This window comes from Pan troglodytes, chromosome X (assembly GCF_028858775.2).
Source record: "Pan troglodytes isolate AG18354 chromosome X, NHGRI_mPanTro3-v2.0_pri, whole genome shotgun sequence".
NCBI lineage: Eukaryota > Metazoa > Chordata > Mammalia > Primates > Hominidae > Pan > Pan troglodytes.
The window spans coordinates 121,736,007-122,889,439 of record NC_072421.2 but is presented as its reverse complement, the minus strand read 5'-3'; the positions used below and the strand labels follow the sequence as shown (position 1 = coordinate 122,889,439).

Below are 1,153,433 nucleotides of genomic sequence, written 5' to 3'. Positions count from 1 at the left end.
TTTCTGTACTGAACTGTTGCAGGAAAAGGGTCCTGATACAGATTTCAAGAGATAGCTCTTGGATCTTGCACAAGAAAGAATCTGGGGCAAGTCCACAGAGTAAAGTGAAAGCGAGTTTATTAAGAAAGTAAAGGAATGGAAGAACAGCTACTCCACAGACAGAGCAGGGCATTCTCAAAAGCAAGAGGAGGAACACGCTCACCTTAGGTACAATGCTTGTTTATTTATAAGAAAACAAAGCAAAAAATCATGGGAGAGATGTGCTCTACTACAGGCGCTGTGACAAAGGATTGTTAATCTTTGTGTAACTACTGTCTTCTGCATGAATACATTTTATTATCATTAAAGTGAAACTTATTCTTAAAGTAAGGATGCTTTTGTTCTTAAGATATCGGGACATCAGGACATTTCCTTTGTCTGTTATTTCCTGGGTCTGTTAAGTTTGGGGTCTATTTTATAAACATTATTAACTTGTTTCCTTAACTATAATATCCTGTGACTAAGAATGCCTAACCTGCTGGGAATGTGGCCCAGTAGGTCTCAACCTCATTTTACCCAGCCTCTATTCAAGATGGAGTCGCTCTGATTGAAATGCCTCTGATAGAACCAATGTACATCTTACATATATTGATTGATGTATTATGTCTCCCTAAAATGTATAAAACCAAACTGTAGCCCGACCACCTTGGGCACAGCTTCTCAGGCTCTCCTGAGGGCTGTGTCATGGGCCATTGGTCACTCATATTTGGCTCAGAATAAATCTCTTCAAATATTGTGCAGAATTTGACTCTTTTTGTCAACAGTGCACATAATTTAACTGCCCTGAGTTTTTGCATTTGGATATTGTATCTATATTTTTCCCAAATTTAAACGATTTACTTGTTCGTTGGTGAAACTGAACTGTTATCTTAGCAAACAACACTTGGAAAAACCTTTCGTCAAAATGCCCTGCATTTTTCTGTGTAGGAATCCTGTAGGAAGTACACTGTGAAAACTAACAAAATATATTAAGTGACTATGTTGAAAGATTATATACCTAGTAGAGAGATCAGGAAATATGACATGAAAATATTTTGTTTTTTTAGCTATGTGTAAAACTGTAAGTTAACAAGATAAGATTAATTTTAATTTCAGCCTTCTTTAGTGGAGTTGAGGCATTCCACATGTTCCATCATAGCTGATCCAGATACAGAAACTACAAAGAAATACAGTGCATATGAAGCAACCCAAGGTCAGGTAATATTTCCAAGTAACAATTTCCTGGACTGTATTTCAACTCCCATCTTTTTCTTGCCCTTGTTTTAAGAGCCAAGGATTTGAGACAGAACACTGAAGATTGATTCACAAAGGCAGCACAAATAATTTGTTTAAAATTGTGAGATATGTAATTTATGTGAACCTGATATTTTAATAAAAATATGAAAAATATAAAATACAGTATCTATAATATTAGTATTTATAAAATAATAATAATATTTGTATAATGATAATAATTGTCCTTTGCCTGCATACTTGGGGCGTTTAACAAATGAAATAAAATAATTGATTTTAAAAAGCTTTATATGTTATAAATTGCCACAGAAATGTTATCATTATTTACAGTAGTAGTAAATATTCCATTCTCTTCATTTTTTTAGAGGACTTAGGAGAAGAGAGGCAAGCTTGTGAATAACCAGGACTTTACCATGAAGAGAGCAACTCACTGTATTAAGCAAAATTTATTGAACCTACCGTTAAAAGAAAAACCTTAGACAAATTAAATTTAGCAGAGTTTAATTGAGCAAAGAATGATTCGTGAATTGGGAAGCCTCTGAACCAAAATAGGTTCAGAGAGGATCCAGCCTGCCTTATGGTGGAAGATTTGTGGACAGAAAAAGGAAAGTGAAGTACAGAAATGGAAGTGAGGTATAGAAACAGCCAGATTGGCTACAGCTTGCTGTTGGTCTTATTTGAACATGGTTTGAACAGTTGGCTGTCCTCTATTGGCTAAAACTCAGGGACTGGCACAAGAGTAGGTTACAGTCTGTTTACACATCAAGTTAGGTTATAGTTCACTGTGTATGGAGAAACCTTTAAAATATGTAAAGAGGTGGCTTTTGGCTAAACTTAATTAAACACTACTATGTGAAAGATTGTGTAATACTGAATTCTATTATATTCTTTAAAACCTTTCTTCTGCCTTTTTTTTTTTTCTGAGACGGAGTCTTGCTCTGTCACCCAGGCTGGAGTGTAGTGGCACGATCTTGGCTCACTGCAACCTTTGCCTCCCAGATTCAAGCAATTCTCCTCCCCCAGCCTCCCGAGTAGCTAGGTTTACAGGAGCCCACCACTGTGCCCAGCTAATTTTTGTATTTTTAGTAGAGACAGGGTTTCACCACGTTGGCCAGGCTGGTCTCGAACTCCTGACCTCGTGACCCTCCCACCTCGGGCTCCCAAAGTGCTGGGATTACAGGTATGAGAAACTGTGCCCAGCCTCTTCTGCCTTTTTTTATTGTAGGAAAATGTATGTAAATTTACATAAAATTTACGAAAACTTACATCAAAAATTTTCATAACTTAAACTCACCATTTTAACCATTTTAAAGTATAAAATTCAGTGACATTTAGTACATTTACAGTGTTGTGTAATCATCACCCCTATCTAGATTCAAAATATTTCCATCGCCCTCTAAAACAACTCCCAAGATACTATTTGCTCCACTATTCAGAAAATATCATGCAAAGGAAATCAAACAAAATGCAGCCTTTTTTGTCTAGCTTTTTTCACTTAGCATGTTTTTAAAGTTCATCCACATTTCAGCATGTGTGTTTTTTTTTTTTTAGACAGAGTTTCGCTCTTGTTGCCCAGGCTGGAGTGCAGTGGTGCAATCTCGGCTCACTGCAACCTCCATCTCCCAGGGTCAAACGATTCTCCTACCTCAGCCTCCCAAGTAGCTGAGATTACAGGCATTTGCCTCCATGCCCAGCTAATTTTGTATTTTTAGTAGAGGTGGGAGTTCACCATGTTGGTCAGGCTGGTCTTGAACTCCTAACCTCAGGTGATCCACCTACCTCAGCCTCCCAAAGTGCTGGGATTACAGGCGTGAGCCACTGTGCCCGGCCCACTTCATTTCTTTTTAAGACCAAATGATATTTTATTAAATAGATAAACCTTATTTTTGTCTATCCATTTATAAGTTAATGGACATTCACTTTTTGACTATTGTGAATACTGCTCTTATAAATACCTTTGTACAAGGTTTTGGATTTTTTTCATTTTTCTTTCTTTTTTTTCCTTTGTGTTTACCCTGTCAGAACTAAGCAGAGGGAAGCAGAAAAAGCATAGGCCAGGACAAGTTGTACAAGTTTTCGTATGAACAAAAAGACAGAGATAGCAAGTATTCGCAAGGATTTGAAGAAAAGCAAACCCTTATAAACTCTTGGTGGAAATATAAACTGATATAGCCATTATTAAAAAATAGTATAGAGGTTCCTCATAAAACTAAAAATAGGACTACCATATGATTCAGCAATTCCACCACTGGGTATATATCTAAAGGACATGAAATCTGTATATCTGTGCTCTTATATTCATTGTAGCATTCTTCACAATAAATAAGATCCAAACTAAGTGTCGATCAATAGATGAAAATATGATATGTGTGTGTACATGTAGTAATATGTATGTATGTATGCATAATATATATATAATATGTATAAATGTGATAAATACATAGATATACAGAATGAAATAATATTCAGCCATAAAATAGAAGGAAATCTTTCCATTAGTGACAATGTGGGGATGAACCTGGAGGACATTATACTAAGTGAAATAAGCCAGACACAGACAAATACTGCGTGATCTCACTTATATATGAGGTCTTTTTCTTAACTCAGTAGTTACTTGGTTGCTGTAAACCTTTGTTTATTTTTAAGAGTTCCAAAAAGGTTGATTTTCACAGTTCTTGCTCAATTTTTTCTGAGTTTCATTGAGGATATGAGCCCTTGGAGCTCTCTCCTCCACCATTTGAACTCTCTGATCTTTTTGTGCAAGTAGCCGATGGTTCACAAGATATGATCTGGAGGGAGAGCACAAGGAATGTTCAGAGATTATATGACTTACTTTTGCTTATACAACATTTTAGCACTTACGGAGCATTTTCATGTGGTGAATACATAAAGAAGTTTGCCACATGTGACCGTCATTATAGTTCATATTTTTGAAGGTAAAGTCATCTTTTTTGACATTAATAATGAATGCTTAAGAGGAAAGTGTGAGTTTACTAGAGAATCTATACATAGAAAAAGATCAAAAGTCTAGTTAGATTTGCATGAGAATCTAGAGGTATAAAAAGTATTGTTTTCGATTGAGGGTCTCTGGAACCAGGTGCTAAGATTTGGAAGGGAGGAAAAGGATGGAGAATTCACAAAGGATGAAGTCTAACTGTGGTGCAGACCCCATAAACTTTTAATCATTTCCACCAGGAGTTATGTAGCTTATGTTTGTCCCAGCGTGGACCAGAATGATTGGAACTTTACACCCAACTTCAGTCACTGCATATTCCACTGGAAGCATATGACCTCAGACGGGATGATTCCCTGTGGTTGAGGCACCAGCTAGAGGAGTTGACGGTTAGGGCAACAAGGGTGACAGTTTGGATGTGTGTCCCCTCCAAATCTCATGTTGAAATGTGATCCCCAATGTTGGAGGTGGGGTCTGGTGAGAATTGTTGGATCATGGGGGTGGATCCCTCGTGAATGGCTTAGTGCCATCCCTTTTGTGATGAGTGAGTTCTCAGTTAGTTCACAGGATGTCTGGTTGTTTCAGAGTGTGGCAATTCCTCCTCCTCTCTTTCTTGTTCCCTCTTGCCACGTGATATACTGCCTCCCCATTTGCCTTCTGCCATGATTGTAAGCTCCCTGAGGCCCTAACCAGGAGGAGATGCCCACAACATGCTTCTTGTATTGCCTACAGAACAGTGAACCAATTAAATCTCTTTTCCTTGTAAATTACCAAGCCTCAGGTATTTATTTATAGCAACACAAAACAGCTTAATACAATATTCTTCTTTGAAGGCCTTGAATGACACATCTTTGAGTCTACCATAAGTAAAATTTGTAGTCTGCATTGTGTACGTGTTAATATGGATGGCACTATTCCACATGCAAATAGCATTCTGAAGAGAGATGTATAATACAAACTTTAAGTTGATGTACAGACATTAAAAGGGATATACATTGTAAAAGACAATGTAATTTCAAAATCCTTTACTGGTACTTCTTAAGAAAGTAGATTTTAATTCAACTTATGTTTCAAATGAAAATAAAGAAACTTGATAATGGAAGGAAGCTCTGCAGAGAAAGAGCTGTCCTAAGATAGGGATATCAGTATATTATTTAATGACAGATTTGACTGCCTGTTTTCTCTCAAGGATGTTCTGGGGACAGAACAGATGGAGTTTTTTCACTGAAAACTTCTTTAGGTATACCACATTAGAAGACTTAATGGTATCTTACTTTTATTGTTTAATTCATAAATAAAACAACAATTAAACTATACATCAATATAACCCTCTATAGTTTTAAGATAGTATTAAGAACACATAATCCATTTGAATCCCTGAAAAACACAGTTATTCTAATTTTTTTTTTTTTTTTTGAGACACAGTCTTTCTCTGTAGCCCAGGCTGGAGTGCCGTGGTGTGATCTCAGCTCACTGCAACCTCCGCCTCCCAGGTTCAAGCGATTCTCCTGCCTCAGCCTCCCGAGTAGCTGGGACTACAGACGCGTGCCACCATGCTGGCTAATTTTTCATATTTTTAGTAGAGACGGGGTTTCACTGTGTTAGCCAGGATGGTCTCGATCTCCTGATCTTGTGATCCGCTCCCCTCTGCCTCCCAAAGTGCTGGGATTACAGGCATGAGCCACCGCAACCAGTCACAGTTATTCTAATTTTAATGATTCTGCCAAATAAGAGTCCAAGAGACAGTGTATCTTATTACATTTTCCAGAAATGTGACAGTTCACCAAGAGGTTTAAGAATACCATATCATAAACATAATGCCTCTCCCTCCTCACTTGTTGTGGAAAAGATACAGAAACATGAAACCTATTAAACACTTATCAACATTAGTTAATGATGATATTATGCTAGATTATAAATGAAATGTAATTTTAAAATTAGAAATTTCTGTCCACTAAGTTTTTAAATCTTCTATTTGTCTTGCTATCCAGTGTTATAATAGAACATTTGTGTACTCTTTTTCTTTAGAAAAATGTTTACTCCTAGCAAAACCTGGAGAATAAGTCAATCTCTCTTTTTTAAAATGAAATGCATCTGCAATCTTTTAAGCATAAAGTAACTAATCTCTGTCTCATATTTATTCTATAGTTGAAAGGGAAATGCCAGGACTCTTAGAACACTGGTTCATTTGTGTCTAAGAGTAAATTTGCCGGTGAAATTGGCATAACCCTTAACAGATTGTTTCCTCAATTTTCATTTCTTTACCCAATAGCTTTATGATCTCATATCAATATTCTAAATTCTTAATACAATTGAGAAAAGGGGGATAACTTAAATTTTGATCTGAATTAAGTTGCTATATCAATTTAAATTTTAAAAGTTCCTGGGCTAAGTAATCCTTACTTGTGTTATATTATTCACATCCTAACCTATGTGAAAGATTACACATAAACACAGGATGAGGAAAACCTAGACAGTGCGAACTATTATAGTCTAACAGAAACACCAGAAGCAGCAAAGACTTCTCACATCAATAAACAAGATGGTTCTCATATTTATGGGCATGATGTGATCAATAACACAACAAGTACAAAAAATTTCTAGTACAGGTAGGAGAAACATTTCTGTTTCCCAAGGGTTGCTCAATAGCCCAGCAAGATGTTATGCATTCTCCTTTGAAGCTTCACAAAGTGCTCTTTCAATAGATACTCTCTCCATTTTAATTCTAGAAATATTTATTTTACACCAAAGAGAGGGAAGAAACTCATTTAGTCATTCAGTCAGCCATTAAAAAAATACTTCGAGTGCATCTACTATGACAGAAAATAAACAAATACATAAATTATTTAAAAAATAAAAAGTTGGTGGATAGTAAAGAAGTAAAGCAAATAAACAGGAAGGATAAAGCAAAGAAATAGGAAGTCATTTGGAGGATGAGGTGGATGTATTGCCTCACAGTCCATAGAGCTTCATAGGGATTGCAGTCAGGAATAGGATGATCTAGGATACTAGTAATACTGGACTTCTTTCAGGGACCGATGTATACAGGACAAATGACATTTATGAGATTTATTCAGATAGCCTCAAAGCACATAATGAAGGTGAAGTGGGAATACCGAGGAGTCGGGAAGGGTGATGGATCAAAGTTCTGAGACCTTCCCTTCAGCCTTGCCAATAATTTCTGGGAAAGAGGGTAATCAGCTTGAGCTCACGGAACTCTGGGACTCCTTGACTATTTTTCAGTGAGTTGTGGAGGCTTCCATATGATAAAATAGAACATGTGATTTTTAGCATCTTAGAAAGAGCCAATAGCCTATTAAATGAAAACCAAAGCAAATGTTTTTACAATGGTAAACAAAGCGTCACACATACCTTATTTGAGATTGTAAAGGTTTGTGGTACATTGACAGGTTGTCTGTTGGCAAATTGTTTTTTTCTTAAAACTGCATGTTCATGGGGCTGAAAAATGCTGATGGAATTTAGCTCATGTCTTACAGATATTTTGTTGGGTAGCACATGAAAAAAAGTACAGTAAAGGTGTTTGGTTCACACTTGTTCTTGAGTTTCCACAATATTTTACTGTCCATCAACATAAAAGCAAGTAACCTGAGGCACTGGCAAGATTTTACTGTGGTATTCTTCAGTAACTTTTATATACTGTTTCCTTTCATAATTTGAGATGCAATAATGATTTTTGTTATAAATTTCTTCATAAATATTCTTACTGATGGATGATGCATTTATTTAAGCATCAGTGGACAAATAAAGTTATCCACGGGTGACTAACAACCTTGAATAAATACCACTTCACTCAGTTGCTATCCACAGTACCTAAGAAATGCAATTACATGCTGGGACCTATTATCCCAATTAATGGACTGTTTTATATTCACTGTGCATTATACTTGAAACACTTTAGAGGCCTGGCCTTCACTTAGCTACAGGCAAAATAGAAATTTATAACAAACAACCAAGAAAAGTCTTTCATTTACTCACCAAGATATGTAGCGTGTAATTATACTTTAAGCATAACTAGGCAGGGCTCAACAATGCCTTTATTTAAACCACAATGAAAATATATTTCTAAAACTGTGACAAATATAACTTTGTAATGAACAAGTCAGTGGGGGTTACTGCAACACTGGAGGTCTCATTATCAACTAGGTCTAACCCTCCCCTCTTCCAATGATGTGGTCAAAGGTTAAACTTGATTATACTTATTATATTCAGAGAGATTATAATTATTCCAGGCATATGGACTAAAAGAGCAGCAAAACGTGGAAGTCTGACTACCTAGATGAGTGAACAAATAAAATAGTCTGTTAAGAAGTACACAGCCCTTTGTTGCGTTGCTACTTTGTAAAATGTCAGCCTGAGGCTATGTTTTATGGCAATGGAATTTGACCACTGAAGTTTAACTCTACTCCCTCTGGTGGTTTTCAAAGCTGTATTACCAAAGCTATAAAATAAAACACAGTTGTAATTCTTCTCCTTATTGTAAGAAGCATTGATCGCCTCTGATTGTATATTATAGCAAAGGGGCAGTCTATTACATAAATTTACTGCATTTTATTCCTGATAATTACTGGAAGTTATTGAACAAGGCAGGGAGTTATAGCCAGTATGTTCCTGCTCTAGCTGAGGAAGCAAATCTACAAATATATAGTGGATCTAAACAGTTGTAAACAACACATCCTGTTTATCGTGTACTAGAAATTTATAATTTACAGTGCATTTGAGGTTATTTTAAGAATCATACTCTCCATTCCACAAACTTGCACTTGAAATATGAACTGTAGCAAAATGTCATACTAAGTATATAATCTGTTTTTTAAAACCAATTTGACAATACATACAATGTGAAAAGTCAAATTGTTTAAATTTGCTATTTCACTTTATTAAGAGAGATGGGTTTTGTTCATTTTGACTTAAATCTTTCACTAATAGCAGACGTATCACTTTTGGTCATATGCATTTTTGCACTTAAAATTATAGCTATTTATGAATCTAAACTTATCCTTGTGTTAGTAGGAAAACTCTCTAATAAAAAAAAAGCAAATTTTAAAATGCCAAAGTCACCAAAAGAAAATGAGACAAGTTAAAATACTATACTTAGTTGTTCTTTCTGCAAAATTCACAACAAAAAAGGAGCAAATACAAGAAATTAGAAGTTGTTAACATTATGTGTGTGTATATATATGTATATGTAATTTGCTCTATACTGTCCGATATAAGGTTATATTTGTACAACAGCCAACAAAATATAGATTTTGTACCATTCACTATCTTATCTAATTTATGTATCATAAAATCGCATAGTTTAAATGTTCCCTGTCTGAAAATGAAGCATTAACTCTTAGCAGACTAGCAACCCCACAGATAACAACTCTGGGGAAAACGTATGAAGGCATGAGAGGGCAAGCAGAAGCAGGCAGATACTTCAGAGTAACTATACTTGGAAGAAGTAAAGGAGTAAAGGGCACTGGTTGGGTTTCCATATTTTAGTGTTTTTGCCTAAAAGTAGGTCCTAATCAGTGCTACCTGAAGTAGATAAAATTGAATAGAAAACCCAAAACTATAATGATGTGAAGAAATGGATAACGGACTTAGGGACGAAGGCAGCAGCTAGAAAGTGAAGGCAGTATCCTATTTTAAAAAAAGAAAACTACAGAGGGGCCCCCTAAGATCAGTGTGCAATATCCTCCTGTACATGTACCTGACCCCTGAATTACACATGTGTGAGACAGGCTGTAAGCATCCGAGTTAAAGCTAAAAGAACTAAACAAATGTCAATTCCTCATCACCACAGGGGAGACACAGGAGCATGAGTCCAGCCAAGTTAACTGCCTGCCATAATAAAAATAACAACAAAAATCAGTACACAGAATTCAGAATTTTTGTATTATATTTTTTATAATGTCCAGGATTTACTTCAAAACTCATCAATACATAAAAAAGCAGGACAATGCAACTGATATTCAAATTAAAAAGCAATATATTGATACTACATCAAGATGACTGAGATGTGGCAATTAACAGAAGAGAACTTTAAGATAGCTATTATAACTATGCTCAAAAACATAAATAAAAATATACTTGTAATAAATTACATAATAGAAAATATCAGCAAAGAAACAGAAACTATAAAAAAGAGCCAAATGGATTGTTTCTTCTTGTTGTTGTTTTGTTTTTTTGTTTGTTTGTTTGGAGACAGGGTCTCACTCTGTTGCCCAGGCTAGAGTACAGTACTGTGATCATAGCTCATTGCAGCCTCAACCTCCTGGGCTCAAGTGATCCTCTCACCTTAGCCTCACAGGTAGGTGGGACTTTAGGTACATGCCACCATGCCTGGCTAATTTTTGCATTTTTTGTAGAGACAGAGTCTCACTGCATTGCACAGGCTAGGCAACTGAATTCCTGACCTCAAGTTATCCTCGTGCTTCAGCCTTCCAAAATGCTGGGATTACAGATTTGAGCCACTGTTCCTGCCCCAAATGAAAATTTGAGAAAAGTAAATACACTTCTGAGAAAGAAATTTGCTGGATAAACTTAATATTAGATGGGAGATGGCAGAGGAAAAAGTCAATGATCATAAAGGTAGATAAATAGTGTTAAAAGATAAACTTCAGCTGAATTAAGCTGAAAGGAGCTTAACTGAGCAATGAACAATTTGCAAATCAGGCACCCCCCAGAATCACAGCAGATTTGGAGAGACTCCAGTGCAGCTACATAGTGGAAGGTGATTTACAGACAAAAAAAAAAAAAAAAAAAAAAGGAAAAGACGTACAGAAATCAGAAGTGAGGTACAGAAACAGCTGGATTGGTTACAGGTTGGCATTTGCCTTATTTGAACATGATTCAAACAGTTGGCTACATGTGATTGGCCAAAACTCAGTGATTGGCACAGGTGTAGGCTATGGTCGGTTTACACTTCCACTTGTTATAGTTCAAGATGTACAGAAAAACTTTTAGGCTGAACTTAAATATGTAAGGAGGCATCTTTAGGCTAAACTTGATTAACAATAGAAATTATCCGATCTGAAGAAGAGAGAAAAAACATTATTAAAAATAAATTTCCAGTCTTAGCAACCTGAGGAATAATATCAAAAGGTTAAAATACATGCTAATAATACTGGAAGAATCAATATTGTAAAAATGGCCATCCTGCCCAAAGTGATTTATAGATTCAATGCTACTCCTATTAAACTACCATTGACATTCTTCACAGAACTAGAAAAAAACTGTTTTAAAACTCACATGGAACCAAAAAGAGCCTGAATAGTCACAGCAATCCTAAGCAAAAACAACAAAGCCAGAGGCATCATGCTACCTGACTTCAAACTCTACCACAGGGCTACTGTAACCAAAACAGCATGGTACTGGTGCAAAAACAGACACATAGACCAATGGAATTAGAGAACCCAGAAATAAGACCACACACTTATAACTAGCTGATCCTTGACAAAGCTGACAAAAACAAGAAATGGGTAAAGGATTCCCTATTCAATAAATGGTGCTGGGATAACTGGCTAGCCACATGCAGAAAATTGAAACTGGACTCCTTCCTTATACCATATACAAAAATTAACTCCAGGTGGCTTAAAGACTTAAATGTAAAACCCAAAATTATAAAAACCCTGGAAGACAACCTAGGCAATACCATATAGGACACAGGCACAGACAAATATTTCATGACACAGACACCAAAAGTAATTGCAACCAAAGCATAAATTGACACATGGCATCTAATTAAAGAGCTTCTGCACAACAAAAGAAACTATCAACAGAGTAAACAGACAACTTATGGAACAAGAGAAAATTTTTGCAATCTATCCATCTGACAAAGGCCTAATATCCAGCATCTATAAGGAACTTATACAAATTTGCAAGAGGAAAATAAACAACCCCGTTAAGAAGTGGGTAAAGTACATGAACAGACACTTCCCAAAAGAAAGCATATATGCAGCCAACAAGCATATGAAAAAAGTCCAACATCACTGATTATTAAAGAAATGCAAATCAAAACCACAATGAGCTACCATCTCACACCAGTCAGAATGGCTACTAATAAGAAGTCAAAAAATAGCAGATGCTGGCAAGGTTGTGGAGAACAAGAATGCTTATACACTGTTGGTGGGAGTATAAATTAGTTCAACCACTGTGGAAGACAGTGTGTATATTCCTCCGAACCTAAAGACGGAAATACCATTTGATCCAGCAATCCCATTACTGTGTATATACCCAAATGAATATAAATCATTCTATTATAAAGACACATGCACATATGTATGCTCATTGCAGCACTATTCACAATAGCAAATACATGGAATCTACCTAAATGCCCATTAATGATAGATTGGAAAAAGAAAATGTGGTACATACACACCATGGAATACTATACAACCATAAAAAAGGACAAGATAATATCCTTTGCAGGGACATGGATGGAGCTGGAGGCAATTATCCTTAGCAAACTAACAGAGGAAAAGAAAACCAGATACTGCATGTTCTCACTTAAATGTGGGAGCTAAATGATGGGAATACATGGACACATAGAGGTTAACAACACACACTGAGGCCTACTGAAGGATGGAGGTTGGAGGTTGGGAGGAGGGAGAGGATCAGGAAAAACAACTAACGGAAACTAGGCATAATACCTAGGTGATGAAATAATCTGTATAACAAACCCCCATGACACAAGTTTTCCTATGTAACAAACCTGCATATGTACCCCTGAACTTAAAAGTTAAAATAAAATAAAATGCATGTTAATGAAATACCAGAAAAAGAAGAGAAGAGAAAATGGGTCAGAAAAACAAAATATTCGAAGAGAAAAATTAGTGAAAATTTCTCATATTTGGTGAAAAACAAAAATGTGGAGACTAAAAATTCAGCAAACCCTAAGCAAATTAATACAAGGAAAACCACACATAGGTACAACATGTCCTCTTGCTAAAAACTAGATATAAACAGAAACCTTGAAAGCAACCAACGAAAACTAGTAAGCAAAATCTCGGTACTGCATACTACTGAGCATTGCTTAGAGAAATTAAAGGTTTTCTATATAGAAAGATATACGATACTCATGGATTTTAAAGACAACATATGCTTAAGATACTAATACCACCAAAGATAGATAGACAGATAATACCAGGTCTATTTGTGAACATTAATAAATTGATTCTAAAATGTATATGGAATTGCAAATGACCTAGAATCTCTAAAACAATCTTGCAAAAGAAGAACAAAGTTGAAAGATTTATATTACCTGATTTTAAGGCTTACTATAAAGCTGTAGGAATCAAGACAACGTGGTACTGGCTTAAGAATAGACAAATAGGTCAAGGGAACAAAATAGGGATCCTAGTATAGACCTCTATTAGGTCAATAGATCAATAGACCATGAACTATTGATGTTTGACAAAGGAACCAAAGCAATCTAATGGGGAAAAGAGAATTTTCTCAACAAATGAGGCTATAACAACTAAATATTGTTATGGGGAAAATTATTTTTAACCTCTACTTCTCATCACACATAAAAATTTATTTTTACTTTGGACCATAGCCCCAAAGTAAAAATTAAAGCCATAAAACTTCTAGTAGCTTTTTTCCCAGGCAAGATGGCCAAGTAGGAACAGCTCTGGTCTGCAGCTCCCAGCTAGACCAACACAGAAGGCGGGTGATTTCTGCATTTCCAACTGAGGTACCCGGTTCATCTCATTGGGACTGGTTAGACAGTGGGTGCCACCCATGGAGGGCGAGCCGAAACAGGGTGGGGTGTCACCTTACCCAGGAAGCACAAGGGGTTGGAGAACTCCCTCCCCTAGCCAAGGGAAGCCATGAGGGACTGAGCCATCCCACCCGGATACTACACTTTTCCCACGGTCTTCACAACCCACAGAGCAGGAGATTCCCTCGGGTGCCTATACCACAAGGGCCCTGGGTTTCAAGTGCAAAACTTGGTGGCCGTTTGGGCAGACACCGAGCTAGCTGCAGGAAATTTGTTTTTTGTACCTCAGTGGCTCCTGGAACACCAGCGAGACAGAACCATTCACTCCCCTGGAAAGGGGCCTGAAGCCAGGGAGCCAAGTGGTCTAGATCGGCAGATCCCACTCCCGTGGATCCCAGCAAGCTAAGATCCACTGGCTTAAAATTCTTGCTGCCAGCACAGCAGTCTGAAGTTGACCTGGGATGCTTGAGCTTGGTAGGAAGAGGGTCGTCCCCCATTACTGAGGCTTGAGTAGGTGGTTTTCCCCTCACAGTGTAAACAAAACCACCAGAAATTACTGGGCAGAGCCAACTGTAGTGCCACAAAGCTGCTGTAGCCAGACTGACTCTCTAGATTCCTCCCCTCTGGGCAGAGCATCTCTGAAAGAAAGGCAGCAGCCCCAGTCAGGGCCTTATAGATAAAACTCCCATCTCCCTGGGACGGAGGACCTGGGGGAAGGGGCGGCTGTGGGTGCAGCTTCAGCAGACTTCAATGTTCCTGCCTGCCGTCTCTGAAGAGAGTAGTGGATCTCCCAGCACAATGCTCAAGCTCTGCTAAGGGATAGCCTGCTTCCTCAAGTGGGCCCCTCACCCTCCCTGCTTCCCGACGAGAAGGCACCTCCCAGCAGGGGTTGACAGATGCCTCATACAGGAGAGCTCCAGCTGGCATCTGGTGGGTGCCCCTCTGGGACAAAGCTTCCAGAGGAAGGAGCAGACAGCAATCTTTGCTGTTCTGCAGCCTTCGCTAGCGATACCCAGGCAAACAGGGTCTGGAATGGGCCCCCAGCAAACTCCAGAAGACCTGCAGAAGAGGGGCCTGTTTGAAGGAAAACTAACAGAAAGCAATAGCATCAACATCAACAAAAGGGATGACCACACAAAAACTTCATTTTAAGGTCACCCACAGCAAAAACTAAAGGTAGATAAATCCGCAAAGATGAGGAAAAAACAGCACAAAAAGGCTAAAAATTCAAAAAACCAGAATGCCTCTTCTCCTCCAAAGGATCATAACTCCTTGTCAGCAAGGGAACAAAATTGGATGAAGAATGAATTTGACAAAGTGACAGAAGTAGGCTTCAGATGGTGGATAATAACAAACACCAAGCTAAAGGAGCATGTTCTAACCCAATGCAAGCAAGCTAAGAACCTTGATTAAAGCTTAGAGGTTTTGCTACCTAGAATAACCAGTTTAGAGAAGAAGATAAATGACCTGATGGAGCTGAAAAACACAGCACAAGAACTTCGTGAAGCATACACAATTATCAATAGCTGAATTGATCAAGCGGAAGAGGGGATATCAGAGACTGAAGATCAACTTAATAAAATCAAGTGTGAAGACAAGATTAGAGAAAAAAGAATGAAAAGGAGTGAACAAAGACTCCAAGAAATATGGGACTATGTGAAAAAACCAAACCTACGTTTGATTGGTGTACCTGAAAGTGATGGGGAGAGTGGAACCAAGTTGGAAAACACACTTCAAGATATTATCCAGGAGAACTTCCCCAGTGTAGCAAGACAGGCCAACATTCAAATTCTGGAAATAGAGAGAACACCACCTCTACCTTTAACAGTAGAGAAAATTACCTATTTGGTCTATATGTTTGATGAATGAGTAAATGATCTTAATAAATGTTAATGACAATGATAGTATAATATTTTAGCAGTTCTTCTGAGTTATTTGGTAGTTCCATTTATTTGAATATTTTAGCCTCCAGCTTCACGAAGCTGTCAGGGCATGTGATTTTAGGCAAAGGGCTTGATATGGTTTGGCTGTGTCCCTACACAAATTTCATCTTGATTTGTAGTTCCCATAATCCCCGCGTGTCATGAGAGAGACCCAGTGGGAGGTAATTGGATCATGGGGGTGGTTATCCCCATGCTGCTGTTCTTGTGATAGTGAGTGAGTTCTCATGAGATCTGATGGTTTTATAAGGGGCTTTCCTCCCGTTTTCTTTGCACTTCTCCTTGCTGCTTCCACGTGAAGAAAGATGGGTTTGCTTTCCTTTCTGCCATGATTATGTTTCCTGAAGCCTCCCCAGTCATGCTGAACTGTGAGTCAATTAAACCTCTTTCTTTTATAAATCACCCAGTCTAGAGTATGTGTTGATTAGCAGCATGAGAATGGACATTAATACAGTAAATTGGTACTGGGTAGTGGGGTGCTGCTGTAAAGATACCCTAAAATGTGAAAGTGACTTTGGAACTGGGTAACAGGCAGAGGTTGAAAGAGTTTAGAAGGCTCAGAAGAAGACAGGACGATGTGTGAAAGCCTGAAACTTCCTAGAGACTTGGTGAATGGCTTTGACCAAAATGCTGATAGTGATATGGACGATAGAGTCCAGGATGAGGTGGTCTCAGAAGGAGATCAGGAACTGGTTGAGAACTGGAGTAAAGAGACTGGTGGCATTTTGCCCCTACCCTAGAGATCTGTGGAGCTTTGAACTTGAGAGAGATGACTTAGGGTGTCTGGCAGAAAAAAATTTCTAAGCAGCAAAACATTCAAGAGGTGACAGAGCATAAAAGTTTGGAAAATTTGCTGCCTGATGATACAGTAGTAAAGAAAAACCCATTTTCTGGGGAGAAATTCAAGCTGGCTGCAGAAATTTCCATAAGTGATGAGGAGCCAAAGGCCAATCACCAAGACAAAAGGGAAAATGTCTCCAGGGCATGTCAGAGACCTTCGTGGCAGCCCCTCCCATCACAAGCATGAAGGCCTTGGAGGGAAAAATGGTTTCCTGGGCTGGGTCCAGGGCCCCCCTGCAGTGTGCAGCCTATGGACTTGGGCTCTAGCCATGGCTAAAAGAGGCCAAGGTACAACTGGGACTGTGGCTTCAGAGGGTGCAAACCCCAAGGCCTTGGCAGCTTCCACGTGGTGTTGAGCCTGTGGGTGCACAGAAGTCAAGAATTGAGGTTTGGGAACCTGTTCCTAGATTTCAGAGAATGTATGGAAATGCCTGGATATTCAGGCATAAGTTTGCCGCAGGTACGGGACCCTCATGGAGAACCTTTGCTAGGACAGGGTGGAAGGGAAATGTGGGGTTGGAGCCCCCACACAGAGTCCCCACTAAGGCACTGCCTAGTGGAGCTGTGAGCAGAGTGCCACCATCCTCCAGATCCCAGAATGGTAGATCCACCGACAGCTTGCACTTTGTGCCTGGACAAACCACAGACACTCAACACTGCCCTGTGAAAGCAGGCAGGCAAGGGACTGTACCCTGCAAAGCCAACGGGGTAGAGCTGCCCAAGACCTTGGGAGCCCACCTCTTGCATCAGTGTGACTTGGATGTGAAACATAGAGTCAAAAGATATGATTTTGGCACTTTAAAATTTAATCACTGCCCTATAGAATTTTGGACTTGCATGGGTCCTGTAACCCCTTTGTTTTGGTCAATTTCTCCCATTTGGAACAGGAGTAGAGAGAACCATAGGAAAAGAAGTCTCCTTTAGAGCTTTACCCTTGTGTTAGCACTTCCTCTCCCCATTCAGAAAAACCATGAGTTAAAAAGCTGGAAAACTTCTATAAATAAAAATATATGTAGCAAATAATACAGTAACTAAATGGTAACATTAATTCCAGTATGATAACATTAATTCTGCTATGGTAAGGAAAGATGTGAAGAAATCAGCAAGGCCTTTTGATTTTATTTTAAAATTTAAAGCAAATAAAACACTAACAAGTGTCCTATCAACTAAGGTGACAAAATGCCATTTTCACCTCAGTTCTCCTTGCTTGAAGAACAGACAAGATCATTTTGACATAGCCAAGAGCAGAGACTCCTTTTCATCAGAACCTTGAGCAAATGTTTTCATATTAGATTTCCACCTGGTTAAGGACAGCCATAGATATTTCCCAGTCTAGTCAGCAATATCAAACCTGTGACAAGCAGACCCCTCTCTTCACAAAGATACTGAATCCATTGATTCAGCTACGCTTGATACAAAAGCCCTTGCTTTACATTATTATTAAAGAGAGAGAAAACAGTCACTCTTAGCTCAGGAAGACTCAAGATCATTCTGATGAGTTTAATTTGAGAAAAGTCCAGATTTACAAAGCAAATGTGTAATTTTCACACAGTTGTGAAATTCAGAAACACTGTCTGTCACTGGCAGCCATTAATGGTTGTAATAAATAAGGATATCTGTGATGGGCAAGCAAGGATTGTGGTGGACAAAAGGAAAATAAACACAAACATAATCAACCAATGAGTTAACTGCTCCATCTTTAATGAGAACCCCTAGTTCTTCTTTAGCTATATATCTTCTATTTTCATCTTTCTCTCTGGTATATATAATTTACCTGCACATTTCTGCTCATTGTGAATATTTTTTCATATTGACACAATTATATTTTCATTTGAATGAGTGTTTATCTATATAGCACACATGCTTAGAACACTGAAGAAAAACAGAAATGAATTTTGATCTTTTTCAACTTCTTTGACTAAAATGAAAATTATTTGAACTCCTTTATTATCATATATGACAAGCTTCTTTAAAGGTTACTGGCTAAACAAATATATATGTGATTCTTATTTACATTTATTGACACTTCATATTACTTTGGAGAAGATAAAGCGTTTATCTTTAGTACAAAACCATTATTGCCATAATATTTCACAAGTGACTTGCCAATTTCCTCCATTACCATAAAATCCAAATTATCACTGATGATTATCCAAGTCAGAAGTAAAGACAAAATAAAAGATACCATATTAAAGGAAAATTTAAAACCATTCATCATTGTCCCAGTTTGATTTTTTAATATAGCCAACTTTAAATAAAGTACTTAGAATTGTCGTCTTTTTTAATCTTCTTTTAAGTAAAATGAGCCTACAATGCCTACCTGAAGACCTCATATCCCTAAAAATCTTTTCTCGCTAAATATTTATATTTGTTTTTTGCTTAATCCATATTTTGTTACTTACCAGATACAGGAAATTATTGCTGCATAATAAGAACTAACATTACTGAGTCCCTGTAATGTGCCAGATGTTGTTTTAAGTGTTTTACATAATAACAATAACGTTAATGGTGACAGAAAACATTTATTGAGTGCTTACTATATGTCAAATACAACTTACTTTACATGTATTAATTTAATTCTGACAGTCCTATGAGATATCCCTAATCAACTCATAATCATCATAATTTTACAGATGAGGAAATTGAGACACATCAAGATTAAGTAACACATGACACCAAAACCAAGAGCAACAAGAAAATCAGTTAATCTGACTTCATCAGAATTGGTCTTCAAAGGACACCATAAAATATCGAAAGCACAACCCAGAAAATGGGAGACATTATTTGTAAATCATATATCTGACAAGGACCTTTTACCTGAAATATATGAAAAACACTTACAATTCAATAATAAAAAGATAACTCAATTAAATATGGGAAAAGCTCTTGAATAGGCATTTCTCTCAAGAAGATACACAAACGGCCAATAAGCACATGAAGAAACGCTTGACATCATTAGTCAGCACAGAAATACAAATCAAAACCACAAAAGTATCACTCCACACACATTAGGGTGGCTAGAATAAAAAAAGTCAGATAATAACAAATGTTGGACAAGGATGTGGCAAATTGCAACTTTCTTGCTCTTCAGGTGGGAATGTAAAATGCTGCAGCTGCTTTGAAAAACAGTCTACTAGTTTCTCAAATGATTAAACATACAGTTACCCTATAGCCCAGCAATTCCACTTATGGTTATATATCCAAGAGAAATGAAAACCTAAGGCCACACAAAAACTTGTACACAAATGTTTATAACAGCATTATTTATAATAGTCAAAAGATGGACACCCAAATGCTTATCAGCTAACAAATAGATAAATAAAATGTAGTATATCCATGTAATGGACTATTATTTAGCCATAAAAATAAATAAAGTTTTATTCATGCTAAAATATGGATGAGTCTTGAAAACATTATGCTAAATGAAAGAAACCAGTCACAAAAAAGTACTTATTGTATAATTCAATTGGTATAAAATGTCCAGAACAGGGAAATTTACAGAGATAGAAAGTAAATTAATGGTTGCTTAGGGCTGAGGAAGTAGGGGAGGGTGGATGACAGGATGATAGCTAAAGGGTATAGAGCTTTCTTTTTGTGGCAATGAAAATGTTCTGTGGTAAGGTTTGCACATATATGTGAATATGCTAAAAATAATTGCATTGCACACTTTAAATGAGTGAAATGTGTGGTGTGAATTATACTTCAATGAAGTCATTTTTTTAAAAAGATAATTTGTTCAAGCTTCCACAGCTAGTGACAGAACTGGGATTAAAACTGAGGCATTTCAGTCCCTGAGTTAGAAATTTTAATCACTATATCAGTGTCTCAAGTGTGTTATTTTGTTTAATCATCACAATAACCCATGGAAGTTGGTAATGTTATTAACTGCATATTATAGAAAAATGATAAATTAAAAATAACATGATCTCTACTTTCAGGGAACTTAAAATCTAGCATCGGGAAGACATATGCATAAGAAAAAATTAAGTATAATAAAAGACAACATTCAATAAATATGATAATAGAAGTAAGGAAAGTTGATGTACGGTGCAAAGAAGGGATAAAAGAGATAAAAGAAGAATTTGGTGTATAAAAGTGTTGTAGAACTTTCAGAAAACTTAGTTCATAAAAGACTATAACTATTAAATGACCAATAAAAATGTAGAAAAAACATTTTTGGAAACTACTCAAAAGCCTTCACTGTTGTCCTTCTATCTCACCTATGCATCATCACATTGCCTGCAAGATAAAATCCAAACTTTCTAACAATAGTATTTAGGCAAGTTCTGAAATTGAGGCATTAATAAATAGCCTACCATCCAGAAAAAACCCAGGACCAGATGGATTCACAGCTGAATTCTACCAGAGGTAAAAGGAAGAGCTGGTATTATTTCTACTGAAACTATTCTGAAACACTGAAAAGGAAGGACTCCTCCCTAAGTCATTCTATGAGGCCAGCATCATCCAGATAACCAAACCTGGCAGTGACATGACAAAAAAAAAAGAGAGAATTTTAGGCCAATATGCCTGATGAACATTAATGCAAAAATTCTCAATAAAATACTGGCAAACTGAATCCAGCAGCACATCAAAAAGCATATCCACCGCAATCAAGTTGGTTTCATCCCCTGGATGCAAGCTTGGCTCAACATATGCAAATCAATACAGGTGATTCATCACATGAACAGAACTAAAGACAAAAACCACATTATTATCTCAATAGATGCAAAAAAAAAGGCCTTCAATAAAATTCAACATCCCTTCATATTAAACACTCTCAATAAACTAGGTATTGAAGGGACATACCTCAAAATAATATAAATCATTTGTGACAAACCTACAGCTAATATCACACCAAATGTGCAAAAGATGGAATCATTCCCTTTGAAAACCGGCACAAGACAAGGATGCCCTCTCTCACCATTCCTATTCAGCATAATATTGGAAGTTCTCGCCACGGCAATCAGACAAGAGAAAGAAATAACAAGAGAAAGAAATAACGCATATTCAAATAGGAAGATAGGAAGTTTAATTATCTTTGTTTGCAGACATGATCCTATATCTAGAAAACCCCATAGTCTCAGCCCAAAAGCTTCTTAAACTGATAAGCAAATTCAGCAATGTCTCACGATACAAAATCAATGGGCAAAAATCGCTAGCATTTCTATACACCAACAGGCAAGCAGAGAGCCAAATCATGAATGAACTCTCATTCACAATTGCTACAAACAGAATAAAATATATAGGAATACAGCTAACAAGGTAAGTAAAGGACATCTTCAAGGAGAACCACAAACCACTCCTCAAGGAAATGAGAGAAGACACAAACAAAAGGAAAAACATTCCATGTTCATAGATAGGAAGAATCAGTATTGTGAAAATGGCCACAATGCCCAAAGTAATTTATAGATTCAATGGTATTCCCATTAAACTACCATTGACATTCTTCACAGAATTAGAAAAATCTACTGTAAATTTCATGTGGAACCAAAAACGAGGCTGTATAACCAAGACAATACTAAGCAAAAAGAACAAAGCTGGAGGCATCAGGTTACCCCACTTCAAACTATACTATAAGGCTACAGTAATAAAAACATTATGGTACTGGTACATGAACAGACACATAGATCAATATAACAGAATAGAGAACTCAGAAATGCGAGTGCACACCTACAACCATCTGACCTTTTACAAACCTGACAAAAACAAGCAATGGGGAAAAGATTCCCTATTTAATAAACATTGCTGGTAGAACTGGCTAGCCATATAGAGAAAATTGAAACTGGACCCCCTCCTTACACCATATACAAAAATTAACTCAAGATGGATTAAAGACTCAAATGTAAAACCCAAAACTATAAAAACCCTAGAAGATAATCTAGGCAATACCATTCAGGACATAGGCATGGGTAAAGATTTCATGATGAAAACACCAAAAGCAATTGCAGCAGAAGCAAAAATTGACAAATGGGACCTAATTAAACTAAACACCTTCTACACAGCAAAATAAGCTATCATCAGAATGAACAGATAACCTACAGAATGGGAGAAAATTTTTGCAATCTATCCATCTGACGAAGGTCTAATATCCAGAATCTACAAGAAATCTAAACAAATTTACAATAAAAACTAAACAACCCCGTTAAAAAGTGGGCAAAGGACAGGAACAGACACTTCTCAAAAGAAGACATATATGTGGCCAACAAACATGATAAAAAGCTCAACATCACTGATCTTTAGAGAAATGCAAATCAAAATCACAGTGAGATCCCATCGTACACCAGTAAAAATGGTAACTATTAAACAGTCAAGAAACAACAGATGCTGGTGAGGTTGTGATGAAAAAGAAATGCTTTTATACTGTTAGTGGGAGTGTAAATCAGTTGAACAACAAAATGGTTCAACTGGTTTACACTCCCACTAAAATTGTGGCAATTCCTCAAAGACCTAGAGGCTGAAATACTATTTGACACAGCAATCCCATTACTAGGTATATATCCAAAGGACTATAAATCATTCTATTGTAAAGATACATGCACGCATATTTTCATTGCAGCATTATTCACAATAGCAAAGACATGGAATCTACCTAAATGCTCATCAACAACGGACTGGATAAAGAAAATGTGGTACATATACACCATGGAATATTATGCAGTCATAAAAAGGAATAAGATCCTATCATTTGCAGTGACATGGATAGGAGGTAGAAGCCATTATCCTCAGCAAACTAACACAGGAACAGAAAACCAAACACTGTATGTTCTCATTTATAAGTGGGAGCTTCATGATGAGAACACATAAACACATGAGAAGAACAACACACACTAGGGCCTGTTGGCAGGGAAGGGAGAGCATCAAGAAGAATAGCTAAAGGATGTTGGGCTTAATACTTAGGTGATGGGATGATCTGTGCAGCAAACCACCATGGCACACATTTACCTATGTAACAAACCTGCAAATCCTGCACATGTACCCAGGAACTTAAAATAAAAGTAGAAGAAACTTTTTTAAAAAATTATATTTAAGGCTTATCACCATCTGGCCTTAAAATAACCTTCTAGCTTCTTCCTTGACTACATTCTAACACCCATCCTATGCTCTAGCGTAGCAAGCCATATCTTTTCAGGCCTCTATTCCTACTGTCATGGTTCCAGTATAGAACATCCATCTCTCCCTTCTCTTCATATATATATATATATATATATATATATATATATATAGGCAATCTTCACGACTCAACTGAAATTTCACCTCTCCCAAAAAACTTTTCTCATTCATTTGGTGTTAATCATTCCTTCCTCTTTACTCTACATCAGCTTTTTGTACCACTATTAAAAAACTTATTTCAACTTATTTTATTCCATCTTTCATTATACTTAGTTTTTTACGCATGTGTCTCCTTCCTGACCTCCACTACATTAGACTCCCTGAAAACAGCGACTATATCATATATTCACTCATTCTTTCTAGTACTTTAAATATCATTCATGTTTGTTCCATGAATGTCTATCAGTAGTTAGTAACTGTTATACAATTGTTCCTTATATTTTACCTGTGAATATTTGGATGTTATTGCCTAGCTTATACATGAAGTATAACGCCTCTAGACTGTGAATGCCTTGAGGGTTGTAACTTCATATTTCACCTCTGTGTGTCTAATACAGGGCCTGACTCACAGGTTCACAGTAACATGTTATTGAATGAGTGAAAAAACATCGAGAGGAGACTGTCTTTCTTAGGGACATATAACCTGCACACATTATCATTAAGGTCATATTCAAACAATACAGATAATGGACATAGCATACACTCTTATAGCTAAAAAGTTGCATAAGTAAAAATCAGTATCTAATGGTGAAAACAGTTGTTTGCCATTCTCATTTTCTTTAAGTCGTGCTGTCAGTCCTTAATTTCAGAATATTTGTTATCATGGTTGCTTCTTAAATAACTCAAGAGTCTGATTATAAGAGAATTCCTGTAAAAACACATTTAAATATGTGTCATGTCAGAAAATAAAATGTCACCGTGAATGCCATAATTAAGGCTAAAAAGGCAACTAGACTATAAGCACATAATTTTAAGTCTTTTATTTCTCACAGAAAGATTTCTGAAGGTAAAAGTTTTCATGATTCTTAGCTTAATTGCCCATTTTATTTTAGAAAGTTCTGGGACAATGTGTCACTCTTTTGTAGTTAATTTGACCTAAAATGCATATTCTAGTCACTCAGAAATTATTTATATGCTTTTCTCACTGCTAAATGATTAAAAACAACTTGGTTTTAAAACGCCAAGCTTGTCATGTGTGCAATACTGAATGGTGAAGTATGACGTTACCATAATCAAGTTTGATTTTCAAAATTCAAAAAATATTTATGAAAATTTAAAATAGCATATTTAAAATAGTATACACTACAAAGATTTCTATTTCTTTCCTGAAGAGACAATTCTGATGAATGTGCTATTCTCTGCAGCTGTGGATATTAACGGTTCAGTTAGAGAGAGAAGAGAGAGGACAGGGAGAAAGAGAATGAAGAGTAGAATGTTCAGCCTTCTTTGTTTTAAGGAAATATGTTCCTTTTCAAATTTTGCTTCTTGGTATTCCAAGAACATTCAAACAAAAAACATTATTCTCCTATTTGAAGAGTCAGCAAGAAATAATGCTCCGTCTCAGGAATTAATCCATGAAAGCCTAATGTTTTTCTACCGTGGCAAAAAAAAAAAAAAAAAAAAAAAAAAGCCCACATGACATGAGATCTACCCTCTTAACAAAGATTTAAGTGTACAGTACAGCATTGTTAACTGTATGTGCATTGTTGTACAGCAGATCTCTAGAACATTTTTATCTTGCATGACCAAAACTTTATACTAATTGAACTAATTGAACTTTTGCCTCTTCCTCCTAAGCCCTAGAAACCACTATTCTACTTTGTGTTCCCATGAATGTGTATCCAGTGGGAAAAGCATATAAATAATTTCTGAGTGACTGTAGATACCGCATACAAGTGCATGCAGTATTTGTCCTTCTGTGACTGGCTTATTTAACTTAGTGTAATTTCCTCAATGTTCATACAAGTTGTAGCATATAACAATTTCTTTCATTTTTTGGTCATATAATATTTCATTGCATGCGTATGCCGCATTTTCTTTATCTGTTCATCCACTGATGAACATTTAGTTTTTTTCCATCTCTTAGCTATTGAAATAAAGCTGTAATAAATATGGAAGTGCAAATATATCTTCACAGTCCTGATTTCAATTATTTTGAATAAATACCAGAAGTATTTAGTGTTATATCCAATAAATCATTGCTAAAACCAGTGTCACGAAGCTTTCTATGAATTTGTTTTCTTCTATGAATTTTGCAATTTCAGACATTTAATTAAAATTTTTAATCCATTTTGAGTTTATTTTTGTATGTAAGGGTCAAATTTTGTTTTTCTGTATATGAATATCCAGTTTCCCCAACACCACTTGTGTTCTGATGTTGGGTATATGTATATATATAATTACTATATTTTCCTGATGAATTGACTTGTTAGTCTGTTTTGTGTTGCTATAACAACACCACAGGCTGAGTAATTTCTAACAAACAGAAATTTATTGGCTCACAGTGCTGGAGGCTGGAAGTCCAAGATCAAAGGATTGGCACCTAGTGAGAGCCTTTTTGCTGCATCACTCCATGGCAGTAGGTAGAAGGGCAAGAGAGGGTAAAAGAAAGGGGGCTGAAATTGTTCTTTTATAGGAACCCACTCTCACAGTAATAAACTCACTCTCAAGATAATGGCTTCAATCTATTCATCAGGGCAGAGGCCTCATGGCCTATTCAATTCTTAAAGGCCCCACTTAATATCATCATATTAAGGATCAAGTTTCCAAAACATGAACTTTGGGGGACACATTCAAACCATAGCATAACCTATTTATTGTTATATTTAATATAATATCCTTCTTTGTCTCTTGTGACAGTTTGGACTTAAAGTCTATTTTGTCTGATATAAGTATGACCATTCTGCTTTTACATATATATTACATGTATTAGTCCATTTTCACAATGCTGATAAAGACATACCTGAGACTGGGCAATTTATAAAAGAAAGAGGTTTCATGGACTTACAGTTCCATGCAGCTGGGGTAGTCTCACAGTCATGGTGGAAGGCAAGGAGGAGCAAGTCACGTCTTAACATGGATGGCAGCAGGCAAAGAGAGATAACTTGTGCCAGGAAACTCCCGCTTTTAAAATCACCAGATCTCCTGAGATTCATTCACTATCTTGAGAACAGAGCAAAAAGGACCCACCCCCATTATTCAATCACCTCCTACTGGGTTCCTCCCATGACACAGAAGAATTATGAGAGTTACAATTCAAGATGAGATTTGGGTGGGGACATAGCCAAACTATATCATTCCACCCCTGGCCCCTCCCAAATCTCATGTTCTCACATTTCAAAACCAATCATGCCTTTCCAGCATGCCTTACCTCATTTTAGCATTAACTCAAAAGTCCACAGTCCAAAGTCTCATCTGAGACAAGGCATGTCCCTTCCACCTATAAGCCTGAAAAATCAAAAGCAATTACTTCCTAGATACAATGGGGGTACAGGCATTTGATAAATACATTCCAAATGGGAGAAATTGGCCAAAACAAAGGGGCTGCAGACCCTATGCAAGTCCGAAATTCAGCAAGGCAGTCAAATCTTGAAGCTCCAAACCAATCTCCTTTGACTCTGTCTCACATCCAGGTCATGCTAGTGATGGATGCAAGAGGTGGGTTCCTATGGTCTTGAGTGGCTCTGCTCCTGTGGCTTTGTGGGTACAGCTTCCCTCCTGGCTGCTTTCACAGGCTAGGATTGAGTGTCTGCAGCTTTTCCAGGTGCATGGTGCAATCTGTCAGTGAATCTACCATTCTGGGATCAGGAGGACAATGGCCCTCTTCTCACAGCTTCACTAGGCAGTAGGGCCTCTGTATGGGGGCTCCAAACTCACATTTCCCTTCAACATTGCCCTAGGAGAGGTTCTCCATGAGGGCCCCACCCCTACAGCAAACTACTGCCTGGACATCCAGGCATTTCCCTATATGTTCTGAAATCTAGGCAGAGGTTCCCAAACACCAATTCTTGACTTCTGTGCACTGGCAGGCTCAACATCATATGGAAGCTACCAAAGCTTGAGGCTTACATCCTCTGAAGCCATGGCCCAAGCTCTACACTGGCCCACTTCAGCCATGGCTGGAGCAGCTGGAACACAGGGCAACAAGTCTCTAGGCTGCATACAGCATGGGGACCCTGGACCCAGCCCATGAAACCACTTTTTCCTCCTAGGCCTCTGGGCCTGTGATGGGAGGAGTTGCCATGAAGACCTCTGACATGCCCTGGAGACATTTTCCCCATTGTCTTGGGGATTAACATTTGGCTCCTTTTTACTTATGCAATTTTCTGCAGCTGTTTTGAATTTCTCCTTAGAAAATGGGATTTTCTTTTCTATTGCATAGTCAGGCTGCAAATTTTCCAAATGTTTATGCTCTTTCCCTTATAAAACTGAATGCTTTTAACAGCACACAAGTCATCTCTTGAATGCTTTGCTGCTTAGAAATTTCTTCCTCCTGATACCCTGAATCATCTCTCTCAAGTTTGAAGTTCCACAAATGTCTAGGGCAGGGGAAAAATTCCCAGTCTCTTTGCTAAAACATAACAAGAATCACCTTTCTCCAGTTCCCAACAAGTTCATCACATCCATCTGAGACCATCTCAGCCTGGATTTCATTGTCCATATTATTATCAGCATTTTGGTCAAAGCCATTCAGTATGTCTCTAGAGAGTTCCAAACTTTCCCACATTTTCCTGTCTTCTTCTAAGCCCTCTAAACTGTTCCAACCTCTGCCTGTTACCCAGTTACAAAGATGCTTTCACATTTTCGGCTATCTTTTCAGCAGCACCCCTCTCTCAGTACCAATTTACTGTATTAATCCATTTTCATGCTGCGATAAAAACATACCTGAGACTGGGCAATTTACAAAGGAAAGAGGTTTAATGGACTTACAGTTCCATGTGGCTGGGGAAGCTTCACAATCAGGATGGAAGGCAAAGAGGAGCAAGTCATGTCTTACATGGATGGCATCAGGCAAAGAGAGAGAGTTTGTGCAGGGAAACTGCCATTTTTACAACCATGAGATCTCATGAAACTCATTACTGCCATGAGAACAGTCCAGGAAGGACCCACCCCCATAATTGAATCACTCCCACCAGGTTCTTCACACAATGCATGGGAATTGTGGGAGTTACAATTCAAGATGAGATTTGGGTGGGGACACAGCCAAACAATATCATTAAATATTTAGCTGAAGCTATTTTTAAGCAAAGTGTGAACTGTATGGCTTGGTTCCCTTTGACTGCTTATAGGAAAATGAGAAAAGAGAGAAATGATTTAAAGACAAAATTGTTCACCAAAACGGAAGCAGCACTTAAAAGATTTGAAAAATTCTCATCTCAGCCATGTGGTAAAGAATGAGAAAGCATGATTCAGACAGAATTCCAAGTATATGGCCAAATTACCATCTGATAAATTAATATGAATCTGCCACCTCAACCGAAACTAGGAGCTATTCATCAAGACAATGGGAACATTAGTCAATCATCTAAACAGAAGTCAGGACTTGTTGTCCAAGACAATGGAAGAATGACCCTAACGAATTTCGGAAATTATCATGTCTACCCTCCAACTATAGGACCAGAGTACAAGACGCAAGTTCAAAGAGAGGCCACTGCTGCCCAGCACTGTCACAGGCAGGCTCTGCTCCCTCCACTCTTTCATCACGCTTCTCAGCCTCAACAGGTGTGTCTACAGAAAACACTACACTCAGCAAAGTTTTGAGGGTGTGACTGCTTACACCTAGATTTCAAAGGATGTCCCAGAGAGCTGTGGGGCCCAGATAGAAAACTGCTACAGGGGTGAGGCCACTGTAGAAAGTTCCTACTAGGGCAATGCTCAGCAAAGTCATGGGGCTAATTACAGTAGAATAGTATTCCAGTGTGTATATATACCATATTTTCTTTATCCATTCATCTGTTGATGGACATTTAGGTTGATTCCATATCTTGGCTGTTGTGAATAGTTCTACAGTAAACATGGGGGTGCAAATATCCACTCAATATATTGATTTCCTTTCTTTTGGATATATACTCAGTAGTGAAATTGCTGGACCATATGGTAGCCCTATTTTAGTTTTTAGAGAAACCTTCATACTGTTTTTCATAATGGCTGTACTAATTTATATTCCCATTGTTGCAGGACTTTTTCCTTAGTTCAGCTAAGAGCTGGGTTCTTGTCATACAGCCATGAGAGATTAGGCTCACAGACACTTTGAAGGGTGAAAAAAAATGGAATTTATTTGGTAAAAAGGGAAAAAATGGGGAACAGGTACTCTCCACAAAGCCAAAGTCCTGTGAGTGCACATCCTGCCTTGCAGATCGAATACCAGTTACCACCCAGGAAGAGGAGAGGCCAGGCTCCTCCCCACTGCAAATGGCCTGAACTTCCCAAGACTCCACCCCAGCATGCATTCTTCCCAGTGTGCAGGTCTGTCAGAGGATCTGCCAGGGAGCCATTCCCACATGGCTGCCTCAACATCAGCAGTATATAAGGGGACCTTTTTCTCTGCATCCTCACCTTTCTTTTTAATAATAGACTGGGCTGAGATGATATCTCATTGTAGTTTTGAGCAATTTTTCATATACCTGTTAGCCGTTTTTATGTCTTCAGATACTTTCCCCACTTTTTAATGGGACTGTTTGGATGGTTTTGCTGGTGAGTTGTATGAGTTACTTGCATATTCTCAGTATTAGTTTGTTGAGTAGTTTGCACATTCATTTTTATTTATTTTTTCATTCGCTTTTAGATGGTGGAATACTTGGTGTTCATTTAAATCCTAATTATGATTATTTCCTAATTTCTTGTTCTATTTTTTTAAGCTTGTATTTTTTATATAACAGTTGTCCTATAGTAAGTGCCAGTTTTGCTTCTACTTAAAATATGTTTATGCAGAACATAGCGTAGTTTATACATTGTTTTTTATGAATAACTGCAAAACCTGAACTCTGTTTCCAATAGTTATTATTTTGTTATTTTCCTTAAGAATCTTCAGAAATCTTCCTGTAGCTGTATTATGTTTTTATAATTTTCAAAAATGCCATCATTTTAAATAAAGAGCTCTTTATGAGTAATAAAACACATTTTATTTAGTCATGTGTATATTTTAAATAGGAGAGAGAATTTCAATAACTAAACAAGATGCTGTTCAGGAACTACTTTATTAGAAATCATTTGACATGTTTCTGTATATATTTTCTGGTTCTGTAGTTAGAAACAGGTCAGGAGGAACTGAATTCAGTATTTCTGAGAAATTATACGTCATTACAGGTTTACAAAGAAAAAAGTACAACTTTCTGGTAACAAAGCTAATCAGCTTCTCATTTTGATTTTTGTGTAATTAACTCATAGAATGACTTAACCTCCACCATTGAAAGAAATATAATTAGTATTCCAAATCAAAGATAAGTATTCCATCATCTAAAAGTAATAGTCATGATGGACGATCTCAGCTTTTGACATATACTTGTCTGGATGCCTCATTTCCAGAACATAGAACATGTGGTTTTTAATGATAAATTTATAAAATATGCTTTCTGTTTTCCTTTAAGTATAAAACATATACTTTACAACATATTTTATGTTGCAAATTTTAAAACATATAGTTTATGTTTTAAGAGTAAAAGTTTCTTTGATGATATATTACTGACACACGAATCCACCTCTTTAAAAAGAGGTTCTCTTTTTAAAGTTTTAAAACTGGATTATGTGCCATAACATGATCACATATATTTTATATCTTTTTGCTTAAATAAGACTGGATTCTTCCAATCTTCCCTTTCTTAAGTTTATCAAGCAAACTAACAGAGTAGATTCAACTGACTGTTGGAATCTTTTATTTTAAAAAAAAGTGTTTCTGTGTTTGAGATTCTGTGTGCTTTAGCAATGATTCTCATGGTGAGAACAAAGGCTGTCAGTAGCAATCCATTAATTTAGTGTCTACTCTGTTTTTACTGTTTCATTAATTCAGATAGAAAGTATAAGAGTTAGTCCCAACTTGAGCCTATTGAAGCTGCTTAAGTATTTGATATGAGTGTAAGGCACACGTTGACTTATTTTTAAAGTGGCTCACTCATCTTCTTCATTCTTCTAACAATCAAACCAGACTAAATTTGCCATAAATTAATTTAACCAATTGATAAATATTGAGAACCTACTCTGTCTACTATGTAAAAGATATTGCATTCGTCATAGATAAGTAAAAAGCAATCCCTGATATCAGTGAGCTTAACCTTTAGAAAATGATAAAGAGTAAATTTCCAAATAGCTGCAATATAAGGTAAACCATACTACATATCATTTGAGTGGTACAGGGTGCTAGAGGGATTCAGAGAAGGAAGAGAGGGCATCTGACTGAGGGATTCAGACACATTTTATGAAATAGGTAACTTTAAGGATGATCCATATTTGATTATAATTATAACTAAATGATTACAGAAACAGACATTTAATATCTGTTTCCTTCAGTAGCACTTAGGTTTCATGAGAGCTGTGACTATGTATGTCTTGTATCTGGCACAATGGTTACATAGTAGACATTTTAGTAATTGTTGAATTAATAATAAATGACTTCAAAAGACAAATAATAAAATTGAAGTAAGCTGATACATTCGAGTAATACTAGAATGTATTAATGGAATTTACAGAATTACTGTATGGGATTTTCTTTAAAAGAAACTGTAAAATAGAGGGAGCATAAGCTCTAGACCCAGACTGCCTGGCTTTGAATCTTGACTCTGTGACTTACAAGCTGGGTTACCTCAAGTTACAATTATGTAACTTTTCTGTGCCTCAGTTAGATGGGAATATTAATAGTGCATATATATGCAGGTTGTAAGGATTAAATGAGTAACACTGTAACAGGGTCTGGCATATAGTAAGCACTCCCATACATGGGAATAGGATATTTAGATTGCCTGTTACACTGGGGGATTTTGGGATCTTCAAACACTTGGTCATTGTGTAAGGAAAATAGACAGAGAAAACCCATAATGGAAAAGAGGTTTTGGTGCTCAGATATTCTATCTAGCTCTCTAACTTCAGATATTTCCCCCAACTTGGTGTGGAGTTCCCTAACTACATATTTTCAACTTTTTTTTTTACTTTTTGTTTTGAAATAATTTTAGACTTATAGAAAAGTTGCAAAATCAACACAGAGTTCTGTTTTAATGCCTTCACCTAGTTTTTAACATCTGACAAAGCCACAGTGAAATTATCAAAACTAAGACATTGACTTTGGTACAATTATATTAGCTAAACTACAGACTTTAGATTTTACCATTTTTTCCAATAATATAAATGTTAGTTACTGTTGCTGCCACTACTAACTACTAGCACTATTACCATACAACACAAACTGTTCTTAAGTGCCAAGGATCCAAAGATAGATAGCATTATTCTGAGGTTTTTCCGGCAAACAGATAAAGAATTATGCAATTATGACAAATTTTAGCTGTTATTTTTTGGAATGACTGAGAATTGAATATTAAAATTAATTATTTCAACCAATATAATGTTACCATATATGCCATACGAGGTCCCCAATCTTCAAAGAATTTGGCTCCAGTAAAATATGCTTAATGCTAAAAATAAAACAATATAGCTACTTTTTCTTTCACAATTCAAAAGAACCCTTATATTTTGCGTTATTTCAGGGTCATAATTCAATGATCAGTTATTAAGTATTTACCTTTTAATACGCATTCTGGTTGGTGAAAACTAGGAGAAACCAAAATTGAGATTTATGCAAAGATAATCTGTTGCAGACATAGTTAAGATTCATCTATTATCTTATTCGAATAACTAAATAGCTAAAATTCTAGCAGTAAAAAAGCCTACCCATGTTAAGTATAACTAATTTGAATCTAAAATAAACTGAATGAAAATTGATGTAAGGGATAAATATCACATCATTGTACAAAGTCAATTCTATAGAGACTTTAAAGAGAAGCATCTATAACTATTAAATAACATTTAATGAAATTATTATAAATAATTTAATATTTTATTTGAAATATTATAAATAATTATCATAACTAACTAAATATACATAATTTGTAAAGTATAAATAAAAATACAATGAGATTATTATAAATAAATGGGATTATTTATCAAAAGCATTATATATCCACTGTAATTTCTTCTCATTTTAGGAGGAAAGAGAGGGAATTAGACACTATATACACATATGTTTGTATGTATGTGAATATAAATATATATACACATATATATTACATAATATCAAAATAAACACATATGCTTCTTGATCTTGCTGAAAAATGCCTAATATAATTGTATTAGATACTATATAAGTTCCTTTAAAGTTAATAAACAGAAAGCTGTTCTATTATTTGACAAGAGATTAAGAACCAATTAATAATTTTAGATAGTTGAAGATATGAATATCTCTGCCTCTTATTATGCCCCTTTTTTTTTTAACAAAAGCTTTTTAGCTTTTCAACTTGGTAACAAAGAGTTATCAATGTCAGGGAAAACACAGTGGTTTTTTGCATTGAAGGAAGGCTTGAAACATTGGCAGGAGGAAATATCCCAGCACACCACATTATAGCATTAGAAATATTTCCTTATAAATGACACAAATTTCTGTATTAAATCTATTATGGAAATACAATAGAATATGAAGGCTTGTGTTGCTTTTTGGGCAAAAATATTGAAATGGCCAAAGGAAATGTGGGCTTTTCTTTACCGGAAGACTTTTTATTACAGCTTCAGTCTCATTACTTGTTATTAGTCTGTTCAGGTTTTAGATTTCTTCTTTTTCTTTTTTTTTTGGATTTCTTCTTGATTCAACCTTGGTAGGTTGTACATAACTAGGAATTTATTCGTTTCTTCTAGATTTTAGAATTTGTTGGCATATAGTTGCTCATAGTAGCCACTAATAATCCTTTGAATTTCTGCAGAATCAGTTGTAATGTCTTCCTTTTCATCTCTGATTTCATTTATTTGGATCTTCTCTCTTTTTTTCTTAGCCTGGCTAAAGGTCAGTTCTTTTCCTCAATTCTTTTTAATTTCAAAAAAAAAAACAAAAACAAAAAACCCCACAACTTTTTATTGCATTAATTCCATACTGTTTTTCTCATTTCGATTTCATTTATTTCACTCTGATTTTTATTATTTCTTTTCTTCTACTCATTTCAGGTTTGGTTTCCTCCTGCTTTCCTCTTGCTTTTCTCGTTCTTTAAGATAGATTATTAGATTTTTTTTTTCAAGTTTTTCCTCTTTTTTCATGTAGGCACTTATAAACCTCCCTCTGAGTATTGCTTTTGCTGTATCCCATAGGTTTTGGTATATTGTGTTTCCATTATCATTTGTTTCAAGAGATTTTTAAATTCCTCTGAATTTATTCATTGACCTACTGGTCATTCAGGAGTCTATTATTTAATTTCCATTTATTTGTATAGTTTCCAAAATTCCTCCAGAATTATCTGTCTGAAAGGTCACATATTTCTTTTTCTGCAGGATTGGTCCCTGGCACCTTAATTAGTTCATTTGGTGAGGTCATGTGTTTCCTGTATGGTGCTGATGCTAGTAGATGTTGTACAGTGTCTGGGCATTGAAGGCTTAGGTATTTATTGTAGTCTTCCCTATCTGGGTTTATTTATAGCTGTCCTTCTAGGGAAGGCTTTTCAGATATTTGAAAGAACTTGGGTGTTGTGATCTAAGCTGTATTTACTTTAAGGACACCACAAGCCCAGTAACACTGTGGTTCTTGCAGACTCATATAAGTACTGCTTTGGTGGTCTCAGACAGGATCTGGGAGAATTCTCTGGGTTACCAAGCAGAGACTGTTGTTCTCTTCCCTCACTTTCTCCCAAACATAGAGAGTCTCTCTCTCTCTCTCTCTCTCTCTCTCTGTCTCTCTCTCTCTCTGTCTCTCTCTCTCTCTCTCTCTGTCTCTCTCTCTCTCTCTCTCTCTGTCTCTCTCTCTCTGTCTCTCTCTCTCTCTCTCTCTCTCTGTTTTAAGTACTCTAAAGCAATGAGCAGAGTGGCAGAAGCACCCTTGTGGCCACCACCACTATGAGTGTGCTGGGTTAGACTTGAAGCCAGCACAGTGCTGCGTCTCGCTCAAGGCATGCTGTAACAGATCCTTGGCTACTGCCTATGTTCACTCAAGGCTCTGGGGCTCTACAATTAGCAGGTGGCAAAGACAGCCTGACCTGTCCCTTCAGGACAGTGAGGCCCCTCAAAACCCAGGTGGGTCCAGAAGTGCTGTCTGGTAGTCAGAGACTAAAATAAAAAAACCTTAGAAATACACCTGGTTTTCTATTGTATTGTGGCTGAGCTGGTACTCGAACCACACGACGCAATCCTTTCCATGCTTCCCTCTCCTTTCTAAATGGAGGGGAGCCTCATCCAGTAGCCGCCACCACCCGAGGCCACAAGAACTGCCAGACTGCCACTAATGCTGCCTGAGGGCTCAAGATATCTTAGATCAGCTTGTGGTGAATGCTGACTGGCCTGGGACTCACCCTTCAGGGCAGTGGGCTCCCCTCTGGCCCAGGGCAGGTCCCGAAATACCATCCAAGAGTAAAGTCCTGGAAATAGGGACCCCAAGAGCCTACTTTGTGCTCCACTGTACTGTGGCCATGCTGGTACCTGAAGCCAGCAAGTCTCAGAGGTTCGCTTAAGGCCCTCAATGTAGTACCTGGGTATCACTGCTTGTTATTCAGGACCCAGGGGCTCTTCAGTTAGCAGGTGCTATATGCTGCCAGGACTGGGTTTTTCCCTTCAGGGCAGCACATTCCCTTCTGGCCCAGGGTGTGTCTAGAAGTGTTGTCCGGGAGCCAGGGCCTGGAACAGGGGTCTCACAACTCTGATCGTTGCCCCATCTTGCTGCAGCTGGGCTGTTATCCTAGAGGCAAAACAAAGCCCTCCCCACTCTTCCCTCTCCTCTCCTCAAGTAGAGATAAGGGGTCTCTTTTGGAGTCATGAGCTGTGCAGCCTGGGGTTAGGGGAGGGGTGAATCCCTTGGCTGCCCCAGCTGCTGTCCCAATATGTCACATGGCCCCCCCAGTCCACTGTCTATGGGCCTAATTCAGCACAAGGACTCACCTAAGAATTGCAGTTCTTATGGTCTAGACTGCCTTTCAACTTCACTTAGAGGCCCAGAGCACTTTAGTCAATGGTGGCAAGGTTTGTGGGAACTCAACTTTGCATGGCTGGGATTGGCACTTCTGCTCTAGCTGGGGCTGGATTAAATGCTCCCACCCTGTGCAGGCTTTAGCCGAGTTTGGTCTGGTTTTCTTTTCTGCTCGATGCTCTCCGCACCACACTGCTGCTGATGGGTGTATGGGAGGGGTGGCATCAGCGATTCAGGACTGTTTTTTATCTCTACAGTGCCTGTTTCAGTGATGTGAAGTTTAAGCCAGGTACTATAAGTGCTCACCTGATTTTTGGTTCTTATGAAGGTGTTTTTTCTGTGTAGATAATTGTTAACTTGGCATCCTTGTGGGTGGTGCTATCAGTGGAACCTTCTATTCTACTATCTTGCTTCACCCTGTGTCCTTTTTAAGGCTGAATAACATTCCATTGTATGTATATATTATATTTTGTTTATTCATTTTTCTGTTGATGGACATTTGGGTTGCTTCTGCCTTTTGGCTATTGTTAAAAATGCTGCCATGAACATGAGTGTACAAATATCTCTTCTAGATTCTGTTTTCAGTTATCTTGGTTATATACCCAGAAGTAGCATTGCTGTATTTTCATTTTTTGTGTGTGTGTGAAGTGTAGCATACCTTGAGAAGAGTGCAAAAATAGAAATGAATAACTCAAATGAATTTTACAAATTGAATATTCATGTAACAAGTTATTATCCAGAAGGCTCTCCAACTCCTACTCTTTCCCAACTACCACCCCTTCCCTCTTCTCTGTATTCAACCACTATTTACATTTCTAAACATTATAGTTAAGTTTGCATATTTAGGGACATTTTATAAATTGACTCAATCAAAATGTAGTTTTTTTGTGCCTGGCATATTTCATTCACATATGTATTTGTAAAATTCACCCCTATGATTGGTTGCATGTAGCTGTAATTCATTAATTTTAATTACAATATACTATCCATTGTATAAATATATAGCACAGTTTCAAATCAGTTCTACTCTTGATGGATATTTGAATTGTTTTGAGTTTAGAGATATTTCAAGAATGAGACATTCTTATACATGTCTCAGTGCAAATTTCTATAAGGTATGTATATATTTGTATAAGGTATGTATATAAAAGTAAAAATCTTAAGTCACATGGGTACGTACAAATTCAGTGTCAACTATTTTCTAAAGAGTGTATATCAATTTACAGTCTAATCAGCAGAGTGTTAGTTGCTCCATATTCTTGACAATATTTGGTAGTTTTCATCTCTTTCATCATAGTCATTCTGGGGTAAAATTTTATTATAGTTTTAATTTGCACTTTCCTAATTCCTAAGGTGGAAGAGCAACTTTACATATGTTTACTGGTCATTTGAATGCCCTCTTATAGTGAAGTGTCCATTTAAATCCCCAACAGTTTTATTAGGTTGTCTAACTTTATTGTTTATTTCTGCAAGTTTTCTACATTTTCTGTACATAAGCCCTTTGTCAGTTATTTGTGTTACAAATAATTTTTGCCATACCATGCCTTGGGTGTTCACTATATTAACCTATTTATGCCTGGGGTTGAATTTTTTTGAATTTTGCAGTCAGACCTTGGCGATGACCTTCAGCAGTAGGATGTAAATAACTCCCACATGCTTAGAGTTCCAATAATGGAACGCTAGGCATAAGTGGGTTTTAATGGTGTCTATTTTTCAGGTATTTATTTTAAATTAGTGCTTTTCCTTACTGTTTAATAAATATTTTTCTATTTGAATTTCCTTAGTTCATGCAGATAGTTTACCATGTTATCCTGTAGACATGTTATTGCTTTGCCTTTGATTTTTAGATGTGGAATTTGAGTTTGCATATGGTGAGGGGATCTAAGTCTACTTTATTTCCCATATAATGTCCACTGACCCAGCAACAGTTATTGAAGAGATTGTCTTTTCCTCACTTCTCTGCAGTGTGTCCTTTGTCCATATATGTGCAAGTCTATTTTTTTCACTCTATTCTGTCCCATTTGTTTATTCATCTGATCCAGTGTCAATAGTACATTCCCTTTACTGTCATAGCTTTAAAATGGACCTTTATATCCAGTAGACCAAATCTTCTGAACTATATCTTCAACATTGTTTTATACTATTCTTGGCTTTTTGCATTTCAATGTAAGTTTTAGAATTAGCTTATCAAGTTCCAACAACGCAGTCTATTGACATTTCATTGAAATTGCATTGACTATTTCTTAATTGCATTTTTATTGAGACATAATTCAAATAACATGAAATTCACCATTTTAAAGTATATACTTCAGTGGTTTTTTAGTTTATTCACAATGTTGTGTGACCATGACCACAAATTCCAGACACTTTCATCATCCCAAACCTTATACCTGTTAGAAGTGACTTCCAATTCTCCTCTTCTCCAATATCATAACAACAAACATACTCTGTGCTTATGTATTGCCTATTCTTGAAATATTATAAAAATGGAATAACACACTATGTATCTTTTACATATGTCTTCTTTCACTTTGCATTATGCTTTCAAGCTTTATCCATGTTAGAACATGTATCAATAGTCCATTTATTTATGGCTAACTAATATTCCATTATATGACTATACCCCATTGTGTTTATTCACTCTTCAATTGATGAACATTTGGATTGTCTCCACATTTTAGCTATTATGAATAATGTTGCTAAAATATTTATGTACAACTTTTTGTGTGAACATATGCTTCCATTTCTCTAGGGTATATGCCTGGTAGTGGAATTTATAGATCATAGTGTGTTAGTATATGTTCAACCATATGATTAACTGTCAGACTTTTTCCACAGCACGTGCACCATTTTGCATCTCCATCCACAATGTAAGATGGCTCAAATTTCATGACATCTTTATCAAGACTTCTTATTTTCCTTTTTTTAAAAGATTATAGCCATCTGATATAGTTTGGATATTTGTCTCCTCCAAATCTCGTGTTGAAATTTGATCCCCAATGGTAGAAGTGGGGCCTAACGGCAGGTGTTTGGGTCATGGGCGTGAATCCCTCATGAATGGTTTAGTGTCATCCTTGGGGTAATGAGTGAGTTCTCACTCCATTAGCTCCTGTGAGAACTGATTGTTACAAGGAGCCTGGAACCTCCTTCTCTCTCTCTCTCTTCTCTCCTGTCTCACCATGTGATGCCAGCTCCCCTTCACCTTCCATCATGAGTGGAAGTACCCAGAAGCAGATGTTGATGTCATGCTTCTTTTACAGCCTGCAGAAGTGTGAACAAAGTAAACCTTTTCTCCATAAATTACCCAGCCTCAAGTATTCCTTTATAGCGACGTAAATGGATTAAGACAGAAAATTGATACTGAGAAGTGGAGCATTGCTATAAAGATACGGGAAAATGTGGAAGTAGCTTTGGAACTGAATAATGGGAATAGGTTGGAAGAGTTTGGAGGGCTCAAAAGAAGACAGAAAAATGAGGGAGCATTCAGAACTTACTAGAGACTGGTTAAGTGGTTGTGTCTAAAATGCTTATACAAATATGAACAGTAGACTGGGTGCGGTGGCTCACACCTGTAATCCCAACTCTTTGGGAGGCCAAGTTGGAAGGATCACCTGAGCCCAGGAAGTCAAGGCCAGCCTGGACAACATAGCAAGACCTTGTCTCAAAAAAAAAAAAATTAGCTGGATGCAATGGTAAACACCTGTAGCCCCAGCTGCTCAGAAGGCTGAGGCAGGAGATTCATTTGCACTTGGGAGGTTGAGGCTGCAATAAACCATGACTGTGCCACTGCACTCCAGCCTGCATGACAGAGTGAGAGCCTGTCTCAAAGAAAAAATTAAAAAAAAAAAAAAAGAAAAGTGAAGGCCAGGTTGATGAGGTCTCAAATGAAAATAAGGAAGTTATTGGGAACTGGAGCAAAGATCACCTTTGTAATGACTTAGCAAAAACTTTGGCTGCATTGTGTCTATGCTTTGTGGAAGGCCAAACTTAAGAGTGATGGCCTAGAGTACCTGGCAGAACAAATTTCTTAGCAGCACAAAGCTCAAGAATTGGTGCGGGTGCTTCTAATGGCCTATGATTACATATGGGAGCAAAGGAATCATCTAAAGTTGGACTCTATAATTAAAAGGGAAACAGAGTGCGAAATTTTGGAAAATTTGTAGCCAGGCCATGAGATAGAGAAGAAAAAAGCATTCCTGTGACAGTAATCTGAGGGTGCTATGGATCAATCAATTACTAGAGAGATCAGCATAACTAAAAGGGAGATGGTTGATAACAGTCAAGACAATGGCAAAAAGGCCCCAGACATTTCAGAAACCTTCTTCAAGGCCACCACTCTTTTCATAGGCCCAGGGGCTAAGAAGACAGAATTGTTTCAGGATCCAGGCCCAGGATGCTGTTCAATGCATCCTGGCTGCTCCAGCTCCAGTCCAGAGGGTGCAAGTGGCAGCTTCCACGTGGTGATAAGGCTACAGACAGGCAGAATGCAAGAGTAATGAAGGTTTGGTAGCTTCTACCTAGATTTCAGAGGATGTATGGGAAAATCTGGGTGCCCAGGAAGAAGCCTGCTGCAGGGTGGAGCCCTTGCAGAAAAATTCTGCTAAGGCAATGCCAAGTGGAAATGTGGGATTGGAGTCCTTATGGAAAGTCCCCGCTGGGATACTGTCTAGTGGAGTTGTGGGAGCTGCGAATGGGGCCACGGCCCTTCAGACCCCAGAATGGAAGAGTCACCAGCAGCATGTGAAACTGCTTTTGCAAAGATTATAATAGTGAGATAAACCTAGTGTGGCTGACTCCTTCTTGCTTCTAGCCTCACAGGCTGATTGCCCTCGCTCATTCCTGGGCATAGACCAAGCTAACGATGGGAAGAATTTATAGTTTAGCTTTGAAGCAAGGATGATGATAGTCCCTCCCTAAAACTGACTCCTTCCTTGTTCAGGTGCTTAGAATGCCTTTGTAAGACTAATGGAAGGTCACAGGATTATGGGAGGGCCTTGAATTCTGCTAAAATGTAGGCATAGTTAAATGATAACCAGCCATTGTTTCCTAGCTTGCCTTTCTATAATCTGTTACTGCTTAAAAGTCATAAAGCCAGAGGTCACAAGATTTGTTACTTCTTCAGTTACTCCTATAGATAATAGATGACATCACTATTATGGAACATAAGATTGGTCTTTTGAGATGATTTTCATACTTCTGCATTCTGGCAACTGATTGACTCCACCTGGACCCTTAACTCACAACTTAACTCATTCTGTGGCCCCCAACCAGAGGCTGATGTAGTGCATAAGGATTGTTTTCCACATTCCTACAGTTTCATTCCCAACCAATCAGCAGAACCCATTCCCTAGCCCCCAATCTGCTAAAGTATCCATAAAAACCCTAGCCCCTGAGTTCTTGGGGCAGCTTATTTGAGTAATTACTCCTGTCCTTCCACTTCACCAGCACCATGATTATTAAACTTTTCTTCAAAAAACTGCTGTTCTTAGTGCATTGACTTTCCTAGGAAGCAGGCAAGATGAACTCATCAGGTGATCGATTACATGTGCACCCTCAGCCTGGAAAACCCACAGTCGTTAGATTCCAACTGTGAGAGCAGCCATATGGGCTATGACCAGCAAAGCAATGGGAACATGGCTGCCTGAGGCTTTGGGTGTGCCCTGGATGCAAGATATGAAGTCAAGAATTATTTCAGAGCTTTAAGGTCACCTTGTTTTATTATCTTCATGTGCCTGGTTTGTTTTTATTGGGGGATGGGTTATTGTATATTAAAATCACTTGAAAACATATTGAAACTTGGGATGATGTTATCCTCCTCCTTATAGCAAATTTGCATTTGCTTCTGGGAGAAGGGGTAAGATACCATCAATGCAGATCAATTTAATCCAGTTATAGAGTCCGAAATTATGTGAAGCAAATCTTTAGTCTCTGAGGGGGTTAGAGTATTTCTGGCTCAACTTTAATCCAAGTTATGTTCCTTTGGCATCTCAAACCAAAATATAAGAGGTTTACAAGGCTTCCTACTCTTTGGTGGACCCTAATAGCCCTATAAATTTTGCTCAGCTTCTTCGTATCTCGGCAGCCTCCTCCAAAATCAGCAGATATCCAATGAAGGGAAAAAAAAAACTGTTCTAAAGAAGAATTTATTTTGGTGTTTCCTTGCCCCACACTGAGCTCTTGATGCCATAATTCTTTAATATTACTTAGCTTTATCATGCCTCAAACAGAATTTTAGAAAACATTTTGTTCAGGTGTTCTAGTTGCTCTCTGTAAAAGAGTTGGTCAGCATTACCTTGTCTGCCATTACAAGAAGTGGAAATTTTCCTAAATAGAACTTGAATTAGAAATTTCAATCTTCTTCCAACCAGTATGTTGGAACTTGCTTGTTTTCTCCTTTCCCTGACATAAAGTTAAGTTGATACCCCAAAATAGAAAAAGATAAGAGAAAGGATAGAAAGTGAAGAATAATGCACAATCTGGATAACAGGTTTTCTGAACAATCAAGAACTAAGTAGTTTTACATTAATAATAAAATGTGCATTAATTAATTTACGGTAATCACTATGATAAATACTGAACACTAACACTTTCTAATCCCTTGTTTCCTTGAAGAATTTATTGATTAATCCCTCCTTTCTTCCAATATACATGCCACTTCTGTCACATACTAATTTCTCATTTAAGTGTAGTTTTCTTCTGTTACATTGTTTTCTTCTCTCTCTCCTCTCTCTCACACACACATACACAAACACACACACACACACACACAGACATACACTCCCCTCCAATATTACATACTTTTTGTTTGTATCTTTATAATATGTTTTGAAAACTGATGGCTAAATGGACCCTTTTAAAAATGGTTTTGATTATTCTTCATCATATTTCCATGGATTGGATTTGCTAAAAATCCAGTTGTTATTTGAAGTGAAATTCCACTTAATTTAAAAGAAAGTTTGGTAAGAATTGACCTCTGAACCTTATTGAATCCTTGCATGCCACCATTATGTGTATGTTTATTTTATACTATCTTTTGACACATAATGAAGATATAAATAGAATTTTCTTCAAATAGGTCTTACACATCTTTTGTTAGACTTACTACTAATTACCTTATGGGTTTTCTGAGAAAATCATATTTTAAATTTTAATTGTTTTCTAATTACACACACACACTTTGGTCTGAATATTTGCTTAGGTTATATATTTAGAAACTTAAATCATCTTTGATTAAAGACAAATTTTATTACTTTCTGATCCCTATTCTTTTTCTTCTTTTGTACTAGGTAGAAACTTCTATTGCAATGTTGAAAAGGTATGAGAATGACCATCTCTATCTGCTTGCTGGCTTTAAATAATACACCTAGTATTTTACTACTAAGTGTTGTGTTTATGTAAGATTTTGATAGATACCATTGATAGAGTTAAAGAAGTTTACAAGTTGCTAGAATTATATGTTAATTTTATTAAAAGATTTTTCTGCATCTAATAGATGCAGATCTTATTTTCTTTACCTCTTTTAATTTTTTAGTAAATTTTCTAATATTAAACCATCCTTAATTTTTAGAATAAATCATCCTTGTGTTACATTTTAAAAATACATTGCTGAATTATGTTAGCTAATGTAATATTGAGTGTTTTAGATCTATGTTTCTGAGACTGGCCTATTATTGTCCTATCTTATACTATTCTTTTTTTTTTCTTTTCTGTGAAATAAAGCCTTATCAAGTGGAGACCAGCATACACAGAAATGCACAACTGACTGATAGCTAGTAATTATGTATAATTCAGGAATTGTGCTTAATAACTTTTTATGCACAAGGTGTGATTATTCTCTAACCCATGAAGACACAGGTTCTCATTTGTAAGGGTACATTTTCTGGAAATCTCTGAAAGAAAGAAAGAAAGGGTTTTGTTTCTCCGTAATTTGTTTCTTTTTCTTTATTTCTTTTTTTTGTTGTTGGTGGGGGGGGACATGGATGAAGCTGGAAACCATCATTCTCAGCTAACTATCACAAAGACAAAAAACCAAACACTGCATGTTCTCACTCATATGTGGGAATTGAACAATGAGAACACCTGGACCCAGGAAGGGGAACATCACACACCGGGGCCTGTTGTGGGGTGGGGGGAGGGGGGAGGGAAAGCATTAGGAGATATACTTAATGTAAATGACGAGTTAATGGGTGCAGCACACCAGCATGGCGCATGTATACATATGTAACAAACCTGCACATTGTGCACATGTACCCTAGAACTTAAAGTATAATAATAATAAAAAAGTATACTATTCTTATCAGTTTTGTATATCAGTGTTATAAGATTTTTATAAAATGAGCAGAATAAACACCTTCTTTTTCTGCTCTCTGAAACTGTTTGAATAAAGACAGGAATTATCTATTCCTGGAGGCTTTGCAAAGCACACCTAATGACACCTTCCAGACCTCATACTTTTAGAAAGAAATACATTTATAATATTAATCCAATATATTTAATGTTTGTAAGACTATTTTGAGCAATTGAGTGAGCCCTAATCCAATTTTATTAATCCATATTTACCTAAAAAATTTCCCGTTTCATTTTGTTTTCCCATTTAGTGGTATCAAGTTGTCCATAATATGTTGTTATAAGTTGGAAATTTAAAAGTTCCTACCAAAGCAATATTATGACGCCCTTTTTATGCTAATACTAATACTATTTGATTGTGCCTTCTATTTATTCAACAACATTGCCAGAAATTTCTATATCTTAGTATATCAGGTTTTGAAATCCTCTCTATTGTTTGTCTTTTCTTTTAATTAGTATCTGCTCTTCTATTTATGGTTTTCTTTTTTTTCTTTTCTTTTTTTTTATTTTACTTTATACTAATGTTCTTAGTCTAACTTTTCAAAGTGAATACTTGCCTCAGTAATTTTCAATCTTTCTTTTTTTCCAAATACATTCATCTTAGGCTATGAAGGTCCTTCTAAATACTACTTTTTCTTCATTCTACAAGTTTTGGTTTATAGTGGTTTTATTGTTCTTCACTTATAAGTATTTAATAATCTCCATTATGGTTTCTAATTTAGATCATTATTTATTTAAAAATTTGTCCCTATAGGTGTTTTTAATTCCCACATATAGCAGCTACACACACAGGCTTTATTTGGGTGACACATTGGTTGACAGGTTTGCATGCAAGGGAAGTCCCTCACAGCATGAGACTGCCCAAGGCTATGGTACAGGACAACCATCCAGAAGAGGAATAGGACACAAGGACTCCCAGGGGAGACGGGAATTAAAGATGGGGGTTCATGTGATGGGGTGATGTCACTCAGCAGCACTTTGGGGAATCACTGGGTCAGAGAATTTTGAAGGGCAGCAGTGGCTTGGGGCCTTTATAGCCACAGGATTTCTCTTATCTAGGGCTAACAGATGTGCAGTTTCACAGAATATGCAAAGCAGGCAGACTCTAAATGGCTAAAAATCTGCTTATTTGGGGTATGTTTAAAACAATGGGATGTGTAAAAATTTGAGTGTGGTGCCAGAGAGCATTCGAGCTAACGAGTCTCAGCCTGCTGTGAAGAAATAAACAACGTAGGGGCCAATATACAGAGGACATCTTTGGCTCATTTATGTAACAAGTTTTAAAAAGGCATATGCATTAGTTCAATATGCCATGTTGTGTGAACTGCTATACTTAGCTCTTTACCAATGAGCATCATGCTGAAATTGTTTATATTTTAAGTCTGCTGCACTAATTCTTAAGTAACTCTTTTAAACTCTAGTAATAATTTTACAATGAATGATAATAAGGCAGTTCCCAGGTAGCTATGGCCAAGATCTGTTTTTTCCATAAGAGGCAACATCACTGAAATGTAAATTATTGGAAGGGAAAGAATTACAGTGCTACATCATCTGATTTAATGTTTCATTTAAAAGATGAAGAAATTGAGTCACAGACAGCCTAAACAATTTGTTTACAGTAACATAGTTAACTAGTGACAGTACTCAACCAGGATCCAGGTTTCTTGGTTGTCAGTCAAACAGTTTTCCTACTCTACCATAACAGGTCAAATCTAGCATTTGTACTAATAATTTTATAAATAGGATCTACCAACTGTTTTGCTCCAACAATGTTGCATTTGCTTTACATATATTCCTCATTTTGTCTTTATCAAAACCTTGTGTTACAGATGATGGAAAGAGACTAAAAATGTAAACAGAAATAAAACCAACACTAGCATATGGGTGTCCATTCCCAAACCCTTCCTCTCTGTGCTACATAATGGTGATAGTGGGGATAGAGCTATAGTTAATAGATATATAGTTAATGCTGCATAGCAATGCTGAAATTTTATAATGACCAGCATTTTTCCTTACTAAATCAAAGTGTTATTTGAAAAGAGTAACAGTGAACAATTTTATCGATTTTAATTCATTCTTAGCAATGGGTGATAATTTCATTAGGATTTTTTATGACTATTGTGCTCCATAACAACTTTATCCTCACAAGAAAGAGAGAGCATATATGAGGTATGAGAGATGCACACTGTGAGCCTGTTTCTTTATGTTCATTATTGTTTTGTTTTTCAGACAAAGAAGAGTAATAGCATTTACCATGTACTTTTATCACTAACTCTTATGACCCAGTCTTTTAAACATGTCAGCCTTTGTAGACATGTGTTTAACTACTATCTCAAGTTATAAAATTGAAGTGGGAAATGCTTTCAGGTTACTCTGATGTTCTTTTTAGGATTTAAGCACATTTTCTTCCTCAAATGCTATTGTAACCAAATGCAAGTCCAGCTGCTCGCTGCCTGAGAAGCCAATCACACAAGAGGTGAGGTGTGGTGAAAGGAAAGCAGCTTTATTAATTAAACACTAGCTGTTGAGAAATGTCTAGGTGCATGCCTCCAAAAGACCATTTCAAATTTTAGCCTTGGTAAGGAGTTTAAGAAAAGAAACTTGGTATGAGAAACATACTTGAGGAGTGAGGGATACAGGGACTACATGTCTCATTCCAATGGCTATCTTGAGTTATTGTCCAGCTGGAGTGTGAGCTGGTGCCATTTCAACAATGACTGAGTCATAGATTTACTGCTTTGAGGTAATCTGTAGATGGGGAGGATTCTATAGCTGAGTCTCTATGCCTGGTTCATTTGAAGATTAGCCCCTGGAATTTCTAAGCAAGCACATAATTAGATAAAGCAGCACAGTGAAAGGAGTGTCCAGTGGGAAGGGAGGGAAACAAAGAGTTTCAAAAAGAAAAAAAAGTTTTAAAATTCATTTTGAAGCTAAGCTACTTGGTTACAATATAAGAGTTATCTTTAAAGCTAATTTCAGCTCCTCAAATTAAAAAAAAAAGCTGACTATACGGTAAGCACAAAATTTACATTTATATGCAGATATGAGGAAAGCAAGAGAATCTGCTGGGAAAGGTGAATATTTCAGAAATACTTGTAGTATGCATATTTCAAAGTAAGTTATGCTGATATCATGTCAATCCTGGAACATAGATCACCTGTAACTAAAGCACTTCACCTGAGTCATGTTAATTTTATAGAATAAGGTATTCTTTTCTTAGTTTATTAGCCCTCATTTATTGCTTCTTGTACAAAATGTTCCACAAGAAAAATAACACTGATGACCAGGCAACAGCATTTCATAAGTGTCTCTGACATTAATCAGTGTGCTTGAATCCAAGGAGCTATTATTTTAGACACATTTAAATCCTGATTGCATTTTATTCTGCCTTGGCAATGTTCACAATGTGATCTTCATTAGAATGTATTTTAAGCTTTCACATGCTGGCATGGCCATTATTTGTATTCTGCACCGTGAGCAGTAAATCATGTGGAAGATGCCTAGGTGCAGAGTTCCAGGGTCCAAAATTTGCCTTCTTTTGGTTTTCATTTTGTTCCTTAATATTTCTCTTGAACTGAAAGGAGGTTCAGAATATAACTCTCTCTGAGAACTAAACACATTAACGAGAATCTCAGATTCCTACCATTTTTAAATGAATTTGAAGATGTCTACCCTGATCCTCTAGTACCTTCACTTTAGTGGGTCAACAAAAAGTAGTTCGAGTATATCCACATATCTTGGTTCATGTCAGAGCTTTGCAGAATTACTTCTATTGCTTTGAGTACTTTGAGAAAATGCTAAAGGGCCTGATGTCCTGCAGTTCTTCCTACCACCTGCACATGTGTGTCCCTGACCTGGAAGCTCTTTTAACTAATTTCAGAAAGGGCCTGGAGCCCTCATGCTTATTACATTCCCCTTAGTAGTATGGAGCTCTAATATAAGGAGCCAATTATGGTGAGTTTTCCAGTTAAAAATATGTGAATTAGGTCAAGTTTGGCATCCAGACCTAACTTCCCACAGCAGGTACCCTTTTTTTTCCTGCTTACCGTTTATGCCTTACGTATGGCACATTCTACAGTGTCACATAATGTTGAAAATCATGTCATTTAGAATCAAATACTTCAGTTAGTGGAAGCCATAGGTTCTCGGTCCCCCAAAAGTTTACTAAAAAGTCACTTGTGTGAAAGGAAAATATCTTGGGGCTCCAAAGTCACTAAGCTAAAGGGAAAAGTCAGGCTGGAAACTGCTTAGGGCAACCCTGCCTCCCATTCTATTCAAAGTCACACCTCTGCTCACTGTAATAAATGCATATCTGATTGCCTCCTTTGGAGAGGCTAATCAGAAACTAACAAGAATGCCACCATTTGTCTCTTATCCACCTATGACCTGGAAGCCCCCTCCTCGCTTTGAGTAGTTCTGCCTTTCCCGAACGAAACAATGTTCATCTTACATATGTTGATTGATGTCTCTTTTCTCCCTAAAATGCATAAAACCAAACTGTGTTCTGACCTCCTTGGGCACATGTCCTCAAGACCTCTTGTGGCTGTGTCACAGGCACGTGTCCTCAACCTTGGTAAAATAAACTTTCTAAATTAACTGAGACCTGTCTCAGATTTTCGGGGTTCACACTGGCATGAGGCATGTTAATAGGAGAAAAGGAATGTAAATTTATTTAATGTGTAGACATGAGCGCCTTCTAAATGATGACTCAACTTTCCAATAAGTAACAGAAACTTGTATACCATTTTGAAATTACAGAAAGAATGTTAACTTAAAGTATGTCAAAAAACAGGCTTTAGTGGCAAGGCTGGTTATAGGAGGAAGAAAGGAAGAGGCTTGTCTCGATGAAGATGAAGTGTCTTTCAGAGGGAATAGATGGTAAATGTTTCTTTTCAGGTTTCTTAAGGTGTGAGACTCTCAGTCCTTCCTGGATCTAGGAAAGATGTGGAAAGCAGGGGTATGGCTTTATTAATGGAGATGCTCTACAGATGCAAATTTTTCCCACCAGAAAACAGCTTTGCAAGGCCACTTCTGTTTGCTGGCCAATTGGCAGCCATTTCAAAATATGTCAAAGAAATATATCTTGGGGTAAAATGTTTTAATTTCCTTCAAATTTGAATACTAGCTCCCCACTTACAAGCTTGTGACCTAAAGCAGTGGTTTTTAATGGAGTAATTTTGTACCTTGCCCGACTCCTCAGTGGGGCTGCAAGTATATTTGGCATTATAGGGTGTATTTGTCAGGGTTCTCTAGAGGGACAGAACTAATAGGATAGATGTATGTATGAAAGGGAGTTTATGAAGGAGTATTGACTCACACACTCACAAGGTGAAGTCCCACAATAGGCCATCTGCAAGCTGAGGAGCAAGGAAGTCAGTCTGAGTCCCAAAACCTCAAAAGTAGGGAAGCCGACAGTGCAGACTTCAGTGTGTTGCCTAAGGCCCGAGAGCCCCTGGCAAACCACTGGCGTAGGCCTAAGAGTCCAAAAGCTGAAGAACTTGGATTCCGATATTTGAGGGCAGGAAGCATCCAGCATGGGAGAAAGAAGAAGGCTGGAAGACTCAGCAAGTCTGTTCTTCCATCTTCTCTTGCCTGCTTTATTGTAGCCATGCTGACAGCTGATTAGATGGTGCCCATGCAGATTGAGGGTGAGTCTGCCTTTCCCAGTCCACTGATTCAAGTGTTTATCTCCTTTGACAACACCCTCACATACACACCCAGGAACAACACTTTGCCTGCTTCAATTCAACCTAGTTGACACTCAATATTAAGCATCACATCTGGAGATATTTTTGATTGTCATGAATATACATGGGTTTTGAAGTCAGAAAGACTTTAGGCCTAAGTCCAGATTTCTTGCATAAAGGAGTGTGGTGATCTTGGGCAGATTACTCTAGTCTCTGATCCTCACATTTTTTGAAGGTCAAACTAACCAAATTTTAAAAACACCTTATTCAATGTCTGGTACATGATAGGCACTTGATAAATGTTCACTTCCATTCCTGTCTCCAACAGTCTACCCACATCTATCCTGTTCCAAGGGAGACTAGACAAATAAATATTGTTTTCTAGCGTGCCCTACTCTACAAAAAAATCATAATAGATCATACAGGGGAGATGGTAGCCTAGATAATAGAGGGCTGCAAATCCTCATTGTGCTTAGACTGGGAAAATATCTCTGCTGCCTTTGAGTATATGTCTCCCTGTATTAAGTATAAGGATGATGTGGTAGACCCACAATCATTAGAGATTCCACCTTAGAACAGTCACAGAATGAAGATCAGAAAAGCAATGTAGTGGTTACAAACAAAATTTTTAAATAGACTAAACCAGTTTTGAAAATTTGGCAATGGGGAAAACGTATTATTGTGAAATATATGATTTTGTTTTCTGTATTATATACACACATATACAGATACAATTACAGGTTGAGCACTCTGAATCTGAAAATCCCAAATCCAAAACTTTTTGTGTGCTCACATAACAGTTAAAGGAAATGCTCTTTGGAGCATTTCAGATTTCAAATCTCTGGATTAGGGATACTGAACCTTTAAGTATAATGCAAATATTCCAAAATCTGGGAAAATCTTAAATTTGAACACTTCTGGTTCCAAGCATTTTAAATAAGGGATACTCAACTTGAATATACATACACACACATACACACATATACATGTATGTACATATGTATACATAGTGTGTGTGTGTGTTTGTGTGTGTGTAAAGCCATAATGTAAAATTCACTTCTTTTGTGGTAAAAAAATTTCGAAAAACACTACATTATATTTGGATTTTGGGATTTGGTTTTTATTTCTAACAGGATGTATTCACAATGTGCTACTCATAATGTCTTACCCAGTCAGTCCTGTTTGTGATCACTGCCATCAAATTCAAGGGTGAGTAGGCAACATTGGAGTAGGGCAGTCTGTGACCATAAAACACAATGTGTTTCAGTGAAAAGGATCATATATTTATTTTTGGTGCTCTACTTGCCTATGACAATATTCTAAATAAAGTAGACCATCAATAAATAAATAACTGCTTATTTTATTTCAGGAAGTAGTATAATAACAGGTGAAACATCACTCTGATGCCTTCAGAACTATGTCCTACCACCTGCAGAAAAACTTATATGCTGGCTTAATATATTTTGAAAAAAACAATCCTCGTTTTAATTTTCATTTTCTCTTCTAGAAGGGTTAATAATTGGTAGACCAGGGATATAACCCAAAATAGTGCCTGTAGATATCAGATATTTTTTTGATATAGGTTATCACTCTGTCTCCCAGGCTGGAGTACAGTGGCGTGATCATGGCTTACTGTAGCCTTGACCTCCCTGGGCTCAGGTGATCCTCCCACCTCAGCCTCTCACGTAGCTGGGAACGCAGGCATGCACCACCACACTTGGCTAATTTTTTCTATTTTTTTGTAGAGACTGGGTTTCATCTTGTTGCCCACGCTGATCTCAAACTCTTGAGTTCATGCGATCCACCTGCCTCGTCCTCCCAAAGTGTTGGGATTACAGGCATAAGCCACTGTGCCCAGCTTAGATATCAGATTTTAACAGGATAGAGAAATGTGACCCAGATGATAGTATACAGAACTAAAACAAAGGATGCAATGACTAAATTCGAATGACTAGAATGTGAATGACTAAAACAACAAAAAAAATGCTATTTAATGGGATAATGTCAACTTGAAATGGAGTAATGTTAAACTAAAAGGAGATCTCCAGCAACATGCCAATATGAATGATATAAATAGCAAGTTGGTAGATACCACAAATCTGGGTTTGGGGGTGATGGTTTGGCTTTGTGTCCTCACCCAAATATCATCTCGAATTGTAATCCCCACATGTCAAGGAAGGGTCCTGGTGGGAGGTCACTGGATCATGGGGGCAGTTTCTCCCATGCTGTTCTTGTGACAGTAAGGGAGTTCTTATGAGATCTGATGTGTTTTAAAAGTAGCAGTTTCCCCTGCATTCTCTCTCTTTTCTGCTGCCATGTAAGACGTGCCTTGCTTCCCCTTCACCTTCCTCCATGATTGTTAAGTTTCCTGAGGCCTCCCCAGCCATATGGAACTGTGGGTCAATTAAACCTCCTTTCTTTATAAATTACCCAGTCTTAGGTAGTATCTTTATAGCAGTGTGAAAACAAACTAATACTGGGAGAAAATGTTTTAAATGACAAAATCAGAATCCCTATGAATTATCACAGACTGGTAAAGGACAAGTGAAATCTAACAAGATAAATTATAATAGGGATAAGTATAAGGTGTGGTATTCAGATCCAAAAAGCCAACTATACAAGTACAGCAAGGGAAAGACATGACTTAGCAACAATGCATATATTTTTAAAAGGAAAAAAGAAAAAGCAAAAAAAAGAAAAGAAGAAGACTTGAATATTTTAGCTTAAAATGAATTCAAAATGAGTCCACACTTAAAATTTGAATTATAATTAGGTTATAATTAATACTGGGTTATAGTTTATGTTAATACAACCATAGTATTTTAAATAAAGGAGTTGACAATCTTTCACAGACCATAACTGAGTATACTACTCAGTTCCGTGAGCCATAACTTAAAAGTTTGTTTGTATGAAAGCAGTCAACTGAAGAAAGAATTTGAAACCATTTTATATGAAGAACAGGTAAAGGAACTAGAAATGTTCAATCTGAAAAAGAGGAGCCAATGGATGAATACTTAAATTCCTTATGTAAAACTCCCGAAGAAGAAATTGGAACAGTTGGGTGAAAGTTACCACACGTCAGCTTTCACCTTGGTGAAGGTTACCAAATATAGGGAAAAGTTTTGCTGTCTCTGGAGGTTGTAAGTTCCTGGGTAAAAAGAAAGAGTGAAGTATTCACTTGGAAACAAAACAATCACTTTGCAGGAATGTCGCAAATTGGATTAAACTGTCAGAATGTTTTAGTACACAATGACCTTCAAGGTCCTTTTCAATCTTCAAAGTAAATAATTTTAGAAATAATTACTGTATATACTATATATTATTTTATGACTTTAGGATTGTCCCTAAAATTTTTTTTTTAAGGAGGAATGTAAAAACTCCACAGGATTACAAATCCTTACATTAAACATTTTAAATTATATATATTAGCTGACACTGCTTTGGCATCAAGCAAACTTAAAACTTATAGTAGTATAAATGTGTATTTTAAAGGAATAAGTATAACAAACCCCAGATAAGTGTCAAGTACTTACATGAATACTAATATGTCTCTGGTCCCTAAGAGATTTAGAGGGACAAATTCAGTCTGAGTATTTTCAAAATATCTGTATAGTTTTTTTCATACATATAAAAAACTAAAGGTATGACAGATTATTTTTTCACTTTTTATTTTGGTTTTGGCTAAATGCAACCTGAATCCCCAACTTCAGACTGATCTACTGGGAGCAAATTTGAGATGGCTGCAGACATCCAGATGTTCTGTTTGTTTGGTGGCTGGCAAACAGCCCCTTTACTTCAAATACTGCCCACTTTGGCAGACTGGTTTGTTGATTACAAAGAAAAATCCCATTAGGACCACCCCTAATAAGATGATAGTCTTTAGATTATTCAATCATTAAAACAACAAAAACAATATGTAAATCACCAAAAAGTTGAATTACCAAAGCACTGCTGAATTTTTGTTATTTATTTACAAATTCCCCTGTGAACAGGCTCTTTCTTGTCATTTATTTGCTTTGGCAGGCCACTTATCAAAACAGAGAGTCTAAAAAAGCATCCCAAATAAAATGACTGGTTCCACTAATCATGCCATCAATGGTATTATTCATTCTTACATTTCTAACCACCTTTATCACTGCTTCTGGGAAAGCAACTATACAGCATTTAGGCAGTAAGGGATCCTTTAATGTATCATAGCACAGTTTGGCACACCAAACGATAGCATAACATCCAATCATCATGAAACATTAATCCTTAAAATATTAGGTGGTCAAAATAAAATATTTATCCACAACAGTGTACATACAAATACATGAATTAATGATTTCCAGAAGCTATGTGTTTTGTGCAGTCTAAAGTCACAGCTATAAATATCAAAAGGCAACAGAAAATGGTGGCAATAAGTGAACACAAATGCCCCAATATATTGCTTTTATTTTAGTAATTTCATGCACATCTGCATTTAAATAATTTTTTAAAGGTAAAAAGAGATAATCCTACCACATCATATGTTGTTTGTTATGCTACAGAAGACAACCATATTTTCAAATACTCCTTCAGTCACTTTTTCATCATTACTAGTGGACAGTATTAATTCTATTTTGACCATATAATGTATCACAGAATATCACAAGTGCAAACAAAGATGAAGAGAAAATGAATGCTATGTGCATTTGTAAAATGCCACAGCAATTATTCATTTGTTTACTTGGTCACCTTTTCTCTGGCCAGGAGAAGCTAGGGCCTTAAGCTTCACAGAAAAGTTGGTCTGTCTTCCATTTTACATATATGAGAGACCCTATGCACACACACATAGACACACATAAGCACATTCCTAAATTATTTTAATCAAACATAAAGCATTCAACCTGTAAAAGCAAACTGTAGGCAAAACAAAAGGTGAGTTACTCATTCCAATCTAGTAAAGAATGTCATATCTTTCTTTGAAAAGTGAGGAATATAACAAAGGGCCATAGAGTGAGTTTTTTTTTTCCAAATAAAAATATGTTTGTGGGTTCTTTAAATATAATCTTAGCTCAAAGTAGCTCTATAAAGCATTCAAGTATTCCCAGGGGTGGAATATGATAATATGTGAATTCTTTAACAGTGTTTTAGCTGGTCATGTAATTCATTATTATGATGAGGAAATTAAATCAACATATTCATGCTGTTTTTCTTATAAAGATAAAAGGATGTCCAGTTTGAATCATTGTCAAGTTGTCATTTTTGAGGAAAAATCTCACTACATAATCTTCACTTTCAGTGCTCGCAATCAATCTTTTACTTATAACAAATTAGGGGAGAAGTGGCTTTTCTCAGTTGAGACTTGTTTCTACATGTCTAAATATTGAGCTATTCAGGGTCATGATAAACTCCACGAAAAAGAGCTGAAGGCCTTAGACACATGTAAGACCTTTGTGTACATGGTTTTCAAGAATCAGCTTATTTAATTTAAAGCTCTGTTTCTGTGTCTCTGATAAGAGATTAGGAGAGGTTTCTGTATTTTGTAATAGTCTATAATTTAAGTCCTTTAGTTACTTTTCCTATGAAATCCTTGATCAATTTAATTCTGCAATGAAAAATGTTAGGGTATGTGGTTCACTGAATACAGGATATGACCTGCAGTCGACACAAAGTAAGTTAAGAACTCAATACCCCTATCAAAATTAGTACGGAACATTCATAAGTGTATGAATATCTTTCTCACATTGCATCACTCTCATACTGACTACTCTTCTGCCTCTCACTTCCACCTTTTATACCCCTTATTATGACATTGCACCAACCCAGATTATCCAGGATAATCTCCCTATTTTAAGGATAGTTGATTAGCAATCTTAATTCTCCTTTGCCATGTGAAATAACATATTCATGTTTTCCAAGGATTAGGACACATACATCTTCAGTGTATAATACATCATTATTCTGTCTACCGCACCTGCCAATAACTACATGAGTGAGCTTGGAAATGGATCCTTTCACAGTGGCGACTTCAGATGAGCTCCCAGCCCTGGCTTACAACTTTAGTGCAGCTTTGTGGGAGACCCTAAAGCAGAGGTCCCAGCTGAGCTATACCCAGATTCCTGACCCACAGAAACTGAGATAATAAATGTGCATTACTTTAACTGCTAAATTCTGGTAATTTGTTACACAGCAATAGATAACCAATACAGTACTTAAAACTAAATTATTGTTTTTATTTGCACATTTTACCTAGGTTTTATTTTTGCAACCATTTAATTAAAAATAAATGTACCTTATTGATTTCAGGTTGTGGAAATTACAGGTTACATTTAAGTTATTCAAACCAATAGTTGGAATGATCAATTACCGTAGTGTTTACAATGAAAAGCTCCAATGTACTACCCTCACATATTAATTATATGAAATCAACAATAAAAATCACTCTTATTTTAGCTACAGACTGATCCTCAGAATCTGATTACAGTATAGGAAGATGATCAGTCAGAGAAAAAGGCATGGTAGCCTAGCCACACCACAATGCTTGCAATTATAAAGAAATTGTAGTGCATTCAACTGAAATTTTAGCTGCTGGAATCAAATTAATGTGTTGCTAGTTACATTTTCACTTCCTCCAAAATCAAGGATGTTTTCTCTTCTTTATAGAACAGGGAGCACCAAGAGATGAAATTACCATAAAAACTAAAAAGCTGATTTATCTTGCAATGTTTTTTGGTATATTCAATGGGTGATATGTGTACCAATTGGTCTGTAACTGACTCACTTAATTGGTTAAACCATGGAAATAATGAGTGAAGTTAATTGCCCTCGATAGAACGGAACTCAAGACTCTTTAGCACTATGTTCCTCTCTGCCAAATGAATACTGTTTTTTTAAATGAATCATGGATATTAACAAGCTTTGCCATTCACTAGTGAGAAACTATAAATTTGTACATGTCCATATATATGTATTTTTTGATAGCTATTCAGAGAGACTGCCTGTTTAATGCCAATCAGTTGGGTTTCAGTGTTACTTCTGGGTAAGGAAGAATAATCATACAAATGGTTTTATAAACTGAAACTAGTACGTGCTAAGCATGTTTTCATATATTAATTAACACCTGTATTCTGTAGGTATAATTATTCCCATTTTATAGATGGGGAAATTGAGTCAGAGAAAGAATAAGCAACTTGCTTAATATCACATAGCTAGCAATTGCCGGTGCTAGGATCCAAAATCAGTTTATCCCCTATACTACACAAGAGTTCCAAGAGTTTTAATAGTCTTAATTGTTCTAGAATTCAGATGTCTAAGTAGAAAAACTATATTTATTAGTGTTATGGATTGAATTGTGTCCCCCCGAAAAATTCATGTTGAAGTTCTAAACTCCAGTACTTCTGAATGTGACCTTATTTAATTAGTTACAATGAGCTCACTAGGGAGGCCCCTAATCCAATATGACTGCTGTTCTTATAAACAGCAGAATTTTGGACAAAGGCAGACACACACAGAGGGGAAACAATGTGAAGAGACACAGGGACAAGACAGACATCCACACCCCCAGGAGAAAGGCCTAGAACAGAGTATCCCCCCATAGCCCTCAGAAAGAACCAGCCCTGCCAATATCTTCGTTTCGGGCTTCTAGCCTTCAAACCTGTGAGGCTAAATTTCTGTTGTTTAAGCCATCCAGTCTGTGGTACTTTGCTAAGGCAGCCCTAGCAAACTAATACGATGAGTATTACTTTTTTCTAGATGGTAATAAAAATATGGAAATTTCTCTGAGAAGACTCTATCTGGCTGTCAAATGCTGAGCCTACACTGTTTTCTAGTGAATTTTTAAGTTTTATTCCAGTTGGTGGTTTCATGCATTACTTTATCGAAGCACATGAGGCAGTGGTTCAAGCAAGCAACCTCCAGTTAACCAAGTCAAGGTGGTCGAATCCTATGGATGAGGGCATCGGATGGCAGCCCCCGGGCGCGGGCTGACAAGTGGAGCTGGCCTGAACTTCCGGGCCTTCGGACCTTCCAGGAGAATTGGATCCCAGCCACACCAGGAGCTGAAGCCATGGCCTCAAAGCCTGAGAAGAGTGTGGCATCGTCTGTCTTTATCACCCTTGCACCCCTGTGCCGCGATTTAGCTGTGGTTGAGGAAGGGAGGCAGGCGGTTTGTGAGGCCTGATGTGGCCTCCCCTGGGAGGCTCCTGCCCCCATGAAGGCACCCGGAGCTGGCTTAGCAGGAAAGCCCAGCCCCTGGGCACCCCCTGGCAGGGCTGCAGCCACAGTGCCAGCTGCACCTCTGCAGCTCTCCAATGGAGGATGCTCACCCCCTCCTCCTGTCCTGGATGGTGAGGACGCACTTCCTGACCTGGACCTCGTCCCACCCCCTCCACTGCCCCCTCCAGTGCTCCTGTCTTCTGAAGAAGAGGCTCCTGCTCCAATGGGGGCCTCACTCATTGCAGACTTAGAGCAGTTGCACCTGCCCTCGCCCCCACCCCGACCACAGGCCCCAGTGGAGGGACCTTCAGTCCAGCCTGGGCCCAGTCCCCTCAGGCCTGGGGAGGAAGAGCTTCCGCCTTCCCCAGCAGAGCCTGTTGAGAGAGAGTCGTCCACAGACATCTGTGCCTTCTGCCACAAAACCGTGTCCTCCCCAAGAGCTGGCTGTGGAGGCCATAAAGAGGCAGTACCATGCCCAGTGCTTCACGTGGCACACCTGCCACCGCCAGCTAGCTGGGCAGAGCTTCTACCAGGATGGGCGACCCCTCTGCGAACCCTGCTACCAGGACACGCTGGAGAAGTGCGGCAAGTGTGGCCAGGTGGTCCGGGAGCACATCATCAGGGCCCTGGGCCAGGCCTTCCACCCCTCCTGCTTCATGTGTGTGACCTGTGCCCGGTGCATCCAGGATGAGAGCTCTGCCCTGGGCAGCCAAAACGAGATGTACTGCCTAGACGAATTCTACAAGAAATTCGCCCCCGTATGCAGCATCTGTGAGAATCCCATTATTCCTCGGGATGGGAAAGATGCCTTCAAAATCAAGTGCATGGGAAGAAACTTCCATGTAAATTGGAAGGTGTGAGGACTGCAGGATCCTCCTGTCTGTGGAGCCCAGGAACCAAGGCTGCTACCCCCTGGACAACCGTCTCTTCTGCAAGCAGTGCCACGCGAAGCAGAGTGCTGCTGGGTGCTGCTGAGAGCACCGCTGGGTGTTAGGCAGTGAGCGAACCACTAGGTCCCTTCCTGACCTGCTCTTGCACACTTTCCTTCTGAGCTTCCATGGGGACCAGCCTGTCCAGGACACAGCAGGGCTGAGCACCCCCAGACCTTCCACTCTACCCTCTGGGCACCAGAAGGCTCCTGGACCATGAGTGTCAACCCCAGAATTCCCTGCTGGCCCCAACCCTCTTCCAGGAGAAAGCTGGGGGGAGTCTGCTGGGGGCACTTGGACCCCTAGCATTGACTGTAGCTCTCTGGTAGGGGTGCTGGGACCAGTCCGGCTTGCAGGGTTGAGCCATTTGAGGAAAAACTCCAAGGTCCCTTAAAAAGTGCTTTTTAGGCTGGCTATGGTGGCTCACGCCTATAATCCCGGCACTTCGGGAGTCCGAGGCGGGCGGAGAAGCATTTTCCACATTCGATCCTGCCAACTGATGTCCCACACACAGGACATGCCCTTATTCAAGCTGCTTCTTTTGATTCTGCTTTTATATTAAAGGGTAGAAATGGAAATGGGAGTGTGAAGGCAATGCTGCTCCTGCCTAGGCTCACTAGCAGGGTATGAAGAAGTGTAGGAATGGGTGAGCAGTAAGAGAAAATATTGCTTCTCTTGTTCTGAGGCCCTCAAAGACTCTAATAGGCCTCTTCCCACTTCCCCTGCATTCACTTGCTCAGAGCAATACCCATGTTCCTCATCTATCACCACCACCTCCGTAAGTGCTTGCAAGGCAGCAGCACCAGGCCCACTCCTACCATCACTACTGGCAGCACCTGGAGTCCTTCCCCTCTTCCTCCACCACTACAATTTCTACTCTTCCTCCTGTATCATATCAGCTCTAGATTTAGACCCAGTAGGAAAGAAAAAATACCTGCACATACCCATATTTCCAAACATACAGGAGCCATTAGGATATACAAAATATTATAGCATCTGTCCCTCTCCCCAACAAAAGTTAAGGTGTTTGTTCCCCAACAGCCCCCTTCTTTTCTTGTACTCTTGTCCCAGGTAAACAAAGCCCTTACTGTTTGTCACATCTCTGAGAAAAATTTCTGGTATGGTAAGATTATTTTTGTTTTTCACCCTTTATCTCACCATACTCATTCCAAGAAGATGCCCAGATCTTTCCCCTGCCTTATCTTAGGGGAGGTTTATGCTTCCAGCCTGTATTTGGTTTTCTTTAATCCTGAACATCTTGAAAGAATTATGCTGACAGAAGAGTGACTTAGAGAACAGAAAGAAAAGAAGGAGATTTCTGCTCATGATAACTAAGCACCCCTTACTCTATGCAAAGACCCCAGAAAGAAAGCAGGGCCCCAAAGGAGAATGGCTACATGGTGCATGTAAGGAGGCTGGACCCTAGGCATCAAGGCTTCCACCATCAGCAGACATTTCCATCTCCCACTGGCCCCACAGCAGCAGAAATGCCCACCTTCAAGGTACTATGTGGACTTAGACAATGAGTGTAGGGGGGAATCATTGTCTAAGTCCACATAGTACCTTGCCCCCATTCTTGGGTAACTCCTTAGAAGAGGAGGAGCCCTCCAATAGTGAATGAGATTGAACTTTTCTTCACTTCAGTGGGATGAAGGGCAGATGCGGATTTAAGCTGCCACCTCTGAGCAAACCTGCCCTGAGATACACACTACACAGAAGACACAGCAGTCAAATGCACATTCTTTATTACTAGTTAGGCCCAGAAAATCCCTGACAAACATTGATTTTGGTGAGCTGGGTGGGATCTCATTGGGAAACTCAAGGACATCTTTAGCTTGGATTGAAGGCAGATCTAACCAACCACCCCTGGGCTCCACCCTGGCTCCTTCCTTGCCTTGCAGCAGTTGCCTTGGGTAAGCCTGCAGAGAACACACCAAAGAGGGAGAGGTGGGGGTCCTGGGGTATTCCCAAGAGTGCTTGCCCCAGTCTAGCTCTATTTTTAACCCAATTTATCCTCCCAAGAGAAACACCATCCATAACCTGGTGCCCCCAATGTTTGTCCTTGGAATCCATTTTGTTCTTCATCCACTGCTGACTGAAAAGGGACTTGGGATGGGGGCAGCCTGAGGCTGAAAGCTAGCGTGTGTAGTGAACACTCCCCAAAGCACTGTTTTTCTTCAAGACACCCCAGGTCTTTCAGGCAGGCTGGTGGGCAACCAGGAAAATAGCTATCCTTCTCAAAGGAGGAAATCAGCAGAGGAATTCAGAAAAGCTCTGCCTGCATTTTTGTGAGGACACTTTCCCAAACTTTGTCACTGCTCATTTATCTCACCTGAGACCAATGAGACAAGCAGTTTGGTTACTCAAGACCTTTCATAAGGGCTGGGCATGGTGGCTCACAGCCACTCGGGAGGCTGAGGCAGAGGATCACTTGAGCCCAGGAGTTTGAGGCTGCAGTGAGCTATGATGATCATGCCACTGCACTCCAGCCTGGGCGACAAAATGAGACCTCATTTCTCCAAAAAATAAAAAACAAAAACAAAACAAAAAACCTTTCATGAAAGTCTCTTTCGCATTGGCCCCAGAACCACAGAAATGGATCTGGATGTTACTTCAATTGGTTTTATCCAAGGTCACGCTATATGCAAGGCAAAGAATACATCCCTGATCTAATGTGTATGCCAAATTATGCTCTTTCCTATCTTCTAACCAAATTCACAATAAAAGATTATGCTGTGTGTACTAGATAATAACATACAAGTCTATCTCCCAAAACATACTAGGCAATAACTATTTCTTTAATGAATTAAATGAAATTAATTAAAGTTGCTACCATCTATAGAATTTAACACTACAACTCCCCAAACTTTTCTAAGTTAATTCCCACACCAATGAAAAAATTCAACTCTACAAAAACAATTTTGTTCTCCCTTTTCCCCCTAATGAGTGTCAAATGATCTCTTCTTCCCTGACTTCCTTTCACTCTTCTTGACTGCAGCCAGTTGGGGTCTCAGTGAGGTGTGGGTCCATCAGTGAGGTGTTACTTCTTGTGGCTTTGGCAGATCTTCTAATGTCACAGGTTCAGCTTCTTCAGAAACAAGCAAGTTTGGTGGAGCTAAGACACAAAAACAGGACTTCACCTGTAAAACTAATAAAACAAAAATAAGCAAAAATCAACACTGCAGTAATTTCAAAAGGAATGATAGCACTTGCAAGGAAAAGCAGTGTTTCTAGAATACAATATAGCCTGTAACTCTAAAATCACATGGCTGCTCCCAGCCAAATACATGGCATTTTCAGGAAAAGGAGGTTAAGAGAAAAAAAAAAAAACAGAAAATGGTTGATTTAAAACAGGCTTTATAACTATAACTTCAGCTTCTCCAGGGTGTCAACCAATTAGTATCAGCCAACCACAATCTACTACCTGAAAAAGTTGACAGCAATTAGGAGAAATCCCCTAATTAAAGACTGAGTGTTATACTCAGAAGTAGTCTCTCTTTATTCAAATAAATGAATAAAATAAGAAAATAAATACATACGTATTTGTGTGTATGTATACTCACAATGATAAAAAGTACTTAATTTGGGTAATAGGATAATGGATTATTTTATCTAATTTTCTCTACAATTTTGGTTTCAAATTTTCTGTTAAGTAAATAAGTTACTTTTTTATCAGAAGGGGGTCCTGGGAAATTGGTTTCTCTTTGGAGTGCTTCCATCTTACTTACCTTCCTGAAATCAATGAGTTTACGCTGGGTCAACGCTGCCATTCTCAACTGGCATACGGACTCTCTTGCATTTATAGCACACCTTGTTCTGTGGAAAATTCATGGCATTACACCATGGGCAGGCCCAATTCACTGGGATGGAGCATGAGGCAGGCTTCTGTTGCTGGGATTCTGAGGCCTTTTTCCTTTTTTGTTCCTTGACCTTCTGCCCCTGAGGCTGGTGTTTCCATGGGCTATTTTTCACACCATGGCTCTTGCTATCCTCCAGAGGGGTTGCCTGGGGCCTCTCCTGATCTTCCTTCTGGCTGTGGCTCTTGCTAAACCTCAGTGAGGCTGTGCCCTGGGGAATCACTGGATGTTTCTTCAGGCTGTGGCTGTTGCTGTCCCCCAAGGAGACCATCTCCTGGTGCACCACTGGATCTTTCTTCAGGCTGTCACTGTTGCTGTCCCCTAGGGGGACCATCTCCTTGGGCATCACTAGATCTTTCTTCATGCTGTGGCTGTTGCTGTCCCCCAGGGGGACCATCTCCTCGGGCATCACTAACTCTTTCTTCAGGCTGTGGATCCTGCTGAACCCCAGGGAGGCTGTCCCCTGGGGCACCACTGGCACTTTCTTCAGGCTGTGTCTCCTGCTAAACGTCAGGGGAGCTGTGCCCTGGGGCACCACTGGATCTTTCTTCAGGCTATGGCTGTTGCTGTCCTCCAGGGGGACCATGTTCTGGGGCATCACTGGATCTTTCTTCATCCTGTGACTCTTGCTGTCCCCCAGGGGGACCAGCTCCTTGGGCACAACTGGATCTTTCTTCAGGCTGTGGCTGTGGCTTTCCCCCAGGGGGACCATCTCCTTGGGCATCATTTGCACTTTCTTCTGGCTGTGCCTCCTGCTATACATCAGGGGAGCTGTGCCCTGGGCCACCACTGGATCTTTCTTCAGGCTATGGCTGTTGCTGTCCCCTAGGGGGACCATCTCCTGGCACATCATTGGATCTTTCTTCAGACTGTGGCTGTTGCTCTCCCCCAGGGGGACCATCTTCTGGGGCATCACTGGATCTTTCTTCATGCTGTGGCTGTTGCTGTCCCCCAGGGAGACCATCTCCTTGTGCACAACTGGATTTTTCGTCAGGCTGTGGCTGTTGCTGTCCTCTATGGGGACAATCTCCTTGGGCATCACTGGATCTTTCTTCATGCTGTGGCTGCTGCTGTCCCCCGGGGGGATCATCTCCTTGGGCACAACTGGATCTTTCTTCAGGCTGTGGCTGTTGCTGTCCCCTAGGGGGACCATCTCCTTGGGCATCACTGGTTTTTTCTCCAGGCTGTGGCTCCTGCTAAACTCTGGGGGAGCTGTGCCCTCTTGCATCACTGGATCTTTCTTCAGGCTGTGGCTGCTGCTGTCCCCTTGGGAGGTCATTCCTTGGGGACACTCAGAACCTTCCTTTTGGTTGCAGCTTCTGTTATCTCCTGGGTGATACACTCCCTGGAAATTCTCAGGATATCCATCCTGGCCATGGCACTTCTGGTCCCACGGAGGGGCCGTCTCCTCCTGGGACCCCACTGTGGCCCAAAGACCAGGTGGATAGATCCCTGCAGGAGGCATCTGTGGTGCAATTGCTGCTGCTGATTCCATTACTACTGGGGGTGGTAGAGGTGTTGAGTATGGCAGTCCCATTGGTGAAGGCATATAGAATGGGACTGGATGAGGTGCCTGCATTAGCAGAAGAGGTTGCATGCCCTGGACCCTGCCACTCTGGGGTTCAGGCATGTAATACACAGCTGTTGGGGCTGCTACCTGGGCTTCCGAATGTGGCGTTCCCTGTGCCTCTGTGGCCACCGCCTCACTCTGTTCTGCATTTAAAGTCCCGGCCACAGGCCCATACTGGCCGGCTTCTGGACCGGGTACAAAATCCTGAGGCATCGGATAGACCTGCATGGATCTCTCAACTTCTAGCAGCCTCCCGCATAACCTATCACGCTCATTCAGCACCTGCTGCAGGGCAGCCTGCGTGAGGTGCAGCTGTGTTGCCACCTCCTCATGCTCCAGGCACAGCTGCTGCAGCTGGGAAGTTAGAGCCCAGGAGGTCGCCTGGCACTCCTCCACATGCCCTTGCAGCCGCCAAACCTGGTACAGCAGCTCCTCCCGCTGCCTCGCGGCCACTCGCACACTCAGAGCCAAAGCGCTCCAGGTACAGGCCCTCTTAATGGCACGGGGCACCCGCGGGTCGGCCACAATGGCCTGAAGCCGGTCCTCTACCTCGTTCCACGGCCGCGAGCGGAAGGCCGTGTAAAAGGCTGGGCTGCCGCCGTTCCTGAGGACTTCATTGTTGATGAACCTGATCACATCATCATGGCGGAACCCGCTGGCATGGTCCCCAAAGTTCATCGCCATGGCGGCTGCGGCCTAGTCAAGCAGCTGCCTCACGGTGCGTTGCCTCGGCTGCCGCCGCCGCTTCCGGTACCGGCTGCTGCCGACAACCAGTCCACCCCTCACCTCCCCTTTCAGTCTTACTTTAGTCCTTGCTCAGTCCTGGCCTCCTCCTTGGCCTCCTTCCTCCCTCACTCCCTTGTCTCACAAAGAGAGAAGCAGGTCCCCCTCGCCACACCGAACCCTATCGGCGACTCCGCGACACATCACAGAGAAAAGCTGAGTCATGCCGCAAGGCCAGCTGGGACCAGCTTCCTTTGAGAAGGCACTTCCTGAATGGAGAGCCGCCAAGCGGCTGAGCTGGGAACTGCAGTGAGCCCAGAGACGGAGAGGGAAGGGCAGGTTTTTTGGAGACGATAAAGTGGCTATTTGCACACCCGGAGTGGAATGGACACACACACACACACACACACACACATAATTCTGCTCTGAAAGGGAAGGTGGGTTTGAGAGGTGACAGCATGCTGGCAGTCCTCAGAGCCCTCGCTTGCTCTCGGCACCTCCCCTGCCTGGGCTCCCACTTTGGTGGCATTTGAGGAGCCCTTCAGCCCCCCGCACTGCACTGTGGGAGCCCTTTTCTGGGCTGGCCAAGGCTGGAGCCCACTCCTTCAGCTTGCAGGGAGGTGTGGAGGGAGAGGCGTGAGCGGGAACCAGGGCTGCGTGTGGCGCTTGTGGGCCAGCTGGGGTTCTGGTGGGCGTAGGCTTGATGGGCCCTGCACTCGGAGCAGCCGGCCAGCCCTGCTGGCCCCGGGCAATGAGGGACTTAGCACCCGGGCCAGTGGCTGCGGAGGGTGTACTGGGTCCCCCAGCAGTGCCAGCCCACCGGCGCTGCGCTCGATTTCTCACTGAGCCTTAGCTGCCTTCCAGCGGGGCAGGGCTCGGGACCTGCAGCCCGCCATGCCTGAGCCTCTCACCCACTCCATGGGCTCCTGTGCAGCCCGAGCCTCCCCAACGAGCACCACCCCCTGCTCCACGGCGCCCAGTCCCATCGACCACCCAAGGGCTGAGGAATGCGAGCACACGGCGCGGGACTGGCAGGCAGCTCCACCTGCAGCCCTGGTGCAGGATCCACTAGGTGAAGCCAGCTGGGCTCCTGAGTCTGGTGGGGACGTGGAGAGTCTTTATATCTAGCTCAGGGATTGTAAATACACCAATCAGCACCCTGTGTTTAGCTCAAGGTTTGTGAGTGCACCAATCGACACTCTGTATCTAGCTGCTCGGGTGAGGACATGGAGAACCTTTATGTCTAGCTCAGGGATTGTAAATACACCAATTGACACTCTGTATCTAGCTGCTCTGGTGAGGACGTGGAGAACCTTTATGTCTAGCTCAAGGATTGTAAATACACCAATCGGCACTCTGTATCTAGCTCAAGGTTTGTAAACACACCAATCAGCACCCTGTGTTTAGCTCAAGGTTTGTGAGTGCACCAATCGACACTCTGTATCTAGCTGCTCTGGTGAGGACGTGGAGAACCTTTATGTCTAGCTCAAGGATTGTAAATATACCAATCGGCACTCTGTATCTAGCTCAAGGTTTGTAAACACACCAATCAGCACCCTGTGTTTAGCTCAAGGTTTGTGAATGCACCAATCGACACTCTGTATCTAGCTGCTCTGGTGGGGCCTTGGAGAACCTGTGTGTGTAAACTCTGTATCTAACTAATCTGATGGGGACGTGGGGAACCTTTGTGTCTAGCTCAGGGATTGTAAACACCAATCAGCACCCTGACAAAACAGGCCACTGGGCTCCACCAATCAGCAGGATGTGGGTGGGGCCAGATAAGAGAATAAAAGCAGGCTGCCGGAGCCTGCAGTGGCAACCCGCTCGGGTCCCCTTCCACACTGTGGAAGCTTTGTTCTTTTGCTCTTTGCAATAAATCTTGCTACTGCTCACTCTTTGGGTCCACGCTGCTTTTATGAGCTGTAACACTTACCGCGAAGGTCTGCAGCTTCACTCCTGAGCCAGCGAGACCACGAACCCACCAGAAGGAAGAAACTCCGAACACATCTGAACATCAGAAGGGACAGACTCCAGACGCGCCACCTTAAGAGCTGTAACACTCACCGCGAGGGTCCGTGGCTTCATTCTTGAAGTCAGTGAGACCAAGAACCCACAAATTCTGGACACAGGTGAAAGGAGCTCAGAGACCTTCTGAGTGGGGTTTGGAGACTGGAGGAGTAGGGGGATGTAGGTGTAGATGGAAGAAAATAAAGTTGCAAGGCTCTCAGTTCAGGGAAGTGAATAGGGTACAAGCTGGTGGAGCAGATGCCCTTGTTGGGCCAACAGTGAGAACCAGGCTCAGTTGTATGCCCTGTACATGAGTGAAGTGAGAGGCTGGCAGCTGTTAGAGGGATTACAAGATTCAAACCACAGGTGAAGGCTAACCAGGGACACTAGAAAAAGCACCACTACCATGGCTGAGTAGATAAGGCAGGAAGGGAAGCCAGACCAAGATGTTCTGGGAAGACAGGGAGCTATCAAAAACAGGAGGCCACTACTAGGATGCATGACCTAATTCGGTGAACAGGAGAAGACATTTCAGAACTTAGCCTGGTCAACCTAAAAGGAAGAAACTGAACCAAAGTTAATATAAGTAGTGAGTTTATTTGGGCCAAGTTTGAGGATTGTAATGTCAGAGTATAAATTTAAGTTGTCCTAAATATATACCCCAATTGACAGTTACAAGTATTTTTTTAAGAGAGCGTTCCTTAGTTATTTATTAAAAATTTACATTAAAATAGCATAAACTATTAATTGGCTATACATTATTATTTGTATTACAAATTTTAAAAACATAAAGATAATGGGTAAGACAACTTGTCAAAAACAAAATGACTTTAAATAATTGCCCACAGATACGGACACAGAGGATATGATTAAAGTCCCATACTCATGTCCCTCTGGGACTATATACCTCACTTAGTTCAGACTGCTGTAACATATTTTTGTTTCCTCAGCATCCTGAGATAGAATGCTCTGATGAATGATGAGAAAATGTGTGTGAACATGTGTGAGAAAAGTGAATACTAGTAATGATGTTGGATCTCAGATGTTTCTGAGGGCTTTCAAGAGGATACCAAAAGCCATATGAATAAATTTTCTATTACGGTGTGGGGGAAGGAAGGCTGCTGTTTGCCTGTTTGCTCAGTTCCTTCTCTTATACTTCTCAGTAGCCACACTGTCTTCAAGCCTCCTTCATAGTTCCTGCCTCACTCACTCTCACAGGAAGGATTTTTCTCTTTTTCAACTTTAAAACTAAATTCTTCACCTGTGGTTTGGATACCAGCCTCTCCCATCTCCTCGGGGAGTTTGATCCATTCATAGCGCTCCATTCTCTTATCTGTTTCAGCCTCTTCCTCTTCACTGGCTCCTTCCCATCACAGTAAGAGCATGTTCAAGTTTCTTTCCCCACCCAATAGTACAAGTTTCTTTTAACTTGACCTTTCTGTAGACTTTGACTCTTTCAACCAATCCCTTTTTGAAATTCAGTCCTCTCTTTTCTTCTGTGACACCAAACTCTACTGATTTTCTTCCCCTCTAGCTGCTCCTTCCTAGTTTCTTTATGCTGCTTGCTGTGCTTTCATTCACCTTTTAAATACCGGTGTCTTCCTGAGTTTTGTCCTAAGATCCCTCAGACCTCAGACACCCTGCCTTATTCCAGAGACTCTCTCTGTGTGATCTCATCTATTCTCTTGTTATAAGCTATCATCATTAATTGCTAAAGATTTCCAAAACTTTATGTCTAGTCATGCTTTGACCCTCAAACTTGAGACTCACCTAGCCAAAAACCTCCTACAAACTTTCACATGGATCTTGCATAAGAGCCGAATTCTCCACAAGTCCTAAACTCATCAATACTATTTTGGACAAATAGCTTGTCAAGTTTCTTAACATTTCTGAGGATCCACTTCCTTAAAGAGTTGTTGCAAAGATGAAATAAGAACATATATGTAAATACTATTTTTGTCATCACCCATATTACTATTAAATAAAATGAGACTTAAACTGGAATTTGAACAATGGGTAGAATTTAGATGAGGACAGTGAGGAGAAAAATGAACCTGAAATTGATAAAAGATGTTTCTCTATTATTTACCAATTGGCTGGTTGGCCAAGATTTGTACCAGGTCACCCTGTTCTGCCATATCCAGTTGAATTGTATTTCTCAATTCATTGGACAACTGCCTCTTGCGGTTTCATTCCATTATGATTTTAGAAGCTGGTATCTGGTCCCCCACCTACCTGCCTTCTATTTTTCAGCTATTTCCATGGATGCTCTTTGCTAGAGCTACACATCTGACACCAGCAAGGAGACACTATGTGTGTGCTGGCATTTGTGATATTTCCAGGATCTATGTTGGCTTCTGGGTACTGAAGGCATCATCTGCCTCTGATTAGAAATGAAACATAATTTCTGTATTTGGAATATACAGAAATATGAAAACACATATTAGGAGGATATAATTATGAGGGTAAATGATTTTGTATATAATAATAATAATAATATCTTCTTAGTTTAGCAATGGAAAAATTTAATGTGACTCAGAAATATGTTTAAAAACTTAATGTATTTATCACTCTATATGGATAATCAGATAACAGTTTTCCCTGAAAATAATATTTTCATACTTGGACGGTTCAACTTGCCAAGTGTTGAATAAATAGAAGGAGCAGAACTGTTTTTCTAGACATATAAAAAGGCACTCAGGTGTAAGAGAAGCAGTTATCAATATTGCCAGCTCTAATTTTCAAATTGGCACTAATCATTGTTGCGTATTAAGTGAAGGTAGAAATGATTTCCTATAAACTAACGCTAAAGTTGCTCACCGATTCTTTTCTATAGTCTTTTGTGTATTCATCTTATAAACAATAATAATGGTGCTAATAAAAAATTTTTCTTCTGACCTTTTTATACAGTAATAAATAATGAATACCTTCTTAGCACTTACAATGTGCTAGGCCCTGTGGATACTTTGTGTGTATTATCTTATGCAATCATCACCACAACCGTGTGAGTTAAGTAACAGTATTACTTCCATTTTTGGAATAAGTAAATTGGGGCTTAAGAGAATGAAATAACATTTACAAGGACCCACAGCTAGTGTTTTAATTCTAGGAAGCCAGAATTAATATCTGATTAAAATCCATGGTCTTAAAATTAAACTCTACAGCCAGAATGGCACATTTCCTCATAACTCTGAGACTCAAACTAACAGAATCAACATATTGTAGACATGATAATACATGTGCAAAACTTATACTGAACAAAAATGTCTTTTAATCCAAAGCCAAGAAGAACAAAACTTGCCTATAACCTATTAGGTAGCCCAAATGTATCTAAAAAATGGGTCAAAAGAAGAGGAGTGATCAATTTGAAACATAGAAAACAGGAATCAGAGAGTACAAATTGAAACTGATATTACGAACCTTTCCAACATAAAAGATGTTCTAGCCAATGAATAAGAACATTCCAGTCCTCTAGCCAGATCTATACCTGTAGTGATAGATGCATTAAGCCACAAAAGTTCCATGACAAATATCTATGAAAATCACTCAAGCAAAATCCCAGTTTTTCTCATTCCATGTTGACCTATGTGCCCTGATAATTATATGTTCCAGTATAACTTATAATTATGGAGGAAACTCAGTGATCATTATCCTACTTGCTGCAGTCTTTTTGACAGTTATGTTTATTGAAAAAGAAAAACGAGATAACACTCAGATTTATACATTGATCCCTTTTGTATTAAACTGCTACAGGCTACTCTCTGAGAGACTGGTATCATTTAAGTATCTGACCAAATTGAGCATCTTACTTATGGAACTGAGGAGCATACCCTGGAATGGGGTGCCCACACTAAGGTACATCTACCCTAGGAGACAACTCTATGTCATGATTCACAAAGTCACAGGTTTACTTCCTTGACCTAGACTGATCAAGGTAATCATTATAATTTCAGAGAGGATCACATATATGATGTTATTTGTAACAGTTCTCATTTGTTTGAAGGCCCTTCAAAATAGTTGAAATTACAGATAGAGGTATACCTCAGAGATACTGTGGGTCTGGTTCCAGACCACCAAAATAAAGTGAATATCACAATAAAGCAAATTACACAAATTTTTTGTTGCCCTGTCCATATAAAAGTTATGTTTATAATATGCTGTAGTCTATTAAGTGTGCAATAGCATTGTATAAAGCAATGTGTAGACCCTAATAAAAAATGCTTATTGCTAAAAAAAAAAATGCTAACAATCATCTGAGCCTTCAGTGAGTAATACCCTTTTTGCCAGTGGATGGTATTGCCTCAGCATTGGTGATGGCTAACTGATCAGGGTGGTGGTTGCTGAAGGGTGGGGTGCCTAGGGAAATTTCTTAAAAATAAGACAATAATAAAGTTTGCCACATGAATTGACCTTTCCTTTCATGAAAGATTTCTCTGTAGTATGCAGTGATTTTTGATAGCATTTTACCCACAGTAGAACTTCTTTCAAAATTGGAGTCAATCCTTCTAATCTTGCTGCTGCTTTATCAACTGAGTTTGTATAATATTCTAAATCCTTTGTTGTCATTTCAACAATGTTCACAGCTTCTTCACAAGGAGTAGTTTCCCTGTCAAGAAACCACTTTCTTTGCTCATGCATAAGAAACAATTTTTCATCCATTAAAGTTTTATCATGAAATTGCAACAATTCAGTCACATCTTTAGGGTCCACCTCTAATTCTAATTCTCTTCTATTTCCACCACATCTACAGTTACTTCCTCCACTGAGGTCTTGAACACCATAAATTCATTCATAAGTGTTGGAATCAACTTCTTCCAAACTCCTGATAATGTTGGTATTTTTACCTCCTCCCATAAATAACCAATGTAATTCTAGAATTGTGAATACTTTCCAGAAGGTTTTCAATTGACTTAGATCTGATCCATCAGAGGAATCACTGTCTATGGCAGCTATAGCCTTACAATATGTATTTCTTAAATAAGATGTAAAAGTAAAAATTACTCCTTGGTCCATGGACTGCAGAATGGATGTTGTGTCCGTGGGCATGAAAACAACATTCACTTCCCTGTACATTTCTATCATGGTCCTTGGGTAATCTGGTGCATTGTCAAGGAGCAGTAATATTTTGAAAGGAATCTTTTTTTCTGAGAAGTATGTCTCAACAGTGGACTTAAAATATTTGGTAAAACATGCTGCAAACAGATGTGCTTCCATTCAAGCTTTGTTGTTCCATTTATAGAGCATAGGCAGAGTAGATTTAGCAAAATTCTTAAGGGACCTAGGATTTTCAGAATGGTAAATGAGCATTGGCTTCAATTCGAAGTCACCAGCTGCATGAGCCCCTAACAAGAAAGTCGGCCTGTCCTTTGAAACTTTGAAGCCAGGCAGTAACTGTTCCTTTCTAGCTATGGAAGTCCTAGATGGCATCTTTTTCCAATATAAGATTTTGTCTACATTGAAAATCTGTTTAGTGTAGCCACTTTCATCAATGATCTTACCTATATCTTCTGGCTAACTTGCTACAGCTTCTACATCAGCACTTGCTGCTTCACCTTGCACTTTTATGTTATGGAGATGACTTCTTTCCATAAAACTCATGAACCAACCTCTGCTAGCTTCAAACACTTCTTCTGCAGCTTCTTCACGTTTCTCAGCCTTCATGGAATTGAATAAAGTTAGGGCCTTGCTCTGGATTAGGCTGTGGCTGGGGGGAATGTCCCAGCCAACCAAATGGCTGGTTTGATCTTCTATCCAGGCCACTAAAACTTTCTCCAGATCAATAATGAGGCTGTTTTGCTTTCTTATCATTCATGTGCTCACTGGAGTAACACTTTTAATTTCCTTCAAGAACTTTTCATTTCTATTCTCAACTTGACTATCTGTTTGGTGCAAAAGGCCAGCTTTCAGCCTATCTCAGTTTTCAACATACTTTCCTCACTAAGCTTAATCATTTCTAGCTTTTGATTTAAAGTGAGAGATGTGCAAATATTCCTTTCACTAAAACACCTAGAGACCATTGTCATTTATTAATTGGCCTCTCTATTACGGAATAGAGAGACCTCAGGAGAGGGAAAGAGAAGGAGCAATGGCCAGTAGGCGGAGCAGTCAGAATCCACACATCCTTTATCAATTATGTTTGCCTTCTTATGTGGGTGCAGTTTGTGGTGTCTTAATCAAAATAGTAACATCAAAGATCACTGATCACCATAACAGATATAATAATAATGAAAAATTTTGAACTATTGTGAAAATGACCAAGATGTGAAACAGAGACATGAAGTGAACGCGTGATATTTGAAAACTAATGCCGATAGACTTGCTCAATGCAGAGTTGCCGCAAATCCTGAATTCGTGAAAAAAAAGAAAAACCCACAGTATCTGTGAAGTACAATAAAGCAAAGTACAATAAAACAAGGTATGCCTGTGGTAGCAATTGTACAAAAAAATAAAAGTTTGGTCACATGCTGTAGTACTGCTAACGTTCTACTAAAGCAATACACCTTCATTATCTTCTGCCACAAGAACTGACCTTGTATATGTAATGAGCATTACACTTAATTTTAAATCACTGTAATATAATACGATTGCTTTTGAGCCACCTATTTCAGTTATCATTGGTAATATTTGTAGTGGCAATCTTGCTGTGTTGTATTTCCAAGAAGAGCTTTTTTTTTTATTCCACCCCTTCTGTTGTTCTGTTGTTTTTCTCTCATTATTCCTTGTCAGAGAGCTAGAGATACTGGATTACCCTTCCCAGATTGTGTTTTAACTTGGCAAAAAAATTAAGACGCATATACAGTCATATGTTCCCATCCCTGCCCCTGTAGTTGTATGTCAGTAGGGCAAATTATGAGTGATATTAATCCATTTGGTATCAACACAGACTACATTACAAATGGTCCTATGAGTATATGTTATGATAAAAACATAAAAAATTCCTTTCCCATCGATCCATTTCACAAGTTAATAATGTTCCCACAAATAACCTTTTTAAATTAACAAATATTATAGATCTGCAACTCACAAAATTATCTAAAAAATGAGTTTTTTCAATTTGTATCATGTTTTAGAAGTTAGAAATTGTTGTGCTCCTCTGTCTGCTGTTTGTAAAAGAAAGGGAGAGAACACCCTTCTATTTATCCTAAATATTATTATCTTAGTATCCCACTCAATCCTCAATTTTCTGGATTCTGGATCCTATACACATTGCTCTACCATGTTTGATCTCACTAATGTTGCAAACTGCTTCCTAATTGTAAGATCCAAGGGAAATTATTTTCAATCTGGATCTTCCGATTGAATATGGTACTGATAATCACTCCCTCTTTTTTAAACTTCTTCACTTTTGAACTCCAGGAAATCAAACACCTCTAGTTAATATAGCATATCTCCAACCATTCTTTTTCTGTTTATTTTATGAGCTCCTGTTCTCGTATTTGCTCAATAAATATTGATGTTCCCCAGAGTCAGTGTTGTTCCTCTGATCTTCTCACTTTACACCTTTTCCCAAGTGATCAAATTTATGCTCAAGTTCTCAAATGTTACCCATATGCTGATAACTCCTACACCTATATCTCTAACCTATGTCTCTCATTCAGGCTTAAGACTTGTACTAAACTATATGCTGAATTCCTCAAATGGCTCACAGGAACCTTAATGGCACAAACTGAATTCATCTTTACATCCCATATCACATCCTATCCTGTTCCTGTAATTATGCATTGTCTGTTGCCATCATCCACTCAATTACCAAAACTAGACATTTTAAAGTCATATAGACTCCTCTCTCTCTTTCCCTGTCCCTATATCCAATTAGTGGCAATGTCCTCCTTTATATTCCTTTTTTTTTTCATTACTTGAACATCTGTACTATCACTACCCAAAGAAACTATCAGCATTTGCCTAGACTTGTACAACACCCTTAATGTCTTATTTAAGCACCTCACAATTTTCCCTGTTGGCCTTACTGATCTAATTTTTATCCACTCCCTTATCAAATGCTACATTCAAACAATGCTGAATTGCTTATAATCCCTCACACATGTCTTCTTGTTTCTCATGCAATTGGCTTTGTTTCTGCTGTCTTCTCTGCCTGGTTTCAAACACTCTTTACCTGGTTAACTTCTAATAATAATTTAATATTCAGTGTAGGTTTCATCTTATCTAGAAAGCATTCTTCATATCTGCACATAAGGCTATTTCCTACTATTCTATAAACTAGTCTATTCTATCTTGTTCATCTTTGTATCTCTAGCATTTAGCACAGTACCTGTTATACAATGCATGTTTATTGAATGCAGGAACATGAAAGGTAACTCCTAGTTATTGCATGCAGATTTGATGAACAACTCTAAACTCACCTTCTCCTTTCTCTTTTATAATGTCTAGCCCTCAGTTTCCATCTTCTCAGATAAAATAATCCTACTTTTTTTTTTTTCATTTTTGAGATGGAGTCTTGCTCTGTCACCCAGGCTGGAGTACAGTGGTTCAATCTTGGCTCACTGCAACCTCCGCTTCCCGGGTTCAAGTGATTCTCTTGCATCAGCCTCCTGAGTAACTAGGACTACAGGTGTGTGTCACCACGCCCAGCTAATTTTTTGTATTTTTTAGTAGAGACGGGGTTTCATCGTGTTAGCTAGGGTGGTCTCAATCTCCTGACCTCGTGATCCAACCACCTCGGCCTCCCAAAGTGCTGGGATTATAGGCGTGAGCCACCGCGCCCTGCCAATCCTATTCTTTATAGTCTACTCTTGAAGATCTTTCTCCTTAATTATCCTCGTTACTTGTTACTTGCTACTTACGTTTAGATCTTCTCCAGTTCAAACACATCTTCTAGATATGCAGGCAAATCCCTAATTATGTATACAAAGTAGAATATTGTATTTTTTATGTTAATGTACACCACGATTATGCTCATTATTTTTTGACCTTTTGACCACAGTAGCATGCTACTGTGTTGATACTACTAAGTTGATATCTTTAGGACAATCAGAAACTCACTAAATATTTAATATGTATAAATAATATAGTACAGGAAACAAAGATAACCAAAAACATGGTCCCTACTCTTATGGAGTTTGCATCTTGTTTTAAAGGTGAAAGAGGTGGACATAGATAATAAACAAAAAGCATACAGCATGCATGGCAAATGCTATAAAGAAAATAACACAAGTGGCTGTAATATATAGTACTTGGGTCCCCAGAGAGGCTAATTTAGACAGACTCACAGCTCCTCTCTATAGATGTAAGCTAGATAGACTGATAAACTAGAAACCCATTGGCCTATGAGTATAATTTAGATTATTTTCCTCAAATGCATGCTGTATCCTACTCTAAATCTTACTCATGATTTTTCTGCCCACTCACCTTTAAAAACCCATATTCTTTTATCAGTATGACACATCTTCCAATTCATTTGAGTCAAGGAAATGTTAAAAGTGGTCCCACAGAGTCCCTGATTGAATTCATCTTTTTGCATTACAGAAAGTTAGAAATCTCACAGAGAATGTCTTTTCCTCTGTTTTACCACTTTCGACTTAACATTTCACTCCTTTAAAGACTATGGTGTTAACTCCCGGCTTGGTAGATGTATTGTAGACTCATTTTTCCATCTAGTTTCAGTCAGCATATAGTTAGCAAACATTATATTATAGATTTATGAAAAATAAGATTAGTCTCAGCATTTATACCTGTGAGATGCCCATTTTTGTTACTTGTCTACTCAGAGAAGTACATACCTACCATCAGTGTGTCTTCATAGTTCCCTTTTCCTCCTGTGCTTAGGACCTCCCTCAGAAGTCATAAAACTTATCGGGTTTCTTGTGGAAAAAAAATTACCCCAAAAGATGCAACTGCTAGTGCTTGTGATGGCAATGAAAAGAAAGTGGGAAGATGCAAGAAAGTGATGGTTCTTAGCCAGCAAAATAGAACTTGTACATGGGAAACTATAGCGATTGTAGTAGTATTTGCAATATTGAGAATATCCGTCTCTAGATATGTACTTTGGGACTCTTAAGAGTCTACAGCAGTATTTCCTAGAATTGCCTAATCATGAGAATCCCCTAAGACACATGCAAAATAGACTATCAGTCTCTCTCCTTTGGAAACTGTCATTCTGGAGAGAGGCTGAGGGCAGAGAATCTGCATTTTTAACAATTGTCCCAGATGAATATAAAGACCTGACAGGTTTGGGAAACACTGGTTTATGTAACTTCACTCATAGAATGTAGTACATGTGAAAATGGATTGTAAAGGTTTTCACAAATAATGAGTACTCAATAAATGTTTTTTATCCCTTTCCCTTTCCTCCTGCTTTTTCTGGCCCTTTTATGAAATTGTGATATCTAAGGAGGTTTATGTATCTCACTGCTAAAGCTCTGCTTCCTATGTGAAAGAGGAATCAAAATTGTACTTATTATTATGGTCGTCTCCCTCAAATTTGTGATAGAATAACAAAACTTAGCCTCTTCCAAGTGCCATATTACCTACCATGTCAAACATTCCTGGTAGCTGAATTTTATTTAGGCATTTGTCTTTAGGCCATTCATCAGTGTTATTTTGCATTTCTCATTTTTTCCATTTAATTGGCTTGCAAATCTCAATATTTTTCTTAGGCTTAGAGTAATGGTGATTTTATCCAATTTGTTATGCCTTGGGAAAAAATAGATTGTTATTACTACAACAGCATTTTAATCAGGAGAATCATAGAACTAATTAGGGGCAGAAGTAAAATTAAAAGAACAGATTAATTCTCAATCCATTACGCTTTCCACCACTCTACACTGCCTCTTAGCTTGCATACATGTAAACAATTATAAATGCTTATTTTAGAAGAGTAAACAAATTGTGAGGTATTACATATTCTAGAACATCTTTGTTCTGCTGAATCTATAAACCTTTTGTGCACAAACTGAATAATGTTTGGAATAAATGTTAATGTAATTCTTCAATTTTCAAATAAAATTTGTGGCATCGTTATTCATTTCTAACCCTTTTACCCTTTAACATAGCAGAACTAGATATGTCAGGTTTAACTGTCCATTCTAAAATGCATTCATTTCTGTTGATCTGAGTTTCTCAGAAATGACATCATTAGGGAAACTTCCAGTAACACACTGACTTTTAAATGTAGTTTATAACTTAATTTAACTCAACAGAAGTTTATGGACTAATCGCAAGTTATGTTTGAACTTACATTATCTCTTATATTGTTAGTTTCCCATCCATATGTTCTATATTCCCAAAGTAAATGGTCAGATCCTAGACAGCATAAACTACACATTAAATCTCTTTGTATTTTACCCAGCACCTAGTAAATTGTCATTAAATATATGTTACTTGGTTGATCATCTTCTCAGAGAACCACAAGGCACAACAGGGTTTCATAGAAGCACCTAATTTTTTCAGACCCCTTCCTAAAACCAAGTGAATGAGTAAACCACAGACTGAGGAAACTGGCAGGCCTCAATCTGAATCTAGCCTTCACATAATAATAGTTAAGCCACCAGATTTTTAAAAGAAATTATCTCTCATGACAATCTTGTCACGTTAAAAAGAAAATCAATCAGTCAATCAATCTCAACAGCCCTACATCCATACCTCTCTGACATTTGTTAAGTTGTTGTCTATCTGTGGTAATGCAACCACTATCATTCTCCCTGTGAAAATCTCTGGAGATAAAGATTTTAAATATATGACTCATCATCCTGGTGATCAAGAGAGTTTGCTTGGTAACCAGCTTAAACTTCTCCATTTTTATCATTTTCTTTCCTCTTTTCCTTTTTTTTTTTTTTTTTTTTTTTTGGTGATCAGAGACTAGAAAAAAATCTTTCATATTATAAACTTTATGTTGGAAAACTGTGACTAAGTCACCCCTTAGCCATCCATTCTCCAGAAGAAATAAACCTAGTTTATTTACCTTACCTTCACAAATTTTCTGAATCTTTATTTCTATCTCCCTGCCTTTGGTTTTACCCACTCCAAACCACACCACCAGTGATTTGAGACGAATGAAAAGAAGCATGTTAATTCCACTACCTTAACCCTAACCCTGCCTCCCCAATGACGTTAGGATAAAATTGAATTTCATTTGTATGCAAGGCCCTGACAACATAATGTCTACCAAATTTTTTCATCTAAATTCGTGCTACTTCCTGTCTTGCACTCCATGCTCCAGCAACTTTACTTGTGTTTTCCCACCATTAATATAAATACCTTTGCTCCAGAGGCCCTCCTTGCTTGGAATACCCATGCCAAGCTGTCTCCACCACTTGGCTACTCATCCTTTAAGATTCCAAGGTCTCATTGTTATTCCTAATCTCCGCTGATTTTCATAGAAAGGTGTCCACTTCCCCATAAAAAGCCATAGACTCCAGATATGTGAACCTACATATACAATAAAATTGTATAAAACTTACCCATACAGGCACACACACAAAGACACATGCATGTAAGTATAAAACTGGAGAAACTTGAATGGGAATAGTAGATTGTGCAAATGTTAATGTCAGGGCTATGATATTGTACTATGGTTTTGCAAGGTATTACTATTGGGATAAATAGAGTAAAGCATACACAGGACTTCAACGTATCTTACAACTGCATGTGAATCTACAATTACCTTGGTAACAAAAAATTTTAAGTGAAATTTTTTGCAGTTAAAAAAATTATACTCCATGTTAAGAACCCCTGCACTAACAAAATCTTAATATAGTGTTTCCCAAAGCGTTCCTGAAGATGTGTTTCAAAGCCTATTAAAGGTTCAGAGAAGTCAAGAAACAAAACAAAACAAAAACAAAAACAAAAACAAAAAACAAATAAAACAAACAAAAAAAACCCAGCCTTCTAAACTCAGGCTTTTCCAAGAGTATTTGCCCCCCAAAAATCCCCACTTATTTTTGTGGAATACTTATTAGTATTTAAGAAGGAGTTGCATTACACAGAATCTACTTTAAAAGTGCTGACTTGTTCATCACAAGATCAGGTTTGCCCTTATCATAACAGCCATGAATACCATTCAAGATAGATTTGAATCAGAATATTTCAGCAGACTGTTACCTTTCTTCTTTCATCATTGTTTTTGAGCAACATGGTTTACTTTGGGGTGATGCCTGTTTGGAAGGATAGGGCAACCAGGTGGAAGGACTACGTGGGTGTACTGTAACACTTTCACACTAGTTATTTTCCCTTGCAATTCAGTGAGCTGTACTGAATTGAAAATAAATCTGTCAACAGCCAAAGCAAAAGAAAAAATGAAAATATTCTTAAGAAAGGAGAAGTCAATTTAAGGAACAAAGCAAAAAATAAATTAAAATATAAAAATATATTCACCATGAAATATGTCAGAAACTCTCTTCACAAACTTTTGCACATAAACTCACATTTGGAGAAACTGAGGTATGCTCTTATAGGTATTCTCAGTGAAAGTACTTCTAGCTTGAGTTTTGTTCAGCATATCAGGTCTTTTCAGTCTTTCTTTCCCAGCATTCTGAGGGGGTATTACCTTTGAAAATATAAACTGCATTCACCTTGATGCAGTACAATATGGTGAAAAGAGCAATGGGCTTGGAAACATGAAATAAGGATTCCAATCTCAATTATGCCACACAGTGTGTGACCTTAAGCAAGTCATTTTGCCTCCCTTGGTCTTCAACTTCTTCATTTATAAACTATCTGAGGTTGGTGGCCTACATTCATAATTGAAAGAAAAAAGTGCAAACATTATTACTAATATAAAAAGTAAAAGACGGAAATTTATAAAAAGAAGAAAGTAAAGAAAGTTTAGACTAGCTGGTGTCAAATGAAACTTTTAGTTATATAGAGCAGTGGCTGTCCTTAAAATACCAACATATCCATTATGCTCAAATTGAATGTATAATTGCTAATATTTATTGAGTACCTACGTTGCAAAAACTTTTTTGTGTATTTTACATATATGATTTATTGGATTTTTACTAAAACCCTATGAGGTAAATATTACTATTATCCTTGTTTTATAGATGAAAAAACGGAGACATAGGAAAGCCAAGTAATTTGACTAGTCACGCAAATAATGAGTAAAAGACCAAGAATTCGAACCTAGACAGTCTGGCTACAGAGGATCTGAGATTAACCATTAAGGTATGAAATGAACAGAGGAAATAAATACCCTTGCAAGAAGAAAAGATAGGACAATAAAAGGGAAAAAGCAGAACACTAAAACTATCCAATTTCAGCAGTTGCATATTCCATAGGTGTGGCAAGAGCTCGAGTAGTATTACAAAGATGGAACAATGCGAAGCACACAGGGAGCTATTTTGCTTTTCTAAATGTTATCCAATAAAACAAGGACACTAATACAGAATAAAGCTTCAGTGGCCTAAATCTTTATTCGTTGGCCTGAAATGAAGAAAATAGATCAAAATATTGTTGCAACCATGTATGAATAAAATGTTGTCCTCTTGGTGTACTCTGTTTAAAATATATAAAATAAAGTGTGTGCTTCATAGATAAAGAATATTAGCCTTGTACACACATAAGAAATCTTAATACTTTTCCAACTTGTCAATGACAGTTGTAGTATAGTGAAGAATTTGGCAGACCTTTGTGCTCAGTTTCTGGAAGGTAGCTTCTAAATTCTTGCAATTTCCCAAGGATAAGAGTGTCTTCATTATCCATGGCGAGCCTTAGTAGTTTATGTTAATGAGGTGAACTCACTGTGGACTCCTAGATAGTTTAAGCAAAGAAGATAGTACAGGATGGGAGTTGACCTTGCCAGAAAGACCATCCATGTGGTTAGACAACTGGAACTTTGAGCCATGTGACCTCTAGGGAGGGAGTAGGGTTGGAGAATGTATTATGTCACCATGTGGCCAATAATTCAATCAATCATGCCTATATAATGAAATTCCAAGAAAAAGTCTGGACACTGAAGGTCGGGTGCACTTTCCTGGTTAGCGATGCTTTGTACATATTGTTACACATCAATATATCCTGACTTACTTGGAGAAGACACTGGAAGCTTCACAGCTGGGAACTTCTCAGACCTCAATATTTGCTACTCTTCTTTTAGATGGTCTTAGTTAGCCTTGATTTGTATTATTTTTGCTATAATAAAACTGCAGTTATGAATATAATGCTTTTCTGAGTTCTTTGAGTCATTCTTGTGAATTATTGAACTGAGGGAATAGTAGAAAACCATGAATTTGTAACCCATTGGTTAGAAGTGTGAGTGGCCTGGGAAACTCTGAGCTGGTGACTGATATGTGACATAAGAGAAGTCTTGTTGATGGTTATGACCTTAATGGTGAGGTTTTGCTTAACTCCAGATAGTTAGCATGAGAAGTCATTGCAATAGTCCAGTAGGAAGTGACTTAAGGTATAACAACAAAAATATTTAAGAGAAGTTGGCCCCTGCAAATGTGCATAATGAATCAGAATTGTACAAATAGTTCCTCACCTAACATATTTTTAAATTTTTGAATAGTATAACTCATAACAATGTTGAAGTCTACAATACTAATTTTATGGTCAGTCATTAAACCAAACTCATAATCTATGTAATTATACATTTCAGTGCACAAAGCTGAATTTCTTGGTGTAAACTAAGACCTTCACTATTTCCTTTCCTTCATGAAAATCAAAGCCTTTCAACCAGGATATTTTCATCACACTAGATAAACTGATTCCATCCATCAGCCTTATGCCAGCATTAGATAGGTAATTATCAAACAAAACTTTATTTTACTTTTATTGAGTCTAAATCCAAACTTTAATCTCCTATCTTCATTTTTAAACTTAACTCACAGTGACATCAACATGGTTTTTTAAAAGTCTTAAGTGTGTTATATGCACATTATAGTGTTGAGTTTTCAGTAACATTACAGTTCTACAACTATGTCCAGGGATACTGAAATCTGTTATCAAAATGAAAGAAAGCAGCATTATTTTTTGTCTGTAATGACTTTACTGTTTCCATTTTAAAGAAAATATACCCTGTTTAGTAAAATAAGGTTAGGGTGACACAAAGAAGCTAGTAAATAAGGAACAAGTTGAACTCACTCCTAACATTTACAGAGTAAGTCCATTTGTTCAGTGTTTCTGAAGGAAGCTGACATTGTCCGATCTGATTTTTCAAGAAAGTGAAGGATAATTGGCCACTGATGCTTAGTTCACCTTTGCCATCTTCGTGACAAAGAGCAGTTTTAAATCCAGTCCTTCAGTTATCTTTTCAACAAATGTTATTGATTACTCATTAGATACCCAGCACCGTTTGGCACTAAGGAAACAGAAAATAAAACGCACTTCCTGCCCCAAGGAGCTCTTATCTAATAAGACAAACAACAAAATAAGCAGACAATTAAAACACAATTTGATAAATTCTATAAAATGATACCCAGAATGTTGTAATAGAGCAGAGACGAAAAAGCACTTACCTCTACTTGGAAGTGTGAGAAACATTTTCTTGGAGGAGAATGACTTCTTAAGCCATATCTTCAAGCCAGAGTTTGAAAAGAAGTTAAAACAAAGAAGGGGATTTGTAAGGTTAGAATAAAGACATGGAGGTAGGGTGACCACTCCTCCTGCTTTTCCCGGAACTAAGGAGGTTCCTGGGGCACAGGATTTATGGTGCTAAAATCAGGAAAGTCCTAGAGAAACCAGGATGCGTTGGTCTCTGCTAAAAATACAAAAATTAGCTGGGCGTGGTGGCATGTGCCTATAATCCAGCTACTCAGGAGGCTGAGGCAGGAGAATCGCTTGACCCGGGAGGCGGAGGTTGCAGTGAATCAAGATAGTGCCACTGTACTCCAGCCTGGCGACAGCGTGAGACTCCGTCTCAAAAAAAAAAAAAATAAAGTGGGTAAGGACCAGCATTTTTAAAAAACAAAAGTGCGTGTCACACAGCAAGTTTAAGTATTCTTTCACAACATTTTTTTTCAGGTAGGCAGAGAGAGAGAGAGAGAGTGTGTGTGTGTGTGTGTACCTGTGTGACACATGCTTGTATAAGTCAAAATCAAATCAAGGATTTCTCAAGCACTTTGGAGAAACTACCTGTTCTTCAGAAAATAAACAGGAACCAGTTTTTTCAAGTGAGCACATCTCACATGCAAGACAGGCTTTATGGGTGTTAAAGTAAATTTAAATGGAGATGAGGCCTGAAGAATCATTGAGTAGACAAAGCAAGTTAGGCTTCATAAGTGACCTCAACCTTGCTGTATTTGAAAACATAAGAAAAGCTTAACTTGAACTATTTATTTAAAATGCCTATAATGAAGAAAAGCTTAAGCTTAACTAATCAGAAGCAACCAACAGATTTATAATTATATAACTTGGGACTTCTCAACATGATAAACCAAATATGATAACAACTGTATAACTGTAACCAATCAAATATTTTCTTTGCTTTACGTCCATACCCATCCTATGACATCTTCCCCATTGTGTTCTCTCAGTGGAGCTCCTGAACCATTTCTGGTTTGGAGCTGTCTAATTCATGAATTGTTTGCTCAAATAAACTCTTTAAAATTTTATTGTGATGCAGTTTCCCTTTTTAAAATGGGCATGAGACCTGTAGAGAAAACGGGGCCTGATCTTGGAAGGAGCCCCACACTTAACTTCATACTCTGCTTTAACCATCATGAAATTCTTAATAATTTGGCCTTTGACTTTGTGTTTTGAAAGTGAAGTCCAGTAGAACAATGGAATATGCACATGAGAGAGAAGATATGCCTTGTGGCAGCATACACACCACAAGTTCAGACCCAGGAGCATAGTAAGTGTTGAGCAGTTAGCTTGGCTGCCTGAGACATACACACTGGCCTGGGACAGGTTAGGGGTCTGCAGGGACCTAAGGGAGTAATCTTAGGCCATGACCTGAGCCCAGATATGGAGCTCTGCTGGTAGCAGCAGTAGAAATACCAGTGGTGGTAGGAATAGTTGCATCCTGGGAAAAAGGAGGGGTTCCATATAAGGAAAATGCTGGGACTCAAGATGGGTGATAAGCTTGCGTGTTCTGGCATCGCATCCCTGCAGCATCTGTATAAATACTAACTCTGGGCAGGAACTGCCAGAGCTTAGTCAGTAAACTTTGCCAGTGAATTACTACAAAACAAAAATAAACACATGGACATTGCAATAAAACATATCAACAAATTATTAGAATTCTTTAAAGTGTATAGAATTTCTAAATTTGAAAACGATTGCAACATTACAGAATGAATATCCATGGACTTAGTAATAGCAATTAAATTTAAAGAACACAATTTTTTATTAGAGGCTTTACATTAATCAATTATTAATAAGGAAGAAAAATTTAAAATTGTTTTTCTTTGTAATTGAATATATAGCAATAGAATGCATAAACAGCCATTTTGAATTGGAAATAAATCATGAAACCACTTTCAGTTTCTTCTACCACCTTCTCAAATTACAGAAAATGTCAGAGAAAACATTAAAATTCCATCATATAAATTTACATTTACAATTAAATTTAGTCTTAAATGAAATTGATTTGAATGAAGAGTTAAATCTTTTTAGAAAAATTGTTCTGCAAGAAATATAAATTCCACATGTACTAAAACTTATATTTAGACCTAATTTATCAGAAATCATCTCAATATTATTATAGCCTATGTAACACTCTTAACAGTTGTATCAGCAGAAAGATCCTTCTAAAAACTTAAAAATTATCAAAAATTATTTGCATTCTTGTATTTGCCAAGAGCAACTGATACCACTTTCAATTATAGCAATTGAAATTTAAGTGGCTAAAAGTGTGTATTTTGATGACTTTAATAAATAAATGTACAGAAAAGTGAGCCAGAAAAATCTTCTGATGGATCAAGATGTCATGTTAATAAAGTACGATTGCCTAGGCGCGATGGCTCACACCTGTAATCCCAGTACTTTGGGAGGCCAAGGCGGGCTGATTGCTTAAGCCCAGGAGCTTGAGATCAGCCTGAGCAACATGGTGAAACCCTGTCTCTAGAAAAAATAGAAAAAGTAGCCCGGCATGGTAGCACACACCTGTAGTCCCAGCTGCTTGGGGTGCTGAGGTAGGAGGATCACTTGAGCCTGAGAGGCAGAGGTTGCAGTAAGCTGAGATCAGACCACTGCACTCCAGCCTGGGTGACAGAACAAGACGCTGTCTCAATAAATAAATAAATAAATAAATAAATAAATAAATAAATAAAATCATTTATTATATTATATAAAATTATTACACCAAAATATTATTTTCTTTGCATTAAGTTCATCTTGTTATTCATGTATCTACCCCATTCAGTTTATAAGTAATGAAATATTTTTTTAAAAAGTTTTATATTTTAATACCCTAAACTACACATTTTTCTTCTTTTTGAACAAGGAGTCTCATATTTTCATTTTTCACTAGGCCTTGCAAATTATGTAGCCGATCCAGCTTGCAAGTATTACCATAGAATAAGAGAAACAGAGATGATCTTTGTTATCCTATCAATAAACTTGTATTTTAATAGATATAGTATTAAGCAAATGAAGCTATGGTATTGTGGTAGTTACTGTTTTTGTCATGCTCAGGATATTCTCCCAGCCCCATATCTTATAAAAAGAAGTGAGCCTGTGACCTAGGCTGAGACCCTCATAGCAACCCAGCTGTATGATCCCACTGATTGGCCCACGGATGAACAAGCCAGAACGATCTGAGGTCTTCCTCGGGATTATTCAGCTGAATGTGGTAGGGAAGTGTCTCTCTTCCCTGTAGTTATGGAATTGTAGGGATGTCAAGGAACTATAAGAATATGACTCTATGGGTGTCAGAGGCCATTTTCTCCACAAAGTGGAGAAGGCTGAAAGGAAGAAACTAACATTCAAAGCAACCAATAGTGGGTAGAAGAGGGAGAAAAAGAGAAAGGGAGAAAAAAAAAAAGACCCATGGGATTGAAATTGTATTTTGCATACTTGAGATTCCTATAGCTGCCCTGTCCTTATAGCTTTTTTTTTTTCCTTTCTTGATTAGGAGAGCTACTCTACATGTATTTAATATATTCACTTCTCCCTCTTAAGCTAGTGGGAGTTGGATTTCTCTTGCAACCAATATAATCCAAACTAATAGATGGATGATAACAACTTTATATTTGAGAGCATTTCAAAACATATCATAGAAACTCTGAATAGCCAACAGCAATAATTCAAGAATAATTGAGATAGAATTACCATATGTGATCAAAATTAAAATACTAATTTTTGTGGAGAATTTTATAATGTGTAATATATGTACAGTATGTCATTTCACCTTTACACCAATTCTGTGAGCAAGACAGGATAAGTATTAATATGTTTCTGTCTTCCACACATTAGATGGGAAGCTGCATAACAGAAAAAAATATATATCTTTTTCAGATTTTGCAATTACCTGGCAGAAAACCATATTTTACAAATAATGAAACAGGATATATTGGCCCAAGGCTACACAAATGGTAAGTGACTGGTCAGAGACTGGTTCCCCTGGGCATCTAGCATTTTGTGTTTTGTGATAGGCATTATATTTGACATTACAGATACAAAGGTGAGGAACATCCTAGTCCTCCTTCTCTTAAAGAATTCACAGTCTAGTTCACAAAGAAGGACTTCTCAGATATTTCTGATATATCCCATGCTGTCCTGTTGAAATCACTCAGCTGGTGATAAGTTTGAGGTAAAACACTTTGTATTACTAGCTTATATTCACAAAAGGATCTTGAAATGTTCAGTGTTTATATATTTAATCATATTTTAACTTTTATTGAATGGTAAAAGAATTTTCCCCCCGCCCCCTGCCAAAAAAAAAAAAGATACAGGCCGGGTGCAGTGGCTCACACCTATAATCCCAGCACTTTGGGAGGCTAAGGCAGGAGGATTGCTTGAGGCCAGGAGTTCAAGATCAGCCTGGGCAACATAGTGAGACCCTATTTCTATTTAACAGAAAAAATAATAAAAGTAACAATAATAAAATTTAAAAATTACTCAAACTGTGGTGGTGTGCACCTGTGGTCCCAGCTACTTGGGAGGTTGAGATGGGAAGATCGCTTGAACCCAGAAGCTTGAGGCTGCAGTGAGCCATGTTCATGTCACTGCATTCCAGCCTGGGTGGCACAAGGAGACTCTGTCAAAAAAAAAAATTCTTCCATAGGAAATCTGGCATATCCAGTGTGGGACTAGAACCTGGCATATACTAGACACTTACTACTTAATGAGTTGTATTGTTGCACTTCCCAGCCCTATCTCTAATAGTTTTCTTCAGAGATGATATATTAGGGTAGTTTAGTGATTGGGATCTCAAGTCAGATAGAACTGTGTCAAGTCCCAGTTCTGCCATTTATGACAGAACTGTAATAGTAACTCCATTACTATTACAAAGTTTAATAATCATTTTGTGCTTTACTTTTCTTACCTGTAGTATGACAATAATAATAATACTTATAAGATTTGTTATGAAAACAAAATATAATGTTGCAATATAAAGCACTTGACCTATATGTTGCAATGTAGTACATTTTAAGTTTTGTTTTATCTTAATTCTAAGTCAAAATAATGTTCGAGATGATGGATATGCTAATTATCCTGATTTGATCATTATGCAGTGCATGCATGTATTGAAATATCACATTGTCCCCTATGAATATGTATAATTATTATGCATCAATTAAAAATAAAATTTAAAGAAAAGGGAAAGTGATTAAGTAATCAAAACAGTGTAATCTATAATAAATAAAAGGCACATAAAATGCTATGATTGTACATGTTCATGATTAAACATGATTAAATAAACATAAAAAAGCTATATAGACACCTCACCTTTTGTAGACTTCTTAATCTTAAAAATGGTTTCATTATTCAGTTTATAATGCATATAGTACTTTGTTATAACTTTATTACTAAATATCACTATTTAGTTCCACTTTGACAACAATATCGATCCCCAAAACACATTATTTGCAAGCATCTAGTTTATGAAACATGCGTGATTCATAGATAATTAAAGTTAAAATGAATTACAAAGTAAATTTTTAAAACTTCTATAGTTGAGCTTCACAAGCCACACCTATTGCAATATCCTTTTTCCGTCATTTACTTCCCTATTCAGAATAACACTATCCAAACTTCTTTTAGGGCATTAATATTATGTAAGTCTAAACGTGAATGTGGAAGTACTCAATGGATTAACTTAAGTATCTTGTTAATTTGTATTAATTATCTTAATTTTTTCTATTCTCGTTTTCAGGAGATTTGAATAACAAAGTAGCATGCATTGATTAAAATTCTAAGTTGACAAAAGCTATTAATTTAGGAAACATAAATTTTATGCAAAATGTGGTGTCACACAAAGACTTATTTATTTCAGTGTAGGATAATCCAGTATGGTGATCAAGATGCATACAGATCATATGCCAGCTTCAGCTCTGTAATATTTTTCTTTAGGGAAAAATGAAGAGCTGTCTTCAGAAGCTGCAATTTCAGGCATTCTTTATAAACACTGCGAATAGTTGCTCAAGTCCAGTTAATGTATTTAATATCGACAACTATCATGACTATTTGGATTGCAAAAGACTTCTTTTATTTCATAACACTTTCTTAGTCTAAATCACTGGCCTTTAAACTGCAGTCCATGAGTCATATCTAGTCTGCCAACCAATTTTTAAACAAAGTGCTATTGGAACACCTCCTCCCACACTCTTTCATTTATGTATTAGCTACCTCCTTGGCTTTATGGTGGCACAGTTGACTAGTTGTGACACAGACAGAAGGGCCCTTGACAGAAAAAATTTGCTTAAGTCTGGTTTAAATCATTTGGACCATTACGTCATTTCTCTACTACCTTGAATATCTCCAGTCCAATGGAAGCTTCACTAAGCCAAATTTGATTTAGGGGATTCTTTCAACTATGGTAATGTATTTTCACTTTCTTTTCTCAGTTAAATTCTTTTAGATTTAGTATAGACCCATTGGCCACATTTAATAACCAAAGATCCACTCCATGCCTAACTGTTCTCTTTGAAGTTTCCTAAACTTCCTTTAAACAAATTTCACAGTCTCCTTTTAATTCTCATTATTCTAAACCTTTCATGCATGACAATTATGATCACCCTACCAATACAGAAGTTCTCTCTCATTTCTTGGCTCTAAATTATAATAATATCCTCTTTTTCTCTTTTGTTATAGTCTTCTTTGGCTCATCTTCTTCCTTTCACTTTCTGTGTGCATTCTCCTAGGCCATTTTATATTCTCATGCTATGCGTATCCCTAAAAAAAACTAATTTATTTTCATAGCTTTAACTATCACATCTATGACTGCTGACCCCTAAAAAGACCACCAAAATATCTTGTTGATCTGACAAAGTTGAATGTATTCTGTGTTGTATTAAGAGAAAACACCACCTTGATAGACTTTTAGTAGTGTCTTGGAAGGGGAAGGGAAAGGGCAGATCTTCATACAGTTTTGGGGTTTGTCTTAAGGAAGGTCTTTCAAAGAAGGGATCTGCCTGGAATTGGAAAAAAAAAGTTGTAACCCAGATTTTTAGATTGGTGAATGCAGCAAAGCAAGAATTTTGAAGTGTCCTGATGAGTAATCATTTGATAAGCAAGCAGTTTGCACATTGAGTGATCTGTCATCCTGAGAATGGTGATATTTACCCTGATGAGTAACTTCTTGCCTTGAGCAGGGCAGCTAACTGATCAGCTTATTGTTCAGATAAAAACCTTGTTGCAACTTTATTTTCCTAGGCAATAATTTCCTGAAATAGTAAAGTAATGTTAACCTTGACAGCCTTAGTTCTTGAACTCATTAAGCAGTATGTTTGCAGGAAGTTTGTTCTCACTTCTAGTCCAATAACTTGCAAATAATATCTATAAGATATAGTCTCACTTACTCTAGATGACTGCTATGCCAGGTCCTATTTTCAGTTTCATTTTTATTAATGGTACTAATATACTTCAGGAATCCTAGGTTTGAAGCCTAGGCATTATATTTAACTGCTCTTTCAAAATGACTCCCAGTATTCAACCAGTCATCAAGTTTTGTCTGTTTATAATCTCTTTGATAAAATCCTCCAAAAAGTGATGAGACTAGCATAAGGAGGAAGTAATGAGCAGCCAGGGCTGTTCCTCAGATAGACTGAAGGGAAAGGTAACTTCCTGAATGAAATAATGGTTATGTATGTTAAAGTAGTGTCACAATTACTCAATTACTTGTTAGCCTGAGTCTAGGGTTATACAACTTCCAGAACTGTGATGTAAAAAGAAAAGGTTAAATTGCAAAACAAATGATAGGAGAGAGAAATTTGGGAACCACTAGCAAAACTGAGTGCAGTGCTGTGAAATGTCTTCATCAAGATCTACAACCAGTTAGAAGTTAGAGGTCTGGTATGGTTTGAATGTGTTCACCAAACTTCATACGTTGGAAACTTAATCCCCAAAGTAACAATGGTGGGAGGTAGGAACTAATAAGAGGTGATTAGGTCATAAGGGTTCCACCCTCATAAATGGATGAATGTTATTATCATAGAAATGAGTTCTTTTATCTCTAGATGGGGCTTATAACAAAAGCGAGTTTAGCTCCCTCTTGCTGTTTTGCTCTCATGCTCTCTTGCCCTTCCACCTTCCACCATGGGATGATGCAGCAGGAAGGCCCTCACCAAATGTTGGTGCCATGCTCTTGGACTCCCCAGCTTCCAGAACCATGAGTCAAATACACTTTTATCATTTACAAATTACATGGCTGGGTGCAGTTAGCTCATGCCTGTAATTTGAATACTTTGGGAGGCTGAGACGTGAAGATGGCTTGATGTCAGGAGTTCAAGACTAGCCTGGGCAACATTGAGAGACCATGTCTCTATAAAAAGTTTTTAAAAATATTTTCAATGATTAAAAAAATACCTAATTTGAGGTATTCTGTTACAGCAACACAAAATAGACTAAGACAGGGGTCCCTATAAAGTCAATTTCAGTATATAATCAAGGTTGAATAATAAGAAAAGAGTAAGTATTGGCTGATTGAAATAATGAACCCTTACCATCTTTGTGAAGCATTCAGGAATAAAAGCAAAATATTGTTGCTCTGTTCTAACTTTCTCTAGAGGATAGAAACCATATGCCCATTAGCTGACTATTCTTCCTGAAGAACATAAATTCCTTCCTTCCCACTGACCACCAACATTCTGATCATGGATAGTTTGATATTTGGGGAATTGTGGATTCTGGTTCCCAGTTGGCAATGAATTCTTCACCACAACAAACAGGCTTGAGCTATTTTCGTGATTCTGTGAATGTCAGGTCTTTCTGATAAAAATTAGTATCCACCAGTAACTAAAAAAAAAATAGAGGCTATCTGTCCTTAACCCTAAAAACCTGGCTATGAGGAGAAAACAATCCTCAGACCAAATTCCAACAAAGGTACTCACATTTCTTCACAACCTGTTTATAGATAAAAGAGGCCCCTCTTTCTATCCTTAAGTCCACCTTGCATAAAAAGTTTACTCTAAAACAAATGCAATTGCATTCTTTCACCTAAATGGCAGAATGTGGAAGCTTGTCGTCCTATCAAGGGGTAAGATTTTCAGTGAAGAGGAGATGCAAGACCAATAAGTTTCAGTCCTGGAATGTACCTGTGACACAAGACTTCTGATTTCCAACACCTTGCAGATTTCCAACACCTTATTCATACCAATGAGGTTGGTTGTCTTGCACTATTCACAGACAATCACATATCTAAAATACTGTTATTTTTTCCAATCAAAAAATATTTTTAACATTCCTGTGCAAATTGGCCAACCCTAAGTTGATGTATTCATTTAAGATACCTCACCTGCTAATTAGCCCCAAGTGTTGCTTCAGATAAAGACATTTCATATGCTAATTAGTTACCCCTAGGATTTTAATTAGAATTAACTTTTTAATGTTATTCATCACATTGTTTATACAGCCATGATGTATTTTAAATTCCACTCAGACAATATAACTCAGTAAATGCTGCAGGCCCATATATGTATAAACATCATGAAAGCCCACTCCATACTCCATAGCCTGGCTGGCAGAACATAGAAGAACTACATTTCAGACAAGTGGGATGAGCCCAGCCTGTTAGCTGTGCCTCTTAATGTATAATTGCATGTTCTAAAATTTCAAATATGTAGCATTATCTTCTTCTTCTCTGAATTCTCAGAGCACTTTTGGATTTCTTATAAGATCCATAAGGAAAGGATCCAGTTTGTTTTGATCACTGCTCTGTTCGTGGCTTACAGAATCGTTTCTGATGAATGAATGTATCAATGAATAAACACATGAATGTGTAAGCTCAGTGATCCCAGACTATGACTGAATCTCTCTGAGCCTCTGAAGTTTCCTTATACATAAAAAAGGAATAGTAATAATACTTACTTTATATTACTAATGTGATATTCTTAACTCAAATGCACTTTACATGGTGCCACTACATTAATTTTCTTGAAACACTATTTTCTACAACCTTATCACTGCACTTACCATATTGTTGTATAATTATCTCTTTCTGTGTCTGATTTTCCCACTGGACTATGAATTTGTTGAAGGCTGACACATGATATTTTATATTGTATCCCCAGATCTAGCACGGTGAAAAGCACATATTAGGTCTCAATGAATGCTTGTTGAATGGATAAATCTGCTTGAGTCATTGCAATGGTTAAAACGAATATAACCATAATTTATATCAAGTATCTGAGTACCAAATTTAATTTTATACTTATTTTCAAAGTTTGCCCACTGTAAAGATTTCTACTTTATTATTAAATTGTACCATGCTAAAAAGTTAGCTTTTCAAAGGAAATTAATTCCTCAGAGTAAGTGAACTGAGCCAGTTGATTTGTGGCTATGTGTACAAAGTCAAATGAAATAGAAAGTTGAGTAATTGCTCTGTCAATTTAGTCAATATTGACAGCCACTCTGGAGCACACAGTTTACTTTTTACTTAAATAGTACAGATAATTGTCTCAAATCTAAAAAGAAAGAATGACCCTGCATTTGTTCCCCATATGACATAAAACTGGTTACCGTGAGATGGAAAATTAAACCATATAAAAAGGTACTAGTATGAGGGTACTAATTCCTTAGGCATCAGAAGTACTTACTTATAAAGTTCTTTTCCCTTTAAGATAGCTACATGGTATGACCCTTAGGGAAAACGCCTCTGAAGACTATAGTTTTCAAGGAAAGGCACCAAAAAATTGAAATACATTTCCACCCTAAACACATTACTGACAATTCCACATCAACAAACAAGCTTAATCCTTCTTTAGACGTATTTGTCTTGCTAGTTAAAAAAAAATTACTAGAACCATGACATTCCCAGTTATTTTGGAATAACTCTAAAATAAGCAGAGACCTTTAAATTCCAAATACTGAATTTTTAAATATGAGCAAAAGCACTTGAAAATAAACATTTATATTTTCATTTATAATTCTTCCAAATTCTAATTATATTTTCTGCATTCTTATCTGCATATGATTTTTACTTAGAACCTAGATGATGGGTTGATAGGGTGCAGCAAATCACCATGCATATGTATACCTATATAACAAACCGGCACATTCCGCACATGTATCCCAGTACTTAAAGTAAAAAAAAAAAAAATCTGAAATTATTAAAAGATGTATATTTTTGCTTATTTTAAATTCATTTTTATTAATTGATAGTATCACCATTCATTAAAATTATATAAATTGATTTAAATATTAAAGCAAACCATATGTAAATCAAATGCCATTTGTTAGTAAAAATTGAATTTTGCTAAGAGTTTCAGGTTGATTTAGTTGCAATTGAGCCCTAAATTTAGTGCTCATCTTCTTGGACTCAAACATAAATTGAAAACATTATGGGATTTTATAGTTCTTATTGTCTAATAATAGAATCCAAAAATATTTGTCTACAGAGACAAATGTTACCAGCATTTAATTATTGTATGAATGCTTTGAGGAGCATGGCATAGACTTTGAGAAATATGACAGGCATCGACCCTCATTTTGGTTTTGTCTTGCTCCGTTTTGTACTGCTATAACATAATTCCACATCCTGAGTAATTTATAAACATTACAAGTTTATACCAGGCATGGTGACTCATGCCTGTAAATCCCAGCACTTTAGAAGGCCAAGGCAAGGGGATCACTTAAAGCCAGGAGTTTGAGAGACCAGCCTGAGAAGCAAAGCAAGACCCCATCTCTACAAAAAAATAACAAATAAAATAAATTATCCAGGCACGGTGGTGTGTGCCCATAGTCTCAGTTACTCAGGAGGATGAGATGGAAGGATTGTTTGAGCCCAGGAATTCAAAGCTGCAGTGAGCTATGATCATGCCACTGCACTCCAGCCTGGGCAACAGTGAGGCTGTCTTTAAAAAAAGATAATGGAAAGAAGTTTATTTGGCTCATGGTTCCGGAGACTAGGAAGTCCAAGAGTATGACACTGACATCTGGTGAAGGCCTTCATCCTTCATCATCTCATGGCAGAAGGTGGGAGGGTAAGAGTGAAAGAGTAAGAGAGGGCCAAACTCATTTTTATAACTGCCCACTCACAATAACAAACCCACTCCCTCATGACCTAATTACCTCTTGAATGTCCTACCTCCTAAAACTACTGCACTGGGGATTGAGTTTCCAACACATCAACATTGGGAGACACAGTCAGACCATAGCATTTTACCTCTGGCCCCTAAAGTGCATATCTTTCTCATATGAAAACGCATTAGCTCCACCCCAATAGCCCCAGAGCCTTTACTCATTCCAGCATCAACTCAAAAGTCCAAAGTCCAGAGTCTCATCTAAATCAAATACGCATGAACACAAGGTATGATTCACACTGAGGCACATTTCTCTCCAGCTGTGACCCTATGAAATCAAAACAAATCCTCTGCTTCTAATACACAATGGTGGGACTGTCATAGGCTAGACATTCCCATTCCAAAAGGGAGAAATAAGCAGGAAGAAAAGGGTAACCAGTCCCAGGTAAGTCCAAAACTCAATAGAGAAAACAACGTTAGGTCTCAAAGCAGGAGAATAACTTCATTTTACTCCATGTTCAGCATCCTGGGCACACTGGGGTGGAGGTCGGGCCCCCAAGGCTTCTGGCAGCCCTGCCCCAACAGCTTTACTGGGCTCAGTCCATGCTTCAGATCCCTTGGGTTGGAGTTACATGCCTGCAGCTCTCAGGCTGGTATTGCACTCCGGTAACTCTATAGTTCTGGGGTATTGATGGTGGACTTACTCCAACAGCTCTACTAGGCATTACTCTAATAGGGACTCTCTGTAGTGGCCTCATTTTCAGAGCTCTACTGGGCACTGCCTTAGTGGGGGCTCTCTATAGTGGCTCTGCCCCTGTGACAAGTTTCTTCCTGAACCCGCATGCTGACCAATACATCTTTTGAAATCTAGGTGAAGGTCACCATGGCCTCATAGCTCATGTATTCTGTGTCTGCAGAGTCAGCACCACATGACCACTGCCAAGGCTCACACTGTTATGGGATCCTTGGGGTGTTGCTTTTCCTGCTGGAAACCTCTGTGGCCAGTGGTGCCTTTGCCTGAGTTTTGCTCTGGCATGTGAGGCTCATTCCTCCCACTCAGCCTGCCAGGTTACTCTCGGTTCATGATACCGGCCTGGATCCCTCACCTGCCAAGGGTGAGCAAAGCATCAAGGAGTGTGTGAGTGAGTGAGCGTAGGGTCCAGCCACTTCACACAGCAAGGCACGCCAGTTGCAGTGGGGTGGGAAGCTTCAGGGGCTGGCACAGGCACCAGCTCCCTGCAAGGCTACAGCTGGATCAGGTGTACCGCAAGTAGCTTCCATAGCTGGCACCAAGGAACGCAGTGGCACCCAGAAGCTTGGAGATGCCAGGAACCACAGATCCCCAAAGAGGGTATCACAGCCCTAGCTCAGGAAGCTCCTAGGTCTGGGCTTCCTGAAGGGCCGCAGCTCTTCTCTCCTTCTGTCTTCTCTCCTTCTTGTCACCCTCAACGTGGTGAGCAAGAGGTGCATTTCAGCCCTGTTTGTGTTACGGCTGTTTCAGCTCTGCTATTCAGCAGGTCCCGAGTTCTTGTCCTGCATCCAGGAAAAATGAGATATGCAGACAAGTGGAGGGTGAGCAAGGTGAAGAGGTGCTTTATTGAGTGACAAAACAGCTCAGAGCTGACCTGCAATAGGAACCTCCTCTCCCCAGGCAGGTCATCCTAAAGAGTGTTCAGTTCTCAGCAGAGAGGGGAACCACAGTCGGTAGCTCCTCTGCACAGGCAGGTCATCCAGGTGTTTGTTCAGCTCTCAGCAGAGAGGAGAACCACAGTCGGTAGCTCCTCTGCATAGGCAGGTCATCGAGATGTTTGTTCAGCTCTCAGCAGAGAGGAAACCCACAGCAGGTAGCTCCTCTCCACAGGCAGGTTGTCTCATCAACTGCTCAGCTCCCAGCAGAGAGGAGACTCACATTGGGTAGCTCCTCTCCACAGGCAGGGGGTCCTGTCATCTGCCTGAGTCGGCCTGAGTCCAGGGTTTTTATGGACTTCAAAGAGGAAGAAGTATGTGCTGATTGGTCCATGAGTGGCCATGGGCTGGCCAGAAAAAGCACCATAAGTTCTCACTCCAGTCCTCAGAACTGGCAGCCTGGCCCTCAGGCATTAGGCCGTCCCAGGCCTGAAGGTGGAGTTTCACCAGGGACCCCTTTCTGCCTAGGAGCCTGCCTCCTGCCACCATTAACCTGCTGTCCATGGTGTGCACAGCGCCCAGGCTGTTTGTGCCAAGGGATGCCCGAAGCCCTGCCCAGAGACACCCTTACCACCCCCACCATCCTCCCAACTGTGCTCATTGGCACCTAAAGTCCAGAGGGGGCCAAGGCAGCAAGGGGCTGGTATGTCAGCACTGCCCCAAGTGTGCACACACTCAGCTGGGTGGTGACAGCACCCAGGCTCAGCCACAACTTTGCTCTGAAATCAAAGCAGGTTCCATGAGTGAGGAGAGGCCATGCAGCAGGAGCAGGCACTTCTGAGCCTGCAGGGGCAGGGGGGCTTCATGGGCCCCCAAGAGTGCAGAGATGCCTGAGTGCACAGCTGCTGCTGTGTGGCTGCAGCTGCACCAGGGATGGTGAAGCTCCTTCTTCTCCAACTTGGAAGGGGGCTGGGCTTCTGCCTGTTCCTAGCTCCCGCCAGCTCCACGGAGTGTGCAGTCCAAGTTGTGCCTCCCCCACTGTAGCCAGCATCATGGCAGTGGCCACTCCAGATAGGCTGCCACTGCCATCAACATCACTTTCACCCTCCAGAGCAACAACATGAGGTGCACCTGGGCCTGCCTGAGCCACAGGTGAGGTGACCAAGGAGCAGTGTGCCAGAATGTGGGGAGCAGAATCATGAGGTGGCCGTAAGCAGCGCATGCTGAAGTCCCATGGGCCCCTTTCTGGATACGTTGCCCTGACTCACAGCCCTGTTCTGAAACTATAATGGGAGGAGCAGCCTACTCAAAGATCTCTGAAATGCCTTCAGGGTTGTTCTATCATTGTCTTGATAAATAGCACTTGGCTCTCTTCTATCTTTAGTAGTCTCTTTAGCAAAGTGTTGCTTGGCCACACCCTTGGTTTGTTCTTCTAAATGTGCCTTTTCACTTCTTACATGGCCAGGCTAATAATTTTCTAAATCTTTTCATTTTAATTCTCTTTTCATTATAAATTTCATCTTTAAGTAATTTTTCTCTCTTCATAGCTTCCTATATGTGGTTAAAATGGCCACATATCTTTTTAAATATTTTGCTTAAAAATTTATTCTGCCAGATATTCTAGTCCATTACTCTTAAATTCCACCTTTTATAAAGCCCTTGGGCAAGCCCTGGTAAGAAGGATGGCCTTTCCTCCAGTTTCCAATACCTCGTTCCTCATTTCCACCTGATACCTCATCAGAATTATCATTACTGTTCATATTTCCACCAGTATTCTGATAACAATGACTTAAGAAATCTCCAAGAGATTGCACACTTTCCTACAGTGCTCTCTCTTCTGAGCTCTCACCAGAATTGCCCTTAGCACTCCATTCACAGCAACCTATGCGTTTTCTAGCCTGTTCCTCCAAATTCTTCCAGCCTCTGTTCATGACCCAGTTCCAAAGCTGCTTCCACATTTACAGGTATTTATTCTAACAAAAGCCTTACTTCTCAATACCAGTTTTTGTCTTGGTTCATTTTGTGCTGCTATAAGAGAATACCACAGACTGATATAAGCAATAAAAGCTCATTCATGATTCTGGAGGCTGGGAAGTATGAGAACATGGTGCCAGAATTTAGTGAAGACCTTCTTGCTGAATCATCCTATCACAGAAGGTGGAAGGGCAAGAAAGGTTGAGAGCAAGAGTAGGCCAAATGTACTTTTAAAATAGCCCACTTAATAACTAGCAACCCCCTGAATAACTAACCCACACTTGCAATAATGGCAGTATAATTTGCAACAATAAGCACCTATTTTGTCTCCGATAAATTTGATGGAGATATTCTGCTTTGTCTATTAGAAGCAAATGTCAGATATGAAAATGATATGTCTCCAGACTTCCAGTTTCCTGTCTGACATGTAAGGAACTTGGAAGTCTTCACTCCATTTTAACAAGTAAAAAGTTAAACAGGCTGTGCGCAGGGGCTCAGGCCTGTAATCCCAGCAGTTTGAGAGGCCAAGGCGGGCAGATTACTTGAGGTCAGGAGTTCAAGACCAGCCTGGCCAACATGGTGAAACCCCATCTCTACTGAAATTACAAAAATTAGCTGGGCATGGTAGCAGGCACCTGTAGTCTCAGTTACTCAGGAGGCTGAGGCAGGGGAATTGCTTGAACTGAGTAGGCAGAGGTTTCAGTGAGCCAAGATCGCGGCACTGCACTCCAGCCTGGGTGGCAGCGAGACTCAGTTTCAAATAAAAAAAAAAAAAGTTAAAGTTAAATACACTGAAAAATTAATAACTCTTCTTAAATCTGTCAAAGAACTGTTACCTCAAAAATTGGAGACACCGACAAGTAGATACCAAGAATCACAACTTACTGAGCAGAAACCCAGCAGCAGAAACTTCTGCAGGGTAGAAAACTCCAAACAATAATCGAAAACATTGCTGGAGGCTCAGGTAAACAAGCCTAAGAAATAAAATCTTCATCAGAATCCAGTCATGAGGGACACTCACACTTTGGTTAGTTTCACCTCCAGGGGCTCTACTAGATCTTCACAGTGTTTATCAAAGAAAAACCCCTTCCTGCATCCAGCAGGTAGAGGGAAATACATTAGATTCTTCTTAATAAAGCCTGCCCTCAGGAGAAATTATTTAACCAGAAGCTAGCCTGCTTGAGTTTTACCAGACTCTAACAAACCTGGGAGAAGGGAAACACCAAACTCTAGCCCCCTCTAGCTTTCCACCTAGGGGAAGGGAAATATACAACTCTAGCCCCCTCCAGCCGTCCTATCCCACCTAAGAAAGGAAAAACTGAGAAGCACTGGTGAAGTTCACAGCCCAGAGCTACAGGAACGTTGAAACAATAAGACCTAAAAAAAGAACTATAAAACGCTTTCCTTCCCTTCACATCTTACAAATACATTACAAATGGCCTATTTATAGAATTCCCTATTACCCATTACATCATGTCCACCTTTTAACAAAAAATTAAAAGGCATATTGATATGGTTTGGCTGTGTCTCCACCAAAATCTCATCTTGAATTGCAGCTCTCATAATTCCCTCATGTTGTGGGAGGGACCAAGTGGGAAAGAATTGAATCATGGGGGCAGTTTCTGTTATACCACTCTCATGGTAGTGAATAAGTCTCAGGAGATCTGATGGTTTTATAGGGAAAACTCCTTTCACTTGGCTGTCATTCTTCCATTGCTTGCCACCATGTAAGACATGCCTTTCACTTTCTGCCGTGATTGTGAGGCCTCCCTAGCCACGTGGAACTGTGAATCCATTAAACCTCTTTCTTGTATAAATTGCCCAATCTCAGGTGTGTCTTTATCAGCAGTGTGAAAACAGACTAATACACATACTAAACAGCAAAACAAAACAAAACAAAAAAACAGTTTGAAGAGCCAGAGCCAGTAACAAAATCTGATTGGTAGAGAAGTTGCAATTATCAGACCAGAAATTTTTTAAACTATCATTAATATGCTAAGGGCTTTAGGGCAAAAAGTAGACAACATGCAAAAAAAGATAAATAATATCAGCAGAGAGGTGGAAACTATATGAAATAATCAAGAATAAATGATACAGAGTAAAGACATTGTAACAGGAATAAAGAATGGTTTTGATGGGCTCATTAGTAAACTGGACATGGCTGAGGAATGAATCTCTGAGCTTGAATATATGGTAATAGAAACTTTTAAAACTGAAAAACAAAAAGAAAACATAGTGAAAAACAAAACACAACAGGCTATCCAAGAACTATGGGAAACTACAAAAGAGAGAGCATACACATAATGGGAATATCAGAAAAAGAGAAAGGAACAGAAGAAATATCTGAAGCAATGACTGAGAATTTCTCCCAAATTAATGTCAGACATCAAACCATAGATGCTGGAAGCTCAGAGAACAGAAAGCAGGATAAAATACCAAAAATCACTATACCAAGGCAGATAATATCAAATTTCAAAAGTACAGAAGATAATGAAAAAAATCTTGAAAGGAGTCAGAGGGAGAGGGAAAAACACTTTACAGAGAAGCAAATACAAGAATTATACCTGACTTCTTTTTAGAAAGTATGTGATATGGTTTGGTTCTGTGGCCCCACCCAAGTCTCACCTTGGATTGTAATCCCCATAATCCCCACATGTCAAGGGCAGGATCGAGTGGAGGTAATTGGATCATGGATGTGGTTTTCCCCGTGCTGTTCTCATAATAGTGAGTTCTCAAAAGATCTGATGGTTTTATAACTGCACTCACTCTGTCTTGCTGCCCTGTGTAGAAGGTGCCTGCTTCTCCTTTGCCTTTTGCCATGATTGTAAGTTTCCTGAAGCCTCCACAGCAACGCCAAACTGTGAGTCAATTAAACCTCTCTTCTTTATAAATTGTTGAGTCTCACGTATTTCTTCATAGCAGTGTGACAACAGACTAATACAGTAAATTGGTACTGGAGGTGGTACCAATTTTACGTGCTGTAAAAATACCTTAAAATGTAGAAGCGAATTTGGAACTGGATAACAGGCAGAGGTTGGAACAGTTTGGAAGGTCCGGAAGAAGACAGGAAGATGTGGGAAAGTTTGGAACTTCCTAGACACTTGTTGAATGGCTTGGACCAAAATGCTTATAGTGATATTGACAATGAAGTCCAGGCTAAGGTCGTCTCTGATGGAGAGGAGGAACTTGTTGGGAACTGGAATAAAGGTGACTCTTGCTGTGCTTTAGCAAAGAAACTGATGGCATTTTGTCCCTGCCCTATAGATCTGTGGAACTTTGAACTTGAGAGAGATGATTTAGGGTATCTGGAGGAAGAAATTTGTAAGCAGCAAAGCATTCAAGATATGGCTCGGGTGCTCTTAACAGTATTTAGTTTTATGCATTCACAAAGATATTGTTTGGAATTGGAACTGAATGTTTTAAAGGGAAGCAGAGCATAAAAATCTGGAAAATTTGCAGCCTGATGATGTGATAGAAAAGTAAAACCCATTTACTGAGGAGAAATTCAAGCCAGCTTCAGATATCTGCGTAAGTAATGAGAGCCAAATGTTAATCTCTAAGATAATGGGGAAAATGTCTCCAGGGCATGTCAGAGGTCTTCATGGCAGCCCCTCCCATCACAGGTCCTGAGGCCTAGGATGAAAAAATGATTTCATAGGCCTGTTCCAGAGCCTTGCTACTTTGTGCAGTCTCAACACTTGGTGTCCTGCATCCCAGCTTTGGCTAAAGGGGGCCAAAATGCAGCTCAAGCCATTGCTTCAGAGCATGCAAGGCCCAAGCCTTGGTGACTTACATAAGGGGTTGGGCCTGCGGGTGCACAGAAGTCAAGAATTGAGGTTTGGGAACCTCTGCTTAGATTTCAGAGGACTTGACTTATCTTGGATGAGACTTTGGACTGTGGACTTTTGAGTTAATGCTGAAATAATTAAGACTTTGAGGGACTATTGGAAAGGCATACTTGGTTTTGAAATGTGGAAAACATGAGATTTGGGAGGGGCCAGGGTTGGAATATATGGTTTGGCTCTTTGTCCCCATTCAAGTCTCACCTTTGATTGTAAACTCCATAATCCCCACGTGTCAAGGGCAGGACCAGGCAGAGGCATTTAGATCATAGGAGTGGTTTCCCCCATGCAGTTCTTATGATAATGAGTGAGTTTTCATGAAATCTGATGGTTTTATAAGCATCTGGCATTTCCCCTGCTTGCACTTACTCTTTCCTCCTGCCCTACGAGAAAGGTGCCTGCTTCTCCTTTGCCCTACACCATGATTGTAAGTTTCCTGAGGCCTCCCCAACAATGCAAAACTGTGAGTCAATTAAACCTCTTTCCTTTATAAATTTCTGAGTCAGAGGTATTTCTTAATAGCAATGTGAGAAAGGACTAATACAGTATGCAAGCAAGAACAGAATGAAGTGAAATATTCAAAATGTTGAGAGACAAAAACATCAACCTAGAATCTTGTATGCTGTGCAGTTATCCTTCAAAACTGACAGAGAAATAAAGACTTCTTTGACAAATAAAAGTTGAGAGACTTTGCCAATAAACCTATCTTGCACAAAATGTTAAAAGTTCTCCAGAGAAAAGACAAATGATACATGTCAGAAACTCAAATCTACATAAAGAAAGAAAAGTGTCACAGAATAAATAAATGAAGGCTAAATAATCTTAGTTAAATTGATCTAACAGATAGTTTATTCAAAATAATAATTGCAACAATGTACTCAATATATATAGGATATATATATTTACATATGCTTATTATAAGTAAAATAAATTACAAAAATAACACGAGGAACAGTAGAGAGGAATTGGAAATATTTTTTATTATGATACTATTGCTACCTGTGAATTGGGATATTGATATTTGAAGGTTGACTTGGATTAGTGGTAAATGTATATTGCAAACTCTAGGGCAATCACCAAAACAAATATATAGGAATTTATATACTAATACAGGAAAGTAGAATTATATAAAATGTTCAATAAAAAACACAAAAGCAGAAACATTATGGAACACAAAAACAGGAAACAAGGGCAGCAAATAAAGAACAGTACCAAATATGGCAGCTATCAATCCAACTATATCAACAATTACCTTAACTGTCAATGGCCTAAATATACCAAATAAAAGAGATTGTCAGAGTGGATCACAAACAACATTCAACTATACATTAACTCTAAGAAAACCACCTTAAATATTAAAGACACACTTATATTGAAAGTAAATAGAGGGATCAAATGTCCTACAAAGTCCCAGAAAAAAATAAAGAATAAAATTTGAGGGAGAAAGATACACCTTGTTAACACTAATCAAAAGAAAGTGGGAGTAGCTGTTTTTTCCTTCTCGTTTTTCAAGTCTCAAGAGGGTAGCTATTTTAATTTTGGACATAGCAGACTTCAGAGCAAGGAAAGTTTTCAGGGATAAATAGGGGCATTTCATAATGATAAATAACACCATCAATGAACTGGATACAATTGACATCTATAGATTACTTCATTTAACATCAGCATAATACAAATTCTTCTCAAGCTCACATGACACATTCATCAAGATAGATCATATGACCATATTCTGGGCCATAAAACATAACAACAAATTTAAAAGAATAGAAATTATATAATGTCTGTTCTCAGACCACACTGGAATTACAAATTAGTAACAACATGAAAGCTGGAAAATTCCAAAATAATAGAGATTAAACAATGCACTTCTAAATAAGACATGAGTCAAAGAAGAAATCTCAAACAAATTTTAAAATATTTTGAAATAATTGAAATGAAAATACAACTTACCAAAATTTGTAGGATATTGTGAAAGCTGTGTTTATAGATAAATCTATAGAACTGAATACATATATTAGAAAAAAAGAAAGATATAAAACCAATCTTCTCATTTTCTACCATAGGAAACTAGAAAAAGAAGATCTAATTAAATCCAACATAAGCAGAACTAAAGAAAAATGAAAAATCAGACCAGAAATTAATGAAATTGAAGAAAGGAAATCAACACACAAAATCAACAAAATCAAAAACTGCCTTACTGAAAAGATCAATAACATCAATAAGCCCATAGCCTGGCTAAGAAAAAAAGATACAAATTACTAACATTAGAAATGAAAGAGGAGACGTTACTGAAGAGCTCCTGAACATCAAAAGGAAAATAAAGGAATATTAAGAACAACTCTAAACCCACAAATTTGATTACCTAGATAAAATGGAAGAATTCCTTGAAAGACAGAATCTGCCAAAACTCACACAAACAAAAAAAGAAAATATGAATAGGCTTATATCTGTTAAAGAAATTTAATCAATAACTTAAAACCATTCGAAACAGCACCAGGCCTAGATGAGTACACTGGTGAATTCTGCCAAGCATTTCTATACATAGATATATAAAATATATGAATAGATATATAATATACAAATATATATAATACAAAATATATATAATATATATCACATATAAATTATATATATGATATACATTATACATATTATACAATATATAATGATATAGTATTAATGTATATTATATTTATATATTCTATATAATATATACTATATAATATGTAATAATATAATATATATTATATTCTATTATATATGATATATATTATATAAATATATTGTATTTTACATATATAATATATAACATGAATAATATTATATATTATACATATCAAATTCATTATATATATTAATTGTATATACAAATTATATATATTAATCATATATATAATAAATAAATTACATTATATAATAAATGTAATTCATATTCTATATATTACATATAAATATAATATAAACCCTATATATTACATATAAATATAATATAAACACTATATATTACATATAAATATAATATAAACCCTATATATTACATATAAATATAATATAAAACCTATATATTACATATCAATATAATATAAACCCTATACATTACATATAAATATAAAGTAACCCTTATATATTAAATATAAATATGATATAAACCTGATATATTACATATAAATGTAATACAAACCATATATATTACATATAAATATAATATAAAACCTATATATTACATATCAATATAATATAAACCCTATATATTACATATCAATATAATATACAATCTATGTATTATATATAAATATAACATACACTCTACATATTATATATAAATGTAACATACACTCTATATATTATACATAAATATAATATACACTCTATATACTATATATAAATATAATATACACACTCTATATTATATATAAATATAATATACACTCTCTATATTATATATAAATATAACATACACTCTATATATTATATATGAATATAATATACACACCATATATTATATATGAATATAATATATACTCTATATATTATATGTGATATAATATACACTCTATATATTATATATGATATCATATACACTCTATATATTATATCTGAATATAATATACACTCTATATATTATATCTGAATATAATATACACTCTATATATTATATCTGAATATAATATACACTCTATATATTATATATGAATATAATATACACTCTATATATTATATATGAAGATAATATACACACTATATATTATAAGTGAATATAATATACACACTATATATTATATGTAAATATAATATAAACTCTATATAATATATGTAAATATAATATGCACTCTATATATTATATGTAAATATAATATACACTCTACATATTATATGTAAATATAATAGACACTCTATATATTATATGTAAATATAATATACACTCTATATATTATATATCAATATAATATACACTCTATATATTATATATCAATATAATATACACTCTCTCTATATATAACATATAATCTCTATATTCTATCTCAATATAATATATAATCTCTATATTCTATCTCAATATAATATATAATCTCTATATTCTATCTCAATATAATATATAATCCCTATATTATATAACAATATAATATATAATCCCTATATTATATATCAATATAACATAGAATCTCTATATTATATATCAATATAATATATAATCTCTATATGATATATCAATATAACATATAATCTCTATATGATGTATCAGTATAACATATAATCTCTATATGATATATCAATATAACATATAATCTCTATATGATATATCAATATAATATATAATCTCTATATGATATACCAATATAATATATAATCTATATATCATATATCAATTTAATATAGTCTATATATTATATATCAATATGACATATAATCTATATATTATATATCAATATGACATATAATCTATATATTATATATCAATATGACATGTAATCTATATTTATATATCAATATGATATGTAATCTATATATTATATATAAATAGGATATATACTCTATATATTATATAGCAATAGGATATATATTCTATATATTATATATCAATAGGATATATACTCTCTATATTATATATCAATAGGATATATACTGTCTATATTATATATCAACAAGACATATACTCTATATATTATATATGAACAGGACATATACTCTATATATTATATATCAATAGGATATATACTCTCTATATTATATATCAAAAGGATATATACTCTATATATTATATATCAATAGGATATATACTCTATATATTATATATCAATAGGATATATACAATATATACTATATATCAATAGAATATATACTCTATATACAATATATCAACAGAATACATACTCTATGTATTATATATCAACAGAATATATACTCTATATATTACATAGCAACAGAATATATACTCTATATATTATATATCAATAGAATATATACTCTATATATTATATATCAATAGAATATATACTCTATATATTATATATCAATATACTCTATACTCTACATATTATATATCAATAGAATATATACTCTACATATTATACATCACTATATATACTCTATATATTATATATCAATATAAAACATACTCTATATATTATATATGAATATAATATATATAAAATATACTATATAAATAGAATATATAAGATATATAAAGAAAATATATATTAAACATAATATATATAAATATATCAAAATTGAATGTATTATATATGATATATATCATAAATATATATCATATAAAATATATATTATAGATATATATCATATATAATGTATATTATGAATATATATTCATATATATAATATATGAATATATATTATATATATATAATTATATATAACATATAAATATATCGTATACATATATAAATATGCATAACATATAAATTTATATTATAAATACATAAATATGTATAATATAAAACTATATGCATAATATAAATATACGTATAATATATGTATAATGTATGTATAATAGAAATAAATGTATACATATGTAAAATATGTAGAATATAAAAATGTATATCAAAAGCATATAAATATGTATAACATATAAATATATATTATAAGCATTTAAATATGTGTAATATGTAAATATACATTATATAATATATAAATATGTATTATAAATATGTATTATATATAATACCTAATATATATTTCTATATAAAATATAACATATAAATATATATTGTATAGAGTATATAAATATATATTATACATATTATATATAAGATATATTTATATACTCTATATTATATATCAATATATTTTATATATAATATAGAAATATATCTTATATAAAATATAGAAATACATATTATATATAATATAGAAATATAAATTATATAAAATATAGACATATAAATTATATTAAATATAGAAATAAATATTATATATAATATAGAAATGTATATTATATATAATACAGAAATATATATTATATATAATCTAGAAATATATAATATGTATAATATAGAAATATATATCAGGTAAAATATAGAAATATACATTATATATGATATAGAAATATATATAAGGTATAATATAGAAATATATATATTATGTCTAAGATAGAAATATAGAAATATATTATACATAATATAGAAATATGTATTATCAATAGGTAAATGTATAGTATATATAATGTATACATATATATTATGTAGAAAATATATGATATATAATATGAATATATAAATCTGTATAATATATAAATGCATATTATGAATATATAAATCTATATAATATATAAATACATATTATGAATACTTAAATCTATATAATATATAAATGTATATTATGAATATATCAATATGTATAATATTTAAATATATATAATATATAAACGATCATAAGATATAAATATACATTATGAATATTTAAATATATATAATATATAAATATATATTATGAATAAATACATATAATATATAAATATATATGATATATAAATATATTTTACAAATATATGTAAGTGCATATAGTATATAAATATATAATGTACAAATATGTAACATACAAATATATATCACATATAACACATATCATATATAAATATATGTAATAAACATATATAATATATATCAATATATATAATAAATAAATATATATTATATATCAATATATAATAAATAAATACATATTATATATCAATACATAATAAATAAAAATATATTATATATCAATATACAATAAATAAATATATGTTATATATAAATAAATATGATATATGAATACATATGATATACATAATATATGTGACATATAAATAAATACTGTCAATATAAATATATATTATATATAAATATATATTTTATGAAAGTGTATATGACAAATAAACAAATTATATATAAATATATAGCATACATATAAATATACATGATATATAAATACATATTACATACCTAAATATATATTAAATTTAAAAACATATATGGTATACAAATATATATTATAAATAAAAATATATACACTGTATAAATATACTATATAGAATACATATACTGTATGAATATCCATTATATTTATACATATATGATATAAAATATGCATTAAATATAAATATACATAAAATACGAAAATTATATGTAGTTTTAAACTATGCATTAAATATAAATATAAAAAATATAAATATATATAAAATATATATTATATATACATTATATATAAATATATATGAGATATAAATATACATTATATATAAATATCTATGAGATATAAATACACATCATATAAAAATATATCATATATAAATATACATAATATACATATGGAATATGAATATAAAATATATATGAATATGTAATACATAAATATACATAATATCAATATATAATATATAAATATACATTGTATATATATCCATAATATATAAATGTGTATAATATAAATATATATAATATGTAAATATATCTAATATAAATATATATGTAAATATATTAAAAATTATACAAATATACATTATCTATAATATATGAATTATGTATAATATATATTATCTATAATATATAAATGTGTGTTATAGATAATATATAATATATAATCTATAATGCATAAATGTATATTATAGATAACATATAATATATATTATCTATAATATATTTTAGATAATATATAATATATATTAGATATAATAAATATACATTATATATAAGTATAAATATATTGTATAGTAAATATATATCATATATAACATATAAATATATATTGTATATATAATGTATAAATATATATTATATATAACATATAAAATATATTTTCTGTATGTCATGCATAAACATATATTTTACATATAATATATAATTATATATTCCATATATATAACACATAAATATATATTATACATTGTATCTCATATATAATTATACATTACATGCATTATATATAATATATAACTATATATCATAGAAGTATATATAATATATACACATGTATCATAGAAACATATAATACATAAATAGTTATAATAGAAACATATGTAATATATAAATATATATCATAGAAACATATAATGTACAAATCTGTAGTATATAAATATATAATATATAAATAAGTATTATATGAATATATAACATAGAAATATGTGCTATATAAATATATATAATGTATAAATATGTATTATATGAATACATGATATATAAATATAATTTATATAAATGAATAATATATAAATATATATCATATATGAATATATAAGGTAAAACTATGTATGATATATGAATATATATTATATAATATATATAATATATATAATATAGACATATATATAAATATATATTATATAAATTATATAATATATAAAAATTTACTATGTAAATATATGTAATATATAAATATATATAATATACAAATATGTACTATATAAATATATACAATATCTGAATATATACTATATAAATAAATATCATATATAAATATATACTATATAAATATATATAATATATAAATATGTACTATGTAAATATATATATTCTATAAATATTTAATATATGAATATATATTCTATAGATATATAATATATAAATATATTTATTCCTTAAATATATAATATACAAATATATATTCTATAAATTTGTAACATAAATGTATATATTCAATAAGTATATATTATATAAATATATACAATATATAAATATATATTCTATAAATATATATCATATGAACATATATATTCAATAAATATAAATTATATAATTATACATAATATATTAATATATGTTCTATAAATATATAACATATAAATGTATATATTCTATAAATATATATTCTATAAATATGTATATTCTATAAATATATAATATATAAATACATTCTACAAATATATAACATATAAATACATTCTATAAATATATAATACATCAACATATTCTATAAATATATTTCATATGAATATATAATATATATATATTTTATACGAATATATAATACATACATATTTCATACGAGTATATAATACATACATATTTTATACGAATATATAATAAATGCGTATATTCTACAAATATATAATACATGCGTATATTCTACGAATATATAATACATACATATTTCATACGAGTATATAATACATACATATTTTATACGAATATATAATAAATGCGTATATTCTACAAATATATAATACATGCGTATATTCTACGAATATATAATACGTGAGTATATTCCACGAATATATAATGCATGCGTATATTATATGAATATATAACGCATGCGTATATTATATGAATGTATAATACATGCATATATATCATGGAAATACATATAATGTGTACATAAATATTATGGAAATATAGAAAATATATAAATTTATATTATGGAAATATATAATGCATAAATATATATTATAGAAATATATAAAATATAAATATATATTTCTGACATATATAATATATCAATACATATTTCATATGTAATTTGTAATATATTTTGTATATTTATAATATATGATATATAACATATTTTATATATTATATATGTTACATTCATATATATTTATAGAATAATTATATATAATATATATAACTTTTATATTATATTTATATCATATATAATATACAGAAATACATATTTTACGTATATAATTATATGATATGTATATTCTAATGATGTAATGTGTATTTATATATAATATGTATATTTATATATTATATATAACGTGTAAATTTATAATTTATATAACATGTAAATATTTATTATATATAACATAAATATATATTTATGTTATATATAATATATATGTAAATAAGTATAATATAGAAATATATAACTTATAACTATATATAATATATAATATGTAAATATATCTAATATAGAATGTATACATTACATAAATATATATGTATAAACATATAACACATAAATACATATAATATACAAATATATATCATATGTAAATATGTAAAAGATAGAAATATATATTATATAAAAATACACATGCTATATAAATACATATTATATATAAATACATATGATATATCATTACATATGATGTATGAATACATATTATATATAAATATATATGATATATAAATGCATATTACATAAAAATACCTATGATATATAAATGCATATTACATATTACTACATATGATATATAACTGCATATTACATATCAATACATACATAATGCGTAAGTATAAATTATATATGAACATATGTAATACTTAAGTATTTATTATATATAAACATATATAACACATAAGTATATCTTATATATAAACATATAATACATAAATATATATTGTATATAAACATATATAATACAGATGTATATATTATATATAAACATATATAATACAGAAGTATATATTATATATAAACATATATAATACAGAAATATATATTATATAGAAACATATATAATACATAATATATATAATCATATATCATATATGAATATATATTATATATACACATATATAAGAAATAAGTATATTATATATAAACATACATAATATGTTAAAATATATCATATATAAACATATATAATATATGAAAATATATCATATACAAACATATACAATATATGAAAATATATCATATATAAACATATACGATATATGAAAATATATCATATATAAACATATACGATATATGAAAATATATCATATATAAACATATACGATATATGAAAATATATCATATATAAACATATACGATATATGAAAATATATCATATATAAACATATACGATATATGAAAATATATCATATATAAACATATACGATATATGAAAATATATCATATATAAACATATACGATGTATGAAAATATATCATATATAAACATATACGATGTATGAAAATATATCATATATAAACATATACGATGTATGAAAATATATCATATATAAACATATACGATGTATGAAAATATATCATATATAAACATATACGATGTATGAAAATATATCATATATAAACATATACGATGTATGAAAATATATCATATATAAACATATACGATGTATGAAAATATATCATATATAAACATATACGATGTATGAAAATATATCATATATAAACATATACGATGTATGAAAATATATCATATATAAACATATACGATGTATGAAAATATATCATATATAAACATATACGATGTATGAAAATATATCATATATAAACATATACGATGTATGAAAATATATCATATATAAACATATATGATGTATGAAAATATATTATATATAAACATATATGATGTATGAAAATATATTATAGATAAACATATATAATATATGAAAATATTTTATAGATAAACATGTATAAACATGTATAATATATAAAAATATATTATGTATAAACATGTATAATATATAAAAATGTATTATGCATAAACATGTATAATATATAAATATATTATGTATAAACATATTATGTATAAACAGATATAATATATAAACATATATAAACAGACATAATATATAAACATATATTATATATAAACAGATATATAAAAATATATTATATATAAACAGATATCATATATAAACATATATAATATATCAACTTATGTAATGTATAAACCTATACAATATATAAACATATATTATGTGTAAACATATAAAATATATAACCATATATTATGTATAAACACATTCATTATATAAGCATATATTATGTATAAACATATACAACATATAAGCATATATTATGCATAAACATATACAATATATAAGCACATATTACGTATAAATATATACAATATATAAGCATACGTTATGCATAAGCATATACAATACATAAGCATATGTTATGTATAAATAGATAATAGATAAACAGATATTATGTATAAGTATATAGTATATAAACATGTTATGTGTAAATATATATAATATATAAACATATATTATATGTAAATATATACAATATCTAAACATATATGTAAATATATATAATATATAAACATATATTATATGTAAATATATATAATATCTAAACATATATTTTATGTAAATATATGTAATAAACATATATTATATATAAATATATAATAAATACACTTATGTTAAATAAATAAATATAATAAATAAACATATATGAATATACATAATAAATAAACATTTATCATTTATAAATATACATAATAAACATGTATTATATAGAAGTATATGTAATAAACATATATTATATAGAAATATGTATTATATAAATATATAACATATAAATATGTATTATTTAAATGTATTATATATAAATATTTATTATATAAATATTATACATATAAATATAGAATAGATAAATGTATAATATATAAATATGTAATCTATGAATATATAATATAAATATATATGATATATAAATATATATTATATTTGTAAGTATATATGATATATAAATATATATCACGTTTAGAAATATATATGATATAAATATATATCACATATAGAAATATATATGATATATAAATATATATCATGTATATAATATATATAATATATAAATGTATTTATATAAAATATATACATGAATATATTATATATGAATATATTGATATATAAGTATATATAATATATAAATATATTATATGTAAAGATATATTATATATAATATATAAATATGTATTTTGTATTAACATATAATATATAAATATGTATCATATATAAATATGCATAATATATAAATATGTATTATATATAAATACACATAATATATAAATACATATCATATAGTTATATCTAATATATAAATTCGTATTATATGTAAATATGTGGTATATAAATACATATTATATAAATATATAATATATAAATATGTATTATTTATAAATATATAAAACATATTAATGTGTATTATATATAAATATTGATAATATATAAATACTTATTACATATAAATATATATAATATATAAATATGTATTATATATAAATATATTTAATATAAAACTATGTATTGTAGAGAAATATATATAATATGTAAATATGTATTGTATATAAATATATACAATATAGAAATATGTATTGTATATAAATATATACAATATATAAATATGTGTTGTATATAAATATATATAATATATAAATATGTATCGTATATAATTATATAATATATAAATATATATTGTATATAAATATATATAATAAATAAATATATATCATATATATAAATATATACATTCTCTACAATCTACCTCAAAATTTGAAAGCAGTGGGAATATTCCTAACTTTTTCTATGATGTTAAAATTAATATTAAAATCAGACAAAAACATTACAAGTAAACCATAAGCAAATATCTCTCATAAACACAGATACAGAAAGGCTCAATTAAATACTAAGAAGTGATTCCAACAACATGTAAAAAGACATACACCACAAACAAGCCGGATTTTTCCTAGGTATAAAAGGTTGGCTTGACCTTTTAAAATCAGTTAGTTTACCACATAACATCAACAGATTGAAAAAGAAAAATCTAATGATGTTATCTATAGATGCATAAGAAACATTTGACAATGTTCAATGCCCATGAATGATAAAAGCCTTCAACAAACTACAAATGGGAATGGGGACATCCTCAACTTTATAAAGAACCTCTGCGAAAAACCTAGAGCTATCTTCATACTTATTGGTGAGAAACTTGAAGCTTTCCAACTAAGACCGTGAATAAGACAAGGATTTCCTCTCTTACCACTCCTTTTCAAAATCACGTGGAAAGTCTTAGCTAATGCAATAAAACAAGAAAAGAAAATATATACATATAGTGATGGGATAAATAAAATTGTTTTTGTTCACAGACAACATGGTCTTCTGTGTAGAAAATCTGAATCATAAAAAAAACATGGAACTAATAAACAATTTTAGCAATACTGCAGGATATGAGGTTAACACAGAAAAGTCAATCACTTTTCTGCATACCAACAATCAACAAGAGAAATTTGAAATTAAAAACACATTGCCATTTACATTAGCATCCCTAAAAAAGAAATGCTTCATATAAACCTAACAAAATATATACAAGATCTATATGAAGAAAACTACAAAAATCTCACAAAAGATATCAAAGGAGAACCTTAAAAATGTAGAGCTATTTTATTTTCATAATTAGGAAGACTCAATATTGTCAAGATACCAGTTCTTTCCAACTCTGTATATTCAATGCTATACGAGTCAAAATATCATCAAGATATTTTGTGGTTATTGACAAACTTATTCTAAAGTTTACATGGGGAGGTCATATACTCTGATAGTCTTTCCATATAAACCTTAGAATAGCCAACCCAATATTGAAGAAGGAAAACAATCAGGATCCTGACACTACGCAACTTTGAGACTTACTATAAAGCTACAGTAATAAAAACAGTGTCATCTTGGTGAAAGAATGGACAAGTAAATCAAAGGAACAGAATAAAGAACCCAGAAATTGACCCACATAAATATAATCACCTGATTTTTGACAAAGGAGCAAAAGCAATACAATTGAGAAAAGATAGTCTTTTCAACAAATGGTGGTGAAACAATTGGATATCTATATACCAAAAAGTGAATTTAGACACAGATTTTGTGCCCTTCACAAAACTTAACTCAAGTGCATCATAGATCTAAATGTAAAATGTAAAGCTATAGAACTCCTAGAAGATCACTTAGGAGAAAAACTAGATAACCTCGGATATGATGACAACTTTTTAGATACAACATCAAAGGCATGATCCATGAAACAAAAAACTAATAAGCTAGACTTCATTAAAATTAAAAACTTATGCTCTGCAAAAGACAAAGCCAAGAGAATGAAAAGACAAGCTACAGATGGGAAGAAAATATTTTCAAAAGACACACCTCATAAGAAAATATTCAAAATATATAAAGAACTCTTAAAATTCAAGAATAAAAATTAAAAGTCTGATTAAAAATGGGTAAAAGACCTGAACATATACTGCAACAAAAAAGATAAACAGCAAGTAAGCATGTGAAAATATTTCAATATAATATTTCATAAGAAAAATGCAAATTATAACAATACTGAGATACCACTACCTTACCTATTAGAATGGCCAAAACTCCAAACGCTGACAACATAAAATGCTGTCAGTGGATCTACCATTCTAGGGTGGGGAGGGCATTGGCCTTCTTTTCACAAGTTCACTAGGCAGTGCACCAGTGGGGACTCTGGGTCTCTCCTACTAGACATAGGATTATGATTACTACAATTCAAGGTGAGATTTGTGTGGGGACAAAGCCAACCATATTATTTCAACCCTGACCCCTCCCAAATCTCATGTTCTCACATTTCAAAACACAATCATACCTTCCCAACAGTCCCCCAAAGTCTTAACTGATTCCATCATCAACCCAAATGTCCAAGTCCAAAGAAGGTCATTATATAATAATAATAAAAGGGTCGATTCAGCAAGAGGATATAACAATTATAAATATACATGCACCCAACACTGGATCATACAGATATATAAAGCAAATAGTATTAGAGCTAAAGAGAGAGATAGACCACAATACGATAGTAGCTGAAGAATTCAGCACTCCACTTTCAGCATTGAATAGATCTTCCAGACAGAAAATCAACAAAGAAACATCTGACTTAATCTGCACTAGAGACCAAATGGATCTAACAGATCCATTTACCGAACATTGCATCCAATGGCTGCTGAGTACATATTTTGTCCTCAGCACATGGATCATTCTCGAGGATAGACCATATATTATGTCACAAAACAAGCCTTAAATCATTCAAAAAATGAGATTACATCAAGCATCTTCTCTGAACACAATGGAATAAAACTACAAATCAATAACAAGAGAAATTTTGGAAACTATACAAACACATGGAAATTAAATAATATGCTCCGGAATGACCAGTGGGTCGATGAGGAAATTGAGAAGAAAATGGAAAAATTTCTTGAAACAAACGATAATGGAAACACAATATACCAAAACCTATGGGATATAGTGAAAGCAGTACTAAGGGGGAAGTTTATAGCTGTAAGTGCTTACATCAAAAAAGAAGAAAAACTTAAAAAACAAACCTAATGGTGCATCTTAAAGAATTAGAAAAGCAAGAGCAAACCAAATCCAAAATTAGTGACGACATGAAATAATAAACATCAAAGCACAAATAAATAATTTTGAAATGAATAAAACAATACAAAATATCAATAAAATATAGTTTGTTTTTTTGAAAAGATAAACAAAATTGACGGTTCTTTAGCCAGACTAAGAAAAAAACAGAGATGACCTAAATCAATAATATCACAGATGAAAAAGGAGACATTACATCTGATACACAGAAATTCAAAGGAATATTAGTGGCTACTGTGAGCAACTACATGCCATTAAATTGGAAAATATAGAAGAAATAGACAAATTCCTAGACACCTACAGTCTACCAAGATTGAACCATGAGGAAATTCAAAACCTGAACAGACAAATAAGAAATAACAAGATCAAAGTTGAAATAAAAATTGTTCAAATAAAGCCTGAAACTCAATGGCTTCACTGCTGAAATCTACCAAACATGTAAAAAAGAACTAATAGCAATTCTACTCAAACTATTCCAAAAAATAGAGAAGGAAGGAATACTTTCAAACTTATGGTATGAGGCCATTATTATCCTCATACCAAAACCAAAGACATATCAAAGAAAGAAAACTGCAGGTCAATATCTCTGATGAGTATTGATGCAAAAATAATCAACAAAATACAGCAAGCCAAATTCAGCCATATGTGAAAAAGATCATTCATCTTGACCAAGTGGGATTTATCCCTGGGATGCAAAGATAATTCAACATATGCAAATCAAGCAATGGGATACATCATATCAACAGAATAAAGGACAATATGGTCAAATCAATAGATGCTAAAATTCATAAAAAGACCTTTGATAGTTGATCAGAATTGGTGCTTTTTCTATTATTATTAATAAGTAATAATAAAACATGACTTCATAATAAACATATTTATTGTTTGTCATACTTCTATAAATCTCTGCCCTACAATCACATAAATTGGCATAAATTATATTTTATATTATTTCCATAAAAAAGGTTAAATGGTTCTTTTATAATCACATTATTGAGTGTAATACTAACTGTAGAGAACATTTGACTAGACTCAGGATAACTTAATCCCCTTTTTATAATTTTATACATTTAATGATGGGAAGACTTTTGCATAGACGGGTTTTTGGCTTTGTACATTTCAGATCTTGCTTTTCCTCTACTATCTTCATATTTCCAGTGCTGGAAGCTGTAGCTGTTGTTCATATCACAACGTGACTCCAGGTTTTCATCTTCATGTTGTATGCACAGAAGGTGGTAGGAATATTTGTGGAAGCCACTCCTACTCTGGGGCAGGTAATAATAACTATACATGAATGTGACTGTGGATCATGTAGATATATCCTACTGAAGTCAGACTAAATAATCTCCAACTGAACTTCTTCTGAGCCAGTTCCCTAATGTGCCTGTTGTCACTTGAGTCCCATTCTATGCAAGGAAGAGTGAGTGGGGAGAAAATATAAAAAGAGATATTGGTTAAAAATACTCATTCTGTCTTGCCGGCTGCCATGTAAGATGTGCCTTTCAGCTTCCACCATGATTGTGAGGTCTCTCCAGCCACGTGTAACTGTGAGTCCATTAAACCTCTTTTTTTTTTTGGAAAAAAAAAATATATGTGTATATATATATATATATATATATATATATATATATATATATATATATATTTGTATTAGTCTGTTTTCACACTGGTGATAAAGAAATACCCAAGACTTGGAAGAAAAAGAGGTTAAATGGACTCACAGCTCCACGTGGCTGGGGAGGCCTCACAATAATGGTGGAAGGCAAGGAGGAGCAAGTCATGTCTTGCATGAATAGCAGCAGGCAAAAAGAGAGCTTGTGGAGAGGAACTCCCCCTTGTAAAACAATCAGATCTCCTGAGACTTATTCACTATCACAAGAACAGCATGGGAAAGACCTGCCCCCATGATTCAATTACCTCCCACTGGGTCCCTCCCACAACACTTGGGAATTTAAGATGATATTTGGGTGGGGACACAGCCAAACCATATTATTCTGCCCCTGGCCCCTCCTAAATCTCATGTCCTCACATTTCAAAACCAATCATGCCTTCCCAACAGTCCCCCAAAGACTTAACTCATTTCAATATTAACTCAGAAGTCCACAGTTCAAAGTCTCAACTGAGACAAGGTAAGCCCCTTCCACCTATGAGCCTGTAAAATCAAAAGCAAGTTAGTTACTTCCTAGATACAGTGGGGATACTGGTATTCAATAAATACAGCCATTCCAAATAGGAGAAACTGGCCAAAACAAAGGGGCCACAGGCCCCATGCAAGTTGGAAATCCAGCAGGGCCATCAAATCTTAAATCTCCAAAATGATCTCCTTTGACTCCATGTCTCACATCCAGGACATGCCAATGCAAGAGGTGGGTTCCCATGGTCTTGGGCTGCTCCACCCCTGTGGCTTTGCAGGGTACAGTCTTCCTCCCAGCTGCTTTCCCCAGCTGGTGTTGAGTGTCTGTGGCTTTTTCAGGTGCACAGTGCAAGCTGTCAGTGGATCTACCATTCTGGGGTCTGGAGAATGGTGGCCCTCCTTTCATAGCTCCACTAGGTTGTGCCCCAGTAGGGACTTTGTGTGGGGGCTCTGACCCCACATTTCCCTTCTGCACTGCCCTAGCAGAGGTCCTCCATGAGGTCCCTACTCCTGCAGCAAACTTCTACCTGGGCATCCAGGAGTTTCCATACATCCTCTGAAATCTAAGCAGAGGTGCCCACTCCAATTCTTGACTTCTGTGCACTCGCAGGCTCAACACCACATGGATGCTGCTAAGGCTTGGGGCTTGCACCCTCTGAAACCATGGCCCGAGTTCTACATTAGCCCCTTTCAGCCATGGCTGGAGCATCTGGGTTGCAGGGCACCAAGTCTCTAGGCTACACACAGCATGGGAACCCTGGGTCCAGCCCATGAAACCATTTTTTCCTCCTAGGCCTCTGGGCCTGTGATGGGGGGAGCTATCATGAAGACCTCTGACATACCCTGGAGATATTTTCCCCATTGCCTTGGGAATTAACATTCTGCTCCTCATTACTTATGCAAATTTCTGCAGCTGGCTTGAATTTCTCCTTAGAAAATCAGTTTTTCTTTTCCATTGCATTGTGAGGCTGCAAATTTCCCAGACTTTTACGCTCTGCTTCCCTTATAAAACTAAATGACTTTAACATTACCCAAATCACCTCTTGAATGCTTTGCTGCTTAGAAATTATTTTCAAAAGATACCCTAAATCATCTTTCTCAAGTTCAAAGTTTCACAAATCTCTAGGGCAGGGGCAAAATGCCACCAGTCTCTGCTAAAACATAAAAAGAGTCACCTTTGCTCCAGTTACCACCAAGTTCCTCATCTCCATCTAAGACCATCTCAGCCTGGATTTCATTGTCCATATCGTTATCAGCATTTTGGTCAAAGCCATTCAACAAGTCTCTAGGGAGTTCCAAACTTTCCCACATTTTCCTGTCTTCTTCTGAGCCCTCTAGACTGTTCCAACCTCTGCCTGTTATCCAGTTCCAAAGTCACTGCCACATTTTCAGGTATCTTTTCAGCAGTGCCCCACTCTACTGGTACCAATTTACTGTGTTAGTTCACTTTCATGCTGCTGATAAAGACATACCCAAGACTGGGAAGAAAAGACATTTAATGGACTCACAGTTCCACATGGCTGGGGAGGCCTCACAATCATGGTGGAAGACAAGGAGGAGCAAGTCATGTCTTACATGGATGGCAGCAGGCAAAAAGCTTGTGCAGGGGAACTCCCCCTTAGAAAACCATCAGATCTTGTGTGACTTATTCACTATCATGAGAACAACATGGGAAAGACCAGCCCCCATGATTCAATTACCTCCCGCTGGGACCCTCCCACACATGTGGGAATTCAAGACAATATTTGGGTGGGTCACAGCCAAACCACAACAATCTTAGTTTTACAAATTTTGCAAAACCATGTGATGATGCAAATATATCACTAGTGCTCTGTTGTGCATTAGGGTGTACCCTAATCCAATGTGACTAATGTCCTTGTAAGAATAAGATATTAGGACAGAGCCACACACAGAGGGAAAATCATGTGAAGACACACAGAAAAGATGGCTATCTACAAGCCAAGGAGTGAGACCTTAGACAAAACCCAACCCTGCTGACCTCTTTATCTTGGAATTCCAGCCTCCAAAATTGTGGGAAAATACAACCAGTCTGTGATGCTATGTCTTGGAAGTCATAGCAATTGATACAGTCCCATTAGGGTCTTTCGAGGGACCCATTCTAGTAAGGGTTTCCTGAATCTTAAGCTTCATTAGTTTCATCGTAAATCCATCTCTATCTGTACCACACAGTTTGTCACTCAATTTTGTTCTATCTTGTATCACTAATTTATAATTCTTTCCAATTTTATTTTAAGTGCCTTGAGGATATTGACAGTTTTCCAAGTCTTCAACATTCACTCCCATCCATGTTTTATCCCTCTAATATCCCAAGATAGGATTAGATACAGAGTGTATCTATTAAATAACATTTATTGAATCATTCATCACATCTATATGTAATCTCACCTGGAGTTATTAAAGGTTTATTAAAGAGAGCCTTTGTCATCTCCATAAGATTAAATACTCTTCTGTGAGTCATGGCTATTTTTGCAGTATTGATGTTCACATAAACACTTTTGTTGAAAGCCAGAGTAACTTTAGTATACTAGCAAGTGCTATCATAGGCTAAAATTAATATGCATGTATATAATACTAAATATCAGGTATCAAATAAATATTTATTAATAACTAGAAACCAGGAAACTAATTTATATCTTGGAAGCACATAAATATTATGAAAAGAGAACTACAGTAACTGATCAAATAAGTATAGAGAGTCATTAACTTCATTATTGTTGAGATCATGTACTACTCAAATTAATAAGTTGTTAACACAATTTCCCAAGAGTGTTATCCTCACCCCACCTAATTCACAGAATCTGAGTATGAAAAGCAATTTTATATACGCAGAATCCTACTTTCACTTTTTCACATTTCATGATCTTGGAGGGTGCATGTAAACAAAGATTGAATTTAGAAAATAACTAATGCCTATGTAGATTTAAAAGTAACTAGAAACATCCTAAATCCTGTCCGTTTGTAATGTGTTGCTACAAAATCTGTTCTTTTTATTGATGAACTTTTAAAATTAGCTTTATTTCTATTTGCTGTTGTTAAAAATTACTGTTGATTTAATTATTTTCCAGATTAATCATTGAATAGGCTTTACTCATAATTTATTAAATAAAACATACAGAGGTGTGAACGAAAATTAGTATTTTCATAGTGGTTTATTTGATTCCACTGACTGTTTCCCTGTTTCCTAGGTATGATCTAGGAAACATAGTTTAAAATATCTAGATACACATGCAAACCCCAAACTTCTCATGATAAGCCCCAGATAGACTTTCTTATGGCTAAATAAATAAATATAATGCCACAATTGAGTAAGCCAGTCTGTTTCTTCTGAAACTGAGCCGTTAACTGTCAAAAATGGTAGACATGGCCATAGTGAAGGTGTTATTATATTAGAATAATTATTGTATTATTATATATTATCTTATTGATAGGGACAGGAGGCAGAAAAATTCTAGGCAGAAAAGGATGGGACCCTTGGAGAAGCCCTACCCTGGAGCCTGGAACCATGGCCCAAAGTGAGAACATGCATTCTTGTTTTCCTGCTTGAATGTTGCCTTTTCCAATACCTCCCATGGCCCACCCCAGCCCCCATCCTGTACCCACAAAAACCCTAGGCTCCACCAGTAGAGAGCAGAGAAGGGGAAAAGAGGAGAAACAGCTGGACGTCGGAGACTGTGGCTTGATATTGGAGAGAAGCAGCTTGACCTCAGCGAGACTTCGGAGAAGAGTATGGCCTGAGATGGCTGGACTTCACGGGAAGAATACCTTCCCACTCCATCCCCTTTACAGCTCCCCATCCCGCTAAGAGCCACTTCCATCAGCAATAAAATCCCCAGCATTTATTATCCTTCATGTGAACTAATTTTTCCTGGACACCAGACAAGAGCTCGGGATACAGAAAGCTGTCACACGGACCCTCTGCTCTTGCAAAAAGGCAGAGGGTCCACTGAGCTGTTGAACACTTAAGCCATCTGTGGACAGCAAAGCTAAAAGAGCACTGTAACACATGCCCTCTGGGGCATCAGGGGTCACAGGCACCTCCCTAGACGGGGGCAGCACAGAGTTTTGCTCCTGCCAGCACCCAAAAGTGTTCGCTCCAGCTCCTGCACCCACTCCTCTACATGCTCCCCCTCCTGTGAGGGGTTGAGAGCTGCAGGCTGAGTAAGCAAGGCATCCCTGTCCTGAGTCCCATGAAAGGGGTCAAGGAATAGTTCCTGTTTCATCATGACGTATACCAGCAAGTTTCATCCAGCAAAAGGAATTAAAAAACGAAATAAGTACTATATCTTCCAAATATTATCATATAAAGAAAAATTATAAGTATAATAAATGTAAGAAAACAGGTGGCCAACTAGATTTTTTAAAACCATAAGGTAGAATGAAATGTACAATAAAGATATTTCAGTCAATGGGAGGCAGAATGTTTAAGGTGTATCTATGCAAATCCTCTCATCTTTTAGTTGTAGATCAATGTTTTATATATGATAAAATATTAAACGTCATGAGCATCTTGACTAAATGATTATAGCTCTAATTCTTGCTTTGTTATTTAGCCAATAACACATTGCTGTTGATGGTTTCAGCTAATGACTGTACCAAGCAAAAAATCTTGCTTCTTTTTAACCTGCAGCACTAAAAGCTAAAATGTGTTTCATAAGTGGCTTCTGCCTTGATTATCATCATCAACATATAAAAGGGTAAATAATGAATGTATTTTCTGAGTCAGGTTCTATGATGTGAAATGCTGAAATAATAAATTATACTTTCATGGAGCCATAAGTAAAACAAAATACATGCGTGTTCTAATTGTTCTACTGTAATTGTGGTCATTGACTAGGGTTCCTTTAAATAAATATGTTTCCTGCTGGGAATGGTGGCTCATACCTGTAATCCCAGCAATTTGGGAGGCCACGGTGGAAGGATCCCTTGGTTTAGGAGTTTGAGATCAGTTAGGGCAACACAGTGAGACCTCTGTCTCTACAAAAAATAAAAAATTAGCTGTGCTGCTACACTCGGCCTGAGTGACAGAATGAAACCCTATCTAAAAAAAAAAAAAAAAAACACACACACACAGAAAATAAATAAATGAATATTATGTTTCTTGATTATAAAAAGAGTATATGCTTATCGTAGAAAATTGGGAAACTTTAGAAGTTTAAAGCTAATTCTCTATATACCATTGTATTCCACTTCCTTTTTTTCTCCCACATTCCATATCTTACATATTTTCCCACGTATATTATAATTCTTTGTAAACATTTTCAGAGTTCCATTCTAGTGGTAACTTACAATAAATTGGCTAAATAAAGGTTACACATAGAAACATATTAGATATATTTAAAAGTAAATATACTATGCTAAAAAAGAATGCTTGTAATCAGAGACTGTTAGTTGTTGTTTGTTAGACAATACCACATTTTTAAACAATTATCCTTTTTAGTGTTATTCATTTACTTGAATTCTTATTTATGGAAATGAATAACTGTGAATAAATGTGTCCAGCATATAACAAAAGTATTCCATTAATACTTCCTTGGAAATATTTTAGCTGTGGTAGAAGTGGGAGTACACTTTTAATTTGGATTTCTAATTGATAATTGAAGTTTCTAGCTAAATGAATGTAAACATACAGTAATTCAAATACTCAGCCACATGACTTTTTAACACCTTAAATTAGGTCTTCCCTAATTAAGGAACTCATTATGCTAAAGTTTCAGGTAATACATGTTTCAAGCATTTCACTGAACTTAGGTCAGTTGCTTGGTTTTATTTTTGGCAGCCTATTCTGATATTATCCAGACCATGTTTTAAAACGTTATGAGAAAGACTATAACAAATTAGTGAACTGTCTGTTCATAAACCTGTTCTGAATCTTTACCAATAATTAAGACAAATATCCAACTTTGTTCTTGATGTAGTTCCCTTGGAATAGAAAGTAGTTGGAATCTTGAGATTAGTTTTAACAAAACCAATTCTGAGAGAGAACAGGTGGCTTAAAGAGGAAGAATGTGTACTTATGAAAGAGACTAAATCTTTTTACATCCATAAATAGTATCCAGTCACCTAGTTGTTTAATTCTTCAAATTTAAATGCTTTTGGCTATAAAAATATTACATCCAATAATTTTGAAGTATGCTTTCCATAATGCGGGATTTTTTTTATTTTAAAATGTCTTAACACTGAGAATGTCATTGTGAGTTATGAAAGTTTTCTATATTTAATTTTATTTGGTGCCATGGGCTATGAGAAAGACCTTACTGAAATAAAGGTTAATAATAAATTCACTTTAACCATAATTATTTTTCTTTCTTTCTTTTCTTTGATTTTTTTAAGGTAGCTAATCATAGTTGAGTGCCCTTTAAATCAGGAGACCAATGACACTTTGTTTCCCATTAACAGTAAAAACCTTATTTGATCTTTGACTTTTTTATGAGATAAATTTATATTTTCCAGACTAACATGCATGACAACATAATTCTCTATACTCATTAATATTCAACTTTGCTGCTTTAATGGGAAAAACCAGGAGAAATGTAATGGCATCTGCTTATCCAAGGCATTAGTAACTTTTGTTAACATAAAAAAACCAACAATACATTTTTGAGGAATTTACTCAAAGTTTATTTGTAAAGAATATAAAAGAAGGAATATCAGTATTTCCCATATATTCGAATAAATGGTTTTTATAATGTTTTTGAAATATTCAGATGATTAGTATCATTTATTCAGTATACCTATATATTATTAACAGCTTTATTGAGATATAATTCACATATCATACAACGCACCCATTTAAAATGTACAAACCAATGGTATTAAGGATGCTCATAGAGCTGTGCAATCTTCACCACGATCAATTTTAGAACATTTTCCTCCTCTAATAAAGAAACTCCGTAACCATTAGTAGTCATCGCCCATTTCTCTTCCCTCCCTTGCCTTCCCATCTTCTCCCTCCACTGCTTGGGCCCAAGCAATCACTTTGAATTATAATAAACATTAATTGAGCACTTGCTATGCCTCAGACTGTCCTAAGTGGCAAATATGTATTAACTCATTTAAGTCTTTTGAGGTAGAAACTTCGAATATTAAAAAAACATAAATAAATGTATCTAATCTACTTGTGGGCTTAATCTTTTATTTATTCCATGGTTGTATATTACCATTAAAATGGAACTCTGAAAATGATGCCGTAGAAAACATTTAATGGCACGAGAAAGCGCATATGATTTAATGCTTAAGCTCTGTATATAAGATTATATTAGTTCTGGTATACATATATATAATATATATGCATGTTTATATATATATGTTCTATATATATGAACATATATGTATACCATGTTTTATATATATAACTATATATACATATATGTAACATTATATACATATATATAACATTATATATACATATATATGTTATAGAGAGAGAGGGAGAGAAGTGGAAAGAGAGAGTAAGTTCACCAAATATTCAGTGTCCTCGCTAGGAAATGGACTTTCAGGTGATTTTCATTTTCTTCTTTGAACATTGCATTATGATTTACACGTGGCAACACCCACAACTTAGCCTGACAATAGACTATTAACAAAAATCATATGAAAGATGAAACAGGACTGACAGGGAACTGTGTTGTATTTTAGTTATTAATACGCCAAAGCAGAAGAAAGACTAGGCTATAAGAATTGTTGATCCAGCTTCAGTTAATATTCTGGTGATCTAGGAGCTATAATTAGTTCATAGTGAAATGTTCAGGAGACAATCCAAATATTTTATTTTGTTCTAATGAGCCAAATAATCATATACATAATCCTTACTGATCCATTTCTACTCTTCTAAAATTAGGTTTAACTATCCAAAGCTAAAGATAGAAAAAATATAATTCATTGGCACTTTTCAACTTTGTCCTATATAAGTCCAAAGAGGCCCATTTAATTCTGATCCATATTTAAAAGGACTTGAATAAAGTATAAAACATTAGGAAGAGGTGATTATCTCTTTGTGAGAATGTGTATATTCATCTGAATTACTAATTTGAAATTATGATTACATATAGTAAAGGCAACATATTTAGGTTACTGAAAGCCTACTACATAAGCCAGTGTTTTTTCAAAGTGTGACTCCCTAGATCATCTGTATCAGAATCATCTGTGGTACTTGTTAAAAATGCAGAGTGCTGGGTCCCCATCCCAAACTAAGTGAATCCAAATCTCTGGGAGTGAGGACCATATTCAAGTTTTCAACAAGCCCCCTAAGTGATTTGAAAGCACATAAAGTTTGAGAATTACTTTCCTAAACATAAGATTTAGTCTCTGACAATGAGATATCATTTATATTCACAATATAGATCCACAATGGAGGATGCATTTGTACTGTAAAAACCTGAATTAAGTACTCAATTGTCTCTAAAGAACACAAAACTGAGAACAAATCCCTGTCATTATGCATCTCAGGATAACTTAGACTAGCGCATCTCAGATTTGGTTGATTCTCAGAATTTCCTGGGCAGTTTTTAAAAGTATGAATTTTCACACTCCACACCACATCTACTGATCCAGAATCCCTGGGGGCAGAGTCTGGGAATCTTTCTGATTTTTAAACTTGCCAGGTGATTTTAATGACCAGCTATGTTTGGAAACCACTGGCCTAGACTACATGGTAGTCTAAGGGTTTCATTAGGAACTAGTTACCCTAGAAGCTAATTTTTCTAGGTCCTGAATCTGCCCTAAAATGAAATCGTGGCTTTTGTTTTATTTTTTAGGAAATTGATCAAAATGCTGGTCGTTATGACATCTTGTAGAAACTTGCTAAGGGGTGTGGCAATGTATTACTGGCTCCACTGACATTGATTTCGGCTAACGGCATTGTGCAAATAGACTGTGGCACCTTGGTTGTACTAAATCTTAACAGCCAATATGAGTGAGCTACTGTGAGTAGCTTATATGTGCAGAAGGCCAAAAGATTAAACACTTAAAGCTAATTTGACTAAGTTTATTTCCCACTGAATTGAGAGGTTAGATTGAGGTTCATGAACATTAATTATAAATAAAATTAGATGAAAACTGGAAATTCTCCCAAATTAGGGAAATATAAGAACAATTACACAAGAAGCCTCTGAATAACTATGCCTAACCTCTCGAGATAGGAAAATCTAATATTAGCTTCCCTATTTTATAGATGTGCAAGTTGAGGTTTAGATATTAAGCAATTATTGTGTAAGATGACCTAGGGCTATTACAATCATAGGGCTTAGACCAGAAACAAAGTCTTCTGTCTTTTAATGTTTTTCTCCCACTCTATGATGCTGCCTCCTTCATTAAAACCCATTCAAGGTGACAAAACCTGGGCAGGTTATTTTTTACCTTTAGGAGAAATAAAAGGAAGGAAATGTCTTTAATTGGAGTTTTTTCCCGAATTCCAGGTTCAGTGAATGCTGCCTTTTATAAGAGCAACTCATTTTCAGAAGAGTTTGTTTAGTCTAAACCCTTGTAGATTAATCAATCACTTATGCTACAAATCAAAGTGCACAGCTGATGCACTTTGTATTATAAATGTTTCACACTGAAACATTTATAGCATTAAAAAGACAATAATCTTCATTGATAGTTTCCAACTACTGTTACTTCATAAAAGACATTTGTCAGTAACATTACAATTAAAACAAACAACACTGTGTAAAACTGCCCCAGATATTTCCATTCACAGGCAGCTAACAAAAAGAAACCAAAGTACCATGACCTTGTTAAGCACATGGTTATAAGAAGAAAACATATCAGCAGTCAGTATAGTAATGTTAAGGATGAAAGAAGATTATAAAGATGTTATTAAATAAGGAATTGAAAACTTAGGTCTCACTGCCCTCACAAAGATATTATTAGGTTACTGACCAAAAAAAGGGGAAGAGCATTTTGAAAAAGAACCTAAGTCAGAACAGTGATGTGGGATGAAAGTAATTATTTTTATTTTGGAAGAAAACCCTTTAGACTCTGCTTACTTTGTGACATTTTTTACCGGCACCAAATGCTCAAATACAGATCCACCTTTCCAGCCCAGCAAGAAACCTTCTGATATGCAAAGCAGCACATTGGTGGGATTTGGAGAATTTCATTCAATTTAAATCAAGGACTTAAGCTGGAGCTTTAAAATCATTTCCCTTGCTGAAGGACAAGCCCTTTCTAGCCCATAATTGTGCAGTGGAAGCTTCCAAATAGGAGCTTGAGATTAACAAAAAAAGTATAAGTGTGTCCGGAATTGGTGGGTTCTTGGTCTCACTGACTTCAAGAATGAAGCCACGGACCCTCGCGGTGAGTGTTACAGCTCTTAAGGTGGCGCGTCTGGAGTTTGTTTCTTCTGATGTTCGGATGTGTTCGGAGTTTCTTCCTTCTAGTGGGTTCGTGGTCTCGCTGGCTCAGGAGTGAAGCTGCAGACCTTCGCGGTGAGTGTTACAGCTCTTAAGGCGGCGCGTCTGGAGTTGTTCGTTCCTCGCGGTGGGCTCGTGGCCTCCCTGGCTTCAGGAGGGAAGCTGCAGACCTTCGTGGTGAGTGTTACAGCTCATAAAAGCAGTGTGGACCCAAAGAGTGAGCAGTAGCAAGATTTATTGCAAAGAGCAAAAGAACAAAGCTTCCACAGTGTGGAAGGGGACCCCAGCGGGTTGCCACTGCTGGCTCGGGCAGCCTGCTTTCTCTTATCTGGCCCCACCCACATCCTGCTGATTGGTAGGGCCCAGCGGTCTGTTTAGACAGGGCGCTGATTGGTGTGTTTACAATCCCTGAGCTAGACACAAAGGTTCTCCACGTCCTCACCAGATTAGCTAGATACAGAGCCTCCACACAAAAGTTCTCCAAGGCCCCACCAGAGTAGCTAGATACAGAGTGTCGATTGGTGCATTCACAAACCCTGAGCTAGACACAGGGTGCTGATTGGTGTGTTTACAAACCTTGAGCTAGATACAGAGTGCCGATTGGTGTATTTACAATCCCTGAGCTAGACATAAAGGTTCTCCACGTCCCCACCAGACTCAGGAGCCCAGCTGGCTTCACCCAGTGGATCTCGCACTAGGGCTGCAGGTGGATCTGCCTGCCAGTCCCGCACTCCTCAGCCCTTGGGTGGTCGATGGGACTGGGCGCCGTGGAGCAGAGGGCGGTGCTCATCGGGGAGGCTCAGGCTGTACAGGAGCCCATAGAGGGGGTGGGAGGCTCAGGCATGGAGGGCTGCAGGTCCCGAGCCCTGCCCCGCGGGAAGGCAGCTAAGGCCCGGTGAGAAATGGAGCGCAGCGCCGGTGGGCTGGCACTGCTGGGGGGACCCAGTACACCCTCCGCAGCCACTGGCCTGAGTGCTAAGCCCCTCATTGCCTGGGGTCGGCAGGGCCGGCCGGCTGCTCCGAGTGTGGGGCCCGCCAAGCCCACACCCACCCGGAACTCCAGCTGGCCCGCAAGCGCCGCACGCAGCCCCGGTTCCCGCTCGCGCCTCTCCCTCCACACCTCCCTGCAAGCTGAGGGAGCCGGCTCTGGCCTTGGCCAGCCCAGAAAGGGGCTCCCACAGTGCAGCGGTGGGCTGAAGGGTTCCTCAAGTGCCACCAAAGTGGGAGCCCAGGCAGAGGAGGCGCCGAGAGCGAGTGAGGGCTGTGAGGACTGCCAGCACGCTGTCACCTCTCATAAGCGGGTTTTGAACCTTATTAACAAACCCTTTCTTGATCAAAGCTGACTTTATACAAACCAGATTTTTGTACAATATTTATGTGTGCCTAGAGAGTAGTAGGCATTATAAACACAATGAATAAAATAAAATATATTTGGCCATATACGCTCCTGTGCTTAAGTCCCTGGGGAGTGAATGAAATGGTTAAGGAGGTATATTAATGTTTTTAGGCTACTTAAGGCATAACTGCTTGAAGAGGTTAGTACCTTAGTGGGCTCTCTAAACTTGTAACTTACTCCTAAGGAGTGGCTAACTGCGCGTATTACCTCTAAATTACATAAAAAGCTTCATCTATTGCTAAAGGTACAAGGGGAGTATTATTCGAGATATTCTAGGAATACAGTCAGCATGAAGTAATTTTAGCCTACCTGGAAAACAATGCTGCAGAAACTGCAGTGGGCCATACCAAAGGAAGAAATGGGAGGTAAGGTACCTGGAATAAGTAAATGTTCTTATTTTCTCACAGGAATAATTATTTAATAGCTCAGCTAAGGGTGGGACTCCCTTGCTCTGTCAAATGTTATATGAATAAATGTATCTTCCTAGATCAGTATTTGGTATCATTGTTATATTTGAGTTTTTCTTACATTCTGAAAGTATTTACACTGTTGCCATCCAGTTGTGTTTTAAAATGCAGGTGTTGTGGTTTCGGTAAATATTGTTGTGTTGTTGTTCCTCTGTTTTTGCTTATTCTTATAGCAACATGTCTTCTATTTAGAAATACAGGCAAGGAAAAAGAAGAAAAAAAATCTTCAAATCCTGCCACCTACACATAAACACTATTAACATTTAGTGTTCTTCCATTCACTTTTCAGTACAGATAGAAATATTTTGTTTTAAAAATGCAAGTTCAGATATTGAGTAATTGATATGATTGAATTACTTCCTGATTGTATATGTTCTCTTACCCTCACATACAAAAACAGTCTGTCCACTGACATATATGGAGACCTGTTCATTCATATAAATGTTTAAGTGAATATTAAAGTTTGTATATCTCCCTGTTATTTTAAATCAGGAATGTATATTTAATCTGGTATTCAAAGAGGTATCAATTAATGGATGGATGATCTCTAAGACAGAATCATTCAAAATGAAATAGTGTCTATAATAGTTTCTTTCATGAGAGTCAAGATTCAGTGTTTACTGTGTATTGAGCCTTAAATTAGAATTTTATCATGTATGTTTATATAACTATTTTGATTAGGAAAGAAAGAGAGAGAGAGAAAGAAAAGAAAGACGAAAGAAAAAGGAAAGAAAGAGGAGGAAGGAAGGAAGGAAATAGAAAAGAAAATAAAGGAATCAGAAAAAAGGTTTGTTTGTTTTTGCCTCTAGCATGAGGAATTCCTTATTATTTAGAATTTACAATAATATATCTGTGGCAAATGATAACCTGACTGACTTACTATGCAAAACGATTGTGAGAACTAGGCATGACACATCGAAGCAGTGGGGCATCTGACTCAAATCTGAAAAAGATACACTTGGGTGGAAATGACTTTTAATCTTTTAAATTAAAAGTAGAAAAATAACTATGGCATTCGTGCCCAATGGAAAAAAATACAATTATAGCTTTGTGATCTACAAAAAGAATGTTGACTATGCTCCAATATGCATGCATTAATATTTTTATTTGCTGGCTAAAAAAAAATTCTATGGGACCTATTCTTCCATTGATGCATGAAGAAATTATATAAGAAAGTAACTCTCAAATGAATCAGTGAGAGAGCACACCATTTAGCATTTTACAATTCTCTTTATTCATTCATTCCATTTCCCAAATGAAGATGCTCCAAACCTCAGAATCAGAATCTATAAAATTACAACCTACAATAACATGCACTTTCCAGGAAAGTGCTATGTGCTGGCACTTTGTGTATCTAGATAAGCTTATCTTTGAGATTTTGGAATATTTAAATGCATTATGCTTTGAAGTATCCTTTTTGAGTTACCCACATTGAAAACATTGTTTTGAGACAATACTCGCACGGCACTCTACTTTCTTCAGTTATAGGCCACACTCTTCCCCATAGTATTTTGCAGGGCTTTTACTGGCAAAGAATTTCTCATTGCTTTCATATTTCAGATATTGGCTTACAGGAAATTCATACACTCTTGGAAAGTTCTGGGAAAAGGCAGTACACATTTGTGCAAACCATTTGTAAAATTAAAAATGTGTGCATGATATAGAGAAGTTAATTATGTTGCATACAAAGCACTGCTGCAAGTTGAAAGTTATTTGAAGGATTTGGGAACGTGACTAATAAACACATTTATACAATCAAAAATTTCAGTTGAACTATCAGGATTTTATTATAGATCTTTTGCATAGCAAACCAATTGAAAACATTTACATAAATCAATAATCAAAAATTCTAACACTACTTCACTGTGTGTCAGTAACACAAATAGATCTTTAGAGATTTCGGATGGAGATAAAAAATTGGTGATACAGAATCAGGGAGTGGGAAAAGGTCTAAAGAGATTAGAGTACCTAGCCACAGGATCCTTAAAGAAATTAGACTCCATTTGTCTGAGATAGTACTTTCACACCACCACTCCTATCAGTTGCAGTAACACCTCCTTTATCTAGAAACGGCTAATTCAGAATCTCTGATAGTCAAGATGGATGTGGAACTGAGATTTGCCTTTGTAATAACTATAAAAGAATGATTTTCTATGTAATTAAGTGTTTAAATCAGATTTCAATCTTATAAGCACGCAAGGTTTTCAGGCCCTCTTTAAAAGTCATTTTAGTTGTTTATATTTCCTTCATTATAAAAGTGGTATGGAAAACTTGGAAAAAATACAAAAGTACAAAAAGGAAAATCAAAATCTTCCATAATCTAATAATCCAGAGATAGGCATAACTGGTATTTTAGGCAACAGGGGCTGGCAAACTGTTTAAATAAAGAGCCAGATAATAAATAGTTTGGCCTTTGTGTGCCATATATGTTCTCTGTCACTTAACAGTTTTTCGTGTTGTTGTTGTTTTCTTTTTAACAAGCTTTTTAAAATGTAAAAAACATTTTTAGCTAAAGGTCATACAAAAACATATTCCAAACTTGGACTTGGCCAATTAGCTCTTGTTTGCCAATGCTTGTTTAGTGTATATCCCTAACAGTAATTTTTCTCTTACAGATTTTTTTTTAGATATAAAATATCTTAAATATCCAAAAATAATATTTACAATACTAAGATTTTTGGTCCTACATGAAAATTGTGTTCTTGCAAATCTACTCTACCAACCTTGCAGAAATGTCCAAATATTGTAGTTCCTCAGATAGTCCATTTCTCAAACTGAGATTTCCTGAAACACCACATTTTAAAATACTAAAGAATTTTTTAAAATTAATTTAGTCTAGCCTTTCCTACATCCTTCTTAATTTGGTATTAAAGATTTATGAGAACATGTTTTTCTCCCTCTAATCTAAGCACTATATTCTTTATCCATAGAAAAATCTTTTGAGATTTTAGTATTTAACCATTATTATGAATGAAAATTTAACTATCTCTTGTAAAAAGCATTTTTTTCTTCTCTTAATAACTAGTTGGGGTTAATATGGTAGGCATAATAATGCCTTCCCAGGGATGTATACATCCTAACTCCTGGAACCTGTGAAAATGATACCTTACCTGGCATGAGGGACTTTGCAGATGTGATGAAGGGTAAGAGATAAGAGATTATCCTGGATTATCTGGGTATGTAATCACAAGGGTTCTTAAAAGTATAGAACCTTTCCAGGATGTAGTGAGAGGGAGAGATGACTACAGAAACACAGCTAGATGTGATAATGCTAATTTTGAAGATGGAAGGAGAGACCACGAGCCAAGGAATACAGGTAGCCTCTAGAAGCTGGAAAAGGAAATGAAACAGATTTTCCCCTAGAGCCTCCAGAAAGGTACGTAGTCCTGCTAACTATCTTGAATTTAGCCCAGTGAGAACTTTTTTGGACTTCTGACTTACAGAGCTGTAACACAATAAATTTTTTATTGTTTAAACTATTACACAAACTTGTTATGACATCTGTTATAGCCAGTTAACAATCTATTTGCAGACCATCCTTATTTCTTTATAATCTGCTTTGTTTCAAAAAGGTGAAAATAGTGTAGAAGGATGCAAACCATAAAACATGATAGTATAAATTAAATATAGGCATGAAAGGGGAAAACACAAAATAAGAATAGGAACCTAAAATGAAACCTAAGACTGAGGCAAACATAAAACTACGTCTTATAGATGCATATTATTTCAAGTGGACTCTAGGCTTTCTAGTAGCCAATGCAAAGAGGGAAATCTTATGAGTTCCATAATTTATGATATCATAGTATTATATAACAACAGACTATTTTCTCAGAAGAACTTCAATTTCACTTGAAACTCAGTCCAGATGAGAATTTTTCCTGAGAGAGTTTATAATATACAGACATGCATCACTTAAAAACGGGGATATGTTCTGAAAAATGTGTCATCAGGCGATTTCTCATTGTGTGAAGATCATGGAGTGTACGTACACAAACCTACATGTTGTATGTAGTCTACTCCATTATATAGCTGTATTATAATCTTATAGGACCACTGTCATATATGTGTTCCATCATTGAAACGTCGTTATACAAAACGTGACCGTATTATGCAATGATGATGTGCTTAACAATTTTCATATGTCCACGAGTCTATGCTAAATTTTATCATTAGTGTTATTTCAATGAAAACAATTTGTTTTACAATTTACCAAATCAATGTAACAGTGATCTAAGTAACAGCCTCACTCACAGCATTCTTGATCTATAGGCAGCTCACAGATCTTACCTTTGACTCTTTCAAAACTGGCAGAGTTAACTGGGAAATAAAATATGTTATTTTAGTAGATTCATGGTCTTTTCATAGTAATATGGTTTGTTTCTGTGTCCCCACCCAAATCTCATGTTGCGTTGTATCGCCATTGTTGCAGGAGGGACTTGGTGGGAGGTGATTGGATCATGGGGGTGGATTTCTCCCCTGCTGTTCTCACGAGTTCTCATAAGTTCTGGTTGTTGGAAAGTGTGTACTTCAATGTACTTAAATGTAAGTTGGGAGTACTTCCCACTTTCTCTCTCTCTCTCTCTCTCCTGCCACCATGAGAAGACGTGCTTGCTTTCTCTTTGGCCTTCTGCCATGCTTGTAAGTTTCTTAAGGCCTCCCAAGCCATGCCTCCTGTGCAGCCTGTGAAACTGTGAGTCAATTAAGCCTCTTTTCTTTATAAATTACCCAGTCTTGGGCAGATCTTTATAGCAATGGTGAATGGACTAACACACAGCCAGATTTCTTTCTTCTGCACGGAACAAAATTTCTTTCTCCCTGCATATTTTTAAAAGTTGAAAATTCAATATAGTACAAGTAGAAGAGATTCTTGGTAGGGGGGGAAAAGAAATATGGAGTCAACATTAAAGAAATGTTAGCTACGTACAATTCATTGCAAAATGCTTTTTAGGTCAGAAGAATCACTGTGGCTTCATTTAGTTACACAATTCTGTCTCAAATTCTACTGGTAAAGTAGTAACAACAACAGATTGGCTTTGACCAGAATTCAGGAAGATCTTTGATCTTATCCCCTGTATTATCTTCCTCCCAAATACACAAATCCCTTTTAATACATTGTAGAAGAGAAATGAGTGACAGAACTACTGAAAAAAATATTTAAAAGTTTGCATTAATTTATATAACTAGATACCATCCCTTTTTTCAATTATGGTGTTTGATGGGTGAAAAAAACCATAATTTTTATTGAATACTTAAATTCTGATGATACATTTTCTATTTCAATATTGTAAACCATTGAGATACTTAATTTCTAGAAATTGATAAATGTAAGTTAGGAGTACCTTATTTTCTTTTAAAATATGGAGCTACATTTTCATACTTAGGGATTTTCTAGTCTTTCTAACTAAAATAATATGTTCCATTGTTTAACATTCCAGAATCAGAAATATTGCATCAGCCATGCAGATGGAGAAAGCACTAGGGTTACAATAAGATTTAAAGAGAAAAAGTAGTTACCAAAGAGCCATAGGGATGAATGCACACAGAAGGGGCAGAACATGCCAGATTAGAATTGACAGATTACTAAGAATAAAACTGAGCAATAGCAATAAAGTAATATTCTTTCAATCGTTTTTTCAAGTCATATTTTTACTTGTAGACTGTGACATGTTTTACACATATACTTAGTCAATCTCTGAGAATGTGTCAGGTGCCAAAGAACATAAAAACTAGAGTCCTACTTAGGGTGAGGTTACTCTACAAAGCAAGACAAATAAACCCTTGAAAGAGAAGGGCACTTGGAAAAGTTTACAGGTACCCAAGGCACAGTGGCTTTTTCTGGAAAAAAAGGGGAAAACAAACCATGCAGATTCTTTTCAGCTGTCTGGCCTGTGCCCATGCAATTAGCCTTCTGGAGATATCCTGCCTGGTTTCCTAGATGATACTAAAACACTCTTTTACTGTTCTTACTTTTTTGTCCAATAGCCCTCAATCCTGCCCTGGAGTCCTGCCATTCTTTTTGTTTTCTTGGCTTATTAAGAAGCTCTGATAAACTTATGTGGACCCAACAGGCATACATGGACAGCTTCAGAGGTTTGCTTCCTAAACTCCCTGAAATCGTCTGCAAAACGTATCAGAATGTACATTTCTTTGGGGGAAAAGGTGTATAGCTTTTATCAGATTCCTGAAGGAATATGTTACACCAAAACCTTAAGTAGTATTGATTGAGTGTCCATATATATGCGGTGACTTGTACTTCATTTTGGGGAAACAGAGGCATATAATAATGATGGCTATAGTGTTTGCAACACCTTACATACTATCACACATTACATGGATTATAAACTACTTTTGTACGAGTGTCTCTCCTTGAAGAGCTTATATCTCAGTTGGGACAAAAATATATCCACTTCAATTATCTATTAAACATTCATTAAGTTTCTACTGTGTGCTAGGCTCTATTCTAAACACACAAAATACACCAGTAAATAAAACAAAGATCTCTGCCCTATAATATCATCTTACATTCTGCATTTAACAAATGTAAAACATGGGAACAGTTTGAAAACAATATATATGCTTATATAAAGTGAACAGCAAAATGCTTATAGGGTGTAAAGGACTTCAATTTAGAGCTCTGCTCTTAAAGACAGCACTGTCTTGTATCATAAATACCCTCCCTCGAATACTGCTTTCTACTTTCAAATCATGTTACGGAATCAAGTTTGAAGCTTGTCTGGCCTTGAATCTTGGACTAGCCTTGATAAACATTATATTTTACTATGGGTCATCTCCAACATCTCCAATATCTGGTCGATTTCAACACAAAAACCCAAAGGTGAAATTGGTGAAAATTTATTTATCGTACCCTTTCCCAGAATGATACAGTATTTCATAGCGATACAAACATAGACCATGTACATTACGGTCTATCTTTTCCTGCTTGGGTTTTATGCCCTACTGGCACTGTGCCTAGTACAAGTGGTAAACAGCACAGTACAATTTTTTCTTTGCAATTAATAAGAAGGCAGCACTTTATTTTTAGGAGCACAGAAAATATAATGTACATAATTATTTAAGTTGTGAATAATACCAAGAAAAAAAGTATTAGGTGGCAAAGCCTAAGAAACTTGGATGATGATGTATATCAAACTGTACAGATGAAAGAAATTTTATTGATAGTAATTATTTAATACATAGTTTCTGTGTTATTAAAAAGTTATACTAGAGAAGGGAAAGCTGGTATGTTAAAATATTATAGTAATGTTTAATTATAAATATTATATTATTACATATTATTTTCTGTTTTTCTTTTTAATTCACCTGTAATGATACAAGATAAATATTCTGTTTTGTATACATTTAAGGAGTACAAGTGCAGTTTTGTTACATGGATATACTGCATAGTTGTGAAGTCTGCACTTTTAGTGTAACCATCACTCAAATAATACACACTGTACTCACTGAGTAATTTCTCATTCCTCACCTCCCTCCTACCCCCACCCCCCTTTCAAGTCTCCAATATCTATCATTCCACACTATATGTCCATATGTACATATTATTTAGTTCCCATTTATGAGTGAGATGGTTTTTAACTGTTTCTGAATTATTTCACTTGAGATAATGGCCTCCAGTTCCATCTGTGTTTTTGCAAAAGACATGATTTCGTTCTTTTCAATGGCTGAATCTCTTCCGTGGTGCGTGTGTGTGTGTGTGTGTGTGTGTGTGTATAACATTTTCTTAATCCAATCATCCATTGATGGACACAGTTTTTGACTCCATATCTTTGCTATAGTGAATAGTGTCACAATAAACATATATGTGCAGGTATCTTTGTGATATACTAATTTATTTTCCTTTGGGTAAACACCTAGTAATGGCATTGCTGGATCAAATGGTGGTTCTATTTTTAGTTCTTTGAGATATCTCCATACCGTTTTCCACAGAGGTTGTATTAATTTACATTCCCACTAACAGCGTATAAGCTTTCCTTTTCTCCACTCACCAACATCTGTTCCTTGGTTGGGTTTTTTTTTTTTTGTTTTTTTTTTTTTGACTTTTTTCAGCCATCCTGACTGGTGTGAGATGGTATCTCATTGTGGTTTTAATTTGTGTTTCTTTAATGATTAATGATATTCATCATTTTTTCATACTCCAGTTGGCCATTTGTATGTCTTTTTTGGAGAAACGTCTATTCATATCCTTTGCCCACTTTTTAATGGGGTTATCTGAATTTTTTTGTTGAGTTGTTTGAGTTGCTTGTAAATTCTGGATATTAGTCCCCTGTTGGGTGAATAGTTTGCAAATATTTTCTCCCATTCTGTATGTTGTCTTTTCACTCTGTTGATTATTTCTTTTGCTGTACAGAAGCTTTTGGTTGAATTAAGTCCTATTTGTTTATTTTCGTTCCTTGTGCTTTTGAGGTCTTAGTCATGAATTCTTTGCCTAGACTAATCAATGTCCAGACAAGTTTTCCCTTGGTTTCCTTCTAGTATTTTTATACTCTCAGGTCTTACATTTATTTAAGTCTTTAATCCATCTTGAGCTGATTTTTGTATATGGTGAAAGACAGGGATCCAGTTTCATTCTTCTGAATATGGCAATCCATCCCAACACCATTTATTGAATAGAGTGTCCTTTCCCCAGGCTATGTTTTTGTCAGCTTTGGCAAAGATCAGTTAGCTGTAGATACATGGCTTTATTTATGGGTTCTCTATTCTGTTCTCTTGACCTATGTGTCTATTTTTATGCCAGTACCTTGCTGTTTGGGTTACTGTAGACTTGTAGTATAATTTGAGGTCAGATAAAGTGATGCCTCCAGTTTTGTTGTTTTTGCTTAGTATTACCTTGGCTAGTCCGGCCCTACTACATATTATTGCTAGTGGACTTTCTGTCTCCTAGGCTGGACTAGTTATTCTCCCTAATCTAAGCTTGAATATGGAATTGCCAATGTGTTTTTTTGTAGGCTGTTTGGTAATCAGGGAGAAAAATCTGATTTTCCCTTGTCACAGGCTACATCCCCTATCCAATAACGTGCAAATGTATGTTTCTAAGGGAATGTGGAGGACTCAGAACAGAGTATCCTAGGGGAAAAACAATATTTCTCCTAATAAATGACCAAAAGATGTCAACTTCTTATACAAAAGAGAGTACATATGTCTTTGAATCATGCTCATGACTTGAGATTGCAAGAATCTTACCATTTTTATTCTTCCTGCTCACTCATCTTCTACGGGGAATTCATATTCATTTATCCCTGTATTCTCAATTCCTGACATCACAGAAGGTGTTAATCTTTTCTCTAAGGGTCAGAATGGGTTCTGGTAAATCATAAAACTGATATTCTGGGAAGAATTTCTGTAATTGCTGAGTTCTTTGTTCCTTTGTATCTATGGAGGAAAGAAACAAAGTTCCCTTTACTAATTGTCTTTCTTTCTCCTTAGAGTGCCAATTTCATTTAGTGGGACTATTTAAAACCCATTCTTTAGAAAATGATTTCTGTCATTCTATATAACATCTAGTTCTTGTGAGGTTCATTATACAGGTTTTCTACTGTCACTTTCTATCCATGTGACACACAAACAACACTTTCTCTTCTCAATTCTTATAATACATCTTTAATATACCTGTACTCTCTACTACAAAAATATATCTACTTTTCCTTTAAATCCCATCCCTTTATCTGTTGTCATTTTTAGATCTATCATGACATCACTTTAAATCCAATAATTAAAAACTTATTTAAAAAGTGCTCAGTGTCGGTGTTGGAAGAATGCTATTACTGAGGAAGTGGCAATTAGAACCCACCTAACATGACCCTGAGGCACCTTACCCCTTGTAAACCAGAAGAGCCAGAGGTAAGAGCCCCCAACTCAGCACTTCAGATGAGCTCAGCATCAGAATCAGTTATCTCTTTGGCTCCTCTCCAGCTGCTCAGGGTCATGGATTATGTACTCGTATTAGTCTACTGGGGTGGCCATAGCAATATACCACAGACTAGATGGCTTAAGTAAACAAAATGTATTTTCTCACAATTCTGGAGGCTGGAGGTCCAAGATCAAGGTGTCAGAACTGATTTCTGGTGAGAGCTCTCTTCCTGGCTTGCCAATGGCTGTCTTTACCCTGTGTCTTCACATGGCCCCTCCTCTGTACATATGTGTACATACACAGAGAGAAAGAGGGAGAGAGACAGAGAAAAGGAAACAGAAAGGGGGAGAGGGAGAGGTCGCTGGTGTTTCTTCCTCTTATATGGATATCACTCCTTTTGGTTTAGAGCCCCACACTTATTATCTCACTGAACCCTAATTATGTCCTTAAAGCCTCTTTTCCAAATACACTCACCATGAAGATTAGACCTTCAACATGCTAATTCTGGAGGGACACAATTCAGTCCAAAATAGTGTTATTCAACTCTATCCTTACATCTCTATTCTGAGGATTCAGCTCCAATCCCTGCCTCTCTCTATAGTCTAACTTACCTCAGCATGTCTCTTAAGTGACCTTACTAGTACGTGACTTTTCACCCTATTGTCTCTATATTCCCGGTTCTTGGTTCCTTTGCTGCCATATTTCAAGCACCACTTCTGTATATCAGACTGCATACTTAGATTATCTAATGAGTTGTCTCCATAGCTCTCTCTTTTTTTTTTTTGACAGAGTGTTGCTCTGTCACCAAGGCTGGAGCACAGTGGCACGATCTCGGCTCACTGCAACCTCCGCCTCCCGGGTTCAAGCAATTCTCCTGCCTCAGCCTCCCAAGTAGCTGGGACTATAGGCACATGCCACCACGCCCAGCTAATTTTTTTTTTTTTATCTTTAGTAGACACATGGTTTCACCATGTTGGCCAGGCTGGTCTCGAACTGCTGACCTCAAGTGATCTACCTGCCTCAGCCTCCCAAAGTGCTGGGATTACAGACGTGAGCCACCATGCCCAGCCATAGGGAGACTTTGTTTATGAAATGATAGAATGACTTTTCACTTGATAGCAAAGTTCTAGTTGAAGTCCCTTAGAGACTGGTGAAACTCACCTTCTACCTACTCCCTACATACCCACCTACTTCCACACCTACCTACAGAAAGACACATGGCCTGTTTCTCCCTGTGGTGGCTACAGTCAGCTACTGTACCACTAAACTCCAGTCAGCAGGCCCTACCCTATCCTGCCTGATTTTTTTTTTTTTTTGGAAGGGTTTGGGGGTGGAGACAGGGTCTCACTCTGTTGTCCAGGCTGGAGTGCAGTGGTGCGATCTCAGCTCACTGCAACCTTCGCCTCCTAGGTCAAGCGATTCTTCTGCTTCAGCTTCCTGAGTAGCTGGGATTACAGGCATGCACTACCACACCCAGCTAATTTTTGTAGTTTTGGTAGAGAAGGGGTTTTGCCATGTTGGCCAGGCTGGTCTCAAACTCCTGACCTGTAGTGATCCGCCTGCCTCGGCCTCCCAAAGTGCTGGGATTACAGGCATCAGCCACCATGCCAAGCCCCTGCCTGAATTCTTTAAATCCCACATAAAAGGGTTTCTTTGTTTTTGTTTTTTTTTTTTATACTTTAAGTTTTAGGGTACATGTGCACATTATGCAGGTTAGTTACATATGTATACATGTGCCATGCTGGTGTGCTGCACCCACTAACTCGTCATCTAGCATTAGGTATATCTCCCAATGCTATCCCTCCTTTTGTTTTGAGATGGAGTCTCGCTCTGTCGCCCAGGCTGGAGTGCAGTGGAACTATATCGGCTCACTGCAAGCTCCGCATGCTGGGTTCACACCATTCTCCCGCCTCAGCCTCTGGAGTACCCGGGACTAGAGGCGCCCGCCACCACGCCCGGCTAATTTTTTGTATTTTTAGTAGAGACAGGGTCTCACTGTGTTAGCCAGGATGGTCTGGATCTCCTGACCTCCTGATCTGCCTGCCTCGGCCTCCCAAAGTGCTGGGATTACAGGCGTGAGCCACCACGCCCGACCCCCACATAAATGTTAAACAACCCTGTAGTTTAGTTTGTTTGATTTTAGTAATAACCAAAGTGCCACTGCCATTTAGTGGTGACCCATACAATTTTCAAATTCAGGTTTTTGGAAGAATAAAATAAAGTCCTCTTAATACTGAACGTGAACTTGAAGAGCTAAAGTTGACCAGTGACAACACTATAATGAAATTCAAAAAAATTTATTGAGGTAAAATATACATTTATAATTTACCATCTTTACCACTTTTAAGTGTACAGTTCAGTTGTAATAAATACATTTATATTATTTTTCTGTCTTTCAGCAAATTTTAACATATCATTGTGTCCACCCTGCATCAATTATATTTTCTTTAAATTGAACCATATATATCAGACAGTACATCTCCATACTCTAAAATTTTATATAACAAAATAAGTGTCTCCATGGTTTTATGATATAGTTTCTTCCATGTCAGTTTCTGGACTCTTTTCACTATCAAGTTTTATAAAAATGTTAGGTAAATGGCTTATATTTTTGAGGGATACAGGTTAGGTTAGGTAAGAAGAGAAAGTATTTCTAGTGAGAAAAAGAATCCTCCGAAGAACTTTGTATACCAGTGAATCCCAAAGAGAGAACTGAAATTGATTCTCTGGAGCCACACAGCTCTTATAGCCATAGGCAAAATTCTACCAACCTATCTGAACACATCTAGCTGATGAGAGACTATGTTGCTTGAGATTCTTCTGTACTCCCAAATGTGCTTAACTTAGATTTCTGTATCCTTTGTGCTTTCAGTGGAAATGCTCCAGGAAGAATCGCAGTGATTTAAAAATAGATACTTGCCACATTTTTATTTTTATATTTCCTGACAACTGACTGCAGATTATTTGAAGAATTCAAATACGAAAACATTCTAAACCTTCATTGAAAACAAACAAATAAAAACCAGTGAGTTTTGTGTGTTCATTGCCAATGTATAGCTCTGGAAACACAGAATTTTATGTGCCTGTCACAAAATCTAGAGAAAACATCAATGCTTAATGCTTCAGTTTCGAACTGCCTAATGTTGAAGCATGAATAAAATTTATTTTCAGACTTATTTCTTCCTCATAAATTATTATTTCTTTAATTGGAGGGACTTTTGAAATAACGTATGTTACAGAGATTACTGAGCCAAATGCTCTCTGTATGAATTCTTTTGTTTTTAATATGTTCCACATTGATTATAAAAATAAAGCATATGCATTATTTTTGAGACAGGATCTCACTGTCTTGGGCTGGAGTGCAGTGTCGTGATCACCGCTCACTGCATCCTCGACCCCCTGGGTTCAAGTGATCCTCCCATCTCTGCCTCCCAAGTAGCTGGAACTACATTCAAACGCCACCATGCCTGGCTAACAGTTTGTATCTTTTTTTGGTAGAGACAGGGTTTTGCCATGTTGCCCAGGGTAGTCTTTTTTTTTTTTTTTTTTTTAGACGGAGTCTCCATCTGTCGCCATGCTGGAGTGCAGTGGCGCCATCTCGGCTCACTGCAACCTCCGACTCCCTGGTTCAAGCAATTCTCCTGCCTCAGTCTCCTGAGTAGCTGGGATTACAGGCATGTGCCACCACGCTTGGCTAATTTTTGTATTTTTAGCAGAGACGGGGTTTCACCATGTTGGCCAGGATGGCCTTGATCTCCTGACCCCGTGATCTGCCCGCCTCGGCCTCCCAAAGTGCTGGGATTACAGGCGTGAGCCACTGCGCCTGGCCCTAGGCTAGTCTTAAACTCCTGGGCTCAAGCAATCTGCCGGCTTCAGCCTCCCAAAATGCTAGGATTACAGGCCTGAGCCAGTACACCCAGCCCATTTTGTAAGTTTTGTAAAAAATGTATTACAAAAGAAATGGTCTTTTCATAATCCTACCGTTTTGAGATAATCACTGCTAAAAATTTAACAAAAATCTTTCCAAATGTTTTTATAAATTTTTATGTAATTGAAATAATATTTATATGATTTTTGCATCATTTTAACTTGATTATACCATAAGTACCCTCTTATGTTATTGAAAAGGTTTTAAAGTATAATGTTAAATGGCTATGTGATATTCTATCTGGATATTTCATTTTCCCCTAATGTCGAGAAATTAAGTTGTTTTTAATTTTTCATGATTATAATTAACACTATGATGAACATCTTGATACTTAAATTTTTCATTACTTCCCCAGGGTAAATACCTAGAAGTAGTACTGCTGAATTAATAAATAATTCAATAATTTAATTAATAAATAATAATTATTTGAAAAACAAAATAACTTTTAAACTTTTATTTTTAGTTCTGCAGTACATGTGCAAGTTTGTTATATAGGTAAACTCATGTCACAGGGATTAGTTGTACAGATTATTTAATCACCCAGGTATTAAGCCTAATACCCATTAGTTATTTTTCCTGACCCTCACCCTCCTTCCACCCTCTACACTCAGGTAGGCCCCAGTGTCTGTTGTTCCCTTCTACGTGTCCGTGTGTTCTCATCATTTAGCTCCCACTTATAAGTGAGAACATGCAGCATTTGGTTTTCTGTTCCTGCATTAGTTTGCTAAGAATACTGACCTCCAGCTTCATCCATGTTCCTGCAAAGAACATGATCTCATTCTTTTTTATTGCTACATAGTATTCTGCGGTTTATATGTACCACATTTTCTTTATCAGTCTACTGCTGATGGGCACATAGGTTGTTTCCACGTCTTTGCTATTGTAAAGAGTGCTGCAATGAACATCATGTGCATGTGTCTTCATCATAGAATGATTTATTTTCCTTTGGGTATACACCCAGTAATGAGATTGCTGGGTCAAATGGTAGCTCTAAAGCAAGGTAATTTAATGCCAAGGTCCCTAACCTCTTTGGATTTGCAAACCACTCTGATAATTTGATTTAAATTATACCCTTCTTTCAGAAAATGCTAATAATTATACTGTTTATTTCACATAAATATAACATTTAAAAAATTATGTCTCTTTCACTCATGAAAACACACTTAATGGGTGCAGCACACCAAACGGCACATGTATACATATGTAACAAACCTGCACGTTGTGCACACGTACCCTAAAACTTAAAGTATAATAATAATAATAAAATAAAAATAAAAATAAAAAAACAAAAAAAAACAAATTGTCAAAATAAGAAGTAAATTTTAATTTTGCTAAAAGGTAAATTTTAATAATAATGTCTTTGTTTTGTAAAAGACCTTAAAATTTATATAGCAACAGATACATTTGAGATCAACAAATTACTTGACTTTTGATGGCCACAAATGCTGACAATGATAACTCACAAAATTATATAGTTTGACAAACTAAATCAGAGCTCATGCAGCTTTGCCAGATAAGAATAAACTTATGTCAAATCGCCTCAGGATTCTCCAAGATTCTTCCAATTAAAAGCATGTTCCAGCATGTCCTTAATTCTCAAATGAATAAAGCCATCTTTTTGTTAGAATTTCCATTGTTGATGCTGTCCATTTTAGTAACGGAGTGTTTATAAATCAGTGGTTCATTTTAAAAATCATCTGAGTAGGAAGAAAGTTCATTCATTTATTTATTAGAAACGGGGTCTCACTCTGTTGCACAGACTGGAGTGCAGTGGCACAAACAAGGCTCACTGTAGTTCAGACCTCTTAGGTTCAAGCGATTCACCTTAGCTTCCCAAACAGCTGGGATTACAGGTGCACGCTGCCATGCCTGGCTAATTTTTTGTCTCACTATGTTGCCCAAACTGACTGTCAAACTCCTAGCCTCAAGCAATTCTCCTCCCTTGGCCTCCCAAAGTTCTGGGATTACAGGTTTGTCACTGCGCCCAGCCAGGAAGAAACTTTAAAATAATTCTGTAATTATTTTAGGTATGTACACATTTCTACCAGCAGAAAAATTGAACAAGCTTTGGCAATCTTGGCTCCAGCCAGCAGACGAATCTCCTTCAAGTTTACAAAGTTTGTAGAGTTGCTTGCTTCCAGAATAGAAAGTTTGGCCAAAATGAAATGAAACAAACCAAAAAATCTTGTAAATTTTTCCCATGGCAAACATAATTGTGACTACAAGACCTTGAATTGAAAGAATTATTGTATCCCTATCACCAAAAATCATCAAGCCAAACTATTCTTCTGAAAGTGAGCTTGCTCTAAACAAACAAATAAATAAATAAATTTGTTTTTGTACTTCAATCGAACACATCAGTACTTGTTTTTAGAAAGCCAGAAAACTCTCGTGGAGTAAGAAAATTCAAATTCTGTTCCCATTTCTTTATAAAAGCTCTTTTTAGGAAAAGATGATTCAACAGCCAGGCTTTCAGGAAGCTGATAAATTCTACCATATCATAGGTCTAGCAAAAAGAGAACAGAAGGGGGCATAAGTTTTCTGGTGCCAACTCAGAGGGGCACTGTAAAGAAGCTAGCTTTTGCTGAAGGACCTGAATAAAGACATACAAATGGCCAAGAGGTATATGAAAAAATGCTTAACATCCTTAATCATTAGGGAAATACAAATCAAAACAATAATAAGATATCACCTCACGCCTGTTAGAATAGTTATTTCCAAAAGGTCAAAATATAATAAGCATTGGGGAAAATGTGGAGAAAAGGAAATCCTTGCACACTGTTGGTAGGAATATAAATTCATATAGCCATTATGGAAAACAGTGTGGAGGTTCCTCAAAAAACTAAAAATAGAATTACTATGTAATCCAGCAATCCTACCACTGGGTATCTATCCAAAGGAATTGAGATCAGAATCTTGAAGAGATATCTGCACTCCCATATTCATTGTAGCAGCATTTACAGTAACCAAGATATGGAAGCAACCTGTGTTCATCAACATATGAATGGATAAAGAAAATATGGTATATTTACATAATGGAGTAATATTCAGACTTAAAAAAGAAGAAAATCTTGTCATTTGCAATAACATGGATGAACCTGGAGGACATTATGCTAAGTGAAATAAGCTAGCCTTTGCTAATTTAGCTTGGTTGTAACCACATATATAGAGACCAGGCTCAAAACACCTTCCAGTCCCCAGGTACAACTTCCCCACTTCCTGCCCCAGCTACTCATGTTCAGGCCAATAGAAAAAACTTCAAAAACTGTTGTGTGCCTTTGATGCTGATGTAGAAAGATTTGATCCTCATCAAACTGGAAAGCCAGATATGTGGCCAAGCACTGCAGGTATTCCAATCGTCTAAAAGACTATCAGGATTTTTTTTCTCCATTATAGATAGAGTCTACTGAATATAACTCTCATTTAGGTAATGAGTCTAGGTTCTCATTATGAACACGGTATTATAGGCATCACAGAATAGGAGTGTTCATAATGAGGACCTAGACTCATTACCTAAATGGGAGTTATATTCAGTAGACTCTATCTATAAAGTGAGGGATGAGTAATCTTTTCTGTAAATAGTTTCATTAAAAATAAAGTAATTTTCGAAATGTACAGACATGTTCCTTCATCTTCCATTGGCTAGAACCGTGTCACATTAGAAGTGTCACAGGTTTTGCATTCTGTCATGTCCAGTAATGAACGGAAATCAGTGGATACTTACATATTATGTTTTTTTCTTTTAAAGTTTTTAAACTTAAGGTAGATTCGTTGTAATCAAAAGCAATCACATATGATTATAATAGCTGAATACAATTTCTTTTATGCTTAGGAAGGAAAATAATTCCAGATGTCAAAATGCAGCAATAATGAGGATTATATACTGATGGTGCTTATCTAGCAATGCCTTGTCATCTGTACTAGGCAGACTAGGCTACACTGACATTGCAGTAACAAACAGCTGTATCTTAGTAGCTCAATATGACAGAAGTTTCTCACTCTCACAAGAATCAATATGTGTCAGGGCAACTCTCCAAGGGAGTTTCCCTTCACGTTGTGGTGATTTCTGTAATAATTAGACTATACTCCTGCAATGATTGACTCAACTATCTTAATACAAGGTTCCACAATTGCTAAGGAAGAGAAGTTAGAGCTAAAGAATTGAGCACTGCATCTTAAGTGTTTCAGGCCAGAAGTAATACATACCATGTCTGCTCAGCCCATTGACTATAAATAGGATATGGCCCCATGTATATGTTATGGAGCTGGAAAGTGTAGTCTTAGAGTTACCCAGAGGAGAAGTGAACTGGATATTGGTGAGTAGTAATAGTATCTACTACACCATTCTAGACTCTTTTAGAATGCGGCAATGCCTTAATAATATTTTTTCCAAAGAATAGAAAGGAAATCAAAGACACCATAGGGATCTTTTGGACCTTAGTTAAGAATTCCCCATTTACCTTCTAAAAGTTGTAAATCCAACTTTTACTCAACTGATTCCAATAAGAATGAGGATCATTTAATGGATTTAACATAAATTTTGTGTTCAATTGTCAACCCTACCATTTACTAACTGTGTGAGTATATGTTCTTGGAGAAATGACTTAACACCTTTGATTCTTGATGTCCTCATCATTAAGAGGAGGATGATAATGCCCAACTTCCATCATAGTTTTGATGAGTAAATGAGAGATGAAAAATGAACTAGCATAATCTCTGGCACACACCAGCTTCTTAATAAAACCTAGTTCCCTTCTCTATCTCCTCTCACCTCTTCCTGCTTTCCTTTACCTCTGTAAATATTGGCACTTTCCAGAGAAAAGAAAAAGCCTTTGTGGTTAAGCGATGAAATCTGAAAAGACACAGTTTGCCTCATCAGTCCGTCATTCAATAGTGTGTAGTCTTGAGAAAATTACTTAAATATCTGAGCTTCGGTGTCCTCATTTGTAAAATAATAGACAATTTAGTACCGACCTCATAGGATGTTTAAGAGGATTCATTTGTATAATGTGTATAAAATAACTTACATTTCTCAATAAGTGTTAGCAATTATTATTATTATTAACAATGCAACATGTTTACAATTTCATGTCAGAAGTTTGTTCTGCTTAAGCCAAGCTTTGGAGAAGACTTTAATAACTAGTTACTCAATTCTAATTCATGAACCAGAAGAATTAGCATAACCTAGGAGTTTGTTAGAAATGAAAACTCTCTTTCCCTAGAGCAAGAAAAGGAAAGAGAGAAAAAAAGATAAACGCAGACTCTCAAGATCTCATTCCAAATCTACAGAATTAGAAGCTGTAGTTTTACAAGTTTTTCAGGTGATTCCTGAAGATAAATATAAAGAAAAGAGGTTTAATTGGCTCATGGTTCTGCAGGCTGTATAGGAAGCATGATGCTGGCGTCTGCTTGGCTTCTGTGGAGGTCTCAGAAAACTTACAGTCATGGTGGAAGATGAAGGAGGACCAGGCATGTCACATGGCAGGAGCAGGAACAAGAGAGCCAAGGGGGAGGTGTCACACACTTTTAAACAACCAGATCTCACAAGAACTCACTCACTATCATGAAGATAGTATCAAGGGGATGGTATTAAACCATTCATGAGAAATTTGCCCCCATGATCCATCACCTCCCACCAGGTCCCACCTCCAACCTTGGGAATTACGAGTCAACATGAGAGTTGGCTGGGGACACAGACCCAAACTATATCAGACTGGGAGGCAGGAAATCAACATTTAAATTGTAACTTCCACTGACGAGCTGATTTATTTTATACAAATCATTTAATTCATTTTAGCCCTTTTCCTAATCTACAAAATGAAAGAGTTAAGCTCTTTCTATGGTCTTAACTGGGAATATACATCAAAATTACGAGAGGAAGCTATTGCAAAATATCTGACAAGCCTGGGACCTGCCCATGAAGATTCTGATTCATTAGGTCTATCATGGTGTCAAAAAAACAGGGACAGCTGCTTTTGTATGGAAACCTCTGGAGGTGGGAAGAATAACAAACTAGAGAGGAGACACCTGTAAGATTGCCTCAGAGAAGAGCAGAAAGTGAGGTCCTAGAAGCCAACACACAACAAACATTAACAAGTGCTCTGGTGCAAGAACCAAAATCCCATGAATAGGTCAGGCTGGACAGATACTATGCTTAGTGTTCTTGTGGGAATAAAATTAACTATGTGGGGAAAGTCCTTAGTATAAAGCCTGGCACAGAATAGACCCTCAATAAAGGTCCTTCTCTTTCCCATTTCCCTCTTTAAGGAAGTTCCCAATTCATTTCGGAAGGATCTAACTGATTTCAAAGTGGCATACTCGAATGCAACTCTTTTAAGTGAGACAAAGTGGATAGCATCAAAAACAAACAAAAACATCTAATAAATAATCTTAAAAGATAAAGCAGAACAATAAACATAATTTCTCATTTTATTAAGCAATAGAGTTTTGATGTTGTAATACTGAGACACCAGACCAGCCATACAATTTAGAGCCTACTGCAAAAAAGTCCAGATTTTCAGTTAATCAGTGATGTTGGGAGTAGTCATGAAGACAGTCACAGGTCCCAGTTCTTCACTGGGCAAAGAGTGCAGATTTGCATGGAAAAACAGTAGAGATAAACGCCAAGATCTGATGATAATGTGCATGCATTATTTGGACTCATCTCAATTATCTGAAATATTTGGTCTTACTAATACTTTTGTTTCCATTATATTCAGCTAACTATAGAGTAAAACAGTGACTGCTTCAAAAATTCAAGGCTACATGAATGCTTATCCTCCTCCTTGTTACCAAAAATCTTCATTCCGTAGACTAATCAAAGCAGGGAATTTGGAAAAGCACCAGTGAGACACAAGCTTAGCATGTGTGACCAAGATTAACTCAAAATTACTAGAAGGAAGACAGGAAGGAAGTAAATTAATCCATACCCCCTGCAAGGGATAAAAAAAAAATGAGCAAAAACTTGATTTAAAAAATCTCCAAGTCAAAAAGACTGTTTGAACAAAAGCAACACTTGAACAAGATGAAATAGAATACCCTAGGCAGAATAGAAATGGCTTCCATTGGAAAGCTGATGTTTCCCAAAGAAGGAAACTCCCCAGAAATTCAAAACAAAGATAAAGGCATAAAGAATCAAAGTACACATTAAGAATAATAAGTTCTACTAAGTGAGCAAAGTGATTGATTCATAAACAAGCACAGTAAGGAAGCTCTCTAGCAAGTAGCATATGTTGCCTGAAAGCATAGGCAATGAACGCATTCAAACAAGCATACATGGCCACCCAGAGACCAACACCTTACTAAGATGTCTTTGGGGCTTATGGCACGGGACCCCAATGTATTATAAATGAAATGGTCTCACAGTAGGGTTCTTTCATAATCACAGACATAACATCCCCCCCACCAAAATCAGGAGATATCAAGAAAGAGCTAACTCAAGCTGCTTTGCATGTTTTTTAAAAATTTTACTGAGTATCATCAATTTTTATTTTTGAGACAGTCTCACTCTGTCATCTAGGCTGGAGGGCAGTGGCATGATTTTGGCTCACTGCAACCTCCGCCTCCTGGGTTCAAATGATTCCCTGCCAGAGCCTCCTGAGTAGCTGGGATTACAGACATGCACCACCACACCTGGCTAATTTTTGTATTTTTAGTAGAGATGGGGTTTCACCATGTTGGCCAGGCTGGTCTCAAACTCCTCACCTCAGGTGATCTGCCCGCCTCGGCCTCCCAAAGTGCTGGGATTACAGGCGTGAGCCACCGTGCCTGGCCTGTATCATTAATTTTTATATTTGCTTTGATTCATCAAATATTTATTGTGCACCTAGTATCTACCAGGTTCTGTGGTAGGTATAGGGGATGTAAAAGTAAATAAGGCATATCCCCCAAGCCTGGGCAACGTGGTGAGCTCCTGTCTCTACAAAAAAAAAAAAATTAATTAGCTGGGCATGGTGACATGTTCCTGTGATTGCAGCTACTCTGGAAGCTGAAGTGGGAGGATCACTTGAGCCTAGGAGGTCGAGGCTACAGTGAGCTGTGATTATGCCACTGCACTCCAGCCTGGGCAACACAGCAAGACCTTGTCTCAAATAATAATTATAATAAATAAAAATAAAAAACAAGGTATAGCCCCTGTCTTAAAATACCTTAAATCCAGTAGAAGAGGCTGTAGGAAACTAAGTGATAGTGATACATGGTACTCATGGAAAGCTGGAGGTATAGTGCTAGTATGAAACCTGTCCCTCAACTTTGTCAGAAGAAGTCCCCTTGATTTACAAGTCTTTTGGCCTCATGACTACATGCTTTTTTTTTTTCACTTAGTACCACGGATGCGATTTGGATGTTTTGTCCCCTCCAAATTTCATGTTAAAATGTGATCCACAAAGTTGGAGGTAGAGCCTGGTGGGAGGTGTTTGGGTCATGGGGCCGGATCCCTCATGAATGGCTTAGCACCATCCCCATGGTAATGACTGAGTTCTCATTGAGACTGGCTATTTAAAAATGTGTGGCACCTCTTTCCTCTCTCTTGCTCCCTCTCTCACCATGTGACACGCTGGCTCTTCTTTGCCTTCCACCATGACTGTAAGTTTCCTGGGGCCCTCACCAGGAGCAGATGCTGGCACTATGTTTTGTGTAGAGCCTAAGGACCCATGAGCCAAATAAACCTCTATTCATTATATATTACCCAGTCTCAAGTATTCCTTCATAGCAATGCAAACAGACTAACACAATCACTTTTAACAGGGTAAAGATATTGCCTATGTGAACACGATATATATATATATATGTGTATATATATATATGTGTGTATGTATATATATATATATATACACACACATATATATATATATACACACACACATATATATATATATATACACACACATATATATATATATACACACACAAAACAAATCGAACATCTCTGAAACAAACAAAAAAGGGTGCTTAGACGGGGAAACTAAAGCAACATTCTCACCTCTGATAAATGGTCATAAATGGACAAGATTGACCTCAGGTACAATTTTGAGGCCAGTGAGGTTTCCTTTGGCTCCTCCTTGTTTTTTTTTTTCAGAATTCACCATTCCAGACTCTCAATGCCCTCTTATGCCTTGCAGGATCCAGACTCCCTTCCTGAGAACAGCTTTTTGGAGGCTGATGTGTAGTTCTCTACCTGTCACATCTTTTCACTATAATGTCCACAAGTTTCTAGTATGGTATAGTGGTTTAATTAATTTATTTATTCATTCATTTATTCATCTATTCATGCATTCAAAAAATATTGAGAGCCAGACACTGTGTTAGGCACTAGAAATGCAGTGGTAAGCAAGTTGGTGTTGTTGTCTTTGCCCTCAGGGTTACAGGTTAATTAGAGATGATTTCTCTAAGTATAAGATATTATCTAGAAGATACAGCAATGACTATTTCTGTTGACATATATATTATAGGAAAAGCTGGTTGTAAAATAATTTAAGTCACACTGGGACATACTTCGTTTTCATGAATAGGAAGAATTTGAGGAAAATATCTATAAAAAAGTATTGTGATTTTAAAAGTATTCTGTAATGAATTACTTTTTGAATAAGTAACTAGAAAATGTTCATATCCATATGGTTTACTGGGTTCTATAAACTTAGAAAGGAAAATTGACTAGATTATGTTAGAGAAAATAAGGGTACTTGTTTTATGAAAAACTCTCAAACCATGTTTTCCCACCATTCTTACACATCACAACAATCATCAACACCAAAGAAGATTTCTGTGACCAAATAAGTGTATGTGTAGTTTCCCCACATACCAAGCAGCAGACACCAGCTGGGTATCTTCCAATTCAATCCTGACACTATCTTACCTGGAGATAGGTCAGATAACATAGGTTGAGGGCTCAGTTCCCAAGATTTCTCCCACCCTCAGACACCATTGGCAAGTCCAGGCCTCCAGAACTTCTGGTCAATGGGCTTACAGTATGGGTTCCCACAACCCCCTCTTTGGGTTCCATTAATTTGCTGGAGTGGCTCACAGAACTCAGGGAAACACGTATATCAGTGTATTATAAAGGATATTACAAACAATACAGATGAAAAGATGCATAGGGTGAGGTACAGGGGAAGGGGTGTAGAGCTCCCACACCCTCCCTGGGTGTGCCACCTTTCAGGATTCTTCACATGTTCAGCTATTCAGAAGCTCCCTGGATGCTGTTTTCTTGGGTTTTTATGAAAGCTTCATGACACCAGCATTTATTTCCCCAGGGTATGGGGTGAGACCCTCTGGAAGGAGGGATTTATGACCCAGAATTAGAAAGGTAGAAGATTAGAGTCCTGCCTTGGTACAGGTAAAAGGAAGGCAAGAGAAGGTCAGATTTTGTTCCCTGAGGAGTGTCCCTAAGGCTTAACACTCCCAACACCATAACAACAGACTGTAACAAGGGCTATGGGAGTTATCAGCCAGGAACTGTGGATGCCCTTGTTACAGTATATTTTTTATATATATATAAATTATATATATTTTATATATATATAAATTATATATATTTTATATAAATATATTATATATATATTATATATATATTTTATATAAATATATTATATATAATATATATTTTATATAAATATATTATATATATATTATATATATATTTTATATAAATATATTATATATATATTATATATATATTTTATATAAATATATTATATATTATATATATTATATATATATACACACACGCAATGTATATTGTGTATATATATTATATATACAATGTATATTGTGTGTATATATTATATATTTACAATGTATATTGTATATATATAGTTTAACACTACAGCACTACTTCCCCACTTCTTGATCAACTCTGAAATACACATCTCTTTTATTTAAAGAGGAGCAAAGGGACAGCTATTTTCCAAGTCATTCAGCCTTTAAACAGATCAATCCCACTGAAAACCATTGAGATTCAAACATATTAAATGTTAAAACAAGGATATTTTTGAATGCAGAGCTTACAGTAACCGATCTGTAGCAACACATGAAGACTACTTCTTTGACATATCACTTTTAGTAGATGCCCTTTTCAGAAGACCACTTAACTCTGCTCATTTAACAATCCATTCCTTGCCTTTGCTTTTGAAAGAGTAATGACATTTGCCCTTCTTATTTCTGTAAGCAGTGTCATAAAGCTTAATTTCAATCACAAGGTTCAGCAGCTCAGAAAATGTGTACCCTTCCATTCCTCTTATGATAAAAAGAAATGTATGTTTTTCTAATAGGGAAAGGGGTAATGAGGTAAAGGTTTAGTGTTCATGATTATGGTTGATTTCTGAGGTCAATTCATTAAAGTCTTTTTTAAAAAGTGGTTTAGGCTATATGTTGCAGGTATAATATATGTTGATATAAAGCATACTTAAAATTTTATCATCATTGGTTAATTAGCATGAACAAAATAGGAATGCTACTCATTTAACTACAGTTCCTATTCATTTGAAGCATAACTTGACATTTTTCTTTCTTTAAATATTATAAATGGCTCATTATTTCATCAATGTTCATTACCTTGACATATCATTCATTTTTTTCCTTTTAAGTACAAATGGAGAGTTGTATTTAAGGAATGAACAAATTAAAACTAAAGTTGAACACCCTTTCTATTCATTTCCTATCTTTGTTGTAACAAATTACTACAAACTTGGTGGCTTAAAACAACACGTTTATTCTCTTACAGTTCTGGAGGCCAGAATTCTAAAAATAGTTTCACTGGGCTGAAATGAAGGTGTTGGCAGGTCCAGCTTCTTTCAGAGGATCTTGAAGAAAACACATTTTTTGCCTTTTCTATTTTCTAGTGGCTTCCAGCATTCCTTAGTTTATGGCCGCACCACTCCAATCTCTGCCTCCACAGTCACATTGCTTTCTTCTCTTCCGCATGTTACGTTTTCCTCTGTCTCCCTCTTATAAGGGTACATGTGATTACAATTAGGTCCTACTGAGATAATCCAGGATAGTCTCCCTATCTCAATATTTTAAAGCACATTTGCAAAGTCTTTTTTTTTTTTTTTTTGCCACATAAGGTAAAATTCACATGTTCCAAGGATTGGGACATAGTTATCTTTTGACTCCATTATTCAGTCTACCGTGCCCTCCTAAACTACATACTAAGACATTATGGCTTCCATGGGCCATACACACTTTAGCCTTTGTGGCCCTATCCTCCATAAAAATAAATTTAAAAATATTTGTTATGACTGCATTGATATAAAGATGAATACTTATATATTTATTGTTATCATAAATGTATATACATTACTATTATATTAATTTTTCTTCTCATTTTAAAAGAAATTAAAATAATACTTTTGTGAACCCCTAAAAGTATTATGGGCCCTAGGCATGTGTCTAATGAGAAAGTCAACCTTGCATACAGAAAACATGTAAGGTGTTTGGATCTCAGCAGCTGATAGAATTTTAGAAGTATAGAAGCTCAGGAAATAATTCTAATGTATACATAGGTTTCTTAACTGCACTTCAGTTTTCAAAATTCATAAGATTTCTGTTCCAGTTTAAATAAGTGTTCCATTCTGTAAGCTTTGTCATTTTTCTATCATGTGACCTTTAAAAGGAAAACACAAATCATTTTTAAGAAGGACTATTTCTTCCACACCTAATTGATGAAAAAATAATGTGTAAGATGTTTCAAAATGAAATAAAAATGGTTTCATTCCGTGTCATCCCACTGCAAATTTTGTGAGTAACAATACACAGCCCATTGTGTATGTTTTCTTTTTAAATTTTAAAGGTTGGGGTAAGAGAGAAATTACACTAATAATGTTGAACCAAATCACACAGCTTTAATGTGACCTGGTTAGACATCACTCAATTTATACCTCTTCCAAATTAGGTTTCTCAATGATAATGTTGTTCTACCGTCAAATCGTTCTTTTTTTTTTTTTGGACTGAGTCTTGCTGTTGTCGGCTCAGGGTGGAGTGCAATGGTGCTATCTCAGCTCACTGCAACCTCTGCCTCCCGGGTTCCAGCAATTCTCCTGCCTCAGCCTCCCAAGTAGCTGAGATTACAGGCACCTGTCACCATGCCTGGCTAATTTTTGTATTTTTAATAGAGACAGGATTTCACCATGTTGGCCAAGCTGGTCTTGAACTCCTGAACTCAGGTGGTCTACCCACCTTGGCCTCCCAAAGTGCTGGGATTACAAGGCATGAGCCACTGCACCCAGCCCATAATTGTTTACACAGTTCATTTGTGGCTTGCAGAACTACATTTTCTTTGGCAATACAAGGAGAGTGAGGAATCATACAAATTTTTATTTTCAGTATCTTATGAAAGATTATGCTAATTATAGAAATCACAGCTTGGGTAGCTAACAGCAAATCAAAATTTGGTTTTTCTTTAGTAGGAAAATGTTTTTATTGTGCACTGCTTTTCAACTAGAAATTCTACAGTCATACATTTTCTAACATTTAAACTTTGTTTCACAAACTCAGTTCATTAGTTTTAATAAACTCCTTATGATTTAGAGGATGCAACAGATGATATTTTATATTACATTACCTCCAGGACAGTTTTAGCTATACCTAGACTAAAATGCACAATTGCTGTATCCATTCATTGCTTTCTTTGGGAGAAGAGTATGAATATTTTTTTATGAATGAAATAGAATAACACATTTTAAAACATGCTTCTTAAAGACCATTCCTATATTTATTTTCAAATTGAATTAAATGTTTTATGTTATTGTATAGTATACATTTTAAGTTTTACATAGTTATGAAATCTCAGTGATAATAACAATAGTTACAATTTCAGCTTTACATGTATTATCTCATTTATTGCTCATAGCAAAAATTAAGACAGGTCCTTTTACTTTATTCCATTTTAGAAGTGAGGACACTGAGGCATTGAGCAGTTAAATAATTCGTCCAAAATCACACAGCTAATAAATAATGAAGTTGAGATTTAAACCTAAGCAAGGTCTGTCTGCCTACAGAGCCTATACATATAACCCACCATGTTATACTGTCTCCACACAGACTATTCATAATATTCTAATACTCCACTTTTTTGTAGGAAATGCCAATACTCATAAAAAGTTTTTGATGATTGCAAAGTATCAACTAAAGTCAATTAATGACACACACATATGCCATGAACCAAATACAGAATACACTCATAAAATTAACTAGAGTTTGCATTGGATAGTGTGGTCCAGTTTAATTGACTGGAGAATGAAATTAAAAATTTTAAAATTTTGGTACCTTCATGGAAAAAGTTGTTAGTTTTATTGAAACTGCCTTTGCAAACATATTATGACAAAAGAAATCTGACTTAGTTGACTCCATCTTGCTTCTGACCTTCAAGCTATTGTTGGTCATTCCTGGGCATAGGCCAAGCTAGGTTAGAAGGAATTTAGTTTTTAGTTTAACTTGAAAGCAAGGATAAGGTTGGGCACAGTGGCTCACACCTGTAATCCCAGCACTTTGGGAGGCTGAGTTGGGAGGATCACTTGAGCCCAGGAGTTCAAGACCAGCTTGGGCAAGATGGTGAGACCCCATCTCAACAACAACAACAAGAAAATTAGCTGGGCATGGTGGTACACACCTGTGGTCCAAGCTACATGGGAGGCTGAAGCAGTAGGATCACTTGAGCCCAGAAGGTCAAGGCTGCAGTGAGCCATGTTCACACCACTGCACACTGCACTCCAGCCTTGGTGACAGAGCGAGACCCTGTCTCAAAAAAAAAAAAAAAAATGATGATTATAGCACCTATCTAAAACTAACCCCCTCCTTGCTCAGGTACTGAAAACCACCTTTGTAAGCCTAATGAAAAAACCATAAGAATAGGATTACAGGAGTGTGCTGAACTCTACTAAGACGTAGTGTAGTTTCTATTATCCTTTACTGTTCAGGAGTCGTGTGGCTAGAGGTCACAAAATAAGTGTAGTTTCTATAATCTTTTACTGCTCAGGAGCCATGTGGCCAAAGGTCACAAGATGTGTGCCTTCTCCAATTGTTCCTATAGAAAATATCACTATTCTAAAACCTAATTTTTTTTTTCCTGTGACAGCGTCTCTCTTTGTTGCCCAGCCTGGGCACTGCTTCCAACCTCTAGGATTGTTTTGTTATCTTCTTCAGGCTGACCCCACCAGGATGCAACGGATCCTATGACCCCACCCAGAGGTGGACTCAGAACATGAGGTCCATTTCCCACATCTCTATGATTTCATCCCCAACCAATCAGCAGCACCCATTCCCTAGCCCCTTGCCCACCAAATTGTCTATAAAATCTCTAAGCTCTGATCCTTTAGACAGACTGATTTGAGTGATAACTCCAGTTCTCCTATGTCAGCTGGCCTTGCATCAATTAAACTCTTCCTCTACTGTAATGCCAGATTCTCAGTGAATCGATTTTGTCTGTGCAGCTGGCAGGAAGAGCCCCTCCAGTGATTACATTACTTTGTTACAAAGCCACAGACTTGACCAGTAGCCCAGTCAGTTTCATAACTGTATAGAGGGCACAAAGACAAGACGACTTAGGCAGAGAGAATGAATAACTCATAGCAAATCTATTGCTTCTACTACAAAGGAAACCAATCCAAGGCTATGCCCCACTGAAGAAGGGGCACTTGTGCCACAATATATACAAAAGACAACATTAAAACACAAGGAGCTATAGGCTTTAATTAAAAGCACTTTGTGCAGTGCTTTGCTGTTTTAAAGATGGGGTGTATCTATTACTACATCATGCCAGAAGTAAAATACTACTGCTACAATAATAGTAGTAATATATGTATGAATATTTTCAAAATGCCAAAGCACTCTGATTCACCCCATATCCCTGCCCAAATTCACAGGTAATTTGGATACTATAGAATCTACTAATTGGAAGGGACTGTAAGAGTTACCAAGCACAGTTTATGAGCAGTGCAGAGATTCCCTCTGTACTACAACTGGCAGGTGGAAAGTCAGTCTCTCCTTAACCCTTCCAGTGATAAGGGACCCATAGAGAAGCATGAAAAGTAATCCATTCAATTACTGTACAGTAATAATTTTTAGATATTGTTGTCCTACCAGATTGTCTGTTCTTCCATTTGTTAGGGCTAGTTGAGTTTTTGAAAAAGACAGAAATATGCTTAATCTCTTCTCCTCATGACAGTATTTTTAAAGAGCAATTATGTTCTTTCTCTTTCTTTAGTGAATCACCTCAAGTTCTGTAAACCATTCTTCATATGGAATATTTTCAGAGAAAGAACACAAGATGCTTACTTTACCACCTAATTTCTTATGGGTCAAAGATCAGAAGATGAGCCTTGTAAGCTATAAGTGTGAAAGGATTCACCTGTTTCATTATTGCAGCTTTTCCTCAATTCTGAAGTTATTATCTATTCATTTCCTGAAGCAAATTTCTTGAGAAAAACATCTCCCTCTGATATCTCACTATGCCTGTTCTTAAGCAATTTGAAAAGAGAATGCCTTTGCCAAAATCGTTGCTTGATGCAGAGGCGTTTGAACTTTTTACATATGATCATGCATCCACGTAGTTAAAAGGTTTTCCACGCAGTGTATCAGCCCAACACATTTTATTTTGGTGATTTCATTGACCTTGTGCCTATCCTATCAGTTTTATCCACATACTCGCATGAGTCAGTCCTCAAAATGTCATAAACATGAGGTTTTGTTTTCATTGTGTGAATATTACTCTAGACAAGATGAGGAGAAAGCTTTACAGTCAAGCATTCAAAACTTAAGGAATGCCTACATGTTTTCCCCTTCCATCTTTCTCATGGACACATTTATACTGAAACAATCTAACAACAACATTCTATTTACATGTAATCTTAATTGGTCTCTAACATTTTCAACAAGTACATTTTCTCAAACCCTCAACCCTCTATTGCCTTGAACTTCGTCCTTCCTCTCTTCCTGTCAATGGAGGGTAGATTTCTCCTCTCCATCCTTCCAGCATTTCCTCCTTTACAATGTTTTTCACTTTGTCAATCTGTTTCATAATAAATAACTTAACTCTCCATGAAGCACTCCATCCACCTTCCCGACTTAACTTAAACCTTTGCTCTCTCCCAAGGACAGGATTTCCCAAGAAGTCTCCTGGAGGAAAAGCTACTTATTATTACACCTTGGGTGAGATGAGGGAGGAGAGTGCAAGGCAGTATTCTTTACCACTAGCTCTCCTTTACCACTTTGAAACCATTACTTCTCTACTCCCTTGTTAAAGTACCTTGTCCTTGAAGATGGCTTTACCATGATCTAACTCATCTCATTACTGAAATCTACAACTCTAATGGTCATTTTATCACTATTTAGTATTTAGAAGCCAAATCAGCTTATAAATGCTTTTTCTGAGATATAAGACAGTTATATAATGAAGTCAGGATGAAACACACAAAAATATGTAAGACTGAGGTCGGAGTTTATTGACACCTGCTATTGCCTTTCTGGATATCTAGAGTATATTCACCCATTGTCTCTATTTTTGCTTCCTTGTCTCCTTTCAGTAAACTATTTATGCTAGACTATAATAATCAGGCTTTTGTCCTACAACCGCAAGGAAAGTATCGTCACCGAGGTCCCCAATGACTCCTGGTTGACAAATCCAATTTATTTGACATAACAGACTGTAGGTCATTCATTTTTAAATGATCCCTTACTTTGCCTCCCATTATATTATATATTCCTAAATTCTCTTCCTATCTCTTGTTTCCCACTGAGCATCCTTACATGTTGGTGTTCCTCAGAATTCTGTCTTAGGTGCTCTTCTCTTTTTACTTTATACTTTCCTTTTTTGGAAACAGAACCATTTCTTCTTATTTCACTCCATTCACCACTACCACCCCTGATTCTGGACCTGTATAATTCTGTCTGGTTCTTCAAGTTTCACTCAGGAATTGCTTTTTTGTGAGGAGTCTTTCTTGACTAATTTCCCTCCTACCTTTACAGCTTCCAATATGTCTTCTCTTTTAGAAGATGTAGTATTTAGGTATTACCTTTATTTTTGTCTCAACTTTTTAAATGTCATTTCCCCATTAAGGCCTGCAGTGTATTGACTATGTTCACAGTTCCTTTTTTGGCTATTTCAAGTTGAAAAGGGGTCACCCTCTCTGAATGCTTTCATCACTATCATTTCCTCAATCAATTCCACATTGTTAGTAAAATTAAAGTCCAAACCAATGTTTCCCCTTGGTGTTCTCTCCTTCTTAAAAAATAAATTTTCAGCAGCATCAAGACAAGAATGTATCTGTTTCTACTTTTAGCTATAATAATTATAAAATATGTACATAGTTGACAATCTCATCCCTATAATGTCTTGCTATGTAAGAATTGGTATATCTGGGTTGGGAGCAGTGGCTCAGGCCTGTAATCCCAGCACTTTGGGAGGCAGAGGTGGGCGGATCATGAGATCAGGAGTTCAAGACCAGCCTGAACAAGATGGTGAAACCCTGTCTCTACTAAAAATACAAAAATTAGCTGGGCATGGTGGCATGCACCTGTAGTCCCAGCTACTCAGAAGGCTGAGGCAGGATAATCACTTGAACCCGGGAGGGGGAGGTTGCAGTGAGCCGAGATTGCACCAATGCACTCCAGCCTGGGTGACAGAGTGAGACTCTGTCTCAAAAAAAAAAAAAAAAAAAAAAAGAATTGGTATATCTGAATACAGATACCTACCATATTCTCAATCTATCTATCTGGATAGTGTGTATATACTTTAAAAACCATATCATTTGTCCCTCCTTTCCTCTAGCCTTATAAAATAGCCTCATTACATTTCTACACTGGAGTCCTAGATTTTCACATAGGTGCTCATTTTGATAGACAATGTCATTCCGTGATCCTTGTTTTTTATTTCCATTATCATATTCTATTATGAATTATATTTGTAGTAGACAGAATTCTAAGATGACCTCAAAGATTTCCTCCTCTTGGTGTTCAGAAAATGTACATGTCCCTCCTCTTGAATGATATCACTTTTATGATTAAGTTACTGATCAGTTGAGTTTAAGATAATCAAAAGGGAGATTATTTTGAATGGGCCTGAAATAACCAGGTAAGTCCTTTAAAATAATGTGAAGTGTCAGAGAGGTATTTTTGCTAACCTGAAAGAAAGCAAACATCCACGTTTTGAACTCCTATAGGGAGTCCATCCCCATAACCCTGGGGTGGGGATCCATCCCTCACCAATGGGATAAAGAGGAAGCAATAAAAACACAGTGATGAACTGGAGAATATGTTTTATTACCATAGCTAAACAATAATAAATCAGTAGTAATTTTGAAATTCTGGGTAGAAATGGAAGTAGTTGGGACATATGTGGAATTTCCATTTTTTTCTCATTTGAATACCATTGTATTAGTCTGTTCTCACACTGCTATAAATACTTGAGACTGGGAAATTTATAAAGAAAGGAAGTTTAATTTGCTCACAGTTCTGCAGGCTGTACAGGAAGCATGATGCTGGTCATCTGTTCAGCTTCTGAGGAGGCCTCAGGAAACTTACAATCATGGCAGAAGGCAAAGGAGGAGCCAGCACTTCACTTCACATGTCTAGGAGCAGGAGGAAGAGAGAGAGAGTGGGGAGGTGCCACACACTTTTAAACAGCCAGATCTTTTGAGAACTCTATCACAAGATAGCACTAGGGCGGATGGTGCTAAACCATTAAAAGCCACCCCCATAATCCAATCACCTCTCACCAGGCCCCACCTCCAACATTGGGGATTGCAATTCAACATGAGGTTTGGGCAGGGACCCAGATCCAAACCATATCCACCATTATTTTCGAAGCATTGAAAGGATATGGTGATCTATCAGGTGGATGCAGAGTTGGTGTCAAATAGGATGAGCTGTTTTGCTGGGCCATGTTATTAACCAGCATTTCCTGGGTAAGAGTCACTAAAAGGAATTATTGACAAAACGGATAACCAAGCCTATCTTCCTGAAGGTTCTTATTCAGTGGGTGTGGGGTGGGTTCTCAGAATTTGTTTTAAATCAAGTATGCCAGGAGATTCTTATCAGAGAAATTAGGAAAACACTATTAAACTGTAGTAGAGTCATAGGAGTTAAAAAGAAATTATTTAGGCAGATAGTGAGGGTAAGGAAGTCCTCTGTAAGGTTTTCCTTTTAATGGAAAGCAGCCCCCAAATCATTTTCTTTTCTAACAAAGAGCAGCCTGTAAAATTGAGCTGCAGACATAGACAAGCAAGCCAGAAGCTTGCACGGGTGAAAGCCAGCAGTTGTGCTAATAGGAAAAGGCTGCATGGGACTAAGCATGATTAAAATGGTGGCTCCATCTTCCCTTCTCTTTGCCAGCCAATTGTACAGTAAGAAGCAGACAAGTGGCACTGGAAAGTGGAAAGCCCATTTGCATAATAAGATTAGGGTGGGGAGACCAGCCTTCCCTGTGCGCTATGTAAACGTCACACCTGGTCGAACCAATGTGTCTGAACCATAAATCAGATAGACCTCCTCAATCCTGCATATAAAATCTGCTGTGGTCCACCATAGGCTGGCTTTTCCCTTTTGGACACTCCTCTCTCTCATGAGAGAGGTAGAGCTGCTCTCCTTTGTCTTTGTTTTGCCTATTAACCTCTGCTCCTAAACTCACTCCTCATGTGTGTCTGTGTCCTTAATCTTCTTGGTGCGAGATGACGAACCCCGGGTATTTACCCCAGACAACTATGCCGCTTCAGTAGTGACAGTCTGAGAACGGTAGAGAAAGTAAATAACCTAAGAACTGAAATAAAAGCTCACTGACTATTGGCAGAATTCAGTTTCTTGTAGTTGATGCTGAGATCCCCATTTTCTCAGTTCTTGATGGCTTTTGTCTGGGGACCTCTCCTAGCTCCTTGAGGCTGCCCCCAGTTCCTTGTCATGAGAAAAAAATGGGAAGTTCCACGTATGTCTTAACTACTTCCATTTCTACCCAGAATTTCAAAATTACTACTGATTTATTATTGTTTACCCATGGTAATAAAACATATTCTCCAGTTCATCACTGTGTTTTTATTGCTTTCTCTTTATCCCATTGGGGAGGGAGGGATCCCCACCCCAGGGTTATGGGGATAGACAAACACGCAACACCCAATGCTGGACAGATGAGACTGATCACAGTTTATCAATTACATATACTCACAGCCTAAGGGAGGAGGACACCACACACCATACAGGACCACACAGGAGTTTGCTCTCTGGAGCAGACCAAGCAACCAGGGGCTGTGGGAGGCAAGCTTTGTACTATCAGACAGGTGGAATGACCCTTAGTTCCCACAGGAGGATGTGATTGGCTTATTTGAATAATTCCATGGGCCGGCAAAGAACTGAAAGCCACTACTTAGGAACTGCACCTGGTCTCCTTGATAAGGAGTCTTGTTAGGCTAGGGGAACTTATCTGTGGGAGCACAGCAGGGAGAAAAACTCGTAGGTAGGCCATCGGAGGCTCTCTCAGTTTCGCCAGATATCAAGGCAGTACATAATATGAGGCTTTAATTTTAGGCCTTACACCACACACTGCCTTTGATAAACGGTGGCAGGCAAGGCCCTCAACATATTCTGAATAGTTGTGCCAGGAAGATAGCTCATGCACCACTTTATCATGCTGGATGAATGAATTTTTAATCTATATTTACATGTAGCCACTTTCTATGTGTAAGATTTTTAACAATAAAAAAAGCAGATTCCTGAATACTCTGCTGAACACATATCATGCATTTATTTTTTATTTGTATCTTTTGGAGACAGGGTCTCATTCTGTTGCCTAGGCTGGAGTGCAGTGGTACCATCATGGCTCACTGCAGCCTTAACCTCCCTGGGCTCAGGTGATCCTCTCAGCCTCCCAAGTAGCTGTGACTACAGGCGCATGCCACCATTCCCGGCTAAGTTTTGTAGAGACAGGGTTTCACCATATTGCCCAGGTTGGTCTTGAACTCCTGGGTGCAAGTGATCTTCCCACCTCAGCCTCCCAAAGTGCTGGGATTACAGGTGTGAGTCACTGCACCGTGCCTGATATTTTAATAAAAAATAATTGCAGCCAAACACGGCGGTTCATGCCAGCACTTTGGGTGGCCAAAGTGAGAGGGTCACTTGAGGCCAGGAGTTCAAGACCAGCCTGGGCAACATAAGGAGATGCTGTCTCTATATAAATTTTTTAAAAATATATATAAAATATCAAATTTTCAAAATTATAAATGGAGGAGAAATATTAAACTATGTTATCACAAAGTTAGTTGAAGTCTGCTTTTAAAGCAATTCATTTCAATTGTGCATATTACTTGGAAAACTTTCTCAAACCTTACACACATCCTATCCTCCTTTCTTCCCTTTCAGTCCCACCACATATTGCCCCAGTGGGAGGATGTTTCTTTGTAGTGAATTATTGCTGTAACCTTCGGTGTAGCCATGAGTGTGCCTGGAGGCAAAGAAGTTGATAACCACTTTCCAGTGTTGTCCAATAATAGAGTATTTCCTTTCCCTTCCCTCTCTTTTCTTTCCTCTTCTTTCCTTTACTCTTTCTCCTCTATCTTACCACTGCTGCAAGTTAATAGAAATCTGGAAGATGGACTTTGGCTGAAGATTATATAAGAGGACAATAAGACCAATCTGGCTTTAGGCCAAAATCTTCATGGCCTAAAGTTGCAAGAGGCTGAAAGACTGAAGTATTACTGCAGAACCTCTCTGGAATAGATATAATTCTAAGACATCATTCAGGGAGATTGAAGGAGTAGTCTAATCAAAACGATTAAAGTAAGGATTAAGAACGGGGTTAAAGTGTCATTTCTCTTAAGAAATTGTGGGATGTTCAGGGATTTTCTTTCTAAAAAGATTACTTCATAAGCGTAATCTTTAAATATTATATGTTTAAAGTATATCTACACATAGCTTATAAAGTAAGAAATAAAGATATATCTGTCTGAGACTTAGGGGACATTATTATTGTTTGTTTCATGTATTCCTATTCACAGTACCTTTCCCACTTGGGAGCAGTGTATCAAATTTGCAATAAAAGCAAGCAAATGAAAAAAAAAAAAACCTAACTCCAGTGAGCTGAACTTGCAAACCTCAAGTTATGCAGTAATCGCAAACATCATGTATGTCAATGTAATTGTGGCAAATGTGAAACATGATCTAGTTTAAATCACATTTAATCAGAAATGGGCAATAGTTCAGAAATGTAATGTTTCCATTTTAAGGATGTTAAAATTCATTACTATATTAGCTTCGTGTTTTTGAAACTTTTTGGACATTGGGCTTAGGCCCAGAGGAATTTCAAAAATCAAAATTGACACTACATATTTAACTATCATAACCACTCAGCAATTATGCTTGCCTGCTATATTCTCATCCAACAACTCCACAATCTAGGAACTTCTGTGCATATTGAGATTCCTATGGAAGTTATAGCATTAATGAAATTGAGTTTTAAATTTCCCTAGGCTCAACCTAGACATTAAGAATATAAATGTAAATTAACAGAGAACTAGCAGCCATGAATACTAACACTCAAATCACATTCATTTTCATTTAAATTTTACGCAGACATCAGGGAAACAATTTCTCCTCCTTTCCTCTAAAGAAATTATATTAATAATTTTGGCAGTCTTCCTGTGATGAAACAACATAGAATGCAATGCAGAATGCAACACCTTTAAATTACTTAGAAAACAGGCATATGAAAACTAAATCTGGATAGATCATGTTTGCTTTGCTTGTGGGACAATTTTAGAGACTGAACCTAGTCTACTCCTGAGTTTAAGGAGATGCTAAGGTTTAAAAGTATGGGTTGAATATGCTTACTAACCAATAGTCTGTTAATGGTCTTTAGTACCACCAAGTATAATAAAGGGAAGCATAAATTACATAGCTCAAACCACAACAACTCTGCATAATGATATAACCAGTACAGTAGTCCCCTCTTATTCATGGATTTGCTTTTAGCAGTTTGTTAATCACAGTCAACTGCACTCCAAAAAGATTAAATAGAAAATTCTAGAAATAACGATTCACATGTTTTAAATTGCTTGCTGTTTTGAGTAGCATGATGAAATCTCTCACCATCCTGCTTCATCCTACCTCAGATGTCACTTAGTGGCCTCCTCTATTATCAGATTCACTGCTACAGTATGGGTATTGCAGTCCTTGTGTTCAAGTAATCCCTACTTAATAATGGCCCCAAAGCACAAGAGGAGTGATGCTGGCCTATTATTGTAATTGTTCTATTTTATCATTAGTTTTTGTTGTTAATCCCTTACTCTGCCTAATAAATTAAACCTTATTATAGGTATGTATATATAAGGAAAAACATAGTAATATATAGGGTTTGTTACCATCTGTGGTTTCAAGCATCAAACTGGGGGTCTCGGAAAGTATCCCCTGAAGATAAAGGGGGACTACTGTAGTTTCCCTCCTATCTTTTTAGATGATTCTGCCATGACCAGAGGGAGTTGTATGACTCTTATGTGGCTTTCTTGGTCCTTCTTTTGTCCTCCTTTCCTTCAGATTTGAAGAACAAAAGGAAACAAGGAAAGAATAACAAACTGCCAACTATTAAGAGTTTGGCTTACTTGACAATTGGTAAAGGAAGGAGTCCACTACAGGCAGAATGACAGGTGCAAGTAGTTTGGGACTCTTGGGTGGAAGAGTGAATTGCAAGGTCCACTGCTAAGAGAAAAAAAAAGTAATCCAGTGAGAAGCTCCATCCCAAGTCTGCTTACTTGAAACACATATCTATTCAATTGGGTAGGGTTAAGTTGGGAATTGAGAGCAAGATGTTTACCTTTTGTGTCCTAGCTCTTGGGTTCTTCATATTAATATTTTACCATTTTCACTTGCTTCATGAGCTCTATTCACCTAATTTCTCTGTAGATTTCTCTTATGGATTCTCTACCCTGACAGAAGTTTATTCCTTGGTATTACAGATAATTTTTCTCTGGGAAATACAAACACATTCCTAAATTTTAATTCTCATGTAACAATAATCCAAATTTATAATCAATTTTCCACGGAACTCCTGAAAGAGAGGTGGGGTGATTGTAAAATATGGTGGTAGAAAGATTTTCTTTAAAGCTCATTTAGGTGAAAGTGGTACTTTTTTTTTTGTTTTTTGTTTTTGTTTTTGTTTTGGACGGAGACTCAATCTGTTGCCCAGGCTGGAGTGCAGTGGTGCCATCATGGCTCACTGCAGCCTTGTCTCTCTGGGCTCAAGTGATCCTCCCAGCTCAGCCTCCCAGGTAGCTGGGATGACAGGTGTGTACCACCATGCCCCACGAACTTTTTTTTATGTTTTGTGGATACGAGGTCTCCCTATGTTCCCCCAGGTTGGTTTCAAACTCCTGAGCTCAAGCAATCCACCTGCCTCAGCTTCCCAAAGCAAAAATATTTTGTAAACAAAAAGTTTTTTAAAAAAAGAAGAGTGAGAGAGAAAGAGGAACATTTTACCTGAGAGATATGAAAACATACTATAAAACAATACTAATACAGCATGGTATTAGTTTACAGACAGTCATTCAAATCAGTGGTTGAACAGAGTTAAAAAATAAAAAAAAAATAGATGCGTAAAGGTATGCTAATTTGGTTGATGATAAACTTCAGATCACTGAGAAAAGGATGGACCTGTCATAAAAGGAAAAATGGCCAACCAAATGAAGAAAAAAATAGGCTGCACCCTTAATTGAAACCATGAATACAAATAAACTTCAAAGTTTTGATTTTTTAAGTATTAAAAATAATAGAATAAAATAATGGATACTTAAAAAAAATATGGAGTGGCAAGGTCTTCCCAAGCAAAGTATGAAACCCAGACTCCATGAAGGAGAAGACTGACAGATTTCACAATCTCAAGTGACAGACCTGGAGAAAATATCTGCAACATATAAAACAAAAGGGCAATAGCCCAAACATATCAGGAGTTCAACAAATCCATGAAAAAATACTGTAATAGGCACTTCACAAATGAAAAAATATATAACCCTATGAAAAAGTTCAACATTACTAGCAATCAAGCAAATGTATATTAAATGTTTAATGAGATATTTTTGTCCATCAAATTTAAAATGTTTGATGATGCAAAATGTTGTTGCCTATTGGAGAAATGGACACTTTTTTTTGTTGTTGCTGGTAGCACAAAATTTTTTTTATTGTTTTTTGTTTGTTTGTTCACCCTTGTTGGACAGTTCTTATTTTTTTTATTTTTATTATACTTTAAGTTCTAGGGTACATGTGCACAACGTTTGTTCTGAATGATGGTTTCCAGCTTCATCCATGTCCCTACAAAGGACATGAATGCATCCTTTTTTACGGCTGCATAACATTCCATGGTGTATATGTGCCACATTTTCTTAATCCAGTCTATCATTGATGGACATTTGGGTTGGTTCCAAGTCTTTGCTATTGTGAATAGTGCCGCAATAAACATACATGTGCATAAGCCAAAGAACAAAGCTGGAGGCATCACCCTACCTGACTTCAAACTATACTGCAAGGCTACAGTAACCAAAACAGCATGGTACTGGTACCACAACAGAGACATAGACCAATGGAACAGAACAGAGCCCTCAGAAATAATACCACGCATCTACAACCATCTGATCTTTGACAAACCTGACAATGACAAGAACAAGAAATGGGGAAATGATTCCCTATTTAATAAATGGTGCTGGGAAAACTGGCTAGCCATATGTAGCAAGCTGAAACTAGATCCCTTCCTTACACCTTATACAAAAATTAATTCAAGATGGATTAAAGACTTAAATGTTAGACCTAAAACCATAAAAACCCTAGAAGAAAACCTAGGCAATACCATTCAAGACATAGACATGGGCAAGTCCTTCATGACTAAAACAGCAAAAGCAATGGCAGCAAAAGCCAAAACTGACAAATGGGATCTAATTAAACTAAAGAGCTTCTGCACAGCAAAACAAACTACCATCGGAGTGAACAGACAACCTACAGAATGGGAGAAAATTTTTACAATCTACCCATCTGACAAAGGGCTAATATCCAGAATCCACAAAGAACTTAAACAAATTTACAAGAAAAAATCAAACAACCACAACAAAAAGTGGGCAAAGGATATGAACAGACACTTCTCAAAAGAAGACATTTATGCAGCCAACAGACACATGAAGAAATGGACACTTTCATACACTCTTGTGGAAGTCTTTTTGAAGGGATACTTGACAGTATCTAGCCCACAGTATTTGATCCATGAAATCCACTCCAAGAATCTATTCTAAGGAAATTCTCATACAAGTGCACAAAAATATATAATGAAAAGAGAATGAATTCAAGAATATTTATCATAGCATCATTTGTAATAGAAAATAATTGGAAACAATCTGAGCATCCATCAATAAAGAAATGGTTAAATAAAATTATAGTACATCAAAATAGTGGACTACCATGCAGCCATTTTAAAAATGAGGTGGATCTGCCAGCACCAATATATCACCTCGCTATATTTTTTAGCAGAAAAAACAAGTTTCTGAAGGCGAGCAGGTAGATCACAAAGTCAGGAGTTCAAGACCAGCCTGGCCAACATGGTGAAACCCTCGGTCTACTAAAAATACAAAAATTAGCCGGGCGTGGTGGTGGGCACCTGTAATCCCAGCTACTCGGGAGGCTGAGGCAGGAGAATCGCTTGAACCCGGGAGGCAGAGGTTGCAGTGAACCGAGATCTTGCCATTGCACTCCAGCCTGGACGACAAGAGCAAGACTCCATCTCAAGAAAAAAAAAAAAAGAAAATGAATCTCACATAAATGTATAGATTGCTAGAAATAGAGAGGGAAGGACACTCCAAGTAGATGAAAGATTGTTTTGAACTGTAGAATTTTTAGGCTTTATTTACAATAGCATTTGAACAACAACAAAAAAAAGTAGACGGTTTCACTGTACCCAAGTGTCCATCTGATAGCCCGTGGAATAAACTGTACTTCACACAATTTCAAGAGAGAGAGAGAGTGATATGGTTTGGCTGTGGCCCCACCGAAATCTCAACTTGAATTCTATCTCTCAGAATTGCCACGTGTTGTGGGAGGGACCTAGGGGGAGGTAATTGAATCAAGGGGGCCGGTCTTTCCTGTGCTTTTCTGTTGGTAGTGAATAAGTCTCACGAGATCTGATGGGTTTATCAGGGGTTTTTGCTTTTGTTTCTTTGTCATTTTCTCTTGCTGCTGCCATGTGAGAAGAGCCTTTTGCCTCCTGCCATGATTCTGAGGCCTCTCCAGCCACGTGGAACTGTAAGTTCAATTAAACCTTTTTTGTTCCCAGTTTCCGGTATGTCTTTATCAGCTGCGTGAAAACAAACGAATACCAAGAACAACAGTAACCTGCAGCACCTAGAACTTCAACTAAGGCATCCAAGTAGCCTAGAATATTGATGAGCCTACTTTTTGGTGGTAGGTGACTCCTACCTATGCCCATCCTGTGATTGAAATGTCTTTGGTGGTAAAACAAAGTGGTCCAGGAGGAGTCTGCACTATTATAATGATATTAATTAAAAAGTGTGTTAATTGCAAATTTAGAGATAAAAAGGATCAGACCTTTAAAATGAAAAGTAAGGATAGGTATGGGATGTGTAAGGCAAAATAGTTCTGTTATGTTTTTAATAATATATTTTTGATTATGAAGTAATGCATGTTTATTATAGAAAACAATATACAAAAGAAAATTAAAACTGCTGGCAACCCCATGAATCACTATTAATATTGTAATTTATTTTTCCCAGTTTTTTCCCCATGCCTCTATTTATAAATATTTTTGCTTTAGTCTATTCATATAAAGTTGGGGTTATACCCTTTTGTAATCTCCAATTTTTCCTATTTAAAATATATACAGAATCAGTTCAGTTTTTAAAAAGTTGAGCTTCAGGTAATTGTGAAATATTAATGAGGAAATGTCCAGCCACCTGTTAGAGATGGAGTCTAGGAGAAATGTTGGAAAAAGGTCTGGAAGATGTCAATCTATAAGTAATTATTGAAGCCTGGAAATGGGGTGATATCATCCACACTTTTTCACAGGGTGAGTTACTGGGTTAAGAAGGCAATTGATAAGGTTGGAATAGGATAGATAATTTCAGAATGTATCACATAGCAGTTATAAGTATTCACGCTGGATTGCAATATAAAAATCAATTTCTAATTGTGAGTCTAAGGACTAATCCTTTAGAAACAGTAGAATATACTGACAGGACAGAAACCATAACTAGTTTTAAGAAAATAGGATCAAAGGTTGGCATTGGTCTCTGGGCCCCTTTACAGTCTTTAAAATTACTGATGACCCCAAAGTGCTGTTGTCCCTGTGAGTTATACCTATTGATATTCGTGTATCAGAAGTTAAAACATAAATTAAATATTTATGTATTGATTCACTTAAAATAACAGTAATAAACCCATTACATGTTAACATAAATAGTATCTTCATGAAAAATTGCTATATTTTGTGAAACAAAAAATTATTGAGCAGCCATTAAAAGGAATGAAATCATATCCTTTCCAGCAACATGGATGGATCGGAAGGCCATGATTTTCAATGGAATAACTCAGAAACAGAAAGTAAAAAAACACACGTTCTAAGCTATAAGTGGGAGCTAAACAATGGGTACATCTGGGCAAAAAGACAGAAATAATAGACACTGGGGACTCCAAAAGAGGGGACAGCTAGAGGGAGGCCAGAGTTGAAAATTTATCTATTCACTACAATATTTACTATGTGAGTAATGGGTACACTAGAAGCTCAATCCCCACCAGTATGCAATATACCCATATAATAAACATGCACATGTTCACCGTGAATGTAAAATAAAATAATTGAGAGGGGTGGTGTCATGATCTTTAATGCCTGGCTTAACAAAACACAGCTGAAATCTCATCTCTGCTTCTGCATTCAGTTAATTGATGATGCACACATGTAAGAAAATGTGAGTGGACCAGGCGTGGTGGCTCATGCCTGTAATCCCAGCATTTGGGAGGCTGAGGAGGGTGGATCACAAGATCAAGAGATGGAGACCACCCTGGCCAACATAGTGAAACGTCGTCCCCACTAAAAATAGAAAAATTAGCTGGGTGTGGTGGTGCGCGCCTGTAGTCCCAGCTACTCGGGAGGCTGAGGCAGGAGAATCGCTTGAACCTGGGAAACAGAGGTTGCAGTGAGCCAAGATTGCACCACTGCACTCCATCCTGGTGACAGAGTGAGACTGCATCTCAAAAAAAAAAAAAAAAAAAAAGAGAAAAGAAAAAAAAGAAAATGTGAGTGAAAAAAACATAATGTCTTTTATTTGTTTGTTTTCTGAGACAGGGTCTTTGTTCCCAGGATGGAGTGTAGTGGTGAGATCATGGCTCACAGCAGCCTAAACCTCCCAGGCTCAAGTGATCCTCCTGCCTTAGCCTCCCATATAGCTGGGACTACAGGCACACATCATCACACCTGGCTGATTTTTAAAAATGTTTTATAGAGACAGGATCTCACTGTGTTGCCCAAGCTGGTCTCAAACTCCTGGGTTGAAGCAATCCTCCCACCTTGGCCTCCCAAAATGCTGAGATTACAGGCATGAGCCATCACACTCTGTCAACAAATAATATGTTAGTATTAGGAAAATAAGTTTAACTGCACAGACACCCTAAAAAGATCTAAGGGGCCTCCGGGGGACTCCTGACCATACTTTAAGAACAGATAGCATATGACATAGAGAGGTCAGGAAGATTAAGGATAGAAAATGTTTTATTGAGCATTAGCAAGTGTAAGGATTTGAATGACAGGGGTAAAGATCCTATCAACGGTATATCAGATCATAACATATCTTCCCTCCTTTCCTGACTTCCTGTGGTCCTTAGGGCAAAATCCAAAATCTTTATCAAGGCCCTTGAGGTCTTGGATGTTTTGGCTCCTTTCTGCCTCTCCTGCCTCATCTTACATCACTTCCTCCCCTACATTATTATGCTCCTTACCCTCTAGATGCACAGGCTGACCTTGCATTATTTGAGGTACCAAGACATTCCTTACATCAAATACCATAGATTCTGTTCTCTCTGCCTGGAATGCCAATTACTCCACATTCTTCAGGCCTCAGATTAATAGCCACTGCCTCAGGAATGCCTACCCAACCACCTCAATCTCAATTGAAATGGGTCTCCTCTGTTGTTCTCTTGCAAATACCTTGTTCTGTTCCTTCAGAACACCCATCAGTTTAGAATTACACATTTCGTTGTATGATTGGTTCTGTTTGTCTCCTACCAGTAGTCTGTAAACTCTACAAGGGCAAGAATATGTATGTTTTGTTTACCACTGTCTTCCCAGTACTTAGCACCGAATAGGCACATAGCAGGTATTCTGTAAATCTTTACTTAGTGAAAGTATAAATGAGAGAATGAAGATACATACGGGGAGCCTATTTTCTTAGTCTGAGAAGAAATTATTCATGTTTATTGTGTTGTATGGAAAATGATAACATCCTAGTTCCAAATTTTCATTTAAAATGCCTTTTAAATCTGCTTATGAAGGACTATCCTAAAAATTGTTAGCATTTGTTAGTAATTGTTAATGTATGTGACTATAAAAGTCTTCTCATGGCCATTATTAAGCATGTGTTTTAGAAGCACTAAATATTTTAGTTATTTCAATACAAATTAGTAGTTACCTGTATAAGTCAATCACAATAATTCACTTAAAAGATTATGATAATGAGGTCACAAAGTTAGAGAGAAGTTCAAGTGCATTTAAATGCCAACCGAGTAATCCTAATTGTTCTATACTCTTTTCAAGTTCTTTTCCTGGAGTGTAATTTTATCTCTTAAGGAGAAATCACGGTACATTTTGAAATCAATTTTTTTCCCCTTTTCAACAACTGTGATAGTTAAAAAATGCTAAAAAGTAATATTCTTAAAAGTATTTCCAATAAAAAGACAAACACTAGCATTAAGTCAGCTTTCAGATCTTCAAGGGAAGGCACTATGTTATCTTTATGAGGGTATAAATTATTATTATTGCCATATTGGTTTATGTGTATGGATAGTGAATATAAGTGAATTTTATATAAATTAAGGACCAAGGTACCATTTTTTAAACTATCTATAAATTTAAATTTAGGCAGTTATTTGAATCCATCATAGCGATAATACAAATGAATTGCCACTGCACCCTATTGAGAAGCCTTGGTTTCTGAAGGTTATGATTAGTCTGTATTAGGGATGTATTTTATTCTGAGAGTAAGGTAAAGCAGCATTGATGGAGCCTTTCCAGTGAGGGATATTATATATGAATGTACACTTCCATGAGCAGAACTTGCTGTGTGGAATACAAAGTGCCTTGCTAAAGCCCAAACTTTTTTTTAAAGGCATTTTGTTTCTCCTTCGCACTCTGGCCAGAGAAGTAGCTCCACAGGGTCCATTTGGATACTAAATAGGATTAGGTAAAGAGAAGACTTTAATTGGCTTGTCAGTTGTTTTCCTGAGCCTTACTTGGGTATGTGAAAAATAGTGTGTCTGACTCTGTTCTGAACAGATGGATGCAGAATCCTGGCCACCAACTGTTCATATCCAGGCTCAAATAAGCTTCCTCCAAGGTGGCTGCTTTCCCCAGGGGGAGCCCACAGCTGGCCGGAAATGGGCACTCCCTTGCAGCAAGCTGGTGACTGCAATTTTACAGCCCTGTTTATGGAAGCTGTTTGGGTAGAAAATCATTAAGCTACCTTTCCTGGTTCCAATCATTGTAGCCAAAAGTTAAGGTGCCAGCACTACTCATAATCTCTGCTAGCTGATCTCTGGATGGTGTTGTTATCAGTTGAAATAGGAAATAATAGTCTACCACAACGAGTACATGTTGAAATTATGCTTTTGAAAACATCTTGCCATTAGACAAGCAACCAAACAAAACTCCTTCATTTCAGATGGTGCACATTGATTTTGTTTATGTAACTGTTATTGACTTTAGTCTTCTAATATTGATATGCTTTGGTTGTGTTCCCACCAAATCTCATGTTGAATAGTAGTTCCCATAATCTCTGTGTTTCATGGCAGAGATCCTGTGGGTGGTAATTGAATATAGGGGTGGTTTCCTCCGTGCTATTCTTGTGATAGTGAGTGAGTTCTCATGAGATCTGATGGATTTATAATGGGGGGCTTTTCCACCTTTTGCTCTGCACTTCTCCTTGCTGCCACCATGTGAAGAAGGACATGTTTGTTTCCCCTTCCACCATGATTGTAAGTTTCCTGAGACCTCCCCAGCCATGCTGAACTGCGAGTACAATGAAACTTCTTTCCTGTATAAGTTACTTAATCTCAGGTATGTCTTTATTGGCAGCGTGAGAATAGACTAATACAAATATTATTGTACTTACATTCTTACTTATGAGGGTACTTAGAAACAAAACTGACATAAGTCATATTTTCCATTATGCATTATTCTCACAGAATGCAACCTATAGATTAAAAATATATTTAAAAAATCAAGGCCAGAACATCTAAATATTGTTCTCTAGGAGTGAAATAGTCTAGATACACGGTAACGGTCACAGAGTATATGCTAGTTGATTAGCAAATTGTTCACACATCTTTGAACATTTCTTAGCTTCTTTAAGTCTCAATTTCTTTGCCTATTCCCAGTGCTGGCACAGTTCCTGGAATATAGTAGATGTTCCATAATCACTTGCTGAATTGAATTTATGTAATTACATTAGTTTTGGGAATAAACATAAAAAGGTGTATGAGTGCATGTGTGTGTGTGTCTTTGTTAACAAAAAGGTATATATCTTAAAATTCCTAGCAAATTATTTTAATAATATACACGTGGCAACTGGATAATTGTCATATAGAGATTGCATGCTCCATTACAATCTGTTACATTTACATTGGCTATTCTGAAACTAGCAATTTAGTGTGTCTTCTTCCTGATATTCATATTTGAAATAGAAATTCTTGGTCCCATGAGCAAAACTACTTGAAAATTCTGCAATTTCATGTTGCTTAAATGTGTCTGGGGAATCTCTAAAGTTGAATAAATGCCTTAGGAAATCCACCTACAATATCAGGATATAGGCGTCTAGAAGCAGCAAATCAGTTCTTAGGAAACAGAGAAAAGTGACAGAGCCCTCTGTACTTCGGAATTAGGACTGGAAACAATGTTTTGAAGGAACTAAAGGGAGACAGGTGCAGACCAAATGAATTAAGGACACCAGGGAGCCACAGGAGACCAGTAAGGAAATGAGAGGGAAGAATGCTAGAGAAAATACAGCATAAAGAGGAGGTGGTAGAGAATTTCTAAAAAAAATGATTACAGGGACTGCTGAATTGCCAGGAGAGAAACAAACTCGGCCTCCTTTCATGAAATCCCTAAGTATCAACTCTCCCTTTCTGCCAGTATCTTCAAGAAGAGTAACAAAGGAACAGCAAGAATGAGAGTGAGATAATCATGCTTTTAAATTCATATTCCATTTCCTTGGCCATTAGGGTTTGTCCATGTCCCATTTGGCCAGAATTCCCTTTTTGTTATGGGGAGTTCTTTTCTTAATCGCTGGTTACGGAAACACCCAGAGTGTTTCCAGTCATTGGAGAAGCGACTGGCCAGATGTTTCTTTTTTTTCTCCTTCCAGAACTCTTTGGTAAGGATTGAGGAGGTATCCTGAAAGTCTTCCTTCCACAGTTCAGGGTTTGGGCAGTTCATAATGTGGAATCTTTATTTAGGATATTTAAATCTATATATGTTTATACAAATAACTTGTTTTTGTTTTGTAGGAGGGTAGTGGGTTTTAGGAAGGTTTCGTTTACATATTTGTGGCAAGACACAGGTTTTATACCCATCCTTTCACTACTGCTTTCTCAACAGCCCAACAGAGAGCCGGTGATAGAAGCAGTTGCTATGCCCCTACAGAGCCTGGTTGTCATCTTTTGTTTCTTTGTTGGCAGGGCGGTGGGGCGGGACGGGAGTGGGAGGGTGTTGAGCCGCAGGGATCCAAATGATTCCTGCCTGAAGCTGAAGACCTTGTTGGGAAGGGACGATGGGAATAAACGTGCTCTTGATTCCCTGATTCTTCCCCCTAGAGTGTTCAGCTCTTTGTATTTCCTCCCCTTGGTGGTGTGATGGTCTTACAATGCTCCCTCTTTGCAAATACCTGTATCAAAAGCTGGGAAAATGGGAACACACGGTTCAGAGAACTCCCCCTGGCGTCACTCTGTACTACCTCTCTTTCTGAAACTGAATCTGGTCCGCCTGCTCAGGAGCACAGAGACCAGCCCGGAAGCCGACCTTGGGCAGCTGCCGCCACCCAGGGAAGGGAACAGTTGGAAGCTTTGGTGTTCGCCCACCGCGCCAAGAGGAACTCTTCCCGGTAACTAGCACCAGCCACGACTCCAAGCCTGCCTTATTGTAACCTCTAGCGGGTTCCCAACTCCGCAATAGCTTCTCGCTCTCCTGTCCCTGTTCTTGCGGAGGAAAATTTAAAACGTGCGTGCACATATACACATTCACACACGCCCTTCTTTCTTTACTTAAAAAAAAAAAAATCAGTAAACGTCCTTCGCTCAAAGAATGTTCGACTCTTCACGCTCTCTTTTCTTTACCTAGAGGTCAGCAGTCCCTTGGGAGCACACGCGGTGCTCCCTAGCTGCTCTGCGCGCCCCCTACCTGCCTACGGCTGGGGTGGCACCGCGGGGCAGGAGGCCTGGGAATCCGCTAGACTCCTATTTCTCCAGTTGGTGCAGCTCCCCTGGCTCGGCACTTGGTATCTCCCACGGTCTTGCTCTCTGTGGGAAGCCGGAAAGAAGACTGCTGTGGGCGTCGCCGCCACCCCTCCCGGAACCAGAGCCTGCTCTAGCGTGCATCCAAGCCTCCTACTTCAGACTCACATCTGGCCCAGTCGGACAGATGTTAGCCGCTGGAGAGTGCCTCCATGCGAAGCGCCCGAAGTCCCGAGCATGCCCAGTCGGACTACTAAGGCTTCTGACGCGAGTTTCTGGGCGTGCAGATTCCGCTTCTCCGCTTTTTCGAGGAAGCTGAGGAGGGTTGGGAGGGAGGGAGGGATCCAGGGCTTGGGGCAGCGCGCTGGGTTCGCCCGAGTACGTGCCCTGGTGCCAGGCTGGGTGAGGGGCGGAGCCGTTTAGGGAGCCCAGGAACCTGGGCGGCCAGGCAGGGCAGGATCCCTTAGCGCTCCCCTCTTCCCCCAACCACCTTCAGGTGGACGTCGTTACTGCTGATCTGATGCGCCGCCAGTAGGCTGCATGTGGCCGGCCGGCCTTGGCGCTCTGGGGTCACACTGTCAGCAGGACGCAGTCGGCGGTGCACTCTCACCGACAGACGCACGAGAGCTTGTGGGTCGCTTATGCACCGCATTCACGGGCTTTTGGCTTTTCTGGAAGGCGGGGGAGAGGAGAATAAGAAAAGGAAACCAAACAATTTCTCTCCCCACGCCCTTTTTTTTTTTTTTTTTTTTGCCAAAGTTATACTGGCAAAAGACTTCGCATTCTAAGTCAGTCCTGAGGCTTTGAACATAGAAGCAGTGATTGTGCTCCTGTGTGTGCGCGCGTGTGTGTGCACGCGATGTTTGTGTATGTCATGACTAGGTAACACTGTCCCAGGCTGATCCTGGGGTTGACAAATACTCATCCGAACCCCCCACCCCACCCTCACCCTCAGGAGAAAGTAATTAAAAAAAAAAAACAAAAACGTCGAGTGAGTCACCTGGCCAGGCATCTACCCACTGTGGTAGGAAATCTAAATTTTGTTGATCCATATTTCCTTCCTCTGCTTCCATATCCAGCTTTCTCCTTCCCCTCTCCACCCTATAACACCCTGATCTTTCTCATTGCGACTTCCCTTCCTCTGCCCGATACTTGCTCCTTAAGCCCTTCTCCTCTTTCTCCTCCTCCTTCTCTCCCTCTCCTCCTCCCCCCACCTCCCTCCCCCTCCCATCTCAGCTGCGGCTAAAACCTGGAGTCTTGGGGAAAAGGAGAAAAAAAAAAAAAACTCGGCTGTGAAGCTGTCAAACCGGGCATGCTCAGTAGACAGGGCAGGTTTTTTGGTCTCGAGTAGCGGAGAAACATTTTTTGCACCACCGCGACCAGCCTTAGAGCGCGGCGGCGGCGGCCACGGCAACATCAGCCCAGCCATCAGCCGTGCAGACGCCCAGCACCCGGGAGCGCGGCGAGCTTCGGCTCAGCCCGGAGTTCACCTCCGAGTGCCCCGGGGGCTGAGCTCACCCCTTCTGCTCTCTCACACACGAACACTCTCTTTCACTCACACACACACACGTATTCACACTCTCGCACACACATAGGACCCTGGGCGCAAGCACCCTTCTGGCAGCGGTCGTCCGCTGGTGCAATAGTAGCTAGGTTCGGTTCCTGCCTCCGGCGGCCGCCGGTTTAGAGCACCGCTGCCAGCAGCCGGAGGAGAGCAATGCGGGGGCCCGAGCGGCAGCTCGAACAGTAATGTGGATTTACAGTCGTTTCCCGCAGGAGTCGGCCGAGACGCCCTAAGTCCCGGGCACTGGCAGCGCCCGGCGGAGCCGAGCACCTGGCGAGGGGGCGGGGGAACCGCACCTGGGGACGCCGCCGAAACTTGCGCTTGGAATAGGTAGGTGCGTTTCTCCTGGCTCCCACCCCATTCCTTCTCGCTCCCGCCCGCCACCCCCAACCTTCTACCCCAAGGACTACAGGCGAACTTCGCCCCGAGGCTGCAGGCGGCGGATGGCGGCTCCCGGCTGTGAGCGGCCGGTTGAGTCCGCTCTGGGACTCCTGCCCGAGGTGGCAGAGCCTCCGCATCCTTCTTCTCCCGGTCTCCGCCGGCCATGGGGCTCTGGACCATCTGGGGCAGAAGGGAGGTCGGCCTTGTTCGCAGTTCAAGCTTCCAGCGGGCCCTGGGGACGCTGCCCTTCGAGGGCTCGCTGGGCTTCCCAGGCGGCACTTTTACCAACCAACTCCTTCAGTTCTGAGAGGGAGCCTCCTCGCCTCGGCTCTCGCGCAGAGCCCAGGCACTCTAACAAGTGGACCTGGGTGCTTGGGGTGAGGATGGGAGGCTCGGTCTAAAAAGAAAGAAAGGGGCGCTTCTCTGGCATCCCTCCCACCCTGGAGCGTTCGCCTGGGGCTCTGCCACTGGGGTCCAGGTCCTGCTGTCTCCGCAGAGAATATGCCCAAGGGCTAGGACGCACTTTAGTACCTGTTTGCTTCTGAATTTCTATTTGAGCCTCACTCAGGGAGCCCGGGTTCCCGGGGGAACTGCAGGACCTCCTAACCTACGCCGCCGTCGAGGGCCCCACCCGATGCGTCCTCCCTATACCTTTGTCAATCTTTGTCAAAAGAGATAGTCATTACAACCCAGGCGGTGCTCCAGGAGCCGTCGGTGTTGACTTTAACCATGCGCTCCAATGTGCGGGTTTGTGTGTTTCCGCATTTCATCCAGAGACTTGGTCCCCGAGATTCAGCAACGGCCAGCATATCTGCGAGCGCCAAGCACCCGCTAGGCAGGCTTGGGGAAATGTAACCTCACTTTCTTCCACTCCATAACAGGAGGATTGCCAATTTAGTTTCAGGATGCTTTGCCTAGAGGCGGAGAAGGGGAGATTGTTAGCGCTACTTGGTGAGTGGATGTGTTTGCAGTCAGGAGTGTATTTAAACATTTCAGTGAACCCGATGCAGTCAGTTGTTTACAATTGCGGAGACAGAGGATCTCACTCCACTAGTAGATGTTTCCACGTCTGTGTCGCCACTGGGAGAGTAGGGGCGGGGGCGGGGGCTGGTTTGCAGCTCGTACTCGCCGTCGGCAGCTTCGGGTTGAGCAGATCTGCATCACTGCTACTGGCGATATGCTAATAGGGGTAGAAAAGCTCTACATCTCCAATATGAAACAATTGGTCAGTAAACGTCCTGAACTTAACCGTTGTTTTCCTGGGATACCAACCTGGAGGTGTTTTTGAGGTGGCCCAAAGAAATACAAAGAGAAGTTCTCAGTGCTACAGAAAGGAAATTAGTAGCCATTTGGTTTTAAAGACCGAAAGGAAACGAAACATCCCAGTGCACTCTAATAGGTACTGTTAGATTAGCGTTTAATTGATCGCATTTGTGACGAGTAAGTGTCGCAGACAGCTTCCTTGAATTTTAGACTCTTGTTCTATGATTATAATTAACAAGCCAGGTAACAAATGTACTGTAAGAATCAATTGCTACTCTTAACGTGTTTGAGGAGAACATGGCAAATGTCTGCTCTATTATATTTTTTGGCTGAAATAGCCCAGTTCATCTTCCTAGTCCGAAGTCTTCTGATCTGGAGCAGTAGATACTCCAGTGTTACCAAGAAAGGGAAGAGTCTAAGAGGGAAAGGCTTAAAAAACAAAATTAATGAAAAGGCGATCCACACCTTTAACTTCTGCTCCATGATTACCCAGCATCTGCTTGCTTGCTCACCCCCGCTCCTTGCTCTTCATATCTGCAATGTGGGGAAAAATGAATTTTCATAAGGCATAGTAAGACCCTCAAAGTACATAACTGGAGAAACAGAATCCCAATTTTGCCATTTTAGTTCAAGTTCATAACACTATTTTGTGATGCATTAAATAATTTACTATTGCAAAGTTGGGGTTTTAAGGGTAATTAAAAGCTTTCAGGTATGACAAAATAATGTTGAAAACTTCTCATGATTAAAGAAAGTCGAAATATGCATTTAAAAAGGGATCAGGTAATTCCTAAAATAAATCCATGCTCTAAATATTATTTAAAAGTTTTCAGGTTGTTCCCCAGAATGTTTCTGAAAAACAGGTGTTTCTATAAAACAACTCTATGAAGAAATGTTAACATTTTCATAATAAAACTAGTAGAGTCCAGTCCTGAGAACAATGTCAGCTATACATAGCAGAAAAAAACCCCACAAATATTTTTGCATACATGAAGTAGTATTTTCCATTGGGTTTAGGTTCCAATTATGAATTAGGGACAGTCATGTCATTTGACAAAATATACAGTGAGGCTAAAGGAAAGAATGCTTTGTAGAATCATTGTGCTGTAAAGGTGATTAAGATTTCAAATATTCAAATGTATAGGTGTATTAAAATAAAATTGTATTATACATAACTATCATCACATTCAAAGGCCTAATTCAGTCTGAATACCCTAGAAGTCTCAGTGTTTCAATTCAGCTATTATATGTGTAAATAACACCGACATAATCATAGTTTCCCTCATAGTCATTGATCCTTTCTGATACCTTTACCAGAAAGATTCTTGCTGAAGCAGAACAGTCTAGCATTCAAGTTTATTCTATACGATATTACTTTAAATTGTCAAACTGCAAAACATTCCTGATATGTTGTTTCTGAAAACAGAAAACTTAGTGGAAATTTATTTTCCGTGACAGCCTTAAAAACTTGGAAGTAGTAAGAAATTTGAGTGTTAATTAATAAAACAAAATTTTTTCATATTCTATGTTAGAGATAGACATTTGGAGTCCATATAATTTTTGCTTGAAGCTTGCTTTTCCTAAGTCATTCAGTTTCAGATTTAAGTAAAGCTATCAAGTAGTTGGTATAGATTATGGTTAATAAATTCCCTAAAGTTTCCCAAAACAAGTTAATTATTATTATTTATGCATTTATTTATTTACTTACTTATAAATGACCAGAGGTCAAAAGAAGACCAGTACTTTGAATAACTGACTCAGTGATTAATTTTTTTGATGAAAACAAATTTTCTTATAGTACTCACATTTGTTCTCTCTCTCTCTCTCACACACACACACACACACACACACACACACGGAAGCAATTGCTTGTGAATGCCTTGAATCAGATATAAAACATGTACAATAGCTTTATTAAAATTATATATATTTGTTAAATTGCTGTGGATTTTAACCACAAAATTAATAATCCATGCGTACTTAAAAAGCTTCCCATCACTTAACATTTAGAAGAAAGGTTTAAACTGGATTCCTAGTATGACTACAGGCAGATGAAAAATATTGTAAGGTACAGAATTTAGCAATTGTGACCAACACCATATACCCACGACTGGAAGTGTAACTGCTGATTATAAAAATTAAAAGGAATCAAATTTCAGAAATGCTCACATATACCACAATTTCTTTAAATCATCTACAGATTCTGAGTGTTAGATTAAATCACTACTTTGAATGGAGATTGCTATTATTTTTCCTTCCCCTAAAAGGTAAAAATATTCTGAATCCTGGCTTAATATATTATTTTTATTCCTTTCTGTTTTCCATTGATTTTTTTTAGAACAGAGGAAAGTAAATATCAAATATAACCAGCTAGAACCATGCTTAGTTTGAGCAGGTGAATGCTATAAAAGGCTTCACTCAGCTTTTAATTATTCTTAACAACCTTGATGACCAACCATAGGTGTCTGTTCAGTATTCGGTGCTCTGTTATGGCAATTTATATAATGTATAGAGATTTTGTAGTTTGCTAGACTTGCTGTGGTACAATTTAGCAAGACCAGCAAAATTGCTTACATTTGGAACCCATGAAAAATAGGGCTGAGGAAATTGGAATATGATGGCATAGACTGAAAATTATTATATAACAATATTTATATCAATTGCAATGCTAACATTTCTGTATAGAAATTAAGCTAATTTAAATTTGAAAAGTAAATATTTTTACAGGTGACATGGATCCCTAATATTTTAAAATAGTAACTTAGAGTCTAATAAATGAAGTCTATTAGATTTTTATGTAACTTCAGGACCCATTTCAAGGCCTGGAAGTATAATCTTGGATAATTTACAACTTAAAAAATTATTCTAAATTGTACTTCCTGTCCGAGCCTCCACTTTAGGTAAACAATAGCATATGGTGAAACACGCATATATGCCAACTAACCACTACCTCTTGGATGATGTTTTTAATGTGATGTAATGATTCTGAAATATTGGATTCTCCACCCCCGCTCTATTCTAACTGTAAGAGTGGAGAAGCTAATTGGAAAATGGACACATAAAAACATGTTAAAAATCTCTTTTCACATGGGTGGATAATTCCCTATGAAGTTCTTACCTGGGAGCCTTTATATTTCTGTTTATGGTAGATATGTGCCAAGGTTAATACTTTTTCTCTGGGTGCTTATGACAAATTTCTATGACTGAATCTAGGTGACACCCAAATATGTGACTGCACCATTCTGTTAACCATCCAACTGTTTGGGGTGAAAAACATCTGGTTGTTTGAGAAAATTGTTTACTTAGTTTCTGGGTGTTTGGAGTCACTTAACAGGCTGATGACCCTTAATATCCATGTCAAAAGAGAAAGAAAAAATAAAATAAAACACTTTAAAATACATGTAAAATATCTTAAACACTCTTGGGTTACTATAAAATGCCCAATGAACTAAATGCCATTGTGAATCTACAGCCTTCTATAAAATGTATAAGGAGATGTTGCTTGCATTCTACAACAATTACAGAAACAGAAACACACTGACCTTTTCAGCAAGGCAGGAAATTAAAAACTTTAAGTTCAATTCTACACCCTACTCCCCCTTCCCTGCCCCCACCCCTGCCCCCTGTACTGATTCATCAGCTTAAAGAAATTAACTTAAGGGGCTTGATACAGTGGCTTCTTAAAATTTCCTGTACCTCATTTTCCACTGATTGTGCTACTGCCATGGAAACTAGATGGGACAGACAGCTGGGAGTCACTAATTCAGAATGGGAATCTGCTTGTTAATTTAATTTCATGCCAGCCTGTTGGTCCCTGAAAGTAACTGCTGTAAAAGGCTGGGGAATTGAATTTGCTAGAAATAAATGATTAAGCTGAACGAAAAATCAGTGCCATCTCTGTCATTTTCCTGAAAATCTTACTACAACCCTCTTTGTCCCTACTCAAGCAATTGTTAAAAAATAATCACAGAAAGAGAAGTTTGATTTGTGCATTCCTATTGGTATGTATGTATTCTATGTAGCATTTTTTGTTCTAATAGAACATTCACAGCTGTAGAATAGTTTCATAATAGCTATTACATTGAAAAAATATGTTCTTTCAAATTATGATTTTGTAGACTTTGAAGAAGGCTAGTTAGTGATGATAGGAAAACATAATATAAATGATGCTTGAATTTTCCAGTAGAATTGGTTATTTTTCCTTTTCAAATAAAAAAAGTCTTATTACAATATCTATGTCCCACTTTTATTACAGAGACCAAATGCATTTGAATACATTTATTTGAAATTTGTAAAACAGTCATTTTACCAGTCACCAGAAAGCATACTGGTTGTTTTAATTTTATTCGACTAAGTTGTAAATTAATAAGTAGTCAACAATGAGGAAATTGCCTTTTAATGTTTCTCATATTCTGTTGTAATGTTTTTGTGGCTGATTATGAGTTATGAAATTAAATTTTGGAATCACAATCTCTATGATGAGCTGAATTGCAATCCATGTCAAGTCTTTTGCAATACCGGCTAAAGTCCTGAGAAACTAATATTATTTTTCTGTCAATTTGTAGCTGTAAGCAAATTTCTGTATTACGACTGAGAGAAGATCTTTGATAATGAAACAAACAATGGAAAGATAAATATATGTAAAGGTCAGAAGGTATTTTTCTGTTTTAAAGTTAATAAAATTTCAAAATATATATGTTCAAGGTAGAATTATTAATGATAGAATGAAGCAGTTATTCAAAAGTTTAGGAAAATTAATATCCACATTTTTACAGTTTAGGGAATACTGAGAATATCAGTATCCAGTTGTTGAGTGTTAAATTACATGTATTTTATTCTTTGGTGTATTTTTTGTTACTTGGACTATATCTGTGTGATACTAAAATCTGACTAAAACTTAAAAAAATTGGGACAATTATCACGGAACTTGTAGAATTCATAATATTGGTATCTTCTTTGTCATGTCGATTTCCTCTAACCTTTCAGCAGATGCTTGCATTTGGATGAACAATGGAAAAAGTCATTCATTCATCTGGATGGTTCCAGCTTCCACTGTTTACTCAAATCCTCAGTTTTTATGGTTCTATAGCCTCGGTTTCCCTTTTGAAATCACCATATATTTATTTTTCAATTGTTTTTCTATTTAGATGAAAGGTATTGTAAGTATTCACGATGCTGATGCATATTATACATATATATGTAACTTTCAGTAGAATTTCTATGCATTTATATTAAAGGAAATCCACTTTCATTTTAATGTTTTAAGGTTTGGAATCGACTTAGTGTTTTTAGTTGCCTGTATGAATGATGGTTTTTAAACAGCCAAAATAAAAGTACATGGCTATCAGTTTGCATACTTCTGGGAATATCTGATCACTGGCTAAGGTCAAAGAGAAAATTTCCCAGTTGCATGGTTTTGCATAATTGGTGGATTCTAAGTGTGTATATTACCTCTAATGTCTCTATCTGGTTTGGACACCTGTCAAAGAGAAGGTGCCAGATTAGATGGACAATTGGTTTATTAGATATTGCAATCCCTATGTCCCAGCTGCATACAGACATTTTAAGAAAACTCTTCAGTTGTTCAGAGAAATTAGAAAGAGATACTGCAGATGGCTTATCTCAATAATCCAGGTTTTTTCAGGTACATTTAAAATTAAATGTCCTAAGAGATGATTAATTCAGGGAAGTTATTGATAATGAACTCATCTTATGCTACACATCCTTTGCACCTATGATGATACCTTATTAAAGGTGTTTCAATCTTGCTAATTACCACCTGTGTTTAAATATAGAGGTGTATAAATACACTATAACTACACAGTGGCTGGAAGCCTTCTCAACCTAAAATTTTGGTACTGTTTTTAGCTTACTCAATTCCTATCAACAAAAAGTTTGTGGTCAACATTTTGAATTTATACTCTGTGCCTTATCCCCCTCCTGCCTTTAACATTAATGATTTTCTTTTTTTAAGCTGCTCTGCTTAATTGTAAGCATTTGAGTGATACTGATGTGTGATCTGTTCTATTAAGTAGCCCAAAAATGTGTTTGTGTTTATGTGTGTGGGGCTGACACTTTTTAAATGAATATTTATGAAAACATACATACATTGTGGACAAGGATTTCATAAGCATCATTTACAGACACATATGAATACATCACTTATTTGCTTACTTTATACTTCAAATGAATATGTTTTTGTGACTGTGACTCATTATACACTTAAAGCTTTAAGCAATGTAAGAAAGCATTTTCAGAATTGTGAAGCAAGTCAAAAAAAAGAAACTTTTTTGGGGAAGATAGTATTAATTTCACTAATGAGATCTAGTGACCGCTAAGGGAGAAGAACAGTACAGTTGATTGGCCAATTAATACTTATTGCTTAGACTTGAGAATAATCTTACACTTTAAATTATCAATAAAATCACTCTAATTCCTTCCTTCCTTCCTTCCTTCCTTCCTTCCTTCCTTCCTTCCTTCTTTTCTTCCTTCCCTCCTTCCTTCTTTTTTTCTTCTCTTTTTAAACTACTTTTAAGGTTTGGGTTGGTATACAGTTTTAAGAGAAAGGAAATAGGCTTTAGGACACTCACTAAAATATTGGGAGCGATTACTCTTTTTATTCTTCTTCTGATTCTGGCCAATTCTTTATATATGTTCCAGATAATTATAAACATAATATGAGATATTATTATTTATATTTTTTTCAGTTCATACCTTCTTTCAGTTATCTTGGGTAGGGGCTATAATGTCACACTGCTTTACTGGGTTGGTATTTATTATAGATGTACTCTGTTCATGTATTCATATGCTGCTAGTACATTTGTGATATATCTTTCCTGTTTAGTCTAATAAAATCGCAACACTTAGGTGTGACACCATTTTTGGTTTAGAATTCATGAAGTGTCAACATAAGGATGCTACATTTTCTTCATTGTTTTGTTCTTTTCACTATTTGAGATAGTGCTTTGATGAAACATCGGACAACTTGTGAAAGTGAGGTAATTTTAATGTAAACAATTAGAATTCAGTGCAAGGGAAATATTTTAACTGGTAATTTAACATGGAAGAGAGAAAGTTTTAACAATTTACTTCTGTAAAACATGGAATAAAGTATCCTTAAGAAAATGTGTAAAACAGCAGTAGACATAGTGAGAGAACACTGGTCCCAGATATTTAGCAAAATACTTGGAACTGCTTTACTATTGAAAGGGGAAAAAATTAACATTTACACTGATGATCTGTGACAATGGGTCTTGAAGCCTCCTGTTTTCCACAGAGGCTCTCCAGGTCTCATGCACTGGTCTCTCCTTTTACTGAAAACTTCAGTTTACATACTTTTGGTTATATATCACAGAACAATTTTCATGAAGGAAAATTTTCATTTGCTCATTCTTCCATTCATTCATTTACTAATTTATCAAACCTTCTTCAATGCCTCTGTTTACCTGGTGCTACAGAGACATTAAAAAATCATCTTTGGGAGACAGATATATAAGCATACTCTGGTCATATAACAAATGCTATAGTAGAGGAATAATTAGAATGCTCTGGAAACTCAAAGGTTGATATAGTTTTATAAATAGTCAGTTATTTGAATTGATTCTTAAAGAGTGTCTAGGATGTTTTTTAGTCAGAGAATATGGGGAATCACATTCCACATGACCTTAGGGCTGTGAAAGAACACTAGGTTAAATTAGCAATGGGGAATACCAATCTAGGACAAGAGAGTGCCATTTTATTTCCTATCCGAGCCTGGGGAACAGAGGTCAGGGATAATGTCTTATTTCCATTTATGTGTCTGACATACAGAAGAGGCTTAGTACACATTTGTTGAATGAATGAATGGGTTGGTATTTTGCTGCATGGAGATAATCCTAGAAAATGGTGTTTTTCCTGAGGTTTATCCAAAATTAAGCAGTGTGCTATGTTGTAGTAGCGTCAACTGAACGAGATAAGGGGTTTTAAAGTGAGGGCAAGGTGAATCAACCTTGTTTTAGAAAGACATCACCAGTATGGAGGAAGGATTGAAGTAGATTAAGAGTATAGTAGCAGTGAGACCAATAAAGAGGCAGTACTGCAACTGTGACCAATTATGAGGACATGAACCAAGGCAGTGACAGTAAGGATGGAGAGGAGTGGACAAATTTGAGAACCACTCATAAGGTAGAATCAATGATTCTTGGAAATTGATTTAATTTAGGGTGTGAGGAAGAAGGAGGGAGTGACTCTGAGGCTTTTGTCTTGGGAAACTAGGTAATGCCATGAAGCAGAATAGGGGACACAGAAGAAAAAGTTGGTTTTAGTGGGATAATGCAGTCAGGTTTGGACTTATTCGATGTGAGACACCAGCTAGATATCCAGATGGAGATGGATTGTGCCAGATGGAAATTACAAATCTGGCTGGGCGCACTGGTTCCTGCCTGTAATCCTAGCAGCTTAGGAGGCCAACGAAGGAGGATTACTTGAGCACAGGAGTTCCAGACAAGCTTGGGCAACATAGTGAGTCCCCATCTCTTTTTAAAAAAAAAAAATTAACCGGGCGTGGTGGTACATCTCTTTAGTCCCAGCTACTCAGCACTCTGAGGTGGGAGGATTGCTTGCTTGTGCCTGGGATGTTGAGACTGCAAGTGAGCCATGATTGCACCATGGCACTCCAGTCTAAATGACAGAGCAAGAGCTTGTTCTAAAAAAATACAGATCTGAAGATAAAGTCTAGAATTAGAGATCTGGGTGTCATCAATCAACATAGTAGTTGAAATCATAGGGGCAGGTAGGTGAGCTTAGCTAGAGAGTATATACAGTCATCTTTTGATATCTGTGGGGACCAGGTTACAGGACCCCCCACCATAGATACCAAAATCCACAGATAGTCAAGTTCATGATATAAAATGGTATAATATTTGCATATGACCTAAGTATATACTTTAAGTCATCTCTAGATTACTTAACAATACCTAATACACCAGACGCAAGGGTGTACATGCCTATTGTCCGAACTACTTGGGAGGCTGAGGCAGGAGGATCCTTTGGTCCCATGAGTTTGAGTCTAGCCTGGGCAACATAGCAAGACCCCATCTCTAAAAAATAAAATCTAATACAATACCTACACATCACTTTATTCACATGGATTCAACAAAGTACTTGCTGTGCAGCAAATTCAAGTTTTGCTTTTGGGAACTTTGTGGAATTATTTTCCGAATATTTTTGATTCACGTTTGATTACATCTACAGATGTGGAACTCATGGATACAGAAAGTTGACTGTATAGAGTAAAAACAGAAGCAAAGATGAAATATTGAGAAACACTGCATTTAAGAGTTTAGTGAAATAAGAGGAGCCTTCAAGAGAGAGGAAGTTAGAATAAGATCAGAGAGGTACAAGCCATACAAGATAACAATAAAATAGAAGCTAAGGGAGGAAATAATTTTATAAATGCCATTTGGGCAAAGACATGAAAAAATAATTCACAAGAGAGGAAATAGAAATGGGAAATGGAAAAAAAATAACTGAAAAAAACCTCAACCTTCAGTAATCAACATAAATGATATTCAGTGAATATAAAGTTTCTCTTATGCAAGGCAAATAAGTTCTAGAGATCTTTTGTCCAACATAGTGCCTTAAATAACAATACTGTATTGTACACTTACAATTTTAAGAGGGTAGATCTCATGTTAAATGTTCTTACCACAATTTGTATGTACATGTATACATACAAATTAGAAACAATAAATGCCTGTTTATTTTAAAAATTAAAATAATGCTCAGTGCAATTTTTCAAGTCCCAAATGTTAGTCATTCTTGATTTCTCTTTTTTAACACCTGACACCCAACCAATTAACAAATGCTGACTCTACCTTCAAACTATATTCTTTATCTGAATAATTTTCTTCTCATTCATTACTAACACTCTAGAACAAACCACCATCATTTCTTACCTGGAATACTGAAACAGCCTTCTAATTGATATCCCTAGATCCATCTTTGTTCTCATATAGTTTTTCACACAGCAACCAGGATGATCATTTTAAAACTTAAACAAGATCTTATGATCTGTCTGCTCTCTGGCTTCCAAAGGTTGACTTCTCACCACACTTTAAAAAACTTGAAAAATTTAAAAAATCTTTACAATGCCCTACAAGGCTTTACATGATTTGGTCACTATTTATTGGACTTCATGTCTTGCTATGTCCCCCCTCAAACATTGCTCATAACCTTCTAGCCATATTGCCCTTTGATTTGTTCTTTAAACATGCCATGCATTCTTTTTTTCTCTCAGGGCCTTGTGCCTGCTTTTTTATCTGTCTAAAATGATTTTTCTCCAAGGTTTCTGCAGACTTTACTTTTGTTTTAAAATAAAGAACAGAAGTTTATTTTCTCACAGTTTTGGAGGCTGGGAAGTCCAAGATTAAGGCACTGACATTCAGTGCGGGAGGCAGTTACTCCTTCTGCTTCCAAGATGCTGCCTTCTTGCTGTGTCCTCCAGAGGGAAGTACCCTGTGTCCTTACATGGTGGAAGTTGAAAGGGCCAAAAAACAAAAACAAAACAAAAAAAAAACCAAAAAAACCTAGCTTATTCCCTGGACCTCTTTTATAAATTACCAATCCATTCATGTCTTAATCACTTCCCAAAAGGTCCCGCCTCTTAATACGGTTGCATTGGGCATTAAGTTTAAACATGAATATTGGAGGGGACATAAACAATCAAATAATAGAAGTATATGATAGATCCTTTTTGACTCTTTCAGGATCACACCACCATAATAATGTCACCAGAAAAGGTGAATGGAATATTCTAGCATTACAAGTAATAATAAAAACTAACACATATGGAATGCTTCCTAGGCAAAGCACTGTCCTAAGGACTTTATATGTATTAACCCGTTTAATTTTCATTCAGACCTCTCCAGGTTTACTTTCTTACTTCATTCAGATATTTGATCAAATGTTCCTTCATCATAGTGGCCTACTCTGACCATCCTATGTAATGAACTTTATTGTCTTTCATTTTCTATGCCTTTATCAGCTTCTATTTTTCTTTATATTACTCATCATTAACTGGTATCATACTGTATTTTTATCTTATCCACTTTTCTAGAATATTAGTTCCTTGAGGGCATGAACTTTGTTTCTTTTTTGCTCACTACTATATCCATATCACCTAGCACAGTGCCTGATACATAGTAGGTGATTAATAAATATTGGTTGAGTAAATGAATGACTAATAAGGACATGATGAAATATTAGTTGGTGTAGATTTGGCAGTTTGCTGCAAAAGCCTTAATAATGTTCATACCAATAATTCTACTTCTGGGACTTTGTCCTAAATAAATAATATGAAATAAAGAAAAAACTTCATTTCAAATATTTTCACCAAGCATTATTTGTGATAATAGAAAATATGAAGGAACCCAAATGTTCAACAAGGCAAATGCTATGTGATTTATGATACATCTAGACAAGGCAATACATAATGGCCATTAAAAAAAGATGTTTACAGATATTTTAAGATAAAAGGAAAATGTTTATGTTATACTACCAAATGATAAACCAAGGTGTAAAATTATATGTATCCAATATGTAAGAAAGAAAAAAGACTTGAAAAAGATATGCAAAAGTGCTAAAAATGATTATTTCTGATTGAAAAAGGTGGGTAATAGGTCATTTTTTCCTTTATTATCTGTATTTTCCAAATTTTCTGTAATTAGACTATATAACTATCAGACACCGTGTATTTACAAAACAAAGGAAACCATTAAAAAAACAAAAAAATAAATATTGCCATATGAGAAGTGAGGTTTGGGAACAAATAAACAAAGATAATAAACCCATTTTTCTTGAGAGATGTTGCTGGAGGGAGAGGAATATGCCAGTTTTAGCCAAGACCAACTATTCTCTGACTTTATTTTGAAGAGGACTACAGAAGGGAAAATAATCGAGATCCACTGATCCAATCTGGTCTTCACTCACTAGAGAACCAAAGAGGGCGGAACTTACCCTGCTAGGATTTGAACAGGATGTTCAAGGGAAATTGCACAAATTAAGTCTTGTTCATATTGCTGTGGAAAGCACTAGCAATTTGCTTCATGTAAAACAGAAGTGATTACTCACTATATTTCTTCATGTCATGTAGTAAAAACAATTAAATGAAGTTAGACTATAGATTACTTGGCTATTCAGCCACAGTCACCTCTAATGGAAAAGAAGAAAAATAGCATTGACAAGTTTTGGCAGGTCTCATCATTAGAAATGCCTATATTGCCAGAAAGAAAAGCTTCAGCCAATAATGTAAACCGAGAAGTTCTCTAGGCCTTGAGGAAGAAAGTGACAATACAGAGTGTTGCAGCATTAATTGTCTGAGAGCACTGATCATTGTAATGGGAAAACTGTCTCTTTTATTAACACGATTATTTTCTGCGAAGTCTTTGAGTAAACGTCCCATTAAAAAAATTGCATTAGGAGTTTCAAAGCATATATAGCGATGTAAAGATATACTCATTAATAAGATAAAGTGTGACCTATATGCCGCCCAAAGTCCCTTGAAGATAGAAATAGCATTAATATAGGTATTAAAATTACAGTATAATTAGGTAATTATTTTTAAAAAGTAAAAATTTGTACCATTTTCTAAACTAATAGAAATCATACTTTTAACATCTATTTGAGAAAGGTATCTATCCATACACATGTATGCATATTCACATTATGTGCATATTCATATATACATATATTATTTGATGTCAACATCTTGAACCCGGCTTTTAGGCCCTTCTTCTGCTCACCTCCAATTTATGTATTTTACCTCCATAGCCAATCTCTGCTGATCGTTTTGTTATAAGAGGCTGAGAACTGAAGGAAGTAGAATATTATTATCTATGTAGGAAGAAACAACAGGCAGTGGTGCTAATTAAGGTCTGGGCCAGATGATCTCTTAATGAGCTGTCCAGGTTTGGACATAGGGCTCTGCTTGCAGGGTCTAGCCTATCTCCAAAACCAATAGTCAGTCCTGTGAGATGTATTTGTAACCTTTGTTTAATAGCTTCTGCTGTTTTTGCCTCTGGTATGCATTATTTGGCTGAGTTCAGTGATGGTCCTGTCAAACATTCTAATTTCTTTTTCTTAAACGGTAGTTAGCCCACATTCAGTATTAAGACAGTGAACAGTTTCTTTTTTGGAAATGAATTCTTGAGTGGAATAGAGAGATAAAGGGTGAGGGAAGTTGTACATGTTGGGAATTGTTAAGTGATGGCAAGTAACCTGTGGTATCTGACATAGATCAATGTATTAACTGGCCTTCTCTAGTCATAAATGGGGTGACACACTCCTAAAGGAACCAGCTTGAAAACAATGGAGAAGTGAGCAGAGAAGAGCCCTTTGTTTTTCCCCAGTCTTCTGTTTATCTCACCAAGGCAAAATGCTACATATAGGGCAGTTTATTTTTTAAAGCATTTTTTGCTAGCCTCCTTGCAGAATCAGCCTGATGTATATGAAGCCAATTTCTACAGACTTGCTCTGGTATATGCAGCACAAGAGCCAGAAATATTTTTTGTAGTCTGGATCTAAGTACTTTCTGAAATGTCTTCCCTTGAAAGATTCTAACTTAGCACTATTCTGGAACCACATGAACATCTGAGCAGAACTACATCTTTTTTGAGCAACATTAACAGTGATGAAAAATGCACATCAGGCAGTTAGATTGCAACTAATCAAGAGCACCACTTCAGTCTAGTATGAATGATTTATATATAGTGCATTGGATATGGAGATCATTAGTAATAATATGATACCCTGTTGTCATTATAAGGTCACCTTGGTGATCTTTGTAAGATATTTGTAAGGTGACAATAATGTTATTGACCTACATTTTAAATATGGCATTTAAGTATTGTCTTCTGTCTTGATTTACTGGTAAAAATTTTAAATTGTTTACTCTTACTACTGAGATTTTCCCTCAAATATAAAAATAATAGGTTTGGGGATTACTTCATTAATAAATTGGGACCGTAAGGTTAATTAAGTGCCAATCATAAAATATTGGAATGTTAAATTTTGAAGTTTCTTTTTTCTTCTGCTTTAATTTACACACTGCCTTTTCTTTTCTTTTCTTTTCTTTCCTTTGTTATTTTTTTAGAGAAAGTCTCGCTCTGTCATCCAGCCTGGAGTGGATAACACTCCAGCTCACTGCAGCCTCAACCTCACAGCTCACTGCAGCCTCACTGCAGCCTCAACCTTCCAGGCTCAAATGACCCTCCCACCTCAGCCTCCAAAGTAGCAGAGACTACAGGCACACAGCACAATGCCTGGCTAATATTTTTATTTTTATTGTAGAGACAGGCTTTCATTCTGTTGCCCAGGCTGGTCTCGAACTTCTGTACTCAAATGATCCTCTCACCTTGGCCTCCCAAAATGCTCGGATTACAGGCGTGAGCCACCCTGTGTGGCCCACAGTGCCTTTTCTAAAATGGATTTTTGAAGAATTAAAAACATATTATAACTTTCTATATATGAGTAACATATGTTTATTATAGGAAAGTTAGAAAATACAGATACACAGAAAGAAGAAAATCATATAATTTACATACATCTATATCTAAGCTCAACTCACATTGTGGTTACTTTATAATGTGCTTATTTAAATAAATATTTTTGAACATCTTTCTATGTGAATAAAATATATTAGATATGTGCATACACACAGACATATATAAATACGTACACACACATAAACACACAGACCTACACACAGAAAGAGAGAGAGAGACAGAGACAAAGAGAAACAGAGTTGAAAGAAAACACCAAAAAATGAAAAGAAAAATGTGTAGTCCCCTTTCCCCCATCTCTTCCAGAATGTCACTTAGAAGCAGCAAATTAAAGACATACATAGAAATTATATGAAGTGATCATTAACATCTAACAGTTCCCATATTACTAAGCAGTTTAATGGCTGCTTAGTAATCCATCACATAAATAAATCCTTGATTTATTTAACCAGACTCCAATTATTGGATATTTAGGAAATTTCCAGTATTTATTACTATAAAAACATCATGAAAAATTCTTATACATCCCTCTCTGTATATATCTCTGATAACTCCTTTTGAAATGTTTAAATGTAAAATAACTTGATCACAAGGAGGACATATTTTTAAGGGTTTTGGTACCTACTGAAAAGTTGCCCTCCATAAATATTGCACCAATTTTACATTACTAATAAATGACTTTTTTCTTTTTTGTTTTTGAGACAGTCTTGCCCCGTCGCCCAGGCTGGCGTGCAACAGCGCAATCTCAGCTCACTGCAACCTCCGCCTCCCTAATTCAAGCAATTCTCTGCCTTAGCCTCCCGAGTAGCTGGGATTACAGGCACCCACCACCATGCCTGGCTAATTTTTGTCTTTTTAATAGAGACCGGGTTTCACCATCTTGGCCAGGCTGGTCTTGAACTCCTGACCTCATGATCCACCCGCCTCAGCCTCTCAAAGCGTTGGGATTACAGGCGTGAGCCACCGCACCTGCCATGAATGACTTTTTAAAAGTTCATATGTTAAAAATCCAGGTGACTTCATACTGGGTATATATAAATCAGAGGAAGAAGTGTATCTCTCAAGTGGAGTAAATTAGTAGGGATCATTATATAATAGCACAGCTCCTTCCTTAGCACCAAGCATAGCACATGGGAGACTGTCTTAGTCTATTCGTCATGCCATAAAGGAATGCCTGAAGCTGTGTAATTTATAAAGAAAGGAGGTTTATTTGGATCACAGTTCTGCAGGCTTTAAAGAAACATGGCAACAGAATCCACTTCTGGTGAAGACTCAGGAAGCTTCCAATCATGTCAGAAGGTGAAGGGGAGCCAGCATATTCAGAGATTAAATGATGAGAGAGAGAGAGAGAGTGTGTGTGCCAGGCTTTTTTTTTTTTTCAACCAGCATTTCTCATGGGAACTAAGAGTGAGAACTTACTTGCATGATAAGGGCACCAAGCTATTCATGAAGGATCTACTCCCATGATCTAAACACCTCGTACCAGGTCCCACCTCCAGCACTAAGGATCAAATCTCAACATGTGACTTGGCAGGGCCAAACCAACCATATCCAAACCATAGTGGAGACACATTTTATAGTCAGTTTTATACCTGTTGAATAAAAGATGCCATGTGGGACGTTGGTAAAAGGACTGAACCAAAAGTGAGAGGACATGAATTCTAATCCTGGCTCTGCCACTAACCACATATATGAGTTTGAAAAAGCCATTTAACCTCTCTGGGCCTTAGTTTCCTAATCTTATAACAGAGTTGTTTGAGAAATAGATGAAATACATATATGATTTTTTTTATAAATTGTAAAGGACAATTTTAATGTAAGAAATTAGGACTACTATAAATTGTTTACACTAGTGGAAACTCTTTGAAATTGTGGGCATTTCGTCTCAAAATGACTGGTATGTTGAGTGAAAATTGAAAAAAAAAAGGAAATTGAATAGTGTTCATTTGAGAGAGTCTATGTGGAATGGGTGAGAATTTCATACTCCTCCAGGTATACTCTTCTATAATTAAGAAATTCTTTGTTAGCAGCATACTTAATATAATCAGTTGAAATTTCAAGTAGACCTTTTAAAAAGCGGACCCCTTTATCTCTTGTGAATTGCACAATGAATGTTCTTATATTCACAACCCTCATCTCCACTTCCAACCCTACCCCACATGTATCTCTTCCATTCATTCATATAAGGACTGCTTTGGATTTGCATGCACATATGTTTGAAGGATAATTTGGCCTAATTTGTTTACAGGAATTACAAGGGTGACCTTTATTCCGCTGTCTCCTTTTTGATTCCCATAACTTCTGGACCTATCAAGGTATGTGCATTTTACACTGAATTTTACTTTGAGAATTGAACACATAGCTACATAATGTGAAAAGAATGGAATGTTTTGGTGATATAGTCAGTTATATTTATTGCATGTCATGTAAATGAAATGCATTGTTTTAAAATTTTTAAAGTATATTTGTCTATTTTACAGATAAGCTTGTGTCTGTACCTCATAATTTTTAGTCTTTGCAAAAACAAATATGCAGGCTGTCTTACATGTCTGAATAATTCTGTGACCTTTTCCACATACAGCTACTCAAATCAGGAGTCTTCTTAACTAATGGGAACATCTGCAGAGTGTGTAGGAACAGCAGTAGCCAGAGAAGATGTTTGCAAAACTATTTAGTAGTTCTTACTGACTACAAAGAAATATTTCTCCATATCAATGGGACAGATAATTCCATTTAGAAAATTTTACTGGCATAAATATTTGCCTCCTGAAATGAATGTTTTGATTCTTTAGTAAAGTCTCATGTAAAATATTTGTATTTACACAGGTATTGCATTCATTTGTTTACCCTTCCGTTCTACCCTCTCTTCATCTACCCATCTATCCATCTATATGTCCAATAAACAGGTATTGAGCAACTTTGGGGCAAAAGTTATTGTGCCTTTTTTCGTGGTAAATGTGCCAATGTAGGTATAATTCAAATGGAGCTTTGAGAGTGTTTGCTTCTCTATAGTCAGTCCACTGTTAGGTGGACTACGTGAGAAAATGTGGCAAGATGAAGGATCTCCCTCACTGGTTTTAATTTTTATTAAAATATTGGTCAATGTTCAGTCCTTAGTAACTAAGGCACAGAAAGCATTGATTTTTTTCCCTTTGCTACCTATATCTTGCAGTGCTATGCATCATTACTCAAATGTGAATTCTCATTTCAAGCTGTAAAAATGTCAAAAGGATGATCTGAATTTGTGGTAAGTCTTTGGCATCACTTGATACTTTCTTTAAGAGTATGTAAAAAAGAAATCTGTAAACTCTCAGAATTTGCATTGCCCTTCTAAAAATATAACACAAATATCTCATTAAGGGTTTCCTTAATTGGGCTCCAATTATTGGATATTATTCTGTATCAGAAATTTAAAACGGATTTGTCAGTTTTGACTATACATGTAGTTCTATTAGCCTTTCTTTCAGAGGTACTATCTTTAAGGGAATACTATTGCCAAAAAGTTCAGGTTACTATAGGAAAAAAAATGTAAGATCATAAAATAAAATGACATTAAAAGATCAACTTACCTAAAAAGTAAATCGAGATTTTTGCATATAATGTCATTTGTGAAAATAATTTTTTTAATTTGGTAATTATGAGTCTGCCAGTTGTGCAATACTAATTGCAAAGTATTTTTCACACTAGGAAAGTTCAAATGTGTGGAAAATGTTAGTCTTACTAAGCTAATGTGAATGAATGGATCAGAATGGAGAGGAAAATGCCTGACAGACCCAAAGAATGCACACTTATAAAAATAATTGGCATTAAATATTTAAAAGTTTCAGAGAGCAGCTAGTTTCCCTCTTTTAGAAAGACAACATGACATAGTAGAAAAGCCCTTGTTTGTCAATCAGAAAGCCTGGGCTCTACTCTCAGTCTTATATTAGTAATACGTTTCTCATCAGGTCACTTCTTCACTCTGAGCGTTGGTTTTCTCAAGTCTATTATAAAAACTTTGGGCTGAACAACTCCAACTGTCTTTCTGTTCAAACATTGTATGATTTTTAGAAAATTCAGGGCTGTTCTCAGATATGCAATATGGAATAAAGATTAGCAATTAAATTGGAATACACACACCATTTAAAAGATTGCTCCTTGTTAAGTGGTTTAGTGAGTTGGTAATAGTATATTTTTCCTTGATTTAAAGCAATTGTGTATTCTAACGCCACTATCACTCACTCACTCCATGCGTACTAGTACTGGCGTTATAATAAATAGTTTCAAGCTGAAGTTTAGCTAGTAGTCTTGAGTCTTCTTCCTTGATAAAAATGCTTCACTTTGGGATGCTGCTGTGCTTCTTCTCTGTCGGTCTGTTGGAGTTCAGCAAACTATGTTTTCACCTTCTTGCATGATGGTCGTTCAAGGTCAAGCATCTCTCTGTACCTTGAAACCATCCAAGTGCGTAACCTGATGACTTCAGACTCCAATGCTTTCAATCTGGCACCTTTCATGAGCATTGAGTTCATATTAAAACATTTAAAATATATTCTCCTTCATCTACATATCACAGCAGTAACAACTTGGGCACAGGACAGTGCCTGAGAACAAATAACCACTTGGAGTTAATGATCTGAGGGGCAGCTGAAGGACCATTGACTCTTCCTAGTCAGTTCTTTGTCCCTATAAAATGCCTACTTCTGAGGTGCCGAGCCTTCAGTAATTTTTCTGTCTCACGTCAGATTAAGTAGTGACCATAAATAATAGCATTTAATACATAATAATGAGATGTGGCAATGCAATAAAATATCAACAATTCTAGTACTGTATTAACATGGCTATTCTGATGAAACCAAAAGAATGAGCAGTAAATGAAGTTCATGAATCATAATATTTTAGAAGAGACTTTCACCTTATTGATTTGAAATGAGATATAAGAAAGAATTCATTTGGTTTAGGGGAGCAGTTCCCTTTCTTTTGCTCTGCATTCCACTGATGAATGATCTAATTTAGAAATAATAAAAAATGCCTCTGACATCTATTTTAAATTGATTTTTAAATAGTGTATGTTCAGCTTTTTCCCCTCTTTTTTAGCAGTAGATTCATTTTTCAAGATATGTACAGCTCTGAACTAAGTTACAAATACAACTCTACAAATGTTCTTTTCCAGAAGAAGCACTTTTTATTTATTTATTACTGTGACAAACATTTATAAGTCTCTACAGTGTGCCAGGCATGGTGCTAGGTGCTGGGGAAACAAAAAGTAATATGGAACATAGTCCTCACTCATAAGCTCATAGTAGAGAGTTGGGGACTGTGCTATACACAGAGAAATAAAATAATCAAGTGTTGTAGGTATGGAGTTTCTACGAATTTACTTGCTCATGGCATTTTTAAAATAAGTTTAAAAGATTCATATATCAAAACCTACTGAGTAAGGCAATGATGTGTGTAATCTAAAATAGCTCTCCACTCAAATCTGCAGTAATCATTGGTTATGGTGGGAGAAATGCCCCCCCACCACCGCCGAAAAGATGTCTGTGTCCTAATCTCTGAAACCTGTGAATATGGCATGTCATGTGAACATGACAAAGAGGAATTAAGATTGCAAATAGAATTAAGGTTACTAATCGGCTGACCTTAAAATAGGGAGATTATCCTGGTTATCTCTGTGGGCCCAATGTAACTACAAGCATCTTTAAAAGTGGAAGAAAAGAGCAAAAGAGAGAAAAACAGAGAGATGGGCCCATGAGAAGAACTTGGCCTGATTTTACTGGCTTTGAAAATGGAGGAATGGGCCATGAGCCAAGGAAGGTGGATGGCCTCCAGAAAGTGGAAAAGTCAAGAACACTGATTCTTTCCTAGAGCCTCCAGGAAAGAATTCAGCCATGCCGATACCCTGATTTTAACCTATCAAGACCCACTTCAGGCTTCTGACCCCTGGATCTCTAAGATAAGTCTGTGTTGTTTTATGCTGTCAATTTTGTGGTAATTTATTACAACAGCAATGGCAAACTAGTACACTGAGGTTTACTCAGTACGGAAAATGTAAGGAGAAGTCTCTAGTTGTTGATCATGATTACTGAAAGGCATTCTTCATGCTGAAATTGGTGCACAGGGTTATTTACCTAGTGACCATTTTTTCCAGATATCCATATCAGGTCCCTCCATCAGAACTACAGCGATTTGTGAGGTCCCTGAAAAACCTGGCAATTCTATCACTCCCACTCCCAATTTCAGAGAGAATTTAGTCCTCCTTCCCTCTCCTTCTGTGGACCACTTGTGCTCCCTCCTCCTATCCCCTTGTCCCATATCCCTCCACATTGATGCCTAGGATACAAGGTTTGTTGATAAGTGAGAAGTAAAAAATTATCTTTTTTTCTTTCATGGGACACCCGCAGCAGGAAGAATGATATAGGCACTAATATCCTGACAGGTTACCCTGGCATGGGTTTCATGACAATCTAAGTGTTGGGTATTAAGTAGAGTGTGAAATTGAAGTTTCAAGCTAGTGGCCGATTGCTCAGGGCCAGTCCTCAGATACGTTTGTTTGCAACCCAGAATGGTTTCTCTCCTCTCTTCTCCTTTTCTTCCTTTTTAAAAATGCTGCAGCTTGAGTGTGTCCTCTTTAATTTTGTAGTAGAGGGTAAGTGCATATGCTTTGGGGTTTAAAACCATGAGAAGATCCAATTCGGCCACATATTGACTGTACAGCTTGGGCAAGTAGATTAAGAATAATCTCTCTAAATCTCAATCTCCTAACCTCTAAGATGAGAATAATAATTATACCTCACAGAGTTGTGACGTTGAAAATGGCATGCAAATAATTCATAAAACACCTTGCACAATGCCTGGCATATAACATAGTGTATGCTCAATAAATATTAGCTATTACTTCTGCCACTATTATTGCTATAGTAAGGGCACAAAGGATGGGCAAACAATTTCATCTGGTAGCGGAATGAGAAGCAGATATCTGGAAACGCTTCGTGGAGGAGGTAATGCTGGTAATACTAGGACCAGGCATGTGAGTGTGGACTGCTGGGGAATAGGGAATGGTAATTTGGTATTGTCAGATGAACAAATGGTAGGGATGAGAATATGTTCTAAGCAAAAGAATAAGTGGCAGAGAAATATCAAATACCCTGGTCTCTTAGGGAAACTGCAATCAGTCTTTACAGGTAGAGGGTCATGTGGAATGTAAGCATGAGAAGAGATAAGCATAGAGAAGTATGCTGGAGACAGATACAGATGGATTTCCCTAGCCTGTATCCTACTAAGGTGGATCTCCTTTTTTCCTGTAGGCCAGTGGTTTTCTAATGTTGCTTGTGAAATTTGAAGTTTGGTTTATTGCCCTCTGAACCTCTTTTTTGCTTAAGGGCAACCCCTGAAACAGCCACCTAGGAACACTGATTATTTTATTTAAATAAATATATATTTTTATTTTTATTTATTATTATTTTTTTAGAGATAGGGTCTCACTGTGTTGCCCACGATGGTCTCAACTCCTCAAGTGATCCTTCTGCTTTGGCCTCCCAAAATTGCTGGGATTACAGGCATGAGCCACCACACCTGGTGGAACATGGTTTAAAAGTCACCGCTCAGCCGAGCACGGTGGCTCACGCTTGTAATCCTAGCACTTTGGGAGGCCAAGGCAGGTGGATTACTTGAGGTCAGGGGTTGAAAAGCAGCCTGGCCAACATGGTGAAACTCCGTCTCTACTAAAAATACAAAAAAAAAAAAAATTAGCCAGGCGTGGTGGTGTGCACCTGTAATCCTAGCTACTCAGGAGGCTGAGGCAGGAGAAACCTGGGAGGCAGGAGGCGGAGGTTGCAGTGAGCCAAGATTGCACCACTGCACTCCAGCCAGGGAGACCAAGCAGGACTCCATCTCAAAAAAAAAAAAAAAAAAAAAAGTCACTGCTCTGGGGAAGGAGGAACTAGAGAAAGACGTCAGTAATCATGTTTGTGATATAGAGGGCCCACCCAGGTGGTAGTATGGAGGATGGATTGGAGGGATCAAATATGAAGACCAATAAACCAGTTAGGAGACTACTGCTAAAAGCTAGATAAGAGATGATGGGGGCAGATGGCAATTACCAATGGTGATAGCAATGAAGAGACAGAGTTGAACAGTGATTCTCAAACTTGAGTGTGCATCAGAATTACTTGGAAGGCTTGTTGAGAAACAAATTGCTGGATCCTACACTTGAGTTTCTGTTTCAGTTGGTCTGAGGTGGGGCCCAAGATTTTGCCTCTCTAACAAGTTCCCAGGGGATGCTGATGCCACTGGTCCAGGCACTACACTTTGAGAACCATGGGATTTGAGATATGCTATGTAGAACTGACAGGCATGGGTCACTTATTAGATATGGGCATAAGGGAAAGGTTTCTGGCTTGAAAGGCTAGTCAGATAGTGATACTATTCAGCATTACTAAAAGCAAGTTTAGGCTGAGTTGAAAAAGAAAATGTTCATAACCCTAGCAAGAGAGGGCAGCTAAAAATCTTTATTATTTTTTTTTTGTAGAGATGGGGTCTCACTTGGTTGCCCAGGCTGGTCTTGAAATTCTGGCCCCAAGCTGTCCTCCTGCCTCAGCCTCCCAAAAGCACCAGGATTAGCACCTGGCCTTTAAAAATCTTTAAACAAGATTTATGATCAGATCCTAGGCTTTCTTCTGGGCAGCTTGATTCTATACTTTTGTACTACTAGCTTCTTTTGCTCCCAGTCCACCCCCATTTATATGCCTTGGTGCCATTCACATTCCTGAAGTGAAATTACAACTCTGGGAGGGGGTAGAATAATGGATTCCATTTTATACCTGTTGAGTTTGGTGAGCTAACAGAATATCTAAGTGAGAAAACCTGAAAAAATAATTCAGGCATTAGTTTTTGTTTATTCGTTTTTAATTTAAAATGAGGTCATTTCCTTATTTCAGGTTGGATATTAACTCTTCTTTGTGCAAAACTGGAGTAGTCAAAATATAGGTCATTTTTTTTTTTTTTTAGGAGATGGGGTCTCACGCTTTCACGCAGGCTGAAGTGAATGGCACAATCATTGTTCACTGCAGCCTTGAACACCTGGGTTCAAGCAATTCTCCTGCTTCAGCCTCCTGAGTGGTTGGGACTATATACATGAGCCACCATGCCAGGCTAGATTGAGCTATCGTGCATATTTGCTGTCAGTCCTATAAGGATTTTTGAGTGTTAAATTTGCTCATAGCTGGCAATCATCCTTTTTATAGTATAGATCAGTGAATCCAAAACATGTTTATTTTAAAATTCCCCTTGAACACCCGTGTGACCTAGCTTTCTCTACATTACTTCCTTACCAAAAAGGAAAAATCAAAGTATGGCAGAATATCCATGTGGGTAAGTAGAGGAGAATAGAAGAGTACCATACAGATTGACCTTTTTCTTCTTTTCTTTCTTTTTTTTTGTAGCTTATTTCAGTAATGGTCAGATATTTCACTGAATCTATCTCTCTAAGGTTGAGAGTAGGCAAAGGAAAGATCTTAAAACAAGATAAAGTACCTACATGCAATGGTGAGATGAGGAATAATATAGGGAATTTTGAGGAGCAGTAGAAGTGAATACTAAACAAAAAGGATTAAATTGATAGACTTGATTTTGTTGCAAGGGGGCAGTTGTACTGGTAAATCAGTCATTTTGGGCACATAGTATATCCTTACAAATATTCTAGCATACTAAAATTATCAATTTACTTGTCAGCTTGCAGTTCCACAAAGCTGTAGAATCATCTTAATATGGGGAGCAAAAATATGATAAGATGGTCAATTATAGTCATTCACTGCCGAAACTTCCTTGAAAAGATACACTTAACTGTATCATTCATTCTCCTTTGAAGGCTGCTCATCTCAGAGACTGATTATGTACTTGTAATTTGTGGATAGGACAGCCACTCATACACTTCCATCTGCAAGGCTCATAAAGAACCTTAACTTGTAGACTCAATTCAGTTTCTTGTAACATTTAGCTCTGATCTTTCGAGGAAAATAAGATGCATTCCTTAGTACTTATTCTTTTATGCCAGAAAAAAATATGGAAGAAAAACAACTACAAAACTAAAAACAAAACCTTGGGATTTTGCTACGTGTTTATAGATAAGCCATGATCTGAAATGCATCCATGTATATCAACAAAAAGTCCAACATTGGATGCTTAGGAAATGGGATCAGAGTTAATAGAAATGGCTCTTGTAGTTTCTTGGAAATCTCACTGAGAAGAAGTTATTCCTTAGGAGTGTTATTTCAGCCCCATGATATTGCTAACTTGAGAGCTGAATGCAGAAATGTGTCTTTTGGGTGAGGCAAAGTCCAGCTTTTTCACAGACCTCCATTTCACCTTAATAAATTTGAAATCACTATTTCTTCAGCTTTACATATTTCCAAAGTATATTGAGAATCACTATATATACTTTTTTTAAAGGTAAAGGAAAATAAAAAACAATGACAAAAATTCTCAAATATGTACAAAGGGACAATATAATCCCATGCCTTGTGGCACCCTATCTGAAGTAGCAAGGGTCTTTTCTATAGTGTAGATGTTGAGCTGGTGACCATCAAATATTGTCCTGTTTTCATTCAATGTCTGACATATGTCAGATGAAACTGTTCAACTCATATGACTTTAAATAGCTGTTTTCTGTGAATGCATCAGCTACTTATTTTGTCCCAGACTCATCTGTACTACTGCACATAAAATTTAGTTTTAAAATGTACACTTCAAGTGACATAGCTGAATGTCACTGTGTGTAATAGATCACTGGTTTTGTTCTCGTCTTATTTGCAAAATGCTCACCTAGTTAAATGGTATGGCTATAATATGTAAACCTTTAGGTGTATGATGTAAACCTTCAATAAGTTAATATCAATAATACAAATTTTCAATGCCTTTCTTAATTTTGTTTAATTTTACACCTGTGTTCAAAAACACCCTGATTAATGCTTTAATATTTTGTATATGGTGTATGAACACAGAATAAAAGATGCACTTATGTACATGCCTGATCCAAGCTTACATCTACATACTGTAAAATGTGAGTGCCAGCTGAGTACCAGTTTGCACCAAGTTTATAGTTTTAATCATAAAAAAGTACATGAAGTTATTATTCATCTTATTGCTGAACAGTAGTTTGAAAAGGCGGAGGGAGAAGCTCTAAGAAAATCCTTTAGTAATTCTAAGAAAGGCTGGTTTTCAGTTAAGTACATTTTTGTAAGTCATTTTGTCATTTGGTAAACACACAATGATTATGCCTTCAGACAGATAAAATATTTATTAGAAAGATAAATGTGGAAATCACAATAGTATTAAAGAATACCATGGGAGTGGGAAGCCTGTCAAGAATGTTCTGACCCCAGGAAAAAGAAATCAGAATTGCCATAGAGAGGGACCATAGAATGAAAACTTTTTAAAAGGTTATTTCCATAAAGTCTGAGAAAATCTTGGCCTCCATTAAGATTTTTGTCCCTGAGAGCCTAAACTGTAAGTGTGGTAACTGCTTTGTCTGCAGAATAAAAAAGGAGATCTTCGCTTAATCATTATCCTGGGAGTTGAACATCCTGCTAACATTTGAATAAAAATGCCTACTTCATTACTGATGGGAACACAGAGTTCTGTGTACCAAATGATTTACAGTAGAGCTTACTAACAGGGCTATCTTACAAATGAATGGGCTTTTTAAAGAATAATACAAGTTGTTAATGTGTATAGTATCAAATGAAATATATAATGCCCACAAATTCTAAAAAGTCTACCAAGTGAGTGCTGGCTGTTAGAAAAATATAGTCCTATTATACATTTAGGTAAAATGGAAAGTGATGACATAGAAAACAGAATTCTGATGTGTTGACAATACCATCAGTGTTTTTCCTCTAGTAAAATATCTTAAAATGATGGGAAACAGAACTATGAAATAACCAAGCTGCAGAGGACCTTGAGAAATCATTTGCCCTAGGCTTTTGCTTTCAAATATGTGAATGTCTACACAAAGGGTAAGCAAGTAATGTCGTTAGCGCTATGAATACCAAATTCTTTATGTAGCAAATATATACAGCATTTAACTATGAATACCAAATTCTTTATTTAGCAAATATATACAGCATTTAACTCTGTGCCAGGCACTGCGCTAAGCACTCTACAATAGTAACTGGACACATTTGTCATGGTATTGCTTTTTTCCCCCTTCTACCCCTTTTTCCCCTCCCCTTATTTTTTCTCTACACATCTTTTCCTGTTTCCTTTTTCTGCTATGTGGCCCTCCTTAGTATTGTTCCAGACTTCTTGGGGTCCTCCAGTATAATGAGGTTACTGAACTCTAGTGTAAGCCCTTTATTCTCATTGCTTTTGAGAATGTCATGGAATTCATGTCAAATTTGTTATAGAAATCAAAGTAGATTATTTTATCATTTTGCTTTCATCTCTATGACTTGTCATTTTATGATAGAAATAAGTGTTCTCGAATAATTTGGTATCCACATGGCATGCACTGATAGTTACTTCCGGTGTCATAATATCACTTATTTAATAATAATATTTTTTGGATAAGACTAAAATTATAAAGAGGACTGTGTATAGAATATTTTTAAAATAATACTTTCTCATATTAAATTTCCAGTTTGCCAAACCACATGAGAATCTTCTCTTCTGCCTCATTCCTGAAAGGGTGAATATGCTTTCTTCATTTTGTATTTTCTCATCTCATTCTTGAGTTTGTGTTTTTTAATCTTATAAACTTAGTAGGTCTTTAGCAAAAACTGCTAACCTTGCTCTTTCCACTTATCTCTTGAGGACATAGATAATCTTAGGTGACTGACATAGTTGTTATTTTAAATTATAGTAGACAGTTCAGTTTTCAAGCCACTCTATTCCTTATGTAGACTTCTCTGTGTGTTGCTCATTGACTTGTGTGTGCGCATGTGTATGATCTAGCAAGTTATGAGCAATTACTGTGTGCCAAGTACTACGCTATTCATTTTAAAGTGTTATCTCATTTAATTTCCACAATAACTTTATGAAGGTTGCACAGTTATCATCTCCAATTTGCAAGTTTAGAACACTGAGGCCAAGGGCAGTTAAAGTAATTTGAATAACGTTACACAGTAAGTAAGTGGTAAGGCAAGTATTCAGGGTATTCAGCTACTATTCCCTTGAGTCTTCATTTGTTACTAACTCTGTTAACAGCATAATTCTGGTTTCTTTAAATCTGATCTGTTTTCTCTTGTTTAGACGTTTAGGACTTCTTAAGTTGACGTATCTGAATCTTGGATTGGGCCTTTAGATATGGCAGATGAATTTTAGACTCCTGCTCAAAAAATGTTTTTATTGTGGAATACCTCAACTAAAGGATTCTAATGTGACCCCACTAAAACATGAGTCTGGTAGATATATTTTGCAATAGAAAGGGCCACAATATAGTGAATCAGTTTAACTCCATTTTCTGGTATGCCCTAATCCTTTGCTTACCCATATCACCATTCCAAGATGAACCAATTTCTCTTTGTCTGATATCAGTGCTGTTTACTTCCCATGAAGCCTCCTTGAGTAAAGAACATGGACATTTCTTCCTGGCTTATTTTCTATTTCTTACACTCAAACTGTGAATGTACTTGAGATCCATTATTTGTTTTTCTCCCTCTACCTTTTTATCCTTGGGGGTTTCATCTACCTTTATAACTCTAACTGCTATTTCTTATATAAATAATTTTTAAAATATTTCTTACACTATGGTCCCATGTCTCCAACCTCTTGCCACACATGTACAATTGGATATTCTGCTGATATCTGAAACTCATTGTGTTTCTAACAGTGAGCACATCATATTTCCGAGGTTGGATCCCCTGTCCAACTTCCCAGTTTCTGTTGATGATACCATCATTCTTCCAGCTACCCTTGAGGCTTAAAACCTTGAGGCTTTCTTTTCTTTCTTCTTGTACTTTGCTCTCCATATCTAACCAGTCATTAGGTTCCATCATTGCTTCATAATGTCCTTTATTTCCATCCTTTATTTTCTGTACCACTGCCATGAGCTTATCTCTACTTTAGACAGTTTAACATCTTACTCATTAATCGCCCTCTAAAGCTTAGTATGTGGCCTTGCCCATAGCAGGGATTCAGAGTATTTTGGTTTTGTGATTGAGGTGCAGGTTACCTCCTGCCTCCAGCAACAATGAGCACTTTTGGAACCCAGCCTTTTTGAGTTTATCTTTCTTGCATGTGTGCATCCATCTCTTTGGTAGCCAGATATATACCAATATTCTTTTCAGGTGTATATATTTTTATCAGACTCAGTGTTATATACATGTCTTTCATGAGCTACAAGAGGGAAGGGGACTGAAATTGATCCAGAATTAATGAGTTCCAATGCTTTAAAAGGACAATCAGGGCATTTTATCTAGTGAGGGTGAGACAATAAGCTCCATGGCAATGGAGACTATGTAGGCTTTAACACTGATGGATTCCCAGGACCTAGCACTATACTTAGCACTAGTAGTATTTAATGAATATATGTTGAATGAATTAATGAATAAGCACCAGTGATAGTGACAACTGTGCTGTCCCAAAAGAGGAGAACAAAAGTCTCCTGATGACTTGCCTCATTCACTTTAATATATTAAACTGGGGAGATTGCACCTAATATGCTGAGATTTTTCCACATGGCCATATATTTAAGGCAATAATTGAATCTTTAAGAAAAATTTATGTTCATACTAAATTATATTTCTCGTGGGATAACATGACATGATTCTACTTGGACACCACAAATTATATTGATAGGGTGAAATGTGTTTTCATGTCTGTTTATAAAATGTGGAATATTATTGAATTACTTAAAGTGTTGTGTTTGAGATGAGCTTAGGCTGGTTTCTTTGGGTTTGACACATTTCAGTCTGTCATCCTGTCCTTAGAGATGTTGAAAATTAAATGGGGATACTTAAATAATTTAATTTATAAGCTTGCTTACAGCTATGTGGTTTATCAAGCCAGATGTCGGCACCCTCAGTTTCTTGCAGTTGAGATGCTTCCAGAATATAAATTAAAATTGGTTCTGCATGTCAAGAATTAGCATGTAAAAAAGGAAGAAACTTCTTTCTCAAATAGCCAATATTTGTGTAGTATTTGCTGGGCAGTGCCATTTTTTTTAACCATTAGCCAATTTTAAGAAAGAGTATAATTCATTCATAAAATAAGCTTAACTATATTTCGGGGAAAATCCTATTCCATGTACATATGATGACGTAACTCACATCTTTATAACACAAAGTCTATAATAGATATGTTATTCTAGTTTCACGCCTCCCTCTCTCCAGAAGTCATTTTCTGCTGTTTTTCAAATGCAGTAGATTTACTCAAGTTTTTATGGTTACACCGCCAACATTTCCAGTTCCTTTTTTAAAAAATTGGTCTAGACAATATTTTAACAGGACGTTTTTCCTAGTGAGAAATTATGCATCTGAGCTCTTCTTCCCCCACATAAATGGAAAATAAACAACAGCTTCTATGTAATTTAAGCAAGGCTGTGGGAGACAACTTGAGGTGATAGGAACAATGCAGGATTGCCCACATTCACCGTGGGACCTTGGGCAAGTCAATTGCTCTATCTGGGTTTGTTTCTTCTCGTTTAAAATGGGGGGGTGAGGTTGAATCATCTCTCAGTTTCATTGCATGCTCTAGAATTCTTTGAGATGTTGTAAAGTCTTAGGCCACCTCTCTTTCCAGGTTCTTTGCAGTATTAAGCTCTTTCTATTCTTTAAGGCCCGTGAAACATTCCAAGGTTCATGATTCCAACTTGACTTTCTCATTTTTAAAAGTCCTAACAGCATTTTTATAGTCAGATTGCAGTATTTAGCATGTTTATACTGTATAATTATGCTTGTCTAATTCTCTTTATCTAGCTCTCTAAGTGTTTTCTTGTCCACTAAAATTATCTTTCCAACTGGATTACAAGAATCTTGAATACAGGAACTATGCCTTTTACTTCTATTTTCTTCATGGAATCTGTTATATTCTAAAGTAGGTAAAATTATCAATTGATTTGGATTAGATTATAATCACTTATCACCTGGGTTGAAAGAACTTGAAGTATGAACAAAGACAGCCTCTTTTTATGGTATATTGAGGCTTCCTGTCTTAGTCTGTTTCAACTGCTGTAGCAAATAGGCCATAAACTATATGGCTTATAAACAACAGAAATTTATTTCTCATAGTTCTGGAGGCTGGGAATTCCAACGCCAAGGCACTGGCACATTCAGTGTCTGGTGAGGGCTGACTTCTTGGTTCATAAAGAGCCAGCTTTCTGGTGACTTGACAGTGATGTGACTTCTCATTGTATTCTCACATGCTGGAAGAGGTGAGGGTCTCTCTAGGGCCTCTTTTATAAGGGCACTAATCCCATTTATGAGGACTCTGCCCTCATCACCTAATCACCTCCTGAAGGCTCTACCTCCTAATACTATCACATTGAGTGTTAGGATTTCAACATACGAATTTAGAGTGGGGGCAGGGGACACAAACATTCAGACCATAGCACCTCCTCTGAAATTATGAATAATTTCCTCTAGATCCCTTAAATTGAATTAATATTACAATGAAAAATACTTTTTCTGGGTCTTTAGATCTCGGGGTATAATTTATGTGAAGCAAGTCCTTGTTTGACAGGAAGGTGTTACTTTGGTTATTTTTTTTTTCTGGACCTTTAATATCAACTTTCCAATATAATTCAGCCAAAATAAATTGAGCACACATTATATGTTAAAAATTGTGATAGACTCTGTGGTGAGTTGGAGGGAAAGTGGTGTGTGTAAAGATTGGTAGAAAATAATTTTTGCCCTGACTGCTTCACAGTGAGGAATTTGGGATATAATAGATACAAAAACCAACAAACAAAATAACTCCTACAATATAATTTAATAAGAACAGTAATAGAGGTAGATGTGAAGTGATTTGGAATCACAGACAAGAAAGCATCTTACTATATCTTATGGCTTATGTCTCGGAATATACTACTCAAAGGTAACAATTTTAGAAAATGACTAGGAATTTGGTTATCAGAAAAGGTAGGGAAGCGCATCCTAGTAAATATATTAAAGTAAAAGCACAAAGACATGCAATATATCTGAGAGATTATCTGATATAGTATAGTTAGATTACAGGATGTTCAGGGAAAGCATTTCATGAGAAGGTATTGGAGTGGTAATAAGGTTTTTAGCTTATCACTGACCTTCGAAGTCCATTTTATTCCCTAGAGGGTATACACCCTTGAGCATTTTCTAAATGTGAAGAAGCCCATAGGGTGGGAGAGCTGGTCTATAAGAGGAACTTGCGCAATTATTTTCTTCCTGTCGTGAAATCTTCAGAATCAACTTCTTCAACTGTCCTATATATTTAAGACAGTCATTTTTTGTTCTTTTCTCTTGAACGTGTATTAGGAATGGTGAGATTGTTTGAACTCATTTTATGACTAATTAAAATAGGGGAGGAAACCCCTGAATATGCATCCGAAACTGAACTCTTACAACTCACAGCAGTAGATAGCAATTTAGACAACTGAGACTACATTGCATTCAGGCTTGAATACAAGAAGCTTATTCAGCAAAGCTTGGAATGGAGACTTCTCTTTCTGGTGCACTTTTCGAGTATCAGTGGTGGATGTCTCTTATTCCCTTCAGGCAACCAGGGACTTCACATTTATCCTCTTTCTTTGTGTCTACTCGCTTCTCCCTCAAAAACATAAGGCCTGCTCTAAGAAAAGGAACTGACAAACTTAGTCATTTGGAACCATAAGTGACTCTTAAGGCTCAGTGGGATAGTCTCCCAGTGCTGTTTGCATTTTAAGGAGATAAAGGCCTTGCTTAACTTAAATCACAAGCTTTAAATTTTACAGCAGCACCTAGTCCAATGAGGGAGACATTTGGTATCTTATCTTAATGATAGGTACTACCCCAACATTAATAGCATGAAATCACTGATAACACTTCATGTCCTTTTATCGTGTCCAATAATATTAAGCTATTTGAAGTTTGATAGGTTTTGCAACTGAAATGAGAACCTACAGCTAGATTTTTATAATAAAAACAGTATAAAGCATTTGAATTTCTATGTTATTTCCCACACTTACTGTTTCCCTTTATAGTAATGAATAGACCAAGCCAGGCATAAAAAGAAGAATGAGAATGAAAAAAAAAAATGAAGAAATGACTTTCTGGGCCTTTGGCTCTCTCCTATGCGACCTTAATTTAGACTTCTCTTATGTGTTTCTGAGTTTAAGAAACTGACTTTTGATTGACAAGGATATTGTTAAGGTTTTGAATAGAAACTTAGCTATTGAAAGAATTGTATCTTAGATGTGCAGATTAGGGTGGGTTCAGGGTAGTTAGTATTGAGGTAAAATGAAGACTATTAAATGTATCTGATGGTCAGATATAAACTAGATATCTCAGTTCCTTTAAAAGCAAGGCCAAAGCCTGACTGTGCAGCAAATTAAGAAAGAAGAAAATTACTCTGATTTATACCAGCCATGTGTGGCCACCATAGCCAGTTTGTTAGCCCGTTCATTGGAATTGGATTTCTGAGTTATTTATTTTTTTCGTCCTACATTATTGCCATCTTTAAAAGGAATGGGGTCATTTTTCAGCTTCATGCATTGATAAGTAGGTATACAACTCCCACTGTTTTTCATATGTGTCTAATTTTTGCCACTCTCCTGACAAATACGTGACAAAACAGAAGTCAGTATATTGCTTTTTACTTTCTCAGTAGTAAACAGCTTTAGCGGGAGTTACAATATAATATCTAGTGATCATAAGTAGAAACAATTTATTTCAGCTTGCAAATATTCCTGGGGTATACATGGCTGGGCACTAGGCACTGAGGTAGAGGCAAAAGCAAAAGATGTGGCTTCTTCCCTCAAAATGCTTACCCTCTAGGATAAAAAATATGATCTGCACGCGCACACACACACACGAGATACTGGTTTTCTGTGGCTGTATAACAAACCATCACAAACTAAGTGGCCTGCAATGACACCAATTTATTATCTCACAGTTTCTTTAAGTCAAAAGTCTGGTCATGACTTAGTGGTTTTTCTGCTCAGTCTCGCAAAGCTGCAGTCAAGATGTCGGTTGGGCTTATTCTCATCTGGAAGGTCAACTAGGGAAGTGTCCACTTTCAACTCCCTCAGATTATTGGCAGAATTAATTTCTTTGTAGGTGTAGAATTCATGGCAGCTTGTTTCTTCAAAGCTGGTAATTGAGACCGATAGTCTCTGCTGCTTCAAATCTCTAATTTCGGGAGTGACTTTAACCCCCTTTTAAAGGACTCTCTTGATTAGGCCAGGCCCACCCAGGATGATTTCTGATTAAGTCAAAGTCATCTGACTGGGGCTCTAATACAAATAGAAAATCCTTTTGCCTTTGCCATATTCTGTTGGGTAGAAATAAGTTATAAGTTCTGCCCACACTCATGGGGAAGGTATTACACAAGGGCAGGACTTAGTGAGTGTCATACTAGAATGTGTTTGCCACACACAGAAAACACTAAATACAAGCAATGACAATACAAGTACCTTGGTATGGGCAACAAGTCTAAATGGAAAGTATGTACAGGGACTGAGGAAACACAGAGCAAAAGGGTGATCTCTGCATTTATCCAGCAAGTTTACTATGCACTAGCCATGTACCAGGACCTGTGCTAAGCTCTGAGGCTGAAATAAGTGCAAAATGGCAAGTGCCCTAGGTAACTCTTGAAAACATACAATGCACAATTCCAGAAGACTTCAGAACCCTATTAAATACTGTTATCTGAGAAAGAGACACTAAAGACACAGATGTTGATAAATATGTTTACTCATAGCTATGAGTTCCTTATATCTTGCTGTGGAGGTACAATATGACAAACACACAGACAGACACACACACACATACACACACACAAGCATGTCTACAAAGCAGTATAAGTAGGTTTGACTGAATATAACAATTTCCAAATATATCCCTTGACACAAAATCATGATTGCTTTATTCTGGCCTCTTTACTTACTTTGTGTGGAAGGTGGAAAATTGTAATAATCATGGCCAGGGTTTGGAGGTCTGACACTTCAGTCTATTCAATTAGTGCATGTAGATAGCAAAGCAGCTTCTCAGTTTAGTCGTTGCATTACATATCACTTAATGTTTGCTTTAATCTTTTTCTATTTATTACCTTATTGGATCTGAACACCAGCTCTATCACACACACACACAGCAAAATTTACCGTGCCCACTTTATAGAGGGATTTCTTGTCCAGATTTAGATAAGCAGGATACTGAAAAACATGGGCGAAACCCTAGGTCTTCTCACACCAAATCCAGAGTTTTCTATGCCATGTTTATGAATTAACAAGAAGGAAGTGAGGTGGAGGAAAAAAATAATATAGAAAACAAATTATCCTGCTTCACTAGTTCTACCACATATAAGCTTGACCCTCTCATTCTGTGTTTGGTGGATCCTTTGTCCATTGTTCATTTTTAAGCCCCAAATCATGTAGGCTAGAGTTCTTTATGAAGCCAGAGTATTTATACTCAAGAGTTTATGAAAAGTTGTTGTCCCTAAAATGTACCCTCAGACTCACCTAGAGGGACCACTTCCAGTGAATAGGTTCTTCGTGCCCCATTAGTTTCTTGATTTCTCTACTGAGAGTGCAAACAAGCTTCCTGTTTTCACAATGATTGTAATGATGTGAACATTTATCCATTGGGAATGAGACTGAAATCACCAAATCATTTCATATGGGCTATTGCACAACTGACAGTTATGATAATAAATGTCAGGACACTGCTGACTGCTTGTTCAAATCTACTTTGGGACTTTTTAGTTCATCCAGTTTTCCTCCAGATTTTATGTTCTTTCTATTATTCAGGCTACTTTAGGCCAAATATTTAGTCAGTTTTTCATTTTGTAGCCTTACTGTCTGCATCCGGGTTTTACATAGTATATTGAAGAGACTGCTTGGTCACCTAAAGCTGCTCCATTTTGTCAATGGGAAAGCATGTCAGGCAATAAATCCTGAAGAGAATGAACGTTTGCTTTATATAGGTATCTCATAATCCAATTGCAAAGTCTCTCTCAGGAATCCACTGCAATGTTTGTTTTCTGCAGGTGAAATTCAATGAGATAACAACAGTGCCATATATGAAGCCATAAACCAAACTCCTTATAAGGATTTGATTAAGAGGAAAAAGGAATTTATGGTTCCAGGCTTTTAGATACCACCTAATATGCAATTTTATCTGTCTTCAATTATTCATAAGTCATTTCACAGACACATTAAGATATACCAGTCTTCACATCTAAATATTTTTGGTAGCATGTTTTTCCAAAAATCTCCTTGTAAGATTAAATTTAAAATTTGAGCCTCAGTATTCAATATGGTCTAGCACAGACTTCCTGAGTATCTCATTTTACACTTAAATTTATTAGACTAAGAAACTGGGTCCTTAAATGTTAGTTGCTGGCTTTATTATTAACTAGCAGTGTGGCAGTGAAAAAGTCATCACAACCTCTCCAGGATTCTATTTTCCAGTTTATTGCCCAAGGCACTTGTGGTGAAAAAATCAAGATAGTGTACATAGAAAAACTTTATAGAAAATGGAGAACAATGGACAGAGGAGTTATTATTAGTAATAATAATGGTTGGTAAGTTGGATGAGGTTGCTATTTAAATTCACTATATGCTTAAATTTTGTAAATGATCATTTTCTAGCGTGAACACAGCATTCTTAAAATTGTTCCCTTTGAACTTACGTGTTGTTTTCTAAGAAGGTTATGATGTTTTAAAGTTATCAAGTGTAAATGAAAAGAGCCAATGCATATATTTAATATTGTTTTTACTTAAAGCAGTGTATATAATTAGTGTTTACTCCCTAATGAGTAGGGTGTAAAAAATGAGGTACAGATATTAATTTGTTCTGCTTGCTATACTACATTATATATTCGTATGCATTTTTAAAACATGCTTTAGCTCAATATATACCACATTTGCAAAACTCAAGTGTCATCAGCATCAAATCATTTGAATTATTTTTTACTAACATTATTTTCTCTTTAATGGCAAGAATCGCGGCTGCTTAAAGCACCCAGAAAGTAACTCAGGCCAACCATGATGGCTTGAAAATGTGACTAATTTATTAGTCATGCAGTGATAAGCTATGTAGTGAACAGGGAGAAGACAAAATGTTTTCCAAAAGAAATATCCATGTAATTTTCACCACCTGAGTTCTCCACTGAAGCAAGGTTAAGAAGTTAGCATAATGTTCTTCCTGAACTGTGGGCCCTGTGCCACCAGGCTTTCAGAAGTTGAGCAGAAAAGCAGCTCAGCTTTTGTCTTCCCACTGTCATTAAAAGCATCTCTGCTTCTCTTCACCTTACCTGTATCCATGGGAGTCTCACCACATCAAGGAACATTACCTGTCATTGTGATGCATTTAAGATGCAGGTGTCTGAATTTTTCTTTTTCCACTTTTTTATTTCATGCAGTGTAGTAATTTAGGCTTCCTATGGAGAGGACATCTTATAAATAAAATAATGTCTCAGATCTGCATATACATGTGTCTGTATTAGTGTTTAATGGTTTTGTTTTGAATCAGGGGTATAGTGGCTATTAATAGAGCCAGAGAATATGGCAAAAATCCAACTTTCTACACATTTATGTTTAATATGCAAAACCAATTGTTTTCCACTCTGTTCTTTCCTGCTTTCTCCTCCTGTGTCGGTTCCATCCTCATAATGGTGTTAAGAATCGGTATAATTTTGTTAACTAGAGGCTATGCAAATTAATAGAGAAGGTTTATTTTGATGGTCTAGATAATGTGAAGGAGAATCACTTTCTCACTGTAAACTAATCTGTAATGACAGACACTCAATGTCAATTGTGTCACTGACAGCTTTTTATGCCAGCTTTAGCAACCTTTGTCCTTCTGGATGTTTTCTAGTCATGAACATGATATTCAGTAATGAACACCTTTTTGGTAGAAGTTGAATGGAGGTGATGGCTGGTATTGGATGTAAGCCATATTCCTTTTCCAGAAACCTACCGTACTCAGGACCAATACATATTGACTCTGCTCTGGTATGTCTTCAGTAATAGAACAGTGCTTACAACGATGGCATACTTATACAAATTAATGAGTCAGTAGAGAATTAAAGACACAGAGGAAAAGAACTTTTCCCTGTTATTTACTCAATGAAGTATAATTTGGAAGGTTGCGATTACGCCTTAGGTGCATTCTTAGTCCGATGAAAAAAGTCAATGAGGCAAGTTTACAAGTATTCATAAACTGTCTACTATGTGCTAGGTTCTTTGCTAGGTGCTCTGCCAGGTGCAAAGCAATAATTTTGACATTTCAAATGTTATCCTTATGTGCTTTAGACTTCAAGTGGAACACAAATTCAGAGAAGAGAAATTTAGTGTAGCCTGTATTATTTGTTGATGGCTTTGTAGAGCAGTTGAGACACTGGATCTTGAGGAAAATCTACAATCTGGAGAGATTAAGAAGAGTAGTGAAAATATTCCACTTGGGCAGAATGACATAATGAATGCCTCAGACTTTATTTGATAGGCAAGAGTAAATTGAGAATTTTAAGCAGGTATGTTCCATGGTCAAATAGTATTCTGAGAGGGATTGAAAGTGGCTGGAGGAGGGTGAGGGTTTATCATTTAGAAGGGTATTGCAGTTAGCTATATTTATCAATCACTTAAACAAATGGTCAGTTCAGGCTTTGTGTACATACATGGCTGAAATCAGTCAAGTAACTAGTTGTTTTGAAATTAGCTGACTTGAAACTGTTGTGAAAACAACCAGTTTGATTGAATTCACTTGTTTCTCTCCAGATCAGCTCATTATTACATAAGCACTATGTGTTAGTTGCACTCAGAAAAAAAATCACTTAAGCTTGTTGTTTCATGGCTTATAGGCAAACAAGCTTGTAGATTACCTAAAAATTTGGCTTTTAAGTTGGAAGTTTCAGTGTTGTGTCGATACAGCCTTTTAAGAGTTCCATAGATATTGGCAGGCAGTACTAAGATATGTTAGAATTAGTCGTTAGGAAACAGACTTAAGTTATCAAGAGGAGCAAAATAAGTCCTTATGGAAAGAAGTGACAAGACACACATAGTATATTTTATTAAATATTTTCAGTGGTTTATAATTAATGTATAAATTAAAAATTATATTAATAGAATGAAGAAAGGATGAGAAGGAAAAAGTGACAAAAACACTTTTTATATGTCATTTTAAAAATAATCCATATTGGAAAACATGACTATTGTTAGGAAACAGGCTTCTCTGAAGAGAAACAGTGTGTTTGTTAAAACCATATTCCGAAGAGTTAGTATCAGGCTGAACATTAAGCAGAGTTCATGGATATTTGTTAAACATTTATTTTCTCGGATCTGAATGTCATGTCAAACTTACTTTACCTGAAGGAACATGAACTGCTCCATCCTTAAAAATACCCTGGGGCATCTTGATTTTTGTTCCTAATAGCCAACCTAAATACAATAGTTATACTGATTTGTCTTGATTATTTACTACTGATGCATTCTAGATAATTATTATGATGTCATTGGCAATGCCAAGTAAGTTATCTGGTCATGACAACCTGTTGCAAGAGTGGCTCACCAGCTAATCACATTGATCCTAGGATGAGTGGGGCAATATGAGGCAAGAAAAGCCCTTTGAGAAAAGAACCACTTCTCTGTGGCAGTTCTTGTCCAACAAACACACACTGTTACTATTGAGTTCTGTCCAGCTTCCAGATAATAGCTATATCCATTATATAGCATCCAGAGAGGCTAGAGGCAGTAATACCATTTAAGAAGCTGTTGGCACAGCCCAGGAAAAAGTTAATGTTAGCCTGGATAAAGTGGTGGCAGCGGGGGCAGCATTGGTAACTCTGGGAAGCTGGAATACTAAGACTGAGAAGAGAGAGGGTCAGAATGACTCCAAGGCTTCAACCTTGGGTGACTGAGAGTGTGGGTGCTATTAAATGAAATTGGGCATTCAGGAAGTAGAGTAGGTTTGTGATGGGGAAAGATGGTCTATTCTGGACATGTTGTCTTTGCGGTGTTCAAGGGGGCAACTGTTGGGGTTGTGAGATTTGGGTTTAGAAAAGAGATTCAAGCTGCAGATGTAGATATGGGAGTCATCTTATCTTCAAAATTTAGATGTTAATTGAAGCTGTGGCAACAGATACACTTGCCCATGGAGGGAATATAGAGAGCCAGCAAAACAAAACAATATAAAATGGATTGAACAAAAGACTTGAGGTGCTGGTGGAGGAAGAGTAGCCAATGAAAATGTTAGAGAAATGGCAGAAAGAAGAATGAGAATCAGGACAATTTAATGTTTCAGAATCTAAAGGAACAGAGAGAATCAAGAGATGTGGAGGTGGTCAGCAGCATCAGATATTGCAGAAAAGCTGAATAGGCTGGAAATTGAAAAAAAGCACCTGGATTTGGCACATTGGTGAACTTCATTTAAAGAGAAATTTCAGTGTAGTAGAAAGAGCACATATCATATTGCAGTGAGTGAGTTACTGAGGAAGTAGAAGAGATACATTCTGTGTCACACATCATCAGTGATAGAAGCTATAGTGATAAAGTAAAAAGAAATGGGAAAATTGTCTTAGCTTTATGGATTTTAATTCTGAGAGTGCTCAAATGCTTCATTAGGTGGCATCCCCATTCCATATGCTTATCCACCATGAATCCAGTCTAACTCTTCCATCTACAGTATCTAGAGTAGTTTGCCCCTCATAATATTAACATAGCTGAAGCAGCTTCAGGCATGACAACCTCATACAACAATGCAGAAAGGGGCAGAAAAAAAACCTAGTTGATTCTTGTTACTTTTTAAGTGCTAAGAAATCTTTCTCACCTCTTTACCGCAAGGAGCCTTCCTCTCATATTTCATTGGACAGAATTAGGTCACATCACTCTTCCTTAGCCAATCACTGGCAAAAGAACACGTAATTACCATAATCCACTTACACTAATCAAGATTAACACTCTGTGATTGAGTCAGGATCTGGAGATGCAGCTTTAGCTGGGACCTGGGTCTGGGTCTGGGTCTGGAACTAGACTTTCTTTATTTAAATTAGCTTTATTGAAATACAATTCACATAAAATAAAACTCACCCATTTAAAGTATACAATTCAATGGCTTTTTATCTATTCACAGAGTTGTGCATCCATCACCAAAGTCAAATTTAGAACAATTTTATTGCCCCTAAAGGAAATCCCATATCCATTAAACAGTCACTCTCCATTTTCCCTTCCCTGATCCCTGGCAAACACTAGTGTACTTTTTGTCTCTATGGATTTTCCCAGTCTGGATATTTCATATAAATGGAATCATACAATATGTGGGTTTTGATGATTGGATTCTTTCATTAAGCATAATGTTTTCAAGGTTCATCCACAATGTAGCAGGTATCAACACTTCATTCCTTTTTATGGCTGAGCAGTCAGCCCTCTATGTGTTCTGCATTTGTGGATTCAACCAACTGTGGATTGATAATATTAGAAAAAAAACAGTAAAAATACAACAATAAAAATAATTTGAATTAAAAACTAATACAGTATAAAACTATTTCTATAACGTTTACATTATATTAGGTATTATAAGTAATCTAGAGATGATTTAAAGTGTACCAGAGGATGTGTGTAGGATACATGCAAATACTATGTCATTTTAGATAAGTGACTTGAGAATGCTCAGATTTTGGTGTTTGAAGCAGTCCTGGAACCAACCCTGAGGATATCAAGGGATAACCATATATAATATTCCATTGTATGGATACAGATATTTTGTTTGCCTATTTATTAGTTGTTGGGCATTTGGGTTGTTTTTTTTTTACCTTTTGGCCATTGTCAAAAGGCCAAAGCAATATTCATTGCTATGAATATTTATGTACAAGTATGTGTATAAACATGTTTTCAGTTTTTTGGGGTATATACCTAGGAACAGAATTGCTGGGTCATCAGTTAGCTCTATGATTAACATTTTGTGGAACTGACAAACTGTTTTCCACAGTGATTGAACAATTTTACATTCCCATCAACAATGTAAGAGTGTCCCATCCCAATTTCTCTACATCCTCTATAACAGTTGTTATCTTTTTTAATAGCTATTACAGTGAGTGTGAAGTAGTATGTTATAATGGATTTGTAGTCTTTCTTGAAGCATATAGATAAGTGGAGGAGCGAGGATATCTGAACAAATCTGGGATGATTTTAAGACAATGCCATAGAACTGTTGTGTGGCCTCCATGAGCATTTGTGGGCTATTGTACCCAATTTCTTTTCTTTCTCTCTCTCTCTGTTTTTTTTTTTTTTTTTTTTTTGAGACGGGGTCTTGCTCTGTTGCCCAGGCTGGAGTGCAGTGGCACAATCTCAGCTCACTGCAACTTCCACCTACTGGGTTCAAGCAATTCTCCTACCTCAACAATTCTCCTGCCTCAGCCTCTCAAGTAGCTCGGATTACAGGCATGCGCTACCACGCCCAGCTAATTTTTTTTTTTTTTTTTCAGTAGAGATGGGGTTTCACCATGTTGGTCAGGCTGGTCTCAAACTCCTGACCTCAGGTGATCCACCCGCCTCAGCCTCCCAAAGTACTGGGATTACAGTCATAAGCCACCATGCCTAGCTTTCTTTTTCTTTTTTCTTTTTTTTTTTTCATTGATGGTGGAGTCTCACCCTGTCCCCCAAGTTAGAGTGCAGTAGTGGTGATCTCAGCTCACTACAACCTCTGCCTCCCAGGTTCAAGCAATTCTCCCGCCTTAGCCTCCCGAGTAGCTGGGATTACAAGCGCCTGCCACCACGCCCGGCTAAGTTTTGGATTTTTAGTAGAGACAGGGTTTCACAATATTGATCAGGCTAGTCTTGAACTCCTGACCTCAAGTGATCTGCCGGCCTCGACCTCCCAAAGCGCTAGGATTACAGGCGTGAGCCACCACGCCCTACCTCCAATTTCTTTTTTGACTGAACTGTTTCCTACTGGTTAGTTGTGCCTCCTTTGGGTCTCAAAATCTCACCTCTTCATGTGCTCATGCACTACTCTGTCTTTAATTTCCTATGTAGCCTGGATCTCTAGAAGCTGACTCTAACATTCTTTATTTAAAGAAAGAAGTGAGAATTAACTATTATAGGCCAATAACAGAGTCTGGTCACAAATAAATACAAAAAATGTTCTTATTTAACTTAATTTGGTAACTTTTTTGATTTTACTTCAACTTTACATTTGATACATTATTTGAATTATCAAAATTTTCAGGTACTGACTCAGGAAAGATTCAGCATAATAGGCAAGCATATTTGGATCTAATAATTATATAATTAAAATATGGTATAAAAATATAACTCTTAAAATTCATCTGGGCTGATCTATTGGTTACTGTGATAGATGATATAGATGTTACAATAGCTGATTGGTGTTATAACACCAGTTCTTAGAGGACCATATATTTGTCAGGCTCATTTACCTCAAAAGCAGGAGTTAGGTTTGGTGAAGCATGGCAAAGAGTAAATTTTTAGAAACATAATCATGGGCATAAGAAGTCTTACTCAGGAGATGGGTGTGTGGGTTCTGTAAATCCTTAGGCCAACACTAAATTCAGTCTGAGCGTTCCAAGGGAGCTAGCATGAGAATACGTTAAGGGGCTTAAAACCAAAAGTGAGAGTCTACAGCTTTTTTCTTGTGATTAGCAATCATACACCCATAGAGCTGCTGTGTGGACCTCCATGACCATTTGTGGGCTATAGTACCCAATTTCTTTTTTGACTGGACTGTTTACTACTGGTTAGTTGTACCTCTTTTGTGTCTCAGAATCTCACCTCTTCATGTGCTGCTAGACTGTTTCTGCCTTTACTCTGCTATACAGCTTGGATCTCTGGAAGCTGACTCTAACCTTCTTTAAGTAAGCACTTTTTTTTTTTTTTTTTTTTTGTTATCAGACACTGCTATTTGCCTAGCCAACCACCATTTCCTCTTTCTTCATTGTCAGTATTATGTTGGATTTTTTTCAGGTATCTTAAAATTCTAGATTCATAAACATATTTTATTTTATAAATGAAAAGGAACTTAGAAGCCATTTAGTCAGTGTCTTAAAACTGTGGGTGGGCAATTTGCCTACTAATACCACATGGGTCCTTGCTCTCTCTTGGGAATCTATTAAATCAGCATCTCCGGGAGTGGAACCCAAACACTGGTATTTTGCAGGCTCCCAAGAGTAGTTAAAATGTGCATCTAGTTAGTACTAGTATACCATCCCAAAAATTACTTTGAGGGACATGAATGTTAATGTTATAAAAGGCTATGCTTTGGTACAACCCTAAATTTTTCTGATTGATATCATGTGGATAACCATGACCCTGTATCTCTGCTCCAGAATGCTCCTTGATACTTCTATAAAGACCACCTTGACTAGGAAGGACCATGATTGACTCAGTTTGACATTTTGCTTTTTTTTTTTTTTTTTTTTTGAGATGGAGTCTTGCTCTGTCACCAGGCTGGACTGCAGTGGCACGATCTTGGCTCACTGCAACCTCCACCTCCCGGGTTCAAGGGATTCTCCTGCCCCAGCCTCCCGAGTAGCTGGGACTACAGGCATGCACCACCATGCCCAGCTAATTTTTTTATTTTTAGTAGAGACGGGGTTTCACCATGTTGGCCAGGATGGTCTCCATCTCTTGACCTCGTGATTTTCCCACCTCGGCCTCCCAAAGTTCTGGGATTACAGGCATGCAGCACTACACCTGGCCATGTGATTTAAATATATATATTTGTTTATTACCTATGTCAGGATGTAGGTAAGAACATATCCAAAAAATATTCCTTCTCCGCCATAAATTTGATGTCTCTGTTTTCAGGTTAGGGTTATGTGTATTAGAAAGTTATCCTCATATTAGTATGATATTTTCTATATACATTTGGCTTGAAAGATAGGTTTTAGGAATACTGAAGCAGATTGAATAGTCCTTTTTAACTTTAACAGCTAGTGAGTTTGTTCAAATAATGACACTTTTCCCCTGACTTAGAGATAATTGCTCGGGTATGTGTTTAAGTGAAATGTTTTGGGAAACATACTTAGTTATATCCAGGTTTTCTTCCATGAATTGTACTCTAATTAAGCTCTGAATAAAATAGGAATGCTTTTTTATACCTTGGTTTTGAATCCATTCACTTTAGGAATGCATTCTAAACATGACCATCAGTGTTGAATTCATAATGCAAAGTTATTTGGAAATTGAGGCATGCTAGTTCGTTCCCACCACATCGACTTATTGGGAGATCGGCCATTCTTGGAAATTGCTCCCAGAGAAACCAATCATCATCAAGTTTTATTACACGTGCATAGTGTATAGTGCTCCAGGATCCATAACAGTAACAAAATATGGTATCAGTCGATGGATACAAAAGCATATGTAATGTGTAAATGTCCATCTGCATGCAGCATTGTACTGAGCACTTAGGTAGTAACTCGGTGCTGACACTTGTATTTTCAAGCTATATTGCATATTGGGGTGATTGACACATCAATCTAGTTAAACAGAAGCAGAAGCAGAAAACTGTCCCAGAGCTTCTTATAGGAGGCAAACAACTTATGTCTACATGTATGACTATGGAATCATCTTTTGCGTAATTAAGTAAAAATGATCTGCTAGACCAGTTATTTTCAACTCTGGCTGCATATTAAGATCAGCTAGGGAGAGTTTTAAAAAATAAAGACAACTAGTTCTTTCTCTCACCGATTCTAGTGCAATTGGTCAGAATGGGGCCCAGGCATCAGCATTTTTAAGGCCCCCAGGTGATTCTAATGTGCATCCAAAGTTGAGAATCACTGAACCTGACTATGCATCATGAGGATAGGAGCCATCATTTGTCTTGTTTACTGCTACACTCTTTTGTCCAGGCGAGTGCCTGGCACATAATACTTCAATAAATATTTGTTTCATTCAAAGTTACCATCTCTAGAATCGGTAGAGAGCTGAACATTTAGACTCAGTTATCCAGGCATTCGAAAACCAACATTTTTGTGGAAAGCAGTTTGGCAATTTCTCAAAGAACTTAAAATAGAACTACCATTCAATCCAGCGATCTCATGATTGGGTATATACCTAAAGGAATATAAATCGTTCTACCATAAGGACACATGCATGCATATGTTCATTGCAGCACTATTCACAATAGTAAAGACATAGAATCAACCTAGATGTCCATCCATGATGGACTGGATAAAGAAAATGTAGTATATATACACTATTGAATACTGCACAGCCATAAAAAAAGAATGAAAGCATGTCCTTTGCAGCAACATGGATACAGATGAAGGCCATTATCCTAAGCAAACTAATGCAGGAACAGAAAACCAAATACCACATGTTCTCACTTATAAGTTAAAGCTAAACGCTGAATACACATGGACACAGAGAGGAGAACAACAGACACCAATGTCTACTTTGGGTGGAGGGTGGGAAGAGTGTGAGGACTGAAAAACTACCTATTGGGTACTATGCTTATTACCTGGGTAACAAAATAATCTGTACAGCAAACCCCCATTACACACAATTTACTCATATAACAAACCTACACAGGTACCCCTGAACCCAAAATAAAAGCTTTTTAAAAACTGCTAAATGTTTATAGCAGTTAGAGGCCTGCGGATGGTTACAAAAGAGATGATCTCACAAAAGCCCTCACTAGGAGGTCTTCGCAACTAGTGGTAGATTATGCCTGCTTCTTGCCTAAAATACCAAACTGTCAAAACAAAAAAATACAGGGGCCCTGACCTCAAGGTGTTTGTAACCTACATAAAACTACTAATTTCCTACTTTTTTGTGGTCTTCTTCTTGCTCCTACTGAGAGGTGACAGCGTGCAGGCAGTCCTCACAGCCCTCGCTCGCTCTCGGCGCCTCCTTTGCCTGGGCTCCCACTTTGGAAGCACCTGAGGAGCCCTTCAGCCCGCTGCTGCACTGTGGGGGCCCCTTCCTGGGCTGGCCGAGGCCAGAGCCGGCTCCCTCAGCTTGCGGGGAGGTTTGGAGGGAGAGGCGTGGGCGGGAACCCGGGCTGCCAGCGGTGCTTGCGGGCCAGAACGAGTTCCGGGTGGGTGTGGGCTCAGCTGCCCCGCACTCGGAGTGGCCGGCCGGCCTTGCCGGCCCGGGCAATGAAGGGCTTAGCACCTGGGCCAGTGGCTGCGGAGGGGTGTGCTGGGTCCCCCAGCAGTGCCGGCCCACCGGTGCTGCGCTCGATTTCTCGCCAGGCCTTAGCTGCCTTCCCGCGGGGCAGGGCTCGGGACCTGCAGCCCGCCATGCCTGAGCCTTCCTCCCCCTGCCCGCCTCCGTGGGCTCCTGTGCAGCCCGAGTCTCCCCGACGAGCGCCACTCCCTGCTCCACGGCGCCCAGTCCCATCTACCACCCAAGGGCTGAGGAGTGTGGGCGCACGGCACGGGACTGGCAGGCAGCTCCACCTGCAGCCCCAGTACGAGATCCACTGGGTGAAGCCAGCTGGGCTCCTGAGTCTAGCGGGGACTTGGAGAACCTTTATGTCTAGCTCAGGGATTGTAAATACACCAGTAGGCACTCCGTATCTAGCTCAAGGTTTGTAAACACACCAATCAGCACCCTGTGTCTAGCTCAGGGTTTGTGAATGCACCAATCGACATTCTGTATCTGGCTACTCTGGTGGGGCCTTGGAGAACCTTTGTGTGGACACTGTGTATCTAGCTAATCTGGTGGGGACGTGGAGAACCTTTGTGTCTAGCTCAGGGATTTAAACGCACCAATCAGCACCCTGTCAAAACAGACCACTGGGCTCTACCAATCAGCAGGATGTGGGTGGGGCCAGATAAGAGACTAAAAGCAGGCTGCCGGAGCCAGCAGTGGCAACCCGCTTGGGTCCCCTTCCACGCTGTGGGAGGTTTGTTCTTTCTCGCTTTGCAATAAATCTTGCTGCTGCTCACTCTTTGGGTCCACACTGCCTTTATGAGCTGTACCACTCACTGCGAAGGTCTGCAGCTTCACTCCTGAAGCCAGCGAGACCACGAACCCACCGGGAGGAACGAACAACTCCAGAAACGCCGCCTTAAGAGCTGTAACACTCACCGCAAAGGTCTGCAGCTTCACTCCTGAGCCAGCGAGACCACGAACCCACCCAGAAGGAAGAAACTCCTAACACATCCGAACATCAGAAGAAACAAACTCTGGACACGCCGCCTTTAAGAACTGTAACACTCACCGCGAGGGTCCGTGGCTTCATTCTTGAAGTCAGTGAGACCAAGAACCCACCAATTCCGGACACACTACCTCCATTAAGAAATGTGGACAAACAGTACTCTAGGTGAGTCTGCTTTTTCTTTTAATAATAATATTAAGGGGAGGAAGGTAGATATTTGTTGTGTGAACAGAGCAACAGACCTCTGTGGAATTTTCAAAGTAGTTTTCAAGTCTGTTAACACGGTAAGGTGTTTGGGTTATACTCTTGCTGTAACTTCCAACTTTGAAATCTAGCTTACTCTTAATTGCGTCTCAGAAACTTTGCCAAACAGAAAACTTTCTAACTAGTTTTCATCTCTTACTCTTTCTCATGACTTCGATGACTTCAGAATCTTATCCCAAACCCCAGGGTTATGACTCCAATTTAAATATGTAAATTTAAAAAATGTAATGCCAGTGCCCTTTCTTTTTAGTGTAGATTGGCTCCAAATGCTGGCATAGCTGGGATTTGATAATTACTTTGTCCTATAGTAAATCTAGTTGGGTAGTGAATCAGGTAACATTTAACTAATTGATTGTATTTTCTTTTTATTAATTCCATGTTTGCAATTGAGTTGAGTTATGTATGAAGCAGTAAAAACATCCTGCTGTTCTTTTTGTAAATGATGTTATATTTTATCACACAGTGTCTTAAGAATACTAATGCTTAAAAAGATGACTTGAGGATTAAAATGCAGCTTTAGCTTATGGGAGAAATACCACTCAACAATAGTAGATACAACATACATGTAGTGAAAATGACAATCAAACTGGTCTATTAAGTGCAGAGACAGATGTCCTATGTAAGAGATTTCTGTGTCATTGCTGGGAAACGTGTGTGTGCATTATTCAACTCTGCTCAGGCTCTACATTCAAATCCTTTCCAAGTATTCCCTTTTGAAGTACTTTCATGCTGAATTGCTGTCTGTGAGTTTTTGCCTTACGTTTAACACCCAATTGGTTTCCTCTCAGAATCACAGTAGCAAAGTAGGGGAGAAACTAAGGGTCAAAGAATAGCTTAATCTGAAAATCCCAGTTTTATGCAGTTGGTATAAGAGGACTCCAGTAAGGAAGTACTTTATGAAAGTGAAAGCTCTACAAATGTTAGATGGGATTATTTTTATTCAGCTATGTTTGGCATTAAAATAACCTTAGTTGTGCTGATTATTAACTTTCTGTAATTACCCATCAAGAAAAGGAAAAGAAAAAGAAATAACTTTGAATTCTGTTTCAGCAGTATTGCCTGAGGAATTTAAGCTAGTCAGGTTTTTGTTTTTGTTTTTGTTTTAACCCAGATGATTATTTACGTTTACATGTGTAAGAGGAAAAGACCCTTTTCTTAAAGGACTTAATTACTGTAAAAAGGCCTATAATTAATGCAGTAAGTGATTTTTTAAAAAAATCTCCGTTTTACAGGTAAAAGTAAGTGATTTTGGAAATTGCTTTTGAATAGGATTCCCCTCCCCCAAAGTCATATGTCTTAAGGACATTCTGATGGTTAAAACTCAAGGAGAGAATTCTGCTGGTTTTACCTTTTCTACATTGAAAGAGAATACTTGTTGGCAGTCCGTAAGCACTAGATTTCCTTCATTTAGCTCTTTCTTGGGGGAAACAAAGTTTTTACCTCAAGCTTCTCTTGAGTTCCTGACAGATTCCATTCTCCTTGAAACAAGCGGTAACTGAATATTACTAAGACAGTTCCTCCAGTGAGAAAACTGCAGTTGGGGAACTCTAGCCCCATAATTGCTTTTTCATTTGGGACTCAGCTTGCTTACAAAGAAATTGGATGTTTGGGATTTAAAGACACACCTCCATTCTTTGTACCATCACTGATTTAATTGTCCTGTCTTCCTTTCTTTCCTCCCTTCTCTCAAGCAACTCTTTCAGCAAGTGTGATTTGAATTAGGCTTGCCATATTGCCCTCTTCAATAACATCTACCAGCCTCTTGACCATTTAATCCATTTTGAATTCAGAAGATACTTTTGTGTGGCAATAAACTTGGTTGTCACAAGCTTCCTTCTTCACAGTGTCATAGTTTGCAGAAACTGTTTAGGAAAATCTGGTTCCTTATGTTCCTAGAACTGTATGGCTATAGCTTTCCCCTTAGAAATTTCCCTATGGAAGGATGGCTTCTGTTACACAGGAATGCTTTTTCTGAATACTGTGACCAGAGAATCTAAGTGCCTGTGTTGATTTTGACCAAATTAACAAAATTTCTATAATTCATGTCTTTTCGTTTTATGGCAATTAAGTAATATTTCATATGTGTCACTTTTATTATTTTTTCTTTTCAACCACACCTGTTTTGGTCAAGTCATCTCTTACTTTCTTAAACTCCCATACATTCACATACATACACATTTCTTTACACATTCACGCTATTTTTTTTTTTTTTTAAGATACAGAGTCTTGCTTTGTCACCCAGGCTGGAGTTCAGTGGTGCAATCTCACTGCAACCTCCACCTCCCGGGTTCAACATATTCTTGTGCCTCAGCCTCCCGAGTAGCTGGGATTACAGGTGTGCACCACCACGCCTGGCTAATTTTTGTGTTTTAGTAGAGATGGGATTTTGCCATGTTGGCCAGGCTGGTCTCAAACTCCTGGCTGTAAGAGATCCACCAGCTTCAGCCTCCCAGAGTACTGGGATTACAGGCATGAGCCACCGTGCTCAGGCCTCAAGATGATATTCTTTATGAATTTTTTCCCTCTATTTTAGCTAAAGTTATTATGAAGTATCGATATATTCACTTTAGGCCAAGGTTTCCCCACATAGACACTATTGACATTTGGGGCTGGATAATTCTTTGTTGTGAGGGCCTGTCCTGTGCATTGTAGGATATTTAGCAGCATTCACTACATGCCAGTCCTACCCCCTGCCCAAGTTGTGACAATCAAAAATGTCTCCAGCTTTGACAGATGTCCCCAAAGTGGGGGTTGGAGAGCAAAATTGTCCCCAGTTGAGATCTACTGGCTTAGAATATCTAGGACCTGGCCTTTCATTGAAAAGATACAATCATTTTTCAATGTAAACCATATACACAATTTTCAATTAATGCTTGTAATACTGTTGGTATGTACTATACTCATAACCTTCCATATACTTCCTATTATTTGAAGAGTTACAAATAGTCTCACCTATTTTCCATGATTGTGACATGATTATATCCAAATAATCCGTATGTCTTTACCCAAGCCCCTTTTACAAGCATTTTCTCTCACAAAGCAATAATCTATAATATACCACAAACAGTTCATCTGTGTCATTTTTTCCGCTGGTCTCCGATCTGTTATGTTATGCTGACTTGCCATTATTTTTAAAGCAGTGATGCTAAACTATTTTGGATAAATACCTCAATTGCTTTGTAACTTTCTTGGAAACATTAAAGATATTTTATTTTAATATTTGGGAGTATTTCTTTTCTACTAAGGACTTTTAGCCAGCATTCCTTTGTAAGATATCATGTTCTGATGATTTATTTGTTAAGTTTACCCTTTCAATATAACCGCTGCTATAAGCTCAGGATGCATTATACATTTTCAAGATCTGTAGGCCCACTGGAATTTTGATTTTTTTCCCCTGACATTCACAGGAATATTATACAGACAGATTTTCTATTTAAAGATAACTTTGACTTTGTATAAACCTCACTGTGCCATTTAAGTGATAAATATTGGTGCATGAACTGGTTTGACTTTCTGCTGAGAACTGCTTAAAGCCTTTTAATAGAAAACAATAGGGAATGTCAAACATTGAATCACGATCTCACTGAAGCAATTTTTCTTAGAAAGACTTTCATCACACAGAAATTTTATCCTTGCTCAAATTTTGCCAGAAATTATGTCTGGTTAAAATCTATTGTGATGCCTTGTGCAGCTTGTTTACCCAATCTTTTATGAATAAAGGGCAGCTTTTTAATGTTACCAGCTTTGTTCTTCTCTTTCTTTTTTCTTTTTTAAAATAATTTTCATACTTAAATACTAACTAACTTTGAACTTAATTTTTGTCTAAAGATATATTTAGGGACAAAACAGAAGACTGTCTAAAGATATATTTAGGGACAAAACAGAAGACTGTAATTTTATTTTAGGTTAGGTATCACTAGGAGAGGTGGTTAATAGCCACATGTATGTTTAATGGTATGTGACTGGTTGCTTTGGGAGCAAATAAACTAGAATTCCCCCAAATGAGCCACTCATTTTACTTTGTCTTGTCACCAGTTTGTGCCTTCTAACCCAGGCCAGCTGTCTCACAACAGAGGCCACGTGAAAGGAATGCAGGCTCGGCAGAGTTTAGTTATCACTGTAAAAAATTGCTTGAATAATATAAACTACTAGGTTTATTTATCTTAGCATTTTCAATTACAATGTGAGCTCAGTGAGTTTTGACTAAGCCCTACCTTTTTCAATATATTAGGTCTATTTAGAACAGCTAAGAAGGGGAAATCAAAATAAAAATCAAACAGTAACTGGCTTCATGTAAGCGTAGTCTGCATGTATGAAATGTGAAAAGTCCCATTTCACAGCTAACCACCATTTTGGACTTGCCATTATCTTCCTTTCTTCCTTCTTTTTTTCTTCATTCTTTTTTACTTCTTTCCTTCCTTTCATTTCTTGATAGCAGTGTTTAGCTGGTGGTGATCCTCATTAATTCTCTTATCCTTCAATAACTCATGGAGAAATCCTAAAATCCCTTGTTTTGATGCCAGAAGCATGTGTTGGTTACTGAAACAATAGTCTAATTAGGCTCCAAAATTAGAACGTTGCCTGTGTTGGACCCTAGAGGGGGTAGATACTAAGAAACTAACAGATATACATTGTGGTTAGATTGTGTGTTGTATTCCTTCATTGCACACTGTCATCCTAATTCAGTGCCTTACATATAGAAGGTACTTAATTTTATTTTTTCTTTTATCAGGGTATTCTTACTGTTGAAGTGAAAAAATGGTCCTGTCTTCCTCTACTTTTAGTTTTTTCAATGATCACAATATCCATCTCTTCCCAGATAAGGATAGGAAATGTTTTATGTAGCATTATTGTACAATACCTTAAATATATACTTAATTTAATAAAACTTAAAATGCATTAGAATTTATCCTTTATTGGATGGAATTATTTTCCTTAATAATTTAATATATTAGTTAATTCATTTACTACCTAAAAATTCATTAAGAACGAAATATTTCCTATACCCTGTGCTGAGCACTAGGGATGCAAATGGATGAGATGCCATTACTATCCTCAGGAAATAACAATCTATTGGAAGAGAAGAAGACACAAATAACTGTGGTCTGGTGAAACAAGACCTATAGTATAGATAGATACAATGTGCCATGGCAGATAGAGGAAGTTAATTCTGTTAATGGCGATACAGAGTAGGCTGTCCAGAAAGAAGATGACACTTGAGCTGGTCTTAAAAAATGGAGAGGAGTTTGCCAGTTAAAAAAGTAGCAGTGTATATTGCGGGAGGGGATAACATCCATTCCACACTGCAGACAGAGCATAAGCTAAGGCATGGAAATATTTGACTTGTTTGATATGCATGTCATATGTTCCAGTGTGGCTAGAGCATCAATTGCATTGGGACAACTTAAAGTATATGATACCAGAAAGATAGACAGAACCTTGAATGCCTATTAATCAATTTGGATTTTATCCTGACAGCAAAGGAGAACCACTGAAGTGTTTTAAGCAGGAGTTTGACAGGATCTGGTTTCTAATTCAGAGAGAAAATTCTGTTAGCAGTATTGAGGATGGGTTGGAGGGAGAAGATGTGGGATATTAAGGAACCAGTTAGGAGTTTACTATAATTATTTAGGTGATGGACAATGAGTGCCTGGATTAGGACATGGGCATTGCAAATGGAAATGATGACATATTTCTTAGTTATGTTAGACAGAACTTTAGTAACCACTTGTATATGGAGAATAAGGAGCAACAGAGAAGAATGATCCTAAGGCTTCTAGATCCAGCCACTACCAACAGGAACACAGGAGAAGGAGGAACAGCTTTGGTTAGGAAAGGTGATGTTGGAAGTGTTTGTTATAAGATTACTGTAAGAGGTTAGACATTTAGAACTATGGAACTTGAGTTCAAGAGAGAATTAGAGTTAGAGACAGACTTGAGGGTCATCACCATATCTGAGATAGTTAAAAGCATGAACCTGAGTGCAATTGTTCAATGAAAGCATATAGAATAAGAAGAGAGCAGAAAAGAAGGAATAACTCGGTGTAGGGGGGATGGGTTTTAAGAAGCTGGTAGAAAAAGAGAAGCAGACAAAGGGATCAAGTAGTTGCACTACAGATGTCATAATTGGACTACAGGAAAACCAGTGCTGTTGGGTAACTGATAGAAAAGAATGAGCAGGTATGGAAGGAATGAGAAGAGAGATAAATTAAGAAAGGGAGAAAAATTGAGAGAGAATAGACTTAGATTGAATGCTGCGGGAAAAGAGAGCGCAAAGGAGATTGAAAAGGAGAAAGGAGTATGTATATACATATATACAAAGAGAGAGAACAGTGAGAGGGAATATAACTGATACAGCAAGTTTTCAGATGAGGCATTACGGGCTAGTAGCGCAGACTGGGGGTAAAAAACACAGGTGAGAAAGAGTCTTGAAAAATTAAGAGGACATTTCTTCCTCTGATGCGAAGAAAAAGGAGTAAGAATAAATGAAAATAGATTTTGAAGGTATAGTTAAGGGAAGTTGAGAGTTCAAACATGACAACTTGATTTCTCTATGAATAAGAGAAAAAGTCATTGGCGGCCATGACAGTGAGTTGGCCTAAGTGAAGTAAGGCTGATACTTTATCAGCACCAGTGATAGTTTTTTGAGAACCAACTTGTGTAAAAAACATTTATAAATCTGCGGTGTAACCAATCAGCAAGATAATGAGGGTTTTCTCTTGCTCTTGGCTGCTTGTGGGCAGGAAGAGAAAAATAAAATGAAGCAGGGATGGATGCAGGATTATGAATTGGCAGATCAGGTGTGGTACCAGGTAAGCCACGTAAGGGACCTGTGATCACTAGTGAGGGTTAGGTAGGCATATAAGGGAAGTTAGGAAGACACTGATGGACTAGCAACTCAGAGACAAGGGATGTGGTTGGAGGTCTTATTGAGGTTTAGTGGGAGTGAAGAAGTATATTTTGAAGTCTAATTATAAGGTTAGAGTCTTGCAGATTTAAGTAGAGAGTCTATTATGGCTTAACTAATTTTTATAACTAAAAAGTAATGTTGAGTAAAACGTGAAAAGAATTTTTAAACTCCTGTGAAGTGTGTACCAGTGATTAGAGCTGCGACAGCTTATAGGAATAAGATCAGAAAAACTGAAGCTGGAAATGAAATGCTCTGTGTGTCTGTGTGTGTGTATACAATATATCCACACATATATACTATAGTATGGTATATACTATACTTATGTAGATATATAGGATATATAAAATACACACATGTATACACACATGCATACATGTGTCTGTGTGTATGTATATAAGATATGTATACACACATATGTGATATATATACACACATATGTGATATATATACACACATATATGTGATATATATACACACATATATGTGATATATACACATGTGTGTATATATAAGATATATATAAATTAGATATGTATACACACACGTGTGTGTATAAAAATAAGATATATATACACACACAGACACATGTATGCATGTGTGTATATTTGTATGTGTGTGTATATTTCATATGTGTCTTATACATTTTTTCTTTCAACTATTTTGAGAAAATACAAACGTGGAAAAAAATGAATCTCTGTTAAGTAAAAAGTCAAAGATTGGACCTGAGAGGTGATAATGGAAAGTTTTGGGGACTATGGTCATATTCTTGGTAGGTGGGCTCAGAATTCAAGATTTTAATATATTGAAGAAATGGCCAGAAATTAACCAAATTTTATTACAGCATGTTTTGGGGCATTGGGGAGGCAAAAACAAACCATGAGTAAGGGAAGTCTTGCATGTTAATCCTAAACCCTTTAATTTTTCTTGTACCTCACTAGATATGCGTTCTAGTAACTTAGAATTTAAGTAGGTTTTCCTTATTAATAGGAGAAACTGCAAATTTACTCTACCCTTCACTTTATGTACCCTTAATTCTCTCTATCTCAGAAACATCTTCATGAATTGAACTTTATACCTCTATTGACACACACAAGTGGTTCTAAGCCAGTGCCTAGAATATTTCCTAGCACTTAATTAGAAATGTAGATAAATACCTAAATAACAATAAAACATAATACATGCTATAATAGAGAAATAAAAGGAGGAAATGGTGGTGCCTGAAGGAGGAAATGACCAAATTGTATATAGGTGTGTTAGTGACACATGTCTTTAATCCCATGGCTCTTAACGTTGACCCTCAAATCCTTAAACCCCCTCCCCAGAGTCTATTTTCCACCCTGGATTCTCCCTTCCTTATCTCCTTTTGCCCTCACCAAATTTTTCCACCATTTTGCCCAATTTCACAATAATCTGGTAAAGCAACTGGTACCAATGAGATAACATATTAGTGTATTGATAAGAGCCTTCTGAAGGGATTGTTTCAACCCAAAGGAATGACACCATAAAATCTCAGATATTATGGCAAAATCATGGGGAACATTATTTACTTTGGGTAGACAGGTTGTCTAATGACTCTAAAGTCTTATCACATTGGTGTTTATCCTACTTACATGTAAGACTGACCTTGTATTTGTATAAAATTTATATATGTTGCCTAGTAAAATTCTGTTGATCATTTGTGTCAATTAAAAGGTCTCTGGGTATAAAAAGTTGTGGTCTGAAGAGGTGCAAAGATTTAATTAGTTTTACTATCACGGTTTCCTGAATCATTATGGCTTCCATGATTAAGAAAGTTTTAAAGCAACTTGTAAAGATTTAACTTTGTCCTATGCCGGTAAATCCAACCTTGATCAAACTAACTCAAGTTCCCAGCTCCAAGAGGGCATTTGTTCTCACTGTGTTTTCTGCTCGATTTCCCCCAGCTGAAGTGAAATGGATGAAGAATTTTAATTTGTCTTTTTTGCATTCAAATATAAAAAGTCATTGGATGTTAGCTGAAAATTTATGAAGTGACAGTCTTGTTAATAAAGACAAATGAGATGGCTTGTTTTATTAATATTAATGTTGCACATAATGTAGCTTTGCTAAATAAATATATGGTTACATTTTTGCAAACTTTGCAAATTAAGAATTTATAGCAATTGTAGATTTTAAGGCCAAGTTACAAATTTTCAGGTGCATTTTAATTGTTGGCAAATATTTTAAGATTGGAGAATCACTTACATTTATTTGAAATATTTGTGAAGAAACTTAGCTTACAGCCTTGATGATTTCCAGTATTTGTAGTGATGTCCTAATTATCATACTACTTATAGCAATTGAGAACTATGGTAATTGAGAAGGAGAATCTTCCACAATCTAATACAAGTCAATCCCACTAATATGAACTCCATAGGGGAGCCACATGTTCTGGCTGCTGTGAAATGCTTGCAGTCCCAAAAAAGAAATCAGGCCCAGATTTTCTGTGGGAGATGGGGATTAAATTAATAGTTAATGGAGAAAATAAAAAATTGGAAGGGGGAGGACTTGGACATGGCTTCACTTCACTCATTCATTCACTCATTAAATATTTATGAGCAGCCGGACAAGGTGGCTCATGCCTGTAATCCTAGCACTTTGGGAGGCTGAGGTGGGCAGATAACCTGAGGTCAGGAGTTTGAGATCAGCCTGGCCAACATAGTGAAACCCCGTCTCTACTAAAAAAAAATACAAAAAATTAACTGGGCGTGGTGGGGGAGGGGATGCCTGTAATCCCAGCTACTTGGGAGGCTGAGGCAGGAGAATCGCTTGAACCCGGGAGGCGGAGGTTGCAGTGAGCCAAGATCGTGCCACTGCACTCCAGCCTGGGCGACAGTGTGAGACTGTCTCAAAAAAAAAAAAATTATGAGCACCTGCCAGGTGCCACATCCTGTGCTGGGTTCTGCAAATAAGACAGATGAAGTCCTTGTCCTCATGGTTGTTCGTTACCTCCAGATGTGGATGCTCCTGTGCTCCTGTGGTATTCTGTTAGTTGTTTTGGAAACTTGGTTGGTTCATTATGGTCAAAGTTCCAAATTAGTTAAGATGATTAAGATGTTGAGGTGCAGAGAGGGGAGGACAGAGGGAAGGAGAGTTGTAGCTGAACAAAAGAGCCATGAAATGCTTAGCTGTTCTCTCTTTGCCATACTCCCTCATCACTGCCTAATTTTCACAATGGGTTAGCAAATGTGAAGTGTTCTGTAGGCAGACATGACTCCATTCAAAGCTTTTCATAATCATTTTGGAAAGTGGCAGGAATTAGAAGCCCAGCATTGGCAGCACAGGAGGTAAGGGTGATATTTATTATAGACCATTTTTTTGCTTTGTAGTTTATGGAGTAAGCTAAGATTACAACTACAATTATATTATTCAATGTTTAAATTTTATATATTATCAGAACAAATATTAATGTGTAAGAGAGGCATACAATGTGAATATTGAGCCATCTCTTTGGATTCATTGAAAGGTTGGTTTTCCCAACTTATATTTATAAATGACTTAGGACCACTGATAATGCTAATGAATTTAGCTAAAAAGTATCTCCAGAATGATACTCAGACATTTTGTACATTTAGATTTATTCTACAATTCAGTGGGGAACAAAACCATTCAAAACCATTTTATTTTGAATAATTTAGTTACTTCTTGTTTTCCTAATGAAAGAATTTGCTTTTTGATTCAAAATTATTCTGGATCAATGAGACATGAGGGACATCTATGAAAAAATAAAAATCTATAAATTATCCAGATTTTAAAAATCCATATGTTTAATTTCATAGTCTAGAAAAAAATAACATCTAGATTTGACTATTTTCCCTAATACCTGGAATGTATATTTTAGATAACATAAAGGTAGATGAAGTAAATGCTATGTTAGTCTCTTTTCAAGGAAATCTTGTGACTTTTTCCGACATTGTATCACAATGTCGGAAAAATTCATGTTTTATAATCTAGAATTTTATTTGCCTTGCTTTATGTAGAGAATAGTTACTTTCCTTTTGTCAGAATTTCTAATTTCTAATATCTCTTATGCTAGCTGCTATTTTGGCGATAGGTGCTTTTAAAGAAAGCTTCAAATGATTGTACTACTTTTACCTAGTAGCTAACATTAGTTTCCATGACAGAAGGTGTGTAAACTATTGTCAGTCTTGACAATATAGAAACAAGATCAGCTTTACTCAAGAAAGTTTTCATTTAGGTTAATAATATTAGGGTAAAATCCCAACTGAGTCTATATCAGGAAATCTTTTATGATCTGATATTATAACACATTCAAGAATAACAAATTTTCCTTTAAATAAAATTAGAGGGAGTTGCTTCGAGGCTGAATAAAAAATATATTGGAAAACTGTGTATAGTGGAGATATATGTTCCTGCTCTGTTGGGAACCCATTTATCTCTGACTCTAAGACTAATCATGTTATGAATAGACGTACACACTCTGGGCAACTTGAAAAACAATCAGTTTGTTCAGCTCCAGAAGGACCCTCTGAGATAGATTTCTTGCCTGAAAAACTCTTGATTTGACTCCACCTTTTTATGAGATTATCAAATATTTTTACATGTTTTGCTTTTGCATGTGTATGCATCCCATGATGATGGTTCATACTTGAATTGTGTTTATTGTTCATATTCTTTTATCTCATTTTTTCTTCTTGGTACACCGTGTCAAGTATTACTGATTATGAACAGATGCTCTCTTGATGGGCCGATTTAGGGGCCTACATCTTATTTCCAAAGGGCTTTTGCATACTCTCACTGCTATTTCCTTTGGATAAGAATTTTGGGACTATGTATGGACAGCATACACGACACTGTGATACTTAAGATCAGTTATATTTTCAGATGGCACATCTTATCCTTGTTAGAATGACTTGAAGCTTTGTGGTTTTAGCTGTACCAGGATGAGATGCCTAGAGATGTAGAAGGGTCAGACTTCAGTAGAATTGCAGTCCAGGCTTGCCTGTCCATGTTAATGGAAAGATGTCATGTTGTATAGCAGTGGGGTTTTTCGGCTTTTTTTTTTCAAGAAGAAAATAATGTTTTTAAGTAAAATTTTCTGTAGAACCCCAATATCTACAACAATTAAGAATATGGAGTTGCCCAAAGCAGAGAAAGAGCTGAGACCCACTCTCTCATCTGCTTTGCCTTCTGCTAGGCCTCCTTGTCACCCCACTCCGTGACCCTTCAAGAACCTCTGTGGAGTACTAAAGCTCTGAGGAATGAAATTGATAACCATTGTGGTACGAATAATTTTTCTTTTTTAAAATCATCGATCATTGACTGAAATTTTTTAAAAACTGCATTTCAAAATTGGGGTGTCAGCTATCTAGGGAAATCATATCAGTTAAAATAAAAGCAGTCCCACTATCCAAACTGGAATGTCGAAGAAACAAAAACCTTCTCATCTTTACCACCCTAACAAAAAATTAAGCATAAAAAGCAATAAAAGTTCAAGTAATTTGAAAGCCAAGTCGCATAGCCCAGCCTCTTATTTGCTGTGTGGATAGAAAGTGAACTAACATTTGATGAATATCTACTATCTGAAAAACCTTCTGTCATGTGCATTATATAGTATTCTCTAATTTAAATCTCACAACAATCCTGGGAGGTGGAAATTATTCCTATTTTACAAATAATAAAAATGTGGCTGGTGGAGATAAAGAAACTTACCTGAGATCACACAGCTAGGAAGTGGAGGGTCTGGGTTCTGAACCCTAATCTGGCTGGCTCAAATGCTCATACCCTTTCTCCAGTCCTGCGCTGTATTTCCAGAAATATAGTGAAGGGAAGCAAGGATATGATGAACTATAAACACAAGATTGTCCTGAAAAATATGTATAGAGATGCACTTGACCACAAACACAGTGTTTTTCATTTGCTATTTATATACCACTATATCTGTGCCCCTTCCTTTTATATGCAATATATTTGATATATTCTTCCTTCCTCATTCCTCTTCTGTTATGCTTCTCTCCTTTCCTCTTTCCCTTCTCTCTCTACTTCCACCTTCACTGTTGCACAGTCTTAAGAGATATGGGTCCTCCTCTCATCTAGACACGGTATTTGTTGGTTTTAAGAAATGAAAACCCAGTTAAGATAGTAAAGTGAGAAGATCCTTAAAAGAATATAGAGGTACCTCACAGAATGCAGGGGCAAGATGTAACTGCCACACCAGGAAATGAGGTGGCTTTTCTACCTCTCTGTGAGTGCATAGTTTTTCTTATGTCTGCTTCTCTCAAATGGCTTCTTTCTGCACGTCTGCTCTTACTCCCTCTCACACCTCTGCTCCTCTTAATTGGCTCTCTCTGCTTAGGAATCTTTAGCATTGCTCAATATGGATGGCCTGGCCCTAACTCTGCATGGGCTTTCAGATCCAGTGCCTGGAACTTTCTTCCATATCTCTAAGTTTAATGTCTTGTGGGCATAAGGTTGGCTCAGCTCAGCTTATAAATACATCCTCTTTTGCGTTAGGTGTTCAACCCTGATCCAGTCAGCTATAATGGAGTGACAGGTCACAGGTTCGAATATGGTCCCTTCAGTTGAGATTATAGGTAGGGCCTAAACCCAAAGATATGTCTAGTATACTTTCGTCGATACTGGACTTTACTTCCAGATATACCCTCCTTCCTTTACCCTAATTACTCTAGAGAAGAAGGGAAGGAGGGAGCCCTGTGGGTAGCAGGACTTTCTCCTACAAAGGAAGTTAGATTGTTCCATTCAGGGCTTGTGGTGGTTGATGTGTTTAGCTCAACCAGATTTGGACATCCCAGAGTGTGGCAGAAGGCTCAGAAACCTTTGTAGGAAATGAAGTAGAAAAAATATTACTTAGGTAATTACTTTTGCAACAACTTTTAAAATGTACTTGATAAATAATATTTTACATATTTATAGGATACATGTGATATATTGTTACATGCATACAATGTGTAATACAAGTCAGGGTACTTAGGATATCCATAACCTCAAGCATTTATCATTTCTATGTGTTAGGAACACTTCAAGACTTCTCTCCTAGCTATTTTGAAATATATAATACATTGTTGTTAGCTAGCTATAGTCATCCTACTCCGCCATCAAACATTAGAAATTATTCCTTCTATCTAACTGTATGTTTGTACCTATTAAGCAACCTCTTTTCATCCACTCATCCATCCACCCACACACCCTTCCCAGCCTCTGGTAGCTATCATTCTTTTCTGTACCTCCATGAGATCAACTTTTTTAGCTCCCACATATGAGTGAGAACATGTGAAATTTATCTTTTTGTGTCTGGCTTATCTCACTTAACATAATGACCTCCAGTTCCATCCATGTTTCTGCAAATGACATTTTATTCATTTTTTATGGCTGAATAGTATTTCATTAAAATAGTATTTCATTAAAATTTTGGATTAGTATGAACAACATGAAAAGCCTTTACGATGTGGCACAGTCGCGTTAGACATGGATCAAAAACATGGGTGTAGTTCACCTTGCCTGAAATTGTGTTACATGTACAAGTGGTAGAAACCAGGCTTCTATAAATAAGATGTGCTGGATGCTTTGTTTCTAATAAACTCATCCATGCTCAAGAGAGAAGTATCTATGATGCTGTTGTACTCCTTGAATACTCTCTCTCTACTTCTCTCTCTCTCATTCTCTGTCTCTCTGTCTCTTTGTCTCTCTCTCTCTCTCTCTCTCTCCGTGTGTGTGTGTGTGTGTGTGTGTGTGTGTGTGTTGAGGGCAGCTAATTGCAGTGTGAACCTGAAGTAATGCTTTTATTATAGGCTAAAGAAGTGATATCAAACTTTGTCTCTAGGGGTTATGATTTGAGTAGATTATAAGGGTTATGATGTACAAGAACTTGGTTGAAATTATTCTAGTATGCATTATTCCAGGCTTGATGTATCATGTTGTGATATAGCAGCTCTCAATTTTGTAAAAAGCCTAAAAAGGTTTCTTTGGGACTCCCTAGCCATCTCTTATTCTGGACATTTAACTAAGAAAGTAAAAAAGAAGTTCATAATCACCAAGTTCCCAAACTTGTCAATGTATCATTTTCAGGTTGAAGAGTTTTTCATGGAAATGCTTTGCTTCTAGACACCACCCGTTGCCTTCTGCACAATATCAGCAGATGTGGTGGTAGCTTCGGGAGGGCTAACCCCTCTGTGGTTGCTCAAGTTTTTCAACTTTAGAGTCTTCTGATTCCCCTATACTTCACGGATGATGACTTCTTGCTTCATTGGGGCCCTCCCTGACCACTCTATCTACAGCAAACTTCCTCATCCCCCCATTCTCTCACTTCATATTCTGTTTTGTTGTCCAAATTTTACTTATTACAATCTGCAATTATTTTATTTAATCATTTTGTGTTTTATTGAATGTATCCCCCATCAGATTGTAAGCTCTGAGCAGGCAAGGACCATATCTATGTGAGTCAACATTGGTATCCCCAGTGCTTTATACAGTTCCTTACATATAAAATGGGCTCAATAAGCATTTTAGGGATTGGTGAATGAAGAAAACAGTAGTAGAACACTATCATCCATGATAACAATGCAGCCACAGAAGTCATTTCGCTTTGGAAAGTGAACCTCTTGGCACAATGGCTGTGTCTCTCATGTGCACATGGTTAGTATACCAGTCATCCCTGGAGAAAGGGATGGGGGATTCGGGCAAATCATGTTATATTAGAAGTCCCCACACCTACCATTCAAAATGAATAATTATCAATATTTAATATACTTAATAGAAAAATGTCCCTATTTTAAATGTGCAGACTGATGATTTTTCATACAATGAGCATACACATGTAGCCAGCACCTAGATCAAGAAACAATATTCCCAATACCTTGGAAGCTCCTCTCATGCCTGCTTCCAGTCACTGTTTCTTCAAGGTTAACTATTATTCTGTCTTCTAACAGCATACATTAGTTTTGCCCATTTGTACTTTATATAAATGGAAGTATACAGTTTCTATTCTTTCAACATTATGTTTGTGAGATCCATCCATCAACCATATTGTGGCATTCCCCACACTTAATGTTTTTAAACAAGTGGAAATGAATCCCAAGACACAATGATAGGGCAACGTAATGAGGAAAGGAGGCTAGTTATATAGAGTGATGATTGGAGATTTATGTGCTGAAGTGAGCCATGTTCTATTAAATTCACTGTGCCTTCTTTGCTTCCTCTAGCCTTGCTTCCCAAATCCTAAACATTCAGCTTACAAATATCTGCCCTTGGGAAAAATACTTACTAATCCACCGAAAATCCATCTCTGCTACTGCAGAAAAAAAAAAAAATCTTTTGAGCCCGTGCTCTCTCCCTGAGGTGTGTCAATAGTGCCATTTCTTTATACCAGGGGCAGCATTTAATTATTGATTCTCAGTGCATATGTCCTGGAGGTGTTTATTAATCTGAGTTTAGGGACATTGTTGTTTCCCTCTATGTGCATGAATTTATGAGAAGACCTATAGGGGAGGGGTGATGAAAAAACTGATTAAGTTTCTGGACTTTACACAGAAAGGGATACAAATAGGATACTATGCATGATTTAAAATTGGCAAGGACAGGCCTCCAGCATGAGGGAATCTCTTTGAGTTATTAATCATGAGTTATATATTTTTGTGACAGTGAAAGGGAGCTTTAATTAAACACACCTTAATAACCTTCCCTTACAAAATTCCTTTTTAAAAATAAATATGGCATCAAGTAATATATGGAAGCTGTAGAGTAACTCTTCTAGAGTTCTATATAATGAAGAAGCACCCCCTGACAAAGAAGGTTGCCAAGCACTTGCACAAATTACTAAAAAAGGCTGGGGAATCACTGGCCATCTGTTCAGCATGGTTCTCATGCAAGTGTGCCTGGAGCCATGGGGCTAGATGACAAGATATTAGAAGGGAAAGATCTTTTGGTTTTCATTTGATGATTATCAGGTTTCTTTAAGTCTAAAAAATGCCTTAAAACTTAAGTAATAAAATAAGGTGTTCTTTTGGCTCATGCAGTGTGTCGATCTCTGTCTCTCCCAAGCATTTTTAGACTTTATGCCAGAGACCACCTGGAGGCAAAAGACACCATTTATTTAATTCCTTCCAATACTAGTACCACACATTAAAAAAAAAACGTATTGTGCTGTTGCTTGCATAAAGAGTTATTATTTACTGGGCCTCATTTTAAAATGTTTTTATTGCTTTTTAAAGTGGTCAAAATGGCACTTTTAAAACCCACAATTTTGTGTGACCTGCATATTGAACCAGTCCAGACACCGCTTGAAAGGTCTTTGCAGGCCACTATGGATCCATACACAATAATAATCAATATCACTTAGACTACTTATTGGGTACACACTGTGTGCCAAGAACTGGTAGGCACTTTATATACGTTATCTCATTTAATTTTCTCAATGATCTGGCAAGGCAGGCACAACCACCACTCCACTAATAAATGAGGGAAATGAGTCTTGGCCCAGTCAGATAATTAGTCCTCAGCCACATTGCTCATTTGTTCAAGCACTGAATTATGAACTCGGGTCTGTCTGACTCCAATGCCCACATTCCTTCCCTACACCATACTTTCTTAATACTTTGGGAACCGTGGTCTACACTCATTTCTTGATATCTGTGGGGGATTGGTTCCAGGACCCCATGGATACCAAAATTTGAGTATGTTCAAGTCCCTTATACATTTGCATATAATCGATGCACATTCTCCTGTATGCTTTAAATCATCCCTAGATTACTTATAATACCCAAATACAGTGTAAATAATTGTTATACTGTGTTGTTTTTTCTGTTTTTATATTGTTCTATTGTTAATTTTTAATTTCAAATAGTTTCAATCTGTGGTTGGTTGAATCTGCAGATATGGAACCCATGGATGTGGAGAGCTGACTGTATTTCAAATAAGACTCTGAAACAAACACAACTTCTGATTTGGATATCTTTCTAGGTTCATCTGGTTTGTTTTCTGGTCACTTTTAACATAGTAGTAATCAGTACTAGGTTTGAACCTTGCCTTTGCCACTTGCCAACTTTGTGACCTGCAGCATGTTACTTAACCTCTCTGAGGCTCAGGTTCCTCTTTCATGAAATAGTTAAAATAATAGAACTCACTTAATAAAGATGTTTTAAGAATTAAAGGAGATGATGCAAGTGAAAGTATATATCAAAATAATAACGAGTGTGTAGTAGATGTGCAAAACTATTAATAACAAAGATACTAGGATTGGTTTTTGAACTTAGAGCACCTTGGCAGTCTCTCTTCTCCTTCCCAGTAATTAACTCAGTTGCTCTCTTAGAAGCCTTTTCTGTTCCGTCAGGATCAGAAAACGTTTCCTTACACCCAGAGTTTAACAATTGAATCCAGGCTGTCATTACAAAATAAATCTTGATTCTCATACTTCAATTTTTAGCAGCCTGTCTTCTCTTCCTTAAGGTCTAAAGAATAACCATAAAAATAAAAACGTGATTCTGCTGAGACAGCATTTGAAAAAAATAATAAATGAAAACTAACCCTAATCAAAACAAATAACATATATCCAAGCATCTCAAACCTTTAAAATGTTGTAAAGGTAGAACTCATGTCTATTTACCTAGCCCTATGATTGTCATATATTCCAAACCAAAAATTAGGACACATAGTCCAACAAAAAATTCATTTTCAGATTTGTATTCTGATTTATAGAATAAGATACATGGAAGCATAACAATTAAGTTGCATTTAGCTATACATTTTCTGAATCATCTTTATTGAGAAGAATATGGGACACTATAAAGTTGAACTATCCTAAAGATTAGGGACATGTGATACTCTACGCTTTTCTTTTGAATAAAAGCATATCAGTAATCTTTGAATATCCTTGAAAAGTACCAAGATAGAAGGTTATTAACATTCATTGCAATGTTAATAACTTTATTCCAGAATTTTCTTTTGTTTCCGTTGTATAACTTCACTTGTAGAACACCCATTAATGCAATACCAAGCTTATAGAAACACATGCTTTATGTAATTTTTAGTGTCGGTAAAAGTGATATTCAGAGGGAGAAAAGATAATTAGCCCCAGGGTTCGATAGACATCATTTAGTAGTCATCCTGTTAATCTAAAATCCTACACATAACCAATTAACCATTGTAATGAGAACGTTAATTTTTAAACTTCCTATCCAATTTCTTTCAATCATTGCTGCCAAGCATTTGAAAGCCCGTAATGCAGAAGGTGCTTTATAGGCCTGTGTTAGAAATGGTCACATCCCCAGGGAGCTAAAATCACAACAGATCACACAAGTAGAGTGATCTGCTTTTTATTGTGGGCATTAGATAACTTCAGCTTTGAAAAAAGTTGTGTTAAGGATGAAACCCAGCAACTTTTAGTGATAAAAAAACATTTTGCAACCATTGTTCATAGAATACGCACCCAAGGCCATTTTTTTCCTTGATCTTTTAAAAGAAATTGTACTATCTGAAATGAATTCAGATAAAGAAGATTGAAGGCAGTGGATGTTCATAAAATTCTTGTTTGGATGTGGCAGGTCTCTGGGTGGTTTTTGCTGTTTAGGACCTTCTCTGCTTCTCTCCCATCCACTTTTCTCTTGTACCTATTCTTAAAGAGACCACCCTGTTAGTTTAGAGTGATTCATTTATACTAGTGGTGAAAAGGCATTTTCATCCACTACCATGAGGTACTATTAATCTACTGGGCCTTCATAAATTTCATTGTGAAGGGACTTAATTTGTTTTTATTATGAGAACTTTTGAGCACATTCAGTTATCATAATCAAAAAGCACTTAACTGCATGTGTGCTGTGCCAAGAGAATTACAGAGACACATTTTCTTCCCTCTGAGTGTTCAAATTTAGCAGTGACTGCCAGGTTGTGTGGATCACTGTGTGGAGGGACAGAATGATGCATGATCTTGGAGAGCAAACTTGGGGCTAAAGGTATCAGGCCAAACCAGCAAACCTGTGTCATAATTGGGAGTTTCGGGGAAACTAGCGGTTGATGTGAGAAATCCAGCCATGCTGGAGGCACAAACAGAAGCCCAGTTTGGTATATGTAGACTAGAGAACTGCATCCAGAGGATTAAGCATGGTAAGAGGGTACAAGACTGGAGTCCAAACATACAAGCAACTTGGTCAGGATTCATTTCAGGCAAGAAGAAACCGGGAATAGAGTTTTAGCCCAGATTCAAAACAGGTAGCCATGTCCTCCTAATTACACAGCCATGGTGAAAAATCTATATTCCTTCATTTGCCCCTGATTTTAAACAGCCTTTCTCTTGTATTTGGATCTGGAATACTGGTTTGGGCTGCTTCCTCAGGTGAGGCAGGCTGCTGCAGACTATGTGTATTATAACATATACTGATACACTACAGTGAGCTCTTGTAATCTTACCTTTATCTTACCTTTGAGACAAGATTAATATGAACAAAACACTTATTCAAAGGTCAGATGATATCTAGTGTCTGGGGTGTGGTTGCAGTATACATGGACCTTTTCTTAGAACTCCCCCTTTCTTGGCAACGAAATACAAAAATCAGGCTGACTTCCACCAAAGCAGCTTTTAACATTTACAACTGAGGAAACCAACTGATATCTAAACAGAAGGTTTTTTCCAATCTTTTCATCCCTAAGGGCAATAGGCTTTTCAGAAAGGCATCTTGGATCATGGTAAACTCCAATGATCAGTAAATCTGTCCATTGGTAAGTATGAAATCAGTCCGTTTTTAAAAAACAATTTCCAATTTTTATTTATTTATTTTTCTGGAGCAAAGGCGATTATTCTCTCAGTTACAGGACTTCATCTGGACCTCTAGTTTGATGACAGTAGCCACTATACTGGTCTCAACTGGGACAAAGATACTATTTCTACATAGTGTAAACACTGACCTGATAAATAGATACTACTGCTCTTTTAGAATAAAGCCAAACATAAACCTTGAAGTAAGTGAGAGGGGACGAGACAAGGACTTTAGGGGATGCTTTAAAAGCTGCTAATTTCTCTTGATGCCATTATTCCTCTGTGCATGCTTAAAGGATTATCTTGATGTTGGAGTAATGATCCAGAGAGTATCGTTTGTAACCTTGGGGGTAGGGATGGGGTGATGGGGAAACTGTTCTAAATAAACTCTGAGACAGTCAGTTCAAGAAGAAAATTAAGGCTACACCTTGAGTTTGACAAATTAAGTTCTTAGTGATACTTGAAGAATTACCAGTGGCCTATGTTCCTAAGAAAGGAGTAAGAAGGCCGGACACGGTGGCTCACGCCTGTAATCCCTAAAGGCCCTCCCTTTAGGGGGCTGAGGTGGGCGGATAACGAGGTCAGGAGATTGAGGCCATCCTGACGAACACGGTGAAACCCTGTCTCCACTAAAAATACAAAAAAATTAGCCGGGCGTAGTGGCAGACGCCTGTAGTCCCAGCTACTCGGGAGGCTGAGGCAGGAGAATGGTGTGAACCCGGGAGGCGGAGGTTGCAGTGAGCAGAGATCATGCCACTGCACTCCAGCCTAGGCGACAGAGCGAGACCCTAGAACTTAAAGTATAATAATAAAAAAAGAAAGAAAAAAAAGAAGAAGAAGAAAGGAGAAATGGGAGGGAAAGGCACTCATCAGTTAGGTATATTTTACCTTCATAATAATGTTAGGAGTGTGTATACATTATCATCTTCATTTTATAGTTGAGTAACCGGAGCTAAGAGAGGTTAAATAACTTGTTTAAACACTGTAGTTAAGAATTAGGCCCTAAAGGCAAAGGCAGGTGAGCCTGTATTCTGGCTTCCCCTAATTTCTACCAGTATGACTTTGGGATAGCTACTTAAACTTTCTGTGCCTGGTTTCCCCATCAATAAAATAGGGACAATAATAGTACCTACAATCAATCATAGGAATTTTGTGGATATTTAATGAGATAATATGTATAAGTCACTTAACAGTGTTCCAGACGCCAACTACTCAAAAAGGGTATCTGCTTTGTAGTTATCACCGTTATCAGCGTTATCCTTATCCCCTCTATCCAGATGTGTCAGACACCAAAGCTTATGTTGTTTCTACAACATTATAGTGCCTCCTAGTGGTAGCAAGAGTGGTGGAGCCAGAGAAAGTCAATGTGCATAAGTAGAAGATGTAAAGATAAGGCCATGAGAAAAATGAGAAAAGGCAAAATTTAAAAGGAAGATAAAAGGAGCTTTATACTAACAGGTGTAATCACTAGAAGCTCACTTGTAAGCAGTTGTCTCAGATGCCATACTCAGTGTATCCTGCACTAGAACAACCCTTTCTCTCTGAACCCCTGAGGTTACTAGATTGTGGAGAATAGAACCCCATGTGACCAGTCAATGAGACTCATGGAGAGGCTTTCATTAGGCTTTGTTTGAGAAAGCCACTATGTAGAGCTCATCTAATAGATCTGAACCCTAACTCAAAGACATTTTCAAACTAGTTCCAAGGCCATGCACATGCAATGAAAAACATGCTTAACTGTGGGATACAGGGAATAATCGATCATTAAAGTATTAATTAACCAAATTTATTGAAAATTGAAATCACCCCAACCGTCAAATGAGTCATGCTCCATGGACTTTCTGCGTTCTAAATATTGCTCAAATCATGCAAATGTTGTGTGAAACTGTTATGTTGGCCGCTTTAACGCAATTTCACCTCATTTACATGAATTTTGTTGTTGCTTAGGGATATTCAATACAACAGCACCCAACAAAGTACTCAAGTATGTACAACCATTGGAAGAGTAATGACTGTAACATGTCTAGATGTACAAGAAAGCTAGCTTCTTATAACCCAGATTGAGCTAAATTAGCCTGATGAATTCATTTTCCCTGCTATTGTTGGTTTGACCTTCATTTCAATATAAAAATGACAGAAAATAGGACCCTTTTTTATTTGTTTCTCTAGTAATCATCACCATTTCTACTGATTCATTGTCAGTCCCTACTCCATTCTTCAAGGCAATCAGCCAAATGCCTGCCACCAGAGAAATCCCTGGTTCCAAGCTTAAGTCACCTTCATTAAGTACTGAAGTGCAACATACAAAACTATTGGACAGCAGTTGATGAGGATTTAATCCTTTTTGGACAGGTGGCACTTTTAAGTTCTGGGTAGAAAATTCCCACATTTTGAGATCTGGAATTTTGACCTGGTAGAGCAGCTGATACCTTAAACAAAGCAGTGTTCTCTTTATTCACTAGGTGGCAGGAGCTCCTTAATATATATGTGAGGGTTGGCTATAAACACATGTTTAGACTAGTGCAGCAGTAAAGCTGTCTTTTAGAGACAGATACATGAAAATGTGAGCCATGAAATATTAAACCACAGCCTATGAGAAAAGAAATCCTCTGTGTTAACCACAGTGGCTTAGGATTGAATAGTAGTAGAACAAGGTGATTGTTTCTTTAAATAATAACAATTTGAAGAAATTCCATTAGTAGGTTTGTCAAAATGAAGTGAATTAATAAAATACTTTATTCCTATGTGTTTTGCTGTTTGAAAATTTACTTCCTTCAAGTCTCTGCTGAAATGTCATTTTATCAGCAGGGGCTTACCCTCTCTTATACTCCATAACCCTCTGATGTTGCTTTGTTTTACTCTACAGTACCTATTACATTCTGACATACTTTATATTTTACCTGCTTTTTTATTTACCGAGTGTCTCCCCTATCCCCTCTGGAATGAAAGCTCTATGGGAACAAGGACTTTGTTTTGTTCATTATTGTATTCCCAACACATAGAACACTGGCTGGCAGATAATGGGTGCTCAATATACATTCAAGTGAATGAGTGGAAGAATTACCAAAAGGAAATTATTTTTAAAAGATAATTTTAAATTCAACTTTTAAGTCAGCTTGTATATAAAGCCAAGCTGATTTGTATATAAAGTCAAGCTGACTTAAAAGTTGAATTTAAAATTATCTTTTAAAAATAATTTCAATTATAATCAAAGTAAATCATATTATAGTATACATATTTTAATTTTGTTTTGCTATAATCCTAAAATATTAAATACTATCACCTAAATGGATGTCTTTATGTTAACACTTGATGGTATCTAAGGTAATTAATTTTTAAGTAATTATGCCAAATTTGCCTGCTTTTTTATATCATTAATCAAGATAATGAACCTTGTCATTGATAACATTATGATTTACTAGTATTTTGCTCTTTAATTTCAGTTTTTACTTCTGTTTTGAGTAGTAGTATAATATTTTAGGAAAATAAGGAATTAAAATGGTGATAAAATTAGGTGAATTTAGAGAATGCCTGTACTGTTATTTTTAAAATATCCAAACTGACTCTACAAGTACATCTTTGAAGTTTTAGTTGTAGCATGGTAAAGAGAATCTTAGCAACCAGATAACTTTTGAAAAAACACTGAATGTTTCCAAGCTTCAATTTCCTTATCTATAAACACAAGATAGTAATTTCTGTCCTGCCTATTCATAGGATTATTGAGATATATAAAAATTATCTGGGAAATGTAAAATTCTATTCAACTATAAGGAGTTATAGATGATGCTAGTAAGTAATTTAATTTGTCTAATGATTTTAGGAGCTACAGCAATCCCACTCCTAGGTATTTGCTCTGAAGAAAGGAAACCAATATATTGAAGTGATATCTGCATTCCAATGTTTGTTGCAGCACTATTCACAATAGCCAAGACTTGGAAGCAACCTAAGTGTCCATTAACAGAAGAATGGATAAAGAAAATGTAGTATATATACATAATGGAATATTATTCAGCCATAAAAAGAATGAGATCCTGTCATTTGCAGGAACATGGATGGAACTGGAGGTCATTATGCTTAGTGAAATAAGCCAGGCACAGAAAGACAAATTTCACATGTTCTCACTTATTTCTAGGAGCTAAAAATTATGGTAATTGACCTCATGGAGATAGAGTGTAGGATGGTTACTAGAGGCTGGGAAAGGTAATGGGGGTAGGGGGAAGTGGAGATAATAGGTACAAAAAATAGAAAGAATGAATAAGACCTAGTATTTGCTAGCACAATAGTGTAACTACAGTGAAAAATAATGTACATTTTAAAATAACATAAAGAGTATAATTGGGTTGTTTGTAACAAAAATAATAAATGTTTGAGGTGATGGATATCCTGTTTACCCTTATGTGATTATTATGCATTGCATGCCTGTATCAAAATATCTCATGTAACCCAAAAATATATACATCTACTATGCACCCACCAAAATCTTAAAAAGTACTTTGTTTTTAATACTCTCTTGTAGGACTTTGGATATGAGCCCTGTCTTAGCTCAGGTTGCCATAACAAAATACAATTCACTGGATGACTTCAATAACAGAAATTTATTTCTTACAGTTCTGGAGTCTAGACGTCTGAGGTCAAGTTTCCAGCCAATTGAGTTTCTGGTGAAGGTACTTGTCCTGGCTCGTAGACAACTGCCTTCTCACTATGTCTTTACATGACCTTTCCTTAGGGCTTGTGTGTATAGAAAGAGAGACAGGAGTTCTCCAGCATCTTTTCTAATAAGGTCACTAATCCTGTTGGATCATGGCATCACCCTTATGACCTTTTTAACCTTAATTACTTCTTTGGAAGCCCTATCTCCAAATATAGTCACACTGAAGGGTAGGGCTTCAACATATGAATTTGGGGGAAACACAAGCATTCAGTCCATAACCAACACCAACAGCATCAGCACAATAATGTTCATAATAACTTTTTTTGAGCACTTTTTTGTGTGTGCCAGTTACTGTGATAAGTACTTTAAATGAATTATCTCATTGTTTTAGTCAATTATTTCTGTGGCTTATCACAATCACTTGAGGACCAGTGAGAGGGGCTTTTCTCCATGTAATTATTTAAAACCTAGGCTCTTTCCGTCTTGTGGCTGTGGCCTCCTCTGAGTTCTAGAAGTTCTTTCTATTTAGCCGGTGAATGGGATAAGAAAATAAGGATAGCACATGGGAGGTTTTTATGGGCCATGCTTAGCAGTTCCACGTGACCATTTTTCATTAGCAAGAATTTAGTCACATGGCTATACCTAATAGCTGAGAAATGCAGTCAACCTGTGTGTTCAGGAAGAGGAGAAAAGGGCAATACAGATATTAGTGTAGCATTAGCAGTAACTAGCATACTCATTTAATCTTCATAGTAATCTAAATTGGTAGGTACCATCATTGTCCCTATTTTACCAATGAAGAGAAGGTCACACTTCTAGTCACACTCAGTGTCACACTACTAGTAATTTAAATTGAAACTCAGTCTTCTTCAGAGGGTTACTTTTAATCACTGTGCTCTTCTTTCTGAACTAGGAGTAAGAGTATTATTTCATTGCTATAGTGAATGTTTGAAATGTTTGACCATCTCTCAGAGATGTTTTAATAGATCAAAAATTTTGTTTAGTTATAATTTGTTTAGTTACTAAATGAAGAAGGGAAAGAAAAAAGGAAGAAAGGAGAACAAATAAGGACAAGCTTTTTGTGGAGGGGTTGGATGCTGTTTCTTATATGCAATCATGTATACTTGTTAATACCATTAATAGCTTATTCACCTTTAGGGTCTCTCTCCTCATTGACATAATTTTTAGAGATACTTCGAATGTGTTTAGGGTTTGGCTGTGACATCAAAGTATGTGGAGTCCTTTGCCTGTCTCTGCCTAACTACCTCTTCATAAGGGAGGTTGTACTGTCCAGAGAGACCATATAAAGTCATCTTAGAATTTAAAGTCATTTGTCCATATTGAGCACAAATTGGAAGGTCAAGGACTAGGATACTGTTTCCCATTGGGCTAAAGGATTCCTGAAGTGATCTAAAACAGGAGGGATGGGAAATCCCCCTTCCCTTTTACCTAAGTCGTTACAGGACTAAACTAAATTACAATAGGTTGCTACTTGTTTTTTGCATCTTGATGGGTTTTATAGCCACCTGGATGGGGCTGCCTCTCCAATGTACCATGTTGAATGGTGCATTGTTTGATTTACAATGTTCAACAAACATACTTTCTTAAATCTCTTCTTATATTTTAGTTGAAAGTTCACTTTCTTTTTATAGACAGCACAATACTATCCTAATTCTAGCTAAGTTATGATAACAAACTGCAGAATATGAACTTCTAAGCTTCTAAAAGTTATCTTCATACCGTTCAGATGGTATGCTTCTCAAAATGCCAACATATTACAAAGACCATTTAATTCAGCCTTCTTGAAGCACAAGAAGAAATGATCTTTCTAGCAAAACTGTTTTCCTGCCATACTAAGTCGAATTTCTCCAATACTATAAGAGTTCTGGTAGCTTTTGAAAAAAGTAGTAGAGTGGGGGATAAACTGTTTAGACAGCGTGAAATAACTTAAAATTTTCCTGCCTATATTAAAGAGAGTAGCATTCTAGGATAGTTTCATCTTAAAATAAATTTGTGTTCTGTGGTTGATAGTAAAGGGGTAGTAGGGAAGTGCCCTTGACTAACTTGTTCCATTATCAAAAGCCAAGTCAGGATTTTTGCATGTGCATATATAAGTGGCCAAATGAGAGTTCATAGACAATGATATTACATTAGGCTTTCTTCCGGCAGTGTTGATAGTAATAATAATACGGATCAGGCCTGTCTTACCAATCTGAAACACCCTATAATCTGAAAAAACATTGAAATCAGACGTGTAGAACTGAATTAGAGATGTGTGGGTATTAAAATACTCCATCCAACCCATTTCCACATGTACCATCTGTTGTTTCCAGATGCACTGCTTCCTAGAGGCAGTATTCATGGGCATGGCATTATAACACCAACAAATCGGCATTTCTACTTCTGGGACTTAATTCCCAGAAATACAAGTTTTCATTGGCTGCACTTCAGGGAATTAGACTTTTCTGTGGCTAGGGACATGCCATTACAACCATGGTAATGGAAATAGACCAATTCAGAGCATATAAGGCAGCAGGGTGCCTTCAAATTGGAAGCAGTACAAAGTTTCTCTGATGTGTCTATAACTCAAGGTAAGTTGAGTAACACTATTAATGTTCCCCCCTTGGTACTTAGATATGCCTAGCACATTGAAGATAAGTTGCTGGAGGTACCTCTTCTATGTTAAGTTTGATAAGGGAAGTTATAAAATGCTTCAAAGGCTCTGGAGTATATGCTTAAAGCCATGTATATAGTCCAGCACCTTAATCTGATGCTGTCTGTAAAGCAATGGGCTGTCACCTCCCTCAAGACCACTGCTTGCCTCATTAATACCACTGGAACAAATTATCACTTCACAGCCCAGAAATCTTCTATAGCAGTTGTGGTGATTGATGTAACAAGGCTAAAAAATAATGATGAAATGCATGTTCCAGAAGACAGATTCAAATGGCAGGAGCTTCAAAGGCAATTAAATGTGACACAAAAGGAGTCTTCCTGGAATAAAGTATTTTCAAATAAATGGTAAGATAAGTGTGATAATCTCCTAGACTCACATTACACATAAATTAGTTTGCTATGAATAATTATTTCCAAAGGCTTAGTGTGCATTGAAGTAAACGTTTAGAAACAGCCAGTTTGAACCATTTAAAAAATATATTTTGGTTTAAAATAAGGAAAAAAGAAATGCTTTGGGACTAGCATATATGGTCATGATGGAGTTTATTTATTTGTAGCCATAGTATTTGAATGACATCTTTTGATATGCTTTAAAATTTCTTGTTGGCTGGAAAGTAAAGAATCATGACTACAGATGTCAAGTTTAACTGCCTTCCTCCAAAGTGAGTCAAACGATTCTTATGATGTATTGATTCTATACCACTAAGTTACTAACCATGTTGTGGGAGGAACCTGCCTCCTCAAGATAGTGCAGCTTTATATCAGACAGGGACATCAAGGTCGTCATGAAGGGGAAATTTAAGACATGGAAATAACTAGAACAGCTGGGCAAGGTTAAAGCACTCTGGCATGCACTGGCGAAAGCAGGGCAGCAAAGCTTGCATCTGTAAGCTTCCAGAAGAGGTGAAAAATCCAAAGCTTTGGACCACTTTTCTGCGGAAAAGGTAAAGCTCAAACTGTCGTATTGGATCTGTACATGCTACTACCTTATTTTCTTGAAATTTGAACTTGAGACAGGTAAGAAGAGTACTGACTCAAGTGTAGCGAGAGGTTATTTTTAATAAGGATTCATATTTAAAAGTTAATCATAGGACTGGACTTCCACAGAGTTAAAAAAATAAATTCTAAATAGTAATTTTTAAAAATCATATTTGGATTAGATGTAAAGTGATCTGGGGCTGTAATGGATATTTGTTTAAAGTTATTTCTTCACTAATCTGTTATTAGCCAAACCTGATGAGGTCATGTGTCGATTTATTGGCAGGATCAAAGGAACACATTTATTTAAGGTGGTATATTTGTTGATCTCACCCAGAATTCTCTAGATATGAGTTGATGCAATTCAATAGCTATTAATTCCACTTTAATAATGAGTTTGACATTTATATTTTTACAATATCTTAACCAGCCTTTTCAATAACATGATCCAATGTTGCAGAAATTTGTTTCTAATTGTACAGGCCATCATTAACATTGTTGTTTACCCTGAAGGCATTTGAATGCCCTTTTGAAATAAAAATTAAGGGCTATTTTGACCTAGATCTTTAAAAACAAGTAACACTTTTATGCAAGGACACTGGTTAAATTGTGGGGTGCAGACAAAAATATTCACCAACTGTCAAAAGAGGCTGAGAAGTTATTTCCACTCCAAAATGTCTATAATTCACTAGGTTAGACAAAGAGGCACATTTGTGAATCAAGAGAATTGTTTTATAAAAATGATGTTTTAGAAAATTGCCTTAACATCTTACACACTTTAAGTTTGGAATCGAGAAATTCTGCCTTTTACTTACCTGTCTTATTAATTGTTTTAAAATACTGAAAATATATACATATGCATCATGGATGGCAGAAAACACATATGATTTGGCATGACAGTTGCTTGAAATGGAAAAGCAATACAATGACTTTGTACTTTTATGAAACACATAGATTGGTAATAAAGCTGCTTCCTAATCGCATTTGGTTGTCACAACACCCAAGTGATTTGTGTAATTATTGTTTTATCTATCTTTTTAAACAATGGAAAAGTCAGATGAACCAAATGACCCAGTGCTCATTTTTATTGTTACCATCCTTCTACTAGATGTACAGTCATAGTCATTTTTAAAAGAAAATCCTGACTTTTTTTATCATATCCAAAAAGCACGTCACTAAATTCTCATATCTTGTGACAACTGATAAATAATAGCTAGAGTGTATTTTTTACACTAATTGTGATTTTAAACAACATTAAGAATTGGTTGCTTATATGGGGTAAATTGAAACACATAGATAAGCCCTTTTAATTGAATACTTGGAACTACACAATTCCAAATTAGTCATGTAATATTTTAAGAAGAGAAAGATACACGCATTGGGTGCCTTCTCTGGGCCAAACACTGTCACACATGTAATGGCAACTTCAGAACAACAGTGTGCAGTAGTTATTTTTATCCCCATTTTTATGGAAGAAGAAACCCAACCTCAAAGATGTTAAGCAGCTTCTCCAGCATCACACCAGCTACTCAGTGGCAGAGCCAATATTCAAATGTACATCTGCCTGTTTTTAACTTCTACGTTACAAAGCATTTAAATAAATGTGGAAAATATGTTCGATAATAATGGCTAAATCAAAATGCATTGGAGTAAATCTGTGTAGTACTGTTCATCAAGGTAAAAGTATGCATTTCTTTTGTTAAATTGTTTTATACAAGACACTGGAATAAATTAAATGCATGAGTGATATCAGAATTTAAAGCATTGTGTTTATTAATGTTGTTTTATAAGTTACAATTATTTAATTGAGGAGCAGTCTACAAAAATATTTAATGGCAAAAGTAGAGTTAAGTAAAGTTATTTGCACCCACACATTCATAAAATTTTGTTTTGTTTTTTTAAGACAGGGTCTCACTCTGTCACCCAGGCTGGAGTGCAGTGATGTGATCATAGCTGACTGCAGCCTCGACCTCATGGGTTCAAGAGATCCTCTTACCTCAGCCTCCCAAGTAGGTGGGACCACAGGTGCACACCACCACTCCTGGAGAATTTTATTTTTATTTTATTTTATTTTATTTTATTTTTTTGTAGAGACAGAGTTTTGTCATGTTGCTCAGGCTGGCCTTGAACTCCTGGGCTCAAGTGATCCTCCCGCCTTGGCCTCCAAAAGTGAGGGACTTATAGGTGTGAACCACCACACCCAACCTTGGTTTTTAAAGCTGGGATTTCTATTTTTCACAACCTTATTTATAAAACAAGCCAAATACCAAAATTGAAAAATGATATGGCTTTATTTGAACTATCTGTTGCTATGTGTAAGGACCGTTAAAGATATTCTGGTACAAATTACTCTTTAAAAAGAGGGCTTAAATTAAGTACGTTCAGTTGTGTAATATACTTTTGGCTTTAGGTTATAATGCAATCAGTTATTTTGCTGTGATTCAATATTTACATGTTTCTGCTGAAGAAAAAGCCCAGTCACTACAGAAAGAAATTGTATGATTCTACATGTGTAGAAATCTTGTGATATAATTGCAGTCTCATTATGTCTTCTACTAGTAATTTATGAATATTCAAGATTTTTATTTTATTTACTTTCAACCCAAATGATATTTTTTTCTGCAGAATAACAGAAAAAACTTAACCCTAGAAATGACTGTTTTTTAATTAAAAATAATAACCCTTCCAGAATATAGAGAAAAATAAGTTTCTACTTATTCACCAAATAAATAAATGCTGACTATCATAACCCTTTAAGTCTGTATGACCTTGTAGTTCTATAACCTCCTTGAACCCATAGTTTTCTTAACTATGAAATGAGGTAATAACTACTTCCCTGGGTTACTATGATTGATACTTAAATAGTATAATGCCTGGAAAGGATAAAGAACTGTGCCTGGCAATGAGTAGGTATCAAGTTGTTATTGAATCAATTAATTTGTTGTGCATATAATTAAGCAATTTGGAAATATGATTTAGGAACATCTTATAATCTGACCCAGAAATTGATTTTAAAAATGAATGAAATTTCAATTACAGTGAAGTTGCTTATCAGATTCCCTTGATGGCTTCCCCAATATTGATCGGAATGATCTAGACCTCTCAGGAGCACCTTCCTTCACTAGGTCTTAGCCCTATACTCCCTCTCTTGTGTTTTACTGGTTTCCTTCTCACAGTAAAGCATTTTGATATGGGTGTTTAACATGACTATTTTGATGGAGTCATATTGACATAACCACATCCAAATATCTCTATATTAACCATTAATATATTAACAGGATTATATTAACCATTAATATAAAACCATTGGCCATTGGTTTCTTTACCCAAGGACTGTGTATCATATCAGACATTTTGAACTTAGTTCCATCTCTTAGTATCCCCCAGCAGACTTCATGGTTCTTTCACTTTCTACTTTACCCATTTTTGTTTTAAGAGACAGGGCCTTACTCTGTTACCCAGGCTGGAATGCAGTGGCATGAGCATAGCTCACTGCAGCCTCAAACTCCTGGGCTCAAGTGATCCTCCTGCCTCAGCCCCAAGAGTAGTTGGGACTACAGGCATGTGCCGCCACACCTGGCTAATATTTTTAAATTTTCTAAGACATGGGATCTCCCTATGTTGCCCAGGCTGGTCTCAAATTCCTGGCCTCAAGTGATCCTCCTGCCTTGGCATCCCAAAGTGCTGGTGATTACAGGAGTGAGCCACCACACCCGGCCTTACCCATAATTGTATTGCTTGACTTTTTATTAAAACTTATTGCTTTTGTAGTCATAAAAACAGAACTCTTTTAAAAATGTTTACAACTGAGTCAACCTCCAAGGGGAGGGATGCTTTTTACCCAAAAACTAGGATTGTAAAACAGTGTTACCTCATAGTGTATATATGCTACTGTAGAAATTGTTAGAGAAAATTTTCTCATACCCCATCCCCAGTGTCTTACGAGATTTGAAAAATCAAGACGCCTACACAAATAAGTAGCCATTTAAAAATATTTTCTACTGGAAAATGGGACAAATTCCACAATTACATTGCTAAATCTGTATTTCAGTAGAGATTAAATAAGTATGGCAATTGTAAACCTTAGGAGATTAGGCAATTTAGAATGGTGACCATTCAGCCAACAACATAAATTATGGCTGCTGCCCCTTTGTGAGAAAATCATGTGTGATAAACATGTGGCCCCTAGTTTTATGTCGTGTGGATGCCACATGGTGCCTTATCCCAACCTCGTTCCCTACCCCATTTCTGAGCTTCTTGTCATTTCATAGTCTTCTGGTACATAGATCAGGGATAGGTTGAGGTCCAAAGATAAGAATGAGGATGTTTGTTTCACATACTGCTTGATTTAAAATAATCTGACTATAAACCTTGTCACGTTATCAAAATATCAGATACCCTATTCCATTCTTTGCTGTACACTTGTCTCCTCTTGATATTGCTAAATCATGAATAATAAAGAATATCTATTAAGAAATGTGCTTTTGAGACTAAAAGTTAACCCCACTTTAATGATAACATGTTGGAAAATACAGTGGAAAGGCTAGAACATGTGCAGAGGATACCATTTACTCATGCCATAATGAGAAAAATATGACCAATTTGGAGGGGTCTTTGTGTATAAAACAGGTCTCTTTGCAAGAGACCTGTTCAACTATACATATATGCAGCAGTAGGCAAATATTTGAGTGAGTAGAATAATAATAGCAAGCACCAATGTGGGATTAACTGGTGATATATTTTATAAGGCCACGTTCATCATGGTATATCCCATACAACAGGCAGATGTTAAGATGATGTCAATAATTATGAATTTGTTGAGCACCCATGAGTAATTTGCTTTTTTAACATAATGGATTGAACACATTTTAATTCTTGCCTTTTAAAGGCTTCCATATGAAGCCTTCTAAAGGGGATCACATAACATGCTAACATACAAGTGATTGTAAAGAAGAATTAGTTTTGAAAATGTTGTTCCGATAAGAACACATGGACACAGGGAGGGGAGCAACACTTACTGGGGCCATGTGGGGGGCAGGTTGGGGGAGGGCATTAGGTAGAAGAGCTGATGCATGCTGGGCTTAATACCTAGCTGACGGGTTGATAGGTGCAGCAAACCATCATGGCACATGCTTACCTATGTAACAAACCTGCACATCCTGAACATTTTCACCGGAACTTAAAAACATACATATTTAGAATGGGAATGACATGAAATTCATTAAGGTTGACATTTAAATTCATGAGGTTATCAATGCTTATATACTTATTAAAATATAAAGTTGTTTACGGTAAAAAAAAATAGGAAATGTTGTTCAGACAAGTATTTAAATATTGTTAGTGCGTAGGACTGATACAGACTGGGTTAATCTGGAAAAAGTCTCTTACTCAAGGGAACCTTAAGGTGAACTTTCTGGGAAAAGGTTATGTTATTTAGACAGACTTTTGAAGTAGAAGTATTGAAGGCTGCTCAAGGTACCCCACAATTTATATTATTTTCTTATTCTAGAGAGGAAGAGTGTTGTCATAAGGAAAAGTTAATGAAGAAAGACCGACGTAGGATTTGGTTGAGTTTAGTACATGCTGATACTATAGTAGCACTGTATCATAAACTAGTACTATAAAGACTATTATATACTACCCACGCAATTATAAGATGACACCCATTCATTTCCATTTTCATCATCTTCATTTTTTTCTAGGATATTTGTAGCTTATAAAATAGGATAACCTGATTAAATTTAGTCCTTTGAATCACGAATTCTAGATTATTTCCTTTTTAATTCTGGGAGAACTTAAGCCATCTGTTGCCTTGAAGCAGAGAGATTTAGTAATCAGGCAGAGCATAAGAAGATATTTGTCTAGGGATATTATTAATTAACAAACTTGGAAGGTATTCTTCATTTTTTACCTTAAAGTCAAAGTACCCCTAATAAGTACATTGGGGAATTAGGCTAGAAAACCTGTCTTGGGTCAGATACTCTTTGTGTTCTGCTTTGTATAGTGCAGAAGAAAATGTAAATAGGTGTTGGGTCCATTACGATGAAAAAAAAAAAGCAGTAAATAACAAGAATTGTTTTTTGTGAGGTCCCAAAATAGTGCACATTTATAAAACCCCAATATTTCAAAACAAATATTATGTTGTTTTTACATAATCCTTTTCACTTAAAAATAACTGTTCTCACCACAGAGGTGATAACTGTTTAAGGTGATGGATTTTTTGATTAACCTATTTGATCATTACATCACATTGTACCCCATAAATATGTGCAAGTGTTGTGTAAATTAAAAATAAAATAAAACTTTATAAAAGCTGTTGTAGTGTCCTTTCTACTTAACTTCCATATTAAAATTGAAAATTTCAACAACAATTTTTGAAGGAACTAGAACAAGTTTTTTTAAATCAAATTTATTTAAGTACAGCTATTTTGCAATTAAATGGACCCATTTTAAGTGCATACACTGATGAGTTTTGACAAATATATATACACATAGAGTCACCACACTACCCAACACATAGGATCTTTCTAAAACCCCATAAATTTCTCTTCTGCCTCTTCCCAGTCAATTCTCATTATCCCAAGCCTCAGGGAATCACTGATATACTTTCTGTCCCTATAGATTAGATTTGTCTTTTCTAGAATTTCATATCAGAGGAATAATACAGTATTTACTTTTTTACATATGAGTTCTTAACACTCAGAACAGGGTTTGTTTTGGTTTTGTTTCCATATCTTTTCAGCACATAGTATTATTATTAATGTTAGACGTTCTAATAGATGTGTATCAGTATTTTGTTGTGATTTTAATTTTCATTTCACTAATAACTAATGATGTTGAGCATCTTTTCGTGTGCTTAATGGCCATTTGTGTATATTTTTGGTAAAGTGTCACTTCAAATGTTTTGCCCATTTTAAAATACTGGGTTGTTTATCTTCTTATTATTGAGTTGTAAGAGTCTTTTATATATTCTAGATACAAGTCCTTTGCCAGATATATGTATTGCAAACACTTTCTCCCAGTGTATGGCTTGCCTTTTTATTTTCTTAACGGACAAAAACTTTTAATCTTTATGAAGATCAACTTAACTTTTTTTTTCTTTAACAGCTAAGTGCTTTATTTTTCATTTTCTATTTTTATGTATTTAGGGGCACAAGTGCAGATTTCTTACATGCATATATTGCATAGTGGAGTAGTCTGGGCTTTTAGTGTACCCATCCCCCAAATAGTGAACATTGTACCCAACAGTTAATTTTTCAGCCCTCACTCCCCGCTCACTCTCCCATACTTTGTAGTCTCCAATGTCTGTTATTCTGCTCTATATGTCCATGCATACCCTTTGTTTGGTTCCCACTTAGAAGTGAGAACATGTGGTATTTGACTTCCTTTTCTGAGTTATTTAATTTATGATAATGGCCTGTGGTTCCATCCATGTTGCTGCAAAAAAACATGATTTCATTTTCTTTTCATGGCTGAGCAGTATTCCATGGTGTATATATATATACCACATTTTATTTACCCTGTCATCCATTGATGGACACTTAGGTTAATTTCACATTTTTGCTATCGTTAGTGCTGCAATAAACATATGTGTGCAGGTGTCTTTTTGATATAATGATTTATCTTACTTTGGGCAGACACCCAATAGTGAGATTGCTGGGTTGAAAGATAGGTCTATTTTTATGTTTTGAGAAATATTCATTCCGTTTTCCATAAAGCTTGTCCTACTTTATGTTCCCACCAATAGTATATAAGCATTCCCTTTTCTCTGAATCCTTGCCAACATTTGTTGTTTTTTTGACTTTTTTTTTAAATTATAGTTTAAGTTCTGGGATACATGTACAGAACGTGCAGGTTTGTTACCTGGGTATACACGTGCCATGGTGGTTTGCTGCACCCATCAACCTGTCATCTGCATTACGTATTTCCCCTAATGCTATCCCTCCCCTAATACCCTACCCCCTGACAGGCCCTGGTGTGTGAGTTTCCCCTCCCTGTGTCCATGTGTTCTCATTGTTCAATTCCCACTTACGAATGAGAACATGCAGTGTTTGGTTTTCTGTTCCTGTGTTAGTTTGCTGAGAATGATGGTGTCCAGCTTCATCCATGTCCCTGCAAAGCACAAGAAGTCATCCTTTTTTATGGCTGCATAGTATTCCATGGTGTAGATGTGCCACATTTTCTTTATCCAGTCTATCACTGTTGGACATTTGGGTTGGTGGGTTAGTTCCAAGTCTTTGTTATTGTTAACAGTGCTAAAATAAACATACGTGGGCATATGTCTTTATAGTAGAATGATTTACAATCCTTTGGGTGTATACCCAGTAATGGGATTGCTGGGTGAAATGGTATTTCTGGTTCTAGATCCTTGAGGAATTGCCACACTGTCTTCCACAATGGTTGAACTAATTTACACTCCCACCAATGGTGTAAAAGCATTCCTATTTCTCCACATCCTCTCCAGCATCTGTTGTTTACTGACTTTTTTTTTTTTGAGACAGAGTCTTGCACTGTCACCTAGGCTGGAGTGCAATGACACAATCTCAGCTCACTGCAATCTCCACTTCCTGGGTTCTCATGACTCTTCTGCTTCAGCCTCCTGAGTGGCTGGGAATACAGGCGCACACCACTACACCTGGCTAATTTTTTGTATTTTCAGTAGAGACGGGGTTTCACCATGTTGGCCAGACTGGTCTTGAACTCCTGACCTCGAGATCCACCTGCATTGGCCTCCCAAAGTGCTGGGATTACAGGCGTGAGCCACCATGCCCAGCCGTTTGCTGACTTTTTAATGATCGCCATTCTAACTAGCAGGAGATGGTATCTCATTGTGGTTTTGATTTGCATTTCTCTAATGACCAGTGATGATCTTTTTTTCATATGTTTGTTGGCCACATAAATGTCTTGTTTTGAGAAGTGTCTGTTCATATCCTTTGCCCACTTTTTGATGGGGATGTTTGTTTTTTACTTGTAAATTTAAGTTCCTTGTAGATTCTGGATATTAGCCCTTTGTCAGATGGATAGATTGCAAAAATTTTCTCCCATTCTGTAGGTTGCCTATTCACTCTGATGATAGTTTCTTTTGCTGTGCAGAAGCTCTTTATTTTAATTAGATCCCATTTGTCAATTTTGGGTTTTGTTGCCATTGCTTTTGGTGTTTTAATCATGAAGTCTTTGTCCATGCCTATGTCCTGAATGGTATTGCCTAGGTTCTCTTCTAGGGTTTTTATGGGTTTAGGTTTTACGTTTAAGTCTTTAATCCATCTAGAGTTAATTTTTGTATAAAGTGTAAGGAAGTGTCCAGTTTCAGTTTTCTGCCTATGGCTAGCCAATTTTCCCAACATTTATTAAATAAGGAATCCTTTCCTCATTGCTTTTGTCAGGTTTGTCAAAGATCAGATGGTTGTAGATGTGTGGCATTATTTCTGAGGCCTACGTTCTATTCCATTGGTCTATATATCTGTTTTGGTACCAGTACCATGCTGTTTTGGTTACTGTAGCCTTGTAGTATAATTTGAAATCAAGTAGTGTGATGCCTCCAGCTTTGTTCTTTTTGCTTAGGATTGTCTTGGCTATATGGGCTCTTTTCTGGTTCCATATGAAATATAGTTTTTTTTTTTTGTAATTCTGTGAAGAAAGTCAATGGTAGCTTGATGGGGATAGCATTGAATCTATAAATTACTTAGGGTAGTATGGCCATTTTCAAGATATTGATTCTTCCTATTCATGAGCATGGAATATTTTTCTATTTCTTTGTGTCCTCTCTTATTTCCTTGACAAGTGGTTTGTAGTTCTCCTTGAAGAGGTCCTTCACATCCCTTGTAAGTTGTATTCCTAGGTATTTTATTCTCTTTGTAGCAATTGTGAATGGAAGTTCACTCAAGATTTGGCTCTCTGTTTTTCTATTATTGGTGTATTGGAATGCTGTGATTTTCGCACATTGATTTTGTATCCTGAGACTTTGCTGAAGTTGCTTATCAGCTTAAGGAGATTTTGGGCTGTGACGATGGAGTTTTCTAAATATACCGTCATGTCCTCTGCAAACAGAGACAATTTGACTTCCTCTCTTCATATTTGAATACCCTTCATTTCCTTCTCTTGCCTGATTGCCCTGGCCAGAACTTCCAATACTATGTTGAATAGGAGTGAGGAGAGAGGGTATCCTTGTCTTGTGCCAGTTTTCAAAGGGAACGATTCCAGCTTGGCCATTCAGCATGATATTGGCTGTGAGTTTGTTATAAATAGCTCTTATTATTTTGAGATATGTTCCATCAATACCTAGTTTATTGAGAGTTTTTAGCATGAAGGGATGTTAAATTTTATCGAAGGCCTTTTCTGGATCTATTGAGATAATCATGTGGTTTTCGTCATTGGTTCTGTTTACGTGATGGATTATGTCTATTGATTTGCATATGTTGAACCAGCCTTGCATCCCAGGGATGAAGCCAACTTGATAGTGTTGGATAAGCTTTTTGATGTGCTGCTGGATTCAGTTTGCCAGTATTTTATTGAGGATTTTCACATCAATGTTCATCAGGGATATTGGCCTGAAATTTTCTTTTTTTGTTGTGTCTCTGCCACGTTTTGGTATCAGGATGATGCTGGCCTCATAAAATGAGTTAGGGAGAAGTCGCTGTTTTTCTGTTGTTTGGAGTAGTTTCAGAAGGAATGGTACCAGCTCCTCTTTGTACCTCTGGTAGAATTCGGCTGTGAATCCGTCTGGTCCTGGGTTTTTTTTGGTTGGTAGGCTATTAATTACTGCCTCAATTTCAGAACTTGTTATTGGTCTATTCAGGGATTTGAGTTCTTCCTGGTTTAGTCTTGGGAGGGTGTGTGTATCCAGGAACTTATCCATTTCTTCTAGATTTTCTAGTTTTTTTTTTTGTGTAGAAGTGTTTGTAGTATTCTCTGATGGTAGTTTGTATTTCTGTGAGATCAGTGGTGATATCCCCTTTGTCATTTTATATTGTGTCTATTTGATTCTTCTCTCTTTTCTTATTAGTCTGGCTAGCAGTCTATCTATTTTGTTAATCTTTTCAAAAAACCAGCTCCTGGGTTCATTGATTTTTTTGAAGGTTTTTTCGTGTCTTTATCTCCTTCGGTTCTGCCCTGATCTTAGTTTTTGAATTTGTTTTCTCTTGCTTCTCTAATTCTTTTAATTGTGATATTAGGGTGTTGATTTTAGATCTTTTCTGCTTTCTCCTGTGGGCATTTAGTGCTGTAAATTTCCCTCTAAACACTGCTTTAGCTGTGTCCCAGAGATTCTGGTACGTTGTGTCTTTGTTCTCATTTGTTTCAAATAACTTATTTATTTCTGCCTTAATTTTGTTATTTATCCAGTAGTCTTTCAGGAACAGGTTGTTCAGTTTCCATGTAGTTGTGCGATTTTGAGTGAGTTTTTAAATCTTGAGTTCTAATTTGATTGCACTGTGGTCTGAGAGACTGTTTGTTATGATTTCCGTTCTTTTGCATTTGCTGAGGAGTGTTTTACTTCTAATTATGTGGTCGATTTTAGAATAAGTGCTATGTGGTGCTGAGAAGAATGTATATTCTGTTGATTTGGGGTGGAGAGTTCTGTAGATGTCTATTAGGTCTGCTTGGTCCAGAGCCGAGTTCAAGTCCTGAACATCCTTGTTAATTTTCTGTTTCATTGATCTGTCTAATATTGACAGTGGGGTGATAAAGTCTCCCACTACTATTGTGTGGGAGTCTAAGTCTCTTTGTAGGTCTCTAAGAACTTGCTTTATGAGTCTGGGTGCCTCCTGTATTGGGTGCATATATATTTAGGGTAGTTAGCTCTTTTTGTTGTGTTGATCCCTTTACCATTATGTAATGCCCTTCGTCTTTTTTTGGTCTTTGTTGGTCTATAGACCATTTTATCAGAGACTAGGATTGCAACCCCTGTTTTTTTTGCTTTCTGTTTGCTTGGTAATTATTTCTCCATCCCTTTATTTTGAGCCTATGTGTGTCTTTGCATGTGAGATGAGTCTTCTGAATACAACACACTCATTGGTCTTGACTCTTTATCCAATTTGCCAGTCCTTGTCTTTTAATTGGTTTTAATAATAACCATTCTGACTGGTATAATATTGTATCTCATGGGGTTTTAATGTGCATTTCTCTGATGATTAGTAATGGCTAGTGGCTAGTGCTTTTTTGTGTCCTGTGTGTTCTTGCATATTCCAAGATCATGACAGTTTTCCGCTGCATTTTCCTCTGGTAGTTTTATAGTTTTAGCTTTTACATTTAGGCCTATAATACATTTTGAGACAATTTTTTATCTGGCATGAGGTAAGAGTTGAAGTTCAATTTTTCCTTATAGTTATTCAGTTATGTTAGCAACATTTATTAAAATATTATCTTTTCCTCATTGAATTTTACCTTTGAATTTTATTCAAAAACCGTTTAACCATATACAGGTGGATATATTTTTGGACTCCCTATTTTGTTCCATTAGACTATGTGTAGTATATGCTGATACTACATATCATGATTCTTTTTCAAAATCATTTAGGCTTTTCTAGGTCCTTTGCATAGTCATGTAAAAAATCAGCTCATCAATTTCTACCATAAGAGCCTGGGGAGATTTTGACTGGGTTTGCTTAGAATTCATATTATTTTGAGGAAAACTGATAGCTTAACAAGTTGAGCCTTCCAATTTATAAATGTGATATCACTCCATTTATTTAGATCTTTAATTTTTCTCAATGATATTTTCTGCTTTCTAGTGTACAGGTCATGTTCTTTTGTTAAATTTATGCCTATATATAATAACAAATTTTTAAAAATTAAATATCAAGAGAGAAGAGACAGTGAAACTTATCCAGGAGTGCAGCCTGTTTTCGTAAAATTAATTTGTGATTGACACCAACAAGCCTTCTGATCTGAAATTTCAAGTGTTCTGGTGAGTAATTGGAATTTGTGTATATCTTTTTTTCTAAGCTTTTTATATCAGTGTCTTTTAAGGAAGCAGGCATATATTCTCCTCAATGAGAATCTCCAAGTGAGCCTTTTACTTTCCCCTAAGGTTTGGCTTCCTTATGTTTGACTATTGCCTTATACATGTTATTTGTTATACATATTATACATGTTATTTTTTCATTGACTTATTGGCATAAAGGCCATAAAAATACTTTTTCCTCCTTCAGAAGTCTCTTCCACATTAATAGCCTTATCTAGTAGCTCAGTTATGGAAACTCACAAGCCTACATCTCGAGCCCAATATTTATCAAAACTCTAGTTCTAAATCATCTATTTTTTGCTGGGTATTTCCATATGTAAAGGTTTGTTAATTTAAGCATATCTGAAACCAAACACCTCTCCCCTCACTCACACACACACACACAGAGAGAGAATTTCATTAAACAAACACATTGCTACTATCTGGTACAAATAGATGAGTTTAAATCCTAATGTGAAAGACATAAATGTAAACAAAGTTTCATTGCATAATCTGAAAAATTGCATAATGGGGTAAAGAAAGATTATTATGGAAGCATCTGTTACTGGTGGGTTCAGGCACTTCACAAAGAAGGTGATGCCTAAACTGGGACCCCTCAAATCCATTTTTGTTCATCAGGTTGAATAAATCATAAAATAATTTTGTCATTCATAATGTTAGTCCACTCCATGTTTGAAAAATTGTAGTTATTCTCGATTCTTTTCTTTCTCTTGCACCTCAAATTCAGTCAGTGAATACTATCAGTTTTATGCATTGTAGCACGGTCATTAAATGTGTTGACTCAAACTATTCCCACTGTATTTGAGACCTGATCCCAGTCCTTACTTGTTGTGTATTTTGGCAAGTTATTCTTCCTCTCTGTGCATCAGTTTATTTTTCTGTAAAATGCAGATAATAATTATACCTACCTTTGAGTGTTAATATAAGGATAAAGTAAGATAGTAAATATTAATTGTTTACCTCAGTGCTTAGCCCATAGTGAAGTATTCAATAAATATTCACAGTTATCAATAATATTGTTATGGCATCACTTAAATATTTTCTTTCCTTTCCAACACCCTTGAAATAACCCTGGTCACTCTTTTATTTGTTTATTTATTTATTTATTTTAATAGAAACGAGGTCTCACTGTGTCACTGTGTTGGGCAGGCTGGTCTTGAATTCCTGGGCTCAAGCAGTTCTTCTGTCTCATCCTAACAAAGTTCTGGGATTACAGGCATAAGCCACCATGCCCAGCTCCCCAATCACTCTTTACCCTCGCTACTGTAGTACTGAATCCATATTCAAAAAGTTCATATGTATGTTGATTGTTTAGGTGCACCGCTTGCATTTTCTCATAGAAACAGTGTTGTGAATGATGGTTAAATTAACAGGCCAATCCAGCAAAAACTAATTTAATGCAAATCTGTTAAATATATTATCATGTTGAGTCCTCTATAACCTAGCTACTGCATAATAACTGTTTTTCGATTATTCAACAGATATTTAGGGAGTACCTACCATGTGCCCAGAACTATTTGGTGCTTAAAATATACCAGTGAACAAAACAAAGATTCTGAGCTTGAAGAGCTAATGTTCTAAAGGTAGAAGTTAGGACTTCTTTACAATCTTACAGCCTTCTGCCACTACTTTCTAAACTTAAAGCAGACACACAGCTTTTTGGAAGACTTCTAAGGCATTTCCATGGTAGGATGCTAAGAAAGACAACAAATGTTTAAAGAGGCTCCCTTCCATACTTTCTTATTCTCTTGGTTAATTTTGTCTCTGGAGAAACAAATTGGCACATAAAAATTAGCACTGGATCTTTGGCTATTCAAAATGAAGTTTTAGCTTCATTTGAGAGGAGAAACAATTTTAAGCTACAGAAAGGCATTTTTTTCTGCAGAAATTGGATGGGACTTATGCTGTCGGTGAGGACCCAGAAGGAAAAAAAAAATGGGATGGGGAAAAAGCAGCTAGGACAGTGCTGGTGAGAGCATCTTCTAGGGCTTTATTCGCTATTCCCTTTTCCCTCACCACTTTCAGCCTTGCCATTTCAGACTCTCCAGTGGAATAGCCTGAATGAAAAGACAAGAAGAGAAAAATACCCATAAGCATGGGAATGAGATTTTAAGCTTTTGGGATGGAAAGGGAAGGGAAGAAAATCACAGAAACTGGCTCTAGTAAAGGGTGTCAGTTTCTGTCCTCAAATGCCTCCAGGGTATATAAGTAAGTCAGAAATACCCAACCTAGATTTTGACAGCAAACAGACCTGGGTTTGAATCCTAGCTCATACATTTATGACCTTTTTACGTTTGGCAAGTTATTTAACCACTCTAATTCTTTGCTTTCTCAATTCAGAGTTAATGAGAGGGAGCACCTTATGGATATGATTCTTGGTAGGATTGAATGAGATAATGTACATAAAGTGCTTATAAGAGTGACTGGTACATAGAAAGTGCCCATCCATGAAAATTAGTTCTTTTCTTCTGTCGCATAAGAATTAATTTCATTGTTTCATAAACATCAATGCATCCTTTCCTTCCCCAGTCCAAACTATCCTAGATACTACAGCTTAGAAATCGCTTAAAACACCTTTTGGATCTGCTGTGCCCTGCCAAACAATCTCCAATGGATCCCCATCACCTATTGGGTAAAGTTTAAACTTAGGCTAGTATTCAGAGTCCTCCACAATCTGAGCCCGACTATTTCCTCTCTACAATCCTACATGAACATTTTACTCAAGCCCGATTTGTCGACACTAGTGTTTCTCTAACAGAACTCAGGGCTTGTTGTTTAAGGATAGAGCCTTGATTTTGCCGGGAGGCTAGTGGTATGATGGTGGGGGTGCTGATAGCATTTCAAACAGGGGAGGGCAGGATCAGAGAAAAACCATGTTTCTCTTTTCTCTCTCTTCCTCTGTCCCATGAAGTATGCCTAGATTGTCTTAGCCAGAAAGTGTTTCTTTAAAAGACCAATTACTGTTCCTGCATGTTTGGGGGAGTGGGGAGGGCGATGGGAAGGAGAGCATCAGGAAGAACAGCTAATGGGTGCTGGGCTTAATACCTGGATGATGGGTTGATCTGTGCAGCAAAGCACCATGGCACACGTTTACCTATATAACAAACCTGCACATCCTGCACACGTACCCCCGAACTTAAAATAAAAGTTGATTAAAAAAAGACCAATTACTGAGTCCCAGTTCTATAAGTCGTGGTGCTAAGAATGGGCACTACAGTGCTTCCTCCTTGATTATGTAATCACAAAGAGGAGAAAGACAAATGTTTTTAGCTAATTGTAATATGATATGATTCTTCCAGGTGTATGTGTATGTGCGCATGCATATGTCTGTGTGTGTGTAAGTGTGTGCATCACGTAGACACATGAAGGGAAGTGTGACAAATTGATGTAAGTAATCATTTACTAAGATGGTAACATTTGAATGGGAACTTGAGATATTTGACATTCCAGAAACAACAAGCACACCAAGTAATGGAAAGAAAGGGAGGACATTTGAGACAGGGGAACAGAAGATGCAAATGAATAGAGGTGTGAAAGAGTTTAGTGTGTTCAGGGAGTCCCATAAAGTCTAATGAGACTTTAGTACAGTCTTGGGATAAGAAGGGAGTTGAAAATAATGATAAATGGAGCTCTGAAGGTAGGTTGGAGCCAATTTAGGGATTAAATTACAGTGATAATTGTAATTATCATTTATTGAACACCTAGTATGCTCTAGGCACTGTGTAAAATGCTATATATATGTGTATATATATACACATCTGTGTATATATATATATATACATATGTGTGTGTATATATATATATAATCATTTTTAAAGCTCTTTTTTTTGAGACAGAGTCTCACTTTGTCACTCAGGCTGGAGTGCAGTGGCACGATCTTGGCTCACTGCAACCTCTGCCTCCCGGGGTCAAGCAACTCTTGTGCCTCAGCCGGGTACGACCATGCCCAGCGAATTTTTGTATTTTTAGTAGAGACGGGGTTTCACCATGTTGGCCAGGCTGGTCTCGAACTCCTGACCTCAGGTGATCTGCCCACCTCTGCCTCCCAAAGTGCTGGCATTATAGGCATGAGCCACTGTTCCAGGCTAAAAAGCTTTTTATCAACCATATGTGCTATAAGAAATATTATTATCCCTATTTAATAAGTGAGGAAACTGAGGCAAAGATTAAATAAGTGTTCAAAATCACCAGCTGGAAATGGTAGAGCCAAGGCATAAACCTAGGTCTATAGGACCGCAGAGTCAATGAACATGAATGAATGAGGCATTGCCAATGGTGAGGTGAAAATAGAGCAGAGAGATTAGACTCTGAGGCATCCTCTGAGATAGAAAGATAGTGTTAATGTGGCCTGGTAACTTGTTTGGTGTTGAAGGCTAGAGTTGAGGCATGGAGTATGGAGGGTGACTCTAAGGTTTCTAATTTGCGAGATGTCATAATCTCATTAGCAGAGATGGAAAATTTAGGAGGGGAAGAGTGGTAGTGGGAGCATTAATACATTTGGATTTGTATGTTTAATAAACTTCAATATCTGAAATGGACTGAAGGTAGTCACTAGACTTATAAATACAAGTGTAAAGGTCTGGACAGAATATAGAGACCTGGGACCACAGCATTTGGGCAATAGTAGGAGGTGTGATTATGGATAAAATTACCCAGGAGGAATGTATAAAGTTAGAAGAGCATCAGGGATGGAGTACTTCTTTCTCTGAAACATTTTACATTTTCCTTGTGAAATAGCATAAGCTTCCTAGTGTTATGTAGTTTTTTTTAAACCTCTCTGATCTCTATCGAATTATCAGCTACTTGAGGACAGAGACCTCCTTGATGAATTTCTACAAACTAGCCAACATTTAGCAAAGAGCCTTGTGCATAGTGTGAATTCTTTTTATTGGATTGTCCCTTAGCATGAGGGTGTTAGGGATGGGACTCTGAAGTACCTGTGAGAGGCTTTGGGTTGTCAGCTAGGAGCCGGGGTGAGAGCTATACATTGGGAGCAATGGAGGTGAGAAGAAGGTGCCTACCACTCAGAGGTTGGGCTATTTTCCCCATTTAAATGTGGCAATATAGTTATGTCAAAAAGTATAAATGTTGTGTTTTATCAAGTAAATATTCTCAGGCTTGCTGTTGGATAAAATTTGGTGGAGTCAGGGGGAAATCCTTCAACTTATGCTTTAAATTTCTGAAGGAAACTTCCAAATGCAGTAAAATAACAATCTGACCTTGTATTCATTTTTAAATTTAGGAAAAATATTTCAACTATGCATTACAATATAGCTGTTTAAATGAACTATGATTCTTTCAGCATTTGTGAAATAAATAAAACAGGGCACTGAATAAAACCGGAGTATTGTTATTTCACTGTTGCTAAAAGACAAAATCAATACTTGATTACTCTGAATTAGTATATCCAACCACGCAAATCTTTAACCTCAGATTAACTAAATGTAAGACCGTGACCCAACCTACAACAGTAACATTTAGCAATAGAGAATGAACTGGTGCTGAGCCTATTTGTAAAGCTTGGAGTTGCACTGATGTCCAGGCTAGTTTTCTGTCTATCATTCTGTCTGAAGTAGCTGCAGAATTATGTCAGCAGAATTTTAACTAATTGGCATTTCTGTGACCGTTTCCTTTCTCCTACTCCTACTACTCATTTTATAACACAGCTTATAAATGAGGCCTTTCCTCAGGGAAATGAAAGGCCTCAGTGATACTTTGTATCACATTAAAGGTTGTTTTCTTTGTTAATATTGCAAAGAGTTTTACAAATGGCCATTTCTCATATCCCTAACTGTTCATTAAATCATTCAAAATTTAGGCTGGGCGCAGTGGCTCACGCCTATGATCCCAGCACTTTGGGAGGCTGAGGCGGGTGGATCACGAGGTCAGGAGATGGAGACCATCCTGGCTAACACGGTGAAACGCTGTCTCTACTAAAAATACAAAAAATTAGCCGGGCGTGGTGGCGGGCACCCGTAGTCCCAGCTACTCGGGAGGCTGAGGCAAGAGAATGGTGTGAACCCGGGAGGCACAGCTTGCAGTGAGCTGAGATCACGCCACTGCACTCTAGCCTGGGCGGCAGAGCGAGACTCCATCTCAAAAAAAAAAATTATTCAAAATTTAAAACTTACATATTGATTACCTGCTATGTGTCAGATAGTATACTAAACATTGGAGCTATAAGTAGTCTGCAAAACTGGCAAGGAACCTATACATACATTCTATACTGGTGGAGACAGATAATATACAAACAAATACGTAAGTGAACTAAATAATTTCAAATAGTGATTCATGCCAGACAATAAAATAAGATAATGGGAAACAGTGATTTTGTGGTGGTGGTAGTGGAGAGCTGGGAAGCATTAACTAAGATTATTAAAAAGGCCTCTCTGAGGAGGTAACATTTGAGCTGAAACCTGAGTGATGAGAAGGACTCATTTAGGCAAGGATGTGGGAGAAGAGGATCCCAGACAGAAGTAACAGCAGGTACAAAGTTTCGAAGCCTGGAATGAGTGGGCGGGTCTATGGAACAGAAAGAAAGCCATTGTGAATGAAGCAGGTGTGAGTACATGATTTGAAAATGGAGAAGCAGTCAGAGTTCGGATCATTCAGGGTGTCATGGACCATGATAGGAAGCTTAAATTTGATTCCAAGGAAAGTGGGAAGTCCCTGTTGGGTTTATCACTGGCTTCTGAGATTTGCCTCAGGGTCTTCTTGTTTCCTGGCATCCTGCTTCTTCCTGTAGCAAATCCTGCCTGGGTTTCACTAGCCTGGAGAAGTGATTAGCTCCCCAGTGATCTAGAACCATCCTTTCTGTGCTGTCACTGTCCTTCCCTGACTTCACCTCTCCCTGCCTGGGATCTGAGGGAGACTTCCTTACTTCTGTCAACAGAGGGGCCTTTCCAGAATTTGTGGATCAGGTCAGAAAAAGATTCCATCCTTGAAAGGCCACAAAAATCTTCCTGGTGTAGATGAGTGCGGTTTTTTTGCAGCAGCACCCCTCAGGCAGATGCATGAAGGTGTAGCTGCCAAGGTGAGAACATGTCCCCAGGAAGGCCTCCATCTCAGAGGAAATTCATGGGACATCTCTGCAGTGTCATTGATTTCAACATACTCTTCACGAGATGTCAGGATGATGGAAGCTGTTGGTGTTTAATAGGAAATTTTGAAAAAAAGTGAGCTAGATAGAAATCTGAGATTTCTGCATGCCTTCAGCTTGGTCCAAGGCTTTGCGTCCCTAGAAAGGCAGTCTCTGTGGTTTGGGATTCCACCAGAGTGGAGTAAAAATGCCTACGGAACTCTGTAGTTACAGATTTTGTGTGTATCCAGCTGCCTTTCTATTGTCAAAAATAACCTTTTCGGTTTGTACCGTGCTTTCCAGTTCACAAACCTTGTCACATGCACAATCTAATTTTATCATCAAACCAAACCTACAAGATTTAATTCTATGTTAAAAATTATGAAACTGAGGACCATAGAAAATGACCCCAGGAAAATGTCAATCTTTACATAAACTATAGAGAAATGAATGAATGTGGCAAATCCTTTAAAAATAGAGCTAATGGGATATTTTTATAGTTAGTTATGGAAGATGCATAATACAGCATCTTTGTCATTGCCATGGACAGAAAAATTGAATTAGGGCTAGTCTATAGAAGTTGTTATTGTAGAACGAAGTTATTAATTCTCCAAGTAGTTTGTTATGTTTAAGTTTCATACAGCTAAAATAAATTTTTTTAGAAAGGCATTTCCTTTTCTTTCTTTTTTTTTTCTTTCTAGTTGTTTCATCCTTGGTGTAGCTCTGGATTAAGTAATCAAATTGTGAATATTCTGTATGCTGATATTAAGTACATTGTTTAATAATGTAGTTTTATGTTAAAAAAAAAAAGGCTCTTCCCTTTAGTGGGTCATGAGATATGGACGGGGGTGAAGAGAGCTGGACCTTTGAAATGAGAGAAGCACTTATTAATAAAGAGTAGATTCCAGTTATACAGTGACAGATGGGACCCAAGGACGTCCAGAAGTTTGTGAAGGACATTGTCAATGTCATAATTGGAGGAATACATCTCAGTTTCCCTAGGCTTTTGTAATCAGTGGTGTGCTACATGTAAATCACATCTATTTCACAGAGTTGTTGGTCGTGAGGAAGAGTTTGGGAAGTAACTGTGAAAGAGGAATTGAACTCATATTTACAGACCTCCTACAATGTGCTTGGAACTGTGGCAAGATTTTTCTGAGTGTTATCCCATTTACTTTCCACAAAAGTATTGAGAGGAAGTACTAAGCTCTTTTTGGAGATGAGAGGATGTCACTGACCCTTAAAGTGGTTAAGTACCTTGATCAAGGGACAAAGCTGGCAGATTGAAGATTCAGACCCAGGTGACTCCAAAGCCTACTTTTTCTTTCCTTTACAGTCCTTGTGGTGACATGAATGAACTTTCTTAATTAAGATTGTTGATTCATTTATATTTTTAAACGTGCGTCATAACCTAGCTGTTTACTGTAGTTAAGTCTTTTATTTTTTTTTTCTTATGGAGTCTCGCTGTCGCCCAGGCTGAAGTGGTGCAGTGATGCAATCTCAGTTCACTGCAACCTCCGCCTTCCGGGTTCAAGTGATTCTCCTGCCTCACTCAGCCTCTTGAGTAGCTGGGACTACAGGTGAGTGCCACCATGCCTGGCTAATCTTTGTATTTTTAGTAAAGATGGGTTTTCACCATATTGGCCAGGCTGATCTTGAGCTCCTGACCTCAAGTGACCTGCCCGCTTCAGCCTCCCAAAGTGCTGGGATTACCGGCGTGAGCCATGGCGCCTGGCCTAGTCTTAATTTTATATTAAGCAAGCAGGATTAACTTCCCTAATTCTGGAAATCAGACGGTTGAGTTGTAGAAAGATGCTTTATGAATCTTTATATGAATCTTCCTTCTGCTGTTAGGTTTAGTAGAGCAACCCCCTTAATATCACTATTTCTGGCGCTTTGATTAGTTGCTTGTTGGAATTGTCAAAATATCTAAAAATTTTAATAAAATAGAACCTTAAAGGGAGAAAAATCACACCACGAGCCCAAGAGAACTCCAAACACTCACCAACATGGGGACCAAGGCACCTGATTATTATGTATTGAGGTACCATTAAGACCTGCAGTATTAGTTTCAAATGAAAACAAAATGAGACAAGATATGTGCACAGCTTTTATGACAAATTTATAATATTGAAGACAAATTAATTTAGGTACCATTTTACAGTATTTGTGCCAGAAAGAAAATTACAAGTGCTGGGAGAACCTAGGAAAAGCCAATAAGAACTGAAAAGGGAAATTTTCATGATTGGGTTTTTGAAAATTAGAAATATAAGTTCAACACATACACCCACCTTTTGCCTTATAGTTGTAAACATTTTTGACTACAAAGGAAAATATATTTGCAATGTCAAGTTTGCTACCTCAGTGAGAATAACTTATTGAGATTCAAATGTGGGATCCCAAGGTAATTTTAGATTTGAATGATTTTCATCGTGGATACTTTTTAGTTTGCTTCTTGCACTTCAGCAGAATTTTCCTCACAATTTTGGCTTAAGTTTCCATCTCCAGGACATAATCTTGCAGGATCACCTCTCACCCTTATCTCTTGGTGACTGGGTACTGAGATGGGACATTATGAACTTGATCTGACAATTTAATAAGATGTAATAAGACCTGAAATAGAGGCAATGCCCTTTCAACTGAGAAGATCTAGATAGGTACAGAAACTTTTCAAGGGTATGTCTAACTAAATTCCCGTTAAGAATTCTCTTTGAAACATTAAATGTCTTTTCCTGTTTGAAACTAGAATGTGATCAGTTGGAATATTGGCAAAGAACAGGTCATTAGTGAAAACTCCAATGAAGACAATTGGCTTTGGGTTTGATTTTCCTGTTTTTGCAGTTAGCTTAGCACCAGATGGTGCCCTAGTGAGTTCTGTATAAATAATACAATCATAGGGTTGAGTGATTCTCTACCAGTCACAGACTGAAGCAGAAAATAGCACTTGTCTTTTCACACAAGCTCATGTAGATTCTTTTACTGCTGAATTGTTCTTATGCAGCTCTAACCCTTAAATTGTTGTTATGGTTGGTGTTTTTTTCTGTTTCTTTATTGGGCAGGCAAGCAGCCAAATCCTCACTCTGACCTAGAGGGAAGGGCTGCTGGATTTGAGGATCTTTAGCTGATACATACATCCCTTGCAGAAAGAAGAGGCAAAGAAGTAAAACTCCCTGAATTCTCTCTATTGTTCCTGGAAAAAAAAAAAAAAAAAAGAAGTGGCCCTACACATTCCCTTGACAGTTGGTGAACATTAGGGGGTGATGGAACTGGCTTTGCTTACAGAAATTCTGTGACAACCTCTTACAGGCTTTCAAGGTTCACCTCAAGAGCCAACTCCAGCCCACAATGCTCAATGATCTCTCTGTGGGTTCATATGACAGTTGTATTTTGTACCTCAAGATCAAGCTCTTCATTGCACTGTATGGTGTTATACCTTCCCCACTCTTTTTTCTTTGGATGTAAGTCTTGTCTTACCTACAACATTGTAAATTGCTCTGATCTATTTGCTTACAACCTGCACTGCTTAACACAGAATTGGGTATTTAATAACTATTTGTTGGCCTGATAACACATATGTGGGTCACAGTTCTCAAACATTTGAGCAGAGTTTTAATGGTCAGTATCCTACTGAAAGAACAGAGTTCATATATTGTGACATAAAAGATTCTAGTTTCTTGAAAAAGAAAAAATAAAAAGCCTTTGCTGCTCTTCCCTTTCTCTTTACTCTCCCGAAGATTTGACCCATGTAGTAGCGAACCACAGAAAACATGATGTAGCGTATCGGGAGCAATGGGCAGAATCACTAAGAATCTTTCTTCTTTTGAGAAGAGCCTCTATTTTTACTTTGGAAGCACAAGTACTCATACAATATGTCCAACCTTCACTAAAATTGGCCCACTCCATTGTCTTTCTAAGCAAACATGGGGCTCCATTTCCAAGTGACTGTTATTTCCTATGTGTTAGATGTTTGGGGTGACCTCAAAAAAGTCATTAGTGTATTCAGACCAAGTTATTTAAACTGGTAATTTATTAATCATATCCAAATGACCCATTTCACATATTCCCCAAAGTATTTTATGGTCTTCTGCAGGGTTCCCAAAGTGTTTCCTGTGGAATATCAGTATTCCATGAGATATGAATAGATGCCTCTTGGAAAAAAAAATTGGTTGTTTTGTTTTTTGGAGAAATGTTAGACTCTCTGTTTGCCTCTTGGGGCAACACATTGCATGTTAAAGGCTCTGAGGATTCCTGCAGCAAAAATATCTGGTTAATTTGTTTAACTTGGCATTTAGCAAACATATTTGACCTTAGAAAGAGAATATCTAGTGAGTATTCTGTGCCAGGCGTACATTAACTTATTGAATCTCTATGCTAAGACTCTAAATTAGGTACTATTACCTGGATTTAAAGATGAGGGATTGAGAATCTGCTGTATTTAAGGACTTTTTCTAGGTCATACAGTGACAGAGTCTTGTATAGTGAGTTCTTATGTTGCCTCTGCCACCAGCTAGCTATGTGCTACCATTTTGGGCCAACAGGTCAATCTTAATTTCCTTATCTGTGAGTCACAGTTAAACAATAAGGTTGCTTTGAAGATGAAACTTAGTTGAATTTATATTATAGTATTTTGGTTAAAAAAGTGGTGTTTAAGTAGCATTTCTACTTTACAAAATCAGGAGGAGAAGGAGGGCAAAAACATCATCCTATAAGAAACAACATATTCACTCAACATATTCACTCAAAACACATAATGCTAACTGCTAGACTTTTAAGAACGAAAGCAAGCAAACAAAAACGTAGTTTTAGCTGTGCAGAATAGTGACCAGAACATGTACATTTTCATTTATAAGTATTATATATTTTTGGTATAGTCAGACTCTGCCTCTCATGTACCGATCAAATTGGGTAGTACAACATTAAGGCACTCAATGGTATTGTGAAATTTTAAGACTAGAAATACATTATGACTAGATATTGGAGCTTTGATCCTTAACTACAACTTTCCTTGCTTCTATGGCTTTAAGCCAGAAGCTGAGCGTCTTTGATTTTTCTTTTGTATCGTCCATTTTAGGTAGACACTACATAAACCACTTGTGGCTCTGCCTCACTCCACCAATTCCACAATGTGGTATCTGATTGTTAGGACTCCACTGTCTCTCCCAACTTGTCAAATTCACCATATGAGGTAAATTCATTTCTACTTGGCACTTTACAAGCTTAATGTTTAATGATTTTGATGTAGATAATAAATTTCCCCCTAATTTTTGATTATTCTGCTTGTGAAATCTAGATATACATATACATACATACATACACACATAACACAATAGAGATTCTGCACATCAGCTTGAATGTGGAGATGGGTTTATAACAAAGGGGAAGAGGACTTCTAATTAAACGTCTACCTTGCCAAATTGGAAACTGATTTCCTTGTTACCCAAGTTGAACTGAATCCTGTTTTCAATCTAGAAGTAATTACCAAGGCAGTACACAATTGTACTGAGGCAGACTGCATTTTGCATTCTGCATCCCTGAACTGTCATTAGCTGATATCATAAATATTGATATATAGTATAATACTCCACCAAGTTTATTAAAAGGATAATTTAGAAGTCCATAGTGGTTTTATCATCCAGGGTTCTGCCATTCTCAGAAGTGTGATGAGTGTTTCCGTGGTTTTCCTAGATTTTGTATTTATGAGTTGTTTATGGCTCTGACATTATTTTATGCCAGAATTCATTAACCTTTAAAAAGTTTCTGATATGGTAAGGCCTTATTGTCACCTCTGCTTTCTAGACACACAGAATGCATCCCAAGAAGAGGAGATGGAACCGACAGCATTCAGTTTACTGGAAGCTGCTTTCTTTGGCCACTTGGTTTCTGAGGTGTAGTGCTGGATGTGCTGTAGAGGGCAGAACTGCCTGTGATGTGATGACATTCCATTTCCTTTATTGCAGCCCCAAATTACAAGGTCCATTCTCTGATAACTATGATTTCTTGAAAGGTGTGCATCCATCTCTTTACTGTAAAGAATAGAAGAGAAATAATGCCACTGTTTAAAGAATGGTTTCATACATAAGAAAGGATAATTGCCACGGAATCTGTGCATAGCCTGAAAGAGTTTATACTCTGACAAAAGCATTTCTTTAATGGCAACTCCCTGGGTGGATTAATGCTTCTGTCTGGGTTCTTCTCAACAGAGCTTAAGGGGCTGAATGGGATAGACAATAAAAAAAACCCAAACAGACAAACTAGCAAAAACCTCCCCCATTCCTTTCAAAACCTTTTGCTCTTGTGCAGCTGAAAAAGTGAAGCAACTATTAGAAATACCTCTTAACACTTATTAAATACTGAGCCTTCTACTGCTAAGCAGTGACTTAGGAAGTAATGAAGCTGAAGCTAGACCTACTTTAATATTGATTCTGGCCTGAAATAAACGTTTATGTCCTTGAAATAATTTGTTGGTGGTTGTTTATTCATTATTTTCTTTATATATTAAATGGGAAGTCCTTTGGTCTCCTTCAAGTTCTGGATGGGCTAATTAGCCATTTTGTAAACCAATATAGTACCGTATTTCGTCTGGATAAATTAATTTATAGTCTTACATTGAAATGTAATTAAAATGTTGTTGCAACTAGTTTTTAGTCCCTAATCAGCAGTTGCTGTTACCCTGTACACGAATTGGATGGTAAATTTTATTAGCCCTTTTTCCTGGGCAAAAGATAGTGTCTAATCACAGTCTGATCCACAAAGCTGCAGAACAAGCCCGCAACTTAAGCTTGCTAAGCAAAAGTTTTCCATGCCCCATTATTAAAGATATAGGGAGAAAGATGTTTTTCTTTTCGCTTTGATATTATGTTTTGCATTTTCTTGTTGTTGTCTTTATGCTTGACAGTTCCTACCTTATGAACTTGAAAAGAAATAACGCCATTTTTTGTTGGAATTTAAGCCAATATTCACCTATTTTGTTCTTCCAATATAAATGCCAACTACAAACGCAATCAATCCATCAGTTTGTCTGACAATGCTATTTAAAAGTAAATTTCAGCATTGAAGCTTCATTCATTAATTTATTCTCCCACTCAACAAATATTTATGTATGCTGACCCTGTTCAAGGTATTGTGCTAAATAGATCTTATGGAGTTTTTTGAGGACATAGCAAAACACGACCCTTTTATTTATTTATTTCTTTTTGAGATGGAGTCTTGCTCTGTCGCCCAGGCTGGAGTGCAGTAGCGCGATCTCAGCTCACTGCAAGCTCCGCCTCCCGGGTTCACGCCATTCTCCTGCCTCAGCCTCCTGAGTAGCTGGGAGTACAGGCGCCAGCCACCATGCCCGGCTAATTTTTTTGTATTTTTAGTAGAGACAGGGTTTCACCGTGTTAGCCAGGATGGTCTCGATCTCCTGACCTCGTGATCTGCCTGCCTCCGCCTCCCAAAGTGCTGGGATTACAGGCGTGAGCCACCGCGCCCGGCCGACACATTCTTAAGTTTAAAATTTGACGTTAGTCAAGTTAAAATTTTAACATACCAGATTTTTAGCCAAAGGAGGCCAAGTTGATGACAGAATGTATATCAGTAGGCATAGTGCATTGTCACAACTATAGTAGTAACAATGTGAAGACAGCAACAATATTTGCTGAATTAGTGACTTAACTGGAAATTTAAATTGCTTGACTGTCAGCCCTTTAAAATAACACGGACAGAGTTTTTTGTAACGATCTGTGCAATCATGTAACTCACATTGCTAAGCATGTTTTCTTCAGAAGGCACGTTATCTCAGGATCAAAATAAGGAATATTGTATCATATTTGTGTCACAGACCTCAATTTTAACACATTTAGTAAATTAAATGGAAGGAACTAAAAATCAGTGGGGCTTTGATTTGTGAGAAATTTATTTAGAATTTTTGGTAACAGCTGTTTGCACCTTAGGTGAGATGTACTAAAATGCTTTGTGTTGCTTTACAACATTGCTTGAATTTGCAGAAATAAAATTTTGTGACTATTTCTGCATGTACATACATACTCACATACACACATGCACCTCAGTTGAAAAAAAGATTGGTGCTACTCAGAATCAATAGAGACAATATAGTTAATGAATCTATGTCTAATTCAAAGTGTATCTTGCTGATTGGTTAGGGGATAGGCCAACAAAATTCTTTGCGCTGTGAACTAATGTATATTATCCTGAAAGGGGTTAAAAAAAAAAAAAGGAGCAGAAAACAACTTCTTCTCACCTAAACTTATTCTCAGGCGAGAGGTCACAACCGTCACTCAGTACCAGAAACCTGGTCTTCAGTAGTTAGGGTCAAATGGGTAGCCAACCTTCTAACATGAGGGTAGGGTGGTGATGGTTGGTGAGTCTGGAAGCTGAACAGCCCTGGAGGACAAGGCTGCGCTGTTACATGGCAGCTCAGCACACACAACAGAGTTCCACTCTTTATCTTCTTTGTGTTAACAGGCTCTTGTTTACACATTGCTATTTCTGACACCTTTTCAACAAAAGATTAAGGTAGTTGAAAAATCAGCCCTTTTGAAGCATGCACTCATTGGAGGAAAAGTTTGTTGTTTTTTTTTTAAATCATTACTCTGCTACTAGTATTTCTCTAGAGTTTCTCTCATCAGAAACTCTGGTCCAGGTGTCATGGGGAATTAGGATTGTTTGTTAGGTCTGGATAACCAAGTATTACAGACTTCGAGGGTAGGAGGAAACCTTATGGTCATTTAGGCCAACACTCATCTGATGTTTGGATCACTTCTGTTTTTAAAAAGAGTCCCACTTACAGAGAACTGCCTCCTGAGACAGCCCTTGTTCAGTGTTTTCTCAAGAGTGTTCTCTTTAACACCAGCCTCAAGAGGTACTACAAAAAGAAGTGTTCCATGTTCAAATAACTTTGAGAAGCAATAGTCACCATATCGACTTTGAGTATTCCTGTAGAAAATAAACCTGTTTATATCAACTTGGAGTATCCCCCAACTTATTTGGTCATGGAAACTCTTTCTCCAAGAAAACATGCTTTAGTATTTCATTCCACAGAAAACTCACTGTAGTATGTGTTTTTTTCCAGATAATACATATTTATTAAAGCAAATTAAAATTGCATTGGCTTTTTGGATTCATATAAAACTGACCTTTGACTTCTTGAGTCTTATTTTTTAGCACAACTTGCCGTTTAGCCACATTAACATGTTTTGTTTGGCTTGACTTTTTGGTCTTAAGTATTGGTCTTCATTTTTACATTTTGTCTTGTTGGAACCAGCCTACCTCTCCAGCTTGGCTTTTTGGATCCAGGCTAAGTCATCTTGTACATTCTTCAGCAGTCTGAGATCTGTACTATTCACTGATGTCATAAGCATACTCTCTTCATCTTTATTCATTTTGTTGATTGGAAATGATGAGCAGGACTGGACAAGGTTGATATCACTCTATAAACCATCACCCATTGATTCTGACTGTTAATCTCCCAAATTAGTAAAAAATTTTTCAGAAGAGAGTTTCCAATAATCCATGCCTCTAGCCTTTGTGGTTTGCAAACCTTTTTTTCAAGAGCCAAATCATGTTTCCCTATTTTTAGCTCTCCAATTTTTTTCTGAGGAGAAACTGGTAATAATATGGTTTGTGAATATAGTGGCTCATCAGCTCTTCATAAAACCAATGCCATCTCTTTTGAAGAAGTAATGTTGGTCAAAATCCTGCCTCATATTTTGCAGAATATGTTTTTGGAATATCTTAAAATATCCATGGTGTCTTTCTGTGCATAGATAATTTAGTTTGTATGGTTTCAGTATATTTGCGTTTGTATTGTAATTTTCTGTCTGAAGGAATAGTTTCTTGAAGTTGTATATGCTAATTAGTATAGTTTGTAAAATAATACTTTTAAATGTGTGGGAGGCACAGCTTTCAAATGAAGTATTTAAATATAATTGCTGTTTAAACATTTAACTTAAAAGACGTGTATTAATTAATTTTTCTATAACTAACTGCAGGTTTAGGGTGGCTTATTGTTAATTAATCTCTGCACAAAGCAAAAAAAAAATCCAATCTGTTGCCCAAACTTACCTGAGACATCCTATTTTAAATGTACTTTATTTATATTTATGCAAGTATGTTTGCAAAGGTTTAGCCCCAACTACTTATTAACACTAAATTGGATCCTGGAGAAGATTTTTTTGCTTTGTTTGCAAATCCCTAGTGTAGTATTACTGAGATTTTGAATCTACTTTTCAATATCAGAGCATCTTTAAATTTTCATTGTTAAGGTCAACTTACAAAGGAGTGTGTCAGAAGCACTAGAGAGCTCAAGTTCTGAGACTGAAAAGACCTGAGTTCATGATTGACACCATGCCATTTTCTAGCTGAGTCACTTTGAATAAGTTATTTTATGTGTCTAAATATCAGTTCCTCATTTGTAAGATGAAAAAAGGATGATGATGGATACCTACCTCATAGGATTGCTTTAAAGATTACGTGAAGCGTATTCAAGTGAAGCACTTATCACATTGCCTTACACACATTAAAAACTGGATAAGCGATTCTTAAGCTCTTAAGTTTTATCTATAAGAAAAACCCTTAAAATGTCCAGGAAAAGTTGGCATGTTAAAAATGAGACTTTAATTTGCACAAGGTTCTGACAATCAAAATAATCATATTTCTCAGAAGTCTTCTATTTTCATGATGATGATGGATTATATCACCTGACTTATACAACACGGTAGCATATTTGAAATTCAGACCATTTCAGAAAATCTGTTTCACACAGTCACCATATCAATAGAACCCAAAACATATCTCAATCATAACACCACATTGGGCTGAAATGCATCTTGTAAGTAGGACAAGTAGGGTAATAGGATCTACTGCTCTTGCTAGGCCAAGATGTGGTCCAGACAGTCAGAAAACAAACAAATAAAAACAAAATAATGGTCCCTTCCCATTGGATACTTAACTCGCCTGAATTTGTCAAAGTGGCAATGGGCTTCTTTAAGATAATTTATGTTTAGGACATGGCTCTGGACATTTTGTTTCCCTATCAAAGGCAGCTAATTTGATTAAAATTTTGTCTGGATATTTTTCATTTCTTAGGTACAGCCTAAGTTACAGAAATACATGTACCATGGCTCTGAGTGAAATATCTTTGGGTGGAGTAGACCCCTATTTAATATTAAAAGTATGATGAGATTTAATGATCACCAATCCTGTAAGGATTCAGAGGATGAGACCAGCCAACAGCCCAAGTCCTCTGAAGAGACAGCCTCAGAGAACAAATTCAATAGATGATATCAGACAGTCAGCAGGGCCTCAGGGACGCTGGTGCAAATTACTTTCTGCACAAGGAGGCCCTGCTGAGGGGGACGTGAATTTGGACTGTAACATAGCCTGCATTCAAGTCACAGTGGGCCCTTTATAGTTGTTCAGCCTGAAGGTGGCACCTTGTGGTAATTCTTCCACCCAGAGGAAGAGTCTTATTCTATTTTAAACAAAGGTGCTTCACAATGAGTGCAGACCTGGCAGTCAGTTTCCATTCAGACTTTGGCTCTGCTCCCATGTGTCTTATAACTGTATCTGAAGGGACAAGACCCTTTAATAGAGAATTTGCCCTGTTTTAGGAGCTAAATGACTTGGTCCCTCCCAGAACAATGCTTTTCTTTCTATAATATTTCTTGAAATGATAATTTAGTAAGGCAAATGATACCTTAACAGTACAATAAAAAAGAACTGGGACTTTGTAGTCAGAAAGCCATAAAGCCCTGGATTTTCTTTCTAATTTCAGTATCTCCAGGCTTTGTGACCTTGGTCAAGTTAATGGAAAATGGGGCATGTATAAATAAATCAGATTGACTCTCTATAACATTTTAAATGGTCATATATACTCTGTAAATGTTATTAAATTTCAATGAAATTTGGTACATGAGTAGAAAGAAATGAATGATTTATGAGACAAAGAAATGACTCTCTTTGCTATTTTAAAGCAAAATCATCATCCTATCTATAATATTTACCTTAGGTGAAAATCACCTCTGGTGCACGTTGGCTGATTGAATATATGTATGATACTTTACATTTATGTGAATTCAGGAATTCAGAGAACCATTTCTTATATAATGGCTGCCTCTGGGACTTAGAGGAAGTGACTCTTTGTGCTGTAATCTGGCCCTTTGGGGTTTGAGCTGCAGAGAGGAGAGGCCCCATGCCGCTATGTTTTGAATATTTTGAGATTTGAGAGCAGCAAACCAGATCACAGAAATCAGCTGGTGCTAGGTCCACTGAGCTAATCTTACAAACATTTCAGAAATTGACAGGTGGCCTACAAGAATCCTATTCTGCTAATAAAGTTTTTTTCTTTAATTTCTCTAGTAGAATTAGTTCTGTAGAGAAGTGCCCATTCCATACAGAATACACTTATCAGCAATAATATTACAAGGTTGTTATTCACACAGGAATGGGAAAAGCAACTGGAAGTTCTAGTAGCTTTGTTGCTACATTAATAGATTCTGCTGTCAGGCATAAGTTGTTCTGCAGGAATACTAAAAAGTAGCCTAAGAATAAATAGCTACAAAATCAAGTTCCAATAATATCCTTATAATTATTACTAGCTCCAGGATTATGGAGAAAAGCCTACTGGAAAACGCTTACCATTCATCAAAATATTTTTAGTAAACAACACTGAATCATAAAGAATGTTCTGTGTGTTGGTTGCTAATTGTTTTTATAAATTGATCTGTGATTCACTTACTTAATTCTGTTCCATATCTGTTCCTTATTATTTTCTGGTAGGAGTTGGTTCAGAACCCTTATTAATTTATGATTTCTCTGGTTCACAAATACCTGCTTTACTCACATTGGACCATAGAATTAAGCTCCATCCCCAAATTGTTTTTTCTATCATCTACATTTTTTGATATCACATCTACTGTTGCATTTTACTTCCCTAAAATGCATTGTTTTTCATATGACTCCTTTTAATGTGTCTTTGATTTTTTAAATTGTTGTTTCCATTGGTGACATTTTTGAGAGTAATGTTAAATTAGTTCTACAACTTCTTTTGGCTGCTATAAAGTCTACAAAACTGGAAGTGTAAAGTAGTATCAGAAAGAATGATAATCTTATAATGCATAAAATACTTAATCAAGTTTAACAGAACCTTTCCCAATCCTTTTTTTGATTGAATAGCTTACTTCTGTTGGGATCCTTAGATTGACAAGCTGATTAGGAAGGAAATGTGTTTGGTAGATTCTTTGAGTTGTCACATTCTAGACAGTTTCATTTTGATGTGTGCTTTAATTAAAATAAATTTATATACAAGGGTGCGGCATAATTTTAGCAGTTGGTAGAGATTTTTGGAAGCTTTTTTTTTCTATTTTCCTAAGGGTATTTTTCTATTCAAAACATCGCATTGGCAGATAGTGGTGTGAATTTATCCCAAGCTCTATAAAACCAATCTTTTTTTTTTTTTTGAGACAGAGTTTCACTCTCGTTGCCCAGGCTGGAGTGCAATGGCGTGATCTTGGCTCACCGCAACCTCCACCTCCTGGGTTCAAACGATTCTCCTGCCTCAGCCTCCCAAGTAGCTGGGATTACAGGCATGCACCACCATGCCTGGCTAATTTTGTATTTTTAGTAGAGACGGGGTTTCACTATGTTGGCCAGGATGGTCTCTATCTCTTGACCTCGTCGTGATCCACCCACCTCGGCCTCCCAAAGTGCTGGGATTACAGGCGTGAGCAACCATGCCCGGCCTCTCCTAGGTTTATGTGTTGGGTTACCTAGCTGATAAATTGGGATCTTATAAACTTATATTGTGAATGCATACTGGGCTAGTCCCCTTACCTGTGAAATGGCTTTCTTGGTTTTATGTCTACCTGAGGGCAGGTTTCTTGCCATCTGTCCTTATACCCCCATGAATCAGCTCTCTCGACTCCCTGGTGGTATTTGCTTAACACACTCAACCTACCTGGTTTCCTGTTAGTTGGCTATGCTGCAATTTGAGGTGTGCAAATGTAGTGGAACCCTCAGCATTTCTTTTAAAAGACAGTCTTTTTATTCCTCCACAGTCAGCTTTGTTTCTCATTCCACCCAGTAGCCATCTCCAGCTGTGTCTTCTTCCTTCAAATTAGATGATTAGGTTCTCCAAATCTCATCATGAAAATGGAAGTCATCAAGCATGAACTCCCTCAACTTTGCTCATCCTCGTCTTTAAAATGTTATCAAGCTTTTTTTTTCTCTTTTCCTCCTGTCTTTGAGTAACAGGCCTGTTTTACCAATATGTTTTCATCTTTTTTTTCTTTCTACTTTCTTGTTGCAGGTCCCTTAACTCAGGCTGTCATCATCTGTCATTTTCTAACTATGATTGTCTCTAGTCTTCTCCACTAACTTGCCAGTCCATGCTCCACAACATAGCAAAAATGATTCACCACTCAAATCATGTTACTGAGTTGCTTTCAACTCTTCTTTGCCTGCAAATTAAAATCTAAAATATGTAACATAGCGAACAAAGTCCTTCCTAATCTGAAGTGTTATAATGTAATTTTCCCCCATTCCCCTTGATGTAGTCATAGTCACTGTTTTCTGGTCATACCATGCACATTTATATCCTGGTCCCTTTGTCTATGCAAGTATTTGTGTTCCCTTTTCCTCAAATATCTTACCCACCTTCTGGACAGGGTGAGTTTCTACTCATCCTGCAAGACTTACTTGAAATATTGCCTCCATATGACACCTTTTCCAGTCCACCCCTAGGCAGCATTAAGTCCTACATATTTTCATGGCTGTGTTTGCATGCTTTCTTTTTGAGACAGAGTCTTGCTCTGTCACCCAGCTTGGAGTGCAAGGGTGCAATCATGGCTCACTGCAGCCTCTAACTCCTGGGCTCAAGTGATCCTCCCACCTCAGCCTCCTAAATAGCTGGGTCTACAGGAGTGTGCCACCATGTCTGGCTATTTTTTTTTTTTTGTATATTTTGTAGAGCCAGGGTTTTGGCATGTTTCCCAGACTGGTCTCGAACTCCTGGCCTCAAGCGATGCACGTGTCTCAGCCTCCCAAAGTGCTGCGATTATGGGCGTGAGCCACCGTATCTGGCCTTTGCATACTTTTATTACAGCATCTCCACATTGCCTTGCAATTATCTGTTTGTGTGCCTTTCTGTCCTTAATAGCCTGGTGAACATCATGCCTTAGTCATCTTTGTTTCTCAAGCTTCTAGCATAGTGCCTGACATACAGTGGAAAGTCCCTACATATCATTGAATGAGCAAATGGAAGAATGACAAGTAAGCAGCTCGGGTTTCATTTGAAGCCTCCAATTCCAGACATTTGAAAGAATAAACAACATTACAAGAAAATTGGTGAAACTAAAGCAAGAGATGGCATAGATAATGACAGGTAATTACTGGATTGCAAAAGTCACACACTAGCTGAGGCTTTTGTGTAATGTGGGGAGTAGGAGGGGCAGGGATACAAAGAGAAATAGAGTGAGATAGAATGAGTAGCTGACAATGATGGAACACTTGACACACACAGACAAACATACACAGACCCCTACATTTTCTATCTGGCACCTCCTTTTATCCTCTTAAGCATGAATATAATAAGCCAGTAGCTTACATCTTCCCCAGAAGTGCCTTCCCAAAGGGCCATGTTCACCACTTGACTATGCTCCTAAATGTCATTCCCTATGCTTCTCCATGGCTGAAACCCCACAAGGAGGTTGATTCAACTTACTCCCTTCCCCAACTACTGCCATTCTTAGTCTCCTCCCACTTGGTATTACAGTATGCCAAATATTTTTCTTGAGTTCTGTCTCAAAAGGCTCTAAATAGATCCAGCCACCAACTAAGAGACATGACATGTTTAAATTATATGAGCCTTTAAACTAAATGTGTTGAAAGGCTGCCCCATTTATTCATTTATCCACACATTCAACAATTAGATTATGAGTACCTACTGTGTGCCAAACCACACAGTACTGAGAAATATGTTTACTATACCCTTAGGGGATGATATCTTCTCATATATCAACTACAATGAGGCATTCCTTCTGCTTTTCAATTTTAAGCAGTTTTTTGGAATTTAGTTGAATAAAGCTAGGTGTCCCCAATAAATAGTCTTAAACCCAGCAATCTTAAAATGATCTGGCTGTAGATAATGCTAGGAATTTTTAACAAAATTGGGTCTTACAAAATAATTGGTTTTACCAATGAATTTGGGAAAACTATAACAGAGGTATCTTTAACCGTAAAAATGACCCCAAAAATTTATCAACCTCTCTGCAGAGCTTTATAAGAGACCAGCACCCCAGTTGATCTTTTTGAGGTCCTTTGAGCTATAAGATCCTATGGCTAGAATTTATGCTTGATATTGAAGTTTCTGAGACAAACCTCTATGCGGCTTTATGATCCCTCTTTTTGGCATCCCATTTAGGAAAATGAACTAAAGTAAGTGGTCTTTGGGGTAATTTGGAATACAGTGAGTCCTTTTTACGTCACTGGTGATGGGAAACACTAAGATTTTATAGCGTATAGGTATTTTTGAAGCTATGATTTGACTCAATATATTTTATTTCCTACTGTCATGAGTTATGACATCGACTTTTCAAAATTTGTATAAATTTAAGGGGAACACGTGCAATTTTTGTTATGGATATATCGCATAGTAGTGAAGTCTGGGATTTCAGTGTAATCATCACCCAAATACCGTACATTGTATCTCACATTGACTTTTAGATAAAGTGGATTTGATGTTCAGAAAGGCTTATCTGTTTTTGTCTGTATACTCATTTTGCTCCAACAGGTCAATTTCCCCCCTTTTCTTCACTATAACTCCTTAATTTTTCTCACCTTTTTGTTACTTCTTTAAAAAAAATTTTAAAAAAAATTAATAGGCTTTATTTGTAAATCAATTTTAGATTTTCAAAAAATTAAGCAGATGGTACAGAGATTAACCATCCTCAATTCCATAGAGTTTCCCCTATTATTAACATCTTGCATTATTTTGATATATTTGTCACAATGAACCACACTCATACATTATTATTACCTAAAGTCCCTGATTTATTCAGATTTCCTTAGTTTTTACCTACTGTCCATTTTCTGTTGCAGGATCCCATCCAGGATACCACATTACAGTTAGTTGTTACGTATCCTTAGGCTATTCTTGGCTCTGACATTTTCTCAGACTTGCCTTGTTTTTGATGACTTTGGCAGTACTGATTAGGTGTTTTATGAAATATCCCTCTGTTGGAATTTGTCTTGTTTTTCCTATGATTAGATTGGGGTTTGGATTTTTGAGGGGAAGATCATAGAAGCATATAAAATGCCATTTAATTCAAATCAAATCAAGGGTAAATGTTATCAACATGACCTATCACTGATAATGCTGGCCTTAGATCACCTGGTAGAGGGAATGTTTGTAAGATTTCTCCATTGTAAAGTTACTCCTCCCACCCACCTTTCTATACTGTAGTCTTTGGAAGGAAGTCATTATGTGCAGCCTATATACTTAATGAGAAGGGATATTCCACATCCTTGAGGGCACAGTATCTACACAGATTATTTGGACTGCTTCACAGGATATTTGCCTCATCTCCACCATTTATTTATTTATTCAATCATTTATATGTATCAGTGTGGACTTACAAATATTTATTTTTTATTTTGGGTTATAATAATACAATACTATTTTACTTTTTTGTTTCTCGAATTGTTCCAGTTTTGGTCTTTGGGGGCTCTTTCACTTGATTCTTGTGTCCCTTAGACATACTTCCAGCAATGTAGGGTTTTAGTGTTTTATTTGAGCTTTTACTTACTTTTTGTTACAACAGGATGCTCTAGGCTCACTTTGTATTTTCACTTCTTTGCTTTTAATTTTAGTTATCTTAAGAGAAGCTGATAGAAGATCACAGCTGATCAGACAAAGCTTATTAATGAGTCTGAAAAGCAATATGACCTCATATTTTTACTCATCTGTCATCTATGACTTCAGATTGTAGTTAAGAATTATTCTCATGCTTTATATTGGTTGTCCCCAAAGTTTAGCTGTTTTCTATGCAAGAAATCTGCAATTTGTGACCAATGATTTTCATAGATTTACAATGCCTTCAGTGGATTTTAGATTTACTGAATCAACAATTTGTATATAAAATATATATTTTGTATATAAAATATTGATAATATTCACTTTTTAAGGAATTGAAAAGTTTTATAGGTTATATTCTAATAGTAACTTAAAGTAAAGAGAGGCAATTGACATTGAAAATGATAAATAAGACAATGATTCTGAGAAAAAACTTACCAGTTTACATATCCTGCCTATCTATACAAATATTCTATTACTTACACATAAGTGACAGTAGAGATGCTCATGTATTACAGTATTCTCTCTTAAGGTCTGTCAGCATTTTCATTATAAACCTGCTTTTCAAGGGCATATAATATCTCTAAAATTTCATTTGGGATTTAAACTTGCCAAACACAATTGCAGACTAAAAATTCCTTTTGAATATTTAATCAGAATCATTGTTTTTGTCCCAGTACTTTTGCTTGTGTGATAGCGACTTTCTTTCTTCCTGTGTCTTGATAAATGGTTTCTCTCCCATCTGAGAGTGATGACTGTTGAATGAGAACATGGCCTTAAATTCTCTGAGTTTCATGGGTAGTGTGTAATATCATAACTCTTTGATTCTGCAGCAGGCAACTTCCAGCAGAGAATATGTTTTCTAAGTGGCAATGAGTGTTTCTTATTCCTCTTTTTTTAATGGCCTATTAATGTAGTCCCTATGAATTATACTGTATTTCTCTGTTGATGTGCCAGCAATAACCAGTTAGAAATTGTAAATGTAAAGAAAACTTACTGACAATATTTTTAAAATAAATAATCTGTAAATTTTAGGAATTATTCCAGCAAGAAAAATGCAAGGCTTATATTTTCTTGAGAACTACCAAATTTTTTTCGAGAAACATAAAGTAGAATTTGAATAAATGGAGACATACACCATGTTCTTGACTAGGATGTCTGAATATTAAAAATATATGTTTTTTTCTGTTTAGTTGATTATAGGTTTATAGATACAGTACATTCCAAATTAATTCCTAGGTTTTATATAAATTCAACAACAAATTACCTTTACTTTTAAAATGATTATTCTGAAGTTCATTTTGGAAGAATAAGCAGACTTTAATAGTTAAAATGTTTTTAAAACATGAATAAGATAATAAAATGCATCAAAGTTATAGTAATTACTAGTGTGGTAAAATTTTAAGAATGGAGAGGTGAATAACATGAACCAGATATCCTTGAAAAAATATTATTTTTATAAAACATCATAAGCAAAGGGGAAAATAATCGTTTAATAAATCTTGGAAAAAATGGCTATTTGGGAGGCAAGTATAAACCATAAAATCTCATGTTAGAGTTTTACTTTACACTCAACACCTAAATAATTTTTGAATCATTTAAGAGTTAAATATTTTAAAAGTTTAAGAATAGAAACAAATAGAATTTACTATTTAATTCCTTTGATGGTGAGAAACTATTTTCTAATCATAAGCATATAGAAAAAAATCACAAAAGAAAAAGATGCTGGATTTCAATTGACAGCAACCAATAATTTTTCCTAGTCAGAAAGCATCATTATCAGAATGAAAAAGCAAATCACAAATAGGGAAAATATATGCAACATATATAACAAAAGCCTAATGTCTGTAATATATAAATATCTCTTATAAATCAGTAAGCAATAGTGAACACCTCTAAAGGAAAATGACAAAGATCAGAATAGGAAATGAAATGAAATATACATGGAAAATAAACATTTGAAAAACACAAGTTAAAAGCAGATTTTTGGACAATCATATTCACAAATATTAGAAATAAATTAAGTTTTTGTGAAGGTGTTGTGAGACAGGCACTCTCACAGTTAGACTTCTGGAGGAGTGTAAATTAGTATCATCTTTCTGGAAAGTAAATAGCAATATGTACAAAGAGCCTTAAAAAGCTATTAAACTTTAACCCAAGAATCTTGTAACTAGAAAATTACCAAGGGGAAATCATCAGGATGTAGACAAATATTCATATGCAAGGAAAATCCTTTTCTTATTAGTACTAATGATGAAAGACTGGAAAAAATCTAAAAGCCAACAAAATGAAAACATTACAAACATTACAGTACATCATTTATAATAGAATAATGGGCAGGTATTTAAAACCATGTTTGTATACACGATTTCAGTTGTCATTTGTGTAGGTAACATTTTTTTTTTTTTTTGCCCTGTATGTCTCCTTCCTGAGCCTGTTCAAGTTAAAATAAACGATTGGTAGTTGAGTCAATGAGAGTTTACAAAATTTCTAAAACTCTAGAGAGTCACTATTCCTTGGTTTACAGTTGGCTCTTTTGGCTTGGGTAGGAATGATGCTTTTATTGTAGGCATCAAATTACATGTGCCACTTACTTAGAGGACCTAACCCTGAAAAGACCTCAGAAACTATGCCTCAGTAAAGAACTCAGATTTCACTCCCAAGTAGGCATATAAAAAAGTTGACCATTCACATTCTGGAAATTCTCTTTCTTTGACTTCTGGGTTAATAGTCTCTCCTGGTCGTTCACCATATTTCTAATTAGTCCTCTGCTGTATCCCTAGTATGATCGGGGAGGTACAATGTAGATTCCTCAAACAATCTTTTGCCGTTCAAAATGGCTGTGCTTTGGGTTAAGACACCTAACCTATCATTAAGCAGTATGGTGAGTCTGTGATTTGGGGTCAGATTCCAGCCTGGCTACCAGTTAGTTGGTGACTTTGGGCAAATAATGTAACCTCTCTCCTTAGTTGTTATGGATTAAGAGGTGAAATGTATAGGAACCACTTAATTCATTGCCTGGGATATAGTAGGCACTGAAAAATGGTAGCTATTATTGTTATTATGATGATGTACTAGGGACTATGGAAGACCAATGAATTTCTACAGAAAATACTGATGTTTTTAGAAAAAGGTACATTAATAGGTAATACTACTAAAGCGACAGAATATCAGCTGAGCTGCCAGTCTAAGTATATAAGACATAAAGAAAAAAAACATAGTTTTCAGGAGACACTCTAAGCTAGTGGCAATGAGGTACCATGCTTTATCCACTTATCTATCCCAAAAACCAAGCACAGTTCCCAGGAGATAGTAGTATTCAATAAAGATTTTTTTGAATGGATGGATGGATGGCTGGTTGAGGTGTGACAAATCAAAGCCCCTGGTAGCCAGTGCATAATATGAAGGAATCCTGTGCATGTGTGTCAGGAGAAGAGAGGATATAAGTATGGGGAAGGGGGGGAAGGCTGAAACAAAGAGAGATAAAAGGGTATTGAAAAGATCTACCTCTCAACTTTTTGAGCAAAATCCTTCCTGTCTTCTATATTGTTTGAAACCCTGTTTTCACACACAGCTAAAACAGCTGAGAACATATTGGAAGAAAGGAAACATCTTGTGGTCTCACCTACAAACATGAGCATCCCCACTTTCACTTCCACCCTCCTAGTAAAAATTATGACAATATGTCAATATGATAAGGCAGAGACTACTCCTGGGAGCTGTTCCTAAAGTCTGTGGGGATCCAGAATCTAGGCTAACAGGGCAATAAGACCATGGCTACAGTGACCTATTTTCTGAACCCTAAATTGGGACACACAGTCTGACCAAATATTTATTTTCAATATGTGGATATATTCATGTTAACAATTTCAAGAGTTGTATATATTGTATCTCCTTTAAATGAGTTACTGTTATTGAAAATAATAACATTCTCTGAAATTAGGGCTGTTCTAAAAAGTTGGAAGCATATCATTACCATGTTTTTTGGCATCTTTCAATATATGTGGGTTTTTTTTAACTTTCAAAAATTTAGTAATGTCACAGATTACAGTAACATATGTGTGTGTATGATGTGTGTAAGGTCAAGATTTCAGAGTTCAGAATCTTGGGTAGAGGGATGAAAGGATGCATTCAGCCTCATGGGTGATAGAGGAGCAGGGACCAATAGATGTGGTGTTAATTAGACTTGAGAGATAAGGGTACAAAATAGAATCTAGACCCCAGAAGCTCAGGAATATAAACTGGACTAGAAGGAGGATTAAGCATTCACTGGAATCGAAGTACAATAATTATTTATACTATGTAAATAAGCCATAAGTAGATGCATTTATTCAATAGGAAGCTGAATTTTTGTGGAAAGACTCCAGGAGATGTTGAGCTTAATGAAAGAACAAAAGTGTACATATTCAATTGGCTTCAAAACAGAACAGAATGAAGAAGTTTCCAAGGACAAAGGTGATATCCACCACTATTCATTCAGTCAACAAACGTTTCAATGTGCCAACAGTGTGCCAGATAGTTCTAGACACCAGGGATAGAGCAGTAAGCAAGATTGATCAAGTCCCCTCTTTCATGGAATTTGCATTGTAATCGGAAAGTAATAAATGAATAAAATATAATTTATTGTACATTTTAAAATAACTACAAGAGTATAATTGGATTATTTGTAACATAAAGAGGAGATGTTTGAGGTAATGGACACTCCATTTACCCTGATATGATTATTATGCATTGTATGACTGTATCAAAATATCTCATGTACCCCATAGATATATACAACTACTATGTACACACAAAATTTAAAAAGAAGAAATTAAAACATACATATATATTGTGTTAGGTTGGGATAAATGCCATAAAGATAAACTTAGACAAGGGGACAAAAAATGGTGTAATGCACCTGGATACTATTTTAGTTAGCTATGATTGTCAGCGGCCTTCTCTCTGAGGAGGTGATACTTAAACAAATAAATGAATGAAGTACAGGAGCCAGCCATACAAAATCTGGAGGGAGGAGGATGGCATTCCAAACAGATTGATGAATAATCAAATATGCCCTCAAGTGGTATTAAGCATGCACTATTAGACAAAAACAAAGCCAGCCAGTATGGTTGGACTTTAGCAATAGGAGGGAGGCAGGGGCCAGTTTGTATGGGGCCCTGTAGATCAATGTGAGAATTCATCTTATTTTAAGTATGATGGAATACTGTTGGAGGCTTTTGAGCAGAGGAATCAGGTGATCTGATTCATATGTTGTAGAAAAACAACCATAGCTGCTAGATCAAAAGAGGTTTTAGAGAGGCAAGAATTCAAACAGCAAGGCCAGTTAAGAGGTTATTGCCATAGTCTAGTTACATCCTGATGGTGGTGTGGACAAGGGTAGGTGGTAAAGAATGAGTTTTCACTTACATTTGCCTTTCATTTATTTATTTTTTATTTATATAAACTTAAGGGGTAATGAAATTTTGGGGCTTGCATTTTTGTTACATGCATAGATTATGTAGTGGTCAAGTCATGGCTTTTAGGGTGTCCATCACCAAAATAACATACCTTGTACCCATTAAGTAATTTCTCATTGTCCACTGCCTTTCCACCTCCTTGCCCCTTTTGGAGTCCCCAGTGTTTATTACTCCCCTCTGTATTTCCATATCTACACATTGTTTAGCTCCCACTTATGAGTGAGAACATGCAATATTTGTCTATGTCTGTCTCATTTCACTCAATATAATGACCTGTCCGGTTCCATCCATATTGCTGCAAAAAACATGATTCCATTTTTTATGGCTGAATAAATATTCCGTAGTGTGTATGTACCATGTTTGCTTCATCAAATCGTCTGTTGATGGACACTTAGGTTAATTCCCTATGTTTGCTATTGTGAATTGTGCTGCAATAAACATACAAGTGTGGGTGTCTTTTTCTTTTTCATTGGGTAGATACCCAGTAGTGGGATTGCTGGCTCCAATGGTAGTTCTATTTTTAGCTCAGAAAGTAAGTATTTTTAAGCTAAAAATCTATATAACTTGCTGATTGATTCTGTGTGAGATAGGAGGGAAAGAGGAATCAGGGAATGCACCAAGCTTTTTTATCTTAGTAACTGTGTAAGCAGTGATGCCATTTACTGATGTGAAGGTGTAAGTGTTGGGAAGACTTGGGAGGGAAATTGAAAGATAGATTTTGGACCTATTGAATTTGAGATGCCTATACTATAACCAAGTGGAAATTAAGAGAAACAGCTGTATACATGAGTATGAAGTTTAGGCTATGGTCAGGATTGAAGTTATAATTTAAAAAGTGGATACATGGTATTGAAACTATTGGACAAAATACGACAATCTAGCAAATGAATGCAGATAGAGAAGAGGCCCGACAAACACACACTCCATATAAATCACTCTCACTAAGACTTATTTGTTCAGTCAACAAATATTTTTGAGTGCTTATATACTAGGTGTTGTTCTAAGATCTGGGGATACAGTGGAAAACCACATAGATAAAGCTGCTGTCCTCACAGGGCTTAGAATGAAAAGTTACATGGGTGATAAGAGGACTAGGACAAAAGGGTAGCAGAGAAAAATAGATGAAAACATTGAGCTTTGTAAAGAACAAAACAAGCCTGACATTTGCTAAGCCAGTATGTGCCTGTTAAGCCAATAAAACAGAGAAAATGAGTGTCCAGGGTAAGTATCGGGGATGGGGAAGCAGGAAATGATAAGAGCCCGGGATACCTCCAGGAGTGTGGTTGGATATTTCTGGAGTACACAAAGGCAGAACTGAAGCCTTGAGAGGAATTTTTAGCCTTTTGGAAAAATGTCTTTCTCATCTCCAGTAGATACAGAATAGAAGATATTAACATTGTGCCAGAAAAGAAATTCTGGAGTCACAGGTAGACAAAAGACCAGAAAGGCAGTAAAAAGTTACTAGCTCGGGCTCCAAAAGCAGGAATATATTATTTTATATTTTATATTTTCAGGAATATATGATTTTATATTTATATTTACCACCTTTAGCTAAGGGACTTAGGTAATTTACATTTTCTGAATCCTAGTTTCCGCATCTGTAAAATGAGGAGCAAAAGTATGCAAAGCACCTAACAATATGTCTTGTATATAGTAAACACTAAATAAATGTTAGCTTATAATGATATTGATTCTGATTATTGTAACAAAGGTTGAGAATCTCCACAGCTGAGCTGGTATGGGTCTCCATGATGTTCATATTTCCTCCCAAAGGACCAAGGAAAGAAATGAAGTTAATGAGGCACATAGGTAAGCTGTGCCATTCAAGAAACCTTTGATAGATCATTTTTAACTTAGGACAGGCATTCTATACTTTGAAAATATGTCTGGTTTTATACTTATTTTATTTTTTATTAATTTCACCCTTTCACTTTTCATTGTTTATTGGCCTTTTCATATATTCCCTCTCTGCTAAAAGGGAGGTGGGATTGAGAATCTGAATTTCTAACAAGCTTCCAGGTGATGCTGATGCTGGTGCTGCTTTCCAGGAACCACATCTTGAGTAACATGGAGCTAGGAAACGTATCTGGAGGACACTAGAAAACATATCAGAGCTGCGGCAATCAGTGATCTGATTCTCAAATAAATGAGGCAGGATAACCGTGATTACTCCTGCTTCTCATTTCAGCCTCCAGTGGTTCTCTTACATTATATGCAGCTTAAAGAGAGAATTTGGAGGCGAGTAATGGGGTTAGAAAAGCAGGAATGCTGCTCATGATTCCTTATAGCCTCCATGTTGTCCTGAAACAGATGTGAGTGCACAGCTGTCTACTACAAAGAGAGCTTCTGAGGAAAGCCTCCATGGAGCAATATATCTTGCTTTTATCATTTTCCTCTTTATGATGTTTTCTTTTCTCAATCCCATGAAAAATCACATAATGGGAGTTTACTGTAGCCTGTTTGAATGGATAGGACAATGGAGAAATAAGGTAGTCAAGAAAGTGTTCCCACAACTAAAAGAAGTTTATCTGAGAAATGTTTGTTGCAGAACATAAGCAATCATTAGAAATGAAATTTGGGAAAGATGAAAAATCATTCAATATAAATCATATATTGTTTATCAGAAATACTTGGAATATACGGAAAGATTTTCATTATGATTATTGAGATAAAAATGTGGCTTTCAAATATATTCTTCCAGTATGACCAGTATATTTTATTGCAAAATTATTCCTTCTTCAAGAAAGGCCTTTGATAAATGGACAGTGAAACAGGCTGTGTATTCAGATGCTACTGTCTATCCTCAGATATCTTGCTTTTCAGCAAGTAAAGCAGAAATTGATGGTGACAGTCTTCCTGGATTTGTTGGCTCTTTCACCATGATCCACTCTTTTTATAAATGAAACATTGAGTTTCATTTGGTGATTTTAGATGCATTTGTTATTTTTATATCTTATTCAGTCTTGCATTGCTATTTAAGTTCATTTAGTTTTCATCCACAGCCCTTTAGATATTTTGTCTGTACTTGATTGATTGATATGAGAGGCAGTATTGTGAGGTATTTCAAAGCATGAGCTTTAGAAACATATTTGAATCCTGACGGTGCTCCTTATTACCTGTGTAACTCTGGAGAACTTGTGTAAGCTCCTGGTGTTAGTTTATTCGTCTGTGAAATGGGAATAATAATAGTTCTTACATGGTTGTTATGGGTTACAAATGAGTTAATACGCATAAAGCAGCCAAAACTGTGACCAGCGTAACTGCAAACTCTTACTAAGCATTCAAAATATATTGGCTAATTGTATTAATGATGTTTTATGTAAACCATTTCATGTCAATGCTCATGTTTTATCTCCCCAGCCAGACTACAAACACATTTTAGGTATGCGAGCAATACACTTTATTTTCTGTGTATTTCCTTCAGTGCATTTATTATTTCTGTATTGTTTGCCATCATCACTATGGATTTAGTTTGAAGATACAACTACCGAGGGATGCATTATAAATTTTAATAAATGGAACCTGCAATTAAGAAAAACTGCTACCAATAAGCAGTAGGTAATGAGGTGAAATAAATGGAAAGCATGTACTTTCTTACTAATAATTAATACTAATTATAATAACACCTATTTATCAAGTACCTATTTTACTTTGTTAGACACTTTATTTCATCTCTTTTATTGTTCACAATAATTATATGAATTAGGAAACTGAAAGTCATAAAGGTTTAGCAACAAGTTTCAGGTCACTCGGGATTCAAACCGACTGCTCACTAATTGCAAACACTGCATTGCCTCACTTCTTTTTTAAAAATTTTTGAAATATAATCCTTGGTAAAAATAACTGAATTGGGTTCACATAACAGTTCTACTTTTCAGTAACCATGTGACAACTTGGAATTCATAACCCATATTTGTGCAGAAAGACACTGTGAATCTAAATCTAAAGCTTCTTTGTAGAATACTTCATCCTCTGCCATTTCCCTGCCAGACTGCTGCTCCTGCCTCCAGAACCACATGACTTGATCATTTATTCCAAATTCTCTAGTCACTGCCAACCCAAGACTGCACATCCTCTGTTATCATACCCCAGGGTTTGTCCTCCTTTTCTGTGTAGGTAAGAGTTATGATCATGTAGTTCTGATTTTCCATTCAGTGAGAATAATCCAAATATGAAAACATTGTCTTTCTCCATCTGTTTCAACACTTGGGCTAGCTATCACATTTTAATTAGTAAGTAGTACTCTGATGCAGTGGTCCAGAACAGAAAGAAAATGATCAATACTGCCATTCCAAGTCCAGATGTACTATAATAAGCACCTTGGACATAAATGGGATGACTTCAGTTGATTTATAGTCTTAGAATTGGCAGATTATTAAGCCACCAATAATCTCCTTGTTCTCCTTTGTCCAGGATTTCCCTCTTCTCTCCTGATCATTTCTAATTTTTCCTGTCCGTAGGGAGTGCATATTGGGAGGAGGAAGTGGTAAAAGGTAGGAGCAGATGTGGTGAGAGGTCAAAGAGCAGGAGGATCTGTGAATGGGTTTTCTTAGTCCCAAGCATTCTTAACATGAGAATACGTTTCACCCTATATTGATTCAGTCACCTGGAAAATATGTGTCTTTTTTGGTTACAGTTCCTTCATCCTCTATTTTTAGTCCAATTTGAATATCATTTGCAAACTAGGAAATGTACTCTAAATCTTCATCCAAATAATTACATTCATATAAAAAATCTGTTAATGAAACATTAGAGCTAAGGTCTTAATTGGCAAAAAAATCAACCCATGGAGCTCGAAAATTCAGTTGAGATTCCATGGCAACAGGATCTATTATTAACTGTATATATGTTATCTAATAACATTTTGAAATTAACCTGCTAGTTTAGGTTCCTTAGTACTATATATAAGGTAAGATGCTGTTTAAAAATAAGATAATTTAAAAAAATAATTTGTCTGGATGAAAATTATGGGAAACTTCCAGTTCCTTCCAATTATTTTATTGCTTATCAAATTTTATGCTCTTTTTTTAATCAGTTAATGAGAAACGTCTTCATTACTTTTGAAATACAATGGCATTTAGTGTCCAGGAGTCATATTTCTGTCATACATTTTCCAAAGAAAAAAAGTAGCAGAAAGGGAAAATTCAAACACAAACTTAATGAAGTAGGAAATGCTAAGAAGGGAATCTGAGAGAGCAGATCATCCTTTGAGGGAAGGAATCTGGATGAAAAAAAATTTTTGAAATGTTTAAGTATGATAAGGATAACAAAAGCATCTCAAGTTGAGTAAAAGGTATTATACCCTAAAACACAAAAGGGGAAAACTAATTCAAGTTAATAAAAATGAGGAAGATGGTAAGAGTTTTTAGTAGGCACATTGTTAATATCAAGGTAAAAAAGATTGAATATTGAAACTAGTGGATGTTAAACTGAGAACGTCTAGTAAACATATAGAGAAGATGATTCAAGAGTGGCAAGTAATGCTGAGATATTCTAATCCAAACACTGCCTATGCTATAGATGGCAAAACAGAGGCCCAGGGCCGAGCTGCAATTTTACCAAATGCACACAGCACAATAATAGCAGCCTCAGCACACAAAAATGCCAGACTCCACTCTCCCAGAGCAAGAACCCATCATCACGAGAGATCCTTTTCATGATGATGATATTCAAACACTGGAGGAAGCATTTACTAGAAACATGCTGTTTATTCATCACTGTGTTGGTTAACACATGGGACCCAAAACAAGAAGCCATGATATTTACTCATGAAAAGTTTTTTATCAGTTTGGGAAGACAATACATAATATATTTACATTAATATCTACAGAGCAAATTCAAGTTCAGGTAAAACATAAAGATCTAAAAGACTACATGGTGCAGACCATACACACGTTGCTGGCATGATTCCAGGTAAAGGAGAGATCTGTTAGGGTATGATGTGACTTTACAATGTGATGAAGCTTCAACTGCTGGTGCTATATTGACTCTAAAAGGAAAAAGCTAAACATTGACCTTTGTAAGAGTAGAGATTTAGGTTAATCATAAGGAATAACTTTTTACTGATTATAAAACATATAGAAATCTTACTTTTTCTATAGTAGTTTTTGGATTTAGGAAGAAGTCAAAGGAAATATACCATGCACTCCTTACTCTTCAGTAGCTTATGGTTTATTTGTAGAGAGAAGATATTCATTTTGAGGTGTAAGATATAGATAAGGAAGTTTATGATTATGTGACAAAAGGAAGACACATGGGAAATCAAATGAGAATTCTAGAATGATCTCAGAGAAGAGGAACTCTGAGGATTAGTGGCAGCATGGTGATGTGGAAATACTGTAAGCCATTATGTCAAACAAATTGGGTTAAAATGCAGGCTCTGATACTTACTAGGTTTATGGATTTGCTGAGCCTATGTTTCTTTCCCTGAAAAACTAGGGATGTAATACCTAACTTGTAGGGTTCCTATGAAGAGTGTCAACAATGGATGAAAGGATATGGGGCTTCTTTTGGGGATAGTGAAAATGTTTGAAAATTGATCATGGTAAAGGTTGCACAACTCTGAATATACTAAAACCTACCAAATTGTACATTTTAAATGAGTGGCTTTTAAGGTTATATTCTGTGCCTAAGTATATATACAAGAGTAATGAAAACATATGTCTACATAAAAACTTATACCCAAATGTTCATAATAGCATTATTCCTAATAGCCAAAAAGTGGCTATACCCCAAATGTTCATCAACTGATGGACGGATAAACAAAATATAATATATCCATACAGTGGAATATTATTCAGCCATAAAACGGAATGAAGTTTTGATACATGCTACAACATGGATGAATCTCAAAAACATTATGCTAAGTGAAATAAAGCACATGCAAAATAGATTGTGCAAACCTATTGTACAATCTCATTCATGTCAAATGTTATGAAAATACAAACCTATAGAGATAGAAAATAGATTAGTGGTTGCCAAGGGTGGGGTATGGTAACAGGTAGTGATTGCAAATGGCCACAGGGGACACAAGGAGTGTTTTGGAGATGGTGTAAATATCCAGTGTAAATATCCTAAAGCTTGTTTGTGCTGATAGTTGCACAATTCTATCAATTAACTAAAAATAATTGAATTATATGTTTAAGTGGGTTGGTTATATTTCAATAAAGCTGTAATGGATTCAAAGTGTTAAGTAATAAATGCTCAACTAACAGTAGCTTTTTTGTTGTTGAAGTAATCAGGAAAAGCCTCCTGAAGGAACTGGAGTTTTAATGATGAGTGACAGATAGCTTTGCCTAGATGATAGGGAAGTGGGGAAGTGAAGAAGAAATAATAGGAAAATAGTATGGGCAGTGGCCTGGAGAGAGAATAGACCTGGTGTAATTTGTCTTACTATAGAGCTGACTAGACTAGGAAGTTAGTACTAGGGAATATTGGGATAGTTGAGAGATAAGAAGCTGTTGGAATCAGACCTAAGACTGGGAAAGGACTGGTAGGATGTGCCTCACATGTACCATTGATGAGTGAGTAGAAATGAAGAGATTCAAGTGATAGAGGCCCCAGATGATAGAGATAGTTAAGATATGGCTTTTGTCTAGGAGCAGTGGGCTTCCTGGGTGCTAGAAATAGAATTATTCTGGCTGCAGCTGGCTGGTACTGATCCAAACCATTTAGAGGCTGAGCTGGGGAAGATTGTAGATGGTAGGATATGATGTGGTATGGTGTGGTGTGATATGGCAGGTGCCTAAGCAGTAACTTGTGTCTGGGCAAGTAGGCTAGAAGGGCCAGCCTGGGGAAACAGACTCAGAGTGGCCAACCTGGGAGTCGAAAGGGTAAAGGTGATATGGTGGACCCATCTAGGTTAAAAAAAAAGAAAGAAAAATAAAAGTGATCCAGCTGGTTATCTTTTCTCTGGCTGCTCTTGTAGTCATGTGAGAACTGACTAAACTGTCTTCCAGTCTTGTGAGTTATTTAAGTAAGCAGCTCTGTCAAGACTATGCCCTCCAGCTTTCCAACAAATCTAGTGAGGTCACTGGGGGAGAAATCTCCAAATGTCTTCTCAAAGTTGTATAGAATTTTAAAGATTTCCCACCCAACTTGAGGCAAATCCTTACAGTGCTTAATCTCAGTGATGTGATAAGATCATGACCTTTTCAGAAATGTCTTTGATGTCAATCCTAATTCTGCTAAATTTTACCTGACAAGGAAAGAATGAAACATTATAAGCTAGTTTGTCAAGCATCTCAGTAATCTGTTTTGGCAATAATCTGTTCCAGTTCAGCCCTGCAATGATGGGGTCTGGTGAATGATGTACCTTGACTTGGAAGGAACTTATTAAGTGTTCAATCATTGATTAACGAAGTGAAAATGCACTAGGTAGACCTTGAAGTGAAAAACTGGACAGGAACCTTGGCAGACATTAGGGCCTCCTGCACACTATCCATACTGTGATTTATTTTGAAAATGATGACTACTCCTTTTTTTACCCACATACCTACAATGCCACAGAAAGACCAGTGTTGACAATCAACAGATACAGAAATGAAAAATACTGCAGGTGACTCCTACTTTGAGTTTTAATCACCATTATAAAAGTGAATAAACCATAAAGGATTAGAGTTGTGAAAGCCCATTTTTCCTCAAATGGCCTTTCTGATGTGTAAATTTTAAAAACTATGCTATCATTTTTGATAATATAAACATAAAAGATCAAGGAAATTGAAATTGCAGTTTTATTTTTTGAGATACATTTTATGATTGGTCATAACAGCAAAGTAAGTAAGTGATATTTTTCAGTTGATCACCCATTACGTTTTAGAATGTTTTAAATCCCTTCATCATCAATGTATCCTGCGTCCCCAAAGACCACAGACACTACACCTCACAAACTGAAGAAATTTGGTTAGTTTTGCATTTTCTTCATATTGCTTGCTTTTCTTAATTTTTTCATAAGTTATAGGGTTCTTTCTGCTAAAATTTACCTCCATGCCTACATAGATTATTGAGTTCTTAGAGGATTAATAACATACAACATACAAATTTTCCTGCCCTCTACTTTTGTGCCTCAATGTGATGCAAAAGGTTTGATCTCATATATTTGATATTTGTGTAGACTAGCAGCTCATGAGTCCCTATTGAGGCATGTCTATCATGAGTAACTTTTTTTAATTCTCTGGGTTAAATTTTAAATTTTCTTTGAACTTTCTTTTTAGAGATAATCTCTCAATGTAATTATAAGGCAAATGACCAAAACTTCCTCCTTTAACATAAAAAAGACCTTACATAATATTATTATGTGAATGTAGCATAAGATTTAGTAATGTATAAAACCAAGGTGACATGGCAGATTCCATCAGATCTGAAAGGTTTACCAGTGCTGCCTTGCGATTTCTTTTTTTTTATTTTATTATTATTATACTTTAAGTTTTAGGGTACATGTGCACAACGTGCAGGTTTGTTACATATGTATACATGTGCCATGTTGGTGTGCCATTTCTTTCCCAAGCTTCTGAAGATTTCTTGTTCATTACACCCCTCAAAACTTTGAGTATTATAGTCCCAAACCTTGCCTAATGACAGTTCCTGTGTGGACAATTCATTTACCAAGAATTGCAGTTTTTTAAAAAATGAAGTGAGAAGTTATTAGTTTAATAACACAAGGTAACTCTTCATGTCTTGGTGCCCAATAGGCACTCTTATAAATTACCGACAAATTACAGTAGATGGCAATTCCTTCACTGCTGCCACTGATAGATAAATCTATGCCATATTATTCTGGCTTTTATTGACTCTTAAAACAGCATCAGATTGATTTTAGAGTAGCAAGGATATAAGATAAATACACAAGATACCTTTCCAATAAAGGAAAGGAAAACCAGACTTCTTTGTGTCTGAGAATTCTAGTGTTGAAATGGAAGAACATTTCTGAGTACCTTCTTGTTTCAGCATGAAAATTGTTTCCTACTTGACTTTAAATAATGCAGAGCTAGTTTTTTGTAGAAGAAAAAAAATCACAGGACTGAGAAAAAGGAAACCCGATATTTTAGTCCATCCTGTCTCTGTCACTAACAAGCTGTATGACCTTAAATAAGTCATTTAAGTTTCCTGTGCCTTGGTTCCCACCTCTGTAAAATTATATAATTGAATTTGATGACCTTCGACACTGCTTTTGGTTTTAATATCTTATAGTTTATTAATATGAATGCAAATAGTACCATATGCATCATATTTATACTTATATATTTTATTTATATGATCTGACAGAAATATATGAATATAGAGTTTGAAACTTTTTGAAGACAAAAAAGAAATGGCTACTGAAACAGGCTAATAATAATAACTAATATGTGTCTATTATTAATCAATTCAACAAACATTTATAAACACCTAGGTGCCCTATCACTGGTAGGTATAGAGAGGTGAAAATGAAATATTCCCTTTTTCTTTATACATAATAGTGAAGGACGTGGATCTTAAATACAGAAAAGTCTTGATTTACTAAAATATTTAGGGAAGGGGATGTTAATTGAGGCTTTTTAAAATTAAGTAGCACATCTATCTTTTATTTCAGTCTTTGTGGTTGAAACGTTTCATATAACTGTAGTCCATTTTACTACTTTAATAAGAACAGTTAAGTGAACATAATTGCATTTTACTTTAGTATTTGGAACATTTTTTCAGAGTCTCAAGTTCATCATTCTGAAATCTGTTCTTATTGTACGGGAAAAGTAGGAGATTGGGATGAATCTCTGTTGACCTCAGACTACTTCTTGGGAGATGAATTTATTTTTCCTTCAGTAAATTCAACATAAAGCCTTGCTTAGTCACCATGTCTGTTTTTCTCATAAAAATGAGTGTAGAACATGAAATAAAATGTTTCATTAGTTGGACTTCAGTTAATTAAGGTTTTACTTTACATAAAATCCTAATTACTAACAGAGAGATCTGGTTGCTTTTGTGGGAAATAGTATGTTCAGTTTTGGGTGTGAAATTTGGTTAGGAACATAGCTGGCTACATGACAGTATCCAGAAGATCTCAACCAGAAAGGTGAAATTAGAGCATGTAATATGCAAAATGGTGAAAGGAAGGCAAATTGGGGTGAAGAAATAAATTAAAAAGAGGATATATCCATCTTCTTTCTGTTTGAAGAGCTGATTTGTAGAAGAGTGAGTAGAATGTCCAGTCTGGAAGGAACCCAAAAGGTTATCTGTTCTAACCCCTTCTCTTATACATCTGTTCATGTAGTATTTGATTTCCTTCTACATCATTCTGTTAGGTGACTAGGAACATCTGGAGAACTTCAAAAGCAACCATTTCGTCCATGATTGCCCCTGTTAGTTCTTCTTCATATTGAGCTCAAATCTGTCCACCCACCAGTTTGAGGAACACAGAATACATTTATTTCCCTTCCACATTACAGTCCTTTAGATATTTGAGAACATCTAATTTTACAGAGGTGGGAACCAAGGCACAGGAAATTTAATGACTTATTTAAGGTCATACGGCTTGATAGTGACAGAGACAGACAAACATGTCCTCCTTGGATCTAATTTTTACTCCCCTGAACCTTAACAAGTAAACTTGTTCTCCAGAAAGTGAAGTTAGTACCAAGATCACTCTCCTGCTTAAAAACTACTGTTGGAGTAAACAGACAGCCTACAGAATGGTAGAAAATATTCGCAAACTGTGCATCCAACGAAGGTCTAATATCCAAAATCTACAAGGAACTCAAACAACAAGGAAAAAACAAACAACTCCATTAAAAAATGGGCAGTGGGCATAAACAGACATTTCTCAAAAGAAAACATGCAAGTGGCCAAGAAACATAAGAAAAAATGCTCACCATCACTAATCATCAGAGAAATGCCAATCAAAAACACAGTGAAATACCATCTAACACTAGTCAGAATGGCTTTTATTATTATTATTATTATTATTATTATTATTATTACTTGGACACGGGGTCTCTGTCTCCCAGCTTAGAGGGAAGTGGCGTGATCCTGGCCCACTACAGCCTCGAACTTCTAAGCTCAAGTGATCCTCCCTCCTCAGCCTACTGAGTAGCTAAGACCACAGGTGCACACCACCATGCCCAGCTAATTTTTAAAATTTTTTTGTAGAGACAGGATGTCACTATGTCACCCAGGCTGGTCTCGAACTCCTGGCCTCAAGTGCTGGGAGTATAGGCATGGGCTACCATGCCAATCTGGCTATTACTAAAAAGTAAAAAAACAATAGGCATTGATGTGGATGCAGAGAAAAGGGTATATTGGTGAGAGTGTAAATTTGTTCAGCCCCTGTGGAAGGCAGTATGGAGATTTGTCAAAAAACTAAAAGTAGAACTATCATTATTTTTATAATTTTTAAAATTTTTATTTTATTTTAAGTTCTGGGATACATGTGCAGGATGTGAAGATTTGTAACACAGGTAAACATGTGCCATGGTGGTTTGCTGCACCTATCAACCCATCATCTAGGTTTTAAGCCCTGCATGCATTAGCTATTTATCCTGATGCTCTCCCTCCCCTGTATTCCCAGCCCCCAACAGGCCCCGGAGTGTGTTGTTTCTCTCCTTGTGTCCATATGGTTTCATTAGAACTATCATTTGATCCAGCAGTCCTACTACTGGGTATCTACCCAAAGGAAAAGGAATCATTACATCAAAATACACCTGTATTTATCAGTTTATTGCAGCACTATTCACCATAGCAAAGTCATGGAATCAACCTAAAGAAAATCTACAAAGAATTTACAAAGAAAATGTGGTAGATATATACCATGGAATACCATGCATCCATAGAAAGAAAGAAATCATGTCCTTTGTAGCAACATGGATGGAGCTAGAGGCCATTATCCTAAGTGAAATAACTCAGAAAAGGAAAGTTACTGCCTGCTCTCACTTACAAATGGAGCTAAATAATGTGTACACATGAATATAAAGATGGAAACAATAGATATTGGGGACTCCAAAATGGGGGAGGATGAGAGGGTGGTGAGTGTTAAAGAAATTGCCTGTTGGGTACAATGTTCATTATTTGGGTGATGGATGCACTAGAAGCTCAACCCCCCCATCATTCCCATGTAACAAACCTGCACATGTATCCCCTGCATCTAAAACAAACAAACAAAAACTACTATTGGCTTGTGTTGGCCACAAGATAATGTACATGTTCTTTATTGTAGTATTTAAAGCTCTGCCTACCTTTGGCCTTGATTAACATTACTTCTTCCATGGAGGCTATAGTCCAGCTATCCTGGACCTGTCCTTTTCATTAACAAATCATTTATTTTGTCTTCACTTATGCCTTTGTTGAATGCTTTTCCTCTTCTGGAATACCCTGCTATCCCTTCTGAGGCCAGTGCACTTTCAAGTAATTCTTCAAAGCCCAGATCAAATGTGTTCTGTTTTGTCAAATCTTCCTAGATTTCTCTTCATACCTACCTTCTTCTCTCTGAAAACAAGTCCTTAATATATCCTTATACTCTTAATTATAGCCCATGCCCCTGTGAAATCATTCATAAAATTTTATCCTGTTTTGTTTTTATGTATTTCCCCAGCTGAAATGTGAACTTTTGAGGTTAAATATCATGTCTTGTTCATATTTCTTTTCTCAGATTTAACATATTTGAAAAATTAATGTATAAATATCTATTGTATTTTATTTCATTAGTCATCAACTCTATTAATAAATTTTATGGAATGTTACCTAATTTTACCTTTCTGGAGTGCGATGACGTTTTATTCATTCACTTCATTTGTTAGACATCCATCATTTACCTTTCTTCTCACCCTTTGTCTTTCCAGATTAAAGAAACTTAAATTCTTTGTCTGTTCCCCATTCCATTAATTAAGTTTTTCTGGATTTTTTTCCATATCTCATGGAGCAGGACCCCAGGCCAGGCCTAATTAGGGCGCACCATGGCAACTGATAGCACCATTCATTTTAGGTGAAAAATATTAAACACTGTCATACCACCATCACCACCTCTTTTCATTTTAGCTTGCTTTTCCCAGGACAGCTCCCAATTCTCATTGAATTGCAGAGCAGTTGCAATTATTTCCAAGTCAGTGGCTTATTATTAGTTTGTCTCTCTTTGCTCAACAGTGCAAATCAGAGTGTGTTTTACTTAAAATTATGTGCATTTTAGTGTATGGTGCTAGAATGTTAGCTCTTACTCTGCCTTTGAACATGTGTCTTTCAAAGCATTGTAGGTCAACTCTGAATCAACTTTTCACTGGAATTTATAGAAAATTTTAGGCTATTTCAAAGCCAACTTTTATTCTCTCAAAAAAAGAAGGGAAAGATGAGAAGGAAGAGTATAAAGAGTTGAATTAGAAGCCTGAAGTCAGTTTCTTTAGGTAAAAGTTTGAAAACAAAAGCATCCCCTTTTGAAACAAAACAAAAACAATGAACAACCACTTTTAGAAGCCAGTTCAGACTTTAGCTGTGTTAAGAAAAGCCATGGCCTGCTACCTAGTTCAGACATGATAGAAGTTTGCCTGCCTCACCAATAGTCTTTGAGCATTTCTTTTGATGACTGAACTGAGTTACTGAAAGCCCAGATAAGTGAGACAATAGGTCAACTGGAACCCAAGAAGTGGTGAGCAGAGGTGAATGCTTTTTAAAATAGAGAGGAGCAAAAGGAAAAGCTTTCATTAGATAAACTATATATTTCCCTCGCTCTGTCAAAGAATAGCATTTCAGTTTTTTTTTTTTCCTAGAGGTTCTGGCAAAATTTCCCTTACCTGGAAAGCTCCAATGTAGTAAAGTGAAAACTATTTGAGCACCAATGTTGTTTTGGGAATAAATGGTCTAAAATGCTTGAGGAGCTACTCATGTCATTGGATTTTTGATAAGATTGGATTTTTCCCAAGATCCCTTGACTTAGATTCTAAGAAAAAATAACCCTTTCTTTGGGGACTTTGAGGCAAAAATGAGCTGTTCATATTTGCTGTCCATCTCTGCAAACCAAGGTTCTCTTATGGTGAGAAGTGTATATTGATTATCTGAGCTGCCACCTCTGTTACGCAGAAAAAATTACATTTGCAAATCACTCAGGGGAAGTTCATAGCAGGGGATCCCAAGCTCACTCCTGTCTTATAGAGCCTCTGAACTTCACTCCCAAGCATTGCATTTTGGCCATAAGTTCCTTTTCTGCTCGATCTTACACTTCCTATGCCAAGAGTCAGCTCATTAAAGAACAACTAGATGATATTCCACCAAAATGAACTAATGTTTTAAAAAATGGACATAAGCTTAAATAAACCAACCAAACAACAAACAAGACAACGTGTGAAGCAATTAGGACTGAAAATAAAACTATGTTTGCCTGAATCACCAAACTTAAAGTTCTCAGCATTCTCTGCACTGAATATGTAGCATGGCAATATTTCATTTAGTTTGATTCACTAAGCCAAATAGATAATTTGTTTTCATGTTTTGTTATAAACTTTGAAAAAAATAATAAAATATTATTTTAAAATTAACACAGTGTCAATAGAATTATATTTTCAATCTGAAAGTGACATTAGAGACCATTTCAACTGACTGCCTCCTTTTTTAGGTTACAAAATTGAGACCCAGAGAAAATGGACTAATGCAGGTCTTATATAACCTTGGTATTCTCTCAGCTCAGTGATCTTTCCAATACTGCAAGATATCCCCTCTGCAGTGTACACTTTGAGGATTGTAATGTGAAGGGAACAATAATAAAAAGTTACAAATTGCTGCTAATTCTCTACCTCCCTTCATTAGCATAAGTATGTAAGCTCAGAATTGTGCTTATTGGGAGGAGGGACTCTGGGCTAAATGTCAGTAGTAGGTAGAACTAGGGAAGTAGTCCCAGACCATCTGCATTTCAGAGAAAAACTGACCCAGGCATAAATGATCCATGGAATACTCTTAACGTTGTGGCAACCCTGTGTTCCTTGGTTTCCAGCTTCCTCTCAGCTCCCACTCTTAGTTACCAGCTTCCTACCAGTTTGCCCTTCATAAGGCTTAGAAAAATCTTTTTAAGTCATATATTCCTGTTACTTGAGTCCTTTCCACCAATTTCTTCACAAATGGCTATTAAACATATGCAAGGATGACACATCTTCCTGTCATTCAGCTATCTTGGTCACTCTCTTCTGAACACATTCTATTTGTTTCATGGTCTTTTAAAGAGGAGGAGCCTACAATTGAACACAGACTCCAGGTACACTTTGGGCAGCCGAAATCAGATCAAGAATATTATCTTTTTCTTTAGAGTCCACATTTCCATTTACACAGCCTATGCTCACATCACCCACATCATCTTGCCAGCTCATTGTGCTTACAGTCAACTAAAATCTTAGTCTCCATATGCAGCTATTTTTATACCAATTTTTGTTTCCATGTACTTGTGTAGTAGAGATATTTTTACAAATGCAGGACTTTACACATGAAGGGACTTGAAAAAGTTTATGGAAAGTGGAATTAAATCATAAAAATTAAAAGTTATATACTTTATTTCTCAACATAAGCTCTATCAAGGTCAAGACGCTTTTGTAAGTGATGATACCAGCCATTTAGTCTTTCTCTAAAGAACTGAGGGTTCTGGGAATTTGACCACGTCAATGCAGTCTTTTTTACATTATTAGCTGAAGAAAAATGGGTGGCCTTTACAGATTTTTAAAGATTAGGAAACAAAAAGAAGTCAAAAGGAGCCAAATCAGGACTGTAAGGTGGATGCCTAATGCTTTCCCATTGAAACTCTCACAAAATTGCCCTTGTTTGATGAGAGGCATGAGCAGGAGCATTGCTCTGGTGGAGAAAGACGCCTGTTAAAGATTTCCTGGACATTTTTCTGCTAAATCTTCCTCTAAACACTCTCATAATAAGCAGCTGTTATCATTCTTTGGCCCTCCAGAAAGTCAACAAGTGAAACACCTTGAGCATTCCCCAAAAAATGTTGCCATGACCTGTGTTTTTGACCTGTCTGCTTTTGCTTTGACTGGACCATTCCATCTCTTCATAGCCATTGCTTTGATCGTCCTTTGTCTTCTGGATTGTGCTGGTAAAACCATCTTTCATCCCTTGTTACAATTCTTTGAAGAAATGCTTCAAGATCTTGATCCCACTTGTTTTCAATTTCTACTGTAAGCCCTGCTGTTGCCTACAGCTGATCTGGGACTAACAGTTTTGGTACCCATCGAGTGGAAAATTTGCTCAACTTTATTTTTTCAGTCAGAATTGTGTAAGCTGAACCACTTAAGACGTCTGTGGTGTTGGCTGTAATCCCAGCACTTTGGAGGCTGAGGCAGTGGATCACGAGGTCAGGAGATCGAGACCATCCTGGCTAACATGGTGAAACCCGGTCTTTACTAAAATTACAAAAAATTTAGCCAGGCGCGGTGGTGGGCACCTGTAGTCCCAGATAATCAGGAGGCTGAGGCAGGAGAATGGCATGAACCCAGGAGGCGGAGCTTGCAGAAAAAAAAAAGATGTCTATGGTGTTGGCTATTGTTTCTGCTCTTAATCATTGGTCTTCTTCAATTAAATCACAAACAAGATTATTTTTTTCCACACAAATTGATGTGGATAGTCTGCCACTGCGGGTTTCATCTTCAACATCATCTTATCCCCTCTTAAAATGAGTTGTTCACTTGTAAACTGCTGATTTGGGGAGGGCATTGTCCCCATAAACTTTGTCTAAAGCATCAATGATTTCACTATTCTTCTACACAAGCTTCGCCATAAATATTGTTTTTTTCTTGCTTCAATATTAGAATTCATGTTACTCTGATATGTGCTCTCCTGAACAGATATCTTATCTTTCTTTTTTTATTATTATACTTTAAGTTTTAGGGTACATGTGCACAACGTGCAGGTTAGTTACATATGTATACATGTGCCATGTTGGTGTGCTGCATCCATTAACTCGTCATTTAACATTAGGTATATCTCCTAATGCTATCCCTCCCCCCTGCCCCCACCCCACAACGGCCCCGGTGTGTGATGTCCCCCTTCCTGTGTCCATGTGTTCTCATTGTTCAATTCCCACCTATGAGTGAGAACATGCGGTGTTTGGTTTTTTGTCCTTGCGATAGTTTGCTGAGAATGATGGTTTCCAGCTTCATCCATGCCCCTACAAAGGACATGAACTCATCCTTTTTTATGGCTGCATAGTATTCCATGGTATATATGTGCCACATTTTCTTAATCCAGTCTATCATTGTTGGACATTTGGGTTGGTTCCAAGTCTTTGCTATTGTGAATAGTGCCACAGTAAACATACGTGTGCATGTGTCTTTATAGCAGCATGATTTATAATCCTTTGGGTATATACCTAGTAATGGGATGGCTGGGTCAAATGGTATTTCTAGTTCTAGATCCCTGAGGAATCACTACACCGACTTCCACAATGGTTGAACTAGTTTACAGTCCCACCAACAGTGTAAAAGTTCCTATTTCTCCACATCCTCTCTAGCACCTGTTGTTTCCTGACTTTTTAATGATCACCATTCTAACTGGTGTGAAATGGTATCTCATTGTGGTTTTGGTTTGCATTTCTCTGATGGCCAGTGATGATGAGCATTTTTTTCATGTGTCTTTTGGCTGCATAAATGTCTTCTTTTGAGAAGTGTCTGTTCATATGCTTCGCCCACTTGTTGATGGGGTTGTTTGTTTTTTTCTTGTAAATTTGTTTGAGTCATTGTAGATTCTGGATATTAGCCCTTTGTCAGATGAGTAGATTGCAAAAATTTTCTCCTATTCTGTAGGTTGCCTCTGAACAGATATCTTTCTAAGTGCCTCAAAGTAGATCCTGTTCACACATGTTATAACAAGTTAGTGCAATTTTATTTTGGTGCAAAAAAATTGAAGTCCATACGTAGTTTCTTCATAATATGCTTTTTCCATGAACGTTTTGAAGTCTCTTTGTATCTGTCTCTGAAATTATAATGTGTTATATTTGGCTCATAGTTCTATCCTGGCATGAATTTGGGGCATGATGATTGTCATTCAACAGGCTAGTTACTCCTACTAGTTCTTTGTTATTTACAAACTATATTTTCTCACTCATGACTTGGATACAAATGTCATAGAGGACAAGGAAAAGGAGATCACTAGAGACAAATTAATCAGCTACTTTAATATGGTTGTTCATTCATTTGTGTGTTAATTGTGCTGTCATTTATCTCATAGTTTTTAACTCATCCAATAGCATATTATAAGATACTTTGCAAAATGCCTTGCTGAATGTGAAGCACATCTACCCATTTCCCTGTCTTGTCAATTTAATCAGCCTGCTCAAAAGGGGACTGAAGTTAGTCTGGCAAGACCTATTCAGAGTATGCCCATGCTGGCTTCTGGTGCTGATTGCTGCCTAGTATCAGAGCTAAGTCAATATTCTTGGAAATCTTTCATGAGGGCCCAGAAACAAATATTTTCAACACTACCTCCTCATGAATACTGGTCTTTTATTTATTCTTACTAAGGATTCTGTTATTATTTCTGGTTCAAAAGTAAATCTCTTTGACAGAAAAGGCAGATGCAAAGTAGGGGTTATCTATTGATTCCAGGAATTGTTTGACAAGTAGCATCATTACAACAGTGACTTTAACAATGCTCTTATTTACTCATTTTTAATGTTGCCCTTCATATAACTAAAAAAGTCTCCAGTCCTGCCTTTTTTGGCCTCCACATCTTTTATGAGTTGTATTAGGTTTTGTGAGTCAGACCTTATTCTTGATTATATGCACTGATTTTTATCTTTTAGAATCACCATTTAAAAAATACGGCTTTGTCAAAAAGTTCCTAGTTGCAGCTATATCTTAATCTTATGGAAATTTCCCCTTTATTCTGTCAGTATTTCTCAGATAATGATGATGATGATTATGGAGATGGCAATGATAACAACAAAAGTGTTATAATAGCTAACATCTATTAAATGCTATGTGCCAGGAACTATTCTAAGTGATTTTTTTCATATCAATTCTTTTCATTTTTAAACAATCATTTGAGATAAATTCTATAATTTTCTCCATCTACATCTTACATATGATCATATGAAGGCATTGAGACATTAAGTAACTTGCCCCAAATCTCATGATTAGCAGATGTTAGAGCTGGAAGCTCTGCATTCTGATTTCATAGTTTGGAATCTGAACCTTTCACTCTATTGCTCAAGAACACAGGTTAGACACTGAAGGATTGAACTGTTAGGGCAATCATGATACAGTTTCAGAACATCTCATAGGCAAACTTATGGGGCATACAGAGTTAGTGCGGTGGTGTGATCTCGGCTCACTGCAACCTCTGCCTCCCGGGTTCAAGTGATCCTCCTGCATCAGTCTCCCAAGTAGCTGAGATCACACACCGCTAGTTTGTTTTGTATTTTTAGTAGAGATGGGGTTTCATCATGGTGGCCAGGCTGGTCTCGAACTGCTGACCTCAAGCGATCTGCCCGCCTCGACCTCCCAGAGTGCTGGGATTACAGGCATGAGCCACTGCGCCCAGGCAGAATTAGTTTTTGACATGCTTCACCTCCTCTTCTGCACATACAACTACCCTCACTGTATCTTGTTGCCATCGTCTGAGTTTCCTCTACTTGTATGCTGTCCTTGTCTCTTCAGCTTAACTTTAAGGTTCTGAAGAGTACGGTTTATTTTATACCTACTCCTTTGTTTCCCACATACTGTAGCCAAGCACAATGCTAAACAGGGGGCATATATAAAATCCTTGTGGAATTAAGTGACACACTTTGCAATTCATATGAGATATGTTCTCCTAGAGGAGGTATGCATGTGTGCATGCACGGTCATGAGCTCACATGCATTCTCAAAAGAACCGTGGGCATTAAGGGAAACAATGCTTGGCATGGAGCAAGTACTCAGCAAATATCTGGGAAATAAATAAATGAAAGAGGCAGAGAGGAAGAGAGAGTTTCCCTGGAATAAGATCAATATCAATTGTCTCCATTTCTTATTTCTGTAAAATACATACTCTTTTGAACCGTTAATTAATTGATATAACACATTAACATCTTCTATTCAAATCGGTTGTAGTAATTATGCAACAATTTTCAGTAATTTAATTACAAATTAAAAACATGAGGGTGTACCAGTGTGGAAGTATATATATATATAAAATCTCCAAGAAAAAAGAAAAAATTATATTTCAAGATTTGGAGGATAAACAGGTCGACTCCTAGTATCATTCAGCTAGGTGAATATGGTTTTATTATCTTAGTATCTGGCTAAATTCTGAGGTGCAAATTGACTCAGACCTATTCAAATTTAATATCAGACTTTAGACAAATCCTTTCATAACAAAAAATAAATGGAGAACATATGATGGCTTAGGTCTTTTTTATGTAATTATATGGTCCCAGAGGGAAGTTATAATTGAATTATAAGCTGCCTCGTGAGTATTCTAGCCAGTGTTTAGAGAACCACAAAGCAGAGCTGAGCAATTTTTTTCACCAGCTAGAATGTGAACAAGACACCCTATAATTCAATTATAACTAGCCTCCAGGAACCATATAATTATATTATAAAGTAGTTTGGGGAAGCTACAAAACTGAATGTTTTTCAACACATTGTATATATTTTTAAAATGATAATTTGATAATTTTATCTTGTGTCTCAAGTGTCGTGACCACAGAGATTTGAAAACACTATTTGTAGCCTTATTCCTATGCACTTTTCAAAACTTTTGCGACAAATTATCATTCTAGAGGTCCTTAGATTACTCTACCTTCATTGTAGATCTGTCTGTAGACCCATACACATCACTTAAACTCTTTGATCCTCAGTCTTTCCACCTATAAAATGATGGGATTTGACTTAGGTGATCTGTAAAGTACTTTCTAACACTGACACTAATTGAATCTTGTATTAGTCAGGGTTCTACAGAGAAATAGAACAAATAGGATGTGTGTGTGTGTGTGTGTGTGAGAGAGAGAGAGAGAGAGAGAGAGGAGAGAGAGAGCGAAAGTTGGGGGAGAGAGAAAAATTGATTATAAGGAATTATCTTACGCAGTTATGGGGCTTGGAAACCAGCAGACTGGAGATCCAGGGAAGAGTTGATGTTGCAGCATGCGTCTGAAAGGCAATCTGAAGGTAGGATTTTTTTTTTTGAGGCTTCCATACTTTTAAGGCCTTCAACCAATTGAAGGCATTATGGAAGGTAAGTGGCTTTACTCCATGTCTGCTGACTTAAATGTTAATCATATCTAAAAAACACCTTCACAGTAATATGTTTCTTTCTGTATTGGGATTATTTCACATAGCATAATGTCCTCCAGGCCTATTCACATTGTGGCAAATGGCAATATCTCATTCTTTTTCAGGACTAAATAATACTCCTTTGTGTATATGTACCACAGTTTATTCATTTGTCTGTTGAATACTTAGAAGGAAAAAACATTGCATGATCTCACTTATATATGTGGAATCTAAAAAGAAAAATAATTGAATATATAGAGATAGAGAAAAAACAGTGGTTAGCAGAGTTAGGGGTTGAGGAGGATGAAATGAGATGTCGGTCAGAGTACAAAGTAGCAGATATGTAGCATGAACAAGTCTAGAGATTTAATGTACAACATGAGGACTATAGCTAATAAAATCGACCTGTTGCGGGATTCATGCTAACTGTGTAGATTTTAGCTACTTTTGCTACAAAAACAAAAAAAAATGGGTAACTGTGAGATGATAGATATGTCGATTTGCTTTGCTATAGTAACTTTTTTGCTATCGGTATGGATCCCATGTTATATGCCTTAAATAAACAAAAGAAAGTTTATTTTTTAAAATATTAATACCTTCACAGCAACATCCAGACTTGTGTTTGACCAGAAGATGGGTACCATGGCTTAGCTATTCACACAAAAAATAAATCATCACAAATCTGTACAGTAAGAGAATGGGGTGTTATTCAGGTCCTACTTCTTCTGATTGTGGATTGTCTTTTAGGGATATATCTTTTAGGGGCAATTTCATTCCTTTTTCATCCATAAAAATGAATGAAATTCCATAGAGCAGAAAGTAGGCTACTAGTTGTGAGGGGGTAAGAAGAGAGCAGGAAAGGAGAAGTGACTACTAATGGGTGCACAGTTTGTGTGTGTGTGTGTGTGTGTGATGATGATGAAAATGTTCTAAACTTAGTTGTAGAGATGGTTGCACGACTCTGTAAACACACTAAAAACCATTGAATTTTATACTTTAAATGGATGGCATGTGAATTATATCTAAATAAAGTTCTTAAAAAGTAATGTATACATAGGAAAAGAATTCAAAGCAGTTGAAGAGTTTGTAATGGAAAGTCACTCTCACCCCAGTCTGCACTTACCCCCACCCCATTCCACTTGCAATTACAGTAGTAACCACTGTCAATATTCCTGTATTCCCCCAAATATTGTTCTGTCCCTTGACTTTTCAGTCAATATTGTTTTTTAAAAAACTTTCTGTATCCCCATATATACATCTTTACCATTCTTTGAACAGCTGTCTAGTAGTCCGAGTATTATGCGGATGCACCAAAATCTAAACATTTCCCTCCTGAGGAATTCTGCATTCTTTTCAGTGCTTGTGAAAATGCTGCATGGACACTCTTTCATATCTATTTACAAGACAGTGCAAAAATATATCTGAAGAATAAATTATTACACATAAAATTGTCTAGTCAAAAGGAATGTATATTTTAGATTTTGATAAGTTATTGCCGCATTGCCATATACAATAGTTGGGCCAATTTATACTCCCTTTGACAGTACTTCACAGTGTTTGTTGATGCATTAACACTGGATATTATCAGACTGTTTGATCTGTGTCAGTAGGATAGGCAAAAAATGATTCCTCATTTCAGTTTTAAACAGTGAATGAGATGGAACTTTTTTTGTCCATATGCATTTCTTTTTTATCAATTTTATGTGTGCTTTGTTTATACTTCTATTGTGTTATTGGTCTTTTTATTATTGACTTCTAAGATCTCTTCAAACATTAAGAAAATTAGCCCCATGTTTGTCATAAATGCTGCCAAGATTCACCACTTTTTCATTTGTCTTTATATTGTGTTTATGATACTTTTTGGATGGATACATTTTTAAAGTGTTCATTTTGTTGCTTTCAAATAGATTGGATTGTACAATAGAAAATACAGTCCAAACTGAAATCACACTCTTATGTCACTTATTTTTTGAATAGTCCATGAAGCTCCCTCTGGAGGAAACCCTGAAACTGTCAGTGGTTTCAGTGTTCCACTGTGCAATATCCTGTCCTCATGGATATTGGATATCCTTTAATTATCATCCTGAAGTTTGCTCTTAGATAAGGGTATTTTTATTGTTTATTTTTAATTGGCCACAGATTGATCAATAAAAACATGATAACATTGAACAGATTTCAGATATTTTTTCCTTTGCCAGGGCTTTCTCACTTTACTCAATATAGCAGCTGTCACTGTGCTTGCATTATTTGCTAATTTAACTCTATTACTCCTTTCATATAACACATAAGGGTCTTTACAACACACATTTTTAACATGGAGACAAAAAGTCACATAAAATGGTTTAATGTACAAAATGGAATTATAAACATAAAAGACTGGAAAATAGGATATTAACTTTTGGAACTACTTTACTTTTTTCCTCCCCTCTCTCTTTCTCTTTCCTTCCCTCACTCATTTCTATTTTCATATTTTTCCTTCTTTACTTCTTCCCTTGTTATTATGAAAGTAATACATACTCACAGTAATGTGTGTGTGTGTGTGTGTGTATGTATGTATAGATATATCATTACAAACAGAACATATAAAATAAAATAAAAGCTCTCCTGCCCACCCCGGTCACTTGACTCTCCATTCACATGCCCGAGAGGGTATAAATTTTCTTTATGTGTATTTCTTGAAATTTTCTATGTGAGTGCAAATGGATGGGTATGTATTAGTGCACGTGTGCACATTAGAACATATTATCTTGCATAAAAGATATATATATGCATAAAAATGAGAGAGCGTCCTTTAGGAATAATCGACTCAGGCTGTACATTGGTTCTAATACTGTCTTCGTTAAAAATTTTCTTGGGATTTCTGGTTATTGCTTTTAGACCTTGGGAATTCTCATTAAATATTTTTACTGGTGGATTTTTTTTTGTTTGTTTGAAGAGGGATTTGATTTTGGGGAAAAACCAGAGACTATTTGGAGTCAAGTCTGTTGAAGACAGGTGTTCAAAATATGTGGTATGACATGATCAAAAATCAGTAGAGTTAAAAAGCTGATTGTTTTAAGCAGCTCATAGACAAACATTACAGATAATTATCAATGAGGTTTTACAAAAATGTTTGGAGTACTGACAGCATTGTTTGTATGTTTTTGGTATTACAAGGGTGACAGAATCAATTACGGAGCTGGAGTTCATTTGAATGTATGAATTCTACTGTGCTGGTTTTTGGATTTCAGAGTTCTGCTGTTCTGGTTACAAAATTTGCCTTAGATCTTCTCCCTACAGGCCTAAGAAGCATCATTCTACGTCATCAGTCTGCTGCATCCAGCACAGACTTCTGCTTCTGACAGTAGCCCTGGGGTATAATGACAATCTTAGAAATGAGGAAGAGCCCCTGGATTTTCCTGCAGATCTTTAATTACCAGTGGTACAATGGCTCTTTCTTTCATTAAAAAATCTATTATTTAAAAAAGTCTAATTATAGTCTGTTTCTGAAACAGATATGTTGTTTCAGTTTAGCTTAACTTAATTTCTTATCTCTTCAGATAAGAAAGCTATACATCTTAAGAAATTCTCTATCACCATTCTCACCATTCATATTGAGATTTTTTTAACTTTTCAAAAGCTGTCACTTAGTGAAATAATTATTATAGCCTAACATTCAATAATTCCTTGCTTAAAGACAGCTTATATTTTCACTGGCTTTGGTGACCAGTACAGGAATTTAGAACTTATATTGATGAAGAGCACAATAATAATCTGTGGTAAATCTTGCCAAGTTTTGGTAAGAACCACGGCACATATAATTCTGTTTTTTTTTTCATTCTGCAACATACGCAAATATACAAATACTAGATGCAACAGAACTAGGAAAAACATTGATTGCACTATGCTGTAAAGAAGATTTATGGTACTGTGTGTGGACATGAAAGTAATTATTAAAGCCATTAATAAGAAGTGAAACTTGATTTCTAAGCATGATAGAGTAGATAGGAGGAGGCTAATGTTTTGGACTGTTAATAAGCGTCCTGAAAATAGTCCCTGGCTTTCAAAATGAAGAACAGTGCTCTAGAATACCTGCATATTTCCTTCAACAATTTTTTTCTTATAAGATACATAGCAACACAACGTCGATTCACTTATGTTTTAAATACATAATTGTTCAGGTTTATAATGAAACTCTGTCAGGTGGCCTGAGCTTCCTGTTCAATGAGGACATCCATGCTCCTCGGCACTGGTCTGTTCCTTTTCAGAACATGGCTTGTCACTGCAAAGGAATGGACAAAATGTGGGTATGAGTGTCTTTAAGTGGTTTTATTGAATTTATATTTGCAAAAATGCCATTCTTTCATTCAAAAAGTGTATTGAATACCTACCATGTGCCAACCACTGTGGTAGTTGGTGGGAAAATAGAAATAAAGTAGATGACATCTGCCCTTCAGGAACTCCTAATCTGAGAATAGAAGTTGAAGTAGGGAGAGATTTGATTATCAGGGCAATCAAATATAAAACGTTCTGGAAAAGAAGTATCTTCACGGCAGTGAAACTAAGGGCTTTCTCAATCTCTTCCTCCATTAAAAGAATAAATAAAAAGCAAACCTGTATTCAAATCCCAGCCCTGACACTTAGTAGCCGCAAGACGTGGTGCAAGTTACCCAAATTCTGTGAACTTCAGTTTTCTGTCTGTAAAACTGACGTAATAATAATGACCATACAGAACTTGAGTGCACTTTATAATGTATACATGTGATATAACTAGTCTTTTGTGAACAGTAAATAAAGGGCAACTAGGATGATACTTATTAATATATAATTTGCTTATGAGGATCGCATCATGTATTACTGAGTTTTTTTCTTTTTGGAAATAAGACTTTTACAATTTAAAAAGTGACAGATATTGGAGAAGAAAATGACTATATTTTCCGAAAGCCTTACTAGCACTTACAGAATACACCAAACATACTTTTATGCTGATATATTTTGTATCTGTCCAGCATGGCATGCATGTTATGCTTCCCTTAAACACAGTAATTTCACTTGCCACTGAACTGTCTCACACATTTTTCCTCCCTATTTCCCTCACAAAGGTCATGCCAAGAAAGGCAGTGCACAGAAAAATGTTACCCTCCCCTCCTCCACATGTCTCCGTTCTATTCTCTGGTATCTTCCTTGTCAAATCAGACTCACTTTAAGACATCAAAAGTCAGTGTTGAATAAAGAAACAAAAATACTTCCACCTGACTTATGGCAGAAACTCCTTCTCTTGCTGTTTTCTTCTCTCTGTCATTTATGTTGATGGTTTTAAGCTTTTTCTACTTAATGGTGAAATATTCAGTCATTTGGAAAGAAATCAGCCAAATTATTTGGCTATTTATAGACAGGTTTTTTTTAAACTGACTGCACTTCTGGAACTTTTTATCATATTTTGGACAGACTTAAATGTATCTCTCAAACAAGAGAATATTTGCCTTGGAGCAGGAGTGTCAACTGTGTTAATCTGTTCTCACACTGCTGTAAAGAAATACCTAAGACTAGGTAATTTATAAAGAAAAGAAGTTTAATTAGCTCACAGTTCTGCAGACTGTACAGAAAGCGTGGCTGGGGAAGCCTCAGTAAACTTATAATCATGGCAGAAGGCAAGCAGAAAACAGGCACGTCTTGCATGGCCAGAGCAGGGGGAAGAGAGATGCGGGGAGGTGCCACCCACTTTTAAACAAGATCTTGTGAGAATAGGATATCCTATATCCTGTATCCTCACTAGTTACAACCCTGTGCAGAAAAAAAATCACTATAGATTTAGTTGATCTTGGGCCTACCCTGTGACTAAATGCTGATACTAGTTTACTTACCTCATGGTAGAACGATGGACTTTTTAAAGCTAAAAGGTCCTTAGAATTTGATTAGTCTAATGGAGTTCTCAAGTTTACCTTTTATTTTTTAAGCAACAGAAAGTGTTTTGTTTTGTTTCATTTTATTTTGTTTTGGCATAGTGGTTTAGAGCGTGGGTGGTGAAGCCAGACTGCTTGGGCTGAAATCTGTGTCTCTTATTTACTGTCTTCAAGAACTTGGGCAATTTACTTAACTTGTCTGTGTCTCAATTCTCTCATCTGAAAAATGGGGATCATATTACCACCCATTTAATAGGCTTTTTCTGAATATTACATCAGCCGATACATGAAAAGCACTTAGAACCCTGCTCAGCACAAAGAAAGTGACATTTAAATGTTTAATATGTCTTCCAAAAAGTAATCTTTTATAGAACCCAAACCTACGATACAGCAGGCAAAATAAAAGCTACTCTGGTTGAATGGAAAAGGGTGGCAGAGGTGAAGCACTGGTCAGCCATAAGCCACACCCCACCCTGCAGCCACTACCAGTGTACCTCCATTTCCTTTTCCACTAGTAGGGGAAGCCTGAACATAATTTGAAAATCTGAAAATACTTTGAAAATCACTAATCTAAGCCCATCACTTCTTTTTACGAATGAGAAAATTGCTTCAGGCATATTAACTCATTTGATCTTCACAATAGTTCCCAATTTTTTTTCAAATGAGGCTCAATAACTTGCTCAAGCTTATATGGCTAGTAAACTGCAGAGATGGGATTCAAATACACCTAGAAAAGCAAGCCAAAGGGTACAGACATTTTTACAGGTTAGCTACCACATCTATCAACTGCAAAGAACACAGATACCTTCTCCAAAGAGGCTCTTTGATTTTGGAGTCATCTGTTAACTTTGTTTAACTACAATTAAATTGGACCTTAGTAAACTAGAGCACAATAAATATTAAATTATTCTTCTCTAAGATTCTCACAGTCTCTTTCTGTCTTTTTGTTATAGTTTTAGCAGCTTTCATGTCAACATACTATCTTAAAATGTTTTAATTACAAATCAAAGGTAACTTTGTGAGGTGATGGATGTTTTAATGAGCTTGATTATGGTAATCATTTCACAATACGTACATCAAAGCATTCACGTTGTATACCTTGTATACAATTTTTATTTCTCAGTTATACCTCAATCAAACGAAGAAAAAATGAAAATTTAATTAAAATTGTGCCATTTTTGGAAAATGTACTTTAGGGAACAACAATTTCACTACTTCCGTTTTCTGTTGGCGAAGCCCGGAACATTTGTCCTTCTCTTAAAAACACTCAGTGCTGTTGGACAGAAGACTGGGGGTTGTATGATCTGTTTTATTTGAGAGATGTGTCCATTGGATTAAAATTTTTAAAAATATTTTTGTAATATCAATCTTAATGCACAATATGAACTAAATACCCTTTTCACATTACTCTTATTGTGTCTTGAAAGGGGTTGGGAAATCTAGTCATTTCCTTTTATTAGATATTTGGTTGTGTGGCACTATTATAGGAGTTCAGTTTTCTCCCACAAGAGGGTAAGCAAGGTTTTGGTCCCTTAGGTATTGGTGACTCTCCTCAGTGTAAAATGTCTTCGATTAAAATCAAATACATTAAATTTCTCCAGTGCATCCAATTACTTTGTTAATTGAAAAAGATAGCATTCAGTTTAATTATGTGTTCTCGTTTCTGGCAATGCAAGAAACAACCATTCGAAGAGCCATTTGGTACTGTTCCTATTTGGCCCTGTCCATTTGAGATTTCCCGATTTTCTGTGATTTTGGTCTGTCTTCCTAAGTATGGTTTGTTTGCTTCACTGATTACTTCCAACAGCACATTAAACGCCCCCATGGGACCATGCTTTCTGTCTGACATTTGATATTGTTTCTGCTGTCACTTTTAAGATTCTACACTTCTCCTTGTGGTTTTCATTTGCATTTCTCTGATGGCCAGTGATGATGAGCATTTTTTCATGTATCTGTTGGCTGCATAAATGTCTTCTTTTGAGAAGTGTCTGTTCATATTCTTTGCCCACTTGTTGATGGGGTTGTGCGTTTTTTTCTTGTAAATTTGTTTGAGTTCATTGTAGATTCTGGATATTAGCCCTTTGTCAGATGAGTAGATTGCAAAAATTTTCTCCCATTCTGTAGGTTGCCTGTTCACTCTGATGGTAGTTTCTTTTGCTGTGCAGAAGCTCTTTAGTTTAATTAGATCCCATTTGTCAATTTTGGCTTTTGTTGCCATTGCTTTTGGTGTTTTAGACATGAAGTCCTTGCCCGTGCCTATGTCCTGAATGGTAATGCCTAGGTTTTCTTCTAGGGTTTTTATGGTTTTAGGCCTAACATTTAAGTCTTTAATCCATCTTGAATTAATTTTTGTATAAGGTGTAAGGAAGGGATCCAGTTTCAGCTTTCTACATATGGCTAGCCAGTTTTCCCAGCACCATTTATTAAATAGGGAATCCTTTCCCCATTTCTTGTTTTTCTCAGGTTTGTCAAAGATCAGATGGTTGTAGATATGCGTCATTATTTCTGAGGGCTCTGTTCTGTTCCACTGGTCTATATCTCTGTTTTGGTACCAAGACCATGCTGTTTTGATTACTGTAACCTTGTAGTATAGTTTGAAGTCAGGTAGCATGATGCCTCCAGCTTTGTTCTTTTGGCTTAGGATTGACTTGGCGATGCGGGCTCTTTTTTGGTTCCATATGAACTTTAAAGTAGTTTTTTCCAATTCTGTGAAGAAAGTCATTGGTAGCTTTATGGGGATGGCATTGAATCTATAAATTACCTTGGGCAGCATGGCCATTTTCATATTGATTCTTCCTACCCATGAGCATGGAATGTTCTTCCATTTGTTTGTATCCTCTTTTATTTCCTTGAGCAGTGGTTTGTAGTTCTCCTTGAAGAGGTCCTTCACATCCCTTGTAAGTTGGATTCCTAGGTATTTTATTCTCTTTGAAGCAATTGTGAATGGGAGTTCACTCATGATTTGGCTCTCTGTCTGTTATTGGTGTATAAGAATGCTTGTGATTTTTGCACATTGATTTTGTATCCTGAGACTTTGCTGAAGTTGCCTATCAGCTTAAGGAGATTTTGGGCTGAGACAATGGGGTTTTCTAAATATACAATAATGTCATCTGCAAACAGGGACAATTTGATTTCCTTTTTTCCTAATTGAATACCCTTTATTTCCTTCTCCTGCCTGAATGGCGATCATTAAAAAGTCAGGAAACAACAGGTGCTGGAGAGGATGTGGAGAAATAGGAACACTTTTACACTGTTGGTGGGACTGTAAACTAGTTCAACCCTTGTGGAAGTCAGTGTGGTGATTCCTCAGGGATCTAGAACTAGAAATACCATTTGACCCAGCCATCCCATTACTGGGTATATACCCAAAGGATTATAAATCATGCTGCTATAAAGACACACGCACACGTATGTTTATTGCGGCACTATTCACAATAGCAAGGACTTGGAACCAACCCAAATGTCCAACAATGACAGACTGGGTTAAGATAGTGTGGCGCATATACACCATGGAATGCTATGCAGCCATAAAACAGGATGAGTTCATGTCCTTTGTAGGGACATGGATGAAGCTGGAAACCATCATTCTCAGCAAACTATCGCAAGGACAAAAAAACAGACACCGCATGTTCTCACTCATAGGTAGGAATTGAACAGTGAGAACACATGGACACAGGAAGGGGAACATCACACACCGGAGCCTGTTGTGGGGTGGGGGCAGGGGGGAGGGATAGCATTAGGAGATATACCTAATGTTAAATGACGAGTTAATGGGTGCAGCACACCAACATGGCACATGTATACATATGTAACTAACCTGCACGTTGTGCACATGTACCCTAAAACTTAAAGTATAATAAAAAAAAATAATAAATAAATAAATAAATAAATAAAAAACCTGGAAAGAAATACACCAAATTATGTTAACAATGGTTCATCATTGGACTATGGAATAAAGGGTGACTTGGTTCTCTTTAAAAAAAAAAAATAATAATAATAATAATAATAATAAAAAGATTCTGTAGTTCTCCAGCTGTCGGGTTCTAGAGTAATCTGCCCATGTTGCCTACATCAGAACCATTTAAAAATTACAAGAAAACATGAATAAGGGTGTCATAGTATTGATAGTTCTGATGAGCACTTTTAAACTTTCTATTATTAATAATAATAGTAAATAAAGAAGGTAAAGAGGTAGACATCAAAATGACAACCCATAGAATGGAAAAAAAATATTTACAAACCATATAAGAGACTCGTATCCAGAATATATAAAGAATTCTTACAAGTCAATAATGAAAAAAGAAATGAGGCAATTTAAAAATGAGCAAAAGATCTCTAAAGAAAACACACAAATGACCAATAAGAGCATGAGAAGAGGTTCAATATCATTAGTCATCAGGGCAATGCAAATCTAAACCAAGAAGAGATACTATGTCACACATAGGAGGATGGCTATAATAAAAAATAAAGACAATACCAAGTATTTTGAGAAACTAAAACACTTATACATTGCTTGTGAAAATGTACAATAGTGTAGTCACTGTGGAAAAGTTTGTCATTGCCTCACAAGCAAAAAGTTAAACATAGTTTCTATATTGCCCAGCAATTCCATTCATAGGTATATACCCAATTGAAAATCTATGTCCACACAAAAACTTGTACTCAAGTGTTCATAGTAGCTTATTCATAATAACAAAGAAGTGGAAATCCACAAAATATCTATACAATGAAATATCATTCAGCCATAAAAAGGAATGAAGTACTATAACAGGGATAAACCTAGAAAACATTATGCTAAGTGAAAGAAACCACACACATAAGGCCACATAATTGTTTGATTCCATTTATATGAAATGCCAAAGATAGCCAAATCCATAGAAATAGAAAGTAGATTAGTGGTTGCCACTGTCGGGGAGAGGGAAGTAGGTGTGACTGTCAATGAGTACAGGGTTTCTTTTTGTGGTGATGGGAATGTTTTGGAATTAGTGGTAATGGTTGCACAGTTCTGGGAATATACTAAACACCACTGAATTGTACACTTTAAAAGGGTGAATTTTATGATATATGAATTATATCTCAATAAAGCTGTTAAAAAAAACAGGAAAAATAGCCAACATTGAGCACTTACGTGTTTTAGGCATTGCACTTGGCAGCTTTGTATGCATGATCATATTTAATGTTCACAACAATTATATGTACATCGGTACTGTTGTTTCCTCCATTTTACAGATGTGAAAATTGAAGCTTAGTAATAGTATCTAACTTACTTAGTAATTTGCCCAGGTTTCCAGAGGGTAAAACTCCAAGAACTAGAATTCAGAATCTAGGTAACCATCTTGAACTTTTAACTACTACATGCATTTCTGCCTACATTTTTTATGAAAGCAGACCATAGCAGACCATACAAAGCACAGCAGACCATACAATTCACTCATTTAAATGAACTACCCATTTAATAGTTTTTAGTATGTTCATAGATACTGGCAACCATCACCACAGTCAGTTTTAGAGCATTTTAATAGTCTTACTAACAACCTTCACCCAGTACCCTTTAAATATCACCTCTCTACTCCCTCATCCGCCCAGTACTATGCAACCATCAATCTGTCTCTATGGTGGTAGATTGATACTGCCACCTATAGCCATTTGCATCATTGTATATTCTGTTCAGATTCTGTTAGTCAATTTAGATAAGACCAAGGAATAATCAGACAATAGGATTCCCTTTAAAAATTGCTTGGAGGCCAGGTGTGATGGCATGTGCCTGTAGTTACAGCTACTTGGAAGGCTGAGGTAGGGAAAATCACTTGAGTCCAGGAGTTCGAGGCTGCAGTGAGCTATGGTCACACCTGTGAATAACCACTGCACTCCAGTCAGGGAAACATAGTGAGACCCCATCTCAAAAAAAAAAAAAAAAAAAAATGCTTCGAAACAGCATCATTTAAATGGACTCCTAAAGGCAAAGGGGAACCATTAAAGGTTTAGATTTGCCCTGTTTCTGGAATTACCTACATTATTTTACTGAGAAGCTGAGTCTACTCAAGAAAAAGAATATCTTGATTGCAGAAAGTATATTTTGCTTCTGGGAAAAATTGCAGAAATTGTCAGGAAATTTCTTTGCCTTTAAAATTGGGACAGTGCCCTCTAGCTAAATGATTTTGCTAAGTGGCTTTGCTAGAAACCTTTCCTGCTCCTCTTGTCCTGAAGCTACTACTTTTCCTCCTGACCCTCTTGACTTCAGTTTGAGTGTAAGTGTTCCAGTTAACAAGTAATTTAGGGGAGTGTCAAAAGGTAACTAGTGTCCCCTGGGTTACAATTAACCTAAAAATTAAAAGGTGGAGTTTAAAATTCTCATTAAGTATAACAAAAACATAAAAAGGAATTTTTGGATTGGAGTTGGATTTAGAAAGTCACCTTTGAGTTAATGAAACTGACCATACTTGACTATGCACCAAATTACGTATTTGAGAGAGGATATATATTCTATAGTTTAGTGGCAATTAGTGGCTAATGCAAAATGAGTAGAAAAAATTTCTAGGAGCCGTGTTCCATGATCCCATTCACTCACAGTGCACATACTAATGTGCTCCAGTTTTAATTACCTCTAATTTCTGAAATATGCTTGTGAGTGTTACATTATTTGAATTAAGAATTAATGCGTTCTCACTTAACCTGGCCAGATATTTGGTGCCATCATATATCCCTGAGAAATTTTCTTGATGATTTATTTTTAAAGGTAGCATAATAAAAACAGCTGGGGTCTCTAAAAATGATTTATAGTAAACTCTTATAGCCTAGTAGTAAATTCTAACTAATATGTTTTACTCATAATGGATGCCTACAGCTTGTCAACTCTGTGCTAACAGGGGAAACAATATTGTTATTGCTCGTACTATATAAACTTCAAACACTTATGTTGTGCTGGATAAGCTCAAACCATATTGGATGCTTAAAACATTTAATAACTCATATACGCTAATGTTTATTTTACATAATTCCAAAAACTGTTTCTAAAAGCAACAAGGTTCTTATTCTAAAATAGAGTGTAGAATCACATTTTATCAAAGTCAGTTTGTGGCCTCTCGAAGCAGAAATATATGCATAAAATAAACATCTACTAAACAGGAAACTTTGGGGAGGAATTAAAATCTATCACTGCTTTTAAAGAATATTCAGATGTGTATACCCTCCTTTTGAGTATTTCTATTAAATGGTGCTTGGGCAGTAATAAGCCTCATTTACTTATTTAAATGTATTCTCCTTACCCCAACCCCCAAAACACACACACGCACACACACACACGCATGCACGCACACACACACACATAATTGTATGAGTAAATCTGCTATCAGTTCTTTTGTCTCAATTTTCTGAGTTGTCTGGCTTTTTGGGAAGTTAGTTCATTTGGGGGCATGAAAAGGTTAGAAGTGAAATGAAGATGTCCTCACTGACCCACATTTGGCAGGACATGTCCCTTGAGTTGTTTAGAAATTTAGATGGCCTTGCCAGTTCGTTTTTGACCTGTGGCACACATTTCTATAGCAGCTGGTTGCAGTGAGGTTTTCTTCTGTATCTGTGTAGCAGAGAAAACATCATTGGCCCATTTGAGGATGGAACTTCAACCTTGGTCTCATTAGTGCTTGGCTTTAGCCACCTGATACGGGATTACATAGAAGAGGGTAAGCAGCAAAAGACAACTAGGAATTTTACAGCCATTGACAAAGAAGACATAGTAGGTATCTAGGACTTTTCTCCCCACTAGAAATGCTTGGGAAGGTTCACACACTTTCTTTGGCAAGCCATCTAAGATATCTCATGTCTAAGGTTACCACTGTATTCAAACAGGCTGCAGGTTTGTTGCCTAAAGTCAAGGAAATATTTTTAGTTGGTAAGCAGCCTTGATTCTTTATAAAATACATACATATGGATAAAAATAACACCTTGTAATAGGGTAATATATTTGTATGTAGTCCATCCTTCAATACATATGTAAAAAGTGAACAGATTTGGTTATTTAGTAGACCTCCTCTCAGCTTGGTTTATACCACCAGAAATTGATTGGAAATGTTTAAATATTTTTTTGTTTCTGTTTTTAAATATTACTCTTTCAATATTTTGCTTTTTCCAAACTACCTCCAAATAAGGAGTGCAAATGTAGAAACTGGTTGCTCTTCTTCAAGAGAAAAAAAAGAGAATATGTTTCTAGTGTTTGTAGATGAAAAAATGGTGTACTGAAGTGTATGTAGGGGGCCTTTTAATTGAAATTAAATTAAAATTAATTGATGAAAGTGTTTTTGGCTTAAACTGAATGAGTCACTGATGTACTTTAAACCCTTGCAGTAAATGAAGTATTTGCTGGTAGAAGAGAATCTGGGGCTGACTGGTGATGATTATTCACTGTCTTAATTGTTGGAAATAGATTATTTTCTACCTGCACTGAAGTCACAATGATGGGCAGAATTTCCATGGGAAGTGTTATGCCTAACTGGCATAGTAATTAAAATGTGGGTTTTCTGAATCCTGAATGTAGATTTCACAATTTTCCTGGAATTTAATATAGATCATCTATAGCCACAGGTAGTAAAGTGTTAAACAGTAAAGGAAAAACAAATAAACATGTTTCCATCTTCCCTAATACATAAATGCACAGGAATGGACTGTATCTTAATCTAGAATCTAGTTTGCTTTCAACCAGTAATAAAACCAGAGACCACTATATATAGCTTTTGGAATTAAATAGAATATATCATTAGTTTAAGGTATATTTCAGGAAGAAGAACTAACCATTAGAAAATAAACCACAAATGGAATACTAACGCTATGGAGCCTGATTCACCCCTCCTTTCCTGATATGGTTTGACTCTATGTCCCCACCCAAGTCTCATCTCAATGGTAATCCCCACGTGTCAAGAGACAGACCTGTGACTGGATCATGGGGGCTGTTTCCCCCATACTGTTCTCGTGATAGTGAGTGAGTTCTCACAAGATCTGATGGTTTTATAAGTGTTTGACAGTTTTTTTCTACATACACTTGCTCTCTTGCCTGGCACCAGGTAAGACAAGACTGCTTCCCTTTCCGCTGTGATTGTAAGTCTCATGAGGCCTCTCAAGCCATGTGGAACTGTGAGTCAAACCTCTTTCCTTTATAAATTTCTCAGTCCCAGGCAGTTCTTCATAGCAGTGTGAGAATGGATTAATACCCTTCCTGAGAGATCTTAGTGCAGTTGCACCCTCTATGCCCCGTGCCCAGGCATAATTCCAAATATTTATTGTTGAGATAATTGAAAATGTAATTGTCGTATGTTCTAACAAATTTGAAATTTTTCCTCAGGATGGAAGATTTGGTAGTATGTTAGCTTTCCATTCTTTCAGATGGTTCATTTGTCATTCATAGAGTATCCTTGTATAAGGACTTGGATTTAATAGACATGTGAAAGTTTTCAAGGTTGACAATATGCCACAACCTGGAATTTATAGTCTCTGTTGTGGTTATTGATAATACTCAGGCTTACGAAATTCATTTATTTTTTATTATTATTTTTTAATTTTTTGGAGCCAAGGTCTCAATCTGTCGCCCAGACTGGAGTGCAGTGATGTGATCGTAGCTCATTGCAGCCTTGACCTCCTAAGCTCAAGTGACCTTACCACTTCAGCTTCCCAAGTAGCTAGAGCAACAGGTGTGTGCCACGATACCAGGCTAATTTTTAAAAATTTTTTGTAGAGATGGGGTCTCACTGTGTTGCCCAGGCTAGTCTCAAATTCCCAGACCCAAGAGATCCTTCCACCTCAGCCTTGCAAAGTGCTGGGATTATAGGTGTAAGCCACCACACCCAGCCCATTTCTATTTTAATTAGGATCTACTGAGGAAGATTCCACAGAATGTGATGATTTTATAATTGTTAATATTCTTATAATTTGTGAGATACCTATTCATTTCTAAAGATCAAGGTCAAATTAGCCTGTTCCTAAACTTTCTACCTAGAGTTGATTTCCTTGCAAGTAAATGCAATTAACTTGCATAGTGTACTAACCAGCCAGTTGTCAAACTCTAGGCCTGAATCTGACTTTTGGCACCTATCATCCATCCAGATATTGTAAAAATTTTAGCATCTAGTCAAACCCTTGAACTTTGTTAGCTGATACTGTCTATGCCTTGCCTAATATTCTCTACTTCTTTTAACAGGCTCACTTAATATATATTACAAAAGAGGAAGGATTTCACATGAATGTCCTACTCTTTTAATATGTGAATATTTTTCTCTTTCTTTCCTCTCCAAACTGCTCCCACCTACTGCACTCTGGTGGCTGAAATTCCTTCTATAGAGTTAAGGCATTTTTGTTCAAAGAGGTCCATGCTAAAATAAAATTACCTGTATTGACATAGTTTTGCCTGATTAGTTTATCCAGGTCATTTTCAGATTTCTCATTTGAGAGCTATCTTAAGGGGAAGATAAGTTTTGGTGTTGCTCAGGAGTGGGAGAGAAAGGCATGTCTCAAGATTGTGTTCTTGACAATTCTGCTATTAAATCAGAATATTGTGTGAAATTACAGGTGTTACCTACTAAGATAAGTAAGGGGAGAGACATAGAAATAGGGAAAGGGGACTTAAAAAGGAAAAATAGCTCTTCAAAGACCAAAGTTACCTACTTTACTGTTCTTCACAAGCCTGATTCAAACCTCTAGAAGTAACTCAGCTCATTTCTGGTGTTCACTTCAAGGTATATTGCTGCTTTTAAACTTAAACTTTGTCTAATTCTGTGATGAAAAGAAATGAATGAACAACCTCAACTTTCAAGCAGTTTTTTCTCTAAGAGCACTGAAGTCATACTTAAAGCTGTTTAATAAAAAATGCCATTAATTGAAGTATACGATATATTCAGATATGAGAGGTTTTATTATTCACTGAAAAGTACAATGAATACTATATTCTTTAAAAGTCATTAAAGCACACATATTCTACTTGACTGCTGTATTTATATAAGCATTGCTAGCTTTTGCCCTTGTTATGTCTTCTTCAATTTTTTTCTCCTACTCTTCCTCCTCTTTATCTTTCTTACTGTTTATCCATGCCTTCTTCAGCTATCCTCAACATCACTAAGCTAAGGGAATATATAATCTTATGAGATGTACTATTAAGTGGTACCATTTGAGAGTGTGTCTCTCCCTCTGTCCTGTAATGTGCCTGAAATTCTCAGAATTTTGGTTATGGTTTGTGATTAGGGCACTAGCCCCAAAAAATCATAAAAATCATAATGCAAATGTCCAAAGCAAGTACACTCACATTTATTCCTTAGAAAGCAGAGAGAAGATTAAACGATCCATTTTTTAAGACTTGTGTAACCTAGCATGTTAGAGTTAGAAAGGATCTTTGAGGTCATGAACAGTTTTTAATTAAAGTTGGCTTGTTTTATTTCCTTTTCATTTGTGTCAGTCCTTTCTTTAGATGATATTTAAAGATAATGAAAGTTCAATGAGGAAAATAGATGAATTAGGAGAACATTAGGACTCACCTCCGCTCGTTACTGGTTCTATGGAAGCTTAGGGGTTCTGTGCAGTGAAAAATTGAGCTCATAGTTCTGGAGCTTTTTTTTTGTGGAGAAAGTGTGACCAGAAGTTCAATATTCTGATTCCCAATCCAGGGATCTTTGTATCCATTGGATTGCTCCCTATAATTACCTTTTTGTGTGAGTGCCTTATCTGAATTTCTTCTACTTTGTAGACATATTTTTGTTAACATGCCTACACAACAATACTATGGACGTTCTAAATAGTGAAATGACAACCATAGAAAAATAATCCAAATGGGAAGAGGGAAAAGTGATTCTGAAATAGAACCGTCTCTGGCAAGACATACAATTTGTAAGAGAACCTTTGAAATATAGCTGAGTATGAAAATTGGGTAGGGATGTCGCATTATTGGTAATTCTTACTGTTTTAATGATTCCCCAATTGACATTAAAACAATAGACAAGTTAAGTGATCTTTAATAGAAAAGAGAATGAGTTGTAGATCAGGTTCTTCCAACTCCAGAAGATTACTTTCTGAAAACAAATAGCAATATCTGGTGAAAACGAGTTTACTGAGGTCATGAGCCTAAATTTTATTGCAAAGGTCCAAAAGATGAATAGTATCAATTTTTTTTCCCTTCAGCTCAGACTTTTAACATCAGAGGAAAGGATGTTATATATTGCAAAATAGATGTAATCACTGAATCTAAAGAGAAATGTTATTGTGCACTGAAACACTGGATCCAAATGGAATCTAATTAATCAAAGTATGTTTTGCTAATTAGGAGGACAGTTGATGATATAACATACATCTAGTGATGTTTTAAAATATCATAACTGATGAGAGTTGCCCATATTAAGCATTTGAATGGGTTTTTGCAATAGATGGAGTTTTTCAATTTCCCAGTTTGTAGAAACTGCAATCTTAGTTTTAGAGATGTGTTAATTATGAGGCAGAAAAATAAATATCATATAATGACATTTTATGGTCCAAACTTCCATAGAGTTTCAATTATTTGATTTTTGTTGTCCTAAGTTTCTACAGCTTTTCCTTCAGAAAATGTTCTATTTCTGGATGATATGCAGACAGGTAAATATCCAGGTTTTGTGGGGACCTGAGGTTTATGCACTTTGGGGGCCCCTCTTTTTAAACAGAATACAAGATCGCAAATGCAAAATTAGGAATGAAAGTGAATATTTAGGAGGGTCCTATGCAAGGGAGGTGCCCTGAGGTTTAAGCTTTACGGTAAATCCACTCCTGCATGCAGCACATACTAGTAAATAATTTAATAGTTGATCAGTGAAGAAGAGAGAAATTTTTCAAAAACCACAACCCTTTGATTTTGGAAGTGTTTTGATATGTTAATAACATGCAAAAATACAAATGAAAAAATTGTAATCAGTTGGTCAAAGACAGAATTATAATGCACAGTTTGATAAGATGAGATCTAAATTAGATCAATTAAACTTTGATAGTGCAGTGACAATCTGGTATGTCTTTATGTAATGCATCTTGAGAAATGTAGTTACAATTATTTTAAATCACTGATAGTACATTTTATACCAATTAAATGGGAATTACCAAGAAATACATTCAATCTGATCAAGGTTAATAAGAAAAGGCTCAATGTTTTCAGAGAATACCCCTTTGAACAGATGGTCTTCTGTAACATGTGAAAAGAAAACTAGGATCAAAGTAATGATTTAGTTTTAATTTGTGACATAAACTGCAATTTAATCTAAAATCACTATACTTTTAGGCATCTGATTCTGTTTTCTGGGTTGGTCAGTAAATAACAGCAGCCGGTTATCTTCAGTTGCAATAAGAACCTTTGTACACACACTTTTTATCTATTAGGTTCAGGTTTACCTATGTCTTTTTTTAAATTCATTAGAAGCTTAATTAAAGATCTATCTGTATCATTACTAGCAAGACAATTAGAATATATACTAACTAATGGTGGCTGAACAAAATTGACTCATGCTTTGGGGGCCAGCTGTAGAGATTAGGGAAGCATTTGACTCCCCTGGTGGTTCCATTTGATGTATACCACAGATACTTGCTAATGAGTAGTTCCTCCTTTGTCATGCACTGGTGTCTGAAAATTCCCACCATTTGGGTTATGGTTTATTTTTAAAACGCTAACTGAAAAACACAAATCATCGTAAAAATTAAACCTGCGGGAAGACAAAAACCTTATCTGATATTGATTTGTGCCAAATATAAAACTGATAAGAGCTTGGCTATAAATCCAGCTAAAGGTGTACAGTCAAGAGCAAGATAATGGGTGCTATTTGGATGTATTCATAGGTAAACAACTAGAATTTAAAGATAGAGATGTGATAAATTAGCTCATTGGGAAAGAGTAGAACCTTGGTTATACTTCTTCCTGACTTGATTATTAGTTAACTGTGTGACTTTCAGAAAGTCGCTTGAATTCTATGAGTTGTCTCTTTCTGTAAACATGAAGAAGTCAGTCCCTTTCAGTGGCAGAAGTCTATTTATTTAAATACATGTTGGGCATCAAATATTCTTTAAGCCTAGTCTTTTGGAATATTAAACAATAGTTCTTTAAACTTAAGTCGTAAGCCAATTGCCACTGGCGGTCCTAGCAGTCAGCATTTGCTGATGTACTTCTAAATTCATATTCACTTCCTTTTTTCCAATATTCACTTTTGGTGTAAAGGTCTAGGTCAATTATAGTTGTTTTGTGAGATGAAAAATAAATTGAAAAATGACAGATTTATAGGCCAACTTACAATTTTAATTTGAAAATTGCCTACTGTAGACGTAGGCATGTCATATTCAAAACAGATTTGAGTGTCCATTAGACCATAGTGTCTATTAAATCTACTCCTGTTCGGTCCTCAGAGAAAATTATAGTAAAAGTCATAGCTTACATAGAGGATTATGCTGTGTGTCTATAGTAGCTTTCATAACCAATAAGGTGGTTTTATAAAGCAAAATATATATAGCACTGTTTCGAGTGCTTTCATATATTAGCTAATTTGATCTTTAGACTATATCAATGAGGTTTGGCATTATTATTATTCCTATTTTTCAGATGATGAGATTGAGACACAGACAGGCTAAGTAACCTGACCGACGTCACAGAACTCAAAGTAGCAGATGGGAGAGTTGGTGTCACTCTCCAGAGTCATACTGAATAGAGTAGCTATGGTAAGGAAAACAAAACAAAAAAAAGGCTAAACTATGAAAGGGCAGGAAACATCTCTACAAGTAGCTGAGCAAAGCTATCTCACACCTAGAAAAATATATCCTAAAACATATATAGTGATGAGAAGCTACTTATAGCAATGATCTACTGGAGTGCCTGGAATGAGATAAAGAGAAAATGTGAGACAAGCAGGGCTAAGTAAATGTGAAAAACGGGACTGTGAGGCTCTGTTATTTTACTGACAGTCTTGCTGCCTTGGAATAATGATTACAGCCTTTGCAGAAGTCACCTGTGAATGTGGAGTTCCATATGCAGATGTGAAACAGATAAAGTTCTTTCCCACTTGATTCTGTTGACATGGCATGTGGAAAACAAGGCACCATATGACAAAAGCCTAGGAAAACTAGGGAAGTGTGGTGCACAGTACTGAGAGCATTCCAAGAGCCTAGAGAGACTAATTTATGAGGAAAGATTAAAAGGATTAATTATATACAACTTGGCTAAGTAATGCCTAATGAGGAACATGAGAACTGTCTATAAGTATTTGAAGAACAAATATGCCAGGGAGAGAAGGGATTTACCTAGTGGGACACAAATAGATGAAACTGGAAACATTGGTTGTAATTTCGGAGAGGATCGTTTTGGCACAATAGCTTATAAAACTTGTTGACAGTTCATATCTATTATACCGTAAAATAGATTCAGAAAATAAAACAAAACAAAAAAAGGGCCCAGTATGGCCTTTAAGAATATCAGCAGGGTGAACGGGAAGGTACAGTGATGTATATTGAGTAGATAAAGTATAGGTTAAATGTTCTGGTTCTAGAGTGTAATATCCCTTACAGTTATTAAGGTCTCTGCCCATCCTGCCCCATAACAATGTTATAGTGCAAGTTAAGGTTATTATGTTTTGCATCTTACTACCCTGTGGTATGTTGAGTAGTTCTGTGTCTGGTTCTCTGGATAGATGTTGCTACAGGAAAATAGAGGGCACCAATGAGAATCAAAACCTGTTCTCCAGATGGAGGAAGCATTGTTTCAAGCAGAGACCAGATGCTGGAACCCAGGAGATTAGAGATTGCAAATTAGGGATTTTATTTAACATAGTAGGTGTTCACTTATTATCTATAGGATGAATAAAGGAATAAAGGAACGAATAAATGAATCTCATTGAATCAAAATATCCTCATGTGTAAAATATAGTTAGCAAAAATACATATCCATAACTAAATATTTTAAATTAACTAATGTATGTGAAGCCCCACAAAAGGTATATGTTCAATAAATGGTAGCTATTATTATGTCTTGCTCATTGGACTAGCACAGAATGATGTTTAAGCTCTTCCTTTGACTACTTCCTGCCTTTGCACCCTTGATTATGCCTACTTCATCAGGAAGGTGTTGACTGGAATCATAATACTTAAACTCTTTGGGAGAAGTCAAGAGTCCAGAGTGAGCCACTACTGAAGCAGTCACTTTTGTATTCAAATTAAGTCATTTTGCACACAGTGGAAGCCTGATGGTATCGCTGAAAAGAAAAATAAATTAGCATGCTTCACAGCATTGATCTGGTAGAAGAAGTAAAGACTATTTTATGTCATAGGTTGCCAAAGAGGTTTCCTATCTTTTTAATTCTCTGTAAGTAGAAATCACCCATGTTAGTAAAGCAGCAAGTCCCAGTTGGCCTTTGTAATATTCTTATAGATGATCCAAGTTTTGGTGGGTATTACAATACATCTGAATACAAATAGATTTTGCCTTAAACTCTGCCCAACACTATTAAAGCCAAACTCTACACAGTCTTTGTCTTTATGTCTCCCCTTTACAATTCTTGGTACATTTTGACACTTTAACTCACAAGCATTTCAAACGTAAGTGTGTTGTTAATTCTCGGCTGTTAAAAATCAACACAAATACGTTGCAAAGCCACGATGCTTTATTTAGGGTGAAAAATAATTCTTTTAAAAGATACAGTGCTTGAGCTTTCAACAAATACTTCCTTAAAATGAATATAACAAAAGCAACAACAGGCATAAATTACATTCAAAGAGAAATCAGGTGGACATAGAAAATTTTGACGAAGTGCCAACTGCCACATAATGTTGCAATGACTTAAAGAATACATTTACATTTATTTAGGGAAGATTAAAGGCATCTCTGTTTGTGAAATGTCAATTAATAAGGACCTGCAGTTTTTGTTAGTGAGAGCGTGCATTTTAATTGCTTCTGTGGAATTTTAATAATGATTCAATTGTCCTTATAACCAGATTACTAACCCTCAGTCTCCAGAGTAGCCTGAGAGATAACACATAGCAGAGTTCCCATAATATTTTTTATCAGCTTGTTGAGAGTGACATGCTATTGCTTCTGATGGAGCATCACAATAGGACAGCACACCTTCTCCATTCACAAGGGATAGGCCCTGAGACCTTTTTGACTCCCCACAGCCTCAAATATCACTCTAGCATATAATTTCCCTCATAAAAGGCAGTAAAGTATAACTGAAAAATTTAACAGACCCTTTTCAGACCATTAATGGTTCTATAAATACAAGACTAAAGTCATTTACAAAGCCATTTTCTGGCTAAGAACTAGCACTTCCTTTTCACTGCTAGCATTATCACTAGCAGTTGTGTTTTTCTTTTCAGGGCCATTTTTTCACATAGAATTAAAGTTAATTGTCATCACTTCAGTAGAGTTGCTGCATACACCCCCAACAAGTATAGAAGAGCAGAGTTTTGGATGTTGGGCAGTTGGCCAACTCACTCACTAGTTATATTCAACACCAAAGATCCAAATTTAGGTGTCAGCAACATTACACGTAACTACAGGTCATGGACTCATGGAGTCACTTCCTGAATAGTCAAAATTGCAAATGTTAAATCCATAAATTCCAATGATCTGCTGTATTTACTAGCTTAATAAGCTTGGCAGTTGCTTTTCTCTGGTTGTTATAGCAGAGTATCAACTGCATTTGAGTCATAATGGACTCTTGGTGCTCTTATCAACTCTACAAAAAATCTGGGAAATACATTTAAAATTATAGGACTTGAAGACCAGCACTGGCCTTTATGCTATCCATACTCACTTCCCGATACTTCCAAATATAGGTATACCATTTCTAGTAAATTCCATTTATTTTACTATTAAGAAATCAGAGAGCATTCTATTTATCTGGAAAATAGAAGCCAAATAGCAGTATGTATAAGCATTAACCACCTCCTATATCCAAACACTGTGCTTGTCACTATAGTGAATGAAAATATTTAAAACTTCCATTTGTTAGTTATTTAGTATATTTTGGGCATTGAGTAATCACTTTACATGCATTATATCATTACATCTAATGGTGGGCCTATAAGAAATTCTCCTTGCCCGTAAACAGGCTATAATCTATTTGAAGTGATGTCATAAAGGTTAGATTTAGTTGGTTCCCTAGGATGGCCTGAGAGGCATAGGAGGTTTTACCCAAAAATGTACTAGACATCCAATATCTAGTTTTCTGAGTCAACTGCATTTTCCTTTTTCCACAAAGTGAATTAGAATTTCTATTAATTCTGGTGGATATCTCTGAAGTTAACATTTGTATATTTAATTTTTAAGGATTGATAAATGTATCAAAACTAAGATGTGAGTGAAAATTTAATCTTCTTTAGATCAATCTACTTTTTGTGATTTTTATTCAAAAGCATTATATTGCGTGTAACAGGATCTTTCTTGTCTGTTAGAGAAGATCCTACATCCCTGTTGGACTATTGTTAATTTGCGAGTTTGCTGTAAGCCTCCCAGTGATCTTTGATCAAAATTTTTATTATTTCCCCTGGTACTTAAAGGCACAGGTCCCAAACTTGTACCTTTATAGCAAGGTAACTTACTGAGCAAGAATTTGTCGGGCAGTGGAGATTAATGCTAACTTTTGCAAATGGCAATTTTTGGTCCCCACTTCCTCTGGTATATAGTTAATTAAGAGCAGTGTAACATAGAAAATTCTGCAAAACCAAACAGATTGCTCAAGTCTAGCATCTTGGATGGTATGTAGATTTGTTGCTTTTCCTGAATGAGTATTCCTGTCTGTGAAGCAACAATGGTAGTCTCCTGAGTAATACATTGCCTAGGGAGTCAAGAGCTCTTGCTTCTAGTCCAGGCCTTGACACAGACTCTGAGACTTCTGGCAAGTTGCTTTATTTCTCTGGGCCATGCTTTCTACAGCTATAAAATGGGATGATGCTGTCTGTCTCACAGTGTTGTTGTAAGGGCAAATGCGAAAAGGTTATGCTGCCTTAGAAGAAAGGCAAAATAGACATCCAAAGTGGTATTCTTAGATAAGTATGTATGTATTTTTCTGTTGTTTACATGTGTAATAAAAATATGTCATGTTATTTTATTTAACTGTTGCAGCCCAAAAAGAGGTACAGATGAATAACATTTGGTTATAAACAAAAAAATGAATATTGTGTAGATGAGCAGAGTAAATTTTTCTTCTGCAATGTATGCAAGTTGTGATTGTTGCAGTCAGGAAGAGGATGTGGAAAAAAAAAAAAAGCAAATCTGCAGCTATTCAGCTCCCATCTGTATACAGTAAAATGTTCCATATCAAAACGGTAAAATGTTCCATAGCAAACCCATCGTTCAAAAGAAGGAACTGTGGCTTCTCACACTTTGCCAACCCTTTGTCCTTCCCTTCCTCCTGCTACTTACTGTAAGAGGCTGCTTTTTCTACTCTCAACTTCACAGTCGCCCCTCAAGAAGTTTAGCAGGCTGTATCGTCACAGCTTTGTCTTCTTTATCAATTTCAAAATACAATGAGGATAACATGATTATCTGTAGAACTGTTTCTCTACATAGTACTCATTGAGTTTTTGGGGTTTTTTTCATATGGGTCAAGTCAGTAAGTCTTTACCTAGTATCTGTCATGTGTCCAGCCTAGTACAAGACACCATGAGGAATTCATGGAAAATAACCAACACAGTCCTGACACAAAATAGTTTACATGTTGAGATAAAACATTTTCCTATATGATACTCATCTCATCTTCCTTTTGAACTCAAAACTTACATCTTTGAGACTGTGAGTCATGTCTAATTCATCTTGGGGTCTTCCACACTCACACTTTGAGATGGAGAATTCTTCATATTATGGGAGTGGCCCACCCCATTGTGTTATCGTTATTATCTTTTTCCCCTATACAATAAATGTCAGTAGCATCTCCCAGTCACTGTAACAACCGAAGTTACCTCCACACCTTTCCAAATTTGGGATAAGTGCTCCCTCAATTGAGAGTCACTGTTTTACAGCATCATGGATGTCAGTTTGCACATGATAGACAACCCTCCATCAATATTTTCTGAATGAATGGATGCATGCAACATGACAATGGGAGAATAATTAAGCAGAGCAGAAATCACATGCAAGAATCCTTGGGACAGAATACTAGTACATTAGGTCTCTGGGACGTGAGGCTGTGTTGTGCTGGGCTGTATAATTTATTGTATTGGGATGTGCTTAAAGGATAAATAGGTTTACCAAAGTAAATGGGAGAGTGGCAGCCCCTGTAAATAAAGGCAGCAAAATTAAATAATAAAACACTGTTTGGAGGAAACCTTGCTGACTGGTTTGGAAAACTGTCTGGGGGATAGTACAAGGGATGTTTGAATAGGTAGTAGTAAGCAAGACTGTAGACAGCTGAACTTGATCCTATAATCAACAGTTTACTTCCAAAGGCTTTTGTATAAGGTTATAACATCATGGAAGTCTTAAGACGAATTTGGCTATTGAATATAAGATGGATTTGGCTGGACACGGTGGCTCACTCCTGTAATCCCAGCACTTTGGGAGGCCGAGGCGGATGGATCACCTAAGGTCAGGAGTTCAAGACCAGCCTGACCAACATAGTAAAACCCCGTCTCTACTAAAAATACAAAAATTAGCCGGGTGTGGTGGCTCATGCCTGTATTCCCAGCTACTCAGAAAGCTGAGATAGGAGAATAGCTTGAACTCAGGAGGCAGAGGTTGCAGTGAGCTGAGGTCGCACCATTGCACTCCAGCCTGGGCAACAAGAGCAAAACTTCATCTCAAAAAAAAAAATGATTTAAAAAGGAACATACTGGAGACTGGTGACTAGTTAGGAAGTTGTTACCATAATCTAGCTGGAAAATAATACTCTGTCTTGCTCAATCTACCACCCCGCCTCCCACCATCTCAATCTCTTGTTTGTTCTCTCATCCACATATTTTCTTTTATTGTTTCTTCATCTCTTTTAGGTAGTGGAATATTTTTTGATACCTAAACTCATTAATGTTTTCTTCCACTTCTCCTTGCCCTTCTAGTACCAATGGAACATATTCTATTACTTTTATAATTTTTAAAAATCTGCTTAGTTTTGTCTTCTAACCCTTAGTTCACAGTTTAAAATTTTTGAAGTACTAGAAGTTGGAAAGTAAAATGAACTCAGAAATTAATGTGATCTGCTCCTAGGAGAAGTAGGAAAATAAGAAGAAACACTTAATTCTAAAGATAGAGGTTCTGAATCATGAATGGATGAAGTTCACAGAGGAGCAATGCCATCTCGTTTCTGAAAACAACCTGATGATGAATTAGGCTATATTAACTCAATATAATCTGACCTAAAAGAATTCTTTGTAAATACCTAGGTGATGAGATGATCTCTGCAGCAAACCATCATGGCACACATTTACCTATGTAACGAACCTGCACATCTGCACATGTACCCTATAACTTAAAATACAAATGAAAATTAAAAAAGAATTCTTTGTAGATTATTTTATTCAGTTACCAATCTTTTACATTTCAGTTGAGGGGACTTAGAAGAGGGAAAGATGTATGTCCTTACTTCTCAGATCAATTGCCATTTACTTAAGATAACCAGAAAAGAAACAATATAATTAATATAGCAATATAAATGGCAACAACTCCTTAATTTATATTAATTTATAATAAGATTCAAATTATAAAAAAGAATGAAATTATATCCTTTGCAGCAAAGGAGGCCATTATCCCAGGTGAATTAATGGAGGAACAGAAAACCAAGTACCACATCTTCTCACTTATAAGTGGAGCTAAACATCAGATACTCATGGACATAAAGATGAGAACAATGGACACTGGGGACTACTTAGAGTGGGGAGGGAGGAGGGGAAGAGTTAAAAAACTGTTAGGTGCTCTGCCCGGTACCTGGATAGCAGGATCAATCATACCCCAAACCTCAGCTTTATGCAATATACCTAGGTAACAAACCAGCACATGTACCTGCTGAATCTAAAATAAAAGTAGAAAAAGAAAAAAATTAAAATTAATATACTAATGCAAGATTTCTAGGTTGGTTATTTAAACGTTTATAGGAATATATATCCAAAACATATTTTATTCAGGCATCCATTTATATACAATCAATATATTAGATTCTAATTATTCTTATCTACTCATTAAGTGTCCTAAGGGACCACTACTAGTAACACTTAACAGCAAGAAACATTGTGAATTAAACTAATGCAACTGTTGCATTAATTAAACTATTTTAACATTTAGACATTTTGTTTTTAATAATTCACATTTTTTTCACACTACTAAAATGTTATTCTCTATATAATATGTGTTAACAGATAACATTAAGCAGAAAAACTGTTAGACTATTTAGGTAAAGATAAGTAAACTTTTCACATCTGTCATACACAGTTTGAAAAAGCATTCTGGGGAAAAGAAGGGATAAGCTTGAACATTTTTCATGAACATGTAGTTAACAAACTATAGAATATAAAATCCTGAATGATATAGAAAGCCATTTTGGTAGTTTACACCTAGAAAAAAATGTAATGTCTTTTTGTCTTGGCAGTTAAATTCATTTTGATATATTTTTGAGCTGATTGTTTTTGGTAGGCCAAATAAAGAACAGAGTAAACAAATTTATGGAGCACAGAAAACAATGTGGTAAAGAATGAGGAATGTATTTTCCCATGAAAGTCCATTTGAGACTCATGGGTTCCTAAACGCCAACCTTCTTCGGATGTTTTAGGATTTAAGTTTGAGAATGTTTAGCCAATTGCGATTCTGTGCTTTGAAGGAAGTAATAAGACTTCATACTGCCTGTGAACTCTCAAAACATTAATTTGATTAACCAATTGATAAGCCACATAAATATATTTAAAATGCCTTAAAATACACATTAGCTAAAAAGTAACAGATAAACAGATATACTGTAGATGGTCACTTACCAACTTCAATCACTTTGAAAATACAAATGAAAATACAGATCTAATTTGCAGGCAAATCTCTTTCTTTTAGTTGTGCTGGTAAATGGGTTAGGATTATGATCTTCAATCCTGTTCCGAATATCTACCATATCCAAAGTTTCCCTACTTGGTAGCTTTGGTCCTAAATTGTGATCAGTGCCCTACCCTGGTGAACTGGATTGGGCCATGTGTCAACTGCCAGAAGGCTTTTTGCATAGGCCATAGGCAGGCTACAGCTATATACACAACCGCCAGTCTCCTCTTGGCCTTCTAAATGATGCCTGTGGTGAACTTTGGCCTGTGTTTCCCATGGGGAGACTACTGGTTCTCTGTACTGTACTGGCTGTGTGCATTCCAGGAAATAAAAATAGCAGGGCAGTGTATAATATAGTTTTGAGGTTTACTAAGTAATACTTCGCACAGGAGAAATAATATGGATTTTGTAATCTGACCAACCTAAATAGGAAACCCAAATTTGACAAATATGAGCTTTGTTGTGTGACCTCAGGCACATTGCTGCACCACTTTGAGTCTCGGTTTCCCACCTGTAAAATGGCCAAAAGTATGCCTACAACCCTGCTAGGATGTTTTGCTTTTAAAGTGCTACAAGAGATGCGAAGAGATGGGATATCTTCCTCTGGAGATTGGAAAGAGTTGATGTAATACAGACCTGGTTCCAAGATAGGGAAATTTGGCAGCTCTTGTTGAGATGTAGCCTAAGGATAAATTAGAACTATTCTAAACAAGTGGTTTTTAAATAAATTTAAGGAAAATCAAATAGGACATAGATCAGGATATAAGTAAGACTTCAATGGACTTGAGCCAGAGAGCTCTCCAGAAGAAGAGTGAAAGAACTTCCTGTAAGGTCAGTGTCAGCCATCCTCAAGGCCAACCCAAGCCAACTGCCATCACTACTCAATGTGCATTTTTAATGCCATGCTAGTTCCTAAACTGAAGAAAAATTTCGGTAACATTGAATGAAATATTTTCTGTGTTCCTCTAAATATTATTTTTATTAATGATGAAATATGTCAAATGCACAGGATTTCACATAGCAAATTCTCGCATACCTATCATTCTTTCACTAAGTTATGTCAAATCTAGCATGTTATCTTTTCTTTAAATCTATTTTCAAGAATAAAACGTTACAGACAAAGCTGAAACTTCTTATGTCCCCCCCATGCCATTCTTCCCTCTTTCACCCTAGATGTAAGCAATATCCTGAATTTGATATTTTTCTTTTTTTTATTATTGGTTGCAGACTTTTAATAAGTTAACTATTATTCTTGTTTTCATTGTGAACATTTCTGATATATGAATATTTTTTTAACTTTTATTGTAAGTTCAAAGGTGCATGTGCAGGTTTGTTACATAGGTAAATTTGTGTCATTGGGGTTTGTTGTACAAATTATTTCATCACCCAAATATTAAGCCCAGTACCCATTATTTTTCTTGATCCTCTTCCTTCTTCCACCCTCCACTCTCTGATAGGCCCCAGTGTATGTTGTTCCCCTCTATATGTCCATGTATTCTCATCATTTAACTCCCACTTATAAGAAAGAACATGTAGTTTTTGGTTTTCTGTTCCTGCATTAGTTTGCGAAGGATAATTTTCATTTCCATGTATGTTTTACTGTTTTTACAGCATCCATATAGGTTTTCATTAAACACATATTCTTCTTCAATGTTCTTTTGTCTCTTAACTTTGTTTCTGTGATTTAACTATGCTAATGGGAGGCTCTATTTCATTCTGTTAATATATAAAATGAATCTATTGGATGAAAATACAAATCTTCCATTATTGGTGGATATTTAGACTTTTCCCAGAATTTAATTTTACAAACAGCGCAGCAGTAAATATTCTTATGGGTATTTGTGTGTGAGAGAGAGTTTTTTAAAGTATACATCTAGAAGTGGAATTTCTGGGTCGAAAAGCATGAATATCCTCAACTTTACTAGGTATTACCAAATTGTTTTTCAAGGCACACAAAATTAGACTTCTGCTAGCAGTATGTGAAATTCCTAATTCTCTATATCCGTATCGACATTTAGTGTGGTTAAATTTTTGCCAGTCTGCACAATGCTATAGGTCCACACTGATTTAATTTATATTCCACTGATTGCTTGTGAGGTAAAGTACTTTCTCACATGTCTATCGTCAATTCAGATTTTCTTGTCTGAGAATTCCCTATCCATATAATGTATTTATTTTTCTACTTTTTAGTCATAAGAGTCTTCTTAAAAATAATCTTTGCCACCTGTAGTTCCAGCTACTCAGGAAGCTGAGGCAGGAGAATCACTTGAACCCGGGAAGCGGAAGTTGCAGTGAGCCGAGATCGCACCACTGCACTCCAGCCTGGCGCCAGAGCGAGACTCCGTCCCAAAAAAAAAAAAAAAAAAGAAAAGAAAAAGAAATCTTTGTCAGTTATGGTTATGATCCTCATAATTATCTTCTCCAAACTTTTGACTTGGGCTTTCAGTTTGTTTCTTATGCCTTTGGCATTGCATCAAATTTATAGATTAATTTGAGTACAATTCATATTTTCATGAAGTTCAGTCTTCTAATTCATGAACATACTTTATCTCTCCTTTCATTTAAATCTTTAATGTCCTTCAATAACTTTTGCTCACTCCATAAAGGTTTCTCGCAGGTTTTACTAGATTTATTAGGTTCTGTTTCAGCCTTCGTTAATACTGTAAATGGAACCTTGCTTTTTTTTTTCTTATTGAATTCTCTAATTTGTTATTACTCATATAGAAGTTTGTTATTGGTTTTAGTACATTGATTTTCTTTCCAGAAACCTTGCTAAACATTTTGTTAGTTCAAATAATTTGTACTCACTTGGATTTTTCTGTGTAGACAGTTATATCCTTTGCAAATAGTGACAGTTTTGTCTAATGCTTTCCATTTTATATCTGATTTGTTTTCCTTGTTTTATTGCATTGTCTTGGACCTTCATTAAAATGTTAAATAGAAATGATGAAAGTGGGTGTTTTTGTCCTGATTTTAATGGGAAGACTTCCAAAATTACACCATTGATTATTATGTTTACTGCAGGTTTTTAATAGATAGCCTTTAAGAAGTTGAGGGACTACTGCTATATTTCCAATTTGCTATGTTTTCTAAAAAAGGTTTTTAAATGTGATGAATTTACTTCATCACATTTAAATGAACTTCACTGAAGTTGATTTTTGTTAAATGCTATTTCTTCATCCATTCAAATAACATATGTTTTCGCTTTTGTTATTTTGTTAATTAAGTTAATTACATTAATTAATTTATTTAATTTTGAAGCAGCCTTTCATTTTTTGGATAAACTCAACTTGGCCTGGATGTATTATATTTTTTACACATTGCTGGATATGGTTCAGTAATTTCTTTTAAGGATTTTTGCATAAAATTAGTCTGTAATTATCCTTTTCCAAATTGCCCTTGTCAGATTTTTGTATCGTAGTTACACAAGCCTCAGTGAATGAGCGGATAGCTTTCCTTCTTTTTTAGCCTCTGAAATAGTTTATATAGACAGGGGTTTATTTCTCAAAAATCTGATAAATGTTGCATTTAAAATTGTCTGAGCTGGTGAGTGGGAGACTTTTGATTATACATTTCATTTGTTTAATGGCAATTGTTTATTTTTCATTCTCTAATTTTTTCCTTGGAGTATGTTAGTAATTTATATTTCTCTAGAAAATTATTCCTTTTATCTAGTTTTTCAAATGCATTTGCATACTATTGTTTATAGTCTTATTTTATGATTTTATCATTATTGTTGTATCTTTATTTTCTCTTGAGTATTAGGGGTTTTTTTTCCTTTGCCTTTTCTCCTTCTTTATTTATTGGTTTTACTGGAGGATTGTTTATTTTACAAGCATTTTAAATAAACCAGATTTTTGTTTTATTTTTGCTGGTTGTGCTTTCTTTTTTCTATTGCACTAGTTTCTGTACTTATTTTTTACTTTTTCCTTTTCCTTTATTCACATTTAGTCTGATGTTATTTTTTCCAACTTTTTGAGATAAATATTTAACTCACTTATCTTTCCATCTTTAATGAATAAAGGCATTTAGTGTTATACATTTCCCTCATTGTATACCTTTAGGCATATCCCACAAATGTTGGTATGTAGTACTTTTGCAACCTTTACATTCTAATTTTTTTTTAATTCCCATTGCAATTTAATTGTTAACTTATTAGGTATTTAGCGGTGCTTTAAAAGTTATTATACAAGGGGTTTGGGACTATCATTTTAGTGTTGATTTCTTAGTGCTCATAATTGTGTTTTAGGTCTCTTACCAAGAGCTTGTGCCTGGTTCTCTTTTCTTCCCCGGTCACTAATTTCTTACAAATCTGTAACCTTTTTTCAGAAGGCCCAACATCAGGACTTGTATTATTCACCTTGCCTGCTTCCCAGCACTTTTATCATGCACACACCTCTGGAGCTGACGTGGGTAACACCGCATGCTTCTGAACTCAGAACCCAGCATGCCATTTGCTTCACTGCTTCAGCTGCTTCAGACTCTTTTCTGTTTCTATTCTAAAAAGATGTTAAATCTTGTCTTTGAACCGAGCTATATTTTTTGCTCTTCTCCTTTTATACACTATCTTTCACTTCTTTGTATTTAGAGTAGAAGAATGAGTTAATTTGAATTTCTGTGTCTCATAGTTTTAAAACATGTACTTCTCTGTGAAGAGGAAGAACTGGAGTAGCACCCTCACTTCCCAGCCAAACCGCACCCCCACCCCAGAAAAACACAATAGTATGTATACATACATGGTCTCAATTAATCCTTTATTTTGACTACACACCCTCTTTATGCAATATTGAAAATTCCTCTTTGTTTTATGGTCACACAGTATAATACTTACAGGAACATTGCCCTCTGTTTTTGGACCCTTCAGAGGTGATTATTCCCAAAGAAAATGAATACTACTTTTGCCTTGTATTCGATATTTTCAATATTACTTTTTAAAATTTCAATTTTCCAGTATAAAACTGAAGGTCACACTGCCTGTTGATAACTAGCTTGTTCAAGTAACAGTGAACCCTAAGGCCAAACAGAATTGATTGGAAATTGGCAGGCCTCTCTGCATTCTAAGCACTTATCCAGAGATTTAGTGAGAGCTAATCACTTCACTGAAAAAACAGATAAAAATATAAAGATCCGCTTTACATTCAGTGAAGCATATTGATAGTAATTAGATGAGAATAATAAAGCTAACTAACTGCATTATTCTAAGCATATCTTATTTTATTTTATTTTTAAAGATTTGGGAGGTCTAAATACAGTTCTGTTACATGGATAATATTGTTTAATGGTAAAGTCTGGGATTTTAGTGTACACATCACCTGAATAGTGTACACTGTACCCAATAGGTAGTATTTGATGCCTTATCCCCTTCCCACTATCCCACATTTTGGAGTCTCCAGCCTTTATTATTCTACACTGTATGTCCATGTGTATTCATTGTTTAGTTCCCACTTATAAGTGAGAATGTTTGGTTTTTGACTTTCTGTTTCTGAATAATTTCACTTAAGATAATGGCATCCAGTTCCATCCATGTTGCTGCAAATTCACTTTTTTTATGGCTGAGTAGTGTTTCAGTAGGGGTGTGTGTGTGTGTGTGTGGTGTGTGTGTGTGTGCATATGTATGTGTATATATGTATGTGTATATATATATATATCCAGTCATCCATTGATGGACACTTAGGTTGATTCCATGACTTTGCTATTGTGAATAGTGCTGTGATAAACATATGAGTACAGGTGTCTTTTTGATATAATGATATTTTTTCCTTTGGGTAGATGTGCAGTGGTGGGTTGCTTGATTGAATGGTAGTTACATGAGAAATCTCCATACTGTTTTCCATAGTGGCAGTACTAATTTATATTCCCACCCACAGTGTATAAGCATTGCCTTTTCTTCACATCTATGCCAACATCTATTGTTTTTTAACTTTTTAATAATGACCATTCTGGCTGGTGTAAAGTGATATTTTATTGTGGTTTAAATTTACATTTCTGATGATTAATGATGTTGAGCATTTTTTTGTCTGTTTGTTGGCCACATATACATCTTCTTTTGAAAAATATCTGTTCATATCCTTTGCCCACTTTTTAATGGGGTTATTTTTTTTCTTGTTGAGTTGTTTGTGTTCCTTGTAGATACTGGATATTAGCCATTTGTTGGATGCATTGTTCACAAATATTTTCCCCTGTCCTGTAGGATGTTAAGAATATTTTAATGGATAGTAAGAGTCTAGGTCTTAGCCTAAGGGAGGCATTGAAGACTTGTGTCTCCTCTACTAGTGACCATGACTGAGAGTAGTGGTTACATGCTTTATACTGAACCATTCCTGAGTATTCTTTCCACCATGGTCCTGTCCACAGAAGTTTTTTTTTTTTTTAAGATTCTTCTGTCCTTATTCATGAGTGCATAAGGAGCTCAGTAAAATTCTGTGCATGTCATCATGTATCATCATCCAATGTTACTCTTCTGTAGCATTGTCCTTGTTCTCTCCAGAATCTTATCTACCTGGTTGACGCAGAGCCATAAGATCTTGGCTAGTGTATTAGTCCATTCTCACACTGCTATAAAGACTTGAGACTGTGTAATTTATAAAGGAAAAAGTTGTAATTGACTTACAGTTCTGCATGACTGGGGAGGCCTCACGAAACTTATAATCATGGTGGAAGGTGGAGGAGAAGCAAAGGCACGTCTCACATGGCGGCAGGCGAGAGTGAGTGTGTCAGTGCAGGAAAAACTACCATTTATAAAATCATCAGATCTCATGAGAATTCACTCACTATCACAAAAATAGCATGGGAGAAACCGCCCCCATAATCCAATCACTTCCCACCAGGTATCTCCACAACACCTGGGGATTAAAATTAAGATGAGATTTGGGTGAGAACACAAAGCCTAACCATATCAGCTTGTCATCTAAATTTGAAGTCAGCAGGGGTCTATGCTGAAAACTTAGCCAAATGGTGTACTCCACAGCCTTATACTTGTGGTTTTCAGAACTGATGTGGCCAAAGCTTAGTGGATCACCTTGTTTCTTTAATCCTGTACTTCCATAACCCATTATGCAGAATATGTGATTTGTAATAAATTTATATTTAAACAGATGATTACTGAACATAAGAAAAGAGAAATGAAAAAGGGTTATGAACTAAAGTTGTATTTTGAGGGGGTGCACAGAAAATATATACACAACTAATGTAGCCCTAAGTTTATCGAATATAAAATCAATTGTGCAACAGCTCATACCTCAGGGGGAAATATTGTCTTTTTTAGTAAGAACTGCCTTGTTCTAAATTAATTAGGCTCGATGATGCTTGCTTGGGCTGCTAAACACAAATTTTTCAAAGAAATCTTGTAGTCATAAGAATGCTCTTAAAATAGTTCGTTATATATCATATTTGAGGCTGGAGCTTTTAGAACGCCAGACTATTAAAGTTTCTAAAACCAAGGATCAAACTCTACTTACAGTAATGATTTTGCTACTTAGCCCCCACATGATAATGCCACCTGAACCTCTGAGGAGTTAACCTTAAGCTAGATCATATATTCCATATATTTTGGCCTGAAAGTTTTTATATTGTTTTCAAACAAATTTTATCGAACCCTGGTGCTTATATTTTCTGCTTCTTCACACTTCTGCTTATTTCTTTTTCCCCATTTGTGTTGGGACACTAGCTGAGGTAAATATACAGGACTTAAATTTGTAAAGTTCAGGTTATATTTCTCTTAAAACTTTAGTTTCCTTGAAAAACCTATGTGGATCTTTCAGCTAATGAGTGTAAAGTCACTAAGCTCTAAAGCTATGTCATTCTCCTTGTGGATAAACTTATTATTTGACTAGTATAAATGAGGCACATATTAATGTTTCAATATTCAGGGGTACGCTTGATATTGAACACAAGGAGTTAGCAACATTCATTTCTAGCCAAATAGGTACTCAACAAATATTTGCTGAATGAATGGATTATCATAAATTCTTCTAAAACTTGATAAAACTTCTTCAACTTTTTAGTACCATATTTGTCATCACCAGAGGGAAAAAGGGATAATAATTTCTGACACTTAAAAGTATTATGGGACAACTTAGGGCAGGGGTCAGTAAGCTGCATCCCTCAGCCAAATGCAGCCTGCTGCCTATTTCTGTATGGTTTGTGAGCTAACAATTGTTTGTACCTTTTTAAATGGTTAAAACAAAAAATCAAAGAAGGACAGTATTTTGTGATATGTGAAAATTATGTGAAATTCCAATTTTAGTGCCCATAAAAAAGCTTTATTGCAACACAACCACATTCATTCGTTCATTTACACACTGCTTTTGAAACACAAAGACAGAGCTGTATAGTTACAACAGAGGCCATATGAACCAGAAAGCCTAAAACATTTACTATGTGGCTCTTCACAGAAAAAAAAAAATGTTTGCCAGATCCTGACTTAAAAGATTCATGAAATGGTTTTCATAAAGAAACCTACTAGGGGAAAAACAGTGCTATATAAGTACAAAAGTGTTACAACTATTTCATTTCTAAATATGTTGCCATTATTTCTGAGCTATTTGCTTGTGGGCCTTATAATGGTAACAGGTGCTAATGCGCAAGAATAGGATGGTAACTCCTACCATAATTGTCCACATTCATAGAAAACTGCAGGTATAGCTGCAGCCAGATGTTTAAAGAATGGAAATTGAAATGAAAATGTAAAATCTTTACTGAAAAAAGGGTAGAAATGACACAGGAATTGCACCAAGGACCTGATAAGAAGCATAGGCAAAAAAAAAAAAAAAATTGTCTTTAATTCATGTGTGTAATCCCTGGGATGGATTTCTAATGGACAGCCTCGCAAAAAGTTCACATAATTTGACAAGACCATAAAACAGTTTCTCTTTTAAGGCAAAAAACCTAATTTCTTTAAAATTTTCATAACATCAACCAGTATTAACAAGTAGTCATATAGAAAATGTTGGCAATTTATTTACAATTATAATATAAAGCTTTAGTGAGATGCTTATATACCTATGGGGTAAGTGTGTATGTAGAGTGTTAAATCAATGTTAGAAGAGGGAAACGAGTGAAATACCAAATTTTGAATAATGTAAGTAAAATCACACAATTTTAAGACTATATCCATTTTAGGGCTAAAAGCTTACAACATAGGCTGTGATGAAACAGCACAAATGGAAGTGAAGTTTAATTAATGGAGTTCATTTAACTAATGTAGACAATAAAACCAGATATTTCACTGCCTGAATGGGATTACATTTTGGCAGTTATATAGTTAATTTGATTCATTGGGATTTGTAAATTGGATCATTCAGAGTCCAAAGTGAAATGGTGATTTAAATGCAGCCCAATGGCCTTTAGAGAAATAATCAATTCTTTAGAATTCCTCTGAAGAATTAAGTTTTATCCTAATTACTCACCTGGAAAATTAACTCAAATTTTGAAGCATTTGGCTAGGCAAAAATAATAATAATAATAATAATAAACCTGGGCCTTCCAGTTAGAAAAAAAACATCCAGGAAAAAAACTTTGGGAAAGTTTGAGCCCATTAACATCAGGCCTGAACCCTGGTTTCTTGATTTTAAAAAGTATCCTATAATTATATAGGTTCATGGAGTTAGCGGATCCATTCACTTGTTTATTTAGTAAATATTTATAAAATCCTACTATTGAATACATGCCAAGTACTTTTGAAGCCACTGGGAATACAGAGGTGAACAAGTTAACAAGAAAAATAGGTTCCCTGTCTTCTTGGAGCTCACATTCTTGTGGAGACAAATAGATGATAATTGTGATTTAAAAAATAATTTCAGGTAGGAAAAAATTCTATGTAATAAACAGAGTAATTAGAGGGAGACTGAGATGAGGAGCACTACTCCTGCTAGTGTGGATGGAGAAGGCCTTCCTGAGGAGGTGGCTTTTGAGCTGAGACCTGAATGATGAGAAAGATGAATGATGGGGAGATCTTAGAGAAGACACATTCAAATACATAACATTAACTCTAACGTGGAGGCAGAGTCCATCCTAGAGACTATTTCATTATGCTCAACATCAAAACTCAACCTATATTTTCTGACCAATACTCAGAAACATCTTTGAGGGACAATTATGCCATGGACTTATTACTTTCATTATTTTTGTTATATTGTAATTAATATTATAATTATCCATTGAAGTTAAGAGATATTTTCACACACATTCCATTTAATCTCATGGAGTGTGGGTACTATTAATATCCCTACTTTGTAGAAAAGAAGACTTGGGGTTCAGGGAGATCGAGTAATTTGCTCAAGGCCGCCCAGAGAAAAGTTTAGTAATTGTAGAGATAGGACCTTGAAGCCAGACTTTTTTTCTAAGTATCCAAATTGCTCATTTTATTACACTATTCTATCTTAAACCATACTGTAATTATAAGATAAGGTTCTGAATAATAATTAATATCCACAACAGACAACATATTTGTGTCCAATAAAGTAAGACTCTTTAATATCTGCTACTTTAGGAAAAGTATTCAGAATAGAATTTTTAGTCTCAACTTTCATGATGGGTTATGATCAAAACAGAGGATGTGATTGATTTCATATAGTTTCACACATGATATTCATATTTGATGCTTAAATATTTAATTTTGTATATTAAATTTTAAATATTTAATTAAATTTATATTTAATTTTTGCTTCCTCTTTTTAAAGCAATTCAGATTTGTAAATAACATTGCTGCTGACTTGTTTTTAGAAGAGCTGTCCTTTGAAAAGAAAATTAGTCATAATGTAAAATTGCAATTAGATGGGGGTTTGTTTGGTTTGCTTTTTGTTCTGTTTTGGTTATAAGCTTTTCCAGCACTGATGTTAAAACGCTCACCTGTGCTAGCCTGGACTTGTGGGATATTCATTGACTTTATGTCCATAGTAAAGTAGTGCAGATCATCTTATGTGCAAAACACATTTGGCTAAGGTTGACAGGATTTTCATTTTCCATTCACAGATGTAAAACATTTTCAGTATAACACAAACCTCAGCATAACAAACTCAGCAATTTATGAGAAGCACACAGCTCTGCTTACCTTTCATTTGTCAAAGATTGATGAGAAACATCTATATTACTTGTTCAATCTGTTAATTATATGTTTTCATCCAAGCTGAACTGATAAGCTAAGATCTGTCTGCTCATATTAGTCTGTAGGGATATGCTTGTCAATAAGGCCTTTAAACTTCCTTATATGTGACCTATAACTCAAGTAATTCTTTATAAAGCAATATTTGAAAAGTTATCTATACTTTAAGATTACACTTACGGTACCCCTAGATGAAAAATAAGGTACAAACTTCAAAGACTACAGTTTCATAATCTCTAAGGTCCATAATTTAGTTAATTTTAAATGACTTAATATTAACTTTGAGGAAGGAGTTAGGAAATTTAAAAATATTATGCTTGCTTTTAATTAATTTTTAGCTTTTAATTAATTTTTAAGTTACTCAAATTCTACAAATATTTTGGGGAAGTTTGCATAACTAATATAGTGAGTTTTAGAGATTTCCTCTCCAAGTAGGACCTCAAAAATGATTCCAAAATAAACATTTTAATGTCATAAATTTTTTAATTCAACATAATATAAAAAACATAAAAGTGGAGTTGATGGCTCTTGGTCTCAGTGTGGCAATGTAACCAAAAACTAAACAAATGCTCTCAAGCCAAATCATTATGGTAAAGTTTAACATCTGAGCTCCATGAACCTATTTGTTGGATCATCAAACATATGTTGGAACGATCAAATTCATTGTCCTAGCACTGGTCATAATCTGAATATCTTCAGCACAATTCACTGCCTTGAATCATTCTGGTTTTAAGTTAAGCATAGAAAACAGATATCATTAACTTTAAATTATCTGAGTTCTTATAGTTTAAAGCAAAACTTTGAGTTTTCTCTTGACTATTTTAAAGTTAACTAATACTGAATTTGATCCTTGCTTTTTTAAATTTAATTTTTTTATTAAACTTTAACTTCTGTGATACATCTGCAGAAAGTGCAGGTTTGTTACATAGGTATACACGTGCCACAGTGGTTTGCTGCACCCATCAACCCGTCCTCTACGTTAGGTATTTCTCCTAATGCTATCCCTTCCCTAGCCCCCAACCCCCGATAGGCTCCGGTGTGTGATGTTCCCCTCCCTGTGTCCATGTGTTCTCATTGTTCATTTCCCACTTATGAGTAAGAACATGTGGTATTTGGTTTTCTGTTCCTGTGTTAGTTTGCTGAGAATGATGGTTTCAGCTTCATCCATGTCCCTGCAAAGACAAGAATTCATCCTTTTTATGGCTGCCTAGTATTCCATGGTGTAGATGTGCCACATTTTCTTTATCCAGTCTATCATTGATGGGCATTTGGGTTGGTTCCAAGTCTTTGCTATTGTGAACAGTGCTGCAATAAACATACATGTGCATGTGTCATTATAGTACAATGATTTATAATCCTTTGGGTATATACCTAATAATGGGATTGCTGGGTCAAATGATGTTTCTGGTTCTAGATCCTTGAGGAATCTCCATACTGCCTTCCACAATGGTTGAACTAATTTATACTCCCACCAACAGTGTAAAAGCGTTCCTATTTCTCCATATCCTCTCCAGCATCTGTTATCTTGTAAATTTCTTTATCTTCCTTGTAGATTTTGCATATTAGCCCTTTGTCAGATGGATAGATTACAAAAATTTTCTCCCATTCTGTAGGTTGCCTGTTCACTCTGATGATAGTTTCTTTTGCTGTACGGAAGCTCTTTAGTTTAATTAGACCCCATTTGTTGGTTTTGACTTTTGTTGTCATTCCTTTTGGTGTCTTAGCCATGAAGTCTTTGCCCATGCCTATGTCCTAAATGGTATTGCCTATGTTTTCTTCTAGGGTTTTTATGGTTTTAGGTCTTACATATAAGTCTTTAATCAATCTTGAGTTAAGTTTTGTATGAGGTGTAAGGAAGGGGCCCAGTTTCAGTTTTCTGCCTATGGCTAGCCAGTTTTCCCAACACCATTTATTAAATAGGGAATCCTTTCCCCATTGCTTGTTTTTGTCAGGTCTGTCAAAGATCAGATTGTTGTAGATGTGTGGCGTTATTTCTGAGGCCTCTGTTCTGTTCCATTGGTCTATATATTTGTTTTGGTACCAGTACCATGCTGTTTTGGTTACTGTAGCCTTGTAGTATAATTTGAGGTCGGGTAATGTGATGCCTCCAGCTTTATTCTTTTTGCTTAGGATTGTCTTGGCTATACAGGCTCTTTTTTGGTTCCATGTGAAATTTAAAGTAGTTTTTTCTAATTATGTGAAGAAAATCAGTGGTAGCTTGATGGGGATAGTATTGAATCTGTAAATTACTTTGGGCAGTATGGCCATTTTGAAGACATTAATTCTTCCTATCCATGAGCATGGAATGTTTTTTCATTTGATTGTGTCCTCTCTTATTTCCTTGAGCAGTGGTTTGTAGTTCTCCTTGAAGAGGTCCTTCACGTCCCTTGTAAGTTGTATTCCTAGGTATTTTATTCTCTTTGTAGCAATTGCGAATGGGAGTTCACTCATGATTTAGCTCTCTGTTTGTCTATTATTGGCATACAGGAATGCTTGTGATTTTTCCACATTGATTTTGTATCCTGAGACTTTGATGAAGTTGCTTATCAACTGAAGGAGATTTTGGGCTGAGACGATGGGGTTTTCTAAATATACCATCATGTCATCTGCAAACAGAGACAATTTGACTTCCTCTCTTCCTCTCTTCCTATTTGAATACCCTTTATTCAAATAGGATAAATAATCCTATTTGCCCTGGCCAGAACTTCCAATACTAAGTTGAATAGCTTTAAAACCATGGTGATGTTGATGTTCTTCAGACACATCTGCCCTTGTTTCTTTTAGGCACTAGCAACAAATGGAATTTTCGAGAGATTTTTATATACATCACAAGGTAGATAAAAAAAATTTTTGGAGGAACTATTTGTAAAGCTCAAATGCAGAAAAACACAAATTTTAGAACATTCAAACTAAAAAGACGGTGGACTATGAGCTCCTTGAGAGGAGTGTTTCTACTCCTTAGCTCTAGGTCTAGTGTATAACAGATGCTTAGTAAACAAATGATGAGTAAGTAACCAGTATAACTTTTTAATTTTACTATTTTTGAAACCGAGGCCCAAAGGAGTTAAATAATTCTATGTGGTTGCACAAACTAATGGTAGAAGAGAAATAAGAGAATTCTGGTCTCTTGAATCTCATTTTACGCAATGCCCTTTCTTCTATGATACTATGTTTCTTCTAATTTATTTATGTTGTTTCCTCAATCCTCATTTCCAATGACTTGGGTTGAGTAGGTGAATTTTTTTTAGGCTATGTTCCAATATCAGGTTTCACTCTCAAAACACAGAAAGCATAGGCACTAAACTAATGCATGTACATTATCCTTTTAAGGTTAATAACGATTCTTCCAAAAAGCAGGTCAGTTCTTATTTGCTGTCACTACCATAGGTTGAATCTCAGCAGTGACAACCAATACTAATGTACAACATAACCTTTTCTCATTAAAGAGGTAGTGGGAAACATAGGTGCAAGAACATTTTCTTACTAAATTATCAAGTTGAGTTACTCACTCTTGTATATATATCTGCTTCTGTGACATACTGCATGATCCTTCAAGAAGTGTCATCCTATTGATACACTGGGAGAGGGGTTTCACAAGAGTTGCCAGATAAAATATAGGATGCCCAGTTACATTTCAACCCTAGATAAACAGTTAAATTTTTTTTAGTATAAGTAGGTCACAAATGGGACTTATTTGCTAAATCTGGCAACCCTAGGTTATTTGTCATGCCTAAACACCCAAGGATGTCCCAGTCTGCTGACAGCCTGCTCTTCATTGCTTGATTTTAGTAGTTGTGATTGCTTTGCTCACCAACCACTTTACTGTGTGTAGTGAATCTTCAGAGCATTATTGTGGGCCAGTTGCTAATGCTGGCAATTTACATGACCTGTTAACAGATTAGTGATGCAGGCATAAACAGAATCCCTTCCCCAGAGTCTTATGGGAGCTGGGACTAAGCCTTCCACCTTATTTGTCATCATATTCAAACACATATCTCTTTTTGATATACATAAAAACTTATGTCCCTGAACTCCATTGAGAGTGTTATTTTCTGTAGCTTCTTTATGAAAATATATCTTTTCCATTTTACAAATATAAAATTATATTATGATAGTAAGCATGCTTTTTCAAGCTACACTTCATATAACACTACTCTAAAGATTTTGAAATCCATCTCTTGAGAATAAGGCCCCCAACTGAGAATCAGTGGTCTATGAGATACCAAAACAAATCAATGAGAAGTCAAGTACTCAATCAAGCTACTAATTTTTCAATTACTTAAATACATTTTTTTCTAAATCAGTGTTACTCAAAGAGTGACTTTTTATGTAACAAAGGTTAAATAATAATAACATAATTATGTTAATGTTTATTTAAAATATTGGTTTTTCTATTCTGTTTTAGTGATTAAAAATTTCAGTTTGGAATCCACTGGTTTACCTAAAAGTAAAGAAATAGTTAGCTTTTAAAGAATCTATTAACTTCCAATTCCCTGTCCCCTCTAAGTTGACCAGCCATTTGGACCTTTTGTGCGTAAGCAGAAGACTACTGCATTTAAATATGACAGGCTACATACAAATCTGAAAAGCTTTTTATTGGTGTCCACAATTGTTACATTATAATATCTTGCATTTGTTTTCATGTATCCATTCAACATGGGGATATAATTATATTATTCCCATCTAGCAGATGAAGAAGCTAAAACTCACAGTGAAGAGATGCCTCATTACACTATTGAGGATTAGATTATAATCTTTATTGTAAATCTTAGCTTGTTTTTAGTTTTATTGAATTAGTTTTTATAATTACATTATTGCATATTTCTGTGCCTCAGGAGTCTATTGATATATGAACTATTAGATTTAAAGGAGGAAGGTTTTATGAGAAGATGAGTATCCAGATAATTATAGCCCTAAAAAAGAAGCTTAGATAGATGTGTTAATTCTCCTTATAGGTATTTGTTTAATTTTTATCCAAATAACAGGTTTAGCATCATTCCAAGAGATATTTGACAAAAATGTTTTCTATTGTATCATCCACTTGTGGATTAAGCTTGCTGAGATGTTGTAGTAGTCCAGAGTTTACACACTTAATCTGGTTAGGCTGTTGCCTGCCAATTAACTGTAGTTTATTGACTCTTTTCAAATTGGATAACACAGTGACTCAGAAATCTTTACCCCCTGATTTAATTAACCTGTAATAAATATTAAACTGATTTCTGAGATTATCACATTTTACTCAAATGCGAACTATCATTTGTCATATCCAGTCATATCCAGTCTTCTTAAATGAAGGAAAACACAAATTGCATAGGTAATTTTTTGGCAGAAGAGTATGAAAACACCATTTTACTATTTAATTCAGCACCCAATATTAGCACTTCATGTTAACAAAAGGCAGAAATGAATAATTAGGATCTTCCATGGTTACTATAATATAAATTATACATTTTAAGGTTATTGCAGATTAAAATATTCAGCACTGATTACTATTAAAATTAAATATTAAGATATTTATCAGATTCACTTTAAAATGCATAGTCTATCTTGAAACAAAATTTCTGCAGCAATAAAATTTAGATAAAATGTCAAAAATCCTAACTTAAAGCAATCGTTTTGTAGTTAATATTCATGTATGATTGCCCATCCCAATTTGCCTAGACATTCTGATTTTTGACAATCAGTATAGTCTTCTCTGTTTATCCTCATAAAATGTCTAACAGGGTTATGAGCTGCTTTGGAGATGAGGACAATGAAATGCAGAAAAAATAAGTAACTTCACAAAGGACCTTTATAAAGGTTCTTCCTCAGCCAACACTAGATAGAACTGTAGCTATTGAACATTTTGGAGCTCTGTTTTTCTGATGGCAAAACCATTCATAGGAAAAGTGAAACACTGCTGTTACCTAAGCATAATGCCCAACTTTTAGGTACTTTAAAAACATCTGGTTGATTATTTTCACTTGTAAATCAGATAGTTGACAACCTTGTATACTTGTGTATATATTTACAGAAAGTTAGAATGCCCTGTTACTCAATCGACTAGATACTGAATTACCTCAAGTAATACCCTTGAATTGTTTTAATATTATATACATACATTCTTGGTATTGTGCTATATCAGCGTTTTCATGTTTCCTTCCATTAGCCTTCATTTAAATTGATTTTAAGTATAACAAAAGCTAATTCACATTAAATGTAGTGCGCATTTGATTTGGAGTGAGTTTTTTTTACAAATATTATTCTTATGCTATCCTATGAATATCTAAGTCATTTCCAACTGGATATAGAAATTATTAAGGTATATATTAAATAAAACACTTTAGTTATTAGAAACTATAGAACTGTCTCTGGGTATGGTGGTTTGATTAAATTATTACAATTATATAATGCTTTTATTCCAAAGTACGATGCTAAATATATTTAACTTGAATGTCTACTTCAGTACTTTAAAGTTCTAAGGAGTCAATTCACTTCTAAGCGTGTAGTCTCATTTTAGTGTTTGAAAGTGGGTAAGAATCTGTTCTTGTTTCTTTTTTTAAGTTTTCTTATTTTACTTTACTTTAAATTCCAGGATACATGTGCAGAATGAGCAAGTGTTTTACATAGGTATACATGTGCCATGGTGGTTTGCTGTACCTATCAATCTGTCATGTAGGTTTTAAGCCCCACATGCATTAGGTATTTCTCCTAATGCTCTCCTTCCCCATGGCTCCCACCCCATGACAGGCCCCAGTGTGTGCTGTTCCTCTAGCTGTGTCCATGTGTTGTCATTGTTCAACTCCCACTTACGAGTGAGAACATGTGGTGTTTCGTTTTCTGTTCCTGTGTTAGTTTGCTGAGGATGATGGCTTCCAGTTTCATCCATGTCCCTGCAAAGGACATGATCTCATTATTTTTATTGGCTGCATAGTGTTCCATGGTGTATATGTACCACATTTTTTTTCCAGTCTATCATAGGTGGGCATTTGGGTTGGTTTCATGTCTTTGCTATTGTAAATAGTGCTGCAATAACATACGTGTGCATGTGTCTTTGTAGTAGAATAATTTATATTCTTTTGGGTATATACCCAGTAATTGGATTGCTGGGTCAAATGATATTCCTGGTTCTAGATCCCTGAGGAATCGCCACGCTGTCTTCCACAGTGGTTAAACTAATTTACATTCCAACCAACAGTGTAAAAGCATTCCTATTTCTCCACAGCCTCACGAGCATCTGTTGTTTCTTGACTTTTTAATAATTGCCATTCTGACTGGCATGAGATGTTATCTGATTGTGGTTTTAATTTGCATTTCTCTAGTGACCAGTGATGATGAGCTTTTTTTCATATGTCTGTTGTTGGCAACATAAATGTCTTCTTTTGAGAAGTGTCTGCTCACATCCTTTGCCCACTTTTTGATGGGGTTGTTTGTTTCTTCTGGCAAATTTGTTTACAAATTTGTTGTAGAGTCTGGATATTAGACCTTTGTCAGATAGGTAGATTGCAAAAATTTTCTCCCATTCTGTAGGTTTCCTGTTCACTCTGATGATAGTTTCTTTTGCTGAGCAGAAGCTCTCTAGTTTAATTAGATCCATTTGTCAATTTTGGCTTTTGTTGCACTAGCTTTTGGTGTTTTCATCATGAAGTCTTTGCCCATGCCCATGTCCTGATTGGTGTTACCTACGTTTTCTTCTAGGGTTTTTATGGTTTTGGATTTTACATTTAACTCTTAAATCCATCTCGAGTTAATTTTTGTATAAGGTGTAAGGAAGGGGTCCAGTTTCAGTTTTCTGCATTTGGCTAGCCAGTTTTCCTAGCACCATTTATTGAATGGGGAATCCTTTCCCAATTGCTTGTTTTTGTCAGGTTTGTAGAAGATCAGATGGTTGTAGATGTGTGGTGTTATTTCTGAGGTATCTGTTCTGTTCCATTGGCCTATATGTCTGTTTGGGTACCAGTACCATGCTGTTTTGGTAACTGTAACCTTGTAGTATAATATGAAGTTAGGTAGTGTGATACCTGCAGCTTTGTTCTTTTTGCTTAGGATTATCTTGGCTATATGGGCTCTTTTTCGGTTCCATATGTAATTTAAAGTGTTTTTTTTTTTTTAGACAGAGTCTTGCTCTGTCACCCAGCCTGGAGTGCAGTGGCGCGATCTCGGCTCCCTGCAAGCTCCGCCTCCTGGGTTCACGCCATTCTCCTGCCTCAGCCTCCTGAGTAGCTGGGACTACAGGCACCCACCACTGCGCCCAGCTAATTTTTTGTATTTTTAGTAGAGACAGTGTTTCATCGTGTTAGCCAGGATGGTCTCGATCTCCTGACCTCATGATCCGCCCGCCTCGGCCTCCCAAAGTGCTGTGATTACAGGCTTGAGCCACCGCGCCCGGCCTGTTTTTTTTTTTCTAATTCTGTGAAGAATGTCAATGGTAGTTTGATGGAAATAGCACTGAATCTAAAAATTACTTTGGGCAGTATGGCCATTTTCAAGATATTGATTCTTCCTATCCCTGAGAATGGAATGTTTTTCTATTTGTTTGTGTCCTCTCTTATTTCCTTGAGCAGTGGTTTGTAGTTCTCCATGAAGAGGTCCTTCATGTCCCTTGTTAGCTGTATTCCTAGGTATTATATTTTCTTTGTAGCAGTTGTGAATGGGAGTTCACTCATGATTTGGCTTTCTGCTTGTCTATTGTTGGTGTATAGGAATGCTTGTGATTTTTGCACATTGGTTTTATATTTTGAGACTTTGCTGAAGTTGCTTATCAGCTTATGGAGTTTTGAAGCTGAGACAATGGGGTTTTTAAAATATAGAATCATGTCATCTGCAAACAATTTGACTTCCTCGCTTCCTATTTGAATACCCTTCATTTCTTTCTCTTGCCTGATTGCCCTAGCCAGAACTTCCATTACTGTGTTGAATAGGACTGGTGCAAGAGGGCATCCTTGTCTTGTGCCAGTTTTTAAAGGGAATGCCTCCAGCTTTTGCCCATTCAGTATGAAATTGGCTATGGGTTCGTCATGAATGGCTCTTATTATTTTGAGATATGTTCCATCAATACCCAGTTTATTGAGAGTTTTTAACATGAAGGGATGTTGAATTTTATTGAAGGCCTTTTCTGCATCTATTGAGATAATCATGTGGTTTTTGTCATTGGTTCTGTTTATGTGATGGATTACATTGATTGATTTGTATATGTTGAACCAGCCTTGCAACCCAGGGATGAAGCTGACTTGATAGTATTGGATAAGCTTTTTGATGTGCTGCTGGATTCAGTTTGCCAGTATTTTATTGAGGATTTTCAAATCAATGTTCATCATGGATATTGGCCTGAAGTTTTCTTTTTTTGTTGTATCTCTGTCTGGTTTTGGTATCAGGATGATGCTGGCCTCATAAAATGAGTTAGGGAGGTGTCTCTCCTTTTCAATGGTTTGGAATAGTTTCAGAAGGAATGGTACCAGCTCCTCTTTGTACCTCTGGTAGAACTTGGCCGTGAATCCATCTCCTCCTGGGAATTTTTTGATTGACAGGCTATTAATTACTGCCTCAATTTCAGAACTTGATATTGGTCTATTCAGGGATTCAACTTCTTCCTTGTTTAGTCTTGGGAGGGTATGTGTATCCAGGAATTTATCCATTTATTCTAGCTTTTGTAGTTTATTTGTGTAGAGTTGTTTTTAGTATTCTCTAATGGTAGTTTGTATTTCTCTGGGGGCAGTGGTGAAATCCCCTTTATCATTTTTTATTGTGTCTATCTGACTCTTCTCTCTTTCCTTATTTATTAGTCTAGCTAGTGGTCTATTTTTTTTTTCCAAAAGAAAAACAGCTCCTGGATTTATTGATTTTTTTGAAGGGTTTTTTGTGTCTCTGTCTCCTTCAGTTCTGCACTGATCTTAGTTATTTCTTGTCTTCTACTAGCTTTTGGATCTGTTTTCTCTTGCTTCTCTAGCTCTTTTAATTGTGATGTTAGGGTGTCGACTTCAGATCTTTCTAGCTTTCTGATGTGGGCCTTTAGTGCTATAAATTTCCCTCTTAACACTGCGTTAGCTGTGTCCTAGAGATTCTGGTACATTGTCTTTTTGTTCTCATTGGTTTCAAAGAACTTCTTGATTTCTGCGTTAATTTTGTTATTTACCCAGGAGTCATTCAGGAGCCGGTTGTTCAATTTCCAGTGAGTTGTGTGGTATTAGTGAGTTTCTGGATCCTGAGTTCTAATTTGTTTGCACTGTGGTCTGAGAGACTGTTTCTTATGATTTCAGTTCTTTTGCACTTGCTGAGGAGTGTTTTACTTCCAATTACGTGGTTGGTTTTCCAATAAGTGCCGTGTGGCACTGAGAAGAATGTATATTTTATTGATTTGGGGTGAAGAATTCTGTACATGTCTATTAGGTCCACTTGATCCACAGCTAAGTTCAAGTCCTGAATATCCTTGTTAATTTTCTGTCTTGTTGATATGTCTAATATTGACAACGGAGTGTTACAGTCCCTCACTGTTATTGTGTAGGAGTCTAAGTCTCTTTGTAGGTCTCTAAAAACTTGTTTTATGAATCTGGGTACTCCTGTATTGGGTGCATATATATTTAGGATAGTTAGCTCTTCTTCTTGAATTGATCCCTTTATGATTATGTAATGCCCTTTTTTGTCTTTTTGATTTTTTTTTTTTTTTGGTTTAACGTTTGTTTTATCGGAGACTAGGATTGCAACCCCTGCTCTTTTTTGCTTTCCATTTGCTTGGTAAATTTTTCTCCATCCCTTTATTTTAAGCCTATATGTGTCTTTGCATGTGAGATGGGTCTCCTGAATACAGCACACCGATGGGTCTTGACTCTTTATCCTATTTGCCAGTCTGTGTCTTTTAATTGGGGAATTTAGTCCATTTAAATTTAAGGTTAATATTGTTATATATGAATTTGATCTTGTCATCATGATGCTAGCTGGTTATTTTGCACACTAGTTGATGCAGTTTCTTCACAACATCATTGGTCTTTATATTTTGGTGTGTTTTTGCAGTGGCTGGTACTGGTTTTTCCTTTCTGTATTTAGTGCTTCCTTCAGGAGCTCTTGCAAGGCAGGCCTGATGGTGATGAAATCCCTTAGCATTTGCTTGTCTGGAAAGTATTTTATTTCTCCTTCACTTATGAAGCTTAGTCTGGCTGGATATCAAATTCTGGATTGAAAATTCTTTAAGAATGTTGAATATTGGCCCCCACTCTCTTCTGGGTTGTAGGGTTTCTGCTGAGAGGTCTGCTGTTATTCTGATGGGCTTCCCTTTATAGGTGACCTGGCTTTTCTCTCTGGCTGCCTTTAACATTTTTCCCCTTCATTTCAACCTTGGAAAATCTGAAGATTATGTGTCTTGGGGTTGATCTTCTCTTGGAGTATCTTAGTGGTGTTCTCTGTATTTCCTGAATTTGAATGTTGGCCTGTCTTGCTAGGTTGGGGAAGTTCTCCTGGACAATATCCTGAAGTGTGTTTTCCAACTTGGTTCCATTCTCCCAGTCTGTTTCAGATACTCCAATCAATTGTAGGTTTGGTCTTTTTACATAGTCCATGTTTCTCAGAGGTTTTTTTTTTTCTCGTCCCTTTTTATTCTTTTTTTCTCTAATCTTGTCTGCGTGCCTTATTTCAGCAAGACAGTCTTCAAACTCTGATATCCTTTCTTCCACTTGATCAATCCGGCTATTGATACTTGTGTGTGCTTCACAAAGTTCTTGTGCTGCATTTTTCAGCTCCATCAGGTCATTTATGTTCCTCTCTAAACTGATTTTTCTAGTTAGCAGCTCTGTAACTTTTTATTAAGGTTTTTAGCTTCTTTGCATTGGGTTAGAACATTCTCCTTTAGCTCAGTGGAGTTTGTTATTACCCACCTTCTGAAGCCTACTTCTTTCGATTTATCCATCTCATTCTCTGTCCAGTTCTACACCTTTGCTGGAGGGGTGTTGCAATCATTTGCAGGAGAAGAGGCATTCTGGCTTTTGGAAATTTCAGCATTTTTACACTGGTTTTTCCTCATCTTTGTGGATGTATCTACCTTTGATCTTTGAGGCTGATGACCTTTGGATGGGTTTTTTTGTGGGGGGGAGGTTCTTTTGTGTTGACATTGTTGCTGTTTTTACTTCCTGTTTGTTAGTTTTTCTTCTAACAGTCAAGCCCCCCTTCTGCAGGTCTGCTGCAATTTGCTGGGTGTCCACTTGAGACCCTGTTCATCTGGCTATTACCAGTGGAGGCTACAGAATAGCAAAGATTGTGGTCTGCTCTTACCTTTGGAAGCTTTGTTTCAGAGGGGCACCAGCCTGATGCCAACCAGAGTTCTCCTGTATGAAGTGTCTGTTGACCCCTGTTGGGAAGTCTCTCTCAATAAGGAGGCATGGGGCCACGGACCCACTTGAGGAGGCTGTTTGTCCCTTAGCACTGTGCTGGGAGAATCCCCCTTGTCAGGATCAGCCGCACTCTTCAGAGACAGGCAGGAAAGATTAAGTCTGCTGAACCTGCGACTGCAGGCTTCCCTCCCCACAGGTGCTCTGTCCCAGGTAGGTGAGAGTTCTGTCTGTAAGCCCTTCACTGGAGCTGCTGGATTTCCTGCAGAGATGCCCTGCCTAATGAGGGGGAATCTAGAGAAGCAGTCTGGCCACAGCTGCTTTGCTGCACTGTGATGAATTCCACCCAGTCCAAACCTCCCAGTCTCCTTAGCACTGTCAGGGGAAAACCACCTACTAAAGCTACAATAATGGTGGCCACCCCTCTCCCTACCAAACTCGATTGCCCCAGGCCAACATCAGACTGCTCTGCTGGCAGTGAGAATCTCAGTCCAGTGGTTCTCAGCTTGCTAAGCTCCGTGGGAGTCAGACCCACTGAGCAAGACTGCTTGGCTCCCTGGTTTCAGCCCCCTTTCCAGGGGAGTGGGTGGTTCTCCTGTCTCACTGGAGTTCCAGGAGCTGCTGGAGTATGAGAAAACTCCTGCAGCCTAGTGCCTGCCTGAAAAGCCACCCAGTTTTGTGCTCAAAACCCGGGGCTCCAGTGGTATAGGCTCACAAGGGAATCTCTTGATCTGCAGATTGCAAAAATCCGTGGGAAAAGTGTAGTACCCTGGGTAGGTGGCACAGTCACTTAATAGCTTCCCTTGGCTGGGGGAAGGAGGCCTCCTGGCTCCGTGCACTTCCCAGGTGAAGCGACGCCCCATCCTGCTTCTGCTCGCTCTCCATGGGTCGCACCCACTGTCTAACAAGTCGCAATGAGATAAACTGGGTACCTCAGTTGGAAATGCAGAAATCACCCGCCTCTACATTGGTCTCACTGGGAGCTGCTGGAGCTGTTTCCATTCAGCCATCTTGGCCCCTCCCCCTTAGTTTCTATCATTGGAATATTGCATTATTTTTCCTTGAAAGTTTTCTTGAACATGTAGAGCAAACAAACCCTAGACTCTACTAGTGGAATATTGATCAAAATATGTTTCATAGAGATGTTCCTTAAACAAACAAAATACACACACACACACACACACACAACCAAGTCAGGTCAAAAGATTGTTTAATACACTAGGGAAATACTGCACACTTAAGGTTGTGTCTCTTGCAGAATTCCAATGCATAATAGTTTATTAGAGGCTCTGAAAAGCTCTTCAATAAAGAAAGCTGTTTATTTAATCCATGATTTCCCAAACTGATTTGGCCATAGAATTATTTGTGTGTGTGTGTGTGTGTGTGTGTGTGTGTGTGTGTGTGTGTATACATCTTTTAGCATCCTGAAGAATTAGTATTATGTGGAGCACACTTTTGATAATGCTGGTCTAATTTCTTTCAGACTGAATTTTGAATAGAAACTTAGTTTTCTGGAAAGAGGATAAGGTCAAGAGGCAGGAGACCAAAAGGCACATATTTGCTGAGTAATTAAGTCAGTAAGTGAGTGAGTGAATTAATGAGTCATGGTTTCTGTTCTGTCACTAACTTACTCTAGTATCCTGAGCCAGTCGTTTCAATATTTGATTATTAAACGTTCTTGTCTAAAAGCATGTAAGATTACTTGCCCTAATTACTTAGTAGATGTTGAAAAATAATAGAAATTAAAGTATTTTGAAAGCAAAAGTAATTAAAAAAGAAAAAAACATACAAAATGTTTTGCTCTTTTTATATACAGAACTATTTAGAGGAGAAATATGATGATGTCTTGGAGTTACTTTAAAATATATTAGCTAAAATATAAATGAAGCAAATTTAACAAAATATTAATAATTAAACAATATAGTTGATAGGTATATGTGTGTTTATTCTGCTATTCTATTTTTATGTATGTTTGAAATTATTCAAAGTAAAAAGTTTTAAAAATTCAAAAAAGTATTATGCTATTTGTATGTAAAGTTGCAATTACTAATACAGACATTGATTTTATAGAACAGTGTATGGGATTGCAAAGAAGCATGATTATTTTGTCATCTTGTCCTCCCTGTAACCAAGGGCAGACATTTGTTGAACTGTCATGTCTGGTTAGGGTTGTTACCTCAGAATTTTCCTTTGTGTAATATCTGCTGGATAAAATAAGATTTGAACTTGAAACCTAGGGTTCATTATGACCGTGCCCTGACATAGTAATTCCCAAAGCGTGTTTCGTGGATCCATAGCAACAACATTACCTAGGAACTTGTCAAAATGCAAATCCACAGGCTCTATCTCATGCTTACTGAAACAGAAATGCTCGGAGTGGGTTCCAGTAACCTGTGTTGTAACAAGGCTGCCAGATGATTTTGATGCTTGTTCAGATTTGAGAATCACCTATTGCATTGATCTACAACACAAGACTGAAGTGCAATATGAAAACTCTATTTCCATCATTACTCATTAGTATTGTGGTGTCATACATTCCATAAAGTCTTAATTCTATAATAGAAAAGAGTAAACAGGAATTCTATTATTGATTAACTTAACATCTTTCTCCATCGTTAGATGATTGTTTACACACGTTGAGTAGATGGAGTTAGGACCTGAGAACGTGTGTACTGTGTTAATGACCTGAGAACCCTGATGCATGTCACAATGGCCCGACCCACTCAAGGCATGCTTACTGGATGGAAAGAGAAGTTTTCATTGTGCAGATGTATTTAGACACATCATTCCAGTTGTTGATATCTTATTATCTTGGTTTTGTGACAAGGATATTCTATCCCCATGCCTGAAGCATGTTTAAAAGCACACAAGTTACTGGAGCACAGTGCTTGGGTTCAGTTGCCATTTAACTAGTAGCTGGTCACTGAGGTGGAACGGCCCCTTTCAAATTTGGTAAAAAGAAAAAAAAACCCATAGCCATGAGGTTGAGGCTTCTAAAAGTTATAAAGCAGCCCACAAACTCTTTCCCCTTGAAGCTTTATGTTAGAGGTGGCTAACATCTTATATCTTGAAAATAAAATTCTTAATCAAGCTTCTTCAGAGAAATCCATAAAGCTTTGTACTCTACTATTAACTTATTGAATTGGAGAAGAATCATTTCTATACCGGTGGAAATTGATGAGGAAATGGAAATATGGGGACCTTTCTCTAATTGAATAGTTGGCATTATGTATGTATTCTAAATTCAGAGTAATATAGCCCTTTATTCTTACATTTTTAAATGAAGAGGACCATTTTGTTGATCATATTTCACTTTTTAAGATAACACTTGCCAAAAGTTCTTCCCTAATGTTTATGGAAAGGAGGATCAGGCATAGCATCACAGGTAATTTCCTCAAACTTTTTCCTACTTCTCTAGTCCCACTTAAAGGTGGCAGAAGCTTTTGCTTCTGTAGAGACCATGGCCATTTCTAATACTGACATCTGTAGTGTGAGATCCACTGGCACTGCTCTGCTGGAAAATTGAGGGCATGTTTTAACCTTTTACAGTTAATCAGTATTGCACTAGGTTTTGCCATCTATAATGTTCCTTTTCCTGCCTACTTCTAATTTGTTCAATTCTAGAGCAATTCAGGACTGCAAATATTTCTGAATCCCATTTAACAAATCCCATGGAACAGTTGAGAAGGCAATTTATGAAGTAGTGAGGAGTAAAACCAGGGGACCCTTGGTTTGTAAAGGCTGGACCCATTCCTGGGTCTTTATCTGGCAGTTGCTGTAGCAGCATATAGTGAGGAGGAAAAGCCGAGGGAACAAGTCTTATGGAAGCAGTCCATTTTATTCTTTTGCTTGATTTTTTCCTAAATCTATATGAAACATTTTAGCTGAAACCCATCTGACAAAGGCTTGATTTTGTGTGTCAAATGTACAGCAATAAATGTTGAAGCTGTTTTTATATTGGGGACTCTGGGCAGGAAACTGGGCTGTCATTCTAGGACAGGTTAAAGGCAAGTCTGTGATGGACAAGGGCAAGGTTCAGGAAACTCAGGAGTAACAAGACACTTTTGAGTTTTGGCTGAAGCAGGAAACAACCCTAGATAACTCACAGGGAGAGAAAGTGTCTTAGAGGACAGGTCTGATTGAAGGCCTTTATATACACAACCCAAGGTCTCCTCTGTTGGCTCCAGAAGGTGTCATCTACTTCTTGCAGTATTAAAAGAAATTTACCAAGTTCGGACCTTGATTAAAAACATACTTATGGAGCTCCTTGCTCTCTAGGAAAGAAGATAGGCATTCTATAGCAATTACAATCATAGCGAAAGACCAGGGTGCTATAGGAGCCCAATTGTGAAGCACTATGCAATTGAAACTCTCATTCATTCACTAAACAAACATTTTAACAACATACTGTATACCACCTACATTCCAGGTACTAGGTGCTGAGAATGTAGCAGTGAATAAAAAAGACATGACTCTTGCTTTCCTGGGGCTTATAATCCAAGAAGGAATAAACTTAAACATTTATACTCCCTATTTGTGATCAGTTGAGTCATTCTGGAATCATATAAACTTTCATGACAGGAGGTAGGGCCTCATCTTTTGACCTGACTTAATAGTGTGTGTGTGTGTGTGTGTGTGTGTGTGTGTGTGTGTGTGTGTGATCTCTCTAGACAGATAGACTGGAGGTAGAGAGAGGTGTGTGTGTGTGTGTGTGTGTGTGTGTGTGTGTATCTATCTATCTATAGTTTGTTATAGCAGTTAGTACTGCTGTTGTACTAGAGGTAGAGAGAGGTGTATATATACAACAAAGAATCCTCAAATCACAGTGGCTAAATACAATGAAAGTTTATAGTCCAATGTGTATTGGACTATTAGGAATAAACAGGGGTTGAGGGATTCTGCTCTCTGCATTCACGCCTCCCATTTTGACACATAGCCTTTTCCTACTCTGCATTGTTACATATCCGTTTATGGACATATTTTATCTCCATAACTAAGTTTTTAGCCTCTAGATTCTTAGACCTCTTTGTTTCCCTAGTGACTATCATGTCTGTTGAAGATAACTTTCTAGATTTGTGTACATTATTAAATCAAATAATGGAGTAGATTCAAAATGAGTAGAATTATAGATGGTTAAAGCAGAGAAAAGAACTTAGAGATTGTTTAGTTTCAAGTACCTTGTTTTACAGATGAGGAAACTGAAATCTGGAAAATAGTCCTAAAGTCTATCATTTCTCTCAGTGAATCTCACCTAACTCAGTCAACCAAGTGGAGGCCCTATCTCATATAGAAAGGGCACTGCCAGACCAGAGGAGTTAATAGCTAATAAATCATAGTATGTCCTGCTTTCTATTACCTTGTAAGTTAGAATAGAGGGGCGTTTTAGCTAATTCACATTATTCACTTTTCTGGTGCTTGGACTCTCTTATTTCATAAACTTATCTGTAAATGGATTATTTCAAATATATAGCAGAATTTGAAAAGAATCAAAGTTATTAAAAAAAAACAAGGTCACTCATACAATTATGAGATGTCTGGAGTATAGTCTTTTAGGATACTGAGTAAGCCCTTGGCAGGTTTATTATGAGCCAAGTCTTCTCTGGAATTTAATCAATGCACTAATTTGAATTGGAACAAATGGGAAAAAAAAAACAAAGGAGGCTTTCTTTTCAATTCAATTCAAAGTAAATTGTATTCCAGAGAAGTCAGTCTCTGGTTGGAATTGGAAGCCTCTGGTGGCCTTAAAAGCTGGAAACATGAGCCTCAACCTCATGTAATGAGGAGCTCAAGATGAGTTTAGGAAGGATTTTATTTCAGAAGATATCTCTTGAATGACTAGGCTTGCTGGCCAGAAAAAAAGCCAATTGGTTGCAACAAGTTCAACATGTACGTGGTCATTTCTTATTGTATGTAAAAAACCAGACTCACTCAGGGTTTAGAATTTTCCATGCAGTTTAGCATTCTGTGCATAAAAATAAAGACATGTTTTGATATGAAGACAAGCATCTTCTGCTCATGCCAGAATCTAACTTAACATGCATTAACATGTCTCCTTTCATATTTATAATGTTTGCATTTTAGAAACATGAGCCTCCTAAAGGAATTCTGGAAATATAAATCCTATAAAACAATGTAACTTTCCTTGGTTCATTTACTGGCTTGTCTATCCTGACATAAATAGAAAGATGGCCCCAGTGTTCAGGGACTTCTGTTACTCTCAGCCATGAGTTTCAGGTGAACGTTCAAGTTTCTATATTTTACTTGCTCTAGGTCAGATAGTATTTTCAATTATTAAAACCATAATCCTGAAGACAAGCATACTTTTTGTAGCTTACTTGTAAATTTGTAATTTTAACAACTTAGTTTATGCTGAACATGAATAATAAACTATCACCTATTAAACCTAGAGAGCACCAGAAGTTACTAATATGATTTACAATGCACTGCAAAAATGGGATTCATTATTATCTCGCACTTTAAAAATTTGCAGTAGAGTAGTGTAAACAAGTATTTAATTAAAGAAATAACAAGGGTTTTGTAGGGCTGTATTTTATGTAGAAAATAATTATCCAATAACCAGAAAGTTCATACTTGGTAAAAAGAATGTCCTGCATTAACTGAATCTTACCAGAAAATCTGCTCATCTGTTTGAAAGACAATAAGGTGTTTCTAAAAGCTTATCTACACACTGCTGATGGCCTTTTTCAGTTCTTGCCAGCAATTCCTCTCTTTAAAGCAAGGTCAGTGGGAGGGCCTTTACTCAAGGGAAAGAGAATTTGAAGTATCCATGTTACTTTTCTTTTCTTTTCTTAAATTGCCTTTGTAGAGCAAGACATTTATTAGTGGGCCTTGACAGATCCTTGAGACTTACAAAATCACCGGTAGAAGGATAATAGGCTAACTTTAGATCATGTTCAAACTCCTCAGCTGGTAATCACTCAGCAACCCCCTCCCCATGTAATCTGAGTCCATCATACTATCTGTGCTTGTCTCTCACTGTGCTCCAGATAGTAACATCTGCTTTTGCTGATGTTTGGTTTAAAAATGTATTTTAGGACAGCTCCTATTTCATTTGAATTAGACTCTTTGTCAAGTCTACTTTTATTAGTTAATCACGTCAGATTCCTCTACCCTACATAGATGATCCCTCACGGAAATTTAACTTGTTCTTCAAGCCCAGGTTCATCCCTACTTCCTTCCATGAAGCCCTTGTCAAGTAATCTAGTACATGCTGATTTCTACACATTTGAATATCCATACTATTTATAATGTATCTGTGCTTCCGTATCTCATATGTAGGAATACTATTCTTTAATAGTCTTACATAAAATGTATAACCTGTTAATTATAATATAAAAACAGTTACATTTTAATATGAACACACATACTAGAACCAGAATTAATAGAGTTAAGACATTTTCTTCTAGGGAAGCTATTATTGATTTGAAAGATGCTTCTCCTGCTCTAGAATTTTGGGTGAATGTTTTCAGAAAAAAAAGTCATCTAATTTCTTCATGCCACATCATGTTTTTGTTCCCAAATGAATTTATCCGGATTGATATCGCACTTCATTTGACCTAGTTAATTCCAACTTATTTTTTTCAGTATTTATAAAATTTAAATTCAACCTCAAAGAAAGATTCCTCCTAGTGAATAGGCTAAAAGTGTGTTTCAGATTTAGAACACAATTACTAAAGAAGAATTCCAGAAATGTTTGCAAGTGTAATAAGTGCATGGTTTCCTAATTGACTAAAGAAGATGATCCTTATTCATTTGTATAAATTTGTCTATACTGTTAACAGTAAATCTATGATTACTATGTTCACATGAGGCATATATTGAAGTATACATCCAAGTCTTATTGCTTTAACAAGAATGCAAGCTCACACCTCAACCAGACATTTAACCTCAGGAAAGTTACTTAAATACTCTGCCTCATTTTTCCTATAAGTCAAATGATTTTAGTAATGCCTATCTCATAGGATGCTGTGTAGAGTAAATGAGAGTACATGAAAATCAGTTATACACTGAGCTTGCCATGTGGTAAATACTCAGTAAACATTAGCTGCTATCATCGTTATTACTATTATCATTGTTTTTTTTTTAAGAAATACTTGTTCACCTTCTTTTCTTAAATGCTGTTGTCGAATTTTATATTTTGAACTCTAGTCTTCTTATATTCAGGTGACCATGCATAGCCCTCCCGCTAAAATTATCTTCATCTGTTTTTGAGCTTACTCCTTTTCTTGAAACCTCTCAGTGGCTCCCTTTTCAATTTTATTTTAACGTCAAACCCCTTGAATCCAATTTCAATGCATATATCCTATTACATTCCTTGAAGTCAGGGACTATACTTCTTTATGGTATCAAGTATCATGTAAATTTCATTAATAAATAACAACGATATCATAGCTACATAAAAAGAAACTAGTGGCAATCTGAGAGACACTTAGGGGAAATCCTTGTGGGAAATCCTTTTTTTTTTTTTTTTTTTCTAAAATGAAACTCTCCATTTTGAAGCCACACACTGATAGGCCATAATGCGGAATCACACATGAAGCAACTGGAAAACTCATCTCTTCTGAAATGAATATGGACAACTGATGTTGTTAATAAGCAAATGCAAGGATCATTGCCTTGACCTTGTATATAGGTGAAAACAATGGTTTAGGAAATGAAGGCTTTCCAGGGTGGTGTAAAGAATAGTCAGAGGTTGTTCTACTTGAACAACCTTACTATCCATGTTGAAAATGGGATAAGGGAGCAATCAGATCTAAAGTGGAAAATTACAGCCCAATTTGTGTTCAGGTCTCCTCTGTGTCTCCTTTTGGTGTCCAGAGCCACTGCCTCACACCAGCCCAAAATGTACCAGGGAATGAGAGACTTTGGCATTTGAGAGGGTACACAATCCAAGTTCTTATCATTCACTTGACCTAAATTAATGGCAGCATTAATGATGAAAGCACACCAGTAATGTTAAAGCACATTAAACTGAGTTCTTTTGTCTCTGCAGAGTAATGTTCTGTTTTGAGATTTCTCATTATGCATAGTAATGAAACGGCCAAATCACTATGTACATCTGTGTTTGTCGATACTTGACATTTGGTTTTAAAGTGAGGTTTAGGAGGACCCTTATTTAATCTGGGTTGGACTCTTCTGTGATCCAATTTATTTGCTGCCATTTGGATTTCATTTCTGTAGTTGAGCATCCAGTTGCCCCAACATAAATTTAAAAGGCCCTCTTCCTTTAATTAATTATACTTACTATATTCTGTACCATAATTCAGCTCATTCACTCTGAAGAGTTGGAATGAGCAGTATCTCAGGGCCATAGACATGGCACTCTCAACTAAAGCTGTGCTTTGGAGGAATATTGGAATACAGTTGTAATTGCTATTGGCTCAAATTCAAATTTCTTAATCGGGCATTCTAGGCCTTCCATAATCTGGCCCTGATTTGCCTTATCCTTTCATAAAATCTCTTGTACGTCCCCTGAACATGGTAGTAGCCTAATAAATCAGTTATATTCTTCCTTCTCCCAGGCCTTCTCCATTGTAGTTTAATCAAGCTGATGTCTTCACCATCTTTTAAAGTCTGCTGAAATCTCACCCTTTCTTTGGAAGTTTTCCTTGTGCTATAGCATCCACTTCGCTTTCTCTCTTTTCTTTAATTTCTTTGGGGCTAAGTGCTAGATGCTGGTACTAGTTGATAAATGTTTCACATGGGTAGATCTTTTCAACAAGATTATGATGGCCAAGTGGGCAAGGACTGCATTCTCTTGACGTATATCCTCCATAGTGTCTGACACAGTGCTAAGCTTATAAAAAACACTTACTGATCTATGCTCAAGAGGTTGATTAGCCTGCTGTACCTTCCAAATTGCTTATTTGATGAGTATATATTGCCTACCATGAGGGAGATTCTGAGGATGTGGAAATTTTATGATGAATAAAATATAGGGTTGAATTTCATTTGAAGCTGCAATTATATTATTCTGGGTGATAAAAGTGTGTGTGTGTGTGTGTGTGTGTGTGTGTGTGTGTGTTTAGTTATATGTCTTTTAGCTGTAATGGAATCAGTAAATCCCCTCCTGATTTAACATGGAATCTGTTGGTAAGCAGCTGCTGGGTTTCTAATCCTGAAATCCAGAAAATAAAATTGGACTTTCAACTGGAATATCTATTTTTAGGAGTGCTGTATTAGACAGACGTTTTCCTATGAACCACTCAGAACCCAACTACATCTGTAAGTTAGTTGCTAACATAGGGCAACCTCAATAAATTATGGTTTTGTGTCATGAAAATATTTTCAGGGACTTAGGAGTGTTTGCAAAAAGCTAGGTCAGAAAGTTAATGTGAAGAAGGATTAAAGAATTTGAAAGATCAGGCACCTATTAGATGATTATAGTACTTCAGGATTATAACTTGGATTTTCTAAAGAATATGCACAATTCTCAGATTTCACTATTAAAAGTCCACTTATTGGTTTCAAATAAAAACCTTCCATAAGTAGATTTTCCAGAAGAGCATTTCATAAATTTTCTTTATTATTTCACTTAGCTTAAAAAGTATAAAGTGCACATATTTCAACTTGGATTTTTTCAAGAAAGAATAGTGTTCTATTTGGTTTTTTTTTCCTTCCAAATGAGTAACAACTTAGTCTATGAAAGGTTATTTGTGATGTTTCTATGAAAACTGTAGGTATTTTAAAGAAAAATAAAATTCAGAAACCCAGGTCAGCAAATTGAAAGTATTGGGAAACTTTTTTTCAAAAGGAACTTAAATATGCTTATAACAGCACTACGTGTTTTCCTTCTATGGTTAGTGCTCAAATATTTCCTTTTAAAATTAACATACATACTACTTTGATGATAATAACAACAATCTGTACTCACCTTCTTTAAGGCATATGATTTATTATTGTAGTAGTGGGACTGAATTGCTGATGCATTCATATACTCCCCTTGGTGAAAAATTCGATGCATACGTGTAGCATCTGGCAGAAGTTAGGGGCTTAGTTTGTAGCCAACAAATAGAAAAATGCTAAATGTCCCAATCCTGTGTCGTTGGCCTAAATAGGAGCAGCATTGTGCCTTGAAAAATTCTATGCTAGGACTCAGGAAACTTGGATTCTAACTGTGTGAACTTCTGGAAATTCATGCATTCATTTATTAAATTAATATTTATTGAACTAAGAACAAGGCACTGGGCTGGGTATTGAGACAGTAGAATACAATAGACAAGATTCCTGCCATGATGGAACTTACTTACAGTCTAGTGGTAAAGACAGACAGTATTAAAATAATTACACATATAAACTGTATTATTATACCTGTGGTAAGTACATGGAAGGGAAGATACAGCGCTATATAAAAGCATATAATAGGAGGATTTGACGTAGTTAGGAAGGTCAGAACCTACTTCCCTGAGGAAATTATGATTAGCAAACTAAGCAAAGGAGGAGGGACAGTGTTCTAGGAAAAAGAGAAGCATGTACAAAGGCCCTGTGGTGTGAGGGAGCTTGATGAGTTTAAAGGATTGCAAGCAAGGCAGAATGGTTAGAGTAGAAGGAGTGGAGAGGCAAATGGCACAAGTGAGGCTGCAGGCATCAACAGGGGCTAGATTGTATAGGGCCCTTACGAACATTAAAAGAGTTTGTCCTTTATCCTAAGATCAGTGGGAAGCCTTTGTAGAGTTTCAAGCAGAGAAATGATGGATAAGATTTGAATTTTGAAAAGATAACTCTGACTACAGTGTGAAAAGCAAATCAGAAAGTGTCCAGAGAAGGATGGAGATCACTTATGAGACTGTGGCAGTCATTCAGGAACGTGATGGTGGCAGGTTGAACAAGGATAGTGGCAGTGAAGAGAAGTGGAAAGATTCAATAGAGAAGATATGAAATTGGAGGAGCCTAGACTCGATGCAGAGGTGATCAAGAGGGCACTGTCAAGGATAACTCATAGATTTCAGGCTTATTTAACTAGGTAGATGGTGTGTCATTCCTTGAAATGAAGAACACTATAGAAGAACTGCGATTGTTTTGTCACGGCCAGGAGGGTAACAGAGGTCATGAATTTCTTTATCAGATATGTTGAGTTTCAGTTATTTTTAACTTGTTTGGACCTCAGTTTCCTAATCTATAAGATAAGGACAATGAACCTCTGAGATCTCTTCTAGATCAGGGCTTGGCAAACTTCTTTTGTAAAGGGAAGGATAGTATTTTTAGTTTTGTGGACTGAAACTACTTCACTCAGCTGTTATAGCTGGACTAAAGCATTGAACCTCAGTTATCCAGATATAACAATCCTTAGACCATGTCAACACAAACCTGCCAATTGATTTGGTCAATTGCAAAAAAAAAAAAAAAAAAAAAAAAAGTCAGTCAATTAAATGAAGAATTGATTGTGTCATGAGTTAATGAGTCAAATCAGTAAAATTAGTTGATATAGTAGACTTGAGGGGGATATACCTATATGTATTATGATTACAGTAGACCCTGCCACCAACAAAAGGGATGACAATCAGGAGAATATGGCTGACCCACCCATGGGAAAGCTGAGTAAAGCAAATCAGAAAAATCATCATGAAAATAGGGCTATACTAAGCACTTACTATTTGAGTAGAAGTTACTGTTATTGCTGATGTTGCCTCCTGTTAGTCATGGATGTTGCCACTATCACTGTCTTGAGGCATCAAGTATGACTAGTGGGACAGCCCAGTAATGGAGATGCTGTGTGTGTGTATTTGTGTGTGTGTGTGTGTGCATGCACACGTATGCATTTAGGGAAATAAAATTATATAGTAAATGTTATAATCTACTTTTTTCACTTAATGTTTTGGACATTTACTAATTTTGTTAACTTTTTGTTGAGATTATACTTAATCTTAACTTTGTGGGTGGTCTGTATTTAATTCTCATTTGTCTTTGGCCTTGTCACCTAATATTTCTCTGAAGTAGCTTCCTCTCATCCTCAGTTGGTATATATTTTGCCTATAGCACTCCTCAATGAATATTCGTGTGGGGGTAGGGTAGAAGCATCTTATAATGTACTTCTAAAGCTCAGTACATATAGGGTTTGAATAATATGCTGTTTTGGATGAAATGATTTTCTACTCCTCAACATTAATAGGGATAATCAGGGGTTAACCATGTTTGAACATGACTTATATAATAAGTATGCAAAATGAGGCTTCTGAGTATATAGACTACGGCAATTGGGTGAATAATTGACTATCTCAGGAAAAAGTAAAAATTTTAATCGAATCATACCCATAATTCATTCTTATAAAATACTAGCTCATTTCCATTCTTTTCAGCTTGTTATGAATGAATATAAGAAAACTAAGCTTTAAAGCCAAAGATATTCTTCATGAAATTCTTTCTATTTGAGACAGGTAGATTGACATTTCCATGATTTATTTAATGAGATACCTTCTCTCCCATGCTATATTATTGTTATTTAATATTTATTGAACACTCTAACCGGAGATGGTTGGAGGGGAGAAGTAGAGTTTGTCAAGTCTTAGCTTACACTGGTTATGAGCAGAAGTTTTAGCTATAGCACTGAATCAAAGCCACTAGTCTTGTCTATTTAGAGACCAAGGGAGAGCTTTCTCGTTGGCCCTCTGAAAGTTTGCTGAAAATCACTAACAAGAGGCATATTAATTGGAGAAAATGCATACAAATGTATTTAATATGTATATATGGCAGCCTTCAGAATGAAGACCCAAAGATACAGAGGAAACTGTCCAGTTCAACGAAGGATAAATAGCCATGTATATATATAACTTGACAATAAAAGAATATGATACAATGCTAACAGAAATAGAGCAGGGAAGCCCAGCATGGTCTGTCTGTCCAGATTCTTCTTGTCCTCTTTGAGCATGCATTCTTTCCTTCTGGGTATTGGGCAGGTCCTTCCCTGGAATGAGGGTCTTATAACCTACGGTCAAACGAGATAGGTCAGATAATTTCTTCATAGCCAGTTTTTACACAGAAAGGAAGAGGGAAAGTTACAGTAACACATTTAGGTTTTATGGCTGGCTTTGGAGAAAAGGGGTTATGGTTTCTCTGACCTGCCTTGGAGAACAGGGATTCTAGTTTCTATGACTAGTCTTTGGGGAGAATGGGACTAAGAGACAGGAGGGCAGGAGAAGGTCAGAGAGAAGCTTTTGCTTATGAGGCTGCTTCTGAGGCCTTCATTTTGGGGTGTTGTTTTCTGATCCCCAACACTATCATGATGAAACATGACCAGCAATAGGGGAGCCCAAACTAAGAGTGGACAAAATCTGGAAGCCAGGAAGACAGAGGGCTAGGCAGAGCATTACAAAGATCCAGGACAGTCTTGGCAGTGGGGAGCAGGAGGAAGTTTAGACCTGTGATTATCCTCACGGAAGCCCAGCAGTAAATTAAAAACCTAGTAAGCATGTTGAGCATGCTTCAGGGAAGGCCAGTAGCAGATATTCAGGTATTTTGGTAGTCAGTAAATGTCAGGTCTAGCTCTGTCAGGAAATGATGGGGCCTGAGGTTTGGAGCCAGATTTCCCTTCCTTAGAAGGACTTTTGTGAGTGTGTTACCCTAGGCTTGGAGGAATGATAGATTTAAGCAAGGGATTTACAAAGAGGCAAGGTAAGGAGTTGGTTCCTGGAACTGGGATCAAGGATGGGACTTAATTTTAAAGGATCAATGGTGAAATACTAATAGAGGTCATAGGCTCAGAACAAGTCTAGCAGCAAAGCTGATTTGATGTCAGACAATTGAGTCACTTAGACCCTTTATATTATTCTACTTGCCTAATTCGTTGGTCCTAGAGTCCCAGGTTCAGGAATGGGGGTGGGAGCATTGAAGATAAATGTGGGGTTAATGACACTGACTGCTTATATTAGAAGAATATGGAGTAAAAAAATTAAGTATCCTATCATTATCAGAGCAGGAAAAGTAGTACAAATTCCCTTTTTTTGCATCATCATTTGGCTGAAAATTATAATAGAAATGTAGTCCTGAGAACCACTTGCTACATGAATTTTAATTTTCTCTTCTATCTCTCTCTGTCTCTCTCTGTCTCTCTCCCTCTCTCCCCCCCTCCCCGACACACACACATCCCACTCACACTCACAAATACATGGATCCACAAGAAGGGCGTAGCTAGCCTTAAGTGTACATGGCCTTATCTGTGGTGTGATGTGCTTGCCTCAACCTTAGCAGTCTCCCACTATGAACATTACAAAATCCCTCTACTGGCTACTCCTCTTTTAAGAAGAGATGGTTGCTGCATGGTTTGTTTGGAGGAAATATGTTTCAGAGAAGACACAGAGGAGTAGAAAGTATCAGTGTGTCCAGAGCTGGTCCTATATGAAGCTCCTAAGTAAGAGTAAAATCTACCTTTGCCTTTCTCTCATATCATCTTTCAATCTCCTTCTCCCCAACATGGCAGGATATCAGATTAAGTTCAGATTCATCTGTTCAACAGTAAATGCACAATCATATGGCTTCAGTCTGTCTATAGGAAATCTGAGGCTCTCTTCAGGCACCTAATTCTTCTCTGTCTCTGAGTAAGGTTAAAAATTAATTTATTCCTGTTCATGGCGTTAGTGACTAGCACAGTGTCTGTCATAGGCACTCAAGGGAGTTTGCTACTTAAGTGAGTAAATGTTGTTCCCTTGCTACTCAAAGTTGCCAACCATGGAGTGCTACCTAGGCTAGAATACCTGAGCTCCTCCCTAGCCTCACTCACATTAAATTGTATCTTTTCTACATTAGATATCCTCAGCGCCTTATTTCTGCTGGACAATTGATAAATTAATCCTGATAGGATGATAGCAGCAGATTAATTACTGAGAGTATGTTAATGTGTCATCCCTCCTACATAACGTATTTGCATTTTAATGGAGCAATTCTGGAGATAATCCCTGAAGGCAAAGGAATGAATCTTGAGGGTGAGAAAGCCAGAATCAGTGTCCAGCTGCAGTTGTGGGAGAAGGTGATATTATGTATGTCTCAGAAGTGACACCATATGGGCACCTGCCTACTCCACCTATGTGTTATGCCAGCTTTGATGAATAATTTTTAAAAACCAGAATTATTATTTATTGCTGTTCTTTTTTAGTGTTATTTTAGATTTGTTGATTCTCTAGAGCAAAACCTCAAGCCCTTTGGGGCAAAAACAAATGGCTAAGCCTAATAAGGTGCAAGGTGCTGAAAATAAGATTAATTATCTAGGATTTGAATTGAAATTGTTTTTGAGATAAAATATGTCCAAAATGTATTATTATGAAATGTTTGTTTGCAGTGCTTACAGTATGCCGCACTGAATGTAGTTCTTATTTTCAAGCTGGGAAGGGGAGCAAATAATATGATATCTCAGGAGAGGAAAAAAAAAATCTCACTTTGTACCCTTTTCTCATCCAGAAGGCCTCAGTTTAACTCACCATGGTATACCCCATTTTAGTCAAATGTTTCTTTAAGAGGTCTATAAGAAATATATTACCAGAGTATTTAAAAAATTTTAGCAAGTTCAACTTTCTGAGACATACGCACATAGTCAGCTTTTATACAAAAGTGATATATTTTTAGTTCCATGAAACTAGATTATTTTCAAGTAACGAGATGATGCCATTTATCACAGATACTTAATGAAAGAGCTGCCAAATGCTTTATTGCCATAGTGTGAATGCTTAAGTTAGTCATTTATTCAACAAATGTTTTACGAACACAAAGTATACACCAGAAACTGTGAAAAGTACAATGGGAATGTGAAAGTTATTAATAAATAAATATATCTCATATATCTCATATATCATCAAGCCAGATCAGGGGTTTCAGATACTTTTTTTTTCCTGCAGAAGACTTCTTTTTGAAACTGCTTCCATTTGGTTTCACTGATCTATTTATCTTTTATTACACCAATACCACACTTTCTCGATTACTGACATTTTGTAATAAGTCTTAAAATCAGGTAGTGTAAATCCTTCAATATTATTCTTTGTCAAGATTTTTTGGGTATTTCAAGCCGTTTGCTTTTGTACCTAAATTTTAGAATCAGCTTGTCAGTTTCTACAAAGGAAGCATTCTGTAATTTTTATTAGGATGGCAATTTGGGGACAATTGACCTCTTAATTTTGAATATTCCAATCCATGACCATGGTGTATTTGTCCATTTAACTAGATCTTATTTAATTTCTCTCTGTAATGTTTCATATTTTTTAGCATTGAGGTCTTTGCAGTTTTGTTAATTCTTTAAAAATATTTTATGCTTTTTGATGCTATAATTGGCATTTTTAATTTTATTTTCCAGTTGTTTATTGCTAATAAATAGAAATACAACAGATTTTCATATATTGATCATGAATCCTCTGGCCTTCCCAATTAGTTCTAGTAGCTAATTCTCAACATCTTAGGATTCTCTGTATAAATAGTCGTGCCATTTGCAAATAATGGCAGCTTTATTTCCTTCTTAAAAATCTGTATCGCTTTTATTTCCTTTGCTCACCTTATTGTGTGGTCTGGAACATCTAGTACAATATTGAATAGAAGCGGTGAACCAGATAGCCCTTCCTTGTTTCTGATGTTAGGGAAAAAATTTTTAGTCTTTCATTATTCAGTATGATGTTAACTATAAGTTTTTAAATAGCCTTTACAGGTTAAGGAAGTTCCCTTTTATTCCCAGGTAGCTGAAAGGTTTTTTGTTGTTGTTGTATTCATAAATGGGTGTTAAATTTTGTCAAATGTTTTTCTGTACTTATTGAGGTGATCATATAATATTTTTTCTTTTATCCTCTCCATAACGTGAATGGCATTGATTGCTTTTTGAATGTTGTACCAACTTTTCATTCCTGGGCTAAACCGTATTTGGTTATGATTTAGTACCCTTTTTTATATGTTGCTCCATAACATTTGATAATAGTGTATTAATGATTTTTCCTATATTTATGACAGATATTGGTATACAATTATTTTTCTTGTGATGTCTTTGTTAAATTTGGGTATCAGGGTTATACTGGTCTGGTGAAATAATCTGCAAATATTTCCTTCTCCGTTATTTTCTGAAACAGTGTAAGAACTTTTAAAATGTCTGATAGAATTCACCAGTGAAATTCTCTAGTTCAAAAGTTCCCTTTTGGATTTGGTTTGAAAATTACAAATTCAATGTCTTTAATAGATATGGGGTAACTAGATTTTATATAGCTTCTTGTGCCAGTTTTGTCAATTTTAGAAGAATTTATCAATTCCATCTATGATGTTGAATTTATTGCTACAAAGTTGTTCCTAAATGTTTAAAGGTTCTTTAGCAATGTCTCCATTTTCATTCCTGATATTTCTTCCACTTTATTTGGTGGTAGTTAGAAATTGGTCAAGCCTGAATAATGTATAACTATGACTGTATCCTATTTTAGATTCCATAGCCAGCACTTCTTAATCTCAAGGTATTTATTTCTCTCTCCCCTCTGTAATCACTGCTCTGTCTTTCCCGAATTACTACAAAAGGCTTAATACCTTTTTTGTGTATAAACTACTTTTATTTTATTTACTGATTTTTGTTACCAATAAGAAGCAATCTATTATCTTGTACTTGACTCCAAAAATACCTAACACCTTTCAACTCTGGTAAAATGCAGTAATATTCAGATTATTTGAAGAACAAGTAAGAACCAGGTATCAATGTAAATGCTTGACTTAATAATCTAGAGTTCAAGGTTTAGATGTGTTCTAAAATCCTGAGGAGTGAAACGTTAAAGTAGCTAAGAAGCATAAAATCTCAGCTGGATTTGAAGATAGTCCCAAACCACATTTTAAAGGTAAAAAATTTTGTAATCACACACACACACACACACACACACACACACACACACACACACAAAATGCAGAACATGTGGTCAATATATGTCATCCATAGTGTCAACATCTTAACTGGTCTCATTATACTGTATTTTCACTTGGTCCTTTCTTGCGTGTTTCTATTTGGTCCTTTTAACGCACAGATTTGTTTCAACTTAGTTTTAAACTATAGTTTATTTATTTTTCCTTTACTTATCATTGTATCATAAACATGTTTTCAAGTTTCTACATATTTTTCTTTGCCTTCACTTTAAGTGATGACATAATATTCAGTTTAGTGGCTGTAATAGCATATAACTATTTCCCTACTTTGACCCAATAGATTTTTCCTATTTTTCAACTCTCTGAAACAAGGCTGAGATGAACATATTCATATATGTAACTTTTCCCCGTATTTTCTATTACTTAATTAGGGTAGATTTATAGAAGTCAGATTATAACCTGAAATTAAAGAGGAAAGCCATAAAAATTTTTATAATTTGGCTAACCACAGAGACTTTGTGATCATGAACTTATTGGAATTCTTTACATATTGAGTATGGTGATTAGTATTGTTATTATGGGATCTCAGTTTAGCATACAAAAATAAATTATTGAGAGCTAAAGGTAAGACATATTCTGGCAGAAGCATAGGAAAACTCCGAGCACGCCAGAGACCATGGATGTATAAGGAACCCAGGGATAGGTGAAGGATGTGGTGAAGGAATGGTGGTGCAGGCATATGCAGTTAATTCCAGTGACCAGGGTAAAGTCATATGGCATCTTAAGAAGTCCTACTTCTGACCAAGCGTGGTGGAGCATGCCTGTAATCCCAGCACTTTGGGAGGCCGAGGCAGGCGGATCACCTTAGGTCAGGATTTCAAGACCAACCTGGCCAACATGGTGAAACCCTGTCTCTACTAAAAATACAAAAATTAGCCGGATGTGGTGGCATGCACCTGTAATCCCAGCTACTCGGGAGGCTGAGGCAGGAGAATTGCTTGGACCCGGGAGGTGAAGGTTGCAGTGAGCTGAGATCGCGCCACTGCACTCCAGCCTGGGCGACAGAGTGAGACTCCATCTCAAACAAACAAACAAACAAACAAACAAAAAGAAGTCCTACTTCTGAGAGATCTGAGACACATCCACGGGAAAGCCCTTGTTCCATAGAAAAGTCATTTTAAATATTAAGTTTTCTATAAGAAATCAAGGCTGCAAATAATATGATTGGTTCTAAGGTTGTTGTGCAATACATTGTGCTGTATTCAGAGGGAATCATGGCCAGTATTTCATAAGAAATGCTCACCTCAAAGAGAGTGTTCTATGATTACCTAAACCTTAGGATAGCAGCCTTCATGCTTGAAAGAGTTAAAGGGTCTTTCAGCTTCTTCCTCAGCATACAGTTTAATTGTTATATGAAAGTAACAACTTTCATTTTTTAATAAGAGGAGAAAACTTGATCATCATGCTTGAAAGTTTTGTGAAAACAGTTCAAGTGTATATGCTGTGATACCATTGTCTAGCCCCTCCGAAAGCCATCACATATTTTAATATTTTATTTTCACTGATTGAAAGGTCTTGGGATCAAGGATGAGGGAATACAGAAAATAGAATATGAAATAATTTCTTAAGATAATTCTGATTTCGAATAGACCTATTATTACTATTATTATTTCAAATAAATAATAGTGAACACCTCTCCTTATATTTCCCTGTGTGTCAGCTTGTACACCATTCTTTCTAACTTACGTTTTATCAGTTAGACATTGCAAACTTTTAATGACCAGATTTTGTCTCCCCCACCACCAACTGGCACTGCAGTTCACGACAGTTGATGTGCCACATTTAATTTTTACCGTTTTTTAAAATGAAGTTTGAGCGTGATGGTGTGTAGAAATGTCAGAGCTACTGACTTGTCAGCCTCATTATGCTGTGCCCCAGTGACTGCTTCCCAAACATTAATTACATTGCACAGAGACCATGTCTATTGTTTTTAGTTTTTTTCCCTTAAACTGTGAACTCTAAATTGATTTATAAATCAAATGCAGCTGATTAGTGTTTATAATGTTTTCTTAAATGCACTTTGAGGTACAGGTTACATATTATATAAAACACTGACCCCACTGCCAAAAGATAACCCACACCTAGTTCATTTTCTGTGACAAGTAGTTTGTAAATGATTACCGCTCATGCTACATTTGTCAACTTATGTGTATTCTGATGTCAGGATACCCTAAAGATATAAATGACTACTTATCGCTCAACATAGTGGATATTACCCATGTGTTAGTCATACTTGCCTGGGAATAAGTGCTTTAAGGTGACACTGCATCAAAGAAAGTTATAGTGGGCCTAGAGGGTGGTTCAAAGATCTGTGTCTTTGTATTTTTAAATAAATTTAGCAAGATTGAAGGATCAGGTGCTCTGCTTAATCAAAGAGTATGCTTTGCACCACTTCCAAGGAGTAAGAATTTAGTGAACTATATTTAAATGTAAAACTACAATGAATGGATTATAGTCTTTCTTTGAATCTTCAGAAGGCACTTCCAGTTTGTGCTGTTAAACAGGGTCATCATTAGCAATAATTATTAGAGTACTGGCTGAATCCCCAGTCAATAGATATTTCTTGATGACAGAATGCCAGAACACTGAGGGTTGACTGTAATTCATATGCTTTGTTGACGACGAAAGGGTCAGAGTTAGTTACTTCGGACATTTTTAACCTTTGATATTTGAAACAAACACCAAATAGGACTCAGTGAACAAGAAAATTCAAGAAATACCAATTCTTGTTTAGCAACTTGAAGCCAGAAGCTTCTCCAGCACTCCTACAATGTTGGCAGAGTGGGAAGGAGCCCTAGCTTTGTATCAGTGAAACCTATTAGAGGAATTTTATATATAAGGACATGAATACTACAATTAATAGTAAATTCCAAATTCTTATTCTATTCAATAGTGTTAATCACATGTTCCAGCTACCAGTGATATAACACTGATTCTATCCAAGGCTGAGGAGGAGAGAGAATTTATCATTGTTAGCTTCTATCTAGAAATGAGCTCAATTCTCTTCACTTAATGTTAAATCCACAGAAGTCATTCCATAAAGATTTAGGCCAATTCTGTCTCTGCTCTGAAGGTCAAAGAATCAGGCTCAGTAAGAACTCAACCCCATAAAATCAGTGATTGCTGGAATCACTTTGACTTTGGGAGAACAAAGGAAAGCACTCTCCAGTCAGAAGATATCTTCCTTAATGGTCTACTATGGGACCTAAAAGTTCAAAACTAAAAATTAATACCTTTAGACAAAGATGCTGAATTTCCAGATGACCTCTGTAAAAAATTAACTTGTTCTGGGAGAGATAACCCGTTTCGTCCCATTTAGTCATTAATCATTAATCATCTTGAATAAAGTCTTGACAGGTAGACATCTAGAAAAGACATGAGAGAAAAGGATGTAGACAGATCAAGTAACCTTGGATGAAAGAGAGGAATAGATTTGGAGTGGTAATAAAGGGAAGGCACTATACTAGAATATTTTTTTCAGTCTGGGAGCAACAAGAAGCCACTGATAATTCTGAAGAGGTAAGAGAAAGGGATTTCTTGTATGTGTATGTATATGCGTGCACACACATGCATACATGCATGATTGTGAGAGAGACTGATGGTGGTGATATCAGAGAAAACCTTTACTGGTTATTGGTTATAACCTATGAGAATTAGTAAATTATTATTGAATAGCATTGTTATTTACTTTTTATTATTGGAAATTCCTTCTTTTATTTTAATGTGATTATATATCTGTCCTTCAAATCTTCATATCACTTATTGCCCGGGCACAGTGGTTCATGCTTGTAATCTTTGGGAGGCGGAGGCAGGCAGATCACTTGAGGACAGGAGTTCGAGACCAGTCTGGCCAACATAGCGAAACCCTGTCTCTACTAAAAATACAAAAAATTACCTGGGCATGGTGGCACATGCCTGTAATCCCAGCTACTCAGGAGGCTGAGGCACAAGAATTGCTTTAGCCTGGGAGACTGAGGTCGCAGTGAACCCAGATTACACCACTGCACTCCAGCCTGGGTGACAGAGCAAGACTCTGTCTCAAAAAACAAACAACAACAAAAAAAACTTCATATCACTTCTTGTATACACTATCCTTTTGTCAAAATTTTGTTACAGTTTCAGGAGTCTGATTCAGTGAGGGCCTATTATGTGTTGGCCAAGTTTGGGTTGGTCACTTTCTCTACCAGATCAACTTATTCATGATTCATGAAATGTGTCTATGTATGGTATACTTCAAGCAGCGTGCTAGTCACTTTATTTACTTCCAAGATATATGGAATTAAGTAAGCTACTTATTCTCTCTAAGCCTCTGTTTTCTCACCAACAATAGGAAGAAGAGGATGATAATGTTAATGATCGCAACAATGGCAGTGAACAATGAGGAAGTGAGTGCCTATTGTGTGCTCCACACTAGAGTAGGAACTTAACATAGATTACTTTAAAATAGTATGTGTATTTCTTTTTCATTGCAATGTTAGAATGTGTTCATTGTCTAAAAAAAAAAAGACAGTAAAAAGGGAACAATAAAAAAAACTACCTTTAGTGCCACCATCTAATAATCTACCTAAGAATTCTACTATCTGACCATTGTTAATACTTTGGTGGTATATGTACTTTCAAACTTTTTGCTACAAAAGACATACAACATGCGTTTTTGTTAATTCTCACATCAACATTGCAAGGTAGATATTGTTATTCTAGAAGAGGAAACATGAGGTTAAGTGAATGGAGGAACTGGTAGTAGAACCGAGCTCACTCTGGACTCAAAAGATTTCTCCAATATTCTGCTTCTCATTCTTCTGTAATAGAAGTGTTTAGGGACTGATACTCCTTTTAGCCAACTAGACATCTGCAATTAGAATGAAGTAAAAAATATTTCTTCCCTCATACAAACCAACTTCCTAGTAGGAGTCATTGGCATGTAAGGCAAGATTTACTAAATGAATAAGATTGAGAATATCGACTGGAGGACCAAGTCATCTGAAATGACAGTGATATTTCTAAAATAAAAGGCCCATGTCTCTCACAAAGTTCACCCCTCACTTAAATATGAGGTTTTCATTCTAAGTTAGTATTTTTCCTGAGAGTGTCTATTGAGCTGGTAGCAAAGGTTCTTGTAGCAGCAAAGTAAATTTTATATCATTAAAAATCTACAGAGATGTCTTCTTCAAATACCCCATGGTGCCCTGCTCTCTGACATCTCCCTTCCCTGCTGGATAAGAGGTAGACACTCTTGCAAAGATTAGATCTTTTGGGCTAAACTAGGGTCAGCTGGAGGGGTTGGTTTACAACCCCCTAGGGTAAAAAGTGCAAAGATATTATTCTGCATAGGAGAACTTAGTTGCTTTTGTTGAACATTTTTAGTTCACTTGGTTGCTTCCTGTTTTTGCTTTTATTTTCTTTCCCAGAGGTTATTTTCATTCTCTGAAATTATAAAACCATATTCTCCAACCAGGGATAAACCTAAGACTCAGTGGCATCTCCACTTTCCCTGGGCTGATAGGGAATCTAGATGACAATCTAGAGTCCTTCTTCACAGTAGATAATCTGGAGAGTTTGTACCCACAAATGGGTCAAACATATTGCATTCAGTGTTCCATTAAGTCATGCCAAGTCCACGCTCCCATGGGTTTAGATTTCAAAAGAAAGGGCTAGGAGGTTGTGCATTTCCTGGCATGGGGTATACCTCTTAGTGGAATGAAAGACACTTTGCAGACAAAAAGCTGGCATGAAACATACCTTTGATTCCACCAACAAGCATGCCATATGTCACAAAATTCTACTGCTTCCTCCCTGTTATTTCATCTGAGTGCCTCTTTCCTGCACATGGCTCTCGGGTGCAGTTAAGTAAAATGGATAGTACATTTAATTGATGTAACTAACTTGAATTCAGTTGGGCTTAAGTTAGTTATTTGATAAATGAGTAGTATCTAGAGTTTGATACTCTTTATGGGAGGCAACATGATATAGTGAAAAGAGTGCCAGAATAGGAGTAATAAAACCGGGGTTTTTGCCCAAGGTCTGCTATTGCCTTGCTTTGTGACCTTTGGCAAATATCTGAGCCTCTGTTTTCTCATCTGAAAGTCAGAGTAATAATATTTTTCTGATCTGCTATGTCAGCGGGGTATCAGGCATATAAATTATAATATTGTGTGTGAAAGTTAAATATTGGAAAAAGTCTAAAGTGCTTTGCAAAGTACAAGGTACTATTAATATATACTTGCTAATGAATGGCTGAATACCACACATCTATATGAACATGGATAGGAAGAACAGAGAGGAAAGTACAAATTTCAAATTTTCCATCCAAAACTTGTATAATTGCTATTTTATGATAAAAACAATACATCTTCAATGTGGAGAATAGGAAAAATGTAAAGAAAATAAAAATCATTCATAATCACCCAACACAAAGATTATTGCTATTTAAATATTTTGGTGCATTTCTCTTCAGTATTTCTTTTCAAATGATTGGCAATAAGCCCTGTCTGTGAGGGATTTTTCTATTTTTCTGATCACAAATTCTAAACAGTTTATTATAGAGAATTTAATAGAAAGTTAACCCCTTCTTCCTATGAAACTAATATTAACATTTTTTCATTTTTAAATTTAGTTTCATTATTAAATACATAATTTCATTATTAAATTTATCATATTTTTTATTTAAAATTGTTTTCTAGTGTTTTCCTACATCATCAGATACTATCCAAAACTATTTTAACTTTTTATTTTCTATATTTTAAAATATACAAGTGGCCCTTGGCTTATGACCTTTAAACTTACGTTTTTCAGCTTTACAATGGGTTTATCAGGGTATTAAATGCATTTTCGACTTATGGTATTTTTGACAGCTGATGGGTTTATCGTGAGTTAACCCCATTATATGTTAAAGAGCATCTGTATACCAAAGTAAAGCACACAATTAGATGAACCCAGCGCTTATCGATCATATAACTTGGATGATTTTCAACTCATAAACCATATTGCTGCACCTACAAGCCACTCAACTCCCCTTTCTTTCCTCCATGACTTTTTTTTTATTATTAAAGATGGGGTCTTGCTATCTTGGCCAGGCTGGTCTCAAACTCCTGGCTTCAAGCGATCCTTCCATCTTGGCATCCCAAAGTGCTAGGATTATAAGTGTGAGCCACCAAGCCCAGCCTCTTCCATGAATTTTTGAAGTAAATCCAAGATATAATTTCATCCATAAAACTTTAGCATGTGATAACAAGGTATAAAAACTTTCTTTAACCTAACTACAATACCATATTGCACATTAAAAATGAACAATCTTTAATATCTTTAGATATCCTGTACATTCCCATTTCCCCAAATGATCTCATAAATATGTGTATAGTATTTTCATTTCTTTGTTGAAATGAAAACCCAAAGAAGATGCACACATTACAATTTGTTAGTATGTCTCTTAAATCTCTTTTATGATCCTCATATGTCCCTTCCTTCTTTTATTTTTTCTTTTCAATTTATTTGTTTAAAAACTCAGCCATTTTTTCCTATGGATTTTCTCACATTCTGTATTTTGCTATTTGTATCCCCATTGCATTATTTGATATGTTTCTCCATCTCCAGTACTTCCTGTAAGCTGGCTATGAGACCTAGTTTACTGCTGCCTAATGGAAATACAATCTGAGACCTATATGTAATTTAAAATTTTCTAGAAGTCACATGAAATTAATTTTAAAAATATATTTTACTTAACAGAATATTCAAAATATTATAACAATATATAATCAAAATAAAATTATTAATGAAACATTTTACTTTTTTTACTAAGTCTTTGAAATCTTAAGCAAAAAAATCCCCAATGTATAGCACTTCTATAAAATCCTGCCATTAAAACATCTGTTATTTGGGCAGAACTTCTGACTGTAGTCTAATGAGATAATCTACAATGACCTTCCCCAAAACAATTATGAAGCTCAACGAATTGACAAAAACAACACTTAAGTACCCGGAAATCAACCAAAGGCCTACAACAATCCAAGAAGCATTTGTATTTGAATAAACTATTGGACTGTGGGTAATAAAAGTGGGAATCTATGATGATTAGGCCTGGGACTGCTCATGATCCCCACCTTCAACTCTGAGCTTGGCCAATGCCAAGGTTCTGCTGTGGTGGGGCAGGCTGTAAGAATTGTAGCTGCATTGGCATGGTTGAAAATGGTTCACTTGTGAAGAGGTGAATGATGCCCACACCCAGTGCCATTGTTGGTAGATGTTACAGTCTCAAAGTTGGGCCGGTGGGGAAGGCTAGCAGTTCTGCTAACCTGAGGTTGTGGTTGTGACTGGGAAAAGCATGTTTCTGACTGAGGCTGAGCTTATGTGCAGCAGACAATGGAGAACTACCTGAGAGGGCTTAAGCCAGCCACACACTGCTAGTCAACACAGTGGAGACATGAAAAGCCCTGTGGATAATAAAAGCTGCAGGGCAAATATGAAGATGGCATCAACATTGAGTGAGCTCTCATTCCCACACACAGATCCATTGTCAGAGAATAGAACACATATCTGCTCAAGATGGGTGAGCACAACCTCTGCGCAATCATTGACCAGTCACAATGCTACAAGGACACAGGAGTGACCCGTAGGAAACCAGACTTAAAAAGAATGTGACAGAAAAATTGACAAAGGAAATCAGCAGCTACATACCATAGAGTGACATATTTCACAGATATAGCCCAGGCAAGTGACTACATAAAGAAACTAACGGACAAAATGTAACAATAACCTTCAGGGAGAAAAAATCAGAATCCAGAGCTGCTATACTATATTATCTAAAATGTCCAGTTTTCAACATTAAAAAACACTATGATATATGCAAATAAATAGAAGAGTATAACTCATCCTCAGTAAAACCACAAAAAAGTCAATATAAACTGTCGCTGAGTGTCTCCAGCTTTTGCAATTAGCAGACAATTCTTCAAAGCAACTATTATACATATGTTCAGACTAGTAAAATAAACCATCAATAAAGGCTTAATGGAAAGTATGACAAAAATGACCAAATTATTGATTTTCAAGAAAGAAGTAGAAATTATGAAAAGACTAACTGGAAATTCTAGGATTCAAAAGTATCATAATTTAAATGAAAAATTCACTAGAGAGACTCAAAAGCAGATCGAATATGGCAAAAGAAACAATCAGCTGACTTGAAGATTGATCTGTAGATATTATCCAATCTGAAAAACAGAGAAGAAAAAGATCTCTCTCTCTCTCACACACACACACACACACACACACACACACACACACACACACTAAACAGAGCCTCAAAGATGTGTGGGACAACATCAAGCATATCAACACATGCATAATGTGAGTCCCAGAAGGTGACAGAGAAAGGGGCAGAATAACACAACATGTAAAAAGGAATATATTCAGAAATTTAAAAGGACATGAAATACTGATACACACTACAATATGGATAAACCTCAAGAGCATTGTGAAAGAAGCCAAGTGGAAGAGACCATATATTGTATGATTTAATTTAACTTACAGAAAATGTCCATAACAGGCAGATTCATAGAGACAGAAAGTAGATTAGTGGTCGCCAGGGGTTGGGAAAGAAGGGATATTGGGAATGACTGCTTACTAGATTTAGGAATTATTTTTAGGGTGATGGAAATGTTTCAAATATGGATGGTGGTAACGGTTTCACAACTCTGTAAATGAACCCCGAATCATTGAATTTTACACTTAAAATGGGTGAATTGTACTTATGAAAATTAAACTCAATAATGCTATTTAGAAAAACAAACAGTAAACATATCAACAACAAAAACAAAGCAACAACTTCAGTAATTTGATCTAGCACTTAGTTATTCTGGTATGGCCCACAACATCTGGCATAAACATTGACTCCCTGAATGATATTTTCTCAAAACAACAGACAGCCTAGTTTTGATACATTTACAATCACAAAAGGTATTAGTAATCATAACTGTATAAAATGCCTTATGGTTTACATGGCCTTTTCATGTGTATTCTTTTATTTGAGTCATCTGCCAGCACTCTGAGGGAGAAAGGGCATTTAATCTTTAGTATGAAAAAGGAAGGGAAGTTAACTGATTTATCCAATGGCATACAGTACGTGACACAATGGGCCCAAGCTCAGACTTCCTGACTCCAAGTTCAATATCCTTTCTGCTACATTATGCCAACCCTACTCTCTATGGTAGCAACCCATTTGCAATTACATTGTACTATGCCATGTAGGTGAATATGAAAATATGGATATTAGAAGAGGGAATCACAAAGGAGAAAATTACAGTTCTATTTGTGCTATGTTCTTCCTGAATATTTGCTGGTAGGGAGGCTGAGGAAGTCAGCAAATTTCCTGCTTGTGGCCTGGAATGGTGTGGAGATCTGTATCAAACTGATTACACATTGACCCAACAACATCAAGTCAATTCTAGCCCTCTTTCATCTGGTTATGTAGTAAGTGAGAAATAGGGTAGGTAGGGGGAATTGTGTTATAGACTGACACCTAATAACCTTGCAGAGCAGCCATGTCTTCATAGCTTTTCTGGTTTCATTCATAGCATCTTAGGATCTTAGGATGCTATGAATGAAACTGGATATAGATTCCCTTTTTTCTGGGCCTCGTTATGCCATTCTTATCCAAGAAGCTTATTTTCTTTGTTACGTAAGCAAGGCCAAATACTTTTTCAGATGCTCTGTAGGATCTAAAGTCTTCTTAGTCTCTTTCCAAACTGCACCTGAAAGTCTTACTTGAGTTTCCTACACTGATTCCTCCAGCTTCCTTTGAACCTTATTTCAGAGATTCTGTGACTGCCACATAGCAAAGAAATTAAGAGTACAGGCTCTAGAGCCAGAACTTTCGGATTTAAATTCTAGCTCCACTAGCTGTGTGATCTTGGTGAAATTAGTTAACCTCTCTGTGCTTCTGTTTCCTCATCTGTAAAATGAGGAAACATATTATAACATTTTTGAGGATTAAATGTGATTATGGATGAAAGTTGCTTAAAAGAGTACCTGTATCTTCTTTCTAGTTCTTTTAATTTTGATAAAAATAATGATTAGTTATAATTAATATTAACTAAGTATAGTATTAAATAATATTACTAATTATTATTTGTAGTAGTATTTAAGAAAGCTGACAACTTTAACCTATACCAGAAGTTTTCCTCTGGTACTTGTATTTTTTAAAACTTCCAGTCTAATTATTCTCATGTGCTAGCCATGACAACCCTGTGAGATTCATAAAAATAATGATAGTAGGTATTTCCCCACTTTATAGATATGAAATAAAGGAATGCTATTTTGTCATAAAGTTGGGTCTAGAGCTTCCTTTTAGAACCCTTATATACAGATCTTTCTAATACAGTCTGCTGCCTTTGGCATAGTTATCATTTGCCCACCACAGCAAAATATTTGGTACAAGTCCCGACAATCATTGTTAACCTCTGTATCCACCTCTGCAATTAAGTCACTAAAGGGTGTGTATCTTTGTTGAATATGTTATGTTAATTTGATTAGCTCCTTTTCAGTCTAGTCTTTAGCATAGTTGAAAATGAGTCTCCAGTAGTAAGCAGTAGAAATGCTACTGCTTCCAGTTGTTATACATGAAACTTGAGGAGGTTACAGATACAGTGTTGATTTCACTAAGCTAATGCTGAAGATGAATGGCAGTAGAAAGCTATGATTAATACTTGCTATTTGGAAACTCTAGAAGAAAGTTATATCTTTGGTTGTATAAGACCATATTTAAAGCCTATTACTTTTCAAGATACTGTATTAAATTTGATATTACATTTTGCATAAGTACTTTAATGCTAAAATTACTATAAAATTTACAAAACCCCAATGGATTTCATTGTAGAAAAATGAATTGAATATGATTGTTTATTTGTGGAAATAAGCAGCTATTGTTCTTCTCTAAAGAGTAAAAAAGCTTTTACACATCGAGTTACCTTCAATTTCCTTGAAGATTGTTTCCTATATGAAGTGTTTAGGTGATCTACATAATCCACCACAAAGGATATTGAGAAGTAATAAGAAAAAGATAATTTGAAATTACTTTAGAAGGTGCTGGAGTTCCAAAAGAAAGGGTGTGATGGAGATGGATATTACTGCAACTCAGAACTGTATATTATTTGCAAATTACTAAGGGATAGAAGTATGCTAGGTATTTACACCGTTACAAAAAATTTCTGCTCCAATGAATTTGAGATATGAACCAGAGTTCCTGGGCCCTCATTTTGGGAGGCACTAAGCTGTTGCCATTTATCTAATGGGATCATGTGAAATACTCAATAAATCTTCAAAATTATTATATATATATATATATATATATATATATATATATATATATATATAGTGTCAGTCCCTGAGAATTTTGTTCAGACGTGTGTGTGTGGTATCTATGGGGTAGATTTGGAGTCAAGATTCCCTAAGCAGCAATGGTAAATACTAAATGAGAGTAAGCCTCCAAAATAATTTGTGTTAGAGCTTCTTTATGGAAATCAGTGGCACCACCAACTTTTCCATTCACTAATTCTTTACCTCTCCACTTGTCTCATGTGATCCAACATTGGTGTCCATGAAAAGTTTTGAGGCTTTAACAAAAATAATGAGAAAAATAAAGACACATTCATTCAGAAAAATCAAGAATCTACAAAAAGAGATGTGAGATCATCGCTATTTAATTGTAGAATTAAGCAACTTCCATGTTTCTCTTTTAAAGTGTCCTAAAGAGCCTGCCAAAACACCTTGAGGATATGGACTGCAGGTGTTTTTGCAATTGAGTCAAATCAGTTTTGAAGGAATATTTTTGCAGGATGGACCTTTTATTATTCCATTGTAATATTTTTAAAATGTTAATAGAACAGGTAGATTAAACAAATACATGTAAACTAATGCCATTGTTATGGTTTGAATGTGTCCTCCAAAGTTTATGTGTTGGAAACTTAATGTCCAAAGTAACAGTGTTGAGAGGTGGGAACTTTAACAGATGAATAGGAAATGAGGGCTCTGCTGCCATCAATGGATTAATGCCATTATGACGAGCGTGGGTTCATTATCAAGAGAGTGGGTCTGTTGTAAAAGCAACTTTGATGCCTTCTTGCTCTCTTATGCTTTCTTGCTTTATTAGTAGTAGTAGTAGTAGTGGTAGTATTATACTTTGAGTTCTGGGATACATGTACAGAACATTCAGGTTTGTTACATAGGTATACATGTGCCATGGTGGTTTGCTGCACCCATCAACTCATCATCTACATCAGGTATTTCCCTCCCCTATTCTCCCACTCCCCCGACAGGTCCCAGTGTGTGATGTTCCCCTCCCTGTGTCCATGTGTTCTCATTGTCCAATTCCCACTTATGAGTGAGAACACGCAGTGTTTGGTTATCTGTTCCTGTGTTATTTTGCTGAGAATGGTGGTTTCCAGCTTCATCCATGTCCCTGCAAAGGACATGAACTCATCCTTTTTTATGATAAGCAACTTCAGCAAAGTCTCAGGATACAAAATCAATGTGCAAAAATCACAAGCATTCCTATATGCCAATAATAGAGAGCCAAATCATGAGAGATCTGCCATTCACAATTGCTACAAAGAGAATAAAATACCTAGGAATACAACTTACAAGGGATGTGAAGGACCTCTTCAAGGAGAATTACAAACCACTGCTCAAGGAAATAAGAGAGGACACAAACAAATGGAAAAACATTCCATGCTCATGGATACGAAGAATCAATGTCATGGAAATGGCCATACCGCCCAAAGTTATTTAGAGATTCAATGCTATCCCCATCAAGCTACCATTGACTTTCTTCACAGAATTAGAAAAAAACTACTTTAAATTTCTTATGGAACCAAAAAAGATCCCGTATAGCCAAGACAATCCTAAGCAAAAAGACAAAACTGGAGGCATCATGCTACCTGACTTCAAACTATACTACAAGGCTACAGTATCCAAAACAGCATGGTACTGGTACCAAAACAAATATATAGACCAATGGAACAGAACAGAGACCTCAGAAATAATGCTACACATCTACAACCATCTGATCTTTGACAAACCTGACAAAAACAAGCAGTGGGGAAAGGATTCCCTATTTAATAAATGGTATTGGGAAAACTGGCTAGCCATAGGCAGAAAACTGAAACTGGACCCCTTCCTTACACCTTATACAAAAATTAACTCAAGATGGCTTTCTTGCTTTCCTACCTTCTATCATGAATTGACACAGCAAGAAAGCTCTAACTAGTTGTGTCCCCTTGACCTGGACTTTCCAGTGTCCAGAACTGTAAGAAATAAATCTCTTTTCTTTATAAATTAGCCCGTCTCAGGTATTCTGTTATATCAACACAAAACAAACTAAGATGGCACAAAACAAACTAAGATAGCAGTAAATAATTTCAGTTCAACTCTTGAGTGTTATCTCTTTGACATAATAGAATGTCTATGTACCATGCAAGCAGTCTACTTTGAAAGCCATCATTTTCTGGAGAAGAAGTCCCATATTCAGTACATAAAATTCTCAGCCCATCTCCTAAAAAGTGGTGATTTACTTCTCTTTTTATATACTAAAATGTTATGGCTGTTTCCACGTGAAACCGAAAGAACTGACCAATTCCATGACAAAATCAGACTAGTCCCTTAAGCTTTATATGCTTATGTAAGCTGTCATCACACACAAACTGATGTGTTCTTTTTCAGTGTTAGAATTCAGTCAAACTATAATTCATTTTCTGACTAACTAAATGAAGTCAATCAAGCAGCCACTGAATAATTAGACTAACAAATTGTTTTTGGAAAAACTCTTGGTTTTACAAAGTTTTGTCATATTTTTCTAAAGCAACTTGTTTATGTCCAGTTGGTGACCATGTTTTCCTTTTAGAGTAACATTCATCAACAAAAAGAACAAAAATGAAAATGGCAAACAGACTGTGAAAGATAGTTTCAACAAATACTATGGATAAAGGGTTAATATACTTGTTTTATGGCATCAATATGATTTAATTTTTTTTTCGAGGTGGAGTCTTGCTCTGTCACCTAGGCTGAAGTGCAGTGGCACGATCTCGTCTCACTGCAACCTATGCCTCCCGGGTTCAAGCAATTCTCCTGCCTCAGCATCCCGAGTAGCTGGGATTACAGGAGCCCACCAAGACACCTGGCTACTTTGTGTATTTTTAGTGGAGACGGGGTTTCACCATGTTGGCCAGGCTGTTCTCATACTCCTGACCTCGTGATCTGCCCGCCTAGGCCTCTCAAAGTGCTGGGATTACAGGCGTTAGCCACCACGCCTAGCCCGATTTAATTTTTTTAAAACTCAGGTTCTCAATAGGTAAATGTGCAAAAGCCCCATAAATAGACAGTTAATAAGCAAGGAAATATAACTAGCAAACTCGTACAGAAAAAGTATTCAGCCTCACTAATAAGGAAATTCAAACTAAAAGCACAATTAATTTACTTATTTTAAATAGACATTAAAAATAATACTCAAAGTTGACAAGGGTACAATGAAAGAAGAGAGTGTTCCCACACATTGCTAATGGCAGTGTAAATCATTACAATCCCCTAAATCCACAAAAATGTTCAAAGCTTTTGGCTCATTAATTCAACTTCTTGGAATTTACTGTAAGGAAATAATAAAAAAAAATTGAAGATGTTCATGGTATCTTTATATGGCTTCAGTTATAATACTTGTAAATGGTGAGGGAGGAGTGTAAATAGCCAACAATTGGGGAATGCATATGTAAATTACTGTGCCTTCACTCTACCCAGCCACTAAAAATGATTGTTACAGATATTGTGTAGAAGCATGCAAAAAATCATCTAGCGCGAAGGAAGCAACATGAAGAAATTTGTGTGCATATTATGACTGAAGGGAAATGGACCAGAATGACAGTAGTCACTCTTACAGGCTGGTAGGATTATGGGGGAGATTAGGTGATTATGTACTTTTTTTTATTATTATTATACTTTAAGTTGTAGGGTACATGTGCACAACGTGCAGGTTTGTTGCATATGTATACATGTGCCATGTTGGTGTGCTGCACCCATTAACTCGTCATTTACATTAGGTATATCTCCTAATGCTATCCCTCCCCCCTCCCCCCACCCCACAACAGGCCCCAGTGTGTGATGTTCCCCTTCCTGTGTCCAAGTGTTCTCATTGTTCAATTCCCACCTATGAGTGAGAACATGCGGTGTTTGGTTTTCTGTCCTTGTGATAGTTTGCTGAGAATGATGGTTTCCAGCTTCATCCATGTCCCTACAAAGGACATGAACTCATCCTTTTTTATGGCTGCATAGTATTCCATGGTATATATGTGCCACATTTTCTTAATCCAGTGTATCATTGTTGGACATTTGGGTTGGTTCCAAGCCTTTGCTATTGTGAATAGTGCCGCCGTGAACATACGTGTGCATGTGTCTTTATAGCAGCATGATTTATAATCCTTTGGGTACATACCCAGTAATGGGATGGCTGGGTCAAATGGTATTTCTAGTGCTAGATCCTTGAGGAATCACCACACTGTCTTCCACAATGGTTGAACTAGTTTACAGTCCCACCAACAGTGTAAAAGCGTTCCTATTTCTCCACATCCTCTCAAGCACCTGTTGTTTGTACTTTTATAGCTTTTATTTTCTCACACCCACAGCAGTTCACTTCTTAAGTGCTTCCTTAGAAAAACAAAGAAAGTTAAGAGGAGAATCAGTCAGAATTTCACCTTTCTTTTAAGAGCTTGCTAAATCCAGTGTTTTCTGAATCAGTCAATCTGCATTAATGTAATAGGTCCTTATTAAGGAAAAATTATTGTAATAATTCCAAAGAGTACTATCCTCCTTTGCCAGCTATTCCTCAGGCACTGTGTGGCCTCATTTCCTCTATCTGTTGTGCTATGAAGGCCTGGTATCCATAGGCAATGTTCTATGTACCCTTTAATTTATTTTTCTGAGGTGGAGTGAGACTATTTGGAGGAAGTTCCAAACTATAAGCATCTGCTATGAGTAGGACCAGACTGTATTTTCTGAGGGTAAACCAGGAAACAGGTTCCCATTTTGAGGGGGCAGTGTATGTGATTAAGAATGAGAAACGGAAAGAAAATAAAAGGATAGTGGAGGAAAGGTTATCCCCAGTGCATAGATATATACTCAGGTCCACGGATTCAAAACAATATTTTAGTTCAGCTATGCTACAGTAGATTGGAGTATATGTGAGAAGGCTAGGGATAGGGAGAGGAGGACAAAGGAAGAAAGGGAAGAGGAGAAGGAATGATAACTAATGTAAACATGGCCTTTATACTCATCATTTTATTTTTTGCAAATCAATCTAAACTTCCCTTCACATTTCATAAACAATTGTAGAATTTTAGAGTTGGAAGAGTTCTTTGAGATAATCCAATCTCCTTAGTTTACATTTAGAAAAAGAATGCCCTGAGAAAGGGGCGGTGATTTTCCTAAGATCATTCTGCCACATGTTCTGAAGAGCAGTGTAGATGAGTGGTTAAGAGTGGGGCCATTGGAGACAGACTGTAGGAATTGAAATCTCAGTCCTGCCGTTTACTACATGTGTGATCTTGGCAAGAAACTTAACTTCTCTGTTCCTTGGTTTTCTTTATCTGCAAAATGGGCATTTAAAACAGTACCTACCTCACAGGGTGCTATAAGAATTAAATGAGTTAATGTAGGAAAAGCACTAATATAGCACCTGGTACCTGATAACTGCTTTATGAGTTAGCTGCTACAGCTGCTGCTGCTGTTACTTTTATTGTGATAATTCTGTCACTTGAAGGTCAATGATTTCCACATACTAAGTTGTCTCTCCCTAACCTTACAGTGACTAAATAAATGAACATAAGTCTCCATGGCTCTCTTCTAAAGTCACTTAGAGTTTGTCTTGTTAGCAAGTAGAGAGTTTAAAGCACAAGAGCAAGCCACAGATGTTGACATTTGAATTCATACTTTGTGGACTATCTGAAGGCATCTTCTGCAGTAAAAACTATAATTGACTTCTTTGTTTTGCACTCTGTTCCATAGCAGCATGTGTTTTCCATGCACATTTGCTTTGTCTTAGAGTTTATCATTATCAAAATAATATAGAAATGATATTATTTGGATGTGAATAGCATTTTATATATATTTGGTTTTTCTGTAAGTTGACAGTTTCATCATCATGTCTAAATAACATTTACTTGACAGTGGACCCCCAGGATGCCATGATGGGCACTGAATGAAAAAGTCAATTAAGCACATAGGAACCTATCCTTTACCATAGAGTATTTGGAACAACATTCTTTCAGAATTATTATGCTTTCAACCATTGGTGGATTTAAAATATTAATCTTTTTCTTAATGTTTTCTGCTTTTTTATTTTGAAAAAAATGAGCTATTTATTAGTGAATTCAAACTCTGTTTCTCAAGCCTTTGACAAATATCACAGTTATGATTTCACAACTCTAGGCACACATAATTGTGTGCACCTCCATATCACATGCTTTGAGAGACCTGGAAAGTTTTCCTTGTCACCTGGGTCCACTGACACAAATTTTAGGACAAAAAGTTATCGTTGAGTGTCGAGGAGCAGGAAAGGATTATTTTCTCTTAGTTTATACTACTTTTGTGGTTTGAAGGAAGATTGCTTCCAAGGGCACTCAATAACCTTGAATAGATATGACATTCCTAGCTGATTCATGGCTATGAATAGTTATGATTGGAAATTTGAAAGGGTTTCCAAATGGCTATAGGAAAGTCTCTCTCTCTTTCTCTCTCTCTCGTTACAAATAAACCTATGGAGGGAAAAGAGAATGCCTAGGTTTCCATACATAAAATTAAGGGTGATTTTAACATGATAAATCATATTTGCCAAAACACAACATTCAGCATTCAAAGTGAGACATTTTTCTTTTTTAAATTTAAATCGTTAGGTTTGAGTGGCATTAAGATTAGTAGAGATTCATAATCAACTGAAGTTTAAGTTGAAATGAAGTTAAGTTAATAAAGCTTAAGTTGAAATGAATTCGTTGAAATGAAGTTAGGTGAATTATTTTTACCTTTTAATTTTATTTTTGTATTTTAATTAATAGATTTAATTTTTTGGTGTTGTTTTACTTTAACAGAAAAACTGAGCAAGTTTTTCAAAGTTTCTGTATATATATTTTATCCCACTCAGCAACCATTTTTATTTACCTAAACTCTACTTTGAGTATTTAATATTCTTGAGCAGCTTAGAAATTTGAGACTATCTTTGTATATTTTTAATAATGCAACTACCCTTGTCAAATTTATTTTCCCTTGTTGTTTCCAGTATCTAGTCCACTAATACATTTCTTTTATAGTTCAGCTCTCACAGCCACTGAAGAACTTTACATTGGTCATTCTGATGATGACCCTAGTGGCAGTGTGGAGGATGGGTTGGAGCAGGAAGGGTATGGGGGAAGGAACATCTACAGTTCAGGCAGAACTGATGAGGGACTGAGCTAAAGCAGTGGCAACTGGGATGGAAAGGAAGAGAGAGACTGGAGATTGCAATGCGACCTAGCAATTAGTTAGATGCTTGTGTGGATGGAGGAGTGGTAAGTTCTAGGTTTCTGACTTGAACTACTAATGTGGCCATTAACAGAGATGGGGAAGTTTGAGAAGATGAACACATTTTGGGAGGGAGGAAATACTGACTTGCCATACCTAAGGGACCTTCGAGTAAAGCTGCCCACTTTACAGTTGAAATAGGTGCACATAGCTTAAGAAAGCGCTTGGGGCTAGATTAAAGCTGTATGAATCATCGGTGTTCCATGAAAAGAAAAGACATGGCTGGATATGGGATGGACCGGGAAAGCTGTGGCATTTGTAGAAAGGAAAGACCTGTTTAGACGTTAGGTGAATTTTATAGATGCTTCCTTTTCTGGGTGAAAGTCTAATCCTTGGCTGTAAAACTACATCTCTGGAAGCCTGCTATTGGTACAGTTCTCAATTTGCACTGTTTGTAGCAAAGTAAGACAACTGTCCACCTTTCTTCTTAGGTTTCCATAGCATCTCCTGAAGATCATGTTATGGAAACCTAAGAAGAAAGAGATTAAAACTGGTGTTATAGATGCTCAATGGAATTTCAATGGTTGTGGTGACAACTAGTTGAATCAAGTGCAATCCTTTTCCAATATCTTCATCTTTAGTGCTCAAACATTACTGTTTTTGTCTTTTGTGTATACAAGCCACTTCATTCTGCTTTGTAGTAGAGTTGTTTACTTATTGTGTATATTAAGCTATGAGTTCCTCAGGGGCAGAGACTGTGGCTTATACATTTCCACATTCTCTCCAGCCCCTCTTGAGAGTTTTCAACAGTTGTTTATTTATTCATTCAACATGTATTGACCAAGTCTCTACTATATGCAAGGTACTATGCTTTTTCTGAATCATATAGCAATGAATAGAAGAGATAAAAATGCCTCCCTTCATGGAGCTTATGTTTTAGTGGGCAGAGACAGATGGCGGATGATAAACAAATAAATAAAATATATAGTGTGTAATTTGGTAATAAGTTCTTTGAAAGACAAGAAGAAAGATGAGACGTACCATTTTTTGGTATTTTTTATGGGAGGTTGCAAAGGCTGTGAGGCACAAATATGCCTGGTGTTTTCACAAACAGCAAGAGGGTTAGTGCAGCTAGGGTACATGAGCAAAGGTAGAGTAGGGTACATGCTTCTGAGCAAAGGAGAGACGTGATATGACTTAGTTTTATTCTGGCTGTGGTGTGGAGGGCAGTAATGTAAGAAGGAAACCAATTAGGAAACAATTGCAATAATCCAGGAGGGATATGATGGCTTGAACTGATGTGGTAGTGGGAAATTGAAGAGATCTGGTTGGATTCTGGATACATTTCAAAGGCAAGACCAACAGGATTTACTGATGGATTGCATGTGGGATGTGAAAGACAGGAGTCAAAAATGACTTCAAGTTCTTTGGCCTGAGCAAACAGAAGAGCCTTGTGGCCATCTATTAATATCAATATAAAGAATATTATGGAAGGATTAGGTTTGGAAAGGGGTGGGAATTAAGAGCTCACTTTTGAACATACTGTGTTTGACGTATCTTTTAGATACCCAAGTACAGATATTGACTAGGCAGTTGGATATTCAAAGTTGTGGCTCAGGGTCAAGACCCATGCTGAAGCTATAAACTGAGAAGTTATGGGTGTGTAGACAGCATATGAAGCCAATATACTGGCGTGAGATTAGATTGTTGTTGAATCATTGGTGTGTGTATATATATATATATATGTATATGTATATGTTCATATCTGCTGCTTTCTCTTTAAGCATGCTCATCTCTCATATTAGTTCAAACCAAACTAGGTGTCTCCATACACAGTTTGTAGGTTCAGGAGTTAAATAGTTTCTATTACGTGTGTGTCTAAAGTAATACTTAGCAGTGTGGGGGATATAAAGAGACATTAAGACTCACATCCTGCCTTCAAGACCTTCACATTTGATTAGGAAAAGAAGACCTTGACTTGTGAAACTTTGTTCATATCACAAAAGAAGAACCATTTAAAACATATATCAGTCAAATGTGTAAGCCTTTTTTTAAAAATCAGCCTACATAGGCCGGGCGTGGTGCCTCATGCCTGTAATCCCAGCAGTTTGGGAGGCCGAGGCGGGTGGATCACGAGGTCAGGAGATCGAGACCATCCTGGCTAACTTGGTGAAATCCCGTCTCTACTAAAAATACAAAAAAAATTAGCCGGGCATGGTGGTGGGTGCCTGTAGTCCTAGCTACTCGGGAGGCTGAGGCAGAAGAATGGCATGAACCCGGGAGACGGAGCTTGCAGTGAGCCGAGATTGCACCACTGAACTCCAGCCTGGGCGACTGAGCAAGACTCCGTCTCTAAATCAATCAATCAATCAATCAATTGATCAATAAAAATCAGCCTACATCATGCTTTGAAAAGCTAAAAGCCTTTTTTGAATGATTTCTGTGTTCTATGTGCTTGGCATAAATGCAATAAGAATTCCAAAATATGAGATAGTGTACATGATAGAGGAGCCACCATTTGGATATCTATAGATTTCTTTGAAAATACATATGGTGAAGAGCTGAAGAAAAATAAAAGAGTCAATTTCACTGCAAAATAAAATCATAAAGTTAATTGGTTTCTAACTACATTTTTAAACATTGTATGAAAAGACCAAGTTGCAAAGTTGCAACAGTGGACTGAAATGGTGATGACAAAATAATGTAAAGAATGAAAATAAGAACATTTTTACAGGGCTTTTAAATTTACAGAGGACTTTGACATCTCAGATGACACTTGATCTTCTCGAAACTCTCCGTGCTAAGTAGAGCAGTTAATGCCTCTACTGGCCCTAAGACCTTCAGTGGCTCCTAGCTCAGCATTCTATGGGGAAAGGGGGTTCTTTCGGTGATTTCTCATGAAGTTTAAAATTGCTATTTCCAAAACCGATTTAGATCCTGCTGTTCCTGTACCAGTATACTCACCAGAAGTGTTTACATCCTCTCAGTACTATGAAGAACAAAAATTTACCACCAGCTAACTCATTAAGAATGCTCTGCAGGCCTGAGGCTCAAAAGCCACAATATGAGCACAAAGAGTTCAGTCCCCCTCAAGGACACTTTATTCCATGAGCTCTCTCATTCAGAATCCTTCCCTTACTCAGAGCCCCTGTCTTAAATGTAATATTAAACCAGAAGCAAGAATGTGTTCTTTCTGAATGTAGTTCTCTTACCAGTTTTCATTTCAAATGTGGAATGTGCAGGGTTAGTCTTTGTACTCCTCACCACTTTCAAATCTGATAACGTTTTTTAATCTAACCACTGATTTTAACATTAAAAACACGCACACACCATAGAACAACGTTGTCCTCTATTTGAATTCCAATACAAATATTTTTGAAGGCTGTCTCTCTTTTACCTTGAGTATTTTCTGATGCTGCAACCTCCAGCTTAATCCTTAATGCTTGACAATGTATGCATGTAACACAGAGTGTTATTATTGCCTCCGGCTAGCTTCATGTCATCTAGTTTGTCTTTTACTTCTCTCCTTTGATAGTATTATCAGGACCAATTGTGAATCTGCCAGATGCATTTCCTCACAAAAAGATAAATCTAAGAAGGCTTGTGTTTTTCCCTTTCTCTTCCAGGACTGCTTGCATTAAAGGACTTCCTCATCCTTTTTTTCATGAAACTGAGCTTGCTTAATCAGAGATGGAGCAAACTGACTGCAAACCCTACCAGCCTCTACCAAAAGTCAAGCATGAAATGGATCTAGCTTACACCAGTTCTTCTGATGAGAGTGAAGATGGAAGAAAACCAAGACAGTCATACAACTCCAGGGAGACCCTGCACGAGTATAACCAGGAGCTGAGGATGAATTACAATAGCCAGAGTAGAAAGAGGAAAGAAGTAGAAAAATCTGCTCAAGGTATGTTTTTATTGGATCTTTATAACAAATATTATTTCTCATTAGAGAATGCTTGTGTGCATAAACTTTGTTTCAAAAATAAATTTACTAATGTTAACTGGTTAATAATTCGCACTGCTTATATATGCTCAGAGAATCTATTGCATATGTCAGCCCAGCTGAGGTTGTAGGTTACATGTGCTTTTTACGGATTATGCATGAATTTGGATGCTGCAGTCCTCTTATCGGAGCATTCAAAATTTGTCTAATCCTACAAATAGCCATTTATAGACTGAAGGATAAATAATTTATAGTAAGATGAAAAGTAAACAGCTAAGTGCTTTTCAAGCCATTGCTTATATGGGACAAAAGTCTCAAATAAATATTTGGCTGCTGACAAAGCTAGCAGGTTAGTGGAGACCACCAAACAGAGTTCCAGAAAGTCTATCACCGTAATGCAGAAACATTGTGTAGCCGAGTCTGAAAGGAAAGTAAGAATTTTTTAGAACCCTTCCTACAATAGCCATATTTTGGAGCATATTCTTTGGGCAGCCTTAGTTTCTCAATTATGGATTGACAAGACAGTTTCTAACAAAAAACTAGTAGAAATACGATTTCCTGTTCCAATTGATAGATAAACTGTGTTAGACACTATTTTAATGACATAGAAGATACTGACATTGGCACAAGGTTTTTTGTTTTTTTGTTTTGTTTTGTTTTGTCTTGTTTTGAGACAGAGTCTCACTCTGTTGCCCAGTCTGGAGTGCAATGGCGCAATCTCGGCTTACTGCAACCTCCACCTCCCGGGTTCAAGCGATTGTCCTGCCTCAGCCACCTGAGTAGCTGGGATTACAGGTGCGCCTCACCACACTCAGCTACGTTTTGTATTTTTAGTGGAGATGGGGTTTCACCATGTTGGTCAGGCTGGTCTCAAACTCCTGACCTCATGATCCACCCGCCTCAGCCTCCGAAAATGCTGGGATTATAGGCATGAGCCACCGCGCCCGGATGGCACAAGTTATCTTTTTTTATGAATAAGTTAATGCTGAGAAAAAAAGTAATAGACTTAATTTTCTATGTCCTCCAAGTGTGGACTTGACTAGCAACAACAGCAAAAACTGAGAATTTTTTTAGAGTGTAAATTCTCCAGCCCCACTCTAGACATATTGAGTCAGAAACCCTGGGGGTGGGACCCATTTGCGGTTTAACAAATCCCCAGGGGATTCTGATTCCTGCTCAAGATTGAAGATTACTGCTTGAACCCCGAAATATTTTTACTCAGATGGCTTCAATGATCACATCTATTTGAGTGACCTTCAAATATTTATCTTCAGACCTAACCTCCTTCCTAAACTCTAGTGCTAAATTTTCCGTTAACCTCCCCGGCATTTCCAAATGAATAATACACTGACACCTCTAAACCAGTCTATTTAAAGTGGAAGCAATCATCTTAACACTCCTAATCCCACTCATCTTCCTTGTATCACCTACATCTGTTAATGATGCTCCCATTCTCCCAACCACACATACTTACTATATCTAATCAGTTTCCTCATCCAGCAGAGTTAATCTCTACATCTCTCAAATCCATTTTCTCCTCTCCATTTTCATGATCATTACTCTCATTATATCTCACCTAGATTGTTTTTTGTTTCTTTTTTTTTTTTTTTTTTTTTTTTGAGACGGAGTCTCGCTCAGTCGCCCAGGCTGGAGTGCAGTGGCGCGATCTTGGCTCACTGCAAGCTCCGCCTCCCGGGTTCACGCCATTCTCCTGCCTCAGCCTCCCGAGTAGCTGGGACCACAGGCGCCCGCTACCACGCCCGGCTAATTTTTTGTGTTTTTAGTAGAGACGGGGTTTCACCGTGTTAGCCAGGATGGTCTCGATCTCCTGACCTCGTGATCCGCCCGCCTCGGCCTCCCAAAGTGCTGGGATTACAGGCGTGAGCCACCGCGCCCGGCCTGTTTTTTGTTTCTTTACTGGTCTACCGGGATCTCACCTCATCCCTTTTCAATCCCTTTGCTGTGCTGTTACATCTTTCTTGGGATACAATTTGCTGCTATCTCTCTTTATGCATATTCAACCATCTTTCAAGGCCTAGCTTACAAGCATCCTTTCCCACTGAATCCTTGCCTCACCATCACCCCCAACATCATCACTGTTTCACTGTGTAGGTGATCTTCCTCTGTGAACTTTGAAAATACATTCTTTTTACTTTTTTTTTTTTTCTGACAGAGTCTTACTCTGTTGCCCAGGCTGGAATGCAGTGGCATGATCTTGGCTCACTGCAACCTCTGCCTCGTAGGCTCAAGTGATTCTCATGCCTTAGCCTCCCGAGTAGCTGGGATTTCAGGTACGCGCCTCCATGCCTGGCTAATGTTTTTGTATTTTTAGTAGAGATGGGGTTTCACCATATTGGCCAGGCTGGTCTCGAACTCCTGGCCTCATGTGATCTGCCCGCCTCGGCCTCCCAAAGTGCTGGGATTGCAGGCATAAGCCACCATGCCCGGCCTCTTTTTAACTTCTTCTTATGGTTATATATATTCTCCTAGACTGTATACTCAATAAAGATGGGGATCATGACAGATCTCTATTTTCCATAAAATTTTGCATATAATATATGCTTTATAATTGTTTCATTTAAGGAATTAGTTGCTATCAGCTGAAATATAAGTGCTTATCATGCATTGAAAACTGTTCTTTAAATATTGCCATGTCAAATGCAATTATTACAAATGAAAATTACAGTACTCTAATTAGTACTGGAATCTTACATTTTAAAAACAACCTTAAATTGAGCCAAAATTTAAGATATTCATTCTAACAAATATACATTAAATATTTGTGATGTTAACTATATTACTCATTTTCATCCCTTAACGTAATTGGTAAAAGTTTTATATCTTTCTTTTCAAGGAATTCATTTTAATATTTCCCATTTTTTTCAGTTAATATCATGTAAGTTTGTTCTAAAATAATTCTCTTCTTCTGCCTGACAATTGGGAAATTATTTCCTATGGAAATGTTTTTGGCTTTAGGAAATGCCTAGTTCTCATTAAAATACTTATCTGTAAGTTTGTCTTTACAGAAGATGAATTTACAATTGTGATTTATGGGTTGTGGGTTTAGGGTGTAGAGTGGTTGACCTAATATATTGTGAGTAGAAATAAGAATGCATTCTGGTGACAGTTCTAAAAACATAAGCAATTTTATGCTGAGTCAGTATAAAGAGCTGGCCAGCCTCAGATTTTGTCTGTGCGGTTTCATCAAAAGGAATTTGGGGTGAGGGAAGTTTGTCTCTATGATGTCATTCTAACTTCCTTTCAACGGATTCTTTTTATTCAATAAGCTTTTATTTACAAATTAATATGTGTCAGACCTTGAAGCCAATGCTGAGGATGGAGATGACTGCTTGCAGGAAACTTATAGTGCAGTGGAGAAAATAGACACTCAAAACACATTATTGCAATTAAATGTATGAAGTGGTTTTACAGATAAAAAAGGTGCTGTGGAAGTACACAGAATGAAACAATTAACTTCTTTAGAGGAATCAGAGTACATAGAAAGGTGATATTTGATCTAAGTTAAAATTTGAATAAAAGTTTACCAGAAGGACATTCCTAGAGAGGAGATAAGCAAGTGCAAAGTATACAGCTCTGAAGAAGGCCTGTAATGGTGAAACATTCAATATGGCTAGAGCAAGGAATGTTGGAGCCAGATTGTGAAGTCGCGCATGCCCAATTTAGGAGTTTTTTAAAATTGCCTTTAAGCATCGAAAAAGAAAGCTTTCAATTAGTGGAGAATTTCATGATCAATTGTAATTTTTAGGATAAGAAGTGTATACAGGGGAATTGTAGAAGTGTAGGCAGCAGTGTAGAAGATTGATTGCAATTGGAAATAATGGGATGCAGGGAGAAAAATCTGTGAGGCCACTGAATTAGGCTAGAGCTGAGAATCGTGTTAGAGGTCCAAACAATGTCTGTGGAGATGAAGAGACACACTCAAGAGATATAAGTGTGTTCGAATTGATAGAACCTCATAATTGATTACTGGTTGAGGTTGAAGGAAATAACAAAGTCAAGGATGACTTTAAAGTTTTAAGTTTGGGAAACTGAGATAATAGTGATTAATTTACCAAGAGAAGGAACACAGCAGGAGGAGCAGGTTTGGAAGGGAAAATGAGTTTCTTTTTAGACATGTTAAGTTTAAGATGCTGGTATGACATCCAGGTAGCTTCTCCCATCAGCGATTGGAAAAGTGTGTCTAGGATTCAGAACAGATCTGGGCTGTTGTTATAAGTAGATTTGAGCTCATCAGTGTCTCAGAATAGAGATGCCAGGGGATGGATGAGATTACCCAGGGAGAGTGTATAGAAGGTTGAGACTAGAAAAAGGCCAAGGACAAAAACCTGAATCTATCATCCATGAACTGACATAAACACATTTTGAACCAATTTATATTTTTAGCCAGCACCATCCTTCAGTGCACTGACTTATATAAAATAAAGTATACAGACCCGGGAACTAAAAGTCTGGAAACAGTATCTCATCTGCCACTGACTGCCAATCAGTAGAGACACCTAGGAGGGAAAATATGTACCCCTTTGAAGGAGAAATGACGTATCTTATGTCAGGCGAAATAGTGGGCCTAATTATCATCTTTTTTTTTGTAAGATCTGGAATCCTCTTTATTGTCTTAGTCCATGTATTACCACCTGTGAGTCAGAAAAAAATGTTTTTAATTTTTGCAAATGTATGTCAGTAGTTGAATCTTGCATCAACCAAGGTGAAGTTGAGCCTAACTCATTATTTTAAAGGAATAATATCTCAAAAAATAATTGAGTTTTAGATCAGGAAGGATGAATGCAAACAAAATGTTGATTGGGCACCTGCTATGGTGCCAGGTACGGTACTAGATGCCTTTTAAGTTTACTAGTTATGTAAACTTAAGCAAGATACTTCAGCTCTGAATCTGTTTTTTCTTCTGCAAAATTGACTTCATCATCATCACCATCATCACAATAATAATGATAAATTTGGAATTGTACCTATTCTATTCTAGCACTCTGCAAGGTGCTTTACATTTGCTCCTCATAAACACCTGATGAGGTATGCGCTATTATCCCCAGTTTACAGATGAGATAACTGAGGCTTGGAGAGACATAACTTGCCAGAGGTTGCACAGCTAAAGGAGAGGTGAGAGTTAGGATCAGAAATCAAGTCGATGGCTCTAAAGCCCCCATTCTTCACTATACCACACTGTCTTCCATACCTATGTCAGGAGGTTGTGATAAGTATTGAATGCCATCATGAGAGTGATGATCTTCAGGAATTCAAAAAATGTTAGTTTCCCTTCATTTTCTTCAACAGCCTTGCCAGCCTCCAGTGACCAAGCGTTTATAAGGAGGTTAAACGCCTTTTCATTCTGATTATCATTAGAAAAGGGCAGATGATATGCTCTATAATTTAGCATGAAATATTCCTGAGTCTGCTTATTTCCACTTTTTAGGGAAGTTAATGTTTTATCCAATTGAAGACTTGTTTTGAGAAGTATTAATAAGAGAAAATACTCTATACCAGCTGAAGATATGTTCATATTATCTTTATTTTCCAAAACAGCAGCGCCCTACTCCGTGTATATGTGGAATGCTGGACTCTAAAACTGAATTTCTTATTTTCCAAAAGCTTTTGAATTAAGGGATAGACACTAATATAATATTATTCACAATTCTTTGCTAACAGGATGAATGAGCCCTAGGCAGGCTTATTTCATATGACTTTTGGCAGGTTGAATAGCAGGGGAAGATTTCCTAGAGGCACACAGGCTAGCTATTTTTCCCAAGCAGCCTCACATCCAAGGGAGGCATCAATTAACTAAGAAATTAGTATTAAAAATGAAAATATAAATGCATGGAGATATATATACCAAGGGTAATAATTTTAGTTATGTGAATTGGCCAATGATTTTATATAGATTAGTTTTTGAATATCTCCATTTTACTGCAAAGTAATTATGAATGAGAAGTCATCCATGCATAAAAAGGAGGTATGTTGAGGACCTGATACAAGTCTCACAAGGTCATAGACTCCTAAGGTATTACAGATGACACAAACATTTCATTTCTGTCATCTAAATCTGTTCTTTTAATGCTTCTTTTTCTCCGAATACCATTTTTGTTTGTTTGGTTGGTTGGTTGTTTTTCTCTTCAGGATTACAACCTAAACCTATATCTCACATTATTGCCATCTGGTGGAAAAAAATTTAAACTGCCATTTTTTTTTTTTTTTTTTTTGAGTTGGAGTTTTGTCGCCCAGGCTGGAGTGCATTGGCATGATCTTGGCTCACTGCAAACTCCGCCTTCCAGGTTCAAGCGATTCTCCTGCCTCAGTCTCCTGAGTAGCTGAGATTACAGGCGTGTGCCACCACACCTTGCTAATTTTTGTATTTTTAATAGGGACGAAGTTTCGCCATGTTGGCTAGACTGGTCTCAAACTCCTGACCTCAAGTGATCTGCCCGACAGGCTCCCAAATTGCTGGGATTACAGGTGTGAGCCACCATGCCCAGCCCAAACTGCCAATTTTTTTTTTTTGCCAAGATTACATGGAAGCAAAGTTTATCTGTCATCCATTCATCCATCCATCCAACCATCCATCCATCCATCCATCTATCCATCCGTCCATTTGTTCATTTATACACTTATGCATCAGCATTTATTTAATGTAAACTATGTACCAGGTACTGTTCTAGGTAAATGAAGTTAATCTTGAAATAAATGTACCCTAGTGACTATGATTTTCTCTCTTTTTGCCCCAGTATGATAAGCCACTTCATCCCACAGGGAAAAATGTTTAAGCAGCACTGCCACCTGTGCAGCCTTTGCCCTCAAAATTTGAGAAGTGCATTTCTCTATTCTTATATCAGGCATTTAGCAGTAGTTTAAATGATTGTTTGCTTATATGTAGACAGTTTAGATATCAGTTCCTTCAAAATCCTTGAAAGAACTCTTAATCTCAGGATCTATATTTACATGGCAAAGATCACAGATGGCAGGTGTAATATTAATGTGGCAAAACCTATGAAATGAAAATTTCAGCAGAATTTGATCACATTTAATGAATTGTCTGCTGTGAGCATACTATGCTTCTAGTTGTCACAAGTTTCTAGCACAAAATCCATAATGACTGCTCTGAAAGAACTTAGACTGTAAGAGAAATTAGCCAAGTTATTTAATAATAACTCTAATTGGCTCATGTCTTTCAACTAGTAACATTTGTTCATGAAAATTCATTCAATAAGTATTTACTTACACAGCATCTAAAACTGGAATGGAATGTCCATGACGCTTGTGCCACTGCTCCCTCTATTTGTCCCATGGAAGACATCCCTAATTAATCATGATGCTCTTTCGCCTGTTGAGACCAGCTTCAGCCTCACATCCCTTTCAAAATGGCATTTCACGCAAGCATTGTCAATCAATTAGAGTTGAAAAAGGACAAAACCTATTTCTAAACTTTGGTTTGCTTATCTGTACAAAGTTCTTTGTTAAACTATGAAGTTTATAGGTGAGTAAGAAGCAGTCTTTGCCCTCAATAAATTCATAGTACAGTTGGGAAGGTACATGTCAATCAGCAATAGTGATGCAATATGATTGGTGTGATAATAGTGGTATATGTAAAGTACCATGGGGGTCTAGAAGCTAGAACCATGCCGTGTATTCTGCCTAGGGCATGGTGACATTGATTATGAGAGAAATATCTAGCATTTATGCAACAACAGACCGGAAGTAAGGCACTTTAAATGGATTCTGTTATTTAATCTTCCCAGCAATGCTATAAGGTTGGGATCATTATTATACCCATTTTACAATGAATAAAATAAGCACAGAGATGCTAAGTAACTTGCTCAATATTACAGAGGTAGTAAGTGATAGAACTAGCATCGGAACCCAGGCAGTCTGAAATTAGAGCCCACTGTCATAACTACTATGGACAGATAGACTGCTGTAAATTTAGATCAATTTTAAAGAAATGGTGTCTGTGTGTGTGTGTGTGTGTGTGCGTGCGCGTGTGTTGTATGTGTTTATGCATGTGTTTGGAGACATGTAATATTGCTAAAATGTCCATATTACCCAAAGTGATCAATAGATTCAATGTAATCCCTATCAAAATCCCAATGTCATTTTTCTCAGAAATAGAAATAGGTGGTTCTATTCTATGAAACTACAGGAATAAAAGAGATGACCAGTGAAAATACATACAATCAGAAATAATGAGAGCCAATTATCATACCCTGAGAAGCACTGAATTTAAAATAGTGGGCAGAAGCAATGAAGTGGTCTTGATATGTCATAGAAGAACAAAAAGGAATGAGTATCACATAAGCCAAAGGAGGAGACTTTTCAGCAGGAAGATGTAACTAATATTGTCAAATAAAGACAGTAACACAGCCAGTTTAGAAGGTCATTGCTGACTTTAGACTAGAGATTGTCCACTTTGACTGGACATTAAAATCATCTGGAGAGTTTTACAAACCTCAATTCCAAGACTGTTCCCCAGACCAATTAAATCAGAATTTCCAGTGGGCGGGACTCAGGCATTTAAAAAAAATATCCTTGGGGGATGCCAATGTGCATCCAAGATAGGGATCCACTGCCTTAAAATAAGCAGTTTCAATAATATTCAATAATATTAGAGAAAGATGCCAACTCACAAGGATTTGAAGGGTGAGTGCAAGTGAATGTAGATGAGTTTATTGCCATAAGGCTCAACTGGAGAATGTTTCTGGATCTCAGTTGGAAGGAAAGGCTTTGAAAGGGGAATGTTCACTGCATCCTCTAAGACAGGAAGTAAATTACAAAATATAGTGGTGAGAAGTTAAAGTAGTTTATGACTTGATGGTCTCACCCAAGAAAAATGAGAGACAGGGTTATGTGCTGAAAGTGTGAATCAAGTCAAAGGCTTCAGATGAGTAGTGAGGTAAGTTTTTGACGAGGCCAAAACAGAATTGCACATGCCTATCTAGAGCTCAGGTGAGGTGGAACTGTAGATGGAGATGTGGGAACATTAATGACAATAAATATTGTTGACCACTATGTGCCAAGTACTCTGCTAACTGAGCTTGCATATATTTTTTATTTAGTCCTTATTTGCAACCCTATGATGTAAAGATAATTATCATGGTGGTGGGAGGCAATCAAGCAGTAAACTCTGCCCCTACATTTCACCCTCCCTTGCCATTATGTCATCTTGATTTACTACTGTCACCATCAACTAGGAAGTTTTCCACTTAGTGCCAAAACCACAGATGGTCTGGGTTTTGTTTCTAACAAGAGAGGTAATATTTCCTTATATAAACATTTATACAACACATCCCTTCATATAAATGATTTTACAAATTTTGCTGATGAGTATGAATGTATATATTGTACAGGTAAGTCTGGAACCCAGTATTGGAGAAGAGAAAGAAGCCAGAAAAGTGGATAAATGGAGGAGGGAGGTTTATAGTGGTGCAGTGTAGATGTTGCACCTTCAGGCATCTTTTTGAAGGTCATCATTTCTGTAAAACTCCCTCTTTCCCCTTCATCAGTTAGCTAGGAGTATAGGTAACCACAGTCAGTGACAGTCCATCACTTCCTAGATACCAATTTATTACCAAATGGTAGGAGTCACCTAGTAGGGCTAAATTTGATTTAAATAATTTGCTATATATATTCTTAAATTAACTTTATGAAACAATATACAATTACAGCTAACTACATACATATTACACAAATGTAATTTTACCTTTGACCATCACGTCTCTTTGTGGACATTCTTTAGCTAGGAAAAGCTAGGTCAGTTTCAAAATTCTTTGGTCTTGCTGCTTCTGAGGCTACATGACTTTTTGATCTCAGTCTGAAAATAGCTCTTGCCTCTGCACATTCATTCTATTTCTGTGGTCTATCTCTGAGCCCACTTTGCTCAATTCTATGTTCAACCCTTTGCTGCTTCTTCCTGAATCTAGATTAAAAACTGTACCATAGTATGAGAATTGATTCTAGTGTTTTCTTCTTAAATAACTCTTCACCAAATGGAATTGTGTATTTCTTTTGAGGATCTACATAATATCAGAAGGAAAAGACCGACTCCCTGGCTAAGTGTCACATAGATGATTGTCCCCTGGGAAACAAAGCAACTGGTTTTTGGGGTACATAATTTTGTTCCTCCTTTTAAATTGCTTCAGCTACTGGGCAGGATCAAAGGGGATACATATTCATGGGACTGTGAAGACTGGGAAAAAGAGCTTTGTCTTTTTTTCTTTTAATACTTTAGGACTCATTTATTATATAATTAACACAAAGAGGCAGACACACGGGTCAGTAAGATAATCTGAATAGATATCATGGCTAACACAGTAGATAACATGGCTGAAGTAGCGGGACTGTTCAAGAATGATATAAAAGGAAAGTTAGTGAAATATAGAAGGAATCAGTTGCTAAACCTAAAGAGTGAAGTGAAAAGACATGGATTTGATTCAGTAGATGACAGGGAACCTCGGAGGGTTTCAGTTCATAGGATTTATTGGAACTATATCCAAATTACATGCTGCTTCTCTTTTATTACAAGGATTTGAGGAAGATTCAGAAATGGCATTTTGAAATGTAGCAATATTTCATATTAACAGTCAAAAGCAGTTTTAAATATCTGCAAAGGCATAACCATGAGGTATGCCAACATGTCCTGTCAGGAAATCATCCTGTCAGCAAACTGTTATTCTGCTTTTTTGGTCATCTGTGATGCAGAACTGGCTCCATATACAAATAAGTTCTGTTTATTTTCAACACTTTTTTCTCATTATAATTCTGAAAGGGTCTAGAGGTGACGGAAGATAAACTTTGAATCCCTTGAGACCTTGACAATATTCTCATTTGAAGCCTTTATACCAAAAGATGAGAATTCTTCTGTCCCACCAGTATAAACTGAGCCATATGCAGTGCTATTTTGGTGCCAGTCATTCTTGTGACACATGAAGTATTTAGTTTTGTTACACCAGAGTCAAACTGTTAGAGGAAATGACCCTTTGTGTCTTTTATGTCATGGAAGAAAGCAGTTAGAAATAAGCTCAAAGGCAAAAATAATTAATAAGGACACACCCAAACCTTTCATGAAATTTAAAGGTTTGAGTTAAGATTTATTTCTCAAGCTTCAACTGAGATATTTATAAGGCTTCACTACTAAAGTCCAATTATGTCTTCTCATTAATGGTTCAAGTCCAAAGTTTCAAGAACACTTAAAAAATTATCACATTGACATACAACCAGGCTGAATGCTAATGTGTCTCAAATTATTCAATAAATATGGTCAAAAATTACCTTCACTGACTTGAAAAAAAGTAATCTGTGGTTTTGATAAATGAGATGGTCACAAGAAATGCAGAATTTTATTGTATGTTTTATATGAATACATATACATACTAATGTCATATATTTAGTAATCAGATGCACATACACACACACACACACACACACACCCCATACATAAGGAACAGTGAAGTGAATCAATTTGTAATGGGGTTGTTCTCTAATTTTTTTCTATTGATTGCATTTTCTTAAGCAAGATGTACTAGTATATGATAATGGAAAGGCAAAACAGAAGAGATGTTATATGGAGCAGCAACTAACATTCAAACATGGATGCTTATGCTCCTTTTTCTCCTGCAGCTTCCCATCCCACATACTCTAAGCCCCAGGTATGCTTGTCAAGTGCTAGTGGTTGGCAAGCTTTATGTTTCTTATTGGTTTCCTTCAGACTACCTCTAGGATAGAGGACAATCAACCTGATTTCTGAAGCATTCTAACCATAACACACAGCCAAGATATTTAGTCAGTGTGTTCTTTCGAATCTGCAATATGATTGGCAGTACCAAAGCATCTGGCCAATGGACCAGGGAACATACCTGATCAATTTAACTTAAAAGTACAAGCTACAAGCAGGCTGGCTGTACCATCATTCTGCCACCATGATTTTATAATTTACTTTAGAGCTTGGAACAGTATTTGGCACATAATATGTATTCAGTGAATATTTATTGAACAAATTAATTTATTAAATGTATAACAGCACTTTCTTTTGGTAAATTAAGTTGGAAAGAGACTCAAATTAGAATTTTCCCTATTTGTCACATTGATTGTTATATATGTATATATATTTTTTAACTTTTCATAGAAAAGTATGTGGTAGTTTTAGTAAATGATGTTTTGTCATAACATAAAAATCAAGTTTAGATAAAATAATTACACAACTGAAGTCCAAGTTCATAACCCTTTGCAGTTGACAAGAGTTAGTCTAAAATTTATTGGCTAAAGGCTTTCTAAAATACATGTGTCTTCTTTATACCACTCCTTGGTTTGTAGAATTGCATTTGGATGTGGAATTGGTTTAGAACATTGTTTGTATACACAGAAGGATGTTATTCTGGTCAGCTGCTTCCACTTTCATTGCACTAGACTATAGATATAGAAGCCATTGAAGAATGGCCTCAATGTAGAAATGAAGAGAACCTAAAAGCTTGGAGGTGGCTTTGTATTTTTGATATTTGTCTCATTTTTATCAATGCCAACTACTGGGGTGAATGGAAATGTAGATATTCCAATTAAACAAGGCTACTTTTTATTCTGTGGTTTTTTTATTAATTGTGGCTGCACTGTACTAATAAGATGATTCAAAATGTATATTTGAAACTTTTATTTGCATGTATTTATGTACTGTGGGATTAAAATGTACATTTCAATATAAAGTCTGAAGCCTATGTTGTTAGAATTGTGACTTCATAAGAATATTGTGAAGTCTGTCACAGTAGAATTTATAATCTTACATGACATCCGAATTCAACAAGAGTGTCTTGAGAAAGTTGCCTTTTTAACAAACTAAACAGACTTTTCACAGTCATTCTTTTGGTAAAACACGTGCACTTTTACTAAAATAAAGCTTTAAAACATGGGAACTATAAAAGGAAAACAATTATGCAGTTTTTATTACTCAGGTTCGGAACCAAAGTTCATAGCACTTAAAACTGAATCACAAGGCTGTCAAGGACCTTGAGAGAACATACCTTTCAGGCAGGACCACACTAAGCCTACCCAGCTAAAAATTACATAAAATTTGATTCTATTTCAGCCCTATCACCAAGCTTTTGTGATAGTGTGTTGATTTTTTACTGCCTACATTATTATAATTCTACATAAACTTTCATTCTACTTATACTTAAGTCTCACCAGAGTTCAACTCAGCAATCACTATTTCCAAAAGAAGTATTCAATACCTATTTGTTGATCACTGATTTTGAAGGCATCAGGAAATTTCTACCATTTTCTAGTGTTTGACAGTATTTAGTACTAAGCACATTTTACTAAAATTCCACTGGTCCTTTCCTCTTAGAGAGCATGGAGTATAACCAACAACCATTAACCAGTAAGTAGATACTTTGATACAGTGCAATATTTTGCACATAATAGGTCAAGTATTTAACAAACATTTAGTAAATTGAATTAAAAAGTTGATTGTCTTTGTTTTGATGTATTTGTTGCTTAATTATTCATGATGGTATAATAGAAAGAATACTGAACTAATAGCAATTTGGGTTCAAATTGCTCTTTTACTTAATAGCCTAGCACAGTATCATCACAGAGTAAGTGCTTAGGAAATATTTCCTGAACGAATTAATGAATTGAGTTGAATAAATGAAGGCTTGGGCCCCCTTTCCCCTGCAACCCTCTCATATGGCTCCTCTCACTTTTCAATGTGCCTCAAGGATGGCTTTCCCCTGAGGCCACTGTTTCTCCATCAAGGGTGCCTTTGGAGCCTACTCTTCATTATCCTATGCTCTACAAACCAAATTCTTTACTACAGCACTAAGACTCCTCTACCCTATGTTAAAAACCAACAAGCCTCAATAAAATACTAAACCTACTTCATGGTACATGCCATTCAGCTATACCCCTACCAATCTTAAAGGCATGATACCTCATTTCTTTTATGTTTTTGGATCTGATAAAATTATTCCTATTGATCCAAATTTGGCTATACTCCTGGGTACATTTGCACCAGCTCTCATCTCTGACTGAAACACTGTTCCAAACCCATTCTTCCCCTCTAGGGGAAGGAACAATAAAGTGGATCAATTTGTAATGGGATTGTTCTCTAATTTTTTACTTGGCTAGGTACTTCTCAGCCTGTGAGTCTCCATTAGAGTCTCTACCTAGAAACTACTTGCTCTAGAAAGCCTGCCTTGGTGCCGTGCAATCTTGGGTGGATGCTCCTGCTGTATACTCCTACAGCAGTCTGTACTTATTACTACTGTAGCACTAATCACCATGAATTGTAATTGGCTTGTTTGTTTCTCCACCTAGACTGTAAACTTATTGAGGTCAGGAACTATGCCTTATTTACTTTTATAAACCCTGCCATATAGTAAGTGCTCAACAGTTTTTTTCTTATAATGAGATAACTTTTACAACGTTTTGTTTCCACTTATGTAAAGTGAGGATGTTTCCTCGCTGTGGTGCAGAGGATCAATGGAAATTGTATACATAAATCATTCTGAAAAGTGCCAGGACACAAGAATTATTCCTGATTGTCAAATCCTTTCACAGATGCTTTTAACACACAGATTGCCAGTTTCAGCCATTTTCAGAGAGAGATTTTCTCTTCATACTTAGGATCTAGTAAGTTGTGTCACTGTAAATAACAGAATGAATTGGAACTTTATACATAGGAATAAGGGAGAATCCTATCTCCACACCAGCCAGTCGGACTTTGTTGAGGATCTTAAGTTCCCATGCCCTTGCTCTGTAACTTCATGGTATAGAAATAGAGCAATAGTGGAAACAGGTTTAACAAAATTCTTAGTCCTATCATGGTAACTACAGTTGTAATACCTCCAATTAAGCTGCTATGAAACACTGGAGAATTGTTTTCAGTTCAAATCTTCTAGAGAATGTCTCTGATAAAAATGACGCCTGTAATCCCAGCATTTTGGGAGGCCAAGGTGAGTGGATCACCTGAGGTCAGGAGTTCGAGACCAACCTGGCCAATATGTTGAAACACCATCTCTATTAAAAATACAAAAAATTAGCTGGGCATGGTGGCAGACACCTGTAATCCCAGCTACTCAGGAGGCTGAGGCAGGAGAATCGCTTGAAGCCAGGAGGCGGAGGTTGCAGTGAGCCAAGATCGTGCCACTGCACTCCAGCCTGGGCAACAAGAGTGAAACTGTCTCAAAAACAACAACAACAACAAAAATACACAATTAACATCAGATAATACAATTTTTAAACCCTGAAAGAGTATTGATTAAAATAAAATTCCTAACATTTATCTTTTTTATGCACATTAATCAGTTGGTTTAGAAGAGTCTTGCTTGACTACAACTTGTTAAAGCATCATGGCTTTTGTACACTGTAGATTATGTAAACTTTATGCAAAATAGCTCAGCAGTAGATCTTGTGCTCCCTCTAATACTTCCTGATGGCATTGACCCCATAAATGGAGTTTTAGTGAACCTTCAACAGCAGATGAGTCTTTCCCCATAGCGTTCTTCATCACGTTCTCTGTTGCCTTCATGCCACAAACTCACTTGAAAGGTTTTATGATCCAATTACTACCAACAACTATTACTTCAGTTACTATCATTACATAGCCATATTTATTAAAAATTCTGTACATACTAGTGGATCATTTTATTGTGAAGTTCAGGAACTGTTAAAATTTTGAACAAATTAGTCCAAACAGTGTCCTTTATTGCTAGATTATGGGAGGCAGATTCTATTGATGTTGTAGTTTGAATAAATGGAAATATTGCTCTTTATGATATGGATGGCCTTCCTAACTAAGCATTTACTGGATTATTTTACAACTAAGTCTACTCAGAGTGAGAATGAAAGAGTTTCTAATCTTCCAAGGGATTTTTTTTCTTCCTTGAAAGGTTAGGATAACTAGAATTGGTAGCTCATAAAAAGTATAAATCAATATTGCCATTGACTTAATCCACATAAGAGGCTTAACTTCATAGGTGACTTCTGAACAGCTGAAACAAAACAAAAATCAGTCTCTGGTGAGTTCCCAAGTTTAAAATGAAGTTGAAAGCTGTTACAGAAAAATGCTTCTAGAATAACAACGACAGCAGGATGGGACCTTGTAAACCATTATACTTCAGCAAGTAAATCCTCGTGCTTACCCATTTTAAAGAACAATAATAGCTCATCTTTAATTATGTGTCAGATACTGTGTTAAGCATGATCTCATTTAACCTTTAAAATAACCCTGTAATATTTAGCCACATTTCTAATCCCCATTTTACAATTTATGAAATTGAGGCATGGAGAAGGAGGTTATAGTAAACAGCCCAGTTGAAACTTGAACATATGTCTACTGGACACTAAGTATCATGCCCTTAATCAATATACTGTAACGTATATGTAGAAAGGCATTCATAAAATATAGTCATTGGTGTTCAAATGGGTCTATAATGAAAGCTGATGCTCTTTACATACAATTAGAAATATATGCATGGTTTTCCTAGTTAATAGGGAATGGTATACCCTGAGCCCTCTGCACTTTAATGTCAGGGATCCACTACGATTAGCATTAGGCCAATATAATTTGCAAGATTGCTGTGCAAGACCGAAGTGTATGCCATGGCCAAGGGACAGTGTTCTTTCCTTTGCCAGATTAGCTGTCTAGGGTGAAGATCAAATTATTGACCTCTCTCTTTCTAACATTATGAACTAACTAGCTGAATTAACTGAGCCAAAAATAATTTACTCAATGATAACCAATTTACTCCAAGGTGTTCACTGGATTATTTGACAACTAAGTCTACTCAGAGTGACTTCTTTTTAGTTTTTTTTTTTTCAGTTTTACAGCTTCACTTCTTTTAAAGTTCATACCATCTGACTATTGTTTTCTCCTTCCTTCTACCTTATTAAGGTGGTTTGTCAATCTTCAGACTTACAGACATTTTTCAGCGTTTGATTTTTGCATCGTGGTCTTTCTTATTTCATTCCCTACCACTATTTGCAGGAAATGCAACATTTAGGTTAATGATTTTTCTTAGAGTTTCTTGAAATACTTAGCTCTTGTCAAGATCACCGAGGTCTCCATGGTGCTAAATTCAATGGTCAATTCTTAGTTTTCATCTTGACCTTTCAGCAGCATTTGACACCGCTGATCATTCACTGTTTCTTCTTTACCTGGTTTTCAAGATATCATATTCTGAGCCTCCTCTTATCCTACTGACCATTCTTCTAACTCTCTTTTATTGGATCCTTCTCATCATCCCAACTATTAAACATCAGACAGCCTGAGAATCCAGCCTTCAGACCTCTTCTCTTACCTTTGCTACACTTATTCCCTTGGTCAGATCATCCTCTTTCATACAGTTAATATCATTTATATACAGAAAACATTTACATCACCAGCTTTGACCTCTCCCTTGAAATTCGGATTCATATATCCAGCTGGTTATTTTTTATTTCCACTTGCATGTCTGATACGTATCTCAAACTTAACATATCAGTATCGGACACCTCTGATTCACCTCGCATTTTCACCCCACCTTTTTATTCCAGCTATTGCTGCGCCTACTAGCTGCATGCAGATATACACTAACAACACGTTTTTTTCAACTGCATCAGATAGCTCTCATTCCTGCCTTTTCTGCTACTTGTATGTGGAATGCCTGTAGCAACCCACTCAGCCATTCTGAGGCATGTGCAAGCCTGGAAGTGTGAGAGGGTTAACACATCATGGGACAACCCTTGATCTAGAAGAGAAAGAATCATTCATGACTGCCTCCCTCTTTTGTATTTGAGCAGACAATTCTCCCAAGCATTTTACAAGCTCTTCAGAGGGTGCCCTGTAAGATCAAGCTTCAGCTGCTCTCAGCTGTGACCAGCTCAAAAACTCACCCTGTGACTTGCCTCACTTCTTTATTTCACTTTTACTGATCCTCCATTCTTATTTTGGGGATCACTTTCCAAAATTTACTTCCTACACACAATCCCTTCTTTCACTGTCTGCTTTTTGGGAAAACCAAGCTGAGACAATATTCAAAACAGAACTCCTGACCCTCCCTTCAAAATCTGCTCCTCCGACTTTTTCTGTCTCAGATTCTGGCAACTCTTATGTCCACATATTTATATCAAAAACCTTGATATGATTCGTGACCTCATCCATTTTACCATCAAACCTTGTCATCTCTGTCTTCAAAATATATCCAAAATCTGACTAATTATCATCACCTCTTTTGCTACTACCCTGGTCCAAGCCACCATCAGTTCTCATATTGATTTTTGCAATAGGCTTTTGACTGATTTCTCTCCTTTTATGCTCTTACACCCCTACAATTTACTCAAAATACAATAGTCAGAGTGATACTCTTAAAGCCCAAAGCCTATCACTTCCCTGCTCAAAACCTGCAATGGCTCGCCATCTCACTGAGGACACAGACCTACATAATGTGGCTTCCCTTTCCATGTGTGACTCCATCTCCTGCTACTCTCTTTCTCAACCATTCTGTTACAACCATTCTGTTATGATTCTGAAAAATATAGGCAATCACTATTCCCTCTGCCTGAAATGTTCTTTCCCTTGATATCTACCTGGATAGGGACCTGGCTCGGTCTCTTGCCTGATGCAGGTTCTTACCCAGATGTGACCTTCTCAGAGAGGCATTCCCTGACTACGCTATTGAAAATTACAACCCTCCTCCAACACATTTGTTTTCCTGCTTTTTTCTTTCCATAGTGCTTATCATTTAGGTGACCATATGATTTATTGTCTAAACTGGGACATTTTTTAGAGTGAAAGGGTGTGCTAGGAGTAATTACACTAAGACCACACATATAAACCAGTACTATCTGAGAAAACTGAGACATTATGGTCACCCTATTTATCACCATCTGACATACTATTTTGCTTATTTCTATTTATGCTTTACATATTTATTTATATTTCTATATACATATTTACTGTACTATACGTTCAAATATGTATAACTATACATTTATACTTATTAGTATATTTTTATTTTATTCATTTGTTTTCTGTCTTTCATACTAGATTAAGTTCTGTGAGAGCAAGGAATTTTGTATTTTGTTCTTTGCTGAGTCCCAGTGTTTGAACACTGCCTAGGACACACTAACCAGGTGGTAAATATTTATTTAAGTAAAGCAAACCAACAAAATACTAAAATAATGTCTGGCACATAATTATCTTTCAATATTACTTATTGTTATCAATACTTATTATTAGTGGTGGTGTTGTTTGTCCTCAAACAAAAGTTATTACTTTCAGCTCTGAGAATGGTATATTTTAGATGATATTGCCCTATTTTATTTACTCCTCAGTAATATTTTCATGAGCTGCCTGTATAGAGATGTTTGCATCTGCCAAATAATTTTTATTTAAATGGCCTGCACTTCTCCAGCTTTTTAATCAGGATGCTTAGTAGTTGGGTGGCTTACAAGCCTTTGTGATTCATGACATACAGATGAATTTTTCTTTTATACATCAGGGTAGATAATAAAAAAAATTAGCTGGTAAACCCTAAACCCTTGTATGAGTTCCTATTTTAAAATATATTGGATTAATTTATTTAATGTCCAGTTGTGAACATGTTTAAAAGATTCTTGAACTTATTATAATAATAAGCAGCATATCTCTTTTATACTTCATCCAGTTGGGAAACATAGCTAAAAATATCTTAAAAGAATGATTTTGAGTTCTTTCAGTGAAATTCTAGAAATGCAAATTCAGATAATTGTAATGATCAATCATTTACTGGTATGTTAATTTCTTAATGCATTCAATTTATCAGCAGCAGGTTTTTCCTAATTCTAAAGAAGCAATGCTTAATTCTCTTTTTACTGATTAATTGTAGAGAATTATACTTCTGGCAGTTGACAAAGGGACTTACATGGCTTGCTTCAATACCATTCAAGACATAGGTAAATAATAAAAGTAAACAATTCATGAGAAGTGGAAACATAATTAACAGCAATCTTATGACTGTTTGTCTCCTCTTGCAAAAATCCTAGTAAGCTATGGCATGAGCTTCCAGTTTTCTCTGGATAAGAAGTACTTGTTAGCTAATCAACGTATAATCCCCAATGATCCTTAAATATTAAAAAGTTGACATTAGCCAATTAGATAATTCAATTGGGCAAGCATTTATGGAGCATTTGCTATTCAAGAAATTTTCTTTTGGTCACAGACAAAAATTTAATACAGCAGCACCGCTTTATAAAACTCATGTTGAGAAGCATAACTGATAGCTTTTTTATTTTGGCTTTTGTTTTACTGACCTTTTATTTTTCAAGACACAGGATTTTCTCTGCAGTACATTTGTAGCCTTATAATCGTGTGCTGTGTTATAATAGGATTGAGCTTTATTGAGATATGGTTGAATTGAAAGTTCACTAGGTAAGTTCTTTCATTTTAATTCTGAATTCCATGCTGAGTAGCTTTGTCTTCTAACCTTTTGTGCAGATAGTGTCCCTTATTCCCATTTGCCCCCTTTTGGATTGCCTCTACTATGTGGTCTACTAGAAAGATCATATCACTGGGTCAAAACTCATGCTTTCAATTTTGCTTCTTTCACTCGCTGAATGACCTCAGGTCTTCTTTTAACCGCCTTTACTAGTATATTAATAGTCACCTGGGGTCTGGTGGCACAGTTAATCAAAGACCTAAAAATAATTTGAAATGTACAGCCCTCCCTTCTGCCTCTAGAGAGAATCTTCGAACCAAAGAAGAAAAGTAAAATGAAAAGAGAGATTTGCTAGGATAATCAACAAGATCTCTGTGTGATGGTTTCCTTTTCAGCACTGGCCTGTCTGATCCTCCTTAGTCTCCTAAAACTGAAATGCTCGTTTCTGAGATTCTACTTTACAATTCCTCATTTGAAGAACAGACCTTAGAAAGTGACATCTATTTGAAATAAAAATAATAAAACTGGCGATATGTCTTTATCTGCTTGTGTTGAGATACGAAAGAACAGAAATGACTTCCAAGTTATATGCTAATATAATATTGAGCATGATATACATGTAGACATGGTTCAGAAGAAGTGTTTGAACCCTAGCAATAGACAAATTGTAACAAAAAGGCAGGTAAGAATTTAGTTCTCCTCTAAATTACATTACCATTTCTTTTTCTCCACTGTTTTTTACCTCTCTGCCCAATGCTATGACCAGTATTCAGTGACTTCCTGTTACTGTTAATAGACTTCTACTTTACTTGGTTAATTGTAGTCTTATCAAAATAATTGTGAAAAATTCAAAGGTACATTTTGGAACTATTCATAGTGAGCCCTGCGGGGCGGGGGGGAAAGCATAATCTTCAAGGTGAACTTTAGTGTGCTTTAAGCACATTCCTCTCCAGTGGGGAGGTTTTCAAAACTTTTGTCGTTTCTGTGGGCAATGAGGTGGATATATTAGAAGCGTGAAAGACAGGTTGAAAGTGATCAGTTAGGAAAATGTTGCAATAATCTAGAGAAAGAGATGATTAGGAGCTTAACTTAGGCATTAAATATCCAAATTTTCTAAAAGGGAGACATACATAGGAGATAAATTTAAATTGGCAAGACTTAGGGGCTAACTGGTTGTAAGCAATGAAAGAGAGAAAATAATAAAGATTTCTGAAAAAAACTGGTTTGGCTGTGTCCCCACCCAAATCTCATCTTGAATTGTAGCTCCCATAATTTCTACATGTCATGAGAGGGACCCAGTGAGAGAAAATTGAATCATGGGGGCAGTTTCTCCCATACTATTCTCATGGTAGTGAATAAGTCTCAAGAGATCTGATGGTTTTATAAGAGGAAAACCCTTTCACTTGGCTCTCATTCTCTTTTGCCTGCTGCCATGTAAGACATGCCTTTTGCCTTCCACCATGATTGTGAGGCCTCCCCAGCCACGTGGAACTGTGAGTCCACTAAACCCCTTTTTCCTTATAAATTACCCAGTCTTGGGTATGTCTTTATCAGCAGCTTGAAAATGAACTAATACAATTTCTATCTTTGGCAAGTCATTAAAGAGGAGGATGGTGCTAGCAATCAACAAAGGAAGGTAGGGAAGCAAGAAGGCAGAGTTTTAGGGGGAAAAGTAATGATTCTCTTTTGAACGTGACTTCACAGGGCTGTAGTTTCTCCAGATAGAAATATCTAATTTGAAGTTAGATATACAAGACTTGGAGTACTGGGGCTAGAAAATGGATCTGGATATTGTTGATACATAACTGATATTTGAGACTGGTGTGATGACACTGGAAGAGCATGTACAGAGTAGAAAACATAAAAGGAAGAGGCAATTGACAAAATCATGTAGCACACTAAACATTTAAATGACTGACAGGAAAAGGATCCCAGGAAAATTGCTGAGAAGTGGACTAATGGAAATTCAAGACAAGTGGTATTATAGAAGACAAGAAAGAACAAATAATCCAGAAAGAGGGAACAGTATCGTATATGAGAAAAGGTCTCGTTAAGTAAAGACTACAATATTTACCAGTTTTGGCATTTAGGAGTTTATTGCTGACTTTGAAAAAAGAGATTTTTAGGGTAGTAGTAGAGAAATAAGAAAGATTTCAGTGGGTTGATAAATAAATGCAAAGAAAAGGAAGTGGAGACATCAAGTATAGGCTTTTAAGATGCTTGGCTGAGAAGTGATGGGATGGTCAAGGAGAGAGGGGCAATAGCTAAAAGAGAACACAGGTTTTAGGAAGGAATTTTTTTGTTGTCTCATTAATTTGTTTTTTTGGATGGAAAAGAAACATAAGCATGTACATTAACCTAGTCCTGCCCCTCCCACAGTGGCAATGAATAAATATTTGAAGTATGAATGAATGAATACTTATAGTCAAGGGAAAATGAACTAATGAAGAAAAAATATTAAGTGATAGAAAAGAGAGGTAGTATCTGATGGAGAAAGGTCCTGGAGAAAGCCTAAATAAAGGATCCAGAATACAGACGGAATTTTTGGTCTCTGAAACATGAGAGGAGCAGGGATAATTGAGGGAATGTGTCATGTCTCGTAGCATCTGCTGTCTATGTTAAGTAGGAGACAATGTCGTCTGCCAAGATTCAGGGAGAGAGGGCTGTGAGTAGAGTAAGAAACATTAGCAGAATGAACAATGAGTCAGAAAAAAATCTGGAAAGTGGTAGTAGGGTTGCAGGGAAAGTTAGTATATAAGTTAGAATCTTGGTTGTAAGTGACAGAAAGTCAACTCAAACTAGCTTAAGCAAAAAGTGGTATGAATTTATTGGCTCAGGGAACAAAAGAAAGTTTAGAATAGCAAACTGTAGAAAGGGCAAGGATGTGACTGACATAGGAAATAACTGGAGCTAATGAATCAAATATGATCAATATAGTATTTATATTTTTCTAGTGGGCATTGAATTTAAACTTCATTTTCTTTCATGTACACAGGCTTAGTAAACACAAAGTGTGAAACATGGCTCATACAGGCTCTTGACCATCTCTTCTTACCACCCTGATATAGAAGCAGTGTATTTAATGGGTCCAAGACCTAGAATCCTAAGCAAGGACTTTGATTAGCCTTGCTTTGTTCAGTTGCCCACTCCTGCATCAATCACTTGTGGCCAGGGGTAGGACCTGCAGAATGTACTTTGATTGACAAAGCTTAGGTCAGATGTTCACACATGAACTGATGACTGTGGCAATTGAGTCCATCATTCAATGAGAATTTTTTGTGTTCTGACAATGTTTCAGATCTTGCTTTAGGTGTTGGGGATACAGTTGTGAAAAACATAGACATGGTCCCTACTTTTAAGAGCTTATACTCTAGTAAGGAGAGATTGATAATAAACAGTATATTTTGGCTATTGATATATTTTATTAAAAAATTAAAACAGGATTATAACAAAGAGTGACTGGCAGTAGGGTCTACTTTATTTAGCCTTGATGGTCAGGGAAGTCTGAATAGCTGACACCTGGATCACAAGAATAAGCCAGCTATTTGAAGATTTGGATGAATATTATTCAGACAGAGGGAAGAACAAGGGCAAAAGCCCTGACTGATACATAAGCTTGGGATATTTAATTAGCAGAAAGAGGGCCGCTGTGAGTGGATCTTAGTGAGTGAAGAGAAGAGTAATGTGAGATGAGGTGGGAGAAGTTAGCAGGAGCTAGATCACATAGGACTTTGAAGCCACTGTAAGGAATGGCTATTAGGATTTATCCAGTCAAATCAAGTGCCTTTTCTTATAGTAATCATTCGAATTGAGGGCCACGTTCCTGGGAAAGGGATATTAAATACAGTAATTTTAATTTTCTTATCAGTCCAGGTGCAGAAACAGTGGAAACCAAGGTAAAACTTCTTGGAGGATCGATTGATAAGATAGGTCAAGTAGAAACATGAGGGAGAAGGCAGAGGTAATGCTGTCGAAAGACTAGTTAAAAGAGCTGATCCTGGATTCCAGACCACCATAGAAAAGAGCTGAAGTTAGGAGAGGGACTGATTGGGAAAATAAAAGAAGGTTATCAATCTTGTGGTCTTTGTCAAGGTTGAAAAGTAGGTTTTATGGCCATGAGGAAGTCCAATAGGTATAAGCGTAGGCTATCATTGGCGGAGTAAGATTTCCTAGTCAAAGGTGTTGTAATGTCCTTTCTTATTCAGATGAATACTTGTTTTTATATATTTATTTGTATCCAACCTAAGTCCATAAATACCTTGTTAGTGTACCCAGTTTCCAGAAACTTGCTGATTGGGGTTCAAAAATACCTTATCTCCCCGCCTCCCTTTTTAAGTTGTGATCTTTTCCATTATTAAACATTGGCTTTTTTCCCAGGGATGGCACTGAAGAAGAAAATCAATGACATATCTAGCCAGCCAGCTTGGACTGAATGGGCATTCAAATAGACTCCAAGGGCCAAGTACAGATGGTGATTTATTGTGCATACAACTTCTACAGAGTGCCTTCATTTGAGCATCGATGTATATACAATTACTCACCAGAATGCTGCAGTTTTACTATTTAGCCAGGAATCTGTGGAGAGATTATGTTCACTAAGAAATCCACACATGTAGTTTCTACCCTTTTCAGCAACTCTAGAAACTCTCAGTAGTCTTCTGCATGAAGAAAAGAGATTTCAAAAATAGTTCTTCCATTTTACCATATTTCTCACTATTGTCATCCTTATGCAATTCCCATTTCAGAGCCAATTCAGATTTATTAAACCATGTTCCTCTACTGGCATGTAAGTAGATGGATTTGCTAGAGGCAAATCATTTACTGTGGCTATTGTGAAACCTAAAATTGCAGTAGTCGTCTCCACATATCACAGGCTTTCTTATTGTAAAAATCATTTTTAGACAATGTTTATGTGATATTGAAACAACCAAGTGGAAGTTCAACTGTTTAAATGAAGCAGATATTTGACATCACACAGGCAGAAAAACAATGAAGGCACTTCTAAATTCCTTTTTCTCACGGAAAACAGTTTGAGTGGCCAGTTTGCCCTTATAATTTGAACTTCAATTGAAATCGTTAGCAGGTTATTTATAGCTTTAGGAGGATAATTTCCAAAAATCTTGCTTTTCCTCTCTGGCCAAATATTACCTAATTGCTATCCTATTTCAGAAATGGCACCATGTCCAGACATTTATAGGTTTATATTGTATTTGTGTTTTATTAAGGAGACTGGGTTGTTGGGGTTTACATCAGGAATTGAATTATGTTGCTCTTTGCATAAACATATATGGAGTTATATTACAATGTATTTTCTTTAATATTTTGGCTAAATTTCAGTGAAAAATGTTAATAATTTTAATAGAAACACTTCAGACCAATCTTCAATGCAAACAATATGATGTCAAGATTAATAGAAGCTATAAATAAAAAGAAGCTGTAATAATATTGATAAAAATCAGCTCAGCAAATGAAAATGAGGAAATTCAATAACAAATAATATACTGCAATGACATAGCCCATCGAGTTGCTATATGAGGCAGGATGAAAAATAGCCCTTTAAATTATTTATGTACCTTGCAGTATAATCAGTATCTTGGATAGTAAGCTACTAGAAGGCATAAACAAACATCGTTTGTATGGTGCTAAGTTTATCACCCTCAAATTAAATGTAAATATATGCATCTGATGCTACGTAGTAGTGCTTCTTCTAATGTTTTTCTGTCCATCATCATTGACAGACTTTTCAGCTCTTATTAGGGTTTTCTTTTCTTATCTGTATTTTCTCTTTCCTTTCTCAGGGAGTATCTTCTTTTGGATCTTAGTATGAGTTTTGTTATGGAAAAGCTCAGGGTCTATGTTGGTACAGATACAGGGAGAAGCACTTAGATGAGCATCATCTATTTATTTGCTGAGCATTGCAATAAGCACTATTGGAGCAGGAAACATACAATTTATGGACCCTATCCTCTATGTATAGAGTCTAGACAGGAGAAATAAACATATGCCTTTGGAGAAGTTTAAAGGCACTTAAATATAACTATTCAAAAAATTGAAATTAGCTGATTGTTCCATGTTGTTTGTAATCGAATCCATTCATTTATGATAACAGTGTATCTCTATATAGTTATAGTCATTATTGATTTTCTATTATTATATCATTTGTTGAATAAATGAGTAAATAAATGGGTGAATATCTTTAGTGGTTTTTGCCAGTATTTATTTACGGCTGAAAGATCGTGGATAAGTGCTTAATAGTTACACTACTTTTTTTTTTTTTTTTTCTTTTTTGAGGCAGAGTTTCACTCTTGTTGCCCGGGCTGGAGTGCAATGGCGTGATCGTGGTTCACTGCAACCTCCGCCTCCCTGGGTCAAGCAATTCTCCTTCCTCAGCCTCCCAAGTAGCTGGGATTACAAGCATGTGCCACCACGCCCAGTTAATTTTGTATTTTTAGTAGAGATGAGGTTTCACCATGTTGGTCAAGCTGGTCTCAAACTCCTGATCTCAGGTGATCTGCCCACGTCGGCCTCCCAAAGTGCTGGGATTACAGGTGTGAACCACCATGCCCGGCCTAGTTATACTACTTTTTAAGAATCGTGAATAGGCACTGAATATCTATTCATCAAGATTGTACCTCTGTGATTAACCAGGCTTGATTTTGCACCAAAACAGTACAGCATTGTCATTGCACTCTTAGTATTTATTTTGCATTTGCTTAGTGTTACATTCAAGAAATAGAGAACATCTATTGTGTGCCAGACAAAGTACTAAGCACTGAGTACAGTGGTGAATGAAACAAATATATACCCCATCTTCATTGAGCTGATAATCTACTTAGGGATACCAAATAGTGCTATGAGGTGCTATGGTGACCAACAGAGTGTATTCTTAGAAGATAACAGGGTGAGGCTAGGGATCTACTTAGTGTGTCCAGGGAAGTAATCTTTAAGCTGAGATAAGAAGGATAAGGAAGAGCGGAGCATGTGAAGAGCCAGGGACTGAGCATTCCAAGCAAGGGGAAACAGCATGTCCAAAGACTATAAGGCACGAAAGAGTTTGGTGTGTTTTAATGACTGTAAGGAAACCAATGTGATTATGTTGCAGAAAGGGAGAGAAAATGTACTACATGATGAAGTTGGGGAGTTAGGTGGAGACAAGACCTAGGGCTTTGAAAACTATGCCAAAGATTTTAGACTTTCTCCTAAGGTAATGGGACTATATTGATTGGTTTTAATCAGGGGCAGCAGTGGGGTTCACATATATAAAAGAGCACTTTGGCAGTTGTTTGGATAATGGATGGAGAATACAAAAAGGAACAAGAGAAATCAGTTATCAAGTTACTGCAGAAGTCCATGCAAGAGGTGAAGCTAGAGGCAAGTGGACTAATTTGAGATATATTCTTGAGATATAACCTAAAGGACCTTATGTTCAGGGTTGTATTTGAGTGGACAGGAAGAGGGAAGAATCAGGAATCAGTCAGGGTTCTGGTGGAGGAAACTAATGTCCGGAAAACTGAGAAAGGAATAGGTTTCAGGTTAGAAATCAAGAATTCTGTTTTAAATATTTTCATTTTTAGATACTCATGAGACATCTAAGAATATAAATAGGCAGTTGCATTTACCAGCCAATGATGTAGCAATTTCAGATATTTCTGCTGTAAGAAATTATTGACATGAGTGTTTGAATGTCATGCTTTAATTGATTTGGTAAACATTTGTTGGGTCTCTGCTATGTGGCAGGTATTGTGCTAAGCACTGGGAATGCAAAGGCATAGTTGCTGCCAAAAAGGAGTTTATTATAATCAAATAGGGAGACTGAAAAAAAAGCAGATAATTTAAAACACAGTGTGATAATAACAGTAGGAGGAACATCTAACTCAAATAAGGGGTTAGAAGGGTCGGGGAAAGATTCCTGGAAGATATGACATCTGAGTTAAGTTCAAAAGTAAAATCTAGCCAGGCACAGAGGAGCAAAAGGTTGTGTTAGGAAAAATTGTACCAATAGTGGACTTAAGAAAAATACAAAAGTGAACATCTTAATATTTCTGGCCACAGAATATTTTATGCCTATTACAATTATTATTAAATATGTCCATAATATCAGAATCATCGAAATGAAAGAGCTGTTAGAAATCATCTAGTATAGCCACTTAGCTTTACAGAAAGGGAATTGGACTCAGGGAGAAGTGAACTGTCCAAATCATCAATAATTCTACTATAACTTTTTTGTTTTCAAATATTGTAAGTTTACTGTCAATCCACTGTCTAAATGGTGCCCCAAAGCATTAATTTAATCCTTCAAATTGCCCACCTGTTACAAGAGGATATTTTATTTCCAGAGAGATTTTGTTGTTCTCAACTCTCCTCAGTTATTATTTTCCACTTAATTCACAGTGAACAATGTGAAACGATCTTTCAATAAGTGATACCTATACAATTAAACAGCTTTGTGTAACATACAGGGAGATATTTAAAATATAATCTTTCAAAAGAATGTTCATAGTCACATTCTCTTTATTCCTAAACCATTTATAGGGCTCCATTTTCTTCCACTGGGCAAACCAATGGGGTTTTGGGAGAAAGATGAAAGAGTTGATTACTCAAAATTCAATTATATTTGGTTATCTTATAGCCCTTTTGTTTCTACTGCTCCTATCTTCTGCTGGACTAACACTCTGATCTGCTGCACCACTGATTTCCTACCTGTTCTGCCACCGTTGTTTCTAACACACTAAGAAATGCAGTTCCTCGCAAGCCATATAGGCAGTAGTCAAGAAGAATACAAAGGGAGAGAACATAAACCATTTTCCTTTCCCTTTTGTCCCTGAAATGCCAAATACACAATATAAAGGAGCTGAAATCTTTAGCAAAGAGGGCAGAGTATGCCATGACAATAGCAGCAGTGTCTCCAAAAGCAAAGTATTGTATAGTACGACCTAGCTAATTTAGATCAGTTGAGAATAAGCTCATCTGAATGTTTGAATATGTTAGTAAGAATTGCATTTTCATTATTCTAAAATGCATGGAGTCAGGCACCGTCATGTAATGCAATCTGTTTGGAGGACACTTGTAGTAATATCTGACAAAAACAAAATGGAAATGCTTTAAATCTCCATCTGTGGTGACTGGTTAAAAAATAAATTCTTCCATCTATGCAGCCATTGAGAAAGATGTAGACAGATATATCTCCAATATATTATATTGTTAAACAAAATTAACCAAGTATAGAACAGTCTGCATCAAAAGCTCCCAAATTTCATTGAAAATATGTAATCCACATACATGTATACACAAATATGCACACATTTCATTTGATACACGTATATAAAGGTATATGCACATAAAAATATATAATGTGTGTATTACAAAGTATTCTTCTTTGTAATAAAAACATGAGATAAAATGTGAAAATGTCTAGGTGGAAAATAAATTGTGCAAAATAGTACAAGTAATATTATATAGCTCTATAAAAATTATAGAGTAGAATATGCAAAAATGGTCCTAAAATGCAATGGAATTTAAACTGGGTAAATAAAGTGTGGCCAAATAGAGATCCTTTGACTCCTGCTTTAATGAACAGATAAGAATGATTACCAGTTATTGGAATGTAAATGTATGCCTTTAAAGTGCGTTTTAAAAGCTTATTTTAAGAAGCTTAAGCTTTTCCTCTCCCAATTTTAATTTTGAAGTTAATTTGTTTTATGCACATTTTTCACTAATAGTAAATTTCTAACAAAGCCTGTCGAAATTTTAACAAATTCTGGATTTGTAGAACATTAACGAGGACTTTAAACGTCTTTCTAAAATTAACAATGGATAATTTCTAGTCCCTCCTTTTAAAGTGCACTTTGAAATACTGCATTAAAAATTGTCTGTAAGTTGAGAAATGACTCAAGACTGTTCTAATCACTCTTGATAAATCTTTGGATTTATTTATACTCTTTGAACTCATGGACATATTCTATTTGACTGGTGAATCAAATGCTCACGAAGTTGGGTTGTTGAAACAGGGCTTTCCCAATTGTATTTTGTGTGCCTTTCTTCCTTTGGCTGCTGGCCTTTTGGCCTTTTCACTGCTCATTAACACCTTCTTGGCAGTGTGGAGAGCTGAAAAAGGTGAAATACAAACTGGTTAATACTGCTACCCCAGCATAAAAATCTGGAAGTAGGGCTTCATGAAAAGCAGAGGTTAATTTTCTCTACTATAACCACATGAATAATCAAAAGTTGGAGCTATAGAGTTGGAGGATTTGGTTTTAAGATTACTCCTGGGATTATTTTAAAATAGAATTTATGATTGATTTGAATATGAACTCACCAAGTGTAGTGACTTGACTGTGGAACCCTTTCAGAGGCACCTCTTGGGATTTTTTATTCCAGTACTGATTGTGATCTTAAACCTAAGTATGCAGAGATGCCTGAAATTTAATTAAGGTAAAAATTTAAAAATTTATTTTTCCGTTTGAATTATATGCAAGGTTAGAAAAACCCCATGTAAATTGGTGGTAATTTATTTCACTTGAATCCCTAGGGACTTACATTTCCACATTAATAAGAATACACTGATTCTTACACACAAGGGTAAATATAGTAACTGAGACTCACGCTGAAGGTCATGTTTGGAATCTCATATTTCCTTTGCATCTTAGTTTCATACATTCTTTCTGGATTCTTTCTAGCATTTCCAAATCCTATTCATCCTCAGGGCCTAACTCAAGTCTCGCCTCTTTGATAAAGTCTTCCTTCACAACTTCTGACTTCCACATATATTGCTCACTGCCTTCTGTGAACTCCAGTTTTTATTGTCTGACATTCACAGCTTTGCAGTTGACTATTTACTGGCTTAAGCACTGGTTGTAAAGATTGTCTCCCCAGTGAAATGTTAAGTTCCTTAAGGATTGCAAATACTTTTAATTGTATTGGTATAGAGGTCTTTTGAATTCCTTGCAATACCTAACATAGAGTTCCTAGTAGGTACTCAAAAATACTGTACTTTTTAGTCCATTTATGGACTATGCATGAATTACATTTAAAATTCCTTCTATCTCACTATTGCCACTGCCTCAATTAGTTGCATCCCTTGCTAGATCATTTTTTTTACAAGGCAGGACAAAATATTGCCACTGATATTGAACTCTAGTTTGGCTTATCTGCTGGCAGCAGGCTTTCCTGTAGGGCATTGTGAACATTTACAAAGCTAGTATAGCTAATCTGCTACAGAGCTATCTTGCCCTTTTGGTCTGATTTATTCTCATTGGCCTTAAATATTCTCTGGGCTACTGTGGAAGCCCAGAATTCGACTTTTGCAAGCATCCATGACCAGGTAGCCGCTTTGTGGAACCAGAAATGATAGCATGTTCTTAAGTGACCATCCACAGTTAAAGGCGAAACAATTACTATGGGGAAGTAAGGCCTTTTGGCAGGTGTGTGTGCGTGTACGTGTGTGTGTGTGTGTGCGCGTGCTTGGCGTCCTCCCTCCCCTTACAATCTCTGTCTACCTTACCAGTCCCAGTAGGCTTCATGCCACCTCAGATTCAACACCTTTAAGTCACATTTTAATATAGCACATAATAATGTATCTTCTTTCTCCAGCGTAGGCCACAGAAAATGTTTGCCTCCCTTCTCTCTTGGGGCCTTTAAGGAATTTCTTTCTATCAGCTAGAAAAGGAATTTGAGAGACTATGAAAATTGAAAGACTTAGGTGAAATCTTATGTGGTTACACTGCATCCATTCCTGCCGAGGAAATAACTCCAGAGGAGTAAGGGAAAATATTTAAGGGTTGCAAGAGTCATCCTACCCTTTTCTTGGGCGTTTTCTGCTGTTTCAGCCTCATGGTTCCTCTCCCTGAAAAGAACAGGTGTGCCTGACAGCAGGTGTGTTTGTTCTACTTTTCCTATGGCAGCTGTCACTCCCCAGGTAACTCTCTTTTCCAGGTGGTGAATTCTTACAACCCATCATCTTCTTTCCTGGCTACCATTACTTTAAAAAAAGGTTTGGCTGTCAACCCTCCCTCCTTTTAGAATCTTTTGAAATGTTATTGTTGTGATTGTTGATTTTTTTTTTTTTGCTTTTGTGTTTTGGGATGACTTTTTAAGGGAAAATGCATGTTCAGATGGATTCTATTTACAATTCAGACAAACTTAACACTTTCCTTTTAAAAGCCTCCATAAAAGTCTGCAGCCCTCTTTGATTTGGATTGAGTTTTGAAGCCTTCTTCTCTGACAGCGTTGGGTTTCTCCATTTTGCATTTTCCAGTAGATCTTGGGGTCTGTCCTCAGTCAAGACACCTGCTGCTGGGACTGCCAGTCGCCACATGCTTGGCTTTCATCTTCCCTCGTTTCTATTCATAGCATGCACTTCTCATAACTCTAAAAGACTGTTTGATGCCCCCTCATTGTTTAATATCTACATGATTAAAGCAGCTGAGAGAATTAGCACGTGTCTTAAGCCTAAGGAAAAATCCAGTCTAAAAGAAATTGTATTGCAAGCCCAGATCGTTTTTAATAAGCTCTGCTGTGCTCTGTCTCACCTATTCCTCTGTGGGGCTCCCTTGGGCATTTTATAGGTATTTGAGGGTTAGCTTTAAAAGGATTCTTTCAGGCATGTATTTGACTCTCAATATAACATTTATCAAGCCCCCACAGTGTGCAGGACCCTTACAGTGGTCCCATGGTAAGGTACAAAAGAAGCAAGCATACCATTTTAACACTTAAGGAATCAAGTTACCTGTCCTTTAGGATGAAGCGAGGGAGAAAAAGTGCACATATATAAAAGATTTGGGTACATTTTGAAGATGTCAGATGTATAGGTGCAACATGAGTATCAATTCGGTACACAAAGGGGGCATAAAATGAATGTGTAATCACAGTTGGAAAGATATAGTGAGAGCCTCAGAGGAGTGAATGGTGTGAGCTTAAGGGCTTTCATCATGAGTGTCCTCAGGGACTTCAGTAAGGCAATACACCGTGCAGAAAAGTTGGTATTCTGATAGTGTTATATGAAAATAACAGTAACTGCTACTATTTATTCAATTGAATTTTTACTTTGTGTCAATGTAAAAAGAATGGAAGAACTAGGGAGCAAGACAATATAGACTGTAAAGAAATACATTCTTAAAGTGTCAATTGTATGACCATGGGTTGAAATTTGGCTAGGGAGGTGGGTGGGCCGTATGCTTGTCTCGTGTGTCTGTGCATGTCTGTGTGGGGTAGGGGGTGGCAGCGGGGAGGAAGAAGCAAGATAAAGAGACTTGGAGAGTAGGGCAGAGTCTGGAAAATAGAGGTTATGGTATGAGGTGACAGCAATTAAAGTGGGGAAAGGAGTAAAAGAAAAGAGAGGCTGTGTTCAAAGAAAGGATTCACAGTTCCAGATCTTGGAATTAAATCCTTTACCTTCTGAATATATTTTTCTCTGAAACCTTAGGCTTATTTTGCTCATTCAGAATAAAATAGAATATTTAACTTTGAAAATAGGGTTTTCACAGAAAATAAAGTGCTTCTTTAAAATGCTAATTTTTGACTCTCAGAGTATGCCCAATTTTTCCACAAATTTGTAATCCATAGTAATTCTGAGGCATAGCTTATTGGAAATTAGGATGCTAAAGCCATGTCAGAAAACTAAGCAAGTAGAGATTTACAGTAAATTATTGGAGAGACTCACATCATTACATTAGCACATGGTTTAGCTGTATTTTGACAGTGGAGAACCTGGCATAAGAGTCTCTGGGAGCACCAAGTAATATGCCTGAGGTCCCTTTCCTGCAGGTGAATTCTCTAGTGGCAGCTATCGCAATTTATGCCAGAGGCTTATTTTTATGCAGACATAATCTCTGGTAGAATTTTCGCAGCCTCTGTTGACAGAACTGACAGTGTGTATAGGCCCAGGCTACTAGGCAACACCAGCATCAGTTAGCAGTCAGCAAATATTTATTATGCCTTAACCATATGCCTAGAACCAAGTTAGAAGCAAGGAGGATATATTAGAACAGGCATAAACAATCCCCTCAGACTCTTTACAGGGCTGACATACTTAAAGTAACTAAAATAGTGACAAGGCTATATTTAATCAAATGCCACATTCGGGGGAGGGTGAGTATTTTAGGATGTTAGAAAAAGGAGAGATCAGTTAGAGCACTAGATTGGGAGAGTCTTCAGAAAAGAATTGGAACTCATCCTATAACGCATAAGACAGGTCGAATTTAAAGAGTAAGAGTGAGAAAAGGAAGGAAATCTATGCACATTGAGAACAATTCAGAGGAAGGCAAAAAACAAACAAAACATAACAAAACAAAACAAAAACACCCTGGTATTTATATAGTACAACAGGAGACCAGCTTGATTGACATGGAAGATGTTTGAAATCAATAGAAAATAAGTTAGGTCGGGCCAGAGTATCAAAGTACTTTGAAAACCAAGTCAAATGTTTTGAATACAATACATTAAGAAATGGGAGACATGTGATGATGAAAGGTGGGAGCATAGCATGGTCATTTAAGGGGCATTTTAGCACAATTAATATGGTACTGATTTACTGGACAGGTTGGAGAGGGTAGAGAAAGGTATACAAATATTACTATAGCTATCGGATAAGCACATATTTAACTTCAATTTCACCCTTCAAGGAAGTCATTCAGGCCATTCCCAACAAAATCCTAGATTCCCGTTGTTTTTTATGTTAAACATAAAAGTGTTAAAAAGATCTAAGTTCACATCAGATGGGTAATGTGCCAAAGTTGTAACAAGGTTTGAAAGAGGCACATCTCACACATAAATATGAAAACCTATTGTTTGAGTCAGTTTCCAAGGCTGAAGGGACTATATGCACTTACATCATTGGATAAAATCTCTGTGTCTCTAATTAGCTTCAATCTGTACAGATGTTCTTTAAGGAATTGCCATTCCTTTTTATTAGACCGCGCTCACAAATTTTTCCATCTAAGTTTGATGTAGTATGTTGGAAATGACTATTCTAGGAAACTTGGAATATATGAAAAATATGGAGGTTTTTTAAGAAAAAGAAAAGAAATATGTGTAAGTAAGAGGTAAAAATAAGCAAACCAAAATAATTTAGATGGATGAACCCAAACCTAGGTTGTAGCTGAAAATAGAAGGGTAAACAAGCGCCATCCCAAATAAAAACAAACTAAAGTAAGAAAATGGGCAATGCAGAGAAATCAGGACATAAACCAAGTTTCACTTGAATTATGCATACAAATTAAGACAGTTATTTCAGTTTTGATTCATTCGCTTGTGTATACACTTAGGTTTTCACCTGCCAAACTTTGTAAGTTAGTATAAAATTGATCATATTTACATCATCATCAAATGGACACTGGTTGTCAGATTTGAGGGAGGAAAATATTTTTCTTAAAATCATTGGAGATTAAGTCTCAGGAAAGCTACAGCCTCAATGAAAATCTTGTAAATATAATTGGTATTAAGATCTGTTTAATTAAATGGCATTACAAGGGAAAAGAAGGTCAAGTTTGTCTTTAGGTATTTGTCTTTTGCTTTCCTCAGTTATTTCCCTACAGTGCAATTTATTCCATTTAGACTGGTGGTGGTTCAACACTGGCTGTACCTTAGGATCCCTATGAGAACTTTCAAAAAGTCCACTGCCCAGACTCCACCCTAGATTGATCCAAGCTTTGGTATTTTCCAGAGCTCCTCGGGGGATTCTAATAGGTATGCCGAGTTGAGAAGCGCTGTATTAGATTAGCACCAGCATCTTTCTCTCTTCCCCCCTCATATAGTCCCTTAAGGCATAACACTTCTTACAAGGGACATATATTTTAGCCAGACTAAATATTTGTGTTACACTGATGATAGAAAGCTCTTGAGGGCAGGTCCTTGGTTTGTTTATTTTTCTATCACTCAGTGGGCTCTGGCCAGTAAAGTTTGTTGTATTAATACCAAGTAGAAGTATAAGAGGTAGCAGGATTAGAAATAGGGCCCAGGACAGGCTAGTTTTTATGTAAGTGGGGAGGGGAAGAAAAAATCCAGATTGTAAAATACAGAAGTCTTGGCTATAGTGGGAAGTCTTCAATAGGTCCTGTGAATATAAAATATCACCTTAGAACTATGGTTTATTGCCAGATTTTTTAGTTATCCATACTGTGACTTTAGGTAAGGTGTTTATCACCGGGTGTCTCTGATATCTCTTTAAAATGAGGAAAATAGTTCCAGTCCCATCTACCCCAAAAGATTGATGTGAGATTCAACTGACATTTGTAGTTATGAGTTCATTTTACAGTATTTTTAAGTATAATACGCCAGATATATGTAAAATTGTTGTCGTTATGATTTACAAAGGCAGTTAATAGTCTTTTTGTCAGAATGAAAAACCTAGAATAATCCACAGAGCACTGCAAGTGCCTTTAACCACCCAAGTCAGTGGAAGTGTGAGGAAGACTTCCTTTGCAAAGCTATTCAAATACCTCAAAGATTGTATTTTCTATAATCCCAAGAGATGAGTATGTCCATGTAGAACATTGCATAATTTTGACAGACTTTAATAGCGCAATGAAAATAATCATAGAGAAATAACTTGATGTGAATTCAAGTTCCAGTACAGCATTAACTTGGTTTATGAGCTTGGATAACATATACGTATATGTACTTGCATTAACTTGGTTTATGAGCTTGGATAACATATACGTATATGTACTTGCGTGTGTTTATTCATTAAAGGGAAGGAGTCAGTGTACTAAAATTTGTTAAAATCATTAATCTATCTATCCAACGTACATTAATTGAACACCTATTATGGGTCAGGCAGTATTTTTAGTGTTGGGAATACAGCAGTGAAAAGAAATAGACACATTGCTTACCATCATGTAAACTTACGTTCTAGTGGGAAGTGGAGCATAATATAATTCCAAGTCTATAGAATTGCTATTGAAAAAAATAATAAAACAGGGTAGGCACATAGACTGGTGGAAAAGGGTAAAAAGAGTGGATGTTTCATAGGTGCCAAGATCTACCATAGGCACTTCCCACACGTTACTTTTATTTATATATCTTCACAAGCATCCTATGCAACAGGTATTGTTATCTTCATTTTAAGGAGAGGGAAATTGAGGCTCAGAGAGTTTTTAAAACTTGCCTAACATTACCTAGTGGTTATGTGACAGAGTTAGAATTGCAACTTGCATCTGCCGGAGTTCAAATCCCATGTTCTTTCTACTACATGTGGCCAGCACGTAAGTGACTTAGTATACGTTTCCATATTCTTTTCTGTACAATTCCTTTCTGTTGGGCTTCATCAGAGATTTAATCTGACATCCCATGTACCCTATATGTTCCACAGATACTAACACTTTAAAAATTGAATTAGTTATTAGCATTTAAAAGTAAAAAGCTGCATATAGAAGTATTGGTTTCCAGCTTGTCTCAAAGTATTGAAAAGTCCAGCAAAATTGGGCCTGTGCTCCCATAGGGCAGAAACCAGCTGAAGCTGAGCAGCATGATCCCTCTGAGACAGAGCATGCACTCTCTGGGTTTCCACAGCCACTACTAATCCATGTTGTCATAGCTGAGCCACTTCATTCATTTATGTTATTTACCTGGCCCATGTAAATATTTGAATTTGTGACCCACTAGAACAAATACATGAAAAACCCTCTTCCAGTTCCAAAGTTTTGATTCAATGCTGAACATTCGGGCTCAGTTATAAGCCTTGTAACTATTCCTTTGACAACTTAGTTATACTTAAATGAGTTTTTTTCTTTCATTTCTTCTCCACTTTGTTTATTTTTTATGGTTTAACAACCATGCAAACAATAGCCAAAATTGCACATTAATTTCTTTACTTTTTCTATTTTAAAATATGATTCAGTGCAGCACACACAAACCTATGTATTTTTAGTCTCTATGCAGAAAAAAGTGAAACATGCTAAACATGTTAAAAGTCTCAAGCATGCATATAAACTGTAAATAGCATAATTAACAAGTAATTCATAATGGCAGTTAAATTCTGCCAATGTGGAATCATGCAAGCCAGTTTAGAAGTCCATGTTTTAGTTAAGTCTATAATTCACCATAGCCTTTAAAATCCAAGTAATTTATTAACCTAATATAGGTTAGAAGAGAAAACCCAGTCATAATATTGAAGTGAATATAGGGAAAGATGCCTCTCATGAAAATCATTCAAAGTATAATTATTCTTAAGCACAACATTATTAAAATGTATTTCTATAATATAAAAGTTTTTATTAGTATTCTGTGATATAAGGTACCCTATGCAGCATTATGTTAAATTCAGTCTCCATATTTATAAGTTTTATAGAGTTTATTTTATAGCAGTAAACAATGGGATCTCTGCTAGACTCAGAGTGAATTACAGTTGCCTAGTGGTGTGGGTACAAGTTGATTTGTCAGCTCACAGGCCCAATTATCTGTTCTTGTGGTTGCCCTAGAGCGGCCCTGAGGCACAATAGCCTCTATGGCCAGGATATCTAGCTTGTTCGGTGGTTCATACACTGTTAGTACATGTTTGATTTCATGCAGGTGGAGTAGGAGCCCACTTCGATAGTGCACAGTGAAGTATGGCATGAAGACTCCTTCCTCGTCCAGCCACAAATGTCTTCCTGTATAGCCTGCCACAATGCCTGAAATTTCCAGCCTCAAATAGTCATTTCTTTGGTTAAATTTTCATCCCTGTCCGGAAAACAAAACCACTTCAAAAAGGTTAAGCCATTGTCCCACATATAAATAGTGTTGGCTTCATTAACACTATGAAATTGTTCATTGGTTTGCATAACAAAATGTCATGGTCCCTGGGAGAACAGGTAACGCAGAGCAGGTAACTCTTAAGGACGGAAATAGGAAAGTTTGGTCTAAATATAAGATATTTGCCAGGAAGGTCATGCCTAGCACAAAGCTCTGTGGTAGAGAGCCTTGAACAGTACATACTTGGTTGGGGGCAGGGTGTTAGAGATAAAGGAAAGAAACGTTAGAAAAGAGAAGGTGAAAGTGAAATAAGGTTAAATTTGACATAGTTCCTGCCACCCTCTTCCTAGGTCCAATCCTCATGTTATCTGTTGCTTATAAATTTAAAAGACAGTTAGACTTCAGATAGTATGAATGCTTGAGAAATGGGGCATTATAACTGAAAGATTTGTTAGTTTAGATTGAAATGTATTATAAAATAAAAGTACCAGTAAATTTGCAGATTTCTAAGAAGGGGTTTGATAAGGGACAAAAAGTCAATTCGAAAATTAAACAAGGAAATGGAAAGAAGAATAAACAATGTAAGAATATTAATTCATTTAATTTTTTAATTGACTTTTCCCCATTATCCATCCACTGTCCACAGTAATTTGGAAACAAACTGTTATTTACATTTTATAATATTGCATTAGTTTTCTATTGCCACTATAACAACTTACCATAAACTTAGTGGCTTAAAACAACACAAATGTGTTATCTTACAGTTCTGGATAGTCAGAAGTATGAAATGAGTCTCACCAGGCTAAAATCAAGATATCAGCAAGGCTCTATTCCTTTCTGAAAGCTCTAGGAGAAAACCTGTTTTTCTTGCATTTTCCAGCTTCTAGAGGCTGCTCATATTCTTTGGCTCATGATCTCTTCCTCCATCTTCAAAGCCAGCGATTTCATGTCTATTTGATCCATCTTCCCCATCATACATTCTCTGATACTTCTGCCTCACTCGTCTACTTTTAAGGACCCTTGTGAGTACATTGGGTATACTTAGATAATCCAGAATAGTCTCCCTATCTTAATGTCAACGGATTATTAACTTTAATTTCATCTGCAACCTTCATTTCCCTTTGCCATGTAACCTAACATATTTATATGTTGTGGGTATTAGAATATGGATGTCTTTAGGCATTATTCTGCCTACCACAAAGATAATAAACATACATTGTTATACTATGATTAAGACATTGTGTTTGTTACAATAATGGAAATGGGTTGACAAATTTTATTCCCAGACAAAACCACTCAGATTTACGCATTTTAGCTAAGTACATATATAAGTGACAAACATTAAACAAAATGATGAAACTGTTTCAAAATAAAGGAACAGATGAAGATATGCCAGGGAATTTTCAATAAGGAGAGGATAGGGCAAGGATGTCAATATCAGATTAAGTGGAATTTAAGGCCAAAAGCATTAAAATAGAACCTAGAGGGATTCATTCCATAAACAAATATTTATTAGATGTAACTGTATGGAATGATATGTGAAGCATTTGATAAAACTGCAGTTACAGTTGTGAAATACAGATTTCTCAGAATTTGAAAAGTAGGCAAAAAATAATACCAAGGATTTGAATAATCTAATTATGAAGCTTGACCTAATATTTTGTCAAATAAATAGAATTAGATACTCTAATGCCAAAAACAAAACCACATTTGTATTTTATGCCCCTGGACCATTTACAAAATTTATCATGTACTTTGCCACAAGGAAAACCTTAATAAATTCTCAAGTGGAAAACTGGCAGGTAGCATCCTCTGACAAGAATTCTGTAAAGCTAGAAATCAACAATTCAAAGACCAGAAAAGGTAAACAGGAAAAAACTTAGAAGAACCATAAAATACTTTATGTAAGTAATTTTTGGATCAAAGAGAAAATCAAAAGAAAATTTTAAAATTATTTAAAAATGAACAAAAATTATATTACTTCCTAAATAATCTAGGAATGTGGCTAAAAACATGAGAGCTGCAAGTAAAAAATATATGTGGGATTTTCAAGACTTTGCACAAAATATACATTTAAATTAAAATTTATTATTTCTTTAAATTCATTTAACGCTATAAATTTTCCTTATAGCATTAACTGAATTTAAAGAAATATTGAAAAAAATCTTTCAACTCAGGAACAGAAAAAGAATATATAGATATATATTTCACATAAAAGTATCTGTACAAAAGTAATAAAAATATAAGCTAAAATAATTACAAAATTTCAATGTGCAATTAACAAAGCCAAAAGCTGGTCTGCGAAAATATGTATAAAAGAGGCATACTTTGTTCTACACTGAAAAATACACTGATATACTTCCTAAATCTCAAGGATAAAGAGAAAATCTTTCAGGCTTTTTGGCAGAAAAACTGAATCATCTACAAAGAAAAAAATGGTTTTCTCATCTATATCGTGGAAGCTAGAAGACAGTGGAATAGCATCTAGAAATTTCTAAGAGAAAAAGACTGCAAACCAAGTAACTTACCGTCCAGTCAAGGTATCATTCATCCACTTGGGTCAGAGAAAGATGTTTGAGGACATGTAAGAATTCAACAAGTATATCACTCTCATACACCAGTGAAAAAATATTTGAGAAAAAACTCAAACTAAATAATAAATGAATCGGAATGGAGACTTCAAGATGAGAGAAGAAACAATGATGGGCAATGAACCTGGCTCTCTGGAAAAGTAATTAAATCTAAATGGAAAGGCAGATTGACTTAAATATCTAAAATAGTATCATTTCAACGTGTAATCAATATAAAAAGTATTAATGAAATACTTTGCATTCTTCTTTTGTGCTAAGTCTTAAAAATCCCACATGTATTTTGTACTTGCAGTAGATCTCAGTTCAGACTAGCCACATTTCAAGTGTACAATAGTCACATGTGGCTAGTGGCTACCATATGGACAGCACAAGCGTCTAAATAAATATACTAAACTATCCCAACAAAACACAGGAGTGGGAGTGAGAAGAAGGGAGGACTAACAAGACCCAGAAGATCTCATGGGGTTAGGAAGAGAAGTGAGAAAGATTATAAAAGTGACATTGTAGGGTTAACAATGACAACAAAAGGAAGCAACTTGGATGTCCAGCAATAGGGCATTAGTTAAATAATTAATGGTACATTTATAACATATAACATTTAATATTTCCAGATTTTGAAACAATGAGTTAGATAGAAGCATATTCTATCTTAAGGAAACATGCATGTTATATTGTTATATAAAACAAACAAGTATAGTATAATACATAAAATACCCAATTTTCATAAAAATAAATGGAAGGTTTTTTAATGTGTCTGTTTGTATATATTTTTATGGGTCTAGAGAAAGGTATGGAAAGACCTTCACTCTACAATGAGTATCAGTTGCCTTGTGACAAGATTGGAGAAGTTAGATAGGGAGTTATTTATTAATTTTGTCTTTATGAACAACTGTATTATTTTAATTGTAATAATGAGAATTTGGGGGGGGTAATTTCTAAAACATCTTATACAGTATAAATAAGAATGATAAAGAGAAATAAGCAGCAATAGCTCTTGATTTGTGGAAGGGACTTGACCTCTGTTCATAAAGTCAGACAAAGCCTGAGTTGATAGCATTATTTGGTCATTAAAAGAGGGGCGTGAGATTTAGGGGAAACTAGAGGTAAGGTCTTTAAAAAAAAAAAAAAACTCTTGTTATATAAAGGGACTTCCTAAGTGAAGCATGAAACCCAGAACCCATAAAGGAAAAAAAAATGACAGATTTGATAACGTAAAAATTGAATGCCCATAAACAACAGTAAGGGGGGATGGGAAAACAATAGGTTGGGAGATAATATCTGGTACATACAAAATGCAATGTATATGGATAGCACATTCCATATAAAAATGAAAGAATTACACAATACCAATAAATATATGAAATGATGTTCAAATTAATAGAAAGTAAGTATAAATATATATAAATAAAAATGAAGTAACTTTTTCACCTAATTTGGCAAAAGGAAAAAGAAAATGATTCAAATATTTACTGTAAGGGTATGAGGAAGCTGGAACTGTGGGGGGAAATATGAACTAGAACAATTTTTTATGAGAATCTAAGAAAATTCAAAAAGCACATGCATTGTGACCCAGCAATCAGACTTTCAGGAATTTATCTTACAGAAAGAATAAAGCAAGAGTGCAGAAAGGTGTATATGCAAGGATGGCCATTGAACATTGCTTATAATAGTAAATACTTGGAAATAAGCTAAATGTGTGGTTCTGGTCAAATAAATTATAGTAGCCTCAGACAAAGAAATTCCTTGCAAATATGAAAAAAAATTAAGTAGATCTACGTATTCTAACACAGGAAAGATATCCATGACATATTATTGAGAGGAAAATTGCAAAACATTACATATAACATTATCTCAGTCTGGTAAAAACACAAAAAAGTGTTTGTGCTTATGTGTTTATGTATTTATGTGTTTTCTGCATTTTTCAAACAATAAATAAAAACAATGAAAGTATAGTAACCTTTCAGTCAGCATGATGTTTAGGGAATGAGGAATTTTCATTAATCCGTATTTTTTTTGTTGATTCAGAATTAATCATATATTTTTAAATTCCCATCTTTAATTGTTGAAAATCTTTCTAAAATGACTCCTTTTCTACCCCAGTGTGACATCGAGGAAGCATTTTTGAACCTTCATTCTATGACTGATCATCTTTAGTGACTTATGTTCATTATTTTGAGTATCGGTTCTTTTTGCCTGAAGCCCTAATAATAATGACAATTGCTACATTTATAGAGCCAGGATTCAAACCCAGTTCTCTGATGCCAAGTTCTTTTCAGTACAGAAAAACCCCTGGTAGCTACCCTCATTGATTAAATCCCTGAAATGATGTGTTTGCTTTTCATTCACTTTTATTTTCTTACAGTAGAAAGCTAGAGGGAAAAAAGTCATTTGGTTGAAATTTTTGGTTTGAGTTTCAATAATTAAAGTTTTATGTATTCACCATGTAGTTTAAGAAATAGAGCATTACTAATTACCTTTTTGCCTCTGCTGTGTGCTCTTTTCAGATCCCAGCCCTCTTCCCTCACTTCCCTACTAGATGACTGTCATCCTGAAATGTGTTTATCATTCCCTTGCTTTTCCTTATAGTTTTGCCATGTATGTATGCATCCCTAAAAATATGTTTTTCAGTTTCATATGTTTACAAATTTCTTAAATATAATCATATTGTGTTTCTATGAATTGCTTTTTGTGCTCAATGTTACATTACTGACATGCATCCATGTTAATGTACATAGCTCATTTATTTTCAAGGTTATATAATATTCCATTGTGTGACTGAACCATAATTTATTTATCCTGTAGTCTTTTTTGTAGACTATCATGGCACAGCTTTCAATTGATCGTAATATCACAGATATCACAATCTGCCAAGAACCTACATGGCCATTGTGATCTGTCTGTTCAGTGTTGTAGCGAAATAAACAGACAAATCAGAGTACCACTATAAGGCATTCAATGAGTATCAAATAAAAGTTTGAATAGGGCACTGTGAGACTATGGAGAGGGCCAGGTTAACTTTGGCTAAAGCAAGGCTTAGAAAAGAGATAATTTGAAGTAAGCCTTGAAAAACTGTTACAACTTTCAAGAGGTAGATATGGGGAAGTATGGCTTTCTATGCAAAGAATCACTGGAGCTGCAAAATGGGAACATAGGACAATGTTCAGACAATGTTTAGCATAGATGTGGCTGGAGTGTAGGTACCTGAAGGTCTGGCTTACCCAGTCTAAATGGGAACAGATCTGTAATCAAATCCTAGCTCCATTTTTAAAAAAATTGCCAATACTACTTAACATGGCAGGTTACTTGACTTGACCTTGTTCTCTCATCTGTAAAGTGAATAATGCCTACCTCTCTGAGTCATTGTGATGACTGTATCTTTAAGTGCGAAATATATGGATAGGTCTTCGCACAGTGTCTGGCACAAAGTAGGCACTTTCTGAATGTCAGTTCCCTTCTCTTATTTAACATTGACTTGAATAAGGCCTCTTTCACTTTTGTTTCTCAAGGAATTGAATGGGTAGGGCAATGAATAGTATTTTTTTTTTTTTTTTGTAATTTCTCTTCAGGCTCAGAGCCTCACCATGACATTCCTTTGCTTCTGTTAGAAAACTGGTTACTATCTGGCTCAAATTTTCAGCATCGGCTGGGCGCGATGGCTCATGCCTGTAATCCCAACAGTTTGGGAGGCCAAGGCAGGTGGATCACCTGAGGTCAGGAGTTCAGTACCAGCCTGGCCAGCATGGTGAAACCCATCCCTATTAAAAATACAAAAGTTAGCCAGACGTGGTGGCACGCGCCTGTAGTCCCAGCTACTCTGGAGGCTGAAGCTGGAGAATCACTTGAACCTGGGAGGCGGAGATTGCAATGAGCCGAGATCATGCCACTGCACTCTAGCCTGGGTGACAGAGCCAGACACCAACTCAAAAAAAAAAAAAAATTCAGTATCTTCTTTGTGTTGTCTCCCTCTAATTCCTACTTGCAAATATCAATTCCTGTACTCCAGAAATAGCCCAAGCTAGGATATGAAGCTCAGGCCAGGGAGTCTGGGTAGAAAAAGGAAGAATGTAGAGAAGGTTTCTGTTTGTTTAACCTGAGCTAAGAAACCAGCATCAAAAACAGAGCTTCAAATTGAGTCCACATCTTATGAGCTAGATGTTCCCTTTCTATTTCATTTCTAGGGACAAAGCTGATGTCAGAGCGTAGAGAATTCTAAGCCTATAGATTACCTGGCTATCATGGAAGAGTGATGAGCAAATAATAGTCAAGTGGCTTTATTTCATTTGATAAAGGTGAGAAAAGCAAATAACCCAGTGAATATACTAGGAAGGAGCAGAAATTTGCACAGAAAATGAATGAATTAGACAGGGGTGTTCAGAGTCAAATTATATCAGGAGGCAGCAAAAAAGGGAATGACCAGCTAGCAGAGCAAGCACATAAACAAGGCATATTGTAGTTGAAGAGATGAGAAGATTAAAAATCTATAGGAGGAATTTATCACAACTCAATTCAGTTCAATAGATAATTATCAAGCACTGATTGTGCACCAGGCTTTCTTTGGTCCTGTGGTTGTGGAGGTGATATAGTGAAGGACAGTTTAAAATCCAAGTCAAAAAATGAGAACCAGGAAGTCTATGTGGGGTTAAGGAATGAGCTACAAACATTCATTAGCAGAGACCTGATCCTGAAGATACTTTGCTAATTCATCTCCAGGCCACCACTTCTGATATTTGTATTAGTCAGAACTCCGACAGTGAATGGTGGTAGCCCAACTCCAACTAGCTTAAGAGAAAAAAAAAGTTTTTTTGGCTCAAGTAACCAAATAACAAGGTGGAACATGGTCTTAGGAAAAACTGGAACACAGGTTGGAGTCATGGACTGGAAAACTGTCAAGACTCCCTTGTATTCCTACCTCTCTCTGCAGGCCAACTTTATTATGTACAAGATGGACAGCTGGCTACTGCTGACTGCTCCGGGCTGTCAACCTTACAGCCTAGCTAACTAAAAGGAAAGAGATCCTCTTCTGCCTGCTTTCAGTAAACATTTAAAAAATTAAGAAAACCTGAAAATGAACCTGGATTGGACTAGCTTATTTCCCATATCAATATCTGGACTAATCAGTGGGGACAGGGAGGAGGTGTCTTGGTCCATTCTTGGTTTGTTTTATGCTGCTCCAAAAGAATACCATAGACTGGATAATTTATAATGAACAGAAATTTATTGGCTCACGGTTCTGAAGGTTGGGGAGTCCAGTGGCTAGAGCTGTCTTTTTGTGTCATCACATGGCAGAAGGGCAAAGATGAGGAGTGGAAAGGTAGAGAGAAAGAGAGAGAGAGAGAGAGAGAGAGAAAGGGGGTGAACTCGCCACTTTATAATGAGCCTATTCCTGTGGTAACAAATTAACAAACCCATTCCCACAATAATGGCATTAATCCAGTCATGAGGGTGAAGCCCTCATCATGACCCAATCATGTTTTAAAGGTCCTACTTTTTAATACTGTTACAATGGCAATTAAATTTCAACATGAGAACTGCCTATAATCACAGCACTTTGGGAGGCCCAGGCAGGAAGATTACTTTAATCCAGGAGTTTGAGACCAGCCTGGAAAACAAAGTGAGACCCCCATCTCTACAAAAATCTTTTAAAAAATTTAGTTGGGCATAGTGATGTACACCTGTGGTCCCAGCTACAAGGAAGACTGAGTTGGGAGAATCACTTGAACCCAGGAGGTCGAGGTTACAGTGAGCTATGATGATACTACTGCACTACAGCCTGAGTGACAGGACAAGACCAGATCTCAAAAAGAAAAAAAAATTCAGTATGAGTTTTGGAGGGGTAAACATTCAAACCATAGCAGGTGGGAAATATGATTGGCCCAGACTGGATCAGGTGTCCACCCCTTAAACAATTATAATTGTGGCAAAGACTGCAATACAAAGGTAGGAGCTTTTCAGATCACAAGTCTAAAATGGGGGTAAAACAATGGTTTTTTTTCAAAAAGGTGAGATTGCAGTATGTAGATGGTCACTGGGGGAATCACTGTAAGCCAAACATTCCACCCTGTGGCAGTTCTGTTGGGTAGGAGTCTCTCCAAACATGAATGGTCTAGAGATGCTGAAAGTAGGGACATGTATTTGGAAGCACCAGGCTAAAATGGAGAATACATGTGCAGTTGGGATAGCAGCAGATTTTTGACAGGCAGTTCTGAACCACCTCAAGCCTTTGGTTGTTCTCTGTTGCCTGTAGAATAAATCCTGAAATGCTTATTAAGTCCTTCAAAATCTTTTTTCCAGTATTTTCTCCCTTTTTTCCATCTGTATGAACCCTTTAAACCAGCCAGACTTGAATATTTACTGAGCAAAGCATTCCGTGCTGAAGCTACACTCATGCAATCATCAGTCCTCCAGATATGGAATCATCATTCTTTATGTTGTGTTTCTACTATCATCCTTGCTTAGAATGCTTTTGAGATACACTGCTATATTCACCAAATATTTATTTATGCTTCTATGTGTGCAAAGTTTTTTGGATACTGGTTATACAATGATGAACAAGACAGACATGGTCCCTGCCCTCAGAGAATTTACTTTTTTTCTTTTTGAGACAAAGTCTCACTCTGTCACATAGGCTAGAGTGCAGTTGGTGCGATATTGGCTCACTACAGCCTCTGCCTCCTGGGTTCCAGCGATTCTCCTGCCTCAGCCTCCCGGGTAGCTGGGATTACGGGCATGCACCACTATGCCTGGCTAATTTTTGTAACTTTAGTAGAGACAGGGTTTCACCATGTTGGCCAGGCTGGTCTCAAACTCCTAACCTCAGGTGATCCGCCTGCCTCAGCCTTCCAAAGTGTTAGGATTACAGGCGTGAGCCACCACATCCAGCCGAGAATTTACATTTTAGTAGGAGTAGAGAGTTTTTATGTAATTATAAAACTGATCCTAAAATTATGATGTGATAACTGTGATAAGTACTCCAGAGAAAGAAGGACCTAATCTGGTCTGGAGGGTCAAGGAAGTGAGGTGAAATCAAATATAAGAAAGAATTAACCAAATGAAGAGATGGAAAGGGGCAGGAAGGAGAAGAGGAACAACATGCACAAATGTCATGAGGTGAAAAGTAGGATGGCGTATTTGAGAAACTGGAAGAAGTACGTGTTGCAGAAGCAAGAGAGTGAGTGGCCAGAGAAGTAGACAGGGAACCAAATAACATAAGACTTTGTAAAGCATGTTAAAGATTTTGGTATTTATCCTAAATGTAATGGGAATATACTGAAGGGAGGTGATGTGATTAGTTTTTAGCATTCTGTCTGGTAGCATTGCAAACAATAGATTAGAGGGTAACAAGATTGGATGGAAGGGTACCAGTTAGGTCATTGCAGTCATCTAGGCCAGAGATTATTGAATGTGAAAATGGAAAAAACTGTATTGGCTCAAGATATAATTAGAAGATAAAAATGATGGTATGGGGGATGCCTAGGTTTCTTGCCTGTGCAAATGAATGGATGATACTTATATTCACAAAAAGGCAATGGTAAAGGAGGATCAATTTGAAGGCAGTGATAATAAAGTTAGCTGTGGACATTTTTAAAAATGTAAGGCGTCTTTTAAATATCTATATGACAAATGAATAGTTGGATATACAACCTGGACAACAGTACTGGAGTCTAAACTCTACCCTCTTTCATTCAAGCCTTACCCATTCATCAAATCCTAGCTTAATCTACCAACTCCACAAGAGTCACTGACCCATTTTTCTCATTCTATTCTTCCTCTCCTCTGTGCCCTCTCCTAGTGTTTATTGCCTGAACCAATCATTAGGTTCCAGTTATATACTCTACAATATATATGGGGATATATCTTGTTTCCATTACCAGACATTAAGTTTGTTGAAATTAGAGATCCATATTAGATTACATTATACCTCCTTACCACCAGCAGATATACATGTAGTAAGAGATCATTTTACCTGTAACGAAGTGAATGCATAGCCTTTCTGCCACTAAAGCAATATTAGAAGCAAAAGGTGTTAAATACAAACAAAATTGGATTTGAATTTTGACTTCACCTCTTACTAGGAATGGTGACCATGGTCAAGTATTTTAACCCTTCAGAGTCAGTTTCCTTGCTTATCAATACAAGATAATAATACATGACTCAGGAAGCTATTGTTCAGTATTAAATGCAGAATGTATGTAAAGTGTATAGCACAGTGTTTGCCACAGGACAAGCACTAGAATAACCATTATTTGTTGTTGCTGTTATGACTATTATTAATTTTGTGGAGATCAAAAAATACCATAATTACATATGACAAGCAGTGGCTATGGTGAGGTGACAAGTTAGTCAATACAAAAATTGGTATAAGCATATGCCTGTTTCTCCATACTTTATAGTATAGTAAGATTTTCCATTATTCTCTACTTCAGAAAGCAGTCATAATTTTGTTGTCTTTATTTTTGGCTGGAGGTTGGCCTCTGGTTTTATAGAATATTCCACTGGAGCCAGTCTCTTGTGTTACATAAAGCATAAATTAAGGTATGGCTAAATTCACAATGTGAGAATTGTGTGCACATGTGTATATATGTATAGACCTATGTACCTATTAATCATTTTTATCAAGAAGGCCCATTGCTCACGGTGTGTACCATATATTGGTCATTATGTTGCTGGCAAGCAAAAAGAAATCACCCACTTAACAGGAGAGAAACACATTAACTCTTCAAACTAGTAGGGGGTGCTTTTACTAAATTACCTCCTCCAGTTGCTTTAATGGTACCCTAGTCTCCACACACTAATGCATGTCTGAGCAGTAAGTAGTTTTCTGTCACCTTACTAGGAGAACTAGGATATTTCTTTTTTAATATGAAGAGCTTGGGGAGAGGGTGTGGAAGTTCGTTTTTTTCTTTATATTTGTAAAATATTTATTTATGGAATCACTATGGGAACGTATATAAATGTATAGTAGATATAAATTGCTACTTCTATTTATAAAAATCCAGTATCTCTTTTAAGTCAATGGTATTAGTAAGAAAAAAATTATGATCAATGTTTTTCCAACTTTTACATTCCAGTGCATCCAATTTTATATTTTTTTACTAATTCTTAATGGAAAGAGGTTCTTATTGAAAGGTACCCTTGGAATCTAGTGATATTTTTAATATACCAGTAGATGATATATATTTTAGTTTTATATATGAATAATTATAATTCAAAATGGACTTTCCAGTTAGCTTTCTTTTCACACCTCTCCTAAGGCCCATTTGAATTTTATGTAGTTTAAGAAATAAAACTGATTTCCTAGATGAATGAAAGTTGTCTTTTTATAATTTTAGCCCAATGCTAAAATCAAACTGTTCGCAAGTGGACTGTTTTTAAATAACCCTACCCAGATTTGGAATTTTCAGAGCAAATACTATTTGGCATTTATATAGCACACCCTTTCAAGACTGGACTTTTATTTATTGATTATACGTCATGAAGTGGAACAGTGTTATAATTTTATAGCTACACTGTAGAGTAATTCAATTTTTCTTCCCCCAACCCCACCCCAGCTCCCCATCTCTGAAGTGCATGGTGATTATGGCGTTGCAGGTAGGCTCTGGGTTGACTAGAAGAGCTCTTCCCCCCAACAAAATAAAACTCTCTCCCCAACCCTTTCTCCATCCCTCTTTCTTGCTCCCTCTCTCCTTATCCCCTCTCTCAGGATATTGAGTTTCCAAGTATTTAGCCAAAAATATTTTGGGAAGAAAAGTGAACACACAGAACAGGGACAAATGTGGCATATCTCAGCATAGTCTCCCAGGGTCCTCAACTTCCCTCAAATGGAGGATAATGTACAGAGAAGCCATTGACATGATTTTCACCTAGTAGATTTCAGTTCGATGGAAGAAGCTAAATTCCTACTTGTCACTGCTTTCATATACTCAATTTTGCTGACCCTCTGGAGGAACCTGAGTTAATACCGAGATGAAATGCATAGACAATAACATATAGATTAATATACAGATGAAAATCTGTGTGATTCTGATACTAAATTTTGACTGAGCACAGTTATTACAAATTTATTTCCGCTAGAATATGAGTTCCATGACGGCAGGGATTTTTACCTGTTTTGTTCGTTGCTTTATCTCTGATACCTGAAACAATGCTTGCTACGTTAGGTGGTTAATAAATATTTTCTAGTTAAATGAATTTTCTTATATTCTGGATTAAAACTCACAGCTAGCGAATTTCCAGGCTGCTTTGTAGATGTATGCAAAAAAATTGTAAACTCGGTTATTTGTGTTCAGATTAATGATTCTGGAGCCCTAGCACACAGGAATAGTAAGCAGCATGAGATATAATCTAAGACAAACAAGGCCCAATTCCTTAGTATGGTATATAAGGCCCTTTACAAACTGGCTCCATCCCACTTTACTGGTTCTTCTACCCCTACACTTATAGTACAGATGCAGAAAATTGTTTGCTGTTCTTTAATTTCATTATTCCCTTACACTTGTCTTTGCCCTTGAACACACACTTCTCTGTGCTAGAAATGCTCTTATCCACTTTTTAACCTACCAGAAGTGCATTCATCCTTTAAGATGAAACTCAAAGTATCACTTCTCTGGAGCCTGTCTCAGTCTTTCAGGCAGAGTGAGTCCCTCACTTTGCTTAGACTCCACAGCCCTTTATGTATAGATCTATCACGGCACTTACTTACCTCCTTGTCCTATCATCATTTCCATGTCTGCAATAGATTGTCAGCCCTTCGAGGGAAGAGGACGTATCTTTTTCCTTCTCTCTAATCTGCCTGGATCCTACCACAGTGTCTGTCACACCATAGGTGCTCCGTGAGTGCTTATTGAATAACATATGGACTGAGGGCATGAAAACTAAGGGTTGAAGTGCTCTATTAAAAATTATAGGCCAAGTGCCATAGCTTATGTGTGTAATCCCAGCACTTTGGGAGGTGGAGGCAGGAAGATCACCTGAGCTCAGGAGTTCGACAACAGCCTGGGCAACATAGTAAGGCCCCATCTGTATAAAAAATTAAAAAATTAGCCGGGTGTGGTGGCACACACCTGTAGTCCCAGCTACTTGGGAGACTGAGGCAGAAGGATGGCTTAAGCCCACGAGGTCAAAGCTGCAGTGAGCTGTGATCGCACCACTGCACTCCAAAGCCTGGGTGACAGAGCAAGACCCTGTCTCAAAAAAAAAAAAATTATAATATATAATTTGGCATTAGTCAGGGAAGAGAAAGTATACCAAACCTAGCTTAACTTTTTCAGATTTGCTAACATACTGCTGTGCTATTAGGCAACTGGCCAAGAAATGAGAACATTTGAACAAGAAAGGGGGAAAAAACAAATGGAGCTAGAATTCTGGAAAAGGAAGTGACAACGGCCAAAGTAATTGATGCTGAATATGGGGAGGGAGAGGGTGACAGACAGTGGATGGACAAAAGGAACAGATCTACCTTAAATTGTGCCTAGGAGAAACCTTGGAACCAGTGACAAAGCCAAGTAACTATGTCAAAAGTGAACATTTAGCCAAGCATGTGTTTTGTCAATATACTATCAAATCACTATTTGGCTCTTTGTGCTTTTTCCCCCCAAGGTGATGATTTGGGGACCAAATGGAGTCAACTGTTCCAGGCATCGTGTAGACTCATATTACATCTATCCTGTATATCATTAATGTCCTTGGGCAATCCTCATAGATTGTTTTACCTGCACATCCTTCCAAAATGTGTAAAAGGAACATGCATTCATGTATATAGATTGTCCATTGTTTTTTAAATGCCTGAAACATTAATTTGATTGTTCAGATTAAGTGTTTGGGGCAATGATAATAAGGATTTGGATAATATAAGTTTCCAATTCAAAAGCACTAATGTTATTGTTGCTGTTTGCATTTGCTTTCTAGCTTTGAGAGGTTTTGGAAAATGCATTTTGCAAGAATTGCCTGCAGTGTTAGCACTAAATGATAGTGTGGAGGTAAAGAGAAGCATGCCTTTATCTAATTTCATACCTCCTTGATAAATTTCAAATAAAGAAAAATGTTCCTAAACATTTTACCATAAACTGTAGAATATTTTCAACTCAAAACCTTTCTCTGTGTACTGTGATACGTGTAAAACTCTGAATGTAGATCACAGATATAGGCTTAGTCTATTTAGCATGAGATGATAATACTACCTTGTAAACAGGAACTGCCCCCAAAATTTGATCTGATTGCTTCCTCTAGTTGGGTGATAACATGCTGAAGTAATACCCCAACGCACATTTCTCAGTGAATATTATTCCTCTCATCTTTGTTAATGTTGTTAAATAATTTCAAAACTCTCCTCAAGGCAGCTGCTCTGTGCTAGGGAGCTAAACACAGGAGAGGCCAATGTTTTCTTTTATTTGTCCGCCTGCAGACACAGATGTTGTTTGTGTTGTCTGGAAGCACAGAATATGCTCTAAAATATCATTGTTGTTTTCAATGAGTCAAAGTGACAAGTTGCGGGTAAAGTGAATCCATAAGAATTAGTACAGAGTGGAATAATACTTCAAAAGGAGGTACAAAAATGCATTAAACTCATATAGAACAATAAGCTATTAATGATATATGCATAGTTTAAGGGTCTATTTTTATATTGTCAGTGACAAAAGAAGTGCCCATTGTCTCCTGGCTGCTATATCCCTCAAAGTATTTTGGCGGCTGGCTGTGGAAATCCAGATGGAGACAGCAGTGAACTGAATGAAACCTGGGAGACAAGAAGCAGGAAGTTCTAGCATCCGCCACATTCACATTGCACAAATGAGAACTAAGCTGTGAATTTGAATGTGCTGCTTATAATATGCTGCATGAGGTCATTAGGATGGTGTTAAAATGGTTCCAAGTTAGCATTGCCAGTTGGTATCTGTGTGACTTTGGACAATTTATTTAATCTGTCATTGAATGTTGGTTGCTTTATTTGAAAAACAGGACTAATAAGCTGGGCACAGTGGCTCAAGCCTGTAATCCCAGCACTTTGGGAGTCCGAGGCAGGCATATCACCTGAGGTCAGGAGTTCGAGACCAGCCTGGCCAATATGGCGAAACCACGTCTCTACTAAAAGTACAAAAATTAGCCAAGCATGGTGGCGGGTGCCTGTAATCTCAGCTACTCAGGAGCCTGAGGCAGGAGACTCACTTGAACCCGGGAGGTGGAGGTTGCAGTGAGCCAAGATCGCGTCACTGCACTCCAGCCTGGGAGACAAGAGCGAGACTCCATCCAAAAAAAAAAAAAAATTGGAATAATAACAACCTTTCTCTCAGGGCTACTCTGAGGATTAAATGAAATAATATATGTTTCAGGGCTTGGTACATAGAAAATGCTAAATTCATGGAGGTCAAGCTACCAAGGAACATGCAGTTTTACATATTAAAAAAGAGGAAGAAGAAAGTAAATCCAAACTTTAATTTAGCATCTTCTTTTTAAAAAAAATTTACTTTAAGTTCTGAGAACATGCACACGTATGTTTATTGCAACACTATGTACAATAGGAAAGACTTGGAACCAACCCAAATGCCCATCAATGATGGGCACTGGATAACGAAAATGTGGTACATATATATCATGGAATACTATGTAGCCATAAAAAAGGATGAGTTCATGTCCTTTGCAGGGACATGGATGAGGCTGGAAACCATCATCCTTGGCAAACTAACACAGGAACAGAAAACCAAACACTGTGTGTTCTCACTCATAAGTGGGAGTTGAACAATGAGAACACATGGACACAGGGAGGGGAACGTCATACACTGGGGCCTGTCAGGAGGTAGGGGGCTAGAGGAGGGAGAGCATTAGGGCAAATACCTAATGCATGCAGGGCTTAAAACCTAGGTGACGGGTTGATAGGTGCAGCAAACCACCATGGCACATGTATACCTATGTAACAAACCTGCACATTCGGCACATGAACTTAAAGTAAAATAAAATTAAAAAAAGAAGATGCTAAATTCATGTTTGGATTTACTTTCTTCTTTTTTTGATATGTAAAACTGCATGCTTTTTGCTAGCTTGACCTCCATCCATTTCTGCCCCAGGACTAGGGAATGCGTGCTTTGAAATCAGAACTACCTAGAAGTGGTTAAATTAAAAATCTTGTGCTTAGTCAGTTGCAAGTGAATTTTCTGATAACTGAGATAAGTTAGTTTTCCAACTTCCACAGCTAATAGAGAATGGCCTTTCTTTCTAAATAAAAGTTTGTAATGATAGGACTGTAATGTAAATACCACTCTCAAAAATAATTGTGTTGGTTCAGATCTACTATACTTCAGAATGAGGTTGACTGACCCTGATTATAAGAGTATATGACTACTATGTTAGTGTTTGCATATAATAACCCATTCTGCCATTGACTATATATACTATGCCACTAAAGAGTCTTTGTAGAAATTAATGGTAAACAAAGGGTACATTATCAACCTCTTATTGTTGAGAAGTAGATTTTGAGGGTTTTTTAAATAGTAGGGCTTCATTTGCGCTGAGTTAATCATATCCTCTCATCTAGTTCTTGGAAATAAATGACATGCATTCAACCAGAATGAATAGCCAGGATTATGAGAGAAATTTGTAGCTATGGGACAAAACAAAGGCAACTAGACTGTTAAGGTGGAAATGGCAAATGTGTCACCGATATCATTGAGTCTACCTAATCTGTCATGGTACTTTATCATTGAGCCCAGATTGGCCCATGAATCTTTCCTGCCAGATTAGGAATAAACCTCATTTGTTGGTCACGTTTGCATTAGTCTGTACCAATCTAGCCATTCAGGATTTTGGTATCCAGAATTTAAGCCCTTCGGATTCCCCTGGAGTAAAAGTAAAATGGCAGACAAGTTGAGAGAAATTGATCTGTCCATTTCCCTCATTGATGACAGTGTGTGAACACAGATTGGTTTTTCTGTTTTATCAACCTTGCTGCTTTGTTTCATTGCTCCCAGTGTTCTTCTTGGCCATTTAAATTAGGCAAGCAGAGTACATTCTTGTCTTCCCCCTGTATTTTCTAGAAACATCTTTATTGAGGTAAAATTGACATACAATAAACTATATATAGAGTATACGAGTTGGTAAATTTTACATATGTATATATCCAGGAAAACATCACCACAATCATCACAGTGAACCTACCTACCACCCCTAAAAGTTTCCTTTCACTGCTTTATAATGCCTATATCCTCCACTCCCCACACACCCCAGTCCAGGCAACTGCTGATCTGCTTTCCCTCACTATATATTAGTTTGCATTTTCTGGATACTTACATACCTGGAAGCACACAGTATGTAGACTTTTTATTTGGCCTCTTTAACTCAGCATAATTATCTTGATATTTGTTTATGTCATTATATTATTTATATTAATAGTTCATTCCTTTTTATGTCTCAGTAGTATTCCATTGTATGGATGTACCAGAGTTTGCATTCATTTGCCTATTGATGTTCTTTATTTCCAGCTTTGGCTCTTACAAATAAAGCTTCTATGAGCATTTGTGTACAAATCTTTGTAAGGACATGTGATTTTATTTATCTTTGGTAAATATTGAGGGTTGGAATAGTTAGATCATATGGTAAGTGTACATATAACTTTATAAGACATGAAGATATCTAGGGCCAACATTGCTCTGCACCCACCTAACAAAGCTTAATAGCAAGACCCAAAAGGATAAAAATGTTGCCAAGTAATTTAAGCACACACTAGAACAAAGCTTTATACGCAAATATATACAGACAGTCCCCAACTTACAATGGTTCAACTTATAATGATTCAACTTAATTTTTTTTTTTACTTTATGATGGTTTAAAAGCAATACACATTCAGCAGAAAAAATACTTTGAGTACCCATACAACCATTCTGTTTTTCATTTTTGGTATAGCATTCTATAAATTACATGAGATAGTCAGCACTTTATTATAAAGATAGCCTTTGTGTTAGATGCTTTTGCTCATCTGTAAGCTAATGTAAGTGTTCTGAGCACATTTAAGGTAGGCTAGACTAAGTTATGATGTTCAGTGGATTAGGTGTATTAAAGGCATTTTTGACTTACAATATTTTCAGGTTACAATGGGTTTATCAGAATGTTACCCCATTGTAAGTCGAGGAACATCTATCTATGAATTCAAAATCTGTTTTGAGTATTCTATTCAATGCCCATGAATTATGAGGTTTTCCACTGTGGATGTTGGAAACAGTGACTATTTCCAGCCCTGTTTCAGATTCAGAAGTTGTTTCTTTTATTCCTTTCTGATGGCTCTTTCTCCATTCTCAGATGGTTTTCTTGCACGCATGTGCTGTCCAGAGAGCAGGTGAATATGCAGGGGGGACCCTCTGAAGATCTATGGAATTCTTTTTCTGTGCAGTTCTCTCCTCTCTGGTACTCCATACTGCAAACTCTAGCTATCTTGGCCTTCCCGCACTACCAGCTTAGTCTTCTCAACTCAAAGAGACTACCAGGCTCTACCTGTGATCCCGCTCCTTGTCCTGAGGCCTGGAAACTCTTACAGGGTTTACCTAATTTGTTTCTCATATCTCAGGGATTGTTGTCCTTCATTATCTGTTGTCCAATGCCTGAAAACTGTTGTTTCATACATTTTGTGTGGCTTTCGTTGTTGTCATTTAAGGCAGGAGAATAAATTTGGTTGCTGTCACTCCATCTTGTTTGCAAGTGGAAGTCTTCTCCAGAATTTAATGTTTTCCTCTGAATGGAATTCAAATTTGCAAGTTCCTGATGAGTGTCCAAAAAGTTATTTTCTCAATCTTTCCCAACTTAGAAAATTTATTCATTCATTCATTCATCCATTTATTTATTTATTTATGATGAGGTCTCACACTGTCACCTAGGCTTGAGTAACAGTGGTGCAGCCTCAAACTCAGGGGCTCAAGTGATCCTCCCAGTCTCTCAAGTAGCTGGGACTACAAGCACATGCCACCACACCTGGCTAATTTCTTTTTTTTAATTGAGACAGAGTCTCACTGTGTTGCTCAGCCTGGTTTCAAACTCCTGGCTCAAGCAATCCTCCCACCTTGGCTTCCCAAAGTGGTGGGATTATAGTCAAGAGCCACCCACATCCAGCCAGAATTTCTTTTTTCTATCCCTGACTTATTTTTTTTAGTAACATTCTCTGAGTTCCTGAAAACAGGCTGTCAGAAGAGCTACATACCCACTCCAGGGCATTCTACAAACTTACTGAGATGATAAATTCTATCTGGGATATGGCATGAAACTGGTTGATGAGAATGACAAAAGAAGTTTCTATTCAAGCCAGCTTAAAGATGGTCTTTTACCAAGGCTTTGTGACTAGTTTCAGTAAAATTTCCCCAGTTCTACACCCTAGAGTACATTTCTGAAGAATTTTAACAGGCAATTATTTCCCAATTAATTATGCCAAAAAGTATAGTGAAGAAAGCTTCCTTTTGTGTGACTATTTCAGTCAGAAGATGATACTGAGTACTTGTTCTCCATTAGTCTAATATTATAAATTGTATTTTCCTGAATTCACAGCCAGTGGGCTGCTGTCTTTCTCCTCTTGCCAAATTTGTGGAACATCTGTTATTTGAAACAGACAGCTAATTTACCAAAATAACAATTTTTCAATTTGCATTGGTAGGCATTGTTTTATGTTAAGCTAAACCACCTCAAATGTGTCAGAATTGGGTTCAAGTTGTTAACCCTTTCAAGAGTGGTTCCATGTTAACTACTAATTTTTAAACTTTGGTGTTTAGGGTCACTCTTTGCCTAGAAGTAGTCTAAGGTCTGAGGGGATGGCAATACAACCTTAGAATGTAATTTATTCTGTAGTTGATGATGGACGCTGACTCTGTTGTACCATTCTATCTTGGCATCTTTACTCATTCATCACAAAGTAAATGCTTACAGAGAAGTATAGAATGTTACAGAAATAATATTGCTTGCCTCTATGAGTATGTATTTGAAGCACTCACAAGTGTTTTTAATGGTTATTTAACTCTAGCTCATTGATCTCACTTCTCTAGATAGAATTGTGCAGCAGATTGATGTAGTTTAAAATTTCAGAAACACACACACACGCACACACACAGGCACCCATTGACCAAAAAGCTGCACATACTTAGTGAACATAATGGAAATACACAAGTGTACCTGGAAGGCCACAGTGGGCAATAAGGATTCAGGTTCCAACGAGTTATGAACAGCCAGAAAATTGGGCCAGCACATGTAAGAAATGAGAAATTTTTAGGGCCATTGAGCACCATGCATTTTCAGTGTTCAGTAGCCCTGAAAATTTCTCATTTAGGCCAGGAAGTCTCTGTCTCATTCAAAATGTTGAAATAAAGGGAACATGCACAGGTTCTCATTGATCTAAATTTCTGTTGAAGTCCAGGACCTCCCACCATCTTTTCTAGTCCCTGATTCTTTTTCCAGACTCTTATTACAAATATTGTAGAGCAAGCATCCAATTTTTGTCATTGTAGTGGTAACTGCTGAGTTAGCTTCAAAACAAGTGCTCCCATCTTATGTGAATACAGTCTAAATGGAGCCGTTCACTAAGGTGAAAATTAGTTTAAGGAAATAGTTAGCATTTGCTTATTCCCACATCAAATTTTCTTCCTCTTCTTAGATTGCTGAAGGATATTTTAATCTCTCTCTAAATATGATTGGAGTTGTTTTGATTTCTTCCAGGTTTCTACCTCGTCTTCTTTCCTTTTGAGTCCTGATACAATTCTGTGTCCTCTGATTTGAGCCATTTTTACAGATTTTTAATTCATTGTACTCCTGAGAGCATCCTTTTTTTGATATTAACATAGCCTTTTAACTGCATTCTGGGATGTCTCCAGTTAGCTAATATTGGTCACAAAGCATGAATGTTTCTACTTCAGGCTTTTAACTCTGCCCAGATTTGTTGCCATGCTTTTCCGTATACTGACAGATGGAGAAACCTTGAAAATTAAATAAGGCATAATTAGTAGGTCCTGAGTGCCGAGATAATGGGTGCATTTGGAACTGTCAAGGGGAGATTAGGCTCCAGGAAGCTTAGTTATTTTATTTAAGTCCTCTTATAACCACAGGCTCCAGTCTTGCACATGGGAGCATTCCATCTCTCACTCCTGTGCCCCAGAAAAAGCTGATGAGCCCTCAGCAGAAAAATAAAAGTCAGGTTTGGACAATGTGCCTTTATTACCTTGTTATCATTAGGGGCTTAAAAAGGCTCTGTGTGGAACTTCCCAAAGGACATGACAAGGTCCTGTTAACTCACTCTGCTCACTGCCTAGTATAGCACTGTACATTTGATAAAACATTTTCATGAAGAAAGGAGGAAATTAAATTGAACTAACTTTCTAAGACTAAGAGAAATCAGAGGAGACTATTTTGTTTTGATTTCTTTACTTTAAATTGAGTGGGTGTTCAGTGAAGCTGTGTTTAAGTAAATTTACTTGAACTGATTTGGTTGACAATTTGATACCATTTTCTTTTTAAAGCCCTCAAACTGAGAAATAGAAAATGGTACCCAGTAGTGAAAATTATTTGCCTCTTATCTGGTGTTACTTACTTCTTTGTCTCTGTATTTCTTGCTTAAGATTGTAATAATCCATCGCATTTTTCCCTGGAGCCAGTAATGAATTATTAGTGGGTCAGTAATATTTTTAATTGTGTGAATTTTATTCATTATGTTTCCAATAGCCATGTTGTAAATGGATACTTTTATATTTGATGAGTAACAATTTACTCAGTTGCTTTTTACATTTTAAGTTGTAGATACTCTGTTTCTCTATCAATAATCTTGCAATTCATAGTAGGTACATAGGCTGTATCAATACTTTAATATAGCAGGAATTATAATTATGGCACAAGATCTTATTTAACTAATATGTACTATATCCTTCACAAAGAAGTATATATGGCTCCTTGATTCATGAAACTACTAACTCTTTTCCCATTTGAACACATTGACCATTACATATGTTGGATAACAGGTTCGGGTTATAATTATAGAATTTTAGAACAAGGCAGTTACGTAGAGATTTATTTCTAGTTGGATCCATACATCTTACAAATGAGAAAACTGTGGCCCCCAAAATGTTAAGTGACTTATCCAAAAACCAAATGGATAATTAATAACACTTGCTTCTGCATGTAATCTATAAGGGTTGTTGTGATTCACAGTAATTAAACTAATAATTCTATCCCCTCCCCCCTCTCCTTTATTTTGGAAATGGGCTATACTCTTTAAAAGTTATATCCCAAATTTCTCAGGTCATGGTTAAAATTAATCACACTTCTTGACTTCCAGTTACTTATTTGGAGCATAATGCCTTAAAGCTCACTTTTTAGAGGAAGCATGGGGAGGTAGAATTTTAGAAAAAATAGTCTTGAGCTTATCAGAAACACAGAAATTGGCCAGGTATGGTGGCTAATACTTGTAATGCTTGAGTCCAGGAGTTCAAGACCAGCCTGGGCAACACTGGGGGGAGCTCTTCTCTACAAATAATTTTAAAATTATCTGTGTGTGGTGGTGCATGCCTGTAGTCCCAGCTACTCAAGAGGCTGAGGTGGGAGGAGGATCACCTGAACCTGGGAGGTCGAGGCTGCAGTGAGCCAAGATCGTGCCACTGCACTCCAGCCTGGGTGACAGAGTGAAACCCTGTCTCAAACAAACAAAACAAAACACAGAAATGGCATTTCTAGAAAAACACTGATACAGATAGCTATAACTTTCCTTCTCAAGTTTTGATAAATGGCTTCTTTAGGCTGAACACCTGATGATCAACCCCTAGATTCAGAAAGTAGAGTCATTTATTTTTTTTCAGTGCTTTATAGCATTTAAAAAAAATTATTAATTTGTTAGCATTAGTAGATGTCTAAGGTGGTCCTATGTGCCAGACCAGCTCTACTCAATCTCATGATCCTCAACCATAAATGTTTCCCTAGCTGCTGAAAGCTTAGCAGTGATGAGTTTCATCCTTAGTTTCCCTCCTAAATTTGATGTTCAACTCTTATGTGTCTAGGACAAAAGTACACCCTAGAAGATCACTGAGAAATCATGCATCAGTCGGGCATAGTGGCTCATGCCTGTAATCCCAGTACTTTGGGAGGCTGAAGCAGATGGATCGCCTGAGGTCAGGAGTTCGAGACCAGCCTGGCCAACATGGTGAAACCCCGTCTCTACTAAAAATACAAAAATTAGCTGGGCATGGTGGCAGGCACCTGTAATCCCAGCTACTTGGGAGGGTGAGGCAGGAGAATCACTTGAACCCGGGAAGTGGAGGTTGCAGTGAGCCGAGACCACACCATTGTGCTCCAGCCTGAACAACAAGAGCAAAACTCAATCTCAAGAAAAAAAAAAAAAGAAGAAGAAGAAAGAAAGAAAAAATAAATCATGCATCAGTTAGTCTTAATGGCCTCTTGGCTTAGATATAAGCAAGATGACATTTTGACTACCTTTTTGTTCATGTTACATTTACTTTATTCCACTAGAGAGAAAAGAGCAAGACCTCCTTCTAGCTGTGAAAATTGATTCAAAAGTCTCCTTGTTGTTTTAATATCTGGTGGTGTACAATCAACTAAAAATCTTTATAGGGGTATAATTGAAGTATAATAAACTACACTTACTACATATACTTAAGGTGTGCAATATGATAAACTTTGGCATGTATACACCTGTGAAACTAGCACCACAATCAAGATAACGGACATTTAGATCACCCCAAAGTTTTTTTGTGTCCTTTGTTATCCATCTCTCCCTCCACCCTTTTCCCCAGGCAACCACGTATTGGCTTTATGTCACAGTAGATTAGTCTGAATTTTCTAGAATTTTATATAAATGGAAGCATACCATATGTAGATTTTTGTCTGTCTTCTTTCACTTAGCAGAGTCATTTTGAAGTCCATAACATTGTTATGCATCAATAGTTCATTCCTTTTTAGGACTGAGTAATATTCCATTATGTAAATATACCACAGGTGGATTATCCATTCATGTGTTCATAGATACTTGGGACATTTGTACTTTTTAGCTATTTTTGAATAAAGCTGGTATGAACAACTTTGTACAGTTTTGGACAGAAGTTTTCATTTCTTTGTGATAAATGTCCAAGAGTCCAATTGCTCTTTTGGTAAGTATGGCTTTAACTTTTCAGAAAACTGCCACACTTTTTTCTTATGTGGTTGCACAGTTTTACTTTCTCACCACCAGTGTATGAGAATTGCAATTGCTCCACATTCTTTCTCAACACTTCTTGTGGGCAGAATTTTTTTTAGCCATAGTAGTGGGTATGTAGTGGTATCTCATTGTGGCTTTAGTTTGCATTTTCCTGGTAACAGTGATGTTGAGCATCTTTTCATTTGCTTATTGGCCACCTCTATTTTTTGTTGTGAAGTGTCTCTTTAAACTTTTTGCCCACTTAAAAAATTGAATTTCAACCATTGCGGAAAGCAGTAGGGCAATACCTTAAAGAGCTAGAAGCAGAACTACCATTCGACCCAGCAATCCCATTACTGGTTATATACTCAGAGGAATATAAATCATTCTACCATAAAGACGTATGCACTCAGATGTTCATTGCAGCACTATTCATAATAGCAAAGACATGGAATCAACCTAAATGCCCATCAATAACAGATTGGATAAAGAAAATGTGGTACAGACTAGGTGTGGTGGCTCACACCTGTAATCTCAGCATTTTGAAAGGCCAAGGCAGGAAGATCGCTTGAGTCCAGGAGTTCGAGACCAACCTGGGCAACATGTAGAAACCCTATCTCTATAAAAAATATGAAAAATTAGCCAGGTGTGATGGCATGTGCCTGTAATCCCAGCTACTCAGGAGGCAGAGGTAGGAGAATCACCTGAGCCCAGAAGTCAGGGCTGCAGTGAGCTGAACTTTATCTTCTCTAGAGAATATGTAGTACTTTAGGTAACAAGGTTATATGTACAAGGCTAGAAAACAACTACTTGTGGTGCATTGTAAGTGCTTTATAGATAATGCATCTTTTGGGAATTTTGAGCACCACCAAGACGTTTGTGTATTTAGGAAAATATTTTACAATGGTGACATTGATTTCAAGAAAAGGAAATGAGGCATTTCAATAAACATCGGTTACTATAAGTAAGTGAAACTTTTTCTCTTTTCTTTTTTTATGCTTTACCACTTAAAAAAGAAGAGCAACTGATAGCTAATTTGGATTGTTACTTTTTCTAATTATAGATTGACAAGAAAGTGTACTTTTATCTGACTGTATTTAATTAGAGAATTTATGAGTTAGTCTTTGTAGTCAAAGCAGGATATAGTTACAATAGAAAATAAATTGTTTATTCTGTGTAATTTTTAATCAGATTACACAGCATTTTCTTAGAAGGGAGCAAATCCATGTTCTAATTTTCTTTTGAATGGGAAAAATATCTCTTTAATAAAAAAGAAATCTGCTTACATCTGTCAGTGCTTTTTAAAAAACTTTATCTGGTGTTTTATTAATCTGGAATGACAAATGGGACCTACATTTATTTTTATTTGCTCAACCTTTTCCAACGAATGCCATGACTCAGATGCTCATATTAAAATCTTTGGAAAGCCACATCTCATATGCCGTTGTATGAGTGAAACTAAATGCAAGTCTGTGCTCTTGGAAGTAAATTTTCTAGTTAGTGCCCTGAATCCAGGGGAAATAAATGGAGACACTTCACAGCAATTCAGAGCAAAAACTCCCTTTCTTGTATCTTTAAACAGAATTAGAGATGATGCAGCAAAATCTGTGGTAATGCCATGATAAGTTTGCACCCTCACTACTACCCATTCCCTGGATCCCATCCACTTCAAGTAAATCTCTAGGGCAGTCGATTTCAAAGTATGATCCCTGGACCAACAGCATGGGTCTCACCAGGGAAGTCATTCGAAATGCAGATTCTTTGGCCCTACTCCACACCTGCTGAATCAGAAACTTAAATTGGAAGGCACGGATGGGAGTGGGGTGCAGCAATCTATGTTTTAACAAGCCTTCTAGGTGATTCTGAAGCAGACAAGTTTGAGAGCCACTGTTCTAGGGGAGTGAAGTAAGTTGTTACAGACCTATATAAAATTCATTTCTTGCAGCTTCAAGCTGAAAGGTTTATTACCAGGTTGCTGTAGCAACAACTGCACAGTAGGATTGGATAATGAAACATTGTGAAATTAAGAGGCATGAATATTAGCTGATCCCAATATTCTAGATTGCTAAAATTTATATTGGGCAAAATGGATTTTTACTTTTAGCCTTATGGCAAGAAGAAGCATGGTTTCATAAAATGTTATGTTTGACAAGTGGAAACCACGACTGTTTTTTGAATACTACTCCTTTGGAATTTAGCCAAGTTTTTGTAGAAAAAGGGAATTACTCTGAAATACATTCATCATGGAAATCAAAAGGTAACATACTCAGCAGTGACTTATAACCCTGAAAGAGTTAATTTTTAATTGAATATTTCTAATACATTATAGTAGCTTTATTTGCCTACTATATGTTTCACAAAGCACAGTGCTATGCACCTAGTGGTATTAAGTAAACAGTAAGAATTTTTTATTAAACCCTTATTTGGTAATTATATGCCCCAAAAATAGTTATTTTAAGAATATATTCATATTCTGCTTGCTTTCCTCTAGTGTATGGTCTAAAATCCAGTACTTTCTGTATTCAGAGAATTAAATTCATGTTAGAGTTTGCATTTTATTGATATGTGCTAAGGATTAGATGCACTCAGTTAAGCTCCTTCCCAGCCAAATGACATATCCTGTCTCTGATGTCAGTCTGAGAAAATCCTGTATGGTGTACTACATCTCCGGATTACCTTATCTAAGTATTACATGGACATTTCAGATGATACGTCTTGGCATGTGGTCATTTTTCATTAACTTATTAGCAATTGTTAAAGCATCTTTTCCCCTTTTTGACACCTTGCTATAATTGAATGTAAAATTGACTGTAAGACTGAATGCCTGATATTCATGCAGTAAGTTGATGGGGCATCGTTGTTGTATACCAGAAACCATGCCTACATGGGTGTTTTAGGAAAAAGGGCTCTGTTGCTATCTGATGTGAGCTATGAAAAAATAATATCTATCCTCTGGAGTTTATTTTCCTCAACTATAAAAAGAAGGAATTCGTTGCATCATCTTTAAGGTTCTGAAAATTTTATAACTCTAAGATCTAGGGGGAAAGGAGAGGAAATCCAATCCATGAACCACTGCCAAGGTACAATATATGACTAAATTTTTGTACGTATTTATTGGAAAAAAATGACTTACATAGAATAATTAGCATAAAGTCAGCCTTGAACTCCTTTAAAATCAATGGAAAATAATGATATTAGGTACTGATGATTTAGAGTTTAAATTAACATGTTTAGAAAAGTGCATTTGAACTTAATGCTTTTTTCTCAGAGTTTTCACATTGAATTATTTATTCTTAAATCCAATGTGTATGGAATACTTAGAAAAGCAAATCATTTTAATATTTTAAGCATAGGTACACTCTGCAGATCATATATATTCTTCCTAGAAAAGAAATATCTTTTAAAGGACACCTCTCTACACTTTATACTCCTCTGCACTCACTTATTTCATTACATTTTGTGAAACCTAAAATTGTAGCTATAGAACTATTTTGGGCGTGCTTTTTCCAGAACCTTGTAAGAATCAACAGGAGAATAATTTTAAGCTACAGAAGTGCAAAATAAGCACAGAGTCCTAGCTACCATAAATAAAAGGCCAGAATTCTAACTTGCAAAAACACATAATTACTACCAATGGGGGAGAGGGGAATGAGAACAAAAAGTAGAATTTTCTGGGGGATTTCTTCATACTTCTAAACGTTTTCTCTGAACTTTGTTTCTTCTCAGAGATGGAATTCTGTGAAACCTCTCACACTCTGTGCTCTGGCTACCAAACAGACATGCACAGCGTTTCTCGGCATGGCTACCAGCTAGAGATGGGATCTGATGTGGACACAGAGACAGAAGGTGCTGCCTCACCTGACCATGCACTAAGAATGTGGATAAGGGGAATGAAATCAGAGCATAGTTCCTGTTTGTCCAGCCGGGCCAACTCTGCATTATCCTTGACTGACACTGACCATGAAAGGAAGTCTGATGGGGAAAATGGTAATAAACTACTTGAATTGTTTAAGTATAACACAGAAAGAATGCAGTTTTTAGCCTTTGCTTTGTTCTCCTTCCCTATATCTGCCCTTCTTTCATTTAATATGCAGAATGGAAATACAAGTTAGCAGGGACTCATGGACAAGGCATGCACCTAAGTATCTGGCAAATAGACATTTATTTATAATAACAGACAAAATACTTTTCATTTTCAGTGAGCCCCCAAGGGAAATAATCTCATGTAATCCATAATATTGTGCATGTTTTGTTTATTACTCACCTTTTATTTTCATCTTTATTTTCCACAGCAATACTAGTAGAATTTATTATAGAATGTCCAAATTTCATGTATTTTGGCTTTAGATCAATAAATGAACAGTGAGATGAACAGTTGTGTAGCAAGCATATTCTGTATGTGCTTACTATTTGGATTCAGATTAACCTGTTGAATGTACAAACTCAAATTAACCAGGTTGGACTGAAGTGGTTTAAAAAACCAGAAGGTGAATGAACATCATCCATTTGCTTGACAATAAGGACTAGCAGCAGTATCATTATGTCATAATCATATATGATTTTCTTGCAACTTTTATAAAAGGAAAATTTTGTCTTTTTGATTTGTTGGAAAGGGGTTAATTTATTTTATTTCTGTTCTTTTGCTCCTACCAGAGAACAAAATCTTTTCATAAAAAGCACATTACTGCTTATTAAACACATTAGTCTCTCCATCATTCTGTTTGTGTACATTTTATAAGTCCCCATTACCATGACCACAAGGCTTACTCTGTTAGCAGTGGTAATTAGTACTTTTTCAGGTGGCAGAGAGATAGCCAGCTGCCCTGTACCTGCAGTTTGTTTTTTCTATTTTGTCCTCTTCTGCCTCCTTTAATCCAAAGGTGATACTGGCCATATAATCAGGAATTAGAGGTTGCCTACTAGTTAGAATATCACGTCCTAAATAGTAGACCATAACACTTTACAATATCACCAAGTATCCTTGGGGTCTTGATTTTTTTTAGATTATTTTCATATATGTATGTGTTCATGTATGCATTGTTGACTTTGGCCAAGAGTATAGGAAGTAACGTACGGAAATGAGAAGGGAACATACTTGACATATGTAGCATATTCATGTAAGTGAAAGGCATTAGGATAGAAGTTAGGAGACCTTTGACTGGTCACTACAGTTTTCTGGGTTTCATCTTTCAATTGGGAAAAACAATGATCAAAATTATATGAAATGGGGTTGTAGGTGATCTCTTATATTGGCAAGACATCTTCTCCTTCATCTCACTCTGGACATATTCACTGGGTTGAAACATTAAAATGAAAGAAGTTTCCCCACTGGGCTCTACTATTCTTCTACCTTTGCAAGTCCCTTGTTATGAGGTATCTTTTGGAGTGATGAAAATATTCTAGACTTAGATAGATGTGATGGTTGTGCAACTCTGCAAAAATACTAAAAACCACTGAATTGTATGCTTTAAAAGGATGAATATTACATATGTGAATTATATTGCAATAAAGCTGGGTTTTTTTTAAGCACCACTAGATGAAGGGTAAGGGTTGAAGTTTGAGGAATTGCAGATGACTTGGACAAGGCTTAACTAGTAAAATGTTTACTGTTACAGGTTTCAAATTCTCTCCTGTTTGTTGTGACATGGAGGCTGAAGCTGGGTCTACTCAAGGCAAGTGTTTTCAAATATTTGATCACAAATTATTTTTACTTCACCCCATCCCTGGCACCCTACCCCCACAAAATGGAACCCTGCTTCTCTGACAAACAACATACAAGCCTGCTCAATGAACCTGTCAGAGAATACAGTGGCAGCTTATTTGTTTGTTTTCTTCTTGAAAATTTCATGTGAAAATGTTGGTGGTGAAGAGGAGGTGAAGGGGGAGCTAGGGAGAAGGATGAAACAGGATTCCGGGTAGGATGAGAAAACATTTATTTAACCTGGGAGGAGAGACTGAAATCAGGTTGGGTTGGATTTGGCTTCATGACTTTCTACAAATCTACCATGTTTTACATGGCTCTCATAATTAACTCAGTATAGTTTAGGTATTGTCATAACTTTCAGATGTTGCCTAGCAGTTGGCCTTGGTCTCTTCCTCCAGGTGTTCATGCTTGGCTTTAGCATCACACTTTATCCATGTCATCAATCATAAATAACACTTTCAAATGAAAAAAAAAGTTCATTCTCTTCTGTAAACCTATATTTACACTGTGTCATTCCTTAGTAAGGGGGCATTGGTGTATATTTTTACTTTTGCCTTCATTGTGTTCATTGGGTTTTGCCCCTTTGGAGAGGGATACTACTGAAAGTAACATTTATAAATGGTTTTCACAACTCGGCCTGTGGTGGGCCCTTCTCTAACACCTTGTGGTAGGGTCCAAACATCCCACCACAGGGCAGTGACTCAAAAATGGGATGAAACTAGTATATAAGGATTTAGAACAGTGCTTTTAACATGTAGGAATAATATGAATGTTCACTATTGTTATTGGATTAGCATTTCAAAATTTCCAAACACACTTTTCATATCTTTATCCCATTTCATCCTTATGACCACTCTGTGAAACAAATTCTATTATTTCCATTTTACATATGAGGAAGTATTAAAACAGCAATTCAGAAACAATCTAGTTGAATGCAATGGATTATTTTCCAAGTATGCTTTGCTTTCTCCTTTGGATCATGTGTGTATGCAATATGTAAACTTGAACAACTTTTCCCTGCTCTGTTCTGTATGTCTTACTTTGACTCCTACTAATATTTTCAATAAGGAGTATATAATTTGGGTCCTTATTTATCACCTATGGTAAGATTTTACCAATGTGGATTCCACACATTTTAATTGATGACAACCATGCCTGGCCTGCCTTCAGCATTTCCATAGATCCTTGAGGAGTTGGTTTGAGTTAAGATAAGAGTGTAAATGGCTTTTCCAAAAGCATGTTAATTTGAGGAAACAAGTTATTTCCAATGAATGAACTTGGTGTTTGTGTGGAAATGTTGCTATTTATTTCCCATTGACTTCATCCATTCATGAAAGCATGCTTATCAAGGCATCTATTTTATTAATTTGAGTTTATATATGTTATATCTGAAAAAGTAAAACTACTTAGAATATTTTTTATGTATATGTTTTGCTACCTCAGACTCCATGCCAGCCCATCCCTGTGGCTCAATTAATGTTAATGACATTTTGTTTTGTTTCTGTCTTCATATACTTTCTGAATTTTAGATTATCGATGAGGCAGTGGGCATGATATCATGGATCAGCTTAGGAACATTTGAGCCTCACTGCTGTGAATGTTAGATAAAAGTGAAGATGGAGGAAATTGTTAATTTAGGTGAATTGTCCAACTGAGAAATATTCTGAGAAGTAATTTCAAAGTTGCTTACTATTCTATTCATCCTAGGAGAATATTACTTTGGTTTTCTACTTACATTTCCAAAATCATGTTTATAAGGACTTGTTTGTTTTATTTCATTAATTGGCCAAGCCTTTCAGAATTTTTTTCCTCATTTCCTTAACTCTGTTTGGTTGCCCTTAATTGAATTTATGTCTCTGACATTTTATAACTCATGAAGGATTATAAGAAATAACCCTTAATTTCAACACTAAAACACTTGAACTTAAAGGCCTGAAGTACTGGAAGGGAAATCATCAGGTGACAGAAGGGGATCTGGAGCCTTTCACAGGGGTATCAGAGCACTAATGCATTATGTTTCCATTCTCTCAAATTTGTCCTAAGTAAACCCTTCATCATCTGTTGATGCTGAATTGTCTGTCAAGAAAGATGCAGATTCATTCAAGTTAGCTTCATTCTGGGACCTGTGAACAGTCAATACCTAGGTGATACTTTGATATCAACCATCATGCTTTATTCTATGTCATTTTTATTCCCATTTCACCTTACTAACAACATTACTACTCTTCATAGGCTAATACTAGAGTTGTGTATTTTATATCCTAACAATCATTGTTAATAAGCACTAGACTGGAAGCTACTTGAAGAAAGGGTCTAATTTATTCACTTTTGTAGCTTCAGTACTTAGCAAGGGGACCTAGAGCACAGTAGGCACTAAATAAATGAAAAATATGCATTGTTCTAAGGGTAAAATATATTTTTTGTTGATCTTGTCTTGTGTGACTCTCATAAGGATAAAAGTGCTACAGTGTGTCAGACCTCTGGTCATCTAATATACAACTCTATCTCTGACAGGTGATCTAATGGTCATTTAATTTTTTTATCTTTAGTTATGGGTACATAATAGGTGTACATATTTATGGGTACATGTGATTTTTTTTTTTTTGACAGAGTCTTGCTCTGTAGCCAGGCTGGAGTGCAGTGGTGCGATCGTGGCTCACTGCAACCTCTGCCTCCTGGGTTCAAATGATTCTCCTGCCTCAGCCTCCCAAGTAACTGGGACTACAGGTGCACACCACCACATCCAGCTAACTTTCGTATTTTTAGTTTAGACAAGGTTTCACCACGTTGGCCAGGATGGTCTCAATCTCTTGACCTCGTGATCTGCCTGCCTCGGCCTCCCAAAGTGCTGGGGTTACAACATGTGATGTTTTGATACAGGCATACAATGTGTAATCAGGGTAATTAGGGTATCCATCACCTCAAGCATTTATCATTTCTTTGTTAGGAACATTCCTATTCCAATATTTTAGTTATTTTAAAATATATGATGTTAACATTGACTACAGTCACCCTGTTGTGCTATCAAATACTAGATCTTATTCATTCTATCTTACTATATTTTTGCACCTATTAACCTTCCCCACCTTTTCCCCCACTTCCCTCTACCCTTTTCAGCCCCTGGTAACCATCCTTCTACTCTCTATCTCCGTAAGTACAATTGTTTTGATTTTTAGTTCCCACAAATCAGTAAGAAGATGACGTTTGTCTTTCTGTGCCTGACTTATTTCACTTGACATAATATCTTCCAATTCCATTCATGTTGTTGCAAATGACAATATTTCATTCTTTTAATGGCTGAATAATATTATATTATGTATATGTACTACGTTTTCTTTATCTATTCATCTGTTGATGGACATTTAGGTTGCTTCCATGTCTTGGCTATTGTAAATAGTGCTATGATATATTTCCTTTCTTTTGTATGTATACATAGTAGTGGGATTGCTAGAGCATATGGTAGTTCTATTTTTAGTTTTTTTTAGGTTACCTCCATACTGCTCTTCATGGTGACTGTACTAAATTACATTCCCACTGACAGTATATAAGTGTTCCCATTTCTCCACATCCTTGCCAGCATTTGTTATTGCCTGTCTTTTGGGTAAAAGCCATTGTAACTGGGGTGAGATGCTATCTCATTGTAGTTTTGATTTGCATGTCTCTGATGGTTAATGATGTTGAGCATTTTGTCATATACCTGTTGGTCATTCATGTGTCTTCTTTTGAGAAATGTCTATTCTTTTGCCCATTTTAAAATCAGATTATTTAATTTTTTTTCCTATTGAGTTGTTTGAGCTTCTTATACATTCTGGTATTAATCCCTTGTCAGATGGGTAGTTTGCAAATATTCTCTCCCATCTTTACTTTCTAATAAGCATTTCTTAGAAGACTTTGACAGTCCTACTTAAGTATCAACCTCAGTGATTAGGGTACCCCTCAGCAGTTACATTTGGCTACACATTGAACTGGAGGAAAAAACAGTATCAACAGCTAAATTTGAATAATCAATTTCCAAGAATGTGTTTTTCACACGTGGCCTGAATGGAACAGTTGAATTATAAAATGTGAAAATAAAAATTGTTTATCAAGAAGCTAAATGGAAAGAAATTTTCTAGGTAGTGAAAAAGTATTGTAATCTTTAATAAAATATAAATTGCAAATAAATTATTTATAGTTATAGCCTTGATGATAATGATATTTCTGTTCAAGCAATATTTATTAAGCACCTTCTCTTTGCCAAACTCTGTACTAGAGATTGGGAATATATGAAAGATGAATAACACACATTCCCCAACGTCAAGGAATTTACCGTCTACTGGGAGAGATTGATGCCCTATTAGTTAAGATCGCCTATTATAGGTAACAGGAATCAACTTGAGCTAGCTTAAACTGAAAACAATTGTATTAAAAGTACATAAGAATACAAGGTGACTGTAGTCAGTAATAGTCTGATTGTACATTTTAATATAACTAAAAGAGTGAAATATGATCAGTTGTAATACAAAGGATAAATGCTTGAGAGGATGGATACCTCATTTTATATGATGTGATTAATATGCATTGCAGGCCTATATCAAAACATCTCATGTACCCCATAAATATATATACCTACTAGGTACCCACAAGAAATACAATTTAAAAAAATAAAGTACGTGAGAATGCTCCATTGGACTCAGGGCAAGAGTGTGGCTATACCACAAGAAGGGACTTGTTGCAGTCCCTTAACAATTCTCAGAAGAATTGTTAAGACCTTGCTTTTTGTTTTGAAACCCATCTCCTTCAACACTGTCTCTGCAGGTTGAGTTTCTCTAAGTTTCCATCTACAGGACAGGTATAAAAACCCCATACCCCATAAAACCTTAGTTCATATTTCTTCTATTCAGGAAAGAAGCTAAGATTAACCAGATTTTTTTTAGTGCCATTTCTAAATTCCAAGGAGACAGAATAATTTTCTCAACTTGAGTCAGCTGTCTACCACTGGTCTCATCAGCTACAATGAGGGGTAAGGTCAGTAATACAAATGTTGCTTTCTGGAAGCCTACCCAATTGATTCTCGAAGCAATTCCCAATGCAGGGCTGTCAGTGTCAAATGGATATGTATACCCAAAGAGGTCTACTAGAGAGGATTGAAAGCTAATTTTAATACACTTTAGTTAATACCATGATAAAGATACGGTAGCTTGCTCTGAGAGCACAAGGGATGTGAAACCATTTAGTAACGTAAAAGTGGTAATATTAATACAATATAAATAAACAACGTTTTCTGTATAGTAAGTGGTTAAGAATAACCACGATATAAGACAGACCTAGTTTTTTCACTAGTTCTGCCATTTACCTGCTATATGTCCTTGGACAGGTAACTAAAGATCTCCAAGTCTTAGTTTCTTTATCTGTCAAATGGTGACTGCAAAGTCTTGGGAGTTTTTGTGGTGAGGATTAAACGAGAAAATGGATATATAGCACTTTACAGTGTGTCTGTTAAAATGAAATGCTCTATAAATGTCAGTTGTGGTTGTTGTTTATCACTATTAATTTATTATGCACGTATTATGGGACAGATGCTATCAGGTAAGGTACCTGTTATCAAGTATTAGACAAAGAGGCAACATAGCTTCTGAAACACCTAATATCCCAGGGAACTCTTTAGCCTAGCAGAACCCAGCCTACTTTCTGCTCATTTTAAAGTAGGTAAAAATCCTTGCACTTGTCTTATTTTAAATAATACAACATTTTATTAATAGGCAACAACCTTGTTCTGCTAAACTTAGAAGACTGTGAGAGGAAATTCACTGAGGCACTTCAGACCTGGCTGCAGGTTAACTTGTGCTATTGTATTTCCCGTTGTCATTGTAGTAGCCCTTTAAGGGAGAGGTGGGATTTTAATTAGTACTCAGAAGTCCTGTTGATTTCCTTGACTGTTGGGCGGCTGAGCTCCCTATGTTGTTCTGTTCAGCAACTTTACAGGTAAGGGAATATCTGATACAATCTCATAACAGCCAAGAAATCCATTAGTACTGCTCCCTGTTGCTTCTGTACTGCATACCACAGAACCTAAGTAGTGCGGTATGTGCTACCAATAAACATACCATCATAGCCATGCATATGCTGTTCTCAGACCCTAAATTCATTCAAGGAAACAGCTGGAGTTGTGAAAAAAATGGCTAGCCTAATGCCTGGGTTTCTTGAATGACATGTAATAGTTATACCCAAATGAGGAGTTATTTCTTCTGATATTTGACCATGTACATTTGATGGAGGGAATTTGTTTGTTTTCCATTTCTTTCCTTTGCTTTTTTTTTTGTTTTCCCCTGGTAGTGTAAGTTATATAGGACCCTTATATAGCAGTGATAACAGTTCCTCAGAAACCATCTGATTGTTAAAGGAAGTGTATGAAACAATGCAATGACTTGGTAATAGCTTCAGCAGGAGCCCTGCCATATAACTGACATCCTAATGGCTCTGTTGGACCCATTAGGCATGTGTGAGACAGTGCAGTTGACTCTGTAACAGCTCCTTTGGAGATGTTACACTATCAGAGGAAGTGTGGAAGTGATTGGGATTACTTTATGTGTGGGTGAGACACTTCTGTGGTGACTGTGATATTCAAAATTAAAAACCACTTTGATGATACTGAATTTCAAGCCATTATCAAGGTAGATATAACAAGCTCATATTTTCTTTTTCAGTAGGTAATTTTAGCTAGTATTATCTTTATGTTAAAGTAATATTGGCCAGTGATTTAAAAATTAATAGTAAAAACAGGTTTAAAGTGAATAAAGTGTATCATCCCCCTCCCTCTCCATCCTTCAGGTTTCACTCTTGAGACACAGTCAGGTTAATAATGTATTATATATAATTCCCCAAATTTTCCATGCATGTACAAATGGGATCACATACTACAAAAAGTCTCATAATTTTTTCCAGTTCATATTATCTTGGATATTTCCCCATATTTGTAGTACAAATCTGCCTCATCATTTTTAATGACTGCATAGGATTCTGTTTATATATGTGTTATTTTTTTTAGCCAGTTCCTTGTTGATGGACATCTAGATTTCCAGTGTTTTGATATTAAAAACAGTGCTGCACTTAATATCCTTGTACACATCTTTTACACACCTCTTGTATAATTTATTAGAAGTAGAAATGATGGGTCGAAAATATATGCATTTAATGTTTGTTTAGATATTACCAAATTTCCCCCTTAAAAAAGACCTACCAATTTATTTACCTACTAAAGCTATATAAAAGTGCCTGTTTTCCCATATACTTATCAACACTGGCAATGATGAGAAAGATTTCTAATACCCAATCTGCAATATGAAATACAGTATTTCTTCTTGCTATTATTTGTTCTATTTATGGGTGACCTTGGTCATCTTTTTAATGTTAATGGCCCATTTCCATCTCTTCTCTCAATTTCCTGTTGACATACTTTGCCCACTTTCCCATATGAATTTTTATATTTTCTTATTAGTTCTCTAGAGTACTTCCTATATTAAGGGTAAAAAAAAAAAACCTTCACTACATATTATGCATTTTTCCTAGTGTGATATTTGTCTTTTTAAGTAGGTGTATTGTGTGTGTGTTGTGTGTGTGTGTATATGATAAGATTTACATTTTTAAGTGGTAAAAGTCAACTATTTGTACTTTATAGCTGGTGGATCTCTCTCTCTCTCTCTCTCTATATATATATATATGTATATGTTTTTGCTAGCAGTACTATAATTTCCACAATTTGAAAAATAAATTGCTTAAAAATTTAATTTAAAAACAGAATATAAATATCTACACATAAATAATAAATGTGAATGTATGGTATGCATATGTGTAATATATAATACATATGGATATATTTACATGAAAGCAAACTTGAATGTAGAAGTTAAATACAGTACAAATAACGTAGCTATTAAAATTAATTAGTATTTTAGAAGTTAGTCTTTGGAGTTGATCTTGATATATTATTTACTCTCTTACTTCTTTAGTACATTACTGTGAAAGAAGCCAAAATGAGTTAAAGTGCTCTTATCAACAGAGTTTTTAAAAAGAGCTTAGAAAATGAAGGAAAAAAATATGGCTGAGCCTATATTCACCAGAAATAAAATGACAACATTGTCATCTGAATTTGAAAATAATGTTTCAATTGCCGTAGTTAGGACATATGCTTTTGGTTGTTCTTTTCTGGTTTGGGAATGGGCTCATGTTAAGTCATTCATGTTACCTTGCACTGTCCATCTTTTCACTTTTGATAGATATTCATGAGATTGCTGGTCAGAGTTAATTTTTTGGGTAGGTATTTAAAGTGGAATGCAGAATAGCTCACAATTTGAATGTGTGCAGTTGAATTTTTTTTCATATATCCTAGTTGATCATTTTTTGAAATAATTGAAATAATATCTTTAGAGAAAAGGGGAATCATCTTGGCTACTTCAGAGGCAAGTTGACTATCTTTTCAGTAGTTTTTTTGTTATAAAAGTAATATTTTTTAATAAATAGATTATTAAAGAAAATTGGGAAATTACTGAAAAACAGGAAAAAATCCTTAAGGTTCTCTCCAAAATAAAATATTAGTCATATTCTCTCATGAATTAGCATCTTACCTTTTTCTTTCCGTGCATCATGTGTCCTTATCAGGATCCATACAACCTGATATTTCACTTAAATTAAAATGTGAGCAATTTCCAATATTACTAAGTCTTAATTAAATGTTATTTTAAATATATTAATTAGGTAGATGTAACATAATTAACTATACACTATTTTTGAATATTAACATTTCCAGTATTTCACTAGAGCAAAAAGACTAAAATAGACATCTTTGTAATCAAAGATAGGTCTCTTTCTGATCTATTCATTATTAGTAGAGTTCTACAAATAAAATACTGGGTTCTAAAATATTTTCATTAAAGTTCAAGATATATATTATCAAATTATATCAAGATTCATACTCCCCCATTAGTAAAGCATGATAGTGGCCATATTAGTGTACCCTCACTGATACTAGATAATTTACTTTAAAATATTTTTCACCAATTTGAAATGTGAAAAATATAACTACAGTCATGTGCTGTATAAGAGTGTTTTGGTCAATGACAGACCATATATATGAGAATGGTCCCATAATATAATAATACCATATTTTTACTGTACCTTTTCTACATTTAGATATGTTTAGATGCATAAATACTTAGCATTGTGTTATAATTGCCTACAATATTCGGTGAAGTATTAATAACATGCTTACAGGTTTGTAGCCTAGCAACAATAGGCTACACCTATGGCCTAGGTGTGTAGTAGGCTATACCATCCAGGTTTGTGGAAGTACAATCTGTGATGTTTGCACAATGACAAAATCCCCTAACGACACATTTCTCAAATTGTATCCGTGTCTTTAAGAAATGCATGACTGTATGTTGTTTAAAATTACATGTCATTAGAGAGAGAAAGGAAGCTAGCTGACTAGAGGCATCTGGTACTTACCTCCTCCACAAAGAAGAACCAAAATAGCTAGTAATCACACTTCAAATACATCATCTATGGGAGAATGCTAGAATTCAACAAAGAAGTGACGGGAAGTACCTAAGGCAAGGAAAAAGAGGGAAGCAAGGCAGCCTGCTCAGCTGGAATGGGCTGGGGACCTGGAAAAGATCCCCAATATGATGAAAGGATAAGTGAGAGACCCCAGCAGTCTCACTGTGAACTCCTGCAGTCCTAGCTATGGAGAACCCTTGATCCATGTGGGCCCTGAGACTAACATAGGGAATATGCCTGGAGATTATGTGACGGCATTGCTCCAGAGAGAGATGTCACATTGGGTCTCACCCCCCGCCCACCCCCAAATCCTAAACAGCTACAGCATGACACCATTTTGAGAGCTCGGTCTCCAATAGACAGCATCCTGCCCTGGGGTTCAACATCCTCTGCCTCTACACATCCCTGGAGTACAATGAACATCCTCTGCCTACAGCCACCACCGCAGCTGGCTGCTGCTACCAGGGTCAAAGTATGAGCCATTGGAAGCAACCCCACTGCCCCCAGCAGTGGAGCCTCTTGCATTTGCAAGCATCCTAATGACAGGCTACCCTGCTGTAGCTACTACCCAGGGCAAAAGTGCACACTCCCTACCTGCCTGACAATTGCTGCTGCCACTGAAAACAACCTGTGGCTCCCTGATATCAGGGACACAGTGCAGCCACTGATACCCCTACCCAAGCATTCCACCAGAGGTCTGGGATCACCCTACCCCTGCCTACCACAGTCAGCACCTGCATGCACCACAAGAGGAGGCCCTTAATACAGATCTGCCTGGCCCAGCACCACCACTACCAGTGTCCAAGCTCATTGTCCAGGAGAGTGAGGATTGCCTGCTCAGTCCACCAGTGTTGGCAACTGAGCACTCCTCCCAGAAGCCTCAAGTTGGGCCAACACAACCAGTTGATACCACCAAAGCTTGTACCCATCAGCATGCACCACCTACAGACCTGGGAATTGGCCTGTCCAACCTGCCACAGCCACTGCCAACACAAGCACAGATCACTTGGAAAATAGAAGGTTGTCTTGTCACTGCTACTGCCACTGTCCATGCCACACCTGCTGGCCAGCAGCCCAAGGGCCCACCCACTCACTTGGTCCACTGCTGCAATTGCCAGCACTTGAGCAAGCTTTCTGGAAACCCAATGATCAACCTGCCTGGACCCACTAAGACTGGTGCCAGCATGCACTGCCTTGAATGGGCCCAAGAACAGGCACACTTGGCCTGCCACTGCCACCACTGCAGCTCAAGGAGGGGCCCAGCTGGCATCCTCATCTGCAGCAAAACTTTGCTTTAGCCTTCACTAAAAACTGCACACTAAGCCACTGAGGACATCATAGACACTACTGATGTTGTTTACAGCTAAAGGAGTCACACAGAGATGACACTACGGCACGGCACCCAGAAGCAAAGCAAAAATTTTCTACCCAACCAACATATAGGTATGTGTTCAGGAAAAAGTCCTCCCCTACCAAAGCAAATACAAAAAAATTAGAAGGAGCAACTGTTATACCTGATGCACAAATATCAATGTTAAGGACAAAAGAAACATTAAAAAGCAAGAAAATATGATACCTCAAAAGAACACAATAATTATCTATCAACAGATTCTAATGAAAAAATAATTTATGAAATCCTGGGAAAATAATGATATTAAATTCAGTGAGACAAAAAATAAAATTAAAAACCCAGGAATACAGCTAAACAAGGAGGTGAAAGATCTCTACAATGAGAATTACAAAACACTGCTGAAAGAAATCAGAGATGACACAAACAAATGGAAAAATGTTCCATGCTCATGGATAGGAAGAATCAATATTGTTAAAATGGCCATACTGCCCAAAGCAATTTTACAGATTCAATGCTGTTCCTATCAAACTACCAATGACATGTTTCACAGAATTAGGAAAAAAACTATGCCAAAATTTATATGGAACCAAAAAAGAGCCAGAGTAGCCAAAGCAATCCTAATGAAGCTGGAGGCATCACATTACTCATATCAGAGAAAATAGATTTATGTCAAAAATACTAAAAATAGACAAAAATGTCATCATATAATGATAAAGCAATCACTTTAGCAAGAATTATGTAACAATTCTAAACATATATGCCGCCAATACCAAAGCACTCAGATGTATAAAGCAAATATTATTAGACCTAAGAAGGGAGATAGACTACATAGATTAATAGTTGATAGACTACATACGTTAATAGTTGACTTAGACACCCCACTCTCAGCATTAGACAGATCATCTAGAGAGAAAATTAACAAAGAAACATGGGACTTAAACTTCCCTTTACACCAAATAGGCCTAACAGACATCTACAGAACATTTCATCCAACAGCTACAGAATACACATTCTTCTTATCAGCACATGTAACATTCTCCAGGATAGACCACATGTTAGGACACAAAACACGACTCAACAAGTTTTTAAAAATCAACATCATATCAAGTATCTTCTTATACTACAATGGAATTAAACTAGAAATCAGTAACAAAAGGAACTTTGGAAATTGTACAAATATATGGAAATTAAATATCCTCCTTAATGACCATTGAGTCAAACAAGAAATTAAGGAGGAAATTTTAAAAATCTCTTCACACAAATGAAAACTAAAACACAATATAGCAAAACCTAAGCGGTTGCTGGGCTTGGTGGTTCACACCTGTAATCCCAGCACTTTGGGAGGCCGAGGTGGGCGGGTCACCTGAGGTCCGGAGTTTGAGGCCAGCCTGGCCGACATGGTGAAACCCTGTCTCTGCTAAAAATACAAAAATTAGCCGGGCATGGTGGCAGGTGCCTGTAATCCCAGCTACTCGAGAGACTGAGGCAGGATAATTGCTTGAACCTGGGAGGCAGAGGTTGCAGTGAGCCAAGATTGAGCCATTGCACTCAAGCCTAAGTGACAGAACAAAACTCTGTCTAAAAAAACAAAACAAAACAACAACAACAACAACAACAAAAACTATGGGATACAGCAAAAGCAGTGTTAGGAAGGAAGTTTATGGAAAAAAAATGCGCACATCAAAAAAGTAGAAAGATGTCAAACAACCTAATCAGGCACCCCAAAGAATTAGAAAAGCAAGAACATACTAAACCCCAAATTAGTAGAAAGAACACAATAATAAAGATCAGAACAGAACTAAATGAAATATGGACTATAAAAAGTAATACAAAGGAACAACAAATGAAAAGTAGGTTCAGCAGATAAACAAAATCAATAAACCATTAACCAAAAAAAAGAGAGTAGACCCAAATAAATAAAACCAGAAGTGAAAAAAGAGACATAACAAAAACTGATATCATAGAAATGCAAAAGGTCATCAGAGACTGTCATGAACAACTATACACTAACAAACTGGATAACGTTGAGGAAATGGATAAATTCCTGGCCACATATACCCTACCAAGATTGAATCAGGAAATATAGAAAACCTGAACAGATCAAAAATGAGTAATGAGATTGAATCAGTAATAAAATGTTTCCCAACAGAGAAAAGTTCAGGACAGAATGGTTTCACTGACAATTTTTACCGAACCTTCTAAGAACTAACACCAATTCTCCTCAAACTATTTCAAAAAGTTGAAGAAGGTGGAATTCTCCCTAACTCATTCTACAAGGCCAGCATTACCCTGATACTAAAACCACGAAAGTCACAATTTAAAAAGAAAGCTATAGGCCAATATCCCTGATGAATATACATGCAAAAATCATCAAGAAAACATCAACAAAACAAGTCTAATACCACATCAAAACATAATATACCATGATTCAGTGGGATTTATCGCAGAGGTGCAAAGATGGTTCAATATATGCAAATCAATAAACATAATACATCACATCAACAGAATGAAGGACAAAAACCATATGGACATCTCAATAGATGTAGAAAAAGCATTTGATAAAATTCAACATTCCCCTCATGATAAAAAATTAAAAACCTCTCAAAAAACAAGGCATAGAAGGAACACACCTCAACATAATAAAGGTTATATATATGACAGACCCACAGCTGACATTATACTGAATAGGGAAAAGCTGAAAGCCTTTTCTTTAAGAACTGGAAGAAGACAAAGATACCCAGTTTCACCACTCCTGTTTATCATAGTACTGGAAGTCCTAGCCAGAACAATCAGGCAAGAGAAAGAAATAAAAGGCATCTAATTTGAAAAAGAAGTAGTCAAATGTTCTGTCTTTGCAGATGATATTATCTTATACTTAGAAAATTCTTAAGACGTCAACAAAAAACTCTTAGATTTGATAAATTCAGTAAAGTTGCAGGATACAAAATCAGTTTGCAAAAATTAGTAGCATTGTTATACATCAGTAATGAACTAGCTGAGGAAAAATCAAGAAAACAATTTCATTTGCAATAGCTCCAAAAAAATAAGTACCTAGAAATAAATTGAACCAAGGCACTGAAAGACCACTACCAGGAAAACTACCAAATCACTGATGAAAGAAATTGAAGAGGACACAAACAGGTGGAAAGACATCCGATGCTCATGAATAGGAAGAATTAATATAGTGCCCAACACAATCTACAGATTCAATGCAATCCTTATGAAAATGCCACTGTCATTTTTCACAGAAATAGAAAAAATCCTAAAATTCTTAAGTAACCAAAAAAAGCCTGAGTAGCCAAAGCAAGTTTGAGCAAAAAGAACAAAGCTGGAAGCATCACACTTCCTGACTTCAAAATTTATTACAAGACCATAGTAACCAAAACAGCATGGTATTGGTATAAAAACAGACACATAGACCAATTGAAAAGAATAGAGAACCCAGACATAAATCCACATATCATCAGGTAGATACAAATCAAAATGAAATATAATCTTATCCCACTTATCACAGCTGTTATTAAAAAGACAAAAAATAGCAGATGCTGACAAGGTCGAGGAGAAAAGGGAACTCTTACACACTGTTGGTGGGAATGTTAATTAGTATAACCACTATTGAAAGCAATATGGAGATTTCTCAACAAACTAAAAATAGAACTACTATAGGATCCAGCATTCCCACTCTTGGGCATTTATCCACAGGAAAAGAAATCAGTATATCAAAGGGACACCTGCACTCCCATGATTATTGCAGCACTATTCACAATAGCCAAGATGTGGAATCAACCTAAGTGTCCATCAGTGGATGAGCGGATAAAGAAAATGTGGTACATATATATGATGGAATATTATTCAGCCATAAAAAGAATAAAATCCTGTCATCTGCAGCAACATGGAACTGGACATCATTATGCTAAGTGAAATAAGCCAGACACAGAATAAAAAATGATATATGTTCTCACCCATATGTGGAGGTTTAAAAGTTGATCTCATGGAGATGGAGTTTAGAATGATAGATACCAGAGGATGGGAAGGAGATATGGGGAAAGATCAAGAAAGGTTTATTAATGGTTACAAAGATACTGTTAGATAGAAGGAAAAATTTCTAATGTTCAATAGCAGAGTAGGATGATTACAGTTAACAGCAATGTATTGTATATTTCAAAATACCTGGAAGAGAGGACTTGAAATGTTCCCAACACATAGAAATGATAAATACTCAACATGATGGATACCCCCAAATACACTGATTGGATCATTGCACATTCTATGCATGTAACAACATATCACATGCATCCCATAAATATGAAAATTTTATTTCTCAATAAAAACATTTAAAAAAATAAATGTCATCCAGAAGAAAATTCAGAAGCTATAAAAATATTAATCAAGCCTGGCAGCCTTGAGGAACACTTTAAGAGGACAGAAAGGCTTAGATTGTTTAGTTGTTTCTGGTCTTCCGTGAGCCAGCCTTCACTCTGCAGCTCATCCTTGGCCATGAGGGGATGACAACTTGTAGGGTTAGGCACCTAGGACACTAGCCCCTTCTAAATCAGTTATATTTGTCTGTGTGTCTGTTTTTGTTGCTATAAAGATACCTGAGGCTGGGTAATTTACAAAGAAAAGAGGTTTATTTGACATATGGTTCTTCAGGCTGTACATGCATGGCATCTGCATCTGCTTGGCTTCTCATGAGGCCTCAGGAAGCTTTTAGTCATGGCAAAGTGGAAGGGGAGCTAGAGTGTCACATGCCAGAAGAGAGTAAGAGAGGGATGCCTGGCTCATTAAAATAACCAGATCTCATGTGAACTCATGACCACCGGGAGGGCACCAAGCCATTCATGAGAGATCCACTCTCATAACCCAAATACCTCCCTATAGGCACCACCTCCAACACTGGGGATCACATTTTAACATGAGATTTGGAGGGGACAAATATGCAAAACTATATGATCAGTCCTCCAGTTTGACTCTGGATCCCCACCCTCAGACCTCTGGATGAGATTGTTCCTCCTCTATAGTTCTGTGGTTCTCTGGACTAGCCTCGTCATAGCTGCATCACACTGGGCTTTAATTGTAAGCATCCCCCAACTAGATTCAAATAAAACAAGCTGATCACAGATGTATGTAAAGAAATTTTGGCCCAAGGTAAAAACTCATTAAATGTGTGAAGCATGAACATATAGTTGGCCCTTGAACAACAAAGTTTTGAACTGCACAGGGGTCCACTTATACATACATTTTCTTCTGCCTTGGCCATCCCTGAGACAGCAAGATCAGTTCCTCCTCTTTCTCCTCAGCATACTCAACATGAAGATGAAGATGAAGACCTTTATGATGATTCACTTCCACTTAATTAATAGTAAATATATTTTATCTTCCTTATGATTTTCTTGATAACATTTTCTTTTTTCTAGCTTACTTTATTGTAAGAATTAAGTATATAATACATATAACATACAAAATATGTGTTAATCAATTGTTTGTTATTGGCAAGTCTTCCACTCAACAGCAGACCACTAGTAGTTATGTTTTTGGGGAGTCAAAAATTATGCGTGGATTTCTGACTGTGTGGTAGTCGGCATCTCTAACCCCTGCACTGCTCAAGCGTCAGCTGTACTAATAAACCTATAAATAAATCAGTTCCAAGAAGTTCTATGAATGGGTTTCAGAGAGTCTGTGAATGCCTCAAATTGCATGTAATATTGAATGCACGCTGATAGATATGCAGTCCTCTGGCAAGGATCCATGTCCTTCATTAGATTATAAAGTAGTCCATGACTACCTCCAAATACCCCCAAATTATCTTAAATTCCTTGAATGAGTATGTGGGCCAAGCTTTGAGGTACCAGTCACTTTCAGAAGTCACAACTTATATTCTAGAGAAAGTTTATTTTGTTTTGGAAAAATAAGCACTGTTAGGAACCAATGGAAAATGATTAACCTCTTTCAAGTCAGGGGTTGAAAGTTAAAAGAGCAGAATATCATTACTTACCAACTGCAGCCAAAAAATTACAAATGAAAATCAACTGCCACTGCAATTAATACTTTGTCTCTATGAATGGGTAACATGGTCACCTCTGTGGAGGAAAGTGGAAATCTGAAGATCTGCAGTGCATTAATTGAGCAAATATTCTTTCTCTGAATGCTATATTGTATAATTTGGAATTTTTTCCTCTGTATGATCACCTATTTCAAAATAAATAATTATAATTTTTTAACTGGATGTCCTTTATTGATTCTGGAATTTAACAATTTTTATAATGACTTTAAATTTTTGTTTGAACTGGAATGATTTTTTAAGGAAACTATGATAAAATCTGAGAACTAACTAATAAATTCAAGAACCAATTCTTATAGGCATAAGCAATAAAATAGCACAATCAGGAAAAGAAGAGAAAATAAGATGTGAGTATGTCGAAATAACTAAAGAGACAGAGGATATTGAATGATTCATAAGAGACCAATTTGTGCACCTCTTTTAAGGTACCCTTGAAAACCATGTTGGAATGGATAATCTCATAGAAAAATACAAATGACTAAAACTGGTCTCAGAAGGGAGAGAAAATTTTCTCAGTAGAGAAAGAAATCTGATTTGTAAAATAGAAATAAAACTTCCAAAGAACTACTTAAACCAAAAGAAGTAGCGTAATTAGGCAGTGTCACAGGCAAAATTTGCTACATCTTTAAGGAACACATTATTTCAATGCTACTTAAATGTTTTAACAGCATAATTAAATGAAAGCTTCCAAATCTTTTAAAGATTTTTTGGAAGCAAAAAAAATTGATATCTAAAAGTGAAAAAGAAAGTACGAAATAAATCTTCAAATCAATTTTACTTCTGAATACCGAAGCAAAATTCTTAAATAAAATACTAGCCCACAAGGTCCAGCAATATAACAGAAAAATAATACACTACAAGTAAGTGCAGTTCATACTAAGAATGCAAGGATTATTCAATATTAAAAACTCTGTTACTCTAACATACCATATGAGTACATCAATGTAGATAAACCAAATTTAAAAACGGCGGAGATTTTCAAAAGGGTTTTGATAAAAACCAACATTTTATTTAACAAACGTGTTTATTCTGTGCCAAACATTGCTCTAAGTATTTTACAAATATTGAGTTTAATACTCATAACCGCTCCATAACTGAGGTACAAATGATATTCCCATTTACAATGAGAAAACTAAGGCACAATAAGGATACATAAAATGATTTGGCTGGTAAGTGGTAAAGTCAGTATTTACACCAGGCAGTTCAATCCTTGCATTTACCCATGATATTATACTGTCTGTCATGCGTCAATTTTTGATAGACATACATACAAACGTGTATATATATATATATATATATATATATAATTTCTTAGAATGAGATCATGTAAAATCACAAAATCCAGTTTTATTTGAAGTGAGGAAGCACTAGAAGGATTTTTTTTTTTTTTGAGACAGTCTCACTCAGTTTCTCAGGTTGGAGTACAGTCATGAGATCATGGCTCACTGCAGCTTTGACCTCCTAAGCTCAAGTGATCCTCCCACTTTAGCCTCCGGAGTAGCTGAGGCTAAAGGTGTATGCCACCATGCCATGGCTGTTTAAAAAAAAATTTTGTAGAGAATGGATGTCCCCTTTGTTGACCAGGCTGGTGAACTCCTGAGCTCAAGCCATTCTCCCACCTTGGCCTCCCAAAGTGCTGGGATTACAGGTGTGAGCCACCACACCTGGCTCTAGAAGGATTTCTATTAGAGACAAGAACAAAACAAGGATATCCGCTCTAATTAACTACTTTAAACTTATGAAGTAGCAACTGTCCACATTAGAAAAGAGAAGAGGAATAAAATTAGAAAAATGAGGTATAATTTTATTATTTTTAGGTTATATAATTGTATATCTAAAAAAAAAAATCTAAGACCAAACATGAAACTAATACAAGAAATAAGAGAATTTAGTAAGCTAGTTGGGTATAAAATCAGCACACCAAATTAATAGTTTCCTTCCATACAAACAATACTTACTTAGAAAATATAGTTGAATAAATGATTACAGTAGCAACAACAGCAATCAAAATGCCTGAGAATAAACAAGCAAAAAGTACAACACACACACACAAAAATCATAATGCTATTGAGGAATATAGAAAAGAACATAAATAAGTAGAAAGCCATACTTTTTTCTTAAATAAGTCTCAGAACCATAAAAATTCCCCTTAATCTATCATTTTAACATGCCTTCAATAACAAAATATCAATTGGTCTTATAAAAAGCCTAACATACCAGCTCTAATATTCAACTGGGAAAAACAAACGTAAGAATACTTTGAAAATATATGGGGAAAAACATAATATAATGATGATAGATTTGCCAGATATTAAAATATATTTAAGTTCATTGTAAATAAATTAGCGGGGTGCTATTATATGAATAAACAAAGTGTTAGGATGGAAGAAGACTGGAAATGGTTCCAAATACAAACAGGAGTACAGTATATGATAAAGATGACCTTTCAAATAAGTCTGGAAGGCATAAATTGTTTATGAAAAGTGTTGAGACAATTATGTAGCCATGCAGAAAACAATAAAGTTGCTTCCCTCCGTACCTCACTCCCTACACCAGAATAAATTCTAGGTGACCCAAAATTAAATGTGAAAATAAGTACTATAAAGCAATATGGGAGAATTTCTTCCAACCTTAAAGTAGGAAAACCTTTTCTAGATATAGCCCAAAAAACTAGAAGCCATAAATAAAACTGCTGTCAAATTTGACTACACAAAATTATATACATATATATATATATGTGTATTAAAATATGTGTAGCATACAGAGACAAATAGTCAATTTCCTCCTATATAAAGAGTGCTTATAATCAATAAGAAAAAAATCCAAATAATGTAATAGAAAAAAATTGATATATGCCATAGTAAAGGAAATGAGAATGGTTCTTGGACATATGAAAAAAAATGTTTAAACTCACTCCTAAGAGAAATGCATATTAAAACTGAACTAAATTTTATCATTTATCACCTATAATATTGGCAATAATTAAAATTTTATAACATACATTTTTGGAAAATGTGTATGAAATATTGATTATGGAAGTAAAAATAGATACAGTCGATATGAAAAGATATTTGACAATATCTAGCAAAGACAAATTATCTTCTTTGATCCAGCAATTTCTCTTCTTGAAATTTATCCTACAGATATTGAATGAGCATGCAGTGGTATGTATGAAGATATTCACTTAGCACTGTTTGAAATATCAAAAAATCAGTGATATCAATCAAGATGTTTATCAATAGGAAGCCACTTGAATAATTTATGGTATAATAATTTGAATAATTTATGCAGTGGAATACTCTGCAGCCTTAAAGAGAATAAGACATATAAGTAGGAAGAAAAGTTGGCTGGCTCAAGCGGAATTGCACAGGGGGTTTTAACTCCATTGACACTATTTGTATATGTATGTATTTATGATATTTTATTTCTTAAGCTCAGTAATGGGGTACATGGTGATTATAATATTGCTCTTTATACCCTTTTATGGGTGTCTGAAATTTTTAAAATAAATCTAGCACAAACAAAATGAGACAACTCTGTATTTATTGAAGTGGAACAGTCTTCAAGATGCATCATTAAACAAAAGCCACAGGGTTTGAATCGTTGTCGATAGTAGTGGATTTTCTTGTCTATGACCCAGATGAAGAAATATATTTTACATTCTAACCCAGTTCACAATGAATCCATAAATAAAAAACAAAAACAAAAATTTCATAAGACGATATCTACCCTTACTATGAAACAACATGCTCTGACATTTTCTCTTCTATTCGATTCCATTTCATATCTATGTAATGTTAATTGTGATCCAGTAAATTCATTTTATAACTAATAGATCACAACCTGAAGTTTGAAAATGATGATGTCCACTGTGCTACACTTTATGTGTGATTTTTAATGAAGCTATATGCTTGCATGCTTACATTATCATAGAATTTCTCTGAAAATATTCACAATAAATGAATAATTTTGATTGCATTTGTGGAGAGGAAGTAAGTGGCTGTGGGACAGGGATTGGAGGGAGATTTTTTTTTCCTGCATGCTCTTTTGTCCCGTTTGTACTTTGATAATGTGCTATTAAATTTTTTAATTTAACATAATTTTTCAAAATAAAAGGAAAATGATGTCATAGATTAATGAATCCAATTCACCTGCTTTCTTGGCCACTTTTTAAAATAGCCAATACTTGCTGCTTAAAGGGCTCCTTCCGATGTTTTAAATTTTAAATTTAACATAAATAGAAATTTAAAATTTCTTTAACGTAGCTTTGTATGTGTATATTCCTTCTGAAAATAAAGTGGGAAACAAATCTATTATACTGCAAATAATATTTTGCTCTTTACATTACTATTATGTCACCTGCTCATATTGATTGTCCTAATGAAATTACAGCCCCATGTATAGAGGGGATATACTTTCTTGTTTACTTGAAAGAACTATGTTTGGAGATCAAGTTTCTGTCTTACAGAGGAAGCAAGCAAGGCATGGAAGTATTGTTATCTAGTGGACAAGCAGTTTTATGTTTCAAAATTGTTTGCCAAAATTAGCAGCTGTAAAACAAGAACACAGCTGCAAATTTCAAACTTTTCATATTAATATATACCATGCTATTTTCCTTTGAAACCAAAAACATGTATTTTTCATTTAACAATTTCAGCAGTGTACACATCATTGTGTTTCCCTGAACAAATGACTATTATGCTAAATGGTTGATTTTAAATAGAGTTTCCTTATTCACCAAAGTTGATACTTTTAACGTTTTGTTTTCAATTGGAAATTTCTGCTTAAATAATTTTCATTTATTTTGATGTTTGTAAGTGAAAAGTTAGTTTGCTGGTAAAAAATTGTCCTGTATTTTCATTGTTCCTTCAAAGTTTATATTTGCTGAAATAATTCTTCTGAAGTTGGAGAGATTGTATAGCCTGCACAAAAATACTGTGTAATTGTTTAATCCATTTTACCATGCGAAAATTTGTAGCCTTGTGAAATAATCCAAGAATTTTCCTTATACCACATGTTTTATAATCCCAGGTTACTAGTGCTAAACATGGACCAAAACAAAATTAGTATAAAACTAAGGTCGTATCCCATTCCATGAAGAAATTCTGAGTTATCTACACTGTTTTCACCTGGCTTACAGGATATCATGCTCTCTCAGTTTTCTTCTTATCTCAGTGGTCACTTCTCTGTCTTATTTGCTGATTCTTTTCCTTCCTTCTAATTTTTTTTTTTTTTTTTGAGACAGAGTCTCGCTCTGTCGCCAGGCTGGAGTGCAGTGGCACGATCTCTGCTCACTGCAACCTCGGCCTCCTGGGTTCAAGCGATTCTCCTGCCTCAGCCTCCCCAGTAGCTGGGATTACAGGCACACACTACCATACCCAGCTAATTTTTGTATTTTTAGTAGAGACGGGGTTTCACCATGGTGGCCAGGATGGTCTCGATTTCCTGACATCGTGATTCGCCTGCCTCAGCCTCCCAAAGTGCTGGGATTACAGGCCTGACTCTCTAACCTTTTAATTTGGTGTACATCAGTGCTCAGCTTTTGTCTTCAAGTCTTCACCATTTATACCCACTCAGTGACCTCTTATAGTCCTGAGGCTTAAACCATCTAATACACTAATGACTCTCAAATTTATTTCTCAGCCAAGACTTCTCTTCTGACATCCATTTTCAATTACTTATTTGGTAATTTCATTTGGATGTTTAATAGATATCTTAAACTCAACTTGCCCAAAACTAAACTCCTGATCTTTCCCTCCTACCCAAAACTTGCAGACTTCCCATTTCAGTTGACGGAAGCTCCATCCTACCACTTGCTCAAGTCAAAAACCTTGGAGTCATCCTGAAAGCTCTCTTCCTTGCAATACCTTACATCCACTGTATTAGCAAACTCTGTTCACTGTACCTCCAGCTCCACAGCTACCACCCTTGTCCAAGCCACCATCATCTCTCATCTGGGTTAAATCATACAGCCTTGTAACAGGTCTCTGTGCTTCTCAGAGTGATCTTTTTAAAATATTTTCTTATTACAGGTTAGCATCCTTTTCTTTCAGATTGGTATCATAGAAGTAGAAAGTAGAATAGTGGTTACCAAAGACCAAACAGGGGAGGAGGAAGGGGGAAAAGGGAGAAGATGGTCAGTGGGTACAAAGTTACAATTAAATAGGAAACATAAATTCTGGTGTTCTCTTGCACAGTAGAGGGACCATAGCTGGTTAAGAAAAATGTATTGCATATTTCAAGATAACTAGAATAGAGGATCTTGCAAGATATCACCACAAAAAAAGATAAAGATTTGAGATTATGAACATGCCAACTATCCTGATTTGATCATTATATAAAATATGCATGTATTGAAACATCACACTACCCCATAAACATGCAATTATAATGTGTCAATTATTTAAAAATAATAAAAGAGTAGACAAAATATGAGTCGACTCTGCTAAAAATATTGCAAATGGCTTCTCATTTCACTCAGAGTAGAATATTTACAGTGATCTAAAATACCCTCCATGATCTAGCTCCTTGTTACCTCACCTCCTTCTACATTTTTTCTTAACTCTGCAGCATTGATACTGACATCTTTGTCAATCTCCAAAAAAAAAAAAAAATACTTGAGGCACACTTCTGCCTTAGGTACTTCACTGTGGCTGACTCCTCTACTTGGAATCATCTTCCTCCAAGTATTGCATGTTTTCACTCTTACACCTCCATCAAGCTTTTGCTTAAATGTCTGCTTCTCAGTGAGGTCTACTTTGACCCATTCTACACACTACTGCAGTTTGCACCTTAATCCCTGAACTCTTAATACCTTTACCCTGCTCTACCTTGTCTTTATTTCCATAGCATGTATGAACCTCTATATAATTTACTTATATACTATGCTTATTGTTTATTGTCTGTTTCCATCTACATTAATTGTAAATTCTGAGGACTAGGATCCTTGTGCGTTTTGTTCACTGAAGTCCTTAAAGGCCCTAGAATAGTTTCTAGGACTTAGCAGGTGTTCAACAAGTACTTTTGAAAGAATGAATATAGAATGTAACTTTTGGTATATGATTTATGTCTACGTCTTTACACAGAACTGAATAACTGTTTTTGATTGATATGAACTATTATTTCTTGCACAATTAGTATTTTTAATTTTTGTGGGTACATAGTAGGTGTGTATATTTAGAGGGTACATGAGATTTTTTGATACAGGCACGCAATGTGAAATAAGTCCATCATGGAGAATGGGGTATCCATCCCCTCAAGCATTGATCCTTTGAGTTACAAACACTCCAATTACACTCTTAAGCTATTTTAACATGTAGAATGAAGTTATTATTGACTATAGTCACCCTGTTGTGCTGTCGTATAGTAGGTCTCATTTGTTCTTTCTATTTTTTGTATACATTAACCACCCCCACCTCCCCCCACAGCCCCCTACTACCCTTCTCAGCTTCTGATAACCATTCATCTACTCTCTGTGTCTGCGAGTTCAATTATTTTGATTTTTAGATCCTACAAATAAGTGAGAAGTTGCAATGCTTGTCTTTCTGTGACTGGCTTATTTCACTTAACATAATGATCTCCAGTTCCATCCATGTTGTCGCAAATGACTGGATCTCATTCTTTTTTATGGCTGAACAGTACTCCATGGTGTATATTACCACATTTTATTTATTCATTCACCAGTTGATAGACGCTTAGGTTGCTTCAAAATTTTACCTATTGTAAACACTGCTGCAACAAACACAGGCATGCAGCTATCTCTTCTATATAATGATTTCCTTTATTTTGGGTATACTGCTACTATATACTATACAATATATACCCATCAGTGGGATTGCTGGATCATATGGTAGCTCAATTTTTAGGTTTTTGAAGAATCTCCAAACTGTTCTCCATAGTGGTTGTGCTATTTTACATTCTCACAAACAGTGTGCAAGTATTCCCTTTTCTGCACATTCTCACCAGCATTTGTTATTTTCTCTCTTTTGGATAAAAGCCATTTTTGCTAGGGTAAAATCATCTTTTTTTTTTCCTTGAAACAGGGTCTCGCTCTGTGGCCCAGGCTGGAGTGCAGTGGCATGATCTCGGCTCACTGCAACCTCCGCCTCCCAGGTTCAAGCAATTCTTATGCCTCAGCTTCTAGAGTAGTTGGGATTACAGGTGCACATCACCATGCCTGGCTAATTTTTTGTATTTTTTTTTTTTTTTTGGTAGAGACGGTATTTCACCATGTTGGCCAGGCTGGTCTCGAGCTCCTGACGTCAAGTGATCCACCTGCCTCGGCCTCCCAAAGTGCTGGGATTACAGGCATGAGCCACCGCGCCCAGCCGGGTGAGATCACATCTTACTATAGTTTTAATTTGCATTTCTCTGATGATTAATGATACTGAGCCTTTTCATATGCCTGCTTGCCATTTGTATGTCTGGGTTTGAGAAATGTCTATTCAAATCTTTTGCCCACGTTTTGATAGGATTATTAGGTTTTTTCTTATAGAGTTGTTTGAGCTTCTTATATATTCTGGTTATTAATCCTGTGGGAGATTAGTAGTTTGCAGATATTTTCTCCTATTCTGTGGGTTGTCTCTTCACTTTGTTGATTGTCTCTTTTACCGTACAGAAGCTTTTTAACTTGATATGATCCCATTTTCCCATTTTTGCTGTGGTTGCCTGTGCTTGTGGAGTATTGCTTAAGAAATTTTTTGCCCAGAGTAATATCCTGGAGAGTTTCCCCAATGTTTTCTTGTAGTAGTTTCATAGGCTGAGGTCTTAGATTTAAGTCTTTAGTTCATTTTGATTTCATTTTTGTATATGGCAAGATATAGGGGTCTAGTTTCATTCTTCTGCATATGGATATCCAGTTTTCCCAGCACCATTTATTGAAGTGCCTGTCCTTTCCCCAGTGTATGTTACTGGCACCCTTGTCAAAAATGAGTTTACTGTAGGTGTGTGGATTTGTTTCTGGGTTCTCTATTCTGTTCCACTGTCTATCTGTCTGTTTTTATGCCAGTGCCATGCTGTTTTGGTTACTATAGCTCTGTAGTATAATTTGAAGTCAGGTAATGTTATTCCTCCAGTTTTGTTCTTTTTGCTTAGATAGCTTTAGCTATTCTGGCTCTTTTATCGTTCCATATAAATTTTAGGATTTTTTTTCTGTTTCTGTGAAGAATGTCATTGGGATTTTAATAGGGATTGCATCAAATCTGTAGATTGCTTTGGATAGTATGGTCATTTTAACAATATTGTTTCCTCCAGTCCATGAACATGGAATATTTTTCCATTTTTTGGTGTCCTCTTCAATTTCTTTCATCAGTGTTTTATAGTTTTTCATTATAGAGATCTTTCACTTCTTTGATTAATTCCTGGGTATTTTATTTTCTGTGTGGCTTTTGTAAATGGGATTACTTTGTGATTTCTATTTAGGAATGTTCACTGTTGGCATATAGAAGTGCTACTGATTTTTTATGTTGATTTTGTATCCTGCAACTTTACTGAATTTGTTTATCAGTTCTGATAGTTTTCTTGTGGAGTCTTTATGTTTTTCCAAATAAGATTACATCATCTGCAAACAATGATAATTTCACTTCGTCCTTTCCAATTTGGGTGTCCTTTATATCATTCTCTTATATGATTACTCTAGCTAGGACTTCCAATACTATGTTGAATAACAGTGGTAACAGTGGACATATTTGTCACGTTCCAGGTCTTAAAGGAAAGGCTGTGAGTTTTTCCGCATTTAGTATGATGCCAGCTGCAGGTCTGCCAAATACAACTTTTATAATGTTGGGATATCTTTCTTCTATCCCCAGTGTTCTCAGGGTTTTTATCATGAAGTGGTGTTGAATTTTATCAAATGCTTTTTCAGCATCAATTGAAATGATCACATGGTTTTTATTCTTCATTCTGTTTGTATGATGTATCACATTGATTGATTTGTGTATGGTGAGCCATCCTTGCATCTCAGGGATAAATCCCTCTGGTCATGATGAATGATCTTTATAATATACTGTTGAATTCAGTTTGCTATTATTTTGTTGAAGATTTTTGCATCAATATTCATCAGAAATATTGGCCTATAGTTTTCTTTTTTTTGATATGTCTTTATCTGGTTTTGGTATCAGGGTAAAATTGGACCTATAGAATGAGTTTGGAGGTATTGTCTCCTCCTGTATTTTTTGGAATAGTTTGAGTAGGATTCATATTAGTTCTTCTTTAAATGTTTGGTAGAATTCAGCAGTGAAACCACCAGGCTTTTCTTTTCTGGGAGATTTTTTATTACAGCATCCATTTTGTTATTCATTATTGGTCTGTTTAGGTTTTGGATTTTTTCCTAGTTCAATCTTGGTAGGTTATATGTATCTAGGAATTTGTCCATTTCTTCTAGATTTTTTTGATTTATTAGCATATAGTTGCAGATATTACACTAATGATACTTTGATTTTCTGCAGCATAAGTTGTAACGTGTCCTTTTTCATTTCTGATTTTATTTATTTGGATCGTCTCTCTTTTTTTCTTTGTCTGTCAATCTTGTTTAACTTAAACAAACTTTTGTTTCATTAATCTTTTGTATTGTTTTTCATTTCAGTTTCATTGAAATTAAATGAAATGTATGCTCTGATCTTTATTATTTCTTTTCTTCTACTGATTTTGGGTTTGGCTTGCTCTTGCTTTTCTAATTCCTTAAAATGCATGGTTAGATTGTTAATTTGAAGTTTCTCCTCTTTTTTGATGTAGGCATTATAGCTATAAACTTCCTTCTTAGTACTACTTTTGCTGTGTCCCATAGGTTTTGGTATGTTGTGTTTCCATCATTATTTGTTTCAAGAAATGTTTTAATTTCTTTATTAATTTCTCCATTGACCCACTGGTCATTCAGGAACATATTGTTTAATTTCTATGTATTTTTATAGTTTCCAAAATTCCTCTTGTTATTAATTTCTAGTTTTATCCCATTGTGGTAGAGAAGATGCTTGATATTATTTCAACTTTTTGAATGTTTTGAAGACTTGTTTTGTGACCTAAAATATGGCCTATCCTTGAGAATGATCCATGTGCTGAGGAAAATAATGTGTATTCTGCAGCTCTTGGATGAAATGTTCTGTAAATATCTATTACATCCATGTGGTCTATAGTGCAGATTAAGTCTGATGTTTCTTTGTTGATTTTCTGTCTGGAAGATCTGTCCAATGCTGAAAGTGGGGTGTTGAAGTCTGCAGCTATTATTGTATTGGGGCCTATCTCTCTCTTTAGTTCCAACAATATCTGTTTTATATATCTGGGTGCTCCAGTGTTGGCTGCATATATGTATTCAAAATTATGTCCTCCTGCTGAGTTGACCCCTTTATCATTAAACAGTGACCTTCTTTTCTCTTCTTATAGTTTTTGTCTTGAAATCTATTTTGTCTGATATAAGTAATAGCAAATCCTGCTCTTTTTTTTGGTTTTCATTGGCATGTAATATCTTTTTCCATTCCTTTATTTTCAGTCTATGTGTGCTTTACAGGTGAGGTGTTTTTATTGTAGGCAACAGATCAATATTTTTTTCACCCATTCAGCCAGCTGTGTCTTTTGATTGGAGAGTTTAGTCCATTTACATTCAGTTATTATTGATAAGTAAGGACTTACTCCTGCCATTTTGTTATTTGTCTTTTAGTTGTTAAGTGGTCTTCTCTTTCTTCTTTCCTTTCTGTCTTCTTCTAGTGAAGATGATATTCTCTGGTGATATGAGTTACTATCTTGCTTTTCATTTTTTGTGTATTCACTGTATGTTTTTGGTTTGAGGTTACTATGAGGCTTGCAAATACTATCTTATAACCCATTATTTTAACCTGATAACAATCAACACTATTTGCATAAACACACAAGCAAAATGAAAAATAATAAAAACTCTACACATTAATCTTGTTCCTCTGCTTTTTAACTTTTTGTTGTTTCTATTTATATCTTATTGTACTTACTATGTCTTAAAAAGTTGTTGTAGTTATTCTTTTTATTGGTTCATTATTTAGTCTTTCTACTTAGAATAAGAGTAGTTTACACACCACAGTTACAGTGTTATGATATTTTGTGTTTTTCTGTATACTTACTATTACCAGTGAGATTTGTGCCTTCAGGTCATTATTGCTCATTAATGTCCTCTTCTTTCTGATTGAAGTACTCCCTTTAGCATTTCTTGTAGAACAGGTCTGGTATTGATTAAATCCCTCAGGTTTTGTTAGTCTGGGGAAGGCTTTGTTTCTCCTTCGTGCTTGAAGGATATTTTTACTGAATATACTATTCTATGGTAAACTTTTTTTTCCTTTAGCACTTTAAACATGTCATGCCATTCTCTCATGACCTGTACAATTTCCACTGAAAACTCTGCTGCCAGACATATTGGAGTTTCATTATATGTTGTATGTTTCTTTTCTCTTTTCTCTTTTAGGATCCTTTTTTTCCCTTGACCTTTGAGAGTTGTATTATTATTAATAAATGCCTTGAAATAGTCTTCTTTGATTTAAATCTGCTTGGTGTTCTATAATCTTCTTGTACGTCATTATTGATATGTTTCTCTAGGTTTGGGAAGTTCTCTGTTATTATTCCTTTGAATAAACTTTCTACCCCTGTGTCCTTCTCTACCTCCTCTTTAAGGCCAATAACTCTTAGATTTGCCCATTTAAGGTTATTTTCTAGATCCTGTAGTCATGCTTTATTGTTTTTGTTTTTGTTCTTGTTATTTTTGCCTCCTCTGACTATGTGTTTTCAAGAAGACTGTCTTCAACCTCACCAGTTCTTTCTTTGCTTGATCCGTTCTGCTATTAGATTCTGATACATTCTTCAGTATTTCAGTTGCATTTTTCAGCTCCAGAATTTCTGCTTGACTCTATTGAATTATTCCAATCTCTTTGTTAAATTTATCTGATAGATTTCTGAATTCCTTCTTTTTGTTATCTTGAATTTCTTTGAGTTTCCTCAACACAGCTATTTTGGATCCTCTGTCTGAAAGGTCACAGATCTGTGTTTCTCCAAGACTGGTCTCTGGTACCTTATGTAGTTCATTTGGTGAGGCCGTGTTTTCCTAGATAGTGTTGATGCTAATCAATATTCTTCGTTGTCTGGGCATTGAAGAGTTAGGTGTTTATTGTAGTCTTCACTCTCTGGGTTTATTTGTAGCCAACCTTCTTGGGAAGGCTTTCCAGACATTTAAAAAGACTTGTGTGTTGTGATATATGCTTTAGGGGGCATTCTAAGCCCAGTAATACTGTGGTTCTTGCAGACTCGTAGAGGTACCACTTTGATGGTCTTGGACAAGATCTGGGAGAGTTCTCTGGATTATCACGCAGAGATTCTTGTTCTGTTCCCTTACTTTCTCTCAAAGAAACAGAGTCTATCTCTCTGTTCTGAACCACATAAAACTGGGAATGGAGTGACACAGGCACCTCTCTGGCCACCACCACTATGACTGTGCTGTTTCAGACCTAATGCCAGCACAACACTGGTTTTACCCAATGCTGGCTTTAACCATTCCCTGGCTACTGCCTATGTTTGCTCAAGGCCTGGGGGCTCTACAATTGGCTGGTGTCTAAGCCAGCCAGCTCTGTGTCCTTCCCTTCAGGTCAGCAAGGTCCAGAAGTGTTGTCCAGGAGTCAGGGACTAGAGGTAAAAAAAAGCCTTTGAAGAATACCTGGCGTTCTATTGTATTGTAGCTGAGCTGGTACTCAGAACACGAGAGACAGTCCTTCCCACTCTTCTTTCCCCTTTCAAAAGACAGAGGAACCTCGCCTGGTAGTTACCGCCACCCCAGACCACGGGGAGTACTGCCAGACTACTGCTGATGTTCATTTAAGGCAGAGGGTCTTTTAAATCAGCTTTTTGTGAATACTGCCTGGCTTGGAACTCAACCTTTAGAGCAGTGGGCTCCTCTCTGGCCCAGGGCAGGTCCAGAAATGCTGTTCAATAGTCAAATCCTGGAACTGGGGACCCCAAGAGCCCGCTTGGTGTTCTAGCCCCACTTCACCATACTGGTATATAAGGTGCAAGAAAATGTCCCCTTTGCTTTTCCCTCTGCTTTTCTCAAGCAGAAGTTTTGCCCCATTGCCACCACAGCTGATCATGTGCTGAGTCTCACCTGAAACCAGCAAGTCTCAGAGGCTCACCCAAGGCTTTTGATGGGTATCATTGCTGTTTATTTGGGGTCCAAAGGCTCTTCAATTAGCAGGTGATGAATGTTGGCAGGACTGGGTGCTTTCCTTGAAGGCAGCAGGTTCCCTTCTGGCCCAGGGTTTGTCCAGTAATGTCATCTGGAAGCTAGGGCCTGGAACAGGGGCCTCATGACTCTGACCAGAGCCCTATCCTGCCTTGGCTGAGCTGGTATACAAGATGCAAGACAAAGGCCTCTTCATTATTGCCTCTCCTCTCCTCAAGCAGAAGGAAGGGGTCTCTTTTGGAGCTGTGATCTGTGCAGCCTGGGGTTAGGGGAGTTTTGCTGCCAACACTCCCTTGGCTGCCCCAGCTGGTGTCTCAAGTATGTTACATGCCCCTCCCAGTCCACTGTCTCTAGGCCTACTTCAGCACTAGGACTCAACTAAGAGTTGCAGTCCTTATGGCCTAGATTGTCATTCAAGTTTACTTGGAGGCACAGAATGCTGTAGCCCTCAGTGGTGAGGTTTGTACCCACTCAAGTTTGGACCTCTGAGATCAGTGATTCCCTCCCTGGCTAGGGCTGGTTTAAATGCTCCCTCTATGGGTGGTTGTCTGCTGAGTTTGGTCCGGTTATCCTTTTTGCTCTAACAAACAGTTCAGCACTGAGTTCAATGTCTCATAATTGCTGTGTTCTCCCTCCCCCAGCGCCCAGAGATACTCTCTACACCACACAGCTGCTGCCACGGGCAATGGGGGGAGGGGGGTATTGGTAATTCAGGACTGTTTTTTCTATCTCTTCAGTGCCTCTTTCAGCAATATGAAGTTAAAACCAGGTACTATGAGTGCTCACCTGATTTTTGGTTCTTATGGTGTTTTTTCTACATAGATAGCTGTTAACTTGGTGCCTTTTGCGGGGCAATGGGTGGAACTTTCTATTCTGCTTCCTCCACATCCTCCCATTTCTTGCACAATTGATTTTTAAAGGCTTTGTTTATATGTGTAAGCCAGTTTGGTTTCTGAAAGACTTGGTCAATCAGCTCGATAAAGTCAGTAGTTTTTAAACTCTTAATAGTTGAATCAGTGAAACCTATTTTCTGGTTTCCTGGATTTGTTCCGTTTCAGTTTATGATGACTATACTGGCCCTTATGGTAATATATTCAAGCTAACTTGTGCATGGAGAAATAGTTGCAATTGATATGCCAAATCAATGCATGTAGACACAACCATATTCAATCACAATTAGTCAAATGAGTGTTGTAGAAGAACTTTATACTCAGCATAGTTCATTTTAAGACAAGGAAATAGCAAATACCAATTGATTGAATGTCCATAAATACATAAATAAATAAGCACATGCATGTATTGTTTTGAGTGATTTATGAAAATAAGCAAGTCGATCAAAATTGTCAAATAGGTCGATTCATATAAGACATTGCCTAAATTAATATGTCATCTGACTAAATTCCCTAGTAATTCCAGTAAAAACTATTGAAATTTTAGTTTATGAAGATATAATCATATTTTATCCAATAATGCATCAATTGATTTTTTAGAAAGCATTCCAATTAGAATGATCAATCAATCCCATCAAAGTTTTAAATAAATGTGGATCTATAGGGTAGTCACACCTAAAGTAAGACTAGAATAAGAAAGAATAAGGTGTTAAAGTGAGATTTTACTAATCCTGAATCATGTCGGAGTTTGAGGAAATATCTGTAGAGGTTGAAAAGTGTGGCAAATGAAAGTTCAGCACTTCAGCCTTAAAAGAATCATAAACCCATAAACTCATGACATTTTTACCAGTCCTCCCATATTTATTTGCAGTCAAAACAATGCCACAGCTGACATTTAGGTACCCCGGGAAGCAAAAGCAAAACATAACAGAACAAAACAAAAACAACCAAAAAACAGAAAGATAAGGAAGGTAAACAGACAATGCTAGCTCCATGGATTAAGTACTTGATATATATTTTTACTCGCCCTCAATACATAAATTATTTTAACCTTTAGTTGCTTTTGTTTTATTTCTGGATGTTATAGGATACTGTTTGCTCATTTGTATAACTTGCATAGGGAGAAGTAAGGATTTGGGAAGTAATTTTATCTTGTGCCTCAGTGTAGTTTTGTCCCTAAGCTCTGTCATTTGTATATCAAACTAATACTGTCATTTTTATCAGCTTCAGCCACAAGAAGGTTTATCAAGATGTTTCTGTTTTACTTCTCGTTTCTAAGCAGCTGCCTAGAACTAGAGTCACGAGTCTGCTAAATTGGGCAGGCATTCAGAACTATTTTTTATCACGTTCTCCCAAGAATCATAATTTTATAAAAAGAAATTAGCCCAAGGTAAATCTCAGGAGAAAAGTGGTTTTCTCTAATAACTTGCCTCCAACGAAGCGGTTGGTCTTTACCCACAAGAACTAGAAATAATAATTTTTTTGTACTTTATACCTTGGGTCTGGGAGACTTAAAGAAATATCTTGCTTTCCAACAACTTGGGTTTCAGTTGTTCCAGATTGAATTAGTGTAAATAACATAGGAAGAAGGACCCTAGCAAATCAATACTGCATTGGTAGTAAACTGGAAAATACTGACAAATTATCCTTTTAGACCTTAGCGAGGTTTAATCTAAACATCGTTTTCTCCTGACAGCATGAGAGAGAAGAGAGTAATTTATTACACCATCCTGATATGGATGAGAAAAGACTGCTGCATGTTCTTCAGTGTTCTGGCTCTCTCCTTCTTTATGCTAGTTCAATTTTTGTTTTGCTCCAGAAAAGCACTCTCCAATAATATGGTTACAGGTCTTGTAACTTTAATGCTGTAGCACTACTCTCTTTCATTGTGCATTTGAGAACTTGCCAGCTGGTATAAGAATGTGGGTTAAGTGCTCAGTTGAGATTCAGCTGTCTCTCATTACATACATGGGGTATGTTCCTAAAGTCCTGTACGCAAATAATTTTATAGCTTTACCTAATGTGTGAGGTCACTATGTAGAGGAGTCTTTTAGAAAATCTTGTCACATTATAATGTGAATAATTACCCTGCCCCTAAATTTCACGATTTTCATAACTCGAGATTTTTGCTTGTTGGGTTTATTTAAGGTGGACTCTCTCTCTTATTCAGTTAAAGCTTACTTCATTTATAGGAAAGGGGGAATTTGTGTTTACTGAAGGAAAAATATTTAGCATTATTTCTTTCCTAATTTCCTGTGGTTTTTGTTTCATCAAACAACTCTTATTCCATGTGATAGGTGTGTAATACAAATATGTGAAATATGACTCACAAATATTAGGTCAGCTATTTGTTCATCTTTTTCTGTTAAATAAATTGGTCGTGTTAAATGTCACATTTTCCAACTTGGATATGATAAAATAGCACTTTTAATTAACCCAAGAGGGATATGGACATAAGAAAACCACAAACACTTGCTCCAGGCAGGATCCTTTCTCAAGGAACTGCATTATGAATATGACTTAAATTACTGGTTATATGTATCCCGTGTATTTTGCAAAACCTAAAATGTTATTATATTGTCATTACACTTCCACAGTTATCATCAGGATAATAAAGAAATAAACTCAAACTTTCTTTTTTTTTTTTTTTTTTTGAGACAGGGTCTCACCCTGTCACCCAGGCTGGAGTGCAGTGGCACTATCTTGGCTCACTGCAACCTCTGCCACCCAGGTTCAAGTGATTCTCCTACCTCAGCCTCCTGAGTAGCTGGGATTACAGGCGCCTGCCACCGTGCCTGGCTAATTTTTGTAGTTTTTAGTAGAGATGGGGTTTCACCATCTTGGCCAGGCTGGTCTTGAACTCCTGACCTCATGATCCACCTGCCTCGGCCTCCCAAAGTGCTGGGATTACAGGCTTGAGCCACCGCGCCTGGCCAACCTCAAACATTTTTAACACATTTTGAGAATAGTGTACATATTAAATAGCAATAAATGTTTCCCTACATACTCTTCCCCATATCAAATCCAAGCCTTAAAATGTTTAATTGCTCATCTAGACTCCAAAAATATTTAAATTACCAGGTACCTCTAGCCAAAGGATAAAAACATTAAATTGGAAATGATTAACATATTTACAAAAAAGAGGAATTTTTCTAAGAAATTCGGTTAAACTTAGTTCTGCTGACTCAGAAGAGGAAGGAATTTCTTCTGGAAAACATTTTCTAAAATAGCAAAATTCATCATAAATATACGATTGGGACTATTAAATATAAATGTTGCAGTCTTAATCATCTATAGACCAAGCCATTATGACAAGATTTCCCTGTATAAATGTGCAGCATGTTTCATATGCCAGTGTATTAAAAAAAAAGAATCATTTGATGACTTAAAAATAATTAACTGAAATATTTGAATTTGCTTTGCTTCAGATATCGTATGAAATATCATTACCATTTTGTGAGACCTTTTAGGTTATTAAACATTTAAAAATTCCTTCTGTGAACAAGGCACTTTTATAGGAGAGAGACAGTGGGAAGATAAGGGGAATGTAAGGATTACAGATGTGCTCACAGCTTAGCAGCTTGCTTACTTGGACTTAATGATACTGATAAAAGTAATTCTGATGACATTATTAACCTATCTCTATATAACTCAGCCAATTGACCAGAATAAGATCAATATTTTTTCCCAGTTGTCAAGACAGCCAATCACCATGGCTTTGATTGGATCATGGCATGGTCAATCCAATTCATTAGGTAAGATTACTGAAATAAACCACACTGAGAGAAACCAAATGCCAGTTAGGTAGTGAGCAAGTGCCAAGTGGTGGAAGAGTTCTATAAGAGCAAGCTCATCAGATGATTTCTTCAAGTCGTTATTCATGTCCAGAATTAATTCAGTGAGTAAAGTCATTTGAAGGGTCTGGAAGATATAAAGTCGAAAAAAATGATTTCTAAAATTTAAAGTGAAAACATCTGTTAGCATGTATTAGAATTTGTTTCAAAACTACAATTTTTTATTGTACAAACATTTGTCAAAGGACTAAGAATCCAGAAATAAATAATTAGACATTTTCCTTGACCTTGAGAAGTTCATAATCAGTGGGCAGAGTAAGGGAGTAGACATATAAATAGATAATTATAGTGCAATGTAGTAAGCCTTGTTAATAGGTGTATGTAAAATGCATGCGTTAGAAGCACAAAGAAAATAAGCTGGAGAAATCTAGGAGGATTTCACAGAGAATGTAATATTTGAATTTTATCTTGAAGTATGGATATGAATATTTTGTCTTTTTCTTTATTTTCTTCTATATTTGTGCATGTGTATACACACATGCACATGCATTAGTATGTATATCAGTTACTACCCTTTCATTTGTGAGTGACTAGGAAAAGGTAAATATTTGATTGCTTCTGGTTTTGGGATTTTTTTTAACAGCTTTATTGAGATAGATTTCACACATCATACAATTCACTCATTTAAAATGTAAAATTAAATGGTTTTTATTATATTTACAGAGTGGTGCAACTATCACCACAATCAATTTTAGAACATCTTCATCACCTCACAAAAACCCTTTACACTCAGCTGTCATCTTCCTACTCCTTTATCCCCCAACTGTAAGTAGCACTAATCTACATTTTGTCTCTACAGATTTTCCTATTCTGGAGATGTCATACAAATTAAATCATATAATATTTGTCAATTTGTGTCTGGCTTTTATCGCTTTGCATGTTTTCAAAATTTGTCTATGTCATAACACATCAGTTAAATTCCTTTTAATTGCCAGATAATGGCTCATTGCGTGGAGATATCACATTTGTTTATTCATTCACCAGTTGATGGACATTTGGATTGTTTCCACTTTTGCCCTTCTGATTTCACAGAGAGTGTTCTATTTGTTTTCTTTTAATTTTCTAATGTTCCATCTTGTCAATTTTTTTATCATCTTGGATAAAAATTATTTTTCCCAGCTGATAATTATATGTTCTACTGAGAATATGATAAATGTGGTTTTCCCTCAGATGAAAATAATCTGATCATATCTGTGGTCCTAAGAAAAATTTTTCTCTACTATCTGTGAGATGTAGAGGCAGCTCATAAGACAGTGACTTCCGACCTTTTATGGCCAGGGCTCATAAGAAATACATTTTTCATCACAACCCAGTACATACATAATTTATGTGTATGTATTAAACAAAAGTTTCACAAAACAGTGTTTATGCTTACTATATGCAGTGCACTGTGATAGTCTATCCTATTCTAGTCTATCCTAACCTTTTCTGTTCTATTCTACCCTATCCAATCTACCCTGTCATATTATAGTCTATTGTTTTAAATGTACATTACATGACCCATACATTGATTTCACAACCCACTACCACGTCACTATCTGAAATTTTGTAAACTTCAGATTTCAAATCTGAAGTTCTGTTATAGGAGAGAGACCAGAACACATTCTGTGTCCAGAAATATTCATCTCATCTTTCTGAGGCAATGACTAAAGAATGGTATTTTATTTTATTGGTTGATACCCATCAAATGTTGGTGAATAATAAAAAGCCCCTATGTTGACACCTCCATTCTTAACCTACTGACCTTTAGAAGCAAAAGAATAATTACTGGTATAGTTCATTACCTTCAGAACAGTAAGAGTAACTGTGCTATGAATATTATTCCCTTCTCTTGGGAATTAACTTTCCTATTATGACTCATAACATTTCTTTTGTACTAGGAATGTAAAATGTACCACTTAAATATAAGGCATTATAAGGAATTTAGGGCATTTTAATATAATGTTTAAGTTTTTTGATCTAATATTTTCATCTAATAGTTTAAGGTCTTTTAATCTAATGTATATAACTTAAATGGACCTTTCCCTGTGTATTTTAAAGGATGCCTTAAGGTGACATGATTTCTCTAGAATGACAAGTCCCAAGGAAGTATAAGCAAAATATTCCCATGGAGAGTGATAGAATAACATGAAAGACAGTTCAGACTCATTTCTCATATGACTCACTTCTCTAAATTTGGCTTTAACAGCTTATATTCTAGAAGGAAGGAAAATTGGCAGTCGGAATTGAAATGCCAGTGAATAAAATGTGTCTATAGGACACAATGTGATAATATTACATGTGTTGGTGACCTATTAAAAAAAAACAAACTGAAACTCCCACCACCGTACCCAACACTCCTTCATAACTCCTAAATAGAAGGGTACTCTTATTCTCTTCCTATGGTGACTTCATTGCTGACTTTCTTCCTTTTTCTCTTCCCACACTTCTCCACAAACACATACAAGTTGGGAAAACTCCTCCAAAGTATCTTCCTACCTTCTATACACAAATCTTCCTTTCCTCTTTTCTCTATTTTTCCACTTCCACAATCTTCCTGTCTCTTTTGTACTTGTGGCTGTCATTTCCAGAAGAATCCAAGATGTACAATTGACAGGAAACACCAAACTGAATTATAGAGACGGGCAGAAACTTCAACTTTGCTTCTTTCCTCTTTACCTGTTACCCTGCACTTTCAGAGAACTTAATTGTAGATTGCAAAATGAAGATCAAGCAATAACCACACACAATGAAGGATTCAAGGAACCCTAAAAAGGAAGAAAGTGAAAGTAGTAGAACCTTTCTTGTTATACATCTCTATTTTATTTATTCAAATGCTATTCTTTTTTGAGTCTATGTTTCCAGCCTGGTTAATCATAAAAGCTCAATCAAGCACTTCATTTTAGTCTTTTTTGTGTGGGATTATTAATGCCGTGGGTGGAGAATTTCACACAAAGTAGTACACTTAAGTCATGCCCAATAATGGCTCAGAAAATTGGTTTTGTGTATATTCTTTGTAAATAGATAATTCCCAAATCAGGTAAGAAAAGAGAAAAGACAGAAAAATTATAAATAAAAGTGTAGAATATACTTCTATAGTGAAGGCTTATCCTTATTTCAATTAAGAATTATGACTTATGAAAGTAAATACATAAAAGCTTAGATCCCTGTTGTCAAATGCGAAATATATGAAAGTATCACAGACCTATGAAATGCCAAATACACTTGCACTTATTCACGGGCACTAGTAACTTTAATTAAGCCAGAACATCTCAAAATAACAATAATGAAAATTATATAGGTAATAAGACTATAAACTGGACTTGAATAAATGATTTTGTTTTCTTTAGAGGATGTTGGCTACCATTCAGTCTCCAAGTATAAAATATTTATTACATGTCCATTTGCGAAAAAGATAATTTTTAATCCAATTCAATTTTACATTTTTCTATTATCCTACCAGGCAGAGTTTAATGCAGTACAGTTGAACTCATGTTTATTGAATAAGTTTTTCCTACTTGCCTGGAGTAAGTGCATTTTTCTATTTTGAAAATCTTTACTTAAACTTAAATGTTTTCCACTATTTTTCCAAACAACAGTTTAGAGTATTGTGTTTACTTGAAGTTATGTCTTAAGATTTTGAAATTTCTTTCCCAGATAGTATTTATGAAATATATTTTCTGTTGTCCTGTTGCAGTAAACTTTTTATAATTGGTATTTTAATGTTTCTTAAGCCAAAAGAATGATACTATATGTGCTAGACTTATACTCATCCTTATTTTTGGTTTGGACTGATAAATCTACTTTTCTGTTAGGAAAAATATCTGTCTGAAATAATCTGCCTCCATTTTCTTTCTTTTTAATTTCAGTAGTTTTGAGGGAACACGTGGTGTTTGGTTACATGGATAAGTTCTTCAGCGGTGATTTCTGAGATTTTGGTGCACCTGTCACCTGAGCAGTGTACCCTGTACCCAATGTCTTTTATCCTTCACCCACCTCCTACCCTTTCCCCTGAGTCCCCAAAGTCCATTATATCATTCTTATGCCTTTCAATCCTCATAGCTTAGCTCCCGCCTATAAGTGAGAACATACTATATTTGGTTTTCCATTCCTGAGTTACTTCACTTAGAATAATGGTCTCCAACTCCATCCAAGTTGTTGCAAATACCATTATTTCTTTCCATTTTATCTGCCTCTATTTTCCGACAGGCAGCTCATCTGAAACCCTAACTTCATAGTTTCTTGACCTCTCTCTGGCCAATAATCATTGCCTTCACTCCATTTCCACAATTCATTTCCTCTTCTCCCCCTCCTTCACTCTCACTGAATCACTTCTGGTCTCATCAAGGCCCTCATACCTCCCTAGCTACCTATCTATTTCGTAAACCTTTTCAGGCTCTCTCTCTTACCCTATTTCAACCGTGAACTCATTGACACTCTTGTGTTGCACCATCTTGCCAATCCTCAACCATTAATCAGCTTTCCTTGATGTTTTCTTTCATTTTTTCTTCTTCTTCTTCTTTCTTTCATTATACTGCTTCTGCCAAAGGAAATCACATACCTGATTGACTGGTGCCACTGCAAATTCATAATATCCAACTTCAGCCAAGCCCTTAAAACTGCCCAGCTGTCTCGATTTTTGTTCTTAAGTCAGTTCCCATTCTAGTTCCCCATTCTTACTGCGCTAATGATATTGTCTCTGAAATATTTACTCCACCCACACCTTCGCAGACAGCAGAAAATGTTGCTTTCTACCTCATAGAAAAATAAAGGCCATCAATCATGAAGTCCCCTCTATTCCCTGCCACCCTACACTAAATATACCTCTATTTATACTTAGTCTTACCACATGTTTCACAGTAAGAAATGTCCTTTCCCCTTTTCATTGTCAACTCTCATTCTGTGTTTTTGATCCCATACACTCCCCACCTCCTCTGGAGCTTACACTTTCAATGCCTTCTCGCTTGCATTATTAATCTCTCTATTCCCTCATAAATACTTCCTCATTTACCATTTAGTCCTCAGTTTTCATGGGTTGCTACTTATTTTTTTCCGGCCCTTTGCCCAAATATGACGTACTCTGTGAGGCCTTCCATGATCACATTATTTAAAATCACAGCTTCAGATACTGTATCCACACAATTACTTCCTGTTCTCTTTTCTTGCTTTAACTTTCTCTTTAGCCCTTGTCAATATCTAACATGCTTTGACTTATTTTTCTTATTAATTATCTGCCTTCTCCAATAGAATATAAACTCCATAGGGCAAGGATTTTGCCTGAATTCTTATCAACTAAAACAAAGTTTGACACATAGCAGGAACAAAATGAGTATTTGTTGAATAAATTAAATGTAATTTGACTTCTATTTCCACCAGGCTATTACAGTCCTAAAGATCATCGTTGAGATTATGGCTAAATCCAGTCCTCATTTTAGGTCTCATCCTACTTTTAGTAGAAGTTTGTGTAATTGTACAATTGTTCCCTTAAGAAAAATGATTTATCTGGGCTATCCAGTCTTTTTAGACTCCTTCACTGATGTTTCCTCTTCATTCCACCCTTGAAAGGTATCAATGTTCACCAGATATCTGTCCTTGGACCTTTTCTTCCTTGCACTCTTTTTCTGAGAAGTATCATCCATATCTATGTTTTTTAAACACTGCCAGTGGCTTCCCAGTCTAGATTTCTAGTCCCTACTTTTTTCCAGAACGTTTCTAACTGCATATTGGATATCTACTAGATGGCTTGTATGTTTTTCAAACTCAACACAACCAGCATTAATTCAGTACCCTCTCTTCTTCCTGAATGCCTTGTTTTAATTAATGGCATCAACATCTACTCAGTCTCTCAAGATATATACATTTTTTTATTTATTCTAGGCTCCTTCTTCTCCCCTGCCTCCAATTCTGTTCCAAATTCTAATAACTCTACTTCCTAATTCCATTTCTAACATATTCCTTTTTCTCCATCTTCTTCACCTCTGCCTTACCTCCAGCCCTCATAATTTTTCACATGTGATATAATAATAGTTACCTGATTTTTTTTCTACCTTCAGTCCTGCCCAAATCCAATCAAGCTTTTATACTGTCACCATAAATACCTTAGCCAATGCAAATCTTTCCATACCTGTCCCCTCTTGAAACTCAACGACTATCCTTTGTACTCTCAGATAAACTTTTTACTCCATAAAGCCTAGCTTCAACCTACCTTTCCAACATCTTAAAACTCTACAGGTAACTTTATTCATTTTTCTCCAACTACACCACACACTTTCTCAACTCCAGACCTACAGCTTCTTTTACCCAGAATGTCAATTTCTTTCCTTTGTATCTGGCAAACTTCTAAGCACTATTCAATAGCCAGTTCAGATAGCAGCTCCTCTGTAGATCTCTAAATCTCACAAAGTAAGTCACCTTGGTTTTTTACCTTAGAGCATTCTGTATCGTTTATCTCTATGAAAAAAACGTATTTACATTGTGTTTCAAAAACTTTGTTTGCATGTTTATCTTTTCACTGAACTGTGAGCTCCCAGCCCTCAAGTAATTAAGATAGTCTAGCTAAGGAGATAGCACACGTACTTAAAAGAGTAAATAGTGCAAGGTATGATATGATGATCATATGATAGAAATGGACTGAGAATGGAGAAATGGAAGCAATCAGGATTACTTCATGGGGTTGGATCATCAGGGAAGGCTGCACAGAGGAAGCAGCTCTCAAGGTTAAATGGTTTTTGGATAAGTCAAGAAGCAAGGACCCAGTATTTCACTTGAGGATTATACTCTGTGCCAATATGAAAAGATAGCTCAAGTAGAATAGTGAGATGGACATTGGGACAGGGAGATTTGAGCTTGATTGTGGATTTCCTAAATGTCATAAGTTTGCTATTGTGTTGTGTATTTATATGCATATGCACATACATGCTCCTTAGATACTTTTCTTTTCTACCCATTCTTATCCTAAAATTACCAAGTCTAAACTGAAAGTTTTCTAATTCCTCAAGAATAATCTGATTTATACTCTTGTATTATCCTATATCATTCAAAGGCCTTCTCCTGGAGTCCTGTAAATAAGGACTGAGATAAGGGATGTAAATGCATAGGGCAGTGCCCAACATACAGAAAGTGATTTATAAAGGTCAAGATTTTCCTCTTGACCTCAGTCTCTGATCTCAGGGGCCAAATTAGATATTGTACTGATTCAGACAGGAAAACAGAAAAGAAGAGAGAAAGTCATAGATGGGATAAAACTTCGATCACAGAGATCGTTTTGTTGATGTGGCAACAATTTTTGCCTGATAAAGTGAAGAGGCAATAAAAACAGCAGTGCATATGATTCTGCAGTTTGAACAGCAAATTGCAGCAAATTGTAGCTATAGCATTGGAAGTTCTTCTTGCTCTCTGGCTGTCTCTTTATTCAGAAGTTTAAGTTAATTAAACTTGGCTCTCATAGTGTTTGAATGCCAATTCTAAATGCCTGTGGTTAGAAAAATCACACTCTATAAAATCGGTCAAAATGCACATTCTAGAAGAGTCATCACAATTGATAGTGATATTTCCTAACATCCATTCATCCTAGTATTCTTGTTTTTTTTTTCTTCTATTGTGTTTTTTCTAATTATTATCCGCTGAGATTAGTGGTTTGCCCTTTGCTTTCTGGCATGGCACATTGTACAAATGCTTTGTGGTAGAACTTTAATTTGTTCATCATGACACTGTTTCTGCCTTTGCCCATGGGAAAAATAAAATCGAGTCATTCCTACTCTGGCCTTCTTCAGCACATATCCTGTCAGTATGATGTTTATCTCAACCTGCCTATTGATGATTACATTGATAGTGCCATATCCTAGTGTGTGGCTCTGTGCTCCTGGCTTTTTAGTTTTGTAGAGTTTACTTCCTTAATAGAAAGCCTGTATGAACTTAAAAAGTCACCAATCTTCTCATATTAAGGAACAGAACTACCTATAACATGGGTTTCCAGCCACTACCTTATTCAGGTATAAATCAAAAAGGAAATTATGTGAATGGCAGAATATATAAAGCTGTGTGATAATGAGCCACATTGTAGTGAGGCTCTAGCATAATAACTCTGAACTGGGTTTTTATTTTAAGTCACTGAAAATGAGGGCTGGAAAATGTAACAGATTTGGGGGAAGAGAGGTAGAATTAGATCTACTATATTTTTGAAGTATTTTCTGAAAGGGAAGTGGGATTTAAAATATTGGATTGTTTCTTTTTCAGTCTTTTTTATCCCATTAAACACAGGCTTTGGGTATAAATCCTGGTATAGCTGACTACCAGCCTTGCCACCTTGGGCAAATTTTGTACCCTCTTAAAGCCACAATATCCTAATCTATGGCCACTTCACAGGAGTAGTGTGAGGATAAGTAGTGTGAGTAAGAACTGTAAATGTATAGGATGATGCCTAACATATAGAAAGTGATTTATAAAGTTCAGGTGTCTGCATTTGGTGGTAGTTTAGTATCAGAAAGTAGTAAACAAAATAGCTGATTGAGTGCTTTCTCTTGTCTTCCACTGGTTAGTATGACATCAGACAGAATATTAGAACAAGGTACTTGTATTAGTTTTTCACTGCCGTGTAAAAAATTATCACAAACTTAAGGACTTAAAACAGCAATTTATTATCTCACAGTTGCTATGAGTCAGAAGTCTGGACACATCTACTGGGTCCTCTGCTCAGGGTCTCACTGGACTGAAATCATGATGCCAGCTGGGACGGAGGTCTCATCTGATGATGCTCTTCTTGGCAGAATTCAGTTCCCTTGATTATAGGACTGAAGTTTCTATTTTCTTGTTGGCTGTCAGCCAGGGGTCACTCTCAACTACTAGAGACTGTTCTCCAGTTTTTGTCACGTGGCCCTTTCCATAGGCCTACTCACAGCATGGCAGCTTTGTCTAAGTCAGCAACAGAGAGAGAGAGAGAGAGAAAAAGAAAGAGAGAGGCAGAATTTTACTACATACTAGTAAAATGAGTCCTATATGTATATGGTAATATAATTGTGAGAGTGATATCCCACCACCTTTGCTGTATTCTATTGATTATAATGAAGTTACAGGTTGTACTCAAACTAATAGGGAGGGGATTATAAAATGGCATAAATACGGTGGCCATCTTAGGGTCTTTGTGCCACAATACTCAAAGAAATAATAGACAATTCACTGGCCTAAGTCTTAAGAGAAATAATGGGTAGTATCCCTTGATAATAGTTTAACATGCCTAATTCAACATGCAAATACCTCATATTTCTTTTTCCTGAATCTATGACTCTTGAAACTAATATTTTGGAGATTATTGAAGGATAATTTTACTTTAAAAATATTAATTACATAAGTAACACATGATTATATTCTTTTTGTAAAACAAGAAAAATTAAACCATACAACAATATAAAATGAAAAAGTAATTTATTCTCCACCTCCTCCTTACCTTTACCCCTTCCCCTATCCAGAGGTGCTCAAGGATGATAGTTTGATACTCATTCTTCTGTAATATTTTTAAAACATAAATGAGATCATGTTATATGTGCGTTCTGTAACTTGCTTTATTCTTTTTTAACCAATGTTTCTTGAATATCTATGTCAGTATAGATAGATCTGCCTCTGTTGCTTGATTTTTTTTTACTATGTGTGAGCAATTAGGAGATTTCCCATTTTTTACTTTTATGAGCAACACTACAATGAATTCTATGTATGTACATATTTATGTACCTGTGGGAATTATCCTGCAGTAATAGATTCCCTAGAAATGGAATTGATGGGTCAAAGGGTATACACATTTAATTTTTGATAGGAAAACAATGGAAGCTATCTGATATTTAAATACTGGTAAAATGTCCTCCAAAAAGACCAGATACATTTACAATCCTAGCAACAGTGTTTATTCAAGAGTCTCATTTTTGTCCACATTAAGGTCTTTTCCAAAATCAGCAATGTGTTACTCTTAGGAATGTGATAGGAGGTGCAATAGAGGTCGTTGAAGATGGGGATGAGTAGGAGTGAAAGAGCCCTGGAAACTATTGACAGGGGCAGTATCTATTTGGCTGACCACAGAAAATTTAGATACACTAAAAAATTTTGAAAACTACTTCCAAGGCTGTATGATATCAAGAGATGTATAAATTAGAGTAGTCATTCAAATTTAGCCCACATTATGCACACATACCTGCATGTGTGGGGAGGGAGGAAGAAAGAGAGAATGAGAATAGCTCATTTAGAGAGTGAACATTTTAGAAGTATAAAAAAATAGCAGGGAATGTTGATAATGCATGTTATTAACTCAACAGCTCTAAGAGTCCTTCTTCAAAGCCATTTCCAAAGCACCTGTGATTACATGATTAGAGACCCCTTAAAACAAGTAAAATAGGTCTGTAAACTAGGTTATCTATCAGATTACTAAAAAGCCCGCTGATAGCTATCATAAAATAAGTCACAATTCATACCCCTGCCAAAGAAATACAATTGTCTTGATAATATATAATAATGCCAAAGGATATTTTGTAGAATGCCACTGCTGGAGCTGCATGGAGATTTTTCAGTTTGCTGATTACAAAGCCTACTCAGAATCTTAAGGCTCAATCCTAACCATTGTGATTTGTGGAGACTTGCATTTCTTGTCCAGTCTTCTGAAAGTAATTACAAATGCTGCAGAAATACTCAGTTTTATCCAATTTCTGACAGATATATTCTGACTACTACCATTTATTTATTCTCTTTTGAATGAGAATACACGAGATGAAGACAACAAGAAGATAAACCTTACTCTATGCTTTCTGTTTTGCACACACACACACATTCAATTAATTATGTCTACAATTTATGGATCGATCATGTAAAGTGGTAATCTTGGCTTAGACCAATTGGTTTAATCACCCTGAATTGCATGTCCAATACAGAAGTTACAGACACACTACACTGCCAATGCTGAAAGTTGCTGATTATAGAACATCAGTAGTGTTTTGAAAGATTCGAAGGTATTTTGTACACAAGCAATTTTTAAAGGGAATGATTAAACAAGATTTATATTATTTCTTACGTTTAGAAGTAAATTATTATTTCAAATATGTTATAATTTCCCAAAATATGTTATAGTGAAGCCCTAGTTTTATACTAGACTCCAAAGCAAAATAGCCCATATATTCAGGAAGTGCTGATTACCATAGCCCACTCTTGGTGACTGAGAGTACATACTGGCATATTTAAAGGCTCTGAGAAGTCCTTTAATAAAGAAACCTGTACAGATATGTTCAACGCAAAGTTCTCCAAATTTATTTGTATTGAGAACTCTTTTCTCTTAAAACTCTCACTGACATTTCCACACATAAAGAAATGTAAATTTAAGAGATATCATTCCTAGCATTAGCATTACTTAGCTGTAAAATACTTATTTCAGTGTTTACCGTGCTAATGTTATATCGTTCCTTTTAATTAATTTGATGAAAATTTTAATTCCTTTTAAAAATACAAATGTATCTCAAAAATATTGAAAGAATACACTTGGCTGGCAAACTGATGGCAGCTTTATTTATAAAACTCATCATTAAAAACTTATTAAGATTGTGGAATTAGTCATGCAGTGGGGAAGAAGATAATTCTGGATAACCAGATCTCTTTTTTCAAAAGATTATTTGAATCATGTTTAATGAAAAAAAATGCAGCCCTCAGAAGATGGCATTTGATAAAGCTTCATCTTTGAATTAATTTATTTTTCCTGTTATCATTGTTAATTTTGCTTGTGAAAGATAATCTAAGGACATCTCAGGAATTAGATAAAGAAGGACTGCTGGGTCACCTTCATCCAGGTGATGAACTGATAACTGTGATTGAAAATTGTAGTCAACTTAAAACAAAACAAAATAAAAAAGGAAATTACTGTCAAATGGAAGTGTAGTTTTGGAAGCTGAACCCTTATAAATTGTAGTGATGGGGAACCTGCACCTGAGCCACGGTAAATCACTTCACTTGGATTATATTTAATGGCAATTGGAAATATCCTTGTTCCTTATCCTTTTATTATATGGCAGTTTTTTTGCGGTTCAGCTCAGAAAGTCAAGTTTATTGGGAAATAAATTTTCAGTGTTTCATATGTTGTCTTTAAAGAAACAGTGGTCACCACCTGCTGCTTGACACCCACCGATGTCGTTTTTCTTCCCAATCAAACAAAAGCAGGTCAGCAATTTCCTAGCAGGACAAAAGTACTAAAGGTTACCTTTTTCCCTGCGTTGTATCATGGGCAAGGCTTATACCTAGCATGATGTGGGGCATATCTCTTCCTAACCTCCTTCCAACTACCCCACTCCCCCTAAGAAGAAATATTTGTACTACTGCCACGAAGCCTGAAATTCCATAGTAGCCTCCCCTCTGGATCTGAATAAATTAAATATATTCTCTATGAAGGCTACAATTTGGCCAGGTGCATATTCACGCAAAGCTTTTATTACTTCTAAGCCTTTGTATAACCTGTTCCTGGTGCCTGGAACATTGTACTCTCCTCTCTTCTCCCTGACCCCCACCCTATCCACTCACCCATAACCCTCCCAGCCTGCCAGACTTTTCTCTAGGATATCTACCCTACCCGCTTCCGTACATGCCCCATCACACCCTGTAATTTCCCTACCTTATCTTAAAAAGTGGGAGGGAGGTAAGTCCTGGTGTATTTTCCTTGCTTTGCTCTAAGGTCCTATATATATTTTGTAATCCTTAATCACTCAGGGCATTCAAGGCAATGTACGTCTCTCTAGGTTACTTGTGTTAGAGAAAGACAAAACCAAGGGACTTATCTGATGCTCTGAATACAGGACCTTAATGCAGCTTTTTGTTTGCAGAAAATAATGTTACTACACATTACATATTGCAGAGTTTCTGCAAATTTACACAACCTAAAAGCCCAAAGAGTCCCCTTACATGCTACATGATCTTGTTACTCAAAGGATGGTCCACAGACTAGCAGCATCTGTATCCTCTGAGACCTTGTTAGAAATACAAAATCTAGGGCCCACTGAAGACTTACTGAATCAAAGTCGGGATTTTAACAAGAGTCCCAGGTGATTTGTGTGCACATTAAAATTTGAGAAGCAGCGGTCTAGAAAAAATGCTGGCACTGTGCTGGATATGTGTCTTAGTTAAAAGTGTGAAAGACTGAAAGGGAATTACCTTTTATTTATTTGGCATAGCATTACTTTTTTAGAACCTCAAGTCCAAAATTAATCTAAGTGTTTTGAAAATTAGAGAATATGTAATTTTTAAATTTTAGAATAATTAAATGTGTTTCTTTTGTTTTTACCCCATCTCCTCCAAGGATGCAGTGATTCTCCAGTAATAATGGCCCTACTAGTCACCTGGGGTGCTTCTTATACATACAAATCTCTAGGCCACAGCCCCAGAAATTGTATATTACATGGCCTGTGATAGGTCTATGAATCTGTAGTTTTAACAAGCTTCACAAGTGATTCTGATGTAGGTGGTCCATGGACCTCATTTTGAGAAACAGTAGGGGGTCAGGAGTGACAGGGAGACAGAATGAAATGTAAATATATTAAAATAAATACCATCTGCATCAACTTAACTGAAGGTACGTCCCTAAAAATACAACACCAGTTGACAGTCTTTTTCAGGGAACCAGGTGAATAGCATATTTTACCTTCAGTGCAACTTTTATTCATGTTTGCCGAGTTTCCACAATCAGTGACATATTATTTTTCAACATGAAATATTAGTTCTGTGGAAGGGCCTGTGGTTAAAAGCCTTACCTATCATTAGCTATCAATGTACATAATCTTCTACTGGAAGCACTCAAAACATAGCACAAAAATATGATCACCCCTTCCCCTCCACCATGATTACCACCCCGGTCAACCACACAGTCCATCAAGACCAAGAGACTACTGCTGGGAGCACCAAAGGCAGTGTTACAGAAGGGGAACTTCCTCTTAGGGATCAAATGTAGCTCTCTAGACTGTAGCCCATGCATTTATAAGAACTTGAGAATGACTTGGGTCTATTATGTGTCTATTTGCCTGGCAATAGATTCTGGAATTGATTAATTAAATACATTGGAAATGATAAACTGGAATACAATATAACAATAGTTTGTGTGCTATAAATAGGAAAACACTTATTTTTATGCCCTTGAAAATTGCTTTCTACTTGGCTAAAAAAGATCTAGTGCCATCAACTCTAGAGAAAGCACTAAAGGAGTGGCTTTGCCTGTATCTAACTAACGATTCCACACAGCACTGAAGTAGAAAAAGATGAGTCTCTTACATAAAGTGTGCATCTAGAGAGGAGGGTGAGAGGAGCCACTCATGCATAATGTGGCTCCCCTGTGAACAAAACAAGGAAGCCGAGAAGTAGATGAAGTTCTTGATTTCACCCTGGCTGTTAATGATAATGAATCATTGAATGCATCTGTTCCTTGCATTCCTACGGCGTAGAAGGAGGAAAGGAACATAAAATATAAAACCTCAACGCAGTTAAACTACACAAAATGAAGAAAACACTAAAGAAAGTAGGCACCTCAGTTAATGGAACTACAAGCACCAAATGATACTCTTTAAGAGGTAGTGAAGCCCAGCTGAAATCTGCATCAGGAATTCTGTGGGGTTATGAAGAAGAACACAAACAAGTTTGGACCCCTCCTTTAAAACAACAGCAATTTTCCTGGGAAAGAAAAGGTGCTAAAACTCTGCATTTCCTCCCAATGGACTGTTGCAGTATTTTATGAAATACGTGAAGAATAAATGTATTAATTCTACTCATAAATGAACAACTCCATGCATTGTTCAAACTGGCTAAAGAACCACTAAGGAGGATTCCTGAGGTGAGGAACAGATCTCTTAAATGAGTGATATGGTGAAAGGAGTAGGGAGGGGGAGGCAACGGGAATCAGCTGTAGTTAATATACTTCTAGGCTCTGAATAGAGTGGCAAGCAGCACATTCTGTAAACTCTCAAGTACTGAAGCTATTGCAAATAGCAGTAACAACAAGTGGCTCTAGATGAGCAGAATGCTTGGCAAAGCTGCTCAGGAGGTTAATGAAGTTGACACAGGTTTGAAAAAGTGGAAAATAATGCATCTTGAATGACAGGATCTCATTTTGAAAGAAACAGTGCTTAAAGAGAACAAGTTTAATTTTTTTATTACAGGTGCACTGTTGATTATCTAATTCAAACATGGGTGGTGTGCCAATAAAAATACCCAGTACATGATCGCTTTTTACAGCTTGCATTCAAGCTTGGACAAGGCAAAAATGATACTCTGAATGACAGCAGAAAGTACATTTAAGGCGTTCGTCACTGTGGGTTTGTTCATGCTTGATGAAAGGACCTGAGATTTGAGAGAAGAGGTAGGATGATGTAGGAAATCGCATCATTTGACCTAAGGGACCATGAATGGAATGACTAATAGTATAATGTCAAGGACTTCTGTACAGTTCAATGCAGAGGAATATAGTCCCCTTGTACTCTGACCTTTGGGCTAGAAATCCTTGGTAATTAGCTTAAAAATGAAACCAGTATGCTATGGACTAAATTATGTCCCTCCCAAAACTCATATGTTGAAGTCCTAACCCTTCATGTGATGGTATTTGGAGATGGGGTGTTTGGGAAGTCATTAGGTTTAGATGAGGTCATGATGGTATGGCCCTCATGATGGAATTCGTATCCCTATAAAAAGGGACACCAGAGAGCTTGCTCCCTCCCTCTCCACCCTGTGAATATGCAGTAAAAAGGTGGCTATCTGCATGCCAGAAGAGACCCCACACAAAAAACTTGATCATGTTGGTACCCTGATGTCAGACTTCCAGCCTCAAAAACTGTGAGAAAGTAAATGTCTGTTATTTAAGCCACCCAGTCTGTGGTGTTTTCTTGTGGCATCCCAAGCTAAGGCCCAGTGGAATTGTCATTCAACTTCCAGCTTGGTTTCCTTTTCATAAATAGAGCATCAGCAAAGGAACCTGCTGCTTGTGAGTAAAGGTGGGTGACATGCGCATATTGACTTTGATTGTTTCAAGCACAGGAATTCATCTGATTTCTCCTGTCATTTAGCGGAGCCCTGAGGAATTCTGTCAGTCTTCAGGGGTTTTTCATTTGTTCATTTATTCATTTCAGAAATATTTATTGAGCATATACTTTGTATCAGAAGGTACACTAGGTATTGGGCCATGGTAATATGGAGTTAGGCAGTAGACTGAGAGCACAGAAATCCCAAGGGGTGATGAGGAAGAAATACCAGAAGAGACATAGAAAACTAAGGGAAAATGAAGGGAAACACTTGTCATGATTTTGCCTATACCCAGTCCTGGTAACACTATAAGTATGAGATTAAATGCTGCAAACTTTGGAATATTTCTAGGGAATCAATTCGACTTTCTAGAGGCCAACCATTCAATTACAAACATAACTTGCTATTGAAAAACCACAAAAAAAGCCAACCTACAGTGATTATGCATGAGAGACAAAGTTACTCAACATGTTCTTAATGTGTCCTGTAGTCTTCGTTTAGAGATCTTCCAGAATTCGTATAAGCCCTCCCCAGGAGGGCTTCTATTTCTGTTAAGATGATGCTGGCATCACATGCCTTCCTGTTTAGTAAGTGGACAGTGGTTTGAGAGCATCTGAGGTGATAAAGACATAGTGAACATTGACCACAGGTAAAAGGACCAGTAGGTGGTATGCTGATTCCATGTCTATCAAATTATCTCCAAGTCCATTCCTTTTTTTTTTTATCATTCACAGAAAGAGGCAGCCACAACACTCACCTGCTAGCCAAGATGGGTCACAACCTATGCTGTGCATGCAGAGCTTTTGAGAAACCCCAGGTTACCAGGAATAGTACAGAAGCAATTGTGCATGATTGCTACTCCTCTGCGCCTTGTTTTGTCCACTTTTTCCTAATAACAGGGAACACATGTTGCATGCCGAGGAAATCTTTTTGCCTTTGCAGGAGTCCTTGCTTTCATTTACAGAATCCAAGCTCCCTAAGTATTGTAGCTGGGTTTAGGTTTAGTTTAAATTCTATTGCTGATCCGTTTGCTCCCTGTTTTGCCTTTCTTTAACCAAAAGGACAAAAGATGATGTGTTTATCTAAGTGTGTGTGTTTTCCACTGAAGGAGAAAGGCATGGGGGAGAAAACACTTTTTCCACCCAACTGAAGGTAATGTTTAGAGAGTACTGTTTTCTGACTATTTTTGTTGCCTGTTGTTTTAGTAAAAAGTATTGAGTTACATGACAAGGTTTTACTCTTCTGAGCCCTCAAGTACAAACTTTCTGAAGGTAATTTTAGGCATAGAAATATCTTTTCCATGGCAACTATGTGCCTATTTTGATCAACAGAAAAGTGTAAATCACCTTGAAATAAGCACAGCAAATCATGTTCTAACTTCATTCCTGTTCTGCTAGAGAAATTGAACTGAAATGTAAAAGTAAAATGGCATATTAACTTTGCTGTAACATATTAATGTCTAAGTAAAATTATAATGTATATTATAAAATGATATATTTATATATGTGGGTATTTTTAAGCTTTTCTTTGGCAAACTTTCATTAGTAATGAGCACCTAGAGCTTCACCTAAGGTGGCCAACTAGGCAGTTGAGTACTGATTAGCACATATTTTAAGCAGGATCTGATTAACCTAACGAAAACAGATCAGCAGCTTTTTGGAACATAAGGCATTTCAGAGATGTTGTGCTATGTACATTTGCAGATTCATGTAGCTTCTAAACTATGCATAAGCAGCCTCCTCTCTTTATTTTTTTGTGCATTTATCTGTAAATGTGCTCTCAAGGGGTTAGTCTTGAGCTGTTTCTAAAATTAACCATCTAACACAATATGTACCCATAATTTGTACTCAGATACCTGAGCAGTCATTCTCAAAGTTAAATAAATGATTGAATTTTTCCCAATGTTTCTGCCATGTTTATTACTAAGTCTCATTGCAAATTGAATAGCTAATGCTCCAAGCTAGGTGATGATCAATCTTAAAATATAATCAATACTTTAAAATTATATTATGCTTTCAGAATTTTCATTATGAAGCAGATCAGTCTTGAGCCTCTCCCAAGAGACTTTAGTTGATGGGTGTATCAAAAGAACTTATATAAGTGGTTTTTGCCCATAAGAGAATCTCATATTATAAGTTCCAATGACATCATTATTATAAGCTTATTGTGTAGCACCTTGAATTTATCTAATGGTGGGCATCTAAGAAAAGAAGTATATTTTAAAAGTAGTGTTAGGTTAATCAGATCCTGCTTAAAATACGTGCAAATAATATTTGGTGGTCAATATTATTATCGTCATTTGAAAGACGAAAGAACAGAGGTCCAGAGAAGTCAAGCCACATGTCCAACTTATAAGAAGTCATTGCCAGAGGTTGAATTCTCAAGGATCCAATCCTGTGCCCTATCCACTCCTGTCACTCAGCTGTGAAGCCATCAAGGATTTACTATAAGCAAAACTAAAAGCAGCAGGATCTCCTTCATTTGTGATGTACCAAAGAGATAAGGTCCAATCACTTAACAAAATGAACTGAAGCTGATTGCATCTGAAGGACAGGGACCAGACGATTTAAAATAACTTTTTTTTGGTTCATGCCTAAATGACCATTGATGTACTTCACTTAGAAAAAAATACTGTAAAGATAATGCTTCATTAATTTCCCTCATCTTAATATAGTAACTTTTATGACTAGCTAATAAACATTTTCATCAGAAGAACAGAGCTAACGATGACACTTCTGTTTAATCAGGGACTTTTCATCACCCTTTTGTACACTGAGTATTCCATTTTCTTTCCCTAGTCTTTTCTAAACACACACACGCACACATACACTTTTTCCGTATGAAACATTTTAAACATACAAGAACAGTGCAGAAAATATGGCATTTATGTTCACACAACCAATATTAAACTCATATTAACATTTGGCCACATTTGCTTCATAGCACTCTTTCTTTTCAAAGGTAGAAAATTTAAAAGACCTAGGTAAAACTTCACTTCCTTCTTTCCTTCCCAGAGTTAACTGCTCTCCTAAAGTCGATATAGTTTGTATCATTCCTTGCATGTATAGTATAATGTTACTATATATGTAAGTACCCATAACTATAAATTACTAAAACTCTTTTTGCTCCTAAAATTTGCATAAATATTGTACATGTTTTACAAATAGATTTTTTCAAACAGCTTTGTTTTTGAGATTTTTTTCAGGTCGATAAAGATAGATCTAGATAATTTGTTCCTGTGTAATATTCCATTGTATGAATAAACCGCAGATTATCTATTTCCTCTGCTGAGAGACATTCAAATTATCTTTTTTTAACCACACAAACAGGGCTTCAGTGAACTTCCTTATGCCTATTTCCTGATAAACACAAATGGGAGTTTCTTTGGGATAGATACCTGGAAGTGGAATTCGGTTTTTATCTTCAAATCTATTAGATATTCCAGATGGCCTTCCAAAGTAATTGTATTCATTTCCGTATATCCATATATATGTGTGTGTATATATGCATATACATATATGTATATGTGTGTATATATATGTGTTTATGTGTATGTGTATATATAGAGAGAGAGGGAGAGACAGAGAGAGAACACTTTTTTCCCATATCATCACCAACAAGTCACTTGGTGTTAACAGAGTTATTATTTTCTTTCAGTCTAATGGGTGTGGTGGTTTTAATTTGTACTGCCTTGCGTAACAGGTGGGATTGAGTATCTTTTCAGTTATTGGACATTGGAGTCTCTTCCTCTTTTAATTGCATCACTTTGTCCTTTTCTCGATTTTCTTTAGAGCAGTTTTTATTTTTCTAATCGACTCATAGGAATTCTTTATATATTACAGATATTGATCCTTAGTTATATACATTGAAAATATCTTGTCTCAGTCTGTGTCTTGCCTTTTCACTTTATCTTTTCTAATCTATTTCAATATTTTTATTTTATTTCAGTTTTCAAAATAAAAACAAATTATGGAAAACTGAGTTTTATGCCTTATTAATAGGCAAAGTCAGATATTTTCTGTAAATATAATTGTTGTGCTCTTCCTTTCTTCCATATAACTTCTACACTTGTTAAAACTCAAGCCCAAATTCTAAAAATATCACTGCATTTCTATGATTACAGGGCAAGATAAGATTTATTTGGGATCATACTGATGTGGGACACATTTCTTTTCCTCTTAGTCTTCTTTCTGCTTCAGCAGAAAAGCTAATTGCTTATGTGTTTCCCAAGCCCATCTGCCCAGTTGAGGGAAGAATCTCTGTCTAGCCAGAGGACTGCTCTTCTCACAAGTCTGAGAGCTGGTATGCCTGGGGGACATGTCTGAAACCTCTCTGCTCATGTTTTATCCTGTTTGATTTCATTTTCTTTAAGTGTGAGCAATGTATTTTCTGTTTGTGAATAAGATTAGGGAGGATGCTTTTCCAATACATGTCTGTAAAATGAAAAATGTTTGGCAATGCAGTTTTGGTTTTTTACACCTAACTAGGCAGCAGGTAACATCTATCTCTGCAATATTGCAAAACTCTTTCTACCTGTTTTTTTTCTGTCTAACCTAGAATTAAAATAGTGCTGCATTTAAAATATTTTTTCGTTGTCAATATCTTTGTGAGTTTCAGTAATTCCTTTTCGTCATCCCATAGGCCCAGTGGACATTTTAGATGTGGAGGAGGCCATGTCACATTCACTCAGATGTCAATGTTTAAGGTTCCTGGATGGATGGTAATATGAAATGTTTAGAGGCAGTGTTTATATGGTTTGAACATAAACCATTTTACACTTCACTGATTTTCACCAAACAGAGAACATTTCTGCCTTTGTTTCCTGTGCTGATGAAGCCATATTCACCTCTTTAGACATAATTGCCTTAAAGTGAAAGAAGTCATTTTTTAAACTCTGTTTTCTAGAAGTCTGTGTCACTGAACTAACTGATTAGGGAATGATAGAGAAAAAAAGGCTGGGCGTCGTAGCTCACACCTGTAATCCCAACACTTTGGGAGGCCGAGTCGGGTGGATCACCTGAAGTCAGGAGTTCGAGACCAGCCTGACCAACTTGGTGAAACCCTGTCTCTACTAAAAATACAGAAATTAGCCGGGCATGGTGGTGCATGCCTGTAATCCCAGCTACTTGGGAGGCTGAGGCAGGAGAATCACTTGAACCCAGGAGGCACAGGTTGCAGTGAGCCGAGACCGTGCCATTGCACTGTTGCCTGGGCAACAAGAGTGAAACTCTGTCTCAAAAGAAAAAAGAGACAGAGAAAATAAGATCCGTATGTAATAGTTGGATGACAAAACCCAGGGCTCAGACAAGAATCTAGATTATACCAGCTTGAAGCAGATGAGAAGCCCAGGAACATAACCTGAATGACATCATAAGTCATGGGGTTAACAAACTGACATTGGTAGTGTAAGAGTCCAAATCCAGATAAAAGAGCCAAGATCCAAAACATATACTGTGAGAGTGACAGTAAAGAACCAAACTCAAAAAAACAAAGCCGTGGGAGGAAAGCAAAGATCAAGTAGTAGCAAACCAAGAAATGATGTGGAGGCTGTTTGTTTTCTTAAGCAGGTAATTTCGTTTCTCTGAACCTCAATTTCATCATCTATGAATGTAGAGATTCAGTTATTTGCAAGGGCTCTTCCAGCTTTAACATGTTTTGATTCTGATTCTAGAAAGTGAGAACACAGAGGACTAATGTTAAATCCCACTATCGGGAGCTGTCTAGTCTCATGAGAAAGGCAGACCAGCAGTCAGGCAAATAAGACACTGGTATAGAATATTTAGGTGGTTGTACTGCATTTTTAATCTTTATAAATTTTCTAGGTCTTGGACATACAAGAGGTAGAAAAGTACAAGTAAACTTTCCCTTCTAAAAAATCAAGACTTCATTTTGCCTATAATATACAGATAAAAGATAGTGGTCAGACTGGTAAAGAGTACTTAAGTGAGCAGTGTAGGAAGGAAGAAAGAAGTGAGAGAATGAGAAGGAAGATATAAAGTTTTTAAAGTAAGAGTTGTTAGGAAACAACTTCTACTTCAAAGAGAGTAATTTAGACGCTAACAGCAAAATGGGACCTAGGAGTGGGGGAAGATAGATGGTACTTTAAAAATGGGGGTAGACTTATTTTCCTGCATAATAACAAATATATTTCTCATCCATGCATATATGTACTCTCCCATAGAATTGATGTAGACATAGGGAATGATATAGCATATTTTAGACAACAGTTCTTGGTATCAAATTATGTTGAACATGCTCTAATGGTATGACATGAAATTGTAATTAATTCTCACCTGCTTATTCCTTAAGCCAAAAATCACTAAGCCACCTGTGGTCCACGGAAAATTATTTTATTGGCAATGCTGTCATGAGCCTTTCCATAGCCTACCCTTACATATTTTAAACCCAACTTCATCCCCTCGAAAAGCATTCCTATTGGGCCTGAAACAGCTACACCTCTTCCCTATGTCCTTGAAGCTACTTTTAACGAATAGCTAAGTGGGATGACTCCCCTGTGGAGTGATATTCCAATGATCATTTTTCACTTATGGAGTCCTGTTTTTGCTGTAATTTCTTTCATTTTAATATTTCCCATTAACTTGAATCATTTATGAAGGTAACTCTATGCCAACTCTCAGTGACCAGACAAACTGAAAACAAATCAGTGACCTCTTAGAAGCTAATGTGGGAAATGTGTCCTATTGCTCCCAATAGGATGGGAAATATTAACACTTAGGGTAAGAGGTTAATAAAAGCTAGAACCTAATGTTGTAACAAATTCATTCATAGAGCAGAAATGTATTTTAACATTTTGTAATACATATATAAAACATTTATAAATATCAACTAATGTATATTTAATGAATATAGCAAGGATTCTACTGCCTAATATCTAAATATTATATTTCATAATTATGATCTGCTCATTGGGCAGCATTTCACAGATGAGAGGTCAAGGCTGGGAAAACAATTTCTAGAAGTGTAAGCCCCAAATGTACTTTTTATAGCATTTTAGCAAATCAGATTACTGTATTTACCCATGTTCATCTCTATCCCTTAATTTTACAAAGGAGGTAGTCTTATAAATGTTTTAGTCAAAAGATGTCTACTGAGTACCTCCTGTGTGCTGAGAAGTTTTAAAGGACAGACAGAAGTTGGCCAGGTCACAGAATGAGGTTGACCTTTTCAGGCAGTGGGAATCACATATGCAAAAACCCAGAGGCATGAGAGAGCGTGGAATTATTGAAGAAACTAAGGCTAGTTTAGTTTAACCAGAGTGAAAGGTGCCTGTCGGGGAGGTGAGGGCAGAGAAGTAGGCAGAGACCACTTTATGAAGGGCCCTCTTATATTATCTGTAGAATTCAGACTTTCTTCTGAAGGCAGTGGGGAGCATATAAGTGACATGATTACATTTGCATTTCAGCAAGCTAAATCTAACAGCATCCTGAAATAAAGATTGATTGAGGAATGGTTAAATCTGGAGACAAGGTAGTTGATTAAGGGGTTATTTCATTGGCTCAAATGAGAAACATTGGTTTACTAAAATTGTGGAAGATGAAACAAGATGACGGGGAGAAGTTGCATCACCAGTGTGAGCATGAACTTTGGAGTCTCCCAGAAATAACTTTCAATTCCAGTATTGACCTAAAAGGAAAAAGCTGAGGCAAAATTAATATTAGTAAAGAGCTCTTTTGGGCCAGTAAAGAGTTTATTTGGGCCAAGCTTGAGGGTTGCACTTGGGAGCATAGATCCAAGTTGCCCTGAATATACACTCCCCTTAGCAGCAGTTACAAGTGGATTTTTTTTAAAGGGAAAGTAGAGGCAGTTCCTGAGCTGTTTACCAATAATTTATATTAAAATAACATACTCTGGCCAGTGCAGTGGCTCATGCCTGTAATCCCAGCACTTTGGGAGGCCGAGGCAGGTGGATCACTTTGAGCTCAGGAGTTTGAGACTAACCTGGGCCATGTGGCGAAACCCCGTCTCTACTAAACCTACAAAAATTAGCTGGGCGTGGTGGCAGGCACCTGTAATCCTAGCTACTCGGAAGGCTGAGGCAGGAGAATTGCTTGAACTCAGGAGACAGAGGTTGCAGTGAGCTGAGATCGCACCACTGCTCTCCAGCCTGGGCAACAGAGCACTCCATCTCAAAATTAATTAATTAATTAATTAATTTAATAACATAAAATACACTATGGATTGACTATATATTTTTCTTCGCATCAAAATTCCAGGAATACGAATATATTGGTTGAGGCAGCTAGTGAGAAACAAAATGACAACAATTGCCCCAGGCATGGCGGGGGGCATGACTGAAGTCTCATACTTATGTCTTTCTGGACCTGCAGACCTCACAGAGCTCAGATTGGTCGGAGCTGTTTTTCTTTTCTCACCAGCAATACCATTTACTATCTATCTCTGTGGCTTTAGCAAGTTATTAACTTCCTTGAGGCTACAGTGATGTGGCACAGTCCCTGACATGAGTGTGTATTTAGCATGCTATTATGATGGTCCGATACACGGGATTGGTGACCACTTATATGCAGGGGTTGATAGAAAGGACATAATCTACAGTAACTCCCATAATTTCCCTTCAGATAAAGTGGTCAGTGGCAGCCAAAGCCCCTGATAAGTTGAAGAGTGATATAAATGGCTTGTTTCTCAGTAATAAGAGAAAAAGTATACAATATTATTTGTGTACTTATTTATATTTGGGGATATGATTTAGAAATAGGAGGAGAAGCTGTGACTGTGAGGTAGAGAACTAGGGAAAAAAGAAAAGCTAAGCAAGGTTAATGAGACAGTTGGAGGTTAGGAGTTACTCTTTGTAGGTTCTAACTGAAAGCTAATGAACGATTTCAAGGATGCGAGTAATGTAATAAAATATGAGAAATATAATGAGTCAAAAAATCATAGGATGCTAAAGCTGAAATGGACTACAGAGTCCATTATGTTCAGTTAACACTATGGCTCCAGTATCTTGCAAAGAACGTAAGCATTGCTGCACAAAACCTACCTTGTTGTTCACTCAACTCATTATCTTTCTGGGCAGAGACTTTTTGAAAGTATGGTGGTGATTTTCCACGAAATGCTTCTCCAGAGCTAGAGGGATCATTTGATAACCAATTGTAGATCCATCATTAAAGAATGTTAGTAAACACCTCTTGAACTGATTTAGCTTATGTTTAGAAGTTCAACTTTCTCCTGTATAAATCTCTCAGTTTAACTTATACTGCATACCTAACTTTTAGCTGTTGGCTTTTGTTAATTTCCACCTGTCATTACAGGACATAATTTCCATTGAACCTTCCTTTGGCTCTTTTTAGTTATTTTTTATTAAAAAAAGATGTGCCTTAATGGTCAAAATGCACGCAACCATTTGTTTTCCTCTTACGTCGACTAATGACCAATAATAATAACATCTAAGGTTTATTGCATACTTACTATTTGCTAGACATTGTTTCAAAGGCTTTCTGGCTGGCTGTGGTGGCTCACAGTTGTAATCCCTGCACTTTGGGAGGCCAAGGTGGGAGGATCTCTTGAGCCCGAAAGTTCAAGACCAGCCAGGGCAATATGGCAAAACCCCGTCTTTACAAAAAATACAAAAATTAGCCCAGCGTGGTAATGAAGGCCCATAGTCCCTTCTACTCAGGAGGCTGAGGTGGGAGGATGGCTTGAGCCCGGGAGGTAGAGGCTGCTGTGAGCCGAGACTGCTGCACTCCAGCCTGGGTGACAGAGCCAGACCCTGTCTCAAGAAAGGGCTTTCTATATGTAAATTCCTGTAATCTTTACATGAGATAGATACTGTTTTTATTCCTATTTTATGAAAGAAGAAACCAAAGCCAGAAGACTTAAGTACTTTGTGGGTGATCAGACAGCAAGTGAATTACAGAGCCTGTACTCAAACACAGGCAGTGGCAGTCTGAGTCTGGAGCCCAAGCTCTTAACCACCTCATCAGACTAACCTCTAACTTTTGCTGGCTAAGAAACTGACACTATATTGAACATTACACAACACTGGTCTATTCAGATATAATTATGATTCCCTTAACAATATTTATTTATCTCATTTTGCCTCTACTAAAGCCTTCATACAGGCAGTTATTTTTGTTTTGACAATTGCCTTAAGATGCATATGTTTTCATTTGCCCAAATTTTGTTTAAGTTTTTGTTATGAACATACACCCACGGCAATGGCAAGAGTTGCATTAAAAGAGGGGGAGGAGGGATAAATAAATAAATAAGGCCTCCCCCACTTCTTGTATCTCGAGGGACTCTGGGATGTGATAAAACAAAACACTGTTAAAAATTCATACTAGTAACTTGCATTGTATATTATGCACTGCAACTAAACTTTTTAGTGTCTCGGCAAAGCCCTAGAGCAGCCGAGAGGTACCTCAGAGCACAGAAAGCACATTTGAAATGGTAATGAGAAGCGAGCCCCGTGACAAAGTGCTAGTCGGTGAAATATTTCTCTGAGACAAACATATATTTGGAGAGGGTAGAAAGTCATTGACTGCTGCCATACCATGACCTATTTTAATGTTTTCTTTTTTTCTTTGTCCACGCTATACTCAGTTGACTTCACAGAGGGCACAATTTTAATAATGCAATAAATGCCAGGACATTTGAAGTTTGAGAGTAACGTGTTACGTTATTAGTTCTCAGGATGTCAACTTTGGGTTTCATTGTTTGGAAACAGCAGCAGATCCTCTATTAAAGTACTTCCAAGGTTTAGAATCCTTGAAGTACCACTCTGTTTTAAAGATAATTCCAAAGTTATTCTTCATCATGCCTTAATAGACTGTAAACTTGCTTTTTCTCTGGACCATTGGATAAACAGTGAGTGAATTTCCTCACATAACACCATTTTGCTGGTACAAAGTTTGTTAAAGTCTCAGTCTTCTGTTTGCTAATGAATAAAATAAAATAATGAAAAAGAAGCCGCTTCCAAATTTGCAAGAGTTATTGAGTACCGTTTCTCATCACACACATACATGCTTCAATATTTAGTGCAGCCCGTGGGATGCTTGTACAATGAGCTCCCTTAAATCAGCTGAACTTTCAGGTGCTCGAGGTTTTGTTCAGAACTTTTGAGTAAGAGATTCAGAGAGAGAGGATGCCTAGGAAGCTCTTAGTTTGAGCCCTGAGAAGAAATTTAGGCTAGGGAAAGAGGAAGGGTGCAGTGGGTTGTGAAACTAAAGAAACACTCTCCAGAGATAGAGCACTCAAGACACAGAAAATAAAGTCGTGAGAGTGTTGCTTTCGGGATAAGGTAAAAAGACAAGGGAAATGCAGATCTTCAAAAATTGTCCTTGACTAAGGCAAAAACAACTCTGGACTGGCCCTGCACTAAATCATCACAGCCCATTACCCCCAGGAGCTAAAAACGAAAATACCTAAAAACGTGGAACATAAGCAAACAAAAGCCAGCATGGAACTCCAGTGGCTTATGACATATATGTGATGCTCTTAGCCCCCCTGCAGAGGTTTTGTGGAGTTCAGTGTCCAAACTTTGTAAAAATCTTTGTGTGTATAAGAGTTGGGAATGGTGGTAGATAGGCTCCACAACCTGTTTAGAAAAAGCTTTGATTTTTTTTCTTCATTGTACGAATACCATAGCCCTTCATTAATTTGGGAACAAATGAGTTCACACGCAGACTTACCTAGCATCCCAGTAAACAGTCTTTCCCCTGCAATTTGCAGGATCACAGCCTCTTGCAACCTGAGTCGACCCAATTATTTCTGAGATCACCAAGTATCTCACATGTTCAAGGTCAATCTTTTCATGATTTCCATTCTAAAAATTATGTTGATGATCACTACATGGCAAGAAATCCAGGTGGCCATTGCCATAACTAATGATACCCTCTTTGAGTGAACCCTTTCCTATTCAGGACTCCCAAAGCCACCCATCTCTCAATGCACGACGTTGCTACTGCTTCTCAGTTCTCACTGTGTTGCCAGAGCCATACTATGTACCAGGCAGAAATGGGGAGACTGCCCCTCTCCCCTGTTCTGTGTCAAATGTTTTCACTCAGTTTCTGAAGCAGCACCACTTATGCTCCGTTCTTCATGAACTCCTTCAACCTTTGTCAGCTGCACTTATCAATGTATGGACTCAGGGAGCCAGGCAGAGGACATGTGTCATGCCAAGCCACGTCCTTATTTCTTCATTTCTAGCCCCACACATTTCCCACCACAAATTTGCATATGACACATGTCCTCAAACACCTCTTCCTGCTACTTTCTATTCAATTAACTAATGCAAATAAACTCCCCTGGGAGATGTTATATTTCCCCATGCTCACTCTTAGTTTACACTAAGCCAGGACCACCTAACTACACAGGTGTCCCAAGTGCCACCGATAGTACTATGTTTGAGGTACAGGGGCTGAATAATTTTTCCCAGGTTTTATGAACTATCAAAAGGCACACAATGAATAAATATTTATGAAGATGTTTTCATTTGGGGAGGGATGGGGTAGACGTAGATAGGGTTTGTGATGAATATTTCCCACAGATTATAAATACAGATAACATACAACTAAGAGCCTAAGCAGGTCTAACTTTTAAGTTTAGAGGGAGAACACTTACAAGAAATAGTGAAGTTGTCCAAACTAAGCTCTCTTTTGTCCTTCATTTGAATCTCTCACCCACTAGCTTTTGTTGCCTTGGTCCCTTTTAAAGTAGAGGCCACTAGTCTATGTATACTATGCCCCTGAGATGAGGAATATGGTGGCTTGAAGAATGTAATATCTTAGAGGACACAGAGTGTGTCTCGTGTATCTTTCCATCATCTAGCATGTGTGTACTCCCAACGAATATTTAAAAATATGGTGTGACCCTCTTAACCATAAGAGATGATTCCTCATTTTGAGATGACGTGCTCTGGGAATAAAGAATGCTTCCTTCATTTTCCATGACTGTCAAACTGGCATCTTTCATCAGCACTAAATTCCCTTTTAAGTAGTCAAATGCCTTACACAGTTTTAACAGGAAATCTCTCAGCACCTCTAGCTATTTGTTGAAAAGAAAACAACTCTTTTTTTTTTAGATACATCTTGCAGAAAACCATTTCCCAAATAAAAATTTAAAAAGTGGTATCATATTTAGAGGGAAAGAAATAAGCCCCTGAATCATAGTGCCAGTTTCATGTTTTCCTTATAAGTTGCAAAGGTGATTATTTTTGCCATAATCTTCTTCTGGCTGTTAGCCCAGGATGGCAGGCTGCATAGCTGCCTTGTTAAATAAAAGAGAGGGGAGACTTTCTTGAAGCCATTTTTTAGAGGATTTGTACATATGTGTGTGGGAAGAGTGTGGGTGAAATCCTCAGGACAAAAATTTCCCATCTACTACTTCCATAATAATTCATGAAAAAATGAGTTCTACCACTTGTTATTAATTCAAGTCCTGGAAATATACTCTAATCATCGATATCGTTTCCAAAGAACATATAAATATAGTGGTGTGTTTCAAACTACCAAAGAACTTACACTCAGGATGCATTTTGCATCTTTCTTTCTTTTGTTTTCTTTCTTTCTTTCTTGTGTTTAGCTGGAAGTCAGTGTTGTTAAATAAGGAGAGATACAGGCATATACAGGATGGATTAGTTCCTTGCCCTCAGCCACTTTAATAATGATTTTTTACATTTTTTGATCTATTCAAATGTGTACAGTGCTAAAAAGAAATTTATTTGAAAAGGATCTAATTGGCATGAGCTGCCATTGCTGTCACACTGAAGTCCTGCTGACAAGGCTGAGGTTGGCAGAGAAATAAAAGCAACTGTTAATGTCAGAAATGAGTTGTGGTAAAACATACTGTTTGTTTAATGTTGATAAAAGGGCAGGTGGAAAGTACATGAAATTATCTTCTCAGAGAGTTCTTGACTCATAAACTGCAAATGCTCACTAGAAAATAAATTTATGTTTTATTTAGTTGTGGCTAAAACAATATAATAACAACTATACTAGGAGTATAGCATAGAGCGGGCACTGCTATTATCCATGCTTGTGCCAAATAGATCTAAGAATTGTAAGGAAATGTGTTTCAATAAGATGATATTCTCATGTATCCTATGACTATTATAAATACTTAGGTATTAATATCAGAGCAGAAGGATTGTGGTATTTCTGAAACTAACCCTAGATTAAGATCATTTACTGTTAGAAATGAAAACATTGTTGAAAAACTGTAAATGTTTGTTAAAACCTGTTTTTAAATTTTTTTATATTCAGTTTTAACATCTGTTACATTTCTTTCTGATTACTCTTAAATTGGCCATGACTCCTGATTGTTTATCATAAGCTTTAATTCTCTACTTTCCTTATGTCATCTGAAAATTGTAGCACTGGGGCCCTTCATATTTTAAAGGTTGTCTTCTGTTGAAATATATACATATAAAGGATTGACCTGCAGTGTAAATAATAATTTACCTCTTTTTATTTATTCTTTAAGCCTGTGTTAAATATATTGAGTTTTCTTAAAGAGGGAAAACCTGTGAATAGTTAACTCAGGCCAAAGGTATTTTAAGTTGTATGTTAATTTCTTTATGCAGTAAAGCTATGAAGCTCTGACTTGGCGTTATAACTATGCTCTTCTTGGAATAATAAGGGTACACGCTGCTTATCCGATTGACACTTCTTTCAAAAGCAGAAGATATTTTTATTGACTTTGGTGGCAATCCCATATTCAGGGCTTCCTCCATATAAAAAAATATAATAATGTGAACCTTGACCACAGGGAAGGTCACAGACCTTGGATAGAAGCCAAATATCTGTGTTTTGTTTAGGGCCCTCAAGCAAAATTTTCACACAGGATTTCCTCAGATTCACTTCACTGCAAAATAAAGGCATTTTCACTCCCTGCCAGGTTTAGCATGAGAAGCCCCTTTGTTGTGGGGCTGCTTGAGCAGTATTTACACTTCCTTATTGAGTACTTGCAAATGTCTCAGCTAGAAAAGTGAAAGTAATCCAGGTAGGCTTGATAAAAAATTTTAAAAACCAACTGGGCGCAGTGACTCATGCCTGTAATCCCAGCACTTTGGGAAGCCGAGGCGGGCAGATCACGAGGTCAGGAGTTCGAGACCAGCCTGGCCAACATGGTGAAACCCCGTCTCTACTAAAAATACAAAAATTAGCCAGGTGTAGTGGTGCACTCCTGTAATCCCAGCTACTCAGGAGGCTGAGGCAGGAGAATTGCTTGAACCAGGGAGGCGGAGGCTGCAGTGAGCTGAGATCGCGCCACTGCACTCCAGCCTGGGCAACAGAGCAAGACTCTGTCTCAGAAAAAACAAACAAACAAAAATTTAAAAACCTGCCTAAAAGTTTTAGCAAGTTCATCTTTCTTGGCTTGCTTTACTCTTGCAAAGAATCTGTAATTTGGAGAGAACTGACTCATTTTTGCTATTAGAAACATTTTTTTTTTAACACCAGTAATGGAAGAAACAACCAAGGGATGAGGAAGTGAGCAAAAAGTGTGACCTTCCCAAATATTGGTCCTGTTAATAAAACTCAGATTCTAAACTGTTGATGTCAAGTCATTTTTAAATGTTATTTTTCCTAATTTTTGAGAAAATAGATGATCATTTTAGAAAATGTAGAAAGTACAGACAAGTGCATTTCAAAAGTACAGAAAAATATAAAAAGGCAAGGGGGGAAACTATTCTGTCACAACCCAGAAAGAACAACTGCTAACATTTTGGCTTATTTGCTTGCAGATTTCTGAATTTTTTACATAATTTGGATCATATTATTTATGTAATGTTACATCTTGCCTTTCATTTAACACTTGCCACATGTAAGTTCTAACATCTGTAAATAATTTTTTGGAAATCATTTTAATGACTCTATTATGGCTCATAATTTACTTAAATATTCCCCTAACAGTGGATATTTAGGGTGTCTTCAATTTTTTGGCACTCTAAATAATTTTTTTTTTTTTTTGAGACAGGGTCTCACTCTGTTACCCAGGCTAGATTGCAGTGGCACCATCACAGCTCACTATAGCCTTGATATCCCTGGCTCAGGTGATTTTCTCACCTCAGCCTCTTGAGTAGCTAGAAATACAGGTGTCTGCCAACACGCCAGGCTAATTTTTCAATTTTTAGTAGAGATGGGTTTCTCCATGTTGCTCAGGCTGGTCTCAAACTCCTGGTTTCAAGCGATCTGCCCACCTAGGCCTCCCAAAGTGCTGGGATTACAGTTTTGAGCCACTGTGCCCAGGCTCTAAATAATTCCACATTGAGCACTTCTTGCATGTATCTTTGCCTACATTTCAAATTATTTCAGCAGTAGAGCTTCCAGCAGTAAAATAATAGGTCAGACAGAATAGACATTTAAAAATTTTCTGCTATATGGTTTCAAATTAATTTACAGAAAAACTTAACTAAATTATGTTACAACCGATAGTGTATGAGAGGACCTATTACTCACTTTCACCAGCACTGAATTTTATTTTTTTAACTGTGTTAATTTGGTGAGCATAATTACCATTTCTTTCTTTGAATAATTTTCAAACTAATGTAAACTCAATGGCACACCTGACGGCTACATCCTACACCACAGGCCCTTCTGAAGGAGACAAGGCCCTTTCTTTACAGTAAGAATCACCTATTAAGTATCGATGCATGTTTGAAATAATATTTTTAAAGTATATTATGCAAACATATATAAGTTAAATGCAAAGAGTGGTTAATTGGGGATTAGAAAGAATCAAAAGGAAAAACATTTGCATAATTAATGCTTGCTTCTTTTCTTTATTTTCAATCATGGATATTATAGCCCACAGGATTAAAACTTAAAATGTGCAGAAGTAGCATATCTGAATTGTTTACATCTTTTGAAATTGATATGTCCTATCCAGTTTTCCACCTAAAAGGAGACAAAGAAGCTGGGCACGATGGCTCCAGCCTGTAATCCCAGCACTTTGGGAGACTGAAGCGGGTGGATCACTTGAGGTCAGGAGTTCAAGACCAGCCTGGCCAACATGATGAAACCCTGTCTCTACTAAATATATATATTATATATACAAAATAGCTGGGAGTGGTGCTGGGCGCCTGTAATCCCAGCTACTTGGGGTGCTGAGGTGGGAGAATCACTGGAACCCGGGAGGCGGAGGTTGCAGATCTTACCACTGCACTCTAGCCTGGGTGACAAAGTGAGACTCCGTCAAAAAAATAAAATAAAATAAATAAAGTCAGCTTATGTATGAAGAAGAAATTTGTTGATTTCTACTAATGGAATATCATACAATCCAAAATCAATATATAAGATAATGTTATTTTCCTTACTTTCCTGTGTCTCGTCACGTTCCCATTTCATCATTTTTACTTCAGTGTAAGTTACCTTTGTGTAATGAGGAAGAAATCTCTGTCCTTTTTAAAATTTTATTTTTGGTAAGGCAAGATTTAGGATGTGGGGTTAATTTATTTCTGGAAATCCTCAAGTTGGCCAACATCCCACCCTAAAGAGGAACATGAATCTGACATTAAAGTGTGAAAAGGTAAGAAGTAATATTGCACATTAGGAGTACTACACAGTATATGGATTGTGTTTTTAATATTCAAAATGATATCCTCCTCTGATTTTATCTGGACATGGTAAGAACAACTTTGCAGTGGTTAAGAGTGGTTAGATTTTGAAGCCAAACACTCATGATTCCAATTTTGCTGCTGCCTTTTACCAGCTATATGATCTTAGACAGTTTAACATCTTCGAAACTAAATGTGTTTTAATCTGTAAAATGGAAAATGTTATTACCTCTCAAGCTGGGTGCAAAGATCATAAAATTATTGGGAATTAGGTATAGCACACTTTTCATCGCAGACTGCCTGAGTACAGGCATGTATGTGGCACTCCTTCTTTTACTTAAGCTGTTTGGTTCTTCCTTCCATCAGGTGGCTACTAACCACACTTAGTGTTGTTTTTTTGTGGCTGTCTATGAAGTGCATAAAGAAAATGTGTAAAGTGAATAGAGCAGTTAAGAAAAATAGATGCTGACAGATCCATGACATTTGCTTCATTTACCATTAATCAGCTGAGTTAAATAAACAGCAATTATTTTTCTTTTTTTCCTTTCCTATCACCAGACAGTTAATCAAACTGATTTCAATTTGGAGTTTGCAATTTTCTCTTAAAAGTTTTTAGGAAAAATTTTGTCAAAAAAGCAAATTCCTCATAAAATATTTTATTAAATCATTGATAACTATTTCACCCTAACATTTTGTGCAGTTAAATGTAAATGAAATAAATGTGAAGGCATGAAGACAAATAAAGAAAGGAAGGAAGTCCTATAACGTAGGTCTGGTTAAATAAATCATGGTGTACCTATACCATACAGCATTATGCAGTATTAGCTGAAATGCTTTAGAAAACTGGCATGGGGTGTTTTTCATGATATGTTAAGTGGAAAAAAGCTGGTAATAAAACAGTATCTATGTGATGATCATAATTTCTTGAAAAACATAGTTATGTTTTAAATCAATGAGAAGAATATCCACTCAATTGTTATGATTATGATTGCTTATGATTGTTACCTCTGGATGACAAGATTTTTTTTCATTCATTACAGAATTTTATCTTTAGTATAGCATTTTAATATTGTTTCTAAATTTTATCTTTAGTATAGCATTTTAATATTGTTTCTAAATTTGTGTGTGAAACCTATATTACTTTTGTAAATTTTAAATTTTTTTCAGGAGGAAAAACTAAATCTATAAGAGTAGTATACTCACATACTACTCTTTTGGGGTCCATAGTTAAAAGCTACTTTTTAGTATTTCGACTTCTGTATTTTAATTTTCCCCTTTGCCGGGCAAAAGGAATTAAGAAATGTTAATGATAATGATATATCAAAACACAAAGACAAAAAAACTTAAGTAGTCTGCTTTGCTCCAATTTTCCTATTTTACATTGATTTAGAATGATATGCAAAAAATAATAATAAATCCCAGCCCAAGATCCCATGTGCAAATTTGTCAGTATATTTATTTGTTTCTACATAATTTATTTGAGGATCAGCTTTAGCTCAAATGATCACTGCCTCATGCCAGACTCCGTTATAACACATCCGTCTAATTAATTTCTCTGAAAATTTCACTTGAATTTCCGTTTTTACCAATGCCTATTGCCCTTTAGTGCCAAATATAACATGTAGATGTCTACCATATTATAGGAATAGTTGTGAGATACGAAGACAAGTAAAAGAAAAGCAGCTTAGTATAACAGTGTAGGTGTTAGACTCAAAATAGTACTTAGCCTATTAGCATTTGACTCTAGCAAGACTTTGCAAGAGGACAAAAGTTGTTACCAATGAGCGTTTTCCCACAACCCAGTTAGGACTTGGTCATAAGTAGAATGTAAGCTCTTCAGCTATCATCCATTACTTTCCTATATCTTCTTGGTTACTATGAAATTCTGGAAACATAAGACATAAGATAGCAGGATTGTAGGTAAAAGTGTTTTGCATTCAACCTGTTACCGATTCTGGGTCCTAGATTCTTTTCTGCTTCTGTTGCCCATGACAAATGTGTGCTTGCTCCAGGCTTATTCAGCTGCAACACTAGATTATAGACAAACAGCATGAAGCTCAAATGTCCCAGTCCTTCACTCAGTCAATAAGCACTTCTTGAGAGAGGCACAGTACCAGCACTTTACAGGTTACACAGGAGAATAAGATATGAGCTTACTCTCTGGAAGCTTGCTCTGCTAGAAGAAATAAGATATATAAAAACAGGGCTTATAATATGAGGTTAGAAAATCAGAAGTCCTTTGAGAAAGGGGCAAATAAGTTCAAGTGCAGTGGAAGCTTGAAGGTAAATTGGAAAGGATTTGTGGAGAAGTTCCATTTCAGTTATGACCTACAGTACAAGGAGTACTTTGGCACAAGTGAATGGATGCAACAGACATATGTAATAAACTCTTTAAAGAGTCTCTGGTATATAATAAGCATTAGCTACATTTGTTAGAGTAAAAAGCTTAGTTGCTGTAACGAAATGACACAACAAAGATTGTTTCATGTAACAGTCCATGAGGTGTGAGCAGACACTGCTGCACACAGTCTGTCACTATGCAGGGACCGGGATTCATCTCTTCATGTTCTTCCATCATCCTCTAAAACCATTGTTATCATCTGAGTATTTGAAACGATTCCTACCACATCCTAATTCTAGCAAGGAGAAAGGGGAAAAAGTGTTAGGAGTATACTTGTGATGTGTTAAGGCTTCCATTGGTGAGCACGTAGTTGCCTACCTGAACTGGGGCTAGAAAGTGTGTTCTCTGGCTGAGCAGTCATGTGATTTCTATAACTCCATTACCAAGGAAGAAAAAGAAAACAGATTTTGGTGGATAGCTAATAGTCTCTGCCCCAGCTATTATTATTATCATTCTTGAACAATTTGTTACTATCATCAGGCCATAATTGTACCCTAGTAATCTGTGATGGCTAATTCATCTCCCCAAACAGTGAATTTTCTACTGTACAAGTGGCTTAAGCCCAAGATATTCTTGTCACTATTCCCATGGAATAGAATTCAAACCATTCCCAAAGCCTAGCTAAAGCTATCACTGAGTAAAACTCTCTTAGCTTCTTAAAGTTCATATATTTGTCCTTAAGTGACCTAGGCTGTGAAGAAATGGGTGATAAAAGTGTGAATTACAGAACCAGTGCTTCCACCTGCACTGAATTCTCTGCTCTTCTGAAGAATATTTCTCACAATAGAGTGTCAAGGGAAGATTGGTTGAACTGTTTTATTCTATACTAAATTCTTCTCTTTTGCTTTTAAAAAGTCATTTGCCAGAAGAAAACCTCTTCAGCAAGTTCATTTCAACATTTCAAATAATAGTTCTCTTTTCATGAACTATTTTGTAGAAAATTACATGGGTAATAATATCATGGGAAGAGTATAGCTTTCATGATGTGTATTTTTTCTAATCGTTCTAATTTTTCATGGTAATCTGAAGTGCCATATCATCTTACCCAAGCTCAGGAATTGTACCAATTGGGGATTTTGAGTGCTTGGAAGAAATGGCTATTTTTAAGCAACTTTTCATTCTCTATCCTGTTAACATAGTGATTTATTTGTGACTCAGAAATGGAAGGACAAGCCACCTGTCTGTAGTGATCACCTGTCTTATGGAATCTTAATTGCAATGCTAATTCAGTCTCGGAGTTAGTGAGATAGTCAACTAAATGATAAGTACAAGATATTGATAAATGACAAGGGAAGTATTTAGTAAGTCATTGGTAAGTCTGTTTTATCTTAATGTGTTGAGAAATTTGAAAATTAGGAGAAGGAAATAAGAGCATATTTGTGAAATTTTCTAAAGTACTGCTCTGTCCCACATCTTGTGGTAGATGCTGTGGAGGGTTACGTAAAGAAGGGAGATTGAGCTCAGCCTTTGGTTAACCTTTGCCTTCATCTAATAGAAGACAACATGTACTTAACAAAAGGGGAAGCAATACTGGTAAGGCAATATGTTAAGTGTAGGTTACATCAGAAGACAAGAACTGGCCTGCAAGGCAGAAGATGTGGTTCTCAGGAAGGATATCACCAACTGAATATGTGACCCTGAGTAGGTTTTTTCTTCTCTCTAGGCCTTAGTTTACCCACCTGCACTATGAGGGAGTTCAATAAAGTGGATTATGGCCCCTAACAGATTATGTGATTATTTGAACTATGTAACCATATACATAGTATAAAATGCTTACTTATATTGAGATAATGCAGAGTACTGAGAGTAAACAGTACAAGTGTGAGGAGTTCACATTCTCACTGATGACAAGCCTTAATGGACAAAGATTACATAAGATTTTTGAGTGATTGCATTCAATGAACTTCAAGGACCCTTCTAACGCTGGGACTTTGTGATTCTTGGTAAAATGTGAGATCCCTCTTGCTCTCTAAAAATCCCCAGAAGATCTAAATTGGATGCTATTTTCATGTCTGTCTCTACTCCTCGGTTGAATTGGAGAGAACCCAAATGAAATGAATAAAAATGGAAGATCTGTGGTGGGGGGGCGGCTGGGAGGAAGGATTTCTTTCACTTTAGGTAAGATAAAACTGTATAAGGAAAGACATGAAAGTAATGTATGACTTACTGAAAAGTGTAAGTAAAAGCCAGTAAGGAAGCAAAATGGGTTGTCTGAGACCGGGAAGAATTGAAATGAAAATGATGGGCTGCATGTTGGAGAACTGAAATCAAGGCAAAATACTAGGACAAAAACACATTGACCCATACGTGAAAAGGGAACAGAGCCAGGCGCGGCAGCTCACTCCTGTAATCCCAGCACCCAGCGCTTTGGGAGGCCGAGGTAGGTGGATCACTTGAGGTCAGGAGTTCTAGACCAGTCTGGCCAACATGGTGAAACCCTGTCTCTACTAAGATTAGCCTGGCGTGATGGTGCACACCTATGATCCCAGTTACTAGGGAGGCTGGGGCATGAGAATCACTTGAACCCAGGAGGCAGAGGTTGCAGTGAGCCCAGATCATGCCACTGCACTCCAGCCAGGGAAACAGAGGGAGATTCTGTCTCCAAAAAAAAAAAAAAAGAAAAGGAAAGGAAATGTTACTGGAATATTTTAAAGTCATATAGCCCAGTATCATTCAGATTAATTAAAAATCTTGGAGCTTGACAATTTCGTGGTGCTGATGAGTGAGAGAGGGCTAAGATTAGCAGTAGCTAAAGAAGGGAAGTTTCCTACAATTATGTAGGCCAGAAACAGTTTCCCCCACCCTCTCACGCCATATGTTCTCTTGCCTCTTGCCTGAGGAAGAGCCACTATTGGTAAAATTTGATTTGCACAATTTTGTAGTAAAGAAATAATTAGAGTTTAAGACTCTAGATGTCACACCACTGAGACCGTATGATCTAGTGCCAATTCTAGATTCTGGTCTATACTCTGCCAATGATAGGCCAAGTCACTAAACCTCTCCCACATAAGTTTTCTCATTTAATCAATGAGGACAGTCACTTCATGGGGTAAAATCACTTTGGAATTTTTAAGGTGCAATAGAAACTCACTAATTTCTTGTACCTTCTTTCTGTTCTTCCTCTTATTTTAAGTGACTTGGTTCATAAGACTGTGCAATGAAAATATTTTTAAATTTAGGACTTATTCAAGCACCCAGATGGTTTGAAATTCAGATGAATTTCAATAATTATTTTCATGCTAGCCATTCTTGATTTTGCTGTCAATAATAACACATAGTCAATTTAAATTACACTGAAATTTGTGGTTGAACTTTTAAATCTTTGTTGGATTATATGAAATTTATATTTTCTCCCCAGAATCATGTCATCATTGTCTTATTTTGCCTGACATTGGCCTGGGGTGCATACCCTTGCAATAACCTTACTCTGGGTTTACTATGCTTGCTCTTAGGCAAGTTGTTTAGTTTGTTTTTAATGTTTAATGTTACACAACCCAACAGCTTTCTGTTGTGTACTGACCTGAACCAATTTTATCATGCAGAATGCTTAGGTTCTTTTTGATAAATAATGGTAACCTCCAAAGAAGTCTTACGGTGGTTGAGGGTGACTCTCTCCAAAATCTCACTATGGGGTTATAGTCAAAGAAAATCTCAAACCAAATCCTACCACAAACGTTTATTATTTAAACATTTATTAGCATTTCAGTACATAAAACAGTTCATGTAACCTGTTCTGTAATCTCAAGAAAATCCTAGTTCACTATCCTTTCAGGTATCCTTTCAGGTGCTTTAGAGATTAAGAGAGACAACTTCTCTAAAGGAGAATTATAAAGAGTGTATGTCCTGCCATATAATAGATTTTCCTAATAGTGAGAGAAGATATATATAGCCATGGTATTAAGTTCAGAGATGGTGTATCCTTGGACATTGGTTTATTGAGAAATAATTATGATGACAATGATAATGATTTTGAAAATAACAATAAAATAGCAACCGCATTACCGCCTCACATTTATATCTCCAAAAGATAAATTTCGCAAGGGCAGGAATGTTGTTTTATATACCACTCTATCTCCAGCACATAGCATTTTGCCTGGAACATAGTAGGCATTTAGTAAACTTTTGTTACATGAACCAGTGAACAACAGTTACGGCAAACAGTTTGACAAACTGATGAGTCAGGCAGTGCTCTAAGCTCTTTACATGCATTATCACATTCAGTACAAATCTGTGAAAGAGCCAAGCTAAATAAAGCTTTCACTAATATCAGTTTTCAGGAAATGAAGTATACTAATTAATTGAATTTTCTGGTTAACAGAGCATTACATTTCAATTTTTTAAATTTTAATCCTTTTAATTGCAATTTTAAAAAAAAATCAGTGACAGCCCTGCCTCAGTAAATAGAATCTAGAAGACATTCTTGAATTTTAGGTTAGCTGATTGAAGATTTTCTCAGGGCCCCAGATGAAACTCCAAGCATCAATTGTTTTATGCAGTATCATAAACAGAAAATGTGTAATATAATACATTAGACTAAATGTATAAATAATGCCATAACATTCTCTAGAAGTTGTTTTTCTTTTCTTTTCTTCTTTCCTGGGGGTATGGGTGGGATTATGTTGTTGAAGCTTTAATATTATCTTGTTTTCCTCTGCCAACTCTCTCATTCCCTTCTACATATTTTATGGAGAGCCAGTAAATAGAGCATAGTGGAGAAAGCGAAGGCTTTAAAGCAGGAAATGACTGCATTAGAATCTTTGTTCTGTCATTTAACTGCTGTGTAATTTGGGCAAGTTTCTTAACATCTCAGAGCCTTAGGTTCCTCTCCTGTGAAATGGAGGTAAAACCACTTAGTATAAGATTTCCTATGGCGATTGAATAAGGTCCTGTATGTAAGGGTCCTCTGACATAGCTGCTGCCACTGCTGTGAGAATCCCAGGATATAGGGTCTGAAGGCAACTTAAAAATATATAACTTGCTTCAGGAATACATGAAATATGATGCACAAGTAAAAGAATATTGTTTGAAAATGGCAAATTTTAATTTTACTATAAAGACACATGCACACGTATGTTTATTGTGGCACTATTCACAATAGCAAAGACTTGGAACCAACCCAAATGTCCATCAATAATAGACTGGATAAAGAAAATGTAGCGCATATACACCATGGAATACTATGCAGCCATAAAAAATGATGAGATCATGTCCTTTGCAGGGACATGGATGAAGCTGGAAACCATGATTCTCAGCAAACTGTCACAAGAACAGAAAGCCAGACACCGCATGTTCTCACTCATAAGTGGGAGTTGAACAATGAGAACACATGGACACAGGGAGGGGAACATCACACATTGGGGCCTGTTGGGGGTTGGGAGGCTAGGGGAGGAATAACATTAGAAGAAATACCTAATGTAGATGACAGGTTGATGGGTGCAGCAAACCACCATGGCACGTATATACCTATGTAACAAAACTGCATGTTCTGCACATGCACCCCAGAACTTAAAGTATAATTTTTAAAAAATTTTAAAAAAAGAAATAGGAACATTGTTTGAAAAAATTAATTAAGCTATTATTAAAAATAATAATAAAAATAAAAAGAGGAAAATGACAGATTTTATATGGAATGTATACAAATGATTAATTAGAAAGGTACTTTGTTCCATTTGTAAAAAATGACAATGATAAAATACTAATCTAAGGTAATTTTTTTGAATCTTAGAGCAAATGGTCCATTTTATAAGTTTTCTACAGGAAAATGTATTAATTCTGAAACCATTGATTATTTATGATTATGAGTACAGTGGCTGGGCTGCGTCTCCTTGTTCTGTTTAAGCTGTGGATTGATAAGCAAATTCAGACATGAAATAAGATGCCAGAGAGTATAAAATGTTTGAGAGAAACTAAAGTGTTTTCAAACACTTTATAAGCACTCATTTACATATAAATAACATGCAAATTATGAGTCATTCTTCTGTATTTCCAAAAGCAAGTGCTTAAAGATATTTTATTAGCCTATGTTGAACTATTGTATACTTTGAATATGGTGTGAGTACACACACAAATGCATGCATTCATATACACATACATGCATTCATACATATTATGCATTTACTTTTTAATGATCTGTAGTTCTTACAAACTTTTTTTGCAAATTGGTCTGAGAAAAGTTTATTTTGTGTATTTTGTTTTATCAACACCTATTTTATCATCTCCTTTCTTCCCAGTGATGCTGATATAACTACCATTTTATGCCCAATGATTGATTTTGTCTTTATGGCAGCTATATGATTATCTTTGTGATCATCTCTTGAATATATTCACAAATCAAATACTTTCCAAAATATTCAAGAAGAAACACAAACGTTTTCTATTCATTTTCAAACTTCAAACCCAATTCTTTTTCATCAACACACTTTTACAATATTTTAAAATTCTTTTACTTACTTCCAAATCTACTTAACCCCTAAAGAAACTTTCTTTAAAACTGCTTGAAATTGGAAACAAATACCATTTTTCATACAGAGGAATCCTTCTCTCAGCTATTTTACCTTATTTTGTTGCATAGAAATCTTTCTATTCTATCTAATATTTAAATAAATATTTACAGAGTCTCTTCAGATTGTTTCATTCAATAATTCTGTTTCACTGAACCATTCGCAATGTTTTAAATCAGCTTTATTTTCTAGAGTACAGTGTTTAGATAATTTTTTTCTTTATTCAACTAAAGTACTCTTTTTTAATGAACAGAGATTCTGTTATTATTGAAAATTGACTCTAAAATATGAAATGCTATATACATACTGAGGGTATTTTAAAGAAAAAAATAGAATCTGTTTTGCTTCTGCCCATAATTTTTCTGGCAACTATTTCAAAGGACAATCGTTATTTAAAATTTAATATTGTCTAGTGTTTTAGAAAGTCCCAATTAGAACATTAAAATTTGTTGTATAATGAAATCAATGTTGGAAAAAACTCCCTAGTTTTAGCAGAGAAAGTCAGTTGTGTCTTGGTTTTAGGTAAGCTTCTTTAATGCAATGTTTTATTCCATAAAACTGAAAATTGTCTTTTGGATGCTGAAGAACACTATGACTTCCATTGTTTTGTTTTATAATATGTTTGCAATTGAGCTACAGCATATAATTTGATAGAGGATAAATAGAGAATAAACCTTTTATTTTATGCACATTGGTTTCATGAAGTATATAAATAAGCATTTCTAAAACCCTGAGCTGACTCTGACAGACCCAAGATATTGATGCAGTAGCCTACCAGCTATCCACAGCCATGCATAGCCTCTTGAACTCCTCATTAGGAAATAATGAGGGAACAGTCATAAATACATGCAATTGATTATGCATTACTACTGATGCTTACATTTGCTTTCAGTACTGTTTAGGCCAACTCTAAACTTTAAATTAATAGTTTGCAGCATTTACTGATGAAAACATTGGATATACACCATCTAGACAGAAATAACTTGTTTGTTTGATTTAGTGAAAATGTTAAATACTATTAAGACTTAGTTACCACAAACCTGGCATTGGAGGCTACTTTCAGCTTTAGCTTATACCCAAAGGGCTGTTAAATAAGGCAGGTCAGGAACTGGAATTATTCCTGGCCAATCATATCCTGCCCCTCCCTCTTCCTTTATCACACCCCTTTGTGTTTACCCTACTCTATCAGTAAAGGTCTAACCAGGAAAGTAGAAATATAAATTAAAACAGGGAGACTAATGTTGGAACTTGGTTACGCAGGCCATGGAAGAACTGAGAAGCTGAATATGGGACACTGCAGCCACCTAACTATAAGCAACAACAGGGAGCAACACCAATGCATCTAGGGTGGAGGGACAAGGGAAGAGTCAGCTGATATGGAAACCTTGGAATGGGGAGCTAGGATAAGGCGCAGAGAAGGAGAAATATGATCTAAGGACATGGATCTGAGGACAATCAGACCCAAAACAAGCACAGTTGTAGTGGGCTACTGTAAGGAAAATGAGAGAACAAAAGTGTGAAAATGAGTTTGAACCCCTAAGAAGTGAATAAGCCATGTTAATAATAATAAACAATAGCAATAATAATGGTGATGACGATAACAGCAGTTAACACTCATGGAGCACTGTGTATCAGGCATTGTTCCAAACACATTATCCATTATGTCTATTTTGTCCTAACATAGCCTAGTAAGTTAGGCACTATCTTCATTGTGCAGATGAAACTGGGGTATAGTTATTTAGCATGTCCAAGGTCACATAGCAAGGATTCAGACCTAGGCAGCCTGACTCTAGAAATGAAGCTGTTAACTTCTACACCACAACTGCCTCCCAAAAGGTAAACTATGCTGTCTCCCTCTTGGCCATTCCATCCTTCAGCCATCTATACAATTGACTAGGTCTTAAATTCATTTGATGACACTATACTAATTCTGTTAAGAAATAATAAAATCATTCTCATGCAATGCAGCTTTCATTAAGACACTTCTTTTTTTTGTAATAGGTAGCACATGCACGTGGTAGAAATTATTCTGGTATTTTTTGAACCATATGGAATTGCTGCTTTTTTATGTCAAAAAAGTTGCATATCGGCATTTTTTTATAGTTCAACCTAATGTAGAGGGCATGCAGTAAAGGCAAATATCTCCCTCACCCCAGTTTCTCTGAAAGCCACCACTCCCTCCGGTTTCTAAAGTACCTTTAGAGAGATATTCTGTAAATACACAATCACGTATGCAGATATTTGCCTCTTTTCTGCCCAAATAGAAGCAAACTGTATTCACTATTCAACATCTTGCATTTTGTCACTTAACAGCTGCTGAGTTTCCAGTTGCACAACTGTACTATAATGTATTTAACCAGTACTTCTCAATGGAAATTTAAGTTGGCTTCATTGATTTGTTATTACAAAAACATACTGTAGTTAATATATTTATGTGTGTGCCTTTACACATGTAAATTACTAGAAGTGGAATTTCTTCCTAGGTATCTGTGCATTTTTTATTTTGATAAATATTAATGATATTGGACAAATATTGTCAAATTGCCCTCCATAGAAGTTTGATAAATTGGAATTCCCATTATCAGTTTGTGAGAGTACTTGTTTCTTCAAATACTTGTAAACATAAGGTGTTATCAAACTTTTTAATCCTGCCCATCTGATAAACACTAAATCCAATATTGCTGTATTTTTATTTTGCATTTATTTTATTATGAAGGAGAGGCAGCCATTTTTCATATGTTCAAAAGTCAGTAATATTACATTTTCTGTAAATCATTCAGATTGCTTACTATGTTGGATTGTTGGTCTTTTATTATTGATTTGTAGATACTATTTATATATTAAGTAAAGTAGTAGTCATTTATTTGGGATTTGATGTACAAAGACTTTTCCCAGTTTGTTATTGGTCTTTTATCATTTCTGTGGGTATGTGTGAGTGTGTATAATTGTTTTTTTAAATGTTCCATGTAATTTAAAAATGCCCCTCCTGGCAAAAGCAAACTATACCTGTTAATCAAGAAATCTAAAGAAAAAAAAGTTCTATTTTTAAGAATTTCTAAATTGGCTGGCTCATTTGGGCTGTAGTTGAGAAAGTTCTAGTGGTTTTACTTATTTTAATCCAAACTACTTTCTTACATCATGTATTTCCATTTTTAATTTACATTTTTTAATTCTAAAGATGATTTTATATATGTGCTCATTGTATACTTGGAAAACTGGCATATGAGGAAGGAAAAACATTTTTCCTTGTTACCACAGTCTATTCATATAAAGATAAAAATAGAATAAGAAGGATCAATGAAGTCCTTCAGCATTTTTTATTGTGATCTCTGTTTCTGATTTGTAGAAACAATTTGAAAGTCTTTTCCCAAAAGTGATTTATAAAAAGTTATCAAGTTTTGTGATAATGATACTATCACTAATCATACTGACAAATTCATGACATTTGCTAGATAGACGTTAGAGTTGCATGGATCTATAGGAATGTAAAATAAATCTTCATATTTAGCAATAATTGAGATTACTTGTTTCTTTTCTTTCCTGACACATATCAATATTTTAACAAATTATTCATAATGATACATTAAATGCTATCTTATTTTAGCTTGTTCAAATTTTTATTATTCATTTGTTTATTTTCAAATTGACAGACAAAATTATATTTATCATGTACAACATGAGATTTTGAAGGATATACACATTGTGGAATGGCTAAATCTAGCTAGTTAACATATGCATTACCCCACATAGTCATCATTTTTGTGGTAAAAACACCATATCCATTCTCTTAGCATTTTTCAAGAATACAAGATACTATCATTAACTGTAATCACCATGCTTCATAATAGATCTCTTGAACTTATTCCTCCTATCTAACTGTAAGTTTGTATCCTTTGACCAACATCTGCTCAGAAAATACAATTTTCACTTCTGGAAAAACCATTCTCAACCTCACAGACTTTGGCAGTCTTCATTCTATTATACTCTCTACTTCTATGAGATCAACTTTTTTAGATTCCACACATTTCGTTTAACATAATGTCCTGCAGGCTCATCCATGTTGTCTCAAATGACAGGATTTCCTTTTTCATGGCTTAATTGTATTCTATTGTGTATATATGCCATATTTTCTTTATCAATTCATCTGTTAGTGTACACTTAGGTTGATTTCATATCTTGACTATTGTGAATAGTGCTGCAATGAACATGGGAGTGTAGATATCTCTTTGCCATACTGATTTTATTTCCCTTGGATATATACCCCATAGTGGGATTGCTGGATTATATGACAGTCTTATTTTTAATTTTTTGAGAAATCTCCATACTGGTTTTCATAATGACTGTACTAATTTGCATTCACACCAATAGTTTGTCAGGGTTTTCTTTTCTCCACGTCCTTGCCAACACTCATTATCTTTTGTCTTTTTTTATAATAGCCATTATAACAGGAGTGAGGTGATATCTCATTGTGGTTTTAATTTGCATTTCCCTGATGATTAGTGATGTTCAGCATCTTGCTATATACTTGTTGGCCATTTGTGTGACTTTTTGAGAAACACTGATTCAGACCTTTTGCCAATTTTTTAATCAGGTAATTTGTTTTCTTGCTATTGAGTTGTTTGTGTTTCTTAGATATTTTAGATATTAACCCGTTATCAGATCTATAATTTGCAAATATTTTCTCCCATTCTGTAGGTTGTATATTCATTCTGTTGATTGGTTCCTTTGCTATGCAGAAGCTTTTTAGTTTGATGTAATCTCATTTTTCTATTATTGCTTTGATTGCCTGTGCTTTTGAGGTCAAATCGTTGCCCAAGCCAATATTATGGAGATTTTTCCCTGTGTTTTATCCTGGCCATTTTATAGTTTATCCACTTTGAATTTATTTCCCTATATGGTATGAGGTAAGGCCCTAATTTCATTCCTCTGCATGTGGATACCAGATTTCTTAACAACTTTATTGAAGAGATTGTCTTTTCCCCGTTGTGTGCCCTTGTTGCCTTTGTCAAAAATCATTTGGCTATAAATCCATGGGTTTATTTCTGGAGTCATTCATTTTGCTCAAGATTGCTTTGACTAATTGGGGTCTTTTGTGATTCCATATACATTTTAGAATTTTTTTTCTATTTCTGTAAAGAATGTCATTAGTATTTTGGTAGGAATTATATTGGATCTGTATATCGCATTGGGTAGAATAAACATTTTAAAATATTAAGTCTTTGAATCCATGGACACAGGCTATCTTTCCATTTGTTTGTGTCTTCCATTTCTTTCATCAAGGTTTTATAGTTTTCATTGTAGAGATCTTTCACCTCCTTGGTTAAATTTATTTCTAAGTATTTTTTTGTAACTATTGTAGACAGGATTGTTTTTCTTTCTCTTTCAGATAACTCATTAAGTTGGAGAAACACTACTGATTTGTGTATGTTGATTTTTTATCCTGCAACTTTACTGAATTCCTTTATTTGTTCTAACAGCTTTTAGGTGGTGGCTTTAGGATTTTCTATATATAAGATCATGTCTACAAACAGGAACAACATAACTTCTTTGTTTTCAATTTGGATGCCTTTTATTTATTTCTACTGTCTAATTATTCTGGATAGAATTTTCAGTACTATGTTGAATAGAAGAGATGAGAGTGGGCATCCCTGTCTTCTTCCAGATCTCATAGGAAGATATTTCAATTTTTCTGCATTGAGTATGATGTAAAGGTGAGTTTGTCATATATGGTCTTTCTTCTGTTGAGGTACTGAAATGGTTTGGCTGTGTGTCCCCACCCAAATCTCATTTCGAATTGTAATCCCCACATGTTGGGGCAGTGGTCTGGTGGGAAATGATTGGGTCATGGGGGCAGACTTCTCCTTTGCTGTTCTTGTGATAGAGTTCTCACAATATCTGGTCATTTTGATAAGTGTCTGGTGCTTCCTGCTTCTCTCTCTCTCTCTCTCTCTCTCTCTCTCTCTCTCTCTCCTGCTGCCATGTAAGATATGCCTTGCTTCCCCTTCACCTTCTACCATGATTGTAAGTTTATTGAGGCCATCCCAGCTGTGCAGAACTCGGAGTCGATTAAGCCTCTAAGCCTCTTTAGTTTATAAATTACTCAGTTTCAGGTATGTCTTTATAGCAGTGTGAGGATTAATACAGGTACTTTCCTTCTATCCCTAATTTGTTGAAATTGTTTATCATGAAAGGATGTGGAATTTTGCCAAATGCTTTTTCTGCTTTTATTGAAATTATCATATGTTTTTGTCCTTTATTCTCTTAATGTAATGTATCAAATTTAACTGATTTGCACAAGTTGAATCATCCTTTCATTCCTGTGATGAATCCCCTTGATCATGGTAAATAACATTTTCAATGTGCTTTTGAAGTAGGTTTGCTAGTATTTCATTGAGGATTTTTGCATCTGTGTTCACCTGGAGTATTGGTCTGTAGTTTTCTTTTTTGCTGTGTCCTTGTTTGATTTTTGTAGTGAACCCATCAGGTCCTGGGTTCTTCTGTGATGGGAGACTTTTTATTACAGAATCAATGTCCTTACTTTCTATTGGTCGGTTTAGATTTTCTATGACTTCTTTATTCATGAATAATTGAATTGAATGTATCAAAAAGTGTATCCGTTTCTTCTAGGCTATCCAATATGTTGACATATAATTGTTCATAATCATATCATGAAACTTTGTATTTCTGTGTTACTAGTTGTAATGTCTTCTTTTTCATGTCTGATTTTCGTTTGAGTCTTCTCTCAGTCTAGCTAAAGGTTCGTTGATTTTATCTTTTAAAAAAAAACCTCTGTTTCATTAATCTTTTCAGTTGTTTTTATAATTTCTATTTTATTTCTGCTAGTTCTTTATTATTCCCTTCCTTCTGCCAATTTTGGACTTAGTTTGTTCTTGTTTTTCCAATTCCTTAAGGCAATATTAGGCTGTTTATTTGAGATCTTTCTTCTTTTTTGATGTAGTTATCAATTGCTATAAACTTTCCTCTTAGAAATTATTTTGCCGTATGCTGTAGGTTTTGGCATGCTATGTTTCATGCTTCCATTTTCATTTGTCTCAGGAAAATTTTAAATTGCCCTTTTAATTTCATCATTGGCCCACTGGTTATTCCAGAGCATGTTGCTTGATTTCCATGTATTTGTGAATTTTGCAAAGTCTCTTCTGATATTCATTTCTAGTTTTATACCATTGAGGTCAGAAGAGATACTTGATATGATTTCAGTCTTATTAAATTTGTTGACTGGTTTTATGATCTAACGTATCTATCCAGGAGAATGTTCCATGTGAAGTTGAGAAGAATGCACATTCTGCTTCTGTCAGATGAAATGTTCTAAATATGTCCGTTAGGTCCATTTGGCCTAGAGTGCAGTTTAAGTCTGATGTTTCCTTATTGATTTTCTGCCTGGTTGATCCGTCCATTGCTGAAAGTGGAGTGTTGAAGTCTCCTATTATTGTTGTATTGCAGTCTGTCTCTTCCTTCAGCTCTACTAATATTTGCCTTTTATATTTAGGTGCTCTGATGTTGGGTACACATACATGTACAACTGTTATATCCTCTTGCTAAATTGACCCCTTTATCTTTATATAATGATCTTCTTTGTCTATTTTTATAGTTTTTCCTTAACATCTATTTTATCTTATATAATTATAGCTCCTCTTGCTCTGTTTTGGCTTTCATTTGCATGGAGCATCTTTTTCTACCACTTCACTTTCAGTCTATATGTGTCCTTATAGATTATATATGTCTCTTGTAGGCAGCATATAGCTGAATGTTGTTTTTTATTCACTGAGACACTCTGTTTTTTGACTAAGGAATTTAATCCATTTACATACAAGGTGAGGACTTACTGCTGCCATTTTGTTAATTGTTTTCTAGTAGTTTTGTAGATTCTTTGGTACCTTCCTTCCTCTGTTTGTGTGTGTGTGTGTGTGTGTGTGGTTAAGTGATTTTCTCTAGTGATATATTTTGATTCCTTACTTTGTATATTTTTGCATCTACTGTGTGTCTTTGCTGTGTGGGTACCATGATACTTACAAAATATCTTGCAGTCATAACAGATTATTTTAAGCTTATCACAACTTAACTTTGATGACAATTTTTAAAAACTCTACACTTTTACTGCACTCCCCCCACATTTTGATTTTTTAATGTCACCATTTACATCTTTTTATATTGCATACCACTTAACAGGTTATTGTAGCTATTATTTTAATAGTTTTGTCTTTTAACCTTCATACTAAAGTATAAGTGACTTACTCACCACCATTATAGTTTTAGATTATTCTGAATTTGACTCTGTATTTGCTTTTACCCGTGTGTTTTATACTTTCAGATGATATCATGTTATTCATTGACATTCTTTTCCTTTAGTTTTTAGCATTTCTTGTAAACAAGATCTGGTGGTTATGAACTCCCTCTGCTTTAATTTGTCTGGTAAAGTCTTTACTTCTCATTCATTACTAAAGGACAGCTTGCTGGCTTGCAGTTCTTTTACTTCAGCAGTTTGCATATATCATACAGCTCTCTCCTGGTGATAGAATTTGGATATTTGTCCCCTCCAAATCTCATGTTGAAATGTAATCCCCAATGTTGGATGTGGGGCTTGGTGGAAGGTATTTGGATCATGGTGGTATATTTCTCATGAATGACTTAGCACCATCCTCATGGTAATGAATGAGCTCTTGCCCTGAGTTCATGTAAGATCTGATTGTTTAAAAGACTGTGACACCTCCCCTGCCCTCTCTTGTTTCTGTTCTCACCATGTGATACACCAGCTCCTCCTTAGCCTTCTGCCATGATTGTAAACTTCCTGAGGCCCTCACCAGAAGCAGATACTGCTGCCATACTTCCTGTACAGCTTGCAGAACCATGAGCCAAGTAAACCTCTTTTCTTTATATATTACCTAGCCTCAGGTATTTCTTTATAGCAATGCAAGAACAGATTTAACACAGAAAATGGTACCTCCCCCACCCTTGCTCCTGCTCTCACCACATAATACCCTGGCTTCCCCTTTGCCTTCTACCATGATTGTAAACTTTCTGAGGCCCTCACTAGAAGTAGATGCTGATGCCGTGCTTCCTGTACAGCCTGCAGAACCATGAGCTAATTAAATTGCTTGTCTTTATAAATTACGCAGTCTCAAGTGTTCCTTTATAGCAATGCAAAAGTGGACTAACACACCTAGCCTGTAACGTTTCTGCAAACAAGTTTGCTGCTAGGTGTATTGGAACTTCCTTATTTGTTCTTTGCTTCTTTTCTTTTACTGCTTTCAGGATTCTCTCTGTTTTTGATTTTTGACAATTTGATTATGTGTCGTGAGGTAGTGTTATTTGGATTGAATCTGATTGGAAACCTTTGACTTTCCTGTACCTGGATGTACATCTTTCTCAAGGTTTGGACATTTTTCTGCTATCATTTCTCTAAGCTTTCTACTCTTCTATCTTTCTTCTCTCCATCTTAAAATCCAATGAATCAAATATTTGCTTTTACAATGCTGTTCCATAAATCCCATTGACATTCTTCATTCCTTTTAATTCTTTTTTTCTCTCCTTTGACTAGATACTCTTAAATAATCTAAGTTCACATATTATTTCTTCAGCATGATCAATTCTGTTGTTGATGTTCTCTATTGCGTTTTTTTCATTGTATTTTTCAGCCCCAGGATTTATCTTTGATTCTTTAAAAATTATTTCTATCTCTTTGTTACATTTCTTATTCTGGTTACTTTACAGTTTTTCTCATTTATTTTAATTATTTATCTGTATTTTTTTAATGTGGCTGAGCTTCCTTAAAATAGTTCTTTTGAATTCTTTGCCAGGTAGTTTGTATATCTCTGTTTTTTTATGGCCAGTCACTGGCACTTTATTTTGTCTCCCTAATAATGTCTTGTTTCTCTGATTGTTCTTGATCTCTGTGGCCATATGTTGATATTTGCATATTTGAAGAAATAGTTACTTATTCCAGTTTTTTTAAATTGGCTTTGCCTGGGAATGCTTTTAAATAATAAGCCCTTCCGGAGACTCTATCAGGCCCTCTGGCCTGGTCCCTAAGCCTGGCATGGCTGTGGCCGTTGTGGTGCTAGGGGAGTGCCCTATGCCAGGGACCACTGTAGTCGGTGTAGTACTGTGGCTGAGTTGGGGGCAGTGCTGGGGTGCAGCAGAAGCCCCATGGTTGCTGAGGCCTGCTTGCCACTGACATTTATCCAGGGCCCACGGCCACTGTAGATATCCAGCAGGGACACACATTGAGTTCACTGCACAAGGGCTATGCTTTCCCATCTGGTGCCAGGGCAGGTCTGGAGGCTTAGTCCATAGACACTTCATTCCTCTTTCACTTTTTTAAATCTTATCAGCCTCTGAAAAACTAGTATGCCCATTTTACCACATAACTCATTTGACTTGAATTTCTACTTTATGAATTTCAAATTTTTTCCAGGCTCTCAAGGTTAGAAATATTATATATTGCTTCTATTAATGCCTATTTGTTGTTATTTTCTATGACTCCTCAACGTATTTGCTATTGCAGCAATCTCCTCAGCACAACACATTTCAAAATTATTCCTCCCGTTACTCATGTTATTCTTCTCACCTTATCTGTTTTTGCCATCCTTCAAGGCTAGCATGTAGCTGAGAGAGAAATACACATATTGTCATATCTGAGTTCCTGTCCCAGCTCTTACTAGGTCTTAGTAATTGTGTGACTTTGAGTAAGATAAATGAGATAAAGCAGCTAGCATATTTACCAACACATGGAAGACACTAAATTTTTTTCTCCCACCCTCACTCCACAGGGTTTTTTATGAAGACTTGCCTGAATACACTCTCTCTCCTCTGAATTGAAAATACTCCCTAGGTCACAAAAACCAATGACATTTTGCAATTTTTTTTGTATTTTTAATTGCAAACTATATTATAAACATCTTTATGTGAATTCTTCTACTTGTACATCCATTATTCCCTCCACAAAGCACCTCTTATAACACTGAGGATACCAAGCACTCAATAACTACTTGTTGGTTGGTTTGTCTATATCTGGAAATAGAATAGCAGTGTCAAACTTTGTTATATCTATTGGTAAAATATAATTCTAGGAAAACAAACAATTGGAGAACTTGGTTCTTATTTTTTCATCTTCTTGTGGTCCTTGTTAATGTCTGTTGGTTCACAGGTGATGATATACAAAATTTAGGAAGAAGAATTTTCGTTCTTTGTTAGTGGAAGAAATTTTTGTTCTTGGAAGTCATTTTTGAAAACCTTTTCATTGGTTTTAGGATTGTAGGGGGAAATGGAATCAAAACTGCAGTGATTTAGAATATCATAGGATAGTAGAACCAGGAAATTAACATATTTAATTATGGATTTTGAATGACTTCAAAGGAAACTCAGTTTTTTCAAGGTATTAAGCCAGGAACTGGGCCGTTATTATAGGAGGCCACTTGGGCTTCCATTTAGCCAGTTTCTGGCACATTCATTGACAGGAATAATTTAATGATTGTGAATAATCACCAAGTGTAGGAAATAAGGTCCTCTTTGAATCATAAAGCTTTTTTTAAACATGAAAAATGTTATGCATTTTTTTGAGAATGGTGAAACATGCAAACTAATTTCATATTGTCCTACCAATTATGAATGTGTTATTCCTGGCAGGCAGGTCTCTTTAAAATTGCATATGCTTAGTTCTTTGCCAGGGAGAAGAGAGAAAAACATTGTCAGCCTCTTTATACTCAGCTGGGGCCAGGTGTTGTTCATTAACATGTAAATAGTGCAATTACTGCCAATTAAGATTTTTTAAAACATTAAAATCTGTGGGAACACAGTTATATCACCTATAAAATTTAAAATACATGTATACATCTTAGTGCTTTAGATTCCTACAAGGCATGTACTATAACTTGTAGTCTTAATTACCCAATGCTTCAAGTTGTCATTTATTTGCACAATGCCACATATGAGGTTCAAATGAAATGTAAAAGTACATTGGCTGAGTTTATGATTGTAGCCAAATATTGAGAATTTATTATGGATTATATTGATTGTCAGATTATTTTGATTTGTCCTTTAAAAAATTTTTCTATTTCTTACTCCGTGTAAGGAACTGGGTTAAGTGCAATGTATTCAATGGTGAATGAGGCAGACATGGTCTCTGCCCCCATGAATCTTACAGTGTAGTTGGGCTTCACAAATAAACAAGCAATACACATACAAATAAGCATACAACTAGGTAAGTATTGTTATAGGTACTGTTGTATAAAATGAGAGGGTGCCATTAGAATTCATGATGGAGCAGGATGAGTACAGTTTGGATAGAGAGGATAGAAAGCTCTCTATGAATATGCAGCATTTCCACTGAAGCTTGAGGGATAAACAGGTGATATCCAGGTGAAGAGAGTGGAGAAGAGCATACCAGCAAGAGATAAGAGCGCTTAGAAAGGCCTTGAAGCAAGAAACAGCTTGCTGTCTTCAAGTAATTGACAGAAAGAATACATGCCAACTTGAAGGTAGTGGTTGCCTCCAGGGAGCAAAGGAGCAGAACAGAATTTAGAAGCAGTAAGAAGGGGGTTTCAAGAGCAACTGTAATACTTTAATTCTTTAATAAAAAATATAAGCAAATATAATGAAAGGTTAACATTCATTATTATCCCTTGGTGGATTTATGGATGTTCGTTATATTACTCTTGGTACTTTTCTATGTGATTAAAATGTTTGATCACTGGGAAAAAATGTGAATGAGAGGTGAGAAAGTAGATTTTAAAATTTGTTTACAGTAGTATGAACTGGGCTTTGTTATAAGAAAGAGTTAAAAACTGTTAATGTATTTTTGCCTCTTTAAAAATATTTCTTTGAATTTTACTTGGGGGTATTCAAACCCTTAGCCACTACTGATATCTATTAGCAAACTCTATTATCTATTGATGACATAGATACTACTATGTTATCAATAGAAATAACTTGGCAACAAGCACATCCTTCTGCTGCACCCTACTTTGCAGTACAATAGTTTGTTTTTGCACTAATAGAGCTACTTGAGGCTGAAGCAGTGGGGCTTAGAATGAAACCTTTATTGGGGGGTGGGGCCAAGATGGCCAACTAAAACCAGCAGCAATCAGAGGCTCCCATCGAAAAGAACCATAACAGCATGTGGATCCTGCAATGGCAACCGAGGTATCCAGGTTCTGTCATCAGAACTGACTAGGCGGCTGGTGTGACCCACAGAGAGGAAAGAAGAACAGTGTGGTGTGGTGGCCCACGTGGGAGCCATATGGGGCAAGGGAGCCCCCAGCCCCCCAGCCAAGGGAGGCAGTTGGTGCCCCCCGAGGTCAGAGATCCCAGAGGAAGGAGCAGGCACCCATCTTTGCTGTTCTCCAGCCTCCTCGAGTGACATCTCCAGGTACGGGAGTGAACCAGATGAATAGGGCCTGAAATGAACCCCCAGCAAACTGCGGCAGCCCTAAAGAAGAGGGACCTGACCATTGAAAGAAAAACAAACAGAAAGCAACAACAAGAGCATCAAAAAAAGTCACCACAAAAACCCTATAGAAGGGCCAGCAGCCTCAAAGATGGATACTAGACAAACTCATGAAGATGAGAAAGAATCAACAACAAAAAAAAGTTGAAAACCCAAAAGGCCAGAGTGCCTCTTCTCCAAATGCTCACAATGCCTATCCAGCAAGGGGACAGAACTGGAAGGAGGATGAGATGGGCAAATTGACAGAAGTAGGCTTCAGAAGGTCAGTAATAACAAACTCCACTGAGCTAAAGGAGCATGTTCTAACCCAATGCAAAGAAGCTAAGAACCTTGATGTTAAGGGAAGCCAGAGAAGAAGGTCAGGTCACCTTCAAAGAGAAGCCCATCAGACTAACAATGAACCTCTCAGCAGAAACCATACAAGCCAGAAGAGATTGGGGGCCAATATGCAGCATTCTTAAAGAAAAGAATTTTCAACCCAGAATTTCATATCCAGCCAGACTAACCTTAATAAGTGGAGGAGAAATAAAATCCTCTCCAGAAAAGCAAATACTGAGGGATTTTGTCACCACCAGGCCTGCCTTGCAAGAGCTCCTGAAGGAAGTACTAAATATGAAAAGGAAAAACTGGTACCAGCAACTGCAAAAACACACCAAAATATAAAGGCCAATGACACGATGAAGAAACTGCATCAACTAGTGTGCAAAATAACCAGAAAGCATCATGATGACAGAATCAAATTCACACATAACAATATTAACCTTAAATGTAAATGGGCTAAATGCCCCAGTTAAAAGACACAGACTGGCAAATTGGATAAAGAGTCAAGACCCATCAGTGTGCTGTATTCAGGAGACCCATCTTACATGCAAAGACACACATAGACTCAAAATAAAGGGATGGAGGAAGATTTGGAAATGGAAAGCAAAAAAGAGCAGGGATTGCAATCCTAGTCTCTGACAAGACAGACTTTAAACCAACAAAGATCAAAAAAGACAAAGAAGGGCATTATGTAATGGAAAAGGGATCAATTCAACAACAAGAGCTAACTATCTTAAATGTATATACACCCAATACACCAAGATTCATAAAACAAGTTCTTAGAGACCTACAAAGAGACTTAGACTCCCACACAATAATAATGGGAAAATTTAACACCCCACTGTCAATATTATACAGATCAATGAGACATAAAATTAACAAGGATATTCTGGACTTGAACTCAACTCTGGATAAAGTGGACCTAATAGACATCTACAGAACTCTCCACCTCAAATCAACAGAATATATATTCTTCTCAGTGCTACATGGCACTTATTCCAAAATCAACCACATAATTAGAAGTAAAACACTCCTCAGCAACTGCAAAAGAACTGAAATCATAACAGTCTCTCAGACAACAGCACAATCAAATTAGAACTCAGGATTAAGAAACTCACTGAAAACCACACAACTATGTGGAAATTGAACAATGTCCTCCTGAATGACTACTGGGTAAATAATGAAATTAAGGCAAAAATCAAGTTCTGTGAAACCAATTAGAACAAAGACAATGTACTAGAATCCCTGGGACACAGCTAAAGCAGTGGTAAGAGGGAAATTTATAGCACTAAATGCCCACATAAGAAAGAAAGAAAAATCTCAAGTTGACACCCTGACATCACAATTAAAAGAGCCACAGAAGCAAGAGGAAACAAATCCAAAAACTACCAACAGACAGGAAATAATGAAGATAAGAGCAGAACTGAAGAAGATAGAGGCATGAAAAATCCTTCAAAGAAAATTAATAAATCCAGGAGCTGTTTTTTTGAAAAAATTAACAAAATAGATGGACCACTAACTAGACTAATAAAGAAGAAAAGAGAGAAGAATCAAATAGACACAATAAAAAATGATAAAGGGGATATCACCACAGACCCCACAGAAATGAAAACTATCATAAGATAATACTATAAACAGCTCCATGCAAATAAGCTAGAAAATTTATAAGAAATGAATACATTCCTGAACACATACACCATCCCAAGACTAAACCAGGAAGAAGTTGAATCCCTGAATAGACTAATAAAAAGTTCTGAAATTGAAGCAGTAATTAGTAGCCTACCAACCACAAAAAGCCCAGGACCAGACAGATTTACAGCCAAATTGAACCAGAGATACAAAGAGGAGCTAGTACCATTCCTTCTGAAACTATTTCAAGTAATTGAAAAGGAGGGACTCCACCCTAACTCATTTTATGAGGCCAGCATCATCCTGATACCAAAACCTGGTAAAGACACAACAAAAAAAGAAAACTTCAGACCAATATCACTGATGAACATGGATGCAAAAAATTTCAATAAAATACCAGCAAACTGAATCCAGCAGGACATCAAAATGCTTATCTAGCATGATAAAATTGGTTTCATCCCTGGGATGCAAGGCTGGTTCAACATATGTAAATCAACAAATGTAATTCATCACATAAACAGAAGCAATGACAAAAACCACACAATCATCTCAATAGATGCAGAAAAAGCCTTTGGTAAAATTCAACATCCCTTCACGTTAAAAACTCACAATAAACTAGATATCAATGGAACATATCTCAAAATTATAAGAGCTACTTATGACAAACCCACAGCCAATATCATACTGAATGGGAAAAGCTGGAAGCATTCCCTTTGAAAACTGACACAAGACAAGAATGCCCTCTCTCACCACTCCTATTCAACATAGTATTGTAAGTTCTGGCAGGGTAATCAGGCAAAAGAAAGAAATAAAGGATATTTAAATAGGAAGAGAGGAAGTTAAATTGTCTCTGTTTGCAGACAGCCTGATCCTATATTTAGAAAACCCCATTGTCTCAGCCCCAAAACAAGCAGAGAGTCAAATCATGAATAAACTCCCATTCACAATTGCTACAAAGAGAATAAAATACCTAGGAATACAGCTAGCTAGGAATGTGAAGGACCTCTTCAAGGAGAACCACAGACCACTACTCAAGGAAATAAGAGAGGACACAAACAAGTGGAAAAATATTCCATGCTCATGGATAGAAAGAATCAATATCATGAAAATGGCCATACTGCCCAAAGTAATTTAGAGATTCAGTGCTATTCCCATTAAACTACCATTGACATTCTTCACAGAATTAGAAAAAAAACTACTTTAAATTTCATATGGAACAAAAAAAGAGCCCATATAGCCAAGACAATCCTAAGCAAAAAGAATAAAGCTGGGGGCATCATGCTACCTGACTTTAAACTATACTACAAAGCTACAGTAACCAAAACAGCATGGTACTGGTACCAAAACAGATATATAGACCAGTGAAAGAGAACAGAGACCTGAGAAATAAGACCACATATATGCAACAATCTGATCTTTGACAAACCTGAAAAAGAAAAAGCAATGGGGTAAGGATTCCCTATTTAATAAATGGTGTTGGGAAAACTAGCTAGCCATACACAGAAAACTGAAACTGGACCCCTTCCTTATACCTTATACAAAAATTAATTCAAAGTGGATTAAAGACTTAAATGTAAAATCTAAAACCATAAAAACTCTAGAAGAAAACCTAGGCAATACCATTCAGGATACAGGCATGGGCAAAGACTTCATGACTAAAACACCAAAAGCAATTGCAACAAAAACCCAAATTGACAAATGGGATCTAATTAAACTAAAGAACTTCTGCACAGCAAAAGAAACTATCATTAGAGTGAACAGGCAACCTACAGAATAGGAGAATATTTTTGCAATCTACCCATCTGACAAAGGGTTAATATCCAGAATCTACAAGGAACATAAAGAAATTTATAAGAAAAAAAACAACCCCATCAAAAAGAGGGTGAAGGATATGAACAGACACTTCTCAAAAGAAGACATTTATGCAGCCAACAAACATATGAAAAAAAGCTCATCATCACTGGTCATTAGAGAAATGCAAATCAAAACCACAAAGAGATACCATCTCACACCAGTAGAATGGCGATCATTAAAAAGTCAGGAAACAACAGATGCTGGAGAGGATATGGAGAAATAGGAATGCTTGTACACTGTTGGTGGGAGTGTTAATTAGTTCAACCATTGTGGAATACAGGGTGGCAATTCCTCAAGGATCTAGTACCAGAAATACCATTTGACCCAGCAATCCCATTATGGGTTATATACTGAAAGGATTATAAATCATTCTACTATAAAGACACATGCACATGTATGTTTCTTGCAGCACTGTTCACAATAGCAAAGACTTGGAACCAAGCCAAATGCCCATTGATGATAGACTGGATAAAGAAAATGTGGCACATATATGGAATACTATGCAGCTGTAAAAAGGAATGAGATCATGTCCTTTGCAGGGACATGGATGAGACTGGAAGCCATCATCCTCAGCAAACTAACACAGGAACAGAAAACCAAACACTGCATGTTCTCACTCATAAGTGGGGGTTGAACAATGAGACCACATGGACACAGGGAGGGAAACAACACACACCTGGGCGAGTTGGAGGGTGGGGACAAAGGGAGGGAGAGCATTAGGACAATATCTAATGCATGCATGGCTTAAAACCTAAGTGACAGGTTGATAGGTGCAGAAAACCACCAAGGCACACATATACCTATGTAACAAACCTGCACATTCTGTATTTGTATCCCAGAAGTTAAAGTAAAATTAAAAAAAAAAAACCTTTACGGCTAACTTTATCAAGTAACCAAATCCCTTTATTAAGAACAACTAATAAGCCCATCCTTCATCAAAGACTCTTATTACCTAGCTAACTCTGTTATAATGTTAACACTTTAATTATGTTTCCAGGGAAAAATAAGTCATGCCACTGTCTCTGAAAAATGCAACCAAGTTAATAGGGGCCTTTGAAAGGAAGTTCTTGAATTCCAGTATTTTAATCCTTCAGCCTCATCATAGTAATTTTATATCTGGATGGACAAGTCTCTAGGAATACCTAGTGACTAAAAAGCCAGTGGAAGAAGGTATCCTAAAATCCATCTTGGGCAGCCCCAAGGAACTATGTGCTATGGAAAACCCCTCAAAGAATAATCAACTGCAGGTTGCCCTTGTTTATCTACTTGCCTGATTGAAGAGAGAAAGCCAGACCCATCCAGTTCAGTCACATCAGCACGAACTTCAGTTCAACAGACATTTGACTCATTACTATATACAGGGCACTTCATGGGCTACAAAATTGAGTAAGCTACAACCCAAAAATGCCAGGAGTTTAAAGTCTACTTTTGGACACGGAACAAATACAAATCTAATCCATTTCAGAGTTGGAATAAGCGTGGAAGTGAGCTCATGGTGAAGTGGCTAGGGAAAGAGAAATGACTCTATCTCTTTCAACTCCTAGATAAATTGATTCAAATTAGACTGATGTTCCTTATTCCTAACCACGACATTCTCATGAAAGAGAAGCTAGTAGAAATCTAGAAATACTCATTGTAATCAAATGGTTGCTTTAAACACCAAGGTAAAATTCAGTTATCTATAATTATCATTCACAATCTAGGAAAATGTCTCTTTTTTTCATAAAGAGGCCAATTATAACAATAAATGTCAAATTCCTTAAGTGTAAATCTTATAGTTGAGGCTTAAGTAACTAAGACTGTATCTGGCATTCCAGAAAAGATAGGTTGATATTTTATATAAAAATATTATTCTGCCTGATATACCGTATCTTCTATATTTAGTATAATAATGAGCTCTTCCCAGCAGAGAACAATATTTTTAAAATCTGATGTTTGATGCCAGTCCCAAGATAGTCGTACTCAAGGTACTTGATTTAGAAAGAAGAAAACAGCAAGATTTTCCTGTGTTTTTAAGTCGAGAAGTCCCGATTTTATAAATTGACTTGGATAGAAAAGTACATAAAATATAATGCAAAGGTCATAAGGGTCTGTTATCTGTTCCAAAATAGTGATCCCTGGTGGAAAAGCAATGTAGTGCATATGGCCATGGCTGCAAAATGAAAATGTGTTCTAAGCAGGACCTGCTGAACTGAATAAGCACAGATGTACTTCAAATTAATATTTAATCTGATACCAAAAGCACTTAAAGGAGTTAGGGATATGAATTCCTCATAAGAAATAACTTCCTTCTCACAGAGAACAATTATGGTACTGCAAAGGTAACACAAATAAGATTGTCATATTTTCGTTAGATTTAAAGAGTAAATCTGGAAATGAAAGTATTTTGCTGGCTCTTTTTTTGAATTTTCTTAATATTATTTCTTGTAAAAAGAAAATCCTCTTTGAATGTCATGGCATGGATCAAAATGAAAGCTAATAAAGTCAGTTTGATTGTGAGACTATCTCAGCCCTTGAGAGTAGATGAGAGTGATTTTTAATTGACATCATTAGAGTATTATTAGAATAAAATAGAACCAAGTAACCCTTACTAATCTTTAAAAGGAAAGTGCCTATAATCAAGTTACAATTCTGATTTCTTTCTGTTGCTTTTTCAGGCCATTTTCAGAAGCAGATCCTCAAAATAAGCTGGAGTCCAGAGCTGTCTCATGCCTTTCATTTTAAACCCACTTTTGTTCCACATTTTGGCCTGTCAAAAATGTTATTACCACGTTACATACTGAATACTCAGAAACTACCGCCTAAATTAAAAAAAAAAAAAAGAAACTGCCACCTTAGGTTAAAGTGACATTTCATCTCTTAGGGTGGTTTTTTTCTGAATTAAAAGAGATGACTGAACCTACTACTTCAATAGAAAGCAAAGACACTTCACAAGTATAGTAGGCACTAACTGGAACATAGTATGACAAAGAAAAACAGGCTATATTACACTTACCATCATATTTACCACTAAAATATTAGCTCTCTTTGCAAGATAGTTAGCTTTTGTATGATCAAAATGCCACATGGATGTTGTATTGAGGTAACTATTTTTAGATAATGGGTTAGTCTTATACATTGCAGCAATTATGCAGGAATTATAAGCTATCTACATCTTTTCATTTGAGGAGATAAAGGACATCCCCTCCCAGTCATGCATTCAACAAGTATTGAAACTACTACTTATTTATGTATTCAGAATATATTTGAGCACCTACAACATGCTAGGCTTGAAGTATTGAAACTACTAGGCTTCAAGTATTGAAACTACTACTTATTTATGTATTCAGTATATATTTGAGCACTTAACAACATGCTAGGCACTGTGCCAGATGCTAGAGATATAACATTGAACAATGCTGCCCTATATCCCAGTGGGAGAAAGAAGCAAAAAGTCAAAACAGAAATATATAGATATGGTAATACCATTCATTTCAGAGAATAAGGGAGGTGATTGTGGAAACTACGTTAACAGTAGGGAAAGCTGAAAAAAATCCTTCCTTAGGAGGTGACAATTGAGGTGGGACCTGAAGTATGAGAAGAGAAAATCAATCATTCAAAGGATGGTGAGGGCAGGAAGACCCTTTCCGGCATATGCAAAGGGCCTGTGGTGGAAGAAGATGACCCCATCTAAGAAATGCAACCAGACCCGTGTGTCAAAAATGTGATAGACTAAGGGGAGAATAGCTCAACAGAGGAAACTCTAAGCTAAACAGCAACCAGGTCACAGAAGGTCTTGGAGGCCATTACAATGAGCTTAAATGCTTTCCTAAGTACAATAGGAAGCCACTGAAGGAGTTTAAGCAAGGGGTGGGATGTTCAGTTTTGTTTTTTTAAAGATTATTCTAGGGCTGATTGTTGTACAGTAAATAGGTTGGCGGGGGGATTGGAAGTGGGGAAACCAGGAAGCTGACTATTGTACCTATTCAGATGAGAGATGACGGTGGAAACAGAGAGAGGTGGATAGAGAGAAGATATATTTCTGAAGGAAACCAATAGAATGTGGTGACGTATTGCATGTGGAAGTTAAGGCACAAGGAGAAATCGGTATGATTCTATTATCTTGTTTGAGCAACTGAGTACCTTGTGGTGTCACTTAGGCTAGATGAGCAAAAGGGCATAGTGAAAATAGGGGAATCAAGAATTATGTTTTAGGTATGTTAAATACTTGTCTATGAGATACCCAAACTGTTATTGAATTTTGGCTGGATACACAAACCTAGGCTTGAGGAGCACATAGTTAGCCTGCTACTGACTGGGAGGAGTCAGCAAACAGCGACATTTAGACTCATTACAGTTCTTTTTAGTTCCCGAATGCTTATTCCTTTGGATTCAGGCATTGATGGCTCTACTCAAAATATCAGCACTATCTCAATGGTGGTTCCACATATTAGACATTGTTTCCTGAGACTGACCCGAGACAATGTGCCAGAGGGTGAATGAGTTCTGTTGGGATACAGAAGGTTTTTATTTAAAAGGTCTGGATTATGCAGTTCTATTAAGAAGGCAGATTTGGGTGGGATTTCACAGTCCAGAGGGCAAGGGGCCACTTGGGAGAAGAGGAGGAAGATAGGAAGGGAAAGAGGTTTTTAAAAAGAGATGGAAATAGTGCTGTAAAAGAAACTGAGTCATTTCACAACTTTGGAGAGAGCCGGGTCTGCTACTAGATATTTTTCTGTAAATTTTTGAGTTCCTTTCTATTAATAAAAATGAAAAATTTAGTAAGCACTTACTATATGCCAAGCACTGATCTAAGTACATTACATAACTAACTCATGTAGTTCTCTGCAGAAAGCTATGAAATATGCGTTTGACCACTTTTGCCGATGAAGAAACAGACACAGAGAAGTTCCATAATTTCTAAATTCACCAAGGCATTAAGTGGTGTGCTAAGATTTGAATCTTGGCAGTCAGTTTCCAGAACCCATGGTCTTAACCATTACACTATATATTTCAGTTTCAGTATAATATAACATGTGATTGTAAATGTCTTTTTTGTCTTTCTAATAAGCAGGTCTTTTACCAAGACTACCAGAGAAATCTTAGTTTTCATTATTTTTTGTCCTGTAAGTTCTACATGTTTTATGGCCTGGAAAATAATTATGATGATGGTTGTATAATATTAAGATACCTGCTTCCAGTCTACATATTCTGTGATTTTGTTCTATTTTATTTCATTTTTATTTTCTCATATTTCTTAGCCCTTTGCCCCTTAAAAATAATTACCAGCGTAGTATTTACTGATCATCATAGAAACCACTACCCAATTCTTCAACCCTATTATATTGATCATAATTTATTGATGAGGTCTGACATCTCACACTCTTTATCCAGACTTCCTCCCATGAGGAAAAGACTATAAAATTATTTTCCTGCCTGGCACATTTAATTCCAGAAACTTGCATCTAATACTATTGTGGTGAACAACTCCAGCTGCTGTTCCGGGTTCAGAGTCATTTTACTCCATAGAAAAAAAGTATGTTAATTGACTAATCTATATATTGTAATATTTGTTTCTTTAATGATATGGTTTTAATTTAACTTAGCCATATGTTAGGGCCCACGTTTAGAAATTAGTCTATTTTCAAACTAACATTCGAGAACTGCCCAAGTATACAGAGAAGTTTAATTGACTGAAATGTGTAAAACAAAGCAAAATTATTAAGTTAAAAATAATGATATTGTCTAGTTATTTTTTAACTTTGAAATACTTAAAACTCCTTGAAACTTTGCTATAATCAACTGATTTTTAATTTACTAATTTGAAAGTGTTTTGCTTTATTAAAATGTTTTTTTTCATCCTAGGGATACTTTTTTTCTCATGGCTAGGTTTCATCTGTCATTGTGCCTTATGGGCTTGTCCTTTGCCTTTTGCAAATGGTCTATTTCCCTTGTAACAAATATGCTTCGAATTTTCATAAAAGATATGTAACAATGTTAGCTTTTTTTCTGGGTGAGAAATGGCATAACACAACTCTAAAGAGTTTATTACTGTCAAAGTCTGTCCCTTGGAATTATAGGTAGATGTTTGTGAAAAGAACTAGAAAATTCTCTCTCTTCTTATAATCTTCAAGAATACTTCAGATGAATGTGAGTTCAGAAATGGTCATTCCTGTGACATTGGCATGTTTAAGGCACTGACCAACTGATAGGCACAATCTAAAAACAAAACGACCTATGCCTACTGGAAATCTATGTAGGCTGTATAGACTCTGGAAATTTCACTACAGAACACCTAGCACATGATTTTTATTCAGCATTTGGTAGGAAAAGAAAATGAATTTATTTTTCAAATAAAAAATGTATCAAGGAAAGTTCTGGGGAAAGGAAGGAGTATGGGATTGGGGGTAGAAGTGGAAATTTGATTACTTGAGTTATTGAAATGATTCAGAATGGCAAGCTTCTAGAAGTACTCCCAATTTCCCTCTGAGATAATTCAGTCCTCCCAAAGATAGGTCGGGTGTTTCCCAGAGAGAGGAAATATTGTACTATCTGAAAGAAATAAAATCCTTCCCTGGATCCATCCTTCATAGGAAGGTTAACATCTCCCTGAAGGCTTTCTGTCACCTCTGGAGACACAGTGTGGTGTGTCTGGGGAGCATATTTTACACACATGCACACACACACACGCAATTATGCACACACAAGCCATTAAATAAGACAGTGAAATAAGAACTCTACTTATTGCCAGCTTCTTACTGAAGTATGCCTATCCCATTGCTCCCATAATGGAGAAAATTAATATATCCTGTCAGGGTCACATAATATGAATAGTGAAATTCTGTGAAGTGACTGCACGTAGAAGAGTCAGGAAATCCACTTTGATCTACATTTTTGATGTTTGATAATTGCACTGATTATCAGGTCCTTTCTGCTCTTTTTCTTTGACATGAGATCCATTATCAGTGACAGCATGAGCGTGAGTATGTGTTTGATTTAAAAAACTACTTAAGATGAGGTAATGGAAAAGAAGCTTTTTTTGTCCATGCATATTAAAAGAATGGGAGACAATTAAATCTCATTATACAGTGGCTGGCTTGAATTGTTTCTCTTTTATGTATGGCATTGTTTGGGCACCTCATGGGGTAACTTTTTTCAAAAGAAATTATTTCCTAGTGATATATTTTGTATATATGTAGACTGTTATCATTTGCTTTGATGCTTTCATTCTATGAGAAAGCATTGAGAGAAGAGATAAAGAAATGATGGTCACAAAAAATAGGACAGGTCATGTAGCCAACCTCTGCTTTTTCAGAAATCATTATAAATAGAATGCATAGTCATATGTGAATAGGACTAAAAACAGAACATAAATTCATATTTATACCAAGGCAGATAATTGGTAAATTTATTAACTAGGATTCTTTCTGTATCTGTTAATTTATTTTAAATAACACAAGTTACCTTGATGCAAGTAATTATTGGCAATTAATATGTGATAAGGTATTTGAACTTTTCTGCTTGCCTAAATTTTACAACAAGGGCTCAGGCTAATTTAGCACTTTAACGTGTCACCTTGCACATTAACAAATTAGTATTCTTCACAGTAGAAGCCTAAGTAAAATGCTAACCCATTCATTTACTATTTTTTTTATTTCTATTGTGGACATTACCTACTTTTGGTCTTTGGCTGTCAATATTATACATATAAATAAGTATTCTATAAATCAGTATTATATAAATAATACATGGCTAAATGGTAAAATTATAAAACTCTTTCAGCCAAAATTAAATGCTACTCCCATATTTTTGCTTACAAATTTCTCTTCTTTGCTGAATAATAGAGAAAAATAAACTTGTCTTTACTCATCCAAGTTAACTTGGATTTAATTTGGAGCAGCTAAAAAAATAGTCTTTGATGTTCCTCTTTTCCATTAACTTTACTTTTTTCAGATATGTTCTCAATAAAAAGTTATTGGAGAAGTAGTACTCCTCACGGCTCTTGGAGAAAATGAGAGTGTATTTGGAAATAGTTTATGGAGTAGCTTTTGTAGCCTCTGACTTTCTCTGAGTGACTTCGTACCCAAAAACAGTCAGGTGGAACCATTTTGTAAAGTATAAAGCACCGTACAAATGTCATCAAATGTTAGAAAAAGTAGGAGAATATGGTAAGATATGACAAAGTACAACCACATACATTCCAAATGAAAGCCTTAGCCTAATTTGAGCTACATTTGTGCTACCTTTGAATTGCTAGTTTATTTGTTAGTGCTTAATATGGTTTGACTCTGTGTCCCCACCCAAATCTCATCTTATAGCTCCCATAATTCCCATGTGTTGTGGGAGGAACCTGGTGGGAGATGACTGAATTATGGGGGCAGGTCTTTCCTGTGCTGTTCTCATGATAGTGAATGGGTCTCATGAGATCTGATGGTTTTAAAAAGGGGAGTTGCCCTGCACAAGCTCTCTTTTTGCCTACTGCCATCCATGTAAGATGTGACTTGCTCCTCCTTGCCTTCTGCTATGATTATAAGGCCTTCTCAGCCATGTGGAACTGTAAGTCCAATAAACCACTTTGTTTTGTAAATTGCCCAGTCTTGGGTATGACTTTATCAGCAGCATGAAAATGGACGAAAACAGTAAATTGGTACCAGTAGAATGAGGCGCTACTGAAAAAAAAACCTAAAAATGTGGAAGCGACTTTGGAACTGAGTAACAGGCAGAGGTTGGAACAGTTTGGAGGGATCCAAAGAAGAAAGGAAAATGTGGGAAAGTTTGGAACTCCCTAGAGACTTGTTGACTGGCTTTCACCAAAATGCTAATAATGATATGGACAATGAAATCCAGGCTGAGGTGGTCTCAGATGGAGATGAGGAATTTGGTGGGAACTGGATCTAAGATGACTCTCGTTATGTTTTAGCAAAGAGACTGGCAGCATTTTGCCCCTGCCCTAGAGATCTGTGGAACTTTGAACTTGAGAGAGATGACTTAGGGTATCTGGTGGATGAAATTTCTAAGCAGCAAGAGTGACTTGGTGCTGTTAAAGGCATTCAGTTTTTAAAAGGAAACAGAGCATGAAAGTTCAGAAAATTTGCAGCCTGACAATGCAATAGAAAAGAAAATCCCATTTTCTGAGGAGAAATTCAAGCTGGCTGCAGAAATTTGCATAAGTAATGAGGAGACAAATGTTAATCCCCAAGACAATGGAGAAAATGTCTCCAGGGCATGTCAGAGGTCTTCACAGCAGCCCCTCCCATCACAGGCTGGGAGGTCTAGGAGGAAAATATGGTTTCCTGGGCCAGGTCCAGGACCCCCCTGCTGTGTGCAGCCTAGGAACTTGGTGCCCTGCATCCCAGCCACTGCAGCCATGACTAAAAGGGGCCAAGGTACAACTCGGGCTGTGGATTCAGAAGGTGCAATCCCCAAGTCTTGGCAGCTTACACATGGTATTGACCCTGCAAGTGCAGAGAAGTCAAGAATTGAGGTTTGGGAACCTCCACCTAGATTTCAGAAGATGTATGGAAATGCCTGGATATCCAGGTAGAAGCTTGCTATAGGGGAGGGGCCCTCATGGAGAACCTCTGCTAGGGCAGTGTGGAAGGGAAATGTGGGACAAAGCCCCAACCCAGAGTCCCTGCTGGGGCACCACCAAGTGGAGCTGTAAGGAAAGGGCCACTGTCCTCCATACCCCAGAATTGTAGATCCACTGACAGCTTGTATCATGCACCTGGAAAAGCCACAGACATGCAACACAAGCCCATGAAAGCAGCCATGAGGGGGGCTATACCCTGTAGAGCCACAGAGGCGGAGCTGCCCAAGACTATGGAAGCCCACCTCTTATATCAGTGTGCCTTGGACATGAGACATGGAGTCAAAGGAGATCATTTTGGAGCATTAAGATTTGACTGCTTTGCTGGATTTCAAACTTGCATGGGGCCTGTAGCCCCTTTGTTTTGGCCAGTTTCTCCCATTTGAAATAGCTGTATTTACCCAATGCCTGTATCCCCATTGTATCTACAAATTAACTAACTGGATTTTGATTTTACAGGCTCATAGGAGGAAGGGACTTGCCTCATCTTAGATGAGACTTTGGACTGTGGACTTTTGAGTTAATGTCGAAATGCGTTGAGACTTTAGGGGACTGTTGGGAAGGCATGATTGGTTTTGAAATGTGAAAATACGAGATTTGGGAGAGGCCAGGTACAGAATGGTATGGTTTGGCTCTGTGTCCCCACCCAAATCTCATCTTGTAGCTCCCATAATTTCCGTGTGTTATAGGAGGGGACCAGTGGGAGATGATTGAATTATGGGGATGGGTCTTTCCTGCTAGTTTATGTTAGTGCTTGATATGGTTTGGCTCTGTGTTCTATCCAAATCTCATCATATAGCTCCCATAATTCCCACGTGTTGTGGGAAGGACCTGGGGGGAGATTATTGAATTATAGGGGCAGGTCTTTTCTGGGCTGCTGTCATGATAGTGAATGGGTCTCATGAGATCTAATGGTTTTTAAAACGGGAGTTGCCCCGCACAAGCTCCCTTTTTGCCTGCTGCCATCCACATAAGATGTGACTTGCTCCTCCTTGCCTTCCACCATGATTTTGAGGCCTCCCCAGCCATGTGGAACTGTAAGTCCAATAAGCTGCTTTCTTTTGTAAATTGTCCAGTCTCAGGTATGTCTTTATCAGCAGTGTGAAAACAGACTAATACAGTGCTGAAGCACATATACTATATTATAGAATCTATCTCATTTCATTGTTCTCTAGCATTCTTAAGCATTGTAAATAATTTAGCACACCTTTAGAGAACTGGAGGAGTTAAAATATTTTTATTGGAAATTTGTAAAGATAATATTAAGAGCTTATATTTTAGTCTAATCTTAGAAAATAATAGAAAAGCTTACACCATTGTCAGAATACCTTTCTCCCCAAACAGGCAAATTTCAATGCTGTTATCTGAATATGCTCTCTAGGGACAAGAGATAACCTGTTGAGAATTTGTGACTCTCCAACATCTTTTTGATGGAGGTGGATTCTGATACCATAAGCAATGGATATCACCTACATCAAGAGTATTGCTAAAGGCAGGGCCTGAAATCAAAGGATTAAAGAAAAAGGAAAGGGGCCCAAATCAAACTTATTTCAAATTCTGTGTATAGCCAGTAACATCCAGGCAAGATTTACAAGAGGGTAAACTTTCCCAAAGTTTGTAAAATCATTTAAGTGAGTTAATTCCATATGGTGAAAGTATACACAAAATGTGTCTGGAGATACATTGTTATTAATAATACACTTTCCAGATATTTTCACAGAATATTAACTTCAATGACTGAGCAATACTATAGCTGATGACCTCAAATCAGTTCCAATTAATATGCCTCTGCTTTTGTACATAAAAGGGTTAAAAATTAGCACTGTAATGAAATGTTGCATAATACTTTGAGAGTTGTGTTGAGTGGGCAATAATATTTTTTATTTAAATGATAAAACAGGGTATTGAATGAAATTACTAATGTTTCCATGAATACTGAAAGTATAAGACTCCCGTGAGTACAGAACTGTTAACCTCTTTTGAATTGAGATTTTGATGTCATATATTTATATTGAGTTACATTATTTTTTAAAGAATAGTACATATTTTTATTATTACATATTAAAGAATGAGTACATATTTTTACTGAGTTGTTAGGTCATGTTCATTCCTTTGCTTTGTCTTTCTGGCTTGCTTTTTGCCTTATCATGGATAGGAAGGGGAAGGGTAAGCATTCAGAAATTACTAGCTTTGTCCATATAAACAGTTGCTCAAGTAAAAAACTAACAAATTGTTGAACCATAATAATGTTGTTTTCCATATTAAAACTCAGGCATGGGAACAGCAAGACTCCATTGGTTTTTCAAACCTGCTTTGTGACAATTGCATATATATGGTTCTATTAAGCCCTTTCACTTGGATACAGTTTATTTCCAGAAATGTTCAATTTGTGGATAGTGTTCACTTAAGAATTTCATCAGTGTTTGAAAAAATAATTTAAATGTTGACTGATGGACCACTAAATCCTTTGAAGTTGACCACACAGTCCTCCTGCATGCCAGAAACCTAAATTCGTGTGAGTAGGTGTTAGAGGGAGTAGTCTATATAAAAGGGAGACTCTTTGTTTTGTGAAACGATTTACTACAAGTTTATTTTAAATCATGTAGTCAAAATATAATTTAACAGAGCACCAGTTATTTATATAATAATACATTTGCCAGATCACATATGATGGATATGCAAGAGATATATCTGAAAACTGAATGGCAGAAGCAAATACCTATTTATTCGTGTCTTCCTGTACAAATATCAACTGCTTCCCAACTTGAAAAAGCATGGTTAAGATAGAGAATATAGTGCAGTATTATCTTCCTGCTTCCAAATAAGATAATATCATAGTGAATATATATTATGCTTTATAGTTAACATTCTTACAATGTGTATTTTCTAGCTTTACTTGGAAATTCTCCAAAAAATTGTATATATGTAGATTATTGTTATATTCAGGAGCAACACTGACCTATTATACTAATAGTAAATACACGGGCCCTATATAAACGCTACTTGAGGCAAATGTATTCACCATATGAAGCTACTATAAGATGCTCCAAATATTCATGGATTATTCAAAATTAGAGTAAACACTATTGAGCAAAGTACAATATTTGTGAATAATTTGAAATGTCACCATTTTGAATATTTATTACACAGCATGACAAGATAGAATCATTGTCCAGGAGACTGGCTGACAAATCGGGTCTCATGAGGAAGTATTATCCTTTCCATTATCTGTTACTTCAAGTCCATTCTGTTTAGCACTTGTTACAGCATCTAAAGTGATTTGACCTCTAAGGTCTGCCTTACCTTAACCAAATTGAGACTGATATATAAAACCAGTCAGTCAACTGATTCATTTACAATATAAAATATAACTTCAAAGCAAGTCAAAATATTCTTGTCAGTGGTCAAAGTATTTGGTCAAAGTATTGTTTCCTGTTGGGAAGCTACATGGGAAACCAAATGATAACCAGAAGTTTCCTTTACAAGGATGGATATGAGAGAGAAAAGAAGTTAGTTGGAAGACCAAACTCTGAGTAGCCCATTATGGGATATGCCTGGCCCAGCATCAGATACTTAGATTCCTGAATAAGGTGACCCGTTTAACTAGACAGCATGGGTAAGGATAACAATGATAAATTCTTTCTATGATTCTCCTTTTCTATGTCCCATGTTTCTAATAGCACATTCTTTCTTCCCACTACTGTAACTATTACCATATCAGCTTAATCACATCTGGCTGTTCCTAAAATACTTGACCACTCAGTTACAGATTATTACTTAGAATGGGCTCCTTCTACAACTAATCTCATTCATTACATTTTATTCCTAATTTTATTCTCAATTAATGGTCTTTACTTTTAAATTTGGGAGGACTTTCATGTCCATATTGCCTACAATAGTCTCAAACCATTGCTGTATCCAACGCTTCCTCAATAGGTGACTAGCCAAAGAATAGAAATATACATTGCCATGTAATTGAGATTCTTTTGATGGTATATAACAGAAATGTAAACAAAAGAGTGAGAAATTCAATTTATTATTAGAATATAGGAGTATCTCAGAACCCAAGGACAGAAATCACTATAAGGCCTAATTGAGGGACTGGATTAGGAATTGGAAAGAAATCAGTAACTCCCACACCCTCAATTTTTTCATGTATTCCTCTTGTGTGTTTGTTTTATTCTCTCTGCAGATGAACTCTCCTTCCCTCTGTATGTGACCAGAAAGGGCCATACTTCTGATCATGAATGGACATGATATCTCAAATTTTAAAACCTGACTAACTAATATTCTTTCCCAACTTTAAAATCCCAGGAGAGATCATCTTATTAGTAAAGCTTGGATCAGGGGCCAGCTGCCAGAGTATTTGACTCTCAGAATATTAGAGGAAGAATCATATAACTGCCACAGGAGCCTTATCTCTGTGGGTAGTGGGCAGTTTTCAGAGAAAGGGAAGGTGAGCTAAGCAAATATCTAAAAATTGGCTGCTGTATATGAAGAGACTAAGGCATGATCATGAATGACTTGTCCTTCCTCACTTTTTATTTCAAATACTGTGATTTTTCATCTTAGAATTTCCATTCTCTTTTTTGTTTTCTATTTCTCTGATGAGATTTCCTTTCTTTCTGTTTACTGTGGGCCTATTTTCCTTCATATCCTGAGCACAGTTATAGTATCTACTTTAAAACCCTGGTCTGCTAATTCCAATATCTGGTTTTCTTGGGGTTATTCTCTATAGGTTGTCTTTTCTCTTGAGAATGAGTCACATTTTTCTGTTTTTCATATTTTAAATAATTTTGGACTGTATTTTGGACATTGTGATTGTTATTTTGTGGAGACTGTAGATTCTGTTCTATTATTATTCTAAATAGTTTTAATTTTTTTCTCTTCGTGTAGAAGGCAATTAAATTTTTTGGACTCAAATGACAAATTCTGTTTCTTGAGCTGCAGCTCAAATCTCAGTTGAGTTTCTTCAATCTCAGTTGCAGTCAGCCTCACACATGCATGATTCCAGGTCAGGGAGAGATTTGGGCAGAGTTTGTATACAGAATATGGGGTGCATTCTCTCTCTTATCTTTTTTGGGGGATGCCCCCTTGACTTTCCAGTGGTTGTGGTTGCCTAAACGCTGTTCCCTATTTTTTTATGTGAGAGATACTGAGAGTTTTCTGTCAAGATTTCTGCCACCCTGTGCTGCCTCATTGTTTCCTACCTTCTGGTTTAAAAAAATAATAAATAAATAAATAAAAACTGGAAATTAACCCATGCCTTCCCTTCTTCCACGTGTTGATTCCCCACCATAATCTGCTTCTTTTGTTCACTCTCCAGTTCCTAAAGGTCATCGATTTTTTTATTGAATTTTGTCTAGTGATTATCACCTGCAGAAAGATAGATTATGATAGAAGCTTACTAAACTATACCCTTCTCACCACTTATTCGACATTACTTCCTGCTCTTTATAGTAAGTTCTTTTTAAAAATTATTATAACACATGCTTATCATAAAAATAACGAGTATGTGTATAACAATATATGCTAGATTGTTCTAAGCAATTTTTATATAATAACTAGATCATGAAATAAATAGTACAGAATATGTAATGTACACTTAAAAGTTCTATTTCTCCCACTCTTCTACTCTGAGAGATGAGTATTCTTCCTGATATTTCTTACACAAGTCAAACTTTACTATATATCATCTTTCTGCAATATGCTTTTCTCACACTCACAATATATCATAGGTATCTTTCCAAATCATCTTAAATCTTAAATTATCTAACATAAATTTGCTACTACTAGTACAACTTTCACACACATACACAAACTTGCAGACCGAGTACACTCATATCATAGAGATATTTGCATTATCATTTTTATGAACGAACTTTTCTGGTTAGGTAGCTTTACCCAACTAATTTTCTTTTCCTTCTCCTTCAGGTGGCTAAACCATAACCATGCCCAATGTCAGAATATTGTCAGACTGCACTCTACAATTAACTGTTTTTCCTTATCTAAGTCAAGTCAGTTAAATCCATACAATCATTGTGAAACTAAAAATGAAATAATGTATATGAAAAATACTTCAAAAAGTTTAAACTGTTAAATAAATGAGTAATATCAGTTTGACCTACATTTTTTAGTATCTGCTGTGTATAAGAGTCTCGGAGGTTATAAGGATGAATAGGATGCAATATCGGTCTTCAAGGTGATGACAATCTAGCTTTTAAAATGTAGTTAATGCTATGACATAGATTTTTTTAAATGTGTTATGGGAGTGGCAATGGGAGGACAATTGATTCTGACAAAGAGAATCAGAGATGTATGAGAGATGATGAGGTGAATTGGTCCATGAATGATAAAAAGAAATTTCAGGTATGAGACTGAAGGAAGGGGATGTATTCCAAGATGAAAGAACAGTGTATATGTAGGCATGAAAGTATTTATTTTTCTGGTAATACCAAGTAAGTCATTTTGGTTGAAGCATAGGGTATGGTATATATGGTCATGGGAGGGGGGTAAGAGTCAAGGATTAAAAGTAGAATGAGACTATAGAGTGAGTCACATTTGGATTTATAAGGGCCTTATAGGTGTCGTTCCAAGAAATTTGCCTACAATATGATAGCCAATGAATTAAGGATCTTGCCCCGAGAAATAGCACAGTGTATGGTGTATAAGACAATGCTAGCTTCTGTTACCAACTAACCTAAAATTGTACAATGGCTCAAAAATAGTAGTTGGTTTCTCATTCACCTAAAATGCAACTGGAGAATTCCTGATTAGTAGGCTGTTCTCCTGGGCTTGACTTAGGGCACAGGCTCTTTCCATCCTTGTAGCGCCACTGTCTTTAACACATGGCTTGAAAAGTTGCCATGTTTGTCTACATCAAGCTAGAGGAAAGGAGGAGAGCAAAGATCACGAGTGGAAGATTTTATTGACCAGACCTGGAAATGGTACTCAACACTTCTATTTTCTAAACTCAGTCATATGTATACAGTTATCTGCAAGAAAGCCTGGGAAATGAGGTCTAACTTCTTCCTTGGAAGAAGAGGAGAGGAATGTAGTGAACAACTTGGTGGTCTCTGCCACAAATAGTCAGATTTAGTTTTTAGAAAGCCCACCCTGGTTGCAGTGTCAGTGATGGATTGTAGGAGGAGATACTAAAAGCAGAAGAGCAGATAAGAGGCTGTTTCTATAGTGCAAGTGAGAGATAGTCAGGTCCTAAAGGCAATGCTTAAGGAGCCACTTGCATCAGGGATAAGACAGAGATACATTTTGGAGACCAGATTTGATGACTGAGAATTCAGGGGCCAGAGTTTGTTGACTTGAGCAATAGGTTGATAGCCTAGATGAATGGTGATTACTCTATATCATGATAATAATGCTCATCCAAAAAAAATGGTTGCTTACTTAGACTGGTAATAATTGAGTGTTTAATAGATCAGAGCCCTTTGTCAAGAGCTATAGGAAAATAGAGTAGAGTATTTGATATGGCCCTTTCCCTCAAGGAGTTTTTAATCTATCTGAGGAGAGAGAATACACCCAAATGACAACTTGACAACTTTTATGTATATCAGTAAATGTGAGTTAATTCGACACAAACTGAATCCGAGTGCTAGAGGGGTTGGTGGAAGAGTTGTGTTTAAGAATGCATGGGATCATTAGGATGTAAGTTTGGAAGTTGGATTTTATTCTTTCATTTAACAAACATGTATTAAGTGTATGGTGTGCTTAGATAACTGTACTGCTGGTTCATAAAAAGGCTCAAGTAATATTTGTTGAATAAAATATTAGTTATTTAATGAGACAAACAAAAAATAACCCTTACTTTTGAGGGATTTATTAGAAATAAGTAATATGGGACAGTAAGGTTAACATAAAGGTAAACAACCAGTACAATAATGTTTAACAAGTGGTATGATAGAATGGTCCGGTTGGGGCACAAAGGAAGGAATGTTCAAGAAAAATCTTTGTTAAGCATGAAACCCTTGAGCTTGTCTTGGAATAACAGTACAAGTGACCACACAAACTAAAGATGAAAGAGAGAGAAGAAAGGTCTTTCCAATGCAGCAGCAAAGATGAAGGTATGACAAGGAAAGTGGGTTGGCAAGAGATGAAGCCTAGTGTTCCCTGAACCTAGTGTTCCCTGAATTTAGGGACCAAGTCGTGTTAATATCTCTACCCTTGTGCATAGTACTTGTCCCTTTTGAGATGCTCAGAAAATAATGGATTCTATTCCTATATGCCTTCTTATAGTCCTGGCGAGTGTATCTAGTACACTTCTCTTCAACTTCAGACATCTAACTAATTAACAGAGGTAGTGAAATAATGATTTTTCCATCAGTGACTGAAGGCTCTGCTTGTCCCTGCTGGTGACCTCACTTTACATTCTCCTGAGGCTACAAAGTCATTTGCAGGTATATTTGGTTGTTTTAAATCACAGTTGCAAACCATCACTGATATAAGCCATCTAAAGTCCCAATTTCTGCTCAAAGAGAGATGCCTAACTGAAATAATAGTATCACCAAACACCATCTTGAATTCAAAATCAGATTGAGGCAACAAATAAAGTTTTATGTGATGTGAATCACCAATGGTATGAATTTCTCTTACTCTAGCAGAACTATATTTCTTAAAAGCTAACAACCATATTTTCTTAGTGAAATTTACTGTTTGAAGTGTATAAGCACACTTTGGTCCTTGAAGGGTTGTAATTTTAACCAGAGATATTTCAGAATAAGATAATAAGTTGAGAAATGAGTGCTTGGGCAAGGAGTTTGAAAATGCAATTTTATTTCATTGGCATTTTTCTGTCTAGCCTCATATGTGTTTTTATGCACTAAATAAGTATATTGTAATTTAGACCTTGTGGTTTAATTTTCCATGAGCCTAATCCCTAATCTATACTGGGAAGAATGATCCTCTTAAAATGGGGGGTATCTAAAACCTCTTTTGTGTTTTCCTGCTAATAAATAACTTACATTAAAATAAAAGTATGGGATTGTGAATATTTGAGGTCAGACAGACTTAAGGTTAGTTCCCAATTTGCCACTTACTAACTGGGTGGCCTTAAGCAAGTTACTTAAATGTTCTGAGCCTTGCTTTCTTCATCTGTAAAATGAGAATAGTATCAACTACCCCTTGCAGGATATTTGTGAGAATTAGAGATTATATGGTGGGAATTACCATGTATGAGGTGTTTAAAGAGTGGGAATTGCTACTGCCACAAATATTGTTGTTGGCATCTTTCAGTTAGAGTCAACTTCCAGGGGAAAAAGTGTATTTGGAACTGCCCTCTGCATATAACAGTTTTAAAACTTTTCCCATTTGCACAAAGATCCTATATGTGACCTCAAAGTATATAATGGGTAAAAGTAAAGGTGAGATACTCAAAGCTTCAGGCCCCATCCTAGTCCCTAAGACGTGCTCATGAAATACAATTTGAAAACCATTCCCTCAGTGGCATACATTTACAAGTGCTAGGGGAACTTAAAACATGACATTAAAAGAAAAGCAAGATTTCTAAGAAAGCACTGCATAGTTCCTGGTGGATCCTTGTATGATCTAAATGCTTATTCTATTAAATGTATGGTAAAAAGCACTGCAATCGGGACTTATAAGAAAATCGTGCACTATGCCTACTGAACTACCCCTCTGTAAAGAAGCATGAGAAATGAATCGTCTTTGAGGAGAGAAGTATAAACGTTTCATGATTTCCTAACTTTTCTGCAGTATTGTCAAAGAGGTAGGCTATAACCTATGCCCACAATTATTGAATGACAGCCTTCCCTCAAGACACTTTACTGCCATCAGAAACTTACTGTAAAATACTAGTTGTTAGAATAAGACTCTCTACAGCTATATTCCAGAAACCTTTTAATAAGTCTGTTGATTTTCATTATCCTCTATGATCCCTAGTATCTCCAATGTGAATGGCACACTCTGAAATGGAGCACTCTTGTATAGTGTGTAATCAGCATACATTATACCATGACCCTGCTGATATCCATATTTTTTAATAAAGATGAATTGTTTGGTTAAATATAAATGGCAGCTAATTAAAAATATAATTTTCACTTAAATTTTTATACAGATGCTTCAGAAATCAAGTTCAAATAAAGCAGTAAACCATACAGATTCTACAATTTCAAGGGCTTCTCTGTAGGCAGATAAAATAGCAGAAATTCAGCTGTCAACAAAATTATAGGCAGATTAGGTGCTATCTATGAATTAAAATGTAAAATTTGTAAATAATCTTCCTTGAGGTGATTGAGTTGCATATGATTTACTCACATTGACAGATGAAATTCCTTCTTTTACTTTTTATGGCTTAAAATATACTAGAAATATAAATGCATTCCCTTGACTATTAAGCTGACATACCTTTAGAATATTGAAAAACCAAAGCAACATTATTTTATTTCAGTCCTCAAAAGCAAATTTTTGCACTAAAATTCCATTTATTGTGTTGTAGAACTTTGCTCCTTAGTTCAGCTAAAACCCAGATTCTTGTCACATGACCAGGAAAGTTTAGGCATGCGGACACATTGAAGGGTGAGGGGAGCAGGACTTTACTGAGCGAAAAGGATAAAAAGGAAGAAAACTCAGCAAAGTGAGATGGAGTCCTGCTAACAAGCCCTCTGCCTCACAGATTGAATCCCAGGTCACCACATAGAAACTGAAGAGTCCAGGCTCCTCCCACCTGCAAACAACGCAAACTTCCCGGGGCTCCACCTCGTCCTCCCAGTGCGCAGGCCAGTTGCAGATTCTCCAGGGACCCCGTTTTATCTGCCTAGGCATTTAACTGTCCCTACTGGAACAAAAGTAGTTTGCAATTTAAGAGAACAATTAAATATCCTGGTAGTGAACTCTGTTTCCTGAAACGAATCCACTGGATAATGAAAACCAAGACAGTACAAGAGGGGTCAGCAAACTATGGCCTGTGGGCCAAATCTGGCCCATCGCCTGTTTTTGTAAATCAAGTTTTATTGGAAAATAGCTGTGTTCATTCATTTACACATTGTCTGTGGCTGCTTTGGTGCTAAACTGGTAGAGTTGAATACTAGCCACAGAGACTATATGACCTGCAAAGCCTAAAGTATTTACTGTCCAGTCCTTCACAGAAAAGGTTTGCTGACCTTTGCAATATTAAATTATTTGAAATGGCAAATAAAATATTATATATGTTTGTGGGAGCAAATTTATCAATACAAGGAAGGATATTCCACACTTTAAATGTTAATTATCATCAGGAAAGGTATTGGCAATTAAATAGAATACTTCTTTCCTCCTTGTTGCACAATTCTACTTCACCTAAACTCTTCCAGTCACTACACATCAAAATACATAAAATGGAATTGAATAAAATTCAGAGAATGAAAAATGAATTTATACTAGACTGAATAATGGAAGAGACTCTTACATTTGGGGAAAATGATGAGTGGTGACTTTACCAATTCTTCAAAGTCAAAAAGGCCAATGGTAAGCTGAGTACTAACTTTTCAGTAGAACCCTTGAATACTTGACAAAGTACTCCAAAGACAAAACTCAGGGCTATAAGGACCATAAGTGAAACAACAGTTTGTCAGAAGGGACTCATTCCTTCCTGTTAAGTTTATATAACTACATTGAATACAATCAGAATTCAGACATAGGATTACTAAGTGGCGTTTTTTTCAAAAAAGGAACACTAACACTGATCTCAAGCTAACAGAAGGTGGCATTGTGACCTTCAGAGGTTAAGAGCAGCAAGCAGAAAGTTAGTATTAGTATACAGGAGTTTTATTTAATTTTATTTTACTTATTTTTAAATAATTCCAACTTTTATTTGAGATTCAGGAGTTTAATGTCAGGAATACTGGGAGGAAACATGAGAAGGAGGAGGACTGCTTAGAATTCATTTGCAGAACCCTTTCTTAAAACAATATTTTAAGCGGAAACCCAAGATACAAAAACCAAAAATAAATGAAGATGTTGATGAAGCTAGAGTGGATGAGTGTTAAAGTTCTGCTTGCTTGGAATAAAAAAAAATAAAATAATAAAACTAAATTTAAAAGTTCTGCTTGCTTGGATCCCTCTCTTCTTTATGTCTGTCTCCTCTGTGAAGAGGAGCTCTGCAGTTTCAATTAGCAGACTATCACTGAAAGTGATTCAGGAAGGCTACTCACAAAAAAGGAATATTTGTGTGTCCAGCCCATCTAATTTCCAGCATGTCCAGAAAAGTTTATTATGCTTTTTTGCTATCTCCCACTTCTTTTGGCCTTTATTTTCCTGTTATGAAATATTTATGACATACTGAAAATGTTATTTAATATTTACTCATAAAATTTTGTAAAACTTTAAACTTTGCACATAAACAGATAAATATTTTTGGTATGCTTTTCAATCGATATTCATCGAAAAGCTTTATTACTTTTGTAGATACCTTTCATTGTTTTCATTCTTACTTGTCTTAAAGTCTAAAATTAAATCAGTATCTCTACCCTTTTCCTAAACAACAGATGGAAATTAAATTGTTTTAATTTTGATCATTATCCCTTCATTTACATGTAATTATCATCCAGTATTCTGATTATACTTCTTCTTAACACCCCAAAATTATTTATTATAATATTTTCCACATTCTATGCTTATTTAGATTTACCCACATGTTTACCAATTACATTACCATTTTTTCTTGCAGCTCATGCCTTTCTTCTGGGTTCAGTTTTATGCTTCCTGAAGTACATCCTCTCATAATTCTTTCAGCAAGGGTCTGTAGTGGTAAAGTCTCCTTCTTTGTAGGAAGTTGTCTTCATTTTACCCTCAGTCTTGACTAAGAAATTCTCTAGATAAGGAATGCAATACTGACAGTTGTTTTCTCTAAGCATTTTGAAAATATTACTTCATGAACTAACAGATTTATTCCTGGTACAAGTAACATACTATCCAACAATAATGTCTTCAACAATAAAGATGTACACAGTCATAGCTCAGTAAATGCTGGAGATTGGTTCCAGGACCCCTTCATATATCAAAATTCTTGCATACACAATTCCCACAGTAGGCCCCACAGAACTAGCACATACCAAAAGTTGGCATCCCATGAATACTGTATTTTCTATCTGTGTTTTAAAAATCAGCATGTAAGTGGACCTGCAGGGTTCCAACCCGTGTTGTTCAAGAGTCACCTGTACTTTCTACCACAACAAGCAGTTCAGAGCTAGGCAGTACTAGGGTTGGTTAATTGAGCAGCTCAATATACCACAAATCTGAGTCAGCTTCTCTGTGACACTTTTGGCTTTTCTTTTATAGTTGTTAAATAACAGCCAGCTCCAAACATCATGTCCTCACGATGATAATGTCCAAAGGCTGAAAGGAAGAGCCAAGTTCTCCTTGCCTATCTCTCTCTCGCTATCAGACAAGATAATCTTTTCCAGAAACCTTTTTTCAGACTTCCTCTCAGCCAGAATTGGGTGGCATGCTCACCCACTAATATAGTCACTGGCAAAGAAGAATGAAATATTATGACTTGCTTAAACCAGTAATGGAGTTTGGAGTGGGGCACATGTTTCATACCTGAACAATGTAAGAATTCTGTTAGCAATGCAAAAGAGGTTAATGGCTGCTAGGTAAGCAAACAACAGTTTTCCATACTTTTTTTTTTTTTTTTGACGGAGTCTTGCTCTGTCGCCCAGGCTGGAGTGCAGTGGCATGATCTCGGCTCACTGCAGCCTCCGCCTCCCGGGTTCAAGCAATTCTCCTGCCTCAGCCTCCTGAGTAGCTGGGATTACAGGCGCACACCACCACACCTGGCTAACTTTTGTATTTTTAGTAGAGACGGGGTTTATGGTGCCATTAAGTAATCTGTTGTTATTCTAACTAATTATAGCTTCATTGTAGCTAATCTGTCTGTTCTATCTAGTTGTTCTATTATATCTTTATGTATGGTGTTGTGTTAGTTCATATCATCCAAGAAGCAGCTGCCAAGATGGAATAAGATGTGCTAGAGTGTTTTGGAGGATCCTTTGAAGGATAATGGAGAGGGAGCCGGAGAAGGGAGGGAGAACCTTCAGAATGATGCAGGGTCTGACCTGTGAAGAGGGAGATAAGAGGGAATATTAAGTAGGAAGAGTTTCAGACTACAATGCAGATCCAAGAAAGTTTTGGCCAGGCTGATGGAGACCCCTTGAACCAAAGTTACCCATTATAGGGGTCCTCCATCTTGTAGGAATGGCCTGTGTTAGTACAGTCATTGGCTGGAAGTAGCCCATAAGAAGTGTGGACTCAGCATGAATCCAGTACTACATTCAGAAGGTCAGGAGCTGGGGCTATCATTCAATTATGCACATAAATAGATTGGGAGGTGCATTTTCATAGCTGCCTTAGATAATCTAACTATGAATTTTCCTTTTTCCTACTGACGGGTCATGCTTCCTGAATCTGAAAATTTTCTCAGATTCTCAGATTTTTAAATCAGTCTTAGAATATTCTCCATCATCATTATTTCTTCCCATTTTCTTTATTTTCTTTTTCTAGAATGTTTATTAGATCCATATCATATCATTTCATTCTATCCTCCATGACCCTTAACATTTCTTTTAGATTTGTCATCTCTTTATATCTCTGTGCTGTATTCTGGGTAATTTCCTCAGATACACATTCAAGTTCATGAATTCTTGCTTGATTTGTGCCTCATTTGCTATTGAACTTTCCCTTTGGCTTTTATTTTCCATTGAGTTTTACATTTTGATACTGTATATTTTTAGGACAACTTTCTTTTAAGTCTATATGATCTCTTTTTAAAAATAGTGCTTTGTTCTTATGCTTTTCATTCTTTCTTTAACCATTTTAAACGTATGCATTTTTTACAGTCTCTAAACAAGAGCTGTGTTATCTGAAATTCTTAGGGACCTAATCTTATAGTTTGGTGAACCTTTTGTTTCAGTTGGATTATTTCCTTATATAATTTTTAACTTTAGGTTGTGATCTTATTTGCATTTGCCTCTGCCAGGCTCTCTAATCCTTTGTATTAATGTTAATTTCTCTTACTGGTAGTCATTAGAACACATGGATAGTATACACTCAACTCTAAATCCATCCTTGATATAGGCCCATGATTATAAATCCTCAATAACAATTGTCTATTGTTTTCACCCAGAGCCCAGTCCAGGGCAGACAGGCTTCTTTGTTATCCCTTTGTGTGAGTGGGCAGATTTCTTTCAGTGTATTCTTTTTGGAAGTGTAGCATTCTGGGGTCCATATATTGGCAACATACGGGGGTTTCATTTGCAAAACCCTACCTTATGAAGACCAAAGTCATCACCTCCTAATTCGACAACCTTAGCCTTAAAACCCATATCTTTATGTTACCTACTTGCAGAGAAGCTGCAACATAGACTCCCGAACATGCCACTCAGGTTTAAAATTCCAACCTTGGTTTTGACTCCTGTTTTGTTTTTGCTTTTGTTTCCACATATTGTGAGCTCAATTTTTCATTAAAAGGACACATGCAATGTTTATCCAGTATTTTTACATTTTTTTTTTTTTTGTAGGCTAAAACTTTTTACATTTTCTAGTCCACCATTATCGCCAGAAGCCGAATTCTTAATTCCTACTCTATACTGCCTCAGGGTAGTTTGGTTAACAAACAGCAAAATTCGCTTGCCATCCACACACCTTCTCTTTATAGCATAAGAAATCATGATATTAGAAAAAAAAATCTTGATACATCTGGTTTCAGAGAAAACTGCAGTGCTTCCAAGGCAACTAGAAGAGGTCACAGGCATGCTAGGCAGATAAATTCTAGAGAATGTTTTAACCAAGCTTGCCATTGTATCACTAAAGGAAAAGCAGAGGTCTTGCTTGAGAGTATTAGAAAGGCACATTGCTGCTTTTTTAGTGTAGGACATCGTTCGATTCAAGGAAATTGCCCTAAATGTTATGTTTTCGATCATCTACTGAGAAACAGTGAGGAAATAATCCTACAATGACCCAGCTGGCTAGTTGCGTAAGTTATAAAGTTTTATTTTGTCAATAAAGACTTACTTTTCTTAAGAAGGTTTGTGTTCCTGAGTCCTATAAAAACTGGATGAAAAGAAGTTGGCTGCTAGATTATTACCACAGATATAAGGTCCCATCTAGTGGCAAATGTTCATGCAAACTGAGGTCTGCACAATTCATGAAAATAAGAAAAGGTTCATTTTTTGGCATAATTGACAAAGTATGACATATCAGCCCTTTCAACATCAGCTTTTTAATGAAAATCTTCTTTTATGGCACAGAAAAAAATTTGTAGTATACAATATTATTTTAGAGTTTTTACTGAGATGATTTCAGATTATTATTTACCAAGTATCTATTCTATTTTAAAGACTGTATTTTTTAAAAATGTTTACACTTTTTCTATGCCATTTAAGGGGCAAATTTTTTTATTCATTTAATATAGAAAAGTCTCATAATTTTAAAAACTTTTGACAGTACTAGTTGAATCTTACCCCGGAATATTCCATGGAAAGAGTAGTATAAAGAATGTAGGGGGACAGGGAACGGTGGCTCACGCTTGTTATCCCAGCACTTTCGAAGCCAAGGAGGGCAGATCACTTGACGTCAGGAGTTCAAGGCCAGCCTGGCCAACATGGCGAAACCCTGTCTCTACCAAAAATACAAAAATTATCCGGGTGTGGTGGCGTGTGTGTGTAGTCCCAGCTACTCAGGAGGCTGAGGCACAAGAATCGTTTGAACCCGGAAGGCGGAGGTTGCAGTGAGCTGAGATGGTGCCACTGCACTCCAGTCTGGGCGACAAAGCAAGCCTCTGTCTCAAGAAAAAAAAAAAAAAAAAGAATATAGGGGATTTGGTTCACCTGCCTAAGAGAATAAACTATTTTAAGAACTTTAAAAGCAATAGTAATACAATGAAGATTTTTATTGTTTTTCTTTAAACCAGTGAGTCTAGAAACTTCTATAGGATACTAGTAAGTAGTGACTAACATTCATACAGTGCATTTGAAAGTAACTATCACATATTTATATTTTAAATATTATACGGACTTAACAATTAATACAACTTGACTCTCCAACTGGCCTGAATTAATAGGATTTTTAAAATCTTTCTACACATTTTCTTAAATGTAAATATTTTATATGCTGAGGGAAAGTAGTTTCTTTCTCTTAAGCTGTTTTCTTGAGGAATCATTACATTTTCATGACTCATACCTTTGAATTTTATCTTTTCTTACAATTCCAAATTGAGCTGTTCATGTCTCTTCTCTATTCCAAGCAATTCTTTGCCCCATTCATTTTGAAGATGTGATCAGAGAGTAGGTGTGAGTGGATAATATTCAATTCAAACAACATGACTACACATAATTTAAAGCATCCAGTGCATTTTAAACTGACATTTAAGGATTGCGCTGGACTAATTCATCCTGCCTTCTTCAGCTTACGTATTTCTGTGCATAATTCCTTCTTGAAGTTAATGGGAATTTGGCATGTGGCAGGAATACATGTTTCATGAAATGGGAATCTGGGATCTGTCATTTAACAAGAAATCTGCTTCTACCTTAATTGGTCTGTCTCCCTAATGTCTTTCACTATACTATAGCAGCATAGGCTGGCCTTCCATTTTAATGTTTAATGAAACTATTTTAAATTGAAGACTATATATGGGTTACCATGAACAGAAAGAAAGTAGTATGATCTATGGGACTGAAGATGGGAGAGTTTTGAAATGTTGTGCTTACTGAACATAGCTTAAAATTTAAAAGTTCTGTGTGCTACATTGTAAACATTTTAATTAAGAACACATTGTTTCACTCACCCATGCCAGTAAATGCTGAAAAACATCTTATTCAACAGGCTTTAGAACTAGAACTTTATTTTTATGATCTTTTAAATTAATTTTTATTTATAATTGATAAATAATAACTATACATATAGAACTAGAATTTTAAATCAAAGAAAAAGTAATGGTTTTTCTAGTTCCTTAGTGCTGTGCACGGTGTATTGGAGTTCAGCCTTTACATCAGTATCTACATTTTCTAAGTTTCAGTTATGCAAATATGTACTTCCTGTATGTAGGTGAAATAATTTTTAGCATATAAAACATTTTCAAATAATGATCAATAATTTGCCAACACACTGAATAAACTATAAGATCCATGAAGGGAATACTATGCAGGCTTAAAGAAAAAGAACGCAAGAAAGATTTCTATACATTGGTATGGAGAGATCTCAAGATGTATTGTCAAGTTAAAAAAAAAAAAATGGTCTGGGTGCAGTGGTTCACGCCTGTAATCCCAGCACTTTGGGAGGCCCAGGTGGGAGGATTGCTTGAGCCTAGGAGTTTGAGACCAGCCTGAGCAACACAGCCAAACCCTGTCTCTACAAAAAAAAACTAAAAAATTTAGCTGGGTGTGATGGTGCACACCTGTGGTACCAGCTACTCGGGAGGCTGAGGTAGGAGGATCACTTAAGCCCAGGAAGTCGAAGTTGCAGTGAGCTGAGGTTGCACCACTGCATTCCAGCCTGTACAACAGAGCAAGACCCTATCTCAAAAATAAGTAAGGTGTAAAAATGTAAATATAATATACTACGCTTTGTGTACAGAAAGAGTGATATTATAATATATATTCTGATATTCTGTACTGGTGTGAAATATAATGGAAAGATGAATAAGAAGCTAGTAAAAATGGTTACAGGGGGTGGAGGAGAAATGAAGTGGGTGGGAGAAAAGACAAAGTGAAACTTACTGTACACCTCTTTAAACAATTTCTTAGCTTGTTTTGTTACAAAGCATGTTAATGTAATGAAATGGGAAGAAAATAAATTTACCAATACACAAAAGATGTTTTAAACTGCTTTCTTCCAGGAATATATAAGTTAAAATGTTGGACCTGGATTTTTTGTCTTGACTCTGCCACTAATTAGCTATATGATGTTAGGCAAGTCACTTTACTCATCTGGACTTCGATATCTGTAAAATAAGTAAGTTAGAATAAATAGTTTCCAAGGCCCTCCTCAGTCCTTTCATTCTAACATGCAAACAGGTGACAGCTTAGTATAGGTGTACATAAGTCAAGTTTTTAAGGATTGGAATTGTGTCTGATTGATAAGAATATTTATTGGTACTCTAGAGTTCTTCTGCTTTGGCTAATTTTTTCTCCAGAGGAAATAATACTTAAAATGAGTTTTCTCACTCAGTCAGATAGATACACATTGGATATAAATTACCTTTTTAAAAAGCAATTTTACTGCTTTTCCAAAAAGAATTTCTGTCTTTTAACTTTACGCAAAATCTTCATACAAATATTTACTAAAGTATCATAAATGTACTAACACCAGATGAACTCAAAACATTGACTTTTAATTGCTAATCAGTATTTTGATAAGCTTCTGAGTCTTTATTAAATATGTGTTCATGTTTCATATCCATTCTGTTTAGGCTTCAATTATTTAATTACAGGTCTTGATATGAAACTAATCATGCGTATATCCATACGAAGCTTGCATACTGACAGGATAAAATCATTAAACAGTCATTACTGTAAACTGACGTTGGCCTGAAATTTTTGCAGTTAACGGGGGAGTTGATGCTTGATGAACAATCCAATTAAAACTGGCAACAAAAGACCTAAAATGTCAGCCAAATTGCTTTTTAATAGTCAATGCAGCCATCACAAAACATAAACATTAAAGTCCCCATAGAAGCATAAAGCTTCATGGTGAAACAATTCTAGAAAATGAATAATAATTATAGCATCTTGAGGATTCTTTTAATAGACATGCACTCATTAAAAATATTTTGTTGGTTAGAATCAGATGACAAAGTATGTTTCCCTGAATATTTTCTTATATTTGTTATAATAATAATTGTATTTAACATTAGATAGGTGTAATTTCTATTTTCTAAAAAAGTTATTTTAAAAGCACTTTAATAACCTAGAATACAGGTTTTGAAAAAGGGAGTAAGAAAAATGTACAATATGACCTGCTAATATCTCAAAATACAAAATCATAATGAATCCTCAGTTACACTGAACTTTAAATAAAAGGCAGGAAAGCCAATTGTGATTTCTACAAGTAATCCAAAAGCAATGGACAACATTTAGATTCTTGCAACTCTCTGAGTGTTCAATACTGAATATGTGAATGGATTAATCACCCAGATGTTTCCTGCTATTCAGCAGTTTGATTTTTAGTTGAAGATACAAATTCTATTATTTGCATTTTTCACCATTGGTTCAGATGTTTTGCACATGGAAGCCAAAGAATTAGATTGCCATGAAAGATTATCTTGTATGTTATGAATAATCCAACTTCTTCCTCTATCATTACTGCCACATCTTTGAACAGGCAAAGAAAGAAATTGTGGGGTTTTCATCTTTGTAACATTGTAACACAAAGGAAAATATCAAATGGCTCCTCGGGAAAATGTTGAAAGCATCAGGGTTTTAATAATAAGTCATTTATTTTCTCAGTAAACATTTGCTAAACACTTATAATGCGCCAACATGGTGTTGACCACTCTGGGAATCTGGAGATGAGAAAGATTTGGATACCATCTGAAGCTTATTATTTAGCTGAAGGTTAGACATGTAAGCAATCACATACATGGGAGAAATGTATAAAGAATTCAAGCCAGGAAAATAAAAAATACTTATCTCCCAAACTCACATGTGAATTAGGATTATCCTTTAGCCTACCATATTTTTAAAAATACTTTGTAGCATAGATACACACAGTAGAGTCCTCAGACAGATGGTTTTCTAATATGTTTATGTATTAAAATATCTTTCAATTAAGTATTGCCTTCCTCTACAATCATAGAGTCTAATTTTATGTGCTATGAAGGGTAAATTGACGTTCACACTTCTCCAGCTGTGGTTCGTGTGTTTTATCTGTTGGGAAAGTTAGTGCTCTGTTTTCAGAGCAACAATTTTTAAAATCCCTCAGAGGAGAGATAGACACATTGGGACTTCAAAGTCTATTAGCTGAAACAGTGAGGAGAAAACCCTATAGGAATATAAATGAAATTTTAATAGCACCATATCAGAAAATATTAAATGACCCAACTATCCATAAAAATTTGCTTATCTTTTAGGTTTTTTTCATAGTACAGTGATGACTAAATTATAGAGAGAAAATTCTAACATTTAGGCTATATCTCTAAACCACCATCTCAGCCTGTGGGAAAATAAAAATGCCTTGGTCCGTATTATGCACATCGTCGAATAAAATCATGTCAGCAATTTGGTTAAGTGTTGGCTTGAACAGACCAAATCAGCCAGCTCCTTTGCTATTGTATGAACCACAGAATAATAAGTTTAAGCATAATTTTCTGCCCCTAAATTAATATTTTAATATGTAATCATTCAGTAAAGAACAATAAAGCCTTCGGTGTAAAAAAGAATAGATAGATTGATAGATCTATCTAAAAATTCTTATGACCACATGTAAAATTGCATTATGTATTTTGGCATTTGCCCAAGTAAATTCAAGGTAAATATTAATACTATTTGCTCACATATTTAATCAGTTACCTACTATGACCTAGACATTGTGCAGGGCACCAAGATTCAAAAATGAATAATAAATAGACCTCACCTTCAAGCAACTCACTGCCTCACTGACACAACACACACACACACAAATACTCATGATAATGTTGGTTTCTGATAGATAATTTTAATAAGTCATGTGAGAACACAGAAAGGAAAATGGAAGAAAGCATCACAGAAGAGGTAACATTGCCTAAAAGACTTCCATTCATGCCTTAAGACCTAGCTCCACTGAGAAGGGTGAGAAGCAATAGCATCAAAGCAAAGGAAGCATGTATAATACAGTACTGTGGAAACATAGATGTGCATGGCATATGCAGAGTAGAGAGACAGGGGATAAAGCTGCTGGGGTTTATAGGCCCTACTAATGATTTTGTACTATATGTTACATATAATGAAGAGCCATTGTATTCATTGTAATTAAGAAAACAGTTGTGGATTTATTCATTTTGATTATTCATTGGTAAGACATATAATTAAATAAGCTAGATATCAGATATCCTAATTTAATAAGAATTAGATCTGCGAATACCAGGGTATTATCTATAGTCAGTGTTTCCTACATTCTCCTGAATATATTTAAGTCAGGTGAAGATTTTCTAAGATGATTTCTTTATAAAGCACAATTAGCATTTTTTTCCACAAAAGCAGTAATAAAACCACCATCATACCTGTATAAAAACCCAAATTTTTATATAATATTCCAGTAGAACTCTTAAAAGCACTCAAACAATGAAATTACCGGCACATAAACAATACCTAACTCAAGGATTGCCAGAAACCATATTTTTATTATCTACAATTATTTTAATGTTAAAACCAATAATGTGGACATTTTGGTGGCACAAATTACTTTTGAACTACTTAATTAGTTTAATAGGCAACATGGTATAGAACAGTGACTTTTAATTTATTTTTCTCACCGTTTCCCACAGTTAAAATATATTTTGCATCATAATATACAAAACTGAAACAAAAGTTTCATGAAACAATTAAAATCTTTACTAAATGTGATGTTCTAGGATATATTATATTCTATTTCATTTTTTATCCTAGTCAAAATTGGTTTCATAACCCATCAATTGATCATAGCCAGACATTTGGAAAACATTGTTATAAATAGAATAGTTGAAAATAACTGGATTTGAAGTCAAAAGATACTGGATTGGAAGTTGAAAGACTTGGGTTCTTTTTCTGGGTTCTTTTTACTGCTTACAATCTCTATGGCCTTAGTAAAGTCAGTTAACTCCTCTGGTTTTTGATATATAAAATGGGAATGATGCCTTCCATGTCTATCTCACAGACTCCTGTTGTAAGGAGCAAATGAGATAATATAGTGTTTTGCAAACCATAAAACACTATATAAGTGTAAGGAGGTGATATCCATAAAATGAGACTATACTTCATTGTTATGTATTTCATGTGACTTTCGTGAACCTTTTAATCCTTCAAATTGACTGTTAAAAATAATTTCCGTGAGGGTATCTAGTCACACCAGATGTATGTGAAAATAAGGTTGACAAAGTGTTTCTCATTATGAGTAAATGACATAAGTTCAAGTAGAGTTTATGTTTTTGGCCTCTCTGAAAGAAATGTGAAACAGACCAGCACCCTTTAAACTAAAAGATAGTTAAAACAATGAGAGGAATGCATGGCTTTATGTTATGTAATTTGCGTATGTGACACATCTTTTTTGAGACATGGTGCTGCTGCTGAAGTTAGCCTTTGGCAAAGACGTGTCATAAACGCATTTGCAGAACACTAATAGGAAGAAATCTATAAGAGTGAAGAGGGAAGCAGGCAAATCATTCATTTGAAAAAGCATTGTTTAGTAAAATATTATTATGAACTACCTATGTTCAGTTCTTGCCTTGCTAAAAATGGATGGAAATTCAGTATGATTTGAGGATGACTTGTCTGGCTTTCTCCATTCAGTTTTTCAACAAACATTTGCTAAGTACTGGCTGTGTACCACACTGCAGGTGCTATGAGAGTCATTACCTTTCAAAGGGCTTTATCCTCTGTTAGGGAAGATAAAACAAGTATACAAATACAAAGCACAATATTAGGCCTGTTGGACGATTGCACGAAGCAGAGACTTACTCAGACTAGCTCAGATGATAAGGATTTATTATAAGCGTGCATGTCCAAAATCTGAAAATGAACCAAGCTCTAGAAATTTCAGCAGCAGGAGTTTGTGAATTTTCAATCCAGGGTTCTGCTATTCCTGACACAGTAACTGCCTCCTGTCTGCTTTTTTCTATATCTGTCTGTTCTCTTTCTGCCACCACCTGGCTTCATGTGTCTTAGGAGGTATTGAGGGCATAATAGGAAACAGTGCTATAGGTGGTCAGAAGAGATTACTGTAGCTTCTTTCTTTAGATTTCAAGGAATGCTTAATAAAAGGGGTAACATTGGTAATGGGCCTCAGAAGAGTAGGATGCAAACAATATGGGATGAAAGGACATTCAAGGTGGGAAGTCAAGTGTGAATGCAAAGATGCAGAGATGGAGAGAGCACCAGTGGGTCTGTTGAATGGCAAATGTTGCAGTGTGGCTGCAGGACAGGAAATATGCAAAGGTATACTGGGCCAAAATCATGCCTTTTTAACCCCTCAAAAAGTGTTCTAAAACTTTTGAATTTAAATGTAATATAGTCAGTCTACATGTGTATGTATTTTTTAAATGTCCAATAGTTTTCCAATGTAAACAAACAAAAAAAAAACAGTCCAAACAAAGCATACCTCAAAAATGTCTTCCATTGGCCTTTGCTTCAGTTTATTTTGCAGAAACTGGAACACATTTGTCACTCCATTGACAAGCTTATCTAGTGAGGCATGGCACTAGGCAGTGTGTGGATTGATAAAATAAGAAACTCCCTGTTCTTAGAATTTGCCATTTAGTTGAGGGACAAGACAGACAAGCCCAAACACAAACATAAATGTAGCAGAAGCAGGTATTTTTATACAGCTGTCACTAAGTACTTTCACACTCCCTAAACACTATACCCAGATATTACCACCCAATCTCCCTCATTGGCTTCCTTGCTTACCTATCTTTATTCAGATTCCTTTCCCCTCAGTGTGCTCTAAGATTCACAGCAACATAAAAAGGTACCTAATTGGTTCTCTAATTGAAATATCTGGTCTTGGGTTTAAAGACCATCTACCAGTTGCTGTCCCCACCCCTGCACTCATTTGACTATGTCCATTTACCACTTCTACCTAGTCATGCTCTCCTCTCCAGGGAGGCAAACTTATTTGTCACTGGAAAATATTGTCCTTTGAGGACCTGAGGTCTTAATAGAAGGCAGAAGAGCAAGCAATGATCACTGATAAAATTTGATTGCCTTTGATAAAGTAACATGAATAAGGGCTTTAAACATAAATTTCTTGATAAACGTTGGATTCAAGTTTAGCCAAACCCTGCAAATAACCATTATATGTTAAATAATCAAGATGTACCAGCAACAGTTTTTCCCTTACTAATTCTCCAGGACATAGAAGGTAACTAATCCAAGGTGACACGGTTACAATAGGATTCAACAAAGTCTAGTCTGTTCTGGGATAGAAAGGTATATTTTGCTTCTTTGGAATGCCCTCCAGAAATAGAAGACTATATCTAGGGTGAACATTCCAACTTAGTCCTAAATCTGAGAGATATCTCTGTGCCTATTACCTGATTCAACTACTGACATAGCACTGATCACCTTGTAAAGCACACATATAAATGGCTCTACAGTAGAGACCTGTTCTCACATGAAACCTAGAATATTTGTGGAGTGATTATTAATGGATTAATGTGACATTTAGTAGTTGCAACTCAGCTGAGAATAGGAGATGAGCTCCTGGAGACACAAAGAACCTCATGTCTCACCATTTCTTCCCACTGACTAAGCTTTTCAAAGGTGTGTGTGTGTGTGTCTGTGTGCTTTTGAGAGAAGTGACTTTCACCTTCACCATTATACTTGGGCACATAGCATACCTAACACTTAATAAGCAGTACAAAAATGTTTGTTTAGAAAATTAAATAGCCGGCTTGGGCTAGGAAAATTATTAAATCAGCATTAGCATGTCTATAATTTTTCCCCTCTCTTAATTGTTATATTTACTTCTGCTGCCCTGCCATTCCCTCGTACCATTGCCCAAGCCACTGAGGCACCCTGCTCCCTTTCATTAGGGCCATTTCCCTTCCCTGTGTATCATACAACTTTTCTGTGAAACCTTGTAGACTAGTCTGTTCTCTCTTTTTCAACTCTACCACTGTTTACAATTACCTGCTCATCATTCCATTGTATTAATATGCATGTGCTTACCCTCCTCCCATGTCAGTTACATAACCTTTTCTGATGACCACCCACTATTCCTTTTGGTGATTTTTCAGGCAGATATATCTGTTAGGGGAAGAGGAAGAAGGGTTACATGGCAGATTTATTTCTGTAATCTTTGGAATGAGGTTAGTCAGTAAAGACTACACAAGTAAAGACTACACAGTAAAGACTACAGCATCATACACAAGTATGATGCTGACCATTATGTGTAAAGCTGGAAAGTGATTATGACCTGGAGTAAAGGCATACTCATCTCAGTGGTCACCACTGGTTGACCATGTAATCTTCAACAAATAACATAAATTTTCCATGCCTCATTTTCCTTACCTTATATTTAAAGGTAAGTATTTATTGTACCAGCAACTTTATAATCACAATAACTTACCACATCTTATAATGAGAATGGTGATTGGAATGATATATAAATGGAATGCTATTTGCACCTCTCTGTGTATAAGAGAGCTGAAAATGATTAAATACAGTAACAAATCATTTACTCAGAATGTCTGAGACCTGACCTGTTCTATTATATTGGAATTTAGATATCCTAGTTCCAAGTGAGCATAACAATTTTAAAGGCATGTTAGCTAATCAATTTATGCTATATAGTGTGAGATGCAAAGCATAGTAAGAAATAAGTTTTAAAACCATCTGTCTTAGAAAGCATGACTCATAATATGGAATGTAAGATATGGTAGAAAATAAACAAGTTTTTAAAACATGAGTTGAAGAAAACATTTATTTAGTGTTAATACATTATCTAGATGAGTTGTTGCTATGTATGGAATTGTGTCCCCCAAATTTATATGTTGTAGCCCTAACCACCAATGCGATAGTATTTAGCAATTGGGCCTTTGGGGGATAATTAGGTTTAGATCATTCCATGAAGATAGGGCCCACATGATGGGATTAGTGCCCTTCTAAGAAGAGACATACTCTCTCCCCACCATGTGAGAACACAACGAGGAAGCAGCTATCTTTTTATTTTTCATGGAAGAAAATATTTGCAATGTATTTAACACAAAAGGATGAATATTGGGCTTTATGTAATAATTTCAAATCAATTGTAAAAGACCAAACATCCAATGTACATTAAAATGGACAGAAGTTATAAAGAGGCGATTCAGTTTTAAAAATGAAAACATAAAATTTAAATGGCTAACAAACTGTTTTTAAGATGCTCCACTTCACTTGTAATCAGAATACCCATAAAAAGTTGTTTAAAATTATAATCCATTTATATTATAGAATACTATGGAAGCATTATTTTTTAAATTAAGGTCTATTTGTATGTACATACGTGGAAAGATCTCCAAATGCATTTCTTAGAAAAACATGCTATAAAACAATGGAAATAGTATGATCCCATTCATGTTTTTTTATTTTTTTATTTTTTATTTTTTTTATTTATACTTTAAGTTCTAGGGTACATGTGCACAGCATGCAGGTTTGTTACATATGTATACATGTGCCATGTTGGTTTGCTGCACGCATTAACTCGTCATTTACATTAGGTATTTCTCCTAATGCTATCCCTCCCCCCTCCCCCCACCCCACGACAGGCCCCGGTGTGTGATGTTCCCCACCCTGTGTCCAGTTGTTCTCATCGTTCAATTCCCACCTATGAGTGAGAACATGCAGTGTTTGATTTTCTGCCCTTGAGATAGTTTGCTGAGAATGATGGTTTCCAGCTTCATCCATGTCCCTACAAAGGACATGAACTCATCCTTTTTTATGGCCACATAGTATTCCATGGTGTATATGTGCCACATTTTCTTAATCCAGTCTATCATTGATGGACATTTGGGTTGGCTCCAAGTCTTTGCTATTGTGAATAGTGCCGCCGTGAACATACATGTGCATGTGTGTTTATAATAGCATGATTTGTAATCCTTTGGGTATATACCCAGTAGTGGGGTGGCTGGGTCAAATGGTATTTCCAATTCTAGATCCTTGAGGAATCGCCACAGTTTTCCACAATGGTTGAACTAGTTTACCCTCCCACCAACAGTGAAAAAGCATTCCTATTTCTCCACATCCTCTCCAGCACCTGTTGTTTCCTGACTTTTTAATGATTGCCATTCTAACTGGTGTGAAATGGTATCTCATTGTGGTTTTGAATTGCATTTCTCTGATGACCAGTGATGATGAGCATTTTTTCATGTGTCTATTGGCTGCATTAATGTCTTCTTTTGAAAAGCGTCTGTTCATATCCTTTGCGCACTTTTTGATGGGGTTGTTTGATTTTTTTCTTGTAAATTTGTTTAAGTTCTCTGTAGATTCTGGATATTAGCCCTCTGTCAGATGTGTAGATTGCAAAAATTTTCTCCTATTCTGTAGGTTGCCTGTTCACTCTGATGGTAGTTTGTTTTGCTGTGCAGAAGCTCTTTGGTTTAACTAGATCCCATTTGTCTATTTTGGCTTTTGTTGCCATTGCTTTTTGTGTTTTAGTCATGAAGTCCTTGCCCATGCCTATGTCCTGAATGGTATTGCCTAGGTTTTCTTCTAGGGTTTTCTTTGGTTTTAAGTCTAACATTTAAGTCTTTAATCCATCTTGAATTAATTTTTGTAGAAGGGGTAATTCCCTTTGAAAACTGGCACAAGACGGGGATGCCTTCTTGCACCACTCCTATTCAACATAGTGTTGGAAGTTCTCACCAGGGCAATCAGGCAAAAGAAGGAAATAAAGGGTATTCAATTAGGAAAAGAGGAAGCAGCTATCTTAAAGCAGCTATCTTCAAGCTAGGAATAGAGCCGTCACCGGAAACCAACCATACTGGTGTTGCAGAACGTTCTCTTTAGTTCAGCTAAAATCAGGTTCTTGTCACACGACCAGGAAAGATGAGGCTTGCGGACACATAGAAGGGTGAGGAGTGGAATTTACTGGGCAAAAAGGAAAAAAAACTCAGCAAAGTGAGATGCTGACAGGCCCTCCACTTCACAGATTGAATCCCAGGTCACCACAAAGGAACAGGAGAGGTTGGGCTCCTCCCCACTGCAAATGGGGAGAACTTCCTGAGGCTCCACCCCTTCCTCCCAGTGCACAGGTGGGCTGTATTCAGAGACAATTAGTCGTGAAAGGGTGGGCTTCATCTGGGACCAGCAGTCTGGTTTTTCAGCCTTCAGGCTATTATAGGCTTGAAAGCAGGGTTTTGCCGGGGACTCTTGACTGTCACCTGTCTCTATCACTGGTACTTTGAACTGCTAGTCTCTGAGCTGTGAGAAAATAAGTTTCTATTGTTTTAGCCACCCAGTCAATGGCGTATTGTTATGGCAACTTAAACCAAGATAATCAGCTATTTATTATTTTATTTATTTAGAAATATGGATGTATATCTCCAGGTTTTGTTGGCTAGCAAGCACATATCTTTTACTTTTATCATTACTTGACACAGCCCAAATTTTCCAAATACAACTGATTATTTACATTAAGGAATAGGCTATATGATATATATGTACACAATTCAGTGCATTAAAATGGAACTGGACACTATTATTCTAAGTGAAGTATCTCAGGAATGGAAAACCAAACATCGTATATTCTCACTCATAACTGGGAGCTAATCTATGAGGATGCAAAGGCATAAGAATGATACAGTGGACTTTGGGGACTCAGGAAAAAGAGCAGGAGGGGGTGAGGGATGAAAGACTACAAATTGGGTTCAGTGTATACTACTTGAGTGATGGGTGCACCAAAATCTCACAAATCAACACTAAAGAACTTATGTAACCAAATACCACCCGTTCCCCAAAAGCTTATGGAAATAATTTTTTTTTTAAAAAACTATTTTTATCTATTAAAACATATGTTATTAAGAACACTACAGTTCTTGGGTTACCAGCAAAATCTGTGTTGATGACCATGTAATTATCCATTATAACTTGTCTGCCCTATTCATAACGCTTTCATTTGTCCACTGTGATATTGCCGACCCACAGAATCACACTATCGCCATGTGATTTAAGTAAAATAAAAGATTGAATTATTTATTCAATTATTTATAGATAAATATTCCACTCAATGAAGAAATGGCATGACTTTTTATTTTGATAAAAACACATAAAATATACCATCTTAATTTTAATATACCGTCTCCAATTTTAAGTGTATGGTACAGTAGTGTTAACTATGTGTACATTTTTGTATAGCAAATATCTGGAACCTTTTCATCTTGCAAAATCAAAAATTTATACCCATTAAACAACTTCCCTCTTCCCCCTCCTCTCAACTCCTGGAAATCACTATTAGTACTTTCTAAGAGTTTGACTATTTTAGATTTAGATTCCTCATATAAGTGGTATTATGTAGTATTTGTCCTTCTGTGTCTGACTTATCCACTTAGCATAATGTCTTCCAGGTTCATCATTTTGTGCAAATGACAGGATCTCCTTTTTTAAGGCCGAATAATATTCAATCATATGTATATGCCACACCTTCTTTATCCGTTCCTCCCTTGATGGACGTTTAGATTTCTTCCACCTCTTGGCTGTCCTGAGTAATACAATGGACGTGAGAATGCAAATAGCTCTTTAAGATCCTGTTTTCCACTCTTTTGGATATATTCTCTTTAATAGGGTTGCTGGATCATATGGTAATTCTATTTTTAATTTTTTCAAAAACCTTCATACTTTTTTCCATAGAAGCTGCACCTTCTTACATTCCCACCAACAGTGCACAAAGATTCCAATTTCTCCACATCCTCACCAACACTTTATTTTCCATTTTTCTTTATACTGGCCATCCTAATGGGTATAAGATAATATCTCATGGTGGTTTTGATTTGCATTACCCTGATGATTAGTGACACTGAGTATCTTTTCATATACCTTCTGTCCATTTGCATGTCTTCTTTAGAAAGATATCTATTCAAGTCCTTTGCCCATTTTTTAATCAAGTTGTTTAGTTTTTCTGTTTGTTTTGTTTTGTTTTGTTTTGTTTTTTCTGCTACTGAATTGTATGAGTTCCTTTTCTATTCTGGATGTTAATCTCTTATCAGCTGTATGGTTTGCAAATATTTTCTCCCATTTCATAGGTTGTCTTTTCACTCTTTTGATTGTTTCCTTTGCTGCACAAAATGAACAATCATTTTTAAAGCCCTTTTTTAAAAAATTCTGTTGTTCAGATACTTCTACTCATTATACTCCTGTATAAACAAACTTCTGTTAAAATGTTTAGGGAATTCGAATGCTTTTGTTTGTTTGTCTTACATTTTCAGTTCTTTCAAATGGAGATGTTATACAAATTGAGTGTATTAGTATGTTACATTATGAAGAATACAATAATTTATGTGTAAGAAGTTCCCCAAATCCATAAAATATAAAATAACATTCAATTCACATTTTTTAACAAGACAGCTCTCTAGTATCCCTCGAATTTTAAGACTAGATTTTGGCATACCTATGAAGTGCTACGCTATGTATTTATTTAATATAGCCAACAATTAGAACTATTATACTGAGTGAAAAAGATGGCCGAATAGGAACATCTCCGGTCTACAGCTCCCAGCGTGAGTGACGCAGAAGACGGCTGATTTCTGCATTTCCATCAGAGGTACCAGGTTCATCTCACTGGGGAATGCCAGACAGTGGGTGCAGGACAGTGGGTGCAGCGCACCGTGTGCAAGCCGAAGCACGGCGAGGCATTGCCTCACTCGGGAAGCACAAGGGGTCAGGGAGTTCCCTTTCCTAGTCAAAGAAAGGGGTGATAGACGGCACCTGGAAAATCGGGTCACTTCCACTCCAATACTGCGCTCTTCTGACGGGCTTAAAAAACGGCGCACTAGGAGATTATATCCCACACCTGGCTTGGAGGGTCCTACGCCCACGGAGTCTCGCTGATTGCTAGCACAGCAGTCTGAGATCAAACTGCAAGGTGGCAGCGAGGCTGGGGGAGGGGTGCCCGCCATTGCCCAGGCTTGCTTAGGTAAACAAAGGAGGCCGGAAGCTCGAACTGGGTGGAGCCAACCACAGCTCAAGGAGGCCTGCCTGCCTCTGTAGGCTCCACCTCTGGGGGTAGGGCACAGACAAACAAAAAGACAGCAGTAACCTCTGCAGACTTAAATGTCCCTGTCTGACAGCTTTGAAGAGACCAGTGTTTCTCCCAGCACGCAGCTGGAGATCTGAGAACGGGCAGACTGCCTCCTCAAGTGGGTCCCTGACCCCTGACCCCCGAGCAGCCTAACTGGGAGGCACCCCCCAGCAGGGGCACACTGACACCTCACACGGCCGGGTACTCCTCTGAGACAAAACTTCCAGAGGAACCTTCAGACAGCACCATTCGCGGTTCACGAAAATCCGCTGTTCTGCAGCCACTGCTGCTGGTACCCAGGCAAACAGGGTCTGGAGTGGACCTCTAGCAAACTCCAACAGACCTGCAGCTGAGGATCCTGTCTGTTAGAAGGAAAACTAACAAACAGAAAGGACATCCACACCAAAAACCCATCTGTACATCACCATCATCAAAGACCAAAAGTAGATAAAACCACAAAGATGGGGTAAAAACAGAGCAGAAAAACTGGAAACTCTAAAAAGCAGAGCGCCTCTCCTCCTCCAAAGGAACGCAGTTCCTCACCAGCAACGGAACAAAGCTGGATGGAGAATGACTTTGACGAGTTGAGAGAAGAAGGCTTCAGACGATCAAACTACTCCGAGCTACAGGAGGAAATTCAAACCAAAGGCAAAGAAGTTAAAAACTTTGAAAAAAATTTAGATGAATGTATAACTAGAATAACCAATATAGAGAAGTTCTTAAAGGAGCTGATGGAGCTGAAAGCCAAGGCTCGAGAACTACGTGAAGAATGCAGAAGCCTCAGAAGCCGATGCGATCAACTGGAAAAAAGGGTATCAGTGATGGAAGATGAAATGAATGAAATGAAGCGAGAAGGGAAGTTTAGAGAAAAAAGAATGAAAAGAAATGAACAAAGCCTCCAAGAAATATGGGACTATGTGAAAAGACCAAATCTACGTCTGATTGGTGTACCTGAAAGTGACGGGGAGAATGGAAGCAAGTTGGAAAACACTCTGCAGGATATTATCCAGGAGAACTTCCCAAATCTAGCAAGGCAGGCCAACATTCAGATTCAGGAAATACAGAGAATGCCACAAAGATACTCCTTGAGAAGAGCAACTCCAAGACACATAATGGTCAGATTCACCAAAGTTGAAATGAAGGAAAAAATGTTAAGGGCAGCCAGAGAGAAAGGTCGGGTTACCCACAAAGGGAAGCCCATCAGACTAACAGCGGATCTCTCGGCAGAAACTCTACAAGCCAGAAGAGAGCGGTGGCCAATATTCAACATTCTTAAAAGAATTTTCAACCCAGAATTTCATATGCAGCCAAACTAAGCTTCATAAGTGAAGGAGAAATAAAATACTTTACAGACAAGCAAATGCTGGGAGATTTTGTGACCACCAGGCCTGCCCTAAAAGAGCTCCTGAAGGAAGCACTACACGTGGAAAGGAACAACCAGTACCAGCCACTGCAAAATCATGCCAAAATGTAAAGACCGTCGAGACTAGGAAGAAACTGCATCAACTAACGAGCAAAATCACCAGCTAACATCATAATGACAGGATCAAATTCACACATAATAATATTAACTTTAAATGTAAATGGACTAAATGCTCCAACTAAAAGACACAGACTGGCAAATTGGATAAAGAGTCAAGACCCATCACTGTGCTGTATTCAGGAAACCCATTTCACATGCAGAGACACACATAGCGTGAAAATGAAAGGGTGGAGGAAGATCTACCAAGCAAATGGAAAACAAAAAAAGGCCAGGATTGCCATCCTAGTCTCTGATAAAACAGACTTTAAACCAACAAAGATCAAAAGAGACAAAGAAGGCCATTACATAATGGTAAAGGGATCAATTCAACAAGAAGGGCTAACTATCCTAAATACATATGCACCCAATACAGGAGCAACCAGATTCATAAAGCAAGTCCTGAGTGACCTACAAAGAGACTTAGACTCCCACACAATAATAATGGGAGACTTTAACACCCCACTGTCAACATTAGACAGATCAACGAGACAGAAGGTTAACAAGGATACCCAGGAATTGAACTCAGCTCTGCACCAAGCGGACCTAATAGACATCTACAGAACCCTCCACCCCAAATCAACAGAATATACATTTTTTTCAGCACCACACCACACCTATTCCAAAATTGACCACATAGTTGGAAGTAAAGCTCTCCTCAGCAAATGTAAAAGAACAGAAACTATAACAAACTGTTTCTCAGACCACAGTGCAATCAAACTAGAACTCAGGATTAAGAAACTCACTCAAAACCGCTCAACTACATGGAAACTGAACAGCCTGCTCCTGAATGACTACTGGGTACATAACGAAATGAAGGCAGAAATAAAGATGTTCTTTGAAACCAACGAGAACAAAGACACAACATACCAGAATCTCTGGGACGCATTCAAAGCAGTGTGTAGACGGAAATTTATAGCACTAAATGCCCACAAGAGAAAGCAGGAAAGATCCAAAATTGACACCCTAACATCACAATTAAAAGAACTAGAAAAGCAAGAGCAAACACATTCAAAAGCTAGCAGAAGGCAAGAAATAACTAAAATCAGAGCAGAACTGAAGGAAATAGAGACACAAAAAACCCTTCAAAAAGTTAATGAATCCAGGAGCTGTTGTTTTGATAGGATCAACAAAATTGATAGACCGCTAGCAAGACTAATAAAGAAGAAAAGAGAGAAGAATCAAATAGATGCAATAAAAAATGGTAAAGGGGATATCACCACCAATCCCACAGAAATACAAACTACCATCGGAGAATACTACAAACACCTCTATGCAAATAAACTAGAAAATCTAGAAGAAATGGATAAATTCCTCGACACATACACCCTCCCAAGACTAAACCAGGAAGAAGTTGAATCTCTGAATAGACCAATAACAGGCTCTGAAATTGTGGCAATAATCAATAGCTTACCAACGAAAAGAGTCCAGGACCAGATGGATTCACAGCCGAATTCTACCAGAGGTACAAGGAGGAACTGGTACCATTCCTTCTGAAACTATTCCAATCAATAGAACAAGAGGGAATCCTCCCTAACTCATTTATGAGGCCAGTATCATCCTGATACCAAAGCCTGGCAGAGACACAACCAAAAAAGAGAATTTTAGACCAATATCCTTGATGAATATTGATGCAAAAATCCTCAATAAAATACTGGCAAATTGAATCCAGCAGCACATCAAAAAGCTTATCCACCATGATCAAGTGGGCTTCATCCCTGGGAGGCAAGGCTGGTTCGATAGACGCAAATCAATAAATGTGATCCAGCATATAAACAGAGCCAAAGACAAAAACCACATGATTATCTCAATAAATGCAGAAAAGGCGTTTGACAAAATTCAACAACCCTTCATGCTAAAAATTCTCAATAAATTAGGTATTAATGGGACGTATCTCAAAATAATAAGAGCTATCTATGACAAACCCACAGCCAATATCATACTGAATGGGCAAAAACTGGAAGCATTCCCTTTGAAAACTGGCACAAGACAGGGATGCCCTCTCTCGCCACTCCTATTCAACATAGTGTTGGAAGTTCTGGCCAGGGCAATTAGGCAGGAGAAGGAAATGAAGGGTATTCAATTAGGAAAAGAGGAAGTCAAATTGTCCCTGTTTGCAGCTGACATGATTGTATATCTAGAAAACCCCATTGTCTCAGCCCAAAATCTCCTTAAGCTGTTATGCAACTTCAGCAAAGTCTCAGGATACAAAATCAATGTACAAAAATCACAAGCATTCTTATACACCAATAACAGACGAACAGAGAGCCAAATCATGAGTGAACTCCCATTCACAATTGCTTCAAAGAGAATAAAATACCTAGGAATCCAACTTACAAGGGACGTGAAGGACCTCTTCAAGGAGAACTACAAACCACTGCTCAATGAAATAAAAGAGGATACAAAGAAATTGAAGAACATTCCATGCTCATGGGTAGGAAGAATCAATATCGTGAAAATGGCTATACTGCCCAAGGTAATTTATAGATTCAATGCCATCCCCATCAAGCTACCAATTACTTTCTTCACACAATTGGAAAAAACTAACGTTCATATGGAACCAAAAAAGAGCCCGCATCGCCAAGTCAATCCTAAGCCAAAAGAACAAAGCTGGAGGCATCATGCTACCTGACTTCAAACTATACTACAAGGCTACAGTAACCAAAACAGCATGGTACTGGTACCAAAACAGAGATATAGACCAATGGAACAGAACAGAGCCCTCAGAAATAATGCTGCATATCTACAACTATCTGATCTTTGACAAACCTGAGAAAAACAGGCAATGGGGAAAGGATTCCCTATTTAATAAATGGTGCTGGGAAAACTGGCTAGCCATATGTAGAAAGCTGAAACTGGATCCTTTCCTTACATATTATACAAAAATTAATTCAAGGTGGATTAAACACTTAAACGTTAGACCTAAAACCATAAAAACCCTAGAAGAAAACCTAGGCATTACCATTCAGGACATAGGCATGAGCAAGGACTTCATGTCTAAAACACCAAAAGCAATGGCAACGAAAGCCAAAATTGACAAATGAGATCTCATTAAACTAAAGAGCTTCTGCACCGTAAAAGAAACTACCATCAGAGTGAACAGGCAACCTACAAAATGGGAGAAAATTTTCACAACCTACTCATCTGACAAAGGGCTAATACACAGAATCTACAATGTACTCAAACAAATTTACAAGAAAAAAACAAACAGCCCCATCAAAAAGTGGGCGAAGGACATGAACAGACACTTCTCAAAAGAAGACATTTATGCAGCCAAAAGACACATGAAAAAATGCTCACCATCACTGGCTATCAGAGAAATGCAAATCAAAACCACAATGAGATACCATCTCACACCAGTTAGAATGGCAATCACTGAAAAGTCAGGAAACAACAGGTGTTGGAGAGGATGTGGAGAAATAGGAACACTTTTACACTGTTGGTGGGACTGTAAACTAGTTCAACCATTGTGGAAGTCAGTGTGGCGATTCCTCAGGGATCTAGAACTGGAAATACCATTTGACCCAGCCATCCCATTACTGGGTGTATACCCAAAGGACTATAAATCATGCTGCTATAAAGACACATGCACACGTATGTTTATTGCGGCACTATTCACAATAGCAAAGACTTGGAACCAAGCCAAATGTCCAACAATGATAGACTGGATTAAGTAAATGTGGCACATATACACCATGGAATACTATGCAGCCATAAAAAATGATGAGTTCATGTCCTTTGTAGGGACATGGATGAAATTGGAAATCATCATTCTCAGTAAACTATCGCAAGGACAAAAAACCAAACACCGCATGTTCTCACTCATAGGTGGGAATTGAACAATGAGAACACATGGACACAGGAAGGCGAACATCACACTCTGGGGACTGTTGTGGAGTGGGGGGAGTGGGGAGGGATAGCATTAGGAGATAAACCTAATGCTAAATGACGAGTTAGTGGGTGCAGCGCACCAGCATGGCACATATATACATATGTAACTAACCTGCACATTGTGCACATGTACCCTAAAACTTAAAGTATAATAATAATAAAATAAAATGAAAAAAGAACTATTATACTGAGTGACATATGTAGTGATACTATTTCTAGAGTTGCTAGTTGAATTACCATAACCCTAAACTATACTCATAATTATCTATTGTTGTAATCTAACATGTATTTAGAGAAGGAAAATCCCTACATGTGACTTATAGTTTAAGATAATTCTTTTTATTGTAATAACATTTATTTGAAGCCAATTTGGTACTTCCCATAGTAGAGAGATGGTCATCATGAATGCCAGTTATTGTATTAAATAAGAATTTATTTTAGGTACATAATACTTCATTTGTAAATGTGGTTAAACTTTAATGTGCAGGAAGAAAAATAGCATACATAAATTGCTCAGTTGTCTTTTTAAAGCAAGCCCATCAAGCAGCCTCTTCTGATATTTTCAGCATCAACTTGGGATAAAATGACACACCAAATAGGCTAACAACTGTTACTATAGATTACATAAATTATGTAGGTGCTACTGAAATGAAGATATTTGCTACTCAAAATTAAAAGGAAACATTTAATGATGTGTGCTTGAGCATATTGAATCGGACTTACAAATAAAATAACCCACTCCATAGATTTCGTTATAAGTTATTACATAGCTGTTCAGACTCAGCATTTTATATTAATTGTTTGCAATAAAGAGGAATGACAAGATTGGTATAAGCACAGTTGGTGTTGTTTGTTTTGAAGGCCAGGAGAGATGGCTGAGTGGCAACAAATGGAGTCAGTGCAATACTATGGTACCCAAGGCCTTGCACTAGGTTCTCCACGTCTCTCAGACTCATATTCTCCATCTCTAAAATGGGCACAGCATATGAATGTTGAAACACTGTGTTTTCTTCAAGGCAGTGGAAGTTATTTATAGCCTCAGAAAACTTTAAAAATTACACATTCTTAACAATAATGACTCTTTTTTTCAAATAGTCCATTTTCACAGCATACCAGTTATGTGAACGACAATGTAAAATAAGAGAGACTAGAGGGCCAAAAATAAAAACAGTAAAAAGAAGTGGATGAAACTTGTGATATCTCCGCAGTCAGTGTGTCTAAATTAATGTTATTTTTTTCATGGCACCAGTAAAATTTACTAAAACTTTGTAGGTCACTTATTTCATTTGGGTTATAAAAAGTCTCTAATTTGATTCTGTCTTCCCCCCAGAAATGATTAGCCACTCGTTTTAATGGCATACCCACAGCCATAGTCTTCATGACAACAAGACCCTGTGTAAATGGTTTCAGTTGGAAGGTGGGAAGAGGCCTTAACATCTATGTAGCCTTACCTCTCCCCATCTTGGTCTACTGTTCCAACAGAGGAAGGGGACATGTTTTTCTTTTCTTCCTACTGTACAAGTATATATCCTAACAGGCATAAGGAAAAGAAGTAATAGTTGTAGCAGTAGCAGCAACAGCAACAAATGTGAATATATGTAAGTCATCACTGAATTCTTTGAAAGAAAATTGGTTTCGTAATCTAAATTCATACTGGAAATAATTACAATAATAATTATATTAGTAACTAACATTAACTGAATGTGTCACATGTACCGGGCACTATGCTAAGTATTTGACATACAATCCTGGTCTGGTACCCATGCTGTTTACATATACTATAATTAATATGCAATGCTTTAATGAATATATTTGGATACACTATGAGGCAAGTCGTATGTCCCAAATTAGGTTGATACACAGTTACAAAATTGAGCAGATAGTTTTCATTTATAATGTGGATGTTGCTGTTAATGCCAATATGATAAAGTTCCTGTTTATTTGCTATGAGAGGTATACCTACAGAGCGCCACGTTTCTAAATCGTCGTCATCGTTTGTTAGGTGGTATTTTTGTATATACTATTTAAAAATGTTTCTGAGCATTCCTGACACTTCAAACGGTTATCCACAACTCCTTCCCTCATGGGGTTTGACGTACTGTGAGGGAATTATTTGAAAGACAGTTTTGCTGGCAGCTTGGCCCAGTGAATAAAGCATCAGATAATATTTGTGAAAGTCTTTGAAAGATGCAGATGAAAGGTGCTTCATAAATACAAAGCACTAATGTTGTATTCATGGAAATGGCTCTTCTTCACATCCTTTGCTCTAGTGTCTGAGTCCCAAGGTGTTATTGCAATGGATACTTTAGAAATGCATGTATACCCCCAGATCATTTTAGTGTAGAGGAAAATGCAAGTGAACACAGTCAGAGTACTTAACTAAAAATCATGAAATAGAGACTGTTATCTGAAGTGAAAGAAACTTGCAGCATAATAAAGAAGCTAATCAATAGAGAGTGTTTGGTGTGGCTTGGAGGAAGAGGAAAAGAAAGGTGTCAACTGTTCTTATATTGACTCATGACTTCAATAATAGCTTCTTAGAACTTTTAGAAGAAAATAAGAAAACTGAAAATTGTGAAAAAAAATCAACTATAATGCAGAAGTTTTAAGTAATCAAGTGTCTTGGAGTCAAGTAGATTATCCTCTTAGGCTACTTACTAGATGGCACCTGATTTTATAGATTTCATTGAGCTCAATAATTGATCATTCATTTAATAATATTATTTAGTGCTTACTATGTGCCAAGCACTCTGCTAAGTGTTTTGTACACATTACCTCATTTAATTCTTACAAAAAACATTGAGATGCTTATTACTATCCTTATTTTACAGATGAAGAAACAAAGGCTTGAAAAGGTTTATAGCAAACTGATAGTAAATGACAGAGCTGTGATTTAAACCGACATAGGTCTGATTCTAATATCTGTAACTTAACCATTGTGTCATTCGAAAATGTTATGATGTACTTACTAATTTAAACAAGTTATATACAGATGATATCTCTAAGTAAGTAAATTAGTAGCAGAGAAAGTACTCTACACTTGATTCACCTTATTGAAAACCAACAAATGAAACTAAGACACTCTCCTCTTTGTCTTCTACTACTAAATATAAGGTGTTCCCTAAACGTTTAGGTTAATTTCTCCTTTTCTTTGGCTTCCTCATCATTTATTTTGTAAGTTATAAGTAGGATAAGCCCTACTTTAAAGAAGAGTATAGTTCAGTAGTAGACAGCACTTGACCTTTTATTCTGTACACATAACAATAAAATTTAAATATATGTATATAATCTCTCTCTCTCTCTATATATATATATCTGTATACCTTGACATGCAACCCATTTTGTATGTTTATCACTAGAAAGCCCTATGATACACAATGTTCAAAACTACCCAGAATGGGAAACATCTAAGTCCTGTACTGTAAGTACGGAAAAGAGGAAATTGCCCTAGTGCTGCCAGGGCAAGAATTTGAAGATCAGGTAGCTGGTCAGTAAGCCTAAGTGACATGGCTTCCTGAGTAATGGAATTATGCTTTACATAAGCAGTTTCCAAATGCTGATGAGACCAGGAGCATAAAACAGAGCAATTCCACAGTAGTATGTTCTTTTACCCTGAGGGAGAGACAGCTCACTCTGTGTGGGCTACCAAAACCAGAAAATGAGGGCTTGTCTCCATGAAGTACAGGGGAAGCAAAAGGGAACCATGTATACATGCTTGCATTTTAATTTCATTTCTATCCTTTGTGGTACGTGTTTGCTATTTGGGAGTCAAGAAAAGTAAAAGCAAACTTGAATCAAATCCAGGTTGTCATCATTCCCATCCAGGAACCCAGATCACACTCTGTGGTCTGGTCTGGTCCAGACCTCCAGTGTTAATACACAGAAAGGAGCGTCTGTGCACTCATTCACTGACTTCAGGCACTACAAGAAGTCTCTTTGAGAAACTGTTTCACATAAGTAATGTATGTTTAATCTACTGTCCCTCTCAGCATCTCACCTATCATACAGACCTATCATACATATGTATTTTCACAAGGTACATGAGTACCTTTTGAAAAACTTACTTGGATGAGCTTAACGAAGAACTAAATTGCTTAAGAGATAGGTTGGTGCAAAAGTAATTGAGGTTTTTGCCATCACTTTCCATGGCAAAACCGCAATTACTTTTGCACCAACCCAATACTTGCTTAAAGGACATATTTCTCAATCACTACCTATGAAATCATTTCTTAATTTCTAGGATTTCCATCTATATTTACTACTGCAGTCTCATATATTCACAGCTTCATTAACATGTGTTCTCATTTTTTTCTTCAGTTTATGCAAGCTGACTGTCTTCCCCTTGAGATGAGCTAATTTTTTTCATTTTCTGAAGGCATCTATACATTATGTTCATTTCACTGGAGGGGAGTACCTGCATTCACTGTTGTTCAATTCATTCTAATATCATATGAGCAGATTCCACTAATTTGCGTTTTTATTTTTTTTTTATTTTATTTATTTATTTATTTATTGAAATAGTCTTGCTGTGTCGCCCAGGCTGGAGTGCAGTGGTGTGATCTCAGCTGTCTGCAACCTCTGCCTCCTAGGTTCAAGCGATTCTCCTGCCTCAGCCTCCCAAGTAGCTAGGACTACAGGAACGTGCCACTATGCCCAGCTAATTTTGTATTTTTTTGTACAAAATTACTAAATTTCATAATTTAGTAGTTTGGTTTCACTATGTTGGCAGGCTGGTCTTGAACTCCTGACCTCAGGTGATCCACCTGCCTCAGCCTCTTAAAGTGCTGGGATTACAGGCCTGAGCCACTACCCCTGGCCTAATTTGCTTGATAGACATTTCACTTGATCCACTAGCAGACACATCTATATCAATAGATCAGTATATTTCCTAATTGAGCTGCCTTCTCACAACTTCATTAGCCATATTCTAGTTAATGAAGTCTCAAGTGCAATCTATACATAGTTTGAGGCTACATGTGAAAAGACATCATTAAAAAGAATTTATCAGATAACTTTTTTGTATTGTCGGTGATGTTCATCCAGAATGTTGCATTTTGTTTGGGGAACCATAAAGACCTAGTTAAATTGGAGTGAGTCCGGGGAGATAAGCAGTAATGTAATTGAGAGAATGAATCAGATTTTGAAGGAAAAATAAAATGACTTAAATATGCATAGCTTAGCATAAGCAAAGTTTATCAGATAGGTTTAGTAATAGGTTGTAATTTTGGCATATCTCCCAAAAAATAGCTCTATTTAACATTTCACTAAAATGCCATGTTGAAAAACAAGAAGATGAAAATTTGTAATAATGAATCAATCAATGAACATTTCAAGCAGAAAACTTTTCAGATACAGGCTGTGCCCACACAATGCCAAAACAGCTGTTAGGAATGTGAATAATTCAATCAAATAAGTTATTTGGCATCATAAAACACTCTCACCCACCATGGTTGCTATAACTTTTTTATAAAATAAAACTTGATTGAATTCAAACTTTAAATTTTTGAATTCACTCAAATTAATTAAATTTGTAAATAAACAAAATAATAAACTTGAATAAAATTATGGGTTGTATGTGGGAGATATAAAGATGATTCAGACTCACATCCTGATACAAGTATATGCATAGCTTGAATGCAAGAGGGGAAATAAAACTTTCTCTGTCCTTCCTACAGAATTGTTACTTTCCTGCTCATACTTCTTAGGAGGCTCCCTCAGTAGCCCATTAGATGTCAGACAGAAAGATTGGTGGCAGCCAGTAGTGTTCTACCAGCAATCATTAAGATCATAATTCTGAAAAAAAATGTTTTGGCCCCGACATATTTGAATAACATGTACATGTTACTCATATGAGAATACCAGGACTTCTTTTTTTAATGCTTCCTATTTCCTTTTTGTTGTTGTCGTTCAAAGGGGAAAGATAAGCAAATCTTCGTCCCTCCCATGGTATGAGTAGAATCACTTTACAAGCATATGGATATGAAAATCACCTATTACAACTGCTTATAAGATCAGAGTTGTACCCAACTCCTATCACTAGCTGTAACCCCAACCCCTTTCTCTCCCATCCAAGAAAGCACATCCAAATGCAACTCAGTGAGAGTGTCACTATTAGAGGCATCACCCTGAGTCCATTCATCTATACTTTTTAAAAATAAATCATTTGTGAATTTCAGCCCTCTATTATAGCAACAGGTGACCGCAAAACATTGGCATGTTTTGATCCTATAGCTGAGTATTGCTGAACTGGAGCAAAGGGCCAAAACATGAGTGAAATTTGAGAATCCTCTGGCTCTTGCGAATACTGCTATAATAGTGACATCTCTTCCCATTGTCCCAGATGAGGGCTATGTACTTGTTTAGCTCCCAATTATAGATGCCAGGGTTCCTCTCCATCACTCCATTAGGTGTCCATGAGTGCCCTTTGTTCTTAAAGTTGTGCTGGTGGAGAGGAACTATGGAGTACAGGGGATCTTTCTTGCCAAATAACCAGACAACGGTGGTTATGAGAACATTTTCTTCAGCCTTTATTTGAAAAATTTGGACAAGGGTGAAACCTTTCCGAGGCTTCCCTAGCCTCTATGCTTTTTTATACTCTAGAATTTTTGCCTTTTGCTTTTTTTGTTTATTCTTAATATAGCGTGCCCTCACTATTTAACATATGATAGCTTGAAAAATACTTTTCTTGAAACTTCAGACACAGTTGTAATGTTTTCCTGATTTGTGCTTCACACATTGCGTTCTATCTTTATAAATAACATTGGAACGATTTGCATTCTTTGCCTTTTGAACAAATACAGGGTGACCATTTATAACAGTGTAATAAAAATAAAGCCCTGAAAATGAAAACTTTATAAATGTTCAGGATATCTCTTATTAGCTAATTCATTAAATGATACACTGTCAATTAATTCATAACCCTCCATTACCTACCTGCAAATAAATAATGAACTTGAAGATTGAAAATAATTGAAATACCTACATAAAACTTTAGTTTGAGTATAAACTAAATATGAAATTTTAAAGGATCATTACTTTTTTATATTTTCTTTTTGATATACTTCACTGGGTAATAACAGAAGCCACAATATCATTGTCAACATAAGATAAAACAGGGCAATTATCTATTTCATGTTTCATGGTACATAACAGATAACAGTTTCTTTCAAGGCTATAGTGAAAAGGCTTTGGCCAACCACTAATTTTAATTGCTAACTAATACCGTATACTAATGTTTAAATATTGACATTTAAAATTCCAAATTGTGCCATAAAGTAGAGCTCTTTACCACTCTACTTAGAAAAATGACAATTTTCTAAGATAACAAATTTATTGGCTTCATTTTTCTTTTTTTTAACATTACCAAACTACTCTGCAAATATTAGCAGAGATATATCCATCTTGTATTTTCACAACCAAGAAAATTAGGTAGTTTGAGCAATTACTACAATAATTTAAACAAAATGGCATTTACCACAGCCCTATCTTTTTTTCTTGATTGTAAAGTCCTGGATTGTTTGACTGAGTTAACAAACCAGCCACTTATTGGCAGGAATATTGAGCATTATGCCTGAGGTTGGCTGATTGTACTATGTAAAACCAATACAGTGTACAGCACAGTTGGCTTCCCTCTATAACAGAGACAGGAAGAAATGGGCTGGGGGAGGGCTGCTTTGTGGATCTTTGACTAACTTGTATGCTTGCACAACAAATTGGAGAACAGGAAAAGAGATTGATTAAACTAGAAAGTAGAAAATTTGGACTTTCTGTATGTAGACCAGCACTCCCTCTAAAGGTGAGTATCAGCTTATAGAGAGACTAAAATATAAATATGAATTTCAGCACAAACATGTCAAAGGATCATAGGTGCTTTATTGTTGACCTTTATTTCCAGTGATTGTAACAAAGATCAACCTAACTGACAGAAATTAACACAGCATACTATATCTTACCTGCTGGCTTAGTGAGAGGGCCATTCAAAGTCCTCAAAGGGATGTACTTGACAATCTGAAAAACAGTAAATAGTATCCAGGGCTGTGGAAGCCATGCAGAATGCAGTAATCCAGAACCAGGTTGAGCCCATGGAAACTAGAAAACATTGTAATTTATTGTTAGCTTTCCCCCAGAGCCTCTGTGACTGTTCTCCTTCAGTCATCTGCTTCAGTTGTGATATCTCCTCTCTATTTCTCTCTCCTTCTGACTCTTTCTGTTGGTGTCTGTGCGTCACTCATGCACATGCCCATTTATACATAAGTATTTATTAAGCATTACCTATCGAATGGACTTTATTTCCATTCTCAATCCAACGGTTTATTTAACTGATAAATCTGCTTTTAATAAAGGATGTTGGTATATTAATATTAAAGCAGTATTATTTGAGCCAGAAAAGTGATAAACTGTATTTTTTATTTTCTTCTGAAAACCAGTTTTCTTACCTTTTTATTCTTTTGAGCCTCTAATAATAATTACGAGGTTGAGAACAGAACAGCCAGATACATTTAAGTCTAATTTGATGATCATTGAGCACTATGAAGTTAATGGATATTAGCCATAACATGCAAATCTTAAAACTACCTGCTCACAAGTTACAAAAGCTCTTTGTGACAGGTAAAATACCATTAAGTAGTAACATACATTTTGAGTTAGTAGTAATAGTTAATATTAATAAGAAAATATCTTCTCTTTCTTTTAAGCCTGTTTCCTTTTACCCCCTACTCCTGCCTAGAAGGGGAGGGCAGCTCAGAAAAGCAACCTCAGGAACCAAAGACTTCTAATTGGCCTTGAGAGATCTGGCATAAGTAGTATGGCAATAACTCTTGGTGCCCTGATGTTCTTTGCACGTGTAGATTATATGGTCTTCAGAGGCATTAATTAATATTGCCTCATAAGAGCTCAGGAAGGTGGTTAAATACTAATACAGGCCCATAATCCCTTATCCAAAACCTTTGGGGTCCACTTTTTTCAGAATTTAGAATTTTTCAAATTTTACAAAGGTGCTGCTGTACATATACTGTATATTATATATACACTCACCCAGAGTGAGGTATGGGCCAGCACCCCTTAATAAAATGCATTAATACTTTCATACCTAAATGTATGAAAATTCACAAAATAAGATAAATAAATGAAGACTATAAATGTCCTCATATCACTTCAGGTCAGGCTTTGCCACCAAAATTTATGAAATTAGATAAATAAGTAAAGACCATAAATATCCTCAAAGCATTTCAGGTCAGCTTTTGCCACCCAATGAGTTAGGGGAAAACAAACTCATTTTTCAGAGATTCTTTGATTCCATAGTTGTAGATAAAGAATTGTGGAGCTACCCTTCCCCTTGGCCAAGGAGATAATGAAACACATACTAAGGACCAGGAAGTACAGACATGATTTCTGACTCTCCGTGACCTTTTTCTAGAGCTATAGGAATATATGTGCCCCTTTTGACAATGTACACTGCATAGTAACCTTGGAAAAAAACATATTTAGGGAAGGTATTGTCACAGTGTCACTAAAGAAAAGAATGATCAATTTAGTACATGGATTTCAGAAAAGCTAGCCATGTATCTACTTTGGTCAAATTTTTCAAGAAAAATTGTCTATTTGGCATTACTGTAATACTGACAATATTTATTTTTAACACCTACCGAAAATTATTTTGCATGTACAGCCAGTGCTGCTACAGTGCTTGTTTTATAAAGGTTAATTTTTTCCTTTGCCGTTGGGATGTTTGAGAACAGTTTGAACTTAAGACAAATTTTGCGTTTGCATATGCGCAATTCCATCTGTTAAAAGCACTAGATGAATGCAGAAAACTGCATACAGCAGAATGAACTGCGTAAGAATACACAAAATGGGCACACGTATATACCTGAAATATCCATCAGCTATTTCAGCTCACCACATTTGGATAGGAGACTGTCCCATCCACATCTGGTATTTAGAAGTTTCCGTCCTAATCAGATAACTTTCCTTTTCACCACTTCACAATATCTCACAATTTGCAACTCTTCTGACACCCACTTTCACAAGATAAAGTGTCATATTTGGTATGGCATTCACGTATCCCTTAACCATTAATATATGACAAACTATGCTGTCATTCTTATTAGGTTCCTTTTTTTTAATGTGTCGTTGATTGTGTTTCTGAATGTTGCATCCCTAACTTCGTTTTTTCCATAACCCTTTGGTTATGTGTGATTTTGCATAGTGCAGTGAATTGCAGAAATGCATGCTTTGTCTTGTAGCAGAACTGACTGTATATGTTAATGAAATGTAAGGGACAAAACACCCTGATAGACACTCTGATAAGTTGCCACAGTATTTCTGAGCAGAGATACTCTAATTTCTTGTGAAAACTTTCTCTAACACATTATCCAAAATAAGGTGTATTGGCAAAAAGAGAAGAAAAGGAAAAAAGAAAAAACTATGCGTGACACGTTTCTTCTTGCGCTTACCTTTTGGAGACAGAGGCAATGTTGTTTCTGAAGGCTTATACTTCTATTAGTAGCTCTGCCACACTTAAAATGTCTCAAATCTACAGTTTGGAGGAATTTTGCTCCTGAGAAATTATCTTACCAAGTTGTTTTAGGACCTCAAACCTGAAACTGGCTACTATCCAAGTATATTATGTGAACTAGACCTTTCCACTTGAAAACTTAATTTATTTTCAGAAAGCTTTCTAAGTAAGTCTGGATATCTACATTTGCATAATCACCACTCCCCCCTTCTCCCTTCCTCTCTCTGGGGCACAGAAGTGTATGGTTGCCAGATACATTTGGAAGTGAGTGTATGTGACTCGCAAACCCCTAGAATTGGTGTTCTAGAGCTTCTGACACTGAACACTAATGTATTTTTCATTAGTGTTTAATGTTGGGAAATCCCATTTCATGGATCCCAAGTATTAAATTACTTCATTTGGGAGGGAACAAGTGCATTCCCCATCTTTTTCCTGAGGTGAAAAAAAGAATGAATCTGAGATCATTTGCATTTCATAAAGGCTTAAGGTCTGGATGTATTCCACTCAGTGCAACAATCCAATATTGTGAAAGCGTTTAAAGACAATATGAACTAGCAGGGAGACTTCCACATATTTGAAATGTGGAAATAAAAATACACAGTAAAATAGATGAAAATCAAAATATCCATATATGTATATGGATATGCATTATACGTAGATAATCTAAATGACTAGACAAAGCCATTCTACCTGCAACAGAAATGTTATAATAATACTATGATTGCACTTTTCAGTGAAGTAAAATTTTTATCATTTTTCATAATAGAGTTGCAAAGATTGTGAGGTAATCTAGCAGGCAATAAATCTGATGTCAATGAGATATTCTTTTTCTTTTGAACAACTGTACTGAAGAGAAACCCTTTCTCTTGCACAACTGTGCTGACAGAAACCCCTACTGATTAAGCTAGTAAATGTCATGCATGTTGTTTAGAGGGGTTCTGAGCACAACACCTCAAATTGACTCCTCTTTTCCTTCTAACCTTGGACTTGCACCTTTTGCCTCCCTTCCCTCGGGTCATTAAGTGCTCTCCCACACGTGGCATTAGACAGTAGATCTGTAGTGTGTCACTGGTGCTTTTTTCACATCATGAAGGGGCATCATTTTAAGCACCTTCTTCAGAGTATCATTGTCCTTTGTCATGGCTCTGGGAGGCATTCCACTAAGATCTTCAAGGGGAAAACCTATTTCTCTGTCAATTGAATAGATAGCCAGTGGCTACATCAGAATGAGAGCCAAAGGGAACACAGAAGGTGATTATCTGGGTCCCATGATCCAGTCAAACCCTCTTCTATTAGGAAAAGATTTTAGAGATCTTGCTCTGTACCCAGTACTTTGCTCAGTGTCATACAGCATACAGGAGAAGTAGAAGGAAACCTTATTCTAAGAAACATGCAGTCTATTTTGGGAGAAAAGGCAAAACACATAGGATATGGTGGGGATGCTATAATATTGCCAACTCAGGGATCAAATTTATGGCAAAAACAGTAAATGTTAAAGTCATAGAAGAGAGTCATGTTTATGTTCCGAAATAGCATAATGGAAAGAGTGCTGGGCAGAGTACTGGGATTTCAGATAACATAACCCTTGGGGGTGGGGGAGAGTTTTAAGTTCAGTCTATCTGTTAAAATGTCACTTAATTTACAAAAACACGTACAGAAAAAGAGTAAAGAAATCATCTGGCATGGGCAGGAAAAAGTATACAAGTTGAATGACCTTGAGCAAGTCAGTTCACCTCTTTGGGTCTTGGGTTTCTCATCTGTAAAATGGCGAGTGGAGAGAGGCAAGCTTAACTAGGTGATCCCTATGATTTCTTCCAGCCTTATAGTTTTATACTTGTATACTTTTATTACATTCAATAAAGAAATAGTCAATAAAATGCATGTTCAAGCACATTTTACATGAATTAAATTTAATTGTTAGGAAAAGGGATTATTATTATTATCCTTATTTTACAAATGAGGGGTTAAAGCTTCTAAAGGGTAGAGGCAGAACTTAAACCCAGATTTGCCATACATCCCAGTCCAAGTCCTCTCCTCTTTCCACTGTGCTTTGTTACGTACCATTATACCACACTGCCTTCCTTTCTACATTTAAGGAGTCATGGTCAAAGAGAGAAGCAGACATAATAAACCTAAGTGAAAAATCAAGAAAATGTGGACAATTCTTTGTCTCTAAATCTTATGAAGGAAAAGAGAACTCATATTACAGAGATCTGCAATACAGGGAATGGAGCATTAGCCAGAGAGTCAGGAGATGTGAGTTCTAGTCCTGACCATGCCACCAACTTGCCAAGTGTCCCTGGACTTGTTTTCTCATTTGCAAAATGAGAGCATCTCCAAAGTCCTTTGGGTTTCAACATTCTATGCTTCCTTGAGTCCCCAAAATGGAAAGCACACTTCTAGTTACGGTTATGAGTATGAGCCCAGAGGTTTAAAAAAAGTTCATGAGATGTTAAGTATTTGTGATGAATTTTTTTAGTGGATATGGGATTTGAGCTGGGCCTGGAATAATGGGGGTGATTTAGGAAATTCATGAAACATTTTAGTTCTTTTAAAATATACAAGGATAGCTGACCATCTAAAGGAATCCTTTTTATAAAATGAATGATCACCACTCCCTTCTCTATCTATCTTTTGTACAATTCAGATTTTCATATAGTGAGTTTATTTAAAGGGAGAGCCACCTGTGCTAGAAAATACAGCCAAGAATTTGTCATGCTCTTGGGAGACTAATATCGTTTTTAAAAATAAAAAACCATGCCAATGTCTTTAAAATTCAAGTTTGCAGTAAAAAGATTGAAAGAAGTGATTTTTTTTTTTTTTTTCTGTGATCAGCCACTGCAAAGTGGGCCTCAGCACAAACCAGCTGAGTCCTTTGCTAGGCATCGAAAGCCTCTGGCGTTTTTCTGCTTTTCAACTCTCAGTTATTTGGGAGGTGAGACAAGGCCATGCTGTCCACAAAGTTTATCCAGAACGTGCTGGTGTTACAAGAAATCACTTGACATCTATTATGTTTCTCCTGTGGAAGAGAGGTGGCTATCAGCTACAATAGTGATTTCTTTTTAAAGGGGTTTAATTGAGGTATTTCTCATGGGCCAAATTCTAACTCACTGTCTTTACGTGTGCCTGCCAGGAAAACAATGGAAAAATACCAAGCAATAGCAACAATAGAAGTCTGAGGACCGCTGTCCCAGGCTGCCCCTCTGCAAACGAGCAGAAAAAAATCTGTTTCCTTGCTGCCCAAGCTGCCGCTAACATGGCAGAGCTCCTAGAAAGGTGTGTCAAAGGAAAAAAGTTGCAGACTGTGCTTTGCATGACCATGGAAATATGTATAACAACTTGAAGAAACTTCTTTTAGCCTACCTTTTACAAGTAGCACTCTAGTTGGGGGGCTGACAAAGAGATTAGTTTCATACAGCCAAGCGACACACTCGTGAGCTGTTTTTCTAAAATATGGATTTGCTCCCGTATAGGCAAGCTCACATCCTTTCCTGAGGTAAGCCAGAAGGTGGCCTTATATTTTTATTTGAAGTGCCGAATGATTTTCCTTGCAACAAATTTGTGCCTTTTACTAGCATTTTCTGAAGTGAGAATTTTGCAACTGATGGAAATCAGCTCACTTCTGTTCTGTAACTTGGTGTCTTGTTGATGATTTATTTGTTCAGTAGCAGAAACTATGACAAATGGTGTGAGGTGGCCTCATTTACTTTTTAGCTGCTATAGCCCTAAAGAATTTACATGTAAATGCAACTGTGAATGTTTTACATTTCATAAGCATGCTGCACGTGCTTTTGTAAGTTAAGTGGCATTTTTACAGATAGACTGAACTTAAAACAACCTCCGTCACCCCACAGGTTTTATTATCTGAAATCCTGGTAAGTCTGTCATGCTGGTTTCCCTGACTGCCAAGTGGGAGAGTAAGTCTCTATTTTATGTTTCTCTTCTCTCCTCTTTAGATGTGCAGAGCAGCCCACACAACCAGTTCACCTTCAGACCCCTCCCACCGCCACCTCCGCCTCCTCATGCCTGCACCTGTGCCAGGAAGCCACCCCCTGCAGCGGACTCTCTTCAGAGGAGATCAATGACTACCCGCAGCCAGCCCAGCCCAGCTGCTCCAGCTCCCCCAACCAGCACGCAGGATTCAGTCCATCTGCATAACAGCTGGGTCCTGAACAGCAACATACCATTGGAGACCAGGTACTTGAGCTATTATTGATCCCACTAAGCTTAAGTATTGGCAGAGGATGGTTCCACTGATTGCAGAAACTCATTTCATCACACACATCTGCAGAGACACACAAATGCACAAACCGATACACACCCAGATGCATGGGCAAAAAGGAAGACTCCTTCACAGGCACAGATGTGCAAACAGACACACACATCGAGATCCAGCCACAGACACAGACCAAAGCAGATACACGTGAAAAGATGAAGCCGCAGATACATAAACACCCCGCTGTCACATATCCACAAAAACAAAACAAAGCAATTATCTAAGCTGTCACTGCAGCCTCAAAGTGAAAGGCAATTGTCCCTTGTTTTAAAAAACTGCAGTATTACAAGAAAACCCAAACACAACTGGAGGAGGAGTGATCATTTCTATTTTATTTATTGTAAGATTCTTTGAAAAAATAAGTTGCCTTCAAACATTAAAAAAAAAAAAGGATCAGCCTCATGTAATGGAAGTATATGTGTAAGTTTAAAAACTAAATTCTGCCTTTAGGGTGAAGCTTTTGGTCTTTTGAGCAAAAAAGTTTGCCTCTGTTTTTCTTCACATGTTTAGATTTCTAGATTGACTCCTCAGAGCTTTGTCATGATAAAAGTTCTACTCTTTGCCGTTCTAGGTCCCTTGATCATGATAGATTTTAGCACTAGATACAATTAATAAAGAAATTATTCATCATTTCTAGTCACTTTCTTAAATCAAACATTACAACTTTATATTGACATAGAAAAACACTAACTAATAAAACATAGATTCTATTTTCTTTGAAATTCAAGGACTTCCCCTTGTTTTTTTGTGTGCCTTATTTAGTTCTACAATGGAAGCTTTTATTTTTGTTTTATTTTTATAGATTCGGGGATACATGTGCATGTTTGTTACATGGATATGTTGTGCAGTGGTGAGGTTTGGGCTTCTAGTGTACCCTCACCTAAAGGGTGAACATTGTACCTAATAGGTAATTTTCTAACCCTCACTCCCTGCCCATCCTCCCTTTTTTGGAGTCCCAAGGGTCTATCATTTCCATTTTTATGTCCATGAATAGCCATTGTTTAACTCCCAGTTATAAGTGAGAACATGTGGTATTTGATTTTCTGTTACTGAGTTAGCTTACTTTGAATAATGGCCTACAGCTCTATCCATGTTGCTGCAAAAAACTGATTTTTTTTTATGGCTCTGTGGTACTCTATGGTGTATATATACCACATTTTCTTTATCCAATTATTCATTGATGGACACTTAGGTTGATTCCATGATTTTGCTCTTGTGTATTGTGCTGTGATAAACACATGCATGCAGGTGTCTTTTTGATATAATGATTTATTTTTCTTTGGGTAGATACCCAGAAGTGCATTGATGAATCAAATGGAAGTTCTATTAAAAATCGCCATACTGTTTTCCAGAGGTTGTGTTAATTTTTATTCCCACCAACAGTGTATAAGCATTGCCTTTTCTCCACATTTTTGCCAATATCTGTTGTTTTTTGACTTTTTAATAATAGCCATTCTGAATGGTATGAGATGGTATTTCATTGTGGTCTTAATTTGCATTTCTCTGATAATTAGTAATGTTGAGCCTTTTTTCATCTGTTTGTTGACCACGTATACAGCACCTTTTGAGAAATGTCTGTTCATGTCCTTTGCCCACTTTTTAACAGGAATTTTTGGGTATTTTTTTCTTGTTGATTTGTTTAAGTTCCTTATAGATTCTGGATATTAGTCCTTTCTTGGATGCATTGTTTGCAAATATTTTCTCCCATTCTGTGTGTTGTCTGTTTACTCTGTTGATTATTTATTTTGCTATGCAGAAGCTTTTTAGCTTAATTAAGTCAAATTTGTCTATTTTTGTTGTTGTTGCATTTGCTTTTGAAGTCTTGGTCATAAAATTTCTTGCCTAGGCCAATGTCCTGAAGAGTTTTTTCCTAGGCTGTCTTCTAGTATTTTTATAGTTTCTGGTGTTATATTTAAGTCTTTAATCCATCTTGAGTTAATTTTTGTATACAGTGAGGGATAGGAGTCCAGTTTCCTTCTACCTATAGCTATCCAATTTACAGAAACTTTTTCTAAAGACATTTGTATGTAAAAAATGGGTATAATATACTACTTGATAAACAATGTCTGGTATCACCTTCTAATCTGATCTCTGGGAATTGGAATGGAAAGAGAAGGACTAGTCAACTCTCCTAAGACTGGTTGTTATTGTTTTTGTTGTTTAGCAGCATATTAAATTAAATACCAACCATGGCATCAGAGAATATTTCACCATCAACAAACTGGAAGTACTATGGCCCATGTCCAGGAAACAGTATCATCCATCACTTACCAGATTAAATGGTTTCATAAAGGGTGATTTCTGCTACATTCCAAGAGAAAAATATAGCAGTCAGCACCTATGGTGACAATAACCCAATTAGAACTATACTAGTGATAGAGTTTCTGTATTTATTTATTTATGTATTTATTTATTTATTTGAGACAGTCTCCTTCTGTCGCCCAGGCTGGAGTGCGGTGGCAAGATCTTGGCTCACTACAACCTCCACCTCCTGGATTCAAACGATTCTCCTGCCTCAGCGTCCAGAGTAGCTGGGACTATAGGCATACGCCACCACGCCCAGCTAATTTTTGTATTTTTAGTAGAGACAGGGTTTCACCATATTGGCTAGACTGGTCTTGAATTCCGGACCTTGTGATCTGCCCGCCTCAGCCTCCCAAAGTGCTGGGATTACAGGCGTGAGCCACCGTGCCCAGCCCTGTATCTTTTCTTTTCTTTTCTTTCTTTTTTAATTGAAAGGGGGAGGTGAGTAAAGGGTAAAATGCAAAGAACGATGTATATCTTCTTCAAGGAGTTTTCAAACAGTGGTTATTTCCTCATTTTACTTTTAGTTCATTTGCAGAGCTTAGTGATAGAGAGCTGAGGAAACAACAGGGCAATATGGTTAAGTAGCAGTTCTGACAAGCAAACACACTCCTTTCGTCTATGAAGCCAAATAACAGGAAATCTGGGAGAGAGTGGGGAATGGGTTCAGGCAAATGGAGAGAGAAAATTATTCTTATTTGAAATGTACATCTAGGCATGTTTGTACAAACTGCACCCACGGACCTTCTGTATCTATGCAAGGAATATATTAATTGGTCTCAGTTTCTTAAGACGCAGAGAAGAACATAAGTTTTCATGTAAGAGTGAACAGAGTACCTTTTTAGTACATTTGAACATATATTTAGCATCACAATGATGATTTTTTAAAAGCCAGAAACGTTATTAGCTCTATCAACTAGCATTGTTCAAATACAGCCTTTAAAATGTTCATTTCTCATGTAGTCAATAAAGGTAACTGTGGGTATCCAGGAACTTATACATGAACTGTGTAACAGAACCTGTCTGAGCCTCAGCCTCCTCATCTGTAAAAATGAATATACAAATGCCTGACTTCCTAATTAGGAAAATCAAACTAACGTAGTAGAAAGTGCCTCATATACTGTAAAGCACTACACAATTAAAAGGTAACATTACTATCCCTACTAAGTGGCCACTTGCCTTTGCATAAATATCTCCAAAATAGGTAATTGACTTATTCCTAAGTTATTCCACTCTACCTCAAACAACTACTAGAAGATTCTTTTTGAACCAAAATCTACCCCTTCTTAACTCTGCCCATTTTTCTCAAATCTAATTTTAGGGTCTCACAGAATAAGTAAAATTCCCCTTACAACTGACAGCCCTTCACTATTCCTGAGTCTTCTCTTCTTTGTGCTAAATGTTTCCCCAATTCCTTCAACCTGTACCTCACATTAATGGGTTTCAAATCTCCCTTCCTGGTCTCTTTCTTTAGAACACTCCAGTTTGTCCAAACTGCTCTTGAAATGTAATGTTCAAGGCTGAATGCAGGTGTGGGTTCTTATTAGCCTCTCTGGTTGCAAGAAGCCAGAGACATTCAGGTTGCCTCGAGTAATTGAGAACATCTTTTCAGTGTATGTGTTGTCAGTCCCTGGGAACGCGGGAAACTCTGGTCAATCCCCAAAGGCAAGGCAAAGCCTGTAGATCTCTAGCATTAATAAGACTCAGCAGTTCTCTGCATTTTTGCTCCTCTCTGTCTGTTTCTTTGTCCAATAGCTTATTCTTTCCATCAGCTCAATATTTATTTTGTCTACCACATAGTTTCTACTATCTCATAACAATGTCTTTTCTCCACTGTACCACATGACTCCAAGAGTACCTCCTCACACCTCTCACCTCATCCCTTCAGCTGCATGTCCCATTGCTAACTGCATTATTATCTTGGTCACTGTAGGCTCAAAACCCTAAGAGGGAATTTGATTAGCCCAGTTCATCCCTTTTATAGCAGGCTGTGTTTCAGTTTTTTGGCAAGCCCTGGCAATTATTCTCACAGTCAACTGAGGCTACGGGGAGAGAAAAGTCATGTGATTAAAATAAACAACAACATGGCCATCTATGGTTGTCCCTTGAGGAAGGACCGCGAGCAGATTTGATGTTCCTTAGATGGGACTCTCAGCAGTCAGTCATTTTGACTAATTCACTGAGGATTTTATGCTATGACCAACAATTAGCCACCTCTCTTGTTCTAATTATGTATTTTCGTTAATGCTGTCTACTCCAGTATCAGCTTTTTTGGTGGCCACATGACACTATCCATACACATTGAGAACACTGGAAACTAAACCCCAAAGCCTTTTTAACATGTTCTGAAGCTAAACCACGTTTTATTTATTCTGTAAGTACATAGTTGATTCTTTTTCAGTTTTGTGTTTGGTATGGAAGATACCAGTGGAAATATATTTGGAGCCTTGATTTGGCCTAATTTGATTTCATCTTGTTAGCATGTGGAGATGTTGCTGAGTTCTAATTCTACCATACAAACTATTTGCTTTTGCTCTCAGAATTATGTCATCTGTAGGCTTGTTAGGTATGCTTCCCTCTTTTTTATGTAAGTTATCGATACAAATGTTACATAAGACCAGATTAGGGTTAGATCTCTGTGCATGCCACTGGTGACATTTATCTATTAGGCAACATTCTTTTACTAACAACCCACATTTCTCCATCTTGTTCATAGCCATATTATGGGAGACCTTGTTAAATGCCTTGCTGATATTCAGATATAGTATGCTTACATTCTTACCGATCTTCCAATCTAATAACCATGTCAAGAATAGAAATGAAATGAGATTGTCTAACATAACTTGTGCTTAGAGAATTTATACTGCTTGCTTTCTTATGGTTACTACTTTTTTCCTAAGCGCTCACAAACTGTTCTTTTATTAACCTGTTGTAGAATTTTGTATTTAATCAACCTGTTTCTTGGTCTAGTCTAAGGAGTCCATATGCTTCCTGTTTATTTTGAAAACTAAAGCCAATGTTTTCTGTTTCCAGTCTCCTGTCACACTTCAACCACACTACAGTTGCTAAAACTTTAGCAACTGTGACAGGGTAATCCAATCTCCAAGACCTCTCACCACTCTGGGATAGAATTTTAATTCATTTATTATAGAACAGCCAAATGCCTTTTAATGACTGCTTTGCCTATTTTAGCTTCAATTTATGGTTACTGATATTGATTTTACCATTTCAAGTCTATCATCATTCTTTTTCACAAAGAAAACTAGTACAGTAGTTGAGAAGGCCTCTCAGATATTGGCCATCCAATAACAATTTCATGGGTTGCATGTCTCTCCTACACTTGCTCTTCTTGGTTTAAATATATTTTTTAAAAAGCACTTTTCTGTCATCTTTAGCAGTTTTTTTTCTCAAGCCTCAGGCTCATTTGGGGTATAATTCTTCTTAGCATTATTTTCATCATGCCCTCTTAAACTTACTTATTTTTGGTTTTCATCCCTGTATTTTGGTACCTGTTCTTTCGAAATCCAAACTGAATGTGAATGGGTAACACCCAGTACAGACACACTGGTTTCAACAGGTTAAAAAAAAATAAAATATAATAGCTTCCCAACTCTCTTAATTCATCTCCATATTAGAGTATCTCAGGGCATGAAATTGTACCTACTTTACTTCAGCAAGCTCTTTTCCTAAAGTCTGGGATTTGGGCCTTATAAGGTATTTATGGACTCTAAGATAAAATACTTCACTTCCTCTAAAGGTTCCTATCACCTTCAACTCACCAGTTTCTCTTTTTCTAAGTCAGTCAGAGAGGCAAGTTTCTTATTTTCTCTACCTTTTGGGAGGTGTAGTCATTAACACAAAAATTTGGGAACTTGCCATATATTTGCATTTTGCAAATCGATACAACTAGCAGATGTTTATGGAGTTGAAATCACTCATGTTTACTACCCTTTCCTCCTATGACACTTTTGTGATCTGTGTTGAAAATCAGCATCCATTGTCTCCATCTGGCCAAGTATCTTATTATAGACTCTCCGATCCACTACCTATTAGTCATGTGACATTGGGCACATTAATTATCATCACCATGTCTCGGTTTTCTCATCTGTAAAGTAAGGATAATAGTAAAACCTAGCTCATAAGGCCATTGTGAGCATTAAATGAGTTCCTAATTGCAATGTGCTTAGAGCAGCCATGAACATAATGAGCACTCCGTAAATATTAGTAATAGTAATAGCAATAATCATAACACAAGAGATTATTTTACTTTTTGTCCCTATTGCTATCTTTATCTAACTAGAGGTATTTCTACCCTTCCATTCATGATTTCCTCAAAGTAAACATATACAACATCATTCCACTTCCTCTCTTAGCATGCTTTTAAATAGAATACACTTGGCCTGGCCCGGTGGCTCACACCTGTAATCCCAACACTTTGGGAGGCTGAGGCGGGTGGATCACCTAAGGTCAGGAGTTCCAGACCAGCCCGGCCAACATGGTGACACCCCGTCTCTACTAAAACTACAATAATTAGCCAGGTGTGGTGGCAGGTGCCTGTAATCCCAGCTACTCAGGAGGCTGAGGCAGGAGAATCGCTTGAACCGGCGGGGAGTGGGGGTGGTTCAGAGGTTGCAGTGAGCCGAGATCCCACCACTGCACTCCAACCTGGGCAACAGAGGGAGATTCTGTCTCTAAATAAATAAATAGAATATACTCTTTCACCACCATGTTCCAAATCATCAGAACCATCCCCCCCTCCCACATTTTGACGATACATACCTGTGAGGCTTTTTAAGACTGCCCTGTGATCAATCTTCAAAACAGCTTGTGCATTGCTGCCTGCCTTCTGTTATTCAGAAAAACAATGCCCTGTCTACCCAGTACATTGGGATTGGGCCCTGCCCTGAGCCCTCCCTTACTCAGATGTCAGCCTTGCTATCTCCTTCTCCAAGCCTTCTTCTCAAAATTCCCAACGTCTAGATTATATTTTGGGGGCATGGTGTTTTTTGCAACCTGGAAAGATGGGCACATTGCCAAAGATGGAGAGGCTGGGTGATGTGTGCAAGCATATGTACTCCAACATCCCTGGACTAAACTACTTATGTTATTGTGAACTTAGACACATTACATAACTTCCATAGACCTGAATTTCCCTGTTTGTTTTGTGTCAAAAATGACAGACCCTACCTCATGGGGCTGTTTTCAGAACTGAATGAGATAATATATGAAAATGTCTACTCAGAGCCAGGCACATAGAAAGTGTGCAATAAATATTATTATTTTCAATTCAGTATAATAGCCTGGCACAGACCTGCTGGCGAGTAGATGAATTCAGAGTTACTACAATTCAGAGAGACACAATAGCTTTAACCTGCTGTAAAAACATCCAGTATTCACATATACTTCCCAGTCTATGGATTATTGTGCATGTCCTGCACAGCGAGGCATTCAGCAAGCATTTACTAGTTATTCCTCGTGCACTGCCGCTTCTATGAGGAATGAGAATCCCTGTATTCCAGAAATGTATGGTTTCGTACTAGTAACAATAACGATAGCTAACTATGCTAAACAGCATTACTATATGCCAAGCACTATTCTAAGCCCTTATGAATCAACTTCTTTAATCCATATGCTAGTGCCCATGTGGTACGTACTATTTAGTGTTGCCATCCTCAATTGAGAGATGAAGCAACTGAGGTACAGAGAGGTTAAAGAACTTTGTAAAATCCCACAGGTAGGATATGACAGATCCAGGTCAGGTTTTGAACCTAGGCTGTAGGTCTAGCATCTTCATATTTAACCACTATGCATTACTGACTTTCTGTAGTAGGGGAAGCAAAGGTAAATAAATAACAGTACCATCACAAGTGTTTTGTTATATTTAAGTAATCCAAAGGTAAGAACCCTTGGAGGGGGGTAGATCTAAGCAAGGTAGGAATAGTAGAGACTAAGGAAGTGTTCAGGTAGGTAGAAGGGGGGAAAGTCGAAATTTCCCTGAGAAAATGGCCTAAAAATCATTTTGTTCTAAAATCATGAGGTGATACTAAGTGAAAAATGGAGGAAAGGGCATTCTGGGAAGAACATATCACAATCAAAATTGTGCATAGTCACCAGTTATCTAAGTGATATTAGGCACTATTCTTTTTATTATTTCTTTCCCTTCTTCATTTGCCGTTTAAATACTCTTGACCAGGTTGGCCACTCTGTGAGCAAGCATGTTCTTTCTAGTACTAATGAGAGACAACCATTCTGGAACTGAAAACCTATCATTCTCAAGCTATGAGCCAGAAATCTAAATTTCATGCTAAAATTCCTGCTGTTAAACTTCCATATTATCCTTCCTTATCCAGAGGCCCATCCTTAGATATACTAGAGTTTGCAGATCCTTTCTTTCTTTTATTCTTTGATTTTTTTTCTTTAGAAAGTCTCTTTTTCTTCCCTGTGGCATGAGCCTCAATCCCAAAGGTATCATATGGCTTTGGTGGCACAGTCCTGTGACTGCTTGATAAAATTCTGTAAGACTGGTTAAGAGTTTGCATTTGCTATTATTAGTGAGATTAAATATTTTCTAAAATGTTTAAAACATTAAAAAAAAAAGAAAACAATAGAACTGAGTTCAAAGTCCCATTCTGCTTCTTATTAGCTCTATGAGCTTAGGCAAATTACTGAACCTTTCTGAATTTCAGTTTTTTGAACTTAAAAATGGGTTAATAGCACTCACTTTATAAGGTTGTCACAACTATTATTTCATACCGCACATGAAATTTGCACCCTCATTTTAGTTTCCTTTCTTCTTTCTCTTCTTCCCATGTCCATCCCCTGGCACTGGCTTTATTCCTTTCTAGCTTCTCACAATCATGATTTACTGCTTTCCTTCTTTTCTATAGAATGTTTTTCTCATTCTATCCATGAAATTATGTGCAAGTAGATTGACCTGCCTTTAACACCCAATTAATTGAAGAGGTGCTTATTTCTGTCAGGAATTCAAACACAGCCCCCTTGCTGCAGAGCACTGGAATAGTTCCCTTTGCTTCTCAGCTTCTTCATCCAGGTTCACTTTTAAGTGGAATTGCAGCCATTTTTGTTTACTCTTATTTACTCTCTTTGCTGTCCCCCAATTCAAATTCCTAATTCAGAGTCTACTTGATATTCTATTACTCATGATAATTTTTGGCCAAGTGTCGGTTCAAGACAACTAATTTTGCTTGGCCTGATCTTAGATGGTAATTATTTTTTCAGAATGATGATAATGGATAGTAATCACGATCTATTTACCAAAATGAATCTTACTCAAAGGTTTTGCTGTGATTATCAACACTAGAGAAAACCTGGTGTTGGGATTAACATGACCACTTCAGTTCACAAAGACAAATCAGAATTGTGTGGAGGAATCATGCCGGGGCAGGAGAGTGCAAGTAACCATCTTCATTGATTTTTAGCATATTCTGACAGATGGCTGCAGCTTGGTATGAGGCTAACTGCCCTTGATGGCTTTAGGCCAATGTGACAATTAAATGGAGTCTACAGGGTTATTTTTACAAAAGAAGAGCCAGGGCCATTGGCAAAGGAGATTTTGGCAAGGAATGGAAACAGAAATGAAACTTCTATGACCAATGTGTATTACTATACTTCCAGAGCTAGTTTCTATCTTGGGGAAAAAAGAATCATTTGGAGGAAATACTCATTAATGGTGATTGCAGTAATTTATTTATGGAAAAATACCCTTTAAGTATTAACCAATAAATGTAAGTTCTCCAGCAGCAGTAATATGTCTTTATTATACAGCACTGCTAAAATATACCTAACATTTATAAGTAGTTTTTTTCTAGAACATTTGCAATGGAAAAATAGAGACTAAATTTTTTCCTTCAATAATGACTGGAGAAAAAAAATCTCAGAATGTACATATGCAGTGCTTAGATCCAACAGTATCTCAGGCTTTAATCCTTTAACAGCACGGAGGTTAGCAAAAATCTATCTTCAGCCACAGATTTAAAGATTCTTTTTAAGACAGGAAAAGACGCTGTAGAACTAATCTATGACCTATAAATCCTGTTTAACCAAGCTCAACCAAGCTTTTCAGCCTACACCACATGATGGATGTGGAATATGTTAAATTTACATGAAAGAGAATGCTGTAGTCTTAAAATATGTTTTACATGTTGAGAGTAAAAATATAAGTCTATTGTGCTTAGGCAGTGAAGAACAATACTTTGGAGATCAGTGTGATACAGTCTCTAGTTACTTTGGTGGCAGCATTATTTTTAAACATGCTTTTCAACTGACTATTCTCAGTTTCATTTCAAAATAAAACCATAGGCAAACATAATTTGTTTCATTTTATAGGGAAAGAATGCTTCACCATAGGTGAGATGAAATCTGATTTTAATATGGAGAAGATTTACTTGGCAATGCAAATGTGAATCTAAATATGTTTTAGGGAATTTTTAAAAATGAGTTGATTGATGTAATATACAAGTATAGCAAACAAAAATTAAATTTTAGTGAAATCTCTGTACCCATCATTTTGCCCTCCCTCACCATATACTTATACACTTCCCTATACCGACTATATTTAAAACAGAGATGTATGGTTTTGAACAAGAGAGAACACAAGTTCTTAACAACTTCATTCACTGCAAAGTTACTTATCCAGTGAATCATAACAAATATTTCCATTACCATGTCAAGTTAATAGATACTTGTCTATTTTACTAAGAGCATGAAATATATTTAAAGCAGCAGAAAATAAATTTCCTGTCAATTATTCTTATTTTCTATCAGGGTGTTAATGTGTATCTGCACGTGTGTGTGTGTATGTGTGTATCAAAAAGATGTGCTACTAAGCATCTCCCTTTAGAAGAATCCAGCTGGTTCTGTATTAACTCCATAACACAAAAATGTTTGTAGCTTTCAAAGCAAAAGATAAGATCTGGTTAAGTCTTGAGGTCTTTGAAATATGTTTGCAAGAATTGTGAAAGTGTGGTACTGAGTGTTTTATTTAAAGAACAAGAAAGCTCAAAAAGAATTGTCCCCTTTGGTGAACAGATAAGCAAATAAACAGTAACATCTGCTTCTCTATTTTGTTTAAAAAATCGGTGTGATATCTGAGGGTATTAGAAAGTATATAATGCAAATACTTTAAGTGAAAAACAGTTCATTATAAATAATATAATGAATTTATTTTAGTTTCATCAAATTTTAACAAATACTTATTAAGTGCCTACCTTAAACCAAACACTCTTCTAGTTGCTGGGGCTACAACAGAGAACAAAACAAATAAAAACCTTGCCTTTAATGAGCTTACAATCTAGTAGGGGGAGAGAGCCTTTCCCCTAAAACATTGATCTTTTTTGAGGTTAATAATATTGCAAGACTTGGGGTCTGGCTAGATGGGATATGGGAAAACGGGGAGAGGAGTCAAAGATACCTCTTAGGAGTCTTCCTAGTCTGCCATGACCTCTGTTTTAGACTGGGTAATTTATAAACAACAGAAATTGATTGCTGTCATTTCTAGAGGCTGGGAAGTCCAAGATCAAGGTGTCAGCAGATTTTGGTGTCTGGTAAGCAACTGTTCTTCATATACAGCACGTTATTGCTTTGTCCTCATATGTCAGAAGGGGCCAACAGGCTCCTGAAGCCTCTTTTATAAGGACACTAATTCCACTCATGAAGACAGAACCCTCATGGCCTAATCACCCTGCCAAAAGCCCTACTTTTTAACATCAACATATTGGGGATTCGATTTCAACATATGATTTCTTTTTTGAGACAGGATCTTGCCCTGCCACCCGGGCTGGAGTGCAGTGGCACAATCATGACCCACTGCATCCTCAACCTCCCGGGCTCAAGGGATCCTCCCACCTCAGCCTGTGGAGTAGCTGGGACCACAGGTGCATGCCACCATGCTCAGCTAATGTTTGTATTTTCTGTAGATATGGGGTTTTGCCATGTTTCTCAGGCTAGTCTGGAACTCCTGAACTCAAGCAATCTGCTTGTCTTGGCCTCCCAAAGTGCTGGGATTACAGGCGTGAGCCACCACACATGGCCAACATATGAATTTTGGAGGGACACAAACATTCAGACTATAGCAACCTCCCCACTTCAACTTTCATATAGAAACCCCTTATCTATGATCTCATAACACTCTGCCAATATGTTTATCACAACGCCTTATTTCATTGTATATTTGCCCTCAGAAACTTCTATTTACTTGTCTTTGTTCCTCACTGAAACTTAAGTAAAGGACTATGCCTTTTCTTATGTTGATCCCTCAGTGCTTGGCTCATATCGTTCAACAAAATGCATGGACAGAGTAAGTGAGCAGAGAACTACAGATAGAGTAGATTTCTGAAATCAGGAACAGAAGTTAATGGAAGCAGACAGTGCATATTATTTTGGAAATATTGGAACACCTACGTGAGCCATCTAGTTTGAAATGTTCAGTATCAAAAAAAGTTGAAAATATGGATCTGAGTCCAAGGAAAGGAATAAATAGAGAAAAAATATTCTCCTACTACTTGCTTACTATGTGCCAAGTATTTTTCCAAGTAACTGTCACATTTATTTTAACTTAGTGTTCTTAAAACTAAGGCTTAAAAATGTTGAACAACATGCCACAGGGTCATCAGTTACGTGTAGTGGAGTCAGTTAAAACCCAGCTACAGCCGGGCATGGTTGCTCATGCCTATAATCCCAGCACTTTGGGAGGCTGAGGCGGGCGGATCACAAGGTCAAGAGATCAAGACCATCCTGGCCAATATGGTGAAACCCCGTCTCTACTAAAAATACAAAAATTAGCTAGGCGTGGTGGCACACGCCTGTATTCCCAGCTACTCCGGAGGCTGAGGCTGGAGAATCGCTGGAACCCGGGAGGCGGAAGTTGCAGTGAGCTGAGATCATGCTGCTGCACTCCAGCCTAATGACAGAGTGAGACTCCGTCAAAAAAAAAAAAAAAAAACCCCACCAGATATGTCTGCTTCCAGAGCTCATGATGGACGTAGATAATTAAGACTTTCATAGGTAAATGTAATAATAGTAAGTATTGAAAAACCTAGATGGAGTTTTATGCAAGACTAAAAGAAAGCCAAAAAGCAAACCATGGCAACACTTATGTATTAGGAGTTCATAGAGGAGAAAGGCCAGCGTAGGTGATTGAAAAGTAATCACGGAAGAGAACAAACAGAAGGAAATTTCCAGGAGGTGGTGATCATGATTTTCAAATATCACAGAGGAATCAAATAAACTATGGATGAGAAGAGACCATTGACTCTATCAATTATAAATTTTAAGCAGCCAATTTCTGTACAGTAGTGAGATTGAAGCCACATACCACGTTGGATTTGAAGAATTGGTAAGAGCTAAGAAAATGGAAACAAAAGGTAAAGTAGGGTTTTGAAATGGGGCAGTAGATTGAGAGCAGACTGAATCAGGGCAAAACTTTCATATGAATTGGAAGGCAAAATACAAGGGAAACTACATTAGTGAGGAGGTATACACTAGACATCAGGATAGTGCTGTGAGTGACAAGAAGAAACAGACCCAGTCAGAGATCAAGTTGCCTTAATGATAAAGTATATAGAAATATGCAGTGATAATCACATAATTCAGAAGAAAACAACATGATCCCATACAACAGTACAGGCTTCCCAGGTTGCCAAGTTCCAACAAGGACATAGAGCTTCGGAATTTTTTTTTTTTTTTTTTTTTTTTTGAGACGGAGTCTCTCTCTGTCGCCCAGGCCGGAGTGCAGTGGCATGATCTCGGCTCACTGCAAGCTCCGCCTCCCGGGTTCAAGCCATTCTCCTACCTCAGCCTCCCAAGTAGCTGGGACTACAGGCACCTGCCACCACACCTGGCTAATTTTTTGTATTTTTAGTAGGGACAGGGTTTCACCATGTTAGCCAGGATGGTCTCGATCTCCTGACCTCGTGATCCGCCCGCTTCGGCCTCCCAAAGTGCTGGGATTACAGGCGTGAGCCACCACGCCTGGCCGAGCTGGGGATTTATTAATCCTCACCTTTGGGAGGAGGATTAAAATAAAATAAAAAGTTTGCCTTTGGTATTCTCACAGTAGAGGTGATATTACATCTTCCCACTCTTATCTAAAGTTGGTTCTCAAATATACATCATATTTCCGAGGGCAAGCACCTATCACTGGCCAAGACACAATTAGAACTCGAACTTTTTATCTCTATCTGGCATACAAAAAACACTAGGCGGTCCCTTGTTACTGAAGAAGATACTTAATAGTGACATATGTATGCACAGAGCTTGCATTGACAGCATAGATGCTAACATGACTATTTCCAATTCAAACTATCAAAATATCAAGTACAACATGATATTAGCTTCATAAGTAAATTGAATTTCTTCTGGCATAAAATAGTCACAATCTGATATTTTTCTCACCTGTCAACTAAAATAATTGTTTTTATCTATGACAGTCTAATCTTTCAAATTTTGTCATTTACCATAGTGAATAGTATCATTAACTTAGGTAATTTTATGGTAATGTGGGTAGTTGTGTTTTAGTAGATACACTTGTAGCTAAATACTTTTTCTTGTCTGTCAAAGTCAAAAGGCTTAGCTATTTGATAATGTACTGTATATGTATGCATGTATGTTTGTGTGCGTGCATATAGGCATGTGTACATATATAAGTATGCACGCATAATTTGCTATTGTCCAAAGTATTTTCACTAGTTATCTCATTTCAAACTGTAAACCCTGGAAAGTAGACATAATAGAAACTATGCCCAATTTAATGGTAAAATAACTGAGTCTTGGGAAATTTTAATAACACATTCATGTGGAGCATGTGTTATTAAATTATTAAAATTTCTTGGAGCAAGATTTGGTGTTGGAATGTAAGTCCTGTGCAAACAATCCAATGCTCTTTGCACTATAACAATTTGTCTCTGGTATGTAAAGAACTCCAAGCCATCTCTTTTTGTCTTTCAGTGAATATTTATGGTTCGGTTAAGTTTCCCTGCCTGGAGATATAATCTAGTTTTTATTCTATTTATATTAAAATCTTAAATGCCCAGGAAACTGGGGCATTCTGGTTAATTGGATTTGGTGGTTAGCTTAAGGTTAAATAGAACTTTTTACAAATTGCCATTCTTGTTGAAAATCATTCTTAAATATGAATCTACTTTCCATGTTAATCCAAATGATCATAATTTAATCTTTTATAATTGAAAATCTTATAGTACATCAGGGTTGCCATTTAAGCATGAGTTGTTATTGTAAAGTGTTCTAGGTATAAAGGGATGTTGTAGAGTGGACAAAATGTCTAGTGGTCCCAGGATATCCGTTGCAGATTTTTAATGGCCCCGTGTGAGTTTTTGAAAAAGCACTAGATTTACAGTTAGAAATCTTGAGTCCAAGTCCAATTTCACTATTAAATAGCTATGTAACCTTGATATCCCTTTCTTCTTCTCAACCTCATTTTCCTCAATAGTCAGATGAGGAAATGAAGCTAAACGATATTCGAGGTCCTTTCTGGCTTTACAATCTCTGTCATTCTGTGACTTGCTTCTTGTCTCTTGCTCCTCCACTGAAAGAATCCTGCTTAATTGAGCTTTCCAGTTAGTTGGATTCTAATTAATTGCAAGTTTACTAATTCCAGGTGAGGTCCCCAAACAAGTGAGATAGATTTAAGTTGAGCAGTCATGATTCTTTCTGAATTTCCTATAGGCAAGAAGAACTGAAGAAGACACCACACTTCCCTTTCTGTCAAGGGGTAGTGATGATGGCAGGCAACTATAGTTAAGGAGGCAACATTAGGCCAGTGCAAGACTAGTCTATGAAGTCATTTTTCCTGTTACGCAATAGGTGCTTGATACAATTTTGTTAAATAAATGCATTTTTAAAACAAAACCCTTTGTGAACCCAAAATATCTGAGACACATCTCAGTCAATTTAGGAAGTTTATTTTGCCAAGGTCAAGGATGCGCTGGTGACACAGCCTTAGGAGAACCTGACAACATGTGCCCAAGGTGGGTGGGGTGCAGCTTGCTTTTACACATTTTAGGGAGACTTAATACATCAATCAATACATGTATGATTTACATCATTGGTTTGATCCGGAGGGGTGGGACAACTCAAGGTGGGGAGCTTCCAGGTCATAGGTAGATTTAAACATTTTCTGTCTGGCAATTAGTTGAAAGAATTATTAGTAGAAAACAATGTCTGGGTTACAATAAGGGGTTGTGGAGACTTAGGTTTTATCATGCAGATGATGCCTGCTTTAGAGAAAATAGACTGTATATGTTTCTTATCAGACTTAAGGTCTATGTTGATGTTAACACTGGAGGGATATAACGAGGCATGTTAAACTCCATCTTCCATCATGGCTTGAACTAGATTTTCAGGTTAACTGTGAAATGCCCTTGGCCAAGAGAAGGGGTCCATTCGGATGATTTGGGGCCTTCGAATTTTATTTTTGGTTTGCACCTTTATAGTGACAAGATTCAAGATGCAACACCTTGTATAGAAGTCTACTCTGCCTTGGGTCATACTGTGAGGCTGCAGTACAGTTTCAATATCTTCCTTCATGTTGTCATTCTCAGTCTATGACATAAATACAGCTTCATATTATGTTTCCTATTGAAAGATAAAAATATAATCTGGTTTAGGTTTAAGTTACAACCAGCCATTTCTATACTGCACCCTGTGAATCCGTGATGATATTTGTTTTCTAAGGATAGGCAATGATGCATAGAAAAAATAAGTCCAGGTTTAATATTATATTTGCCAAGTACAAAAGCATATTTAGAGGTCAGCAGAGTGCATGAAATCCCTATATTCTTGACGTTGACCTTACCTTGTTTATCTCTCTGTGCTGTCCCTGAATAATTAAAGTGAACCAATGTGTTTCTTCTTTGCACTCTCAAATCCACACAGCAGGGAACTAGGGAGAGAACATTTTAGTGGAAGGCAGGCCTGCTTTCCACAAATTCTCCTGTGCTCAAGTGGAATTGTAGTTACTAAGCTTTAGAGCACAGCACAAAGCTGAATTTGACTGTTTCTTAAGTGACCTAACCTAAGAGGAGTTAATGTTGTTTCAATTGCTATGATTATTATATATTCTGCATATTTTAATCAGTTCAGGTTTTGGATTTTTGCCTCATGACAGGTTCATGAGGGGTACAGTTTAAAAAGCAATTTTTTTTATTGTTACAAAGATTTCCTTGTTTGGTCAGTAAGGGTAAATGTTTGAGGCAATTATCGGTGAGTTGTATATGCTCTCTGGCCCTAGGGTTCAGGGTATTTGTTTGGATAATAGACCAATCCCAAGTGCAAATAGAGCATCAAGGAGGAACAGCTGTGAGCTTGGGGAGGAAGATAAGATCAGGAGTGCCTGGCATGAAAATCTTCCTCTGGGAGTCTTTACAGAGTGACAGATTTTCTCCTGTAGAGATGTAGAATACCTCAAAACTTCACGTTCCAATTGGATGAGGAGTTTTGGACAAATGGTTCTCAACTTCACCACTATTGACATTTTGGGCTGAATAATTTCTTGTTACGTATGTCTTGAGGAGGTAGACTGTCAGGATGTTTAGCAGCGTATCTGACCTCTACCCACTAGATGCCAGTAGTACCCTTCCCCAAGTTGTGATAACCAAAAATGTCTACTGACATTGCCAAATATTCCCCATGGACCAGTTGGTCCCCTGTTGAGAAACACTTTTTTTGTAGCCAGTTTGAGAAACATTCTTTTCCATCGATGTTTCCCAACTTAGTCCTGGTACTGGTAAGACAAAATCTATTGTTGCTGGTTCACTTTTTACTCAAACCACTCTTCAAACTCTTAATTTCTTTTTTCCCTTCCCATCTTTCCCTCCTCCTATTCCTTTCTTCCAAGGCCTTTGTTAGAGGTTTAGACAATTCTCCAGTTTATAGTTTGGGATAGAAACCATTAAACCACATCCATTTAAATCTGAGCCTCTCTGCATTGCTTTACTTTTAATACAATGGCAACTCGTCATATAATTTTTATCCCCAATTAACTTGTCATATCCTGCATTTCTATGTGAGAGTCTTAAGCAAGAGAAATACATTTTTGACACATTGAATATATACCCTGTTGGTACTATACTTAATTGACTTGTTTTCTGGTAATGCATAAAGATGGAAAAATACAGTGTGTCATTGCTGACTATTTATTTAGATCAAAACTAAACAACCTATAGCAAAGGAGACCAGAGTGACCCCTGAAGCAACTAACAAATGATCTTCTAACCTTGCAAAGACAGCCATATCTATCTGTAAGATTTCTTTTCTTACTCTATTCCTTTCTCTTCTCTTATACTCTTCATTCTCCCTATGTTCACTTTTTGTCCTCTATTTCCTGCCTTACTTTAGACCTGCACTATTTGGGGGCATGTCTTAGCTCTTCTGATATTGTTCTTTGCAAAAAGCTTACAAGGACACAGAAACCTGAAAGAAAAATGGCCCATTTGGAGATGCACATAACATAGGATGGCTAGAAGTATAGAGGGCATTGTAGACAATAGCAGTAGTGAGGCTGACAGGCCTGCAGAGGCCAGGTCATGACGGACCTTATAAAAGTAGTATACCTTCATTTCAAAAATAGAAAGGACATGGATAATCACCAAGAAAAATAACTACAACTTCCATCATCCAAAGATACTTACTATTAAGATTTCCTTTTGTTTTCTTCTAGATCAGATGTCTGTGGAATGGGGATTTGAGGTTGTATTTTGCTTTTGGTTTTGTGTGGGAGGGGACAGCACGTAATTGTGGTTGTACTATATGCATGAACTCTGTTTCTTGCTCAATATGGAAAATTATCTAGTTACTGGGAGCAGAAAACCTGTAAAACTAAATTAAACTTTTTAAAGGTTTTTTTTTAAGATGGAGAGTAATCTCACAGTGAAAGAAAAGCACAGTAAGTACAGCCAGGCCTAATGAAAGATGAAACTCTCTCCATCATTCTATTTCTTTCTGGGACCAGATGATGTCTCATCTTTTCTTCTCTCTCGAGATATGCTCCATTCTCAAGCTTCACTCTAGATGGGATTTCTTTGTCTGTTCCCCTATAATGTTGTAACTCCAGCTCTGGCTCAACATGACCTTGCATCTTGGCTTCCCCAGTTGTGTGTCTATGTCTAGATTTCTGAGTGAGAAAGAGAGAATACAATTGCCTCTAAGTTTGGTTATCCAATTCTGGACTATGGCTGCAGGCAGTGGGGAGTGGGCATAGGGGGATCATGGATGTCCTGTCTAGGTCTCTGTGCTGAGAGACAATGATCTACATATCTAATATGCTTATGAGGTTACCAATTCTTTGGATTTTCTGACTGCATAATATTCCATGGAATGAATGTGTTACCAGTAGAAGAGATCTGAGTTACCCTGACCAGCAGCATATCCATATGGGTCCGTAGCAACTTCAGTCCCTGCCTCCTCAGAAGAAAGAATTTAACTGAGGGGCATAAAGCAGAAAAAGAGACTGAGGCAAGTTTCAGAGCAGGAGTGGAAGTTTATTTTAAAAGTCTTCAGAACGGAAAGAAAGGAAAATTTGCTTGGAGGAGACTCAAGGGGGCACCTGAAGGTCCAAGGGAGAAAAGAGAGCAAAAAAAAAGGTGCCTTTAACTTTGATCCTAGGGCTTTATAGGCTCGTCTCTCCCATGATTCTACCCTTAGGGTGGGCTTCCTGCATACTCAGTGCATTCCTTACCATTTGGAATTGAGCACGCACAGTGTGTTTAGGGAGTTATACACATGCCCATCTGAGGCTTTCTTTCCTTTTCCAGTGGCGTGTACCCGGAAGATCATACTTCGCTATTTTTGTCTCTTGATGTGCATGTCCAGGAAGTTGCTTCTCCTTGGGGCCTACATTCAATTAACATTTTGATGTTAACAGGTGTGGACTATCAGGAAATGGCACCGGCTACCAATTTGTCACTGTTTGAAAGGCAATGCAATAATTGCTGAACCATCAATGGACATTTCTAGTGGGTGATAGGGAGAGCCCTCTCCTGCCCCACTCATGCCTATTTACCTGTAACAATTGTACTAGGCTCCTTCCATATTTGGGTCTGCTTTTTTCTAGCCAGTGGATGAGGAAGGAGATTGGGGATCATGGGTGGAAAGTTTTAGGGGTCAAGCCTTGAAGTGTCAGACATCACTTTTGCTCACACTTTACATTTCATTAGCCAGAACTCAGTCGCAGGACCACACCTAACAAAAATGGTGGTTGGGAAATTGTAGTCTATTTGTGTGCCCAGGAAGAGAGGAGAACATGGATGTTGGTGAGAAGCAGTCTCTGCTTCTGGCTGTTTTATTTTGAGGCTATTTCAAAGGACATTCATGTGTTTTGCCAGCTTGTTCTTTAGAGAAGAAAAATGTTATGCTGGATAGATTAAGGGACTGATTTGAGTGGCATTTCTTATGTTATTTTATGACATTATAAAATATTCTTACCTTTAATGTACATGTATGAATAAGTCTTTCAAAGAAATAAAAGCTGATAAAAGCCAAATGTTGATCAAGATCCTTCAAAAGTTGCATTAGCATAATGATCTAGATTTTCAACCTGAAGTGTTTAGTGAGAAACTCTTAGGCTCTGTCCTTCTTGTACTTCTTCGTAATTAATTTGAAACTTTTTTTTATATAAGATGTCCTTATCGAGGTACATTATAACTCAATAAAAATAAATGATACAGAAAAGTATACCATGTCAACTGGCTCATAAAATAAACCAGGAAAATACATGTCTGTGGAAAATGAAGTTGAACGGGAGTCTGAGGCAGGAGAAACGCTTGAACCCGGGAGGTGGAGGTTGCAGTGAGGCGAGATCACGCCATTGCACCGAGCCTGGGCAACAAGAGTGAAAACTGTGTCTCAAAAAGAAAGAAAGAAGAAAGAAAAGAAAAGAAAAGGAAAAGAAAAGAAAAGAAAAGAAAAGGAAAAAAAAAGAAAAGAAAAGATGAAAAAAGAGGTAATAAAAGTGTATAATACTCTGCCCACTACCCCCTCCTGTATAAAGAAAAAAATAACCATAATAATCCAAGTAACCACTGAAGATCAATTTTATAAAATCATCAGTTTCTCTGTTGAGTAAAATTGGGAACTGACTTTCAGCGAAGGGAAATGTAATTGAGTTTCTTTACAAAATGAAGAGTTTTTTTTTTTTTTTAAGTCCTAGGAAATTTAGAGTCTGATTTACTTTTAAATGTATAGTCACAAGTATTTCCTGCATCACCTGTTTGTTCCTATTTTGATTAGTCTCTGTTAGGGAATGAACTACTGAAAACTATAGGGTGGCATTCCATTATTCCTCCATAGGGAAAATGTATAAAATTGTAAGAGGATTGATAAGCTCACCTACCAATAGCTTTCCACATTATTTTGTAGTTTGAAAGGATTATAGCTTCCACACCATTATCTCAAAACCTAAATTAGTATTAAATATAAAGAGAATGAAAATATGATAAGCTTACTTATCTAAGTAAATAATTTTTATACATTGGCCTGAGCCTTTTAATACAGGAACATTTGCATTAATAGAAAATATTAATTTGGTATTTACTCTTCAACTGATATAGAGTTTTTTAATATCAAATTTTAAATTAAAGTTGGGTTAACAGAACATGGATCTAACTTGGAGAAGGAGAATGAAAGGGTGACTTGAAAGGGCATTATTATGAAGAGAAGCATTAATTATTTATTTTAATTAGTTTTGAGGTCTACTAAAGCAACTTGATCAAACATTGTAAAATATGTAGTATATTCTTTCTATACCATTTATGTATCTATGCCCTTACTCCTACTTTCAATTTATCTCTAAACATCCTGTTAAAGAATGTTGAATTTATATTTAGTTATATTTAATTTATATTTATGTTTATATTAATTGACATGGGAAAGTCCAGTACAGTACTGCATGAAACTTTTCTGATGTCCCCCACATTCTAAGCAGGGAGCCATGACAGTTACCTCACTTTCACAATGATGATAAGTATCCTCCTGATATCATTTGATCATTTCTGTAATTTTAAGAGTTGAAAACAAATTCCATAAAAACATATTCAGTTAAATATGAAGTTTATATGTATTCATCTTTGAGAAGAGAAATATCAGATGACCAGGTGAATTAAGAAGATCATACTACCTCAATGATTAATATTATGAGTGATATTGTGGGCATGGATTTTAAAATATTATTGAGTGCCTGCTGTTTATTATGCACCATTTTAAGCACTGAAGATACAGTAATAAATAAGATAGGCATTTGTACTTTCATGTAGCTTACATTCTAGCAATCAACAAAACTGAAGTTGATTCCCAACTCTGCCTTTTACCAATTGTGTAACCTGATGAAATGTATCTAATCCTATTATCTGATCCACAGCCTCCTCACCTATGAAATGCAGATAATATCATCTACCTTATAGGATTATGGTGAGGATTCAGTGAGAAAAAGCACATAAAGTACTTTAGCAGAGTACCTGGCACATAATAGATGTTCAGTAAGTGGACAATGATGTTGCCATTATCATTAACAGCAATTATCTTTAAATTATTAGTATAATTATTAATAGTAATTCTTTCATGACTAAAATATCTCACAAGAAGACATGAAATGTGAATCAACTATTTCTTTGATTTATTTATTTTAGATTATGTGAAAATGAAATGAGCGCATATAGTTGTTTTTACATTCAACAAGCCAAGAAATATTTGCCCGCAAATAGAACACTTACCTTAGACTACCCAACCTTTGTTCCTTCTGCATAGTGATTCAAGACCCATTTAGAAGAAGCAAAGGCATCATACAAATCAATATGTATTCATCGAATACCTCTGAAGTAAGAGACAATGTACCTAGAAATTAAGACTGTTTCCTGTCCTCAAGGAATATGCAATCCAGAGATAGTTGACCAGATAGGGCAGATATTGCTTCTGAATAAAAGAGGAGAAGGGATGATAACCACTGAAAGGTTTAAAAAGGATCTGCCGGCTGGGCATGGTGGCTCACGCCTGTAATCCCAGCACTTTGGGAGGCCGAAGCAGGCAGATCACCTGAGGGTGGGAGTTCGAGAACAGCCTGACCAACATGGAGAAACCCCATCTCCACCAAAAATACAAAATTAGCCGGGCATGGTGCCACATGCCTGTAATCCCAGCTACTGGGGAGGCTGAGGCAGGAGAATTGCTTGAACCCAGGAGGCGGAGGTTGCAGTGAGCCGAGATCACGCCATTACACTCCAGCCTGGGCAACAAGAGCAAAACTCCATCTCAAAAAAAAAAAATTTTTTTCGCAAATCACGATAGTAACGATCTAGACTACAGAGTATTTCTATTTGAGAATATATTATAGAACTAAGACTTAAGCCTAGGAAAATTAAAGCTTAGATAGGTATCCAGAAATTCATTTAAAAGCTCTTAAAATTATGAACGATGTGGACGGAGCATAGAATTTTTATCAACACTTGGCATCCGAGGTTTAGAAGCAATATGTGGACAGAGGTGGCTTAGTATTTGGAAGAAAGAATCACAGGGCAAATAAAATGAAATTCTCCTTTATATAGTTGTTAGTAGAGATGTTGAGGTTGATATCTTTGCCAGTAATGACTCTTTTCCACAAAACAACTCTAAGTATTCTTGTTAGAGAAGAAAATGGGGCTGACCCAGCATGGCATTTTCTTGTGTTTTTTGGAGGCGTGAGAATAAATACCTATGAATAGCCATTTCAGCAAAAGTGATATACAAATGCCAAAAAGCATATGAAAAGATGTTCAAGGGCGGGTGCGGTATCTCACGCCTGTCATCCCAACACTTTGGGAGGCCGAGGTGGGCAGATCACTTGAGGTCAGGAGTTCAAGACCACCCTGGCCAACATGGTGAAACCCCGTCTCTACTAAAAATACAAAAATTAGCTGGGCATGGTGGCAAGCGCCTGTAGTCCCAGCTACTCAGGAGTCTGAAGCAGGAGAATCACCTGAACCTGGGAGGCAGAGGTTGCAGTGAACCGAGATTGTGCCACTGCACTCCAGCCTGGGTGACAGAACAAAACTCTGTCTCCAAAAAAAAAAAAAAAAGAAAAAAAAGAAAAGAAAAGATGTTCAAAATCCCTATTCATCAGAGACATGCAAATCAAAACCACAATGAGATATCACCTCACACCCATGAGAATCATTACTATTAAAAAAAAGAAGAAGAAGGAAAATTACAAGTATTGGTGAGGATGTGGAGAAATTGGAACCCTTGTACATGGTTGGTGGCGTTGTAAAGTAGAAACCGCTATGGAAAACAGTATGGAAGTTCCTCCGAAAAGTAAAAATAGAACTACTGTATGATCCAGCAATCCTACTTCTAGGTATTTATCCAAAAGAAATGAAAGCGGATCTCAAAGAGATATTTGCACACCTTCTATGTTTACAGAAGCACTATTCACAATAGCCAACAGGTGGAAGCAACCTAAGTGTCCATCAGTGGACGAATAGATAAACAAAATATGGTACATACATACAAAAGAATATTATTTGGCCTAAAAATGAGGGAAATCCTGTCAAATGCTACAACATGGATGAACTTGGAGGACATTATGTTAAGTGAAATAAATCACAGAAACACAAATACTGTATGATTCCCCTTATATGAAGTATGTAAAGTAGTCAAAATCATAGAAACAAATAGGAGAATGGTGGTTGCTTGGAAGAGGATGGAAAGAATAATTGTTTAATGGGGATATAGTGTTTCAGATTTGCAAGGTGTAAAAGTTCCAGAGATCTGTTCTATAACCATGTCAATAATACTTAACATTACTGAACTATACACTAAAAAAATTCAACATGCGAAATTTTATGCCATATGCTTTTTATCACAATAAAAATTCATTTTATAATTTGTTCTTTTAAAAAAATACCTAAATTCTACTATGCTATCCAAATATGGTTTGGTCCTATTAACTTCTAGTCTTCTTGTTTTTAAAAACCCAACCTCAGCTTCTACTGGAAGCAAGTTGAATTCCTTCTTCTGGGTACAAAAATGAGTCAGATGCTTATAGCTAAGGGAATATAGGTATAGATATGCGTCTCATAAGAATGTTTACAAGATGTAAAAGAAAAAAATCATTGGTTATTTATGCATCTGTTGTTAGAAAGTCATAGATTTCTATTTCCTATAGAATTTTAAGTGCCACATTAAATCACATTATTTAGTGCTAGCAGATACCCTCAGAATTATGTAGTATGAGGGGTTTAAAAATAGAGAGCACATTTTCCCCTTTTTTATAGATGATTTTAAAATCCTTACAGGGGCATTTATTATATTCCCATTTACCACCACTGGGTCTCATCATTCTTGAAGATTTTTTTTTTTAATTTCTTTATATGCCCATTTCCTTTTGGTAATATCTTGCCTTTCCTTTTTAAATTTGAACTTGAATATTAAAACAGATGCAAAGAAGAGTACTACTTACACATAAACTCTTGAACTGCATTTTTATCATTTGCTCTGTGGAAAAAAACCCAATTGTATGAAATTGATAGCAACATTTTAGTATATCCTCAGGTCCCCAGGGAAAAGCAATGTGCTTAGACAGATGATCTGATTTTATGAGCACATAGCTAACATCTAGCACTGAGCATTTGTCTTCCTGCTCCTGCTTCTTTCAGGGACTATGAAAACACATTTAGGCACTAGTTTGACTTTCCAACAATGGACTGCAAAGCCTATGACAAAACACGTCATTTGCATTGCTCTTTTTCATGGTTCACAACAAAGTATAGATCACTTTCAGCATAGAATCTTAATCTGAGTTTGTTAATAAGAAAACAAGAACCTTAGTACATGAACTCATTTTATTATCTACCCTCATTGAGAACCGTGATTTGGATTCCACGCAAATAAAAATTAGTTTAAATGTTGTTCTGCTGCAACCGTTGAATTTATTCATTATGCTGTAATATTTTACTTATGAAACTGCATTTGGAAATCCTTTGGTGTACATCAGGATGAAATTACAGGGCTCAGGGATATTGATTATTCTTGTAATTGCCGTCATAATAGCCAACAATTCTCTGTCTTTTTTTTTCCTTCCTTCCACCTCTTAATATTGTACCAAACCAAATCAATATCCAACATATTGGAACACTTACATTGTCTCAAAAATCCAATTATTCTCCTTCATAAATATGCAAAAGATTGAAGATTTTATCTCCAAACATGAAGTAAAGGAACCTCATTCTGCTGGGTTTCTCCTTTGTCCCACAGGACCATATGAGAGTGTTGCTGCATCGAATCCATAATATGTGACATTTTGTCACCTCCAAAGTAACCACAGGGCAGGAGTGGGGAGGTAGGGAGGCTACATCCCTACGCTGCCTGTATAGTGCTACACTTCTTGCTCACTAGTAAATGAAATGGTCAAAGGGGAAAAAAACAGTCTGGGAGAGTTAAGCAGACATTAAAAAAGAAATTCATCTTTTTATGGTGCGGAGGAGGTTATTTATTTAAAAGCCTTAAAGTAACAGCACAATCAAATGAAAAGAGGACAACTAAGAGTCACTTATTCATTAAAATATACTTAATCTTATTATTATTTTTATATTGTTTCTTCCTTCTGGGGATAAATTAGGTGCCTTTAGAAGCAGTAGTAACTCTTTTAGGTTTTCATCAACTAAAGGGTAGTTTCTTTGTAATGCTTACCCATTCATCCAAAATAGTTAAGACAGTCTTTAAAATTTACTAGAAGAACATTTGACATACAGAAGAATAGATGTGTATTATGTAGTACTGTTTGAACAGATAGTATTTGTTGGGCCCAGGTCAGTTAACCCAGATGATTAGAACCTGATGCTAATCTGGTGAAGACTGTGGTTGTCAAGTAGCATGGGGTAATGTAAATACACTATTTTGGAAGCCCCAGATTTCAGTTTCATCCATGCCTATTAGCTGGCTATGTTATTTTTAAGTAAGAAAGTTTCATTCTCTTGGCCTCAGTTTCCCTAACGTCAAAATGAGAGGGATGGGCTACTAGATGATTTCTGCGGGTCCCTTCCAACTCTGTGATTCTGTAGCCATCATTCTCACATTCTTGTTATTAGTCAGAAAAGGAACGTAATAGTGTGGCTCAGTTAAACATCATCCTCATGCCAAATTCAACACAAAGCATACTTATTCTATGCCTCAACAGGCCTGTATTCCCATCACAAACAACTCACTATGTTATAGTATATTGTTTAAGAGCAGTGGCTCTGCAGCCAGACTGCCTGGGTTTGAAACTCAGTTTAATCAATTACTAGCTGTGGGGCCATGGAAAAGTGACTTAACCTCTCTGTGCTTAGATCGTCTCATCTGTAAAATAGAGATATCGACTGTAATAAAGTTGTTATGAAGATTAAATAATATAATACTTTGTGAAGTATTTAGAGCAATGCCTGTCAAAAATAATCACTCAAATGTTATCTCTTACTAACATTATTATAATAATTACTATTATCACCGCTCTACTCCTACTAAACCTCTTTGGGTCTCAGTTCAGTCATCTAGAAGATTAGGATAATAGTATCAGCTTCACAGACATATAAGGATCAAAATTGGAGACAAAGTGCCTAACTTGGAGCCTGGCCCATCTAGGCGCTCAATAAATCACGTTAACTTAAATGGAACCAACTATTCCTGTGGTTGGTGTTATCCTGTAAATGTTTTCCACTCCCTAATACTCATGAATCTTTTTTTTTATCTTAGTTACAAAATCAATACAAGCTCAAGGCAGAACAGTTCAGAAAATACCCCTACCATACAAAGGTAACATAAATTATTATTTTCCTTGAACATATGTACTTTTTTTCCTTTAAAAATTGAATAATGTTGCCCATACTCTTTTGAAGCCTGCCTTTTTTTGCTTGGTAATATCTGTAAACACTTTTCCCAGTGAATAGACAGTCATTTGCCACACAATTTGTAATGATTGTGTAGTACTATATTATGTGTTTATAAAATAATTTACTTAATGAAATAGCAATTACTGGGCATTTAGATGTTTATTTTTTGCTATTATAAATAACATTGCAATGAATGGCTTCTTATATGCATTGTCATACACATCATTTCCTGAGGAAAAATTCCTATAGCCATAATTATTGCATCAAAGAATAGGCATTTTTAAAGTCATTTGATACATAATGCCAAATTGCCCTCCAGAAAGACCTGTGAATCTGTACTCCCCTCAGCAACCCAGTCCTTTAAAAAAATTTTAACCTCATGATACTGAAGCAAAATTCTCTGTTGTGGGTATTTTCCATTAACATTCATATAGGGTTTTTTTAATCCCTTTAAATACATATGCTTTTGTTCTTTAAATATGGAAGCTAGAAGTCAGTCTTAAAATAATGTTGGTAATTTATGCATTTGTGCACACATTACATGTACAAGGTGATGTTGGCTTTATGCTTAGTGAAATTTTTTGTTGTACATTAAAATGTAGCACTCGAATGTGTTTTGTTATTTTACTGCCCCAGGTAATACGGTAGACTGCTTAAGATTAAAGACTTTGGTCAAGGTGATGAATATGCTAATTATCCTGATCTGCTCACTCTACATGTATATGTATTGAAACAACACTATGTGATGCTGGTAGGCTGGGGGAAGTCCCCAAATGCTGACGGGATCTTGGCCACAGCTGATGTCCAGGCTCTTGACACTGTTGCAAGAATGAACTCAAAGACAAGTTGGAAAATAGTGGAAGTATGGACATTTATTGCAAAGGGAAATGTACACACTCAAGAAAAGGGAGTATAAGTGTACTCAAGAGAGAATCACCCACAAGGGGGTTTGGAGCTGCTACCTTTTGGGGTTTGTTTATTCAAGGGGTAGAATATTCATGAAAATTCCTGTAAAAAGGTGGAGATTTATCGGAACTGTGGTGCCACCCATTTTTACACCAAACATGGGTATTTCTGGAACTGTCATGGTGCTGGTGGGTTGCGTGATTTAGTATGTTAATGAGGATATAATGAAGTCCGAGGTGAAACCTAGGTCAAATCCCGCACCACGTTGGGTCCAGTCAGTCTTAGACAGCTTGGTTCAAATCCTATTATTCAGGGTCTTAATAGCCCATAGCCTCTAATCATGTGAAACTGCTGCCTGGAATTTTTTTATTCTCCTGCAACCACACTATATTATTCCTGTCTCATATGTACCCCATAAATATGCACAATTGTTATATATGTCAATTAAAGATAAAAAAGAAAAGAAAAAAGTTTATAAAAAATGATTGGCCGGGCACAGTGGCTCATGCCTGTAATCCTAGCACTTTAGGAGGCTGAGGTAGGCGGATTGCCTGAGCTCAGGAGTTCAAGACCAGCCTGGGCAACATGGTGAAACCCCGTCTCTATTAAAATACAAAAAATTAGCCAGGCAGGGCGGCAGCCTGTGGTCTCAGCTACTTGGGAGGCTGAGGCAGGAGAATTGCTTGAACCCAGGAGGTGGAAGTTACAGTGAGCTGGAGTTACAGGCTGGAGTGCAGTGAGATCTGGAAGTTACAGGCTGGAGTGCAGTGAATGAGATCGTGCCACTGCACTACAGCCTGGGTGACAGCGAGACTCCATCTCAAAAAAAAAAAAAAAAAAAAAAAAGATTAAGGACTTTGGAACCCCAAATGACCTAGATTCTGATTCTGGCTCTGTCCTTCACTTGCTAGGTGAGTTTGGGCAAGTTGTTTAACCTCTTTTGGTCTCCATTTCTATAAATGCACAATGAGAATAATATAGACTATTTCATAAGAGTAAAGAGCAAAAGAGATACTAATGAGTGTTCAGCACAACACTTGGCACTTAGCAAGTATAAAAGTACTTTTATTTATTTGTTGTATAAGTATAAAAGAAGTATATGCAATTTTATTTATTTATTTATTTGTTTTTGGCAACTCCTTCCATGTGAATACATTACTACTGTTTACAAAATGCCCATATTACAATAGTCATGAACACTCAACAATCATTCTTTAGTAATTCAAACATGACAGTAGCATGACTCCATTTGCATGAAGTTCTACAAGAGGCAAAACAAATGTATGGTGGCAAAAAAATGCAGAATAGTGGTTTTCTCTGGGAATAGAAATAGGGATTTACCTAGAAAAGACAGAAGAGAACTTCTTGTCTTGATGGGAAAGTTATACATCTTGATAGGGGTTTGGGTTGCATAGGTGACAGCATTTGTCAAATCTCAGCAAATGTGCACATAAAACTGCACATTTTATTGTGCATAAATTTTACATTAAAATTTGTAAAACTATCAAACTAGCTAATAATATGTGAGTTAAAATATATGAAGGGAAGTGTACTGATGTATGCAACATACTTCAAAATGCTTAAAAACTAAAAACTGGCCGGGCACAGCGGCTCACGCCTGTAATCCCAGCACTTTGGGAGGCTAGGCGGGCGGATCACTAGGTCAAGAGATGGATACCATCCTGGCCGACATGGTGAAACCCCATCTCTACTAAAAATACAAAAAGTAGCTGGGCGTGGTGGTGCGCACTGTAGTCCCAGCTACTCAGGAGGCTGAGGTTAGAAGAATTACTTGAACCTGGGAGACGGAGGTTGCAGTGAGCCGAGATCACGCCATTGCACTCCATCCTGGTGACAGAGCGAGATTCCATCTCAAAACAAAACCAAACAAACAGAAACAGAAACAAAACAAAACAAAAAACTAAAAACTGACAGATGGAGAGAAGAATGGATAAATGAATAAGTATGTGACAAAGTGAGTTCAGTCAAATGCTAACTGTGGAATCTAGTTAGTATGTGGTTGTTTATTATAAAATTCTTTCAACTTGGCTGTATATTTGATAATTTTTATAATAAAATGTTGAATGAAAATATGACTGTGAAGCTAGTCTCTAAAGTTTGGTAGTGAGGATAATCTCAAACACTGGTGTCTAGGCCATTCTAATGATCAAAATGCCTAATGATGCATCTCTGTTTTTGAATCAACTCTTGATGATCATATTTAATGAAAGGGAAGGGTGTAGTGTGTAACACCAAATGTGGAATGTTAGCACTCACTAGCCAGCAAATCGGGGAACACAAGGCCTGTTTCTTAAAGGTCTAGATGAAAAAAGAAAAAAAAAAAAAGACAAAGAAAAGAGAGAGAACAACAAGGGCAATTTACAATTATCTCCTAGGTATATGAAAATGTTGCTGAGCTCCATCCAGTTCTCTTGAGCTTGGCTATAGCATGATTGTTTGAAATTAATGGAGTTTGTGTTTTTGTAGCAACTGGCTTTGGTTTTTATAGCCCAAACTCGTGTTTCCTTTTCACAGGCATTTCCTGTTCAAACATGGATCTGGTTCCTCTGCGATCTTCAGTGCAGCCAGTCAGAACTACCCTCTGACATCCAATACCGTGTACTCGCCCCCTCCCAGGCCTCTTCCTCGAAGCACCTTTTCCCGACCTGCCTTTACGTTTAACAAACCTTACAGGTGCTGCAACTGGAAGTGCACAGCATTGAGCGCCACTGCAATCACAGTGACTTTGGCCTTGTTACTAGCCTATGTGATTGGTAAGTCCTTTTTGTCATGCCTCAGTTTTGTTCTTAATCAAAGTCTTGTTTTGCTTGTGGTGGGAATGGGGGGTTTTTCTCTCGATTCTGGCATGTACACATTTGGACCTAGGCTTAGTATTATAACAAATTGATTTTCTTCTTTTCTTTTTCTTCCTAACCTTAAATACTGCTGAGGAGAGTAAGGAATGCTCTTTGAGAAGAAATATTTATACTACTAACACAGTCTTATTGATCGCAATTACTGTAGTTAACCATTTTCCCTTCAATTAAAAGGTTGTTATGGTTTTCCCATTAGAAGTCATAAGTACCAATCTACAATAGCTTCTTAAATTACAGTTAAACAATAATACTGCTATGGAATTTTCAGGTAGCAATTTCATTAAAGCCCCAGTTATTTGGAAGCTATCAGAAAAATCAGTACATAATTTCTTCCCAAGAATTCAGATTTTTACACTGTGACCAAAAAATGTATTCTTATTTCACTAGGTAAATGTCTGCAAAATTGTTTAGTTACTATGTCTTGAAAAGTAAAGCAGAGAGCAGTTATAAGGTGCTCTTTCCACTTTTAGGAAAAATGTTGTTGTTCTTGAGTCACCCTGATTAAAGTCACCCTCATTTGGTAGCAAATTGTATTGATTTTTCTGGATGTCATTTTATTGTGACTGAATATTAATTTACTTTCTTGAGTGGTTCTGCAGTCTAAAATGTAAACTGACTTAAGAAATGTGTGTATTTTGTGGCAGCACTATTCCTAGAAGGAATAGAATGTCATTGTAGAAAACAAAGTCTATCCAAGTATATCCCTAGTAAATTATTTTCAGGTTTACCCCAGTTACCTATTTGAAGCAGATTTACCCACTAAGAGACAATGAATATGATTTTGAGTGGCAGATAAAAAGAGACTTAGACTTTCTTTAAGTAATAAAGTACATTTGGTTGATTCCCATTTATCTAAAATGAGAATAATCTAAAAGTTCACATAATGAGTTTGTGCGGGCATCGTAGACCAGTGGATGGTAAGTAAATAAACGGCTATATTTTGTAGGGAGGTCACTGATGATGTAAACAGTATAGGATCATAGCCTGCCCTGATGTTCATGATTCTCTCTTTCATATTTTCATCACACAAGCTGAATATATTTGAACAATGCTTCTATTTAACATGGATTATATTACCCTATAATATCAAAACTGTGTCTTTTGTCTCAGACATTTCAGGATAACCCAACATGTGTGTTTATTTGGTTTGTGGTGACCTGTAATGAGAAATACTGCTGAAGGAATGGAGGCGAAGGATGAGAAAGTTCTACAACTCAAACATGATTTTCATATATCATTAAAAACAAGGAATAATATAAAAAGTTTAAATACATTAGAGTCCCTTTAAAATGGTCTTGCTCAATTGAGATAAACTTTTATATGGGTTATTTTCTATTAACTTTTACTGTATAGAGAGATAATGTTTTAGATACAAGGCCTAACCCTTGGTATAAACAAGCTCAAGCAATAGCAAGCTCTTTATTTAGGTTTATACCATGTTTAATACTAATTTTCTATTTAAATTTATTATTATGGCCACTCCCATATCAAAATTTTATTACATATTCTGAAACTTGTTTAATTCAGTTGTATATTTATTCATTTCATCAGCAAAAGTGGAACATTTCAGTTATTTCAAGGACTGTCTTTTTTAATAGAATAAACAATGGCATATCAATTTGGCATGGAAGTAAGACAGTATAGTTCAATAGTTATTAACACAGATTTTCCAGACCTCTGCCACTTATTAGGTATGTTTCCTTGGGCAAGTTACTTAACCTTTTCAGGTCTCCATTTCCTCATCTGTAAAACAGGCTTAAAATCGTACCTATAGCATAGGATTGTTATAAGAATTAAATGAGTTAATATAAGTAAAGCACATGGAGTAGTGCCTGAAATATAGTAAGTAGCCTATAAATGTTAAATATTATCATTAATATTACCATTGTTACCATCATAATTATTATTCACGATTAAAATTCACTAGTTCCCAGAATTAACAATTTTGTTCATGGCTGTATCTCAGCACCAGGAACAGTGCCTGGCACACGTAAGCCCTTTCAGTAAAAGTTTGTTGAAAAAAAATGAATTATGCTAAGCTCTTTCCTTGTATTAGCTCATTTAATTCTCACAACAATCCTTAAGGATAGGTATCAATACATATGTATTTTATAAATGGGGAAACTGAGGCTCAACAAAGTTAAGAGGCCACATAGAGGCCACTTTTGAGATTAAGAGGGTGCCTTGCTAAGAAATAAGGATGCTGAGCTTCAAGCCAGAGCAGACTGACTCTTGAGTGCTAGGCCTTGCTGCTCTTCTAGCACTGAAGTAAACTTTATAACTTGTTTACTTCTCAGTCTACTGAATAAATCCACCAGATATTTTTTCTTATTAAATTACAAATTCAATTAGATATACCAAGTCATCTATTCCCATGGTGAGTGCCACTAAGATTGGTTGATTGGTAAGCAATATTTGTTGAAATCATTTACTGGGAGATTTTTTAGATGCAGAAATATCAGGCTAAATGCTGGCACAGTAATTTGAGTGGGTTCAATATGAGAAGATGTTTATGGCAAACACTGGAACTTTGCTGCTGGTTCTGTCATGAACTGGACATTATGTGAGTGGATAAGTCAGTAAAAATCTCTCTTGATTTATCCCATCTGTGCCATATTGGTGACCACCTCAGAAGGATAGAGTAAAAATTCATAAATAGGCATTCAGGTGAAAGATGGCACATAAGAGCTGTAATATACAAGATGATTTTTAAATGGCTTTCTGTGGTTGAAATAAAAAAGTATTATATTTCAAAATATGAAACCATTTCATTCTCGACTATTGCTGAGTCTGTAAGTCATCATTTTTTTCAATCCCCATTTGCAGTTGCTGTATAACCCAAGTAAAATCTTTCACTGAAACTACTTGCTGCTTCTGTTTCCCGTGCAAATTCCTTTCTGCTATTTCATTTTCCTCTATTATCCATTATACATAACCTTTAGATACTAATGGCTGTATGCTGTGCTGCCCTCAATCCACTAGGGGAAATCGCATCGATATCAATGGGACATCAATAGTCATTCTGTGCATTATAGCTCTGTAAGTGGTCATTGGAAAGCAGTGGAAATCCAGCAAGTGAAAAGCCAGAGCTGGGTTGTTCAGCCAACCAGTCCTATCTCCACACCTACCCACTATACCTTTTGGATCAGGGAAAAAAATCATTCCTTTGAATAAGTTTTGAGTTCAAAAAAGTTGGTGAAGAGAGGCATGGAAAAATACTGATTATATGAAGATAGCATGGAATGGCTATTGTCATCACTTCCTCATAAATCTGTAATATTTTCCATCTGAATCAAAAAGTATGTCCTTATGCTTCATCTTTTCTGATATTTTGGCATCAGTGATGTATCAGTGCCAGTCAGAAGCACATTTGCTTGAATTTACAAATAAGCCATATGAAGTAGTAGTCAGGAAGACAGATGACCATATGCAAGGTGTCAAGAGAAGGCGAGGTTAAGGTACTTCATCAGTGGTTGTGAAGGGCACAAACACAGCTTCTCTGGCAATCTTTGATGTTTTGATCAAGTTTCTTCACAGTCAGCAGATTGTATAAGAGGCTACAGAATCTCACATGCATAGAAACTCACATGAATACATTGTGCCTGGGGTCAAGTGCGCTGTTACATTGAATGAGCTGAAGAGTAGGGGTTTCTGGCTCTCGTACCCATTATCATTAGTTAATGACATGGATGATCCTTTTCCTTTGCCATGAGATTAGTAGCAATCCATACCACCTTCAGGGGATACAGGTAGTGTTCCAACTGTGCAGATGAAATAATTTCAGTCCATAAATCTTGTCATGACATACTATATAGCCTACATGTAGAAAGCTGACCACAATGGATATTAACAATATAGAACTAGAAGAGATAGAGTTTTGTACCCAGTTCTCTGATCCAAAGGTTAGAGATGAAACTATTCAAGAGGGCAAAGGGCCTTCTTCATGTTGCTCTCTGCAGCAAAATTCAATAACATAGATTCAAGTGCTTTTTTTGCCTCTTTGCACTGGCCCAAATTGCCCTATTTTGGGGGTTTACTACAGTGGAGTAAAAGAGTGCTGAAAATAATAGAATGAAAGGAGTGGTGTGTGTTCATTTTTTCCCCCTCAAAAAGAAAGTGCAAATACCTCACTATACAGGGAAGAAATAAAGTGGACTGTGGCATGTTCTGACTTTGGAAAATTCAAGAATTTAGATTTTTTTTAACAGAGAGGATAGAAATGGAGTTTTTTCCCCATTAAATCTAAATATAAAAATGCTCCCTCACACAGTATTTGCTAAATGTAGATAAATATGCTTACCAAAGCCCAACTCTTTCACTTATAGTGCTAGCAACTTCATTAATCTTTCTGTGCCTACGTTTCCTCATCTATAAAATGGGAATGTTGATAATACTTTCTTCAAGGATTGTCTTTATAATTAAATGAGTTGAAGCTTGTAAAACACTCAGGACATTGCTTAGCACAGCTGAATAAAGATTAATGATAATTATTAGTGAAATAGAATTATTATGAAGATTATTTAGTTTGAGCTGGGGTAAGGGTAATGAGGATATAATTCATCCTAACATGAACTGCTTTTGTTTCCCTTCTTTCCAAAGTCATCTAAAACAATTTTTCAGACCATGAATGTCTGTCTCACAAGAATCCTCTAATGAGTTTGTTGTTTCCTTCTGCCTGGTCTGAAATAGCTGTCACTTTGCCTTTATTTTACTAATATCCCTCTTCTATGATGTTTTGACCCTTCAAATGGTTTTGTATTTTTATCTGAAGGCCATATCTAGGTTGAAACACGTTTTCATTAAAATGCATTACAGCTTATAACATTTAAGAAATGACTCAGCATAAAATGCTAAAAAGCATTTCACATTATCCTATAGACCATTATCAATCTTTTTGCTGTCATGCTTAATACTTATTACTTCTTCTAATTCACTCTTATAGACCCAATCATGATAATACTGACAGTTTTTATATTAGCATTGACTTTTCCTCCTATTCATGAATCTACCAGCCTTCTAGCAATGTCTCTAAGCAGGGATCTGGAAAATGGTGGTATGACTTCAGTCTAATTACAAATCTGCTATCCATGCATTTATCAGAACCTTTCTTTAAAAAAGATTTATAGACTCTTCTCACATCACCTTTTGGTATAATATATTCCATAAGTTTTATCCCCACCATGTTAAGTGGCACTCTTGCCTGTCATAAATAAAAGTATAAATCCAATCCAAATTAAACATACTAAAATGACATGATGAATCCATGTCAAATAAAACTAATTTCTAGAATCAGAGTTAGGTCCTGTTGCTCAGACTAAGGGCATCTTGGTGAAAGGCAAATACTGCACTTATTTTTTTTTCTTAGAACTCCAGAATGTATTTAAGACACAGAGTAAGAGAAATAATTTATTGGGTGAACAAGTAGTAGATACTAAATATATGTCTTGCATCAAGAGATTATTGTCTCAAGGAGAGGCAATCACTCTACTAAGTACTTCTCATACAGTACTTTCTTAGCCCGGCTAGGAAAATTAAAATGAGACTCCGTGAAATAGATAAAGATCTACTGGTAGGCATAATAAAGGGGGACTGGACAGGAGGTTAGTCATTTTGGAGTTTTGCATGCTTAAGATATTTTAGAACAGTAAGAATCAATCATGCAAACTCAGACCAAAAAAAAAATATCTCAAGAAATCTATGACTTCACAGTAAATAACTTGAATTCTATTTCATAAAGAAGAATTTTAGCTCCTGTTTAACTCAGTTTCTCTACACCCAAATTGTATATATAGTGCATACATAGATATGTGAATATTTTAGAGCCACATTGCATAAGTCGTTAAGCTATACTTACTCTGAAGTGAATAAGAATAAACTAAATTAGAGCAATGGCTTTTAAACAGATGGCAGGTTAACCCATTTTAAACTTCAGAAATATGACTAAATTTTTATCTAGAACAGCCAGAGTGGGGAGGGCCAGTATCACCAACAAAATAACTGATTTATCATAGTCAACACTAACAGGTGGCATCTTACAGGGTGGAGGCTTATCCATTTAGGGTTCAGCAATATTTGCTTCACAGAAAGGTTGAAAAGCATAATATGTTTTAATAAATACAAATATATTGCAATACCTGGGGAAGCAAAAAAGGAAAGATACAGAAAGGTGGCAGGAAATGAAGACGGTAAGCAGGAGCTGATTATGGAAGGCGTTTTAAGCCATGGTAAGGACCTTGAAATTTATTCCAAGAACAAATGGAGAGTTTTTGTGGTTTTTCATTAGGGCAAGACAATTATTTACTCAGACTTACATTTAGAAAAATCACCCTAATGGCAGTATTGAAGTTGGGTTTGGCAGGCAGGACGATGGGTTTGTAAAATTGAAAACATGGAGATAAATTAGAAGACTATAATAGTAATACAGATTAGTGATAGTGAGAGCATAAACTTCTGGTAATGGAGAAGGAGGAGATGGAATGGAGAAATATTTAAATGATAAAACTCACTTGACTTAGTGACTAATAAGATGTATCAGGAGAGAACGTTGTTATCTGGCTTAGGGACTGGGTAGATGGTGATGCTATTAGTCAAGATAGATAGCAAATGGAAGGAAGAGGCTTAAGGGTGAAAATGGACCTACAGGTAGAGATACCTAGAACATTATTAAATATTTGGTGCTGAAACTTTGGAGGTAACTACCTTTGAGGACACCAAAATCGTGGGAGTAGGAAGGAAAAAGGAGTATGAAGACTTGAACTCTGGGAAATACTGGTGTTCAAGAAGCCCAGGGAAAAGGAATCTGCTAAGCAGACTATGAAGAAACAACTAGAAAGATTGGAAGAAAACATTCTATGGTGAAGATAAAATAGTGGTTCTCAATGTGTGGTCTAGCAACCACTAGGAATTCCAAGACCTGTCAAAGCATCTATAAAGTAAAACTATTTTCATAATACCATAAAAGTGTTATTTATCTCTTTTACTGTAATTCTCTCAGGAGTGTACAGTGTAGTTTTTCAGAGACCACATGACATGTGAAATCACAAGAATTTGCATGCAAAAGTAGCTATGAGAGTCCACCTGTTTTTCGTTAAGCCAAACATGAAAGAGATCTTCAAAAATGTAAAACAATGCCACTATTCTCACTAATTTTTTGGGTTTTGCAAAATACTCTATAATTATTTATTACAAAATGTGTCATTTATGTTAAAATGTAATGGTATCTATATATTATTCAATAAATTAATAAATACTTAAAAATTATCCATTTTAATTTCTAATATAGATATAACTCATGTCACCAAAAGCTCTTTGGCATCTTCAGTAATTTTTAAGGGCAATAAAGAAGTACTAAGACTAAGTCATTTGTTCATGGAAGGCTAGATTCTTGTCTAGGTATGATCCCACAAAGTAGTCTTTCCTGGGTAGACTTACAAGCCCATTAACAAATTACACCAAAGTACAGATAGCATTTAAATAATAGCACTAGTTTGTATTGGATCCTCCATACAGGCAAGACCCACGTGGAATTTCAGATTACAGTGTAACTTCTCAGGAACACCTTCCTTGGGGCTCCTACTCCTCTCTATGGGACAGTAATGAACAAATTAAGAGGATCCAAGATGGCCCACTGTAATTTTCTACTCGTCAAAGCCTCATCAAAGCGTTGCCAGTCTAATTAACATAGACCTTATGTACTGTGTTGTAGTTAACTTCCAGGGTAATTGCTTAGTCAAGAGTTTCTAAGGAAGGGCCTCACAAATGTTTGATTATTGGGTTGGATGTGACAATGGGAAATTCTTAACAGGAAGAAAAGATATATGATCTGGCACTTTGAAAAGCACTCTTGCTTCTATTTCATTTAGCTCATATTAAAGGAGCTTTCCTGATCAAATGATCAGGGAACTGTAGGCTAGCATATATACATAGAATACCAGAGGAGGTGATTGAGCTCTCAGATAAACTAGCTGCGGCTCTGGTCAAAAATGAATAGAAATGTGATTTTTGACTGCAACCATTCTGTGCTACACAGACAAAGACTTCGCTCTTTGGTAGTCATAGGTTTCATTAAATCAAATAGCCCATTTTTCAACGGTCTTAATTCAGTTTTGCCCTTTGTTCACTTATGAATCTACATTTCCTTTGGTTTTGAACTTTAATTTTAATTAAGCATAGATATTAAATATGGCAAATAACAATAATGCAGTCTTTTATATATATCATATCCACAAATACTTTGCAGAATTAACTAATAAAATTATGGAGTTAAATGAAAATAATATTAAATAAAGAGAGCAGATAAAAGATTTTGGATTTTACTCATAACAAGCAGCTAAGCCAATACTAGTTGTACAATGCTTAAGAGAGAGAGGAGAGAGAGAGAGAGATACCAGCTGTCAAGAAACTAGGAACAAGTATATTGCACTATGAAAGAAAGTGGAAATTTTTGAAATGGAGTGGTTTTGTTAAAGATCATGTGCTACCTCCAGACATAGAAACCTATTGAACCCTAATCCTCTGAAGCTAACAAATAGTTCGCTGGTTTTTGTACCACCTAGCAGAGAGTCAAGAAGGTTTTCTTTTTAAATGTCTGATTGTAGTGGTAAATCTAGCCTCAATCAGTCCATAAGTAGTTGAAGAATCAGATGACTTTTGAACCTAGTTGAACTATTTGGCTCTTTGGAGGTGAAAGTTCTTATACCAGTGGGAAAATGTAAAGGACTGGAAATATTCAATGCTACTCCAGGCTATAATAGCACATGCTCCAATATTATCTCATAGAATGTTGTGGAGATAGCACTACTTAAGATTTACCAACATAGGAGACTGTGGGAGTATTGAAAGCCAGATGGTACAAATAGATCCTTTCTTTGTCATGCCTAAAACACAGCCTGTTCTAAGATTGTACAAAACCCAAACAAACCATTAGTATCTTTGGTTTCTTTTCCTGCCTCTGTATGTTTTTAGTTTGGTTTCTCTGAACAAATTCTGCCATTATATAACTTGGGTTAGCCATCATATAAATCTTTTTGCTGATAGGCAACAATCTAGTCTTTTGAATCAATGAACTATTAAATGTATAACCCATTAACTGGAAGGAAAAAAAATCCCTCAATTTTAAAAATAAGAGGTTCAATGGGCAATCACAGTTAAATAGACTTTCAAAAAATGAAGACTGTGGAGTCAAGTGGTAGGGACATATTTTGGCCTAAAAGAAGCATAATTCATTGTTAGCATGCATAGCAAATTAAAGAATATAGTTCTTTTTTTATAGGCAATTACAGTGCATATGTCTTTTGTGATTTGAGTAGGTAGGAAAGAAATAAAAATATTTGGATTACTCACTGACTGCCTCAGTAGCGTTCTCGCTAATGAGGCTGAGGTCATGGGTTCAGTTACTATTTCAATCTGTCAGTTCAGTTCTGTTCTGTTTCATTACCAAAACCCATAGTCTCAATCTCCCTTTGTGTTTCCCTCCCCAAATCAGGAACTTAGTCCTGTCTTCTACTCCCTAACAAAACCTGAATTCAGAATTGAATCTTAGGTCAAGAAGGTTTTACATAAAATGTCTTGTTTCTCTTTAAAAATAGATCTGTCATCCCTGGCCCTGCATTCTCCCATTTCCCCATGCATTTATTGAGTACCTACTATGTGTCAAGGATTATTTCAGTCTTTGTTGTGGCAAAAATAGTATGAGAACCATTAACTGGGGCTAAATAGGACCATGAACGCTCCAGTCCATCGAATACCCATCCTACCCTCTTCACTCTTTTATATTATCTGCCTTCCTTCTATGTAGATATCTAAGCCTGAAGCCACATAATAAAATAACTCACACTGAGGTATAAATGGCTATAACAAAGATAAGTGTATTATATCTCCGTTACGTAATTTGCACTTTATCAGGAGACAAAGTGTTAATTCTAAAAAAGTCTAGGTTCTGCAATTAGAGTCAACTCAGAAGTTGAAATATATTTGCCATCACTACTTTAAGCCAAAGAAGTGAGATACTCACTATGAATTTCCAAGCCTTAAAAATCCAGGTGGAGAAATTATGTGAAGGGCAGGAAAACATGCCTAAGAATACAACACAGTCACCCTGTTAGTACATCTGGATTTATCCACAGTTACAAATCATGGCCCTAACCATGGATGACTCTCTCATAGATGCATGGAACTGAACGTAAAGAACAGCACGCAGTAAAATTATATTTCATACCCATTATTAGAGACTTGTTTCAAATCAATGTGTTATAGATACTGGGTACACAATGTTCAGGTATGTGTGTCTGCATATGTATTATATAAACGTAAAAATAAATATTAACAGTGAGTTCTGGGTTCCCATAGGGTAACATTGGCCTTTTAAATCCAAATCTCTCCATTCCCTTATTCAAAAAGAAATTCAAATGCAGAAGGGAAGCAAGTAAAACCACCTGTAACCCACTCAATAACATAAATAGGAGATAGATAATTCTACAAACTTCAGATTACACATAGGTAGAGAAATAAGCACCCAAATTACACAGAGTTGTCTCTGTAGCCCATGCCAGGACTGAGAGTCAGATAGAGGCTAAATGGAAAAGAAGACATGAGAGCTAGGGCCCAGCTATGGCAGACTTGATCAAATTACTCCCATTAAAAAGAAGAATTACTCCCATTAAAAAACTGTCTGAACAATCTCAGACCTGGCATATGAGAGCAATGGCTACTGAAAATGGAAAGGAGTGTACTTTAAAGTTCACAGAAGTAAAGTTGGTAGCCTTGGGAAGGCACAACCTCTGAGGGCATGGGGGCATTAACTTGGAAGAGATGTCCTTTGGAGGCTTGGTGGTGAAGAGAAAAAAGAAAGCAAGAGGTATAATTTCAGGATACAGCAAAAATAAAAGTGAATCACAAAATTAAGCGACCTACCAAACCCCCTATCCAAAAGCCATTATTGATTTTTAAAAGCTACACTTTAATAAGAACTAATAATTCTAGTAATCTAACAAGTCACCAAACTCCTGATTCCTATTTACATACAACTCCTATTACTGGTCCAGGAAACTAAAATATTTCAGAATGAACATAAAAGGGAGACAACACCTACACAAAGCTCTATAAGAAGGAACTAGAAAATAAGAATTAATCATTTCATTTGATTAAAAAAAAACTTCTAATAGCCAACCCCAAAGCAGAAAAAAACAGCAATAAAACATCTCAGTCCTAATAAGCCTTAAACAAACATTTGAAGATATGAAAAAGGCTCAAATGATAAAGTTAAAAACTCAGAACAGAAATGTACAAAATGAGAGTTGACTAAACTCAGGGAATAAATTGAAGAAAAAGATAAACCCATCGTGAAAATGAATACTATACTGACTGATGACGAAGGGAGAAAAGATATTAAAATGAAAAAGATGCAATGATGAAAGGCACTTGAATAGCAAAGGGAACGAAATTGAAATAAAGAAAGAAGTTTAAGAAAAGATCAGAGAAAATAATTGCTGTAGAAGATAGTCAAATAAATACAAACTACATATAATTATATTAATGGTTCCCAAAGAAGAAAAACAAAACAATGAAATAAAACTAATATTTAAAACTATAATCAAAGAAAATTTTCCAGAAATAATAGGCCTGACTGTAAGTATTGAAGGGCACAACCTTTAATACCTTGGAATTACCTCCAAGTACCTTCAAAAACTGACTCAAAACTATCAACTCCAAGTCATGTGCTACTAAAAATATTAAACTTCAATTATTATTTATAATCATCTCTGGGCCTTGTAGTGGGAGGAGTCATTTGTAAAAGAAAGAAAATCAGATTGGCATTAGACATCTTGACAACAGACAAAGCAAGGTAAGAGTAGAGCAGCATTTTCTTTCTTTCTTTCTTTTTTCTTTTTTTTTTTTTTTTGAGATGGAGTTTCACTCTTGTCGCCCAGGCTGGAGTGCAATGGCATGATCTTGGCTCACTGCAACCTCCACCTCCCGAGTTCAAGTGATTCTCCTGCCTCAGCCTCCCGAGTAACTGGAATTACAGGCATGCATCACCACGCCCGGCTAATTTTTTGTATTTTTAGTAGAGACGGGGCTTCTCCATGTTGGTAAGGCTGGTCTCGAACTTCCGACCTCAGGTGATCCGCCCGCCTCAGACTCCCAAAGTGCTGGGATTACAGGCATGAGCCACCGTGCCCGGCCAGAATTTTCAAATAACTCAAGAAAGAGTATGAGCCAAGGATTTTATTCAAACCAGTTATTCTTTAATTATTAAGGATCTAGAAAAATACTTTAAACATGCAAGAACTCAGAGAATACTGTACTCATAAGCCCTACTAGATTAGGAAATTTTGACCCACCACTTTCAGTTCAAGACATGTCAGGTGGACAAAAACATAGTAAATATATAGGAGAAGACCTAAGAAAGCAAAATCAGTAAGATAGATCCTTTTTAATGTATTATAATAGTAATTTTTAATAATATTTTAACTTTTAGTTTCAGGGGTACATGTGCAGGTTTGTTCTATAAGTAAATTTTGTGTCAAGGGAGTTTGATATACAGATTATTTTGTCACCCAGGTAATAAGCATAGTACCTGATAGGTAGTTTTTCGATCCTCATCTTCCTCCACTCTCCACCCTCAAGTAGGTCCCGGTGTCTCTTTCTCCCTTCTTTGTGAACATGTGTACTCAATGTTTAGCTCCCACTTATAAGGGAGAATATTTAGTCAAGATAGATCCCATGGCTATGTATTGAACTTAACACCCTGATATTAGAGAATACACCTTCTTCTCAAGGTTTCATAAAACATTCACAAAATTTCAGCAAATATTAGGTAACAACTCAGTGAGTTTCATAAGTTAGAAACAATACAAACATCATTACCAGATCATGGTGAAATGAACGTACAAATTAATAAGAATATTTAAATACCAGAAAAGCCCTTCTATCTGTAATTTTTTTTAATTTTAAACAATTCTTGTGTATAAGGGGAAATAAAACATAAAATTTTAAAATAGCTAAGAAAAAATTATAATGAACACACCACATGTTAAAATACTATTAAACCTTGTATAAGATGAAAATTCACATCAATAAAATGAAAGAAAACAAATCTGAAAAATCAATAAAATAAAAAGAAAACACAAGAAAGGAAATAAGAAAGATATAGCAGAAATTAATGGAATAGGAAACAAAAATAATAGAAAGATAGATAAAACAGTGTTAAAAATTAACAAGTAGGCAGACCACAAATAATCTGAAATCAAGAGAAAAGGGGAAATATATACAAAGTAAGAAATGAGGAGAAATAACTATTGAAACAGAGGAAAGTTGTAAAAAAACTGTAAGTGGCAACTTTTCATGAATCTTTTTGATAATGATTGAGCCATTTTGTACACCCACCAGCAATGTATGAACGTGTTTACGTCTCCACGGACATTGCCATCAAACTGTGCTGCAAGCTTTTGAATCGTCAGTTTGACAGGTTAGAAATGACATCTTAGTGTAGTTTTCTTTTGTTTTTCTCTTAAGAAAAAGTAAGGTTGGCTATCTTTTCATATTTTTAAGGATCTTTTTTGTTACCTGTGTGCTCATATCTCTTGCCTTTTTTTCCATTTTCTTTTTCTCTTCTTTGTCTCAAATTTTAAGAGTTTAAGAAGAGTCATTATTTTGAATACATAACTCTAACTGTATACCCTCAGGGGAATATATTCTAAGGACAAAAACACAAAATTTGAACTTTACTTAGTAGGCTCATTTCTAGTAATGGTTTTGCTATAATAATTCCAATACTGTTTTGTGCATCTTATAGGATAAGCAAACAGGTAAATATATTGATGTTACTGGGAACAAGGTTCATTGTGTGGAAAAGGAAATAAAAATATGGAATGAGAAAGAAGAACTCTGAAGTGTTGGATTAGAATTGGGGATATATATATATATATGAGCTTGTGCTTTTAAACTGCATATATGCATGTCTTTGTTTGTGTTGCTATAAAGGAATGCCTGAGGCTAGGTAATTTATAAAGAAAAGAAGTTTATTTGGCTCATGGTTCTGCAGGCTTTACAAGAAGCATAGCACAGGATCTGCATCTGGTGAGGGCCTCAAAGCCCTTCCACTCATCGTGGAAGGAGAAGGGGAGCCAGTGTGTGCAGAGATCACAAGGCAAGAGAGAGAAGAGGGAGGTGCCAGGCTCTTTTTAACAACCAGCACTTGCAAGAGCTAGTAGAACAAGAAGAGAACTCACTTATTACTGCCAGGATAGCACGAAACCATTTATGAGGAATCCACTCACATGACTCAAACACTTTCCATTAGGCCCCACCTTCAACATTTGGAATCCAATTTCAACCTGAGATCTGGAGGGTCAAACATCCAAACTATAGCAATCCAGATAGATATATGTGTGTATACACACACACACACACACACACACACACGAACAAAGCAGGTTATAGAATCTAAAAATTTTTTTATTTGTTTGTATATTCCTAGTCTGTCCTCTGAAAGGACTTAAAAGCAATAACACCTCAGTAGTAATTAATACACCTTATACCCAAACTTTGATTTCTAAACACATTTCCTACCAAAATCTCCTTGAAGGATTGGCTGTTTCTAGGTCTGTGGCAGGGAAAGTAAGTATAAGGTAAGCCTGGGATATCTTGTGCTAGAAAGCAAGGAAGTGTTCAGGATGCCAAAATGACACAGGAGCCAACTTGAAGGGATTCCCCTTGGCCAAATTTGAGTGTCAGAAAGAAGAATGGTGGTAATTGATTATACACTGAACAACAACAAAAAGAATTTAGTATTTGTAATATGGAAAAATTAATCATTTAATTTCTAGAAATAGGCATGTGTTCTACTTTAACTCATGTAGGTCCCTTTATGCATAATCATAGTCTCATCCAAATTAGGTATTACAATAGTACTGCCTTATCCACAGTTTTGCTTCCTACAATTTCAGTTACCCATGGTCAACTATGGTCTGAAAATATGACATACAATAAGATATTTTGAGAGAGAGACCACATTCACATAGCTTTTATCATGGTATGTTGTTATACTTGTTCTATTTTGTTATTATTGTTCATCTTTTTAATTTATAAATTAAACGTTATCCTAGGCATGTACACATAGGAAAAAAAACATAGTATATGTAGAGCTTGGTACTATCCGTGGTTTCATCCATCCATTAGGGGTCTTGGAACATATTCCTCACTGATAAGGAGGGCGTATTGTATTATTTCTACTTTACATATAGGAAAACTGAGACTCAGAGAGCTTAGGAGCTTGCACAAGATCACATAGCTAATAAATAGAAGAGCCATTACTCTTCGAATCTGTCTGATACAAAAAGAGCCTGTGCCCTCACTTATTACACTAAACAGCCTCTAAAATGGAGCTCATATTATATACTGCTTTATTGCGCTTGCTTTGTAAACATTTTTCTCTATCATGAAATATTTTCTGTAATATTCTTAATGGCAACACGATCTTCTATTGTATATAGTCATTTGTCTAACTGATCCCATTTGTTGGACATTTGAGTAATTTTCAAAATCTTGCTATTATATACAATATGCTGAATACCAATGTTTTAAATCTATTCAGACCTTTTTCTTACCATAAATTTCTAAACATTAAATGGCTTGATAAAAATATTTTTTAAAAAATCCAACACTTTGGATATATATTGCCAATTTGTCCAAACATTTTTGCAACACTTTACACTACCAGCAGTATGTGAGGGTGTTCGTTCCTCTGAACTCTGGAAAACTTTTGACATCATCATTTATAAAAAAGAAAAGAAGCCATTTTGATAGGCAAAAGGGTATTTCAGTGTCTTAGTTTGCATTTTCCTTCCATATTTATTGAGGTATATTGAGGTATAAATGACAAAAATTGTGTATATTTAAGGTATGCAATGTGATGTTTTCATACAGTATACACTGTGAAATGATTACTATAATCAAATTAATTCATATGTCTAACACCCTCATAGTTGCCTTTTATTGTTCGGTGATGAGAGCATTTAAGATCCACTCTCTTAGAAATGTTCAAGTAGGATCCTTGCTTCCAAAATGCCAAAGGAAAGAAGGAACAATGGTCATGCCATTCGCTTGCAGCCTGTTCGCTGCAAGAACTGTGCTCAATGCATGCCCAGGAATAAGGCTATTAAGAAGTTTGTCATTAAAAACATAGCAGAGGCCACAGCAGTGAGGGACATTTCTGAAGTGAGCCCTCAATGCTCACAGTGTTTTCCAAGCTGTATGTGAAGCTATATTGCTGTGCGAATTGTGCCATTCACAGCAAGGTAGTCAGGAATTGATCTTGTGAAGCCTGCAAGGACTAAACACCCCTACCGCTATTTAGACCTGTGGGTTCTTCCCCATGGCCCCAACCAAGGCCCCTGTAAGGAGCTGAGTCCTTACAGACTGAAGGAAAACTACTCTCTGGAGAAAAATAAAATGGAAATTGTACTTTTTAAAAAAATAAAAGAAAAATAAAATAAAAGAAAACTCCTGTAATCCCAGCTACTTGGGAGGCTAAGGCAGAAGAATCGCTTGAACCTGGGAGGTGGAGGTTGCAGTGAGCCGACATCCCAGGCATGTCAGCCTGGACAAAAGAAAGAAAAGAAAAGAAAAAAAAGGGAAGGGAAGGGAAGGGAAGGGAAAGGAAGGGAAGGGAGAAAAGAGAAGAGAAGGGAGAGGAGAGGAGAGGAGAGGAATCTTGAAGTATACATTATTATTAACTATAGCCAGCATGCTATGAGAAGAGAAGAGAGGAGAGGAGAGGAGAGGAGTGGAGAGGAATCTTGAAGTATACATTATTAACTATAGCCAGCATGCTATACATTAGATTTCGAGAATTTACTAATCCTGTGTAACTGAAACTTTGGACCCTTTGAGCATCAGCTCCCTACTTTCCCTACCCCCAGTCCTTGACAGCCACCACGCTACTCTCTGCTTCTATGAGTCTGACATTTTTAGATTCCACATGTGCGCTAGATCATGTAGTATTTGTCTTTCTGTGTCTTGCTTTGTCTCTTTTAAGAAGTGTTTGTTCATGTCCTTTGCCCACTTTTTGATGGGGTTGTTTTTTTCTTTAAATTCGTTTAAATTCCTTGTGAATTCTGGATATTAGACCTTTGTCAGATGGGTAGATTGCAAAAATTTTCTCCCATTCTGTAAGTTGCCTGTTCACTCTGATGATAGTTTCTTGTGCTGTGCAGAAGATCTATAGTTTAATTAGATCCCATTTGTCAATTTTAGCTTTTGTTGCAATTGCTTTTGGCGATTTCATCATAAAATCTTTGTCCATGCCTATGTCCTGAATGGTATTGCCTAAATTTTCTTTTAGGGTTTTTATGGTTTGGGGTTTTACTTTTAAGTCTTCAATCCATCTTGAGTTAAAGTTTTAAAGCATAAGGAAGGGGTCCAGTTTCAGTTTTCTGCATATGGCTAGCCAGTTTTCCCAGCACTATTCATTAAATAGGGAATCCTTTCCCCATTGCTTGTTTTTGTGAGATTTGTCGAAGATCAGATGGTTGTAGATATGTGGTCTTATTTCTGAGGTCTCCATTCTGTTCCATTGGTCTATATGTCTGTTTTGATACCATGCTGGTTTCTTGTAGTATAGTTTGAAGTCAGGTAGCATGATGCCTCCAGCGTTGTTCTTTTTGCTTAGGATTGTCGTGGCTATATGGGCTCTTTTTTGGTTTCATATGGAATGCTTGTGATTTTTGCACATTGATTTTGTATCCTGAGACTTTGCTGAAGTTGCTTATCAGCTTAAGGAGTTTTGGGGCTGAGACGATGAGGTTTTCTAAATATAGGATCATGTCCACAAACAGAGACAATTTGACTTCCTCTCTTCCTATTTAAATATGCTTTATTTCTTTCTCTTGCCTGCTTGCCCTGCCAGAACTTCCAATACTGTGTTGAATAGGAGTGGTGAGAGAGGGCATCCTTGTCTTGTGTCGGTTTTCAAAGGGAATGCTTCCAGCTTTTGCCCATTTAGTATGTTATTGGCTGTGGATTTGTCATAAATAGCTTTTACTATTTTGAGGTATATTCCATCAATACCTAGTTTATTGAGAGTTTTTAACATGAAGGGATGTTGAATTTTATTGAAGGCCTTTTCTGCATCTATTGAGATAATCACATGGTTTTTGTCATTGGTTCTGTTTATGTGATGGATTACATTTATTGATTTGCATTTATTGAACCAGCCTTGCATCACAGGGATGAAACTGACTTGATCGTGATGGATAAGCTTTTTTATGTGCTGCTGGATTTGGTTTGCCAATATTTTATTGAGGATTTTTGCATCAATGTTCATCAGGGATAAGCAATATATTGTTTTAAAATATGTATATATTGTCGAATGGCTGAATCAAGCTCTGAATTTTATGCTTTTGTATGTTTTAATATTTATTTTAGTTGTTAGTTAGCATCCTTTATTTTCAGGTTGAAAAACACCCTTTAGCATTTCTTGAATAGCAGATCTAATGGTGATGAATTCCCTTAGCTTTTGTTTGTCTGGAAAGGCCTTTATTTCTCCTGAATTTCTGAAGAACAGCTTTGCCAGTTATACTATTCTCAGTTGGTAGGGTTTTCTTTTTTAATACTTTGGCTATATCACCCCTCTCTCTCCTAGCCTGCAGAGTTTCTGCCGAGAAATCCACTTATATTCCTTTGAAGGTTCTCTGTATATGATAGGCCACTTTTCTCTTGCTGTTTTCAAAATTCTCTTTTGTTGTTAACTTGTGTGAATTTCATTATAATATCTCAGTATATATCTCTTTATGTTCAATCTATTTCTATTTTGGGTTCTTTGGGCTTCTTGCATCTGGATTTTCATTTCCTTCTTCAGATTTGGGAAGTTTTCAGTCATTATTTCTTTAAATAATCTTTCCACACATTTCTCATTATTTGCTCTTTCAGGACTTCCATAATGTGTATACAGGTTTGCTTGAGGCCAGGCATGGTGGCTCACGCCTGTAATCCCAGTACTTTGGGAGGCCAAGGCGGGCAGATCACCTGAGGTTGGGAGTTCGAGACTAGCCTGACCAACATGGAGAAACTCTGTCTCTACTAAAAATACAAAATTAGCCGGGCATGGTGGAACATCCCTGTAATCCTAGCTACTCAGGAGGCTGAGGCAGGAGAATTGCTTGAACCCAGGAGGCAGAGGTTGTAGTGAGCCAAGATCATGCCATTGTACTCCAGCCTGGGCAACAAGAGCAAAACTCCATCTCAAAAAAAAAAAAAAAAAACAGATTTGCTTGAAGAGACTATAAGCTTTCTTCACTCTTTTTCATTTGTCCTTCCTTTTGTTCCTCCTACTGAGTAATTTCAGATGACCTACCTTTGAGCTCATTGATTCTTTCTTTTGCTTCGCTGACTATTGTTGAAGCTGTTGATGGAATTTTTCAGTTCAGTCATTGTGTTTTTCAGCTCTGGATTTTTTTTTTTTATGGCTTCTATTTCTTTGTTGAGCTTCTCGTATTTCTTATGTGCTGTTTTCTGATTTTATTCACTTGTCTATCTGTGTTCTCTTGTAGCTCACTGAACTTGTAGTTCACTGAGCTTCTTTAAGTTAATTATTTTGAATTATTTTTCAGGCATTTTATAGCTATCCATTTTTTTAGGGTTGGTTACAGGTGCTTTGTTGTTGTTGTTGTTGTTGTTGTTTGTTTTTTGCTTTCCCTTTGGTGATGTCACGTTTCCCTGATTATTCATGATCCTTGTGGCATTGGCACTTTCTCCAGTCATTAAAGACTGGCTTCACCAGGAGAAGCTCTTCACCTGTCAGCTTGTCCAGGGATTCTGTGTGGACCAGCAGGGAAGGTCTCTGGGTTGGCTTTGCTGAAATCCTTGGGCTGGTAAGCCTGGTGCATGGGTCAGTAATGGCACCCTGGTTCCTGGGTCAGTAATGATGGTTGAGCCTGGAGCTTGGGTTCACCAGTGCCAGACTGGTACCTGGGGCCATGGAAGATGGCCTGGCCCTGGGGTAGGCCTAAACCCTTGGGCCATGAAGAATGAATGCAGCTTAGGGCTATAAGGGCCATCCTTGTGCTATGATGAATTTGGATCTTGGGTTGGCAGTGGCTTTACTAAAGGTCAGATCCGTGGGAACCAGCCTGATACTGGGGTGGGAGCCTGAGTCCATTGGAGCTAGCCTAAAGCCTGGAGCCACAGGGACCAGCCATGTTTAGTGGTTGGCCTGGAGCTTGGGTCTATGTGGACCAGCCTGGAGTCTCAGGCCTTGAGGCCTTGCCTATCACTAGGGTAGGCCTATAAGCTTGGTCATTGGGTGCCAGCCTGGCACCAGGGTTCCCTGGGGTGGGCATGGTGCTGGGTTCTACAGTGAAGTTAGGTGTTTACTTCACTCTCTTCTGCCACATGGAAGGTATTTCTCTCCACACTGTGTTGTGTAAGCCTGGGAGAGTAGTATTGCAGGTAATGCTAAACTATTCTTCTTACACTCTTCAATGCATCTTTTTTTATGTCTGTGTTCCACCAGATACTGTAATCTCTCACCTGAATTCCTTAGCACTTGTGAAGGAATTTTTTAGCCTGAATGATTGTTCAAGTTGATGTTTCCATGAGGGAGCAAGCACTGGAAATGCCTATTCTGCCATATTGTTGCCATCACTCCTCTAATTTGCATTTTAAAATTACCACTATGGTTGAATATTTTAAATTGTCTCTGTTAATTTGCATTTCTTTTTTGTGAATTGCCTATTGATGTCTTTTGTCCATGTTTCTATTGAAAGGTGCAGCTGATATTTATTGATTTATAAGAAATTTTATATATTAAAGATTTTAACATAAACTGCATATTTTAACATTGTTTAAAATCCAAAATTACAGTTTCAAACCATACAAAAATAATGAAACTAAAATACTGCCATATTATTTTCCCACATCTATTGATATCATGGTAAAGCATTTCAGGAAACATTAAAAAAAATTTTGACTCCTTTTCAGGGGTGATATGAAATTGAGTTAACTTCCCACTGCCTACCTTTTCTTTAAAGAGAAACTTGCATCTTTTTCAAAAATAGTGAGCAAAGCTTAGGACAACAAAGTGATCCGTTTTGACAAAAATGCTAAGAAGATTGAAGTAAACAAGAGAAAAGATTGTAGAACCAGTAGAAAATACATACAGTGTATTTTACTTCAGCTACATGTGACCCAGTAATTCAATAAAATTTCAGTGTCATTATAAAAAGATTTTGCAGATGTACATGTATTTTGAATTGGAGGGTTTTTACAGAGTTCCCATTTCTCTCTTATGTACTTACCTGAGATTGATGGAAAAAATAGCTTGAATAATCAGGCTATGACAAATAGTGGAATTTTTCCCTATGCAAAAGTAACGGGTTGGAATAAAAACTTAACCTATAACATTGGCCTCATTAGTCTGATATTCCAGTCAAATTACTTCAGTACTAAATGTCATTGAAAAGAAGAAATGGATTACGTATTCTCTTGGCCTTACGTAAGACTGAATCAGTGTGGTTGGGTGAAACAAGACTGAGGTAGAAAAATAGGGTCCTAGTGTCAGCTCTCTGTGTCCTAGGTGCAAAGCATTTCCTTTCTCTAGGTGTTATTTTCCTCTTCTGTAAAATGAGGAGATTGAGGCAAATGGCTTGTGTGTGGTGTGTTCTTTCCAAAATATCCTTTTAATTGTAGAACACTTTTAGACTTACAGAAAAGTTGCAAAGATAGTACAGAGAATTACCATATACTCCTCATTTAGTTTCTCATATATATTTTTTAGATAGTACAAAGGCTGTCATAGTTTCTTCTATTGTCAACGTCCTATATCACCATGGTACATTTGTCACAACTAGGAAATGAACATCAATAATTACTGTTAACTGCATTTGACACTTCATTTGGATGTCACCAGTTATTCTTTTCCAGGATCCAATTCAAAATAGGATATTACATCGTGTCATGTTTTCCTATCTTCCCATGGTCTATAACAGTTTTCTGACCTAGATGACATTGACAATTTTGAGTAGCACTGGCCAGGTTGTTTTTTTAATGTCCTTCAATTTGGGTTTTGCTGATGTTGTGCTTATGTTTAAACTGGCAGTATGCTTTTGGTGAGGAAGACCACAGAGGTGCCATTATCATTGCATCATATCAGGTGTCTGTGCCATAATGTACATGCTATCATTGATGATAACCCAGCTGAGGTAGTGTTTTCCAGGCTTCTTCACTTTAAATGTACTGGCCCCCTCCTTTCTAAACCATACTGGATTACTCTGTGGTCTTTTTGAGCTCTAACATAGCATGATTTTATTGTTGCAGACAGATTCCCTTACTTGTGCAGATCAATTTGATAGAGTAGAATCCATCACCCAGGATTGCATACTTGTGCTGGGTAACTCAGCTGAAAGTTTTCTTGGGACCCATTTCATACTATATAGCTACGTGAGAATTATCAGTTATTATTCATAAAATGAGACTCTAACTGCTTTATGCTAGCCTTTATAAAAAGTGTACTCTACTAAGAAATGATGATACCTTTTAAAATCTTAGGGATGCTCTAATTTCTGGAATCCTTTTACCAAGAAAACCCAAAACCTACAACTTCCAGATCCCCAGTGCCCTGATGATAGAGGAAAGGAAATTAAAGAAATTTGCAGCTTTGGGGGATGTTGATGGGGATGGGAACATAAATGAATGTCTGTTGTATATTAAGTCAAGGATTTGGAATCAGGAAATTAGGTGAGGTTTTTGTTTTAACTCTACAGCTGTGTGAAGATGGCAGCTGAAGTTCTCTCAAAGACCGGAGGCCCTCTATATTACTCTCTTCAGAGAATCACAACTACACAATCATCTCCTAGGGCAGGAAAGTAGAGAATTCAATGAGTCAATGACTTTCTACCTTTCTCCACTTCCAGGATGGTTTTGTAAAGGGATCAATTAAACAGGCTTAATAATGATTGCTAACCTTTATTGGGCATTTAGTATGTGCCAGGCATTTTTTTCTAGGTACTTTACATATACTGACTCATTTAGTGTTCACAACAACCTTATGCAGATGTTGTTATTGTGCACATTTTATGGTGAAGGTACTGAGAGGCAGAGAATAACTTACCCAAGATTATTACACACACTAGTTAGCAGCAGAGTTGAGATCTGAACCAAGAAACCTTGGCTCCAGAGTCCCTGCTCTTTATTATACCATATGACAACTGCCTCCCTTTACACAGAGTGAAATCCCCAACAGGGCCAGTTCTTTTTGCAACCAAACAGTAAGTGTTGTATCCTCAGCAACTAGGACAATGTCTAATACATAGGATCCAGCCAACAAATAATTACTGCATTAAAGGAGAAGACTTGAGGATCCGGATCATGAATCAACCCCATTTTAATAATACATTAGTGACTCTTTCAGAAGAACACTGTCATGGTGTCACTTCAGAAAACCCAGAAAAAACTGGGTCCTTATAATCACCACTTCACTCTCTCTACCTCCTCATCTGTTCACATCTTATAAGGCAGATAAGAAGGTTTCATAGTTTTTCATCACTCATCGTTTTCCATCTTCTCTATCATATCCTGTCTTCCCAGCCTTCTATAAGCCCTGCTCCTTAACGTTAACTGTGAATAATAAGTTAATCACAGGGTTTTTAAAATTCCAATATCTAAAAGTTTGCAGAAGGACACATACCACATATTTATGGCTATGATTACATGATGCTAACTCAGAAAAGTGAGTTTCAAAGTATCAGCTACCAGAGGTTGTGGATATAAATCAATGAATACATTTCTATTTTAAAAATTTAAATAATATACAGGTCAAATGGGTAAGAGGAAGAGATAGCTGTGTATGTCTATTTCTTACTCTCTATAGTCACAAGTTTTATTTGGGTCTTTTTAAAAGAACCTGGTTACTATTGCCAATAAGTACTCAAACCAGGAAAGAGAGTAGGAGAATATTTAGGAATCTAAGAAACTCCCATCATCAATAATGAAGAAGTGATTGGCAGTGATTTGGACCATAGAGAAAGGGAGAATTAGTTGAGCAGAAAATGAAGTAAAATAGAAAAAAAATAAAATTTTAAAGAAGAATTAAAAGTACTGATTCATGTCTAAATTTATATTTTTGCTACATTATTCATTAAACTGTTTTTTAAATTTATCCCATCATTATGCTGCTTATTCTTCCTGACTCCACAAAGCAAATAATAATACAAAAATAAATAAGATTTGAGTTATGGAGAGCACTTATTGGTGCTGTGACTTGAGATGAAACCACTAAATAATTGTGTCTGTCTGATAAGGAATACACAGATGGGCCCGTTATGCAACTGCAAATGGAGATCATATATTAAACTTGTGATAAGATACCTAACTAGACATGTTATTTATAAATATTGCTGTAGTCTTGGAATGGAAAATATAAAATACGTAGTAAATGAAAGTTTTAAGATAATATAATACAGAACTGGGATATTAAAATGATTTATTACTCTGATAGGATCTTTTCCATCCTGAGTATTGGATAAAACTAGCACCATACTAAGGCAAAAGAAAAAAGCATGCTGCAATAGAGAATAATTCATTTCATTTAGGAGAGGAAAAGTAGGGATTCAAACACGTGGAGCAACAAAAAAGGTGTCCTCATTGCTCTGTTATACTATCTCAATCTTTTCTTAATTGGCATTTAATTTTAATGTTTCATCATGGCAGACTTGCAAAATGTGTTTTGTAAAACAGTTCAAGTTAAAATGCCTTTTGTTTTTTTTCTTTTAATTAGCGAAGTTCTTTCTTTCAAAGGGAATTCTACCTATATACAACACAACAGCTTTTCGGGTTTTCAAAAATGTTTGAAAGAGACCTCAAAACCATACTGACTACATTTAAATTGCTTTAAAAAGAAACATTTAAGTATGTTTTATTTATGTTCATGATGTAGTGCAAGCACAAATAATATTTTTAGTATAAAATGTATATGTATAGCCCTAGGAAAAAAAGAGAAAAGTTGAATGAAACTGCTGAGGCAATAGTAGATACCATAAATAAACATGCATTACTTCTTTAATTTAGTTCTTGAAAAATGCTTCTCTGAAAATAGTTTTCAATCCTGCATGTAATATGGTTATTATCAGGATAAAATTCAGATCTGAAGGTAATTTATCAAAGGGCTATAGTTCACTCATATGCCAATTTGATGTTTAATGTAATAAAAATGGAATTTATTTTAAGATGGGAAGATAACCTGGTTTCTGTAATGTTGGCAGTCACTGCATTTAATTCAAGTAGCATTTATTTTTGCAGTGATATTCCTTATTGCAGAAGCATCTAGTCTCACATCATGGCCACTGAAGTATCGGTCTGGTGAAATTGCTTCCCACGGGAGTTAGTTGAAAGCCTGAAGTCATCAGGGGTCACCATCTGGGTAATGTACTTCGTATATATTTCAGGAAGGGAACTGTCCAACATACAAGCAGATCTGTAGTTTTGACAAGCCTTGGAAGTAAAGTACAACAGCTGTAGCATTCCCTAGCCTGAAGAAACATGAAGGGAACTAGTAGGGGGAGAATGCTGACAAAAAGGGAAAACAAAGTATCTTATAAAATATTATATACTTTTGTCTTGGCATGCTGTGAAGCAGGACATGATCCATAATGGTCAGGACTTTATTTGTAAGATAGGTTTCAAACTTTCTAAATAGGTTTATTTAGTGGATTTAGAAAATAAAAACCCAAAATTCTTGCAACAAATAAATGTAACACCCCTAGCTGAATATCTTTGCATTTCAAGGTGCAAGATGAATTCCTTGAAAGCAAAGTTACATTTGTCTTAAAAGTCTTATAATTTCAAGGTTAACTTGTATATTTATTATCAAAGCCCTATTTATTGTTAGGTGTATTCAAAAATTACCTGTAAGAGAGTGGACACAAAACCCCAAAAGATACATAATAACATGAAAAGGGGTCCTGTCTCCTGACAGTAGCACTATAAAGATATTTCAATAAATTTAAATACCTAAAAGGAATTCTTCCCAACACCCAAATTTTCCTTATTCAGATATTTTGAAGATAATTATGTAGGCCACTAGATTTCAAACTATATTATTTGGATCTTTTGGACAGCCAATCCCTGTCAGCCAAATTCTGTTTTATCTGTTTTATGTATCTGGGAACTGTTCATATTTAATTGCTGAATGGTTCTGCTGCTTTGAAATGTTTTGAAAAGCCCAATTTTAGACAGAAAACAGCAATAAAAGAGATAGAATAAAACAATGAAACTATTCATTCAGCTTAACAAAGGTTTGTTGAGCACCTGGTATTTTAAAATTATATAATAATACATGAATACATTATCATTGTAAAAGATTCTAACAATACTATGAAAATGTCAAAGTATCCTTTTGGTTTTCACAGCTCCCTACTCTAAACATCAATAGTTTGGTATTCATTTTTCAGGTCTCTTTCTATGCATTTAAAAAATGTAGATATATATAAATACATATTTTCTACTTAAACCAGATCGTAGAATATGCATTGTTCTACAATATTTTTCATAAAATCTTAGAGCTTGTTTCATTTCAGTACATACAGATCATCCAGTGATGTGTTGATAAATGTTTAACAACAAGCTCTCTGGCCCAAAAAGCCTTGATCTGCCACATTTCCTAATTCCCAGGATGTAAATACACCCGCCATGGTCAATTTCAACTGCCAATATAAAGTCATTGGAGGTGGAATTGGGAAGAGATGTGCACAGTTGGCTTTTGTAAACCAGTATAAGCCAGCTCCAGCATATCACTTGATCAGTCCTTTTTCTCTCTCTTTTTGGCTTTTTATTTTGAAATAATTTTAGACTTACAGAAAAGTTACAAATATAGCACAGAATCACTGTATTCCTGTCACTGAGCTTCTCCCAATATTAGCATCTTGCACATAGTACAATTACTAAAACTAAGACATTAACATTGGTATGAGGCTATTAACTAAACTTAGAGTTTAATTCAGAGTTCTCCAGTTTTTCCACAGTCTTTTCTGTTACAGGATTCTTTCTAGATCCCCATATTGTATTTAGTCATCATGTCTCCTTAGTTTCCTTCAATCTGATAATTTCTCAGTATCAGTCCTTTTAATTCTTATAAAGGATTTCATAGTAAGCGTGTACCACTCTTCCATAGATGGGTATATTGGTTGTTCTAATTTTTAACTACATTAATAAAGTCAATATATTAACAATGCAATGGCGAATTTCCTTGCACATGCCCCTTTATGCCCCACATGTGATTATTTCTTTAGTACAGACTCCTAGAAGTAGAATTCCTTGGTCAAGGAATATTCTCAATTTAAATAGTGATAGATATCAACATTGTCTTCCAAAGCCACTTTACCACTGTACACTCCTATCAGCAATGAAGAGTACTTCCTGACTACCAATCACAGAGTTAGGTAGCAGGAACAGAAAAATACAGAAGGCATTGTTCCTGCCTTTGGAGTGCTTAATAATGATGAGACAGACATGTGAACAGATATCTTTAATATAGTATGGTAGATTCTATGATAGGGTGCTAAAAGAGAAACATCATATCTCTTTGTGAAATGTAGGTAGTCCAAGATCATCACTGCTCAACAGAAATAATTGTGAACCATATATGTAATTTAAAGTTTTATAGTAGCCATATTAAAAAAGTAAGAAACAGGTGAAATTAATTTAAATAAATATTTTATTTAACCTGATATATCCAAAATATTATCATTTCAATGTGTAAATAATATAAAAATATTAATGTGATCTTTTATATTTTTTCTTTTATATCAAGTCTTCAACTCTGACTAGCCACACTTCAAGTGTGCAACAGACACATGTGATGAGTGGCTACCATATTGGATAGCGTAGGCCTAAGTTATTCAGCATGTATTTCCCACATTTACTTCTGACGCATTCCTGTGGGATTTTTTTTTTTTTTTTGAGTCAATGAGTGCCTCTTGAAAGAGAGTGGGATGGGAAAGGATTATTGATTATAAATGTTGCTAGAGACCACCAGTCTTATTTATGAGAAACATAGTCCAACATTCTAACAGTATGCAGAAAGAAAACTGCAGAGAGACTTGGAGGTTGCTACAGAAATGTGTAAGTTAAGAAGAGGAAGAGCTTCTGTACATGGGGTCAGCCTACCTTGAGTTCCAAGGTGCTTGATTGAATTTGGAATTGAGGAGAGCCAAGACAATCCATTCATTACCTGAACTTTGTAATGAATTTATAATTTTAGAGCACAGCTCTTTGCAATTGGATAGAAAAGGAAGGAGAATAATTGTAAAATGTACAGGGCTCAGCACCAGGGAACATTTGCTAAAAGAGCATTAGGGACTGCCATTTTTAATCTGCTGAAAATACACCATTCCTGGAATATTTGAGTAGACATAAACATTCTGTCCAACCATTGAATTTCAGTGAAATGCAAATAACAGGATGGGTACTCCCTCAGAGATCTGGGTAGCATCCATCTCCATTCATTGAGTATATATATATATATGCCTTAGGGAACAGTAACTTTGACCTTGCTTACAGTCAAGAGTGCTTATATTACATCTACTTCAACCAGCAGTGCTCATTTGGAGGTATATATTCTGGTATGTGAGATTTTAGGTTTATTACTTTCTAATTCTTATTTGTTGGTGACCAGCTTGCAAAGTTGGCTAGTGTACTGAGGTAACAAGATTATGGGTTCAGGACTTATGTGTATGAGTGTTCCTACCACTCTTTGCCTTTCTGACTAAGCTCACACTGGGCTCCTTAGTATTTCTCACACACTTCATGTAAGACTTCAGGGCTTTCTATAAATTCTGTTTTGTCTGCCTGGAAGGTTCTTCCACTAGATAGTCACAATGGCTTCACTTCATTCTAATCTTGGTTCAAATGTTACCTCCTCCAAGAGGCCTTCTCTGACCACCCTTACCTATTTTTACCTTCATAGCACTTATTATAACTACCCAACGTTATCTTGTTTATTTGTTGTTTTTTGTTTTTTGGTTTGTTCCCATAACGTTGTATTCTATCTTATATTTTATATCATGTATTTTTTATTTGCCTGTCTTAACCCACTACCCTCTCATGTAAGTTCTGGGAGGGTAGAGGTTTTTTTATGTTTTTGCTGCTGTAAACTCAGAAAAAAAAAAAAACAGTGCCTGGTTTAAAGTAGGCACTTAAAAAAGTATTTGTTGAATCAACATGTGAATATGACTTAATATTGCCCTGTTTGTTCATTACTAAGTTTACCCTTATTCTAGCCAATTGGCTCATAATGTCTATTCTTGGGTTTGGGGGACTCACCTAAACAGTGTGGCTCTAAACACATAGCATAAATCTGGATGGGAATCCACTAGAAACTAAGGAAGCTGTCTTTATACTGCATCTAAAGCTGACATTCAGCCAGTGTGTACACACTGGTTAGACTGTATTAGTTGTTTATATCTGATAGCCATTTTGGTTGGCCAGTACCTATGTTTGGAAGAAATAAAAGGCCAGTAGCCTTGCCATGATACCTGTCTGTGGTCTGTAGCAAATAATTAACTTTCATTATATATTCACACAAACATATATTACAAACAGCTTGTTCCCTGGGAAAGATATAGTAAGTTCAAAGAATTACAAAGCTTCACTGCTCTCAAAGAGTGTTCTACTAAATGTGCCCATACCTCTTTATCTGTCTTGATTGGCTGGAAGCAGTCCATTTCATTCGATGGTGAAAAATTAATCCTTACCTTATATATTTTGAAGTGAATCTCACCACATGCATTTTCTCGCATTTTCAAGTGCCGCCAGGAAACTGGCTCAACTTAAAGTATATAAAATAGCCCCCTTAGTCTTCTAAATGAGAACTACTATTCCTTTTGTTACATATGGTCCATCTAATTTCACAAAAGTAATTGAACCCAGGGAATGAAACACATTTTCAATATAGCTCCTACTATCCATCATATTCAAATTATTTGGGAGGCAGAGTAGACCAAATTTTCTGTAAAACGGAAAAATACCTCTAATTGGAACAGGTGTGTTAAACTAGAGTCCATTGGCAAGGAAATCTCAAGGATGTCACTAATATAGCTTTATTAATGTGCCATACCATACCTTACTCAGAACCACTATCCTTTGAGTTAAAATTATTTCCAATAATTGCAAGAGAAATTCATCAGGCAGCACTGGCCTTAATCCAAAGAAAAGGGTAGAAACCAATTAAATGCTTAAAAGTTTTAAGGATAAATTAGGAAGTAGGTGTTAGAAATCTCTTTAGCTCCAACTAAAAGTGGATGAATGATTTTTAAATAGGCTATCCTTCTCTGTTCTCGGTCACTAACTCAAATACTATACATGAGTGTTACACATACTAATTAGCCCCTTTCAGTTCACCTAGGAACACAAAGAGAAATATGAAATGGCTTATGAGCAGATTCACTTTTTTTTTTTTTTTTTTTTTTGCCTTTTGGTAGGATTTGGTTGATGTTGAAAAATGCAATGAGAAAACAAACAAGAGGTTTCTCCAGCTTTTTGCCCTAGGAACTGTTTTCTCCTAACATTCTCTCCCTTCAGTGACTTCATTCACTCTCACAACTTCAACTATTGCCTCTGTGCATATATGACTTTTCATTCTTTTTCTAGCTCTAATATCCTCCAGAACTTCAAACCTCCTATAGTTAGCATTCACTATCTGGAGGGCCCATCAGTCCCAGAAACCCAACAGCCCCAAAGGCTGAATTCATTGCATTCCTTGCATCTTCTCATCCTGTCTCAAGCCACATATTCAAATAGTCATCAATCAACAAAACACAAATCCAGTACCAACTATTTGTGGCAAGTGCTAGACTAATAAAGAATTCTCTAACTCTATTAATGGTTCCACCATTGTTTCAGTTAGACTCAAAACCTTAACCATTTTGGATTCCTCCCTCCTTTCTCTCACTTTTTTCTACGCCCTCCCTCAGCACACCTATACACATGCATGAATGTATATACAAACACACACAGAGACAGAGAAAGAGAGAGAGAGGGAGAGAGAGAGAGAAAGAAACTTCTTGCCAAATCCTGAAATGCCATTTATGCAATTTCTCCTTAAGAAATCTCCTTCTTTGCATTCCCACTGCAAATAACTGAGACACTCCTGTGACACTACTCTAATTGGGGCACTAATTACTTCTTTCCTAAATTATTGCAATGCCATCCCAATTGATTTATTTGCCAAACCTTTAGGTCTCCAATTCATTCTTCTCCATACTACTGCTGGATTTATCTTTCTGCAAAAGATGTTTTTATTATATCAGTTATTTGCCTAAAAACCTTCAGTGCTTGCTCCCCACTATCAAATTAATCATCCGAAAAATTCTGATCATATCACTCAACCTGTCAAAAAATAGAAATGCCTCTCCGTTGCCTAATAAGTTGAATCCAAATGTATAAGTGTGGCACCAGTGTGCTCCACAATATGGCTCTAATCTTCCTTTCTGGTGTTAACTTCCACTAGCACCAGCACATAGATAAGCTCCAGTGAACCCCAGCAACTTCTTTTGCCTCAGATACATCATGTACTTTACAAAGTCATATTTTGTTCAGCCCTGTCCCTTCTCCCCACCAATTGTTGTCACCTGTCAAAGCCCTACACATCCTTCAAAGTCTATATCTACTCCCACTTCCTTCAAAAATTATTCTTGATCAGCCCAACCTATTTTAACCTCCTGTTCCTTTAAACCAAAGCTTTCTTTTTCACAGATGGCAAATGTTACACATGTTCATTGTAAAAAAAATATGGAAAACACAGAAATCATAAAAAAAAATAAAAATTCTCTGTAAGCTTCCCATGCTGTTAACATGTTGCTATATATTCTTCCAAACCTTTTTTTCTCCGGACATGAACATGTGCACACATACACAAACACACACACTTCAGATCACACTATTTATAATGTTTAGTAGCCTAATATTTTTCATTTGATACCTTATGAATATTTCCCATGCCATTGCATGGTCTTCTGCAACATGATTTTTAGCAGCTGCATAATCTTGTATTATTTACTGTCTCATCAGTTATTTGATTAATCCCCTCTTGATGAATATTTAGATTGATCATAACTTTCTAATATTGTTTTCAGATGTTACAATAGACAGCATTGTACTTTGGCAACATTCATAGTTAATTCACAGAAATTAAATTGTTAGCTCAAAGGGTAAATCAGATTTTAAGTTCATTTAATAAATGGTGCCACATTGCCCTCCAAAAAAGGTCACTGTATTTTTATCCTCTCATCAGGAGTGTATGAGAGTGCCCATCTTCCTGCACAGTGACCAACACTGGGTACTTTTTAATCTTCTGATAGCAATTTAAACCTGTCTTATGTCAATCATTCTGCATAATATTATTTTATCCTGGTATTACTACCAAATCCCACCCTAATAAGCATCTACAATTTAACACCTGCAGCAACTATCATAGGGCTTTATTCATACTAGGCATTCAGGAAATATTTGCTGAACTGAATTGAAGCCATAGAGAAGGTCTTCCATGTTCTCATGATAATCTGTCCACCATTACTCTGTAATAGTTTCCATATGGAAACTAGTGTTACATGACTAAGGGGAATAGAAAAGGAAAGGGTCACAGCAGTGAGAAGTTAAGTCTAATTGTACTATAGTTGATTACAATTTCTAATCCTATCATTGGGATAGCTTTAGCCTCAAAATGTTAACAACAGCTACTTTAACAGCTGTTAACACTTATATGTGTGTAGTAGCATGTAAGTAGCTACATGTATGATGTATAGGTATAAACTCCCAGTTACTTGGCCTAACTAAAAGAAAACTGTTCGTAACATTTTTAGGTGCAAAGGGATACCTGGCTTGGAGATTTTCTCAGTGAGTCTGGAATAAATTAATGTATGGCTTGTTCTCTTGCAGCAGTGCATTTGTTCGGCCTGACTTGGCAGTTGCAACCAGTTGAAGGAGAGCTGTATGCAAATGGAGTTAGCAAAGGGAACAGGGGGACCGAGTCCATGGACACTACTTACTCTCCAATTGGAGGAAAAGTTTCTGATAAATCAGAGAAAAAAGGTACAGTGATCAAAATGATTGATTGTTGATTACTTTTCTTCTAATTTGGTCATTAGAACTGTAGCTGGGATGGTTTCACTTCACATTAAATTTCATGATCACTTGAAAGAAGTCCTCTACGTGGACAGAATAAATGCATGTAAATATCTTGTGAAAGCAAATTTTCCTTGTCTCCAGTGCCTTGAGTATAAACCAATTAAAGTTTTCAAATATGTTGGCAATTTTGAAAATAGATAAATGTTTACAGAATGGAGGCTTCAATACAATGGAAATTGCATTTCGCATATAACTACCCTGAAGCAACGTGGGATTTTGATTACATTCTCTGTGTCCAAGCCCAGCATTTATATATAGCATTTTACAAAGGGTATATGGAAATTTCTTCTGTTTGTAATACGAAAAAGCTTTTTCTGCTTAATGTAAAGGTGAATGTTTATGTCAAAGTTGGATAACATGATTTTTTTCTAGTTTGGGAACATGAATTCTTCCTAGTTGGGAGAAAGAAAAAAAAAATCACTTTGAGTCCTGAACTGTTAAGTTTAACCAACATGAGCTTGAACTACCTGACTTATTTATAATAAATGTCACAGTACCAGCACTCCCAACATCTTATTCACACTGAATGATCTTAGTCTTAATATACAAGCAGTGAAAATAGCTGGAAATTTATATTTTTATTGAAATAGGATTCAGTACAGAGGGACTTGAGCCATGTAAAATTCCAGGAAGTCAATTTAAACAGTAGAAATTGAGAATAATATATATAGCCAGCAATATCCTGAGTAATTTTTGGAGACCAAACATAAATAAATGAATGAATGACCAAAACCTTACCTCCATGAAGCTTACAATTTTATACAGGTGGTAACACAGTCTTGTTTTGGTTCATTAGTTGCAACTAAGACATCATTTTTTAATACAGTAGTTATTTGGGTTACTGCTCTTCCCTTGTGTTTTTAATTCCTTTCGTGGGGGGGGAGGGTGTTGTTTGTGGGTTTTGTTTCCTCTTGTTTTTGTTTGCTTTTGAAAAGGTAACTTTAATCCATGCTTCAGTAAAAATTAATGCTTAGGGTTCAGGAAAATATTATGGTTTGCTCTAGTTTTCAATTCATGATGCAGTTTGCTGTATGTTCTCATTTCAAAAATACTTGTTTCTAGCCTGGAGTGACCTTTCCCAGCAGTTTCACTGTTACTCCTGAGAGTGGCTGAGGAGAGTAGAGGGGCCAGAGGTGGCAGATTAAAAAGTCTGCCACACTTACTGCTCAGATTTTTCTTCCTTATCTCCCTTACCTGCTTTTTCTCCCTTACCTTCTCTTCTGCTATTTTATCCCCTTATATCTGAAAGTACAAGAGCTATCATTTGGTATTATCTGCCTAGGGTTTCTTGCCATTCACACTAAAAATCAGAATTTATCTGTCTGAGGAAAATGAAACATGCAAGACAGCAGGTCATCACATAGTTGCCATTATAGTATATTTGATTTTATATTCTAATTCAGACCTCTTTTGATTCCTTTCCATAAAGTAAGTTGATGATGATGGCTAAAATTAAATTAAAATTACCATGTGTCAAGAATTGTTCCAGAAACTTTACGTGGATTATATCATGAAGGTCACATTATGGTCCCCATTGTCCAAATGAGAAACAGAGGCACAGAGAGGTTAAGTAACTTGCCCAGTGTCACAGAGCTAGTAAGTGGTGGTCTGATTCCAGAGTCCAGTCTCTTAACTTCTACACTGTACTAAAATCCTCATATGAAATATCTGTGAAGACCACAAAAAACTTTTTACACAATGAAAGCAAAGTCCCAGAGTCTATTCATGATAGATTTTAGAGAAATTCTACTCACCTCTATTTTTAATGTGTTGTGACAAGTCTCATAAATGAAAAATGATTTAAGTTTCTGCTCAATTATAACAACAAACAGAGCAAACCGACTTCAATTAAATACTTTATTAAGAAAAATCCTTATGGGTTGATGCCTCATATACCAAGTTGCTAGCTTAACCTGACTTTTTCTGGAAGCCTGAACAAAACCTTAACTATAACTGCACATCATGGTTTTGCTGTATTAGGTCTTTACTGCATGTTACTTACCAAGTAAAAACATAGCTCCTTTTTTTTAATGCCATATGTATACTAATCCAAACCTTGCAGAAGATATAATACAGTAGAAGGATATTTTCAAATGTTCAGTTGTATCCTTTTATGATTTTCTACATAAGACACGTCCCATAAATACAGCTCTAGAAGCTTGTCCTGATACTGTATGCACTAAAATATGAAACTGACAACCAGACCATTCTTTCTAAATTGTTTTCTCTACTCTCCTAGAAGATTGGGCATTATAGCACTGTGGTTAAAAGCCTGGATTCTGGAGTCAGAGAGACCTGGCTTTAAATACTAACTGTGCCATCATTATCTCTCCAACCTCAAGTAATTGACACAACCTCGCCCAGCCAGTACCCTCATCTGTAAAATAAGGGTGATAATAATAGTACCTGTCTCATATGGTCATAGTAAGGAGTTAATTAAACAATTGATATAAAGCATATAGCACAGTGTCTGACACATTGCTTAATTTAGCAGCAGTTATTATTGGACCAAAAGATTGGAAAATCGCCTTGAGGTTTTTGAACTTCATTGACATTCCGTTAGGTGCTATAGAACCTGCTTTCAAACCAGTATGAACTTTGCACTGAATGATGACCTTCTTGAGATTGAAGTGTTTTCTCTCTTTAAAGTTTGGTCTCTACTCACCAATCTAAAACCTATTATTTTTAAACTGTTACCACTATCATCATCAGATAATGATGAATGGCACTTTCTTTTATTATACTTTAAGTTCTAGGGTACATGTGCACAACGTGCAGATTTGTTACATATGTATACATGTGCCATGTTGTTGTGCTGCACCCATTAACTCGTCATTTAACATTAGGTATATCTCCTAATGCTATCCCTCCCCACTCCCCCCACCCCATGACAGGGCCCGGCGTGTGATGTTCCCCTTCCTGTGTCCATGTGTTCTCATTGTTCAATTCCCACCTATGAGTGAGAACATGCGGTGTTTGGTTTTTTGTCCTTGTGATAGTTTGCTGAGAATGACGGTTTCCCGCTTCATCCATGTGCCTACAAAGGACATGAACTCATCCTTTTTTATGGCTGCATAGTATTCCATGGTGTATATGTGCCACATTTTCTTAATCCAGTCTATCATTGATGGACATTTGGGTTGGTTCCAAGTCTTTGCTATTGTGAACAGTGCCGCAATAAACATATGTGTGCATGTGTCTTTATAGCAGCATGATTTATAATCCTTTGGGTATATACCCAGTAATGGGATGGCTGGGTCAAATGGTATTTCTAGTTCTAGATCCTTGAGGAATCGCCACACTGTCTTCCACAATGGTTGAACTAGTTTACAGTCCCACCAACAGTGTAAAAGTGTTTCTATTTCTCTACATCCTCTCCAGCACCTGTTGTTTCCTGACATTTTAATGATCGCCATTCTAAAGGGCTAATATCCGGAATCTACAAAGAACTGAAACAAATTTACAAGAAAAAAACAAACAACCCCATCAAAAAGTAGGTGAAGGATATGAACAGACACTTCTCAAAAGAAGACATTTATGCAGCCAACAGACACATGAAAAAATGTTCATCATCACTGGCCATCAGAGAAATGCAAATCAAAACCACAGTGAGATACCATCTCACACCAGTTAGAATGGTGATGAATGGCACTTTTTAAAGAAACATCAAATTCTACTGGAATTGGTTTCCCATTAACAGTTGTTATATATATATATATTATATATCTGCTTCTCATGAGAAAATAGAATTTTCTCACCACTTAGTTATCCAAATGAAAGAAAAAGAGTATTTGATTATAGACATTTAGTATGCTAAAAAATTTACGAACACTCTAGAATTTCAATAAGCAGATATAAGTCACAACCACATACTGTAATCTACCAGAAAAATCTCAGTTGTCAGTATTAAATATTTATAAAATTGAAAGTATTGTACCAAAATAGTCCCTCACTACATTAGAGTCTTACAAACTAGTCATAATTTTTTTTTTTTTTTTGAGATGGAGTCTCACTCTGTCGCCCAGGTTGGAGTACAGTGGTGCAATCTCGGCTCACTGCAACCTCCGCCTCCCAGGTTCAAGTGATTCTCCTGCCTCAGCCTCCTGAGTAGCTGGGACTACAGGTGCCCACCACCACATCCAGCTAATTTTTGTATTTTTAGTAGAGATGGGGTTTCACCATGTTGGCCAGGCTAGTCTCAAACTCCTGACCTCAAGTGATCCACCTGCCTCGGCCTCCCAAAGTGCTGGGATTACAGACGTGAGCCACTGTGCCTGGCCTATAACTATTTAACCAGTAAACATTATGTAACAACTGCTTTAAACAGACCAGAGGATATGAACAAATAAAAGACTTATTCCTAGACCTGAGTTATATAATGTCTATAAATAAAATTAAAAATAACTACCCCCACGTAATTTATCAATAAATTAGAATGTTAAAATCTTAAAGATTATCAAATCCAATATCCTTATTTAGAAATTAAGAAAATTAGGTCCAGAAAAGTTGAGATCACATAGAAAGAGCTGGGACTAGGAGAGAAGGTACTGAGTTTCACTTTTTATATTTTTCACCTGTTATTGTAATAGTATAAGATAAACTAAGTATATAAATTTCTGAAAAGGTTTTCAATAAGTATCACAGAAAAACTGAACAAGTAAAAAAATTGATTTTATTCAGGCTATTGCAATAGGGAGGTTTTGTCTTGGTCTTATTAGGAAGGGGTAGATGGGTTACATGTGAGATGAGTTACTGGTGGGATCGTGTTGCAATCAGGGGAAGTATCAGTTAGCTGAACAGGAAATGTGTATCTTTGTTTCTAGCTAGTTTCAGGGAAACAGACAGTTCTAATCTCAACTAATTATTCATGAGACAAAGAATAGGAAATTGGAGGGTCTGTATACGGCCTTTCAGTGGGTTCAGGCAATAGGGGAAAAGTCTGTGTTTGGTCTTTTCAGGGGTGGAATTATAGGTGAGTCTTAGGGAAATCATGGGAAAGAAGGGACAGAGAGTTTTATTTAAGTCATTTAGGGAAGGGTGTTTTGTATGTGTTTGTTTGGACTTTGTTTGTTGTCATTGTTACGGTTTTTTTGCATAAGCCATTTCCCAGGACACAAAAAAGTGGGAGAATTTCGGAAAACAAAAGGTTGGGGAATTTCTTAAGCAAAATTGTTTTCCAGGAGCATTAGGGCTCAGGTAAAGTCTTGTATTGTCAGTAGCAATATAAATGAAGATGAAATTTATTGGGTAGTTGAGGATATTGAATTCCTGCAGGTTGGATGCCAAAATAGAACACTGGGAACAAACAAGGATGGGTGGGGAAAGAGAGAACTAAAGAATACTAAAAGCAGCCTTTATCTCCATTACAATTTTGCATAAGCCTGGCCTTGGGGGAAAGTGGCATTTCTTTTAAATTCATCCTGCACAATCTATCTCCACAAAGTTGAAAAAAAATGACGTTTTTCTAGTCAGTGTCTGCTGAATATACGACCATGTAAACAAAATACAGCTGATTGATATGACACAATTTATAGCCTGTCATGAAGATGCTTTAGCCAAGACCAAATAGTGACTACTGCCTCACCTCTCTAGGCTCCAGTTTCCCATCTGAAAAATAAGGGAGTTGGCTTTCAACCGTTTCTAGGGGCAGAGAAGAGGCGGGGCTAGCAGGCAATGAAAACCTTTTTACAAATTAAATCTTACCCAGAAATTACAAATTTAAATAGAAAACAGATAAAAGCCAAGTTTCTCCAGATATGGCGAGGGAAGGGGGCAGATTCCTGGCAAAACTCCCGTTCCCTTCCTCTTTGCTTTATTTGCCCTCTATTCTCTCAGCAGCTGCTAAGGCTTTGACAAAACACAAGGCTAACTTATCTGTAAGATCCCTTTCAGCTGTACACACTATGCGTTAGTGTTCAAATTCTGCAGTTAAGGAAGAATAATGAGCCAATACAAGTAAAAGTGGACCTATTTTTGCAAAAGGGATATACTCCTGGAAAGAGGTTGAAATGTATATCTATAAAGTTTGTAAAACCACATTTGCCATTTAAAATACTTGCAGAGAATTCCGTTGCAATTCAAACAATTAATTCCCAGTTTCCTACCTTATAAGTTTGGAGTTTTGACATGTATATAACACTAACAGCTTGCACTTAGCATTTACAATTGTAAAATACTTTAATGTCTTTTATCCACATAATAGTTTTATTCTGTGGCAGCTATTGTTACCTTTTCTTTTTTTTTTGAGACGGAGTTTTGCTCTTGTTGCCCAGGCTGGAGTGCAATGGCGCAATCTCGGCTCACCGCAACTTCCGCCTCCCGGGTTCAAGCGCTTCTCCTGCCTCAGCCTCCCGAGTAGCTAGGATTAGAGGCATGTGCCACCATGCCAGGCTAATTTTGTAATTTTTTAAATGGAGACAGGGTTTCTTCACGTTGGTCAGGCTGGTCTCGAACTCCCAACCTCCGGTGATCTGCCCGCCTCGGCCTCCCAAAGTGCTGGGATTACAAGCGTGAGCCACCACGCCCAGCCGTGTTACCCATGTTTTATAGTTGAAAAGGAAAACACAAGAAAGTTACATGACTTGCCTTGCGCAATAGACAATAGACATAACTAAAGGCAGAGCTGAGATTGTGATCCAGTTTCTCCTTACTGTTAGCACCCTTCCTTGGGCTTTTTCTTTCATTTTTCAAAAAAATTCCTTTCTCAAAGCCAGTTTGTTTAAATAACGGCTATCTTGATTAAAAATCTCAATGCATACAGTTCAAATACTGTACTCTTCCTTAAGAGTACTTGGCAAATCTTATATTTCACATCTAAGATCTCCTTTCAGCGAGCATTCTCCCTCCTCCACAAAGCAAAAGATACACACACACACACCACAAGTACTCTTGGGAATTGAAAACTAAATGACAGTGCAAAATGTACTGTTTACAGCCACCTTTCATTGTGGACCTATCCAGAAGAGGGGTGTGTTTGTGTGTGTATGTGTGTGTTTTGCTTTTTTTTTTTTTTTGCTTTATCTGAGGCATAAATGCCTTGGAACATTTTATACAATGCCAATTGTGGACCTGAAATAACAGGTTAAATTTTAATTTACTTAAGGTTTGGCAGATATTTATTTCACAGACCCAGTCAGTAGATAAAGATTCATTATGTGGCACCAAACTAAAAAACCGCACCAACCCCACCCAGGTAATCATTGTGCATTCAGATGGAACGCAGTCCTGCAGTATAGTTCTGTGGTTCTGCAATATTGGTTCATAGGACATGTGGATATTCAGCAGCCCTTTGAGTCAACCCATAGTTTCAGTATCTTTTATTTAAAGGATTTTATAGCCCAAGATATTGAGGTAGAATTGGGAATAATTCATGTAAGCACAACAAACCACATGAATAAAATAGAAGTAATGCGCTAACAAAGACAACATTGTTGGGAGTGTAACAGTATTATTTTTAAAGATTGATGGCGAATTACAGTAAATGTTTCCTATAATGCTATATAGATGTTTCCCTCACATAAGGTTTCAGAGGGCCCAGCTAGAGTGCTGCAGCTTGTTTTCAACTATATTAAATCACTTTATCAATATACTTCAGTTTTAACAAAAGCTTTCCTAAAGCATACTGGAGACTTGACTTCTAAAACAGATTTATGGAAAGGGTTCCCTATGCTGAAAGACAAACTTATTTATTGTATTAAAAATTCACGTTAAATGTCCTTGGTCATATATGTTTAGTGTTTCATTCTTGTTTCATTTTCATCCTCATTTTACTTAAAAAAAAAAAAAAACCAAAAAAAACTAATACACACCTTTCCTGTGATGCAGTAAGAAATAGGTCTGTCTTGTGGTCCCTCTAGTCTAACAGTCTGCATCTGACAGGGTCACTAAGTGGTATGCTATAGAATGCCATGTTTATCCTCCTGGACTAGTCCTTTCAAAGCTAAGGGATCTTCCCATAACATTTTTACAACATTTTAGTTTTGTGGAGGAGCTAGTCCATTGTAGAGGTTTATCGGCCATGTGTATATTTAATTCTGTTGAGTATCCATTTATATCTTTGAACCTGTATTACTTTTCAAGGAAGTTTAAACATTTACTAGCCTTTTTTGTGGAGTCCAATGTAATTCTAGTTACTTGAAGTTTACTTTTGACTATTAAGTTTTACAGTTCCAGAATTTAATGCACAAATCTGCATTTTTCCTGCGTGTAACTTTTGTAATCTCCTAGATGATAATCACACATTCTTTTTTAGCCTACACATGTCTAATATTAAGAGTCCTTGCGTTTACTTCTGTATTCTTCTTGTAGCTTCCATTTTCCCTTAGTCATTTTAATGGTCATTTTCTATTTTCATTATAATTATACTGAAAGTGTCAGCCACAGCTATACACAGATACCATCTTCTCTTCTTGGTTCTAGGAGAGGGAAGAATAACAGTTAAAAAGTTGAGTTGAAAGAGAAACCATACCTGACCACCTCAGATGCTCTATTAAACTAATAGCAAGGGAACAAAAATGAAATTCTTAGTATTCAGAAACACAGAAGCTCATAATTTTTAATCCTGTATCAGCCAAGCTGCTACTTTAACTGTACTAAGTACTGTGGAAAGCTAACAAATAAAACAGAAGACATAGTGCTTGCCCTTGAGCAGATTCCCGTTACATAGGAGAGCTGGAAGAAACATGCATACATACACATACAATACAAACAACATGCAACAAACTGTTGTACAGAAATAAAAATAAGATGGTTAGGTGATTAACAGGCTTAAAAAGAAAGAAGATTAAAATACGACTGTTTCTGGAGAAGTAGTTTGCGCCAGACCTTGGAAAACAAGAAAAATCACTCCTAGTGATCTTGAGGAGTACATTTTTAGGAGAATGGAATAATCGAATGGTAAGGGGGAAATGCAGATGGTAATAGCCTAGGTGGTAAGTGGATAATGAAACAATAGTGCAGCTGATAGAAACAGTTCAGCAAGGAAAGGAAGGAGATAAACAGTATGATAATTTGACAAAAGGGCAGTTGGGTCATGTTATTAGTTTTTTTTACAAATTTTTCAAAAGAAGAGAAACATTTTTTTTTTTTTTTCCTGAGATGAAGTCTCGCCCTGTCGTCCAGGCTGGAGTGCAATGGCGCGATCTTGGTTCACTGCAACCTCCACCTCCCGGGTTCAAGCAATTCTCCTGCCTCAGCCACCTGAGTAGCTGGGATTACAGGCACGCACCACCACGCCCGGCTAATTTTTTGTATCTTTAGTAGAGACAGGGTTTCACCATATTGGCCAGGCTGGTCTCAGACTCCTGACCTTGTGATCCGCCCGTCTCAGCTTCCCAAAGCGCTGGGATTACAGGCGTGAGCCACTGCGAGAGACTTGTGTTTGTTTGAAGACAAAGAATGAGGAGCCAATAGAGAGGGAGACACCGAGTATGAGTAAGAAAGAAGATTGCAAAAAGACCAAAGTCCCAGCATAAGCAGGAGAGAAGAGGAGGGAGGAGCCTTAGAGATAAACTGGGACATCAAATTGGATGGCATACTGAGTATGAAAGAGGCATTTTGATATTTTAGAAATAAGAGATAGGAACTGAAAAAGAGGACACAGTAAGTGTGGTAGCATCTATTATTATTATTATTACTCTCTGACATGGGTTTTGTCTGTGAGAAGTTTTAATTCATGTAATTGAAGATTTCTGCATGCCTAAAAGGTAGAAATCAAAGGCTATAGCAATATGGCAAGTCTGGAGGACTAGTACAAGATATGCCATTCCCTCATTACTCTCAACTATGTCATGGGTAGTTCATCATATAATTGTTTTTATTAAATGCCCAATGAGTAGCTGTCGAAAATTTAGACAGATGTGAATGTTCAATCCTCTGGGGACTTATATTCTAAAATAAAGGAGAGGGAACTGGATTAACTGAGCTATAATCAGCCATCCTGCCACCATCCAAAGTTAAGAATGATGTGATAATGATAACTGACATATAACAGTATCTAACATTGTATGAAATATAGAAAATGGGCATCCCTGATGTGTACTACCAATCACACATTCTAAAATACTGGCCAGGGGATAGTTCAGCTTCTAGGTAGCAGGTAACATTCTAAAACCACTTGGAAATACATCAAAACTCTTGTGACAGTACATGATGGTTTTTGTGTATATGCTATGCCAATTCACACTATCTAACTGTATTTTTGTGACAGCTTTATTGAGATATAGTTTATATAGCATAATATAATTGTGCACTAATTTAAAGTGCGCAATTCAGAGATCTTTACCCTATTCAGAGTTGTGTAGCAATCACCAATATTTAATTCTAGAACATTTTCATCACATCAGAAAGAAACCTCATAGGCATTGACTGTCACTCCATATCCCCACCTCCTTCCAACCCCTGGCAACCACTAATCTACTGTCTCTATAGATTTGCCTATTTCTACATTTCATATAGAATCATATAATATACAGCAATGTATCAATACTTCATTTTTATGGCTGAATAATATTCCATAATATAGGTATACCAAATTTTGTTTATCCATTCATTAGTTGATAGATCTTTTGTGGATTTTCACTTTTGGGCTATTGTGAATAATGATTCTATGAACATTCATGTGTAAGTTTTTATTAGAAAACCTGTTTTTAATTCTTTGGAGTATACACCAAGTTGTGGAATGACGGGGTCATATGGTAATTCTGTGTTTAACATTTTATGTTTAACAGTTCTTCAACTGATGAACTGCTTTCCAAAGCAACTGCACCATTTTACATTCCCACCAGCAATGTATGAGAATACCAGTTCTCCACATCCTTACACTTGTTATTGTCTGTTGTTTTTATTTTAGCCATCCTAATGGGTGTAAAATGGTATCTCATTGTGGTTTTTATTTGCATGTCCCTGATGAATAATGATGTTAACCTTCATTTACTGTTCTTATTGGTCATTAGTCTGTCTTCTTTGGAGAAATGTCTATTCAGATCATTTGCTCTTTTTTCAATTATTTAACTTTTTATTGTTGCATTGTAAGCCTCCTTAATATACCATAGATACAAGCCCTTATCCAATATATCATTTGCAAATGTTTTCTCCCATTCTGTGAGCTGCTTTTCCACTTTCTTGATAGTGTCTTTTGAAGCACAAAAGTTTTTAATTTTTTTTTTTTTTTTGAGATGGAGTCTAGCTCAGTCGCCCAGGCTTGAGTGCAGTGGTGCGATCTCGGCTCACTGCAACCTCTGCCTCCCGGGTTCACGCCATTCTCCTGCCTCAGCCTCCCGAGTAGCTGGGACTACAGGCACCCGCCACCACGCCTGGCTAATTTTTTTGTATTTTTATTAGAGACGGGGTTTCACCGTGTTAGCCAGGATGGTCTCAATCTCCTGACCTCGTGATCCACCCGTCTCGGCCTCCCAATTCAATTTATGTATTTTTTTCTTTGTTATTTGTGCTTTGATGTCATGTCTAAGAAACTATTGACAAATCCAAGGTGACAAAGATTTATGCCTGTATTTTCATTTGAGAATTGTACAGCTTTAGCCCTTACATTTAGGCATTTGATCCATTTTGAGTTGTTTTTTGTATATGGTATGAGGAAGGGGGTCACGTTTATTCTTATGCATGTGGATATCCAGTTGTTCCAGTATCATTTGTTGAAAGTATTATTCTTTCCCCCATTGAATTGTCTTGGTGACCTTGTCGAAAATCAGTTCACCGTAAATGTGAGGTTTCATTTCTAGATTCTCAGTTGTATTCCATTGATCTATATATCTATCCTAATGCCAGTACTCATTATCTTGATTAGTGTAGGTTTGTAATCAGTTTTGAATCAGGAAGTGTGAGGCCTCCAATTTTGTTCTTTTTAAAGATTGCTTTAGTTATTCTGAGTCCCTTGCATTTCCGTATTAATTTTAGCATCAGCTTGTCTATTTCTAAAAAAAAAAATGAGAGTTGGAATTTTGACAGGGACTGCATTGAATCTGTAAATCAATTTGGGAAGTACTGCCATCTTAACAATAATAAGTCTTTTGATCCATGAACATAGGATATCTTTCCATTTATTTAGGAAATATTTAATTTCTTTCAATTATGTCTTGTAGTTTCTCAGTATACAAATCTCACAGTTTCTTTTACTGAATTATTCCTAAGTATTTTATTCTTTTTAATGATATTACAAATGGACATTCTCTTCTTAATTTCATTTTGGAGTTTTCATTGCATATAGTCATATTTATTCATAAATCTTTGGATTTTTTGCAATTGGCAATATTTTCTTTCAAGAGATATTTTATTCCACCTTGACCCATGAGTCTGAGTAAATGTTTGAATATGTAACAACTTGATGATACATTTGTGCTTTATATGAATTTTAGTTTTCACCAAGAAAAGTCAAAGTAATTGGCTACTTCATGTACCCATTTGTAATCCGTATACAGAAACGTCTACAAATGTAATTTGTATTACACCGTGTGAGATTGTATAGCAAGTCACAAGAGCCTTAAGTTTGGAAACTCATTTTTCTGAATGCTACCTAATGGTCAATAGACCACACCGGAAGAACTGTGAAACTTTAAAGTTTTTGGGAATGTGGAAGTTTTTACAACAAAATTTAAAGAAATCCTTCTAAATAGAGAATTGTGTCTTTTAAATGATATAGCTTCAAAAACAGATATACAGAGTCAAAATGCAACTCAAAATAAGTCCTTTAATTAAGGATAAGATTTTAGCAATGCCATTTTACTTCTACCTGAGAAGATGTAAGCAATACTAAATAAGCTACTGTACTGGTATCTGTAGTCTTTTGGTGTTTGGACATAATTGTTTACACTTATACAAGTAATGTATTTCTCAATTGTAAGATTAGTTAATTAACTTTTCTACACAGTGAGCTATCTATTATCAGTGTCATATCAGAGGATTTTATTTACAAACATATTTTATTCACAGTTAATTGCCAAGGCCTATGTGTGTAAATAGTTATAATTCTTCCTCTCACCAGTAAATTCTTGACATCTACTTACTGGACATTTACAATTATATGATGACCTACCTATCACATAGTTGAGAGTAATAAAAAAGTTGTACATTTTGACTAAAATGTCAAATATATTATCAAAATTACTATCAACAAAAAAATTATCAACATTACTAATTTATTAATGTATCCAAGCAGTGTTTACCAAGTTCCCACTAGGCGCAAGGCTTATTCTTTTCTTTTTCTCTTGACTACTTTTGGGTAATATAATGGATACAAAAGCATGTGTAATCCATAACCCAGAAAATCTACCCCTGAAAAATTGAGAGTTGAATACATATTTCTCTTCGATAGTTCACGTAAGGAAAATTACATTAAGCTACATAGATGGAAACAGTAGCTTTCCACTTACCTTTCAGATGGCTTTTGCTATACCCCTTTGAACCCTTTAAAGCATTTAATCACAGGGAAGAGGTTAGTTCCACCTCCCATTTTGCTCCAAGCACTGCTAATCTAAATTTGCGAAGACTTGTTACTGTTAAACAAGTATTATATTTAGAGGAACATAAAGAAGATGATACTTATATCGTGAGACACACACTAGGTCTAATTTGGCTGAAAAACACACCAATATCTTTTAAAGGTTTTGAGCATGTTATAGGGTGAAGTTAAGGACAAATATGCTCTTAATGCATATATTTCTTCTCTTTGGAAAACATAGCTTAGATACTTTATGAAACTTGCAAATGTCTTTAAAATACAACTCAGATTGCTGTTATGGGCTATACCATAGCCTTTAACTTGATCATTTTTACCTTAAAATTTAATGGTGGAATCTTTTTAATGACCATGTTTCACTATCTTCTATCAATATTCAACCGAGTTTTGCATAGGATCATTGAATGTACCACGTCTAGCTATATTAAATAGAAAAAATAAATATACACATATGTGCAGAATATAGTTATTTACCTCCTATTTTATATGAACAATGTCATTAGTAATCATGTAATTAGTATTCAAGTGTGTGTCTGAGTCTAGATATAATGGAATCTTGATTTAGGTGATACCGCCACTGCACACATTGTCTGTCACCAATTCCAGGCCCCTTTTTTTTTCACCTTCCAAGTATCTTGACCTTTTCTTTTTGAACTAAGTTACCAACACTTAGTGTGCCCTCCTTCAACACAGCCTGTCTACCATTGGTTTTTCCTGCTCAGCAGTTGATGCCTGTGTTGCAACCTATAAAGAGAGTGTTTAGCTCAAACTAAATTGGTGGATATTGGTGAGACTGTGATAACTACAGTACTGCACAGCTTGATATGCTCTGTGGCTCTCTGCATTTAATCTCAAATTTGTGCAAGGAAGTGTTCTATAACTGGAGAATATGGTCTTCCTAGGTTTTCCAGTATGCTTTAGTAAAATAAGAGATTAAATGCCAATTAGAACAGGCATATTGCAAAAATAAATAAAATTGTACCTGGATGCTGTATTCTATCTCTGCTGTTGACAATTTGCAAACAAAGGATCAGAGTCAGTGTTAAGTTTGGCCAAATAGATTCCATTTACCTATATTAATACAGAATTTTTTGGAAAAAAAATCCTTTTTTTTTTTTTTAACTGGAGACAGGGTTTTACAATATTGGCCAGGCTGATCTCGAACTCCTGACTTCAGGTTATCCACCCGCCTTGGCCTCCCGAAGTGCTGGGATTACAGGCGTGAGCCACCACACCTGGCCTCAAAAAATACTATTTTGTATTGTTTTTCTACATTTAATTTCCTTCTCTTTAGTTTGCCACACCTTTTGGCTACATTAAGGAAAATAGTTAAATAATGAATTCATAGTTATTGTATTATAGTCTATAACAAATTTTGAGAGATGATAAAATGGAGCAGTCTATTTAGTGGTGTAGATTGCTAACAGGGAGATATCTTCCTTTCTGATGCATGAAACTCTAAAAGGTAAGAGGCTGAGAAATTTTCCACCTGCAAGCTGTGAGAATGTCTCTTCTCTAATACCAAATCACCACAACTAGCTTGCTTTGCCTATTTTTATTTAAATTACAGTCCACGTGCTCATTCGTATGTTGTCATCTCTGTTCATCTGCCTTGTCTTAGCTGTAATGAAGCTTTCAAGGGATAAGATCAACTTCTTTTAAAATTATTTTCATGCATAACTTATGCATATGTACTCCACATACATAGAATTGCTAATAAACAGAGAAGCCCAACAACACAACTTCCTTTCTTTTGATTTATTGAATAACATTTAAGTAGCTTCATTATGCAATATATGATGCTATAAAGTGCAGAATAAAGAGATGGTGTAGTATTTGGTAAGGTTTTAATATAAAGGTTAATGTCCATCAACCAGTTTTGTTCAGATTTTTAAAAAATGACAATATCTATTCATTAAAGTCTATTCTTAGCACCTTTAAAACAGTGTTTGTCAAACCTAGAACATTTTGAATTGTTTTATATTTATAATATTGTTTGCATAACCAAATGATGCATTTTAAGATTGATAAAAGCCCCTAATGAGGATAGCAGTTGAATAAACTGAACATTAACTTGCGAACAGAAGTGCCACATAAACATGGTCTGTTAATTGTCTGCTCATTGAAGACATTGTCAGCTCTAGGACTTAAGAGTTAAATGTATAATCAACACTTTAGGGGCCAAATTGATCTGTCTCACATGGAAAAAAGTAACTTTCAGTGAAAAATAAGGTCCTCAGTTGGTCATTTATCTTTTCAAAGAGCCTATTTTATTATAAATGTCAATTCCACAAAATTATGTGTCCTGTAATACATAATTATGTACAAAATTGCATTTGAAATCTATTATTAACAGTTAACAGTGAACATTCTTAAAATAGTTATTACTGTTGGCCTTAACACAAAAAGCAATAATGGAGGTATTTTTGGGAGTTAAAAGCTGCAAGGCATTGGCCATGGAATAAAGCCACTGCAGGTGTGTTTCTTAATGGGCTGCTAACTTTATAATGGGTGAGCACAAAGAACAGAGACCATGTGTGTTTTAAAACTGTGTTTGGTCTGGACAAGGAGTTGATGGCTGAAAAAAATAAAGGTGATGTGAAATGAGGCCAAGTTGAGCTTTCTCACCTGAGATGTAACCCTCCTTGCTTAAAATCAAGGCAAACTAAATCTTGCTCCTCCTCTTGTATTCCTACCCTCCCCATTACCACAAAACAAAAAATTCCATGAAAACACATATTAAACTGGCACATCAGAAATCATTGGAAAATATGACAATAAATAATAAAGCTCTGATTGCCCAAACTCAACATCCTCCCTCACAGACCAGCTCCTGTTTTTGCTATTACCACTGTCTAAATCCCCCAACTCACAATCACGGGGTTAGCTTTGACCCTCCATTGGCCCCAACACTTAATGTTCTCTAGAGCTTTGCTTCTCAGGGTGTGGGCTGTAGACCATGCGACATGAGCATCACTTGGGAACTTGTTAAAAATGTCTGACTTTGGACCTACTGAATCAGAATTGTATTTTAAAAAACTGCCTTCTTGTACGCATTAAAGTTTGAGAATCTCTACTGCAGTATCTTCCTTAGCATTGTCTCTCATATCTTCTCCTTCTTTCCATTCACACGAAATTATTTTTCACTGAGATATAGTTTTTCTATATGAGCTGTTTGGGCATACCCTAAATTTAGATCTTCATGTCATTTCACTTGAATCACCCATAATTCCTATGTCATTCTTGTGTCCGTCTGCTCTAATTCGTCCCACCTCTGCCTCAAGATTAGCCTTTCTAATGTACCCAAACCTCTTCCCTCTTCTGAAAAACCTTTAATGGCTTTCTATCCTTTATTAAATAAACCCTTTTGACTGGTCCTCTAGGCCCTAGACAACATGATTTCCTTCTTCCCTCCAGCCCTAACTGCAACTGCTCCTCTCTATAGACGCATACCCTACACCTTAGCTTTACAGTTTCTTTCCTCTTTTTAGTTCAAGCCATCCTTTCCATGTGCGCCACTCTTCCCAATAACTCTTTTGAAATCCTTGTCCTCCTCTAAGGCTCATCTTCAGTGCCACTTCCCATAGTAACTTTTTCTCATTCATCCATTTGTTCTATGAATACATATGTATCATCTATGTTCTTTGCCTACAGTTGCCTACATTGTTCTAGGTACTGGGAATAAACCAATGAATAAAACAGCCACAGTGCTTGTCCTCACAGAGCTTACTTTCTATTGAGGGAAAATAGACAATAAACAATAAATAAGTAAAATATGTAGTATGTTAGATGGTGATAAGTGCTAAGGAGAAATACAAGAAGATAAAGAGGATAGAGATAGCTAGACATGAGGAGTATCCTCCAACCAAATAACTTTCCCTCTTTCAAATACACAGAGCGCTTATTTTTCTTTACAGTGAGGTTATATGTGCTTGTCCTATTTTCCCTGCTCTTTTCAATGCTCCTTAAGAGCAACAACTGCCTCTTACTCATCTTTGTATCTCTTGCAGCTACCAAGACAGCACTCAGTAAATAATGGTTAAAAGGAGTGAAATTGATTGAAATAAATGCAATAGGGTTTGAAGAGAAGAGAGAGACTGACATAGTGGGTGGTTGGGGAAGGCTCCTTAGATGATATTTAATTTGGGCAAGGCCTTGAAAGACAGATGGGGTGGGGAGGAAGAAAAAGCTGAGTAAGTTATTTTGATATATCTGTTCTTGAAAAGCTAAAAACCATTGCTTTATAAATTAAGATTAACATGGTGTGTAATTTTCTCTACCTTTAAAACTAGTGTTTCAGAAGGGACGGGCGATAGACACTGGAGAAGTTGACATTGGTGCACAGGTCATGCAGACCATTCCACCTGGTTTATTCTGGCGTTTCCAGATTACTATCCACCATCCAATATATCTGAAGTTCAATATTTCTTTAGCCAAGGACTCTCTGCTGGGAATTTATGGCAGAAGAAACATTCCACCTACACATACTCAGGTATTTGATATTATAGGTATTTTCTTAAACCCTTTTCAAGGGTGATGGGTTGAACAGTTCAGGGTTTGTGACTTATGAAATATGTGGTTGTCAAAGGTAAGGACAGAAAAATATTTGTCATGAATAAATATCCAGAATAATTACACTGAAACTAATGAAAAAAAAATGACATGGAGAAATAAGGAATAACATTTAGCAGAGCAGATTCAGAAAAGAAAGTTTAAGACAAACCCTTTAAACTTGACTTCTGCTTCCTGGAACCGGCTATTCATGAGCTTCCCAGACCTCTCATCTTGCTTAGCTTTACTGCCCACAGTCCCTTCACTGATTTCATACATTTGTGTCCCCTTTTCCCAATGAAGGAACGCATATTAATCAGAAATTAGTGAGAAATTAGTCGAAAAGTTAGGTTTTGTCTTACAGGTAGAAATTTTTCTTTACTGTTGTTAATAACTTAAATGTGTAAAACTTCTATGATTTTTATAGCCCTTCCATAAACTTTAAACATCTCATTTCTCTTATTTTCTTCTCCTTATTTTTTCCCCACATGAACCCATTTCGAGCACTACTTCATCTAAGAAGCAGAAAAAGTAATCAAACACTGGGGCTTGTTTTTTCCCCAACAGATATGACTGTAGTTAAAACCTTACCTTCAGTTAGTCAAGAGATCATGTTAAACAAAGAAACAAACTAAAAAACAACCTTACCTTCTGGGCCAGAATAGAAAGGGAATTAGAATGCATTCAAATGTGATTCAAAAAATAAATGTTCAAGGAAACATGTGCCAGGTCCTTGTCAACTGATTAGAAAAAATGGAGAGGAGGGGCCTTTTGAATATGTAAATATGTCACCCACAAACGTAGTAAATTATGATGAATGTTCTCAAATTTTTGACTGTTCATTTATTTATTTTAAAGACTATACAACTGTTTTTAATTTGTAGAGAAGGTCACAGTAACATTTATGAGTGGAAGGTGCATTTTCAAGTATCTTCTATCAGATGCTTTAGTAAAATGTCAGGATTCTCCTGCATAATACTAAACAAGATTTCTTTCTGTTTTTTATTTATTCATTTTTAAACAATTATTTTGAATACTCTCAAACTGAAAGGTTTATAATATTTATAATTACAGTGAGGGTTTCTTCATAATTAATAATATGTTTTTGAGTTTAAATATGCTCTTTAAAAAACTTTTAAAAATTTTTATAAAATTTGTTGCCCAGGCTGGTCTCAAACCCTTGGGCTCAAGTGATCTTCCTGTCCTCGCCTCCCAAAGTGTTGGGATTACAGGCATGAGCCACCGTGCCTGGCCAAGTCTAAATATACTTAAAAATTGATAACCTCCTCTTCCAATTTGCTCAACTTCAAAGCAAAGAAGTATGAAATAGGGCAGCTTGAAGTTAGGGATGTTTATCAGTCTAGAAGAAAAAGTAGTGGCTCATCTTCATGTTTGTATTTGTTCCAGTTTGATTTTGTAAAACTAATGGATGGCAAACAGCTGGTCAAGCAGGACTCCAAGGGCTCTGATGATACACAGCACTCCCCTCGGAACCTGATCTTAACTTCGCTTCAGGAGACAGGTTTCATAGAGTATATGGATCAAGGACCTTGGTATCTGGCATTTTACAATGATGGAAAAAAGATGGAGCAAGTATTCGTGTTAACTACAGCAATTGGTAAGCTGCTTTGCCTAATATGTTGAATTGACAGTTCAACCCTAGAAAGACACAATCAGTGATGACAGTGTCCTGGGGGTTATTTAAGCTTATTGCTCACTTTGAGTTGAAGTCATTATTGAGGAAAAGTTACTATGATAAAAGTTTATATTGTTGTTATCATTGATGTTGTTTAAATGCTGATTAAGATTTTTTTTAATGCTACTTTATTTGTTGCTCTGCTAGGACACTTGCCATACATCTTTTTATGTGCTCTCAACAGGAATAATTACCTTAGTAATATTATTACCAAGGCTACGTAGATGAACAATTTCAGTGAAAAAGGGAATAAGCAAGTTAATTTAAGTTCTGTTATTTTTAAAAAGCAATGAATACCTTTTTCAAATAGAAAAAACTAGTATCAGTACAGTTCTTCTTTAGAACAACTGGTTGTAGAAGCATTAGGGCTTTAAAATACAACATAAGATTATTTACAGAAGAATATTAAGGATAATAACTTGAGACATTCAAAGCCCTTTCTTATAGAATATTTTAGTTTGAAATTCATCACAATGTCTCTTTCAGTGTGCTCAGCGCCTTTTAAAACATGTTCTTTTTAATGCGATGCCTGCCTATACTCATTCACTTTCACCCTAATTAGTTTCAGACATCTCACTCTTTTGTCATTTTAGGATAAATAGTCCTCGTGACCCTTTGTGTGAATAAAGCTGAGCTCCTTAGCAATTTTAGAGTCCTGAAAATAAACAACTCATAGACACAGTATCGTATTGTGTGAATTTTCCTAAAACACATGTCTTTTAAAAGACAAGAAAATATTTTACAGCTGTCAGTTTTCAATACAATCCTCACCACTTTATCCTTTTGTTAACCTGTTCAGCCATATGTTTAGGAAGATGTGTTGACTGTTAATAGATATACCATCTGCTCTTTTTAACAATTATGTTCTATTTTTACTTGATGCTGAAGACCTTGAGTCAATAGAAAATGGTATTTCAGCCGTAAGATTATCAAAACTTTCTTCTAAAGTAATCAGAAAGTCAATACAATGGAAATGATGATGTTTCCCCTAGAGAAAAACTCCACTGATCTTATATCTTCAAAAGACAAAATATTTGTTTGTTAAAATAGAAAATAAATTTTTAAGTCATGTCACTGTTTTGCTATTGACAGGCTCAGTGGGGCAGGTTCAATGGATGAATATTTCATGGCATTTTTCTGTGGAGGCTTAATATTAATTATGTGCATGTCAAGGAGTTATAAAAGGTTGAGTTTCTCCTAAAAATTAGATAAATTAGAAGAAATAAAATATTTGTGAAGACTTTCTGTCTTCCTGTTATTCTTACTCTTAAGCTCAAGTTAAAACACTAACCGATCTATTAACCTTCCAAAAATCAATAGACCCAGAAACATGCTTAGAGGTTTTTTCCTGTCCCTTACTTCCTCTCCCAAAGAACCTAAACTTTGAGATACAATTCATATCATCCACATATCAAGCTGTCAGTTTCATATACAACAACATATTTGCTCTTTGCTTAATGCAAGTCAGTCTCTTTACTTTTCTCTTGTCTTTTTAAAATTAGAAGCAACAGAAACGTTTCTGCTACCATTCCACTTAAAGAAAACTCAAGTAAATTTTCCCAAAATCAAAAGGCTTGTAAGTCATTCACCCTAAATTCTCCTCTTTCTTTTTTTTTTTTTTTGAGACAGTTTCTCTCCATCGCCCAGGCTGGAGTGCAATGGCACGATCTCGGCTCACTGCAACCTTCGCCTCCTGGGTTCAAGCGATTTTCCTGCCTCAGCCTTCAGAGTAGCTGGGATTACAGGCGCCTGCCACCACTCCCAGCTAATTTTTGTATTTTTAGTAGAGACGGGGTTTCACCATGTTGGCCAGGCTGCTCTCAAACTCCTGACCTCAGATGATCCACCCGCCTCAGCCTCCCAAATTGCTGGGATTACAGGCATGAGCCTCCTCATTTTATTTTTGTTTTTGAAGTTTATCTTAATCAGAGTAAAAAGAAGCCAATATACTTGATTAAACAAAGTCAGATTTGTATGAATTTGCTCTAAACGCTGCTCATTTATCTATTTCATGATAATGTTAGAATCAGTTGATTGATCTCAACTATATTTGGTCTGCTACTAACAAGGATGAAGACAATTAATAACTAACATTTACTGAATGACTAATATAGGTCAAACACTGGCCTAAGTTATTATATATTATTTTCCAGTAGTATAGGCAGCATTGTCAGTATCCCTTAATCTCAGGCAACTTGCTCTGTAGCAGGATAATAGATAGCATTTATGGAATGCCACTCTGCCCCAAGCACTGTACTAGACGCTTTACACTCAGTTATCTTGTTTGATTCTCATCACAACCCAGATAGCTCAGGAATAGTGATACATATATTACAAATAACTGAATGGAGGCTTGAAAAGATGAAATAATTTGGCAAGGTCTCACAGACAGCAAGTGGCAAAATTGAAATTTGAGAACCAGTATGTCTGATTCCAAATTCCATACTCTTTAGACTATACTCATTCTATAAGAGTATTCATTACATTTAGTTTCTCCCATGAGAATAACTACCAGAAACAAAACCTATCATCAGCGAAGATGCAAATATCAAGGGGCTTTTGACTGTAGCATAAGAACAGGGTTTAAACATAGAACTTCAAAATTATTCTCACCTCTAAGAAACCAGACTCTAGGAAGTAATTCTGAAGTAAGATTTAAAAGATAGAAGTCAAAGATTACTGGAGGCCAACATAAATAGAAAAACACATTTTTTTTCATGGCTAGTTGTTTATGTGTTCCTGCTGCAGCCATCTTCCTCCTGGAGTCCCTCGGCTGTTCCAATGTCTCTTTGATACCCAGTGGAAGTGGCAGCTTCAAAGCCTATATTGCCTTCTCTTCTCATTTGCATTGCTGGGGTTAAGCTTTGTAAAGCCCTTTGAGCTCAGGGACAGTTCTTAAATAAGTCAATAAGATGTACGGATTTTTATTTATTTTGATAGCAAGCTTTATTAAACATTTTTTCCAGAAGAGCTACATTCCCACAAGGCTGCTTCCATAAAGTTTCCAATAGGATCTGGTATGAAATTAAATTCAACTATATTTATTTTTGAAAGCTTCCTCTATGGCCTTCTACTAACCATCCAGCACGGGGGAAATTCAAATGTAGATTTAAGAAGTGGCACTACTGCTTGGTACAAGGAAGCTAGATAAGTAGAAAACAGATAAATAATTGTTCCATCTCTGAATGATAAAAAGTCTCTTTATGCCTTTTCATAACTACTTGTCAAGTAAATTAGTGATTTTCTGATGATAACTAGTGTTTTAATGAGTTAAAAATAGTTGGCTCTTTGCTGAATGCTACATTTCAGTCAGCCCAGGTGTGGTTAAGTGAATGTCAGGTGTTATTTGCTTATCCAGTTGAGTTTTCTAACACTGTGATGAGGGACCAGACTGGCATAAACCCGCAAAAGGCATGTGTTCACATAGTGGTTAGACAAATAATATCTTCAATTGATAATAGGGTGGCTATCCAGCCACTGGATTCATTCTCAGCTTTTAAGAATCCCCCAAATGGACTAGATACCTCTTTCTTTTTCTTGTTTTTATTCTTCTCAAGGCAAAAATGCAACATTTAGAACAAAGTTCTCTAACTATGCAAGGTTACTATTTAAAGCATTGGTTCTCAATGTTCTCATGTGGTGATTGTCAGAATGTAGATGACTGGGCTGCATTCCTCTGAAGCAGGTTTGGTAGATCTAGAGCTGAAACACAGGCATCGCCATTTTAAGTGCCCCAGGTGATCTACTCATACAAGTAATCCACAGGCCACAATTGTAGAAATGCTATTTCTCGACCCTCATTATAAATTCTCACTCTTATTGTTCAGTGGAAGATATCAGGACCACCTCCTAGAATCTCTCCTTCTAATCAGAAATAGCTTATCCAAGTGAAACTTGGTGAAGCAGGTAATTTAGATTGAAAAGGGAAAAAATGGTACACAAGAAAAGTGTGAGTTTAATAGGCCAGAACACTAAACTCAGAGTCCAAGAATGCTGAGTATGAGAAATTTATAGAAAGGTGTAATGAGGAGACGATAACACACACACACACACACACACACACACACACACACACACCACAAAAAAAAAACCCTGCGAGAATAAAGCATAGGTACCATAATAGTTCAGACTTAGAATTTGATCATTATTGTGCTCAAACACAATTTTAAAATACAAACATTTTTTCACCTCATTGTCAGAGAGACCGACATTTGTATAATATTATAGATTTTCAGAGAAGTTACCGTAAGTCTTATAAAAGTTCTGTTGCACGGTACATATTTATGTCACCAGAACTACCTATCGGTACCTTCAAAGCCATCTCAATTCATCTGAAATCTATTCTTCTCTAAGAATGGATTGAAAGGAAATTAGTGGCAGAAAACGGATAAGCATTTACAGTTCAGAAAGCATTTCTCAACAAAATACTTAGGTTCTAATGCTTTTAGTGGTGGCGAATTTAATATGAACACTTACTTTAAAAGCCTTCCATTGTCACTTATTAATGAAAATGAAATACTGAATATCATATTTAAGCTGTCGAGATAGTAGATTAAATAAGTTGCTAGAGAAGAAACTTTATTTGCTAAAACCTAAATTTGAAAAATAAACAGTAGACTTAGTCATCTGTGTTACATTTTAAAGCCTGTTTTGCTTTTGAGAAATGCCCTGTAATCCTGGTACATTTTTTAGCTTTATCATGAATGTCTCTTAAGAATACAGTTGAACTAGAACATTTATGTGCTTTAGAGATAATGATGTTTTTTGGTTCCACTCTTGATTGGCCAATTCAGCAAACCCAGGGCCCTTTTTATAATTTTGTACTGCATGTGACATCTTACAGATGTCTTTATATGTGATTTTGAGCAGTAAGTGCTCCACAAACAGCAAAGGGCAAAATTGTCATAGGTCCAGAGTTCCTGCAACTTAAAAAAAAATAAAGACTCTACAGCCTGGAGATTCGTTCATTTTTTTTTTATCTTTTTCTCTGTATTACTAGAAATAATGGATGACTGTTCAACCAATTGCAATGGAAATGGAGAGTGTATCTCTGGCCATTGTCATTGTTTCCCAGGATTCCTTGGACCTGACTGTGCTAGAGGTAATGTTGCTCTGTTATTCTGATTGGTTTAGGAAAATAGATGTGATTTCATAACCCAGAATTAGTAGTAATAGTCATAGTAAGTAACATTAGTAGTGGTGACAGCAACAGCAGCAGTGTTCCCTATGGCTGCTGCCAAAAGCTGAGCACTTACTATGCCAGGCACTGTTCTAAACACTTTGTGTTCCGTCTTTTAATTCCAACTTCCTACAATAGCCCTATGAGTTAGGTCTGCTATTATCCAATTTTTATGGGCAAAGAAACAATGCCAGAGAGTTTAAGTGACTTAACCAGGGTTACCTAACAGCTGGGATTTGTACATAGGTTGTCTGACCAGTCACTATGTGATGCTTGTATTTCCTTCACAAACTAATTCATAATGAGCTGACTTTAAAAGTGAACTAAGTTGATAACTGCTTGTACACACCAATGTATGTGGAAGGGGTGGGTTATCACCAAATGAGTAAGGAGCCTACAAAGTAACGACTGGAAAGTCAGAAGTCAAACTTAGCAAACTTCACTCTTCCTGGACTTGCCCATAGTTTAATTTTTGAAAAGCTTTAGGTAAATCACATCATGTTTTCCCGTAGACTTACAGTTATTATTTTAGAGATGTTTTCTGCTCATTTTCACTGTATTCTTAAAGTTCCCAGTCTGCTAATATTTTAATATCAGGTTTCTCAGGCACTTGGTTTCTTTCTATTAAATTCCATTCAGTAGAGAATTCTAAAACACTTGCTAGGTTCCCAGCACCATGATAGATCTTGAGGAGGTGGGGGTTGAGTGTGGAGGTGATGGTTGGTACTAAAAAATCAATAAGACAAAAAATACAGGCCTTGTCCTCAAAAAGTGCATAGTTTTAATAAGGAGACTAACAATGACAAAGCAGAATTAGCATTCTAATAAAGGTCTGCACAATGTGTTATAGGAACAGACATCTGTCCAATAGAAATCTATTTAATTACACAACTTTTTAAAGATAATATTTGATAACATTAATAACTTCATTTATTGCTTTTTAAATTTTCAGATTTTGCTTCCTAAAAGTAAACACATATCTCCCTGAGGAAGAAAAATATAAGAAAGAAAAATCCTAGCTTAAAATAATAACAATAACAGTTTAAGAGTAGGGTGAGATCAAATGCAAGTACTTGAAATAATTTCTCCACTCAGGATATTTTAAATTTACCTTTATTTCACTCCCATAAGAGGAAAATTCTGTTTGTAATCATGAACATGTGCCTATTTAATAAAGGGTAAGACAGAAATAGTACAATTTTTTGCCTGAAATACGAAAATCAATAGAGAATTGCTCTTTGGAGACTTTGAAAGCATTATGAGAACATTACAAGTTCATTTGCCAACCTTCAGATTCCTGCCCTGTGCTGTGTGGTGGGAATGGAGAATACGAGAAAGGACACTGTGTCTGCCGGCATGGCTGGAAGGGGCCAGAGTGTGACGTTCCGGAAGAACAATGCATTGATCCAACATGCTTTGGCCACGGCACCTGCATCATGGGAGTCTGCATCTGTGTGCCAGGATACAAAGGAGAAATATGTGAGGAAGGTCAGAATCCCATTTTAATCTATTGCTTCAGGCTTTTCTCTCACTCAGTTGTCCAAGGTGTCATTCTGTTCTCCTAGTAGAGATGCAAGTGGCCTTTGCAAACAATAAATGCTCAGCATCTTAGTACATGCAGCGGAGGGTTTGGGTCAGCGGAGCTGTTGTCTCTTCTGACAGATTCTAATGTTATACATGAGGCTGTATCTGTGACACTTTCAGAGCAATAATGAAAAATAGTATTGTACATCCCTAATTTCTCTCACTATTTTCTAGGTTGAGAATGTCCATATTGATGATTTTAGGTGTTAACTCATATGATTTCATTATTACAGAATGCGTTATGCTACATCTCACTTTAAAGCACATAATAAAAATAATAATATATGCACGTTTGCAGCCATTTTGCAAATGTTTTCTTTGGGAGTGTTTTGTAATTACCATTACTATTATTGCTTTATATTATTTATTTTTACATACCTCATGCTGAAACTTGACCTCCATGCCTAAGGAAGCAGGCTTACTACTAATGAGTTTCAAAGCCATGCCTTTATATTAAATTCACCCCAAAGGAGTCTTTATCCCCCCAAAATTTTGAAATGGCAAGTTTTATCATTTAAAGAGACGCACTGGAAAATAAGTTTACTAGTAATCAGACGTTTTTCATGCTACATTCCTCAAACAAGACTGATTTCAGAAATAATATTAAACCATTACCATGGGAGATGGTCTCATCATAACTGTTGTTTGGGAAAGAGGCTGCTGGAAATGCACAATAATTGCTTTTTAAAGATGTCTCATTAAGACTATTACACAGCATTCTAACGGGTTTAATCTCATTCCACTCCATGAACAAGCAAGACTTTAGCTTTTCACCTCCCATTAGCAATAGTAGAATTTTGGTGTGACGATTATATCTGCCATATATATATATATATATATATATATATATATATATGTATATGTATATATATATGTATATGTATATATAAATTTATATGTATATGTCTATATATATATGCCATATATATAAATTTATATATATATGGCATATATATGTATATATCTGCCATATACATATATATGCCATTTATATTATATATACATATATATATATATGCCATTTATATTATATATAAATGGCATTTGGCCTAGACAAGGCACTGGAGTTTCTGAGTTACTTTCAGAAAGTGTTTTTATGGTGATCCAGCTGAAATAATTATATTTAAGTTGCAAATTCATATGCTATATAGACCCACACAGTGTTAGTAAAAAAATACTATCACATCTACAAATTACCATGAAAAACATGTAATCTAATTAATTTAGACCCCTCTAATTTAAATTTTGTAAGCAGTTTAGAAAAGAGTTCACTTAAATTTGTCTTCTCCAGGGTCACTAAGAATATCTGTAGAATAACCAAGATATTAAGGAATAATGCTCAGTACATTTAATGGTATAAATTTTTCCAACGCAATAGAAAAAAAGATGTTTTAAGTCAAACTTTGCAGCGGGAGCCCACAGGCTGAACCAGGCCTCTGAATGGGTTTTGTTTGGCTCACACTGTGTTGCTGCTGTTGCTGTTGTTTAATGTGACTTATTTGCCAAAATTTAAAAATAGGGAACTGCCACATGAGAATTCCTATTTCTGGCTTCTTTAAACACTAGAAAATCTGGTGACCCTGGGCCCACATTGCTACGTGGTGGCAATCAACTGGAGCCAAGTAGCAGCAGTTCTTTTTAAAAGGGCACTTACTTTCAGTTTGCTCCCAACACACCCTTTTTTTCTTCCATATGGCCCATTTCCTTCCTGTATGCCACCTGCCTGGCCCCTTTAGCCATATGATTTTGTGCTTCTAAATTAAATATGACATGAATGATTTAAATATGACTTCCATGAATACATTGAAGCAGGCTTCTTAATAAAATAGGCTATATTAAGTTAAATATTACTTTATTAAAATTATTATTCTTTAATATAACAAAATGGCCTTCTTCTGAAAACAGATTCTATACTTTGGACTTTCCCTCTCTCTTCAAATCATGAATCAAATTAGATGTACCTTCTGGTATTTATTTGCTTATTAGCTCAGATAATAAATTATTGTGCTAATGACTCCAAGATCTTGGGCTAATTATAGTGGCAATAACACCAATTATAATAGTGCTTAGTTAGACTTACTCTGTTCCACAGACCCAAGCCACACCCTAAAACTAGGCAGTCTTGGAAATGCAGGCGGGTTGTCACAGTCTATTTGCATTGCTGGAAAAGTAATTCAAATCATACGTCCTCATTACGATTAGTTATTTTAGTCCCATTTTATTTGTATGGAAAGACTAGAAATTTGGAAATCAACCTTTCTATTTCCCATGGAATGGTTACTAGTTAAAATCACAAAACAATTTTTCCCCCAGGCAAGCATAAGAACCTACCTCTAAAACAGTATACACATTTGTTAGAATGTATACAAAAATTTCCAGACTCACAGACTCAGAGACAAATGGAATTGGATCTGTGATATTCTAAGACACTGAAAACTATGTCACCGTGTTCTCATAGAAGGAGAAGCCATGAAGAAATGAATTTTTAAATTAAGTTTAAAATATTACATTTTCAGTACTTTTAAGGAATAAATGAGAGATTATAATAAATTGATGTAAATTTTATTATTTCATGCAACAGCATTCACCTCACCCAATACCTTGAATAATCCAAATTTCAAAAATTTATATAAACTCCTCTAGACATATCAAGTAAAAGTCTTCTCTGGGAGCTATTGCTTCCATTTTCAGAAAGGATAAGGAATGACTTAGCAAAAACTCTTGGGCTTTTTTGCGAAGCTGAGCAATTCCTGTTGAAGGCCCACAGTACTCCACCCACTTATTTGTGTGGGGGTACTGCACACTGTTCACAGTTTCACACAGCACATGTGTGGTTTCCTTTTCCTTCTAAATTTAGATTGCAACCATTGTGATACCCCACCATGTTTTGAAGTGTTAATAATATGGTTTGGACAGAGTGTTTGCATGAGTCATTTTATTGCCTAATTAAAGCAGCATTGATGATATAAACTAGGAAATCAATGTAATCTCCGTTTCATCATGCTAAGGTATGTTGGCCATACCTGTTCACTGTTAATCACCCCTCCCCACCACTTTTTTGTGCCTTCAGAGGACTGCCTAGACCCAATGTGTTCCAACCATGGCATCTGTGTAAAAGGAGAATGTCACTGTTCTACTGGCTGGGGAGGAGTTAACTGTGAAACACCACTTCCTGTATGTCAAGAGCAGTGCTCAGGACACGGAACTTTTCTTCTGGACGCTGGAGTATGCAGCTGTGATCCCAAGTGGACAGGATCTGACTGCTCAACAGGTGTAGTGGAGTTAATTTCCTTCTCCTTCCTCTACTCTTAAATTCTAACTGTTCCTTCCTTAAGGCAGTGTTTCTTAAAATATGATCTGTACACCTTTGTGAGTCCTAAGAGGTTTCCAGGTATGTCCTAGGTTAGTATTTTACTGCATTTTTATTTATAACACGCTGTTACCTATTTTTTTCATCTTGTTTTTCCTTGTAGGTCTGTGCTTGAATTTCTGTCTTCATTTTGTATTCTCCTACAGTTATTTAATACATTCCCAAGTCTCCTACTGTCAGTTCTATGCAGATTATTTCAAATTATATCTCTCCCAAACTCAAATAATCTGGCATTTCCAACCATCTGCGAAATATTTCTACTGGGTGTCCCATCACTTAAAAGCACAACTTAGCCCAGGAACTCTATCCCATTTTACATATTGCTATATTGCCACTCAATTGCTATTCCTACAACATTGCTTTCCTTTTTTCATTCCCTACTCTAGCATCTTCTATAGTTTCCCATTATCTGTAGATAAACTTCAAGTGTCCTAGTCTATGATCAAAAGCCTACCACAAACTATTCCAAAAATCTTTCTCCAGCCTATCTTCTATTTTTGCTTCCTGCATAAATCGTTCCTTTGCCAAAGTAATCTATGTGCTCTCCTTACCCTTAATGAACCATATTTTTATGCTTTTCTCCATGCCTTTTCCTCCTCATGAGATGCTATTGTAGTTCCACCTAGTGAAATCCAACCCGTCCATCAAGACTAACTATAATTTTAGCCATTCCATAAACTGTTTCCTGATCACATCAACAGGGATCCCCTAATTTTTTTTTTTTTTTTGGAGATGGATTCTCGCTCTGTCGCCCAGGCTGGAGTGCAGTGGCGCAATCTCGGCTCACTGCAACCTCCACCTCCCCGGTTCAAGTGATTCTCCTGCCTCAGCCTCCCGAGTAGCTGGGACTACAGGCGCATGACACCACGACCGGCTAATTTTTTTGTATTTTTAGTAGAGATGGGGTTTCACCGTGTTAGCCAGGATGGTCTCGATCTCCTGACCTCGTGATCCGCCTGCCTTGGCCTCCCAAAGTGGCAGGATTAAAGGCATGAGCCACTGCACCAGCCAGGATCCCCTGAAATCTTACCATGCACATTGCTAAAGAGCACAGAAAACATTGTGATGTAAATATGTGTGCACATGGCTTGTCTTTTCGCCTGAATTATAAGCTCTAAAAATAACAAGTCATTCTTTATACCATTTCTTCAAACCATGTACTCATTAAATAAGTATAATTAATAAGTGGTAACTCTTAGAAAGCCTCTGCCTATGAATTTTGTTAAAGATGTAAAATGACGTGGTAAGCAGGAAAGATTGAAGCAGTGTGGGACTTTTTGTACCACTGGATTAGCTCATGAGCTGAAAAGTCTGTGCCTACACCATAAGGAAAGAGGAGAATTTCTCTGTTAAAAGGCTTAATTTTAGCGTAATAATTCACTGCAATTCTAACAATACTTCACTGAAATTTTGTTGCCTCACATAGACGTAATACAGGAAAGAGGAATACATTTTACAATTTCAGAAAATGATCAAAATGCTAAAGGTAATCTAATAATAACTAAAATGAAAATCTTAAAAACCATATATATCTATATCCTTAGGCATAGGATATAGATATGTATATCTCTATATACATATAGAGGTTATATGTATATATAACCTCCATAACCTTTATGTCTAACAAATATACATGTGCCTGCTAAGTGCTTGGCATGGTACTTGATGCTAGGGTTATAGTAGTGAACACGGTGGATGTGGTCCTTGCACACATGGATCCTACAGTTTAGTCAGAGAGACATTGAACAAGTTAGAAAAAGGTTACAAAGGGAAAGTTTCTGGGTATTATGAGACTGTACAATAGGGACCTAACTTGATTATTAATTTACTTACTAAATGTTACTGAATACTTTCCATCCTTCCATGTTTCAGATACACTATCATGGCTTAGAGCTTTAAGTTAAAAATGATAATATTAATGTTATTATTATTGTAGCAAACACATAATAATTATTATGTATTAGTCACTATTGTAAGCATTGTACATATATTAACTCACTGATAACAACTCTGTAAGTATGATAATCATGCTTACTTTACAGATGAGGAAACCAAGGCACTGAGAGGTGAAATAACTTGCCCAGAGACAATCATATAATCATATAGCTTCTGGCTTCACAGTTCATACATTTCACCACTATACTGCACTGTCCTCTAAAATTTATTATCTAACTCACCACGTATAAAAATGTATCATTGTTGGACCATGTCCAGGGCCCTGTGTCACAGAGCACAAAGGAGGGAGCAGTAGACTATTTTTGTGAGAGGAAGCCTTACAGTCAGGTAAGGTTTTGTAGAAGTCTTAACATTTGAATTAACACCAGAATGATGATTGCATGTTTATCACATGGACAAGAGAGGAACGAACATTTCAGGCAGAAGGAGCAGTTTAAACAAAGAAATAGAGCTAAGAATCTAAATGACACATTTGGGGACTTGCAAGCCATTGGGTATAGCTATAGCCTAGGAGTGCAGAAGGAGATAAAACTGGTGAGATGAGCAGGGGCCAGAAAATAGGGAGTTTTATTTACACACTATGCTGAGGAATTTGCATTTCTTCTTGTTGCAATAGGAAAGCATTGAGTGATTTAAAACAAACCACCTTTGAGATAGACTGTTGAGAAGACCAATTGTAGCTGAATGATATAAGGAACTAAGAGACATGTGCAATGTGATTATTGGAGTAGTCAAGGAGCATGATGGTGAGAAGGGCCTGAATTGAAGCTGTAGTTGTGAGAATGGTGAGGTGGAAACAGACTAGAGAGGAATGACCACGGTAGATGTAGAGAAAAGAGACAGGGTAACTGCTTTGGATGACTAGGCAAAAGTAAGTGCCGCCAACTGAGAGAGAAAAGACATAGGCCGAAAAGTAGGTTTGGGGCAGAGGGGCCAGCTATGGTGAGCTCAGTTGTGGACATGCTGTGTTGTAGGCATCTGCAGAAGATCCCGCTTGCATATGGCCAGCGAGGGGTTGATAGTCAAGAATGAAATTAGAGAAGAATCCTGAGCTAGAGACAAATATTTGGAACATAGTTGGGACCACAGGAATGCAAGCTACTGTCCAGGGAGAGTGTGGAAAATGAGAATGAAGAAAATCAGAACCCTAGAGAACACCAACATTAATGTCTTTACTATGGTAGGGTGCTTTACAGTTAGTCAAAAGCTTGCCTCTTTATATATGATTTAATAAATACATATTGATCAAACAGTGATTCTGAATCATATAATTGCTCCCTCAGATCACTCACGTCCTTTATGTGCCCTTCCTGATGCCTCAGAATTAGATAAAATTCCTGGTAATGTACTACTCTCCAGTTGCATAAATTCAAATATTTGTATTTCCATTGAGTTAACATTAAATTCAATGTACTGAGAGTTTCTCTTTCCCTGCCCATTCCTACTCCCTAACACACAAAGACATGCACTAGTCCTGTTGGCCAAGAAGAAAATCACAGAATGGGAGGAAAAGGGTAATTATGAACATGCCTGTATGTTGCCCCCTCCTTCTCTCTCTTCCAGATGAAGTACCCTAAACCCTACCCCACTCCTTTCTCACCCCGAACAACCCTTACCCACCAAAACAAATGAAATGATGAGGGGAAAAAATGATAGCCCTATAGAATATTAGATCTGGAAAAAAGTGTAGGTATCTGATTCAATATTCATTAAATGTTCCTCTTCCATCCATCTCAGCATCCCTATGGATTTTAATGCACTGAGGCACAGAGAAGTTAAGCAGTTTGCCTCACAGTGTGAGAACTACTGCACTAGTCAAAACCTCCTCATTTACTTGTTTATTTGCCTAACATTTCTTGAGCCTGAGCCCCTATTATGTCTCCGACAGCATGTGAGGCAATAGTATACAAAGAAGGATGAAACATCTATAGTTGGGGAGGCAAATGTGAATAAAGGTGAAAATACCTTGCACTAAATGCTAAAAGATAGAGAGAGAGATACAATGTGCAAAGAGTCTTTAATATTTACTGATGGTTGAGGAAGTGATCACAAAAGACCACAGATCATGAAGGTCTCTGTATGCCATGCCTAGGAGCTTGGACTTGACCCTGAGGACAATAGGAAAGCCATTTAAGGTGTTTAAAGAGGGTAGTGTCATGACCATGCTTGCATTTTAGCAAAGTCATTCGGTAAATGACTTGGAGATTACCATTACCATTACCATTCGGTAAATGGTTTGGAGAATATAGTCAAAAAAATGATGCAAACTTGATATAAGGGAATTTAAGTGTAGATGGAAAGGAAAGGACAGATATGAGAGGGGTTAGAAAATAGCACTTGGGGCCAGGCGTGGTGGCTCACACCTGTAATCCCAGCACTTTGAGAGGCCAAGGCAGGTGCATCACGAGGTCAAGAAATCGAGACCAGCCTGGCCAACATGGTGAAACCCCGTCTCTACTAAAAACACAAAAATTAGCCAGGCATGGTGGCGTGCGCCCATAGTCCCATCTACTCGGGAGGCTGAAGCAGGAGAATCACTTGAACCTGGGAGGCGGAGGTTGCAGTGAGCTGAGATCGTGCCACTGCACTCCAGCCTGGGCAACAAGAGCGAAACTCCGTCTCAAAAAAAAAAAAAAAAAGAGAAGAAAGAAAGAAAAGAAAAGAAAAAAGAAAATAGCACTTGGTGACTATGTGGGTATAAGGGGAGACAGGGATTTCACTGACTCCATGATTTCTATATTGGGAGACTATATGAATGGTAACACTACTAACCAAGATGTGAAATATTCATCTATTAAACAAATTTTCATTGAATATCTTCTTTGTGCCATCTGCTACACTTTTGGGATATATCAGTGAAGAAAACAAAGATTCCTGCACTAACGGAGCTTGCAGTCTGTCAGGGAGAGACAGATGGTAAAAAATGAACAAGAAATATATGAGTTTTTGAAACATGAAGAAACTGAGAACCAGAAAGGTTAAATAATTGGTCCAAGGTCATAGACCCGGCTAATTGCAAACCTGCCAGAAGAAACCAGGTCTGCTGATTTTATGTAATGTCTATCATTCTTTTCAGCCCTCAGGCCCTACTCCTGCCAAAGGAAGAAGGAAAAGTTAGACAAGGAGACAGAACTCAGGTGAATAGATTAGTTTGCTGAAAAGGAGATAAAGGACATCAAATACCAAGTACATAAATGACACATTTTTGTACAGAGGTCTGGACCAAAGCCACATTCATACATTCTGGACCACAAAGAAAAAAGATCACTAGAATCATCTCTTGTTCACAGAAGCAAAAGGGTGGATAGGTATGACCCAAAACTCAGCAGCCTCTCAGGCAAAAGGCTTCCTAATAAAACTAGCAGATTGAAAAATAAGGGAAGGAAATGCCTTCCAAATCTCCAGTGTCATGGTAGGAATAGTCCTTCTGTGATTTTTAAGCTCCATAAAGGTTGTTCCCACAGAGCATATTTAACCATCGAGATGATCTCACTGTGCAGACTTTTAATTGAGTGTGCTCAGTACAGGAAGCAATTTAACATCTGATTCTTATAATGGATCATGTCATTTCAAAGGTGGATATGCTCTTTGCCATTGATCATTTTCTTCCACTAAGCACATGAAGCTTAGCTGTTAGCATGTTAACTGTGCTGCTCTGATACCAGGGGGACTATAGTGAATGGTTTACTGATTATTTTCAGTCTGTATTTCTAGGTACATTGAGTATTGTTAACAGCTCTAAAATGATATTTGATATAGGCTTCTTTAACCTGATGACCTCACGACACTTCACATTCATTCTTTAAAAATACCTGAAGAGGAATACAATAGAAGCTTGTTATAATATGCTTTAGATTTGGATATACCACAGGTCAAATCATGCTCCCTTAAAACATAACTCCTTATCATGAAATCTCAGTAATACATTTAGCCTATTCTAAGGGTATTGGCCCTAGCCTCTGAGATCAGCATTGCACAATGTATCTGCTATATTCCTTTTGTAAAATCTGACTTGTCCTGGTCACATAGTCTTTGAAAGAGAGCATAAAAGCAGTTTAGAACTTTGTACTACTCTCTTCTTGATGAAACCTCCTTTGAACCACTCCCTCTATCATTACTTGCAAATAACTGACAGCAAAATTTATAAGTGGTAAGCATTTAATAGAGAGGCCAACTCTTGTCCTTTCTCTGCTACAATCCTCTCTGATTATGCTGTATCTTAGAAGTGGGTTAATCAGCTGGAGAGATGTGAAGCATTAGGCCTTGAGGTTCTTTTCAACATACTATTTGCTATTCAGCAGAAATCATATAAGGTATTATCATGATGTGCCCCTTCTAAGGAAGGTTAGTTCCTTAACATGTCAGAAGGCTTTGTTATAAGGATATTTCTTTTTACACTATCCTATGACATGTGTCCACCTTGTCCATCAGAAAGATATCAGTATATGTGTGGGTGTGCATGTATTCACACACAGTGACCGTGAATAACTTAATTTCTTTTAGTCTTAGCCACCTCATTTGTGAAATAGTGGAAGATTAGCAAAATGGCCCATGAGGTCTTTTCCAACACTGAGATCTATGATTCTTAATACTGTATATTGAACTATTGACACTGATTATGAATGGTTCATACATTTAGTTCATAAACTCTCTTGAGTTTATTAATTGTAAATAGCTTTGTTTTCATTATGAGGACATCCACATTTTGATATATAGACTATGTTATTTGATGATTTCCCTTTATGTATGGAGATACACATACACACACACATAAACATGTGTATGTGTGTATATCTTCATTATAACAATGTCTCATTACGTTTTGAAGTGTTCCCTAATGGATGATGATATGCATCTACTAATAAAACAGATAATTAGAGGAGGAGGTTGTAAGAGGTTTATATAATTGTTGTTGCTGAGGAAACTTTCCTTGATTATACAAGTACCATATGCTTTAAAAACATTATTAGTTCTCCCGTTTATTGAAAGTGCCAATAATCAAAAGATTTTTCACATGACTCTACGTGTCTAGCACATGTAATGCATCACTTTACTGCAATTTCTAGGAATTTATTAGGTCTTATGTAATGATTCATGTGTACACAGTGTTTTTTTTCCTTTACACATAACAGTTACAGCAGGCTCATACGTGCCATCTGTTAAAGAATCTTTGTTCAAAATGTAATGCACACACCATGAGGATAACTACGCAGCTATTCATCATGCCACTGAAGGGAAAAGCCCACTCACATATAAGGTATCTAGAATTTAGCATCTTCAGTAGACAAAGAGACAGTTAATGTCACCATATTAGGAACCTAGGATTGCAGGTACATTCTTCTCTGCAGCTTTGGACACACACCTGGGTTTCTTAGAAATAGTAACTGAGTTCTCAGAAAAAAAAAAGTTTCTATTAGTTAGCAATAATGTTAATATTATCATAATGCTACAAATTCCCTGGACTTAAAGTTCATTTCTGCAGATCATATGGGGCAAGAAAAAAGTTGAAATATAGGTAGTCACAGAAATATGATAGGAGGATTTATAGTGCTTTTTAGTGGATAAAAGACAAAAAGCTTATGCCTAATTCATATGCAGGCTTCATTATTTTCATCTTGATATTCAAAGTATGACAATCTGTGCTCACATTTATTTTAAAATAATTCTTTTTCTACTCAGTAAAAAAATAAAAGATAAACATTAAGGTGACTCTGATTTGATTGGTTAAATAAAACAAGCATCTGCATAAAACATGGTAGCTATTTCATTAACATTACAGTGAGATTAAAACATTAACTCTAGATTATTGAAGTAAATGAAATTCATTGGTGGCACTAGAAATACAATTCAAAAGCATCCTTAAGACAATTCCAAGTCAAATTAAGTGTGTAAGACTGAATCTACAGGAATATCTTTGGGAGGTAGATATGAAATGGAAAAAAAATCACACTATTATAGTGGTATCGTAGCCATACATCCGACTCAGAGATGATTTGTCACCCCAGGCCTTTTTTGGCCCAAATGAAAGTAGAAATTGAACCACAAAATAGTCTCAGATCCAAAAATTCTTTATCTTTATACAAAAGTTCATTTAATGGCCATAAGATTTTATAATTATATATATATATAGTAATTTAAGATTGTAAGGCAATTTAAAGCACATCAAATATCAAATGTTTTCAAAAGACATCTTTTACATTTTTGTTCTGAGACAATAAAACCACACGTTATACCATTATTAGCAGGCAACAATGCAATATATAGTGAAACTTTTGACAATTTGACAAGTTTGAAGTAAAAGGTAAGTTTGCAGCTGCCTCTCTATAAGTCTGAGCTAACTCTACTAACTGTTCCAAGCCATTAAAGCTTTAAAACTATTTTTCAAACCAGAGACATATATTTAAATAAGATGGCAATTGTGAAGCAAGAAAATGTAAGTAAACCTGAGTGCATGTTTATTTACATCAAGTACAGTACAGTAAGAATCCATTTGGACAGACCAATGGAAATGTCAAAAGAAAACAGGTAAATCTTGTGTTTCATTATTCCCCTTCCTTCAACTCTTATTCTGAATTCTAGATTCACTGGCTATTTGTCATTTTTCTCAATTCATTTTTAGCTATATGAAGTGACAATAGATCCCAAAAGGAAGTATTTACAAGGTGTGTCTGTCCCTGTATATGAGAGATCCTATGGAGAAAGTGTCTACCACTACAGCTTGCCCTGCTGCCATGGAAATTCTCTGACAGGGGAGGATAAAGTAGAAAGGCTCTGTGGTGGAGATGGCTGAGAGAGGTTGAAGGAAGCCATAATTCAACTGTGTAAAAATTAGTGGCCATGGGGAAGGATCAGAATAAATTATCCCAATCCTGTGTTCCAAAATCAGGTGATTGGAGATATAGAAGAGTACGCCATATGCTTACCCCAAATAAGCTGAATGATACTATTCCTGTAATAAAAATATCCTGCATTTATCTGATTGTTTTATTTTTTTCTCCAAATACATACCAGTGTTTTTTTTATTTCATCATTATGGCCATGATCCAGGGTCATTATTAGAGTTTGGATTGCATATTGAGCTTTGATGATACAAAATACCTACAGGACTGTTCCAGAGATTTGATTTACATATATATTTCCCTGAATCATTAGAGAGAAGGAGAAGAGGGATGGGAAGGACATAAATTATTTCTTCAGTAAAGAGTGAGGACAATAAATTTTCACTTAGAAACTTGTTAAAGTCAGGCTCATAGAGACTCTGAATGGGTAGTCGAGTCTGCTATAAAGAACTTGACTTGTACCCCAGCTACCAAATTTCCAGTAGCCTAGCAAAAATGTTTCTATTAGTCTCATAACACCCACACGGTATGAGTAGGGTAAGTAATAGTTTCTTCATATTAGAGTTGAATGAACTCCTTTACTTTGAGAGGCAGGGCAAGTTACTTTATTGTGTATGCTTCAGAATTGAGGCCACTGGTAGAATTCACACCCCAATATCCTTTCTTAAAGATCAGTATGGGCCGGGCGTGGTGGCTCATGCCTGTAACCCTAGCACTTTGGGAGGCCAAGGCGGGCAGATCATGAGGTCAGGAGTTTGAGACCAGCCTGACCAACATGGTGAAACCCTGTCTCTACTGAAAATACAAAAATTAGCTGAGTGTGGTGGCATGCTCCTGTAATCCCAGCTACTCGGGAAGCTGAGGCAGGAGAATTGCTTGAACCCGGGAGGCAGAGGTTGCAGTGAGCCGAGATTGCGCCACTGTACTCCAGCCTGGGTGACAGAGCAAGACTGTCAAAAAAAAAAAAAAAATCTGTATGGATTTTTTTTTTTTTTTTTTTGAGACAGAGTCTCATACTGTCACCCAGGCTGGAGTGCAATGGCTTGATCTCGGCTCACTGCAACCTTCGCCCGTGATTCTCCTGCCTCAGCCTCCCAAGTAGCTGGGATTACAGGCACATGCCACCACACCTGGCTAATTTTTTTTGTATTTTTAGTAGAGATGGGGTTTCACTATGTTGGCCAGACTGGTCTCGAACTCCTGACCTTGTGATCCGGCTGCCTCAGCCTCCCGAAGCGCTGGGATTACAGGCACGAGCCACTGCATCCAGCCAGATTCATTATTTTTATCCTACTTAGGACTTGCTGAGCTTCTTGAATATAAGAACCCATGTCTCACATAAATTATAGAAAAATTTCAGTCCTTATTTCTTTGAATCTTGATTTTCCCCCTTTTGGTATCCTTTTGGAAGTTCCCTTAGACTGTCCATTCCATTCTAGCCTCCATGTCCTTTACTCCTTTTTCTTACTTACTATCTTTGTTTCCCTTTGTTATCTTATAAGCAATTTCTCCGTATTTATCTTCTAGCTCACTAAATCTCTCTTTAGCTATGCTTATTGTAATGTTTAACCCTTTTATTAATTTTTCATTTCAATGATTACTTTTTGTTTCTAAAATATTTACTTAGTTTTTTAAAAAAATATGCCTCATTATTTTGGGTAATTTTTTGCGTCTTAATTGTGTTTTTGGTTACATGAAACATGGTTATTTTATATACAGTATCTGATAAATACAGCATATGAAGTCTTTGTGGATGTGGGTCTATGGTTTGTTACTTCTTTGAACTCTTGGATATTAATTGCATTCTTGTTTTTGGCTTTTTTAAATTGTGAGCTCAAACAGGTTGGAAATCTCTCTAAGTCCTGTATGAAGAAAGTATTCTTCTGGTGAGGATTTACATTTGTTTCTGTCAGAAACCTGCCTACGCTACAAATCAGCGTAAACTTTAAAATATCATGTTGCAATTCTTTAGGCCAAATAAAGAGTACAAATACGAACGCTAAACCCACATGAAACCTGGCTAGTGGCCATGAGGTCTCAGAGGAGGCTTGATATTTAACATCCTCATAGACCCAAGACTAAGACAGATCATTTTCTTCTACTCTGTCTCTGCAACACACATTTTCTTCCAGATTGGATATATATCCCAATATATATCCCTAAACTTGCACAGGCCCAAGGTAGCTAAAAACTTTTGCTCACTCTGGACCCTCATGAAATCTCTGGGTCACTCAAATCAGCAGATGACCCATGTCCTGGCACAGCTCTGACTTTCCATATAATCTTGGGCACTTGAACCACTATGGGTCTCAATTTACACATCTGCAAACTATTTGTAACCTAAATTCACATTTCAATTCATTTTTAGTGATTAGCATTTTTACTCTAAGTGGATAAAACAACTTAAGTTCCAGTAAAATTAAGAATGTAGTCTACTAAGGTATGGGTAACAATATTAGATCCAGTTCCACAAAACTAGAAGAGCTTATTCCATGCTAGCAAAGAATGTTCTAAGAAATATTGCTCAAAAGACATTTCAGGAACCATAGCAGTTAAAGTCAGTGAGGTTAATAGTGGAGTCAAGAATAAGTAGTTTCAACAATCAAAACAAGCTTCCCACACTTCTCTGCTAGGTTCACTCATTTTTTTTCTTTTTTACCAAGAAAGATATTGAAGGTTCATTCGTTTTTTAAATTGAATTCTGCATATCAAGCAATGAAAGTTAAGGCACTCTAAATATGATTGCCTACTTTCTTTTCCAACAGTCTTCTGTTTGTTCATTTCTTTTTTTGACAGACTTGTCATAATCATAGAATATTGACAATAGATGAGATTTTAGATGTCACCTAGTTCTGCCCTTTCCTTTTATAGATGAGGAAACTGAGTTCCAGAAAGGTCAAATGACTTATGGACAGTCATATAGCTCATTAGGCACGTAGTTAGTATGAAAAACAGGTATTGTGATTTCTGGTTTAGATCTTTTATCCAATATACCATTCAGAGAGCCTTCTATAAATTTAACAGATTCTACCCATTGTCAACAGTTCCACTGAATCTCTAGAAAGTTGGCAATGAGCATATATGGGGAAGGATCCTGGGACCTTTTTCTTGACTATCAGAATGTTATAAAAGTTGTCAGAGATTCAGCATGGAAAAATTCAGACAGAAATGAACTCAAATCCCAGGCCTGTTTCCAAGTTATTGTATTACCTTGAGTAAGTTGCTTGGATTCTCTGAGCCTCTCCTGTAAAATAGGGAAATAATTAATATTTTGTAATATAGTTGTAGGGGTTAAATGAGATAACATATGTGCAACACATAGCATGATGCTTTTCCCATAGTGGGCACTAAATTATAATGATAGATTGTAGCTATTGTTGGCATTGTATGTCAATTCTCAATGTAAAGACACATTTCAAAGACAAATCTTTTGTAAGTAGAAGATAAATTAGTAGATGATAAATCTCAAGGAAATTCATCTTTAAACACTGTAAAGCTGAATTAATTTGAAGGAGTATGAAAATTCTTTCTACTCCAAAGTCTTTATGTTCTTTTGTCACTATCCAAATGGTATTGTTTCCTGTGTTTGCAGAATACAGATATATGTTTTACTGGAAAGTCAGTTAACAAGTAGCTATTCTGCCTCTTCACTACCTTTACTTTGAGCCATGCTATTTATTATAAAATCACATTCAAGGAAAATTTACATTCCTGATGTGTCAACTAAGATTATAGTTCAGTGATTGGAAGTACCTCCCCAAGGGGAAAAAAAGAGATAAACAAGATAGAAGTATTATTTTATTTTAGGCAAAAGAAATCTAGAGGCAGGCAGTCCAGGGCTTGTATGGTGACTTCAGAAAGAAAGCTTCTTCCAGCTCACCACTGTACTATTTCTAGGATGGAGCCCTTACCCTTATAGTACACAGTGGGAGCCAGTGCTCTAGCTATTACATCCTCACTATAGGCGAAATGAAGAAATGACGAGGCAAAGGGACTTCTCTACTTTCTTTTAAGAAGACCTCACTGAAGCTACTGCCAGAAACATTCACTTACATTTTATTGATCGATAACTTAGTCATGTGAAAACACCTAGCTGTAAAGGAAGTGAGAAATGTAATCTTTATTTAAGGAAGTCATGTGCATAGCTAAGTAATGTCTAATTGTACCGTAGCTTTCTAACTCCCTCTTAACCAACACAAGAGGGAAAAATGATCAATTATGTAATTCACAGTGTCCTCAAGATAGACAAACTCATAGCTCAATTAAAATAAAACTTTTCTTTTCATTGAAACCAATGAGACACTTCTCCTTTAGCTGCTCTTCAAGACTTGTATGGAAGATTAATTAAAATATCTCCTTATTAATTTTTATATTGATTACATTATGAAATGATATTTTGGATAGATTGGGCTAAATAAAATATATTATTTAAATTAATTTTAATAATTTTTACTAAATAATTTTGTTTTACTTTTTAATGTGGCTACTAGAAAACTTTAAATAATATATGTGGCTTGCACTTAAGGCTCACATTATATTTCTATTGGGCAGCAGTGCTTTAGCATATGGCAGTATCAAGTTTAGCCTGGAAAATATAACTGCATACATATTCCAAATTAAACTGATTCTATTCCAACGCCAAGGTAACTAAGCAAGTTAACTTGTAGTATGAAATTATTGACAAAGTGGATTAAATATGGAGAAGGTCTACCAAAAATGATTATTTGAGTCTTAATGTAACTGACTAACAATCCTTTTTGGCAATAATAAGACAGCAAGGGTAACCATTTTAAATCTACTTCCAGTTTATGACAATAAAATCGTATCCAGGAAATATAAAAGAATAAATATATTTATATTTCCTAAGACAGGAGGAACATCAAGTTGTTAATACTCAGAGCTCTACACAAGATGATAAAGAATACAAATATGAAATGACAGTGGAATAATTAAATACCTAACGATAACCTGTTTCTTATATAGAATATAGGCTGGGGAAACTCAGGCTTTCAGTTTCTCAAGAAGGAAGCCAGCATATGCTTTAGATAAAATGTCTAATAAAGTAATAGGTTTGTAACTTGGAGAGAGTAGAATTTTAATGTCATAAAATGAGTTAGACACACTCTGGGTCCAGCCAGCCAGAAGACCTATGGAGATAATAACTATAAACAAACTGGTAAGGATGAGAGTGTATCGTTTAGAATAGTCTTTGAATAGTTCTCCCACCATGAAGTCTTCCTCTGATGCTTTATTTAGCTTGTGTGTTTAAAAAATCATGTGTGCTGTATCAGGGACATGGACAGAGGTGGCTCGGGATCACCAAGCTGTCAGTTGGCATCTGAGCTGCCATGACCTCATTCTCCAAATCCATACCTTGTGTAACTGCCACGGAGCCTGGCCTTTTTAGGGGATGCAACGGCCAAATTCACATTTTCCCACGAGGTCATATTAAATCTGAGGTTTTACTTAGCAATAAGCTTTTCATATATAGACTTGACTCTGATAAAATCCAAATGGCCTTTTCTAAATTTATTTTTGCTAGTCACCACATTAACTTGGCCAGAATTTTTTTGTTTGTTTTTCTCTGCCCATCATTCTTATCAAACCAGATACTATGACAGTAGGACAGAGTGTATATATCCATTTTGATTAGCAGCAATTCATCCATAATGGGAGCTGCCCCTCACTTAAGGCACATGAGGGCAGGGTTGAAATGGTCCTTGGGAGTCAATGGAATGCCCACAGTGTGTGAAAGCCTCTCAATCCATCACCACCTCTCAGCCTCCTTACATAGTAAATCAAAATGTAAATGCAAACATAGCTCTGGAACAGCTATACCAAGGATCAAAATAGTGAAGAAATGATTAATGTCTACCTTTTTCAGAATATCCATCTTAACGATGGGTAGTTAGAGAGGAGAATCTAATCCTAGTCAATAGTCCTATGCAGCAAGTAAAATCTATAATGTTTGCCACCAGGCTAGATACAGACAAAGCTTCTTACAGATTTATCCCACATCCTACTATTCAGTATCAGCAGGATTGGTGTATAAATACATTTTTATTTGTGTGAGGAATTTTCCTTTTGGGTTATTGCATCTCCCTCTAAAACACTGCTTCATGGGAAAGCAACTCACACAGTCCCTTAAGACTTCTGGTAGAAAGCAATAGGATCCACCACCATTCTGAAATTCAGCTCCCAAGGAATGATTAACTCTACCATAAGGAGCAGGTAATGGATAAAAGTTTAAAGATGATTTTAAAAGGACCATATATCTAAGCAAACTATGTGCACCTTGGCAGGAGATATACAAGAACAAAGGCAAATCATTTCTAGATTGCTGGGAAACTGAATCAGGACCAAAAGGAAGATCATCCAGTTGTATGAGTCAGGCATTCAGCAGCAGTCCACCTGACATCTGTCAAGTTTTATGGTGGCTGTTGTTTCTTAGATAAGTGGAGAGGGAAAGAGACAAAACTCATACACGGGAAGATACCTGTGCTAAAAACAAGATCGTATGAGAACATTAAAACCAATCAGAAAGTGCAATACAATAAGAGTGCTTGCCTGTGGAATTCCAACCTGAGGAGTTTCAAAAAAATCTTAGTTATCAAAGAACCTTTTGGTGGCTCTAAAAATTCTATTTTAATAAATACATACATTCAATGGAATTATGTGGCAGGTTGTCTGCTGAAGCTTCTACCTCCGTTGGAGTAGCTCGCCCTAATCTGGCAAAGGAAATCCTCTGGCTATAGAGTTTGTAGACCCCTACTCCTAGGGGTGTATTAGACATGCCTTTTCTCACTCAGATCATCGACACTCTGGTAGGCTTTTTAAATTTTATTTTTTAATTGACAAGTAAAAAATTGTATATATTTATGGTATACAACATGATATTTTGACATATATATACATTGTGGAATGGTTAAATCAAGCTGTTGAACATAGGTATTACCTCACTGATATGGGTTGGATCTGCGTCCCCACCAAATCTCATGTAGAATTGCAGTCCCCAGTGTTTGAAGTGGGGCCTGGTTGATGGAGCTTCTCTAATCATGGGGTTGGATTTCTCATGAATGGTTTAGCATGATCCCCTTGATGCTGCTCTTGTGATAGTGAGTTCTCATGAGATCTTCTTGTTTAAAAGTGTGCAGCCTTTCTCCCCTCCCTCTCTCTTGCTCCTGCTTCCACCATGTGAGACACCTTCCTCCCCCTTTGCCTTCTGCCATGATTGTAAGTTTCCTGAGGCCTCCCCAGAAGCAGAAGCCACTATTCTTCCTGTACAGCTTGCAGAACCGTGAGCTAATTCAACCTCTTTTGTTTATAAATTACCCAATCTCAAGTATAGCAGTGTGAGAATGGACTAATACAGTCGCACACTTATTTTGTTTTTTCATGCGAACACTTAAAATTTACTCTTAGCAATTTTCAATTATATAATATATTGTTATTAAGTGTCGTCACCATGATGCATAGTAGACCTCTTAAACTTATTCTTTCTAATTCCTTCTTAATGATTATAGTGATGATTATGGTAATTATAATAATAATACTGTTGCATTTATTGAGCTCTTACTATATATGTGCTTTACAAATATTATCCATTTAATCTTTGGGACAAATCAGTCTTTCCGAAGTATCTTCTATATAATCCTTTTATTGCAAGATATTATAGAAAAACAAAAATGCATTTTTATAGTATAATGAAAGGGAAAAACACTGCATATGTTAGCTCCCACTTGGAAATTCACAAAGCACATTCCTGTATTATAGATACTAAAAAAAGCCCTGTATAAGGAAATCTGTTTACCAGAGTTTCCCATGGATCTTTGATCAGGAAACCCAGTTATCACCTCACATTTTTAAATATAGTGTGCAGATAGCAGTGTTCTTTGGAGTATACTTTAGGAAAAGGTGCTGTAAAATGCTACCTTCATTTTGTAGATGAGGAAATGAAAACTTAGAGAAATTCAGCAGATTTCAATCAAATAGCCAGTAGGAGGCAAAGCTTTTGAAGCCAAGTTTATTTAATGCTAAAACCCATACTCATCATTAACAATAATGGCTCAGATAATAGCTATCATGTATTAACTATCTAATATGTTCTAGACATTTTATGTATATTTTCTCATCCTTATAACTCCTGCAGTGAGAGTACCATTATCCCCATTTTATAAATGAAGAAACTGAGGCTCCATTAGATTTATTGACCTACCCAGATCTAGCCAAAGAAGCTTATACAGGACTGTCAGCAGGGATGTAGACTTTATTGGTCCTGCTTCTGTATCATTAACCAAATTACCTAACCTCTTGAAGCTTTATTGTCCATATCTGTAAAATGGGTGTAATATGTGTAAAACCTCTGGCACATAATAGTTATTGAGCAAATAGTGTCTATTACACAAACAGTAGTGAGTTTTTAACCAAGCCAGTATACTCTAAAATAAGTACATAGTGAATCTTAACATCGGAAGTATGATTCATAAATTGGATATATTGCCTCTAAAGTAGATTTGAACTTGACATCAACCAAGTTTTTAGGGATTGTTAGAGAAGACAATTGAGGGGCAGAGAGTAGCAGGCAGGCAAAGAAACCCCATTCCCAGTGAGGGAAGATATAAATACTAGAAAGGTCATACCTTTCAGCATGGCGTAATTCAAAGAATACAGTGTTAGAGTGAGACAAACTCAAAATTGATACCAGCCTCTCTCCTAATTAGCTACATGACCTTAAGCAAGTCATTTAACTTCTCTGAGCCACAGCACCTCCTCTGAAAACTGGTACTAACACTATCTTGCAAGGTTGTAGTGAAGATTAAATGAGATAATGTATGCAAAGATTCTAGCCCTGAACCTGGCACTTATTACATGGTAGCTTTGGCCCCCAGGGCTTTGCCTCTACCTTCTAGAGCAGCATGTTTTAACCAACAAAAGGAAAATGTTGTATCAATGAATGAGCATCAGGCTCATTCCAGAAATGTGCCTAGTGCTCTCTGCAACTTCAAGGGTGGTCTGGGGCGAAAACAGATGATAATTATAGTCTTTTAAATATTAATCCCAAAGTATCCTCAATCGCTTTGACAGTGGCATGTGTCACTGTGAATGAAGAATTCTGAGAGAATAAAGTAATCAAAAATGTTTTTAAAGGGCAATGAGGAAGGAAGGTTTCCCAACCTTGGCAGCTGATTTACATCTATTAAACTGATATTACCAGATGCAGATTTCGAATATAGCTATTTTTTCCCTGCAAATTTCAAGCAAGGTATAAATTGTGTGTGTGTGTGTTTAATGCAAATATCTTATAGATGTATTATAGATACAGTTGGGAGGTGCTTCATTTCCCTCATTTTATTCTGAGGTTAGTAAAGTAATTCTTAGAGCACACTCTAATGACTGCCTAAATAAAAGTACAAATAACATTTGATCTCCAAGCATGTATTTGAAACAGAAAGATTCACACTTGCATATTCATACAGTCAAACACACTATCACAAAGTCAAGCGAATACACGAACACACATACACCCAAACACACTCATGCACACACTCATGTACATGCACCCAAACAACCCTTATACACTCTCACATTCACATATACTCAGACTCTTGCACACTCACACATATATGCACACTCACACAATCACACATATACACACACTGTTGCACGTTCATGCACACATTCAAGCCCATGCTTACCCACTCATATACACCCATGCATATTTACACATAAATTGACACACTAACAGATTGTTGCTCTTACACACATACACACAATGAGTTTGTTTCCATTTATAAAGAATATTGTCCTTAGTTTGAATAAAAAGAAAATTATTTTATAATAATGTCCTCATCCTAAGCTGATGTTATATGCACACTGAACACTTAAAATTTTATTTACTTAGGTTACATTCTACATCAGAGAGGGCAGAAAATTTTAAAGGCCCTAAATTGTGTTCATGCCCTTTAAAAGTTAACTCTCTCTCATTCTGTCTTGAAATACAGAACATCTTTAAACGTGAAGTGCTTTGGGAAAAAATGTAAGATTTTGTAATAGTTGTAAATTGGTATGTGCACTGTAGAGTAATTTAAAATCATTAGAATGATGCATTTTTTAAAGTAAGTGCTTTGCTAGAAAATGAGTGAAGCCATATCACAGTGTATTAATGGAGCTCAAGACATCTCAAATTGATTTTGAAATTAAACATCCGAAACTGCAACTTGAAAAAAAAATAATTAGGTAAACCATTATATAGCAATCAAAAAGAAAAAACCCTCTTGAAATTTAGGAAATTGCAAATTAAGAGTGTCAGTCATCCTGATATGGCAAGGGTAAGGATTGTCAATGAAAAGAAAACATATGCAACTTAAAATATTCTTGAAAACTGAATCGCGCACACGGTTTGCTACTCTGTTTTGATTTCTAGCTTGGGTATTTCTTTCGCTCAAAAGAAAGACACATCATTGTGAGAGCATCATTCAACAAAAGTCTTGCATGTCTTGTCAAGACTTGACCTTGTGAGCGTTTCGCAAATGAAGCTGGCGGTTGACACTAGACTGGAGGAAATGGTCAGGCTATGCGTCTCTCCCTCTTTTCCCACCCCTAATATTAGATTGAACTGTATGAAGTTGCTGATATTCGACCTATGAATGTGATATTTTCACAAAGTTCAATCTAATATTTCTAGTTTAACTGGATTTGGGAGGAAAGGGAGTTGTAATTATCTGGAAAGTGGCCTTCTTGTTCTGATGCTAGCAGTGTAATGAAAAGTAACCTAAAAATAATTTCTGAGACATGTAGCTAGTTACTTAATTGATAATAATTTATTTGTTTAAAAAATGGAAATAGTGCCAATCTGCCATACATAACCCAAAACTTAGTAGGACAAAATTAAATAAGAGGTATGTTTTAAGTAGTCCAAATTACAATACAAGTAAACTCAAGTGCATCCTCACCTGTCTGGATCTTTTATTTATTCAGACTATGCTCAGTTGTAAGCTAGCTTGCACAAAGCATTTCTCCATTTTTAGTATCAGGGCCAAATACTTTAAAATTGGAAATATCTCCAGTTTTTGCTAAATGCTAAAAACATTCACCACCAGCTCTCCCTACATGAGAGGGGATTTATGAAATCTTTTTCAACATTACAAGTTGAGCATCCATAATCTGAAATCGGAACTGCTCCAAAATCTCAAACTTTTTGAGCACTAACATAGCACCATAAGTGAAAAATTCCACACCTGACTTCATGTGATGGGTCACAGTCAAAATGCAGTTAAAACTTTGTTTCATGCAGAAAATTATTTAAAATATTATATAAAAGTACTTTCAGACTATGTGTATAAGGTGTGTATGAAACATAAATGAATTTTATATTTAGACTTGGGTCCCAGTTTTGTTTTGTTTTGTTTTGTTTTCATTTTGAGACAGAGTCTTGCTGTGTCACCCAGGCTGGAATGCAGTGGCGTGATCTCAGCTCACTGCAACCTCCGCCTCCTAGGTTCAAGCGATTCTTGTGCCTCGGCCTCCCGAGTAACTGGGACTAGAGGTGCCCACCACCATGCCCGGCTAATTTTTTGTATTTTTAGTAGAGACAGGGTTTCACCATGTTGGCCAGGCTGGTCTCAAACTCCTGACCTCATGTGATCCGCCCGCCTCGTGCACAAGTGCTTGGATTACAGGCATGAGCCACCGCACCCGGCATTGGGTCCCATTTTCAAGATATCTCATTATGTTTATGCAAATATTCAAAAATCTGAAAACGTACAAAATCCAAAACACTTCTAGTCTCAAGCATTTCGAATAAGGGATACTCAACTTGTGTCTAGATTTCTCTATTACATGGATTGAACCCAGTCTCTGACGGTGAAGGTGCCTATAATTCTGTTTTATTATTTTCCTATCTCTTTGGGCCGCTAAGTAACTCCTTGTTAAATGGAATGACAAGATATAATCCACTCCCTTCTTCTAAGTAACTCCTGTATTCTTCAGTGACACAGTGGTGATATTTTATACATTGTTTGGTTGTGGCCTTAATCATGTATAATAATTATTTCCATAAGATAAGACGAATCATTTCAGCTCTGGAGAAAACTTGACTCAGGCTCTATGTAAGACAACAAGAATATTTTAAGCCCCCACTGTATGCTGAATCCTATGCGTTACATGAATGAGATATAAAAACAGAATACTGTAGTAATCCATCTAGTTTTTCTAGATAGAAGTTTGGCAATTTGGTTATTCACAGCAATTATTCAAAGTAGGAAGGAGTCAGGTACATCTTAAGTGTGCAACAGAATCAGAATGGTTAGGTAAATTAGGGTGCATTTGGAATATTATATAACTATTACAAATATTTGTGAATAATTTTCAATTTACGTTAGAAAGTTTTTAAAGGCAGAGGAAGTCTAAAAGTATGCTAAAATGTGTATTTAATATCTCCACAAGGTGCGTAGTGTACAGAATTAACGGAAAGATGCCAAAATATCAAGAGTTTTGCTAAATTGGGAGATTTTTTTTTTCCTTCTTTACTCTTTTTTTGTATTAAGGACTCAGAGGATTTGGAATGTAGAAGGCAACATAATTTAAAATCATGGTCAAAAACATTATTGAGGACAGGTTGAGGCCCCCATTCATTCCGAGAAAAGAGAGTTCAGAAGAGACTTAGTAATAATCTTCAAGTACTTGAAAAGCTTTAAGATAGGGTATGGTGACCAGGTCTTCTCCCATTCTTTAAAGAATAGAAAAGAAGTAAGTAATATACAGAGAAATCAAGTTTGGCTAGAAGGGAGAATTTCATTTGGGAGAGAGAATAATTTAAAAATTAGAATAGCTTATGATGGCATATATGCCATTTCCTTTTTAGAGGATTTGAACAGCAATTTTTCATCTGCCTATAAGGATTTAGGAACAATCCAGGCAGTCTCCTATTGCAGAAGGGTTGGCTGATTGTACTCTTGAAGTCAGTTCAAGTCCTTTGATTGCATCATTTGTTCCATGCCGACAGAGTAAGTACATGGTGTAACTCTGGCCTCTGAATATTATACCTTTTCCTATGAGCCATTCTGAAATCTGTTCAAACTCATCTTGATAGTTTTTTAAATAGCAAGGGAAAAAGATGCTCGATTCACTAGTTATCGGGGAAATAAAAATTTAAAAGAGACTTTTTTACACTCTTCCATATTGACACATCAGTGAAGGGTATCTAGAAACAAGTATACTCTTACTCTGATTGTGGTTATATAAATTGGTACAATATTTTATCAGTACCTATCAAAACTTAAAATACATATAGCCTCAATTCAGTCATTCCATTTCTAAGAAGTATTCTAGAGAAATGCTGGTGCATGTGCACAAAGAGGCATTGTTTACAATAGAAAAAAGGTTTAGAAACAATCTAAATATCCATTTGTAAAGGGCTAAATTATAGGACATATCCAGACTATGATGGTATGTTATATAACAGTCTAAAAGAACAAGTTAATTTTATATGGACTTAACAATATGTCTTGGAGCTATTTCCCAGTTCTAGAAAAATATAAACAATGTTATACCATTCAGGTTAAAATATACCCACAAATTAGTGATGTATCTACATGCATTTATTAATGTAAATGTATTAAAAAGTACAGAAAAGTATTTATTAAAGAGATATTAGGGGTTACCGTCTCACGAAGGAACTACAATTGGCAGCTCAAGGTATATTATTGTTTTATTCATAGCAGAAAGTTTTACAATATGAGTTGTATTTTTCAATTCAATTCAATATGCATTAAATCTTTATTATTTTGTTTTTTATTTATTTTTGTAGAGACAGGGTCTCACTCTGTCACCCAGACTAGAGTTCAGTGATGAGATCATAGTCCACTACAACATGATACTCCTGGGCTCAAGTGAACATCCTGCCCCAGCCTCCTGAGTAGCTAGGACTACAAGTGTGCTCCACCATACCCTGCTAGCTTTTTAAAATTTTTTGTAGAGACAGGATCTTGCTATATTGCCCAGGCTGGTCTCAAACTCCTGAGCTGAAGTGATCCTTCTGCCTCAGCCTCCCTAAGTGCTGGGATTACAGGCATGAGCCACTGTGCCCAGTCTTGAATGTACGTTTAATTACTTATAATAGCATGTAATTAAAAACAAACATGAGTAAAACTTAGGAAACAGGTGTGTAATATGGAAATGAAGGCAACTGGTTAAAATAGATGTTTGTGGCTTTTGACAAGGAAAAAGAGTGGCCAGATCTAGAAAGAATGATGGCAACAGGGTTATGGAGGGAGACAGAAAATGTAATGGGAAAAAATAATGCTTACAAAAGCAAACAAAAAAGAAGTTAGCATTAAATAATACAAAAAATGTGCTGAAAATATAATGACAAAATATAATGGGAAAAAATAATGGGACAGAAAATATAACAGGAAAAAATCATGCTTACAAAACCAAGTAAAATAATTTTAGCATTAAATAACAGAAAATGTGCAGAAAAATATAAAACTCTACTGACTAATGAATGAGGACTTGCCCTACCAGGTGTCACAATGTGTTATAAAGCTTAAGTAAATACAACAAGTTGGTATTGATGCCTCAATAAACAGATCATGGAAAAGTAGAAAGTCTAGAAAGCAACACAGGTACATATACATAATAATTTGGAGTATGATAATCAGTAAGGATAGGATGGATAATCCAATATATTCCAGAAAGCTTCATCCCAGTCCAAGCAGCGTGAATGTCTAACCATATCTCTCTGATTAAGTGGGAAAATGAAGGATGGAATGGGAAAAATTACAGAATTCCTTCCACAGGATAATTCCACAGGATAAAGAAGTTTGAATGCTACTGACTTAAGTATACTGACATTTCATAATTCTTAAGGTCTATATTTTTATTGAAAGATTTTACATTTCTGTGATGACATGAAAAGGAAGGAAAGTTCTTAAGGATTATTATGGCTATGAATGGAGTCTGGGTATTCTTTTCCCTTAATTTAACCCTCTCTTTCATTTCACTGACAGCTTCTTGCCTCTTCTGGTGAAGTTTTAAAGATGGTCTCTTTGTCCCGGAATCTCAGTATTTCTTATAGACTCTAAAAGAACTCAGGGGAAAAACTAACTGGTGAACTAGTTTCCTTTCTGGGAAAAAAACAAAAAAGAAACAGCATTATCATAACAGGAAGAAAAACTTAATTCAAGTCCCCGAGGAATTTAAAGTAAAAATCATAGGGCAGCAGGATGGAAACCCCTAGGTTTCTGGAACTAGTCCAAGCTGAACTAGAAGGGCCTAATGCAGTCATTCATTGATTTGAGAGACAGGATATGTCAAAGGTATTAGAGTTACAACAAGGCAACCTCCAAGGCGGAGGCTAGCCTGCCAACCTTTACTTGATCATTTGCTGCTTGATATTACTGGCAGGAGGGTCAGAAATATTACCTCTTCCCTGCCCCCTTTCCTCTTTGTGTTATATCTAGTCAATTCTCAATTTCCCTCTGCTTCAGCTCCAGTTACCTCAAAAATAAACTTTCTCCGGAAAGTCTACCTTTATTACACATGTATCATTTTCCTCATACTTGGCACTGTTCAGTCTAGTCAGGTATGAAAGTTAGGGAGGGACAATTAGAAATCCATTTGATCCTTTTGTCTGAAGCCAACTTTGTCATTCCTCTTTAGTGATACCTATTCAGGATTGCCTTTTAGGGCATATGGCAAGATACCAAGCACCTTAAATTTTACTTAAAAGAAGGAAACTTAATTAACACCATCAGTAGTACCAGCACTCAAAACTGATACCGCCAACAAGAAATTTTAAAATTATAAAAACAGCCTAAGACTATAAGGATCTTAATAACAGTGGAATTTCATATCCTGGGGAATCTCAGTGGATTCTTCATCTTTCTAAAGATCACTTACCCTTGTTAGATGCTTTTCTTTCCTTAGCACCAAGAGGCAAAAGGGGAGAGGACTCTTAATATATGTTTGTAGTCTCCCTTCTTCAGATAGGCACATCTTGGGCAGGTAGTTTCCTTCATTTTTTTTCTTCTTTGAATTGCTGTAGTTCTCTACTGTACATTCACATGAGGTCAATTTTCTATGTAAGGTCTTCCACTGATCCATTCTATAGCTATTTACAAAATACTATGTGACAGGCACTATGTTTAGATGCTGCACATACAATAGTGAAAAACTCCAAACCCATTTCCTGTCTTCACAAAACTCAAGTTCTAGAGGGTCCAGTGTGTAGAGACCATGTGTTCTATTTCTACTATAGAACCCTACAAAGAACAAGCACACATACACTTGTTGAATGTGTTTCTTAAAGCTCTGTAAGAGGACAGATTCTACAGCAGTGTTTCTTAAATTCGTAGACATAACTGAGTGCCTGTTGCATATGCAGATTTCTGCCACCACCCTCCCCACAGAAAGCCTAATACAGGGAGTCTGGAATGAGGATCAGAGAGCAGCATGTTTAACAAGCTACCCAGGTGATTGTAATGCAGGTATTACAAGGACAACACATTGAGAACACTGTCTCTACTCTTCCTGATAGTTAATTAGTATTTTATATAGTTTAATTTGAGGCTATCAACTTTTGTTCAGTCTTCTCAGAACACAGAAAAGAGATGTTCAGCATCTTCTTCATATAAGAAGTCCAGGCATCGCCTGAAAATGACCATTTTGTGGTCGATTTGGGGCTTTTGGTCATATTAATAGCCAGTTGCTGTGGTATCAATTAGAATAGATATGTGGCCAATTTATCCATTCAGATATCCAATATAATAACTGAGCTGGTAGTGCCATGCAGGCAACATTTAGACATGACCAAAGTCTGGCAAGTCACACCAAAGACAGTTTAATTTCTTTCCTTATCATAGTGACAAGGATTAAAGAATACTTTAAGTAATTTCCATTGAAACAGTTTTTGTCTGTGTGTGTGACCCCACCAGTGGCTGGTTCAGATCTGAGTGTTTACAGCTTATCACTGCAAAAAAGTGTTTATGTCCTCATCCCTAAAGAAACATAATAATACCAACTTGATTGAGGATGAAAAGACATAACATGTAAAAATACTTATTACAGGGCTCTAGTAGATGCTCAATAAAAATATTTTCTCTGTGACCGAGACTTCATAGAAGTTAACCTATATCCAAAAGTCATCAAGTAGCTGTGATAGAAGTATATATATATCTCACTACTAAAAACCAAGACAGAAAGAGAGGAATAAGGACAAAAGCTTAGGTAATTCATGCATTATCGTTCTTTTTCCAGGTTACTCTCTAGAAATTGTTAGATTTTGTAAGATGTTTTGGATAAATTGTTACTTTTTGTAAGATGTTTCGTCTAAAAATAACGGAACCTTACTTTTGTATGGCATTGTACTTTTCAATGCTCTTTCCCAATTGTTATTATATTTGGTACAACAACCTTGTGAGGAAATGACTGTTCACAATTGACAGATCAGGAAACTAAGGCACAGAGAAGATAAGTGATTTGCTCAAATTTCCCCAGTCATGAAGCACCCAGAGTAAATACTAAGTTTCTTGAATTGGTAGTACAGTTCGCCCTCCACAGACTGTTTAATTACTGGGTCCATGCTTGAGTGTCAATAAATGTGTTTGAATTTTAAGTCTTTTAACTCAGGGTTTGAAGCCAAGACACTTTCATGCAGGAACACCTGTGATGTAGACATGAAATGCTACTTCAACCAACATTTACTTAGCTACTTTGCCTGTCATTCTACATCCAAGGTTACATATTTTTTTAAAAAGTAAGCGTAAATTCTTTGTGTTATCATCAAAACACTTTGCCGTCTTCTTCCATTTGTGGGAAAAACAGGAATTAAGAATGCTGTTGAGAAGATGGCTTCTAGGCATAATATTGGGTAGTTTATAGTTACTGGCCTGATACTAAATCTTGGGCATGTTCCTAGCTCTTGAAGCATGATCAATTCCTCCTGGTCTCTATCCTTGGCTCTGCCTTCTAGTTACCACTTAGTGCTGCTTTGTGTGTGTGTGTGTGAGACAGATCTTGCTCTATCACCCAGGCTGGAGTGCATTGGCGTGATCTCCGCTCACTGCAATCTCCACCTCCTGGGTTCAAGTGATTCTCCTGCCTCAGCCTCCCGAGTAGCTGGGACTACAGACATGCACCACCACGCCCAGCTAATTTTTGTATTTTTAGTAGAGACAGGGTTTCACTATGTTGACCAGGCTCATCTCGAACTCCTGACCTCAGGTGATCTGCCCGCCTAGGCCTCGCAACTTGCTGGGATTACAGGCGTGAGCCACCACGCCCAGCCTGTTACCACTCAGTGCTTCTAAAATGTTGTCTGGGTAACCCCACTTCTAGCTTGAATAAACCCTGGCTCCTCTCCTCCTATCTCCCATCCCATGGACAGCCACCCCATTTTAGTCTAGTCTTATTTTACATGCATGACCCAGAAGTAGGAGAATAGAAGATTGTTTTCATAAGCCAGTGAGCATAGCATGGAGCTTCTTGGGAGGTAGATGTATTAACTTCTTCGGTGCAATGATCTATACCATGACCAATTTTCTAGATTACTTTGAGATTTCATATAGGGGGATATCAGGAGAGAATTTTACGTAAAGCTGCATTCTTTTCAAATATAATTGGTACAGATAGGGCCATCCTTAATGTTTGTGGAACATAGAGCAAAAATACAAATAGAGACCTTCTGCCTATGTTCTAACCCCTTTCTCCTCCCAGCCCTGACTCTGTTCCGTATTATGAGAGGCTTCATATACATGGACTCAGCCATACCAGCCAAACTCTATTGACATACCACGCCACCACCCCAACCCCCCCAGAAAACAGTTGTCCTTTAGCTATCCTTCAAGCCTTGGGGCGCATATATTGGCAACATAGTCCAAACTTGCCAGAGTCCTCCATAGGCCCTGAAAGTAGGCTTAGGGCCATGTAGACAGGACATTCTAGGCACCCAGCTTCCCAAGGAGTAGTCTTATTGGGGATCAGGAGTGCAAACTCCAGATAAGCTTATACCATTGGCCCAGTAGACTTTTCACCCCAAAAGAGGAGGGTAGCTGAAGGAAGACCAGATGATGCCATTTAAAATAGGTCAAAATAGACCCTAGTTGACAGATTTAAGGGCAACACTAGGGTCAGAAATAATATACTCTCTTACAGTTTTCAGTATCTTTAACTTAAGTCAAAACTACCTAGAGCTGTAGAAAAAAACATTGAGGAAAAGATTCCCATGATATTATCAAATGAGATATTACCAAGCAGTGAAAGAAATGAAATAAAGGGTGAGGTGGACATATTTAGAGGATACCAGAATAATTTGAAGAATGAAATACTTTATAACCTCCTGACCCATATGATAGTTGGATCTCCCATTTGCCACTGTCTCTTCATTTTGTCCCTGGGTTCTATCTAAATTTTCAAAGACATGATTTTTTAAATAGTTTGCTGATATAAGAGAACTTGAGGAACCATTCTGTTCTTCCTTTTTTTTTGTATTCAGAATAATTTTGGTTTACATATACATGAAAACCAAACACAATGCGATCAGCAGTTGTCCCTTTCCTGGATTTTCACAACCTCACTTCTTATCCGGGTCATTTCTATTTTTTCCTCATAATGCCTCAGGCCTGGAAAACAGGGGAAGTTTAAGCTGATGTACATGACTTGAGACATTATGATAATTAATCAGAAAATGCTTTGTAAAAGGTAAAGTTCTATACAAATGTCGGTTGTTCATCATCTCAGAAGGAAGCATCTTTCTATAGCAACCTTATTTCAAATAGTACCTCTCACCACCAAAACGAAACTTTGAGGTAGGGCCTTCACTGAACTTTACACATTGTAGAAGGCAATGGAAGGTAACATTCCATCCATAGGATGGAATTAATGTGGATTTTATTTTCTTTCCAGCTCTGGGAAGAAAATAGATTGCAGGACTGGTAAATTGATTCACTAATCTGCTGGATGATCAACAGCATACTTATATGTGAAAAGTCTTTGCATTCACATGTGAACATGAAATTGATGTGGGAGTGTGCTTTGGTAGATGATGATAGATAGATGATCGATGATAGATAGATGATCAATGATAGATAGATGATATAGATAGATAGATAGTTGGGAGAAAAGGAGGAAGGGAGGGAGGGAGAAAGCAAGGAAAAGAAGGAGGTCATTCAGGTTAATAGGTTCTCCTCTCCCCTCTGCCTACCCAATGTGGAGGCCTGGAACAAAAATATCTTTATTCTGTGTAGTTATGTGATCTGTTGTCATTTTAAACGCATAGCACAAGAAATCTCTTCTCTTTTGGGAATTTGTTGTTGGGTAAAAAAATGGCTTGCTTGTTATCAACATAGTTTGGGATGGGTGACACTGCTGGAAGGAGGATTCTAGGTTTAATTCTTAGAAAAAAATGTTGCCACAGATGTTTATAGTACAGAACACTGTTCCAACCTAGTAGATTTCAACATTTTTATTCTACCCAACTCACCTCAGGGCTATGACAGGCTACTCCTTTCATAAAAAGTAATGGTGACTTTTTAAAGTATAGATTCTCAGTTTGGGGTGAGTTATCAGAATGAGGGTAGTGGAGTATGTGTAGTTTGAAAAGCTCCCCGCCACCCCAGTGGTTTTGATATGTCCTCTAGCACACACACATATGTATGCATGTACACACACACACACAGACACACACACCTTGAAATCATTGTTCTAACCATATTTATTCTATGCCTAAACAAGCATCCCTGAAATACACATATATTTTTATTTTTCTGTCTTGATTGAAAATGTTCTTCATAAAAACTAGTGATACTGAATTACCTTCCTCATCTTTAAAAGGATCATTTTCCTTCCAGCCACAATCCAATAAAATAATTTTTGTTTTCTGAAAAAATCATATTTTAAAATTCAGCAAGGCTGAAAATGTACAGGCATATTGTATTAAAACATTTACTCTTGCATGCAAGTCAAGTTACTTAGTACTAAGAGGCAGCTGTGGAGTTCAAAATGAATCTAAAACTGGGTGCCTCCTTTAGAAATTAGTTTCTGAACCATGCTGTGCACTTGAGACTTAGCATTCGTTATGGGTAGCATTATGTGCACCTAATACATTGTGACATGAAAAGTCACAATATTCTTGAAGATTTTCTGTATCACAGTGGGAGAACCAAAGTCTAGTGAGTAGAACAAGAGATAAAGAATGGATCATTCTGTGATCTGTTCCCATTTTAGCTTCTATTTTATCTCATGATCCTGAAAAACATTATTGGTCTTCTTATCTTTACTATAAAGATACTTATTCGGTGTGCTGGCTTTCTTTGTATATTGGAGGCAGCTGATTTTGAATTGGGTTCACTGAATCCTGATGTTCTTTAAAAGTACCTTAGGAGCTTCCAAAGAAACAACGAGTAAGTTAAGTAGGTTTGGATCTCCCTACTTTATATCTATTTTACATAATGGGATTCTGATTAAGATTTCATTTGAACGGAGAGTATTCTGGTAGACATATTAGTGTTCACCAAGATCCCAATTGTTTTATCCTTTGGGGCACAGTGCCATTTCAGTTAGGCATCATCATGTGACTTGCTCTGGCCTATGAAATGTGAGCGGATGGTATGTGTAGCATTTCTGAGTGGAAGCTTTTAAGAGCCGTTGCACAAATCTCCATTTTCTTTTAGCCTGCCTTGGAAGGCCCTAAAAGCTTCATGTTGAGATGACAGTGTCCTAAGTAGTGTTCAGAGCACCACCTTCTGAACTGCATTGCACATGTAGCATGAATGAAAAATAAGCATCTGTTGTTTCCACCCACTATTATCTTGTGGGGTGGTGGGTCATCTGCAACCTAATCTAACCTATACTGACTAGTCCAAGTGTCCCATCAAGCCACTGCTGTAGTGGAAAGAGTCTGAAGCTAAGAGTCAAGAGTCCTAGATCTAGTTCCAGCACTGCTACTGAGTAACCCGTGACTTTAGTCAAATCCCTCATTTCTTTGAGCCTCAGTTTCCTACTCTGTAAAGCATAAATAAGGAAGTCGCATGCTTCCTAGCATGTTTGGGAGATAAAGTGATTTATTAGATATTAAAGAATAATTAATTATAATATCATTTTAGAAACTATAATCAATATAGATGTTTACAAACCGGTATAACCCTCAAAGTTTCTACGAAGGGGAGGACAAAGATCTAAATACCTCCCTGGCAGAAAAGATCTTGTGTGAATGAAGGAGGGAGGTATCATCCCTTATTCAGGCCACTGTTTATACCTAAATCTCACTGATTCATTTTAATAAGGACCCACCAAGAAATAACATTTCCTGTTGATATTTGATTACACATGCTTAGTAGTAGGAAGAAGTACAATACTTATTGTAATCAAAGAGTTGAGTTGACAATACACTTTGCAAACTTGTTAAAGACCAGAAGACTAAGGTAGAATTCATAGCTTTTCTGTATTATGACACTTATTTACTGAAAAATAGATTCCAAAGGCAGTGAAATTTGGATATTTAAAACTTATGTTCCTCCTTTAGTGACTTCGTATGTTCAAAGGTAAAGACTGAATATCTACTGTCTAAGCTGTATAAATACGTATTGCATGGAAGAATTACTTCCTATTATTGCACTATAAACAGAATCTGATAATATTTTGAGTTGATATATTGTCAGCTTTCTGAAGGGGTTCAAAGAAATACAGCCAAATTGCTATAGGATTTTGGACAAATTAGCCTGGGCCTCTGTTTTCCAATTATCAAAATGAAAATAGTTACCTATCTCCTCTCCGTCTAATGGAGTGATTTTGTGCCTATGTCAACCTAGGCTAGTGAATTAGAAAGCACTATGAGCTATTGTGAGAAAGGCCCCCTTATAAATTGATTATAGGAAATATCAATTATTATCTTCTGGTCACCCACAGCGATCACAACATGGTACTCACAGGCATTATCGTTATTGCCCAGACTGCCCTTGGCTGATTCCAGCATAAAATCTATATCTGAATTTTTAGTATCCACCTCCTATGGTGACTGTATATTAACAGCAATAGCCATCTGTTTTCCTTCGATTCATGCCTCCTTGGCTTTAGGCATCAATCTTATATTCCAGGGTCATAATATTTAGGGACAATGGTGCTTTTTTCTGTACTCTAGCTGAATTATTTCTTCTAGTCTCAACCCTTTGTGTGCTCCTGCACTGTAGGTTTTCACTACATTTTACTCCAGTGAGGGCAACCAAGAGTTATGTGAGCATGAGGCAGAGGTAAGTCCAGGTTATATCTTTTGATTAATTTCAGTTCCTCACACTTAAGCCCACTAGAAATGGTGAAACACAGTTCCTTTGGTATTGCTACAGTTTTGATTAAGCATGTTAAAAGGCTTGTTGGCTGCAATTTGAATCCCTGGCAACTACTGTCTTACAATTTCACTTGTAGCATGTCTTGCTCAAAACCAAAGGCATAGCATGTCTCGCTCAAAACCAAAGGCTTTAGATACATGTGTGAGGAAAAAAAAAAAAAGCAGCATGGGTTCAAGGATCTACAAATCCATCTCCTCTAAAAGCTTAATTTTTAAAAAGTTGATCTTGGCTTGGGAGACTTTTTTTCTTCAGCGACTATGTCAGTCTAATTTTCTACCCTATCAGATTAAGCTTTTTTTCATATATTGTAAACGATTTCCCACAATATCCTTATTTGATCTGCCAACTTGTACGATCTATGGCCCTTAGGGGAAATGGGGAAGGCAAGTTCTACTATTCAAAAACCCCCTGTGTGTTGGTCACAGCATAATTGTATTTCTGCTTTACACCTATATCATGGTTGGGTAAACAAAGTTATACCCAATGGTGAATGAGTAATCCTTTTCAGTGGTATCAATTTCCAGAGCTTTGGCCCCATGAAATGAAATATCTGTTAGTATGTTTACCATTACCAGTCCAACTCATAAGATTGTATTGATTAGATTTTTGCGCTGCAAAAATACCATTTTAAACCAGAGTGAAATCAATATGGGTGTGTATTTTTTATACACAAATTAGATTTAGCTCAAAAAGAATATTTTTTGTTGGAGCAGAAATAAATCTGGAAAGAAAATCTGATAAAGCATCCTAAAATGAAAAAAAAAAAAAAAAAAGCTTACTCTTCCTGGTGCTTCAGTTCTTTCCCCTGACTATTAATCTGAGCTCAGTTCTTGCTGTCTGAATGGAGATTTCTCTTCTGCTCCAAGCAGATCAATGTTTGCACAAATTAGAACTTCAGATAACATCATCAGTGTGCAAATGCCTTCTTTAGATTTAAATGACAAAATAGAGTTCCATTCAGCTCTTGGGAAGCAGCACAAACTGAAGTACAAAACAGCCAGTGAGGCTCCTGACAGCAGTGCGCTTACTGTAAAGCAAAGAAGCTCTTTTCCTTGGAGCACTTAATGCTTCAGAAACATCCCACCAGATGGGGTAGCATTATTTCCAGGAAACAATTAAGGCAGTTATTGGAGCGATGGTAAGGCATCACTCTGAGTAAGCAAATAGCAAAGTTGCAGCCCCTCAACTTGTACTAGTTTTTATTTGATTTGGCTAAAGCTGAAGTTCAGAGATAATGAACATGGCTTTGGAAAGCTGAAAACTGATGTATATGAACTCTGATGTGGACTTCCCACGCATTAGGAAGACTGCAGCTTATTCCCAAAATAATTTTACAAGCACTCGACTAAAACTAAAGACAATGTTCTCTGGTTTCCTTATAATACTAACAAGAGCACTTTACTAATAAAATCTCAGCGCACCTGTTATTGGGCTTCTCACACAGGAGTGCCCACTAAATGTTAGTCGGCTGACTCCTTACTGTAGCAATCGATTTACACATGTAACTTATCCTCCTTATACTTGCCACTCTTTTAGTCTTCCCCATCTCACTAAATGCAACTTTGTTCTTCTAGTTACTCAGACCCAAAACCTTGGGATCATCATTATCTTGCATATCTACATCTAGTCCATCAGCAAATCTAATTGGCTCCATTCTCAAATATATCCAGAATCTGACCATTTCTCACCACCTACACTGCTCCTGTCCTGGTCCCAGGCCACCATCACCTCTCACCTGTATTATTGCAATAGCCTGTTAATTGGTCTCCCTGTTTCCATCTTTTCCCCCTAGAGTCTATTCTCAGCAGAACAACAAGAGTAATCCTTTGTAAATCAGGTCATGTCATTCCTCTGCTCACAAGCTTCCATGGTCTTCCCACTTCACTCAGAGTTAAAGCTGACTTCCTCACTATAATCTACAGGGCCCTACCCAATCTGCTTCTCCCACCTCTGTGACCTCTCTCACACCATCTCCTACTAACCTTTCTTCCTCTCTTTCATGCTGCTCCAGCTACATATGCAGAATTCTGGCCTCCTTTTTTTTCTTCAGTATTCTCGTAATGCTCCTGTTTTAGAACATTTCTTCTTGGTATTCTTTCTGCCTGCCTCCCTCCAAATAGCTGTGAAGTTCCCACACTTCCTTTGAGTCTTTGTTCAATTGATAAATTATTAGAGAGGCTTTCCCTGATCACCCAATATAAAATAGCAACTACCCACCCTTCATTACTCTGCATCCCTCTCACCCTACTTTAATTTTCTTCAGAGCCATTATTACCACTGAAAATATCCCATATTCATTTATTATTCTCTGCCATACCATCACCCCCTACACATACACATACACATCAGAAAATAAGCTCCACAAAAGTAGAAAATATCTATTTTGACCACCACTGTATAGCCATTGCCTGGAATAGTACTTGGCTCATCATAGATTCCCAACAGATATTTGTTTTCAAATAAATCTGAGGTACCAAATGCCCACCATTTTGTCTCATTCCTTAATGTTTCCTCCCTTATCCTCCTCCTCCTTGTCCTCCTCCACATCTTCCTCCTTTTCGTCCTCCTTCTCTTCTGCCTCTCCCTCCTTCTCCTCATCCTCATCCTCTTATTCCTTCTCTTCTTCATCATATCCATTAACTTACTGAGCACCTGTTGCTGGGTACTATTGTACATAATGTACTATCTCTTTTAATCATAACGAGAACTCTGTGAGAATATATGTTATCCCCATGTTAATAAACAAAGAAATTAAAGCTCAAAGCATGGTATAATTTGCTCAAGATGACATAATTAGTATATCAGAGCTATGGTCTAAACCCTAATGTGTCTGATTCTAGAACCCATGCTCATTCCATTCCTCCAAACCTAGTGACTTCTGCAGCTTATCTTACTGTCCTCTTTTTCCCTCTCCTACTCTCTTTCTAGCAGCTGAAACATTCATGAAATTATAAAATGATGGATCCAGACAAAATCTTAGACATTAATGTATCTAACCATCTTGTTTCCTCTCCCTTCTTTCCTACTTTTCACCATTTTGCTGTTGGTGAAAATAAAGCTCAGAAATATTAAGTCTTGTCCAATGTCACATGGAAAATAAATGGCAAAATGAGGACTAGAATCTTCTTATTTCCAGTCCTGTGTCCTAAATGGAACACTTAGGTATCTTTAAATAGTCAATGGGACAGCATGTTACTTAGAAAGGATTAAGATTATGAGGATGATAAAGGTTCTTATAGAGGCAAAGAAATGAGAAATGGAAGAGTGTCAACTCTCTCAACACCAAATCAGTGATCCTGTAATTTTAGAATACATTACCTAGAATATTGTTAAAAGAAAAATTTCCAGGCCTCACCCTCACATTTTGACTCAGTAGATCTGCAGTGGGGCCCAAGAATATGCATTTTTTAACTGGATCCCAAGCAGGCACTCTGTGGGCCATACTTTGCAAAATGCATTGTAATCTAAACACACCAGGTTTAGGTTAACAGCATATGGTTTTTTTGCAAAGGTACCATAGAAATGATTGAAAGAAGAAAAACATCATGTTGCTTCATTTAGAAAGCTTGGAAAAAATCGAATTGCCATTTCAATACTGAAAATCATTTGGAGTGGTTTTCAAAGTTCAGGCTTTAATATACACTGCTACAATAAGAATTCAGCTTTTCAAGTCAGCAAAAATAACAAGATGAGAAGAAGTCAGCTGGTTTGATATATGATGACAAAAATATGTATGCTAATTGAAAGCCTCACATATAATAGAAACTGTGCATTTATTAATGATGCGCAACATTGGTATTCCAGTGGAACAGTAGATCACATTCCATATTATCCAGTGCATTGTATTACTGTAAATATCCCAAGGATGAATAATGTCTCATTATGAGAACATTGAGTTTAACATCATTGTTAGGTTACTGGACAAGTGACATTAGTCCTCAGAGGCTGAATATACAGACAACACTGAGAAAAGCAAACATTACTGAAAACAAAAATGGCAAAGCAAAACCAGAAGGGTATTTGAAAATGTTTGGTAGCTGTGCTTTCAACATTGGAAAAAGATACTGGAGATTAGAAAGTGGAATTTGCTCCTGAAGATCACCAACAATTCTCTTGCCCCCTTGACTCCATATACAACAAAAGGTCCTATAGATCACACCTGGAGTTATTTGGAGGACTAGACCAAAGAAGAAAAAAGTTGTTTTATCTGTGATTTTTAAGGTAAAACTTTCTGTTGGACCTAGAAAAGGATGAAACCGTTCTTATACACATAAAGTCACCTAGTCAAAAGTAGTAAAACTCACTCCTTTTATTTTCTTTACTGAAAGAAAAGCCCATCTAGTATGGTGAAAGCAGTATTGAACTTTCTAGATATTAAAGGCCAATTTTCCAAAATGCAGCCTCATTTTTGGTTGGCTCAAATTGATTTTTCTAAGAAAATTTGAAGCCTGACACTTTGACTTCACAGTAGTCCTTGCAGCACTGTTCTTGGGGCTTTTTTGAAGAGTCCCAAGCAAGGGAAACCTACCATTGATCCTAAATGGAATCCTCTATTTGCTCTGAATCTAGAGATGTTCTTCAGAAATAGGGCATGTAAGGGAGAGGAGAGAGAAAAAAAATAATATATGCCAGTCAGTGTACTACTTTCATAAACGTCGTCTATTTAAACAACGCTTCTAAGAAGTATCTCCTTGGACAGGTTAGGAAATCAAGGGAAGAGTATTTTCTAAGCCCACACAGCTAATGGATCTAGGATTCAAATCCAACTCTGTCCATTATGAAAGTTCATGCATTTCTATGTATCAGGATTACTTTGGTTTACTGCTTGAGTTTTCAAAGTGTTTTTCAAATAGTTACACTATATTTCCAACATTCCTGTAAGTTAGGATGGATGATAGCATCCTCATTTTACAAATGAAGACACCATCTTAGACATGCTATGAGCGTATCCCAGTTCACATGGCTAATAAGTAGCAGATCTGGGACTCCCAGTTAGGTCTATTAATTCTAACTCACACATCAACGATTTTGGACCTGAAGATGAGTTTCTGCCCCAACAGCTTCAAACTGATCATTTCTGGGCATTTTCATTTAAGAAAAGTAAAGAACTCTATCCCTTGACGGAATAGAATATTGGAAAATAACAATGTGGTTCTGTTTGAGGAAGCCAGCATTTTAAGATGTCTCAAACAGTGAGATATTAAAAAATATGGGATTGAACCTACTACACATTATTACTCTTTTATGTCATTGTTAGCTTCTCAAATAAAATATCATTAAGAAAGAATGCCAAGGGACTGGAGCTGTCTAGGCAGAAGGGTTTCCTATGACAGCTGAGCAATCCAAACATCAAGGTAGAGCAGACTGCCTTTATTTTTGAGGAGCAACTACTAATTTTGAGATAGCACCATATTACTATGTCATTTTGCTATTATACCGATTATTTTATGTAGACTGAATAAATTGACAACAGAAGTTAGTACAAAGATGTGAGAAAGAAGGAAGAATATGATCATATTAAAGGGTGAACATGTTATTGTGATCAAAAGAAACAACTACTACATAAGGTGTAATGATTTTGTTAAAGTATCCTTTGCATATACTATAGGGCAAATAGCTTAAATAAAAAAAGTAAAATGAACATTTTTATTAAAACAACATCCCTACTTAATTCTGGCTAGGGTAAGTATGGTACTATCAAAGTTATCATTTTTTGCTTAACTCTAGTTACTTGAAGTAAGTAACAGGACATGTCTTGAAAAGCTTTTGTTTCTTTGTGATACAGATTTGTGTCTATTGTATAGCAATGAAATGTCTGAGTTTAGATTGAACTTGAAAACAAAAATATCTTTATTGTTCAGCCAATCAGACTTATTTAGAACATAAGTTATTACCAACTACTGTGGTGTATCCAAATAACTTCTGAAAGCAGTTTAGTGTAGTGGTTAAAAGTGTGGGCTCCAGCATCAGGCTGTGTGGGTTCAAATCCCTGTTCTACTGCCTGGTGGTTATAAAACCCTAGACAAAGTGTTAAGCCTCAGTCCCCTCATGTGTAGAGTGAGGTTAATAACAGTACCTCTAACATAGAGCTGTTCTGAGGACTCAGGAAAATAATTCGTTTACATCATTCAGCACAGTGCTTAGTATCTAAAATTCCCAATAAATGTTTGCAGTGGCTGCTAGTATTGTAATTATTGCTTAATGCCAACAGGCCTGCATGTTTAGAATGCATCATGAGGTCTTGATAACTACAGTGCAACTGCTATATGTTTAAATGACATGCTTAGTATATCAGTTTCCTAGAGCTATCACAACAAATTACACCAAACCAGGTGACTTTAAGCAACTGAAATTTATTCTCTCTCAGTTCTGGAGGCTAGAAGTCTAAAATCAAAATGTCAGTAGGTCCACACTCCCTCTGGAGACTCTGGGGAGAAACATTTCTTGCCTTCTCCAGCTTCAGGTGGCTGGCAGCATTCCTTAGTGTGTGACTACATAACTCCAATCTCTGCCTCTGTCTTCATATGGCCTTCTCCTCTTCCCTTTTCCTTTTCTGTCTCTTATGAAGACATTTGTCATTCTATTTAGTGCCCACAAGGTTAATCCAAGCTGATCTAATCTTAAGATTCTTAATTTAATTACATTTGCAAAAACCCTTTTTCAAAATAAGGTTTCGTGCACAGGATTTAGGAATTATGACAAGGACATACCATTTAACCCAATACACTTGGTAAGACATCTTCAGTTTCACTTTCTCTGGCTTCATCATCTTTTAGGTTGCCACATCCTGGGAAAGGGTTGTATCATTTTATCTCAGATATTCCCAAGTCAAGAACCAGTACCATTAAAACTGTGAAAATAGCAAAGTTTCTCTTCAGTGGCCTATAATCTCCCCTTAGGCTCCTGCGTTTTCCTATGTGGCTCTTCTGTCCTTGTCCCTCACCCTTGCACATAACACCTGCATTCTGCCTAAGACTCCCAACAGCCACCCTACCTAAGTCTTGCTTACTCTGAGCAATGCCTCAAGTTCTAGACTTATTTTTCTCCCTTCAACTTACCAATAATCTTATTATTATATATTTTAACAAAGCTTCATTAGCTCATTGTTCCAAAACTCTGGTGAGGAAGATAATACAGGCATTATAATTGAAATTTTTGGAAAATTGGTCAAGGGTTTTTTTCAACAGACCCATCAGTGGTTTTGAACTTCATTTTTTGACAGCAGAAACTTCCAGTTAAATCTTCTTCTGAACTCCAATAAATAAAATGGGTAAAATTTAAGCAGCTCACGTAGAAACACAGGTATCTGAATTATGATGAGATAATACTTTAGTTTTGGGGATTTCAGGCACTATGGGATAGCTGTCCTTTTACTTTAGAATCGATATAATTAACCCATTTTAAATGGCCTGAACAGATAGGACCTTCTCAACCTAAAATTATGTACCGCACTTCAAAGTTCTGATTAATGATGCCAAATGAGCAAACTACCGAACATTATTGTAATTTATTGGGAAGAGTAAGATTTTCAGCCTGAAAAGTATCCAACTTTGAATTTTTCTAACACTTCAGAAGTTTACTAAGTTATAGTTGCAGTGCTTCTTCCATCAGTGAAAGGTTAGAGAAGTTCTATATAAGTAGGACTTCCTTTAAGAAAGAATGTAGAAAAATGTATTCTCCCAAGTTCCAATACAAATGGTCTATCATTTTAGTCCCTCTTGCAAATACTCTAAAATCCATTGCCCCATTGGTCCTTCCTGAAAAGCCTCAAACAATGAATTATGTCAACTCTCAGCCTTGCCCCTACCTATACAAGCAGTAGCCAAGCCCTATTGGAAAAAAAATCATACGGTTTGGGTAGACTGATACCAATAAAAATTCAGCCACCAACCTCACTTGGGATGTCAAAAGTGCCTGGAAATATTACTGTATTCCTCAGGTTACCTCATTTTGTTATTCTCCACAGACACTTTTTCAGAATTTCTCTTCTCAAACTTCTAACTTCTCCTCTGCCCATTCATTCTCAATGGATGCCCTTGCCTCCTGCTGCACAGAAAAAATAACCATCACATGAGAACTCCCTCAATTTCCTGCCATCAAGTCTGAAATCAGGTTGGATCTGCACCCAGGCTCTCTTTCTTCCTCCCATTACAGTCCTGGAAGAGTCCTGTGAAAGGTCAGTCCCTTCACTAGTGCTCTGGATCCCACTTTTCTCCCACTTTCTCTCACACGTAAGTTTGACTCCAAAGTTTCTACTAGATCCTTCTCAAGAGCTTTTAAACATGGTTTTGTCTCTCCCACTTGAAAAAGAAATTCCTTTTTGAATCCCACGTTCTCCTCTAGCTAGTTAATTATCTCTTGCCTTCTTTAATGTTTCAACTTCAACTTCTCCACTTTCTTACCTTCCATTCACCCTTTACTTTTTATTTGGTAACAATCACAAGCTTACTGAAAAGTGAAAGTACAGTACAAATAATTTTCCCCTGAAACACTCAAGAATAAGTTGTGGACCCTTTTCTCCCAAATTCTTTATTGTGTATTTCCTAAAATTAAAGGCATTATTCTACATAACCACAATACAGCTATAGAAAACAGGAAATTAACATTCATACATTACTAATGTCTAATGCTTAGATTCTATTCATATTTCATCACATATCCCAGCAACATCCCTTATAGCAAAAGGAACTGGTTCAGAATAAAGCACTACATTTTAGTTGTCATGCCCTCTAGTCTCCTTCAGGTTGGAAGATTATCTCAATCTTTCCTTAACTGTCATGACTGATACTCCTAAAGATTACATACTGGTTATTTTATACAAAGCCCCTCAATTTGGGAGTTTTCTGATGTTTCCTCATACTTAGATTTGGGTTGTACATCTTTGGCAAGAATATCATAGAATTAATGTTGTGTTTGCATTGTATCCTATCAGGTGGTACCCATTATTTATTTGGCCCACTACTGGTGATGTTAACTTTGATCATTTAATTAATATGGTATCTTCCAGGCTTCTCCACTGTACTCACCCCATATGCACTTGTAATTAAGAAGTGTTTTGTGAGGAGGTACTTTGAAGCTATGTATTGCTCGTCAAACTTTCAATTTATTAATTCATTTATTCATACCTGTGATAACTCAGGATTTTTCATATTATGCAATGAATTATAGTTTCTTGCTATTTCTGTTTATTTTGATGCTCAAATTGTTTTGTAAACAATGACTGACTGCCACTTCAAGGTGGACTTTGCATGTTTTTGACATGTCCTCATCTTTCTCTGAGCACTTTTTGTCTTAATAGGATATTCCAGTCTCACCTTGCACTTTCCCTGCCCTGTGCCTGGAATCAGGCATTTCTCTAAGGAGGCTAATTTCTTTTCTCGGAGTGGTATTTAGAAGCCAAGTTCTGTTCTCAGCACTAGGTGTGTTCATTGCTATTGGGGTATTGCTATTCCCAGGCCCTCATGGTGAACAGAGGTAGGAAATATACACATACATTTATATATACACACACACACACACACACACACACATATATACACATACTAATTTCTATCAATATTCACCTTTTTATCTATTTATATATCATCTATCTATCTAGAGAAAACCATGAGTTTCCATTATTACCTCCAACTCCAGTTCAACACCACAGGGTTCATTCTTGTTTTCTCCTTTTTCATATTTGTAACTCTCTTCTCTGACAATGTAAAATCAAGATCCCCTTATCCTTTATATATTTACTCCAGTCACTTGTTAACCTATTTCATTCTGGCTTCTACCCCCAATCACTCCACTAAAACAGCTGTCACTATGTTACCAGTAATCACCATTTTACTAAATATGACAGACACTTTTTAATGTTCACCCTACTTGACTTACAGTACCATTTGGGATACTTAACTACTCCTAATCACGGAAAACTCTCTTTCACTGGTTTCTGTGATACTACATTCTCTTGATTTTTCTTTTACATCTATAGAAAATCCTTCTCTCTTTTGCTGGATCTCCTCCTCCACTTGACCTTTAATTGTTAAAGTCCCACAATCTTAGGCCCCATTCATTTCTCATCACACTTATCACAAATTCCCTTGGTTTCAATGACCATTTTTACTGGTGACTTAAAAATTTAATCTCTGCCCGTGAAACCTCTTCCTAATTCCAGACCCATAGATCCATCTGCCTCCTTGCCACTTTTAGTTGAATTTTTTACAGGCACCTCAGGTTAACAGGTCTAAAGCTGAACTCATCCTTCAGCAGTCCCTATATTGATAAGAAATAGAGTAAACACCCAGAGAGTTGCACATGCCAAACTAAGACATGATGCATGGCTTTTCCATATCCTTTGCACTCTTTATCTAATCAGTCACCAAGTCTTGTAATTCTACTTCATAAAAATATTTTGCATACAGCAGTCCCCATTATCCACTGGGGGATGTGTTTCAAGATTCCCAGTGGATGTCTGAAACCTTGGATAGCACTGAACCCTATATATACTATGTTGTTTGCTACACATACATCCTAAGTAGGTGTATATATTTATGGGGTGCAAAAGATATCTTGATACAGGCATGCAGTGTATAATAATCACATCAGAGTAAATGAGGTATCCATTATCTCAAGCATTTATCTTTTGTGTTACAAACAATCCAATTATACTCTTTTAGTTATTTTTAAATGTACAATTAATTTACTATTGACTATTGTCACCCTGTTGTGCTATCAAATAGTAGGTCTTATTCATTCTTTCTATTATTTTGTACCCACTAACCATCCCCATCTCCCTCCCACACCATTCAGCCAAACCCCACTACCCTTCCCAGCCTCTGGTAACCATCCTTCTACTCCCTGTCCACATGAGTTCAGTTGTTTTGATTTTTAGTTCCTACAAATAAGTGAGCAAGTGCAATGTTTGTCTTTCTGTTCCTGGCTTATTTCACTTATCATAATGATCTCCAGTTCCCTCCATGTTGTTGCAAATGACAGGATATCATTCTTTTTTATGGCTGAATACTACTCCATTGTGTATATGTACCGCATTTTCTTTATCCATTCATCTGTTGATGGACAGCTTAGGTTGCTTCCAAATCTTAGCTATTGTGAACAGTGCTGCAACAAACATAGGGGTGCAGATTTCTCCTTGATATACTCATTTCCTTTCTTTGGGGTATATATCCAGCAGTGGGATTCCTGGATCATATGGTAGCTCCATTTTTAGTTTTATAAAAACTGACTGTTCTCAAAACTGTTCTCCATAGTGGTTGTACTAATTTACCTTCCCACCAGCAGTGTGCTAGGGTTCCCTTTTGTCCATATCCTCACTAGCATTTGTTATTATCTGTCTTTTGGATGTACGCCATTTTAACTGGGGTTAGATGATTTCTCATTACAGTTTTGATTTGCATTTCTCTGATGATAAGTGATGTTGAGTGCCTTTTCATATACCTGGTTGCCATTTGTATGTCTTCTTTTGAGACATGTCTATTCAAATATTTTGCCCATCTTTTGATCAGATTATTAGGTTTTATCCTATAGAGTTGTTTGAGCTCCTTATATATTCTGGTTATTAATCCCTTGTGAGATGAGTACTTTGCAAATATTTTCTCCCATTCTGTGGGTTGTTTCTTCACTTTGTTGATTGTTTTCTTTCCTGTGCAGAAGCTTTTTAACTTTATGTCATTTCATTTGTCCATTTTTGCTTTGGTTGCCTATGCTTGTGGGGTATTATTCAACAACTTTTTGCCCAAATCAATGTCCTGCAGATTTCCCCCAATTATATCTTGTAGTAGTTTCATAGTTTGAGGTCTTAGATTGAAGTCTCTAATCCATTTTGATTTGATCTTTGTACATGGTGAGAGATAGGGTTCTTTTTCTTATTTCAATAGGTTTGGGGGGAGGAGGTGGTGTTTGGTTACATGGATAAGTTCTTTAGCGGTGATTTCTGATATTTTGGTGCACTCGTCACCCAAGCAGTGTACACTGTACCCAATGTGTAGTCTTTTATCACCCATCTTCCATCCTCTATCCCTCTCCCACCCTTCCCCTCAAGTCCCCATACTCCGTTATATCATTCTTATGCCTTTGCATCCTCGTATCTTAGCTCCCCCTTATAAGAGAACATGCAATGTTCGGTTTTCCATTCCTGAAGTTACTTCACTTAGAATAATGGTCTCCACCTCCATCCAGGTTGCTGTGAATGACATTACTTTGTTCCTTTTTATGGCTGAGTATTATTCCATGGTATTTATATACCACATTTGCTTTATCCTCTTGTTGATTGATGGATATTTGGGCTGGTTTCATATTTTTGCAATTGCACATTGTGCTACTATCGACATGCATGTGCAAGTGTCTTTTTCCATATAATGACATCTTTTCTTCTGGGTAGATATCCAGGAGTGGGATTGCTGGATCAAATGGTAGATCTACTTTTAGTTCTTTAAGGAATCTACACACTGTTTTCCATAGGGTTGTACTACTTTACATTCCCACCAGCAGTGTAAAAGGGTTCCTTTTCACTACATCTATGCCAATATCTATGATATTTTTGATTTTTAAAATTATGGCCATTCTTGCAGGAGTAAGGTGGTATTACATTGTGGTTTTGATTTGCATTTCCCTTGTCATTAGTGATGTTGAGCATTTTTTCATATGTTTTTTGGCCACTTATATATCCTCTTCTTCCTTCTACTCCATTCTCTATATTATAGCCAAAGAGATCTTTGTAAGGCAAATATGATTTTTGTTACTCTCTACTACCTTTCGGGGTTTTTCAATTGCTGCTATAATAAAGTCCAAAATTTTAGCAAGGCCTACAAAGGCCTGAATTCTCTGACCTCTGCTTGTCCAGCCCCATCTCATACCATTCATTCTGCCTCTCTCTCTTACTCTCCTTACGACACATATTATCTATTTCATTTCCCCATCGCCACATACGTTTGCCCATTCATCCTGTAGTTTTCAACTTAAATGCCAATGCCTAAAAATGGTCAAAATCCTGACACCTTCAAATTAAATTAGGTCACCCGGTGATAGTCTCCCATTGCACTCTGCATTGCTCCTTCATAGTACTTTTCTCAATTTGTAGTTCCACATTTCTTTGAGTATGTATGCAATAGATTTTATGCTCCATAAAGGCAGGGGCCATATCTGTCTTTGTTGTTGTATTCTGCCAGTTAGCACCATGTTTAACTCGTGTGAATGAAAAGTCGAAAGGAAGGAAAAAAGGATGGAATGCTGATCCTCACAATGACAAATGTTTGGATAGAAGATATCTAAGAGTCAAACATTTAGGTGTATCCAAAAACTCATATATTTGTGGTTTTCAGAAATATAGGCAAACAATTTTTTTTCTCTTAAGTCAGCCATCAGAGCAATCTGATTGGCTGGCTTCTAATCATTTCATTTTGTGTCATTCAGAAATCGCTTTGTGATTTTGAAAGCTTTTCTTAATTCAGTTGCTTAAAAATAAAATTGGATTGTTTCCTGGACACAGCAGGAAGGTAATTTAAAGAACCCATGAACATTGTTGAAATTATCATGCAAGCTTATTAAATGCAATGCATATTTAAATTGAAAAAACTTTCTTTATTAAACCTAGATAGGTGAATTTTTACAGCTTCCCGTGCTAAACTATATTAGTTTTCAGAGTCAGGTCAGATTAATTTCTAATCTTTATGGAAATCATTTTTATTAAAAAGTGGAAAGTTAAGAATATGACAGTTACAGGGTGTGGATAATTCTAAAAGGGTCATCATTTAAAAATGCAAGGAAAGTATAATCGGAGTGCTTTCATGATAAAGATGATTTGTTTATTTTATATACTCATCTTTAAAAGCTGTTTTAATATTTAGGCTTGTTAAGGAAAATCTGAAATGTGGTTGAATGTATTAAAACTTAAATAAGAGTTTTGGCTTTTATTTCTTTTTATAAGAGCCGACCAAGTAAACCACAGTCTGAACTTAGATGCTAAGAAGAAAAAGATTAAGGGTATATTTTCATTTTTAATATAAATGATCAATATATTTGTTTTTATTTGTGGCTATAGTCTACAATTGTCAAGTGAGTATTCATATTTCTTACAAAAGAATATTTTACATAATTGGAAATTATTAGTCAATCATTTGCATTTCAAATTGTTTCCTTTCCTCTTTTTTACTCTAGCTTCGTTGAGACATAATTAGCAAATAAAATTGTATACATTTAAGATGTACACAGTGATGATTTTATACATATGCATTGTGAAGTTATTACCACAATCAAGTTAATTAACTCATCCATCACCTCACATAGTTACTTTTGTGTGTGTGTGTATGTGGCAAAAACACTTAAGATCTATTCTCACTGCAAATTTCAAGTATACTCATATTGCTTTAATTTAAAGGTCATTTTGTTTTCTTGTGGTAATTGGCTCAGAGATGCACAAAAACTCTGCAAAGAAACTTCCCAGGAAGATAATTGACAACAGAGTGGGAGGAAGCTGCTTCTTTCCTTTGAATTTGGACTGCTCTTGGTGCTCTTAAAAGTTAGAAACCAAACCACAAAGGAGTACAACACTTTTGTCCTTCAAAAGAGCAAGGACATTTGTCTGTGTTTATTGATAGATTGCAAGTGGCCAGGAGGTTATAACGTGTGAGAACTGACCTTTGAAGCCTCAAAAAGAATTAACTATCCTGACATTCTAGGCCTTTCAAACCAGTGATTCTATAGAAGTCCTCACTGAATGGAGATATGAATGAAAACAGAGATTCAAATGTTTACTTTTGAGTATCAAACAGAGAAATTTAGGAGTTTTCCAAGTACATGAGAAAAGATTGACTTTGTTCATAGTCATTAGTTTTGTGGACTATGTAGTAATTTTATTGTATATATTTGAGGTTTACAACATGATATTATGGGATGCACATAGATAGTAGAATGGTTACGATCGTGAAAGAAATTAAAATATCTATCATCTCATGTTACTTTTTGTGACAAGAGCAGCTAAAATCTATCTATTTAAAAAAATCCTGGAGGACCCAGTGAGAAGTCAGCCATCCACAGTCTGGAAGAGGGACCTCACCAGAACCTGACCATGTTGCACCTTGATCTTGGACTTTAGCCTTCAGAATTGTCAGAAATAAATTTCTGCAGTTTCAGCCACCCACTCTCTGGTATTTGGCTATTGCAACCCAAGGTGACTAAGACATTTCTCTCCCAGCCTGGGGTCCACTCTCCTCTGACATGAGAAGATTTTTTTTAAGTTAAAAAAGCATTATTCTGGGAATTGTGAAGGACACTCCAGATCCCAGGGGGGTTGAATGCTGGCAAACAGCCCCCATGATGTCATCCAGCTGATAAAAGTGAGTGAAGCCCAAGTACACAACGGGGCAGAGAGCTTCCCTCTGTGACTCACTTTTCCACGGTGGATCTGAACAACCTAGGCCAAGGGAAAGCACTTTGTTTTGCCCAAGCCCTAGAGCTAACTTAGAAAGAGGATTGGAGATGCTGGGAGAGAAAGATACCAGGAAAAGCTGCAGATATTTTCCCAGACCCAAGAATGAGAGCAAGATGCCATTTTTAATCTGGGTGCATACAAAATCAGCCATTGCTTGGCAACCTAGAAGTGTGGCCACACAAGCATTTTAGCCTCAGGCCAGAGATTGGAGCACCTGCTCTGGAGTAGGGTAGGGGCCTCCACAGCCAGAACTACGGAAAGCACCTCAGCAGAAGGCACTGGAATTGTGCTCTCCCCGACTGCAATCCCGGATTGGTAGGAGAACTGCAGTTTCCCTTGGGAAGTGAGATTTGCAGCCAGGGCCAGCTTGGCAACCTGCATCTGGTCTGTGTATGCCATTGCTAAGTGCCCCAGCCTGCTCCCCTGAGGTCATGGTGCAGCAGAGCCCTCTCCACTCCACCCCAGGCAGAAATTCGGGTACTTAGAACATTCACTTACTTGGACCAGAAGCCTGAGCTGCTCCACCCTTCCTGGACATAGATTTTGGTCCAGTAGGGCCCTCTCTGCCCCATGCCCAGGCAGAAATCTAGGCATTTAGAGCACCTGCTTGCCTAGACTAGCAGCCTGAGCCGCCTCACCCTTCACGGACATAAATTGAGGTGCCGCAGGGCCCCTTCCGCTCCACACCAAGGCAGATCTCCAGGCATTCAAAGCAACTGTTTGCCTGGTTCAGCACCATGAGCTGCTGCACCCTTTCTGGGCACAGATCATGGTGTAGTGAGGCTCTCTCTACTCCAAGCCCAGGCAGATCTCCAGGCATTTGGAGCACCAACTCACCTGGATTGGCATCCTGACCTGCCCCATCCTTCCTGTGCAGAGATCTTGGGGCAGGGAGGCCCTCTCTGCTACATGCCCAGGGAGATCTCCAGGCATTCAAAGCACCTATTCACCTGGTGGCTGCCCACTGGATTATCACTTGGCACTGGTGCTTGTGCCTGACATTGGAAGATCTGTAGGTGGACCTGCCTAGTCTGGCCCCATTCATCTTGTCCCCCACAACCCTAGGGCTGAGCAGAGTTCAGAGCACTCTGCACTGCATGAATCAGTCCATTGCCTGAGAGAACAGAGAGTTTCTACCAGTAAACAAGGATGAAATATATATGCAGCCACATTAGCTGTAGCTAGCTCTTACCTACAAGCACCATCTACTGGCTTGTAGGTCTAACTATAAAACCTGCTAAGAGAAGTGCATAGAGCTATAGAAGCAAAGCCAAAAGACAGCCCATACCCAGCATTCTCTTCAGTCACACCCCCTAGGGAGGGGGAGAAAAGGAAAGGGAAATTAAACAAACCAAAAAAAAAAAAAACAGTAAGGCCTGGGCATGGTGGCTCACGCCTATAATCCCAGCACTTTGGGAGGCCAAGGGGAGCGGTGGGGTGGGGAGCAGATCACCTGAGGTCAAGAGTTCAAGACCAGCCTGGCCAACATGGGAAACCGCATCTCTACTAAAAATATAAAAATTAGCTGGACGTAGTGGCACACACCTGTAGTCTCAGCTATTCAGGAGGCTGAGGCAGGAGAATAGCTTGAACCTGGGAGGCAGAGATTGCAGTGAGCTGAGATTGTACTACTACACTCTAGCCTGGGTGACAGAGCAATACTCTGTCTCAAAAAAAAAAAAAAAAAACCAATAATATTATACGTAAAGAATGATGAAGAAAAAGCCTACTGGCAAGGAAATAATTACAAAAATTAGACGTGCCAACATCTCCAGATGAGAAGGAACCAGCACAAGAGTTTTGGCACCATGAAAATCTGAATGTAGCAACAGCTTCAAAGGATCACACTAGCAAGTCCAGCAATGGTTCCTAACCAAAACAGAAATTCAGAAATTACAGGTAAAGAATTCAAAGCACAATTACAAAGAAGCTCAATGAGATCCAAGACAAGGTTGAAAATCAGCACAAAGAAACTTCTAAAGCAATCCAGGAAATAAAGGAAGAGATTAATATGCTGAACAGAAATCAATCAAAGCTTCTGGAATTGAAAACACACTCAAGTAATTTCAAAATACAGTTGAAATTCAAATACAATTGAAAGCTTTATTAATAGACTAGACCAAGCCGAAGAAAGAATTTCCAAGCTTGGAGACCAGTCTTTTGAACTATGCCAGTCTGACAAAATAAATAAAAAAGAATGATAAAAAAAATGAACAAAGTATTTGAGAAATATGGGATTATATATAGCAACCAAAATGTGAATTTTTGGCATTCTGGGAGAGGAGGAGAAAAAGCAAAAACCTGGAAAACATTTGAGGGAATAATTCAAAAATATTTCTTTAATCTTGCTAGAAAGGTTTACATCCAGATATAAGAAAAGCAGAAAACACTTGAGAAATACTATACAGAATGAACATCACCAATGCATGTAGTCCGCAGACTATCCAAGGTCAATGCTAAAGAAAAAAATCTTAAAAGCAGCCAGAGTAAAAGGTCAGATTACTTACATAGAGAACTCCATCAAGCTAACAGTAGACTTATCAGCAGAAATCTTACAAGCCAGGAGAGATTAGGGGCCTGTTTTCAGCATTCTTAAAGAAAAGAAATTCCAACCAATAATTTCATATCCCACAAAACTATGCTTCATAAGTGAAGGAGAAATAAAAACTTTTCCAGACAAGCAAGCACTGAGGGAATGTGTTACCACTAGGCCAGCCTTAAAAGAGCTCCTTAAGGAACACAGCAATGAAAGAACAATACCTGCTGCCACACAAACACCCTCCAGTACATAGCCCACATACCCTATAAAGCAAGTACACAATAGAAACTACAAGGCAACCAGTTAACAACTTCAGGATAGGATCAAAACCTCACATGTCAATATTTACCTTGAATATAAATGGTCTACATGCCCCCACTTAAAAGACACAGAGTCACAAGTTGGATAAAAAAACAAGACCCATCCATCTGCTATCTTTAAGAGACTCATCTCACACATAATGACACCCAGAAGCTCAAAGTTAAGGGTTGGAGAAAGATCTACCATGCAAATAGAAAACAAAAAAGAGCAGGGGTCACTATTCTTATATCAGATAAAACAGACTTTAAGCCAACGACAGTAAATAAAGACAATGAAGGTCATTACATAATGATAAAGAGTCCAATTCAGCAAGACTTAACTATCATAAATATACACACACCCAACATTGGGGCACCCAGATTCATAAAACAAGTACTTCTAGAATTATTAAAAGACTTAGGCAGCTACACAATAATAGTATGGTTCTTCAACACCCCACTGACAACATTAAACAGATAATTGAGACAGAAAACTAACAAATTCTGAACTTAGCTTAGCTGACACTCAACCAATTGGACCTAGTAGACATCTACAGAATACTCTACCCATCAAAAACACAAAATTCATTCTTCTCATCTGCACATGGAACATACTCCAAGAGGAAACATATGCTCAGCCTTAAAGTAAATCTCAATAAATTCAGAAAAATTGCAATCATACCACCATACTCTTGGACCACAGTGGAATAAAAATAGAAATCAACACCAAGAAGATCTCTCAAAACTGCACAGTTATGTCAAAGTTAAACAACTTGCTCCTGAATGACTTTTGTGTAAACAATGAAATTAAAGCAGAAATTAAAAAAAAAATTTTGGAAATAAATGAAAGCAGAGACAGGACATACCCAAATCTCTAAGATGCAGCAAAAGCTATGTTAAGAGGAAAGTTTATAGCGCTGAATGCCTACCTCAAAAAGTTACATCTCAAATTAATGATCTAACTTCACACCTAGAGGAAATAGAAAACAAGAACAAACTAGCCCCAAAGCTACCAGAAGAAAATAAATGACTAAAATCAGAGCAGAACTGAATAAATTAAACTCAAAAATCCAAGCAAAGAATTAACAAAACCAAAAGTTAGTTATTTGAAAGGATAAAAAAGATGGATACACCACTAGCTAGATTAAAAAATAAAAAAGGGAGAAGAGCCAAATAAGCACAATCAGAAATAACAAAGATAACATTACAACCAATCCCATAGAAATACAAAAGATCCTCAGAGACTATTATTAACACTTCTACTCACACAAACTAGAAAATCTAGAGGAAATGGATAAATTACTGGGAAAACATAACCTCCCAAGACTGAACAAGGAAGAAATTGAAAGCCTGAACAGATGAATATCAAGTTCCAAAATTGAAGTAGTAATAAAAACTCTAGCAACCAGAAGAGCCCCAAACAGATGGATTCACAGCCAAATTCTACCAGTGTACAAAGAAGAGCTGGTACCAATTCTACTGAAACTATTCCAAAAAATCGAGGAAAGTGACTCCTCCCTAACTAATTCTATGAAGGCAACATCACCCTGGTACCAAAACCTGGCAAAGATACAACAACAACAACAACAACAACAACAACAAAAAACTACAGGCCAGTATCTCTGTTGAACATAGATGCAAAAATTCCCAACAAAATACTAGCAAACTGAATCCATCAGTACATCAAAAAGCTAGTGCACCACAATCAAGTAGGCTTCATCCCTGGGATGTAAGAGTGATTCAACATATACAAATCAATAGATGTGATTCATCTTAAAAACAAAAGTCATATGACCATCTCAATAGATGTGGAAAAAGCTTTTCATAAACTCCAAAATACCTTCATGATAAAAAAAAAAAACCCTCAAGAAACTAGGCATCAAAGGAACATACATCAGAATAATAAAAGCGATCTGTGACAAACTCACAGCCAACATCATACTGAACAGGCAAAAACTGGAAGCATTCCCCTTGAGGACTGTAACAAGACAAGGATGCCCACTCTCACCACTCCTATTTAACATAGTACTATAAGTGCTAGCCACAGCAATTAGGCAAGAGAAAGAAATAAAAGGCATCCAAATAGGAAGAGAGGAACTCAGACTATCTGTCTTCATGGATGTTATCATTCTATACCTAGAAAACCCTAAAGACTCTGCCAAAAGGCTCCTGGAACTGATACAGGACTTCAGTAAAGTTTCAGGATACACAGATCAATGTACAAAAATAAATAGCATTTCTTTTTTTATTTTTCTTTTATTATTATTATACTTTAAGTTTTAGGGTACATGTGTACAATGTGCAGGTTAGTTACATATGTATACATGTTCCATGCTGGTGTGCTGCACCCATTAACTCATCATTTAGCGTTAGGTATATCTCCTAATGCTATCCCTCCCCCATCCCCCGACCCCACAACAGTCCCCAGAGTGTGATGTTCCCCTTCCTGTGTCCCTGTGTTCTCATTGTTCAATTCCCACCTATGAGTGAGAACATGCGCTGTTTGGTTTTTTGTCCTTGCGATAGTTTACTGAGAATGATGATTTCCAATTTCATCCATGTCCCTACAAAGGACATGAACTCATCATTTTTTATGGCTGCATAATATTCCATGGTGTATATGTGCCACATTTTCTTAATCCAGTCTATCATTGTTGGACATTTGGGTTGGTTCCAAGTCTTTGCTATTGTGAATAGTGCCGCAATAAACATACGTGTGCATGTGTCTTTATAGCAGCATGATTTATAGTCCTTTGGGTATATACACAGTAATGGGATGGCTGGGTCAAATGGTATTTCTAGTTCTAGATCCCCGAGGAAATCGCCACACTAGCTTCCACAATGGTTGAACTAGTTTACAGTCCCACCAACAGTGTAAAAGTGTTCCTATTTCTCCACATCCTCTCCAACACCTGTTGTTTCCTGACTTTTCAGTGATTGCCATTCTAACTGGTGTGAGATGGTATCTCATTGTGGTTTTGATTTGCATTTCTCTGATAGCCAGTGATGGTGAGCATTTTTTCATGTGTCTTTTGGATGCATAAATGTCTTCTTTTGAGAAGTGTATGTTCATGTCCTTCGCCCACTTTTTGATGGGGCTGTTTGTTTTTTTCTTGTAAATTTGTTGGAGTTCATTGTAGATTCTGGATATTAGCCCTTTGTCAGATGAGTAGGTTGTGAAAATTTTCTCCCATTTTGTAGGTTGCCTGTTCACTCTGATGGTAGTTCCTTTTGCTGTGCAGAAGCTCTTTAGTTTAATTAGATCCCATTTGTCAATTTTGGCTTTCGTTGCCATTGCTTTTGGTGTTTTAGACATGAAGTCCTTGCCCATGCCTATGTCCTGAATGGTAATGCCTAGGTTTTCTTCTAGGGTTTTTATGGTTTTAGGTCTAACGTTTAAGTCTTTAATCCATCTTGAATTAATTTTTGTATAAGGTGTAAGGAAGGGATCCAGTTTCAGCTTTCTACATATGGCTAGCCAGTTTTCCCAGCACCATTCATTAAATAGGGAATCCTTTCCCCATTGCTTGTTTTTCTCAGGTTTGTCAAAGATCAGATAGTTGTAGATATGTGGCATTATTTCTGAGGGCTCTGTTCTGTTCCATTGGTCAATATCTCTGTTTTGGTACCAGTACCATGCTGTTTTGGTTACTGTAGCCTTGTAGTATAGTTTGAAGTCAGGTAGCATGATGCCTCCAGCTTTCTTCTTTTGGCTTAGGATTGACATGGTGATGCGGGCTCTTTTTTGGTTCCATATGAACTTTAAAGTAGTTTTTTCCAATTGTGTGGAGAAAGTCATTGGTAGCTTGATGGGGATGGCATTGAATCTATAAATTACCTTGGGCAGTATGGCCATTTTCACGATATTGATTCTTCCTACCCATGAGCATGGAATGTTCTTCCATTTGTTTGTATCCTCTTTTATTTCATTGAGCAGTGGTTTGTAGTTCTCCTTGAAGAGGTCCTTCACGTCCTTTGTAGGTTGGATTCCAAGGTATTTTATTCTCTTTGAAGCAATTGTGAATGGGAGTTCACTCATGATTTGGCTCTCTGTTTGTCTGTTATTGGTGTATAAGAATGCTTGTGATTTTTGTACATTGATTTTGTATCCTGAGACTTTGCTGAAGTTGCTTATCAGCTTAAGGAGATTTTGGGCTGAGACAATGGGGTTTTCTAAATATACAATCATGTCATCTGCAAACAGGGACAATTTGACTTCCTCTTTTCCTAATTGAATACCCTTTATTTCCTTCTCCTGCCTAATTGCCCTGGCCAGAACTTCCAACACTATGTTGAATAGGAGTGGTGAGAGAGGACATCCCTCTCTTGTGCCAGTTTTCAAAGGGAATGCTTCCAGTTTTTGCCCATTCAGTATGATATTGGCTGTGGGTTTGTCATAGATAGCTCTTATTATTTTGAGATACGTCCCATCAATACCTAGTTTATTGAGAGATTTTAGCATGAAGGGTTGTTGAATTTTGTCAAAGGCCTTTTCTGCATCTATTGAGATAATCATGTGGTTTTTGTCTTTGGTTCTGTTTATAGCTGGATTACATTTGTTGATTTGCATATATTGAACCAGCCTTGCATCCCAGGGATGAAGCCCACTTGATCATGGTGGATAAGCTTTTTGATGTGCTGCTGGATTCGGTTTGCCAGTATTTTATTGAGGACTTTTGCATCAGTGTTCATCAAGGATATTGGTCTAAAATTCTCTTTTTCTGTTGTGTGTCTGCCCGGCTTTGGTATCAGGATGATGCTGGCCTCATAAAATGAGTTAGGGAGGATTCCCTCTTTTTCTATTGATTGGAATAGTTTCAGGAGGAATGGTACCAGTTCCTCCTTGTACCTCTGGTAGAATTCGGCTGTGAATCCATCTGGTCCTGGACTCTTTTTGGTTGGTAAGCTATTGGTTATTGCCACAATTTCAGAGCCTGTTATTGGTCTATTCAGAGATTCAACTTCTTCCTGGTTTAGTCTTGGGAGGGTGTATGTGTCGAGGAATTTATCCATTTCTTCTAGATTTTCTAGTTTATTTGCGTAGAGGTATTTGTAGTATTCTCTGATGGTAGTGTGTATTTCTGTGGGATCGGTGGTGATATCCCCTTTATCATTTTTTATTGCGTATATTTGATTCTTCTGTCTTTTCTTCTTTATTAGTCTGGCTAGCGGTCTATCAGTTTTGTTGATCCTTTCAAAACACCAGCTCCTGGATTCATTAATTTTTTGGAGGGTTTTTTTGTGTCTCTATTTCCTTCAGTTCTCCTCTAATTTTAGTTATTTCTTGCCTTCTGCTAGCTTTTGAATGTGTTTGCTCTTGCTTTTCTAGTTCTTTTAATTGTGATGCTAGGGTGTCAATTTTAGATCTTTCCTGCTTTCTCTTGTGGGCATTTAGTGCTATAAATTTCCGTCTACACACTGCTTTGAATGTGTCCCAGAGATTCTGGTATGTTGTGTCTTTGTTCTGGTTGGTTTCAAAGAACATCTTTATTTCTGCCTTCATTTCGTTATGTACCCAGTAGTCATTCAGGAGCAGGTTGTTCAGTTTCCATGTAGTTGAGCGGTTTTGAGTGAGTTTCTTAATCCTGAGTTCTAGTTTGATGGCACTGTGGTCTGAGAGACAGTTTGTTATAATTTCTGATCTTTTACATTTGCTGAGGAGTGCTTTACTTCCAACTATGTGGTCAATTTTGGAATAGGTGTGGTGTGGTGCTGAACAAAATGTATATTCTGTTGATTTGGGGTGGAGAGTTCTGTAGATGTCTATTAAGTCCGCTTGGTGCAGAGCTGAGTTCAATTCCTGGTTATGCTTGTTAACTTTCTGTCTCGTTGATCTGTCTAATGTTGAGAGTGGGGTGTTAAAGTCTCCCATTATTATTGTGTGGGAGTCTGAGTCTCTTTGTAGGTCACTCAGGACTTGCTTTATGAATCTGGGTGCTCCTGTATTGGGTGCATATATATTTAGGATAGTTAGCTCTTCTTGTTGAATTGATCCCTTTACCATTATGTAATGGCCTTCTTTGTCTCTTTTGATCTTTGTTGGTTTAAAGTCTGTTTTATCAGAGACTAGGATTGCAACCGCTGCCTTTTTTTGTTTTCCATTTGCTTGGTAGATCTTCTTCCATCCTTTTATTTTGAGCCTATGTGTGTCTCTGCACATGAGATGGGTGTCCTGAATAAAGCACACTGATGGATCTTGACTCTTTATCCAATTTGCCAGTCTGTGTCTTTTAATTGGAGCATTTAGCCCATTTACATTTAAAGTTAATATTGTTATGTGTGAATTTGATCCTGTCATTATGATGTTAGCTGGTTATTTTGCTCTTTAGTTGATGCGGTTTCTTCCTAGCCTCGATGGTCTTTACATTTTGGCTTGATTTTGCAGTGGCTGGTGCCAGTTGTTCCTTTCCATGTTTCGTGCTTCCTTCAGGAGCTCTTTTAGGGTAGGCCTGGTGGTGACAAAATCTCTCAGCATTTGCTTGTCTGTAAAGTATTTTATTTCTCCTTCACTTATGAAGCTTAGTTTGGCTGGATATGAAATTCTGGGTTGAAAATTCTTTTCTTTAAGAATGTTGAATATTGGCCCCCGCTGTCTTCTGGCTTGTAGAGTTTCTGCCGAGAGATCCGCTGTTAGTCTGATGGGCTTCCCTTTGTGGGTAACCCGACCTTTCTCTCTGGCTGCCCTTAACATTTTTTCCTTCATTTCAACTTTGGTGAATCTGACAATTATGTGTCTTGGAGTTGCTCTTCTCGAGGAGTATCTTTGTGGCATTCTCTGTATTTCCTGAATCTGAATGTTGGCCTGCCTTGCTAGACTGGGGAAGTTCTCCTGGATAATATCCTGCAGAGCATTTTCCAACTTGGTTCCATTCTCCCCGTCACTTTCAGGTACACCAATCAGACGTAGATTTGGTCTTTTCATATAGTCCCATATTTCTTGGAGGCTTTGTTCGTTTCTTTTTATTCTTTATTCTCTAAACTTCCCTTCTCGCTTCATTTCATTCATTTCATCTTCCATCACTGATACCCTTTCTTCCAGTTGATCGCATCGGCTCCTGAGGCTTTTGCATTCTTCACGTAGTTCTCGAGCCTTGGCCATCAGCTCCTTTAAGCACTTCTCTGTATTGGTTATTCTAGTTACACATTCGTCTAAATTTTTTTCAAAGTTTTCAACTTCTTTGCCTTTGGTTTTAATTTCCTCCTGTAGCTCGGAGTAGTTTGATCGTCTGAAGCCTTCTTCTCTCAACTCGTCAAAGTCATTCTCCATCCAGTTTTGTTCCGTTGCTGGTGAGGAGCTGCGTTCCTTTGGAGGAGGAGAGGCGCTCTGCTTTTTAGAGTTTCCAGTTTTTCTGCTCTGTTTTTTCCCCATCTTTGTGGTTTTATCTACTTTTGGTCTTTGATGATGGTGATGTACAGATGGGTTTTTGGTGTGGATGTCCTTTCTGTTTGTTAGTTTTCCTTCTAACAGACAGGATCCTCAGCTGCATGTGTGTTGGAGTTTGCTAGAGGTCCACTCCAGACCCTGTTTGCCTGGGTACCAGCAGCAGTGGCTGCAGAACAGCGGATTTTCGTGAACCACGAATGGTGCTGTCTGATCGTTCCTCTGGAAATTTTGTCTCAGAGGAGTACCCGGCCGTGTGAGATGTCAGTCTGCCCCTACTGGGGGGTGCCTCCCAGTTAGGCTGCTCGGGGGTCAGGGGTCAGGGACCCACTTGAGGAGGCAGCCTGCCCATTCTCAGATCTCCAGCTGCGTGCTGGGAGAACCACTGCTCTCTTCAAAGCTGTCAGACAGGGACATTTAAGTCTGCAGAGGTTACTGCTGTCTTTTTGTTTGTCTGTGCCCTGCCCCCAGAGGTGGAGCCTACAGAGGCAGGCAGGCCTCCTTGAGCTGTGGTGGGCTCCACCCAGTTCGAGCTTCCCAGCTGCTTTGTTTACCTAAGCAAGCCTGGGCAATGGCGGGTGCCCCTCCCCCAGCATCGCTGCAGTCTTGCAATTTGATCTCAGACTGCTGTGCTAGCAATCAGCGAGACTCCATGGGCGTAGGACCCTCCGAGCCAGGTGCGGGTTATAATCTCCTGGTGTGCCGTTTTTTAAGCCTGTTAGAAAAGCACAGTATTAGGGTGGGAGTGACCCGATTTTCCAGGTGCCGATTCACCCCTTTCTTTGACTAGGAAAGGGAACTCCCTGACCCCTTGCACTTCCCGAGTGAGGCAATGCCTCGCCCTGCTTCGGCTCGCACACGGTGTGCTGCACCCACTGTCCTGCGCCCACTGTCTGGCACTCCCTAGTGAGATGAACCCAGTATCTCAGATGGAAATGCAGAAATCACCTATCTACTGCGTGGCTCACGCTGGGAGCTGTAGACCGGAGCTGTTCCACCTCAATAAGTAGCATTTCTGTATACCAATAATGTTCAAGCTGAGAGCCAAATCAAGAATACAATCCCATTTATAGTAGCCACAAAAAAATAAAATACTTAAGAATACATCTAACCAAGGAGGTGAAAGATCTCTACAAGGAGAACTTCAAAACACTGCTCCGAGAAATCATAGATAACACAAACAAATGGAAAAACATTCCATGCTCATAGATTGGAAGAATCCATTGATTCAATTGAACAAGGAAAAAACAAATAATCCCATTAAAATTGACAAAAAACATTAATGATAGACTGGATAAAGAAAATATGGTACATACACACCATGGAATACTATGCAGCCTTAAAAAAGAATGAGATCATGTCCTTTGCAGGGGCATGGATGGAGTTGGGAGCCATTATCCTCAGCAAACTAACACAGGAACAGAAAACCAAATACTGCATGTTCTTATACATAAGTGGTAGCTGAACAATGAGAACACATGGACATGGCGGGGAACAACCCACACTGGGGACTGTTGGGGTGTGGGGAAGGGAGATCATCAGGAAAAATAGCTAATGCATGTCGGGCTTAATACCTAGGTGATGGGTTGATAGGTGCAGTAAACCACCATGGCACTGTTTACCTATGTAACAAATCTGTGCATCCCACACATGCATCCTGGAACTTAAAATAAAATAATGCTTTTTAAAAAAAATGGGCAAAAGATATGAATAGACACTTCTCTAAAGAAGACATACAAGTAGCCAACAAACATATGAAAAAATGCTCCACATCATTAATCATCAGAGAAATGGAAATCATAACCACAGTGAGATACCATCTCACCTAAGTCATAATGGCTGCTATGAAAAAGTTAAAAAAAATAACAGATGCTAGTGAGGCTGTGAAGAAAAAGGAACACTTATCCACTGTTGGTGGGAGTGAAAATTAGTTCAGCCACTGTGGAAAGCAACTTGGAGATTTCTTAAAGAAGTTAAAACAAAACTACCATTCAATCAAGCAATCCCATTACTGGGGATATATACAAAAGAAAACAAATTGTTCTACCAAAAAGGCACATCCACTTGCATGTTCATCACAGAACTACTCACAATAACAGAGACTTGAGATCAACTTAGATGCCTATCAATGGAGGCTTGGATAAAGAAAACGTGGTACCTATGTACCATGGAATACTATGTAGCCATAAAAAAGAACTAAATAGGCCGGGTGCAGTGGCTCATGCCTGTAATCCCAGCACTTTTGGAGGTTGGGGTGGGTGGATCACCAGGTGAGGAGATGGAGACCATCCTAGCTAACATGGTGAAACCCTGTCTCTACTAAAAATACAAAAAAATTAGCCGGACGTGGTGGCACACACCTGTAATCCCAGCTACTCAGGAGACTGATGCAGGAGAATCCCTGGAACTCAGGAGGTGGAGGTTGCAGTGAGCTGAGATTGTGCCACTGCACTCCAGCCTGGGTGACAGAGCAAGACTCCACCTCAAAAAAAAAAAAAAAAAGAACTAAGTATTGTTCTTTGTAGCCACGTGGATGGAACTGGAGGCCATTATCCTAAGCAAACTAACACAGGAAAGAAAAACCAAATACTGCATGTTCTTGCTTATAAGTGGGAGCCAAACATTGAATACTCAGGGACATAAAGATGGCAATAAAAGAAACTGGGAACTACTATAGGGGGAGGAAGAGAGGGAGAAGGGTTGAAAACTAGCTGTTGGGTAGTATGCTCAGTGCCTGGATTACAGGATCATTCATACCCCAAACCTTGGCATTATGCAATGTACTTAGGTAACAAACCTGCATGTGTACCTCCTGAATCTAAAATAAAAGTTAAAAAAACTTTTTAATGAAATAAAAAATAAAAAATTATTAATACAGTACAATTATATTAACTATGGTCCTCATGTTGTACATTAAATCTCTAGACTTGTTCATCCTGCATATCTGCTACTTTAACCTGTATCTTCCCATTTCCTCTCCCCAACCCCACTCCATAACCACTATTTTATTCCCTAACTCTGTGTGTATGTGTGTGTGCATATATATACACACACATGTGTATATAGACATATATGAGTATATATTCACATACCTATATACATGTATATCTATATGTATGTGTATATATGTATATGTGTATATATACATATATATATATAAGATTCCACATATAAGTGAGATCATAGAGTATTTACCTTTCAGCGCATGGCTTATTCCACTTAGCGTAACATCCTCCAGGTTCATACATGTGTAGCAAATGGCAGGATCTCCTTCTTTTTTAAGGTTGAATTGTATTTTATTGTATATATACTACATTTTCTTTATCCATTTGTCTGTCAATGGACACTGACAGTGTTTCCTTACATTGTAGCCACTATTTTTTATGTCGTTACTTTGATTTAATGTTAATCTCAGACAAGTGCCGATGAATTAGCACCACCCTCTTTCCTGCCTCTTTTTTGATCCACATTAGCACCTAGCATGCAGCTTTCCCACACACAACTGTAAGCTCCAATAATAGAATCTTAGCTTAGTAAATGCCTATCCGTATGCCAGCTTAGCAAATACCTATCATTCTGCATCTTTTGCCAGCACCTTGAATTAAACACAACCAAAACCAAACATAACTCATCCTGACTTCCTGGTTTCCTTCAATGATGCCAACATTTTTCTAGTCACTGAGACTGAAAATTTCAGATACTTTTATGTTCATCAGTAATTTATTTAATCAAAGTATATAAAGCTCAAGTTTGCCCTGAGCTATGCAGAGTACTCAATAAATGTTTGTTAAATCAATTCATGAAATAATCCTACAGATATTTATTGAGTGCTTATGTGCTAGAAATGTGTGAAAGAGAAAAAAAGGATTAAGACCTAGTTCCTGCCTTCATCAACTTACAATATAGTGGGAAGAATAATGCATATGTGTAAAAACTACAATAAAAGATTGTATGCAATAACAATCATAATATATGTGTAAACAAAACTCTATAATAGTATAGAAGAGGAGGAGGTCATCCCTGTCTTGGAGCATCTTAGACCATGGACTGTTGCCTGAAGAAGGTGTCATTCAAGCTTCAAGTGGAAAAATCATTTGTGCAGGTAGAGATAGGCTGTGGGAAAGGCCTTGAAAAAGAAAGGGAAAACATTGTAGAGCCCCAAAAGCATGAAAAGAAGGTGATTCTACTAAATAGAATAGGGCTAGCAGTCAAATTTGTCTGTAGCAAAGGATGCAAGCTGGAGAACCATGAAAACCAAAGTCGAAAAAGTAACAATTGGGGCTTGGTTAGAGAGAGTTTAGATTTCTAGGCTAAGGATTTTGGACTTCGGTGTGCTTTGGTGAACTATGAAATCTTTTTATATGTAGTGTGTGACCAGAGCTGTGCTTTGTGCAGAGAAGAGTAACCAATATGTTAAAGGTAAGCAAACAATGTAACATGAGCAACATTTGTAGGACTCAAGGGTGGCTAGATGAAGAAAAATTTAATTGAGATTAAATAGCTATCTTCAATGATCTGAGAGGCTGACCAGTAGAAAAGAGAGCATGCTAATTTTTGGCAGAATTAAAGGACACAAATAAATCTAATTGGTGAAAGAAAATGGACAGCAGATTTCAGTTCAAATCAACAAATTACTTTCTAATATGGCTGCATAAATATAGAATTGACTGGCTTTGTGACGTATAGCTGAACTTTTGGGAGAATATTGGAAAGGTAGGAAGTTTGTATGTCAAAGTGAGGGGCTGGCCAGATGAATTTTAAAGTTTTCCCAAGCCCTAAGATTCTGTTGTTCTAGCTTATAGTTGTATGTGGGATGTTTAAAAAGAGAAGAGAGCATTTGTGAAGCCGATGAGGAGGCTTTTGTGAGACTCAAGACAAAAGATGGTGAAGGGCCAGATAAGTGTATTGGAAACAGAGGCAGTCATAATTTCTAACAGTTATGTAATACTTATGTACCCAGCACTATATGTAATATATGTAAGCACTTTACATATATTGACTCATTTGTTCCTTGTACCAACCCGATTTTATAGATGGGAAACCAAAGCATAGAAAGATTTAGTGAGATGCTCAAGGTCCCATAGTTAATCGATCTCTGAGCTAGGATTCGAGACCAGGAAATCAGGCTTTAGAGTCCGTACTCTTAATCACTATGCTATCCTGGCCTTCCAGAGAGAGAGAAATTGAAGAAGTGTTGAAAACAGAAGAACTGAAAGATGTAGTTGGATATGAGCATAAGGCAAAAGGAAAATGAAAGCATAATGCCAAATATCCTAACCTTGGAAACTAGGACTATTATCACGATATTAACAAAAATAGTAAAATCAGACTGGATGTGGTGGCTCATTCATGTAATCCCAGCTACTTGGGAAGCCAAGGCAGGAAGATTGCTTGAGCCCAGGAGTTCAAGACCAGCCTGGGCAACATAGTGAGACCCAGTCTCTACAGAAAAATTTTTTTTAATTAGCTGGGCACGGTGGCATGTGTCTGTAGTTCCAGCTGCTCAGGAGGCTGAGGCGGGAGGATTGCTTGAGCCTGAGAGGTCAACGCCACCGTGAGCCATGATCTAGCCACTGCACTCCAGCCTGGGCAACGGAGTGAGAACCTGCCTCAAAAAAAAAAAAAATAGTGAAATCAGGATAAAGAACTGATTCATGAGTAGAGATGAAAATGTAGGTTATAAACATGTTGAGTTTAAAGGTGCTGGTGGCTTAGCCAGGTAGAAATGCGTAGCATGCATGTTATTTGTGAAATTGAGAGTGAGCCAAGGACTTTAACTTCGTGTAAATGTACCTAGATTGATATACTACCTCCTCATAGCTTTCCTACAGTACATTGTAACCTCACTAGAATGTCGATAGCATAAGACAAGGATAGACATAAAGTCAAATACTTTACTCCATTATTAATCCTTAGAAGAATGGGTGTGGTGACTCATAGGAAACATATGTCTTAAGACAAAATATATGTCTTAAAGTTCTGATGACACTAATAACCATAGAGCCTTGATGATTGCCATAGAGTAAAACTATAAATTTTTTTAAAACTAAATGTCTTAAGTGACACTAAACTATGCATTGAAATACTATATAAGGACATTTATATGCCTTTTTCTTCATCATGCTGAGGATTTTGTTGACTCTGGGTTCTTTACGTTTCTTTTCCCCCCTGTCATGTTTATTTATAAGGGTAAAAATAAACTGTTGGTGCATGGTCTGTTGGGCTATGATGGCAGCTTTGTAAATATGTATGCAGCCCCTGCCCAGGTCTTTGACAGAAAGCTGCTTTCCATGCCTTTGTAATGCCTTGAACACACCTTCTGCATTCAGGATGCAGAAGCCTACCACCGTTGCAAAGGTTGCCTGATGATTGCTAGTATCGTCTCTCTTGTGGACTCCAATTAGAGTTAGTGTTCTAAAGCATGGTGAGCCCTTAGCAATAGTGTTGAATGGGATGGGGAAGACAAGTCTGTGAGCTCTTTCTCATTTAGAGTAAGACTTTTAGTCTGCGTGAAGTGTTCTTCCAGCATACAGCTTTGGCTTTGCCACTGAAGTATGCTATCAGATTTGCTTGGGGACTTAGACGTGTATTTGAAGATCTTTGGTTTGTAGAGTTTCTTTGCTAAGTTGGGAGGCTTATTGCCTTAGAATAACACCATGTAGATAATTTAGATGTGCATTAAGGGGACTAACAAAAATTCATTTTGAGGAGAGGTAATGTCAAAATTTTCTGAAAAAGGGAAAGCAGGTCAAATATCATTCAGAAAAGGGAGAAAAAATTCTGCCTGGTGCAATTTTAACATTTTTACCAAATTATGCCCAAGAGTGTTAAACTTTATATACGAAAAGTAGCTTTCTAACTTACCAAGAAATAGTTCTTAAGTAGCCACTCTTAGACAAGATGCAGTATAATTGTTCCAGTAGTAGTTTTATAAATGATATACACTATATAGTGTATATAGTTTTATAAGTGAGAGCACTGTTTTACTGATGTCTAAGACATGCATTTCATGCCTCTGTGAGGCAGTTAAGCTTGCCCTTTTAGGTGGTCACAAACTGCACCTAGACAGCAAGTATGATAAGAAGGTCTAAGTGAAAAGCTGTAGATAAACCAAAACAAACTCTGCCATGGCTGAGCAATCCCATGACCTACTACTCATGACAGATCATGAGCCTTAAAAGTTAATATTTGCGGGGCTGGGCACAGTGGCTCATGCCTATAATCCCAGCATTTTGGGAGGCCGAGGCAGGTGGATCACCTGAGATCAGGAGTTCGAGACCGGCCTGGCCAACATGGCAAAACCCCGTCTCTACTAAAAATACAAAAATGTTCTGGGTATGGTGGTGTGTACCTGTAGTCTTAGCTACTCAGGAGACTGAGGCAGGAGAATCACTTGAACCCAGGAAGTGGAGGTTGCAGTGAGTCGAGATCACACCACTGCACTCCAGCCTGGGTGACAGAGTGCGACTCCGTCTCAAAAAAAAAAAGTTAATATTTGCTTCTTTAGGGTTGTGGTTTTACCCTGACAATCTGGTACCTAATGGGTCAAATGATAAGCAAATGTCTAGATTTCAACATTCTTTGGCATTTGAGGATACTATTTGGATAGGCAAAAGTGTCAGGTTTATAATCAAAGGATTGAAACACGCTCTTGCAGTCTGTAGCTACAAATGAGTAGAAGTTCACCTCATCTTCAATAGTTTGAGCTTCTGATCACTAAGCTAACCAAAATGTGACATCTAGAGTTAGGGAGAATATTTTATTTAGCAAGCAAGGAAACAGGATTTATTCCAAAGGAAAGATTCTGTATAGTGAAAAGGCCAACTGACTTATTTTATCGAATTCAAAAGTTGTAAGTCAGGCATGGATTTTTCTGTCTTGTCAGGTTATTCAGACCTACCAAAGAACAGTTAACCAGTTCCTTTATAAAGGAAATCCAAAACCATGTGACAGTCAAGATCCATGAAACATTAAGCTCAAAGTCATTACAACTTTTGATCTTCACATGCTAGATTCCTTGGGATTTTTGTTCTTATCCATCAAGAATTTGAGAATCCTCTCAAGGTTTTATATAGGCTGGAGTGTGTCGCTGTTGTTACGCTGCTTGTATGTTGCTATTTGTTCAGTTAAAGCTAGCTGACATTTTGTATCATTTTGAATCTCTTCAATTTAATTGTTCAGATTTAAGATAGTATTAAAACTACTAAGATACATTGAAGCATCATTGTAAAGCTGAGGCTGAGGGACAAGTATTATGTTATAGGTTTTCTGTGTTAAAATGAGGAGATACTATTATACTTCAAGCATAGAAAACGTGATACTTATCCCACAGTAAAGCCAAATCTTTATCATAGCAAGGTACTTGTAAAGATTGGTTAGAGATGGTATTTAATTTAACCATATGCAATAAAACAGATATGATACCTCATCAACTAATATGTTCTTCAAATTACTTTTAGAGAAATAGACACCAAAAATATGTGTGTGCATGCATGTATATATGTGTGCATGTGCATGCATGTGTGCACGTATGTTCTATTGATATAAAGTTAACAGTGACTTATAGTAGTCCTACTTTCTAGTAGAATATTTACTACTGAGAAATGGAAGGAGTTGAAATAAGTAAAATGAAAATGATCCAAATCCTTGGTGAAACAACACACAGTACACAAACTTTTGTTTGTAATAATGTTTACTGTTATTAGTTGAATCATTGCTTGATTTTAGTGAAATTTTTGGTATACACCAAAATTGTTTTCAGCCCTTAAACAGCTTGAGCTGGCACTGCCTACACTTGCCAATATAACCTTACTTTTTTTTCTTACTGTTATTTCTAATATTAATCATACAAAACAATGAGAAAATCCTCATAGTTTAGTTTCCCCAACAAAAATTGCAGTAAAGTCTAAGAAAGAAAGGGTCTCTGTCTATTCAGGCTCATTCATTCTGTGTTCTTCCCTGTGCTTTCCCTTTCAGCCTAATTTACTCTGATCTTTAATTGATTCTACCAGATGCTGGGCAAGTGAATATGTAATAATTTCTTAATTTTTATGAATTTTTACATCAGAGGTGTCTTTTCCTTGTTTAGAATGCCATATTTTAATCTTGAAAATTTTACATAAATGTATACTTTAGAAACTGATAACCAGATTTAATCTTTTGGGGTGCCAAATATCATCACCATCTAGTATTGGAGAAGGCAGAGGGGTCAAGAATAACAGAGTTTACATTACTAGAAACTTTTGCCTAAAAAGTAAATCTCAGAGAAGTGGTTCTGAGGGAGGCTCTGAAGGATTTACTGTTTAATCAAATTGTTCTTTGTCAGCATGCAACAAAGAAGTGTTCCAGTTGTATCTGAGTTCAATTTATACAAGTGTTGTTCATTGTTGACATGCATAAAGAAACTTATTAAAAATGAAATGTCTCAATAGAACTTTAAAGTGTCTGCCTATATTTTTCATGTTCTTTTCCAATACATTTGCACAGAAGAATGTTTATATTTTAGCATTCTTTTGTCATATTTTGTAGCCTGTAATGTTAATGTATTTTCAACAAGATAGAAAATATTACACAGGAAATAGAACTATTCATGAGACAAATGTATTAGAGCAAATATCATTTCTATCTTGTTTGTAAATTATACAATTGCCAGCATCTGTTTTCTGTTAGTTCTTCACCCACACCAACCCCACTGCTGATTATAGGAAGATTGGGATTGAAAAACGTCTTAGAATCAGTCCAGAAACTCTATTTGGAACTGGATGCAATTGCAGAAATGTTGATGCAGTTCAAAATGAGGAATGCTTATTGCTTAAGATCTGCTTCTCCATTTGTAGTAATTCATTTTGTAGAGGATTCCCTCATTCATGAGGATATTGCTTCCCACCTGGATTCTTACTGTGCTGAATCCTATCCGACTCGTGGTTGTGGTTTGTATCTGTGGAGGGTATTGTGTAAGAGTTAGGTTAAGTAATATCTCCAGTTATTTATTCAATAGAACAGTCAGTTCTAAAGACAGTTGTTTTTTACTGATTCTCTTTTTCTTTTGTAAATTATTATGAAATATTTCAGACATGTAAGATAACATAATGAACAGCTGTAAACCCACTACTTTGCTTTAAAAATTAATAAATACAAACAAAGTCCCTATGTATACTTTTGTGATCCCATCTGCCTCTCTTCTCTGCAGCAGAAACCACTATCCTCAGTCTATTCATTGTCATACAATACACATGTTTAGGCTTTTCCAAATATGTATATATCCATAAAATATATTGTATTGTTCTACATGTGTTTAAATTTCATATGAATAACTTGCTTTCCTCCTTCATCATTATGTTTCTAAAGTTTATCCATATTCAGGCATGGATCTCTACCTTATTCAAGTTAACTGCTATATTTTTTGCACTGCATAAATATACTAAAATTTATATATCCTCTCCCATTGATGGATATTTAGGTTCAGACAGACATGCACACCCCCTAGTATTAATAGGTATGCTTCAAAATGTTCTTGGATATTCTTGGCCTTTTCTGTTTCATATGGATTTTAGGATCATGTTTCAAGCTCTATGATGGGATATTTACCAGAATTACATTGAATTTATAGAGCTAGTACAGAAAAATTGACATTCTAATGATATTAAGCCTTGTGAGCCATGAACACAGTATATCTTTCCATTGATTGGGTCTTTTTATGTGTTCTTCAATAAAGTTTTAAAATTTTATGTAAAGGAGTATGGAACCTTTTTTTTTTGCTATATGTGCTATTATTTTTAATGGAACCTTTTATTTAGAAAAAAAAAGTACATGTTCTAATTTGCTGTCCCCGATATCTAGGCATGCTATTGATTTTTTCCTTTTGATTTTACATCCAGAAACCTTGTAGCTTTCATAGTTTACCTGTATGTTCAATTTTATCTCTTCCTTTTCAGGCGTTCCACTTTTTTATGTCTTTGGTTGCCTTTTTGTGCTGACTAAGATTTCCAATACAACATTGAGTTAAAAAGCTGTAGTTAATTCTAGTACTTCTTCTGACATTAAAAGGAATATATTACTCTGTTTCTGTACTAAATATGATGCTTACTATAGGATTTTGGTAAATCACCTTTACCATACTCAGTAAGCTATCTTTAGCCATGTTTTTCTAGGAGATTCTATCATAAATAGGAACTAAATTTTAAATGGTACTCTTTCTACATATAATAATAAAATTATAATTTTTCTTTAATCATTATGAAATGTGTGAAAGTAAAATGGAATAATTCAGTGGTGAATTACATTGATAGATTTTTCTAAAGTTAAACCATCCTAGCATTCATGCTTATTTGGCTGTGACTTCTATATACTGGTGTACGCATGTGTGTGTGTGTGTATGTGTGTGCATTTTTGGTTTGATTACCAGATATTTTCTTGAAGATTTTTGCAGCCATGTTTATAAGTGAGATTGGCCTATTAAGAAATCAGTTCTAGAGCTGGACAAGGTGGAACACACCTGCAGTCCCAGATACTTGGGAGGCTGGGGTGGAAGAATCACTTAGGCTCAAGAGTTCAAGTCCAGTCTGGGCAAAATAGAGACATCCCACCTTTAAAAAAAAATCATTTTCTCCTTTTCTTACCCTATTTTGGAACTGTTTTGGAACTAGATTATATTCTTATAAAATGATTCAAGATGGTTTCCCTTTTCTCCTGTTCTCTGGTATAGTTTAAAATAGAGATTATCTGTCCTTTGAAAATTTGACAAAATACACCTGTAAAACCATCTGGGCAATTTTCAGGGTTTTTAATGTGTACTCAGGTTTTCTATTTCTTCTCACGTCCATTTGTTTTCTGGAAAAACACCTACTTTATCTAAGGTTTCAGACTTACTTGCATAAAGTTGTTAATAGCAGTCTCTAATTTATTTTTGAATTTTAATCTTTAATGTTTATTTGTATTCTTTCTTTTCCTTTTTTCTAGCTCTATTACCTTGCCACGGGTTTCTCTATTTTTTATATTCATCTCAAAGATGCAGATTTTGATTTTGTTGATCTTCTCTGTTGTTTCTTTGTTTCCAATTTCATTAACTTCTGCTCTTGGCTTTGTTGTGTCCTTCATCTACTTATATGTAGTCCTTTTTCTAAATCCTTGATTTGGACACTTTGCTCATTAGATTTCAATTATTCTTCTTTTCTACTACATGCATTTCAGGCTGTAAATTTCCTCTAAGTTACTGTCTAAGCTGCATCCCACAAGTTTTTGTAAATAGTATTTCATTGTTACTCAATTTCTAATTCCAATGTAATTTTTGAAACATAATTCATGAATTATTTTTAACTGTGTTTTTAAAGAACACCTTTCTGGGATTTTTCTTTTGTTATCTTTTTGTTTATTGATTTCTAATTTTACTGCATTTTGTGAAGCAGAATAATCCATATGCTGTGGAATCTTTGGCATTTATTGAGTCTTGCTTTGTAGACGAATCTTTGTCAGTTTTTGTGGGTTATTCTGTGTGTGCTTGGAAAGAACATGTATTGTATAGTCATAGCTTTGAGGTCCTATATATGTGCATTAAATTAAAGTTGTACTGCCTTTGAGTGATGATGACTTTATTTATTCCTTTTCAGTGTTTAAACAAGTTTCCTTTTTCTTGCATAATTTCATTGGCTAGGACCTCCAGAATTATATTGTGTAGAAGTGATGATCATAGGCATCTTTTCTCAGTCTTAATAACACAAAAAAAGATTTTAACATCTCACTATTATGGTGTTTGCTATGGGGTGTTGTAGCTACTCTTTATCAAATTTAAAGTTCCTTTTAGTCTTAGTTTTAAAATTAAAGTTAAAAGTTCCTTTTAATTACAAGTTAACTTAAAATTTCCTTTTAATCTTAGTTTGCTACAAGTTTTTATCATAAATGGATGTTTAGTATTTTATCAAATACCTATTATGTATCTATTGAGATGATAATTTGATTTTTCTCTTTTATTCCATATATGTGATGAATTACATTTGTTAATTTTCAAATGTGAAAGCAATCTTATAATATATTCCTAGAATAAGCACAAATTGGTCATGATATTATTTCTTGTTATGTAATGCTAGATTTGCTATGTTAATTTTTGTTTAGGATTTTTGTATCCATGAATGAGATCTTCATGAGAAAGACTGGCATATATTTTTTAAATAATATCCTTCAGAATTTTATATCAGGATTATGTTGACCTCATAAGGCATATTGTTAAGAGTCTCCTCTTTTCTATTTTTTGGAAAAGTTTATTTAAGATTGGCAATTTGTCTTTCTTAAAAGTTTGGTATATTTACAAATGAAGTCATCTGAGACTGGAATTTTCTTTGTGGTAATGTTTTCCATTATGGATTAAGTTTCTTTATAGAAACTATTCAGTTTCCATTTTTTCTTGTAGTTTATTAAGTTGTATTATTCTAGAAATCTGTTCATCAAAAATTTCAGATGTACTGGCAAAAAGCTGTTAGTAATATCGTCTTAGGATGTTTTATGTTTGTACTATGTATAGCAATGTCATACTTTTTATTCCCGATACTGGTTATCTGGGTCTTCTGTATTTTCATCTTGATCAGTCTCCACCAGGAGTTTATCAATTTTATTGGTCTGAGCCAATCATCAAGTATTGACTTTGTTGATTCTTTCTGTAGTATATTTATTCCTATTGTATTAGTTTTAGCTCTTATAATTAGCATTTTCTTCCTTCTGCATTCTTGTATACATTGGTTTTCTTTTTCTAGTTTCTTAGAATCGATACTTAGGTCATGGTTTTTCAGCTCGTTTTTCTTTCTACCTTATAAATTTTTCTGTACACATGGATTTAGTTATATTACACATTTTCCTTCATTTCCATCTCTTTTCTAATTTTCATGATGATGTCTTATTTGTTCAATGTTTTATTCGAAAGTATATTTATTGATTTCCAAGCATGTATGGATTTTAGATTCATCTGCTATTACAAATTTCAAATTTAATTTCATACTGGGCTTAAAATATCCTATGTATGATTTCAATACTTCTAAATATATCAAGACTTGCTTTAGAGCCTAGCACGTGGTCAATATTTGTAAATGCTCTATATACATTTAAATACATTATGTGTATTTTGTAGTCATTTATGGCAGTGTTTTGTATGTATCAATTAGATCAAATCTGTTAACCCTGTTGCTCAAATATTTCATATTCTTTCTGATTTGTTTGCTTGCTCTATCAGTTGGTGTGAGGGGGGGGCTGTAAAGTCTCTGACTATGACTGTGAATTTGTCCTTTTCCCTTTCTTCTTCTTTCAATTTTGCTTCATTTATTTGGCTTACTGCTTTCTTCCATGGTGGGTTTTCTTTGTTTGTTTGTTCGTTTGTTTGAGACAGGGTCTCACTCTGTTGCCCAGGCTAGAGTGCAGTGGCATGAACATGGCTCACTGCAGCCTCGACCTCCTGGGCTCAAGCAATCCTCCCACCTCAATTTCTTGAGTAGCTGTAGGCACATGCCACCACAGCCAGCTATTTTTTGTATTTTTTGTAGAGATGGAGTCTCACTATGTTGCGCAGGCTGTTCTCAAACTCCTGCGCTCAAGTGACCTGCCCACCTCACCCTTCCAAAGTGCTGGGATTACAGGTGTATGCCAATGTGCCTGGCCAATGTTGGAAATGTATTAGCCATTATCAATTCAATTTTTTTTTTCTGATTCCATGAGACTGAAAAAGCTCTACTCAGCCTCTGAGCCTTCTAGCTCCCTCTAGTATAATTGACAGATGCTGCTATAGGAAAAGCATCCATAAATGTCAGGCTCTTCTCTCTGGGTTTTCTTTTTCTTCTGGAACTTGGCACAGTAATTCTTTACTGTTTTGTGAACTCCACTAACTCCCAAAAGATTTAAAAATATATTTTGTTTAGATTTTCTAGTTCTCATCAGAAGGGAATAGTAAAAATTACTTAGGTCCCTTTTACTAGAAACAGAATTCCACCTTTATGTTTTCATATGCATACTTGACAAAGTACCAGTTACCTAACTCCCGAATAATATAAGGCTTTCCAAATATTTCATTCAGGACACTCCATCTTACATATTATTAAACGATAGTATTTTATTTCTACATTGTTTCCTAGCTCCAGATTTTTTATTATTATTATTTTATACTCAATAGTCAGTACTTCTTTGTCATCTCTCTGGGCTAGTGGGTAGAGTTTATTTCTCACCATCTTACTGAGATTGCAGCCTTTCAAGTGGCTCCAGCTTTATGCTGGAGATTTAGTCCAACTCCATCTGAAATGGGTCCAAGACCTCATCTCTTTTTTCTTTGTGGGCTTAAGTACCCAAGCCCCTAGTCGTAATCGGGTATAATAACTCTCAAGGCTACCAGAGAATTGACTGCTTTGGCTTTTAGCATCCTCTTTGCTTCTGGCACTTGAAGATTTCTCTTTTTTTGTGAGCCAAGACATGCAATTTAAAAAATTGTTACATTATATCCAACATTTCTAATGGTTTATATAGAGATAGTTTGAAAATAGCCTAGTCTGCTATTTGGCCAATACTGTTCATCTAGTCCTATTACTTTTCAAACAGAAATCAGAATGTTATACTCCTCTATGCCTAACATTTATAGTTGTACAAAGCAATATATGAAAAATGTTTGCTTCTAACTATTCTAGTCAGAGCTGACTTGACTAGCTTTAACCAATTAGCACCTAATCTTATAAAGGCCCTTTCAGTTCAGTTTTTAATGTCTTGGGAGGAGGCCGTGAAGGGGAACAGAATGATAATATCAGCCTTCCTACAAGGACTGAAATTATAAATACAAATTATCAGAGATTCAGACCAAGATTCGGGACCAGGGGTTCTTTTGGGATAATTCTACCTGAGCTACCACTTTTTAAGCCAAGGCCCACGTTTTTAAGATACGTTTTTCTATGCCCTAGACTTTTCTCACAACCTGATGATTCCCTGCACAGCTTTCCATTCACTTTTCCACCCATTCCAATTTGGCTTTTCAACTACACCTTTATCAGTACAGCTCTTCCTAAAGTCATCAACAAATTCCATGTTGATAAATCCAATGGGCACTTCTCTGCCTGTGCCTTACTTGACCTCTCAGCAATATTAGATGTAGTTAAGCACTCCTTTATTGAAAAGCGTCCTCTTGTGCTTTAGTTACACCGCAATCTCCTGGATTTCTTCCTATCACTCACTGCCATCTCCATCCCAGTTTCCTTTGATGGTTCCTCTTTTTTCTACCTGATCTTTCTTCAGGGCTCTTCTATTCCCTGTTTAGAGGTATCAACCAGTTATTTCCATGCCTTTAAATACCACCTATATGCTAATGATGGCCAATTTTATATCTCCAGCCCTGGCCTGTCAGAATCATATATTCTGCTGGTTGCACTGACATTTTCACTTGGCTTTTTACATATATCTTAGGGTTAATCTTTTTGATCTTCCTCCCTTGTTTTTCCCTTAGCCTTTCCCGTTTCATTAATGACAGCATTATCTATCCATTTGTTTAAGCCAAACTTTTATTTTTCCCTTTCCTTCATCCTTTATATCCAATTTTGAGCAAGTCCTGTTGGTTACATCTCTAAACTATATTTCAAATCTGTCCAACAGCTTTGTGATGTATAAGTATTATTACTTCTATTGCATTCTTACGCAAACAGAGATTAAGACAATATGTTAGTAAGTTGCCTAAGGGTCCATAGGTACTAAGCAGAGGAATCAAGGATGCAGTTATCTTTATTTCAGATTTACTACTCTTTCCATCATACCCTGACCTTCAAAGAATACTTGTGAGTAAACCTATGAACAAATTGATCCAGATTATAATAAAACTCATAATCATGGCTTTATCAGAAGAATATTGTCATCTACTGAAAAATAACTCTGCTGTCTGTGGAGAATATTAACATCAATGCCTCTAAATATATTAAACTAGTTTCAGAATTTGAGACTGTGAAAGAGACAACCTGGCTTCCAGAACACCCTCTTTTCCTTTCAGGAATATGTGGCCTATTGTTCCCAAAACATATTTCATTCTTTCCGTAGGTTTTTATCCTACTTCTCTGCCTCCAGCAAGGGAATTAGATCACGAAAGAGGCTTGCCATGCTTTTATGTTGGTTTATCTACTGTCATGACTTTATTAATATTCAGCATTTCTCAACAAAAAGTCAAAGGGACAAAGGAAAGAAACTCAGCAGGGCCAGTACACATCATCATTATTATACTGTCTAAATACTTAGTAGCATTTGAAGATAAGAAGGGTGTGTACTTTAATCAACCAGGGTTAATTTTGTATGCTTAAAATAAATGCAAATATTGTTAGTATGATCAGGGAAACCAGCTGGTTGTCATCATTGGCATCTTTACCTTTTGTATATTATGAATTTTATTAGAAAGTTATTATCTTTCCAATTAATGAACTTGTCTTTCTGAATGAAGTTAGGGCACTGTTTTATTGGGATTTTTCCCCCAGTGATACCTTATACTATCATAAAATTCCTGCAACATTATCTGTGATCTTAATGAATTTTTAGTGAAACCCACTTGGCATTTGTTTGTCATTAATCTCATTTCTAAGCCTTGGATGCCATTATCATTTTATAGACTTCTCAGAATCAGTTTGGCTTAGAGTTTTATATTATTCTTAGAGACTTAACTACCTCTTTTTAGAGTTTCTTGCACATTCATTCAGATGCTAGAGATCTTTGTGACATCTTGTTTATATAAATTGTTTATTAACATTTTGTTTAAAATATAAGTGTGGGCAGGGCATGGTGGCTCACATCTGTAATCCCAGCACTTTGGGAAGCCAAGATGGGAGGATCACTTGAGGCCAGAAGTTCAAGACCAGCCTGGTTAACACAGCAAGACCCCATCTCTATTAAAATAATAAATAAATAAAATATAAATATAGACAGGGATTTTTGGTAATTATAATGTTTCTTGGAAGAATGGATGCTGGTTTTAACAAAATATGTTAATATGTCTTCTTTGAATTCCCCACAGAGCTGTGTACCATGGAGTGTGGTAGCCATGGAGTCTGCTCAAGAGGAATTTGCCAGTGTGAAGAAGGCTGGGTAGGACCAACATGTGAGGAACGCTCCTGTCATTCTCATTGTACTGAGCATGGCCAATGCAAAGATGGAAAATGTGAGTGTAGCCCTGGATGGGAGGGCGACCACTGCACAATTGGTAAGTACCACCATACTTTAACCAAAGTAAGTTGGATTAGTTGAAGTTAAGAGCAGTCTAGTGAGTCAATCACAAGGCATTTAGTAGAATTTGAGGTTGGAGTAGGGGAGGAGAAGGAGGGTTGGTTACAAGTTTTAAAGTTTTGTGAACCGGTAGGTTTCTTCTTCTGTCGATGACATTCTACGTATTTCTTGTGTTATTTCCTTTCTTATTACTTCAGTATTCCTTATGTTTTCTGCTTTCAAGTGCTTTGAGTTACTCAAGTGAAAGATGTTACATTGGAATAAAGTGTCATTAGTTAATAAGAAAAGTGCTTTTGTAGTGAAGGTAACATTATCTGCCCATTTTTCCTTTTGAAAAGTATAGGTTGTTTCAGTTGAAAGCACTTAGAGGCAATTTCATTAAATGGGACTACTTTAACAGGGGCCATTCGATATCATTAGAGGCTGTCTTTAATGTATATGAGGAAGGCACTTCTGACCTATCATCAATAGAACATTTGTGTTGAATTGTTTATCCGGTAGTGCAGAGAGTTGGTCCTGAAGCCACCACTCTCCCTTCACCCCTTATTGCTAATTTCACAAAGGGAAAATGATCTGTGAATATGGAAAAGCCTGTGTAATAATTAATGTATCATGTGATCTTCACACTATAAAAGATATTAAAAATAAATATTTCAGTTATAAAACACTTTCTTTTTCTGAAAAAAAGCAAAGCCCTTAACATATATTTCTATCCACCGCTAAGGTTTCTATGCAAGAAATCTTTGCATAGAAAGGTTGTCATTAATACAGAGTAACAAGTATGATTCCCACTGTTCAGCTAAAGAAAGGGGGTCACAGAGTGTTCCAGTGGCATTCCTTGACTACACAGAAAATTCATGCAGAGCAAAGGCAAATGTGGGCCTCTGGATACCCAATTTATTGTTTGTAGGCTTTTCCCTCACTAGACTATACTACAGCTTTCATTTTTAGGTGAAAGTATTTTGTTATAATGGTTGGAGCTTGCCAAAGTAATGTATAATATATATAATACATATAACATATAATCTTCATAAACTGCATTACTTCTCTACTAAAGGTACAGTAAGTCTTGTTCTGCAACTGTGGGAAATATTTAAGATTCATTAAAAAGGTGGAGAGGGGTGAGATTCAGATGTGTAGCTTAAGTAATTACATTCCTGTACTACAGTAAGTTTATTGCCTTTACATAAGAGGATTTAAATATTGTGATGATTACCATAGGTGGTTACTCCAGAACTCTCTTCTAAAGATATTACTAATAAGAAGTTGAAGCCAGTGCTCTTTCACAGGAGTTATTACTGCAATGTGAAAATGCAGTTCTTATACTTCTAATGAAATATGACACTTTTTATGAAGCCTAATAGAGTTTCTTGCAGAAATGCCATTAATATTGTTCTCACAGAAAATATTATTCACAAACTACACAGGCCCATGTACCCAACTTTTGAGCTGCAGGCATTTCAGCAGTTCACAGTTTGCTGTTCTCCTCCCAGGCAACAGATGGTAAACCATTAGTACATACTGTATAGCTTTAGTCTCTCAGAAATTCATTTGATCACTCTTTTCCCCTCCCTTTTAGCTCACTACTTAGATGCTGTCCGAGGTAAGATTTTTCTCACTAATTTTATAACAGAAATATATTTTTAAAAGAAAATATGCATGTAAGAAAGAAAGGGTAGCGTTTTTTGGCATTTGTGTTGTTTGTTTTTATTTTTGGCAATCTTATTTAAATATAATGTTGTCAGTTTCATGCTAAAATAGTCACACTAAAAGGTAATTTGTTTTTTCAACATCAAAGAGTCACTTTTTACCGTAGTATGGAATGGACTGATAAGCAGTTTTAAGGACTACTTTTTCTTGTCTTTATATTGAGTTCTGTGTATGTGTGTGTGTCTGGATCTGTGTGTATTACACAGGTAATTATTAAATAATTTTTAATAATTTAATAATTATTAAATAATTTGGTTCAGAAGATGAACTTTCTCTTTAACATAACAATATAGCTCCAAGTCCATATACAAGGACTCCTGAGTCCTTACAGGGGCAGGAGAATTATCCTCCTAGAAGTATCCCATCATCCATCCCTCCAAGGAGCTTCCTTTAACAGAGACAGCAAGGGTTTTTCTGCCAGATATCCTAGTGCCTTTCATTACCTCAGCTTCAGAAGTTTAATATGTCCCAAATTATTCTTTATTTCACCTTAATTATCTATTGCCTATCCATTAGAATAGAACTACAAAAATTCCCTTCTCAAACCTATGTATGTTTATTATATGCCATGTCATGAGTATATTACATACATCAAGCTTTTCATATTTTCTAACAACCATCTGTCATTTTATTTTTAAATTTTTTCTTCCTCTTGTCTGTTGATAGTTGCTTGGAAAACTATTTAGAAGGAACACTGGGTTACTTCTACAGATTTTTTAATCTTTTTTTTGTTTTGCTCTTTATGCTTTTGGAATTTTCTTTCAAAGAAAGAAACCAAAATGAATATTGACTGGACTATTCCCAGTAAAATTCAGGTCTGGTCCTGTGTTGCTACTAGGAAAATACCCAGTAGCATTATAGTTGCTTTCTCCATTCATCTGCCCACTGCGCATGTGGCGCATGTGAAGTTACCCTTTGCTAGAGCTGAACTCCAGACTACGGGTACAAAGAGTAGGGCATCCCTGAGAAATTTAAAGTCTACAGAGGAACCATTGTCAGTGTTGATGCTTTATCAATGGATAAAAGTTATTTAAATGCTACACTTTCCTCTTGACTTGATATTTTCCAGTTCTCTATAATTCAGAAAGTCTAGATCTGGCATGTATTAATTCCATAAACACTTATTTAACATTTAATATTATTGTTATAAGCATAATATCATGCAAGCTTTTGAGAGAGATACCATAGAAGTAAAGATTTCAATCCTTAGCCCGCAGATGAATAATAATCTTGAAGAGAAAAGCTGAATAAATATAAAGCAACTACAGCACATTTCTAAGGCACCATATGAACAAATACTTAATGGTGTGGTCTGAACTGTATACCAACATACTTAAGTCCTGAAGCAATACATCATAAGGGAAAATCAGCACAGGCTAGAAGTAGTAGGGAAAGTTTCTCTTCATAGGGACTGCTATATTTTCCCAACATATTGGCCATAACTAGATACAGTGTCATCCATATAGTTTTGATTGAGATGAGGAGATATGTTTAGTGAAAAGAAAAAAAGAATTCTTGCCCCTGCCATAGTTTTCTTCCTATATGAACCAGGGGTTGGGAATTGGGGTTAGCATTAATAAAGCTTAATTGGCTCCCTAAGGAAAACCACTGCAGAGTAAGGGATAACAAGTTCCCTGGGAAGGTTTTGCAGGCAAGCAAGCTCCTCTTCCATTTATTCAACACCTCATCTGAATGGGGCCCAGATGGTTAGATGCTTCCCTATAGGCAAATACATCATTGTTGGCCAATCCCATTCTGATGTCTCTGTGATGGTTACTCTCTGATGTCTTTTCAGATGGCTGCCCAGGGCTCTGCTTTGGAAATGGACGATGTACCCTGGATCAAAATGGTTGGCACTGTGTGTGTCAGGTGGGTTGGAGTGGGACAGGCTGCAATGTTGTCATGGAAATGCTTTGTGGAGATAACTTGGACAATGATGGAGGTGAGTCATTTATAAAATGTTCACGTAAGAAAGGAATAGCCCAGCCTCTAGCACAGTGGTAATCAACCTGGCCAAGGGTGAAAATTAGGAATCTCTAGTATAAATGATACTGAGTTATATAGGGTAATGCTACCTTTTAGTCTCAATCACATTAAGAAGACATTACTTATTGAATATTACTATGACCAGGCAGTACTCCAATTTTTTTTGCATGTGTTATGTATCATTTAATTCTCACAATAACCCTATGAGGTATAGGTATTACTATTTTCCCCACTTGTAGATGGGAAAATTAATGCTCTGGGTGGGGATAGTAAGTGACTTATCCAGAATCACATAGCTAGAGAGTAGCAGAGCCAAGTCTCCAATTTAGGGCTATGTGACTTCAGAGCATATTTTCTCAACTACTACACCATGCTACCTCCCATACCCATGGCATTTATCATATCAAATTAAATTAACATACCACTATTCAAGTTGTTTGATGTTAGCATAGTTTGCACTAGACATGCTAAAATATTTTTCTTTGTTGTTAGTTATTTGGAACTCCCTCTTGGGTGTCTACCTTTTAGTAGCACTTTATACCTTTCAGAGGACATAGCATCGAGACAATTTATGGTAGAATTTTAAATATTTAATCAAGGAGCTGCGCATGATATTTTTTAAAACCACTGTGGCTCCAAGACCTCAGAGTTACCACTTCTCTTAGGAAAGCCAACAAAACATCTAACACACTGTATGATCAGACATCAAAACTACCCAAACCACCTCTGAGTGAGCCTAAAACAACAAATCCTCACTTTCCACATACCTTCTACTCGAGGAAACATAAAATTAACAAAAAATTTTGTTTGAATTTCTGTATATTAGCTTAAAATGAAGTATATTATTAAATTTGACACTTCACATTTCTATATCTGCTTAGACAGTTGCATTCCTTGTCATTTGAATTCAGACATGAGGCAGGATTATATTAATAAGGTAGCAGTCATGGCTTAAGCACCAAACTGCATTGTAAGAGTTTCTTCCTTTACTTGTTCTGGCTAACAGTTAACCTTTAAAAGTTTTAAGACCTTATCAAAATTAAGTGGAGGCAACTTTGTGATTAAGAACACAGAGATTTGAAGTTAAACTGTCTGGATTCAGATACTAGCTCTGGCTCTTATACTAGCTGCATGATTTGGGACAAGTTTTATGATATCTCTATGCTTCAATTTCCTTATTTCTAAAATGGGGTTGATGATATTAAATGATATTACCATTTTTCCCTATAGTAGAATTAAGATGATATTGATGATAAATATAGCTTCAGTTCTACTTTGAGACAGAAAGATAGATTGAATAATTAGACACACACTGTCTAATAGGGTTGTAATAAGTATTAAATGAGATAGTTCAAGTGAGCCACTTGAAAGATAGTAAACTACACCACACATACACACACACACACACACACACACACACACAAATAGAAGAGACTATTTTCTGAAGAGACTGTTTACTACCCATATAACTTGAAAACCTTGTTTTGGAAACTGGAGTGAAGTTTTCAATCTAATGATCCACTGATAAACTATTTAGTTTATTTTTATGGCCCTCTAAGACTCATCTTCACTTTCCTTCTTGTCTTTTTCATTATATACCTTTTACCTGGCACATCTTCATGTCTTCTCCACCCATTATTCTCTGTCCATAATTTAAGTCTCAACTTAAACCATATCTCCCATGAAACTTCTGACATCCACCTCCTCAATTACCCATGGTGTTGATAATATGCACCATACAATCAAACACCTAATTATATTCTGTATATGGTTTTCTTGTTGCGTGTTAAGCATGACCCATTGCCCATAGTTATATTCCCAATATGTTGAAAATAATAGTATCTCACTTGTATTCAGGATTTACTATGTGCCAGGCACTGTGCTGAGCCCCTTATGTGAATTATTTCATTTAATCCCCATTAGGTAGGAACATTTTTTTTTCTTTTTGAGACAGGGTCTTGTTCTGTCTCCCATTCTGGAGTGCAGTGGCACAATCTCAGCTCACTGCAACCTCTGCCTCTGGAGCTCAGGTAATCCTTCTACCTTAGCCTCCTGGGTAGCTGGGACTACAGGCACACACCACCACTCCTGGCTAATTTCTATATTTTTAATAGAAACGGGATTTCACCATGTTGCCCAGGCCCGTCTCAAACTCCTGGGCTCAAGCAATCTGTCTGCCTCAGCCTCTGAAAGTGCTGGGATTTCAGGTGTGAGCCACTGCACCTGGCCAGGAACTACCATTAACACTACTTTACAAATTAGGAAACTGAGACACAGAGAAGTCAAGTAAGTTGTTAAAAATCACATAGTAAGCAAATGATAGGTCCTGTATATAAACCTAGGTAGTCTGCTTCATTCTAAAAAGGATTTGGTATAATAATAGGAATTTCTCAGTTATGTATTGATTAAAATGTTATGCTCAGAAAACACATTAACAACCTATGCAATTATAATTTCTGGCTCAGTTAAGGTTGAGCCAATGTTTCCTGCCTTAGTAAAGTAATAAAAATAATTGAATATTTAATTATCACCATTTTTTATGGCCTCAAGGTCATCTCAAGGCAGCCAAAATGTTTAAAGAATGGATCAATTAAATATTAATGAAGTAATGAATTATCAATTCTCAATGCCTGTGGTCTATGTAGATTCAGAAGACATAGAAGATTTAACTGAACGTGTATTGACCTGTGAACATTCCTTAAAACTATGTATCTATATGCAAATTAAAAATCAAAGACCTTAATATGAGCTCAGTATATTTTTATGATCATCTCTTTTTTTTTTTTTTTTTTTTTTTTTTGAGACGGAGTCTCGCTCTGTCGCCCAGGCTGGAGTGCAGTGGCGCGATCTCGGCTCACTGCAAGCTCCGCCTCCCGGGTTCACGCCATTCTCCTGCCTCAGCCTCCCGAGTAGCTGGGACTACAGGCGCCCGCTACCACGCCCGGCTAATTTTTTGTATTTTTAGTAGAGACGGGGTTTCACCGTGTTAGCCAGGATGGTCTCGATCTCCTGACCTCGTGATCCGCCCGCCTCGGCCTCCCAAAGTGCTGGGATTACAGGCGTGAGCCACCGCGCCCGGCCTTATGATCATCTCTTTAGGGAACAGGGGGAAAGCTCCTTGAGATTTCCAATTACCATTTTTCCCTATAGTAGGATTAAGATGATATTGATGATAAATATAGATTCAGTTCTACTTTGAGATGGAAAGATAGATTGAATAAACTCTGAAAGCCCCATGACTAAGATTTTAGACCAATAATTTCATTTTTATACTGTTCAAACATTACCCCTGAGAATATATTAAATGCCCTTCATTTGGTAGTCTCAGCTTTCCAGCTATCCATAATGGCTGGTTTCATTTAGTTAAATATGACTAATTATTAATATTTCCTTAATATTAATATTAGTCTACTTGTTTGCACATGTGTGTATATGTGTGTGTTTTAATTACATTAGAAAGTACCAATTGAACCGTTTTGGGAAAAAGTAGTTCTAATTTTAAAAATGTAATTCTTAAGAAATCTTCCCAATCAAAAAAAATCACTTTCAAGCATTTGCTTCAAGGAGCTGCTACCTGATTAGTCCATATTATAACTGATACTTAAAGAATGGTGGAATTTTTTTGCATTCTAATCAGCTTTGAATACTCATTAGTATTGCTGCTACTTCCTGAAGCTTTGACTTTAGTTACCCTCTGATTCAATGCATTGTGATTCTCAGTAACTAATTGGGCTGCATTGAATATGTGGGTGACACCACTGGTCCAGAAACTACCTAAAAGCTCCTTGAACAGTAAAAACAGAACAGAGAAAAAATAACCTTTGGATGTTTTTTCTTAAGTGCAAAAAAGGAAAGCTATCTTATGTATTGTATATACAAGAACTAATTACTATAGAAGTCACAAACCTATTAAATGTCTTGACCTCATTCATCTCTTTAATCAAGAAGCACCTACCACATGCACAACCCTATACTTGGAGGAAAAAACTTACTATGGTGACCACATTTTCATTTGTTAATCATGTGTCCTAATTTGGAGTTGGTTACATATGATCACCATACATTACATGCACGTATGAATTAACGTCAGAAAAAAGTTTGAACATTATATTAACTGAGTCAGAATAGCTAAAACAAACAATAGTGAAAGATAGAACTATCAGACATTAAGGCATATTTGAAAGCTATGATAATTAAAGCAAAGTGGCACTGATGTGAGAATAGACAGATTAATGCAACTGAATAAAAGCTCTAGAACACACCCAGGTACAAAATTTAGTATATTATAAAACTGGCATCAAAAAGCAATGGGGGAAATAAGCATTATTAAATAAATGGAATTGTGACAACTCTTAAGAAAAATGCCTTAGATTTTTTAATTCATACCATATACCTAAAGAATAAGATAAATAAAAACACTTCAACTGGATTAATGAGGTAAAAGTAAAAGAAAACAAACAGAATTCAAAAAAAAATAGGTGATAGATCTTACAATGAGAAAGCACTTTGTAAACATAAAAAGAAACCATAATAGGAAAAAAAAACAATACATTTGACTTAGTAAAAATTTAAAACTTTTTTATAATGTTTAGCTAAATGTGTAGACCATCCAATATCTAAATATTTGCAGACATCAAAATCTACACTGTCTAGTATGGTAGCCACTGGCCACATGTGAGTATTTAAATTTAACTTAAATAACATAAAAAAATTCAGGATCTCAACTGCACTAGTCACATCTCAAGTGCTCAGTAGCCACATGAGACTAGTAGCTACTGTACTAGACAGCACAGTACTAGAGCATTCCTAGCTTTAGGAGAAGTTATATTGGATAGTGATGATCCAAATGTTTCACTCAAATGTTTACCTTTAGGCCAAACATTTCACATTAAGTACCTGGTTTTCCATTAATTCATTACTACTTCTTGCTAACTATTGTGCTTGGCACTGGGGAGAAAATGATAAACAATACAAGTTTCTGCCTTCATGGAGCTTATGGTCTAGCAAGGCAGATAGATATTAAATAATCCACACAAATATGAGGGACTTCAAAAAGTTCATGGAAAGGGAGACTTGAAATATAAATATTTTAAAATATAAACTTTATTTCTCAACAAAAATATAAACTTTACTTCTACATCAAGTTCAAGACAATTTTGTAAGGGATGAGTCCATCCTGATATAACCGAGGGTCCTGGGAACTTAACCAGTCTTCTTTACATTGTTAACTGAAGAAAAATGGGTACCCTTTAAAGATTTTTTAAGATTAGGAAACAAAAAAAAAATTAGAAAGAGGCAAATCAGAACTGTAAGTAAGGTAAATGCGTAATGATTTCCCATTGAAACTCTTGCAAATTGCCCTTGTTTAATGAGAGGAATGAGCAGGAGCATTGTCATGGTGGATTAGGACTCTCTGGTGAAGCTTTCCTGGGTGTTTTTCTGCTAAACCCTTGGCTAACTTTCTCAAAACACTCTCATAATAAGCAGATATTATCGTTCTTTGGCCCTCCAGAAAGACAACAAACAAAATGCCTTGAGGACCCCAAACAACTGTTGCCTCCTGGGTTCAAGCTATTCTCCTGCCTGAGCCTCCCAAGTAGCTGGAACTATAGGTGCATGCCACCCCCGCCCCTCTGACTAATTTTTGTATTTTTAGTAGAGATGGGTTTTCACCATGTTGGATAGGCTGATCTCGAACTCCTGACATCAAGTGATCTGCCTGCCTCAGCCTCCCAAAGTGCTGGGATAACCACTGCTGTTGACCAGTCCACTCTTGCTTTGACTGGACCTCGTCCACCTCTTTGTAGCCATTGTTTTGATTGTATTTTGTCTTCGGAGTCATACTGGTAAAGCCACATTTCATCTCCTATTACAATTCTTCAACAAAATGCTTCGGGATCTTCATCCCATTTATTTAAAATTTCCATTGAAAGCTCTGCTTTTGTCTGCTGCTGATCTGGGAGTAACAGTTTTGTACTCATCAAGTGGAAAATTTGCTTGACTTTAATTTTTCAGTCAGAATTGTGTAAGCTGAACCAATTGAGATGTCTGTGGTGTCGGAACTGCTACTGCTGTTCATCATTGATCCTCTTCAATTAGAGCACAAACAAGATTAATTTTTCCTCACAAATTGATGTGGATGACCTGCTGCTGCAGGCTTCATCTTCAGCATCATCTTGTCTCTTCTTATAATGAGTTATCTATTTGTGAACTGCTGATTTCTTTGGGGCATTGTCCCCATAAACTTTTCATAAAGTATCAGTGATGTCATCATTCTTCCACCCAAGTTTCATCGTAAATTTGATGTTTGTTCTTGCTTCAATTTCAGCAAAATTCATGTTGCTCTGACAGGGACTCTTTTCAAAATGATGCCTTATCCTTCTTAGTGCCTCAAACTAGATCCTGTTCAGATGTGTTACAACAAGTTAGTATGACTTTATTTTAGTGGAAAAAAAATTTGAACTCCTTGCATAGTTTTCTCATGATACACATTTTCCAAGAACTTTTTGAAGATCCCTCATAGCTATATATTTACAACTGTGAAGAGTGCTAGAAAAATTTTATAATTTTAAAATTGTGTAATTCTATAAATGTGCATGGGGACCTGACCTAGTCTGGGTGGTGAGAGAGGCCTCACATGAGTCAGGGGAAGAACGTTCCAGACAGAGGAAACAGCATGTATATATGCCCTGAGGTGGAAATGTACTAGGCTCTAAAGTAAAAGGCATGTCTTTGTGGCTGGAACATGAGTCAGGAAGAGATTAGTATAGAAAAGTAGTCAGGGGCCAGATCATACAGAACATTGTGAGTTTTACAAGATCTTCAGTTACCATACAAAGATTCCATTTCATTCACTCGACTTATGGAGGAAGGAAAGTGGTCTCTGATATTGTGGAAATATTTTCAAGGAGGCTCAAAAAATGTAGAGTAAGAGTGTTTAATCCAAACAGCCTTTTTTCTCTGCTCTTTTAAGTATTTATCACGTTTGTCCAAGCTTCTCTGGTATAAACTCTTCCAGTGGTCTATATTCATATTCATTGGTAAAATCAATAAGTTAATTGCCTAAAAGAGAATGATCTTCCAGGAATCATTCTTCATAACAAGTCACCATTCATTAAGAGCAATAGCTGTTTGCAAGCCTCTTTTATGATGTAGTGTTTCTAGATCCAGAAAACAGCACCATGGGTGAGTTATGAACACATACAAGCTCATGGATCAATGAGCCTCATGTTTAGAATGGCACCAGCATGCTTCAGTGTTTAATAAATAGGAAAATGAAAGAGAAGGAACAATGAATTTATAACATTTACTCTATTTAAGAGGCAGACATCTTCACATTTACTTTTGAGATTTGGTTGGAGACAAAAGACTTGGCATCAGAAAGCATATTTCTAATTATTCTTTTCTCACCGTACCCCTTTAATTTTGAAGCAACCCATTTATTAATGGATCATCACTTAGTTATAAGAGCCTAAACTGCCCAAGTGCCTCCAGATGCAACTGCAAAGTAGAAAATCTCAACTCTGTAACTGTTCACCACTGTATGACTGGGCCCATCACATTATCTACCAACTAAGGCTACTGATACTTGACATCTGTCTACTTTGCAGTGATGAAAATGAATGAGAAAAGAGTGGAAATACAGTCATTTAAAGTGGGCAATAAAAGTGTGTTATCAATGAAGAATCTATTAATAACAATTTGATATATTAGTTGGACATTTGTTAATCTCTGGGCACATTTACAAATGTCAGAGAAATAGGACTTTTATGGCATCCATTTATTCATTATTCAAATATATAATGAATGTTCATTTTTTTGGGGGGAGGATAGAGTCTCGCTCTGTCACCCAGACTTGAGTGCAGTGGTGCAATCTCGGCTCACTGCAACCTCCGCCTCCTGGTTTCAAGCTATTCTCCTGCCTGAGCCTCCCAAGTAGCTGGAACTATAGGTGCATGCCACCCTCACCCCCCAGCTAATTTTTGTATTTTTAGTAGAAATGGGTTTTCACCATGTTGGCCAGGCTTGTCTCAAACTCCTGACATCAAGTGATCTGCCTGCCTCAGCCTCCCAAAGTGCTGGGATTACAGACGTAAGCCACCGTGCTGGGCCTTGAATGCTTACTTTAAGCCAGGTACTTTTCTAGTCATTGAGGAAATAGCAATGCATAAAAAAGATAAAATTCATGCTTCCATAAAGCTTATATTCTAGTTACAAGAGGCAGAAATTAAACCAAATTTTAAAAATACATATTATGATAGAAGGTGGTAAATGTGATGAAGAAAATTTTTTTTTTTTTTTTTTTTTTAAAGGCAAGATGGTTACCAAAGGCTGGCAAGGGTAATGGGGATTTAAAGGGGAATTGGAGATGGTTAATGGTGCAAAAAGATAGTTAGAAAGAATGAATAAGACCTACTTTTTTTTTTTTTTTTTTGAGATGGAGTTTCACTCTTGTTGCCCATGCTGGAGTGCAATGGTGCTATCTCAGCTCACTGCAACCTCTGCCTCCTGGGTTCAAGTGATTCTCCTGCCTCAGTCTCCCGAGTAGCTGGGATTACAGATGCCCACCACCACGCCCGGCTAATTATTGTATTTTTAGTAGAGACAGGGTTTCGTCATATAGGCCAGGCTGGTCTCGAACTCCTGACCTCAGGTGATCCACCCCCCTTCAGTCTCCCAAAGTGCTGAGATTACAGGCGTGAGCCACCACACCTGGCCAAGACATACTATTTGATAGCACAACAGGGTGACTACAGTCAATAGTTTAATTGTGCGTTTTAAAATACCTAAAACAGTATAATTGGATTGTTTGTAACACAAAGGATAAATGTTTGAGGGGATAGATACCCCATCTTTCATGATGAGATTATTATACATTGCATGCCTGTATCAAAATATCTCAAGTACCCCATAAATATATACACCTACTATGTACCCACAAAAATTTAAAATTAAAAAAATTAAAATTAAAATAAGGCAGGAAAAGGAAGGACAGGGAGTGTAGGACGGGGAAATTTTAAATAAGGTAGACAGAGAAAATCTCACTAAGAAGATGACATTTGAATAAAGACCCAAAGGAGGTGAAGGTTAAGCCATGTTGATACCAGGGAGAAGAACATTCCAGGCATAGGAATAGTGTGTGCAAACGTCCTGATAACATTGCCTGGGAAATTAAGGAACAGCCAGAGGAGTGGGAAGGAGATTGGGTGGATCAGAAGAGGTAAGATCTGAGAGGTAAGAGGGAGATGGCAAAGAATCAGACTGTGAGGTAATAAGTCATTGTTGAGACTTAGGCTTTTATTCTAAGTGATATGAAAAGCCATCGATGGCAGGTAGGCACCAGGAGGACATGAACATTAGTGGCATACAAACAACGTATTTTCCCAACCCAGAAAAGTTAAATGGTATGTGGTTATAGCAACAATAATGATTTGGGCAGGCCAAATCCTGAGTGCACTTGAGTCTCTCTCACTTTCTTTTTTCTAATACAGTAAAATCCAGGGGTGAAAATCAGCCTGAATAAATGAAGAATATGAATTATAGACTATTTCCAGAGGAAATACAGTCCTATTACCTTCAATACATGTAAGGGCAACAACTAAGCTAACAGGAGTGCCTAGTAGGAGGCCTGCTTTAGTAAAGAGTTATGAATGATTTATAGTTAGTTCATTGCTTATGGCTTTCTAAAATGCCTAAGAAGACTTTGCTTTACTGAGTCATTGGAATGATCAGCCCTGCCATTTTATTTTCACTATTAATTTACTCAGCAGACCCACTGTTCTACAGATGCTGAAAAGCTTAAGCTTAAATCCAACCCCTGTCCAAATGGTGACAAATTCTGAATCAATCAAATCCAATGAATGAAAAGTTTCTGTAGTATTAGTGTTTGTCTACTCAGAGTCACATAAGATCCTACCTACCTGACAACCTGACCAAGCATAGTTCGTAAAATGAACACATTCCAACAACTGGAACGTGCTACACAGAAATCAATTACCCTCTGGCCAGTGATAAGGCAACTTCAATAAAAGGGGTTGAACACTTTAAACTGCCATTGCAAACCATTGACATCTACCCGTAAGACTCTATCCTTAGATTCTTTGCAGTCTGTATGTTTTAGAATTTGATATAATAACAACAGCTAACATTTATCAAGTGCTGGTTATGTACTAGATAGTAAGCTTATTATGATTACCTTTCCAGCTTTATTGAGGTATAAATGGTGTACAAAACCTGAACATAATAAATGTAAATAATTTGGTCAGTTTACACATATGTATAAACTCATGTTACCATCACCACAAACAAGGTAATAAACATATCCATTACATCCAACGGTTTTCTTCTTGTCCCTTTGTTCTGGGGTGGAGTGTGTGTGTATGTGTGTGTGTGTGTGTGTGTGTGTGTGGGTGTGTGTGTGTTAAGAACACTTAACATGAGGTCTACCCTCTTAAAAAATTGTTAACTGCACAATACCTCATTATTAACTATAAGTACTATGTTGTACGAGAACTTGCTCATCTTATAACTGTGACTTTATACCCATTAAACAACTCCTCATATCCCCATAACCAATCCCCAAGTAACCACCATGCTGTTGTCTACTTCTATATGTTTGACTATCTTAGATGCCTCATATAAGAGCAATCATGGAGTATTTTCCCTTCTATGACTGACTTATTTCACTTAGCCTAATGTTCTCCAGTCTATGGCTATACCACCCTGAGTGCCCACAATCTCATCTTTATTATAGCATGTGATACTTACAACAACCTATAGAGTGAGTATTATTGTTATTTACATCTTACAAATGAGGAACTGACTTGTCTAGGATTCTACAGATTGTAAGTGGCAACGTTAAGCTTAGAGCCAAAGCAGGGCTGGCCCAGTGGCTTACGCCTGTAATCCCAACAGTTTGGGAGGCCAAGGCAGGTTGATCACCTGAGGCCAGGAGTTCGAGACCAGCCTGGCCAACATGGTGAAGCCCCATCGCTACTAAAAATACAAAAAATTAGCTGGGCATGGTGGCAGGTGCCTGTAATCCCAGGTACTCGGGAGGCTGAGGCAGGAGAATCACTTGAACCCAGGACACAGAGGTTGCAGTGAGCAGAGATCACGCCACTGCACTCCAGCCTGGGCGACAGAGCAAAAGTCCGTCTCAAAAAAAAAAAAAAATAGAGCCAAAGTAGTCTGTTTTTGTTTTCTTTTGTTTTGTTTTTTACCTTAACCACTTCATGTGCTCTAAATACCTATGTATAGTCATGCACTTGGAAGTCCTACAGCCTAGATCAGTACTAGTAATACACACTGTTTAGATGATGATGTTGAATGTGTGATTTGCATGCATAACACTAGGTGTTCATATGACTCCCAGGTTACTTCCCACTGCAACTACATTTAGCCTCCCCTTCTTTGTTTGTAATATAGGGATGAGAATATCAACCTAACAGGCTTGTTGAAGGGATTTGTTGAGATAATATACGTGGATGTACCTAGTGCCTGGCAAATATTAACTAATCTGTACGTGTTTTCAAATCCTTTTGTATAACCTACCATGAATTAACTGCCCATTATTATCAAGGTGATAATACAAGTGCTGTCTCTAAAGGATATATATTTGTAAATTCATTTTCAGGATTAGAAAGTATGGGTTTCCCCTGTATCACTCATATTCCTCCATCCATTTCCCCTTTCAGCCAAGGGCATACAATTAGTAGGCATAAGTTTACGAGTGATGACTTGATCCCGTAGCAAAGAAACCAGTGCTTCATCAACACCAATTGAGCCAACTGGCAAAGTCCCAAACTGGTTGGCAAAGCTAGGATCAATGAATGCCATAGATAGTCCTTCAAGTCAGTGTAACCTCCCTCTTTTTTAGCTACCTAGTATTTTTATTCCTTTGAAGAGAACAGGCCCTAAAAGTAAAAATCAGTTAATATTTGACATGCCCATATCTGACGACGCTGAGCTTGGCTGTCGGTAGGGTGCCACAGCTTCCAATTCTGAACAATTAGAAAAAAAAAAAAAAACTGTTAATAGCCAAAAAACAAGGCACACATTCAGTGTAATTGTCATTTGCACTTCTTTGCAACAGTCTAGACGTACTATATGGGGTGTTAGTCAATGTGATAATTGGTAAGTTCATCTTTGCCCGTGTGCTGGACTTACCTACAAATTATAATATGGGGTTTGCATGCCATTATTGGTCGGCTTGCCTGAGGTCTTTCTAGACTCAACAGGAGCCTTGCTGATGTCTCAGAAAACAGAGGTCTTAAAGGGTCAGCCCTACATAATAGGCAATGATTAAATATGAAACTATAGCTTGGAATGTATAGAACATTACTAGATGAGAATGTGAGTCCCAATTATGAATTGGTTCTATGTTTAGATTTTTTTAGTTTTTTTTTTAAGATCGTTTTTGGCATTAATATTTATTTAAAATCTATTTATTTTCAAAAATAAGTCGGAATTTTGTGGTTGACAGGTTGAAACCTGTGACTGCCCAATGTGATTATTACTAGTGTATTTGTTAATATTTGCCAGGCATGACACTGGATACTTCCACATATATTAGGTCAATAATAACAAATTCAGTATTCAATAAAAATGTAAAAGTGACTGCCCATTTGAAAAGCAGTTTTTCATTGTTTAGTGCATTATGCACCAATTCCAGACATCAGAGAACTCTCTTAATCAGCCTGATATTTTTGCCAGCTGTTCAGCGCATCCAGATGTTTAATTAGCAGAGTAAAGAGATAATGTGCTAATAAGAGGCTGAGAACAGCGTATTGGAGGGAGAGGTGGTAGTGGTATCTAAAATCCCTAAAAAATCTGTTAATATAATTTGCTGAATGATGGGAAAAGGGGAAGCAGAAAGAAACTTCTTATTGAAACAAATTCACACTAAAAAGTCATCAATGAAAAAAATATGTATACAGAGAAATAGAAATCAGGGGCAAAAACACATTGAACAAACACAGAAGGCAAGAAAAAAAGCAAACTGCATTTTAAATCAAAGTAGTGTCTATAGTACAGGGAATTTGAAAGGACCACATGTGGGGAAAAATATTTCCTGGGTGCCCTAGGGCTGCTGTTCCAAACGTCTACTCTCTTGGTGTTCCTCGCTTTCATTGCCCCCAGCTGTGGTACACCCGCCTCTAACTCCACGGGAGCAGACAAGTAGGGGAGAGAGAGCAAGCAAAAGAGCTGCAGGAAATCAGTGCTAGTAACTTGCTGCAGCAGCAGCCTTAAGGAGACGGTGATCCATCCGAACCTTCCTATTCCAAGGCAAGCCAAGAAGATTAGTGTCTTTATATTTACCCTTGTTAAACAACTGAATTAGAGCCACTTGCCTTCTTTGAGGACCTGGGAAGAACTTTAATTTTTTTGCTTATGGGGCATGGAATGAAGTGTCCGTATGCTCAGTTAATCACTCCAACCCCTTCTCTTTGCATGTAACTCTCTTAAAGCACTTCTTACATTTTTGCTAGTATAAGAGTTAGCTGTTTACATATCTCTTTCTCCTACTAAGCCCAGAGCTCTTGAAAACAGGAAAAGGGTATTTTTATCTCTTCACCTCTGCAAGCACCTAACAGTATTTTGCACCTGTTAGATTCTCAGTGGTCTCCCTGCCTCACAATCCCTGTTCCCTATATCATTTCTCTACCAAAGAACAAAGCCTTTGTATGAGATTTATTTGTGGTACAACAGTGGATTCAGCAGTCTACAGCAAATGGTGAAGGGCCAGAAAATGAAACAGAGAAAGTCATCGCATTCATGTATGTCAGATTTAGTAGTAATTGCATCGGCTGGGTGCGGTTGCCCAGCACTTTGGGAGGCCGAGGTGGGCGGATCAAGAGGTCAGGAGATGGACACCATCCTGGCTAACACGGTGAAACCCCGTCTCTACTAAAAATACAAAAAATTAGCCGGGTGTGTTGGCGGGCGCTTGTAGTCCCAGCTACTTGGGAGGCTGAGGCAGGAGAATGGCGTGAACCCGGGAGGCAGAACTTGCAGTGAGCCGAGATTGTGCCACTGCACTCCAGCCTGGGCGACAGAGAGAGACTCCGTCTCAAAAAATAAATAAAATAGAATAGTAATTGCATCAAAAAACTGCTGTTAGGCATGTTAACTCTAGTTCCTTCTATAAATTCCTTAAAAAACTGGTTCTGCAACTTTAGTATGCTTCAGAATCACCCAGATTAAGTATGCATAATCCTGGGCTCTGTGAAAATTCTGAGTCAGTAGGTGGAGCTCAAGAATATGCATATTTTATAAGCTCCCTAGGTAATTGACAACAGATTTGAAAATCATTGCTCGAAATATCTTTTTTCACCATGAGAATCCCAACCTCTATTTTGAGCATTACCAGTAGACAACAATATTGGGAGGATTTTTTTAAAAAATAGAAATTCAGGTAGCAAGTACTTGTTAATTGTGTGCTCATAGATGTACTAGGTGTACTTACAAGAAATCATCGCATTCGGAAAGAATGGTCTCACTGAGGAAGAAGAAATTTCTGAACAGTGATATGTAATAGAATTGTTTACCCAAACTCTAAACAATAACTCTATAAACTATATTCTCCAGCTGATAAATGCTGGATAATTCAGGAAAGAAAAATTTATGAACAAAATACTTTGAATTTCTCTGAGGTGCCATGTGAACTCAGAGTGAGTGATAATTCATGAAAAATGTGAATTTAACAAATTCTGAACTCAAAACAAGGTTGATTATCTTTGGCTATATTTTAGAATTTTCTCCATTTATGTATATTTTAAACTATATTTTTCTCTTGAAGCTAAATAATCAATATTGGTTTTGGGTTTTATTTCCAGATGGTTTAACCGACTGTGTGGATCCTGACTGTTGTCAACAAAGCAACTGTTATATAAGCCCTCTCTGCCAGGGCTCACCAGATCCTCTTGATCTCATTCAGCAAAGCCAAACTCTCTTCTCTCAGCACACTTCAAGACTTTTTTATGATCGAATCAAATTCCTCATTGGCAAGGACAGTACTCATGTCATTCCTCCTGAGGTGTCATTTGACAGCAGGTACATATGTATTTATTTTATTCCTTAATGAACAATGGTCATGTTTTTCCTGAACTATGAAAGGAAGATACCTTCTAAGGATCAGGTTACTTCCCATTCCACATAATCCACGTTCATTTCTTTTTAGGACTTCTCTGGAAAGCCAAAACCCTTACTGATTAAGGAAAAACCTCATTTCTAGAGATTCTGTATCATAAAATTATGTGTGTATGTTTGTGTATGTATATATATAATATGGCTTTTAATAACAAAAACAGGAGGGAAGTATAATTTGCAAATTTATTGTTTAGCTTCTGGATTGATTCATTGAAAAAATCTTGAATTTCAAAAACTAAATTTTAAGTTTTATTTCATGATGAAAAATGTTTCCATAGGAAAGGGTTGAATAAGTTTGACATCCTAGTGTGAAATGCAAGACTCGTGAAAAATCTGTCTTCCGGGAAAGCTCAAATGCATGAATTGTCACTTAAGACCTCAGACCAAAGCCCAACCCATAAGGCAAATAATTTTTTTAAAATAAACTTACTTATATGAAGTGTAATAACATGAATTTGCCCACTGTTATTCTTTAATTCATCTTCAGCGATGATATATTTTACTAATTAGCATTAGAGGTAAGTCACTAAAGTCAACATTTCCAGGCACAAAAATGTTCTCCTGTATGCATTCCACAAGCCAATATTTCACTGGCTTTGTAGACTATTGCAAACAGGAATTTTTAAGAAACATGGAAAGTATTTGTCCAGGAACTCCTGTCTACATCCCACTCCCTCAGTTGCAGCCTGGTGGGAGTTATCATTCCCCAAGAATAACTTGGTCAAGAGTTCATATTGATATCAGTGACAATCTAAGAAAATTACAACTCCATCTTGACCTATACATAGTAGAAAAGGGGAAAAATAAGATGTGCATGGAAATTTCAAACTCTCAACTCCCTTCCCTTCAGTTGTATACTAGAACTGTTATTGAAACTTAAAAGTTTAAAAAAAATTTCTTTTTATTGTGTAGTTCTGACTCTCTAGGTCTCTGGCAGAACCCAAAATCCAACTGCCAGTGAATCACAAGAAAGGGCTTTTCTGCCAGGGGATCTAGTCAAAGTTTTCCTTCTTCCAAGAGATTCAGTCATCTCCATTTTGAAGTATTTCTTCCAGCTTCAATAACAACTCTGCAGTGACTTTCAGATGTGGTATAGTCAAAGTGATTATGTAGATAGTCGAGACTTATTTATTATACACCAGAGGAACAAAAAGAACAAAAAGCAACCATTATCCCTATTTTCCTATTTAAGGTAGAGGTAAGACATCAAGTCTGTAGCTTTCTTCACTCATAGAGAAAAGTTGATCCAAAAAAAAAGAAATGAAGTGAAAGAAATAACAACCTCCATGACATGGAGAAGTGTTAAATGACTCACTAAACTCAAGTAAGGGGAGAAAGCCAGGACCTAAGAGAGACAAGAGACAAGTCATTGTGACCCAGAGCAGAGCATGTGAGCAATAAACTTAGAAAAGTGAGGACAAACTTAAATCCCTGCGGTTTAGCTTCATGCATCAGCAGCACTTGCCAGCCGCTCAGAGTGAATAAACCTATTTCTTGTGGTGGTTAATGCCCTTCTCCTCCTCCTGGTTTGATTGAGTTTCCCTCATTCTTTTGTAAAATGCTCCAAGTTATCATTTGGCTCTGCAAGTCACATTTAAATTCAGAACGATGGGTCTCCTTCATCCAGGGGTCTCAGCTCTTACAAATATATCCATTCTATCAGAAAAGGCAAAGGCTTTTTGTGAGGAAAGTAGCTGAGGACAAACAATTTAATTCTATTTCCTCTAAAAAATCAACACATGCATTTTTATTTGGGATATCTTTGGGCAAAATAAGTCCAATTCTGATCATATATATAAATCATAATAGCTACAGTCTCTTACATCTATATAGTACTTTTTAGTTTACAAAGCAAACAAACATACATTATGTCCTTTTATCCTCACATTATCCCTGTAAAGTAGATACTTGTATTAGGTGCATTTTATATATAAGGAAACTGAGGTTCAGAGAGATTAAATAACTTGCCCCAAATCACACATGCAGAAAGCTTGCATTGTAGCAACTCTTGTAACCTTTCCATTACGCCACAGCTGCCCCATTTCAATGGGTCCTTAAATAAGCCTGGTGATGTGAACCAAATTTATACTAGGTAAATGGTATTTGGGTCAACACAAGAAACTTAGAAACCAAATGACATTTTAAAAATCCAGTTCAATTTAATACATTTCAGTGACATCATTTACAAACTTCAAATCAGTGCTAATGAATTTTTTCTTTGTAGATCACAATTGAGTGACTCATGAAATGGCCCTTTTGATACATGTAAATTGTCCTTGGGCATTTGTTATGTCAAAGATCTCATGCTAAACTTTTACATGTGTTATTTAATCCTCACAAAAACTCTATATGGTAGGTACTATTACTATCTCCATTTGTCAGTGAGGAAATAAGAACAGAGATGCCCAGTAAATGACTTGTTCAGGGTCACAATTAATGAGTGTCAGTCAGATTTCGAACCCAGAATTTGAACTGGTGCTGACAGCCTGGTCTCTAAACCACTATGCTGGGCCATTTTGGCTACTTAGAAAGCTGGGCTAGCTGAATCTGAAATACTTATGGCTCTTATACATCTCGGACTGTAGGATTGCTCTCCTCAGGCAGATCTAGGACGCTTATGTGCCATAATCAGGTGAACAAACCACTTTGCTTTTTAGTTTTTGCTGCATAATTGAGAGAGAGCTGGGTAGGCGGGTGAAGAAAGCATTTTGAAGGGGCTTGTTTGCCTACCGGCAAAATGCGACCCACACAGCTGATTTGCTGCTGAATGTTGCCACCATCAGAAACCTTTGGAGCTAAAGATGGTGGCACACAGGTGACTAAGTGTTGCAAGGACACACAAAAACTAAAAAATTGTTTATCCTTGTGCATCCAAGAGAGACCAGACCTTCTTGTTTTGAGTTAGCTGCACCCACATGTGAAAGCCCATGGAATATGTATGTTCTGTGCCGTGTGATGGTGTAACAACAATGTGAACGTGCACCCTGCCCATGGTGAAGATCTTGGGCAAACTCAACTGAGTTGCCATTTTTTTCCTAAATGCAATTTATATCCTGTAGCTCGAGTTTGTTTTCTTCAACTACTCCAAACATGACTGCAAAGTAAACCACATATTCTACGAGCCCTGTACGACTTATTACTTTTTAAAAATGTAAATAGGTGAACAGAAGCATTATTGATCTTTAGTGTCTAAGCATTTAATCACTATTAATAATGTAAAAGGTTTTTATAAATATGTAAAAACAGGAGTACATTAAACTAAATGACAGCAGTAATTTGCAAAGCCAGACATTTCACTCGCCATCACTAGTGGAGAAGTGCATTTAAAAAAACAAAATCTTACCAGGGTTAGTGCAGCGGCTGACAGCAAGGTCTAACCAAACTCATCTGTCTGTTTTGTAACCATGAGAGGCTGATCCTCACGTCAATCCGTGTCAGATGTCCATATCAGAGGTTGCTTAAAATCAGCCCACAGATGTATTTTGTTTGTCCTGACATTTAGAAATTAGGAGATCCAACATAAAAATCAGAATATATTCCTTCTCCAGAAAATTTACACAGCTTGGGATGCATGGGCAACCTAGGATGCATGGGCACGGCATAGGTGATCTGACGCTAAGGGCCAGCTGCCCCTCTGGATGGGACATGGCATGCCTTTCTAGCTCACCACTCACTTGACTCACATCCTTCACTTTCAATGTCATGCCTGGCCTTGCTGGCATTTGAGTTTGTGATTTCTGGTCTATACAGTTTCTGTAGCTTTCCAAGGAAAGATCTTAAGTGTTTGTTTTTCTTTCTGATCTTTTTCCCTGAGAGCCTTTAAATACCCAACATTATCATTTCACTTAATTTTTGAACTTTTATTATAGCGGTTTAAAAAGAGGAAAAAGATGACTGAACATGATCTAGAAATCACATTAATGGAACAATATTTCTCCCCTTAGTTCGCTGGAGTACCTTTGCATATCTCATGAATAAGTTGGTATACACTCTGCCTCACACCTTAGGCTAATAAACTCCTCTAGGCCAGTGGATCTTAACCTATGATGTCTTAACATCCCACCCATTATATCAGATAATCCCGGTCCCACCAAAGTAGGAAAAAAGTCCACATTTTATGAGAAGAATGTGTATGTTTGCAGGAATTTGATTATTATGTCTATAACTTAGAGTAAATTTTAAGAACAGCTTAAAGATCTAAAATCTTGCAACAGTCCTGCTGAATCAATTGTGTTGACCTCTTCTGCCCACTCTGGTGGAATGCCTACCCTTAATTGAAAATTTCTAGAATTAGGACCAAATTTAGTACAGCACTAGGCACATAATAGCAATATTAACAAGCAAAAAAAAAAAAAAATGAAACAAGATGATGGGTTTCTTCTAGCTTTCTTTGGAATTGCTGCATTTCAGTTTCTTGGTTCACCCTAGGATGTACAATGTTAGCTCTGAATTGTCGTCATTTCTAAATCTTAAGTTCTGTAAGGACAAAGACCAAGTCCGATTTGTTCTCTTCTTGTTTTGAATATCTACTGCTATGTAGCAAATTATTCCAAGTAATGGATTAAAACAATTCAGTATCATCCTATTTCATGTGTCCATGGGTCAGACATTCAGATAAGGCATGGCTAGCATGGCTTATCTCTGCTCCATGGTGTTGGAAGCCTCAGCTGGGATGACTCAAATAACTGGGGGCTGGAACAGCTGGACAGCAGATGGAAATCCTTCTCTCTACAGGTAGCCTCTCTATTTGACTACTTGGGCCTCCTCCTACTGGCATGGTAGCTAGCCTTAGGTTTGTCAGAGCTCTTATATGGTAGCCTAGGGCTCCAAGAGTGAGTGTTCCAAGAGACAGGAAATGGAAAATGCCAGTCTCTTAAGACCTGGGTCCAGAAATTGTCACAGTGTCACTTGTGTCATACACAGTTGGTCAAAGCAGTCACAGAGCTTGCCTAGATTCAAGGGGAAGGGCATAGATCCCACCTCTTAATGAGAGCAGTATCAAATAATTTTTGGCCACCTTTAATCTATGATACCACTGTATCCCCAGATCCTAACACAGTATTTGGCATGAAGTAGGTGAAAAACAAGTGAGTGAGTAGCTTAGTTATGATTTTGAAGTGTGAGTGCTCTGTATTAGGTCATTCTCACATTGCTATAAAGAAATACTGGAGACTGGGTAATTTATAAAGAAAAGAGGTTTAATTGGCTCACAGTCCTGCAGGCTTTACAGGAAGCATGATGCTGGCATCTGCTCAGCTTCTGGTGATGCCTCGGGAAGCTTTCAATCATGGTTGAAGGTGATAGGGCAATAGGCATGTCACATGGTGAAAGCAAGAGCAAGAAAGAGAGAAGGAGGTGACAAACACTTTTAAACAGCCAGACCTCATGAGAACTCACTCACTCTTGTGATGACAGCACCAAGAGGTGGTGCTAAACCATTCACGAGAAATCCATCCCCATGATCCAGTCACCTCTAACCAGGCCCCATCTCCAATACTGGGGATTATAATTCAACATGAAATTTGGACGGGGACAAACATACAAACTATATCATGCTCTTCTCATATTTGCTAATGAAAAACTCATTTTGGTTGCCTAGAACACACAAATGATATTAGGACCTTAAATAATCCAATTCTCAAATGTAGAACCAGCCTAAAGGTAAGACTACAGTTCTCCAAATAGCAGAGAAACAAAATTCATGAAAGATATAGTGATAATATAACAATAGCAAAATAATTATTCTTTTTTAAAACTTGTGATATATTCCATCACTGTCACAACCTGCCAATAATTGACATCATTTATGATTTTGTGTATGCATCAATAATTCTGTTTTCAATGGGTTAGATAATCAAAATTTAGTGCTAAGAAAAAAGTGGAATATAAGGAGCAATATCAGGAGGTCAGCAGGAAGACTGCTGCTAACTGGCTCACTTTGGTATGCATCATTATTCTGTCTCACAAGAAAACCAAAGAGAAGTACCCTAAAACAAACTGAAGTACTTCAAATGCCTTGAACATGGAATTTTGGCAAACTTTTTATTTACCTAAGCCTTCATCCTCCTTTACTATACCCTACTCAGTAATACATTCTTGATTCTTGTTCCCGATTAGTCATGATACCTGGTGACAGCCATAATTACTCATCATAACTTGTTTAATATAACATGCTTTCTGCCCTTAGTTGAGCTGGGAATTTATACCATTTGAGATTCTGTGACTGGCAAAACAAATTATTGACCCAAGACTGAGATCGAGGGAAGGTTGCAGGAAGATGGTCATCGCTGCAGAAGCTGCTGATCTTGAATAAAGACTGAGACTTAAGAATAACCATAATTGACAGATACTAATTACTGTTTTAAGTATATATTTTATTACAATATTGGTATTTCCAGAGAAACTGAGGACTTTACAACCTCAGAAAGAGATAGAAGAGATACCAGATTCTTCTGCCATTCTTTTTTTTTTTTTTTTTTTATAATAAAAAAACAATTTATTTACTTCCTAGATACAGTGCAGGTACAGGCATTGTGTAAATGCCATTCTTAATGTAATATAATACCCTAATATCAATTCATTTTTCAAGAGTGATGAAGGATATGCATTCACTCATTCATACAACAACATTTATTGAGTACTCACTTTATGCCAGGAACCGTGCGGATGGAGATACACAAAAGAAACACAGTCCCCTTATTCAGAGTTTACATTGTAGTGGCAGAAGCAGTCAAAACATCAAGTAAATACATAAATAATTAAAATAATTACGAATTGCAGTAAGTCCGTGGATCATGGAACATCAGATTTCTAAGGGAGCTTGGAGTTCATCAACTCAGGAGTCCAAATTCAACTGTTTTGATGGGGAAGACAGGTAGCCCTGTAAGACAAGAAGTATTCTGGCAAATTAGACAAAGTCATTAAACAATTATAGAAGTGAAACTGACCTAGAAGTTTTCAGCAATAATCTAGAGATGGGACTAATTGGCTCGGGTGAGCATGAAGAGCTGCTAAAATTGACACACACTGGAGACTATTGATGACTTGCAAGAAAAATACAAAGCTTATTTGGACAGTGAACAGCTTAACTATATGCAAACAGTTTCATCCTTTGACATTTGGGGCTATAAATAATTTTCTCTACAATTTGAAATGTGTGTACCAAACATAAATTCCAGGAAAAAAAAAAAACAATCATCCAAAAGAAATCCCATTTAGCACAATGAAAAAAAGATCCCCATTAACCACACTTTGGAGTCATTTAAAACAATAGATCCTACAGTTTCTTTCAAGACAATCCCTATTGGGGGAAGATTAATCATTTCACTCTTTAAATGTATGAACATTATAATGTTTACTTGGTTCGTTTCTTCATTTAGTGATAGGTACTCTTCTAAGCTCTGGGTTATAGTGGACAAAATCTCTTCCCCATACAGTCTAGTGAGGGAGGCAAACAATGAAAAAAGGAAATGTCAGGAAGGTATAAATACTGTAAGGTGAGATAAAAGTTAGGGACAGAGAAGGACCATTTTACACAGAGTGGCCCAGGGACACCTCTCTGAGGAGGTGACACTAGAGCAGAACCCTGAACAGCATTCATCTGTATATTAGATGATCTTGGTATAAATGTTTCTTGCCACCTGGACCCCTATGCAATAGATTTTAACAGAAACTGGAGCCTGCTGTTGACTTTTAGGGGCCTGTTGAATCAAAATTCTGTGACATAATGTGCAATGGAAAAGTAAAACAAACCTTTGTCAAGGAATTACTGCATATTGGTTACTGGGTTTTACTGATAAATGGATGAGGTGCCTGCCCTCCAGGAGGACATTGAGAAAATTTGAATACCTCAGACAAACTGACTAGGACCTGGAAAGAGAAATCAGTAACAGCCTTAGACCACTTACTCATGCATGACAGAAAAAAATAGCAGATCTTCATCAATTAGTGTTAATCCTAGAATAAATCAAATATTGAGAAACCACTTACTGATTTGGAATTATTTTTTAAAAGATAAGCCTATATTTTAAAATATTTAAAAGGAAATATAGTGCTATTACAGTATTCAAGCATTCACAGAATTAACATGTTGCAGTTTTGTCTATCTACGAGTAACCCCAGAAGGTCGACAACATAAACATTTGTAATTTCACTGAGGTACAAATTTGAATCCATATGCCTTGCGTTTAGCTTTTTCATGAATCTATTTGTTAAAGACCTCTAAGTCTACTTGCTAATGGCAGATTTTTGGGTATTTTTAATCTAGGAACATGAAAAACATTACACCAAGTACACAACTAGGGGTTGATAAATACACAGTGCGACAATTGCTGAATAAATTGAATAGACTAAGAATCGGGTAAGCTCTTTATAGAGCATCAACATCCTCAAATATACCTTCTGTTCACCTTCCTTTCTAAAGGAAGGCACTGCAGATGACCTGCTCACATTTGGAAAAAGAATTCCAGTGTGTTTTGGATTGGCCGTGGTTACTTGTTATTCTGTTTGTCTGTCCCTGTTGCTTTTCCTGAGCAATCTCCCTTGCTTATCACCTCTGAAGTTGTTGTCCTAATTGGGAAGTAAGGCTGTTGCTACTTGCTAATAAAGCACTTTGATCTTCATGTGAAAGGTGTTACTGAAGATGGGATCTCTTGATTTTCAGACTATACTGTCTAATGCTAAAATTCAGAAAACACATGTTCAAGACACATTTAAAAAATTACCAAGTGCAGAAGGTTCCCAGATTTATAGTGCTGACTGTCTCCTGAAATCAGCAGTCAACACCTAAAGGTACCAAAAAGAAACAATGTGAGACTTTCACTTCTTTGCAAATGCTCTTGGGCAAAGAAGAATGAAAAATCAGAACACAGATCTTCAAAAGGCTGTTTCAACTGATGATTTATGATACTTTGAAACTCAGTTGTTCTGAGACGCTTAATAATTATAATTAATGATACCAGTAGCTACCTACAACTTATCTCAGCATGAATAGGTATTTTCTAATATTTTATCTATCCTACTTGCTGCTCCATTAGGATGTAAAGTTAAAAGGCTCAAATCCTTATTACCTACTACTCAGTCACACTATTTGTTTGTAATGACTCTCTAGCTGGTTCTGTCATCTCATTTCGTCCCTGGAGAGGACAAAGTGAATGCAAGTTTGGGAAGAAAGAACAAATGACATGCTATAGCTCATCTCCACTACACACACTCCACATAGGAAGTGCTCAGCAGTTGGTAAATTTCTCCAGGTAGCGATAATTCTGTAGATAGCACCATCTTTGTAGGCGATCACTTTCTTTTCATTTGTAGCCATATTGTTTATATCTTGACTCAGAAAGATCTGCAATACAGCTCAGGCTCTTTGGGGGCCAGGTCAAGAGATCTCCACCCCTCCACCACCTATGAGCTGTGTTAAGTGCAAAACTTTTAACTTCTCTGAGTCTGTTTCTTCATTTTTTAAATGGGCCTAATAGCTTTACCTACTCAGGGTTATGTGGACATTAAATGAAATGAGGTAAGGAAAGTATCTGGCATAGTACCTGATTCATAGTATAATAAATATTTTATTTATACAACATATATATCTAATAATTATCAGGGTACATAGCAATAGAATTTGAAAGGCCTAGTTCAAAAGTGATCATTTTACTGGGTAATTTTACTATGATGACATCTTTGTGAGGTAACCGGGGAGAGGTCAGGGAAGAAAGATCATTCCCACCCTACATAAAGAGCAAACAGAGCTAAGAGTTAATTCTGTTTCTTAGGAAAAGTCAACAATGGTGGTTACTAGCAAGCCAGAGCTAGAACACAGCTGTGGCTAGAGCAAAGACACACTTTTTCCTCTGTAGAGGGAAGAGTAATATATGCCCAGGAGATGGCCAACAAGAAGGATCTGTCCTATATTTAATGACTATCCATTAGTCGAAAGGCAGATTCAGAGAAGTGACAAGAGAGGTTAATGAGGTTAACAAAACCCTATAAGGCTGATTGCAAAGAGAAAACATTTGAGTCATGTGTAGAACAAGCAAAAAACAAACCAAAAATTTTAAGGGAAAAACTAACTTCAGACTATTCAAGAGTTGCAAGGGCTTACAGGACAAATATTTCAGGATTCAAATTCTGGACGAAAATAATCATGTGTCTAAATGAAGCAAACTGGCACTTACGCAGTCCTGAAAATGTGACTGTGTCGTCAGTTTTCTTATTGCTTCAAAACACTTGATCTTTTTCCCATTACTTTGGGGATCTCAGACCTCCAAAGCAAGCGTACTTTTGACAAGCAATTACCAAGGCAGATGGGAAAATAGCCACCCTACCTCAGGGTGAGTGCCCCCATTTTGTTTTACTTGAAACATCACTAGCCATGAGGAAAATAATTCCGCTTAAAAATCTATCTGCATTTTCAATGGCACCACCTTTCCCAGAGTCCTAGAATGTTGATGGCTAATGCTCCCAGCTGCTTTTAATGCTACCCACTTGGTAGGCATTGTTTATTTGGGGCAGTGACCAACTGAGTAGGATTAAATCAACCCACCATATTAAAATAAAAACTAATGAGGACATTGTATTGGGTTTGCATATGAACATTCACTGCATTTGAATTTTCAGAACATGGAAATAGGTTTACGCTATAACATTAAGTGTTTTCATAGTGCTGTACCAGGTTAGATAACATATATCAAAAGTAGCACGTGTTGTAAGGAAACCCCCAAAATATCTGGATATTAGAAGTCCCAAATGCATTTAAATTATAAAATAGCAAATAGTAATTATATAATAATATATAAAGGAAGAATGGGGCTAGTGTGCATAAATTAAGCATTTGAAGACTATTCATTTCATCTTCCCGATCACAATAGGTACTGTTTAATTCCCTAAAATAGTCAAGTATCAAACAAAACACTCCTGATGAGAATGTCATAATGCTCAATCCAGAGTGTTGGCTTCTAATAAATAAAGTGTAAGGCATCTGTTACACAGGAATCTCAACGTAGTCACTGAAGCCCTTGCTTGAAGCAGTGCCATGAGCATAGGTTGCAAGGATCTTACAACTATATTTTTAAATATTTGAGTTGAAATTCTATGAACCTGTCTTGAGCATGTGCTGTGTACATCAGGCTCTGAGAAGGACACAGGGAAGAAAATCACACAGTTTTTGCCCTGGCTATCTAATAAAAAGACAGACAGATCTAAAACTGTCATCCAAGACTGGTTATGATAAGTGCAATAACACAAGTATGAGCATTGTATAATAAGAATAATGAGGATGGAGGAGAAATGGACACTTATTTGGGACAAATAAATTGGACTAAAACATATTTCCATTTTATAATCTCTGAATTTGAAGACCCTGTAGTTCATCTTGTAGTGCAGCCACCCCTTTTGTCATGACAGTTTCAACATGACTCCCCAAACTACAGTTGTTGCAAACCCTTTCCCAGAAGTTTATATGGAAGAGTTAAAATTCATGCCTGACGGGTTTCATAAGGGTAAGATTGTGAACCAGTGGTTGATTTGCCTGCCTTTTTATGGTTTATACCTTCTGCCTCCCTCTCCAGGAGTTCATATGCCTTAATTGGCTGAGTATGTTATGGCCTTGCTTTTCCTAAAGCAGCAGTTCTCAAAGGTTTGTCTTGTTAGAAATGTAAATTCTATGATCCAACACCAAACCTACTAAATCAGAAACTCTGAGGATACGACCCAGCAATCTGTGTTTCAATAAGGCTTTCCAGTGATTCTCGTGGACAATCAAGTTTGAGAATCACTGATCTATAAGAGAGAGAGATTATCAGACAGGACTGAGGACCAACACCACAATCCCAAAATTACTTTCTAAAGAGAAGCCCCTTTATTCACTATGTGATGGCAGTGGTAACAGGAACATCACAAACCCTTTGTCCTAACTATTCAGAGGTATTTGCATTCCAACAGAGACCCCAGTAGCTACAGTTGTCAGGGGAATCCTCCAGTCACACCTCATATGTGACAAATTTCTATCCCTTGGAGACTTGAACCAACTGACAATTCAAAGAGGAATTTACGGGGCAGGATTCAAACACTAGTGAGCAGAGGATTCATACAGCCTCTGTCAGCCCAGTCCTTCTCAGTGCTACCTTTTGACCAGAGCTGTCAGCTGTAGAAAGGATTTCATCTGTTCCTATGGAAAAAAAACAACCTAACCTGCCCACCTGCTGCTAGATCCCCTGCTGGCTAGGTCCTTGATTTTGAATGTTACCCTTCAAAAGCTGCTTATGCTCCTGTTAGCAACAAAAGGAAATCGCTGTAACTTTTCTAGCCCTGAGTCTGTTTTCTTTCGAAAGACATCAATCAGAAATGCAATGTAGTAAATTGCATCTTCTTTCAGCAATTTAGTTTTCAGCCTTGTTTTTCAAACCAACTATTGTGCTTGAGGTTAATGTTGTTGCCTGAGGTGTTAAACGAATATCGGAGATTTGACACCGAAGACAAAAGACAACAAATAAGGGAAGAGGAGAATGGAACCAAGAGTTGATTGAAGGCTAGGGATAATTTGACTATTCCATGAAAATAACAAATACAGAATGAATTAGACCTTTTGCATCAGAACTGTCTAACAAGCAGCTTGTTAGTTAAATAAGGCTCCCAGTAAAGTGTATTCTGACCTGCATTTCCCAAGATGCTCTGTTCTTCAGACCAAGCTCCAAACACCTAGAGGATTCAGCATTGAGTTAAAGTGGAGAAGCAATTCCTTTGGGGTTGCAGCTTTAGCATAGTGACAGCAGGTAGACAGCTTGGCAGCAGCCTGTATTCTCTAGAGAACAGGAAAAAAGACACTTGTGAGGGGTGATATTCCCCATGCATGTTTCTAAAGTCACATTGGACATGCCCATCTAAGTTCAAGTTATCTTGCTCTAACCAACAACAGCAGGGAGAAGTTCTTGTTTTCAAAGGTTCAACCAAGCAAAGCATCCATCTCATTCATGTCTGTGAATCAAAGGAGAGCCCAAGCAAAGACAGAAAGTATGCAATGCCCGCCGTTGAGCGTACACAAGACCATGCATATAGACACACAAAACCAACACAAACGACAGTTATGCTGGGCACATAGCTGCTGTACACATGTGCAGGGCCAGCCGCATGACAGTCCAGACAGTAGCTTCTATCATCTTACTTGAAAGATTTAGAAGAGTTCTATATATTATTGAATTGAAACTGTTTCAGAAAAAGACAAATTTTTAAGGACCAAAACTCAGGTTGAAGGTAGTTTTGATGTGGCAAAAATTCAAGAACTCAAGATGCTTCCTCGAGGCAGACCAAGTACAGGCCAAGTAGGGCTGACTAATTTCAATGGTGATTTGAGGAAGCCAGGGACTCTCTGGAAGAGGAAACAGGGAGGCACCATAATGGGAATAGGAAAAACACAGAAAGCAGGACTGTGGTAATATCAAAGGCAGACCCTCACCGTACATACCTCACTACTCAGCTAGGATCTAACTTTGGAAAAAAATGAACTATACAGGCTGCCTTAGATATAAGAAGCATAATCAAAATAGTTTATATAAATGGGGGGGAAGGAACTATATTTTAGTGGCTGTGGGGAATCAGGAAAAACAAACCAGATACAAGGCTACCATCCGCAATTATTAAGAAAATAGAATTTAGAATCTGGGAGTGCACAAAATGGCAGTTGAGCTGAACGAAGTGGCACAATATGCCGTACTTCCAAAGAATATATATGAAGGCTCCCTAATGGCCATTTGGAGCTGATGTAGCCTGCCTGGGAAAGCAAGTACACTCAAGAGCTTTCTTTTTGAAATGGAGAGTTTGCCTAAGAGGTAGATTTTTCCTAAATTTCTGCATGCAGTGTCAGTCAAGATTACTGCAAATTAAAAAGAATACTTTAATGCTGTCCTGAAATTTAGACAATTTAAACTGACACTGGATGACTGATATTGTTCAAAGATTACAGTAAGTACTAGTAATCCAGGAATAAAAAGACCTAAGAGTTATTCTCGTGAAAAATGGATGACATGGAGTGTATAAATAATGGGAGCAAATGCAGCAAGATACAGGGAATCTTGGAACATTTAAAGTCTAATACATTACAAAGGGAGTTCAATACTGATAAATGTAGAATATAAGTTTTATGGGGTTTTATCATATGCTGTAAGTTTGTGTGGATCATAAAATATGAGGAATAAGAAAGAAGGGGCGTTGAAAGACAGGTCTGTGAGCATTATTTATGAGTGATGAAGAGTGAAATGAATGAAAAGAAGAACAGGTAGACAATGTCTTGAATAATGATGACTTTGATGAGTCATTATCACACAAATATGTGTGCTTCTTAAAACATGAGGAATATTAAGAAGCAGAAGAGTCAAAAGACAAGTCTACTCAGAACGAGATACAGAATGAAGGAAGAGAGGAATACAAGGGAAATGCACAGAATAATGATAACTTTTATGAGACTTTCACTCACCAGCTTGGATCCTTCATAAATATAAGCCATATAGAAAATAAAAGAACAGCAGAGAGGAGAGACAGGTCTGTGTGTGTCATAAAATATGAGAAAATAATGCCAACTAGGCTTGACAAAATAAAAACAAAAATAATTGAGCCTAGTACAGCTGTGGAAAGACACAATGTCTAGATTAATGTGAGCAAATAAAAAGAGTGACTTTGGAATTGTCTTGCCAATAGGGAATCAGCAAGCACCTAGGTAGGTGTTATTGTTGTAAAGGCCACCTTGTTAACTGGTGGAGGCTTGGCAAGGTAATAACTAACCCCCACCATACTCCCAAAGCAGCTAACAACATTGAGAGCTCAGGAAACAATGCTTAACTAATTTCTAAATTGTTTGGCATCACTACAGTCTCTTCACAGCCCCCCTGGAACCAATCCATATGTCATTTGCAGGAGATTTTCTCAGCTTGTTTCCATTCAATCTACACCCACCTTGTCAAAAGTTGCTCTGTAAAGACATCTAAAAGGTTACTGTATAAAATCAGAGATGTCCTTTTATTTTCATTTCTTGTTACATTGGACTTAGAACCTGGGACCAGATCTGCCAGAATTAGTTCAAAATCCAGAACTCAATGACTTCAAATGTCTTCTCTATTAGAACAAATGGGATTTCAAAATGATACAGAAATTGGGACAATCAAACATGGCGAAGCAAGTGCCAGTATGCCATTTGCATGCCACTCAGAACCATGATTTACATAATTCATAAAATGGACAGCTCACTGGAAAAAAGCCACTGATCTATGTCACAGAGCTATGAATGTTGGTCTGAGAGTTCAGAAAATACACAAACACTAATAGCAACAATTACACTCGCTTACTTTGCGTAATGCTTAATGGCTTGTAACTTTTGTTGGGAAAGCCCTTACGTAGAAGAGGATAAATCCTATTAGCATAACTTATAACCAATTCCTCTGATTGCAACAGAATTTAGTAGTGAGGTTTATTGGCTAAAACATATACAACCAACTTTAGCTTATTATAAGCTACCATCTGTAGCTTATTCAAAGGTGTTTTACTTTCTCTCAAATGATGTTTGTAGCCATGAGCCTTTACATCCCTCCCTTTACTTTCTGATTCTGTTAAAAGAATGTATAATTCCAGGATGAAATGATTAGGATTACTCTGAAAAGCCATGTTTGTCTGAATAACATGGTCCCCTTTAATCCAAGATTGAGCTGCCCTGGATACCCAGAATCCCACTTGGTTAAAAAAAAAAAAAAAAAAAAAAGGTGGCATTGATGCCCTAGGAAAAATCACTGACCTTGCTCAACCTTCCTCAACCCTGCCAGCTCCAGCTATAAAATTCATGTCCAAGAGCTCAGGGCTGCCAAGACTAGGATTAAACTCTGGTGAAAAAACTGTCCCTTCCTCCCAGCAGACCAGTGAAAAAAATCCTTGCTTGGGATTTGTCCCAGGGCACTCTTCTTAACTGCCAGCCTCCTGAAATTTGTTACAGCTTGTCAGCCAGGCTAGCGCTGAAAGTCTTGTATGTTTTAGTGGACTATGTCCCTGAAAGAGAGCCCTATTTAGGGACTAGTTTAATGGAATTCCATTTTTTAGTAAGGATGGGACTCATTTGTTTAAAGGGAAAGTGTCTTGAAATATTTTATTTAAATTAGGCAAGAAAAGCAGTATACCATTGTCAGGGATCATGTCTCTTTTGCAGACTTTAACTTAAAGTGTGCTCAACTAAATTTGTTTGTTTGGTTGGCTGGTTGTTTCACCAGAAAAAGGCACTTTAGCAGTGTGTATCAGGAGGCTTAAAAATATTCATACTATATATGTAAATGCATAGAAAATGCACACAACAAACTAATAGTGCTGAGTACCTCTGATGAGAACACCAAGAAGCAGGAAAAAGGCGGTCAGTAGGGACTTTAGTCTTATCTTACAATATATTTATGTATTAACTAATGTAATTAACTTTAATTTTGATAAGAGAAAAGTATTATTCCACAACTAGGACTCTCTCTCAAGGAAATAATAAGAAATTTAAGGCAGAAAAAAATTAAGAAACAACAAAATGTCCGAAAATCAGGGATAGGTTAAGCAAGTTATAGGATACTAATTTAAGAGTGTATTATATAATAACAAAAATGATATATTAAGGAATTTCTAAATACATTGGACAATATTAATAATATGCTTTTAACCTTAAAATATCTAGATTCAGAACCATACTTAGTATGATTCTAATTTTGATGGGGAAAAAAAAAAAACTCCTCCCCAGAATGTTATTAGTAGTTTTCTACTGGTTGGTGAAATTATTGTTTTCTTTGTTATACTTGACTGTTTTCCAAAGTTTCTACAACTTGACTTCTAGAATCTAGTCTCAACATGCTTTTCTGTTTGCCTTTGGTCTTGTGTTGCAGGCGTGCCTGTGTGATTCGAGGCCAAGTGGTGGCCATAGATGGAACTCCTCTAGTGGGAGTGAATGTCAGTTTCTTGCACCACAGTGATTATGGGTTTACCATCAGCCGGCAAGATGGAAGGTATGTCAATGTTGTTTCTGATCATTGTGGGGGCCAATTACTGACTTCTAGCCAGGGGTAAAACCAGGGCTCAGATGATACAGTGATGGTAAACCCATCTTTCTTCAAGTTATATCTCAAAAAGTCATTGGTGATATTTATTTCCTCTATTTCCTAATTAATTCAAACTGGATTCCTCTTCTAATCCTTCTCGAGTCTTCTTGAAACCCAGGCCATGTGAAAAGTTTTCTATCCTTTATCTAATTCCATCTATAAATCCAACTTCAAAGATCAGTGACATTATGCAAATGATAAATGAGGAGCTATGGAACACATAGGCTATTTTTCCATAGTAACCCCCAAATATTTCAGAAATGAATGCATCCAAAATATTTCTTCCAAAAGTACAGAATTCCACCACATTGATGGAGAAGCTTTAAAAATGTGTCCTCCCTAGGCTGCCTATTTGACTATTGGCCGCAACTGATAGACAAGCTTGGCCAGCCTACTTAATTATAGTGATTTATCCTGAAGCACCAACCACCAGGCTGCTCTCCAAGGGGGTTCTCTAAGATCTGAGAAGCAAGACCTTGAAGTAAAACCTTCTCATCCTGGAAAAGGATTTGCTCACAACAACATTTTTGTTGCCGTCATTTAGACAGACATTGATTCAGAATATTTGGGTCAATAGGCCCATGTGTCCAGCTTAAAGGTACCTATTTATGACTCTCAGGGACACTATAATAATGGCTTTGAGGTGCCCTAGTCTCCAGGTGACTACCCTTAAAATGTCCTACTCATAACAAGCCACTTCAATAATCATACGCAAAAAAAGACCTGTTGGCTTCGAGCTTTATCACACTGTGAGAAACTATCTCATTTCAAGAACCTACAATCAAACCTTATTAGTCCTAGACACTTTAGAAATGTTAATTGTTCAACTTGGGCTGTGCCGGATTTATTTTTCCAAGAGCCTGTCAAGAAAGTACTTATAAAAAATTAGTTTAAAAAGATAATAAGAAAGAGTTTTAGCCTACTTAAGAAAATAAACTGTTCTTAAGGACTTTAGTAAATTATATAAATTATTTATGTATAAATTATATTGCTTATTACTAACTAACCATCTCTTCATTATAACAAGCTCAGCAGAACTATTTTGGTAGCACACACATATATGTACATATATATGCACATATATATATGTGTGTGTATATATATATATATAAAACTTCATTTCCTTTCAAATATTCTATAATCAGAGTTCTCTATTAATTCAAATGGGTCTTTCTCCCAATTAGATTGAATAACGGAATTTTGGTAGTGCACTCACCAGTAACTGGTGCTTAAAACTAGCCTCACCCTTGCAAACATCTTCAACCATATGCCACAAATTGAGAAATGGGTTATTTCTCTAAATAGAATATGTCTTCTGAGACATTTGACTTTGACTTCTCATGGAGGCCTGATAAGACCTCATTTTTTTAGCTTACATACAAAGGTTTCGGTGAATTATTTGATATTCACACAAGAACCTAAAAGAATCTTGATACCTAAAAAGTCTAAAATTGTTTGTGTACAGTTTACAGGGAATATTAAAGAGGGTAATCTTTGTTGTTATTTTTGTGTCTTTAGTTTTAAGTGAAATGCCCCAAGCCCCTCCTCTGCTGAACTCACAGTGACAACTGAGTTTATGTAGATGACAGATACTAGTCAGAATCCCCTCTAGCAATAACTCCCCTCAGGCTCCATAAAGGTGTAAACATTCAAAATATGGGCCCCAAATGCCAACCAGACTGTTCCACTGTCATTTCCTGGACATAAAGTGACAGTATGATGAGAGTTTCCATTTATATGTCTCTGCTTGTTGCTACCTCAGTTTGAGTAAGTACATTTCAAAAGTAGAAAATCATAAGAAAAATATACCTGAGGTCGGCCGGGCACGGTGGCTCAAGCCTGTAATCCCAGCACTTTGGGAGGCTGAGGCGGGCGGATCATGAGGTCAGGAGATCGAGACTGTCCTGGCTAACACGGTGAAACCCCGTCTCTACTAAAAATACAAAAAAAAAAAAAAAAATAGCTGGGCATGGTGGCGGGCGCCGGTAGTCCCAGCTACTCGGGCGGCTGAGGCAGGAGAATTGCTTGAACCTGGGAGACGGAGGTTGCAGTGAGCCGAGATCGCGCCACGTTACTCCAGCCTGGGCAACAAAGCGAGACTCCGTCTCAAAAAAAAAAAAAAGAAAAGAAAAAAGAAAAATATACCCGAGGTCAAAAGAGTATAGAAAGGCTGAGATTAGCATCTAGATACCTAGTAGAGAGTGTGATATGAGAGTTGCTGATAGGATCCTCCATGTTCAAATCTCAATCCCTCCAGTCGGCCACAGTGCTTATACTTTTCACCAATGGTATCACTGCTTTGGGTGAAGCTGTCAGCTCTCTCAAAGTCCCCGTTGAATGCAAATATGTCATGTGGGATGTAGAAATATTTACCCCCATTATCAACTACTTGCTAAAGTAAACTGACAAGTTTCCCTAAAGAACCAGAAAAGGTCTAGATCATGGGACCAAAGTAATTTATTCAAAGCAGAAGGAAGGATGGTGTTGAAAGACTGAGCCCTTTAAAAGTATGAAGAGATTAGATACTCACATAGAGAAGGGACTACTTAGCAGAAAAGAAAAAAGCCTTTTCTAAAGGAAAGGTGAATGTTTATGAGTGTCTACTGTATGTTAGACACTTTCATGAATGTCTCTGTTTTCATCTTCACAACTATCTGAGATAAATATCATTATTATCATCCTCCCCATTTGCTGTATGAGAAAATTTATCCAGATAATAAGGATACAGTTCAAGATTTAAACCCAAGTAATCTTGCTCTTTTCTTCTATGATTTACCACCTTCAACTTAGGTATATAACCAGTCCTCAGTCAAGTGTTGAAAGAGAACTATTTGTAAATAGTTCAGCTAATGATAAGCAAAACAGGTGAAGTGACGACATTCTTAGAAGTTTCTTGAGAAGTATTAAAGGTCTCAAGAACTTTGTTCTGAAGACTAGAAGATGAAGAGAGGGTTCCCTTTGATTCTCCTCCAGGCAGAAGTTTATTCATTTATGGATACCATGAGGCAGAGAGAGATAAGCAATTTGCATAGGTGTCAATAGCCTTCCATCTGTAGATAGGACTGGTTGGACTTATGTGTTGACAACAATCTCCAAACAAATAAATCCTCTCCCTTGGGTCTTTTATATCCACTCTCATATGACTTAATAACCTGTTATTAATGGCCCGTGCAAATGGAGGTGTTTTGTGGTGGGAGAAATCCCAAAGAAGTAATCATTCAGAGAGCATTCTATTTGGCATTGGAAATGGTTTAGATGGATCTCTGGCCACAGTTCCACCTTCCGTCTCCATGTCAATTAATGAGTCAGCCAGGCAGTGTTTACTGTGTATAACTGCGAGGTGGAAAGATGAGAAGTTATCAGTCAGGGCTTTCCAGGGAAACAACATATGACATAGATATAGATATTGATATTATTGTCTTGAGAGAGGGATTTATTCCAAGGAATTTGCTTATAAGATTGTGGGGATTGGCAAGTCTGAAATCTGTCGGGCAGGCTAGAAGACTGGAAACTCTCAGGAAAGAGATGCAGTGGTCTTAAGGCAGAATTTCTTCTTCCTCACAGAAACAGTTTTGCCCACCCACATTATCAAGGATCATCTCCTTTACTTAAATTCAACTGATTATAGATAATAGCCACATCTCCAAAAGACCTCCACAGCAATACCTAGATTGGTGTTTCATTAAATAACTTAGAACTATAACCTAGGCAATAGAGATATAAAATGAACGATCATAAGAAGCCTAAGGGAAGTCCCAAGGAGACCTTAAAAATCAGTATCTGCTCATGGAGATAATCAAAAGCTGACCTATAGTTCACTTGAACTCCAAAAAAAAAGAAAACATATGGCAAATGTAGTAGGGCAATGAATCTGATTTGAGAAGAAAGGTAACAGTTGTTGAGTTCCTACTATATGCTTGACCCTTAAGTCTTTAACTCATTCATTTACAATAGCAGCTACGAGATAGATTATAGAGGCTTCATTTTACTAATGAGAAAACTGCATCTCAGGAAGGTTAAATAACTAGCCCAAAGACACAAAGCTAACAGGGCAGAGCTGGGATTCAAACCCAGATATATATGAAACCAAACCCACATTCTTTCTACGAAACAAGATGCCTGGCCTGTCTGTGTAATCTTTCCAGAAGTACAGAATAAAAGTTTTCTTTAAAAAGAGAGAGAATAATTTCCAGGCACCTATGTTCTTATCTGGATAGTTTATTTAGTTTTCATGTTTGTGTTTGTTTTTTGTTTTTAAATAAATAAGCACTTCAATTTTGAGTCAAGAGTCAAGGTTTGGGTGAGGCAGATAAACTTCCCCAAGAACACATACTTAAGTCCACATAGAAGGTGAACTAGAGGAAAGGTTTCTTGACAAGTAGTGTCAGATTTTCCCCACTACACTTGCCTTAAACTGTTCCTGTAGTATTATGAATTCAGACCCTCTGTCTTAAACCATAAACCGTTTGTGTTTTCTTTTTTTTTTTTTTTTTGGTTCAAACCTAAATTATTTTCTGTAGCTAATGCAGTTCTTCAAATCCTCTTTTTGGAAACTGACTTAATATTAAGCTACTTTACTGAAAAAGCAGCAATAAAAAACACGGTATTATCCATCCTTTGTTACTGTTCATTTATCTTTATCTGCAAGATTTCTGCAACAAAACACGATTGGTAATACTATAATAAATATAATAAATGTCATAGGAAGAGAGTGATGAGATGTCCGTAATTAAGTCTGATTCCCTATAAGGGCTTTTTATCATTGAAAAAGTGTTTTTCTGAAAGATCTTTTTTAATGCAGGCAATTGCTTACATCTCTCTCCTGTGGATTTAAGTTGCCTTGAATATTAAGTAACATCATATTGCCCTTTATCCATTTTTAACATAAAAATGATAATAATTTATCATTATCTTACTTTTTTATATAGGAGTTTATGCTTTTCAGATGCTCTCAAGTACATCATCTCCAAGACGTCATTATACTTAAAAGAGAAGTAAGGTAGAACCATCTAGTGCAGAATGAAATGAAATCTGAATCTGTTCAGCTCCAATGCAATAGTCTTGTCATAGATCACATCTAGAGATAGACAGAGTTGGCTTACAGCAGAGGTAGTCTTGCTTTGTCATAGATAGAGGAGAAGTTGTTGGTGAAGTTGTGCAGGGTTCATTACAGGCTGTCTTACAAAAAGAAACCAAAAACCATTGTGAAGCAAACCAGAGATCTTAAATCTGAGGTTCAAGTAGACTAGGAGGCCAAAGAGGGTAGTCAAATGTAGAAGGCTCGGTCGGGCATAGCTGAGTTCAAAGAAATTTTCCCTAACAATTGTCCTCTGCTGATATCTTTCTCCAAATGCCATCTCAAAGACACTGTCTGCTTTCTGACACGATGTTTGTGACCCTGAACAAGATATTTAACCTTTTGGCTCCTTACTTTTCTTATGTTACATTATAGGATTTTTTGGAAAATGAATAATGCATCATTCTCAAAGATGCTGCTAAATGTTAGATGGTCATCCTTCTGTTATCTTTAGCATAAGGGGAGCAGCTGTGTCAGATTTGGCTTTGCAGAAATGCATGCAGTGATTTTGTTTAAGATAGTGTTAAAATTAACTGGTTTACAGGCTGGGCGCAGTGGCTCACACCTGTAATCCCAGCACTTTGGGAGGCCAAGGCGGGTGAATCATCTAAGGTCAGGAATTCAAGAACAACCTGACGAATATGGTGAAATCCCATGCCTACTAAAGAATACAAAAATTAGCCTTGCATGGTGGTATGCACCTGTAGTCCCAGCTACTCGGGAGGCTGAGACAGGAGAATCGCTTGAACCCAGGAGGCGGAGGTTGCAGTGAGCTGAGATCACACCACTGCACTCCAGCCTGGGGTGACGGAGCAAGACTCCATCTCAAAAAAAAAAAAAAAATTGGTTTACAAATTTCAAGGGAATATCAACTGGTGACATGGAATGTCTTCTTAGAAGACCACTAGATAGTGAAAAGAAGTCATCTATGGAATGAATACATTGCTAGAGAGAATTTATAAAATAGACAATACAAGTGGATATAGTTGAGTCCCCCCAAAAAGGAAAGGGCACTGATATTAACCTATTTTTTAACTGTAATTTTTTAATTTTTCATTTGATTGCAACTGTCTTATGTTTTTTCCTTCTTAGCTTTGACCTCGTGGCCATCGGTGGCATCTCTGTCATCTTAATCTTCGACCGATCCCCTTTCCTGCCTGAGAAGAGGACACTCTGGTTGCCTTGGAATCAGTTTATTGTGGTGGAGAAAGTCACCATGCAGAGAGTTGTATCAGACCCGCCATCCTGCGATATCTCCAACTTTATCAGCCCAAACCCTATTGTGCTTCCTTCACCGCTCACATCATTTGGAGGGTCCTGTCCAGAGAGGGGAACTATTGTTCCTGAGCTGCAGGTGAGTATATTGGCCTTTGAATGTATAAAATAATAATATCATGGAGTGGTCAACAGTGTATAATAGCTAAATTCCTTTTCCTGTTCTTGTTACCATCCTTATAAGGTGCTGCCCTTTATTTGTCAAGAGAAGTCTTCAAATGTTTTTCTGGCACACATTTTTAAGACAATTGGTCAGGGCATTAGAATGCTATCTGTGGCCATGGAATAGAACAAGATTAGGTAGCTTTCATAAGAATTAAACTCCAATCTTTGACCTAATAAACACTGTGCTCTAAGAACAAAGCTAGCTGGCTTATTAGTAATAACAGTATAATCCATGAGCTTGGACTGTTTGTGGTTCTGAAATTAAAGCTCCTTAAGAAATTTAGTTTTTGAGCTGGGCGTGGCGGCTCATGCCTGTAATCCCAGCACTTTGGGAGGCCAAGGTGGGCAGATCACCTAAGGTTGAGAGTTCAAGACCAGCCTGACCAACATGGAGAAACCCTGTCTCTACTAAAAATACAAAATTAGTCAGGCATGGTGGCACATGCCTGTAATCCCAGCTACTCAGGAGGCTGAGGCAGGAGAATTGCTTGAACCCATGAGACGGAGGTTGCAGTGAGCTGAGATTGCACCATTGCCCTCCAGCCTGGGCAACAAGAGTGAAACTCTGTCTCAAAAAAAAAAAAAAAAGAAATCTACTTTTCTTCTGTTGTCTAGTTTGTATCATTGTCATTGTTCTTAGAAGACATGACAACTTCTCTTGTCTAGCTGTGTAAAGTAAATGTAGTTTTCAAGCCTGTGCAGTTTTTTTTTTTAAAAAGCTTTGCTTCTGAGTGTTCAAGCTCTATAGTCAGGAGAAGACATTTTTGAACCTCGATATTTTAACATTCCTGAGAATTATTCTTTATTGAACATTCAATATTGTCATTTCAATATTAAACTATTCAACCATAGTACAATTCCCTCACCACATTATAGAAACATTTTAATGATAATTAAATGTGGAAACCACCAAAATGGACTCATAGGTCTTAACAGATCCAGAAATCCAGAAGGAAATGCATGCTCCAAGATAGAATTGATTGTTCTTTCATCATAACACCACCCACCAGCTCTTAGCAGTGCCCAGAGAATACCACTTAGATAAGGCTCACACAAAAATACTGCCCTTCAGGAAAAGCAGTCCAAAGAGCTACCCGTTATCTTTTCCATTGCTCTTTGCTTACAAAGGGAGAAAAAACAAGACAGTGTTTAATGAGTACATTTGATTGGTATGCCAATCCCTTCACAGATGTCATTAGGAAGTATGGGTCTTCTTTCAGCACGAAAGTTTCCAGGCTTATTTAGGATTGCATGTGTTCTTAGGAAAATGAACTACTAAGTTGGTGAGTGTCAGGCTATCCTTCTCTATTTTACTTCTGTCACCAACTGAGAAGACAGCTGGTGGACAACTCTGGTATCAAATGGCTAAGGTAGAGGAAGAAAAACTGGGCAAAGTGTACACAAAAGGTATCGTGTCCTCAGAAACAGGAGAAAGACCAAAAATCCTGGACAATATGAGACACCATATGTTTAACAATCAGTTCTTCTATGTGCACAAGTTTGGAAAAGTAAGAGAGAACAAGGTTCTGAGGTAAAAATGAATAAGAGCATGAAAATATCTACACTATTCATGTCACCTTAAGTGTATTGAATAGGATGGGCTTTTTCTTCAGAGGTCTTTTGAAAGATGAAAGTCAAAGAACACATGATTCAATTTTAGTTACCACCTTTGGTTATTTAACTTTATCTGTGGTGATAAGCAAACAAGTAATAACAATTAATTAAAGCCACATGCTATTTTTACTCTGAGACCAACGTTTAGTGTAAAATTTGCAGAAGAATTAGTGAGAGTTATTTGCTTCTCAGTCACAAGTGCCAACTTGGAGAAACTTGTTCCCAGCCGTTGCTACATCCAGGCACAGAGAAATATGTAAGAAAAATTTGATTAAAAATTTGGCCTCAGGGTCATTTCAAAGCTCCAAGGAAAACGAATTTGATGGCATCGGTAAAGATTAATTTTAGGGAAACTATAATCTTTGTCATAAAATATCACTTGCTGGGCCTGCTTCTTGAGTTCTTCCTCTTAGAGAGCTTAGCCTGAATAAGGATTACACCAATGGTTTTATGATATATGACTTAACACCAAACAAGATTTTGTGTATGTCTGTATAAGAAAAAGACCCCTTAATGGAGCCCATAGTGCTGAATTGCTTGACATTCAGCGGTATGATCTTTTTCAACTCCTACTAAGCAGTTTTTGGAACACTATTGAAAAGCTGAAATTGTTCCTTACACAATCTTTCCTGGCATGGGGAAAAAATAAATGCAATCCTTAAGGTTGGGTCTTGTCTCCATTCAGGTTTGGTGCAAAATTCAAAACCTATTATCATACAGTCTCACAAAGATTCAAGAACAAATGCCTTGACGTCCTTAGACCTGTTTAAGCTCTCTCCTTTGGCATGTTTCAAAGACAACAAAGCATGCAATATCCTCATCTACCTGCGACCACTGACAAGAGCCTATTTGGCTTTTTTTTAAAATTTATTTCAGGTTGTACAGGAGGAAATTCCCATTCCCTCCAGCTTTGTGAGGCTGAGTTACCTGAGCAGCCGCACCCCTGGGTATAAAACCCTGCTACGGATCCTTCTGACACATTCAACGATTCCTGTAGGCATGATAAAAGTACACCTCACAGTAGCTGTGGAAGGGCGACTCACACAGAAGTGGTTTCCCGCCGCAATTAATCTTGTCTACACATTTGCTTGGAACAAGACCGACATCTATGGACAGAAGGTTTGGGGCCTGGCAGAGGCTTTGGGTATGTTGAACTAATTATATGTAAATAGCAGTATTACATGCACAGAACAGAAAATACTTGTTACATGTTAATTTGTATTTGGAATAATTACTGATTTTCTTCTGTTTAAAGGACCTAAGGCATTTTTAATTTAAACACTACCTTGAGGCCAGTTTAGAGTTCCCTTTTGACACATTTTTGCTTCAAAAAGATTTTAGTTCCCCTTTCATGATGGCTGCGTACCAATGGACTCATGCAATATCTGACTTGTAACTGTCACCAGAGCCAAATGCTGCCTTCTAAATGTGACCTTTGGTGTGGCGTTCTATAAGGCCATGTTTTTGGATTTGACATTTAGACTGTCATTTCTACTTAGAGACTACAAAATTCTAACTTATGGCCATCTCCACTTATTATCTTTTATGTCTAAGATGGTTAGACTTCATTAACTTGTTACTTCTTCAGGTTAAATAAAAAATCATCCTGCCTTCCTATTCCTTTTGATTTTCTCTAATCTCAAGACTTTAAAACCTAGAATCTTATAGATAGCAGGGACCTTAAGAGGTCCTTTGGGCCTATGGTTTTCAGATATTTAATTCTCCCAGACAAATGACATTTTTTAAAAATGAGGCAGAGATAGATTTGCCAATGTTTTATTTTGTCAAGTAAGAATATTTTTAAAAGAACTCACTATAATATACTATTCCTACCACTACCATAATTTCATATATGAGGGATACCTTAATAGCAGAAAAGAAAAAATAGTCTGTTTTAAGAAATGATGGCAAGCAATCGAACCCTGACACTCGGAGAGAGATAAACTAACACCAAAGTCTTTATCTCTCTCACTCTGTAGAAAACAAACCTTCCTAAGGTTTCTGTATCTCTGATACAGGTCTGTAGACCTGCAGTTTGGGAGCCATTAATCCTTGTACCTTCAGGAAGCAGCTCATGTAGATCACCCTTGGACAGATGAGAAGATTATTTTAAAGCTCTCCAAAAGAGACATTTAGACATCCTCCCTTGGAAGTGTCTATCATGGTATAATTCCTACAGAGCTGACCTATATTTCTTAGACTATAGTATGTCAATTTTCTTTTCCCAGAGGGAAAGAGAAAGAGAGAGAGAGAGAGAGAGAGAGAGAGAGACTAATGACTCTTCTCTGCCCAAGAGACCCTCATATATTTAAATAATTAACTCATTTGTGTTGGACTTTACTGGAATGCAAGGAACATGGACAGGTTCATATTACCTCAGTAAATGGGAAATTATTGTAAAGACACACAAAAAAATAAGAAAGTACAAGAAATACCATCGGTAGCCTCACAAGCAGGCCTCAAAACCTATAGCCTTGTTCAGGACACATTGCATTTCTAGAAGGTCTGCATCTGCTCTGTCAACTTAAAACCAGCTCAAGTTTTTCCAAGTCCACTGCTTCCCACAGTGGTGACTCAGCCATACTTAAGACTGACTTCATCTCTCCTCCTGCCATACTAACTACCCTCCTCTCTCTCAGCTCTTCACATTCTATGTGGTCTGCTAACTTGCTGTGTATCTCATATTCAGGTTCCTCTTAGAGAAAATATTGTATTGTGTCAGCCATTTACTGTGCAGTCCAGAACACCCTTGTAAGGCAGAACTTTAGCATTAGGCTGCCATGAAAGTTGCTGACCAGCCTACAGAGTCCTGCTTAATCCCTATTCTATTGAGTGTAGTGGTTATGAGAACAACTCTGGAGCCAGACTCCTTCCCCGGGTTCAAATAATTCCTTCTCTACTTACGAGCTGTGTGACATTGGATAAATTAATCTCCAAATGCCACAGTGTCTCCATCTATAAAGTGAATATCATAAAGATTATGTTACTCATAGGTTTGTTATGATATAATGATTAAATGAGGTGAGTAACATAAAATACTTGGCACATTGTAAGAATTCAACAAATGTCAGTTGCTGGTACTGTTTTTTTTCATTTTGTTGTGGCCAGGGTACTGTGATCACATAGTATAAAGCATGGAGTCTATGCAGGTATTTGTTGCCTTAGCTTCTCTAAGAAGGGTGTTGTGAGTATAACAGGCAAGCACTTTGTGCTACTTACTCTCCATTTGCCCTCCCTGCCCGCCCCACCCCTCCGCCCCCAACAAACACACACACGCATAATCTCTTTTCTGTCCTTCTTTGTGCTCTGAGAGGCTGGCTTCCATGGACTGCATTCCCTGAACACCTTGCTCTTTAACTTCCCACTTGATTTGGTCAATGAGTGGCACCATCTAGAGACTGTAGAAAGAGAACAAGCTCAGGGTATTTATCCCTCTCCCTGCTTTACTGCAGACTACATTAGACAATAGCAGCTCCTGTCTAGTAGCCCCTCCTCCAAATCCCCATGCTCTCTCTTGCCTTCTGTATCATCACTCCATCCTCTTCCGCCTACAAGCCCAGAAGGTTTACCAGTTATGCCAGTGCTTAGGTGGCTCTCCCTTCCTTGATAATTCTCTTATCTCTGCCCATGCCTTAATTCGAACTCTCCGCGGTGAACATTTACAAGTGCGACATCTCATTCCTGCTGAGACCCTCACTGAATCATACTCAAAGCCTCTAATTCTCTTCTCCATGATATTATCCTACAGCATTTCCTTCACTAGGCAGATAATCCAAAATTCCTCTAATTTTTCTCTATAGGTCCTTATTTTCCAATTCTTTTAATTTATTATTTATTTATTTATTTTTATTATACTTTAAGTTCTAGGGTACATGTGCACAACGTGCAGGTTTGTTACATATGTATACATGCACCATGTTGGTGTGCTGCACCCATTAACTCGTCATATACATTAGGTTTATCTCCTAATGCTATCCCTCCCCCCTCCCCCCACCCCACGACAGGCCCGGGTGTGTGATGTTCCCCTTCCTGTGTCCAAGTGTTCTCATTGTTCAATTCCCACCTATGAGTGAGAACATGCGGTGTTCGGTTTTTTTGTCCTTGTGATAGTTTGCTGAGAATGACGGTTTCCAACTTCATCCATGTCCCTACAGAGGACATGAACTCATCCTTTTTTATGGCTGCATAGTATTCCATGGTGTATATGTGCCACATTTTCTTAATCCAGTCTATCATTGATGGACATTTGGATTGGTTCCAAGTCTTTGCTATTGTGAATAGTGTCGCAATAAACATACGTGTGCATGTGTCTTTATAGCAGCATGATTTATAATCCTAATTTATTTATTTTTAAACTTTTATTTTAAGTTCAGGGGTATGTGTGTAGGCTTGTTATATAGGTAAATTCGTGTCACAGGGTTTGTTGTACAGATCGTTTTGGCACCCATTTACTAAGCCTAGTACCCAATAGTTATTTTTTCTGCTCCTTTCCCTCCTCCCAGCCTCCACCCTCAAATAGGCCCCAGTGTCTGTTGTTCCCCTCTTTGTGTCCATGAGTTATCATCATTTAGCTCCCACTTATAAGAGAGAACATGCGGTATTTGGTTTTCTGTTTCTGCGTTAGTTTGCTAAGGATAATAACCTCCAGCTCCATCCATGTTCCCGCAAAAGACACAATGTCATTCTTTTTTATGGCTGTACGGTATTCCATGGTATATAAGTACCACATCTTTTTTATCCAATCTCTCATTGATGGGCATTTAGGGTGATTCCACGTCTTTGCTATTGTGAATAGTGCTGCAATGAACATTTGTGTACGTATGTCTTTATAGTAGAATGGTTTATATTCCTACCCAAAGAATGGGATTTCTGGGTCGAATGGAAATTTTGTTTTTAGGTCTTTGAAGAATTGACACACTGCTTTCCACAATGGCTGAACTAAATTTATGCTCCCACCAACAGTGTTTAATTGTTCCCTTTTCTCCACAACCTTGCCAGCATCTATTATTTTTTGACTTTTTTAAAATTTGCATTTCTCTGATGATGGATGATATTGAGCTTTTTTAAATATGCTATTGGCCACATATATGTCTTCTTTTGAAAAGCATCTGTTCATGCCCTTTGCCTAGTTTTTAATAGGGTTGTTAATTTTTTTCTTATTAATTTGTTTAAGTTCCTTATAGATGCTGGATATTAGACATTTGTCAGATGCATAGTTTGCAAATATTTTCTCCTATTCTTTAGGTTATCTGTTTACTCTCTTGATAGTTTCTTTTGCTGTGCATAAGCTCTTAAATTTTGTTAGATCCCATTTGTCAATTTTTGCTTTTGATGTGATTGCTTTTGGTGTCTTCCTCATGAAATTTTTGCCTGTTGCTGTGTCCAAAATGGTATTACCTAGATTGTCTTCCAGGGTTTTTATAGTTTTGGGTTTTACATTGAAGTCTTTCATCCATCTTGAGTTGATTTGTGTATATGGTGTAAGTAAGAGGTCCAGTTTCAATCTCCTGTATGTGGCTAGCCAGTTATTGCAGCACTGTTTTTTGAATAGGGAGTGCTTTCCCCATTGCTTGTTTTTGTCAGCTTTGTTGAGGATCAGGTGGTTGTAGATGTGTGACCTTATTTCTGGCCTCTCTATTCTGTTCCATTCGTCTGTGTCTCTGTATTTATACCAGTACCATGCTGTTTTGGTTACTGTAACCCTGTAGTATAGTTTGAAGTTGAGTAATGTGATGCCTCCAGCTTTTTTTGTTGTTGTTTAGGATTACCTTGGCTATTTAGGCTTTTTTGGGGGGTTCCATATGAATTTTAGAGTTCTTTTTTTTCTAATTCTGGGAAGAATGTCATTGGTAGTTTGATAGAAATAGCATTGAATCTGTAAATTGCTTTCGGTGGTATGGCCATTTTTACGATATTGATGCTTCTTATCCATGAGCATGGAATGCTTTTCTGTTTGTTTATGTTATCTCAGATTTATCTGAGCAGTGGTTTTGTAATTCTCTCTGAGAGATTTTTCACCTCCCTGGTTAACTGTATTCCTAGATATTTTATTCTTCTTGTGAATATTGTGAATGGAAGTGTGTTCCTGATTTGGCTTTCAGCTTGGCTGTTGGTGGTGTATAGGAATGCTAGTGATTTTTGTACATTGATTTTGTATCCTGAAACTTTGCTGAAGTTATCAGCTAAAGGAGCTTTGGGACCAAATCTATGGGGATTTCCAGATATAGAATCATGTTATTTGCCAACAGGATAGTTTGACTTCCTGTCTTCCTATTTGGATGCCTTTTATTTCTTTTTCTTGCTGTATTGCTCTGGCCAGGACTTCCAATACTATGTTGAATAGGACTGATGAGAGAGGGCATCCTTGTCTTGTGCCAGTTTTCAAGGGGAATGCTTCCAGGTTTTGCCCATTCAGTATGATGTTGGCTGTGGGGTTGTCATAGATGGCTCTTATTATTTTGAGCTATGTTCCTTCAATACCTAGTTTATTATAGAGAGTTTTTAACATGAATGGTTGTTGAATTTTATCAAAGCCATTTATGCATCTGTTGAGATCAAGTGGTTTTTTTCTTTAGTTCCGTTTATGTGATGAATCACATTTATTAATTTGAGTATGTTGAACCAACTTTACATCCCAGGGATGAAGCATACTTGATCATAGTGGATTAGCTTTTTGAAGTGCTGCTGGATTCAGTTTGCAAATATTTTTTTAAGGATTTTTGCATCAGTATTCATCAGGGATATTGGCCTGAAGTTTTCTTTTCTGTTGTGTCTCTGCCAGGTTTTGGTATCAGGATGATGCTGGCCTCATAGAATGAGTTGGGGAGGAGTCCCTCCTCAATTTTTTGGAATAATTCTGGTGGGAATGGTACCAGCTGTTCTTTGTACATCTGCTAGAATTTCGCTGTGAATCCACCTGGTCCTGGGGTTTTTGTTTGTTTGTTGGTCTGTTGGTTGGTTGGTAGGCTATTTATTACTGATTCCGTTTCAGAGCTCATTATTGGTCTGTTCAGGGAACCAATTTCTTCCTGGTTCAATCTTGGGATGGTGTATATGTCCATGAATTTATTAATCTCTTCTAGGTGTTCATAGTATTTTCTGATGGTTATTTACATTTCTGTGGAGTCAGTGGTAGCATCCCCTTTGTTGTTTCTAGTTGTATTTATTTGGACCTTCTCTCTTTTTTTCTTTATTAATCTAGCTAGTGGCCTATATATCTTACTAATTTTTCAAAAAACCAACACCTGAATTTTTTGATCTTTTAAATAGTTTTTCATATTTTCTAATTCTTTATGATCTTCCTTAGACCCCAGTTGGGTTTCGAGGGGGTTGTTTTTGTTTTTGTTTTTTGCTTTTTTTCTTAAATTGTGACACTTAGAAATTTTCTCAGTCCTCTCATGAAGAGCTGACCAGTACAGCATCTAGTAGTCATTTCTTGCTAGGGTTCACATAAATGCAGCTCAGCTGCATTTTTTAAATAACAGGCTTATTGAGGTATAATTCATAGACCATAAAGTTCACTCACTTAAAGTGTACAATTCATTGGCTTTTAGTATTTTCACAAGGTTGTACAACTACCACCAATATCTAATTCCAGAACATTTTCATCATCACTCCACAAAGTAACCCTGTACATATTAGCAGTCACTCCCCACTCCTCCCTCCCCCAAGTCCTAGAATCCACTCATCTCCATTTTGTCTATATGGATTTATCTATTGGCTTGTTTTTCATGGCATAATGTTTTCAAAAGATCCATTTTCTGACAATGGTAAAGCATCTGAACAGTTGGTAGAATGAAGCTGGAGAATCTACTACTCTGAAGATGGATTGTGAGCTCCATAAGAACACAGTAGATGATAAATAGTTCAGATGATAAATGAGTGGAAACACATAGGATGAAATATACAACCATTGAGCTGATACCTTAATATTTATGATTAAATCTAAATAAACAAAGAAGGAAATGTCTATTTGTACTCCTGGTGATATTTTGTAATCACTTAACTGATATGGGAGGAAATAGACTGAATTTTGCACCAGCAACAGTGCTGCATCTGACACTTTTCAGATTTGCTTCAAATTCAGAAATACTAGTATAGCTATTTGGTAGGCAGAATAATAGCCACCCCCACAAAGATGTCCATCCTTGGAAACTATGAATATGTTATGTTGCATGCCAAAAGAGAATTAAGGTTACAGATGAAATTGAGATTGTTAGCTTCTGATTTGAGATTGGAGATTATCCTGGTCTATCTGGGTAGGCTCAATTTGTCATAAGGGTCCTTATAAACAGAGAAGGGAGTGGAAGGGGAGGTCAGAGTTACATGAGGATATAACTATGGAAGAAAGGCACAGAGAGATGCAACATTGCTGGCTTTGAAGATGAGGGAAGAGAGCCACAAACTAAGGCGTGCAAGCAGCTACTAGAAGCTGGAAAAGGCAAAGAAATGGATTTTCCCTTAGAGCCTCTGGAAAGGAACTCAGCCCTATGGACACCTTGATTTTTGCTCAGTGAGACCCATTTGAGAATTCTGGCCTCCATAACTGTAAGATGAGAAATTTCTCTTGTTTAAAGCCTGTAAGTTTTTGGTAATTTGTTACAGCAGAGATTGGAAACTAATATAAGACATGACCAGCATTCATGCAGTCCAGTTAGAGCAATGATTTTGGTTAAAAGTGTGACTAGAAAGATCTCCCACTCTTTCTCCTCCCATGCCAGTTAAATATGAATCTCTGGCCCACTCACTTCTGGGTGATGGAGAAAGAAGGGTTCAGGTTTAAACAAGCTGAATTTAAAGTGATGGTGAATATCTAAATTAGTTTGATAGTTGTGGGACTCTTGTTTTCCATGTAGCTCGGCTGTAGGGAATTGGTATAATCTCTAAGGGCTAGAATATCACAAGAGAAGAATAGAGTGTTGAGAGACAGCAAAAATGAGAAAAGAAGTGCTTGAGATCCTAGGATATACCACCATTTTTTGTAAGGAAACAGACTTTGCAACTGAAGGGATAATACCAGAGTGAATAAATTACAAACAGGGGTTGTATGAACTCCTTCCTTGGAGAAGTATCAATGGTAACTGATAAGATTGATTAATCCAAGTACAATATTTATCAAGTGGAAGAAGAGTAAAATCATCCCCAGGGTTCCAGTACAAAAGCCACAATCACTAGTTCATCCGGCTTAAAGATTTTGTTGTCTGATACACAGACAAGCCTCCCCTGCTAAAAACTCCATGTGAGCGTTTTAAATAATTTGGACTTAGTGCTTTATTCTTTGACTCTAAATAAAGTACGATGTCTGGAAATCATTGTATTTTATTTAGTTTCTTTCCCTACTCTGCTGCTTGCAAAACAATGTTAAAAAAAATCATTACTGTTAAGTTCACAGGGCTGTTAAAATTCTAGAGATGGCTTATTTAATTTGACAAACTGGCTTGTTCAGGGGCTCTGATCTGCATCCATTATGTGAATTTTGTCAAAATAATTCCCGATGTCCGCCTGTGTCTGCATACATTATCAATATGTAATAATGCATTCTGCCTCGTCTTTATTTTAATTAAATTAAATTGCAGCAGTTTGGAGTCCTGGAAGTTCAGGAAATCAGCCATCCGCTGTTAGTAGCTCTGCTATAAACAATTCTATTTTTCTTCAAGGTTATTGGCAACAACAATTGCATAATTATTTAGTATAGTAGTTTGGCAACGAAGAATGGTGTTTCTGGGAAAACTAGACTTCCTAAAGGTTCACGACACATAGGAGTCTGTCTAAATTGTGTTAGAGAGAAACAGGGGAACATTAATAGTAATAGGTGCTAAGCTATGGTTGCTTTGTGCACACAAAACATTCCTGAGAACGATGCTTTAGCGTTCATAAATTTCCCTTCAGTAAAACCTAAGCAGGTTGGGCAGCCACAAAAATAGCATCCACTGAATATTTTAATAATAAATGGGTAGTGCTTTACAATTTGCAAACTACTTTCACATATATTATCTCATTTTAATCCTTATAACATTCCTGCCTGGTAGGCATGGCAGAATTAGTATGATCTTCATGTTGCAGAGGGGGAAACTGAGGGTCAGAAAGAAAAAGTAACTGGCCTAGAGTCCTGTACAGAGCAGGGATTCAAACTCAGGTCTCCCAGTCCTGAGTTGTGTATGCCTTTCAATGCTGCCTCTCCTCACTAAAGTAACCAACCCACCTTACTGAGTACCCAATTCAATGCCCCAGTGGTTTTCTATCAGAGAAGCTAGCAGAGATAATAATCTTTCATCATTTCTCTCCACTCATGAATTCATAATCGTTAACTGAAAGCAGGGCTGTTTTATCCGTTCAACTTCATAGGCACAGTGCCAAGGATATGAGATTTTCAAGGATCTACAAAATGTTTGCTACCTAAAAAACAAGTTTATTGTCACCAGAAGATGAAAAGGAAATCTGAAAATCAACGTTAATAAATGTTTAAATAAGTGTCTGAAAAATGGAGCACCATGTCAGCTTGTGAACTACAACTCAATTTTCATCCTTACATATGAAATATGTTTAATGTAGGATATGAGTTGTATACATTTTAATATGTGTTATAAGATATAGGATATCCAAAAGTAAGAGTTCCTACCAAGGTTTTCAAATGGCCTTCACTAATACTTTCATAAGCAAGTGGTCTTGTGCCCATTTCAAACTGCTGGTCACACCCATTAGTAGACTGTGAAATCTATTTGGTGAGTCAACCAGCATTTTCGTTTTGAAAAATTGAATAGAATGTGATGGAATATAATAGAACCGAAGTGAACAGAATTAAATAGAACATACCAGAATGTGATGCTACAAAGACAGTATTGTCTTGGAAAAACTTCAAGTGTGTGTGTGTGTGTATGTGTGTGTGTGTGTGTGTGTGTGTGTGTATCTCCCCATGTGGATGCTGGGTCACAATTAACGAGTTGTGTTTCTCATCATGACTTTCAGACATGAAAGTTTAAAAGCCATTCGTAAGATGATAAGCCCAGAAACAGAAAAATTAAATGACTTATCAAACCATGTGACTTATTTTCCAAATCAGCATTTATGACTGTTCTTGTCTTCTGGTCCCCTCTACCAACCCATATCAGAGGGGACTACGGAGGTATGCCTTCAACATTGAGTGACCACATAATTTATCATTCAAACCAGATACTTTTGAGAGTAAAAGGAGATACTGTTAATAATTACATCAAGAAAACAACATAACCAAGCACCATTTTTGGCCATTTGGGTTACATGGCACTTCTACTTCAAGGCTATCCCTAGCTTCCAGTCCTTGTCTCTTAAATTCTGAACAAATAAAAAGTTATTTATTTAGCACTACTGAATTGCAGGTCTTCCCCCTTAGTAGCTGTTATCTAGCATAGTAGATGAAAGCATTTGCCTATGAATTACTGGGTTTGAGCTCTGGCTTTGCCATTTACTAACCATGTGACCTTGGACTTAATAACTTCATTTCTTTGAGTCTCTATGATATCTATCAAACTGGAGTAAATATAGTTTCCTCATGACTTTGAGTCTTCAAATTAGGTCATATGCACAAAAACATATCTAATTGTTATGTATTATACAAATGTAAGGCATATTATTTTGTGGTAATTATTAGGGAGATCATTGATAAAAATTCCAGAAAGTAGGCTGGGCATGGTGGCTCACGCCTGTAATCCCAGCACTCTGGGAGGCCAAGATGGGTGGATGACCTAAGGCCAGGAGTTCAAGACCAGCCTGGCCAACATAGTGAAACACCGTCTCTACTAAAAATAAAAAAAATTAGCCAGGCGTGGTGGCGCATGCCTGTAATCCCAACTACTCAGGAGGCTGAGGCAGGAGAATCACTTGAACCTGGGAGGTGGAGGCTACAATGAGCCGTGATCACACCACTGCACTCCAGCCTGGGCAACAAGAGTGAAACTCTGTCTAAAAAAAAAAAATTCCAGAAAGTAGGTAATCCTTCAAGGTATGGCTTCTCTCACATGAAAAATTATCCTGCCCTGTATAATATTCAGTATCTCTCCAGTGCTTCACAGATCACCTGCCTGGCACGTAGAGCAGCTTGGCGAAGGTTTGCTGTGTCATTAAATAACAGCACCTCACTTTGCATTACAATATTGAATCCCTTTTAGTCGGTCACATTGTTTCAAAGGATAGCCAGTCCATTTTCAAGGTGAGTCTGTTTCCAAAACCCCTGCCTCCCCTCAAAATATGCCTAAATACTGCTAGGGGATAGTAATCTTACAATTTTTTACTGGGTAGGGACAGGGAGGGTTGTTGTTCTTCACTTGTTTTTGATGCACTGGAGAGATACTGACTCTCTAGCCACTCTGACCTTCTTTAAATCTCTCAAAAGCTACCAAGTCTCAAGTCCTTCCACACATGCCACTCTCTCTGCCTAGAATGCCCTCCCCTATAAAGGTAAACCCTTTCTTGGTAAAGAGGCTTTTCCTTGCCTCCACAGTCCAACATAAATTTCCTGGTTACACTCTCTCATAATGCTCAGCATTCTCCCATCATAACCTTTATTACAATTTGTGTTTGTGTGTGTGTGTGTGTGTGTGTTTGTGTGTGTGTGTGTGTGTTATTTGTTTTACTTTTATATTTGTTCTTCCCACTTGAATATAACCTCCACTGGGGGGAGGGATGCTGTCTTGTTCAACCTCATATCCCCAGTGCCCCACAAACTGCCTGTCAACAAGAGGTACCCATGAAATATTGCATATTTGTTGAATGACCGAACAAAGAAATGAATACCAACAGAGGATCAGGGTGATCCCTTAGCCTTGCCTATATAATGGAATGGTGGGTCTGCCCAGAGAGAGGAGGGCAGTGCCCAGGTACGCAAAGGCACTCACAAATGTTATACATGAGCCAGTATATCACTCTGCCTTTGATGGCAATATAGGTTATCCATGTTGGCTTTTATGCAGCTAGGCTTGGACAAAGCAGCCAGAAAAAAATCTCATCATATCAGGTTTTACTGTACGGAACCTCTTGGCAAAAGTGTTGCATAGCTGTCTCACTCCTGGATTCCTTTTAATTTCCTACCTGTACTTTCTCTTCATTCAACTGCCTCACTCTAACACTATCATATTTAACCCTTATTTTTGTAAATAGATAGGGTAAAGATCTTAAGTAAGGGATTGCCAAATCAAATCCAGTGATTCACTGAAAGGATAATACATCATGTCCAGGTAAAGTTTATTTTAGGGCAAGAAAGATGGTTCAACGTTGGGAAATCTATTGCTATAATTCACTGTCTTAACAGATTAAAGGGGAAAACTATGTGAATTTGTCCGTAAGTGTCAAAAAGACACTTGATGAAAATTGAACACCTGATTCTGACACTCTTAGTAAGCTAGGAATAATAGATAAACAAAGTATTTCAGACCACTGGGCAGTGTGTCAAATTGAGAAACCTCTGGGCTCATCCTATCCTACGATAAATCACTAGAGAATAGGGAAAGATAGAAGAATCTCTGAGAGCAGGTACTTGTTTTAAATAGATAGTATTTTGTCTACATAGTATTGGTCTATTTTGCCATGGCCTTCATTTGGTTCTTTAGGTTTTTTGTCTTTTGTTGTTGTTTTTGTTTTTGCATTGATCTTGTATTTTAAAAGAATGGAAAATATTTATTGCTATATTCACTAATTCCTTTCGGAGAAGAAGATTTTCATCTTGTAATTAGGTACCTTTTAAATATCATGAAATTATTTTTAGACGTTCCCTGAGTTCATGAAGGTAACATGTAAATTTCTCACATTGACTATCAGACGACTTGTAATTATATATTGCCTTCATAAATGCAACCATTATAAATTCTGAAGCCTTAGCCTGAAGCTGTTGAAAGTCATCTGCTTAATCTTGTCATATTTCACACATCAGCTTCATTGCATGGCACCTTTACCTTGGCTACTTAATGTCAATCTCCTATCCTAGCCCTTATAGATGAATGTAACAGTAACTAAACTAAGTTATCAGGGACGCCGTGACCCTCAGCCTTCTTGCCATCCCCATGTCATACAAATGCTGCTGCTCTGATAAGTAGAATGAACATTCAGTTATTTTTCCAATGTCAAATGGCTTTGGAGGAGCAAGCTACAATCTTTTACTCAGTCTTCTTTACAAGCCAGTGTAATATTTGCAAGATGACTAACAGTGAAGTCAGAGGTGCAATCCTGTGACCAGAGGATAGAATCCTCTGCAAAAGTAACAGGACTGTCTAGACAATTAGTGACTCTTGGTTAAGGAGCATTCCGTTAATATCTCTGTGTGGAGGTGAAGGAGAGAATACAGGAAGGCAGAAATCCAGATGAAATTAGAAGAGTCACAAGGGAGGTGATCACATGGCTCAGAGAAAGTATTATTCCATAATAATTACTCACTCTCAACTGCCTTCTCAATATATGCACACCAGCACGAACCCATTATGCTAACCCCTGGGAAGTGTAGTCCAGGACCCCTTATCCACTTATTCCTGCTCACTGCCAGTCTAGTCTACTTTCTACAGCTTCTCTGAGATGTTGATGAATTTTTTTTTTCCTTTCTATTACACTGTTCTCCCTAGTCCCTACTCCAGAGTGCTAGAGACTGAATCCGTGCCCTGTACCATGCTATGTTGATGATCAGACGTGATAGACAACAGGCCGCCTGGGAAATGGTAGTGGTCCACTGTGCTTATTTAGCTGAGGCTCAGCTGTCATAGTGTCAGGCAGAGCATGGTGTCAAGACAGGGTTTTCAGTGCCAGCTGCAGTGTAACCTTTTTTCCCTATATTTAATTATATGAAAAAAGTAGGCATTTAGTGCATTATAGTCTGCTTCCATGACAAAGTCTAGGATTAGTTGCTACTGTATTTGCTAGTTCTTGTGAGCTTGGAGAGAAGCTCAACTCCATGGGGTGAAACATTTGCCTTCTCATAAGCTGATTGCAAGTTCCAGGATTATGTTAAAGTGGGCTGCTGTCAGAAAGAAACTTTGCCTTGTTACCCTGAGCAAGGAGCCACATACGAAAATACCCCGACACACAGCTATTCTCATTAAAGTCAGCTGGAAATTTTGGACAAGTCTTAAATATAAATTATAACTTCATTAGCTCATAGAGCTTTCTTGGGAGAAAGTAAATCTAATAAAAATTAGAGGGAACTTAGTAAGTGGTTGCCTTGTTGCTATTTGCTGTGGCTGGGGAAAAAAAGTAATATAATTGTGGGGTTTGCAGCCAATGCACTTTTTTGTTGTGAACTGGAGAGCAATTCAGAGAGCAGATAGGAGGAGGTGAAAAGAGTACGTATGTCTCATTACCACTGCATTGAGAACTCCTTAATTGATGCTTTATGTAAGCATTTCCTGCTGCAGAGTTGGGAGGATCTTTAACTGTTACTGAGAGAGAAAAAGCAGGCTCCAAACCACCATCACAGGTCACCAGGGCACACTGCTTATTTGCAAAACTGCGCAATCACCTTCCGGAGAAGGGATTCTTAGGAGAGCTCACCAGACTTACAATGTACAGAAGGCAGATCCAGTAATTGCCAGGAGTACTGTGGGGAAGGAGATGATGGCTTTAAGGGAACTTGTAATTATTGTCGTTGTGATTATTTATTAATCAAGACTTTTAAATGTTGGCAGGAGAAGCAGAAACTGTGTTATCCTACACACCAACATGACCCTCAGTGTGCTCTCTAACCACCTGATTTTTCCAGCATAAGATTCAGTGTTCTATTTGGCTTTTGGGTTTGATCCTCAACCAGAAGTTATCAAATGTAATCTAGAAAGAATGCAATTTAGAGTGTTAGTGCTAAAGAAGGATTAAAAGGATTGTCTACTACAGTTGTCTTTGATCTGAGATCTTTATTTGGACTTCAGAAAGTCAGTGAACTCCCTAGAGTTATATAGAAAATTTTGTACGCATATGCATTTTTCCAGGAAGAATGTCCATAACTTTAATTAGACTCACAACAAAGTGCTCCCTGACCCAAAAGCGTCTAAGAACCACCAATTCTAGTCACTCCCTCCCACTACGCTACCAGTGAAAAGCCCAACTCCAGAAATGGAGAATAACTTGCCTGAGCCCACACAGCTAGTTAATGATAGATCTGAGAGTTGAAGTCTTTTCTAACTCTTGGTCCAAAACCAACTCTTTGCACTTTACCAGAGTTGTTTTAGCAAGTAGAGGGGCTGTAGGAGATATCAGGGAGACTGTAGACAGTATTGATTTGTACCATAAGTGTAACTTGAACTAGATTACCTTGGAGATCCCTTTCCCCTCTGAGAGTCTATTTCCACTGTTAATAGAGAACAGCATTGACAGAGACGATTAGTTTCCTCCCCCGCCCCCAGTCCATTGGCCTCTGTTGCTAATAACGCTTGGTTGAGGATTATATTAAAATGAGTCTGCATTTCATGAGTCTTTACCAGCTGATGGCTGATAGAAGGGCATCCCCGCCAGGAATGGCTACATAATTTGCAGGGCCCAGTGAAATGAAAACAGAAATACAGAGCCTCTTGTTTAAAAAGTATTACAAACTTCAAGACAGTGACTGCAGAGCATTAAATCAAGTGTGGGGCCCTCCTAAGCATGGGTCATATCCATGAAGATGGCCCTGATCCCTGTTATAAGCTTTGGTAGAGTGGAGGACAAAGAGAAGCCAGCCTGCAATTTAAAATTGGCCACAAATGATCCACAAAGTCAGAGAGTTGGATATTTGTGATTACAGGGACTTTTTGGCTTCTCTGTGAATGTGCTCACACACACATGCACATGCACACACAAATCAGTTTGACTAAAATTACCATCTTTTCCCTTCACCTAATGCCAAAAACCAAAACCAGTTGGCTTTATTTTTTCACTTTCGGACCTATTGTTCTGGCATTGTTTAAGCACGCATTTTCACTTCCAGTTTTCATAACCAAATGACAAAGGAAGGACTGAGCTCTTCAGGGGCATCTAAAGAGTCAGGCAGAGGCAGGTACTCGAAAGCTATGGCAGACCACAGACCAACAGGGGCTATTTTAAGCTGCCAGAAAGAGGGAAAGCCGCTTCAGGATATGCAGTATAATGAGCCAGTGTTCTCAGGCTTAGAACATTATGAGGATAGAAAGCATTGTAAATTTAAGAATCAGAAATCTGGGGTTCCAACAGGTGAGCAGGTTTACCAAGAGGGAAAATGGCTAGGACTTGGTATACTTAAGCTATACATAGTTCAGTAGAGCAAAGACTCTCAAGCTACCACATTCTGCATTTCACATTTCAGTGGCATACCGAGGTTCCATGTTTAATGTACAACATCTGTGCTGCATAGCAGTTGAGGACAAATGTTGGGTGATGTCCCATTGGTTAGTTATATGCAGAAACCAAAACATAACGTGCACAAAGTGGAATTTACACTTGCAACACTCTAAGCAAACTTAGTCTCAGCAAACCAAAAGCCAGTTAGCACAGGAAAACATAAATTGGGCAAATCCATTTGTATTAGTGGCATATGTAGTTGGTTGCTGTATAAGTGACCTAGTACTCCAAAGGCAGCTTGCTGAGTGCATTTTTCACTATAGTGGTAAAAAACCAGCCCTACCTGCACTTCTCCTACAAAGGCAGAGAGAAATACTACCACAGCTTAATCCTGCAGAAAGCATCTCTCTTCAGTTTTACAGCACAGCCTCCAACCCAAAAGCCCAAAATAAAGCCTAATGTCCATAAACATATGGTACCAACCTAATAAGAGCATTTATTTACTCACTCCTTCATATATTTATCCGATATGCACCGATCACTTTTGAGTGACCAATGCTATGCTAGATGCAATGTTGTACTGTGCTAGGTGAAAGAAATTTGCAGTCAAATTTCAACTCTAATCAGAATTCAGTAGCCAAAGTGATATCCACAGAATTATCAACTAGTATAAACATGAAGCAAATATTTTACAGTTTTCTAATGTGCTGTTAACTCTTTGTTTGCAGTATCTGTGGGATATGAATATGAAACGTGCCCTGACTTTATTCTCTGGGAGCAAAGGACAGTCGTTTTACAAGGTTTTGAGATGGATGCTTCTAACCTAGGAGGCTGGTCTTTGAATAAGCATCACATTTTGAATCCTCAAAGTGGTAAGTAGCTTTTTAAATTTGTATGAATACTACTTTCCTAATGCTGTATAATACATATTCATTGCAGAAAATTTGGAAAGTACAAGATAAAAATTACTTGTGAGAATACTACTTAGAGATGACCGCATTAAACATAATAATTCTATTTTGAATTACTCTTAGTGTGGTAAGAATCGGAACACTCTCATCTTAATCTATCCCTTCTTTGGACCGCTCTCCCTGCTGTTCTCCTTGTTTGCGATTTAAATGTTAAACAAATCAGGAGAAGGGAGCAGAGGTGGCCCCTGAGTTTGTGCTTTTCCCAGACAAACTGAGTTTGCTACCCTGGTTATAACTCCTTCATCCAAGTTCCTTCACCTACTGTTGCATCTTAGTGGGAAACCCGTCACTGGTGTTTTCATACAGCTTTCCTCTGAGCGTCTACTGTGAAATCATATCCCTTTTCATCTAAAGAGACAGATTCTGAACAAGCTATAGTAGGACGTGTACATTGGGTTATTTTTCCAGAATTGGGGATCAGAATGTATTGAGGCCCCTACACACTTCCATCCAGCCATCCTTGTATCCATCCTAACTTTGTGGAACAGGTGGTTAAGGCGAGGCGATCTTATAAGGCCATGAACTGACCAAACTAAGAGATCCATTTTATAATCACACCCATGATATCACTTCATCTGTACTATAGCCAAATCAGCTATGTCAACCAGCCCCACAGGCTGAGAAACTTTGAATGGCAAAGCTAACCAGATTTACTTCAACCATAGAAAGAGACCGCCTACTATAGTCCCAGTGTGGGACTCTGAAGGTGAATGAGTCTATTGCTGTATGCCCCCATTATACCTCTTTCCCTTCCTTCAAGGAAGATTCTGAATTCCATATCAAACAGTTTATTTTTTTTTAAGAGCAAAGATTCAGGCTGAGATATAAAAGGTCAACTTTTTTTCTGTTGTCAAAAGGAAAGCCACAGTTTTAAAAGTACAAAAATGAAAGGGCAGATGCCACTTATTAAATTATTAGGTTTTTTGTTTTGATTTGAAAGAGTTTGACATTTTAAGCAGCCGTTTCTTTTCCACTCACTTTTATTGGCTTGTATGGATTGTCTCTTTCAAATGCCTGTCATTGACATTAAACACAAAGTGGGAAATGACCTCAATCGAGCCAGCCCCCAGCTGTGTGCTCCCAGTCTTGTATCCTCTTACCATTTGCTTCACACAGACTTGAAACATTCAGAACAGAAGGGAGTCATTCAGAAAGTTGGCTTTGGGGGGGGGCCCCCTGATTTTCACAAATGTGTTATCTCCACCCCTAATTCACCAGTAATTAGTTTTTAGGTAATAGGCATCAAGTGATTTCTGAGAATTTTTAACAGCTTTATTGAAGTATAATTTATACATCATAAAATTTACCCATTATAAATGTACACTTCAGTGATTTTTAGTAAATTTGTAGTTGTGCAACCATCACCAAAACCCAGTTTTAGAATACTTTTATCACCCCCAAAAGATTTTATGTGCTCATTCACAGCCCCACTAAATCTGCTTTGTGTTTCTACCTTTCTGAGAAATTTATTCTGAGAAAGAAGCCTTCCTTTGGATAGTCTTTTAAAAAGGAACATTTGTTCATTTTATCATCTCATTTGTAGATGTGTATTTCCAACCAAGAACTCATCACACTTGCCGGGAAACAGATCTGAAGCCAGCTCTGCTGCTGCCTTTCAGCCTGACCTTGGACACGAAAACCTCTCTTGGGATGTTTTCGAAGTCTAAATCCCACCCACAAAGGCAGTTTTAGAGGCAGGAATGATAAGTGTGATGGAGCAGCTTTGGGAAGACCAATTTAGAAAGCAATGCTCTTTCCCCCTCGGGTCAGACAGTCTTTTCTGACTGATTAAGCTGATTAAGGCAAGAGCAACATCTCTCCAAATTCCCCCACTCCGCTTCTCTCTGGAAAAAACGTAACTCTTTAGGCATCCTGCTTTTTTGATCAGAGACAGATAGCAGATTAAAAACAAGAATCTATCTTCCCCCAGTTTCCTCTCACTGGTTAAAAAGACACCTGTAATTAGACTGGATGTCTTTTGCCATTCTATTCTTCAGTTTTCTTTGGCTCCAAAATCATTAAGCAATGGGTAGTTTCTAGCAGGCAGTGTTTTCAGACCATTTGTCATTTCCATTGCTGCAATTATATTTACCTGACAATTAACCATTGGTTGTGGAGAATTGTTTCCCAATATTAGGCCTGATATATAAAGATGGTTCTGATTTTCACTGAGATAAAAACATCAGAAACTTGTGGTTTTCAACATTATTCCTTTTAAGTTCATCTTCTTAGTGATTATAAAGAGGGTATATTCATTCATTTTAAGAAAACTCAGTTCTTTAAAATTATAAGAAAGTTGTGCATATCTGTTACAGAACTAAGCTATTTGTTTGGTATATCTTTTACCAAACATATCCCCTAGGGTTTCCTGCCAGTCGAGTGTTTAAAATTATTAAAAAGAACAATCTAGGGCACTAAGTGGGTATTGTCATCTGTCTCAAAATTGGTAAAGAATTTCTTTTAACTTATCCTCCAAAATAGGCCAGTAGTTTGCCGACAAATGGTTTTACTGGGAGGAGAAGTAAGTGTCCATTGATCACACTGGCATACCTCCCAGTATGTGTTTATATCCTCTCAGTCAAGTACTAAGAGAAATATGTGTTGTGTCTCTTTGTTGTTCATAAATCTGAAAAATGGTTTCTTCCTTGAAATCAGCATAAAGCACCACCCACTGGCTTTCAAGGAGATTTTTTATTTCAGACATATTTATAAGCATCAAAAGAAGTTCTGAACAAAGTAGCAAGAGGGTATGACTAGTATGTTTAAAAGTGTGCTTACCTTATTATACAATGGGCTTGGCTTTTTGGCAAAGAAAAGGAAAACTTTGAAGACAAAATGTGCAGTAAGCCCCATTCAGTGAGGTTTCGTTAACTGTAAACAAGATACCCAATCCTTAGCAGGAAGTTGGCCTTCACATAAATAATGTGTGTTGTCCTAGGATCATTTGATTCCCTTTTCAAAATGAGCATGTGTGGCAGAAGAAACTGGAAAGGAGGCAGCAGTAATTGATCAAGATTTCTAGGAACATAAACAAAATATTTTCAAAGCAACATTTTGCAAAAGAATTGGTGTTAAATCATGGTTGCTAGATGGTATGCCCTGGTTCTGTGTAATGGAAGGTTAAACAGATTCTTGAAACAACAAAAACACCCTTCAAAATGATCTATTTTTCCAGGGCAATACAAAAGGGGTTTGCCCATTTTTGTTTTGATTGCTTCAGCTTTAAACAGAAATGGTAATTTCAGTACACGGGCACTTTAGTACCTTGCATGAAAGCCAGACATCAATTGTTGAGATGTAATCAGAAAGTACATTGCCTTATGTTTTATTTCCTTTAATCATTCTTCTTCTTTGATGGAGTGTTGGGCTTTCTAATAGAAAAGGGGAGTTTTAGAATTGCAGGCTTAGAAGAATGGTTTAGAATAGCCATCTTTAGTTCTAAAATTGCCAGGAGGCTGGTAATAACATGTCATTTTGAGGGTAATTGTTAACTATACCATTATATTGATATAAAAAAATGGAGATCTACCTGTGAAAATAGATGTTAATAGCAAATCTGGTATTTCCAAGCCAATAATTGGAAAGATTTTTGAATGATATACACTATAGTGCATTGCTGAAATACTGACATGCTAAACAGTGGTTTCCTCATTTATTAAAGAACATATCATAGTCTCGTTTGTAGAATATTCTGTTAGCAATCATCGGGAGATTTCTCTTCAATGATGTTTTGCAACTGTCATTCCAGTTCTCATTCACCTCCTCCTAATTTATTTGAATTACAATATTGACCACACTGCAATTAAATGTTTTTTTGAGAAAAGAAATTCCTATTCATCTTACTTAATTAACTATTCTAAATCTTAAGAAAGGTCCCTACTACCTAATAAAGTTATTAATAAAATAATAAGAAAGTGGTGATCCTCAAGATATCTCATAGTTCTGTAATAAAAGACCAATTTGTTAGGGCATAAACTCACAGCTGCTCCTGCAAATCATGTGTTGCAAAAGTAGCCAGAAATCACCCTGGAAGGAAAAGTAAAAATGCTTAAATTTGAAATCCAATACTATATGATGGATGGGATTTCTGTTTGCTGGAAGGCCCTTTCCAACCATATATTCCACCATGGTATTATAGCATGTTTTACCCTCTTGTTTATTTTTGCCAGCAATGTTCCTACCTCAGAGTGACCAATAGTTTCTGTGGTAGGACTGTGGTACCCAAAGTTGGAAGAAAACTAAAGAGCCATTTCAGGAAATGTTTAGGGAGAATAACAGGCAATGCAAGGAGATAGACAGCAGGGGGAAAGGGAGAAAAAAATAAGGCTTAACTGTATAACTGCATTCATTCATTTGCTGTCAGTGACTTCAGTCTGACACATGGGCATGCCTTCCCACAACATGGATGTTTCACCTGCCCTGGCTCACTCTGGGCTGACTTGAGCTATTTAGCACAGCAGTACTTGTTCCTCGGATTTTCTGCCCAGGCTCAGCAGGTTTGCAAAATCATTGGAATTTAGACAAGGAAACTACGAGAAACTCAAAGCCTATTTTCAACATTTACTGAGCACTTATAATGATTTGGCCACAGGGATTGGCACTAAAATACAGAAAGGAGTAAGACAGAGGATCTGCCTTCAAGGAGCTCATTCATGTTCTAATGGGAAAGACAGAGAAGTAATAAAAACTGTATCACACATGTGGTAAATGTTATAACAGAGCTATGGAAAACAAACTATGGGCGCACAGAGGAGGGAGTAACTGACTCTGCCTGGATGGAGCATTGAGGAAAACTGGAGCTGAGCTTTAAAGGATGAATAGAACCTCCCCAAGCAGACAAGATGAGGAAGGCATTCAAGATAAAGACAATAGCATGGACAAAAACATAGAGGAATGGAAGTAGGTGAAAGTAACCATAAGTAGTTTGTTCTGGCTAGATCTCAGGATATAGATGAAAGCATGATGAGAGGGGAGACTGAAGAAGTAGTCAAGGGCCAAATCATGAAGGACTTTTTGTGCCTTAACAATAAGGAATGTGCCCTTTATCCTAAAGGGATATGGAGCTATTGAAAGGTATTAAACCACAGACTGAAATAATCTCTATGGCAGGAGTGGGGACGAAGATCTGGAAATGGATATGCATGGAGACCAGGAGACCAAGAAGTTAAGAAAAACTAAACTAATGTAGGAATAGGGGAGAAAAAACTGGTTTCAACACATTTTAAGGGATAGACTCAATGGGAGTTAATGATTAATCAGGTTTCAGGAATAGGGGGAAAGAAGAGCCATGGTGATGTCCAGATTTCCAATTTAGGTAATTGTATGCATGGTACAACCACTCATAAGATGATTAGGGAACACAAGAGGAAGAGCAGGGTTTGGGAGTGGTTGCAGAAAAATAATGAGTTCAGTTTTTATATGTTCGAGTCTGAAGTAATTGTGGGGGGTCCAAGTAAAGAGGTCTAGAAGGAAATTGCATGTCAGTTAAGAACTCTGGATGGGAGAAAGTTTCAGCCTATAGAAATGGGAGTTAAAGCTGTGGGTATGGATGAGATTGCCCACACAGAATGTCTGCAAAGCATTTTCATAAGTCAGTATCTCTATTTCCTGCACTGATGATAGTGCGATATGGTCCAAAAGAGTGGAAAATTCAAGTTTCTTTCATATTTCTTTGAAGTGCATTCTAGCAGTAGGATTTCTTTTCTTTTCACAGAAGTAGATTACCTTCCTGATTGTGTTTTGCTAAGGTTAATATTAAAATTGACTGATATTCTCTTTTCAGGAACTGGTTTCATAGTGAGGGTAATTTGAAGTCAGACAGGTATGTGCTAGGCATCAGAAAAGAGCCAGCCAGATATGAAAATGTAGCCACAGATGATTCACAGAGCCCAGAGTGAATAGGTCATTAAAAGTTAGTCATCAAATGCTTTATTGAGTCATTTAGAATCAACATTACAAGGACTGTAATGTTGTAATTACAACATACATAATACTGTGAAGTATTACCCTACTTCACAGATGGACAAACTGAGGCAAAGTATTATGCTACTATTTGTTGTGGTTATGCAGTTAAACAAAACCGAGGAAAGTGTGTGTTTCACTCTCAGGTTCTCTTATGCCAGGCCAAAGCTCCTTCCTGCTTTGAATGATGAAAAATAAATTAAAATATTGCTGAGATTATTTTGTGGTAATTGCTTTTCTTAAATTCTCTTTTTGTTTTCCTTGAATCCAGGAATCATACATAAAGGGAATGGAGAAAATATGTTCATTTCCCAGCAGCCCCCAGTCATATCAACCATAATGGGTAATGGACACCAAAGGAGTGTAGCCTGCACCAACTGCAATGGCCCAGCCCACAACAACAAACTCTTTGCTCCTGTCGCCTTAGCTTCTGGCCCTGATGGCAGTGTGTATGTTGGCGACTTCAATTTTGTAAGGAGAATATTTCCCTCGGGAAACTCCGTTAGTATTTTGGAATTAAGGTAAGTCTTCTCTAATCTCTATATATTTGCTTAGCAGATAAAGCAAAAAGCAAGATAATATGAAAAGACAAAGCATTGCCAGTAGAAGCAGAAAATGTAGTTGCCCCTATTGTAGCACTGAGTTAAGATGCAGGAACAGGGACAAAGGTCAACGTGCTCACTCTTCCTACTTGAAGGATTGATCCTTTGAGCACTACTTTGGAGAACCAGGAAGTGTTAACATCCCTGTATGTATGTCCTTCCCTGTAAAGAGTGCTGACACTGACATGGATCTCAATACTTCCAAGCACTCAAGTAAGTCACTCATTCGCTGCTGGCCACTGTGAAGACTCATCAAAACTCTTCCATTCTAGTTGGGAGAGGTATTGTCAGATCCAAAAGGCTAAACTTCATAAGTTTTTATTTCCAATCTTTGGAAATGGTCATTTCATAAACAAGAAAATGGAAATCTGGTTTTCATGGCATGATAAAGGAGGGAGAAATGGTTCTTTACCCTTAAAAGCCCTACCCCATGATAATTAAAGCATTTATCTTTAGATTTTCCCACATGGTTTAGGAATTTTCTTGAGAGTACAAAGTATTTTGACACCTTTTGTAAGGAATTCGTAGCTTTTAGTATTCCATATCCTGAAGTTCCACAAAGATTATGACTAAATTGACTGTGGCTTAATTTGCTTATTTCTTCCCTTTCTCAGATTATAAGACACAAATGTGTATCTTCTGGTGTTATAGAAAAGGGAAGCTTCAACTCCCGTCTCCTTAAGAATAAACATACCTGTTTCCTTTCCCCTGGGTAAACTGGTAGAGCCTTCTTTCTAATTAGTTATGACAGCCATATTCCTGACACATGCCTCTGGAACATTTGGCTTAAAGTTTCTCTGTGTTCAGAAGATCTAGATGCTATCCTATGAACTATTCCATAAAACAATTTTTTCTTCAGGCATCTCCTCAATGACCTGACAAATAGTGACCAAATATAGTGACTAGAAGAGCATAGACATTGACAGAGCAACTTGTATGTGCATGGCATCATCAAAGCCAATTAAAACACATGAAAAGTCTTGGGTCATTTTCATTTAACACTTACTTTCACACAAGCATGTGAATTTGAATACATAAGGGCATTTCTCAAAATTTTTCAGATTCTCATGCTTGCTGTGGAATATACCTCCATTTTCTAATACTGAGTGTTATTCCCTAACACCTAGCTGGGGAAATCTTCTAGTCCCAAGCCCCCATCCATTTTTCACATTAATTCACTCCAGTTTTAATACATTTCTTAATTATAGTAGCAAAGGCTGTCATAGGGAAGAAAGCTGTTAAATCCTTTAGCTAATGAAAAAACAGACTGTAAAGTTAAGACTTTATAATAAAGACAAAGCACTTTTAGAGAGTCTAGAGAGGTACTAATTCATAGCACCCTACCCTAATCAAGTGTTCGTGTACCTCAGAATGTTACACCTCATGGGGACTTGTCATTTCCAGCAGCATATCTCTTTGGGCACCTACCTACTGGAAAGTCAACAGGAAGGCCAAGATGGCTGGTTGTATGTCTGGATGTGGAAATGATTTATACAACAGTCCACATTGTTTTCAAAACCCTAGGGATGCTCTATCTATATAATGCCAGATATAGATGGGAGCGCTGAACAATTCATTCAACATCTGAATGTTTCTAGTCATCCAGACTGTCAGGTAGACAGAGACCTTTTCTTGCTGAGTCTACATAGTTAACCCTATAAAGCCTGTATAGCTAACCCCTATATAGCTAACTCCTCAAAGGAAAAACAGTAAAATTATCTACAAAAACAAAACAAAAAATTATATTAATATTTTTTAAACTCCAGCTAAATTTAGTCCTTTTCTTTGTAATTTAAACGTAAATTTACCTAAAGTGGAGCAATTGTCATTTATTGATGAGATTCTCTCTTGGTCAAGGATCCTTAACAGTTTACAAATTCGCATTTTAGTCCAAAGTACCTTATGATCTTCAATACAAAGCCATTCGAAGTATAAAATAGAATAACTTGGACTCTAATTGCAAACTGATTTTCACAGTATAAAGAAAAATTAGTTTCTGACAGTTTGAAGTACTATCCAATGCCTGTATTCATTCTTATTCCATGACACTGTTTTGTCTCATTGTCTCAGCTCTTCACTTAGGCATGCACACACTTTGAATTCACACATCAAGGCTCTCACTTAGCTTGAGAGCTTTTCTCAAGCTAGCCGGCTTTTCTGAGTTGAGATCCTTTAGAGTAGTTCTTCTTAACTTTTTTTTTATTAGTGTTAGACTCCTTTGAGAATCTACTGAAGGCTATGGACCCTCTCCCTAGAAAAAACAAAATCACACAAAATGGCATATGTGATTTAAGGGATCGCATTTTTTTCCCTTCCTTAGAGTTCCCTGCCTCCCACTGCCCCACCAGCAACCAGTCCCTGTAGATGAAGCCCTTTTATAGACTCATGGTTAATATCCCCTGCATTAGGTTCAAGGAGAAAAGGCAATTATTTCTTCTCTATTCCAACACTCCTGTGATTGGCCATCAAAGAAATAAGCTAATGGAATATACGTGATCATTTTGATCTAATTGACAGGTAACTCCCTAACTGTTTGACTGTATTCAAAACCATCAAACCAGTTTATGTCAGCACACATTAGCTGTCATTAGCTGTCATGTTTACTCAGAAGCTAATATAGCTCTTATTAGATTCACTTTAAAAAAAAAAAGCATCTATCCTGATCAGTTGCCTATATGTGTACTGTACATTGTACATATAATTTGTGGATTTATATATTTGCTTTATAAATTTTCCAAATTTAAACTTCCTGGAGAGAAATAAGTTGATTTAATAAGGCTGTGCTATCTTAAGAACCATAATGTTCATTGATTCTACTGTATTTAGATAAAAACCTCACTTCGTACCAGTATTTTTCTTAAGATCAGTTAATTTAATTGCTCTGTGCCCCATGCAAATTAGTCACTTTACTTGGTTGAGTCATCTGTTTCCTTGGAAACACAGACTAATATAGCCATTATGTTATTGGTTGTATTTAAAATTGTGAATGGAGAAGCAATATTGTCAACAGATTATTGTAGAATGGGATAGAGAGCCTTATAGATTTTGATCCTCTGCCAGGTTATTCATTATGTAACTGATGTACTATGTTCTCTAGTAGTTCTCTTCCTTATCTATAAAATTGACTTCAGGTTTATACTTGAGCATCCTCTTACATGACACATACAATTTAACCTGTTCAGAGATCCACAGTTGTGTAGCTCTCAGCCCAAAGTTTGATGACATTTTGGGAGGACATATAGTTTGCCCCTAATGGATGCCCTTCTAGATCCTTTTGTTTCATATTTGGCCACATCGAGTAATTCCAGATGTCCCTTGGCAGTTTAAAGATTGGAAGACTGTAGATATTTTCTGCCTCAGCCCTATTGATCCGAAATGTTTCCAATTGAAACATCTGACCTCAAAAATAACTTCATTTTCATTGGTTGCCAATCATTTATTTCCATTGGTAGAACAAGGAGGAAAAGGAAAAGTCAGCAATATCACTATCATTAGAAATCTGCCAAGAGAAACAATATTATTTCTTATTATTTAAGTATATAGTACCCCTTTGCCTGTTTCCTGCAGATTTCATTCGTATGTATGCATCTTAAAGCTTCCTTCCAGTGGGAGATTGAGGTAAGATAATAAAGAAGGAAAGCTGATAAGATCATGCAATTAAACCTCTGCGACTTTAAAAATACATCCTTGAAAAAAATTTTAAGATAGATTCACTTCTATGTGAGATAGTTTAGGAGTTGGTTTCGCTAGGAATTTGCTCCATATATGCAGACACACACACAGATTTCAGTGGAACAAAAATGACATCACAGATTTGTGAGCTTAGTATTAGAAGGATCCATGAGGGTATCAGGTCCAAAATTGTGCCCATTCCATGCCTGATGGTTTGTTGTCTCTACACTGATCTCTTTCAATCACGGGAAACTTCAATACTTCTCAAGATCCGTTGCATCTTTGGACTGCTCCATTAGAAAATTCTTCCTTATATTCAGCCAAAATCTGCCTTTGTGAAAAATTCACTCAGTAGTGGCAAATGGTAGCATCTAAAACAGTACAGAAGTCACTTCCCTCTTTTACCTGACAACTTTCACAAGTGTGAGGAGAGCTGTCATAGGTTCCTGAGCTTTATCTTCCTCAGTCTAAACATCTACAAGTCCTTCAACTATTTCCCATCAATTATGACTTAGTTGACTTTTTAAATTGTTATAGCCTCAGGACCACTTTTAAGTTTTCTGAAACCAACAGGGATAATTATGTAAGTAAAAATAGGAGACACCATATCAAGTGCTTTGCAAGAATTCAAATATGTAATATCCCCCTGTACCCCTCTCATCTTCTAATTTCACAACTCTATTAGAAAACTCATTAAGCATGACTGGAAATGATTTATTCTTTATAAAAACCTCATGCTGCTGTTGTTCAAGATTTTGTTATTCTCCAGATATTTGTTTTGTCCTTCCCTTAAAAGTGAAAGAGATAAGAAAATAAGAGCCTGGCAAATGCTTCTTGGTATCTTGAGTAATTTGGATTCAACAAATGTCAATGTGATATGAAAATTTCTCTTGAGATTTTCCTGTTTCTTTTCCAGCAACTGCTTAATATTTCATACATTGTGCTCTGGACTTGATTCCTGTCATTGACTGGGAATGGAGTAGAACTGGAATAGCAGCCATTTAGGGGCAGTTAGAATGCTGAGAGGCAGGAGAACTTGTAGAGCTCTCCGCTGAAGGAACAAATGGAAATGGAGCTTTGAGAGCTCTACAAATATCTCAGAAATGGCCATGAACCATCCTCTTGTCAACAGCATTGGAGCTACAAATACTAGAAACACTACATGTAGATGAAATAGGTGGTTACCTCCCCAGTTTGATCTCATGTATTAGCAGTGGTACTCAAGGATTCCCTCCACCTCACCCAAAGACATCTTCACTGGCCTTCCATGGTGCCCAAAATTTTCACTCTAAGAAATATGTTCCTTTGAATTGAAACATTGCATCTCTAAGATTTCCCAAAACATGAACCTCTTTTAGAATGGTTCATCAAGCTAAAAGCATTCACGAGTCCCTTGATATGGATTCATTTATCAGATTGCTTTTCAAAGGGACTGCTAGCTGAAAACAGGGCCCTAAAACAGGACAGGTAAGTTGTGATAAGGGCAAGGAACAGAGCCAGAGCATGGGGGAAGGTAGTCTTGGATGAGGGTCGCTGGAGTTGGAAGACCTGAGAAGTCAGTGACAGTCAGGAGTGTGCTCTGATGTCTAAAGCAAGAAGACCAAGGAAAGAGGAGCAAGAAAGGCAGACCATTCTTCAATGTCAAATGTTTCTGGCCAGGAATATGAAAAGAAGCTGAGAACAGCATGAAGAACAAGTAAAGGGCTGCAGCCACCACAGTGCAGGCCAGTCAGAGTCTCATGATGCCAGGTCACTAGAAAACAGCTCCAAAATTGGCATATGTCCTCTTTTCCATCCCTTACCTCACAAAAACATAAAAGGAATAGATGGTACATTATGTTAAGTGGAAGAAGCTAGACATAAAAGGACAAATATTTAACGGTTCAATTTATATGAAATATCCAGAATAGGTATTCTTGTGGTTGCCTGGAGCTGAGGGAGGGGAAAAATGGGAAGTGACCACAAATAGGTATGGAGTTTCTTCATAGCATGATGAAAATGTTCTGGAATTGAATAATGGTAAAGGCTACACAACTCTCTGAATGTACTGGAAACCACTGAATTACACATTTTAGAAGGGTGAATTTTATGGTATATAAATCATATCAATAATTTTCTTTTAAATTAGAAAAGAAGAGTACATGACCCTTTCATCACCTGGATCTTGAGAAAATCAAAGGTCAACTTAAAGACTTTATCATTGGAAGCATGTCTTGCGCTAAAAAGATTTGAAATTCCATTTCTTTCTCCTAACTCATGGCAAGCTTCAAGTTGGTCCATTGCCAGGTGGTGGTGCCCACGGATGGGCCCAGGCCCTTGTGAAGAGCTCACACACTGACACCTCAGCATGTAGTCAGTTGGTAGCTAGATAGCAGACTGACTTTGGTGGTGGCTCAGTCCTAAATCCTTAACGAAAAGTAATTCTGAGACAGAACAAGGTCACACACTGGAAATAAATTCCGTCATTTTCACTTCCTCCCTCTGAGATGTTAATGAGAGAAGCTGCTCTGCATAATATGGGACATCTTTCCAAATTCACAGTGACATTATTGGCAGAATCAGAAGCAGCTGCAAGAAAGTCAAACCATCCCCCTCTCACTCCTTGCCATCATGTAAGAATTTCAAAACCCTTTGTAGCCACACAAATGGTTCTGTACCATGAGAATCTGCTGCTGATGAAACCATATTTTAATGAGATCCTTCTAGTACTTTCACAACTAAACTTTCAGGAGGAGCACCTATGCCACAGTGATTACAGCTAGGCTCAAACACACTCATTCTATAATTTAGAGGCCACAAAAACAGGCAAGTGTCTAGAGACAAGGAAATTGAAAGAGGTGCAAATGAAAGTTTCTAGAGACAAACAAATTGAAAGAGGCGCAAATGCCTGCGGCCAGGTTTCTAATCAGAGCTCCTCATCCTTATCAGTTCACCTTTGTTTCAACCCACAGGATACCTACCCTTTTGAGATGAGCAAAGGAAACAGAAAAGTCAGTGAACCTTGACCTGTGGCCCAACTAGTAAAATCTCAGAAAGGTTCTTTTTAAAAAGAGTTGAATCTGCTGTGGCAGATAACTTCAGATGAAAAATTGTGTATATTTTCTTCTTCCCTGAGATTCCAAAGAATAAGACCATTTCCTAGTTTAGATAAAAAAATGGTTATCTCTATGTTTTCAAAATGACATAGGGCCAGATTTAAAAGGATTTTAAAAATTAAAATGATCGTATTTCACAGATGATTATAGCCTTTTAATTCTGGGCAGACTTGACCCAAAGTCAGGCCTATACACAGACTGCACTCCCTGTGTGAGAAACCTCATACCAGGTCCCATCATGAAATGCCCTAGGCAATACCCTGTGCCAAGAGGCTTACAGATCAGGAGCCACCAAAGTATTGTCCTTCTTCTGGCCCAACAGTCCTCTAGTGCCTACCCCAGTTGCCCTTTAGAGCATGGATGGCTAGAAGACACAAAGCCCTAATAGTTGATGTACAATGTGTTTTATTGAAGTTGTTTTGATCAGCAGTTTTGATGTCAGGGATATTCTGTCATGGTCTAAAAGAAAACTCTTACACTTTCAACTTGTTAAGGAGCTTTTTAATATTGCTAAGGAATTTGCACAACAGATGTTCCTATCTTATCTCTGAGATCAGATAAGTGGCTTAGGGTTAGTGTTGGGATGTCTGTCTGTACACACAACTTGATAATAAAACAGTGATTTTACACTTTGATAGAGTGCTTATGGCTATCAAACCAAAGCCTAAAATGGTTAGTCCCTCTGCCGTGGCTGCTTCTTCAACCCCTAGTTCAATGGTTCCTAAATTTTATTTTGCATCAGAATTGCCAGCCAACTTTGTTAAAAGTAAAATTTCCAGGCCCCACCTCCACCCAAGATTCTGATTCAGTAGGGCTAGGGAGAACCCTAGGAAAGTGCACAAGTGCAAGAATCCAAGTGATTCTGATGCAGATGGTCCAGAGAGAACCTTTTGAAAAATCTGTCTTAGAACTTTGCGCATCCGCCAAACAAAATATGCAATCGCCTTGACACCATCTTAGGAGGCAAAGCCTGGAGGGATTGGATCAACTTTGGCTTGCATGCCTGACTAAATGATCCCCATAGAGTCTCTCTAAACGCCGCAATCTGAGTTAGGAATTGGTGTGTCTGGTTAGGTTTGGCTTGTTCAATGATACTGATGACTCTCTGTTTGCTTTTGCTTGCCACTCGTGGATACCTTGTGCACCCTAGAAACAGAGATACCAGACATAGGTAAGCAAATCACATCAGCAGCTACCTAATGCCCCCTCTTGCCTATGAGACTACCTCCTAATAATGTGTTAATAGGGAAATTTTTCTTCCTAAATAAGGTTAAAGAATAGTATGAACATAAATTTGGAAGTTATAACTCAGGTAAGTGTCTTCCAAAAGAAGAAGGGTCCACTATGTAGGATTTGCTGGAGGATCAAAACGTACTAAAAAGAAAACAATTCATAAGTGAAAGCTGACAGTTGAGTACTTCATGGGAAAGCAAGGCCTTAAGTTTCATTATGTTTCCCTAAGGTGATAACACAAATGAGTTGGTAAGTTCAAATAGATTTGATGTTTTCAAATTGCAGGTAGAGAAAGAGGTAATACAGCAATCTCCCTAGATCCAGAAGTACAGTTTTTAAGTGTATTAAGAGACAGTGACCATGATGACCTTCTTTAATACACTTTTTTCTTTTTTTCTTTTATGTGACCTCACTGTTTCTATTTCTTTCCACCGAAAAGAAATAATAGGAAAACCTTAAACTGACCATTTGCAGACAATGGTACATAGCTCTGAAATTAATCATAATGAATATTTCTATTCAATGTGTTTACGCATTACACTTGTCAAAACTGTTCTAAATTACCTGAAATTGCAAAGGAGAACATTGAATTTGTTCACTCCCGAATGCCAGTTGTCATCAAAATGGCACTGATGGGGTTTCTAATCTGGATTTCATTTGGGCAATGCCACTTCCTAAATGCCAGTACAGACGATCAGCCTTGCTACTTTGGCATAACTGATTCCTTAAGCAAATTAAGTTGGTTGTCAAATTGCTTACTGGTAAAATGTTGCACAGTATTAATTATAAACATTAATTGCCCATTTAACAATCTATGTGATTTTTAACTAGTATGAATGAAGTGATCTTTGCTAAGTTGAAGAGCATTGCTTGAATGTAAAACTAACCAAAAGGTGATAGTAAACCTAACACCCAAGTTGTAAAAGAAATCTTCACATATCTCAAATTGCAATTTGCATTGAGACGCAAGGGATTAAAGCAAATTGGAATATAGTCCAGTAGTTTTTTCTTTCTCAGGTGTGGCTTGTTTTCAGAAAGTGGAAAGAAATCAGCCTCAAAAGAGCTAAAGTACACTTGAGAAATGGCATGAAATGGCAAGTTACATATTGATAGGAGGGACCTCCCTGACTGCCGGCTATCAAGAAAATAACATTGATTAGATTTCACTTTGGTATGTTGGGCTATTCTATTTTCTAAGGGCCAGTACACAAAGTTTGAGAACAGCCTGGCTGAGCAAAATAGGACATGTTGCTCATTAGAAAGCAGGAACACTGATTTGTTTTGCTGCCTTCAGAGCAAGAGTATTCTGATGGTATTTTGCACACAAAATCACATATAATCTAGTCTAATCTTGGTCCAGGCCCAAACTTGTTAGTGACCCCGGACAAGCTCCCTATGTGTCTGGGTTTCCCCAGCTGAGATTTGAGGAGATTGCTAATTCTAACTTTCCTCACAGGCACACTGGGGGTATTCAATAATGAATGAATGTACTGCATTCCAAAGTGCTTTTGTGCAAATAGCAAAATAGCATTTCTCTTGGAAAAATGGCCTATGGACTCTTCCTAAACAAAGCATGACTAATCTGACTGAATTGAAACTCCACAAACTGGCTATCAAAGTATTGCAGTTGTTTCAAAGAAGGGTTTTGACCCCTTCTTTTTTCTAGAAAGATCTGAGCACATTGGAAAAATTTTATTCTGAAGGCAAAAATTTAACTATATATGTAAAGACTTTTACTCAAACCCCTATTGAAGCAGTTTTTCCCAAAGAGATGCCTTGTCTGGTATGGCTACCAAATCAATTCTAGAGTTTGTTGGGGCCCTTCATAGTTTATTTACAGCACCTGTTATGGTGGTTCCAGGGTTGGAGGTGTCCCTGGAATCTACTGGATTCTCTTACTTGATGAAGGTAAGTAGGAAAAAATTAAGTATTCCAATTGAACCTAATTTTTTCCAATTAAAACTATAAACAGTCTCAAATTAGTATTTGCAGGCCTGATTATTATTAACATACATAAATATGCTTGGAGGGCAAATATAATTACAAATACAATTAATAACATTCCAGTCCTTAAAGGTATCTTGATTGTTCTCACCACCCTCTCCCCTCCATTTTGCCTAAGTAGCAAGGCCTGAACTCTTTTATGTCTTAGTTTTATATCCTGCAGTTCAGTTTAGTTTAGCACGTACTAAGCACCAATCCTGTCAGGCCCTCTGTTGGCACTGAGAATAGAGAGATGAATATGGTTCCTGCCTGCAAAGAGCTCACAGTGTAGTTGGAGAGAAAGATATGTTAGGAAAAAAAATAGTGCTTACACCCAGCACCCAGATCTTGGTTTCTAATACCATTCTCCAATAAAGGGAACCAGGGGAGTCTTTGGAGAAATGGCTGATTCTAGGATTGGGGCAGGGGGTATAGCAGATGAGCCCAGAGCATCTGGTAGTGCCAGAAAGAAAGGAAAGGCTAAAAAAAAAATCCCTCGTTGATGGGGATATGGCAAAGGGACACATGAGTCAACGAAAAGAGCTCCCAATGGCTAAAGCTGGAAGAACTTGAGCAACAAAATAAAGTAGCATTGGATTTAATGCAAAGTATAAAATAAATATCCATGAGTCCATACTGATATAAATAAATGGTTGAATTAATAATAGATGGAGACGAGATAAAGCTCCCATTTAGAAGAATTCCAAATAATTTATGTAGATACTCCACCCTCAAGGAGGTGGAGCATAACTCTCTACTCCTTAAGTTTTGGCTACGCATAGTTACTTCCTTCCAAAGAGTAAAGTGTGGAAAGTAGGGGAGAAAGAGTATCTTTACAGTGAAGAAATCTGACGAACACTATTTCAGCCAGGAGATCAAGGTCAAACCCATTAGTGTACATCATGTTGGTAGTATGTACCCTTGATATAATTTGATCAGAATGGCACTTTATTACCTCTGTGCTCTTCCTCCCAAAAGCCTATCACCCCTGACTAACTGTAAGAAAAAACAATCAGACACATTTCAGTCAAGGGTATTCTGCAAAATACCTGACCAGTACTCCTCAAAACTGTTAAGGTCATCAAAAGCAAGAAAAGTCTGAGAAACTGTCACAGCACAGAAGAGCCTAAGAAGACATGACGACTAAATATAATTTGTTATCGTGGATGGGATCCTGGAACAGAAAAAGAACATTAGGTAAAAACTAAGGAAATCTAATAAGTATGGACTTCATTTAATAAGTTCTAAAAATAATGCTAATACCATACGATAGGTGCTGCTAAGACACAAGTCCCTCTTCTTTACTAATTTCTCTCCTTCTGTTTCTCCTGTCATAACACTTGGACTCATGGTAGTCATATCCTGTCTGCTTATCTGTCTCTCCCACTAGACTGTGAGTTTCATAAAGAAAGAAGCTGTGTGTATCTTGCACACAAGTAGGTCTCTAGAACATAGCACAGTTCTTGGATACATTGTATGCACTTAATAAATGATTTTTAATGAATTAGTAAACAAATACACAATACTGAAATGGTACCAAGAAAGTAGTTCAGATGAGAGATGATGAGGCCTTAGAGTAAAAACAGCAGAGATAAAAAGAAGTGAGCAGACTGGAGAACAATTTAGAAAGTAGAATTTAAAAACCACCTTTCACTGGATGTGGGAAATGGTGGAAAGAAGGAAGTAGAAAAGAATGGCTTCTGGTTTCTGGCTTTGACAACTGGGTGCTAGGCAGAGGTATGGGCAATGAACATATCAGAGATGAACAAGACAAGATTGCTCTCCACCAAGCTTTACTGCAACTGGCAGGGCAGGAGAGGGAGATGCAAACAACGCATAAACAAATAATTTAATATGATATGTAATCCCCAGAATAGAGGTAAGATAATGCAAATAACCCAGACTGGAGAAGGGAAGACTGGGAAAGCTTCCTTCAGGAGATGATGCCCAAATAAAGCCTCAAAAGACATGTAAGAATGAATTAAGAGGGCCGGGCGCGGTGGCTCACGCCTGTAATCCCAGCACTTTGGGAGGCCGAGGCGGGCGGATCACAAGGTCAGGAGATCGAGACCATCCTGGCTAACACGGTGAAACCCCGTCTCTACTAAAAATACAAAAAATTAGCCGGGCGTGGTAGCGGGCGCCTGTAGTCCCAGCTACTCGGGAGGCTGAGGCAGGAGAATGGCGTGAACCCGGGAGGCGGAGCTTGCAGTGAGCCGAGATCGCGCCACTGCACTCCAGCCTGGGCGACTGAGCGAGACTCCGTCTCAAAAAAAAAAAAAAAAAAAAAAAAGAATGAATTAAGAGAAGAAAGGCTTGGCTAACACACCAAGAAACATTAAAAAGTTTTTAAAGATGGGAGCCAAATGATCAGAATAACTCTGCAGGCAGCATGGGAAAAAATGATTTAAGATTTCAAAAACACATCCTACATATCGATCTATAGAAAATATTCCAGGCCAGAGATGATGAAAGATAGAACTAATGTAATGGCATAGGGATGGAAGATGAGAATGTTTCTGAAAGTTAGTTTACAGACACAATTGCCTGTGGAGAGCAAAAGAGGGATTAGGGATGACTTCCACATTTGGGGTTTGGATGATGTCAGTATTACACAAACCTTAGGTTCAAGTAAAATGTCTCCAAAACTAAGGTTATTGTAGCCATTGAAAAACTAAAATTAGGAAGAATCAAAATAATAAACAAACTCAGCCGTCTATACAGATAAAAATAACTTGAGATTCCTTGTGAGTATGTAATAGAAAAGTTTCAAGAATGCCAAAATCCAAACAAGGTAACTTTAGGGTCACTTTTAGGAGGTATAACTATGCGATTACACAATCATATGATTGCCATTGTAACTTTAAAAAGGTTCAATATAACCAGTTCCATTATGTCCTGAAAGAACAAAAACCAGATTAGAAAACTGTGGTAGTCAATTGAAAAAGGGAAACTTGGAAAGAAGTTTGGCAGTATATCTCCAGCATGATCCTCCCTTAGCGACACTCCTTGAGCTTTGGACATGCCTTTCAATTGACAACTGGGGCCTGGGAGGATGGTATTGTCCACAAGCAAGGTGAGAAGCCCAAGAGAAAGGAAGTAGGTTTATGAGAGATGGGGAAAGCAGGAAAAGAAAGTAACTTCTGTTTTGGATATGTTGAGTTTGAGGTGACTGAGACACCCAGCAGTGATCTAGTAGGTAATTGGATAACTGAGTATGGAGAATAAGAGAAAAATGACCTCCTGAGATTTCCTGTCTTCTGTTTCTTTCTACCCCCAAATGGATGGTATCGGAATGTCAGCATCATTATGAATTAGCAGTATACATTAGATTTGTTTCATACCTAGACCCACTATTAGAAAAACAGAGAAGTATCCATCTCCTTGATACTTAAGAAGGAAGATAAATGAATTCACTCATCTATCAAAAGATTTTTCCATTTGTGACAAAAGGCTGAGCCCAGGGGGTTCGTGTTGAAAAATTGCCTTGAATAACTTTACTTTTCTCTTCCTTAGCACAAGTCCTGCTCACAAATACTATCTGGCTATGGACCCTGTGTCTGAATCACTCTATCTATCAGACACCAATACTCGCAAAGTCTACAAGTTGAAATCTCTTGTGGAGACGAAAGATCTGTCTAAGAATTTTGAAGTGGTGGCAGGAACTGGTGATCAGTGCCTTCCCTTTGACCAGAGTCATTGTGGAGATGGTGGGAGAGCATCGGAAGCTTCACTAAATAGCCCTCGAGGTAAAAAAAAAAAAAAAAATACATATATATATATATATATATATATATATATATATATATATATACACCCTTGGGTCATCTAAAGATTTTATTTGACTTTACAAAATCCCGAGACTGTTGCCACACTTTAGCCCATCCACTAATCTCAATATTTTGCCTCTGAGAGCCAAAATATTGAAGTCTGTCCCAGTAGACACATCCAAGGCACATAATGCATTTTTAGCCAATATTCATTAGTATGGTTATAGCTGTTATTAAAAGAATGAAATGCTTTCTTTTCTAGTTGATCAATAACTATTAGCCAGAACCCTCAGAGTGCCTCCCTGGCACCACAACCCACCCCAGAGTTACCTCCTGGAAACTCCCCACAGTCCAGCAACTAAAGGGTTAACCTGACCCAGCAGAGAGCCTGCAGACCCCTGCTTTGGCTCTTCAGCCTGCATTGCTTGGGATAAGGTCTGTGCCTACCTTCTACCACTGCTAAGTATGTTGAATATCTCACAGACCCTAAACATTACTGACTTTTGCTTAACAAAATTATGAATCTTCAATGAACCTTTCTTCCATTAATTTATCTAAATCATTCTGGAAATTACTTATATTTTCAGTTGATATTGCCTCTAAAATAACAAATTCCAATTTTTTTCTGTTGCCTTCTGTGGGAGTTTGGCCTTATTTTTATTTGTCCTAAATTTACTTCTCAGTCTTCAAAGACCAACCTTCAATTTAATTGCCTAGAATCTAGTGAACAAATCTGTGTCTCCCAATTAACTTCTGGATTTTCTGGATCATATGCCAATCTTAGGCCACAAAGTTGAAGGATAGTCAACTTTTAAGTCTGTCATCATATATCATTGACCCTGTCATCTTAATTATTTAACTGCTCTTCTCAGTTTCTTCTCCAAGATGTTTGTGTATGTGTGTGTATGCGTGTGTGTGTGTGTGTGTGTATCTGCATGCATGCATACATGTGTGCATTTATGTTAGTGATTTTAGAAATTATTCATTTTACTGGGCTTACAAAGCCAGTGTTTTCTTAGTTACTATACAAATAATACAAACATGTGTTGCAGAAAAATTAGAAAAGGGAGAATAAAAAAATTTAATTAAAATCACCCATAAGCCTACTACATGTAGAAAACCACTGTAAACATTTTAGTATTTATCCTTCTAGACTTTTCCATGCATATCAGATATTTTAATTCTGTAACAGTAGAATCATATTATACAATGCTGTTCTGTAACCTGTTTTACACAATGTATTATGAACATCTTTCCATGCCAATAAATGTAGTGAGGTCAGTGTGTTTAATTTATTAGATGGTCACTTATTACTTTAAATTTTAAGAGGTTACTCTTTAACCATTTGACTTTTGCTATATTGGGATTGAATTCCTACTAGTATCACAGTTTAAAGATTTCACTTTCTTCAAGGCCTTTGTCTTTTATAAAGCCCCTCTGGCTAACCCTATACCATTAAATCTGAATTTATTTAACAGTGTCTACACTACACAATTAGCACTTGATTTTATTTTGCCTTCTTTTGCTTCCAGTGCTTTCATGAATGGGAGATTTTTTCTACTGAAATAAGTCGCTTGAGACGGGAAATCACATCTAATATTATGGAATCTTCCCCCCTTCCCCACCAACTTCTAGCATAGTGTGGGACCCACTACACATACTTATTGTGTAATTGATCAATTAAGTAACTCTTATCTATGCCAGGAATTCCTAAAAGGAATTTCAATGGTGTTTACAGGGGGTGATTTATTTTCCCTAAGGGAACACAAGCCCCCCCCAAGTATTATGGTAAATTTTTTCTTTATTTCTCTGTGCCAGCTCTTTCCTTATACATAGTGGGTCCACAATAAATATTTAATGATTGAATAAATAACTCGGGTGCAACATGTGATCAGCTCATCTTTCAAGAAAATACATTAGGCTGTGTCTCACCTTTTACACAGGTTTAAAATTCTTGAGGGTATTATAAAGATTTCTGCATAAAAAATAGAGAGGAATCAAGCTTGTATTGTGCCTTAAATTGACATCCTCCTGAGTTGCTGCTAGTTTGAAAACCATTCACCTCAACTACTACATTCAACCTGCCACACAGAGAATGAATATTTTATCTTTTCCAAATAAAGCAAATAATTGGTTCACTGCAGCTTTTTTTTTTCTTGGAAACAGCAGTAATAAAGTACTGGTGAACAGGATTTACATGAACTCTTGAAGCGTCAGTAATGAGAGTGCTGAAATTTATGTATCAAAGCTAATATTAAACTAAGTTTTTCTTCTTGTCATAGCCACTACTACATTTTCCTTTGTCTTGATTTACTCATCTTTCTATCCAAGAGCTTCCTTTGCCATAATCTGGTACACTTCATTCATTCCAAAGCAATAAGAGAGCCCTGATAACATCTGGCCCAGACTTCAGACAGCTAAATGTCTAATCCATCTGGGACAGCTTACACATAACGTTCCTGAAGCTGGTGTTGTCAACATCTGCTTTGATCCAGTGAGTGAACTAGAATGCTTAAAGGAGTGGGATGTGTGGTTCACACTAGGTAGCCACCACATCTCCTTCAACCATGCTAACAATGTTTGAAGACCCTGTTAGTGATCTTTATAATAACTCAGCTGGCAGAACCTATGTCCAGCCATCAGTTGCTCTGAAAATGCTGGTCAGAACACTTAGGTGCCTAGCTATGGCACCTATCTCCATGCTGAATATAGTCAGCACTCACCTTTGTCAGTGAATTAGAAGTGAGATTCTCTTTAAATGAAATGCTGCAGGGCGATTTCATAGACTTCCATAAAAGGAAAAAACATGCAAAAAGTTATTACAGTGTACAAAATGAGAGGAGAGTATTGCTAATTGCTCATTTCATCTTTGAGGTTCTCTTACAGATTCTTTGTTTCTCAAGAAAGCCCAATTTGTTTGTTTTTTGCTTTAAAACTACCCTGTACATCAGCTCCTTCTTCCTTCCACTTAGTAGATAGCAAACGTTTAATGAATTTCTTTAAGGAGAGGTTTGATTTTTCCCTCCACCTAGAAGCTAATAAAGAAAAGCTGTAGATCAGTAGAAAATGGAAATGTACATCTAGGGAGCACCATTTCTAGGTTAGGGAAAAGAGCTTGCTCGCTCCAAGACTTTAACAAGCAACATATTGCAATTATAGGAAGGTTCTCCAACATGTCCTTAATTATGCAAGGTAAGTCAAATAAATGTTAATCTGTACGACAGCTAATTTACTCTCTAAATCTGTTCTAAAAATAGGATGAAATAAAATTTGCTTTTGAGATCATTCATTCTAAATTCAGAGTAAATTATCCAATGGGGTTAAAAACCAGTCAGTGAAAGGTAACAGGTCAGGAGCCATGGGAATTTTTTGTTTTGGTTTTGTTTTTGTTTTTGTTTTTAGCAATGGCAGCAAGTTTTGGTAAATACCAAAGGAGGGAGCCTGGACTTTCTTTTTCAATACATGTAATGCCCATGTTTTCTTTCAATGACTCCGTGCAAGTCACTGTACCTCACTGTGGTTTCATTTACCCGAACACGAAGATAGACAGGCTGAGTGGTGCCATTGACTAATTTTATGACATTGGGCATTTAAACACTGGGTCCTGAAATTCCTCAGTTGTAAACTGAAGGGGTCAGGATGATCTCCCTTTCAGCTCTAATGTATTAAAATAACTGTAACTATAACTTGTTCAGTGCCTATTGTGTGCCATACACTGTGCTAGATATTTTACACAGTTTCTCTGATGTTCACAACAATGCATGATGTAAATAGTATTAGTCACATTGTACAGAAGAGGAAATAGAGAATCAGACAGATTAAGAAATTTACCCGGACATACTACACATGTACCACTGAACCTAAAATAAAAGTTATTTTTTAAAAAAGAAATTTACCCAGTTTCACACAGTTTACAGATAACAACACTGGAATTCAAACCAGGTCTGCCTGACTCCGAAAAACCCATGATGCCATTTTTTTTTTTTTTTTTTTTTTGAGACGAAGTCTCGCTGTCACCCTGGCTGGAGTGCAGTGGCACGATCATGGCTCACTGCAACCTCCACCTCCCGAGTTCCAGCGATTCTCCTGCCTCAGCCTCCTGAGTAGCTGGGATTACAGGAAGGGGCCACCACGCCTGGCTCATTTTTGTATTTTTAGTAGAGACGGGGTTTCACCATGTTGGTCAGACTGTTCTCGAACTCCTGACCTCGTGATCCGCCCACCTCGGCCACACTTTACTTCACCATACCACACTGTCTGCCTTTCTGCTAAAATCTATGATCTCTGGGAAGGTTGGAAGTATTGGGGGAAAAAAATGCTTTTCAATCTGAGGACATGTATTCAATGGGAACAAAATATTTTTATTTACAAGATAAATAACTTTTAGTCTAGTTTCCTTTTCCTATTAAAACCATTTCTCAGATTTTTCTGACCTAGTAGTGTACCCATAGTGCACTACATAGATAGCGTTTACATACTCTGTAAATGTAATTATTCAAATAAATCTCCAGGAAACCTTGTCACTTCTCTTTGGAAGATTCTGTAATTAGAAACTTCACCAAATTTTCCTTAAGGGACACAGGCAGGAAACCTTCATTTTATTAAATTTCTTGACTACAGTAGTAACTACAAATTTTGTTTGAAGGAAAAATGGAAGCGTCCCCAAATAGAATTTCATGTGATAGCCTCTGGGTACTTCTCCTGAGAGGAAGTCTTTATCTGATCCAGTTTTATGCACTTAGATCTGAATCTCAACAAAGAGAAACATTTGCCATTTTACTCATCAATACTTCAATGTAATGGGACAAAGAAAAAAAGTTTAGAAAAGAGGTTGATGGAGTACTAATCCCTGGCATTGTATATGAGTTTGAATTGACTTTGAAAGATGCTTTTAAAACATGCATGGATGATGTAGTTGAAACTTAGGTTCCATTTATTATTTTTACTGCAACTTTCTTTAATTCTACAGAGAACTGAAACTAATGAGTCATGTAATAGATGACCAAGTACTTAAGCAGAATGTGAAATGGTACTAGGTGGGGATATAAAATAAAATTTGTGACAAGCTGGATGCATTTATTTTTTTAAGTAGATACGGAAGGTGAAGGAGTGACTGGACAGGATGAAATTAATCAGTGACTTAATTTGGTTCTCTTGGACCTCACCAAGGGTTATATCTCTATTCTCATGTACATCTTCAGGCAAACTGACGTCAGAACTCAGCAGGAGCAGAACTTAGGCAATATCCAGACAAGTGCAAACAGCCTCTGAGCTGTTCCATAGGAAGGAAATGATCCTTAAATCTTGACGGCTTCCAAAAGTGTTTTTAGGGTATACATGACACTAACCTTACAGGATTCATCTTAACTTTATTGGAAATTAAGAAATCTGGGAATAATAAAGTCTAGACACAAACAATCTGTTTTTGTCCCTATCCAGGTCTAGCTGAAGTACATCCTGAAGCCCTACTCATTCTCCTGGCATCTGCATGCTATTGTGAAAAGTTATATTTGGGGTTAATGGAAAGATGCTAAGGCTATAATCAGTGACTTTTTGCTGATGTCACTGGTGTCTATGAGGGAGACAGTGTAGTAAAGAAACAGACATAGAATGTTCTTTTGGTTCTCCTGTTCAATGGAAGTGGTATGGTTTTTCCTAAATTCCTTTAGCATATGATCCATCTTGGTAACAAAGCCATTTAGATTGACACTGGGGACAGCCCTCAACAAAATTACGGGTAAGCCATAGCATGGATAAAAAGAATGGTATATTTAGGAAACTGCAAATAATTCAGTATTCTTAGAGTAAGAATATTGGAGAGTAACAGGAAAGGGGGGCAGAAGCAAGAAAAGGAAGTTTGGATTTTATCCTGTAGGGAAAGGATTTGAAGCAGGAGAGATGCCCACCTCGTGCATGCGTTTTTGATAATGTTGGCGACAGGGTAATAAATGCGCTGGAGCAAAACTGGGGCAAATAAATGACAGGGAGTACTCATCTGTATAAGATTGGCAGTGGAAGAGGATCTAATGAAGGAAACAGAGCAGAAACCTTCAGAAAAAAGGGTGGTGGACCAAAAGAGCACACTGTCCAGGAAGCCAGAGAGTAGTTAATTTCAAGGAGGTGTGAAAAACAGTATCAAGTGTCACACATTTGTAGCCATTGCATTAGGCAATGAGGAGTTCGTTGGTGACCCTGCCATTGGTGGTTTGGATGGTGGTAGAGGTGGAAGCCAGATTTTAGTCATTTGATGAGCCCATGAGAGATGAGAAAATAAATATCACTGGTGAAGCTCACTCTTCTGAGAAGCTTGAATGTGAGAGATGGAGTGATAAATCGTGGGAGGCCAATGAACTCAGGAAGCCTTTTTCTATAAGGGGAGATGTGGCAATGCTTATCAGTCAATGGAAAGATAAAGAAGACGGGGAATAAATCAAAGCTTGGAGGAAACTGGAAGGAAGTCGGCCTGGAATAGGAGGGGAGACTGAAGCGATTATTTGTAGGGTATAGGGATGAGGATCAGTTTGTAGTAGGAGAAGCTAGAAGAGTGATGATTCTTCATCTTGATAGCCTCCGTGTTCTGAGAAGTGGATCTGTTCTGCTTAAAATGAGGGTGTAAGTGGGAAAGGTTTAGGAGAGGCACTTACTGAAGTCTTCCTTCTGGGTAAGACAGCATTCTACCACCCATGGCCAAATTCCTAGCCCAGTTTCAAGACATTTCTTATGAGAATTTTACTCCAACAACCTTGTTTTAGAATCAGAAACATCTTGAAAAAAATATGTTTGATAAAGCCTTAAAATTCAGGCGAAATATTTGTTCTTTATCCCTCAATGACCTTGTGCTGTTTTCCTTTAGGGGGGGTTTCTGTCTCAAACACTGTTATTGGTCTCTCAGCTTACTGTAACTGCAACAGAAGAGTTAGTGCCTATTATGCAACCAGAATTAGAGGTTAACCTGTTTTTTATGCACAATTCATCTAATGCATCTGCTTAGGGTAGTCAAAAGATTTTGGCCTTAGATTATGTCAGCAACTGGAACTTGAGGACCTTCCGGCCTGTTCTGTTGCAATCCCAAAGCCATAAGCTGTTGATGAGAGAAGTCAGACAAAAGGAAGGCACTTACATCTAGCCTTGGCTCATTGCCTGTTTGGTCTAGGTAGCATCCACGGTTGGAAGACCTATATTAAGTTTTTTCAATTTTTATAAAGCCACAGATGCATTATTAAATGACTTTTTCTTCTGCATTTGTCTTAATTTTCATGTATGCATCAGATTCTAGCAAGCACAGAGGTAATATTTTAGAGGCCAGATAACATGGTAGATAATTTTTCAGGTTTTTGAGTCAAACAGAAATGGAGGCAAATCCCAGATCCACTGCTAATTAAATGTTTAACCTTAGGCAAGTCACCTAACTTCCTTGAGCTTCAGATTCCTCATCTGTAAAGTTGGAAAACTAGTAATAGTGCCTACACAACGGGTTGTTGGATAATGTATGTAAATTGCCTAGTGTGACACCCAGCATAAAGTATGTTACTATATTACATAACAGTATTACTTACTGTTATGATCAGTCTTTCTGTTTTGTTGCTATGGTCATAATAATTATAATAGTGACCCATATATGGAATAAGTTACTTTGGAAGGAAGGAAACATTATGTCCTTGTAGGTCAATCTGAGACTTGATAATTTCTAGGTAGGATGGGTGCCACAGAAGAAGCAAGAGTCAAGGTAGGATGGAATTCACATGTTGTATGTGATTTGACTAGCCAACCCCTCCTCACCTTGAGATGCAGCAATTCTAGTGTTAGTTCCTTGTACATGTTATATTTTGGGGAGCCCCACAAGGCCCATCTAACTAAAGTAATTCCCTTAGCAGCGTACTATTTCACAATTAAATTCATTCCCATAAGGATTTTCTTCAGATGCGAACTTAGTATGTGGTGCAGGGAATTGTCTAGGAGAGCAGCATATTAATTCTTCATTAAAACACTTTATGGGGGCCTGGAGGGAATGGGGGCCTGGAGGGAATGGAGCAGAAGATGGATATGTTTGGATTGACAAGATCACCTGAGAAAGACAAGCCTAGGTGGGAACCACTGAAGGTAGCATGGAGAAGTGTGGTGCTAGGTATATGGCAGAATAGCTGCAAAGTGGGAAGAGGTGGAGGAATAGCACTGATATACTTCATCTCCACAGGATTGTCTAGAATGAAACTTGGATGCCTACATGCAAAGACTGACAGCTTGGAATTCTGGTTCCTCTTTTTATTTAAGATCGCTAGCCAAAATAACTTTGCTTCCCTATCACAGCTCCTCAATGTCACACTTTTCTTATCTGCCTTAGCTGATGAAAAAGAAGAGTCCTCCCCACCCCTGCCAAAAAAGTGACAGAGATCACACACTAATAGGCTGCAAATCACTTAAATCATATTTTGAGTGGTGTATTATGGTAACCTATAAATAACTAATTGTGTAAAATTGCTTTAGTCGTTTCTAGGTGGCAGCTTTAATTAAAAGCACCAGAGACATTTAGAAGTTTAGAAATGGATGGCATGTAATTTGCCCTTTTACCAACCATAAAATGGTAATTAAGAAATTTGATTCACTTCTTCCTATTAAAAGTTTTATGAGAATAGCAAGTTCCTTCTAAATACAGTTTCTCTTCAGCAAAAGGTAGTACGTTTGCTTTATCAGTCTTCTCCAGCAGGGTAAGATGTTTTAATGTACAAATTCTTCAGAAGTTAATTAGGACATTTCTGTCCATGCAAAATGTTTGTTTTTAAGATTCTAAAACATAAAGCTGTATTAGAGTTGAACTTTGATCATGGCTCCATATTACTCCACCGTCAACACAAGATGGTCCAGTAATTTCACGATTACCAAATGCATGGAGCTGACTATAAAATTAAAGAAATTGGGAAGTCATTTCCTGGTGAGTCTAGCATGCTTTGCTGATTTTTGAAGGAATCTGAAGTCTACAGTGTGTTGACTTCCTAGGGAATCCAGAATATTCACTCTACACTAGCAGAGTCATAAAAGATCATTTTAGCTTCATGGATCCTCCAGAAATACTGGATAAATTAGTAGTTGTATAGTGTAAAATTCAAACAACATGCAGCAAACTAAGATTTCTTTGGAAATCTATGAATTTAACACTGTCACAGGCTAAAACACAGCTGGAAATAGAGTAAAGAAGTTCATTTTTTATTTTATAATTGAACAATTGATTGCATTTTTGGCCACTTCAGCCCAGGGTTTATAGATGTCACTACTCAGGGCACTTACAACAGCATCATTAATGACGTAAGTTATATGCAACATAAAGACAGCTTCTGGGTTTTTTTGTTGGGAAAAAAAAAAAAACCCAGGAGTACCTCATAGTCGGCCGCTTTTTTTTTTTTTTTTTTTTTTACGTCAAGCATATGTTTAAAAGTTATCTAAGCTGGACAGATCTAAGCAGAAAATAGGGGATGTTTAAAATGTCTCCTCTTCATCCCATCTTTCAGTGACTCCTTGGCTAACTCTGAGCCCCTTGCGGCAGCCCTCAGTCTATCTCTCCTAGATAGAAATCCAACTTTTTGTCTCCTCTCTTCCCTAATCAGAACTGGGTGGGTATAAGTGGCATACTAAAGGGGGATGGGACAGTGGAAGAAGTATTTTATCACTGACATTATTTGGAATTTCCAGCGAATGTTGATAGTTAAAGCAGACCTACTATTCACCAGGTTTATTACTGTTTTTTAAGATTTCAACAGAAAATGCACTTCCCCTTACTCTCTATACCCAGAACCAACCACTCCCACCTGCTCCCCCAAACCTTGGTACACCCCTGCAGGTATAAGGAAGATATTCACAAAATAGCATTCAATGAAAAGTTCAGGACACAAAGCTGTATGTACTGTATGCTGCCTCATCTGTAAGGGTGTAAGGGTAATATATATATTATATATTATATAATTATATATTATATATTACTCTATATTGTATAAGTATATATTATATATTACTCTATATTGTATATTATATAATTATATATTATATATTACTCTATATTATATATTATATATTACTCTATATTGTATATTATATAATTATATATTATATATTACTCTATATTATATATTATATATTACTCTATAGTATATAATTATATATTATGATGTATTATATAATTATATATATTACTATATATTATATATCATATATTATATAATATATTATATAGTACTATATATTATATAGTACTATATATTACATAATATATAATATATAGTATATAGTATATAATTATATAATATATAGTAATATATAATATATAGTACTATATTATATAATATATAGTACTATATATTATATAATATATATGATATAATATATTATATATTACTATATATTATATATGACATAATATATATTATATATTTCTCTCTATGTATATAGAGAGAGAAAGTTTGAAAGGGAGTATATGTAAATGTTAGCAATGATAATTGCTACATAAGGGCATAAGTAATTATAAGTGACTTTTCTTCTCTTTAATTTTCTGAGCATTTATTATAATTCAACAAAAGACCAGATATTATTTTTTGAGTTGATGTCTAGTTATGAAATAGAGTGCAACTTTTGTATTTTTCTTAAAAGTACATGTATGTTATTTTCTCACATACACACCCTGTCTTGTCCTATGGCCCGATTTCTGAGGACTCAGCTCTCTGTTTTCATAGATGACAGCTCTCCAAGAAGGAGTGTCATAGTACTGATGGTTGACAATGGGTTACTCCCACCTGAGCATGTTACAGGAGACCTGCTGAAGGGGCAATACCGTAAGTCAAGGAAGAAACCTAAATGGAAGACCTTGAAGGAATCCTGGCAGGCCAGTAGTAAAAGATATTTAAATTACATTTATTTTTTTTAAAAAAGAGTAGGAGAAAGAAGAAAAATTTAAAAGGCATCTAGATAAGCACTCTTGACATTGAAACATAAAAATGTAAAAGTAATAAATGTCTATGGTTTGATAGTTCAAACTGTATAGAAAGATACAAAAGAAATTTCAGGCTTCTTTGCCACAAACACACCCAGGTCTCTCTCTGTAAAGATAACCAATTTTAACAGGCTTTTGAGATTCCTTCCAGACCTATATATATATTTTTCCCTTACATAAAAGGAAACCATACCATATAGATTACTCCTCACCCTGCTTCTTTTATTTAATAATATGTCTTGAAGATCTTTCCATAAAAGCAGGTACATTTCTACCTCTTTGTTTTTAAGAGCTGCACGATATTATAACATATGGATACACCATAATGTATTAAGCCAGTTGCCTCTTGATATACTTGTTGCTTGTTTTTAATCTTTTGTTATTACAGTGCTGCAATGAATAACCTGGTTCATATATTTTGGAGCACTTTTGTGAGTATATACATAGGGTTAATTTTTAGCAGTAGTAGATATTGCCAAATTGTCCTCCCAAAAGATTGAACACATTTACAGTCTCACTAATAGTGTATCAGAGTGCCAGTCTGCAATACCCTCAGCAGCTCTCAATATAAACCTCCTAATGTATGCCCATCTGAGCAGTGGGAAATGGTGTCTTGTAGCTTGTAACTTTAATTTCCATTCCTTTAATTATCAATGAATTTGGGTCTCATTTCATATCTGTTGTGACCATTTGTATTTCTTTTTGGTAAATTCACTTTCATATCCCCTTCCAGTTTTTCTACTGAGCTGTTGTCCTTTCTGTTCTGGAAATTAAGAAAAACATCCCTTTGTCTTTCATATGTGTTCCAAATATTTTTCCAAGCTTGTCATTTTTTTCTCTTTTTTTAACCCTATAGAATTTTCTAACTTCATATGGTCAGATTTATCAATATATCTTCTTAACATCTCTAGAGTTTGTGTCCAGCTGGAAGAATCTTCCTGTCGTAAAGATATAATATATTTAAGGCAGGTGGGCAGACTTTTTAGTGACCCTTAAATCATACCATGTGCCTCTCCAGTTTGAGCCCTGGGAAATTTGGAAAACTTAGGAAGTGTTTGCAGTAGTTAAAACCAGAGACTTTGGAATAGTACAGATAAAAATGGGTTCCAATTTATTTTGAATCCATCTTTGAGCCACTGTTTTGTCATCTGTAAAATGGAAATAGTGCCTACCTTCATTATGGGTTTATAGAGGATGAAATGACACAAGATGGGTTAAACAGTGCCTGGCACAGATTAAGTACTGAATGAAGTATGATGATGAGAAAGAGGATAAGTATTAAAATACTTTTTTAAGCTAATAACTATTATTAAGTAGATTATTTTCAAGATTTGTAATAAACATTTTGTTTTCAAAATTGTTTGACTGCATTCAAATTTTCTTCTTTCAGACTTCATTGATTGTACAGACACAGCCCTAATTTAATTCTGTTTACGTGGAAAATTCATTGTTCAACTAAAGGGGAAAAATTGCAACATCAAAGAGATGAGCTAGAGGGTGCTTGACTGAAGAAGAGTGTATGGACAGTCACAAGTACACACATGCATAAGACATGTGCTATGATATTAATTGTAGTATAAAAAATAGAAACAACCTAATAATCCATTGACAGGGGGTTGGTCAAATGATGGAACATTTATACAACAGTAAAAATGAATGAGCTAGATCTACATGTAAAACCATTAATAGTCAAAAATATAATGTTGCATGGATAAAAGAGAGAATTGCAAAAGGATACATAAGGTGTAATATAATTTACGTGTTTTTATTGTGGTAAAATATACATAACAATATTTACTATTTTATTATATATACAGTTCTGAGGCATTAAGTACGTTCACATTATTGTTTAGCCATCACTGTCATCCATCTCCTACATAAATTTTTAAAGCACAAAAACAATACTATATATTATTCATGGATATATACACATATGTGGAAAATTTATAAAAACATGCATGGGAATGATACACACTAACTTCAGGACAGTAGTTACCTCTGGAGAAGGAAGGAAAAAGAGGATAGGGATAAGGAGATGGGATTGGCTATATCCATATCATTTCCTTTTTAAGAAATAGATATGTGCCAGGCGCGGGCGCGGTGGCTGACGCCTGTAATCCCAGCACTTTGGGAGGCCGAGGCGGGCAGATTACAAGGTCAGGAGTTCGAGACCAGCCTGGCCAACATGATGAAACCCCATCTCTACTAAAAGTAAAAATGAATTAGCCAGGCGTGGTGGCGGGTGCCTGTAATCCCAGCTACTCAAGAGGCTGAGGCAGGAGAATCTCTTGAACCCGGGAGGTGGAGGTTGCAGTGAGCCAAGATCACGCCACTGCACTCCAGCCTGGGTGACAGAGAGAGACTCCATCTCAAAAAGAAAAAAAAAAAGAAAGAGATATGTGAAGCAAATGATAACATCTATTAAATTTTGATGGTGGATGCATGATGGTCCGTAATATTATTTTCTGACTTTTCTAACCAGTTGAAATATTTCCTAATTTTGAAACATTTTAAGTCAGAAGTAGGGTTTAGAAATATCAGCACTTTGGGAGGCTGAGGCAGGCGGATCACTTGAGGTCAGAAGTTCGAGACCAGCCTGGCCAACACAGTGAAACCCCATCTCTACTAAAAATACAAAACTTAGCTGGGCATGGTGGCATGTGCCTGTAATCCTAGCTACTCGGGAGGCTGAGGCGGAAGAATCACTCGAACCTGGGAGGCAGAGGTTGTGGTGAGCTGAGATTGCGCCACTGCACTGCAGCCTGGGTGACAGAGTGAGACTCTGTCAAAAAACAAACAAACAAACAAAACTAGGGTTTAGAAATCAACTTACAAATGTATGCCTGACTATTCCATTTCAAAAAGTGATTTGTTTTGTTTTGTTTTAAATAAGACTTTCACTCCTATAGAAATGATGGTCAAAATATTTAACATCCCGTAAGGCACAGGTACCAACATATGAGAACACACACCAGTTTTGGCCTTGGAGCAGGGTCATCAAGGACCCCTGCATTAATCCATTATTTTCTGAACAGATTGGTTTTGAAGCTCTTCCATTAGCTGTAGAGACCATCACATCAGCACCTCTAGTATGTGCCCATATGTGGAGTTTCCTAAATGGCTGACAGTGAACTTCCTGAGAGAGCCTCCGTATAATGAATCAGCTTTATCGTTGACCGAAGAAAGTCACTGTTCCCTTGGGAGTGAGTTCTGGCCCATTTAAAGTTTCCCCCTGAGGAATCACAGGCTTAATAACTCAAATGTGAGGTTATCTTCAAGCCTCAAATATCAAAGCCTAGCCAGGAAGCCCCAGTGTTATTTGCTCTATTTTTCTTCCAGTTTCATTTACTAGCTATTCCATTTGATTTTTCAAAAAGCTTATTAGACTGTGTTTAGGGGCAACACAATTTTCAAAAAGCTTATTAGACTGCATTTGGGGGAAACAGTCTAATGGGTTTGGGGGAAAAGGAAGGTGGGTAGGTGCCCCATTTTACCTGTATTTACTCAGGAAAGGAAGCTGACTACAGTGGTAATTTCTCTTAGTGGGCAGGAATTATTTCTCATTTTGGAAAGCATCTCTAACCCGAGGAAATTGAAGCCATAGTAATAGATTGATAGGTCTGCTTTGTCCCTCCCCAAGCCAAAATCCATCAGAATAGATTCTGCTAAGCTTACCTATATTGGTTTTCATAATCCTTTCTCTGTGTTCTCTTGAGCAAAGTAAAATCAGAACTGCAGGCAGGCTACTACTGGAGCCCTATTTAATGAATTGGGGCAAGATCTCACCTTTCCCAGAGTAGTAAAACTGGGGACATTTCCAGGGAGAGTGGACAGAAGAAGGGTTACTTTGAAATCTTCTGATTTTCACTTGTTATACTTGAAATTTTGAGAAACCACAGATCAACAGTTAGCACCCTAAAATGTTTCTTTCCTTTGTACTTTTCTTACGGATGCTGGGCACTTTTTCCCAAGTATATCTGATCTAATTTTAACAGTATGACATTATTCAAATAATGTATTGAATGTTAAAAAAAAATACTAGCCAATTTACAAATGACCAAAACCACTTGCTTCTGCTTTGGCCCTAAAATGATATCTTCCTAGTTCCTGGAAATGCTGGAGATGTTTGAGCTGTTGAATTAAGGAATGAATCATTGTAGTTGTAACAATGGCATCTGGAAGTATTTTCATACAACTCAGTTTTGTTTTGTTTTAAGTCCTTTATCAGAGTCACTGCCTGTTATTAATTACTCATTTTTTAAATTGCTCAAATTGTTATGTTTCTAAAATAGACCTTAATCATCTATTTTATGAACATATAAAGTGTGTTTATATATATAAAGTAGTCTTGTATGGCAGGAACTATGCTAAATGCTATAGTCAAACACCACAACCATCTCTTGTTGCAGCACAAACTTACTGGTTATCCGACAGGAATCCAGAGATGCCATTATATTAATTAATACTTTAAATATATTTATTTTACTGATGTCAACAACACACTAGTGTCAATGGCCCCACCTTACTATTCATAAGATTCCCACTGGTTTTAGCTACTGTAGCACGTCCACATCATGCGCCTGGTATATCTTGTTAGAAAAAGAACCACATTCACTGAGCTTTATTGTTTTGTTAAGTTTTTCAAGCAACAAATTTGGAAATCATAAGTAAACTAAGAAGATATGGTCCCTGCCCTTGAGTGGAATATTATCTCTTTGGGGAGACATGGGAGGACTCATTAGAAAAGACTAAAATACAGAATTAGGTTGCATGCATCAACTTTAAATACCACGGGGATTCACAGACTGGAGAGCTGGTTGGGGTTTGGAGAGGAAAAAAAAGGGGAAAAATGAGAACAGGGAAGAAGTGGAGAAAAAGGAAGGAATCTGAAAAAGGATGGGACACAAAGGTAAAAAAGAACTAGGAACTAGATTCTAACCTCTATTCCTGATGGGTTAAGTGAACTCCAGAAGAAATAAGAGATCAAGGAATAAGGCATAAATAAGATGGGGCACGGTGGCTCAGGCCTGTAATCCCAAAGATTTGGGAGGTCAAGATAGGAGGATCACTTGAGCCCAGGAGTTCAAGACCAGCCTGGTCAACATAGTGAGACCCCCATATCTACAAAAAAATTGTTTTAATTTGCCAGGTGTGGTGGCATGCACCTGTGGTCCCAGCTATTAGAGAGGCTGAGGGGGAATGATGTCGGGAGCCCAGGAGTTCGAGGCTGCAGTGAGTTGTGATCATGCCACTGCACTCCAGCCTGGGCGACAGAGCAACACCCTGTCTCTATAAATAAGTAATAAAACCAAAACATAAATAAATACTAACATCACTTGTGTTGAGCTTTCAGAAAGATTTCACACATAGAAGTTATTTTATATGGTCTTTACAGTCATCCACTGACATGAGCAGCTCAGCTTTTCTACTCACTGTTAGACAAAGGCAAAACCTGAGGACTGGGAGACTATTTAAATTTGTTAAAGTCACAGTCAGTCTCACAACTGGATCTTCTGGCTTCTAGCCCAGACTCTTTCCTCCACCTCTCATGGCTCTGATGAACTTGTCTGGATATTTGAGTTTAGAGGAAAATAGACAGGGAAATGGCCTTGGAAACTCCAATCTCAATCAAGACAAGGCTAAGGAAGTCGCCAGCCCCCTTTGAACAAAACATCCCAGCATTTTAAATGCCTCTCAATGTCACGTTCTTGTGCCCACAGATTGTCACACCTGTAGGTCAGAGTGTGGAAAGGTAAAAACAGTAAAAGAAGTTGTTTATCTCATTAAACAACTGCTTTGACTATTTTTCGCTTTTTGTTCCGCTGTCATATTTGTGCCTGTGTCTGTGTGTGTATGCTGTTGTTATATTCATATATTCTTGATTGAGCCCAAATCAGTTCTCCTAAACGTCTCTTGAACCTCCACTTAAAAGGTTTAAAATGTGTATTCACGCAGTGCTCGTTACCCTGCCTTACCTTTTGCAAATGACTGTCTACCACTCCTGACTTTGTGAACTTCTCTTCTAGCACTAGCTTCATTAGTCAAGACATACGGATGCAGGGAGAATTTTAAATGGGCCCTCTGTGTTGTTTTTGAATGGGCACTACATGCAAGTCATTATCCTAAAGAAATTTTAATTCTTCTTGAATTACCCCACTTTTGTGAATAGTGAGCACTATTGGCTTAATTCCTCATATCCTGCTTTTATTGAGTATTCAGGACAAGATATACTTAGTTTGCTTTTTATATTAGAACCTCTTGGTCATTCACATACCTGGAGATAGACTCATTTTCCCTAGAGTGCAACAACTGCAATTAGTTTTTTGCTGGTCCATGGGCAATAAATGAACTTTCCTTCCTAGGGCTAATTGTTCACTAAGGTTCTTGTGTGGCAGTTGCCTTCCTTAAGATGACAGAGACAGTTCTTTCAAATGTATCTGAGTAGTGTCTCAGATATCGTTGCTTGATGTTTGAGGAATTTCTAAAGGGGGAGATATAAAATATGCAGCTCAGATTTAGTAAACCTCATTTATCTTAGCCCATATATACTGAGAACCCTTAAATCTCAGCCTGCAGGCATCTTTTGAGTGGGAACTCTAACACAAAAATAAAACAAGACATGTGCATTTCAACTTGAACTAGCACCGTCTACTTACCCCAATCTCTCTCTCTCTCTCTCCACACACACACACACACACACACACACACACACACACACACACCCCAACCTCTATAAAGCAAAGAAAAATAAATCACATTATTATCAGTGTCTGGTTTCACTGTTAAATGTTGAGACATTACCACCACCTTGGCCAAGGGTCTTCCTTAGCGAGTTGCACGGCATGGAACCTCATTTATTTGATTCTGTGTATGGAAACTTTAACCATCTTATAAAAGCTTGAAGGCTTTTACACCAATAATTTAATAGTGTAGTATTTCCCCTGAGCTAACAAAACTGTTTTCAACTACTGAATTGTCTCTATGGTGAATCTAACATAGGGTGCTCTCCTACTGACAAGGGTTACATAATGCTCCATGGACTTAAATCTTATTTACAGAACACAGAAAAGCCTAAAGTGTTCAAGCAGGGCCTGTGTGGAAATTTTTGACTATGATTCTAGGCTTAGAAAAGTCACTGTCAGAAAGAATTATAGCAATAACTAGGCAATTAAGATACCACTTAGCACCACCATAATACTTTATCTTCTTCAAAGTCCTTTCATTTCATTGGCTCTTGTGAGCTTCACACCATGTTACCTTGTGTAGTAGGTAGTATATAAGTTAAGAAATCAAGACACTGAGTGGTCAAATGCATTATCCAAAGTTCTACAGCTATTCTGTAAGAAAAATCAGCCTGAAAAAATCCTGAGGCACTTCTGTTTCTTCAGAACTCCTAACATGGTAAGGTCGGAAGAGATCACAAGATCGCAAACAAAGTTATATTGACAGAACAACTGGATTTGTGTGTGTGGTGGGGGGAGCGGTGTCATGAGCTATTCATTGTAGCTATCCACATGGATCACATTTGTTTGCAGTTAATTTGATCCATGGTCCTTTGTCTGTTTGCTCTTGGTTGTCAACCCCACTTTTCCCATATTCTAACCATCACTAATTGATAGGGGACTGTATTCCTCTTAAAGGACTTTAGAGAAAGACATTGTCACTGCATCCTTTCTAAGCTCATTTCTAGTGAAATTCCTATGCAGTTCTTGGCCTCCTGGCATGCTTTATTTTGTTCAAGGTAGATATGTTTCAGTATAAATGCATGGAAATTTAGTCCTGTAAATCAGGAAGGTTTATTGAACATTTGTGCCCAAGTGTACTGAATTATTTGAGATATAAAAACTAATTCTAAAATCCAGTTCCTGTCCTCAGGGAGCTTATTACCTACACAGATCATGATTGGAGAATTCACATTAACAAATAAATAAATAAGTAACAGCTTCTGTGGGTTAGAAAACAGACCACAATGAACTGGAGTTTGCAGGGAAGGATTCATGAAAGGGAAACATCCTATAAAAGCCTTAAAAGGTGAATAGGATTTGGGTTGCTGAATGTTAATACTCGGGCCAAGCTAACAACCATATTAAACACACACACACACACACAGAGTATCTCAATAGCTTAACAAAAATAGTAACTTATTTCATTCTTACATCACAATTTAATATGGGTTGCCTGGGGAGTGGAAGAATCTCTGCTCCAAGCAGTGATTCAAGGAACCAGCCTTCTTCCATCTAGTGATTCCTCAATGCCTTAGGCCTTGGAGTCCTCTACTGGATGGTCTGCATGCAGCCAGCCTACAGTGGAAGGTAGTAATCCATACAGAAACTCAGTAGATAGTTCGTTAAGGATCAGGCCTAGAAGTCGCATACATTACTTCTGCCCACACGTAACTGGAAAGGAGGCTGAGAAACGTAATCTAACTCTGTTCTCAGAAAGAAAGAGAAACGGGATGACACAAACACATAGCATTGTCTCTGTCATACTGAAAATGAAACGACCTTATTAATTTTAATTGATACATATAGATATATATATTTGGGAGCTATGTGTGATAATTTCATACATTTGTATAATTTGTAAAGATCAAATCAGTATAATTAGGATATTCTTCACCTTAAATAGTTGTCTTTTCTTTATGCTAGAAACATTCAAATTATTCTCTTCTAGTTATTTTGAAATATACAATAGATTATTGTAACCTATATCACTCTACTGATTTATCAAACACTAGTTCTTATTTCTTCTATCATAGTGCATATTTATACCCATTAATCAACCTCTCTTCATCCTACCCTACCCTTCCCAGCCTCCGGTAACCACTAATCTACTCTCTTTTATAGCTCCCACATATCAGTGAGAACATGTGATATTTGTGTTTCTGTGCTTGACTTATTTCACTCAACATAATAACCTCTAGTTCCATCCATGTTGCTGCAAATGATAAAATTTCCTTCTTTTTATGGCTGAATAATATCCTATTGTGTATATGTGCCACATTTTCTTTATCCATTCATCTATTGATGGGTACTTAGTTGATTCCATATTTTGGCTGTTGTGAATAGTGCTGCAATAAACATGGGAGTGCAGATATCCCTTTGATATACTGATTTCCGTTATTTTCTATATATACCCAGTAGTAGCAGTGGAATTGCTAGATCATATGATAGTTCTATTTTTAGTTTTTTGAGGGACCTTCATTCCATTTTTTATAGTGGCTATCCTAATTTACATTTTCACCAACAATATATGAGGATTCCCCTTTCTCCACATCCTCACCAGCATTCATTATTCCCTATCTTTTTTAATAAAAGCTATTTTGACCTAGGTGAGTTGATATCCCACTGCGTGGGGTCTCCTTTTTAGGTGGTAATTCTATGATAATAGTAAAGTTACTGAACTCCCCACCACATGGAAGCTCTTGAGTACTTTCTTGAAACTCATCAGCTCTGTGAAGATGAAGCCACAGAATACCTTTGAAGAATAATTCTGAAGAAGTCTAAGAGATCTATAGGAATACAAGAATTCTTAACAATTTTTGGGACGGGTCAGAGATCCTTTTCACAATCTAACAAAGCCAATGGGCTCTCTCCCCATGATAATACCCATACACAAAACATTTTGTGGATAATTTCATGGAGTTTCTGAACCTTCTTAAGCCAGTCTGTACCCCATCCCTGTGGTAAAGCAATTGATAACCTCATTTAAGCTACATGGCATAGTGGTTAAGAGAATGGGCATTAAACTCAGACAAACTTGTGTTAAACTAGCATTTTCTTTTTTTTTTTTTCAACTTCTACTTTAAGTTCAGGGGTACATGTACAGGTTTATTACGTAGGTAAACATATGTCATAGGGGTTTGTTGTGCAGATTATTTCATCACCCAGGTATTAAGCTTAGTATCCATTAGTTATTTTTTCTGATCCTCTCCCTCCTCCCACCCTCCACTATCCGATAGGCCCCAGTGTGTGTTGTTCCCCTCTATGTGTCTATGTGTTCCCATCATTTAGATCCCACTTATAAGTGAGAACATATGGTATTTGGTTTTCTGTTCCTGTATTAGTTTGCTAAGGATAATGACCTCCAGCTCTATCCATGTCCCTACAGAGGACATGATCTCATTCCTTTTTATGGATTCATAGTATTCCATGGTGTATATGTACCACATTTTCTTTATACAGTCTATCAGTGATGGGCATTTAGGTTGATTCCATGTCTTTGCTACTGTGAACAGTGCTGCAATGAACATACACGTGCCTGTGTCTTTATAATAGAATGATTTATATTCCTTTGAGTATATACCCAGTAAGGGGACTGCTGGGTCCAATGGTATTTCTGTCTTTAGGTCTTTAAGGAATCACCACACTGTCTTCCACAATGGTTGAACTAATTTACACTCCTACCAACAGTGTATAAGCGTTCCTTTTACTCCACAACCTTGCCAGCATCTGTTATTTTTTGACTTTTAATAATAGCCAATCTGACTTGTGTGAAATGGTATCTCATTGTGGTTTTGATTTGCATTTCTCTAATGATGAGTAATGTTGAGCTTTTTTTCATATGCTTGTTGGCCACATGTATATCTTCTTTTGAGAAGTGTTTGTTCATGTCCTTTGCCCACTTATTAATGGGGTTGTTTGTTTTTTTTTTTCTTGTAAATTTGTTTAAGTTCCTTATAGATGCTGGATATTAGACCTTTGTCAGATTCATACTTTGCAAAAATTTTCTCCCATTCTGTAGGTTGCCTGTGTACTCTGTTGATAATTTCTTTTGCTGTACAGAAGTTCATTTGTCAATTTTTGCTTTTGTTGCAATTGCTTTCGGTGTCTTCATTATGAAATCTTTGCCCATGCCTATGTCTGGAACGGTATTGCCTAGGTTTTCTTCCAGGGTTTTTATAGTTTTGGTTTTTACTTTTAAGTCTTTAATCCATCTTGAGTTAATTTTTGTATATGGTATAACGAAGGGGTCCAGTTCCAGTCTTCTGCATATGGCTAGCCAGTTATTGTAGCACCATTTACTGAATAGGGAGTCCTTTCCCCATCGCTTTAAACTAGCACTTTCTAGGTATGTAACCTAGAGTTAGTCACTCTACCTCTCTGCACTTCCATTTCCTCATCTAAAAAATTACATTAGTACCTACTCCACAAGGCTGTTGTGAGGATTGAATGAGAAAATCTATGTAAGGAATCCAGCACAGTACCTGGAATATCATAGTGTTCTCGGCAAATGGAAATGATTATTGTTTAGTAATATTAGTCACCTTTCATAGATTTTCAGTGGTGTTTACCTGTCATACATACTAGGCTCATCTAGAATTCAACATGGTTCTTCAGATTTCAGCTTACCTATCACTTAAGTCTGAGAAATCACTTGTGACTTTCATTTCCCCAGCCCATCCCCCAAGGATGCTCCCATGGCACCCTGGACTTGCCCCAAACTAGTGCTTATCTAATGGCATTGCAATTGCCTGGTTATTTCTCTGTCTCCCTCTACCAGTTTCCAGGCTTTCTAAGAGCAATGCCATGTCTGTTTTATAGTCTCCTGTACTCTCATTGCCTAGGACAGTGCCTCACACATAGAGGGTGCAGAATAAATCTTGAATGAGTTAATGAGTAAACAGAAAAACATTTTTCTCAGTAAGCTTTAAGAAAAATAGTGGTTGGTGGATTTAAAAGGGCTGTCCATTCACTTTGCCTTATGGCAAAGCTGAAGTCTAAAGTTTTGAGAGGATCACAAGGAGCTGAAGACAAGACAAATGCTAAACACTGGTGTCGTCTGTCTTTCTCTCAATCAGAATTCTTGGTTAACTAGCCCACAAATTTATTGTTCTTTATAATGACTTTGAAGCCCTTTGAAGTGCCTTTTGAGTAATCAAAATAAGACATTCCAGTCAGCAGAATATTAGTTTGAAAGCTTATCATTTTTAATTTGTGTTTATGTTCTTTGGAAATTGACCTTTACTATGTAGAATATACTAGAACATTTTATTAAACAAAATATCTGATTAAATAACTCACTATTCACTAGTCATATAATATTACAGTGAGTTTATTAGTGTCTCCTTACTGGAGAAATCCTGATGCCATTGTTAACCACACAGTGAAATCATCTCAGCTTGTCATTAAGCTCTGCCTCCTTCCAACCTCTAGTGACACACAGAAATCTGTAAACCCTCCAAGTTCTAGAAGCTCCATTTAGTGGCTACATAGTGAGAAAACTTAACAGGCTTATTATGCATAAGTAACTTGGGCCTTTCTGATCCCAGAGGGTAATTAAGTGGACAGTAGTCAGATGGGTTGAAGAATGGACTTTTCTGCCTAGTAGAGTTTCCATATATACCACACATATAGTACCAATTTTCAGAGAATTGGAATGCACATGAACAAAGAAAAATTCTCTTTGACTAAAAGAACATTTTTGAATCAGTTACACAATTCAGCACTCTCAGTATTGGAGATTGAGCTGACACCATATTAGGCTTAGGAATTTCCCTGGAAGTTGATTTAACCATTTATCTTTGTCTGATAAAATTAAACAGCAGATTGTGGCAGAAAAACATCCAGTATTTCAGTTTTCTTGTTGCTAGGGCTATAGATGAAGAGAATGTTATGACTGCTTTCCAAAGCTTATATTTTGAAAGATATTTCATTTTTTATATAGAAATAATAAAAATGTAGGTGGCCTCAACAGCTGTAATTTAAAAAAATTAAGTACAGAGATGCCTTCTGCCAACATTTGAAATTGGCGTTCTACACAGCCAAAAACTCAAATCTTCACCGTTATCTAATTTAGGATTTAGCTACTATTTCCAGGCTATTAAGCACCACATCTGGACTCTCAGTGATTACATCAGGATGCCCCTGTTCCTTCAGTATTGATCAGTAGCATCTTTTCCCCTCACAGGTGATAAATTTATAAGTAACTATCCAGGCTGCCCCAGCTTTAGGCAATTGTCTTCTTAAGAATTATAGTATTTATTCATTGGAGGATAATAAGACAAGGGAAGAAGTCAAATAATTTTGCCTATAATTTGCAGCTGTTTCATACAGAGCACTGCTTCACAGAGAAAAGAGCCTGCAGTTCAGATATTATATAATATCCCCTACTTTGCATGGGATGTTGTGAATAATTTTTTTACAAGATGCACTTTATTTATGTGCAGGTCTCTCCATAGAAAGAGCTTGTTAGGGCTTAATGCTGATGAATGGAGACAGCACCATTCACACTTCCAGGTTATGGTCTGTCAGTGCTTTCATTATATGCACTAATTTACAAGGATTTATTTATTTTCTCCCAAATGTAAAAATGTGCTCCAAGCTAAACATGCTGTCTGGGCATCTGAGGCCAATGTTTTCCTTGGTGCAGGGGGATTTTTAAATTCAAAGTTAAATTGAGGGGACTCAAGCTATTGTGTGTTTTCTTCCCACTTCCACCTCCACCTGCCTTGCATCACGGCCTAACCTTGTGGTAATATCAGAGATCTCTGTATTTTTACTTGCTTTGAAAACGAAAATGAATTCTGGTTCAAAATTTTTAAACCTAGAAGTGGTTTTCTTAGTACGGTTTAAATCTTTAAATCTTTTCTCATCCAGAGACTGTACCTTTGATTGTTTAAGTGCTAATGAAAATGCTGTCAGTGAGCACATCAATGAACATGACCATTGGAACAAATTATGCCCACAACATTGGTTACCAAGTTTTGGAGATCTGGGCACAACAATATCAAAATTGGAAAGTAAATTGAATCTGCAGATCTTGCTAGCCCCAGATGGCTTTATGTGATCTGAAATCACTCACATGCCCATCTCCAAAGAATAAAGCTTAAAATATATACTGGGAATGTGTCACCTCCTTTCACTCATTCTGACAAGCAGTAATATATCTACAGCATCATCACTATCCCTGGGTTATAACAATAAGCATTATGGGAGGGGAAACCTCCCCAAATGATGGACAAATATTATTCTCTTTTTCATGCCTGGGGTTTCCAATTTGATTTTTACCCTCAGTGAAAATTAAATACCCCTTAAGCTTCACCAGCAAAGAGGTTGCAAAATTGTTGTTTGGGGAATTTATGTGTTGGTTGGTTGATTGGTTGGTAAGGGAAGGCAAATGAGAGGAAAATATGTACATATAAAATATGCTCGGTACATTTATGAAGCACCTATCACATAGCTTCCTCAAAGCCTTTTCTACTATTTCTTTTTCAACTCCAAACATAAGTGTAACCCAATCAAAGTTAATTAAAGCTTCTGAAGGAAAAAGAAGTATGTTTGGAATTTGGACCATGATAAAAGAAGTCGCTACACAAATATATGAAAGGAAAATATTCTACAAACTGTCAGCAGAATAAGCCCTGAAGGCAAATAGTGAGTATTTAATAAGCCCAGACTTATTTCAAAGGGCACTCGTCTGTGGAACTCAGCTGACATGAACAGAGACAAAGAAGTTCACAGTGTTTAGATCTTCACAAAAAGTAAAAGTAAGCAAACTATGTAAAGTCCCAGATTATCCTCCCCGGATCAGCCTAAACTTTGCACTCTGATGGGATGAGAAGTGTGGTAGTCAAGGAAAAGAATTGTCCTCCCTGATATCAGCAAAGAGATGAAAAGACCTTCCCATGTATACTAGTTAAGAATACATTTATTTCTCTGTACCTTTTGTGAACCTGCTCAAATTTTTAGAGGATCAGATCCTCTAAGTTTACTGCCTCCTCATAAGAGCAACACCTCATTTTATTTTTAATATCCTTAATTTACTAAAGTTCCAGAATATTCCTCTTAGTCTTAGTTTCAGTGTAACCAGATTCTTTATCCTTATACCCTCACAGAGCCTAGCATGGTGACATTCACTATGATTTAGTAGTCATAGTGTTTAGTAAATGATTCATGATTTCGTACATGTCGAGCACATCTCCTTTCAGTCTTTCCGTCTCCAGACTTGAGTCTTGAGTCTTGATCTTTCAGTCTATCCCCTTATGACAGCCAAATTTGAAATTTTATACTCAGCGATATTTAATATAGTGGTCATAGAAGGTGGTTCTAAATAATAGGTCTGCCACAAACCACACCACATTTTAAGCAATCAAGAAATTGATGTTGCAAAACACAAAAATAACAGGCAGAAGTTCCCCCTTGGTTCATCCTCATCCAAAATGTTCTGGAGATTAAATAATTGTTCATATGCCATCATCATTTAACTTGCCCCAGTCTTAAGAGTCTTTTTATAAACCACCTTAAGGGTCCTTATACCTCTAAAAATTATAAAGAGATTTATGGACATGGAATTCCCTTGTTTGGACATGCTGGTTTCCTTGGAGAACTCACCAAAACATACATGACTTTAGAAGTATTCAGGGGACATTAAAATGAATTTGTAACTTTTATAGATGTTAAGGATTAATCAAACATCAGGATTAATCAAAGTATACCATAAAGCCAAGTCTTAATATTAACTTCCTGCCAATGAATTAGTTCACCTAAAAGCAGTTTATTAAGTTGAGTTTATAAAATGACTCTAGATGAGTTCACATTTTGCCAGAAAATTCATGTGTGTGTGTGTTTGTGTGTTGTGTTGTGCTAAAGGGACATGCTTGTTAGCACAGAAATTCTGACTTCAACATCCATTCAATGAGTTTCACCAGACCTAAATAAAGGGAAGTGGGGAAAAGACTAAATTGTAGACTAGTTTGAAAAATGCCATGTGGTTATTTTCAAGAGCACTGTCAAAAGCACCAAGGGAAATAGGAGTAGAGCCATATGTTCTTAAAGTGTATCTGATACTTTTTATATGTATTATTTCATATGATATAACAACCTAGGGCCAGGCCTGATATCTCACGCCTGTAATCCCACCACTTTGGGAGGCCAAGGCAGGTGGATCACCTGAGGTCAGTTCGAGACCAGCCTGGCCAACATGGTGAAACCCTGTCTCTACTAAAAATACAAAAAATTAGCCAGGCGTGCTGGCAGGCTCCTATAATCCTAGCTATTTGGGAAGCTGAAGCAGGATAATCACTTGAACCCAGGAGGCGGAGGTTGCAGTGAGCCAAGATTGCACCATTGTACCCAGCCTGGACAACAAGAGCAAAACTCCCTCAAAAAAAACAAAAAACAAAAAACCTAGATATAGAGTAACCAGCTCATCCTGGTTTGTCAAGGATGGTCCTAGTTTTAAAACTGAGCTCTGCCTCAGTTACAGCCAAACCAGAGCAGTAGATCACTTTAGCTAAGTAAGGCAGACGATCCTGTCCCTATGTTACCAAAGAGGAGTCTGAAATTTGCAAATGAATGACTCAATCAGAGTCACACATTAGTTGTAAGTGGGGTATTCAGTATTAGAACCCAAGCCTTCTAACTGCTATTATAATAAAAATTTTAAGAAACCAGGCTGTAATTAACACTGTGTGTAAAAACTGCTGTGAAAATTTTATCGGCTTTTATCTTTTCTAGAAACTTAGCCATTCCCTTTGTGATACTATAATTTTGCTCGCCAACTCCCCTTTTAATAGATAATATGGAGAAAAAAACTCAGCCCGGTTTATCAAAGTTATTACAAACTCCCTTTTAACAAAGTCTGAATTGATGAAAATAATTATAATGCTTTTCAAGTCAGTTATTTCCTAATGCAATCGTGAAAATAAGCAGCAGCCTGTGCATTAGCACCCTAAAAAAATGTACATGATCTCCCCGTCTTTTCCCATTTATCTTAAAGATGATTTTTTATTGTTTGTGGGGGCAAGCAAGTATCAAGGGGGTGGAAATGTAAAACTGGACAAAACAAAATTATTAGACCTGGCTTTATCTCCGCGTGTGACTTTTTGTCATTTCTTCTCAATACACAAAGAAGTGAATGTATGCCCCAACAAACCTCTCCCATTACTGTCCTGTCTGTGCTGAGCAAAATTGAATCTATATGTCTTTAAAATGCCTTTCCATTGCTATGGCTTTTTTCAAAATACAGAGCTTGGTGCAAATGTGGTTCACTAGACTACTAATGCTCATTTGCTCTTTCCCAACAGGCATCACAGTTGATAGGCATGGATTTATTTACTTTGTGGATGGGACTATGATTCGCAAAATTGATGAGAATGCTGTGATCACAACTGTAATTGGCTCAAATGGTCTGACTTCCACACAGCCACTGAGCTGTGACTCAGGAATGGACATCACTCAGGTAAGCATCACTGGTTTTCAAGTATTATTGTCATTTGGCATCATGGAAATGGATAACAATTTTCTCATGTAGAAATTAGGTAGAATGGAAGCCTGGTATATCTGTTATAACACCAGATAGCAGAAGTTTCTCTTTATGTAAGTTACTTTTTTCCTTGTTAGAAAAGCTTAGTTGGGAGAAAATGGTAAGCGAGGATGGAAGTAATGTCAGGTAGAATATTGACATACAATTAAGTAAAGTCTCTCAAACTTGATTAATCAGAGGGTAAGGCCAATCTCGTTTATTGAATATTTCCAAGATAAGTAATTCTATTTTTTTTTATTATACTTTAAGTTCTAGGGTACATGTGCACAATGTGCAGGTTAGTTACATATGTATACATGTGCCATGTTGGTGTGCTGCACCCATTAACTTGTCATTTACATTAGGTATATCTCCTAATGCTATCCCTCCCCCCTCCCCCCACCCCACAACAGGGTGAGTGATGTCCCCCTTGCTGTGTCCAAGTGTTCTCGTTGTTCAGTTCCCACCTATGAGTGAGAACATGCAATGTTTGGTTTTTTGTCCTTGCGATAGTTTGCTGAGAATGATGGTTTCCAGCTTCATCCATGTCCCTACAAAGGATATGAACTCATTTTTTATGGCTGCATAGTATTCCATGGTGTATATGTGCCACATTTTCTTAATCCAGTCTATCATTGTTGGACATTTGGGTTGGTTCCAGGTCTTTGCTATTGTGAATAGTCCCACAATAAACATACGTGTGCATGTGTCTTTATAGCAGCATGATTTATAATCTTTGGGTATATACCCAGTAATGGGATGGCTGGGTCAAATCGTATTTCTAGTTCTAGATTCCTGAGGAATCACCACACTGACTTCCACAATGGTTGAACCAGTTTACAGTCCCACCAACAGTGTAAAAGTGTTCCTATTTCTCCGCATCCTCTCCAGCACCTGTTGTGTCCTGACTTTTTAATGATCGCCATTCTAACTGGTGTGAGATGGTATCTCATTGTGATTTTGATTTGCATTTCTCTGATGGCCAGTGATGATGAACATTTTTTCATGTGACTGTTGGCTGCATAAATGTCTTCTTTTGAGAAGTGTCTGTTCATATCCTTTGCCCACTTGTTGATGGGTTGTTTGTTTTTTCTTGTAAATTTGTTTGAGTTCTTTGTAGATTCTGGATATTAGCCCTTTGTCAGATGAGTAGATTGCAAAAATTTTCTCCCATTTTGTAGGTTGCCTATTCACTCTGATGGTAGTTTGTTTTGCTGTGCAGAAGCTCTTTAGTTTAATTAGATCCCATTTGTCAATTTTGGCTTTTGTTGCCATTGCTTTTGGTGTTTTAGACATGAAGTCCTTGCCCATGCCTATGTCCTGAATGGTATTGCCTAGGTTTTCTTGTAGGGTTTTTATGGATTTAGGTCTAACATTTAAGTCTTTAATCCATCTTGAATTAATTTTTGTATAAGGTGTAAGGAAGGGATCCAGTTTCAGCTTTCTACATATGGCTAGCCAGTTTTCCCAGCACCATTTGTTAAATAGGAAATCCTTTCCCCATTTCTTGTTTTTGTCAGGTTTGTCAAAGATCAGATGGTTGTAGATGTGTGGTATTATTTCTGAGGGCTGTGTTCTGTTCCATTGGTCTATATCTCTGTTTCGGTACCAGTACCATGCTGTTTTGGTTACTGAAGCCTTGTAGTATAGTTTGAAGTCAGGTAGTGTGATGCCTCCAGCTTTGTTCTTTTGGCTTAGGATTGACTTGACAATGCAGGCTCTTTTTTGGTTCCATATGAACTTTAAAGTAGTTTTTTCCAATTCTGTGAAGAAAGTCAAATGAAACAGTGACTGAAATTTAGAAAAATAGTGACTACGAAGTCTCTTTAGACATCTTTTTTAATGAATATATGAGCATGTTGTTATTCACGTGTATATAAATAGCTATTTCTAGGGTGTTTGGAAGTTTTCTTAAGTAAAAGCAACATCCCCTCTGAGATCTGTTTTACTGTTATTTAGGAAATCTGTGTTTTTTTGGTTTTTTTTTTTAGGCCAGTGAGGATAAAAGAAAATTCAGTGTAGCTCTCATCTGGATCCAAAATTCTGATTTTGCCACAATTCTACAAAATCAGTATTAGACATTTAAAGAGATTATAGAGCATACAGCATAGTCCCAACATTCAGTGTCTGACTTTTTTAGTCTGCAGAAACAAGAAATGAAGGAAATAGATTAGACAGTCCTCAAACCTTCCAGCTCTAACATTCCATAAATTTGTGACCCTAATAAAGTAGATTATTAAATAATCTTTTCAAAAAAACTAAAGTGGATGTTGAGAGTTTTCAAATTGATTAGTGTATCACAGAGGATGGTCTTGTCTGCAAGTAATAAAATACTTGTCTAAAAGTTGTTTAAACAATAAGGTTTAATTATGTCACATAATGAGATGTCCAAAGATAGGCAAAGATGCCAGCAAATTTCCTTCTTGTGTCACATTGGCCAGAATTGAGTCACATGCCCATGCCTTCACCAGTCACTGGCAAAGGGGAAATGAGATTCCATAGTGAATTCAGACCCTCTAGAAGTGGGTCTCCTTCCCTGAGCACATTGCTACCTGATTCTTAAACCAAAATCAGAGTTCTGTTAGCAAGGAGTAAAGGGTTGCTACTGGGGAGGCAATGAGCAGTGTCCCCCACAGTTATGATATTCCTGCTGCTTCATTTGTCATACCACCTAAAACCTAGAAAAACAAGGTAAATGTATTAGTCCATTTTTACGCTGCTGATAAAGACATACCCAAGACTGTGCAATTTACAAAAGAAAGAGGTTTATTGGACTTACAGTTCTCCATGGTGGGGGAGGCCTCACAATCATGGTAGAAGGCAAGGAGAGGCAAGTCATGTCTTACATGGATGGCAGCAGCCAAACAGAGAGCTTGTGCAGGGAAACTCCCATTTTTAAAACCATCAGATCTCGTGAGACTCATGCAGTATCACGAGAACAGCTCAGGAAAGACCCGCCCCCATAATTCAATCACCTCCCACCAGGTTTCTCCCACGACCTGTGGGAATTGTAGGAGTTACAATTCAAGATGAGATTTGGGTGGGGACACAGCAAAACCATATTAGTAAGTAAAAGGAACACAACCCTAAGAAACCTTGCTTTAGTCATTGACTCTAAGATCTCCTGCCACGTCCACCCACCTTGAGCATACAACTCTATAAAACACTGGCCTATTTTGAATTTCTTCTTCTCTATGTGCCCCTGCCCTGCCCCAGAAACTCAAGAAATGTTCATATATAGTCAACTACAAAAGTGAAATGGGGAGTTGGGCCTGGAAAACTGACAAAATGAACAAACCCTTTTTAACAGAGACTTGAATGGGTCAGGCTATCAAGTCCTAGAATAGTCTAACTTTCCATGATTCAAAATGCTGCAGAAGGCAAGGAAAAGGAGCATTATTTATGGCAATAAGGAAGGGTGTGAATGTATTTGTGTGGAGGAGGAGGGACAGAGAAGATGCACATGTATGATTCACTTGTGGGATATTTTTAACTTAAAATAGGGTATTTAGTATTGCAATCAGTCAACTCTAAACAACTTTTCTGTTTCTGTGTAGAAAAGTTATGTTGAAAAGAGAATTATTTGTCTTAGTAGAGCAAACATATGATCATCATTACCATGAGAAGGGTTCTTTTTCACATGACACTTTCCAAACATAATTCCCACCATAAAATCTACCTCATCCTTTTCAGGTTGGGAAATACAATGCAGCCCACTGAAAAGAAGCCCTGGTAACCAGGAGACAGAAACTTTTCTCTATGGCATTTCATTCCAAGCCTCAGTTTCTCTGAAGTACCCTCTTTCCCCTTTCTTTACACAACTTTAGCTTTAGAGATACAGTAGATTTTTTTGGAGGCAGGGGAGGTTGTGTGGTTGAGAAGGGGATGGCAGAAGCCAGCAGGATTTACCAGGAAAGAAAGCAGGTTTTATGTCCAGATTATTTGGCCAGTAACTCTGCTGCTATCCACCATTTCCTGTTCTGTGCCTGAGACACACTAAAGAGTAAATCCAATTTGTCCACCCAGACTGGCTCAAAACAAGGAGACTGTATTGATTAGTGTCCAGATTATCACCCTCTACCTTTATTAAAGGCCTACTTCTCATGGCCCCATTCCCCCAGTCTGGAAGTACCTCTGCTGGTCCAAATCCCATTCTCCATCCTCCTCACACCTCACCTCTTCCATGGGAACCTTCCTTGATGGTTCTAGTCCTCACTGTTGCTTCAGTCCCTTACTGGAATTTAGTATCACCATGCTTAAATGTAATTTGATCTTTGTTGGCAAACTGTGTATCCAACCCGTCTCCCACAGTAGACTGTGTGTTCCTGGAACATGCATAGGAAGGGCTCAGCAGGTACAGTTAACATCTATACCTGAACCAAAAGGACATAATGGTAAAAAGAATATGAAAGAGTAGTGAGAGATGAAGCTAGAAAGGTAAGTGAGGGTGAAATGGTGAAGGGCCTTATAAGCATAATGAAGTTATACTGAACAATGAAGAGATAATAACAGCGTTAAGAAGGGAAATGCATTTTTAAAATAGTATTAAGCATGGAAATCAGTTTTCAGAGATCATTCTAGCTGTTGCATGGAGAACCAAGTGAAGCAAAATAACACTAGAGGCAGGGAGACCACTTAAGAGACAGTTGAAGAAATCCAGGTATGACAAGGAAAAAACATATCAATATAGAAATGATCAGCCCCTTTCCAAGGGACTGCTATAAAAATTAAGCTGTTTTCCAATGCTTTTGGGATGTTCAGCTGATATTTCTTTGGGATACAACTCTGGATGAGACTTTCCATGACACTGCTCAGCTTTATGCAGGCTACATAGGCAAGCAATTTTAATGGCTGAACCTAAAATCTCATAGAAAGGTAGATAGATTCATTAAACATTGGAGCCAATATCAAATAACTTGTTGACTGACAATTTCAGAATTGAGGGAACATGTGTATGGTAGTACCATTCACTGGTACAGGGAATACAAGAGGAAGAGAAGCAGGTTTGCTTGATGGTTGGATGGTGGGTTCAGTTTGGGGTACGTTGAGGTGCCTGTGTGGCATCCAGATAAAGATATCTGGCAGGAAATTGGATACAGGTTTAAATCTTGAGGTCTAACTACAGATTAGAGTTGTGATTGCTATTAGTTTACACATGGCAATGGTAAATAGGGGAGTGGATGAGCTCTCTCACGGAGGGTACATAGCATAAAAAAGAGGAGAAGGCTTAAGACCAAACTCTATGGAACACCAGTATTCAAGAAAAACCTGAGGAATGAGAACCCACAAAGGAGGCTGAGAGAAGGAGACCTGGCAATTAGGTGGAAAACCATGAAGGTGTCAAAAAAGCCAAGAGATGCAAGTTTTTCAAGAGGAAGGGAATGGTCAGTATCAAATGCTGCTTAGGGATCATAAAAAATGAGGTGCTTTTTAAAGAAGCCATTAGATTTCACAGCATTAACGCCTCTGATAAGAGTACCTTCGATAGAGTGCTAATTAATGAGAGTCAGATACCAGCGGCAGAGTAGGAAGTGAGGAAATGGAGAAACAGAAAATAGATCACTTCTTTGAGATGTTTGGCTGGGAAGAAGAGGCTTTGGCATTGAAGCAAATCAGCTCCCAGGTGTGGGCAGATCAGCACCCAGGTGTGGCACAGGTGGACTAAAGCTGGAGAACACCGAATGAAATTGATGGGTCAGTTGATAGAGAGTTTACCAGGAGAAAGCCTGTGTGTGGCACAGCTTCCTAGATGCTCAGCCATTATGACCAGAGCTTCCCATCTGTTTAGACAACTGTGACAGATTGGCAACCGATGTTTCCCATGACTGTACTTAAGAACATGGGCCATCTTCAGCTAGAGAGAAGAAAGCTGAGCAGGGAGCTTCATAACACCCACCAAGAGCAAAGCCCCAGTTGTTTATAGTAGTACTTACAGTGATCCAGCTGAGCTTACACAGTGCTGAGTTTCATATTTCAGTAAATCAAAATATATTGACGGGTGAGGGCACAGACAAATGTCTAAATGAGAGTGCATTGTTTCTGCTGACAGGAATGGACAGGAGAGAAAATAGAGGCCTATGCTGCAACATGAAGATTTGAATCAGACCTTAAGAAAAGCTTACTGTTTCTAACACTACATGGCAGCATCATATATTTTTAAAAATTTTTTGTGGAGTTCCCACCTTTTGAAACTTTTCAAGCAAATATTGGATAGCAATAATCTACGAATGCTTGACATACAGGCCTCTCTGGAGCCAGGAAAATGGACCAACTGTTTTCTCAAGGTTCCTTCCAGCTCCACAAAGGTGTCTCCACAGAAATACAACCAAATTTCTAAAGTTTCTTGTTACCTTTCCAGCATTCCAGCATTTCAAAACCAAAAGATCTCCAACAAAGAAAGGCCCATGTATACTAGCATAGTACCTATGGAGGTTAGAAAGTGATGTAAGAGAATGGTCCTCTTCATCTTACTTGCCTTCATCTTCTGTACTTTTCTGTGGCAAACCTAAGCCCAAAGAAGAATCAGTTCTCAGGGCTTGTCCTAATCTTTAGCAGATCATTAAGTCCTATAGTAAGTCTAAGAATAACTGCTACCACTTCTAGAGAGCTCACTATGTACCAGGAACTATGCTAAGAATCTAATTTACACTATTCTATTTTATCTACACAATGCAACCACCCTGGAGAGGTAGATATTATTATCCCCATCTGCCAGAGGAGAAAACTGTTAGTCGGAGGGATTATATATTGTGCTATGACCATAGAGTTATTGAGTGATATAACTAAGATTTTGGCACAAGCTTTCTGAACCCAAGTGTGCATTTTTCCAACCTCTGGAGATGGCCAAATAGCATTGTATTTAGCTGAGTGACAAATGCCGCTTGGTTGAAGAATACGCTGTTTATTCACAGAATGTGTGTTTAGTGGCAGTTAGGAAAGAGTTTAATAAAATCTAATCGTCTCAAGAAATGAAATTTGCTTTGACAATAAAATCATCCATTTGTTCAAAATCAATATCTTTTTTTGATTTACTGAAATCTGAAACTGAACTCTCAGTATAAACTCTGAAGCATAACTGCCCTTTGTAAGCACTGCTATAAGCAACCAGGCCTTTCACTTCAGGAGATGAGTTGATTATCAAGACACTGGGTGCTTTATTTCTGTTGCTGCTTTTGAATCATCCTGCTCTGGTAACTCACTTCCATCTGATGCCTGACTAGAATGGAATTGGGAGTTAGAGCAAGTTTCTTGATGGGATAGCAAGTTACTCCTTGGAGCCAGCCTAATGCTTTTCCCAAAGTCAGCCCAATAGGAGATACACAAGCAAGATGGACCTTTTGCATGCATAGGAAATCCTGTTGACCTACTGCCCATAAGGTACACACTTTGAGGTGTTTGTCTAGAGCATCCAGATACACAGCCAGGGCTTCATAAGTGCTTATTGGATGATTTGTGTGTTTCCCACTGGTTTCCAACAGCACCCATTTGTCAGATGGGTCTAACACGGGTAGGGGAAGCATCATCCATAGTTGTGCAGGAAGGAAGGTAACATTCTTTGGAGGAGCAAACTTTGTCCTCATACATTACATCTATTGAACTAGTCCACTAGGAATCTTACTCTTCTCAGTTATTTGATGCTTGACTCCTCTCCAGAATATTCTGACCATGTAGTAACAATCCAACCTATTTTCAAATGCTTCCTGTGTTAGGGAATTAGTACTACCTCCCCCAGGCAGCACATTCCATCTTTGAATACCTCTGACTGATGACAAGCTCTTCTTGGATCCCTTTGACTTTTTGTCTTCCTTTAACTTTCACCATCCAGTCTTACTGCAACTGTTCAGGCTTTCTTGAATTATAAATTTAATCTATATTCTATGAGATCAATCTACTAGTGAATCAAGCACAATACTGGGTATGTTTATATATGTTATCTTATTTAATCCTCATGACAATCCTTCAAGATAGGTATTATGTTCCCCTGTTTTTAATACATATGGAAAACAAGATTCAGAGGAATTGAGTAACTTGGTTAAGGCCGCACAACCAATAAGTGGCTGAGTTGGAATTTGAACCTGGTCAACCTGACGCCAAAGCCCACATTATTTTCACCAAATTACATTAAACTGCCTCCTCCACGTGACAGCCCTCTTAGTATAAGAAAACAACTCTTTCATGCCTCTTAAGTCACATTCCCACTTCATTTAACTATACTTCATTTTACATGGTTTTGAGTTCCTTCACCATTCTTCCAGAATGGAAGCCACCATGGCTTCCAGAATGAATAAAATAATCCAGATGTGCTCTGAGTACTCAGAGGTAGAATGGGAACTGTCACAACTCCCTTTCTATATTGTTTCTTTTCCTTTTGCCCATTGATTGTTTTAAAAAAAAAAACTTTAGCCACAGAACATTTACTTCAAACAAATCAGTCTTAATTTATAAAATAGATGCAAACAGCAGATTCAAACAAGAGGTGGTGTCCCAGAACCTTCTTTATTCAAGCTTACTTCCGTGCAATGGTAGCTTGCATGGTGACCTCAAAGGCACTTTTGCAAAATGCTAAAGAAATAAAGGGCACAGATTAAAGAACCACAGCTAAAGTTGACTGGGATTTTTTCACAGCTGTATCACACATTTGACATATGATGTGATGTAATTACAGAAAACTAAAAATTCACGTGTCTCTCATTCCCATCTCCTCATCTTATATTTGCACCATTAGTGATTTACAACATACTGCTGGGTCCTGCCTTAGTCTCTATTCAATTCCATGTTGTTTGAGTTAGTCCAATTCTTTATACTCTTCTGATATCATCTAATATTTTCACTATCCTTCCCAGCCTTGTGTCGCCTATGTATCTGATGAATGCCTTCTATGCCTTCATCCATTATAAAATTGATGGATAGGTAGGTGCAATTGTGGCACCAATAGACTAGTTATCTGTTAGATTATGAACCCATGTGTTTGAACTCTCACCTACTCATTGTGATTCTTCATAATACATCGGGAAATCAATATAATGGCCTATGACCAGCTTTTTAAAAAGGTGAAACACAATTTTAAAAATCAAGGTGTGTCATGTGTAATGAGGGTGAGCAGTGTTTCATAATATTTTTATTTCAACTGGATAATGGTGTAAAATACAGTTTTTAGTGAGTGTCACAGTCAAAACAAGTTTGAAAGCCACTCTCTTCACTGATATTTCCCCCAACTTATCTGTAAAGGTATCATGAGAAACCTTACCAGGTTGGTAACTCTGTTTAAAAGGAAATAAGAACCACTTGAAAAAATTTGTTTCTAGTCACAGTGTCTGTAAACATCATTTCCTCATCTAAGAGCTAAAAAAACAACTGTTTCATAATACAATTGAAGATCTTTTCCAAATCAACATAAAGCTCCCTCCATGCAGGTTGTGGGGCACATTTCTGATTCTTCTTGAAGTCAGAACTATATTTAACCATCTCTAATCTTCTGGTGCCCACTATTTCTCAATAATTACACAAAAAAGTTCTAAACCCCATTTGCATGTTCTCTATAAGGAGTAATTCTTCCTAGCTAGAAAACTTGAACTCAGTTAAAGAATTTAGATGCTCTTTTACAATCCCTTCATCCATTTTTGGCTTTGGTAACTCTGAATCAATATTCTCTGTCGTCATTCTCCTTAACAGAGAAAACAAAACCTTCCCCTCTCTCTCATCCATCAGTACTATACCACCTGCCCCAAGCAGCAGACCTCTGCCTTCCTTGGTTGTCTTCTGCTCTCTACATAACTGAAAAAACAACTTTCTCTTGTCCTTAGATTTTTTTGCAAGCTTCAGATAAAATAACACAGCTCTGTAGAAGGGGTAATATGCAGCCTCCTCTTCAAAATCTACATGTCAATTTAATTTTATACAAGTGGGTTCAGCATTTTCTGTTGTTTTAAATACACACACACACACACACACATACACACACACACACACACACACACACACACATAGTCATCCAGGCATGAAAAGTTACAGCAATCTGGGTGGAAAAAAAAGAAAAGAAAAACAGTAGTTTTAAAGCAGAAGAGGGCTAGGCATGGTGGCTTAAGCCTGTAATCCCAACACTTTCAGAGGCTGAGGTGGGCAGATCACTTGAGCCTCAGGAGTTCAAGACCAGCCTGGGCAACAGGACGAAACCCCCGTCTCTACAAAAAATACAAACATTAGTCGGGCATGGTGGTGCATGCCTGTAGTCCCAGCTACACGGGAGGCTAAGGTGGGAGGATCACCTTAACCCAGGGGACAAGGCTGCAGTGGGCTGTGATTGTGCCACTGCACTCCAGCCTGGATGACAGAGTGAAACAATGTCTCAAAAAAAAATTTCTTTAACAGAAAAGGCACCTTCTTTTCCCCTTCTTAAACTCTTGCCTAACATCTGTCATTGTCTTTCCCTCTCTCCCTTGCCAACCCTTTCATGTCTACAGAATGTCCTTCATCATCCTGAGTGATACTGATACAGATGATATTGAAACTCAACTTCTTCATGGATTACTTGCTTTTCTTTGTGCACTTCCATCACTCTCCCATGTGCACACTGAAAGAGAACAGAATTAGATCTTTCAAATGAAGGCCACTATAAGTGAAATTCCCTGCCGGGACAGACTTGTGAGTTTTGTGAAGCTCTGTAGGGAATCAAGAAAATCTGAATTATAATAAGTTTGCTTGAATAAAGGGATCTCCCAGGGGAAAAAGAAAAGAAAGTTTATTTTAAAAGTTCTTGCCACCAAAGATGAAAATCTCACCACCTCCACCCCACCACACCCTCTCAATGTTTCCATGACTATGGAACTTATCTCACTGTCAAAGCAAAGAAAAGGTCTCTGGCCACACTCCAGATAATTCAGACACAAGGGCATGTGGTAGAAGGAAGGAGTGAGTTGCAGGTAAACAGCAAGACAGGGACGATGAAAGCTGTATATCTGAAATATTTGAAAACACATTTCTCAAGGGCCAGTAATACCAGTGTGCAGTAGGCACAAATAGGTGGGGAAAAAAGAGAGGTGAAGAAAGGATAAGAGAAGATTAGAGAGTGGACAGAAGATCAAACCGCAAATTAATGAGGCCCAGGGAGTAGTAGAATGGAACGAAAAATGTCATTTGGTGGCCCTTATGCCAAACATTTACTCTATCCTAATTGGTCATCATTAGTTTAACCAATTGAATCAACTATTTTCATAGTAACTATCAACTAATAGATTAGATGGCATTAAAAGCCATACCAACCAAACCTCCAGTGTATTTTCCCATTTTCTTTCACCATTCTCATGCCTGGACCACAACAATAGAGCAGCAATTTTAACTGCTCAGCAATGGGCTATTGCAGGAGTCCAAACATAAGCATCCTAAATCAGCAATGTTTTGTTCTATTCATTTGAGCCACATGCACTCAGTCAAACCACGAGTCACAGCCAATTCCTCCCTCTGATCCAAAGGCTTATATTATAAGTGCAGAAATGGGAGTGCTTGTTAGTTCCTACAAGATAAAGAGGGAGCTCAATCTACATCAACCATAGCAGGAAGGCATTGTTAACTTAGCCACACTCTTCTCAAAGACCTCAATATGTCAATTACCTTAAATGTGAAAGTATTTAAATCAGAAAGTGATGACTACTGAATAAAAATGAGCAAACTTTCTACCAGACATGTTTATAAGCCTGGAACAATTATTCATATTTCTTCAGGAGTACAGAGGCATGTTTTACCAAAGTTCTCTGGACAATTGCCTAATTCACCTATTTTCCTTTGACTAAGAGTGTTCTAGTAGAAGGAGTATAGACAATCCTGGGTGTGAGTCCATATTCTGCCATTTATTTGCAGTGAGACCTCAGACAAGTTAATTAAGGTCTCTGAGCCTGAGTTTCTCCACCAATAAAAAATGGGATAAAAACATGTAATGTCTCCTAAGGAGGTCATGTCAGTTAAATGAGAAAACACACATGAAGGAAGTTTCTTTTTTGAAAGGCACTTGCAACTATAAATTGTTGGAGCTGATCAGAAGTGAAAAAAGAGACCATATGGCATTACATGTAACCTTGGCTTTTATGTGTACATTTGCCATGTCAGTTAGGTAGGCATGTGGAAGGAAAGTGGCACAAACTTCAGTCTACATAGCAATCAAATTATGCTGTCACAGAGCATGAGATGGCAGGAAGAGTTGTTTAGACTCTGATTTGACAACAGCACCAAAAGCCATTTAAAAAGGCTTTTTTCAGAGTCCCTAGTGGCTCTCCACATTATTACTCACCTGTAAATGAGAGATCCATTAGAGTTTATGGCTGAATATTACATAATAATGCTAAATAAACACTATTTGTAGTTACCGGGTCTATATTTTAGAAAAATAACATTTCGTTCTGAATCATTTATTCTGCTCTCCTCTGAAAGATGGTAATACAGAAAAAAATGTTAAATCTTTTTTTTCTATTTCTTGACCCAAATGAAGGTTCTGTATAATTTTGGATTCAGTACTAGATGTAAAAACTGACACTAGAATTTTGGAGCTGGTTAATTATTCCTCCTTATGAAGGCTAATTAAATAAATGACCCAATTGTTGATTAAGTGGCCTCTCTTTTTTAATGTGAAAGCACTTGGAAAAGTGTGAAGTGCTTTACAAATAAAAGAGATGATGTAAGATGTTAATTGGCATCTTCATGAAGTATTTTCTGTTGATTCATCATACACTTGCTAAAATGGGAGGACACAAGAACCAAGTAAGTCTGCAAGGTGGTTTTTCTGATTTTGAATATCTGTAGTTGACAGTCTCTAATTTAAATGCATTTTTGCATAATGTTATTTATTGCTTATGCAACCCAGACCTAGTCTCCTGGCTCTGTCAAATGCAGAAAAACACCTTCTGGAACGGCAAAGGAGAGCCAAACCTTTCTCTAATCCTTTAATAGAGGATGCAAGAGACAAAATCAGGCCTTTAGGGTAGACTGTTCTTCATAATTATACCAATATATAAAGTCAGTAAAGCTTAATGGTATGGGAATACAGACTGCCTGGGTTTAAATCCTAGATCCACCACTTGCTAGGTGTGTGCCCCTGGGAAAAAATTCTGTATCTGTAAATGGGGGTGATAATGTTACTTTCCCCATAGGGAGGTTGTGAGAATTTAATGTGGTAATATGCATAAATCACTTAGCAAAGTGTTTGGCTCATAAGCGTTCAATAGATTATTATTTTATCATTATTATTATTACTATTACTAGTAATAGTAGTAGTAGTAGTATTTGACCTTCTGCTCACAAAAGAGAATTGAACTGATAGCTTACAAAACTAAAAGGGACCAAGAAGTTTAGAACTGATAGAGAAATTGTATAATCTTCCTTGCTGTCCTTTTCACATAGGTGTACCTTTTACAGAGAGGCATATATCTGTCTGTAGGTGAGTGTGATGGGCTGTAGCAAACATGTTCCAGAGACTGGTCTTAACCTGCTGTGACCTTCCCAGAATGTTTTGTCTCCCTAGTGCTGATGTGAAGCTCTGTCTAGATCACTTAATGAATGTTCACTATAGTCATTGAATGGTGCCCCAAATACTTCATCTTCTTTCTACTTTCACATACTGTTGTGATGACTATGGAGCTGAGGCTGGAATGTAGTATGAGTTTTATACATCTGTGAATGTAAGATGTTAGATCATCCTCTATCTCTTTGAAATCAAGCAGTAAAAAAGCAGCTCATTCAGTGGGTGGCCTGCAGCCATTCTAGGTGGGTCAATTTCACACACACACAAAAATAAATATTAGAGTACATAAGAAAGAAGACAGAGTTTATCTAGGTCACTATGAAGAATATGACTTTCCCAAGACAAAACAAAAAGGCTCCCAGCTAAGTGGGAAGTCAAAAGGAAAGAAGCTGATCTATCATAAGAAGAAAGCAGCGTCCTAGGATTTTTGAAGCAAGTTTGGTCTATGAATTTTTTCATCTAACTAATGACTTCTGTTTTTATCAAGATATTCAAGTTTCCAACACATCTATCAGTTTTCTTAAGTCTATTATATATATATAAAAAAACAAATTTAACAAAATGATAAACTGGGAGAAACAATGCAATGAGATTATCCGCAGAGTTCATTTAAATATTGTATCCTTTCTCCAAATTTATTTAAACCTTTTTTTAACTGTTTTTCAGGCCTGCATCTCTTAGGTAAAATCACAATATAATAACCTGTTATCAGAGATATTTCCATTGCTCCCTCCAAAGTGACAGCTCAGGTTGTTTATATAAGTAGAGGACAGCAGGCCAACATCCTCAGCTCCAGCATATCCAAATTCTGCTGAAATGTCTGCACACAAGCAAATAGCCAAAGTTGTCAGGGGCCTTAAAATAAAAGTCAAGTACCGTGCTCAATGCTATATCGAAAACATAATTTATCACATAAATAAAACTCCCTCAGCAGTGTCCTCTTTCCACACAAAGGACAATGGCACGTTAGCTCTTATTAAAACTATTAAGCACCAGAGGAAAAGCATCTTCAAAGTTCAGGGCAAGTCACAAGATGCAAGGCTTGCAAACCTGCTTTTGAACCACTCAGTCTTCCACACATTTTGCTCAGCAGGTGCCATGACCTGAGGTGAACCTGAAGCTCTCTAAGATACAGAAATATCTAAGATACTTCTGTATCTCTCTAAGATACAGAAGACCTACGATAGTGTATTGCTGTTCCTCTATCCTTGTGTGTGGGTTGATGTTGTGAATACTAGTCAAGATTCAGTCAGAGGCCAGGCACAGTGGCTCAAGCCTGTAATCCCACCACTTTGGGAGGCCAAGGCAAGCAGATCACCTGATGCCAGGAGTTCAAGAAGTAAATTCAGTGGTTAGTGTCTTCAGGTTCTAGGGATAACATCCTGTGCTGAGTCCCAATGCAAGCCAGTTGGCCTAACTAAATTTCAGACTACACTGTACCTTTAAACCTACTCCCACTCTCTATTAATTATGAGAGGGGAAAGTGCACGAATCAGTGCCAACCCCTCTTTATCAAATGGAAATACAACTCAAAGAGAAAGTTATTTGGCTGTCAGCAAGAGTGCCATCTTTTCATGCAAAAGTTGGTGTGTTTGGAAAAGTAAACATGGGGACATATAAAATGTTACCAACAGGCTACACCTGTTGAAACGTGTTTATCTTGAGATACATAACAAAGAGCAGGGGTTCATCTGGCGCATCTCAAAACACACTTCCAACTCCAAATCAATGAGAAGAGGATTCTGAAGGAGTAATTGCAATGTCTGACAAGAAAACTAGCAAGAGTGAATAGAAAAGAAATTTAATAGTAAATATCTAATGTATTACTGTTAACAATTGAGCACATAGGAAATGTTGTCACGGGGCAACTTCATGAACCATTTGGTACAGAATTGTGTCTCCGAATAACATGGGAGAGTCACATGATCGACCATGAAATCATTCTCAAAAATTGCAAGAATGAGAAGTTTCTAGAGAATAATGACATAAACATGGCATTTCCAGAGTCAGAGAAGCTCTGGATAAAATCATTCACAACCAACTTTATAACATCCAAGCACAGTGGATTTCTGGACTTTCATAGCAAAGTCTCTGGGGCCAAAATAGTCCTTGCTGCTTCCAGTTCACCTTTACTAGTTTTCTGTTACCACTGACCTACAATAGTGTATTGCTGTTCCTATATCCTTGTATGTGGGTTAATGTTGTGAATGTTAGTCAAGATGCAGTCAGAGGCCGGGCGCAGTGGCTCATGCCTGTAATCCCAGCACTTTGGGAGGCCAAGGCGGGCAGATCATTTGAGGTCAGGAGTTCAAGACCAACCTGGCCAACATGGCAAAACCCCGTCTCTACAAAAAAAAAAAAAAAAAAAAAAATTAGCCGAGCATGGTGGGTGCCTGTAATTCCAGCTACTTGGGAGGCTGAGGCACGAGAATTGCTTGAACCCAGGAGGCGTAGGTTGCAGTGAGCCGAAATCGCGCCACTGCACTCCAGCCTGGGGGATAGAGCAAGACTCAGTCTCAAAAAGAAAAAAAAAAAAAAAAGATGCAGTCAGAAAAACAGAAAGTACATTCGTTATTTTAACAGAGAGGATTTAATATAGAGAATGTGATGTACAGATGTTACAGGGTCGGGAAAAAACAAGAGATAGAGATAATATCTGTAGGAAGTGGCCACCATCTCTCCGACTGGGGAAACAAAGGGAAGAGGTTGGGGTTGTCAGAACCTAGAAAGTTGGAGAATTTGCTCCATGGAGGTAGGACCTAGTCCTCTGAGAAGAAGATGCCAGCTAGCCCCATCTCTACTAAAAATACAAAAAATTAGCTGGGCCTGGTGGCGGGCGCCTGTAGTCCCAGCTACTCAGGAGGCTGAGGCAGGAGAATGGCGTGAACCTGGGAAGCAGAGCTTGCAGTGAGCTGGGATCATGCCACTGCACTCCAGCCTGGGCGACAGAGTGAGACTCCGTCTCAAAAAAAAAAAAAAAAAAAAAGAAGATGCCAGCTGGTTGCTTCTGGTGCCTCTGAGGCAGCATAATGAGACTGATTCTCAGGGTAGGGAAAGGAGCTGGAAGTGCAGCCAGGTACTGCTTCCAGGATGAAGGGCTACTGTTGAGATGACACTGACAGGAACAGAAAGCAAGCAGGAAGGATCAAGTCCCTTCTCCCTCCTTTAGCTTCTCAGAATCTCTTTATTTTCCATATTGTCAGGACCTATCAGAAATCTAGCTGGCAAAAGAAAAATGTAGATTGCCGAGTCCCAACCCCAGCATCACAAAGCAGCATCTTTAAAGGGGTGAGTTGGGAGCTGTGAGACAGTAGCTTAATAACTAGCACACTGTGCAATGAGGTGTTAGATTTTCATGTCATTGTTGCTGCTGGAGTCACTCAGATATGCTTACAGTTTAGATGAAACATTAATTAGAGTGGACTGTTTGTCACAGAGGATTTCATCATTACTGAATCTGTAAGAACCTGTTATTGGGAGACCTCAGCCAGATTTGCTGTTCGTGAGGGTGATTTTGCCTCCCCTTTTATTGAAGCTCAGATACTCACTATTCATCACCATTTTTTGCTTTTGTTCAGGCTTAAGTCTATAGCCCGCATGCTTCCCTAAATGATTCTGTACACATGGTAAGTGGTCAGGTGGCCAATCTCCAGAGTTCTAGAAGCATGAAGCTTGAGCTGGGCCATCTGTTGAGTGAGTGCAGTTTTGTATTACACACAGGGAAGTGGTGGGCAAAACCCGGAAGCACACTGGAGGCCTAATGAAAATACCACCAGTTAAATCTTCCCTCTAAATGTTCATTAGGCCATCTGCTCTTATTAGTGTCCCTATCATTTGGAAACATTACAGAGTTAAGATGAGAGAGACAATCTGTGGAATTCTAGTATAACTTGAAATGAACTTTTGAGTAGAACAATCATGAGTTGTGATGCTTACCTTCCCATTCAGAGCCCAGCCCACTTATAGCTTAACATCTCCATGGTGAAAATTTTTAATAGTTTCTTCCTGAAATATTATAACAGAAAGAAGGGTTAGCAGTAGCTACAGAAATGAAAACATAATCTCAGAGTGGCTGATCAATGAAATCAGACCATTTCATAAAAGCTGTGCAGTCATACTTCTGGCCTGTAAATTGCTTTAGGTGCCAAAGGGAATTGGAAGCTTGGTCTGTCCTGTCAAGCCAATACTATAATATTAACAACCTGCAACAAACAAGTTTCTGCAACTTCTCAGCAGAAACCAATTGCAGAATGATTCCAGGGGCTTCTTTATAAGTCTCTGGCTCCTATGCAAGCAAAGCCTTGGATCTCAAGAGGACAAGAGTCTCACTTCCTACTGTGTTAAGACCAGCAGAGGTCCTGTCCTTACTCTGAATTATCTCAGACTTCATGGGCTCATCACGCAGCCTCAAATTTGATTTCTTATTACCTTGAACTGTGTACTCTGATTGCCTCTCCTTCTGTATGTGTATCCCCCACAGTGCTAGATATACAGTAGATATTTAATGAATTCATGTAAAATTAAATTAAAATAGAGACTCAAAATAAAAAAACATAGTAACATTTTCATATTCCTCTTCCCACCCCCAGAAGGGCTGAGAGGGTTCAGTTCTTTAGCTGTAATGATAAAACCCGAGAAACAGAGATACAAACAGTAAATCGGCAAGTAGCATCATGTAAGTAGCATCATGTACAATATGTTCTCCTTACAATAACAATCAAATTTACAAACAAATTAGCTGTGGAGTCTGAAGGACATTCTGTAGTTTTCACACTGGGCCTTCATCTCCTGCTGATAGATGACTTTGACTGTAAATTGAAAACTGGAAGTGGTTAAACATTCCGTGTATTCACAAGTGCCATTTCCAAAATTGAGGCTCCAGAGAGGAGATGCAAGAAAGGGTCGACAGAAACTCAGAGCAATTATGCCTGTTATTAAGATGAGGTAGTGGCAATTACACAGCAGACTCAGAGAGAGTGTGTACGTGCTGATTGTTCTGAGGCAGCCTGTAAGAACAAACTTTTATGGTACCCATCAGGCATTGGGTCTCTAGAGGAAGTGAAGATTTTCAGCCACTCCTTCAGTATGCTTTTGGACAGGACTTATGGCCCCAGGAACTATCTTAGGAGGAATATATGCTTTTTTCTTAATGAGCTTCAAGGAAACCCTTATATAATAGAGTGGTGTCTTTCACTGTTTCTTTCCTCTAGGATAAAAATTCTCAAGCATTTTGGTCTCAGGACCCCTTTGCATTTCTAAAAATTGTTGGGGGCCCCAACGAGCTATTTGTTTGTTGGTTTTATCCTATGAATATTTACCTTATTAGAAAATAAAAGTGTGATTTTTTTTAAACTGAAGAAACACTAGCCTGAGGTAGCCTCTGGAAAGCCCCACTGTACACACATGATAAAGTACAAAATGCACATAATATTATTTGAAAAATAGTTTTGACCTCATAGACTTTCTGAAAGAGACTTGGGAATTCCCAGACTCCCCAGACCAAAATGGAAATACCATATTTCCTAAATTCTAAGACACCATGGACTATAAGACATAACATCAATTCGATATCTTTGGGTAATGGGGAGAAATGTACCATCAAACATACACATTGACTATAAGATACATCTTCACTTCAGAAAAGTTAAAATATGGAGGCAGTGGGAAATGCATTTCTTAAAATTGAGGTATTTATGGCAATTTACACTAACCTCAGTGGGTCTCTGGAAACCCAGATTTACTGACACAAACATGTTGATGAGAAATAGTTTTTCTTAGAGCCTATTTGCATGTTATAATTTTTTAAATGCTTTCATGGACTAAAAACATTACTGTCAATGAAGCACTAATATTTTCATTCAACAAACGTTTGCCAGCTTAATGCCAGATACTAGGAAAACAAAAATAAAAGAGTTCTCATCTTTGCCGTCAAAAACTCATAGGCCTGGCAGAGAACATAGGAAGACAAACAAGTATTTTAGAATAAGAGAGAAGTACTGGATCTAAATGAAGGAGTCATGGAGCTGGAAGAGCTTGAAGTACCCAAAGATGGAGCCCTAGGTATTCAAGAATGCTTGAGGTTAATCATTAGGTTTAAGCAATTAGTCATCCTCTTAACAAAGGGCTGCCCTAGTGGACTTTGCTACGTGCATCAGTCTCTTTCAGACTTAATTTATTTCAATTTAGTTTAATTTAATTTTCCAATCATAGGTGATTCATCCAGAGGTGTAAAACTAGAAATCTGTTAGACCAGTTTGAATGTAATGTTGTAGTGAGTAACTCCAGTCAAGACCAAAACCTAACAGAGCACTGTCTTCCCTGTGATTAGATTCAACCAAGAATAACAGAAAACCCTAACATGACAGTGATGTAAGCAAGAGAGCAGCCAGGCTAGATGTGTGGTTTAGGGCTGAGATGGCAGCTCCGCAGTGTCATCTGGGTTCCAGGTTTCTGTAGCCACTCTAACACATAACTTCCATTTTCAAGGCCACCTCATGGTCCATGACATCTGCTAGAACTATCACTGGTATATCCACATTGCAGAATGGAAGAAAGGGCAAGAAGAGCTTCCTTCCAGTTGGGTCAGCTCTCCTTAAGCAGCCTTTTTAAGTATCTATTTGTAAGTGTGGGTGCTTCCGCACTTCCTCTTACATATTATTGCCTGGAACTTCACTTGACTACAGATAATTGCAAATAAGGCTGGAATGTCTTCTATTCTAAACAGCAATGTACTCAGATTCAAAAACAGAGTTGGCTGGGTGTGGTGGCTCATGCCTGTAATCCTAGCACTTTGGGAGGCCGAGGTGGGTGGATCACCTGAGGTCAGGAGTTCAAGACCAGTCTGGCCAACATGGCAAAACCCCATCTCTACTAAAAATACAAATACAAATAAAAATAAAAAAATAGCTAGTTGTGGTGGTGCATACCTGTAGTCCCAGCTACTCAGGAGGCTTAGGCAGTAGAATTGCTTGAACCTGGGAGGCAGAGGTTGCAGTGAGCTGAGATCATGCCACTGCACGCCAGCCTGGGCGACAGAGCAAGACTCTGTCTCAAACAAACAAACAAACAAACAAATAAATAAATAAACTGGGAGTGTAATCAGGAGGAAAGAGTGAATATAAGAATAGGCCTAGAACCAGCAGTCTCTGCCACAGGAATTTTAGGAACCACAAATTTAACGTTTTGTTTTGACCCTGATATTGTCTGAGCTTCTTCAAATTTATAAATAGGAGAGAAAATCCATCTAGATAAAGCTTGGTTTTCTACAGTTAGAAAACATGATGACGCCTAAAAGAGCGATGGCCCTTATTGATCTTGCTTGCAAAAAGTGGAAATTATTAGAGGATGAAATATACTAGGACTACTTTGGAAGTTTTGCTTTGTTTGGTTTGGTTTTGCTTTGCTTTGTTTTCCCCACTTCCAACATGTTTTAGGAACATTGGGAGAGATGCAATTTAATCTATATCCTCTGCAGTAGAATAATTCTCAAGATCAGCCAAATTGTTACTTTTGATTAGATTGATCCTAGCTATTCATTTGCAATGAACAATGCAACGTAAGTGTCAGTTACTCTAATTGGGAAGCCATGGAAACAGACCATGCCAATGCATTTGACCAAAGGTTGAGAGGTTCTTCAAACTCTCCAGCCATTATGCAGAGAGACACAAGAGTGTGTATCTAAGATAATGGGAAATAATTTGCCCTGTTGACAAGGCCATGTAATCTTGGTGTATTTCATCTTCTAATAATTTCCACTTTTTAAAAGCAAGATCAATAAAGGCCATCACTCTTAAAGGTGTCATCATGCTTTCCAAGTGCAAAAAACCAAACTCTCTCCAGATGGCTTTTTCCCTCTTTTATACATTTGAAGAAGCTCAGAGAGTATCAGTGTCAAGAAATGAGAAGACCATTTGGAAACTGACAAAAAGTGATGCTAACAATCTGGAGTTGTCAGCTTTTAGAAGTGCGGAAAAATCTAACATGGAGCTGGCATAACACCTGGCAGAGAGCACTCACTCCTGTCACTGTATCTTCCCCAGGGCTGGCATACTACAGAAGAGATAATCATACGCTTCCTGGAAATTCCTACTGAAGAGGACTCACAGATCAAAATCAAACAGAGTCATTTTTTAAATGAGCCACAAGGCTCCCAGTGTAGTAAAGGAGGGAGATTAGAAGTGTCATGGTTGAAATGGGGAGGCAGGACCTTTTGGGAAACAACTGGTTACTTCAGCACACTTGAACTTTGGGAAAAGAAATTATTAGCACTTGGTGACAATTGTAAAATATAGTAACAGTCATGATATGTTTTTGAGCACTTCCATAAATGTTAACTTCTTAAAATGAATAAACTGGAACAGAAATAGTCTACTGCTCTATGCCACTAACAACCCCTTGTACATACTGGAAGATGAAGGAAATGAAGTCAGCAAAAGACTATAAACATTATGAGGGGAGGAATCTAGTCTATCCTGACTGAAGTTGGCTCCTTAGTGCCTAGCATGGTACCTAACATGAGATAAATAGACATTTATTGACAGAAGAAAGGAAATCAATTAAGGTAGCGTTTTCTGTAGCTGGAATTGTACCAAGAGTACTGTTACAGTTAACAGTGGGGAGTTCAAGTAATAAGCTAAAATATTAGCCATGAAATTGGCTGACAGATATAGATGAGATAATATATCCCAATACCAGCCAAATATTTCTTGGAAGACATATAGCTTAGAAAGATTCTCAAGGAATGGAATAGATAAACAAGGAGGAAATGACTGGTGACATAGAATCAAGAGAAACCTTGAAAGCATGACTATATGATTAAACTTAAGAGTTTATGAACTAGCCAAGGAACAGAACAATAGACAGGGACCAGCACAAATACACACATGTTCCATAATTTTCAAAAATAGCTAGCCTCTACAAAGCTCTTTTAATGTACCAAGCACTGTGCTAGATGGTCTATGTGTTTTTTCCTATCTAATTCCAATAATAATTTTTGAAAAGATAGTGTTACTATATTCAATTTGTAAATGAGGAAACAGAAGCTCAGATAGGTTAACTGATTCGTGCCAAGGTCACAGGGATAGCAAATGACACAGATGGAATTTTCAACTCCAGAAATCTTAACTCGTGAGCCTGAGGTCCTAACTACTTCCTTCTAGTGCATTGAAGCCTTTTTCTAGGGAGAGAGTACATAGCTTTCATCAGATTCTCAAATGGATGAGTAAATCAAAAAAGTATGAGAAGCAGTGTCCCAGACTCCAAGTTCCATGAAGGCAGGGACTATGTCTATCTGGATCAGGACCCAGATATCTGTCAGATGGTTGGATAAAAGGATATATTAAGGGATGAATGTACCAATGAATGGCTGTCCTGCATCTAGTCTGGTCTCCTTCCAGCCTGTCCCCCAAAATGCAGCCTAAGTAATCTTTCTAAAATACTAATCTGATCATGTCAGCTCTCCACTTTAAAGTGGAGACTCCTCAACACACACAGTTTAAGTCTAAAGCTATCAGCATATACCACTCTCCATGACTTAATCCGGTGATTCTCAGCAAGAAACATTTTTGCCCCTCAAGGGACATTTTGCAATGTCTGGAGGTATTTTCAGTTGCCACAACTGGGGGTCAGGTGCTACTGGCACCTAATGTGTAAAAGTCAGGGATGCTGCTAAACATCCTACAATGCACAGGACTGGCACCACCTGACAACAGAGCCTCAGTGGAGGAACCTGGACCTAGTCCTAGCAAACATTTAGAACTCATTCACCACTACCACCTACCTTATTTTATGCCTAAGAAATCCCAGACAGCAGTTAGTTCCTTCACTCTCATATGATTTCATGCTTCTGTACTTTTGTTCATTCTTTTCCCTCTGCCAAGATCACCCTTCCCACCTTGCTTTTTCTCAATACCTTTGCTTCATCCTTCAAAATTAAGTTTACATTTCTCTTCTAGGAATCTTGCCCCAAACTCCCTCCATTGTGTTTCCATGTCATTCTGGGCATACATCTATCATGGTACTCATGACACTTAACCACATTATGTTAAATTATCTATTTCTGTATCTGCCTTGAAGTAATCAAGAGCAGAAATCTGTTTGTTTACCTTTATAACATAGTGCCTGGCACGTGGTCAAAACTCATAAAGCATTGAACTGAAAGATAATAGATGACAAAGAAAAAGATAAATCACTCAACTCATAAAAAGTCTTGACCTTCACAGCCAAAGAGAGAAACCTTTAGGTTGATTCAAAAGGGGATAAGGGGAGGCCAGATTTGGTGAGACAAGAGTGAAGAAACATGTCCAGTCTTGGGAATGACGAATCAGATGGCATAGGGGCTAAAAGCACATATCTGAAAGTGGAGATGTTAATAGTTTTTCTCAGGTAATTTTTATATCAAGTGGTAAACCATATGAAGTACCTGACACCCAGCAGGCATTCAGTAAACAGTAGTCACTTCTATTAATGGCTCAGATGACTGGGCCTGTAATTTCATCTGTTATTGATTACGTAACAGTTCAAAGGAAGGGGCAGCACCTATTCACATTTTAGAAGTCAATTTAAAGCAAAATATTAAGTCAATAATAGTGCAGGTGATGTAGGGGTGAGGCAAAACTCATAAAGGTGGCACAGGGACAATTGAAGTCTGGGAAACACAGTTGAAAAGGAGCTACATTGAATGGTAACTGGGCCAGGTTCCTCCTAGCTCTAAAGGTCTATGACTATAAAACTGTTATTACTATTAATACCACTTGCTATCCCTTACTATGTGCCAGGCACTGGGCTAAGCAACTTACACCATTATCTCATTTAATCCACACAATAACTTTACAAGTAGATATACTATCACTAGCCTCCTTGTTTTGTTACAGATGAGGAAACCAGAGACTCGTAGAATATACCTCATTTGCCAAGGGTTACATACTAATAAGGGTGGGAACCAGGACTCAAACTGTTAGAGGGAGCCCAAGTATACAAATGGTGGTTTGAGCATACAGTATGGGATTAGGCTTATACATAATTTAGACATTTTCCAGTTTAGTCTAACCAAGGGATTATATTTAGATATTGCTTTTAAACATGAATTTCTCCGTATAGGATTCTGCTGCTTTATAAATTGCTACTTAGGTCAAAATTAGCTGGATCTCTAAACCAATCATGGGACTGGTTGACCTGAGAGTCAACTCCCTTCAAGGCAAGTTTTCAATTAGCAGAGGAAGACGTAATGCTGTCAAAGGTTGACATCCTGACCAAGAGCTCCTTTATGCTCAGGGTTATTTCTCAGGGAAGGTTGTTGGGAGATAGGCACATTCCACCAGCTGGCGGCTACACAAGTGACCTTTAATGCTAGTTTAGCTTAAATGCATTTTGACATTTCAAACAAATTAATGTATTTTTACAAGGTGTGGCAACCACCACAAATGAGGCCAAATAGTTTGCCTGTAGGTTGGGTCACTAGGCAGAGTTTACAGAGCTTTGCTGCTGCTCTTCAATCTCTGTTCCCACCCCCCCAAAAAAGAAGTGTTTATTTACCCCAAGAAATCATTTGGACAAATGGTAGCAGCAATTGGGGGCCAACCTTAGCCCCACCTTAGTATCATATAATTCTAGGGTCTCTCTGCAACTAGTAGATACTAATTCTAACTGTCAGAATCAGCTCAAAGACTCCATTCCTTATATTAAGCTGTATGTTATGAAAATGTCTTGGTAGTAAATACAGTATTTCTGTTGTGTGAGCATAAGGCACCAGTTCCTTGAAAACTTACCTGGCAATAGGAGTATTTAACATGAGAAGGACATAAAAGGAACTGACAAGCTACGAGAGGTGAAGAGGTCCAGCTTCTGAAAAGGCAGACTCTCAACTACTAAGTAGCCACACATCTTTCATCTGTGGAGATTGCATAGACAAGCTGCCCGGCCAAATCAAATGGGAATTAAAGGGAATCTGAGTAGTTTGTATAGAAAATGGCTCAGAAGCACAAAGGACACTTTAGTCACAGGAAGATGCCGGAGGGTGACTTATTCCATGGAAAAGAAAACAAACAGACAAAATAGCTGGTGTATTTTTGAGGCAAAATTAAATATAATAAACATGACACCAATCGTATTGGTTTAAATCTGGTTGGGTGAGTTGGAGAATTTAACAGCTTATTTCCCAACTACCAGCCTTTATCTCAGAGGCAGCCTTGATGGCTAAAAACAGAATCTGAAACATGCTTCTTCTCTGGCTTCTGCCAGGTGTGTGCTGTCCCCAGCCTCTGCCCTGGCCTCGGCTCCCAGAGTGGGGATAATTAGAACGTCATTTCTGCCAGGTTTGTTTTTTCTGGGTCACTGACTTGAGACTCAATCAAAATGGGAGTGTTGTACGGAAATGAATTCATTTCCTCTTCCTCAGCCAGCCCCAGCTAATTTCCTGGGGGACTATGCTCCGTAGGACCAGTGCACACAGACAGCTTCTGGACAAGCATGATAGTGTATAGAGGTCCAAGGCAGGGGCACACAGTGGAGGAGTCAGCGCCCTCCAAAGCAGCAGGCGTTCACTCTCCCTCTCAGTGGCAGGGCACTGACATGCAAAGGCCTCAGACAGACGTGCTGAGGAACACATCACCGCAAACTGCTCTGGGAGCTGTTAAGGCTGGTGTTTAATGTTTATCCGATGGCCTCAGTCTGAAAGGCTCTGTAGAACATGCATAACACAAGCTCAGCTTTATACCCCATTAGCACTCAAATTCCTAGCTGCACAGAAGCATCTGGTACTGACCAGAGAAGGCCAGTCTATGTGGATAGAGGTGGAAGGCACACAGAAACATAGAAACAGAATGAGGCTGCTGGATGTATGGGAGAGACTCAGACATGGGCAAAGAGCCCCACATGGTGCAGTAGAGGAGGTCAAAGACAACCTTTGTCCTCTTCACAACATCACCAGTTGCCCTCCCTAATGAGACACAATTAGAAGAAAGGCCTTATCTCAAATTGACCTTTATCCACTTCATTACTGATTGCTTGTAAGCCTCTTTGAGCTGGGGAAGTAGTAGGCCGCAGAATGCAATGACAGCTCATACCTTGTTTTCAGACTTTCAGATTCCACAAGAAAAACAAAGCCTTCTGTGGGCTTTCACTCAAAGCAAAAAAGAAAAGTGGCTACATTACTGTTACTATTTTGGCCATGAATGGGACTTTTTTTCTGCCTTTAGCCTAAAAGAAAAGAAATAGAGAACAAGTGAGTGGTAGGGTGGGGAAGGGTGTGGAACACAGTTCCCTGAGAAACACCCAGGGATAAATAGTTACTGTCAAGGAGATGTCAGGGTAGGCATTGAATCAACTCCTGTGTCTAGAAAGGAACTAAGGTGAAGCCATGTTTGGCTAGCCTGCATGTCTCCAGTGCCTAGCACATCTCTTGGCACAAGGCACACCAAACACACACACACACACACACACACACACACACACACCAGTCCTTTTGCTTCCAACTCTTTAACATGTCTCAAATCCATCTGCTTTTCTCCATACCCATTGTTGCCATCCCAGTTCAGGCACCATAATCCCTAACTTGGGCCCGTGCAGGAGCCCCCTAAATGCCTGCCTCCCTCCTATCTCGCCTCCTTCTCTAATATGGTCTGGACAGCAGCCAGGATGATCTGTCTAGAACCCAAATATGACTATCTCACACCCCTACTTAAAGCCCTTCAGTGGCTTCCCACAGCCATCAAAACAAAACTGGACATGTGCTTCCCTCTATTACCCAATGTTTTAGTCTGTTTTTTGTTGCTATAACAGAATATCACAGACTGGGTAATTTATGAAGAAAAACATTTATTTAGCTCTTGGTTCTGAAGGCTGGGAAGTCCAAGAGCATGGCACTGGCAGCTGGTGAGGGCATTTTTGCTGCATCATAACATGGTGGAATGGCATCATATGGCAAGAGGACAAAAACATGCCAGCTCGAGTCTGTCTTCCTCTTCTTATAAAGCCACCAGTCCCATCATGGGGACCCCACCCTTATGACCTTATCTAATCCTAATTATCTTTCAAACAGAGAAATGCAAATCAAAACCACAATGAGATATCATCTCACCCCAGTTGGAATGGCTGTTATCAGAATGACAAAAAAAAAAAGCTGGTGAGTTGCAGAGAAAGGAAAATGTAAATTAGTACAGCCATTATGGAAAACAATATGGAGTTTCCTCAAAAAATTAAAAATAGAACTGTTATGATTCAGAAAAGTAAAGGAAATCAGTATGTCAAAGAGATAGCTGCACTATTTGCAACAGCTAAGACATGAACTCAACCTAAGTGTCTATCGACAGATGAATGGATAAAGAAAATGTGGTACATATACACTGTGGAGTACTACTTAGCAACAAAAAAGAACAAAATTCTGTCATTTGTGGCAACATAAATGAGCTTGGAGGACACCGTATTAATCCATTCTTATACTGCTATAAAGAAATACCTGAGACTGGGTAATTTATAAAGAAAAGAGGTTTCATTGGCTCACGGTTTCACAGGCTGTACAAGAAGCATGATTCTGGCATCTGCTTGGCTTCTAGGGAGGCCTCAGGAAACTTACAATCATAGCCAAGGTGAAGGGGAGCTGGCACCTCACATGGCCAGAGCAGGAGGAAGAGAGAGAGAAGGGGAAGGTGCTACACACTTTTAAACAACCCCGTCTCATGAGAACTCACTATACAGTACCGAGGGGGGACAGTACTAAATCAGTCATAAGAACTTCACCCCCATGATCCAGTCACTTTCCACCAGGACCCACTTCCAACACTGGGGATTACAATTGAACATGATATTTGGGCAGGAACACAGATCCAAACCATATCAGACACTACGTTAAGTGAAATAAGCCAGGCACAGAAAGATAAATACCCCATGTTCTCACTCATATATGGAAGCTAAAAAGGTTGACCTCATAAAAGCAGAAAGTAGAATAGTGGTTACTAGAGGTTGGGAAGGTGGACAGGGATAGCCAGAGGTTGCTTAATGGATATAAAAATACCACTAAGTAGGAAGACTAAGTTCTAGTGTTCTAGAGCATTATAGAGTGACTATAATAAACAACAACTTGTTATATATTTTCAAATAGCTGCAAGAGTGGATTTTAAACGTTCTTAACACAAAGAAATGATAAATGCTTGAGGTGATGGATATGGCCCCACCTCCAAATGCCATCAACATATGAATTTGAGGATTAAGTTTCCAACACATGATATTTGGGGGACACATTCAAACCAGAGCACCTGATATATTAGTCTGCTAGGGCAGCCATACAAAATACTATAGACTGAATGGCTTAAACAACAGAAATGTATTTTCTCATACTTCTGGAGGCTAGAAATCTAAGATCAAGGTGTTGGTGAGTTTAGTTTCTTCTGAGGTGTCTCTCTTTGGCTTGCAGGTGGCTGCTTTCTAGCTGTGTCCTCATATAGTCATCCCTCTGTGCGTAAGCATTCCTGGTATCTCTTCCTCTTATTGGAGAGACATCAGTCCTGTTGGATTAGATCCCCACCCTTATGATCTCATGTAATCTAAACTACCTCTTTGAAGGCCCTGTCTACAAATACAGTCACACTGGGGGTTAGGGCTTCAACATATGAAGTTGGGGAGGACACAATTTAGTCCATAACACCTGGCCTCATCCCTCAGGTCTCCCTCACACCCAGCCTATTATTAGTCTTACTGAATTAGTTTTAGTAACCTGGATGGGCCACGCTGTCTTTAACCTCTGGACTTTCACCCATGCTTTTCCCAGTACCCAGATTTTCCTCAACTCTGATGCCCCTCCCCCCTCAACTTCCACCCAATTCTTCTCCTACTGTTCATTTCAGACCTTACTTAGGTACCACCTGCTCTGGGAATATCTTGCCTCCTGACTCCTAGTCCAGGTGAAGTGCTATCTTATCCCCTCTGTTGCCTTCTTTTCATAACATGGAGAGTAATTGTCTAATGGTTCCTCTGAGGGCTCTACTATACCACAAATCATTTGAGGACAGAGGCCGTGTCGTAGTCATTTTTGAGCCCCCAAAGCTTAGCACAAGGCTTAACCCAGAGAAAGGTACTCAGCGAATACTCAGTGAAAGAAAAAAACAACCTGTTTCTTTGCTAAAAAGGGGAACCTATGGAGTGAACCAGGTCAAGCTAAGTAAGCAGTGTGCTACACCCCAGGATTCTAAATCAACAGCTGACGAACTGTACCTGAGTGTTCCACAAAGTGGATGCTAGGTCTATGCTAATAGCAGGTCCTGTTGCAAAAGGTTGCTCATTGAGTAAAATCTGGCTTCTCTGGCATTCTGTCACCCAGAAACCTGTATGACTTTGCTCTCCTATACATCTACAGGACAGTGAGAGAGATTTGAGTATCATAGCTACCGGAATTCCTACAGCAATGATCCTCAGAATCACCTTGGCAAAACACAGATGTTTGGGTCCCCACCTCCAGGGTTTCTGATTCAATAGATCTAGGGTGGTACCTGAGAATTTGCATTTCTCACAAGTTCCCAGATAATACTGTTGCTGCTGATCCAGAGAACACACTTTGAAAACCTCTACTCTAAATGATCCTTCTGAAATTATTGGAAAAAATTACATTATATTGTAAATGGCATAAATGATAAGTACGTTTACCAGAACATGTGATTAACCATCCTCCCCCTGCCCTCCACTTTCCGAGACATCACCAATGTTGCTAAAATTCATAAGACGGGGGAAACAATACACCAATTTTTTTTTCTTTTTTCAAGTTAAAACTGTCCATGGAAAGACATGGTAACCTAATGGTATGTGTTCTGTTCGTTTCACAGGTGCGATTAGAGTGGCCAACAGACCTTGCAGTAAATCCTATGGACAATTCATTGTATGTCTTGGATAACAACATTGTGCTGCAAATTTCTGAGAACAGGCGTGTGCGGATCATCGCAGGACGCCCCATTCACTGCCAGGTGCCAGGCATCGATCATTTCCTGGTCAGCAAGGTAGCAATTCATTCCACTCTAGAGTCAGCGAGGGCCATCAGTGTCTCCCACAGCGGGCTGCTCTTCATAGCTGAAACAGACGAGAGGAAAGTAAACCGCATTCAGCAAGTAACCACCAATGGGGAGATCTCCATCATCGCTGGTGCCCCCACTGACTGTGACTGCAAAATTGATCCAAACTGTGACTGTTTTTCAGGTATGACCCTTTTAGCAATTCATCAGCTCCCCCTCTCTGTTTTGAAAAGAAAAACGTGCCCCAGTAAAGTCAAAAGGAAAAGGAAAAGCAAAGTGTTACTTGCAAACATTGGTATGAGCTAGTGGAGAAAGCAATGGATTAGGAGTCAGATCACCTACTTGTTCTCACAACTAACTCACTGAGTGACCCTAGCAAAGCTGCAAGATCTCTTCATGACTCATTTGCTTCATTTGTTTAATAAAGATGGCATTGTCTCAGTTATATCACCTTGCTATTCTGAGGATAAACTAGTGTAATAAAAATGTTTAGACTCTTAAAAAGTTGAGACCACTATACAAATGAAAGATCATGATATTATTAAATATTTGTACTTTAGAGAAAGGAAAACTAGGTAAAACCCACATTTACTGGTTTAGCTGAGGAAAAAATTACTTCCCCGTAAGTGGTTGGTTTTCAGATTAAAAGCATGTGCTATTTGAGACTCAAAGGGACTAAGAACAGACTGTCTTTGGGATAGATGAGCAAAATTAAATCTGGCAATGGAGAGTTCTCAGGACATTGGTCTGCTAGATACATTGCTTTTTAAAAAGCTAAGACTTTCTCAATAACCCATAGTGAAGTTTTCTTCTAATCGAAATTGGAAAAAAAAAAAAAAAAGAGCCTTCTCCCCAAAACATGTAGTGGATATCTCAGATGGCAAACGGTCCTCTTAATGTCAACAGATACAATTATTGCTGGGATGTGGAAATCCCTCCATACTACACGCAGTGCTATTAAACTGTTCATCCAGGCCCAAATGGTTCTCTTAACCTTTGCCTTTCCTTAGGCCAGAGGAGTCAGGAGTGAGCAATTTGGTCAATATGACTTTTGATCAATATTTCCAATGTTTTCTTCGACAATTAGTTTTATAGATATTTTGCTAATTTGTATCTTTCGGTCAAAGCAAATCTAATGTTTATTCCAGGTATCAAATTTGATGTTCTGAATCATTGTTGTACTTATAGACTTAGTGTACTTTGACAGTGTGACAGTGGGAATTAACAGAAGAAAGGGCATCTAGGCACAGTAGGATTGGAAAGTCCTGAAACAGATCCTGAAAGCATTGACAGGCATAACTCTCAGATTTCCAGCCAAATTTTGTGTGGCTATCATTATTTGCAGTTCTTGTTTCTTATAATACAATAGATTCTGAACAGCAGGATTGAGGATTTCACAAAATTGGTGTAACTGAGATAATTAGATCTTACTGTTCATCTGCAGTGGTACTGACTCAAGAATTACAATCTTTTGAATAATAGGCTTCATATTTTTCAGAGAGGGAATACAGAGAATGTTGGTTCACTGATTGTTTCCTTTAAAATGATTCTTGATGCACAGAGCTTTATGTCTGTGGTATGTTCATGTAAATGCTTATGATGCCAATTGTTAAAATCAAGTCTTTCTCCCACAGGTGATGGTGGCTATGCCAAAGATGCAAAGATGAAAGCCCCTTCCTCCTTAGCAGTGTCGCCTGATGGTACCCTCTATGTGGCAGACCTCGGAAATGTTCGAATTCGTACCATCAGCAGGAACCAAGCCCACCTGAATGACATGAACATTTATGAGATTGCTTCACCCGCTGATCAGGAACTGTACCAGTTCACTGTAAATGGAACCCACCTACACACCCTGAACTTGATAACAAGGGACTATGTTTATAACTTCACCTACAATTCTGAAGGTGACTTGGGCGCAATTACCAGCAGCAATGGCAATTCAGTGCACATTCGCCGTGATGCAGGCGGAATGCCGCTATGGCTTGTGGTGCCTGGCGGACAAGTATACTGGCTGACTATAAGCAGCAATGGAGTCCTGAAAAGAGTGTCAGCCCAAGGCTATAATCTGGCCTTAATGACCTATCCAGGAAACACAGGGCTTCTGGCTACCAAAAGTAACGAAAATGGATGGACAACCGTTTATGAGTAAGTTTCTAATTCTTGACATGGGCTTTGTTAGGTTTTTATTTGAAATTGTATTATACTGGGAAAATGCCTTAGTAATTGCTGAGTGTTGCATGCTGTTTTCTCCTAACAACCACCATTTTAAGAAATGAAAAGTCAAGGAGAAAATTTTACCTAATTCCTACAGTTCAGACCCATTTTTCCAGAGCAGTTTGCAGAGCACAATAATAAAAACTTAGACTGCATCAAGGAAGACTCAAGTGTGGCACTGCAGGAGACAGGAATGAGGTAGAAGTACAAGTACTCAAGAAATTTACAACATCCCTGGGAAGATAAGGTACAATTTCATTTAAATAACAAAACTGTAGTTCTAAAGCAGCAAAGAAGCAGTGTGACTTAACAACTATTTATTGAGCCCTGTGGGGTTTAATGAATGAATAAATGAATGTATGCCCAGCCCAGCCCAACTCAGTATAAGTTGCTGTGGGAGGTAAGAGAGAAGTTCAGATATAAGAAGTGGACCCTGGAAAGCAGGGGAATAATTATGTGGGGCAAATGCTGAATAGGAGAGGCTCCATTCCATTGGCTGCTTCTGTAAAAGGAAGAGCCAAATGCTCTGTACGGGATTGGGCTTCCTCAGGGTCCCTGCACAAGTTGAATAATCCAGCACATTTTGGCATTTATAGACTGGAACTGTGATAACTTTGTTTAATGGGGAACTAACACAAAATGTATCTGACAGCAAGCTACTAGGAGGTGCCGTAACACGGAAATAGAGACCATTGTCCTTGCCTTTTAAGGCACGGATAACCTTGTTTGCAAGTAAGCCCATCTAGAAAGCTGGTCTTTTGGCACTCGGGAAGCATTTTCCCCACAAAAGGAATTGCTGAGTTTTTTACCAGTATACTGAGTGAGCTAATCCATGGAATCTGAATTCAGAGTCTGGAATGGCATCAAAGTTGAAGAATGTGAGAAGTGGAGATGTTAAAGTATAAGGGGTTCCAAGTGTGACTATTTTGGGAGGATATAGAGAATATGTCCAGTCCCATGAAAGCCTCTTGAAGAAAGGGACAAAACAATTGGCCTTCAAGTTTTGGATCATTTTCCAAAGAAATGCCATCTGTACAAAAGAGCCAGACAGCTATTTTGGTTTCACTTAGAAAAATGTATTCAGTTGTTTCTGTTGCAAGTCTTCCTCTGTTTTTTGAAAGTAATTCTCTTCCATCTTAATAAGAGTAATAAAAGCTATGGTTAGCTAAAGATTTACTAAGTGCCAGGTACTGGGCTAGGTAATTTACATATGTGACTTTATTTGATCCCCATAATAACATGGGATAGGTGCCCCTAAGTATGCCCACTTTATGGATGAGAAAACTGAAAGACAAAATAGTTAACTTGTCCTGATTCACATAAATACCCAGGATTCAACCAGCAAGAGCCTGTGTTTTTAAATATACTACCCTTAGAAAAGATAAAATTTCTAATGAGAAATTTTAATGTCTTTTTTAAAAACTCAAGCCAGATCACACTGCAGCTGAAATTAGGCAAACAACTATTTTGAAAGCTAATGGTGGAATTCAGTCCCCCAGCAAGAAATGGCTGAAGTATTAACTAGTTTTCAAAAGAACCAGTTCAACCATCCATGTATTTATTCAACAAATACATGAGCACCTACTACATACCATACAATGTTCTAGGTGCTGGGGATATAGCTATGAATAAAACAGATAAAAATCCCTACTTTTATGGAACTTATACTGTACTGGAGGAAGATGAGGAAGATGTATACAATTTCAAATGGTGATAAGTTCTATGGAGAAAAATCTAGTAAAGTAAGGGAGATCAAGTGGGTGGAGCAGAAGAGGTTTTTATTTCAGATTGGGTGGACAGGAAAGGCCTCACCAAGAAAGAAGGTGACTTTTGCATAAAGATCTGTAGGAGATGAGAGTAAGCCATATGAATATCTGGGGGGTGGGGGGTGGTATGAGGGGTATTCCAGGCAAAGGGAAGAGCAAGTATAAATGCCCTGCAGCAGGAGCAAGCCTGACACATTCAAGGAAGAGTAAGGCAGCCATTGTGATGGAAGTGGAATGAGTAAGGTTAATGAGGACATGAAATCAATTAAGTAACCAGAACTACTTCATGTAGGGCCTTGTAGGCCACTGTAAAGACTTTGAATTTTACTCTAAGAAGTGGAGCCACTGGAGAGTTTTGAGTAAAGAAGTGATATAAGCCAACTTTCATTTTTTAAAAAATCACTCTGTATTAAAAATGGACTGTGTAGTGGAAACAGGGGAACCTAACTGGGAAGCAGGAGGAACTATTGCAATAATGCAGGCAAAAGATGATGACTTGGACCAGGGAGTTGGGCCAGTAAGAGGTGCTAAAATTCTGAATACATTTTGACAGTAGAGCTATCAGGACTTATAGAGAGATTGAGTATTGAGTGTGGGAGAAAGAGGGGTCAGAGATACCTCCAAAGGTTTTGGCCTGAGCAACTGGTTTTCATTTACCAAGAGGGGAAGACTATACAAGGAACATATTATACTGGAAGGTTGTGAGGTGGGAGATTGGGAATTCAGTTTTGGATATGATCAATTTAGTTAGGCATCTAAGTGAAAATATCAGGTAGACAATTGGATATATGAGTCTAGAATTGAGGGGAGAGGGTGGAGAGTGAAATTTGAGATGTACTAGTGTTTAGATTGTATTTAAAACCATGAGATGGGATGAGATCTCTCCATGAAAGTGAGTATAGACAATGAAGAAAAGAGATCTGAAGACTGACCATGAAGCACTCCATGTTTAGAATTGAAGATATGGGCCAGGCACAGTGGCTCACACCAGTAATCCCTGCACTTTGGGAGGCCAAGGCGGGTGGATCACCTGAGGTCAGGAGTTCAAGACTAACCTGGCCAACATGATGAAACCCCGTCTCTACTAAAAATACAAACAATTAGCTGGGTGTGGTGGCGGGTACCTGTAATCCGAGCTACTTGGGAGGCCTGAGGCAGGAGAATCACTTGAACCCGGGAGGTGGAGGTTGCAGTGAGCTGAGATGGCGCCACTGCACTCCAGCCTGGGCAACAAGAGCGAAACTCTGTTTCAAAAAAAAAAGAAAGAGAAGAAAAGAATTGAGGATATGAAGAGGAACCAGCAAAAGACACTGAGAAGGAAAGGCCAGTGAAGTGGAAAGAAAACTAGAAGAGTGGAATGTCCTGGAAGCCAACTGTGTTAATCTGTTTGTGCTGCTATAACAAAATACCTTTTACTGGGTAATTAATCAAGAACAAATTTATTTTTCACAGTTCTGGAGGTTGGGAAGTTCAAGGTCAAGATGCCAGCAGAGTCAGTGTCTGGTGAGGGCTACTCTCTGCTTCCAAAATGGCACTGCCTGCTGAGTCCTTATATGACAGAAGGGGGACAGTGAAAAGGGACCTAGCTGGCTCTCTCCAGCTCTTTTGTAAGATTGCTAATTGCATTCATGAAGGCAGAGACAACATGACCTAATCACCTCCTAAAGGCCTCACCTGTTAGTACTATCACATTGGCAGTTCAGTCTCAATATTTGAATTTGGGGGGACAAATTCAGACCATAGCACCAAATAAAACAGGTGATTCCAGGAGGAAAGAGTGAGCCGCTGTGCCAAATACTCCTGATAAGTAAGATGAGGACTTAGAATTGACCATTTGATTTAGCACTGTGAAGAGCAGGCGCTGTGACACATGAGAGACCAAAGCCTGAGTAGAATATTCTCTTAAGAGAGAATGGATACACAAATTTTCATAGCAACATTATTTATAATAGCTGAGAAATATAAACAACTCAAATGCCTATCAAGTGGTGAGAAGACAAACAAAATGTGATATATCCATGTCATGAAATAGTGTTCAGCCATAAAAAGAAATGAAGTTCTGATACATACTACAATGTGGATGAACCTCAAAAACATTATGCTCAGTGAAAGAATCCAGAAACAAAGGACCCTTCTGATTCCATTTATATGAGATGTCTAGAAGAGGCAAATCCACAAAGACAGAAAATAGATTTGTAGTTGCCAAGAGCTGGGGAGAAGAATGAATGGGGAGTGACGGTTAATTCATATGGGGTTTATCTTGGGGGTGATAGAAATGTTCTAGAAGTGGTGGTGATGGTTGCACAACATTGCAAATGTACTGTAAGTCACTGGGTTGTACAATTTAGAATGGTGATTTTTATGGTGTGAGAATTATATCTCAATAATAATAATATAGAATGACTAGGAGGAGAGAGACTGAGACAGTGAGTAAAGAACTCTTTTGAGGAGTTTTGCTGTAAAGAGGAGCAGAGAAATTAGAGCTGGAGGAGAAACAGAGTAAACAGAAGAGTTTTTTAAGTGAGAGAAATAACAGCATATTTGTATACTGATAAAAATGATCTAATATAGAGGGGAAAATTGATGATGCTGAAGAGAGAAGATAATTTTGTCGTCATATCAATTTGTGTGCCTGTTTTCCACTGGCATCACATTGATGCAGGCACTGTGTGGTAGGCAAGATTCTCACAGTGAATGGGGTCCAGGCCTGTTACCAGGATTTGGCCAACAGTGAGTGAAAAGGTATCAACTAACATCATTGGTGAGTAACCAATCTCGAGCCACTAAGCTATGAGAAATACAGACATCCACATGGGGGTAGTCATGAAATTTTATGGCCACAAAGAGACATTAGATGTCATTTTACAAATGAAGAAACCGAAACCCAGAATAGGGAAGTAACATGCCCATTCACATGCTAGTTGGCTTATCCAGAGTCAGGATAACAGAAAACAGAGGATCATGTGGGCTTACGAGAGTGACCATACAAAATCTAGAGGGCTAGAAAGTTTCCCCTCAAGTAGCAGTAAAAGAGGAATAGGTAGCACCAGGAGATGAAAAGGGAGGCTGAATAACCATTTGTTCTTTCTCCCACCTTCTTAACTCCAGCCAGAATTATACTGAAACCCTCTTGGCCAAATAGCATCTGTTGAAAGGAGAAGGTACCTCTTCTCCTGAAGCAGTCTATTCTGGTGCTGAACAGCAGTCTTTAACAAAACACAGCTCCTGTCCCTTCTTGCCTGTAAACAGAAATGAGCAACTTTCCAACCTTCATAATGTGACTAATTCCTCCTACAGTCTTTATACAATATCTGATTTTTTCACTTTTGTCCTCTAGTCCTTTGGCTACTTCTGAGCACTCCTTCAAGTTTTCTCTTGTTCTTCTGAAGTTGGAGAACACAGCATTTGACCTACTCTTCTAGTCAGGGTCAGAGCAGTGCTAAGGTCGGTAGAAGGCTGCTATACCACTGATACCAGGCCCTCCTAAAAGAACTCGAGTAATTCCCCGAGGTAAAAGGGAGGCTTCTTTATGTGGACAAGGGGACAAATTGTTTGCACAGGTGGAAGGTATAAATTCTGCTCTGAGAGGAGCATGAGAGAAACAGAAACAGAAGTGAAATTTGGCAGGATGGAAGACTGTAGTGTAAAGGTAGCCCAGTCACTAATCCATTCAACTTTCTATTATCTGCAGCTATCAGGAGGAAAAATGACATAGATGACCCTGAACAGTGGATAATCCAAATGGGATTTTGAAATGCATCTTGTGTAGTGGTAGTGCCTGGGCTTTTATTATGTAGTGTGATGTTGTTTACATAGTTCACTAATTTTCATAATTCCATTTGACTTGGACCAGGATCAAAATTGCACACCCCAAGTGTTAGTATTTGATGCACCACTGCCCATGAGTGTCCCAAGTGTCAGGGGGGAAAGCTGACCACAGAGAAACAGCTAACAAGGAAGTGATTGTCAAGGCACGAATACTGGCCTGAGGCGGCACAGGTGGGCTCCTAATTGTAATAACCCTGCAGCAGCTGAGATCTGAGGAGGGGCCTAGCAACTCGCACAGCAGACAAGCCTTTCTCCACAAGGCTGCAAAAGTAGCCAGGATGCCCTTGCTTGTTTCCCTGGCAAAGGCTTCTGCTCTACTAAACTGAAAAGGTCCCAGACTAAGGCCAAAGCATCAGTCGTGTCACTGCTGCTGGTCCATTCTGAGTTGACAGTTCCTCAGGCCCCTTGCCCTTTGTGGGAAGCCCTCCCACTTGAAGGAGACTCTCCGTTTACATGATCTCTTGATCCTTCGTCTTCTGCATTCTCTGTTTTCAGACTTTATTAACACATCCTCTCCTCCCATCAAGAAAACAAAAAACAAACAAACAAACAAAAACACCACCCACTGACAGGTTGGAGAAGCCTTCATAATATCTCTGGGTATCTTCTAGACTGTTTTACAAATGCCCAGTTTTATCATGGATGGCTAATGACAGATTCCCCCTTCTCCCTTATAAGATCAGAAGGGGTAGGGGGCAAGATAAACAAGCCATGTCTCTGGGTGAGATATTTGCCTGGGGATAGGATGTGATTCCCATGCAGAAATGCGTATGTAATAATCAGTCATTCCAAACACATGTGACGTTTCCAATGCCTTCTAGAATCCCAGAGTAGAAAAGGAACGAAGGCATTGTATGGTTCATCCCCATGCCTCCAGGCAGGTGAATGATTTCAATTAAACAAGAACATAGAAATGTTGACTGTTCCTTCAGATCTTTAGAAATAGAGAGTTGACACCCTTGCTCAGTCACCTCTCCTTGTGCTTTATGCCCTTGATAAGGATCAAGAGTGAGTAAAACAGAATTATCGTCGGTATTTCTGGGAAGAACTGAAATAAAGACAGAGTGAACAGAAGTAACAGAAGCTGGTAGGGAAGTTTCGCTGAACTCCATAGCACATCTGTGTAACCTGAGTGTGCCCTCTCAGAAGCACTATCGATGGTTCTGTCTGTTCTATAACCATATTGGCTCTCATATCCACCCCCATCCTTTTTTTCACTGGCAGCATCCTATTTATACTCATTCAACAAATACATGGAGTGAGATCTACTCTGTTCCAGACACGGAGAATATAAAAATGAATGAGACACTGTGTCCTCCCTCTAAAGATGTGAGAGTTGTACAGTCTATTGGGGAAGACAAATCCGAATGATAGGCAATCACAATATATTTAACGAAGGCAACAGACCACCATCTTCTCTTATATGAGCTGGGTCTGCAGCCTCCTAACAGTTCTCCCTGCTCCTTGCCTCCCCTTCCAAGACTCATTGCCACCAAAACACTGTTTGGATCATCCTTTTATCCCCTTGAAAAACTGTCTATGCTTCTTTATTGTATAAGCCTTATCTCTCACTACCCTCCTAGAGGAACCCTGTGCTCCAGCAATGCTGGTCCCCCAGTAGACATCCCATCAGTCAGCGTGCCTTTCTTCATACCTCCATTTGGAATGCCTTCCTCCCCTTCCCAATCTCTACCTACCTTCTAGGATTCAAACACCACCTGCTTCTGCTCTTCCTCCTCCTATTCTGCTCAGCCCAGCTGGAAATGACCTTTGCCTCTTCTGAGATTCTAGTTTCTTCTTTACAGAAATTCATGGCAATATTCTGGCATTAGAGTTATTTGTGTGCATATCTTATCTGCCCCACTAGACTGTGAATTTCATTCAGCACTGTATCCCTGGTCCCTAGCACAAGACTCTGATATTTATTGAATGAAGAACAAATGAAGATAGAAGGACATTATGGACTTGGAACTGAATCATAGGAAGCCAAAGGAATTTATTAGTGAGGAAAGGAGAATCCCATATTTCCTAAAGAATTCTTATTAGGTTGGTCAGCTTTCTGACATGAAAGTGTAAAGAGGGTCTGACTCTTTCATATTTCCTTTAAAAGAGTAAGTAATGAATTTCTCTTCTATTATCTGCAATTTTTTTTAAGAGCAAAGGTGTGGGAGCCTCTAGTTTTATCTTGAACAGTTTAACTCTGGCTTAAATTGTCCTCAGAGGAAAGGGCAAGCTATCCCTTATGAGAAAATTCCAGGCCAAATATATTTTTAATCATGTGTAAATATCATCTCTCCAACTAAACTATATGCTTCTCAAGGACAAGAATGGATTCTGAATTTTCTTTACAAATGTTTCCTTTGCTCTACTGGGGTGCACATGCGTGCACATGCACACACACACTCACTCAAGTGCACATGCACACAGCCTATGACAGTGCTGAGGAAAAGGGTGAGTGTACCCAATACTTAACTGTCTGGTACCCTCTGAGACCATCACAGTGGAACTCTGTAAAATCAGGACAGCAAGGGACAATTTGATATCAAATCTCCTCTTACCAAATCCACTTCTGATGGCTATGAAGGCAACTGTCATTTCCTGATGGCACAATTCAACAGCTATAATTTGCAGCCTGGTTAGGTGAGTGCTGTGCCCTGCATGCAAAGAGGGTGGGTTTGCTCCCATGCTGTGGCCTGAGGGGATTAGTTGGAGCATATCGGCTTGTATCTCTGCACCAAAGGATGGAGGCACCAAAGGGAAACACACAGCAGAAGAGATTTTGATTAAACTTGTTTCTTCGACACTCAGTCTGGAAAGATGCATTCCCCTGTGATGACAGAAAAAACTCAAGTAAGCTATAAGAAATCAAAGTCTCCCTCTATTTCTTATCCACTTTGAGCAATCTTTCCAAAGTTGTAGGAATTACCCGCTGATGTGTACATCTGCCTATTGTTCTTCCTTTGGAAATGACCCAACAGAAGAGAGGTGGGGTCTGTATGTTTTGATCCAGGGCCATATTGAGCATCAGAGACACCACCCCGCAGATACCATTAAATGTGATTGCTTTAACTGTGAACTAGCAGAATTGGGGTATGTGAGTGTGTTGGAGTTGGGGTGCTTTGTTTATCATGGAGTTACAGTCAAATGTACACTTTCATTGGCCTCTCTGGCCACAGAAAGGAAATGAGGCAATATAACTTTCCAGCTACCCAACAACTGGACAGACCCATGGGAAATATCTTATTCCCAACACCATTGCCTCCTTCACCAGAAAACACACACACACGTGCACACGCACACACACACACACACATACACACACACAAACACACACATATACACCAAGCAGTCTCCCAGCTAAATCTATCTGGGTAATTACAGTCTTATCTAGGAATCTTTAGCTTGCCTCTCTGAATATACTACTGTCAATATGGGGAGGAGAGATGGGTACAAAATATGTAGGAATATGCCTGTGCTCTTGGAAATAAGCTTTAAAATGTTTATCAGACAAAGACCACCAATAACTTAGCTGAAAAGGTGTTTGGGTGGGTGGACTAGGAAACCAGATTTAGCCACAGGTCACTGCAAAGGTTCACTGGGAATTCTGACCCTTGTACCCCTATGCATGGACGGCCCAATTGGTATCTGATCTTGTCATCTTGCTCTGATGAGTGGATATAACCACTGCTCATATCTTTATATGAGATCTTCCCTTAAAACAAGGGGCTGTGTGACTGAAGGAAACTGCCCCCAAGCTGGAAAGTCCATGTGGAACCTGCATCCACAGCATCTAAGATCAGCTTTCCTGGAGGAGTGATAGAGTGAGCTTGTCAAGGGTTGAGGAATCCCTTTAGAAATCAGGAAAGGCCAGTGATGATGAACATTTTTTCATGTGTCTTTTGGCTGCATAAATGTCTTCTTTGGAGAAGTTTCTGTTCATATCCTTTGCCCACTTGTTGACGGGGTTGTTTGTTTTTTTCTTGTAAATTTGTTGGGGTTCATTGTAGATTCTGGATATTAGCCCTTTGTCAGATGAGTAGATTGCAAAAATTTTCTCCCATTCTGTAGGTTGCCTGTTCACTCTGATGGTAGTTTCTTTTGCTGTGCAGAAGCTCTTGAGTTTAATTAGATCCCATTTGTCAATTTTGGCTTTCGTTGCCATTGCTTTTGGTGTTTTAGACATGAAGTCCTTGCCCATGCCTATGTCCTGAATGGTAATGCCCAGGTTTTCTTCTAGGGTTTTTTATGGTTTTAGGTCTAACATGTAAGTCTTTAATCCATCTTGAATTAATTTTTGCATAAGGTGTAAGGAAGGGATCCAGTTTCAGCTTTCTACATATGGCTGGCCAGTTTTCCCATCACCATTTATTAAATAGGGAATCCTTTCCCATTTCTTGTTTTTGTCAGGTTTGTCAAAGATCAGATAGTTGTAGATATGCAGCATTATTTCTGAGGGCTCTGTTCTGTTCCATTGGTCAATATCTCTGTTTTGGTACCAGTACCATGCTGTTTTGGTTTCTGTAGCCTTGTAGTATAGTTTGAAGTCAGGTAGCATGATGCCTCCAGCTTTCTTCTTTTGGCTTAGGATTGACTTGGCAATGTGGGCTCTTTTTTGGTTCCATATGAACTTTAAAGTAGTTTTTTCCAATTCTGTGAAGAAAGTCATTGGTAGCTTGATGGGGATGGCATTGAATCTATAAATTACCTTGGGCAGTATGGCCATTTTCACGATATTGATTCTTCCTACCCATGAGCGTGGAATGTTCTTCCATTTGTTTGTATCCTCTTTTATTTCACTGAGCAGTGGTTTGTAGTTCTCCTTGAAGAGGTCCTTCACATCCCTTGTAAGTTGGATTCCTAGGTATTTTATTGTTTGAAGCAATTGTGAATGGGAGTTCACTCATGATTTGGATCTCTGTCTGTTATTGGTATATAAGAATGCTTGTGATTTTTGCACATTGATTTTGTATCCTGAGACTGCTGAAGTTGCTTATGAGCTTAAGGAGATTTTGGGCTGAGACGATGGGGTTTTCTAGATATACAATCATCCGCGAACAGAGAGAATTTGACTTCCTCTTTTTCTAATTGAATACCCTTTATTTCCTTCTCCTGCCTGATTCCCCTGGCCAGAACTTCCAACACTATGTTGAATAGGAGTGGTGAGAGAGGGCATCCCTGTCTTGTGCCAGTTTTCAAAGGGAATGCTTCCAGTTTTTGCCCATTCAGTATGATACTGGCTGTGGGTTTGTCATAGATAGTTCTTATTATTTTGAGATACGTCCCATCAATACCTAATTTATTGAGAGTTTTTAGCATGAAGGGTTGTTGAATTTGGAGAAATAGGAACACTTTTACACTGGTGGTGGGACTGTGAACTAGTTCAACCATTGTGGAAGTCAGTGTGGCAATTCCTCAGGGATCTAGAACTAGAAATATCATTTGACCCAGCCATCCCATTACTGGGTATATACCCAAAGGACTATAAATCATGCTGCTATAAAGACACATGCACACGTATGTTTATTGTGGCACTATTCACAATAGCAAAGACTTGGAACCAACCCAAATGTCCAACAATGGTAGACTGGATTAAGAAAATATGGCACATATACACCATGGAATACTATGCAGCCATAAAAAACGATGAGTTCATGTCCTTTGTAGAGACATGGATGAAGCTGTAAACCACCATTCTCAGCAAACTATCACAAGGACAAAAAACCAAACACCGCATGTTCTCACTCATAGGTGGGAATTGAACAACGAGAACACATGGACACAGGAAGGGGAACATCACACTCTGGGGACTGTTGTGGAGTGGGGGGAGGGGGGAGGGATAGCATTAGGAGATATACCTAATGTTAAATGACGAGTTAACGGGTGCAGCACACCAACATGGCACATGTATACATATGTAACAAACCTGCATGTTGTGCACATGTACCTTAAATTTAAAGTATAATAATAATAAAAAAAAGTTTTACTATTGTAAAAAAAAAAAAAAGAAAGAAAGAAAGAAAGAAATCAGGAAAGGGAAACCAATGAGGCAAAGTTGCTGGTGCCTCATGTGGAACAGAGAGGAGGTGCCCGCATAATCCAGGTTGTTGGGGCCACAGTTCCCCTGATAAGAAAGGCATGCAGCAGCTTCCTTCGGTCTACTGCCTGCAAACTCCCGCCTCCTCTACCTTGGGAGAATAATGGCTGGACAGTGGGCCGGGCGTGGTGGCTCATGCCTGTAATACCAGCACTTTGGGAGGCTGAGGCAGGGGGATCACATGAGGCCAGGAGTTGGATACCAGTCTGGCCAACATGGCGAAAACACATCTCTACTAAAAATACAAAAATTAGCCAGATGTAGTGGTACTCATTTGTAATCCCAGCTACTCAGGGAGGCTAGGGCATGAGAATTGCTTGAACCCGGGAGGTGGAGGTTGCAGTGAGCCGAGATCACACCACTGCACTCCAGCCTGGGTGACAGAGCAAGACTGTCTCAAAAAAATTAATTAATTTTTTTTTAAAAAGGCTGGATATTGTTGTTTTCCTCCCCTGGAAGGAAGACCAAACAGACAAGGTTGGGGCTAAAGTGGGTATTCGAGCCTTCCTATGCTCCGTTCTTCTGCTTCTTGTAGCTATAGAGCCCCACAGCAGGCAGAACATGGGCAGTCTTTGCAGAGGGAAGGATTTTGCCATTAACCCCAGGAAGAAACAGCACTCTTCAGTCTTTCTTTGATAACGCGTCCTTAGCTGCATAGTAGCACTGTGCCAACCATTTCGACTGAAATCCATTTAAACAAAGGAGACACCCAATTTAACATCTAAGGCTAGGCATATATGTGATGTCAATAACCTATTTGATTCATTCTATTCACATATGTGACTGTTTTAACTGATAGTATATATGTGTGTGTGCACACACACACATGTATATGCAGAACTGAACTTTAGGTGGCATTATGTATAGGCTCAAGTTCAAGTCTGTCCTATAAAGTACAGTCCAACTGCTTTTCCCAAGCCTTCCAAAGGCTGGTATAGTTATTAAAATTTGAGCAACTACCCAGGCTGAGTTTTTTAGAATATAATGGATTGATACTGAATTACTATGCCACTTTGTGTAATCGTTGGGGGAGGGAGTAGTACAGCCAGTCTGTACCATTGTGTCCAGGCTGAATCCTGCTCATTTTGGGTAAAAAGAATATAATTGTTTAACATTTTAAAAGACAAATAAAAGTGCTTAAATATTTTGTAATTTGCAACTTGAAAAGAAAACAGTAATGGGTTTCCAAGTACATGTCTTTACTTTTAATGAAGTGTTTATTTTTCATGGTTCTATTGGCAATAAAAGAACAGCTCCACATCAAAAGCCTTCAGGGAAGCAGTTTTCATTTGGAGGACAGTGAGATTGCCAATAATTCTGATTTTTTTTTTTTTTGGAAAAAGTAAACTCCCTAGACTATATTTCTAGATATAGGTTATAGCCTATTATCCCAGGTAATTATTTTTTGTCTCTTACTCATATAGACAAATTACAAAACCTTATGTACTATACCCTAAAAAGATTTTTAAAATTTAAGTGACATCAAGATCAGAGGGCTCCAGAATGTTTTAATGAACATGTTTCCATTATCCTCTGTGCCTGTTCATTTTGTTGGAAGAATGATTCATTCATTTCAAATTTGGCAACTTAAACAGCAGCAAATTATAATTTTCCCATCATAACCCAAAGTCAGTATATTGGCTTCTCAGCCTTCGAGGGCCCTTTTGTACCTTCTTTTGCTTTGACAACAGCACCCTCTGCTGGGTTTTGTAATCCATCACATCTAATGGGATCGACCCAAATTGCAAACGGAGGCCTCCCTGCAACGTTGCACACAGCAGGACATGATTCATAAATCAGTGTTCCACCCTGATGATTCATTACCAGATATATTTTTTCTGTAAAACAGCACAGCTCAAGGAAGTTATCAAGAATTCAGAAGTTGCAAAAAATACCTTCGTTTGATTAATCATCTCTCTGACCTTTTTCTTCTTCTTGAACAAGGTTAATAATACTTGTTATCACTCAAAGTTAAACTATTCGCTGCCAAGTGATTTTTATTTTGCAAAGTCCTGTTATCACTGCCGAGACGCTTCAAAGCTGGGATTGGTTACATTCCTCAGGTATGACCCCGAGGGACACCTGACCAATGCAACGTTTCCCACTGGAGAGGTCAGCAGCTTCCACAGTGACCTGGAGAAGCTGACAAAAGTGGAGCTAGATACTTCCAACCGTGAAAATGTCCTCATGTCAACCAACTTGACGGCAACTAGTACCATATATATTTTAAAACAAGGTAAGATTGTTTCCAACGATATCTGACTGTAACAGCCCCTATCTCAACATCCACCTTGAAACCTGCGTACACCATTCATAAACAGAATTCACCTCTAGCTGAGAAGATGTACTCTTCCTGTTTTCCAGCTATGGAAGTTGAAACACAGACAAAATTCACACCTTTTACAAGTTCTCATATCAACTTTGGGCCCATCTCTGTGGGAGTCATGAGGTTCAATCCCTGCCAAGTCTGCTCTGCTATCAACTTATTTCCCAATACCCAGCTGTTTGCAAAGGTCTTTCAGGGTCCGGCTAGGTTATATTAAATAAATGGAGCCTGGGCTCCAGCTGAGCTTAGCATCCTAGATCAATGCCAACAAGGGTGAAGAAAAAGGAAAATCTTAGGATACAGACCAAGCAAGAATATAAGTGAAATGAGAGAATTAAAAACTCATTATATTTGAAGACAGAAAAGTAAGGAAGAACAGAAGAAGAAAGGAAGGAAGGGAGATAGGATTTGGAATGTCTTAGAAGCTAGAGGACAAGTGCACAAAGAGAAATTGCTTTCTCTCTGCCCTGTCATTAAGACCTCGTTCTGTTGTTAGGTGGTGACACCAGACACTCTAAGAGTACACTAACTTTTGTTAGTGGTATTTTGTGGAGTACGGCAACTGTGATGGTGGGCCCAGGTGGTAAGGTGCTAAGTTGAACTTCATACTCTTCTCATTCTAGCTCCCAGCGTATCAAACTGAGGAGGCTGATCCAACAAGTCAGTGAGGGAGGGAATTCTTTAAAAATGAAAAAAGAAAAAAACAGAAACAGCCTGCAGTGTTAGACAAGAGTCTTTTATCCAAGAAACAGATACTCCAGCTGTGAAAATAACAAGACCCAAATGGATAGGGAACACGTTTGCCTGTCAGAGCGGTAGTCTAGCCCAGAAGGCGGATAGGACCACAGCACCCCATCTGCTTATCCCCCAAACGTGCCTCCTAAAACTAAACCTGTCTCTTTTCTGCTTTCTGCTCTTCCCTTCCTTCCCCCTCTTCCTCCTTTGCTCTTCTGTCTACAGAAAATACTCAAAGTACCTATCGGGTGAATCCAGATGGTTCCCTGCGTGTCACTTTTGCCAGCGGGATGGAGATCGGCCTCAGCTCAGAGCCCCACATCCTGGCAGGGGCAGTCAACCCTACCCTGGGCAAATGCAACATCTCATTGCCCGGAGAGCACAATGCAAACCTCATCGAGTGGCGGCAGAGGAAGGAGCAAAACAAAGGCAATGTTTCGGCTTTTGAAAGGAGGCTGAGGGTAAGGCTTGACTTTACACAAGATATAGAACTTTTATAGGTGTTTTGTTTGTTTGTTTGTTTGTTTAACTGCAGAGCCTCCCTAAACTGAAGTCCCATTTCTCCAAAGCTTTTCTAAGTGACTGACTGGCTTATATGATATACTAATTCAAAAGAGGATGCTAATGGCCGATAATGGTTCAGTATCCTTAAATGAGCATTCTAATAGGAGCTTTCTTTGTCATTAGCCAGCTAAAGTGCTCTAATAGTAGCAATTTCACCAAGAAAGTCTGGCTGGAGAAATGTGTTTAGCCAAAGGAGGCCCTCCAGCACCCCTCCCAGCATGCCCTGGAGATGTCTATCAGGTTCACTGAGTTGACCGAGGTCCCTGCTTTCCAGGTAGCTCTTTGGAAAGACCTCGCAGGTACACACAAAAGGATGTGAGACAAAAGGCAACATTTGGGCAAAGACAAGTTAAGAGGAAAAATCAGTGAATTATAGCATTGCCATGAATGCATATCCAGGGCCAGAGGGATAAAGGACTGGTACTGAGATTGGGCTGAGGTACTCAGAGCTGCCTGGAGGAAGTTATAGATTAGGGAGTTTTAAAGTCCTTACCAAGCACAGTTCACCAGAGTTAACCAGGAGACCTCGGTCAGCTTTTCTGCAGCACACAAAGCCTACAATCGCCATAGCACTCTGTCTACCTGTCTCCTCTTGAACGTTAACCAGTGTTAGGATGATGTGGCCAGCTTTCTACATGTAGTAACATTCAATATCAGCCCTAGAGCAACTGCCAGCCTGCGGGAAATAATCACTCGCTATTGAGGCCAGATCTGCTTTGAGCACCTGTGTCACGCCTGATATACCGGGAAGGTTTATGTTATATATAAAGTTTCGGTGCCACAAAAGGAATAGCACTCGAATATAAAATTTTCGTTTTATTATCAGCAAGGCAAGTTACTTCTATAGAAGGGTGCGCCCTTACAGATGGAGCAATGGTGAGTGCACACTTGGACAAGGCAGGGGAAGGGGTTCTTATCCCTGACGCACGTGTTGCTGTGTCGTTCCCCTATTGGCTAGGGTTAGACCGCACAGACTAAACTAATTCCGATTGGCTAATTTAAAGAGAATGACGGGGTGAGTGTTTTGGCGGGAGTCAGGGCAGAGCAGGTAGCAGGTAATCTGAATGAGTTAGGGTAGAGCAGGTGATCCAAATGATTTAGGGTGGAGCAGGTAATCGGAATGAGTCAGGGTGGAGTAGGTAATTGAAAAAGGTTGCTTTACGAGGAAGTTAAGTTTAAAAGTAGAAGGCAAAGAATTGAACATACTGACATATTAATTATTTGAAAAGAAATGTAGAACTCATATCAAAAATTTGGTAACCTTAAGGTTGTGGAAGTGCAACCCCCAAACAACCACCCAATTCCAGAGAGAGGCAGTCAAACCAGTCATATGGCTTGATATGAACAAAATAATCTACAGCAGTGCTCACTTTTCTTTTTTTTCTTTTTTTTTTTTTTTGAGACAAGAGTCTTGCTCTGTCGCCCAGGCTGGAGTGCAGTGGCGCGATCTCGGCTCACTGCAAGCTCTGCCTCCCGGGTTCACGCCATTCTCCTGCCTCAGCCTCCCAAGTAGCTGGGACTACAGGTGCCCGCCACCACACCCGGCTACTTTTTTGTATTTTTAGTAGAGACGGGATTTCACCGTGTTCGCCAGGATGGTCTTGATCTCCTGACCTCGTGATCCGCCCACCTCGGCCTCCCAAAGTGCTGGGATTACAGGCGTGAGCCACCGCGCCCGGCCAGTGCTCACTTTTCAATCAGTTCTATTGGTGACACACAGCCACAGACTTTAGTGGGTGGGTTTTTTGTTGTTGTTTGGTTTTGTTTGGGTTTTTTTTTTTAAAGCTACTGAAATTTGTATGTGCACAAGTCAATTTTTATGTTTCGATTCTATTGACAAGTTTCTGACAGAATATTTACCAGATATGCCACTGAATGGAGAAGTGAAACCAATCCAAATATCAAACCAATGTGTGGGTAGCAGTAAAGATTTCTATCGGAATTCTTTGAGAAATAGGACCTCCTGGGTAGAACCCTGGATGGGGAAGTTAGAGAACCTGGCCTTGATACCCTATTTTACAAATGCTTTAAGAAATGCCTTGATTTTTTTTTCACCTGTAAAATAAAAGTGTACTACTAGAGAAAGTAAGAATTATCTACATATGGCTTATCGACCTCATGGACTCATCACAGAAAAATTGTATTGAAGACATGATTTCTTAGTACCTCTCCCAGCATATAGCCTCAAAAAACCTTTCTGAACCAAATCATATACTATGTGACTTTGGGATTTTTCATTCTTTAGGATAACTCATCCTATATTATGTGACCTTGGAAGTTTCCATTTTCTAGAACAACCCATCCTGTTTTCTGTCCTCCATATGCACAGATAAGGGAGAGAAACTATAAACTGTAATTTACACCCCGTATCCCAAATTGTTCTTAATGCTGAGAAGCTAATTGTCATAAAACATTTGGGAGCTCATTAGTGTTAAGAAGTAAAGTGTTTAGTTAGTACTAATTATAATGTGACCCATTTCCGATCCTGTGGCAGAGTTGAGCAGATTTGCGGACTGGACTATAAGGGCAACAAATTCAAGGCCTTCTTCTCTATATCACTTCTAGGCTACTCCCTGAGGTCCTGTGACTGAAAAATGAGGCCCCTTATTGGCCAGGTGGTGTTACCATGGCATGCCCCAGAAGTCTAATAACAATAACAATCATTTACATATGTTTAGTGCCTCAGAGTGAACAAAATGGTTTCATAGCCAGGATTTTATTTGATCACCACAGCTGTCAGTTGTTACTTTCAATTTACAGATAAGGAGACCAAGGCCCAGATAGGTTAAGTGATTTGCCCAAAGTCAACCAGCTATTAAGGATCAGAGCCAGAGCTAAAATGCAGGTCCTCACCTAGCATGGCACTCTTTCTACTGCATCACACTGTGCTGCCTTGTTCCTTAAAATAATTAATCTATAAATCATTGCCCCACTCAGTGGAGCTACCTTGGCAGGGCCTGACTCCTCATTTCAATGCTGACAAAAAGAGACAAATAATCGACTCTAATGTACTGGCAAGTGTGGGAGGCACAGGACAACTGGCTGGCTTCCAGGCAGGAAAAGCACGAAGCAGGCAAAAAGAGGAAGGAGGCTGCTTAACTGGTTAATTTTTACCTGATCTCCCTATTCCTAGTGATTTTTTTTATGCTGATGCCTCAATTTCCCCAGATTTGGCATTTCCAATTTAATAAAATGAGTATGCTCCCAAAAGGGACATGTGAATCCAATTTTGACAAAGCAAATTCTCTTCCCCCACTGACGTTATTGTTTCCGAGATGGCGTCCCTTCATTTCTGGTAGCTTTTCAAGGGACAAGCTGATGCCAATTTTCTCTCTTCCTGGACCAAAATATGCAATGACCTATTTGTAAGCATACAAAGAATAAGCTTCTCTGATGCTCTCAAGTTCCTCAATACCTTGGACTGAATCATTTATTTCTTCTAGTGAAGCTGTCATTTCAGACTGAGGGCAGGTGGAGCTATCAGAGCTGTTGAGACAGAATTTCCAAGTCATACAACATAGAAACCCCTTCTGTACTGTGGGAAATGGGGCTCCCTTTTGAAAACCCACACAAAAGTGTGGTTGTAATTTGCAAGTGTGCAGGCCATAAAGCACTAATTGTTCAAGGACAAAATGACAGGTTCATTTAAAGGCCCATTTGGTAAGATGATAGACGTCAAATGTTCCCAAAAGCTGCCGATCACACCTCCCCCAGACCTTTTAGCTGGAAAGAAAAAAAATCAGAAAAGGATAGACCTATCTTTGGAGAATAATCAGTGATTTTTTTTCATGCAACGTCAGGATCCTTTTTAAGGTGAGGGAGGCAAACTTTTGGGAAACATGATACCCTGCTCAGCCTGAGCAGGCAAGGGATTTGTTACCTCTGAGCCATCCTTCACCAGCTCCATTAAGTGAAATAGGTCACATTAACATCCTGAAATTTCATTTATTTAAAAAATCCATTTCCCTCCAACCTGAGTTGTGTTTGACTCATCTTCCTTCCTTGCAAGGCACTTTTGCATCTAGTCCATGTATCTGCTTATCTGCTGCATCAATCTGTCCCCATAAATACATTTCCCTGGACAATAGAGAAATTAGAGTGCAGATAACAATAGAGGCAATTGTAAAAGAATTGGGCATTCACCAAAAGCATACTGGTTTAGGAACTACATCCAGTTTGTACCTTGCTATGTCCATGGATAACAATGCTGTCATATGAGATTTATCCCAGCTTTGGATCCCAGAGCTGTTTATAAGATTTTGTAGACTGAGTTGTAAGGTTATAGCAAAATCCCTGAACTGCAGCCTCCTTTATTAAAAGAAAAACAATGGAGGGGGCTTAGCACTTTATGACCAAAATTATAAAATCAGGTAGGATTATTATGTGTTTACAAATGAAATGAAGCAAGGACTTATCTAAAACTCTCCCAATTTACTTTTTTCCTCTACTCAAACATAACTGAGAATAGGGTAGGTTGGTTTTTAAATGAAACATATGAGTGTTCAGATGTGAGCTGAGAAGGAGAAACAAGCTCGGTTGAACACAGGGTCTCAGGCTGACAAATGATGGGGAATTGGTGGGGGCAGCCAAGAGGGCTCTGGCCTCTCCCTCTATTCTGAGAAATTGCCTTGGTCCTCAGCTACAGGGTGCTCAGAGTTGGATTTTCATTCACTTGACACTATTTTAACTTCCTTCTCCTCAGGTTTGGTGGAAGCATTTATTTTGTGAAAATTTAGATAAGGAGCCTGACTGGAGATATATTAATCAGATTAATCTATTTAAAAATATATCTGCAGTTTTCGGTCAAGTAACAGTGCTTTTCCCCCTAAGGAGCCCCCTGGAGACAGGAGATTTCCTATATCAAGGCTACTGGGCAGTATTGATTTTTGGGGTCCAGGAATTCTTGGGGCTTCCAAATCATAGAACCTGCTATATTTGGTTGTGTTTTTTGTTTGTTTGTTTTTTGTCTCCCAGACTGGAATGCAGTGGCACGATCTTGGCTCACTGCAGCCTCTAACTCCCGGGCTCAAGCGAATCTCCCACCTCAGTCTCCTGAGTAGCTGGGACTACAGGCGCATGCCACCATGCTCGGCTAATTTTTGTTTTTGTTTCTTTGTAAAGACAGGGTCTTGCCATGTTGCCCAGGCTGGTCTTGAATTCCTGGACTCAAGCCATCTGCCCACCTCAGCCTCCTAAAGTGCTGGGACTTCAGGCACGAGTCACCGTGCCTGGCCTATTTTTGTTAATCTTGGATCAACCTCACTAAGATAACTAGAAAGAAAGAATTATTTCATATACCATTTCACCTGTATATGAGCATTAATGATTTGGTATAAAAAAATTTTAAATATCTGTTGTATGGTTACACAGATGAATTGGTCAACAGCAAAGTACTTAAGCAAGGGCAAATTAGCATAGTGCAAAAAATGTCCAAGGTAAATAATATAGCCAAAGTTGGGTGAGAAAAATGAGTATGATTTTGAGGAAGAACTGGTATGCCCATAATTTTGCACTTTTCTCATCTATAAAAAGAGGGACATGGATGGTGCAATATATTATTAGTGGTAGTATTAACCATAACAGCAGCAATTAGCATTCCTTGAAGCCTTACCATGTATACTGCCACATATTAACTCATTTACTATTTATAACACCTTACCAGATGGGTTTATCATTATCATTCCCATTTTACAGATGAAGAAACTGAGGCACAGAGAGGTCACGCAGCTAGTAAGCAGTGATCACAGGATTTGAATTCAGGCAGTCTGGCTCAAAAGCCCATTTCCTAAGATCCCCTCTGTTGATAAGGTTCTATATGCTGGCAAAGTAAAGGGAGTGTCTTGGGAGTAAAAAACATTATATTATTGAATCAAATTCTTCAAAAGAATTAGAAACAACTAGTTGTATGTGATTATAAGTTACAGTGGGTAGTTGGGTAAGAGTGAACAGAAGGGTTCCTTCTAACTCAAGCAGTTTTGTGTCAAAGGTTATTATGATGTCATGTAAACTTTTCTTCTGTAGAAATCTATCACTATGTAAACAAATGATTGAAAATCCTGCATGGGGGACAAAACAGTTGGTGGGGATGTTAAATTGACATAAAGGGAAATGAGAAGTTTTGGGGGTGATGGAAATGCTATCACGAATGTGGTAGCGGTTACCTGATTCAACGACTGTCAAAACTCATTAAATTGTACACTTAAAATTGGTGACTCCTACTGCGTGTAAACTATCCAAATAAAGTTGATTTTAAAATAATAAAGCACATATACACCAAAAAATTAAAAAAAGAAAAAAAGAAAATCCTGCATAAATGTCATACAATGATTCTTGTTAAATATGAAATAATTTTTAAAGAATAAAATGTCTAGAGAAATTATACATTTATTCCATCTATTTTAAAAGTAAGTTTAGTTATCTTTCAAAAAGAAAGAAAAAAATGGGAATTCCAGGTGAAATATTAGAGGCTGATGCTAATACTGAACATATGCCCTGTTCATTGGTAGGCATCTCTGTGAAATAAAAGTAGGCTTAAGTAAGCTTTTGATTGTCTACCAAGAGATACCAATAAAAAAAAAATCTGTGGAATGAATGTAGTGATTGATTTCTAAAAATCAAATACTAATTACCTTAAAACTAGTGAGAGTAAAGTAGCATGTGGTACTTTTTAAGATCAACTGTGACTTTTTTTTTTTTTTTTTAAGAGTCTTGCTCTGTCGCCCAGGCTGGAGTGCAGTGGCGCGATCTTGGCTCACAGCAAGCTCCGTCTCCTCTGTTCGAGCAGTTCTCCTTCCTCAGCCTTCCGAGTAGCTGGGATTACAGGCGCCTGCCACCACGCCCGGCTAATTTTTTGTATTTTTAATAGAGATGGGGTTTCACCGCATTAGCCAGGATGGTCTCTATCTCCTGACCTTGTGATCCGCCCGCCTCGGCCTCCCAAAGTGCTGGGATTACAGACATGAGCCACCGCGCCCAGCCCCAACTGTGACTTTTCTATCCATTCTCACAACTTCATAAAAATTAAATGCAGGAGGCCGGGCACGGTGGCTCACACCTGTAATCCCAGGACTTTGGGAGGCTGAGGCAGGTGGATCACTGGGTCACTTCAAGACCAGCCTGGCCAACATGGTGAAACCCCGTCTCTACTAAAAATACAAAAATTAACCGGGCATGGTGGCGGGTGCCTATAATCCCAGCTACTCAGGAGGCTGAGGAAGGAGAATCCCTTGAACCCGGGAGGTGGAGGTTGTGGTGAGCCAAGATCATGCCATTGCACTCCAGCCTGGGCGACAGAGCGAGACTGTCTCAAAAACAAAAACAAAAACAAAAAAATTAAATGCAGGATCTTCCAAACTCTGACATGGCTATTTGGCCCATCTCACTTATTTACCTTCCAACTTCTTCAGCAAAAATTAAACAAGTAACACAATTGTCTAGTGACAGTGTTCTTGAAAATTCAGCCTTCTCCTCCTTAAGGAGGGGAGAAAATCAACTGCAGTGATCATAGCTCAGAGTTCAGCACATTCACAGGCGTGGGTGTGCAAGTGTGTAGTTGGTTGAACCATAGCAAATTGCCCTTTGTGTAGGTCAAAAACAGCTAAATATCACCAATTGCCTTTAGATCAACCTAGTACAATGTTATTTTTCTAACTGAATGACTTTCAAATCAGAAGGGTTGAAAGGATTTTCTCTTGAACAATTAGAACACAAAGTCCTCAGAAAGAGCAGGAAAAGGCTTTGCTTTTCCCCATATACCCTCTTTTTACAGGCCTTTTCATTTCTGCCAGCAACACTATTCATGGCTCTCCAGAGCACACTCTTCCCTCTTTCCTCTCTGGTCCTAGTATGAACAACAATCAGGCCTGTCTCCTAGTATAGCTGAAAAAAACATAAGGGAAACCAAAGGATGCATTACAGCGTAGATCCATCTTCCCTTATTAAAAACCTATTACCAAACAGTTTTCTTACCACACCACACAGCTTGTCAGTTGCCAAACTCAAAGGTTTTATTCAATGCACAGCTATCCAAAGATACCCTTTTTAACTTGGAGCTATTCCCAAATTTCAATCTTTTTTTCCCCCCCTTCTCTTTTCCAGGGAAAGGATTAGTGTAGATTGAATACTGAAACAAGAGTGGAAATAAAGATTGATGGTCCACACTTAGGTCAAGGGCTATCATCTTTCAGGAAAGCAAGCACTTGTATGAATGTGGAGCTTTCTCAGCCTTGCCCACAAACCCAGTAGTAGGTAGTGTTCAGCCTAGTTCTTATTCTTATCATAGAGGCTGGTGGCACGTGAGCACTCAAGAAGGAGGTTGGAGGCCTGGCGTGGTGGCTCATGCCTGTAATCCCAGCACTTTGGGAGGGTGAGGTGGGTGGATTGCCTGAGGTCAGGAGTTCGAGACCAGCCTGGCGAACATGGCGAAACCCTGTCTCTACTAAAAATACAAAAAAATTAGCTGGGCGTGGTGGCGGGCACCTGTAATCCCAGCTACTCGGGAGGCTGAGGCAGGAGAATCGCTTGAACCAGGAAGTGGAGGTTGCAGTGAGCCAAGATCGTGCCATTGCACTCCAGCCTGGGTGACAAGAGCAAAACTCCGGCTCAAAAAAAAAAAAAAAAAAAAAAAGGTTGGGAGAGCTCAGCTGGAAAAGCATTCTCTTTGCCAGGCTTCTCACACATGGTTTCCCCAGGAGACTCAGGGAGGAACCTGTGGCGTCTTCAGTTCCTTCATTCTTTTTTAGCTCTTAGCCGAATTTTACATTAACTTCCAAACCTGACTTTGAAACTAGTGTTTCAGCAGCACTGGAATATCAGAGTGCATTATCCATAAACAGAGAAGCACAGCGGCAGACGTCTTGACAGGCAGAGAAAGAACATTAGGCAGAGTTGTCCTCTGCTTGCTTTGTGGTGGATTTTAAACAGTGATCCCTGCTTATGTAGCTATAATGACTTTATTAAGAAATGTGTTCTTGATTAGTAAACTTAATCTATCAGACAAATAAAACCACAAATTTAGTTGAACTGGAAATCACTTGTTACTTTGGCTCTTTAACTATCATTATAGCATAAATTGCAACAGTTACAACCATCTCTGGGAGTACATGGATATTTTACAGCTATTGTAAATGAACAGTATTACAGTTGGAGATATGTGGCGGTGAAACCACAGGAAGGGTAGTTCAAGAACACCTGGTTTCCTATAGGCTTCCAAGCCCGTTGAATCAAAAGACAGGAAATATGCGCTTTTCTTATCACCTTTTAGGTGCACATAACAACACATAAGCACATAACAACAGGTGGCTGTATATGTATGCAAGACAACACTGCATGCATTGGCCACAGATGGTATAAAGAGTCAAGAGTCCCAATTTGTGGTTGTACTCCCTGAATTAAACCTACCCCTGACACAAACGGCACTTGCCCCCAGATAATTTAAGCATCTAACCACTAGTCTTCCAGATACAATTCATGGCATGGAACATTTGATAGGTCTTCTATTTTTTTTTTTCAGAAGTTCAAAATTAAGGGCAAATAACATTAGCCCCAGCTGACCAATGAAGAAACTGAAACCAAAAGAGGTTTAAAAAGGAAAGTGTCACACCCCAATAGAAAAATGGGCAAATATCATGAGCAGACAATTTATAGAAGATACACATGTGGCCAATAGATGTTAAAAAGTGTTTAGCCTCAGTAGTAATCAAATAAATGCAAATTTAAGCCACAGCAGCATATCATTTTCCCACTCTCATATTGGGAAAAGTTAATTAACTGATAATACTCAATGCTAGTAAGGATGGACTGAGATAGCCTCTCCCACTACTAGCTAATGGGAGCATGAATTTATACAACCTCTGTGCACTATAAAGTAATCTCTCAGGTTGCATCAGGGGTCTTTTAACATGTCTCATTTGACCCAGTAATTTCACTCATAGGGTTCTGTATTATGGAAATATTTATTTATAAAAATGTTCAGCAAAACATGCAATATGAAAGAGAAAAACAAAAACTCTACTTACTGATTTCTAATTGGGAGAATAGATAAATAAATGTTTATCATGTAGTAAGACATGCAACCATTGAAAAGTATATTTTAAGAACATTGAATAACACAAGGAATGCTAAAGATAAAACATTAGCTGAAAAAGTAGGACACAAAACTTTAAATACAATCCTAGTTGTATGTTTTAAATGTATGCACAGAGATTATGCCAAAAAAGTAAGATAAATGAAATGAAATACAGTGAAGTGTTAACAGTGATTTTCATTGGATGGTTGGATTACATGTAATTATATCCTTTGTACATTTCTATACTTCTAATTTTTCTGCCATGAAAAAGTTATCTCTTTTATATTTGGGGGTAGGAGGGAAAGGTTACTTTTTAAAGCAAAGAGCACAAGATTCTGAACAAAGGAAGACCAGAGTCTGGTATGAGAGCATTAGCTTTGCAGCCATCCAGACCTCTAAGATCAAAACTCTTTCTGAACCAGGATGTTGATCTTGGATTCCTGAGACCTGAAAAGGTTTTATGTTTAGGTTTTTCAGAAAGGTTCAAAGCCCCCCTAAGAGTATATTAAAAATGTTAATATATATGCATTTTATATGCACTTTTCTTGGGATACATTGCATAGCTTTCAGATAGTTAAACAGATCCTTGACCACAAAAGTTAAAATTAACATCAAGTTTAGTTGAGTAGCTAGTGAATCAGTTTAATCTGACTATGATTAATGTAGTCAAATCCTAATGTGAGTTTCACTCCTCCCCTTCATTAACAAGATATTTAACATTTCATTCAGGATCATGTTGACAACTCTTACCGATATAAATCTAGTACACTAAGCTACAATCACCTTGGAATCTGAAATGTGGTCCTATTCACAAGCCTAAATAAAATGAGAAAAGTAATCATTATGTTATACAAATAACAATTACTAGTGTTGTTTCACAGCTTACCAAGTACCTGTATATGGAATATCGTTTAATTCTTAGCACAAGTTTGTGGTGTAAAGTGGTAACATCACTATTGTTTCACAGATAAGAAAACTAAGGCGCAGATGGAAGAAATGACTGGTGCACAGACAAGTAGCTAGTTTGAATGTCTCCTGACTGCAGTTCACTGCTACTTAGACTCCTCAAAGTCTCTCCTTTTTCATTCTTGTTTTTGTTCCTGCCGGATACACTAGGACTCTCTCCACCCAAATCAGAAGTCTGTCCCCTAAAAGCTGGGTGAAGGGTACACAGCAACTCTACCATTTTTGCAAGTTCTTGTGAGTCAGACTATGTAAAAATAAAAAGTTTTAACACAACAAAACATAAAACCCACTAAAACTAAAACTTAACTAAACTGAGCTAAGCTAAAATAAAATAAATTTTAAAATTCCTTCCTGCACTTTCCACCTATGCCTTCTTCAAAGCTCCCCTCTTCCACAGGGCCTTCTTCAGTGCACTGGCCAGCAGGGACTGAACCTCTTAATGACTAAAATCAAGAACACCTTTTTTTTTTCTGAAACACACACACACAAAAAAAAACAGTTGAGGATTGCATTTTCTAAGCGATTGTGTTGTAATCAGCTACCCATAGCAGAAGTTACTGGTAGATCTAGCAAACACTGACACTACCAGCTGAAATGTGGAAAAAATCAGGTCAGTTGTCCAACTGCTGATTTTTTAAACTTTTTTTTTTTTTACTAAGTCATTTAGTTATTTGGTTATCTTGTGTGAACCCAGATGAATGTTATCAGTCAGGCACCGTTGAATACTGTCTTTCATGGAATCCAGTTCAAGATCCCTTGAATCAGGATCACTCTGGGACTACTACAAGGTTTTGAGGTGCCCAGAGAAAATGCTACCATACGGTAGAAAAAGTCTAGAACCAGAATCATGTGAAAGTACTGTTTCTAAACTTGGAATCCAAACTTAACTCTGTGCTTTAACCACAGTTAGTGGTGCTGCCCTTGTGAATGCTGGGGGACCTACCAACACTTAGTTCATTTACCTACAGGCCTCCGTGAAAGTATTGCTAAGTGAGATTCCATAACTAGAGGGCAAGGCAACCTGAGTTCCCCTATAATAGGTGTGAAATCATATAAAACTCCAAGCCCAGGTGAATGAGGAAACCAAAGAAGGGAATCTGTATAAGTTAGAGGGGGCTCACTGTATTCCTTTTGTCTGATTTCTAATCACACAAATAATTCACCATTTTATGTTATGGCCACTTCACTGGAGAAAAGGGTGAAGGAATACCCACTCCTTAGTAGGCAACTGACTTACATAAAATAAGATCACATAATTACTGAAAACTGTGGCACTGCACTTAAGGCTTGAGCTGGGGAAAAAGCAATCAACAACCACCTATTGAGAGTCTAGAGTATTTCAAGTACTTAAGACATAGCCCTGCTCTCTGAGAGTGTACAATGTGGTAGAGGAATAAAGACAGGTGGCATCTGTGGAATGTGAAGCCGTGAGGCTTCAGAGGCAAGACAGACTCTATCGTTGGATAATCAGGAAAGGATTCATGATTGTCAGTGCTCTAATGAGGGGAACAAGGCTGTGCTTAAAATGTATTTCATATCTCTTTCTCATAGGCCCACAACAGAAACCTACTCTCCATAGATTTTGATCATATAACCCGCACAGGAAAGATCTATGATGACCATCGAAAATTCACCCTTCGAATTCTTTATGACCAGACTGGGCGACCCATTCTGTGGTCTCCTGTAAGCAGATATAATGAAGTGAACATCACATATTCACCTTCGGGATTGGTGACGTTTATTCAAAGAGGAACGTGGAATGAAAAAATGGAATATGACCAGAGTGGAAAAATTATTTCAAGAACTTGGGCTGATGGGAAAATTTGGAGCTATACCTACTTAGAAAAAGTAAGTACATAGGGGAAAAAGACAAGTTTCAAGTTTCTGAATGAGACTATCGAAAATGGCCCTAATTGTCCATCTTGGTGAGGACCTGCAGGAGAAAAGTCTGTGTTCCAGCTGTTCTGTTCTGTAGAAGTAACAAAAAGATGTTGAACTTATAAGGATAAACTGTTTTTCAGCTGAAAAATTTCCCCAGTCCCAGACTCTGCCAAGTACTCTTTCAGACTAAAGTCAGAATAACGGCTTAGCTTTCTCCTCATTTGAACATCTTTGTTCATGCTTTTGAAAAGGTTATCTTTATTATTATGAAAGCTCATACCGAGGGAAAAATAGCTAGAAAATTATAAAATTGTGTTAATGTACTCAGCTCTGGTAAAGGGCTTTTTACCCAGAGGATAAACAATTCTAATTTTGTTAGGATAGTCAGTGAAATTTTAGTTGTATACATTTGAAGACTAATTTCCAAAAGTAATCAGCCTGCGGGAATGGTGGTAGTGGGGCCTCATTGGTAATACTCTTTTCTGTACACTGAGTCTCCAGTAGCATCCATAATGGGAGCTCGTGGCCTGTGTCTGGGAATAATAGAAAAATATTTTAATCCCACTACAGGAACCATTTGTCAAACATCAGCCCCTACAGAGCAAAATGGTTTCTGGCCAGATTGATACCAGAGGACAATAAGAGTAATTGATCTCTATCTCAATGTCTAATCTCCTAAGATAGTGCCTCTTGTTTCCCAAATCTATTCTTTCAACACATTTAGGAATTCATCAGTCCTAAATTAATTTCTACAAAAATTGAAAAATGGCTTCCCTTGAGAATTCAAGGGTAATCAGTACAAGGTAGCTTCTAGATGTTCTTAGAAAAGTCATAGGAGCTCATAGCTCACATGACAGATTTCCCTATTGGTACCAAATAATGCCCAACTTTTCTGATACACCCTCCCCAAAGTTAAATAAAAACAGTGTGCCAGTGGTTATATGTCATTATAAAACCATGTTACTAGTTCCCAGAGTTTGTTGCTGGAGAATTTACCAAGTTGGAAATGCCTGGAGATGAAGCAGAGTTCACTTGGGAGCCAGGGCAAAAGGAAGGAGTCCTTTGGTGAATCCACCTCATGTCCTTTTTTGCTAAAAATATTTATCAAATCTATAATCTATCCTCTACACTGGCAAAATCTGAATCTTATAGAGCAGGTCTTTCCTCTTTTGAATTTTGGTAACAAGAATGATTGGCAAAACCGTGTGACTAGTGCCTACAGCATGCCAAGCCTGTTACAACATTAACTGAATCCAAAAATTTGCTGGTATGTGTGCATAGGCAAAGTATTTCTTAAGGTGTATATTGATGACCTTCATATGAAAAAAACAGTGCTACTGATCACTAACAGAATATTAGCTGAGTTAGTTTTTCAGAAAGGAAGACAGGTTTGCACCAATCTTTCCACAGGTCCCCCATGTGACTAGTTAAGTAGCCAGCACTCCTTAGAAGCATACGTAGGTTTGCACTCATAATTCCAACCTCATTGGCACCAGAGTCTGACCAACTGAGCTAATTGCCTATAGACAGTCACATGTAGGTCTCATAAGACTTTCCCCTCTAGATGACGAGTTAGTGGGTGCAGCGCACCAGCATGGCACATGTATACATATGTAACTAACCTGCACATTGTGCACATGTACCCTAAAACTTAAAGTATAATAATAAAAAAAAAGACTTTCCCTTTAGACTATCTGCACAATAACATAAGAGCCTATTGAAAACTTCAATTTCATCCCTGGGTGCAGTTATTTAGCCTCTTCTCTGACACCAATGAGGAGATTTTATTGTTTCTCTTTTCCGAATTCACTGATTATTCCATCAAATTTACTTAAGCAAAGAATCACGTGAAGCAAACTTCACAAGTTCTCTTTGCTACAAAAACGTAGTTGGCAATAATTGCTAAGCAAACAAACAAAAACCTCGGTGAGACTGCCAGTGTCTGCAGTGGACAAAAATAAGACCTTCCTCACCCAGAATAAGGTATCAAGACAAGTCCTGGTAACTTTCTGACCAGTGAGACAAACCAGCTTATTTGTACCTTTGAGTTCCCTTTTGTTCCTTTCTTGATTTTATATTTAATTTGTTCTCTAATTAAAAGGGTAGCTACTGATTTAAGCAATCCTGTTATGCAAAACTCAGAACCTACAGAACGCATAATTATGGAATGATTCTTTACTTTCCAAAAGTCATTTGTCATAAAATTGATTTTATTAACATTATTATTACCAGTAATCATAACTAATTCACTGAATAGATATAATTAAATGAAATAACTTAATATAAAACACCCAAGTCGAGAATTTAAATGCTAGCTAGCACTTACTGCCACTTGGAGGTAAATCAAAACAAGAAAGAGCAGAAGAAAGTAAGGGAGGGAAGAAGGAAGGAAGGGAGGGAGGGAGGGGGGGAGGGAGGAAATTAAAGCATCTTTGAAATTGCGATTCTAGGGGGGGAAAAGGGAAAGAACATTGAATTTACCAAAATCCCATGTAACATGTAACTTTTTCAGTGACTTGAGGTTTTGTATCTCCTTGTGTTCTTTCCAGTCCTCTCTTTAATATGGCCTTTGTGGCACATTCTCCCACTATGACAGGGGCAGAGCAGGGATAAAGAGGCTCGTTCTTGTAGTATATTTTAAACTAAGAATTCTCAAACTTTAAAATGGATTTCTCTTTTTACGCCCCAAAATACTCTGGTATTACCTTGTGAATTCGCTTGCCATACCTGTGTCACGATGTATTAAAAAGCAGCAGCAGATTTTTCACCTTGACACGCAGAAATTTTGTAAAAATCGTTTGACTTCCTCTAGAGTAAGTGAAACTTATGCATATCATTTTCATGCACAATGGTTTGTAGCCATTAGGAGAAAAATAATTATTTGGGTAATGGCTGTGGTTGCTTAATGATCTCTTCCCTATTAAAAAAATCAATTATTGTGTCTTAAATTTTCTCTATGTGGTCATTAATTCTCTGTCTTGATTTATGAGACTTCTCTGAGTTAATTATATTTTGAAGACTTGTGGGCTAAAATTTCGTATTAGAGTAAATGTAAATCTTTCAGTTTCCTAAAATAATTCTTATGAACTTCATTTTTAAAATGCATTTAAATATATTTTATAATCATTTAATAAGATACTTTAGCCTTATACATTTACAGCAATTGCCTCTTTGGGGCTGAGGCTTTCAGAGGCTGCCTAGAGGGACAGAACGACGACTTTGGCTTCAGCTTCCAGGTGGCCCCACACTGCCATCTGGTGGTCATTCAAATGCTTTAACTTTTCAAATTTCTGCTCTCATTTCTAGTCTTGTTCAAATAAGCATACAGCCATGATTGCTGTTGCTGTTGTTGTTGCTTTTACAATTATCTCTTTTAGAACCTCACAATCAATTAAAAGAATAAAAGTCTCCCACTCTGTTATTTGGACTAATAAGAAATGGCCTTTTATCCTATAACAGCATTGTGGACATTGGATAGATTCATAAGCACTGTTTTTGAGCAAACTGATGATAATAATGCCCACCCAAAGTGAAAAAGCAGCCAAATGAGAGCTAAATGGTATTTTGGCAATGTAACAGTTACATTCATTTGATTTCTAATCACATCATCCACATTCTTGCCATTGGCAGGAAGCTTTGAAACAGACTAAGGGCTTTTGAGACAGCCCAGCATCAGCACCACCTAGGAACATGGTTCAGGCAGTGGTTTACTGCAGGCAGGAGGATGGGAACAGAGGAGAGAATAACAACGACGTGCCATAAATACTTGGAAAGGCTGGTACAGTGACTGGAAAAGGCATGGCCCAGGCAGGCTGGTACTAGATAATGTGTGGGGGCCATATGGTGATAGTCCCTGGCCCGTGTCACAGGTGACAGATGTCATTTACTCACAGCAAGTTGACAGAAGAGAGTGGAAAGGAACTGAGAAATGTGACTTTCAGACTAGAGATAATGCAAAAGCTTTTCCCCAATTCCTGTATAAAGCCTTTCCACCCCTGCCCCCTGCCACCTGCTTTCCCATTCATAGGAAAATTTCTTGCTGGTTCTATTGAATTCTGCCTCGGTCCAGGGAGGCAGTTCTCCCTTAATGTCTCCAAGCCCATTCAGGATTTCCAAGTCTCCTTCCTTTTGTTCAGGAGGTTTTCAGAGGTCACAGTGGTGGAACTGTAGGCTGTGGCAAGCTGCAGGTTGTCCACAAGTGACGAATTGACAGGATTTCTGCACTCACCTCTGGCTCTGCAGGCATAATGTTGGTGGAAAAGAAAGAATGAACAAATGAGCAAATAACCACTGACTTTGACTTCATGGTACTGAAATGCAATTCAAAGTCAATAATTCTCAGAAGGGTAGGGAGGATATGCAGTTTCAGAAAGCACATTCAATATTAGAATGTAATGTCATATTTAGAAGATGTAAATGTACATTACATATACTTACATAATTCACATTCATAAATATTTATATAATTTGTGCTTAGAAAATGAAAATATACCTATTGTTTTCATAACACAAACTTGAATAAATAACCCTCAACTAAATCTCTTTGCTTGAAAAGGTAATTTTCTAAAGGGGAAGGATAAAGCTCCTCTAGGGAGTCATATCAGAATCTCCAAGGATGAGAAATTTTTATTTTTATTAAAAGATGAGATGCACATGTCAGTCAATTAGAGTCCTCCCTAAAACAGTGCTCCTTTTATGTCTGTATTTAGAATTAAAACAAGACAATCAATATTTATGAAACACCTGTTACCTGCATTATACCTCAACAAACAACTGTTTCTAAAATACAGATCAGTTTGGGGGAGAGGGGCTGCATAACCAGAGAATCATTCGATTTTAATGACATGCTTCCCTAATATTAAAACACAAATGGAAATGTGAAGTTAAAACATCAATTGCAAAACATTAATAGTGCCATAATAATATTTTATGCACAATTTTTAGGAAGACATCTAGTATGTGAAGTCAATCAATACTTTATGATAACTATAAATTAATTTGTGAAATGCCCTGCCATCCATTTACCTTCCTCTGAAACATATGCACATTGAAGTAACCTTTCTAAAATACCAACTTGACAGTTTCTCCCAGCTTGCAAGTGCCCTCTTGCAACCGTCCCTTAACTTGCTTAAAACCCTTCAAGAGTGCCAGATGCAGTGGCACACATTGGTAGTCCCAGTTACTCAGGAGGCTGAGACAGGAGGATAGCCTAAGCTCAGGAGTTCGAGGCTGCAGTGAGCTATGACTACACCACTGCACTCCAGCCTGGGCAACACAGTGAGACCCTGGCTCTAAAAAAATGAAATAAAATAGAAACCCTTCGATGACTCCCTGTTGCCAACATACTTGAATCCAAACTCCTTAGTGTGGCTTAGAAAGCCTAGCATGATCTGGACTCAGCCTACATAGCTGACGTCATCTCCTGCCATTCCCACCACTCCCAACATACTCAAGTTCTAGCCACACAAAATTTCTCTCATTCTCTGAAAAAGCCGTGTTCTTTTTCGTATCCAGACCCTCACAAGGCTGTGCTCTCTGCCAAGAATACTCTTTCCCTACCCCTGCCCCAGGCTCCCTGCCTTCACCTGGACAATCCCTAGGCAATCTTTATGTCTCAACTCAGATGCCACTTTATCTAAGAAGCCTTTTCTGGTCTCTCAAGTCTGAGTAAGCTGGTCTTCCTCTGCCTTCCAGAAGCACTCTGTAACTCCCCTGTCATAACACATTTCACACTATATTGTAATTGCTTGGTTACTTGTCTTTCTCCTCCATTAAAACTGTAAATTTCATGAAGATAGACACCACTATTGTGCACTACTGTATCCACTAGGGTTTGCCACAGTGTCTGGCACACAGTAAGTGCTTGATTAATTTGTGTTGAATGGATGAATGTGTATTTTCTTTAGTCGCCTCAACTTTAGTTGTCCATAATATGCTATTCTGCCTTTGTCTCGTTTCAGTCTGTGATGCTTCTCCTACACAGCCAGCGGCGTTACATCTTTGAGTATGACCAACCAGATTGTCTGCTCTCAGTCACCATGCCTAGCATGGTGCGTCACAGCTTACAAACCATGCTTTCAGTGGGCTACTACCGGAACATCTACACCCCACCGGACAGTAGCACTTCTTTTATCCAAGACTATAGTCGAGATGGCCGATTGCTACAGACCCTGCATCTGGGGACAGGGCGCAGAGTCTTATACAAGTACACCAAGCAAGCAAGGCTTTCTGAGGTTCTCTATGATACCACTCAGGTCACATTAACATATGAAGAGTCTTCTGGAGTGATGAAGACAATACACCTGATGCATGACGGATTCATCTGCACAATCAGATACAGGCAAACAGGTTTGTTGTGAAAGAGTGATGGTGTGTGCAACAACATCACTATTTTCTTATGACATTTTTACTGACCACAGTGTGAGACAGAAGCATTAATCTACACACATTCAACCCAACTTTCACTTTACTTATCAAATTATCTGACATTGAAAATGTAAAGCATGTTATAGTCTGATGAAAGCTGATTTCTTAAAAACATATAGTGCATTTCTTTCTTTCAGCTCTCAAGTAATTTGAAATCCAAGTGCCTAGTGTAACTGTATACCCATTCCTGCTCAGCACCAAATCTTCTCAAACATGAAACTGCAAGATATAAGTCTCACTGAAACTAGCTCAAGCCCTGTGTAACCTTTATAAGCCTCAGTTGATGACAAAATATCTTCACAAGTCAGAACTTTCTAATGTATTTCACCCTTTGGGTTTATAGAATGCCCAAATCCAGTTACTTTAATGCTGGAATTTGTCAAAACCTGACCCTCTGACTTTGTAGCAAAGGTTAAATGAAATGAAAGCATTTTTGTCAGTGATTATAGCAAGAAGCATCAATTTCATCACCCTGGGCTACTGGATGTGCTATTACTTCTGTAGTTTCTATAATTAAAATTTTCTATAACTATAGAGTATTTTAATTTTTTATATTTGAGGATTACCACTATGAGAATATATATCCATGAGGTAATATGCCCAGGCATTTGATATCAGAGATCAGTCTCTAATATTGTATTATGAATATAAAAGCACCAGTACTAAATAAAATAACACTAGACCTTTCTGACTCTTCCGCATTGATCGCCTAGCTTCTTACTGTTTTTGTTTTGGTTCCTGCAGGACCTCTTATTGGACGCCAGATTTTCAGATTCAGTGAAGAAGGCCTCGTGAATGCACGGTTCGACTACAGCTACAACAATTTCCGAGTCACAAGCATGCAAGCTGTAATCAATGAAACCCCTTTGCCTATAGATCTTTACCGATATGTTGATGTCTCTGGCAGAACAGAGCAGTTTGGAAAATTCAGTGTAATTAATTACGATTTAAATCAGGTCATAACTACTACAGTGATGAAACACACCAAAATCTTCAGTGCCAATGGACAAGTCATTGAAGTCCAATATGAAATCCTAAAGGCAATTGCCTACTGGATGACCATTCAATATGATAATGTGGGCCGCATGGTAATATGTGACATAAGGGTAGGAGTAGATGCCAATATAACAAGGTACTTCTATGAATACGATGCTGATGGGCAACTTCAGACTGTTTCGGTAAATGACAAAACCCAGTGGCGTTATAGTTACGATCTGAATGGAAACATCAACCTCTTAAGCCATGGGAATAGTGCTCGTCTTACTCCTCTCCGATATGACCTCCGAGACCGCATCACCAGATTAGGAGAAATTCAGTATAAAATGGATGAAGATGGCTTTCTGAGGCAGAGGGGAAATGATATTTTTGAATATAATTCTAATGGCCTGCTGCAGAAAGCCTACAATAAGGCTTCTGGCTGGACTGTGCAGTATTACTATGATGGGCTTGGGCGACGTGTCGCGAGTAAGTCCAGCCTAGGGCAGCACCTTCAGTTCTTTTATGCAGACCTTACCAACCCCATAAGAGTTACTCATTTGTACAACCACACAAGCTCGGAGATTACATCTCTGTATTATGATCTCCAAGGTCACCTTATTGCCATGGAGTTAAGCAGTGGTGAAGAATATTATGTAGCCTGTGATAATACAGGTACCCCACTAGCTGTGTTCAGCAGCCGAGGTCAGGTCATAAAGGAGATACTATACACACCTTATGGCGATATCTATCATGACACTTACCCTGACTTTCAGGTCATTATTGGTTTTCATGGAGGACTCTATGATTTCCTTACTAAATTAGTGCACCTGGGGCAAAGGGATTATGATGTTGTTGCTGGCAGATGGACAACGCCTAATCATCACATATGGAAACAGTTGAACCTCCTTCCTAAACCATTCAACCTCTACTCCTTTGAAAATAACTACCCAGTTGGCAAAATTCAAGATGTTGCAAAGTATACCACAGGTATTTAAACTATTTAAAACTTTAAGCTAAACTTGAGTAACTCAGTACTGTTGATTTTATCACAGAATCTCAATGCCTTTGTAAATATGCTTCCTCTTCCTGACAGTTAGCCCGCAAGTTATTGTGCATTTGCTGTCTTCCTTAGTTTTCTAGAGTGAGCAAAACGTGCATGTTAACATATAATACTTTTGCATCCTGCTACATTTTTTAGCTGTTTCTGTGTTTTACTCTTACAAGCTTATATGAATAATTTCGTAAAAGAAAAATTCAGGATTCTTGTTTCATCATATAAGCTGATATTATAATCCAGGGTTATCCACAAATCAACACTCTTCCCTGTAGAGAGAGGATCAGGTGTTTTAGTGTGGGCCATATAAAGGGGAGTTTTAGGCTGGGTGCGGTGGCTCACACCTGTAATCCCAGCATTGGGAGGCTGAGGCAGGCAGATCACTTGAGGCCAGGAGTTCGAGACCAGCCTGGCCAACACGGTGAAACCCCATCTCTACTAAAAATACAAAAATTAGCACATGCCTATAATCCCAGCTACTCAGGAGGCTGAGGCAGGAGAATCGCTTGAACCCAAGAGGTGGAGGTTGCAGTGAGCCAAGATTGCACCACTGTACTCCAGCCTGGGCAACAGAGTGAGACTACGTCAAATAAATAAATAAATAAATAAATAAATAAATAAATAAATAGGAGTTTTATTCCTAACTTCTATTGCCTAAACAGTTTGAAGGCAGGAGAGGTATCTTTCAAGTTTTCAACAAAGCTTATAAAGTATGGGATTTTTCATTTTCTTTTTTTAATATTGTGTCTCACAGACATCAGAAGTTGGTTGGAGCTATTTGGTTTCCAGTTACACAATGTACTACCTGGATTTCCCAAACCCGAATTAGAAAATTTAGAAGTAACTTACGAGCTTCTACGGCTTCAGACAAAAACTCAAGAGTGGGATCCTGGAAAGGTTAGTAAAAGTTTTATCACCTCCTTTTAGCTGAAACAACAGAAGGGCATTCAATACCTAGAAATTATATATACATATGTTTGCTTACTGATTTTTTAGTCTTCTTGAATATTCATTAAAATGTGCACAATTAATGAGAAGGTATAAAAAAAGCTCCATGAGAAAAAAGATCAGAGAATTGGAGTTTTGGGGGAAAAAAAGATTAACAGGTTACTTGATGACTGCTGCAATAGGTACATAAGAGGAAAGAGGAACTGCACTTTAAAAATTCTGAAATGGGCTACCAAGAGCAATTATGGATTCTACCTAGAGAAAATTGTTCGGTAAGAGACACGAAAACATCCGATTTCCAACTGTAAAATAATTTAGGGGTTGATGTCTTAAGAGCATGGGAATAACAGAATAAAATTATTCTGATAAAGAAAAAATACATAAACACAATGAAGCAAAAATAATAAATATTACAAGGGTACAGTTTTGAGAAAAAATAGGAACATCAAAACATTTAAGATTCAGCAGATGATTTCACCAGAAGTATGAGGTACAAATGAAAATAAGGAGCTTTTTCTTTCAACTGAAAGAAATATGAATATCTGTGTTTGCGAAAACAAAATGGGCTTGATAGAATAAAACTGAAATTTGGGTGTGAGGCCTTGAAATTTAAGTCTAAAGAATGATAAGGGACAGGAAGTTCTAGATAGGTCCTATAAATTCATCCCTTTTTGTAAAGATGTAAATGCTTTCTGTAATTAAAAGTCCTTCTAAAAAACATTTAGCAAAATGTTGAAAATTGCTGAAGCTTCATAATGGATACTTGGAGGTTCATTAGTCTTTTCTCTTTATTTCTTAGTATGTTTGAAAATTGCCAAAAAAAAAAAAAAGGTTTTTTTTAAGTCCACATAAAAAGATCAATGAATTTCTGGCTGATTTGCCATAGTTAATTATAAGGTCTTAAACTCTTTAAAGTAGGAACTATGCCTTATGCATTTCTTTGTGCCTCACTGTGCCTAAGTATTACTCTACATGTAGTAATAACATCTAGTCAGTGTGAGTGAAATCAGTGAAAATAAAATGTCTGTGTTTTGGGAGAGCTGGACCAACTTAAAGTGCCTTCCAGCTCTGCAATTCTGTGATTTCAAGTTTAAATGTATTTCCTTATGCTTAACTCCACCAAGATATAAGAATGCTAGGTAGTCACCTGTTAGTCTTTTCCAAATCTCTGATGAAGAGATTCCAAATCTGGCTTATTTTTAAATCACTCACTGACAAATTAAAGAGAGAAGGAAGCAAACTTGCAAGCCTGTCCTTTCCACAATCACCAAGTATCTGACAGATGTCTAACTCCATGCTGCATCTGCTCTGTGCCTCTCTTTCCTAGACTATCCTGGGCATTCAGTGTGAACTCCAGAAACAGCTCAGGAATTTCATTTCCTTGGACCAACTACCTATGACTCCCCGATACAATGATGGACGGTGCCTTGAAGGAGGGAAGCAACCAAGGTTTGCTGCTGTCCCTTCTGTTTTTGGGAAAGGTATAAAATTTGCCATCAAGGATGGCATAGTAACAGCTGATATTATAGGAGTAGCCAATGAAGATAGCAGGCGGCTTGCTGCCATTCTCAATAATGCCCATTACCTGGAAAACCTACATTTTACCATAGAGGGGAGGGACACTCACTACTTCATTAAGCTTGGGTCTCTGGAGGAAGACCTGGTGCTCATCGGTAACACTGGGGGGAGGCGGATTCTGGAGAATGGTGTCAATGTCACTGTGTCCCAGATGACTTCTGTGTTGAATGGGAGGACTAGACGGTTTGCAGATATTCAGCTCCAGCATGGAGCCCTGTGCTTCAACATCCGGTATGGGACAACTGTCGAAGAGGAAAAGAATCACGTGTTGGAGATTGCCAGACAGCGCGCAGTGGCCCAGGCCTGGACTAAGGAACAAAGAAGGCTGCAAGAGGGGGAAGAGGGGATTAGGGCATGGACAGAAGGGGAAAAGCAGCAGCTTTTGAGCACTGGGCGGGTACAAGGTTACGATGGGTATTTTGTTTTGTCTGTTGAGCAGTATTTAGAACTTTCTGACAGTGCCAATAATATTCACTTTATGAGACAGAGCGAAATAGGCAGGAGGTAACAAAAATATCTCTGCCTTTGCGTCACCAAAGACTGCCTGTTTTTAAAACATAAAATGGTTTATTGTACTGGTTTTCTAGATCAGAACTCTGTATATGTAAATATGGAGGAAAAACATATCCAACTGCCTTTCAATGTGACGGAAGATGGTATTTTAATATTGTTTGTTTAAACTCTTTAAGAAATGACAGAGATTTTTAGTTCTTGTGTGGCAGTATTCAAAATAACACAAGTAGAACTCAAACAGCTAAAAATAGTTTTCAGAAAGCACCACTTTCAATTTGCCGAGCCATGCATATGTTCCAATATCCAGAAAGAACCCAAGGTTCTCTATCTCTATTGTGACAAGCAGTTTCATCCTTAACTGTTGGCAGAACTTGCGGGCTATTTGAATAGGTGGTGCAATAGTATCTGAAACTTGCCTTTCGAAAGACTGCCAGCCCTTTGACGTTTTCCAGATCTGTTATAGGAAACTTAAAAACAGGTGTAAAATGTCTTCAGCCACCATCTCCTAGAGTGAGGACCCAATTGCCCTTCCTTCTTGATTATTCCTCCTTGCTTGTTAAAGTAAATGCCATATTGTTGTGCTGTGTTTTGGCATGTGGTGGCTGGGTTCTGTCTACCATGCTTCCCTGTGGGTGTGGTAACCAGACTGTATAGCCGCTATTTGCTCGTGTGTACATGATACCAAAGCAGCTGGCCAGCGTGACCTCTCTCACACAACCTGTTTTGACTCAATTTTTTACTAAAAGTTGTTCAGCTGTATTGGTATCATGTAAACATAGCTTTTCTTAACCTGGGTAGGAATTTCTCATTTATATATAGGATGTGTTTTGGTCATAGTTTCACATTAGTGATTCAGTATCTATACACTAACCCAATGGTTTTGTGCACATGAACGGTAATTTACTTAAAAGTATGATTCTGGTACAAAAACAAACAAAGGCTTTAGCAGGCATACGTGTCTGGGATGCCGATACATACATTAACTACTACTGCAGAAATTCATAAGAGCCAAAACCTTAAAAAAATAGACCTGGTACTTAAGTGAAAGTACTAAAGGGAAGACCAGACCAAACATCACAGCAGTTGCCGCCACATTGTTTCAGCCCACTTAGATTTATCTTTCAAATGTACAATTCTGTATTGAACATCTCCCAGCCATCTTCAGGAAATCGAATCAAGTAAATCCTTTCCAACCGAAAACATTTCAACTAACTATAGAGAGGCAGACTCATTTTTACTAAAATAATTTATACAGTTAGTTATTTTCGTTCTCCGTCCTTACCCATTTATCTTTATTTAATCATCTCTACTGCCTAGGAAAATAACTATTTTCCAGGACGGGTTATTTGTTCTGCGATCATTTAAAATTTGGAGAAAGGTCAGGATTAGTGTTAATATCAGCTGCAGTTTCTCAATCTCTAGGAATCCTGCAGTAAAACAAGCCCCTTGGTGAGCTGGAAGATTTGTGCCCAGTGACAAAGAGATAGTTTGTAAAATGCTGTGTAATTGTAAGTTACCACAAATGAAAATACATGACAGCACAATGTGGCCCGTAGAAAATTCCCCTGAGCCAGCTTCTGCACTTTCATCACCGAATCTGAACATTTGCTATGTCTGAAGGCAAATTTATGATGGAATGTTAGTTTGGATTCTTTCCAGATGCTACCTAAATGCAGTGTGGGGTCATTGCCTTGCTTTGCGATGACAGTTTCTTTGAAAATATGCAAAGTCATAAGCTCATGTTAAGGTTTTTCAAGAGTCTGCCTCCTACTACACAAAGGAAAGCAAGGGAAAGGAAATGACCCTGGCAAACAGTAGGGAAGGGTGTATTCAAACATTTCATTTTCAAAACCTTCGGGTTAGAATACCACTTACACATGTATTCTGAGAGACAGAATTCATGATGAACTCATCTCTCTTTATAACTGGAAACACACCAGCTTGATATATTGCTAATCCATACTAAAATCATATTATTGGGTTTTTTCTGAATCAGGCCTGTATTAATGGTACAGTATTTATTCAGAATGGAATTCTCAAATTACTAACAAACTTGTTGAAAATTTGAATACCTCCACACCAACCTAAAAATGGACCTTAAGTTCCTAGAACCTCTGATGTTCTTTTAAATTAGTGGAAAAATAATTTGTGAACTGTATATAGAGAGTGCATTCATAAATGTGATTATGTATTTTATCACAAATCCAAAATGTCAATATTAGAGTCTATTTTGCTTATATTTTAAGCAATTATACGTTTTTGCAATTCATTGATGATGTATCATTTTCAAACTGCTTTAAATATCCATTAGAAACAAATATTTGAAGCTTTTACTTAATAGTGATTACCTTTAACTGTGCATTTCTAGTTTGTAATACGTATTTGGTTGGTTCGTGCCTTTAGTTTCTTAAAGTTACATTTGTATTATATTCAGGAAATGCACTTTTTATTACTTACAGCTGTGGTTTTAATACTGCCTTGAACTATTATTATTCTTTTTACAACTCCTAAAGCTTGAGGGAGGAAAGAAAAAAAAAACAAAACTACTAATCAGTAGTAAATCGAAGAGAAACATTTTGGCATTTCTTAATAAGAAGATGGAGATATTGAGTATATCACTTCCTATTCAGCTGAATAGAAAGAATGCCTTCATTGACTTGCAGTTCTGCAGTTTAAATTATTGAAAGAACAATTCATTTGCATTTCCTGATGAAAGTAAAAGCATTTTTCAGAGAAACATATGAATTTCTCATACCCAGCAGACAGATGGCTGACACTGCACAGCCACACACCATTCGAGTAAGTTAAAGTGAGAGCATAGTAGTTGGACTCTCCTATGAAGAACATTCTGGGCTGGAGGCAGGGAATACTCCATGGTTGTTTCTTTTTCCTACTTAAGCCCATTTTGTTTGTGCTTTTCTGTTTTGTTTTGTTTTCACTCTTGCACTACAGTCTAGAGATCCAAATGAACTGAAAAGTTCAAAGTTTAACACATTTAAATATGTTTATTTTTAGTTGTCATTCTAATCGTTATTGATTAGAAGCATGACTCCTGAAGGAAACGGAAATAAATCTCAATTCATACTAACTTGCAACAAAACACTTTTACCATATAAATAAGTATATGATTTATTTTTAACCCAAAAAATGTATAAAATAAGTGTGTCCTTTACTGTCAATTTATCTAGAAGATCTATAATATATAGACTACATATATATAATATATACGACATAGCCAAATGTATGAAAACTTGACAATGTATAATTTGGAATTCACATGCTACCTATGTAGACAGGTATGAAATTAAGTTATAATTTTCATGAGACATTTTCATCACTGTTGACACAGTTTCAAGCATTCCATCATGTTATTTTGACTCTTTTTCTTTTTTTCTTTCTTTAAAAATATATTTTTAACTAGACCAGGCCCCACTATAATATCACTTAAGAGAGTCAGGGCAAAGTTTTTGCATTTATGAAGATGTGTTCATGTAAGGGTGATTGTAATGGAGTTCATTGGTAATAGAAGCAAAAGTACAGTAACGAAGTATTGAAAAGAAAATTTTGGAGACATTGGAGCATATTATATATAGCTTGTGGAAAGACATACATAAGGCTACAGATGGAATGGAACATTCCTGTTTTCTTGAAGAAATTCACATACACATAGCTGACCTGACTAGTACTTCAGCTCTTCCACAGCCTTCTATAAAGGTTCTTTCTTCTGCAAAGAAAACAAAACAAAACAAAACAAAACAAAACAAAAAAAAAACAAAAAAAGCGCAAAAAACAAAAAAACAAAAAAAAGCAAAGTAAAATTTAAAAATACAGAAAACAAACAACAAAAAAGAATTCAACCATAAATAGTGACTATTCTTTTCAGTGTGTCCTTCATGTGAAAGCTATTAAGGACCAAATATACTACTGTTCATAAGAAGAAATTACTTTCTAAACAGTAACTGAAAATACTTAGAGTTAAACTTGCTGTGGATTTTGTCTTGGCAGTTGTCATCTTACATTATTTGTCAAAGGAAACGTGTTTGGCAGTTAAAAATCTTTCCTTAGATTTAGTGGTGGACTTTAACCTCTTAAATAAATGTTAGTATATCAGATTGTGTCCTTGAAAAATATGTTACTTGTATGAATCATGACAACGTCTAAATCTTTACTATTCTTCTGGCAAAAGCATCAGTAAAAAAGAAGGCGAAAAAGAGAAGTATAGCCTTTATGTCAGAAAAACATTCTTTTTAGCTGCTTACTTTCTCATGAAAAGTAAAGATGTTTACAGTGTATGCCAAGTTTTCAGTTTCTGTATAACAACAGTTAGAGGTTCTAATCATATTGAAAATTGTGTTATAATGGTCTGAGCCATGTTGCTAGGAAACAATAGGTTCCAATTTTGTATTCCTGCTCTCCTGTGCTGAAAAGTGACTGGATACTGTACAGGTTCATGTTCTCTGGCTGCAGTTAAATGGTCTTTTGCATTTTGCTCTGGCTTTCAGGCCAGAAGCATGCATTTTTCTACAAGAGCATCACAACAACATGCTGTAAATATTTAAAGTTAAACATTATGTGTTGATATTTGAAAGAAAAGTACTTTGAATATTTCATTTTTAAAAAATAAAATTGCCAATGAAAAATGTGTCCCATTTTATTTATGCGCCAAACTGCATTCTCAAATCAGTCTGGTCACCTTAGATAGGACAAGTGGCTCACTAACAGGGAACAATAAAACCACATCATCTTGAAAATGTAGGTACAGAAATCAAAAAGTCACTAATCCTAGGCAGACAGCTCTTCATTTTTATTTTTCATACAAATAGGATCTCTGACACAAGTGACCATTTAATAAACAAAGAAGAGTAGCTGCTGCAAATTTAAATGCCTCTAGGCTGTGACTTCCTTTAAAAAGGCTTCCCTCTCCTTTTGGTGCCTTTCTCAGCAATAGAAAGAAAATAAAAAATTATAAAAACGGGGTGGGAGAGATATATAGGAGTTCAGGGTGTCCAAATGCACTGGCAAAAAATAATGGATGTTGGGGCAGCAGCCAGTGGGGAAGGGTGTCAGGGAGGGGAGGCAATCATGAAACACTAAAAAAATCCTATGCAATTACAATTGCCATTTGGCACTTGTTTTTCACAAGAAGACATTTACAAGTGACGCTGGGAAATCTGGCCAACAGATCTTCAAAAATTCATCTTGATACTAGCGGAGCACATATAGTCCAAACAACCCATTACTGAAACTTGGAATCCTGCAATTTACACCACTTCAAAATGCCCTGCTGCTTTTGTGTGTGTGTGTGTGTGTGTGTGTGTGTGTCTGTGTGTGTGTGTGTGTGTGTATATATATATATATAGAGAGAGAGAGAGAGGGAGAGACAGAGAGTGAAAAGAATCATGGAGCAGAAGACAACCTTGATCATCTCAACACAACCCATCAGTAAAAAACAATGGGGGTAGGGGGTTGTTAGTATCAATCATCTGGAAATTTTTTTCAAAACATGCATCCCGCCTCACACTCAGGGTATTTTTTAAAAGGGCAGGAGCTCCTATAGAGAGAGAATTATAATAGGAGATGTTTGTATATTCCTTCCCTATTCACCCTCCCTTTTAGAGATCTGTGACTATCAGTCAATGTTATTTAAACATTCAGTAATATTACTACCTTAAAGTTATACATATATGTAATTACACACACACATATATGTAAATTATTGTACCTTAATAATCTTGTGAGGTTAGTACGACTTAATTATTCCTACTTGGCAAATGCAGTAACAGTAACAGACTGACTTACCTAAGGTCACGTGGATAATCAGTGACAAAGATGAAAAACAGTGGGAGTTGAACAATGAGAACACACAGACACAGGGAGGGGAACATCACACACTGGGGCCTGTCAGGCGGTGGGCGGCAAGGGGAGGGAGAGCACTGGGACAAATACCTGATGCATGCAGAGCTTAAAACTTAGATGACGGGTTGATGGTGCAGCAAACCACCATGGCACATGTAACCTATGTAACAAATCTGCACATTCAGCACATGCATCCCAGAACTTAAAGTAAAATAAAAATTAAAAAATAAATAAATAAAATGTTTAAATGGCCCACCAGGTGACGAAAAAAAAATCAGGTCTTATGAATTCCTGCTTTTACTCTCTCTGTCCAATACTGAATGTGATACGTAGTATAGCCTTTTGTCATCTTGTGAGAAAACAGTTCTATTTCTGCGTGTATGTGTGCAACCAAGATGTATATATATATATATATATATATATATATATATATATATATATATATATCTCAATTCCGTATATGTTAATGGGCTCTATCCAAACAGTTAGTCAGCCTTATTATATCTTGCTACATTTAAAAAAAAAATCTTCATTTAAGAACTAAATGACCTAATGATAAGAATTCAGCCTTTTACTACAAGTTTGGCCAATTACCCCAAATTAGGAAAATGTCCAAACTGGGTAGTTTAACTTCCCCCCTAGTTGCAAACTACAAAATAATGGTATCCCATTTACTGCAAGAGAAAACATAGGTGTTAAAGTTGAATGTATAGCATCCTAACAGGAAGACCAGGCATCCTATAACCTTGAAATGCTCAAGGGCAAATCTGGGTTTTACTAGTAGTAGACTTTGGATTCTAAGCTTAACGAAGTGAATCAAATAAAACATAAGCTGATGTTGAAACATTATTAACAGAGTTTAAAGCTGTTTCTCACATTTTTAATTCTGTGTCCATTCTACCCGAAAGAATATCTTAAATCCAGCCCTTTATTTATAGCAGAGGACTTAATCAGAGGCATTCTCCATAGACTTATTCTACCTGTGCACTACCACAAAGGTTCCCTGCCTGTAACAGCCAAACAGACAATTACCTAAGCTTGTCTCCCTACTGACCTTATCTCTTAAGAACAAATTTCAGAGGAAATGAATAAGTATTTGATAAGCTGTCATGTTCCTTTTGGGCTTGCTGACACACTTTTTTTTTTCTGAAGAGAGCTGCACACTTGGAAATATATTGTGCATTTTTCTACCTTGACTCAGCATCTTACAATATGTTAGCATGGCAATATTTTAGATACAGCAAGGATATGACCTTTCTGTAAAGGTGCAAGTGATTACGTACTGGAAAATAGCAAGGATGCTCATGTTGGGAAAGAAAAGGTGGAAAAAAAAAAAAACTTGATGAATAAAAGGCCAGCCAAAGAAGACAGGAAGTAGGCTCATCAACCGGGAACTTGGACAGCAATAAAATCAGAAAAGCACTTACCTTTTCCAGGGAATCACTCCCATAAGATAATCATCAATCCTTTATTTGGTTTATTAATAGCATCAGTCTCTGAATATTTTATAAGGAATTATAAGGAATATTTCAAGACAAATTAGCTAAATAAAGCTTTCAAACACTTTATTTAAATGTGAAAGACTTGATGATTCAAAAAAAGGCTCTTGGAAGTGAACATGCAAACATAATTCATATGTTTAGGATTATTCCAGAATGAACACATTATAGAGTTAAAATTAGTTACGCCTATTACAATTTAAACTCAAGCCATATAATTAAAAATTATTAAACCTATGCAACTTATTATGAAAGTAGGATTTTTAAATTCCTTTACAAGTTCATGTGATGCTTTTACCTCAAGAAATGGTAAACCACCCATAATGCATTACTCAGGCCACACTCCACTTTTGTACTCCCACAGCATCCATATTAAATGCTCAGAAATCAGGTCTTGCCAGTACATGGAGAATAGCTCTGTCTCTCAGCAGTTCACTAATTAAAACCAAGTTCACCAACACTCATACACAACCCAGAATTCCCAGTTATTATTTTACAGTGAAGCTTAGCCTTTTCATATGGCCCATGGACCAGAGTATTTGCACTGACCTATCTAGCTGCCTCTAAAGACCAGATCTACCTACACACGGGGAACCTCGCTTATCATGTACTTATCAACTTTCATTGTTATTTTTTCCTTGTCTTTTATTGTTATTTTCTTTCACTGTCTTTTATCGTTATTGTTTTCTCGTCCAACAAGACAGTGAACTGAGAGCAGGGACCAGGTGTTTTTACTTCTATGCCCTCAGCGCCCTATTATGTTTGTTGAGTGAATGAATTCTGTGAGCCCTGTAGCAAAGTGACATATAATCAATCACAAAATCACAAAAATATAAATGTGAGAAGAAAATGCCGCATAAAATTCTGACTCTCGTGTAGGTTTCAATCACTTGGAATTTTTTAAAAAAATAATACAACCATAAACTTTCCAGTGGTTTTGTAGGGTTACTTTAAAAGGAGGCTGGTTACAAATCAGTTACTCATGAGCTGCAGCTGCTGAAATTTCCCTTCAAAATGAGGTCTTCCATGTAGTAGAAACAACTGGGGCAGAGGTAAATGAAAAGAAAAACTCATTTCATTGGATTTGTAATACAATTTCGAATCCTGTAGCATCAAATACGATAAACATGTTTAGAGCATATTTTAAATTATAAGATTTTCAACTCCAGGTTGGTCTGTGGATTTTACTGTCCAATATCAGAACACTAGGCAAGAAGGTTGCTTTCAGAATTAAACATAAATCCTTCACTCTTTGTTTAGTGCTTGTTTTAGCACACAGTATACAGCTTCAAAAATCCCAAAAGAGCCTATGACACCATAGCTAGTGGAGAACTTGGCAAAGACAAGGGACACCAGCCAACTTCCCACCATACAATCAAGCAAGACATTTTAAAATTAGTAGCTATAAAATAATATTTCACTAAAAATGGAGCTTTTCACAAAAACTGGGGATTATTTTTATTTATATTTGGCAAGAATTGACATTAATCCTTTATAAAGTATTCATTATCCTTTTGTTTCCCATTTGTAAATATAATAACTGAAAATAACCTATGGAATTACTTTTTCCCAATCCTCGTTTCAAAGCTCCTCACTATGTACAAAAGTCCATTTCAGCTTTGACGTCATGCTAGATGCTTCCATTACAGGACTACAATGGCTTTAGAAATGCATTTGTAGCTCACCGAACTGTATTATCTACAATATATAAGACTTAGCATATATTTAAATTATAGAAAATAAAGTACAAGGTGTTTTATTTTTCTTCATGGGGCTTTCAGGCAGACATCAGGATCTTCTCTTATCCCTAAAGAAAAATAACAAAAATCAAGAAAAATTAAACTTACAAACTATTAAAATTACAGATGAACTCAAACTTATAAAATTTCCAACTGCATAAAACTCACTATGACACAACACAGTAATATACCTCAAGCAACTATTATTTAAAACTGAGTTATAAAGAATGGAATATTAGGCAGAAAAAAACAACTAGCCAACTTGGAAATTAGAGCTCTATTTGCATTTGTATTATAAAGGCTAACTATTCATTAATTTAATTCACCACTTGAGTCTAATCGTCAGTTTATGCCTGAGCCTAGGTCCCTGTCAAAAAGGGACTCGTTTTCTTTTATCATAAATATTTATTGTTTCAATCAAGGCCTATCCTCTTACTCCAAACAAATGATAAACCCCATTCAATAGAGGAGTAAACAGTCACGTATCAGATAGCTACAGACATTGGCTGGTATTCAGTCTTTAGCACGACACATACACTAAAATAGGTTTGCTCAGGATATGTAACAATATGTGCCAGTGGAACAATAAAGTGCACTATTTAATTTCCTTTGCTTCAGAAAAATGTCATTAATTCAAGCACCACCAATTCAGAAATCAGAATCATGTGTGCCAGGCTAACGTTAGCTTTCATGTCCCTGAAGGAAAAAACAGTTTACTAAGCAAAGATAAAGGACAGCCCAGGTGTTCTCTGAATTATACCATCTTTCACATTATTTGTGTCTGAATTAGTGAAGTGAAATCATACTTAGCTACCTATTAAAGGAACAGGAAAGAACAAGATGAGACAGACAAGAGCAGTTAAAATGTTATGGGCTTATAGAATTTTTGATGTTTTTACAGAGATTTATTAAAAGTTATTAGAATAATAGATGAAAATTATAGCACATAAATTGTCACCTCTCATTTGACTTGCTGGCTACATCTACTTTCTCATTGCATTTTTCTTACATAACTTCTAATTGATTATATGGTTATGAACAGGTTGACTCATAACTCTGAGCTTCCAAACCCTGTCAAAAATTAAGAGGAAATCATACCTGTCGTACCTTGTGTACTTCTAGCTGAGGACTTCTTCTCAACTGGATACTGCAGAGGTATTACAATGCCTTGATCTGGCTTCTGAAATGCTGAAATGAGATTTTTTATTTTCCGGAAATATCTTTTATGTACCCCAGGTGCTGTCTGGAAAATAAAAGGCCGAGCAAATTATTTACCTATCTCATAATGATACAAAAAGACCTACAAAATGTGCTAGGGATGCTAAGAGAAGTAACATTTGTGTAACTTGTTGAAATATTTGAAAACATAAGGAAGAAAGAAAAACAACATTCCAGAAGAGCTTACTTTGGTTGGCTGAATTTCCCTGCAAGAGGAGCTAATGAGCTGTCATTTCAGTTCTCCCAAAGGTGGTATTAGTTTGTACAAGCTCTTGCTCATCGCCCTGCCCTTCCTGCCTGCTCCCCATCAGACATCTCAAACCTCTAAGGGTATACAGGCCATTACCCACAATGAATTCACCAACAGAGGGGATGCAGTTAAACAGGAAAAAACAAAAACAAAAACAAAAAAACAGATCCTACAGGTCATTAATAAAAAGCCCGAGGAACAACAACAAAAGAAAAACCAACAACCCATCCTCCCTGCCATCATCCCACAATATAAAATGCTACACAGGAAATTAAAAATTGGCTGTTATGATGCACACAGTGCACGGCTAGTTCAGTCCTCATACTGTTTCACCTCACAATATTTCCTGCGCCATTCTTCACATTAAATTTTTTCCTCCTTGGGAAACTTCCCTATACTCCCAAAATTGTTCTCTCCATCAGCACGTCACTGTAACAAGGTTTTCTCTATGACATGAAAATGAAAGACTATATAAGGTCACCTTTATTTATTTATTTGTGTGTTTTTAAAGAGACAGTTATTTGCAGGTGACTATTAAAATGTGTTCCTTTCCTGACATCAGTTGTCTTGCAAAGACACTGCCTGAAATCAACAACAATTTCCTGCAAAAGCTTATGAGCCAAGCTTCAGGCATCAGCTCAAACCTGTCATTTTACATAAAATAAAATAGTATTGCTATGAGCAATTGAACAATGACTAGTTTTTTTTTAAGTTGTTTTTCAGCTATTCCATCTGGTAGATTTTTGAGGTGGGAGCTGTTTGTTTTTTAGCATTTAATGAGAAAACATGAAGGCTAGCATGAAGACTTCTGTCAGCTAGATAGTGGTATGCTGAAGATAGCATACTACACTATCCATAGTAACTCTCAGTCATTTCCTTATGTTGGGGTAATTTTTCATTGAAAACATGACAAAAATTCTTTTTAGCTCTATATTAGTGTTCCCCCATATGTTCACAGTAGATGTAGAACACTCTCTCACCCAGCTCCACCCCACTCTCTCACCTACCCTCCACCTTCCTAAAGCTCGATTGAGAACTCATCCAAAATAACATGGCCATTCTTGCAGAAGTCCAAACAGTTCGTTGGTTCCAAGATAGAGTCTCCAAATTGCAAATGCAGGTCATAGGCACAAATTGCCTCCTTATACTTTCCTCAGTGCACTTTTTCATTTTCAAAGCACATTCCTATCTCTTGCCTTCACTATTTCCTCACAAAATGGCAGTTATTGGCTGATTCAGTTATTCCCATTTGACAGATAAGAAAATATGAATGCAAAGAAATTAATCAGCTTGCCCAAAGTCACACAGACAACCAGAGGCAGAACTGGCTCAGAATCCCAGGACCCAGTCTCTTGCCTTTCAGATTAGAACTGGGCCAAACAGGATCTAGCGAAGCTAGGGTCATCAAACAGAAGAAAAACTATACACACCCAAAGTGTGGAAAGATTTCAAACCACACATCTTTTTAGCTTCTTGTGGCTTGTAAAATCATTTATCAACAGAAGCATAGCCGGGCACAGTGGCTCACACCTGTAATCCCAGCATTTTGGGAGGCTGAGACCGGCGGACCACCTGAAGTCAGGAGTTCAAGACCAGCCTGGGCAACATGGTGAAAGCCTGGCTTTACTAAAAATATGAAAATTAGCCAGGTGTGGTGGCAATCCCGGCTACTTGGGAAGCTGAGGCACGGGACTCACTTGAACCTGGGAGGCAGAGGTTACAGTGAGCCGAGATCGGGCCATTCCACCACTCCAGCCTGAGCGACAGAGTGAGACTCTGTCTCAAAACAAAACAAAACAGAGAAGCAACATTTTTATGGGTACTGATATGTAGTTAACACTTGATTATCCATGCTAACAGAAATGAATAATAGCACTGGAAGTATGGAAGCTATTTGAATTGGGGATCTGATGTTTCATAAGCAAATGACTGGCCTATTTTACAGTGTTTTACTTAGATTAATAAGGACAATTATTTAACATCTGCTGATCTCCTGATCATATACCCAGTAAAGCCTGAAGACACTGATGTCAACAGGGTGATGTCAGTACATTTTTAATAATGTATTGCCAACAAATCACATATTAATAAATGAAAGTAGATTGTGGAATTATCTAAATTAACAATGTAACAAACTTTTAGTCTGAGTCATATAAGATAATACACTAGGCAATTATTTAACCTAAAAGTCTCTCTAAAACTAGAAAAACACATGACATCTGTCTTTCATAATTCAGTGGGGCCAGGGTTTGATTTCATTACACTCTTTAAAACAAATCTCACTTACCTAGATTTCTAGCACAATATATGCACAGATGATGGCATGCTACTGCCCTGATTTTTCCTGCAGCATGGCAAACTAACACATTGTTCCAAAAATCAGTATTAATATCTATCATTTACCCAGTTTTGAAAATACATTTATCACAAGAATTGTACCACTGACAACTCTCATCCTGTCACTGAACTCAGCTATTCTTCAAATTTGCAAATCTCCCATACTGTCACCTCTTAGTTATCCATGGAAACATGTATTAGATCACAGCTGGTCTTCAATATGCTCTAGAGAAATTTTTTCCAGTCAGGTGGTATGAGCTCTGAGAATATACACTAGTTTAATATTCACCTTAGAAAAGCACTGCTAAGAAGGTAAATTTAGTAGATGATAGAAAAAAATGCAATATGCATTTCAAAAATTACAGAATTTTTTAAACTATTTTCTATTTGCGGATAAGTCATGCCAATCTTCTGCTCTCTTGGTGCAGGAAATTACAATATTATTATATAAACAACGTCAGATCAGACAACAGGATGAGGGGGCATTTGTGTTCAATAAGCCCTCTCGTCTTTAACATGATCACAAGCATGTAACAATCTCATATGATGTTATACTCAAAATGCAGGAAAACAAGTTTAAAAACAAAGTTGTTAAACCCTAAGCATTTAAGATCCTTTCCTTACATAATATTCTTCAGCAGCTGAAGGGTATTTCTCTGGGGAGAAGAGCTATTTCTGGTGAAATAATATACAAACGTGTGTGTGTGTGTGTGTGTGTGTGTGTGTGTGTGTGTGTGTGTTTGTCAGTATATATTACACATAACTTTCTTCATAATAAAGTTTAATTTCTTATTCAATCATCTCTGCAGTGATACAGAGAATTTTTTAAATAAACAGGTATAAATAGTTTCAATTAGAAATGGTATAACTTTATCTTTAGTTAGTATTATAGTTTTAATGATCCTTACATAATACAGCAAAAGTGTGTTTGAAAACTTGGCCTAATTCATCTCAGTGGTTCAAAACATTTGTGGTCTGTAATTTATACTTTCCAACTTACTGATAAATTAGTAAACGTGAGAGCTATTTTAACTTCTTGAAGTCTAGACTTCAGAAAAATTTAAATGCACAGATTGAGTTATTAATAGGAGTTGTGGCAATTTTCAGGAGTTCACTTTTTTGAGGGCTCACTGTGTGCCAGGCCTTGTGGCAAACAGCTTCTTTATGTGTGTTATCTTATTTACTTTTCAAAATGAGCCTTGTGCATAAAGGAGGATTCTTAGGCTCCGTTTACGAATGAAGAAACTGGCTCACAGAAAAGTCAAGTAACCTGCCCAAGATCATAGACCTATCAGAGAGGAGGGGAGACCAGACCTGGAACCCAGATTCACCTGTTGACAAAGCCTAGTTTCTTCCACTCATAACTGTTTAATTTCAAGTTATAACTTCCCAAGTATATTGTAGTCTCTTAGAAAATAAGCATCATGTTTTTTAATCTCCCACGATACCAATACTCATATTGGTATCATTTGGTAAATAATTGTTCATTTAATTATTTTACCTACTTTTGATATGCTTTCTAAGATTTCACATAGTCACTAAAAGTTTGACATAATTCTTCAACTTTTTTATCTTTCTCCCAAAGTCATACAACTCTGCAAAATGATGGCTAAACAGGACTGGGACCAAAATTCTCTAAAGCTTTCTTAATGATCCATGAACAATTTTGGATTGGAGCTTTAGAGATTTAAACCTTATGAATACTTAATAATGTATAATTTGCTCTTTTATAAAACCAGCCTAAATTTCAAATACCTCCTTGACACCCCCAGAAGCAAAAATAAATAAAACTATACCTCAGCACTCCAAGAACCTGTTTCTGTCTGGGACACTCGGTATGTATAAATGTAACCATGATACCTGTGAAAGAATAAACTTCCATTACTGAAAGATTCCAAAAGAACAATGGATACTTTAAATTTGAGCTTAATATTACATATAAATGTCACATATACTAGGACACACGTATATGGTGTCATTGCATTCATAGGAAGTAAAGCACAGTGAATCTAACTTGTCTCCATATTGTATCTGCCCAACCACAGTTTCCAGTGAGATTTCTTTATCTTTTCATTTTTTGAAATATGGAAATTCATGCTCCTAAAGATTTGTCAAGTTGAGAGACCATTTGGACAGAAAGAAACTACAACAGGGACCTGCTGTAATTGATAAAACCATGAATTATTAGATAGTTTTAACAAACAATAGACTTATTTTTAAGTACATATCGAAACTTAAGGTGAAAACATTTCACTGGGATAATACACTATCAGGCCCACATAAATAATTATTAATATTAATAATATTTGTTATAAATATAATAGCAATAGTATAAGGATATAATACTATAAATGGAATATAACTATATTTTTATAAAATTACTATTATAATGTATAGCAATATAATATTGCCACAGTCATGCATCACTTACCAAGGGGGATACATTATGAGAAGTGCATCATTAGGTGATTTCGTTGTTGTGCAAACATCATAGACTGTACTTACACAAACCTATATGGTATACCACCTAGGCTATGTGGTATAGCCTATTACTCCAGGCTACAAACCTGTACAGCATGTTACTGTACAGAATACTGTATGCAATTGTAACATAATGGTATTTGTGTATCTAAACCTATCTAAACATAGAAAAGGCACAGTAAAATATAGTATAAAAGATAAAGAATGCTATACCTGTTGAGAGTACTTACCATGAATGGAGCTTGCAGGACTGGAAATTGCTCTGGGTGAGTCAATGAGTGAGTGGTGAGTGAATGTGAAGGCCTAGGACATTACACTACTAGAATGTTATGAACACTGTAAACTTAGGCTACACTAAATTTATTTTAAAATATTTATATTTCCCAGATCACGAGGTCAGGAGATCGAGACCATCCTGGTTAACACAACGAAACCCCATCTCTACTAAAAATACAAAAACTTAGCCAGGCATGGTGGCACGCACCCGTAGTCCCAGCTACTTGGGAGGCTGAGGCACTGAGGCAGGAGAATCGCTTGAACTCAGGAGGCGGAGGTTGCAGTGAGATGAGATCACGCCACTGCACTCCAGCCTGGGTGACGGAGCGAGATTGTCTCAAAAAAAAAAAAAAAAAAAACTGTATCTCTTCAATAATAAATTAATCTTAGCTTCAACTCTTTTACTTTATAAACTTGTAAATTTTTTTAAACTTTTTGACTCTTTTATAACACTTCGCTTAAAACACAAACACATTGTACAGCTGTACAAAACTGTTTTTCTTTATATCCTTATTCCATAAGCTTTTCTCTGTTTCAAAATTTTTATTTTATGTATTCTTTGCTATTTAAACTTTTTTGTTAAAAACTAAAACACAAATACACACATTAGCCTAGGCCTACAGAGAGGGTCAGGATCATCAGTATCACTGTCTTCCACCTCCACATCTTATCCCACTGCAGGATCTTCAGGTGCAGTCACACACACGGAGCTGTCATCTCCTATGATATTCATATTCCAGAATGCCTTCTGGAATACCTCCTGAGGGACCTGCCTGAGGCTGTTTTACAGCTAACTTTTTTTATATAAGTAGGAGTCGATTTTAAAATAATGATAAAATGTATAGTACAGTAAATACATAAACCAGTAACACAGTAATTTGTTATCATTATCAAGTATTGTGTACTGTATGTAATTGTCTGTGCTATACATTTTTTTCTTTTTCTTTTTCTTTCTTTTTTTTTTTTTTTTTTTTTTTTTTGAGATAGAGTCTCGCTCTATTGCCCAGGCTGGAGTGCAGTGGTGCAATCTCAGCTCACTGCAACCTCCGCCTCCCGGGTTCAAGCAATTCTGTTTCAGCCTCCTGAGTAGCTGAGGCTACAGGTGCATGCCACCATGGCTGGCTAATTTTTGTATTTTTAGTAGAGACAGAATTTCACCATATTGGTCAGGCTGGTCTTGAACTCCTGACCTCAGGTGATCCACCCACCTCAGCCTCCCACAGTGCTGGGATTATAGGTGCGAGCCATCACACCTGGCCTGTGCTATACTATTATACAGCTGACAGCACAGTCGGTTTGTTTATACCAGTGTCATCACAAATACATAAGTAATTCATTGTGCTGTGGCATTACAATGGCTACAACATCAGTAGGTGGTAGGAATTTTTCAGCTCCATTATAATCTTATGGGACCACCATTGTATATGCTGTTCGTCGTTAACGAAAATGTTGCTATATTGCACATGACTGTATTACTATATTACCCTATAATATATTATAAATGAAGTAATAGTAAAAATATATGAATTAAAAACAAGTGCTGCTTGCTTTAAATTATACTTTTGTGAAAGAGCAACTCTAAAATTCTGTGAACTAGGACTATCTCCAAAGTGCCTTAGTTGTAACTTTATTTTCCTAAAAGCAGCTTATCCTTTTAAATGGGGTAAACATTCCTTCCCATTACTCGGTTTATATCTATATTGTATATTTGTCTAATTGATTTCTACTACATGCCAAGAGTTTTACTTGCTGTATTAGTCTGCTTGGCTGCCATAACAAAATACCATACCTTGAATGGCATAAATAAAAGAAATTTACTTTCTCACAGTTCTGGAGGCTGGAAAGTCCAAGATCGAGGTGCCAGCAACATAAGTTTCATTTTGAGCCCTCTTCTCTTGCCTTGTGAGTAGCTGACCTCTTGCTGTGTACTCAGACAGCCTTTTCTGTTGTAATAAGGCCCCCAATCCTATCAGATTAGAGCCCCACACTTATGATTATCCTATCAGATTAGAGCCCCACACTTATGATTATCCTATCAGATTAGAGCCCCACCCTTATGATTTAACTCATTTAACCTTAATTACCCCCTATCTCCAATTACAGTCATGTTGGAAGTTAGAGCTTAAACATATTATGGGGGAACACAATTCAGTCTATATCATTCCACTCTCGACCCCCAAAACTCATGTCCTTCTCACACTTATACCATCCCAACGGCCTCAAAAGAAATTAACTCATTCTAGCATCAACTTAAAATCTAAAGTCCAAAGTCTCATCTAAATAAAATTAGATGTGGGTGAGACTAGCAGTATTATTCATCTTGAGGCAAAATTTATTTTCAGCTGTGAAACTATGAAACCAGACAAGCTATGTGCTTCCAAAATATAATGGTGCTACAGGAAGAGGATAGACATTCCCATTCCAAAAGGGAGAAATTGGAAGAAATAAAGGGGTCACAGGTCCCAAGCAAGTCCAAAACCTAGCAAGGCAAACTCCATTAGCTCTTAAGGCTCAAGAATAATCCTCTTTGATTCAATATTCTGCCCTTCAGGTTCACTGGAAAAGCAGCATCACCCCCACAGCTCTGTAAGGTGGCCACATCCTTTGGCTAGGGTGATGGCCCCACCCATGTGGCTCTGTTGGATGTCAGTCTCACTTTTTGAAACCAAGGTAGAGGCAGTCTTACCCTCCAGGCCTGTGCACTTTGGGCCTATAGTAGGAATGGCAGCCCTGGTGATCTCTGAATCACCCTCAGGGTCGTTCTTCCCTTTTCTTGAAAGATAAACCATGTTTGCAGCCAAATAACTATACCATACTGTCCTGTTCTCTTTGGTCCAAACTGGTAATATTTCTGCTGCTTTTTTCCAAACTCTATTCCTGACTTCTGCTCAGATGGCTGGTTAACATCATAAGTAATCTTAAGTAGTGATAGATAGTCCAGCCACACCCTTAGTGTTGTCTCCAGAACAAGCTTCCTCATTTATTGCAATACATAAAGGCTCAGAATTTTCCAAATGTTTAAGTTCCAGTTCCCTTTTGCTTAACAATTCCTTCTTCAATTCATCTCTCTCCTTTTGTATTTTACCATAAGCAGTCAGGAGGGACTGAGCCACTCCTTCAACTTTTTGCTTAGAAATCTCCTCAGATAAAAAGTCAATTTTTTTACTCAACAAATTCCACCTTCCACAAAATACTAGAACACAGTTCAGTCAAGTTCTTTACCATTTATAACAAGGAACACCTTTCTCCCATTTTTCAGTAACATGTTGCTGATTTCCATCTGAGACCTCATCAGAATAACCTCCAACATCCATAGTTCTACCAACATTCTGTTCACAGCCGTCTATGCTTTTTTCTAGCGTACACCTTAAAACTCCTCCAGCCTCTACTCATTACCTAGTTCTAAGGCCACTTCCACATTTTTAGGTATTTGTTACAGCAATACTCCTCTTCTCAGTACCAAAATCTGTATTGGTCTGTTCAGGCTGCCATAACAAGATACCATAGACAGGGTGGCTTAAACAACAGAAATTTATTTCTCACAATTCTGGAGACTGGGAAGTCCAAGATCAAGGTGCTGGTAAGGTATGTTTCTTTCTGAAGCCTCTTCTCTTGGCTTGTAGACAGCCGCCTTCTTGCTGTGTGCTCATATGACCTCTTCTTTGTACATGCATTCTTCCTCTTCTCATAAGGTCACCAAATTTATCAGATTACAGCCCCATCCTTATGATCTCATTTAACCTTAATTACCTCCTAGAGGTCCTATCTCCAAATACAAGCATATTGGAGGTAAGGGTTTAAACGTGTGAATTTAGGAGGATAAAAAGTTAAGCTTATAGCACATGCATTATCTCCTTTGGACCCCACAAAAATCCTATTAGGTTTATATTGTAATATTTATTTTATAGATGGGGAAACTGAGACTTTGAGATGTTAAGTAACCAAAATCAGTCTAGAGATTAAGAAGCAAAAATGGGATTTGAATCAGGCCCATTTGATTCTAGATCCCCAGTTCCTGATCCCCACATTGTACTGGATATAGATTATTTGTTATATTTTAGTATATATAGTAATCCTACTTAATTTGCCTAATAAAATTTTACCTCATAAAACAGTAAGGTAAACTTTATAATGAATTGTTTCAGTTTTTGAATGTGAATCAAAATCAATTGTGAATCAATTGAATGTGAATCTAATTCATTTCATAAATTTTCTGATTGCTATTCTTGGGCACAAGTTTGGGTCAATAGAGATCTTTTGGTTAGGACACATGCTTTTTTTTTTTTTTTTTTAATGGTGTCTTGCTCTGTCACCCAGGCTGGAGTACAGTAGGGTGATCATACCTTACTGCAGCCTTGCCCTCCTGCCTTAGCCTGCTGAGTAGCTGCCACTACAGGTGTACACTGCTGTGCCTGGCTAATTTTTTTTTTTTTTTTTTTTTTTTTTTTTTTTTTTTTTTTTTTTTTTTAGTTTTTGCAGAGACAGGGTCTTGCTCTGTTGACCACGATGGTCTTGAACTCCTGGCCTCAAGCTATCCTCCCACCTAGGCCTCCCAAAGTAGTAGGATTACAGGTGTGAGCCACCACACCTAGCCAGGACATGCACTGAACTCTGGTTAAAATCAATGTGTTTACAAGCAGAGCGTCATGCTTGACTTGATGATCACATTTACCATTAACCTCCTTTGGAAATAAAAGTATTTAAATATGTGAATTAAATTAGGCTCACGCCTGTAATCCCAGCACTTTGGGTGGCTGAGGTGGGCGGATCACCTGAGGTCAGGAGTTCGAGACTAGCCTGGCCAACATGGTGAAACCCCATTTCTACTAAAAATACAAAAATTAGCCTAGCGTGGTGGTGGGCACCTGTAATCCCAGCTACTCGGGAGGCTGGGGCAGGAGAATCGCTTGAACCTAGGAGGTAGAGGTTACACTGAGCTGAGATCGCGCCATTGCACTCCAGCCTGGGCGACAAGAGTGAGACTCCATCTAAAAAAAAAAATTACTATATCTTTCATCAATATGCATCAGAACTGATTACCTAAAGGGCCAAAAAAAATCTGAAACACACTATTCAGATTTACTTGATTCGTGACACTGAACAAAAGGTCAATTTAACTACTGATGTGGATTATATGATGTTTTATTTTTTACGAAGGATTGCCAGAATATTTAGATCATATATAAAATAGCTTGATATATGCCTATATATAATATGCTGAATAAATATACAATATTACAATGTTAAAGTCTTTTGTCTTTTTAAACACTTGAAATCTACCTCAAAGCCCACTAACTTCAGCAAGTACTCTATGGGGAACAAGGCAAGAGCTTTGATTTCCATTTTTCACCATGGGAACTCAACATAAGCCTTTAAGTGATTTTCTTAAAGCCACATAGCAAAATGGAGACGGAAGCAGTGAAACAGCATAGGTTCTTAGTTCCATTTTCCCTGTGAGAAATGATTAATGGCAATAATTCAGTATCATAAGGGTGATGTGGAGATTCATTATTTAAAATCTCAGCAACAAGATAAGCAGAATGGTAAGCAACAAGTTTTCCACTTTCTAAAACAGTGGGTCTCTAAAAAATACAATGACTCTATCTCCCTACTATCATTCAGACGTATTTAGTCAAAGTAAATGAGTCTGTTTTGAGAATTGTTTCCTAACGAATCTGATCTTATCTCACTTTCAGTTAAGTAGCAGGAACCTGAGTACCACTTCAAAACTTCGTACCTCCTTCAGTCTCTGAACAACCTGGTGTGAATGGTACATAAAACTTCTCATGATTAACTCATCTAATATTAACAATTTCCTTCCCCCCACAACCCCTCCAATTTCTGAATGAGCAAAATTGTTTCACCCCTCAAATAGGCCAGCAGTTTATATCTTTCACTTTCAAGTTACTGAAGTAACTGACCAAGGATCCCCTGTAGTCAACTCTTACTATAATATGTCATACAAGGAAGAGATCTAAAACAGTGCAACTCAAATTGCATTCCCAGGACAACAGCATCAACATCACCTGGGAGCTTGTTAGAAATGTAGACTTCCAGGCCCCACCCAGAGCTGTTAAATCAGAATCTGGATTTTAATAAGATGCCCAGGTGATTTGTATGAACATTAAAGTTACAGAAGGACTGATTAAAATGTAAAGAGAATGCCCACATCTCATTGGGAATATTGATGGCAACTTCCCTGTTGTCAACCTGGCTTCTTCCACCTGCCCAGGGCAGTTCTGTGCCACCTCCTCCGTAGTCATTCAGTCTATGCTTTAAGAATGCAATTTTATTTTAGTATAAGCTGAAGGTTTGTCAATCATTTCAGTCTTCACAGGACAGTGTTTCTGAACCATTTTTTCCTTTCTTCCCCAATAAGATTTCTTAGTTTTATTTTCTATAGCTTCTATTATAAACCAGTAATTTTGTAACATAAAATTAAACTAAAATATTGAATATGCCTTTTCAAACAAAACAAACTCTGTCCCTGTCCATGGAAAATCGCTATTCAAACTGACAAGTTATATAACGAGACCTATAAAACCATACATATTTTTGACTGCATAACCTTGCTTATCTTCATACACTCCAAGGAAACAAGTCAAGAGGAAAACGCAATTTGACAAAGATTTTCATACTAGCCCTATTTCAATAGTGAAAAAATGGAACTAACCTAAGTACCCCTAAATAAGGAATAATTGCTCAAAATAAGGGAATTGTTTTTGGGTATAACCCCAAAAGCACAGACATCAAAAGCAGAAATAGATAAATGGGATTACAACAAACTAAAAAGCTTCTGAACAGCAAAGGAAACAACAGAGTGAAGAGACAACCTACAGAATGGGAGAACATATTTGCAAACCATACATATGATAAGGAGTTAATATCCAAAATATATAAGAGACTCAAATTACTCAATAGAAAGAAAACAAATAATCCCATTTAAAAATGGGCAAAGGCAGCTACTCGGGAGGCTGAGGCAGGAGAATGGCATGAACCTGGGAGGTGGAGTTTGCAGCGAGCCAAGATCGCGCCACTGCACTCCAGCCTGGGCGACAGACTGAGACACCATTTCAAATAAAAAAATAAAATAAAATAAAATAAAATAAAATAAAATAAAATAAAATAAAAATGGGCAAAGGACCAGAATAGACATTTCTCAAAAGAAAATATACAAATGACCAACAGGTATGTGAAAAAATGCTCAACCTCACTAATCATCAGAAAAATGCAAATGAAACCACAATGAGATAACATTTCACACCTGTTAGGATGGTTATTATCAAAAACAAGACAACAAGAGAGGATGCAGAGAGAAGGGAACCCTTGCACACTGTTGGTGGGAATATAAATTAGTACAGCCATTATAAAAAACGGTATGAAAGTTCTTCAAAAAATTAAAGATAGAACCACCATATGATCCAGCAATCCCACTGCTGGGTATATATCAAAAGGAAATGAAATCATCATGTCAAGGAGAAATCTGCACTTTCATGTATATTGCAGCATTATTCACAATAGCCAAGACATAATGCAATCAACCTACATGTCTATCAACAGATGAATGGATAAAGAAAATGTGTTGTATATACACAATGGAATACTATTCAGCCTTAAACACAAAGGAAATCTTGTTATTTGCAACAACATGGATGAATATGGAGGACAGTATGTAAAGTGAAATAAGCTATGCGCAGAGAAACAAATACCGCGTAGTCTCAGTTATACATGGGATCTTAAAAAGTTGAACTAATACAAGCCAAGAGTAGAACGGTGGGTGGCTACCAGGGGCTGGTAGGGGCGTGCAGGGTGGGGATTAGGAAATTTGGGTCAAAGGATAAAAGATTTAGGTTAGGAGGAAAAAGTTCAAGAGATCTATTGTACAACGTGGCAACTATAGTTAAAAACAATGTGTTGTATTCTTGAAAGTTGCTAAGAGAGTAGATTTTAAGTGTTCTCATCACAAAATGTAAGTATGTGAGGTAATGCATATGCTAATTATCCCAATTTAGCTATTACACATGTATACATATTTCAAAGCGTCATGTCATACACAATACATATATACAATTTTGCCAGTTTAGAAATAAATATACAAATTAGGGAAAAATAAAGGAATTATAGCAGAAACAATGGTTCAAAATTACACTTTCTATGTCAAAGGTGAAGGTTTACAATGTTAATGCTGGCTGGGCACGATGGCTCACGCCTGTAATCCCAGCACTCTGGGAGGCTGAAGTGGGTGGATCACAAGGTCAGGAGTTCGAGACCAGCCTGGCCAACATGGTGAAACCCTGTCTCTACTAAAAATACAAAACAAACAAACAAAAAACTGCTGGGTGTGGTGGCACGCACCTGTAATCCCAGCCACACAGGAGGCTGAGGCAGGAGAATCGCTTGAACCTGGAAGGCAGGGGTTGCAGTGAGCTGAGATCACACCACTGCACTCCAGGCTGGGCGACAGAGAGAGACTCCATCTCAAAAAATATAAATAAATAAATAAACAAATAAAATCTTATGCCAAAATTCAAAATGTTAGAGTCTTAGGTTTTCCAGAAAACTTTAAGTATGTGGACTATGTTGACATAAAATGATAGCATGTGTAATAGCAAAGACTTGGAACCAACCCAAATGTCCATCAATGATAGACTGGATTAAGAAAATGTGGCACATATACACCATGGAATACTATGCAGCCATAAAAAAGGATGTGTTCATGTCCTTTGTAGGGACATGGATGAAGCTGGAAACCATCATTCTCAGCAAACTATCGCAAGGACAGAAAACCAAACACTGCATGTTCTCACTCATAGGTGGGAATTGAACAATTAGAACACTTGGACACAGGAAGGGGAACATCACACACCGGGGCCTGTCGTGGGGTGGGGGGAGGGATAGCCTTAGGAGATATACCTAATGTAAATGATGAGTTAATGGGTGCAGCACACCAACATGGCACATGTATACATATGTAACAAACCTGCACGTTGTGCACATGTACCCTAGAACTTAAAGTATTAAAAAAAACACACACAAAACAAAAAATAAAAATAAAAAAATAAAATGACAGTATGTGTAAAAAGTGGGCACAAGGGGATGCCACTCTGATTACAACTATTCAAAACTGTCTATCCCTGTGTATATATAAACTAGAAGTAAATTTAAACTAACATAAATGCATTCTTGCATGTTATTTTTTCATGTAGTTATTTAAGTGACTAATTTTTTAAGAAAAACAAGCAGAATTACAATTTGGAGCCTTACAAACCTAGCCTAAGCAAATCACAACTCATAAAAATGTAATTCATTTTTTAAAATTGTTACATCCCCTTCAGGATTATATTTCCTCTGACTCCCTCCCTTAATACAGACAAACCAGCAATGTAGTGTACTTTTAACTTCCTTCCCTCATTAAAGCTTTTTGGGACTTTTTGATAATCCTAGAGTTTAAAATGTATCACCAAAAAAATCAGAACATGAATAATTGTTAAAGAACGGTGGAGTTTTATCATTGCCTTTAATTTATTTTAATTACTATAAAGCACGTGTTAATCTAGTCTCTGCTGATATTGAAATTTGTCTTTATTTCATCAAAAGTTGTCCCTAACTGTAAAAAAGTGTCCAGGTTAGAAATGGACAAGAAGCAACCAACCTGACTTATTTCTTATTTTCTCAGTGGGTCAGTGTTGGGGACAGATCCTGGTTTAGAACTGACAAATCCACATCAATTCCTTTTTTATACCGCGTCAAGTACTACACAAAAGAAAACATTTAGCTACATCTGACTTCTTCATGACATTTCAAATAAAGCAAGCCAGTACCTATGCCCTCTACGTCTATACGAACTAATGCTACATACAAAATTCAAGACACAACTATAATGATTTTTAACAAACGTTTCAGAACTTTTATATCCAGAGGAATAGTATCCTACACAAAGCCATTATTTTTGAGACTATACTCTGATTCAAGAGCTTTCCAAACTTACAATGGCCCAAACTTTATTCTTTCAGAGAGAATTTTAATTTTTGAAACAGTTGAAAGTCATTCAACTTCAAGTGTGATGGTAAAACTATGTGATATTTTGATGAGTCATGAAAATAAATATAACCACTTCTTCCCCTGAACTTCCATATCAAGTTCTATTTACGTATACTTATGATGTTCTAACTTTGTATTACAATTACTTATAGAGCTTTTATTCATATTAAAAAACACATATTACATGTTAACTTTACAAATATTAACTCATGTCATAATCATCATAACAACCCTGTGAGGTAAGTACTCTCATTATCACTATCTGCCGTTTTACAGGTAAGAAACCTGAGACACAGAAAGTTAAAGTAACCTGCCCAAGGTAAAATAGCTAGTTAAGGGTCAGAGCTGGGATGCACACCCAGAGATCTGGCTGGAAGATCTGGGCTCTTAACCACCATTCTATGCTGCCCCTCTCTTATACTAGAGGGAATGTATTAACAAATTGGTCTTTAAGACAATTCCAAAAGCACAATTCTCAAAAAGGGAGGGAATCTGCTTGGACATGGAGCTGGAACTGTCCACTGAGAGAAGGAGGGCAGTGGAGGGAGCTGAAGGGAAGAGGCCAGGTGGGGAGAGCCCGAAAGAGATCAACCCAGACTCCCCCTTTGCTTAAGCTAAATGACATCTTCAGGCTAATCTTGCAACTTTAATTTTACATTGTCAACCAGAGTCAGTACTTGGCTTATTTGCCGTGAATTATCCATTCGGTGGTTTATATGTGGCAAACTTAATCCTAGGCTGGCTTTCAGGCTCACTTTTCCACTGGATTGTATTCAGGAAATTGAAAATAATGTTGGTGGCCTAAGTTATCATGAAGATAAATGTGGCACCAAGGCACATACCCAATTGAATTCAAAAACTAAATGCAAGTTGTAATTTCTCACTAAATGAAGTTAAGTTATAATTTCAAGTTCTTTGCCACACTGTTCCCCTTTATTGCAACTGATAAACTGGAATTTTATTTCATCACTGCTCCTCCCCCATTTCTCCAGTTCAGTTGTTTGACAGGCACTTTATTCCCAGTTGTCCCTTTAAAACTTAAAGGACAAAAAGATAATTATGCATTTATCTAAAGACATACATGTCAAATGACTTCATTATGTGTCCTTGAAGCTAAAGAATTATAACAGCATTTCTTCTTCCAAATCTTCCATCAGATAAGTAGCAAACAAAGGCAGATATGTCCAGAAGGATGCCAACTATGGAAATAAACTGTTTTTTGAGCTAATTATTTTAAATATTTTAAATTAGTTCTCGTCTTATCACCATCAATCCCACTGGGCAGTCAGAACTTTCCCAATGGCTGTCTACATTGAGGGTGAGAAGGGAAAAAATGTGAGAGCACATATGTACCCCAGTGAAAAGAAACTTGATGTATCTAAAAAAAACAAAGGGAATAAACTTAAAAAAAAAAACTATCTGCATTAATAAGAGCATTCAGTACACTGGATAAATACAAGAACAGAACATAAAATCAGTAGCTTTCCTATGAAACAGAAAATATAGTGGAAACAGATCCCATTTATGATTTTTAAAAATCAGCATACACATTCATACACACAATAACTCGAAATAACAAAAAATGTATAAGACATACAAAAAGAAAACTATAAAACTTGATTGATGGATATAAACAAAAAAATTATAAATGGAGAGACTTATGTTATGGGAAGGGAAGACTAAATTATTTAAAGATGACAATTCATTCTTAGTTTATTAATAAATTTAATGTAACCCCAATGGTATTTTCAAAAAAATTTTTGATACATAATAATTGTACATATTCATGGAGTACAGTGTGATGTTTCAACACATGTATGCATTGTAATAATCAAATCAGGGGATTTGAATATTTAGGATATTTATCACCTCAAACATTTATCATTTCTATATGTAAGAACATTTCAAGTACTCTCTTCTAGCTATTTTAAAATACATAAGATATTGTTAACTATAGTCACCGTACTGTGCGACTGAACACTAGAACTTATTTCTTCTATCTAACTGTCTGTTTGTACCCATTAGCCAACCCCTCTTCATCGCCTTCCACCCTTCCCAACCTCTGGTAACTATCATTTTACTCTCTATCTCCATATGATTGAAGAATCCCACCACAGGGTATCTATCAAAAGGAAAGGAAATCAATATATCAAAGGGATACTTGCGCCCATACATTTATCACAGTACTATTTACAGTAGCCAAGATATAGAAGAGTCCAGCAACAGATGAATGGATAAAGAAAATGTGCTATGCATATACAATTGAATACTATCTGGCCATTAAAAAGAATGAAATCCTGTTATTTGCAGAAATGTAAATAGAACTGGAAGTCATTATGTGAAGTGAAATAAGCCAGGCACAGAAAGACAAATATCATGTGTTCTCACTGGCATGTGAGAGCTAAAACATTTGGTCCAATGAATTTTTTTTAACTTAATAAAATGATTCTAGATTTCATTTTGAAGAACCAACAGATAAGAATAGCAAATAATTTTTAAAATATATTAAAACATTATCATACTATAGTGCTATCAGTGCAAGAATAAATGGATCAATTGAGACAAATAGATAGTCCAGAAACAGTAACTGTTATATATAAGAATTTAATATATGGTAAAGTCGGCTAGCAAATCAATGAAGAATGGAAGTTGTATTTATAAATTATATTAGGACAATTGCTAGCTATCTGGAAACAAAATCAAATTAGATCCTTTATCCACATCAAAATACAACTCCAAATGGAATTAAAGAGGTAAATGTAAACTAACAAAACCGTAATTTAAAACAAAAACTGCAGTGAAGTTTTATGACATATCTCAAGGGGAAAGGACTTTCTAGCCAAGGAAGAAATCAAACACAAAGAAAACGAGTGACGTATTTGACTACTAAAAAGTTTGATTTTTGTATGTGTCAAAAAAAGTAAGGGCAAACACCAAACTTAGAAAACATACCTTGCAACAGATCAAGGATTAGTATATATATATAAATTTACAATGTGTTAAAAAAGTTTGATTTTTGTATGTGTCAAAAAAGTAAGGGCAAACACCAAACTTCGAAAAGATACCTTGCAATAGATCAAGGATTAGTGCACATATATATATATACACATAAAGTGTGTTTAAAAAAAGTATGATTCAACTGGTTAAATGAGAAAAATACACAAAAAGCCAAATCATGGGAGGAAATACAACAGCTTAACAACCATATAAAATGACAGTCACTAACCAAAGGAATATAAAATGTGAAAAATAAAGAGATAGAGTGTAAATATAAAATAAAGAATAACAGGCCAAATGTCAAGGGAAAATTTTCTTAACTACAATACCCATTTCTAGTGAGGGTGTGGTGAAATGGACACTCATGCATTACAGGTGAGCATGTAAATTGGAATAACCATTTAGGGAAAATATCTCATGATCATGTATATATCAAGAATCTTAAGCTGTTTATGTTTTCTGACCTAGAAATTCCACACTGGAAATTCATTCTAAGGAAATAATCATAAATGCAAGGAAACTTTAATGTACTGAAATATACATCCTGATGGAATTTATAATAACAAAAATATGGAATGAGTCAAATGTCTAAAAGTAGGTGACTGGCTAAGCAAAATATGGTATACTTACTAGCTAGCTGGACTACCACGCAGCCATTAAAAATAACATCTTAAAGTTGTCTCTAAGAACATTACATATGAGTGTATTTTTTTCATATTAAGTGGGAAATGGGAAACGTATACAATTGTAAGAATACAAGAATACAATCATATTTTTAACACATGTAAATTTATATATAAATATATATGAAAAAATATATATTTATAATAATATATATAAATATATATTTATAATAATATATATATAAATATATATTTATAATAATATATATAAATATATATTTATAATAATATATATAAATATATATTTATAATAATATATAATATATTATATACAGTATATAATATATCATATATGATATACTGTATATAATATATACAATATATCATATATGATATATGATATATTATAGATTATATACAAGATATAATATATTATAGATTATATACAATATATAATATATTATATCTTATATGCAATATATAATATATTATATCTTATATGCAATATATAATATATTATATCTTATATGCAATATATAATATATTATATCTTATATATAATATATTATATATTATATCTTATATATAATATATTATATATTATATCTTATATATAATATATTATATATTATATCTTATATATAATATATTATATATTATATCTTATATATAATATATTATATATTATATCTTATATATAATATATTATATAGTATATCTTATATATAATATATTATATATTATATCTTATATACTATATAATATATTATATCTTATATACTATATATAATATATTATATTATACTATATAATATATAATATACTATATATAATATAGTATATATTATATATTATATATAGTATATTATATTTCTATATTATATATTATATAATATTATATATAATATATATTTATATATTATATATTTTATATTATATATTTATATATTATATATTATATATTATATATTTATATATTATATATTATATATTATATATTATATATTTATATATTATATATTATATATTTATATAAATATATATTATATATTATATAAATATATAATATATAATATATATTATATATTATATATATATAATATATAATATATATTATATATTATATATGTAGATAATAAATATAATCATATATTTATATAATAATTTATATAATAAAATAATATTATATATTTATATAATATATAATATAATAATATATATAATATTTATATAATATAATATAATATATTATATATAAATATATAATAATATATATATATTATATTATATATAAATATATAATAATATATATTTATATAATATAATATAATATATATAATATAATAATATAAATATAATATATATAATATTTATATATATAATATATAATATAATATATAATATTTATATTATATATTATATATAATATATAGTATATATTATATATAATATATATAATATATAGTATATATTATATATAATATATAAATATATAATATATAATATAAAATATATAATATATAAATATATATTATATATAATATTATATAATATATAATATATAAATATAATATACTATATATAATATATAATATTATATAATATATAATATATAAATATAATATACTATATATAATATATAATATATACTATATTATATATAGTATATTATATACATATATTATATAGTATAATATAATATATTACATATTGTATATAAGATATTATATAATATATAAATATATAATATTTGGTGTTTGCCCTTACTTTTTTGACGCATACAAAAATCAAACTTTTTAGTAGTCAAATACGTCACTCGTAAGAATACAATTGTAAGAGCACACGTGCTCAAAAAGCAATTCATCTTATTAAAATATAGAAGAAAATTCACCTAATTTTTAGCAATAGTCATCTTTAGGTTATAAAACTATAGATGATTTTTCTCTAATTTCTATTATCTATATGTTTCAAATTTTCTATAATGAATAGGTATAAGGAACTATTTTTAATAGACTTATACAAAAATCTATATTTATTTAGAGAAAGTAATTGAAAGAAATACTTATTACTTAAAATGAAGGTGAGCAATCCTATAAATGGAAAACTCCTTTAGTGCTTTATGAAACAGTTCAATTTTCGATTTTCTAAATCAGAACAGAAGAAAAGGCCATATCTGAAAGCCATGATTAGGAGGTTCAGAACTGGGGAAAAGGGCAAGCATCGTTTGAAAGTACAGTTTAAAGTACAGTTTGAAGGCATATGAAATGTATTATCTCTACAATAAAAATATAAAAACTATAGCTCAATTAAATCTTCTTGGTTAATAGGAGTAAACAAAAGATAGAATGAGAAACCATTCTGAGTAAACCCTACAATCAATGCATGTTTGTCAGCTATACCTTGTTGTCCATGTGTATATGATACCACTTATATTGTTATTTCGACTGCATATCATAAGTGTTCTGGTTTAAAATGAGTACGTGGTTTATTTCTAAATAAAATCTGATTTTATAATTACAGTGTAGCACCAAAAAGAGGGAATGAAATTTTTACATTTATCAAAAGGGACACTCAACTCAAAAACATTGAGAAACTGATAAAAGGCAATGTATCCTCATATCTTCCCTCTGCAGCACATTCTGGCTATCACCCTAACAGTCACATAAGACTTCGAGGCCCCAGTGTACCATTTGAAAGACACCGTAAGGGAACTCCCAATTTGTCTAGTATTTTCCGCTACTTCACAAGGAGGTTTTCATGGAGAACTAAGAGTCATAAAAACTGCATCTATGCAAGATTCACTTTGGGTGAAAACTTAAATGCTTGATAATTTCTCACCTGCCTAAGTTAATTCCTCATGTGGTTCCGGCCTACATAGGCAAAAGTCTAAAGCTGCCCTTCTCTCTTGCATAAGGTACTTAAGGCAATCTTTTGCAGAAGGTAGGATACACATTACTATTCCTGTTTTATAAATATGGAAACTGAGTCCCAGAGAATTTGAGTGACTTTCCCAGAGTCCATACCCTAACCTCTCAATGGCCATTCCGTTTATTGCAGTAAAGAACAGAATTTGCCTTGACAGTTTGTTAATTCAAAAATATCTGCTGAGTGCCTATTATGTGTTCCTGTGTTTCTGGTGATGGAGACAGTATCTCCGCCCTCATGGAGATTATATTTTTGCAGGACAGCCCAGCAATAAGTAGGTAAACAAGCAAATTATCAGATAGTTTAAAGCTCTTTGAAGAAAAATAAAGAGATGGAGTGAGTGTATCAGGGACAGGGAGAGGGCACTTGTTCTAGATAGGTGGTCAAGCAAGTCCTCTCTGAGGGAGGAGACAGTTGAACAAACATGTGAACTGAAGGTATTTTGGGCAGAAGGAACAATAAGCGCAGAAATCCTAAGTGGGGGCATTTTTGAGGAGCTTGAGAAACGGCCAGGAGCCCCGTGAGGCTGAAGCCTTAGGTGTATCTTGCCTCTCACTATACCCTGTTGTCCCTCCCCTGCCCAGACTTGTTTTGTACATTCTTTTTCACCTTTGGGTTAAGGAGCATGTTATCTCCTTTGTCAGCTTCCCTAAAGCAGCGCCTTTCACCCACCCACTCACTCCACCTTCTTTCAATGAGAAGAGAGCCTAAGAATCCTAGCTGGTTTTCATTGCCCTTCCCTAGGTTCCACACGGGAACAATAATTATATAAGCAAAACATAAAGATTCAAGCCCAAGACATTCAATAGCTTCCACGTATTTCCCTTGAAGGCTTTGTGAAAAATGTATTTAGCATGACCTGAGAGCTGCCACAAACAAGGCTTGACCGTTTTTAAAAACCAATATACAGTGAAAAATCTTCTAGCACCAGCATCAGGATAATCTTTCTTCACTGACCCATAAGGTATTTCAAACTCTTGTGGGGTATTATCAGATGCTGAACTTACTACCAAGCATTTAACCTCATTTGGTTTCTGTCTAGAACCTACAATGCAGGGCTGCTGTTTTCATGGATTTTGTTTTTTATCCTGCTGACGATAATGCCTGAGCTAGGTCCTTCCTTAGAAATGCCCCCATGATTCCTAAAAGAAATCAACTGAAAAGAGAAGATAAAATAATAATATATCTTTGGTATAATAATAATACCAATAGCTTACATTTATTGAACATTTACTAGGTGTCAGGCCCCAGTGCTAATTTTTTTACTGCATTATGGCACTTAATCTTACAATCCTATGAGGTAGGCAGTAATATGATACCTATTCAATGGATAGGAAAACTGGGGGACTGAGAGGTTAATTTGCCCAAGTCACAAACCTAACATCTGACGAGCACAGGACAAAGTCTCAGATCTGCCTGACTCCGGAGCCCTGGAGCAAAGACGCAGATGAATTTGATTCAAAATGAAGCCTTAGAATGAGACATGCCTAGGCAAATGGCAAAGCTGAATCATAACAAGGGTGTTTTCCCTCCATTCCCTTTAAGACTATTGTGAGTCCTAACGTTTATCAAGAAGGGTCCTATTTCTGAAATCCCCTGCCCCTCCCCACCCCCCACTACTTTTCTAAAGGATGCTACATCAGCAGATCCAGAGAGGTGATTTTACTGACACACATCCCCCTCCTCTCTCAGCATCTCGACCTAACTGGCATTGCATTCTTAAAGTAATTGACTCTGTTTCTTAATGTGCCTCCTCTCCCTGAATGTCATGCTCTTCCTTTGGGATGACACTTCAAAAGTCGTTTAAAGAGAGCTAGAGTAAGGCTCGCAGGGCGCCACCCGATAGGGGTCAAAATGGAAGTGGGGAGCCTGGGTCTTTCCCGGAGCGAAGGTAAACTGTGGACCACATTTCACCACCCGAAATGGCATTCTCTGCAGCTGCCCCAAAAGGCTCTGGTGAGGGCCTTCTGGAGAGCAGGAGGCCCAGAGAATGAAATCCCCAGCGAGGGATTGAGGCGAAAGTGTGTTCCACCACGGCCCTGGGCTGGACTTGAGGGTGGGCCATGGAGGAGGCGTCGGCGAGCTGCTAACGCCGGCGCCCCTGCCTGCCTCGGCCTCCACCCTGGCCCCAGCTGCTGTTGCCCACCGCCCACACCCTCAGCAGGCCCATGTCCACCGTGTCATACTCACAGCACACATAGGCAGTACACGCCTGGCACGCTCTCGCTGTCCCTCAGCAAATAGCTGCCATCCAGCCCAGTGGCAAGCAGGAGCTTCTCGCCGGTTTCCCTGCTGATTTTGCCATGATACACGGCCACTGCGTCCATGGCCTGGCGGACTCTTGGGCAGGCCGAGGAGGAGAACTGTGCAAGGGAGATGCCGCTGCTACTGCAGCCAGGCACAAGTCAACCACCTGACTCCCAGTTCAGCCAGATGTGCAAAAAAGAGAGAAGCACCCCAACAACAGGATGTTGTCTACTTGCCTTAAACCTCCTTCTCACACTTCAGTTAAAACGAGCTCAGCAATTTAGCAGCTTGGTTCGATCGAGCTTGCCAAGGGCTTCCATCTTCTGCCCCCCAACACAGGGTTCATACAGAGAGGGGAGGAACATTGGAAGAAGGATTTTGCAAGATTGGGGCTGTACTGCCAACACACACCCTTGCACTCAGACAGGGATGCTTAGTAATGCTTCTGTTCTTGCAGTTTACTCAGAGGCCACCAGGAATAACTTAGCTCAACTAGCCCATAAGGAGTTGATGATAGAGGCAAGTTGTACATGTCTCTGTTGGTATGTGGACCCATTACGTAGGGCAAAAACATACTGACAAAATGAAAGGACCAAGAGCTCTGAGAACAAAACACTGATAGTTTTATCAGTACTGTCAGTATGCAATCATTACTGAACATGGCCATGAAGACTCCTACAGAATCAGACATAGTAGATGAACAGTGAACTTTGGGCAAGTTCTTCTTCTCCCTCTTCCTTCTACCTCACGCAGTCATCTTGAGAAGTCTTGATCCTGAGCAAATATTGATTTCTTTCCTAACACCTTGTCCAAGGTCCCAAAGTGCTAGTTGAGATACAAAAGTCACAATGTACATCCAAAGATGTTCCAGATGTATCTATTTGATGGGCTTTAGATGAGACTGTGAATCATTTAACTGGTGCTTTGCCTTTATGTGGATTTGTATGTGCCCTTTGGTGTACAGGGCCCACCTTTCAGCATTTTGTCCATAAAATCTGTTTTGAATCATTTGCAAGTTGTTGATAATTTTGTTGTAACTTTTATTCTCTGTTGTTTCTAGAAAATGTTATTTCTTCGATTGAGGCTAAACTGTCTTTAATATTTTAAAACCTTTCAACCTTCATTTTCTTCTCTGAAATAAAACATTGCTTCTATTTCAAAATGTGCTAGGTAATATTTCCGCAAAACTTCCTGCATTTTCACTAGAGTAAGACTTTATTTATTGCTGAAGCTGAATGGTCTTGTACATGTACCTTTAGATTATGTAAAGTACTTTTAAAATTTGAATTTAAATAACTGAAGCTATGTCGTCTATTATATGCTTTCTGCAACTTCAGTGTGTAGTTCTTTGAGAATATGGCAAGGCTGGAAACTCAATAGGGAGAACGACACTTAATTCCTCACATGTCTTACCAATGGATTGGATGTACAGAGCTGACTTGCACCAAAGGCAGATATTTGCTCTTCATCTACTAGGATTAAGAACAATCCTCTAAGATTTCAGTGGTAGCTGGTAGCAACTTTTCTTCTTGATTGAAGAGTGTCCAGCCTTAGTATGCAAAGTATAAACATAAGTCTCCTACTCGTCATTTTCAGCATTAAGAATTTTTTTTTTAAAGCATTCAAGGTGACATTTGGGGATGGCTCTGGGGAATGGGACCAATATTATTTTATCATCTTCCTTCCTCACATGTTTTTGACCAACTCCACCTCTTACCCCTTTTCATGCTTTGGATCAAGGAAGAAATTAATCTGATATATGAATGCATACTCCAACATTAAGGATTTGAAAGGTTGTCCACCTTGGGCTCTCCATATATTGAGCAGGCAAATGGTTAGCCCAGAGGAATTAATCAAAATGGTGGAATTTCAAATAGAAAGGAGACAGGGAAAGGGATCCCTTTATATCAGTCCATATGAGCAACAGCTGACCTGTGAGGTGAACTGTGAGAACATTCAGTGTCACATAAGTGAAAACAAAACCTAACCTTTTTTTGTCTCTTAACAACTCTGAACAAATCATCCATAAACTTAGGAACAGAGCAACCTGGATCTGACAGCACAAGCGTACCATGCACTCTTTTTTTCTTTCTCTGTTTTGTTCCATGTTGCTAAAATAGCACACCTGTCAAAGCAGCCAGGTATGACGGGGTTCAGCACAACTAAAATTGCACTAAAAAACAGATAAATTATAAGGTAGTAGTACAACTTTCACATCCAGTACCTCATTGTCATCTCACAAGCAAGCTGACAGCTGAGCCAGCCGAGCCAGCCCACTAGTGCAGTGTTGATGAAAAATACTGACATCTTCACTCTAATCCTACACCAGTACTAAACCTGACTTTAGCAAATTCAAAACTTCACACTGAGCTTGAAGCGTAGAGAAAAGAGGAATTGAAATGACTCTCTTCCTTCTCTCCCCATACACACGAGAGGAAATGGGAGAAAATGAAAGAGGAGAGCAATGGAGATAGTAGAGGCACCAACAGAGAAAGAGTTAGGAAGAATGGACCCCAAGTACAAGTATAAACCACTTAGGAGCAGAATTATTTAATTAATGGTTTATCGTCTGTGTCCCCCACTAGAATGTAAGGTCCATGATGGAAGGATTTTGTGTACTTTGCTCACCACTGTATCCTGTGTCTGGCAAGTAGTAGGTGCTATATATATTTGTTGTGTGAATGAATGAATGAATGAACTTAATGGTCTCAATAAAAGAAAAAATACTGAAATTCTCTTTTACGCACGCGCACACACACACACACACACACACACACACACACAATATTGGTTCTACATGCCTATGGTCGTCTTTGAAATGACAAGATGAATTGGAAGGAGCAGTAGTCCAGTAAGTAGGAGAGTTGAAATATATGCCATGTTTTGCCACTAAATCACTTCTCTCTGAGTCTCATTTTCTCCATCTGTCAAATGGAATTGAACCAGATGACCCCTAAGGTCACTTCTAGGTTTAACATTCTATTCTCTAAACAAAAGCCAAATGTGTTTTAGAGAGAAACAGAGGGGAAATGAGTTGAACTTATTTGTGCACAAGAACAAAGACCTGTTTCCTCAATCTCCCTCAATAAAGGAAATATTTTCATTCTTGACATTTTACAATAACTTAAGGGGGAAAATCATAGAATGGAGGAAGAGAGCTTCACAGTTACAACCTTTTAGAATATAGATGCCATTTAAATCAGATTATAAAAGCATTGAAATTTTAGAAAAACTGCCAGCCAAGGTTGAAAGTATCTTCTTAACCAAACTTGTCAACTCCTGAGGTCTCTGAGAGGTGACAGAATTTTGCATGTGGAAGCCCTGTCTGAGGTGCTAATTGTCTTCATTTCAAATGCCCTAGGCTATTCTCAAACCCAGGTAGATTAAAAGAATGATGCCAAGGGTGGTCAGTTTTATAGAGTGGCTCTGACATTTCAAAATCTTTTTCTCTGACCTTTCAAAACTAACTTTGTTCTTCCACTAGCTCATTTATAGGTGTGAATTCTCCTGTGACAGTGTTATGACAGTGTTACCTGTGGTGAGTTTACACATTCTCTCAGCACTTACTAAAATTCACTTCCTTTACAAAAATGATTAAAGAAAAAAATTGTTTTTTTTACAAAAGAGCACCTCCTTTTGATAATCTCTGGGTTTACCTATGAGGCCAATCTTTCTAAATGCCCTTTTTAAGTGAGAAGCCAGACACAGGGTTGTTGTGTGTGTTTATTTAAGCCTGTCTTAAATATTTTTATTATTTCAACCAACACTTATGAGCATCTACCATATGCCAGACATTATAGTAGGTACTTAGGTTACAGAAAAGTACAGTATCTGCCCCTAAGTAGCTCATAGGTCCAGTGAAGAAGACAGACAAGCAAACAGACAATTATAATTCACTTAACAAGAGCTGAGATAGAGGAAAGGATGGGGCTCTAGGGACATAGTAGTGGCATATCTAACTCAACTTATATTCTAACTCGCACAATCTATTCGAGATGGAAAGTGTTTTTATCTTTCTGTCTGCTGTGTACAGGTTTTTTTTTTTTTTATTGCACGAATTTTGCCTCCTTCGTGACTCAAAGGAAGTTCCCTCATTCTAGCTGAAACTCTGCATGCTTCTGAGGTTTCATTCTCGGAATAATAGCAACAGCTAATATTTGTTAACTGCATACTATATTCCAGGCATCCTGCTAACCACTTTGAATGTATTATCTCATTTATTTATATCAACAACCCTGTGAAGCAAATACTATTATTAGTCTCATTTTACCGACAAAGAAACTGAAACCCAGAGAACCTAGGTAGCCTATTCAAGGTGGCACAACTGGTCAATGTCAGGCCCAGGATATGAACACAGGCCACTGACTGCAGAGCCTGTGCACTTCACCACTATCCTCTTCTGCCTCCCAACATTAATTCTGAGGTCACTGCACTGGATTGCTCAGGCTTCAGTCTCCTATCCAGCGACTGTAATCTGGACTTCTAGAATATTCTTCTTACATTTCAAGTGTCAACTGGTCCCATGCCCTGACTCATAGCATGTCTATATATAACTATATGTCTTATCAAATCAGATATACTATTTTAGCCTCATTCTCTTTATTTACTATGTCTTAGAAGGGTCTTCAGTTCACAGTCAAGTTTTGTTTCCTGGGTTTATGGGTCTGGAAACAGGATCATAAGCTCATCCATCCAAAGTAACAGAACACTGAGTAGTTTGGGTTTGGTTGGTTTGTTTTGTTTTGTTTTTAAAGTGATACGGATATTTTCTCTCCTGGGAAGACCTGGATACACAGATAAGGTCTTATCACCCCATTCTCCTTTTTGAATGTTTTCTAGACCAAATGAAGGCCACTCCTCATTAGTTTTTATCTTTTTCCATGAAGATAGATGTGATGGTATATGCGGTGTGCCTGGAGCCTAACAAATACACAATATTATTTTCTCCTACTAGCCTGTGAACTCCCGGAAGACAGAGATGATGTCATATTCCTCTTAGCACACCCAGAACCTAAAAGAGTACCTGGCACCTAGTTAGCTCCCTTCCTTTCCCCCTCTTCTTTCCCTTTATAGAGAGAACCCTCTGCAGAGAATGTGGCTTCTAATTTGCCTCAAGAAGTATATCATTTCTGACATTGACTTCTTTCACATTCATCACTTACCAACGTCTACCCTGTGGTCTGCCTCATTTTGGTTTATAGATATAACTCTTCACATCCCACACCTTGGCACCTGACACACAAATAAATCATCATGTACTTATTTGGCCTCATCAACCAGTTGCCTTTGGATCGTGACAGAATCTTCTTTCCGCCTCTCTTTATCCTGGGTGGGGGCCCTCAGGGTATGCTATCAGCACAAGAGAATATTACGTCTTTGTAAATGAGTCTGCGGCTTTTCATCTAAAAAATCTGTTCTCTTTCTTAAAAGCTCAAGAATAAAATTCCACCACTGGAGCTTTAATCGAAAAGATTAAAGTCCAAGAGACTCTTATTTTGTCTATATATTTTTGCCTGAACATTTTTAAAGAAATCTCTGATGTTTTCAAACACAGATGACCACTTTGATGTATACATCACAAATACCAAAATTTCGCGAAGGAATGGAATGAAGCGAACTATAAACATTTCCCTAAGCAGTTTTATAAATGCAAATGAAATATTATAACCCAGCAAACAAAACAGCTAGTGGTGAATTTCTAAATGCATTTTGTAGTTACATATGCAACAATGACATTATTTTGCTTTTCCTTCTCAGTAATAAATATTTCATGAAAAAAATGCTAGAATCATTGATCAGCAAGGAGTTAAATACTATGAGTCTTTTACAAAGCAAGTCATAAATGTTCTGAAGTTACAAAACTGTCTAGACAATATCAGGAATTGTAGTGGTAAAGGTATGAAATTTTCAATACTTGTCCAATCTTTTTCCTTCCTAGAACCAATATGGTTCACTGAAACTATCAAAATAAACATATATATCAAGCAAAAAATAAATGAGATTAAATCTCCTGTAACTTTTACTTACAGACAAAATCCTCAGATAGCTCATTGTCATCATTTTATAAACACTGGGGTATGGTTTAATGCTGCCTACCACAAAAGTAATCGTAGGTTTCTGCCTTGTGTTAAATTATTTTTATAATGTAGTGCAGAATAAAGAGTAAAATCTAAAATAATAGATATAGACACAAGCAACAAAGTGCTGGAAAATGTCTCAAGTGAAGCTGTAATACCACATATTATTTTGAAGTAAAACAAAGCCAATTTTCCTAGCAACCTTTTTGTAGACTGCAGACACAATTCGGAACCATCTGGCTATCATGGAAGCTTTGGAACCCAAAATGGTATATACTGCACTTCTCTAAAATCCTTTAGCACTCACTGGCATTTAACATGTATTAAAACTACTAGCTTTCTACAGAGGTTGTTCCTGAAATTGTGTTCCCAAGGTTCATAGAATTTTAAGAAGGTAATATTGATTTTGAGGTATTGTCAATTTTACAAAGAGCCTAGTAAAATGGTCCATTTGCTGGGATTAGGCTGCATGTAATAATAATAATAATAATAATAACAATAATAGTAATAATAATAATAATAATGGAATTCATTGAATCCTCACCAAAATCCTAAATGAAAAATGGCAAGTGGCTGCTTTTAGGTTAGAATTATATTTGGTTAGAATTTGTATGAGAGAACTTTATAGTTATATAGGTTTCCTTAATTTTAAATGAACAAGCAATCTTTTATTAATTGATGTCATTTGACATGCATACAGAATATTTTAAAAGCTGGCATCTACAAGCAAAAAAATATGATGGAACAATTGATGAAAAGACTGCGAACTGTTTGGTGCATATTTACCTTATTTCTTCTAATAGAATACAAGGTCACTGAGGGTAATAACGATCACTTCCACAGAGTGAAGCATATTGCCCAGCTTATAACAATCCTGCCTTGAATGCATGCTGTTTACTTGATGTGTAAAGTAATAAAATAAGCTAGAGATTTCTAGTGGCATTGCTTACCTTTAAAATTATCACTCAGGATGATATGGTGCTTTTCCACAATTGCTTTATGCCCCAGAGAAGTTAGCCTAGACGGACCAGGATCTGACCTAGTAGAGTAATTCTTAAGTCCATTGAAGAGAGTGCCTCCAACAGTGAACCAAATAGGGAGTTGTGCTCAAAAAATTGTGCTAGGTCTCCTGGGATTATTAATACCCAGTGCAGCAACACTTACTATGTCTATTTCACTATTTCTGAACCCTTTTCTTAAACACCAAAGAATAAACAGTATAGAGAATGAGAAAAATCTGTTCAACAGCAACCTCATAAGGTCACAGGCTAGGGCTGTTGAGTATCATTAAGTGTATGTGAGTTTTAGTGCCAGTGGATGCACTGACTCTATCACATGCTAGAAGTGAAGAAACCACTGAAGAGTGTTGTGCAGCGTCTGTACCACATAAGAAGCAGCCGCTACCATTCCGTGTTGAGTCTTTACAAAGCATGTGATAAGGAAGTTATGTGTTTCTTTGCCATTCTGTTGTAGATTTAGCACCATAATGTAAAAAACATCCCCGTTTGGCAACATGAGTCTGAAGTTTTCAAAATCTAATTTTCCCCTCCTTCCTCACTGGAAAAAATATATATATATACTGTATATTGGACTTATACAGCTGCCACCTTATTCACTTAAAACAAAAACTGAATAATTCAGACAGACTTTAGGTAAGCAGTCAAGATGTGTCCTATCTTAATACTAAACTCAGATATAAACTTTTCGTAAGTCCAGTCTGCTGAATCAGCACAAGTCATGCCCACTGCCTAAATCATTGCCCTTATTTTGCAGTCTTGGTGACTAAGATAATAAATGGCCCTACTCAGTGGCAGCCTGGGTTATCGATCACATATCCCAAAATTTGGGATTTTTTTTTTTTTATGAGACTGAGTCTTGCTCTGTTACCCAGGCCAGAGTGCGGTAGCATGATCTCAGCTCACTGCAACCTCCAGCTCCCGGGTTCAAGCAATTCTCCTCTCTCAGCCTCCTGAGTAGCTGGGACTAAAGGCACATGCCACTACACCCGGCTAATTTTTCTATTTTTAGTAGAGACGTGGTTTCACCATATTGGTCAGGCTGGTCTCGAACTCCTGACCTCAGGTGATCTGCCCACCTTGGCCTCCCAAAGTGCTGGGATTATAGGCTTGAGCTACCACACCCAGGCAAAATTTGAGATATTCTAAAAGAGCAGCTCCACAACCACCAGACTGCCACTATACCTCAAATTCCCTCCATCACAGTCATTTCTTTGGGTTTAGGTATTATGATCCCTGTTAAAATGCACATGTATCCCTCAGTAAGGGTAAAACCTTAGGTGGTGTGATATGATGGAGAGTACAGACATTGGAACTAGTAAAATTTCATTTTGAAGCCAGGCTTCACTAAGTCCCAAATTTGGGTATTACCACACCTGTAAATTGGGGGCAATAGTACCCACTTTGAAAACTATTAATATGGGTACCTACAATACCTTACAGTCATCAAAAGGGACAATGTCCTTAGAGTACCTAACACATAGTAAACACTCTAATGGTAGCTCTTACTATGATTAATAATCTCATACACTCATGACCACAGGATCCAGAGCAGAACCCTGAAGATAGAGAAAGGGAACTAATACTTGTGGGGCTCAGAGACATTCAGTAAATTCTTTGGGGTCACACAGCTACTGAATAATAGATCAAGTAGTTGAACTCGTTTTCTCTGTCTCCAAAGCCCAGGTTTATGCCACAGAAACCTGCTGCCTTTTCTTGCATGTATGCAGCCTGGAAGAGAGTAGTGATCTGACAGCCTCAATGATTCATATTGTTTTGAAAATGGTTGACCCTGAAAGACTGTGTAGTCATATTAAAATATATAAAAGCTATACACAGGGTGAGTCTGTTTTCATAAAGGCCTAAAAGCATGCCAATTAACAACAGAGTCCATTTTGAAGCCATAAAAGAAACAACTATAGTGAAATCTAGAATGACCTGCTGGTATACGAAAATGGATTACGCTGAAACATGTCCAAGTCTCATCTGTATCCCATCTTCCCAAAATTCCAAGGAGCTATCAGCCCACATGAGTATCATAAAACCAGCCCCCAATCCAGAAAACCTAGCTTTGGGTCTGACATCCCTAATGGATCCCTTCCTCTGAAGTGCTCCCCTCCAAAGTAACCAAGGACCTCCCAGTAATCATGACTCTGAGGGAAGTGAGAATGCTGGCGGGGCAAGGTCACTTTTGTTCTCTGTCCCCATTCCTGTGCCCATACCAAGCAGGTAGCCAGCCTCCACTCCCCTTCACCTCAGGGAACATTTGTCTTGTGAGCAGACAGGCTACAGCCTGGCTGTTTTCCAGAATCCTAAACAACCTGATAGGATTATGCATAGGGGAGAGGGGACAGTGACTTGGAAGGCAGAAATGCAGGAGGAAAGTTTCTGTTCATGGGACATTAGGGGACCTCAGGGAGACAGGATCTCAGGGAAATGGCTTCTTGGTACACAGAAGGCTGGCTTCCAGGCATCAGAGCTCCAAGCCTAGGTAGAAGCACCCTCCCCAACTCACCCCTCCTGCCCCACCACTCTGGAGCAGAAGATATGCTAACCTTCACGGGACCATGTGGACTTGGACTGTGAGGATAGAAAGGACAATCATGATGGATTGAAGGTCCTACAGAAGTGCCCCCAATTCTTGGGTAATTCCTCATAAGAGGAAGGCCCCTCCGGTAGTAAATGAGATTGAACTTCAGTGGGATGAAGGAAAGATGAAGATTTAAGCTTCCACCTCTGAGAAAATTTGCCCTGAGATACACACTACACAGAAGACACAGCAGTCCAGTGCACACTCTTTATTACTAGTTAGGATCAGAAAACCCCTGACAAAGGTTGATTTTGGTGAGCTGGGCGGGATCTTACAGGGAAACTTGAAGACATCTTTAGCTTGGACTGGAGGCAGATCTAACCCACCACCCCTGAGCTCTACCCTGGATCCCTCCTTGCCTTGCAGCAGCTGCCTTGGGGGAGCCTGCAGAGAACACGCCAAAGAGGAAGGGTCCAGGGGCATTCCCAAGAGTGCTCGCCCCTGTCCAGTTTTATTTTTAACCCAATTAGTCCTCTCAAGAGAAACACCATCCATAGCCCACAGCCCTTATGTCTGTCTGTCTGTCCTTGAAATCCATTTTGTTCTTCATCCACCTATTGACTAGAAAGGGACTTGGAATTGGGGCAGCCCGAGGCTGAGGGCTGGAGTGTGTAGTGAATACTCCTCAGAGCACTGTCTTTCTTCAAGACACCCCAGTGGTCTCTCATGCAGGCTTACTGGCAGCCAGGAAAATATCTGTCCCTCTCAAAGGAGGAAATCAGCAGACAATCAGAAAAGCCCTGCCTGCACTTCTGTAAGACCACTTTCCTGAACTTTGCCACTGCTTATTTGTCTCACCTGCAAACCAATGAGACTAGCAGTTTGGTTACTCAAGACCTTTCATGCAAGTCTCTTTCACATTGCCCACAAAACTGCAAAAATGGATCTAGATGTTATTTAAATTGGTTTTACCTAAGGCAACACTACATGCAAGGCAAAGAAGATACCCCTGATCTAATTTGTATCCCAAATTGTGCTCTCTCCTATCTTCTAACCAACTCAGCAACAAGGATTATGATGTGTGCACCAAATAATAACCTATAAGTCTAGCTCCTAACACATATTAGACAATAACTATTTAACAAACTAAACGAAATTCATCAAAGTTGCTACCATCTACAGAATTGAACACAACCCCCCAAACTCTTCCAAGTTAATTCCTTGTCCCAATGGAAAAATTCAATTCTAACAAAACAATTCTGCTCTTCCTTTTCCCCCAATGAATGTCAAATCATCTCTTCTTCTCTGACTTCCTCTTACTCCTCTCTGCTGCAGCCAGTAAGTCTGCAGTCAGTCTCACTTTCTTTTGGCTTTGGAAGATCTTCTAATGGAACAGGTTCAGCTTCTTCAGCAACAAGCAAGTTTGGTGGGGCTGAGATACAAAAACAGAACCTCACCTATAAAACCAACAAAGCAAAATGAAGAAAACATGAAGATTGCAGTAGTTTCAAAAGGAATAATAGCATTTTCAAGGAAGTGTGGTGATTCTAAAATTTGTTTCCAAAGGAATAACAGCATTTTCAAGGAAAAGTACTGTTCCTAAAATTCAACATGCCTTCTAACTCTAAAATCACACAACTGCTCCCAGCCACATACATGGCTTTTTCAGGAAAAGGAGGGAAACAAAAAGGAAAAGAAAAGGCTTCATGACTTCAGCTTCTCCAGGGTATTAACCAATCAGCATCGGCCATCCAGAATCCACCACCTGCAAAATTTAAATGCAATCAGGAGAAATCAAAAGTAGTCCATCTCTGTTCAAGTAAATGAATAACATGAGAATATAAATGCATATATATTTGTATGTATGTGTATCCAAAACAACTTTTAAAATGGCTAATTTGGGTAATGGGATAATAAATTATTTTAATTTTCTCCATAATTTGGGGTTCAATTTTTCTGTGAAGTAAATAAGTTATACTTTAATCAGAAGAGGGTCTTAGGAAATTGGTTTCTCTTTGAAGTGTGTCCATTCTTACTTACCTTCCTGAAATCACTGAGTTTGTCCTCCACTCTCAAATGGCACACAGGCTTTCTTGCATTTATAGCAGGCCGTACGCCATGAAAAATTAATGGCTTTACACCATGGGCATTTCCAATTCATTGGAACTGGAAATGAGGCAGGCTTCTCCTGTTGCTGGGATCCCGAGACTTTATTCACTTTTGGTTTCTTGGCCTTCTGCCTCTGAGGTTGCCATTTCTTTGGGCTTTCTCTGACACCATGGCTCCTGCTGTCCCCCAGGGGAGTGTCCTGGGGCCTCTCTGGACCTTCTTCTGGTTTGCAGCTCCTGCTAAACACCAGGGTGGCCATCCCCTGGGCCCTCTCTGGGCTTCCTTCCTGGCTATAGCTCCTGTTGTCTCCCTGGAGGACAATCCTCTGGGGCCCCTCTGGGCCTTCTTCCTTGATATGACTTCTGCTGTCCCCCAGGGGAGTGTCCTGGGGCCTCTCTGGACCTTCTTCTGGTTTGCAGCTCCTGCTAAACACCAGGGTGGCCATCCCCTGGGCCCTCTCTGGGCTTCCTTCCTGGCTATAGCTCCTGTTGTCTCCCTGGAGGACAATCCTCTGGGGCCCCTCTGGGCCTTCTTCCTTGATATGACTTCTGCTGTCCCCCAGGGGAGTGTCCTGGGGCCTCTCTGGACCTTCTTCTGGTTTGCAGCTCCTGCTAAACACCAGGGTGGCCATCCCCTGGGCCCTCTCTGGGCTTCCTTCCTGGCTATAGCTCCTGTTGTCTCCCTGGAGGACAATCCTCTGGGGCCCCTCTGGGCCTTCTTCCTTGATATGACTTCTGCTGTCCCCCAGGGGAGTGTCCTGGGGCCTCTCTGGACCTTCTTCTGGTTTGCAGCTCCTGCTAAACACCAGGGTGGCCATCCCCTGGGCCCTCTCTGGGCTTCCTTCCTGGCTATAGCTCCTGTTGTCTCCCTGGAGGACAATCCTCTGGGGCCCCTCTGGGCCTTCTTCCTTGATATGACTTCTGCTGTCCCCCAGGGGAGTGTCCTGGGGCCTCTCTGGACCTTCTTCTGGTTTGCAGCTCCTGCTAAACACCAGGGTGGCCATCTCCTGGGCCCTATCTGAACATCCTTCCTGGCTGTAGCTTCTGCTGTCTCCCTGGGGGACAGTCCCCTGGGGCCCCTCTGGACCTTCTGATTTGTGGCTCCTGCGAAACACCAGGGTGTGCATCCTCCGGGCCCTCTTTGGACCTTCTTTCTGATTTTGTCTCTCTCTGTTCCCCAGGGGATCCATCCCCTGGGGTCCTTCTGTACCTTCTTCCTGGGAGTGGCATCCGCTGCTCCCCAGTGGGGCTGTCCCCTGGGGACTCTCTGACAGCGGGTTGTGGCACCCACTGTCCCCGGGGAGGGGCATTCTTTGGGACCTCTCTGAACCTTCTCCCTGGCTGTGGCTTCTGCTGTCTCCTAAGGGGAATGACCCCTGAAGGATTTTGGAACCTTCCTCCTGGATGTAGCTTCTCTGGTACCACAGAGGGGCCATCTCCTCCTGGAAGCCCACTGCAGGCCACGGGCAAGGTGGGTGGATCTCAGTAGGAGGCACCTGAAGTGGGACTGCTGCTGCTTCTGCCCCCATTACTACAGCAGGTGGTAGAGGTGGCAAGGATGGGAATTTCATTGGGAATGGTGGTGGGTGTGGGAATGGATGTGGCACTAGCAGAGGGGGTTGCATGCCCTGGGCCCAGGGACTCAGAGGTCCTGGCACATAAAGAACATCTGTCGGGGTTGGCATCTGGGCATTAGCATGTGTCCCCATGGCCACCATATCACTCTGCTGCTCTGTAGCCAGGGGACATGCCGCAGCCCCATTCTGCTCTGCTTGCGGCCCAGACATTATTTCATGGGCCAGTGGAGCGGCCTGGGGAAACCTCTCGATCTGGAGCAGCCTCCCGTACAGCCCATCACGCTCATTCAGCGCCTGCTGCAGGGCAGCCTGCGCGAGGTGCAGCTGTGTTGCCGCCACCTCATGCTCCAGGCGCAGCTGCTGCAGCTGGGACGTTAGCGCCCAGGAGGTCGCCTGGTGCTCCTCCGCATGCCTTTGCAGCCACTGAACGTGGTGCAGCAGCTCCTCCCGCTGCCTCGTGGCCACTCGCACGCTCAAAGCCAAAGCGCTCCAGGTACAGGCCCTCTTGATGGCGCGCGGCACCTGCGAGTCGGCCACAATGGCCTGAAGCCTGTCCTCTACCTCGTTCCACGGCCGCGAGCGGAAGGCCACGTAAAAGGCTAGGCCGCTGCCGTCCGTGAGGACTTCATTGTTGATGAACCTGATCACATCATTGTGGCGGAAGCCGCTGGCATGGTCCCCAAAATTCATCGCCATGGCGGCTGCGGCCTAGTCAAGCAGCTGCCTCACGGTGCGTCGCCTCGGCTGCTGCCGCCACTTCCGGTACCGGCTGCTGCCGACAACCAGTCCGCCCCTCACCTCCCCTTTCAGTCTTACTTTAGTCCTTGCTCAGTCCTGGCCTCTTCCTTGGCCTCCTTCCTCCCTCACTCCCTGGTTCTCACAAAGAGAGAAGCAGGTCCCCCTCGCCACACCGAACCCTACCGGCGACTCCACGACACGTCACAGAGAAAAGCTGAGTCGTGCCGCAAGGCTTGCTGGGACCAGCTTCATTTGGCACAGTGCTGCCCACAGGGAAAATCGGTGCGCTGCAGACTGTAGTGACCCAACAGAACCTTTGTTTCCAATAGCTTAGGAAGGACAATATCCAGTATCATGGAATGAATCCCTAGCCAGGTGATGGAGTTGGATAGGTGTATATATGGGTGCTGTTCTTGTCTCACCTCCATCTCTTGTACTCTCAATTACTACTTCAAACATTCCATAGAGTTAGTCATGCTATGTGCACCCTTCCCTTAGCTCCTAAACAGGTGAACTTAGAGTCCCTGTCATCAAGAAAAGCAAGTAATTGAGCCATGAAGGTCCTGTAAATTCATTTCCATCTTTATCTGGTCAACCCAGATCTCAGAGGGTATCTCTTTTTCCTTTGGCTAAATGCTCGTCCATGATCTGGATCTTCCCTAGGAGAAATGCTAAAGGGAGTCCTCTGGGCTGCACTAGACAGTAACTAGAATTCAAACAAAAACCACACGGTAAAGATAACAATGTAGGTAAATACACAAGACAAGATTAACGTATTTTTGGCTTGTAACTTACTTTTTTCTTTTTTTTTTTTTTTTTTTTTTTTTTTTTGACGGAGTTTCACTCTTGTTGCCCAGGCTGGAGTGCAGTGTTAGGGATCTCAGCTCACCTCAACCTCTGCTTCCTGGATTCAAGCAGTTCTTCTGCCTCAGCCTCCCGATTAGCTGGGATTACAGGCACCCACCACCATGCCTGGCTAATTTCTGTATTTTTAGTAGAGATGGGGTTTCACCATGTTGACCAGGCTGGTCTCGAACTCCTGACCTCAGGTGATCCATCAGCCTCAGCCTCCCAAAGTGCTGGGATTACAGGCTTGAGCCACCACTCCTGGCCCCAAAAATATTTTTTTAAGAAAAGAGAAAGAAGGCCGGGTGCATTGGCTCATGCATGTAATCCCAGCACTTTGGGAGGCTGAGGTGGGCAGATCACAAGGTCAGGAGATTGAGACCATCCTGGCCAACATGGTGAAACCCCGTCTCTACTAAAAAAAAAATACCAAAATTAGCTGGACGTGGCAGCGAGTGCCTGTAATCCCAGCTACTCAGGAGGCTGAGGCAGGAGAATTGCTTGAACCCAGGAGACGGGTTCAAGCACCCAGGAACCCAGGAACAGCACCATATATTGACTCTGTTTTGGGAAACTCCTTTAATGCTTACCCAGATCATTTATAATGCTGCGTTTGCCTTTACTTCCTTTGCCTTTACTTCCTGCTTGTGGCAAACCTGAAAGTCAGCAACAAGTAGAAGTATAGGGTCTTCTCAGGCCTTTTCTGAGCATGTCCAGTCTTGGGCATGTACAAGGCTTTCTCAATTCCCTGGTTTACATTATGGGTTTTAAAAGCCCTCATTCTCCCACATATCTCTTTTTCCCACCCTCTTTCTTCCCAGGATTTTTGGTCTATCTATTGCTTGTGTTGACTGCTATCCCTTGTCCCAGGCTGCTACAGCCAATACTTTTGCCTTTAAATGCTTTTGGTAAATGCCACCTGGAAAGCTGCCCCATCCCTGCAAATTCTGAGTCAGATGGGCAAAACAGAAGTAAGCCCTTACATCTGTCCTTCAGGGAGCTATCAGACAGATTAAAACACACAACCACAATTCTTTGAGAATAAGGTCTGTATTGCTCCATCTGGCACATGGCATCCTGTACCAGGAGTACAGGCTACTGTCTTCATGGCTGCCTCCAATCTAGTGTGTGGGGAAAGGGAGACAGGCAATTTGAAACACCAGAGAACTCCCTTACTGCAAGGCAGCAGCTTCTTTCTTCATTTGGCTTTCCCCTGGTTGTTATACGCTTTGACTAGATTCCAGAGTTCTGCAAAAGTTAATTCTGACAGTATTTTCCAGCTCCATTAGATGCTTTTATGAAGGGATAGGACCTCAATTTCTCTACTTCGCCATTTTTTTTATAAAGAGAGCTATCATACCCCAAAACTATTAATATCCCAAGTAAGATTAATTTTATCTCCTTGTCACCTATCACTCATCCTTCCAGCTCAATCACCACCTCTTCCAAGAAGTTTTTCCTGACCACTACACCACCAATACTGTGTAATTAGTTTTTTTATTCTTCTTTCTCTTCAACTAGACTTAGTCCCTTGAGAACCGAGATTGTGGCTTTTCATCTCTGGATTTCTAGCACCTGATATGGTTCCTATTACATGTATTGCTTATAAATGCCGAGAAGAGGGAACAAAGTAATGGAAGATAGTGAAAAAGGAAAGAAAAAGGGGAAAACAGAGACTACTTCATGAGTTCTATAATCTTGGTTAAAAGTCAGACTGAAAGCTATAAGAGAATATTCTTGTCATATTTTCAATTCAGAGAAAAATAATTTTTTAAAGACACATACTTCCCTAAAGAAAAGCATTCACTGTATCCAAACTGATGTATCTATCTTTTGGGGAAGTGCTTTCATATACTGTTAAACTTCATAACAATTTCAAACTATTTCCAAATTAATGTAACAACACTTCATAAATGCCAATGTGTTTTTAAATTATTAACTTTAAAGTCCTTTGGCCTTTCAGCCCTTTATGGAATCAATCTCCACTATATTGAGACCGGAAGGTGATATATAATGGCCTATAAAATGAGATTTAAAGGGTAACCTGGCTGAGTTATCATTCTTGATAAAACAATGATAATATCACAAATACCACCACACTTTACTTTGCAGGTGTGCAAGTTTGCAAAGTGTGAATGTATGTTTACAAGAGGTAGAACAATTCAATTGCATAAATTAATCAATCTGAGAAACCACATTAAAAACATAGCTAATTTTTACATGATTTTCAGTAAGTTCTTATACTTTCAATTTTAGTATAACCTCTGTCACAAAGCCTTCATAACAACTCTAAATGATAATCATTGATGATAAAGGAAGGAAAATAACATTTTAAAGTTCATAGTATTAGTATGTATCTACGTTTGTGCAGATTTAATCTCCTAGGAATCAAAGGTGGTAAACAGAATAGAGAAAAGGCATATGGAGTAAATATAAGCTATATATGCTGAGTACTGAGGAACAATTTTCATGCCGCTTTAGGAAAATTTACACCTTTTATTACATATACTTTCTTTTCTTGTACTTTGTACCCACAGTGACCCATTCAATACAGCTACCCAACAGATGCCAAAAGAAAAGAAAGGAGGCAGCTAGGCAGTTAATCTCAAAAAGACTAGAGTCACATCCCCTTAATTTTTTTTTTCCATGTGAGCAGAATACATGGGCAGAAGCCCATAGTCAATAATCAACGCAAGTGTGAGCACAGCTGAGCACAATGGCACATTGTAAGTGAATATACTTTACAATCAATTTCATCAGACCCATCTTGACAACACTCACGGTTATTATTGTGCATGTGGTAACATTAGCCATAAAGAGTAAGCAGACATAAATTTGTTTTCCATAGACAAACGGTTTTTGTATTTTCTTTCTTCTTGTTAGCCCTTTAGTATCTGTAAGTAACATCCCTATTGAATATTCTCACGGAAACCATTCACAAATTTACACCTCCCACCTCCACCCCCACCACAAACACACCCATACACACAATCTCTTATGTCTGCTTACATGCCAATGTGGCCTGGAGGACTCAAGGAAGCAGGAACTCTGGGACATTTAAGCTCTAGCCAACTAACTGGCTGGCAAGTCAGACTTAGATCACCACTCTCGGAGGGAAGGGCAGGGGCAGATGATTCATCAGCCAAGTGAAGGGGTATGAAACAAAGGAGAATGTATGCTGAATCCCCAAGGATCTGAGAGTCTTAAGGTTGGGGCAGAAGGTAGGAGGCTGAAATATAAAGGGAAGAACCAAGTAGGTTGCAGATCTATGAGCAGTTAGTTACCCCAGGATAAGCATAGACTGACTGGTACAGAAAGGCTGGGGGAAACAACCTTTAAGAAAAATCGCTGGACCTGAATTGGAGGAAACTGACAGGCCCCTTTGGCTTGGCAATTATTAGAAATAGCCTATCAATAGCGCCACTTACAAAAATTAATATAAATACTAGGAGTATAAAATGACTGCTACTCTGGTTTTGATCTAATGGCAAGAGGGTGACTTCTGAAAGCACTAGATACCTGAAGGTCCAGTAGGCTATATCTGACAATTGAATAAACCAGAAGAGGTGAAGTCAGCATCTATTTTGCACTGGTGAGGATAGTACTGACAAGCCCAACCCCACACCACCCCACAATCTCTTTTTGAAATGCCACTTGAGCTACCATTGTCATTTTTCCACCACTGTCTTGAGCCTTGAGCAATGAGGTACAGATTGCTATTAGACAGTGAGATCCAGTAGGATTTTATCAAAATTTCCTAATCTAAGGAGGACAGGCCCAAAAGCCATTGATAGAAGAAATCAATTTTCCTTTCAGACTTCACTCATGGCTAAGAAGAGAGGATGGTGACTTTGTCACCAATGTGTCCAATGCCTGGAATCCGCACTCCATTATTATCTTGCTTTCCACAAGGCAGTGTCTAGAAAGCAGACCACTCTCTGAAGGTGCCACCCCATTCTTTAGAAATTTGGGATTTGAGTTTAGAAGAATCCAGATCACACAGTGCCTTGTGCCAGGTAAAGGCACTCATCACTCACTCCCATAATAAATATAATCCCCGCCCCTGACACACACACATACAACTTAGAGGAGACAGACACTGCACCCAATAGAGGAGAAAAAAAAAAAAAAATCAGCCCTGCTCTCTGCCCAAGGGCACACTCAGAGCCCTGTACCCTCACCAGAGGTGCTTCTACTCTAAAGTGCCATATGTCATCTCTCTTGGGAATGTACATTTTCCCATCTGCCTTTACTGACCCACATCTGAATGTATGCTTTTGACACTTTCTTGCTCATGATAACAGCCATGATTTAGGGAGTGTTTACTATGGGGTTATTACACAGAAAATGCCTTTACTTCATTTAATCCTCAAAACAACTCCATGTATTAAAGGTACAATTATCAACCCATTTTACAGACAGAGGCACTGGGGCTCATAAAGGTTAAGCATAAGTAATTTGCCCAAGATCACACAGCTAGGAAGTGGTGGACTTAACAGTGTTGTGAACACTTTGTCATACTTGCTTTAGAACTTTTTACTTAAAGAAATTTGATGTTAGTGATACAACTAAAGTCCTCCTGTATCATATTTTCTCCTTCCCTCCCTTGTGCCTTCCACCCTCAAAACTAACCCAAGCCATATACCTTCCTGTGTATGTTTTTATAGATATGTATTTATCTATAAACATTATGTAGTATTACCTCTGTGGTAAACAATATCAACTTTTTCAAATTTGCATTGTTCACTTTACATGATATTTTCCATATCTTCCTATGTTGATAACTGTAGGTTAGTTCATTCATTTTAACTGCTGTTCACTCTTTGAATGTGCAGTTATGTTATTTCCAGTATTATCATCATTAGCAACAGTTGCAATTAACAACATTGTACATGACTGGTAGTATACATCTGTAAGTATATACTTAGAAGTGGAATTTCCCCATGCATGCATCTACAATCTTATTATATATTACTAAATTTTTCTCCAGAAAAGTCTTACAAGATTATATTTCAATCTGACTACAAATACAGAATTTCTGTATTCTTGGAACTTACTAAACAGGGCCATCTTAAATATGATAGCACAGTTAAGACAATTGATGCCTAAGAGAGGGAAAACAAGATGGTTCTCTCTCTTGGCTTGGTTCCCAAGCCAACTGCCCATGATAATCACCCAATAGGCTTATAGAATGCAGATTTCAAGGTGTGGTCCCAGATCTACTGAATTAGACTCTTTAAGAATGGGATGGCTGGGTGAGGTGGCTCATGCCTGTAATCCCAGCACTTTGGGAGGCCAAGGTAGGTGGATCACCTGAGGTCAGGAGTTCGAGACCAGCCTGACCAACATGGTAAAACTCCGTCTTTACTAAAAAATACAAAAAATTAGCTGAGCATGGTGGTGGGTGCCTGTAATCCCAGCTATTCTGGAGGCTGAGGCAGAAGAATTGCTTGAACTCGAGAGGCAGAGGTTGCAGTGAGCCGAGATCATGCCATTACACTCCAACCTGGGCAACAAGAGCAAGACTCTGTCTCAAAGAAAAAAAAAAAGAGTAGGACCTCAAAATGCTCACCAGATGATCCAGATACAGTTGATCTGTGAACTCAGAGTTTGTATCAGCTGTATTCTGACCACACACCATGCACACTATTCCAGATTTTTCTCTTCTTTAATCATATATTAATTAGACTATTAGAAAGCAATATATGTGGCTGCACTACCATAGAATATGTACCTGGCTTTTACCAAAGGACTGCCAGCTGAGGAGAAGAAACTGGAAGCAAAGAAAGAAGAATCTGAGGAGTCTGATGATGACATGGGCTTTGGTCTTTTTGACTAAACCTCTTTTATAATGTGTTCAATAAAAAGCTGAACTTTAAAAAAAAAAGATTGGGGGTTTATTATGTAATTGTTTCATTTTGTTGTATTCTGTGTTAAGATTTCTAATTAAATTAAGAAAAAAGTACTTTTTTTAGCTGCCCAAATTTATCAACAGCAGCCAGACAAGGAAAGGAAAACACCTTATGCTGTAAACTTTAAAAAAAAGAGAACCAGGAGAAAAAAGTTTATGATGCCTCTAAACCCACCTTCACTTTCATAATTAATACTGAGGAAAGGAGTCTCGACAAAAGTCTGGCAACTTTCAGTAATTTTCTTCCAATTATAGAGATGTGGTCTGTGACAGTGAATAGAAGTAAAATTTCCTAATTTTTCTTGAGTCCATTTTGTTATATAATATTTTCTAGGAATTTTTAAACTTTATCTAAATTTTCCAATATACTCATTTATAATATACTCATCTCTTCAATGTCTGTAGCATAAGTAGTGATACCACATTTTTCATTTCTGATATTAATTAGACATTTTCTTATTGTCTTCATCGGTCTTGGTAGAGATTTCTCCATTTCATTTAGAAGGAATGACTTTTGCTGGTCCACTCTGTTGCATTATTATTTTGTATTGTATTTAATTAATTTCTGTTTTGTTTTGTTTTTTTGTTTGGTTTTGTTTTGTTTTTGAGGCAGATTCTCACTCTGTTGCCCAGGCTGGAGTGCAGTGGTGTCATCTTGGTTCACTGCAACCTCCGTCTCCTGGGTTCAAGCTATTCTCGTGCCTCAGCCTCCTGAGTAGCTGGGACTACAGGTGCGTGCCACCACACCCAGCTAATTTTTGTATTTTTAGTAGTATTGGCCAGGCTGGTCTCAAACTCCTAACCTCAGGTGATCTGCCCACCTCGGCCTCCCAAAGTACTGGGATTATAGGTGTGAGCCACTGTGCCCAGCTAATTTCTGTTCTTTTTTTTATTGAAGTAGAAATGATATTATTTTTATTATTTTTTTTGCATTTCCATATACTTTTTTTCTGTATGTTATTGGGATACAGGTGGTATTTGGTTACATGAGTAAATTCTTTAGTGCTGATTTGTTAGATTTTTGTGCACCCATTACCCTAACAGTATATACTGCACCATATTTGTAGTCTTTTATCCCTCCCCGCCTGCCACTCTTCCCCTCAAGTCCCCAAAGTCTACTGTATATTTTTGTTCTTACTGACAATGTTGAACATTATCTGAGCCATGTACTCCCACCCTTCTGTGCTCTGGCTAACTTGTAAAGGACCACCATGCTGTCATATAACCCAAGAAAACACCCACCTGCACTCTTCCGCAATGCAGAAAAGACCCATCTCTATCCTCCTCATGTCCCATAAGACTTACTTCCAATTTCCTTGTTTATCTGCCTCTATTAAAACCTCCAGGCTCCCTTCCTTTTGTTTGAGACATTCCTCACTAAGGTACATTCACTGGATTTCAATAGCCTGATTTAAGTCATCTTCTTAATTATCTGGTGCATTTTGTCTTTTACATTACCATTTTTGTTTTCTTCTTTCTATGATCTTCGGGTTTTTTCTTTTTTAACGTCATGAACTTTGTTCATTAAATTTGAACCATTCTTCTTTTTAATATAGATATTTAAGGCTGTAGCTTTCCCTTCAGGTAGTACTTTACTGCATACCACAAGTTTTAATATGTAATATGTCCGTTGTCACGTAGTTCAAAATATCTCCTAATTTCCATTATGATACAAGAGTTATTTTGAAATCTATTTCTTACTGTCAAAATTATGGGGATTTTCTAGTTTTTATTATTGATATCTATTTTAATGCACTGAAGTTGGAAAACACACACATGATTTCAATTATTTGAAATGCATTATGACTGTCATGGCCCAGTTCGTGGTCATATTTGATAAATGTTTTATGTGTGCTTGAAAACTATTTAATTCTGATGCTTTTGGCATAGTAATCTATATCATTTTTATGAAGTCAAATTTGTTCACTGTACAATTTGAGCAACAAAATTAATAACTATAATATTGGATTATAACACAAAGAATAAAATAAGAGTTTATACTGATATAAATAAATGATAGAATAAATATATAGATGGGGGAAATGTACACATCTCTTATGCAAAAGAATTCAAAATAAATTATGTAGATACTCCACCCTAAAGTAAGGGGAGCATAACTGTCCATTCCTTGAATATGGGCTGAGATCAATGACACAATTCCAAAGAATAGAGTATGGAAAGGGAAAAATAGTAACTTCACAGTAGAGAAACCTGGCAGACACCACCCTAACCAAGTGATCAGAGTTAACATCACCAGTGAGAAGTCATATTGAAATAATGTACCCCCTGATATGATGCGATGAGATGGGTACTTCACTTCTATGGATGATGTGATGAGATGGGTACTTCACCTTTATGGTATTCTTACCAATAACTCATAACCCTACTCTAATCATGAGAAAACATCACATCAAACCCACATTGGGAGACATTCTACAAAATACCTGACCATTTGAAATCAGCAAGATCATGAAAAACAAAGAAAGACTGAGAAACTGTGACAGATCAGAGAAGAAAAGGAGACATGACAACCAAATGAAATGTGATATCCTGGATTGGTTACTGGAAAAGAAAAAAAGACATTAGTAGAAAATCTAGTGAAATTTTAATAAAGTCTGTACATTAGTTAGTTTCTCAGTTTTTACAAATATACTGTGGTTACTTAAGATGTTCAAATCAGGGGAAGCGCGGTGAAGAGAATATGGGACCTCCTTGTACTACTTTGCAATTTTTCTCTATATTTAGCTATTCCAAAATAAAAGATTTATTTTAAAAAATGTACTCATTATGTTGTTCAGAGAGAGAATCTTTTTTGCCTGTATTGTCAATTACTGAAGGAAGTATACTGAAATCTACCATTATGACTGTGGGTTTGTTTAATTCTCCTTGCACTCTCAATGTTTGCTTTTATACTTTGAAGTTATGTTATTAGGAACATAAAAATTTTTAATTGTTATGTCTTTCTGGCAAATCAAAACATTTATTTGTATAAAAATTTCAAACATAGTAATAATTTTACCTCTAGTAATGATTTTACCTTAATGTCTATATTGTATGTTAATAATGGTGAGTTTCCTTGCTCTTTACCACCTTTTCTTCATTTTTGACATGGTAACTTCTTACTATATTGTCAATCTTCAGTGCTTTTGAGAAGCCATCATTAATACTGTATCCAAAATTTTTTGTTGTTTTCAGTGGGAGAATTGATCTGAATAAACTTATTCACCATTACCAGAAACCAGAAGGCCTAAAGGCAAATTGAAAGCAGCACTCGGTTTCCAAATTCTAACTCCTAGGGAGAAACAAAATTATCCCAGATAAGGTGGGAAGGTTGCCAAGGAGAATGTACCTAAACTCTGTCAGAGCAAATAGAAGAGCTAAGTGAAGCTTTTCACATTAGGCATAACCAAGTTAACTCTGCAAAAATGAAAACAAATATCATGGAAAAAGAATCCAGATGATAAAAATAACATAATTCAAAGAATAGAGGTATATTCCCCACAGGATTGTTGTGCTATAAAAGAACTTAACAAGAATATTAATTTAATAAACCAAGGGCTCAAAGACAAATAATATAACAACAGAAAAAGCAGAAAGGGGAGATTACAGAAGAAAAAAATAAGAAAAAAAAAGGCACCTTAACAGATCTATTAAATAGATCAAAAATAACAAGAAACCAGAATAGATATTATTGAAAATCAAATTATGGCATAAAGTAAAACTTGAGATAATTACAGTAAATTCAAAAAAATAATGTCAATGAGATTAAAGTAATTAGAAAATAACACATATGTAGGACAATGATGATCCAAGACAAAGATAGTCGGTGTCCTTGAAATAGAAACTCCCACTAAAGGGACAGAAAAGGACTTGTCTTGTTCCAAGACAATTCAATAGGGAAAAACAGTTTTTTCAACAAATGCTGCTGAAACACCACATACCAGAGAATAAATTTGGACCCCCTACTTCATACCATATAAAAAAACTAAATTTAAAATGGACCAAAGACTTAAACATAATAGTTATAGCTATAAAACTCTTAAAATCAAGGTCCACTGGAATAAAGATTTCAAAACAGAATGCAAAAAGTTGTTATCATAGAAGAAAATATTGATAAACTGGACTTTGTTCAAATTAAGAACTTCTTTTCAGCAAAAGACACAATTAAGAGAAGGAAAAGACAAGCCACTTGTAATACATATATACAATTACAGACTCATATGTAGACTCTAGAAAAAACACTGCTACAAATCAAGAAAAAGACAAGTAACTCAGTTTTTTAACTGGCATTTCACACAACCACTTGAATAAGCACATCACAAAACATAGCCAAATGGCCATTAAACATGTGAAAATGTGTTCAACATCATTAGTCACCAGGGAAATGCAAGTGAAAACAATGAGATACCATTAAACATCTATCAAAATGGCTGAAATTTAAAAGGCTGACAGTATCAAGTGATAGCAAGGATATGGGACAAACAAAACTCTCATACATTGCTGACAGGTCTGTACAATAGTACAACCACTTAAGAAAACTACTTAAGAATATCTTCTGAAGCTTATTAACCTGCCCTCTGACTTAGCAATTCTATTTCTAGATACATACCCAAGATAACTGAGTACATATACCCTTCAAAAGACATGCACAAGAATATTAATAGCAGAATTATTTATAATAGCCACAAACAGGAAACAAGTCAAATATTTATCAATGGTAGAATGGATAAATAGTGGTATAGTCATACAATTGAATATGACAAGCAGCAATTTAAAAAAAGAACTACTGTCACATACAAAAGTATGGTTGAATCTCACATAATGTTGAGCAAAAGAAGCTAGACCTAACAGTACTTTCAGTATGCTCCATTTATGTGACATTCAAGAACAGGAAACACATATGGTAATTATCTTAGTCTATTTTGGGCTGCTATAACAGAATACGTGAGACTGGGTAATTTGTAAAGAACGAAAATTGATTTTTTACAGTTCCAGAGGCTGGGAAGTCAATAATCAAGGTGCCAGCTTCTGATGAGGGCCTTTTTGCTACATCATAACATGGCAGAAGGCATCACATGACAAAAGAGAGCAAGAGGTCAAACTCTCAGCCTCAACCCCTTTTATAATTGGCATTAATCCATTCATGAAGGTGAAGCCCTCATGACTTAAACACCTCCCATTAAGCCCTACCTCCTAATAATGTTGCATTGGGGATTCAGTTTCAAACACATGCTTTTGGGGGCACCCATCAAGCCACAGCAGTAACTGAGGTGGATTTTTTTAAATAACCACAAGCTTTTCTGCAGCTCCTGCCATCAAGCGAGTTTATTCCCTACCCCTAGAATCTGAAATGGCCTTGTGACTTGACCAGTAGAATTCAGCAGGGCTGACATTGTACAACTTCTGAGCATTCTTCTGCTCTTGCCCTCTTGCTGCCCTGAGATTGTCATGTAAAGCAGCCCACTCTACCCTCTTGTAGGATTAAGCATACAAATGGAGGGAGAGAGGCCCAGCTGATAGCCAGCACCAACCATAGTCATATGCATAACACCATATTAGACCATCTAGCCCTAGTCAAGCTGCCAAATGACTGCAATCACCTAAGTGGCCTCAGGTGAGACCAGCAGATGAATTGCCCAGCTGAGCCAAGCCTATAATTCTGACCCACAGAATTAGAAGCCAAAAAAAATGGTTGTTATTTTAAGCCACCAAGTTTTGGAATGCTTTCTAATAGGTAACTGATACAGTGATAGAAGACAGAATAGTAGTTACCACTGGGGGATGGATAGTGGCTGAGAGGGAGCACATAAAAGCCTCCTGAAGTACTGGATATATTTCATTCCTTGGTATGAGTTGTGGTTACACAGGTGTACATTTACAAATTAAATAGTTATATATGTATGGGAAAATTCATCAAGCTGTACAGTTAAGATTTGAGCACATTTTATATGTTATACTCCAATAATCTGTTTTAAAGTCAAGGTCCAGTTTGTCTTGGTTATCTCTGAGTATGGTAGGCAGAATAATGGTCCCCAGAGATGTCTTAATCCTTGGAACCTGTGAACATGTTAGGTTACATGGAAAGGGAAAATTACTACTGCAGATTAAATTAAGATTGCTAATCAGCAGATAGGGAGGCTATCTTGGATTGTCCAGGTGGGCCCAATGTCCTTAAAAGTGAAAAAATAATAGAGTCATGGGGAGATGTGAGTACAGACACAGAGAAATGCAACATTACCGGCTTTCAAGATGGAGGAAAGGAACCTCGAGCTAAGGAAAACAAGTGGTCTGTAGAAGCTGCGAAAGGCAAGGAAATGGATTCTCACCTAAAGTCAGCCCTGCCAAAACCTTCATTTTAGCCAAAGAGACCTATTTCAAACTTCTGAACTGCAGAAATATAGGATAATAAATTTATGTTGTTTTAAGCCACTAAGATTGTGATAACTTCTTAGAGCAGCAATAAAAATTTAAAACATTGGGTTGCTGCTGCAAGAAATTGATTTCAATGCATTTTTTATTTAAGCAAAATATACATATATAATTTAGCATCTTTACTATTTTTAAGTGTCTAGTTCAGTGGTAATAAATACACTTATATTCTTTTTTGTCCCCTTCATCCCCCCTCCCTGCCCTTCCTGGCCTCTTGTAACCACAAATCTATTCTCTTTCTTCATGAGATCCATTTTCTTTAGCTCCCACATATAAGTGAGAATATGTGGTATTTGTCTTTCTGTGCTTGGCTTATTTAACTTAACATAATGGCCTCCAGTTGCATCCATGTTGCAGCAAATGACAGGATTTCATTATTTTTATGGCTGAATAATATCCCATAGTGTATATATACCACATTTTCTTTATCTATTCATCCATTGATGGGCACTTAGGTTGATTCCATGTTTTGGCTATTGTGAAGAGTGCTGCAATAAACATGAGTGCAGACATCTTTGATATACTGATTTCCCTTCTTTTGGATATATACCTAGTAGTGGAATTGCTAGATCATATGGTAGTTCTATTTTCAGTTTTTGAAGAACCTCCATACTGTTCTCCATAGTGGCTGTACTAATTTGCATTCCCACCAACAGTGTTCGAGAGTTCCCCTTCTCCATATCCTTGCCAGCATCTGTTATTGCTTGTTTTTTTCATAAAAGCCATTTTAACTAGGGTGAGATGGTATCTCATTTTAGTTTTGATTTGTATTTGTCTGATGATTGGTGATGTTGAGAATTTTTTCATATACCTGTTGGCCATTTGTATGTTTTCTTTTGAGAAATATTTGTTCAGATCTTTTGCCCATTTTTATATCAAATTATTCGTTTTTTTCCTATTGAGTTGAGCTCCTTATATATTCTGATAATTAATCCCTTGTCAAATGGATAGCTTGCAAATATTTTCTCCCATTCTGTGGTCTGTCTCTTCACTTTGTTGATTGTTTCCCTTGCTTTGCAAAGCTTTTTAGCTTGAGGTAATCCCAATTGCCTAATTTTGCTTTGGTCACCCATGCTTTTGAGGTCTTACACAAAAAATCTTTGCCCAGACCAATGTCCTAGAGCATTTCCCCCAATGTTTTCTTCTAGTAGTTGAATTTAGCAGGTCTTAGATTTAGGTCTTTAATCCATTTTGATTTTATTTTTGTGTATGATGTAAGAGAGGGATCTAGTTTTATTCTTCTGCATATAGTTATCCAGTTTTCCCAGCACTATTTACCGAAAAGACTGTCCTTTCCCCCTTGTATGTTTGTGGTGCCTGTGTTGAAGATGAGTTGCGTGTAAATGTATGGGTTTACATCAAGGTTCTCCATTTTGTTCCATTGGTCTATGTGTCTGTTTTTATGCCAGTACCATGCGGTTTTGGTTAGTGTAGCTTTGTAGTAAACATTAAAGTCAGGTAGTATGGTGCCTCCAGCTTTCTTTTTGCTCAGCATTGCTTTGATTATTTGCGATCTTTTGTGGTTTCACATAAATTTTAGGATTTTTTTTTCTATTACTGTGAGGAATGTCATTGGTGTTTTGATAGGGATTGCATTGAATCTGTACATTTCTTTGGGTAGTATTGTCATTTAAACAATATTAATTCTCTATTCCATGAGCATGAAATAGCTTTCCATTTGTTTGTGTCTTCTTCTATTTTTTTTCATCAGAACTTTATAGTTCCTTGTATAGATCTTTCACTTCTTTGGTCAGATTGATTCCTGGGTATTTTACATTTTTGTAGCTGTTGTAAATAGGATTGCTTTCTTGATTTCTTTTTCAGATTATTCACTGTTGGCATATCAAATGCTACTGATTTTGGGGTTGGGCATGGTGGCTCACATCTGTAATCCCAGCACTTTGGGAGGCTGAGGCGGGTGGATCACTTGAGACCAGGAGTTTGAGACCAGCCTGGCCAACATGGAAAAACCCCATCTCTACCAAAAAATACAAAAATTAGCTGGGTGCAGTGGCACATACCTGTAGTCCCAGCTACTCGGGAGGCTGAGACACAAGAATCACTTGAACTCGGGAGACAGAGGTTGCAGTGAGCCCAGATCATGCCACTATACTCCAGCCTGAGCAACAGAGTAAGACTCTTGTCTCAAAGAAAAAAAAAGAAAAGAAAAGAAAAGAAAAAAGAAAAAGAAAGAAAGAAAGAAATGCTACTGATTTTTGTATGTTGACTTTGTATCCGGCAAATTTACTGAATTCATTTATCAGTTTGAACAGTTTTTTTTGTGGAGTTTTCAGGTTTTCCTAGGTATAAGATCATGTCATCTGTGAACAACGGTTATTTGACTTCTTCCTTTCCAATTTGGATGCACTTTTTTTTTTCTTCCCTAATTGTTCTGGCTAGAACTTCCAGTATTATGTTCAATAATAATGGTGAAAGTGAGCATCCTTGTTTTTGTTCCAGTCCTCGAAAGAAAAGGCCTTTGATTTTTCACCATTCAGTATGATGTTAGCTATGGGTTTGTCATATATGGCCTTTATTATTTTGAGATACATTCCTTCTATACCCATTTTGATGAGGGATTTATCATAAAGGGATGTTTAATTTTATCAAATACTTTCTCGGCATCTATGGTTTTTATTCTCGACTCTGTATCACATTCATTGATCACATTTATTGATTTGCATATGTTGAACCATCCTTGCATCCCTGGATGAATCCCACTTGATTATGGTAAGTGATCTTTTTAATGTGTTGTTGAATTCAGTTTGCTAGTATTTGTGTTGAGGATTTTTGCATCTATGTTTATTAGTGGTATTGGCCTGTAGTTTTCTTTTTTTGTTGTGCCCTTGTCTGGTTTTGATATGGTAATGCTGACCTCATAGAATGAGCTTGGAGATAGTCCCTTTTCTTCAATTTTTTTTTTTTTTTTGAGGTGGAGTCTCCCTCTGTCACCCAGGCTGGAGTGCAGTGGCACAATCTTGGCTCACTGCAACCTCTGCCTCCCAGGCTCAAGCAATTCTCACGCCTCAGCTTCCTGAGTAGCTGGGATTACAGAGGTGTGCCATCATGCCCAGCTGATTTTGTTGTATTTTTTGTAGAGACAGCATTCTGCCATGTTGGCCAGGCTGGTCTCAAACTCCTGACTTCAAGCAATCTACCCACCTTGGCCTCCCAAAATGTTGGGATTACAGGTGTGAGCTACCGTGGGCCTGGCCTCTTTGTATTTCTGATGTCTCAGTTGTTTTGTCTTCTTTTTTGTTTCCAATTTCAGTTGGGTCTTTTTTTCTTAGTCTTGCTAAAGTTTTGTTTATCTTTTCAGTAAACCAACATTTCATTTCAGTGATCTTCTGTATTGTTTTTTTAGCCTCAATTTCATTTATTTCTGCTCTGATATTTATTCGTTCTTTCTTTCCACTAATTTTGGGTTTGGTTTTGTTCTTCTTTTCTAGTTCCTTGAGATGCATTGTTAGGTTATTTATTTGAAGTCGTTCCACTATTTTATATAGGTTCTTATTGCGATACACTTCCTTTTAGCAGTGCTTTTGCCATATCCCACTGATTTGGGTATGTGGGTATGTCGTATTTCCATTTTCATTTGTTTCAAGAAATTTTTAAATTTCTTTTCTTAAAAATTAAATTTAAACTTCCTCCTTGACCAATTGATCACTCAGGAGTATGTTGTTTAATTTCCATGCATTGTGTATTTTCCAAGGCTCCTCTTGTTATTGATTTCTAGTTTTAATCCATTGTGGTCAGAAAAGATATATGACTTTGATATGACTTTTATTTTTTATAAGTTGTTCATACTTGTTTTTGAAGCCTAAGATATGGCCTATTCTAGAGAATGTTTCATAGGCTGATGAAAAGAATGTGAAATATCAGTTAGGCTACTAGATCTAGTATGTAGTTTAACTCTGCTATTTTTTTGTCCGTTTTCTGTCTGATCTGTCCATTACTGAGAGTTGGATATTAAAGTCCCCTACTATTATTATATTACAACCTATCTCTCCCTTTAGATCTATCAATGTTTACTTTATATACTTGGGAGCTCCAGTGTTGAGTGCATAGATATTTATAATTGTTCTATCCTCTTGCTGAATTGACCTCTTTATCATTATATAGGGACCTTCTTTGTAGTTTTTTTTCTTTTTACAGTCTTTGATTTGATTTGATGTAAGTATAGCTACTCCTGCTCTTTTGTGGTTTCCAGTTGCATGGAATATTTTTTTTGACCCCTTCACTCTCGGCATATGTTCTTTATCAATGAAGTGGCTTTCTCAAAGGCAGCATAGAGTTGGGTCTTACTTCTTTATTCAGTAACTCTACGTTTTTTAAATTGGAGAATTAAGACAATTTATATTCAGTGTTATTATTATAAGGAAAGACTTACTACTGCCATTTTGTTGCTTGTTTTCTGGTTGTTTTGAGACTCCTCTCTTCCTTTCCTCCTTTCTTCCTGTCTTCCTTTGTGGCTGATTATCTGTTAGTATGTTTTAATATGTTGCATTTTATTTTTAGTGAATCTATTACAGATGTTTGTGCTGTGGTTACCAAGAGGCTTACAAAAAACATCTTATAAACATAATAAATTATTTTAAAGAGATGACAACTTATCTTAGATCACAAATAATAGAAACAAAGGCAAAAAAATACAAAGAAATTCTGCAGTTTAACTCAATTTCCCCCCATTTTGACTTTTAGTTGTCTCAACTTACATATTTTTGTGTTACCTATCTCTTAATAGGTTGCTGTGGCTATTATTGTTTTTGATACATTTGTCTTTTGGGCTTCATACTAGGGTTATGAGTGAATTATACACCACAAATACAGCAATAGAGTATTCTGGGTTTGCCTATGTAATTTTTTTATTTTTTTATTTTTATTTTTATTTTTAAGACAGAGTCTCGCTCTGTCACCCAGGCTGCAGTGTAGTGGCACGATCTCAGCTCACTGCAACCTCCACCTCCCAGGTTCAAGCGATTCTCCTGCCTCAGCCTCCCGAGTAGCTGGGATTACAGGCACACACCACCACACCCAGCTAATTTTTGTATTTTTAGTAGAGACGGGGTTTCACCATGTTGGTCAGGCTGGTCTCGAACTCCTGATCTGCCTGCCTTGGCCTCCCAAAGTGCTGGGATTACAGGCGTGAGCCACTGTGCCGGGCCACCTATGTACTTAATTTTACCAGTGGGTTTTATACCTTGAAATGTTTTCTTTTGCACATCAGTGGTTTTTCTTTCAGATTGAAGAAGTGCTTTTAGCATTTCTTGCAAGATGGATCTGTTGGTGGTGAATTCTCTCAGCTTTTGTTTGTCTAGGAAAGACTTTATCTCTCTTCATATTTGAATAATTTTGCTGGATACAATATTCTTGGATGGCAGGTTCTTTTCTTTGAGCACTTCAAAAATGTCATTCCACTCTCTCCTTGTCTATATGGTTTCCACTGAGAAGTATGATGCCAGAAAAATTGGAGCTCCATTATATGTTATTTCTTTTCTCTTGCTGTTTTTAGGATCTTCTCCTTGTCCTTGACCTTTGAGAGTTTGATTATTATATGCCTTGGGGCAGTCTTATTTGTGTTAAATCTGCTTAGTGGTCTAAGACTTTCCTGTACCGAGATATTTATATCTTTCTCAAGTTTTGGAAAGTTTTCTGTTATTATTTGAATAAGCTTTCTACACTTTCCTCTTGCTCCGCTTTCTCTTGAACACCAATAATTTTTAGATTTTGTGTTTTGAGATAATTCTCTATATTTTATAGGTAGTCTTCATTCCTTTTCATTCTCTTTTCTTTTTTCTCTTCTGATGGTGCACTTTCAAATAGCCTTTCTTTGAGCTCACTAATTATTTCCTCTGATTGGCTTGTTCTGCTGTCTAGAGCCTCTAAAGAGTTCTTCAGTTCAGCAAATACATTTCTCATTTCCAAGATTTTTGTTTGATTTTTTTAAAATTTCAATCTCTGTTAAATTTCTCTGCTAAATTTCTGAATTGTTTTTATGTGTTACCTTGGAGCTCACTATGAGTTTCCTTAAAACTGCTATTTTGAATCCTTGTTCAGAGAGCTCACAAATTGCCATCTTATTAGGGTCAGTCATTGGAGTTTTGCTTTGTCCCTTGGGGAGGTCATGATTCCCTGTTTGCTACTGTTTTTTGTGGGTATACATTTATGTCTTGGCATTGAATGATTATTTATTTATTCCAGTTTTCTTTTTCTGGCTTGTTTTGTTTTCCTTTTGAATATGTTTGCTTAGCAAATATTTGCCACTAGGCCACTGCCTTCTTTTCAGTTCTAGGAGGCACCTTAACCCCAGGTTCACCTCAGCTCTAGTAAATGATTGGAGCACTGCCTGTCCCAAATGGGGAAGTCCCAAAGGGATTATCCCAGCAGTATGGGAAGTCTGGCTAATGGTTCATGCCCAGGGGACCTGGAGAATGTACTTCCTGCAGTGTGGTGCTGCTGAACAGCTACTCTGATTTGGTATCTCCTTTGGTTGAGTTACAGAGCAGAGTTTCCAGGGCTGAAGATGGTAGCCCCACCTCTCCTTGCTCTGCCTGTCCTCAATGATATTTCTCCCTTCAGGCAGTCAAGATGCGTCTCTTAGGTTAAGGCAAGGACAGGTCTCCTGCCAGGGAACCCAAGAAAGTGAAGAAGCTAGTTCACCACCTCAATTTCACTTTTTCCAGCATAGAAACCATAAGTTGGAGGGAGATTTTCCACACACTTGGTGCCTGGCAGAATTGGGTGGTGGGGAGGAATCACAGATGTGAAAGTCTGATTTTACCACCAACTACTTAGAGTTTTTCCACTACTTGGTGGCCCTGGGAACTGTCTTGTCCTCATACGTGAGCTCTGGATTGTTGCTGGTAAAATCTCAGTGTTTTATATCTGTTTTTGTTTTTCTGTGTGGGAGAGTGAAGCCAGGTTGCCTCTATACTGCCATTTTAGGACCAGAAGTCCCTCAGTGCATCTCATTACATCTCTTAGTGACCAGCAATCTCACTTCACAATCAATTACTTCTGAAGGTCTTAATATAGACCTAGTAGAGCCACTTCCAGGCAGTTCTTTTGTGTACAGACTCAGAAAACCAAAGACCACAATGTAGGGCTGGCTTCATGAGTATACAACCTGTGCAGTCACAGAGAGCACTGTGTTTGGAAGGGCCCCATATTTGGCTTAATACTCTACTATTGCTCTCCTGAAATACTTTTTTTCTTCTGAGACAGAGTCTTACTCTGTCACCTAGGCTGGAGTGCAGTAGTGCAGTTTCGGTTCACTGCAATCTCCGCCTCCTAGGTTCAAGTGATTCTCCTGCCTCAGCCTCCCGAGTAGCTGGGATTACAAACATGCCCACCATGCCCAGCTAATTTTTGTATTTTTAGTAAAGACGAGGTTTCGACATGTTGGCCAGGCTGGTCTCAAATCCCTGACTTCAGGTGACCCACCTGCTTTGGCCTCCCAAAGTGCTAGGATTATGGACGTGAGCCACCACGCTCAGCCCTGAAATTCTTGATAATTTTTAAACAAGGGTCCCTGTATTTTCATTTTGCACTGGGCACTGTAAATTATATAGTCAATCCCACTACCATCCCCTTTCTTCCTCTTTACTCAGTACCAGAGCCAGCCCACCAGACAGACCACACTCTGTTTTTTTGACACACTATTTTATGGATACTATTGTCCTTTCCTGACATTGGGCCTTGAAAAGAATGACCCTCTCTACCTTGATCATTCCTCCTAACTCCAAGTCTCAACAAATGGATTGGAAGTTCTTTCCATGGATGTATGGTGAATGGCCTACCCTCTCTCCAGACATATGCACATCTGTCTGGTGAACACTGGATAACTAAGATGACCTCTTGAAGACCTGTTCCAAGATGCCCTTGTCACTCTGCCTGTATGGAGAGTGACTGGCAATTCCTTTCTCAGAAGAGGAAAAAAGATAATCATCTCTGATAGGACATCCCACTACATGTAAAACACCAGTGCCTGGGGATATTAAGAAGTATTACAACAAAAAGGAGTTATGTAGTCAAGGAACTTTGTCAAATTGAGTTTAAAAAATTAAATAGCCTTTTTTTCTGGGGGACTTCTCAGCTTGCTTAATGTACTCTAGGACATATGACCCTCCAAGGTGGGGTACAGGGAGAACTTTATAAACTTATTCAGGAAGGCATCACTTTTCACTTAGTGATCTTGCAGGACTAATTTTCCACAGAAAAAGGTTTAACGAATGCTCTCGTAAACAAATTAAGCTCTTGCCAAGCAAACTGAGGCTTTAGTTTATCTCCTTTTCCATAGGAATTTGCAAGAAAGCCAGCACACACCTAAGTGAGGACACATTCTTTATCACTTTAATTCTCTGCCCCTCTGCTCACACATATAATCTATATAGAAAGACAACAGCTTAGGGTGTATATTTAAATATGCACTTCTTGGGCTGGATAATGATGATGACATTGATGATGATGATAGCTAACATTTATCAAGCACTTGCTGTGTAGCAACAAGCACTGTTCTAAGTACTTGTTGCATATCATTTCATTTAATAACATGGCCTATTTTAAAGAAGAGCCCACATTTCATGGGCAAGGACTTCATGACTAAAACACCAAAAGCAATGGCAACAAAAGCCAAAATTGACAAATGGGATCTAATTAAACTAAAGAGCTTCTGCATGGCAAAAGAAACTACCATCAGAGTGAACAGGCAACCTACAGAATGGGAGAAAATTTTTGCAATCTATACATCTGACAAAGGGCTAATATCCAGAATCGACAAAGAACTTAAACAAATTTAGAAGAAAAAAACAACCTCATCAAAAAGTGGGCAAAGGATATGAACGGGCACTTCTCAAAAGAAGACATTTATACAGCCAACAGACACAAGAAAAAATGCTCATCATCACTGGTCATCAGATAAATGCAAATCAAAACCGCAATGAGATACCATCTCACACCAGCTAGAATGGCGAGCATCAAAAAGTCAGCAAACAACAGATGCTGGAGAGAATGTGGAGAAATAGGAACGCTTTTACACTGTTGGTGGGAATGTAAACTAGTTCAACCTTGTGGAAGACAGTGTGGCGATTCCTCAAGGATCTAGAACTAGAAATACCATTTGACCCAGTGATCCCATTACTGAGTATATACCCAAAGGATTATAAATCATGCTACTATAAAGACACATGCACACGTATGTTTTTCATGGCACTATTCACGATAGCAAAGACTTGGAACCAACCCAAATGTCCATCAATGATAGACTGATTAAGAAAATGCGGCACATATACACCATGGAATACTATGCAGCCATAAAAAAGGATGAGTTCATGTCCTTTGCAGGGACGTGGATAAAGCTGGAAAGCATCATTCTCAGCAAACTATCACAAGGACAGAAAACCAAACACCGCATGTTCTCACTCATAGGTGGGAATTGAACAATGAGAATGAGAACACTTGGACACAAGGCGGGGAACATCAAACCCCGGGACCTGTCGTGGGTTGGGGGGCAGGGGGAGGGATAGCATTAGGAGAAATACCTAATGTAAATGACGAGTTAATGGGTGCAGCAAACCAACATGGCACATGTATACCTATGTAACAAACCTGCACGTTGTGCACATGTAACCTAGAACTTAAAGTATAATAATAAAAAAAGAATAGCCCACATTTGTAATGTAAGGAACCTCAATTTATGATTGATAAATCTGAATGGACACAGCTGATGGTAACCCAGCAATTTTTTATTTTTATTTTTATTTTTTTTTATTTATTTATTTTGGTCACAAGGTAGCAGCATTTCCAGCAGCACATCTCCATCTGATGGATTATGGGAATTCCTTTTCTGTGCATAAAACAAACCAAAAATTTTTTTAAACCAACAACAAACTACTAACAGCTTAATTGTAAACCTGCTGGAGAGGAAGTTGAAACACCTGGCACTTTTTCCATTCAAATATCCATCAATGAATGACTGATGATACTGCTGTTCATGAAAACTAAGATTTGTTCTGAAAGCAGGGAGCTGATTATTCAAGTAAGCTCTAAAGCAAACGCTGGGGAAAATATGCTCTCAACCTCTGAAGTTATTCTCAGGACATAAAATATTTCTATGAACACACATAGAGGATGTTCAACTAATGGAATATTGAACATGAAAGGGAGAACTCACTTGTTTTTTTTCTTTTTTATATAAAAAGTAATAAAACCAGTATAATCAGGCTGTCACTCCCACAACAAATAGCTTTGGAACCCAAATTTCTTCAGGTTTCTCTAGCCTGTGGATAGTAAAAGGGGTTCTATTAAATGGAATCACCAAATTTTACTGTTTTTTGTATTGCAGGGACATGGATGAAGCTGGAAACCATCATTCTGAGCAAATTATCACAAGGACAGAAAACCAAACACTGCATGTTCTCATTCATAGGTGGGAATTAAACAAAGAGAACACTTGGACACAGGGCGGGGAACATCACACCCCGCAACCTGTCGTGGGTCGAGGGCGTCTTCAATTAAAAGCCCTCCAGAGTGTCTCCAGGCATTCTTAGGGAGTGGATATCACCTGCAAGCACAAACTAGTCTAACCAGCTGTCCTATCACCCACGATGCGGTTTCTGCCATTTCTTTCTTCTGCCTCCACCTCCGTTCCTCACTCTCTTAGCTGGACATTATGGCATCAGCCAGGCATCACTGTCCCCCATTAGGCATCTCCTGCCATCTCCTACCATGCTCCTTGATGTCTTGCTTTAGCTGAGGAGCCTAGAGATGGCAGATCTGCGTGGTGCTCTGCTGAAAAGTGGGGAAGAAGGCCGCTTATGCTCTATTATCTTTTTTTACTGAAAAAAAGGAAGGGCGGATAGTTTAAGTTAACAGAAGCCTCTTTCTCACACGGAGCATGCAGGCATCCCTTTTCATCATCAGCTACTCAGTCCTGCGTGTAAGTGGACAGGGAGACAAATTTGGGTGATTCTTTTTTCCTTAAACAGGGGTTCCTACCATTTTTTTGTGCCATGCAACTCTTTGGCACTCTAATGAACCCCACGGACCCTTTCTCAGACTAATGTTCTTAAATGCATAAAACAAAATACATAGGATTACAAAGGAAACCCGTTACATTGTAATAGTTATCAAACTATTTTTAGAACAAATTTTATATAACATGTATGCTTTTTGTTAACACATTAAATAAATGATCCAGCAGCAGGTCTAACACCACAATAACTCAAAGCAATGCCTGAGTAAATACTATTTTGAGACATCTGAAAAAAATGCAACGTGATATGAAAATATCTGTGATTTCTATCCATGACAGGGTCACAGATATGGCTAATGCCACTGTAGTTTGCTGTGTATGTTCATAATTAGGGGAAAGCACTAAGTTTCAAAGATGTAATTGTTTTCTCTTCCAAGTTCACAGACCCCATGGATTCTATTTGTGAACCTCAGGTTAAGGACCACTGGCTTAGAATGAGCTCACTTTAGGGGGACCTTACAGGACCTGATGCTAAAAGACATGGCTGCCCATCCCTGCGGTTCATTGAATAATCCCAGACAGGTCCAATTCCCAGGTAGAACTCAAGCTGGGAATCTACTATATTTAGATGAAAAAAAATTTTAAGAGATGGAATCTTGCTCTGTCACCCAGACTGCAGTGCAGTGGCACTATCATAGCTCATTGCAGCTTCAAACTCCTGGGCTCAAGCAATCCTCCTGCCTCAGCCTCCAGAGTAGCTGGAACTACAGGCAGGCACCACATTGCCTGGCTTCAAATGTTCTTAAATGTAGATCAGTCTATTATTAGGATATTTCTAGATAACCAAGAGCTCTCCTTGTCTGGGTTAACCTGACATTGTTTCCCAGTCTCCACAATTCTCACTATCCCACTTAACACATTGTGACAAAAGTGACCTTTTAAAATGCAAGTATGACCTCCCTCCCCACCCAACAGCAGTTTACACTACAATGATTCAGAATCACCAAACCACATGCAATCACCCATATACACCTCCTACTTTTGTACATGCTGTTCCCTCTTTCTGAAATGTCCTCCTGCCTCATCCTCACCTAAGAAATTCCTTCTTATTCTTTAAGACCCAGTTCAAACACTAACTCCTCTGAGAGAAAGTGTCAGGCCTTCCCCTGGCCTCCCTGGAAAGAGTTTATTACTTTCTTCTATGTGCTACCTACTCACTGAACCTTGACTATACATATAGTGTAGCACTTATATAAACTAGTTTATTGAATGAGCTAGACACAGTAGGGTGTAAGCAGAAAGCAATATAATTCTTTCACATCACAAGCTCTGTGGAATCATTTTTCCCCACCCCTGCATAAAACTTCAGACAGATCTCATACCTTTTTCAGTCACTCTCGGATATTAAAACATAGTTTTGTTTTCAGGCATTAAAGTTTTCAGTTCAGTCTAGTATATTATAGCTTCAATCTGTCACCCATTTCCAAGCTTATCTCCTCCCCAAGCTCAGGTCTAACTCAGCCAAGAAACACAGTAGGGGAAGGATGTGGAGCATGGTTGACTTCCCCATTGGTCCATTTCCTCTTCTGATCCCTCCTCACACACACCCCACCACACACACTCCCTATGCTGTTCCAACTCTGAAATGATCCCAACAGAGGAATGAACTGATGGAATCCCAGGACCGAGGAGTTGAAAGAAGTCTACCAGGGAAGGACTAGAAAAAGTAAGGGCCAAAAAAAAGAGCTTTCCTTGACTGGTTAAATTTTAACCTGGCATTGATTGAAGAGTGTGGCATATGTCCAAAGCTGACACTTTCTCTAAAGGGTTCCTTGGAGCCTCCCATCACTGGAGATCTCTCACCTGCAGTTTTCCTGGCCTAGGCAACACTTCATCTGGCAGGCCCTTTTCAACTACTCTGTCCTGGGTTTCCATCAGTCCATTCCTCTGTTTGGATCATTGCATACCTCTAAGCAATCCTCTTAGGGGAGACCCCTAATAAGATGACCCAACTCTAACTTTCTATCCTGATGACCACCTCTGGCCCCTGGGAAACAGACAGCTTCACCCACACACTGGCAGAAGTACAGCTCCCTGCAAATGTAGCCCTCTCTCTTTCCTCTGTTTTCACAGGCTGCCATAGCCGTAGCCCCTTTCACCTTTAGACTTTGTTTTTAGGTACGAGTAAGTTGCCAGCTCCTACAAATATCAATCCCCAGGGAACACATGTCAAAGCTCCTGGAGTGATTCTCTTGTAGCCGCCTTCCACTTAAGTGAGTGGGAAGCACCTCCTCCACTCCCCCATGAGCAGGAGAAACTCCATAGCACTCCCATACCTCTATTCAAAACTATCTTTTCTATCACTCTCCTCTCAGTCAATCCCCAGCTTCCTTTACATGCCTTCAAAGGATTTAATGGACACAAATCATATTTTGGAAGTTATCCTTTAGCAAGTTCTGTAAAAATGGTGTGTCACCTCTCTTTAGAATATGTGAGCCCTTAATACCCTTTGTTTTCAGCTTTGGAGACAAGTCCCATTGTAATATCCATTGCATGGGTCTCCCTATGCTACCACACTATGAGCTCCTTGATACCATGAAATAAGTTTCATTCATGTTTACACCCCTAGCACCTAGCATAGTACCTGGTACAGGGAAGGTACTCAAAACTATTTGTTGACCCCAGTTCAAGATGGTAGACTAGCTGCATACATTGCTCCCAACGCCTCCTAGATTCCCTTAATATAAAAGTACAGCAGTACATAAGGGAATAAACCTCCAAGGGCAAAAAGAACTAGACAGAAGTTGAGGAAATTACCAACAAAAAGAGATCCCAACACGTTTCTGGAAGAAGGAAAGTAGATGTGAGCAAGTTGGCAGATGAAACAGATAGATAAAACCACAGCCTAGAAAATGTTATAAGGAAGCTCCAGAGGAGACAGGAGCCAGCCTATTTGGCAGAATCCTGGAGATACTCTGGGCTGTAAGTCAGAAAGTACAGAAGGGAACAGGAATGAGAAGTGGGGCTTTAAACTGGGGAATTGAAGATTTGTAAAACAGAACAGTTGTATCAGTCCCCACCACCATATTCCTCCCAAATTCCTTACTAGAGTACCATTTACTCGCATTTGCTAACAAGCAAAAAAACAAACAAACAAACAAACAAAAACTAGAAGGCTTTTATCTGAAAAGAAATTAATGCTATGAATAAAGCTAAAACTTTTGGTTTGAATATAGGCTTCTCAGAGAAATATCCTTCTCACTAGGCATTTAGAAGGCTAATAGCCAGAGAGCCAATTCCCAGCCCAAAACAAAACTTTCCAAGTAACCAGCCCCCATCCCCACCCTACTACATAAAGACATTCCTGTCAGATATCCCAGTGAGCCATCAGTGGAGAGATGTACCTGGAAAACAAAGCTGCTTTATGCAATAGCAAATGGAAAACCCACACCAGCTACCCAGTAATTTTTCTTAAAAAAAAAACAAATGGGCCCGGGTGTGGTGGCTCACACCTGCAATCCCAGCACTTTGGGAGGCCAAGTCAGGTGGATCGCGAGGTCAGGAGTTTGAGACCAGCCTGGCCAACATGGGGAAACCCCATCCCTACCAAAAATACAAAAATTAGCCAGGCGTGGTGGCGGGCACCTGTAATCCCAGCTATGCAGGAAGCTGAGGCAGGAGACTCACTTAAACCTGGGAAGTGGAGGTTACAGTGAGCCAAGATCGTGCCACTGCACTCCAGCCTGGGCAACAGAGCAAGACTCCATCAAGAAAAAAAAAAAAAGAAAAGAAAAAAAAAAGGAAAAAGGACAGGGTAGTGATATCAATGAAAATAGCAAGGGAACTCCAGTGCTCCATCCACAACAAAAACAACTAATAAACTGTCAAAAACTGTCAGAATCAACTTTTGCAGAACTCTGAAATCTAGTCCAAAACTTACAATCACTAGGGAAGGCATGGTGAAGAAAGAAGTGGCTGCAATATGGTAAGAGAGAGATGTAGCATTTAAAATGGCCTGCCTACCATCCCCCAACTCCCAGATCAGCAGTGGCTCTAAGGATAGCAGCCCACACTCCTGGTAAAGGTTGTTAGTACCAGAGAGAGCAATATGGAACTTTTTCTCAAAGAATTCTGGATGTCCATTTCTACCAGTCTGGTGGCCCACTGAAGAACAGGCACATGGGCTGCCTTTGTTTTTTGACTCAGAGCATTCCCAGGGCTGGGACAGCTTCTAAGGCAGCATTTAACATAAATATGTAAAGGTATAAGTATTGGCCACAGTGGACTGTGCGAAGGAACAACAGTGGGGACAAGCAATAGATAGACCAAGAAGCATGGGAAGAGATTAGGAAAGGGGTTATATGTGGGTAAAATGGCTTTTTAAAGCTCCTAGATATACTGAGAAATTGAGAAAACCATAAGACTAGCCAAGGATGGATACATGTACAGAAAAAGCCAGAGAAGACCCTAAGCTTTCACCTCTGGATGACCATTAGGCTCTGCACAAGCACGAAGTGAAGGCTGAGGTAGACTTGTAAGCAATGTGGCTAAGCTATGAATGAGTGCCCCAACACAGATCTAATATGTCAACACTGAGAGTAGATTTTTCTTTCTCCTGGTCTAAGCATTTAAGGAAACCCTGTCAAAATAATAACTGACCACCAGGCTAATGGACCACATACTTCAGTGATCACACACAACAAAGAATATCATCTTTACAAAAATAGTTTAGAAAAGGCACTATACAAATAAGCATAAATAAGGCAAGCAGCAACAAAAACTCAAGAGAAGTGGTGAGAATCTAATCTCCCGGGTTACCACAAAATAATGTTCAAAATGTCTAGTTTTCAACAAAAAATTATAACTTATGTCTTATGCCTGTAATTCCAGCACTTTGGGAGGCCAAAATGGGAGAATCACTTGAGGCCAGGAATTTGAGACCAGCCTACATAGCAACATAGCAAGACCCCATCTCTAATTTAAAAAAAAATAAAATAAAGTGTACAAAGAAATAGGAAAGCATGGTCTGTTATGAGGAAAATACGAGATCAACAGAAACTGTTCCTGAGGGAATCCAGGAAAATGGACTTATTAGACAAGACTTTAAATCGAGTGTGTTAAACATGCTCACGGAGCTAAAGAAAACCATGACAAAGAACTAAAGGAAACCAAAAGAACACCATGTTACCAAATAGAGAATAAAATAATAAATCCGATAAAATAAAAGAAATTGTAAAAAAGGAACAAGATAGAAATTCTGGAGCCTAAAAGAAAAGTAACTAATACAAAAATTTCACTAGAACCATTCCACAGCAGATTTGAGCAGGCAAAAGAATGAATGACAGAAATTGAAGATAAGCCACTGAAATTATCCAGTCTGAGGAACAGAAGGAAAAAAGAATGAAAAAAAAATGAATAGAGCCTAAATGACATGTGGGACATCATCCAGTATGTCAACTTAGGCATAATAGGAGTCTCAGAAGGAGAAAATAGAAAGAAATTAACAGGCTGGGCACGGTGGCTCATGCCTGTAATGCCAGCACTTTGGGAGGCCAAGGCAGGTGAATCGCTTGAGCCCAGGAGTTTGAGACCAGCCCGTGCAACATGATGAAACTCTGTCTCTACAACAAAATAATAATAATAACAATAATTAGCCAGTCTCATAACCCACTCTCAAAATAAATAAATACATTAAAATTTTAAAAAACAGAAATGAACAGAAAGTTTGAAGAAATAATGGCCCCAAGTCCCCAAATTAGATGAAATATATGAATCTAAACATCCAAGAAACTCAATTTATATCTAGTAGGATAAACTCAGTAAAACATTTAAACTCACCAAAACACTTAATAATCAAATTGTTGAAAGACAAAGAGAAAATCTTGAAATCACCAAGAAGTGACTCATTACACACAAAGGATCCTCAAAAAGATTAACGGCCAATTTCACTTCAGAAACCATAAAGCCCAGAAGGCAGTACTATGAAATATTTAAAGTGCTGCTGAAAGAAAAAAATAACTTGTCAATCAATAATTCTGTATTTGGCAAAAGTATCCTTCAAAAATGAAGTAGAAATTAAGATATTCTCAGATACGCAAAAGCTGAGGAAGTTCATTGCTTGTATCCCTGTCCTATAAGAAATACTAAAACGAGTTCTTTAGCCTGAAATGAAAGCACACACTGGACAGTAACTTGAAGCCCTATGAAGAAATAAAGAATACTGGTAAATGTCACTACATAGGTAAATATAGAATACATATATTAAAAAAGCATGTTGTACACCTTCAATATATATAATATTTATTTCTCAATTATATGAAAATAAAGCTGGGGAGATCTAATATTATTGTATTTTTGGTTTGTAATGCCTCTTTTTTACCTATGTGATTTAAAAGACAAATGCATAAAACAATAATTATAAATCTATGCTAATGTGCACACAATGTATAAGATGTAATTTGTGACACGATTTGCATAAAGAGGGAAGGATGATCCTATATGGGAGCAGATATATATATATATATACATTTTTTATATACTATTGAAGCCAGGTTAATATTAATTCAAACTTGTTTCTTATAAATTTAACATATTAATTGTTATTGTTAGGAAAACTACTAAGAAGATAACTGAGAAATATACAGAAAAAGAAATGAGAAAGTAATCAAAATGGTACACTAAAAAAATCAACTAAACATACAAGAAGGCAGTAATGGGCCGGGCACAGTGGCTCACCCCTGTAATCCTGGCACTTTGGGAGGCCGAGGCGGGCGGATCACCTGAGATCAGGAGTTCGAGACCAACCTGACAAACATGGTAAAACCCTGTTTCTACTAAAAATGCAATAATTAGCCGGGCGTGGCGGCACGTGCCTGTAATCCCAGCTACTCAGGAGGCTGAGGCAGGGGAATCACTTGAACCCAGGAGGCAGAGGTTACAGTTAGCAGAGATGGTGCCACTGCACTTTAGCCTGGACAACAGAGCGAAACTCTGTCTCAAAAAACAGAAAAAAAAGGTAGTAGTGAAGGAGTTGAGGAACAAATAAGATATAAGATATATAGAAAACAAATAGCAAAATGACAGAAGTAAGTCCTTCCTCATCAGTAATTACATTACATGCAAAGGGATTATACTTAGCAATTAAAAGACAGGTTGGGAGAATGGAAAGAAACACATGGCCCAAACTATATACTGTCTGTAAGAGATTTACTTTAGATGCAAAGATATAACTAGGCTGAAAGTGAAAGGATAGTAAAAGATATTCCATGCAAAAAAATATATTCCATGTAAATAGTAACCAAAAGAGAGCTCCAGTAGCTATACAAATATCAGACAAAAGAGTCTTTAAGTCAAAAATTATTATGAGACAAAAAGGGACTTTATATATTGATAAAAAAGAGTCAACCTATCAATAAGGTATGACAATTATGAATGTATACGTACCTAACATCAGAGTCCCAAAATATATGAAGCAAAAATTAACAGAATGGAAGAAAAAAATAGTTGTACAATAATAAACTTTTCAATATCCCCCTTCCAATCATGGATAGAACAAGTAGACAAAAGATCGATAAAGATATAGAGGATAACACTATAAACCAACTAGACCTAACAAACCTGTATAGAATAATCCATGCAAAAATAGCAGACTATATATTCTTCTCAAGTGCAAGTGGAGTATTCTCCAGAATAAACCATATGGTAGGCTACAAAATAAGTCTCAATGAATGTTAAAATATTAAAACCATACAAAATACTTTCTCTGACTGCAATAAAATAAACCTAAAAATCAATAACACAAAAAATGTAGAAATTAAACAACACACACTCTCAAATAAACAATAGTAGATGCAAGGAAATAATTAATTTTAAGGCAGATATAAATGAAATAGTATATAAAAAACTATGAAGTAGATCAATAAAATCAAAAGTTTGCTCTTTGAAAAGATCCACAAAATGGACAAACCTTTAGCGACACTGACTAAGAAAAAAGAGAGAAAATAGAAATCACTAAAATCAGAAATGAAAGTAGGCATATGATTACCAATCATACAGGAAAGATGCTCAACATCATTAGTCATTAGGGAAATGCAAATCAAAACCACAATGAAATACCACTTCCCACCCACTAGAATGGCTACAATCAAAAAGCGGAAAAGGACATGGAGAAATTAGCACCCTCACTCATTCCCTGGTGGGGAAGAAAATGGTGCACCCACTGTGAAAAACTATTTGGTTGTTCCTCAGTAACGTTGGACACAGAATTATCATATAACCCAGCAATTCCGTTTCTAGGTATATACCCAAGAGAACTAAAAACATATGTTCACACAAAAACTTGTAACAAATCTTCAGAGCAGAATTTTTTTGTAATAGCCAAAAAGTAACAACCCAAATATCCATTAGCTGATGAATGGACAAACAAGATGTGCAATAATCACCCAATAAAACATAATCCAACTACTAAAATCAATAAAGTACTGATACATGTAACAACATGGATGAACTTTGAAACAATATGCTGAGAGAAAGAAGCCAGAAACAAAAGGCCATATATTGTATTCTTCCATTTATATTAAATATTCAGAATAAGCAAGTTCATAGAGACAGAAACAGATTAGTGGTGGCTAAGGCTTGGGAAAGTGAGGAATGGGTAGTGACTGCTTTCATGGGCATGAGGTTTCCATTTCAGGTGATAAAAATGTTCTGGGGCTAAATGAAAGTGATGACTGCACACTGCAAATGTACTCAAATATCACTGACTTGAATACTCAAATGACAAATTTTATGTTGCATGCATTTTAACACAATTTTTTAAACTTTTATTTTAGGCATGGGGTTACATGGGAAGGTTTGTAACATACATAAACTCATAATGGGGGTTTGTTGTACAGATTATGTCATCATCACCCAGGAATTAAGCCCAGTACCCAATAGTTATCTTTTCTGCTCCTCTCCCTCCTCCCACCCTCCACCCTCAAGTAGACACCAGTATCTATTGTTTCCTTGTGTTCATAAATTCTCATCATTTAGCTCCCACTTATAAGTGAGAACATGCAGTATTTGGTTGCCTGTTCCTGCATCAGTTTGCTAAGGATAATGGCTTCCAGCTTCACCCATGTTCCTGCAGAGGTCATAGTCTTATTCTTTTTTATGGCTGCATAGTATTCCATGGTGTATATGTACCACAGTTTCTTTATCCAATATGGCACTGATGGTTGATTCCATGTCTTCGCTATTGTGAATAGTGCTGCGATGAACATACACGTGCATGTGTGTTTATGGTAGAACAATTTATACTCTTTTCGGTATATATCCAGTAATGAGATTGCTGGGTCTAATGGTAGTTCTGCTGTTAGGTCTTTGAGGAATCACCACACTGCATTCCAGAGTGGCTGAACTAATTTACACTCCCACCAATAACATATAATTGTTCCCTTTTCTCTGCAACCCCAGTAGCATCTGTTATTTTTTGACTTTTTAATAATAGCCATTCTGACCAGTGTCAGACAGTATCTCATTGTGGTTTTAATTTGCATTACTTTAATGTTCTAATGATATTGGGCATTTTTTCATATGCTTGTCAGCCACATGCATGTCTTCTTTTGAAAAATGTCTGTTCATGTCCTTTGCCTACTTTTTCATGGGTTTTTTTTTTCTTGCAAATTTAAGTTCCTTATAGATGCTGGATATTAGACCTTTGTCAGTTGCATAGTTTGCAAATACTTTCTCCCATTCTGTAGGTTATCTGTTTACTCTGTTTATATAGTTTCTTTTGCTGTGCAGAAGTACTTTAGTTTAATTAGATCCTATTTGTCAATTTTTGCTTTTGTGGTGATTGCTTTTGGCATCTTCATCATGAAATCTTTGCCTGTTCCTATGTCCAGAATGGTATTACCTAGGTTGTCCTCCAGAGTTTTTACACTTTTGGCTTTTATATTTAAGTCTTCAATTCACCTTGAGTTGATTTTTGTGTATGATATAAGGAAGGGGTCCAGTTTCAATCTTCTGCATATAGCTGGCCAGTTATCCTGGCATGACTTCTTGAATAGGGAGTCCTTTCCCCATTGCTTGTTTTTGTCAGCTTTGTCAAAGATTAGATGGTTGTAAACGTGCAGCCTTATTTCTGGGCTCTCTGTTCTATTCCATTGGTCTACGTGTCGCTTTTGTACCAGTACCATGCTGTTTTGGTTACTGTATCCCTGTAGAATAGTTTGAAGTCGGGAAGCATGATGTCTCCACCTTTGTTTTGGTTTTCGTTTTGTTTGTTTGTTTTTTGTGTTTTTTTTTTTGTTGTTGTTGTTGTTTTTTTTTTTTTGCTTAGGATTACCTTGGCTATTTGGGATCATTTTTGGTTCCATGTGAATGTGAAAATGATTTTTTCTAGTTCTGTGAAGAATGTCATTGGTTGTTTGACAGGAATGGCATTGAATTGATAAATTGCTTTGGGTAGTATGGCCATTTTAATGATTTTTTTCTTTCTAACCATGAGCATGGAATGTTTGGCCATTTCTTTGTGTCATCTCTGATTTCTTTCAGCAGTGTTCTGTAATTCTCATTGTAGAGATCTTTCAGCTCCCTAGTTACCTGTATTCCTAGGTATTTTATACTTTTTGTGGCAATTGTGAATGGGATCACCTTCCTGATGTGGCTCTCAGCTTGGCTTCTGTTGGTGTATAGGAATGCTAGTGATTTCTGTACACTGATTTTGTATCCTGTTTGCTGAACTTGTTTATCATATCAAGGAGCTTTTAGGCTGAGACTATGGGGATTTCTAGATACAGAATCAAGTCATTTGCCAACAGTGATATTTTGACTTCCTCGCTTTCTATATGGATGTTCTTTATTTATTTCTCTTGCCTGATTGCTCTGTCCAGGACTTCCAACACTATATTGAATAAGAGTAGTGAGAGAGGGACATTGTCTTGTGCCAGCTTTCAAGGGGAATGCTTCCAGCATTTGTCCATTCAGTATGATGTTGGCTATGGATTTGTCATAGATAGCTATTATTATTTTGTGGTGTATTCCTTCAATATCTAGCTTATTGAGAGTTTTTAACATGAAGGGATATTGAATTTTATCAAAAGCCTTTTCTGCGTCTATTAAGGTAATCATGTGGTTTTTGTCTTTAGTTCTATTTATGTGATGAATCACATTTATTGATTTTCATATGTTGAACCAACCTTGCATCCCAGGGATAAAGCCTACTTGATTGTGGTAAGTGAGCTTTTAATGTGCTACTGGATTCAGTTTGCCTGTATTTTGTTGAGGATTTTTGCACTGATATTCATGAAGGATATTGGCCTAAAGTTTTCTTTTTTGTTGGTCTCTGCCAGGTTTTGGCATCAGGATGCTGCTGGCCTCATAGAATATGTTAGGGAGGAGTCCCTCCTCCTCAGTTTTTTGGAATAGTTTCAGTAGGAATGGTACCAGCTGTTCTTCGTAGAACATCTGGTAGAATTCGGCTGTATTTTTAACACAACTTTAAAAATACATGGGCAACTTAACTACACAATCAAAACTAACATTACCAGTAACGGGACAAAGTAACATCATGTGCCTCCTAATATGATGTACTGAGGACTCAACATCATTTCTATCCAAAATGCATAAATAACCCGAATTTAATCCTGAAGAAATATCAGACAAACCCAAATAAAGTGGCATTCTACAAAATAACTGGACTGTCCTCTTTTAAAGTGTTAGGTCATGAAAGGCAATGAAACACTGAGGAACTGTCACATTAAAGTAGACTTAACAACTAAATACATCATGTGGTCCTGGATTGTATTCTAGACCAGGAAAATGACATTAGTGGTCAATTGGTGAAATCTGAATAAATTCCATTGATGAAATTAGAGTGTTTTATCAATATTAATTTCCTAATTTTGATAATTGTGCTTTTGTTGTGTAAGACACTCACTTATATATAAGAATTCATTGTAGTATTTTACAGCATTGTTTAAGTTAGAAATTATTTCAAAAGAAAGGGTTGAAATATTTTGTTTAATTAAACAACATGAATGAGTGACCAGGAATCCACAGTATCAGGAATCTGGGCTTCTTTCATCCTGTTGTTTTATCTTACCCAAATTGTTTCTCTCATATGCATGTTCCAGGCTGGTATACCCTCACATACATCCATGTTCCAGGCAACAGGATGAAGCAGGTAAGAAGGGCACAATCTGGAAATTGCAAGTGTCACTTCCACTTGTATTCCACTGGCCAGAACTTAGTTACATAGTCACACCTACCTGCAAGAAATGCCAGGACTTATCTTTATTTGCTCATCTAAAAATTAGGGGATTTGTTACTATTTTAGAAGGGGAGAATGGAAATTGAAGGGCAACTTGCAGTCTTGGTCATCTGATATAGAAAACAGTGGATTTATCTTAGGAAAGCAAGAGAGGGAAGTTCTGGTATTACAGCTGTGCAGCAGGCCTCAAGAACAACCAGACCAGATCAGAACAGGAAAACAGAGAATCTAAAAAAGGAATGTGACTTCAATGGGATAAATGGCATAGTGACAGATTTGGAAAAAAATCTCAAGATATTACAAAGTTAAATAAAGTTAGAAGAAACTGAAAATGCAAGTTTCTTGGTGTGATTAAAGGTGACTTCTACACACACACACACAAATACACACACACACACAAAGACTATGATTACATTGGTTTCTTTAATTTCAATTTGTTTAAATTAGAACATTTAAAAGCTAGGTTTTCCCTTAACTTTTAATTTAAATTTACAAATATTATTCTACTTATTAGTCAGTCCAATTTCTAACTTAACTAAATTATCTTAAACATTTTCAGCTGCATTTGTAAATTTAATATATCTAATTTTCTTTTTAAATACTTTAAATGACCCTAGCAAGCACTAAACAACTAAACAAGTACTTAAACAATTCTAGTAAATACAATAAATGAAATGTATAAATATGGGTGAATCTTTAAGTCTGTGTGAACATTCTAATACTGCTTAGAAACTTAGAGCTTTCTTATTCTTTTCAAGATGAAAACACAAGTATAAAATCAATTACTCAGCTGGAATCATAAAACTAATCTGATACTTTTATACGTCAAATTATCTTAAACATTACAAATGTTTAAAACACCACATGTACAAATTGCCTCAATGATTACAAAAACACCATTTCTGAACTTAACATGAAAGTACTGGTGTTTTCATTTTCACTTATTTAGTGATGTCTATACACAATTCTAAACTTTCCCAACATTAAAAAGCTACCCACTGTGGAAGTAATAATACTTTCTCAAAATTGGGATCACTATCACAGAGGATTTCATGTTTATTGACCAGAGCTTTTGGCTCGGACCTGAGATTCTAATACCTTCTACAATGTGGATGGAAAAGTTGAGTGCTTTTTCTAATAGTCATTATGCCAGTAGAAACCCTTATGTTCAGATTTTCCAGTGGTGTGCTCTCATAACCCAAATACAATAAACTGAATTCAACTTATACACTACATAATTTTTCCTTCTAATTTGAGTCTACACCCCCACATCCAGGTTGCTTCACCACTTGATTGTCTGATTCTGTCTTCTTAATATTTTCTATCCTAACAGGGCTGCAATGCTTTAGATATTTAAGTAACAACAAATTGGATTTTGTATACTCTCCAATACTTCATCTGGCTTTTTTTTCCCCAAAACTCTAATGACAAAAGAAAGGGGTAAAGGATGAGGAGATAAATAAATAAAAGCAAACTCCAGGAAAAGCTTTTAAATGTGCAGGAAAATCGTGATCCAAACATCAAGCAAACTGAAATAGAACAGGTTTTATTTGATTGATGGATTTAAGAAAATACGATAAAACACCCACATAGAGAACATCCATTTCACCTTAAGACTAGGATCCAGGCCAGGTGCAGAGGCTCACTCTTATAATCCCAGCACTTTGGAAGTCTGAGGTAGGAGGATCACTGGAACCCAGGAATTCAAAACCAGCCTGGGCAACATGGTGTATTAGTCCGTTCCCATGCTGCTATAAAGAACTACCTGAGACTGGGTAATTTATGAAGAAAAAAAGTTTCATTGACTCACAGGCTGTAAAGGAGGCATGGTTGGGGAGGCCTCAGAAAACATACAATCATGGAGGGGGGCAAAGGGGGAAGCAAGTACATCTTCACATGACTGGCAGGAGAGAGAGAACCAAGGGGGAAGTGCCACAGATCTTTAAACTGCCAGATCTTGTGAGAACTCACTCACTATGAGAACAGCAAGGGGGAAGTCCACCTCCATGATCCAATCACCTCCCACCAGGCTGCTTCTCCAACATGAGGATCACAACCTAACATGAGATTTGGGTGGGGACACGGAGCCAAACCATATCACATGGCAAATCCCCATCTCTACAAAAAATAGAAAAATTAGCCTGGCTTTGTGATGCATGCTTGTGGTCCCAGATACTCAGGAGGCTAAGATAGAAAGACCACTTGAGCCTGGGAGATAGAGGCTGCAGTGAGCCTTGATCTGCACTCCAGCCTGGGTAACAGAGTGACACATTGTCTCAGAAAAAAAAAAAAAAAAAAAAAAAAACACTAGGATCCATAGAGGATGTAATGTAATTTTAGTACACTGACTGTCTTGGCATTTCTTGACCCAACATTACATGACTCAGAATTGAATAATCATGCAAACATATATGCTGTTTTACTTGGTTTTCAAATTTTAGAGTCTACCTTATGGACAAGGCATGAAAGCCTTGGTTGTATTTGCAGGATTGTATTAGTGAGGATTTAGCCAGGAAAACTGAACCATTATGAGTATGATGGAAGAAGATATTTGTTATAGTAATAAAACTACAGTCATCCCTGGGTATATGCATGGAATTAGTTTCAGGATCCCCAGTGTATGCCAAAATCCATATATACTCAAGTTTCACAGTCAGCCCTGTAAAACCCACATACATGAAAAGTCAGCCCTCTGTATAAGTGTGTTTGACATCCCTGTGTTTGGCCGAAAATTATCCACATATAAGTGGACCCACACATTTCAGACATGTGTTATTCAAGGGTCAAACATACATAATTGGGAAAGAGGCTAGGAAAGTAAGGACCAGAGAGAGTTGGAAGATCAGAGGAAAGTCACTAAACAGCCAGACGTATCCAGTTACCAGAGTGGGAATGGAAAGGATTGCAGATAGAGAAGTCCCTGGAAAGCTGTTTCCCTCTGCATCTAGTGGTGGGTCTAGGGTAGGGTAGCCAGATTTTGCACACGCATGCATGTACACACATACTATAAGTGTATATGTACAATGTGTGTAAAATATGTATGTAAATTATATAAGTGTGAAATATGCGTAAAACCACACATACGTAAAACATATATATATATACACATATGTGTATATAGAGCATGGGCCATACTTATACTAATAAATATAGTGTATCTAAAATTCAAATTTAACTCTGTGTCCTGCATTTTATCTGGCAACCTGCAATACTAGCCTGGGTTTACTCACTCTTACTGGCAATTGGGAAGAAGAGCTGAACTCTGAATGGAGAAAAGCAAGAATAAGCTGGAATCAGCAGGCACCTCTATGTCTAGTTCTCGCTGCATGTAACAATGACCCTCAGAGAGTGAAATAGCTACTTCATTTCTGTCTTCCAAATCTTGCACAAATTTCTCTTTTGGCCAACTCTCACCTGGTGCCACGGAGGGAAGGGGATTCTGGAAAACGTAATTCCAGCTTAGCCAAACTAATAAAAATTACAAAGGATAGAAACCCATCTAATATGTTTGAATCATATGAACTGTACTGTTGGTAACCCAATAGTAGATGAGGATAATTGTTCTATATAAAACTATTTCAACTAATGAGTAGGAAATATTATAGAATTAAAATACCACAACTTTACAACCTCTGTGACTTGATAAATATAGGCATTAAGCATTAATATCTGCTCATATCACAAAAAAATAGACAACCAGACACTATTTGCCTCCCATAGTCTTGCCAAACACCACCTATAATTTTGCCAAAGAAATCAAATCTGAGTCTGATGCAGTCTCTGGATCCACCTGCCAATTTGTCAAAAACACAAAGGACAGAAAAATGTGTTGGACTCCACATAAATGTGAAATTAGCAAAACTCAGATTATGAGAAATTACAGATATTATTCTCCGAGTTCAAGAGCTAAATTGTAAAGAAGAGAAAGATCTGAAGGGTGAACTAACAGATTTTAATTAAAAATATATCAAAATATGCAGATTTAATCAGACTATTTTTAAAACATAAGATAATGATTACACCAAAAATCAGGATAGTGGTTCCTTAGAATGGGAATGAGGAAGTTGTAATTGGAAGGGAGAACATGGAAGGGCTTCTGGGGTAGCTGGCTAAGTTCTGTTTAGTGATCTGGGTGATGGTTACAAGGATGTTTTCATACAGTCCTTCATTGAGCGATATATGTTTGTTTTGTTTATTTTCTGCATCTGTTTTTATTTACAATAAAAATTTTTTAAAAGCAATTTGGAGGAAAGAGATTATTTGGGGAAGACTTAAAATATCATTAAATATCAACATAGATAGAGATAAGAAAACAGACAGCATCTGCAAAAACAAAACAGGGTTCTAGAAAAGGAACATTTAAAGAATGAAAAATGAAGGGCTCTTAGAAATTAAAAACTGGATAGCATAAATGAATATATATATTATATATCCAAATTGCGTGTGTGTGTGTGTGTGTGTGTGTGTACTGTATTAGTCCATTCTCGCACTGCTATAAAAACTACCTGAGGCTGGGTAGTTTATAAAGAAAATAGGTTTAATTGGTTCATAGTTCCACAGGCTGTACAGGAAGCATGACTGGGGAGGCCTCAGGAAACTTATAATCATGGCAGAAGGTGAAGGGGAAGCAGGCGTGTCTTACATGGCCAGAGCAGGAGGAAGAGAGAGAAAGGGGAGGTGCTACACACTTTTAAACAGCCTGATCTCCTGGGAACTCACTCACTATCATGAGAACAGCAAGGGGGAAGTCCCCCCTCATGATCCAATCACCTCCCTGCAGGCCCCTCCTCCAACCTTGGGTATTACAATTCGACATGAGATTTGGGCAGGGACACAGATCCAAACCATATTATATACATATAATGAAACTGAAGCTGGAAAATAAAGTTGAAGAAATTAGAACAATAAAAGAAAAGGATAACTAAGTTCTGGCCAATGAGACAAGAGAGGATTAAATCTTTTGAAAAGGAAATTGGCTGTCCTCCACTCCTCATTCCTCCATCCCATTGCTGGAATAAAGTTTTGGTGATTATCTAGCTTGAACCATGTAGACATGGACAACATCCTAAGGTAAGGGTCAGCAAATTATTTCTTTAAAGGACCAGATAATAAATATTTTAGGCTTTGTGGGCAATATAGCCTCTGCCCCAACTATTCAATACTGATGCTGTAATTCAAAAGCACTCCTAGACAATATGGAAATGAATAGGAATGGCAGTGCTCCAATCGAACTTTAAACACTGAAATTTATAGTTTTCATGCGTTATGAAACATTCTTCTGTTTCTTTTTTAACCACTTAAAAATATAAAGATGACTCTTAGCTCATGGCTGTAAAAAAGTCAAGTGGTAGGCAGGATTTGGCCTAAGGACTGTAGTTTGCAGAACTTTGCCTGGGAAATGTCAGAGCTATATGACACAAGGAACCTGCGTTCATGTAGAAAAGCCACCTACCTGAACTGGACTCTAGACTATAATACATGGGAAAACTAACTCTATTTTGCTTGGACCACTGTATTTTGTAACTCTGTTATATTGACTTAGTCTAAACTCTATTACAAGGCACTCATAAATTCTCAGAGAAACTGAAGTTAAATAATTGTTAATAAGCTGTGAAAACATCTGGTAGGGAGGATGGGCAGGATGCACATATCCCAAAACCTAGCAATTCTACTTCTAGGTAAAAACCCAGAGAATCTCTTCCTTGTGTATATAAGTAGACTAGCATAAAAATGATAATCGCTGCATTGTTTGTAATAACCAAATTAGGAACCACCTAAGTGACAATCAATAGGCGAATGGATGAATAAATTGTGGCACATTCATTCAGTTGAATACTGAAGAGACATTAAAATGAATAACTATATGTATCAGCATGAGAACTTTCACAGACATAAGGTTGAGCAAAAGAGCTAGCTACAAAATAATAAATGCAAGATAATGCCATTTGTATAATGTTTGATAAGGGAAAACTACTAAAAATCATTCATGGATATGTATTTATTAAAAATGTATATATATATACACACACACACATATATATGCATGAAAATGTTACATATCAAATTCAGGACAGTGGTCTTCATTAAGAACAGGAGAAGGAAATAGAATTATGAAATAGTATGGAAGGTGTTTCAACAGTATCTGAAGTGTGTTTTTTTAAATTATTGTTATTTTTTTAGAGACAAGGTCTTGCTACATTGCCCAGCCTGGTCTTGAACACCTCACCTCAAGCTATCTTCTTGCCTTGGCCTCCCAAAGTGCTGGCGCTACAGGTGCGAGCCACTGTACCTGGTCACATTATTTGTTTTTGGAAAATCATAACAAACAAAACATAAATGCTTATTGAATGAATATGAAATTCATAAATACATATATATCAAATATCCCAATATCTGGCATATTTTCTATTTCATCTCCAGGTTTATATTCACAAAGATTTCCTGGCTAATTACTCAAGACTAGCTAACCTAAGAGTGGTAATAAATTCACTCACGGTCCTTCTTGTTTATACTTCAAACAAGGTTTCTAGCATGAATATCCAGGAATGGCAAACAGGCATTTCTCTTACTAGTAAGGTTTCCTAACACAATTAATTAATTAGAATATATGATCTGCATGACATAGACCTATAAAGGTTATAACCAGATAGCACTGCCATCAGGAACTAGTACCTCAAATGAAGGAGGGGTTGCTAGGGTCACACCTGCTCTATTTACGGTGAACTCCGGTGGATTGTTTACAGTAACAATGGATGATGAATGATAATGGTGATAGGGATGTGGAAAAAACCCAAGCTGAAGAAAACAGCAGTGAGTAGAACAGAAAAGCAACTTACTCTTGAACAAAAGCTAACTAAAATCAAAAGCTGGATTTGCTCGGTGATGTCTAGGTTTTTTAACTGCATATTTATAGTTATTTTTTTAAACTCTACTTTTACTTAAAATTCCTATAGGAAACAATCCCAAAACACCCATCAACAAGAAACTAAGTAGACAAATTGTAGTATATTTGTAAAATGAAATACTATATGTCAATTTAAAAAATGACAGAGATGCACGATAACATGAATGAATCTCAGAAACATTATGCTGAGTGAAAGAAGGCAGATACAGAAGAGTGTATGCTGTTTGTTTCCATTTATATGAAGTTCTGTAACAGGCAAAACTAAACTATGGTAGCATAAATCGGAACAGCAGCTGTGGGTAGGGAAAGATTTACCAGAAAGGAACAAGGAAATACTGTTCATGATTGGGGTAGTGATTACATAGCCATATACATTTGTTATACATACAAAGACTTCATTAACTTACACATTCAAACCATATGCATTTTATATTACATAAATTATATAGCAATAAAACTGATTAAAGAGACATCCGCACTATGTTTATTCCAGCATTATTCACAATAGCCAAGAAATTGCATCAACCTAGATGTCCAACAACAGATGAGTAGATAAAGAAAATGTGGTATATATGCACAGTGGAATACTATTAAGCCATAAAAGATAATGAAATCCTAGGGCCAGGTGCAGTGGCTCACACCTGTAATCCCAGCACTCTGGGAGGCTGAGGTGGGAGGATCACTTGAGCCCAGGAGTTCAAGAACAACCTGGGCAACATGGCAAAAACACATCTCTACAAAAAATATAAAAATTAGCCAGGCATGGAGGTGCACACTTGCAGTCACAGCTACTCAGGAGGCTGAGGCAGGAGAATCACCTGGGCTTGGGAGGTCAAGGCCACAGTGAGTTGTGATCGAGCCACTGTACTCTAGCCTGGGTAACTGAGCAATACCCTATATCACACACACACACAAAAAAGGAATGGAATCCTGTCATTCACAGTGTGGATGGAACTGGAGGACATTAAGTGAAATAAACTAGGAACAGAAAGTTAAACACCACATGTGATATGGTTCAGCTCTGTGTCACCACGCAAACATCATCTCAAACTGTAATCCCCACATGTCGAGGGAGGGGCCTGGTGGGAAGTGATTGGATCATGGGGGTGGTTTCACCCATGCTGTTCTTATGATAGTGAGTTCTCATGAGATCTGATGATTTAAAAGTGTTTGGTAGTTCCTCCCCTTTCTCTTGCCTGCTGCCATGTAAGACATGCCTTGCTTCCCTTTTGCCTCCTGCCATGATTTAAGTTTCCTGAGGTCTCCCCAGCCATGTGGAACTGTGAGTCAATTAAACCTCTTTTCTTTATAAATTACCCAGACTCAGGTGTTCTTTATAGCCATGTGAAAACGGACTAATAAAGAAAATATTCTTGCTTGTATGGGGAAACTAAAAAAAGTTGATCTCATAGAAGGAAAAAGTAGAGCAAAGGATACTAGAGGCCAAGAAGAGTAGGCAGAAGGGAGGAAAGGGAGAGATCTCTGAAAGGATTACAAATTATAGCTAGATAGGAGAAATAAGTTCTAGTAGTCTATACCATTGTAGGATGACTACGGTTAACAATAATTTATTCTATATTGAAAAATAGCAAGAAGGAGAATATTGAATGTTCCCCACACAAAGAAATAATAAATGTTTGAGATGGTGGGATGCCAATTACCCTGATCTGATCACTATACATTATATGTATCAAAACATCACTATATACCCCATAAATATGCACAATTATTATGTATCAATTAATAATATATATAAAGGAAAAATAATGCAAGCTCTATGACAAAATAAAATAAAGCCAATTATTTAAAACACCTACAGGAAAAAAAGTATTAAAACTATTATTCTGGCCGGGCACAGTGGTTCACACCCGTAATCCCAGAATTTTGAGAGGCCAAGGCAAGTGGATCACCTGAGGTTAGGAGTTCAAGACCAGCCTGGCCAACATGCTGAAACCCCATCTCTACTAAAATTACAAAAATGAGCCGGGTGTGATGGTCACACCTATAATCCCAGCTACTTGGGAGGCTGAGGCATGAGAATCGCTTGAACCCGGGAGACAGAGTTTGCAGTAAGCCAATGCCACCTCACTCCAGCTTGGGCAACAGAGTGAGACTCTGTCTCAAAAACAAAACAAAAAAACAAAAAACAACTTATGATTCTGAAAACTCTTTGGCATGGAGATTGCAAATTGGTAGCCCATAGGTCAAAATTAGCCCATAGATAGGTTTTCTTTTAGACTCATTTTTCTTTCTTTTTTTTCAAACCTCAGCATCCACTAGAGGATGGACTCAATTTTTTAAAAACTGAATTAGTTGTAAACATTTGAAAATTGACATTAAAGATGTTTTGTTAATGTCCAGCTTCTCCTGAAAAATCTTGATATCTGGCAATATTGGGTCAATATTTTTGCATGACAATAACTTGCTGGTACATCCACTCTGTAAAACAAAGCAGGTATTGTCAATCTCCACAGCTCCCACCATGAGACATTGTCTTACACCAGAACCATTGAGTTATGGCAGAACAAAGTGCTACAACTAATAGAAATAGTGAAATTGGGAAGAAGGAAATGAGAGCAGGAAAGTTGGTGAGTTCTGATGTGCACATGGTGAACTTGAGGTGTGAGAAGGATATCCCACCAAAAACATTCAAATCAGTTGGAAATTCAAAACTGAGACTTAGGAGTTGTCAAGCCCAGACATACAGATTTGAAGCCCAAATTGAAGTAACATTTCTTGATCACCTAACATGTAATAGTAACTACTAGGAAATTTCCCAGGTGGCATGTGCATAGTCGAAGACACAGAAATGAACTCAATTACTAAGAGTGGGTAAAGAAAAGAGCAAAGGCTGAAGACAGGACCTGGGGGAAGAAATGTTCAACTTTAAGGGGTTTTAAAGAAGATGAAAATTAGGGGACCATGAGACAGGACTGGTTAGAGATGGAAGAGCAAGAAAAGAGAGTGCACAGTGCCAGAAGCCAAGAGAAGAGAGAATTTAAAGATATCAACAGTGTCAATTATTACAGAGAAAGCAAGGACCATGAGAGCTGAGAAAAGATCCTCTGGGCAATAAAAAGGTCACTGGACATGTAGACCTGAATGGTTTCAATACAGTACCGGGAATGGAGGTAAGCTTACAGGAGGTTAAAGAGTAAAGGAGTGGTTAATAAATGAGAAGTGGGAGAAGTAAGTGGAACATAAAGAAATAACCAGTCCTAATAATGAAAGCCCATCACCAGAGTTCCCTGGGTTATGGAATAGATCAGTTCCATGATCTTTCCACACAAACACTAGACCATTTTTATTTATGAGTATAGGCACAAAAATCCCATTAAAAGTGCCTATAAAATGAATCTAACAGCATATAAAAAGAACACTATATAACTAAATATGGTTTATTTCAGGAATACAAGGATAGTTCATTATAATGAAACCGATTTATATTGTTCATCACATCAGTAAAGCAAAGGAAGAAAATATTGTGTTTATAAACATAAAAGGCAGAAATACATTTGGTTAAACTCAATTTTGAAAAAAAGAAATGAAAAAACTCTTGAACTTGAAATATAATGATGTTTCTTAATAAAGATAAAAATATATTTCTGAATTCAAATGCCAACATCTTATTTAAGAGTAAAACAAAGCCGGGCACGGTAGCTCATGCCTGTAATCCCAGCTACTTGGGAGGCTGAGGCATGAGAATTGCTTGAACCCGGGAGGCAGAGGTTGCAGTGAGCCGAGATCGCGCCATTGCACTCCAGCCTGGGTGACAGTGCAAGACTCTGTCTCAGAAAAAAAAAAAAATTAAAACAGTAGAGTCATTCCCTTTAAAGTCAGGAACAAAACAAGAATCCCCCCTACAATTAGCATTAGGTATACTTTTCTAAAAGTGCTATTAGTAAAATATTAAAAAAAATTTTGAAGCATAACTATTAGAAAGGATACACAATTATAATTCTTACAGATTAAATATTTGTCTTCCAGCCCAGCATGGAGGCTCATGCCTGTAATCCCAGCTACTCGGGAGGCTGAGGCAGGAGAATCTCTTGAACCCAGGAGGCGGAGTTTGCAGCAAGCCAAGATAGCACCACTGCACTCCAGCCTGAGAGAAAGAGTGAGACTCCATCTCAAATAAATAAATAAATAAATAAATAAATACATAAATAATAAATTGGTCTTCCTAAAACACCAATAGAATCAATCAACAGAAAATCCATGAAAACTAATAAGTAGCTGTATACAAAATAAATATACAAAATCAGCAGGTTTCCTATACAACAGCAACCACCTGTGAGAAAATATAATGGGGGGAAGAGTCTATTTACCTTACCAGTATATTATATGAAATCACTAGAAATAACCTCACTAAGAAGTATGCAAGGCCTGTTTGAAGAAAATACCATGGATAAAATGAAAGATACAAAGAAAAAAAAGACTTGAGTGAATGGAGAGACATACAAGTGCCTGGATAATAAGCACAAGGCTGATAACCATAAAGGTGTCAATTATTCCCTTAAGTTATAGCTATATGGCAATTTCATTCAAATTGATATTGAAAAAAATTATTTAACTATTGGAAAGACAAAATAAACTGAGAACATCTCTTCAAAGTTTATGCCAAAATAAATTCCAAATGTATTCAAAAGTTAATTTCAAAAAACTGAAATTCTATGCCAGGGGCTCACATCTATAATCCCAGAACTTTAGGAGGCCAAGGCAGGAGGACTGCTTGAGCCCAGGAGTTCAAGACCAGCCTAAGCAGAATAGTAAGACCTCATATCTACAAAACAAATTAAAAATTAGCCAGGCATAGTGGCTGACACCTGTGCTTTCAGCTACCTGGGAGGCTGAGGTGGAAGGATTGCTTGAGGCCAAGAGTTCGAGGTACAGTGAGTTATGATCATGCCACTGCACATCAGCCTGGGTGACAGAGTGAGACCCCTATCTCCACAAAAAAGAAAAAAGAAAACTGAAATTCTAGAAGAAAATTTAAAGTAGATTATAAACGTAAGGTGGAATATCAATCTGATCTCAGGATGATAAAGGACTTTTCCAGCATAATGGCAATGAAAAAAATAACAAAGGAAAGTGTTTATAGATAAATTTATAGGCAAAGTCTTTAATCCTAACACTTTGGGAAGCCGAGACAGGCGGATCACTTGAGGCCAGGAGTTTGAGACCAGCCTGACCAATAAGGTAAAACCCTGTCTGCAATAAAAATACAAAAAATTAGCCAGGCATGGTGGCACGCACCTGTAATCCCAACTACTCAGGAGGCTGAGGCAGGAGAATCACTTGAATCTGGGAGGCAGAGGTTGCAGTGAGCCGAAATCACATCACTGCACTCCAGCCTGGGCAACAGAGCATGACTGTCTCAAAAAAAAAAAAAAATAGGTAAAGTCTGTAATGTTATTTTAAAAGACAATAAACAAAATATAAACAAGAAAATTTTTTCAGCAAATATGGTAGACAAAGTATTCATATACAAAGGGCTCTTAATGAGCAAAGGACATAAACAAGCCATAAACTAAGATATAAAAATGGTCACGAAGCATCCAGAAATAATATTCAGGCTCACCAATAACCAAGGAACTACTAATCAAATTATTAACATACCTTCCTTTTTTCCTATCAAATTGGCAAATGTTAAAAAAGAGAAGGAAGGTAATACTCAGTGCTGACAGAATTTTATGAGATGGTCTAACTTGTGCACTGCTGGCTGGAATATTAAATGGGCATAATTTCTAGGGGAAAAAAAGGTTGTCAATGTGTATCAAAACCTTAAAATGTTTCTGTCCTTTGAGCCAGAAATTCTTTTTCCAAGAATCTATCTTAAGGATATGATCAGATAAATGGACAGATATTTAGGTTTAAAGTAAGATGGCCATATAATTTATCCTCTAAACCAGAAAACTTTTGAGAGTTAATAGGGAGTTATTAATAATTATTCCAGCACAACAGACATTAATGAGCATGGTCCCAGGTAAACTTGGTCATATGGTCATAACTAGTTTAAGGCCATTGATTGTTCCATCAGAAAAAAATATATATACAAAAAAAGGGCAAAGGAGGCCGGGCGTGGTGACTCACACCTGTAATCCCAGCACTTTGGGAGGCCAAGGTGGGTGTATCACTTGAGCTCAGGAGTTCAAGAGCAGCCTGGCCAACATGATGAAACCCCATCTATGCTAAAAATACAAAAATTAACCAGGCATGGTGGCAGGTGCCTGTAATCCTAGCTACTTGGGAGGCTGAGGCAGGAGAATCACTTGAACCTGGGAGGCAGAGGTTGCAGTGAGCTGAGATTCTGCCACTGCACTCCAGCCTGGGTGACAAGAGTGAAACTCCATCTCAAAAAAAAAAAAAAAAAAGCAAAGGTTAAATGACATTACATTCATAGGATACAATATTATGTAGCTAATTAAAAACCATTTTTCAAAATGTATTAAAATATAATATGTACATTTTTAAATCAGGATAATAAACTATATGTAGTATAATACAAAGTGGCTAAACATATATGTAGTGAACATTCATTGATTGCCCATCCAATATCCAATTTCCTTTGTCCCCTCTCTAAAAGCATACAGATTTCCCTCCTTGTCATAGTTCATGGCTGGGTAACATTAAGCCCAAGGCAAGAGCCCACAGTAGTCATCTAGCCACAGTTTTTAGTTCATATTGGTTCAATCAGAGTAAAACTTAAGACTTTTATTCAAAGCTTCTATGAGTCACAGGAACCTATGTTCCTTTTTCCCTCTAGATTTGAACCACCAGAGACACTGGCACATTGAAGGAGACCTGTCAAGAGAATTTCAGAGAAACTTAGCTGGAGTCCTAATCACGCGGTGCCAGAAGCCTTCATTGCCTCTAGACTTTTCAAGTAACAGTAACCAAAAAAGATCTTTTATTTTTAAAACCAGTTTTATTAGTGATTCTGTTCCTTGCAACCCAAAAATTCAAAATGATGCAATATATAGATATATTACAGTAGTACTCAACTGAAACTGCACGTTAAAATCACCTGGGGAACTTCTAAAAGTAACCATACCTGGATCTCACACCCACAGATTCTGATTAAAATGGTCTGGGTATGGGATCCTAGCACTAGTATTTTTTAAAAACATTCCCTTGTGATTTTAATACACAGTGAAGATTAAAGACCATGAATATATTATATAATATATATGTTAGGTATACATAAATTGTTGGAAGGAAAATACAGTAAAAGTTAAGGATGCAAATTCCTGGGTATTGATAGTGCATTATTTTTGTTGTTGTTTTTATATCAATGAAACAATTTTTTTAAACTTTATTTTATTACTAAATCTAACTCATCTTTGGGTCATTATTTATTACCTAGTGAAAGAATATTAAAATATATATGTTTTTCTTTATTTGTTGTTGTTGTTGTTTAGCAAAGGGATCTCACTCTGTTGCCCAGGCTGGAGTGCAGTGGTGTAATCATAGTTCACTGTAGCCATGAACTCCTGGGCTCACGTGTTGCTCTTGTCTCAACCTCCCTACTAGCTGAGACTACAGGCACGTGCCACCATGCCTGGCTATTTGTTTTAGAGACAGATCTTGCTATGTTGCCCAGGCTGGTCTTGAATTCCTGGCCTCAAGCAATCCTCCTGTCTCAGCCTCCCAAAGCACTGAGATTACAGGCATGAGCCACCATGCCAAGCCTCCTTTACTGATTTTTGGTTTTGTTTTTACTTTATTAAAATACTAAGTTTTATTTCACATGTGTATTTTTGTTTCCCCACCATTTCCATGTCTGACCACCGCTACTACTATGTTCTATCATGACATTCCATACAAAAAAACAAGCAAAGGGCAGAGTTTCATCTTTAAAAACTAAACAGGCATTTTGGACAACACATTCTTGGCAATGGAACCTGGACAACATTTATCAAACACAGTAGGGAAAGTTCTCACTCTGCATTATAAAAAGGATAGCCAGATATCAACTGTTACAGAAATGAAATAAGACAGAAAATGTTTAATAAATTGTTTAAACTATTTTCTTCAAGAGACTTCCACCACTGCCAGAGATCTTGAATAGCCTCCTGGTCAGTCATCTGGAAGCAATTCTTCACATAACTGATGAATTTGGCTTCCACCTTGGGAAGAGAACCACCTTTTTCTGTACTTGCTTGCACTTTTGCTTTAATGTCTTCTACAGAGCTAGGTCCTTTTGGTGTTCTAGGAGATTTTTTCTGTTTTTTGAAGGATTCTTGTCCTTTTGATCTTGGTGTTGATGGTTTTGGGTCTTTTCCATTCTGGTTTGACTTTTTTGTATTTTTGGCTGGAGTATCTCGTTACAGATTTCTTCACTGGTGCTTTTTCTTCAGTTTTCTGATCATCAAAATCATCATCATCATCTTCATTATCATCATCTTCTTCTTCACCATCAGCAGCAAGTTTTGCTTTTTTCCGTGGAAACTTGCTACCACCTCCAGGGACAGATCACTTTCCAGATATACTTAAGAGTTTCACATCCTCCTCCTCTTCGTCTTCTGACTCTGCATTTTCCTCCACAGCTACTAAGTGCTGTCCACTAATATGCACTGGCCCTGAACCACAGTTCAACCATAAGACCAGTGGTGGTGTTATTTCAAAGCCCCCAATGGAAACCATTTACTGTACAGACATTTTCAAAGTTGCCCGTGTTACTTTAATTGGACTGCCTTCATAATTCATTGGCTCTGCTTCAACAATGTGCAAGTCACCCTTTGCACCAGCCCCTAAACTGACCATTCTTAAAGATAACTGGTGCTCATTTTCATCATTATCAAATTTAAAGTGATAATCTTTGTCCACCTTTAGTTCACAATTAAAAAGATAATTCTGGGGCCTCAGGGGGCTCATGTCCATGTCCATCAAACCTTCCATGGGGTGGTAACGTGCACTTAGGTGAGAAATGAGGTGGGTGGAGATAAACAACTACTGCTCTGGGGAACAGCTGCGCAGGACAGAATCACACCAGGCTCTTTACTGTTTTTAATTACAAAAGTAATAGAAGCTCAAAGTATTAAATTCAAGGAGGATAGAAGTGTAAAATGCAAAAAGTGAAAATTCCTTTAAAAAGCAAAAATTCCCTTTTATTTCTTATGTACTTTCCTTTTTCCTACAAAGAACAAATATAACTTCTATCCTGAGAAACATTTTTAATAAAGAAAACAAAATGTGAAAAATAAGTGGTACAGATCTCAAATTATTGCCTTCAAAACAATTCCCCCTCATCTGTACAATTTGAAGATTAGAACACATAGGCTATATTAAAGATAAGAAAAAGAACATTTTCAGTGTCTTGTGCTAAGTGAGAACTGGAATCTCAATTAGTCAGGAATATGAGTAAATCTTTGCTTACAATGATCGGGTTCTATGGGAAAATCATCTCAAAAGTGTGCTCACACCTGTAATCCCAGCACTTTGGGGGGCCAAGGCGGGTGGATCGTCTGAGGTCAGGAGTCAAGACCAGCCTGGCCAACACGGTGAAACCTCGTCTCTACTAAAAATATAAAAAATTAGCCAGTCATGGTGGCACACACCTGTAGTCCCAGTTACTCAGGAGGCTGAAGCAGGAGAATCTCTCGAGCCAGGGGGTGGAGACTGCAGTGAGCCGAGATCGTGCCATAGCACTCTACCCTGGGTGACAGAGTGAGACTCCATCTCAAAAAAAAAAAAAATTAAAAGCATTTTGTAGGGTACACACAGTCAAGAACATACAATGTACATCATATGTGTGGCACTTCTCTGTGGGCAGGGTTTACTTATATTTTATGTAAATATTTAATATAACAAGACTTTTTATTGAATGTAATTGTCATAGCAACTAATAATTTTCTTTATATCTAATTCCAAAGCAGAAATTTCCTTGATAAATATACAATTTATTCCAGGGTTATTTGTTTATAAAATATAAATTTCTAATTTATTCTACAAATAAATTTATTATTTTCTAATTTTTAGAAATATAATTTGTAACATTACAAATATAATTTACTTATAAAATATTTTATTAATATAAATATATTTATAATATAGATATATAAAACTTGCCAGGCGTGGTGGCTCACGCCTATAATCTCAGCACTTTGGGAGGCCTAGGCGGGCGAATCACTTGAGGTCAGGATTTCAATACCAGCCTGGCCAACATGGCAAAACCTCATCTCTACTAAAAATACAAAAAATTAGCAGGGCATGGTGGTGCATGCCTGTAATCCCAGCTATTCGCGAGGCTGAGGCAGGAAAATTGCTTGGACCTGGGAGGCAGAGGTTGCAGGGAGCTGATATCGCGCCACTGCACTCCAGCCTGGGTGACAGAGTGAAACCCTGTCTCAAAAAAAGAAAAAAAAAAAAAAATATATATATATATATATAATTTATTTATAAAGTTAATTTCTGATTATAATATTATTTCTAAAATATTTTCTAAATGTTTGAGGTTGAGGGAAGTGGGAAAAAGGAGGCATTTTGAGGCATTTCTCTCTGGATTCCTGTTTTCCCATTTTGATCTCCAGAAGTCAAAATGAAAGATGAAATCAATAAGGAAAGAATAGCTTCCTCATTGTGTATGCTTCAATGGACTGTTCTAAAGCCAGAGGAACTAGATGCATTTTAGGCACTCACTAAATAACAGATGAATGGGAAACAGGGGAATCCGTGATTACATTTAACTGCTCCGTTCCTTCCACAATAACAGTTGAGCCTCTTTCAGTTGTGGTAACAGAAAGTAGTAATAGCGTATATAAAGTAGGATTATGTATCATCAGTGCTCTAAGACTTTGAGGCTCAGTAAAAAATACATTGTACAAACAATCGAGCAATTGTTTTTATGGTGCATCAATGAAGTGAAACGTATTCCAATAGCATGTCAAAAAAGTATTGAGATACCAGGGAATTATTTAAACCATTCTCTTCGGTTAACTGGTATTTTTTCTTTTGAGTGTTTTTTTTAATTCAATCATAAAAGTTAGCTATTTCTAAAGGCTGCTCTTGGTTCATAAAATCATGTAACCAGCAGAGAGGAAGATGCTTGACTTACTGTGTTTATTCAATATATTCAATGAGTATTAAGTTATGAAAATGGAAGATATAGAGAAGGGCATCCAGAAGACAGCCCTGCTTTACACTATGTCCAGTTATAATTTAATCCGTCAGATATTTTTACCCACTCTTATTCTTATAGAACTGTCTCCTTTTTTCCAAGAAATCTAATATATAAATAAAACTTCAGAAACTAAGATAACCAAACACCTATGTTTCCAGTATACAAAACTGAAGATTGTTAATATTGTCATCAATGCTTCAAGTTTTTATACACATACAACACACATATGTACACACAGAACGTTGTGCTGTGCCAGCTCATACTTGTTCTTGGTAACTGTGTGTTAAATTTTCAGGAATTTTGCCAGCTGGTTGCTAAACCTTTGGTAGCTTAAAATCAGCCATAGTGGGAGTATTTCAGCACAGAAATCCTCAAATGCTATGAATCAGTGGGGTTTTTTTTAATTCCTGGAGGACCGGTTGTTAAATATTTATCAACATACTACTCTTCATATATAAAAGAAAGAAAACCTTATAGATAAAGTCAGATCACCTTGGACCCACTCTCAAACCCATTATCTTTCCCACTCCTCAAAGGCAATAACCATTGTGAATTTTGTGTGCATTATTTCAAAATACCTTCTATACTTTAAGTGCACTCATATGAATCCATTAACAACACAGAGTTTAGTTCGGGTGTGTTTTAAAATGTACATACACTGCAACTTGCTTTATTCATCTGGCATTTTGCTGCCTATGGATCTAGATCATTCCTTTTACCTACTATATAAAAAGTCTATTATAGGAATATACCTTATTTTGTATATTCATACTCCTATTAATGGACACCTAGATTGTTTTCATTTTTTTTTTTTTGCCGTTAGAAACAATGCCCAAATGAATGGTCCTTGTCCATATGTACAAGAATATATCTAGATATATACCAAGAAGTGTTAATGCTGGATTGTATACATGTTGCCAAGTTTACTAGATATTGTCAAACTCCTCTCTCAAGTGTCTAAAGCCAATTTACATCCTACCCAACAATAAAAGAGACCTCTCTTTGCTCCACCCTCTAACCAACACTTGGAACTGTCAAACTTTTAATTTTTGTCAGCCTGAGAGGTATAAAATGACCTCTCATAGTTCATTTGTATTTCCTTGATTAGCAATGGGGAGCATTTTTTTCTTTTATTTATTGGCCATTTGTGTTTACTACTCTGGATTTCCTTTTTTTTTTTTTTTCCTATTCTTCTATTGGGTTGCTTGCCTTTTTCTTCTTGATTTACAGGAATTCTCAATATAGTCTGTATACTAATATTTGTTTTTTCACTTTGTTTATAGTAAGGTAGGGGTGTGTGTGTGTGTGTGTGTGTGTGTGTGTGTGTTGTTGTTGTTGTTGCTGTTGTTGGACAGAATGACAGGTGGATTGACTCTACGGGCTCTTTGAAGATGTAGTCTACGGGCCTAGTGGTCAGAGTGCTTGTCTCACTTGCCCGGGTGATGGCTGACCCAAAATGTGTAACTTCCAAAGCCACAAGTTCTGGCTGGCAGCAGATCTACAACCCTCAGATGTATTTTCTACTCTAGCTAAACTATATTTGTTTCAATTGTTCAAAGATACCATGCTGCCTTGCCTCCAGGCCTTTGTCTATGCTATTTCCTTTGCCTGGCATACTCTTCAATGCCATAACTGTCTTTGCCCCCAGGGAACATTTTACTTTCTGTTAGCACTCACCACACTGCCTTACAATAACCTGTTAGCTTGTCTGTCTCCTCCACTGGACAGTGAGCACTGCGAGGAAAGAGAAGGGTCTTTTTCTGCCTTTGTAGCCTTAACGCCTAGCAGAAGGCTTGACACATAACAGTTCCTCAAAAAATATTTCTTTAATCAATGAGCAAATGAGTGAGTGAGCGTGGTAAGGCAAGAGGCAGCCATATTGATGATCAAGGAACATTTCATTCACTCATTCAACAACAAACCCGAGCACTTGCCAGGCACCTGTCAGTGATACGGTTCCTTTCCTCACTGACCTCACAGATGAATAGGGAAGACAGACTCACACCTGCCAAGCGTAGTATACTGACATCAGTGACTTGATGGAGAGAAGTTCCTAGTACTGTGAGCATATGAAAGAGGCATCAATTCCAGCCAAGGGTGGAAAGGAATTTGGGAAAACTTCCCTCTCCCTCTCATAGATAGAGATAAGCCATGAAGAGACAATTGTTCAATAATCAGTTTCTTGACTGAAAGTATAAGTGAAATTCTCCCTACCAATCCCACGGGCTGCTGTCTGGCTTTTTTAGATTATGACAATAAATGAATTTGCCCTGGTGTTTTCCTCCTTGGTTTAGGTTAGAGTGGCCCCTCTCAGTGAAGTCCCAGTACTAGAGCCCAGCCATGTGCTTCAGCTCTACCCCATGGATAACAGATGAAACCCAAGGGTCACCCACGACCCCTCTTCTTCTCACTCTGCTCTACACTTGTTCCTTTTACTTACAGAATTCCTCCCCCTTTATCTTCATCCCCATCACCAAACCTGACCTCTCCACCAAACATCTATAGGCCAAAATAAACACAGTTGCCCCACTACTGTCTGCTCCCACTCAGTGTTTCCTTGGTTCCAGGTATGTACTAGGCATTGGCAAGGCTCTGAGAACTGAATAAGAGGAGTAGGAGCTAGTGCCAAATCCCTGCTGTATGATAAAGCCTGGAGTGTTCTAGAAACTGACAGAAAGCCAGGGAGACAAGAGAATAATAACTGGAGGCACAAGATGAAGCTAGGGGGACAAGTGTTAGTAGACCACCAGAAGGTTTAAAGCAAGGAAATGACAGGGTTTCTACAAGTATTCTTTTCTTCCATGGCATCTGAAGTCAGGGTTGAAGAATAGTCCAGACCTTGTGGAGGATCTATGCACAGCTGGGATTTTCCAGAAGAAATTCATAGATAAGAAAAGCTCTGGGGTCTTATCCAATGGGAGCTTCAGTCCAAGTAAAGCAATCTAAGAAAGCATAAGGCTGGGAGAGCTATAAACATGTTGTCACAGCTCTATCACCACTCTTTCTCTGGCCCTGGTTTTTTGGCTCTTCCTGAATCACATTTCAAAGCTTTTTCAGTCTTTATCCCCAGAGTAGTCAGCATCTAGGAGCTAAGGCCCAGACTGGGCCAAACAGACAAAGAAAATTGAAGCAAGCACAAGTTCATCTGTGACTTGCTGTCTGGGACTCAGGTACCCGCACCTGCATGGGAATACTCTTCACTCCCTGGGCAAGGGACAGCCCACGCATCTCTGGGAGTCATTTCAATTGAGCATTACATCATTGACACAGCATTACAGCCTCCCGGGTCCCTTTGCTGTTACTCAAACATCTGTTTCCTCCTCCCTCCCCTTGCTGCCTCTTGGGGTCAAGAGCCCTCTTTTGCACATGGCTCCCTTTCTGAAAAATCAATCATTCTTATTCATTTTCCTGGAACTGGAGAAGAGTCACAGGGTTTGGCCCTCTCCCTCCTGGGATCTGCCTCTGAACTGTTAAGGCATCTGACACTGCAAAGTTATTGGAAAAAGTGGAGGTTTCTGCTCTACTCCCCGAGACAAGAAACCTTGTCAGAGCTTCGTTTATGCTTCTATTGTGCTCGCAATGCCTACTGTATGCTTGAATACGAGAGTCCTTGCCCAGGTCCTGATTTCTTTATCTCTGGTCTGTTTATAGATACCAGAGCATATGTCCCTGGTGGCCGCATTTTGCAGCCAGCTGAAGTCTCTGCTAGACTGAAGCAGGCAGGCTGCAGGGAGGCAGAGCACGCAAGGTTGACCAGCTCAAAGAACCACCCTCCTCCCCTCAAAAGGAGCCGGTGCTTTGCCATGAGAGAAAGTGCCAGAGGCCCCTCTGACACCTCTTCCTCAGAATAACAAAGCTTACACTATTTACTAATGAAATGTAATGTTCAAATCAAACAATAAAAAATGCTTATCTATATTCAATTTTAGCTCTCCTAAAATAGAGGCATTATATTTTCATTAGATGATGTTTAAAGTCAGTTCACAGCTCCCTCCAGCTCTCTCTGGATCTGATATAAAGCCAACACCTGTCAATACTACTAGAGAAAGACCAAGAAAGAGGAAGTCTGAGGGGCAGCAGTGGATCAAGTACACATTTGCTTGTTATTCTGTATACTGAATATTCTACCTCACCTCTCCTAATGCCTCTTGAATCTGCCGGGAAGATAACATCAGAAGGAGAAACATAATTCCACTCCCAGAACAAAGCACCCCATTTGCTTCTTTCATACTTATATAAAATAACTGGGTCTAATACTAATGGAGAAGATGCATTCCAAAGCCTTTTGGTTTTGTTTTTCATAGAGAGCAGAAAGAACCACCTAAGTCCAGCGTGGAATTTGAGATAACTCAGGATGCATTCCATTTCAAAGCCCCTTCAACTCATGTTTCTCTCTTCACAGGCGCATTTCTTCACATCCCTTTACACACTCACACATACTCATAGTTCCCTCTATGAAACATGTCATGAGTTATCAAGATTGTATTTTAAAGAAGCAGAGTGGGAGTGCTAAGTTTTAACCCTGAACTATTTGGGTTTTTCATTTGTTCCTTTCAAATTCTCACTAAAAGAGGAACAGCTTACCTCTTTAAATGTCTCTCCCATGTCCGGGACACTGAAGCACTTCTTTTAATTGTTTTTTTGAGACAGGGTCTCGCTCTGTCAGCCAGGCTGGAGTGCAATGGCGCGATCTCGGCTCACTGCAGCCTCCGCCTCCTGGGTTCAAGTGATTCTCCTGCCTCAGCTTGCCAAGTAGCTAGGATTAGAGACATGTACCACCACGCCAGGCTAATTTTTGTATTTTTAGTAGAGATGGAGTTTCACCATATTGACCAGGCTGGTCTCAAACTCCAGATCTCAAGTGATCCGCCTCCCAAAGTGCTGGGATTACAGGTGCGAGCCACCATGCCCAGCTGCACTTCTTTTGACTAGTCATTTCCTTGTGCCAATTTGTGCCATATGATTGTAAAACTGGGTGTCATGATCAATTTTGACCTTCAGCTGGCCTCAAAAGTGAACCTATTTTATATACCATAGTCAGAGGCATGATTGGTTTTGATGTAAATCTGATGAAAAGAGTAGATTCTAACTTACCCAGTGAAAGGAGAGGAGGCATTGCTGGCAAAGAGCTCAAATTAGCCTGTCTTTGCATGGGGGTTGAGGATCCAAGAGGAGAGGAAGATGCCTGTCTGCAGAGACCTAAAACTAATAATCATCGCTATTTATTGAACAATTTCTATGTGTTAGCAACTTTAATTACATTATCTCATTGGATTTTTAGAACAACCCTGTGAAGGAAGTTGTGCTTTCAGCTTCAAAAGTCTCCAATAATCAGTAGGGATAGCTAACCTTGATTAAAGCAAGAGAGAGGATGGGAGCCTGGGGCCCCATCTGTTTTCCACCTTCCCCATGGCCCCAGTGAAGCTCCTCAGAACCCTCAGCACTCCATGAAACATAGCTTTAAAAAATAGGCAATTCTACTTCCCATGATTCACTTTCTTCTCCTTAGGTTGGGCCTCTGCTGTGTCTGTCTGGCCTCTCCTTTATTTAAATTTATCAAGTTGAAATTCGTATAACATAAAATTAACAATTTTAAACTGAAGAATTCAGCGGCATTTACATTTACATTGTAAAGAAATGTAATATACATGTAAATGGATATTACGCACACAACATTTACAAATGTTACATACACAACATTTACAATGTTGTGCAGCTACCATCTCTAGGTAGTTCCAAAACATTCCCATCACGTCAAAAGGAAACACTACATTCATTAAGCAGTATTCCCATTCCCCCTCTCCCAGCCCTTGGCAACCAACAAACTGCTTTCTATCTCGATAGATTTATCTATTTTAAATATTTCACATAAATGAAATGTCTGGCTTCTTTCATTTAGCATGTTTTCAAGGTTCATCCACATTGTAGCATGTATCATTACTTCATTCCTTTTTATGGATGAATATTATTCAATTTTATGGATGTGTTACACTTTGTTTATCCATTCATATACTGATGGACATTTAGCCTGGCCTGTCTTCTTGATTCTCCACCTCTTGCAGTCATGAAAGTCTTTGGATTCCATCTGTCAAAACAAGTGTGGCAGAACCAGGTAATCTGTAGAGGATTGGAGTCAACTCATGGGAACTCTCGGCCTAAACCTGTACTGTCTTCTAACCCAGTGATTTTTATTTATTTATTTTTTAACTTTTATTTTAGGTTCAGGGGTACATGGGAAGGTTACATAGGTAAACTCGTGTCACAGGGGTTTGTTGTACAGATTATTTCATCACTCAGGAATTAAGCCCAGTACCCAATAGTTGTCTCTTCTGCTCCTCTTTCTCCTCTCACCCTCCACCCTCAAGTAGACCCCAGTGTTTGTTGTTTCCTTCTTGTATTCATAAGTTGTCATCATTTAGCTCCCACTTAGAAGTGAGAACATATTGGTATTTGGTTTTCTGTTCCTGTGTTAGTTTGCTGAGGATAATAGCCTCCAGCTCCATCCATGTTCCCACAAAAGACATCTCATTCTTTTTTATGGCTGCATAGTATTCCATGGTATATATGTGCCACATTTTCTTTATCCATTCTGTCACTGATGGGCACTTATAACCCAGTGATTTTTAACTGGGGGCTATTTTACTTTCTCCTTCCCACAGGGACATTTGACAATGCCTGGAGATACTTTTGGTCATCACAGTTAGGATGTACTATTAGCATCTTGGTGGGTAGAGGCCAGATATGCTGTTAAACACTCTATAATGCAAAGGCTAGAACCTAGAGCAAAGAACTATCTGGCCTAAAATGTCAATAGTGTCAGGGTTGATGAACACTGTCGATATAATCTAAATCAGCTGAGTTGCCAGAGATTCCAGAAAAATTTGATCAGATGAACAACTGTTCATAGATTTGATTATATTGTCTTAAAGCTATAATTATATATAGGACATTCATAGATTTGACATACATGTACCGAGCACCTATTTATGGGTCAGGCTCTGGCCTGCATCAAAGTATTCACCAGCTAAGTGTCATATAAAACCATTCATTTAAGTAATGCATCGTATATATGAGATGTTATAAAACTAACAAATTTGTTTCCTATTCGGTTGGTGCAACAGTAATTGCAGTTTTTTGCACTTTAATGGCAAAACCGCAATTGCTTTTGCACCAATCTAATATAATTTTTTTTATGTTTGCTCTTTAAACTGTGGAAACATTGAGAAACTAGTTACTATATCTACAGTGTATTATGTTAGTATCATTTTAACTCAGTAAACCATCGTATTTAATTTGGCATCCCTAAATTTATCCATAGCTTTGTGCCGCAGACCTTAGCTAATTGTGTAAGAGATTTCACAATGGACTCTAAACCTTAAATCCCATCCTTTTAGACTGAGTAGATTATTTCATTTCCTTTTAAAAGTTTAAAATACATGCTTTTCCTTGTCTTTACACTTCTTTTTGGCCTGGCGGTTGTTTTGTGTGTTTTGAGTTTTCTTGGTTTTTATTTGTTTTGTTTTAATCACAAGAAAGAAAAATTCAGTGGCAAGGAAGAACAGGACATTGTATTTATACCCAAACTGTTAGTACAGGACATTTCAAAACTGCCTCTCCACTCTCTACCCTCTGGGTCCCCAGGAAATGCGAAATGTCAACATCTACCACCCTCCCTTTGCCCAGACCTGTGCCGCATCAGTTTATGATTAAGAGGAATTCTTGCCTGTTTAGGCCATACCCTAAGTGTTATTGTGAAGTAGACAGTCCTGTTGAGATTTATATCATTTATTTTACTGCTGCCATGGGAGATTAAAAATTAAATCATAATTTTAAATATTTTCATAAAGGTTAGGTAGGCATGTTTGATTTCTTTATTGCTTCACTGAATGTCAGAGGCTAGAGTGTTCGCAGAGGACTGACAGTGAAGAATGATGGTATTTATGAAACAAATGTCATTAAGTTTACCTTTGAAAAAGATGTATTCTGGACTCCATCTAGAAAATTATGCACAAATTACATCCTATGATAAGCATGGTTTTTTCCATACAAATATTGTTGTACTGTACTTTAAAAACCATGACAACAAAATATGTCTAATACAATGAACGAGTCCTCAGAAGGCTCCTGAACAGCTCTGGCTTGCTAACACACCTGAGAATAAGCAGTGAGACCCTCAGGAAGACTATGAAATAATGTTTCTTCACGGCCCGAATCTTAGCTTTCTGTATTCCTTGCCCCTACAGGGAAATGTGAAAGTCAGCCAATCCAGAACCTGGCCCAATGACAGAGTCAAAGCATTCGGTAAGGCTGGTCACATGAGGTGAGGATGAGAATCCCAGAGGGAGATAATTCAGTTGGAGAGCATGGAGCCTCAGAAGCAAATTTGGGGGAAGTATGTATATGCAGGCCTTTTCTGCAGGACTTTCAGCACCTTTAATATCCTAATGTGCACTGCGACTAAGAGGGCAGTTTATTCTGTAAATATATTTGACCATTTAAATACATTTGACCATTTATTGGGCCCTATGGTTTTATGGAATATGGTTTGGGAAATGTTGCCAGACTCTGGCCTGCATCAAAGTAGTCACAAGCTAAGTGTCGTATAAAACCATTCATTTAAGTAATGTATAGTATATATGAGATGTTATAAAACCAACAAATTTGTTTCCTATTAGGTTGCCGCAACAGTAATTCCAGTTTTTTGCACTTTTAATGGCAAAACTACAATTGTTTTTGCACCAACCTAATTAGGAGTATAAGTCTAGAAGTCAGCCAGGCATCTGGTAAAGTTCTTATAATATCCCTATGAATGATATAGAGTAATGAGAACTGGATGAAAATACTCTTACAGGGTTGCCAGATAAAAGACAGGACACCAAATATTGTATGAGGCATATTATACTAAAAAAATTATTCATTGTTTGTTTGATATTCAAAATTCAAATTTAACTAGGCACCTGGTTTAGTTAAATCTAGAAATTTACACTTTTGATGAGGTTTGTGAATCTCCTGACAAATAGATTATTTTTGTCTTCACGAAATATGTTTCTTTTTTTTTTTTTTTTTTTTTTTTTTTTTGAGATGGAGTCTTGCTCTGTTTCCCAAGCTGGAGTGCAGTGGTGCAACCTCCACTCACTGCAACCTCCGCCTCCCAGGTTCAAGTGATTTTCCCGCCTCAGCCTCCCTAGTAGCTGGGATTACAGGCACCCATCTAATTTTTTTATTTTTAATAGAGATAGGGTTCCACCATGTTGGCCAGGCTGCTCTCAAACTCCTGGCCTCGAGTGATCTGCCCACCTCGACCTCCCAAAGTGCTGGGATTACAGGCATGAGCCACAAGGCCTGGTCCTATATTTCATTCTTTACCAGCAACCCATTATTGCACACTTGAGAAAATTAGATCCTGCTCAACATTATGAATGTAGTCTACTGTTAACTTCCTGCATCTTTTTTTTTTTTTTTTTTTTTGAGACAGAGTCTCACTGTGTCACCAAGACTGAAGGGCAGTGGCTCAATCTCAGCTCACTGCAACCTCCACCTCCTAGATTCAAGTGATCCTCCGATCCTCCCACTTCAGCCTCCCGGGTAACTGTAATTATAGGCGTGCACCACCACACCTGGCTAATTTTTTTTTTTTTTTTTAAGTACAGACAGGGTTTCACCATGTTGGCCAGGCTGGTCTCAAACTCCTGGCCTCAAGTGATCAGGCCACCATGGCCTCCCAAAGTGTTGGGCTTACAGGCGTGAGTCACCTTGCCCAGCCAAGTTCCTGTATCTTTCATTATCTGCCTATGTCATTCCTTTTACCCTATGAAAGAAATGAAAATGCTACCTGTACTCCCAAGCCCCTCAAGTTTCACATCAAACTTTAGAATCACTAAAGAGACAATTCTCCTCTTTCACTTATATCATTTGTTCTTGTGTGAATCAGCAGATGTGTGGAGAGGTCAGTGAGCATGACAAATCTTGGCAGACTCTGTTCTGTGGCTATACCCACCATGAAAAAGAAAAATTATGACAGTCCCGCATTGCACTCTGTTCTTCTCACTCATTCATTTATTGAACAAATAGCTCCTGATCACCTGGAATGCCCCAGACACCATGCTAAGCATTGGGTATATGCAACAGCTGAATGAGGCAGACATAATCCCTACATCAAGGTTATATCCTACTAGGGAGGGAAGAGAGGAAAAACAAGTAAATAAACTAGATCACTTCAGATAGTTAAGTTAGATAAGTTACTGTGAAAGAAATTAAAGGAATTCAATATGGACAGTGACTGAGCTTGGGGAGGGGGTGGATACGTTAGATAGGATGGTCAAGGTAGACCTCTTTGAAGAAGTGACATATAGGCTGAGGCATGAAGAATGAGGAGTTAAACACACCAAGAGCCAAGTGAAGAGCAACTCAGACAGAACCCAGACTGCAATGCTTGTTCCTAGAGCCAGCAATAGGACCAATGTTGATATGGCTGAGTGAAAGCATCCAGTAACACACAAGATGTCAGTCTCCATCCTATGTTTGCTTCCACACTCTTTCCACTGAGGAATAGCAACCTACAGGCTGAAATGAAGGAAATAGTGCTGAAAATAGGTCATGAACAAACAGAGAAGCAAATGGCATTTGACCAGTACTGCCATTTAATGTAAGAGAGAAAACAGATGAGGCAGTGGCTGGAAAGCAGTACTTTCATCACATATAACCTTTATTTTCAAGGAGGTTCTTTCCTGTAAGTTCTTTTCACCTAAAAACCTGCTGTGAGCCAGATGTGGTGGCCTCACGCCTGTAATCCCAGCACTTTGGGAGGTCGAGGAGGGTGGATCACTTCAGGTCAGGAGTTCAAGACCAGCCTGACCAACATGGTGAAACCCCATCTCTACTAAAAATACAAAAATTAGCCAGGTGTGGTGGCGCTTACTTGTAGTCCCAGCTACTTGGGCAGCTGAGGCAGGAGAATCGTTTGAACCTGGGAGGTGGAGGTTGCAGTGAGCCGAGATCACGCCACTGCACTCCAGCCTGGGCAACAAAGTGAGACTCTGTTTAAAAACAACAACAACAACAAAAAAGAAAACCTATTATGATTTTTCAGATTCCCTTTCCCTGGTTTGTTCCTTGAGGAAACTATGCAGCAGTGTTTTTTGGACTCAGCACACAGACCAGATGATTTGGCTCTGCAGAGTGGAATGAAAATGATTCTCAACATTTAAGGACCTTTCCCTCCCTATAGTGGGTAGCAATAACAGCAACAGCAATTGGTTTGAGTTTTTTTACACTTATTTTTAAATGACTCCCATATTACCTTCTTTCTGAGGTGATGGAATAACTGTTTTCTCATAGTTTGGTGTGGTTTACTATGAGGTTGCTAAAAGTGAAGAAGGTGTCCAACTGAAAACTTGAGTGTCAAATACCACAAGTAAGAGATGCAGACTAACTAATGTAGGTTGTCTCGGAGTGATATTTACGAAATGTAACACAGTGAATGTAGGCAAGATATGGAAAAGAAGATAAACTAAGATTTAGTGTTTTCATTATTTATGAAAATTGTATAAAGTTACTTTAGCTTTCAGATAAGAGGAAAAGGTGTTATTACTGCCAAAAAGTGCTTTTAAAGAAGTTTCTAATAGAAAGGGACAGATTGAGGTCTCTTTGGGAGCCTGGCTAGGTGTTTTCCAAGAATCTTTCAGAGTAGCAACAACCCAGTGAACTTTCCATTGTGTGACCTTCAGCCTTATGGTCCCAGGAGCCTTACTTTGACAGCATACCCAGAGTAAACTCAATTCTCCAGAAGTCTCACTGTTCATTCAACAGTGTCCTTTAAAATACTGCTATATGCCAAATTCTGTGTTCTGGACACTGAGATATAATAGTGAGCAATAAAGATATTAACAAGTCCCTTCTGATGGGCACATTCTTGCTTCAATTAGGTTAATACATCAACAACCTAAATATCTGTAATTATATGGGTGTTTGAGGTCACACAAAACTTTAATGACCAAATCTGAGCATTCATCCCACTTAACTGCAGAAAATCTAGTCTTTTATCAAGTTCTCCTCCCTATGAATTTTTGAGAGTCCCTAAAGGACACTTAGAAAGTCCTTACATCCATCCTAGTTATCCAGCGCAGTAGGTACTCAGTAAATGATTATTATATGCACAGGTTAATTTCGATAATCCATGGCTATTTAGGTTTAAAAAGCACCTTCATGGTTCTTTCATCTTAATCATTTACTATGTGCTCTGCACAATACATGGCACAATGGGAAATAAGAAATAAGACCCTCTCCCTGCCCTCAGGTGGGTCAAATCTTTTACACATGAAACAGAGAGCTTAGAATCCAAATGAGTGATATAGCTAGTGAGCAATCTTGAAGAACTCAATGGGGCATTAGTAGCTAGGTAAAGCCTCACATTTAGAAATGGGATATCCTAACCTAGCAAAAGAAAACAGTTTGAGTTGTGCATAGTGCTTAGACCCCAGTGGTAAGACTCGCCTGGCTGCAACAGAAAGCTTTGTAGGAAACAGATTTGGATAGGTCAGATGGGGCCTGGTTAAATGCCAGGTCTTCAGTGCCAGGTTCAGAGTTTGGGCTTCACTAGTAGATAGAAAGGAGCCATTTATGAATAGTTTTATGCAGAGAGAAGCAAAATGATATTGCTAGCATTCTTCTACTAGGATTGAAGGAGATGATAAAGTCAAATATTTCCATAATATAAGGTATAGTGATCAGATTGGGGTAATTAGCATATCCATCATCTCAAACATTGATCATTTCTGTATGTTGGGAACATTCAATATTTTCCTTCGAACTATTTGAAATTATATAATATATTATAATCATTAAGTACAGTCATCCTATAATGCTATAAAACACTATAACTTATTTGTCCTATCTAGCTGTAATTTTGTATCTTAACAAATCTCTCCCTCTCTCACCCTATCACTATGTACCCCATAAACATGTATAATTACTATATGTCAATTAAAAATAAAATAAAAATTTACACGTAAAAAAAAAAAAAGTCAAATATTTCAAACTTCACTGATGAAGAGAAAACTGATACCACTGATGAAAATGGTGGTATTATTTTCCCCCTAAAAGGAAGAAATATGTATAAATATATGAGAAGAGTTATTGCAATAAGATTTGGGGTTAGAAAAAATTCATAATGGCTTTCAAAAATAAGTTATTTCCCAAACTATGCATCTGACAAAGGTCTAATATCTAGAGTCTCTAAGAACCTTAAACAATTCAACAGGCAAAAAACAACCCCATTAAAAAGTGGCCAAAGGACATGGACAGACACTACTCAAAAGAAGACATACCAAACATATGAAAAAATGCTCAACATCACTAATTATCAGAGAAATGCAAATCAAAACCACAAGGAGATATCATCTCACACCAGTCACAATAGCTATTACTAAAAAGTCAAAAAGGCTGGGCATGGTGGCTCATGCCTATAATCTCAGCACTTTGGGAGGCCAAGACAGGAGGATCACTTGAGCCCGGGAGTTCAAGACCAGCCTGTGCAACATAGCAAAACCCAGTCTCTACAGAAAAATCAAATATTTAGCTGGACATGGTGATGCATACCTGTAATCCCAGCTACTCTGAAGGCTGAGGTAGGAACATCACTTGAGCTCTGCAGGTCAAGGCTGCAGTGAACTGTGATTGTGCCACTGCACTCCAGCCTGAATGACAGATTGAGACCTTGTCTCAAAAAAAAAAAAAAAAAAAAAAAGTCAACCAGGCACAGCTCACACCTGTAATCCCAGCACTTTGGGAGGCCAAGGTGAGAGGATCATTTGAGCCCTGGAGTTCAAGACAACCTGGGCAACATGGCAAACCCCATCTCTACAGAAAATTTTAAAAATTAGCCAGGTGTGGTGGCATGCGCCCATAGTCTCAGCTACTTGAGAGGTTGAGGTGGAAAGATCACTTGAGCCTGGGAGGTAAAGGCTGCAGTAAGCCATGATGGCACCAGTGCACTCCATCCTGGGTGACAGAGCAAGTCCCTGTCTCAAAAGAAAAAGTCAAAAATTAACAGATGTTGGCAAGGCTGTGGAGAAAAGGGAATGCTTATATACTGTTGGTGGGAATGTAAATTAGTCCAGCCACTGTGGAAAGCAGCTTGGAGATTTCTCAAAGAACGTAAAATAGAGCTACCATTCAACCCAGCAATCTCATTACTGGGTGTATACCCAAAAGAAAATAAATCATTCTACCAAAAAAACACATGCACTCATATGTTCATCGGAGGACTATTCACAATAGCAAAGAATGGAATCAACCTAGGTGCCCATCAATGGTAGATTGGATAAAGAAAATGTAGTATATATATACACCACAAAATACTACGTAGCCATAAACAAGAATGAATTCATATCCTTTGCAGCAACATGGATGCAGCTGGAGGCCATTATCCTAAGTAAATTAACACAGAAACAGAAAATCAAATGCTTCATGTTCTCACTTATAAGCGGAAGCTAAACATTGGGTATACATGGCATAAAGATGGGAACAGTAGACACTGGGGACTACTGGAGGGGAGAGGGAGGGAAGGGACGGAGGCCGAAAAACTACCTATTGGATACCATGCTCACTTCCTGGGTGACGCAATCATTCATACCACAAACCTCAGCATTATGCAATATACTCATGTAACAAACCTGCACATGTATTCCTGAATCTAAAATAAAAGTTGACACAAAATAAAATAAGTTCATACAGCAGAGATAAGGAAAGTAAATTAGTTGAAAGTCTCTAATGTCAGATTGCACTAGATTCCTAAATCAACTTTGTCCTGACACGTCTTTCCCACTAATTCTATTCAGTTCAACAAGTAGTAAATGAGCACGCCTAGTGTATACTTAGATCTGTGTTAGGCATTGTGGGTATAGAAAAAAAAAGAGCACCTAGCATGGTTCCAACCATCAGGAGGTAACAATCTGGTGAATAATGCCATCATTATTAGTACCTGATATATGCCAGATTACTTACTAAATGCTTCCTATGAATTTAATTCTCTCAACTACCCTGAGAGGTAGGTATTAGTATCTTCATTTTGTAGATGAAGAAACTAGGATTCAAAAGAAGTCAGAGCCAGCAAGCAACCAGTGGGACCAGGATTCAAATTAAGGTCAGTCTGATGTTCTTGCTTTTAGCTACTACCACATTATCCAGGGTTTACATGTGTAAAACGATTAAGGAACAAGAGAAGATAATACCATTCAGCGCTTTGTCTTCTTTGTGGTCTTGTGTGCTTTGTGTGACTGACTAGAGGCAGGTTCATAAGGGGAATGAGATGTGCTGTAGAGTATTACCTCGGGATGACCTTTCTAAGACCTGAGGTGGGTCAATCTGGAGATGGAGAGTGTCACAAAATTTCAATCCTTCCATACCTTGATTCATTTCTCCTTCTCCAGTTATTTTATTTTTGTTTGTTTGATTGATTTGTTTTTGAGACAGAGTCTCGCTCTGTCGCCCAGGTTGGAGTGCCTGGCGTGATCTCAGCTCACTGCAACCTCCGCCTCCCAGATTCAAGCAGTTCTCCCTCAGCCTCCCGAGTAGCTGGGACTACAGGTGCACGCCGTCACGCCCCGCTAATTTTTTTGTATTTTAGTAGAGACAGGGTTTCATCATGTCGCCCAGGCTGGTTGCGAACTCTTGAGCTCAGGCAATCCACCCGCCTTGGCCTCCCAAAGTGCTGGAATTACAGGCGTGAGCCACCGCACCTGGCTTCTCCTTCTCCAGTTATTGACCCATACTCTCCTTCTAGAACCTTGCCTGCTCTACTATTTCACCTTAACCTATCCTTAAGCTAGATATGTAGCCTATCAATGGTCTAGCTTGAGCCAAGGATTGAATGCATAATACCTATTTGAGTCAGTGGGAGGGATGGTTAGCATGTCCCTTACCTAAATTTCAGCTCTCTCAGCCAGGCTCTTGCCTAGGAACTGTAGCAGATAACTCAAGGCTATGTTCGCTATCAAGTGTCTAGAGCAGCTAGTAGTCTAGTTTAGCGGCTTCCAAATTTTAACACAATCAGGTTTTTAAAGCCCATGCCACCCCAAAATTAAATATGAGTTTATTTATTTACAAATTACTTATACAGTCAACTATATTATTGCATACATTATGATATAAATATATACAGAAATATGAATTTTAAAAGAATTATTAAAACTTAGCAATACTTAAGACTCTAAATGGTACAAAAATGGTTTTGTTCTCACTTAAAATTATTGTTTGATATAATTTATCAAATGAAAGTTATATGACTCAACATTGTTTAATTTTTTTTTTTTTTTTTTTGAGACGGAGTCTCGCTCAGTCGCCCAGACTGGAGTGCAGTGGCGCGATCTCGGCTCACTGCAAGCTCCACCTCCTGGGTTCACGCCATTCTCCTGCCTCAGCCTCCCGAGTAGCTGGGACTACAGGCACCCGCCACTACGCCTGGCTAATTTTTTTTGTATTTTTAGTAGAGACGGGGTTTCACCATGTTAGCCAGGATGGTCTCGATCTCTTGACCTCGTGATCCGCCCATCTCCGCCTCCCAAAGTGCTGGGATTACAGCGTGAGCCACCGCGCCCGGCCAACATTGTTTAATTTTTTAAATGTTATGTTACAGCAATTTGAAGGACTTGTTCTAAATCAGATTATTTACTAGGTTTTAATAAATATCTTGGTTGAAAAAGAGAGCTCATAAAGATAGATTCAAACAGAAGTACATCATTGTCTATGCTTAATATGTAATCCTGAATGTGTTTTTTACTTCATCCTTCAATTATTCAAACGTGTTTGCTGTAATTTGTCTAATAAATTTTCTTATTTCCTGATGTCAATCAGCTGTGCCTGCAAACTAATCAGAAGGCGTGATATATTGCCATTTTTAACAAATGGGATCAAAATTTGCCAAAATCCTTCCTTTGAAAAAGCTTTAAAGAGGTTAGAAATGTTTATTTCCAACTTTTAAAATTATGCAGGTACTAGGGGTTTTTATGGTAGGTGGCAAAGCAACAAAACCACAGAGAAGATAGAAAGATTTTTCAGCATCCATTTTTAAGATATGCTTTTTTAAAGCATTTTACTTTTCACTCATTATTAAAATTCACTTTTTAAAAAACAATATCTTCTGGGTATTGCCAACTGCTTAGCAAGAAAAGATAAGCAAATTTGGAACACTTGTCTTTGTTTAGAAGAAAAATACTGTATGTAACTCATCCCTAAGTTGAACAATTTTTTAAATATTTTCCTCAAGATAACTAGTGGGATCTCAGAGTGGCACTAAAGATTTTCATGGTCAATCTCCATCTCCTTACAAACCATATAAAAGAGTCTATCAGTTAAGATTATATAAACTATAGCCTTCTCCCTGCACAGGTAAACCACAGTATTTTGCAATATACTGAAAGCAAAAAACGAGTGAGGCCATTGCTGAAAATCACTTTGAATTATGAAACCCCTACTCTTTCTGCAGCATGCTGACAAACATACGTGACACATCTTTAACACAGGTCCAAATGAGTAGCACTGTCAATTGAAAGATTAAACACTAGGAAGTAAGCCAAGCATGGTGGAATCCACCTATAGTCCCAGCTATTCAGGAGGCTGAGTTAGGAGGATCGCTTGAGCCCAGGAGTTGTTTTGTTTTGTTTTGTTTTTCTTAGACCCTGGGCTCTAAAAAAAAAAATAGAAAAAGTAAATAGAAATTTTAATGTTTTCTCCACACCCAAATAGATCATCTTGCACAACCCCCGTGGATCCATACATCCCCACTTTGGAAACCACTGTCCTAAGCTATTGATTAAGGGCAAGCCATGAGCTTTAAAGCCAAATGAGTAGGTGAGTGGCAGGCAGTGCATTAATTTAAGAGTTGAAAAACTAATGGTTGGGCAGGGTGGCTCACGCCTGTAATCCCAGCACTTTGAGAGGCTGAGGTGGGCAGATCACCTGAGGTCAGGGGTTTGAGACCAGCCTGGCCAACATGATGAAATCCCGTCTCTACTAAAAATACAAAAATTTGCCGGGCTTGGTGACGCGTGCCTGTAATCCCAGCTACTCGGTAGGCTGAGGCAGGAGAATCACTTGAACCTGGGAGGCTGAGGTTGCAGTGAGCCAAGATTGCACGACTGCACTCCAGCCTGTACGACAGAGCAAGACTCTGTCTCCAAAAAAAAAAAAAAAAAAAAAAAAGAGTTGAGAAACTCATTCCTTGTCCCCAACCAGGGGAAGGCCATCCCAAGTCTGCTCAGAGCTTGGGCTAAAGGAGGCAAAATAGGATCAGTGGCTAAACTTTATTCTCTCATGTGCTAAAAACAATATTTTTCAATTCCATACTGTGAGACATATTTGGGAAAGTAATAGACTTAGTTTTGAAAGAAAAAAGCTAATAAAAAATTCATCTAGAGTACATCTAAAATATAATTATTAGTGATTGCTAACGTTTCTAATTTTCTTTCTAGACTCAAAGCCATCCCCCATTTATTAATCTTTTTAACCATTACAAGCCTATGAGGTACATATGGTCTTGTGCTCACTTTACAAGTGGGGAAACTGAGGCCCAGAGGTAAGATTTAACTTGCCCAAGGTTACACACCTCCAAAGTAGCAAAGACAGGTTTAGGATCCAAGTCTTGCTGCTCTTCCTTCTGCCTCCAGCCCATCATGGCACACAGCAGTGCCAATCTGTGACTGGCAGCTCAACTCCGATACAAAACTAATGAATTCCACTTCAGGAATTCCTCTACTCTTCCTTGCTTCCTTGCCTTCAAATCCAAAACCAAATGCCACATCCTGGATTTCTGAACTTTCAGGGACTATTAAATCCCCTGAAAATGTACACTTCACTCTCTCTTCCAACGGCCAGGAGCAACTCTCAAAATGTATGTAGTACACAGGTACCACACGCAGCACGGTTTGTTCTCACCTACAACATATGCTTATGCCCATTTCTCCTACTAGACTGTAAAGGGCTACAAAGTGGCCTATACAGTAGTCCATTCACTTGGGATATGCAGTGGTTCCTCTTAGCCATCACCTGACAGCCTCTAGGTCTGAGAGGCAACGCACACAGTAGGAATTGCTGTAGAATTTTATCATCTACAACATATGTGGACAGAATAAAGGTGAAAATATTAAAATTCCTTTGGCTCTAGCACTTTGAAACTTAATGTAGCATCCTTCACCGAACTAATTTGCTCTTCAAGGCAGCTTATTAATGGAAAAGAGAAATGAAATATTCCTAAGGGAATAATTTCAGTACAGATGAAGGTCAGCTACTCTTTCCTTTAAAGATGTTAGTACCTTGGCATGGCACAAAGCAGCATGACATGCATCTAGCAAATTTACCCACACTTATTTTCCCATATGTTTGTGTATGTATGTGTGTGAGAGTGAGTGTGTGTGTGTATACAGACATATGGGAACAATAAATCCAAAAAAGCCAGAATAATCTCAATGATCAGGGAAGCCATAGAGCATCACAGAAAGATACTCGTTAAACTTACACTATGAACCTGGACAAATTAACTCTCACTTTCAAGTTCCTAATCTTTAAAAGAGCAAAATAGTAGCTCGTACCTGCACTGGGTTATCAGGAAGATAAAATGAACCAACACATGTAAAATCCTTAGTACACTGCCCGGCAATTAGTAAGCACTCCATAAATGTCAGCTTTTTCTAAAAAGAAAGGGCAATTATTAGCTATTGTTATTGTTATCGTTATTATTGTAAAAGCAAGAATCCTAAAGACTCATTTCTTTATGAGTGAATTGAGAAAGGCCTACATTATCACTACAGAAAGTTATTTAGCCTAGAGAAGACTTGAGGAGTGTGGTCCAATAGTCCATGAAGGAATTTGAAGAGAACAATGCTGAGAAGTTATTCTCACGTAAATGAAACACTGACCAAGAAGAAATGGGTAGATTTAAGTAGGAGCAGCATGGCTAGAAATAAGAGTTTCTTGACCTCTCTAAAAATGGAACAGGCTATTGAGAAAGTTGGTAGTGTCCCCATTGCTGGATACCATCCAAAAGTTACAAACACAAATTTGGCCAACAGAAAGTAGGTCTCAGGGCCCAAGAAATCTATTTATGAATCTCCAATTACATCATATGCCCACAAGTTGTAATGGGAAATTTCCATTATCAATCTACAGGGAAATTATACTAGAGCCCTGGCTTCTGCCCTTTGACCAAAGCCAATTCACCTGACCTCAATGGCAGCTCTGACCCAGCACCATAAAGCCCATGATCCCCAGGTACACCTTCCCAGCACCATTATCACTTTCACCTTTAAATGTCATCATCTGAAGAAATTAACAGGCACATTACATTTTCCACCTGCAAATTAGCAAATCCAATTTTTTCAGATGACTCAGGCTGAGAAGTAGTCTGAATTTTCCGTCCAACAATGAACTCAGAAAAGCCAGCACCACACCCACATGGGGTTTTGTTGATTTTCTCCACCCCAAACCAATCTGCAAAGTACTTGCCTTTTTAATACAAAAGGCTCAGTTATATAATTACTGAAATCACACCAAATTGTAAGATAAATTAACACTTTTTTTTTTTTTGAGATGGAGTCTCACTCTGTTACCAAGGCTGGAGTGCAGTAGCGCAATCTTGGCTCACTGCAACCTCCACCTCCCGGGTTCAAGGGATTCTCCTGCCTCAGCCTCCTGAGTAGCTGGAATTACAAGCACGCGCCACCACGCCCAGCTAATTTTTTTGTATTTTTAGTCGAGACGGGTTTGCTTTCACCATGTTGGTCAGGCTGGTCTTGAACTCCTGACCTCGTGATCCACTTGCCTTGGCCTCCCAAAGTGCTGGGATAACAGGTGTGAGCCACCGTACACGGCCAAATTAACACTTTTATGTCAAAGAGGATCAATGAATGCAGCAGACATTTTGGCACTAGATTTTAAGTTTTGTGAAGCTCCTTCTCTGTAGGTCCAATGCTCTTCCATATTCCAAGGGTTGGACAATCCTCTGAACTGATTAGTCCTGCACATTTCAAATAGTCAAATCCAACATTTAGTGAGATCCTGCACATCTTCATAGCTTCTTAGAATACATTTTCCTTCATTTTCAAAAGAAAAATAAGCTTTATGTGCTTTCGCAGCTTGGCAAGGTTGGACTAATTGCTAAAAATAGCTTGAAAAGAGGACTCCAGAGGCAATTTTGTTGAGAAGTAAGGACAGTTTTCAGGATGCAAGACAGGACCATACCTAGGGTGTCAGGTATAAAGGACATGGTCAGAAAGTTCTGCTCTTCATATCACCTCATTTGCTCAGAAAGGGTGGGGCTTCTGGCTCTCATCACATACACACCAGACAGCCCTGCTTGTACCCTAAATATCTAGGTTATTTTTAGAGAAGTGACAACTTCTTTAATAGCTATTCTCTCCATTCATGTCATGGGCTTCACACTCCTGACTTTACCCCCACTTTCTGCGAGGGCTGGCTGGAAGGTGTCTTAAAAGGCCCTTCGAGATATTCAGGCCAAGGGTACCTCAGAAGGTTGTCTTCTTAATCGATTCTTAACAAATCTCTGCAGTAACCTGTATCCTGGTTGATACCAGGGAGGCCTGCCACCTTGGAGAGTAAACCATTGCAGGCACCCAACATGTAGCAAATGAGCTGGAATATGTAAATGTGCACTAAATATTACCATTCTAATCTGTATGGGGGCCAGGTTTTCTGTAAACACACTGACTCCCAGCATGTGTGTACATGAAGACACATGCACACACCCACAGACACACAGACCTACCCCATCTCATGGGTCCTACTCTTCCCTCCAGTTTCACTAGGCTTATTAGATAAACTGCTCTACATCAAGACTCTGATAGCTATTTCCAGTTTAATGGGTTGGTGTCCCACCCCCTACCCAGCTCCTTATATTTTAAAGAGGGGCTTTGGAAGACACAATATTTTGTTTCTTTCTTTAATGGAAAGTTCAGGCTTTGGGGCTTGCCTGTAGGGAAAGAATTTGGCAAAGGAAGATCCTTTCTCTACACCCTACAAATCATGAGGCTTGGGTGACTGCCTACTCCCTTGACATAAAGCTGGCTCCAAGTCTAAACATACACACATATGGGGTCCAGCTGCCTCTCACTTTAGAGTCAGAGACTTGGCCTTCCTCTTGTCTTCGCCAACCTACATTCCATCACCTCCTCATAGATCACTGATGGAAGCCATATGTTCAGAATTCACATGCACTGTATTCATAATGGAAAATTCTAGTCAGACTTCTGCAATGGATATCTGGCTGTCAGCTTCGTTAAATTTCTCTGGACACAGAGCAAAGCCATTTGGCAATCATCTGTCTCTCCACATCTTATAAAAATAAAATAGTTTTTTGCACTTAGGTAGACTTCCTTGACTATAGATTCTGAAGACTTTTGTAAATACTCTCACAATCCTGTGATTCTCTTTCATCTGTTTAGACTAATATATCCCTTTTAGAGGTAAAACTTAACTCTACATTTCTAAATACATTTCAGTCTGTCCTCACACAGAAAGATACATACAAATACGAGTAGTGTGTCATTCGCTTGCAGAAGCCTATATTCAAACACAGACAGATGTTTCCCCATCTTCTGATCTGTACCAATTTAACACTTGCTTATACAGTGTCTTATAGGCTCCTCTAATTGTTTCCAATGTATTAAGCTGACCTTGCCAACCACACCGTAACATACCTGAAGCCCTGGTCCACATATGATACTCCTTACACAGCCTGCAGAACCTACCACAGTGGTGAGCATACAGTAGGAACTCTATAAAGTGAATGGCTGGATCAAATTTATCTTAATCTATTCTCATAAAATGTTGGGGAGGACATTTTAAAATAAATAAAATCAAGGCATATGTGTGGGAGGAGAGTTTGACTATAAAAGGAGAGCCAGAGGGAGTTTTCTGAGGAGATGGAACTGTTCTGTTTCCTGCTTGTGGTGGTTATATGAATCTATACATGTGTTAAAACTCATAGAATGCGTACTCACCAAAAAGTCCATTTTACCGTATAATTTTTTAAATTAAAAAAAATTAAAATCCAAGCAAATAAATGGACACATTCTACTTTATGTACTATTCTCTCACCAATCTAGAAACTTAATCTAACTCTGGTCTCTTATCCAGAATTGAGTAAAATCCTCATTTCAAATCACCCTGAATCTCTTAACTGAGAGTCAAGTTCCCCAAAACACTTTTTATATAAGGGGCAGACACACAAGGTTTTAGACACTTCTATACTCTTCTGAATCATACCAGAAGTTACAATATCCAAGCTGCTCAAAGAAACTGAGGTTCAAAGAAGTCTATTAAAATGGCAGAGCCTAGACTAGAATTTATTCCATGCCCAGTGCTTTTTCACTGTACCACAGAGGTCAAATAATATAGGATTTTTCTATTTGTGTGTTTATATCCTTCCTCATACCACAAAGAATTTGAGGCCACTTATTATATATATATATATTATATATATAAAATATATAATGTGATATATATCACATTAAATATAAAAATCATATTAACTAAAAATATAAAAATTATATTAACTAAAAATCAAGACAAGAAGAAAAAAAGCAACAAAGCCAGAGGCAAAGGTAAGACATCTATATTGAGGCTCATAGAGACCTACATGGTTAGTAAAGTTAGGGCTACAAATTTGGCTCTGAACGTCCTGGCAGCCAAAGCAAAATGATCATGTTTCCTCATGATCATTTACCAGATTTATATTGTCCATGAGGAATAAAAGCATACTAGTTCTTTGGGTTAAACAAAGTTTTTCCTGGCACTTAGTTCTAAAATTTCTCATGTGGGGATGTCATATAGAAGATACTGAATAATAAAGTGTATGAAGTCTTCAACAATATCCTTACAATATATTTAACAAGTTCTATAGGATCCTAAAAAAATCCTATAAAAAATGTTTCTGGACCAAACAAGTAGTGAATTTACCCAATTTACTTCTCCTCTCTGAGCCTCAGTTTATCATCTGTGAAAATTAAGTATTGAAATATTTGACCTCCTCCTAAGCTCCTACCAGGTCTGACATTCTTTGACTCTGTGACTTCATAAATTAAATTTGTTTTTCCACCAATTTATATAATTTCTTTCTATCTGTTTTCATTGTTTGTATATGTATGTATGCTAAATGTATCTTCAATGGCCTGGGGCATTCAGTGTATATTCCACATCCTCAAACAGAGTCAACCTCAAATATAGTTATAACAAGTAATTTGCAATCTGATATAATCATTTAATAATTTAAACAGGTATCCTCACAGTCCCCACAGCACCTTCCCCCAGTAAATAAATACATAAAATCTTCACAGCCCTGAGGCCTGAAATTATGCTATTCCTTGGCCATAAAGAGTAGGAGAAAGAAAGAAAAAAATTTTTGATTATCTACTATGTGCTAGATACTTTTACATGGATTAACTCATTTATTCTTCCCAAAAATCCTGTGAATTAGGTATTATTATTCCCATTAAGATATCGGCTTGTGATGGATTTGTACACTGTCAACCAAGCTAAGCTGGAACTAGAATCTCTACAATTCCCTTCTCTATTCTAAATAGGCTGGGTTAGCATGGACCACCAGATATATGTTGCATGAAACTCGGGAGGCAGAAGTGAAGCAGCTACCCTCATCTTCTTAGGCCCAGAAGATCAGAGGAGGGTACTTGGCATGGTTGCAGCTTAAGTATGTTGTCTCTTCTCTCCTGGCTCTTAACTTTGGCTTGGGGCATGTCTGAGCCCACAGCAACTGCTAAAGCTCCTCTTTCAGTTTCTCTGATTTCTTTTTTGGGAAGAGTCTTCCTCTGTTGCCCAGGCTGAAGTGCAGTGGCATGATCTTGGCTTACTACAACCTCTTCCTCCTGGGTTCAAGCAATTCTCCTGCTTCAGCCTCCCCAGTAGCTGGGACTACAGGCACGTGCCACCACGCCTAGCTAATTTTTGTATTTTTAGTAGAGACAGGGTTTCACCATGTTGGCCAGGCTGGTCTCGAACTCTTGGCCTCAAGCAATCCACCCACCTTAGCCTCCTCGCAAAGTGCTGGGATTACCCACATGAGCCACCACGTCTGGCCAGCTTCTCTGATTTCTGAGAGAACACACATAGGCCACAACTTCTCTAGTTCCCCTGGGATTTCCTCCTTCAGCTTCTCTGACTCAGGGGCCATGTGTGTGTTTAGCTCTGTGATGAAGCATACCAGCTTCTCCTGCATGATACCTCCAAGTTTGAAGTTGGAGGCTTAGAGACTGTGAGAGGTATATTTGGGTTCCAGCTAATCCTCATAAGTTCTAGTGTGACCTTGCTCTCCTCCCACTTCACATCCATCTTTCTTGACTATCTGCCCTGCTGACTTCAGGCCCAGCATCAGATCGGGAATGACAGTCTTTTTTTTTTTTTTTTTTTGAGATGGAGTCTCACTCTGTTGCCCAGGCTGGAGTGCAGTGGCACGATCTCAGCTACTGCAACTTCTGCCTCCCAGGTTCTACCCATCTTCCTGCCTCAGCCTCCCAAAGTAGCTGGGACTACAGGTGTGCGCCACCATGCCCGGCTAATTTTTGTATTTTTAGTAGAGACAGGGTTTTGCCATGTTGGCCAGGCTGGTCTCGAACTCCTGACCTCAGGTGATCCACCCGCCTCGGCCTCCCAAAGTGCTGGGATTACAAGCATGAGCCACCGTGCCCGGCCCCAGAACAACAGACTTACAGGAACTGTTTAATCAGCTCCCACAATTACATAAGATCTGATCTCCATAATAAATCCTTTGCTTTGTATCACTCCTAATGGTTCTGCTTCTCTGATAGAACACTGGCTGATACAAGGCTCAACGAAAATTAGTTGCCCAAGGTTGCAAAGCTGGGATACAGTTGCCCAAGGTTGCAAATCAAAATAGGTCTATCTAACTCCAAAGTCTATGCTTATTTGCCTAAGTAAGAAATGTCCTGTTATCCATGCTCTGATAAAAACAAAAACAAAAACAAAAAAAAACTAGCACTGATTTTCCCAAGGACAGAGTAAGCAATTGTACAGAGCACTCCCAAGTCCCTCATTCTGCTCTATTTTCTACCATAGAATTTATCACCATTTAACATACTACTGTATATTGAATGACTATCTTTCATTCATTTCCTGTTCACCACACTAAAATATAAGCTCCATGAGTGCAGAAATATGTGCCTGTTTTATTCATCAATGTATCCTCAGTGCCTAGAAAAATATTTTGCACATAGCAGACACTCGATAAACATTTGTCATTAAATGAATGGAACACACAAGGACAGCACTTTGGGAAAATAAGAAGCACTGAAAAATAAAAATGTAGTCAGGGAAAAATTACAATAAATGGTCTGGGTTTCCATCTTTCTTAAGACAGAAGAACTTAAGCTCTTCTTAAGTTCTTAAGAAGAAGCATCCTTAAGACAGGACGCTATTAAAACACTTAAGAACGAAGTGTTTTAATAGCGTCCAGAACTCGATCAAGGCAATGAAAAACCACCACCAACAACACAAAAACCCAAACAAATGTATTGTCCATGGTACCCTGCTGTCTCTGACAACATTGTGAAATATCCCTACTAGCAGGTCAGTCATTGTTGACTTCTGGCCTTTCTCTCCTTAGGAAACAACACCCTGAAAACATAGGAAGCAGCCCAGAAATGTAGAATCATAGACTGTCAGAGCCAGAAGTACTCTAAAGACAACGTTTCATTTAACAGATGAGGAAACTGAAGCCCAGAGAGAGAGATAACTTGCCTAAGGTCCCACAGCTAGATCTGCCTCTCCTGTTACCTAGAAACAAATCTCCATTCTACTGTGACCTTGAGCAAATTACTTAACCTCTCTAAGCAGTAAGAGGAGAATAATAGTATCTACCTCAGAGTTGACATGAGAGTCAAAAAAAATGTTTCCTGAAAAACACTTAGTGTAGTTCCTGACACATAGTAAACATCAATAAATGTTAGTCACCTCTACCTGCCAGATACACACACATGTGTACACACCATAGCCCATCTATACAAATCTTTCCCCTTCTCTCCTCCTTTGTCCCTATATGCATACAACTCACCATCTAAATCAGCTTGTCTACTTAGGTTAAATATCTTTTGTGATGAAACTTTCTGAAACCACTTTAAGAATCTAAGAAACCTCAATAAAAATGCAAACTTCAAAAACAGGGAGACTTATTTGCTGAACAAACAGATTCATTCCTGGATTTCTTTAGCTGGCATATTCCACTGGCACATTTAAAATTGTAATTGTTTACCAGAAGTGCATTTACTGACTACCATTTCAGGATGAGGAGCAATGGCAGAGTTCCAGGCACACCTGCATTCATTTCAAGCCATCTGGAAAGTTTCTGATATCCTCATTTCCCTCAGTGTAACTTTGATGGTCCCCATGCTGTTGACTGCTCTCCAAAAGTTGATGAAAAGGAAAGAAAGTCACTTTTCAGGGGAATCTACTCTGAAAAGACTTTAGTAGAACCCATACCGAACTTGGCATTTTGCTAGGAGTTTCCTGAAGGCACAAAGAAATTGAGAAATTGTGGAATGACTGGCAGTGAACTTGGAGGGAGAGGTATACTGCCAGCTGCTTCCTCAAATCTCATTCTGTAAATGACCACATCTTCAGTTGGGGTTAACTTGAAAATGTTACTAGAAAGCTGAATATGCTTTCCAGAGCCTGTGAAAAGTTGGCCCATTAAGCCACAATATGAGCTATACTACAAGAAAAGATATGAGATATACTACAAGGGAAAAACTGAATTCATGTTTCCAACTACTTCCAGTCATCAATCGCTAATTGCTTTCCTAAATGGCTATCCTTCTCCACTTCTATTGAACACAAAAGTGCATCTTATCTTCTCTACATTCCTAGGGCCTTGTGACAGACAAGAGAAACTAAAATTCTGAGCAGGCAGTGGTATACTCCAGTGGCGGGGCCGGAGGAAAAAAATGAGGCTCAAGTTCAATTTATGGCCCAATCTCAGACCACACAAGCACTAAAGCCACACTGGTTGGAGGTGTGTAGATCTTCCTGGACACCTCCAACAAAGACCACTCCTGTGAGTTCCCATAAATGCTCTTTGGACTTGAGATTTGCTATATAGCAGGCTTCTAAAAGAACCAAAGACAGGTAATGAAGCAATCTAACCATATTCTACTTATGGGCCAGCCTCCAACCATAAAGAACATTTGGCATTCAGAAATTTCTTTTAAAAGTATTCTTGGCTGGGTGCAGTGGCTCATGCCTGTAATCCCAGAACTTTGGGAGGCCGAGGCGGGTAGATCACCTGAGGTCAGGAGTTTGAGACCAGCCTTGCCGACACGGCAAAACCCCGTCTCTACTAAAACTACAAAATTAGCCGGGCATCGTGGTGCACGCCTGTAATCCCAGCTACTCGGGAGGCTAAGGCAGGAGAATTGCTTGAAGCCAGGAGGCAGAGGTTGCAGTGAGCCAAGATTGCGCCACTGCACTCCAGGAGAAAGAAGTGATTGCCTTGAGGTAAAAGAGCACAGTGCTATTTTAAATTGCCCGCCTACCATTCTTCACACACCAAATTGGCAGTGGCCATGTGAACCAAGGCCCATATCTCTGATGCCAATAGCCAGTGCCAGTGCCAAAGGGAGCAATATGGACCTTATTCTCAAAGAATTGAGTCTTGATTTGTCTGGCATTTTTCTCATGGACCAGAACAAAGGTTACCTTTTATTTTGTCCAATTCAGAGAGTTCCCAATGCTAGAGTAGTTTCCTAGACAAAAGCTTATAAAGGCACCAGCTACAACAGCCTGGGGCAAGGAAAAGCATTTGGGACAAGCAACAGGCAGATCAATAATCCTGGAAAGAAAGAGGTTAGGAAAGGAGCCACATGTGGGAATAAGGGCCTTAAAAAGCTCTCGTGTATACCAAGGAATCAAGAAATACATATACATGCCCTGTATGGGAAACATACTCAGAAAAGGCCTGAGGAGACTTTAAGCTTTAACCTCTGGCTAGCCCTAAGTTCTGTGAAAGTAGAAAGTGAAAGCTAAGACAGAGATAAATGGCCTGGCTAAGCATTGAAGGAGCACCCCAACACAGAACCAATCTGCAATGACAGACTGGGAGAGTCATTCTTTTTTATTTTCTCTTCCTTTTATCTTTTATTTGCTCCAGATACTTAAGGTAACTCTATCAAAACACCAGCTGACCACTAGGATGCCAGAACAGAGACTTCAGGGACGACATAAGACAAAGAATATAGACTTTACAAAAACAGTTTTGAAAAGTCACTAAAGAAGTAACAGCATCCCACAATCGGTAACAAAAACAAATTTTGGGTAAGGCAGAGAATCTGGCTTCCAGAATTGCTATGCTATAAAATTCAAAATATTCAGTTTTCAACAAAAAATACAAGAACTGCAGATACAAGAAAGTATGGTGTATCTACGGAAAAGAAAAAATAAAAGAAAGAAACTACTCCTTAGGAAGCCCTGGCACTGGGCTTACTAGACAAAGACTTTAAATGACTTATCAGCTATATGCAAAAACCTAGAGGAAACCAATAAAACAATAGAAAATATTAATGAAGAGATAGAAATTATTTTTTAAAAGAAACAAATAGAAATGGAAATTAAAAATTCACTAGAGAGATTTAATAGCTGATTGAACAAGTGAAGAAAAAATCAGGGAACTTAAAGATATGTCAGTTGAAATCATTCAGTCAAGGGAGCAGAAAGAGAAAAGAATGAAGAAAAATGAGCAGAACCTGAGACCTGTGGGACATCATCAAGTTTACCAACATATGAATAAGCAGGTTCCCAGAGGAAGAGGAGAGACAGAAAGGTGCAGAAAGAATATTGGAAGAAATAACAATGAAAAACTTCCCAAACTGGATGAAAAATATGAATCTACACATCCAAAAATGATGACAAAATCCGGACATGAAAAACTCAAAAATATCCACACCAAGACACATAATAGTCAAATTGTAAAAAGCGACAAAGACAGCATCTTCAGAAAACCAAGAGAGAAGTAATTCATCACATGTGAGGGATCTTCAATAAGACTAACAGTTTATGTTCGGAAACCATGGAGGCAGTTGGACATTTAAATTTTTGAAAAAAATGCAAACCAATAATTATATATTCAGCAAAACTATCCTGCAAAAAATGAAGGAAAATTTAAGACATTCCCAAATAAACAAAAACTTGAGGAAGTTCATCACAAATAGACTTCCTGTACAATACACGCAATAGGATAAGAATCATCTAGGTTGAAATGAAAGCACACCAGACAGTAACCCAAATCCACATGAAGAAATAAAGAACAAAAGGAAAAGTAGTTGCACGGGTAATTGTAAAAGCTGGTGGTGTTGCATATACAATTTGTAATGCCTCCTTTTTTCTCTTTGTCATTCTTTTTTGTTTCCATATGATTTAAAAGACAAAGAAATAAAACAATAATTACAAAACTGTGTTAATAAACATACTATATATATGGAATTTGTGAAATAACACAAAATGGGGAGATAGAGCTGTAAAGGAGCAGAGTTTTTGCATACTATTGAAACTAAGTTAGTATTAATTCAAATTTGATTGGTATAGAGTTAAGATCCTAATTTTATCCCCATGGTAACCACTAAGAAAAAAAAAACTAAAAACTATATTTTAAAAGAGATGAAAAGGGAATCAAAATTATACACTAGAAAAAAAAATCAGCTAATCACAAAAGAAAGCAGCAATGGAGGGATTGAGGAATAAAAAGAGTACAACTCCATGACAAAAGGAGAAACAATCCAATTTAAAAATGGGCAGGCCAGAGGCCAGGTGTGGTGGCCCACACCTGTAATCCCAGCACCACACAAGGCTGAGGTGGGCAGATTGCTTGAGCCCAAGACTTCGAGACCAGCCTGGGCACCATGGCAAAACCCTGTGTCTACAAAAAATTAGCCAGGAGTGGTGGCATGCACCTGTGGTCCCAGCTATCCAGGAGGCTGAAGTGGGAGGATTGTCTGAGCCCAGAAAGTCGAGGCTGCAGCGAGCTGTGATCATGACATTGCACTCCAGCCTGGGCATCAGAGCAAGATCTTATCTCAAAAAAAAAAAAGGGCAGGCTGGGCATGGTCGCTCATGCCTTTAATCCCAACATTTTGGGAGGCCAAGTTGGGAGGATTGCTTGAGGCCAGGAGTTCGAGGCCAGTCTGGGCAACATAGTAAGATTCCCATCTCTACAAAAATTTTTTTTTAAGTTAGCCAGGCGTGGTGGCACATACCTGTACTCCCAGCTACTTGGGAGGCTGAAGTGGGAGGATCCCTTGAACCCAGGAGGTTGAGGCTGCAGTGAGCCATGATCATACCACTGCACCCCAGCCTAGGTGACAGAGCAAGACCATGTCTCAAAAATAAATAAATAAAAATAAAAATAAGCCATCCAGGTGTGATGGTTCATGCCTGTCAACCTAGCCCTTTGGGAGGCCAAGGCAGGAGTATCACTTGAGGCCAGAAGTTTAAGACCAGACTAGGCAACATGGTGAGACCCCATTTCTACAAAAAAATTAAAAATTAGTTGGGTATGGTGTGTAATCCCAGCTATTTGGGAAGCTGAGGCAAGAGGATCGGTTGAGCTTAGGAAGTTGAAGCTGCAGCGGTGAGCTATAATTGCACCACTGCACTCCAGCCTGGGCAACAGAGTGAGGCCCTGTCTCTTAAAAAGAAAAGAAAGTTGAGGGCGAGTGCAAAGGATCTGAATAGACATTTCCCAAAGAAAATATACAAATGGTCAGTAAGTACCTGAAAACATACTCAACATCATGAGTCATCAGGGAAATGAAAATCAAAACCACAATGAGATACTTCACACCCACTAGGATGGCTATTTAAAAAAATAATAATAATAATAATACATGTTGTTGGGGATGTAGGGAAATGGGAGCTCCCTACACATTGCTGGTGGGAATGTAAAAAGTTGCAGCCAAGTGGAAAGTAGTTTAGCAGTTTCTCAAAAATTAAATATAGAATTACCATATGACCCAGTGATTCTGCTCCTAGGTATATACCCAAAATCATTGAAAATAGGTAATCAAACAAATATTGCACATGAATATTCATAGCAACCCTATTCATAACAGCCGAAATGTGGAGGCAACCCAAATGGTCATCAGTGAATGAATGAATTTTTTAAATGTGGTATGTCTATAGAGTGGAATATTATTCAGTCATAAAAAGGAATGGGCTGGGCACGGTGGCTCATACCTGTAATCCCAGCACTTTGGGAGGCCAAGGTAGGTGGACTGCTTGAGCTCAACAGTTCTTCAAGACCAGCCTGGGCGACATGGTGAAACCTCGTCTCTACCAAAAATACAAAAAAATTAGTTGGACATGATGGTGCACACCTGTGGTCCTAGCTACTCAGGAGGATGAGGTGGGAGGATGGCTTGAGCCCAGAAGGCAGAGGTTGCAGTGAGCCAAGATCACACCGCTGCACTCCAACCTGGGTGACAGAGTGAGACCCCTGTCTCAAAAATAAAATTTTAAAAAATAAAAAGGAATAATGAATTCATAAATGTTACAACATGATGAACCTTAAAAATATTATGCTAAGAGAAAGAAGACAGTCACAAAATCATTCTCTGATTTCATTTATAAGAAACTTTTAGAATAGGTAGATCTGTATAGACAGTAAGTAGATTAGTGGTTGCCAGAGGTTAAAGGAGAGGCAATGGGGAGTCACTGCTTAATAAGTACGAAGTGTCCTTTTAGGATTAAATGTTCTGGAATTAGATAGTGGTGATGCTTATACAACATTGTGAATGCAGTAGATGCCACCAAATTGTACACTTTAAAATGGTTAATGGTTCATTTTATGTTATGTGAATGTTACTTCAATAAAAAAGTATTATTATTATTTTTGAAATGGTGTCTCACTCTGTGGCCCAGGCTGGATTGCAGTGGCGTGATCTCGGCTCACTGCAACCTCTGCCTCCTGGGTTCAAGTGATTCTCTTGTCTCAGCCTCCCAAGTAGCTGGGATTACAGGCGCATGCCACCACAACCAGCTAAATTTTTTGTATTTTTAGTAGAAACGGGGTTTCACCATATTGGCCAGGCTGGTGTCGAACTCCTGACCTCAGGTGATCCACCCGCCTCGGCCTCCCAAAATGCTGGGATTACAGGCGTGACCTACTGCACTCGACCAAAAACAAGATTTTTAAAAATTGTGCTTCTAAAATGTGAGTGTGCCTTCCTCCTGTGACTCATTGAGGTATGTTTTGTTAAAAGCCTTTAAAAGGACAGAGAGCTGGGACTTCATCAACCTTAAAAAACTGTTTATATGAGCTCTTTTGTTACTGCTATTAATCAATGTTCATTTAATAAATGTTAATGTGTAAGACAAAATTTGGTCTGAGACTTGCTTTCATTATAACTTCGTAGGGAGATTGCAATAAAGTAAGTAACCCCAATTCATCTCAAACTTTTTTAATGACTATCATTATCTCCATATAAATAAACATAGATAAAATCAAATTGACTAAGGCCAGTTTTTAATACATGGTAAAGTGTTCAGAGAATGGAAATTATTATATTTCAAAATAAATTTAATTATGAATCATTAAAACCCACAAGAACCGTGGAAGGGAGATTACTTATAATGCAAATAAGAATTTTCATATAAACCACATATATATGACCCTATGATAAAGTAAAATCATATGGAATACAGTTTTTGGAAGCCTGCCACCACCCCCACACATACATAAGTATAAACACTGGAAGAAGGGTTGGAAAACCATCAAATACCTTTAGACAATAATATAAGTGTTATCCTTAATAACAAAAGCAAAATCTATCAACTCCCAGTGGTTAAAGAATGTTCCCTTGAAGCCAGATTGTGTTTAAATGCCGTTTAAAAGAATATATCCGACCGGGCACGGTGGCTCATGCCTGTAATCCCAGCACTTTGGAAGGCTGAGGTGGGATCACGAGGTCAGGAGTTTGAAACCAGCCTCACCAACATGGTGAGACCCCAACTCTACTAAAAATATGAAAATTAGCCAGGCGTGGTGGCACATGCCTGTAATCCCAGCTACCCAGTTGGCTAAGGCAGGAGAATCGCTTGAACTGGGGAGGCGGAGGTTGCAGTGAGCTGAGATCACACCACTGCACTCCAGCCTGGGCGACAGAGCGAGACTCCATCTCAAATAAATAAATACATACATGCATACATACATGCATACATACATACATATATACATCCTTACATTTGTAAAGGCTTTTCACTTTCCTAAGCATGCTTATGCAGCTGGTCATCTTTTCTCTCCACATCAATGTGAAATAGGCAGGGCAGGCATTATTCCTATTTTGCAAATGAGGAAACTGAGGCACAATAAGAAGGACTAACTTGGCTAAAGCTACAAACAAACTCAGGTCTTCTAATTCTCTGCCCAAGGCTTTTTTTTCCCAACTCCCAGTGATGTAGATTCCAATTCAAACGGGTTACAGGGAAGAGGAATATCACAATTTGAGAATCAAACAAGTAAACAAAACAATAACAACAAAAACACCCAAAACCATGTGAAGCCACAGAGCAAAATATATGATACCTTTTTCTCCAAGAAAGAGTCACACTTTTGTTTATCCTCATTTGCATTATCACCTTGCAACAACTTTGGTAACACTTAGAAAGCAACACCCAAATGGAGGTTCCAATGAGAAAATCACCCTACCCTACCAGAAGACAAAGACATTAGCCTTTGCTCATATGATGAACAGGCCACTGAATGCAAGCTTAGTGCCATAGAAGTCAGATCTCCACCTTGCTCCAAGAGTGAAAGCAATGAAAACTGGGATGGAGATTCTTCTATCCAAATGAGATCACCTGAAACTCAGTGCCAGGAACCAAGCAGGGAGGCTGCTGACTGAAAGGCAGACAGCAAAAAGTAACTCTGAACACAAGTTCCATCTCCTTAAGCTGCAGACAGATTTGTTCTCCCAGCTCCTATAGTACTTTTTGTTTGTGCTACTTAATACTTAAAAAGTGGACAAACATTGTGGAATACCTTCTACATGGGCTTAGCATACAACAGAATTCAGGAGGGCACACAAGAAAAGTGGCAAGTACAGTGCCTTTCCTTAAAAGAGCTTGTCTGTCAAGTTGTAGTGAAAAGATATTTACATGCAAAAAACAATGAGCCCAGGGTACAGGGCATTAGATAATAAAAGGCTACATTATGTACTAAAAAGTAGGCAACATAAGATGTCAGAAAAAAGGCAGGGAGAAAAGGAACTCATTTAATCCTGATAATAACCCTATGAGATGAAAACTAGTGGCCTGGGGCATTGGCTCACGCCTGTAATCCCAGCACTCTGGGAGGCCAAGGCCAGGGGGAATCATTTGAGGTCAGGAGTTTGAGACCAGCCTGGCCAACATAACAAAACTCCGTCCCCACAAACAATACAAAAATTAGCTGGGCATGGTGGTGCATACCTGTAGTCCCAGCTACTCAGGAGGCTGAACCACGAGAATCGCTTGAACCCAGGAGGTGAAGTTTGCAGTGAGCTGAGATCATGCCACTGCACTCCAGCCTGGGCGACAGAGCAAGACTCTGTCTCAAAAAAAAAAAACACCTAGTATTATTCCCACTTTACTGATGAGGAAACTAAAACTCAGAAAGCATATGCAACTTGCCAAGGAAACATAGGTAGTTACGTAACAGTCAGGAGTTGAACCAAGATCTGTGTGGATCCAAGAGGTCTGGAGTAAATGGAAAATGCCTCCTACAGGAACTAGGGCTGGAACCAGGCCTTAATAGATGGGAAAACCCTGAAATTTGGAGGACCCTGAAAACAGGTAGGATTTGGAAACCATCAAAAGGCATTGTGCAGAGTGACATAATGAAAGCAGTATCTTAGCACTATGTCTACGGTGATGTCTACAATATGTCTAAACTCGTTCAAGTGATATGCGGAATCAACTGAAAAAGTTTAAGGCTGGAATCAGGAAGCCAGCTAGGAAGCTGTTACAGAATGCAAGTATACAATGCTGCAAGGGCAGTCTGAACCAGTCTGGAAGAGGATATAGTACAGTGGAATAAAAACATCTCCAGAAAACAAAATGAAAACAGGGTGAGGCGACTTTTTAAATAGTCGTAAAGGAGACAGAGAAGAAAAGATTCCAAGAATTTGAGCCTGAAATATCCTGAGAATGCTAGTAGCATGTTATGAAAATAATGTCATCAGGAGAGGCAGCAGACTGGAACACTTGGTTTGGAACAAGTTGACATCGAGGTGTGGATGAAAAAATCCAAGTAGAAATGCCAGGAAACAGTTGAAACTCAGACGAGGTCAAAGCTAGAAGCATCAGTCTCCTCATAGAAATGCTAACTGAAATCATGAATGTTGATTAGTCACTGTGGCAGACATTGTGATTTGCCCACCAAAAAGCTATTCCTCATTTCTTCCTTGCATATAGAATCTCAGTTTTCTCCTATAGCAGTCACTCCGGTTCTTAAAGGGAGACTGGGAGCTCTTCCCTCTCCAGAGACACAAATCAGAGGGATTGGTCTAAACCAATAGTTCTCAACCTTGGCTGCACAGGGGAATCAGATGGGGAGTTTTTAAAATGTGGATCCCTGGGTCCACAGTCAGAGATTCTGATTTAATTGCTCTAGGATATGCTTGGGCATGAGCTTTTTAAAAGCCCTCCAGGTGTCTCTCACGTGCAGCCAAAGCTGAGATCCCCTGATCTAAACCAATCGATCAAGGCATCTTTATTCTCTTTGCCAGTAATTGGTAATCCTAGTTAATGGGTCCTTGAAAGAAGTCGAGTGGAGGCTTCAAAAAGAGGTTTTTCAGTGGTGCGCGATGGCTCACATCTGTAATCCCAACACTTTGGGAGGCCTGAGGCAGGCAGTATTGCTTGAGCCCAGGAGTTCGAGACCAGCCTGGGCAACAGAGCAAACCCCATCTCTACAAAAAATTTTTTTAAAAAATTAGCCGGGATGGCGGCATGCACCTGTAGTCCCAGCCACCTGGGAGGCTGACGTGGGAGAATGACCTGAGCCTGGGAAGTCACGGCTGCAGTGAGCCATGATCATGTCACTGCACTCCAGCCTGGACTACAGAGTGAGACCCTGTCTCAAAAAAAAAAAAAAAAATAGGTTTTTCATAAAATCAAATTCACTGCAAGTAACACCTTTTTCTTTGGTGAACATTATCATTTCTACATGTGATGCCTGCAACCACTGCAGCTTTCTTGCAATCCTGAAAGGAATTTGCTTAAGATAGCAGATGAGAAAGATGAAAAGATGGAAAACACTTGGGTTCTTAATGATGTCCTTAAGCTACTGAATTGACAAACTCTGGAGCCTCTGTGGCTTTACATTTCTTGTTATCAGAAATATTTATCCTCATTGCTTAAATCATTTTGAATTTTCTGTTATTTCTAGATGAAAGCAACCCAACTGGAAACATATAGATGTCCCTACCATGGAGTTCCATAAAACATGTCATATATATTTCATACTAAATATTACACTATACTATTTTCATTGATTTTGTCTCCTTCCCCAGTTTTTGAGCTCCCAGAAGGCAAGGATTGTGTCTAATACGTTTATCTATCCCCAGAGCACAATACAGGTCTCCAAACATAAATATTTAAATACTTTTTAAATGTTTAATGGATGGATTGACGAAAGAGTATATAAACAGGAGAGTGTCCATGAGAATGTCTTTAGGAGAATCCAGTTATAACAAAGAAGAAAAAAGAAGAGCCAGGAAATAAAGCAGAGATGTGGTCAAAAGAATAGAAGGAAAACTAGTATAAGGCTGGGCCACTGAAGCCAAAATATTAAAAAAATATAAAAAGTTAGGGTAGTCAGTGTCAGTGGGGATGAGAAAAACATGGGAGTGAAGAAAATGCTATTGAGATTTGGTAAGAAAGAGATGCCTGGAAACCTCTGGTATGTATTTTCCCAAGCAGATCCAAAACCACATGAAGAATTATTTCTCAATCTAAGTTACTCATACTCTGCAATAGAATCTTCAGCATAATCGAGCACTTAAGCTGAAATTACTGTTCTTATCCAAGGCAGTATTTAATGGAATCTCAATAACCCCTATCTAGTCTTCAGTTTTATTTCTGGTGATGTAGTCAGTTCTGAGGACCCCAGACCTAGCAGAAACTATATCAAAGTCAAGAGTTATTATTGTCATATCATGAAATACAGTTAAATATCCTTAGAGAAAGAAAGAAGGGATCACATATTCTCTGCAGGAAAGCCGAAAACTTCGGGTGTCCATTTCTCCAAACACAGCAGAGCACCTGTCATAAATACATTAGGTGGCATAAAAAGATCGCCTGCTTTCAGCCTTACTTTCTTGCTCACCAGTCAACGGGGGGTTTCCCAGGTTGGTAACACTGTCATTTAAGACATTCTGGAGCCCAGGTTTCCATTTGAAATGAAAGTGATAGGTTATCTCTACTTTCGATTAAACAGGTAACTTTAACCCACTGCCACGGAATTCTTCTGCATGACTTTGGTCTTTTTGAGAAGGGTATGTTTCTGAGAAGCAGCTTTGGGGAAAATCCCCTTCTTCAGTGCACAAGCCCTTGCTCCTTCTCCCTTCAGGAGCTTCTGCCACTGCCCCACCAGTAGAGAACATTAGATCTTGTCGGTAGTGTAGAAGCCAACTCCAGCCTCTAAAGAGGTATCTGAGAAATGTCAGGAACTCCCCAAATCTGATCAAGTTTGACACTAGCATAACCCTAGTAGAGTATGATTGTATTAGCATGTTTAATACCATAGTTCAGTATTTCCCATTGCTCCCTGTGGTAGGTCAAATAATAACTCTCTCCAAAGAGGTTCACATCCTAATCCCTGAAACCTATCAACGTGTTACCTTACGTGGCAAAAAGGACTTTGCAGATGAGATTAAGCTAAAGATCTTGAGGTGGGATGTTTATCTGGATTATCTAGTAGGACAGATGTAATCACAAGAGTCCTTATAACAGAAGGAAGCAGAAGCATCAGAGTCAGAAGGTAGAGATATGATGACAGAGCAAAAGGGAGGGGCAGTGAAGTGGGAGGTAGAGAGGGGGTGAGGGGAGGAGAGGGAGAGGGAGGGAGAGGGAGGGAGAGGGAGGGAGAGAGGGAGGGAGAGAGAGAGAGAGAGAGAGAGAGAGATTTGAAGATGATATGCTGTCACTGGCTTTGAAGATGAAGAAAGGGGCCATAAGCCAAGAAATGTGGGTAATCCCTGGCAACTGGGAAGAGCAAGGAAATAGATTCCCCTCTAGAGCCTCCAGAAGGAACACAGCTCTGCTGACTCCTTGATTTCAGGACTTCTGAACTACAGAACTGTAAAATAAAAAATTGTGTTTTAAACCAACAAGTTTGTGCAGCAGAGATAGGAAACTAAGACATTCTCCCTCATAACTTTTTTAAAATGTTTACTTTTAATTGACAAATAACAATTGTATATATTTATGGGGTACAAGGTGATGCTTTGATATATGTACACACTGTGAAATGATTATACTAACCTAGTTAGGATTTCTATCACCTCATATACTTTTTTGTAGTGAGAACATTTAAAATTTATTCTTTTGGCAATTTAAATATGCTTTATTATTGACTATGATAACCATGCTTTACAATAGCTCTTGAAAACTTATTCCTCCTGTCCAATTGAAATTTTGTATCCTTTGCCCAACATCTCCCCATTCTAATGCCAACCTATCCCAACCTCTATCCCTGCCCCCTATCCCAACCTCTGGTAACCACCATTCTACTCTCTGCTTCTGTGAGCTTAACTTTTTTAGATTCCACATGTAAGTGAAATGATCCAGTATTTGTCTTTCTGTGCCTGGCTTGTTTCACTCAGCATAACTGCTTTTGAAAAATACAACTAAGTGGTCAAATAAATTTGCAGGTTTCTTCTTTTGGAAATTCACAGTGTATATTGGTTCACTAAAGGCTCTCAGACATCCTGTGGGAAAGAAACCTATTTAACTCAATGTCGACCATGTAAAAGACATTTTTAACTGAAAAACATCAATTATCATCCTGCAGAACAATGTTCCTTTCTCAGAACTCTGGTTTTGAGGTAACGCTGCTAATAGCTTGATAATTTGAGGCTTAAGATAGATGTGTTAACCAAAGTAGAGGCAAGTGTGGATAGAGATCTAGAAAATGAGTCAAAGAACAAGAAACTCTCAACATGTTGCTCAACTAGTCCAGGAGAGCTCATCTTCACATACAAATGTGAGTATTTTGTCTCTCCTCTTTGATCTATCCCAAGGGTGGGGCTGTCACAGGTGAATGGCAGATGCCATTAAGATCATCCAAGGAACTGCTCCTAGTTTTCATTCCTTGCTCCATAAACAATCTTCTGCTATCATTTAGCTTTTCTTTCAGGTCTAGCCTGACCAGCTGACATGCCAACTCCAGCCTGATTAATAGTTCTCTGTACCCCTGAAAATAAGTTGGAATTATAGCTTTGTATTAATATCTCTATCCGTTGTGATTTACATTGGTTAGCATGAGTCTATGCCCAGGAGATTACAGATCTCTAAGTATCTCTGACAAAATTCAGCTTCTGGATCTAACCAGTACCCTGTGAGGTCCTGCCTAAATTGTCAGACAAACTTTCTTGATGACACAGCCATCCTGCCTCACTCCTCTAACTGCCACATCTTCCTCAAGGGCAATTTCCTTGTCCACAACAGCTCTGGCACCATGTCTAGAAAAAGCTTCTTAGAAGTGCAATCAGTTGACTGAGTTCTCCTACAGGATGAGGTCAAGAAGTAGTGGATAACAGCAGGAAGGCGTTACAAAGGCAGGGAAAGGGGGTTGGGGGTGGGGTGTGCAACTTGGACAGATATAAGGATCTTCTCCTTGGACCAATACAGTCAGTACAAATGAGAATACCACATCAATTTCCTATACTGATAGGAGGCAGCCAGGGCAGAGATGACAAATAGTAGCGTGTATCAATTCTGATCACTTGGCAGAAACCAGATGGGATGCTGTGTTAAGGTGTTGTGGGCAGGTATTTTATTCCCAATACTTATTTCAAGGGCTTTTCCCTTCCCTTCTATATCCATTCAGTGCCTGAGGGAACGGCATGTTTCTACAGTGAGATTCACAGCCCTCTGTCCACGGTTTTTATATCCCTCTTTCGCAAGTTGCATTGGGTCAGTAAAGGTTGATCCCTAGGAGAATGCATCCAGGGCTGCACACCTAACACAAATTGAGCCAAGAAATCTCTTCCCAGGGGATTTTTAAATTAAGAAATAAGTTTCAGCCAGGCACGGTGGCTCATGCCTGTAATCCTAGCACTTTGGGAGGCTGAGGCAAATGGATCACCTGAGGTCAGGAGTTCAAGACTAGCCTGGCCAACATGCTGAATCCCTGTCTCTTCTAAAAATACAAAAATTAGCCAGGCATGGTGGTGTGCGGCTGTAATCCCAGCTACTCGGGAGGCTGAGGCAGGAAAATTGCTTGAACCCGGGAAGTGGAGGTTGCAGTGAGCCAAGATCATGCCATTGCATTCCAGCCTGGGCGACAAGAGCGAAACTCAAGAAAAGAAAGAGAGAAAGAGAGAAGCAAAAAGAAAGAAAGAAAGAAAGAAAGAGAGAGAGGGAGGGAGGGAGGGAGGGAGGGAGGAAGGAAGGAAGGAAGGAAGGAAGGAAGGAAGGAAGGAAGGAAGGAAGGGAGTTTCTCTGAGAAGATAAATACCACCTGATCTCACTTATATGTTGAATCTAAAAAAGTTAAACTCATAGAAGCAGAGAGCAGAATGGTGGTAACCACATGCTGGGTGGTAAGGTATTGGGGAGATGTTGGTCAAAGGATACAAAATTTCAGTTAAATGGGAGGAATAAATTCAAAAGATACATTGTACAACACAGTGACTACAGTTAATAACAATGGATTGTATACTTAAAATGTTTTAAGAGAATAGATTTTAAGTGTACTCATCTCAAATATATAAGTGTGTGAAGGAATGGATATATTAATTTGATTTAGCCATTCCATAATGTATACACATTTCAAAACATCACGTTATATGCCATAAGTATATACAATTTTGTCCATTTAAAAAAAATAAAGAAAAAATAAAATACTGTGAAGCTACTGTAAAAAAAAAGCTCAGTTCCTCTCTATGGATGGTCAAATCCATAACATGTAAAACCCAGGTGATGTTAGCTACCATGTTTTTCTCCATATGGACAAGAAAAAGCTGCTCTATAGAAAGAAGAATGAAACACAGGAACAAAGGGGTGCAGAAGCAAGAAGTAGAGAGAGAATCCACATTGTGTTTATCCTGTGGTCCAGTTTATCTTTGAAGGTCACCTATATTCAGGAACTTGGGTTTTGGGAGACACGCTGCATCTCTACTAAAAAGAAAAAAAAAAAAAAAAAAAAAAGGTCAGGCTCAGTGGCTAACACCTATAATCCCAGTGCGTTTTGAGGCCGAAATGGGCTGATCACTTGAGGCCAGGAGTTCGAGACTAGTCTGGCCAACATGGTGAAATCCCATCTCTACTAAAAACACAAAGATTAGCCAGGTGTGGTGGTGGGCGCCTGTAATCCCAGCTACTTGGGAGGCTGAGGCACAAGAATCGCTTGAACTCGGGAGGCAGAGGTTGCAGTGAGCCAAGATTGCACCACTGCACTCCAGCCTGGCCAACAGAGTGAGACTCAGTCTCAAAACAAAAAAAAAGAAAAAGAATAAAAATCCCCTTTTTGTCTAATATGTAAAATTGGGATAACTACTCTACCTTCTATGGCTGGTTTAAAAGGATCTGTAAATTTTGTGAATGTATAAAGGCTTTAGTCCCCTGCCTGGCACATAGTAAATGCTAGGTAAGGATTTATTTATAAGTTTGTTTTCTGTTACTTGCAACCAAGAATATTCTAACAGAAGGATTCAAAGGGCACACCAAAACTCTGTGGGAAAGTCTATGAACAAATAACAGTGTCCACTATGGATGCAAAAAAGGGAGGCAACAAGAGTCTTTTTGCCTGCTGCCAAGATAGAGCTGGTTTACTGAGACAGGAGAATTGCGATAAAGAGTTTAATCATACACATACAGCCAACTAAACAGGAGAACAGAGTTTTTTGTTGGTGGTGGGTTTTTTTGTTTGTTTGTTTTTTGTTTTTTGTTTGAGACAGAGTCTCGCTCTGTCGCCCAGGCTGGAGTGCAGTGGCGCGATCTCTGCTCACTGCAACCTCCGCCTCCTGGGTTCAGCAGATTCTCCTGTCTCAGCCTCCTGAGCAGCTGGGACTACAGGCACGCGCCACCACACCTGGCTAATTTTTGTATTTTTAGTAGAGACGGGGTTTCACCATATTGGTCAGGCTGGTTGTGAACTCCTGACCTTGTGATCCGCCCACCTTGGCCTCCAAAAGTGCTGGGATTACAGGCGTGAGCCACCACGCAGGGCTGGAGAACAGAGTTTTATTACTCAAATCAGTCTCGCTGATAATTCAGGGACTAGGGTTTTTTAGGAATAATTTGGGCCGGGAGCAGTGGCTCAAGCCTGTAATCCCAGCAGTTTGGGAGGCCGAGGCAGGTGGATCGCCTGAGGTCAGGAGTTCAAGACCAGTCTGGCCATCTCTACTAAAAAATACAAAAAATAAGCTGGGTGTAGTGATGGGTGCCTGTAATCCCAGCAACTTGGGAAGCTGAGGCACAGGAATCTCTTGAACCCAGGAGGCGGAGGTTGCAGTGAGCCGAGATGGCGCCACTGCACTCCAGCCTGGGCAACAGACAGAGACTCCGTCTCAAAAATAAAATAATAATAATAATAATAATAATAATAACAATAATTTGGCAGGCAGGGGGCTAAGAAGTGGAGAATACTGATTGGTCGGGTTGGGGATGAAATCACCTGGAGTCAAGGGGTAGTTCTTGCTGTCTTCAGTTCCTGAACTAGTTGAGTCAGATTTCTGGTCTGGGTGGCGCCAGCTGATCCGTCAGAATGCGGTGTCTGAAAAGTATCCCAAACACCAATGTTAAATTATACAGTAGTGATGTTATCCAGAAGAGCAACTGGGGAGGTTAGGAATCTTGTGGCCTCTGGATGAAAGACTCCTAAACCATACTTTCTAATCGCGTGGCTAATTTGTCAGTTTTACAAAGGCAGTCTCGTCCCGAGGCAAGGAGAGCCTTTGTTTGGGCAAAGAGCTATCATCTTTGCTTCAAAGTTAAACTATAAACTAAATTCCTCCTATAGTTAGCACAGCCTACACCCAGGAATGAACAGGTTGGAGGTTCACGGCAAGATAAGAGTCGGTTAGATCAGATCTCTTTCACTATTATAATTTTCACCAAGGTGGTTTTAAACATATATATCACATGTAGTGTGCATCCCATCACTTGGACACATATTTTGACATTTCTTTTAATGCTCAAATTATTATGACTGAGTTTTTTGTTTGTTTTTTTGAGACATAGTTTTGCTCTTTTGCCCAGGCTGGAGTGAAGTAGCAAGATCTCGGCTCACTGCACCCTCCGCCCCCCAGGTTCAAATGATTCTCCTGCCTCAGCCTCCCGAGTAGCTAGGATTATAGGAGACCGCCACCATGCCCAGCTAATTTTTGTATTTTTAGTAGAGACAGCATTTCACCATGTTGGCCAGGTTGGTCTCGAACTCCTGACCTCAGGTGATCCACCAGCCTCACCCTCCCAAAGTCCTAGTTTTACAGGCGTGAGCCACCGCGCCCAGCATGACTGAGTTTTTACAAACCCATATTGATGGGAAATTCAGCCTTTATCTTGGGGTCCCTTGGAATATAGGATATCAGATATACACCTGGATACCACCACTCAGCCATGGCCCCTGGGCTAGACTATCACCCACAGGAATGCTGGGGCATGGTTGCAACAAATGTTTCAAGATAAAGTCGTCCTGAGGTTTTCCAACTCTTTCCCACACATGAATCCTTGCTTGTGGCTTAAACCTGCCCACTGGAGGGGCTGTGTTGAGGCGGATTCTCGTAGCAGCAGCTTCAGAGATTTGGCAGAAACATCCCCCAATCCTCCCTGCACCTCAGGACTCCCAGTGTACAGACCAGCCACTTGGTCCTGTCTCCTTCT

At 37.1% G+C, this 1,153,433-nt stretch overlaps 4 protein-coding genes, 1 long non-coding RNA gene, 1 other non-coding gene and 2 pseudogenes across 17 annotated transcripts in view; 3 read left to right on the top strand and 5 right to left on the bottom strand.

The window, feature by feature from the left end:
• The window catches only part of LOC104003993 (uncharacterized), an 11,360-nt gene extending 6,403 nt beyond the window's left edge, over positions 1-4,957 (top strand). For 2 of the 3 annotated variants that reach the window (XR_008541989.1, XR_008541988.1), the window contains exons 3-4: positions 1,135-1,231; positions 1,638-4,957. This is a non-coding gene — a long non-coding RNA (uncharacterized LOC104003993). Of the gene's footprint in view, positions 1-1,134; positions 1,237-1,637 lie in introns of all 3 variants that reach the window. The other variant, XR_008541990.1, reaches the window with a different exon arrangement.
• Positions 4,958-59,042: 54,085 nt separating this feature from the next.
• LOC473769 (filamin-binding LIM protein 1-like) lies at positions 59,043-60,166 on the top strand (annotated as a pseudogene).
• Positions 60,167-61,849: 1,683 nt separating this feature from the next.
• TEX13C (TEX13 family member C) lies at positions 61,850-66,522 on the bottom strand. The gene is made up of 2 exons (XM_003317669.4): positions 63,849-66,522; positions 61,850-63,268 (listed from the first exon to the last, which is right to left on the bottom strand). The coding sequence occupies exon 1, from the start codon at positions 66,229-66,231 to the stop codon at positions 63,868-63,870; it is 2,364 nt and encodes a 787-aa protein (XP_003317717.2). The 5' UTR covers positions 66,232-66,522; the 3' UTR covers positions 61,850-63,268; positions 63,849-63,867.
• A 118,928-nt stretch (positions 66,523-185,450) lies between these two features.
• On the top strand, positions 185,451-1,009,987 carry TENM1 (teneurin transmembrane protein 1). Of its 8 annotated transcripts, XM_054676472.1 has the most exons (36): positions 185,451-186,029; positions 204,129-204,195; positions 205,053-205,127; positions 424,102-424,382; positions 491,936-492,196; positions 493,825-493,881; positions 519,074-519,190; positions 650,810-651,050; positions 682,740-682,978; positions 716,006-716,158; positions 734,018-734,217; positions 735,684-735,894; positions 740,972-741,073; positions 742,445-742,639; positions 745,806-746,006; positions 821,887-822,072; positions 823,675-823,698; positions 825,601-825,747; positions 840,629-840,845; positions 857,825-857,944; positions 864,207-864,468; positions 867,045-867,312; positions 884,135-884,278; positions 890,610-890,859; positions 898,858-898,878; positions 904,440-904,672; positions 932,695-932,849; positions 963,228-963,594; positions 965,045-965,555; positions 979,376-979,548; positions 980,599-980,834; positions 993,521-993,817; positions 999,811-1,000,198; positions 1,001,021-1,002,241; positions 1,003,063-1,003,205; positions 1,004,584-1,005,573. In XM_054676472.1, the coding sequence occupies exons 4-36, from the start codon at positions 424,166-424,168 to the stop codon at positions 1,005,340-1,005,342; spliced, it is 8,316 nt and encodes a 2,771-aa protein (XP_054532447.1). In that variant the 5' UTR covers positions 185,451-186,029; positions 204,129-204,195; positions 205,053-205,127; positions 424,102-424,165; the 3' UTR covers positions 1,005,343-1,005,573. The 8 variants fall into 8 exon arrangements, with proteins under 8 accessions (XP_054532447.1, XP_016798248.1, XP_054532446.1 ...); XM_016942759.3 differs by lacking the exon at positions 519,074-519,190 and having other exon boundaries at positions 1,004,584-1,009,987; XM_054676471.1 differs by lacking the exon at positions 205,053-205,127.
• LOC112207240 (small nucleolar RNA U13) lies at positions 459,532-459,630 on the bottom strand. The gene has a single exon (XR_002941689.1). It is a non-coding gene; the product is annotated as a small nucleolar RNA U13 (small nucleolar RNA).
• Positions 1,009,988-1,012,751: 2,764 nt separating the features above from the next.
• SH2D1A (SH2 domain containing 1A) lies at positions 1,012,752-1,040,236 on the bottom strand. 2 transcript variants are annotated; one of them, XM_001142550.7, is made up of 4 exons: positions 1,039,780-1,040,236; positions 1,020,043-1,020,106; positions 1,015,549-1,015,684; positions 1,012,752-1,014,509 (listed from the first exon to the last, which is right to left on the bottom strand). In XM_001142550.7, exons 1-4 carry the CDS (start codon positions 1,039,914-1,039,916, stop codon positions 1,014,469-1,014,471), a joined length of 378 nt encoding a protein of 125 aa, XP_001142550.3. In that variant the 5' UTR covers positions 1,039,917-1,040,236; the 3' UTR covers positions 1,012,752-1,014,468. The 2 variants fall into 2 exon arrangements, with proteins under 2 accessions (XP_001142550.3, XP_009437879.2); XM_009439604.3 differs by having other exon boundaries at positions 1,015,540-1,015,684; positions 1,039,780-1,040,234.
• Positions 1,040,237-1,049,712: 9,476 nt separating this feature from the next.
• On the bottom strand, positions 1,049,713-1,054,107 carry TEX13D (TEX13 family member D). Of its 2 annotated transcripts, none has more exons than XM_024353227.3 (2): positions 1,051,500-1,054,107; positions 1,049,713-1,050,916 (listed from the first exon to the last, which is right to left on the bottom strand). In XM_024353227.3, the coding sequence occupies exon 1, from the start codon at positions 1,053,838-1,053,840 to the stop codon at positions 1,051,510-1,051,512; it is 2,331 nt and encodes a 776-aa protein (XP_024208995.2). In that variant the 5' UTR covers positions 1,053,841-1,054,107; the 3' UTR covers positions 1,049,713-1,050,916; positions 1,051,500-1,051,509. The 2 variants fall into 2 exon arrangements, with proteins under 2 accessions (XP_024208995.2, XP_024208994.2); XM_024353226.3 differs by having other exon boundaries at positions 1,049,713-1,051,224; positions 1,051,500-1,054,098.
• Positions 1,054,108-1,105,058: 50,951 nt separating this feature from the next.
• On the bottom strand, positions 1,105,059-1,106,101 carry LOC740250 (nucleophosmin-like; annotated as a pseudogene).
• Between the last annotated feature and the right edge of the window lie 47,332 nt (positions 1,106,102-1,153,433).

Coding starts and splice junctions, on each gene's coding strand:
- TEX13D (XM_024353227.3), bottom strand. CDS start 1,053,840: ATGGCGATGAATTTTGGGGACCATGCCAGCGGCTTCCGCCACAATGAT.
- TEX13C (XM_003317669.4), bottom strand. CDS start 66,231: ATGGCGATGAACTTTGGGGACCATGCCAGCGGGTTCCGCCATGATGAT.
- TENM1 (XM_054676471.1), top strand. CDS start 424,166: ATGGAGCAAACTGACTGCAAACCCTACCAGCCTCTACCAAAAGTCAAG. Junction 424,383..491,935: donor AGTAGAAAAATCTGCTCAAG/GTATGTTTTTAT, acceptor GTTTCTTCTCAG/AGATGGAATTCTGTGAAACC. Junction 746,007..821,886: donor AGGATCTGACTGCTCAACAG/GTGTAGTGGAGT, acceptor AATTCCCCACAG/AGCTGTGTACCATGGAGTGT.
- SH2D1A (XM_009439604.3), bottom strand. CDS start 1,039,916: ATGGACGCAGTGGCCGTGTATCATGGCAAAATCAGCAGGGAAACCGGC. Junction 1,020,107..1,039,779: donor GTGTACTGCCTATGTGTGCT/GTGAGTATGACA, acceptor ATTCTTTCACAG/GTATCATGGTTACATTTATA. Junction 1,014,510..1,015,539: donor AAGTACACAAGGTACGACAG/GTATGATTTCCT, acceptor ATTTTTCTTTAG/GGATAAGAGAAGATCCTGAT.